At 34.1% G+C, this 971307-nt stretch overlaps 1 protein-coding gene, 3 long non-coding RNA genes, 1 other non-coding gene and 1 pseudogene across 7 annotated transcripts; 4 read left to right on the forward strand and 2 right to left on the reverse strand.

Moving 5' to 3' along the window:
* Window positions 1–25635: 25635 nt before the first annotated feature.
* LOC125163683 (PRELI domain-containing protein 2-like) lies at window positions 25636–43784 on the reverse strand (annotated as a pseudogene).
* A 13154-nt stretch (window positions 43785–56938) lies between these two features.
* On the reverse strand, window positions 56939–193447 carry LOC125175575 (uncharacterized). Its single transcript, XR_007155882.1, has 4 exons — window positions 193383–193447; window positions 124611–124727; window positions 117383–117530; window positions 56939–57013 (listed from the first exon to the last, which is right to left on the reverse strand). It is a non-coding gene; the product is annotated as an uncharacterized LOC125175575 (long non-coding RNA).
* A 2551-nt stretch (window positions 193448–195998) lies between these two features.
* LOC125175566 (uncharacterized) lies at window positions 195999–743673 on the forward strand. Of its 3 annotated transcripts, XR_007155875.1 has the most exons (9): window positions 195999–196072; window positions 199136–199330; window positions 207073–207230; window positions 288199–288243; window positions 437410–437588; window positions 457127–457192; window positions 696217–696311; window positions 711694–711771; window positions 743476–743673. It is a non-coding gene; the product is annotated as an uncharacterized LOC125175566 (long non-coding RNA). The 3 variants fall into 3 exon arrangements; XR_007155879.1 differs by lacking the exon at window positions 711694–711771; XR_007155877.1 differs by lacking the exon at window positions 207073–207230.
* On the forward strand, window positions 434016–434167 carry LOC125147458 (small nucleolar RNA SNORA62/SNORA6 family). Its single transcript, XR_007145200.1, has one exon. It is a non-coding gene; the product is annotated as a small nucleolar RNA SNORA62/SNORA6 family (small nucleolar RNA).
* Window positions 743674–831025: 87352 nt separating the features above from the next.
* LOC125175573 (uncharacterized) lies at window positions 831026–834317 on the forward strand. Its single transcript, XR_007155880.1, has 3 exons — window positions 831026–831126; window positions 831283–831360; window positions 833118–834317. It is a non-coding gene; the product is annotated as an uncharacterized LOC125175573 (long non-coding RNA).
* An 88917-nt stretch (window positions 834318–923234) lies between these two features.
* Window positions 923235–924707, forward strand: LOC125161463 (dnaJ homolog subfamily A member 1-like). Its single transcript, XM_047851149.1, has one exon. The coding sequence runs from the start codon at window positions 923351–923353 to the stop codon at window positions 924542–924544; it is 1194 nt and encodes a 397-aa protein (XP_047707105.1). The 5' UTR covers window positions 923235–923350; the 3' UTR covers window positions 924545–924707.
* Window positions 924708–971307: the final 46600 nt, after the last annotated feature.

Consider the following 971307-nt stretch of genomic DNA (forward strand, 5'->3'; position numbering starts at 1 on the left):
TTTTGGAAATCACTGCTGCCCAATTTTGTAACTTTGATAGAGTTGTAAATCTAGCTGTCTAACCTACAGTGCAGAATCCTCAGGGAATTCCTTGAAGGTCCCTCTGTGAGATCAGTTTTTCCCCATCCCTTCCTCCATTCTCAAACTATAACTAAAAGTTAATTTGATGCCCTTTCTAAGGATCCTAAATTTTTACACTGTAACCAAGGACAGAAGAAAGAAAATGATCTTGAGTTCATTGCTCCCAAACAAGAAACTCTGAGAAAGCTTTTTGTCTCAGCTTCACTATTATAACTCCTTACTCTTCACAGAGTCAACAAGAGGATTGAGACTTGGTAATAATGTTTTGAACTTCATGTTTAATTACAAATACTCACTAGAGCCCATGGAACCTCACTTTGAACAATCTGTGGTATGCTTATAAGCAGGCAGTACATCTAGGGGGAAGGGAATGGGCATTAACATAAAAGTATTTTCAGAAAGGTAGTCTTAAGAATTTCCTGCCAAATATTTCTGACTCTCAGACTCTGATTGCACTTTCCTCCTTTAGAGCTGAATGAGGTCTTGTAGCTAAATAAGACTGAGTGTGAGCAGAAGAGATAAGTCACATTTCTGGGTCACAATATTTAATTGCTAATGCAAGATCCTCCAGGACATTTTTTGCCTCTCATATAGTAACCAGCAAAACTAAAATGGTACCTGTTTCGTCAGTTCCCTCAGGTACTATGTTATAAACAGTGATCCTTAATACTCCATGAAAGATGTGTAGCCTGAATAAGTAAGCTTTTATTGTTTGGGTATTGGGATTTGGGGATTGGTATTTCAACATCATAGCATTACATAGCATACCCTGACAAATGCAATTAGCTATCTTCACTATTCAAGTATATGTCAAGAGCTCAGCTGAGCTGGAGAGAAAGAACAGAACTGTCAGCTATCAATCAAAACAACAAGCCAAAATAAGGGTAGTGGTCAAGCCTTTAATCACTCACCATGATAGTATAAACAAGAGATTAAACAAGAGAATGCACTGACTCCCTCTGTCCCATTTTCCCTCAGTTGAGGGTTAGTTGGATCAACCCAGTCATTGGGGATGGTATCACTACTGAGGGAGTCTCCTAACAAAAGGCTCCTACGGTTTTATGAACCTAGAAGCCAGGAAGAGAGTAGATGACTATGAGTGGAAAGATACTGAATATTGAGTCAGAATGGAGAAATGTTTCTTCACATTTTTCCTCTTTTCCCCTATGAAGAAGTCTGCACAAAAGTGCCTGAGGAAAGCCTTAGACAAAGGACCCAGATAGAGAGTCTCTGGATGAAGGCAACTGGGGAAGGAACAAATTATACACATAAGAGCAAGGCCCGCCAGGGGGTCTGAGTCCTTGACTGAACTCCCTCAGAGACTGCAATGCACTGGCTATGCACCAAGCCTGTTGTGGGGAGGTCAGATTTCCTTTATGAGCCTGCCAGATAAAAACCTTTGAGTTGCCTGTGGTCAGGCCTGAAATATTGCACACAGTGTTTAGCCATGAGCTGAAATCTGCAATGTATACTCACAACATCAAGACACCAGAGGTGGAAGATTGCTGGTTATCTATCTATCTATCTATCTATCTATCTATCTATCTATCTATCTGTCTGTCTTTTTATTTATTAATGGTCAGAGCTTTTTTCTTTAATAAGTTTATTTCAGTTATCTATGGTTGTACAACAAACTACCCCGGAATTAGTGGCTTTAGCAAACATTTAAAATGCTCACAATTTGAGAATAACAATTTAGAAAGGGTAAATTGAATCTTTTTGGTAACAGCTGGAGTAGCTGTGACTGGAGGTTGCCCTTCTAAGATGGCCTCTCCATTCATGTATCATGTATCTGTTGCCTCACTATTCCTTAGTCTCTCTCTCTCTCTCTCTCTCTCTCTCTCTCTCTCTCTCTCTCTCTCTGTCTCTGTGAGTCTTTCCACAGTTAACCCCACAGTTTTATGGTGTCTCATCCTCCAGTGTCTTTCCATGTGTCTAGGGTTTCTCACACATTTGTTGTCCCAGGGTAAATTACATTTCCTTTGTGGTGGCTGGCTTCCAAAAGGTAGGAAGTGGAGGCTAACTGGTCAGTTAAGGAGTTTACCTAGAGGTAGCACCACATCACTCCTGCCTGTGTGTGTGTGTGTGTGTGTGTGTGTGTGTGTGTGTGCGCGCGCGCGTGTGCATGTGCCTGTCAATGAAGTCACAAAGCCCACTCAGATTTAAGTGGGTAGGGAAATTAAATTCCACCTCATGCTAGAGGAGTGGCAAACTGCATTGTAGTAGCACATATGGAATGAGAGATATTGTTGTGGTTATCTTTGGAAAACAAATCTGCCATATATCCCATGTTGGTAAATTTAGGAAGACTGGAATACTAACTAGCTCAAAGAACATCTGTAGCAAGGTATTTATATGTCCAAAGAGTAAAAACTATATAGAAATTACTATCATGCAACATATACATATAGTATGATTATATAGGAAGGAAGAAGATAAAATATTTATTTTTAAGGGGCAATGTTTATTTCTAAGGGAAATTTTATATTAATTTTTGTCACTATCAGAAATTTTCATAACCTTAGTGGTGTATAGGCCAATTCCTATTTTTCTATCTCACAGATCTGTAGGTCAGAAATCCTAGTGAGTTTAGCTAAACCAGCTCTAGTCTGACCAGCTCTTAGAAGGCCAAAACCAAGGTAACCACAGGTCTGGGTTTAGGGAAGGGTCCATTTCCAAGCTCATTCAGGTTGTTGACTGAATTTGTGTGTGTGTGTGTGTGTGTGTTTTGTTTTGTTTTGTTTTGTTTTGCAGTTTGTCAGACTGAAGTCTCTATTCCCTTGCTACCTGTCATTTGGGGGCCAGTTCTTGATCCTTGAGGCTGCACTTATTGCTTATGCTTTCCACGTTGGAGCCATCAAACAACAAGGAGTTGAGTCCTTGCTATGCTTCCAATACCTCTGATTTATTCTTTTGTCATATCTAATTCCAGGTGGAGATGTGCTTGGCTTTTAAGAGCTCATACGAATATAGTGCACCCACCCAGATAATCCAGAATAATTTCACTATTGTAAATTTAACTACATTTGCAAAACCCCTTTGCCTCCTAACATAACCTATTCTTAGGTTTCAGTGATTGGGACATGAGCATATTTAGAGACACATTTTTTCTACTACAAATTAACAAAACATGTTTGATCTGTGTTTTGACAGATGAAAAGGATATTTCAGGGCTATAGAAGTTGGAGATATGGTAGAATGTGGACTGTCTTAAATTTATGCTGAAAAGTTTGAACTAAATCTGCTTCTACTAGAATTATATCAATAGTATTAGAGCTGAAAATAATATGATATTCTTTGTGTTTTTAAGAAGGAAATTTGTTGCATATGTAGAAGAATTTTTAGATAGAGAAGTCTAGTTTAAGATTTAAATATCAGGAAGAGATGATAATGCTCTACATTGTGGCGTACTCATATTATTCATATGACTGAGAATAGAAAAAGAGAAGAATTTCAAGGAGGTAGGAATGAAAGTATTTGGCAATCAGCATTTTCTGTTATAAAAGGGGCTTTATTGATTTATAAAGTCTTTGTAAGTTTATCTGGAAATATGGGGGTGGTATTTTTTTAAATTAGGGACAACATGGAAAAACACTTTTAGTTGGATATACAATGATTTTCAGATGTGTTATACAACCTTTAAAGAGATATCCTTGAGGTAATTAGATATATTTGTAGGTTAAGAATTCAAGAGAGACATAAGAATATGCAGATGTACTTGTGATTTTATTCTCTTTTACATAATATAAATAAAAATTAATTGATATTCAGAGGACCTATGTATTTTAAACGTCTACAAGGAAAACTTGGAAAGCATCTTGCATCTTATTTTAGTCCATTTGGGCTTTTCTAAGAAAATGCCACAGACTGGGTACGTTATAAATATCAGAAATTTATTTCTCACAGTTCTAGAGGCTGGGAAGTCCAAGATCAGGGTGGCAGCATGGTCAAATGAGGGCCCTCTTCCTAGTTTTGCTGCGACCTCACACAATGGAAGAGGCAAGGGATAAGTATGGTATCCTTTTTTTTTTCCTTTAAAGCACTCATTCCATTCATGAATGAGCCACCCTTGTGATCTAATCATACCCTAAAGGCCCCATCATTTTAGGATATCAACATATGAATTTTGAGGGACCACAAACATCCAGACCATAGCATACCTTTTTTTCCCTAACATACCCCTAGTGGCATATTATATTGCCATCATAATTGCTTTGTTTTGTTTTGGTTTGTTTTGGTTGGTTTTAATAACAATCCTGAACAAAAACAGGTCTTAAAGTTTTTATAATTTATCTTTGTAGCATTTATACAGGATAAATGAAACTTGTTGTCTATTAAAATTTGCTCCAAAATGGAATAAACAATGCTAAAATGTCTAAGTGGTATAAAGCTAGACCCTCAGTAGTGTTTGGGAGGGAAGTAAAATATAAAGAAATAAAATAAAATTTGATGTCTATAATTAGTAACACACACACACAAACACACACACACTATTTGAATTTAAAATTATAAAGACATAATGGAAAGTCACAGAATTAATGGTATAAAAACATTTATGTGGACAACAGAATTTTGCAGTGGGAAAATTCTTTTAACTTATTGTCTACTCTATTCTCTGATATCAGGGTTACTCTGGAAATAATGCACAAAAAAGATTTTTTTTTTAATTTTAGAGAGAGAGAGAGGGAAGAAAGGGAGAGAGAGAGAATCCCAAGCAGGCTCCATGCTCAGCAGCATGTAGTCTGACATGGGGCTTGATCCCATGACCCTGGGATCATGATCTGAGCCAAAGTCAAGAGTCAGACACTCAACTGACTAGTCACCCAGATGCCCCAGAAAAAGAAATGTTCTAAAAGCTGTTGCACTTTTATAGCTAACAATAATGTTTCCCTGTCCCTTTACGATGTTTCCACATTTTTTGTGGAGCAATTGTGGCTTTTAAAGCTTTTCCACAAGACTTTGTCTTTGGGAAGAGTATAATGCATAGCAAAAAATCTATGTCTAAAAAATCTCATATAATAAATCTAACCTTACACCTAAAGAACCCAGAAAGGGAACAACAAATAAAGCATAAATTCAGCATAAGGAAGGAAATAATAAAGTTTGGAGCAGAAATAAATAATACAGAAACTGAAAAAACAACACAATAGAACAGATCAATGAAAGCATGAGCTTTCTTTGAAAAAATTAATAAAATGGATAAGCCCCTAGCAAGACTTACTAAAAGAAAAGAGAAAGTACCCTATTAATTAAAATCACAAATAAGAGGGGAGATCACAATCAACACTACAAAAATACAAACAACTATAAGAAAATATTGTGAAAAACTATATGCCAACAAATTGGACAACCTGGAAGAAATTGGACAACCTGGAAGAAATAAATTTCTAGAAACATATAAACTACTAAATCTGAGGCAAGGAGAAATAGAAAACTTGAACAGACCAACGACCAGCAAAGAAATTGAATCCATACAAAAAAGAAAAAAAATCCAATAAACAAAACTCCACGGCCTGATAGCCTCACAGAGGAATTTTACCAAACATTTTAAAAAGAGTTATGGGGCGCCTGGGTGGTGCAGTCGGTTAAGCGTCCAACTTCAGCCAGGTCACGATCTCGCGGTCTGGGAGTTCGAGCCCCACGTCGGGCTCTGGGCTGATGGCTCAGAGCCTGGAGCCTGTTTCCGATCCTGTGTCTCCCTCTCTCTCTGCCCCTCCCCCGTTCATGCTCTGTCTCTCTCTGTCCCAAAAATAAATAAACGTTGAAAAAAAAAATAAAAAAATAAAAAGAGTTAATACTTATTTTTCTCAAAATAGTCCAAAAAAATGAAAAAGGAAGGAAAACTTCCAAACTCATTCTATGAGGCTGGCATTACCCTGATAACAAAACAAGACAAAGACTCCACTAAAAAAGAGAACTACAGGCCAAAATCTGGGATGAACATGAATGCAAATATTCTCAATAAAATACTAGCAAACCAAATTCAACAATACACACAAAAAATCATTCACCACAGTCAAGTGGGATTTATTGTTGGGTTTCAAGGGTGGTTCAATATTTATAAATCAATCAGTGTGAGATATCACATTAATAAAAGAAAGAATAAGAACCATGTGACTATTTCAATTGCTATAGAAAAAGCATTTGATAAAATACAACATCCATTCATGATAAAAACCCTCAACAAATTAAGTTTAGAAGGAATATATCTCGGGGTGCCTGGGTAGCTCAGTCAATTAAGCATCCAACTTTGGCTCATGTCATGATCTCGCAGTTCATGAGTTTGAACCCCCGTGTTGGGATCTACGCTGATAGCTCAGAGCCTGGAGCCTGATTCAGATTCTGTCTCCCTCTCTCTCTGCCTCTCCCCTACTCACAATCTGTTTCTCTGTCTGTCTGTCTCTCTTTCTCAAAAATAAACATTAAAAAAATTAGAGGAAACATACCTGAATATAATAAAGTCCATATAGAAAAGCCCACAGCTATTATCATCCTTAATGGGAAAAAAAGAAGAGCTTTTCCTCTATAGTCAAGAACAAGACAGGGATGCTCCCTTACCATTGTTTTTCAACACAGTACTGTAAATCCTCACCACAGTAATCATACAAGAAAAGAAATGAAAGGCATCCAAATTAGCAAGGAAAATTAAAATTTTTGTGGCTTGCAGAAGATGTGATATTCTACAAAAAAACTCAAGACTCTAGCAAAAAATTGCTAGAACTGATACACAAATTAAATAATGTTATAGGACACAAAATCAACATACAGAAATCTATCGCATTTAGGGTGCCTGGGTGGCTCAGTCGGTTGAGCATCCAAATTTAGCTTGGGTTATGATCTCATGGTTCATGGGTTTGAGCCCTGCATTGGGCTCTGTGCTGACAGCTCAGAGCCTGCAGCCTGCTTTGGATTCTCTATCTTCCTCTCTCTCTCTGCCCCTCCCCTGCTTGTGCTCTGTCTCTCTCTTTCTCAAAAACAAATAAATATTTAAAAAATATTAAAAAAAAAGAAATCTATTGCATTTCTACAACAATAATGAATCAGCAGAAAAAGAAATCAAGGAACCATTCCATTTAAAATTGTACCAAAAACAAAAAGGTGCCTAGGAATAAACATAACCAAAGAGGTGAAAGACCTGTACTCTTAAAATTAAAGAACACTGATGAAAGAAATTGAAGATGACACAAAGGGAAAGAAATTCCATACTCATGCACTAGAAGAACAAATATCGTTAAAATGTTTATACTATCCTTTCTACACATTTAATGCAATCCCTATCAAAATCCCACCAGCATTTTTCACAGAATTAGAACAAACAATGCTTAAATTTGTATGGAACCACAAAAGACCCCAAATAGCTAAAGCAAACTTGAAAAGAAAAGCAAAGCTGGAGGCATCACAATTCCAGACTTCAGGTTCTATTACAAAGCTGTAGTAATCAAAATTGTATGGTACTGGAACAAAAATAGACTTATAGATCAGTAGAACAGAATAGAAAACCTAGAAATGAGCCCATAACCACATGGTCAATTAATCTTTGAGAAAGCAGGAAAGAATATCCAATGGTAAAAGGACAGTCACTTCGACAAATGGTGTTGGAAAAACTGGACATGCAAAAGAATAAAATTGGACTACTTCTTACCATACACAAAAATAAATTCCAAATGGATTAAAGACCTAAGATGAGATATGAAACCATTAAAATCCTAGAGAAGAACACAGGCAGCAACATCTTTCACATTGGCTGTAGCAACTTCATACTAGCTATGTCTCCTGCAGCAAGGGAAACAATAGCAAAAATAATCTATTGGGACTTCATCAAAATCTTCTGCAGAGTGAAGAAAGCAGTCAACAAAACTAAAAGTTAACCTATGGAATGGGAGAAGATATTTGAAAATGACATATCTGATAAAGGGTTAGTTTCCAAAATATATAAGGAACTTACCAAACTCAACACCCAAAAACCAAATAACCCAGTTAAGAAATGGGCATAAGACATATATAGACAGTTTTCCAAAGGACATACAGATTAGCTAACAGACACATTAAAAGATGTTCAACATTATTCATCATCGGGGAAATTCAATCAAAACCATAATGAGATATCACATCACACTTGTCAGAATGGCTAAAATTAAAGAGACAGGAAATAGCATATGTTGATGAGGATATGGAGAAAGAGGAACCCTCCTACATTGTTGGTGGAAATGCAAACTGGTGCAGCCACTGTGGAAAACAATATGGAGGCTCCTCAAAAAATTAAATACAGAACTACCCTATGATCCAGCAATTGCACTACTATTATCCAAAGAATACAAAAATACTAAATAAAGGGTTACGTGTATACTGATATTTATAGCAACATTACCAACAGTAGCCAATTATGGAAACAGCCCAAATGTCCACTGATTGATGAATGGATAAAGATGTGGTGTGTGTGTATGTATATATATATATATATATATATATATATATATATATATATTTTGTTGTTGTTGTTGTTGTTATTGAGGGTTTTTATCATGAATGGATATTGTATTTCATTAAATCCTTTTTCTGCAATTGAAAGGATCATATTGTTTGTATACTTTCTTTTATTAATGATATATCCTACATATATCATATATATAATATATGTTAGTATCATATATACTAGATATATCATATATATATATATATATTTAATAGATTATTAGTCAGCCACAAAACAGAATGAAATTTTGCCTTTGCAGTGATGTGGATGGAGCTAGAGTATTATGTGAAGTGAAATGAGTCAGTCAGAGAAAGACAAATACCATATGATCTCACCCATGTGGAATTTAAGAAACAAAACAAATGAGCAAAGGGGAAAAACAAGGGAGAGAGAAAAGGGGGGGGGGACTACAAAACAGACTCTTAACTACAGAGAACAAACTGATGGTTCCCAGAAGGGAGGTGGGTGGGGGGATGGGTTACACAGGCAATGGGGATTAAAGAGGGCACTTGTTGTGATGAGTATGGAACTGTTGAATCACTACATTGTACACCTGAAATTCATATTACACTGTATGTTAACTAACTGAAATTTAAATAAAAACTTAAAAAATATCAGGTGTCTTATTTTTGTAAACCAGGTAATTCTGTTTTAGTTCCTCATTCTTTGAACTCCACTTATTTACTAAAGTATTTTTATAATCTCTTGCAAAAGAAAAAAAAAGAACAGAAGCAGAATTAGTTTGCATCATATTGATGTATTAATTTCACACTTGACATGTGACAGTTTATTTGGTTTACTAATGGATACAAACAATAACATCAAAATGCAGAGTATAAAAATTATTGGCAATATTGGCCATTATTTATACTGAAAAGATGTGTTGTTTAGAAGTTTGGGGAAAAAATCAATATCTTCCTTGGAATTCAGTGGAATACATTAAATCTCTTTTTGTTTATTTGGCAGTAAAAGTAAATTGCAGAATAAAGGAGAAAACCCTGCAGTCAAACACTAATCCACTTGCTATCTAAGCTTATACATATGCATATACACAAGCACACAAATCAGCCACACATGTAAGATATCTAATGATTTTCTGTTGTATAAAGCCTATACTCTTATTTAACTCATAGAACATTAGTACTGGGCAAACTAAACATTACATCATTGAAGCCTATCTTTTTATTGCCAAGGTCATAGAGTGAAAATGCTTAAAGTAAGAGTCAATGCGTTTTCCAAGTTTCCTTTTTGTTTCCTTTTTGTTATAACACTTTGTTCCATCTATCTAGAAACCCTAGAAAAAATATAGTAAAAGCACATTTCTAAAATCCCAAGATCATTTTAAGGGATAATTCCTTCTTTTACCTTCATGTTCCAGAAGCTTGTTATTCAATTTTTGATCCCCAACATATTAGAGGCTTTGCTAACGCCTCTTTCCAGTACTGAATCATCCAACACAAAAAAGTTTCTCTGTGTAGTGTATGAAAAAGTTAGAATGAGTTTGGAAACTTAAATGCACTTGATGAGAGTGGTAGTAATTTAATATTTTTATTATAGACAAATATATCTAAAAGATTTTTATTTCCTATCTCTATTCCTAGACTAGAAACTACCAGTACAAATTGCTGAATCATATAGTATAGTATAGGAAAGCCAATGATAAACAAGCTCAGGCTCTATCCTAGAGTATTATACTTTAAAAAGTCTGATATAACTCCATGAGACTTTTACATTTTTCCATGATATATTTTGAAGTTAAGAAACTTAACTTTGTTATATGAGCTCCATTTTCTTTTCTTATTTTTAAAGGTTTTTTTTATTTATTTAAATAATCTCTACACCCCATGTGGGACTTGAATTCATGACCCCAAGATCAACAGTCTCATGTTTCTCTGAATTAGACAGCCAGGCACCCAGATGAGTTCTATTTTCAATCATTTCGTGATCCATTATTCATTCACTCATTAGTCTATTCAACACATATTTTTGAGTACCTGCAGTGTACTTGAACTTTGATGGGTTATTTTATGTATTGGATAAAACAGCTGAACTCTTGCCAACTGAGGATTCTGTTTCTAAGTCTTAGAGACTCAAACCTGCAGTTTTCATAACTGAACAAGACCTAAGTAAATCTTCAAATAAAATATCATTTTGGCTAATTTATTTAATTTTTTTTCCAAAGGAGCATTCCATCTTGTGTAGACAGGTAGTTAAGTGAGTCTGATTTTCAAGTTATTGTACTACTTGAGGGGACACAGAGTGGAGAAATTAGAAATGAAGGCTCTGGGTCCAAATCTGCCTGCCTTCAAATTCCAGGTCTGCCATGCACTAGTTGTGTGACCTTGACCAAGTTACCTACTTCTTCATTCTTAGTTGCTAATATGAGGATTAATATCATCATATTGAGTTAAGTGATATAAAGACAGAGAAGAACTTGGCACATGTTACATGCTATTGCTAGCATAAAAGTTTTCCTTAAATAGAATTGTAATTACAGTTACAATTTAGGCAGGGCAGGAGATAATGCTGGGCATTAAGGTAGAAGCCAGATGACTTAGAATATAAAAATAAAGTTATTTGACTATTGGACATATGAGGCACTTTAATTTGTAGTATTTCATAGATAGAACGGTTTGTTCTAGTAAACTTATAGCTGTATGGGAACTTTTTTAGAGGGAAGCACATTATAGACAGAGTAGTCAAAAGACTTTACAAATATAATCAAAGATAAAATTCATGAGTTTGAATAAAAATAACAAAATTATAATTGAAATACAGTGACAATCTTTGAGCCAGGCAGTTTTACTGACAACTTTATAGAGCCACTGAATCTATCCTATGTGGTATGGATTATTGTTATTTCCCATTATAAAAGAAGGATTGTATTTGTTAGGGTCCATCAGATAAAAAGAACCAATGGGAGATATCTATGTATGTATGTATTTGTCTATCATCATCTTGCTATTCTTTATCTGTCTTTTTATCTATCTATATAGCTATCTAGCCATCAAGAGATTGTAAGAAATTAGATTACATGATTATGGAGGCTGAGAAGTTCAAGATCTTCAGTTAAGAGACTAGAGACCCAGGAGAGCAGATGATACAGTTCCATGTGAAAGCCAGTAGGTTTGGACTCAGAAAGAGGCAGTTTCAGTTCTAGTCTAATGGCAGGAAAAAAAAAGTCTCAAACTGAGACAGAGAAACGAATGTGATTCCATAACATATATATATATATATATATATATATATATATATATATATATACATACATATATATACATAAAAATATATATATACATTATATATATATATATATATATATATATATATATATATATTCTTTGTTTCTTTTCCAGTTTCTATTCTTGCTAGAACTTGAACTTCCACCTTCCACATGCCTTAATGCATGTCATCCTTGTAAAGGTCAAGGAGTTAATTTCTTTGGAGTCTTCCAGCACAATAGATAACATCTAAGGAGTAACCAGCATGGTCATTATAAATGTTCTCCAAGACCACTTACTCCAAATACTTTGAAGCCAAGACCCCTGGCTCCAGAGCATAAGTGATTTATAGAGGACATCTGAGCATTTGTCCTTGTTTGACTAGTTCCTGAATTCCTGAGTGGACATATACACCAGACTACCATCCTCAGTAAAAATTCCAGACCCTCACGTATAGAAGAGACATGCTCTCTCCCTTTCCATGTCTCCTGGGCTCTCCACCCCTATCGCTTATATATATATATATATATATATATATATATATATATATATATATATATACATATAAACATACATATACATATAAACTCTGCTTTCACCTGCTGCTGGCTCATATTTGATTTCCATCTTGCCTGAAGCCAGGGACTCTCTGGGTTGGTCCTGCAGGAACATCCCCGTCATCAGACTGGCCTGCCTACATCAAAGTTAGAGCCAGTCATGCAGTCAAGAAGAATACATTCTCTGTCACTCACTGTATTTGTTCTATTCAGCCCTTCAGCTCTTTAGATAAAGCCCACCCAATTTAGGAAGGGCAATGTGTTTTACTCAGTCTGCCAATTCACTTGTTATTCCCATCCAGAAGCACCCTCACAGATACACAGAATAATGTTTGACTAAATATCTGGACACCCCATGGCCCAGTCAATTTGGCCCATAAAATTACTATTACAGGGATGTTTAGGAGCTTGTCTGATATACTACAGTCTTTAAGTGGTAGAGCTCAATTTTATACTCAAGTCTTTTTAACTTGATAGCTAGCTTTCTCAGCCTTTATAATTATTAATTTATATAAAATAAGACAGTAAATATTTTTGGATTGATTTATTTCATGTGCTAATAAAAATGAAGATACAGTCAAAGATAAATTATGGTTCCTCAGTCAATAATTGTAGGATTAGGTAGCAGAAACAGACTGAGTTAGCACAACACTGAAAGAGATGATTCATTCACCCTGGCATATAGTAATTCTTAGCTAACTGTTGTATGCCCAGAAAAGGATGTCAAGCATACAGTCAAATATTCATCTGTAAAGCAGAGCGGTGAGAGCAAAAAACCAGAGATTATAAATTTAAGATGCAAAAATAAAAATGAAACAAGATTGTCAAAGAAGCACCAGGATAATGAGAGCAAACAAGGAGGGTACAAGCAAGGGGCTGGAGTTCTGCAGCATTGATGAAACTGTAGAGTGATACAGTCATATAAGGATGGGAATGCTTTTCATTAAATTTAATACCTAGGAGGCTTTTAATTTCTTTACAGGGAATATTTTGAATTCAGGCTTGGAGAAAGAAATTAAATTGTTGGATTTTAAAATGCCAGTAGTGAATGAAAGCCAAGAAACTGGACTCAAAATATAGAATACATGTTCTGTAATTTGAATAAATGAAGGGGAAATAAAGTCTGAGAGTCAGTAGCATAAATAGAGACATTTGTTTTATATTGTTGTCTTTGTTGTTATTGAGATTGATACATACACAACAAATTGATAGAAGATGAGTATCTAATGGAGATAGGAATCTTTTCCTGGAGCAGTGTCCATGAGGAGATGGGTAATAAAATTATGGAAAGCACATGCATCTGAAATAGGCTTGTAGACAAACAGGATGACATCCCAAAACAGGTAAATTTCCATCTCTGGGTTCTATTCTCTTTCATGCTTCACATAATTATTGCTTTATAGATAAAATTTAATTCCCAAGAGGCTGTAAATCCTTCAGATTCTCATTCTTCTTCTTGCAGTGACATTGAATGTCTTGCCCAGAGCTTTGCTTGTGCTTTTGAGTTTCATTCAACTTTTGAGAAAATAGTGTCCCAACTTTCTAGGTAATTTTTTTTTGAAAATTGCATCTATACACCCATATGTTCCCCATCTTAATATCATGCATTATCTGATTTTTTCTTGCTTTGTCTCTCAATGACAAAGAAAAAAAAATAATTGAATATTACTCAATGCTGTAAATAAAAATGTGACAGTGACCTTAGGCAGTCTAAAGATGATAAAGATAGACATTGAATGCATTCTCACTGGAAATATTTTTTAAAATTTTTTAATGTTTATTTATTATTGAGAGAGAGACACAGAGCATGAGCAGAGTAGGGGTAGAGAAAGGAGGAGACATAGAATCTGAGGTAGGCTCCAGGCTCTGAGCTATCAGCACAGAGCCCAATGCGGGGCTCGAACTCACAAACTGTGAGATCATGACCTGAGCCGAAGTCGGTCGCTTAACCAACTGAGCCACCCAGGTGCCCCACTGGAAATATTTTTGAAGGTGGGGCATTTTTCCAGGTGAATTTTCCAGCTGAATTTTCCAGGTGCCCCACTGGAAATATTTTTGAAATCGTTTCCAGTAAACAGAATGGCTAAGTATTCTTTCTCTTTTTCTTAACAAACAATTCCAGAAGACAAACCATATAACAAGCCTTGAATGTCTCAGATCAGTCCTAGAACTTCTTGCTAGGTCAACATTCAATTTAGTTAAGGTACTGAAACTTGTCTTAACAGATAAATCTTGATTTCTCAGAGATTTCACAAAAGATATCTTTTTGGAGACTGGAAGGTAAAAAGCAAAGCAGAAACTGTTTTGTAGCCCACATATATGTTGCTCACCTTCTGGATTAATTCAATGACATGAGGTAGTCACAACACTGGAGTGCCTTTACTTTTTCACTTTTTTTTTTTTTTACGATAGATCACAGTTTTTTTTTTATTCTTAATGACATAAGCAAGGAGAAAAATCTCACATTCATACTAAAAATTCCAACTAGCCTCGCAGGAATTAAGTCTTTATTTGTAATGGAAAGTCCCAGCCTCCCGTTCCTGTCCAGTGCACGTACGTGTACACACACACACACCCACACACACACACCCACACACACACACTGAGGCCACGCCGGGACACCCTCTTTGTGGGCTCCCAGGCCAAGTGTCCTGCCTGTGGACCTGAGGTAAACTAGCTCGGAACACTAACACTAACGAGGCTCTACCTTCCGGAAGGTATCACTAGAAGCTTGGTTTCTAGACCCGTGCCCACCCCCCCACCCCCTCCCCCAATCCTAACAGGGACTCGGGACTCGAGGTCCAGGCCTCTGGGCGCCACACACAGATAAATACTGTCTGCTCTTCCTGGGGGGTGGGAAGGAGCAGTCCCCTGCGTCACACTCAACCTCAGTCACGAGGGGGGAGGGGGGACAAGTCACATCTACGTCACATTATTTATAAAATAAGAATTATGGTTTATAGAATGTGTCCCGAAGGGGCTCTAGTCCCTCAGGAAAGCTGCCTGGGACAGTCTGAGCCTCTTGTCCACACAGGCATAACTTAACTATACAGCTAATTCCTAGTCAATAGCATTTATACTTAACCACCTCAGTGAACCAAGCTTGAAGGAATTTAAAAGCCATTCATAGGAAGCATCTCTCTTTGCTTCTCACACTTCTGGGTCCAGTGAGTGTGTTTATCAGCATGACAAACAACTCAATTTCTATAGATTCCTCCCCAACAAGATCAGAGGCAACAAGCACTAATACAGATTTCAGAGTCCATTTTCATGGGAGTCCAGCTCAGGCTAATGGGCTCCAGCTTGATCTTGCATGATCTCCCCAGTTTTCTTTCTTGACTTGCCTGTCCTGTCTGTGTTTATTTCTAGCATCAGATTTACTTAGAAAAGCTTTAGGGGCTAACTTAATTAGCACCCAAAATTGCTTAAAGTTCAAATTCCTATAACCAAAAATAAACGAATTAATTAATTAATTAATTATGTATGTGAATATATATACAATAAAATATATATCATGCTAATAGCTTTGCTTCTTTAACAAAACCTTGATTTATATATCCAGTTTTTATCTCTAGCATAAATTCTCCTCTGTAATCTACAGTGGTATGCAAACTGCCTGCTCCAATAAACACTTTAAATTTATTATACTTAAAATCTACCAAACTCAAAGCAAAACTTCTAAATTTCTCTCTAAAACTATTTCACATACATGCTCATGTCAATAAACAGATATTACAACCTCTTCAGTTGCTCAGGTTTGAGAACATCTTGGATATTGCTCTTTTTCTTACACTCACTCATGACCTCTCTAAGAAAATTTGAAGCTCATCCACTATTTATTTCACTTATATACTAAATAAACAACAGACTAATTAACATAATCTATGATTTCTTGACTACAGAAGGATCTTGCAAGTTCACTGTTACATTTTTAAAACTATAAGATGTAATTGTTCTCTTCAGCAGCTTAAAATCGAATTGTGGAATAAAAGATCCAAATAACCACAGCAACAACTATAGATCTTTGGAAGGCTGATGATGAGCAAGTTTAATGAAAAATGAAGGAAAAGAGGAAAGAAGAGAAGGAAGAGGCAAAAGAAAAACAAAAAGGAGAAGAATCACACTTGGGCACATTGATATAGAGCTGAATGAAAATGGGCTAGAGGTTTAGAGGAGCATATTGTGGATTTTGAGCTAAATCTTGAAGAACAAATATAGCTTCGATAAAAAGAAAGACAGGGAAAAGGCATACCATTCTAAAGTGCTCAGAAAAAAAGTACAAGAATTGCAAGGACTGCCAAATGTTTTGGACAGTATGCAAGGTTAAATGATTAAGTTAACATAACCGTAAAATAGAGGTGCTAATAATAAACAGTTCAGGATGACCTCTACCTACCACCCCACTTATTATTAAATTGATATTATTTTTATTTTATTTATTTGTATGATTATTTTTCTTATCTTTTTTCTTTTTCTTTCTTTTGTTTTTGTTTCTGTTTTTGTTTTGAGAGAGGACACAAGTAGGGGACAAGGGCAAAGGATAAAGAGAGAATCTTAAGCAGGCTCAACACTCAGCATGGAGCCCAATGTGAAGCTCATTCCCATGACCCTGGGATCATGACCTGAGCCAAAATCAAAAGTCAGGCACTCAAATGACTGAGCCACCGAGGCCCCCCAAGTTGATGTTATTTTAGAAGCAATTATATATTAAAGGTCATTACATTTTTCATTTATTTTAAATGAACTTCTATTGATCAGCGTATATATTTTTATTTTTAGCAGCACTGCTTTTCAGTATATAATGGGATATATTCATACTCTTAAGATAATGCTTACATTGATCATTTCAGATAGAGTCAATGTGATTTTTTGGTTGCTTTGATATATTTTATATGTTGGGGAAATGAATATTTAAACAAAATAGGAAAGATTTTGAAGTTTACAAATGAATGTACTAGGCCTTTGTAATCATATAAAGGATCAGCTAAACTGATAAATTGGCTGATAAAAATGTATTTATATGTAAAGTTGCTGATTTTTCAGAATATTCACAGAATTATTTTTAAAAATCTTAATAAAATGCAGAAACGCATACCTCTATAAATTAGAAAGCTGAATACAAATAGCAAGGTATTCAAACAAACTTCTTTCACACATATAGTTTCACTAATGCAAAGTTCACCTCACGAGTTTATAAAAAGATGCCTCAAGATTTCCTAAATCTTCTTTTGAAAAAAAATGAAAGCAAAGATTTGGGATGGTTGCATTGGAGGAAAAGGATCTTAGGTAGAAGACTTCTGGGACATAACCTGTGTTTCCTATGGACAAATGAGGAATTTGTATTTTTATATTGACTTTATGATTCTAGATTTAATTAAATGCTTAGTTTTCAATCCAGGGCCAGCAAGGATTTTGATTTCTGTGTAAGGTTTGGAATCTGATTTAGTGCACCTTTACAATTGCTGACTGAGTTGAGCTAGCAAAACTTTATATATTATGACTGAATGGACAGAGCCTCCCTGGCCTTGAGAAAGCTGGGCTTTCATAAAATATATGTTGTTAAATATCCCTCAGAAATTATCTATTTGTGTATATATTTGTGAGAAATAATTACCAATTCAAAATTTGATTTGTGAACTTCTGCTTGACTAAAGTGATCAGTAATTATTATTTTTTTACTTAAAAAAAAGTTTGCTCTTTTCAGTAAATCTATCTTTATAACAGGGATAGGGATGAGACAAGAAAGAAGATGTGCAATTTAACAATGATTTGTATTCAAATGAACTACAATTAATAAAAGAATTAGAAAAAGTCTTAATAATCCAAATAAAATGTCAGACTATAGCTCTTCTTGTTAGTAATGGGGGATGGTGAGAAGTAAGAAAAAAACTGACTAGTGAAAAATAATGATAGAAGACCTATACTCTTGAGTACTTATTATGTGCCAAACATTATGCATCATTTCTTATCATTTATTACATTCATCGTTAAATGCATATATAGATTGGGACCTCTAAGTCACTATGACAAGAATCTAGATAACAGTAGAGCTTAAATCTAAACCTCAATTTGTTTGGTGAAACCATAATATTCTGAAGGATACTCAATGAAGACATTAGAGGATGCTTAAGAGAAAATGGAAACAAAATATATTCTCAAAAAATTGGGCAATCAGAATCAAAACCATTAAAGAAAAACAAAAGAGCATCCCTCTTTATTCTGTCCCATGCAATATACTCACAACACATGTACTGGACTAAAGACCATTAAAATACTAAATTTATATTTTTGTATATAAAAATATTACACATATATAAAATGTATGAGTGTGCATGTGTGTATGAGAAAGAGAATTATGCCGATAGTCGGTATTATCAGTGTTCCAACATTTTTTAATCATTTAGAGTGAATTTAATAATATGATATTTGCAAAGTATCAACTGAAATCTTTAGTTTGTTTAGCATGTTTTCTGTTTCACTAGGCGGCTTTCTCTAAATGAGCAATTAATATGCTGTTTGCATATAGCTAAATGCATTCTTGTAAATCATCTCAACTAGGTACTTCATGCACAATGATGAAGCTTGTAAGTGCAACTCAGACACTTCAAACAAAATACTTTGTTCCTTCTTATATTTATCATGTATTATGGGTTTCTTTTTTTTCCCTGCTATATCCCCAGTGATTTGACTGACATTTCAGACTTGCACAATTTAAAATTGCACTTTGGCAACAATGTAAAATTTGGGGAAATTAGGAGTTGAGTAATAGTCAGTTGAAGTAGTATTTTCCCCAATAAAAAATACTTACGAAATTTTTACTAGTGTTACTTAAATTCCTTAAATATATGTTTCTGAATTTTTACACAACTTTTAAAAGGGGAAAACATAAAATTGAACCTTGATACCTTTAGCTACAGTCAGACTTGTGACATGATATCACTATAGAATTACATTAAGAAATCTGACAAAATAAATGGGGCACCTGAGTGGCTCAGTTGGTTAAGTGTCTGACTTCAGCTCAGGTCATGAACTTGTGGTTCATGGGTTCAAGCCCCACATCAGGTTCTGTGCTGACAGCTCAGAGCCTGGAGCCTGCTTTGGATTCTGTGTTTTCCTCTCTCTCTGCCCCTCCCCCGTTCTCTCTCTCTCTCTCTCTCTCTCTCTCTCTCTCTCTCTCTCATAAATAAAATAAACATTTAAAAAACTTAAAAAAAAAAAGAGAGAAATCTCACCAAAAAAATTGGCTTACACCTGAAGGTATCTGTGAAGGTCAATGTATCTGAGAGAAGCTAGGCCATGACAATATCAGCAAATTTACTGAATATTTACAATATTCTAGCTAGCTACCCACACACTCTACATATTTAACTCATTTCACCTTTATTTTGGAAAGAAATGTAAGCAAAGATGAGTTTATAAATTCTTCAAACCAGTCACAAATTTACTAATTGTTCAGGATTGGAGTAACATCTGACCTCTAATGGATGTATATGTATGTATATATGCCGCAGTAGTTGTCTTTCAATGGGAATACGGTGACCAGTTCTAAAAACACTATTATCCAGGTTGAAGATGGTACTACTTTCCTATTTCTTCACACTCCCCTACCATCACTCTTCTCAGTCCCTTCTTTCCTGATTTTATTTTGTCTTTTCAGTTCATTCTAGGTAGAGCAGCAATTAAAAATGTAGCATAGGGATATAATCTTCCAATTTCTGTTTTTAGAGTAACTGGGACTGTGAAAGTTTTCACTTTAATGAATACTTTAGTGGAAGTCATAATGGAAAGAAATAAAAACAAAAGTTCTATAAAGACACTGATTTCTACCAATAAAGAAAAATGTGGCAGGAAATAACAGGACATTGCCATTCTCTATATTGTCGATATCTAAATAGGGAGCAATGTTTAAGTAAAAACAAGGCCAGTCTTTGTCATGTGTTCAATATGTCAAACTGCCATTACCTTTAGGATTTTGAAGTTCAGACTGGTAACAACCTACTCTCTATTTAGGTAATTTAGTCCTTGTGAAAGGAAGATTGGCAGAAAGGGAAGAAAGTGAAGTGCTCTGTTTATCCAAAGAAAAATAGATCCTGGGCACTAAGTGCACAATCTTCTATCATGTTATCCTGACAAGACACTTTTCTTTATACATAGAAAGAATCATTTACAGGACAAAGGGTAATTGAGATATTGACCTTAACCACTCCTTGATATTAGAAACCTGTCCATTTGGTATACAATGCCAGGGAAGCCTCTGCTACTTTACTGTCCTCAAAAACAAAACAAAAACAAAACAAAACAAAACAAAAAACAACTAAGTTCCCTCTAAATTGTCAAAGATTGAATGTCTGCACAATATCAAATAGATACTTAAAATAAATTCTGGACTAGTGATTATTGGCTTTTAACACATTTATCAGGTGTTAGGAATAAAGTAAAAGCAACACAGACTTGCTACTTATGAAGAAATTGCTTAAATCGTTATCAAGTGATCCCTAACCAATGCTTTCACTCTTGTTTTTTGATAAAGTAACCAAGAAAGTACAATTCTAGAGTCATGTGGAAGTCCCCAAGTACAATTTAAAGATGGTAGGCTACTCTAATGCCATATACAATTTCATTTTCAACCCTGACTTGAAGGAACACCACTCTACAGTATTTGTTTGTTTGTTTGTTTGTTTATATTAGTCATAGAACCTTTATTTCAGAATGCCTACAGGACTGAGTTTCATAGCTATACGACTAATTTATAGTTCTAAATCACAATAACACTGAATCTAAAATACTTTATCCTGCACAAAAACGTGGCCTGAGAAATGTTCATTTGAATTTAATTTACTTATGTTTCACTTTATGCAGCTGTACATATAAAAAACATTAACACAATTGAGGGATACAATGGCTTCTAGATCAAAAGAATTTTTGTAATAACATCTCACCTTGAGGTGAAAGATTTGACAACTGTAGTTGAAAATCAGCAAGTTACAGGAAAATAACATCACCAAGTCAATACAGCAACATTCATCCATTTTACTGCTCTCAGAAAAGCCTATCAAAGCTTCATTGAAATCCTGTTTATTGTTACTGGACATATAGTATGCAATGACATGATTTCCCAACCCCATAAAGAATGAGAGGAAAGTTCCTAGAGGCAAGAGAGAGTAATGGCAGAGACAAAGGACAACAGGTAACAGTGAGTGGAAAGAAAAACTACAAAAACCACTGTAGATCTCAAGAGCAGAGCTATTCAGTGTAGGGGCTTTAACAAACCCAAATAGGGCCTGGAAGAGTGAAAAACATAAATGATGAACTTAACTTTTTTTCATTATTTTTAGTAAAGTGTTTGCAAAAGCAGGGACATACATACTGAATTAAGATTTAGAATGTAAATGGTTAAAATAAAGCAAAAAAAAAAAAGGTGTTCAACTTAAAAGAACAACTTTGACTTGTCAACACCATGCACCCTATAATGTCTGACAAATGGAATATTACTACATATATACTGCTTATAAAATACACAAAGCAATTTATATAAAAACAATACAGCACCTTTTTAAACCACATATGATTGAAATCATAAAAGCCTCTTCATGGTAAAAGCACCTTAATCACATAGGGATAGCTAAAGTCAGCTGATCTCTGCATAAGAACTTTATATTGTGTCTTGAATGGTCAATTGTATTGATCAGTGGGCACAACTGCCTGCAAAAGCTTTTTACATGATAGGAGACACAGAGGGCAAAATGCTGCCCCCAAATCAGTGTTTCTCAAAATGTGGTCTGTGGAACAGAACAACTGAATCTCCTGGTGAAATTGCTGTAAAATGTAGATCCCCCAAGCCCAAATGAAGTTTCATGAATCAGAATCTAAGAGGGAGGGCCTGGGAACCTGCAGTTTAGCACACCTACCACGAAGATTTCTGGTACTAGTAAAAGTCTGGGGATCACTGTACAAAATAATTGCTTCAAAGCATAGGCCCAGCCGCCCAGTCAAGAGAAGACTAGTCGCATCTGTGAATTAACCCCTTCCCACACTTGTTCCTAATATGCCCGGTAAGATGATACTCCTGATTCTGACATTTCTAATGTTTTATCACAGAAAAAGGGTTCTGACATACAATAAAAACAAACTCTAACAAGCTCTAATTCATTTTAAAAAGAGTATAAGGATTCTAAACCATATATGTAACTCTTGAAGTAATGAATGCCTGCAGAGGGCTTAAAAAAATACAGAAGATAAGTGTCTAAAGCAAGTCCAGAGGATTTATTGGGCATGAGAGAAAGATATATCTCAAAGCAGTCTTGAAGAGGCAGAATGTAGCTTACATCCAGAATGGGGAAATGCAAATCTATTAAAAATTGACTGGGATGTTTAGGCTGCCCTTAACACTCTTGAGGCAGAAGCTGAAAACTACCAGCAAACATGTTTTGTTTGGCCGGCACAATGTTTTAAACAACTCTGAATTACTGCCAACATGTAAAAATTGGGATAATTCTTTTCTTTAAAAAAATCTTTTCTTTCAAAACTGAAAATTGGAATAACTAGAAAAACCAGCCACATGGCAACAGTGTGAGGGATCCTGGCAGCAGCTGTCCACCTTTTTACACAGGTGTGAATTTCCAGGGCCTCCCCAGTGGCCACCAGCCTGCCTGACGCATCAGATCACCTGCCAGGTCCCCAAAGTCATTTGCATTGTCCACTCCAGCTTTAAGGAATTAAGGCAAAAATTCAGCCTCGTTGTGCTTCACTCTATTTCTAACAAAAATTCTTGCTACAAAGATCCTTTCCTACTTCAGACATGTTAAGAAAGAAATCAGATAATGTCTGCAAATCACCTAGAATTCACTCTAGTGTTCTCATTCCTAGCTACCCTCAGAACCACCTATGGAACTTTAAAAAATACGGATACCTGGGGGTGCCTGGGTGGTTCAGTCGGTTGGGTGTCCAACTTCTGCTAGGTCATGAATTCACAGTTCCTGGGTTTGAGCCCCACGTTGGACTTTGCACTGACAGCACAGAGCCTGTTTCGGATGCTCTGTCTTCCTCTCTCTTTGCCCCTCCCTTGCATACACTCACTCACTCTCTCTCTCAAAAATAAATGAACACTAGAAAAAGAAAAAGAAGGAGAAGGAGGAGATGGAGAAGAAGATGAAGATAGAAGAAGAAGAAGAAGAAGAAGAAGAAGAAGAAGAAGAAGAAGAAGAAGGAAGAAGAAGAAGAAGAAGAAGGAAGAAGAAGAAGAAGAATAAGAAGAAGAAGAAGAAGAAGGAAGAAGAAGAAGAAGAAGAAGAAGAAGAAGAAGAAGAAGAAGAAGAAGAAGAAGAAGAAGAAGAAGAAGAAGAAAATACACATGTCTGGAGGCCACCCCCAGAGATTCTGATGTATGCTCTGGGATGTACCCTGGGCAGCAGCAGTGCATAAAGCTCCCTAAATGGTTCCAATGAACACCCAAGGCTGAGAACTCCTAGCTTCAGAGGATGCAGGTTGTTGAGTGAGAAACATTAAGTTTATTTCAATGTCAACCTCCAAATACGGATTTCTAATCTCTCACCTCTGTGATAATATACATTGTCTCTTATTTTTTGAAATGGGCTATTATTCCAAAAGCCTACCAAATGCCATTTACAAACTGATAAAAGAAGTCAAAGTGTGTTTTGCTTTGTACCATTCATTTCCCTCCAACACACCTGAGGAATGAAACACTAAGAAAATGAGAGGTTATCCTGAGACAAAACCCAAGCAGCACAAACAGCTCAAATACAGTAAGAAGAGGTTCACAGTGGCAGGCTTGTATAGAAAAAAACAAAATTGATTTGAAATTTATCATTGCACGAAGTGGAAATTTTTTCAAATTAAAAAAGAACAATTTCTGCAAGACTTTCCAGTAATGGCCCAATTTTTATCTTAAGTATATGAATTCCAAATTATTGCCTCTCGTCAAGTTTTCTGTTAAGTAGTGTGCATTTGTATTTTGGCTTCCAAACATGTGAATTGCAAACTACTGTCACCTAATTTGCAAAGTATTACTACCTTACATTTGAAAAGCACATTTTCAAAATGGTTTTACATAATAATGGCTTCTATGTACTAGACTTCCATGCAACAAGGAAAGCAGTAGGTACTCTATATATACAATCTCAAATAAGTCAGACAACCCCACAAAGTTAATTTTGTAACCCCAAAAGGGTTTCTGTACAAAGAAAAGGAGCTTCAGAAGGATTGAAAATTCGAGATTATCGATCACTGAGCTAGTGGGTGGCAACACTTGGTCTGTCAAACTCCCAAACCTATGCTTGTCACACTAAACTCCCTTTCCTTGTTTAATCATCATGACACAGAACACCTGTGCCCTGGAATCCACATTTGCCAGTGAAACACAGAGACGTTCATGGTGCGCTCCACATCACACAATGCCAAAGTCACACCTGCCTTCCCACACTCTATTCCATGTTCTTTCAGAAGATCAAATCATGTGGTTGACATGTCACATTATAAAAGCTATACTAGTGGCAGGTAAGTAGTACCTATGGGTAGACTTCTAATGTTCCCCATTTCTGAGATTCAAACATTACTCCAAATGTGACTTAGCTTTGGGGCGCCTGGGTGGCTTGGTCGGTTAAGCGTCCGACTTCGGCTCAGGTCATGATCTCACGGTTTGTGGGTTTGAGCCCCGTGTCGGGCTCTGTGCTGACAGCTCAGAGCCTGGACCCTGTTTCATATTCTGTGTCTCCCTCTCTCTCTGCTCCTCCCGTGTTCATGCTCTGTCTCTCTCTGTCTCAAAAATAAATAAACGTTAAAAAAAATGTGACTTAGCTTCAACACAGGCCTGGTACATTCATTCTTTTCTGTTGTAGGTCACATATGTATCAGGTATCCGGTTTAACTCCTTTATCCATCCTAGAATCTTCTCATGAATCCTATAAGCAATGATGCTGATGACATATGGGCACAAGCACCACTCGCCAGGCTTCCAGTCCTTGGCTTCCCTGACACCGTCACCAATCAATCAGCAGGACATCCTGAAGAATGGCAGATGTCACCTTCTTCTTCCTTTTTTTCCTTCATTTGTAATCATAAAAAGACTGTGTGATAAAAATCCAATTAGAAGTCTCACATCCATGAGTGCCTCTGTCTGCAGCATGCTCCCAGGGGAATATATCATTTGATGTCCATTTCATGTCCTCTTCTGTAAGCTGCCAGCACCATCCTTAAATTTGTATTTTTAAACCTGCATCAGTGATGGGTTGTGGCCAAGAAGTGATTCTGGAGCAAAAGTAGCACAATACAGCTCCCTGATGATTGGTTATTCAGGTAAGGGGGCACTACACTGTTCCTAGCAGCATCTCCATCATTCTAATTCCCTTCTGGGCTCCTTGTCTTAAGAATGAGCTGGCAAAAGTTTCCAAAATGCAGTAGAGAAAGCCAGCCCCTGTGATTGAAATCCTGCCTCTTTGAACTAACTCTGTTCAATCTGGATTTTCCATAATTTCCCAGAAAACAGTCTTCCTTCATAGATGCATATTGAGTCCACATAGGGCAGTGACTGCATGTAGCCATGCTTCTTTCCTGAGGATTGAGCTATGTTTCCTCTTGCAAATGGATACTAGGTACATTTAAAATGCTCACTTTTCTTAAAATTTTTGGAACCACATTCTGACAGACTGCAATCTTCTTTCTATAGATGATTCTTTTTGACACATCTCTTTTTTCCTCCACAGTTTTATGGAGTTGACTTTTTCCCCCATGGGGTTAGAATACTTTATTTATACTCTATCTTCTCTTTATTTTTTTAATTAAAAAATTTTAATGTTTATTGATGAGAGAGAAAGAGAGCAAGTGCAGGAGGGGTAGAGAGAGACAAAGATACACAATCCTAAGCAGGCTCCAGGCTCTGACCTGTCAGCACAGAGCTGGACGCAGGGCTCGAACCCATGAACCACGAGATCATGACCTGAGTAGAAGTGGGTCGCTTAACTTACTGAGCCACCCAGATGTCCCTCTTTCTTCTCTTTATTACTCCAAGGTGGTAAATATTTCTGCAGACTACTTCTCTTGGACAACTAGAAGTTCTCTGTCCCCCTGTCTGATGTCAGAGCTCATGCTCTTCCCGTTTGCACCATTCTGCTTCATGTTGTACCTAATCTTTTTTCAGAGGAAGCTGATGACCCCCACTCAAAATCTGGTGCATGTCCACCCTGACCCACATCCCCAGGTGCTGGACATCAGGCTCTGCCCTCCAGCCACAGAAGACCACACCTACCCTGCCAAAGGGGCCTGCCCCCACACCCCCCCACCCCCCTGCCAACACTCTACAGTATTTAAATTAGATCTCTCTGGGCACCTGGTTGGCTCAGTCAGTTAAGACTCCAACTTTTGATTTCAGCTCAAGTCATGATCTCATGGTTGGTGGGGGCTGAGCCCTGGGTTAGGCTGTGTGTTGACAGTGTGGAGCCTGCTTGTTTTTTTCTCTCTCCCTCTCTCTCTCCCCCTCCTCCGCCTGCTCTCTTAGTCTCCCTCTCTCTCTCAAGTAAATAAACATTACAAAACTGGATTTCTCCATCATTAAATATCCATTATACTAGAAGGAATGAAAACATATGTATTTATTATTTAAATATTAGACACAATGTCCATTTCAAAAAGCATGGATTTAAGTTTGACTTAATAGCTTGAGAGCTTTCTTTAAAAAATCAGAAGAGAAAGCTATTTATAACAAAGATAGCATTCTGAGACCTTAATTATTTATGTAATATTTAAAAGATCAAATAAACTGTGTGTGTGGGGAGGTGTAGGTGTGGGGAGGGCTGGGGAAAGTGATTAATATAAATGTAGTTGTGGCTAACATAAATAAAATGGCAATGGAAAACTAATGAGTGAACTTTTATACCATGTGCTAAGAACTTGAATGGAATTTTATATAGTTTTTCTTGTTTTTTTTTTAATTTTTATTTTAAATCTTCACAGGAGACCAATTGGAGACTGTGTATTATCTGACTTTTATTAATGAGAAAGCTGAGTCTGAAAGATTTATTTTCACACATTATAGATCACTGAAATTAAAAACAAGAGACTCTCACTTATAACCCTGTATTCTTTCTATGGGTCATGTATTATTGTCTATTTCATGTCTATTTCTTTCATACCACTACCTCAGTCATATCCCTACATCATTGTTTCATTGGTCCAAATCGTTGAAATAATATACTGTTAAGAAAATCCATGAGGTATTTCAATGTCACAATTTATCTCAATGTAAAATGGAAATAATTATCCAAAACCTGTCAATAGCATGTCTCTTCTACAATAACTGAGATAATAGCATGAGAAAGTGTAAGTATTTTAGAAATTCTAAGATGATAGAAAGTGCAGGATGTCATATGTAAATTGCTTGTATTCATCTCTTGTAATATTTGAAATTGTTTTTATTCTTTAACAGAATTATACAAATGAATGTTATCTGACTTATGTTCCTGATTCATATTCATTTAACTCTTCTTTGGATAAGACATTGCTCACAACATAATAATCATAAATATAAGGCATAAAAGAGAAAATGTTTATCTGGTATTATCAACACATACTAAACACTTTAAATCTATTGTTAGAATATATGTCTTTAACTTGCATGCCACCATGTCAAAATCAGAATAAAGGTGATGACTTTTTCTGCCTTTTCCCATTATAAAAATATGAATATTTTTAGGCATGATAATTCTCTTTATTGTTAGGCTTCTGTGCTATCGGATACCATGAAGAACATTTTAAATCTTATTTTTGCAAAGCATAAAACTCAAACATGCTTTTGTTGATAGTATTTCTTACTTTACAAGGAAAAGTAGCATATTTCAGGTAGAATTTTAACGTTTTTGGCTTCCCAGCTTCTCACACACACATTTTGACTTGTATTTCACTGGCCCAACAATTATTTTGAATATTTATGAATCCCATTTTCTTGTTTCCCAATTTTTGATTTATGTTCTGAATAGTTGTAGTAATCATATAATAATAATAAAGTATGGGGTTGCTTTGGGTTGCTTTATACCCATTATTTTTTGGGTGGGTAGAGGAGATGTGTGATATCAGACAATGAAGATTGTTTTATTATGACTGTATTCTTACCTGCTTAAATTTAAAGTTTGTTCCTGTGTTTAGAGATAGAAAACAAAAAACAAAACAAAACAAAACAAAACAAAACTTAATGGAAAGATGTTGGTGAAAGCTGGTAACTTATGGAGCTAATATGGCAAGGGTATCTTGGTGTAAACTTTTATATGCAGGGCTACAATGATAACATTTTGCAGAGTATCAGAGATAAGGCCATTTTTCCTAACTTTCCATAGAAGTTATCAATGTTTTGATTCCAAGAATACATAGAAATGTTTGTATCATCAGTAAAAGTAGACTGTACATGAATACTATTATGTCAATAACAGTGGCACCATGAAGTCTTCCCAAATAAGTGACAGGGTATGTTTTGTTTTTTGTTTTGTTTGTTTGTTTGTTTGTTTTTTGTTTTCTTTTGTGAGCATACATGAGACACTTCATTGTGAACTCTCAGAAGAGTGGGAAGGACACATTAAGGAATGTCTAATTTCCAACAATAAATTTCCCGAGGCCACCATAATTTAGGCACAAAAAGGACAGGTAATATGGCTTTGCTTTGTGATCAAAAGCTTCTGGCATTCTAGTTAAAATGTTAATAGTAGTAATTACAACAATAATGAAAGAAATCATTGAGACAGTATTCTCAGGATTCAACATATAGTTTCTGTTTTCCAACTTGACATTAATCATATGATATATGTGATATGGCTATTACTATAACTGTTTTACAGATGAAGAATTTGAAATTCAAAGATGTTAAATAACTTTTCCAAGGTCACATAACAACTAAATAGTAGTCAAGACTGAAATCAATTGCTCTTACTCTAACCGTGCTATCAATCAGCATTGCTGGGTTCATTTAGTGCATTTTAACACATGAGAAGTACTTGTTTTGTACATCAGTAAATACAGACTAAAACAACTGGCAAAACTGAAAAGATGGAGTCTGAAACTGGAATAAAGTAGAATATTACAAATAGAATACTTGTAAAGGTAAAAAATTAAGAAATTATTTTCACTTGAAGATCTAATCAGTTTGTATCTTGTTATCCAGAACTCTATCATATGCCTACTTATATATGACAAGAAGTTCAGAAATGTGCTTCATCCCATGTACCCAAACTGGCAGCTAGACTCTCCACTATGTATAGTACAACTGAAAAGTGGACAGGGGAGAGAGATAGATAATAGATGATTGAGAGATACTGGTAGGTGCAGGAGCTATTTAATATTAACACTCAATTAAAATATATATTTAAGATAAATCTCAATAGAAGTAAAGCAAAAAATTTCATATTATTTTTCTCATGTTAAATTGCACATTTTCTATTTTTGTTGTTGTTGTTGGCTTCTTAAATTGCCACTTACTTGTTTAGATTATTCACAATTGGCTAAAGTTTAAGGACTAGTATTTCATAAATTGTTGGGGAGAAGATGACCAGCTTTGTCAATAAGGGAATTTGACACTGTGTATCAAAAACATAAATTATTCTGTACAGAATACAATCTCTACAGGGACAGGAAACCTGGCAGTAAGTGCCAGTGTTCTGAGATGAATGCCAGGCCCCATACAGACAGGCACCAAATATTGTTTGAATGAATGAGTTAAATACCTCTAATTCTAGTAATTCTGATACCAGAAAAGCATTTTAAGGAATAAAACAGCTTAGCATTAAACATATGTAAAAGAGTGCTAAATTTGACCTTCTTTCCAAAACTAAAAATGGAAACAATATACATATCCCAAAATATCAGACTACTTGATTAAATTACATTGTGTTCATACAATAGGATAGTAGAGATTTATTTTAAAAAAGCAATAATTATGAATATAGTAAAACTTTGGTTGGGGAGAATAAATCGTTCTGGAAACGTGCTTGTAAGTCAAAGCACTTGTGTATCAAACTGAATTTCAAGAACCATTGGCTCAGTTGTGATCATGTGACATTTGGTGTCAGGTACTACTTATATTGCAAGACATCTCTCATTTATCGAGTTAAAATTTATTAGAAAGGTTTGCTGTTCTTGCGGAACACTTGCGGAACAAGTTACCCACAATTTTTACTGTACATGGAGAAATATTTACTGTATAGGGAGATGTTTATGCTAAATGAAACAGCAGTTGCTATATATACATAATATGAGATAGAGTGGTAACAGCACACCATTTTACTGCTACTCTATAAAGCAAATGTATAATGGATGTTAAATAGTACTCTCAGGTTAATTTCATCTTTACAACAGATAAATTTAATCTTAGACATCTTCAGACTTATGAAGTCACTATTACTAATAAATTGTTAATTATTTTAAGTCTTACATCAGCCCTATGAGATCTGTACCATTTAATTCCCGTAGAAACTGAAACCCAGAAAGCTTATTGACCTTGTTCTAGAATACACATTAAAGACTAGCAAAGAGAGGGTTTGAAACCAGGGAATCAAGCTCCTGAGCTATTCATCTTAAACCTTCTATTCTATGCCTGAAGCCATATGCATTATAATTTATTTAGGTTTTACCTTGTGTGTTGGGTTATAGTAATATTTGTTTATTTTCTTATAGTGAATATACACTACTTTTATAACCAGAAAGCTTAAATAGGAAGTGAAAATTTTTTTTAAAGGAATAAGGTAATATAAAGGCATTTGGAGTAGAAGACAAATAGTTTGCACAACAAATTACAAATGTCAAGGAATCAATACAGTTAGTAACATTATTAGAGTCTGAGGCTAACTGTGGTATAGTATTGGGGCATTATGTCAAAAAGCTGTGGAGAAACATGAGAGGGGCCATTGCTACTTTTTTGAGCTCTAATTCTGTGGTTAATGTTTCAAGTTGTGATTTCCCTGACTCTGATGTGTTTTCTCCTTTCCATGGTCTAGTAAGTACCAACTGACAGGATCAGAACTTAATAGATTGTTTGATTTTAGTGTAATTTAAAAAAATAAAATGCATTTTTTATTCATGGATAAAATATTAAAAATTCCCTGACTTTAAAAAAATAGAGAAAAAGTTGAGAAACATATTTATTATGTCCACTGAAATTTTATTTAAAAGCTATGTCACCAGAATGCAAAACCATTTGATTGAATGTCCCTAGCACTCTCTGAATTCAATAAAAAAAGTCATATTAAATGTTCTTTATATTTTATATTTCTCCATTTGTCATTACATTATGCTGAATTTTATTTTATAAAGATGCTCCTTATATAAAAAATTAACAAATTTTCTATAAAAATATTGCATATCAAAGGTTAAAAATCTAAAGAACATTTATCAATGTTTCTGTTAAAAACAAATTCATTTTCAACAATAATATTTTTCGATGAGTCATTTTGCAACCCAACTCATGTCTTGTTAATATTACATTCTTATTTTGAAATCAAATCTGTATAAGACTATACTATATTTGGAATAAAATGCCTATGATTAAAAAAAGAATCAGTGGTTCCAAAATTAGAATACTATTTGTATTTTTTCAGTGGACATAGAATTACTTTATTTGAAGTTCTTTCTAAATGCAGTGTACAGAATTGTCTTTATATTTCAAAATAATTTAAATGACAGTAAAGCAAAATCCTTTTAATCTGTAACTTAAATAATGTCTAGAGTTCACAGTGGATATAACAGAAAGTCAAGATATCTTGACAATTGAAAAGGACATTTTCAGTTTTCAGTTAGTTCTATACATGTCTATAATATATACATATATATATATATGCTTATGTTATAGACATATATATTTGTGTATATGTCATACACACATATACATATGTTCTCATATATTAATACACACATATATGAATGAAACATGAAAATATACCTACATATATTATATATATTTATCCAAAAGATCTTTAAAGTCCCTGTAAATGTTATAGTTACTCCTTCAATGTAACGAAAAGGAAGAAAAGCCATTCTCAGCTATGAAGTGGTTGAAAAGAGCACCTTGTCCAAATCTCAGTGGGGGAGTGTGAAATTCTTTAATATCTAAAGTGTGCAATATCAGAGCAGCATCAGATCAGGACAAATCAGATCTTAGTAACTGAGAACATAGAAGGAGAGTGTCTTTACACTCTAAAATTTATCAGCATGAATATCAGAAAGATTTAAAGTTAAAGGAGGGATTCATATTCTGTTGTGGAGACAGAGAATAACCTAGAACCAACATAGTAGAGAAATAAATATGCCTTTCAAGGAAAAAAAAAATCAGAGCTGTCCTATAGCCATGCAGGGCTAAAATTTCATATGAGCTCATGTTAGAGGATTTGCATTGTGATCACAGTTTATTAAATTTAAATTTTTCTGCAAATAGTCATATGATAAAATAAATACCATAAATTAATACAACATAATTCTTTTGCCCATTTATTACTTAAAATGTATTTAATTGTTTACAATCTGTTACAATAGTAATTCCTTTTTTGAACATTCTTATATATTGATCTCTGTTAACAAGTGCAAGTACCAATCTTTTTGATCCTAGCCCATCTGTATAATTTTAAAAATGATTAAAAATCTCCTCAAATATTTTATATGGTCTATATTTATCAATACTCTTAGAAATTAAAATTAAGATATTTCAAAATCCTTGCTTATCAATTTAATTAATAATAATAACAATTATAATAAGATACTATTATATGTTAATGCATTTTATTGAAAATAATATTATCCTAAATAAGTAATTAGAAGAATACCATTGGTTTACACTTTAACAGAAAAGATCTGGACTATCATTTCTATTCTTGCATTCAATCTCTTGCAATAAGTTTTTCTGCTTGAAGAATATAAGGAAAAGTTGGCCTCACACAAAAATTATGTTGGAAAAAAATAGAAGTATTTTAGTAGTCTTTTTCAGATAATTGTAGCTATTTTTGATACTATATTCCATCTTGACCAGTGGTAGTTTCTTAAAAATTAATCATAATGTAGAATCTGAATCCATATCAATGAATCTTTTACACTTTTGTATTGTAATATTAGTTAGTTTACCTTTGAATGGGTATTTTACCCATATTTGATTTTGTATCATATTTGTTCAATGAATTCTACAGATCTTCCTAATATTGACACATTTTATTTTTCATATTGGAATTAATAATATCTCCATCTTACTATCAGAGAAACTTGAAATGTTCGAAAGGTACTACAAGTTTCTGCAATTCTAATGCTTGAAACTGACATTTTTTAAACTGTGTATAATGATGAAGAAAGATCACTATTGGTATCGTTTGGTGTGTATATCTTGATAAGAAACCAGAAGTGTTACTTACTATCGTTTCTGCATCGAAAGTGCAAACATCAATACAATTATTTCAAGATAAAAAAATGACCATGCAAAAGGGTTTTTCAGCACTTTGCATATTTCAGTAATATTGGTATTTTTTTTGCCAAGCATTTCCATAAATTATCTTTTATGATGGTTAGTTTGCACTTATTCTCAACTGATGTCGGCAAAAAGTTAAGTATAGTCACATCTGTATGTGCATTTGTAAGTCAAAAGTACAACCTGAAGACAAGATGCTAACTCAGTCTTCATGTTTTCAGCTAAAAATTTTGTTTCACTGAAGTTTTAAGATTTATTCTATCATTTAAAAGTATATTGGCAAAACTTTTTTTACTAGCTTTTTATCTGGCAGGCATTTACTAATGTCAACTACACAAGGCCTTTTCAATTTCCCAGCCATCATGTACCCTTATCCAACCAATGAAATACAAAGATTTACCCTGTGAGAGACTCCATGACTTTTTCAAATGACTTTCAGCTCTAGAAAAGATCATCATGCTTACCTTTAAAAGATTCAAGTATTTTTTTCCTTTAAACTCAGAGTGATTGGTTTCAAAATGATGCCATATTTTAAATGGCACATAATACTATTTAAAATGTCTGTGGTATAAGAAACAATGAGTCAAATGATTAACATAAAGCTGAGAGATAGATGGTCTTTGTCATATTTTCCTTTCTTAGTTACAGCTGACCCAGTTTATTTGGACTAGCTTCCTTGTTCATGAGTCAGAATACTCACTGAAATGTCAAACTCATCTTTTCAGCAGCTATAATCATAGATGGTAAAGCTGTGGGTTGAGAAAACATGTTGACTGTCCCTTTTTAGGCCAACATTCCAGCATTAACCAAAGAAAAATATATTGTAAATACATTTTATTTTATTTTAGGGACACAATATTTTATTCTAAAATATCTGTTTCAAATGAAATTTAAGCATTTGGAAAGTTTTTTTTTTAATTTTTTTTAACATTTATTTATTTTTGAGAGACAGAGATAGAGTGCAAGAGGGGGAGGGGCAGAGAGAGAGGGAGACACAGAATCTGAAGAAATCTCCAGGCTCTGAGCTGTCAGCACAGAACCCCACATGGGGCTCAAACCCACAAATAGTGAGATCATGACCTGAGCCAAAGTCAGACACTCAACTGACTGAGCCATCCAGGCACCCCTGGAAAGGTTTTTAAGCAACATTTAAAACAAAAAGATAAGTGAAAAACAAGAATCTGAAGTGTATTTAGCTGTGTTTCCACATATTTACATTTACAATGATTATTCTAATATCTGGAGGAGTTTCTAGCATTTGCTATCTGCATTCTTTGTTTTGCCCTTTTTCTGATTTACAGTTTACTCTTTCTATATTGTCTTCTTTTTGAATTATTGAGATCTTCTGTTGTTACTTTGTCTTCCCTCTGATTCATTGGTTATTTGCTCTTATATGCTGCAAAGATTTCCTTAGATATTTGAAAAGATCCCCTGGACTTTCTAGCATATACTCACAAAAGGCTTTCATTTAAAAGCAAAGTGACGGTTTACAAGAGGAATAGAGTGCTGGCAAGCACTGAGGACTAAGACCGAGAATTGTAGAAGCTCTCAGGAAACTACAGTCCCTTGGTTGCTTGATACAGCTAAGTTCATCAAAGCAGTTAGGCCTGCAGCAAACCATTAGTAATGAAAACACATCACCACGGGATATTTGAACCTTGAACACCAAAACAAAGATCCTGAGGCCTGTATCTTAGCAAATAGTTAAAAACTGGACCCTCAGACATCCTCAGGGATGAAGACAAAACTTTATCAGTCCATTCTGTAAATCAACTCTATATTTGCATATGCCTTGTTCTAATTCTTTAATAGTTAATCTACTTTATCCTTCCTATCTAATTTAATAGCATGTAAACTTAATATTATTATTCTCCCCTTGAAAAAACATTTTCATTTTTTATTATAGCCTTTTCCCCCATGGATTTGACACAATCATTGTTCTTTTATTTGGTCATAGTAATTACAATTTCATTTTAAGTCATATTAAGTCAAATATTTCTACAGTATATTTTCCACAGTACGTTATAGTTAGCAATTTTCAAAAAATCATTCTTGTTGACTTTCATTATTCTTTTTTTAATAAAATTTTTTTTCAGAAAATGCTGAAAATAAAACCTAAGATGAGTCCACACTACCAGTTTCACTCATTACTTTTGTTACAATAAAAATTTAAAAGTATTTCTAAAGATATATGGCTAGATAAGACCTCTTCTACTCTATTATAGGATATATTATATTTATTATCTTATTAAAGTGTGGATATAAAAAGCCATAGTGCCCTCTGACATTTCTTCTATAAGTGTGTGTTGTTAGCTTATGATTTGTAAAGAAAAACATTCATTTTATGCTTAACGTCAATAAGTATATTAAACTGGCATTCAAAGACTGAAATATTTCTATTTTCCTACTTGTGAGTTTACTTAGATATCTACATTCAGGCTTGAAGTTTTTGATATTCCAGTTAGTTACTATTCCCACCTTATTAACTTTCATTATGTTAGTCCAGGTTAATGTATAGCAGTTTGATACAAAATACTTTGTTTCATTGGTTATCTACAAATGGCATCAAAGTTGATTATATGTATTTACCTTAGTCAATTAGCTACTACTTATGTCTTCCTACTGGTCATTTATTTGTCAGTTATTTTATAACTAAAATCACTCAGAAATCCACATGTGAAATCTTCTTTATCATATAGATGGTAAATAATTCAAAATATCATGATTTTCCAAGACTTGCATTAGATTTAGCAAAACATCAAGTGGCCAAAACGTGTGTTATTTAAGAGGTGTCAAAGCATTATATTCATCTTATTTTTCTCTACAGTATAGGAATATATCAATAAACTCTGAAGCATATTACCTGAAAATATTTCAGTTGATAGTTTTGACATGAGCAGTAGATACTTTGATGTGAACACACTTTCCTGTTTCTTTCTCAGGAAATTTTTAAGAAATAAATTGTGAAACTATCAGGACATATTTTGGATGATTTGAATAGGCTGAACATGAGATACTTAGCTAAAATTTTAGTAAGTTAAATGTCAATCATTAATTTGAACAGAAAATTTAAATTTTAAAATCTATTTATGACTAAGATCATACAATGAGCAGAGGAACAAAGACACAAGTAAATTAGCTAAAAGGCATAAGTGACTACAATTTGGAGACTGGAGAAGATCTCTTTTGAAATGTATGGATAATGGTAGGGTAATTTTTTCCCCTCAGTAAATTCAGCCTTAGTTCCTTTTAAAAATCATTGGACTCTATAGGACCTTTGAGCTTCTCTGGCTATAGGAGTCCACTAAGTACAAGATATTAAACAAATAATCATTATTTAATGAGGAGCCAGATAAAATTTCATAATTAGAAATGAAGTGTGTAAAGTTATAATTTTTTTTCTAGAAAACAAACAAAATATTATCTCATGCCCTAATCTTCTGGTCCTAGTAGCATAATTTAATCATTTGAGATAATGTTAATGAATTGAATAATTTTTCAATAATTTGAAACAATTTTTCAAAATTCAATAATTTTTCAGTTTTTCAATTTTCAATTGAATAATTTTTCAAAAATTTTTCAATTTTTCTTTTTTTTTTAATTTTTTTTTCAACGTTTATTTATTTTTGGGACAGAGAGAGACAGAGCATGAACGGGGGAGGGGAAGAGAGAGAGGGAGACACAGAATCGGAAACAGGCTCCAGGCTCTGAGCCATCAGCCCAGAGCCTGACGGGGGGCTCGAACTCACAGACCGCGAGATCGTGACCTGGCTGAAGTCGGACGCTTAACCGACTGCGCCACCCAGGCGCCCCAATTTTTCAATTTTTCAATTAACCTAATAAATACAGGGCTCTGTCTTCTACATATTATCTCTCCTATGACTTCTAAAGTCCAGTTGACATAGCATCCAGATTTTGGTGTGGAATAGGTAGTAGGAGCTAATTTGGTCTATTCATCTGCAAGCATTTTCAGAAACACACTTTATCTCATCTTGTTATTCATCATAAGCTTCTTTCTTTGTTCTATCTGATAAGAGTTTAGACCCATGAACATCCTAGCCACCTAGGAAATTTAGATTATTTCAAGTGCCAAGTATTTTTCAGGTCTGCTTGCTCTTTGTCATGTATATAGTACTTTACAAATATTCAGATAAAAGTAAGAAATGATGCAAACTGAAATTCTTTCCAAAACTCTTTCTTGGGTTGGTCCCAAGATACTTAGCTGGAGAGGGTTTCTCAAGTCTTATACTTAAGCCTTATGCTGAGGTGCTTATTCTTACTACCATTTCTCCATTAAAGCTAGTTTACCGTTCTTATATAGTGGATTCTTTATGGGTTTCATTGAGCATATCCCTCATTAGAAAGGTACACATATGGGTAATCTTTAACAAGACTGTGGGAGAAAGGAAATGCAGTCCTTCTCTGTTCTCTGTTCTCTGTTCCTGTTTCTTTTAATGACAAACATATTAAGCTTGGTGTCCTTCAAAACTTTGTCTTTCGTTCTTTAAAATAGCAGAGTCTTGAAGATGAAGTCTTTCATTTTGAAGTTATTGTCCGTGCCTTAAGTGTAAAAATCGAATTTGAAACACAAAGCTAATTATTCTGTTGTTCTAAATTCATTTTGATCCTCCCTTTACTGCATGTTTTTGAACTCAATGTTCTTGAACTAATTGCAGGAAGATAGAGGGTGAAATACATGTTGGTTTCTAGGTCCAAATTTCTTTTATTTATTTATTTATTTATTTATTTAATACTTGAGATATTTTAACTTTATGTACCATGATTTAGCATTAAGGTAGGTATCTTGGAATTCTACATTTGAAATAAGTATCTTGGATGACCCATTCAAGGAAGTTCTCCTAATTCAATTTAATGAAGTCTATATCCTTTGTGTACTGACAGAAGAACTGATGGCATATCTGTGGCACTTTTTTTCTGGATCAGACCATGCCTGTTTGAGCAGACAGTACAACCATGAGAACCCTGGCCAAATTTCCTTGGATGGCGCCAGAAGTCCTGGTGACCTATGTTTCATTCTCAGATGCAAAGAAGCTAAAGGTGGTCCAAATTGTATTATAGCATATTTCTATTTGCACAAATTTTCTTATTTTTTTCAACTTAGCAAAACATGTATGCAGAGAGGTTTGTATATTTAAAAAATTTTTTAATGTTTACTTATTTTTGACAGACAGAGAGAGAGACAGAGTATGAGCAGGGGAGGGGCAGAGAGAGAGAGAGACAATAGAATCTGAAGCAGACTCCAGGCTCCGAGCTATCAGCACAGAGCCCAATGCAGAGCTCGAACTCACAGACCGCGAGATCATGACCTGAGCCGAAGTCAGATGTCCAACTCACTGAGCCACCCAGGAGCCCCGAGATTTGTATATTTTAAATAATCCAAGTGAGTAAGCAAACATAATCTATGTCAAAAGCTGCCTCATACCCAAAGTTAAGCACTATTATTTCTAACAAATCAATCCAGGGTGGTTTTGCTTACGTGTTAAATTTATATAAGTTAATTGCATTATATGTAGTCTTTCAGGTTTTGCTTCTTTTGGTCAGCATTACTTTTATGAGATTTCTGAATGCCATTGACTGAGCTTTAGCTATGCCATTTTAATTTCTGTATGTTATTCATTTGGGTAAATATATCCTAATTAATTGCAACTTATGGATTGATATTTCAATTTTCCAGCTTGGAACTTTCACAAATAATATTGCTACTGATATTATTGTAGGTATCTTTTGGTACATATGTGAATACAATTTGGTTTAGAAATTGTTTTCAGCCTCACTAGATGCTTCCAAAAAAGCTTTCCAAAGGGGGTATGCACATTGAAATGTGTGACCAGTACATCCTTGCCAACATTTGGTATTGTCAGATGTTTGGTTTGGTTTTATTTTGTTTTAAATCCATTCTTAGAAGGAAACTTCTTCAAACTATTACAAGGCAGCTAACATTATATTTAATGGTAAAAGACTGGCACTTTTCCACCTAAAATCAAGGAATAGGCAAGGGTGTCCATCTACTATTTCTCTTCAGCATTTTATTGGAAGATTTAACCAGCACAGTAAGACAAAGCAATGAAAGAAAGAAATTAAAACAAAGAAATAAAGCTGCCATAACTAATAAGTGTGGTTAGGAAGTTTGTAGGACACAAGGGGAATCTTCAAAAATGCCTAGGTATCCACCTTCATTCTTCAAGAGGATTTTTATGGAGCTTATAATTCTAAACCAATACATTTCTTTTGCAGTATTCTGAAACAGTGGGGAGGATCCAAATAACCAACCAAGTTAGGAAGGTATGCTTTATCATTGATGCTATTTAGAAATGCCAGTGTATAATACAAAGCAGGCTCATTTCTACTCAGTTTTATTATGTATTTAAATTAATTACAGGGGCACTGAGATGGCTTAGTTGGTTAAGTGGCCAACTTTGGCTCAGCTCACGATCTCACGGTTCATGAGTTCGAGCCCTGCCTCGGGCTCTGTGCTGACAGTTCAGAGACTAGAGCCTGCTTCGGAATCTGTCTCCCTCTTCTCTCTGCCCTTCCCTTACTCACAGTCTCTCTCTCTCTCTCTCTCTCTCTCTCTCTCTCTCTCTCTCTCTCACACACACACACACACACAAATAAACATTACAAAAAAATTAAATTGATTATAGTGGACCCTCTTACTGCTTGTACTTGGGACAAAATACCTTCTTCATTTGCACTTGGTTTTCTATTATTTTTTAATTTTTTTTAATGTTTATTCATTTTTGAGAGACAGAGAGTGAGTGGGGGAGGGGCAGAGAGAGAAGGAGACAGGATATCTGAAGCAAGCTTCAGGTTCTGAGCTGTCAGCACAGAGCCCGTCGCGGGTCTCTAACCCAGGAACCGTGAGATCATGACCTGAGCCGAAGTCAGGCACTTAACTGACTGAGCCACCCAGGCCCCCTTTTGGTTTTCTATTATTAATGAATACTTACAGCTTTCAAATTTTTTGCTTAAAAGTCAACTGTTACTCTTAATTACAACGTGTGATTATTGCTTCTCTGTGTATAAGTGTGATTGTTCTTCTTTGAAGATAAGATAAAATAGATCCTTTCCCCATCTTACTGGCTGCTTTATAGATCTCTCTTCATTTTCCCAGGGTTTGTGAGGGTTTGAAAATGTATGATTGATGTATTTTATGAGTTTTTTTTAGGTGTTCTCTTATCTTTTTCCTTTCTTCTGATCTGTCTTCAATTCACCAATTTTCTTCAGTTATTAAATCTGGTATCTAGTCTACTCATTGAGTTTTTAATTTTGATAATCATATTTTTCAATTTGTATTTTAATCAGATCTGCCATATAATATTTATTATTTCCTGTCCCAACTTGAAATAATCAATCTAGCTGTTTCCCTCCTCTAATATATTAATCTTAGTTATTTAAAAATATAAATCTGGAAATTTCTATATATAGCCCTTTGGGTTTATTGTCTGTATATCTTCTTGTTCACATGAACATATAGATGTAAGCATTCATGCATACACAATCACACATAAACAAAACCAAAAATAATTATATGAAAAACCTTTCTTTGACTATTTTGAGAGCATATCTATGGAGAAGCAAAATAAGTATAGTTAATTTTAGCTAGAGGAAACATAGAATGCTGTTGTCAGGGATTCAGAATTTAATATGTAACTTTTCAACAACTCTTGTAAATTTTTCAGTGTTTACTTTTAACAAACAAAATATTAGGCAAAGTCTATGGTAGATGAAACAGAAAAAGATTACCTGTTTCATGGTGAACTTGGAAAAGGACTTGCAATTAAAGAATCATAGTTTGCTGATGGATCCTGTTTTTTCTTAAACTTTCCCTTATAATATATTTATGTCACTTACCAGGGCACTGAAGTGAAAATACTTTTTCTGTGACATAAACATGAAGACAGGAAGCCTGAAAGTAAAACTACTCTGCTTTATGCCAGCTGTTAAGCTGCCAGGTGTCAAGGTGGCCAACTGGGGCAGTGAGCCAAACTAAAAGTAATAATCAAGCTATTATACAAATTCAGGTTTTCCTTGACTTACGATGAGGTTATGCTTTACCCATCATAATGTGAAAATACTGTTAAGTCAAAAATGCATTTAATACACCTAACCTACCAAATATCACAACTTAGCCCAGACTACCTTAAATGCACTCAGAACAGTTATGCTGACCTACAGTTGTGCAAATTCCTGTAACATAAAGCATATTTTATAATAAACTATTGAATATCTCATTTAATATATTGGATAGTGTACTGAAAGAGAAAAACAGAATGGTTGTAAGTATATCATGTATTTACCCTTGTGATCATGTGGCTGACTGGGAGCTGCTGCCCAGCATCACAAGAGAGGATCATACCACATATCACCAGTCCAGGAAAAGAGCAAAATTCAGATTTCCAATTATGATGTCTACAGAATGCGTATCACTTTTGCACCAGTATAAAGTTGAAAAATTGTATGTCGAACCCTTGTTAAGTCAGGGACCATCTGTATTGCAATAGTGCAGGTAAGAAGAAAAGACCAAGAAACTTGGTAGCTCTCTAATTTCCACGTTTTCCCCACAGAATGACACTGGGCCAGGGTCAGTGAGATGACATGCAGTGCAGGTGGAGAAAATTGAGGAGAACTACAAAAGTCTCCTGTCCACGATTATTTTCAAGCCTTGATAACTTATTGAATTTGCCCTGTTTGTTTTTGGACTTGCCTGGGACCTGAGACCTCTTTTTCTACTACTTCTATATTTTTGGAATGGAAATGTCTATCCTATGACCATCCCAACAATGTATTCTATTCTATAAGTGTATAGCTTGTTTTCTAATTTCACAAGTCCATAGATAACAATGAATTTTCTCTCTGTATGAACCACACCTGGATTCTCACTCATAACTAAATTAGACTAGTTGAGTTGATTATTTAGCTGAGACTTGGGACTTTGAGTTGACAATGGAATGCATTAATCCTTTTGAGGGTGTCAGGATGAGGTGAACTTATTTTGTACCTAAGAAAGATATTAATTTAGGGAAGGACCGAGGGTGTACTTTTATGAGTTGAATTGTTCTCCCACAAAGATATATTGGAGTCCTCACATTAAAATATACTTATGTATAAGCAGAAAGGCTTGAATAATAACTCTACAAAATGTTTTTTCCTAGACTTAATATACTTGACTATCAAATACAACTAATGACAATCAGTTTGGTTTTTAATATAAATTAAATTGGTATAAATGCCTGTTCATGTCTATTTTGTTTATTATATAGTCTCACTTACATAATAACTATTTATTACAATAATTTGCTAAGATAGTTAGATAACATAATTTATTAGCATATTTATTCAGTTTGAACACAAAAGCAAAGATAAATTGGCTGATACCTTAAAATCACTACAGCTAGGATCATTTCACTCAAAACTACTTAGGATGTTTCTGGCACATGTCCCATATTCCAAATTTGTAATCCAGGCAAACCTGCAAAATGTAGGCATGAACAAGGGCAAAAGTTTCCATATCTACTTGATATTTACAAATTAATAGCTTCTTTCAAGTAGATATGGATATATGTTTACTATTGTCCATATATTTTCAGATGGCCATAAGGTTTTCTCTGCCAAACGGCAAATGATTAATAACTAGAAAATAAACAAGATGAAACAAAACAAAGAACAACAATCAGCCTCCTAGACTTTGTATATTCAACTTGGTGTATTACTAAGCTTTTTATCTAGAGCTATTAACAAGAACTGTAATCAAAGAGCTATACATGGTACTGCTCATCATGCAGAAACTCGATCATCTTTATCATCCTGTATCAGTAGTAAAAAATAAAAGAACAAATAAAGCTTGGACAATTATTTGAAGGAAGAGGTGCCATGACCTAAGGTATTCTTAACTTCCTTGGCCATTAAAAATTCACTGACCAGAAATCATAGGTTATCATTCTCTCAACTCTCACCTTGCGAGGCTGGCAATTATATGTCCAATAATGGACTGCCATCTTGTAAAGGTTTATTGCAATATACAAAAGTTTATAACTAACAGGTCTAGGCAGATTTACTTAAGGAAAACCTCAAAAACAACATAAGTAGGTCTTGTACTTCATTGGAAAAAGACCATATCAGAGCCTACTAACCCAGTGGTTATCTTTGAAAGCACATATTGTTGGATTTACATTTCCAAACTCACAATATATCAACTTCCATGACCTGGATGTCCTCAATGCTTGCAAATATAAAGCTGAGAGCCTTTGGGATTATCTAGAAACAGACAGCATAGTAAATAATTCAACTTTTCCAAAAGTTTTGGATCATATAGCCAATTTTTCTACTTCTAAGATTTCCAGACACAGATCTGAATGCAAAAAGCCACTAATTGTTTTCTCTCTCTTCTCTCTCTTTTTATATAATTACCTTTAAGCCATTTTTTGTGGTTTAAAATTATAAATTTTTAATTAACAGGGATGAAATTTTTTTTTAATTTTCCCTTTATTTCTATTACATTTTTAAATAGCTAATCCTTGGTACTTGACAACACTTAACTGAGAGGATAAAAAACTAAACAGAGAGAGATGAAAACTTGGAAACATGGCCACTATGCCACTTTCCAAGTTGGGAAATTCAGATGTAGGATATTTTTTTTTCTGACTAGGATTGTGAAGAGTCAATGTTACTAAAAGAAGCACTTTGAGTGTATTAATGATTATTGTGCTCCTTGACTTCATAATTCTGTATTATATCTTGTCCAGAGCCATAGGTGCTTTTATATAGCCACTACCTGATGAATGACTTTATAGCAAAGAACAGTCACATGAAACTAGTGATCTACTTGAAACTCAAACGTATCCTGTGCAACTGAACTTCACCTGTTCTTCAGACTTGGAAATCTGTATATAGGTGAGAGTCTGGACACTGATATTCAGCATAAGGATCTTAGCAAATGCTGGTAGAGAGGAATGACTATTAAAGCCCCTAAAGTATTAAAAATGTTTCACTATGACCCTTGAAAAACACACCTCCAACTATTCCTCCCCACTAAAAGTTTCCTAAACTCAAGTGGATCACCCGATAGCTGATAAACTGCAACTACCATTTTGTTGCTCTAGGATCCTGTCCTGTAACTAATGTCACATAAGTTTTCTCTAATACTGAGAATTTCTGTAATGTGTGCCCTTGCAAAACAAAACAAAACAAAACCTAAATTCTGACTGATCTTCTTCCTTCTGTCATATCATATATTTAAGCATCTTGTTTCATTCCCTAAAATTCATGTCATAGTTGGTCTCACTTAGCAACGTTGTAATATAAGCTTGAACTAATGACTTGGTTTGTTTTTTTCTCTTTCCATAATATGAAATGAGTATTTAGGTCAGCCATCAAAAAAATAAAAAATAAAAACAAAAACAGAAAAATGAACAAAAAACAAGAATGTGATTTACACAGCAAGTCAAATGTTCCATTAACAATTTTCCAAAGTAGAAGGCTTAAAGTGAAGCAAATCCAAAAAATGCACTCTGTTTTTTCAATTTTAGCAAGAGAAACAAACATAAACCCAGAGTGCATTGTGTGATTTGGGATTTATCATAGCTAACAGGCCCAAGGATTGGGTTTGCTTCATGTACGGTGACAAAGACATATATTAATTATTTACAGATCAAAACAAGGAAATAATGTATTGGCGAGTGAAATTCTTATTGTAGATATGTTTACGGCTAAATCATAGACAAAATAGAGTGATGTTAAGTATTACGGATTTTTTCTTAGAAGCGATTGAAAACACTAAGTAAGGTTTTTTAAAGAGATAAAATTTAATTAGCTACAGAGACAATTTGGGGGGAAAGTGAATGATAGATAGGAAATATTTTAGAAGAGGATAGTTTAGTGGAAGATGATGTACACATGCTCAGGATTGTGTTTCAATGAACTGTCAGTTTCCTATACTCTAAATTTGAGAGCTAACAAAGATCACAAAAAAGTATCCCAGAATCACAGCCGAGAATGTTTCTTGCCCTTTGCAAAGGGGCTTACCCCTGTTGTTAAGGCACAATGATGACATCAAAGCAAGCTAGTTCTCAAATTTCAGACAAATATTTGCTAGGGCAAATCCAGCCCTCATCCTCACACCATACTGAGTTATAGAGGAACTCCTCTATAACCTGTTCAGAACAGGTCAAAGAATCAAGCGTCATTTTGTGTGTATGTGAAATTCTTCACCATACGTTCAATTGTAAAGTTGGGAAATCTATTCCCATTCCTATCATTTCTTTTGCCACTTCTTCCCCTGAGAAATTCACCCTATTTAGTTGGCTTATTTAAATTATCAGGACCTTTCACTCTTTGCTTCATTTATTCAGATTTAATAGCCTCAGTAAATGCCTATTTAGTCAATATCTGTTGCTTAGAGCTGTTCCATCTCCTCATTCCTCCCTTTAAAAAGACCCTACTTGCTAAATTATTTTCTATATGGTTTAAGGCAGTACATAGTATATTTGGAACAATAATCTGGCTTATTTATTTGTTTATTTTTAGGAAATATTTGGGCCTTAAATTAAAGCAATTCCTCTTAGTCATGTATAAATTACACAACAATCAGCCTTAAATTTTATTTTAAGATTGTACTTACTAGCTTTGGTATCACAATCAGTGATTGGATAATTTAATTCATTTCATCATTTATAAAGTGGAAATAACTTGATACGTACATTTGTCATATATATGTATATATAGTTTGGAAAAACGTTGTGGTAATGGATACTAAAGTAATGTTTAAATAGTTTACTATGTCCTCTTGTCATTTTTTTTTTTTTTTTTGCATATATGGTTGGCCTTTGAACAATGTGAGGATTAGGGGCACTGACTCCTGCATAGTCAAAAGTTCATATATAACTTTTGACTCCCCCCAAATATATCTACTAATAACCTGCTGTTAAACCAGAAGCCTTAACAATAACATAAACAGTCAATTAATACATATTGTGTATATTATGTATGTTATATATCATATTCTTAAAATTAAGTTAGAGAAAAGTATAATTAAGAAAATCAGGAGAAAATATATTTATAGTACTGTACTGTATTTTTTGAAAAAAATATAAGTGGACCCATACAGTTCAAAATCAATTTTGAAGGGTCAACTGTACCTATTATTCTCATTGTAATAAGCTTTTGCAACAATACAGAAAAATGCTGTGTTCTCTAAACAGAAAAATCCATGTGTTCAGCTTTAAGTGTGTTCCATTATATCCAATATCTTGAATTATACTTGAATTTCAATATCTTGAAATATTTTTATTTCCTTAAATAAAAATCTAAATTTTCATTTGCGTTTGAAGGGATTTGTTTTAATTATGATATGGTTTGTATTTATATACACAATTTGTAATAGTATCACTTTTACACATATGTATTCACGATCTGTATTTTTCTCAGTTCCTAAAATATTCCTGACATATGTTTCAAAGTCACTATCTTCATGACTACTTGGGGATTTAGGTCATGCCGCTTCTTTCTGTCTTTGGGTGTCCTTTTACACACAAAACTCCCACTGAAAATTGTAGGTCTCAGTGCTCTGTAAAAATAAATTTAATGCTGTGGTATTGTTTTTAAGTTATAGCAAAAACACATGATAAAGGCACTGCAAGTAATGAGATACTTATTTGTACAATAAGTATCAGTACTTAAAAAGAATAGTAAGGATAATAAAAATAAAATATTAAACAAGATCACATTTTAGTAATGATTCCTACAGATAACAAAAGAACAAAATATATTATTTAATGAATAATCATATTGTGTCTGTATAAACACCACTATAGTCAAGAAATAATAAAATATCACCAGCAACTCATAGTCCTCTACCCTCATCTCATGATTTTTTTCAATCTCAGCTATTTCCCAGAATTCACCTCTATATTGACTTCTGTGATATTCATTATTTCATTTGTCTCTATTGTTTCCCTAATTATGTACACATCTTTAAAACAGTATAGTTTTATATTATCTGTTATTGAACATTTTACGTATAGAGTTCATACTGTAGGCAGACTTTTTTCTTTGTTCTTTCATCTAACAAGATGTTTTTTGACCTCTTCCAGTTATTTTATATAACTGTAGGTTCATTTTTATTAAAATATAGTCTTGCATTCTTGCTTTTAATGATTTTGACATTTAGAATCAATCACAATTTATTTATTCATTGTATTGACCATTTTTCCCTCTGCTATTGAGAATCCTGCTGTAATCATTCCTACGCATGCATTATGCCACCCTAGATTCTAACTTTATTCTGAGGGATGAAATAGTTTTTGGTCTTAGGGAATATATATTTTCACCTTTCCTAAATAAAGCCAAACTACTCTCCAGTATACATTTCCATGAATAGTGCACATGTTTTAAAACATTTCCATTTCCTACTACTCTTGGACTTGTCAGTCTTTTAAAATTGTTACCACAAAAATGAGTATGAAAAGGAATTTTATGGGTTTTGCTTATTTTCTCTGATTACTAATGTGGTTTTAATACCTTTTTTTGATATATTGGCAATTTTTTTTCAGAAATCCTTATTTAGTCTTCTGCACATTTTCCTATTGCATTGACAGTATTGTTCTTAAAGATTTAGAGCAGTACTTTTTTTTTTTTATGGCAAATTGTACGTACCATAAAATTTACCACCTTAACCACCTTTAAGTGTACAGGTTAGTGTTATTAAGTACATTCATATTTTTTTGTGTAACTATCACCACCCATTAAACAGTAAGTCCATTTTCCCCTCCCCTCTAGGCATTGGCAAACAACATTTCACTTTCTTTCTCTGTGCTTTTGACTACTCTAAGTACTTCATGTAATTGGTATGTTTCTAAGAATTTGTTTACTCCATCTAAGTTATACATTGATTGACATACAATTGTTCATAGTACTCTCCTTTTTATCTCCATAGAATTGATATTAATTACATTTATTTTCTGATTTTAGGAATTTGAGTCTTCTTTTTTTCTAATCCATTAAGCTAAAGGTTTATCCATTTTTTTTATCTTTTCAAAGAATCTTTTATCTTTTCATTGATTACTGTTTTTTTTCTTTCTAGTCTTTATTATACTTATTTCTGCTCTAATCCTTACCACTTCCTTTCTTCTGCTAGCTTTAGGTTTACTTTTTTTCCTTCTTTTTCCACTTCTTTAAATTGTAAATGTACGTTGCTGGTTTGTGGTTATTTTTTTTTATTTGTTTTGTTTTCTTTTGTTTTTCTTTCGATGCAAGTGTTTATAGCTTACATCCTCCCATTAGTGATGCCTTCTCTGGATCCCATGTTTTGGTATGTTGTATTTTAATTTTCATTCATTTTTAACTTCTTTGTAATTTCTCTTGAGATTTTTAATTTGATCCATTGTTTCTTGTTTTTAATTTTTTTTTGTATTTTTGTTGGATTAGATTTCTAATCCATTTTTATTTTTTTTTTATTTTAACATTTATTTATTTTTGAGACAGGGAGAGATAGCATGAACGGGGGAGGGTCAGAGAGAGATGGAGACACAGAATCTGAAGCAGGCTCTAGGCTCTGAGCTGTCAGCACAGAACCGGACGCGGGGCTCGAACTCACAGACCGTGAGATCATGACCTGAGCTGAAGTCGGCCGCTTAACCGACTGAGCCACCCAGGCGCCACAGTCTTTTTTTAAAATTTTTTAATGTTTATTTATATTTGAGAGAGAGACAGTCAAGCAAAAGCGGGCAAGGGGCAGAGAGAGAGGGAGACACAGAATCCGAAACAGGTTCCAGGATTCAAGCTGTCAGCACAGAGGCCGACGTGGGGCTTGAACCCACGAACCATGATGAGATCATGACCTAAGCCAAAGTCAGATGCTTAACCGACTGAGTCACACAGGCGTCCCTGATCCATTATTTCTTTAAGATGTGTTGTTTAATTTCTACATATTTGTGGCTTTTCCAACTGTCTATTATTTTATTCCCTCCTGCTATTTTACTTTCCTTCTGAAATTTATGATTTCATCCCACTGTGCTTGGAGAATAAACTTTATATGATATCTAACTTTTTAAATCTATTGAGCTCTAATTGTGGTCCACAGATGATCTCTCCAGGAAAATGTTCCTTGTGCACTTGAGAAGAATGTGCATTCTGTTGATGTTGGGTATAGCGTCCTATATATATCCTTTAGATGTAGTTGTTCATTGTGTTATTCAAATATTCTATTTTTTAAATTTTCTTCTGTCTGATTGTTCTTTCCATTATAGAAGATGCAGTAGTGAAATCTTCAACTATTTTTGTAGAACTATTTTCCCTCTGATTCTGTCAATTTTTGCTTTCATATATTTTAATGTATGTAAATATTTATAATTATAATATCTTCCTACTGTTGAGCTTTTACTAATATACACTGTCCTTCTTTGTCTCTTGTAACTTTTTTTTTAAATCTAAGTCTATTATGCCTGATATTAGTATAGATACCCTTAGTCTCTTCTGATTATTATTTGCCTAGAATATATTTTTCCATCCTTTCATTTTCAACCTATTTGTATCTTTGGATCTAAAGTAAGTCTCTTGTAAATAGCATTTAGTTGGATTTTTGCTTTTGTTTCATTCTGCCAGCTCTGTCTTTTCACTGGAGAGTTAATGCATTTACATTTAAGTAATTATGGATAAGGAGGAACTTAATTCTCTTATTTTGTTATTTCTTTTCTCTGTACTTTATAGTTGTTGTCCCTCATGTCCTGCAGTGTTGTCTTGTGTGTAGTGAATTTTTGGTGATGAAAGTTTTTAACTTCCTTCTCATTTCTTCATGTATATGTTCTATAGGTATGTAATTTGAGGTTATCACAGGAATTGCATTTAACATCCTAAAGCTATAATATTCTAATCTGAATTTATAACCGCTTAAAATTTCAATTACAATTACTTATATTATGTTATATTTCAATTTTAATTACTCCTGCTCCTTTATGTCTCCTCACCCTCCTCATTCACATACCTATATCATATCATAGATTACTTTCCTTCTTCCTTTGGTATTAACCAGCCACTGACAAATGTCTCCCTTCTCAGATAATTGTATATAGTATAGAAATATGATTGAGCCAGTAAACATAAATATATTATTCTATTCTATTTTCTCTTTTGATATAGAGAAGTCAATGTGGAATGTAGGTAATATTCCTAAAATTTTTTTTAATTCTTTAGTTTTAAGATATATTTCTTTTTTTTTTTGGATTTTTAGACCATTGCACTCTGAAAATGACATTCATTTTATTAGAAAAGTCACTCAACAATAAGCCAATAGTCAGGCTATTTATGGAAATTCCATCATCATCTGAGGGCAATTGGTAACGTTAAGTGTTGTAACAGCTTCTTCATGAGTTAAAGAGATTTCTCCTTTACCTCTTCCTGTTTCTCAAACAGAGCAGTTTGATCAGTGAATCTAGCTCTTTTGGAAAGAGATCATCCTCTCTCAGCTAGAGATGAATGAATGGATTCTACCTTACCCATTTCAATCCTGGCGATGATGCATATTTCTTTCACTACCAGTAACCTTAGGCCAGCCTGGTTGATACATCCTTTATGTGATAGTATGGTCAAAGAGCGGGGGGGGGGGGGGGGGAATGTGGTTCAAAGTTACTTCCAATTTAGTTTTATGAAAATGCATTGTCTAACTTGCACCTGATATTTTTGTGTGAAGGTCTAGTTGCAAACAGTTTATTGGAGGGAAAAATATGTCATAGCTAATGGAATGTGGCACACAGATTTTCAGATAAAAAGGGAGAACAGTCTGGCACTTGGGGAAAGAACACAATCAACCTGTTTGGTAGGGGAAAGGAGAGAAATATTAATGAACTTTGATTTCACAACCAACTTTGAATGTTTCTTCCAGTATGAAAATGTCCTAGTGTGGCATTCCCAAACTGTTTAAAGTACCTTGAATTTAACTAACTGCTAGATTTGCTATCCTTTGCCAGAAGCTGTGACCACAATTTGATCACTTTTACCCTAAATATTACTTGTCTATTGAAGACAGCAAAAGATGGTCCATACTCCTGTACCTCCCACAAAAATTACTTTGGAATATTGTCCAAACCCCATTCTCAGTCATTGTATGGCATAGACAGATTCTACTGATCAGGTGTCTTAGATAAATATGGCAGATTGGACTCAATGCCCTAGGCAATCCCTCCAAAAACAGAAACTAATTATTAAAGTTGAACAATTGGGTATCATAACGTTAACCAATTGGCTGGGAGGCTATGTTGGATGCACTGTCAAACTGTGCAGCTGATTAAATTCCAACTTTCTAGCGTATCATTTGCACACTTGGAATCATGCTTCTTTTGTAGAAATCAACCATTAACTTGCCTCCATTCCCAAAATACAAAAATGTCCACCTTAGAGATGTTCCTAAGAGATCTGCAATATTTACAGAAATCTCCCTAGTATATCACAGAGCCCTCAACTTGCTTGGGCAATCTGTCAAGAATACAACTTCCCTTGGTTATTTGGGGAAGCTTTGTAGAATAAAAAATTATTCAAAATACATGTGCATCATGTGGGCAGTTATCCCCTTTAAAAAAGACATACAATGAGAAGAGATGGTATAAAAATCCATCCCTTACTATAGCTGAAGTGACCAGTTAAAAGAGTTGGGTTGCTGAAGACATCCATGACAGCTCAGAATCTGGAGCCTGCTTTGGATTCTGTGTCTCCCCATCTCTCTCTGCCCTTTCCCTGCTCACACTCTGTCTCTCAAAAGTGAATAAACGTTAAAAGAATTTTTAAATTTTTTTTTTAATGTTTTTATTTATTTTTGGGACAGAGAGAGACAGAGCATGAACGGGGGAGGGGCAGAGAGAGAGGGAGACACAGAATCGGAAACAGGCTCCAGGCTCTGAGCCATCAGCCCAGAGCCTGACGCGGGGCTTGAACTCACGGACCGCGAGATCGTGACCTGGCTGAAGTCGGACGCTTAACCGACTGCGCCACCCAGGCGCCCCAAAAGAATTTTTAAATAATTTACATGAACTGAAGGTGAGGGACCTATGTGAATAAGCATAACAGTGGGTCCTGTTGAAATGGAACTAATGGAAAAACTTCCTAAAAATATAACTATCAAAGGAATACAATTCAAACACAGAACTACTTTGTAGAACCAAAAAAACCATGATTTCGTTTTTAAAAAAGTAGGCAATTAAAAAGAGAATGGTCACTTCTTTGAAATGAATTAATGTCCAGAAAACAATAGGAGGAAATGGTTGTTAAAAGAATTAAACAAATGAACAACAATAAAAACCATACAACCCTGAAGCATGAGATCAAAGAAATGGAAATCATGAGAAAAACAAAAATCTGTTGAAGGGTAGATCCAAGAGATGTATCTTGTGAATAAAAAGAATTTTACAAGACATGTAGTAGTGTAATTAGAGTAATACTCTACAGAAAAACTTAAATCTGGTAACTGAATGGATTAGCCAAGTCTCAAGTAGAGACGCATGCATGTGTCCTTTGAAATTCCTAAATACACAGGGTAAAGTGGAAAAGAAAAAAAATATTTCCCACTTTTTGTAAACCTTGGAAGAAAAGAGAATCAGCCCTTTTTACTCAAAATTCACATTGGTAACCATGGAAAAGCGAAATCAGTAGAATGATGCTTAAAGATAAAAGTAAGTGATTTTCAATTTACTGTTTATGTTAAATGATCACATAAGATCTTTACAATAATGGAAGAATTCATAGCAAGATTTAACACTCATGTGCCTGAGCTGAGGACAGTACTTGGCATGTTATATTGAACAAAAGTCTATTGAAGGAGTGTAAACATTTTAAAAGAGAGAAGAAAAAACTTCTTAGCTCAGGAAACAAGAGTGAGTACTACTGACTGTAAACGATTTTTTTATATATAAATTAGAACACACACACACACACACACACACACACACACACACAGCTTTCTCAACACAAAGAAACATAAGAAAACTTTTTTTTATTAACGTAAAATGAAAGCTTAAAAGCTACGACAGCCTAAGTCAGGGTTTGAATAGGGTTTAGAGTAGGAAAGTAAAAGCATTCTAGACTCCTTACCCAGAGACTGCCTCATAGAAAAATGCCAAATAAATTATAGCTATAAAAAAAGCAATCACACAGAAACTTTCTATGTGGCAATAAGAGATAATATTTCATGGGTGAAGTAGGTGACTGGAGAATATATTAAAGGTAGAGAGAGCTCTTTACTTTTGTTTTTTGTTTGTTTGTTTTGTTTTTACTGTATGAGCAATGGTGTCTACTGCTACATATTTTGATGTCTAGCACTGAGAATGTCTGACCTTTCAGCTAATTTTCATAGGGATTCTAATTTAATGTCAGTATTGAATTTGATGACATAAAGTGCTAGCATCCATCAAGAGCAACTAGAGATGTATCAGTAGACCATAGAGAATCTGAATCCCAAAATTTCAGTTTCAGGTTGTTTTTCTGTGGATTCACAAGTATATCTTTGTAAGTCACAGTCAGCTAAATATTGAATTGAACAAACTCACGTTGTATATTAATTGTAACTATATTTTATGTATGTACACATACATATATACACATATATACTATGTTTTACATGTAATGTATATATGACATGATATGTATAACATATTGACTTTAAATATATATTTAATTATTGCAACTTTAATTGCACAGTAAGTCATTGTTATTAATTCATTTTTTTTAAGCTTGGAGGTTGGAACAATCCTGTTAGATATATATATATGTTTATTGTATGGATCCATGTCAAAATTATAGAATTAAGTTTCTGGTGCCCAGTAAGGATCGATTAGGTAAATAAAAATCATGAATAATGTTCTATTCCTATTGGTTGTGTCACTTTTCAGAAAGCAGTGCGAGCAAACACATTATAGGGTAGGTATTTGGAGAGGAAAAAAGGTAGAAAACAAAACTGACTTCTGTATGATTCAGATATAGAGATTCATAATAAATAATCAAACCAACATTTCTGAATAACTTAGACACATTGCCGCTAAAAATATCACAACCTGATCTTTATATTCTCATACTCAGAATTAAGCTAAAGTCTCTTTTCCCTTGTGGCCACTTTAGAGAAGGGCAGAGGAATCTAGTGACATACTAAGTGTCTCTTGAAAAGTCAGGTTGTTTAATTAATTGATTTAATTTATTCTGTGATTCCTTTGAGTCAATTTTGATTAGGGATGAATGCAAATAAATTATAGTGAAAAAAGGATTCAGCTTGTTAACTCTAAATATATGTCTTGTATTACTGGGGGAAAGGTTGGAGCCATAAATTAAAGGTACTATTGAAAAATGTGTGTCACATGACCTTGGAAGGCAATACTAATCAATCATTGTGTTTGTTTCCATTGAACATAAAAGACCCCGAATGATACTGAGGATAGTGCTTTTGGAGACCTCTATCAATTAACACAAGATGACCATGAGAATAAACCTATTTACCATCCTGATTAAAGGTAATGGCTCCTTGATTTGGGACCATTTTTAAAATCAATACCACTCGTTTTTATTTTTTATTTTTTGCTTTTATATTTCAGAAGCAGTAAGAATTTGAAAGCAATGCAAACAGTTGTTTCATATAAAGCAAGTCTCAGTGCTTGTAAGTTTCATGGTTCCTTACCACAGGATTGCTATTTCCTATTTCAACATGTCAAGTTCCAAACACTCACTCAAACTCATTTTTAGATTGGGCTTCCTTAAGAAAAATCTTTAGATGCCTACTCTGTTCTGTTGCAGTAGTACTTCCCAGCCATTGACCAAAAAAATAATTTACTGCTTTGTATTCCTATAATGTACCCATATTGTCTTTGTGGGATATTATTTGTATGTTAGTATATATGTACATATGTTCATTTGTGCATTTGCCTCTACTGATATATATCCAATCTTAGAGGTGACACATTTGGGAAAAACTATATAAATACTTTTTTATATATATCAAGTGACATTATAAATACACATCATTCCTATATCAAGTAAGTGACCACATCAAGTACCTTTTTCATAGAAAAGATGTTTACTTATATTGAGATTATGGTATAGGAACTCTTAAAACAAGTGTATCCAGTTGAACTATGATGTATGCAGCCTCTTTATGAAAATGTCATCAACATTTCATACCTAATGAACCAAGACAATGAAGAATATTTCAAATAAAAGAGAGTCATATTTATTTAATCAGACATTTTCTGGCAAATGGTCTTGGAATTATGATGATTCAACTGAAAAGTTTACATTATATTAAAATTAATCCCAAACATTACTTAACAAAGAGTTACTTAGAGTTATTTAGAAGAACATCTGAGCTGTTTGGAATGAACTATCATTGAAAAATACCTTTGTATCAGAGTTAAGTATTAGATTACAAGTATATATATGCCTTAATTGTTATATAAGGATATTATCTCATTTTATTTCTCTCTTTCTTTCTGTGGTTGTATGTCTATGGTTTGGTTTCTGACAAATATTTACATTTTTAATAAGAAAGATGACTAGGCCCATGGAAATCCAGCATCATATTTCCATTCTTTCATTCTGTGTATAAGATATGCAACATTAAAAGCAAAAAATTTTTTAAAAGAATAAAGCCCTTGTAATTGTTAACACTACTTATAAAACCTGTATGGCACCATTAAAATTGTATTACAAATATTATTATAGACATCACTTACTTTTTTTTAGCAAAAGTTATATAGTTCTCCAGTTTCCAAATCAGTCTCATCCCACCTGACCCTATTACAAACTCAGTGCAACAGATCTAAGCATAAAGAGCTGAAACATTTGCATTGCTTTGGAAAGAATATATACCCACATGGGGACAGAATAAGTGAGGTTTTTATAGCTCCAAATATGTTTTCTTATTGAATTTGCACCTGCTTAAAGCTCAGCCAAATTATGGTACATAGGCCAGTTCTATTTTCCATTTTCTTTGTGAATTAGAAGTAAAATAAATGTGCAATTGAGCTTAGACAGCAGATGGTCTGCAATAGGTATAAACATATTGTACCATATGTTTGAATGGCATTTTCAGAAAGTACTTGGCACTGCTAAAATATTTCATTTTCAATAGACATATGAATATACATACACTACTACAATTAAAGATAAAGTGACTGATTCACTCCTTACCATTTGTGAGAAGTATGGCTTGGGAATAGATTGGGTACTCCATCTGGAAAACAGCAGTTTCCTTTGTTGACTCCTGATGAGATAGAGAAAAGTAAAGGCAACATAGAGTGATAAGTATGTGGAGACTTTTTTGTATCTTTTATAGTCCACAAACAAGTATATACAAGTGAGATATCCTCTGGTTTTGGAATTGTCTCTGGAGAGGCTGCATATCCTGGAAGAAAGGTGAATGTATCTGAAGCTCTTCTTTTTCTCTCTTCTGATTATCATTCTATCTATCCACTCACAGATAGATACTTTAGTATCTTCATTGAAAAATGGAAAAATAAGGAAATTTTAAAGTGACAAATTTAGTTAAGCACTTTAACAGAGGGGAAAAACTAAAGTTTAGGACTATTACCTGCCTTGACTCAAAGTTCATTTTATTGCAGCCAAGCTGATTCAGGTTTTAAATTCCATATTCAGAATGACACATATGTTGTGCATGCATTTTTTTAAAGATACATAAAATATATTAAGAAGCTCTATATTAAGAAGCATGTTATTTTTTTTTCTTTTTAGATGATAAATAAATGCATAGGTATTGATTTATTAGCTTTTTTTGTAATTTTCTGCTTGGTTATTTTAACCAAGAAGAAGGCCTCAGATGTCACCTCTATGGAATCATCACTCGTCTATGAGACAGAACTACATCTCCAAATTACATACATTTACATAGGACTGTTCCATCAACACATCTCACTAAGCAAACATGAAAACAACCAGGGTGTATTTAACTATCAGGTTGTCCTGGTGAGCCTAATTTCAATTTAGACTTCCCCGGTATAGATTTTGGTTCTAATAAATAAGTGCAGGAGTCATGAGTAAAACTTCAGCCATTTTTGTCACATCTTTTCCAACTTCCATTCAATTTCTAGAGAGTTCTTTCTGTTATCAGTGTAATGGCTTTCTAATGTTCATATTCTTGGCATTCCCTTAAACTTTCCATGTTATAATATGGGAATGAATTACAGATTTAAATTTCGTCTCTGAATTGCATAAATGAAAAAAGTCAATAAATGTGATTTAAAAATATTTAAAAAATAAAAGAGAATGTAAGTAAATACTTACTGTATATTTCTTCAAGCATTTTAAACCTATTTTTGAGGGAGATTCTGGTTAAAAATGGCACCTGAGTGGCTCAGTCGGTGGGGTAACCAACTCTTGATGTCAGCACAGGTCATGATCTCACATTTCATGGGATAGGGCCCCACATCAGGGTTTCTGCTCAGTGTGGAGTTTGCTTGGGATTCTTTCTCTCTCCCTCCCTCTCTCTCTGCCCCTCCCATACTCATGCTCTCTCTTTCTCTCTCAAAATACATATAAAAAAACATTTAAAAAAATATATGGGGGATTCTAGGCTCACCTCCTCCCACTGACACAATGAATCTGCTGCTAAATATGGAACAACTTCCTCTGGGTGGGGGGAGGGGTGGAACTAAACTAAAAGCAGTCTGAGTAACTCTTAAGCTATAAGTCAATGGGAAAAGACCCACCTCAGAGTCAGCGGAAGCTGGAACACAGTCTTGCCATAAACTCCATCCCCAATACAGCAACCCACAATCAGGAGGGAACTCCAAACCTGAAGTTTCTCTCTGATGAGCAAAATATTTGAACCCAACATCAGGCACACTAATTTTGAAGACCTACACTTGACAGATGAGCTCCCCAAACATCTAGCTTTGAAAACCAATGGGGTTGGAGTCCACAAGACCATAAGTCTATAACAATTTTAGAAACAGCTCTTAAAGGTCTGCATGCTCAGACTCCCCTGCTCTAGGGCTCAGTACAGAGACAGAAGATGGAAACACTCACAAACTTAATGTGAATGAGATTTATTTGCTATTCTTAAAGCATTGGCCTGAGGGTCAGGCATCTAATTTAACACACATCCAGAGGCAGGTGGGCCCCATCCTCATGTTCTCCCTTTGCTTGGTACTCCAAGAAAGGAGTTTATACAGTTATCTGGAGCACCAGTTTTAGCAATTGCCACCAGGGGTGACCTCCAGATCTCCTGTCTCTTGTGACTAGAGAGGTTCATAGTTGTGATCCCAGAGGATTGCATAAATTTGCGCACTGTAAAGGCAGTTTCCTGAAGGTCTGGCTTCCAATTGGTCTGAATCTGGTGCTGACTGAGACCCTCCCTTTGGGGATACTGACAGATCTTGCCACACACTCAACTCCTGGGAACCATTAAAAATAAAATAGGCTGCTTGGACAGGTTTGAGAGTCAACCAAAAGCTAGAGCAGAAAGTTTACCTCCTATACAAGGCCACTCCTTTAAGTCCAGGAGAGATGACTGTTTTATATAATCTTTAAAAACACAAAGAGTCAAGCAAAATGAAGAAACAGAGGGATATGTTCCAAGCAAAATAACATGATTAAGCTTTAAACTATTTTTTGGTATACCTAAATAGAATCAGGCAGTAAATATGTATTCTGTGATTACTTCAATTCAATTAAGATATTTACATTACATAATATGTTTGAGGTATTGGCAACACACTATTCATTACAAGAATATTTGAGAGATATTAATACTGTGCTATTTTTCTTTTCTGTTGTATAAAAATACTTCATCAATAGTGCTTCTGGTTATGGTCAGGCAGGTCCTGTCAGACTACCTTTCCCATAGAAAAAAACTATTAATTTTGTAAACAAAAATGTACCTGAAGGCACTAAGCATAACCAAAATCACTTAGATATGGTGAATGAAAATCAAACTTGGAATAAAAAAATAGCACTAGAGTTACCTCTTCTTTTTAATGTTTAGTTATTTATTTTGAGAGAGAGAAGGAGGAGGGGCAGAGAGGAAGGGAAAGAGAGAATCCCAAGCAGGCTCAGTGCTTTCAGCACAGAGCCTGATGTGGACTTCAATCGTAGGAACCGTAAGCTCATGATGTGAGCCAAAATCAAGAATTGGACACTTAACCTTAACCGACTGAGCCACCCAAGTGCTCCAGAGTTCCCTCTTTTATAGATATTTCTTGAGGCTCAATCTCAGTCTTCTCCAGAAAAGATAGTTCAAACTCTATTAGACAAATTGGCTGAAAGACTTGAAGAAACAGAAGAGGGAGTTTGTACTAACAGAGTAAATGAAATTGAGAGGGAAAATTCTGGAAATGACCAGAGAAGGAGAGACCCAAATTTGTTTATAAAAATTTCCAGAGTTTCTGTTTGACCCCTGCATTGTGAATTACTGGAGAACACTCTAAGCACCACAGATAAGGTTAAAGAATTAAACTGAGACTGGTGCTTCTGTCCCCATAGGAAAGGCAAACTGTAGTTCAGGCAAGTTGAATACTTGCTTTAAAAAAATCAATAATCATAGGAGGAACGTACAGAACTCACACTAGAAGCTCTAGAAATACTAAAATAAAATATTCATCATTCATCATGGTCAGGATAGAAATAAAAACTACTCAACAAATTAAGACAAAGGAAAATATGACATTGTCTAGAAAATAAGGCAACCAATAAAGACAAATATGAAATGACCTTGTTTGGAATTACAGCAAACAAATACAAATTATAAGAAAATTATCAAAATAGGGAGGAGCCAAAATGGCAGAACAGCATGGAAGTTTTTTGTGTGTCTCACGTCCATGAAATACAGCCAGACCAACACTAAACCATCCTGCACACCCAGAAAACTGATTGGAGGATTAACACAACAATCTGCACAACCTAAACCACAGAATTAAGCAGGTACTTGGCACAGAGATGTGAACTTGGGGAGCAAGAAGCCGAGTAAGTCAGGGAGGTGCTTTTGTGGGCAGAGAGAGGATGGAGACGGGGGGAGAATATAGGAAAAGCTCCCCTCCCCAAAAGCAGCCGGAGAGAAAGTAGAAAATTGGAAACAGCTGCAGGGACTAAACTAAAAGGGAGAAAGGAGAAAGGAGAGGGTTTAATTTCCATTAAGACTGTAAACAAGGGGAGCACAAAGTCTGCAACTCTGCAGCTTGATACCTGGCAGTACTCTGGTGGGAAGGGCGAATCCCCAGGAGGAGAGTGGGGTCCGGGAGGTTCTTGGGCCACACAGAGAAAAGCAGTTCCACTGCTGGAAGGACTTTTGGTAGAGACTGTTGAAGCCACCTGGTCCCAGCAGACCCCACCCAGAGAACGGCTGTTGGTGCTGGAACAAGGTCGTTAAGGGTGAAGCCTGGTGCCAAATGTGTGTTGTGATTTTCCATAATCCCTGAAAAGCTGCTGCTACACTATCTTGCAAACTTTTTCTGGGGCATGCTGGCACCTGGCCGCAGTCTCAGAGCATGGGCAGCAGCAGGGTCCAGCAAGCATTCCTAGGTGCAGCTAACATTTGGCCATTGCTCGGTGAGACCCTCCCACAGAGGGGTGGAACGAGTCAGAGCCACAGTCCTTCAGAAGTAAGGGGCTTGGGAAAACAGCTGCATCTGAGACAAAACTCAGGAGAGAGTTACTGCCTGGGGCTTGGTCAGGGACAGTGAAATAGCAAGGAGTGGATGAAAGCTGAAGACAGAAGATGGTTGCATGATTGCTGATCCATCATGACAAAATGAAGGAATTCGCCCCAAAAGAAAGAGCAGGAAGAAACAACAGCCAAGGATTTAACCAACACAGATACAAGCAAGATGTCTGAACCAGAATTTAGAATCACAGTAATAAGAATACGAGCTTGAGTTAAAAATAGATTAGAATCCCTTTCTGCGGAGATAAAAGAAGTAAAAACTAGTCAGAATGAAATAAAAAAATGCTATAACTAGAGCTGCAATCACCGATGGATACCGCGGTGGCAAAGATAGATGAGGCAGAACAGAGAATCAGTGATACAGAGGACAAACCTATGGAGAATAACGAAGCAGAAAAAAAAGTAAGATATTAAGCCAAAATAGCACGATTTAAGAATTAGAGAAATCAGTGACTCATTAAAAAGGAAGAACATCAGAATCATAGGGGTTCCAGAAGAGGAAGAGAGAGGAATGGGGGTAGAAGGGTTATGTGAACAAATCATAGTGGAAAATTTTCCTAACCTGGGAGAAGACACAGACATCAAAATCCAGGACGCACAGAGGATCCCCATTGGATTCAACAAAAACTGACCATCGATAAGTCATATCATAGTCAAATTCACAAAATACTCAGGCAAGGAGAGAATCATGAAAGCAGCAAGGGGAAAAAAGTCCTACTCTACAAGGGAAGACATATCAGGTTTGCAGCAGACCTATCCACAGAAACTTGGCAGGCCACAAAGGAGTGGCAGGATATATTCAAGGTGCTGAATAAGAAAAATACTCAGCCAAGAATTCTTTATCCAGCAAGGCTGTCATTCAAAATAGAAGGAGAGATAAAAGTTTCCCAGGCAAAAATTAAAGGAGTTTGTGACCACTAAACCAGCCCTGCAAAAAATTTTAAGGGGGACTCTCTGAGGGGAGAAAAGATGAAAATATACATACATACATACATACATACATGCATACATGCATACAGACATACCAACAGCAACAACGACTAGAAAGGACCAGAGACACCACCAGAAACTCCAACTCTACAAGGATCATAATGGCAATAAATTCGTATCTTTCAGTATGCACTCTAAATGTCAATGGATTCAATGCTCCAATCAAAAGACATAGGGTAACAGAATGGATAAGAAAACAAGATCCATCTATATGCTGTTTAGAAGAGACCCACTTTAGACTGAAATACACCTTCAGTTTGAAAATAAGGGGATGGAGAACTATCTATCATGCTAATGGTCAACAAAAGAAAGCTGGAGTAGCCATACTTATATCAGACAATCTAGACTTTAAAATAAAGACTGTATCAAGAGATGCAGAAGGGCATTATATCATAATCAAGGGGTCTATCCACCAAGAAGACCTAACAATTGTAAATATTTATGCACCAAATGTGTAAACATTTATGCACCAAATATATGAATCAATTATCACAAACATAAAGAAACCATAATAGTAGGAGACTTCAACACCCCACTCACAGCAATGGACAGATCATCTAATCAAAAAATCAACAAGGAAACAATGGCTTTGAATGACACACTGGACCAGACAGACTTCACAGATATATTCAGAACATTTCATCCTAAAGCAGCAGAATATACATTCTTCTCCAGTGTACATGGAACGTTCTCCAGAATAGACCATATACTGGGACACAAATCAGCCCTGAGTAAGTACAAAAAGATCGAGATCATACTGCACATATTTTCAGACCACAATGCTATGAAACTCGAACTCAACCACAAGGAAAAATTTGGAAAGGTAACAAACATTTGGAGACTGAAGAACATCCTACTAAAGAATGAATGGGCTAACCAAGAAGTTAAAGAGGAAATTAAAAAGTATATGGAAGTCAATGAAAATGATAACACCACAACCCAAAACCTCTGGGACGCAGCAAAGGCGGTCATAAGAGGAAAGTATATAGCAATCCAGGCCTTCCTAAAAAAGGAAGAAAGATCTCAGATACACAACCTAACCTTAAGCCTTAAGGAGCTGGAAAAAGAACAGCAATTAAAACCCAAAACCAACAGAAGACAGGAAATTATTAATAAAGATTAGAGCAGAAATCAATGCTATCGAAACCAAAAAAAAAAAAAAAAAAGAAAAAAGAAAAAAAAGCCCAGTAGAACTGATCGATGAAACCAGAAGCTGGTTCTTTGAAAGAATTAACAAAATTGATGAACCACTAGTCAGTTTGGTCAAAAATAAAAAGGAAATGACCCAAATAAATAAAATCAAGTATGAAAGAGGAGAGATCACAACCAACACAGCAGAAATAAAAACAATAATAAGAGAATATTATGAGCAATTATATGCCAATAAAATGGGCAATATGGAAGAAATGGACAAATTCCTAGAAACATATACACTACCATAACTGAAAAGGAAGAAATAGAAATTTTGAACAGACCCATAACCAGTAAGGAAATCGAATTAGTAATCAAAAATCTTCCAAAAAACAAGAGTCTAGGGCCCGATGGCTTTCCAGGGGAATTCTACCAAACATTTAAGGAAGAGTTAACACCTATTCTCTTGAAGCTGTTCCAAAAAATAGAAATGCAAGGAAAACTTCCAAACTGTTTCTATGAATCCAGCATTACCTTGATTCCAAAACAAGACAGAGACCCCACTAAAAAGGAGAACTATAGACCAATTTCCCTGATGAACATGGAAACAAAAATCCTCAACAAGATAGTAGCCAACCAGATCCAAAAATACATCAAAAAAATTATTCCTCACGACCAAGTGGGATTATACCTGGGATGCAGGGCTGGTTCAATATCTACAAAACAATTAACATGATTCAGCACATCAATAAAAGAAAGGACAAGAACCAAATGATTCTCTTATATGCAGATGCAGAGAAAGCATTAGACAAAATACAGGATCCTTTTTTGATAAAAATCCTCAAGAATGTAGGGATAGAAGGAGGATACCTCAAGATCATAAAAGCCATATATGAACCACCCAATGCTAATAACATCCTTAATGGGGAAAAACAGAGCTTCCCCCCTAAGGACAGGAACAAGACAGGGATGTCCACTTTTGCCACTGTTATTCAACATAGTATTGGAAGTCTTAGCCTCTGCAATCAGACAACACAAAGATATAAAAGGCATCCGAATCGGCCAGGAGGAGGTCAAACTTTCACTCTTCGCAGATGACATGATACTCTCTCTATATGGAAAACCCAAAAGATTCCACCAAAAAAACTGCTAGAACTGATTCATGAATTCAGCAAAGTTGCAGGATATAAAATCAATGCACAGGAATAGGTTGCTTTTCTATACACCAACAATGAAGTGACAGAAAGAGAAATCAAGGAATCAATCCCATTTACAGTTGTACAAAAAAAGCCATAAAATACCTAGGAAGAAATATAACCAAAGAGATGAAAAATCTATATCTTGAAAAATACAGAAAGTTTAACAAAGAAGTTGAAGAAGACACACACAAAAAAGTTACAAAAAAAAAATAGAAAAAGATTCCATGCTCCTGGATAGGAAGAACAAATATTGTTAAAATATCAATACTACCCAAAGCAATCTACATATTCAATGCAATCCCTATCAAAATAACACTAGCATTCTTCACAGAGCTAGAAAAAATAATCCTAAAATTTGTGTGGAACCAGAAAAGACCCCGAATAGCCAAAGCAATCTTGAAAAAGAAAACCAAAGTAAGAAGCATCACAATCCCAGACTTCAAGCTATACTACAAAGCTGTAATCAAGAAGGTATGGTACTGGCACAAGAACAGACACTCAGATCAATGGAACAGAGCAGAGAACCCAGAAATGGACCCACACATGTATGATCAACTAATCTTTGACAAAGCAGGAAAGAATATCCAACGGAATAAAGACAGTCTCTTCAGCAAGTGGGGCTGGGAAAACTGGACAGTAACATGCAGAAGAATGAACCTGGACCACTTTCTTACACCATACACAAAAATAAACTCAAAATGAAAGACCTAAATGTAAGGCAGGAAGCCATCAATCCTCCAGGGGAAAGCAGGCAAAAACCTCTTTGATCTTGGCTGTGGCAACTTCTACTCAACACGTCTCTGGAGGCAAGGGAAACAAAAGCAAAAATGAACTACTGGGAACTCATCAAAATAAAAAGCTTCTGCACAGCGAAGGAAACAATTAGCAAAACTAAAAGGGAACTTACAGAATGGGAGAATATATTTCCAAACCATAAAGGGTTTGTATCCAAATTCTACAAAGAACTTATCAAACTCAACACCCACAAAACAAATAATCCAGTGAAGAAATGGGCAAAAGACATGAATAAACACTTCTCCAAAGAAGACATCCAGATGGTCAACCAACACATGAAAAAATGCCCAACTTCACTCATCATCAGGGAAATACAAATCAAAACCACAATGAGATACCACCTCACGCCTGTCAGAATTAACAACTCAGGCAACAACAGATGTTGGCAAGGATGCAGAGAAAGAGGATCTCTTTTGCATTGTTGGTGGGAATGCAAGCTGGTGCAGCCACTCAGGAAAACAGTATGGAGGTTCCTCAAAAAACTAAAAATAGAACTACCTTATGACCCAGCAATTGCACTACTAGGCATTTATCCACGGGATACAGGTGTGCTGTTTTGAAGGGACACATGCACCCCCAATGTTTATAGCAGCACTGTCAACAATAGTCAAAGTATGCAAAGAGCCCAAATGTCCACTGATGGATGAATGGATAAAGAAGATGTGATATAGGGGCGCCTGGGTGGCTCGGTCGGTTAAGCGTCTGACTTCAGCTCAGGTCATGATCTCACGGTCCGTGGGTTCGAGCCCTGTGTCGGCTCTGTGCTGACAGCTCAGAGCCTGGAGCCTGTTTCAGATTCTGTGTCTCCCTCTCTCTGTGACCCTCCCCCATTCATGCTCTGTCTCTGTCTCAAAAATAAATAAACGTTAAAAAAAAAATTAAAAAAAAAAGAAGATGTGATACACACACACACACACACACACACACACACACACACACACACACAATGGAGTATTATTTGGCAATCAAAAAGAATGAAATCTTGCCATTTGCAACTACGTGGATGTAACTGGAGGGCATTTTGCTAAGTAAAATTAGTAAGTCAGAGAAAGGCAAAAATCATATGACTTCACTTATATGAGGATTTTAAGAGAAAAAAGATGAACATAAAGGAAGGGAAACAAAAGCAATATAAAAACAGGGAGGGGACAAAGCATAAGAGACTCATAAATATGGAGAACAAACAGAGGGTTACTGGAGGGGGTGTGGGAGGGGGGAATGGGCTAAATGGGTAAGGGGCACTAAGGAATATACTCCTGAAATCATTGTTACACTATAGGCTAACTAATTTGGATGTAAATTTAAAAAAATAAAAAATAAAATTAAAAAATAAAAAAAATGTTCTAAAAAAAGAAAATTATCAAATTACAATTCTAGAATTAAAAAATACAATATCTAAAAGAAAATAATAATCTTAACTGAATGGACTTAGCAGGTGAGTGGAAATAATACAATAAAATTCATTGAATGAAACATAGGCCAGTGGAAATAATTCTTTCTGAAAAACAGAGGAAAAAAAGTTTTTAGTTTGAATAACTAAAAACTAAATATAGTCTTAAAAAAATGAGTCAATACATTATGGACTGAATTATGCCCCCCCTAATTCATACATTGAGGCCTCAAAAACTGCATCAGTGACAAGAACTTAGAAATGAATCCATTTTTGTATAATGATAATTTGATTTTCAAAAGATTAAAGTGTTATCACTTGGGAAAAGAAAACCTTTAAATCATTGGACCTGGAATAACTGGATATTCATAAAGAAAAATATGGACTGAGATCATTAATTCACTTATTACCTAAAAATAAAATTGAGATAATCATATCCATTAACAAAAATTTAAAAACTGTAACTTTCTAGAAGGAAACACAGTTTTGGAGAAGTAAAAGTTTCCTTGATAGATCCAGACCTTAAAAAATATATTGCAAATAATAAAAAAATTGTTTATCCAAGACAAAATTAAGGAAATAAATAAAAAGCCTTAGTCCTAGAGTGAATTTTTGCAGTACATAAATCTGAAAGAAGACTAGGATACAGGATATACAACAAACTTCTACACCTCAACAATAAAATTACATATGATCCAATAAAAATGTACATAGATTAGAACAGATACTTCAAAAGAAAGACCAACATATGGCAAAATATATGGGGTGGGGCAGAAAAACTATTTTTTTTAGAAAGTGCTCAAGACATTATTCCTCAAGGAAATGCAAACTAAAAATAATAAGATGTCACATGTCACTCCCCAGACTGCTCAAATTAAAGATACTGGTGAAACCAAAAGTTGTGAATGTAGTGCAACTGCAATGCTGATATATTTTTGTACAGTGTACCTTTGTTTATATATTGTTGTACATGAAACCTTCATATACGGATATAAAATTGTATGCTTACTTCAAAAACTCTCAAAATTTCTTATAAAACTAAGTATACATCCACCCTATGACCCATAAATTATACTTGTTGATATCGACAAATGTGAAATAAAAATGCATGTCCATAAACAGATTTCTACTAGAATTCCATAGTCACTTTATAATAATTCAATACTGGAGAGTATCATGATGAGCACTTATCATGATGAGCACTGAGTGATGTATACATATGTCAAATCACCATATTGTACACCTGAAACTAATTTAATGCTATATGGTATCTATACTGGAATTAAAATAAAAACTTAAAAACTAATAATATTAATAATAGTTCAATAGTGGAAATAGCCCACATATTCATCAGTAAGAAAATGGATAAACAAACTGTGGTATATGTATACAGTGGAATAATATAAGCCATAAATATAAACTCCTGAAAACATTTGACAACATGGAAAAATCTCAAAATTTTATTTTACTGAATGCATGTGTACTTACAAAAAAATGTATCGTTCTATTCATGAAGTGTTTGTCTTCGAGGGCATGGGGAAATGGATTGACTGGGAATGAGCATGAAATAACCTTCAGAGGTGATATCTTATATCTTGACAAGAATTTGGGTTTACACAAGTGTATGCATTAGTTAAAACTCACAGATTATTACTCTTAAGATTCTTTCCTTTCATAGTTGGTAATTTGACTTCAAAGGGAAAAGAAAGTACTGAAAGTACCATAACAAATACTCAACTCTAGTTGAAGATAGCCATGCTGAGATGTTTAGAAGGTGAAGCTAATGCAACTAAATTTGAGAAGCACTTCAAGATAAAAACATGGGTCAATGAATAGATGGAGAGATAAAAAATGGATCACATGTGGTAAAGAAAATAATTTTTAAAGTACAAAGTGTAAAAGAAAACCTCAATAAAATTCTAATAAAAGATGTTCTCTAAAACCTGAATAAATGCCATTTTCATAGATAGTATGATCTTATATAAATCAGCCTAAGATGGAACCTGTACATTGCCCCCTTAGGTTGTTTATTTCTTCATAATAAGCTCAACAGTCTACCAATGCCCATTTCAGATTTTTATATATCTGTTTTTATTTTTAAAACAGTCCAAATGAGCATATTTTTAGCCTTCTAGGGACTGTGTTCTTTGCATACTCTATGGTAACACACCCAATACCTATTGGCCGTTGAGAAGCCACCACTGACCTTTGGAACTCTCTGACCTAGAGACTCTCTACTCTGTTGCTGAGTGACTTCACCTAGACATCTAAGTCCTTTCTCTTCCTCCCCTACTAAATGGTGATCCCCTGGCCTAATACTCTGGACAGCCTCATGCTATCTGCAATACCCTCTCTCATACCACTCTAAGTGCTACATGATGAAGCTTTTTGTGTGTTGCTGCCTCTGGATTTCATATATATTTTCCTCAATCAGCCTCCAAATCCTGTGAATCCTCTACCCATTATTAATATTAGAAAACAAAATGTCTTTTTCCCCTAATAAATCCAAAAGTTAGAGTAATTAAGATTGAATTTTGAACTGGAGTATTATGCATCAAGACAAGATAATTCTTAATTCTGTATAGGAAAAATATATAAATGAAGTTAGGGAAACAGAAAATATTTAACAATAGTGACCTCTGCCAAGTGATACCAATAATTATGAGTTTGATATTAATCCAGGAATAAAGAAACGTAGGTAATTATAATAAACAAAGAAATGGGAGACACATAAAAGTAAAAGCTATTAGGTTTTGTTTAGAGACAGATAAAGTTAATGGGGACAAATGGACAATTTAAATAAATATTGTTAGGATAATTAGATATATTTTGCGGAGGAAAATAAAGTTTGATTCCTACAAGTAACTTCACTTGATATCTTACTGTTTTCGGGTGCTATAACAGAATACCATAAACTGGGTGGTTTATAAACAACAGAACTTTATTTCTCACAGTTATGGTGGCTAGCTGCAAGATCAAGGGACTAGGCATACTCAGTCATGAGGTCTCCATCCTACTGATACAATCACATCTCAAAGGCCCTGCCCTACCTTTTATATAATTACCTTGAGGGTTAGGATTTTATCATATAAATTTGGGGGTCAAGGGCACAAACATTGAGACCATAACACTCTACTAAACATAGAATGTGTTTTAAGAATATTGAATTGGGAAAGTAATTATGGATACATTTTGCCCATATTTTATTATATTTATATCTATCTATCCATCTAGTTTGGTGTATGTTTTCTTCTTTTCTCATACTTCTCATGTTCCTTTTTAAAATTAGAATCGTATATATATGTATGTATAATTAACTGGGAAGTTTGCCATCTTTTTTAAAAAAAGTGTATGCCAATTGAAATCATCTGGGAAATTATTTGTAGCAAATAACAAATAAAATCATATTCATTGATATAATTTGTATACATATGTGTATGTAGTATGTGTTTTCTCATGTTACTTCGTTCATGTCCTTGTTATTTGTAACCTTGTCTTGATATTATTTTTCCTTTTTTATTAGCTATTATTTTATTTTAAAAAATGGCAGTTACCACACTGCACTGATTATCTTTAATTAAATAGAGTTCCAAAATCCTTTTTCTCTACAAGGTGACATTTTCACTGAGGGATTATGTTTTAAAACATGGAAAATAAAAATAAAAAAAACTTTAGCATTAATTTTTCTACAGGACAAATGTCAGTAAAAGAAAAAAAAATTGCTTCCATCAATGTCATAATATTAAATTATTACACTGCAATGGGTATAGTTATATCAGTAATAATCATGAATTTTGAAGATCAAACTAATATCAATCTTTATTATCTATACTAGTGTTTTTTAATAATTTGAATCAAAATTTTTAAATTTTGAATTTGAATTCAAAATTTGAATTTTGCTTTTGTTTCGTGGAGTGAATTTTATGTCACTATACAAAGTAATATAAATTTTGCTTATCAGGTACTCAAAAGGTAGAAGGTCCAATTCATTAAACATCTTGTTATTTGCCATATAAACCTATTCCATAAGCAGATTTTGTGTTTTTTAAGTTCATTTACAAATCTTTATTTTATACATGTGAAGAATAATTTCACAACCATCAATAAATGTATCATCTAGATCCATTTGGAAAATGGAAAGTCAGTTGGAAAATCTTTAAGTTCTTTTCCAAATTGGGGTAATCTACTTCTTTCTAAGTCTGAATTTTGGGTTGTTCTGCTCTGTGGGATAGATTGTGGTATTTCTGGAACTGCCATGGGCATACATGAGTGGTTCTGAGTTGCAACTTTTACAAATAGGAGGGAACAAAATGAGTCATTATTCCCTTTTTGTAGTCAATATATATCCTGAAACATTTCTGGTTTCTAACATTTTTGACAAAGTCCCTGGGTTTCTATAACTTCCAAACATATTCTAAATAATCAATAATTAATAATAGCAACAACTTGTGTCTTTTGTATAGCTTCCTTTGTGTCAAGTATAAGCTATTCACTCTCTTAGGCTTTCATTCAGATTTTGTTCATTTCTTCAAAAATTTTTTATTATATTTGAAATTATCCTGGAATTTCTGAGTAGTGAACCTGAAAAACAGAATAGCGTTTACAAGGCTATAGATATATATTCAATTTTACTTGATTACCTTTTAGGTGGTACTTTAAAAAATCCATATTTCTGTCTACATATTACTAGAACATATTTTTTCCCAAGGGTTTTTCTAGTCCATACTACCTTTTATAGGTACTATCATATGATAGAAGTGGCAATATATTTTAGTGTATTAAACTAAACTGACCAGAAGATCTAACACTAATCCTCAAATATCTCCTTGCACTCATATTTTCAGCCTAATGTTTTAGTCTTCATTTCCTTCATGTATACATATACATTTCTAAAGTATTTTCCAATTCTAACTAAAACTACTAGTAAATCTGTCCCTATTACTGACAAAGAATATCCACTCTCTTTATATACGGACTGCAGGAATATTTTTTCCCTAGAATAACAGACTATTTCAGCTTTTATTCAAAGGAAGATTTTAGCATTCCTGGATCAATCACTAAAAAGGAGGGGGATAAATAATTATATCATTACTGTATTAATTACTATAAGGGAGTGTATACTTATTACAAGTTGTAGATCCTTGTAAGGACATATGTGTTTTGATCTAACAAATTTGTAGTAAAAAGTATCCAGTGACTTTTCCTATCCCTATAATTACTTTTGTCTTGTAAGTAAATCTATATTCTAGGTTTTTGTAAACAAAAACCATTTATTTACATTATTTATAAGTCTGCACATGAAATATGTGAGTAAAAACTTCAGGGTAGGTAATTCAATAACTCAACAATCTCAGCAAATGTCATAGAAGATCCAGCTTCTTTCAGACTCTGCTTAGCCAACCACAGTGTGGGCTGACCACATCTTCCGTTTGGCTTCTTATTCACATACAAGATGGCTGTGATTTGCACCTGAGGTAATGTGATAATTGATTCTTATTCAGCAAAACTGAGAGACTGAGTTTTTACGGATTTCCTTTAAAAACTAAAAACACTCTATTTTCAGAAGTCCTCATCAGACTTTTCCTTGACTCACTAGTTGACATTTCATTAAATAATTATAATAGTATTAGACCAATCACGTGGTGTATATTAAATGTCAGGAGTCAATAATAAATGTTTTTAAATAAATCTCATTAAAAATATTTACAGCAACGATACTGGTTTCTCTTTCTAGCAAAGCAGACATAGAACCATCCACTGTCTTGATATCTTTAAACTCTAGAACTTTAGCCATTGCATATAAACAATATCCTTAATTTACTTTCAAAAATAATTCTGACACATTGACAGTGAAAAACCTTCATTTTTTCTAAAATATCTTGTTATAATATTATTCAGAAAGAGTCTAGAAGCAAGTGTTTACTTAGTTGTGCAAACTTCAAATGAAATAGGAATGGGTTTTGATCAAATCCTATTTGAAATTGTGAGGAACTTGTACAGTTGAATGAAATATAAAGATAAAATAATATGGGATTTAGTCACAAATCTGAGATCAGTTAACATCATGACCTTAAATTTTACTTGTTATTTAACCTTTGCAGATCTATTTATTTTTCTGATATATTTGGGGTTTCACTATAAATTTAATTCCAGCTCTAAAGTTCTATGATTTTCTAACCATAATTTGGCAATATTCCTGGCTTTGTATGGATACAGAAAATCACATTCCTTTCAGACATGTAAGACCACAATTTTTTGGAGTACAGGCTATATTTTAGAAATAACTTTAAAATTTTATTTGTTATCTACTATATCAGAGCCTAAGAGAGCCATACAAGAAAAACCTCCCAACTGCAGAAAGACATGGATGATTTTTTCAAACAGGAGTTAATCCACGTCCAAACATAAACATAGCAAAAATTAAAACAAAAACAACTAAAACGTAAGTACGATAGAAACACATAGACTATGAGTTTAAATTATTGAGAAATCATTTCAGATATTCCCATCATATAAGAATACTCTGCCCTTCATAAAGAACTTACACATTCATTATTTCACTTTGCCCCTCTTAAATTGGTGATTTATGTAAGATAAGTACTGTTATTTTAAAAATTTGTCTATGTAAGAGATGATCTTCAGATTGATGAGGTGAATAAATAAATATCCTACTCTCAATGACTGATAGAGGTAAGATATTAACTGTTTTGCTCTGATTTATAATCTCATGATTTGTTTGCTGAATGTGACTGGGTTTATTTACTGACTTATTTTTCTAATCATGTTGATGGAATCTGCAGTGTTCTTAATTCAGTGATAGAGAATATGCAGATCTATCTGATCTGTTGTAAATAAACAATCCAGTTAACCTCTAAAGTAATTTTGAGGCATTCGCACACAAAATATTCTGTATGTGACTGAAAAAGCATGGAGTTTATAAAAAATATTCAGCAGAACTGAAAATGAGTGAAGAAAGCCAGATTTAATAATACTTTTATAAAATATTCCCTGTTATTACTATTTTGAACAGCTTTCAAATGGGATTTGTGGTAGTTGAGAAGATTCTTTATCACCAAGTATATACTGAAAAGAGATGAAAATGCAGTCTCCATTTTATAGAATTGGCCACCAAAGCATGTGTCCACAAATGTCTGGACAAAATATTAGTATCACCCAAGATTTAGAGAGGGGAAGCAAAGGTAGAAATGATAATTTGTGGCTGAGAATTAAAAAGCAAAATAAGCTGCATCGTAATGTGTCCTGAATAAAAGTTCAACGTATTTGTGGGTGTGCAAAAGTAGTAAATAATTACATTATATACCCAATCCAGATCCCCCAACTGTTAACATATCATTTGCTTTGTCAGCATCTATATATCTCTATCTCTGTTACTCCATAATCTATCTATATTTTTTGTTTTTTTTTCTTTTTTCTTGTTGAAAGTAGTTTGGAGACATGATGATCTATTAGCCTTATTAAATTAGTGTCTATTATCTATAAACAAGGACCCCCTCTCTCTTTTTTAAGTTTATTTTGAAAGAGAAAAGGCATGAGTGGGGGAGGCACAGAGAAGAGGAGAGAGAGAAAATCCCAAGTAGGCTCCATGCTGCCATGCTGTCAGTGCAGAGTCAGGCTTGGGGCTCCATCCCACAAAATGGGAGATCATGACCTGAATGAAAATCAAGAGCCAGACACTTAAGTGACTGAGCCACCCAGGTACTGCAACAAGGACATCTTTTACAGAACAAGTGTACAAACATTAAAACTAAAAAATTAACATCAGTATACTACTTTCATGTTTTTGCAGTTGTTCTGATTATGTCCTCCATAGTAGAGGATTCAACCTTACGCTGCACATTGCGGACTCTCTTTAGTCACATTCAATTTGGAACAGTTTTGTAGTCTTTTCATCATTTCACAATCTTGATTTTATTTTTTAGTAAGTACTACAAGAAGTTATTTTATAGGATACTGCTTCAATCTGAGTCTGACTGATTACAGTCTGTATAGAGCTCTTTCAACAGAGATATCAGAGATTTGAGGTGGATCCTTCTCATTATATTATGTCAGTTGGTGCATGATAAAACTTTGCCCTATCGTAGGTCTTGTTAATTTTGATCAATAAATTACAATGGCATCTGGCAGTTTCTTCACTCCTTTTTTGTTTTTACACTATGAGTATCTTAGGAAGAGATGATTTGTGATCCTATAAATTTTATCTTTTTCACATTTTCACCCATTATTTTGCATCCATTGATATTTGTCTATATCTGTTCTCACCACAAGAGTTACCAAATGGTGAGTTTCTAATTCTATGAATTATTCTGCATTTATTAATTGGAATTTAACTGTAAAGAAATGTTCTCTCATATTTATTTATTTATATTGTTATGGATTTATGAATTCTTATGTAAACCATAGGTAATACTCTGTTACTGTATTTTTGAATGTGTGTGTTTGCTTTTTGTTACTACAGATTTGTCCAGTGGAGCCTCTTAAAATTAGACCACCTGCCCTTTTGGCATGTTGCTCTTAGCCTTTGAGCATTTGCTTATTTTCTGATCACAGCAAAATATTCCAAGCTCATTTTATTGTTTTTCCCGGGTTTCCTCTATGTAATTTAAGATCTAAGCAATGGGTTTGTTCATTATTTGTAGAGTGTTGCCGTTTCTAGGCTTTCTCAGTGGATAGACCAAAGAAATACACGAATGGATATATGTGCACAAACACACACACATATACACCCATGTACACAAAAAACTCAAATTTTATCTCAACACCATACAGTTCATTTTGCCTTTGACTTTTCCCCTGCTTAAAATTTCCTTCTCTGACAGTGGGAAGCCTCACTTCATTTTAGTTCAAAGTCTAATTTTTGCTTAGCCCCAATTTCCCACTGTTGCCAGGACTGGTTCTTCACTCAACCATAACAATCAGGCTGCCATTTACTTGATTGCCTATAACAATACTTGGCCCAAAACATTGTTTGGGCACGGCCTCACAGTTCTGAACAGGAAGGCCACCTCTAAAACATATTATGGAATGGGAGGGACTGTAATGGCTTTCCTTGCTTCACTGTATTTTACTTTTTGTAGCTATTAATTTTGATGTCATTTTCCTTAATGTTTGCTTCATTTTATTGTGATGTGGTGCTTTTATAGATGAGAATCAGAAAATTTGCTAGCAAAGAAAGAAAGTGCAATCACTGACAAGACATAACATATTCTATAGGAAGTTGGGATATGTTAATTTATTTATTGAAATAATATATGTTTATATATTAGAGATTTATTTTATAAATGAAATGTATATAGTTATATAAGTATACATACGTCTGAAAGTATATATTTATGTATATATTTTGTATACATATATGTATGCATATATTTTATGTAGGAACATACAATGCAGTACATAGCGAGAGAGAGAAAGAGACATATAGACCTTCTTCTAATTGCCAATATCTGTGCTAACACTTATAAAAAGTTACATATCATGCCAAATAATCAAATGGCTACTTAGATTTTAATATAGGTGTCATATTCTTTTATCTATTTATTTATTTTAGTGTTTATTTTGAGAGAGACAGAGACAGAGCACGAGCAGGGGAGGGGCCGAGAGAAGGAGACATATTATCTGAAGCAGGATTCAGGCTCTGAGCTGTCAGCACAGAGACTGACATAGCGCTTGAACCCACGAACTGAGAGATCATGACCTGAGCTGAAGTTGGAAGTTTAATCGACTGAGCCACCCAGGCGCCCCTAGGTGTCATATTCTTAAATAGTGTCCAATAATGTTTGAAGTTTGTGTATTTAAAAATGATATTTTATATTTACTTTTATAATGTTATCTATTATATTTATCTTATAGCATAGATTATGATATTTATATTTTAATGTGCTTAAATTGGTTCCTGGGATTGCTTTAAAACTGCATGTAAAATTACTTCACTATTCAAAACATATTCGATTTTTTATGCGTTTGGTAAAAAAGAGACAAAATAACAGAATTACTGTCTACTATTAAGAAAAAGTAAAGAAAAATAATGATTACAATAACGATGATAATAATGATCATTATAAAAACTGTAACCAAACAGTCTCTCTACCTAGTAGTTAATTGAATTGACCATGCTTATCTTGAGAAGGAATCTACTTAGAATCTTTATGTAGGAACACATAAGAATAGCTTATTGCCTTCCTGATTGTTCATTTCCTCTTTGAATAGGCAGAGAATTGTTACCAATATAGAACACTGTCTTTGGAGATCATTTTAATCACCAATCACACATGTAGTTTGTAAATTACCCTGAAGTACAGTTCCACACTATATAAGAATAGGACTCACTAAGCAGGTCCTTCGTGTCAGCTAAAATATAATACTTTCAGATGAAATTACTTTTTAAGTCATAGTTGAGGAAAGGCTAAACAATTTTCTACAAACAATTATTATTGACTACTTTGATGGTAGCATAATGTTAAAAAGAAATTTATTACTCTATTTTAGGTTTCTGAATTTTTAGTTTATAGTCTAACACCATGGCTATATCTGATTTCTATTAAGCTAGGAGATGAAGGGAATTGCGTGTTTTCAGAGACCATTAAATAGGACTTTAGATTTTGTTGTTAATTCAGGCTTGACATATTGTGATATATATACTATGAAAAAACTTATTCAGAATGTTTATTGAATTTTTCTATATCTTGCTTTGAATTTGTTTTCTTTACTAATGTTTTCTTTACTAATAATTTGATGTAATTATGTAGTTTCTCATGTTAATGAAATGATTAATGTAATGCCATAAAAGAACTAGATAGTATGGTCTATTGTACTCAAATATTTTTGAAATTTGCTGTTTGAAGAATAAACAGTGACCTGAAAATTTGTAACAGTTCATATAAGTTACACTTTATAAAATATAAATATATAAAGATATAGTTGTTGCAAGGTATGTAATAAAATAGAGTAATACCCAGCAAAAAAATCTGGTCAGTAAGTACATGAGTACCAATTGTTGTTTAATATGTGCCAGGCTCTCTTCTAGCCCATTTTATAAGTATTTTGCTTGCTTTGCAGAAAAAGAATCTCAAGCACACAGTTGGCAAATAACTTGTCTAAGGTGATATAACTAGATTTAGTGGGGCTGCGATTCAAAAACAATATGTTAATGAAATTAAACAGTATTCAATATATTTTTTTTAATGCTGAGTAAATAAAGGTGTGTTTTTTAAATTTTTAAAAATTATTTATTTTTATTTTTTTAATGTTTATTTATTTTGAGAGAGATACACACAGAGTGCCAGCTGGAGTGGAACAGAGAGAGAGGGAGATATGAATCTGAAGCAGCCTCCTGGCTTGGAGCTGTCAGCACAGAGCCCACTGCAGGGCTCGAACTCACAAACTGTGAGATCATGACCTGAGCTTAGGTCAGATACTCAACCAACTGAAATTTTTTAAATGTTTATTTAGTTTTGAGAGAGAGACACAGAGTGTGAGTGGGGGAGGGGCAGAGAGAGAGGGAGACACAGAATCAGAAGCAGGCTCCAGGCTCTGAGCTGTCAGTACAGAACCCTACGTGGGGTTCAACCCATGAATGGTGAGATCATAACCAGAGATGAAGTCAGATGCTTAATCGACTGAGCCACCCAGGCAGTCCAATAAACGTGTATTTTTATATAATATATTTATTTCTTAGGATAATGTTTATGTTTTTGTTCTAGATGGAAATTAAATTTCTAAATTTCTTTGTTTTATTTACAATGACTTATTCTGGTTAAGTATATGTATTAGTTACCAATTGCTGTTGTGAAATATTACCACAAGCTTAGTGGTTTAATAATGCACATTTATTTTTATTTTCTTTGAAATTTACCATACAGTTCTGGAGGACAAAAATCTTAAATGGTTTTCAGTGCATTAAACTCTAGGGCTATGTTCTTTTGCTTTTTCCAACTTCTTGAGGTTGACTGCCTCCCTTGGCTCATGGCCCTTTCCTCCATTTTCAAGATAGCAATTACATCATTTAGACCTCCGCTTCCATTGCTCCATTCGCTTCTCGGACTCTGACCCTCCTCCTTCCACCCCATTAGGACCCTGTGATTACATTGAGCTTATCTGTTTATCCAGGATAATCTCCCCATTTCAAGATTCATAATGTTTTTTAACTAATTTTTTTAAAAATGTTTATTTTATTTTTCATAGAGAGAGACAGAGGACAAGTGGGGGAGGTGCAGAGAGAGAGGGAGACACAGAATCTGGAGCAGGCTCCAGGCTCTGAGCTATCAGCACAGAGCCCTATGCAGGGCTCGAACTCCCAAACTGCAAGATCATGACCTGAGCTGAAGTTGGACCTTAACTAACTGACTGAGCCACCCAGGTGTCCCTCAAGATTCATAATTTATGTGCAAAGCCCCTTACTTACAACAGTGGGAGGGCAACAAGTGATATCACTGCAATGTACTCACTCAAGTTGAAAAATACAAATGTCTACGTTGGAATTGGTATAATTTTCAAAGATTATAAATTCATTTTTGGAAAACATAACTCATACAAATTATAAAAATGTATTCTTTTCTGGGTCATCTGGGTATCTCAGTTGGTTAAACACCTGACTTGGCACAGTGAATGATATCATGGTTCGTGGGTTCAGTCCCCACCTTGGGTTCTGTGCTGCACTAACAGTGCAGAGCCTGCTTCCAATTCTCCCCCTCTCTCTCTGCCCCTACCCTGCTCACACTGTCTGTACACAAAATAAATAAACAAACATTTTTTAAAAAAATGTATTGTTTCCTAAAGCAACCACAGACAAGTAACTTTGTTCTCTTAGAAATTGTGTTTGTTTTTATAGAAGTTAGAAATAAGTTTTTCCTCTGAGGGAAATCAGAGGTTTTAAGAATCATCACAACATATGCCAAACTTCCCAAAGAACACAGAATGGCTCCCTGACCAATGATTCAAGGAAGAATGGGAGGAAGGGTAGTTGTTGAAGGATTATTTAGTGTGCAAAACTTTAAAGAAGCCCCGCATCTTATGTTATGTGTCCATCCCCATTCAGGGAGGTAAAATGGCTGAAGATTACTTCTGGTAGTAAGTGTTTACCTACTGAGGATATGGGTGCATATAGCTAATCCACATGCATGAAGCATAGTGTAACTGATTTCAGACAAGAATCACTTAAATAAGGTTATCCCATATCTCATTATAAACAAGTAAAACTCAATTCTGGTTTATAGATAAATTATTTTTGAGGTTGTTGGTGTGAGGTCATGCATAGGTGATATAAAACATTCTCAATGTATTTTGAAATTCAAGTCTTTAAGTCTACAATCCTTAAAGTCAGACTACAAATTTGTGAATTCATGATGGTAACACTTTCAATATTAGCTAGGAGTTGATTTCTTCTGACCTCACTTTTGTTTTACAAGATACCTTTTATCAAATGTATATGACCTTTACTTTAAATATCATAACAAGTGGCAAAATACTGTTTATATTAATTCTAGGTGATCTCTCTGATAACACCTTGTTGTTGTCGTTGTTCAAAATTCACACAGGTAGGAGGTGATACTCAAAGAGGTCAGGAAGAAGGATGAAGGAGATAGATCGTCTCAATTTTATATTTTGTTTTGATTATTTGAGTGTTTCACACTTAGTTCTTTTTATGAATAGTAAAACCTTCTATAATCTCTTAACATTTCAAGTAGCTTTATAATTAGTTTCATGATGGACTATAAATTCCATGGCAGAGGCATTATATCTGACTTTTACTTACCACTGTTTGTCTACATTGTTCTAGTTGGATAGTAGCTGCTCAATTAGTACATGCTGAATAAAAATATATATTTAATGTTTACTTATTTTTGAGAGACAGAGAGAGAAACAGAGCATGAGTGAGGGAGGAGCAGAGACAGGGAGGGAGACAAAGACTCTGAAGCAGGCTCCAGGCTTTGAGCTGTCAGCACAGAGCCCACTGCAGGGCTCAAACCTATGAACCATGAGATCTTGACCTGAGCCGAAGTCCGATGCTTAACTGACTGAGTCACCCAGGCATCCCTGAATAATAGTATATATTAAGTAAAATATATGTAATTAATATTACATTTTCAATTAGCATTTGCTAATTCATACATCAATCATTCACTATTCATTCATTCATTCATTCAAGTATACACATGCATATACATATACACATGTATGAATAAAAATGATTAAAAGGGAGTGTCTTCTATTGCAGACCACTTCTCAGGAGAAAGACATCTTTTGGGACAAACAGATATTGAATTCACAAATTTTGATCAATCCCTTATTCTCTTCATTGTTTGAAATCCACCCAAATCTTCAATTTTAAGTTGTATATAAATTTAAGGCATTTAAATTGATTTTGGAGTCTTCTAGGTTATATGTTAATGTAAGGTGCTTATATCAATTTGAGAGTCTGCAGTGCACTGCCAGCAGCATTAAACTCCAAAAATTAGTAGCATTTATGCTTTGCACTTATCAAAATAAGAAGTGGATTTCTTTTTAAGCTTCTATTATATGTCCTTGAACTAGAAGCCTTCAAATTGTGTTTAGGCATCTACATTACTAATCAGCTCCATTTTTTTTATTAGGATATTTTAGAAAGTGTGGTCTATAGCTCATTTTTCAGAATTTTCACACTTTTTGTGCAATTTATTTGACAACAACGATTTTGACTTTATGATCAATTATATATTGATCATATATAATCACATATAAACATATATGTCACATATAAACTTTAGGGTTTACCTCAGGTAAAAGTAAGAACACACAGTTCAATAAAAATAACATAGGCACATTAAAGTTTTCTTCGTTTAGCAGCATTTATCAAAAATAGTTTTGACAAGATGTCGTACAAGGGAAATTTGCACCAACCTGGTTTCTATTCCTTCTTATCTATTGAACTTCAGATCTGTGTTGGTCTTTGGTTTCTACATATGCTCTATATTCTAGTTCAAAACTTTACTGGAGTTTAGATATTTTAATCCCTACAGTGAAGCATGATGCCATACCAGTACACTGCTTCCAAGTTGTCAATAAAGCTGGATGTTGATAGAATTCAGATACCACAGATGTTAGAAACCAATGAACTCCATTTATTGTATTGTCCCCAGGGATAGTGTTATTACAAAGTAATGTAATGTAATAACCTCTTTAAGATCTATGCATTTTGTATGTTTGTTTTTTAAATTGCAATCACTAATTTGACACAAAAATTTTCAATGTTAGTAACATTAATTTTAATATTTCATGAGTAAACTAAAACTAATTATAAACAATGTCTCATGTAAGTTTACGAAGGAAATTATAAGTGAATGTTATTAAAATAAATTATTTTAAAGATTTCTATAATTTGAAATTTGATGTAAAGATATTTGTCCTGTACTTCTATAGTAATGTTGATGTTCAAATATTTTACTTTTTGTTTTTCACTTAATAGAAACTATTGAAGTGCATGTTTATATGTTAAATATATTTAATGAGCAAACTTTATATAATCCAGAATGCTAGAAAAATTATGTTTGTAACACAGAGTTATATGGTGCATACCAGATATGTATATCAGACTATGTAACATTTACAAAGTAATGCAAAATGTAACTGACAAAATATACAGTAGGGGCATATTTTACATTAATGCTTACAAGAAATGATTTATAATATTCTACTCCCATCAGAACATAATATAATAATGAGATTTAAAAAATGAATGTATTGACAATAAGTGCTATCTTCCACATTTAGAGAAATAAATAGTAGTGCTAAAATTCAAACAAATATAGGTAATTTGAAAAAAAATAGTAAAATATTTTAAGGAAACAAAAACTCCAAACAATTACCGTGGTTTAAAGAAAACCCCAGAGTACTTAAAGAGGCTATTATTTTGAAAACATTTAGAATATTTGAGAGAGCCATTGAAAGAAGACAAAAGAATTCTCAACAACTACTTGATCATGAGTCAATAAAGCACCAGGAAATCTGGCTTTATTGTATGCTGTTTCCCACTAACAAAAGCAATTTGTAGGCTGGGAATGAGTTGTGGTGCATTGGCTGCCTAAACAAATTGCAGAGGCAATAATCTGAGGCTCACATTTGAAGATATTGGTGCTTTTTCTGAAGTTAAATGCAGTGAAGCCTATTACATTTGTGTCTTATTAACCAGCTTCAAATAGGGTTATGAAGCACTTTGTTCTCACTTTACAGGAAGCCCTAGAGACATTCTTTTGCTGCTAAAAGATTTGTCTTTGCCACATTGTTTGGTAAATTTCCATTTACTACAATGAATGAAATAAGGGGGATTTTGAAGTGTGTTTAAAAGGATAGAAAGCAATTGTATAGTGTTTTATTTCCCTAATGGGACAATGAGAAATGGCTCAAAACATAAATGTTACATGTCTATTTGCCCCTAGGGATTTGGGGATTTAGAATGGACAGTTGGGATTAAAAATAAAAAGTCTGCAAGTGAATGCAATTTTTATAATGAATATGCCTCCAATTTGGTAGCCAAAAGTTAAAAGAAGAAATGGCTCATATCTCTGTAATGATTGTCTGTAATACAATGTAGAAATATGTTTGAAGTTGTGTAATTTTGAAGAAAATACTTGATTGATTCCTTTGAATCAAGATTGAAAGCACCTATTTTATTGTTCCACAAAACATAAACACTCCATTGGAAGAGTTGACATTGATTAGTATGAAACTAAAGAAATAACATTAAGTGTATTACCAAAGTTTGGAAAACAAATCTCTCCTTTTATCATTTGTTTCAGCCTTCATGGGGTACTAATAAAGTGTTAAAGCCATCCAAGTTTTCTTTTCTGCAGAGGCACATTAATGTATACAAGAAATTGGTGAATTTTTAGGTAGAAATTTTAGCAGAAACTTCAAGCAACACTTTTTGAATAAATTATTCATTTTTTTTTGAGTCTCAACAATTCATATGGAGTCAGTAGCCATGATCCTTGTGTTAGAGAACTTCTAAGAGGGTTGAAATATAGACTATGACATTATATAACATGTATATGTTATAATACATATCTCCACTGAAGATACTCAGGGAAATCCTATTCTTCTGTTCACTCTGATGCAGTTTAATTCAGAATATCTCTGGAACAGGCTTTATTCACTTTTCTATCTCTAAAATTAATAAATTTTCAAAAATTATGCACTGAATGAATTACTAAGTAAATACCTTGAGTGAATGAATGATTAAAATTAAAGTCTCTTTGGTATTTACAACAGAATATGCAAGTCTTTAGAAATAATTGGTGTAGTAATTATTACATTTATGTTTGCTTCCATTAGTCTTTCGAAAAACAATAACAAAAATCCAACTGGGGTCAGGCATCACAAACTACGTTTTGTGTTGAACATGTTTATATTTCTATAGACCTACCATAATGCTTACAAAAACAAAGAAACAAAATAAAATATAGCAAACAAACAAGAAGACAGCCATTCTTTGTTATTTCTGTGTTCCAAAAAATGAAAAACACTGACTTAGCTAAACCTCCTCATTTAGTAGCTGAAGCCATTAGGGTCAAGGGACATTAAATCTCTTTGCTTTTTTTTTTCCACACAGGTAATTAAAGGCAGAGCCAGGGACTGGTCCCCAGCCTTCTGGAATCTAATCTGGTGCATTATCCTTTAGAGTGCTCTACTTCCCTATTCGGACCATTCTTCTCAGTGAGAGAAAATATAAAGATGAAGAATGAATGGGACCAGGCGGGTTGATTGTCAGAGTTTCATTGAAAAACCCCTGGGTTCAAAGCTTTCAGAACAGTTCTGGTGAACATTCTCTGAAAGTTAATGACATGTTGTTTTGTGTCCTTATAAATTATTGAAATGCCAGCATACAACAGTCAAGAGCTTAGTCACAAAAGCACAATAAAGACATAGTTATAATAAAGCAATACAATTATAACTAAAGGCTTAGTGTGACCAGTTTAAAAAGCAATACATAGCAAAAGAGGCAATATTGAGTTTTTATTTTTAAACTTCTAGGTACTATGAAAGGGAAAAGGAAACAATTTCAGAAAGAGAATGGGAAAGAAAATGTATGTGACTTTGTAAGTAAAAGAGGCTATTTCAAGGATCAATGGTAAAAATAACAAAAACAAATAATTTTGATAGAGTTTGCATTATCTGCTGCAGCACAAAAAGCTAAATCAAAAGTTATTTAATTCAGAGAAGAGAATAAATGCATGATAATGTTTAACATATTGTCAGAGATTACTTTATGTTTGGTAAGGATCTATGTGTTTTGTAAATATGATAACTTTTAGGGGCGCCTGGGTGGCTCAGTTGGTTAAGCGTCTGACTTCAGCTCAGGTCACGATCTCGTACTCCGTGAGTTTGAGCCACGCGTCGGGCTCTGGGCTGATGGCTCAGAGCCTGGAGCCTGCTTCCCATTCTGTGTCTCCCTCTCTCTCTGCCCCTCCCCAGTTCATGCTATCCCTCTCTGTCTCAAAAATAAGTAAACGTTAAAAAAATTTAAATATTGTAACTTTTAATCCTTACAATAACCCAATGAGGGTTTTTACATGAGGAATCTGACAAATAGAGTCTAAACAAATTGTCCAGTGTCATAGGTAATCATTGACTTAAATAAGGTTCAAAGTGGTCAGTCTGACTTCAGAGAAGTTCTGCCTAAAACATTACCTTCTACTGCCTCTTAGCCACTGTACTGTACACAGTTAAGATATAAAGCCAGCATGATAGAAACTATGTTTATCCCCCTTTTCCAAGAGGGATATGTTCCAAGACCTCCAGTGGATGCCTGAAACCATGTATAGTATCAAACCTTAAATATACTCTTTTTCCTATACATATATATGTATGATAAAGTTTCATTTATAAATTAGACATATAAGATATTAACAATAGTAACTAACAATAAAACAGAACGATTATAATAAAATATTGTAATAAACGTTATATGAATATGGTCTTTCTCTCGAAATAACTGTACTGGACTCCCCCCTCTTATTGTACTAATGTGAGATGATAAAATGCCTACACAAAGAGATAAAGTGAGGTCAATGACATGGGCATTGACTGTGGCATAGCATTAGGCTACTATTCATCTTCTGACCCCATGTCAGAGGAGGATCATCTGCTCCAGGGCTGTGGTTGACCATGGGTAACTGAGACCATGAGTAATTGAAAGCACAGAAAGTGAAATCACAGATAAGGGAGTGACTACTGTAAACAAATAGAAATAAAATAGTAAAGGAACACAGTAAATTGTCAATTATTTTCAACTGGGAATTGTGAAAGCTTAGCTAAATTAGTGGCACTTAAAACTGGCTTAGGAAATCTACCAACAGAAAGGAGAAAAAGAAAAAAAAACTTCACCAACAAAAACAAAACAAAGTAATTATTCATAAACTGTCTCAATTGACATTACAGCCACAAAAAAAATCTTCCTATAGATTCTTTTCTAAACTTAACATTTGCATACTCTATTACCTACAAGATTCCATATAACTACCTTATTATTCATATACATACTCAGCCCAAATATGGATAATTTATAGTATGTTCCAAATTCCATTCCTAAGTGAATAGGAAGCAGAATTCAAGATGTAGTCCTTGCCAACACGGAGGCTACAGTACTGTGTGGGATGCAGAAACATAAAATGTTATCTGAAATTTATATATAATTTGGGAGAAGTAAGCCCAAGTGTTGAGAAGAATCATACCAAGTCTATGAAGTTTCAGTGACATATTTCTGTAGAAAAAGATGCTGAAGGAGTACTGGAAGGTAACTAGGAGTAAAGAGGTTAGATGAAAACAGACAAACAATAACACTGTAGGTGAAGTAAACAAACATGACCAATTTTGGAGAAGAGAAAGACCATATACTATTCTCTAACTCATATGAAATATCACTCAAAACATCCCACACTACCTGTATGTGGGACAAAGCTTTTACAGAATATAAGATCAAGTTCTACCACTAACTGGGTCTTTTATCTGCTAATTCTTCTTATCTATAATCTATGATAAGACATGACTTCCACAAGAAACATCAACATAGCCCAGGAGGGACTACCATTTAATACCTCATTTAATGAGGTATTAAAAGGAACCGAACCAAGAACTGAAATGAATGGTAATATGTAAATGTAAATGCATCATAAAACTACGCTAAAATATATACTTTGCTGAACAAAAAGGAACAAAATCAAAAGTGATATGCTCATATATCAAGGAAAGAATAACTCATGGGAGACCATGTGCTTGTCATGAGAGACAAGGTTACCTTGCCATTTGATTTAATGTTTCAAGTTGCATATAAAATGTGGCTTACAGGTAAAACCTTTAAAAAAATCCCAATGGAAAGTGAAGTAATATTGGGAAAATGCTTTGCTAAGATCTTAGTGTGACCTCTTTTCACAAAGCAGTCTTCAATTCACCTGGCAAGAGTAAGTTACTCACTTTTCCATACTCCCTCAATTCTCTGTATAAGTGACAATTAAAAATGCTAGTGGGGCGCCTGGGTGGCGCAGTCAGTTAAGCGTCCTACTTCAGCCAGGTCAGGATCTCGCGGTGTGTGAGTTCGAGCCCCGCGTCGGGCTCTGGGCTGATGGCTCAGAGCCTGGAGCCTGTTTCCGATTCTGTGTCTCCCTCTCTCTCTGCCCCTCCCCCGTTCATGCTCTGCCTCTCTCTGTCCCAAAAATAAATAAAAACGTTGAAAAAAAAATTTAAAAAAATGCTAGCATATTTTATCACACATTCCATGTTTATTTTTTTCCTTATTTTTTAGGCTTTTAAGTATTTCAATGAATAATGCATTAGTTAATTTATTAACTAATTAATTGAGAAGATTGGACACATGTTTTTGGAGCCCACTCATATGTATTATTTGTTTTTTTATATTTTTATATGTCATTATCTTGGGAATAACCCATTTAGAAGAGGAAAACTAATTCAAACATATTCCGTAAAATATTTTAGGGAAATCATTTATAAATATTGAAAAGAAGTTTGAAAGAAAGAAATAGTCTAGTCAAACTTCATCTCTGGGATCCAAAGTCTTTTTGGCATTTTATTTTCAAAATAAACAATGGGCATTTGAGTTTGCTTTTTCATATGAACTAGAGTATAACTAAGATAATATATAACACATAATCTTATAGGATTAATTTACTATATTTTAAATTATGTGCTAATACATACTTTGTTGTGATTATTTTAATTTTGTTGAAATTCCATCATATTCCAATCAAATGATCTAAGGTGGCATATGCTAGTATATATTATCCCCCTACATATATATCAAGACACTTTTTCATAACAAGTTCCTCAACAAATAAGTACTAAGACCTTTCCAGTAGGAGTCCCAAGGTTCTAGAAAAATAATGAACTTGACTGCCAAAATCTTGTTACTATACAACATATACTGTAGTTCAGAATCATGACTGTCAATAATTAAGCTCTTGTCATTCAGTTTCAAATCTAACCCTTTTTATTCCATTTTACAATGCTTGGACTAGGATTCTTCAACCACATTTTTTGTCTGCTGATTTCTTTTACTTCCTGCCAAATAAGTGCACTACAGAATGTAGGAAGGGAAAGAGATAGATGCACTTTTTACTTCCTCTCTGATTGCTATTACAGTGGTACCCTACATCATTGGCTTTTCACCTTTGAAGCAACATCTGGTTTTGTTTTCTAGCTTCCTTTAGCACTCAAAATCAATCTAATTATACTTTCTTAGAACTACCATTACTAGCTAGACACTGATTCCTGCTCAGAGCCTGGTTCTACAAGGTCTCTGCTGAGGTACCAACACCTTCCCAGAAGCACCAATTCCTAGAAGTGTGAACCCCAGGTTGATAGGGACTCCTCCCCCATGCTTAATCTTAAATGATTCAAATGTTCTCGCTCTTTTACTTGAATGCTTTCATTTTTCTTTTCAAGATATCCCAAAAGTATGTAAATTAGATCCTATATTAATTTTTTTCTGTTGAAATATTTAGTGAAGATTTGCATCCCATGATTAGGCAATACTTAGTATTAGATTCAGAATGTGTTATTAGAAATGGTCTCAAGAAAACAGAACTAAAAACATATGATTATGGGATTGTTATGTTTTTGCTTGAACTTCTCATAAATTCCTTGGGAATTAAAAATTAAATATTAATATATTGTCTTGATAATAGCATTTATTAAATTAATACCTTGATTGATTATAAAGTAATGATTACTGAGCAAGTACATGGGGGAAGGTGCAAGAGGCTATTGTACATAACCATGATTCTTGTAATGATAGCTACAGGATCTGTGAGATGGAATGTGTGATTGTGAATGTATACAAGAGCTTATGTAAAAAAATCACAAACTTACAGCTCAGAGAGTTTCTATGGTAGACTTAAAAGAATCACCTAATTATCTCTTCTAGCTGTAGGATAGAACTCACTGAATATTAGATCCAAAAAGTAATTACATAGTTTTCAGAATTGTAGCATGTGATGAATTCATAGATTTATTCAGTCTCTTAGATGAAGCATTGATTTTGAAAGAGTAGAATCCTAAGAATATAGACACATAGAATGAGATGAAGCTGAGAACACTAAATCCCCAAATCCCTCTGAACCTTTTTATTGGCACAAGGATGTCTGCTCTAAGGAGGCTGATGCTCTCCAAAATCTAAGAACACAACTTTTAACTTCCTTTAATAACTTTTATTAATCTCATCCTGGGAAGCTGACTTGCAAAGTGTTACTTGTTCCTGTCTAAACACATCTTGACCTCTCATTATATCTCCTAGTACAATAAATGGAATTATGTATCAGGAAACTAAGTGACTCAGAGTATATAGACTGCAAAATAATTCTAAGATTAGTCCATTATATATCATATTATTAGTTTATTTTATAACATAAAACACATAAGTATAAGTTTTGGAATTCTACTAGTGGTAGAACACAAGGAATGGAATAAAATTCTGTAGTAAGCCAAATTTGTATAAGTACACTTACCAGATATGCATTTAAGATGCCAGTTTGCACAGAAACTTTGAGTATAAGGGTTTACTTGATTGTTTGAGACTTGTACTTACAGTGACCTATATTTAATGATGTTGGGAGGTAAGGACTCTCCCGGTATAATATAGGACAAAATGGTTCAAAGCCTTAAGGTAGTTAGAAATTTTGTAGTGCACTTATCATATGTTATATCTTCCTATTCATTCATTCTATTCTCCAATAAAGAAGTGAGGCTACTGGCACTCCCCTCACCAAGGCATTGAGAACTACATTTGTGAGGAGATTGCCAGCATACTGGAAATCTCTGTGATAGCTTTCCTCTGAAAGCTGGGTATGGTGATGAGAGATGTTGTTCTTAAAATGAGATTCAGGATTTCAGTAGCTCCAGAGATAGCATCTCAGAATGATAAGATTGAATGGCAGCACATAGTGGCAAGAGGCAAGGAGGATATAATTTTCCTAATGAGTAGTGAGGACATATTGGTAAATATCCATGAGAGTGGAAGGTAATACCACATCTCTGAAAGGATTAAAATGACTATCGTCACTAGCAAATACTTGAAAATTCTGTATTGGTGATTCCTAAGACATCTCAATTTAACTCACTTGTTTGGCCTGTGAAGAGGCAGACGGATTGTAGAAATATATTGTGATTTTGGTTTTTTTATATGTATGTTCACTAGAGGAAATTTATACAGGTATTGATCAAGGAAATGCTTTATTATTTTTACCAATACATAAAGTACACCAGAGGCTGATTATTATTGTCTGGCAGGTACAACAGTACACCTTCAAAGTCTTTTTTTTCTTTTTTTTTTTTTTTTAATTTTTTTTTTAACGTTTATTTATTTTTGGGACAGAGAGAGACAGAGCATGAACGGGGGAGGGGCAGAGAGAGAGGGAGACACAGAATCGGAAACAGGCTCCAGGCTCTGAGCCATCAGCCCAGAGCCCGACGCGGGGCTCGAACTCCCGGACCGCGAGATCGTGACCTGGCTGAAGTCGGACGCTTAACCGACTGCGCCACCCAGGCGCCCCTTTCAAAGTCTTTTTAAAAGACTGTATCAATTTTCCTGCTTTTGCCATAACCTAGCCTGAATACATCTTGACAGTATTGACAAACGGCAGTTTACCTGTGTTGCTTATTAAATATAATGTACAGAATGTAGCAATGGCCATAAAATGATTAGTAAGAAAACTGTGAACCAGAGGTTGGAGTCAAACCCCACAAAAATGAAGGATTTTCCCATCTCATTATATGTTCTGGGTATCCACGGGTCTAGAACATGTAAATATAACCCATCCAAAGGCACTTTGCATCATTTACTTCAAAAACAATGTGTTATCCATATTTTGTGTAACAACTAACACTGTCAATGTTGAGTGAGTGAGGCCAAGAGAAAGAGAAAGCTCTTTAGGAAGCCCAGTCTGCAATAAAAGCTGTGATGTCATATGAACTTTCTACATAGCAGTTCCATTGGCATGTAAATGTTTGTGGCAAAAAGGTATGCTCTATGAAATATTTGGCAAGACAAAATAGGGCATTGAGGAACTCTGGGAGTGTTTTAAAGCAACACCTTGCCCTCTCTTGCATATAATATATTTTTTTCATTTCCTTATGTGAAATGCTTTCAGGCTTACTCCTAAGCCCTCTATAAACTGAAAATGTTCACAAGATATTATTATCTGAAAATTTGGATTTCTGGTCTTCTGACCTACCAAATCATCAGGCAGGGCATGCACAGAAGTCATAAGTCATCCTGGGTAAATGATGCATATGAGATCAGGTACCAGCAGTAAATAAGGCATAGGAAGTGGAATGAGAAAGTGACTCACATTCCTTTATTACCTTCTCTTTAAACATGACCACTCTCCTCATCTTTCAGAGTTCCTACAACAAATTGACTGAAGAGTAAGAACCTTAGGACTTTTGTCCATATAATGTATCCAAACATAAAGAAACTACTGCAGTAAAAGGGCCTTGATCAAAATTAAGACAATGATGAATGGAAATCTCATTCATACAGAACATCAATATGTAATATGCTTTGTATTTTTTGGATTGAGAAACATGTAGATATATAGATTTATCTTAATTTATGGGAAGTAGCTAATTATTTGGCTCTATGATAAAATTGGAAAATTAGTAGAAAACAAAATTAGAAAACTGGTGAAAATGAGTTCAGAAGGAAATATCAATAGATCCTTTGACATGAGAAGAATATGAAGATATCTGCCTACCATTGAATGCTTACCTAAAAAGTGGTTTATTAATTCAGGAGGTTTCAATATCAGCTGGACAACATGACCTATCTTTTGGATATCAGTCAACCTCTTTCTACAGCCACCTTGAATCTTGTTCAGTGGGCTTTATTACAGATTGGTCATGGTAAAAAGGACAGAGGTTCTGCCATGAGCTAAACAATATAATTTATTCTCTAAGACTCATTTTGCTGTCTTCAATTCTGAGTGCCTAACTTTCTTACATCAGAACCATTCCAGGGATAATTTCATTGGATCCCATCTCATGGTGAGGACAGTGATTTGTTCTCACTGGTTTAGAAAGATACCTAAGGATTTGCCTTTCCTGCACGTAATGCTTTTATTAGCACCACCATCTATGGACTTATTGCTTCTAAACAAGAGACTTTTTTGCATCAAACAAATTTTAGAATTATTATATGACATAGAATTCATAGGTTTTTCCATATACTCTGCCAACCCAAGAAACTGCTTTGATAGAAAAGAGGAACAGCTACTGCAGGCTCAGTTATAGTACCAGTGGAGAGATAACACCATGAATGTTTATTGTTCTATCTTACAGAATGTGATCTATGCTTTAAGATAAATATCAAAACATGGGCTATATTTTTCCACTGCCATAAAATACATACCTTGGAATCAAGGAGTGAAATGAGGATAGATCAAATTATTATTGCTTTAGTTTTCCACTACTCTCATAACAAATTGTCACAAACTCAAATATTCACTTAAAGCAGCACAAATTTATTGTCTGAGCAGTTTGTCAATTAGAAGTTTGATGGGCTTGTCTGTTTTTGTTTTTTTTTATGTTTTTGTTTTTTTGTTTTGTTTTGTTTTTTGTTTTTTTGTTTTGTTTTTTGTTTTGTTTTTTGGCTTAGCATCTAATGAGACTGAAATCAAAGCATCAGCAGTTACAAACTTTTCTAGAGGCTCTGGAGTCAACTCTAAGTCCAAGCACATGCAGACTTTTCTGTCAGAATTCAGTTCCATGTAGTTGAAAGACTAAGGTCTCCATTTCCTTACTGGCTGTTAGCCAGGATTTCTTCTCATCTTCTACAAGTCATCCAGATATTCTGTCTCATGGTATTTGTCTTCAGTCTCAAAACCAGCAATGGTGCATTGTATACTCATTCCTCAAATCTCTCTGACTGCCACTTCTGCTTCGTTTCTTGTCTGCTACTTCCTCCTTCCTGCTTCCCCCTTAGCTGCACGTCTGTGAATGACTCTTAAGCATTTATTTTGTTTTCAATGGTTCACATGAGTACATTGAGCCTTCCTGGATAGTGTAACATAATGCCATCTTGAAGTCAGTTTATGAGTAACCTTAGTGCCATCACCAAAGTCCCTTCATAAAAGCATCTAGATTAATGTCTGTTGAAAATTTGGAGATGAGCATCTTTGTAGGGACAGACAATTTTAGAATTCTGCCTGCCAAACTATGACACCTATTAGTTCATTTATTCTATTCCAATGGAATAGAATAGAGACTCCAGAATTAGACCCACAAAAGTATGGCCAACTAATCTTTGACAAAGCAGGAAAGAATATCCAATGGAAAAAAGACAGTCTCTTTAACAAATGGTTCTGGGAGAACTGGAAAACAACATGCAGAAGAATGAAACTAGACCACTTTCTTACACCTTTCACAAAAATAAACTCAAAATGGATAAACGACCTGAATGTGAGACAGGAAACCATCAAAACCCTAGACAAGAAAGCAGGAAAAACCTCTCTGACCTCAGCTGCAGCAATTTCTTACTTGACACATCTCCAAAGGCAAGGGAATTAAAAGCAAAAATGAACTATTGGGACCTCATGAAGATAAAAAGCTGCTGCACAGCAAAGGAAACAATCAACAAAACTAAAAGGCAACCAACAGAATGGGAAAAGCTATTTTCAAATGACATATCAGACAAAGGGCTAGTATCCAAAATCTATAAGAACTCACCAAACTCCACACCTGAAAAACAAGTAATCCAGTGAAGAAATGGGCACTTCTCTAAAGAAGACATCCAGATGGCTACGAGGCACATGAAAAGGTGCTCAATGTCACTCCTCATCAGGGAAATACAAATCCAAACCACACTGAGATACTACCTCACGCCAGTCAGAGTGGCTAAAATGAACAAATCAGGAGACTATAGATGCTGGAGAGGATGTGGAGAAACGGGAACCCTCTTGCACTGTTGGTGGGAATGCAAACTGGTGTGGCCACTCTGGAAAACAGGGTGGAGGTTCCTCAAAAAAAAAAAATAGATCTACCCCATGACCCAGCAATAGCACTGCTAGGAATTTACCCAAGCGATACAGGAGTGCTGATGCATAGGGACACTTGTACCCCAATGTTTATAGCAGCACTTTCGACAATAGCCAAATTATGGAAAGAGCCTAAATATCCATCAACTGAGGAATGGATAAAGAAATTGTGGTTTATATACACAATGGAATACTACTTGCCAATGAGAAAGAATATAATACGGCCTTTTGTAGCAACGTGGATGGAACTGGAGAGTGTTATGCTAAGTGAAATAAGTCATACAGAGAAAGTCAGATGCCACATGTTTTCACTCTTAGGTGGATCTTGAGAAACTTAACAGAAGACCATGGGGGAGGGAAGAAAAAAAAAAGAGCGGGAGGGAGCCAAACCATAAGAGACTCTTAAAAACTGAGAATAAACTGAGGGTTGATGGGGGATGGGAGGGAGGGGAAAGTGGGCGAAGGGCATTGAGGAGGACACCTGTTGGGAGGAGCACTGGGTGTTGTATGGAAACCAATTTGACAATAAATTTCATACTAAATAAATAAATAAAATTAATAAAATAAAATAAACCACAGATGGAATGATATTATATATGCTGAAAATTAAATAAAATGAGTCTTAACATCTTGTACCCTTTTGGGGGAGAGGGTAATAACTGCTTGCATGAAAAATAATTGCAACTTGTTAGGCAAAAGGATAAAATTACAATCACTATTGTATGGAAGTTCATTATAATAAGTGGATGCATGGATACAATGTACCAACGGGATGGATATGTTGATTATTAAACTATCATCCCTGTGCTGCAACATGAAGTTTTCCCTGCAGCTTCTTCAGCAGTAGCGAAATCTCGTCCCATGCTGAGCAGTCTAAGCCCCATTTCCGTAGAACCCATTCTTAAGAATCCCAAGTTCTCAGAGCACTACCAACAACCATTTAGTGTCTTCTCAGAAGTTCTCTCTGTCTCTTCCATTTTTTCTGTCAGCTATTGGGGTATTAAGTTGATACCTGCAGTTGCAATATCTCTGCTAAGTCAGTGTTTTTTTTCCCCAGTTCTCTAATGCCTGTAAAATCAATTCTTCATATTGAATTCTCTGCTGAAATACCCGGTATGGTTTCTGTTTTTCCAAAAGTACTCCTTTTGAAAGAGGGAATAAAAAATATATAAACATAAAAGAATAAGGTTAGAGAAAATGAATGATGGAGAGAGAAAGAAAGACAAAGATAGACAAAGAAAAGAAGGCAGAAAGGGAAAAGAAAAGATTCCAGGAGTGGGACACTAGAACAAAAACATAACACATGCAAAGAACTGAGTAATAAGAGATTGAGGGAAGGATATTTCACAAAGAGGGAGCAGTAAGTGTAAAGCTTTCTAAGAAGAATGCAATTGGCATTAAAAAGGCTGTGGAGCACTTACACGGAGAACAATGAATAAAGTAAAAAATGTAGTAAAAGTTAACTCTTAAAAGTATGAACAGGAAAGATCCTTAGATTATGCCTTGGAAGCTATCATAAGTAGCATTTTTTTGTATCCATATTGACTTTATTTTTTAATTTCTTTTTATTTGAATACAGTTGACACACATGTTACCTTATTTTCAGGTATACAAGATAGTGATTCAACTTCTCTATATGTTAAACTACTTCACCACAAGTGTAGCTACCATCTGCCACTATACAGTGCTATTACAGTATTATTGACTTTATTCCCTTTGCTGTGCTTTTTATTCCTGTCATTCATTCATTCCATAACGGGAAGCCTATATCTCCCACACCCTTTCACCTATTTTGTCCATCTTCCAAGTCCTCTTCCTTCTGATAACCATCAGATTATTCTCTGTATACAGGCCTGATTCTAAAAAGTATTTTTTAATAAGAGAAATCTGGGGGAGAAGCTGCACACACATACATACATGCAGAAAGTGGTTCTAAATTTAAAAAAAAAAACATAAAATCGGCTATTTTGCTCTAAATTTAATGAAAATATGCTATGTATACAATTGAACTTGTTTATTATAATTATTGGTTACTCTGACATCCCAATCCTCTTTTCTGTATCTACTCTCAATTGTTTAATTTATTATCAGCTCAATACAACAAAATTAAAATATATATTAAGGACACAAACCGTTTTCTAAGTATATTTTAAAAATCTACACTGAGGAGTAAAATAGGTGCTCAATAATTTTTGTTGGATTTAATTTCAAATTTTCTGTATTAAAATTCATACCTTGCATTTTCAAATGGACATTAATTATAAATAGGAAGGTGAATGTGATTACTATGTATACAATAAGGGACCTGAGTTACAGTAAAAGGAAGTACTAATATAATTCAAAACTCAGGTTTCCTGCTGTCTAGATCAGACCTCTGGCCAAAAATCAGAAGCAAGGGAATACAATCTGCTTTCTTAGGACAGAAATGCTTGAACAAGTAATATCTGTTCCAGTAGGGGACATAATAGCCTGGTGCGATACTGATAAATGTTATGATGATTTTACCATCAGCTTAGTAAAAACATATCATTTTCAGCATGGAACACAGTACAGTGTAACACACGCTGCAAAACTGAATCGATATGAGGATTTGAGCACTGGGAGAGCTGTTATGGAAATGCTTGATTCCCCATTCAAAGTGTCAAGCCTAAATATTGTTGAAATCCAGATGGCTGATTTAAAGCTTACCACAAAGGATAACTGTGGAATGTCCCTAAAGTGTTGGAATGTAATTGAGGTATCAGCTGATTTTTCATGTGCAAGGTAAGCAGTTCTTCATGGTATCCTTTCTATTTTTATGTAACAAAACCAAAAAGCATTTCTTAGTGGGACCAGAAGCCTTAGTTATGAGATAGAACTTTTAAAGCAATAACACTCAAATTGAGAAGTAGTTTTCCAGACAACACAAGAACAAAGTATAATAGAAAAGAGAACAGGAGACCTCTAGCAAAATGAATAAGTTTCTTTCACCGTGCAGAGATTCTGTTCAGTGAAGTTTAATTCTCTGGTGTCTATTAATACATATAATTTTATAGCAATTATGACATACACACTTATTGTACCAGTGCAAACCATTACATTTTGAGTGAAAAATTGAAAATATTATAGATTCATTATTTATTTAATGAGATTAACAGAGCAAAGAAGGGAGCAAAAATTGAACTAAGAGAAGACAAAAGTTTTCTACCTGTTTTAACATCTATTGAAAGATACTATTTTCTAGGGCCAGTTAACAGGTAAAAAAATTGGAAATGTACTAAAAGTTTGGTCTTACAAATAAGATAATATTACTATTTTTATTACACTAGGTATGTCCTGTTTTTGTATTATAGGACACTAAGACAATTACAAATCTTAATGGATATCTGAGATAACTGTGTTTAACCCATCAGTCAGATTATTTTAGGGATGATAGGAATGGAGAATATGCTACCAATCTATGTACTTTAAAATTAACTTTCATGGGAAATCATGAAAGCATTTTTGCCAGGCAGGAGACCATTTCGTCTCCGTAAATTTTTTTTTTCTTTATGTGTATCACTTCATAGTATAAATTGATTCAAATTTCTTATCGCATGAGTTTATGGTAACATTGAAATAATAACAGTTTGTGTTTTTACACCATTTTACAATTTACAATGTGCTCAATTCAATATAATTTAATGTTTCTTAACATGTTTTGAGCACCAGCGTTATGCTTTGTGTTATTTTAGGTATAAAGATACAAAGATAAATCAACGTAATCTTCCAGTTGCTCAGATCCCAGTGAGGTAGAAACCTAAAAATATAATTGTGATATAAAATAAGAATTTAGATAATAAATGTCTATAAAAAGTGCCTCAGCAGCATAGGAAAACTTAGTTCTGTCTGATTTTAGAACATAAGGTTTTGTTTTTGTTTTTTAATCTGCCACACCACATTGCCTATTAAAGAAGTTGCAAGCTAGAAAATGGTTTGTAATGTATTAACTGGTAAAAAAAATCCAGATATTGGGTACTTCAGTCGTGTAGAATTTATATATATTCATGTGTGTGTTTGTGTTTTTCAGGAAATTCATAGTTGCAAAAATTTTACATGATTATAACCACACATATTCTCATTTGCTTCTAGAACTAAAGAGACCCATTCTTAGAAGTTTTCTAGAATGACTGGCAATAATCTGTATTATTACTCTGGGTCCCATCAAGGAAAAATAAACCACGCTAATTATTTCAACAGGGAGATTCATTGGAAGGATTTGGTTATATGGATAGTAGACAACTATAAAAATTACAAATGAAAACCAAAGTAACAAAGGTATGAGTTGTAGGGAATAGCCCTAAACCTAGGGCTGTAGAAACAAAGAGGATTGGCTGCCATTGTCAGACCCCAGAAGCTTGGAAAAGAGGGGCCTATAGAGCTGAAGCATGCACCTCTGAGGAAGATGCTCCTCAGCCAGTGTTCATATTGAAGTGAAAGTGCCACGAACCTAATTTTGGAAAGTGAGAACAAGCTGGAAAACAGAAACAATGGCTATTGGTAGAATGAGTTCATATTGGGACAATGCTGTCAGGAGCAGCAGTAAAAGAGAAAGGAGCAAGTTCCTTCTTCCATATTCTGTTTGCCAGTTTCCTTGTAGCACCTGCTATAAACAGAAGCAAACCTAACAAAATCAGGTGGTTAGGGGAGCCTGGGTGGCTCAGTCAGTTAAGTGTCCAACTTTAGCTCACGTCATGAACTCACAGTTCATGGGTTCAAGTCCCACGTAGGGTTCTGTGCTGACAGCTCAGAGCCTGGAGCCTGCTTCTGATTCCATGTCTCCCTGTCTCTCTGACCCTTCCCTGCTCACATTCTGTCTCTGTCTCTCAAAAATGGATAAACGTTAAAAAAAAAGAAAAGAAAATCAGGTGGCCATGAAGAAATATAGTTTGCAGAATTCTAGTCCTAACATAAGACCATGGAGAAATGTGGATTTGTTCCAAAGAGACACAAACTTTAATAACTCATTGAATACTTTAAATACTTATTCACTAAATATTAACACAGTAGTAACTATTTTAACAATACAATGACAAAAGGTGTATTGAAAAGACATTTCATTTTCTTTAAATATGTATATTTATGCTTAATATTGATATCTATAATTTTCTGGGGTCTTAAGAATTATCACAAAATAAAAGAGAGCTGTTGCTTTTCTGGATAAGAATGCTCTTGCTGTAAACTAATTCACTTCATATTTATAGTTATAGACATTTTGTTGTCATTTTTATCCTAATTTTCTTGAATTAATTGTACTGCCATTTGCCAAAACTTTTCTCATGAAGTAATACTGAAGAAAAATTGGATGAGTGCATTTAGTGCATATTATGTAGGGCATATTAGGGCAAGTGACTTTAAAATATTTAAAAAAAAGAAAAGTAAAAAAAATGAGATAGAATAGATTCCTTAGTGCAACTTGATCTAACAGATTTGACAGGAATAGATTAGTGGTTTGAGACTACACAAAGCCTTTAAAAATTACTGTAATACTTTGGTAGTAGTGAGTTTTTAAATTCTTTAAAAAAGGAAAAGTCAGTTAAGTGGAAGCATCCAAGTTGGAGATCTTTATCTTTCACCATGAACATGATTTAGTCTAAATGTAGGTTATATAATGTCCAATAGAACTATACAGGAAACCGATTCCTTTTAGAAAATTATCTAGAAATATGTCCCTATCTGTGACCATAAATTTAAATTATCAAGATATCAAATTAATGACTTACAAGAGGAACTAATATAATGAACCTGTTAGACATATGAACATAATCATCAATTTGAGTACATAAGACTACATCTCATTGGAGATTAATTCCTCAGAGACCAATTCAAATAGGATACAGAAGGAGATGATTTACCAACCTTTGAAATTTCTGCTCTTCAGGTCATCTCAGTTTTAACTAGATTTTGATTTTTTTGATAATTAAAAAGAAAATATTCTGGTAATATGGAAAATTTAAGATTACTACCATGCACTCCTTGCTACGAAGGCCATCATTTTCAGGGATAGATTCCATGTCTACTTTTTAAAAAAGAATAATCAGGAAGAATTTTACAAAAAGAGATTTTTTTTTAGCTGTCATGTGGGGCTCCCTACCAATTGGAAAATATGCTGGGAATTTTTGTGATTTCCACTACTTCCAAAAGAAGAGTATTATTGGTGATATGAAGTACTCCCCCTCTATAATGATTAATATTAGTGTCCTCTTAGCTGGGCCATGATGCCAGATATTTGGTCCAACATTATCCTGAATATTTCTGTGCACATGTTTTTGGATGAGATTTACATTTAATTTGGTGTAATGTCAGTAAAGGAGATTGGCCCCCATAATTTACATGGGGCTCATTCAATCAGCTGAAGTTCTTAGTAGAACAATCAGCTGACTTCTCCTGAGCAAGAGGGAATTCTGCCAGCAGCCTGCCTTCAGACTTGATCTGGAACACTGGCTCTTCCTGATTCTCCAGCATACTGCTTCTGTGTTGAATCGTGATTCTTTCAAATCTCCAGTGTGCCAGCCTTATCCATCATATTTTGAAGGTGAAGGCTTCACAACTGTGTGGGCCAATTTCTTAAACACACACACACACACACACACACACACACATCCCTCTGCACACATCTTATTTGTTCTATTTCTCTAGAGAACCCTGGATAATAACATCTAATTAATAATTATATTATTTGTCTAATTTGCCAAGATGAAGGGAATTTTTAGTCTTTTTCTTTTCTCCCTTTTTCACAGGACAATCAATTAAAAATTATGTTTTCCCCCTATATCTCTTGAAAATCAATGCATAAAATTCAATTATTTTCTTTAATGATTTTTAAAAAAATTTTAATGTTCATTTATTATTGAGAGACAGAGAGACACAGAGCGTGAGCATGGGCTGGATAGAGAGAGGAGGAGACACAGAATCCGAAGCAGGCTCCAGACTCTGAGCTGTCCGCACAGAGCCTGATGCAGGGCTTGAACTCACAAACTGCGAGATCATGACCTGAGCCGAAGTCGGTCACCTAACCAACTGAGCCACCCAGGTGCCCCTAATTCAATTCTTTATATTCCTTCTGCTTTTATCATACTTTCTCAAAATTCTAAATCTTGGCGTGTGCATTTCCACTTGTCTGAAATGCCCTTCATGACCTTATTATCCTACTTCACTGCTACTTATTCTTCAAATATCAATCCAGGAATGATTTTCTTGGAAAAGCATCCCCTAATAGTCACGAAGAGTAAGTGATAACTACTGTATCATTTTGTCTTACCACTCACTCCTCTTATTTCTCCACTGTCTCTTGTCTGATCAGTTGTCTGGGTGTCAGCAATTCTGTAGATTGTTGAATGGCTGGAATTTTGTCATGCATCTCTGAATCATCAGGTTTAACCCAGTGTCTGTAACATATCAGGCACTTATTCAAAGACTGTTTAATAATTGTTATCAAAAGAAATAGGGAATAGTTCATGGGTGGATTGTTGAATACAAAGAGAGATGAGAAAGGCCATCCAAATAATTTGGAAAATTATTTGAATTGATCTCTGTGTAATCTTAAATTGCATGGCAGTTAATAGTTTGTTAATATGAGTCCTAGAGATTCAAGTTCCAGCTCCAACACTGCTAATTGACCTTCCATTATGTCAATTCCCCTCTGTTGTAAGTTAGGGTAATAATATGAAACTCACGTTTTACAAAAGGTTTACACTTGAAAATATGTCTACAGAACTTACCCAAAGACTAACATATTCTAAAGAGTAAAAAAAAAAAAAAAATCAATTATGTGTGCTACTCTATTCCATTTAAAAAGTGGCTGTAGGTGTCCCTGGGTGGCTCAGTCGGTTGAGCATCTGACTTTGGCTCAGGTCATGATCTCGCAGTCTGTGAGTTTGAGCCCCACATCAGGCTCTGTGCTGACAGCTCAGAGCCTGAAGCCTGCTTGGGATTCTGTGTCTCCCTCTCTCTCTGCCTCTCCCCCACTCACGCTCTGTGTCTCTCTGTCAAAAATAAATAAACATTAAAAAATGTTTTTAAATAAAAAGTGGCTGTAAAAGATGCTAGTTGTGAGTAGGACCCAGAACAAAATAAGGCTCTGTAGCAGGTCCAAGCTGCTATGCAATTTGGGCCATATGATCCAGCAGATTCAATGATGCTTAAAGCAAAATGCATTCAATTTAAGTATTATTATAGATGTATTTCACTTTTCTTTAGTATATTTTACTGTAAATATGATATAAAATTGAATCTAGATGAATCTAGATATCTTATTGCTTTAGTTATACACTCCTTCTCCCATCCTTGTCTCCATCTTTCTAGATTTAGCTATCTTGAAAACATTATTTCTCTATTACTTCATGGTGTCTCTGCATTTATGAATTTACCTACAATTTTACCTGAAGGGAACACTCTTCTTATTTTGATTTTCTCTTGAGTAACTTAATTTTTGGGGAATGTCTTTCCTAGAGTCTAAGTAGTCAATATATGTCTACTTTATTGTAAATAATTGTTTAAATACTGTGATTCCTGCTAGAGCTAAGCTTTGTGAGGGTAAGGTCTGTACAGCTTTTTAACATGGAAATTTAGCATTTCACATTATTAATAAAATACACTATATACCAAATAAATATTTTTAAACAAATGCATAAATAGTTCACTCATCTGAACAATGATTTCTTGCCCGAAAATAACAGAGTATGAGTAATGTAAAAATGAGGTGTTCTTTTCCCCTTCTTTTTATGAATGGAAAGCAATATAAACCAGATATATGACACATTTTAGAATGGAAATGTCTTCATTCCTTAGTTTTAAAAAGGGCATATAGAGAAGCAGCACAATTCTCTCAACTTTATTTGGAAATAGTTTGATCTTGCCATTAAGAATGTGTTATCTTGGAGGGGAAAAAAATGTTACTAGCCCACTGAACTAATATACCTAAACAATTTAATTTAAAAAATGAAAAAAAAATCTAATGATAGAATAGGATATTTTTTTTTTACTATCATAAAAAAGGTATCTGCCTCATCATCAAATATCTAGGTTCATCCAAGAAATAAGCATTGTTATTTCACTCTCTGACTGCTTTTCCAAATATGTCTTAACATCTTCAGCTGTATTTTAGCAGTATATTCATCCTAGAATTCCCTGAATTTGTCAAGTCAGATACCAGCTCACTAGCATCTTCAAATCATGTGTCTATATTTATACATCAAAATGTGTGTGCCAATCAGTACTTCAGTAATTGATAAAACCTTTATAGCATCCTTATTATTTATCATATTAAAATACTTGAAAACTTTTCACACTTTTTAATGACTCATTCTAGTTAAATTTCATGTATACCCAAGAAAATTTTTTATTAAATGAAATAAAAATTACCACAAAAGTAACCTATAATTTATGTAGCATGTAATTAAAATAATATAGTCTACTGCTGAACATATATATATGTATTTGAATATATAATTTAAATGTTCTATATTAGCATAAGAATTGAAAACAATATATCTAAATGTGGTACCCTTCATAGATCTAATATCATCAATCTTTTGTTCCCTTTGCACTTTGAGTTATTTAAAACAACACTGATTTTATAAGAAATGGTAAAGATAAACAAATAAGAAAGGAGAATTTGTTAAAGAACTACTAAATTATAAATTCAAAGAATTAATTTATATCTTATGAGAAGTACTTTAATTTTCATATGTATAAGCATCTTATGCAAAATAGTATATATAGAGAGAGCATATATATATATATATATATATATACACATACATATATATTTATATACATACATATATAATATAATGTATATATATATATATACACATGCACACACAGAAATAGCAATAGCAGTGTGTGTGTGTGTGTGTGTGTGTGTGTGTGTGTGTATGTATGCCGAACGTACTCGGGAATAGATGAACATTTGCAGAGGTAAAAATGAGTAGGATTAAAAGAGAGAAAAAAATATCATGGCAGATGTATGCTGAAGTCCCTTGAGTCATGTCAGGAAATGGGACATTAAAAAAATATAGTCAGGTGACTTTTTCAGCCATCTGCCTAAAGTCTAAATGAAGAAGAACAGAAACACTTACAAGTATTTTAAGACAGTTTATTCAAAATGTCAAGTACAAAAGGGTATAAGATAAGTTGTTATCTGCAACTGGAGTCATATTCATGTGACTGAAATATACATCTGGGAGTATATATAATTTTTAGTGAGTTGGTTAAAATTTTATCCATTTCCGTCATACACAGGCAATGGCTTAAAACATAAGTGAGTGAAAAAATATTTTCTTATAGAATAAAATTAATTAATTAATGAAGGTTTTAGAAATAAACGTCAAACCTAGTACCTTTTTAATATAGAAACGCTATATTTGGTAGAAACTGTTCAGAAAAATTAATGATAAGAAACATCATCATTGTCATCATTATCGTCATCATCATCATCACCACACCACCTCTATAGCAGGCTCTCTCAGCCTTGGCTTTATTTGCACTTTGGCCTGAATAATTCTTTTAAAGAGGAGGGTGGCTGGCTATCTTCGGCACTGTAGGATACTTACTGGCATCTCTGCCCTTCACCTTCTAGATAGTAGTAACTTTCTAACCATTGTGACAACTAGAAATGTCTCCAATTATTATCCAAAGTCAGCTGTGGCAGCAAAATCCATCCTGGTGAAAAACAACTACCCATGAAAACTATGTTTTTGTATCACAATATAATATATTCAGTATATTAAAATTCTTTATAATTTAACCTGGTTTAATTATTGTCTAGTATATTCACATATTTTAGGCATTATTCATACATATTAGTTTGTGCCACATTTGACTGGAAAAGTTAATAGAGTCATAAAGGTGATTACACAAAAGTTACAACAGAACAACATGGAAAAACTATAGTAGTTTCATTTCTGCATAGTGATATACACCATCAGTGACAGAGCCCCTTCTCTGTTACAAATCAGAAGGGATTAAAAAGTGTTGCTCATCACAGATTTTGAAAGCAGACATTTAAACAAAGATTTATCTTTGCTAAGTGATAGTATGCATAAATGCTATGACAGCAAATGGAATGTTCACTCATCTCTGCCTGTGTGGGTCAGGAAAGGAGAAGGAGATTTGAATGGATGAGTAGGATATCAATATCTAATCACTAGTGATCTTTAATTTATCCACATTAAATAAAGCCTTATTGCCTAATAACATAATCATCAGTTTCTTGAATTAATGAAATATAACAATAGGCATTGCACCAAAGAAAAGCGAGTAATCTGAACTCAGTTGCATTACTCAGGTTCCCCAACATCAAAATACCTAAACTGATAAAGCAGGGGTGTCTGGGTGGCACAGTCTTGAGCATCTGACTCTTGATTTCAGCTCAGGTCATGATCCCAGGGTCATGGGATCGAGCCCCACGTTGCCACCCTGAGTGTGGAGCCTGCTTAAGATTCTCTCTCTCTCTCTCTCTCTCTCTCTCTCTCTCTCTCTCTTCCTCTGTCCCTTTCACTTACTTGCACATATTTTCTCTCTGAAATAGATAGATAGATAGGTAGATAGATAGATAGATAAATGATTGATAGATCAAAAAGGGATAGATGATAGATAGATGATTGATAGATAGTTGCATACATACATACATACATACATACATACATAGATGATAGACAGAAAAAATAGTTAATGATCCAGACACAATAGAAAGCCCCTTTAGCAAACTTTGGCCATTTCCCTTTGCCACTTAAACATGCTAACTGATTTTTGTACAAAGGTGAACTGTTAGTGAATGTTTCCTCTAGAAAGCCTGAGTACATCTGCTCTGCCTTCCTCCCAGCTGATCAGAGTGCTAAGGTGAGGTGATTGTGTTTTCCCCTGTTTCTGTGATGTTTGTTTTCACAGTAATTTAAATTTATTAATTGTCTCACAATCTAGTTAAATATCCATGTGATTGTGTTTTCCCCTGTTTCTGTGATGTTTGTTTTCACAGTAATTTAAATTTATTAATTGTCTCACAATCTAGTTAAATATCCATGTGGAAGACAAATAATTTCATCTATAAAACTTTGGAAACACAATAAAACTTGGGAAACACACAATAATGGGGAACTACTAAAGCATCTTGGGAGGTGTGGATGGGTAAGGCGACTGGAATATTGGTAAAGGGTGAAAATCTAATAGAATTCTAGGTTCAGATTGCTTTAAAATTGATTCATATATACAATGGAATATCATTCAGCCATGAACAGAAGAAATCTTGTTATTTACAACAACATGGATGGGCTAGAGAGTATAATGTTAAGTGAAAGTGAGAGAAAAACAAGTATCATATTATTTCACAAATAGATGGAATTTAAGAAATAAAACAAATAAGCAAAGGGAAAAAACAAGACAATGAGGGACAAAGCAAGAAAAGACTCTAAATTACAGAGAAAAAACTGATGGGTTAATTAGGTGATGGGGATTAAAGACTGCATTTGTGATGAGCACCGGGTGCTGTATGGAAATGATGAATTACTATATTGTACAACTGAAACTAATATTGCACTATATTTAACTAACTAAATAAAAATTAAAATAAAAAATGAAATGAAAAGGAAAAAATAAAAAATATGTATTGTTTTTAAATATAAATACTATTAAGACTATATGTTCCATTTATTACAGCTTCCAAGCTGTCTTTCCTTGTATAGTGTTCATCTTAGTCTTTTGGAACAATAATATCCAAGAGCTGTTGCCAATGTGTTAAATTGTCATTTTTACGTAGCTAAATGAGAAAGCTAATGACAATATAATAAATTCTTTATGTACTTAAGGTATTATAATTTAGAAGGCTCTTATTCTGAAATATGACTTCCCTTCTCTTCAGTGATAAATTCACATAGTAGACTGTATAGTAGATTTATTTGAGATGTAGCTCTTTGTTTTGCTTCATCTAATATTTTTATTTAATAAAACATAAAAATGCTAGAATTAATATATTGGGGTTATTTTTTCAGTTTTAGTTTTTCTATTTCATTGAAAGGTATGGGGAAAACCCTTTTGGAATTTGTTTTATGTTTATCTTTTAATATTGAATTTTAAAATATGATTGAAATTAAAACTGATTCTCATCAAGCAAAGTAACCAGTGACACAAAGGCATACCAAATAGAGTAAAACAGAAGATAGAATATATTGATAAGATTTTCTTACTTACTGCTGGCAAAGTTTGGTGCCATTACCTGCCATCTTGACACAGACTCACAGTATAAAATAGGAGCTTACTCCTTCAGATTTCTCATTCCTTGTGCATAGCTCTCTGTGATATGCATATGTTGACTCTGATGATTTTGAAAAGAAGTTTTATACAATTTTATTCTCTATATTAAGGAACTATATTCTATTGAAGGGAACTACTTAAAGTTAATGAATTAATTGCCTAGGGGATATAGAACACAAAGATAATTTTTGAATGCAGGCTGCATGTGGAGTAAGGTGAAAGGCAAGATAAACTAAACACAAATAGAAATTCCATATCTTTTTCATAACTCTTTTTCCTGTTATGAGGTAAAAACTATGCCTGATATGTACCAAGCAACCAGCCAGTTAGATGATTGGCATATATTATCAACCTTTGACCTCAAAAAGACCAAAACAAATTAATATTATTAATCTATATTTAACATCTGGAGAATTTGAAATCTCAAGAAGGTAACTTTCCCCATTGCAATGTAGCTAGGAAATGAAAAAGAAAAGATTCTAAGACTACAAAGCCTCAAAAGGAATGGTCCTTAAAGACACTATTCTTTACAAGTTTGTTTGCATCAGTCACCTATTTCAACGTTTATTTATTTTTGGGACACAGAGAGACAGAGCATGAACGGGGGAGGGGCAGAGAGAGAGGGAGACACAGAATCGGAAACAGGCTCCAGGCTCTGAGCCATCAGCCCAGAGCCTGACGCGGGGCTCGAACTCATGGACCGCGAGATCGTCAGTCACCTATTTCAAAAGCATTTTAGAATCATCTGAATCTGAAAACATACAGATAGGATATTTTGGCATTTCTCTATCTTGTTAATATATTGTGTCTATTTATTATTTTTAACAAATTGTAAATGCTTCTACTCTTGCTATTACTACTTCTACTTCAATCACTTACACAATGAAACTCAAAAAACTTTTGTTCACATTATGATTTATGAATCATGAGTATAATTATACTTGGTTAAAGAACACCTCATTTTTATTTCTGGACTCATTTCACATGTCAAAATTTAGAGAAACTGACATTCTCTTAATCAGTGTTAATATTGCTTCCAAGAGAATCCCCTGATTTTTCTGCTCTGCACTCTCTCTCTCTCTCTCTTTTGTTATTGCCAAGATAATTCCCTTTATATTCCAGTTGTTTTTTTCTTCTTGACCATTAATTACTCATTTTCTTCCTAGTTAGGTTTCTGAAATATACTACAGTGGTATTTAACTGCAACGATTTGATATTGTAATTGGTATTTACAAGCTTTAGCTTTATCTCTATTATTTACTAACTGTGATACTGGAAAAGATATTTGAACTATAAAGCAATTTCCTCCTCTGTAAATGGGGACAATAAGGTTATTCATTTCATAAGACCATTGTTATGATTAAATTAAAACTATATTAAAGGATTAAAGTATTATCTCAGTTTGTGGCACATTAGGTTTAATATATTTTAGTAATATTAAATGGTTATTGTATTGTGGCACTCAGTGCTTTGTATACAATATTATATGTGCTGAAATCCATTGTAATTTATACAACATCTCTTTGTGATAGTTGTAAGGTACTGTATCTGCCAGAGCCTATGTAAATGGCTACCCAAGCTATATGATATAAAACTGTAGGCAGTATCACTTACGTAGATTACAAATGGATGGCACTCTCTCAAGTACTATAATGCTTTGGTACCTGAACTTAGCTTACAACGGAATAAAGCCCATAACACCCCAACTCAGGACCATATCTTGTCTCCAAGTCACTCATATCTAAAGTGACAGGTACAGTCTATTCAGAAGCTACTTTCTCATTCTTTATTGCCAAAACAATCTAGATGTAGTTAAGGCAGATGAAAATATTGTGTCCAGAAAAGATGGGCCCCTTCTACACCCAGGGGATAAATGATGATTGAATTAAGTAAGGTTAGCAAAACTAATAGTTTTGGCCAGCAATTGGTTTAAGGAGACGGGAAAGTTGGGTCAGTTCTGGCCAATGATAAATTAGAGATGTGAGGCTGGATGGACCTAGGGAAAAAGATTTCCACTGTAACTAAAACAATGTGTAGGGAGACACTTCCCTTCCTTTCTTTGGATGCAATCACATACACAAGGGTGGACTGCAGGTGAAGTTTTAATTTTAACTATGATATAACAAGCCTATGGATAAAAGAAGAAATTCTAGGACCAGCAAAAAGGAAATGTGTGAAAGCCAAGAGATCTTGAATGAAAGTATTAAGAATTAGTAGCATCTACTTCCCACTTTCTTGTCATGCGCGGTTTTGGTTGGGATTTCAATTAACTGTAAGTAAAAACCTCCTGATACATTTAATTAATCAGTTTTATCTGATTTTCCTTTATGCCATAGGATTTCACAAGTCAAGTTTAAATTCTCATTTTGTTCTATTCTACAATTCTGCTTAGAGTCAACAAATTCTCCAGTCCTCTTCTTCTGGACCCTTTCATTTTTTTTTTTTTTTACTACTACAGATTTTCAGTGTAAAAACCAAAGAACTTTTAAACAGTTATACACATTTTTATCTCTATCTTACCTCTAGTTTATTTCCTCATCTATGAAATGATGACAGTATACGCCTCAGAGGTTATTGTGGACTGTCCAACATAATAATCACAGACATATTTTAAGTCTTTAGTAAATTGTCTTCTTGCTTTCTATTTGGTGAAAATAGATTAGCTTAAAAAGCTTTTTAAAAATTGTATATACTCAGATAAATCTTGACTAAAGAGCTTTCCTAAAATACAAGCATTAGAAGTAAACAGATCTTGGGGTGCCTGGGTGGCTCCATCAGTTAAGTGTCCAACTTCAGCTCAGTTCATGATCTCACGGTTGGTGAGTTCAAGCCCCGTGTCAGGCTCTGTGCTGACAGCTTGGAACCTGGAGCCTGCTTAGGATTCTGTGTCTCCCTCTCTCTCTGCCTCTCCCCTGCTTGCACAGTGTCTCTCTCTCTCTCTCTCAAAAATAAATTAACATTATATTTTTTTAAAAAAATAAGTAAACAGATGTTTTATGTTATACATAACTTAACAAATGCCAAAATTATCTGACATGTCCACAGTAAATGTATAGTACATTATATGGTTCAGTCATTTGAAGGTACAGAAATTCAAAGACAACAAATATTTACAAGTTGTGACCACATTATGATATAAAAAAATTAAATTATATATCTAAAGTGATAAAAATTTGATAATGCTTCCTCAGTTCCAGGGAAATTTCGTTATTTGTCAGAAAATAACAAACTTACCCCAGTGAAACATTTTACCCTGGTCATCACCTGGGGGGATATATTGGCTGATAACATTTTCTCACTTACAATTGATCTCTCTCTCTTCTTCTCTGTCTGTGTGAGTCTCTTTGACTTTTTTGTATAAGAATGAACAAAATTAGAGATTCCTGGGTGGCTATGTTGGTTGAGCATTCAACTTCGGCTCAGGTCATTATCTTATGGTTTATGGGTTCAAGCCCCTTATCAGGCTCTGGGCTGTCAGCCCAGAGCCTGGAGCCTGCTTCAGATTGTGTATCTCCCTCCCACTCTGCTCCTCCCCTGCTCATGCTCTGTCTCTTTCTGTCTCTCAGCAATAAATAAATGTTAAATTTTTTTTTAAAAAATGAACAAAATCTATGAGATTTTCTTATAGCAGGAAAATAATACTATGTTTATAGTAAAAGCTTTTTCAATATTGGCAATATAGTGATGTATTGAGAAAGCAATTCAACTGACTGTATGAAGCCTGTTTCCTATTCCAGGCATTCTTTATTTCCCCCACAAGATGTAGGGAAGAATACATAAGACAGGGTATGACATTTATAGAGTGTGTACTATGAAGCAGGCATTTTACTTGGTGTACAGTGTAGCACATCTTGTTATAAGCCTCATTTATCAACTCAGTTGAATGATCTTATATTATTTCACTTTTACATGTGGGGTTTGAGGTTCAGAGAGACATACAGAATGATGACGTGAATATGCGGCACAGTTTATTAAATACAACTTTTGACAATATGAAAATTCCTTCTCTTTTTATTTCAATCTCCTGATACTAAGACATTCCATATTTCTACTTTTTCACAGATATCTCATAAAATTTATAATATAGAAGTATACCTCAGATATATTGGAAGTTCAGTTCCAGACTACTGCAATAAAGTGAATATTGCAATAAAGTGAGTCAAATGAATTTTTTTGGTTTCCTAGTGCATATAAAAGTTATGTTCATACTATACTATAGTCTATGAAGTGTGCAATAGTATTATGTCTGAAAAACAATGTATATACCTTAATTTATAAATACTTCATTGCTGAGAGCTTGGTGGCTCAGTCTACAAAGCATGCAACTCTTGATCTTGTGGTTGTGAATTCAAGCCATAAATATTACTTAAATATGCAAAAATCTTAATTTAAAAAATACTTCATTGCTAAAACCATCATCATCTGCACTTGCAGGGAGTCATAATCTTTTAACTGATGGAGGGTCTTGCCTTGATGTAATGGTTGATGATCAGGGTGGTGGTTGCTGAACCATAGGTGTTGGTTGCAATTTCTCAAAATAATACAGCAATGAAGTTTGTTCACTCTTCTTTTCATGAATGATTTCTCTGTGGCATGAAATGTTGTTTAAATGGATAGCATCTTATCCATAGTAGAACTTCTTTCAAAATTGGACTCAATGTGCTCAAGCTCTGTTGCTGCTTTATCAACTAAGTTATGTAACATTCTAAATCCTTTGTTGCCATTTCAACAATCTTCACAGAATCTTCACTAGGGTTAGGTTCCATCTCAAGAAACCACTTTCTTTGTTCACTCTTAACAAGCAACTCCTCATCTGTTCAAGTTTTATTGTGGGATGGCAAAAATTCAGTCACATCATCAGACTATACTTCTAACTCTACCTTTCTTGCTATTTTCACCACATCTGCATTTATTTCCTCCACTGAAGTCTTCAGTCCTTCAAAGTCATGCACAAAGGCAGGGGTGAATCAACTTCTTCCAAACTCCTGTGAAGTTGATATTTTGAGCTCTTTCCATGAATCACAAATGTTCTTAATAGCATCTAGAATGGTGAATCATTTCCACTGACTGCCCAAATCCATCATAAGAATCACTATGGCTATAGCCTTACAAAATATATTTCTGAAATAATAAGACTCAGAAATCAAAATTACTCTTTAATCCATGGGCTTCAGATGAGTTGTGTTTGTAGGCATGAAAATAATATCAATCTCATTGTATATCTCCATCAAATCTCTTGGGTGATCAGGTGCATTGTTAGTGAGCAGTAATATTTTTAAATGAATATATATTTTTTTTCTTTTTTTTTTCTGAACAGTAGGTCTCAATAGTGGGCTTAAAAAATTCAGTAAACCATGCTGTAAAGAGATGTGATATCATCCAGGATTTTTTGTTCCTTGTATAGAGCACCAGTGGAGTAGATTTAGCATAATTCTTAAGGATTCTAGGATTTTTGGAATGCTCAATGAGCATTGGCTTCAACTTAAAGTCACCAGCTGCACTGAATCCTTTTGAAGTTTTAAAGCCAGCCATTGACCTCTCCTCTCTAGCTATGAAAGTTCTAGATGGCATAATCTTCCAATGGAAGGCTGTTTTATCTACATTGAAAATTTGTTCTTTAGTGTAGCCACCTTCATTAATTATCTTAGCTGGATCTCCTGGATAACTTGCTGCAGCTTCCACATCAGCACTTGGTGCTTCACCTTGCACTTTTAGGTTATGGAGATTAATTGTATCCTTAAACCTCAAGAAGCAGACTTTTCTTCAAATTTTTCTTCTGTAGCTTCCTCACCTCTCTCAGACTTCATAGTATTGAAAAGAGTTACAACAGTTTAAGGGAATGTTGCAACTGATTTGATCTCTCCAGATAATTAAAACTTTCTCCATATAGATGTAAGGCTCTTTTGCTTTCTTATCATTTTTTGTTCAGTGGAATCACAGCTTTAATTTCATTCAAGAAATTTTCTTTTGATTCACAAATTGCCTGTTTGGTGTAACTGACCTAGCTTTTGTCCTAACTCAGCTTTCAACATGTTTTCCTCACTAAGCTTAATCATTTCTAGCTATTGATATAAAGTAAAAGATGTATAACTCATCCTTTCACTTGAACATTTAGAAGCCATTGCAGGGTTGCTAGCGGGCCTAATTTTAATATTATTGTGTCCCAGGGGAGACAAAGGCCCAAGGAGAGGGACAGAGATAGGGGAATGGCAGATTGATGGGGCACTCAAAGGCATACAACATTTAGTGATTAAGTTTGCCATCTTATATGAGCAAGGTTGGTATAGGCCCATAATAGTTAAAATAGTAACATCAAAGATCACCAAGGGGCGCCTGGGTGGCTCAGTCAGTTAAGCGTCCAACTTCGGCTCAGGTCATGATCTCACATTTCATGGGTTTGAGCCCTGCATTGGACTCTGTGCTGACAGTCAGTGCCTGGAGCTTGCTTCAGATTCTGTGTTTCCCTTTCCCTCTGCCCCTTCCCAGCTCGTGCTCTGTCTCTCTCTCTCTCTCTTGCTCTCAAAAATAAACATTAAAAATTTTTTTTAAAGATCACAGGTCACAAAACAAATACAGTAATAATGAAAAAGCTTGAAATATTTTGAGAATTACAAAAATGTGACATAGAGGTATGAAAATTGCAAATTCTATTGGAAAAATGGCACCAATAGACTTATTCTATGCATAATTGACACAAACTTTCAATTTGTAAAAAATGCAATTATGAGCCAAATGTAATAAAGCAAAGTTCCATAAAATGAGGTATGCCTTCACAGTTCCAGACTTCAAGCTGTATTACAAAGCTGTAATCATGAAGACAGTATGGTAATGGCACAAAACCAGACACATAGATCAATGGAACAGAATAGAGAACCTAGAAATGGACCCACAAATGTATGGCCAACTAATTTTTTACAAAGCAAGAAAGAGTATCCAATGGAATAAAGACAGTATTTTCAGCAAATGGTTTTGGGAAAACTGGACAGCAACATGCAGAAGAATGAAACTAGGCCACTTTCTTACACCATACACAAAAATAAACTCAAAATCGATGAAAGACCTAAATGTAAGACAGGAAACCATCAAAATCCTAGAGGAGAAAACAGGCAACAACCTCTTTGACCTTGGCCACAAAAACCTCTTACTAGACACGCTTCTGGAAGGAAGGAAGACAACAGCAAAAATGGACTATTGTGACCTCATTGAGATAAAAAATTCTGCACAGTGAAGGAAATAATCAACAAAACTAAAAGGCAACTGACAGAATGGGAGAAAATATTTGCAAATGATATATCATATAAAGCTTTAGTATACAAAATCTATAAAGAATTTATTAAACTCAACACCCAAAAAACAAACAATCCAGTGACACTTTTCTGAAGAAGACATCCGGATAACTAACAAACACATGAAAAGATGTTCAACATCACTCATCATCAGGGAAATGCAAATCAAAACCACAATGAGATACTACCTCACATAGTCAGAATGGCTAAAATTAACAGCTCAGGAAATAACAAATGTTGGCAAGGAGCTGGAGAAAAGGGAACATTTCTGCACTGTTGGTGGGAATGCAAACCACTCTTGAGTGACGCAACCACTCTGGAGAAAAGTATGAAGGTTGCTCAAAAAATTAAAAATAGAGCTACCCTATGACCCAGCAATTTCACTGCTAAGTATTTATCCAATGGATGCAAAAATGCTGATTCAAAGGGGGTCATACATCCCCATTGTTAATAGCAGTGGTATTAATAATAGCCAAATTATGGAACAAGCCCAAATGTCCAGCGACTGATAAATGGATAAAGAAGATGTGGTATGGGTATACAATGGAATACTACTCACCAATAAAAAATAATGAGATCTTGCCATTTGCAACAACATGGATGGAACTAGAATGTATTACGCTAAGTGAAATAAGTCAGTTAGAGAAAGACAAATGTCATATGATTTTATTCATATGTGGAATTTAAGAAACAAAACAGATGAACATAAGGGAAGGGAAGAAAAAGTAAGATAAAAACAGAGAGGGAGGTAAACCATAAGAGATGCTTAAATGCAGAGAACAAACTGAGGGCTCCTAGAGGGGCATTGGGTGGGAGGATGGGTTAAATGGGTAATGGGTATTGAGGGGGGCACTTGCTGGGATGAGCACTGGGTGTTATATTTAGTGATGAATCACAAAATTCTACTCCTGAAAGCATCATTACGTCATATGTTAACTGTCTTGGATTTAAAGAAAATAAAAAAAAAATAGGTATCAAAAAATAAATAAATAAAAATAAAAACAATAAAATGAGGCATGCATGTATTATAATTTAACTGCAGAGACCTAAATGGTATACCAAACATTAGATTTTTAGGTAATTCACCTTCAAATGGCCCTTGTTTTTTTCTAATAAGTTTGATGTAGTATATTAATAACATTGTGTATTTATGTTGTGCTTGGAATTCACATTCCACTTTAATGTGGCTCATTTTATTTATTCCCTTTACTAATTATGATACAAAAATTATTGCCATTTTATGTACGAAGAAACTGAGGTTCAGAAAGAAAATGTTTTGATGTTAAATTCACTTATTAAATGTGACCTTTCTTGCCTGGACAGAAATAAGTTAATAGATCATTGATGCTTCTAGACCATTTTACATATATATTATAGCACTGTAAAATATAATACTATAGCATAGCACACTAACAATATTATTCCAACAAAAATATATTCACTGGGTAGGTATTCTGTGCCAGACCATATGCAAAGCTTTTATTGTGCTATTTAATCTTCACAGCAATCCTATGAGTTTAATCCCATTATTACTATCATCATTCTCATTATTATTGTCAATATTATGATCATGAATGCGGGTTCAGTAAATTGTCTCAAAAGCCAATTAGTAGCAGAGCTTGGATTCAAGCATAGCATTTGAATCTAGAATATCCAAATTCATAAATATTCTACTATTTTATCACACTTTATCATCTTTACAGTACATTATTAAATATTTAAATGCAAAGAAATACGTTTTCCATATGCATGTTTTTAGTACCTAGCCAATTGCTTACATTTTGGTAAATTTTATTAAATGTTGTAAAATAAAATCTGTAGGGTGCCAGGGGGACTCAGTTGGTTAAGAATCCAACCCTTAATTTCGGCTCAGGTCATGATCTCACAGTTTGTAAGATCAAGCCCTGTGCTGGGCTCTGTGTTGACAGCATGGAACCTGCTTGGGATTTTCTCTCTCTTCCTCTCTCTCTGTCCCTCCCTTACTCACACTCTGTCTCTCAGTATAAATAAACATTAAAAATTAAAAAAAAATAAAATCTGTAACTACATATTTTAGTAAGCTTTGCAATGCATCGAAATTTACCAGGTAATTAAATTCAGTTGTGACAAGAGTATAAGCCCCATGGAGTAGGAATTTTATTTGCCCTACTTACTGTATCCCACAAGTTCAGAACAGTGCATCACACTTGGCGGTCATTCATTTAATAATCATTGAAAAGGTGGTTATATTTTACTATAATAGAGTGAATATAAGGAGCCAATACAGAGTGATATTGAAAGCATGGAGCAGAAGGAAAAATTAGATTTGGAGAAGAAAAAAGCTAGAGCAGAGAAGAGAGTGATGCAAGCTGGAAACTACTTACAACACTGGAGATGTTGGCCTTGTGAGTCCTTGCTGTTCATCTTCTGGTTTCAGAGGTTTTCAAGAAGTATGAAGTATTGAGATCATAGGGTGATAATCCAGACGGCAGAAACCATGACAACAGAAGAGCAATAAAATGGAACTTTTTGCTGAAATAAAATAAGTAAGTTTTCAATAGTTGTGGGTACCAGGAATAGGTGTTAAGGTGATGTGGATTTTCAAATTTCTCATTGATATTATGAAATTTAATCACTTTGCATTTGGTAAAACATGCTGTGTGCATGTTTTCTTTATTTAAAAATTTTAGTAAAATTGTGTTGCAAAATTACTTATTACAGATTTGAGGTATTTCGAAAGATGGGAAAGAATAGAAACATAGGTATGAATAATAGCAGAAATGCATTCATAAAAAAATAGCTTATTATTCTTAAAAAGAAATAAGCCACATAAACATGGACTGTATGATAAATTCCTGACACATATTTGCTTCCAATTAACATAGATTTATCAAATAGGGCAAGATACCACTTTAAAGTGTATTGTTTTCAAATTGAAATGTATCATTTTACCATTCTTCTGATTTTGAAAAAATATAAACAACCTTTGGTAAGGATTTTCTAAATATAAAAAACAGATAATAACACTAAATTGTTTGATTAGCTACTATTATTACTAAGGAGATTTTGCTTTACAATTCACCGTATCTGTCATATAATGTGAATTGCTAAAACTGGAAAACTAAAAAGTCAAAATAGAGGATGAATAAGATGCCAGGGTTTTTGACACTTTAATAAAATTTTGACACTTTAATAAAAAAAATAAATAGAATTTGAAATAGGAGGGAAATATCCCTGATCACGGTATCTTTTCACTTTTGAAACTTCATTATAATTTTGAAACTATAGTCATCACAGTAAAATACAGATTCAATAAAGAGCAATATTCTTTTTATCTGCTAGATTCAAATCATATGATTCCATATTTTCTATGATACTTTTAGTTGATTTTAAAAACACATAATGATATCAATAGAAAATTTTAAAACTGGATATACGTAATATACATAAATGTATATATTTAATATGTACACATAATAGATAATAAAACATAAAACTGAAAAAGCACAAAGTAATAAAAAATCTAGGCTTATTTTGGTCTTCAGTTCCTTATTATCTTCCTATATTTGAACTGTTTATAGTTTATCTCCTAACTAATAATTATTTTTAAATGAATTCATTTTAATTCAATTAATCAATCAATTGAAATTCCAAAAACTAACATAGCTTCAGAATTCAGATTATGTAGAGTACATTGACAGTCATAATCATTAACGGTGGAGGGCATATGTATTGTCTCAGCTAGTGAGGCTGACTTTTTAAATACTTCTTTTCCCAAAAAGAAATCAATGCAACCAAAACATTGTTGGCATGTTTGAGACATGCATAGGCGTTGGATATAACTTATAAAATGGTCATATATTTGGAACCCAGTATTTGAAACCCATTATATGACAGAGTAGCTGCCCAGTGGCCTGAAAATATGATGAAATATATTGATACCTGGAAAGTCTTGCAAAATGCTCTGAGTCTCACTTGTTAAATTTCTACCACATTCTTTTTACCATACAGAAAGAAAACACCCCTGAATGAAACAAAGTTCCTATGGGAAAGACCTTAGTAGCAGTATATTAAAATAAAAGATAAATTGCATCTTGATGAGTGCTATAAAAATTGTATGAGTAACTGAGGGACAGATAAATTAATTACCCAAGTTTTTACAAAAACATCTTCAATCTTACTGAAGAAATAATATAAATCAAAGGAATATTAGAAATCAGACATGTTTGGATAAGAAGGCACATGGTCTATTATCCATTGATGTAAGTTAGTTTAAAGAAGAATCTGGGGTGCCTGGGTAGTTCAGTTGGTTAAGCGTCCAACTTCGGCTCAGGTCATGATCCAACAGTTCATGAGTTTGAGCCCCGCGTCGGGCTCTGTGCTCCTAGCTTAGAGCCTGGAGCCTGTTTCAGATTCTGTGTCTCCCTCTCTCTCTCTGCCCATCCCCACTCATGCTCTGTCTCTGTCTTGAAAATAAATAAAACATTAAAAAATTTAAAAAAAATAAAGAAGAATCTTAGAGGAAATATTAATAGATAAAACAAGAGTTTTACCCACCCCTCTTTTTCTAGTAGCTTTTAACAAATAATTTCATATATAGATAGAGGTAAATGTGGATGCTCACAGATTTGAGTAAATCAATGGAAGACACTGATTTTGAATTAACTTAGTCACCAAAGCAGAAAGAATTCATTTAATTTAATATTTTATTTTCTGTTAATTAGATAATTTATCATAACATAAAGTCGACAGAGATTAAAAAAAAAACTGTACTATACTGCATAGTGAAGTTTCGTAGTTTTATGTTGAATTATCCAGTTATGTAACATCATTACGAAGATCCAAAATGTGCCCAGAAAGAAATTTTAAAAATTTTTCCAATAAAAGCCATGAGAATACATAAAAGTTATGTGATAGTCTTTTGAAATACTTATGATTGGAGAGGTGATATTGGTGTCAGAGTCCAGCTCTCTGAACCCACATCTAGTTTATATTCTACACTAGAAAAAAAAAATACTTTTGCCATCTTTCATAGATGGTTGATTGCATCATGGTTAAAAATTATTTGTACATTCTTAGTTATTGGGAAAAAAAGCCCAATATTACTGTTGCATTAAATTACTTAACATTAAGATCTTTTGTTGTCATTATTGCATGTTACGAAAAACTTGCACTTAATAACATGTTGAATAAATTATATGCCTGTATATTTTTATACTCCATAACATAAAATGAAGTACTTGAAAGCAGGAAACCTTTAGTAGCTAACTGAGTAGATTAAAGAAATAATTCAAGAAATAATCAAGCAATTGAAGAAATAATTTAAATAATTAAGGGGAAAGTTACATGTATATACACTACTCACAAATACAATGCATCTTTGGTTTCTGGTGTAGTACAAAGATTATGAATAATTTCATGAATTTATGGAAAACACTGATAAATGAAAGCTTCCTTTATCGTACATAATTTATTATGTTGGTAGACAACATACTTTCAAAAATTATTTAATTAATCAACTACATGTCCCAAATCAAGTATGTTATGGCTTTGTTGATTTTGAATTTATGAGATGAGAATATCAATAGTACTTTTTAATTTTTGTGTACATACTAGAAAATTGTGGGGTTTTGAGTCAGACCTAATTTGGAGTATTGGTATTGTTCATTAATACTCTTGTAAACTTGAGTTATTTAACCAACATTTCCTGGTCTTTAAATTTAAAAATGAAATCATATGCATTTCAGAATTGTGATGAAATTTAAATTAGACAACATACAAAAAAATCTCCTGAATAAATATTCATATGTAACTTTCTATTTCTTTTTTTTCTAAATTTTTTAGAGACAGAGACAGCATGAAATCTGGGGAGAGGGGCAGAGGGAGAGAGAGAGGGGGAGAGAGAGAGAGAGAGAGAGAGAGAGAGAGAGAGAGAGAGAATCTTAAGCAGGCTCCACACTCAGCATGGAAACCCACCTGGGGCTCGATCTCATGACAGAGAGATCATGACTTGAACTGAAATCAAGAGTCTGACACCTAACCAACTGAGCCACCCAGGTGCCCATATAACTTTTTCTCTCTATTCCAAGAGTAATAGGATTGGAATTATGATGGAAAGCGTAACAGTGAAGCTTTTGTTTTCTAAGGGAGGAAGTAATGCAGAAATTTAAGTATAATAGAAAGTATTACATTTATATCTAAATATACTCTCTTTATGACAAATTTATATAATAGTTAAATAGTTATGGCATTTTGACATCATAACTCAGCTACTATCTCTATCACTTAGGTATAATAGAACCTTGAGAAAATCACACACCCTCAATTAGAGAGGGTGAAAAATCAGATAGCAACACCTGTCTTATAGTATAATATATATATATATATATATATATATATATATATAAAACTTATTTAATGTGTCATAAAATAATCATATGAAATTACTTCCTAAATTTAAGAATATTTAATGAAGATAGTTTGTTATTCAATTATCTTTATCCTAAAATAATTGAATTTAAATGATAATATTAGTGGTTTTTAATTAACAATTACATACCTATATCTATTAATAAGTATATATATCAGTATTGGAAATGGTATCAATATAGGTATACTCTCTCATAAGAAAATCATACACAATTTAGTTCTCTGTAAACTTTTGTCATAACTAAAAAGATATACTTTTTTAAGTTTATCATTGACTAGTAAATTCCTCCACTAAAATATACCTGTCTTATATTTCTTTTTAAGAAAGGATTCCTGAGATATAAGTGGTATATGTCTATCAAATATTTTATAGATCTCTTTATCAGTATACTAAACACACATTTATATTAAACTTTAGATTAAAAATTCACCAAAAATTCTACAAAATACTAATATATTTTATGTTTCAGAAATTAAGCTAATTATAAATTTAAAATTTTGGAATAAAATTCATGGAATGCAAGTAAATGCTTTCAGTCCTATATACATGGGTTTCTTTCTTTCTTTCTTTCCTTTTTTATCAGAAGAATTATCATAATTAAATACTAGGTAATGTACTTGATCAAAGAATAATTATGTATATACCTTATACTCTAGACTTATCTTAACTAGATATAGCTGATAAGCAATTAAAAAATATGTATTATCTTTTGTGAGTTAAATTTAGAGAAAAATACTTCTTTCTTTAAACCTATGGGAAAATACTATGTGATAAGTTATGAGCTAAGATAGCTATGTAAAACACAGCTTATAAGTGTCAGGATAATGAACCAACCAGTTAACGAAAATGTAGTTTCAAATCATGCCTATATTATTTCATTCTATTACATGAAGTAGTTTCCAGGTCACTGAGGCAACATACAACAAAACACTATTTAATTGCTCTATATTATAATGCCATTCTGATAAAATTTCATTCAATAATTGAATAATCAAAAAGTGCCTTATGAACACTGCAGAAAATACATAGATGAGTAACACATGCTTTCTCAACTTCAAGGTGTTCATTTGTGAGATAAATACTACCCAAACCTATTCTATTGCAGAGCAGAATTAAGCAATTGCTAACAGACATATAAAGCATCTATACATCAGCACAAAAATGGAAGCAATTAATTTACCTTGAAGTGAAATCAGGTTGCTAGTTTCAAGGTTAAGAGTTCCGTTATGAAATGATTTAAAGAAAAACATGGTAAATCTACCTAATCTCAGTAAAATTACCATTAGTGGAGAGTGCTCTTAGAACATGATCCAAGTTATACACTGGTCTTTAACTTCATGAATGCTGTGACTATTTTTCTTTTTTTCCAGGGATTTTCATGTAAACTTGAAGAAGCTCCAAGTACTACGAACCTGATGCCATTTTATTTATTTTATTTTTTTAATTTAATATGAAATTTATTGTCAAATTGGTTTCCATACAACACCCAGTGCTCCTCTCAACAGGTGTCCTCCTCAATGCCCATCACCCACTTTCTCCTCCCTCCCATCCCCCATCAACCCTCAGTTTATTCTCAGTTTTTAAGAGTCTCTTATGGTTTGGCTCCCTCCCTCTGTAACTTTTCTTTTCCTTCCCCTCCCCCATGGTCTTCTGTTAAGTTTCTCAAGATCCACATAAGAGTGAAAACATATGGTATCTGTCTTTCTTTGTATGACTTATTTCACTTAGCATAACCCTCTCCAGTTCCATCCACATTTCTACAAAAGGCCATATTTCATTCTTTCTCATTGCCAAGTAGTATTCCATTGTGTATATAAACCACAATTTCTTTATCCATTCATCAGTTGATGGACATTTAGGCTTTTTCCATTATTTGGCTATTGTTGAAAGTGTTGCTATAAACATTGGGGTACAAGTGTCCCTATGCATCAGCACTCCTGTATCGCTTGGGTAAATTCCTAGCAGTGCTATTGCTGGGTCATAGGGTAGATCTATTTTTAATTTTCTGAGGAACCTCCACCCTGTTTTCCAGAGGGGCCACACCAGTTTGCATTCCCACCAACAGTGCAAGAGGGTTCCCGTTTCTCCACATCCTCTCCAGCATCTATAGTCTCCTTATTTGTTTATTTTAGCCACTCTGACTGACGTGAGGTGGTATCTCAGTGTGGTTTGGATTTGTATTTCCCTGATGAGGAGTGGCGTTGAGCATCTTTTCATGTGCCTCGTGGCCATCTGGATTTCTTCTTTAGAGAAGCAAGGGAATTAAAAGCAAAAATGAACTATTGGGAACTCATGAAGATAAAAAGCTTCTGTACTGCAAAGGAAACAATCAACAAAACTAAAAGGCAACCAACAGAATGGGAAAAGATATTTGCAAATGACATATGAGACAAAGGGCTAGTATCCAAAATCTATTAAGAACTCACCAAACCCCATGCCCGAAAAACAAACAATCCAGTGAAGAAATGGGCAGAAAACCTGATGCCATTTAAATCAAAATTTACTAATATTTCATAAAAATGTGTACAGTAATAAAACCTTTTCCCCTACCAGCTGATCACATACTTTCCATCTTTCATCTAGCTGCTAAAATGATGAGATGAAATTATATCACAGATATACTAGACTTAGCGATAATTGTATTCACTTTCTCTGATCTTTTTATTTCCTATTTTTCCCTCACTGTTCCTATTCCTGTTTGGAACAATGGCAGTGTCCTATGTAAAAAGTCTGTTTAGTAAAATTTTGGAAAGAGAGTTTTTATATTTTTGCTGGATGTCATATCTTGTCAGTGAGTTGAACTAAGTTTCTACCTCCATTCTACACACACACACACACACACACACACACAGATGTCAGCTCAAATGTTAGAAAAATAGTTTAGATATTTCTTTAACTAACTTGAAACCAAGAGAGGGAAATAACTAACCAGGGCAGAAGACAAAAAATAAATTTAAATTCAGATAGAAGAGATACAGGTGAAACCCTCATAGTTATTAGTAGATAACAAATGAGAGCTGATGGAGCTCCGATACCTGCAGGAAGCAGAGTCAAACTCCTATTGTTGCACGGTTTCTTTCAGCAAAGTCACCATCATTATAGCCTGTCTGTAAATCGCTCCCTGCCATCTTTTTTCACCCACACCATTTAGTAATCCACCACATTGTATTCCTAATACTTACCAAATGTTCCTGGATCCAAGGCCTCCTCTTCACCCATTAGATCAGTATTTTTCTTCCATTATTTCAATAACATCCAAATTTGTCTTCTTTCAAATTGGCTTCCTTCTACAGGATTCCCTGCAGGACCATAATAATTATATTCGTAGAACATAAGTCTTTGTATTTCATGGCTCTCCTTTAACCATCAAATAAGTCTCATGACTTTTAATAGACAATAACACCATTCACAATCTCATCCTTTCTTACTTCTCCAGATTTCTTACATTACTCTTCTTCCATTTTGTCCCCATCTTTGTCTATATATTGTAATTTTTCAAAAATCTTCCTCTTCTGTCTGTGTTGTATACATGCACATTTCCACTACCATTAGAATATTTTATCTTGTGTACACTTGTCTCCATATACTTTAAGATTCCTCAAGATTTCTGTGCTTATTTGGAGCCCTTCCTCCCTACACAATCAACTTCTCCTTACTGCCTCTGGATGTATCCTTCCGTTGTTTCTCCACTATGGTATTCACACCATTAAAGAACTTACAAAGTGGAATCATAGGTGCCTTGTTTTATGATTTTATTTTCCACTTTATTACTGTATCTACTAATGCAGTATACATACGCCACTGATGTTTGATGAATGCAGATGAACTGCATTGTTGTGAGCTGTACTGGAAAAGAAAATTCTTTAAGATCAGGAATTCATGTATTCTCTCTGGGCCTCAGTTTACTAAGCAGTTAATTATAGGAGATTGAACGAACTGATCTTTAAGGCCCTTGTATGGCCTTTTTTTTTTTCAACGTTTTTTATTTATTTTTGGGACAGAGAGAGACAGAGCATGAACGGGGGAGGGGCAGCGAGAGAGGGAGACACAGAATCGGAAACAGGCTCCAGGCTCTGAGCCATCAGCCCAGAGCCCGACACGGGGCTCGAACTCACGGACCGCGAGATCGTGACCTGGCTGAAGTCGGACGCTTAACCGACTGCGCCGCCCAGGCGCCCCTGTATGGCCTTTAAAATGGCCTATGAATTCCTCCAAGATCTGATCACTTCTCTGACCTTATTCTCTATTATCTCTCCAATTGTTTCAGCTATACTACTCTCTTTTCTGTTTCCCAAATACATCAGACATGCATCCCACTTAGGGAAATTATAGTATCTGCTTTTTCAGGCCTATATACTCTCCCTCATTATCCCCATGGCAAACTCTTCATTTCCTTCAAGACATCAATTTAAGTTATTATAAAACTAATATGTTTTCTAAATAATGTAGAGAACAGAGTATCAATAATAAAGATTCTAGTTTTTTTTTTTTTTTTAACTTTATTTATTTATTTTGAGTGGGAGAGAGAAAGAGAGTACATGGGAAGGGCAGAGAGAGACAGACAGAGAGGGAGAGAGAACCCCAAGCAAACTCTGCACTGTCAGCACAGAACCCGATGCGGGGCTCAAATTCATGAACCGTGAGATCATGACCTGAGCCGAAATCAAGAGCTGGACGCTTAAATGACTGAGCCACCCAGGCGTCCCTAAAGATCTTAGTTTTGTTTTCCTTTTTCCTATATCAACTTTCTCTTTATAACACCATTTTATTTACTATTTATTATGTTTATTGATTATTCTCTAACATTTCCTTTTGGAATGTCAACTCCTGGAGGGCAGAAATCTTTGTACAAGAGTGTATTTTAGGGGCATAGAAAATTTCTGATCACATCAGTAATTACTTGTTGACTACATGAATACAGGTAATGTTTATTTCTATGGATAAAAACTTTAGTTCAAAATCACTGCTTTCAAATAATCTTTATATATTCTTGCTCTTATATCTATCTTTGCTTAACTTGTCTACTTAGAAGTCTATTTCTTCTTTAAAAAAAACGGTTTCCTCTAAATTCTAAACATGTCTTAGCTATTCATTAAATCTGTAAAATCTGTCTCAAATCCATTTTAGAATGAGAAAATTTGACTTCTCTTGTTAGTTAGAAGTGATTTCTCCCCATACAATACTACTGGAGCACTGATTGGTATCACTTTCTTGTTTTTTAATAAATATAATGCTAATTGTTACTTTGAAAGATTATTAATTATTTTACCAACTAATTTATAACTTTCCATGAGTAATTTATGCATATATATGTGTTGCATTGTATGTATATACACATAATTTGTACTTTTCTGTTTTCCACAATTAAATCACGAAATAGACATTAACTATATGAAAATGACTTTATGAATTATATAAAAATAATAAATTATATACACCACTTAATTAATCCATAAGGAAGTGCTCTTTTTAATTATTTTTGTAGTTTTTTTAGTTGCCAAATAAAAATGTGTGATTTTGGTTTCTCTCTATGGGATGGAAAGAAAAAGAAAATCATTTCTTTAAATGAGTTTGATATAATTAGGATACTGCTAATTATATTGTATTTTAATAGCTACCAATCAAGGATCCACTAAAGCTCAGTAAGTTCATGTGGAAGGTTAATGGCTAGAGAAATTAATTCGATTTATTTCCTAATTCAAATTGGAAAGCCACATGAAGTTTTCCTGTCCTCTGCTGACTGAGGGGCAAATGCTCCAGTAACAATTCTTATAGTATATTAATGATACAACGAAATGAGAGTATTCTATTTTATCTCCAAATTACAGCTAGATACTTCCAGGTTTAACAATCATAATAACATTTAAAAATAAAAATAATTCTAATCACACTCACATACAGCATTTTATTAAAATAGAGCACTCCATTGTCTTAAAAGAGGTATGTGCCTCACATGTTGTCTATTTACTTCCCCAATTAAAAAAAAAAAGTCCTGCATTCTCTTCAGATAGAAGTTAAAAATAATGCCTTTTATATATTTATTAGGTTTAGTTCCAAAGAATGAGCTAATCTGGTTTACATATTATCTTATTTATTCCCCTAAAAATTATATAAATTATTATACAAGTTATAAAAATTATTACTCAAATCCTCATATTTCTACATGGAGTAAGTACTATTATGAGGGTACAATTATGAATGCAGTGTGAATAGGTATAAGATGGCTCTGGTGATTAGTTCCACTTTTTCAAAAGAGAAAAGGGTAATTTAGAGGGAAAAGTTTAATAATGTATTCAAATACAGAAGTCCAACGAGACAAAATCAGCACTTGAACCCAAATCAATACCTAAATCAGATGAAGACAATTATCTCAAATCCTTACAATATCTTTCTATCTCAGACTAACTGTCAAAGGCTTTTTAGGTATACACAATCTACTTTCATGTCTATTTTTTTTTCTCTACTCCTTACCTAACATTCTTCCTTTTATTTTATCTTCTAGAACACAATCGAATTCTTGTTCTTCCTAAAAAATATGTAGACAGAGTCTTTACCAAGGCTCTGCCTTCAAACACTCATGTTTTCCTTCCTGATATCTTCTAAACCTTTGATCAAATGTCACTTTCACAGTGGCAACCCATGTAACTCTACATTTAGTACCCCTTTCCTTGATTTATGTTTCTCCATAGCACATATCACCATCTGACCAAATACATTTTTGACCCATTAATTTGTTTGTTGACTATGTCATATATCTGCAACATAATATACATGAGATTTGGAAGGTTTATGAGTTTTTTTCTCATGTAATTTCTTGGCTTAGAAAAGTATTTGGAACAAAGCGATACTCAAAAAATGTTTCTTGGCTGAAACTGCCCAGTATTGTCAAATTGTCTCCCAAAGTAGTTGCTCAATATGTTAATGCCCACTCTATGAATGTTCTGGTTTTCACACCACAATTCCCTATGTTTTGCCTTATAAAACTTGGTTTGTTTTGGAAATTGGCAAGTAGAAACATTTATCTCATTATTACTATAAACTATAATTCATTAAATTATGAGATGTGTTGAGCGCATTGCCATTTTTCTCTCTTTTGCTGGTAGCCTGTTCATTTATTTTGCCCATTGTAAATCAACTGTTGTTCCTTTTATTATTGATTTTTAATAATTCTAATATATTTAGGAAATTGGTATTTGGGCTATGGTCTTGTTACTCATATTCTTTCATTTCTATTTATTCTTTAGCTTTGCACATTACTTTAAATTATGCTGTCAATTTTATATATTTTGCTTTCTCTTTTTTCTTATTTATGATATTCTGAGTTACGTGACCTGCTTAAAAAAAGCAAAAAATAGGGGCACCTGGCTGGCTCAGTCAGTCTGTTAAGTGCCTGACTTCAGATCAGGTCATGATCTCATGGTTCGTGGGTTCGAGCCCCACATCAGGCTCTGACGGCTTGGAGCCTGGAGCCTGCTTTGGATTCTGTGTTTCCCTCTCTCTCTTCCCCTCCCCTGCTCATGCTCTGTCTTTCTCCCTCTCTCTCAAAAATAAATCATAAATATTTTTTAAAAAGTAAAAAAAAATCCTTTAGAGTTAAATCTTAAGTGAGAGAGGAAAAAGCTTATTTGAAAATAAACACAAATAGATTGTACTGAACTATATTAGGTTAACTTCACAATTAGGGTAAGCACAAGAACCAAAGGCAATTTGTAAAGAAGTGGCCATATTACCTCTTCACTAGAGAATAAACGTCCTGATACATACAGGTCTAAAGAAAGTATGTCCTTTTTTTTTTTTAATTTTCTTGGATATTTGTTTTTTTTTAATAATTTGCCGTATTGCTCATACTAATACATCTACTATATTCCTTCCTTGTGTGCTTTTGTGTAAAATAATTACATAAAATGTGTATCATTTATACGTGCATTTATTTGAATATTATAGATTAGACACAGATGTATCAGGAAATTTAAATCATTTTAATATATCATTGGAATTTAAAATATGGACATTTTACAAAAATGCCTAACCTGCTTTTGTGTTTTGCAAGGCTTTGGACTGCTTGCCTATAGGGTTAAATGGAATCTTCTGTTCTACCCCACCTTTTGACAATATGAGCATTTTTGGAGACTACCATGGATATTGGAGGGGGAAAATCCTAGGTTGAACATCTCTGTAAATTCATACATTTAATATCAGAGACCTGTCCAGGAGTTTTTGTTTTGTAGTGTAAGTATAAGCATCACATTTATATAGGTGAAATAAAAGGTTTCAACTGATTCAATAATTTATCCAATATGACAATGTTGCACAGCTTTTACGTAGTAACACTGGACTTGAACTGCTGCCTCATAATTAAAAAAAAATTCCTTGTATTATTACACGTTATTTAGGCTAAAATCCATTAAAACACACTGACCTAATTCTAGTATTTGAGTAAACAAGAGATTCCTTTTTTCTCATCTACATCAGAATTTTAAAATTTGAGACCTATAAGATCACAAGGAAGCAGCCACGCAAAAACTGCATTTAAGCTTTCCAAACACAATGGGAAGAAAGGATATTAGATCTGAGAGAGAATGAATTTGACATAATGAAGCAAAAGAAGACTAGTGAGGCAAGAGAGGAGCAAATGGGATATAGGGAGGCATCAGAGAGAAGGCGATTACAAGAGAACAGAGTAGACAGAAGCCAGATCTTGCAGTCATTACTTTTTAGTTTATTCATTTGCTTTTTTATTTAAGTGGTTTACAGCTACAAACACACTTGATCATTTTATTTTTTATGAGAACCGCAGCAATACAAATCTAATAGAATCACCAAAGGCGGTGGACTAGAGTGAAATAGACAGTCTATGAAAATATCCTATAGTTCTATATTTGATTTAACATAATAATAAAAGCAGATGAATGCTATATATTTGATAAATGTCTTCCTTAAATTCCGTTTATATTATCATTTGGGGTATAATAAATGAGTAAATGTATCCATTTATTATTAGCATGTTATTAAAGCTTCTTGAGGATTTTAAAAATATTTATTCCAGACAGCAGTAGGAATAGAGAGTAATAATTTATATAACAGGAAATTTTATGGATATTAATCTGATAAATTGTATTGCTTTGCTATAGCACTCTGAATTTTGTGATTTAAGAATACGAGACTTTTATTATGAAAGATAACTTACTATCACTTAGTGACTTTGTATAAGTTCTTAATTTCAGTTCTAATTTAAATGACTCCATTGTCCTATTACACTGGGGAGGGGGAAATAAATGAGTCACCTTGCTTCAAAATGTGAGGAAGTGTCATCTTTGATATTATTAGTCCCTGCATTGTGTTAGGCAAGCTGATTTTATGTGCTGGAGCAAAACCCATGGCTCATAAACTCAACAGAGGTGAGTGAGTTATGATGGTCTTGGAAATACGTTAATGAAATCCTGCAAACATCAGTATGGTACATTAGTCTTCATCACATTTGGCTTTATTAAACACACAGATAGATGGGAGGCTGTCATGTATGCCAATTGTTTTGCTTTTTCAAAATGACCTGAGGAAATACAAAGTTTTTCTCTTTTTTTCTCAGCCATTTTAACATCATGTGTAAATGATAAAATTTCATAGTTTGGTGATTTAAAGAATGAGACCGTTTAGGATTTTGTCATCATGATGATTTAATATTCATCAACAATCTATAATACATTGAACACCACACAAAAAAAGGACACTGCAAAGACACAGTCTCTGCCCTTAATTTATGTTTGCTTATTTTCTCTAAAGACTAGAAAAAATATTGTTTGCTTCAGGATACATGGTTTGAAAGCTGAACTTTTCCATCAGAACCAATGGGGCTTATACCACAGGAAGGCATTTTAAAACAAAATAGACATTAAAATGAAAGTTATGCCAACTAATAATAAAAATTCAAATGTTGAACTCATTGAAGAAAAAATTTGCTAATGACTGTTCAGTTTTGAGTTAAAATTAAAAACACGATTTATAATCAGAATTTCTTTTTTCTTTTTTCTTTTTAAAAATTTTTTTAATGTTTATTTATTCTTGAGAGATAGAGAGAGACAGAGCACAAGCAAGGGAGGGGCAGAGAGAGAGGGAGACACAGAATGTGAAGCAGGCTCAAGGCTGTGAGCTGTCAGCATAGACCCTAACGCAGGGTTAGAACCCACTGACCACGAGATCATGACCTAAGTCGAAGTCAGACGCTTAACCGACTGACCCACTCACGCACCCCAAGATTTATTTTTTCTACTTTGGGGTAATACATAATATGTCATGCAATCACTTTCGATTTTGAAACTGAAAGGTAGCAGTCACTTTCAACAGGTGATGAAATATATACCTTAAAATGTTATATCAACTGTATTCTGAATGCATACTTGAGCCCTGGGACATTCCTTTAATATATTTTTTATACTACTGTTAAAGTAAAGTATCTCAAACACCAAATTCATCTCATCCTTCTTTTCAAACACAGTTTTCACATATTTCCAACGTATATTTCCTCTCCTGCAGCCACATTAAAAAAAAATGTGTGTGTGTGTGTATGTATATATTATATAATATATATTATATAAACATCTAATCTGCTTCTAGTATCATCCTACTCTGTAATATATATGTAATATCATTCTTTGTTTGCTTATCTTTATTTACTTCCCTTATCATGGCAAAGTAAAGATTATGTTACACAGCACAGCATTATACAAGTTCTCCAGGGAAAACCTTCCTTTGTTTCAGTTGCTGCTGTTCAATTTTTGTGATGATAATGATTATTACAATTATTATTCTTAAATTTTGGTATCTCTATTCCTGGTCACAATATAATGCTGTACATTGTCTAAGCACTCAGTGTCATTAGCTGGCTATATAAATATATACTATTTATCTATAGATACAAATTTGTATAATACATACTACATGAATATATGTATATGCATATACATGTACATGTATAAATTATGACTTTATAATATCCACAAATCCAGAATCATATCATATTCCACAAGACCAACTATAAAATCAAATTTGAGATGTGGAATCTTATAAGACAAAATAATGCAACTTTTACAATTACACCTCTGAAGAAAACTTAGGTATATGTATGAAAATGTACCCCTATGGTGCTAGACAAGGATATGAGAAACATACTTTTCTATATGCTAAACTTATAAATATGAGTGCATTTACCAGAGATTTTGAATTTGGTGTGCTGCCACAAACGTAGTTGTAATTGATTTCTCAGTAAGAGTTCATCATAACCTGACTCAGTGGGATTCTACAGAAAATGAAGTTGAAATTCCAAAAATTCCTTGCCGAAATGGAAAGGTAAAATCCCAAGTGTGTCGAACATAGGAATGTTGTAAGGGAATCTTATACTGCTTGCTGTGCTCCTCTACCATTTAGACATATTCCCTGATGAGGTAAAAACAAAAACAAAACAATCATTTTAGCAGGCACTGAGAAATGCTTCAGTGAGGAGAGAGCAAGCATAAAAATATTCTTTGGGCTGTTTTCTAAGAACCAGAGATGTGGGTGGTAAATACTGTTAATGAGACATGCTATCTGATTTCAGTGTGGATGGTAAGATGATTGGTGTGCCAGAATTCTAGTATTAGTTCCAGACTGCCAGAGGTAACCCTCACAGTTCCTGGGCAGCATAGAATGATCTGCAAAAGTACTTTGTGGTAACTAGCGTTGGTTCCACAAATATAAGTGGGTGCAAGTCATATAATTATACAATTAGGATTGTGTAATTAAAAGAGAAAAACACACCCACAGATCTGGTAAAAAGTGCCCTAATTTGAGTCACTACAATACAAAAGCTCTACCCTGGATTCATTTTCTAGTCATACTCTATAGGGATCCATACAGTATCCTTGAGTAAAAAGTACAATATAACACTACATACACCTGTTATAAATCATCATTATAACTTTTCCTAACAGATATATGCCATCTGCTAAAGTAATTCTGTACTCGATAAATTAATGAAAATTTTCATATATAATTGTATAATTTTCCTGTTTTATATTCAATTTTATAACTCAGAATGGCACTGTTGTAATGGTGGTGGCTTACCAATTTGAGGTTACAAATATGTTTGCTCATGTCTGTCTTACTTATCAGTCCTTTATTAAGTAATAGAAATCTAGTCAGTATTCCACATTTAATATTCCCTTTGGAGCTCCTACAAGACCCAAGGGCAGTTTTTTCAGCACTGTCAATCATATGACCAGAAGAGGTAAGTCTAATTTAGAGTTGCCATGGAGGTCCTCTGGCTTAAAATCACTCACCAGGTTGGCGAATAACTACTCTGAGCCTAATACATTTTTTGCAAGGTTTCCAATACCAATCAAAGGCAGCAATCTTCTTGCACAGTAATTGTTTTTGTTGTCTCATACTGATGAAATACTGAATCAATTCCTCAATGTTTTCCCCTCTTCCTAGCTTCATCTCAACTGATAATAGCATAAAGATAAGTAATTATGGGGTGACAATTTCCAAAAGCTACTGTCATCTCAAACACCATCATCAGTGGATTCATTATCATCTGAGGTGAGGTAGGAATCCAATTCTGAAATTCCAATTTGAGGGCTTGTTTTCTGAAACAGACCCTACTAGCAATTTTCTGAGCATGAATTCCTAAAAGAATAAACCTTACACATAGACTAAATGTCAAGACATTTTTTGAAAGGTACAATCCTAAGAGAGTAAGAGTAAGACAATAGGGATGTGAGACAGGAAAAGATAGGAAGAAATACATAATGAAGCATTACCCTCTGGTTATTGCTTCACATTAAGCTCTATGGAAACACAGCTGTTTCTGTAACAGATATTTCTATGTGGTCATATGGACTGGCTTCATGGAAAAATTGCATTGAGTAGTTAACTGAAAGCAGAAAAGGAGAAATAATTTATCTGTCTATTACCCTCTCATTTCCTGTTTGATTTGATTCAGACAAGACGGTTCATTGCCTAAGGCTGACCAGGCTCATAAGCTAGTGGTTCTGTTTTAACCAACATGACCTGCCATACCACTGAGCAGGAATCTGATTTCTAGTGTGGCTGCATAATAGGCCAACTAATACAAACATTAAGTGTGTATGTGGGAGTAACTCTTTGGTGGAGTTAGTCTGCATACATAAAACCAAACCAAACCAAACCAAACCAAACCAAACAAAACGACAGCACTGCTAAAAATCTTTCTGTGAGCACAAATAAAATTTGATTTCAACATTACACCATACACAAAATCATTTCTAGAAAGTTTAAAAGCAAAAATATACACAACATAATGTAAAACATTTTGAAGAAAATTCAAAATATCTTCTTCATGTCCTTGCTAGAGGGGGTTAGTACTTTAACAAAACAGAAAGTTGAAATAGTAATAAAATATTGAAATAAAATTTACCTTAAACTCTAAGAACTATTGTTCAGGAGATAACACAGAATGTGTATAAAGTAAGCCACAAACTGAGAGAAGACATGTGGAAAACATGTAGGTAACAAAATAATAGCAAAAGATTATATATAGTACCCTGAAGAATAAAGGAAAAAAAGACAAACAAGTATATAGATAGACAAAATCATAGACCATTATTAGAAAGAATAAGAATCATGTTGGCATTTTAGTAACTAGTAACAATCTATATAATCAGTAATTAAACCACAGTGATATACTATTTGAAACTGATTGAACTGGCAAAAAATACAAATGTAAAATTATATAACATCAGAGAGAATGTAAAGCAAAAATCCTTCAGTGAACTAAGGATAAAAAAAGTTCTTAACAAAAGAAACTTAATAACACACCTACATCAAACATTTTAAGTGATGGAGAAATGGTACCTTTATTCTCTAAGATGGAAATAAAACAGGAATGCCTACTATCATCTCTCATTCTTTACATTGCACTATGTATTCTAACCAGAATATAAGACAATAAAAAAGGGAGAGATGTTAAGATAGAAATGAAGGTAACCAGACTGCCTTTGCTTATAGGCAGTATGATAAAAAGATTTGATCCCATTCTCATCTAAAAATATTAGAAATAATAAGATCAGAAAGATTCTGAGTATAAAAATTGATTCACAGAAATAAATTGGATTTGTTTTTAAGAACAATAATCAACTAAAATAGTACTGCATAAGACAATTTACAGTGTCAACAAAAACTATAAATTACACATTAATATATTTAATTCATATTAGCATGAAGGGGATGTTAAAATTTATCAGAAAGTCATAAATGATGGTCAGAATAAATGGAGATATTAAGCACACCATTAAATGGTGAAGGTGATATTATGAGGATATCAATTAATTTGAAAATGATCTGTAATTATTTAATATATATGATATGTGTCTAAATCATTTTAAAAGTAGAACAAAGGGAAGAAATTAAAAGAAATTCAGACATATTAAACCAGTTTTTTAAGAGGGCAAATCTACCAACGGGAATAAATAGAAGGTTCAGATATCTATTTATATATCTCTATCTATGTATCCATGTATGTATGTATGTGTGTGTGTATCCATCTATCTAGATTTATGCTAAGATAAATATGGGGAAAACAAATCAATATATGAATGATAAACTATTTAATATACCATATCAGGCAAGCTGGCTCAGTCTCCTGAAAATAAAAGGAGATCTCTGCAGCATCTACAGAGGTGGACTACAGATTCTTCTGGCTTAAATGTGAGTAAATAAATAATGAAATAATTACAGTGAAATATAAATCCTATATTTTGCACTTAGGAAAGGAATTTTGAAATAGCATTATCTTAAAGTATAAAAAATAGCATGATGAACTGACGGATTTAACTATATACATATCATATGCAAAGGTTAAGAAAAGTTATATTCAAAAACCTACCAGAAGCTAAAACCTAAAAGAGATCTTTGTGAATCACTAAGAAATAAAGCAAGAAATGCATAGAAAAATAGATAACTATATAAACAACATTTCACAGAAGATAAAACTAAAAGAATTCTGTACAAGGTACACAAAATCATAACTAATAAATGAAAATTTAAAAAATACCATATTATATCCATAACATTTCTCTGCACTGCTGGTAGAAATTTGGCTGGTGCAGTAATTATGGCAAGTAGTCTAGTATACTCAGTCAAAATACATTCTATGATTCAGCAATCCCTTGCCAGAGTATACAGCCTGGAGAAATTTTCACACAATCCTGGAAGATGAAATGTGTCCAGACCTCATTTCAGCATTCTTGTAATGGTGTTTGGAAAGTTTAAATTTTTGTTTCTGAGGAAACAGATAAATAGTGGATACACCCTATATAATAAAACGCAGCAAATGAAAGAAACTAGTGTATGTACACCTTTTAAATGTAAACAGATAAAAAGTACCATATTTTATATTGCTAAGTCATTTAGATGCATTTTAAAATTATATCCTCCCCAAATAAAAGGTAAAGACAATTCAAGGGTATATATTAAATACACTGGAGTACCTCTAAGCTGATGAGGATGAGAATGAGAAAGAGTAAGAAAGATGGAATATATGGATACAATAAGGAACAAATGAAACAAACGGAAGGACAATGGATGAAGAGTGTGCTGTAATTCAGTTGTATTTCTAACCTAATTCTCCAACATAAAGAAAACAAAAAGAAAACAAAAGTCAGTGCAATAATTGGTCAGGAAAGCTAGTATAACCAGGTGATAGATGATTAAGAAAATTATGACTGTGACATACAGTTGTTAATGACATGCACATTTCCTATTTAGTTTGGGGTGCTTAGATAGCTGCACATATCACCGTGTCTAGATGTTAGTGAGGTTAGGTTCAGCAGTATATTCTATTCCCTGTTGATATTTTCAAAATGTGATAATTCTGGTATCAATTAGATTTGGAGATTCAGTTTTCAAATAACTTACCTAAAATACAATAATAACACAAAATAAATAAATGCAAAATGTAAAATCTCTCTATTATGCTTTATCTAAAAGATAAAAATTGTCAGATGATATAGTTCCTGATTCATTATGCTACGCAAAATATGTCAGTCTGAGAAAAGACAAACACTATGTTTTCATTCATATGCATGAATTTAAGAAACAAAACAAATGGTCAGAGGAGGAAAAAGAGACACAGAGAAACAGACACAACTATAGAGAACACACTGATGGTTACCAAAGGGGAGGTGGGTAGGGAGGTAGATTAAATAGGTGATGGGTATTAAGGAGTGAACTTGTGATGAACACCAGGTGTTGGATGTCAGTGTTGAATTACTAAATTGTATACCTGAAACTCATTGTATACTGTATGTTAAATAACTGGAATTTAAATTTTAAAAAAAGGTTCTTCAAGGAATTAGTCAAATTGTATAATTAAATTGTTTGAATTTATTTCTAATTCTGCTAATTAGTGGAAGTACAAAAAAAAGATAGTTACTAACTCATCTACTCATTTTTTTAAAACATCCATTTTTAAATAGTTTACCTTTAACAATATATTTTCAAAATCAGTGAACTGATTGAATAATTTTGTTCCAGAAATTACATTTTGATGCGCTATTTTTTCTTAATCTTTAACTAAAATCAAGGTGTAAAATATAATCCTACTTTTGTCCCCAGATTTCTCAGAGGCAGAATCTTATGGGCCCCATATCTTGATTCTAGGACAATATTAGAAGTCTTTAAAGATAATTAAAAAGTTTCCTCAATCATGTCTCAATTTAGAAAAACTACATATTGTAAGAATTTGCATTTATAACTAAAATGGTTATTGGAATGAATCTGTGTGTCTTATAGTACCACTGTCAAATTTGGGTTTTTTTTTATTAAAAGTTAAATATTTCTTTATATACATGTATTTCTGCAACTTGTGTGGTAGAAGGCATGTTATTAAATACAGGTTAAAATGGTATCTGAGAAAAATGAATTAGGTTGTTCAGAAACTTGGAAATTAGGAAGAGAAGAGTGATGAATTGGAGGTTAAGAAAATTGAGGTCAAGGCCTAGTCTTTTGCTAGAAAAATGTTGTGTGACTTGAGATACACCATTTTCCCATCTAATTTTCTAATTTCCTAACCTGAAAGAAAAAGAAGGATCTAGAAGACACTTACACATTGCATATTTCTAGAATTATTTAAAACATAAAGTGTCCATTCATTCAACAAATCCTTTCTGAATGCCTACTGTGTGCAGACATTGTTCTGTATGATAAGGAAGCAGTGATACAGAGTGAAGGGAAGAAAAGTTGAGGACTAATGCAAAGGAGTCATTATAATAAATAATGGCTCATGAAACTTAACCTACAAACAAGGAAAGAAATATCACCAGAGGGATGAGGAATAAGAGGCTTTTAAAATGTATTAGCAACAAGGGTTTTAGATCTGGGTAGGATCAAACCAGTTTGGAGTTGTAGGACTCAAAGTATTACACTGGAATGATAAGAGGTTGGAGAGTGACATGTTTGAAAGTGAGATAATAAAGGTGATAATGAAAGTTTTGGGAACAGAAAGATTTCAAATATCCTTATTTCAGAGCTGCAGCTTCTGCAGATTCCATCATTAGCGATCCTCTCCACTCATTATCACAAATTTTGGGGATAAATATAAGTTGGATATAAAGTATAATTGTATACAAGTTCAGGGAAAATTTCTGAGTTTAAGAGACATATTTGTGAATTCTCAGCTTAAACACAGAATTTAACAGCCTGGATGGATGAGGGGACTGTGGGATGAAAGCAGACAGACATGAAAGGAGGTTAAGGACTGGTACAAACAACGTGTAAAGGTTAGTAAGTCATGAACAGTCCAGGGAGACAAGTAATGACTAGCAATGGAGTGCTGGTCTGGGAATCAAGTGAAGAGTATGTTTGAAGAAGGAGGTGGTCAGACCATGTCAAATGCTCCTCATAGATAAAGACTTAAGATTAGCTTTTGTATTTGTCAATGTGGGTGTCATCACTGACCTCATTTACAAATCATTGTGTGGACAAAATTCTGATAGGAGTGGTAACTAGGAAAAAAATATGAGAAATACTGAAATACTCATGATTGCAAATAGTTTTCATCCTTCCTTTCCTTCCTTTCCATTCTTCCCTCCCTCCCTCCCTCCCTCGCTTCCTTCCTTCCTTCCTTCCTTCCTTCCTTCCTTCCTTCCATCCTTCCTTCCTTCCTCTTTCATGATACCTTGAGCCACTTCTAAAGCACTGACTAGAGGTTCATCTTGAACTGCTGAGTAAATCCATATCCAACAACTTCCATTTTCTGTCTCTCACGCTCTGTGCCCACTATACATCTACCCTAATCACCCCAGGGCCAGATGTCATACCACTAGAGACAGTCTCTCAAATTCCCAGAACCCACTGAACTATTCAAATTAGCTAATTCATAGGGAGGCCACAAAACCTAACTAACCTCACCTCGTTTGTCAAACATAAACTGCCCTTAAAGCTCGTTTATGGTACACTGTCTCTGTCCTGGGGTTCAAACTCCTCTGCGGCCCCAAGTGACACCTCTCTCCCTTTATACCTGGAAGTAACAGAGTTTAGTCTTTCATCTTTCTGAGTGTCATTAGTGTCTACACTGTGTCTTGCATTCAAAAGAACTGTTGAATAATAAAACAAATCTCTTGAGAACTTTTGCTATGAGGGAAAGAATTGGGGTGATAATATTTGAGGGCAGGGGAAGTTTCCTTTTTTCTCTCTCTCTCTCTTTATTAAATTTGGCTGGGACTGTAGGATATTTGGATGTTGATGAGAATAATTTAATAAAGAAGGAAGCACTGTTGAATCAGAGAAAAGATGAGACCATTTCAGGACCAGAGATTTTTTTAAACGGGCTATCCATACTGGTTGATAGATGTGATGGTGATAGCAAGGAAAATTCACAATTAAATTGTTAATTCTAAAGTAGAAATAAACAAAAATAGGATTATTTGGTGATGGTAAGATTAAGCTTATGCTACAATATCAATGCATACTGGCTCCCAAGAGAATACATTTCAACAGAACACAGTTAAAACTTCAAAACACTAATGTGTTGTGCTATGGATCAAGGAGTTTCCTCTAGGGTATGAAAACTTGGCTTCTTTTCATTACATTAAAAAAAAATCATGCTGCAAGAACTGCTGAGTTCTGCATTTCTCCATGTAAATTAACCAATTTAAACAAAAAGCAGTGAAATGTGATTCACTCACTTGCAATTAAGATTAGCTCAGTATATTCAACATCAAGGTACAATTTTTCTTTGGACTACCATTGTCTCCAGAGTATTCAGCAGCAGTATAAAGGGTCAGGCTTAATAAATTATTAAATATCCTACTGGGAACCTGCTGCCTAACCTATAACTTTTCTGAGTAGTACTGCAACAATGAGAAATGTGTGGGTGTTTGATTTTATGCATATGTTTGCAGCTTATCCAGTTTTAAAGAGCTTGGGTTAAAAAACTGTGCCTGATATTTATTCATAGTAAATTTTTCTTTAGTTCAGTAAAGTACAGATTTGGATTTTGCATATTTTCCATGACTTTAATAATTTCTTTTGGTGTGAAGCCTATAAATATGTTTTTGAATTCTTTCTAACCAAACACATTTTATTTTCTTGTTAGGTAATTTCAATACAAAAGTATTCTATAATGATTCTCTCTGATGAATATAGATGACAGAGATTTGCAATAGAGTTCTGACACAAAAAATTATCATTTTGTTTTAGTTTATTAAAAGATGTTTTTGAATGACACAAACAGAAGCAAACATAAGAAGCAAACATGAAATATTTTGAGGATTTCAAATATCTTGATATATTTTTTTATGTTTATTTATTTTTGACAGAGAGAGGGAGAAGAGAGCATGAGTGGGGAGGGGCAAAGAGAAGAGACATAGAATCTGAAGCAGGCTCCAGGCTCTGAGCTGTTAGCACAGAGCCTGATGCGGGGCTTGAACTCATAGACTGCGAGATCATGACCCGAGCTAAAGTCGGACCCTCAACCGACTGAGCCAGCCAGGCACCGCAAATATTTTGATATTTTAATGTTACTTTTATTATTATTTGTATTTTTAAAATATCATATAGTTCTTGGTAAAATGAATAATTGTTCCGTCTTTCCAAGTGTGTGTTATAAGCAAAATTAAACAGAAACATCAGAATTCCTAAAATGAGTTTATTTGAAGTATTTTGTTGATAAAAATATATCCCGGAAATGGTGAAAAATGATGTTAATTGACCGAGTTAAAATACCTTATATTCTGGTAATGTCAGTGACTTGATTATAATAACAAATAGAAAATAAAGTATAATTTTGGAAAACGTTGTTTGTGATAATGGATTCCATTTTAGGTATTACTGCAATGATGATTTTCCCTATAAAGACTACAACATTCACTAAATAATATATGTTAATGTAGCTTTTTATATAAAGTTGAAATCCATATAAACAGAAATTTACATATTTCTCTTTTAGAATATAAACTTCAAAGATCTCAAACTTTCAATATAGACATTTATTGTAGAGCCTGGGAAATGAGAAATTAAAAAAAAATAAAGTATTTCATCAATTGGAACAATTCTATTTGTTTTTCAGTTTTATATGAAGAGAGACTTTTAATTTAATGCTTACTTCCTAAAATATCTAAATAATCTGTAGAATAAATTATAACAAACATATCAAGAATGATTTCTGAAGTAAAGATCTTTAGTTTAAAAAAAAAAAGAATGATGTGTTGCATTGCAAAAGCTTTTTTTTAAACTATCTCTTAAGAGTTTAGATTAGATTAAATAATCATGTTGGAAGGGGGCTAACAATTCATTTATATGAGGTATGTGTTAAGATTGTTAAATACTACTAATTATTTTCTTTAAAACAATTCAGTTCCATTAATTGAACACTGAGGATGCTATTGTGTTTAAGTTGCAATCAGTTGAATGACAGATTACCATAAACTTTGTGAAAAAATGATGACCACAGAAGACTATTTTTTAAATGTTATTTATTTGTTTTGAGGAGAGGAGAGGGTGCAGAGAGAGAGGGAGAGAGAATCCCAAGCAGGCTCCACATTCCTGAGACAAAACCAAGAGTCAGTCACTTAGCCAACTGAGCCACCCGGGCACCCCCAGAAGACTGTTTAAATATAAGATTCAAATTGATTTTTGCCAATGAGAACCGAGAATTTTGTCCACTACAGTGGAACAAGCTACATGTTATAGACTCTAATTATTTGCCATAAGAGCATTTAGCATAAAGGAGCATATGCTTTCTTAAGTGTACTTTCCTTAATAAAAGATTTTCTTACTAGTAAACCAGGTATACTCAACAATGACATTGACAGTGAGAATTTAGAATAATATAGCACAGGATATTTTTATGGTTTCCTTTATTTTTTAGGAGGGATGGGAGATACTGAATTTATGTATATTATCCAAGTGGTTCTTATAATAATTTTTATCCTTTTTTATGTAGAGGATACATGGCCTTAGTAGCAATGTTACTGTAATTTTAACCCATCTGACCAATCCCAAAGTTGCCTTCCTGACATAGTGTGCTGCTCAGGATACTTATTAGGTGTAAATTTATTTGGATGTAACTTAAACCTGAGTTCCCCAAATTCTAAAGTCTTATTTAGAAATTTGGAGTAAGCATATGAAATTCTCACTTAATATCTCTTATGAAAAGCAGCCTTAATAATATAAAAGTATAAATAACTTGATAAATATATACTTTGGAAAAAATAACTAAACGAATGAACTGAGGAGTTTGCTTTCATTATTTCCTGTTTTTCAGAGTTCAAAATACATTTAACCTTATGTCACAGATATTTCCTATGTGCTTATTTCATTTCTCTTTTTTGTTATATTAGTCATTGTGTTGATCCCATGTCATATTACTAATAAGATGACACTCCTTAACTCTATTGTTTCTGTATCTCTATTCCTAAAAGATACAGAAGACAACAGAAAACAAATTGGTAAAAATTTGCACAGAGAAATACTACTTAAATTGATAAAAAAAAGAATAATTTTAATTCTATGGATGAATGATAAATAAATTTTCAAGAAAATAACTTTTTATGATAGAGTATAATCAATTTATAGCAAGTAAAATCAAGTATATCACAAACCTGTTGTTTTGTGCATGAATACGGAGAGTGTGGTTGAAATTATCTTTGAGCCATATGAAAACCTTATTTTGAAAACATACACCTATCAGTGGAAAACAGACACCTATCGTCTGAGATTTGGCTTATGAGCATCAAGATTTTTAAAATGCCAAACTCTTACATACAAAATTGATAAATGCATATGCCAATGGTTCAGGATTTTCTGCCTAAGTTCATGAAGACAGGACTAGAAAAAGCCCCGAGGTTCAGCTCCATTGTTACATTATTCTAATTCATGTTTCTTTGGCATATTTCTTATTATTGATTTATCAGTTTCCACTTTTTTCTAACCAGATTAAAATGCATTCTGCTTTAGAATCTAATTAATGAACACAGCAAGGTGTAGAGATAGAAAAGAGATCAGATTTATATTTTCTCCAGGTGGCTGCTGAAAATTATTCCTCCTGAAAATGCTTTTGATATCCTAATTCCTGACATATAACTTTGATTAATTATTTGAGTGTAACACTACTTTTTTTCTCCCAGTGTTCCTATAAAAACATGGTTGTATCCAATGCAGTAATAATTCACAAAGTTTCAAATCAAAGAGTTATCATGCCAAGGAATAAATGGGAATAAGAGAAAGATTTCCAGGCAAATGCCATAGATTATTGAGGGGAAGGTTTGTTTCCAGGAAGAGATGACAGGTCTTCTCAACTGTAAGCTTTGGGTCAGGCTCTACAGTGATTTAGTTCTAGAGCAGTGAGCTAAAGCAGAAAAGGTCAAGCAAGTCCTATAAATCTTGACAGGCAGAATGACAAATGTTATAGCAGTCAGGTAATGCACATTTCAGGACATGTAAACTAAGTTTGAAGTAGTAGGTAGCAGTATCCCTAAGAAGAAATCCTGATTCTGAACAGTGATCACAGAAAGGAAATTTTTGTTTCATATTGCTTGCTGGGAGTGAAGAGCTGAGATAGGTCAGATCACAAAGAGGAGGATGGAATAAAAATTCAATGAGAATGATGACTCTGTTTAAGGTTTTGCAAACAAGCAATCCAATGAATATCTATGAGAATTTAAACATGGTCAGGAACACAAGAAGATAGATGTAGATCTGAATTCCTTGCACTGGACCACATAAAGGTGCACCAGAAATTTAATGTTTCAGTCCAACCCACGGGAAATGAGAAATTTATACAATTGTTAGAGCTTTGTGCTGAGTGCTGAGCTTAGACCATTAATTTTGATATGTGGTTGTGCTGGGGCACTTTGGCATCAGCAGTGTAACCATTCCAATGAAGAACTTCCTTGCTTTGCTATACTTATACATTATGTCATATTCTCATTATATATGCATACATATCTATCTATCTATCTATCTATCTATCTATCTCTGGGCTTATAGCATGCATGGTGTTTGCTTGCCTTGTGACTTTGATTCCAACCATGCTAAAAGGAACTGATTCAGAAATCTAGAACCACTAAGAAGTCCGTAAAAATAAGAATTCCCACTTTAAAATACTAAAGCTCAAAAAATTCAAAATTATACAGATTTATATGTATATGTACTTAGGTACAGACCAGTATAATCTATGGAAAACATTTTTTTAATCTGTTGCTTTCCCATTAAACTTGATGGCAAAATATTAAGAACATTGACTTTGGATCTAGATTAGGCATGTGTCCCAGCTCCACTACTCACTAACCTTATAATTCTATACAAGTTACTAAAACTTTGTGCTTTTTCTCCCATGTAAAATGGTATGAAAATTGTTCCTATTACATTGGATCACTATGAAGATTAAATAAATAGATGTAAAACATAATATATGATTACATGACGTTATGGATATCTATACATATATAAACAAATATATGCATACATATGTATATCTTAATTAATATGTGTAACATATACAAATGTATATGATGTGACTTAAGTATAAAAAAGCACAGTTCAGAATAGTATGCATGGTTGCCAACTATTGTGTTAGAAATGTGAAGAACATAAATGACTTCTCTTGTTTTCAAAAAATCGAACAAAGTGGGTGCCTGTAATTAGAAGAAATGAGCATGGAAAAAGGATAGGGATAGAATTTAAAGTTCTATAATAAATTGTATTTTATCATTTTAACTACTAAATATGTACTTTTCACATAGTTTAAAAAATAGATTTCATTTAAACACTTTACTAGTTTATAGGGACATACTATATTAGTTTATAGGGACATACTAAGGGTTGATTATGCTGCCCTGATGACAATGGTACCAAAGTTGACTACATATGCTAAATATTTTAATAAGCCTGAGAATGTCATTAAGAAAAAAACCAAATGTTTCCACTCTCAACAAGTGCGAGACACTGAGAATAGAGATGATACAAATGTCAAAAATATGGGACTGGGATAGTATTATTTTAATTGTGATGATACCTTCATATGACTTCTGGTCAAACTTAGCATTTTAAACATAAGCATTTAGTACACTCCTCCCTTAGGATAAAAGACTATATATATATATATATATATATATATACACACACACACACACACATACATATATACATTAGTATATAACTATTAGTATAAATGGAAAGGGACAGAAGACAGCAGCATTAGAGAGTTTTTAATATTTTTAGGAAACAGATATTTATGGAAGTGTTTTAAATGATATAACAGGGTAATAAGCTGAGTCTTATGTGCATACAGTAAGAAGTGCTTATTTCTGTCATAACATCACCATAAAGACTAAGATATTTGAGACAATAAAAAAGGAGGAAAAGTAATGAAAAATGCTATAAACAGGGTGCAAGTTTTCACTGCAATGTTTTAAGGATTTACTAAAAAAAGGTATAGAGGAGAGAATATAATAGATCATATACAAAAGACCAAGAATAAAATGGGACTGTAATTCTTTTTATAAAAATTAGAAGATAACAATGCAAAACAATCCTTATTCTTAGACAAAATGTTTCTCAACCTGTGTTTTAATCTGGAGAAACACGTATTCAATGGTGAAAATACATTTTCCTATGTGTAAAATCTCCAAAATGTATCTGTGGTCCTCCCTTTTTCAGAAAGTTATTAGAAGATGCATTCCAGGGGTGCCTGGGTGGCTCAGTTGGTTAAGCGTCACCTTCAGCTCAGGTCATGATCTCAAGGTTCATGGGTTCAACCCCTACATCTGGCTCTGTGTTGACAGCTCAGAGCCTAGAACCTGTTTCAGATTCTGTGTCTCCGTCACCCTCTGCCCCTTCCCTGCTCATGCTCTGTCTCTCTCTGTCTCTCTCTTAAAAATAAATAAAAACATTGAAAAAATTAAAAAATAAAAAAGATGCATTCGAATAGAACGTGAGAGTCAAAAATACTGAGATCACAAGATGGAGCAAACGTGAGTCAGAACACCGATGTAGTCGAATGAAGTTTCCAGGATGGTTGGGGAAAAGCCATTGAAAGTCATTTGTGTCTTTACAGGGAGAGTAAAGTGAACCTGGGGTGAACCCAGTCCAAATAATAACAAATTAGAGAAAAATTATTGAGACATCGTTGAATAGTTTTGAAAAACTAAATGGATAAATGGAATGTAGGTCTAAGTAAAAATAAGTCAATTACTGTTATTTTTAAAGAAAACAAGAAGATGAACAAGAAAAAAATATAATTTGGTTTATAGCTTCATTCACTAGTGATTCATATTTACATAATTGCATGCTGATGTATTTAACACAAAATAGATGATGATTTAACCTAAAAAGTATTTTTTACTTCATTTGAGAAAGAAATGCTAAAGAATTTATGTGTGTGGAAGAGAATATTCTCTGCAAGGTTAATACTCATTCCATTTATTAGAAAACCTTAAGTCATATCTGGAATTGTAAATCAAGAGATAGCAGTATAAATATAGTATTTGTAAAATATAAAGGTAAATGAAAGAAAAAATGTCAGAAATTGTTGACTCTAGGACAAGGAAATGAAATTTTGAGTTCTTAATCTTTTATTCTGAGTCAGTTCAAGTGAGATAAGATTTAAACCTCCTCCCCCAACCCCCACACCATATAGTTGTATTATTTTGGTGAAAAATATATAAACTTGATTAAAAATGGTTGAAGTTAAGTGAAAGTTAAAAGGTAAACATTTTTAACACTTTCTAAATTTTTCTTAAATACAAATATGAGACAACTTGAAGTACCACGTATATATTGTAACAAATAAAAAACACACAAATGTAAAATAAAAAAAAAATCAACATGAAGCAGTTATTCTGTGGATTGCATCCCAGAGAGCCATTTTTATAATAAGTCATGTATCTTACTCAGGTTGCAGAAAATTGAAGAAAAGAGAAAACATTTTAACTGGTTAAAACAACAAACGAATGGGGCGCCTGGGTGGCTCAGTTGGTTAAGCGTCCGACTTCAGCCAGGTCATGATCTCGCTGTCCGTGAGTTCGAGCCCGCGTCGGGCTCTGGGCTGATGGCTCAGAGCCTGGAGCCTGTTTCCGATTCTGTGTCTCCCTCTCTCTCTGCCCCTCCCCCGTTCATGCTCTGTCTCTCTCTGTCCCAAAAATAAATAAATGTTAAAAAAAAATTAAAAAAAAAAAAAAAACAAACGAATTTTAAGAAGGTTTAAAAAAATAAAACTGGGCTTCTAAAAGGGATTTCTAAAATCACAACACAGATGATGGCCACTAATTTTGCCTCTTAGAATAGCCATCTGGAAGCTCCAGTCTCAGGAAGCTGCTCCCATAGCTGCCGATTCCAGAACCAGCAACATACACCCTGATCAGGAAAGGAGAAGCCTGATCCTCAAACCACATCTGGAGCAGATAGTTGCAGAATTGCACTGCCTCTTCCACAAACAGTGCCATCAAAATGGTCACCTTGGACCATGTCAGCTCGTCATATTACCACAATCCAGTCCTGAATCAAACTGACACCAGAGTATATTTGATTGGAAGAATCTTAATTGCCCCCAGAAGCCTAACTGTAAAGGAGTTTGAGAAAATAGTTTTTGGTTTCCAGCCAGTACAATAGAGCAAGAATAGAAGAAGGTTAAAATGGGTGTTAAGCTAGTCAATGTCACATGTACAAATGCCCCATTTGGTGAGAACGAGCATATACTAGTTTTCAACTGTACTTCTTCACTCCAAATAAAAAGTCCCACCATTGTAGTCTATGATATATCTCATATATATAAATTTAAAAGTTTATGAAGTGATTGTTGTATATAGAAACAATTATTTTTTATGTTTTTTTTGTTGTTGTTATTTCAGATGATACTGCAGTCAACACCCTGTATTTGTCATATACAATCACACACATATATTCTTCTAGGGTACCTCCTCAGAATAGCATTGCTGTTTAGAAATTCACATCTTTACCTCAAATCAGTAAAGTCAATTTTACTCTCAAAAGAGTTGTACAAAATAAACAACTCCAAATAACTTTGGTGTTTTGAGATCATCCAAAAATAAAGTATCAGTCTCACATATGTGACTTTAATTTACCTAGCTATGATTATATGTAATGATTGAACATCTTTTAATATGTTTATCGATAACGTGGCCAATATTATTATTTCCCAGAAATAACTGGGAAATAACTGTTGTGTTATCCTAATTATTAGTATACTCATTTCAACATATGTATACCTGGTCTATTTTCCCAGTGAAAACCCTACCTAATTCTTATTTTTAGGTATGCTTTTATTTAGAGTCAATCAAACGATTGCTTCTTGCATGTATTACAAATATTTTCCCCCAAACTGTAATTTTTACATTAAACCTTGATATCAAGTATTTCTGTGTAGCTCCTATTCAAGCTTTTATTTTGTGTTTAACCCATGCTGTAGTTTTTTTTTTCTTTTAGAGTTTTTAGGATATGTATTATGTTTTTAAAGTCTGCTTATATCTCAAAGCTAAGATTTGGATACATACATAACAGGTAAATCTAACTATGTATCTTAACATATACATCTCTCTCAGGCAACACATTCTCTTATAAGACAGTATATCTTACAATCATTTGAAAATACAAACACTAGCTGGAGAGTCTTAGCATGTTTTTGGATTAAGAAGAAGAGAGGGAGATGGCCTAGGAGGAGGAGAATGAGGAGGAGCTATTGTCAAAGTGAGGAGGGGGAGAAAAAGAAGAGAAAAAGGAGGAAGAGAGGAAGAGGAAAGAGAAAAGAAGAAGAAAGATGAGAAGAAAAAGAAGAAAACAAACTGGAAAAAAAGAGTTTCATTTCCTGGTGGATTACAAATTCCTTATCCTTTCAAAGGCCCTGCCAGGTGTAGGAGTCTGCCTGAAACCTAGTGTTCTGGGGTGTCCTGGATGCTATGGATATTAAAATTCAAATATTTTAGAGTACACTGAATTTCTTTTGGACTGGTGATTATTGTATATACTCTCCCTAAGGACAGAGGAACAGTGATGGGCTTTCTAAATTTCTAACTTCCAACTATATATGCTCTTTCTTTCTTCCAACACATGGAGTCTCATCCTAGACCTGATCATTATCTCTATCTCAGCACTGGACCAACATCAAGGATGGGGAATGCTCTGACTGAAGAAAAAAGAAAGATAATTAGAGAGACATACAGTAGCCTCTCCTCTGGTGTCTTTTAGGGAGAGACTGTTAAAAACACATGTGAATTCAAGAATGGTAAGGCCTCACTGTTCCTTTCTGAAGATATTTTTCTGCTTTTATTCCAACTATCCTTGTCAAAATGCTTCATAATTTACACCTGATTTTGAGTGTTTTCACTTTCTCTCCACAGGCTTTCCCTCTTAAACATAATTATGTTCATTTTTTTTTGCATCTTAAATTATATAGCTATCATTCAGACTTTGATTTCTATCACACTGTTTTCTATACATTTGAGCTAAACAAGAGGTTGAATTTAAATAGCCATAATGTAAAGATACATGTAAATATATCTTCTTAAAGTATTAAAGATCTGACAAGACAGAACGGACACAGTGGGCCAAAATATGTGTGCAGATATAAAGCAGCGAAGAAGTAAAAGTTACTTACCCTGACAGCAATCCTGTGACCAGGCAAACTTCAACTTTGTGTTTCTCATGGAATGTAGCGGATAGAAGACCAAGTTCAGAGTCCAAACAAGATTAAGACTCAACAGAGTCAGCAAAGAATGACAGAGAAAGTACCTCTGAAAATTTTCTCTTCCATTAAAGCAACAACAAAAATGACAACAATTTTCAGAATTAACACTTTTCAGAACTCTGGAAATCAACCAATGGTTTTCAGCAATCCAAAAGAAGTTTTTTCAAGAAAAAAAAATCAGTAAATCTCTGTAATAACAAATAGCTTTATGGTGTTGTAGTATCTTATTTCCACTGCCCCTCTCTGCATCTGTGGTTACCTTAAATTCAACAGCTGCAACTATAGCAAAAAACCAGCACCATGGCAAACGAGGTGGCAAAATTAGGCTGGGACTCCATCTTTACTCATTATCAGAGAAATGTCAGTATTTGACCAGTCTGTTGGTTCCCTGAAAGACTCCACTTTCATCTAGAAAAGACTGCCTTTATGTGATCTGACACCCAGTGTGAAGAGTCTTTTCCCTAGGGATATTGATCAAAATTAAAGATGATTGTTTTACATTGCAGCTGCCTGAGGTAGTGGATAACAGTTGGAGCTATAAATAAAAATACAGAAAATAAAAAGTTTTGGCAAGAATGTAGAAAAATTGGAACTTTAATCCATTTTTGGTAGGAATTTAAAATGAAGCCACTGTGGAAACCACTTTGTCAGTTCTTCAAAAAATAAAACATACCAAAAACTTACAGGAATATAAATTAGTACAGTAACTAAAAAAATGAATTTGTATTATCTAATATGCTGCAGATGTTGGTCTCTAAATCCATAATTTGTAATAGTGGTCTACAATATTTGTTCACATATCTACTGAGTTTTGCACATTTTATATATCTACACAATTGTTTTTACACTAACATCTTAAATTTTCACAGTAAGTATACCTAGTTTTAAAAGATAAAATTATTCTCCTTTATGCACACTGACATTTTATACTAAAACTATCGATGGCTTTTAAGTAGAGAGTTTTGATTTTGTTTTGTTTGGCTTTGAGTTACGCCTTCATTAAATGACTGGCTGCTGCATGGAATAACGGAACCATATGAGGCAGGATGAAGAATATTCCATTATGTCACCATCATTTAACAATAAGACACTTGACAGTTGTTTACAAGAATTGTATTTTCAGTATATTGAGGACAACATTATTTTTTACATGTCCTCATACCTTTAAAAGTACATATATCAATTTGATAAATTAATTAAATAAACAGAAAAAAACTTTACTCATCATATTTGGAAATAAACTATTTCAAACTTAAGTGCCTGTCAAGTATGAGGAATTGGTGGACGTTGACTTAGGTATAAATTTGCTTATATTTGTCAATATCATACATTTTATTTCCTCTTTGATTTTCATTCTATTAAAATTCTTTGGCAGTGTTATTCAAAGAGAAAAATTATACTTTCTGCGAATCTTAAAATTATTTATAGATGATTATCTCAATATATTTTATTGGAAAATATTTGGGGGTAATTTATGTTTAACTGTTGGAATGTATTAATAATAAGCCCATGGTGTGTCTCAACCAAATAGCCACAAAGGGGAGCTCTAACCTAGCAAAAGAATAAATCACCTGCTAAACAGGACACCACAACATTTTTCTTCCTTCACAACAGAATTGAAGGAGAGTTTTAACAATTTGTACGTTATTCCAATTACATTTTTTTGCCTCTCAGAAATAGGTTTGCCTGAAGATTATATAAGTCACATTCAAAATAAATTACAGCAAAGAGCAGCTTTTTTTTCCCCCTTTTCCAACTAACCAATGTCACATTCTGCATTAGCATGGAATTACTTGCAATGGCTTAAGATTTAACTTCAAAGCAATTGTGCTTAATGAAAATGACTGTGAATTCAAGCAACTGCACTGATAGGCTGCAGTAGCTGAGGAAAGGGAGGGCCTGTAAATTGTGTAAAGATGAAAGTAACAGAGCGTATCTTTAATAATGCATATTTAATTGCCTTGGTAAAATTGACTATTTTTTAACTCTGTCCTATATGGGGTATATATTTTAACAATCCCTGCCAGTGTGGTAATTTTAAATAAACTAGAACAGTTGTTTGTTGCATTTTACAATGAAATCTAAAGTGAGAGATTTAACATCCTTATATACATTTATTTTAGATTGAAAATCATCTTTTAATGTACAGAACTTTTAAGAATTTAATATTTGTTAGTTTTAATTCATTTTATTCCATAAACATTTCTAAATGATTTCAGCAAAAAGAAGATAAAAATATGCTATGGAGGATTACTTTCTGAATGGAAATGTGAGATATTCCACAGACCCTCTCAGAAAATCAACTATAACTGGTGGAAATTATTTTAAAAAAAACTGTCAAAAGTTTTTGAAATTGTCCTAAGAGCATACAGCAAATGAAGAAATATTTATTCCAAACAAATGTAATAAAACTTGATTTAAGAACAGTGAGCGTCTGTGGCATTTAGGCTATAGCCCACCGCTTACTCCTGAATCATCATGACTGAAATTTCACTCGGGCTGGATGTGGCTATGAAAAATGTGGCTTCTCCTTGCTTCAGTCTTTATTCAAGGGTTACAGTACCCAATGGGTAGGGAAATTACCACCATGATTTATGTAACCCCCAACTCTGTGTTTCAGAGGTGAATTCCAGGTGAGCCAAAGGGCTAGGAGCTCCCTTCTTCTACCCAGCTCCAACTCATATGGCTGAGGCTTTACGTAAGTATAGCAGCCAAAAAATATTGGGGTTAGATCCAATTTCCATTCCTCACCCAAGGGTGGGGATACCATGTCAAAAGACACAAGCCATAAACATCAGAGACTACAAATAAGCAAAAAAAAAAAAAATCAATCCCCAAAGAGACAGAAGATCATTGTCTAGTTTGATATATTATTTAACTTGTCCAGTTTTTGACATCAACAACAAAATTCTAGGACACACAAAGAGAGGAAAGTAGTAACCTTACACAGGGAAAAGCAGGCAAAGAAAAGAAAGAAAAGAGGAAGAAAAAATGGAAACTACCTACCTTACAAGATATATATTTGAAAGCAAATACATTTAAGGAACTAAAGGAAATCATGCATAAAAAATAGGGGAATTCATGATGATAATGTATCACCAAATACTGAATATCAATAAGGCAAAATTTTTTAAAAAATGAAAGTTGTAGAGTTTATTAGAATAACAAAAAATACAGTACTAGAGAGATACTAAAAGTGGATTTCATGAACAGAAGAGTACTCGAACTTGATGATAGATTGTTAGTGATTATGTAAGGTGGACAACAAAGAGACAAAATACAGAAAGTGAATAAAAATGAAAGACGTTAATCACACCAACATAATAAAGTGAGTACCAGGAGGAGAGACAGAAAGGTACACAGAAATATTTGAAGAACTGCTGAGAATTTCTGAAATTGGATGAATAAAACTAATTTTCCAAGAAGCTCAGTGATCTAATAATCAGGTAAATGCAAACAGATTCACACCCAGACACATTATATTAAAAATTATCAAGGGCATTGACAAAGTAGAAAATCCTAAAGAAGCAAAAGAAAAGTGAGTCATCACATACAATGGAACCCTCTAGTAAGATAAAGAGCTGACCTAGGAGAAGCAAGTCAGGCCTGAAGGCCGTGGGATGACATATTTAAAGTGATAACAGGAAGAAAAAAAATACACACAAAAAAACTGTCAACCAAGAATCTTAAGCATAAAATATCTTTCACAAAAGAAGATGAAAAGATAAAGACATTCACAAATAATCAAAAAACCAAGATTATTTATTACTAGAAGACCTACATTACAAGATTGAAAATAAGTGACACAAGATAGTAATTTGAACACATGCAAACAGAATAGCAGAATAGCAGTAAAGAAAAATCCATAATTATAGAAGACAACAAAATGCATGTTTTTGTTCTCCTGTTACTCAAGTGAAAAGCAATAATATAAACAATATAATTGTATTTTGAGTCCTATAACATATAGAAATGTAACATCTTTATAATAAATTATGCACAAAGAAGGCAAGTGAGAGCACAGCTGATGTGGAGTAAAAAAAAGAAAAATACAGATACTAACTCAAATTCATAGAAACAAATGTGAAGTAGAAATGGTAAACAAGAAAGTTAATATAAAAAATTCTATAAAACTATATGCTCTCACTTCCTCATTTTCTTTTAGCTAAAATACATGAAGTTATATAAACTAATAGTTATAACAATACATTGGTGGGTTTATAATATATTTAGATATATTAATTTTTAAATGCTCAAAAAGGGGAAGGGGGAATATAGCAACGTAAGTAATATTTATCTATCTACTGGAATATAGTCACTATACCTCTGAAGTAGTCTGTGGTAAAATTAAAAAGCATATAGTAAGACCTAGAACAACCATTTAAGAAAATAACTCAGGAATACAGTGAAAATTCTTAAGGGAATTAAAATGTTAAACTAGAAAATATTCATTTAATGTAAAAGAAAGCAGTAGAACTGGCTAGAGAACCACAAGACTTGAAGCATACAGAAAGTAAAAAGTAAATTGGCAGGCATAAATCAAATTACTCCAGTGATAACACTCAAACTGAATGGATTAAAAAAATTCAGATGAATGGATGAGAGGGACTGTCAGTCAGAATTTTATTTTTGTTTTTAAGGTACTGTATGCTCTCTACTGGAGATATGCTTTAAATCAAAAGAAATAAATAATTTGGAAGTAAAAGGATGGAAAATATGTATAATGCAAACAGCAAACATAATAAAGCTGGAGTAGCTATACTAATATTAGGCAAAACAGATTTTAAAACAAAAATAATTACTAGGGACAAATATATAATGATGAAAAAGAGCTAATCCATAAGAAAGATATAATAACTATGTATATATATATATATATATATATATATATATATGTATATATATATATATACCTAGGGAGAGATTACACAAATATAGGAAAAAAAGGAAAGAATTGAAGGGGGAAATTGGCAATTCAAAAATAATAGTTTAATAATAGTTAATCTCACATTAAGTTATAAGTAGAACAAATTGGCACAAGATCAAAAATGAAATTGAAGATCAAAACAAAAACTAATTTAAAACTATGAGACCTTACAGACATCTATAGAACATTCCACTCAACAAAAATAGAATACCAATTCTCCAGTATACATTTAATATTCTCTAAAATAGACCACATGCTAGGCCATGAAATAAGCTTCAGTGAATTTATTTATTTTTTATTTTTTTTTAAAGTTTATTTATTTTGAGAAAGAGAGAGCAAGGGTGGGTCAGAGATGGAGGGAGAGAAAGAATCAAAAGCAGGCTCTGTGATGTCAGCATAGAGTCTGACAGGGGGCTTGACCCCATGAACTGTGAAATCATGATCTGACCCGAAATCAGGAGTTGCATGCTTAACCGCAGAGACACCAAGGCACCCTAAGCTTCTGTAAATTTAAAAGGATATAAATTCTTCAAGAATTTCCTCTAATCATAATGAAATTAAATTAGAATTCAATGACAGAAGAAAGTTGAAAAATTCACAAATAAGTAGAAATTAACACAAACTGCTAAATAACCAATAGATGAAAGAAGAAATCATAAGGAATCTAAAAAATACTTTGAGATGAAAAAAAAAATGAAAGGAAAACATAACAAAACTTAAGGGATACAACTAAATTAGTGCCCAGGGAGAAATTTATAAATTTAATATAAATTTTTAAAATGCCCATATTAAAAAAAAAGAAAGATGGTTACTATGGTTAATAATACTGTATTGTGTACTAGAAATTTGTTAACAGACTACATTTTTTAAATTTATTTCAGTATGACTGATACATAAGGTTACATTAGTTTCAGGTATACAACATAGTGATTCAACATCTCTGTATGTTATGCTATGCTCACCACAAGAGTAGCTAACATCCATCACCATACAAGGCTGTTACAATATCATTTACTACATTTCCTATGCTGTGCCTTTTATTCCCATGACTTCTTCATTCTATATCTGGAAGCCTATATCTCCCACTCTCCTTTACACACTTTGCACATCCTCCTGCCCCCCTTCCCTCTGGCAAACATCAATTTTTGCTAAGAGAGTAAATCTTATGTATTCTCATAACACACACATATTTTTAAAAAGACATTTATTATACATTTTTTGTATATCTTAAATATGTACAAATTTTATTTGTCAATTATAATTCAATAAATCTGGAAAAAAGACAAGATTTCAAATTAATAACCAACCTTCCATCATAAGAAACTAGAAAAAGAGAGCAAAATAAACTCAAGGTAAGCAGAGGAACAAAATAATGATTACAGAATAATGTACAGAAACAACACAAAAAAAGATAAGTCAATGAAACCAAAAATTTTACTTTGAAGAAAAAGTAGCAGAAAAAAATGGCAAACTTTTAGCTCTCTAGACCAAGAAAAAAAGGTTCAAATTACTGCATTTGTATGATGCCATTATATATGAAATGTTCAAATTAGGCAGTTATAAACTTGATTATTTTACCTAGAACCAGGTAGAACAAGGCTTATCAGGAAATGGGGAACAACTGCTATTGGGTACGTGTTTTGGTTTGGAGGACGATGAAAATGATGTTCTAAAATTTATTGTGGTGATAGTTGTGCAACTGTATGACTATACTAAAATTGCACACTTTTAATCGGTGAATCATATCTCAGAGTTGGATATAAAAATATCAACATGTAACTATCCACCCCAGGCATAATTATTGAGTGTTATATTATTTCAGAGAAGATATGGCTATACTTTATCTGAAATAGAATAAATGAATTCCAATCCAGCAAGGCAAAAAATGTATATATTTTATCAAGAATAGCTAGGGGGTGGGACAGCTGGGTAGCTCAGTTGGTTAAGCGTCCAACTTCGGCTCAGGTCATGATCTCAAGGTTCATGAATTCAAACTCCGCTTCAGGCTCTGTGCTGACAGCTTGGAGCCTGGGGCCTGCATCAGATTCTGTGTCTCCCTCTCTCTCTGTTTTTCCCCCACTCATGCTCTCTCTCAAAAATAAACTAAAAAAAAAAAAAAAAAAAAAAGAATATTCAGGGGGCGCCTGTGGGTCTCAGTTGATTGCGCACCGGACTTCAGCTCAGGTCATTATTTCGTGGGTCATGAGTTCAAGCCCTGCATCGGGCTCTGTGCTGGCTGGCAGCTCAAAGTCTGGAGCCTGCTTTAGATTCTGTGTGTCTCTCTCTCTGCCCCTCAACCACTCGCACTTGTCTCTCTCTCTCTCTCCTTCAAAAATAAACAAACTTTAAAAAAATTTAAAAAGACTATATATATATTATCAAACTAATTGCTTGGTGATGGCAATGCAATTGAAGCAACAATCACTGATCTTTCAATTCTGAGAGTCCAAAATGAAAATGGTGTGCTGTATAATAAATGCACATTATAGCTCTTTTTACCTCATGCAAAAATTATAAATAATTTTTTGTAGGTAAGTATGCAATAAAAATTTCAAAATATTTGAACTTCAAACTAAACTGATATATAACTGAATGCCTTGAGTTCTAATGCATTAAATCACGAAATTGAAGGCCCAATTGTGTTCAAATCCAAGATGAAAATATTCTAACTGCTAACATATTTTATAATCTGTGTGTGTGTGTATATATATATATATATACGACATAATAAATTATAGATAAATGGGTGTATTTAAAACTTAAAACCCACAGTAATTAATGCAGGAGTGACTACTTTTTAATGGTATCTGGAAATGCCCAAATAAATTATAAATATCTAAATATGTTTTCGATAATATAATCAGTCTTACATGAAAAGTACCATTTGTTTACTGCACTATAAATGGAAAAAGAAATATAATCACATTACACTGATGTTTCAAACTATCACAATGAGTTGTTTACAGCATTTTAATATTAAGTTATATCGTTTAGAAATGAAACAATTTTATGAAGAAAACAATATCATTATTTGAAAAAAATGTTTTCATATGAATTGCTTGCGTGAAGATTACTACATACTGGACATTGGTAGTTTATAAAAATGGACCAGGTCTGAATGTCAGGCAGAAAATATAATTCAAGGGAACTGCCTCCCCTGTAGTTCTAACTTTTCATTGGCTCATTTCCAGCACTGAGGAGTAAATCAAAGCAAAATATTGTTTTTGTTTGTTTAGTTTTGTTTAATGAAATCATTGTCTTAGCTGATTGTAGGCACCAGGAGAAAAAGCAAAGAGCAGAAGTTCATCAACACATAAATGATACAAGCAAAGACAGATACAAATCCGGTCAAGGCTTACCTAGGCATTCTATTATACATAACAACTATAAACTTGTACTGAGATTTGCTGATGTTATTCCTCACCATGCCTATCTCCTAATGACTATTCTAATCTGAAAGATTAATTTTTGTGCCTTATTTATAGCTGATATATTGGGATTTCCCTTTCCTGTCAAACAGAGGAGTCCCTTTGCTCCCCCTGTGATTTTTGGCTTGGGTATTTGTCATTTTGGTAAGATTCTCCTTTGTTCTTATGTTGCTGTACAGAAATCTGACATTTTGTTTTTCTTCCCAAGGATGAATTGTCACCCGAAATTCCTATACCTATCCAGGTTCCCAGAACATGGTCACAGTACCCAGACTCTGAGTTCAAACTGGTGTTCTCCATATAACGATCTTGGCTTTCTCTCCAGATAATAAAAGGTCTAGATGTCTGTAAAGAGGGGAGCAACAGCATCTGTAGGACAGGATGGGATCATCTCAGGTTACCAAGTCCTCCTGTGATTCTCTTCAGCACTAGTTCCAAAGTATAGATGTTTCCAGTTCCTATGCATTTTGAAAGTTTCTTTATTGAAATCCTGTTCTCATCTTTTTCCACTCATAGCTTGTGTGTTTGATTTTTTTTTTCATCCAAAGTGTTTGAACATTATTTATTTACTTTGCATATGAGAAAATTTGTGGCTCTTTCTTCCTTCCTTGCTTTTGCCATCTTTGAGGTTTTTTGGTCTTTTAAAAAAGCCTTTACTTCAGTTTTGTGGAGTTTTGAGAAGGAGCACATTGTTATATATTTTTAGTCTGCTTCCTTAACCCAGAAATCACCAAATCCTATTTCTCTCCCCTCTGGCTTATTTTTAAATTATACTTCCTACATAAATAACCCAGTAACTCATGATTTTCTCTTTACTTGATCATTATATTCGTTGTTCATCTGCAGATATTATGTCGTACCTGATTATATATATTTATTTTTCTACATGTCTTCCTAGTTGTTGCTATTATCACCTCCACCAACTGGAAATTTCATGAATGTAGGGTATATACAAACTTCTTTATTTTTTAAACTTAAACACGTGTAGCAGTGTTTTCATAAATAAATGACACTCATGGATATTTATTATTTATATGAATATTAACAATAAAAGGAGCTAAGTTTTACACTGTCAGGTTATAAATATTAAAAATCAGTTAAGGCAATTTAGCAAGTAAGTATATTATAATGGTTAGATTATTTATTTTAATTAATGTAATTTAGAACACTATATTAAGGTTCTTGATATTTTACAAAGATAATCTTTTCCCATGATATTACAGAGCAAAAATACTATACCCAATTTCTTAAAGTGTCCTCTAATAAATTGGCTGATTTAGTTTTGCTATCTCATTACAACCTTCAATAATCTGTGACAAATTCAAAATAGAGAAAAATAATTATATATCATTAACAAATTTGCTCAACAACAGTTAAATTTGCTTTGGTAGGGCCACCTGGATGGCTCAGTTGGTAAAGCTTTCAACTCTTGGTTTTGACTCAGGTCATGATCCCAGGGTTTTAGGATCAAGCCCTGCATTGGGCTCCTTGTTGAGCATGAATCCTGCTTGGGATTCTCTCTCTCCCCTCTGTCTGTCCCTCCCCCACTCATGCTCTCTCTCCCCCCAAAAAAAAATTAAAAAAGGATTTTTCTAATTATTATGTTATTTAAAAATTTTAAAAAGAAATTAAAATTAATGTGTTGAGATTTTAATATGTACAAAGCTCACACATATTATATTCAAGAATCTTTTAGAGGTAAAAGCACCTGTATATTAGGATATATGTACAATCATATGCATATTCATTGCAAAATATTTTTAATGAAAATTAAAAACACATAATATCTATCAGCAATAGTGTCAATGTGGTGATGATTTAAAATGTATGGTACACTATTTAGCATCTCTAATAATATGTAACTAATAGTTTTCAGAGTTTATCTATTATCTATCTGCCTATGTAAAGTGATGATTTAGAGTGATGATTTTAAAAAGGAAGGTATATCATTAGTATTCATATTTGTATAGTCCAATTGTTTGATGAGAAAAACTAATTTTACCATGGAAATTTGGAAAACAAAGTTAAAATATTTTATTTTCTCAAAAAAACCCAAAGATCTTTTTTTTAATGTTTATTTATTTTTGAGAGACAGAGAGAGAGACAGAGCGTGAGCAGGGGAGGGGCAGATAGAGAAGGAGAGACAGAATCCAAAGCAGACTCCAAGCTCTGATCTGTCAGCACAGAGCCTGACCCTGGGAATGGGGGGAGGGAGAGAGGGCTCAGTGCAGGGCTAGAACTCACAAACCACAAGACTGACCTGAGCCAAAGTCGAATGCTCAACTGACTGAGCCACCCAGGCACCCAGAAAGATCTTAGAAGTAGCTTAATGATGGTTTTCAGTGGGAAACCATGTTACCCAGATGGTGAAATTACACTTTTGAAAAGGATTAAATAAATTGGATCTCATTTCTCTAGAATACTTTTACTTTGTATTCATTAAAATATAAATCATTATTTACTCTCTTTCATATATAGAACTGAAACAAACATCTTTGGTCAGGAGAAAGATACTTCTGTGCTACCATTCTTCATGAAATCAGATCACATTTGATGAAGATCTGTGTTCCATAGGTCGCACTAAACCATATTCTCATGTGAAGACACTGAACATTGGGTTTGCTAGGGTACTTAATGTATCAAGAAAACCCTTTATCTACACTGTTTTATGAGACACAGACTCCATCACTCTCACATAATGACAGAAAATCACTGAAACAAAAATGCTTACTATCCTGCAATAGCAATAAAAAGCACATTTACCTTGAACCAATTCATCCTTTATCTTGTAACCTTAAGGATGTAAAGGGGAGATAAATTGAGACTACAAGACTTTTCAGCCTAAGTTATTGGTTCAGTATTATCCACTGGTATAATTTCAAATCAGCAAGAAGACATAAAGGGGATTTTAACTCTATTATTCATCATTTCAGCATTGGTTTTTTAGAATTTCCATTGTTATACCAAATAAAAAAAAATATGTGGTATGCTATATGCCACATTCATTGGCATTTATTGTAATCTGAACACAAAGCATAAATTAATTATTTTCTTCAATCTAAAGAGGAAATGCAAGTGTTAATTCAAAACAAATCAAAACATGAAGATAATAGTTGCATAAGAATTAATGTAATTTTTATAGTAAGTTTACTGTTTTCTGACCACATTATTAAATTTTAACTCAGAACATCGTCACAGTATTTCCATAGACTAATAATGGATTGAAATTGACTTACATCACAGTGGCCAAATTCTTTTGACTCAGTTCTAGCTGTAATATGGAAACCAAAGCTCCTTTACATGTAATATTTTGAAGTGTTATCAGTCAGTTGACATATAAATGTATATCTTTTTACTCCAGGTAAAATTGTAAAAATTACTTACCCAGATAACTATTAACTGTATGATTAAAATGTTAAGAACTTTCAAATAGCTAAATAAATAAGAAAATGAATAGACAGTTACTATGAATAGTTAGTGTAGTTAGCTAAACACCACTAAGAAGAAAGTACCCTCTTATAATTTATGTTTCCCTGAAGGAAGCGAAAGATGCCAGGATTGGCTGCAGATACTTTGTATGGGTCATGATCATACGAACCAGGACTGAGGATGAAGGGAGAAGGAAGTAGGTAAAGGAAAATGCAATTCAAAAGTTGTTATTGGAATTGCTGCTACATTAATGGCAGCTCACTAGTACCAGGTCTTTTACCACTCCAAATCATGCAATGAAAGGTGAACAGCTGAAGCATTAATCCATAACTCTATTGGGTATTTTCTCCGATTCATTAATGTTAAATACCTTTTAGTTCCAATAAGCATTTGTGGCTGGACATATTTCTGTGATTTCAATGAAGTCCCTGAGACAGAAATTAGAATTTCATTCTTTTAAGCTAAGAGATATATGTATCATTTACAGAATAGTGCTTTTTTATATTGTTCGTATGATGTATCTTTTCCCATCCTTTTACTTTCAAACTATTACATTTAAAATGAATTTCTTGGAGCTTCTGGGTGGCTCAGTCAGTTGAGTGTCCAACTCTTGGTTTTGACTCAGGTCATGGTCTTGTGGTTTCGTGGGTTCAAGCCCCACATCAGGCTCTGTGCTGACAGTTTGGAGCCTGCTTGGGACATTCTCTCTCTCTCTCTCTCTCTCTCTCTCTCTCTCTCTCTGTCTCTCTGTCTGCCCCACCTCACTCACACTGTCTCTGTCTTTGACTCTCTCATATAAAACTTTAAATTTTTTTTTAAATAAAATGAATTTCTTATAAGTTGTATACAGTTGGATCACGTTTTTCAATCTACCAATCTTTCAATAGTTGTTTAAAACCATATATATTTATTGATAGATACAATTATTGACAGGTTATATCTAAATCTGCCATTTTATTTTATTGTTTTATTTTGTATTCTCTCTGATTTTTAGTTCTTTGCTTTCTTTATTCTAAATTAAAGAGGGTTGCTTAAACATTTTTTAAACTTTCATTTTAATATACCTATAGGGATTATGTATGTATTGTTTTATAACTTTCATTAGTTACTTCTATGTATTCTATTATACATACATAACTTATCACAGTCTACTGGTATTCACATTTTATCAGTTTGAGAAAAGTATAGAAACCTTATCTCATTTATGTCCCTTTAATTTCCCACATTTATGGTATGATTGTCTTAAAAAATTTCCTCTCCATATATTTAAACCCATATCAGACAATGTTATAATTTTGGCTTCAACTATCAAACATAATTGAGAAAACCCAATAGGAGAAAGAAAATGTGTTGCATTTAGTGACATTTTTACTTTTTATATTGTTCTTTCTTCTATCCTGATGCTCTAAGCTTCTTCTTTTATTATTTCCTTTAGTTATAGAAATTTAGGGCCGTTATATTTGAATAGGTCTATTGTTGACTAATTCTCTTAGTTTTCCTCATCTAATAATGCATTGAGTTTGTTTTCATTCTGGAAGAATATTTTTATTCTTGAAAGGTATAAAGTGTATAAAGTTCTTGGTTAAGGGCCACCTTCCCCCCTCCCCCGGTTTTGTTTGTTTGTTTGTTTGTTTTGATTTGTTTCATTTTCCAACAGTGAAAACATTTTGTGGCACTTTTGGCCTCTTGTGTGTCTGATGAGAAATCCACTGTTATTCAAATTGTTTCCCCAGAGTTAAAATTTGATTTCTCTATGCTTTCAAGATGTTTTATCTTTAGTTTTCAGAAGCTTGATTATGATGTGTATGGGTGTCAATTTCTTTAGGTTTATCCTACATAGAGTTTCCTCAGCTATTTATATCTGTAGATTTATAGCTTTTGTCAAAATTAGGTAGGTGATTCAGTCATTATTTTTTCCAATACTTTTTCAGCACCATCCTTTTCCCTCTCTCTTCAGAATTCCAATTAACACTGATACTAGATCTTTGCTTATAGTCCAATAGGTCCCAGGTCTCTGCTCATATTCTTTCAATATATTTTCTCTATGTTGTTCACATTTTATTATTTCTATTTTTCTACTTCAAGTGCATGGATTCTGTCCTCTGCCCTCACTATCCTGTTGGTAAGTCTGCTTATTGAGATTTTAATTTTAGTTATTAAATTTTTAATTCTAAAATTCACATTTGTTTTTCAAAAGGGTATACTGAAAATATAACATTAGAAATCCATATGGTGTTTGGAATGTTCTTTCTCTTGATTGTATCAATGCCTCAATGCCATATTCTGGTTGTAAAATTGTAATATATAGTTTTAAGATGTAATTACAGGGTGGAACTGAGTAAAGAGTTCGAAAGATCCCTCTGGGTTAGTAGCTCAAGAAGGGCCAAGCCATGTAATTCTTGCTTGTGGTCTAATAGATTTGCAGATAGATGCACAGTCATTTGAGGCTTGAAGAAGGACTGGAAGATTCACTCACATAGCTGGCAAACTGGTATTGATTTTGTCTAGTGTCTAGTTTCTCTCTATTTGCACCTCTCAGGATATTTGTGTGTTTGTTTTGTTTGTTTGTTTTAACTGAATGGTGGTTGACATTCTCCAGGACAAGTGATCCAAGAGACCAAGATGGAAATGATAATGTCTTTCATGATGTAGTCTAAGAGGTCATTTTTCATTACTGCTTCAGTAACCGATTCATTATACAGGGACAGCCCTGTATTTTGCAGAAGACTATGTTAAGTGCATGAATATATCATTAGCCCAGACCATTCAGGCCTGTGTAGAAACCGGCTAATGAAAATATGGTAATTTCACTAAAAATACCATATAATTCTATATCTATAATAAAATATGTTTTAAAGCTTAATTGCAATGAGTCTTTACCTTCAAAATTTAGATTTCAAAAAAACAAAAACTAGTATATATCAGAGGATGCAGTTTGTGAAATCATATTTCTGATAACAAAAATAATTAATACATATATAATAACATGTGACTGACACAACAGAGTTGTGCAGGTTTCTTAATTTATACTAGGAAATTCACTAACAATAATGAATATGCATAAATTCCACATTCCAAAAACATATTATTGAATGTCTAATATGTTCTACACTCTGAATTACATCACTTTCAGGAAAAAAAAAGGACAAAGTTTTATTTCTTTGTTAAAATGACTGGTTATGAACAAGCATACAAAATTATAACATGCAAAGTAGAATCCCCCCTCCATATCATTGTTGACCCCATTTAGATTTTATGTTGCTGATTACAGAATAGATATTATTTCCATGAAATTATCATATGTCCATACACAAATAAAATAGAAAAATAACCTATGCAATGCTAAATACCCAAGAAAATTTATTACATGAGGATTAGATTATTCTTTTAAAATGATGACTTTTAGACAGATACCATATGGTTTCACTCTTATGTGGATCCTGAGAAACTTAACAGAAACCCATGGGGGAGGTGAAGGAAAAAAAAAAAGAAATTAGAGTGGAAGAGAGCCAAAACATAAGAGACTCTTAAAAACTGAGAACAAACTGAGGATTGATGGGGGGCGGGAGGGAGAGGAGGGTGGGTGATGGGTATTGAGGAGGGCACCTTTTGGGATAAGCACTGGGTGTTGTATGGAAACCAATTTGACAATAAACTTAATATATTGGAAAAAAATAAAAACTCATCCACATAAAAAAATGATGACTTTTATATCATGGCTTTAAACATAATAGAGATTATGTTTTCCAAAACATCTGGTCCCAGATGTTTCAAAAATCCACTAGGATATGGTTATGAAAACATCATTCAGATTTTTATTCTGTGTTCCCTTGTTTATCAAAAATGTTTATTTAAAAATATGTGTGGCCAAATATTACAAGAGTACCTAGTTTGGAAATTTAAAAAATAATCACAATATAATGTTGTTGATAAAATCCACATTATTATTCAGTACTGAATTACAGAGAAATTTATATTCAAAGTTTCAGGTGACAATAGCACACTTAAATAGTAATGGCTGTGGCAAAGACTCATAATTATGTAACTGGTGTATAAAGAATATTTTATTAAGTTCTTCCTTTAGCAATAATCTATGCAGAGCCTCCTCTAGGGAGGACCAGCTTCTATTCTGAAAGTTTAAGTTTAATTGTTAATTATCATATACAATCCTCTGTAATAATGCTAATTAGTTTCTCAGTGGCTGTACAACTATCCTCAGAACTGTCACCTTGCCAGTCGACAAGAAAGACTGTGATATTTTTAATGTTCTATGAGTGCATTACTGCAGAAGACATAGTGAAGACAAAGACTGTTGAATGGCAATTGGTAATTTGGAACCAGATGATCTTTTCACTTCTGCTCCATTAAAATCCTCAATACTGTTTAATTAAAATTAAATTTAATAAAAATTTTGGAAATGCCTCTGTAAAAAAGCATTCAGTACTCTATTATAATTTTGTATTATATTACACTTTATTATTTAACTGCTTACTTTTCACATTTGTTTTATTTTTGTAAATTTTTATTTTAATCACCCAGTGAGCATCACAAGTACACTTCTTAATCCCCATCACTTATCACCCATTCCCCTATTCACCTGGTAGCCATTATTTTTTTCTCTATAGTTAAGAGTCTGTTTCTTGGTTCATCTCTCTCTCTCTCTCTCTCTCTCTCTCTCTCTCTCTATTTTTCTTTTGCTCATTTGTTTAGTTTCTTACATTTCACACTTGAGTGAAATCATATGATATTTGTCTCTGACTGACTTATTTTGTTTAGCTTTATACTCTCCAGATCAATCCATGTCAATTGCAAATGGCAAGATATCATTCTTTTTTATGGTTGAATAATATTCACATATATGTATGTATACACACATTATATATATTATATATATAATTATATATTATATACAATTATATATATATATATATATATATATATATATATATATATATAATCTTCTTTATCCATTCATCTATTGATGGACACTTGGGTTGTTTCCATAATTTGGCTATTATAGATACTGCTGTAATAAACATGGGATGTATGGATCTCTTTGAATTAGTTATTTTGTATTTTGGGGGTAAATACTCAGTAGTGCAATTCCTGGATCGTAGGGTGATTCTATTCTTAACTTGTTTTGATAAATCTTCATACTGTTTTCCACAGTGGCTAAGTCAGTTTGCATTGTGTGCAAGAGTGTTACTTTTTCTCCACATCCTGACCAACACTCTTTTCTGGTATTTTTGTTTTTAGCCATTCTGACAGGGGTGAAATGATATCCCATTGGAATTTTGATTTGCATTTCCCTAATGATGAGTGATGCTGAGCATCTTTTCATGTGTCTGTTGGCCACCTGTATGTCTTCTTTAGAGAAATGTCTATTCATGTCTTCTGCTTATTTTTAATTGAATTATTTGTTTTTTGGATGTTGAGTTTTATAAGTTATGTATTTTGGATACTAACTCCTTATCAAATATGCCATTTGCAAATATCTTCTCCCATTCTGTAGGTTACTTTTTAGTTTTGTTGATTGTTTCTTTCACTGTGCAGAAGCTTTTATTCTGATGTAGTACAGATAGCTTATTTTTGCTTAGTTTCCCTTGTCTCAGGGGACTTATCTAGAAAAAAAAAATTGCTCTAGCTGATTCCAGAGAAATTACTGCCTGTGCTCACTCTTAGGACTTTTATGGTTATAGGGCTCATAATTAGGTCTTTTATTCTTTGAGCTTATTTGTGTGTATGGTTTAAGAAGGTGATCCAGTTTCATTCTTTTGTATTTTGCTGTCCAGTTTTCCTAACCATTTGTTGAAGAAACTGTCTTTTTCACATTGGATATTCTTTCTGCTTTGTCAAAGATTAATTGACCATACAACTGTAGGTTTATTTCTGGATTTTCTATTATTTTCTATTGATCTATATTCCTATTTTTGTGCCAGTCATACTGTTTTGATCACTACAGCTTTGTGATATAAATTGAAATCCAGAATTGTGATGCCTCCAGTTTTGCCTTTTTCTTTTTCAAGATTGTGTTGGCTATTCAGAGTACTCTGTGGTTCTATACAAATTTTAGGATTGTTTATTGTAGTTCTGGAATTCTGTGAAAAATGCCAGTGGTATTTTGATAGGGATTCCATTAAATGTGTAGATTTCTTTGGGTAGTATAAACATTTTAACAATATTTGTTCCTCCAATCTATGAGCATGGAATGTCTTTCCATTTCTTTTGTCACTTTCAAATTCTTTTATCAGTGTTTTATAGTTTTCAGAGTACAGGTCTTTCAGCTCTTGTTTAGGTTTATTCCAAGATACCTTATTATTTTGAGTGCAGTTGTAAATAGGACTGTTTTCTTAATTTTTCTTTCTGCTGCTTCACTATTGGTATATAGAAATACAACAGATTTCTGTACATTGATTTTGTATCCTTTAACTTTACTAAATTGTTCATAAGTTCTAGCAGCTTTTCTTCTCTTTTCTTTTGCTTTTTTTGGCAGTCTTTCAAGTTTTCTATATATATAGTATTATGTTATCTATGAATAATGAAAATTTTACTTCTTTCTTACTAGTGTGGATTTTTTCTTTTCTTGTCTGATTTCTTAGGATAGAACTTCCAGTACTATTTTTAATAAAAGTGGTGAAAGTGGACTTCCTTGTCTTGTTCCTGACCTTAGGGAAAGGGCTCTCAGTTTTTCACCATTGAGGATGAAGTTAGCACTGGGTTTTTCACATATGGCCTTTATCACGTGGAAGTATGTTCCCTCTAAAATGACTTTGTTGTAGGTTTTGATTATGATAGATGTTACACTTTGTCAAATGTTTGTCCTGCATCTATTGAAATGGTCATATGCTTCTTATCTTTTCTCTTACTGATGTGTTATATCACGCTGATTGATTTGAGAATATTGTACCACCCAACCCAGGAATAAATCCCACTTGATCGTGGTGAATGATTTTTAAAATGTATTGTTGGATTTGCTTTTGTTTTTGTTTTTGGTATTTTGTTGATAGTTTTTGCATTTATGTTCATCAGAGATATTGGTGTGTAGTTCTCCTGTCTTTATCTGGTTTTGGTTTCATGGTAATGCTGGCTTCATAGAATGAATTTGGAAGTTTTTCTTCCTTTTCTATTATTTGGAATAGTTTGAAAATAATAGGTCTTCACTCTTTTTTTAATACTTGATAGAATTCACCTGTGAAACCAACTGATCCTGGATTTTTGTTGGTTGGGAGTTGTGTGGTTACTGGTTAAATTTCTTTGCTGGTTATCCGTATGTTCAAATATTCTATTTCTTCCTGTTTAATTTTTGGTAGTTTTTATGTTTCTGGGAATTTATCCCTTTCTTCCAGGGATAGGGAATGTCCAATGTGCTAGCATATGGTTTTCATAATATTCTCTTATAATTTTTTATATTTCTGTAGTGTTGGTTATTTCTCCTCTCTCATTTGTGATTCTATTTCTTTGAGTCCTTTCTCTTCTTGATAAGACTGGCTAGATGTTTATCAGTTTTATTGATTATTTTTAAACAAGCAATTCCTCGTGTGATTTATCTGTTCTTTTGTATATTAGTTTCTGTATCATTTACTTCTGCTCTAATTCTTATTATTTCTTTCTTTCTGCTGATTTTCCGGGTTTTGTTGTTGTTGTTCTTTTTCTAGCTCCTTTAGGTATAGTGCTAGATTTTTTACTTGAGAATTTTCTTGCTTCTTGTAGTTGGCCTGTATTGCTATAAACTTCCACTTACAACTGTTTTTGCTGCATCCCCCAACCATTGTTTTCATTTTCACTTATTTCCAAGTACTTTTTTATTTCTTTTTTTATTTTGTACTTGACCTATCCATTGTTTAGTAGCATGCTATTTAACTTCCAAGCATTTGTGATCTTTCCAGAATTTTTCTTTTGGTTGACTTCTAGTTTCATAATGTTATGTTCAGAAAAGATGCATAGTAGGGGCGCCTGGGTGGCTCAGTCGGCTAAGCATCTGACTTCGGCTCAGGTCACGATCTCACCTCTTGTGAGTTCGAGCTTTGCATCAGGTTCTGTGCTGACAGCTTGGAGCTTGGAACCTGCTTTGGATTCTGTATCTCCCTCTCTCTCTGCCCTTCCCCTACTTGCATTCTCTCTCTCTCTCTCTCTCTCTCTCTCTCTCTCAAATAAATGTTAAAAAAATTAACGAAATAAAATAAAATAAAATAAAATATGAATAGTTTGACTTCAATCTTTTTTAACTTGTTGAGGTTTGTTTTGTGGGCTAATATGTGATCTATTCTGGATAATGTTCCCTATGCACTTGAAAAGAACATGTATTCTGATACTTTAGGATGGAATTTTCTAAATATACATGCGAAATCCATTTGGTCAAGTGCATTATTCAAAGCCATTGATTTTTTGTTGGTTTTCTGTTTATATGATCTGTCCATTGATGTAGTAGGGTGATATAATCCCCTACTATTATTTGTATTATTATCAATTAGTTCCTTAATGTTCTGTATTAATTGTTTTACGTGCTTTGGTATCCTCGGGTTAGGTGCATAAATATTTACAATTGTTATATCTTATTTTTCGATTGCCCTTTTGTTATTGTTCACCACGTGAACAAAGGCCTTGTAAAACTCCTGGGCCAGGAGACACAGTGTCAGCTAGTGTCAGCAAGGGTTTGGGCAGGTCTTCTGGGAGATGGAGCCCACCAAGTTGGGACTGAGTCAAACATTACTGGGAAGGGCAAATCCACCAGAGCATAGGGGGTGAGGTGTGGTGGGACTTGATGTAAGCAATTTAGGTGGCAAGTGTCCATGCCATGCTGGCTTTAACAGGTGGTTCTGCATTTATGCTGAAGTTAGAGGGGGAAAAGGGTGCCTGCCAGTTCCTTTATTCCTGGAGGGGTCTCTCTGTGATTGATGCCTTTCTGGGACATGCTCTTAGATGAGCAGCTAACCTCCCCATCACCAGATTGCTGTTTCAGTGCTATGTCTTCAGTATGTTTGCCCTGCCTTTTCTCCAAGAGCAGCTTCAATACCTTCTGAGCTTTTTCACAGCCAAGCACTCTGATCTTTACGACTCCAGACTTGGGGCACCTGGGTGTCTCAGTTGGTTAAGCATCTCTTGATTTTAGCTCAGTTCATGATTTCTGGGTTTCTGAGACTAAGCCCTGCATCAGGCTCCACACTGACAGTGCAGAGCCTGCTGGGGATTCTATCTCCCTCTCTCTATGATCCTATTCTGTTTGCATGTGCACTCTCTCTCTCAAAATAAACAAATAAACTTAAAAAAAAAAAAAAAAACCTATGAAACTCCAGACCTTAAGCCCTGCTGGTTTCAAGAATTTGAAATCAGACTGCTCCCAAGCCAATTGCTATGGGGATTCCTCTTCACTGTGTGGGCTCCTCTGTGTGTTAGTCTGTCTCTTGTCCTTCTCTGTGACTGTAGCTCCCTCCCCACAGCTGCCGTGATACGTTCTATCCCAAACCATATCTCTGCATTTCTTACCTTCTTCAATGTGCTCTCTTCCCTACTTTTAGTTGTGGAGTTTGTTCTGCCAGTCTTCAGGTGAATTTCTGGGATATTTAGGATGATTTCAAAGCTATCTAGTTGTATTCATGTGACAAGATGAGCCTATCATCCTCCTACTCTGCTGCCACCTTCCCTCCAAACTCCTTACTTTTCACATTTTAAACATGGCTTGCATTTATTTTTCAAGAAATTTACCTTAGAAGAAAAGTCTAAGCCTAATACTTTTAAATACTTTTATATAATGTGAATATAAAAATGCTTATTGTTTATTAGAAACAAAATAGATTTTAAAATTATGATAAATTATTTTATAATTATACATTAAATCACAAGAAAGTTAAGGGCAAGTTACATAGACATCTAAACTGACGTAACTTTCAGAATTTATGTTTTTAATAATTTTATGCTTAGCCTAGAACTATAATTCAAACACAATATAATATTGATTAGGATGATAATGAATAATTGAATTAAATGATGATAAAGAACCGAATAAATGTCCAGATGCTACATACTGCACTATTAAACTGAAATCTAATTCACTTGGACTTTGTTGGGACACAAATAATGGGCTAGATATGTAGTAATCCTGTACATTCTAGGCCAAAGAGGTGAGCCTGAAGTTAAATGACAATGTGTTTCAATTAAAAAATTGCTCCTCTTTCAATTCTACCATCCATATGTCATGGAATCAATTAGGAATAGAGAAAGACACTCCAGCTATGATAATTTAATTTATAGTTCAGCTACCACTGGACACCTAATGTTTGCTAAGTATGGACACTATCTGTTTCTTTTCATATAAGCATATGAACATCTATTTAAGTGGTAAATTGAGGATAGTCCAAAAAATTTAGAAGTATTAAAGCTGGGAAGTAATATAGTCAGATTGTTTTAATTTACAATAGACAAAATTGGAAACTCCATTTGTGTCAAAATTTCATGAGATATGGCCCAGTGTTGATAGATATACAGCTGGAAATCTCCTAAATTATGTTCTCCTATTATTTCATAAATCCAAATCCTTTCCTAAAAATGATCTTCATTAGGGTACCATTTAAATTTATTAAAATTCACCAACTTCTTTAGGGTTGACAACTATATACTTCATACTATATGACAAATATAATATTTCCATAACCTTAGAAAGTTCTTTAATGTACCCTGAGAGTTAATTTGCCATCTACCAACCAGGGGCATCCATTGATCTGCTTATCATAATAATATTTTTACATTACGTATATTCTATAGTATATAATCTTTTTGTTTAACCTCTCTCCCTTGTCATAATTAGAGATTTATCCACACTGATATTATTGTATGTACGGATTTATATTTTTGTTATTTTTGGAAAGCATTTAGCCATTATTTATTTGAATTTTTTGCTTCCTCAGTTTACAATATGAGAGCCTGTATGATATTGTCACATAAGTCACTGAAGCTCTTGTGTTTTCAAACTTACTTCTGTGCTCTCTTTTCAAGTTTACTGTTATTTTCATTTTGCATGTTCTAATATGTTATTCATTTCATCTATTATGTTTTTTGCAAATATTTTATTTTTCTTCTCCAGAATTTCAATTTGCTTTAAAAAATTTTTTTTAATGCTTATTTATTTTTGAGAGAGAGAGACAGAAAGAGACACAGAGCACGAGCAAGGAAGAGCCAGAGAGAGAGAGAGACACAGAATCTGAAGCAGGCTCTAGGCTCTGAGCTGTCAGCACAGAGCCCGACGCAGGGCTCAAACCCATGAACCACTAGATCATGACCTGAGCGGGAAGTCGGACACTCACCTGACTGAGCCACCTAGGAGTCCCCCAATTTGATTTTTAATAAATTTTCTTTATCAAAGCCAGTTTTTCTAACATATTAAACATATAAGGAATATTTATAATATCTGCTTTAATATCCTTGTCTTTTATTTATATCATTGCTTCATTTTTAGGTTTCTAATGATTTTTCTTTTTTCTTTTTTTCTTGATCATGGGTCATATTATCCTGTTGCTTTGTGTGCCTGATAGTTCTATATTGGATGCCAGGAATTGTCAATTTTATATTGTTCAGATGCTAAATTTTGTTTCATTCCTTCAAATAACATCAGAAATACAATACAAAGTTATTTGAATGCTTTTTTGCATGATTGGCTTTTAGGTTTTATTACAGTGAAGTCTTAGAATTCTTAGCTTAAAGTTTTAGCTTAAAGGTATTTTAGTCCCACTACTAAGCTTAGACACATTTGACGGTATATAGCTAATGCCCTTTGTATTACAAACTCTCTCTGTTTGAACTGTGAAAGCACAGCCTCTTAAAAGACCTGTGAAAATCTAGGAATTATTTGGCTTACTACTTTCCTTTGGTTTTATCCCTGGTCTCAGGTAGTTTCCCCTTACACGTGCCCAGATGCATGCATCCACCTTGGCATTTCTGATGCTAATCTTTTTCCTCTTTCATTTATTGTCACTGTCCCTGTGTGTTGCATGGAATCTACAGCTAGATGCTAAGCTTGAGCAGAGAGATCACATATGTTTTCTTTTTTTTCATAGATTATTGCCATGTACTGTGTGTTGTCTAATATGTGACAACATTGATTCATATTTTTCCCTGCTTAAGAAAAAAAATTAAGGCAAGAGTTTAAATCTTATCTCATTTATTCCATTATGGCTGGAAGTAGAAGTCAAGTTAATATTAGGAATCTATTTATTTTCTAATTGCATAGTTCAACAATTCAAAAACAATATGTATAATTGTTATGCATCTAGTATCCTATCAATTTATGAAATGTGATATTTTGGGTTATAGCATTCTTAGTGAACTTCATCTGATTTCTAATAATCAGCATGTTCTTTAAAAAATGATTTAGGGGAGCCTGGGTGGCGCAGTCGGTTAAGCGTCTGACTTCAGCCAGGTCACGATCTCGCGGTCCGGGAGTTCGAGCCCCGCGTCGGGCTCTGGGCTGATGGCTCGGAGCCTGGAGCCTGTTTCCGATTCTGTGTCTCCCTCTCTCTCTGCCCCTCCCCCGTCCATGCTCTGTCTCTCTCTGTCCCAAAAATAAATAAACGTTGGAAAAAAAAAATAAAAAAAAAAAAAGGATTTAAATGAGGCTATTTTAAACTTTTCTCAGATCTTGCTGGATAGTAAATATTATCTTTACTAATTTTTAATTTGATAAATTCACATGGTTTTCTCTTTTAAAAGACAGAATTGCAGTTGCTTACTATTGTTTGTATCACTATTAGTTTCAGCAAATATCTAAAAATTAATTGGATAGTGTGCCAATTTTATTTATATTTCCATTCATTATCTAGTAGGAATATTTTCTGCAGGGAACTATATTAAATTCATATTCAATATGAATATTTAATTGATATGTATGAATATTCAATTCATATGCATTAGTCATATGTTCTATCTAATCTTGTTATCTGATTTGTACTTAACATATTTCATAGTATTACTTGTTTTACCATATATAGGTCAATAATTATTTTTCTAATGTTTATTTATATTTGAGAGAGAGACAGAGAAAGTATGAGCAAGGGAGGGGCAGAGACAAAGGGGAACAGAGGATCCAAAATGGGCTCTATGCTGACAGCAGCAGGTCAGATGCAGAGCTCGAACTCAAGAACCTGTGAGATCATGACCTGAGCCAACCTTTAACCAACTGAGCCACCCAGGTGCCCCATAGGTCAATAAATACTCTTGAGAGCAAACACAGAATCAACACAAACAATGCATAATTCCCTATTCTCAATGTTGTATGCTGCTATAATACCTTTTCCTAAAAGAGGTAATTTCTTTTTTTAAAAAATTATTTTTCTATGAACATATACTTTCTAAAATTTTAATTAAAAGTTGTTTTTTAAATTTACATCCAAGTTAGTTAGCATATAGTGCAACAATGATTTCAGGGGTAGATTCCTTAATGCCCCTTACCCATTTAGCCCATCCCCCCTCCCACAACCCCTCCAGTAACCCTCTGTTTGTTCTCCATATTTAAGAGTCTCTTATGTTTTGTCCCCCTCACTGTTTTTATATTATTTTGATTCCCTTCCCTTGTGTTCATCTGTTCTGTGTCTTAAAGTCCTCATGAGTGAAGTCATATGATATTTGTCTTTCTCTGACTGATTTCGCTTAACATAATATCCTCTAGTTCCATCCACGTAGTTGCAAATGGCAAGATTCCATTCTGATTGTTGAGTAACACTCCACTATATATATATATATATATATATATATATATATATATATATCTTCTTTATCATTCATCCAATTTTAGACTACAGATGCAGATGCTTATTTATCTTACTATTAAGCTCACAATATATCACATTCACAGATTCAGGTAAAACCCTTTATGATTTTAATTTTTTTTTCTATTTCATTGTTTCCCTTTTTCTTTTAAATGTTTATTTTTTTATTTTTGAGAGAGGGACAGAGCACAAGCAGGGGAAGTGTGGAGAGAGAGACACAGACTCTGAAGCAAGTACCAGGTCCTGAGCTGTCAGAGCAGACCCCAATACAGGGCTCAAACCCACGAACCATGAAATCATGACCTGAGCCAAAGTTGGATGTTCAACCAACTGAGCCACCCAGGCACTTCATTCTGATTTCCTTTTATTTTCACTCTACCCCTCCAGGGCTTCTATAGACACTTACTCTGACATCTCTGACAAAGTTCCTTAAGTACGCATTTGTCTATGCTAAATACATTAATGGTGTTTTTGTTTCATAATTTTACTTTTGCATATTTAGTATTGTGTATTACATTTAAAGATATTTCTATGTTTCTCTATGGACATATATGATATTTTACTAGATTCTTATTATTCCTTAGTGATGGTCACTATGTTACCACTTTGCTAACATAAATAACATGGGATACTACATACGTATACCTTTTTGGAGCAGGATTGGCTCATCAGGTCAAAGGGCACATCATAATTAGCTTAATTAAATATTTCAAAATTGTTTTCCAGATTGACTGTTCCAATTACTAACTTTCTAAGAGTTTGCTGTCTTCCTAAAAATTCTATATTTCTTAACTGTTAATATCCAAAGCAACATTTTGATAATGTTTACAACTGTCTATATTTTGATTGATGGAATTATATATACCTATTTAATTTGCCTTCTGTATTACAGTGATTTGGACTATCTCTTTAAGTTGCTGCAGTTATTTCAGAGTTCATATTCTGTGATGTGAATATACTATTGGATTTCCTGAACTATCCAATTAGAATTCTATTCAATTTATTCACTCAGTTTTCATTTCTGTGGTCAATATTTTTATTTAGTACTTCTTCAATCCTATTGTTATTTCTTCGTTTCCAATTTATAGCATCATTCTGGGTTTTAAAATATGATTATGCATTTCTGTTCAATTGGTTTCCTCCATTTTTGTTTCATTGGTATACGTTGTTTTATTTCTTTTACCACTTTCATTTTATGTCCTCCCTAATTGCCTCCAAATTTTCCCATGTGAACTCATCTTGATTTGCTTAATATCCTCCTTCCTGTAGCTATAGGTAGAGATAAAAATCTTAGTAAGACCCTAAAATGTGTTCTTTACATTAGTGGAGGAGGGGTGTAAATTTAAGATTTTAATGAGTCCCACCATTCCAAGCGAATCCTTCCTTGGATTACTTCCAAATCACTGCGTCAAAGACCTTGTTCTTAATTTTAAGTGCTGCTATCCTTTTAATAATTCCCCATATCCTGGGTAGGGTAAGTGAATTTAGAGACCTACAGTACAGCCATCCTCAAACTTGTTTTTTCAGCCTAGTAATAGTCCAGCATCCCCTTAATTTTACCTTACCTATTCACTTTATGGGGTTGCTGCCTTCTTGATATGAATGGATCTGGCAAGATTCTAGGATTATGAGATCTGGGCCAGTGGTGCATAATAATGAAATCATTTTTTATTTATATATTGTGCTATCTCTTAGAGGGTTTAGGGTAGCATGAACATCCCCAGTGGCTTGAAAGTGTGAGTACAATCTGGGACAGATGTTCAGCTCTAACCTCATAATGACTCTGTCATACCTTTAGCTTTGGGCTATCAGAGTCACAACATTAGACAGAAGGGAAACAATCCAGACTTTTCTTCCCCCGAATATTCCTAACAATCTGATCTCCTAGTCCTCTGCAGTTGTAAGGTTCCATTTCTTCCAACAACTGTTATTCTGTTTCCCATTATTTGGATCTGAATTTCATCAGAGTTCAAATAGTTGTTTCGTTTTTTGTTTTTTTTTTTTTTCATTTCTAGGTTTTTAGTCAGCAATTGGAATGACTAGCTAGTTCCTATTTGCTATTTCTCTTATTGCACTAAACATTTCCATTCTAAATTAACCAATAAATAACTCAAAACTTTGGCCTTTACCAGCCAATGCTAAGAATTAAATAATAGTCTTAAAAATCTAAATCAGTTATACCTGATGGGCCACTACATTAGTCATTAATTTTATTTTCTTCCACTCAAACTCAGGAACTGATGGGCCTTGGAGTTATTATATACTGTCAGGTAATGCTTAAATTTTCTCAGAGATAAATTTCTCACATAGTTCTTGTCTTTTGATTAAATGTGTAGGGCTAAACTTTTATCCTTTTCCTTAAGTTCTCTTTTATTTCCCTTGAAAATTGTATTTTACTCAGCACAATATTTTTATCTCAAGTCAACTAGAATGATTTTTTATGGAATATGTTTACATTCTCTCTGTTTAAAAAAATGCCTCATATCTGTTATACAATTTACATGGTTAAGAAATCATTTTTTTAATTTTTTTAATTTCTTTTATTTTTACCTTTTTTATTTATTTTAGAGAGAGAGAGAGAGAGAGTAAGAGCATGTGTAGGAGGGGGTAGAGGGAGAAGGAGAGAATCTTATTTTTTTTTAAGTTTTATATTTTTGAGAGACAGTGGGCACATAAGCAGGAGAGGAGAAGAGGGAGAGGGAGAGAGAGAATCCCAAGTTGGCTCCAATCTGTCAGAGCAGAGCCTGATGTAGGGCTCAAAGTCACAAACTGTGAGATCATGACCTGACTAAGATCAAGAGTTGGATGCCTAACTGAGAGAGCCACCCAGGCACCCCAAGAGAGGGAATTTTAAGCAGGTTCCATGGCCAGCATGGAGCTTGTCATTGGGCTCAATCCCACAACCCTAGGATCATGACCCGAGATGAAATCAAGAGTCTGACGCTCAACCCACTGAGCCACCCTGGCACCCTGGTTAAAAAGTCTTTTTAATTTCCTTCAATATCTTTGTCTTATTTTTAGTCTAAGTTTGCATTCCCTTCTGGCTTGAAAGAATTGTTTATTTTTTAAAATACAGTTATATTCCATTCAGTAGATTCCATTCAATTGATTCAGTAGGTTAAAGTTACACTTGAGGAACTGACCTATTTCATGAATTTCAAGGAGCAAGGACAATGGAGCATAAGTTATATGTTTGATTCATGGTCCTAAAGGAATATGAGCATCTAGAGTAATCAGTTGGATATAATTTGGCTGGAACAAGGAATAGTTATGATTATACTTCAGTCAGTAAAACAACTAAAATATTGTTACAATAAGTATCATGTGATTTAACATTAGCATGTAAAAAATAAACCTTCTGGCTGATAGAAGGTCCATCAGTGCATTGTAATTCCCAAAAATATATGCAATTTTTACTCTTCACTCAATGTGGAGAATAAGGAAGATTATGGTACAGCTTTAGTTTGTTTCTTTCTGTGAAGAGTCGTCTGCCAAGGATAATGTGCCAAAGGTAGTGAAGATCAAAATATATGTCTAAAAGCAGAAAATTCAAAGAAATGAGATTTAGCACAGGAAAGGAAAAAATCATGTAAATATAATGCCTGTTTTCAAATATATGAAACATTATTTGGTAACAATAACTTTTATTGCCTCAGTAAAAACAGTCTAAAATACATTTAATCATATAAAATGGGATAACAAGGGATGACATGTTTAGAAATCAGGCACAGAAACTTCAATATGGAATGGATAATGGGTCTGTTGCCCAAATGCTGCTTCTGACTAGGGAAAACAACAACAACAACAACAACAACAAAACAACAACAACACCACAGGTATAAATCTAGAGGTCAGTCATGTGGCATAAGGTCAGCAAGTCAAAATTTGAAAGGTTTAGATCAATTTGTGTCATCACAAAGGAAAAAATAATCTATGACATGTTGGTCACGATTATATGAAAAGAGACATAAGATCAATGTAAAAGAATGCTTTTTTTTTCCTCCCCATTGGAACAGTCAGAAAATTATATGGATGTCTTTGGAGTCTGTGAATTCTTCCTGCCTAACTGGAGGAGGAGAAAAGGAGAACTAGAGTTTCAGTAATACTTTGCTTTGTGTCTACACTGCCTTAAGAACTAGAGGGGAGAGAGCCTGCAGTAGGAACTTCTGTGAATCCACTTCTTTGAAAAAGAGGTAAGGAAAATGACAGGAATTTGAAAACATGTGTCAATTTTAAGTAAAATTTAGTAAAAATACATTGTATTTGGTAAATGTATTAGTATTTAGTAAATGTATTTTTTTTTAATTTTTTAATGTTTATTTATTTTTGAGACAGAGAGAGACAGAGCATGAATGGGGGAGGGTCACAGAGATAGGGAGACACAGAATCTGAAGCATGCTCCAGGCTCCGAGCTGTCAGCACAGAGCCCAACACGAGGCTCGAACTCACAGACCATGAGATCATGACCTGAGCCCAAGTTGGAAACTCAACCGACTGAGCCACCCAGGCGCCCCGGTATTTAGCAAATGTATTAGTACATATACTAAATACAACGTATTTAGTAAAAAATACATTGATTTAGTAAAAATACATTGTAGAATTTCAGTATCTTTGTAGCTGTAGTAATCTGATGACTCTACCACACTCAAGGTTACTTTTCCAAATTAGTTTGGGCTCCTGTGTAACACTTTTATTCCAATTGACTAACCTGCAATCATCCTTCCTGATGTCAAGAGCTGTAGGCAGCCTATTAAACCTGGCCTCACAAATACTTAAATTAATTCACTGAAGCAATTTTCATTGCAGTCCACTTTAACTTCATATCCCATTGCCATACCAATACATTATCATAATCAGAAATATACAATCTTTGAACTCTTAAACTGCAATATTCTAAGTAATTTAATATTAATCCATTCTCATCTAAGCCCCTTAACTTATTTCCCTTTCTATGCTTACTTCTTCAATGCTTTCAGTGGACTACACCATATATAAAAATATGTATAATGTAAATTAACAATTTAAAGAGTAATAATATGAAAACTCAAGCACACAAGAACAAGTGTGTATGTATGTGAGTAATCAGTATTTTATGCATACATGTATAGCATTTTGTATTTAAAAAGTGTATTTTGTACACTTAATATATAGTAATATGTAAATAGAAATAAAATATATAATGTGTATATATATGTATGTGTGTTTGTATATGTATGTTTATATATATGTATATGTACATGTACATACACACATATGTGTGTCTCCAACATTCTGGAAAAAACTTATACTTTACCTAATCACATAACTTTCTCCACTGATAATTGCTAATTTACACAGTACTTTCTATATTCCAAGCTCTATTCTAGACCTAAAGGGAAAGAAAAAATAATCAGTAGAAAAACTGAAGAAATACTTTGCCTTTGTTGATCTTACATTCAAATGTGTACCTTTCAGAGCATGGGAAGCATACAACAGTTACACAAGAACACTGTTTCCTAAATGTCAATAAATACTATGCAGAAAATAAAGCTAACAGTGTCATAAAGATTGCTGACTGGGAAGGACTTGTAATTTTAAATGTATTATTCAGAGACATTTCACTGAATGTGAAATGTACACTTCCACTTTTCATTCATTAGTCAGAGAGAAAAACTTGCCCACTCAGTTAACAAAAAGACTAGGAAGAAAAGTATTTGTAATATAAAATGCTAAACACTAAATTAAATACAATAGAATAGATTATTTGCCTATAGGATATAAAAATTGAAATTGAAAGAGAGACAACACAAAATCATTTGCTGTAAATTGGTATTTGACCCAACCAAACATTCCCATGTGCTCTGTTTATACTTATCCTATTTAATTATCTGGTTTTTAGTTTTGCTTAATGGGATGTTACAAATGATTTTTAGGGACAGAACCTAGTATCATTTCTGAAGTGTAGCAAAGAATAAAAAGAAGTTATTAAATCGATAGACAAACAGATGAACAAATTTATATTAGTGATATATGAAACTAAGGTTTTGAGGAATCTTCCTCACATTTCATTTTGAAATTGTGAAATAATGAAAAGTTGTTCCTTTTGAATTCTGTGTATATGTGAAAGAGAAAACATCAAAACTATTTTTTTTATTTTCTCTAGACTTTAATTCTGGGAAAAAAAAAAAGGCTACCCCTTACATATGTGTCATGTAAATTCTTAAGTGGATTATTAAAGTAGGTTAAAAATTTCTATTTAGAATTCAAACTTTCTTTAGCTACAAACACCTTTGAGTCTTCAGGAGTTTTAGATGAAGATATTTGCCACAATTCACCACCAAAAAAAAAAAAGGTAAAGAAAAAGAGGATAACTGCCTAGCTTTGACTTGTGAGTGGAAATTGCTCTGACCACTCAGTGACACAGAATGCAATTGCTGAAATATTAACAATAAGAAAGGCAGCTGGGAAAATTACTAGAGTGGACAGTCACAAAATGCTTTTCCAGTCCATTAGACCACAGCATATTCAGCTAGATTTTAACAGATGTTCTGAGATTCCTGTAAAATATTAAAATGTTCTTTAATTCAATCATAGCATTCCAACTGACGAAACAGCCGGATTTATTGCACCTTTTTAAGCTAATACCAAAGATCCATTGAAGAAGTAGTGAAAGCACAAGGAAGCTCAGGGCAGCTCAGCCCCTTTGGCTCCAGGCCAGAGCCTACTAGCTTGCCACTTGGAGTTATTGCGATGCAAATGCCTGGAAGCCAGGCACTCACTGAATCTGAATTAATACTGAAGGAGAGAGGAGAAGAAACAACAACAACAACAGCAAACAAAAACATAAGCAGAATCACTGTGTGGAAACAAAAAATCTTCACATGTGCTATGGCATTTTGAGCCTATAGTAAGAATCTAAATTGATTCATCCGGCAGGACTAAAGAAAAACAGGGCATATCAAATCTACCTGGAGGGATTCTTGAGGTGGTGCTGACTTGAAAAATGTTTGAAAGAATAAAAGGAATATTTATTTCTCCTTTACTTCAAATAGCTCACATAACAGACTTTTTAAAACATTAAGAGTGCTAAAAAGTCTATTGCTGGGATATATCTCAAAATACAAGAACTATGCAAATGAAAATGGAAACATATCAATGATTTCAAAGGAAACTTGATTACTGTATTCCAAGTAAATCAAAATATAATTTTTTAAAAATTGTATTGACCTGGTTTAACTTTATATCCCAGGAGAAAATATTTAATTATTTGTGTTTTTAAAATTTGTAAGGATATGTGTTCTGAATTTTATGGATGTGATAAAATGAAACTCCTGCAAATTTACAAATCTTATTCCTCATTTTTTGACTAAATACTCAAAATAATATCACAAAATTAAAATATTTGAAAAGCTTTATTAAAAACATTCTCAGTGAAAGAGAATATCTATTGTCAAAAAATGATGCTGAATAAATTCTAGACATTATTTTTTATGTATAGATCTTCATACTTTCCTTTGTCCTATTTGTATATAAACAATGTGTTAGACATTAGTGCCGTTCACCAAAATTTCTGGATCATCACTTCATTGAAACATATGATAGTGTTTCTCTGTCCTTTTAAAGTTAGGAATCTACCTGTGACTTGTTTTGGCCATGGTATAGTAGTTTAGATGGGAGACAATTCTGGACAGAAGCATCAATAGCCTTAGCAAAGCACTATTTATCTTGTCCCTTTCTCCTGCCTTGGTGATCTTTGAAGCATCGTCAAGATGAAAATGGGAATTGGTTTATGTCCCCTCATAAGGCTAATATTGAATAAAGCAACTCGTTTTAGAAAAATGGGTGTGAATATGTAATAATTTGTTTTACTAAGTCACTGAAATGTGGAAGCAGTTTGCTAACTCAGTGAAAGTAACCCCATCCTGATATGAAACAGAAATAGGTGGTAACAGAAGGAGATGCTAGTGTTATAGATAAGTACAATGTGGGACATATTCTAAAAGTCCTACAGGGAGCAAAATGGGAGAAATTGTTATTGCAGCATGAAAAAATAGTGATTCAAGCAATACAATGACAAAGAAACATATAGCTATTATCTTGGGTGCTATCTATCATCAAAAAATAAACATAAATCCAATTAAGTTTTAAGGAAAGTTATACTGATCAGTCTGTATTAATGAAGAGGTTAAGAATTTTTGAGATTTGAAGCTGCCTAGGGCCCCCCATAATCTAGTGGCAGGAAACAGGATCAATATGGCTTTTTCCTTATCAAGATACTAAGGCCAAAACTATAAGTGAAGGATATCACAGTAAGTGGAAACAGTGATTCTGGAGAATAATAGACATGTGAGCTTCTTTCAGAAAGCAGAACTAAGTTTTTATCAAGCGTCCCTCTTCTCTCATGAAGACACAAAGCATCATTCAGAGATTCTGGACTCTGAGTTCAGTCTCAAAACTGAATAGGAAATTTGTCTTACTTGGGAAATTTGTGGGTAAATTGTTTACAGGGAAAGCAGATTAATGAGTGTTCACCAGCCTAGATCTTGGACTGACTACTATGAACAGAGGCTCTTGCTAATATATACACAGCAGTAGTGTGAATAATATGCCCTTAGTTATGTTACATTACTGTAATTTTGGAGTTTCTTTATTTAATCCTAGCAAATTTACAAATCTAGCCTTTAGTATGTGATACAGAACAAATATTTTTTAGTTTTCTATTTAAGAAATAAAATAATAATAAAGAATTGTGTTCTATGCAAATGGTTATTGTATAAATGGGCTAATGACCAAAGCTAAAGCATAAAATATAATATTGGGCACTTTAAATTGACCCTTTAGTTCTACTCATTAATTCTTGTAACAAATTGCATTATCCAGTTTTCTCTCTTTCACTATAGATCGGGACAAAACGAGTGCACAATATAGTTAATAATAGAATACATCATAAAAAAATGCAAAGTGCTATTGAGAGTATGAGGGGCTCTGGTTCTAACACCATAACAAAGTAGCTAATCTGAAATTCCTCTTTCAAGAACCTAAAATCTGGGGGTTAAATAACCAAGCAGTCTTTAAATATCCAGGTTAGTTTGCGAGAAAATAAGTACAAGCTTCAAATGCATAATTTTATGATGTGGCACTTAGGGGAGTTTGCCCATCTTATTAACAAAAAAAGCTTGTATTGAATACCTATGTGTGCCAGGGGTGGGGATGCAAGGCAAGACATAAAACCTTGGGACAATCTATTACAGGGAAATGTGTAACAAGGGTGGGAATTATAAGAAATAATAACAAAATATATATCCCTCAATTAAGGAGTCGTCTAGGGAAAGGAAACTTGCCTGTCTGCCTTGATTCCATGGGAGAAAACAAGAAATCATAACTAAGCAGGCATGCCTATTCAGAATCTTGTAACGGAGCAATTAACATACAAAGTAGTTATATCCTAGTGATGCACTAGATGTTGTAAGTGATGCACTTGACAGCAGAAGCTGTCACAAATGCACTTAAGTAAAATGCTAAGCATCTCATGATACAAGAATCCATCTGTCAGCCTGACAAATACATACATACATAGGTGTTGGGTATTAAGGAGGGCACTTGTGATGAGAACCAGATGTTACATATTAGGGATGAATCACTAAATTCTATACTTAAAACTAATATCACACTCTATGTTAACTAACTTAAATTTAAATAAAAACTTGGGAAAAAACTTTACATACATATGTAAAAATAAACAAAATAAAGGAAACAAAGTACACAGGTTTAGACATCCAAGAAATAAAGTATGTATTTCTAAAGTATTTAAATTAATTTAAAAACCAGAATATAAACAAAAAAAGTGCCTCAGTAAATAAATAAATAAATAAATAAATAAATAAATAAATAAATATAAATAAATAATATGGATTTGAAAAAGACCAAATCAAAATTAAATGTGCAATAGTGCACTAAATGGCAAATCAGGTATAATTCAATAGAGAATTGGTCAAATGCAGAAACCTCACAGAAACATTGTGAAATAGTATAAGAAAAGATTATGAGAAATGTAGTATGTAATAGAAGTTCCATCAAAAGAATGAGTAAACCATCTTTAAACTGAGCTAAGCATATTCTAGATATAATGAAAGCATGTATTTTCAGATTCAGGAAGCACAGTTAAGTATGAGCATCTTAAAAATAAACTAGCACCTAGACATCCTCATAATTAAATTACAGAAACACAAATGGAATAAAAGACCAAATGGTATGCAAGTAAAAAAAATAATAATAATACATATTATCTCCAAAGAATGACAGCTTGGCTGACAACTTTCTTCAACAAGCAAAATAAGCAGCTAAAATACAATAAAAAAATCTCTTAAAATTCCTGGAAGATAATCAATGCTATCTCATATTTCTATATAAATATCAACTCTAATTAGAGGAAATTAATACCAAAATAGAAGGTTTAGCACTGACAGAATCTCATTTTAAGAACTAGCAAAAAGTGTGCAGGCAGAGAAAGAAAAGACAGCATATAGAACTACTAAGTAATAAATGCTCCCTTTACAAGTAACAGTTGAGGGGTGTATGAATAAAAGACCAGATTAGTCAGGTGGAAAGACAATGAGGAATAGAGAAGGCATGAAAAAAATCATATTTCAGATATACGAAAGGTTTATCCTGAGGTTGAGAAATGGGATCATAGGGCAGACCTAGAGGATATATGTAGATTCAGGATCAAGAGCAACATAGCAGCCATATTACAATGTCTTACATGTTGTTCAGGAAGGTGTACTATTATTAACCAGGTGATGGACAGGTAGGAAAAGGTCTTAAATAGAATTCTGACATCCAGGTTGTTACCAAAATATAATATTACAGAAGGTACTGTAGCAATTTTATGGATAGATTGTAAGGGGAACCAAATACCCATGCAAAGGAAACTTTCAAAAAAAAAAAAAATCCTGATCAATAATAATGGAAGTGGGCATGAAAACTTTATAAAGTTGAAAAAGTAAAGTTTTGTGAACCAATTTGTAAAAAAAAAAAAAAGAAGAGGAGGAAAATATAATGTCATTCATTTGGCTTGAGTGTCTGAGAGGATATTAATCAAATTTATTGTGGTAGGAATTAACCAAAAGGAAAAACAATGTGGGATGGTTGAATAGGAATGGGGAAAATGCTTTACTGTTTTAAGGCGTGAGCATATAAAAACAAATGATATGATCCCTGTGTTTTGCGGTAAAAATGACAAGCACCAAATTTATATATCATAGAGCATAAAAGGCTAATTGTTTTATGCAAAAAGCACAATGACAGCAAGAGTCTGAATAACAGTAATTTGACAAAGTAAAGCCTCATTAGGTTTGTATTCTTATTAAAACCACTGAGAGCTCAAAGTTTTCTTTTCTGCTATACATACATACAATCTTGGCAAAATCTAAACATAGTAATGATATTTTTTTATGTTTTTATTTTTAACATTTTAATGATGGCATGATATAAGATAGAATATTTCATATAAAGAAAACAATCAAATAATTAAAAATTATTTTCTTCTCTACAGATGTCCTGTGACAAATAGAGCTTTAAAATTTTTTATTTAGCATCATTTCAAATAATTCACTCACACAGAAACCACCAAGGAAAATGATTTAGGGTTTTGGAGGCTGTGTATACACCTTCTTTGCAAAGTTTAGCAGTACTAATTCCATGTCCTAGCCAGTGACAACAGAAATGAAACTCTTTGAGTCTCTTATCTTCCTAAAATGTAATCTCTATCTTACATGCACTGAGGGATGCTCAAGTGTAACGGAGGTCTCTCGGGACCTGTTGGGACTCAATTTGGCTGAGCTCACTTTTACTGAGGTATACTGACTGCTAAGCAACAAACAAACAAAATGGTGGGCCATGTCCAAAATAAAAAAAACTGGGAGAAAAGCATCTCTTTGTAGGGAAATTGACACATATATAAGCTAGTAAGTATCAGCTCTAAAAGGAGATGCTAGTGTGATTTCCCTCCTCCCACTGTTAATGTTGCCTAACACATACTTAGGTTTCCTACTTAAGAATGGAGCATGGTCAAATGGGAGCTACCTTACCCAGACCTTCCCTAATGCCTGATTGACAGAGGGATCCCAAAGGGCAGTCCCTTGCCTCAGGTGGGAAAAATGTTACAATTTGTGTTCCAGAATTTGTATGTTTCTATAGCTAAAAACATATTCTTGTTCAACTTTCTTCTTGTATCCTTTCTTCCTTTTTCAATTCCCCTTCTCCTGAAAGCATTCCCCAAATAATATTTGAACTAGAACCCCTGCCTCAGGATCTACTTCTAGAAAATAACTGACTTAACAAAGTTTTTTTCCCCCTCTAAAGTGAGCAGTCTTATTTAACATTATCACATTTAAATAAAATCCTTCTAGTCAAATAGGACAGCTTCCTTGGTTAAAGCTCTTTGGGTTTTCTCATTCACTTCCTTACATAAGCAATTACATTTCTCCAGACTGCTGTCATTTCCTGTAGGACTGAATAGACATTGGTGCACATGCTTCAGAGCTATGGCAATGTCTGAATACCTCTGAGAGAGCAAATATTTCAGGGAAGTAACATCTATGCACCAACTCAAGTAACCCCAAATTTATATATACAATTATTCATCTGAAGCTAAGGAAGTCTTTTGGTATATCCTGTGCAGTGAAAGATTGAGTGTTAACCATCGCATTTTTTTGTGTGTTTAGAAGAAACATCTCTTGAGTTAATTTTATGACTGTAATAAAAGCCATTACGTTTTAGAAACCTAAGTATTAGTCAATAATGTAAAAATAGCATTTGACAATATCCAACACCTATCCATAACAAAAAAAAAACTGTCAGTAAACTCTTTTCTCAACTTGATAAATAATATTTCTAAAAACCTTCAGCTAATACCAAATGTAATTGTGACAAACTTGAAGCTTTCCCACTAAAATCAGGAAGAAGGCAAAAATGTTCCCTTTTACCCCTGCTTTTCAACATCATATTAGAAGTCCTAGCTAATATAGTAAGAAAGATTTGGGAAAGAAGAAATACAACAGTATTTCTAGATAACATAATGCTCAGTGTGTAAAATCCAAAAGAATCTACAAAAAATCTCCTGGAACTAATTGATTATAACAAGGTTGCAGGATACAAGGCTAATCCAAAAAGTTAATTGCTTTCCTATATATCAGCAGTAAGCTGGTGGAATTTGAAATGAAAAACACAATACCATTTACATTAATAGCCTAAAAAACCAAAGCACTTAGGTATAAATCTAACAACATTTGGGCATAATTTATATGAGAAAAAAGATATAACTTTAATAAAAGAGAATAAAGAAGAACTATATAAATGAAGAGGTATTGTACATTCATGTATAGGAAGATTTAATGCTGTCAATATGTCAGTCCTTTCAGCTTGATGTATTAATTCAATGCAATTCCAATAAAAATCTCAGCAAGTTATTTTGAGGATATAAAAAAAAATGATTCTAAAGTTTACATGGAGAGGCAAAAAACCAGAGTATCCAAAACAATACTAAAGAACAAAGTTGGAGGGCTGACAATGCCCAACTTCAGGTTATACTATAAATACACAGTAATCAAGACCAAGTGGTACTGGCAAGAGAATAGACAAAAAGATCAATAGAACATGATAGAGAGCCCAGAAATAGGTCCACATCAATAGGGTCAACTGATCTTTGACAAAGCAACATACAGTGGATCAAAGATCATCTTTTCAACAAAAGTCACTGAAACAACTCGACATCTACATGAAAAGAAAAAAAAAATAAAGGAAAGGAAAGGAAAGGAAAGGAAAGGAAAGGAAAGGAAGAAAGAAAGAAAGAAACAAAGAAACAAACAAACAAACAAACAAACTAGACACAGACTTAACATCCTTCATAAAATTAACTCCAAATCAATCAACAGACCTAAATGAAAAATATCAAACTATAAAAGTCCTAGAAGATAACAAAGGAGAAAACCTAGATGACATTGGGTATATAACATTAAAGACATAATCCATGAAAGAAACAATTGATAAGCTGGAGTTTATTAAAATTGAAACCTCTAGTCTACAAAAGAAAATATCAAGAGATTTAGGAGACAAGCTAAATACTGGAAGAAAATATTTGTAAGAGACAAATCTTATAAAGGACTGTTATTCAAAATATACAGTGAACCCATAAAACACAACAAAAAGAAAACAACCTGATTAAAAATGGACCAAAGACCTTAACAGACACTTACCAAAGAAGATATAGAGATGGTAAATAAGTATATGAAAAGATATTCCACATCATATACTACCAAGAAATATAAATTAAAATAACTATGAAATAACCTATTAGATGGCCAAAATCCAAAATAATGACAATATCAAATGCTGGCAAGGATGTAGAACAACAGGAACTCTCATTCATTAGTAACAGGAAAACAAAATGGTATAGCCACTTTGGAAAATTGTTTGGAGGTTTCTTACCAAACTAAACATACTCTTACCATAAGATCCATCTATTGATCTCTTGATATTTACCCAAAGAATTAAAAACTTATGCTCACACAAGAACATCAAGATGTCCTTCAGGAGGTGAGTAGATAAGCTGTGGTATATCCAGACAATGGAATATTATCCAGAATTAAAAAGAAATGAGCTATCAAGCCTTGAAATGATATGTAGAAAACTTAAATGCACATTAGTGATTGGGATAAGCTTATGTAGAAAGGCTACATACTGTATGATTCCAACTATGTAACACATAGAGACAATAAAAAGATCAGTGATTGCTAGGGACTGGGTGGGGTTTAAGAGGTAAATAGCTGTGGTGCAGAAAAATTTTACAGCAATGAAATTACTCTGTATGATATTGTAATAAAGAATGTTGAAAAAAAATATATAGCTCCATATCTATATCCATAGCCTGTACCAAACCCAGAGGTAGTCTGAAGTGATAATGATGTATCAATGTAGATTCGTTAATTGTAACAAATGTACTACACTGGTGGGGGGATGTTGATAATGGAGAAGACTATGCGTGTAAGGGCAGGGGATATGTAGGAAAATTTTATAACTTCCTTTTAATTTTATAATGAACCTAAAACTACTTTAAAAATAAAGTTTATTAAAATAAATAGGAAGAGAATATATATAAACAGGAGGCTAATCTTCTTGGTTTATTATAAAATTTAGATTTGCGGAAGGCATAAAAAATATATTAAACTATTTAAAATGATCAGTGTAGTAATATGGCAGCAAAGAGAAAGTGGTTATCACAGAAAACCAATATGTGTTAAATGCAGATAATATATTGAATGAACTGTAGAGTGAAACTTGTTATTAAATTAGCATAGTGGAGATCACTGGGCTTCTTTCTACTGCATGATAAACTCAAGGATCTGGCCTGGATTCAATACATTTCAATAGAAGAAAAAGAAAGACTACATGAGTAGAGCATTCTTTTTGATGATGTACTACAACATAGAAACACAGAAAAGGATACGGTGGTAACTGGAGGAAGATGTTGAGTTAAAAGTGACATTTGTTCATTTGTTTTGTGTGATATATAATACAGTGTTTCCTAATGTTGATATGAATTGCTGTTCAGGAAGAAAGGGAAACTTGAAAATGGGAATTTTTTGTATAGATGCACCAGTGGGATTCAATGCACATGTGGAAAGCCTAACCTTGGATGGAAACATTTATGATTCATCCACTGTAATAGGGGAAAAGATAGAAAAAAGAAGTTTAATGAATTTGGCACTGGGTAGATGTGGGAAAGTTCTTGATTGCTTGAATTAGCTCACTGGTAAAAGAAACAAAATTCTCAACTGATTTATGACTGGGAAGTAGATTTGGAGAATTAGTTTCACAGAAAAGTAGAAAAATGAATTCATAGGAGTGCCCACTTGAGAGTTACATTGGTTAAAAAAAGTTGTGTGTGTGTGTGTGTGTGTGTGTGTGTGTGTGTGTGCGTGTCCCCAGTTATACCTACATGCTGCTTTACAGAGGAGAATGTTTAATTCAAATGTAGTTGTAGTCCACATACCCCAGTTTGAAGAGTTTAATCAAGAGAGATAGAGAAAACTGGAGGATATATGCAAGGGTATAATTAAACACGTGGACAATTGGTTCTAGGACCTCTCTGAAGAGAAGTGAGGATGTGAGAGGTTGATGAAAAGTGAAAAAGTCAGTAGTTTGTAGGTCATGGAAAAGTCTATAAAGATTTTAGAGTCAAGGTATTTGAATGATTAAACTATACAAAGAGAAGGTGACAGGGAGATAACTGAAATCGAGATTCAGCAGGTGGTTCTATTGTTGTTAATTAAAAATCTTGGTATGACAATTAGAATGTCTGAGGTAAGATAGAAGAAAAGTTCGTTAGAAGACAGGAAGTCAAGGGTTGCCTGTGTGGCTCAGTCAGTTGAGCATCTGACTCTGGCTCAGGTCATGATCCCATAGCTTATGAGTTTGAGCCCTGCATCAGGCTCTGTGCTGACACCTCAGCCTGGAGTCTGCTTTGGATTCTGTGCCCCCCTATTATTTATCTATTAATATATTTACCTATTTAACATTGAATGATCATAAATGATAAAATATACAATTGGTGAAATACAATGAAATGCACTAAAATCCTCACTGAATGAAGAGAAATATGAAGGAAGTAGATGACTGCAGATAGGGATAGATCACGTTATATTTCGTGAAGGCATAGAGATCAACGTGTTGGTCATTTTAAGTGCCCAGATATTAAGGAATTTGGGGAGGTTGGGGTGTTTATGGGAACTCAGATAACCTAGAATGTAGGGCATAATGAGTCTAACTCTCTTGCTAAATTAGAGACTTAGTCATGTTGATCGTGTTCATATGGGTAACACTGCCCTTTATAGTTTCCTTTATGGCAGGGGCTCTTAGGCAGAACATTTAAGTGGAAGTAAAGGAAAGTATAAGTCTCAGCAGGAACATAAGGAGTTCTCTGGGTCTTAGCTCAACCATGCTATCTTACTATATGAAGGAAGGCAAGAAATGAAGAGGCTTAGAGTAAATGCTAGAACTTGAATGAAAGCAATGACAACTCATGCCACCCCATCAATTATTTAACAGAACAAAGCGTAATGACAAGTCTTTCTTAAGCTAGTATTATACACGACATGGTGTTATGTCATGGCTGCATGTTATTTTTATTAATATTTTTGAATGTAAAAATAACCTTGAATACTCACTGATGCATTATTTCAGAGATATCCCGATGGTATAGACATGTCCTCCTTTGGGGGAACCAAACAACTAAAAATGCAAAACAAAAATTTCAAAATTATTGAACATTCATAGGTGAAGGATTGAACTTATCAAATATCTTTCATTGCCTAGGAAAGTATTTTTTTGCACTAACTTTTTACTCTTCTCAATCACCTGGACAATTTTTAAAACAAGTATGTATTCCTTTTACTTCTTTTTTTTTCAGAAACTCAAAATTTTATGATTATTACTTTAGTATAAATAAATCAAAGAAGTTTGTGTTTATCTAGTAAGAATTCAGATTTTTTTTAAAAAAAGTGGTTGAAAAGTTTCAATATTTAGGAAAAGAGAAATGTGTGGAAGGATATCAAATGGAAAAGCAATAGAAGTTGGACCAAATTTAAAATTTATCTGAAAGTCATTCAAATGAAATGTTGTACAAATAATTGATTTGGAAATACTACAGCAAATTGTTCTTGGTAGAATAAAAACAGTTACTAGCTCGGCCAAGTTAGGAATGTGACAGGTTAATTTATTTTCAAATAGTATAGCTTTTCTGTTCCCAGTTCCTCTTGTAAACAAGAGTAGGGATGTGTGAAAATTTTATAGAGTATGAAATAAAAGATAAAGGAGATTTTTGAGGATATGAGTCTAAATAAAATTTCAATTTAAGTGAAATAGTATTAAAATATTTATTAAATTAGCATCATAGCTTTTGCTACATAAATAACTTATAAAAGAGAAGGATTTAATATGACTGGTGAAAGTGCAACAAGGTTCAAGTAAGTATGAAACAATATTATAAGAAAAATGAATAGAACCATGTGTTCCTGTTTAAAATATTTTTGATTCTATACCTTTTCATAAACATTGCAGTATTGGGGTATAGGAACCAAGCATACTCACTGTATCTTAATTCAATTTAGGGGGTTCACTTCAGTTATTTTTTTAAATGTTTATTTATTTATTTTGAGAGAGAGAGAGAGCGTGTAAGCCTTGGAGGAGCAGAGAGAGAGATGGTGAAAGAGAATCCCAAGCAGGCTCCACACTGTCATCATAGAGCCTGACACAGGGCTTGAACACATGAACCATGAGATCAGGGCCTGAGCTGAAATCAAGAGTTGCACCCATAACTGACTGAGCCACCTAAGCACCCTATCAGCTATTCTGAATATAGGAAAGTTGATTGGCCAAGAAAATAAGTTTGTTACCAAACAGTTATTTTTACTCTTTTTTAAATATTACATCATAAAAAGTATGTAAAATACTTTACAGTACATACATAAAGTACATAAAAATACTTTACTGTTACTAGAATAAAAAAAAAAAGTTCCAGAAACTGAAAAATAAAACCTTTGGTTACTGTGTAGATTAGTTTCATAAAATATAGGGGTAATTTAGTTTCAAAAAAACATTTGAGAGGCTGGCCTTATAGTTTTAAAACTCCATGTACTGGGGAGTTTAGGGGCTTTAGAAACAACACACACGTGCATACAGGCACATACTTCTTGGGTAGATTTTATACTGTACAGTATGTATCACTAATGCATTTATTATTACATGGGCTTTATTAGTAGAAACATACCAAATTGTAACTTGGGAGACTTGGGTCCTATTTCCTACTCTTGCTAGTTCAGTTATAACCTTGAACTGACCATTACCCTTTGAATATTCTTTTCTATAGCAGAGATATTAACAATGCCCTCCTCACATGCATATTGTGACAACTTGAGCTTGGGAATTGTCTACAGTATAAAAATACAAGACAATATTTTAGTAATTATGAAAGGCAATAGAAGTTCCAAAAGAAGGCCTTTGCCTTCTCCTGAATCGCCAGCATTCCTCCGGAAGGCTTTATTAAATGCCAAGACTTTAGGCATTTAAGTTTTATGTAAGCTTTGTGGTAACCACAAAGCAATAACCTATCATCGATACGCACAAGGTCTGTATGGAGTTGTTCTGGATTCCCGTCCTAACTTAAAGAGAAACATTTACAATATCTGGAGACCTTAATATCCTGCAAATGGAGGAGGATGTCCTCAAATTCCTTGCAGCAGACACCCACTTAAGTAGCACCAACCTTGACTCCGAAAGAGAACAATAATCTACAAAAGTAAACGTAAAGGCATCTATATTTTAAGTCTGAAGAGAACCTGAGAGCAGCTCACGGTGGCAACTGGTGCCATTGCTGTCGCTGAAAACTGGGCTGATGTTAGTGTCACATTCTCAAGAAATACTTGCCAGCGAGGTGAGCTGGAGTTTGCTGCGACCACTGGAGCCAGTCGTATCATTTGGCCGCTTCACTTCTGGAAACTTCAGTAACCAGTTCCAGGGAGCCTCCTGTGCTGCGACTTCTGATGGTTACATACGTTAAGGGCTGACCGCCATCCTCTCAGAGAGGCTTCTTACGTTAACCTGCCTATCACTGTTCTGGGTAACAGGGACTCTCCTCTGCATTATTTGAACAGAGCTCTCCCGCGCAACAAGGGAGCTCCCCAGACGGGTCTGTTGTGATGGATGCCACCTCGGAAGTTGTGCACATGCGCAACACCGTCTCCCGTGAGCGCCCACGGGAGGTCACGCCTTCCCTTTCGTTCGCCAGAAATTCTGAAAGGATTGCAAAAGCAAAAGCAGGACCCAGGTGATGGGGCTGGGACAAAGGAGGAATTTCAGGGTAAGTGGACTGCTTCAGCTCCCGAGTTTACTGCAACTAAATCTGCTACACAGAGTTTTTAAAACAGATATTTGTCTGTTTGTTTTTGTTTATTTTTAAAGTTGGCTTCACGCCCAGCTCCCGGCTTAAACTCACGACCCTGAGATCAAGACCTGAGCTGAGGTAAAGAGTCAGTTAGAGGCTTAAATGACTAAGCCTCCTTTCACCCCCACAGACTTTAAAGACTTTTTTTCTGGGGGTGGGGGGGGTATTTTTTTTTAAATTTTTTTTTAACGTTTATTTATTTTTGAGACAGAGAGAGACAGAGCATGAACGGGGGAGGGGCAGAGAGAGAGGGAGACACAGAATCGCCAGCAGGCTCCAAGCTCTGAGCCATCAGCCTAGAGCCCGACGCAGGGCTCCAACTCACGGACTGCGAGATCGTGACCTGAGCTGAAGTCTGACGCTTAACTGACTGAGCCACCCAGGCGCCCCTAATTTTTTTATTTTGAGAGAGAGAGAGAGAGAGAGGTGGGGAGGGCCAGAGAGAGGGAGAGAGAGAGAAACCTAAGCAGACTCACTGGTAGCACGGAGCTCAACATGGGGCTCCAGCTCAGGAACCGTGCGATCATGACCTGACCCCAGCCAAGAGTCAGACGCCTAAGGGACTGAGTCACCCAGGTGCCACCCCTCACCCTCAGCCAGACTTTTAAACAGAAAGGAGAAAAAAGGTTGCTAGAAAATACTTTCTAAAAAAAACCCAACAAACAAAACCTGTTTCCTTGATAGGTATAGTGCTGTGCAACTCGTCAAATGCCAGCCATGTTGGCTTTCACAGCGTGGCATTTTGGGGTCTCATCCCTCAAATAAGTCTTACAAATTGGGGCACTAGCTGTGTGGTTCAAACATTTTGCTTCCCAGGAAGAAGCTGGGAGTTGGGACTTCCCTACCGGTTTTATGACACTGTGTCCAGGTGGAGTTTATGGTAAACCTTTCCTACCTGTTGCCAAGTGGGTATGTTCGCACTTGCCTGATGTGAAGGACTCATTCATCTAGTTCCTGGATTTCAGATTGCACCCTGTGTAGCTGTACATTCAGTTTATTCTTGGAGTAGAGGGGAAGTTCAAGAGTCTTTGATGTCACCCTCTTGGTCCCTCCCTCTTACTCTTTTATTAAAAATAGATAATTCATCAATCCTGGATTTTATGTCCCAAGATTTTATTTTATTTTTAAAAATATTTTTAAGTGATCTCTAAACCCAACATGGAGCTCAAATTTACAACCCCGAGATAAAAGTTGCATGCTCTATCAACTGAGCCAGCTAGGGGCCCCTCCAAGATTTGAGATGTTGGCTTATTTGTGAAAATATTTTGCTGGCCAAGGGCACCTGGGTGGCTCAGTCAATTGAGCTTCGTCTTTGGCTCAGCTCATGATCTCCCTGTTCATGAGTTAAAGCCCCTGACAGCTCAGAGCCTGGAGCCTGCTTTGCATTCTGTGTCTCCCTCTTTCTCTCTGCCCTTCCCCTGCTCGTGTTCTGTCTGTCTCAGAAATACATAAAGACATTAAAAAAATATTATGCTGGCCAATAAACAGACATCTGGCAAACCTGTCATTCTTGGATCCCCTTAGATCTCTTAGAATAAAATCTGCTTGGAAAAGTAATAGTAAGTCTAAAGGTTGCAGGAATAATAAACATTTTGTTCAGGGTGTGATCTTCTGTCCTAGGACTACAATTACTTTTTGGTGTTATATTTTGTCCTTGATAATTAGGATTCCCTAAAAGTTCATAACTTCCTTGCTTAGCAACCTCTTATCTACAAATCAAATTATTTTAGACTATTCTCCTTTTTCATAATTTCCAAGGATGAAAGATCAAAGGTGTGAGCTAAGTAAGCATTTGATGCATAAAAGTAGTTAACTTCTTAGATATAAAGTAGAAACATATTACTTATAAACTAATCAGTGAAATAGCAAGTCACCTGAAAAGTGATGCTTGAACTCAAATACCTCACTGACCCCAAGAAATTCAAGTTTTTCATACTTCTTACGGTTTTTAAAAATAATGTCAATCATACTTTATATTAGAAATTGCTGTTTTAAGCTTCCACATGGGTGCAAGATGATGAAGAAATAAGGAAGACTGCTAATTTGAAATTTTCTCCAAAAAACCTTATATATACTTAAGTGCACTTAAGAGAAAATCCAAGCATCCATCAAATTCTTTATTATCCTGAAAAAGGAAATATAGAACTAGAACTCCTTGAGGAATTAAGTAACCTTCCAAGACTTGGCAAGAGTACCAAAATGTTAAAAAAAAAAAAAAATAGAACTGGGATGGTCTACTGGAAATCAAAACAAAATATACACATACTGACTTTAAAGTTAAGAAAACCTGTGGTAAATATCTACTTTGAAATTAAAATTTTTTTTTAACGTTTTTTATTTATTTTTGAGACAGAGAGAGACAGAGCATGAACGGGGGAGGGGCAGAGAGAGAGGGAGACACAGAACCGGAAGCAGGCTCCAGGCTCTGAGCTGTCAGCACAGAGCCCGACGCGGGGCTGGAACTCATGGACTGCGAGATCGTGACCTGAGCTGAAGTCGGACGCTTAACCGACTGAGCCACCCAGGCGCCCCTCTACTTTGAAATTAAATAGCTGTATACTTATCTTCATTTTTTTGAAACTTTATTTTTTATTAGTGAATTGAGTAAAATAGCAAACAAATCAAATAATTATTAATTTATATTACATTATTGAAACAATCATCATCCTTTAGGATAACTCATTTGTAAAACTTTATTGTTGAAGAAATCTTGACTGAGATAAATATGCTATTTCAGGTCATTCTATTGATTTTTAAAGCCTGAAGGAAAGCATATTGTAAGAATTTGTGTGTGTGTGTGTATGCGCGTGCGCGTGTATGAAGTTGCTTACTAATATTTCACTTAACTGCAAGTTTTGGAACTTAACATCATTCAGTTAGTATATAAATAGATTGGATTGTTTCATTACATATATTATTCATGTTCAAAACAATTACATATGTATTGATACCAAGCTAAGTATCATCTTCATTTTACAGAGGAGAAAACAGTGGCTCAGAGATTGAAGCTTAATATCCTGCTTTTCATAAAGTCAAAATAGCACCAAAACAGAACTCAAAGAACACTGGACTGAACTCCAAAAAAAACCATACAACTCTTCCCAGACCATTACCTATTCACACAGCAGACTTGATAAGAAGAAAAAAATGACACACTATCAAATTTCCATTTATGTGAGTATGAGATTTAACTGCTTCAGACATAAAGAAATTTGAGTAAGAAAATATAGTTCTTTTTTCTTATAAAGCATTTAAAAAAACTTCATTGTTCACAGTGCTTGAATTTAAATTTGATGTGGACTCTTGACTTTTGTTCATTGAAGCATTTCCTATTAGCATTCTAATTACATCAAACACACATACTGGAACTGTTATTCTGTGCTTATTATTTCCATATAGACTTCATTGAAAATTAAGCTCTAACTTACGTTATCTCAGTGGAATTCCAGAACATGACATTTAGTACTTGAGAAATCAAAGTTGCATTATTTTTTTTATGTTGTAACCATAGCAGTTATATGTGTGCTTCTTGTTTTTCAAGCCTGAAATTAACTACTTGAAATGTGTATTTTAACTATATGATAAGCATTGAGTTCCAAAAAGGAGTTTGCTTCGGTGAAGAATAACTAAGCTATGGGCATTGCTTTCAATCTTTAATAAAATGCAGATTACCCATTAAAAAGCAAAGCCTTCATTTCATAAATTGAATAGAAAGATGATTGAAATAATTATAACTGGTTAAAGTAGGTCACTTTGAAAAGTCAAATATAAGTATCTCTCTAGAGGGCTTGTAGTGTTTTTATTTAATTTTGAATAGAAAATATTTTCACTTATTTTAAACATTGAGTGTTTTGTTTTCTTCCCTTAAAACTAGAATTGACTGGTATGAATATTTCAACATAAAGTCTTTATTTAAAAATAAATCCTGAAATTTTTATTAATTTTAGATAAACACATCTTCAGTATTCATTGAGATTAAAATTCTTACAGAAGATATTTATTCTTCTACTTTGCTAGCAACTCAACCTTATGATAAGTAGTATGGTCTAATAGTCACTCTTGAAATAAGATAAAAGTCTAGTGAAATATGTTAAATGTTAAAAGGAAACAAAGGCCAACCTAAAAGTCTGTATCTAGTGAAATTATCATTTAAATAATGAGTAAATATTAAGACAAATAAAAATTGAGGGCATTTTTTCCCAGTATACCTGTCTTAAAGGAAATTTTAAAAGAAGTTCTTTATAGAAAAGGAAAATGATACAGTTCAGAAATATGGGTCTATGTAAAGAAAACAGTAGTGTTATAAAGGGACTATTATAGGTAAAATAAAATATTTTATTTTCTCCTTTTTAATTTATCAGCTAAATTTTTATTTAAAATAATGTATTAGGTGGTTATAGTGTGTAGATAAAGTAAATGACAGATATGTTAGACAGATGGGAAAATTTGGGAATATTCTGTTATAAGGTGTGTGCGCTACACATCAAGTGGTACAGTGCAATATGAAGGAAGATTTACATTAATTGTAAATTATATTTCCAACTCTCAGACAAACACTAACAACAAAAAAGGAAGTATAATTAACATGCTGAGAGAATAGAAAATGAAGTCATGAAAAACTATACTTCCAGCTGTTCAGAATTTGTTGTCTTTTGTTTGTTTTGTTTTGTATTATTGCCAGCTCTTTTTTGCAGTGTTCCAACAAATGAGGACAGTTTTATTCATTATTTTATATCTTTGTGCACTTTTAAAAAATTTTATTTGACTAGCTAGACCCTTCTAGTACTATGTTGAATAGAGGTTGTTAAGAAGAGGTATCATGGTCTTTTACCCAATGTGGGGAGGAGAGACACTCATTATTAACTATGACGTTAGCTATAGGTGTTCTGTAACTATTACTAGTTTGAGAAAATTCAATTCTGTTGGTAGTTTCCTAAACGCTTATAACAGGAATGGATGTTGCATTTTATCAAATGCTTTTCCTGCATTTATTGATATTATCATGTGTAAATTTTAGATTTGTTTGCTTGTTTTGTCTTTCCTATCCTATTATATGTAGAAGTAGGTAATGTTATTTATGTTCATTGATTTATGGTTTTTAAACTACCAAATTTTCCTTAGATAAACCCCACTTGGTCATGGTGTATAAAGGTTTCTATGTTTACAGATTCAGTTTGTTAATATTAAAAAAATTGTGTGTATATTCATGAAAGATATTTTTCTGTGGTTTTCTTTTTTTCTTTCTTTCTTTCTTTCTTTCTTTCTTTCTTTCTTTCTTTTTCTTTCTTTCTTTCTTTCTTTCTTTCTTTCTTTCTTTCTTTTTCTTTCTTTCTTTCTTTCTTTCTTTCTTTCTTTCTTTCTTTCTCTTTCTTTCTTTCTTTCTTCTTTCTATGTCTTCATCCTATATCCATGTTGGGGTAATATAAAGAGTTGGAAAGTTAGGGTAGGATTAGGATATCTTTACCTTAGGTGTTTGATAAAGTTAACTCAGTTTCATTTATGGGAAGATTTTTTAATTAGTTCACCTTTACTACATGATCTATTTACAAATTTGATTCTTAATTCAATTTTGGTGCTTTTTGTCTTTCTAGGAATTTGTTGATTTCATCTCATTTGTCTTATTCTGTAGCATACAGCTATTCATAATATTTCTTTATAATTATTTTAACATCTTAGGATCTATAGAGGTGCTCTCTTTAATTTCTATAAATTGAATTGTAATGACGATCTACACTGAATATATGTTTCCCTTACACTGCTATTAGAAAAATTCATAATGAGTGCATTATATGAAAATGAGATGCTTTTAATACCATCCAGAGAAGTTCTTTATCTTCATGTAATTCAAGGGAGATTTCTATTTTTAAAATTTTATCTCACTGTTTATATTTCTGAAGGTATACTAATAACCTATTTACTCATTCAGTTACACTTAACCTTTCATTCTGCTTTAAAATAAATTAGGTAAATGATAAAGAAAAAATTAGAAAAAACAACTCTGATCTTTAAGAGTATCTCACTACAGGGTACCTGGGGGGCTCAGTCATTAAGCATCTGACTTCAGCTCAGGTCATGATCTCACAGTTCTTGAGGTCAAGTCTCACATCAGGTGTGCTTGAGCCCTGCTTAAGGTGAACATGCTCATCACTTCAGATGAGCCCCAGTTCTCTCTTCCTCTCCCTCTCTTTCTCCTGGGATTCTCTTCCTCTCCCTCTGCCAATCCTGGGATTCTGTCTCTCTTTCTCCACCCCTCACTCAATTGCACACACTCTCTCTCAAAAAAAAAAAAAAAATTTCTTACTACATAAAGGATTCTTAGAATTTTAGCAGCCATCTTAATTTTAATGGCAATTCACACTTCAACCCTAACATTGTCCTACTGTCCCGTATGTTATATGTAATGTATAGCATATGACATATTCTCATATGTGGCATAAGATAATGTTTCTTGGGGTGCCTGGGTGGCTCAGTAGATTAAGTGTCCAACTCTTGGTTTCGGCTCAGGGCATGTTATTACAGTTCTTGAGTTCAAGCCCCACATCGGGCTCTGTGCTGATAGGATGGAGCCTGCTTGGGATTCTCTCTCTCTGACCCTCCATGCCTTCTCTCTCATAAATAAATAAATAAATATAAATAAATAAATAAATAAATAAATAAATAAATAAAATGAATAAAACTAAAAAAAAAAAAAAGATAATGTTTCTCAAACTGCAGATTTTTAAGAACCATGGGGTCTGCAAAAATTCTGACTCAGCTCCTATCAGTAATTTCAGGTGATTCTGATGTAGTGGTCTTAAATACTCTTAGCGAACACTGTTCTAAGAGGACTGTGTAACACTGATATCTATGCAGATCAGTATAGTTTCTTTTTATTATTGTCCCAAGTAAAAACTGTGTGTTAACCCATACTTTGTACAGTCAAGCAAATGTTTGATAAATACCATTTGGCATAACATCAAAATCTGGTTGAATTTAGTTTTTATCTTCCTATTTGTTATGCAGCTTATTGTTTTATAATTCTTGAAAAAATATTGAATTTTATAGAAAAATAGAGAAGTTTCCAATGTAATCTGATCTTTAAAAGTCTGTAGTGGTATAGCACAATTTTCAAGATAAAAAGGCATACCTGGCTTGTTGTATGCATTTTTCTTCATGTGTAAACTTTATTGACTGACATACCCCCCCTCACAGACCTCAAAGCAGACTTTGTTTCATTCCATCTTTGAACTGTGTTATTACACAAATATGTGTTTCAAACTTAAATTGTCATTTGTGTAAGTTAATATTCAAAATGCTGTTTTTGTTTGGTGTATTTGCAGCTTGATTGTTGATCAAGAAATATAAATAAATTTCTAATAACATTTTTCACTAAAAATTAATTTCAGAAGTAATGATTAAGACTGTAATGTGATTTCTATAAAAATGATGACTCAACAGGGGCGCCTGGGTGGCGCAGTTGGTTAAGCGTCCGACTTCAGCCAGGTCACGATCTCGCGGTCCGTGAGTTTGAGCCCCGCGTCAGGCTCTGGGCTGATGGCTCGGAGCCTGGAGCCTGTTTCCGATTCTGTGTCTCCCTCTCTCTCTGCCCCTCCCCCGTTCATGCTCTGTCTCTCTCTGTCCCAAAAAAATAAATAAACATTGAAAAAAAAATGATGACTCAACATTTCAAAATTGTGAAATACATGTCAAAACAAAATATTGTTTTAAAAAACAAAACTGCCAAACCACTTGATGCCACTGATAGATATGATAGAATCATGTCTCCAAATAAGTGTATGTCCTAATTCCTAGGATTTATGAATGTTACCTTACATAATAGAAAAGACTTTGCAGATTTGATTAATTTAAGGGGATTATGTGGGTGTGTCCTGTGACATCATTAGGATTCATAGAAGTGGAAGAAGAGATAGGCAAGTGAGAGAGACAGGGAAATGTGACCACAAAAGAATGGTCAGAGAGATGCAATGATGTTGATTTTGAAGATAGAGAGGCTGCAAGTGAGGGATCAAGCTGCCTATGGAAGCTAGCAAAAAAAAAAAAAAAAAAGAAAAAAAGGATTTTATTTTAAAGCCTCCAGGGATAAAGGCAGTCCTGCAAACAGCCTGCTTTTACTGATTTTAAGCCAGGGAGACTTACATCAGATTTCTAGCCTATACAACTACAAGATAATTAATGTGTGTGTATTAAGCAACTACGTTTATGGTAATTTATTATACCAGCAGTGGAGGACTAAATAACATGAGGAAATATTGTAAACATGAACCACTAGTGAGTGACCTATAGACCAAACTTTGCAGAACACTGGAAAGGTCTTAAATTTTGACAGCAATCAGAACCATTAGAGACGGTCGTTTTAGCAAGGTCTAATGAAATAGAAGTAGGACAATCATTAAAATTAAAAAATACTTGAGTTCATCCACTCAAGTCGACAAAAACATCATGCTTTTATTTACCGTCATCATTACTGCAGTGTAAGCAAAAGTAAGCCTTACTTACAAGCAGGGTTAATGTATCTACTAAACCTGATTTTAAGTGATTTTTATTAGTGATGCATTCTAATCAGAATATTAAAAGCTTATATGACTTCAGATATAAATATGTGTCAACCAAGAAGTCCACAGCTGATTGTGGGGTTAATATTTTTAAAGCATTATAAAACTTGTGAAATGTTTTTACTGTACAGAAAATCTAATTGCTAGATATTATTTTTTGATGACTAATGTATGCAAGTACTCTTCAGATATTACTTAATTTAATCCTTGCAAAAGTCCTGTGATATAAATTATATTATTCCCATTTTAAATAGAATCTGAGATAAAATGCTTTACTTACGTTTCAAAATTCACCTTTGCTAAGCTTCAGAGTTGTAATAAAATGTAGATGAAGCCTACACCTCTGTCCTAAATTAATATACTATATGCAAACCCCAACCCCATTTTCCATGTTGAATCACTTTATTATTTTCTTCCTCCTGCACACTCCTTTTTGACTGTACTTATATACCCAGGTGTGGTTAAATATTGTATTTTGTTTTAATGAATTTAAATATTTAATAACTTTATGTATTGATTTTTAACTAACATCAAATTTTCATTTCCTGAATGGGTATGCTTCTACAAAATAAAACTAGAGTTGGGCCATAGTGAGGATAAGAAGACATAAAACAAGTTTAATTACAACTAAAGAAATTAACATATATTGACGCACACCTTTGTACATTGTGGATATTCTTTTAATAGAAAAATACTCTAAATGTCATGGGAGTGTTCTTACTTAATGTGGTATAAACATCACTGAAGTACGTTTAAAAGAGATAATTTCCCATATCTTCCATTGGGTGGCAGCATAGTGTCACTATTTGAATCTCCAATTGCACTTTTAAGTAGCCAACCTAAATGGTAAAAACACAAGAACATAGAATATTTTAGAAACATTTTGTGGGGGTTGTAAAATATCTTTCTTCATGAGGAGTATTATAACAAAAGTTCATTGTTATTTATGACTGTAAATTATATTTAAGTTTAGGAAAGATAAAATTCAAAATTGTGGTTAGTTACCCTTCAAATTATAACTTTTCCCATAACATCTTCAGCATATAATAATTTTATTTGAGAGAATATTATTACTGTTTAATAAATTATTACTATTTAATAAATTTTTTAATGTTTATTTATTTATTTTTGAGAGAGACCGAGTGCAAGCGGGGGAGGGGCAGAGAGAGGGAGACACAAATCCTGATATAGGGCTCAAACTCACGAACTGTGAGCTCAGAACCTTACAAGGGGCTCATGTTCGGTGAGGTCATGACCTGAGCTGAAGTCAGACACTTATCCGACTGAGCCACCCAGATGTCCCTACTGTTTAATAAAAAATAAAATATGCTCTAAAAATCTGTCTTAATTAATTAGTGAGACATAGATTATTTATTGTATATAATTCTAAAAACTATATGAACATTTAAAGAATTTAAAGAATGAAACATGGCATTAGAACTCTCTCTAGAATGTCTATTTCTGTGCAGCATGAGGGCAAAGAAAATATTCCTATCATCCAAACTGGCTGTTCTCTGTTTTCTAACTTAATGTCATCACTGTCCAACTGAGTTTATCAATCCAGTAAAGTCAATTTTTTCAAGCTGGCCATCTCATTTTACCTTATGCCATGCATCAACTCTTATTCTGTCTTACCAATTTACCACTTAAATATTTATGGGATCTGTCCAGTTCTCTCAACTCCCATCATTTCCCTGGTCTGAGCCACCATTCACCTAGATAACCCCACAAGCCTTATAAAACACCTACCAGACTCAAGATCCACGGTTACTAGGTATCAGCATGAGAGAAATCTCTAAGACACAAATTGCAATATACCATAACTTTTTAATATTCATTTAAAGGTTTCTCCTTCCTCCGATATGTATAATACAACAAATGAAGAGAAACCCGTTAGGTGGTTGAGATTAAGTATTAAATAAAAGAGAAATTATCTTTCAAATATGGAGTTTGAATATTTCAGAGAAAATAAATAGAAAATAAATAACATTAAAATCATGACTTGAGGGGTGTCTGGGTGGCTCAGTCAGTTAAGCATCCTACTTCCACTCAGGTCATGACCTCACCACTCATGAGCCCCGTGTAAGGCTCTGTGCTGACAGCTCAGAGCCTGGAGCCTGCTTCCGATTCTGTGTCTCCTTCTCTCTCTGTTCCTCCCCTGTTTGTGCGCTCTCTCTCTCTCTCTCTCTCTCTCTCTCTCTCTCTTTCAAAAATAAATAAACATTAAAAAAAATTAAAAAATAAAATCATGATTTGAAAAAATTGTGTTTTGATAGTGTTAGAAAAATACAGGATATTATGGGAACATAAAATAAAGGGATATGACCACAGAAATTTTCCCTCAGAAATGACATTTGTTTTTAGGTAGATGATAAGATCAAGGTGGAAGAGAAGAAACAATGAGAAAGTAGAGTGTTTGGAGACCATGGAACTGTCTGGGGGTTCTCTATTCTCCCGTATACACTGAGGAGATTCTAGACTGTATTTGAACAGAGATAGGAGAATAAAAGATAAACATGGAGGTAAGTGAATAGTGATTTTTAAGGCCTGATTCAATCTTCTTAATCATTACTGGTTGAACCAATTTTCTGTTTCTTCATGATTCAGTCTTAGTAGGTTGTATGTTTCCAGGAATTTGTCTATTTCATCAGGGTTACCAATTTGTTGGCATATAGTTGTTCATAGTAGTCTCCTATGAGCCTTTGTATTTCTGTGACATAAGTTGTAATATCTCCTCTTGCATTTATGCTTTTTATTTGAGTTCTTTCTAGCATCATATAAAAATATGAAAATTCCTGTTATTTTCTATTTTAATCTCCTTTCCATATACAGCGAGGTCCATGATCTAGACTTCACTGGTCAAGCACACCTACCATAGACTTGAGTTAGTGTCTAATAATACGAGGAATCAAGGACTGCAATAGGACATCAATAGTTATATCTGGGTCCTGTAACTGCAGTTATTAGAGTTGTAGCTGTTTGTAGTGACAGCATCAGCGCTCATTGTGGATTCAGTGGTGCAGTCTGTATTGTCTGTTTCAGTAGAAATGAGAAGGAAAATAATTTAAACACAAGAGAACACCAAAGTGTAGCATGCAGTGGCAATACCTAACCCATACCTCTTGGACCTTTTATATGCTCCAGGTGATTTCCACCAGGTAGTATCTATATCCCTGATACTGAAGGTCCTTTTATCTTGGGTTTTGGAAAGGCTAGCTTCCTACACAGTGCTGGCAGCAGGCTGGACATGCCAAGTGATTATAGCACCCTGGAGCAGCACTCAACCAATGATGCTTATCCCATGAGTAGAATAACTAAGATGGAAATGTACATTTGCACTCTTTCCCAGAATTTTCCCAGAAGATTAAGCCTGAATAGCATTTTATGGTAGCTGGCTTAATACCACACTCATTATTGATAATTATTCCTTGTCTTATCAATCTCCTACTTCTTGAATAATTTAATTTTACAACTAAAGAATTTCACTTGAAAGACTCTGAGTCTTGTTCTTAGTTAATGCAAATGGAGACACTTGTGATGTTATATCAAAGGGTATACCTTAAGGAAAACATGGCCATTTTATGCAGGTAGGACCAACAAAGACTCAGATCCCCTAAAAATGAAGATATGGGTTACCTTACAGGGCAGGAACTCTTAACACTTAAGTTGCTTGCTGAAATTACCGGACGCATGATATGATTAATGAAGTAGAGGATTTGTCAAAACAAACTGTGATTTGTTGACATGTTAAAAAATGGGTACACTAGCATCTACCCATGTTCCCTTACTTGCTCTGGCATATGCATATGTGTACAATGTAAATAATTTCCTTTCATTATATATTTCTTTTTTTCTTTTATTGATAAAGGGTGTGTGTAATTGGCAATATCAAAATGAGAATTTTGACAGAATAAAATTTTAATGCATATGATTGTGGTCTTAAATTTGTATGCCATAGTTCATGATAATTTGGTTTAAGCTTTTTGATGGGAATGTTTAAATGTATTTGATTGTATAAAATATAATTATATTATTTTGGGAAAATGGATAATTTGGGGGGGGTTATTTTAGAAATGAAGATAAGGGAAGAGATAATTATACTGATATTGGACAACCGAAGGTGTTGTTGTTGAAGGTTTTTATAATTACTTTTTGTTCCTCAGTAAATTAATGCCATATATATGTTTGAGGAATCTTTTATGCTACAAAGAAGTCCCTGCTTTAAACAGCAGAATTTGATATTTTCAGATTCTTGCTTTCCAAATCTGTCTTGTAGGTAGTATGTGCACTTACTTGGAAACCAGAGCGATCAATCCCATGCACCTATTCCGGACACTGAGGCAAAACCAAATAAAATAAAGAGCAGTGTCACGTGGGATTTATGGTGAGGTTCATGGAATCAGTAGAATCCATATCCAGTTTACGGGATTAGCAGTGGCAACAGGTTCATATGGGGGCATCTTCGGTCAAGAGAATGATGAGGTCAGCATAGCCTACAGTGTCTGTGCCTGGTAGCAGTGGCAGTGACGTTTTCACTAACCAATCCTTTACTTGACTGAGATTACTCTTCTGGACTATCAGGTATTCAAGCCAACTTCTCTTGTCTTCCTGGAGGTCCTGTGAGCTGTCCAATAAACCCTTAGGTAACACCATTACTCACTTATATTTAGCAGGCATAATTATGTTTCATTTAACAAGTAATTCTCAATTAGAACAATTTTTCATTATCATGAGCTTAATCTGCTACTTCACTCAAAGGATAGTTATATTTTACAGGAAATCCATTGAAAATGTGGTCAAATATAATAACATATCCTGATTTCTAATGAAACTCTAACATTTGCTTACGTGACAGAATTCAGAAATATTTTCACCACAGTTCAAGTCCCAGTTTCTTCAAACCACATTACGCAGACAGTAGTCTTCCATGGCTACATATAAATGTTTTTATAGGTACTGAAAAAATATATATATTATAACTGGTGTGTATATATATATATATATAATAACATAATAATATAGGTAATATATAGATATTAACAGATACAGATAACCAATTTTTTTCTAATGGTAAAGTTCTATCAAAAGTATTTGCATTTCTTAGTTTTTCAGATGAAAATATAAATTAACAATCCTCCATGTTTATATTCTATTATTTTATATATTACACAAGCCTAAAATAGCTGAAATAATAATAATGATAATCTAGGTTTTCAAAAGTAATTCAACAACTGGAATTTTCAATTGCTACGCTATGTGAAAAACTACAGTTCTAGATGTTGCCTTTTTTTTTTTTTTAGAATGAGTTGACAAGGCCAACTTGTCATCTGTCAAATAGCAATAGAAATTTAGGAGGAAGTGAGTAAGGTTTTCATTATAATAATAATAATTTATTGTTTTAGGACAACTCTGTTTTTGCCTGACTGTTCACCCCACCAGTCCCCTGTCAGAATTATCTATCTGAAGCCAAAACAAGGGGGTTGGGGGGGAGATGTGAAACTAACATATAATATACATAACATATAGTTTTTATTAGATAATTTTGAAACAGTTCAAATTATATCTTTCTTAGTAAGCGTGGTTTACCCATATTGAAAATTGATATTGTAGCCATCAGCCTTCCTGCTTCTATCTTTACCTCAAATATTGATATTGATGAAATTAGTCTCTACTGAATCTTAAAGAGAGCTTCCACTACTTTCTCTGATTTGAAAGTATGTGAAAATGGGCTCAGGATAACCTAGGTGAGAACAGACATTTTTACACAATCCACATATCCTGGAGCACTTTAGATTCAGGCCGTTCTAGACAAAAATCTATTGGTATTTTGTATCTTTATCTATACCCTTCATAATGGGAAGAATAAAAATGTTTCTATTATAACTTTTTAAGTCAGTTCCCATAGATCTATCCCATTTACTGATACTTTACAAAAATTATTTTGGTTTTGACTGGAGTACTTATCTTTCCTCAGCAGAGAAGGATCTCTGTACTACTATTCATATTTATGTTTTGCTGTGTTTCATGAATATCTTTTTTCATGAAAGCAGTTTGTTTATTAGAAATTCATCTTTAGGGGCGCCTGGGTGGCTCAGTCAGTTAAGCATCCAACTCTTGATTTTGGCTCAGGTAATGATCTCATGGTTCATGAGATCGAGCCCCGTGAAGGGCTCTTGGCTGACATTGTGGAGCCTGCTTGGGATTCTCTGTCTCCCTCTCTCTCTGCCCCTCCATCGCTCACATTCTCTCTCTCTTTCTCTCTACTAAATAAATTAAAAAAAAATGCATCTTTAAAAATCATATCCACGTCTTAACAATGTATCACATGAAATTTTCAAGCTATTGAAAATGAAACATTTAAATATATAATCAAGTATACTAATTGATGACAGATCCATGGGGTTATGCTTTTAAAAATCATACATATAAAATAAACAAATATAAACATGTTAAATAAGATGCTTATTTTCAAAGCATATTACATTATGCTATTCTGTTCTTTCATCAAACCACCTAATGTTTATATGGTATGTTCCTCATTTCATGCCATGCATGGTAATTGAAAAGAGGTTAAATAACTTGTCCTAAATCACAGGAGTAATGAAAGGAGTGAGAGCATAATTACTGAATTTTTTTTATTCATATTTGCATTTCTTGGCCATTTTGTCAGTGAGTCCAACATAGTGCATTAAACCTGAGTTTAGATACCAAGTTTCATGTTATTAAAAGGTTAGTGAATCTATTAACAGCTCTAAATAATAAAAACTATTGGGGTTATGTACATGTATATACACATATGGTTCATTTCTAAGTAAAATTCCAAACAAAATTAAAAATAATACAGTGGTAAATCTCAAAACCAGAGAAGAAAAAATAGAGAAAAGGTAAGAAAAAGGAAAGAAAAATTCTTACTCAGGGAAAAATTGCCACAGATATACTTAATTAATCAACAAATAGCCAATCATTGGATTAAAAGTCAGTAGAAAACAGTTATTTGTATTTCACTCGTGGATATGTATTTTATAACCATTAGCTTCTGAAATCATTTATAGCATTCTGTGTTTTAAATCTGGTAGGCAAAAGTGACACGAAACAAAGTACTCTTGCTGCCTCCTAACCAAAGGATTTGCCACCTTTTATGGATGCTGCTGTATAATTAAAGGCTCCTAATATTTTGGTTACTAATGTGTACTCACACCAAATGCTGGTGAGGATGTGGAGTTGCGGGAACTCTCATTCATTGCTGGTGGAATGTAAAATGGCATAGACACTTTGCAAGACAGTGGCAGTTTCTTACAAAGCTAAATATATTCTTCACGTTCAATCCAGCAGTTGTGCCCCATGGCAGTTACTAAAATGAGTTGAAAACATATGTATGCTAAAATGTGCACACAAATATTTATGTCAATTTTATTCATAATTACCAAAATTTGTAACCAATCAAGATGTCCTTCAGGAAGTGAATGGATAAACAAACTACAGCACACCTATACAAAGGAATGTTCTTCAGTGATAAAAAGAAATGAACTCCAAAAGCACAGAAACACCTGTAGGAACCTTAAATGCATATCTCTTAGTATAAAAAGCCAGTATGAAAATGCTGTATGTTGTATAATTCTATCTATATGGCATTCTGGAATAGGCAACACTTTGGAGACAGTAAAAACATCAGTGGTTGGGAGGTTCTGTGAGGAAGGTATGATGAATAGATGGGGCAAAGGGGAATTTTAGGACAATGAAACTTTTTCGTATAATACTGTAATGGTGAATATATGTCATTAGTCATTTGCCAAAACACATAGAATGTACAAAACAAAGAGTAAACCAAAGGTAACCTATGAATTTTATTTAATGATAATCAAGTTAGTCATAAAAAAATGAAATCTTGGGGCGCCTGGGTGGCGCAGTCGGTTAAGCGTCCGACTTCAGCTCAGGTCACGATCTCACGGTCCGTGAGTTCGAGCCCCGCGTTGGGCTCTGGGCTGATGGCTCAGAGCCTGGAGCCTGTTTCCGATTCTGTGTCTCCCTCTCTCTCTGCCCCTCCCCTGTTCATGCTCTGTCTCTCTCTGTCCCAAAAATAAATAAACGTTGAAAAAAAATAAAAAAAAAAAGAAATCTTGTTATTTGTGACAAGGATGGACTTTGAGGGCATAATGCTAAAGTGAAGTGAGTCAGGGAAAGGTAAATACTATATGATCTCACTTATATCTGGAATCTGTAAACAAAACAAACAGCAAACAAAAATAGAAGTTCATGGATGCAGAGAACAGAGTTGTTAGTTGCCATCAGTGGGGACTGGATGACAGGGTAGGAAAAATGGATGAAGGGGAGCAAAAGGTTCAAATTTCCAATTATAAAATAAATAATTCATGGGGATGGAACGTACAGCATGGTAACTATAGTTAATGATGCTAAGAGAGTTGATTTTAAAAGTTCTTAATCACAATAATTTGTTTTGTTACTATTTAAGGTGATGGATGTTAACCATACTTATTGTGGTGATTATTTTGCAGTGTGTACAGATATCAAATCATTATGCTGTACACCTGAACCTAATATAATATTGTATGTCAACTGTACTTCAATTTTTTTAAAATGCTAAAATTTAAAAAAATAATGTATCAAAATTGGTTTATTAATCAAAACAAATGTACTACATGAAGGAAAGTTATGATAACAGGGGAAATTCTGAATGGGGAGGAGCATGTATATGGGAACTCATGGTACTCCTCATTGATTTTTTTCTGTAAATTTGTAAGTGACCTAAAACATAACCTCTGTGAAGTAAAAAAAAACAACATAATATAGTACTCTGTTGAATATAGTACCAGATACATATAATTGAAATTGTAGGCTGGATGCAGTGTCAGTTTCTGGCTGTCTCTAATCTCTGCATAAAGCTAAAAGGCAAGGTTTAATTAAATATTTAAGTTAGTGTGAAATTTTATCAAATTAGTACTTAAACATATTTTAAGACCTCAAAAGGCACTAACAGGTATTAGGAGGGGAAAAAAGCATTTGTCTGTCCCAAATCTAGTTGTTCCTGAGACTAATACACCAGAAACAACAACTCTCCAGTCACTTAGTATTTAACTGTATAATTGTAAATACAATTTTATTTTGCTATTTAAAAAAAATAATGTTTATTTATTTTTGAGAGAGAGAGACAGAGTGTGAGGGAGGGAGGGACAGAGAAAGAGAGAGAGAAAAAGAGAGAGAGAGAGAGAGAGAGAGAGAGAGAGAGAGAGAGTCTGAAGCAGGCTCCAGGCTCTGAGCTGTCAGCACAGAGCCCAACGCGGGGCTCAGAGTCACTAACTGCGAGATCATGACCTCAACCAAAGTCAGATGCTTAACTGACTGAGCCACTCGGGCACCCCAATCTTGCTATTTTTTTTTTAATTTAAAAAGTAAGCACTACTTATTTTCATATTATAGAAAATAATGGTTTATCTTTTTAACACTTTTTAGCATTTCAAACAAATAGACACATATGTGCGCCTGCACAGATATACACAATGCTCTTTCCCAATCATTTCATGAAATTGTTATTTATTTTCACATTTACAAATACATAATAGTTGGCAGAATTAATTCTTTATAGTTACATCTCCTTTTTTTCTTTTTTTTAAGTTAATTTTAATTTCCAAAGTTACTTATGTATTTCTCCACTTGCTTAATTTATTAAGTAAATTTTCTTCTAAAATTTCTAAAATAATGTCAATACATATAAATATGTTTAAATATAAAATCATCTAGATGTTTTATTTCTTGGAGTTATCTTTCATAGATAAGGTAACTTAGATTTAGCAAATAAAAATAAAAGATACTCAGTTGAACTTGTATGTCAAATGAGTAGCTATTTTTTAGTATAAATATGTCCAATGAATTATTTGGGACATTTTATACTAAATAAGTAGTTTATCTGAAATTGAAATCTCACTGGAATCCTCTGTTATTTATCAACTGTACCCCCTGGGTGTTTTTGTTTACCTGCTTTGATATGAACTTTTTGTTACTGGTACTGCTCACTTAAGTGGTATCTTTCAATTTTGTTTTACTGTCTTCTTGATGATTATCTTTATGTGTCTTTTGTCATGAACTCTCCAACTTCTGCATTCAATATTTTCATTTTTCATGATTTCATTGAAAACATCCTCTGGTAGTTCCATGGCATGGCAAATGGGAGTCATTTCTGAGAGTGCATATTTAATCTGTATTTGATTAATAGTTTGGCCATATACAGAGTTATAAGTGTATATGTTCACACACACGCACGCACACACACACACACACACACACACACACACACACACACACACATCCCCTATAGAATTTTAATGTTTTCAATATAGCTTCCAGTTCTGCTGTTGAAAATTTCTTTACCATTCTGATATTTGATCATTTATTGAACTTTTCCTGAGTTTTTTTTTCTTTTAAATGTTTTAGAAATGTCTCTTAATACCTAATAAATTTTGTATCAATGTTTCTTGATGAGAGTATGCTTTATTCATTGTGTCTGGCCCTCAGTCTGAAAACTACAGGGAAATAAAATCCACATTAGTGAATAACCACAGTCAAGAGAGAAATTGTATAGTATAAAATCTGATTACATGAAATTAAAAATTGGGATAATTATGGAGAAATAATGGAATTTATTTTAAAATATAGAATGAGGGGCCAAAAAGTGTGTGCAGAATAATTCTGGGCCTATTTGTATAAGGGCTGGGAGAAAAAAAAAAGAAAGAAACTCTGCCACATAATAAAAATTTAGAGGTATCATTCACTGTCTTTGGGGGAGACTTGGGAATGTTCAGAAATGAGGTTAATGATTTAGGAATTTTTTTGATAATGAATGTTGAATTCTAGATTGTATATTGGAAGAAATTTCAAAGTTAGGGAGCATAATATATGAGGAAATAAAATCTATGCAGAGAAGTACTAAAAGTGGAGATGATGATGAGGAATAATTGCAAATGGGAGATGTGTTGAGACCTGGAATTCTGGGACCTGTAGCGGTGATTTACATAAACAGGGATAATGAATATAATGATATTAGGCATGATATCCTTAAGAATTTTAATAGTGACAACACTATTATTTTCTGTATTTTCTTTTGTCTTATATTTTGTTTATGTCAATAAAAATGTACTATTATAATGGAGAAAAAAAGCAACTTTTACTAAATTATTGTCTGTAATACATAAAAATATATACATGTTTATTTTTATTTTTAAATTTTTTTTTACATTTTCTTACATATTTTCCCTCAAGATAAAAATTGTACCAGGCACTGTACCCCTGGGTGCCCTTTAAGGAGGCATTGAAATTTTAAAAAGTTAGTAAAATAATCTCAGCCTATTTTCAATGGTCTTAGAATTGTGTAAGGGAGAACTTTAAATAAAACGCAAAACTTGTCAGTAATGAATAACATGTCTTGTTTTATATCACAGACTGCATGAATTTACTAGAGTCAAAAGTAAAAAAATAAAGCTCAAGGGTATGTTAATATAGAAAGGCTATGTCTCCAAATATGTATTGAAGATATTTTTCTGCATGCCTTTCCTAGAAATAGACTCATAATTCAAAATACTAGTGGTATGGATATCCCAGGTTCCTTCTTTTGTGTTGCCATAAGAGATCACACAAATGAACTTTCTAGGAAAGTATATCTGGATCTACATTCCTAGGTGTGGTGATAGGCTAATGGAAAGGCTATTTTAATATGAGAAACACAACTTTCTCCTTCTTTAGGTCACCTATAAAAACAGAAGAAAATATACATTCATAATCCCCAACTGTCTAAATTACCATACAGATAAAAGGATTTTAGTGGCTGGTTTTTGGCACCCTCTCTCATGATGAAAGTGGCAGACAATAGATACCAAAGTCATGATTTCTCTTGACTGTGACAAGACTTCTTTAGTGCCCAATTTTAAAGCTTATGTTTGTCTGCCAAAGGTTAGTAAAAAGTAGAATCAGATATGTAGTTATAAGCCAAATAAAAAGATTGAATATCTCAGCTTGTGAATGGAGACTGTCTAGATATATGGTTTTATTCACGTCAATTTTTAGTACAAGGAGGTTGTTTATTTCTACTTCATTATCCCCAAAATAAAATCCCTGACATCACCAGAGGGGACATATTCTGGCAGTATCAGTACATTTCTCTATATTGCATAAATATCTCCCAAGATCTGTTTGTCATGTAAATCATTCCTTGTTCTGCATCATTGCTACCCTTCTTTATTACTTCCTGAGGTCTTGTACCTGACTTCATGTTTCTAACCATGACAAATAGAGACACATGATCCTCTCTTAAGTTCCTGAAACATTACAACTATTAGTGTTCCACAGACCAGTGCAAGGACACTCATTCTGCTCTTTCCTCTCTTCGAGGGTCAATCACCATATTGCAGAAAGCAACTAGCCTAACTTCTATTGTGCATGTACTTATAACCACATACCCCTTGTGCAGTCCAGCTTCCATCACACCTAAGGATATCCTCCTATGCATCACCCCTGTGCAGTATAAACTGAATGTATTTTAACTTACTGTTTTAGATTTTGCCAAGAACAATAATTAGAAACTTCCCCTATTTATCTATGTTTAAACTATGCACAAAAAATGTACCATACCAAAGAGAATGCCCTAAGCAGAAATTGTGATTTCTACCTTAAAATAACAGTTTGATTGCTTCAAAATTTAGTATCCAGAGCTTTTATAGGAATACACTTATTCATAAATATTTTGCAAAGAAATGAGGACAGGCTGTGTTACAAAACTCTGTCCGGATGATATTTTAAATGGTGGCCAGTATATAATTTTCTCTTATTCACAAGGATTTAAACATAAATAATGCAATTTATTTATGTGGTCACTGGCTCTTTCTGAGCAGAATCTCCTAATATGAACTTCTTTTGAGCTTCTTTCCATGTTTCTTTGTGCTGTGATTTGAGAAACAGACTTTCTATTCTATTTTGCCTGTCCTATGTCCTATAACAGAATTGTTTGTTTTCTTTTTTCTTTTTACCTCATTTTTACCTTCTATTTTTATTTTAGCCTTTCTAAATGCAGGGAGAATTTTAATTCAAAGATGGGAAGAATTTTTTTTTCCTACTAAGTTACTGGCTGTGGATCAGCAAAAGCGTCAATTTAGTATATTTAGGAATTTCCTAACCTGGAGCATAACTTAGTGTTGAGCTGCTTGACTTTGCACTGTCAGAATTAAACATTCATGAATTTTATTAGAGAAAAATCCTGAAATGTCCCATGAGAGAAAATGGGCGGGAGGCTGGTATAGCTGGAAGATCCACTATGCTGCCATGCAAATTTGATTCCAGATGATGGAGAGAGACTAGGAATGTGTGTGAAAGACTCCTAGAATGTTTTTCAGTCTTAGAAATGTTGGGCACAGTGACTGGAGAGTTCTGGAGCCAAATTGGGCAATCCAATGTGTCCTATCTTCCAGGAATAGGCCAGCTTTAGGATCCTTGCCATTCTCAGTCATTAGTTGGGAGCAGATAGTGAAAACCTTGGCTTCGATGCAAACACAATTGATGAATTTCAGTGCACAGAAGCTAGGGCTCTTGGTCAATTGTGCTCCCATTCTCATGCCCACCAGAGTATACCTCTTGTGCTAAACAGATCAGCTTCTCCACATAGGATCAGGGTAGCTCTTTGGTGGTTTTCTGTAGCCTGTTTTTTTTTTTTAAAGGAAAAATTTAGAAAAGTGTTACTGCTATGAATTTTAGCACCCATTGATGCAATTGATCTTGAAATTACAACTGATATCCTCCCCAAACACCATCATCCATTCTAAAGCCCTCCCACTCTCAGTTATCTTTTCAGAGTCATGCTGGCTTACTTAGTAGTATGACCCAAAACTTCATTCCAGATGAGCCTGATCCCTTGATAATCTTAACTTCCTTCTCAGCTCAAGGTTTCTGCATTTGTCTATTCACAGTTAAAATGGGGCATGGGAATACAGATGGAACAGAGGTTATCCAAGTAGATCAACTGGGTTCTATACATCTTCCTCCCTACCCTATTGTCTAAGAACAGAATTCTTTCTCCTACTCATCAAGGTCAATTACATCTGACATTATAGTTCTTTGTGCTTGACTTGCAATCCCCAAGTACATGGATTCTGAAGTGACCTGCTGGTGGGCATAACTGATAGTTAAATTTTACCCTTCTGTCCCCTACCCAGTGCTACTCTGTGTGGGATTCCAAGCCTCTGGATTAAGTATTGTTAGTTTCTGTGTTGTTGTCCTGGTCAAAGCTTTGTGTGTAACAAAAGCAAACCAGTATCTGGAGTAAATATCTATCACTCTGAGGAAAAAAAAAAAATCTGGTCCTTCCAGGATCCCACCTTCCAGGATCCCAGGATTCCCACTAGGAATTCTCCTAGAAGTAAAGGCAAATGAAATTAAATGTAATTAAGTGTGCAAGAATTTTATTAGGGGAAATAGCCATGAGGAAAGTATGGGGTAAGATCTGGGAGCTGTAACAATCAAGGAGAACCATTGAATTGCAGTGCAGGTCTGATCCCAGTAAAAGAGAGGGGGAAAGAAGGTTGGTGGAAGCTTTACAGACAGTAACAATTTACAGGAAGCTCATCCAGGCTGTGGAGTTCCTAATTCAAAGATGGCTGTCATTAGAGTCCCATGTCGCCCAGAACGGGTCTGCCTTTTTATCTATATCTTACTTAGTCACTGGTTGGGAGGAGACTGTGGAAAGCATAGCCTTTAAGCACACATGGAAAGGCATTTCAGAGCATAGCACCTAGGGCTTCTGGTCAATTATCCTCTCATAGTTGGAAAATCAGACAGTATGTTCTCATCACTGATGTACTTCTTATTCATTAAATTGATAGTTCATGATAGTTGGTCAATACTTAATAGCTAAATAATACAATTGATTTAGTTAAAATTGTTACAAAGGTCATTTGAATTTATCTCTTTAGAATTGCCTTTAAAATCCAGTTATGAAATCCAAAAGAAATCTACACTTGATTGCATTATAACTTATCCTTTTTAGTTAAAAGGTATTATTAAATCCTGATACAACTTTTATTGCCAGAGTGTTTTTAAAACATTGTTGTTATTTCCAAACAATGTATTCACCTGCAAAAAAGGTAAATTAGTCCTACTGTTTTCATAAAACTTCTCTTATTTTGAAAAATGTTTTTCATAACATAAGTAACATAAAAAATGTTACTTAACATGTAATGGGTTTGTTATTGTAATTTTTAAATGAATCTTAAACACTTAAATTTTTAAGAATAATTTATTCACAAAGGATGATACATTCTTATCATTGAAGATCAAATTTATGTGTAAACTATGTGTATAGAAATATAAATGCTATGCATAGATGAACTCTATGTTAAAATGGCAAGAAATCAACACAAGGAGTAAGATATGATGTTCATGTAATTCTATACATATTATTTTAATAAACTGATATTTCAGTATTTAATATGTAAAACAAGCCAGAATATATTTTGTGAACAAGCACATTAAATTTATTATGACAACTGGGGCACCTGGGTAGCTTAGTTGGTTAAGCGTCCGACTCTTGATCACAGCTCAATCTTGTCATTAGGATCATGAGTTCAAGCCCCACATTTTTTTTTATTTAAAAAATAATAAAACATTAATTACAATGTAAAAAAAGACAATTTAGTATCAAAAATAAATAAATTTATTACAACAACTTTCATAAACTTTCAGCCTGCATTTTATAAAAAAAAATACCATCAAATAGTATCATGAAAAGTTATTAGGGACATTCTTTGAAGAAAAGAAAATTGAAGTTGGGATGCCTGGGTGGCTCAGCTGGTTGACTGTCCAACTCTTTTGTTTTTAATGTTTGTTTATTTATTTTGAGAGAGAGAGACAGAAGGCAAGCAGAGGAGAGACAGAGAGAGAGGGAGACAGAATATCAAGCAAGTTCTGCACTGCCGGCATGGACCCCCACACGGGGCACCAACTGTAAGATCATGACTAGAGTCAATATCAAGAGTCAGATGTTTAACTGACTGAGCTATACAGGTTCCCCCAACATCCAACTCTTGATCTCAGCTCAGGTCATGATCTCAGGATTGTGGGGTCAAGCCTTGTGTCAGGCTCTGTGCTGACAGCCTGACAGCTAGACCTGCTTGAGGTTCTCTCTCTCCCTCTCTCTCTTTGTCCCTCTCCTGTGTGGGAGGACTTTCTCTCTCCCTTTCTCTCAAAATAAATAAATTAAAAAATCGAAGTACATTTGTGGATACCCTGATTACTCTCCTCTTACAGAGAGAAGTTACAGACTTTTGAATAGTTTTGAGAGACAACACATACTACACGTATCATTTTACTTTCATATATTCTAGTTGACTTATTTTGGGTTGTATTTTCTTAATTTTGAAGGAATACCCACTTAAATAATAAATGCTTGCATAGGATTGCTTGTATGTTTGAGTAAAAGATCATTTTCCTGGTTGTATAAACATTAATATAAAAAAACATACATTTACAAATGTGATATATATAAATGTGTGTGATATAACATTTTATTTATTCTTTAGGAAATTTCTTGGAGAAACTTAAATGTATAACTAGTGCACAAGGACTAATCTCTAATATTTGCAAAGTTGTTTTGCGTCATATTCAATATATTACACATTCCCCTCAAATTTCACTAGATGGTGCTATGTATTAAATATAATACATTTTATGTTCAGTAAAGGATAGTTCATTTTAATGAACTATCTTTTATTATCATTTTATTATATTTATGACTATTAAACAGGAAACTGGCATTAGATGACTCTGTTTTTAATGGCATTTATGGACCTCATTTACGGAGAGACATAATTGGAACAGGTGATGAGAAGGCAAAATGAAAAAGTGCAAAAGTCTTCCCCCTAACATGACTACTGAGGCTGTTTAATGGTGTGTGAGAGCTTATCCAATTTGTCATGGTTCACACTCACCTTCTGTGTTTTCATATCTCTATTTTTGATGGATAATTGAGGTATAATTTATAAATTCCATATAAATCTTCTTTTCTAGAATGTGCAGTAATTATTGATGTACACTAATTGACCATTCAGAGTGGATCTGATGAGCCATAAAAAAATGCAGGCAATTCCTTTTAAATTACATATCACAGGTGTTATCAGGCAAAACTTATTGAGATCTCTGTCAAAGAGGTCAAACGGAACTCTGAAAATGACAGAAACGTAACAGTTACCTTGTAAAAATAAGTAAGTACATTTTAAGCCTGTGTCAGTAAACCATTCTTTTCTGATATATCCAAATTAGAAAACTTCTAGGATGCTGGCTAATATGGCATTGCATAGCAATAAATTTAATTACTGTACTCCGTATTTAAACACCATTATTAAATGATATGCAATATCCCCTAAAAAGAAAAAAAGGCAAATGTTTATAATTGGTATGGAAGAAAATCAGGCCTTTTAGATCAAAGAGGATCTTGTTTTTGTTGTTGTTCTTGTTTTGTTTTGTTTTAATTTTCCTTAGGATTTAGCTGTAGAAGTTATTTTAAAAATAATGTATGAAGGAAAATGGCTTTGTCCTTTATTTTACACTTTTTATGATTCACTGACCATAAACTTTTCCCTCTTTCCTAAGATGGCTCTGTTCTTCCTGGACCTGCCAACCGCCCTGAACTAATGTGCTATCATCTTTCTGTGTTCACACTGAGTCCACTGCACACTGGCCCAATTTTGGAGAGTTCTAGAATCATATCAGTGTCATATGTACTTTTCTTCATTTGTACCAGTTGTTCTTTCTGCCCAGGAAACTTTTACATCAAATAACTCCATAACTTTGCTATTTATCATCTGTCATATCCTACTAGAATTTAAGCTTCAGAAGAGGAAGAGCCTTTTGTATCTTGTCCAAATACATGTTTCCTGAACCCAGGATATACAGAGAACTGAATAGTAATTTGTGTTTGAAAGAATCAATATATTAGCTGAAACCAAAGGATGTTGGTCCATATGTATTTTAATTATAGCAAGTGAGTTCGAATGAGGAAACACTGTTGAAAGTGCATTTGTGTCTGCATATACAGTGTCGTTTTTGTTTTTGTTTTTTCAAGCAGGTTTTGAGAAGAATTTTTTTCTCTTTGGAACCAGGATATTGAACTACTCTTTCATACTCATCTGGGTGTCAAGAGAAGCCTTACTTTAATAACGTTTTTTTTAGAGATGTGTGTGTGTGTGTGTGTGTGTGTGTGTGTGTGTGCGCGTGTGCGCGCGCGCGCGCGCGCGCGCGCACATGTGTGTATGTGTGTGAGAGACATTACAAGTTTTAATTTAATATTTTTTAAAAATTACATAACTTCACAATCTTCTGTGGGTTTTTTAGAGTATGTTTTATTCTTATTACGACTAACTTTTTTTTTAAGCACATCTAGTTTAAACTATGGTATCTACAGACAGAGATAATTTTTTTTAATTTAGATTAAGTTGTTTTCGTATGAGTACTGCTATTGATGATAGGGCATAAGATGTCTTTTTAAAAGTATAAATAAACAAAGGATTATGAGAATGCCAGTATCTGAATGGGAAATACCACATTTCTTGGGTCTACCGATTTAGGTGTGATTATAATCATGAATATAAATGCACTCTAATTCACATCTAACCTGATTAGAGCTGAATAAACTTTCAGAAGCTAATCAATCAAGTGAAGTGTAAAACAACTGTATGTGTAGGTCATTACCCTTAGCAGGTTTTGGATATAATACGTGATTGCACTTTTTTTTTTCCTAAAATGAAATTGTTAATGCATGAGCTGTTGTCAGTCCACTTATCAGTAGTTAGTTCTGCTTGAAGTGTCTGCTACATGTCCTTTTGCAAATGACATTGATAAATTTGACCTCTGATTGGAGTAGTTATAATCCTGTTGTATATATACATAACTTGCCAAATAACATTCTGACCTTGCGAAGGTTCTCATTCTTCCTCAGTGTTCACCAGTGATAACATATTTTGAAATCACCCTTTGGAATTGTTAAGTAATTACAATTTCTGCCTTGAGTCTTCACTGCTACAATTCATTCTGGCCCTATTGATAGTATGGAGAATGTTGCTGACATTACTGTTACTAACATAGAGAAAGTATTGACATTACAGTTGTTTTTTTTTATAGTCTATCTCTATATGAACAGCTATAACATCTCCACCTATACATCTCCAGCTATAGCTATCTCTACATGAACATCTCCAGCTATAGCTATCTCTACATGAACAGCTATAATATCTCCACCTACTATCATTGATACCAAATAATCATTGAAACCTCCTTACTTATCAGAATCAGGTCCCCAGAGAAGGAAGGAAATTCTTCCTTGTCACTAATATTTCCTTACCGGCCTTTTTTTTGGATGTAGGAAATTACATTTTTACCATGCGATAATCAGTTACAAAATGGTATACAGTGTATTTAGGTATACATATATATGTGTATATATAAGTATATTATATATATATATATTTATTTATTTATTTATTTCTCAAATATTTAGAAATTAAACAAAATATTTCTAAATAACTCATAGGTCAAAGACAAAGTCTCAAGAGAAATAGAAGATATTTTTAGATAAATGAAAATGCAATATATAAAAAATTTCTTCAATGCTTAAACAGAAACTTATAACATTAAATGTGTTTATTAGACTGGAAGGCAAATCTGAAATAGATCTAAAGTACATCTTAGGAGAATAGATAAAAAAGAATAAGTTGAGCTCATACCTCACATAATAAAAGAAAGCAAGAGAAAAGTGGTGAAACAAAATTTCGTTCTTTGAAAAAAGTATTAAACCTTTAGCAAAATTCACCACAGAATAACCCCCAAACACAAATTACTCATATCAGGAATGAAAGAGAGAATATCCCTGCATAGTACATAGAAACTAGAAGATAATAAGTAAATGCTCTGAAAAACTCTATGATTGTAAAGTTGGTAATTTAAATGAAAAAGAGAAAACCCTTGAAATTCTCATACTACCAAAATATACTCAAAAAGAAATATATAACATGATAATATAATATCAACTTGAATTCTCAGCCAAAATCTTCCAATAAAGAAAGATGCCCAGAAAATTTCACTGTGAAATTTTATAAATATTTAAACATTAAATAATATCATTTATTAATCTTTAAAAAGCGAGGAGAGGAGGAAACATTTTCCAATTCACTTTATGCAATCAGCATTTCTTGATACCTAAACCCAACAAATTGTATGTAAACCACAAAACAATGTTCTTTATGAGTAGAGTTGCACAAGTTCTTTGTAACAATAAAATAACACACACACACACACACACACACACACACGCAAGACATCTTAGATAGGTAGAGTATATGTAAGTTATGAAAGAGCAATTCACTATATAAAATTCATTGTAATTCACAGTATTTACAAAAGACAGAATAGTAATGTGATCACTTTAGCAGATTTAGAAAAGCCTTTGCCCAACATCTGATCATAAGAAACTCTTAGCACATTAAGAATAGAGGGGAAATGGGGCGCCTGGGTGGCGCAGTCGGTTAAGCGTCCGACTTCAGCCAGGTCACGATCTTGCGGTCTGCGAGTTCGAGCCCCGCGTCAGGCTCTGGGCTGATGGCTCAGAGCCTGGAGCCTGTTTCTGATTCTGTGTCTCCCTCTCTCTCTGCCCCTCCCCCGTTCATGCTCTGTCTCTCTCTGTCCCAAAAATAAATAAACGTTGAAAAAAAAAATTAAAAAAAAAAAAAAAGAATAGAGGGGAAAATCTTTAACCTGGTAATGCAAATTTGCAAAAACCCTACAGATAACATCATTATAAATAGTGAAAGGCTTACCAGTTTCCCTGAGAAATCAGGAGCAAGGCAAGCATGTCTATAGTCTCAGCCATCCATAGACCATTATACTGGAAGTCGCAGTCATTGTAGTAAGTAAAGAAAAAAAACCCCACAGATTAGAAAGTGAAAATTTTTCTAATATTTGTTTATGTTAAAATTCCAATGAGAGCAACACAAAATATTCTAGACATAAAGTGATTTTAGCAAGATTTCTGGATACAAGGTCAATATATAGCTGTCAATTGTATTTCTAATTACTGGCAATGAACAATTCTAAAATTTATATGAAAAGGCAAAAGAACTAGAATAGCGAAAGTAATTTTAAAAAGAATAAAACCCTCATGATTAATTTTTGTCTTATACACATTTTATCTCAAGAGTTAATAGAGGATACCAGTTAACTCATGCTTAATAAAAGCTTTTCCGGACCTTTGGTAAATAATTACAAAAATAGTTTAAAATGATTAGTTTGCCTTCATATTTTGTTATTGTTATGATTTATTTTGAGAATCAGTCTGAACTTAAAACATAACAAGTAACAGAGCACACATGGATATATTTATCTATCATGGGAAAATAATCATGAGAAGATTAAAAAATATATACTATTTTAAGATTCTGAAGTTCTCATTTCAGTGAAGATCAAGTAATCCAGGAATAGAAGAGATCTAGTTATCAATGTTGTCCAATAAATTTATTTACCTTAGCTAAGGATGATAATTATTGATTATATGATGCAAAATGGCAGGTTGTTATAAAAGATTTATAAATCATCCCTAGAAACAAAGAATTTGCAGGGATCTTAATAATTTCTTACAATTCCCTTGCATATTTATTCCAAAGATTAAGCAGTCAAGCCTGAGCCATTCTGTCATGAACCCCACTTTTGCTCATCAACACATACCACAAAATTACATATCACGGAGCCCCAGTGGCTAATGCTATATCTTAGTCTCCAACCCAGAAGCCATAAATTAAATTGCAACTTTCAAAAGGGCAAGCAAATAGTCAATGTATATATTACAAATACCACGGATTTAGTACTTCCTGTTTTTTTTTTCATACACTGCTGATCTAATACATTGTTTATAAACATGTCTGAAAACATCTTGTTCTGTTTTGGAAAAACTGGACAAAACTGAAACTTTCCTAAAATGCTAGATATAAAATGAATAGATTTATAACAGAAGTGCTTTCAGAACTTTCATAAAAGTCCAGGGATATGGTGCAAAATAAAAATTTCTTCATTTAAATATGAATAATAATTGCCTGGGAAGAATATATTAATGACCTTATTTGTTAATATGGATGTTAATGCAAAATTCTCAATCTCAAATTCAAATGGCATTGTGGTATAATGATATGCCAGGTGGTGTTCCATAATAAATACCTAGACTTATCATCATTTTTGATCACAAAACAACAAATGTCAATTTACTTTTTTTATTTCCCTTTTGATTATCAGTTTCTTGAAACAGGGACTGTGTCTTTACATATTTGGTGCCTAGCTGTTATTATATATCTCGCATAAAATGGATAATTAATAAATAATATGAGAAGAGCCATCATAGGTAGACATTCACAACTTCCGTTGGAAAGTGAATAATTTCAAGAAAACGTAACTGGCACAATGTGCCTAATTTAACTGAGTTTAGTAACTTAGACTTATTCGATTGAAGTTCTTCTAGTTGCTCTTATCTGAGTATCTGATATTTTTGATACTTATTTCCTCATTTGAATTCAAATATTACTGAGCACCAATAGGTTAACTATGTAATACTGGACTTACATTATCAGAGTAGAAATGACTGCTCTTTAAAAAGTAAAACTGAACTTGGTAATGCAAGAGGGTTAAGGAGAGTTGTCTATTACTCACAAAAATGTACTTGGCTCACTTTTTTTCCCCTCAAGTGTTGATTAAATTATAAATTTATGAAGATTGGCATAAAGCCATTTCTGACTTTTTATAAATGGCTGAACTCATATTTTTCTTTCTAGTTCTATCATTGGTATAAAGCAAGATAATTTCCATTACTTTTATTAACTCCTAGTGTCCTGACTCACAGTTACATCCATTCAGCATATATGATGAAGGTTTAAAAATAGTTTAAGGGGCCCCTGGGTGGCTTAGTTGGTTGAGCTTCCGACTCTGGATTTCTGCTTAGGTCATGATCTCCATGATCATGAGATCAAACACTGTGGCCAGCTCCACATTTAAGATTCTATCCCTCTTCTCCCTCTACTCCCTCTCCCCCACTTGCACTCTTTGTCTCTCTTTCAAAAAATAATATATATATTTATATTATATATTTTAAAGTAGTTTAATATTCTAGATTATAATCTTAAAATTATAGAAGGCAAGACCATCAAATTTAGTCCGTTGATACTTGCTGTGCCCTCTTGACATTAATTTGTCTTAATGGATAAAACAATTCTATGTTTATGTTAACTTATAAAATCTACAATGAATGCATTTGAAACAGTTTTAGTGATTTGTATGTTATTTTGCAATCTTTTTCTCTATTTTAAAAGTCAGTCACTATTACCAGTTAGGAAGATCATTTAAAAAAGCCATTTGGCATTAGAGAAATTAACACACACACACACACACACACACACACACACACACACACACACAGAGTTTTATTCTATGATAGCCATCTTTATTAGGAAGTGACATTTCTAACAAAATTAAAACTTTGTACATATGTAAGCAAAAATCATTGATGCTGCATCTGAGTTATTTAATGGATTTAATGGCATGTTGTTAAGGTACATCTACATGAAAGAATTGTTTCTAATTTCAAATGGAGTGTAAAAACTAGAGTTTTCTTCGTGAATTGCTTATTCCTCTTTAGATTTTGTTAATTTGGGTCTGAGCAAGTGTTGAGAGACTTGACCCATAGGACTAAAATCTTATTCTTCAAATCTTCTCAACTCTAAAAATGGTTGAGATTCATCAATTATTATTATTTTTCAATCAATGGAGTTACACTGAGATTTATTGTTCACTACCACAGACAATTGGAATTACAGTGGTCTCTGATAACATTTATTGTGGTAACAAAAGTATAGAAATAAATTCTAAGAAGAACAAACTGAGAAGTTGAATAATAGTATTAATCAACTACTTGATCCCACCCATTTAGAAGTGAGGGCACACAAATGTCTGATAAACAGCTGAAGAGACACCCAGAAAAGTGCTTTCCCTTGTCAGTGTCGGTTACAAAGCAAACATGAGACCCACTTGTAATTGGTGAATTACAATTTTAAAAAGTTTGATTTTAAAAGCTTCTTGAATATATGGTATGTGAGTCACCACTTGCATGACTTTATGGTTGAAGGTTCTGTATACAGCAGCCTGAAAACATACTTACTCAATGAATCATCAGTGGATGGTAGGGATGGCTTATAAATCTATCCCATTCACATTACAGAAAGATAAATCACACTGAAGTTTATAGGCTTATAAACTATTGTATCACATACTTCTTATTCTAAAAGCTTTTTGTTGACATCACTCCTACAAAATATGTCATGCCAGCTATTCTCTTTTATCAGTTGGAGTGAGCACCATTGCTTTTCTGTGGAATTTACTTTTAATAGAATACCTTACCTCTGATTGCAATAACAGTTATTATTTTTTTTTTGGTTAAAGAAACAATTGATTTGTTCTTAAAATCTTGACAAAATAATATACTGCTGCTGATGAGCTGGCAGGTTGCTTTTTAATTATTTACCATTTAAACTACAACTTTCACCTAAATTTGGGTTAGTTTTGTAATACAAGGTAAGTAAAAGAAAGACAAAAAGGTTAGTTGATGGGCAGTAATGCCAGGGTCTAAAATGAGTAACAAAGCTTTTTAGAGATCACCCTGACAGACTTCAAAGATATTGTATTCTTAAGTACTTATTATGTAGATGACTGTAATTTGTGTGGAATTAAGTTTAAAGAAATTGAAAGTTACTGACATTATGTTTATAGAATTTTCTAGGATTTTAGAAAATGTTAAAGAAATTACAAATTTCTCTTCCTAATGCTTGCTTAGGTTTGTTTATCAAAAAAAAAAAAAAAAAAGAAAGAAAGAAGCAAAGAAAACCATGAGGTCCCTTTATCCTAATATATTCATGCCTTTATTTCATCTGTGTATATTGCTTAATTGCCCAACTGAAATTCAAAGTGTCACCCATGTATCCAGTAATTAAAGTAATCTAACCTGAAAGGAATAACAAGTTTATGTCTTTTTGATATAGATAGTAAAGGAAAAAGAGCAAAGTCCTTGCTCATCCTCCAAAAGTGATTCCAGTTTGTTAAGACACTATTTTAAGATCTCCACAGCCTGGAATGAAAGAGATCCCTGGGAAATTATATTGAAAATAAATAAGTAGGGGCGCCTGGGTGGCGCAGTCGGTTAAGCGTCCGACTTCAGCCAGGTCACGATCTCGCGGTCCGGGAGTTCGAGCCCCGCGTCAGGCTCTGGGCTGATGGCTCAGAGCCTGGAGCCTGTTTCCGATTCTGTGTCTCCCTCTCTCTCTGCCCCTCTCCCGTTCATGCTCTGTCTCTCTCTGTCCCAAAAATAAATAAACGTTGAAAAAAAAATTAAAAAAAAAAGAAAATAAATAAGTAAATTGTGGTTAAAAGACTTATGTCAAGATATTTTATAATTAATATTATTAAATCATGTTTAACTGAGCAATGTAACTGAAAATATTTATTATCAATAACATTTTTAAAAATTAAAAAATAAGTTCTTGATGAAAATCTATATAATCGTTACCAATTTAATGAAAAATAAAGACAGAATCTCTTAAGGTCTTTAGAATGATAGAAGTACTAAATATATGTATGTTTTTATTTGTTTTCTTGGTCTTTCTTAAAACCATCTCTTTAAAAAATAGCTTTATTAAGATTATTCACATACCATAAAATTCACCCTTTAAAAGTGAACAATTACATGTTTCTTAGTATATTCGTAGAGTAGGTATCACCACTACTTAGTTGTAGAAAATTTCATCACACCTAAATGAAACTCTATACACATTAGCAGTCACAACCCTTCCTTCCCAGCACTGGCAACCACCAATCTACTTTCTATCTTTATGAATTTGACAACCAGTGCATATCATATAAATGGGATCATAAAATATGTGGTCTTGTATCTGGCTTCTGCAACTGAGCATAAAGTTTTCAATTTTCATACATGTTGTGGTATGTATCAGTACTTTATTATTTTTATTACCAAACCATATCTCATTGTACGAATGAACAACATTTCATTTACCCATTCATTTAATGAAAGATATTTGAATTATTTCCACCTTTTGGCTATTAGGAATAAAGCTGCCATGATCATTTATATACATTTTCTCCTGGAGATATATGTTCTTTTTTTAAACTTTTAAAGAAGTTTATTTAGTTATTTAGAGAGAGAGAACAAGAGCAAGGGAGAGACAAAGAGAGGGAGAGAGAGAATCCCAAGCAGGCTCCACACTGGCAGTGCAGAGCCCAATGTTTGAGAACATGACCTGAGCTGAAACCAAGAGTCAGACGTTCAATTGACTGAGCCACCAAGGCACCCCCGGAGATATATGTTCTTATTACTCTTGGTAAGGAATAGGATTACTGGATCATATGATAATTCTGTTTAACATTTTGAAGAGCTGCCTAACACTATTCCAAAGTAGTTAACAGCTATGTAGTAAGCTTTGAAATAGGGCAATGTGATTTTTTTTCAAGATTTTTTTGGGGGGTGGGCTAATCTGGATCCTTTGCATTTCCATTTAGTTTTAGGAATGTGATTTTCAACTTCTACAAAAGAAAATTGTACAGCTAAGTTTTTCATAAGGATCATATTGAATCTGTAGATCAATTTGTGGAACGTTGCCATCTTAACAATGTTAGTCTTCTGTTCCATGAATACAGGTAGTCTTTGCATTTATTTTTAAATTTTTTTTCCAGCAGTGTTTTACAGCTTTCTGTGTAAAAGTCTTGCACTATTGTTAAATTTTGTAACAAGTTTATTATTTTTAGTTACTGTAAATTGAATTCTTACTTAATTTCTTTGCTTAGTATATAGAAATAAAATTTATTTTTATATTGATTTTTTCTCCTGTAACTTGCTGAACAAGTTTGTTAGTTCTTATAGTTTTAGTGGATTCCTAAGATTTTCTGTATACAAGATTACATCATCTTTGAATAGAGCTAGTTTTACTTTTACCTTTCCAGTCTGTGTGCTTTATGTTTATATATATTTATTCTCAAATTGACACCAGGTACAACCTCTAGTGTAATGTTACATAAAAATGATGATAGGGGAATTCTTGTTTTCTTTCTAATTGCAGAGTATTTCCTTCATCTTAAGTGACCAATGATTAGCCAAAATAATATGCAATTTCAGAATCAAGTGTTGTAACTGTTTACCTTTATCAAAAAATAGATTGTTGGGCAAATGATTTGCACGCATATACTTTATTAATTTTACTTGTCTACACAATACTTGAGGAAATTAGAAGTATATATTATGTTTAAACTAGTTATTTCTGTGAACAGAACACTCAAAATGTAATAAAATTTGTATGCTATTATTAATAGTGAATGGCAGTGTTTGCCACTAATCCCATTGATTGTTTTGTAAATCAATTTTAATTATCTAGAAAGATACTGGAAAGGTAGAGTACAGCTCTACATTTTCATACCATTTATATTTTAAGAAAAAAACTGAAAGTATTAAAACTTATATGAGTACACAAAGTTATGAGTTCACAAAATTTACGAAGGTAAAAAATTTGCATAAATAGATAACTCAACAAAGATTAACCAAATATTTACTTCCAAACCTTTACACATATATTCTTTTATTTAGTAGCTGATATCCAATGAAAACAGAATCATTTATTACAGGAAAATTTTTATCATTAACATCTGTTGTTATTTATTTCATTTGGTGAAAATATATTTTATTTTACTTTTTAGATGTCTATTTATTATTGAGAGACAGAGGGAGACAGAGCATGAGCATGGGAGGGACACAGAGAGGGGAGACACAGAATCTGAAGCAGGCTCCATGCTCTGAGCGGTCAGCACAGAGCCCGACGTGGGGCTCGAACTCACAAACTGCGAGATCATGACCTGAGCTGAAATCAGATGCTTAACTGACTGAGCTACCCAGGCGCCCCTGGTAAAAATATATTTTAGAATCCATTTACATTTAACTACTTTTACAATCTGTCTTCGTACTATAGATTATACATTTTGTTCTTGGTTGAAATGAAGAGCAATTGATACAATTCTGTAATGTATTTATTATAAGTGAGACATGTTCTCAATGCAGGATCTTTGGAAAAATACAAAGTATTCATTCTAACTCCACAGATACTTCATTAGAAGTTCAAGAATATGAGTGAGATGGGGCGCCTGGGTGGCGCAGTCGGTTAAGCGTCAGACTTCAGCCAGGTCACGATCTCGCGGTGCGTGGGTTCGAGCCCCGCGTCGGGCTCTGGGCTGATGGCCCAGAGCCTGGAGCCTGTTTCCGATTCTGTGTCTCCCTCTCTCTCTGCCCCTCCCCCGTTCATGCTCTGTCTCTCTCTGTCCCAAAAATAAATAAACGTTGAAAAAAAATTAAAAAAAAAAAAGAATATGAGTGAGATCATAGGAGTATTACAATAAATATCAAGTACACTGATTTAAACCTATATACTCTCTGCCTCATGTTGAGGTTTCCTTGCTTCTTTAGTATCATTTAGAATCATCAGGGCCATACTTTGAATGTATTCAAAACTTCCTTAGGAATAATGTTTGTTCAACCCAGACTGCTCACAGTTCCTTAAATTCTTGCTCTCACCATTGCTCTAAAATTATTTTGTTCATTTTAACTTGCTGACAAGATCTGGTCTTGTTTGTTTGTTTTCCCCGTTTGTTTAAAAACCACTGTCTATGTGATCCCTTATGATATAGCTATTATATGCATTCACAATTCTTTCCACATCAAGTGGTCTCCAACTTTCCTGGTAGTTGTGCCTGGACTCATTCTAAGTACCATACTTTCCATTTGGAACCAGGGTTCCTTCCAGAGTTTAACTCTTCATAATTGTTGGCTCCTAATGAATTACGGATTTACTATCAGAGGCATATTTTTCATTCTACATATAAATTCTGGTCCATATGTTACCCAAAAGTGTACAAGGCATGTCAATACTTCAGAACAATTGTGATGTTATAATTCACATTCTTCTTAGGCCATAGTTGATACTATGGCTATCTGGATAAAGGAGAGATGGAAGTTGCTAATTCCATATAATAGGCATATGTGCATGGTAGCTGTAGGTCTGGCTGGCATACAAATATCTCAATTTGACTATATTAAATTGTGTTTTTAATCATATTGTGACTAATCAGAAGAGGGCTCCTGGGTGGCTCAGTCAGTTAAGCGTCTGACTTCGGCTCAGGTCATGATCTCATAGCTAGTGAGTTTGAGCCCTACCATGGGCTCTGTGCTGATAGCTCAGAGCCTGGAGCCTGCTTCCAATACTTGCCTCCCTCTCTACCTCTCCCCTGTTCTCACTCTCTCAAAAATAAGTAAACATTAAATAATTTATAAAAAAAACTAATCAGAAGATATTAAAAAGGAAAAAATCATTAACGTTAATGTTCATCTATATTTACTGTGAGAATATACCAGTATTTATTTAATAACTAACCTTTTGAAATTTTCATTGCCTTTAATATTGCTAAAGGAAATAATAAGTTATTCTTGTATAAAAAAATTAGAACATAAATGTACCTAGGATTGATTTCTATTAGTGAAATTATTGGGTCCCAATGTATGAGGGACAAATAGATTGTCAGAAAGCTTTAAATAATGGTGTACTTCCAGAAATCCCTCATCACATTCTTGCTAACATTTGATGAGTGAAAATCATATGTGATATTATTATATCATTTTATGGTTACCGTTTACATATGGATATTTTATTTTTTAATGTATTGACTATTAGTGTTTCTTCTATGATCCAGCTTTTCTTCTTGTTGCATGTTGTACTAAATCTCTCTATTCTTTTCTACATTCTACTAGAGTTTCTTAAACCTACAATCACAGATTTTGTTTTCTATATTATATGAATAAAATTATGTTCTGCTGCTCTTCCAGTATAAATTTTAATTTTGGTATTATGTCTAGGGCTTCACAGCAGTTCTTCAAAATTTCATCCCTCTGCTGCTTCTTGTCAGCCTCTTTCCTTAATGTTCTCTGTCCCAATTTCTCAGGAGGCACTGGCCTTTGTGTACTGCTGAAGATGCCAAATCATTTCATGTCATTTATAAAATGAAATATTGAGAGTGAAGCTTTTGCTGTAATTATTCAATATATTTCTACATTTGTTTTTTTGTAAAGATTTTTTTTGTGATCAATTCAGTTTCTTCAGCTTATTGATTCTATAGCACTTTGGCATATTTGATCATATGAGCATCTTGGTGCATTATCATCACTTTATTATTCTTTTTTTTTCTCACAAGACATTCTAAGTTACTTTTGTTGACTGTTCTTCCCATATGCACCTCTGAATACTGAAGCTTCCCAGGACCGAGGCTTTACACCCACTGTTTACCTATATCTACATTAATTAGCTTCATAATTATATGCAAGGCTCTGTGTTAAATGTCATTTATACTGATATTTTCTACATTTGTATTTCTAAACCAAATGTTTCTATTTGACTTGTATATCAGGTCTATTAGGATTCCCTAAAAAGAGTTTGAGAATAGAATTTACATGCAAGGAAGTAAGTAAAACATTAGTTTGTGAACATAATTCATTCTGGAAACATGCCTGTAAACCAAAGCACTTGCATATCAAAGAGAATTTCCTCATGAGAAATAGTGCACTTAGATGAGTCATTACACAAACCAGAATATTCAAGTAAAATGATTACAATGCTGTAATATAATACAAAATAATAAAGAAAATATAAAAATATAAAGAAAAATAAATCAACCTGCACTTACCTTTCAAAACTTTCATGGCTAGTGTGAGGGAGACAAGAGAGAGGAGGATGTAGGATGACTTTCACTATTACTAATGGAATGATTGCCATCTGTTGGCTCAATGGAATCTTTTTCTGCATGGGGGCCATTGTATACACTTGCACAGATATTGACTACAGTACAGTGTTGATAAACTCTTGTCATATACTGTATTGAATGTAACTGGAAATAAGGAGCAGAGGAAAGGGTCTATATCTGCAGGCAGCCTGACCTAGAATGAAGCAAAGCATTCCTAAGATTACTCTTGTATGGAAAAGCAAAGGGCTGTCCATAGGTGCTTTGAAGTGACAAAAATACACTAATGGCTGTTGTGGGCACCTTCCAACCTTCTGAAAAATAACTGATTTCTGCCAAACACTGTGGTCTGAGACTGAGCATCCGAGCATGGGAGACAATCACTCATAATCCTGCAAAGAGACAGACAGACAGAGAGAGAGGGGGGGGAGAAGAATCATTGGCTCATTTGTGATCATGTGACATTCGGCATTACATACTACTTGTATTGCAAGACATTACTCATTTATCAAGTGAAAATTTATTAAAAATGTTTTCTCGTATTGCAGAACAATTGCAGAACAAGTTACTCACAATCCAAGATTTTACTGTATTGTCATGGGTAATGTAAAAGAGCCTAAGGAAACAGAAAAGGAAACAGAAGAAGCCCAATGAAGACTTGCTTTCAGATATAAGTCTAGCCCCATGGTGATGATGTACATTGAACCATGAGGACAAGAGTATTGCCTTTTGTTCTTTACTTGCTATTGCCCTGGAAGAAACTGTTTAATGTGAGGTGTTGACAATGGCCCAAATGCAATGTATGCGCAGGTATAGGCAGCAGCACAGGCAGTGTATGCGGCAGTTGGGTGAGTGATAGCACTAAAGCAGTCAATGGGAACCTAAGACATTTGGGAGGTGCACCAACAGTGTTTGCCCCAATATCAAACTGCCTACTTTGTATCTTTGCTTTAGTATCCAGGAGCCATCTAACTAAACCAATTTTAAAATAAAGGTTTGTTTCTCCTCATACACACTTCTAGACTCATGATTGACCACTTCTCTAACTTTTAAGCGACACAGTCTTTTATTTGGTTACCTAAACCAAAAACCTAGGAGACTTCTTTTATTAGTTTGTTTTGCTCATATCCTGTATTCAGGCTTATTGTAAGACCTGTCAGTGCATATTCAAAAATTTTCCTAATTGTCATATTTTATGACCTGATGGAGGTGAGGCGAGGCATTCTAAAAGTACGTAATTTTTCTGTCATTCATGCAACTATATTGTCATCTGCCTGTTATATATTACAGAGCAATTAGACAAGGAGCAAAAAAGTGGAAAAAATTCAAAGCAGACTACCAAAATGAGAATAAATGTTTGTTAGGTGGGCTAACTTGATGACTATATCTAAGTATTTTCATGTTCTTGCTTAGAGACACGAAATCTCTTTTGTATATCAAAGAAAATACTAACTTAGGTACTTAAGGGAATGTATTTCTTTTTTTTTTAATTTTTTTTAACGTTTATTTATTTTTGAGACAGAGAGAGACAGAGCATGAACAGGGGAGGGGCAGAGAGAGAGGGATACACAGAATCTGAAACAGGCTCCAGGCTCTGAGCTGTCAGCACAGAGCCCGACGCAAGGCTTGAACTCACGGACCACGAGATCATGACCTGAGCCGGTCGGACGCCTAACCGACTGAGCCACCCAGGAGCCCCAATTTCTTACCAATTATGATAAATAAGCTCTGTCCAGATTTAAGGTCTCTGTTGCATCTTTCTCCTAGTTGAGTCATCTTACAGAGTGATCTGACAAAGAGTTCTGAGGGGAAAGGTTTCCAATCCAAGTCTGTAGTTTTTCTTGATTTAGTCCTATGTCTGCATCATATTTAATGTTTTCAATTGCTACAAGTCAAAGGTTACTTGTCAGACTTTAAAATACTTGAATGTATTTTCACAGTTCTGTCTGTATTTAAGTGAAATTGTGCAGGTCCTCCTGACTTGTTTTAATTCTTTATGTGACTCTCATTGCTGGAACACCAAAGGAAGCTGAGACTTATTATGCAGTGAACCAAAATACTACACAATAAAATAAAGGGGTGTGTGCTTACACATGTGTATAGATATTTGAAAGAATCATAATCACAGCACAAATTAAAGCAATCATAAATTCAGATATATCATTCATAAACTTATTTAATATGGTAATGTAATATGTTAGCTCTTAAACACATATATTCATTTAGGTCACAAAAAGACATTCAGCTGATCTTATCCTTGGCTGTAAGTCTTACTTTCTTTGGAAGTAGGACATCATAACAATTTTTACTTCCCTAGGACTTTTTCTCAGTTGGATGTTTCAAAGTAGCATATTTATTTTTAATGATTTGATACTCTGTCTTCACTGCCTTTTACAAGGTTAAGTTACTTTTACTTTTATATTACTAAAAATACTGTTCAACCTAAAGTACTAAAGTCTCAAAAGCTACACATATAAGCAGAATTAATGACTGGAAGACTGTGTTCTTCATTTAGTCTATCCAAAATGCAGAGTGCTGCTTAGCTTTTAACTGTTGTAACTACTGTGGCTATCATGGGGTCTCTGCGCATATTTGCTGCTTGGTAGATCTCAGCAGGATAATAGAATGTATGCTCTTTGTTAGAAACTAAGATTTTTAAAGCCTTTAACACAAAGACCTAATGATGAATACTTTTTTCCAGTCTCTGCGGTTGGTGAAATTCTGTTTTACAGGGAAAATATAAAAAAAAAAAAGGCCAATATTGCACAAGTAAAAAAGCTACTTCCAAGCCACACTTTGTCAAATAAACATACTGAACAATTAGTTATCTAAGTTATTATTTCTACTTAGGATACCAAAAATAGCGTCAGAGTAATATCTTGGCTTGCCTCATTTTACACAGAGACCCAGTATGGAAATTTAACTAAAAAAATAAACTGTCATTACAATCTACTTTTCTCTATTTTCAGAAATGTAAATGTTAAGGTGTCATAAATTATTAAAAGAAACAAATTTCTAAAAAAAATGACAATATATTTTATTTTTGTTACTTTTAGAAACAAACTATTGTAAGTATGACTGAACTTTATTCAAGATCAAAAGGCATTCAGTGTCTTGTGCCTGACCTTATTCCTTTAATCTAATTTCTTATATTTTTACTTACATACAGGACAAACATCTACCTACCATATAGAACATTGCATATATGTCATTTCATGTGAATTATGAAAAAATATATACATTATCTGCTTATTCTTTTTATTTTATTTTATTTCGCTTATAAATAAATTTTATGGTCTAATTTAACTTTAATATAAGTTTTAACTCTAAAGTACTCAAACTTGTGAATAGATACCTATTAGCTAGTGACAAATTGCTCTGAAGATCATAATATCAATTTACCCTCTCAGAATCAGTTAAGGGAAATAAATTTATCCTTATTCTTGCCAACATTTGAATCTATCATTCTTCTTTATTTTTCCCAACATTGTGGTTTGAAATAATGGCTTTAATTGCTTTAGTTTATAGTTATCTGGTAGCTTGTAAGATTGAGCTCCTTTTCAGTATCTTTAATTGCTATAAATATTTTGGGTTCTGTGACTGCCTAATTTCTGTTCGTGGACTTTGTTCTAAAACTTACAGGTTGTCTTTTCTTTATATATGTTGGATACTACATGTCTTCTATTATGTTGAGTTGTTCTCTCCATCTATTGTTTGAATCTGTTGCTTGGGTAAGAACATTATCAGAACCCTGTGTTCTGGGGCACGAGGGTGGTTAAGCATCTGACTCTTGATATCAGCTTTGGTCATGATCTCGTGGATCGTGAGTTTGAGCCCCATGTTGGGCTCTCTTGTGACAGTGCAGAGCCTGCTTGAGATTCTCTCGTTCTCCTTTTCTCTGCCCCTCCCCTGCTCTTGTTCTCTCTCTCTCTCTCTCTCTCTCTCTCTCTCTCTCTCTCTCCCTCAAATTAAATAAATAAACCTTAAAAAAAAGAACCCAGTGTTCTAAAATCAATCATGAGAAATGCTTTAATTTTAAGTAAATTAATTATAAAGACAAAGGGGATGGTAGATTGCACCAGTATAGAGAAAGTATGTGACTTCGGTAGATTACTTCTGTATCTATTACTTCTTAAGGGTCAAATACCTTCTTAGAAAGGATAATGATTTGCATTGATCAGTTTTACACATACCCGGCAAGAATATGTATTGTTTTTGTAAAACAAATAGTAGCAAACTTCCTATAAGATTTTAGATTTTATTTTCACTATTTATTAAAATCCTGTTTTCATCTAAGCTAGAAATGAAAAGAAAGAAAACATTGTTAGAAAACAATTATAGAAAAAAGACTTCTTATTCTGAGATAGAATTTTCCAGGTTATAATTTTCAAGCAAGATTAACTTTATTCTGCTACCGTCCTGTTTTATTTTTAAAGAGATACATAACCTCTCTCATCAAACAGTAACATTTCCTCCTGTATTTTTATTATAATTTGATTAGGTCTAAATTGCCTACAGTAAAAATCACCCTTTTTAATGTGCAGTTATGTGAGATTCGAACAACACAGAGTTGTGTAACTGCAACCACAGTCAAGATATACCATCACTATCCCAAATTCCCTCATACCCACTTGTAAACAAGCATTGTCCTCACTTGATCTCCTGGAAACACATGGTCTGACCTGTCAGTACAACTTTCACCTAATCCACGATGGTCATTAAAATAGGTTCAGACAGTATGTAGACTTTTGGGTCTGTCTTCATTCCCTTAGTATTATGAATGTGAAATTAATCTATGCTGATGCTGTGTAGGTAGTTTGCTGACTTTTAAATGTGGAGTAGTATTTCATTGTATGGATCTGCCCTTCATTGTTTACCAGTTCACGAAGGAAAGTTTGGGTGGGTTTCAGTTTCTGGCAGGTCTGAATAAAGTTGTTATAAATATTCACACGGTATATTTGATTGAATACAATATTCACATCTTTGGGTAAATACCAAAAGTGTTTGCTGGCAATTGCTGTGTCTTATGGTAAGTGCACATTAGCTTTATTAGAAACAATGGAATTGTGTTCCATACTAGCTGTTGCCTCTGCAACAGAAATATATGAGAAATATATGAGAGTTCTGCTTTCTGTACTCCCTGATCAACACCTAATAATGGCAAGAGTGGGATCTTAGCCATTCTAGGAAGTGTTTAGAGGTATTTCACTGTGGTTTTAAATTTGTTTCACTAGGGACTAATGATATTAAGCATCTTTCCATGGTCTAATTTGCCTTTGTTTTCATAATGAAGTTTAAAATCTTTTTAAAATCTTCTGCTGATTTTTTGAGTTGCTTGTATATTTAGTGAGTTTTGAGAGTTCTTCATACATTCTGGATGCAAGCCTTTTATTAGTTATCTATTTTGAAAATATGTTATAATTGCCTTTTGTTTACTGTTTTATTCTTCTTACAGTGTCATTTGGCAAGCAGAAGTTTTCAATTTGATAAGGTCCAATTTATCATACTTATCTGTTGTAAATTGTGTTTTTGGAAAATTTTGCATATCCTGAAGAAATAATTTTCCTATTTAAAAAAAATATTTTTGTAAAAATTATAGGTAAATAGTCACATATACTTGTTTGTTTTTATGGTAGAACAATTATATTGAGCTCTAGCTTTTTTCTACCACATGAATGTTCAGTTGTTCCAGCCATGCTATCTCAGAAGGGATAAAAGTCTCAAATCAGAGATCTGAACACCAGATTTTTACACAACTAATAAATTAATATCAGAGAGATACTTTATATATAAGTGTGTGTGTATATATATATATATATATATATATATATATATATATATAAAATTGGCAGAGTTTGTGCTCATGAGCGTATAGGATGTGTCTTTGTGTCCGTGTGTTGTGTGTGTGTGTGTGTGTGTGTGTGTGTGTGTGTATGTGTGTGTGTGGTTTTTTTTTTGTTTTTTTTTTTTTTTAATTTTTTTTAATTTTTTTTTATTTTTTTTTTTTATGAAATTTATTGACAAATTGGTTTCCATACAACACCCAGTGCTCATCCCAAAAGGTGCCCTCCTCAATACCCATCACCCACCCTCTCCTCCCTCCCACCCCCCATCAACCCTCAGTTTGTTCTCAGTTTTTAAGTCTCTTAAGCTTTGGCTCTCTCCCATTCTAACCTCTTTTTTTTTTTTTTCCTTCCCCTCCCCCATGGGTTCCTGTGAAGTTTCTCAGGATCCACATAAGAGTGAAACCATATGGTATCTGTCTTTCTCTGTATGGCTTATTTCACTTAACATCATACTCTCCAGTTCCATCCACGTTGCTACGAAAGGCCATATTTCATTTTTTCTCATTGCCACGTAATATTCCATTGTGTATATAAACCACAATTTCTTTATCCATTCATCAGTTGATGGACATTTAGGCTCTTTCCATAATTTGGCTATTGTTGAGAGTGCTGCTATGAACATTGGGGTACACGTGGCCCTATGCATCAGTGCTCCTGTATCCCTTGGATAAATTCCTAGCAGTGCTATTGCTGGGTCATAGGGTAGGTCTATTTTTAATTTTCTGAGGAACCTCCACACTGCTTTCCAGAGTGGCTGCACCAATTTGCATTCCCACCAACAGTGCAAGAGGGTTCCCGTTTCTCCACATCCTCTCCAGCATCTATAGTCTCCGGATTTGTTCATTTTGGCCACTCTGACTGGCGTGAGGTGATACCTGAGTGTGGTTTTGATTTGTATTTCCCTGATAAGGAGCGACACTGAACATCTTTTCATGTGCCTGTTGGCCATCCGGATGTCTTCTTTAGAGAAGTGTCTATTCATGTTTTCTGCCCATTTCTTCACTGGGTTATTTGTTTTTCGGGTGTGGAGTTTGGTGAGCTCTTTATAGATTTTGGATACTAGCCCTTTGTCCGATATGTCATTTGCGAATATCTTTTCCCATTCCGTTGGTTGCCTTTTAGTTTTGTTGGTTGTTTCCTTGGCTGTGCAGAAGCTTTTTATTTTCATAAGGTCCCAGTAATTCACTTTTGCTTTTAATTCCCTTGCCTTTGGGGATGTGTCCAGTAAGAGATTGCTACGGCTGAGGTCAGAGAGGTCTTTTCCTGCTTTCTCCTCTAAGGTTTTGATGGTTTCCTGTCTCACATTTAGGTCCTTTATCCATTTTGAGTTTATTTTTGTGAATGGTGTGAGAAAGTGGTCTAGTTTCAACCTTCTGCATGTTGCTGTCCAGTTCTCCCAGCACCATTTGTTAAAGAGGCTGTCTTTTTTCCATTGGATGTTCTTTCCTGCTTTGTCAAAGATGAGTTGGCCATACGTTTGTGGGTCTAGTTCTGGGGTTTCTATTCTATTCCATTGGTCTATGTGTCTGTTTTGGTGCCAATACCATGCTGTCTTGATGATGACAGCTTTGTAGTAGAGGCTAAAGTCTGGGATTGTGATGCCTCCTGCTTTGGTCTTCTTCTTCAAAATTCCTTTGGCTATTCGGGGCCTTTTGTGGTTCCATATGAATTTTAGGATTGCTTGTTCTAGTTTCGAGAAGAATGCTGGTGCAATTTTGATTGGGATTGCATTGAATGTGTAGATAGCTTTCGGTAGTATTGACATTTTGACAATATTTATTTTTCCAATCCATGAGCAGGGAATGTCTTTCCATTTCTTTAAATCTTCTTCAATTTCCTTCATAAGCTTTCTATAATTTTCAGCATACAGATCCTTTACATCTTTGGTTAGATTTATTCCTAGGTATTTTATGCTTCTTGGTGCAATTGTGAATGGGATCAGTTTCTTTATTTGTCTTTCTGTTGCTTCATTGTTAGTGTATAAGAATGCAACTGATTTCTGTACATTGATTTTGTATCCTGCAACTTTGCTGAATTCCTGTATCAGTTCTAGCAGACTTTTGGTGGAGTCTATCGGATTTTCCATGTATAATATCATGTCATCTGCAAAAAGCGAAAGCTTGACTTCATCTTTGCCAATTTTGATGCCTTTGATTTCCTTTTGTTGTCTGATTGCTGATGCTAGAAGTTCCAGCACTATGTTAAACAGCAGCGGTGAGAGTGGGCATCCTTGTCGTGTTCCTGATCTCAGGGAAAAAGCTCTCAGTTTTTCCCCGTTGAGGATGATGTTAGCTGTGGGCTTTTCATAAATGGCTTTTATGATCTTTAAGTATGTTCCTTCTATCCCGACTTTCTCAAGGGTTTTTATTAAGAAAGGGTGCTGGATTTTGTCGAAGGCCTTTTCTGCATCGATTGACAGGATCATATGGTTCTTCTCTTTTTTTTGGTTAATGTGATGTATCACGTTGATTGATTTGCGAATGTTGAACCAGCCCTGCATCCCAGGAATGAATCCCACTTGATCATTGTGAATAATTCTTTTTATATGCCGTTGAATTCGATTTGCTAGTACCTTATTGAGAATTTTTGCATCCATATTCATCAGGGATATTGGCCTGTAGTTCTCTTTTTTTATTTTTTTACTGGGTCTCTGTCTGGTTTAGGAATCAAAGTAATACTGGCTTCATAGAATGAGTCTGGAAGTTTTCCTTCCCTTTCTATTTCTTGGAATAGCTTGAGAAGGATAGGTATTATCTCTGCTTTAAACGTCTGGTAGAACTCCCCTGGGAAGCCATCTGGTCCTGGACTCTTATTTGTTGGGAGATTTTTGATAACCGATTCAATTTCTTCGCTGGTTATGGGTCTGTTCAAGCTTTCTATTTCCTCCTGATTGAGTTTTGGAAGAGTGTGGTTGTTCAGGAATTTGTCCATTTCTTCCAGGTTGTCCAGTTTGTTGGCATATAATTTTTCATAGTATTCCCTGATAATTGTTTGTATCTCTGAGGGATTGGTTGTAATAATTCCATTTTCATTCATGATTTTATCTATTTGGGTCATCTCCCTTTTCTTTTTGAGAAGCCTGGCTAGAGGTTTGTCAATTTTGTTTATTTTTTCAAAAAACCAACTCTTGGTTTCGTTGATCTGCTCTACAGTTTTTTTAGTTTCTATATTGTTTATTTCTGCCCTGATCTTTATTATTTCTCTTCTTCTGCTGGGCTTAGGCTGCCTTTGCTGTTCTGCTTCTAGTTCCTTTAGGTGTGCTGTTAGATTTTGTATTTGGGATTTTTCTTGTTTCTTGAGATAGGCCTGGATTGCAATGTATTTTCCTCTCAGGACTGCCTTTGCTGCGTCCCAAAGCGTTTGGATTGTTGTATTTTCATTTTCATTTGTTTCCATATATTTTTTAATTTCTTCTCTAATTGCCTGGTTGACCCACTCATTCGTTAGTAGGGTGTTCTTTAACCTCCATGCTTTTGGAGGTTTTCCAGACTTTTTTCTGTGGTTGATTTCAAGCTTCATAGCATTGTGGTCTGAAAGTAAGCATGGTATAATTTCAATTCTTGTAAACTTATGAAGGGCTGTTTTGTGACCCAGTATATGATCTATCTTGGAGAATGTTCCATGTGCACTCGAGAAGAAAGTATATTCTGTTGCTTTGGGATGCAGAGTTCTAAATATATCTGTCAAGTCCATCTGATCCAATGTCTCATTCAGGGCCCTTGTTTCTTTATTGACCGTGTGTCTAGATGATCTATCCATTTCTGTAAGTGGTGTATTAAAGTCCCCTGCAATTACCACATTCTTATCAATAAGGTTGCTTATGTTTATGAGTAATTGTTTTATATATTTGGGGGCTCCGGTATTCGGCGCATAGACATTTATAATTGTTAGCTCTTCCTGATGGATAGACCCTGTAACTATTATATAATGTCCTTCTTCATCTCTTGTTACAGCCTTTAATTTAAAGTCTAGTTTGTCTGATATAAGTATGGCTACTCCAGCTTTCTTTTGGCTTCCAGTCGCATGATAAATAGTTCTCCATCCCCTCACTCTCAATCTAAAGGTGTCCTCAGGTCTAAAATGAGTCTCTTGTAGACAGCAAATAGATGGGTCTTGTTTTTTTATCCATTCTGATACCCTATGTATTTTGGTTGGTGCATTTAATCCATTTACATTCAGTGTTATTATAGAAAGATACGGGTTTAGAGTCATTGTGATGTCTGTATGTTTTATGCTTGTAGTGATGTCTCTGGGACTTTGTCTCACAGGGTCCCCCTTAGGATCTCTTGTAGGGCTGGTTTAGTGGTGACAAATTCCTTCAGTTTTTGTTTGTTTGGGAAGACCTTTATCTCTCCTTCTATTCTAAATGACAGACTTGCTGGATAGAGGATTCTCGGCTGCATATTTTTTCTGTCTAGCACCCTGAAAATCTCGTGCCAATTCTTTCTGGCCTGCCAAGTTTCAAAAGAGAGATCAGTCACGAGTCTTATAGGTCTCCCTTTATATGTGAGGGCACGTTTACCCCTTGCTGCTTTCAGAATTTTCTCTTTATCCTTGTATTTTGCCAGTTTCACTATGATATGTCGTGCAGAAGATCGATTCAAGTTACGTCTGAAGGGAGTTCTCTGTGCCTCTTGGATTTCAATGCCTTTTTCCTTCCCCAGTTCAGGGAAGTTCTCAGCTATTATTTCTTCAAGTACCCCTTCAGCACCTTTCCCTCTCTCTTCCTCCTCTGGGATACCAATTATGCGTATATTATTTCTTTTTAGTGTATCACTTAATTCTCTAATTTTCCCCTCATACTCCTGGATTTTTTTATCTCTCTTTTTCTCAGCTTCCTCTTTTTCCATAACTTTATCTTCTAGTTCACCTATTCTCTCCTCTGCCTCTTCAAGCCGAGCTGTGGTGGTTTCCATTTTGTTATGCATTTCGTTTAAAGCGTTTTTCAGCTCCTCGTGACTGTTCCTTAGTCCCTTGATCTCTGTAGCAAGAGATTCTCTGCTGTCCTGTATACTGTTTTCAAGCCCAGCGATTAATTTTATGACTATTATTCTAAATTCACCTTCTGTTATATTATTTAAATCCTTTTTGATCAGCTCATTAGCTGTTGTTATTTCCTGGAGATTCTTCTGAGGGGAGTTCTTCCGCTTGGTCATTTTGGATAGTCCCTGGAGTGGTGCAGACCTGCAGGGCACTTCCCCTGTGCTGTAGTGTGTAACTGGAGTTGGTGGGCGGGGCCGCAGTCAGACCTGATGTCTGTCCCCAGCCCACCGCTGGGGCCACGGTCAGACTGGTGTGTGCCTTCTCTTCCCCTCTCCTAGGGGCGGGATTCACTGTGGGGTGGTGTGGCTCGTCTGGGCTACTTGCACCGTGCCAGGCTTGTGATGCTGGGGATCTGGCGTATTAGCTGGGGTGGGTAGGCAAGGTGCCAGGGGGCAGGAGGGGCAGGCTTAGATCGCTTCTCCTTAGGTGATCCACTTCAGGAGGGGCCCTGTGGCAGCGGGAGGGAGTCAGATCCGCTGCCGGAGGTTTGGCTCCGCCGAAGCGCAGAGTTGGGTGTTTGCGCGGAGCGAGCAAGTTCCCCGGCAGGAACAGGTTCTCTTTGGGATTTCGGCTGGGGGATGGGCGGGGGAGATGGCGCTGGCGAGCGCCTTTGTTCCCCACCAAACTGAGCTCTGTTGTCAGGGGGCTCAGCAGCTCTCCCTCCCTTTGTCCTCCAGCCTTCCCGCTTTCGGAGCAGAGCTGTTAACTTATGACCTCCCAGACGCTAAGTCGCGCTTGTTGTGGGAACACAGTCCGTCAGGCCCATCCGCTTTTGCAAGCCAGACTCGGTGGCTGTGCTTGGCCGGCGAGCCGCCCCTCCGCCCCGGCTCCCTCCCGCCAGTCCGTGGAGCGCGCACTGCCTCGCCGCCCTTCCTACCCTCTTCCGTGGGCCTCTCGTCTGCGTTTGGCTCCGGCGACTCCGTTCTGCTAATCCTCTGGCGGTTTTCTGGGTTATTTAGGCAGATGTAGATGGAATCTAAGTGATCAGCAGGACGTGCGGTGAGCGCAGCGTCCTCCTAAGCCGCCATCTTGCCGCCGACCGGTTGGGACTCTGTGTGTGTGTGTTTTGAAGGTGATGTCAATGATTAATAAACACATATTGAGCTCACTCTAATTAAGCTTTCTTGAAAATATTTGAATTTTGGTGAATTTTTCATTTAGGTGAAACATTTACTTACAACTATATTTTTAAATGTTTTTAGATTTGCTCTTTCCAATGAGAAAAGAATGGAAAGTATAACATGTACACTATAGAAATTATGTAATCACGTTTAATATGTTGACTAAACATATTTCCGAATCCTTAAGTATGACTTCATACTCTTTATGTATGCTCTCATCTATACTTTTTTCTAATGTCATTATTTTTGACAAATATATCTATATGTTACAGTTTATCTATTTTGAGAGAAGAAAAGAGCATGTGAATGGGGAGGTGCAGAGAAAGAAGGAGAGAGAAAAAATTCCAAACAGGCTCTGCCCCATCAGCGAAGAACCTGATGTGGAGCTTGAACCCTCTAACTGTGAGATCACAACCGAGCAGAAATCAAGAGTTAGAGGCTGAATTAACTAAGCCACGCAGGCGCCCCTTGACAAGTATTATTTGTCATTCTTTAGAAGTAATAAGAATTATGGATATAGTACATTATTGATACAGTTCACTTTAATTTTGTTGAAAAACAGTCATAATAGGAATCCATTTACAAAGCAGGTGTAGAGTGAATCCAAAGTAGAATTCTAGTGATCGTCTATTTATTTACTGCCTACATTTTCTTCATAGGCTCATTAAAAATGAGAATTGTAGGGGCGCCTGGGTGGCGCAGTTGGTTGAGCGTCCGACTTCAGCCAGGTCACGATCTCGCGGTCTGTGGGTTCGAGCCCCGTGTCGGGCTCTGGGCTGATGGCTCAGAGCCTGGAGCCTGTTTCCGATTCTGTGTGTCCCTCTCTCTCTGCCCCTCCCCCGTTCATGCTCTGTCTCTCTCTGTCCCAAAAATAAATAAACGTTGAAAAAAAAATTTAAAAAAAATGAGAATTGTAAGTAATATAAAACTATGAGAAGTTGTGGATATATGCCCTTAGAAGAGAAAAATTGGCAAGCTTGAATACATAGATTTTTTAAAGTAGGTTCATTACTCAATAGAATGTGAGATAAAAGGAAAAACAAATATTCTTGTGGTAGTATGTTCCAATGTGCCTTCCTAAATACCTATGCTATTAAAAAGTTAAAAGTGTTCTAGTTTCTGTTAAATTGAAAGGAAAGTCTCAGTGCTTTTGTCTGTAAGGGCGATAATATTTGGATGTTAAAAATTTTACTTCTGTTTCTAACATGACAACAAATATAAAATATTAAGAAATAAAAATGTCCCAATGTTCCATAGCATGATAAAAATAGATTCTGCCTTAGAATATGCCCATAGTGCTGCCCATGTGAATAACCTAGGTCTCATTTATGTGACATATGGTGACCTAACTCTCTCTTTAATTTTTTTTCTAATTTACTGCTAATGAAGAATATTATAGTAAATAGTCATTTTATTAGTTATCTTATATTCAGCAATCTACACCTGTGCCAGTCATTGTAAACATGATTAATGTGATAGAAGTAGCTCATTTCATCACAGAATGGCATTTTCACTTGCTTTGACACTTCATTGTGGCAGTCATCTCCAAACATAAGGTCACAGCTGCTCTGTGACATTTTTACACAATGGAAAACCAGCCTGTTCCATAGAGAAATAAAAAAGAAATTTAATAACCTGACATTTGAAAGTAGAAAAAAAGCATTTCAAATACAGGTAATTTTACATGGATCTTATGTGAAAACAACATCAGCGTTAAAGAAATAAAGAATATTTTCTTAGGCCAATTATAATACACAGACCTAACAAGGGCATCATTTTGAGTCATTTTTCCAGTGGGCAAGACTGACAAGCTTATGAAACCTTTTCAGCAACTTGTATCCATGCAAACCTCTTCAGTTTTTATTGCATATGGAAAATTTCTGTTTATTTATAGTTTAATATAACTTTTTATAACTTTTTGTGTATATATTTATTTGGATATAGAACTGCCATACATAAGTACATCTTTATCTTAAAATTACACAGTTTAATTGCAATACAATGTAATGAATATTATTACATTATTGGAAGTGCTTCTGTCCTCTTTTCAGCCCATGAATTTATCTATTCTAACACCACTGTCAGAGTGTTTTAATAATTTGAACTATTAATCTCAATTTCTATCTTACCTATGGTATACTTGCTAAATTTATGTTTATTATTATTGAGATTTTGAGAATTGGCTTAATAAAGACTAAGCTGCAAGTCTGTATAATTGGACTTCTCATATTGAATATTGATATTATTTCATCCTTTGTGAAAATATCTCTACCTTAGAAACTGTAGTTCTCATTATCAGGCTATTACTTTTGGTCTAACTTGAACATCCATTCAACTGTCAAGTATGGCTTACAATAAAGGAATATTAATGACCATAATTAATCAATATTTTGAGCTTTGGTTTTTAAAACTTTAAGTTTTATGCATATTTGACTCCTGGTTCTATAAAACAGTTGAAAGCACTGAGTCTTCTTTGTCTTATTATTTGAACATGCCCCAAATTCTATAAATACAATTCTTATTGCATCATTTCATCTGTCTCAATGTCTTTAAAAGCCTTATCTATGCTGGTGACTTGAATTTGTAGCTCTTCCTCCCATCACAATAACCTGAGATATCTATATCTATATCTATATCTATATCTCTCTATATAGATATCTATCTATATCTGTGTATCTATCTATATATATAATGTGGATCTCATGTTTAAAAATAAACTATCAAAATTGAAGCACATATATGTGTGTGTGTGTGTGTGTGTGTGTGTATATATATATATATATATATATATATATATATATATATATCAGGTCATTATATATATAATGGGGTGGGATATATATATATATATATATATATATATATATATATATATCTTTGTGAGAACTGCTGATGTGAATATATATATCCCACTAAACCCATGCCCTACCATCAAGTTATTTCCCTCTGTGCATCTCATCAGCAGTTCTCACACAGAGATAGAGGAGTTTTCTTGATTCCTCTCATTACCTTCCATGTTCCCACAACCAATCAGCAGCAAATTGTTTACTTATAACTATAATAGTTTGTCTAAGTCCATATTTCTTACTACCTTAGTCTTAACTATTTGCTCAGACTACTATAAGAGTGTCTTAACTAGTTGGTCTGTCTTCATTTTGGTCTGTATTATAGCTCTACTTTTAGACAGCAGTGTGGGAGCAGGGGGTGGGGAAGCCATCCAGACAAGAAAAAAGATAAATGCCTTTACATTTGGATGATGTGATTATTGGCAGGAAATCCCTAAGGGATTTAATAACAACAACAAACAACAAAAATTATTTAAACTGATAAGCAGGTTTAACATGGATGAAGGTAAAAAATTAATATAATCTATTCTAATTTTTCATACTGATGATGAACATTTGGATATTGAAAGACATGAAATAATTAGGATAAATGTGACCAAAGATATTCAAGGTCAACAGATACGTGCTATGGAGGGTTAATTCAGCAAGCATGGAATTGGTCTGGAATATTTTGCTAAATAACCTGCAACACATTGAACTACATCGAGTCATGAAATAATATGAAAAATAGTGTTGCTTTGTAACCATGGGTTTGAGTTATATGGAACGGTTTACACAAAGTTGTCACATTACTTATTGATAACAGGGAAATTTAAAATCTGTATTGTGTCCTGGTGACACTTCCAGGTGGCCTGCTTATATAGGAAAAGTATCTGTATATGTGCAACAGGGTATGAGAATCCTCAACTGAAATTGCACTTTGGGTTCTCTGATTCTCATGTATTCTGTACACATATCAGTAGTTTTCTGACCCAAGAGATAAGTATATCTTGATATGGCATTTGTAAAAGGAAGATAATGGGATCTTAAGATTTACCTTACTGGGTCTTATGCTCTGAGGGAGTCTTTGCCCTTAATGCTTATGTTTATTTCAGTCTTTTACTAGCATATTATTCTTTTTCTTAAAAAAAAAAAACTGTAGGGGTACCTGCGTAGTTAAGTGTCCAACTTCGGCTCAGGTTATGATCTCACGGTTCATGAGTTTGAGCCCAGCATTGAGCTCTGCTCTGACAACGTGGAGCTTGCTTTCAGATCCTCTGTCTCCCTCTCCCCTGCTCACACACTCTCTTTCTAAAAAATAAAGAAATATTTAAAAGAAAAAAAGCTATAGATTTGTAAACATCATTATGGCTGTAGTGTTTCTTTTTTGGCAATCAAACCCTGAATTCATGTTTAGTGCAAGACCATAAACTACTAAACATCGCTGAAGGAATTTAAATAAGATGTGTATAAGAGATACACTGTGTATATGGGTTTGAAGATTCAGTACATTAAGATGTATATGTTTCCCAAATTGATCTATAGGCTTAATGAAATCATGTTAAAATCTTATCAGGCTCTTTTATAGAAGCAGAAAACATATTTAATTTTTTTTTCAACGTTTATTTATTTTTGGGACAGAGAGAGACAGAGCATGAACGGGGGAGGGGCAGAGAGAGAGGGAGACACAGTATCGGAAACAGGCTCCAGGCTCTGAGCCATCAGCCCAGAGCCCGACGCGGGGCTCGAACTCACGGACCGCGAGATCGTGACCTGGCTGAAGTCGGACGCTTAACCGACTGCGCCACCCAGGCGCCCCAGAAGCAGAAAACATATTTGAAATGTAATATTGAAATGCAAAAGACAGTATGGCTAAAACACACTAAAACAAAAAAAGATTTATAAGACTTATACTGTCTGTTGTCAATCTTATTATAAAGCTGCAATATTCAAGGGAGTAACATAATATGTTGAGGTAGACAAATAGATCAATGCAAAATAACAAATTTGAGAAATAGACCCATGTATTCGTGGTCAAGTGATATTTTTACAAAGGTGCTAAGGTAATTTAATAAAGGATTATCTTTACAAAAAGTGATCTTGATAAATTGGATACATAAAAAATGAACTTCAACAGATATTCTGTACCACATACAAAAGTTAACTCAAAATGGTCACTGATTTAAATGTATAGTTATTTTAAATTATAAAATATCTCTAAGTGAACATAATAAAGATCTTTGTGACCTTGTTCCCTCTCAGTGAATGTCCTCTCTTGCTACTGATTTATGTAGTATTATTCTTTCCTTCCAGGTCAGACTTAATACACACTTTATGAGGGAAAGGCATAAAAGGGACCATTCTTCCCCTTTTCCACCCTCCATGCTACTGGTGTGATGTAGAAAGAATGGGTATGATTAATATTGGAAGAAATCATAAGCCAGAAGTGTAATGATTATACTCTAAAGAATTCAAGAGAATCCATGGCTGGAAACATGTTCTATGTTTACACAATAAAATTCTGAACGCAAATTTACTACAACCATGAAATTAAAGGTTGTAGCCACTTGCCTACATATTCTGGGTGAGACTTGCCTTTGTGGCCATCATCTATGGAACATGATAACAACAGTTGACATGTCACTGAGAACAAGTATGTATGAGGGTGTGTTGTATGATGCAGCATCATTAGCAACAATGTCGCTGGCAATGAATAAGTGGTGTTATGAAGCAGCAAAGGAAGATGATCTCTATTGGTTCATGTATATTGATCCTCAAGGACCATGCATGTGAGTAATAACAGTGTTACTATTGTGTTTTTCATGTTGGGAGATATTAAATCAGCCAGCAATGCAACTTTTGACAAATTAAAAGTTTAAGAGATAGTTCTTAGACCTGACCAAGCGGAGATGATGCTCATATACTATGAAGAATTTTCATATGCAGTTTGAGCAAAAAAACCCAAATACTATTTTTCCATTATTCTAAATCATCATAAAATTACTATATGCACCCATAAATTTTCTAATACATTTTAAAGTAAATTATGTATATAGGAAAGGGAAAAATAAAACTATTTTCCTTGAGTCCTACACAACTTAAGAACAGCTCTGATATCAGTATTGAGTTTACTGATTTCAAAATTGTACTGTTGTTATATAAGAAAATTTCTTGTGTGGGGAAAAATATACATAGAAATATTTAGGGAAAAGGACTCAGTGCACAAAATTTACTCCCAAGTTATTCAGAAAACTATTACACACAGATAAACAGACACACACACACACACTCACTTGGAAATGTTTTATATTCTTAATATTTCACCTTTTTATTTATTTGAATTTTCAGAAACATAACATAAACTAAATAACTGCTTTTTGACAATGTTAAAGTAGTTTTGAATATCAGATATGTGCAGTGTCCTACCTCATGTTTTTCCATTTTATTTTAATATACCTGATTGTAAATTAGTTTTCTTTTCCAAAATATGGTGCTAATTAGTAGGATGTAGCAAACCCTGGCAGTGTGAAACCATAAATATGCCTTACATTAATCAGGAGTATAACATATCATGTAAATGCTCAGGGGTCAAAAGATTCAAAAGATGGGGCACTTGGGTGGCTCAGTTGGTTAAGCGTCTGACTTCGGCTCAGGTCATGATCTCGCGGTTTGTGAGTTCAAGCCCCGCATCAGGCTCTGTGCTGACAGCTCGCAGCCTGAGGCTGCTTCGGATTCTGTGTCTCTCCATCTCTTAGCCCCTCGCCTGCTCATGCTCTGTGTCTCTCTGTCTCTCAATAAAAAGTAAACGTTAAAAAAATTTTTAAAAAAAGTTTCAAAAGATAATTTACAATTTAAAAAATATATTTTGTCATTTTATGTTCTATTTTTTCCATTTCATCTTTAAAGAAATTTAGTTACCTCAGATAGAAATTGATTTCCAAGTATACTGCTAAAAATTGTATATTGGTGTAAAAGGCCAGACAGAACAAATGTATATACATTAAATGGAGGTCTATACATAAGTTATTCTAACACTAATTTGATTTGCAAAAAGCATTAATACAATGTACATGTGTTAATTTCATTTATAGCTGCAGACTGATGATTATTCATTCACTAAGAGGCAATTTGGTACCTGGAATGAGATGACACTGGAAATTACTTGTGAGACAGAGATATTCGAATGAGGTGAATCTGAGACATGCACAGGCTAAGAGACTGAGAAGTAACCTCACTTCTGACCTCACTTCTGTGTTAATGTCGTATTGTTATGGACATGAACAAGATAAGTATTGAAATGCTCAGAACTAAATAATTCAAATCCAAAAGGATTTCCACCTCTAAGTCAATAAAATATCATGTTTCTAATGATCTCAGCAAATGCCAGTTAATCATACTGGCAACCAGTGATAGCCACAGTGGATATTATTCTTCAGAATGTCAAGACTTAATAGACCTAACAATAATGAAAGTGATCAATTTGGCTTTCTCATGTATCTCTTTAATTTTATGTCAGCAACTGTAATAGTAAAAAATTGGGAAATTAAAATGAACACGCGATTTGCATTTGGATTTCCTCCTTTTACTTTTTTTCTCTTTTTAGACATAAGAAAATATTCTTTCAGGTGAAAAGGGACAGTGTAGTCACAGTGATGCTTTTTCCTTTTAGATAAGAAAAAAGTCAGAATTTTGACTGAGCCTAGTATTTTAGATTCTCTTTGGTCTTTGACGCTTTTCTACAATGGTCAGTTTTGGGGCAAAAAGTACTATGTATTTGCCAATTCTTCAATTTGTAAATATAGAGAAGAGGTGAATTCCATTTATCTGTAACTCTATTATATTGTTCTTAAATATTTGAAGATTTGTATTTGAATTTATTATCCATTTGCCATTTAAAAGCCATGAAGACGTTAGGAGTCCGTATCATTACCTGCGTTTCAGTTCCTCAGTCATTCTGATGTAATCAGGGATTTTGAGAGAATTTCAGATCATGATCTTCTAACTCTAGAGCTCTTACCCACTCTTCTCTAATGGCCCTGCTGCCCAGGTTTAGTGTTCAATTCCTACTGGTTAGATGAAAACTCAATAGATGCATGATGTTTCTTCAGTTTTAATGATGAGACACATATTATGTCTGTCAAATGACAAAATAGACAAGGTAGCAACAATTGTAATGTGCTTCATTCACGGGGAAACAACGCATGGAACTATAGTGCCTCGTGAGAAGTGGAGCACTCTTCATGAGAGATGTGGGGATTATAGAGTGTTACAAGAGTGAATGCAGAAACAGGGCATGAATGGCTAGGAGGGCAGGGATTTCCTTAAAAGGTTAGCAGGTCTTATTTTCTAGGGAAGGATAAGCTAGCTAACACTGGTGTTTGTTAGGTTTCCCATAAGTACAGGCTGACTTAGGTTTAGATTTGGGATAGCCTCCCTTTTTGAGTCTCGATATATAAATTTTGTCATATCTTAGAAATGATAACTCTTGAAAAGTCTTTTTTTCAAGTATAGTTAGCATACAGTGTGATATTAGTGTCAGATGTGATATATAATGATCCTACAATTCTGTACGTTATTCAGTGCTCATCACAGTAAGTGTACTTTTATGCCCTTTTCATATTTCACCCACTCCCCACCACTCTCTGGCAGTCAGCGGTTTGTTCTCTGATTCAAGGGTCTGGTTTTTGTTTGTCTCTTTTATCAAGAGTGTTCTTTTGTGCGGATGTTCTATACTCCTAAAATTAATATAGTTTTTGTAATCTTTATTTTACTCTTTTTCTATTGATTTAATAGATCCAAACTATATAAAAATGGTGCCAGAACAACACTACTTCATATTCATAAAATGCCATATTTTTCCTGTTGACCTTCTTCCTACCATGCCCTTCTCTTAGGGTTTTGTCCTGTTTCTGGTCTTTTCAGAATCTGCAACTTCTATAAAACTGTTATTGTTTAGTTATACGTTCCAATTATTTTGCTCTGGCTTAACTGCCCAATTTACACAGGTAGAATTTTTCTGAAAGTAAAAATGTATTCTTTATTTAATATCTTTACCTGTGTACTCTCTTTAATTTTGAATAATTCATTTAAAATAAAACTATCAGTTATAAAAAGTGACTAATCTTTATATATTTTTTTAATTTTTTTAACGTTTATTTATTTTTGAGACAGAGAGAGACAGAGCATGAACGGGGGAGTGTCAGAGAGAGAGGGAGACACAGAATCTGAAACAGGCTCTAGGCTCCGAACGGTCAGCACAGAGCCCGACGCGGGGCTCGAACCCACAGACCGTGAGATCGTGACCTGAGCCGAAGTCGGCCACTCAACCGACTGAGCCACCCAGGAGCCCCAAAAGTGACTAATCTTTAAATGAGCATTCATGTTCAAAAAGCCCTCACCGAGGGCTTACAGTATCTCCCCAGGGAAACCTGCTGATCATATAACTGAGTGATACACCTATTCCTTGCCAGGCAAGCAATGATGATATTGTTTTCTCTGAAACCTATTTACTGGTTTTATTTTCAATCATCTCTATTAGTTTTGTACATTGCATAACACATTATGAAAATCTTAGTAGCTTAAAATAAATCATATTTGTTATCTCACAGTTATTATAAGTCAGAAATCCAAGCCTGAATTAGATGGATCATTTCTAAAAGTCTCACAAGGCTGAAATCAAAGGTCTTCAAGGCTGGTTTACAATCCAGAGGCTCAAACTGGGAAAGATCTACTTCCCAGAGATGTTAGGTCGTTGGTAGAATTCATTTCCTTACAGTAGTAAGAATCCTGGCAATTTGCTTCTTAAGCCAAACACACACAGATAAAAACTAGGGTGATTCTGCTAGCAAAATTGAATCTTATTTAATGTAGTCACAGGAGTGGCATACCTTTGCCATAGTCTATCATTTAGAAGCAAGTCTTGAATCTTTCTCATTGGAAAGGAAAAGAATTACACAAAAAAGCCCAAAGCATGAACAACAAAATGCTGGTATCACAAGGGCCCACCTTCTATTTCATTTACTGTAGTAGAGCATCTATTTGTTGATTCCCAGAATCTTGTTAATTTTCCCCTCTGAATATTAAATGTTAAAGTTTAAGGTAGGATGATGAATTTACACTTCACAGAATAGTTGCAGCTGAGATATATTACTACTACTACTGCTGCTACCTATTATTATCATAATAAATATTTTCTCTTTTTTATTGTGTTTATTGTATGTTAATTACTATTATAATGATCTATCTACTCTTGGAAAGGAATATACCTAATAACTGGTTTTATTCTATGCCACAATTTCTTGAAATTCTTAACATGGCCACATTTGATTATATCATAAACATAACAAAATTAAATAGTTCATGGTGGCAACTTCAGAACAGGTATCATGTCATTTATTATTCTAAAATAGGAATATAGAATTCTTTTTGTGTACTTAGTTCCATTATTGGCATTGTTCCAAACAAAATTTTTCATTAATATTCTAAAACATACATTCATTTTGGAACACTATACCACACATTCTATTAAATATGAGATGTTTCTCATGTTCTGATGTTTTTTTAATCTCTAAGATTCCACATTATGTGCTAATTTCAGTATTTAGAGTAGGCTTTGAAAAAAAGGACTACGTAAATTTGAAAGGGTTGTCAAAAGATCTGCACAGCCATTTTGTTTATAAAATGTAACCATTCCTTGGTCTTCCATATATCTGTTAAATTTTTCTGTAAACTTATTTCCTATACACTCAAATATCATTAAACATATAATAGCAGAGAATTTAAATTTCTCATTCTGATCATAATTCTGGGAAGGGATTTAAATAGTTTTACCCTCTGCAAAGCTCATAAATGCTAATGCACTCAATCGAACTCTTTTATGTATTTAATTTTAGCAAATATTTGAAAGTCAAAAAGCTTCCAGTATTTTAACTATCAAATAGGTTAAGACATAGACATATCTATGCATATTAGGAGATAGGAAATCAATCAGTCATTATCATGCAATAATAACTTTTCCCATGTTTATCTAACACAGTACTCCCATTTATTTGGTTAAGTTGGGTTTTGTGAATTTTATGTTTTTATTGCTCTTGAATAGTGTTTCACAGAGAAACTTTTCCATTTTGTTTGTTTGACAGGGTCAAAATTTAGACTTCCAATGTACACCTAATTGCATGTGGATCTTGCTTTAATATTGTCTTGCAAATAAATTAAAGTGACTTTTATTTCATTATAAGAAGTTCATTAAGGTGACCAAATAATATATCATATATATTACTTCAGTAGTCTCAAAGACAGTTAAATTTAATATTCTTAACTAGATTGTAGTCATTGCTCACTAGAATTATGAGGCAGAATATTTAATACTTGGCTTCTCTTTTTCCATGAAGATCTGGAAATGGGTTTTAACTATAAAAGAAAAAATGATACAATTCTAATGGTCTAAAAGGTACAAATGAGCCCCAGCACTCCATCACCTATATTTTAGATTATGTATGTAAATTATGATAATTTTCTTAATAATTTGCTTAACATTTACTCTATATATTTCCAGATAAATTGAAGAAAATAATGTTCAGTAATAAGCAAAGCAATGGAACATTTTTAAAAATGATTACAGACAGTGTGATTTTTCTATTTATGAATTAGAATAAGTCAAAGCAATTGCTATTTGAGTGAAACAAAATAAAGAGAGAAGTATCTTAATAAACAAAAATGTTGGACTTACAATGGATTAAAATGAAAACAGACACAAAAATAGAAATTAAAAAGAGAGATGTGAATGAGGATTGTCCTAAGCCAAAGAGTTATATCTGACTGAGCATTCTGAAATTTGATGCAATACCCTTCCAAACAGCCACCTTCTTCTCTTCCCCAAAGACAGTGCAGCTGGTAGTGGAACCAAGTTCAATTGACACTTTCGATTGCTTTTATGTCAGCTAAATCCACAACTTAATAGATTCTCTAAATTGTGAACTTTTACTTTTGATTTAATTAACATTCTTTAACTTTAAAATACAAATAAATGCATTTATAACTGCTGGGAAAAGAGAGGCAATGCAAAATGCATTTATCATTGAATGGGTTCTTATTAGTGGTATAGAAATATTTATGTTTCTAGATTTTTTATATATATTATGGCATATCTCAAATATATATGAAATAGAATGGCATGACGAATCTTCATATGTCAATCTTTCAGCCTCAGTAATTATCAAGATACAATTTTGTTTCATCTGTGTCTCTGCCTATTCACTCCACATCCCAGATAATTTTCAAACAAATTTTAACACTATGTAATTGTACTTCAGAAGGCATTTTTTAAAAAAAAAATTTAACATTTATTTATTACTGAGAGACAGAGAGACACAGAACATCAGAGCATGAGCATGGGAGGGGCAGAGAGAGGGGGAGACACAGAATCCTCAGCAGGCTCCAGGCTCTGAGCTGTCAGCACAGAGCCCAGTGTGGGGCTCAAACTCACGAACCGCGAGATCATGACCTGAGTCCAAGTCGGACACTTAACCAACTCTGCCACCCAGGCGCCCCCAGAAGGCATTTTTAATGAAGGTTTTCTTCAGCTATTGCCACAATAACATTAACAAACCTAAAAATTTTAACATAGAGACTTTCTTATCACTCCATATATAGTCATTGGCAAACAGACAAAGGTTATAAATTTTAATTGGTTATTATGGCTTCTCACATATCCTTTATTTTGTATAATTTTCCTCACCCACATATTTTTCTAAATGTATGTTTATGGAAGAAATAATTTTCTTTTAATAACATAAGCAGTCTAGCTTTTGATATTTACATACCAGTGGTCATTTTGCATATTATTTTCCTGAATTGCACGTAAATTAATAGTTTAATCCAGTGTCTAGATAAATTCAGGCTTAATATTTTGGCAATAATTTTGTTCAAAAATTATTTTGACCATTAAAGTGATCATAATGTCTGGTTGTCTCTCTTTTAGTGATATTCAAAACCACTGACAATTATTTCTTTATTCCATTAATTCATGAGGGCTTGCAAAATATTAGCATTCTTATTTTCTGTAATACTTTAATACTTTTATAAAGAGATTGTGTCCTAATCACATGGGTTTACACTGAGGTACAATCTATAAAGCAGGGACAGGATAATCACTTGAATTTTTTCTAATTACCTCTTTTTATAATAATGAATTGTTTCCATATATTTCTTACAGTAACTAACAGTTTTACTTCCACAAATATTCCTATGAACTTATGAATTGAAATTTTAACATATTAAAAACCTTAATCGTATTAATTAAAATATATTAAGTTCATTAAGTGCACATAGTCTACATAATACACTAAAAATTCAATATATGCTCATTGGTGACAATAAATATAAACACTATATTAACACTATATATAATATAAACTATTTATATATATATTGTTTATATTGTTTATATACATATAAACACTGTATATATATATACATATATATACATATATATACATATAAACATTGTTTATATATATATATATAAACACTATATGTAATATAAATGTATTCTTTTTCCTCTGATATGATGATCTGAGAGTTTTGCTTTACTCCAGCTTTCAAGAGAGTGGCAAATTATTTAGGAAACTTGGACTATTGTACATTCTAGATCTTTCAGATCTAGAGTGATCTGAAAGAGTGATGCACACTATGATATCATCATGAAGAGTTTTTTTATTTCTACTACATAACCTAATACTCTTGACTTCTAACTATTGCTACAATAAAGCATACTATACTATTGTGCAGGTTGCAGGATAAAGCAAATAAGTAATTTTGTTGGTGGTTTTTGAGAACTCGATTTTTGACTTGGTTTAAAGATGTGCAGTTAAAAGGTCAATACAAATGAAAATTATGTATTTTAAAAATAAGATGTATTATTGAATGTGATTGATAAATATAAAGTCATAATATATTTTATCTTAAAAAAAATAGCCATGTTTACTAAAAAGCCCAGAATACAATAACAAGCCAGCTTGGGGACAAGATTATAGACTCTATATGTGATTTTTTATTAAAAGAAATCTTGAGCAAATGTACATTTCCAGACATGGAGGAGGAAATATAAATGATTATTATTCTGTAGTATCTTAACAGAAGAAAGCAAGAATGAGATCAATGATTTTTTGCATCTTGTTAGAAGAATAGGAGTCAACTTGAGGATTCCTCCAAAGTTCCAAAAACAAAACAAAAATCTAGTCTCAAAATTGATATACATAAAATTTTTTTCAATTCATTTTCTTTATTTTATATTTAACCAATTTTTAGCAATAAAATCAAGTAAATGCCACATGAATACAGAAATTATTTTTGTTATACAGAAATGGAAGTAAAAAATAAGTGCTGGAAAACAGTAATTTAATTAAGCAGACACTTAAGCAGAAAAATAATTTTCCATGACCCATGCCATTTACATGAATAAATAATAATAGTTCCAATAAATGTTTTGGCCATGTAATAGCAAATAAACGCAAAACCTTTAGTGAATGATATTGTAATACACATAAACATACAGGTGGATCAAAATGTAATGTTTAAGGATAAATCTATCTATCTTTAATAAATCTTCAATCCAATATCCAAAATAAGCTTCAAGCTCTAGTTAGAACATAGTACATTGTTAAGGCACACCCATGAAATTAAGGATTTCCATGAAAGTAAATGCATAGGAGCTATTTCTGTCCATTTAAAATTATATCTTAAATTCAAAATATACCAGGCCATAAAGCTAACTATATAACTGGCTTCATATTCAAACCACCATCTTGTTTGTATTGTTCCTTGGCTCTCTTCAAACCAGTCCAGTTCGTATTGCCTCAGAATACAAAACAAATCAATCTAACAGGATTGGATGTCAGCATTTTACCAAAATTTATTTTTAAACAAATGACTTTTAGGTATATTGTACCATAATCTAGATGTCACAGTAGTAACCAATAAAGCAAATATTTTTTCTTTTTTAATTTTATCAAATCATTTAAACATTGATACTATTACCAGCAACATGATCACTGTACTTATTTTAAGTTTTTTGTTTTGTTTTCTACACTTTTACCACAAAATATAGTATCTTTAAACATGCATAGTTAATTTTTTATCTTTTAAAATGACTGAAATAACTCTTTCCAGTTATATGTGTATACTCATGTACACACATACACACAGATAAGAGAAAGCCTACACAATTAATTTTATTTCATAAACTGAATGGGGAGCAGTTTGTCCTTATATTTTTAGGAAAACAATAAGTACAGTCTACTTTGCAAGAACATTGTTTCAATAAGTGAAGATATCTTTAAATAGATTTGAGTTTCTGGTGTTAAATTTATATACTAGAAAAAAGCCAATAAATACTACTTTTATAATAATATGTTTTGATAAAATTTTCTTATTAAAAAAAACACCAAATCAGTTTGTATGTCTTGCCATTGATTGAGATATTCTTTGATATTTTTCAACATTTTAAATGCATTCCATGAAAAGCAACAAATATAATACTCTGATATCCCTTCCTTGTTTCTTTAATGGGCTGAGAAGTTCATTTATCAACTTCAATAATAGATACATTTATGATGACTTCTATAAACATTCTAAATTTGTTATCCTTGGCTAGTTTGATACATGCAGTAGAAAACTAAAAAAAAAAAAAATCCAAGCCTGATTTTGTTTTTGAATTCCACTATGGATGAGTGTCAATGTGATCAAATACATAAATAAATTGTTTCATTTAATGCAATTATGAAATGTAAAAAGCTAAACACAGTACGCTGTTTTTATGAAGTTCCTCTGAGTTTTTCAAGCCATGCTTTTCTATTTCTGTATTCCTAGTATAAAGAATACAGAAGAAAATCTTTATTATGCCCCCTCTCTGTTTTGCCTTATGAGTATATTCAGTATTCATATGTTAATTATTTAAAAATTAAAATTGAATAAAATGGCATCGCTATATAAAATAGATTTGCCTATTGGAAAAATATGTAAAGAAAAAAAAGTATATCCATGCAGAAACTTCTTCCTATATTTCATTATTCTAAGAAGTTAGATAAGCTACTCAGGACTTATTTTTACATGAGAATTATTGAAACTTCCTTTTGCTGGAATAAAAATGGATAGCATCCGGGGAACATTTCTGTAGTCAGAAAGGAGGTGAAATATCTTTAACATGGATAATTGAAACTCTAAAAAGAATAATATAGTTCATATTTCTCTAGAGTAAGTGATAAAGGAAAGGACATATTAGCATTGTTTGTAGAAAAGATTTAAAGAAATAGCCCATTTATTACATTGTAATTATTTCTCCCTTGAAACAAAATTACATCTCTTTTGACATTTTATCATCATATTTTCATTATTGTGTTATTTCTTACTTATCACTTATCTTATTATGTTGCCAGTGACTTTCCATGACTGTTCTGAACTCCTTAAACTTTAAACTTTCATACTCTCTGGCTATAGGATCTTGGAACATTTTGCCCACTTCAGCTGAGAAATCTTAACTTCAGGAAAATTTTTTCTAGACTCCAACCACTCCCTATCCTTTTAGAGGTTGAACATCTTTAGTTCCTTCTCTTGATTTCAGCTTAGAACTACTCACAGTGCATTATAGTCTTCTGCTTACTTTGCAGGCCTCCAGAAGTGGACTGTGAGCATGGTCTTACTCATCTCTAGATCCTTAGAATTTACATCCTTAGCTTTCATTAAATTATTGCACATGTAGCTTCTATATGTAAAATTGTTTTTACAAAGATTCATAGATAATACACTACAGAATCCAAATGAGAAGCTTACTCCAATATAAAATATTAGTAAAAATACTGCAAACATAATTAAGTTGTCAAACTTACAGGGCTGCTAGCAATGTGGAAGGAAAACTAACAATTTTGATCTTCAGTTTCCTTCTCTCTGTAACAGTTGGCAGCATGGCAATAATAACACTCCTAAAATAAAGTAAATCAACTTCTACATATTTAGTAATTTCAAGTTATTAAGACTGTGAGTGTGACTACTTTAGATTCCTCATATAAGTGAGATTGTGCAGTATTTGTCTTTATGTATCTGGCCTAATTTATTCAGTATAAGATCCTTCAGGTTTATTCATGTGGTCACAAATGCAGAATTTCTTCTTTTTAAAGGTTGAGTAATATTCCTTTGTGTGTGAGTGAGTGTGTGTGTGTGTGTGTGTGTGTGTGTGTGTGTTGCCTTTAAACAAACTAAAAAAGCATATATCAGTTTACAGACACTTAGATTGCTTCCATATCTTGGCTACTGTGAATATTGCTGTAATAGACGTGAGAGTGCAGATATCTTTTGATATACTGATATCAAGTCCTTTGGATATACCCAGAAGTGCGATTGCTAGATCATAGACTAATTTATCTTGTTTTCTAGAGGTGAGCAGGGTAGAGAAATACAAGTGTTTAAGTGAGCTACAGTGAATATTTATTTCTCTATGTTTTATGTATATATATGTGTGTTTCGGGAGATTTATTCATTTTCTAGCTATTGAATAACCACATGTAAAAAATATTAAAATATTTTGAGAAGTACAAAACATGGAGGTATGTGAAGTATACGAGTTTAGAAGTGCATCATTTTTATATTTTCATTACCTTGTCTGAAGATGGATGTTGGTTCATTGTGATTTGAATGGATCTGAATAATTGGATCACCCAATTAACTTTTGAACAGATTTGAATAATTGGATCACCCAATTAACTTTAATCATCTAAGATAAAAAGAAATGCTATTTTATGGAGAATACTGATTCCAATTCTATTTAGTATTATTTTTTTTAGTCAGAATTCCTAATTTTTCAGATTAAGGGTAAAAAAAACCTTATTTGATATTACCCTTAATTTGAAAGTAAGATTTAGCTTATCAAGCAAAACTTACAATATGGAAAAAATTGCACTTTTTGGAGTAAGAAGTTAACAGATGCCTATGGCTATGCCAGTTAGGTATTGTAAAGATCTGGTTACAGAGCATCACGGAATATTATTCTATTTTTATTTAATTTGGAAAGGAACTCTATACTACAATTAAAATGTCAATTTGCATGTAAAAATCTTTTTTATACTTTAAAGTTTGTAGCAATTCAGGCTACAATTTTAATTCACTGTGAAGCATATCTGGACCTGAGTGTACTTTTTAAAATTAATATCCTTCACACACACACACACACACACACACACACACACACACACACCCAGGGTAGATTATTTGTTAATAAAATTATGTTATTTGAAATGGTTAATGTTATTATATTTTCTTAAATTTGTCTGGGAAATATATACTCATAAAAATAAACAATTAGTTATTTGATAGAATTTTTTTTAAAAACCATATTAACAGAGGTTTTTATTTATCAGAAGTCTGTAGGACAAAAGTAGAAAAAGAAATGAATTAATTCCCATGGGAATGTTCGTGGAAAACAGCAGAACATTGAAAGTATGGATTTTCTGAGAAGGCAGCTTGTAACCAGAACAGGAGAAAGAAAATAAGAGAAGAGTGATGTATAAAGTGCTCTGTGGAATGAAAGAGGGAAACATGTTTGTATCAATTCTCATTGACAATTCTCATTGCATCAGTTCTCAGTGGCTCTAACACTCTTAAGAAGAGGAGGCTAGAGAGATATTTTATGTAAGGGAACTAGATGATGACCTATTTTCACTGTCCTTTCAACCATACTAATGAGCTCCAATAGCTGTCTAGGTTGAAGAAAGTCCACCTCAAAGGTATAACATTTAGGGTCACATTATCTTGAATATTAGGATTAACACGTTGCAATTAAATAGAATTTTATCATTAATCAAGACCGGTAGTGTCCAATATGTCAAGCACTAGTCACCTGGTTATCAGACATTTGAAATGTAACTAGTCTGAATTGAAATGTATTCACCTGTCCAGTACATAAACGATTTTAAAGACAGTACAAAAACAAAAAAAGAATAAAAACTCTCAATAATGTTATAAACTTACATGATAAATTATAACATTTTGAGTAATAAGGTTAAATAAAATATATTTATAAAATCAATTTCACATTTCTTTTTAGCTTTTTAATATTTTTAATATTGTTACAAATTTGATTGTATATTTGGTTTATTTATAATTCTGATGGATTATACTGATCAAGATTTTAGCCAGAAATAACTTCCCCAATGTGCTGTATATACAAATGAAAGTTTATGATGACACAAGATATTACTATTAATTCAATAACTTGTCAAACCAAAGAGATGATGAGTAGAAAAGCAATATAATTTTAAAAATTATGTTATTAAACAAATTTTTTGCATGCTTTCTCTGGATAAAACATTTTAAGTGAATGTGCAAATATATAAAATATTTTAAAATTGCAATGAGGGGCGCCTGGGTGGCGCAGTCGGTTAAGCGTCCGACTTCAGCCAGGTCACGATCTCACGTCCGTGAGTTCGAGCCCCACATCGGGCTCTGGGCTGATGGCTTAGAGCCTGGAGCCTGTTTCCGATTCTGTGTCTCCCTCTCTCTCTGCCCCTCCGCCGTTCATGCTCTGTCTCTCTCTGTCCCAAAAATAAATAAATGTTGAAAAAAAAATTAAAAAAAAATAAATAAAAAAAAATAAATAAAATTGCAATGAAAAATTCTGAAATTGTAATTAAGCATATTCATACATTTTTGAAAAATCTTACAGTAATTCATGATACATGATACAAAAAATGTATATATGTTCATTTATTTCTCCATTAACATATATATTTGTAATTATAACAACATAACTGGCATTAAACATTCAGACTTATGTATAAAATAGTGATGGTAAGGGCACCTGGGTGGCTCAGTCAGTTAAGCATCAAACTCTTGCTTTCACTGCACTGACAGTGCAAAGCCTGCTTAGGATTCTCTCTCTTCCTCTCTCTGCTCCTTCCCCACTGTCTCTCTCTCTCTCTCAACAAACAAACAAACAAACACACATTAAAAAATATTAAAATACTTATGGTAATGTCTGAAAGAGTTGTTAGAAAGATTTAAAAAATATAATGTCTAGTAAATAGTATGCATTCAATTATAATAACAATAACAAAAATAATATATATTAAACATTAAAGAAAATAATTAAAATAATGATGCAGAAAAAGTCAACAGTCTTAAGCTATTAATAAAACATTTTTAAGTTTATTTATTTATTTTGAGAAAGACAGAGACAGCACAGGTGGGGGAGGGGAAGAGAGAGAGGGAGAGAGAGAATTCCAAGCAGGCTCCGTGCTGCCAGTATAAAGCCCAACTATGGGGCTTGAACTCATGAAATCAAGATTCAGATGCTTAATTGATTGAGTCACCCAGGTTCCCCTTGATAAAATACTTTTAAACACAGTTCCCATAATGAAAGATGTGATATATCTGTCTTACTTCAGGGAAATTTCCATGTAAATTTTATTCAGGTGGGCAAATTAATTAATTCTATATTAATCTATTAAACAAAAATATTTTAGTGCTTTTCTCCTGCTTTATGTGTGTCTCCATACATCTTCAAAGTTCTTTGTCTCCATGCATCTTCAGAGTTTGTTTAATATTAAAATGTGTCAATTGAATAATTTAAAATTTACCAGTAGATTTTCTGATATTTTTAATAAAATTCTGGTTAGACTGTGTGCATACATACTAGCATTTTTAATTTCAAATCACGATTTTCAAGAAGAGAAAGAAGGAGACATCAATTGTGACAGTCCCCCAAAACCTTTCTTTTTATAATGCTGTGCTTCATCAGAAAGACAAAATCTTCCCAATAACTTTTCCTAACATTCAGAGAGAAGAAAAAAATTCTTATCTATTTTTAGATATACTGGTATACCTAAAGTATCAAGGTTATAAAGTCAAATTTGAAAAAAACAGTGGTAATGGAGATACAGCTCTTCACCTTTTAGCTAAAGATAGAAGGTGATATAAAAAGAACCTATACACTACACATTAACAAATCTACTTGTATGTATTGCTGCGGATTTTCAAAGGGCTATTTTAGACTTTTTTCATTTATGTTTTTAAACAGGAGAATTAGAGATTATGCAATAAGCATGTGTTCACATATAATGAAGTGAGTTCATCACATCAGGATTTTCAAGGCTAAATCCCATACTTAAGGAAGACTGTTCCACTTTAATCCATTTGAAATGTTCAATCAAAATATATAATTAAATTTGCTCATTGTGAGGGATGAATAATATATATTTTGAATGTCACTTCATATCAGCATGAGAACAATATTTCACTTTCTGCAGTCATAAAGTACCTTTATGATATCTATGCCCTGTTCCCTGACATCGTGGGAATGCTCATTTGGAGGCATGTTGACTAAAAAGCTAGCATGAATAAACACAGCCAAGCTAGACTTCAGAAAATATGTCAAAACATCTACCTGAAATTTTGGCATACAATTATTTAGTTGACATATATAAAGGCCAAGTAAAATTTGATTAATGCATTAAAAAAAAAATACAGCAAGAAAAAAACACTTAGGATTTTTTTAAAATTTAAGTTATGAGAAGCAGATAATGTACCAAGCATTTAATGGCTAAGATGTAAATTATAAAAGCTATTTAATTAACATTTTCTGTAATTAACACTTTCTAAGATTAGAAATAGAAATAGAAAAAGTTTACTTGTATATTTAGGAGACAAATGGCCTGAATTTCAGGAAAATGCTCATACCAATCAATAATGTGAATATAATGGGAATAAAGTAATTGTTAACAGTGCTCATTTTATAGTTATTTGTACATCCTGCAATGTTCATTTTTATAGTCTTAATCATATTGGAGACACACATGTAGCAGATCATATCAGGTAGGCCTTTCTGAATGCAGTAAAGATATATTAAATAGAGCAAACAATGTTGTAACTTTAAAGGTCAAAATCTAAAAACATCATATTTATATATATATGATATTTTTTTTGTTATCAAATCCCTACTTCCTCTCTAGCTCATTTATATATTAAAGTAGAGTCATGCTTACATGCTAATAATTACATAACTGAATCTGAGTTTTAGGCCAAATTTGTTGATATAATTTACAATTTCATTATGTATTCAGACTATTTTAATCAGCTCAAAATAGCGTATCTGTCATACAGTTTAGCTAAATTTTGTTTTAGCAAAATAATAATCAGTGGATCTACCTTGTCTCATTTTAGAGTACGATACATATGTTTCAATCATGTTTGACCATAAGGAATATAATATAATTAATACATATACATGTATATCTGAATAAAATATACATTGATCTGTAATAGAAAATATTTTCTTATATGTTATGTATTGCATTACCATCACTACTTGTTCATTAAGCTCCCCTTACTTTATGCATGATGATACTAAAGTACACTGATATCAGAAGGTAGTAAATGACTAGCATTAATCTATAACTAATTGTATTTAGCACCTATTATGACTTAACCAGTAGTAGACTAAATAATGGGGATAGGAGAGGCAAACATGTTCCCAGATTATTAACTATCTAAAAAATACTCAATTCCCATTCCATGTAACAAAATGATTTGATATAGATGGTTGTAAGGTTTATAATCTAAGAAAGAAAGAAAATTAAATATTTTAGATCGAATCAGTGATTTTCAATAAAATAATGAAGTGAAAATATTCCATTATATAATAGTAACCTTTCTCTGTTCTACTTTTAAATATCTCTTCTAATTTTTAACCTAGTTTGGACATATGGGCATTCCTTTCAGTTACACACATATAAATTCCATTCTATATATGTATATATGACTATTACTGTTCTCAATAAAAATTTTATTTCTTATTTCAAGAAGCTGTCTCTTGTTGGCTGATGACATAGATTTTGTATATTATCATCATAATATTTTTTGCTTAATCATCCAGCATATTTAGATGATACCATTCTATTTAAAATTTTACAATACTGTTACTTTGCCACACTTCATTTAAAAACTTGATTAAATCTGAACATTTAAGTTTCAAAAATAATTATTTTCACTTTTATGGGAAAACAAATAGCCAAACCTCCTCATCTAAAACAGATTTCTCAGCCATTAGGTTGCAGAAATAACTATTCAGATCCCTTGTGATTAAAGAGAGCCATTAAACTGTAACTCAAAGTGAACTAGCATTTTGATATATTCTTAGTGTTGTTTTGAAGATTTAATTAATGATATAAAATGCTATGTGAATGAAAAACAAAAGCAAATATATCCTGCTCATATATTTTAGCCTTTATGTTTTTTTTTACTTTAAGAATATTGTCTTATTTAAAATATTTCTGAGAAGTGAAATATTATTATAGATTCAATAGCTCATGTAAACTTATAATGAATAATCTTCCTATTCCAAAAAATATCTTTGTTACTACATTCTTTAAAAAAAAGCAAACACTTTAGTTTGCCATAGTTTCATTGTTCATATAATTCCTTCTCATGGGCTTAAAGTCAAAACTGAACTGAAAGAACCATTTTGTTGAAAGTTCATCCTGTAATGTAGCAACTGGAGTTACAAAAGCAAGCAATTAAGACATAGAATAATGGTTACTTTTTTATTTTTGCTTTTTAAGTTGAAGAAACTTCATGGTTATTTAGTCATTTTCTCTTTTTCTATTTCTGTAAGTGGGAAATGAATGACTCTGTTACTCACTTCCTATCTCACAGGCAGTTTGTGCCACAACTATGGTTAGGATCAAGGTCTTCTGGTCTTATTCAATGCTTTGTTTCATTATAGTTGTTGAGAAAAATTGTTTCTTCATTGTTTACCAGGAAGACCACATTCTTCCATGTTTGTCAGTAACGAACTGCTGCTATGTGGCTGAACTAAGACTAAGTTTTAAAAAAGAAATAAAATAAAATAAAGCTCTGACAGTTTTCTAGAGTTTGTTTCTATTTGAGTAGAGGAACAACACTGAACATTGACCCATTTCTATCAAGCCAAAATTCCCCTTACAGCTCATTGCCAATCATCAGTCACTTTGTCAGAAATGTGCCAAAGATTCCAGTCATTCATGTAGCACTGAACCATAATACATACTGTTTAAGTCATGCATTAAATCTATCTCAGAGCTCTAACCTTAAATCCATTTTGTACTTAGCTGTCTGTGAGTGACAGGGCTAATTGGTCCACTTTCTTGTGTAAGGTTACTTTGCAGTAGTCAGATGATGGATTTCTGAAATTTTTCAGCTGGGAAAGTTAGTTCTTTACTTTTGACCTTCCTTCGGGTCTTGAATGTATTCTTCAACATTCATATAAAGGGGCATAGCCTCTTTGTATGAACATCAGTATTGTAGGTGCCTCTAAAAATCTGTTATATCCTACTTGAGAAATCCTGGATTAGAATACATCAGAATGACATAAAACTTTTGATTGTATATTGGGTGTCACCATAATCAGAGGGACACTGAAAATAACAGTAAAACTTATTTGACAATCTTCACAAGTGTACACACCAGAATCTATTCTATTATGCACCTCATGCTTACTGAATTCATTCTATGTGAAGAGACGTATTATTAAAATCTGTTCCTTCCCTAGTTTTCAAATTTGTGTAGCCACTCCACTGAAAATTTAAAGACATATAAACATCTTCAACCAACAATAATAAGAATGTAAGATTAAAAAAAAACTGCCTTCGTTCATTCCGCTGCTATAACAACATTGCAGAAAACAGCATAGCGGTTCCTCAAAACATTAAAGACAAATACCATATGATCCAATAATTTCACAACTGAGTATTTACACAAATAAAAAGAAAACACTAACTTGAAAAATATATGTATCCCTATGTTTGTTTATTGCAGCATTATTTACAATAGCCAAGATATGAAAGCAACCTAAGAGTCCATCAAGAGATGAATGGATAAGGAAAGTGTATACACACACACACACACACACACACACACACACACACACACACACAGGAATATTATACAGCCATACAAAGGATGAGGTCTTGCCATTTGCAACAACATGGATGAACCTAGAAGGTATTATTTATGTGGGGAGAGGCACAAAATAGGTGGAGGGGAGTGGGAGATGTAGGCTTACAGTTATGGTGTGAATAAATCATGGGAATAAAAGGCACAGCATAGGAAATATAGTCAATGATTTTGTAATTATGTTGTATGGTGATTGATTATATCTATACTTGTGGTGAGAATAGCATAATATATACAGACATTGGATCACCATATCATATACCTGATACTAATGTAAAATTATGTGTCACCTATACTCAAATTAAAAAATAAATTAAGGGGCGCCTGGGTGGCTCAGTCGGTTAAGCGACCGACTTGAGCTCAGGTCATGATCTCACGGTCCGTGAGTTCGAGCCCTGCGTCGGGCTCTGGGCTGATGGCTCAGAGCCTGGAGCCTGCTTACGATTCTGTGTCTCCCTCTCTCTCTGCCCCTCCCCTGTTCATGCTCTGTCTCTTTCTGTCCCAAAAATAAATAAACGTTAAAAAAATTAAAAAATAAATAAAATAAAGATGAATAACACTCCTTAAGTCCTACTAGCAAGTGTCACATATTTTTGGTAAAAAATAGACATCAACAGTTGTTCCAAAATCATCAGGATTGTAAATTCCACAACAACAGCTACCAAATCTACCAAACCTAATTGAATGGGGCAAAATCTTCATTTAACCATTTATGCATGCTACTGAAGATGCCTGTCCATCAATAAATAACTTCTTTTTTTTTTAAGAATATGGTTATCTATCAGGGCGCCTGGGTGGCGCAGTCGGTTGAGCGTCCGACTTCAGCCAGGTCACGATCTTACGGTCCGTGGGTTCGAGCCCCACGTCGGGCTCTGGGCTGATGGCTCAGAGCCTGGAGCCTGTTTCCGATTCTGTGTCTCCCTCTCTCTCTGCCCCTCCCCCGTTCATACTCTGTCTCTCTCTGTCCCAAAAACAAACAAACAAATAAATAAATAAATAAATAAATAAATAAATAAATAAAATAAAATAAAAAGAATATGGTTATCTATGAAGGATTAGTTATTAATTACTTTCCCATTAGTAACTTCATTTAGCCATTTCTTGGGCTTCCCCTTTTTAGTGAATGTTCACAAAATACATTGATAGGTTTCCCAGTTGGCCATATTTAGTATCTAAATGTTTATCCTTCCTAAATTATACTCTTAACCCCAGAGTAAACCAACTAATATTCTTATTATTGTGATTCTAAATTCTGGTTCAGACATCTTGCTTATATCTGTGTTGGGTAAGTCCCTGGCTGTCCTTTCTTCCTGTTCTTTCTTTTGGGGTGAATTCCTTCATTTTTTTCATTTTGAAGAAAGAAAAGGAATTAATAAGGTAAAAATTTTAAAATTAAAAAATGAAAAACAACATAAAAAATCAAATAAAGGATGCTAGATCCTAGGGGTTTTCTGGTCTGGTTGTTGAAAGGAGCTTGATAGAGTAGAGAAAAAAAGGAAAAATAAGAAAAGAAAAAAAGAAAGCAAATGTTTGAAAATTTGAAAAAATGAATATAATGAAATAGAATATAATGAAATTATGGGAGTAAAAAATAGAATTTGAAAAATTTACAAAAAAGTAAAAAATGTAGAATCTCCATCCAATCTCCGTCCTCTCTCTGCAGGCAAAAACAGCTCCCTGCCCTCCGTGGCTTTCTCCCCCAGTTCACCTCTCAGCACCACATAACTGCTGAGTTCTCTGGTTCAGGTTGTACAGATTGTTGTGTTAATCCTCAAATCAGTTTTCTAGGTGTGCAGGATGATTTAGCGTTGATCTAGCTGTATTTCAGGGACTAGAGATGCAAAAAAAAAAACAAACAAAAAAACTTCCATGCTCCTTGCCATCTTGGCCCCTAAATTCTAAATTGTTATAATTCTAATGTAAATTTCATTTTGTGTGTGTATGCATGTGTGTTCTGTGTTCTGGAGGACTCAATAAAATTACAGTATAGCAAAAAAAAAAAAAAACAAAAAAAAAACAAGGGGAAATATTTTTAAATAAAAGTAAGAAAGAATTAAAATTACTAAAGATTATTTCAGGTTACAAAACTATAGTAGTTATAACACTTTGTACTCATACTTGATGTGGTCTTCTGTTTAAATGCTATTGTAACTAGGAGTATTACATTGATGATCTTGTATAAAAGGGAAATCCCTCCTACTCTCTACCTTACTTTGTTTTATTTTACCTCACGATTTTAATTACTGATTGTTGTTACATATCTTGTGTAGGTGTTTTATTCTCAGTATCTTTTGAAGAGAATATACACTTTATGATAACAGAATATTTTTTTCACTCTTCCATCATGTGGGTCTGCAAGAACACCTGGCCTGATAAATATGTGATGGTGGAATGTCTTATACATATGGTAAATAAATAAATAAATAAATAAATACATACATACATACATACATAAATCCTGGAATAATAGGGAAGCAGAGATTATTTACACAGTAGTAATGATATGCTTTTTCAAAGATATGAATAAATTCTTGCAAAACGGTTTTGGAAAATAAAGTCCAATTTAAGTATGTGATACAATGAAAATGACAACAAACCAATCAAATTGTTTCATAGTTTACCTATGCAAATTGGAGAAATTTCAAAACCTAAAATAAATAAAATGAAATAAATTATTAATGAAAAGCCCATAAAATACAATTCATTGTCATTTATAATTCTTTTTTTTTATGAAATTTATTGACAAATTGGTTTCCATACAACACCCAGTGCTCATCCCAAAAGGTGCCCTCTTCAATACCCATCACCCACCCTCTCCTCCCTCCCACCCCCCATCAACCCTCAGTTTGTTCTCAGTTTTTAACAGTCTCTTATGCTTTGGCTCTCTCCCATTCTAACCTCTTTTTTTTTTTTTTCCTTCCCCTCCCCCATGGGTTCCTGTTAAGTTTCTCAGGATCCACATAAGAGTGAAACCATATGGTATCTGTCTTTCTCTGTATGGCTTATTTCACTTAGCATCACACTCTCCAGTTCCATCCACGTTGCTACAAAAGGCCATATTTCATTTTTTCTCATTGCCACGTAATATTCCATTGTGTATATAAACCACAATTTCTTTATCCATTCATCAGTTGATGGACATTTAGGCTCTTTCCATAATTTGGCTATTGTTGAGAGTGCTGCTATGAACATCGGGGTACAAGTGGCCCTATGCATCAGTACTCCTGTATCCCTTGGATAAATTCCTAGCAGTGCTATTGCTGGGTCACAGGGTAGGTCTATTTTTAATTTTCTGAGGAACCTCCACACTGCTTTCCAGAGCGGCTGCACCACTTTGCATTCCCACCAACAGTGCAAGAGGGTTCCCATTTCTCCACATCCTCTCCAGCATCTATAGTCTCCTGATTTGTTCATTTTGGCCACTCTGACTGGCATGAGGTGATACCTGAGTGTGGTTTTGATTTGTATTTCCCTGATAAGGAGCGACGCTGAACATCTTTTCATGTGCCTGTTGGCCATCCGGATGTCTTCTTTAGAGAAGTGTCTATTCATGTTTTCTGCCCATTTCTTCACTGGGTTATTTGTTTTTCGGGTGTGGAGTTTGGTGAGCTCTTTATAGATTTTGGATACTAGCCCTTTGTCCGATATGTCATTTGCAAATATCTTTTCCCATTCCGTTGGTTGCCTTTTAGTTTTGTTGGTTGTTTCCTTTGCTGTACAGAAGCTTTTTATCTTCATAAGGTCCCAGTAATTCACTTTTGCTTTTAATTCCCTTGCTTTGGGGATGTGTCGAGTAAGAGATTGCTACGGCTGAGGTCAGAGAGGTCTTTTCCTGCTTTCTCCTCTAAGGTTTTGATGGTTTCCTGTCTCACATTTAGGTCCTTTATCCATTTTGAGTTTATTTTTGTGAATGGCGTGAGAAAGTGGTCTAGTTTCAACCTTCTGCATGTTGCTGTCCAGTTCTCCCAGCACCATTTGTTAAAGAGGCTGTCTTTTTTCCATTGGATGTTCTTTCCTGCTTTGTCAAAGATGAGTCGGCCATACGTTTGTGGGTCTAGTTCTGGGGTTTCTATTCTATTCCATTGGTCTATGTGTCTGTTTTTGTGCCAATACCATGCTGTCTTGATGATGACAGCTTTGTAGTAGAGGCTAAAGTCTGGGATTGTGATGCCTCCTGCTTTGGTCTTCTTCTTCAAAATTCCTTTGGCTATTCGGGGCCTTTTGTGGTTCCATATGAATTTTAGGATTGCTTGTTCTAGTTTCGAGAAGAATGCTGGTGCAATTTTCATTGGGATTGCATTGAATGTGTAGATAGCTTCGGGTAGTATTGACATTTTGACAATATTTATTTTTCCAATCCATGAGCAGGGAATGTCTTTCCATTTCTTTAAATCTTCTTCAATTTCCTTCATAAGCTTTCTATAGTTTTCAGCATACAGATCCTTTACATCTTTGGTTAGATTTATTCCTAGGTATTTTATGCTTCTTGGTGCAATTGTGAATGGGATCAGTTTCTTTATTTGTCTTTCTGTTGCTTCATTGTTAGTGTATAAGAATGCAACTGATTTCTGTACATTGATTTTGTATCCTGCAACTTTGCTGAATTCATGTATCAGTTCTAGCAGACTTTTGGTGGAGTCTATTGGATTTTCCATGTATAATATCATGTCATCTGCAAAAAGCGAAAGCTTGACTTCATCTTTGCCAATTTTGATGCCTTTGATTTCCTTTTGTTGTCTGATTGCTAATGCTAGAACTTCCAGCACTATGTTAAACAGCAGTGGTGAGAGTGGGCATCCCTGTCGTGTTCCTGATCTCAGGGAAAAAGCTCTCAGTTTTTCCCCGTTGAGGATGATGTTAGCTGTGGGCTTTTCATAAATGGCTTTTATGATCTTTAAGTATGTTCCTTCTATCCCGACTTTCTCGAGGGTTTTTATTAAGAAAGGGTGCTGGATTTTGTCAAAGGCCTTTTCTGCATCAATTGACAGGATCCTATGGTTCTTCTCTTGTTTTTTGTTAATGTGATGTATCACATTGATTGATTTGCGAATGTTGAACCAGCCCTGCATCCCAGGAATGAATCCCACTTGATCATGGTGAATAATTCTTTTTATATGCCGTTGAATTCGAGTTGCTAGTATCTTATTGAGAATTTTTGCATCCATATTCATCAGGGATATTGGCCTGTAGTTCTCTTTTTTTACTGGGTCTCTGTCTGGTTTAGGAATCAAAGTAATACTGGCTTCATAGAATGAGTCTGGAAGTTTTCCTTCCCTTTCTATTTCTTGGAATAGCTTGAGAAGGATAGGTATTATCTCTGCTTTAAACGTCTGGTAGAACTCCTCTGGGAAGCCATCTGGTCCTGGACTCTTATTTGTTGGGAGATTTTTGATAACCGATTCAATTTCTTCGCTGGTTATGGGTATGTTCAAGCTTTCTATTTCCTCCTGATTGAGTTTTGGAAGAGTGTGCGTGTTCAGGAATTTGTCCATTTCTTCCAGGTTGTCCAATTTGTTGGCATATAATTTTTCATAGTATTCCCTGATAATTGTCTGTATCTCTGAGGGATTGGTTGTAATCATTCCATTTTCATTCATGATTTTATCTATTTGGGTCATCTCCCTTTTCTTTTTGAGAAGCCTGGCTAGAGGTTTGTCAATTTTGTTTATTTTTTCAAAAAACCAACTCTTGGTTTCGTTGATCTGCTCTACAGTTTTTTTAGATTCCATATTGTTTATTTCTGCTCTGATCTTTATTATTTCTCTTCTTCTGCTGGGCTTAGGCTGCCTTTGCTGTTCTGCTTCTAGTTCCTTTAGGTGTTCTGTTAGATTTTGTATTTGGGATTTTTCTTGTTTCTTGAGATAGGCCTGGATTGCAATGTATTTTCCTCTCAGGACTGCCTTTGCTGCGTCCCAAAGCGTTTGGATTGTTGTATTTTCATTTTCGTTTGTTTCCATATATTTTTTAATTTCTTCTCTAATTGCCTGGTTGACCCACTCATTCGTTAGTAGGGTGTTCTTTAACCTCCATGCTTTTGGAGGTTTTCCAGACTTTTTTCTGTGGTTGATTTCAAGCTTCATAGCATTGTGGTCTGAAAGTAAGCATGGTATAATTTCAATTCTAGTAAACTTATGAAGGGCTGTTTTGTGACCCAGTATATGATCTATCTTGGAGAATGTTCCATGTGCACTCGAGAAGAAAGTATATTCTGTTGCTTTGGGATGCAGAGTTCTAAATATATCTGTCAAGTCCATCTGATCCAATGTGTCATTCAGGGCCCTTGTTTCTTTATTGACCGTGTGTCTAGATGATCTATCCATTTCTGTAAGTGGGGTGTTAAAGTCCCCTGCAATTACCACATTCTTATCAATAAGGTTGCTTATGTTTATGAGTAATTGTTTTATATATTTGGGGGCTCCGGTATTCGGCGCATAGACATTTATAATTGTTAGCTCTTCCTGATGGATAGACCCTGTAACTATTATATAATGTCCTTCTTCATCTCTTGTTACAGCCTTTAATTTAAAGTCTAGTTTGTCTGATATAAGTATGGCTACTACAGCTTTCTTTTGGCTTCCAGTCGCATGATAAACAGTTCTCCATCCCCTCACTCTCAATCTAAAGGTGTCCTCAGGTCTAAAATGAGTCTCTTGTAGACAGCAAATAGATGGGTCTTGTTTTTTTATCCATTCTGATACCCTATGTATTTTGGTTGGTGCATTTAATCCATTTACATTCAGTGTTATTATAGAAAGATACGGGTTTAGAGTCATTGTGATGTCTGTATGTTTTATGCTTGTTGTGACGTCTCTGGGACTTTGTCTCACAGGGTCCCCCTTAGGATCTCTTGTAGGGCTGGTTTAGTGGTGACAAATTCCTTCAGTTTTTGTTTGGGAAGACATTCTAAATGACAGACTTGCTGGATAAAGGATTCTCGGCTGCATATTTTTTCTGTCTAGCACCCTGAAAATCTCGTGCCAATTCTTTCTGGCCTGCCAAGTTTCAAAAGAGAGATCAGTCACGAGTCTTATAGGTCTCCCTTTATATGTGAGGGCACGTTTACCCCTTGCTGCTTTCAGAATTTTCTCTTTATCCTTGTATTTTGCCAGTTTCACTATGATATGTCGTGCAGAAGATCGATTCAAGTTACGTCTGAAGGGAGTTCTCTGTGCCTCTTGGATTTCAATGCCTTTTTCCTCCCCAGTTCAGGGAAGTTCTCAGCTATGATTTCTTCAAGGACCCCTTCAGCACCTTTCCCTCTCTCTTCCTCCTCTGGGATACCAATTATGCGTATATTATTTCTTTTTAGTGTGTCACTTAGTTCTCTAATTTTCCCCTCATACTCCTGGTTTTTTTATCTCTCTTTTTCTCAGCTTTCTCTTTTTCCATAACTTTATCTTCTAGTTCACCTATTCTCTCCTCTGCCTCTTCAAGCTGAGCTGTGGAGGTTTCCATTTTGTTATGCATTTCGTTTAAAGCGTTTTTCAGCTCCTCGTGACTGTTCCTTAGTCCCTTGATCTCTGTAGCAAGAGATTCTCTGCTGTCCTGTATACTGTTTTCAAGCCCAGCGATTAATTTTATGACTATTATTCTGAATTCACTTTCTGTTATATTATTTAAATCCTTTTTGATCAGCTCATTAGCTGTTGTTATTTCCTGGAGATTCTTCTGAGGGGAATTCTTCCGCTTGGTCATTTTGGATAGTCCCTGGCGTGGTGAGGACCTGCAGGGCACTTCCCCTGTGCTGTGGTGTATAACTGGAGTTGGTGGGCGGGGCCGCAGTCCGACCTGATGTCTGCCCCCAGCCCACTGCTGGGGCCACAGTCAGACTGGTGTGTGCCTTCTCTTCCCCTCTCCTAGGGGCGGGATTCACTGTGGGGTGGGGTGGCTTGTCTGGGATACTTGCACCCTGCCAGGCTTGTGATGCTGGGGATCTGGCGTATTAGCTGGGGTGGGTAGGCAAGGTGCACAGGGGCAGGAGGGGCAGGCTTAGATCGCTTCTCCTTAGGTGATCCACTTCAGGAGAGGCCCTGTGGCAGCGGGAGGGAGTCAGCTCCGCTGCCGGAGGTTTGGCTCCGCAGAAGCGCAGAGTTGGGTGTTTGCGCGGAGCGAGCAAGTTCCCTGGCAGGAACAGGTTCCCTTTGGGATTTTGGCTGGGGGATGGGCGGGGGAGATGGCGCTGGCGAGCGCCTTTGTTCCCCACCAAACTGAGCTCTGTTGTCAGGGGGCTCAGCAGCTCTCCCTCCCTTTGTCCTCCAGCCTTCCCGCTTTCGGAGCAGAGCTGTTAACTTATGACCTCCCAGACGCTAAGTCGCGCTTGTTGTGGGAACACAGTCCGTCAGGCCCCTCCGCTTTTGCAAGCCTGACTCGGGGGCTCTGCTTGGCCGGCGAGCCGCCCCTCCGCCCCGGCTCCCTCCCTCCAGTCCGTGGAGCGCGCACCGCCTCGCCGCCCTTCCTACCCTCTTCCGTGGGCCTCTCGTCTGCGTTTGGCTCCGGCGACTCCATTCTGCTAATCCTCTGGCGGTTTTCTGGGTTTTTAGGCAGTGTAGATGGAATCTAAGTGATCAGCAGGACGTGCGGTGAGCCCAGCGTCCTCATAAGCAGCCATCTGGCCTCAATCCTATAATTCTTTAATCTAAAGGATAAATTTATTTGGATTACGTTTCCATCCTAATAGATGCTAAATATTGGATATCTGAATAATATGTGTTTATCTATCTAGAATTATACCTGCCAAATATAGTCTTTTAGTAATAATCAAATGATAATAATAACACCAATAGTAATGATAATAGTTTTCTTTTAAATAGGGTTATTTACAAAGTATTTAACAACACTGAGATTTTCATTTTGCTGTCAAGAAACTGATAATCAAAAAAGTTACTTGGTAACTTAGGACTCCATGGTTACTTGGAAGCAAATACGGCCTAGTAATCCACTGGTCACAATGAAGAAGTAATCTTTTGAAGAACTAGAACATTTATCATATGTACTATTAACGGATATTACATCATCCCACACAGTCATCACCACATTTGGAAACATGCTCTTTTATTACTTATGTCCAATTAAGTGAATACAAATTAAGCACAGCCTATGAGTAATTGAAAAGATTTGAGTCCTTGAGAGAGTAAACACACACATGCAGGCACATACATTGTTAGTTTCTCTTATTCTTTTTAGTCATGTTCTGTCCAGATCTTTGCCTGGATCTTCAGCCTGGTAGTTTTTTCCTAGAGTCAGGTAATCCCTTGAGGAAAAAAGCCACTGCAGAATGCCAACTCATCCTCTGTAGTGCTACTTTCTCCAGAATTTTATCCCATTAAATTCAGGTTGCTTCAGTGGTTCTCTGATGACATATAACATTTGTGTGTGTGTGTGTATGTGTATATATATATATATATATATATATATATATACAAATTTAACAATATTTAATAAAGTGGGTAAACTTGAAATTCCAATGTGAAAGTCTCATTGATTGCAGGGGAATTACAGTGATGGACTTTGTCTTCATAAGGCAATGTAGTGAGGAGTTTAAGGTTTAAATATATTGAGGTTGGTGAAGTTTAAGGCAAATACAAACATTACCAATCAATTTGGTACATTGAAACTTAAAGTTTTCTAAGCTCTTCAAGCATTTTCTTTTAAAAGGCACATTTATAAAACTGAGAGCATCCTATCTTTGTATGCTCCTGAATATGTGTTTCAACTTATTTTTAGCAAAGACAACATGGCCATACAGTTTCTATAAATGAACAATTTAATATCAATTATACAAAATATTATGAAATAAATACTTTTCAAAAATTATTTATGGCATCTCTATCTAAATTTGAAGGCACTTCACATATCTTTTGCATGACCATACTAATACATCAACAGTATTAGAAACTAAATTACTTAATGGAAATCATAGTAAAGTTCCTATTTAATACCAACAATAAGAATTATGGGTTGCTTTGGTATGCATTTGAAAGTAAACTAAAGTTAAAAAATAGTATTTTTAGAAAAAAATGTCCAATTGTTTTGAAAGTCCAAGACATCTTCTGGTTGTCTATTTATGTCTTGTTGAAATGACTTTTATGTTATGAAGAAAATACATCTGTGTTACCAACTATATTAATTCAAATTAAGAAACTATCGAAACATTATTCTTCATCCTTCCTTCTCTTTAATGGCAAAAGGGGACTAGAACATTAAACAAACATCTGACTCAAAATGTTTAGTGATATTCCTCATCTCTTTCTCTTTCTCTCTGCCACTCGACAGACAATGAAACAAAATTTTATAAGAAAGACAGATACTTAACGGTTGCTTTTACTAATGATATTCTATGAAAAATTTCCCTAAGAGTACTTTTAAAAACTTAATATAGATGATTTCTGAATATCACAATGCATTTTTATAAATAGCATTTAGAAGACAATGTTTTTGTTTAGTGTAAGCTGAGTTACATCCTCATGTATAACTTTAAATGTGTGTATTGTAATTGAGAACAGTAGGACCAATACACTGTTCAATAGTATAGAACTTATTTTGTATTGAGAAACACATTTTTGGCTGACATAGTTTGTGAAATGGATACATGCATACTTATCTTAATCCCACTGGAGGTAAAAGAGTGCTACTTTTTTGGATAGAACTTTTAAAATATATACATTAACTAGTAGGTACAAAGGTACACATGGGAAAAGATGTAGCAAAAACAAAACAAAAACCCAGACATCACCTTGATGTGCTCAACCTCAAATTTCTGGGTTGTTTTAAATACTTGAACAATCCTAAAATGTATAGAGAACACCTGAGGTCCTCATTTTCCAGATCTGTGACATCAACAGTATTAGAAACTAAATTACTTAATGGAAACCATGGTAAAGTTCCTATTTAAAGCAACAATAAGAATTTATGGGTTGCTTCGCTATGCATTTGAAAGTAAACTAAAATTAAAAAATAACATCTTCAGAAAAAAATGTCCTATTGTTTTGAAAGTCCAAGACATTTTCTGGTTGTCTAAATATGTCTTGTTGAAATGATTTTTATGTTATGAAGAAAATATATAGACAGTGACTTACAGGGGAACAGTTCAAAATCCACACTTTTCTGGGAAAAGTATGAGTACTTTAATTTGATACAAAAAGAGATGTCTTTATGCCAAGGCTACTTAAAGAAGTCAAGTGGATATGCTTAGCACATTTCAAAAAGTATTTCATAGAATAAAGTTTATTTTTTACTGTGATCTGATTTGAATCAAAGTAAATGCATTTATATTTTGAGGCATGAAGTCCAATCTTTCATCGTTAAGGATGTTTCATTCCCTGTATTCTTTCAGCTACTGTTTATAAAATTTCTAAACTCATTAAAACATCATTTAGCAGGAAGCACATAAGAACATGCAAAAGAAAGTTTAATACTTATTATTATTTTCCATTTATGTTGATTTTGTGTTACCTTAAAATATTATATGAAATTTCTTAATTATGAAGAAATTAAAAATATAATCTAGCATATATTTCAAATATTAAGACAGTAGAAAACCATTTCATTATAAAGAGCATAAAGTTGTTGTTCATTATTACCTGGGGTAATTAGGTATTCATATATATTTCCAGGAAAGCTGTATGTTAAATATCAATTCTTACTAGAAAAAAAGCAAAGATTCATAATAGTGTGAAAATTAGGGAAGTTAATTTAAGAATAAATTTCATAAAGATAAGACTACATTCAATTATTATAAGTTAGATCTGTTCAAAATATTTCCTTAAATGTAGATAAATACTATATACACACAACTTTAGAAAAAAAACCATATATATATACGTATATATGTATATATACGTATATATACGTATATACGTATATATATATATATACGTGTATATACGTATATATACATATATACACGTATATATATATATGGTTTTTTTTTCTAAAGTTGTGTGTATATATATATATATATATATATATATATACACACACATGCCGTCCAAGGGTCCTTTGCAGTCTGTGCAGGTCTTTGGCCGCAAGAAGAACATATTTATATGTTGTGCTTTAGTGTGTAATTCACTAGTCTAGACATTAAAATGTAGCAGAGAAAGATGCAGAGAAAGAACAGACATCTTTGAGGAACAATAGTAAATAGCAAATAATCCATTTACTTCTGATTTCACTTTTGCATATATTGTATAGTAGTCTTAATAAATGTTCATAAAAATGTAATGGGCTAGCTGATTTTTGTACCCATGAAACTATATAACACTTATATATAATGATGTATCTTCATGGTAAATTATGTTTTTCATATCTGTAAGCTGTTATGTATCATAAGTCAAGATAGGTCACTCATTAAGATACGCTGTGAATCAATTTGTTTTTTGTTTTTTGTTTTTTGTTTGGTATTTAGGGTCAATGGGCTCATTTTAAGTTTAGGAAGGTTACATGACAGTGTCTTCTAGGATGAACAATAGTAGTCAATCCAAAATTTAAAAAGTGGATATACAAATTCTGTATCAATAATGTTTCGGGATTAAAGATTAAGAAAATGAAATAAATTCACACACACACACACACACACACACACACACACATACACACACACACACACACACACACACACACACACACACACTAAATTACCTGAGACCAAAACAACCCTCAGACCGTTTCATAGATATAACAAATCACTGAGAAGCGAAATTTTAAAAGAACTATTTTTTCTGATGTCTTCAGTACTAAATAGTTGTAAACAATGATAAAATATGTTAAAAATTATATTTGAAATGCTAACTTCTAATTGAATTAAGAAATAGAGATATTTCAAAGATTAAAGAGGTATAGTATATTATGGGATAAAATGAGAACACATTTTCATATAGACATCCATTAAGTGGTTATCACTGGTATCATTTTCTGAGTTGATTAAGTTTTTATAAGTGAGTTTTTAAAATTATGAATCATTAAGTAAATATTTAGTATGTGTAGACACTACAGAAAATGATGTTTAATTTTTAAAGCTAAATTTCAAAGAAAATTATTTTCCATGCAATAATTTTTTGCCATGTAATACTTTTACCCATAGCTCTATAATCTGGCACTCTTCATAACTGACAGGAAATGATGAGGGATGCTTTAAAAATTATGAAAGCATTAGTGATTTTTAAAGTCCTCTATTGAATCTGATGTGCAATCAAGATTGCAAAATAGTGTCCCCAACGCTGTGAAACATTGGGAACATTCAGGTATTCATAATGCTATTATTCTGAGCAAAATACCCTTATAGAAAAAAATCCTAGCATACTTTTTCTCTATTCAAGAGGCATTCTTCCTCTACCTTAGAAAAAGGCATAAGCCTTCATCATCCGGATGAAACTATCACTGATCCAATCTCGTTTTATATTTCATATCTTCTACCTCTGATATAATCATAACAAAGAAATAGTTTAGCAATTCTTCTAAAATTATCTATTATCTATGCCAATGTCCACTAGTATAAACAAATGATCTTAGTATGTAGCCTCAGATTAACCTTACTGTATTTTTCTTATGTATTATTAAAATCAATATATTTTATTATTCAATGGGAAAAAATGGAGATATTTCCTTTGAAAATTATTAAAATAAGGACAGCAGAAAGCTCTTTGACTGTGTATTTGTTTTAAATGAAACTCTTCATGTAGACTCAAATAACTCTAGATAATTTGATAAGTTTTTTTCACTTGCAGAGTACTCTTAAAATTTCTATTAGATTTATTTAACATATATTTATTCAGGGATTTAAATGGTTTTTCTGTCCAAATATTTTCTCTCCAGCTATATGTATGTTATTTTTTTTCCTTGAAGATAGGAGGTTTCGTTAAAAATTGAGAAAAAAAACCTTTCCCCCCCCCCCCCACGAGCAAATTTTACTAACCTGTTAATAGCCTGTATTCATTGTATAGGGGTGTGTGTGTGTGTGTGTGTGTGTGTTTGCGTGTGTGTTAGGACATTCTAAAGATTTGTTTTTTGGATCATAAATATAACCATTTAGAGAAGAAACTCATGGACTATGATAGATAGTAGAGATCGATAGAGCTGTACATGTAGATGTAGATATAGCCATAGATGTCTGTATAGGTATTTAAAGTGGGAGGCACCAAAAAAGAGGAAAAGCCTCTAGGTGATTTTATTCTATAAATATTTTTGTTGCTTAGTTTCTTCATTCTTTAAAACCTAGCTTTTTTGCATGCGTAAGGGAAATATTCCACTGTTACAACTCCGGGGTAAGAAATAATTTCCCTTAACAATCTTTGGCATTAAAAATGTATATGTATAATATTATATAGAAAAAATGTTCTCAAAACATTCAACTCAAAAAAATAACCATTAAGCCTAACATAAGACTTACAGTCTAAGCTACAAAATGCTGCCAAATATAAGGATTTCATAGTAGCACACTTTTATTTATTTATTTATTTTTTGCCATTGGGCATGACTTTAAATGGAATTAACATGCACCACCCCATATATTTAGTAGCAGTTGGTTTAAACATATACAAAAGACTTTTAAATTAATTTGAAATATATCAAAGGAGGATAATTATCTCTACCACCCCAAAACATAATAAGAAAATACTAATTTTTTTCCTACATCTTCCAACTTCATATAAATTATGCTTCTCTGGAATGCGGGCAGTGATTGGTGAGCTGTTCTCACTCGGTAGAAGATTCAAATACCTTCTTTTACTTCAAGGAGGAAAAAATAAAGTTAATAGAATAGGAAGCTTGACACTGAAACTGAGAGACAGGGATCTCTAAAGTTGAGAAATTTGGGTGACATAATGTCTCTATGCATTAACTTCATAATAATCCAGCCAACATAATGGTAGTTATAGCAGAATGTATGTTTCCACAAAGGAAAAAGGTAATGTAGAAAATGAAACTTCTAAGAGGAATAATTTTATTTTCTATTTTAAATTATGAAGATAGATCATCAAACTAGTTCTAGGTATACATTTAAGCTACTATGAACTGCATTAATTAAAAATGATATTCTAATATAACCCATAATCTCAAGTGAATTTAATCCATCACAAAACTCTTTTCATATCCACACACAAACACATAAAGGTACATATACACAAACACACATCTCTGCTAAAATCCAATCCATCAGGTGACTATTCATATCTACATAGGAACATACACATAAGCACAAATAAAAACAAAATTCTAAGGAATATGGAATATTATTGGGAGATGGAAAAATCTCATATTTGGGAGTACAAACAATAATTTATTTATAGCAAATAATGTGTGAATACTAGTTTCTAAAGTGTTTAAAAATATTATTTGAGCCCGCCTTGGCAGCACATATACTAAAAATATTTGGAATTATGCCATCATATTCTAAGTTTAAGGTCCTAAAAATTAATATAAGGTTAAATAATGATCTAATTTAGTAAAATATACCTTATAATCATTGACTTAAAAAAAAGTATAGAGTTAATTCTTTTTTCCAAAAACGTACTTATGCATGTAAAACACAACTTTAGAAAGTAATAAATTACTATTACATCTATCTGGATAAATTTGTTTGGTGACTTTAATCTTAAGTTTGCTCATCAGAAATTTGTATTACGTAGAAAATACTATGTTACATTTTTTTGAGGGAAAATCATGCCGGCTTTTAATTATAATTAATCAAATATGACTCAAATTATGAAAAATCTAAATATTGCTATAATTATTATTTAGGTGCAGTATTTGACAAACCTTTTCTTTTCCTTACAGCCTAAAGCACTGTTCAGATGACATCATAACTGTGTCTAACAAAGGGTAAGTTTATTATTATGAACATATTTATGTCAATACATACGCATGTTTGTTAGTGTGATATTTTTTCCTTTGTCAGCTATTGCAGGAATGTTAATAGAACATGTGTGTGCACCACTAATAAGTATACAGATTTGTATACAAAATGCCAGCTTCAAGCACTTTTAGTTTTCTGTTAATTTTAGAATTGTCTGCAATATTAAGTTGAAATGCATTTAGTAAATCAGTTATCACTATATTGTCAATTTCATATCCTTTCAATTTCATCATTTGCTTAGAATAAATGACTCTTTATCTAAGAACCATAAGAAACAGATTTCTCTCTTAAATAGTATGACAGTACTAATTTTTTTTTTTTAAATTTTTTTTTTTTCAACGTTTATTTATTTTTGGGACAGAGAGAGACAGAGCATGAACAGGGGAGGGGCAGAGAGAGAGAGGGAGACACAGAATCGGAAGCAGGCTCCAGGCTCTGAGCCATCAGCCCAGAGCCTGATGCGGGGCTCGAACTCCCGGACCGTGAGATCGTGACCTGGCTGAAGTCGGACGCTTAACCGACTGCGCCACCCAGGCGCCCCAAATAGTATGACAGTACTAATTTTTATATTATTTTATTTATCTAAATTTAGTTATTAATATCATAATATTATAAAGTTATGTTATAAATACCATCTACCTACACTTTTTAGGTTAACTCAATTTTATCTATAAATGGGATGGGGAAATGTATTGTTGCAATCACTCTTCTTGTAACCACCATATTTGATTCAAGGAAAAAAACGTAACCCTCTTTCTTTCAGGAAAAAAAAGACCTATGAAGTAGTGCTTTTCTGCTTAACTATTGTCTTTACCATGGTTTATCAACTTCAGCATTATTGACATTTGTTGTGAGGGTTGTTCTGTTCATTGATGGACTGGCAGTATCCCTGGCCTCTATCCACTAGATAAAGTCAAACCCCCAGTCATGATAATCAGAAATGTTTTCAGACATTTTGTCTACTCCCTGGGGGGCACATTCACCCCTTTAGCTTGGTAACCTCCTTAATGTTTTAAAGTGAAGAAAAGAATCAGACAACTGTTCCCAGGCTATACTCCACCTTTAGTTATTTGTTAAAATGACACTATTTTATTTTACATTTGTGCAGAATCTGGAAATATATGGCAGTTGGATAATTGCATCACAGTATGCAATTATGCATACTAAAGTCTGTTGTTTTGAGTCTTCTACACTTTCATGTTATATCAGTTACACACAGATTTTTTTTTCTCCTGAATTGTGACTAAGTTTTGGTTAATTTTGCTTGGTAACTCACAGTAGTTGATGCTCCCAAATGCATGAGGCATTTTCTTGGTTAAAGTGTCAAATCCCTTTGGAGTTTTTAAGTCTATTTTGAGAGAGAGTGAGCATGTGCAAGTGGTGGAGAGGGGCAGAAGGAGGGAGAGAAAGAATCCTAGGCAGACTTAATGCTCAGAGGGGAGCCCAAAGCGGGGTTGAACTGGAATCATGACCTGAGTGGAAATTAGGAGTCAGATGCTCAACCAACTTAGCCACCCTGGAGTCCCAAGATGTTATTAAGCAATATCATAATGCATTATTCTCAAATTCTTTTTAAAAGTTATTAAGCAGATTTAAATGGTGACCATGATTATTATAATTTGATTGAGAGTAAGGATGCCTGGTAAATATATCACCTATACTTTTAAGAATCCTGTTCATCCGGGAGCGTCTGGGTGGCTCAGTCAGTTGAGCGTCCGACTTTGGCTCAGGTCATGATCTCGCGGTCTGTGAGTTAGAGCCCCGCGTCGGGCTCTGTGCTGACAGCTCAGAGCCTGGAGCTTGCTTCAGATTCTGTGTTTCCCTCTCTCTCTCTGCCCCTCCCCTGCTCATGCTCTGTCTCTCTGTCAAAAATAAAATTAACATTAAAAAATAAAAAAAAAGAATCCTGTTATTCCAGATAATGGAATATCGAGGTAGTTGATAAATAGCACACAGGTTAGCCATTCCTGATGAAAGCCTTTGATTACTTCCAGATTCAGACATCTAATTCTGAGGAAATGATACATTTTATCCACTATCGCTGACTCTTCTAGTCCAAGAAGTTTACATTTATAATAGTTTCTTGAACGAGTCAGTATAAAAATTCTCTCATATGTATATATGTACACACATATATATATGCATACGTTTATATATACATATATATATATGTTTACACACATAAATTATATATACAAATATCAGTATGTGAATATAAGTATATATTTATATACATATATATGAACATATATAGGAAAATAGTAAATTGGTAATTAGTGATACAGTAATTATAAAGTGTCCACTAGAAATGATCCAAGTGCCTAAACACAAACAACTTTGAGGTCCTAGATCTCAATACTGTAGAACTTCCTTTTGCATCTTAACTTAATGCCTAGAATTCTACCAAGAGATTTTAACCTGAGAAGAGGAATCTTATGAGAATTTTAGCATTGCAATATAACATGTAAATATAATACTTAAATTTAATATTTATGAAGCATAGTCATGTTATCCCCATTTATTAAATTTCTCAGAAAATATTGTATTTGCAAGGGAGAATCAGATCATAAATCTTATCTATTTTATGTAATGAATATTCCTCAGACTACCTCACCAATGAAGGTGAAATATTACATTGAAAGTAATATCCCTAAATTAATAACTCTGATCAGTTCAGTGAAAGATTATGATTTATGCTGTTTAAAGTCATATACAGAACATATGTTTAACATAGAAAATATATGCATGTATACATCCCTAAAGTTAAATCACATTACAGATATAGAGCATTACAAGTTTTACCAAATTATCTTTATATGGTACTTGTGTGTATATATAAAGAAAGATTTCATGTGTTTTAGATTAAATTATATGATTTGAATAGTGAATTACCTCCTCACTGAAGTTACTTTTTTTCTTTCTTCTTAGCCTCTAGAAGCTATTAATCAAACTTTAGGATTTTGAATCAAAGAAATTCTTAAATATTGACATTAGAGAGGCATAATTAAACTCTTAAACCTTATCATACATTAGATTTTGTGTAATGAACTAGAACTAGAATATCAACCTAGGAATACCCGACAGCACAAGAATATAGAAGATTCCAATGTGGACAAAAGGGAGTGGTTATGAGGGCAGGAAGATCAAGACCACAGCCTGGGAGGGCACCACTGGCCACGATACAAGTGGAAGACTGGTGACTATATGTAGCATGAAAGTACCACATACCTTTGATTCTGGTAATTCAGCAGACATTCATGAATAGCATCTTAGAGGTTAGAAAATTTAATTCTTATTCAAGAATGTCATTCCAATTACCTCTGCCACAGAAGCAAATACCAAATGTAAAAACAGTACTAGCCAACTCATCAAAACTCATTCTTTCAGTTGAAATTGGGGCACATTTTTTAATTATAAAAAACACATTCTGTGGTTCTGTGGTTCACATTCTACTCAGCAGATATTTGAAACATAGTTGGAATATATGTTTCATGTAGCAAGAAACCAAACCAATGATAAACAACCAAAATTCAGTGCAGAAAATTTTTGTTTATGCAACATCAATAACATTGGCTTTATAGTTAGTGCTTTACAGAAACATTGCTGCTGACACAATACAACAATTAAATTTAGTGGTAAAACCTTTAGTTTCTAATTAAATTCTCATCAAGATGTATATTTCTGAAATACCCATTCCTTTTTATAGAAATAAAAATACTTGCAAACAGTGATCATGCTGTTAAAGAAATAGTATCAGGAAGATTGCACATTTCTGTCAAGTGGGAAGAAGATAATATATATTGGAAAGCATTTAAGAAGTAGATTATTCTCAGGGTGCCTAGGTGGCTCAGTCAGTTGAATATCCAACTCTTGATTTTGGCTCAGGTCATGATCTCATAGTTGTGAGATCTATCTAGCCTCTTCTCTACCCCCCACCACCCAGCGGGCTGCTTAGGATTCTCTCTCCCTTCCCTTCTGCTCTCAAGCATGCACTCTCTTTCTGTCTCTCTAAATAAATAAATAAACAAATAATAAAAAATATATTTTTCAGACCTTAAATGTATTGTGTGCTCCAAGTACTGTGCCTATTGGGCTAGTGGATGCATTGATCTTACCTCATTAAAAAGACATTTATGGAGGGAGGGGGAAGGTAAATGAACTAAACGATTATGGAGGTGTCAAGGGGAAAGCATTCAGTAGAAACACCTGTTCAAATGTCTGCATATGGGACTTTGTTTGGCATATGTAAGGGACAGCAGTGAGTTCAATATGACTGGAGTGGAGTGTGGAAAAGAAAATGTGAGGCCAAGTAGGAAATGTCATGAAACAATTGATGGAGAATCTGTTTTGGCAGGGCCATGTAACTCATTCACTAAAGGCTTTGAGATTCATTCTGAGCAAGAAGTGAAACTATTGCAAGCAGGTGTTCAACAGAGACATGATGTGACTAAAATTTGTTACCAGAATCACTTGGTCAGAAGGACACAAAGACATTTGTTTAGTCTCTTAAGACAGTACCCATAGAGACGCTATTAAAATGTAAAGGAGGATGTGATCATATTCTACGGGGAGAGATGGTTGGGTCTGAGACAAGGGTGGTGACTGGGAGTGGTGATATGTGCTATCATGGCAAAGCTAATATCATCTGCTGAAAGACCATACATGGAGTTGAGAAAGGAGGGGAAAAAAAGAAAGAAAAAGGAGCACTGGAATCTATAAGGATTTATTGCTGAGTAAATGAAAAAATAAAATTGGCATTTACTGAAATGAGAGAGACTTCAGGACAAATAGATATGGAGTTAAGAACTTCATTTTTCATGTGCAAAGTTTGCAATTACTATCAGATACACAAGTAGAAAAGTCAAATTTGTATAAGATATTTGGAACTCAAGGTCAGGAGAGAACTACATAAAATATAAATTCAGGAATTAGCATTTAGAAGGTGAGTAAATTGTCAGACTATGTGAGATGCCTTAGAGAGTGACAATAGATAATACAAAATAATCATGTGAAAGGATTGACACTCCCAAGTTTAGTGATGAGAGTTGTGTTCAACAGTATAGGTGAAGAAAGGATCTCAAGAAAAAAAAGAGTAATATGCTCTATGAAATGCTCCAAAATAGCCAAAGTGATATTACTGCAATTTGATTGTTGGAATTGACAACATGAAGGTCATTGGTGACTTTGAAAAGAGGAGTTTTAGTGGAGTTTGTGGACTAAAACTAGTGCAAGGGGTCATTATAAAGCTAACAATTATCTACACTTTCAAGAACCTTTCCTGTAAAGAGTAAATAAATGGAGCAGAAGTTGGAGGGGAAATGGGATCAAAGGGGAATTTTTAATATAAAAGAAAGAATGTATTTATACACTGATTTGAATAACACAAAAGAGAGAATTGGTAGTGATGGAAAGAGAGAGAATCAATGCAACAATTTCCTTAGGTAGATGTGAGGGAATGAGATGTAAAAGCAGGGAGAGGGGGGATATTTAGCGAGTAGCATGACATTTATTATTATTGTGTATGCACAAAGAGTAAATTAGTAAGTAATAAATTATTTATTTGCTTTGCCCATAGGAATTAAATGTGTACAAAATAAAGGATTTGATTTTATATGCCTCATCCCACTGGTCTATAAATATGTCTGAGCACTGATATCATTATGGATAGACTTGTCCTAGTCTGCATCCCACTGGTTCTTTATGGAAATTCGGAGGAGAATAAACCAAATAATTTGAGATTCAGCTGCTGTTCTTAATTGTTTATGTTTCATGGTCCTTTTTAGATTCAAAAATTAGAACATAATATTTGTATATAGTTTCCTTATTCTCACTAATGTCACATTTCTCTTTTATAACAAGGATACAAATTTTCTTCCTTCTATTTTAAATTCAAAACTGTCTACTTGAAAAGTTTTTTATAAATTACAGTTTCAACATTTTCCTATCCTCCCCATATTCTATTATTTTCACAGTATCCAGAAGTTAATTCAGGAACTACTCATCCTTATCACATGCTGTTTAGTCTAAAGTAGAGAAAAGTTGAATTGTATCAAAGTTCTCCATGGCTTCTAAGCATATATTCATTATGACACGTAGTATTACTATGACCTGCTAAATGCCAGTGAAAACCATGAAAGTTCAAGTAAAAAACATGTATCATCTTACAAAATATTTCCCTTGTAATCTCTACCACCCACCTGGTGTTCTCTAGATAAACTATTTATTATTTGTGTGTTTTTATTGAGCCCTACCTTAGATTGTTTTCTAAGAATGTTCTACAAACTATTCAAATCCTGATAAACTCTCATAAATTAAGAGGTGGATACCAGTATTAACCTTTTTTAAAAACTGTTTCAAGTTGTTTTTTGTTTGTTTGTTTTTTTAATGAGAGAGAGAGAGAGAGAGAGAGAGAGAGAGATCAGGCAGGTGCATAGAGAGAGGGAGACAGAGAATCCAAAGCAGGCTCCAGGGTCTGAGGGGTCAGCACAGAGCCCGATGTGGGGCTCAAACCCAGAAAATGTGAGATCATGACCTGAGCCAAAGCCAGACACCTAACTGACTGAGCCACCCAGGTGCCCCTAAATGTTTCAAGTTTTATTTATTTGCTTTGAGAGAGAGGGAGAGACAGAGAGACAGAGACAGAGAGACAGAGAGAGAGAGACAGAGAGAGAGAGAGAGAGAGAGAGAGAGAATCCCAAGTAAGCTCCACACTGCCAACATGGAGCCTGATGCAGGGCTTGAACCCATGAACAAAGAGATCATCACCTGAGCTGAAATCCAGAGTCAGATGCTTAACTAGCTGAGCCACCCATGTGCCCTTAACCCTTTTAACAGGTATAGAAACTGGGGAGTAGAGAGTATTAGAAAATTACTCAACTTCACATGCATAATTAGATGATTGGTGAGGCCTGGATTTGAAGTTCTGGAATCTCCTCCATAGTACTTAACATCCAGAACACACCCACTACTATATTCTTCCCTGTGAGATCTTGAAATATATGGATTCTATTAGGAAAGCTTTATGGATAGGAATGTCTTCCTGTATATTTGATTTATATAGTTTGTTGGTTTTGTTATATAGTTTGATTTATAAGTTTGCTGGCTAGTTTTGAAATATTGTATGTGTACTGTGGACTTGATCATTTTAAGAATTATATATTATTCATTTTCTCTTTAATGTTGTCCCTATTATGGTTTATACTATACCTTATTACCATGCATTCTAACATTAATATAGCACCAGAAAGCATAACCTTAAAAAAGAATACAAGTTGGTACATTTTTCTGTTTTTTTAACCATTAAAATAATCTCTTTTTAAAAATAAAAATGAATGAATTCATGTATCCAAAAAACCTAATAAACACAAGTAAGAATAAGTCAATAATACTGATTTTAATTTTGTTGAAACACCTATTTTATGTTAGTGATAGGAACCCCTTATTTGAAGGCTATTCCTTTTATCCTTAAATCTATTTACAGTATCTGATAGTTGCTTCTAATTGTGTCAAATTCAGATAGGTATATAGGTAGGTAGGTAGGTAGGTAGGTACACAGATAGGTGATAGATAGATAGATAGATAGATAGATAGATAGATGATAGATTTATCCTTACATATGTAATGATCATTACATTAAATGTGTTATATTAATTATGATTAAAACAGAATAAAGTTTTAATGATTTAAAAATATTTTTTTCTTTGAAATGCTATAAAAGTAAAAAAAATGGATTAATATGACAGTCTTTGATGCTGAAAGCTTACACTGGGAGCTTCAAACCCTGTCTTATTTCTTTTAGGCTATAGGTAAGAATATTTGTTGTATGGCAGATTTTCCCATGTCTACCCACAAGATAATCCCAGTCTCTTTATTTTCTGACCCAATTGTTTAGGATGTTAGACATGATCATAAATTTTAGGATTTTTCAATGACAGCATGATTTTAAGTAAATGAATAAAATATTAATACATAATTTAGAAAGAATAAAATTATTCTAATACTTGTCTGATTCAGTAATTGAATATGACATTGATATTAAGTTCTATTCAAATTAGACAAACTGTTGGAAAGCTTAAAGAAATCTATAATAATGCAAGAATGATCACTTGCTAAGATGAGCACTAGGTATTATATGTAAGTGATGAATCACTAAATTCTACTCCTGAAACCATTATTATACTACATGTTAACTAAATTGAATTAAAAAAAGTAGATGCACAAAAATGATAATAATACTTAACTGGAAAATAATGCAATAAGTAAATGGAAAATAAATGTAAATTAGGCTTAGGCTACTGCTGATTTCTGTTAAGCGTTTAGGAACTTTATGGCATTGCTGTTATAAACCAGAAAATTATTATCAAATATATTACTTATGCCTGAGACACACACACACATATAAATACACAATACACACACACATATAAAAAATATCTTCTATATATAATTCATAAGATTCTAGTCAATATCATTTTTCTAGTGTGTAAATAAAGATTTAAATGCATGGAAAATAGGAAAGACTACTCTGAGTTTTAATTAGACATCATAAAAGTACTGCTATTCTTGGGAAAATCTATGAATATTTTGTCTGTACTTCTATGAATACACACCTATTTCATGTTATAAGTTGAGTGTGTGGTTAAAAGGCTGAGAGACTGACATACAGACTCTAAGAAGGCAGAAGGAATACTGGTAGAGATCATTTAAGACAAATATGGACATTACTAGACATAATCGTCTTACACAAAGCGTTAGATGAAGCCTTTTTCCACCTATCCCACACCCAGAAAAATTAAAGTAATAGGAGGAAACTATCCACATGACTTTCAAGATGGAAAACAATTTAAGGACATGGATTTATCAATATAAGAATTCAGAAAAGATGAAAATAAAATTAAATGAAAAGACCCAAAGCAGAGGAAATTAATATTACTAAGGATGAATCAATTAGTAGAAATCAGAAAGGAATAGAAGTGGAATTACTAACAGAAAAGGAATATAAGGAAATCACAGGAAATGTAGGTGAAAATATTCCATGACAGATTGCAACATTGGTCAGATCTCTTTGTCCTGTATTTACTCTTTAATTTGTAATCTCCCACTAAAGATGCCAAGATTGTTTTCCTACTCCTTGACTCCTAGGCAGATTTAAACCTAGATTTTAAGGTGATTTCCATGTTTCCACTTACCTCCTTGGGCTTCTTCTCTCACCATGAGAAGAACATGTCTCATGCTCCAGTAATCTCAGGAGGAAGATAAGAGCACTGAACTCAGATCACCAATCACTAGCCAACTCACAGAAGTATGAGCTAAAATAAACATGTACTATTGTATTCAGTTGAGTTTTTATGGACCCTTTTAATGAAAGCATGATAATAAATAGACATAAAATGTTAAATAATATCAGGAAGAAGATAATACATGTGAAGGGAAAATATAACCAATGGTAAGAATAATTGGTATAACCAAATTAGACAACTTGATAAATAGAACAGAAATCATTTCCAAAGTTACGATGTAGGAACACGATCCAGAAATAAAGTTTTTAATAAATCTATAAATTGTGTGCATGAATATATATAAGATAATAATAATAAATAAGTAGTGAGATTAAGGTATTCAGGAAGAAGTATGAATGTCCTATTGATCATAAGTATCATAAAAATACATATTAGACATAGAATGTTCTGCCACATGGCATGCCTACATAAATTATTAGAACTGAAGAATGAAGAAAATATTATTTAGTTATCCAGGAAAAATTTTACACGTAGTATAAGAAGGAAAGTCATTAGATTTCATTGCATTCTTGAAAAGTTTCATTTTCAGGAAAATGTCTTGAAATTTCTTGAAAGGCACTTCAGTGCTAAAAAGCATTGGACAATGCTTACAAAATCCTAAGATAAAGAATGTGTGAGATGAAAGTATAATATAAACCCTCCAGAATATCAAGCAATGTAAAGAGACAAACATAATAGAACCTTGATTAAATTTAGGAGAACATCGCTCATAGCATCTCTTAGAAAAAATTATATGTTATAAAACAATGTCATTAATGTAGAGAAGTATTTTTGAACAATTCTGGGTTTATGATGATAATACAAGATGTAAATGTTATAAATTTTATGGTATAATATTTACTATATAACTAACAACATTGAAAAGGATAATCAGGAGAATTAGGGAGACAGGTGAAAGTTTTAATGTCTGCATCTTTTATATAATGTTTGTATTTGAATTCATCTAATACTGGAACATAATTTATGAAATATAATTACTCTAATCCTGATTGTTTTGTTATCTCTATTCTTAATACTAGAATGGATTTTTAAAGATTTTTTAGTGTTTAAAATAGATTTATAAAAAGTTTACTATATTTTTCAATGTTATTCCATAAATTTCTTTTCACTGAATTTAAGTAATATTTTTCCTAAATCACATTATACAAAGTATTTCTTGCCTATCTCTTGATCTAGGGCATGGTTACATGGGAGTATACTGACAAAGAAGTTCACTTTTCTGTATGGTTAAGATTTTGTACTTCATTTTATATATTTTTTCCTTAATGTAAAAGTTTTAAAAATGTATTCTTTTTTAAAATTTTTTTTTACTTTTTTTTTTTTTTGGTTTGAGAGAGAGAGACAGAGCGCCAGCGGGGGAGGGCCAGAGAAAGAGGGAGGCACAGAATCCAAAGCAGGCTTCAGGCTCTGAGCTATCAGCACAGAGCACTATGCGGGGCTTGAACTCATGAACTGTGAGATTATGACCTGAGGTGAAGTTGGACACTTAACCTACTGAGTCACCCAGGTGCCCCAATGCATTCAATATTTTAAACATACATATTCTAATTGTATGTTCATTTAATGTTTAAGATTGTTAATTCTGAGTAGTAAGATTTATTTTTTCTTTCATTCTTTGTGGTTTTATGCATTGCTTAAATTACTTACAGTAAACACGTGTTTTTTACACAAACTATACAGTATTTTATATCTCAAGTATATGTACAAATAATGACAACTTTAACTGATAATAAGACAGTACATTAACAGTCACACAAAAAGCACGTTATGCTGTATCAAACAAAAAATAGATGTCAATTAGGAAAGAATGACCAGTGAGTGTTATTTATAAGAATGTGAAAGATGGTCAAGAATTTTTCATATAGGAATGTCAGAGAGAACACTTGAGTGAAAAGAGTCACAATATTTGTGAATTCTTTAACAAAATAAAAATAGGTTTTGGACACATACCATGTTCAAAACTGTGATGAGCAAACAAATATAAATGCTTTCTGTCCTGAAACAACTTATAATATACTTTAAAAGACTTCAGTATTTGGCCTAGAGATAAGAAGACTAAGAGAACTTACTGATATTCTTTTTTAAAAAAAAAAGTACCTTTATGTGTAAAAGGAAGTATAGTGGTGGGCTGCCCAGATGCCTTCTTATTTTCTCAGCTGTTTGGAGTATTAACTACTGACAGCTTGCAAGTGAATTGCTCTTACAGGCAGCCTGTATCCAGTGATAAAAGCTGAGCCCTCTTGCTTCAATCACAATAACCTTCACACATGTAGTTTCTTGAAATATTCCCCTAATAACCCCATGCCTGCAAATATCTTCCTTATAGTGTGTTTTCTGAGACCCTAACTTATGACAGTAGATACCATGAGTCATCCTAGATGTCACCCCTAAAATGTAATCTTACAGGGGCACCTGGGTGGCTCAGTAGGTTGAGTGTCTGACTTCGGCTCAGGTCATGATTTCACGGCCAGTGAGTTCAAACCCCATGTCAGGCTCTGTTCTGACAGCTCAGAGCCCTGAGCCTGCTTTGGATTCTGTCTCCCTCTCTCTCTGCCCCTCCCCTGCTCATGCTGTGTTCTCTCTGTCTCTTAAAAATGAATAAACGTTAAAAAATTTTTAAACATAATCTTACAGCTGCATAATTGGTTACATGGCACTGTGGGTCCTATAATGGCCATTGGTGTACTTACTGCATCTGGAATGCTGTCCTGGTTCAATTGTTAAAACTTTTACAAGAAAAAGAAAGTCTAAGGATGACTACTCACAAACTGGTCACAAACTGAAAGTGATAGGGAAAGCCATTGAGCCTCCATGACAATATAGCAATTTTCTGAAGGGCAAAAGCATTGAGAATCACTCCCATGATTTAATTATAAGGTTGGCCAAACTTTAAAAAAGTTGCTTTTTAAATTTTTTTAATCTATTTTTGAGAGCGAGACAGAGAGAAGGACAGAGAGAGACAGAAACAGAACACAAGCAAGGGAGGGGCAGAAAGAGAGGGAGACACAGAATCTGAAGCAGGCTCTAGGCTGTGAGCTGTCAGCACACAGCCAGAGGCAGAGCTTGATCCCACAAACCATAAAATCATGACCTGAGCCGAAGTCAGATGCTTAACCAATTGAGCCATCCAGGAGCCCCCAAAGATTGCTTTTTTAACTCCAGCAAGTCTGAAACACAAACATCAGTGACATGATTGAGAAAGAGTGGAACCCTGAGATTTGGGATGGGGTATTTGGTAACTCCTGGTGCCCTCTCTGGATTTGCACCAGTGTCTATTCCTTCCTATCAGAATTTAGAAACATCCTGTCCCTTTATGTTTAAAAGTAATGTAGAGGTCTTTACGTTCAAGGCAGCACTCAACCTCCTTCAGAAATCCTTTATCGTTTCTGCTGGACAATAAATTATATCACAACATAATACTGTTTGGGAAGTATTTGGCCTACTAAAAGAGGAAGTAAGTATATTCCAAAGGTCCTGTCCTGCATGACTGAGGAAACATACAAACTTGCAAAGAGCCAAGAGCATATATGATGGGGCTGGATATTAAGGACTCACACTCAAGGAGAACAGATGATAAATTTGACCAAGAGAGTCTATCTATGTGGGAGTATTCTCCTTTGAATCATTATAAAAGCTGGCAAGATAATGAGAGAAGTGCTAAACTACCAAGTGGCTTTTGGAAGATTGGAAAAGCCCACAAACTTAGGTATACACAAACTGAAGTATAAATATAACAATTTCCTTGGAAAAGATTGAAGGAAGTGATCATAAGGCTTGGAGAAATGGACATACTAGAGTGATATACTATATTCAGAAAACCCATATGCTGACTGTATTCTGTGGAAAGATACATTTACCAAAACATCATGGGATGCACCAGTAGGAGGGTCACCATCATCTCTGAGAAGTTAAATAATAGCTGTCTTTTATAGGTAAGGACTGATGGCAACAGGTGCTGTGGTACCGAGTACCCTTTTAGTATTAGAATTATATAACACAGTAATAGAATTATAAAACACAGAAGACAGGTAGTATTTTAAAATCAAAATTAAGATGTCTGCAGTTATTGTAATGAGCAGCAAGTTTACCCTAACATCTAAGAGGAGTCTGAACTACCAAAACATGAAAATTACTTAATTTACACAATCAAAACAAAATCAACACTAGATGAGGAGGAGGCTGAAAGAAGCTACTCCAAGAAAAAGTGGCTTTATTGTCCAATTTCTAGATGAGGCCCAGTTCTCAGACCTGGATTCCATATACTGAGGGAGATCCTGGTTTCTCAAGAAGGTATTAATAATAAAAATAGTTAATATTAAAAGGTATTAAAAAGACTGAATAGATACATAAAATGAATTGTCCTCCAGACCTATTATTCTGTGCTTAGGGGAGCAACAGGGGTCATTTGAGAAGCAATAGAATCACTCATGAGGTCTCTGACTGTATTACCAACTGTATCTTAGTTCATTTAGGTGGCTATAAAAAAAATTCCATGGACTGAATATCTTATTCACAACAGAAATTTATTTCTCACAGTTCTAGAGGCTGAAGTTGTTGCCACATGCTTAGATGAGGACCATCTGCAGGGTGTCATACTTCCTATAGTATAGCAGAAGGGGCAAGGGAGCTCTCTTTAAGGGCATTGATCCATTCTTGAAGGTTCTTCCCTGTGACTAAATCACTCCCACAAAGCCCCACTTCCTAATACCATCACGTTGGACATTAGGATTTCAACATAATTTTGGAGGGACAAAAACATTCAGTCAATAGCAATATGACTGTAGGTCGGCTGTATATGAGCAAGAAAGCCATGTTGCTTTACTGATGAAAGTAATAAAATATCACAGAGAAACTTGTTAGAAGTTGCCAAAGAGATGGTAAAAAAGAAATCCCAAGGGAAACTGAACATGGCATATTATTATACTGGGAACAAGCAAACTAAGCAAAAAGCTGAAGCTCTGTCATGGTCTCAGAAGAGCAGCTGTGGCACAAACCTTTTCGTACTAAAAATTCTAAGTTTCTGTTTGAGATACAGTGTTTTCTGATAACTACGGATATTAAGAGACAGTCTGAATCCTAGGGATAAACCAGAGACAAAAATTATGAAGAATAAAACATCAACATTAGCCTTTACTTATCTATGAGAATTCATTAATCCTCCTATAAGGAAAGACTGGTAATTAGTAAGTATTACGCATTTATATGGTGAAGAAAAAGTTTTAGTGTGAACAGTCTGGGTTTGAAAACTGAGTCTCAGCAATAAAGGAAAATGAGATAGTAAGACTAATAATATAATATCATAATATAAATATAATAACAAAAAATCCCCGTAGAGGGTAGTTTTAAATGATTATACAGTATCTAGTCATTCTTACCACTCTTCTAACCAAATTTTAGTTTGGGACCTTGGTACCATGGCCAATCAGGGGAATTTGCTCATTCCCACCTGGAGGGGATAGATAATTGATTTGGTTTTAGGAGATACTCTCATTTCCCTTGCTGAAAGTTTGGACCAAGTTGTCCTGATGAGACTGCTGGATGTTCCAGAGTAAGAAAGTGCCTCCTAGGGGTGCCTGGGTGGCTCAACTAGTTAAGAGTCTGACTTGAGCTCAGGCCATGATCTCATGGTTGATGAGTTTGAGCCCCACATTGGGCTCCCTGCAGTCAGGGCAGAGTCCACTTCAGATCCTGTCTCCCTCTCTCTCTGCCCCTCCCTTGCTTTCTCTCTTTCTCTAGAAAGGAAGGAAGGAAGGAAGGAAGGAAGGAAGGAAGGAAGGAAGGAAGGGAAGGAGGGAGGAAGGAAGGAAGGGGGAAGGAAGGAAGGGGAGAAGGAAAAGAAAAAAAGATGGAAACTCCCTTCTACCACTTGTAGAGGTCTACAAGGAAATTTCTCTTTCCTCCTTTTCATTTTGTCAGGAGATTGATGCTGTGGTCAAGCTGCACATAGTTTCATCTCAAGCTAACATATATATAAACGTGTGTGTGTGTGTGTATATATATACACACACATATATATCACATATATGTGATATATATCACATATATACCATATAAATGTTATATATATCACATATATGTTATATATATCACATATATACCATATAAATGTTATATATCACATATATGTTATATATATCACATATATACCATATAAATGTTATATATAACATATATAACATAACACACACACATATATATAATATATGACATATATAACATATATATTAAAAAAAAGGACAAAATACATTTATCTGTAAACAGAGCTGAGAGACTGGATTAAGCCAATTCTGCAATCTCAGGGTTTTCATGCTTGTGAGGAAATCATTTTTCTTGTTTAAGCCAATGTGAGATTTGTTTTGTTTTGTTTTTCATTTTTGCTATTGCCAACAGCCAAAAATATCATGATGTAGCTTATGAATACCAAATGTGATAATGAAGGTAAAACAGTTATAATAGTGCCAGACACACAATTAGCACTCAGGAATGGAGAAAATGTTTCTGTGTGTCCATCTCTGTCCAGTCACTAAACATAGTACTTGCTTTTTCCTCAACTCTAATTAAATATTTTTATTCAACATTCAGGATTATTTAAATTCATGTTGTCTACATGTTTTTAAATTTTTCTTGTTACTTTGTATTGTGTGTAGATCAATGTAATTCTAATGTAGTTCACAAGGTTATGAAGATCAAATGGAGATCAAGTATGGTAGTGAATTTGAAAGGCTTTAACAGTAATTCGTACTTTTAATAATAAGCCCACATGAGGCGCCTGGGTGGCTCAGTCGGTTGAGCCTCCGACTTTGGCTCAGGTCATGATCTCACAGTTCGTGAGTTTGGGCCCCACATTGGGCTCTGTGCTGACAGCTCAGAGCCTGGAGCCTGCTTAGGATTCTGTATCTCCCTCTCCCTCTGCCCCTCCCCCCCACACACTCTGTCTTTCTCTGCCTCTCAAAAATAAAGAAAACTAATAAAAAAAGTTAAAAAAATAAGCCTACAAGATTTTGAACATTATATAAATCAATGGATTTCCTCTTTTTACAAAACTTATTATAACTTTATTTTTTATTTTAAAGCTACTATTTTGATGGGCATTTTCATGGTTTTGATTTTTAATTTATTTATTTATATTTAGGAAAACCATCTTTAGTAATACAATTATTTTTGCTGTTGGAAATTTGAGAATTGCTCTGTGGCTGGGTAAAAGGTATATTTTCATAACTGTTACATTGGTTTTTGAAAAGAATGTTTGCTAACTTTGACCAAAATGTATTACACATATTCATTAAATAAATATAGGACAATATATTAATTAATTTTTGATAATTTATTCATTACTGAGAATGGTATAGTTCTAATATGAATTTGTAAACATCTATCTTTAGTTATGTTATATTTTTTCCTTTAATTTCTGGGACTGTGTAGTTATGTGATACAAGTTTGTAATAGTTCTAGCCTACTAATGAGTAACTCATTTTGTCTTCGTGTGGTAACTAACATTTCCCTTAGTACTCCTTTTTAAAAGGATCTATTGGTTTAATATTAATTCAACTACATCTGTTTTTTAATAAAATTCTACTTAATACCAGTTTTTCCATCTTTTAAACTTTTATCATTTCTATTCTTTATTTTTCGGTATGCCACTGGGAATAGTTTACAGATAGTTTTGTTGTTGTTTGGTCTATTTTGCAGTCTTTATAATATAAGTGTCAATTTTAATGTATTTATACATACTGAGACCACTAATGTAGTTGCATTTATTTCTGCAGTAATATTTTATACTTTTAAAAAATATTTATTTATTTTAAGAGAGAGAGAAGGAGAGTATGAGCAGGGAGCGGGAGAGGGAGAGAAGCAGGCTCCACACTGTCAGCACAGATTCTGACATGGGGTTCAATCCCATGAACCTTGATCATGACCTGAGCTGAAATCAACAGTTGGACACTTAACCAACTGATTCACCCAAGTGCCCCTATACTTTTAATCTTCCTCCATCTGACTTCTGAGTTGTATATACTTTTTATGTTTTTGGTGTTTAACATTTAATTTTTAATATTGATAACTGAAAAACTAAAAAATGAATCACTATCTGGCACTAAAAGTACAAAGTTGCTAAAACTTTACAGTTGGGTAATATTTACCTGTCTGAAATGTTACTTATTTGTATTTACTTGCACCTTGATTTATATCTACAAAATTAGATGGTGTATATAGTTCAGTGGTTTCTATTATATTAGCATAGTTGGATATCCATCACCAATATTGAATTTTAGAACACGTTCATCATTCCAAAAAGAAGCCTGTACCCATTAGTAGCAACTCTCAATTCCTCTCTATATGAAAACCTTGGCAATCATTAGTGTACTCTCTATCTTTATGGATTTGCTTAATCTGGAAATTTAATATAAATAGGATCATATGATATGTATTTTGATGACTGGATTCTTTCACTTACCATAACATTTTCAAGAATCCTACGAATTCTTGAAGTTCATTAGCACCTCATTTCTCTTTTAATTGATGAATATTATCCCATTTGTATGGACATACCACATTTTATTTATCCATTTACCAGGTGATGGACATTTGGTTTTTGCCACTTTGGGGATATTATAAATAATGCCACTGTAAATATTTATGTACAAGCTTTTGTGTTAATATATATTTTCAGGTATCTCAGGTATATCCTTTTTAGTAGAATTGTTGGGTCATATGGTAGCATATTTAACCTTTTAGTGAATCACTGAACTGTTTTCTAAAGGACTGCATTATTTTACATTTCCACCAGTAGCATACAAGTATTCAAATCCCTTGAGCATTTAATTCTTTTTCTTTTTATTGTTGAGATGTAGGAGTTCTTTATATATTCTGAATATAAGTACCTTATCAGAGATAGGTCTTAAAATATTTTCTCCCATTCTGTAGTTTGTCCTTTCATTTTTTCTTGATGTGATCTTTAAAACACAAAATATTTTAAGTTTGAGGACTTTAATTGATCTATTTTATATACATTCTCACTTGTGCTTTTGGTGTTATATTTTTAAAAAATCATATAGCATAAGATCACAAAGATTCATTTCCATATTTTCTTCTAGGAGTTTTAAAATTTAGCTCTTACATTAAGGCCTATGTTCCATTTTACAATAATTTTAGTATATGTCATAAGGCAAGAACTAAATTTCATTCTTTTGCATGTAGATACCAAATTGGTCAAAGATATTTGTTAAAAGGACTATACAGTGACCCTTGAACAATGCAGGAGTTAGGGACATTGATCCCTACCCCCTGTGCAAAAACCTGCCTATAACTTTTAACTTTCCCAAAATTTAGTTATTGAGCTATTTTTGCATGTGGGTGGACCCACACAGTTCACACTGGGTTTTTCACATGTCAACTGCACTTTCCCCAAAGAGTTATGGTGCCATCCTTGATGAAATCAATTTACTATAAATGTGATGGTTTTTGGATTATCCATTCTATTCCATTGATTTATATGTCAATTTGTATGCCAGTACTACACACTTCCTAATTTCTGTAGCTTTGTAAAATATTTTAAAGTCACAAAGTACAGGACCTCCATCTTTGTTTTTTTCATTAAGATTCTTTTTATTAAGAATGTCTATTTTAGGTCCCCTATATTTACATACAGATTTTAGAATCAGCTTGACAATTTCTGCAAAATACGCTGCTGAGTTTTTGATAGTTATATTGGTTCTATAAATTCATTTAAGACATTACAGTCTTAGCAATATTAAGTCTTTAAATCTGTGAACATGGCTCTTTCTTCATTTATTTAGGTCTGTAATTTCTTACAGCAATGATTTGGAGTTTTCAGTGCAGAAATCAAATACACCTTTTGTCAAATTTATTCTTTTGTTAAATTTATTCTTAGTATTTTAATATGTTTACTGCTATTACAAATGGAAATGTTTTATTAATTTTATTTTCAAAATGTTCACTGCCAATATATAGAAAAATAATTGATATTTATATTTTGATATTGTGACTAACCTTGGCAAACTTGTTTCCTAATTATAAAAGTTTTCCTGTGGATTCCTTAGAATTTTCTATATACATGATTATATCACCTGAAAATAGAGATAGATGGGGTGCCTGGATGTTTCAGTCAGTTAGGTGTCCGACATCAGCTTACCTCATGGTCTCGTGGTTTGTGGTTCAAGCCCCCCATCGGGCTCTGTGCTGACAGCTCAAAGCCTGGAGCCTGCTTCAGAATCTGTCTCCCTCTTTCTTTGCCCCTCCCCCACTTGTGCATGTGCGCGCTCTCTCTCTTTCTCTCTCTCTCTCTCAAAAGTAAATAAACATTAAAAAAAAAAGAAAGCGAATAGAGACAGATGTGCTTCTTCCTTTCTGTTTTAGATGGAAATAAATTTTCCTTTCCTTTATTTTGCCTAATTGCTCTCACTAGTACCTTCAGTACAATGTTGAAAGGAAAGAGTAGACATCTTTGGCTTATTCCTGGTGTTAGTGGGAGAGCCTTTAGTATGTCACCATTAAGTATGACATGAACTGTTAATTTTGAGTAGATATCCTTTATCAGGTTGATGGAAGCCCCTTACATTTCAAGTTTCTTGAATTTATTTTTCATTAAATTTTTTTTGATATTGTCAAACGTTTTTTTCCTGTATGCATTGAGATGATCTTATAGTTACCTTTAATATATTTATAAGGCATATTACATTGATTTTCATGTGTTAAATTAATCTTGCAATCTTGATATAGATAAAATTTGGCCATGGTATATATAAACAATCTACTTTTAAGTGGTATTTTTTTCAGCTTTCTTGTAATGTCTTTGGCTTTGGTATTGGGGTAATGTTGGCCTCATAGGCTGCATAAGGAAATATTCTCTTTTGTTCCATTTTTTTTGGAAAATTTTGTGAAGGACTGACAGTATTTTATTTTAAAACGTCCTGTAGAATTTACCAAAGAATCAATATAACCCTGGGATTGTCTTTTGAGAAGTTTAAAAATTATGAATTTAATCTCTACTAGTTATGTCTATCCAATTTTTTTCTTTTTGAGACCAATTCAGAAGTGTTTATCTTTCTCAGAATGTGTTTATTAAATCTAAATTATCTCATTTGGTGTCATAAAATTATTCTTTCCATTTTAAAATTGAATTAGACCACTCTGGAAATCAGATTTCCTTCAAGTCTTGTGGTTTGTTATTGTTTCTGTTGTTATGGTTGTTACTGCTGCTACTGCTCTTTGCTTGTTTACTGACTTTGCAAGATTAATTCAGTAAGGTTCATATTCTTTTTTATGTGTAGTTAGTACAGTCTCTCTGAAGTTGGTTAGTCTGAGATTCCCTTGAATGCTTTCAATTAATAAGTCTCCCACCTTTGCCAAGAGGCTCTGGGTATTGAGGCACACTTTAGTGCTCTGGAATTTTCCATGTCTGCCTTACCCCTTTTCCTTCTGCTTGTACAACACCTCCAAGTCTGTCAGAAATGAGAGAGTAGTGCCTTCTCAGGTTTTTCCAGATATGCACACAACCAAGCACATGCACATGGCTTTCTGTATTCCCAGAAATCTGTCAGAGCTTTCAAAGCTCCATGTGGACATATCATTCTCCAGATTTTCTTTTCTTTTTTACCTCTCTGTTTATTTGATTTTGGGTAGTCTCTTGAGCACTACAACTGGTAATACTGCTTCAGACAGCTGCAGTGTTTATTGATAGCTGCCGATTGTTTCATAAAAATTCTCTCATATAGGGTTTTTTTTCCCCCGCTAAATAGATTTTAAGTCAAGTTTAGTAAAGAACAAGTTCTGTTAATTGGGTTATTCCAGGGAATTTTTAAGGAAATAGAGAAAATATTATGTGGATCATTAGGGGAAAGTTCCAAACCCCTTTTGGCTTCTCCAGAGACCTAGGTTGCTGATTTTTAAGGATACCATGGAGCTCCTGGTGAAAGTAGGATGGAGAGAGCAAGTTAAAATATCACAAGTCTTATTGTAATTATTGAAGATTACTAAGATTGCCGTTATTATTCAGGTTCAAGCATTTTCTTGAATGAATGTTACTCAGATTGTTGTAAGCATTTGATTAATAGTATTCTGGAAGAATTGGTTTTGACGTTATTGGTTCTTAATGCTTTCGTGAAGGATACCATTTTTGTAGGTCCTTCCTCTGACAATCCAGAAATATACCCCTTTCTTGAATCTTCTATATTTATAACAACAAATATGTTATCTATTACTTAGTAGTTATCAATAAATAAATTATAAATGTGCTGATTTAGAAAAAACGTTTCACAATGACCATTTAGGAATTTTATAGATGCTATTAGCCTAAACACTCATATTATATTACTACAATGAAGATTATCCAAATTAATATATATTGCAACTACGTGCTATAAAGGAACAGGAAGCTCTAGCAAACTTGTTATTGTCTACTTGTCATTGGAATATATCAATTTCCAGGATTGGCCAAGAAAGAAGATTTAAATGGAAGTGAAGGAAACATATTAAACTTGAAAACTATTCTTATATATTGCATTTGGTCCATATTTTCCCCCAGTGACATGCAGACAGAGCTTGAATGATCAATAATCTAATTAAACACATGCTTAGGTCATCATAATGTAATATAAAACAATAGATTATTAATCATGATGAGAACTGATAGGGTTTTTTTTTGCTATTTCATATACCTATTTTATTATTTTTTATTATTTTCTACTACAGATAGGAAGTTGGTAGAGTAATACAACATTTTTTTTATTTTGTAGGACTTTAAATATTTTCTAGGCCTGCTCAGATATTGAGCATATCTTGGCATTTGTTTAGAATTTACAACTTATTCCTAAAATAATGATAAAGATTTGATCCTGAATTCATGAGCAGTTTTCTATACTATCAACATAACCAGAAATACTCTGCTTTCAGATACATATAAAACTAATTTTTATCAGTGGATTTTTCAATTTTAAAAATAAAAATATGTAAAATGTACATATAAAAATAACATTGTGCATCTTTGCTCACCTAAAAGTAGAGCTATTGTTGATAAATATATACGTAAATAAAGTTAAAACCAAAAGTAAAGGAAAAAGGAACAATGTATTTCAGAAAATAACCCATAATATAATTCTATCTTTGAAAGAAAGTTGCATTTATGGTAGAAAATGATTACATTAGTAGGTGCTCTGAAACTATAGTTCAAAGCAAATGTTTCTGTTACATGAATAAAGGTTTAGAAGCAATATTAAATTTTCTAAAAAAATGCTATTTTATTTTATGGCTCTATGAGATTACCTAAAGCATGTATATACACAAAATGTGTTTACAAACATAGGCTTCCTTTAAAACAATGAATACTCATGAAACATTTTAAACATTTTGAAAATTACCCCAGTGGGTCTTATTTTAATAGCAAAGAAGAATTAGCAGTTTGTTATTTCATTAATAGTGTGTTACATTATTGATGTTTTAAAATAATAATTCATATATTGCATTTCAAAAATAGAAACGTGCTAATAAAAAGCAAATATATATGAATTTTTGAAAATGAATTAAAAGTAATACTTATGAGTAGCTACCCCCTTCTCTTGTCCACATGAAAATGTTTTTTGATTGATCTTAGATTTATTTTTTCTTTCTTCTTATGGGTATATAGGTCTGCATATATAATTTGTATTTCATGAATTGATTACATTGTTATTGAAAACAAAATTTCAAATTCTGTGATACACAAAACTGAGTATTGAATAAATCAGGGTAAAATTAAATTTGCATAAATTCAAGCATATAATTACTGTTTCAACCACCATAAATCAGTTAATTGAAAACAAAATTTTAGTCAAATATGCACATTTTTTTCCTGTCTTTATATGACAGAAACCATCTGGGCTATTGGCAGCATATAGTTAATGGTTTACGTTTTCAGTTTCCATTCAGATTTTGGCAATAGTAAATGCATAGCCTTTGGGTACTAAGCAGATTATAGTTTTTAAAAATAGTGTTACCCTTGTTATACTTTGCTGAACAAATTGACTCACCTTTTGTTCACTTACCTAGTATTTCAGGGTTTATAAAATTATATAAATATCATTTTTGAAAAGCTATATACAAGATAAACTTAAGTTTATATCCTGCATAGCACATTATTTTACATTTGTCAGTTCCTACCAGTAGAGACCAACACTCTGAAGTTGTAGTTTTATTGCAAATTCTTTATTCTCAATTAATTTTCAGCATGACAAACTGAGACATAGCTAGTCAGATCCCACTGGGCTCATTATTCATTTTGTTCAGCAGCCCTGCAGGGCTGATTTGAACATAAAGATCACACTGGCTTTAAATAGAATTCCACAGAAGGCTAGAAGAAGTGAAAGGAAATAAAGATCCATGCACATTCTATGCATGGTGCTCAAAGGAGAAGAATTTGTTATTGTATTAAATTATTGTTTTTATTGCAGTATCTTAAATAGAAATATATATTTCCTAGGCTTAAATTTAACAGGTGAATTTCTAAAGTTGCAATTGCCCCAATTTTATCTAGTTTAACATCTCATTTGGGGGGGGGGGATTTATACAAATAGATTTAAAAAAAAACCTTTAGTAGATGTTCTTGAAAGATTAACTATTATGACATAATTTTAGAATATGAGAAGAGGCTTTAAAAAATAAACTTATCCAATCCCTACATTTAGAAGGAATTGATATACCCATCTTTTAAATAACTTACTTTTTAATGGAAATTTTTTCACAAGATATTTCTTCTCTCTAAACTTTTAATTATCAGAATCAGTGCAATAATAACACAACATTTTTTAATCAAAATTACCACCAATAGTTCTTTTTTTTTTAATATTTTTTTGCATTTATTTATTTTTGAGAAACAGAGTGAGACAAAGCGTGAGCAGGGGAGGGGCAGAGAGAGACAGAGACACAGAATTTGAAACAGGCTCCAGGCTCTGAGCAAGCAGTCAGCACAGAGCCTGATGCTGGGCTCAAACACACAAAGTGTGAGATCATGACCTGAGCCGAAGACGGAGGCTCAACTGACTGAGCCACCAGGTGTCCCATCACCAATACTTCTAAAAACAAATACCATTTTTAATACTAAGAAATCCCATGTTTACATTGGTTAATTTGCACTGTATGTGAAAAATAGGTAAAATCACCTATTTATAGAAGATAATTTGACCTATATTTATTTATTTTATTTTGTTTTGTTTTTTATTTGATTATAGTTGACACACAATGTTATGTTAGTTTCATGCATAAAACAAAATGACTCAACAAGTTTATATGTTATTCTGTGCTCATCACAACTTTAGCTATCATCAGATATTATACAACTCTATTACAATAACATTGGCTGTAACCACTATGCTGTAACTTTAATTACCATGACTTATTCATTCTCTAACTATACCTCCCACTCCCTTTCACCCATTATGCCCATCCCCTCACCCAGTCTCCTCTGGCAACCATCAGTTTGTTCTCAGAATTTATGTCAGATTCTGCTAAAAATCTAGCCTATTTAGAGTAAGTGACTTAATCTTTGGCTGAAGGCTCATTTGTTAAGCCAAAATATGTGATAATTTATGAGCTCTCAGAATAATTACTTGTCCACCCCAAAATATATTCCTACCTTTTACTTAAAACATCACCTGACGAAAACAAAAACAAAAACAAAAGCTCATCATTTAATGTTAGACATATTTTTAAGAGTTCCACAGAAACATCAAATGACTTATAAAACTATGAGACATTAAAAAAAATCAGTCCATAATTAAAAGAAAACTGCAAAAGTGAAAATGATTGCAACTGAAAAATAAATGGCATGCCTTCAACATTTTAACACTAGATATAGATATAATATCAGTAAAATTTTATATGGATGATGTAATATGGAGCAGGCCCCACAGATAGCTGATAGGAAAAATATTAAACATTATCAACTATTTACTTCATTTATTTATACACTTACCAGATATTACTGATACTTACTGATAATCAGTGTGAATTAGTCTATCAATATTTATTAATGCTAAATAAGTTTGTAACTAAAAAAGAAATGGATATGCATTAAGGTCATTAATACCTCAGATGAAGAAAGGGTCAAATATTGACAAAACTACTGAAAAGGAAGCAGGAATGAGGAAAAAACAAACCAAAATCACAACTTTGCTAAAGTCTAGAGCCAAATCTTATAACCATGCATCCTTTCAAATATTAAATACACGAAACCTATGAAAGGGGTGTCTTCTCTAAAAAGTTAACAAGGGTGTGGTAGTTAATTGCATTTTTCAAATATTCTAAAATAAAATATAGAGATGAAAAAATGCCTTAATAACATAGAAATATTTTATTATTATATACCCTGCTACCAGCCAACTGATTTAGGTCATAGGATTAGATCATGTTATCAGAACAAATGATATTTTATAAAATGGAAGTGAAGAAAATATTATGGAAAATGTCAAAATAATCCAAGTAATGTCATAAGAAATAAATTACTATTTGGAATGAACACATACTTTCTTACACACTAAACATTGGAGTTCTTCAAGAAGGAAAAATGAGGTCTTATTATCAGAAAAAATAGCTCTGTGGTGTTAGAGATATTTCCTTTTAAACTATCTGAAGAACTCCAGACTAAACTATTTAAAGAATTCCACAAACATAATTTAACACTTGAAATGACTTGCTGTTTAATTTCTTAATGAAGAGATTATTTTAGTAGTTCGCTATGTAATCAGAAGCGTGAGAAAAATAAATTCTTGCAATGGTTATTTGAAGTCACTAAGTTGTGTAATGGTTTGTTTTGCACCAATGCATAACCCAAAGAATGAGACTGTTATTTTTGTCCTATTTATCTCCTGTTGGTTTTATCTTTTACCAAAGTTATAATGAAGTTAATCTAGTGAATCATGAAATATTATATATACTGATGCTCCAAATATTTTAAAAATTATATTTGCCACAGAAGATTATTGAAATTATTTAAACCTGAATTTTTATTGCCTTATTTGTATCTGCATTTATTTATAATTTCCTACTACCACAGACCTTCTTCTCAGTCTTCAATGTTTTATTTTAATGGGTCAGAATATTTTAAAAAGCAATACAAAGATAGAGAAAGAAAAAGGTATTGCAGGACTTCATGGAACAAATGGTCCTGAAAGACCCTGTGTGAACAATAGGTGGAAGCAGATTCTATGGGAAAAAAATTTTTAGTCTTCTCAAAATGACTCTTTCTGCCTGTGTTCCTTGGATGGTTTCCCAGAAAGGAGGAGCTGAAAATAGCCCATACTGCTCCAACAGTGTTGCATTTACTGGTGGTAGAAAGCCTAAATGGTATTTACCAGCCTAGCCATGCAACAGAATGTTTTCTTAAATATTTATAAAGATTCTAGTGAAGACAATGAAGTAAAAAAAAAGTTATATAGTAAAATATCATTGAGGAACAAGGAGAATGAAATATCAGTGATTCCAAATGTGGTGAATTTGTTTTGCATATTGAAAATATTCAGATTCTACAAGCAGAAGAACCTCTTAATATATGATTTAGATAATAAAATTATTATATAGAGGGGCTAAGTACATTGCACGACATTATACAAAGTAGAGATTGCCAAGCAGGATTTGAACCCTTGTAATTCATGTTCACAGTTCAAGCTCTTAATAATTTTGTATTGCTTCAGTAATTAGGCCCATTATTATTGCTGCTGCACTTCAGAAAATGACTGTGAAAAAAATATAATTTTCAGCACCACAGAATTGATGCACTGACTTCAGAGATTAGGTGGGGAAGAAATATTGAATATTTTTTCTCTTTTATGGAGTAATAAGATAGAATTCTCTCTATTCTTCAACTACAAATTGAACAAAAACATGCTGTAATGCTAATTCAAATCATATTCACATTACTAGAATTCCATCACCCTCTCCTTCTAAGTTCTCCATTCTCTCATTTTAAAATGCACATGATAATAAAATATAGAACATCCAGGAAGAAAAGTCATAATGGCTTTATTAACTATTTTACACCAATATATAGTAAGTTCCTTCTATGCCAAATGTAACTAGGTCAAGTTTGGATATGTGATCCACCTTAGCATTAGAAATAAAGATAATCAACTACTAAAATCAGGTCATTGTGCATTCCTAAGCAAGATTGACAGAAGCTAAAATAGTTGTAAAGATCAAGAGATTACAGATTTAGACTTTAGCTTTTCTATGGAAACGGAAGCATATATTGCAGCTATAATTTCTCTGTATTGTTAAACATAATTTTCACATCATAAATCAATTTGGCAACATCTTTCTTTGACTATTATTAATTGAGGAAGTCTCAGATCTTTAGCTTTATGTGCTGGATGAGATTAAAGAAGACACAGTAAATTCCTTTCTTACATACTAGTTGGCAACAAAGAAAGGAACTCATTGGATCAAGATAGTAATAAGGATTTATTAAGAAAAGAAAAATATTTGTAAAGAAATCTTATTTAATGTATTTACAATAACTGAAGAATATACTTTACTATAGGCAGCTTTAATATGTCATTTTCAAACTACCAAAACAGTGTTCTAAAGAAACCAACTTTATTCAGATGTCATAAGTGTTAATCCTTATCCTTGCCTAATACTTTAAGCAAGGAAAGCTAATCTGGATTTATGTCATCTGAATAATGTCCTGTATCCAAACATGATGTAATCTCTCATTTCTTCTACTTGAAATCTCTATTTCTTTTCCCCTTTGCTCCCAGCTGTCTTCTGTTGCCTTTCCATAAATTCATTCACTGCAACTAAACAACCAGAAAATCAGGAAAAGCAGTTAAATAATTAACTCACAACAAATGAAATCTTGGTGGTTTCATCACTGAACATTACCAGAAAGGCCTTGTATTGAATTTTTAGGGACTCATTTCTGAATTTTACTTAAGAGAATTCTGAAGCATAATGCAGTCAATAATTTATTCTTTTAAGTGTGACATATACAAATTTAAAAACACGTAAGTATCTTGAATTATATTATTATTCATGTTATTTAGTCACTATTTTGCACAAATTCTGAGTTACGCGTTTTCACAGGGTTTAGCCATTTAGCCAGGCATGGGGGTTATGGACTTTTGGGAATTTGTTATCATCATTCTTAATTTGGTTTAAACTGAATAGAACCATAAAGAGACATCACACTATGATATTTTAAGACTGTTTCTTGTTAAACTTTCCTATATTTTCAGGTCCTCGTTTAATGCCAGGGAAGAATGTACTTTCTACCTTCTCATAAATAGTATGCAATTCCTTCATCAAATTTTTGACATTTGAAAATTTATCAGCTTATAATTCTAATTCAGTCCTCTTTCTCACCTTTCCATAAACTCTTGTATAGAACACAACAAATTTATAACATTTCAAAAATGTGTATCAGGTATGCATTTAAGCATATGATTGAAGTAATGTTATATAATTGTTCAAATGTGATATTGGCATGTTAATATTTCTCTTTCAATACTGTTTTATTGATTAAAATGTTTATATTTGCCTATTTTCTGAAAACAAACACTGGTATATACATTATAAGATGTGGTAAATCCATCATTTTATACAATTATGGACTCTACACTTGATGGATACAATAAGGTTTTTGTTGACATCATGAAACCAATAATACTACTTTATGATCAATGCTTTTATGCTATTTCCTCAAAAGATTCCACAGAAGGGTTGATGTCTGGGTCACAGACTTCATTGGCCTATTACAAAATGTGCTATCAATTTAGACAAAGTCAAAGAGGTCTGTGTTCTATATGGTTAGTATGAATTATAATTCCTTTCTTTTGAATAAATATGTCATATTTTAAATATTCTATATATCCTAATATCCTGAGCATGGAAAGAGTAAATCATATTTGAAAATTACATAAACACAAAACTTTTCCTATAAGAATTGTCAGCTAGTACTTATGCAATGAAAAAATATTTCTATGATTTCATCAAGTAATTATTACAATCTACATTTTTTAATGGAGAGGAAGTGTTAAAAGTCATGGTCTAGGAGCTTCCATTGTCTGTGGAAGCTGCTCACAATAGGACCTTAACTATTAGAAGCTACCAGTGAAGCTAAGGGAAATAATTGAATTATAACAAAAAAAAACCAAAAAAACAAAAACAGAATAAAGTTCTAGCAAATTGCGTCAGCCAGCATATACTAAACACACTGACTAGTAACTCATCAATATGTATACATTAAATAAATGCAGTTTTTTGTATTTCATTTATACCAAGTGTAGCTAAAAATAAAATAAAATCTATATTGCAATCAAATATTTTACAAAATACATTGAGTAATAAGTAAATCATCATTTTGTGTATCTAGGTTCAGTGAAGCTTATACACCCCATTTTAGCCAATGAAATTTGAGAGTTGTTTGTTCTTAGTTTCTGAGAATGATTTCCCACAGTCTCAAGGGAAAAATATGAAAAACATAGATCCAATAATCTCCAGGGTTGAACAATGAAGTTCATACCTTAACCACTATTATAAACATTGACTCATAAACATGAAATTAATGTGTTAATAGAGCTAAACCCAATGAAAAGCAAAGAAAAGAATTCTAAAGAATCTTGTTTCTTGCTAAAAACAACAATCTTTATCTTAGGGGTGTGTGTGTGTGTGTGTGTGTGTGTGTGTGTGTGTGTGTGTGAAGAGAGTGTTAAAAGTCTTATTCCAGGAATTTCCATCGTCTATGGGAGTTGCTCACATTAGCATCCCAAGTATTAGAAGCCACAGATGAAGATGAGTATGGTCGAACTCCAGGGCATAATTAAAACAAAACAAAACAAAACAAAATAAAAAATATATATGTTTAAACAATTTTTTAATAATTATTTATTTTTGAGAGAGAGAGAGACAGCGAACAGGGAAGGACAGAGAGAGAGGGAGACACAGAATGTGAAGCAGGTTCCAGGCTCTGACCTGACAGTACAGAGCCCAGCACAGGGCTCAAACTCACACACTGTAAGATCATGACCTGAGCCAAAGTCAGCTGCTTAACTGACTGAGTCACTAAGGTGCCCCCAAAATATATATATTTTAAAATCCAGCTTTATATGATCAATTTATTATGACACAGTGTCTGTATTATCTCCAAGGGAAAATTAAGACAAAATCCTCTAAAGATTTTACATAGTGATTGGAGGGATAAAAAATTACTAGTTTCTTTAATAATAATAAAGAGAAGGAATTACAAATATAACATGTGCAATGCTTAGGTGTAATTTAATTATAATTATTTTTTCAGTTAACATGAACTTATATTTTGGAAGAGTTTGCTACTAAGAGTCTCTAAAGGAAGAGATCTTATAAAAAATCTTTACAACCAATTTATAAAATAAACACCATTTTCTTGTAAATTTATATGAAGATATTATTTAACCTTTAAGCTTTTTTCCAAGTCTGTTTTACAGCTAGTTTAAGGAAGATATCAAAGACAGGAAAGACATGAAGTTGGCACATGTAGAGGAAACAATAATGTATTAAGCACAAACACATAAATTGATTTGAAGTGAAACTGAAAAATACCAATACAAGAATAAATTTGGATATCTAGAACTCTCATAACTTAGAAGGTGAAGATTGTCCAAAAATGTAGACTAATTACAGGATCCAGAAGGGTCATATAATTTGGCTTAAAATGGGACATTCCACTAATGAAAAAATATTGTGTGGAAACAGATTCAATTAGATGGACATGTGAGTGGTGAAAAGAATATCCTATAATTACCGATTAATCAAATATCTAAATATTACCAATATTATAGTCTTTTGAATTTCCTGCTGTTTAATTGCTTTTATTCTTTCCATTTATGTGTTTGAACCTTTAAAAACCTATAACATCCTCAAGTTCCTAGAATGAACACTTTTTTATATTTCAATACACTTTTAGCTTGGTAAAATATTATTCAACTCGTGTGTGTGTGTGTGTGTGTGTGTGTGTGTGTGTGTGTTTGCTGCATTACCACATATTTGTCAATATTGCATTTGTCTATTTTATACACAATGATATATGTATTCTTGCCTTTTCAATTCTCAAACTGTTTATTTTGAATATATTTTAGATCCCCAATACAATCACCAAGAAAGAAAAGAACACCAAATTATTTGTACTTACTAAGATTTTTCCATGATAAAGGGAGGAAACTGTATCTATAAATTCATTTTTAAAAGAGAAGAGTCTGGGGCACCTGGGTGACTCAGTCAGCTGGGCGTTCAACTTCAGCTCAGGTCATGATCTCATGGTTCATTGAGTTTGAGCCCCACAACAGGATCTGTGGTGATAGCTAGGAGCTTAGAGGCTACTTAGAATTCTGTGTCTACCTCTCCCTCTCTCTCTGCCCTCCCCGACTCGCACTTTGTCTCTTTCAAAAATAAATAAAGCTTATGAAGGAAATTGAAGAAGATTTAAAGAAATGGAAAGACATTCCCTGCTCATGGATTGGAAAAATAAATATTGTCAAAATGTCAATACTACCCAAAGCTATCTACACATTCAATGCAATCCCAATCAAAATTGCACCAGCATTCTTCTCGAAACTAGAACAAGCAATCCTAAAATTCATATGGAACCACAAAAGGCCCCGAATAGCCAAAGGAATTTTGAAGAAGAAGACCAAAGCAGGAGGCATCACAATCCCAGACTTTAGCCTCTACTACAAAGCTGTCATCATCAAGACAGCATGGTATTGGCACCAAAACAGACACATAGACCAATGGAATAGAATAGAAACCCCAGAACTAGACCCACAAACGTATGGCCAACTCATCTTTGACAAAGCAGGAAAGAACATCCAATGGAAAAAAGACAGCCTCTTTAACAAATGGTGCTGGGAGAACTGGACAGCAACATGCAGAAGGTTGAAACTAGACCACTTTCTCACACCATTCACAAAAATAAACTCAAAATGGATAAAGGACCTAAATGTGAGACAGGAAACCATCAAAACCTTAGAGGAGAAAGCAGGAAAAGACCTCTCTGACCTCAGCCGTAGCAATCTCTTACTCGACACATCCCCAAAGGCAAGGGAATTAAAAGCAAAAGTGAATTACTGGGACCTTATGAAGATAAAAAGCTTCTGCACAGCCAAGGAAACAACCAACAAAACTAAAAGGCAACCAACGGAATGGGAAAAGATATTCGCAAATGACATATCGGACAAAGGGCTAGTATCCAAAATCTATGGAGAGCTCACCAAACTCCACACCCGAAAAACAGATAACCCAGTGAAGAAATGGGCAGAAAACATGAATAGACACTTCTCTAAAGAAGACATCCGGATGGCCAACAGGCACATGAAAAGATGTTCAGCGTCGCTCCTTATCAGGGAAATACAAATCAAAACCACACTCAGGTATCACCTCACGCCAGTCAGAGTGGCCAAAATGAACAAATCAGGAGACTATAGATGCTGGAGAGGATGTGGAGAAACGGGAACCCTCTTGCACTGTTGGTGGGAATGCAAATTGGTGCAGCCGCTCTGGAAAGCAGTGTGGAGGTTCCTCAGAAAATTAAAAATAGACCTACCCTATGACCCAGCAATAGCACTGCTAGGAATTTATCCAAGGGATACAGGAGCGCTGATGCATAGGGCCACTTGTACCCCAATGTTCATAGCAGCACTCTCAACAATAGCCAAATTATGGAAAGAGCCTAAATGTCCATCAACTGATGAATGGATAAAGAAATTGTGGTTTATATACACAATGGAATATTACGTGGCAATGAGAAAAAATGAAATATGGCCTTTCGTAGCAACGTGGATGGAACTGGAGAGTGTGATGCTAAGTGAAGTAAGCCATACAGAGAAAGACAGATACCATATGGTTTCACTCTTATGTGGATCCTGAGAAACTTCACAGGAACCCATGGGGGAGGGGAAGGAAAAAAAAAAAAAAGAGGTTAGAATGGGAGAGAGCCAAAGCATAAGAGACTGTTAAAAACTGAGAACAAACTGAGGGTTGATGGGGGGTGGGAGGGAGGAGAGGGTGGGTGATGGGTATTGAGGAGGGCACCTTTTGGGATGAGCACTGGGTGTTGTATGGAAACCAATTTGTCAATAAATTTCATAAAAAAAAAAAAAAAATAAATAAATAAATAAACTTAAAACATAAATAAATAAATAAATAAATAAATAAGTAAATAAATAAATAAATAAGAAGAGTCTGAGAAACATTTTAAAGGTGATTCAAATAAAATAGATTACAGTTTATAAACATAGGTGACATAACAAACATTATTAATGTTTTAAAAACAGAAGGCTGTATGAATTATTAGCTTATATTTAAATATATTTATTTACCACAGTGAAAATTTTCATGTTTCTTTTATTTGAAAAAACACAAAGAATTTTCAATCTTCAACCACAGGGGGGAAAATGACGTTAAAAATTATTTCATTGAATAAAAGTTCTGTTCCTTACAAATAGGAAATGATTCTGCATCATACATATGCTCTATAATACATTATATTGCATTGTGAAGGACCTAGCCTATATTTATTTTTATTTTTGCCATCATGTTGAATCCTGGCAGGTAAATTCCTAAAATTTCAAAACTATTCCTCTAGATTTTTGTTTCGAATGCTCTGGGTATAAAAATTCCTCAATTTTCATGATACACAATCTGTTAGACTCAGAATATTTTATCATACACATCTTAGAACTCTGTTAGAACTGTATTTGTCTACATTTTCCTCATTTCAATTCAAACTCTATTCTACATCAATTTTTCTAAGAATAGAAAAATTCTTATCCTATTTATGATAATTTTATAGGAGTTAAAGATTTCTGTTAGCTTTATGTTAGATCTAACTACAAACTTCTTAATGTTTCATTGAAATTTTAAGGGTAAGAATTTGGATTCTTACCCTTTTGGAATAATAATCTTTAATTTTTTAGACCTCAGTCTTATGTAAAAATGGCTTAAGTTGTGTGTTTTTTTAAATTTTTTTAACATTTGTTCATTTTTGAGAGGCAGACTGTGAGCAGTGTGGGCAGACAGCGAGGGAGACACAGAATCTGAAGCACGCTCCAGTCTCTGAGCTGTCAGAGCTCAGTCGGATAGTCGGACCCTTAACTGACTGAACCACTCAAACTCCTCTTAAGTTGTGTTTTTAGGGAATGCCTTTACTAAAAGGTACACACACACACACACACATGCACACACACACACACACTCCTTTTAGATCAACCTCATTGTTCTGAACCATCCAAAACAGTGAGATAACTTAGGTTAAAAGGGGTAAAACAATTTTAAAAATGCATCACTAGGTAAAACAAAATTGTAACTTAATACATTTTGTAACTTCCAATTATGATATATTAATTTGCTATTACCATTTGGACTTTTTGCATTGATATTAAACTAATGTTTGCCTATTCTCATGTTTTGAAAGTATACGGGGGCACCTGGGTGGCTCAGTCATTAAATGTCCAATTTTGGCTCAGGTCATGATCTCATGGTTTCTGGGCTTGAGTCCTGTGTCGGGTACTGTACTGACAGCTCAGAGCCTGAAGCCCTGCTTCAGACTGCGTGTCTCCCTCTCTCTCTGCCTTTCCCCCACTAGTACTGTCTCTATCTCTGGTAAATAAATAAACTTCAAAAATTAAAAAGAAAAAAAAAGAAAATATAGATTGTGCACTCAACTGAAAAGGAAATTGCAAAGTGAGGACACAGTATGTCTTTAAGCAACAATATCATTAATGATTAACAGAAATGGAAGAATTTAAAAATACATGAATCAGTCTCAACTATTTTTGATGGAAAGCAGTGTTTGTGAGTGTGTGTGTGTTTCCTCAGAATGGATTTTTCTTCTGATATTACCCATAGAAGTAATGTTTGTCACATAAAAATTTGTCAAAAAGATTTGGCAAACATAGACAAAGGAAGTCCTACAGTGTTCCATTTTCGGTCACGTGGTCAGAACCTGATATCTCACAGAAGATAGATTTCACAAAATTTTCTTTTCTGTATCTATATCTGCTTTGTACTTTTATGATATTTTTGCTGGTGTTATTTCTAAAACTATCCACAAATTTAGTTATATCTAACATAGTTAACAGCTACATAATTGATATGCTTATACAGTTATATTAAAGATTTGTGCATTCCCATTCATATCATTTGGTGTTATTTTATATATATATATATATATATATATACATATATATATATACATATATATATATATATGTTTTATTAGCTAAAATCTCTCCTGTGTTTAGAATATTTAGAAACTGTTTTCTGGATCACTTTGCCTTTGTTTTATAATACTTTAATGAAATATTAGATTTTTCTTAAAAGCTTTTTTGACTTTAACTGAATGCCATCTCTAATTAATTCCACTAGTAAATTCCATGTAGCTAATTCATAAGACATGTGTCTTCTTCCTAGTAAATATATTAAGAAAGAAATAATTGTTAATATATTACCTTGCCAATATTAAGCTGTCACCAGAATTTATTGTATTTCAAACAGATTTATGTTCATGGATACTATAACAGAAAAATATATATTTGAAAATACTATTTTGGGTTTCTTATACTGTTTTGGCATTTAGGATAATCAACAATACTGATATTTTAATTTGCAAAAATTATTGTTTATTTTGCATCCCCTTCAAAATACTTTTGTTTTTCATTTTACATCACTAGCATGAAGTTATAGGATATAAAAAGCAAACTTGGTTGCCGTGCTTTACCAAAGTCATACATAGGTAATGTCTGGGACATAGGATTACAAACCTGAGCAAACTGGTTCTACAGTATGTGGCCATAACAAATGTGCACCGTATATTGCCTCTGTTTATGTGTATATTCCTGTCTGACAAGAGAGAGGAAGTTAGAGTGAATTGTCTCCATTCAGTAAGTTGTTTTAAATGTAATGGAATTAGGGGTGCCTGGGTGGCTCAGTCAGTTAAGCGGCCGACTTGGCTCAGGTCATGATCTCAGGATTCGTGAGTTCCAACCCTGTGTTGGGCTCTGTGCTGACAGCTCAGAGCCTGGAGCCTGCTTCAGATCTGTGTCTCCCTCTCTCTCTGCCCCTCCCCTGCTCACACTCTGTCTCTGTCTCTCAAAAATGAATACACTGAATGAATTAAATGAATGAATGAATGAATGAATGAATAAATAAATAAATAAATAATTTTTTATAAAAAATTATAAATGTAATGGAATTAAAGAGATGTAAATGTGAACACTGTTGTATGCAACTTTATTTATAAAACTCAATAATTTACAAGGGTTGACAAACTATGGGTCTGTTGAACAAATCTTGCTTGCAATTGATTTTTGTTAAAAAAACAAAACAAAACACTCAGGGAGGGGAATCACACAATTTACTATTGTTTATGTCTGCTTTCCTGCTTCAATAGCAATGGTGAATAGTGGCCAAAAAAGACCACATAAGCCTTCAAAACTTAAGATATTTCCTTTCTGGCCCTTTACTGAAAAAGTGTGTAAACCTCTGTGTTCTAAATTAATTGCCTCCAATTCTTTTTTAAAAAGCCATGTACTAGACTAAGAAAATGTCTATTCCCAGTCCAACCTTAAATGGAATTTGCTTTTATCTTGGACTCTTTGATTCTGTTATTTATCAAAGTTTAATTGGTATAAATTTCTCAAAAATATAGATGTGTGTTACTCCCTGATATTTTGTTTCTTTTTATTTTTATTTTTAATTTTTTCCCTGATGTTTTAAATTACAGCTAGCTAATATTTTAATAGCTTTAAAAAGAAATTCATATTTTTTAAACTCATTTGTTCTTTTCTATTTTGCCTATTTTAATAACAAAAATTATTAGCTAATATGTTTATATTCGTTGACTTGCTCTGTTGGTCTGAATTTCAAACAATGATACTAGTAATTAAATGAATGTCATCTTTATGGATAGAAATAGGAAATTGTTCAGCCCTTTTCCAGACAGTCCACAAAATTAGTCCTGTCTTTTAAGCATTTAATTCAGGCCAACTGAAAATGGAATTGAGAAAACATATACAAGTTTAAAATGCCATAAAATAAAGGTACATTAACTTATTTTATAGGTATGCGTATGCGCGCATACACACACACACACACACACACACACACACACACACACCCCATGCAGAAAGGCCTGTGAGAATCCTTTGAGAATATCCTATTGTTGGAGTTACTTTTCCCAACTACAGCAAAATATGTGATTTTTGGAAAATCCTTGGCCACTCAGCAATAACATTCACTTTTCTCATATTCACCATTCCAGATATTGTCACCAGTCAGCTAACACATAGTTGTAATTCTCTCATTCCTTTTACAACTAATAATTTCCTATAGGAAAGACAAAGATAGATTTAGTTTATTATAGAAAATCAAGATGAAGGAAATGTTTTGGGCAGGGATACAAAAGCTAACTTTGGAATTGTTTGTTTTTTACAATAAGCATCCAAGTGATGACATTCTTTGGTTGGATATTGAGGTTGAGATTTTCCAAGGAAGATTGTAGCTCATGGAATAGTGGTAAAAATGATCAATTGATATATATAAAAACTAAATTTTTGCTAAATAAATTCTTCTTCAAATAAATATAGATGGATAAGGCAAAGAAGAAAGCCCTGTGTATTCAAGAGTCAAAATGAATGATGCTTGTGAATCTTAACTTTCAGTTTCGTTTAGTCAAAATACAAAAGCTTGGGCGCTTGGGTGGCTCAGTCGATTAAATGCCCTGACTTCAACTCAGGTCATAATCTCAGGGCTCCTGGGTTCGGGCCCAGTGTTGGGCTCTGTGCTGACAGCTCAGAGCCTGGGACCTGCTTCAGATTCTGTCTCTGTCTCTGTCTCTCTCTGCCCCTCCCCCACTCACACACTGTCTTTCTCTCCTTCAAATATAAACATTTAAAAAAATTCAAAATACAACAGCTAACACAAATTTGTGGAATTATCAGCTCACGGATTTTAAAACCACTAGTCACTTCCATGATCACTATGATTATGATGTTATGGCCTGTGATAATTCATTTATAAATATTGTACTCTAACAAAAGAGAAAAAATAAATTTTTGAATTTGTAAATAAATAATATAATATTGATAATAATATATATATATATTTCTATAGCTATAATTTGATTATCATTCAGAAAAATACCTTTCACATGTACTTCAATCTGTCGTGATGATGGGAATTAATATTTGATAAGATCATTCCATTTATTTGCAAAAAAAATGTATTAACTTTTAAAAGTTATTTTGCAATACACTTATGGCCCACTTGTGTGAGCTCATTATATTTTTCAGATAAGTATGGACTCATTGTGAAGTTGCAAGTTTTTCTAGACTGTGGTCTTCTTTCCTCTATTTAATGGCATGCTTGAGTGGCCAAACCAAGCTCTTTTGTAGCTGTTCCATACACACATTCTTCAATAGTTACCTCAATGATACTGAGAGAGATAAAGAAGGAATGAGAAGAATATATATTTTTAAAAGAAAGGAACAGAGCTACTGTATAAAGTAAAAATGACAAAAAATAAAAAATAATCACATGATATGCAAAATTTGGTCTTTCAATAGATATGTCCATGGCACTGACCAGAGAAATTGCGTAGTAAAATAAACAAATGGGTGTTTATTTACATCATTCTGCACTTGGAAGATTTCAGTTCAGTTTACTTGTAGCTTCAGTTATTGTCACATACAAGAAATTAAGTTGTTCACTAAATTTATTATGAATAATTACAGATTTAGGTTATATGCTCTAAAGCAAAATGCGTGTGTCCCATCTTACTTTTAAATTACTATAGTTCTACACTACTTTTCTCCCTTATAGCTTTCGTTCAATTCAAGACACACAATATTTTTATAAATTCATAAAAACAACACAAAAGGAAAGTGTTTTTGAATATCTAAAACCCTTAAAATTAATTTGTATAGTTAATTGAGGTAAAAATCAACAATTCCCTCAATTTAGTTTAATACTCTGAGTTCTATAAGGCACAATTAAATTTAAGTTCAAACCTGTTGTTCTTATGAAGATTACATTAGATAACTAACTTTATGTCCATGGATGCTATATTTCCAGTGTCTCATTTAGTGGATTATGTGATGCTTTGCCCCCTCTGATTGTTCTTAACTGTATTGTTTATCAACATAACTCTTTTCATGGAACAAAATATTTTAAAGTTCTTAATTTTGCTTTTTGTGCTAATTGTGATTGGTTTATGTAATGGAAATTAAATTATCTTAATAGGAGCACATTATTAGAGATGATTATGCAATTTTCCAGAATTCAATGGTTAAAAGCTATTCAATACCAAAAACATGTGGCTGAAAAACAAATGACGGAAAACCTAATACAATATTATCATACTTAAGGATCTTTAATTTAATAATAATTCTATTATTTCTGGTAAAAGAGAGAGAGAATGGTATTAAATGTTTCATTTTGAAGAAGTAGATAGTTTTGGTTTGAATGGTTAAACTTGTATCTAAAATGAAACAATGATAAGAAAAGACATTTATTTTACTAAACTTGATACTCCATCACTTAAATAATTTAAACACCATGACATATCATATGAGAAGTGATGTACACTGAAATTCCAATAACTAAGTATTAAAAATTAATATATTGAATTTCAAAGCAATTATAATATAAATTAAAATTGCAAAATTAGAATAGTTTATTATGCGCTATAGTTATTTTACATAACCTTAAAAGCAATTATTTATTTTGAATGTTTCTGTTCTTAAGACATTTGATCATGAACTGGGTGTTGACTTTACGAAATAGTGTAGGACTTCAGGATGCCACTGGATTGTATTTAAAATGATGTGATTGTGGGTCTTGCATAGATTGTTTGGACAGTAGAATATATAAAGTCATAAGCCAATGTGATGTAGAGTATATGATTCAGGAAAAGTCAGTTATTATTCCCCAAATATGCTTATTAACTCCTTCAGGCCACTAATTTTTATTAAATAGATCTTATTGTGTACATACATAAAGTATTACAGCTAGAACAGAGTCATATGAAGTAAAGACAAGTCAAAGAACTACAGAAGGATGGGTCAATTTAGATAAGGAGCCGGGGAACCTTTTGGAGTGAGGGTACTTGTAACATTTCAGTGTGGCCGTGACCAAAATCCAAAAGCAGGAGAAAAAAATAAAAATAGCAAAGGAGTGAGTCTGAGGTAGCGGCACGAGCTATAGAAAAAGACCAACAGGGATCACTCTCTGCCACCTGTGAAGCTGCATACCAGTCTTCATTTTAGGCAACGTGGAGGAATTGAGATCAACCTGGCCTGCCTGGATCCCTCTCTCTAGGAGTTTAGATCCATAAATCCATATAGGAGTAAAGTGTGGATGTTATTCCTAGACCAGGTAGAATGAGGTATTCTAGGCGGTAGACCGTCATGGATGAGGCAGCACTAAAAGATGAGTAAGCTTTAAACTTGTACAGATGCTGTATAAGACTTAATACTCGGGTTTATGACTGAAAGCAAGTTGTGAGGATAAAAGAATATTTCTAGATCTAATAAGATCTGATTACCAATATCTTTTTGAACATCCGTTTAAATCTGTTAGGATTCTTCTCCTTCCCTATAACTATTTTCCTGTGAAATCTTTTATTGTATATAAAATTTTATTTCCTTCTAATATCTGCTTTTAGAACCACGTCATAAATGTTTTTCTTTGAAATTTTTTATATTACTTGAATTACTCTTTTGGATATTTTTGTCCAAAAATTATGAATAGAATTTTCTTTATTTGAGATTTACTTTAATTTAATTCTAATTATCTGACCTATGGAGTAAAATCCAATAATGAAAAGTAACATTCTTGACCCCCCCCCCAGCCTATCCCAAACACTTTATTAGATTTTCACGATACCTATAATTAAATTCCGCAAAAAGGGAAGACAGGTATGAATTTTTAACATCATTCAAAAGATGAGATCAGTAAGCTTCAAAAAGTTTAAGTATTTTCCTAAATGTTTGAGCCAAACAGGTGTCCCTAATGCCAAAGCCCATGCATGCCTCCAGTAGATTCAGAAAAACTGCAGAGACTATGGCTTTATTTCCTGGCCTTTTCAAAGTATGTCTGTTTGACAGCATTTTAAAGCTGAAGGTACTTACAGTATAAATTGGATAAGTAGAGGAAGGAGTGAATCTATTTTTACCTATCACTCTATGAACATCAGAAGATAATTCTGCTAGGATATTGCTTCTAAAGATAAACAATGACCTAAATTATTTGAATAAACACTTTGCTCTGGAGAGGTCAAAATACTGAAACTGATTACCCAGCAGGCTATCTTTCTTTTTCTTTTTTCTTTTCGAAAGCATTTTGTCTTGTAATATTTGTCCTTCAGGAAACTCTGTGTTTAATATTTAGTCTATTTAATATTTTCACTCTGAGCTATTGTTCACTGAGGCAGAAATTTGGATATTGAAGTCATGCAGCTAAATCCTATTAGAAGGCTAAAGAATCTACTTAAAATTTCAGAATGTTGATCTGGGCCATTTGCAGTGAATTGCAATGAAGCAGAAAATGCATTTTAGAGTTTGCTGAATTAAAGATAATGGAACTATTTTGCTCAAGAATAAAGAGATAATTTAAATATAATTTTTGTTTCATATTCAATCTCATTATATGTTTTAAAGTGACTTGTATTATATAATGCTTATCTCTGAAGTTTTAATATGACTATGACATTTTATTAGTTTCAAATGCCTATTCCCCAGATTTATTGTTACACGGTCCCCATTCCCCAACCACTGTTTCTGTGGAACTGCATTTCTTTTTTGTTGTTGTTTTTCTGACTTCTGCCTGGAAGACAGTTCTTGACCTCTCACTGATCTGTCAGTGCTTTGCTGCGACAGCTGTCACATATTCACAGCTCTCTTTTGAATGCTTTGTTTGTACAGTATCTTTTTTTTCTGCTTTTCTTTTTTTTTTTTATTTGAATTCAAGTTAGTTAACATAGAGTGCAGTATTGGTTTCAGGAGTAGAATTTCGTGACTCATCACACCCAGCGCTCATCCAAATGAGTGCCCTCCTTAATGTACAATATCTTTATTTTTACTTCACCATTTTCCACATATTTGATGCCACTATATCAGCTTAATGTATTGGTCATGTGAATTAAATTAGCTCTCCTACACATATGTGAAAAGGAGAAGTGAAAGAAAAAGGCAAGATAACCCAACCATGAGAGAAGTTTGGAGATTATTGCTTGTAGATTTTCAAGGTAAAAATTAGGCATTTTCTCAGTGCTGAGTTGATGGGAATTTTGTATACTAATTGTAGCTTTATTTAGCTTTGCCATGTATCCAATCGCAAGCATAGTACAAAAGTGTACATCTGCTTTTGAAGAATTTATAAACAATAATAAGAACATAATCCCATAAAGATTTGTTTTTATTTTATATACAAGAAACCTGAGAAGAGTCCAAAATGTATTTTAAGACACTTTCTGAAATGTGCATTTAAAGTTTTGTCTTGCAGTTTTAATGTTATCTAGTCAATCAGTAATTTTTTATGGAGCTTCCATAATGATAAATTAAATAGACAGCCCACAGTTAATCTCTGCTGCTGTGGTTTATCTGGCACTGGGTGCATCTCACATCCCCATGAGGTAAACTAATCTTCATTTATTCAAATGTATTTTTAATGTGTGTTGTGTGTGTGTATGTGCTAAATGCAGTGTCATAAAGGTTAACAAAAAAGAATATCTGGACCTCAAGGAGCCTAGGATTTAGTGGGACGTTTTCATAGATTTTACTCAATGTATTTTGTTCTACATTTTTCTATAGTGTTTCTCAAAAATACCCATCTATTTACTATAGTCTGTGTTTCTGTATTGTAACCTTACCTTTCCAGACTATTTTCTCTCTTTTATCATGTGAACTGAAACTGTGTACTCCACTCAGCCTATATCTACATTAACATGGTTTACTCTAGCAGGCTTTACAAATACCATTCTACTTTCTTCATCAATGTGATTTATGACTGTTCTATTCCAGGAAACTCTTGCCCAGGTACATAAGTGTTGCTCATTTTATTGCTCATCTCAGGAACTTCCCCAAACTCTATTTTAATAAACATCAAAATGTTCAACTTTTCCATATATAACATAACATGATTAAGTGTAAGATTGTTCAAATATTATCAAGTTGCTTAAGTATTATTTTTGGAAAGCCAGTTTTTAACATCTTGTAAGCCCATAGAGAATCAGTCAAGCTCTCTTTATCACTATGGCCCAAAATCTTTAATACAAAAACAGCACTTTCCTTTGTAAGCCCATGGGCATCTGGCTTGAGTATCTTTCAGAATATTATAAGTCTAATTAATTTTGTTGTGTCCAAGTTTTTATATATGTATGTATGCATGTATGTATGTATGTATGTATGTATCAAGTCTCCTTAAATACTAAGTTAATTTTGTGTTTTTGAATTCAAAAAGAAAAAAATCCTCTATTAAAAAAAAAAGGTTGAGTAAAAAAAAAAACACCGTTTACAAAGAAAGATTCTTTAATCATCAAATCAGATATGAAAACTACTTTTTTGTCAAGGACGCTATTGTTTGTTTTTCTCTGTCCTTGTCTTTTTTTATTAAAGTCTATAAGAATAAAGCACATTGGGGAGAAGACAGAAATAGACTCCAACAAGCCCACTCTTCAAACCTGGTGACTGAAAAAGTTAAAGTTTTGTTGTTGTTGTTTTTATACCAGCATTCCTCAGTCAGAATTTACCTAAGGTCACTTAGCAAAATTTATAAAGACTTCCTGTAAACTTGTTTTGTTTTGTCTGTGAACATATTAATCTGAGAGAGATCTCTTTAACAATACTTTCTTTCTGAAAGAAAATGAATATTAATTGGGTGAAAAGGCCAATTAATGAAAATGAAATAAAAGTGAAAATGGCCCAGCCATTAGGTCAAGAGACTCAAGACACAAAGTCATAAGCAACTTGTTTAGTGACTGTTTAAATGTGTCTGTTTCAGTCCAGGTTTTAGTCTATGCTCCTTTCAGAACCAACTACTAACATACTATAACCCATATTTCTATACTTACTTTTTAAATGTTTTAATTTCACCATTGATAATTTAAAATTACAGAGGCCAGGGGCGCCAAGGTGACTCAGTCAAATGTCAGCTCTTGATTTTGACTTAGGTCATGATCTCACAGTTTGTGAGTTCAAGCCCCACATCAGGCTCTGTGCTTGAGATTCTCTCTCCCTCTCTCTCTGTCTGTCCCTGCTTGCATTCTCTCTCTCTCTCTCTTTCTCTCTCTCTCAAAAATAAATATTTAATAAAATAAAATAAAATTATAGTGGCCAATTTGGGAAATTTGATGGATACAAACTATTTCTTAACAGGTAATTTAAAACTTAGGGAGCAAAATTTTCAAATATTAAATGCAAATGTTTAGTTTATTTCATATGAGCATTTAATATGGTTTGCATTATTTGAAGTAAAACTGTAAAATATAATATTTTTTTTAGATTCAGAGAGTTATAAAATGGTCATCACAAAATAAGTCTAGAATATTTTAATAACTCCCCAAAACCCCACATATAGTAGCTGACCCTGTTCCCCCACAAAAAAACAGACTCCCCTAGACCTTAGGCAAATACTAATCTACTTCTATCTCAATAGAGTTGCCTATTTTGGATACTTAATAAAAATGAAATCATATAGTGTGCAGTATCTTGTTACTATTTGCTTTTTGTGTAGCATGTGTTCTACATTTACCTGTGTTGTAACATGTACTTCATTTCTTTTCACTGAATAATATTTCAGAGTATGGGTAACCATTCATCAGCTCATGGACATTTGTGTTGTTTCCACTTTTGGGTTATTAGTAAAATTTTGCTATGAATATTTGTGTATAATTGTACAGATATATGTTACATATGTTTTGATTTCTTGGGCTTATACTTAGGTGTGGATTGGTGGGTCTTATGGTAACTCTACCATCTTTAGAACTGAAAACCTATTTCCCCAAGTGTTTAAAGCCTTTTACATTCCCGAAGTAGTGCATGAGCATTCCAATTTCTCTACACCCTCAATAAGATTTGTTGTGGTCTGCCTTTTTGATTATATCCATTCAAATCTGTGTAAAATTTTCTTTCATTGTGGTACAATTTGCATTCCCTTAGAGATTAATGATGATGAGCATTTTTTTCATGTCTTTGCCCTTTGTACATCTTTTCAGGAAAAATATCTATTCAAGTTATTTGCCCATTTTTCTAATAAGGTTATAGGTATTGTGTTACTGAATAGGAAGAGTTCTTTATTTGTGACCCCTTAATAAAGCCAGTTTATTTTTTTTAAATAAACTCTACCTGCAACGTGGGGTTGGAACTCAGGGCCCCAAGACCAAGAGTCACATGCTCTACTGACTGAGGCAGCCAGGCAACACATAGAAAGTCATTTTAGAATCTGTATTTCTTCATTATAGTTTTATATACTCAAACCTATGACTACATATATTTCAGTTGCAGATCTGCTCTCTGTAGTGTGCCTTTGGATCAAAATAACCATATTCATTTGCTCTTTCCTGGAGAAATCATCAATTTATATAGTCTTTTATGGCACAGGTAGTCTTTTGAGATTCCTACTTATTTTCACAAGTTTTCAACTGTAGCTTCAAGGACCTTAAATTTCCATGACTCTCCTCTTATCCAGAAGAACAGTAATCTTCCTTATAGTCTAATGATGAGGTGAGGTCTAATGATGAGATCTATTTACTTATTGTTTTATCTCTATTGGGCATATTGTTTTCAAAAGAAAACTGTAATTTTGTCAAAGTAAAGTGGTTACCTAGGATGAGATTTATCCTAGGAAGTTAAACCCTCCTTTTAAAAGGCAATAAGCTGTTTGAACCTTTCTGAGCCTGTAATATGAGATAATTAAAAGAATTCATGTATCTGAATGACTGTTGCTGACAATGAATCCCACATGATCTTAAATTACCGCACCCTGATGTATGAATAAACCATATTCCCAGCAACTACACCTTGAGAGAACACTGACAGAAATAGCCCTTTAAAGGTTAAAAGCAGCTTTCTGTTCACTTTCCCCTTTCCTCACCATGGACATTATGTAATAGCATCAGGAATCTATTCACATTTGAGGCACCTTGGTGGCTCAGTTGATTAAGCGTTCGATTTCGGCCTAGGTCATGATCTTGCCACTCTTGAATTCAAGCCCCGAGTCGGGTTCTGTGCTGATAGCCCAGAGCCTGGAGCCTGGTTTCAGATTCTGTGTCTCCTTCTCTCTCTCTGCCCTTCCCTCACTCACGCTCTGTCTCTCTCTCTCAAAAATAAGTAAGTATTTAAAAAGTATTTAAAAAAAATAAATATATCCACTTGATCCCACATTTCACCGTATCCATTCTGCCTATCATATTTATGTACAACTGTTAGTCATTTTAGTCATTCTCAGTATCCTGACCTTACTTGCTCCTCTTTTCATTGCCCTCTATGGTAAAAATCCAAACATGGCTAGGCACACTCTTCTGTTTTTCCCTGCTTGCAACTTAATAGCTGAATTTTGTTGGAATAAATCATGATGTTTGACAAACAGGCACTACTATTACCAACACCATCACTAACACCAAAATGATAAAAGGGAAATCTATACTAATGGCTTTCATGAATTTTTACTTTCATGCTCCACAATAGAATCATGAATAAGCATAAAAACCCTCACACATCTTTAAGTGAATGACTAACATTTTTCCTACATTTATAAATTATGAAGATGTAATATCTGGCATATTGTATAGTAAATGATATATTAAATAAAATTTTATTACAACTTTAGTGTTGCCGATTTATCTTGTTCAATGTTCAGAAAATGTCTGACATAAGAACTAATTGGCAAGGCCAGCTTCCATAATCAAACAAATTAGCTAAATCAGACTTCCTTTCTCTCAGAAAACATCTTACTTAATTTTCCAGTTCAAATAGAAATGTTAATACACACTTGAGTGATAAGCATGTTAACTTCTGAATTCTGATTATAATATAGCTATCTATTATCTAAAGCATGGAGTCTTGCCATGATGTTGCCATTTTTTATGAAATCAACTACTATCTCTCTCAATATTTCTCCCTTTGTTCTAATTGGAAAATTATTTGGAAGCACATTGCTTCTTTGTGTCCTAGAAGGGTCCAGAAATGCATCATGTTAAGTTTGAGAATGGGTATGTGGTATTTCCTATTTATTTTTCTTTCATATTGTTTTTTGTAGAAAGAGAAGCATCATTGTGAATGAAGACTTAGGAAAGCAGAATTGATACAGGCAACACTTCAGGCAGATCCCTTTTAGGAAAGAGTGTTGAGATTCTGGAAATTGATTCACTTGAAATTATCTCTGCTAACCTATTGCCTTAAAAATCTTGGATTTATCTTGATATCTAGGCCTTAAGATCACAGCATTCCTACTACATTCCTTTGTTAATAGATATGTGGATCCATCAACAATGATTATTTTTGAGCCTCTACGATCCTCAAACCTCTATCACCACTGGTGACTCTTTTCTATATAAATTTCATGTTAATTTATTTTTGTTATATATTTTAAAAATATAACAATAATTTCAATGGAATATTTTTTGTATAGGAACTATTAGCTTTTAAAATTATCTTTAAATATCTCTTATCTTACTGGTCATACATTATTTTATAATTCAATATCCAGGACAAATATTCAATAGTTTTAAAGTTTGAAGAGTTACATATATTCTTTTGTCTATTAAATTTTTTTTTACATTCCATTTTACACTTTCCAAAGGGCCTAGAAGAACAGCCCCTCTCTCAGGAAGTTATACCAAGAAATGCTTGCTTTGCATTATTTTACAAAAGAAAAAAGATTGAGATACAAGATGCTAAGTGAGATATTGGACCGTATTTTGAGTAAAGGTGAAACTAAATCCACATATGTCAGACTCCTTCTCCACCTAGTACAGCACATCCAAGTCTCTCATTATATAATAAAAGAGGAATTTTCATAGTACATCTTCTAAAGTTAATTAATGCCATTGGAGGAAGGATGGGATTTATTAGCCAGAACTGAAATTTTATGACCTATTGAATTGAATTGAGGGATTAGAAAAATCCCAACACTATTAAAACACAAAATGTTTAATAGAACACATAAAGAAAAAAAAATTCTGAGAGAAGTTTATATAAGCAAAAGAACAAATGTAGTACTCTAGCAATCAGTTATAGGTTTACCAATAACTAAGAAAATAAAGATTTCAGTAAAGCCAAGCTAGGAATGATCTTAATTTCTTCAAGAGAAATATTTAATAAAATGTATATGTGCATTTTTGTTGCTAACTTGCAAAATTATTAATGGGGAATGGGTTAAGATATGATATCAGCTGAGTGTGTTAGAGACCCAAATAAGAGTGGTTTAAAAAAATCAGAAATGATTCATCTGCCATGTGAAATTTTGAACTAGTAAGGCAGACAGCTTCATGAAGTCATCTGGAGTCCAGCTCCCTTTTTATTGTAACCTCACAATCTTGATGGAATGTCTCTCATTCCCACAGTATAAGATATCTGACCACCTGGTGCTTACAGCAGCTAGTGGGAGGCAAAAGAGGAAATAAAAGGCAGAATTCTACCTAGTAAGGAAACAACCAGGAAATTACACACATTAATCCCATTTATATCCCTTGCCAGAATATAGTCACACCTTGCCGCAATACAAACAGAAAGACCTGAGGCATATGATCTGTATTCTGGATAGGTTATGTGCCCATATAAATTCAGTACTATGGAAAAGGGGGAAAACAGATTTTTAGGTACAGCAGATTCTATACTATTTGGAGTGTTTGATATTAAAGCAAGTTGACAAACATACCAAATCAGAAAAATTATTGTGTGTTAAATATTTTTAAGTATCTGATATGTTTATTTGTGTACTTTTGTATGTCTAAAGGACCAGTGCCCTTTAATAAAGTTTTCTGAACATATATTCCAAATATTCAGAAGCAAGGATGTTTTAAAATTATTGAAAAAACTCTTGTGGGTATTGTTTCGTTCTCTTTATAAGTAAAATTCTAATTAACAATGTAAGGCCTCTAGTGTATGCCAGAAGAGAAATAACAAGAGCATTTTAAGAGAATTTCTGTATTGATATCAAAGGATTATATAAATGATCATAAAGCCTTGAGAAAAAAATTTAGATACAAAGTTAGAACTTGCAACATCACATAAGAAATCTAAAAAATGAAATTATGTATTATTTGATTTTTATTGAATAAATCATTAAATGCATATTTATACTCATATTTTCTATTAATAAATTGTATATAGCATCAAAATATTCAATGTTTTTTCACCATTATATACCAATTGAGTGCCTACAATATGTCAACTATTGATGTATATGAATAGGCAAAAATTACTACCTTCATAAAGGTCTGATTCTGTTGAGCGGTTCTTCAATGTAATTATACATTAATCATGTTAATCAATGCATAACTGCAATTTAAATTTGCACTATTAAGATAAGGAAACTATTCATGTAAATTCATAGAAATAAACCCTAATTAGAATGAGGATCAGAGCATTTCTTGAAAGGCTATTGTTTGGAAATGATTTTTAATCCTGGATTGGAAAGACAGGGCAGTAGAAATAATTAATTTAAAGAGGCTTTGAGAAGAATGCAATGGAAAGAAGGAAGAGCATGTTCACCTCCTCAAGGTGGGAAGGAATACGAGAGATTGGAGAAACTAAATGACCAACCAAGTTCGATTACTAGAGGGTGCCATGTGAGATGAAGATAAGGAGGTTGAGAGACAGAAACAAGATCACTCTAGGCTCCGAAGTCATGTTGGTATGTTTTGTTTTCATTTTAAGAAAAAGCATGATTTAATCTGAAGGGTAACACATAAAACCATGGATTCTAGAATCCTAGCTCTGTTACTTCATGTGACCTTCATAACTTCCTTGTGATACATTTTTCCTTTTTAGTAAAATAAGAATAAAATATTACCCAGTTCACAGATTTTCGTGGTTGTATGCAGAAGTATAATATTTAATTGGGTAGTAATATTGTGACAGTTACTTTTAAATAATAATGATGTGGTTGTTAAAAAATTATATGGTGATATTTTTCTGGACAGGTAATAAAATCCTGCATATGATCCAAAATGCTAAGGTACTCAGAAGATGTTTAATTTTCTTTGTTAAAATGTGTTCTATTTTTACACTCTCTTTTTCTCAATTTTGCTAGCCAGATGTCAATTTATGTTTTCTTATATATGTAAAGTACAGATAAAATAGTATTTTTTTCACCAACTCATGCTACTTAAAGGTCAGAGGAAGTCATATGGAGTCTATTTTTGATGCTTTTTAAAGATCAGGACAGTACAGAAGATTAAAGATTCAGTCAACTTAAATATATTTTTGTGCTATCTTTTCAGGGAAAATTGTCCAAAGTTGATTAAGCTGATGCATTTTAATGTTCTTACACACTTGATTTTCATGTTGTGCAGGGAGCATTTTCAGTTTAAAGAAACACAACTACCTATTCAGACATTGATCATGGCAGCATAACTTGTATTGGAATTTTTAAAACTTATCCTTAAAAAAAAGCTTCTAAGTTGCTATCAAGAAAGTAGAAGTGTGGCTTTTTCATTTGTTTGTTATATTCATTATCATGAGATATTTTATACCTTTCACAAATTTGATTTTTGATTTCTTAAACAACCATAGGGAAATGGACAGCTTATCAAGACTTGAAAGCCATTGCATCTTCTTGAAGTAAATACATAAAAAAAGACACAAAGAATTTTCAAACAGTATTTCAAAGAGACTTCATTATGAAGAAGACACTTCTTTTCTCACATTTAACATCAATTTCTTATAAAATTGAAATAAGAAAGATTATAAATTGGTAAAACAGCAGGATTTTATTTTCTTCATTGATGCCTGATTGGCACTGGGTTGTTAAAAATGAATAATTACTTTGAAGTCAAGATGTAGCTAGCATGTCTTGGCGTCCTTCCAAGTCCCAGATGCCCTACGATGATAAAAGTCAAATCTTTTAGATCCTCTCCAAAACTGTCATGACTGCTTTGTGTTCATACATTGTTAATTTGTTTAATATAGAGATTTATAATATTCAAGGTAGTTTAAAACCATGAGAAACTGTTACCTTCTTTAAGAAAAAATATAAATTCGATAATTGTAGTAACATTTAAAACAAAACTATGTTCGCTTTTATAGAAATACATATTTTATTCATACCTGTGTTTATCCATGAAATTATCAGGTTACTTTTTACTTCACACAAAAAGACACTAAAACAATAGTTTTATTTTGGTTTTCAATGCAAATTAGCCAGCAGTTTGCCCTCTACTTAATTTTTCAAAATGTCTGTGCCATGAGAACAAAAGAAATTATATCAACTCAATTCTAGTTGATATAGGATTCATTGCATATATTAGATAACAAACTATTGAGTATATACTTGGTCTTTTGAAATCTTGTCTGATGAATTTTACTTGGAAATGCTGAGTTTACTTGAGAATATTTACAAATCATTTTTTGTTTTGTTTCGTTTTTACTTGTAATATAAAAGACTGTTTCCATTTTGAGAATAAATTGATTTTTTTTCTCCTGAGAAAATAGGGGGAAAAAGACTTTAGAACTAGGTTCATTGAAACATTTTGTTTAACAAATATAATATTTAAGCTTTGTATCTGGTTAATTAATGAGGATTAGCAACATCTAAAACTTAAAGTTGTCACATTTAGCTACAATCATCACTATGGTAAAAATATTCAGAATGAGGGATGCCTGGGTGGCTCAGTTGGTTGAGTGTTCCACTCTTGATTTAGGCTCAGGTCACCATCTGATGGTCTTGGGTTGAGGCCCACATTGGGCTCTGTGCTGACAGTGCAGAGCCTGCTTGGTATTTTCTCTCTCTTTCCCCCTCCCAAAATCAAAATAAAGAAATAAACATTAAAAAATATTCAGGGGCACCTTGGAGGCTCATTTGGTTAGGTGGCTGACTTGATTTTGGTTCAAGTCATGATCTCAACATTCGTGAGTTTGAGCCCTACATTGGGCTCCACACTGACAGTGCAGAGTCTGCACTGGATTCTCTCTCTCTCTTCTCTCACTCTCACTCACTCTTTTCTCTCAAAAAGTAAATAAATAAAAAGAAATCTTTAAAAAAATGCATGAATTAAAGAAATGTCAAAATAAATTCTATTTGACTAAAATTAAGAAAGTAATTATTTCAGGAAAAACTGTTACATTGATAAATCAAAAGTAGGTTGATACCAATTTTTCTAAGATAGCAGGGTCATATTTTTCCAGTCCCAAACCCAGCATTCTTTTTTTGGTGCCTTCTGAGCACAGATGGTCATTTCTCCTTTACTTCTCAAATGATCCTCACTGGTCTACTTGTGACTGGCTCTCTTTGTACTTCTTGTGGCAGATCAACATCTCTGTGTCAAGAGTGAAGTTGCTTAGATTTTCCAGCTTCTGCCAAAACAAACAGGATCTGGAAAATTCAGCACAGTTTTGAAAATACACAAAAGTGGGCAAAAACACAATTTGAAAATGTAAAAAGAGAATTTGGAATAACCTTTGGCAAAGGAAATAATATCTTACAGAATTATATATTTTTTAACCTTTTAAAGTTTATTATTTTTTATTATTTTTTATTTTTTTTCAACGTTTATTTATTTTTGGGACAGAGAGAGACAGAGCACGAATGGGGGAGGGGCAGAGAGAGAGGGAGACACAGAATCAGAAACAAGCTCCAGACTCTGAGCCATCAGCCCAGAGCCCGACGCGGGGCTTGAACTCACGGACTGCGAGATCGTGACCTGGCTGAAGTCGGATGCTTAACCGACTGCACCACCCAGGCGCCCCTAAAGTTTATTATTGAGAGACAGAGAGAGAGAGAGTGTTAGCAGGGGAGGGGCAGAGGGAGAGAGAGACACAGAATCTGAAGCAGGCTCTAGGCTCTGAGCTGTCAGCACAGAGCCTGATGTGGGGCTCGAACTCACGAACCAGAGATCATGAGCTGAGCCGAAGTCAGACACTTAACTGACTGAGCTACCTAGGGGCCCCAGAATGACATATTTTTAAAACCTACCTTAATACGTAACACTGGAAATCTCAGCTAATATTATTTGGCAGCCTTCTTGGGAAATGAACTAATAATTATTGTTAATATAATCATAATATATATAATAGAAAAATTACTTTTAAAATAACACATTCTGTACCAGTGTATATGTAGAACTGGTACATTTCAGGAGAATAATACATAGACATAATTCAGAATAAATGTTAATGTATCCATAATACAATGTAATGATATGACTCCTATTAAAATAATAATGTATCAATACCTATTGACCTTGAAACATTGACACAAGTGTCTAATTTCAGAGCAGTTATGTGGAATAGGATTCTATGAATGAGAATGTGTATCAGGAAAGACAAATTAGTCTATGGACATACCACCCTGAACGCGCCCGATCTTGTCTGATCTCGGAAGCTAAGCAGGGTCGTGCCTGGTTAGTACTTGGATGGGAGGAAAGACAAATTATTACTAGTGCTTAGGTTTGAGTATAGAATTTAGAATGATTGCTAATTTGTATGTTGTAAATATTTGAAGCAACCATGAATTACGTATTCAAAGTACAAAGATATACCAAAGGGGGAGGTAGAAACAGGAACTCTCTCACTCAAACTTATGTCCTCCTTAAATATAATTTGATTTGTCTTTTCCTTTTCAAACTGCTTGTTAATCATTGACTCCTAAAATTAAAATTTGTTTCTACATCCATCATTCCAGTAAAATTACTAACGTTGAACATTATCTTCCTAGGCCTGTCTGCACTAAATGGTATTTCATAAACTATGTTTTTACAACGTTCAATTTTTATTATCCCGCCTTTCCTTTCTTCCCAATTTTGTTTATGATGAATCATTTTCCCTGTCTTTGCTTCCCTTTTAGTGTCTCCCAGCTTTCTTCCTTTAACATCCTTTTGATTCCTCCCTGTAACCCTTTCTTTAACTCTTTGATTTGTATATTCTTCTTGAGTGATTTTATATAATGGAATTACAGGGAGTACCAACTCCATTTAGTTATTTGTTGATGTTCTCTCTCTCTCTTAAATTTAAAAGAAATATATCCGATGGGCTCCTACAACTGCTCCCTGCCTTGAGGCCCACAGGTACACAAGCTAAGAAAGCCTAGCCATGTCCTGCATCCTTTGGCATTGCTGGAAGTTTCAGACCCAAAGCCCCTGCTCTTGTCAGGAACTCTCACCTTCAGCCCTGCCACCTCAGCATAATAAAAACCTTGAGGCCATCTCCTCCATGTGCTCTCTCAGGACATTTTGGGTCTGCTCGAGAGAACTGCCTTGCTCTCCTCAGAGACTTCATTTACATATATAATAAAGTATTCCACACCCTCTTCATGTGTATGTAATGTCAACAATCCCAATATGTGAACCATATTCTGGGTGTAGAGGAGGTCCATCCTAAGGGCCAGAGTGCTCATATCAGTATAATAACAGAATGAAGTGCATAGTAGATGAGTTAAAATATGTGAAGCACTTAGGACAGTTCCTGACCCATAGTAAATATTCACTACATTAGCTTTTAGTAAATGTCATGTATCACTTCTCCCAGTGTTGACATCTGAAATATTATGTTGACATACACATGGTTATCATTCAGAGGTATAAATATTGTAAAAATTATTTCTTGAATTTAGAGGTAGCAAATAATTCCTGAGACAATATCAAGGTATATGGTAATAGGGCTCCTGGGTGGCTCAGCCAGTTGAACATCTGACTTCGGCTCAAGGCATGATCTCATTTTTCTTGAGTTCCAGCCTTGCATTGGGTTCACTGCTGTAAGAGTGGAGACTGCTTTGGATCCCCTGTCCCTGTCTCTCTCTCAGCCACCCCTGCTCACGTGCTCTCTCTCTCTCTCTCTCTCAAAAAAAAAAAAAAAATATATATATATATATGGTGGTGACTGTAATAGCCACAGTAAAATGTTATCTTTCACATAGTTTCCTAACACCCATTTGAAAAGCATTAACAAAGTCATACATAGGGGCACCTGGGTGGCTCAGTCAGTTAAGCAACTGATTCTTGGTTTCGGCTCAGGTCATGATCTCACAGTTCCTGGCATCAAGCCCCACATAGATTTCTGCCCTCACAGTGCAGAGCCTGCTTAGGATTCTCTCTCTCCCTCTCTCTCTGCCTCTCTGTCCCTCAAAATAAATAAATAAACATTAAATTAATTAAAAATTTTAAAAAGCATGGATCATGTGTATATGTAGACTTGTGCCTCATTCTGAAAAATCACACCTCTTGCTTTCAGTTTTCCAAATTTGTCACACCAGGCCTGATCATCAGATATATTCCAGGAACAGGGCGATTTTCTGTTTAGAATTAAGAAACTAAAATATATTACTCCTACTTCTACTTACAGTGAGAATTTCCTTTCTCCCACATTCTTTAGTGCTAGTCTTAAGCAGGGCTGTTATAAGCAGACACTCACTGTGACATTGGTGCTGACAAATCAGACTGAATGGTTTGGAAATTAGACTCAGTTTTCTGTTTTCTTTTTGTTCCTTTTCTTCTTTTGTTTTTTTTCTTTGTTTTGTTTTTATTTGTTTTTTTTTTTTCCTTTATTAACTAGAGGAAGCTGATCATTTAGATTGCTTTCCTCAAAATTCCTTCAGACTGCCATCCAACATGCTAGGACTCTGGCTATGACTTGTATTCCACAAAGGAGTTTCACTAGTGTGTGATGTGAGTTTATAGCTGAGTCATACAGGGAATGAGGGAAGGCAAAAGTGAGTAGTTTAGATAATGTGAATCAGGTCACAGAGAACATGATTCTGGGTCAAACAACTATAATGACATCTTCCCATCTCAGCAGATGGCTTTTATATTCTGCAGTCTCTTATTCAAAGTAGGTTCTCCTGACCCTTAGACAGACCCATTCTTTAGTGTGACAAGGAAAGAAGTTTCTGCATATTCCATTTAGGATCTGTCCCCTCATCTAGATCTCCCAATATTAGATTAACTATTTAAAACATAATAAAAATTATTTGCTCTTTACAATTAGCTAGAGTGGGAACTCTAATGGGTACCGAACCAGACTTGACTTAGTAATAGTATAGAGCTGTTAAAATTAACAGATGTTCAAGAAAATGAAAATTTGTAATTTTTTTTCAGAGCTGGGCGATTTTGAAAACAGCAAGAATTTTGTTGACATTGGTAGATAGCTACTGCTAGTCATAATTGTGTGTTGATGTGTTAGGTAGTTAGATATTTACATTATCATCACCTGTGGTCACCTGAAATAAAGGGTATAATAAACCAACACTTTGGTAAATTGTGTGGCTTCTGCAATAAACCATTTCTTCAAAAAAGGAGGGGACATGAGGTCTGTGGAGTGAACTAGTGATTTAAATAATGCACAGGAGCTTAAAGAAAGAATATTAGAAACTCATGATTTCAAATTTTCAGCTCAAGAATGGACCCTTAACTCAGAAAGTATCTGTGTGAACATAAGGGAAGGGAAGCAAAAGTAATAAAAATCAAGGAGGGGGAAAAAAACATAAGAGACTCTTAAATATGGAGAACAGAGGGCTACTGGAGGAATTGTGGGTGGGCTAAATGGGTAGGGAGCATTAAGGAATCTATTCCCGAAATCATTGTTGCACTATATGCTAACTAACTTGGAGAAAATTTTAAAAATAAATTTAAAAAAATTTAAAAAAAAGAAAGTATCTGTGATCTCTTTTGATCATTTATCCATAAAGCTTACTTGACAAAAAAAAAAATCAGGTACAGAGCTATGCCTTCAGATTTTTAAATTAAATACATAGATTAATTTGGCAGCTTGACTATAACTTGGATATTAAAGTATTAGTTGGAAAATCATGATACGTTGTGGATTAGAATGGGGTTGTCAGAGTAAATTAGGAAGACTCAGAATGATGCAAACCCAAAAAAATCCCTCTGAGTTTGTTTTTTTTTTTTGTCAGTGGAAACAGATTTGTTTCTTTTGCCTGATGCTCCTGTTCTTTCTGATTTGAAACCCCTAATGATATCTTCATCCAGGAGAAATACCTTGTAAGATGAATTTTAGATCCTTCACCTTAGCTCCATCTCTACTGTCATAGTTAAATTCCAGAAAAAGTAATGGAATCACATTGTGACAGAAACCAAATGGCAACACTTAATTATGAGAAGCAAAGTGGCCCTACATACCTTAATAGACAGAAGAAGTAGCAGCAACAATTAGATATGATGGAGCATAAATGTATAAAATACATTCCAGGAAATAGAGCAAGAGAAAGTAAAAGGAAAATGGGAGAGAAAATATAAGAAAATTAGAAGATCAATCTAAAAGACTCAATTTCAGAGTAATATAATAACTATTGATTAAGAGAATAGAGAAAAAAAGAGAGGAAGAAAATAAAATAGGAGAGTGGATATTTGAATAATTTAAGAAATGCCCTTTAAGAATAATAATAAAAAAGTTTCAGTTTGAAAAGGCCCCAAATTTTAAAGCACAAGGAATGAAAAGTAACCCAGAACAAAGCATATTACTTTAGAACAGTATACTTGAAACAAAGAAAAGATCCAGAAGCATCCCCAAAGAAAAAAAAAAGTAATATAAGAATACCCTGAAAGAGAATGGTTTCAAAACTTTCCATAATGGTACTGAAAGCAAGAAAACAGGGAAGTAATGCCTTCAAAATCTGAGGGAAGAGTGACATCAGCAAAATAGAGGCCTAGGAAACTATAAGCCCTCTTTTCCATACAGAAATAAGGAATTAACAACAATATATGGACCAGAATATCTCTGTGAGAATTCTAGAGAACAAATGAAAACCTACAGCACCAAGGCTATTGTGAAACCAGAAGGAATTCCAGCAAAAAAGATAGGAAAATTATGGCATTTGGCACAACTCTTTGTTGAATAAGGCAAAGCAACTGGGAGATATCCCTTTCCCCATACCAGGGTTCCTCCCTTGGGAACAAAAGAGTGCACCACACATCCAATATTCTGGCTAGTCGGGGACTGCCCAAGGGATTGGTTTCTGTCTCACTTGATTCTGGTCATTAATGGGATCAGTCTGAGTATGGAATTGGCTATACACGGAAGTAAGAAGCAGCAGTTCTGCAGGCAGACACCAGGGGGAAGAAGAGATCAGAAAAGGTCTAAAAGGTCCTAGAACCTCCAGTCCAGCTAAGTGAAGGCCTCCCCTTGTGTGAAGCCAAGTAGTCAAAGATTGGGAAAGGTTTTTTTTTTTTTTTTCGTTTTGTTTTGTTTTGTTTTGTTTTGTTTTGTCTTGTTTTTTAATGCCCAAATCCCAGCCAAAAAAAAAAGAAATGTGCAAGGCATAAAAAGAAATAAGAAACATAGCTCAATCAAAGGGACAAAATAAAGCTACATAAAATGACACACATATGCAATTGAAGATGTTATTAGTTTAAAATAAAGTGTTATAATTTCAAGATGTTTTATGTAATTGCAATGGTACCATAGAGAAAATATCTATTGGATATACTTAAAAGAAATGAGAATGGGAATTAAAGCATATCAATATTAAAAAAAACCACACACACACACCAAGAAACAGAAAGGTAGTAAGAGGGAGGCAAAAAGCTATAAGGCATACAGAAAACAACTCACAAATCAACAATAAGTCCTTCCAAACCATTAATTATTTTTAATATAACTAGAATAGACTTTCCAATCAAAAGGCCTGGATTAGCTGGATGTGTAAAAACAAAACAAAACAAAACAAAACAACAACTGGGATCCAATTAAGTCCTGTCTACAAGGGGCTTATTTATTTATTCATTTATTTATTTCAGAAAGATACTTTTATGACAAGTTTTGAGACTTTAGATTTATGTGCACACATAGGCTGAGAGGGATAAGATGCAAAAACATATTCCATTCAACTGGTAACAAAAACAGAATAGTGGTGGTTATACTAATACTAGGTGTAGTGGACTTTAAGTCCAAAATTAGTCAAGAGACAAAGAAGAACATTTTATAATGATTAACATGTCAATTAAGCAAGAAGAATGAACAATTATAAATATTCAAGCACCAAGCTTCAGAGTTCCTACATATAGAAAGCAACTATTTCCAGAATTAAAAAGGGAAATAGCAACACCATAAGAGGTGTTTATTTTTTTTTATTTTATTTATTTATTTCAAGAGAGCATGCAAGCAGGGAAGGGGCAGAGAGAGAGAGAGTGAGAGAGAATCCCAAGCAGGCTCCTCACTTTCAGTGCAGGGCCTGACCTGGGGCCCAAACTCACAAACTGTGACATCATGACCCAAGCCAAAATCAAGAGTCAGACACTTAACCAATTGAGCCACCCAGGTGCCCTTGGAGACTGTAATACTTTAAATAATGGATAGAAAAACAAACAAGATTAAGAAGAAAATAGCGGACTTGAACAACATTATAGACCAATTGTACCTGACAGAGCTACAGACCACTGAGCCATAAAACAGCAGAATACAGTCTTCTCAAATGCACATGGACCATTCTTCATAATAGATCATGTTAGATCTGAAATGAAAACTTAAAAAATTCCAGATGATTAAAATTATACAATGTACCTTTTGTGATCACAATGGAATTAAAACAGAAACCAGGGGCGCCTGGGTGGCGCAGTCGGCTAAGCATCCGACTTCAGCCAGGTCACGATCTCGCGGTCCGGGAGTTCGAGCCCCGCGTCAGGCTCTGGGCTGATGGCTCGGAGCCTGGAGCCTGTTTCCGATTCTGTGTCTCCCTCTCTCTCTGCCCCTCCCCCGTTCATGCTCTGTCTCTCTCTGTCCCAAATAAATAAATAAACGTTGAAAAAAAAATTTTAAAAAAACAGAAACCAATCATGAGAAAAATTGAAAAATCTATGTAGAAATTAAACCACATCCTTTTAAACAACTACAGGGTCAAAAAGAAGTCACAAGCGCAATTAGAAAAAACTCTGAGACAAATGAAAATGAAAACAACTTACCAAAATTTATTAAATTAAGTGAAATAGGGCAAAAATTAAAGTTTATAGTTGCAAATAAATACAATTAAAAACAATCTGAAATCAACAGCCCTAATTCATATCTTCAAAAACTAGGAAAAAAAGAATAAACTAAACCCAAATTTAGCAGAAGGAAAGAAATAATAAAGATAAATGCAGAGTTAAATAAAATTGAGAATAGAAAAACAATCTAACAGAATCAATAAAATGAAGAGATTTTGAAAAGCTCAGAAAAGTTGACAAGCCCTTTTCTAGATTAACAAAAGAAAAGGAGAGAATATTCAAATAACAAAAATAAGAAACAAAATAGAAATTATAACCAATGTCACAAAAATGAAAAGGATTATAAAAGAATATTATGTACAACTGTATGCCAATAAGTTGGGTAATCTGGAATAAATGGATAAATTCATAGAAACACACAACCTACCAATACTGAATCTGGAAAGGTTAGAAAATCTGAAAAGATTGGGGGACCTGAGTGGCTCAGTCGGTTGAATATCTGACTTTGGCTCAGGTCAGGACCTCACAGTTCATGAGTTTAAGCCTATCAGCAGAGACCCCACTTCAGGTCCTCTGGCCCTTTCTCTCTGCCCCTCCCCCTGGCTTGCACTCCTCCCTTCCAAAAAAAAGTCTGAAAAGATCAATAATGACTGTAGAGAGTGAATCAGTAATCAAAAATGTCCTAACAAAAAGAAGCACAGGACTGAATGGCTTTACTGGAGAATTCTACAACTTAAGAAGAATTAACACCAATCTTCCCAAAACTCTTCCAAAATTTGAAGAGTGTACACTGTCAAACTCATTCTTTGAGGTCAGCATTAGTCTGATATCAAAGTCAAACAAAGACACTGCAAACTGAAAAAAAAAATCCCTGATGACTATTGATTAAAAAATTCTCAAAAAAATAAAAATAATAATAAATTAAATTTAATAGCACCACCAAGGTACTATACACTATGTTCAAGTAAGATTTATCCTGGAATATAAAGATAGTTCAACATATGGGAATCAACCAATGTAATATGCCATAAATAGAATGATAAAAGCACATAATCATCTCACTTGATGAAGAAAACTCATTTGATACTATTCAACACCATTTCATGATAAAAACACTCAAAAAACTAATAATAGATTAAAATTACATCAACATAATAAGGCCATTTATGAAAAACCCATAGCTAACATCACACTCAGCGGTGAAAACCTGAAAGTTTTTCTCTAAGATTAGGAACAAAACAACGGTGTCTGCTTTCTCCACTTTTATTCAACATACTATTGGAAGCCCTAGTCAGAGTGATTAGGCATAAAAGAAGTAGTAGACATCCAAATTGGAAAGAAATGAGTAAAATTATCTCTGTTCATAGATTCTATGATCTTATCTGTAGAAACCGCTGAAGATTCCACAAAAAACCCTGTTAGAACTAGTAAATTCCACAAAGTTGCCAGATGCAAAATCAACATCTAAAACTCAATTTCATTTTTATACATTAAGAATGAACAATTAAATAAACAATTAATTTAAAAAATGAATAATTTGAAAATAAAATTAGGATAATTCTATTTATAATAACATCAAAAATAATGAACTACTGAGAAATAAACCTAACCAAGAAGGTGAAAGACTTGTACACTAAAATCCACAAAATTTGCTGAAGAAAAATAAAAGCAGACACAAATAAATGGAAAAGGAACATAAATTCAGGGATTGAAAGACTTATTGTTAAAATGTCCATAACACCGCAAGCATTTTTGCAAAAATATAAAACTTATCTTAAAATTCATATACCATCTCAAGGGACCCTGAATAGCCAGAAAAATTTATAAAAAGAAAAAAAGTTGGGGAACTAACACTTTTTAGTTTCAAAATATATTACAAAGTTATAATCACCGAAACGGTATGGTAATGGCCTAAAGACAGACAAATAGGCCAATGAAAAAGAATGGAGATTCCAGAAATATACCTTTGTGTATATGGTCAAATGATCTTTGTCAGTGGTGCCACAATCACTCAACAGGGAAAGGATAGTCTTAACAAATGGTGGTGGGAAAACTGAATATACACATTAAAAAGACTGAAAATAGATCTGTATCTTATCCCATGCATAAAAGTAACCCAAGATTGATTAAGGACCTAAAATATAAGACCTAAAATTACAAAACTAGAAGAAAACATAGGGAAAAAGCTTCATGAGGTTGGACTTTGAAACAGTTTTGTATATGACAACACAAAAGCACAGTTAACAAAGGCAAAAATAAACAAATGAAACTACATCAAATTGAAAACTTATGTACATCAAAGGACACAATCAGCAGAGTGAAAATGTGATCTACAGAATTAGAGAAGATACTTACCAAACATCTAATAGGAAGTTTATATCTAGAACATATATTTTTTAAAAATCTCCTATATCTTAACAACAAAATATCATATAACCCAATTAAAAAATGAGCAGAGGACTTGAATAGATATTTCTCCAAAAATAATGTACAAATAGCAAGTATATGAAAAGATGCTTAACATCACTAATAATCAGAGAAATGCAAATCGAAACTACAGTTAGTGGGGTAGCTGGATGACTCAGTTAAGTGTCAGACTCTTGGTTTTGGCTCAGGTCAGGAGCTCATGGCTGGTGAGTTTTAACCCCAAGTTGGGCTCTGCACTGACAGCACAGAGCCTGCTAGAAATTATCTCTCTCCCTCTCTCTGCCTCTCCTCCATGTGCTCTCTCTCTCTCTCTCTCTCTCTCTCTCTCTCAAAATAAATACACTTAAAACAAAATACACAGTAGGGTAGTACTTTATACCCATTAGGATGGGTAAAATGAAAAAAAAAACAATAATAAAAAAAACGTTATATAACAGATGTTGCTACAGCTGTGGAAAAATTGGATCTTTTGTTCACTATTGATGGGATTATAAAATGGTGTAAACACTGGAAAACAGTGTGGAATTTTATCCCTAAAGTAAAAATAGAACTGCAATATGATACAATAATGCCACTTCTGAGTTTTATCCAAAATAATTGAAAGCAGAGTTTGGAAGGGATATCTACACACTCATTTTCATAGCAGCATTATTCACAGTATCCAAGAGGTAGAAGCAATCCAAATGTCCACTGATACATTAATGGAAAAAGAAAAAGTGGTATTTATAAATGTAAAGTGGAATATTATTCAGCCATAAAAAAGAAAGGAAATTTTGTCACATGCTACAGCATACATGAACCTTGTGGACATTATGCTAAGTAAAATAAACCAGTCACAAAAAGACAAATACTATATAATTCCACTTATATGAGGTATCTAAAGTTGTCAAATTCATAAAAACAGAAAGTAGAATGTGGTTGTCAACAACTAGGGGAAAAAGGAAATGGGAGCTGTTCTTCAATAGAGTTTTCAGTGTGCAAGATGAAAAAGTTTGGGAGGTCTATTTCATAACAATGTGAATTTACTTAACACTACTGACCTGTAGGGTGGTAAATTTTATATTATTTATTTTTGCATCACAAAAAAAATCTTCAAGAAACATTTTCATAATTTAAATTTCTAAACCCATCTACCTTATAAATCAGGAATCAGGTAGGAGTATAGAATAAACTCATTTCAGACATGTTTTGGCACAATAAAATAGTTCACATAGATCCTTTTAGAGCACGCTCCTGGAAGACTTATTTTCCAAAACAGGGTTTGGGGGAGGATGTATGCTATGAATGCAGAATATACTAGATCCAGAGCATGGGACCTCCAGTACAAGAGTCAGAAGTTAGAAATTCTCCAGATGATGGGGTGCCTGAGTTGCTCAGTTGGTTAAATGTCCAACTCTTGATTTCAGCTCAGGTCTTGATCTCACAGTTTGTGAGCTAGAGCCCCACGTCTGGTTCTGTGGTAACAGCACAGAGCCTGCTTGGGATTTTCTGTTTCCCTCTCTCTCTTTCCCCTTCCCCATTCACGTTTCTCTCTCTCTCTCTCTCTCTCTCTCTCTCTCTCTCTCTCAAAATAAATAAATAAACATTAAAAAAAAAGAAATTCTCCAGATGATAGTGAAGGGCTATGTCATTATGAAAGCTATATACCAAAATTAAAGAGGCCCCAAATTTTGGCATCAAAATCAATGCATGGCTTAGATGCTGCTGCTTCTGGTTCCTCCAACAATGAGCTACACTGACTGTATTTAGGATGGATATTTATGGAAATCCAGATTTGTGTGGACATTTGGAACAACAAATAAATAGTAATAAAATGTGAGCAAATTTATTTTGAAAGAATACATGCTGAAAAAACAGGGGAGTTGAATAGATTATAGTCATTATGGATACTGACCAAACACTGAATTCATAGAAAAGATAGTATGTGTCCACTTCCCCCTAATTAAATGCTATTAAGAGAAGAGGAACTTGAACACAAATTCATGTGATCAAAATAAATACTTCATTAAAAGAATATGTAAGTACAATATGTCTATCTTCTTACGAGCTCAATGCTTAAAGTGTGTTTTTTTTTTTCATTTTATCACATTAGGACCAGCCCATATGCTAACTCCACAAACATCAACAGATATTAAGATTTGTAATGTTTGTGTATTTCTTTTTTAAATATTCAATCTACAGATTTCTGCTGTGGTTGTTATTGTCAGTAGTGCTTTTAAAAATAAATATATTTAGGCCTATATCCAAAAGTAGAGCAAAGTGATGACAAGTTGAGAATTGTGTAAGAGAGAAAGATTGAGGGGATGAGGAGAGAGAGGGAATCCTGAAGACCACTAAAGGCAGGGATTTAATTTAGAGTCATTATTTTCAATTTGTTAGGGATTTGCCACAAAAATATCCGGGCTAATACTAAATTCAGCTGATTGTTGGAGATCTCGTGTATTAGTCGCCTAACGGCTATTTAGAGACTCAGTTCTCTTATATTTTTTTCCCTTTCACAACTTTCTTGAGCTTATTTTAACTAGATGGATGCCATATTGTGATCTCTTTCCAATCCCTCAACTTCAGCAGGAGGCTGGCTTGCAGCTGGAATTCGTAATGTGGTGATGTATCCCAGGACTGTCTGCAGTTACATGTGGCACTTCAAAGACTGTTCAAAGGGACCAATAGAGAGAATCCAGGGACAGCCTCAGAGTGGCAAGGGGATCAACATGTGAGATGCTGTCTTTGAAGAACCACATGCAGCAGTGAGCGTCAGAGCTTTCATACATGTGGTATATTTTACTGTAAGAGCCAACTTAATGCACACAAAGAGGAACCTGGGAAGAATTAAAGCTCCAATGAGCCTGCTTCACTAAGGAAAACTAACATTCTTTGTTATTTAAACATATATAGAAGAAGTCTTTATGACATTTAAATTTAGGAAATACACCAAAGAAAGAGAAGGAATGAAAAGGAAGTGAATTCCAGAAAAATAGCTGTGAGCATATAATGCTTATTTACTGATGTTTAGGTTAAAATAAAATAGTGTCTATAATTTCAAAAGTAATGTATTATTATTTACATAAACATAAAATATCAGTGTCTTTCTCTAAAGGACCTACCTTATTTCCTGTTAATTAATGGGGGAAGGATGCATTAACCCTTTCAGGTCACTAATTACCATCCCACCCATAAAGTCTAAATGTTGTTTACACATTCACACCTCATTGCCTGATACATGGTAATAACAACTATAACACCATAACAACCAATCCCCTCTAGAAGGGATGCTGTCAAACCAGTGGCTTGCTCTGAGACAGTAAAACCCACCATTGAATAACTCAATGTGTTCATTTCTACCAGTAGCTTTGTTTAGATTAAATATAGCTTAAAGCCTTAGTTCAATCAACATGTGCGTTCCTAAACTGCAAAGTGTATTTCAGGATGTATTATTATAATACAGAAAACATTTATAATGTATGGAGGAAATTCAATGAAAACATTTTCATTTGTGTTGACTAGAAAAATAACTAGTTTTTTAGCTACATTGAAACATAGTCTAAACTATTCTAAACATGGCCATTGCAAATCAAAATGAAATCACTTTGAGATAATAAGCCATCTTAGTCAGCAATCCATAGAGTAAATGTTAAGTTGTGGTAAGTGGAATCATCAGTAGTTGAAGTGCTATGATTTAATTTCTGTCCCTGGTCTTTGTAAACATTTAAAATTGTCAGAAAACTCTGTTCATCTAGATAAAAATAAAATGCATATGAAAAAATATATTATGATTGTCAAGCTACTAGCTTGACAATAAAAATAATGCCACAGATGAAATGCCAACATAAGAAAGGAAAGCCTCAAGACCAAAGAGGTACGTGGGGTCTCAGAACCTTAAAAGTTTTGGGCATCATTAGAGAAAGGTCTGTGGTAGCAATTAACACTTAGTACACTGCTTGTTAGTTCAGGATCAAGTCCTTATAATTGCTGACCACATCAGAACCTTAATTTATATTTTTCAGTTTTGAAACATATGAAATATTTGGGGCACCTGGGTGGCTCAGTTGGTTAAGGGTCCAACCTCTGCTCAGGTCATGATCTCGCAGTTCATGGGTTGAGCCTTGCATCGGGCTCTGTGCTGAGAGCTCAGAGCCTGGAGCCTACTTCAGATTCTGTGTTCCTCTCTTTCTGCCCCTCCCCTGCTGACACTCTATCTCTTTCTGTCTCTAAAAAATAAACATTAAAAAATAAAAACATGAAATATTTGACAAGGCATATTACTATGTTAATACATATTGAGGCTTTATATCTCTCTAAATTGAAGTGTATTATCTGCTTTTCTTCGCATGTGATTCTTTTATTTTTTACTTTATTTCTTTGTTCTATATATATATTTTTTTTATTTTATTTTATTTTTTATTTTTTTTAATTTACATCCAAATTAGTTAGCATATAGTGCAACAATGATTTCAGGATTAGATTCCTTAGTGCCCCTTACCCATTTAGCCCATCCCCCCCCACAACTCCTCCAGTAACCCTCAGTTTGTTCTCCATATTTAAGTCTCTTATGTTTTGTCCCCCTCCCTGTTTTTATATTATTTTTGTTCTGTATTTTAATTATTTAATAAAAGTGTATATATTTAGGTTATATTATATATAAATACATATTATGTGTAGTTAATATATAATAATACATATGATAAATATACATACAGTGAAATGATTACTGTATGCTAATAATATGCTAATTAAGATATCTATTTCCTCGTTTAGTTACCATTTTTTTAATAGTGACAGCGCCTGAAATATTTTTCAGCAAATTTCCCATAATTTAAACCATATTATTAGTTATAGTCATAATGCTTTACATCAGATCTCCAGAATTTTTCATGCTACACGAATGCAACTTTGTACTCTTTAAACAACATCTCCCCATTCCCCCCATCCCCCAACCCCTAGTAACCATTGTTCTACTCCCTGTTTCCACAGTTTTAGATGCCACATATAAGTGAAATCATGCAGGTTTTTTTTTTCTTTCTGGCTTATTTCATTTATCATAATGTCTTCCAGGTTAATCCATGTTGTTGCAAATGACAGGATAACAATAGCAAGCTTCTATTTCAGTCTTCAGAGTGTGTGTACATGTGTATATATGTACACGTACACACATACACATATGCTCGATTGAAGTAATTTTAGAAGATATGTATTATTATAAAATAGCTCTATATCTGGTATTATTCAGGGAAAAAAAGTTCTGATTTAACTGAAATTTCCATTCAGATGGAATTAATGGGAATATTTACATCAAAGGAAATGAAGAACAGAGTTTTTTCTATTTACTCTGGATTCCAGAGAGAAGGACATCTCAATATCATCAGTGTACTACAGAGATCTATAAATTCTGTTTTCTCCACAATGCTTTCTTGTTAATATTTTTGAAAGTATCATTGACTTACAATATCTCATTAGTTCCAGGTGTACATCAGAGTGATTTGATATTTTTATATGTTATGACTGATCCCCATGGTAAATCCAGTTACCATTTATCATCATGAAAAGTTATTAGAATATTATTGACTATTTTCCCTATGCTGTACATTACATTACTATGACATACTTTTTGCTAGAAGACTTACACCTTTTAATTCAGGTCACCTATTTCACCCACTCTCCAACCACTCCTCACACTGGTAACCAACAGTTTGTTTTCTGTATCTATGAGTCTGTTTCTGTTTCATTTTATTTGTTCATTTATTTTGTTTTTTAATGAAATAAGAAAAAGACAAATACCGTATGATATCACTTAGAATCTACATATAATGAAATCATATGGTATTTTTCCTTCTTTGACTTATTTCACTTAGCATGGTATCTCTAAATCCATTCATGTTGTCATAAATGGTAAGATTTCATTCTTTGTTTATGGCTGAGTAATGTTCATGTATTATATATATATATATATATATATATATATATGTATGTATATATATGTATTGCATCTTCTGCATATATTTCTTCAGACCAGTGTTTTCACACAAATGCTTTCTTTCTTCTTTTTGTTAAATTAAAGTTTATTTATTTATTTATTTATTTATTTATTTAATATATGAAATTTATTGTCAAATTGGTTTCCATACAACATCCAGTGCTCATCCCAAAAGATTCCCTCTTCAATACCCATCACCTCCCCTCCCCTCCCTCCCACCCTTCATCAACCCTTAATTTGTTCTCAGTTTTTAAGAGTCTCTTATGCTTTGGCTCTATTTATTTTGAGAAAGAGAGAGACTGGGGATGGAGAGGCAGAGAGAGAGGGAGAGAGTGAGAATTTCAAGCAACTCTGCACCAGCAGTGTGGAGCCCAAAACAGGGCTCGAATTCACAAACCTTAGGATCATGGTTGGAGGTGAAACCAAGAGTCCAAGGCTTAACTGACTTAGCCACCCAGACACCCTGACACAAATGCTTTCTTACCTTGATTTCTACATAAAATTTTGGCAAAAGAATTATCCAAAGATAGAATAACCTAAAAGGAAACAAAGTTGGAGGGTATGTAAAAATTATTTATAAAATAATAAGTATATAAACTAATAATGATTAAGAACCAATAGATAATATACTTATCCTGAAATTTCAGATAACATAGATATCCTCAAAATATGCATTATCTTTGGAGGAATATATTATCCACGAATTTTTCTATGAAAATTCACATTCATTCACAATAGTATTTTTCCTATTACATCTTTAAAGGTTATGATTCTTCATATAAAAAACTGCATTTTAAAATACAGTACATGTTTTCTGTATGAATGATGTATGGAAATGTATAGAATTCCTATATAAAATACTATTTCAGAAAAAGTTACATAATAAATATCAAAAAGTAACTAGGAAATAAGGTCTTTTTAAAGGTTTTACTTCTTAAAAATAGTTTTACTTATTTTTTAAAAAACGTTTATTTATTTATTTTGAGAAAGAAAGAGAAAAAGTGCAAGGCTCCCGGCAGAGAGAGCATCAGAGGGAGAAACCCAAGCAGGTTCCGCACTGACAGTGAGGAATCCAGTGCAGAGCTTATTCCCACTAACCCATGAGATCATGACCTGAGCAGAAATCAAGAGTTGGGTGCTTAAAACCTGAGCTACCCAGGCTTCCCCAAAAATTTTTACTTCTTTATTAAGAAGGGAGCTACTTTTAAATTTTATTTATGGTACTTGTCGCATTGAATCCCTAAATAAAATTATTAAAACAAGGTAAATTCTACATACATGCAATAGGTGTCTGTGTGTGCGTGTGTGTGTGTGTGTGTGTGTGTGTGTGTGTGTTTGTGTGTGATCTACTTCCATTTCTAGTCTTTGTGCGTAGAAAAATACTGTGGTTACATTCATACTGCAAACAATCAACTGACAAGCCACAATTCCCTGGGGCAATAGTCTGAAATATTTAAACTCAAATCTTATATATAAACCAAGCACTCGAGATAGACTAGTATCTACAAAATAGCCAATTTTGCTTACTACATTGTTTACAAGATGCTTTCTTAAGTTTAACATTCCTCTAAGGAGTTTCCCAAACATTTTCCATGGATGGATCCTAAACAGTAAGGGGAGGAGGAAGAATTCAGAACAATTCCATATGTTCTACCTCATCTTTCTGCAGCACAAAATCAAAACGTATCTAAATCTCCATAATTTATTCTTTAAATTTATGCAAATTGTACACTCCATGCCATATCTTTCTTTAGTGTTTTACGTCCCTTCTCAAAATCTTTAAGTAAACCTGATATTCGAAAAGCTATGTCATAATAAGTTTAATATAATCCCAGTGTGATATTATTTACCTTCAACAATATTTAGAAGTGGCTCTTTAAACAAATCTAATGAAAGATATTTTAATGAAAACCTGAAATGCTGATAACTTTTGTAATCATTGTTTAAAATAGATGATTACTTACCCTAGATAGTAAAGTAAAAAATACCACATTAGTGTTAGCAATTCCTTATTCTCTTTCAAATAAAATAAGCACACATCTTTACATACTATGTAAATGTCCTAATGTTTGTGTGTCCCCAAATTCATGTTGAAATCCTAATTTCTGAAGTAATGGAATCAAGAGATAGGCCCTTTTGAAAGAGAGAAGGTTATGAAGACAGGGCCCACATGATTGGAATTAATGCCCTTGTAAAAGAAGCCCCATAGAGCTCCTTAGCCCTTTCTACCATATGAGGACGCAGCAAAATTAAGCAGTCTGCAGCCTAGAAGAGGGTCTTAACCAGAACCTAACCATCCTGGCACCTGATCTTCAACTTCCAGCTTCCAGAACTGTGAGATGTATATTTCTGTTGTTTATAAGCTACCCATGTGTGTAGTATTTTGTTATAGCAACCCAAGGGGACTAAGACAAAAAGGTAGCTGCTTCTGTGGTATAATTAATTTTTTCATTATTTAGTTAAATTACAAACATTTTGAGGCAGCTTAAAATAGTACACATATTTTATGTATATGCACTTTTGTTAATCATCAGCTTTAATGTAGACCATTTACATGCATTCCAGTACCAAGTGTGCAAATTGTATATGTGAGGATAAGGAATGAGCTGGGCCCAAGGGAGCACTGGTCACAATAAGTGCTAAAATGAAGAGAGAACCTCACTCTCTGTATTGCTATTACACAAATTCATCTTTCAACAGATTGAATTTTCACCCTGCCAAATTTGCTTGGCATGGAAAATATCCATTTTTTAAAAAAGCACTAAATAAATCACTGGGAATTTCCTCCAATTAAACAAAAACAAACAAAATGAAAAAAGCCAAAGAACCTGAAATACTTTTTTTTTAAATCTTCATTTTCATTCAGCTACAATTACTTAGCATGTTAATTGCTTTCCAATGTACTTTGTCATTGCAAGAACACACTTTCATGCCTTCCAGCAGTAATATATAAAATGCTTACTATTATGACCTGAAAATGTTGAGAAGCACACAAATTAACAGATTTCCACACACCAAAGCTTAAAGAAACCATCTGAAGAGAAGCAGAAAACAGTACGTGAATAGAAATTTTGTTATTCATTTTGTCCCTTCTCATACACACATAAACATAACCAAACACAGGTACACATACATACACACACTCACACATATTCCCACCTAGCACTGATTCTTACTGATAGTAAGGTCATAAATATATATTTAATCAGAAATAAATAAGCCCATACTGTTCCACACTTGTGTACTCCAACACTATTGATAATAAAAGTAAGCCCAATGCAGCTGATGAGGAATGGAAGTAAAGGACACTAATTTACATCATCAGATTTGTATATTTAAAGATCATTCTGGTTTTAGAACATAAAATTGCAAGAGGTTACAAATTAAAGTAATGGAGGGTTAAAATGCTTATGTAGTAGTTAACAACAAAAAAAGAGAACGGCACTAAGAATGGAGAAAATAAACTTATTTGAGGCCATTTTTGAGGCAATGCAGGTGCTTTTTCTCTCCATTTGTCATGGGATTCTGACATAGACCAAATCTTGGATATAGACCAAGGGATTTGGTAGAATGTGCAATCGAATGTGGGAGATACAAATAATTAAATACATATTTTATAAACTAAAACCCATGACATCTCATGGGATCCATGGATTTTGGGTACTAAGTAAAGCAAAAATCTTTATTTTTACTGACTTATACCTGAAATTCAGCATTTCATTCATTGTGTATGTAGGAAACTAATCCATTAGTTTTTTTATTTGAATTTATCAGCAGTATAAATTACATATATTTTTATATTACGCTGAAGTTGTTACAGCTTTACTTAATATTTTTAAAGTCTTCTAATAGACTACAACTTTGGAATTATGGTATTCATTAAATGTGCCTAGGTCTTATTTTATTGTGTGTAATGAAGAAGGATATACACTGTTTTATCATAAATTTGTTTCATATTTGATAACTGCATTTTAACATAATGAATTCCTTTGTGATCTTAGGTATTTTATTTTATGGATTAGTAAAACAGTTTTTCATAATTTCCCACTGGGCAATGAAATGTTGAGAAATCCCATATACAATAGTACAACTATGTATATTAGCCTTGTCAGCAGAGTCTATCCTTGACAATAGGAAAGACTTGCTTGTATATTAAATAGTTCACCAAATCCTGGTGATGATGATTATTTTTTCCCTATCTTCACAATTTTACCTTATGGTATAGAATACCTAGCAGCAAAACATAGCAAAATTATATGTCAGAATCTGAGGTATGACCCTGAATTGAAGGAAGGCCTGACGGAAGAAGTTAGACAAAAAAACCATAGGAAATGGGTAGCACATCTACAGAGTGTTTTCTTATTGAATGAAGAGAAAAACTTCTGTGATACAGTTCAAGAATCAAGATGCAAAGCTCTGATAACATGGCAGGAGATGCAAGGGAATGTTGTCAACAATAAAACTAAAACTCTAATTTCTAGAATACCCCTTGGTAACAATAGATTTGAATGTATCACTGAAGCTTAAAATGAAATTCTCTTTATATATTTTTCTAGATTTCTTGTTTGGGTACACACTGTATATCCAAGACAAGAATTACTCTTCTGTTATTACCTTTCTTGTGGAAAAAATTATTGACTCTTAATCTTTGACACAGTGACTGTGTACACTTGAATGACAGAATTGAGTCAAGAAATGTTCAATACTATGGCATCAAAACTGCTGCCAGAACTGTTGCTAGTTTCAGTAGTGGATGTACATAGGTACAAATCTCCATCATTTTAACACTAAGCCTCTGAATTTTTATAGTGGTTAGGAAAGGATATTTCACAGACAGTTGAGGATATCATATCAGTGAAAAACAATCAAGCATATTTAAGGCAGGGAAGGATATTTAAAATGTATTTGATTCAAAAAAATCTGATGTCATAAAGAACGAAAGAAAGAAAAAAAGTCATGAGTGAGGCATGAGAATATCACCACTTCTTTTCCTATAGAACTCTTGACATCCCTTAGGCCATAGGCAAAGTCTAACTATAAAAATAGATTGTCCTTTGTTTAAGGAATTAGAAATTCTATTTAAGGGTCTTTAGTATGTGCAATAGTTACCTGGAGTTAGTTGTCTTAAGCCTACTTTGGGTCAACTGGAAGTCCCCAAGTAGGCTGTTGAATCAGAGAAATCATGCGCATTGCTAATTCTTTCTAGTGTCACCCTCCATTTAACCCTGTGTGAAAGAAGTCTAAAACCTATTTAATGGTTTTTGAAAAAAGACTGATATCTAATAATAAGATATTTTCTTTCTCTTTGATCATCAAAAAATAAAAATATAGATGCAGATTCCAAGATCCAAGGGTTTGTCTTTTTTACTTTGGCTTTTCACTTGATGAAATTTGTTTCTTTCTTATTGTACTTAAAGAACTTCCCTGAAAAAAGATTCTGTCATCCCACTAGAAAAAATAGTGATGATGTCTATAATGAATTCTAGTGAAATTATTAGCGAATGGCACAGGAAAATTAACTGAAATAGTTGCATTACTAAAGGAGTGGAGGGAATCCAGTGGAACCCAGTTAGGCTTTACTACCTGTACCGAAAGCAGTGGGAGTAGTGGCCACTGTGACTTGCCTCGAAAGTGTGTCCTAGACTCAACAGGCCAGATTAATCTAGTCCCAGATTTTATCACAGTTCATCATAACATTACGGATCTGAGAGGGGCTACACAGATGTTGAGATAAATCATCAAACTTGGAAAGAGAAAGACAAGACAAAATGCAGACTAGGGTTTTCAAATGGAAACCTTCATCTCGAATTTTATTTGCTGTTGTTGGAGGACAGTTGGCTTCTTGCCATAAAGACCCTGACAGTAATATTTTGATGGAACTGTCAATGAGGGCTACTAGGGTGTTTTTTTATAAAAGAAAATAAACAGTTGACTTTTTCAAAACACAATAATGCCTTGCTTCCCCAGAATTTCTTCTATAATTTGTTTTACACATACAGGAAACAGTTGCTATATAGCAAAGTATGGATAGATTCGAATAGACCAAAGTTTTCAAAGTGTTTGGTTGCTTAAGAGAGTAAAATAAAATTGCTATGTTGGAGATGAGCGGATAATAAACTATTAGAACACAAAGCAGTAGAACTTGGGAGTTGTGTTTTCTTAACTGGTAATTGGCATGACTACTGATTATTGAATAGTTTTCCTTTCTCTCTGTTCTTTTCTTTTCCTTCCATAACTTAAGAAACAAAATATTATATATATATTTTGTTTTATTGTGTGTATATATATATATATATATATATGTATATATTCTTCATCATATCCCAAAACAGTTTTAAATCCCATTAAAATCCACAAAGGATAATCATTATTATTTGTGTTTTAAAAATGAAAAAAACTGAATCTATTTCTCGTTCTAGTTAATGGAACCTAACTTTGAATCCAAGTCAGGATATTTGAGGATTAGTTTATTTCCCCTTGAAAAGGAAAAAGTTGCCAGTTTAATCATTCATTCACTCATTTATTCAAGTGACAAATATTTACTGAGCCCCTAGTATGAGCTAGACACTTGGGGAATATATTAGTAACTAGTCACTTGGGGAATATATTAGTAAACAAAATGATTGAAGATTGCTGCCTTGTAGTTTATATTTTAAAATGAGAGACCTACAACAAATAATGAACATAAGTGAATCTTTAGTGAAGTAGAATTTCAAAACTGGATGAGGGGTGGAAAAAGGAAAGAGAATGAGGGGTACAGAGAGCATTATGGAGATAGCAGTACAGAAAATGTAGGTTTTGGGGGTTTTATAGCACCTTATATAACCTAGGAATAAAAATAAATGAGTCCCAGTGACTTCCACTCTGATAATAGTGGCAAGGATTTGTGTGTTGAGAAGAAGGGGTTATTTTCTGGGACTCTCTCTTCTCATTTGGTGATGGAGGCAGAAGATCTATGAAGTCTTCATCTCAGTGCATAAGCCTCTCCCAGCCCTGTTATTGCTGAAGATGTAGAGCTGGGGTGTTTCAGACTCAGAATAATGTTTAGACTCATTTTTTGTCTCCATTTTGGGAAAAAATGACCTTAAACTAAGTATGTGTGCTCTATTTTGGCCACTATTAGGCAACTGGAAGAATTCTATTGAAGCAATGTTATACCAGAAGTAAAGGTTGCACCCTCACCTGACATCTACTTATTCTTTCTATGAAAGAAGTGAAAAGTGCCTAGCACTGCTGAGTCATGTGAGCCACTGATTATAGTGTCCAGAATATGTTTCCTTATCTACCATGATGTTTGGGGGTAGAAGGACTACCTTCACTAAACTATAATCTTGATAACCTAGACTTGACCTAGTCATTTTTCTGTATTATAGAACCCAGCTGACTATGGCTCATTTTGTTTCTTGGAAAACATTCTTAGCCTCCAAAGTCATGAAGAATTGTATTAGTTTCCTAGGGGTGCTATAACAAGTTACCACGAAGGTTGCTGTTTAAATAAGAGAAATTCATTTTTTCACAGATCTGAAGGCCACATGTCTGAAAGCCAGCATGACCATGCTTTCCTGGGGGCGGGGGGGGGGGGGTGCTCTAGGGAAGAATTAGTTTCTTGCCTCTTCTAACTTCTGCTGGCTGCCGGGGCATTCTCGGGTCTCTAGCCTCATCAACCAATCTCTGCCTCCATCGTCACACTGTCTTCTCCTCTGTGTGCGTCTCTGTGAAATCTCCCTTTGCCCCTCTCTTAATAAACACATTTGTCATGGCATTTAGGGGCTCACCTGTGTAATCCAGGATAAGCTCTTTCTCTTAAGATCCTTAACCTAATCACACCCTTTAGCACATAAGATAACATTCACAGGTTCTGGGAATTTGACATGGATATCTTTAAGGAACTATTTGTCTACCTAACACAAGAATAATAAATTAAGACAACACTTAATTTAAGTGTTAATTTAAGACAACATCTATGTGTGTGTGTCTGTATTTCAGATCATGATCCATTAGGATAGTATAAATAACCAATTCTTTTTTTTTAACCCATTCATTTATTCATGAATTACTAATCATTTTCTGATTTTTTTCCAGATGGTATATCTTGAGAAAGACATTTTGAATATTTATTTGTATTCACTTTGCATCATTCTGTCATTATTTTGGCAATCGCATGAGGGTTGTTTAGTCCATAATTAACCTGCAAATAAAATTGTGGTAACAACAACATATAATCAAGGAATGAAAAGAATGTCTCTGTTTTCAATATGTAATTCTGTCCAATATGTGGTTTTAGTTCACATACCACTTCACTGAATCTAATGAAAGAATCCAGTTTTTTTTTTTTTAATTTTTTTTTTCAATGTTTATTTATTTTTGGGACAGAGAGAGACAGAGCATGAACGGGGGAGGGGCAGAGAGAGAGACAGACACAGAATCGGAAACAGGCTCCAGGCTCTGAGCCATCAGCCCAGAGCCCGATGCGGGGCTCGAACTCCCGGACCGCGAGATCGTGACCTGGCTGAAGTCGGACGCTTAACCGACTGCGCCACCCAGGCGCCCGAATCCAGTTTTTTTCTATATTGTTTTTTTACTTTAATTCCAATATAGTGAACATACAGCATTTTATTAATTTTTGGCATACAATATAAGATTCAACAATTCTGTACATTACTCAGTGCTCATCATGTTTAAGTGTACTCTTAATCCTCTTTAACTATTTCACCACCCACCCCCACCAACCTTCCCTCTGGTAACCATTAGTTTGTTCCCTATAGTTAAAACTCTTTTCTTGGCTTGCTTCTCTCTCTCTCTCTCTGTCTCTGTCTCTCTCTCTTTTCTTTTCCCCTTTTGCTCACTTGTTTTTTTCTTAAATTTCACATATGAGTGAAATCATATGGTATTTGTCTTTCGGACTTATTTAGCTCAGCATTTTATATTCTCTAGCTCCATCCATATTGTTGCAAATGGCAAGATTTCATTCCTTTTTATTGCTGAGTAATATCCATATATATATATATATATATATATACACCACATCTTCTTTATTCATTCATCTGTCAATAGACACTTGAGCAGCTTTTATAATTTGGCTATTGAAAATAATGCTTCAATAAATATAGGGTTGCATATGCCTTTCCAAATTATTTTTTTTTCATATTTCATAAATACCTAGCAGTGGAATTACTGGATTATGTGGTAATTCCATTTTAAAATTTCTGAAAACCTTCCATACTGTTTTCTATAATGGCTGCAAGAGTTTGTTTTCTCACCAATAGATCAAGAAGTCTCCTTTTTTTTTCACATCTTCAATACTTGTGTTGTTTCTTGTGTTTTGGATTTTAGCCTTTCTGACAAGTGTGAGGTGATATCTTATTGTGGTTTTGATATGCATTTTGATTTGCATGAGTGATTTTGAGCATCTTTTCATGTATCTTTTGGCCATATGTGTTTTCTTTGGAGAAATATCTGTTCATGTCTTCAGTTCATTTTTGATTGGATTATTTGGGGTTTTTTTGTGTTGAGTTTTTAAAGTTCTTTATATATTTTGGAGACTAACCCTTTGTTGGCATGTCATTTGCAAATATCTTCTTCCATTTAGTAGGTTGTCTTTTAGTTTTGTTGATTTTTTTTCATTTGCCCTGCAGAAGCTTTTAATTTGAAATAGTCTCAATAGTTTAATTTTGCTTTGGTTTCTCTAGCCTCAGGAGGCATATCTACAAATAATATGTTGCTATGGCTAATGTCAGAAAAACTATTGCCTATGCTCTTTTCTAGGATTTTTATGGTTTTGGGTCTCACATTTAGATCTTTAGTATATTTTAAGTTTGTTTTTGTGTATGGTGTGAAAAAGTGGTCTGGTTTCATTCATTTGCAGGTAGCTGTCCAGTTTTCCCAGCACGGTTTTTTGAAGAGACTGTCTTTCTCCAATTACATATTCTTTTCTCCTTTGTTGAAGATTAATTGCCCATGTGTGTGTGGATTTATTTATGGGTTCTCTCCTGTTTATTTCCATTAATCTATGTGTTTATTTCTCTGCCAGTACCATACTGTTTTGGTTACTATAGCTTTGTAGTATATCTTGATATCTGGGGGGTGGTACCTGTAGTTTGTTTTCTTCTTTTTCAAGATTACTTTGGTTCTTTGGGGTCCTTTGTTGTTCCTTACAAATTTTTAAATTATTAATTCTAGCTCAGTGAAAAATGCTGGTGGTATTTTGATAGGACTGCGTTAAATCTGTAGATTGCTTTGGGTAGTATGGACATTTTAATACTATAAGTTCTTCCATTCCATGAGCATGGAATATCTTGCCATGTCTTTTTTTCATCTTCAGTTTCTTTTATCAGTGTTTTATAGTTTTCAAAGGCTAGGTCTTTCATCTCCTTGGTTAGCTTATTCCTAGGTATTTTATTATTTTTAATAAAATTGTAAATGGGTTTGTTTTTCTTAATTTCTCTGTTATTTAAATATTAGTGTACAAAAATGTAACATATTTCTGTATATTGATTTTGTATATTGCAACCTTATTGAATGCATTTATCAGTTCTAGTGGTTTTTTAATGGAGTCTTAAGGGTTTTCTACATATAGTATTAGGTCATCTGCAAATAGTGAAAGTTTTACTTCTTCTTTACCAATTTGGATGATTTATATTTCTTTTTCTTTTCTGATTGCTATGACGAGGTCTTCCAGTAATATGTTGAATAAAAGTGGTAAGAGTGGACATCCTGGTCTTGTTCCTGATCTTAGAGGGAAAGCTCTTGGTTTTTTGCCATATGATGTTAGTTGTTGGTTTTACTATATAGCCTTTATTGCATTTAAGTATGTTCTCTTAAAACCTACTTTGTTGAGGGTTTTTATCATGAATGGATTTTTTTACTTTGCCAAATGCTTTCTCTGCATCTATTGAAAGGATCATATGGTTTTTACCCTTACTCTTGTTGATGTGATGTATCACATTGACTCATATGTGAATACTGACCCACCCTTGCATCCCAGGAATGAATCCCATTTGATCATGGTGAATGATATTTTTAATGTATTGTTGAGTTTAATATGATTATATTCTTATTTTGTTGATGTTTTTAGATATCAGCCTGTAGTTCTCTTTGTCTCTCTGTCTCTGTTTCTCTCTCTCTCTCTCTCTCTTTTTTTTCTTTGCAGTTTGTTATCTGGTGTAAATAACAGATTCTTGATATTTGATGTCAGACTGTAAAACTAATATATGTTGTAAGGGTTACTGTTATATTTATTATTATATTATTTATTACTATAGAATAAAATTAATATATTTTCACCTCTTTAAGTCTGAAAAAAATATTTGTGAGTTCTATAAAATTAAGCCTGATGTAATTATGTACCAGCATAGTATTTTAGCAAAACTATGCTAATATATTTTGAGATATCTTATGTGCCAGACATTGTTCTTACACGTTTTGTGTTACCTCACTAAATACACTCAAAAACTCTGTATGATATGTAAAGATGCTGGAGGGTGGGAAGGGTGGCAGTACATTTAGTTCAATTTTCCCAAATTTCTATAGGATTTGAAGTCAAACACTTTGGCTCCTGATTCTTCCCTGTTGACTGTTGCTCTAGGCTGTAATTATAAAGGTCAGTAAAATGAGATATGTTTATTTAAGAGAACTATTTTAAGTTATTATTTGGAAATAGGTGGGTGCAGCAACAGCATTATGTTGATTAGTCACTCAAGACTTACTGTTTCCTTAATCACAAAAAGTAAATAAATGTTTTAGTTTTTCTGCTTCTTAAAATATTACTGTTGGGTCCATTTCAAAATTAAATTATAATGTTAATTATTATAATTTTATGCTTACTATTTATTATATTTTTACATTAGTACTTTGCAGGACCTGTCAACATCACATAAATACTTTAAAAATTTATAATGCAATGTATTAATTTTAAAAACTGATTTGAGTTTTAATATTGCAGAATGTTAATATTTTTGTAATTTACAACATGTATTCACATGCAAATTTGTGATTGTGAAAGAATCATATGATGTTGGTAATTCTTTGAGGAAGGGAAGAAAATTAATCTTTTTTGGGCTTCCATTATATGCCAGGCACTTCACACTTTATTATTTATCTCTTTGATCTTCACTACAGCACTCACCCAAGTTGCAGAGGAAGAGAAGGAGATTATTTTTTTAATATTATATATTTTCATGTAATTAAAAGTTACAGAGATTGATAAGATGTGTTTAAGATACAATAAAATGGATTAATTAATTTATATATAGTAGACATATACACACACATTTTCAGAATGAGAGTAAATAGCAATTAAGTGATTTACGTAAGTTACCTACATATAAATAGTAAAACTAATAAATGATCTAGTTGGGCTTTCATTTAAACTTTAGTATGTAGGGGCGCCTGGGTGGCGCAGTCGGTTAAGCGTCCGACTTCAGCCAGGTCACGATCTCGCGGTCCGGGAGTTTGAGCCCCGTGTCAGGCTCGGGGCTGATGGCTCAGAGCCTGGAGCCTGTTTCCGATTCTGTGTCTCCCGCTCTCTCTGCCCCTGCCCCGTTCATGCTCTGTCTCTCTCTGTCCCAAAAATAAATAAACGTTGAAAAAAAAAATTTTTTTTTAATAAAATAAAATAAACTTCAGTATGTAATAAAAATCTCTTTTAATTAAGTCCATGAATACGAACCACCCTTAGGATTGTAAGTCCTATATTGGTAGAAATTCTTTTTCTTAAATTCTGTTGTCTACTAGATGTTTCTTTTTTGTTTCCCTGGAATTTATATTTAATAGCTGCTTAAGTTCCATGTATTTAAATTTAAATTAATTCAGAGAAGATTTAAATGAGCCTTATCTAAGAAATGGTATTTGTATGATTTATACAGCAAGCTTTGCAATTGCATTAGCTAGGGTTCTCTGGAGAAACAGAAGAGAATCAGTAGAATAAATATGTAAGTATATGTGTATTTATATGTATATATGCATACGTGTGTGTGTGTGTGTGTGTGTGTGTGTGTGTGGAGAGAAGCAGGGAAGGAAGGAGAGGGAAAAGAGAGAGAAAGAGAGAGAAAGAGAAAGAGGGAATCTTGTGACAGCTGGCAGATCCAGAATATGTGGCACAATCTGGCAGGCTGGACACTTTAGGTCAGGAGCTGATGTTGCACAATTTCTTCTTCTTCAAGAAAAGCTTAATTTTGTTCTTAAGGCCATCTAACTGACTGGATACATAAGTGCACATTATCTAAGCAATCTTCTATATACTTGAAGTCAACTGATTACAGATGTTAACTGCACCTAAAAATACCTCACAGCAACACCTAGGTTAGTGTTTGATTGAATAAATATATCCTCACCAAGTTGACACATACAAGTAACCACCACCTCCTTTTCTCTTTATATGTAGGAAATAAATTTAGTCACTAAAAATTCAAAATTATGTGCTTTCTTCTAGCATGGTATCTCCCATCACACTTTTCCTACATGCTGAAAGAAAATGGTGTAATATTTGTATCAGTTAGTATCAGTCTTCCTTCTGTATTTCATGCTATACTTTTCTAACTTTTTAATGTTATTTCTTCTCTTCCCTCTTTTAAGAGCAATGTCTTGCAAATCAAAGCATGCTTGATGCTGTTAAAAGAACTAAGCGGCAGTAATACCTTTGTAATTCTATGGAAACAAATGACAAGGATTTGACAATTTTCAAAGCAGGGTATTATACCTTGTTCTTGCAACTTTATTTTTCTCTCCTTAGATTAAACATAATTGGGATTTTGTTGCTTTAAAACATGCTTTTCTTGTCTTATAACATCCAGGACTTGCCTACTGTCTTTGTTCAACAAGCTTCAAACATGCAAAGATATGAGATGTGATCAGGTACCATAGTGACTAATTTTAACAATGAACAGTAGGAGGGTTAAATATAGGCATCAGCATGCCATTATATATAATCAGTAACAGTGGGTACAGTAAAAGCATGGAAAATAGCTGGAGGATAGGTTTATTATAAAGCGTCGTGACTCAAACAAAGTGGAGGAAAGAATGTAATGTTTTGACTAATGGAGTCTCTTTTTAAAATGCATTTGGAGAGAAAAAAGCTAAATTAGTTTCAATCGTGTCTGCATCTTTAGCTATGCATGCACATTGCTTTCAATCAAAAACAAAAGAAGAGACAACTTTCTAAATGTTATGAATGAAATTGTTTATTTGTGAGACAAATAAATAAGCTATTAATGCTTGAACATTATGTCTTTGAAGTAGCCATGTTTGAATAATATTCACAACCAAGTAACAATCATTCCCAGATTATATTCATCTAAATTACTTTGAGTTGTCTTTTCATTTGCCTCATAAGGATTGGATTATCATTAAATCCTTCTTGCAAAAATAATTGATGGGCATTGCTGGAATATTTAATCATTGCTACTAAGATTTACTAATGGTATTTTTTTCTGTCAAATAAAGAAATCAGAAAACTTAGATAACCTCCAAAGTTGGGGTCATATGACTGAAGAAAACCCCCTTATTTCTTTTACCACCAGGCCCACAGACAGTTCTGATGCTCAACATGTATGACCTTTCCTCTACTTATCCCTTTAAAAGTCAATGAAGATTCATGTCCAGTTCACCTCCCAGGTCTACAGAATAGTGTTTTTTCCCTTTGAATGACATTTTATACCTAAAATTATGCTTCGGGTAATTTACACTTTCTGACTTAGTAGGCTTGCTTCAAAATCTTTTAGCCATGTGGCCTTGGGAAGATTAAACACCTTCTGCCTCAATGTTATCATCTATAAAATGGGGAAACTTAAAAACATTATCTACATAGATTTTTTCTGAGGATTATGTTCCTGCCTTGACATTGTTCCATTTTAAGTACCATTAGGATATGAGATATGTGTGTTCTTTTAAGCAATCCTAAATTCCTAGGAAATTTGGTAAACCTTAAATCATTTGGTAGGTCCAGTGGAATAAATGGCCTATTTAAAGTTAGCTCTGTACAATTTGTGGCTTTGGCCATTTGTAATTAGAGTCCTATAAGATGCTTTTTCTTGTAGTGATGATATCTCTCCTTCTTTACCATATAGTTGAGATAATATCAGATATTTTCTGACACTTATTATGTGGTAAGCACTGTTCTAAGAATTTACTTGAATCTCATAATAACCATATGAGATATATGTCATTTTATCCCTGTTATATGATAAACAAATGGATACCAATATGCAACTTGCTTGAAGTCATAAAGCTGTGATATGAAAGTAACAAAATTTATACAAACCAATGAGGCTTCACAACCTAGTGTCTTCACATCTATGCTAGGAAGATCCTGTGGCAGAGTCCTTTGGTTGTTAACCTCAGTACACATTTCCCTTCTTCAATAATTAAAACTTTGATTTTTTTTAAAAAAATGGGCTAATGATAACCTGAAATAAGAAAACATTCTGCTACCACCTCTCACATTCTACGGCAGTGTGACTAGTTCTGCCCAGTTAGACAAAAGCAAATGTGTCATGTAGTACTTCACAAATTTATTTAGAGAGAATTATTGAAATCTTATCTTCCCCAGGTTCTCTATCTGGAACATGAATGCAATGGTTGGAGCTTTAATACTCTTCCTGGCCCATGAAGTGAAAATCATTTCTTAAGAATATCAAAACAGGGGTGTCTGGGTGGCTCAGTCAGTTAAGCATCCGACTTCAGCTCAGGCCATGATCACACAGTTCACAAGTTTGAGCCCTGCGTCAGGCTCTGTGCTGATAGCTCAGAGCCTGGAGCCTGCTTCGGAACCTGTATCTCCCTCTCTATCTGCCTCTCCACCCCCCCCCCCCAAAATAAATAAACATTAAAAAAAAGAACAATATCAAAATAGACGTGCACCTGGGTGGCTCAGTCAGTTAAACGTCCCACTCCTGGTTTTAGCCGGAGTCATGATCTCACGGTTTGTGAGTTCGAGCCCTGCATTGGCCTCTGCACTGACAATGCAGAGCCTGCTTGGGATTCTCTCTCTCTCTCTCTCTCTCTCTCTCTTTCTCTGCCCCTCTTCCCTGTTCTCTCTCTCTCAAAATAAATAAATAAACTTAAAAAATATATCAAAATAGAAAAGATGAAAGGAATCAGTTATATGGAATCTAGTGTCATTCTTGGATGGTCTATGTGAAGATTTTCTTATTATGAAATGATTAAAATATAATAAATTAATTTACTCATAGTTTTACTTATCCATTACATAAATTTCATGAAATGGTAGCAGACAGATTACCTTACATTTGTCTGAATGAAGTTAAATCTGATTAATCACATATGAACTACAAATTTGCTTTCCTTGCTCCATACACTGTTTTTAAAATCAGAATATTTCACATAATGTTTCAGATGTTAGGCTTTTCTTGGAAAATTATATCTGGTAATACTGAGATAGGCATGCATTCCATAGTGTCTTTCACTCACTTGCCTTATTCCTATTCCGTGACTATGTCCACTGAGCAGCGCTGAGTAGATGTACTCTCCTTTGTGTAACTTGCTTTAATGCACTACTTTTGATTAGTATTTAAAAATAGCACTACTAAAAAAAAATCTCTCCTAGCTATATTATTGATTTTAAAATGTGAATGAGGTGGATTTATTCCAAAATAGATGAAATATCACTTGAGAGTAGAAAGCCATGAGTAAACATTACAGAGATATAAGATGTCTCCATTTTGACAAAAGTAAATAATTGGTCCTAGGTACGTGCCTATATTTTGCTAATAAAATATGGGTAAGAGTTTTGACTAACATAGGTTTCCTTCATGCATAAAATACATTAAAAAGACATGTGGCATATGACATTATGCTATAGAAAGCATATTATGCTATAGAAAGACATTTATCAAGGAAATAGAATAAAAATTAATTATACTTATAAGCAGTTTGATACTCTAGTTCTAAAAAGACTAGAGTGTAGCTGTGACTTCTAAAATAATATTAAATATAATGAACTGCTTCAGGACACATGCATAGTTACGTCAGTTCTCATGTGTTCTGAGACATTCTTTAAGAAATATGTTAATTACCATCTTGTCATTTAACTGTTTTTTATGGTAGTTGTTACTTATGTGACAATAGGAGCTCCAAGTCTGTGCAAAATATTTCCATATAATGTTTCACCTAATAAGAAAAGAGTTTTTAAGATGTCAAAGTGCTTTCACAATGCTTACTGTCTTTATTTATTGTAAAAATAACACATGATTGGCAGGGTGTTTATTTCACATGGTAAAGAAATATCCTCTTATACATTTTCATTTGCAGCTGGCCTTGATTTCCTCATCTACATGCTAGACCAAAATTTCTTTTGAATACCATTATCCTATAGTTTCCTACCTTAAGTACTTCAACATAATTGCATCTCAAGAATGAAGGGCTTTTAGTAATTTCTGTTTTTGAGTTAACTCTGGGGAAATTTTCTTATTTAAATACATATTAAAGCTAGAAAGCATCTCCTTCCTTTGTAGTCTGGCAGTCTTTCCTGCAACCAACTAATAAGGCACTTTTTCATAAAGATTACATCAATTTTTACTACAGTTAATCTTGATCCTAGAGGTTAAGATAAAAAGAAATAAAGGACTTCATCCAGCTTCTTTATTATAGTTCTGAGTTTAAAAAATGATGCTGTCACAAATGGGAACAAGGGAAATAACATGATATTGACAAAAAAAGTGTTGAATTCCCATGAAATAAGAACTCAGGATTGAGATGTTAATAACATATAAGTAGAGATATCTTATTCACTATTAAGGTATAAAGTTTCTATATAGTACAAGTTTTATCTTTTAATGAGACAAAAATATCCTAACACCAACTATTTTGGACAATAGATAATACAAAATTATTATCATTGTTGTCATGAGTAATAAGCATTCAATTATGAGTCCTGGTCCTCCAGGAGAAAAACAAAACAAAACAAAAAACACAAGAAAATAAATTGAAAGAGACTGAAAAATGAAAGAATAGTTAGGACTTATGAAATAAGTTAATACAAGAAAAATGCTGAGAATATATACAGTTGTTTTAGAGCAAGTGTCAGTAAACTCATTGAAAAGAGAACTACTGAGGACCAGACTATGTTGTTAGCATTAAAAAATTAAAATAACTTTTGAAAGTTTTTAAACCGCCAAATTTGGAAGATCTATGTGTGCAAACGGGGTGAAATGTCAATAAAATAAAAGGTATAAAAATATTTTTTAAAACAGTGATTATTATAAGTAAATGAAAAATGATGCGTGTGCAATTTTTCTAAAATTGTAGGAAAATTTTTTAAATATGAGTTGTTTAATTTCTTTTTAATTTCACAATGAATATAATGTGGTGATAGTGTTTTACAAAGAAGAGTTTTGACGTTTATAGAATTATGAATTTCTTTTTGTTATTGAGATAGTAAACATTATATGTTTTAGGTGAACAAAATAATAATAATGTGATATATGTATATTGAAAAATAATTACCACAATAAGCTTAGTTAGCATCCATCACCATGCATAGTTACAATTTTTTGTGTGTGATGGTATTTTTTAAGATCCACTCCCTTGGCTACTTTCAAATATACAATACAATATTGTAACTATAATCATCATGCTGTAACTTATTTTCATCACCAGGACTCATTTGTCTTATACCTGGAACTTTATACTTTTAACCACCTTCACCCATTTTTCCCACCTCCCATCTGCCACTCTTAGCAAACATCAATCTGTTTTCTATATCATTGAGTTCAATATTTTTTTAGATTCCACAAGATCATATACTATTTGTCTTTCTATGTCTGATTCCATTCACTTACAACAATGCTCTGAAGGTCTATCCATGTTGTTGTAAATGTCAGGATTTTTTTCTTTTTTATGGCTGAATAAATTTCCTGTATATATAAATAAATCACATTTTATTTATCCATTCATCTATGGATGGACACTTAGGTTGTTTCTATATAATTTCTTGGCTATAGTAAATAATGCTATAATAAACATGTTGTTGCAGATAGCTTTCCAAGATAAGTGATTTCATTACCTTCAGATAAATATTGTCATATTCTTTTAAGAAAACAAAAGTTATAACATTTCTGATATATAAACAAAAATTAGATGTAAATATGGACAGGTCTGAACTTAAAAAAAAGACGGATTTATAGGAAGATATTCAAAAATTTTGAGAACTAGAGACATGACTATTGTCTAAAACATGTCTTTGCTGTCTAGGGCACGAATATGATGAAAAATGACTTTACATCTATACACAAACTGACAGTGAAATGACGATGGTGAATTATCAAACAATTGATTTATAGACCTTTTATGTATGTATTCAACCAACCAAGTATTCTAGGTTTAATTTTTTCCATATATGGGATGTTCGTTCCCTTTCCAATGCAAAGTAAGTAACTGATAATCAAGCTAAGATTGAACCCTTAGAACTACTTTAAAACAGATTGAAAAAAATGATTATTTCATTAGCAAGAGTGACAGACTCGCTCATGTATAATTTCCATTGTAGCTTTAAGAACAACATTAAATATATTCAGTCACTTTTACTCTGCAAGTCCATACTTTCAATTACTCAGATATTTCTACAAGTCATAATTAACATATTCTCATATTCAGATTCAATTAATATTGTGGATTTAGAATATAAAGTATATCCATCTTGATATCAGAATTTAATATCAGGTGAAATTTTTCAAATTACCAAACATGATTACTATATTCTTTAAAAAATGTTACTTCTTCCGGGACGCCTGGGTGGCTCAATCGGTTGAGCGGCCGACTTCGGCTCAGGTCACGATCTCGCGGTCTGTGAGGGCTGCGTCAGGCTCTATGCTGACAGCTCCGAGCCTGGAGCCTGTTTCTGATTCTGTGTCTCCCTCTCTCTGACCTTCCCCGTTCATGCTCTGTCTCTCTCTGTCTCAAAAATAAATAAACGTTAAAAAAAAATTTTTTTAAATGTTACTTCTTAACACATGGAATAATCAAATTTGATGGAACAAAAAATTAAATGCACTGAATCATTATGCTTAATTCAATATATTTGTGGCTTGAAAACATTTTTAAATATTGCAAATATAGTATATTTGAAGATAGTAGGTCCAGTGTCTATATAATTTCTATTATGAGAACAAATTTTTATGAAATATCACCTTTGGATGATATAATTTCTGTGGGATTATATATAGTTTTTCTCTAGGCCAAACATTTATTTTTTCTGTATGCAGAATTATATGGAATTTTATCAGTTTTATGACCATGTTCTCTCATTTACGGGTAAGAAATGAGCAAATGGAGATTATGTGATTTCTTTCCTCTCATAAAATAGTTGAATCAAGTTAATTGAATATCACTTTCAATGATTTTTTTGCTTAAATAAAGATTTTCTTCTTAAAATAGTCATCCACTATGTAGTGACAACATGATTTTAGATAATATTTTTAACTATAATTTAAAATAATTATATATTATCCTGTAATCTACCATAAACCCATAATAGTATTGTTGGCTTTCTGATTGCAGTGGATTCTTTTGAATAGAAACTTTTGTTCGCAGATGTTTTCATACATTCCTGTCCATTTAGTAGCCAATTTTTAATTAAAATATGTACTCTTACTTTTGTATTTATGTTTGGTAACTGCTTTTGAACATCTGTAAATATTAAATAGTCTTAATTAACTTTGATGTATTTTATAAACAACTTTGCACATAAGGTTACAGAGCATTTTAAAAATTTTAGAGAGTGCTACTGATTGTACATAAACTATAAGGAATATTTGGGAGAAATCAGACCTATTTGTTCTCAGTTGAGCTTTGTTCCTATATAGTGTTTCATTAAACACTAACAGCAACAACTCTGTGAGGTAGATAGGATTAACTCAATTTTCAAGTGATAACTGAGACTCAAAGAGGAAAATCAGGTCTTTTTAAAAAATTTTTCTCCAGAAAATCTTTAATGAAGTCTTTTTTCACACCTAAGGATATTATTAACAAAACAAAATAGGAATGAGTTATTAACCAGCCCTGATAACTTGAAAATGATGAAGATATTGAAGATTCATTCCACAACATTATCAACTTGCCTTATTTATTTATTCATTTATTTTTGTTGTTCCAAGTTTTTATTTAAATTCCAGTTAGTTAATATATAATGTAATATTAGATTCTGGAATAGAATTTGAGTAAAGGCACGTCTTAAGTCACAGAATCTATCTTGTATCAGAAACAGAGATCTTCTATCAACATTTCTGGCCTTCACTTTGCATACACAGTGATACCTGTTGAACAACATTTTCATGACCTCATGTCTTAAAGAACTTGTACTTAAACAACAAAATATTTTTTACAAGAAACACAGTGTAAATTCAAATGACCATAACTTTTACACTGTCCAATAAGTCAGTAGTTTTCAACATTTTCAAATATGGAACCTCATCGTGGCATGGAAAAGACACATCTCTTGGTAGAGGAAAAATGAACTTGCAAAAATCTATTTGTATTTAGTTACATTTAAAATATATTTGTGTTTTATGAACTCATCAAAAGTATTTGTACCAAAGGAGAGTAATAAAATAATCTATCATTCAACATATTTGAGTATTTATATCATGATAGAAAATGAGAATACAATAGTAAACACATCCAAGTCATGTCCTTTTATTGAAGCACATACACATACGCACAAATTCACAAAACTAAATTCACCTAGTAGAGTGTGGTGTGAATTTCACCAGGGTAATGGTCATTATTATAATTACATATTTTAGCACAATGCATTTTTTTAATAAATTTTCAACGTTTATTTATTTTTGGGACAGAGAGAGACAGAGCATGAACGGGGCAGGGGCAGAGAGAGAGGGAGACACAGAATCGGAAACAGGCTCCAGGCTCTGAGCCGTCAGCCCAGAGCCTGACGCGGGGCTCAAACTCACGGACAGCGAGATCGTGACCTGGCTGAAGTCGGACGCTTAACCGACTGCGCCACCCAGGCGCCCCACAATGCATTTTTTTTAGATTAAAGAAATGTTAGGTCACATTGAAATAAAACACTGATTCATGTATTTGTATTCAGATTAGTATGCAGAAAATTCTCCTAATTTACTTTCTCACTCTGTCATGAAGTAGAATGTCCAACCAGACATTGCTCATAATTTTGCATATGGGTATTGTGATGGTCCATATTACTCAATATTTTACAGCTTGTAGGATGGCCTCCAGTGATTCCCCTCCTGGTATTCAGGCAGTTGGATAATTCCCTCCCCTTGAATGTGTTCTGGACCTGGTGACCCACTTCTCCAGCTGACACCTTAATTGCAGCCTTGTGAGTTACTCTGTGCAAGACAACCAAACCAAGTACAATCAGATTCCTCACTTAAAAAACCAACAATATCAATTGCTGGTGAGGATGCAGGTCAGTAGGACCTCTCCTTCATTGCTGGAGGGAACGCACAACATACAGCCAGTATAGAAGATAGTTTAGGATTTTTTATGTAATTAATCATTATGATATCTTATGATCCAACAATTGTCTCTCTAAGTAAACTCAACTGATTTGAAACCTTTTGTACGCTCACACAATTAAAACTGCACATGAACTTTCATAGTAGTTTTATGTTTTGCTATTCATTTATGAATGTTCATAATTACAAAATATGGAAGTAATGGAGATAAATGGATAAAACTGAAGTATACATATGAAAGAGAATATTGCTCAGCAATTATAAGTGAGCTATCAAACAATGCAAACATATGGATAAATGTTAAATAAAATATTGCTAAAGTAAAAGAATCTATTGTGAAAAGCTATATAATAAATCATTCTAATTATATAATTTTGGGAAAATACAAAGGAAAGAAACTATAAAACAATCAGAGGTTGCCAGAAAGTAAAGTTGAATGTGTGACACATAGGGCTATGTTAAAGGTAGTGAAACTATTCTGTATGATACTGTAACCGTGGAAACATAACTATGCATTTGGCAAAACCCATAGAATTTTACAGCATAAAAAATTAAGTTTTATGAATATCATTGTTTTTACTAAGTAAAAAATTGAAGATCCCAGGGTTAAATGCAGGATATGACAAAACAACGAAACTCATTGAAAAGGATATGGGAAAATATGCTCATCTAAGTGACTTCTGAAATAAGCAAACACTAAATGGGAAAGAAACTGTTAAAAAGCACTTTACTGTAGTTGGTAAAGTTATTTCCCACACAGGGTGTTGGGTTAACAATTCTGATACTGCTATACATAGATATTAGAATTGAACACTTAAGTAATGAATGGTGGAAAGCATGTTTTTTAGTGAAAAGGTGGGAAGTTACAGACAAGTAAGAGGATAAAGCTACAATGATCCATGTGATAATGGATTAGAACTAGAGATATCAATAAAAACTAATATGTAATGTAATATAATTATAGATAGTAGCATGTAGAAGTATACTCTCCCATCTATAATAGTGGATTTGTCTATTTCTCTTTGCAGTTATAACAGTTATAGCTTCATGCATTTATATATGAATTTTATTCTTTTAGGATTGTTGTTAGGTCTTCTTGGAGAATTGGATCCTTTATCATTATGTAATCTTCCATTACATGATACATATTTCTGTGTCTCTCAATTTTAACATATCTGTGTTTTTATATATAAAGTATGTTCATTATACACAATATAGAATTACATTCTTGTGTTTTATCCACCTTGACAGTCTTTGTTTTTTAACTGGTACATTTGGATCATTCACATGAAAATTGTTTATTGATAGTTGTGAATTAATATCTACCATGTTTGTTTCTGTTTTATGTTTATTGCATTTGTTCTTTGCATTCTTTTTATTCATCATATCTGTCTTCTCTTCTTTTAATTCAACATTTTATATTATTCCGTTTTAAGTCCAGGCTGCTCATGAGCCAATAAAAAGCCATCTTTATTTCTCTTATATTGCTTTTGATATTTGGCCTTTTATACTGATTCTTTCTTAGGGTTTACCTTTTTGCTTGCACTACCCATCAGTTCTTGTATATCATCTACTTTTTATATTCAAGCACTTAACATATTATTTTAAATTCCTTTCCTAATAAGACAATAACTGTGTAATATATGACTCTGGTTCTGATACCTGCTTTCTCTTCAAACTTTGTTTACACTTGAATTTGGATCTTCCTTGGATCCCCACCCTGAGAACCTGGTTGGGTTCTGGAAGAAAAATTTTAGAAAGTGTAGAAGCCTCCCTTATGCTGTGGTCCCCTATAATTTCTCACTCTCAGATTAGTCCACGATGAGCATGCACCATTTCAATAATATTATCATATCAGTGTTATTGCCAATTAATGTCTCCAGCTGCTTCTGCTCCAAGTAAGCAGATCTTGGCTTTGACTCATTAGAATTCTGTCTGTTAAGCATTTGAGATTTACCTGTAACCTCAGTTCTCTGATATGCACAAGAAGATTTTCCATTTTTAGTTCAGCTTTTCCTTGGTGTAAGGATGGAAATGGTGACTTCCAAGCTCTTTTAATGTTGGAACTGAAAGCAGAAGTCATAAGTTTATTTTCTTATATTTTTAAATAAAAATTTAGATAATAAAAAAACAATAAAAATATACTGAATCAGGGGCACCTGGTTGGCTTGAGCATCCAACTCTTGATTTCGGCTCAGGTCATGGTCTCACAGTTGTGAGATCAAGCCCTGCATTGGGCTCTGCACTGAGCCTAGAGCCTGCTTGGGATTCTCTCTCTTCCTCTGTCTCTGCCCCACCCCTTAAAATAAATAAATAAACAGTAAAAAACTACACTAATACACTGAATCTAGTTACTTTCAGACACTATCACATTATTCCAGAGTGATTATCAAACATAAGATATTTCATGGTCTCCTTTTTTGATAATATGTCTAAAATATATATATATATGTGTATGTGTGTGTATATATATGTCAATATATATGTCAATATATTATATGTGTATATATATGTATATACACACACACACACACACACATATATATATATATATATATATATATATATATATGACATATATATGACACATATATGTCAAAAGGCTTGGAAAATTGAACTCCTGGAATTGTGATGACAGAAATTTGGAGTATAAAACAGAAACTTCATCTCAGTACATGAGAACTATAAGGAAGCAAGTGTTATTTTAACACTAAAGAATAGGTACGTTCAAGCCACAAATACAGGTTTCTTTCCATCTATCCGTCAACAAATATGTATTCCTTTTCACAATAACTCATTTAATTAATGTTTTGAAGGATACTTTTCTGTAGATTTTATTTTAATTTCAGTAATCCTAACTGACTCTTCTGGTCAGTGTGAGTCATATAGTTTTTAGATAATTGTCACAATATCATAAATTAAATAAGTCAAGAATTATCTCTTGACTTAGCATATATATTGAGAAAACCCATCAGGCAGCCAAACCTTTAAAATATATTCTACTTCCTGACTCCTGGACTCCAACAAAGAGACTGTCTCTTTTTGTAGGATATTATATGTTATGTATTAAGAATATTAGAATATATATAATTGGAATATATATATATAATCTCCAATGTTCCTTCTACATTATGTAATATTATGTTTCCTATTATAGGTGTTGGCTTGCCATAGGTGCTAACATCCTGTGCAGGACAGTATGTAAGGTTGGGAAAGAATTCAACTATCTCCTGGGAAAAATAAATTCATATAGCATGATTTTACAACCTGGTAAATATTTAGCTAATATCCACAGTGGTAACATTTGTAGAAGATGAATTGACCTGTCAACTAATAAAGTTAGTTTCCCTGGATAACTGTGTAGATATGGAGAAGGAAGCTGGACATTTTTGTTTTGGGCTGTAACAGTGTGAAAGTAGTTCGGATGACATAACCCTGAATATGACAGAATATAAGACGGAAAAAGGGGGACAGAGGATCTCAGCAGGCTCTGTGCTGACAGCAGCTAGCCTGATGTGGGACTCAAACTCACGAATTGCAAGATCACGACATGAGCTGAAGTCACAGGCTCAACTGACTGAGCCACCCAGGTGCCTGACATAACCCTGAATATTTTGCTCCAGTTTCACTGATAATTGAAACTTCATGTAAAACTGGTCTTCAGATAATCATTAAAATTGCTTTGAGCTTATTAATTTCTACTATATAAAGAGATAAATGCAAAGAATGAAGATTCCAAACTTCCACCATATATGTACTTGTTTATTTTCACTGTTTCTGTATTACTATCATTAGCAAGCTTGTGTATGCACTAAACTTGGATGATTACATTTTACAAACGAAAAAGCTATGTGTTTCAGGCTGAAGTACTTGGGGAAAGATATAATAGCTACCTTAAAACCAAAATCAACAAGTACAGCCTACACTGTGGTTGTATTTGAGTATAAAATGATAAAAATACCCAGTGGATTTTAACATCCCAATCATATGCAATTTTCTTAGATGATCAGATGAGACAGTTGGTTTCTTAGAAGACTATTTATCCAAACTGATGGTGGATATTGCTGGAAAAAATATTGTATTTAAGATTATCCTATTTGTGGAGAAATCTAGCTTCTTAACACATTTTACATTTTTCCAGACGATATTTTTGCAAATAGCTTCGGAAGTTTAGTGAAAAACTGACACTGAGTTGCACTCTAATAAAATTATGTGTTTTAAAATCTGTTTCTTTTTTAGATAAAGAATACAATGTCATGATGGCCATTTTAATCTACATGACATGTTTTCATGTTCTCCACCAAAAAACGGTCTAAAATCAGATAATAACTTTGACTTGAGCTGGCTTATAATAAGTGATAAAACTAAAGATATATATTAAAAGAGAGAGAACAAGGGGCGCCTGGGTGGCTCAGATGATTGTGCATCCAACTCCTGATTTCAGTTCAGGTCATGCTCATGGAGCCTGCTTGGGATTCTCTGTCTCTGTATGCCCCTCTCTCCTGCTCACACACTCTCTCTCTCAAAAAGTTAAAATATATAAATAAATAAAATATATAATAAATATATATATAAATATATAAATAAATAAAAATAAACAAGGACAAAGTGTGTAAAGAGATTTTAAATGTGTCAATATTTTGCAAATATGCATTTAAAATTTTTTGTTCTGAGAGAGCGAGGACAAGTCCTGGGGAGGGGCAGAGGGAAAGGGAGAGAAATAATCTTAAGTTCTCTCCACACCCCGGACGGAGCTGATGCAGAACTCTATCCGAAGACCCCGAGATCATGACCTGAGCTAAAATCAAGAGTTGGACGCTGAACCAACTGAGCCACCCAGGCACCTCACAAATCTTTATTATTCAAATACCAGTATACAATTCTCAGTGACACAGTCTAATATATGTTTTTTTTTTCCCCGTAACTCGAATTTTAACTTGCATTTAATTTCAGGAATGTTTCAGTTAGGCATAGCTCCTCTTTAGGAAATTGCTTTGTGAGATACCTTTCAGATATCATGATCATCATCTAATGGTTCCTGTATTAATACCACCACTCCCTCTCCTACTCCCATGGGTTAGGTACTTCTTATTAGTTTCATTCATATTTTTATCATTTTAGGAAATAGTTGAGTGTTTACAAATGTGTTTGGTGTGGGGCAAGGAAAAGTTGTATAACTTGTTGCATCTCCCCCTATAGAGTCTAGTGTAGTGGTGTGATAATGTCTGTACAATTCTTTTTTTTGGGGGGGGGGGGACAGAGAGAGACAGAGCATGAACGGGGGAGGGGCAGAGAGAGAGAGAGAGACACAGAATCGGAAACAGGCTCCAGGCTCCGAGCCATCAGCCCAGAGCCTGACGCGGGGCTCGAACTCACGGAGTGCGAGATCGTGACCTGGCTGAAGTCGGACGCTTAACCGACTGCGCCACCCAGGCGCCCCATGTCTGTACATTTCTACAGTAAATGAAAGTAACCATACTTAGAATTTAAAAACTGAAATACCATGGACTTAGGAGGATGGGTAACTTCTTGTTAGCACATACAACATACCCCTCATAGTAATTATAACCTAGTAAGGTAGAGAGAGATTGATTGAGGTAGAAGGCAGAACACCAAGAGCACATTCCATAATATAAGAAGATGATGTAGTCAGAATTTCTAGATGATATTTTTGTCAAATTAAAAGGTTATAGGGACAGTCTTTGTAGATACTTCAAACTTTAAAAATTTTTCACTTAAAAATTTACATTTTCAGTTCAGATTTCAAATAAAAGGAATAAACATTAACTTAGATTTAAAAGATGCTTAATTTCAATGACATTATATACCAGTTTATATAGGATAAATTAGGGGCTGGAAAACAAACTTAAAATTTACTGCATCCTTTTTTGTTGTTCATTTTTATTTATTTTGAGAGAGACAGAGAGAAAGAGACAGAGAGAGAGAGACAGACAGAGAGAGAGAGAGAGAGAGAGAGAGAGAGAACAAGTGGGGGAGGGGCAGAGAGAGAGGAAGACAGAATCCCAAGCAGGTCCACACTGTCAGCTCAGAGCCCATGTGGGGCTCTTACTCACGAACCACTGTGAGATCACAACCTGGACCAAAGTCGAGAGTCTGACACTTAAATGACTGAGCCACCCAGATGCCCCTACTGCATTATTACCTACAGATATTTTAAAATAAGCTAAAAGAAAAAATGGAATACCATATTTAAATGGCTTGCATTGATAAAAATAAAGGTTTTATGGAATCTGATTTAAGTAAGAAATAATGTATGGATTTTAAATGTATACTTGTCAAAGTGTAATATAAGGAAAGAAAACAATAAGTAGGCCTTAATTCAGTGGCTCTAGACTGTGTTATTTTAAAATATGTATTTGAGCATTCCTTACTATAAACTGACAAGATTACGTATAAAGTTTATAATGACTAAAAATTGGAGATAAAACCAGCTTTTTTCCTTTACATTTTCCCTTTTAATGTTATGGATTACTAGGTATTATAAACATATATTTTTGCACTTAATCCTCCAAATCCTATCATCACATATATACACTTGAGTAATTTCATACAACTTGTCAGTTTATGAATTACCTAGAGAACTATTAATGCTGCACACACGCACACGCATACACACACACACACACACACACACACACACACAAAGACAAATAGAGATACAATGATTCAAGCAAGGTAAAAATGTATCTCTGTCTCCCATAGCAGTTCAAAGGTAATTGGCTATCAGAGGTAGAACCAATGTGCTTTTATCATATATGGTTTCTATTTCTGGAACCAACCTAGCTATTTCTTTTCCTTGACATTGGGAAGAAGGCAAGGCTGTGTAATGCTCAACTTCCGTTTTCAGGCTACGCACCAGAAGAGGCTTACATTATCTCTTCTTGCATCTCATTGGGCAGAAGTTAGTCACACCATGGAACAAATCAGCTGGAAGGTATAACATCAAATCAGTAGTAGATGTATCCATTTAAAACTTGGCTATATTAAGTGTAAATAAAGGAAGCTTGAATATTGGTGAGCATCTACCTGACTTACCAAAGTATAAGCTGAGAGAAAAAAAATTAGATCTATGTGATTCAAAATGTTATTTATTTAACCTCTGTACTATATGAACTTCACTTAACTTCTTTGTCCTTCTTTCATATCTGATTCAATTGGTCCTTCTATCATTTATCATAGATTATTTAATAATAATTTTCTACAGACTATTTCTCTTCCCTCTAGTGTTTAATTTTTTAGTGCAGGTTAGTGTTTTATACATATTTCACCTTTCCTGAACCTGTGGAATATAGGTGCCTAAGTAAACTGTGTTGATAGAATGAATACTCCTTTGCTGCAGCGATTACCTTGTTTAGTTTTTGTTGTTATTGTTCCTTGGTAATAGGAACAGGTTATAAAAATAGCTATTCATGCTTATAACATTTTAAACTCATGTTGTACATTCTATCATATAAAAAAAGTTTTGGCAAATTTTCATGCAACGTGTATGTTACCCATTTTTAAAAATAATTATTTGGAGAATTGTTACTGTTATGATGCAAATTGTTTGCATGGTTGTTGATTTTAATATCCTATCTCCTGCTTAATATTTTATTAGAAATTAGTTTGATATTTCAGAACTTTTTGTGGATTATATGTCTATCTGATGGCAATATTTTTTTTCTTTTGTTTCCTGTTTCCTTTAGTTTCTTCACTTTCCAATGAATAAAACATTTTTCTAGATGGTTTATTTTCTGGCTGAATTATTTTTTGATGCTGTGTAGTCATGGTTCCTAACATTGGCTACATAGCAGTTTCACTTGGGAACTTCTGTTACTTGTTTATTTAAAAAAGACCTCTGTTTATCGCCCCTGAGGATTGAGATTTCATATTTTGAGGATAAAAATGAGCTACACGATTTTTTAAGAAGCCTCAATGTTGATCTTAATTTAGAACCAGAGTTAAAAACAACTTCTTAAATATGAGGCATGAAGAGATAGTGGTTACTAACTTAGATTCTAAAATCAGATAACAGCAAAAAGTTCCAGTTACATAGCTCATTCACTATGGATATAGAGGCAGCCATTTAACCTAAAAGAATGCACAAAGTCGCTACTGCAACACTAGATACATAGTAACCAAATGATAAATTTTATCTGCATTATTATTGTTATTTACTAGAAATATTTCAAGAGTTTTTCATGGTACACTACTCTTTCTTTAATCTATCCTTATTTGCATTATCCCACTTTTGAAAATTGTTATTAATTTTTAATCTATCTCAACTTTTGCTATTAAAATAATATCCAGTTATGAAAAAAAGGCAAATTTGTAGAATCTCTATTTCAGTAATTTATTCAAAATATTTTCTTTTATGTGTTAGGCACTCTATCCAGGCTTACATCCAATAGCAAAACAACAAATAAATATTGGCCCTCATGTAACCTACACATAACTGGGTGGAGAATGAAGACAATCCAAATAATTAAGTTTTGATGTCAATAGTTATGTGAAAAGGAGAGACAAGATATTAGTGTAATTTGCACCCCCCAGAGGACCTCACTATGAAGATGGCAGTTGAACAAAGATGTGGAGTCATCTCAGTGAAAATATACAGTTATGAAACATATAGATATCTAGTGGTATGTAGTGAGACATATGTATATCTGGGAAATAGTATTTAGGGTGAAGAACTCAGTTTTCACAGACTTTAAGGCAAGAAAATGACTGGTATGGGAGAAAAAGGCTAATATGAAGTATAATGCAAGAAGGGGAAGGTTAGAGGAGGTAGGGTCAACATAAAATCAGGGAAGACTTTTGTAGATGATTATAAAAACTTTGCATATTAATGTCTAAAAAATTTTGAGTAGAGGATTTATATAGTAGGATCAATTAGGCTTTTGTCTTGTGAGTAGACTGGAAAATGGCAAGAGTGGAAACAGGGAGACCTCTCAGGAAACTACAACAGTGCAGATGAGAATTAACTGTAGCTTTGACCAAGGTGATAGTAAAGGAAGTGAAAAGAATTAGTCCATTTATAAAACATTCCAAAGGTAGATTACATGTTGTGTTGATGAATTAGATGTTCAAACTTACAGTGAGAGCGAGGGAAGTCAAGAGTATCTGGAGAGTTACAGTGCTATTCTCAAATAGGGAATTGTTTGATTCCCAGATGAGAAACACTTAGCATAATTAAGTTTGTGTTGATACAGCATTGGAAAACATTCAGTGTGTTCATTCAAACTAATGGATGAAATACATAGCAAAATAGTTTATATGCTATCATGTGTTCAATGGTTCATCATTAGATTTTGAAGTTCATAAAGTAAAAAAGGCATTAGATTTTCATTAAAGATGGATTAGAACTCTCTAGGTAGCCTCAATTTCCATGACATTAAATGGCATCTATATGTTTCCATCACCCAAATATATATATACACATATATACATATACACACATATATACACATATATATGTATAAATGTATTTATGTATATTTATGTATATGTATTGATTTACATATGTAGCTTTCTACAGTTTGCAAATTGGGGAATCATCATTGATTCCTCTATTTTTTCATACAAATATAAGGGCTATCGAGAAGTCATGTAAGCCTTACCTTCAAAATGTCTTCTCCATATTTATTTCCATCTTCTTGACCCAATATTTTATTGTGTCTTATCCATAACAGTGTAAATGTTTCTGTTGAAGACTCCCTAGGATCATCCCTCCTTCACAGCAGCCAGAGTGATGTTTTGAAAAATGTAAATAAAATCATGTCCCTTATTAAAACTTGTACAACTTTCTTTCTACATGAATAAAATCCAAATACTTCATCATAAACGACAAAGCACTGCACAACCTCCCATCGTCTCCAAACAAAAAATGATCCTACCTTCACTCTTACTTCTCAAGTATTTTAGTGTTTTTTTCAATTTTCTATGTTAGCATAGAAAGGTCTTCCTGCTTTAGTGAGTTTTCATGTGATTTTCATTAGGCTGAGGCTTTTCTGCAATGTCTTTTAAATATATATGTATATTTTTTAATCTTTAGGCAAAATTAAAAGCTTACTTCTTCATAGACACCTTAAATGACCAAATGATCTGAATAATAACCCACTTCTCCTCTTCTAGTCCACAGGTTTATAGCACTATTAGGCTAACAAGGGAGGATACCAGGCTGTCACAGCTAACTCCTTTGAGACAGTCATCATCATTAGGGTACCAGCCTAATGCTGAGGTCAAGTTAAGCCAAGAGTGGAGCTTGTTAAGTTATTATAAAAATTCTACTGAAGAGAACTCTAACTGATGTTCTGCCTGATATTTGGTTCTTCCCTTTTTGAAATACTTATATTTAGATGTGTGGACAAATGAATTTATTACTTTTTAAATGCTAGCAGGGGCTCCGGGGTGGCTCAGTTGGTTAAGCATGTCTCTTGGTTTCCACTCAGGTCATGAACTCATGGTTCGTGAATTCCAGCCCCATGTTGGGCTCTGCAATGACAGTGTGGAGTCTGTTGAGGATTCTCTGTCTCCCTCTGTCTCTGGCCCTCCCCTATTCTCTCTCTCCCTCTCTCTAAAATAAACAGTAAATGGACATTAACAAAATAAATAAAGTGCTAGCAAATTTATTGGTTATTAAAAGATAAAAACTAATTTCATCTTTAAGGAAGTATTATGCTTTTTAGGGGATTGAGAAAAACAATGTGAGAGAAGCAAACTTCTTTAATGAATCTTTCTCATATGCAAACTAAAATTTATTTTCTGGGTCAGAAAAAATCCAGTCAATAGAAAGATAAAAAATAAAATAAAATAAATCAACCCATATGTGTTTTTTTTTTCTCTTTTTAGGAGAAAAGCCTATCTGACCATATGTTTGTTAATTGAGGAGTTTGGTTGTGAGATTGGGAAGACATAAGTTGTTTCCCTTTCTTCTTGGTGTTCCTAGGATTTGGGGCCAGAACTTTAGATAGGAAATATATGGGTAAGGATGATGCTGCCAGCAAAGGCTAGGGAAATGGAAGGGTGAAGGAAAGTCTAGAGAGATAGTTGACCTATGTGACAGGTGTCAGTCAGTATCATAACTGCACTAATCATTTGCTCTCACCAGGTTGTAATTCTGTTATCACAGAATTTTAACAAAGCTTTGAAAATATTACAATTTCGTATAAGATGTGCTTTGGAGACTGAAAGAATGCCTATGAATGCTATCACAAGCTTTAGGGAGAGATAAAGCGGCTTATAAGTCACCAGTCCTATAAGTCACCTGCTTATAAAGCAGCTTATAAGTCACCAGTGCTATGATCTTTATGAAATACACAGGGGAGTTGCAGCCATCAAGTGTGAATTCACTGAATAAGGTGGCAAGCAGGCATGCAGTACGGCTTGTGATGCCCATGAACATGGCTTACAGACCCCCACATATACATGGGAGAAATTTTGAGTTCCTGAGATCAAGAAAGATGAATACCAGACTAATATTATTTAGATGATTTTAGGAAAGGAAATTTAAAGTCTAGAATTATCAAAGGTCAATAGCTTAATGAAAAAATATGTACTTGATTTCTATCATCTAAAGAAAAAATTATATTGCTAGTATTTGTCTGTCAGGACTATACCTTAAATGATGTAGGTTGGTCATCTACTTACCCAATGTTTGTGCAGTCCATTTGTAGAAATAATTAACAATGACCAATAGCCCTGCTATTTCTATACAGAGTTTTGTGCCTGATGAATACTGTGGATCTGTTTCTGAAGTAGACAGTTTAGGAGGGCCAAAGTTTCTTCCCTGTTTACTTATAAACTTATCATTTCCTCTTATTGAGAGGGTGTGCAAAGCATTGGGCACTATTTGCAATATGACTCCATTGGCTGTGTACAAGGAGGTCATTAATTTAGATTCTAGATTAGATTGTATAGTATTAGATTGTATACTAAGTACTTTGTCACAGTAATGAGGTTTAATTTTCTATATTGATATCTCAGTGGAAAATTGTGAGTCTATCATCAGATAATATTTTACATGATAATTGTATAGGTTTTTTTATGAGAAAAATGTACTTCTTCTAAAATCCTCTAAACCCTCAACTTTACTCAACATACTATTAATTTTACATGCAAATAATATGATATTATTCTCATAGAAAAAGTGGTTTCTAGTCAACTTTTTAGATTTTTATCATATAGGACATAAATGGTCATGAAATAAAGTAAAAGATTTGTCACACATTCTGATATACACCCTGTTGTACCTAGTTTCACAAAAGCCAAATAAATTAAGAAAAAAAACCCATAAATTCTGTACAAAAATGAGAAAATATAAAAAAAGTGGCCAATGTCATTTTGATGATACCTCATGGAAATTTTTATTTTAGGGTTTTGCTTTTTGTTTTTCCCCATTACATTTATTGATTGATGCATGTATTATTATTTTATTTAAGTATAATATTTCACTTGAGTTGGAAGCCCATCTTCATATATTTTTACATATCACAGAATCTTGTAAAACATTGGGCTTTGGGGATGCTTGGGTGGCTCAGTCGGTTAAACATCCAACATCAGCTCAGGTCATGAATTCCTAGGTGTTGGGTTTGAGCCCAGTGTTGGGCTGTTTGCTGACAGCTCAGAGCCCGGAGCCTGCTTTGGACTCTGTGTCTCTTTCTCTCTCTCTGCCCTTTCCTCCCCACACTCTGTCTCTCGCAAAAATAAATAACATTAAAAATTTTTAAAAAATTAGGCTTCACCATTTTTAGATTTATTTTTGACAATAAACTACAAGTAAAAAAAATTGTGCTGTGTGTCTGTCAAGTATCTAGATGAATGCCAAACAGTTGTTTATTTAATATTTACATTAAATTTTGGATTCTAGATTAAGCTTCAGTGTTGCTAAACAGAACTAAATGGATGAAAGTGTTATGTTAGAGAGGCATATTGAACAATCCAAAATCTGAGGAACTGACTTCATTAGACCTCCTTAGTCTGCTGGCATCATCATTATCATCATCATAATTATTATCATTAAAATTAATACCTGAAAGAAGTTTTTTGTAATGTTTATTTTTGAGAGAGAGAGACAGAGAGACAGAGAGAGAAAGAGAATCTGAAGCAGGCTCCATGCTGTCAGCACGAAGCCCGACATGGGGCTTGAACCCATGAACCCTGAGATCACGACCTGAGCCGAAGTCAGATGCTCAAAAGACTGAGCTACCCAGGTGCGCCAAAAGAAGTTTTAAGACACATAAAGGAGGTACTAAACTATCCCATATTGAATACAAGACAGACAGGTGGAAATATAGTATGCGTATGCCTTTTGGAAATTTTTACTAACAGTAATTTTATCCTTTTTTTGCCACAATAATATCTCTTTGTCCCAGTGCAATTTCTTAAGTGTCCATTTGCTGAAACCTCCTTGAAATCTCAATTTCTACCCTTTCCATTTTTCGACTTGCAATTTACCAGATACTGTCTCAGAGACTCTTTAAAGATTTAGAACTGTGAACATGAAGCTTTCTTTTGAAATATTCTTGCTAATGGATATTTTCCAAGCAATTTGTGTAACACTACAAGCTCACTTGTGTAAGAGTGCATTTGCTTTTCTGTTCCAGTTCATTGTAGGACATACCCAAAATCAATACAAAGTGTGGAGAAATAGTACCTTAGGGAAAATAGCCTGGTTTAGCAATGGTTGTATATATGCTTATTGACAAAAGGGTCCATAAAAATATGAGTGTTATGCTTTGCTTTTAAAAGTTTAAAGGATAGCTCTGTCAATGAAAGTTCTTACCAGGGAAAGACTAGATCACACAAACATGAATTCAAAGGAATATGCATTACAATGTAAGTTACTCATTACATTGAATATGAAAATTATATTTCTGATGTGTCAAATTGAAAAATATTCATCTTCTAAAACCTCAGTTTTATTTTGAAATTTGAATTGTGAAGTTAATAGTCTTTAGTGTATTATCTTTGAGACCATAACAATCACTTGTAACATACCTTGCTTTTTAATTAGTTCAATTTTTCATATTTATTTATTTTTCCACCTCATGGGCAAATAACTTCAGTTCCTTATAAAATTTTTCTGTCATATTTTTAAAACAATTTAATATTCAAAATACCGTTCCAAAAACTGCCTAATGTAAATATATAATATATGGTGATTATATCTCCATATTATATAGGATACCATATTTAATACTATCTACAACTCTGTGAAGAAAGTTTCCACTTCATACTATAGTTGAGGTGATAAAGTTATCCAGAAATGTTGAGTTTCAGGTAGAATTTTAAATAACTTTCATTGGAATCAAAAGATTTATCATTAACATTTTTAATCACCTAAGAATTACTTGTCGATATATCTTTCAAACCTCTTTCAAAAATCCAGAAACAGCAAAATTAAAACCATCAGATCAATAAATAGTATTCAGTATGACCTTATTGTATATATGAGAATTGCTCGTGAACTTGGAGTTTTCTAATTTAAAAGTGGTATGAAACTCAGAGACCTGAAGTTACAGAATGGTTTATAAAGTGAAAATGAAGAAGTTGTTTAATCTTTACAATACTTGGCTATTACAATAGAGGTTTCTAGGTGGCAGGTATTTGGTTAAACAAGATTATCTTATATCATTTTTAAGAAAGTGAAACTTAAGTTTCTTTTATGATTATCAGAGGCATTTACAAGAAGTAACCTAAGTGAAGTCTTATTTATATTCTTGAAATAGGTTAGATTTAGTTTTTCTTACACAGCTAAAATGGTTTTGTCTTCTTAGGGAATTTTCAAGTACAGTTTCCAGTATGTATGTATGTATGTATTTTCATATGTAATTTATTGTCAAATTGGTGTCCATACAATACCCAGTGTTCATTGAGATGTCCTCCTCAATGCCCATCACCCACTTTCCCCTCTCCCCCACCCTCATCAACCTTCAGTTTGTTCTCAGTATTTAACAGTCTCTTATGGTTTGCCTCCTTCCTTCTCTGTAACTTTTTTTTCCCCTTCCCCTCCCTCCTGGTGTTCTGTTAAGTTTTTCAGGATCAACATATGAGTGAAAATATCTGTCTTTCTCTGCCTGACTTATTTCACTTAGCATAACACTCTTCAGTTCCATCCACGTTACTACAAATGGCCAGATTTCATTCTTTCTCATTGCCAAGTAGTATTCCATTGTATATACAAACCAAATCTTCTTTATTCATTCGACAGTTGATGGATATTTAGGTTCTTTTCATAATTTGGCTATTGTTGAAAGTGCTGCTACAAACATTGGGGTACAAGTGTCCCTATGCATCAGCACTCCTGTATCCCTTGGGTAAATTCCTAGCAGTGCTATTGCTGGATCATAGGGTAGATCTATTTTTAATTTTTTGAGGAACCTCCACACTGTTTTCCAGAGTGGCTGCACCAGTTTGCATTCCCACCAACAGTGTAAGAGGGTTCCATTTCTCCACATCCTCGCCAGCATCTATAGTCACCTGATATGTTCATTTTAGCCACTCTGACCTGCATGAAGTGGTATCTCAGTGTGGTTTTGATTTGTATTTCCCTGATGAGGAGTGATGTTGAGCATCTTTTCATGTACCTGTTGGCCATCTGGATGTCTTCTTTAGAAAAGTGTCTATTTATGTCTTCTGCCCATTTCTTCACTGGTTTATTTGTTTTTCCAGGTGTGGAGTAAAGTAAAGAACTCCATTATGTATTTAATGTTAACACACTGCTTGGCAGAGTCTCTTTTAGGTCAACAAACTAATTAAGATATACAGAGTCTTTCACCCATAGTTATTAAAACCAGAGAGATTGATGGATGCAAAACATCCATCAATACAAAACATGTATGCGGTGGGATTTGCTGAGAAAGAGTAGTAAAGGATATGAACAGAGAGAGGCAGATAAGACTTATGGAAGTAATTGTAGAGGTTTTGAAAGCCATCTACTCTAGATTCTTGCATTCATCCCTAATGTGTCATTGAACTCCACAATGTATATTAACCCTCTAGCTACAAGATAAGTACGTTCTAGATATCTCATTTCAACACAGTGCTTATAGTTAATAGTACTGTATTATGTACTTAAAATTTACTGAGAGAGTAGACCTTAAGTGTTCTCACCACATGCATACAGAAATAAATAACTAAGGTGATGGATTGTTAATTAACTCAATTTCAGTAATCACTTCACAATGTGCTTATAATTTTATATTTATATTTTTCATCAAAAATAAGGTAAAATAAGATATCTTTATTTTATATGTAGTGACTTAAAGTTGATTTCTGTAACTTGCAACCCCAACAATCCAGAAAAGACAATCAGGATATGAAGAAACAAATAGAGAAGAAACATGAATTTCTAGTTTCATGAGACAATGATGAGACAAAGGCCAGTAATATGAAGTAATCTAAATCGCATGCAAATGATGAACTTGGAATATTATAAGAGTTATAAAAGCAGAAAAAAAGGTAAGGTGTTAAATAGTCAGGGATTGAGGAATGGGGATAAAAAGCAGTGAAGATATAAACTTTATTAGAGTGTCAATTCACTGTCTTAACATTTACTTTACCCTTCCCTGATACTCCGTAGGTAATAATCCCTAAATAAGCTTGACCTAAATATTAGGTCATCTTAATTTAATTAATTAATTAATTGATTTATTAAATTGATTCAACCAAAACTTATAGAATATCACCAAACTAATATGTCTAATTTTCATGTTAGAAAGAAAATGTTGGAGGAAAAGAGATACTAGTTCTTGTGTTTGTGGGTCCTATATTGATTAAATTATCATCAAAGCAAAAATCTGCTGCCATTGCAACGATGGCAAATGCTGTGAGGGAGAAATATTACTGCTAAGATTTTCTGAATTAAGAATACCAGGAAAGGGTTTCCTGCCAACATGTGTAACTATTTGCAAGAGGGTGGATAATAAGTAGGTGAACTCATGAAAAGGCAACATAACTAGAAGAGAGAGAGAAATGAGAATCACAGGGCACGTTATGGCTAGGAAGATTAGTAGAGGTCCAACCAAACAGCAGTTGTAACCTTCATAATGAGAAGGTATTGAAGGTTTTGCACAGATTACAGCGGATAGGTTGGTGAAAACAGCAAAATAATCCAGTTGAGAGATAATGGTACTGCAGACAAGATGTTTAGTAGTGGAGATGTAGAAATCTGTACAAAATAGAGATATATGGGAGATACAATTAGTAGAAAACAGTAGGGACAAATCTTCCATACAGAACTTTTCCAGATAATAAATGTAGGTAGTTCCACCTCTTCCAAGTAGAGATAAAGCCATTCCTCCATACTATGAGCATGGGCCAGGTGTAGTAATGCATTTCCAAAGAATAGAGTATCGAAAGGGAAAATGGTAATTTAACAGTGGACGAATTGGGCAGACACCATTTTATTCAAACGATCAAAGTTAGCATCATTAGTGGTAGATCATGTTGACATCATCCCTTGATATGATAAGAGAAGGAAAATACACCTTTCCAGTACTTTTTTTCTAAAAGCCTGTAGCTCCAGTTAAATCATGAGAAGACACCAAACAAATAACATCTTAGAAATTATCTGACCAATACTCTTCCAAAGTATCAAGGTTATGGAAAACAAAAAAAGAATGAGATGGTGTCATTTGATTTCTCTGATTAAACAGGGAAAAAATCTTAATGCGGTTTGCAATGTGTTGAGAAGTACATATGAATTAAGAAAATAGATACCACCAGTGACAACAATTCCTTAAGTGAGAATGAGGGAATAGGATTATAATATTCAGTTTAATGTTTGATATCCTATAAACGAGTGGATTTTTTTCATAGCTACTAGTTGCAATATCTTTACAGGGAAAATCAGTCGAGTGGAAAGGTTTCAAGGTGCATTATGAGAATGGAAAATTTAGTTGCAGTTTCTAGGATCTGGTTGAAATTCCTGGCTTCAAAAGTATATTGAGATCAATTTGCCATGTTCTTTTTGCAAATGATGCTTTGCTTCTATGATGTGAGCACAAAAAGAATAGACACCTGTGCTCACCCATGCCTATGATGGTATGCAGCGAAGTGAATGTAACAAATAGACAGACTAGTCAAAAGAAATCAGAATTTTGGCTAATTTGTGATGGAAATTATATAACACAGAGCCTGAGTAGTCATGGAGAAGAGAGAAAGCAAAATAAAAACAAACAAGCTGGTTGGATTAGCAAATAAGGTCATTAGCTACTTACAAAAACTGGTTTAAGTAACATGGTGTGCCTAGTGAATTTTGAGGAAATTTGAGACAATAATTTTAGACAACGATTAATAATACCCTTTACACTACTAGAAAGCAAAGAGGTGCTTCTTCAAAGGTAATGGCTTAAAGCTGTAGCTAATCTGACAATTTTTATGTAACTGGATGTTTAGCAAGATGTTTACTGTTTTATTGCAATTATCACTAAGCCGAAAATAGGGGGAGGGGAGATTCACATTCTAGAGATCACTAATAGATATATCCTAATAGGATACAATTAGTAACAGCAGAATGACCCTGCAACCACAACCATTACTTTGTTCCACCACTGCACATGCAGAAGATAACACTTGAATAATTGAGTGGATAAACTTGTAGTTTTCAGAAGGAAAGTGTTCATGATGAAAGGTTCTTTTTCCACAGGGAGTAAAAGTTAATATTCCCTTAAACTTTGTGAGGAGACTACAAGAGGTTTTAGAAACAGAGTTTGGAAGTACCTGCAAAAAGAGGAGATGAAATATAATTTCCTGGTTGAGGCCTGCTGAATCAAGTGATTTGCTAATCTGCATTACATGCCTTTTTTTTGTAGAAGATAATAAGACAAAGGAAGACATGAAAGAGGAGGGACAGAATTCATTAGAAAGAGCTATTTTACTTGGTAAAAATATTTTCTTTCCCTGAAAGTCCAAGTGCACAATAAGGAAGCAGACTAGGCTTGAGTACAGAAGGTGGCATCTTCCATAAGGAAGCCTCAAGAGCCAGAGGAGGTTATATCAGAAGACATCTCTATACAGTGAAAGCCCTATTGCTGGTGAAAGAGTAGTAATTTGGGCTTGGACAGTCAGGCAAGACCTACAGCAATACCAGCTTGAAGTAGTAGAGTAAGAAGAGTCCCCCTGCCCTCCCACTTTTCCCTCCACTTTCTCTTAATGACTTTGAGTCAAAACCCAAAGAGAAAATATGACTAAGTGGAGAAATATTGAAAACACAGACCATATTATTTCCCCGTGTCCAGTCATTAATGCCAGAACTATCTGCCACTGGGATGATAAGAAAAATACATGTTTGAAGTTTAAATAAGATTACATTTTATCACTGTATTTTATACATATATGTAGATAATAATAAATGAGATCTGCCAAGTATGCTGTAGTGGGACTTAAAAAAAGCACAGCTGAAGATAGTGACAAAACAATTATTACATATTGATATATCACTGAATTTAGACTGTCCAATAAATCAGTTTCATTTGTCTTTTTTTTCAAATTTTTACTTAAATTCTAGTTGGTTAGCATATGGTGTAACATTGGTTTCAGGAATAGAATTTATTCATCACTTACAAATAACACCAAGTGCTCAACACAAGTGCCCTCCTTAATACCCATCACTCATTTAGCAGATCCCCCATGCACCTACCCTCTATTAACCTTCAGTTTGTTCTCTGTAGTTGAGTCTCTTATGCTTTGTTTCCCTCTCTCTTTTCTTTCCCTTCCCCTATATTCATCTGTTTTGTTTCTTAAATTCCACATATGAGTGAAATCATGTGATATTTGTCTTTCTCTGATTGACATCTTTTGCTTAGCATAATACACTCTAGCTCCATCCACGTCATTGCAAATAGAAAGATTTCAGTCTTTTTGATGGCTAAGTGATATTCCATTGTATATGTATACCACTTCTTCTTTATCCATTCATCAGTCTTTGACATTTGGGCCCTTTCCATATTTTGGCTATTGTTGGTAATGATGCTATATACATTGGGGTGCATGTGCCACTTTGAATAAGCATTTTTGAATCCTTTGGGTAAATGCCTAGTATTGCAATTGCTGGATCATAGGGTACTTCTGTTTTTAGCTTTTTGAAGAACCTCCATACTGTTTTCCATAGTGGCTGCACCAGTTTGCATTTGTAGGGCTTTAAAAAGAGCTATAAATGGGGCACCTGGGTGGCTTATTCCGTTAAGCATCCAACTTTTGATTTTGGCTCAGGTCATGATCTCACAGTTTGTAAGATCAAGCCCTGCATCCAGCTCTGCACTGTCAGCACAGAGCGTGCTTGGGATTCTCTCTCTCTCACTCTCCCTGCCCCTCTCCTGCTCATGCTTTCTCTATCTCTCAAAAATAAATAAATAAAAATTTTAAAAATTAAAAAGAGGTTTAAAGAGTCAAAATTTTAAAAGGCAATACAATTTATAACATGGTACCAGAAAAAGGAGGAATGATGACATACAAAGAATAAGTATAAAAATATGATTTGGATAGAAGGAGCATTTTAATGCAAAAATAATTTAAAAATTAAAAAATCATGAAATTATGAAAAAAACAGAAAAGCTATCTAGGTTGAACTGCTGTGCAATAAATAAAGTCATCATATTGCTAAGGTATGGAACTAGTAATTACATTTGGTATAAACCACTGATTATAGCATATTTTACCAGAGGAAAGCATTGGAAAATTCTAATATACAAAACCACTATCTCTTTTGGGGCCAGAGGTATGTTAAATAGTGATTATTGCTTTCTTATGCAATTATAATTGCTTTCCTTATGCAACAGCATAAGGAAAAACATATCTCTTTACCAGACATCCACTTGCTATTCTGAATTGGGTGATAATGGGCAGTGTCAGCCCATGAGAGAGCTGTAAACTATCATGCACTATTTGCACTGATAGTATTAGTAAACCAGGAATTACCTTTATAAATTCTTTCAGAACTTGACTTTTTCTTACTGAGTTGTATTAATTGACAACATCCCTTCAGTTAATATTATAAACTTTCAAGTTTCAAGAGTTAACTCTGCATTATTTACTTGGCATAAACCATGGTTCTGTAGTTTGTAGCTCATAGTTAGATGCCCAAAGTTTCTATAGTAGCATCTGAGTAGATTACTACTCTTGGCATTTGACTTTAGAGGCATTTGGCTTTAATTGCTCTTGAAAATATAAGAAATGTAATACTCTTTCCAAAGTTGATTGTCTACAAAATTAATCTCTAGTATATTATTTCATGAAGGCCAATTATCCCTGTCTACCTTTCTGTGTCAAGAGATAATCCAGTGTGTCTGTCACCAACAGAGCATTAAAGACTTAAAACAGTTGTCAAACATTATGTTCCACTTATCTGGTAGGCAGTGCTGAACAATCAACATTAGATAATCAGATCATTTCTCTTGTGTTTTTTAGCATTAATCTGAGTTAACAGTCATGATTGGCAGTCATATAATTGTTAATCATGTTTTTATTTTTCTTCCAACAACCAGAATCACATCACTGTATTATAGATACTGGGTATATCACTTACTTTGTAGATGTTGTCAAATATCATTAAAGGTTCAAGTATAATATTTCTGCCACAAAGCTCCTTGTAATGCCTGGGATGCATAACATCTGGCCTTCCATATTTTTAGCTACACAATGTTTAGTATCAGATCCTTCTCTCATAGTTCAGTGTTGATAGCAGACCTAAGCCTTTTTTTAGGGGATATCAATTGTTTGAGTATATTTAATAAAGCTTTACGTATGATTTTTTATAATTGAAATAGTTACATGTGATTTTGTGTATTAAAAATCATAGTTTGTATATATTTCAAATGTCATTTGAACATTGCCATTTTTTATTAAATCTGGGCTATTCTTCCCCAATTTTTTTATCTCATTTTTTCTTATCTGTTCTACATTTCTTAGCAAAGAAGTAAATCTAAGACAACATGCCCACAATATGCTAGACTATTATGGACACATAACATGAGAAATTCTGTTTGAGTTCAATTAGTCAAGAGGCACCTGATTGGCTTGAGCCAGTTGAGTGTCCGACTCCTGATTTCAGCTCAGGTCATGATCCCAAGGTTGTGGGACTGAGCCCTGCATCAGGCTCAGCACTGAGCATGGAGCCTACTTGAGATTCTCTTTCTCTCTCCCTGTTCCCCTCTCCCGCTTGTGCACCATGCGCTCTCTCTCTCTCTCTCTCTCTCTCTCTCTCTCTCTTTCTAAATTAAAAAATAAAACAAATAAATAAATAAAAATAATAATCAGTCAAGTTTCCTCATATGATTACCATAACATGCTATTTGTATATATTGAAAAACCAGGACATCTTCTAAAGCTAAAATAAGATTCAACTGAAAAGAAAAAAAATCAATCCTGCCAATGCTATTGTATCAGCCAAGAGTCTTATCTTACCCATAAATATCATAAAAGAATCTTGGATTTGATTTATGTGAAGATTGTGAAGAGCCTAGTAAAACACTCTGAACAATCCAGTTCATATTGTTTTATAGAAGGGGACTGAAGAATAGCAATAATAAATAGTTAGAATTCTGAATCCTATGATAATGCTAATTTGGACAATTTCTAAATCTTAGGGTATAGAGTCATAAAGAAATATTTCTAATTTTCAGATAAGATTTCTTATTTGGTGTAAAACAAAGGAGTCACTACTCCAGAAATTTTGGTTCCAGTACTGGAAACTGTGCATGACTGAATATTAAAAAAAAAAGATGCTATATGAAATAAAATGATGAAGTCAAGGAAAGAATATTAGGGAACACAAATAGTTAAGATGCAGATGATATAAAATGAGTAAGTGGTGCAATTACATAAAGTTGGAAACATACAAATTAAAGTTGAAATATAGCTAAATTACATATTTTAAACAATTTAAAATATGTGCTCACCATTTTTAAAAATGTAATAACATACATTAGTATTATTTTTCTACTTAAAACTTATTTAAACAGGAAAATAATTTTTTTCCAATGTCTGTGAAAAAAATATTTCGAACAGATCTGTCAGGGCTCAGCAAGAAACAGATTATGCATCAAACTTGATTATGATGAAGTTTAATAAAGGGACTAATTAAAAAAGTGGTCAGAATTTAGGGATCCAAAATGTTTAAGTGCAGCTGAGAACTTCCCAGATATGAAGGGGAAGGAGTAGTAACCTAGAGAGAGTAGTTGTATAGAGAGGGTCCCCTGAAAGCTGTGACATTGGTAATGGTTACAGTTACTCACAGGTGTCCTGAAATGACTGGCTAACCAACATTCTGAACTGCCTCAGCTCCATCCTGAAATCTCATGCAAGTTCCTCCCATTGAGGAAAATCAGCTGGAAGTCCAATGCTAAGGAGGTCTGTTGAGATAGTCCTTATAGATCAGTCTATCAGAGTGCAGACCAGGGTGGAGAATAGATATGGTGAGACATATTGAAGATTTTCAAAACATGCTAAACACATATTAACTCCTTTACAATTCATATGAAATACAAAATCAGGTCATCTTTCAAGAAACCACCACTTTATTCTCTGTATTTATCAGTCTGTTTCTGTTTTTATTTGTTTTATTTTGTAGATTCTGTGAAAGGACACATATTTTCTATTGATTTTGCTTCTGATATTTTCTGTGTCTCACTGAAGTGAATACATAGTGACAATTCATGTATTTTGTTTCTCTATATTTATAGCCCTGCACACATCTCAGATTGTGGAGAAAAGAAAAAGAAAGCAGGATTAGACCTAAAAGTTTGAGGTTTTATTATTTAAAGTTACTATGATTTTAAATGTCATTTACTAATTAAAGTATGATACCCACTTTAGAGCAAAGCATTTCAAAGGTGAATTTTATTTTTATTGTAACTATTTATTGTATTTAACTATTTATTTGTATTGCTCTACTCTACCACATATAAGTAGATGCAACAATAGCAGTGTTAGAGCTTTTTCCTATTCATAGTGATGCTCTATGATTATTCTTTTTCCAGTTAATGACTCATGTTTTAAGATTTGAAAATGTTTTGGTGAATGTTACTAAGTTAAGGACAATGATGGAGATTGTCTACTATCAAGTCCTCACAGCTAAAAAATTTCCATTATAGTTGCACTCTGGGACTAGTGGAAGGGGGATTATATGGGGCTAAATGGTGTTCCCCCAAAAGATGTGTTAAAGTCCTAATCACAAGTACCTATGGATGTGTCTTTATTTGTAAATGGGGTCTTCAGATTGTAATCAAGATGCAAGTTTACAATGAGGTTATATTGGAGCAGCATGGGCCTTTAATCCAATAATACTTTTGTCTTTATAAGAGCAAAAGAGACACAGAAACAGAAAGATAGGAGAACATCATGTGCAGGCACAGACACATGGAGGAAAGAGGCCATGAGAATACTAAGACAGTGATTAGAATTATGTCTCTTCAAACAGAAATGCCAAAGATTTCTGGCAACCAACAGAAGCTAGGGAAGAGAGCATGACCCTGCTGACATTTTGATTTTGGATTTCTAACCTCCAGAACTGTGAGAGGATAAATTGCAGTTGTTTTAAGCCAAGCAGTTTATGGCAGTTTATTAGAGCAGCCCTGGGAAGGTAATACAAGTCCCCAGTATCACCTAAATCAAAGTCAGTCTCTAAGGTCACATATCCTGTACCTTCAATATAAGCTAAATGAACCAGTCCATGCATAGGTTGCTGTGGTACAGTAAAGCAGGTACAATAAAAATGAAGAGTGGGCAGTCGGTTAAGCCTCCGACTTCAGCCAGGTCACGATCTCGCGGTCCGGGAGTTCGAGCCCCGCGTCAGGCTCTGGGCTGATGGCTCAGAGCCTGGAGCCTGTTTCCGATTCTGTGTCTCCCTCTCTCTCTGCCCCTCCCCCGTTCATGCTCTGTCTCTCTCTGTCCCCCCAAAAATAAATAAACGTTGAAAAAAAAATTAAAAAAAAAATGAAGAGTAATGCGCCTGTCCTCTGAGGAGGTGGGCTATTTCAAGAAGGTACAGTCTTAGACTCTTCTCCTTAATTTCTCCTTTTTCCTACCCCTGATTCCTGGATGTCTGTAAGTTCAGACAAATGAGAGAAAAATATGGCCATGTACCTTTTTTTTGTAAAGTTTATTTATTTTTTGAGAGACAGAGACACAGTGTGAGTGGGGGAGGGGCAGAGAGAGAGGGAGACACAGAATCCAAAGCAGGCTCCAGGCTCTGAGCTGTCAGCACAGAGCCCCATGCGGACTCTAACTCACAGACCGTGAGGTCATGACCTGAGAGAAAGTCAGACACTTAACCGACTGAGCCACACAGGGGCCCCATGTGCCATGTAACCAAGTACCATATAACTTTTTAAGAAGTTAAGGATGGCTGAACCAACTTGTCTTTTAGGGACCTTTTTTGAATAGGAAGAAATGGTTGGTGGTTTGGGGTATACCTCCTACAAGTTATTTGTTTCCTTTTTATAGAATTGCTTCCTATGAGCATGAAATACATAAACATAAGGAATAAGTCCATTATTGAATTGCTATACCTGTTTTTGTTTTTGTTTTTGTTTTTTAGGGAGGCAACTCATACAGATATATGCATTTGTAGTCCGCTATTAGATGGTTCAATTAGTGATGGCTTATAAATATGAGTAAAGACATATTTTTGTCCAATTCATGATAGTGTGCTTTACAGCTAGGAGCCATAGCTGATTCCCAGTCCAGGGCTTAGAGCATTCAATGTTGCAGGCTAGCAGTGGTTTACCATCATTATGGTTGATAACTTGGCATTCATTTGAATTTTCCCATGTTTTCTTTTATCTACAAATGTTGTAGAGGGTCTCTCACCCGTTGCACCAGCAGTTGGGACAAAAGAGTATGTCTGTCTCTGTGTGTAATACATGGATGGCCAGCTGGCCAGAGATGACTAAATTGTCTTAGATAAGAATCATTTCTTAACTGAAAGTGCTGTTTCTGTACCAAAATGGAACCCCTGAGAGCTTGTCTTACATTCAACTTGGTTCACACATATTCTACTGCAAAGTAATAATGTAAAGTTGAAGAGTCATGACTTTTTTTTCCAGTAAGACTGTAAAATAATGTTTCTGTGTGGGCCAACAAACGGACTACACATTTGATATTTAACAGTTGAAGGAAGTTCTCTAATCCTGAACTCTGTGTGCATAAGTTTCAGTAGAGTTTCCAAGAGGATCTTCTCATAAAAGGTTAAGATAAGATGTGATGTTGGTTATGGATATTTTTAATTCCATGGAGTCTTGAAAAGGCATAATTTCTCATGTCAAGACTTATTTTATTGCTACTTTCACTGCTCTTATGCTTTGTTTATATTAAGGTTCCCAGTCAGTTTGGGCCTTTTGTCTGATGATTTGGGATAGAGGCCAGAGTAAAATTCCAGATGTAGGATATACAGGGTCTATAAATCCAATTCAACATTGAGAATTCTTTATTGTCATTGGTAGCTGCAGATCAAAATGTATTCATAACACTCTGTGAAATGTCTCTGTATGCTTCAGAATACACAGAACTCAAAACAGGCCTGGACAGGCAAAGTCTTTGCTACTTTTCTCATTCTGGCCTCACTGAGTAATAATATTCAAAGCAATATGCAATTCAAACAAGTTTTTTCAGTGTAAACTTGCGGCAAAATATCATTATCATAATGAAATATTTGCATGCTATGAACAGTTCACATTATGCTACTATTAATTTAACCCACAGATGACTATTTCTGTAATGTTCAGAGAGTAAAAGCATACTGCATTTTTCTCCAAGGGAAGGCAAGCCTAAGAGGTATGATAAAGGTCACATGAGCAATATCCACAGATGCATACAAATCCAATACTAGAAGTGATTTATTCCAGTGCTCTTATGATATTAGGCATTTCTGAAACATTGTTGGCCTTTTTCATGTTTAAACCTCAATCGTCTACCCTACCCTGAGGCCAGACGGCCTCATGCGGCTTCCACAGGGAAGATTGGGTTATAAAATTTGAAGATAATATTGTGTAGCACTTTGGCCTATATAAAACAGTATGAAATGACCAAGTAAGTTGTCTTTGCCTGTTCTACAATCTAGTTTCAATTTTCCAATTGGAAACATCTAGGAATATAAGCTTTTTGGGGCTGTATATTTTGGCTGACCTTTATGAAGGTAGAGGTACCAAAGAATTCATCCCAACCAGTCCATGTGATGAATATCCAGAATATCCCCATAAACCATAAAGGCTGACAAAAGAACAAGAAGGGCATTCCAGACACAAAATAAAAAATCACAGCCATGTAAGTTTCAGTATTAAGTTCAGGGATCCTTGGGGCTCAACCTTGGGATAAAAGAATTTAGGCCCAAATCTTATTTTTGCCTTAGTTTGTCTTGTTCCTATAATACTCTGTATCAATTGCAGGTAACAGCCTTGTATCAGTCCATTGACCTGTCTACATTGTTCCACAGAAGCTTTAAAATTCTTCCCGATTTTTTTTTTTTTTTTGTCAGCTTATCTGCTTGGTTGATGGGTGATCTGAATGGTCCTCTTCCTAAACTGTTTGCACATACCTCTTGAATAAGGTCAGTCCCTAAGTTTCAGCCATGAAACATGTATTCTTGCTATCTCCCCCACCCCCCCCACCCCCCCCCCCCCGCATCTTCCTAAGAGTCTGGTCTCCTTTATGCAGGCTAATTGGCAGCCTTACTATAGGAGCTTTTAATTTAATTTATTTTAAAATTTTTGAAGTTTATTGATTTATTTTGAAGAGAGAGAGAGGAGGGGAGGGCCATCTAGGCACCCTTGAACTTTTAATTTTAAATCCACTTCTCCTTCATAATCTTTGTGTGTTTTTTGTTTGTTTGTTTTGTTGGTTTTTTTTTTTTTTGAAGATTTGGTGTTTGCTAGATTTTTCTGCTGCCACCCTATGCCTATAGGCCTGGAACAGACATTTCTAAGACCTCACTAGATTCTAACTAAATGGGCTCAGCTAATTTTATATACCTCTATAGTACTCAGCTCTTTGATTCCTCCTTTCACCCCTACTCATGTTAGGAGTGCTTCTATGGCCATAGTTAGAGGTGATAGAGATGTTAGATAACACTACAATAGAGATGATAGAGGTGTTTGATAATGCTATGGTGGTAATCATATTCCAGTATGTAAATGTATCAAATCAACATGTTATACACCTTAAACTTATGCAATGTTATATGTCAGTTATCTGACAGTTTATCTCCATTAAAAAAGAGTATTGTTCATTATTCACTGGAGATAAAGCTAGAAAGAGTAATTAACATTTTTTAAGCTTATTTATTTATTTTGAGAGAGGGAGAGACAGAGTGTGTGAGTGAGTGAGGGACAGAGAGAGAGAGAGAGAGAGAGAGAGAGAGAGAGAATCCCAAGTAAGCTCCCCACTGTTAGTACAGAGCCTGATACAGGGCTCGAATCCAGGATCCATGAGATCATGACCTGAGCCGAAGTCAAGAGCCAGATGCTTAACCAACTGAGCCACCCAGGAACCCCAAAAGAGTGATTAACTCTTACAAAAAAAGAATATGGAAAAACTAAAAATTCATAAATTGTCTTGGATTTAACTAGCTGAAATCACAGGGTAACAAAGAAGCCATCATCTAAGGAAAGATGTGTATATGCAGGAAGTGAATGATAAAATGATACTTTGCTTATCTAGGACATACATTTTTAAAAATATTTTAAATTTTATTTTGAATATTTCTATATTTTCTAATATCTAGTTTTATTTTTCATTTTACTATTAGCTATTTCTTATTATAGAATAGGATTTATCTAACTTAATGTATAAATTATTTGCATTGTGATAAAAAAATAGGTTGGATATAATAACAATCTTTGGGGAGCCTGGGTGGCTCAGTCGGTTGGGCATCCAACTTCAGTTCAGGCCATAATCGCCCAGTCAGTGAGTTCCAGCCCTGCATTGGACTCTGTGCTGACAGCTCAGAGCCTGGAGCCTGCTTCAGATTCTGTGTCTCCCTCTCTCTGTTCCTCCCCCACTTGTGCTCTGTCTCTGTCTCTGTCTCTCAAAAGTGAATAAACGTTAAAAAAGAAATTTAATAACAGTCTTTTATAATTGGATTGGGATTCCTTTAAAATAAATTACATGCTCAATTTTCACAAATGTGTTGGGCATACTTTAAAAGTTCTGTGTACTCTGTACTTAAAATATCATTTTTTTCTGATGTTTTATTTGTTTCTGAGAGAGCACAAGTGGGGGAGGGGCAGAGAGAAAGGGACAGAGGATCTGAAGCCTGCTCTGTGCTAACAGCAGCAAGCCCAACATGGGGCTGACACTCACAAACCATTAGATCATGACCTGAGCAGAAGTTTGAAGCTCAACCAACTGAGCCACCCAGGTGCCCTTGGAATATCATTATTGATTGAATTATCAATTCAATCAGCTTATTAATTTAATATTTCAAATCTTGTCTGCCCTTACTGACACTTTGTTTTAGACCTACTAAATAATAAAATGAGGGTATTAAATCACATATACATAAATATGGTAATATATTATACATATATATGATGTAAATTATTTTTATATATGTGTGTATATATATATATATATTGAGGTTATATTATTAGGCCTGTAAAAATTCATATTTATATGAATTGCTGAATTAAACATTTTATTATTTGTAATGATCTTCTTTCTTCTAGAGCTTTATCGCATACTGGAAGTGTTATGTACATTTTACGTGCTTCAAATTTTTTGGAATAGCTTTGAACTTTACTTATTTATTGTTTTGGTGTCTCCTTCAAATAGCTGTAATTTATGTTTTTTTAAATTTCTGTATTGTAATATTTTCTTCATATTATATCACTAGTCCGCTTGTATTTATTTAAATTACTGGTATTTGGAGTTATCAACCATTTCATTTTTTACTTCTTATTTGGCACTCACTTTCTGTTTGTTTTCCCTCCCTTACTTTTCCTTTTTTCTTTTGGATTGGTTGATTTTTTTCCAATAATTTTTGTGTAATTTTTTTAACTAAATGAAAAACTATAACTATCATTTTATTGGTTAATCTAGTTATTTCAATATGGGTAATTAAATTAACAAGGTTATATAATATAATGTTATCACTAACTTTTCCCTTTTCAAAAGCAATCTAAAAACATTAGAACATTTTTTTCACTCACCTGTTTTCAATCTTGATATAATTGTGTTTGGTTATTTTCATTCTATCTTATTTTGATCACAAGCAAGTTCAGTGGTATGATGTAAAGCGCCTAACTCCTTTCCATATATTGGGAGAAGTTTAAAACTAAAGAAAGGCAAACATTAGGTTTTCTACTTACTACACTAATGCAAAAGAAAGTTCCAAGGCTCAAAATAAAACTGGGAGTCCCTTTTATCATTTTGACCCAACAGGAAGGCTTAATTGAAAATCAAGAATGTGGAAAATGACGCTGTTGTTTATAAAAGCAACAGTTTAAGTTATTGCATATTCTGGTGTTTCTCAAATTGAATGTACATAGGAGTCACTGCACATCTTGTTAAAATGTATACTCTGAATCAATAGGTCTAAGGTGGGTCATGGCATTCTGCATTTCACAGAAAGGAGTAGGTGTATCACACTTTAATTGGAAGTGTGTGAACCATTTAAACATGTAGTAAGAACATATTGCATATAGAGGATGCAATGGAACCTATTACTTTCTCCACTTAAAGATATGGACAAATCTTTATTTTTCTTTAATTATGTAAGTAGAATATAGTTTAATTATATTCTATTAAATCTAATAAACACGAACTTGTCCATTGACTATCAATACACTCCAGAAAGGATGTGACATGAGAACAGAGACTATCTCTCATTCTCTCAATGTTCATTTGACATGTGAATGTCATTAATTAAGGCATGAAAATATTGTTTCTGAGTATGCTTTACATAATGAATAATCAACACCCCATTAACTTAATTGCTTATCATAAAAATAAATTCATAAAACATATAATTATTTGTAGGGATTTCTGTTATCCTAAATATATTTTTATTATGGTTTGCAATCTGTATGGTAATTATCAAGAAAATCTGTCACAATGAATGCCAGTAAAATGAGAATAACAAGTCAGAATATGTCCTTATAACTTAATTCTGAAATTAAAACACTTCATATATAATATTTATATATTAGATACATAGTTGTAACTTTATATCCAATGTATTTAATTTAGAAATTAATCTGCTGGTTTGGGTTGTTTACTTTTCCAAAATAGAATTAAATGTGTCAGTTTAGGTACATATCAGCGAGGGGATATTACACTAGTTATTTTCCAAACTAAAAAAAAATAACACTTTAGATATTTTTTCAATTAATCTTTTTCATTTAGTTAGCAATTTTTATATTCTAAAATCATTTAATTAAGAAGAAAGATTTAAATTTTTGTGTAGGGGCGACTGGGTGGAGCAGTCGTTAAGCGTCCGACTTCAGCCAGGTCACGATCTCGCGGTCCATGAGTTCGAGCCCCGCGTCAGGCTCTGGGCTGATGGCTCAGAACCTGGAGCCTGTTTCCGATTCTGTGTCTCCCTCTCTCTCTGCCCCTCCCCCGTTCATGCTCTGTCTCTCTCTGTCCCAAAAAAATAAATAAATAAACGTTGAAAAAAAAATTAAAAAAAAATTTTTGTGTAGGCTAAATTCCCTAAATTCTGCTTTCTTTTGTTTTAATATCTTCATTGTTTCTACTGCTCTACTGGTTTCTGTGCTCAGAAAATCAATGTTCACCAATTTCAAAGGTATGCCTTCTTGATTTATTGAGCATTCTCAATATTTACTCCAATCTGGAAGACATCTTTATTTAAATTATATCCTAAACATGCCATTTAAATTCCTTAATTATAAACTTTAATTTTTGAAGGAAGTGTATCCTATATATAAACTTTGCTAATGAAAAATCTTGTCTACAGAAGAAAGGACAAGAGAAAAGGGTTAAATTAATATAAAATGTTTGGATTCAGGGCACCTTGGTGGTTCAGTTGGTTAAGCATCCAATCTTGATTTCAGCTCAGGCTATGATCTTACAGTTAGTGGGATCAAACTCTGTATTGGGCTCTGCACTGACAGCATGGAGCCTGCTTGGGATTTTCTGTCTCCCTCTCTCTCCACTCCTCCCCTGCTCATACTCTTTCTCTCTCTCAAAATAAATAAATATTTTAAAAAATAAAAATAAAATGGCCTTGCCTCTCACTTAAAAAAATGGTTTCAAAGAGAAATCAGCTTGATTTTTAAAATATGTATTTGTACTAAAGTAATCTTGATTCATTGTTAACTTGATTAATTCATATTTAACATGTCCCAACCTACAAATCCATTTCTGAACTATTATAAGAAAATAAATAGGAAGTATCTGGACTCAAATAGAATATATTATAAAATAACAGGATTCATGTGTAGCATCAACATACCAGCAGTGGATGCCCAATATATGTTAGCTTTTCTTTCAAAAGAAACATGGTTTTACTTATATATAAGGATTTGTGGTTAAAAATGATTAAAATAATCATTAGTTATCATCATAACTAATACCTTTCACTACTGTCTGGCTTTAACTAGAAATAAGTTCAACTCTACTAATGAAGATCATAGTCAATGCATAGTGGTAAATTAGAAATTCATATTTTTAATTTAATATTTGATATAGAAAATACCTAAGAAAATTATATATTGATTAATTTGAACAATTGAAAAGGTTTTCTTCATTATTTACTCACTTATAGGTTTAAGTATAAACCTGTCTGTTTATATTGAACTATCCTTAAATGTAATTTGTCCTAATTGATATCAACTGCACCACATGTAGAGCACAGTCATATGCTATGTAGAGTCCATATAGATTGAAGGAAAGAATGGGACTTAAAATAATAATGCATAGATTTTAATATCATAGATTATTATTTGTTGGGGTTTTTTTGCCCTTTTATTTTTTGTAAGTGTAATGTCTATTCCAAGGTAAATTAATGAAAGAGCTATTTGGTAAAATGTAATTAATCTTTGTATTGTTACATCAGCAGAATATATAATAAAAATAAGTAACTTTGTCTCTAATTTTACTTTATATTTGCATCCATATGTGGAAAAGCATCATTTATATTTAGTAAAAAAGATAGCCCCAAATATATAGTGTTGTTGCTCTATAGGACATAACCAGTTTTTTACCTAAACTAGAAACTTTCTTCCAGAATATTTTCTTCAGTTTCTTTTGAATTGTCTTTTGAATTAGCTTTAGTATCCTCTAAAGTTCCTCCATTAGTGAGAAAAAATATTGGCATATGCTTATTTTATATATTTTATGAGTCATGTTTTTAACTCTTGGAAGTTATAAATTGCAATGTAGATATTTCAATTCAATATGGCTAATAAATTCAGGCATACTTTCTTTAAACTAGGAAGAACTGTTTTATTAGTTCAGTTCAGTTAGGAAATGTATTCATTTTGGTGTTTGTTTTCTGAGGGAAGACTCTTACGAAATGAGTATTATTTAAAATCATGTTATTTTTGTATCACATAATTTTACATTTATATAAGGTTCTAGTGTCGTTCTGGACTGAATAATGTCCTTTCCCATCAGTTCTGTTGGTCCATTTCTATAAGTCAATGACATTTCTGAAAGGGAGCTAAATATGACCAGATTTCTAATCTGTTGGCCTCATTATTAGAATACTGGAGTGATTCTAAGACCACATGTCACAACATAGTAAGAAGCTATCTGAAACTAGATCTGAAACTAATCTGCCTCCAATGTAGGACCTAGCCTGGCTGGTGGTTGACTAGGTCAGGATACACCGTGTCATTGTTTCTAACACTTCCTGGAAAAACACTGTAACTCATGAGGTTGTCTACCCCTAAGTGACAAAGTTGAACATCCTTCCAACCTGCTGTAAAAGAATGAAATATTAATTTAAGAAACTAAATACTAAAAAATCCTTGAAATAAGAAAATGGATTGTAACTGGGCAAGAGTAACAACAGCCAATATTTTAATATCACTGTGTGTCCACAGTGGATATTAGCACCTTTATTCCTCACAGCAAGTCTACATATAAGGAAATGGAGGTAAAGACTGTATAACTTGCTTAGGGAAATGGTAAGTGGAAGAAATGAAACTCCAACTTGAGCAATACTATAGGTTGAATTGTGGTCTGCCAAAAATATGAGAAGTTTTAACTGGAGTCCCTCAGAATATGAGAGTCATAGATTTTTTGGTATCAGAGTCATAGATTTAACCAGTTTAAGATGAGGTAAATAGGATGGTCCCTAATCCAATACAATAGCTATATTTTCAAATTGGGGAAATATGGGCACACACACAGAGAGAGAGGAGGTGGTGTGGAGATACACAGGAAAAATCATGTAAAGACAGAAAATTGGAATGATGCTTCTACAAGCAAAGGAATGCTTGAGGCGACCCAAAACTAAGGGAGAAAGATGGAACATTTTTTTTCCTAGGGCCGTTAGTGGGAAGATGGCTTTGCTGAGCCTTTTCAGGCAATTACTTTCTATATTATAAGCCGCCTAATTTGTGGTATTTTGTTATGGCAGCCCTAGGAAACTAATAGAGGGAATCCAGTATAAAAATCAGTATGTCATCTCAAGGCTTTGATCCTTGCATACAATTTCACATTTCAATTTTAAATTATAAAATTGCATAGTAACATTGATAAAAGAAAATTACATCAGACATTTTGGATGTAGCCAATATTTGTTAAAAGATGAAAAACAGGAAAATTAGAAAACGAAGAATAGTAAAAACTTTTGACTTAATGGCTCTAAAATTAATGCCACTTAATATGCTACCTTAAAAGATTTAAAATATGCTATTATTAAAAATAGAAGCTTTAGTCTGATAGTATAAGTTTGCAAAGGAAATATTGTAGTATTTTCTAAGCACACACAAAAAAGTACCCTCTAAAAGTTGGCTGAAAAACTATTATATAAATCATTGAACCAAATACTTTGAAACTTGCTAACTGCTGCTGGATTGTAATCTCTTATATGTAACTGTTGTCATCCTGTAAAATTAAAAATAAATTTTATGTAGTTTATTAGTAATTTATTCTTGCTTTGAAGTATAATCTATTACTTAACTATCCAAGTGTCTTTTTTCTAATTCACCTGGGTCAGCAGTAGACCTATGTGTTACTGGCTTTCAAGACAGATGGCTTGCAATTGTCATTACATTGGAGTTAACCACTAAATACCCCATCGGTCTGTTTGATGTATTATGAATGCTAGCTAGAATCTTCCTTGTACTGATTATACAATCTATGGCATCTGCCCATTTTCTGCTTCATTGTACTTTGTCAAAAATAGTCATTTCATTTTCAAAAGGTTTATTATCAATAAGAAGCATGCTGAGCCTACAGTTCATGCACACTAATGGAATGTCTATCAGCCTTGGAAAGTGTGAACATACCATGAATTTGTGACACTAATCGTAGCAATTTTACAAAGTGGGATGGTGCACTGTAAATCAAGAAATTAATGTAGAGTCTGATATACTAAGATTGTTCTTTACTGAGAGGCATTTTCTTCTATCAAGTGGAGCCATCTCAATTAGTTTTTGTGGCCAAAGACTTTTCCTGTTTTGTTTCAGATGCTAGTCTTCAAAATGCAAGACATCAGCATGGCATGAAAAATCCTAAAGCCCCATTGCTTTAAAATGCTTACATCTTAAACATGAACAATAAAATTGGGGCAGCTGGGTGGCTCAGTCAGTTAAGTGTCCGACTTCAGCTCAGGTCATGATCTCATAGTTCATGTGTTCAAGCCCCCTCATCAGGCTCTGTGCTGACAGCTTGGAACCTGGAGGCTGCTTCGGATTCTGTGTCTCCCTCTCTCTCTGCCCTGACCCCACTCACGCTCTGTCTCTCTCTCAAAAATAAATAAACGTTAAAAAAATTTTTTATGTAAACAATAAAATAAATTAATGGGCAAAGCTTTATTATGGTATCTGTGTCTCACTTAATTAAATTAAAACTTTAGACACCACTATCTCAACATCAAAGCAAGATTTTGGACAAGGCTGAGTTGACTAAAATTAAGAGAAAAGATTGAATTAATTTGAAGCATAGTAAAAAGCTTGGCTGAATGGGAAACCACAAATCATCTTGATGGCTAGGCCAAGCAGAGAGAATTAGAATATGTGCAGAGAAACTTTAAAGGTAGTGGAAATTTGTAGATTGACGATAACAAAACAGATTGAATGGATGTGACTAACAGAAAGCTATGGCCACAAATGTTGGAGCCAACAGTGTGAAATTGCATAACAAATATCCATGAATTCGAAAAGAAGTTCAAAATAAGATACTAGTTATTGAGAGGGATTAGACTAATACTGAATGCCAAGGTGTCACACCATTATTCAAAGCGCTTGGGAGACATACTGTGGTTGCCATGTTGTTTCTAATAGAGGAGAGAGATAGTCAATAATAAAAAAAATGATATTAGAATAATGGAGCAGAAACAGAATTGGTGAAGGCAGAGAAACCTCTTATGAAGCTGGTGCTGTAAGCCAAGAGATGATGGTGACTTAAAAACTAAATGCAATGTGGTATCCTGGATAGGATCCTGGAACAGAAAAAGGACATTAGGTAAAAAGTAAAGAAATCTGAATAAAATATGGAGTAGTTAATAATAATGTATCAATATAGGTTCATCCATTGCAACAAATGTGCCAGGCTAAATGTCAGATTTTAGTAATAGAAGAAAGTGTGTATGGTTTGGAGGGTATATAGGAGGAACTGTGCTCAATTTTTCTGTATATTTCAAACTGCTCAAAAATTAAGATTATTATCAATAAAATAATATAATATGAAATAATAATAGCAATAAATGCTCAATCTTGTCTTTGCAGTCCTGTATATTTCTTTCCACTTAACTACTTTGCTTTGCTAATTATAGTCTTTTGGCCTCTGGTTCTCATTTTCTTCAAGTTACTGGGGTTTTTTTTAATGTTTATTTATTTTTGACAGAGAGAGAGAGGGAGAGACAGAGCATGAGCGGGGGAGGGGCAGAGAGAGAGGGAGACACAGAATCTGAAGCAGGCTCCAGGCTCTGAGCTGTCAGCACAGAGCCTGACACAGGGCTCAAACTCACGGACCGCGAGATATGACCTGAGCCGAAGTCAGACACTCAACCGACTGAGCCACTGAGCCCCAATTACTTTTTTTTTTTAAGCAGTGCATCTCAGTGATTTTTATAATGTCCAACACCTGTCTACATTTATTCAAAACTTTTTTTCTACTATTTATTCTACTATCCTTCCCGCCCCAATCTATTGAGTCTGCTTTTTTGGTACTCTTATGTGAGGGATATATTTTTATTGTTGTTATTTATTCTTCATTGCTTTTTGTTTTAGGTAGTAATGTTCCACCTTCTCAATCCAGGTACTAACCAGGCTCGACCCTGCTTAGCTTCCAATATCAGACAAGATCAGGAGCATTCAGGGTGGTATAGCTATAGAATGTAATGTTTCATCTTCTATCTTTATCATTTATCTCTATTTTAAGAGATTTAATGTACTTCATAATGAATGTCAGAAACTTAATACTTATTCATGTGCAGTTTACTTTTAGTCTATCCATTAAAAATTGTTATGGTAATAATCATATTTTAATTTTCAAAATTTATTGTTCTATTCTCACCCAGTTAAATGCAAATTGCTACCTTCTCTGCACTTTTACAAGAGCTATTGAATTAGATAAGGAAAAGCCCACAGTCATGCAGATTTTTATCAATTTAAATAGGTCACCACAGACTGAAATAAAAAAAAAAAAAAAGAAAACCTGCATCCTTTGAGGGGCTGATCTTGAATATAAAGGAGCCAAACCACTTCAAGACACAATCGCTCTTACAATCCATTTGGTGGAAACATTAGCAATGGAAGTATAATTTGGCTACTTCTCTATTCTGTTTTCTTTACTAGTTAACAAAAACGATATTTAATAATCAACTCTACCAATCCACTATTCCATTCTCTTGAACTTGTGATTGGGTAACATTTATATGCTTCTGTTATAAAGCCTGAACAATTATTTTATAATACCTGTTTAATGTAATTGTTTTCTTCTATGTTAAAAACATATTGAGAGAAATATTTGCCCAAAATCCAGAAGTAGCAAAATTAAACCCACCAAATCCATAAATAGTGTTTAGTAAGAATTTATTGTGCATGTAAGAACAGTTCATAAACTGGGAGCTTTCAAAAATAAAAATAGATATGAAGCTCAGGGGCATGAAGTTACAGAATGGATATACAGTAGAAATGAGAAAATTATTTAACCTTTACAATGATTGGTTAATGCAATGGGGGCTTCCTGACATCAAGGGATTGGTTAAAAGTGATTTTCCCATACCATTTTTAGGAGATGACTTATAAAAGTTTCTTTTATAATTATCAGAGGCATTTACCAGAAATAACCAAAGTTACATGAAATAAGCTAGATTTAATTTTGCTGACTTGGCTTAAATGTTTTGTCTGCTCAGGGAATTCCGTTCAGTCTCCATTTTGTATTTAATTTAGCATGTTATAAAGTCTTCCTAGAGTAGACTCCTTTATGATTCTTTTTAAAAACTGTGTAATGGAAATTTCTAAAAACTGAGGAAGAACAAACTTAAGTGTTCCATAGACTTTTATTAAAATGTTATTAGTGTTCTTTCCAGTGCTTAGCCATTTAGGTGAGATTTTCAATCACTTGGATATTCCTGCACAAAAGTAGTGCTGATTATTTGGTAATCTGATATCTGGCAATAGAGAGTTTGCTGGCTCCCACAAAGCTGCCTGAAAATTATACATAACTGCTGTCCTAGTAGAGAAAGAGTATACTCAATGCTTTCCTATACTCTATAGGCTGGTGTTTGGAATCCATATTGGAATTTAGTCACTGTTTTCATTTTATGTTAGCTAAAAAGGTATCAAAATTATTATTGGATTATATGTCAGCAATTCTGGGCCTTCTTTGGAAATTGCTGACAAGTTTCCTTAGAAGAAGCAGGTATTGGATGGGGCGCCTGGGTGGCTCAGTCGGTTAAGCGGCCGACTTCAGCTCAGGTCATGATCTCGCGGTCCGTGAGTTCAAGCCCCGCGTCGGGCACTGTGCTGACAGCTCAGATCCTGGAGCCTGTTTCAGATTCTGTGTCTCCCTCTCTCTGACCCTCCCCCGTTCATGCTCTGTCTCTCTCTGTCTCAAAAATAAATAAACATTAAAAAAAAAAAAGAAGCAGGTATTGGAATCAACCGTCTTGTCCATGACTATTGCTAAACATAGCATTCAGACATAGGCATCAATATATATTTTGTTGATTGAATAAATATTTTAAAAAATGACTATTATAAACTTGGCAACAGCCGTGGGTTACATAACTTTCTATTACAAGCTAATTTATGATAGTTTACAGATTTTTTTGCAAGCATATTTAAACATATAATTTTTTTGCAAGCATAAACATATAATCATGTTGAATAAAACAGATACATAGATAATAGGTTAACAAACTCTCACCAATTATAATGCAGAGCTATTAACCTTTATTAAGCATATTTAAAATTCAGTGTTATTCCAACAACAAATTATTGACTCAAACTCTTAAACCATGGTGTACCTGGGTGGTTCAGTCAGTTAAGTGTCCAAATCTTGGCTCAGGTCATGATCTCATGGTTCCTGGGACCAAGCACTGCACCAGGCTCTACGCTGACAGCATGCAGCCTTTATGGGATTCTCTCTGTCCCTTTCTTTGCCCCTTCCCCACTCACATACAAGTGTGCGTGCACTCTCTCTCTCCCTCTCTCAAAATAAATAAACATTTAAAAATTCCTCTGGGGCGCCTGGGTGGCTCAGTCAGTTGAACGTCCAACTGCGGCTCAGGTCATGATCTCACAGTTCATGAGTTCGAGCCTTGCATCAGGCTCAATGCTGACAGCTTGGAGCCTGGAGCCTGATTCAGATTCTGTGTCTCCCTCTCTCTCTACCCCTCCCCCACTCATGCTCTGTCTCTCTCTCTCTCTCTCTCTCTCTCCTTCAAAAACAAATAAAAGAACATTAAAAAATAAATAAAAATAAAAAATCTTCTTAAATCAAAATATTTATTAAATGGTTGAAATTATGAGGCATCTTAATTCACAAATTTATTTTTTTATTATTTTGGAATTTTATTTTTTGTGTTTTTTTCTAATATTTTTTAATGTTTATTTATTTTTGGGAGAGAGAGAGAGATAACACAAGCAGGGGAGGGGCAGAGAGAGAGGGATACACAGAATCCAAAGCAGGCTCTAGGCTCTGAACTGTCAGCACAGCTGACACATGGGGCTCTAACCCACAAACCAGGAGATCATGACCTGAGCTGAAGTTGGCCACTTAACCAACTGAGCCATACAGGCACCCCCAGTTTTAGAATTTTAAACTAGAAGGTGAAATTTCATGAAATAGTAACAAATGTATAGCTCAAAATGGACTTTATAAAAATGTGTTTTTAAATAAATTTCTACTGTTATCTGATTTATCACAATCTTTGATATTTGTGTGATATTATCTTTTTTGACTGTTGTAACTGGGTACTTCAGGGACTGGATTATGTTTTAGAAATAGCACTAAATGGGAATCCAGACATAGGATACAACTATTTGAGTATATATTCTCCCATTTAGTTTTTAACTTTGTAAAGGAAATATAAGCCCTCTGGGACTAAATGTATTGACTAAGTGTATTAATACACTAAAGGTGTATTCTATAACACCTTATAGAAAACTATGTAGGTATCAACATTTTTTTCAGTTTTGTCATTATGTAATTGAAATTTGTTCACATCTTATACTACCAAAGTAATACAAAATTAGGAAGATATCTTACTTAATATAAAACTGGTCTCTGAGTTTCTAGATTTCAACTGCATTCTAAATTCTCTGGAATAGCACGTTTTTTAAATTATTTTTTAAACAACTTAAATGTAATGAGTTATATGTAATTTAAACAGAATATATATGCTTTTCTTTTTATTGTCTGAAAAGTCATTTATTATTTATTTAATTTATCCTTGGACTTTACCTTATATATTATCATTTGTTGTTAAACTTCCTTTTGCCATGTGTTCATTTAAAGCAATATTTGCCTCAGGAAAAATAGATTATCCATCATGTATACAGAAGTTATCTGAATACTTAATTTATTAGTGTGAAGACTAAAATGCCTTAATCTATTGTTAAACTCACCAACTTGAATCTTAGTTGTTAGGTTCAGAAAATATCAGAAGGGAGACTATTCACTGTAGTTAACTGTGTAAATTGACATTCCAATACAAGCACAATACAATTTTAATCAATTCATTTCTTCCTTGATTATTCACATTAAGCTTTTTCCACCTTTGCATCTGTTAAGAACAATAGCACCATATTGTCACAACAGATTTGCTATAATGGAATTTACATTTTCACTCCAATGAGAAAGTAGTCTTTCATGTTTTTCTTCCTAGTAAGCTATTGGCTATTTTGATAGGTTGGTGTTAACTAATGACCAGTCTGTAAGTAGGTGACACATTTCCTCATTTATAGATATTTTTCTCTATCTTTTTTAGTTAAACAGCATAGACACTTCTTAAAACATTTCTGCATGAAACCTTTGACTGTGACTAATTTTGTTATTAAAATCTTTTCACAGAATATACACTTTCCAATTTATAATTAAGTGATTATTAGAGATACGAAATATTTGTACAATTTTAAATAATTATTTAATGCAGATCTTAAATACTAAATTATTTTTATCTCCTTCCAATGTTAGCCCTTTCTCCCATAAGCTGATACCAATAGATTATTATAATGGTATATACTTAATGTAAATATTTATTTATTAAACTATTTAACATTTAATTTATTAATTTAATTAATATTGAAGCATAGTTGACTTACAATGTTACATTAGTTTCAGGTATACAGCAAAATGATTTGGCAATTCCATACACTACATTATATTCACCATGATAACTGTAATGTATTTTTAAGATATTTCATATTTTTGATATTTGGTTGAATACAAAAAACTGCATCACTTTTTGTATTTTTGTAATGCACATCTAATTGGTTCAGATTTCTGAATGATGTTTTTCCCTTAGGAAGGTTTCAAAATGAAATTTCTTTACAACACCGTCTTCCTTATTCTCAAAACCTGCTTAGAATTGCTTTTGTGAAAATGCAGTACAGTCTTAAATAACTTTAGTGATTACATCATAAACAATTTAAGTAAGGGATACTACTCCTCAGAAGTAAATCTTTCTTTGTAGTTGATGGAATAATAGCTAACACTTTTATAGCCCTTACAATGTGCCAAACATTTCTAAGTGCTTTAAATTTTTTAACATACTTAATCTTTTAACATATTTAATCTTCATAATAACTATAGGAGTTAGGTACCCTTTAAAGTTGAGCAAACTGAAGGACAAAGAGGTTAAGTAATTTGCACAGTATTACTGAGTTAGAAAGATGAACAAAACAACTTTCTAACCCAAATATTTTAGCTCTTATTTATTGAATTTTGCTCTTAATTGTGAGGGTGTACTAATATCTTTTTTTTTCCTGTTTCATAACATTTCAATCCATTATCTCACTGGGATAGAGAAACACAAACAAGTCTACCATACAATTTTCTAATTTTTGATAAAGAAAGTGTGATATTTTCATGCTAATGAAAGATGTGGTTAAGAATAGAGGTCTATGGGGGCTCCTGGGTGGCTCAGTAGGTTGAGCGTCCGACTTCGGCTCAGGTCATGATCTCACCGCTCGTGAGTTCGAGCCCCGCATCGGGCTCTATGCTGACAGCTCAAGAGCCTGGAGCCTGCTTCTGCTTCTGTGTAACCCACTCACATTCTGTCTCTCTCAAAAATAAACAAACATTAAAAAAAAATTTTTTTTAAAGGATAGAGGTCTATGTGCTTAAGTACAAATGTTTACCAAGAATGTTAAACTCTGGAGGAAGAAAGGATTAAAAAAACAAACAAACATAAAAATATCAAAGCTAGAAGGAATTTTACTGATCATGATGCATTTGGTATCTATTATGGATTGGTGTATTTCAAGAAATGGTAAAACCTAATTTCAGCAAACAAGTAAAAAACTAGAATTATACATTTAAACACAATTTGAGGGAAATAAATCAATACCATATTTAAGAATAAATCCTATAAAGACAGCAGTGTACTTAATGTATGCGTTAATGTGCATATTGAAATAATCATCATTATATGTGCATATATAAATTATGCATGTATACACATGTATATGTATAACATATAGCAAACATTCTTCATCCAACAATATAATAAAATCTGATGTAATCATAGTGAAAACTTTCATGTGGATAAATTTTTATAAAAAATTCTTACAACTAAGTATTTAAGTGATTTGTAATTACTACATACTTCCCTATTTTAGCTAAAGTAGTATTCTACATTAAACTTTAAAAAGAATTACTTTTAGAACCCGGATATCCTAAAGGAACTTGAAGATATAAAAACAACTCAATATTTAGTCCTTGATAAAATTCTGTAATTCATATAAAATAATTTTTTAAAATATCTAGGGTGTTTGGTTGGCTCAGTCAGTTAAGTCTCTGACTCTTAATTTCAGCTCAGGTCATGATCTCACTGTTCTTGAGATTGAGCCCTATGTCTGGCTCTGTGCCAACGGTGTGGAGCTTGCTTGGGATTCTCTCCCTCCCTCTCCCTTTCCCTCTCTGCTCTCTCTGTCTTTCTTTATCTTTCTCTGTCTCTCAAGATAAACAAATAAACATTAAAAAAATAAAAAAATAAAATATCAATATACCCAGATATGACTTAATTCTTCAGGAGCAGTTTGAAATATTTCATTATTTTTAAAATTATTACCTAAGTTGGTTTCCATTTGTTTCCAAATATTTATTTTTATGTGTAGTGTTGTGTTCAATGAGGAGGCAAAAACCACAACAGTTATTTTAACTTAAGATATTTAGTATTAACAGTTATTAATTTGATATTAAATTTTGAGTTAGGTAACTGTAAAAGTAAATAAATATAATTAAGCCATTTCTTAGGCTTGAGGGAATCAAAGATGGGAAGGGGGGATTACTAAAACATTGAACTTGGAAGAAGGGCCTGGAACTCAGATCTGTAAAATGCCTTGTCTGTGCTTAGAGAAGGGGTTCTAGGTCCTGCCACCCAGACTTCTTAGATGTTCCTCTTTTAAAAAAAGGTGGGGTCTGTATCCTCTTCCTCTTAATCATTACCAGACCAGTAATCAAGAGAATGTATCAGAAGTGATGCTGTGTAATTTCTGATGCTAGGTCTGAAAATCTTACTTCCCCCTGCTTCTCTTAGAACACTTGTGGAGAAAGTCATCTGCATGTAAAAGATTGCCCTAAGATTGGGTTGGTGAAGAGGCCACTTGCATTCATTGTAGTATATGGTCCAATTGAACTTTCAGCTGAGAGCCAGCATCAACTGATAGCAATAGAAATGAGCCATCCTGGATGATGGCCCAGTATTACCGTGGGATGATCACATGACTACAACCTTAGCCAAAAGTTGACTGCAGTTTCACAGGGGACCCGCACAATGAGTCCATAAAGTCCCTGACCTACTAATTCTTTGTCTTTTAAAAAAAAGCAGTTCTTTGCCACTGTATTTTGGGGAGTATTTTGTAATGCAGGAATAATAGCTAGAGCAGAAAATAACAATAAGGACCCAAGAAGGTGGAAGTCCCTTCTTCTTCCTCTAGCCTTGTAGTCTTCCTTTAGTCGTCTCTGTTGGCAGTGCCCAGTTGGGTGGTTGCTGGCAAAACAGAAATACATTTTGGCAGCTTTAGGTTCTGCATCACAAAATAGAGTACAAAACAGCAGATTCAGAGCTGAGATACAAGAGCTAAATAAATGGTGCACAATATTTATGCAAAAGATGAAACACTTTTCAGGCTAAAATTAAAATTTTAATGACATTTAATAATATTTATAATGTAAATTTTAGATTTAAAATCATTTCTAAATGATTCCAATGTAGAAAACTAGAATAGTTTCTCAAACTGGATTTGAGAAATGGCACACAGATTAATATTAAGTGGAAATAACCTGCTTTATAGAATCAGCATACATGAAGACCTAGTTATCTTTAGAATTAAGCTCCATCTCCATTATCACGGTCATGAATAATAATTAACTAATTATTAGAACAGCTTTCAGGAAATCTCATATTGTCACTAAAAGGACTAACACACATTTAGCCTGCATCTTGTAACTCTTGATGATCGGACTATATTGGCAACATAATTCCTCAAGTTATAAGTAAAAAATAGCAAACATCAGAATCAGGATAGATTTCATATTTTCACCATGTTATTTCCTTCTTAGATAAGGAGTATTATATTGTGTTTGATTTTATACATAGTATTAAGTTTCATTATTGGAAATTAAATAATTATTACTACTACTAATCCTATTATAATAGTTGTAATTTCCCAAAGTTCTTACCCTTAGATGAGTAGAGAGTAGAGTTTATACCTAAAAAATAATAATATTTAATTGAGTAAGGGTTTTTACTATATTAAAATATCTTTTTTGTTAAATCTCATTCACCTTTTTAAAAAATGGCCTTTCCTTATTCATCTTATTGCTTGTAACTAGCTATCCCTAATTTCTGTACATAGAGCATTTTGAATACCTACCTTATTATTTTTATGTCATTAATTAAGCTTATTTTTGATTCTTTACTTTGACTATATATTTGAGATACGCAATATTTTCCACTTGTGAACTTGGCGCCCTAACCTAAGAGACATTCACCACTTTTTTCTTTAGTTTATTCTGCAACAGAGATTCCCTAATGCTAAAATCTATAGTATTTGGTGCCTACAGTTTATTTGCCTAAAAACACCCTGAGAAGCTGCTTTTGTAAGTTTTCTCTAGTACCATAAATTGAACATATAGATAACATTATGTGAAATAGAGATTTTAATATTCCATAGCAAAGAGTCATAAGAAATACGTGTTAGGAGTCTTATCACCCCAGCCTGATTAAAAACATAATGGGTTTGAATTCAAATTCATTGCACATTCAGGAGTGTCTGTATGTGCTATAAATTTATTTCAGTAACACAGTTACCTGTAACTTCTTAAATCATTAATTAAAACATACCAAGAAACCAATTCTTTCAAGAATTATTAAAGGAAGTCTATACTTTTCAACTTCTTGATATGCCTTGGGATTTCTAAGGATAATTGATGTGTCAAGTGCTCCTTTTGTCCTATGGATTACATACTATCTTTTTATTAATTTTATTATTAATAATACATATGAATCCTGTTAATTAACTATTATTACTCCAGTTTTTTATGCCTCCAGGTTATTTCCACTTAAGTTGAGAAAATGAAATACCATTAAGTTTGCAATGTTTCTTATTGTAACTCATTTAGCACAACAGTTTGATAGATTCAAAGAATGGGGTAAGTGGAGAATTAACCAAAGTGAATTACCCAACAAACTCAGTTGATGATATTCAACATAATAGTATCTATATTTATTTAATTCTTTTATTTTTTCTTGCTTTGCTCAATTTGAGACCAAAAACAATAGCATGCAAATAACAATAAATAACAAATATCAGGGTAAAATATATTCTGCTTATGGAAGGAAAAATAAAAGATTAGAATATAACCATTTATTATTTCTTACAGAGTGAACAAATATTTTCCTACATGGAAAAAAAATTTCCTTACAACAAAGTTGTTAAAAAATTTAAAACAATTTCTCACATGGAGCTGCATTAGGAAGTATGATATGATAAAGAGGGGGATATATACATATATCACTTAATTAATGATACAGCACTAAATGGCCGGTGACTGGGTGACTCAGTCAGTTAAGCGTCTGACTTTGGCTCAAGTCACGATCTCTTGGTTCATGGGTTCGAGTCCCACATCGGGCTCTGTGCTGACAGCTCAGAGCCTGGAGCCTGCTTCAAATTCTGTATCTCCATCTCTCTCTGCCCCTCCCGCTCTCTCTCTCTGTCTCTCTCTCTCTCTGTCTCTAAAAAATAACATTAAAAAAAACAAACAAAAAACTTTAAATGGTATACAGAAGGCAGCAAGGTACCAGCCACAGTTTATATGAATGGATGCTGGCAAATGGAACATCAAGAAGCCATCACCATCATTTCATATGCAATAGTCACCCCTGCCTCCAAGATTCAAGGGTGTAACGTGCATTTCAAGTCTTTATTTATGCTGCACTAGCATGTGAACATTCTGTAACTCCTTCTTTTGATTAATCCACTGGCATTAGAAGGTTACTGAGAAGGTGTTTCAGTTCATATTTTTTTAAGGAAAAGAGGAGCCATTCTCAGGAATTTGCCACAGAGCCAAAAATAAAAGTAATGGTGGTAGCTAATTATACTTAAGGTTTGCACTGATTTTAAGGACTTATTAAATTTTATTGTGTCATTTGCTCCAGGTTTTGGTTGGCAGTTTGACTTTGATTATATATTTTCCACTTACGGTTTGGAAATTAGTGTGGTGAATCTATACATTTTCTGTGAACATATTTCAAAATTAAATTGGATTCTTTCCACTATCAGCCATACGACCTATCACTGCAATATATTTGACATGGTTGCTAAACAGACTGAAATTTAGTATAGAATATTTCTGTGTGTGCCTATGACCAAATATTTATTTCTAAATTATTTTTCTACACATCAAAATTTCAAAAATTTCACTTATTATGTGACATTAAAATCTAGCTGGCCAACATTTCATAACTGTGCCATTAATTGCAGTTATCAGTGATGATGTGATTTTGTCAGAAATTATCCATCCAGTTATCCATCCAGTGCGATATGTAGAGGGGGAGCTATAGAATGATCTCTAGCAGAAGAATTAGTGGTTTTAAGACTGCTGCTATGAGATGGAAATATATTCATTTCCATTAGCCAAGAATTAAGGTAAGATGAATACACAGAAGTCCTATGATACACAGAACCTCAGCACATATTTTTTTAAGTTACTCTTACTATTTCAATTAATAACAGCCATTGCAAGAATAAACATTAAATCTCAAATATGTTTATTCATGCCAAGCCCTGAAACAGCTACTAAACAACAAAGCAACTGCTCTTACTTCTCTAGGAAAAGTACATTGTATCAACAAACATTCTTTTATTTAAACAGTTAAACACATTTCTTTCTTACACAAAACCTTAAAAAGATTAAACTGAGGAATCACTTGCATTAACTAATAATAGGAATATATTTGATATGATAATTTTATGTGCCATTATATCATTTACATCTGCTTTAACTATGAAGCAGATAGAAATATACACTGAGAAATAAAGTAGAGCCAAAAGACAATAATATATTATCATGTTTAATAGACTCTGATGGCACTTTTTGTTTAATTCATTTGGTCATAGCAGAATTAAATAGAAAATTTCAGCCATTTGGAAACTTGCCATTCATTTTATGTAAAAAAGTGTTTAAAGAACTAAAATGAGCAAAATAATGCATTTTTTTGTTTATGTAATATATATGTAAACTTTTTCCCAAAAGGACAAAAATCGAAAAGGAAATATTTATTTTATTATAAATTTAGTTGTATGTGATTGTTTTATTTTTATTTAAAAATGTATTAACAATTATTTCATTTATCAGAAAATTAATTAGAGTGCCACTGGTGCATAAAATTATTCTCATGGTTAAGGTATGCGGTCTGGAAGAATTATGGACTACGCTCATGTAAACTTATAATATATGGGTTTCCAAGATTGTACATCTGAGTCTTTTATTTCAGTCCCCTTGACTTTTTACTAATGAACGTGTTTCAGTGTTCTAAGATGACTCTTGGTCTTTCTCTATTAACTTACTCCTAATCCACTATGCTGCCTCATTTTGTAAATGTAGGACCCTTCGTTGATGTTCAGCTCATATGTACTCGATCTACTTACAGCTTGTTTAGGGTCAGTGTCTGTCTTGATTAGGCAAGAATTTTAAATATTTCCTTACTAATCCTGTGGAGTTAATATAGTAAAGTGGTTGACAGGGCGCCTGGGTGGCTCAGTCAGTTAAGCATCCAACTCTTGATTTTGGCTCAGGTCATGATTTCATGGTTCGTTACATCGAGCCCCGTGTTGGGCTATGACAGCACACAGCCTGCTTGGCATTCTCTCTCTCCCTTTCTCTCTCTACCCCTACTACTCTCTCGTGTGCACACTCATGCTGTCTCTCTCTCTCTCTCAAATAAATGAACCTAAAAAAACTTTAAAAATATAGTAAAATGGTTGAAAAGATCATTTCAGATTGTTCTATTAATAACACTTACTGATACTTGAGCATTATAATAAGCATAGAAAAATAATACTCATATAATCTTAATAATTATAATGAAAGAAGGATATTTCTCTATTAGAACCAGAATAATTTTACTTTTGAACTTTTGTAAGATTCCAACTATATGACATTCTGGAAAAGGCAAAATTATGGAGAGAGTAAAAAGATCATTGGTTTCCGGAGATTGGAGTATGGGGAAATGGATGAATTCATGGAACATAGAGGATTCTTAAGGCAATGAAACAGCTCTTTATGTTACTATTGTGATAGATATATGGCGTTTTACATAAGTCCAAACCCATAGAATATACAACACCCAGAATGATTCCTATTGTAAATTATGGACTGTAGGTGATAATAATGCATCAACATAGGCTTATTAATTGTAACACATCTACTATTCTGGTGGGGGGTGTACCATTCTAGAGGAGACGCTGTATAATGGGAGCAGTAGTTATCTGGGAATCTCTGTACTTTCTGATCAGTTTTGCTGTGAATGTAAAACTCCTGGAAAAGGTATTAAAACACAGAGGCTCTGTACATTTATCTCACCCTGGGTCCCACAAATCTATAGTTGAGGCCCTCCTGTTAATAAAGAGTGACCCAGGACTACAGCCTCTAAAGTCGAGATCAGTTATTCTAAATCAGAGCAGGAGCATGGTTGTGAAACTGCAGGTGTCCTTTCCCTAGACTGAAGAAAAAAAAATCTAGTATACGGTGTGTTTGACTATATAGGAAATGCTGAGTTCTGTCAGAAGACAAAAAGCTAAATAAATGATGGCTATTTATTTAAAAAAAGAAATAAAAAAGAGATAAAGGTAACTGTAGGAAATACAAATGTTATTTCTTTTGTAATACAACAAATGAAAGAAATGTAACCATGGTTCCTGACATTCTTGCTACAAAGGGTGGTTGCAGGGCCAGTGGCACTGGCATCATTTGAGACATTTTTAGATATCCAGTATCTCAAGTCTCAGGAAAGATTTACTGAGTCAAAATCTTCAAAAGTGCACCAGGAAAATCCTGATAAAGTATAGACTCTGATTCAAATTTTAGGGAGCTACCCCGACTGAAAACCTGCCCGGTGAGGCTGATACTGCTGTCTGCTCTTAGCACTAATCAACATTTCTCAGCTGTTAACCATATGTTTGTAGATAGACACAGAAATATAAACATCAAGTATTGATTTATTTCTGTGGCAAACAGTAATGGTAGGTTAAATAGAGGAAAAATACACGTGCATGGGTGTGGTGTAAGAGAGCTTATATCTTATTTTGCACAGGAGAACATCAATCAATTATTTCTAAAATAGAGAAAGTGTTTATGTTAAATCCAATTATTTCATGAAATGTTAACATAGCCATCTTGAAGACTTAATAAAATATCAATATAGGAGTTCAAAAATTACCTTCTCTGCATTTTTGCATTAATCATTCTTTAAATCTATGTAATTTTACACCATCAAAATCTATGACAAAGAAAGATTTGCAAATTAATAATACACATTTGAAAAACAGGTTTTTTTAATATTTTTTTAATGTTTATTTATTTTTGAGAGAGACAGAGTATAAGTGGGGAAGCGGGACCAGAAAGAGAGGGAGACAGAATTTGAAGCAGGCTCCAGGCTCTGAGCTGTCAGCACAGACTCCCGATGCGGGGCTTGAACTCACGAACCATGAGATCATGAACTGAGCTGAATTTGGATGCTCAGCCGACTGAGACAACCAAGTGCCCCTGAAAAACGGTTTGGTTGCACCTTACAGATTAAAGTATAAATAATGTAAACTACATGTTATGTTCTATATTTTGGTTTTGGATTTTCTAGAAAAAAAAACGTGTCAATTAAAAAGGCAATCTGATTTCAGAAGCATATATCTGAAAATAAAAAGAAAATAATTATTTGACTATTGTATCTGATTAAAAGATAGTGTGAATCCTGAGATCCATCTATACTAACAATAAAAGGACATACTCCAATACTATAAGTTAAAACAGCATTAGCTTTTAATTTGAATAGAATTAGATAATGTGTGGTTATGCTTATCATCAATATATATGTATTTAAATTCTTTTGTTATATTATAAAGGGACAAAATATTAAAGTACTTTGAGCAAAATAAGTTTCCCCCTCATTTTCAGTTTTCTGGCTTTTCCAGAGGTATCCAAACATGTGTAACTTCTTTTGCTTGGCAAGAGAATAAGCAACATTATAATGTTTTAAGAGAAAAGTTTTGTATTGGTACAAATCCAAATTTTTGTAAAGTTCCAGACATTTCAGATTAAGTAGTCTTTAAACAATAACAACAACAACAACAAAAACAATAAAAACAAGAGCAACAAAAATCCACATGGTCCAGAATGGAGCAATAAAACATTTCCTTTCAGCTTTGTTTGCTTTATGCATCCATTAGCAAAACTCTTACCACACAAGAAGCCCATGCATTTTTATCCCTTTGTACTAAGCAATGAAAGTAAAACTGAAAGATACACAATTTTCACTCTACATTCTTTCTTTGACATTTTCTGCATTAAGCTGAAATGAATGTAAACAAACACAGATGTCCACAATCATAATGTCAAAATATGTTTTCATTAATTCTTCTTAAAGGAAAACTATGTTGCACATTATAGTGTGTGATGATGACAAATATACATGCCTTAAACGTGTCCTGTAAAACCCCTCGGGCTCCAACATTCTTTGAAATGAAGCATTATCTTTACAATATGACTTCATCTAAATAGTTTGACAGAGGAAGTTTTCCAAAATAAGTGATGATACTTTTCTTTTTTAATAAAGTTGTGACCTAATCACCGTCTCTGCAGCTAATCTGCTGACAACTCAGCAACCCAAAGAACTTTGCACCAATACAAATATTTTACAATAAAAGCATTTGTGGTATTTTGTTTTTGTATATTCCCAATCAAATAGTAAAGATTTTCAGATCTGTGACTCCTATGTCTTGGAATACTTCACTTGCTTCTATAAATAAACCTCTACTGAAAAACATGGTGCTTTTAATTTTGTAGTTGTTGATGATGTTATTATAACTATTATTTTTCAGTAAAACATGGGAAAATGAGACCCTTAATGTTTAAAAAATATCTATTATCTGCTCTGTTTTCAGTCTCTGTTTATAATATTTTCCAAATTATCATAATTGTTAAGTTAATTGTAGAAAAATACCAAGAGTGACCCAAATATCACTGCTTTTCATATCAATGACTAATTAGAAGGCCTTTAGTTTCCACCTGTATGCTACAAAACATCACTGAGCTTAGTCATTCTGGAATCTACGGAACAAGTACTCTTCTATAATTCCATCTATCTCCTCATCTCATAGCTACACCATGTCCTTTGTTGCCAGTACTCTCCATGATAACACAGATTCAGTACATGTCATTACACTCCACTAGTATCACCAAAGCTCTACACCTTTGTCAGGTATGGAAAAGGTTTTCTGCAGAGCCGTGTCACACATGGCCATCTGTGCCTGAAGCAACAGCATTTATTCCAAGATCAGCAACCTGAAACCATATAGCAAGAAAGATGATATACTGGAAATAGCATTGGAGGGTGGGAATGGAGCTACAATCCAATTACAAATCACTGAATGATACTATGTATCTATTTATGTCTATTTACTATGTATGGAAAGCATGAATTAAAAAATAAAATTAATATGTAATTTTAATTATGAAAATAACATTTAATCACAATGTTCGTGTTACTACTGAGACAATAGATTATTGTTACCTCTGTAGACTTTCCCATCTATATAGAATTGTCTTAATGAAGTTGTCTTTCCAAAATTGATGGTTTCCAATATGTTGAGCCATGACAAGAAAGAATTTGTCTTTCTCTTCTAAAATATTTCATCCATAGTCTTCTTTCTCCTAATACTCCAAAAGAATGAATATAAATTTCAAAAATGTCTCTCAGAATCAAGTGGCAATAAAGACAAAAATTAAACTCTCATTTGAAATTTGAGAATCACCACTTTATTTTCTCCCCAAAGCAATATTTTCTATTTGTTTCCTAAGCTTAATTTTCAAGGAGATTTCAGGCTTACAGAGTGGTAGTCGTTGTAGCGGCAATGATGATGGTGACAGTGGTGGTGGTGGTGATGTGACTTTGATACATGCCATCAGATAAGGTAGATTTGCTGCCCCTAAAACACCTCCTTTCACTCACTTGAGCTTGTTGAGTTGAAGATGCCATGGCCTTTTAAAAAATTGATAATGCAAATAACCTAATTGCCCCCTGATTTCTATTATATCAATAAATATAGAGTAAATAAAACATTAAAAAAATACTTGTGAATGAGTGTTCAAAAATATGCAAATTTGAACTGTATAGTGATTAGGTTTCCTCTAAAACTAGAATCTCTAAATTCATAAAGAATTGCACCACATACCTGCTTTATAACTATTGAGCAAGATACTTAACATCTATGGACTTAGATTTCACCATCTCTAAAAAGTGTATGATAATAATATCTGAAACATTGGTTTAATAATATAATTAAGTAAAATGGGCCATAGAAGACAATTAACCCAGTTTCAAAACATATTAACTATTTAATAAACTTCGCTATTATTGATGAAAGTATTAATGCTGTTTTATTTTTATTATTATGAAAAAAATAATATGATCACATAAATATATGCAGAAAAGCATTTGCCAAAATCCAATGTGCATATATAATAAAACTAACAATAGAGAACTCAGCAGGGCAGCTGCCACTTCCTCAATTTGTTAAAAACGTCTACCAAAAAGATTGTATAGCTAACATATTTAATTTGAGAAACTGGAAGCTAGTCTATTGAACATAAGGAAAAACTCAAAGGTGTTCATACACTACTCTTTTTTTTAATATCATACTAGATGTCCTAGTTAATGCTATGAGACAAGAAAAGGAATAAAACTTACACAGATTTAGAGAAAGAAATAAAACTGTCTTTGTCCACAGATGATAACTGTGTAGACAATCTCAAACAACAAAAATACCCTGGAACAAATATGCAATAAGAACAAGATTGCAGGATACAAAGTCTATGTGAATAAAGTTAATTAATTTCTTATATGTTATCAATAAATAAGTTGACATTGAAATTAAAAACACAACACCACTCATATTGCCACAAAAAAATTAAATCTGCACGTTGTTGGAGCTTCGAGTGGGGCCACTGGCTGACTATGAACTCCCAATTGTAAGTACTATGCTACATGAGGGGCCAGTCTTTTGCTAACACCACAAGGGGCTCTGGCCCAATGAGTGGAGTTTGATTGCAATTCTTGCTATAAGTTAAATTAAAAAAATAAAAAATGAAAATAAAGGAAAGAAGAAAAAATTAAAAATTTAAAACAATTTTAAAAATTAAAAAAATGAAATACTTAGGCAAAAATCTAACAAAATATGTATGAAATATATCTGTGGAAATCTACAAAGTTCTAAAGAAAAAATAAAAGAAACTCACAAAAATTTAAAAAATAAAGGCAAGCAAATTGCATACTTAGTCTTTTCATGGAATTTTATGTTCATGGAAAATAAAATGAAAACACCATAACCCCTTTTTAGTATTCTATTTTAGAAAGCAAGAAAACCATAATTCTAGGTGAGACATGTGAAATGTACCTTTTATTATCACTACAATTCCCAATTTAATGTGTTCATACATTTCCTTTTTATTACAGAAATTAGCATTAGGAAACCACTTTTCTTTAATTACTAAGTAATGCCTCAGGTAAAAAGAATTACATTTCCTGTGATAAGAGTTCAGTGGGGAAAAGAAAACATTTATGCTAATAACAGTTTAAGCCTTCAATTCATAGTGCTCTCACAGTCAGTAAAAATAGTTTTAAGCCTTCAGCAAAAAGATGAATCATCAACAAAATCAGCAACTAAATTTTAGAACTAGAATTCATTGCATTTATAGCAGAACCTGTATTTGAATATTCAACTGGTTTCTCTTTTTTCACAAATGTTTATACTCCCTTCTCTTTATTCTTTCCAAGGCTAAAAATCAAATCCATTGAACCAGCCAAAACTTTTAAAACTATTGTTTCTGATATTATTTATAGAGGAATAATTCAAAATCCCATGGCTGTGACTGATTTTTGTGAGACACTGAGCTCCATAAAGGAGCACTACCTGAATATTGCTTCAGGCCAATCTTTAACAAGTTTTCCCAAGTGACCATATAGAATAGTAAAAGGAAGTACTAAAGGGAATTTTATTTAGACTTCATAACGTGACATCCAACACATAGTTATCACATACTAAAGCTTTTTTTAATTGAAGAATATATTATTAAATGTTTTGGCTGGGGTGAGTAGTTAGTTGATCAACAGGCTATTCACATGTTATTTTCTGTAAACTAAGATTTTTCAAACTATGACTATGAACTGCTAGAGAATGTTTAGGCCAGAGTCCATGGGAGAAGGGGCCAGATAGAAACAAACAAAAAATCTTTAGTTTCTCCAGGTAATAGTTTTCTTTTTTACTGAAGTATTCTACTAGTAATCATTGCTTTGTAATTTTTTACTTGCAGAAAGAACAGGTCCCACTTTACCCATAACTATATTTTTGATTGATTATGTTTCTAAGCACAATGCTGAATGGTGGAGTTGTGTAAACCAATAAACACTAATAAAAAAATCCCCTGCACTGTAAGAACGAAAGTGAGGCATAGACACAAATACCCGGTAAAATGGGAGCTAATGGAAGCAATATGTCATATTGTTTAAGATGTTTGAATATTTCACCAAACTGCCTGAATTGGAATCCTTACTGCCACTTAATAGTTGTATGTTTTTGGGGTGCCTGGGTGGCTCAATAGGTTGAGCATCTGACTTCGGCTCAGGTCATGATCTCGTGGTCTGTGAGTTCAAGCCCCGCATCGGGCTCTGTGCTGACAGCTCAGAGCCTGGAGGCTGCTTCGGATTCTGTGTCTCCCTCTCTGCCTCTCCCCCACTCATGCTCTGTCTCTTTCTCTCTCTCTGTCAAAAATAAATAAATATTAAAAAAAAAAAGAATTATAAAAAATAGTTGTACGTCTTTGGGCAAGGGTATAAACTTGCTAGGCCTCAGTTCCTCATTGCAGTAATGGGAATGACTATTACTCATTCATAGAGACATTGTGAATTAATGAAATAACACTGTAATGTAATTTCTAAGAATAGTCTCTGGAACATTGTAAGTGTTTATTTTTTATGATGCTTTGATCTGAATATAACTGGAAACCTATTAATGGCAAAAGAGAAAATACAGAGGTAAGATGAGCTTTACGGTTAACTGAAATAATGATTCAATGATGAAGTAAAACATGTATTCTTTCTCTCTTTTCTTGCCCAAAGTGATACAGTTTTACTCACTGCAGAACTGGCAAAGGCAAGAAGGATAGGGAGCCAAAATTACCTGGAACTTAGAATTGCATTGCTGATACACAATGGGAGTAGAAAGTATATGACAATAATAATAATAATGGTAATAGACATTCAACCACAATTTCATTTAGGAGATAGATATAGAACACTAAAAATACATCAAGAAGGAGATTGCATTGGTGGTGTAAAATAAATTGGGAAAGTGTTCTCAAAATATGAACTGAGATTAGAATAAAGGTCTGGGAGCTTCAAAATGATAGAATAAGGGAAAGATATTATAGTCATGAATGTTACAATATACAAAATCATGTAGACATTTAAAGCAAGTATATCATGTCTTTAAGTCGTAAATTGGATATTTTAAAGGAATAAAAGTTACCCAAAGGTATAATTAATTATTTCCTTCCTCACCTCATCCTAAGTAACAATTAGAATCAAATTGCCTTTCCATTACATATTCTTAAAACTCCAAGATTGCACAATGGCAAATTATTCTTTATTCTCTTCATTTTTTACCATGCAACCCAACTCTTCTGTTTATTTAAATAGGTCATAATCACATTTTTAGGGTAATTTTAGCTGGTTAATGAAAGTCTATCTTATGGACAAAGTAAAGATAAGTTGTGGTTTCTCCCTCTCTTCTGTATCCTTACTGCTGTAATTTTTCTTACATGTTCAATTCTACAAAGTCAAAAAAGGAAAGAAAATTTGTAAATCACCGTGGTATTGGTGAGGACAAAATATTGGACCATTTTTTTTTCATTAAACCAAAATGTTTTAATGGATTTATTTTAATCAATATTAACCTAATTTTGGTCATATTTCAGTGCAGATTTATTGATTTTCCTCAACTAATATCTATAGTAAAATACTGTATCATAATTTTGTAACCAAATGATTAGGTTTTTAATTTTTGGTTTACAATTTATAAGTTGAATAGCACTGACTAAATGATTTAATCTTCCTGGGTCATTTCCTAAAATATCAGTGTATATAATAAAACTTCCTAACTACCTTGCAGGATTAAAATGTGGGTAAAATGAACTTAAAAATATTAAAGTAATATTATCATATCAATAAAATAATAGTTATGATTCCAAGCAATCCAATTAATATAATGCCAAGCATTTAAGGTAAATATGAATGCATATCTCTTTTCTAGGTGGAAAGTAACTCAGAAATTTTCAAGAAAGTGATTAGAAGAAATTGCTGATCTGCTGCTGTAGATGGATACAGATGTCTGTTCCCAGAAGAAGCAGACCCATCTGTGTACACTGCAGCTTCATTGCTCTGGGACAGCTTCCTGCTGAATGCAACACAGCTAAATCTAGAGCAAATTGAGTAAGTATGTCTTCATCTTCAAGTATGTTAGTCATTTATTTTGCTGTCAAGAAATGTTTTTATTTGTTGTTGTTGAGTTTCACATCTCTTGTAATTTTATTGCACATTTAGGCAAGAAATCATTAGCCACTCTTCTATATGGTTGAGTGCTTTGACAAGCAAACCGAAACTTGGAAATCATGTCATATTCTCTGAGTTATGTACTCTGAACAACCCTGAACCAAAGATATTCAAATGAGGATTCATTCATGCACAAAATTTATTAAGTATAATGGTTTACACTTGAACCTATAAACGTGAGAGTCATAGTCCTTTATAATTCTTATTTTATAAATAACCAATATGGTAATGGAATCTCAAAGTATTTAAAAGAAGATTTGTGTGGAACTCATTGTACATTGTGCAGGTTAGAACTAGTAAAAATTTTTAAAAGGTTAAATCTTTATTAACAGAACAGTGAATCCATCTTCTTTCTTTTTCTCTCCATGGTTCTGCCCTGGGATGCACCACACTTTATCTCCTTGTTGATATTGACTCTTGAATCTGCCTCTTACCTGAAGGCCTTTCCAAGTATATGCTGGCAAAAAAAAAAAAAATCAAACATTTAAGGTTGGGAGGAATATCAAACAGTTTTCTTAAATCTCCCTGTGCTTTAAGTGGCACTGCTACTCACTGTCCTGCCTAAAAACAAGGCCCTCAAACACACATGATGATCATGATTGATATCTTCAGGTTTCAACCACTGGTCTCCTCTGTAATCAAGTTATTATAGCTTCCATGAGCTTTTGTAATACCCTATTCTCCTCTGGCTTACAAAAATGTACTCTTGTTATATTTCTTATACCTATTCTTATATACTTTTTGCACTTAGATGATAAGATGGCTACTTTTCAGTGGCAACTGATTAGGCTAAGGGACAAAGAGCTGGTAAAACATTATTCCTGGGTATGTCTGTGAGAGAGATTAGTATTTGAATCAGTAGACTAAAGAGATCCATCTTTATCAAAGTGGAAGCTGAGTTGAGGACATCACCCATCCACTGAAGACAGGAATGGAACAAAAAGGTGGAAGAAGGGCAAGTTTTCTTTTTCTCTTGAGCTGGGATATCCATCCTTACCAGGCCTATGACATCAGAACTTCTGGCTCTCATGCCTTTGGATCCCTTTGTATTTTGGATTTACATTAGTCCCGCCCCCCAACTGCACAAAATCCTCAGGTCTTTGGGCGTGGACTAAATTATACTACCAGCTCTTTTTGTTCTCTTGCTTACAAATGGCAGGTAGTGGAACTTCTTAGCCTCCATAATCACAAGAGTCAATTGCATTAAAAATCTCCTCATATATCTATATCTATCCTATTGGTTCTGTTTCTCCACAGAACCCTGACTAATAGAGATGGTATTATTCTCAGGTCCCATGTCCTTTGCATAGTTCCTCTAGTTTCAAATACTTCATGTATATAACTTCATGACAGAACAGATTGTATGCTAAAACCACTTTCCTGAACTTCATAATTTTAGTTCACATGGATTCCTCATTTGAGTAGAGTGCCCTTTAGAGTTCCATGGCAGAGAACATAATACACTCTAGCTGGTTTGAATAGAGTGAGCTTCCTTAATTGTTAGGAAGACACAAGACTGCTTCATCACTCAACATCCATTAGTTGATAAACCTTTTGGATTTTACTTTTAAATATTTTTCATATATTTTTGCTCATAATTTTGATCTATAAAGCTTATTCTCAGCCTGTTAAAATACTTGTCAGATTGAGCACAAGTTTTACCTATCTGTAAAACATCTGTCGTATTTCAAAATTTATACATGACTGTTACTTTCCTGTGGAAAACACATGTACAAAAAAATGGGGAGGCAGGACTGTCTTTTATATCCATGATTAAATTCAGGTTCTAACTTTGGCACATTTATTAGTTTATTTTAATTTGCAAGGAACACAACATACAAGAATTACTCCAATTAGTTGAGGTTCATTGTAAGAATTGGAAAGTAATGTATTCAGTAGCGAAACAACTACCTTCAAGACAAAAATTATCATGATTTCAGACTTGTATGCAAAGTTGCTTATTTATCATAATTTATTTTTAAAAATGAAATAACTTTTTCTTTATAGCTGCCTTGATCCCCACTTCTTTCTCATAATAAATTAATAAATGGCACTACCACCTATAAAATTAATCAAGTTAGAATCATGGGGATTATTCCTGGCCATCTTCCTCTCTGAACCCCTCCTATCACCTATGGCATGTTCCAGTAAGTTCTGCCTTAAGCATAATCTCAATTCCATGAGTAATCACTGTGCAGCCTAGCTTTCACGGACATACAGTGGACAAAAGACAGAATACACAACTGGAAGCAGGAACAAATTCTGAAGGGCTTCAAATAATTGACCTTTGGGTAAGACCTTTAAGTGTGTGTATATAAACTGATAAAATATATTTACAGACATTTAAAATTATCAGAAAATCAGACACTACGAAAACCAGACTTGAAAAAGATCCCAGAATTAATAAGAATTAAAGTATCATCTTTGGAATTGAAAATTCTGTGGATGATTTCAGTAAAAAATTAAACATAGCTGAAGAATTCAGTAAGAAAATAGGTCAAACTATCCAAAATATATGAAGCATAGTGCAATAGAGAGGTGAAACATATAAATGTTTTTCCTAAGTACCCATCTTTGCCTCTCTGCTCATCTTTTAAAGCCTGTCAGTCCCTTAGCTGTATATGTGATACTTACCTGACACATTCTGCTTTATAATTCTGTTCAGAATGACATAGTTGGACTGGTAGTTTCTAATGATAGTAATATTGGCAATGGAAAAAGTAGGAAGATAAATTATTCAGAGGCATTCTAGCCTTCCATAACTAACACCAAAAAGCAATCACTTATGCTGCCTACATGAAGACCAAGTGAAAATAGTCATCTTGAACTGTGTTTCACTCAAATATACATACTTTCTAAATTATACTATAAAATTCCAGACTTCTTCAGGTTTACTTTTTTGACTGAAAATGCAAACTATATTTTGAAAGCTATTTTACTTAAGTATTAAACATTTTATTTTATTTTATTTTATTTTATTTTATTTTATTAATGTTTATTTTTGAGAGAGACAGAGACAGAATGTGAGTGGGGGAAGAGCAGAGAGACAGGGAGACACAGAATCCAAAGCAGGCTCTAGGCTCTGAGCTGCCAGCACAGAGCCCGAAGCGGTGCTCAAACCCATGAACCATGAGATCATGACCTGAGCCAAAGTCCGATGCTTAACTAAATGAGCCATCCAGATGCCCCAGTAGTAAACATTTTAAATATCTCAGAATAAAAATGATACACTCTAAGTTCAAATTCCAAATATTATTTGTTGGCATTTTTTAAAATTGGGTGATAATTTTATAATATACTCATGGTAGCTTAGTATCTAGTTTCCTTAAAAGTTTGAAACTATGTACTACGGTCAGATTTATTAGAATGGCATACAATTAGTTAACCATTTATTAAAAAGAGAGAATTAAGTTAATTTTAGATAGATAGATGATAGATAGATAGATAGATAGATGATAGATAGATATATTCTTTTCTTCATCAGATCCTCAAAATAGTAGAGCTTAAATTTATTTAGAAGTACTTTTTCTTTCTAAATGTTAGCATATCATGTATCCTTATATCAACTAAATATCAAAGGATTATTAGAAAAAAGTTATGTTTCTTATAATTTTGGCAAGAAATGATTTCACATTTTTGGGTAATTCTGTTTCAGGGAAACACATGTAAAAGCAAAATTAAGGAGCAGGAAGGATTTTGTTAGTTTCTGACTTTCTTAGACCTGCCAAACTATGTTAGTTTTGCCCAATAGCTGCAAATTCAATTCCTGAAATAGGTGGCCTTTAGATTTTTCATTATCTGCAATATGTAAAGTTCAAAGATATTGTTATTTTTGTTCTAGATAAAATTTATAAGCTATTGTCAATTGGATATTCTTGATGCTCCTTCTTACTTTGTATCACTATGTGGCATGGCTTTTGGTGTGCTTTCCTGATTAGCACTCTGTGCATTTGCATAGCTTGGAAACTTGCCTTCAACCTATGTCCACTTGGTTATGTCTTTGACATGAGAGTTTAGTCAGTTCCATTCCAAGGAAACTTACTTTGCCAACTTTTTTCTTTTCTTCCACTCATACAGACAGCTGACTGTGCCATAGCTGGAATTGTTTCCTGGAACCATGTCAGCACAACCCCACTTGCTTAGTATTCCTAAAACTTAAACACATTTCCATGTCCAACATGCCTACTATATCTCTTTGAATAGTTTTCTAACTATAAAATGAAAGTTTGGTTTGCCACAAAATCTTTGGACACAAAATATAGTTCTAGGCTACTGATACTTCCTTGGATCCAACTCTATAAAAAATTCTGTATCTTTAGTCTTGGACCTTACCAGTAGCTATATGTGATATCTGCACTGGGCTTTATGAATGTTTTCAATAAATAACAAACAGACACAATATTGGCAAAAATGTCTAAAGTAAGAGGAAATGAGGATGCTATAATGGATTTATTATGTAAGACTAGATAACCTACCACCTGAGTATGTTCTCTTGGAGTGTCTAAATAATCTTTTCATTTAAGATAGTAAGGAATCTGCTAAGGGAGATAGCAACATCTCTGAGAATCTTGATGATGGCTGTTGTCTGCATGGTGTGATTCTCAGTAGGAGGATAATATCGTATAAAAACTAATAATCAGCATATATGGTGGGATTTTGAAAAGGCAGACCAGCCGGCAACACTTGATCTTTCGAGGCAAGCTGGACAAAATTAATATAGTGGGTAGTGTGACCTGAGTGTCTACCATGATAAATTGATCTTTAGGACACTGTGATAATAACTAAATAGATTTTTGATTTCCTAGAAAGGAGATAGGCAGCCAAATATGGTATATTTTGATTTGTATGATGCAAAGCTCAAGAGCTAGTGAGCAGCTATGGTAATGGAAAAGAGTGGTCCTTCCTCCACTTTTCAAATCTAATGTAGTTCAAAAATCTAAATAATGTCACAAATCCATAGCCTGTTGTTTAAACTCATGGCCAGGTATGTGACCAGAAGACATAAGTAGACACTTTTTCAAAGAAGACATCCAAATGGCAAACAGACACATGAAAGGTACTAAAAATCACTCATCATCAGGGAAATACAAATCAAAACCACAATGAGATACCACCTCACACTTGTCAGAATGGCCAAAATTGACAACTCAGGAAACAACAGATGTTGTAGAAGATGCAGAGAGAGGGGAACCTTTTTGTACTGTTGGCAGGAAAGGAAACTGGGGCAGCCACTCTGGAAAACAGTATGAAGGTTCCTCAAAAAGTTAAAAATAGAACTAACCTATGACCCAACAACTGCCCTACTAGGAATTTATCCAAAGGATAAAAAAATGCTGATTCAAAAGGGCACAGGCATCCCAGTGTTTATACCAGCACTATCAATAATAACCAAAGTATGGAAAGAGCCCAAATATCTGATGGATGAATGGATAGAGAGGATGTGGTGTATATATAGACAATGGAGTACTACTTGGCAATGAAGAAAAATGAAATCTTGCCATTTGCCACAATGCAGATGAAACTAGAGAATATCATGCTAAGCAAAATAAGTCAGAGAAAGACAGATATATGATTTCACTCATATGTGGAGTTTGAGAAACTTAACAGATGAACATAGGGGAAGGGAAGGAAAAATAAGATAAAAATAGACCATAAGAGACTCTTAAATACAGAGAACAAACTGAGGATTGCTGGTGGGGCAGGGTGGGTTAAATGGGTGATGGGCATTAAGGAGGGCACTTGTGATGAGCACTGGGTGTCATATGTAAAAAAGGAATCACTGGGTTCTACACCTGAAGCCAAAACTACACTGTATGTTAACTAACTTGAATTCACCTGGTAAGTGAGCAGTGAATTAGTGAATTGCCTCCTAATATTCATCAGTAGGGAGAATCAAAAGCAATGAATGGTTCCCTGGAATGAGTAGCAATTCACATTCATTGTCTCACCTCAAAGCTGTTAATTCCTTTATTCTTTATTACAGCTTAGTCTGCAGGGACTTAGATCAACTTAACTTTCCTCCAGATTTTTCATTAGTCCAATATATTGATCATGTCACTTTAATTGGATCCAGTGAGTGGGGAGTGTCAAATATCATACAGTATGTAGATAAATGTGTGTCGAAGGGTGGCAGGTAACTCAGCAGAACTTACATGGCCCTTCACAATGACAAAATCTTTAAGATTCCAGTGGTCTGTGAGGTGCTAGGATATGCTCTTTATGATAAAGAACAAGGTTTTGCACCTCTCAGCTCCAAAGAGAAGCAATGCTTCATGAAGAATTTTGGATTTTGGAGATAGCACCTACCACATTTGGGACTAGAACTATAATTAATTGTTTGGGCAACTCTGAAGGTAGTTGTGAGTGGGATTCAAATGCTGTGCAGCAAGTTCAGGCTGTAAGGAAAGCATACCTGTCACTTGATCCATATGGCCCAGTGTATTTGATGGTACTTAAGGTATGCATAGTGGGTAAGGATGCTGTATAGAGTCATTGGAAAAACCTAACTGGAGAGTCACAGCATAAACTCCTAGTATTCTAGAGAAAGGTAATACATTTTGTAGCCAAGATTTTTTTCTCTTTTATCAAAGAGTTTATCAACCTCCTGATATGCTACTAGTTTTTAGTAATGACAATAAATGACTGAAACCCAAGTTGTATATACATTAATTCATAAAGTTGTGCAGACCTATTTGCAATTCATTATATGATGGAAGTGTGCTTTAGAAACCAGGCTCAAAAAAATTCTGAAGTCACAGTAAAATAGGTGGTTTGGACTCTCATGTCACTTTCTTCTGTTCCTCTTCTTCAACTCCTATCTCTGGCCTCAATGAGAATTTCCTATGACCAACTGACAGAGTTCAAAAAGGCCTTGGTTGGTTAAGAGATGGGTTAGTGCAATATGTTGCCACTAGCCAGAAAGAACTTCTACCATTTTACATCCCCTTTCCTGAGTATCACTCAAAAACAGTGGAAAAGAGAAATCCTTCCACTGGACAGAGCTAGGATGAACTTAGCCACATCAAATTAACATGGGGGAAAGACAACTTGAAGTACTGGTACATTCTGACTCTCAGGCACTGTTGGCCAGTTTGATTAGGAGACAGTAGAGAAAAATACTGGGAGATATGATCAAAGAAGTCTGGGGGAAGAGTTAAATGAATGGACTTATAAGACCATTCTCATGTGTAAAGTGTACATATCATTTTGTCCCACATTAATTCCCAGCAGAGAACATTTATCCCCAAAGAATATCTCACAAACCATATGGATAGGAACAGGGGTGGCTTCACGGATGTGTAATCCATATAGTCACACATGTCTTCACATTCAGAAGGCTCCACATTTAGTTTAATACACTGCCATCACCTTCAAATGCAGAGGGATTTTTCAGAGGGGGACCTAAGTTTTCATTTTGCACTGGGCCCCACAAATTATGTCAGCGATCTCAAACAGCGTGACTTGCCCCATGGATGACAACTTGCCTTTATTATATGCAACTCCAGTATTTATACTAAAGTTGTGATTTTGACAGTGATAGAGACTATTAATGGACTTCAAACCCCAGTACTTTGTCATCAATGTTGATCTTTTTACTTGCACTTTAGAATATCCAAGTAGATAGTAGTTAAAATGGCCAAATAATATATACAATGTCAATTTAAATGTGAATTCCAAATAAACAATTGGCTTTTTGTTTGTTTGTTTTAGTATATGTGGAATATACTCATACAAAAAAAATATGTGTTGTATGTGTGAAATTCAAATATAACGGTGTATTTTACATTTTTAGGTGCTAAAGCTGTCAACCCTACCAGCACTACAAACACAAAATACTCAATTGAGCATGACTTTTTTTTTTTTTTTTTTTTTTTTTTTTTGGTGCACTATCTATTCAACTAAATGGTGTTAGGTTGATTAAATCAACCAATTCCACCTTGGAAGTAAAAACAATATATTCTTATAGAAATCAATGCATATTCTAGAGAGAATTTTTCTTTCTTAGCTGAAATGTTTCCATCTGTACGGTTATCAACGTGTTACAGAATCCTGGGAACACCTTATGCCACAGATGCACTCAGGTTAATGCACTGATTATATTTCAACGTCAGTGAGACAACAGGCTCTTGACAATGGAATTCACTGGTCTTACTATGTTCCCCAGAACCAAGAAGCAGGTGGCCTGATAGAATGCTATAATATCTCACTGAAGACTCAACTAAAGATTCAGATAGAGAGATTTTTACTTTGGGATTTGAATGGTGTCTTATAGGATGTGGCATATGAATCTGATGGTAATCACATGACACTTTGTCAGTAGCAAGAATATATTATCTAAAAGCAATGGAGGAAGGTAGAAGTAAATCCTTTTACTATCACTTGTATGAGCCACCTATATGACGTTTACACTCTGTCCCCACAAATTTAGGCTATTCTGAGTTGGAGACCTCAATTTCCAGGTCAGTGCCCCCACCGATAAACACAATAAGAATTCCACTGAACTGGAGGCTTAAACTACTATTTGGTCACTTTGGGTTTATTCTGCTGGCTGATATAATTAAGTCAGATTATCAAAAAGATAAAGGTTGCTTTTGCACCTTGGGGTTCTGGGATAATTATGTCCACTATCAAAATAATTCACTCAGTGGGCTTGTGGATGCCTCAGTTGGTTAAGCGCCAGACTCTGTATTTTGGCTCAGGTCATGATCTCACGGGTTGGTGAGCTGGAGCCCTGCGTTGGGCTCTGCACTGGCAGTGCAGTGCCTGCTTGGGTTTCTTTCTCTCTCACTCCATCTCTGCCCCTCCCTTGCTTGTGCTCTCTCTAAATAAATAAATAAACTTAAAAAAATCCAAACCAAAAAAAAAAAAAAAAAAAGAATTCACTGGGGAATTTCTTTTTGTTTGTGTACTCAAGTATTAAAAGAAACAAACAAACAGTAAAATATTATTTTGGCAATTAATTTCAGTATCCAAGTCCTCTGATGTTATAGTGACAAAGTCCTGGGAGTATTATGCCAGCATACCTGAAAGTAAGGGGGTGGATTTTAGCAAATGAGATGGAATTAGAAGTTTCCAGCAGATACATCGTTACGTATTCTCTCCTATATGGGCTATTCCAAATGCATTTGTTTCCAATGATCTTTTAAGAGATATCCAGCATGGTCAAGCAATCAGCTTTGTTTGTTGGAAATCTATGGCCAAGTTTGCTGCCGAATTTCCCATTTTCTCTTACTTGAATTTCTCTGGGAACACACCCCTCAAAAAATTTTAACACACAAGCTTTGACCTAGATTGTTTTAAAAAGAAAACTATGTAAAGGGGCTGCTTTTACTTTTTGCTGAATTATGACTTTTTAAAAATTATTATATCATTGATACTATTTTTTAACCCTCATTTCACTGTAAATGGTCCCCACACAAAGAATCCAGTTACTTATACATAACAATTAATATACTAGTGGTAGAATTTTAATACAATGCTGCTTCAGGGGCCAAGTGTACTATTTCTTCTACAACTCTTTCATATAATCATTATTATGCTTTATTCTTAGTAAAGCATAAAACTATTAGAATTAACCATTAGAAAAAACACTTTCCCTACCCATCACTGTGTCCAGGCATTTTTAAAAAGAGTTAAGCCCCATCTTGATCCAGGGAAATAGTTTTAAGTTTGGCACCCAAAGGAGATAACATCTGTATAAAAAGATTTGCCAGATCCTTCTAACTTGTATCAGCTGACTTTGGAGAGCAATAGTGGAAGAGGATTCTAAAAGGATTATACAAAGATGGACAATGTAAAGCTGTATAATTTTGAATCTATTAAATTATGCATTTAGAATATAATGTATTAACATGAGTTATTGGATCAAACAGTTGGATTCATTAATTATTTAAAATCTCGATGCAATACTGACCTTTGGTTAATAAGGTTGAGGAGTTATATACCACAACAAATGAGTCTGAAGGGTTAAGGGAAACAATGTGGTGAAATGATTTTATTATATGCAACCTTCTCAGTCACTATAGTTATCCTCTGGATAGTGTAGATAAAACCAAATTTCAAAGAAAGAAAAGAAAAGAAGAGAAGATGGCACAAAAACAGACACATAGACCAATGGAATAGAATAGAAACCCCAGAACTAGACCCACAAACGTATGGCCGACTCATCTTTGACAAAGCAGGAAAGAACATCCAATGGAAAAAAGACAGCCTCTTTAACAAATGGTGCTGGGAGAACTGGACAGCAACATGCAGAAGGTTGAAACTAGACCACTTTCTCACACCATTCACAAAAATAAACTCAAAATGGATAAAGGACCTAAATGTGAGACAAGAAACCATCAAAACCTTAGAGGAGAAAGCAGGAAAAGACCTCTCTGACCTCAGCCGTAGCAATCTCTTACTCGACACATCCCCAAAGGCAAAGGAATTAAAAGCAAAAGTGAATTCCTGGGACCTTATGAAGATAAAAAGCTTCTGCACAGCCAAGGAAACAACCAACAAAACTAAAAGGCAACCAACGGAATGGGAAAAGATATTTGCAAATGACATATTGGACAAAGGGCTAGTATCCAAAATCTATAAAGAGCTCACCAAACTCCACACCCGAAAAACAAATAACCCAGTGAAGAAATGGGCAGAAAATAGACACTTCTCTAAAGAAGACATCCGGATGGCCAACAGGCACATGAAAAGATGTTCAACGTCGCTCCTCATCAGGGAAATACAAATCAAAACCACACTCAGGTATCACCTCACGCCAGTCAGAGTGGCCAAAATGAACAAATCAGGAGACTATAGATGCTGGAGAGGATGTGGAGAAATGGGAACCCTCTTGCACTGTTGGTGGGAATGCAAAGTGGTGCAGCCGCTCTGGAAAGCAGTGTGGAGGTTCCTCAGAAAATTAAAAATAGACCTACCCTATGACCCAGCAATAGCACTGCTAGGAATTTATCCAAGGGATACAGGAGCACTGATGCATAGGGCCACTTGTACCCCAATGTTCATAGCAGCACTCTCAACAATAGCCAAATTATGGAAAGAGCCTAAATGTCCATCAACTGATGAATGGATAAAGAAATTGTGGTTTATATACACAATGGAATATTACGTGGCAATGAGAAAAAATGAAATATGGCCTTTCGTAGCAACGTGGATGGAACTGGAGAGTGTGATGCTAAGTGAAATAAGCCATACAGAGAAAGACAGATACCATATGGTTTCACTCTTATGTGGATCCTGAGAAACTTAACAGGAACCCATGGGGGAGGGGAAGGAAAAAAAAAAAAAGAGGTTAGAGTGGGAGAGAGCCAAAGCATGAGAGACTGTTAAAAACTGAGAACAAACTGAGGGTTGATGGGGGTGGGAGGGCGGGGAGGGTGGGTGATGGGTATTGAAGAGGGCACCTTTTGGGATGAGCACTGGGGGTTGTATGGAAACCAATTTGTCAATAAATTTCATAAAAAAAAATAAAATAAAATTATGTAGTAAAAAAAAAAGAAAAGAAGAGAAGAGCAGAGAAAAGAAGAGCAGAGAAAAGAAAAGAAAACAGGAGAGAAGAAAAGAAAAAAAAGAGAAGAGAAGAAAAGAAAAAAGGAAAGGGGGGAGGGGAGGAGGAAGGAAGGGTGTAAGTACAATTATGTGAAATAAGTATTCTACAGTTTCTTTATATCTGTGTTGTTATGTTCCACCTGATGTGCATCCCTTACATCTTAGGATCTATGAGTACATTATATTGCATAATTTACACTGATTATTATTTCTCTACTTCCTCTATCTCTCCCCCCAAGTTCTCTCTTGCCTGGCATGAAGAGTTCTGGAACTAGCAAATGTTATATTTTATGTTTTACTGGTGGCTTTATGATTTTAATTGGCATCATCCCATGGTGATTTAATAACTTGTTAAAACTGTGTATACCCTCTATTGAATATGGTTTTCTTAATTTGAGCAAAGGAAGAAAGTAAAAAGCTAAATGGCAAAGGCACAACTGTGCCTTTTGCTTTTGCATCTTTCCATATTCTTTACCTTTCTCTGTAAAGAAAGGCCCAGGAGGCCGATCTCTGCAGACTGCCTTCCTGATGTTCCCGAGGGCTGACTTCTGGTTATTTGGGTAATAGTGGACCACCAGAGGGATCAGAGGAAAGAAGGAAGGGACAGCTCTTATCCATCCTCCTCGCTATAGGCAATACTCTCTGGTTGTGGCTATATCCACTTACCTCTATAGCATTCCTTGGGTAGCCCCTTTTCTCTGGCTCTGTCTCTTTCACTGGGCTTCAGCGGCATTATTTTCTCCTGTGTTTTTTTCTGATGTAAGATCAGTAGTAACATATTAGTATCTACCTCAACACCCTTTGTTATTTCCCATAACCCTCCTCTTACTCCTGTAAACATTTTCTTTACTAAAGACTCGTGAAAAATCTGAGTAGAATCTGTTTCCTGTTGGGACCTTGACCGATACTGTACCTACCATTTTCAATAAGGTGTTTTGGGAATTGAATAGAAGGATAAGAGGCTGACAAGAATACAGAGATTACATGTTCTACACTTTGTAACCTTAACCCTGACCATGGGAAAGGTTTCTCATACTTTGAGCTCTTCAAAAGAATCTATATAAATCCAAGGCTTCTCCTTATAATTCTTGTTTTCTTTGAACTTGCTAAAGTTTAAATCCCTACAGCCGTGCCAAGCAGGGGGCTCCAAATGGACCTCTGCTGTTTTAATAAAAGGAACAAAAAAAAAGGAGACAAAAATAATGAAGTAAAAGGCCCTGAAAAGTAATTCATTGTGAGACTCTGGGGTGTTGGCAGAGAAAGAAAATCAGTAATAAAAAAAATGTAGATACTGAAAAGCTTAGACTTTATTTAAAAAATACAATCTTTTTAGATGTTATTTTATTTGAACTGTTATTTGCTTGCAATATTTATAAAAATTAGATGTATAGTTACCTTTTCATTTGTTTTTAAGAATTTACTTTTCAAATACCATAATGGGGATAGCACCATGTTTTAAGCTTGCAGAGTGACAATTGTAAAATATGGTGTTCTAATCTCTGTAGGTGCTGAAATCACAAGAACTGTAGGGGAATTGTGTCATTATATATAAAGTAATAGAAATCCTGGCCTTATTATTTTTTAAACTTTGATCTATCCAGCCAAATAGGTTAATAAAATAAGGGACTCAGGGTGGATTTCTCTTCCAGTGAAAAGTCTAAAAACAGAGTATGGTTGGACAATTCTGAATCATTATAAGATTAAAGAGCCATCTGCGGCTTCAAGGCAAGTTTTATCCACATAAAGACCCAGTGGAGTGGCAATGGATGCCTGGCTTGCTATGTTACTGACATTTCTTAAAAGGAAAGATAATGATTAGAGAATATTGGTTGGATACTGTTGGGAAAGTGAATTTTCTGGTAATTTTGCTCACAAGAGCAAAGCTAATGATTTCTCATTGCAGTTAACCAATGTACAGAGCCACCAATAGGACCTGCGTAAGGATGGATATCAGCCTCATTTTAGTGATGACCTATGCATTGGATACTGTTATATCATAATGCTAGAAAAGGTCTATCTGAACTTTGAAGAATTAGAGTTATACATGCAATATGATATCCTATCATAAAACTTGAACTTCAGCTTTTGGTTTTTCTATATTGTCCTGTATAATAAAAATCCTGACTCTGGAAAAAAATGTTTTTCTACACATGCGTAATTTCAAAAACATCAGGAAGGAGTACCATGTGAAATTAGGCTAATGATAGAGCACTGTTTAACTCATATCACTGTGATCTAAGATAAAAGACTTTATCTTTATCTGATTTATGTTTTTAAAAATTTTTTATCAATTTATATACAAAGATTTAAAACATTAAGGTATTACCATTCTTAACTCGTTTTTATGTTTTTAAATTTTTGTTAATGTTTATTTATTTTTGAGAGAGAGAGAGAGAGAGAGAGAGAGAGAGAGAAAGAATGAGTGGGGGAGGGTCAGAGAGAGAGGGAGACACAGAATATGAAGCAGGCTCCTGGCTCTGAGCTGTCAGCACAGAGCCTGCCGCAGAGCTTCAACCCACTGACCGCAAGATCATGACCTGAGCCAAAGTCAGATGCTTAATCAATTGAGCCACCCAGGCGCCCCAACTCCTTTTTATGTTTTAAATTGTAACATATGTTGGGGGTTCTAAACTGCCAGTAACTTCTTTACTATATTTAGTTTACTGAAATATAGGTAACAAGAGATTCTCTTAGTAAGCTACAGTATTTATTCTTGGAAAGATCTTCTTGAATCCATTTTCTTTATAATGATGAAAAGAATAGAAAAATCTACAAGAACACCTAAGCTTCTCTCTCCCCCATTCCTGAACTTAAATGTAATGCTTTATACCTTTGGGCTCTACCTTCAAATGTTTGTTTCTTTACAGATTTAGGGTATGGAACAATTCGCCCTCATGTTCATCAATGATAAAATGCAGAAAATAATAGTATTCAAATAATCAAGAGTAGGATAAATGCTATAACGTATATAGAGGGTTTCAGACAGTGGCTGAAACATATTGTAGCTATTCAAAATCAATGGCAAATCCCAAGAAGAATCTTCTGTTTCCCAGAGCAAATGAAGGCAGAAGAATCTCCTAAGTTCCTGAAAGGCTACAAGCCAAATGTCCCCATTCATCACCTCACAGAATCGTCCAGCTATCTGAATTCTTTCACACTTTCACCCCTCCTGATAATGTCCTCCACCTCAACCACTGCTCCTTGTGTGCCTACCGTGCTGAGATACCAGTCGCTGAGGGAAAGAGGAGCTAAGAGATGGTAGTGACAAGGATATCTGCATTTACCTATTTCTCACTGTATAGTTTATCTCATCTCTGCCTCTAGCTCATTCTGACAGGAAGATGGGGAGGTTATTAATCTGACGCAGGCAGCTGACTGGAAATAGGGGAGGGCATGTTGTTTTTTCGTTCCACCTGATACCCTGAACTTGAAAGCTTAAGAAAAACTCATCATATTGTTAAATCATTATTTAAAGGACACAGCATCAAGTGTAAAAGAAAATGGCCTGAGAAAAATTTACAAACCACAGAATCTATTTTTCTTTCTCATGTCTATAATAAGATAAAGCTTAGAGGAAAGAAGGGGATAAAAGTAAAGAGCTGAAAAGTGTTTTTTTTCTTTTCTTTTCTTTTTCTCCCTTTCCTTTCCTTTCCTTTCCTTTCCTTTCCTTTCCTTTCCTTTCCTTTCTTTCTCTCTGTCTCTCTCTCTGTCTCTTAAGTGAGTAGAAGTAAAGGAAATAAATACAATTCTCAGTCTCCACCCATTGAGTCTCAGCCCTTTGCTGGCACATTCATATGTGTGAAGACGAAGGTTTCCTGCAGGTCCCATACCATTTCATCACAATACCCTTGGAAAAAACAATAAAAACAATTCTAATTGGTGGTGAGGCTAAGGCAGAAAGCTGAGGCAGGGTTACACCTGGACAAAGCTGGCTGCCACAACTATGTCTGTAATAAATGGTGACTCATGGAGACAAAAAAGGAGGAAAAGCATAAGACATTTTTGATACACTGGTCATGCTTCAGCCACCCTGGACATCTCTTGTCTCCTCAACATTGTCCAGCTGCTTCCACATTTTTGGTTTTTGCAATGGCTATTCCTTGTGCTTGGAATGCTGTCTCTGAAAGTTAGATGAGTAGATCCTCATTAACATTTATGTTTCAGGTTTAAAAATTATGCTCTGGCCTCTCCATGTAAGCATCCATCCATCCACCCTGTCTGCCTATATGCAATCCTTGCACTTATCACTCAGCGTAGGACTAGTCAGTCTTTTATATTTACGTAACTTTCCTTATTTTCCTTCTCCCTTACTGAAAGGCTGCATATGAGCAGTAGCTTCACTCTCTTGTGTTCTCTACTATATCCCAAGCCTAAAGCAATATCTAGCATAATATATTCTCTCAGTGAATATTTTGCAAACGATACATAGAGGTATGTTCTTCCAAGTTGTAAACAGACATACCAGTAGGGAAAGGGTAATGTCTTACTAACAGATCAATTTGGAGGTTGCAAAAATTGATGCAGATTTAGCGATCTGGCTAACTTCCAGATGATGAGCAACACGTTTCAGATCTGAGGAAAATGAGGAATCCTGTGAAGATACACAGGCCTCACCCAGTGCCATGTGGAAAAGTCTGGAGAGATGCTACGTCAACATCAAGAGCCAGAGGGGAAGCAGAGAAGAAACACAGGACCAGTGCATAGTCTTCCCTTCTCCCACAGATATGTGGCTATTAGTGAAGTCCATGACATCTCTCCCCTCGTGCACTGATATGCAGGATTATTATGCTCTAGTTGTTCAAAAATGAGACCTAGAGAAGCTTAAGGAGAGGCTAATGGACAACTTCTGAACTGTACTGGGACTGACTTATTTATCCAGAATAAATAATTTTAAAATCATTTTGAAAATGCTTATATTGTTTCAATTTACATTTTAAAAATCAGGTTATGGGACACCTGGGTGGCTCCGTCAGTTGAGCAGCTGACTTCATCTCAGATCACTATCTCACTATTGTGGGTTCAAGCCTCACGTCAGGCTTTGCGCTGATAGCACAGAGCCTGCTTTGGATTCTCTGTCTCCCTCTCTCTCTCTCTGCCTCTTCCCCGCTCCTTCTCTCTCTCTCTCTCAAAAATAAATAAACATTAACAAAATTTTTTAAAAATTCAGGTTACTATCACCAAGCAGGAAGACTGGGAGAAAAAAATCAGACCTGGGAATTAATGCGAATTGCTGTAAGTCAGTTCTTTTTAAATAAACTTGAAGTTTCTGGATTCTTGTAAATGGTATTTATCATATTGTGAATCAGTTTTCCCCACTCTAAATTCATATTGGTTTTCTAGGTCAGAAAGTTAGACAGCCTTCCACATCTTTACTATTTTCCAGTGGATGTAATTTATACCAAGATTAGACCTTTCCTGAGGAATTAGGACTAAGTGGACTAGTAAATTGAATAACTCATACCTTATTAGTCATTGCCAGATATTTTTTCTAGATGCTGTTGAATAGTGTTTTCAAGAAATCCATAATTTAATTAGAAATATTGGCAAAGTTTAAGATCTAATTTTATATAATTCATTCATTCATTATTTATAGGTGCATATTCATTTCATTTAAGTAAGACATTTTTATTCTTTTCACCTCTTGTATGAGGGAAAAAAAAACTTCCAAGATTCTCTAACTACAGATCTTAACTCTATTTATGGGGGGTTGGGTGGGGGGAGTAGTGTTATTTTTTGCAACAGATGTTTTGTTTTAATGCTAGGCTGTAAGTCTATCTTTAGTCTGACATAATGGTGCAGGAAACAATTATCTGAAAATTGTTAAGACTACAAGGAAACAAGGCAGGTTGGCTTTAGTCAAATGTTCAACCAGGATCGAATGAGTTGAGGACAATGATGTCTCTGGATTTAGTAGAATCATTTACTTGATTTACCATAGCCTCTTTTCAGTGTCTAAACAATCCTTGATTTTTTTCCTCTCGGCCTTTGCTTATCAAAACCATCCTCCTCATCCCACCTTTGTCTCCAGTCATCCTCTTCAACTTGATGGCATCTCATTCTGGACTTCAAAAGGTCTAAGAGTGTTCTGTTTGAGGTATAGAAAGGTAACTTAGACTAGGAAAACTACTAACAGGTCTGGTTTGAATTTTGGCAAGGTTTAACTTTGACCTCACTGTAAGTTATTTACCTATATTTTAGAGAATATAATGAACCATAATGATAGGATGTTTCACCTGAATACATTTTAAAATTAAAAACATCCAGTAAAACTCACAAAGTATCACATTCCATTTTATAAAACATTTGTATATATTTGAAGACTATATATATATATATATATATATATATATACACATACACACACAGAATATATATATAAATCTCCCAGAAAACCCCTGGAGTCTAATATTTGATTAAAAGTTTGTATATGGGATGCTGGGGTCACTCAGTCAGTTGAGTATCCAACTCTTGATTTTGGTTCAGGTCATGATCACAGGGTTGTGGGATTGAGGTCCCACTCAGCATGGAGACTGTTTAGGATTTTCTTTTTTCCAGCTGCCCCTGTCTCCCTGCTCATTCTCTCTCTTTCACTCTCGTAAAAAAAGAAAAAGAAAGAAAAAAGAAAGAAAGAAAAGAAAAGAAATAAAGAAAAATTGTATATACCCAGTCTATACTGTATGATCTAAATGCCAATAGTCTGGCAGAGTCAGGTCTGGGTCTGGAAAGCAAACTTAGCCAAAACAATTACTGAAGTAGATTTCCATAAACAAATAGTTTAGAGGCATGGATATAAGGCTGTGTTTGAGTCACTTTTGTTATCCCAAATACAAATGTTCTAAGCAAATGTTTTTTGTACTGATATTTCTTGCTTCTATCCCTTATCAGTTATAGGGCTTAACAAAAAAAATATAGTTATTTTGTATTTATTTATCCTAGAAAATACTGTTTTATTTCCATTTATATTGCTATCTGCTTTGTTCATTTGTCTTAGTAACAGTGATATTTTCCAAAATGAACACATTTGCAGAAGGCTTTTGGATGTTTTCCAACTATACTCTCAATATTGAGTAACATCCAATTTGAAGGATTTTAATAAGAAGGATTTTACTAGTGTTGGTGATGTTTATAGCTTTTCAACAAATTATAGTAATAATAATTTTTAGTGATGTAACAATGAATCCTTTTCATTGGTTTAGATATTAGCACACAACTAGGTATAAATAAATCTAGATGTTTTGGATGAGTAAATCCATATAAAATCCTGAATTAAGGAAAGCATTCTCCATCAGGAGATATGTATTATAACTGACAGTACAATGTGGATTATAAAACATGTATACAAAAATCATATGACTAACTTTAGCCATTCATGCTATTATCTGAGGGTCTGCCTTCTCTAATCACAGATTTCCAGTCTTGTAAATTCCATATCCACATTAGTCATTTTATAAAACATTAGTATTTGCAAAAACCCAAAGAATCAAATTTACATGCCAAGATTTTTTAACCTATTAAATGTTGAACATATATTAAATGTATACAGACCATGTTTTTAAATAAAAGAAGATCCAAAATGAAATGTTTAGGAGGGCACTTGTTGTGATGAGCAGTGGGTGTTGTATGTAAGTGATGAATCACAAAATTGTACTACTGAAATTAATATTATAGTACATGTTAACTAACTGGAATTTAAATAAAAAATTTTTAAAAAGTAAATTCTAAGATATATGCCAAATGATATATAAACTGTAGGAAATTTTTAACTGTCATTCCTATAAAGCTGATACTAGAACATGCAGTATGTTGATCTTGACAGTTTAACCCATGTTAATTATGTGTTTGTGTCTGTGTTTTCTGTCACATTGCAGTTGTAAACTGAAAGAAACCCAAAGGTTGATGGTGTTACTGAGAAAGGAGGCATGGATTACATAAAGGTAAGGCTGGGGGAAAAAATACAAGAAATAATATTTGTAACCATGGAAATGGGCATATTTGCCAAAGTAAAGTGCAAAATCAGTGGAGAAATATCCAAGGAGATGCCCTTTGAAGCACTGAGCATGGTGGGGACAGCAGGTGTTGTGGAAGAGGACAAAAAGACAGAAAGACAGATGCAAGAAGTAAACATTTATGATTTTGGTCATGGAAGCCAAAGGAAGCAGTTTGAACATGCTGAGAAAATGGAAAGGAATTAAATTGTTTCACATATATGAGTACTTGAGTTGATATTTAAATTTTCATTTAATTGCTTTTCTTTTTCCAAAGATAAATATAATCTGCAGCAGAAAAAATACTCTGATAATTTTAAAAGTTCAGACAGGAAATGTGTGTGTGTATACCTTCAAAACTGATACTTTTACAATGTTAATTTAATTCAAATTGTTTTCCTTTTTTAACTTTCTGATTTATATCATTTTTTTTTCTAAGCAGAACTCAGAGTACATTCAAATTGGAATAATAAAGGCTTTTTCTTTGAGTTAACCTCTCCTATTCTCTATCTCAAACCAGGATTGAGTTTTACCCATTACAGAGAAAGACAGAGAGAGGAGAGAGAGGGGGAGAGAGAGAGAGAAAGAGAGGGGGGGGGAGAGAGGAAGAAAGAACAAATGAAAGAAAGAAAGAAAGAAAGAAAGAAAGAAAGAAAGAAAGAAAGAAAGAAAGAAAGAAAAGAAAGAAAACTGTCCCAGAAAGAATACAGTCTAAGGTAATCACACAAAGAGTGTGGGTAGTACCTTTTAATTCAAACTTCAATTAAAAATTCATATACCGGGCACCTGGGTAACTCAGTCAGTTAGGCGTCTGACTTAGGCTCAAGTCATGATCTTGCAGTTTGTGCTTTCAGACCCCAAGTCAGGCTCTGTGCTGACAGCTCAGAGCCTGGAGCCTGCTTCTGATAATGGGTCTCCCCGCTCTACCCTCCCCGGCTCATGCTCTGTCTCTCTCTGTCTCTCAATAATAAATAAATGTTAAAAAAAATTTAAAAATTCATATACCAACTATGAGATATCACCTAAAAATAATGTGGGGATATTTAACATTGAATATTCTAGACTGTTTGGTGTTATGTGAACCTCACAGAATATAGTATTTGACCTGGTGCTCCTGTTCTCTTGGGCTCAATGACTCAAAGACCTGTTATTTACATTTCACTCTTCTTATAACAGAACCTTGGTAGATTCTCAGAATATCATTATAATTTCTAGACCTTCACTATATAATGAGGGCTTAGGATAAAGATATTTTACTTTACAGTCTCTCTATATTTGTACACTTTTCTTAATGTATTGGCATTTTTGTTTTAATTCTTGGACATATTTCACCACATATTGATTTTAAGCATCATCTTTCTCTGCTGTGATTGTGGTGGAGGAGGCAATGAAAGTAAGTTCAAAGTCAACAGTTCTCAGGAAGAAAATGTCTTTGAATATAGATAGGATATACAGCACTTATCTATAGTATTTTCAAAGAAAAGCTTTATATAATTTAAAGCCACAAACATTTAATTTTATACTGTGGTACATAATTTTACAAGACCTTCCCATGATTATATGTAAAATAATTCCAAAATATTAACAAAGAAAGCAATAAAAGGAAAACCTTTCTTGGACAAGAATGTAGCTAATTGGTAAACAAAAACAAAAACAAAAAAACACGTAAACTTTATGTAATGGTAACCTATCCAATACATGCAGCAACAAAAATATTTCAATGTCTAATTAACCAATATTTCAAAATTTTATTAAAAATACTTTTTAAGGGCACTTGGATGGCTCAGTCGGTGAAACGTTAGAATCTTGATTTGGGCTCAGGTCATGATCTCACAGTTCGTGGTTTGAGCCCTGGGTTGGGCTCTGTGCTATCACCTTGGAGCCTAGAGCCTGTTTCTGATTCTGATTCTGTGTCTGCCTCTCTCTGTCCTTCCCCACTTGCATTCTGTCTCTCTCTGTCTCTGTGTCTCTCTCTTTAAAAACATTTAAAAAAATTAAAATAAAGAAAAAGAATACTTTTTTAAAATCTTAAATCAGAATGTCACAAAAAAATCTAAACCTTGCACACACAATGAAAAGTAATTAATTAACTAATTATTAATTAATTTTTAAAAAGCCAGAAGAATCTAAGACAGGCATCACAACTCTTTTCTTTACAGATACATATCAGCATTGAAGCACAGGGCTTGGCAATAATGACATTTGTTGTTGGTGTTGTGGCCATTATTGCTGTTGTCATTGTTTTCATTGCTTATGAAAAAAAATAATTTTGTCATGGAAACCTGTTCTAACCTTTAGGAAATAAGTAAAGGACAGATACTGTCCATGTGTCCATAGGAGGAAGTTTCGCTAACCTAGATTAACTTGACTTTATCAGTATTGCTACTACAGATAAAATGTTCCTATTCATCACCATTAATCTAATCTTCAAATAGTCTTTCGGCTTTTATTCCTTTGTTTCCTCTATCCTCATAAGTTTATGTAAACCACTAGGTTTCATTACATAAAACTTGGAAATACATAGATACTGTTTCACAGAAGAGTGTTGATATGAATACAGATTCTTTTTTCCCCTCCCCTTTTAAACAATCTATTTATGATTCTTCTTGATTTCTTAGCCTTCTGTGACTCCAGTAAACAGTTGGCCTTCAAACTTCAGATGCTATCTATAAACTCTTACTGTTACATTTATTTCGTGTATATTTATATACAAACATATATATATACACATACATATATACAAATCTATCTATCTATCTATCTATCTATCTATCTATCTATCTATCTAAATCTGCCCATAGTGAACATTTTGTAATAATAAACACACACTAATTTAAAATGCTTCTGTTTGGAATTTATTATATTTGGCCATAAGTAATATTTCAACATAGCTACTAATTCTCTCTCCCTCTCTGCCTGCCTCCCTGCCTTTTCCTTCCTCCCTCCCTCCCTCCCTTCTTTCCTTCCTTCCTTCCTTCCTTCCTTCCTTCCTTCCTTCCTCCTTCCCTTCCTTTCTTCCTTTCTATGTGAAATTAAATATATTTTAAAACATGATAGAATTCTGTTTTGCTTTTACTCTGGAAACATCTCCGATCTCTCCTCTGTTTTACATTAAAGGGATATATAAAGGAGAACAGGAAGGAATTATTTGATGACTCAACCTACTTTCCATATCTGAAAATCAGGGCTATAGGGGTTTAAATGGAATCCATTGTCTGCCATCCCTCGAATTAAAACACTGATAAATACCCTAATCTGAAATGGGTAAAATTTGCACACAAGTTTATTTAGTTTATTACGAAAGGAAAGTTTGTATGTCCTTCCCAGGAATATTTTAGAAAGCAATGAATATCAGAACAAGAAAGAAAACACTTGTGTGCTAAGAAATTCATATTTTATAAAATACTTTCACTTCTCTCCAATCTTATAGTAAGCATGGAATTTATGTCCTGAGATATTTTATGACTAAAGTAAACTTTGAAAGCCACATCATTCTGTAAACATCTTAAAATATTTGCATTGGTAGCAATAAATTTGTATTTGTGCCATATGAAAATGAATTCTCATGCAAAGCAATCATTTTTTTAATTTATTTTTTGTAGCATGTTACTATAAATGGAAGTATTTATTTTAGTTAGTCTTTACTTTTACATGCTGCCCTGAAAAGTATTTTATATAAATATCACTTAATTGAGAGGTTTCCTTTGAGCTTTTAAAGGAAAAATATTTTATATTATTTGCTGTCTAAAAAACAGAGTTCTTCAAGCACCTTTAATGGATGTTTCTCATTTTTGCTGCTGATAGACCCAGGTTTATGAGCCTTTGTAGAAATTTGTAGAAAAGATTAAGTGTTCTGTTTTTTTGAACTATAAATCAAGGTAATTTGGCTCATTCTTATATATACAGCCATAATGCAACTTTCTTTAAATAATCTTTACAGGTATAAAATAAACTTTCCTCCTACTTCACAAACATGACCAGTTCCCAACCACTCTTACTTTTATTAACAGCCAACTTAAAAACTCAGATCTACTTTGTAGGCCTCCATAACCTAGATATGGCCTATGTATATCTCTCGTCTGCCAAAACAATTTAAACAATCATCTTGATAATCATGTTTCTAGATCATGGAACACTGTTTTTACCTAATACATCAGTAAATTTTGAAAATGTTTTGTCCTTTATTTGGGATAGTAATTTCCCCAATGTTTGTGTGAAATATTAGAATTTACCATTCAAATTTGCTTTTGGACTTCATGTCTTCTGTTCTTTCAATGTATTTGGACAGACATTATTGTTTTATTTTGTGCCACTTTTCTATGTTCTTACCATGGAATCCACCACATTGATTTATAACCATGCGGGTCAATACTTATTTTATTTTATTTTTTTTGCAGTGTGCCTGGGTGGCTCAGTCAGTTAAGTGGCAGCTTAGGTCATGATCTCATGGCTCATGAGTTTGAGCTCTGAGTGAGGCTCTGTACTGACAGTTTAGAACCTGGAGCCTGCTTTGGATTCTGTGTCTCCCTCTCTGTCTGCCCCCTCCCCCACTCACGTTCTGTCTCTCCCTCTCTCTCAAAAATAAATAAACATTAAAAAAAACTTTTTTAAATAAATAAATAAATACTTTTTTTGCGGCTCAGGTCATGATCTCATATTTCGAGAGTTAAGTGAGTTGAAACCTTGAGTTGGGTTCTGTGCTGAAAGCTCAGAGCCTGGGGCTTGCTTGGGATCCTGTGTCTCCCTTTCTCCCTGCCCCCCTAAAAAATAAATAAAAATATTAAAAATATATTAAGTACTTTTTTTATTTACATAATATGTTTTTCCTTGCACTTTTTGATAACATGAATATATTTTCTCTAAGTTCCCATTTTCTAGAAAAAAGTCACCTAAACCCTGGGCATTTAATATATGAATGTGGAAATGTACTGACTCTCTTGAAATGTAGAAAATACTGCCATGAAACAAGAAGTATATAAAAGTAAATAATGCTTTAGATCATCCATTGATTCCTCTTAAACTAGCAATCACCAGAAAATGTTCACACATTTTGGTACCAATAAAGAAAGCTTCTGGAGCACCTGGGTGGCTCAGTCAGTTGGGCAGCCAACTTCAGCTCAAGTCATGATCTCACAGTTTGTGAGTTTGACCCCACGTCAAGTTCTGTGCTGACAGCTCAGAGCCTGGACCCTGATTCGGATTCTGTATCTCCCTCTCTCTCTGACCCTTCTCCACTCACATTCTGTGTCTCTCTCTATCTCAAAAATAGACATTAAAAAAAGGTTTTTTAAATAAAAAAAAGAAAGCTTCTTCCATATACTTTCACATAATATAATAATTCTCATGTTCTTTTATTTGTGAGAGTTGCTTACTCATTTTTCCAGTGCAGATGACAGATTTCTTCTTTTTGCTTCCCCTGTCAGTTATCTTTGCAGCAAAATAAGTTGATCTCCCTTGAATTGGTTCTTATTAAATTAGCTTTACTATAAAAGCTAGGAATTTCCACATAACTTAAAAATTCCCTCAAATGTCCAACAAAAGCCAGGTGTAAAGATTCTAACCCCTGCTGACTAGCTAAATATAGAGAGAGGAAAGCATGGCTATTCTTTGTCTTCAAAAGTGGTAGCTGTTTATCTTTTCCATTTCTTATCTTGTAGATAACCTTATAATTCAAGACAATAAGAATAATTTTCAGTATTCTTGCTGCTTCTACACACCCATAGCTGAAACTATTTCTGCAGCAGAGTTCTGTGAGAAAATTACATTTGCTGCAGTCGGGAGACAACTGTTTCCAAGTTTGCAAGTCTCAAGGTGAATGATTTCAAGTAAGGCCAGTAGATTCATGTTTCTTTGAGGGTTTTTGAAAAACCTCTTCCCAATACAGTGTCTTTTTTCTCCTGACTGCTATTCTTTTTGAAAGGAAATAGATAAAATCATGCTCAATCTGTACATAAAAACAATTTAAAAATATGAAAACAGAATTTTTTATCTTTTTTGTTTGACTGTTTTCAACATATCCCTACCAATGTGGAATGTTTCATTATGACTTTATAACAGGAAAGGACAATTGCATAGAATGTAACTCTATGGTAACATTACTATGCTTCTCCTTACTCATCAACCTTCTTCATTATATCCAAGGTCATCAGCCACCTTCAGTGTTTAAAAGAAAACTGGATAATGAATTATCCCTTTTCCTCCTCTCAAAATAATGAAATTCTTGAATTAAATCATTCATTTATCATAAGCCTTGGATAAATTCGGTGAAGAGGAAAATCATTTCTACAGTTTATATTGATGTAGTAGTAATTGCACTATTTTAAAATAGGATGCTATTACCTCTTAGAATCTATTCCATCATACAAGATCATATTTCTGATGTCTGGCTACTTCTGTTACCCTGTTATAAGAGCACTACTTATATATATAATATGTCAATGAAGAAATCTGAGATTCCTATTTTGCTGATCAGGTAATATAATCAGGCTAGTTTTTTGTTTTTGTTTTTGTTTTTACTTTAATTCATTTTGCTTTACCAAACATGATAGTACCAAGATGTACCTCGGTACTTAAGAGATGTCTATTTAAGTTCATTTAATAAAAGAGACTTTGGGGGTTGTGTTTGGATTATGTGGGTTTTTTTTTCAGTTTTAACAGTAAATATATGGCAATGTTAATCACTAATTTTACAACTTTCAAAATCAAAGGAATATATTTCTGTGTCATAAGGGAAAGGTATAAATATCAACACTTGGATGATAAATATTTAATATATTTTCCATTTAGTATTTCAACTTTTATAAAAGAAGAAAACAGAGAGGGATATTTGAGTTTAAATTTTATAAAAAAATAATGAAAATAATTTAAGTTGAGAGTCTACTTTAATATATAAGTCAAAATATCACACACATTAAGTCTTACCTTTTGACATAGAAGCAGAAGTGACCCTTTTAAAAAAAGTTGACTTCGTTCCTCCTCTGATAACAATTTATCAATGGTTACCATTCGTATTTTGAATACAATGTAAATTACTTTCTATGGCTTATAAAATTCTGCATAATCCACAGTCTGGCCACTGATAGTCTGACCAAATTTTAGTCAGGCTCCTCTGAGTCATCTTCTCTGTTAGGGAATTTCCTTGCCCACTCCTCCACCCCTATCCTGTCTTCCAACCTATACCAGGTTGCTATTTATTTAATTAACCTGTACCTGCAGTGTATTTGTTGATGAGTTGTTCTGAATTAATTATCTAACATTAATTAAAACTCAAGTGTTGAATTTAAACTTTTCACTCGGATAAGCAAATTTCAAAAGAAATAATGAATGGAAAGCTATAGGAATGGAAAACCAAAGTGTATGCTTGAGACTTCTGGAATTTTCTGAATTCCAGAACCAATAAACAGAACTCAAAACCAATAAACAGAACTCAAAAAGTTCACATTCATTTTTTATTTTCAAATATATAAATTGGGGGTGACTTGGTAGCGCAGTTGGTTAAGTGTCCAACTTTTGATTTTGGTTCAGGCCATGATCTCATGGTTCATGAGTTTAAGTCCTACATTGGGCTCAGTGCTGATGGTGTAAAGCCTGCTTGGGATTCTCTCTCTTTCCCTTTCTGTATCTGCCCCTCCACTGCTCACACTCTCCCTCTCTCTCAAAAACTAAAATGAACTTATATATATACGTAATAAATTCTACTATAAAATTTTAAGAATATTTACAGGCAAGTGGAATAGAATCTGGATTAAATTTTCACTAAAAAACAAACATTTAAAAGAAAAAAATAAATTAAGTATATAATTCTGTAAAAAGAGTTATAAACTTGAACTTTGTAAATAACTTCCTCAATTCTCTACTTCACTGGGAATGTATAAACAAAATCATAGAGATAAGAAAGTAGATAGACAAAGTCATTCTGTGATATATATGCATTCATAGATTTGAGAGATTTTCTTTTAACAAATATGAAACATTTGTTATTCAATTTCACATGCTAGCAAAATATAACTTCCTGGTTTTAATAAAATGGCTTATAAAGACATTCAGAAATTTCGTGGACATCAAATACCTCCTAAAACATAGTACTTTTATGAGCTGAGTGTAAATGAATCAAAACCATATGGCAATCATTTCCTTTAAATGAAATGCACATGGTGAAAGTACAAAAGAAAAACCTGGGCAGAACTCATGTAAAAGTAGCCTGTGGATTTCTAAAGTTGATGTTGTGTTTTCCTTACTGAGAAAATATGGACCAACATGAAGGGCCTCTGCTAGCTTGAGACTGGCATAGCAATGGATGTATGTCTTCAGTATTTCCATTTCATCAAGGCACTTTTCTTTATAGATTGTGTCTCTATAAAACAAATGTTTCTAGCCATTTTCTTTTTCTTTAGTGTAGCTATAATCAGGACATGAAAAGAAGTGCATAGAATGAGCATGATCTGGAGTGAGACAGACATTTAGAGTAGGAAATGCCTTCAGTGTTACAGCTTACAATATTTGGGAGAAAATGCTATTATAAAATTCTTCCGGTGGTAAAATTTTTTTACATTTTGTGAGATGGATGTCTCTACACATACCTCCTCATTTACTCCTTCCTAAAATGCATGTTTTGAAAGTGCTACTGTAAATCAAAATATGCATTAAGTTCTTGATACTCTTCACATGAAGTTTCTTCCCAAACACAGGTTAGTCTCTAATACATGGTTATGTGTTCAATTTCACATATGATTCATAGAACAAAAATTATTAGTGATTAATAGTTTATAACTTTTCACTGATATCTTTTCTTGAAAGAAGATTTTAAATTAACTGTTCTTTTAAGCCTGCCTAAATGTTATTGCTTTGCCAAATACAGTATTTTACCTTGAGAGGGTGGAAAACAGGACTGGCTACCTAGAGAAGGTCTGTGCAAAGTGAAAGAGTAAGTCTTGTTAAAGTTATTAATGTTTTAAGGTGGTGACAACAAAGTAGAAGTCAAGTGTGGCATCCCTCTAAAACATGGGGTCCTGTGTGACACATTACATACCTATGGTGTAAGCCCTGGGAGGTCAGAGAGAAAGGCAGGAGACTGACTTTAAGGAGATTTTATTTAAGTGATCTACATAGGCCTTTTTTTTAAATGTAAAAGCGTTAAGTAAGAGATATAACAAGGATTTTACATTCCTGTGCAGTTTAGAGGTTTTAAGAAAGAAAGTATAAAGAGTTATATTTCTTTATTTTTTTATGTTGTTTCTGGTTGCCAAACTGGGATCCTTGGCCACAAAACTCTTCTAGAACTGAAAAGGATATTACTTTTTTTTTACAGCAAAAATATCTTCTAAAGGAAATATTTCTTAAATCTGAAGCCAAATTTATCTCATAGTAGTCACAATTCTTTGTTTTACATTTAGTGGCAAAATGTTACTGAGTTCAAATAAAACAAATATATAGTTAAGGACATTTCTCACCTCTTAGTTAATTATGGGACTTTAAACTATGTATGATATGATTTAAAGAGGGCTCAAGCTCTCTTATTTAGGGTATATTGGAGTATGCTTATCTAGGTTTACATTCTGTATATCTTATCCTGCTTGATGCTCTTAAGATAAAACCCACTGAATTACTGGAGAGGTACTCATCTGAAGGATGAAGGCACTGAATCATGGGACCTGAAAAACATTAAACTACACAGAAAATGTCCATGTATTTAACATTAGGAAATGCAGAATAATGTAACTTTAATTTTCAATATCCTATTCGTGACTTGAGAGTAGACATATGGAATGTCATAAATAGCTACATTTAAAATTTTATTCTCATAAATTGTATTTATCATGGATACTTCTAAGTAGTTACTTGAAATTATATGTGTTGTTTACTTCACTCATGTCTCTAAGTGGGTAGCAGCAGAGACAAAACACTTGTGAAAACATTTAAGCCAGAAAATTATTAGTGTCATTTATTCACCAATTAAGCCAGGTCCGAGGATAAATTTTAGGGTACAGAGCCAGGAAGAGCAACAAAAAAAGTCAGAGGAAGGTAGAGGCTGGAGAAGGTATATGGTGGATGAGAGTGAATCCCCCAAATACCAGGACTTGTGTGGGCATATACAGTATATATATGCAACATATGCCGTATTATATAATATATGTACTGTAATTCATTTGTAAAATATTTTTATATATCAATAAGTAGGATTCACTTTTCACTATTTGATTCCTGAATTCCTGAAATAAGTATTTGTTCAAATTGTGCCTTCAAAGTGAAGGATATGCCCACAAATTGTTTGGGCATGCTGGGCAGAACTCATGAGCAAATGGATAAAGACATAACTGAATGTAAATCATAAATTAATACCATAACATCTTGACATATGGGTATTCCTCTGAGTAACCTCCTAGTGCCAGTAGTCACTCATAGCCCAGATCATGCAAGTTGAGGTAACATTATTTGTTGAATATTCTTTGGCATCTTAGCCACATGCTTATCAATTCAACCTTATCTATGAGTAGCTATTTTGATCTTAAATATTTTAGGTCATGAAGAAATGTTGTTAATAATCCCACATGAGCAAATAAAAGTGTTTCCATATTGCCCTAATATCTTCCAACTAGACTTTCCATGTTGGTTTTGTTTAACCCATGTCTATTGGTTAGGTCATACAGATATATTAAATTAGATCCCTTTATTCATGGCCTAGTGTAAGTGTCTACCGTGCAGTTGATTGGAACTAATAGAAAAATGTCAATCAATGTTGAGGTGTGTCTGAATTCTTATTATTCTCATGTATTTGCATTTGAAGAAGTTTTAGACTAGAGTTCAACTGTAGAGATTTAGGAGGCTTGCATTTGTTGATGAGGAGGAAATTTAAGACGGTTGTGCATCTCTTCTCAATTTCAATGTACTCATTTTTACTCCTTTGTGCAGAGGCTTACTCTAAGGAACAGCTTTGAGTCTTAGAAATGTGGTGCTCAATGTCTCATTATTTCTAATTCTTCTGGCAAAAATATATAGTGTGATATAGAATATAATTTGTGTTTAGGAGTAAAACAAAGAAAAATACATAATCATTTGCAGACTGCCTATTTGGGGCTCAATACCATTGTAGTCACATTTACCACACTTACTATTTGAAAAAAAAGTCTTATTTAGGTTTTGACACATGATTTATTTATTTAATTATCACTTTTAAATATCAATTATATAAGGTTAAGAGGGAAGTTTTCCTGTTAGGCCCTGTGGCTCAGGGAGATTAAATTATTTGTCTAATTTTGTACAGTTAGTTGTGATATATAGCATTCAAACATGAGTCTTTCTTACACCATACAATAACTGTCTGATATAACATTTATTAACACATAAATAAGAATTTACAGTAAAAAGTCAACCACAAATATAACTTCAATTATTAAATCATTTGTGATAAATGTATAGCTGCTAGGATAAAGTTAAATAAGAAATAAACCTAATTAAATAAGGAGTATAAAGGACTAGCCAGGGGCACTTGGGTGGCTCAGCCAGTTAAGCATTGAACTCCTAATTTGGGCTCAGGTCATGATCTCATGATTCATGGGTTTGAGCCCCATGTGGTGCTCTGCACTGACAGTATAGAGCCTGCTTGGGGTTCTCTCTGCCCCTGACCCACTTGCTCTCTCTCTCTCTCTCTCTCTCTCTTTCTCTCTCTCTGTCTCTCTAACATAAATAAACACACTTTAAAAAATAAAGGACTAGCTAACTAAACATGCTAATTGTGTATAATCGTTATATACAATTCACCAGTATTCAATGCATGATAGTTAAATGCATTGAGATGATTCTGAAGGCACTGTGTCTCATGGATTCACTTTATCACAGTATCCTGTTTTCAATTATAAGTAATTTTTCCAACAAGATTGGGTTAGGAGGCATAGAAGAATAAACTAAATGTACAGTTAACTTGATTTTGAATTAAGTCCCTTGCTTTAATGTTTTCTAAAATTTAGATTCAATTGGTATTTGTTGCTAACTATCTTGCCAAGGTTTGTGCTATGTGTTTTTACCTTAATTATCTAATTTATTCTTATCCACAACCCAGAAATATCAGTAACCAAAATTTAATAGTATAGATTATAACACTGAAGCTCAGATATAAATGATATATCATCAATGATACATTTAAATGATATATCAAAATTCACAGATAATGCCAATGAAGAGCAAAAACTTAAATTCTGTCTGGTATTTTGTTTGCAAGACCTCTGTTTACTTAAGGTTAGGATCTTATAAAACATGTAAGACAATTTAGAAACAAAAATTTAGGGGCACCTGAGTGGCTCAGTTGATTAAGCATCCAACTTCAGTTCAGGTCATGATTTCACAGTTCATGAGTTCAAGCCCTGTTCCGGGCTCTGTGCTGACAGCTCAGAGCCTGGAACCTGCTTCAGATTCTGTGTCTCCCTCTCTCTCTGCCCCTTCCCTGCTCACACTGTGTCTCTCAAAAATGAATAAATATTAATTTTTTTAAATTACCTTTCAAGCTGTTTGAATTTCATGCAAGTAGAATTTTCTTTATCAGATATTTCATTTGTTTTAATAACATTTATTTCAAAATAGTAAAAAATAGTTTATAATATAACAGTAGTTTCACCCACAGAACAACGAAACTGCTTGTGTTTTAAATAAAAATGAAATACAATTTTTAAAAGTAAAAAGTATAAACACACAAAAAAAACCTCTTTCCTCCAATGCTATTTTAAGTAAACTTGGAAAAAATCATTGACTTTTTTCTCTTCTAAGTTTATGCTTTGCAAAACTTCTCCTTTTATATTCTTAATCCACCTGATTCACTTACCACACTTCGAAATATATATTCGGTGTTAATTGTGTGGTTCAAAAATTGAGGACAACAAAAACTTTTGGCAAAACAATTGCATTTTAAAGTCAGCTTTGTGATGTCACCTTCAAAATATGCAGCCCATTTTTATTTATCTATGTAGTTATTTGTTTAAAGTGCATTTTCAAGCCCTTTTAATTAACATATTTATAGTTATTTATATTTCCCAACTGTATTTCCTGGAATACTTCGTGTGTATTTGCAATCTCATGTTTGAGTAACTATTATGTGAAAGTTCTATGCTACCGAATAGGCCTAGAAATACATTATTTTTACATAGAACAAAAATAAATGCAAAATGTAATAGAAAACATAAAAAAATGTATACCATGATAAATGACAAATAAGTGGATGAAAGAAATAAATCAATAAATGGAGACAATGGAAGTTAGTTTTCCCAAGAAACTATGTGACTAAAAGTGAAGAATAAAATGAACATGGAATTTCCAGACAGGGGTGGGTGAAAACCCCTAGAGATTTAGAGAAGGATGTTGTACAGCAAGGGTGGAGAAATAATTTGGCACATATGAGAAACTTTTGTCAGGCTAATTACTAGAGGCATCATTTTGTAAGGACTATGAAACCTTTCAATATTATAGGGAGAATGGTATAGTTGTATTATACAAAATTGGTGCTTAAAAAAAAGATAATACAAGAGGAAGGTATAGAAGAGAGAGTGAATGGAAAAACTGGACACTGGCTCTTTCCTCTAGAACAAAAGTCTAATGGAATTGAAAAATTAGAATGAGTTGTGGAGTAGAGCTATGATATGAACAATGACAGAAAGAGGGAGTACCAAAAGAAGAAAGGAAAAGTGACAGTGATTAACAGAATGCTATTAGCCAGGTGTTTGAGGAACATATTTGCCTAAGTGATTTGAAAAGTAGTGATAGAAGTGCCTGAATTAGGACACTAAGAATGGTACGTTAGACCTTATCCTCTCCATTCCATCTTTAACTACCCAAGCACATTTGAATTCAAAGTGATAACACCATATGACACAAGTGGAATTCTCCAACAAGCACTTAGAGAGGCAGAGGAAAGGGGAGCATGATGGATATGAAGGTGAAATCATTCATGAATAAATTTCCACAGAAATAAAGGTGTGCACTGTGGGACAAGTTTAGCATTACTAAACGGGAACCAAAGTCTTTGCTATGGTCTCAGAACAGTGATATACAACTAGCAAAGTAAAAAGGAAACAAAAAAGAATTAGAAAGATATGGTAGACATTATGACCTAGCCTTTGGTGTCAGGTTGGCTGTGTATCTCCAAAATGGGATAATATTGGTAGCTTCCACATGTGTTGATATTAGTTTTAAATGGATTAATACAGAACATTGCCAGGCCCATAGAAAAGGCTCACAAATATTCATACATGGATAAAATGATAAGAACTTCAAAAGGGAGAAGTGTATTCAATAAAGTTGGCAGCTAGAAAAAAATTTTTCAAAAATTTTTTTCCAAAGGAAATAGCTCTTTAGTTTTCATCAACCCTCAAACTTGAACCACACTTCTCTATTCCTTCTTGTAAAAGAAACACAAGGAAGCCACATAATTGGCATTGATAATTAATGATGAGTGAGCATGTTTGGATAGAATTTTCAATATATAAGATAGTAAGTAACAACATTCACATAAATCTTTTCCTATGTGTTTCCGTAGGAGTTTCCTCATCCCTCTTGTAATTAGCAGGGTACTGTGATTGTCTATTTAGTTTTCTGTTTCCCTGAATATTGTACCATTAAATCTTCTGGCTTCAAGTTAATGGACCTTCTAATCAGGCTAGATATATTATTGATCTGGTAAATATGTTGACATTTTGAAGGTAAAGAATGATCCATCTTTCCACTCCTGCTTATGGCAATTCATTCGTAGTATAAAATTCATCAATCAACTATCTCACAAAAATATAAAACCAGTAAACATTTATTGCATAAACACCATGGATGAGACTTTGAACAATTGCTATAAAAAAGAATTTTATATTCAATCATTGCCAAGAATGTATATTCTTGTGGGGAAGATAAAATCAAACCCTTGCATACTAAATAACTATAAACAGTTCAGAGCTTGAAAATAATGAGACGTCGCAAATGCACAATTTATAAAGAAATGATGGAAGAACAGAAAGAGCAAATGAAACATGTCCCATTTTGAAGTGTGTTTAAGATAATGTTAATAGAGCAAATGGGTCTTAGTTTGTCCTCAAAGGTAGGGTTGAATCTGTTCGGACAGTGAAAAGAAAGGAAGATGGTTCAGATGAGAAACTAACACAAAGATGATTGTTAGTCATATATTTTTAGAGAAATGTTTTGCCAAAAATTATCTTATCTCATTAAAAAAAGTCTCCACATACACTTTGAAATTAGCTCTGCAGCTTACTGTGTCATCAAAGTAAGGACATTTTATAATGCCTTACGTTAGTCTACAATTATTGTTAAATTAGAAGCAAGTAACTGTTTGGAAATAAATAAAAAGAAATGGGCATTTGTTTGTATGCAAAGTTAAAATAAAAATAAAAATTTCAATATACTGATTTTGTAAACCTAATCACAGCCATATCTCCACTTCACATGATCCTGAGAAAATCTAACTTGTGCTACCTCCTTATTTTATAGATTTTCATAGTGATAATAAGAATGGACTATTCTTGATGCATAGATAAGTAAGAGGAGTTGCTGCTGATGATATTTTTTTAACTTCCTGAAAACTAGCATTAGAAAAATATTTCTATTGTAATTTAAACCTAATGGAACATAAATTCATTTACTATTCTCAAAGCCTCATCCTTTGGGTTGTTGACGAAAAAGCTGGTGATTACCACTGAACATACTTGTATGTTTTAATTGCTATTTATCTCAAAATTTCAACTGTGTATAGAAACAAAAGAAAGCAATTAAAATATCAGCAGAGGTTGGCAAAGCAGAGCAGATAGCTATTGTCAGCAATAAACCATCAAACACAGTAATAGGGAAATACTCCATGGTCCAGTAATCATGTGAGAGGAAGGAAGGAATACTAACTTTCTTCGTAAACTAAAATTGAGGAAAAATTTCAATACTGATTTAAATTTGTCTGGTATGCAACTTGCAAACTCATATGTGTGTGTGTGTATGCATGTGCATACATACACCTACACACGTATTTAAATTACGATGACTGCTTAATAGTTTTAGGCAGCTCATTTGAGATATTAACTTCTTTTAATAGGAAATTTGTACAGATCATGGAAAAAACTGATAAAACTCTCCATGTTCTGGCCAAACTCAAAAAAAGCTGAGTGTGCGTGGTGCAGCAAATAGCAATAATTGAAAGTTTAAGTCCAAGGTAAGAGTATCTCTTGATTCTCTCACATTGAATTCATATTTATTAATTAACCAATATTGCAAGAGCTAAGGTTTCAGAGTGCTTTGGGGAACTGAAACCACATTGATAATTTCACGTATTCCTTGTAGATCTCTTCCTCACATAAATATACCACTTACAGACTGGCAACTCTGAGTGATTTATGGGAATTTATACTAAGGAGGTTTAAGGTGATAATGACAGAGTTTCCTGGAAAACACTGTGGCTCCAAACTGAGTTGACTTTTCTTAAGGAAAGTAACATTGTGGCTACTTTCCCTTGAGCCACAAAGTTTAAGGTTGGTGACCAGAAAGTAAAACCCAAGTATCTTTCATAGTTTCAGGTTGGTAGGCAGTGGGTGCTAAGTATTCAAATATCTGTGATGATAACAAAATAGAACTCAAATTTGTTATAAAAATGATACTATAGGATGTAATGCCAATCTGTTATAACAATGAAACCATATGTTTTGGGCTTATCCACTTTTGTGGCTTTTAGAGCACTTGACATAATTTCTATTGAGAATTTTCAGAGCATGTTAAAAAACTATTATAGTTTAAACTTTAAGGAGTTAATCAATGTGTCAGAACTAGAAAAAATTATTGAAGCAGATATACCCCATGCTTCTCCCTTCTGCCTTCCTGTTATCTGTTGCAGTTGGGTAGTATTTTCAATTACTACTTGAATGGAATGGGGTCCTGGGGGATGACAGGAAAAATTAAACTGTTTATTGAAACCACATACCATGAAGAGGTCAAAGAAAAAGAATCATTACTTAAATTGAATGAATAAGGCAGATATGTAAATTCAGATCCTATCTGAAACATGGTGGCACTGGGATTTAGAAATATTTATTAGTTTACTCCAGAAACAATTTAAATCCTTTTACAAGAATGCATGTAGAACCATCAATAAATAAAACTAGGGAAAAAAATGAGAACACTAACGTCATAGACTCTGGGTCTAAAGTTCTTTCAGTCTAGCAAGAAAGTGGGACGTGGGATTAAAATGCGAGATAGATGGCAAATGTCCGGGAAAAGATAAGAGCCCCAAATAAGGGTCCTTGCCCATTTTTATTAGGATGAGAAAGCTTACAAACATGGTGATGGGAGTACACAAAAAGACAATGAAACTGTGAACATTAACTTGGGGATGTGAGGGAAAGGGGGTCTTGAAGATATTTGGGTTAGGGGTTTGGGTTAATACAAAGCAAAATCCTGGCACTGGGCAGTCGGTGGAAGGCTGTTTACAGCGGGCATGAGGCACCACCTCTGTTTATCTTAGCTAGCCTAGGGGATGAAACAGGTAAGATATGTGACCTCAGAGTTAACAAGGCAAATTTCTTTTGTGAATCATCTCCGCTCTGGGCAACTTTACCCTGCAGTGCAGAGCAGTGGTCTATGGCCCAATTTACCTGTTTACCTAACTTGGTCCTTCCTTCCTGTGAAAGCAGCTTTCTGCTATAGTACTAAATTGGGGGTGGCGGGGGGCGCTTCTGCCTTGAATACCTAATCTTGTTTATTTCATATACCTATGTTCTATATTGGGGCCTTTCCCCTCCCTATTCTGGTGCCTTTGCACCTCACTACTTTATTCTGGGGGCCCCAGCTCCCCTTCTGTATCCTTATTCAGCTAATCTTGTTTACCCAAACTTGATGTGAGCATCCTATGGCTCTGTACTTCTTTATGCCTTGTTAACCCATTGGTGTAAGCCCCAGGGGATTCCTAAGCTTATTCCCCACATAGGAAGACTGAAGAAAAACAAGAGAAAGACAGGTAAAATAAAACCAGAAAGGTTCTAACAATCAAAATACATGTTGTAACAAAAGTGAGGCATGTTTTTGGCTCCAATTGTCATTTACATGTGACATGATTATCGTGAGATATCACAAATGAATTTCAGATTGGAGGCACAATTTTGAATGGTGCTGATAATAGATTCATTCATTTATGTATTCATTAATTCATTCATTAAACAAAGGCATGCTGAGAAACAAGGAATAAATGATATATAATATAATGTAACATAATATAATATAATATTGGGAAGAATAGGCAGGAAATTATTCTTAGCTTCTAATTAGTAGCTGAACCCATAGAACCCTTTCTTATAACTTTCAGTAACAAGGACCATGGCAATGTAGGTATGATTCAATGAAAGCATATTGCTGATATATCATTCCAGTGACCTGGTTAATTCTAGGCTTTAAATTGCCTGTAAAAATTGGTACCAGGATTTTGGACCTCAGAGAGCAGTAACGTTGAATGCTAAAAATGGAGGGGTGCAATAGGATGACTGAGGGTCTAAGTAGTAACACAGAAATGTTTCAATTTTTAGATTCTGTGATCATCACCACTGTTAAAGCAAATGAAAGGTTTTTATTTACTGTTATCTCTTTTCTTTATTGACTTATTTACTTTTAAATGCTATGTTTCTTTCCATTACAATATGTTTAATTTGTATTTTTATTTGTGTTATGTTTATAAAATTTATATTTTATATGTATTTTTATTTTATGTAAGTGGTACTCCAATTATTTTTTTTACATTTTCACTAACACTATGTTAGTGTATTCTATATTTTTCCTCTACTGACTGAGAATAAAAATTAAAATCTTGTTAAAGAATTTCTTTAAATATATTTCTTTAAATATATTTACCTTAAGAAAGAAACACTATATGTTTCTTATTTTTCTCATTTTACCTTGAGTTAGTGGACACTCATAGATTGGCTCTGTTCTGTGATTGATTGCTTATAAAACATCAGATTTTGGAATTAGAGACTCCATATCATTCAGTTAATCTTCCTTAAATATATTTATGTGAGGTAAGCTTTAATAATCATTGACCAATGATAAGTCTAAGATTTAATGGTACTTGAGGAGCAACTAGAGGCCAACTAATTACATTGCTAGAAAAGTAAGTTCATATTAAAAAAATAAATAAATATGAGTCAATATTAGCATCGTCTTTGAAATCTGAGAAGCTTACCAAGAACATAGGACTGAACAAGGGGCTTTCACCACAAAGATAGACTGTGTTAATACCATGAATGAAGGTGCATTGTGGTAACACCTAAACAAAACTGAGACCATACTTGTAAAGTGATTTTGGATCCATTCTAGGACATACAAAAAAATAAATAAGTAAATAAAAATCAAAGCCCCAAATGGATACAACATAGTATATGGCTACAATGAGCAAATACCTTGCAATATTTTTAAAGCAGATGTAAACAAACTCCCCCAATTCATTTAAAAAAAAATCTCAACTGACAACTCAATGAAGCACCAAGAAAACAGTCAGCCTTGGCCAATGTAACTTCATGGTATGTAAATTAAAAAATAAGTAAATTTTAAAAATGTATGGTTATGTAACTGAATAATTAACTCTATGATTTAAAAGCTGGAGAAATCTTAAAATGGTTTATCTAAGAATATTTATGATGAGCATATTTCTTTTTGATCTGGAATTAGTCTGACATTAGAATGCTAGGTAAATGCCCCTCTTGCAAATATCTCAACTGCCAAATCTTAAGAGCGCTGGTGTTTATTTTAAGTTGTTCCTCCAGGCTTAAAGTAAGTCTGCAAAACATATGTTATCCAAGCATATTGTGTTATTTGACCCAGACATCTTTTTCCTCAGCAATTTAATTAGCCATGAGGAAAACTGCAAGCACTCAATTTAAGTCTTTGTAAAATAAAACCAACCATGAATTGAAACAGAAAATACAATCAGTCCATTACAACACAACTCCAAAAAAGGTAGTAAATGGAAATTATGGTTTTGCAGCTCTAGCCACCGTGACCAAAGGCCAGCTGTTTGTGAATCATATTTTATATTTTGAAGTCTGTCTAGGTATCTATTTATAGAACAGGTTCTCCATTGAGAGAACTATTTAACTCTTTAAACTTTGATCAATAATTAACATTCTAAAATGATGACACCTAACTTCTACTAAAACCCATTTGAAAATATACATTATGATTCTTAAAGGATCCTTTAAGGTGGTTTTACTTTTATGAGGATATCATCACTGATTCAGCCAGTTTTACAAATTATTTAATCATTGTTATATTTATAAAAGTAAAAATCTGACAGAAAATATCTAATAACAGGAGATATTTAATTTTAATGCAACCCATAAAATAGCATCTGAAATAATTTTCAAAAATATCTGACCATTTAAAAATATGACACTGGAAAAAAAATCAACTGAACTCTCTATTGTAATTTACAAATGCAGAGAAAAAAAAATTATATCCTGGGTGGATAGGTTCTGGTTGTGTGATTCTAGAGTCAACTATAAAGAACCATGGGAATTCTAGATGTAAATAGGCTTAGTTAGGCTAATATTATGTATGCTTCTTAACATTTTGTGACAACATCTTGACAGGTCAAATACAGATTAAATGAGTGGAAATTTACCAATTTTGTCTACAATATTTTAGGATTTCTTGGAGTCCAGGTACATAGAGCAAGTAAAAGGACATCACAATTTTTAGATGACCCCACATTGGTGGTAGAGCTCAAAAGGTCCTAATAGAAGAATCGGGCAATTTCTGGAAATTTCTGGCTGCTCATTAGAATCACTTGGCAGTTTTTAACAACTATTATGTTCTGGCTGCACCTGAAACCAATTAATACAGAACATTTGGGAGTAGGGCCAGGGCAAAGGTAGTTTTGAAATCTCCCTGGGTAATTCTAATTTTCAATTCAGGTTAAAAAAAGCCAAACCATAAGAGACTCTTAAAAACTGGGAATAAACTGAGGGTTGATGGGGGTGGGAGGGAAGGGAGGGTGGATGATGGGCATTGAGGAGGGCACCTGTTGGGATGAACACTGGGTGTTGTATGAAAACCAATTTGACAATAAATTTCATATTTTTAAAAAAAGGAAAAAAGAACTAACACTGGATTATAACCTTCTGCTTTAACCTCTGAACTTTTGATCAGACTCAGAACTGACAATATTAGAACAAAGATTCTAACAACTGATATTTTAAATCAAGGCATCCTTTAAAGCCTGTGCATCCTTAAAGCCCCCAAGGGAAAGAGCAAAGATAGAAAGAGCCAAGATATATGGCTATAGGGATGAGATGTCTTCTCTCCAGAAAGGCCCAACACAGCTGGCTGCCAGGTTCAAAGTAGCAAAGAAGCAGAAGGCAATTTGAGCAAGAGGAAAAGCTTACAGTTGAGTCTTGATCACGTTTTCCTATTGTCGTACATTCAGAGATTCTTCACAATCCTATTACTCTTTTACAACTTGGCAGAGCCAAGATAAAATTACATCTAAAATCTTATAGCTCCCCTTAACTTCTCCAAATTCCTGTCTAACCAACACCAGGCAAGGCTGGAAAGTAGCCTGAATTATAACTTCTCAAGAATTAACCTGAGTGCCAGTGAAAAGGAGCATTGTTTTACTAAAATAAAAGATATACGTATAGTTTAGTGAGAACAACAAAGAGAAAAAAGTATCTAAAATAGACATATATTTTAAGAGGGAATAATAGGCCTTATAGGACTTTGAATACTGAGATAAAGCCTTGTGTCTTAGCCCAAAATCTCTTCCAAATCACCTTTAATGCTTTTCTAAGGTCAAGATTCAGATGCTTTGGCAAACCATTTTTTTTGAGATGCTTTTTAATCAAACTGACATTATTAAATATTATTAATATTGTTTAACAATAATAAATAATGTTTAAATAATAAAAATTATTAATATTTTAATTCCCATTTTTCCTACTCTAGAAAAGAAGGAACACATAACTTGGAATATACTTAATTTAATGTAGAACATACTTAATTTAATGTAAAACATACTTAATTTAGTGTAAGGCAAAGAATCTCATTTTGTCCTCCTTAAATATGTAAAATACAGTTAAATGGTTTCTGTGTCCAACATGTCAAGGAGCAGGGCTACTTAAGGTATAAGAAAGGAGAGTAAAACAGCCATTATTGGAGATCTGCTCTAGCAAAATAAAGCATCATCTTACAGGAAAATGACTGGGATAAAAGGAATAAAAAATTCAGTGTTAATGTTAATGAAGGGTCAGTAGTGCTACATACAGACCCATTAGGTAGTACTAGCTAGAAGAAGATCCACATTAGGTAAATAATTTTATACAATTAATAACTGTATTATTTATAAGCCAACTTTTAAAATTGGGTCAATATAGACTATTGGTAAATGTAATGGGTTTTGGTGTTAGGAAGTTCACCCTGCACCCTTCACCTCTCCACGAAAATGCTGTGGCCTTGAGATCTTCAATTATGAAATGGAGATAGAAGTTTAATTACTTTATAGGAATTTTGTGAATTTTACATAGGCAATAATTGAAGCTCTTATCACAATGTTTGGCTTATAGCAAAACTCAATAAATATTATCTCCTCTTAGTGTTCATATTTTACTACCATTATTTAAGTCTATACTGTTAAACTCTGTGGCTAATACCCAGTCTAAACCAGCAAACTCTATTTGACCAAACTACCTTAGATCTTTTTAAACAAAATTTTTTAAATTTTATTCATTTATTTATTTAGAGAGAGAGCACTCAAGCAGGGGAGGGACAGAGAGAGAGGGAGAGAGAGAATTCCAAGCAGCCTTCTCATTCACAGCGAGTAGCCCGATGTGGGGCTTGTACCTAGGAACCATGAAATTATGGCCTGAGCCGAGATTAAGAGTTGGATGCTTAACTGACTGCACTATCCAGGCTCAGTCTACTACTTTTAAACTGCTTTAAAAGTCTACTGGGACATCCAGTTGGCCCAGTCATTAGAGTGTGCAAGTCTTGATTTCCAAGTTGTAGGTTTGAACCCCACATCGGGTGGTAGATATTACATTAAAAGAATAGAATCTTAAAAAAAGAAAAAAAGAAAAGAAAAGAAAGTCTACTATAAGTCTCCTCTTCACTCTCTCCAAACACATAGCCATTTTTTCCCTTTTGCTTTAAAGAGAGAATGTTTATTTTTTTAAGTTTATTTATTTTGAGAGAGAGAGAAAGACTGGGGGAGGGAGGAGAGAGAGAAAATGAGAGAATCCCCTGCAGGTAGGCTCCACACCAGCAGCCCAGAGTCTGACTCAGGGCTCAAACTCACAAACCATGAGATTATGACCTGAGCTGAAACCAAGAGTCAGACACTAGATGCCCCTAGAAAGTTTATTTTTATTTTTTATTTATTTTGAAAGAGCATGAGCAGTGGAGCAGCAGAGAGAAAAAGGGAGAGAGAGAAAGAGAGAGAGAGAGAGAGAGAGAGAGAGAGAGAGAGAGAGAGAGAATCCTAAGCAGACTCTGCATGGTGAACGCAGAGCCTAATGCCAGGCTAAAACTCAGGAACAGTGAGATCATGACCTGAACTGAAATCAAGAGTTAGAAGCTTAACCAACAGAGCCAACCAGGTGCCTTGAATGTTTATTTTAATTTTTTTGAAGATTTTTTTTAATGTTTATTTTTTAGAGAGAGAGACTGTGCGTGCACAAGTGGGGTGGGGCACAGAGAGAGAGAGAGAGAGAGAGAGAGAGAGAATCTGAAGAAGGCTCCAGGCTCTGAGCTGTCAGCACAGAGCCTGACATGGGGTTTGAACCCATTAACCCTGAGATCATGACCTGAGCCGAAGTTGGACACTTAACTAACTGAGCCACCTAGGTGCCCCTTGAATGTTTATTTTTAAATTGAAATTTTATTTCTCTCACTTGTCTGCTTAAAGTCTACGTATCCTACTATTCTAATGTTGAAGTCCCAAATGTGATAGCACACTAAATAACTTAGATATACAGTCTGTGCTTTGTCATCATCAAAAACTCCCCCAAAGTCCTGTCAGTATGTTTAGCCTTTGTTTATTGAATACCATGCTCTTTCTTCCACTGGACTTCTCACTAGTAATCCCCCCTCTATACTTGTAATACACCCTTTTATTCCATTTCTGCAAACCTAACTCTTTATCCTTCACATTTGATCTTCACTTAATCAAATAATCTTCCCTGAATACTCAACCTTACTTCCAGAATAGTATATGTACCTAAATTATCTATCCCTTTATGACTCTCTATATATCATCTTTAAGACTCATCAGACTTGTATTTACTTCTTCCATACATATCTTCCTTCTTAGCCATGTGGTTTACTTTGGCCAGTGGAATGAAGCAGATAAATACATGCTTGATTTTCAAATACATGGCTGGCTCATCCTCTTGAATGTGTGTCTGTTGCCATTGGAAATCTTGCTTTGATTAGCTACTAGTTCATAGATATGAGTGACATATGGAACAAATGTGAGCCCAACCCACAGCTTGGAACTAATCTCTGACAGCCCCAGACAACATCAGCTGAATCCCAGCTTACCAGTAGACAGGAAATTAAGAAATGATTTTTTTAATGTTTCAAGTTTTCATTTAGATTCTAGTTAGTTAATAAATAATATAATGTAATGTTAGTTTCAGAGTAGAATTCAGCGATTCATCACTTATGTAAAACACCCAATGCTTATTACAAGTGTCCTCCTTAATACCCATCACCCATTTAGCCCATCCCCTTATCCACCTCCTCTCCAGCAACCCTCAGTTTGTTCTCTACAGTTGGTCTCTGATGGTTTGCCTCCCTTTCTCTCTCTTTCATTCCCCTATGTTTGTCTGTTGTGTTTCTTAAATTCCACATATGAGTGAAATCATATGGTATTTGTCTTTCTCTGACTGACTTGTTTTGCTTAGAATAATGCACTCTAGTTCCATCCACATTGTTACAAATTGCAAGATTTCATTTTTTTTAAGTTTATTTATTTATTTTGAGAGACAGAGAGAGAGAGGGAGTAAGCACAGGCTGGGGAGGGGCAGAGAGAAGGAGAGACAGAATCCCAAGCAAGTTCTGTACCATCAGCACAGAGTCTGACTCAAGGCTCAAACTCAGGAAATGTGGGATCATGAGCTGAGTTGAGATCAAGAGTCAGACATTTAACCAACTGCACCACCCAGATGCCCCAAGATTTCATTCTTTTGACAGTTGATTAATATTCCATTGTGTATTTATACCACCTCTTTTTTTAAATTTTTTTTAAATGTTTATTTATTTTTGAGAGAGGGAGAGAGAGAGAGACATAGAATCTGAGGCAGGATCCATGCTCTGAGCTGTCAGCACAGAGTCCCAACGCGGGGCTCTAACCCAAGAGCCATGAGATCGTGACCTGAGCCGAAGTCGGATGCCTAACCTACTGAGCCACCCACGCGCCCCTATACCACCTCTTCTTTACCCATTCATCAGTCAAAGGTCATCTGGACTCTTTCAATAATTTGGCTATTGTTGATGCTGCTGCTATAAATATCAGGGTGTGTGTGCTCCTTTGAATCAGTATTTTTGTATCCTTTGGGTAAATACCTATTAGTGCAATTGCTGAGTCATATAGGAGTTCTATTTTTAACTTTTTGAGGAACCTCCATACTGTTTTCCAGAATGGCTGCACCAGTTTGCATTCCCATCAACAGTGTGAGAGGGTTCCCCTTTCTCTGCATCTTTGCCAACATCTGTTGTTTCCTGTGTTGTTAATTTTAGCCATTCTGACAGGTGTGAGGTGATATCTCATTGTAGATTTGATTTGTATTTCCCTGATGGTGAGTGATGTTGAGCATCAACACCATGTTGAGCATGATCTGTTAGCCATCTTTATGTCTCCTTTGGAAAAATGTCTATTCATGTCTTCTGCCCAAAGAAATGAATATTTCTCGTAGTACGTCAATGAGTTCTGATGTGATTTGGGTGCAAAATGTATGCTTGACATATGCATATACATATATCTACATACATATATATCTTAAGGCAAGATAACAAGGGTTTGGCAAATACAACTAAGTATTGGAAATACATTTAATTTGATATGAATTTCTACTGAGGAAATCATATATTCTGAAAAGATTCATTTTGGAAAATGTATATGAACTTGAATTTATTCTGCTCTAATGTGCCCATTTCCCCAGCCTATCATAACTTAGAATTAGAAATAAAATGAACAAGAAAACAATGTTGGTGGTATAGCTACAAATTTCGTCCTATTAGAGCCGGTATGCTGTGTGAGTTTTCCTATGTTTTGGTAAACCTAATACTGTTTTGAGTTCTTTCATCCTTGTACATTTATTCAATAAAAGATTTTATACAGCAAAGACCACGGATATAGCTTTCTACCTTTATTAAAATGAGACTGGTATTTATCCAAAGTTAGTTATAAAGCACCTATTCCCATATAAAGAATTCAAGTTTATTTTGGCTTGATAGTCACATAAAAGCCCCAAGTCTTCAGGTTTAATAATTTGTTTATTATGCCTTATCTTCCCCATACCATACCTAAATGGATTTGTTGTTTATTTGATGTTTACTTTTGAGGGTTTTTTTTTTAAGTAAAACATGTAAATTAAATTGTAGTAAACTTTGTCTTACTGTAATTAGCTCGTTGATTTAGGCAGTCCTTTCGTTTACAGTATCTGTGTTTGGGGGGATTGTTAATACAAATTCTATTACTCAATATTTCTACTTTTAAATTTTCTAGTATTTAATCTAAATTAGCAGCATGACATCAACTGTATTATAGTACTTCATGAATCACTGAACCAGATAAATCTAGGCATATCACAAGATGATACCACCATATCATCTTCACTACATATCACCAGTTCAGGAATTATTACATATTATTTGTTTAATGTGCTCAAGTAATTAATTCAATATTTGCTTCTAGTTAATTGCAGTAATTTATGGGCTGATCTTTGGTATTTAGAGATTTTTGTCAGAGTTAATTCTTGCAGGACATACACATCTTCTGAAAATAAATTATCCTGTCCAACTCTTGAATGTTTGAAAAATAAATATAATTTTCTTTATTATAAATCTAAGGGATAATGCTATATCATTTCTGTATGTTTTCATGTAGTCAGTCTGTATACAATGAATAAAATGAGAATATGGTTCTTAAAATATAGAATGGAATGGGTAGTTTCTCAGGAGATTCATAGTAAAGTCCATAGCTATTATTTTAATGGTTCTCAGTAAATATTTTAATTCTTCCTATTGTGCATATTAAGTTCACTTCAAGAAAAAATAAAAGTAATAAACCATTAAAAACGTTTTGAATGAACCAAAGAGTTTCTTTTTCTCTACTTTGGTGATGTCTAGGAATGGTGAGGACAATTGCTATAATGACTTTTCTGATTATTTTGATGGAGGGACAATGATACCTGAATATTCCAACAAGTTCTTATTTGAGTGATGATACATTTGTTACTGTTAGTTAAGTTCAGGGAGATACATATTTTTAAATAGTATTGCATTATTCTTTATATTTGAATAAAGACAAACAACCTGATAATTTACATTTGACTGAAGTATTGATTATTGATGAACACTGATATACTATTCATAAAATATGCATCAATTCTCTGTTTATAAAATGTTATACTTTGAATTAATTAAGAACCATTGGTGTATCAAGCTATGTATGAGCAAAAAGCCATTGTTTGTAAACTTTTCTTTGAAAGATAAATGAGAAAGTTTGAAATTCTGCCATTTAGTCCTTAATAGTAAAGATAAAGTTTCATCAACAAAAGTAAAATAAAGGACCCCAAAACACATGAACAGATATTGGTTTCTCACAATCTCTTGCTGTGACACACTTCCTAAAACTACTGTTTAGGGGCGCCTGGGTGGCGCAGTCGGTTAAGCGTCCGACTTCAGCCAGGTCACGATCTCGCGGTCCGGGAGTTCGAGCCCCGCATCGGGCTCTGGGCTGATGGCTCAGAGCCTGGAGCCTGTTTCCGATTCTGTGTCTCCCTCTCTCTCTGCCCCTCCCCCGTTCATGCTCTGTCTCTCTCTGTCCCAAAAATAAATAAACGTTGAAAAAAAAAATTAAAACTACTGTTTAAATGTTTTGTCCTGAAAATAGTGAAAGACAATGCCTTCCACCTTAAGTATAAGTATTTTAGGAAAGGGTAGAGAAAAATCATGGGTTAGTAACAGCTAATAACCACCAATAATAATGAAATAAAGGATTCTTGCTGGATAAATGATAAATAATTGTAAATTAAAGCATACTATATACTCTACAAATGTAACAGACTTGCAGATTGGGAAGCTTCTTATGTTCTACTTTGTTACTGATATTCTTCAGCTTGTGTTTCTGTTATTAATATCAAGGAATTGGCATGATCTGTGATTTAACTATTAATTTATCTGAAATTCTTTAATAGTTGTCTCATGAAGCAAAGAAAATTAAAGAATACCAGGAAACAGCCTGGTGCCCTTGGAAAGAAATACAGCACTTCAGGAACTTTGATCATTATAAAACATGATTGTGGATTCACTAGATCAAATTAAAATGATGCCTTTGAATACAGGTTAACCCAGTCTCAAACGAACAGCATGCTCTTCATAAATATTTTTTTAAGGAAGAAAAATAAGAAAATAGGTAGAAAATTCAGATATGTATAAAAATAGTTTGAATAGCTTAAAACATATTTAATATATTTATAAATTATTGGGATTAGTATTTAAGTTTCTAAATTATTTGAAATTTTTGATGCATTAAAAAATGCGTGTATATTAGAGAATGTTGAGCTGCGTCAGCTGGTTAAAATGTGATTTCATGGAAACCCTGTACAATCACTTTTCTAAACAATATACACCTACCTCCAACCCCCCAAAGTTAGAGGAATGCTATCCTTGCATCAGAGAAAACCACTGGAAATTCACATATTTCTTAGCCTGCTTCCCATGGAAGCTTGTGTCTTGAGGGGAGAATAGTAATTTTTATAATACAGCAGCACTAACAGTGTTGCCATCAACTTTTTTACATGCAGCCCTCTCCAATGAATTACAATTGATATGTATAACATTAAATCATTGCATAAAGTATATTAAATGTCTTTTACTAAACTAATCTTCACTAAAATGACAACCGACAAAAATATAATGCTAGGGAATAACACATGAAAAACAAATTTATTTATGTAATTTCCAACAACAAGAAAATGGCAGGAAATTGTCCTTTTCCTATTCCTACTACAACCTCTTTGTCAACCATATTCCAAAGTCAGCTATTTACATATAAAGCTCAGTCTTCTTGTTCAATTTTATTTATTTATTTATTTGTTTGTTTGTTTGTTCATTCATTCATTCATTCATTCATTCATTCATTTATTAAATGCAAGTATTTTTTTCTTTGTTTCAAGTTTTTCAACGTTTATTTATTTTTGGGACAGAGAGAGACAGAGCATGAACGGGGGAGGGGCAGAGAGAGAGGGAGACACAGAATCGGAAACAGGCTCCAGGTTCTGAGCCATCGGCCCAGAGCCCGACGCGGGGCTCGAACTCACGGACCGCGAGATCGTGACCTGGCTGAAGTCGGATGCTTAACCGACTGCACCACCCAGGCGCCCCTCTTTGTTTCAAGTTTTTATATAAATTCTCTTTAGCTAACATGTAGTGTAGTATTGGTTTCAGAAGTAGAATTCAGTGATTCATCATTTACATATAACATCCATTGTTCATCACAAGTGCCCTCCTTAATATCCATCACCCATTTAGCGCATCTTCCAACCCACCCCATCTCTAGCAACCCTTGGTTTGTTCACTATAGTTTAGAGTCTGTTTTCTGGTTTGCCTCTCTCTCTTTTTCTTTCTTTCTTTTTTTTTTCTTTTATAGGTCATGCTTTCATTCTTCTGTTAGTTACAGTCCAGTTTTCCCAACACCGTTTGTTGAAGAGACTTTTTCCATTGGACATTCTTTCCTGCTTTGTTGAAGATTAGTTGACCACACAGTTGTGGACCCATTTTGGAGTTTTTATTCTATTTCATTGATCAGTGTGTTGGCTTTTCTGCCAGTACTATACTGTCTTGATGCTTACACCTTTGTAACGTAGCTTGAAGTCCAGAATTGCGATGCTTCTAGCTTTGCTCTGCTTTTCCAAGATTGCTTTGGGTATTCAGGGTCTTTTCTGCTTCTATACAAATTAGGATTGTTTTAGCTCTGTGAAAAATGCTGGTGGTATTTTGATAGGGATCACATTAAATGTGTAGATTGCTTTGTATAGTATTAACATTTTAATAATATCTGTTCGTTGGATCCATGAACAGGGAATGGTTTTCCCATTCCATTCCAAACAAATTTAGATTTGTTTCTTGTGTACTTGACAAAAACTACAGTGTCTGAACCTTGATATATAATTATTTTTCACTGATCACTAAGTGAGGGAAGGTATCTCTAAGTGATGGTTCAGGGTTGAAGGGAAATTCCTCTACTCCTCGTTACCCCCAGTTTGTCTCTGAGTTATTTTTTCTGCTACATAATAACTTGATTTAAAAAGGTAAATAACTTTCTGCAGGCAATTATAAGATCTAAAGCTTTTGAACTTGATATCAGATGTGTTTTCTTTCTGAATTAATGGGTCTTCAGATAGTCATATAAAAGAGAGGTAGAGGAAATATGTCTTTCTTCAAAGGATGTGTGTATTCTCTTCCAAAACTGATTTTACATCAGATTAAGATTTTAGTAATTTTAAGGCATTTTTAAGTAGTAATTGGGGATTATTTAACCAAGTTAATTGGGTCATTTAAGTTGACCTACACACACTTTTGTATTTATTGTGTGAATTTTCTTTGGTTAGAACTCCAACAAAATGTTTGCCAAAAGTGATTTTCAAAAGCATTCTAGATCAAATAATAATTTCTAACATCTCAGTGGCATTTGAGCCAACTCTATCCATCCTTCCAACAGAAGAATTTATCATCTCAGAATAACTTATCTGATGGCAAGCATGATGGTGATCCCTACAATTGGCAAATCTGTGTGTTTATTTCCTCTGAACCCTGAAATGAAGGCAAACCCAGTGAGAAGAGAATTTCTTGATTATGGTCTGTATGCCTTGCAATTCAGAAATTTGGGGTTTTATTGTGGCCTTTATCATCCATTCCTTAGTTGACTATGGATAATGTGTGTGTGTGTGTGTGTGTGTGTGAGTGTGTGTGTGTGTGTGTGTGTGTGTGTGTGTGTATGATATATGCACAATTTATAAGTCAAGTCTTAAATGAAGAAATATTCATGTCTCCAAAAATGTGTGTTTTTTTCTCTGGACGTTGGCAGACTATATTCTGGACTGGTAAATCTTACAATTTGACTTGACAAAGTAATCACAAGCAGCAGAGATGGGAGAGCATTACTGATAAGTAGCTGCCTTCTCAGGATTGTTGCCTAATCTGTTTGTAATTCGCTGTATTGTAAACCTTGCTCTTATAGACAACTGTTAGAAGCAAAATTACATCAATCATTATAAAACTGTCCAGTTTCTCTTGTCAGGAAAACAAACAAAACCCAACAAAACCCTGTGTCCCTGGGGCAACAATTTGATGAACAAGTTTATACCCTTATCAGGATTTAAAACAGATTGATCTTAAATCTACCTTATATGCTGAGACACAGATGTTTTAAAATCTTCACTAGCACTAGTATTTACATAGGTCTTATTTTTTAAATGGCAGTGGTTTTACTTATTATAAAAAAACCTGAGGTATGGGGCGCCTGGGTGGCGCAGTCGGTTAAGCGTCCGACTTCAGCCAGGTCACGATCTCGCGGTTCGTGAGTTCGAGCCCCGCGTCGGGCTCTGGGCTGATGGCTGGGAGCCTGGAGCCTGTTTCCGATTCTGTGTCTCCCTCTCTCTCTGCCCCTCCCCCATTCATGCTCTGTCTCTCTCTGTCCCAAAAATAAATAAACGTTGAAAAAAAATATATAAAAAAAACCTGAGGTAATTGAGGGTTGAGGAGAGATTTCCCTACCAGCTCAGCATGAATGCATCTCATTGCATTTCATTTTTACATAATATTTTAGATCTTGAGACACAGAGTTAACATTCTACACAAAATTTGATTTTAAAAATTAGTTATGTCAATTCCCAGGAATATTCTTCCCTGAAAATATAAAGGTCTGTTAATCTTTTACTCAGTCCCTCTCTTGTCATATCCTCTTGTAACTAGTGTATGACAAATATTTTTTTCCTCATCTGCTAAATCATCACTTCAGGGACAGCTAAAATTTTAGAATTCTGTAATTTGAAAAAAATTATTAAGAAATTATTAATAAAATTAATATTTGAAGAAAAGTAAAAGCAAGAGTTAACATTTGAAGAGTGTATTGAGTTTTCTTTGTATCAAATAATGACTAATGCTGTTCTGGGGCTCCTATACCACAACTCATTTTCTTTTTTGTCTCATCACTTCCTGGGATAAGGTCAGTGGTCATCTTCATTTGAATGACTTCCCCAGATCTTGAGGTTGAGTGATGAAGGAAGGAATGAATGGTCATGTGGCAGCAGCCCAGATGCACCCTCACATATACTCAGAATGTGTAAGTGTGTAAAGCCAACAATTTGTGCATTTTAAATTCTGAGGTAAATCCTATTCGGGAAAACTAAAGTTATAAGCATCATTTTAAAAAAATTATTCTGTTTTGGAAGATAATAGCTTGCCTCTCCTTTTTGTGAAAAATGGTGGAAAAGTCCAATTTTCACTTGAACAATTTTCATGTCTTACTGAATTGTGACTTTAATCAAAGATAAATAAACAATATTTCTTCCTCTCTCTCTCTCTTTTTTTAATTTTCTTTTGTCAAAGCCTGTTTTCAGTCTAGAAGTAAGGGTCATACAACTTCTTAAATTAAAAGTAACTTTGAAGTTTTGCAATTGCATATTGCAAATGCTTTCTATTAGAAGGAAATTTCATGCAGAAGCTTTAAAACTAAGAGTTAGAGAGTTATAATATTGCATAAAACTGTATAAAATCAAGATAATTGGATTTTAATCCAAAATGCATTTAGTGCTTCTAGGTAAATTAAACTCCTCAGCAAATTGAATTTTTAATGGACTTTAGTTTAAAAATGACTATATATTTTATTCCTATTGCAATAGCGCAGTTAATAGAGAGCAAAATTGGTAATAAGCATGGCATTTAATTCATGCAGATAGTTGGATTTCGCACAAGTGCTAAAATGGGTAAAGCTCTTTAAAAGATCATGTATTTGCTTTGTAGGCCTAGCAAATTGTTATCTAAACTTGTATTGGGAGAAGGATGAAAAGGTTTTTATACCTAAGTTGTTACAATTTAAATAATTAATGTCTTATAAATAAGTTCTTTTAAAACTTGCAAAAAAGGATAATAATGCAAATTACATTCTAGTTTACAATTCTTCTATTTAAACAAGTAAACATTCTGGATCTCCTTCTATATAAATTTATGTCTTTATATTTACATACATTATATATAATATATACACAAGTATATGTTCATGTATTTGATTTCTAATATTTCTTTGATATATTTTAGTATTAACTTTTTCACATTTAGTTTTAATAATAATATGGATATATTTTCTGAAAATCTAATTCAGTTTTTGGGAAAATGTGGGACACCTGGGTGGCTCAGTCAGTTAATTGTCCGACTTTGGCTCAGGTCATGATCTCATGGTTTGTGAGTTTGAGCCCTGCATCAGGCTCTGTGCTGACAGCTCAGTGCCTGAAGCCGACTTCAGATTCTGTGTCTCCCTCTCTCTCTGCCCCTCCCCAACTTGCATTCTGTCTCTCTCTTAAAAGTACATGAAATTTTTGTTTTAATTTTAAATAAAGAAATTTGGGGAAATTCAGTACCAAGATAATTCATGCTAACTGATGTGAAGACTCTTGAAAAGACAAAATGTGTACTTTTCCAATGTACAATAAATAGTTGCACAATTAACACCAGTAGGTAGGTATATATTAATAATATGTTTGCATATGTGAATATGAATATAATTAGGTAACTAGATATTAAATTTTGGACCATAAAAGAGTTTTAGAAACAAAATAATATCAATTGACAAAAAACCATTTAATTTATCTTGTTAGAAAAAAATGATCTATTTTCTTTCTTTAATCTCATTATTCAATAATGATATAACTTATAATAAAACATGATTATAACAGAAATTGTTTTTTACCATAATGTAAATTTTTTTTTAAATCAGGTCACCTAACTTTCTGAAGTATAATTTTCAGCAAGTGAGAAAGATTTAAAAACAGATCTTTGAAACACTATACTAAAAAATGCTTAAGAGGCTGTTTTAAAATTTTGATGTATATAATCATATCACTCTCACTATATTATCAATAGCATTATAACCACAGGAATACAGGTTACTTTCAATAATAAATAAAATAGGCATTTAAAATTTAGTTTTATCAGGGCACCTGGGTGGCTCAGTTAGTGAAGCGTCGACTTTAACTCAGGTCATGATCTCATGGTTCGTGGGTTCTAGCCCGCGACGGGCTCTGTGCTGACAGCTCAGAGCCTGGAGCCTGTTTCAGATTCTGTGTCTCCCTCTCTCTTTGCCCCTCCCCTGCTCTCTCTCTCTCTCTCTCAAAGATAAATAAACATTTAAAAAAAAGTTTTAAAATTTAGTTTTATCTTTATCTCATGATCTTAAATTTATTTTTGTATGTTTCATTGCATAATATATATTTATATCATAGAACATATTTATAACAAATATGCACCATTTGCATAATTGAATATGAGCACTAATGAAAGCACCTAAAACATAGCTTAAGCTTTATATTCGTTAGCAAACTCTTATTCTTCTGTAGCTATTTCTTTGTCTTCAGCTCAAGAACAGGAATTGTTAACTAGTTTGTTCTCTGATACATCTTAAAGATCTAAGAGATTACGTGGGATATAATAGTTACTTTAAGTTTTTGTTGAAAAATAGGTAAAATTGTATTTAGTGTTTAGGAGATTCAAGACAGTTTATGTTGCTTTAATTCCTTGATCTTTAGTATTTTATAAGACAAAAATTATTTATCCATTTTCCCATTTGACAACATTTTAATTCCTTCCAATTTCTGCTATTACAGTTAATGCTATTATGAACATCTTTGCACATGTATCCTTGAACAACCAGATAAAAAAATATTTAAGGGGTATGTATGTGTGTGTATGTGTATTGGTTTAATTTAGTTACTTCATCAAGTCCAAAGGCATGTACATTAAAATGAAAGTATATTAGTACAGCTTAAGCTACACACTGTCAAGAAATTTTGAGGTATAGGGAAGCATGCTTCAGATGTAACTTCTGTTTTATAGGTAGTTATTTTATTTTGTAGATAATTTTGCTACATGCTTCTTTCAATTGTTGTCAAATTTCTGAGGATGAGAATTTCCCAGTCTCAGTATTTCTGTGATCCTAGCATCTAAGCAATGTAATTAATATCTGTAGGCTTAATCATTTTTGTCTCCAACTTTGGCTCTGGCTTCAGTTGGAGTGAGGGAGATATATTATTTCATACTATCATTCATTCATTGCCTTATGTGTGGGTGTGTTTTCAAAGATTGTAGGGAAGATTATAACAATATTAAAAATTAGGAACAAACATATTAAAGGAACGTTCAAAAATAAATAATAAATAATAACACAATTAATGGAACAGCTTACAGATTTGCCTATTAAAATCAAAGTTGGCTGTGTATTTGCAATTATTTGAGAAAGGAAAGAACAGAAATTATATGGCTGTTTTATGGATAGAGAAAGATTGTTCATAAGTTGTTTTTTTTTTATTTCCATTAAACATTGGTCACTTTTTTTCCCTGAGACACCCAATCATAACACAGCAACGTTTTACTTGTAGAACACTTTAAGAGCAAATGTTACCAGATATTTATCATAAAAATATGGAACCTCCTGAACATTTGACATGGATTCATATTTTATTTAGTGAGTTGTGTTTATATTTTATAATTCCAGTAGTGAAATAATTTTGTTTAATAATATGCAAACAATACATCACAGTATTTATATATTGGAATCCAATCATATATTGGAATATATAGTAAAAGTATGGCAATATATGTATAATCATATATTCTTGGATCCCTTCATATAAGATTAGGTAGAATGTTACCTCAGTAATGCCCTTTGGTTTGGTATGGACTTTTATGGAATCTCTAAGGAAACAAATTACTGAAAAAAAATACAAGTATAGGTACTGATTATCATGATTGTAAGTTCAGTAGAAGTTGTTTCTTTGCCAACATGACATGTGGTGGAAGAAATAAATCACTCTTTCATCTTAGGGCAGCTCAAGAAAATCTTAGAGATTTTTTCTATTTCACAAGATTAATCATCATATTAGAGAGACCTTTGCTCTTTACCATTTTTCTTCTCAAATTCTGAATTGCTTATATGAGTCTAGAAACTCATACATATAACTGAGGATCAGAGTAATTTGAAAGTAAAAATGATCTCCTTTTAGGTAGGTAGGTAAGTAGATAAATATTTGATTAGATAAATATATGGTTAGATAGCCAATTTTAGTGAACTACTATTTGAAAATAAAAAGTAAAATTCCCTTTTAAATTCTATCACCAATTAGAATTTTTAGATTTTAAACATTTGTTTCAATTATAGACATTTTTGGGGGGGAGCAACATATTTATTGTTTTGAAAATGAAAGGGCTATAAGACACTCTTTCACAAGAGTGTATGAACAGTAGAGCTAGGTTCCTTTCATTTAAACATTACCCTATTTTTAGAATTTTTATTTAAACTTCTGTTAACATACCATGTAATATTAGTTTCAAGTGTACAATATGGTGATTCAGCATTCAGTGCTCATCAGGACAAGTGCACTCCATAATCTCCATCACCTATGTAACCATTCCCCCACCCACCTCCCCTCTGATAACCATCAGTTCTCTATATTAAAGAGTCTGTTTCTTGGTTTTTCTCTCTCTCTTTTTCCCTATGATCACATATTTTGTTTCTTAAATTCCACATATGAGTGAAATCATTGTGTTTGTCTTTCTCTGACTGACTTATTTTGCTTAGCATAATACTTTAGCTCAGTCCTCATCATTACAAATGACAATATTTCATTCCTTTTTATGGCTGAGTAATATTCCATTTTATGTATACCACTTCTTTATCCTTTCATCAGTTGATGGACACTGGGTTGTTTCCATAGTTTGGCTATTATAGATAATGCTTCTTTAAACAATGGGGTGCATGTAACCTTTGAATTAGTGTTTTTGTATTCTTTGAGGAAATACCTAATAGTAGAATTGCTGGACCATAAGGTAGTTCTATTTTTAGCTTTTTGAACCTCCCTACTGTTTCCTAGAGTGGCTGCACCAGTTTGCATTCCCACCAACAGTGTAAAAGGGTTGTCCTTTCTTCACATCTGTGCCAATACCTGTTGTTTATTGTTGTTAACATAATAACCATTCTAACAGGTGTGAGGTGATATCTCATTGTAATTTTGATTTGTATTTCCTTGATGATGAGTCATGTTGAGCATCTTTTCACGTGTCTGTTGGTCATCTGTATGTCTTCTTTGGACAACTCTATTCATGTCTTCTACACATTTTTAATTGGATTATTCATTTTTATTGTGTTGAGTCTTATACTATAAGCTTCTGAGAATATCAATTACATTCTAGGTATTTGAAAGAAAAGCAATCGCCTGGATATACACATTAAGACATGCCCTTTCAGCACTATTGATAATGTAACTTGGGAATAAAAAATACACCTACATCTATATCTACTTCCACATCTTTATCTATTTATACCCTTATGTATCTCAAAAGTATATATGAAATATAGTATATATATGAATATATATGAAAGAACTATAGGAAATATAATGTTTATATATATATAAAAATTGATTTTTTAGAGTTAAGTAATCTGTTAACAAGTAACTGTGTAGGATGTACATCAAAAACAACATAATTGTGCATTATTTCAATATAAAATATCATAAATATTGTTTTATGAAACTATGTTTTAATTTGTTGCTCTCACAATCCCTGTAGCAATTCAGTCTAATTCAAATGGCTTTCATTATTTGAAAAAAATCAAATACATTAATGTGAAACATAATTCTAAACATTTTTTAGGTTTAACTGTGGCTATTTACAAGGAGATGAAATTCCACAATAGGGCAAGCACTTTTGGCAATTTATTGTTTAAATGGATTTTGAACAATATTACACATAATGTCCTATGTCAGACTGCCTAGAAGGTGACTCCCTCATCTACCTCTAGTTATTGTGCCTTTGTATAATCCCCTCTCCGAGTATGCAGGACCTGCAACTTGCTTCTAACCAATAGATTATGGGAAAGGTAATGCAATGTCATTTCCATAATTACATCACATTATATAACACTCGAGCTTGCTTTTGGACTCACCCTACTGACTCTCTTTGATGGCTTGATGAACTAAGTGGATATATTGGGAATACCATGTGGCAAAGAACTGAGAATATTCTCCAGGAACTGAGTATGTTTTACAGCAAGAAGCCAGGCATTTAATCTCACAATAGCAAGGAAAAAAAAAATTCTGCCAACAATCCCAGTGATCATTGAAGCAAGTCTCCAAATTAGATTGCAGTCCAACTGACTTCTTGATTATGGTCTTGTGAGACTTTGTACAACCCAGTTGAGCCAGGCTTAGGCTCCTGAATCACAGAAATTGTTAGGTAATAAATGTGTGTTGTTTAAACTGCTAAGATTGTGGTGATTTTTTTTACAGCAATATAAAACTCAGACATTTCCCAATGAAGATATTTTCAGAACTAGTCATTGAGCGTGTTATATGCCATTCTGTGTGAATCAAGAACCATGCTAGATGGGAATAAAACAGTAATGAATAAAATATAATCCTGACTGAGGATCTAAATTAGTAAGAGTGGATCACATAAATAAATAAATCATATGCAATATATCAAGTGCTATAATAGAAGAAATGAATGTTACAGACAGTAATAAGGGTTCATGGGGAGGAGTTTCTGTAAACATTTTGCATTTGATGATTATTCTCTTAAATTTCTTGTAATAAGAACAATATTCCCTTCACTTAAAAAAAAGCCAAGTCATTGTTGAAGAAACCAAGTCAGTTTTGCTATGCATCTGTTCATTTGCTTTTTCATTATGCTATTTAATGTTTTCCACTATCTCTTGCATTTCTTGCAAATTAGATTTAGCTCTAAAATCTTGATTAGCTTTTAGATTCAAGCTATTTTCGGTTTTGTTTTTGCAAAAATAAAGACCTATGCAGACTGTGGAGTTCATGTTGCATCATACGAACAAAACCAACAAACAAAAAACATAATATCTGGTTGTCTTTTTAAATGTATCAGTGAATTGGCAAAAGACTGATCTCTTCATTATAAAACTTCAAATTTCCATCTTATAATTTCATCTATTGATAATTTTTGCTTGAATCATTTATTTCATTAGTGGTTGCAAATAACAATTTTTAAATTCTCATATTCCTTCCACATTTACTAGTTGAATTTCTTTTTAAAGCAGACTTTCTCTCACCAGTTAAAGTCATTTGATTACCTTGAGATACAATATACATAAGAAAGGAAGAGTAAATTCATTATTTTCCCTTCTAATCACCAAAATTTGGAATAAGAAGTAACTATTTCAATGGTGACTAAGTTTTTGTTTGTGTCATTTTTTTTCTTTTTCAAATATTAAATATCATGGATTTTATATTTATTCAATTAATTTCAGTTTCAGTCACTAGTCAGTTTTGTTTTTTCTTTTTTCTTTTCTTTTTTTTTTTATGTTAAACTTGCCTCATTTTGGGCCACCTGAGTATTTCATATTGATGCCTCTCTCCTTCAACATGCATCCTTGCTCTGGCAGGTTTTTTACCTTTTGATACATGTTTTTCTATGGTGACCATTATTCCAAAGAGCCCTGTGTCTCTGTTGTGGGAAATCATATTTAGATTCCACAGTCTGAGCCCTAGTAGTTGGTGTTAACTGTGACTGAAAGATTATTCCTTGTCCTTCTGAATGGGAAGAGAAAAAAAAAAATGTACTTCTTAAAGTTTTTTTTTATTTATTTTGAGGGGGCAGAGGGACAGAGAGAGAGAGGAAGAGAGAATCCCAAGCAGGCTCCATGCCCAGTGTGGGCTTGATGCGGGGCTTGATCTAAGGACTGTGAGCATGACCTGCACTGAAACCAGGGGTCCAGTGCTTAACCAACTGAGCCACCCAGGGACCCCAAGAAATATGTATTTTTGTAAGACATATTTTTATGAGATCCATTTCAATTTTAACATTTCAAGGCTTTTACTCTATTCCTTTTTTATTATTCTCTTATTATCTTATTATCTATTATTTTATAATAAAAGTTATTATCCTCTTATTAAAAAATAAACTGAAATATATTAAAAAATTTAAGAGTTTATTTGAACAAAAGTTGATTGGAATTGGGCAGTGTCAAGATGAAAGTGGTTGGGAACCCTCTGCCACCTGGAGCCATCAAGAAAATATGGAAGGAAAGAAAAGAAATTATTTAATTGGCTATAGCTTTAAGCCTAGTTGGCTGTTTGTGATGGGTTGTCCTTAGTGTCTTGATTTTGTAACTTTGAGGTCTTTACAGGCTTAGATTGTGGTTTACTTTGGTAGGCCAGCATGGCATTAGAGCCACATCAGCCTCCTTTTTTCAATTATTTTCACACCATTTAAAATATTCATTTCTTTATACCAATATATACATTTACATGTAAAATAGTATATCAGAATTTCAAAATAATGCTACTTTTACAATTACTGGAGAAATAAAAATTTCAGTTTAAGCTATGTATATATATATATATATTTTTTTTTAAATATCTCGCTAAGGACATACAATCAAAATAGTGCATTTTAAAAATCTTGAAATCTCTACGTGATTTTTTTTAACGTTTTATTTATTTTTAAGACAGAGAGAGACAGAGCATGAACGGGGGAGGGGCAGAGAGAGGGGGAGACACAGAATAGAAGCAGGCTCCAGGCTCTGAGCCATCAGCCCAGAGCCCGACGCGGGGCTCGAACTCACTGACAGCGAGATCGTGACCTGAGCCGAAGTGGGACGCTCAACCGACTGAGCCACCCAGGCGCCTCTCTATGTGATTTTATTACCAACTTAAAACACCAGTTCACTTATTCCATGTTATTTTCAGTGTTTAAGAAGTAAATTTGTATCTTTTTAAATTTAATTTTCTATTTTAAATATACAAAATATTTTGCACTGTTCCAAAGTCCAATTATACAATAAGGTATAAGCTGAGATGCTCCATTTGCATCCCTGTGTCTTCCACCTTGATGTCCACCATTCATAACTGACGCTCATCCCAATACATACTGATGGACTGACCCCTATCCTTATATGCCACACCACTTCATCTTTTTTTGACAACATAAATGAGAAGATTTTTTCACTTTTAAACATAGTTGATGTTATGGCTTTATTTCCTATTATTTTTGTTACTATGTGCTACGTTTGTTTTTTCTATTCAGCATTTTGGGATTCTTACAATAGATTCTTTTCTTTTTCGTAATTATTAACATACATACTGTCTAGGATAAACCTTACATACCGTGCTTTCTATTAAATATTTTTATTAAAGATGATTATTGCAAAGTAGAAAATCTGTTTAAAATATATCTTTTTAATGAAATTGGGCAATTCTCTACTTCTGAGTTTAATACCATAATAGCTAATAAAGTTTTAAAGGTCAAGGAATTAGTCAAATTGCAACATCAGGGAAGAATAAAAGCTGAAGGAATTTGTGATCATTACTAGACTATAGTTAGGAAAATCACAAGATAGAGGAATTTTTTAAAAGACATATTGTCATTAATGTGTAAAGACTACCAACTACTTTGGGATTATATCATATAAAGAGCAATTTTCTTCTTGGTAAACCAGGAAAAAAATATGCCTAAAGCAATTCAATCTGTTCCAGTAGCAATGTATTAGGGAAGAATCATTAAATCAAGAAAAACATAAGACATGAAAATATGTGAAAATAATACACATTTCAGAGAATTAGAAAATGCCTGAATAGATATAATGATACGTTCATGATGCTCAGTTTTCTAATCTATGTGTTTTCTTATTAAGAATAAGCTTCTTTTTACAGTAAATTTTAAATTTTATTTTATATTAATTTGAACTTAACTTCTGCTTCCAAATTAACTGGTAGAGTATGAGTAGAGATTGAGTAACCACATATTAATCCTAACTATTTCATTTCCTGTATTTGTAACTTTGTCAGGCAACAGCATTTTGATAATCAGTGATCTCATTTATAAAATGAATATGACATTACACTTCATCACATTTTGAAAGGGATAGTAAGGAAAATATCTTATTAATTAATGAGAAATAGTTTTTATCACATTTTTACATGTCTAGGGTGTAAATTAAACTGATAAATTCTTATGATTATTTGGACTGAATTTTTCCTTTTAGTTTAGATATTTCACAAATGATGAATTTTTGATTTGAAGTAATGTGGTATATATACTACCTAATATAATGTTCAACACATAATTTATATTTTGCAAATGGCAATATGTAGTATGCCAAATGGGCTTTTTCTTTCAGTGTTATCAGACATTTTCAGGGGGAACATCAAGAAACTGTTAAACCATTATTTATTTAATCAAATGATATTCTGTACTGAAATAAAATGAAAAATGAGCTTTTTTTCACTTCTGCCTTAAGAATTTCTATTTAGAGATCTAATTCCTAAGAACATACCCTTAGAAATTCCAGCATTAAAGAAAACTTTAGCAGACTTGTGTGAGTGTGTGTGAGTGTGTGTGTGTTATCATTGCTAATAAACTGTAATGTCCATGAAGATAGGTATTCTGATATGCATCATTGTATCTGCAGTAGCACTGTATTGACTTGCAATAGGAACTTCCTTTCATTACTGGTAGGAGTAAGTACAAAGTGGGAAAGTGACTTTGGAAGACACTTTGGTGGTTTTTTACAAAACTAAACATACTCTTACCATGTGATTCAGCAATTGTGCTCTTTGATATTAATGTAAATAAGTTGAAAACTTATGTCTAAACAAAAACCAACTTGTGATTGTCTAGAGAAGCTTTATTTGTAATTCTGAAACATTGGAAGTAACTAAGATGTTCTTCAGTAGGTGAATTGATAAATAATCTGTAGTATATCCAGACAACGGAATAGAATTCAACACTAAAAAGAAATGAGAGGGGTGCCTGGTTGGCTCAGTTAGTAGAGCATGCAACTCGTTGTGAGTTTGAGCCCCATGTTGGGCATAGAGATTACTTAAAAAACATAAAAACTTTAAAAATAAAAAAAAGAAATGAGCTACAAGCCATTAGAAGATATGGAAAAACATTAATGCATATTACTAGGCGAAAGAAGACAGTCTGAAAAGGCTTTATACTGCATGATTCCAAGTATGCAACATTTTGAAAAAAGCAAAACTGGAGACAATTTAAAAAAATCATTAATTTCTGTGGGTGATTGGGGATGGGGGAAAGATGAGTAGCAGAGCACAGATAATTTTTAGGGTGGTGAGAACACTCTGCGATACTATAATGATGGGTACATGTCATTATACATTTATCCAAACCCATAGAATGTACAACATCAAGAGAGAACCATAAGGTAAACTATAGACTTTAGGTGATTATAATGTGTCAATGTAGGTTCATCCTTGATAAAAAATGTAACATCCTGGTGATTGGTGTTGATAATGGGGGTGGCTATGCATGTGTCAGGATAGAAATTATAGGGGCGCGCCTGGTTGGCTCAGTGGATTGAATGTCCGACTTCAGCTCAGGTCATGATCTCACGGTCCATGAGTTAGAGCCCCATGTTGGGCTCTGTGCTGACAGCTCAGAGCCTGGAGCCTGCTTCAGATTCTGTGTCTCCCTCTCTCTCTGACCCTCCCCGCTCATGCTCTGTTTCTCTCTCTGTGTCAAAAATAAATAAACATTAAAAAAAAAGGATAGAAATTATATGGGAAATCTTTGCACTTTTCATTCATTCAGTTTTACTGTGGACCCAAAACTGCCTTAAAAATAGTTTACTAATTAGAACAAAATTAAATTCAGAAAAAAATCATTTAAAATTATATTTTGAATATTAAACACAAGTAGTTTTATACAAATATGAAAGGCATAAAAACAGTGATACAAGAATTACCCTACACCCACCAACCATGGAAAGCAGAATATTTTCATGATTTTGAATATCTTGTGGATTCCTTACCTTTTCTATCCCATTTTTTCTTTCCTTATGCTTTATTAGGCTTTTCTTTGATTTTATTATATATTTTTATCGACCAAAATATGTTATTGTGTATGTTTCTAAGTATTGTATAAAACAAATCATGGTGCACATGTCCCTCTTTTTGCCTCAGATAGAAATATTCCTATGGCTGCTGAATCTTAAATATGTACATTTGGTAGTGAAACATACTTTTATTTCTTTCATATACTATATTACATGAACATATCATAGTAAGCTCATTATTGGAAATATCTCAGTCCTAACTTTTTCCCCATCTTGATTTAACAGTTCCCTTTTACCTTGTAGTAAGAATGAAGGGATGACACTTCTTTCCTGAAATCCAATGTTAATGACTGCACTTGAGAATGAATATTCTGAGTTTTTTCTTCTGCCTCTTGATGTTAGACAGTGGAAACAATTAACATCATCCTGATATGTATGCTTCATGAAAAGTTCAGAAAGCACAGGTTTAACCAAAAATGGCAAGGTATTCTACTACACTCTCCACTCTAGCCTTCCTGTGGAAGGCACTACTGCCTCTGTTCTCAGTGAAATATACTTACCTGGCATGCCACTCCATGTTTACTGGCCATTGGAACATTGACCCTCACAGGGACAGCTTTTAAAAAAGGATTTAATAATTAATTATAGACTAAACTTTCATATAACTCGATTTTTTTGTTTCCTCATTAAAAAAAAAAGAAAACAACTGGTCTAATATTTTGTCCTAATGATGTTTAAATTTCAAGTGACAAAAAAAATCACCTTCAATTGGCACAGACAAAATAGGTAATATTTCAACACTAGATCAATTCTTTGATACACGTGTATTGGTTACTGAAAATACGTGCATCATGTGTCATACCTTGACCAAAGGGCAGGACACCGGGTTTAAAATCTCCCACTGCAACTACATAATCGCAATCAAAGAAATAGTTCTTAAAAGGAAAGGAAATTCTGATGGATTGTTATATGGCGTTGGTTTAAAGACACAAGATTAAGGCTGTCACTTATTTTAACATTAAAATACTGCCGTCCTATAATCTAACTCAAAAATGGAAAATATTTTACCCACTTGGCTAAGGAATGGAAAGCATTGTAGCTGAAAGTTCTTAGTTTACATCATTTTATTTTGTAAGTTTTGTGGGTTGCTAGAAGCAACCTTAGTTCGAATCCATTCCTAGTTTCAGGTACTCTGGCCACCCCTGTGAATGTGAACCTGGTACTGGACTTCCTTTTCTTTCTTCTTATTCTGTCATTCTTCCTATTACTCATCATATTGGAATATTGTCCCTTGGATTCTCTACACTGGTAGGAGCCCATTCCTAGATGCCACATAGAGACAAGGGGATTAGCCTAAGCCAGTTAATATTAAGGAAACTCAAATTTTAAAAAGACACTTTTAAATCCTTTAAGCCAATATGACTGACAACTCTTAACTCAGAGGTCCCAGTGTGGTAAACTCACCAGGGGTAGGAGTGGGAGCAAAGTTCCTACATAAGAGGGGAGAAAAAATTACTTTTTCCTCTCTTTTCATGCCTATGGAATATTGTCTCAGAGATAAATAGAAATGCGCCCATGCCAATGCAGCTTTGTAAAATGAAAAACAGTCTCATAGACAAAATGATTCAATGCTGCCTGTTTGTTGTTAATTAGCTTGGGGAAATGGGATCTGTTGACATAGTTTTTAATGGCCTTTTAAAATGGCTTTGTGGTCACTGGCCTGTTTAAATAAAGGTCTTTTCACTGACTCAGTGTCTGATCTTCCCACAGAGTATTAATAATGATGTAGTATGTATGACTTACGTCTAAATCCTTTCACATTTTAAAAACTGTTCAGCAATTAAAATGACTTTTTAGTATAATCCTTAATTTTGCTTGCAATCTTCATTATACTCTTTAGTAGAATGATTGCAACATTCTCTCTATTCTTTAGTAAAATATTAGAAATAAGTATTTCTAGAAGAACACAGATGGACAAAATCATCTTGTGCTCTCTCTCTGCACACACACATATACTCACACACTGGGATCTTGAACTGACAGGTACGTTCCATCCATTAAGGAGACTTTCAACAATACAGTATTTTTTTAATATAAAGAATGTAGACTTAAATATAAAGTGCTTTCTTCTTCCAGTAATTAGTGGCTTTAGACTTATTTTTTTTCTCTCTTAATGCATTTTTGTTTCTTTGTTGTTCTTAAAGTAATGAGCTAGTCAAGATTATTCCCTTACTGTTCTATACATTATAAAATACTCTGAAAGACTTGCCTTTTCAATGTGAAGCCTAAATTCGGTGAGATAATGCTCACGTCTTTGGATTTATATAACCTAACTTTTGTTCTTGTGTTTTAAAAAACACTCTCATGTGCATGCTTTTAATTACCTGTTACCATAAGTTGTTTTTCTTGAAGGAATAGACTCACTTTTGTCATTATTGTGAAACATGCAAATACCCAAGTTAGGTAAGTCCCACTCGGTCAATTGTCTGCTCAAGTAAAATGGTCTTTCATGAAAATGCAGCCATTCAGCTCACAATTCACACAATTGTGCAAGTTCTTTCCTCATGACAAAAAAGATAAATGCAGACTTCTTATTTTTACACAAAGACTATTAATGCAGTGTTAACTCAGGGTCCAGGAATTAATAAAATTAAATAAATAACAAGTTCATAAATTCCTGCTTAATAAATTTTCACTAAGACTACTCTTAAGTGAAATTGGCGTATTTCTCCTGGGACTATTTAGGAGTAAAGAATACAATGGCTGGTATAACTGTTTGGTTTCCCTGACTTAATAACCTGCTAAGCTGCCAGCAGCTTTGTCCACCACTGTTTATGAGTTGTCAGTGGAAATATCAACAGTGAAAATAAAAACATTGCCTTACTATTATAAGGAAATAAGTTTTGACCTCACACTTCAAGTGCCCAGTTGACAATCAGTGATATGCAGACCACATGTTAAGAATAAATTGGTCTAGGGGACTTGGCTTCCTTTCTTGTTCGGCAAACTTGCAACATTTGAATATTGAGTAGCTTTTGTCCCTGAAGTGTTCTTTTCTTTTCTTGGAAGTATCTTGGCATAATAAAACAGAAGTTTATTTCGTGCTGGATCCAAGTCTCTTGTGATGTGGGTGAAACTCCAGGGTAGACGTGCTCTATTTGGCAGCAATTCCGGCTGCTTTGTTCATATACTATCTTTTTTCAACACATACTTCCAACATCACTGGGATGAGGGAAAACGGTACCAGAGGCAATGGTAATTAAAAATCTTAGCCCAGAAGTGGCACATTATTTCTGCTAATTAATTATCCATTGGCTAGAATCAATCATATGATCCCACTAAACTTTAAAGTCATTTGAAATGTATTGCTCCCGATGCCCAGACAGCAGGGAGAAGTAGATAAGAGCACTAAAATACACTATTAAATCTCATTGTGCATTCATTAGTTAAATGTTTCTGGAGTTCCAATTTGTACCAGGACTTTTGCTGGACATTTTTGATTAATAGACTAAAAGAGGCAGTACCTGGCCTCACTCCAGGGCAATGGAGGTAAATAGATAATAGAATAAAATGTGGTAAACGTTACAATACAGTAAGTACATGCAGTGTTTCACCTGCTTCTGAGAAATGGTGTTAGAAGAGCACAGACAGACCCACTGGTTTTGAGAACCTGGAGACATTGTTAACCCTCACAGGAAGGAGCAATTTCTATGGAACTGTGGTGATTAAATCCTAGAGAAATAAAGAATTTGAGAAAGCATACAGATGATATATGTATAGAATAATTTTAAATGAATCTAGGGGATAATTTGAAAAATTGCCTCTGAGAAAATGAAAAACCATAAGGCCAGTGTGTTTGGTAAAGTCCTGAGAAAGTAGGAATGGTGAGAAATTAGAGTAGGGCAAAATAAAGCCTGCATTCTGTGTTGTTGGTCATTGTAGTTTTTGGTGAAATGCCAATTTCCAGATACTAATCAAATTATTTCCTTAGAATTAAAGTGTTTTCCCCCATTTTTAATATCTGTTATGGATGCTAAACATGAACTTGAATGTCAAAACCTTGCTTTACTTTGATCACGGATAGGGTATTTGTTTGGCAAAGAAACTGGAAGTTTAAACTCTCAACAGAGGCTTTCTGCTGAAACAGGAGATGTGTGCTCCTCTGTCAGGCAAATAACAGAAGGGGTTTTGTGTAAGGCCACATAAGCATAAAAATGGCAGATGCCCTTACTTTCAACAGCTCAAAATGTACAGTCTGAACAAAGCATTCATCATTGGACACACAATGAGGACTTCTAGATGTCAAAGGAAGAGATGGTTGGATGATTAGGGTGCCATTTTGTCAAACAATAGAGTAGTTTCATTCACTTTCAGAATAATTGTCCTTTTTTCTTGAATTTCATGACACTATCTCTTCACTTTCAACAAAACAAGGAACAAAGCCATTGATTGTAAGCACTATTTTTAATCACTGCCCAAACAGGAAAAAAAAAAGTTAATAATTTGTTAAGTAAAATGGTATCAATAAATAAAGTTTACTTTGGTATTCAAGTGAATTGTCTCTACAAGAAATACATGTAAACATTTTCAATGCAAAGTTGTCTGGTGTTATCAAAGTTTATATCTTTATGACTTGAAAATATACTTAAATTTAAAATAAACAATAAAATTGCAGTAGTTACATTATGATGTCATAATAACTGAATTCTGTGAGAATGAGACATTTATTTTCATGTGTGTATATATGTTTGTATGTGTGTTTACAGGTTTTTATTTATATAGAATAAGAATTTCTACATTTCTGTGATCTCTTTATCAAAAACCTGTTAAATTAATTATGATAGAAAACTAAAGTTTCCTTTTTTCTTAAACATATTATCTAATAACATGTGATTACTTCAGTAATTTTTTTCAATTTTTCTTTTATATCAACTCACACTCCACTTATTCTTAATTCCAGTTTCTCAGTCTTAAAACATTACATATTTATCCAAGACTTTGTTTTATTTTTGCCAGAAAATAATGTTCTTTTACAACTTCCAAAGAATAAAAATATGTCAATATGTCTATATTTTATTTTTAGGTGGAAATAATGGCAATTTGGTTAATCAAGTCGTTCTTACAGAATGTATCCCTTTGTTGCTATATCTTTGCCATTGGTATTGTTTTCAGCAACACCAACATATTTGAAGGATTGAGAATTTTGGAATCAGACAGACTTGTTTTCATACTCTGAATCCTGTACTTACTAACTCTTTGACCTTGAATAAGTTACCTACTGATACATAAAGTAGCATAAGATCTAACTGGCTGAGAAAGATTACTTGATGCATTGCACACAAACTGTTTCAAAAACTACAGGCATACATTAAACACTTAATAAATCACAATCATTATTTTTCCTATTAGTATCATCTTTGCCTCAAAAATCAGGTTTTCGAGTGTAACATGAATTTGAGCTCCAGCTGGGTTGTAGAAGATTACTTAAATAAATAAAACTTTAAAAAAATATGGTGATATTGATATGCTAAACCAAAATCTGCTGCACAAGAAACACAGCAGTCTTTCTAAATTCTAGTCTAAAAACATTGGCAATAAATTGTATACAGCCAAAGAAATCACACATTTGTTTTGAAAATTTGAAAAAACCTGAAATTTCTCAGATAAATAAATAAACCTGGACATTTGGAGATCTTATAATTGAAGGATTATAAAAATCCAATCACTCTAGAGCATTGACCTCAAACATATACTTAAGAATAAGCTATTAAGTTATTTCTAAGACAGTCAGAAAACCAAAGATTACTAAACATTCAGGAAATGCTACCAAAGTGAAAAAGACAGATATGAAACATAAACAAAAAGAAAAAATATTTAAAGCTGACCAGAGAAAATGTAAAAAGTACAACCAAGCTTAAAATAAACATGAATAAATTCTCAGTGAGATAATAAACAATATTGAATTTAAATCATCCAGGAGAAACTGGATCATTGTGGTAGAAAAGGCCACTTCAGTGGCTTAAGAAAATGAACATATATGTATTTACACTATTATTATTATTAGCATTATTATTATTATTATTATTATTAATCATTTAATGTTGCTTTGGTGTTGATGGTAGTAGTAACACTAGTAATCGTATTTCTTCAAAGTTTACTCTGGTTGTAGATGACTCTCAGGGTCACACAATATTCAAGTGGATAGAGGCTCCAGAATCCTGTAGGACACCTCCTGTACACACATGTCTTTTTATCAACTGGGTAGGAAATGGCATTACTGAATTGTTTTACAGCAATAATTAAATGCCCAGAAAGAAAAGGAAACATGTCAGTGCTCGTGAGGCCATCTATCTTCAATGGGAATAAGAGAGCAGGATCCTTCCACTGACTTGGGAAGTAAATTAAAATTAAATAAATTAAAATTTAAATATAAGTATAATGCTAGCAACTAAAATATCAAAAAGGAAGATACAATTCTTACATGTTGTAATTGTGACAAAAAAATAAATAAATTCAGTTGTGAGAATGGAAAGGAAAAATGTGAAGATCTCCAAGGTTACAGAAAAATACTAGAAAGATCACTATAATAGAAGATAAATAGAAAATTGTAAAGAAAGAACAGCAAAAGGAGTAGACAGGGCTATTAAAGAAATAATACATGAAACATCATGTTTGAATTCAACAGGCTCATTCTCATTAGTGAATGATGACTAGAAAGACACACTTCAAGGTACTTCATTGTAAAATGTTGGAACAGTGACTTCCATTGAGGAAAAAAATCACTTTCAAAATAATTGAAATGAAAATGAAATGTCATTAGAATTCTCAAATGCAACATTGGATTGTAGAAGATAATTGAGTAATTTCTTCAAATTACTGAGAAAAAATGATTTTGAAATTATTAAATTATCATCATTCTTCTTTGAAAGTATAATAAAGATACTGATGACAAAGTAAAGATGGCCCACCTTATCCTTTCCTAGGAGGTTCCTGTAATTAGAACTTTAACAGAAGAAAGAATTAATTTTTTGTAAAGAGGGAGATACATGATCAAGAAAGAAAAGAAAATCCTATGGGGTAAACAGGAAGTCTCACAGTGAGATTCTATATACAGTGGAATAAAATCGATCTGGCTGGCAGCAGCAAACTGGTATGCTAAAGAAGGGAAGGCCTTTGCATTACAAATAACAGAAAAGCCAGAAACAAGAACTGGGGGGGGGGGGGGGGGAGTGGAGAGGAGAAACAGGATAACTGATATTGAGGATTTAAACCTCTATTTGATCACTCAGGGAAAAAAAATATTGGAAACACATAAATAGACTGTATATAATAGCATAAACATCAAAGTATCTGTTTTACCAAAATTGTTATAAACATATATGATAAGATATGGAGAGGGTAAACCCTGTGAAGAATTTAAAATAGGTAAATATTAAAACGCCATGAAGAAAGTAAATTTAAAAAGTCAAAAACTAATGAATCAGATCATGTCAGCATAAAAAAATTATTTAGAAATGTAGAAGGAAAATTAATAGAGAACAAGTTTTAAAAAGTTGGATGTAAATAGATCCAAATTGTGGAAATATGGGACAGGAGACCACTATATTTCATTAAATTTTATCATTTAAATAGCGTACTTTAAAATATTCAGATAGATGCTGGCTTGCTACAATTTTGATAGTAATAAGGCAAAGAATATGTAGACTTAAAACCTATTTGTTGACAATTGCTTTCCATGACTGCTAAAATCATAAACTGCTTTCATATGTTTATATGGTGAGTCTTAAATACAATAGGATGTTAAAAGGTATTTTGGGGGTGGTATTCTGCAAAGGATAAGGAATTTGGTAATAAATTGTGCTAAATTTTGGCTAACTAGGTAGACTAGAGAAAACATTCAGAGAACAGAGTAATTGAATTTTATTAAAAAATGCACTTTCAGTCCACTATGGGCTTTCTGTCCATGATTGACTCTCTGTAGCCTTTTTTTCAAGTGTGTGGTAGAAACTGGTAAGAAGAGGATATAATTTTCAATTGAAACAAATCCAATTTAGTAACTAAATCCCAGATGTATTCTTTCTTAATCAGTAGATTAAGATAGGAGTTGGCAAAATATAGTCATAGGCCAAATCTGTCTCCTATTTTTTGAAACTGTTTTGTTGGAGCAAAGGTATGGACATTCATTATGTATTGTCTATGATTGCCTTTGTGCGTCACAGGAGAAGTCGATCACTTTGTACATGGAACGTATGGTTCACAGAAGTTAAGGTATTTACTATCTGGTGCTTTGCAGAAGTTTACCAACCCTTAAACTGACAGATCAATGATTACTTTTGCTCTAGTTTTCTTAGTCCTGCTGCATTTTCAGATCAGTACGAAAGTGCATCTGAAAACAAAAAATAATTACCACAATCATCCTAACATTTCGGTCAAAAAATAAAGTTTATGCAAATTTGTATTTTGGTGACTGGAATTAATATTTCTAAGTCACTCAAAATAACAGTTACGAAGTGAGTTTTTTTTGAGAAGCAGGTGTTAGATTTTGTTTTGTCTTTGTCTTGAGCTCATTTCTTCAGTAACAAAATGAAAAAGAGAAAGTTAATCTGTTAAATTTTAATAAATAAAATCGGCACTAATACTTCCAAATCAAATGTTTCCAAATAGATCAAAAGATTAATAATGTAAAGGGAAGAAAGAAAAAACACTTTAGAGCATATATATATATATATCAGTAAAGATGAATTATAATTGTTTATAAAATGTTCCCAGTGGAACATGGCCAGCATGTATGCTGACTTGCAAATTCTAAATATAACAGTGACTTTTACATTCTTCAAATTGTATGTTCATTGGAAATATAAAATTTCTCGTGTATGAATAGTTTTATTGAAGTGTTCGATTCATCTTGTACCATCAAGATTATGCCTACCCTGGTTTGAATGGCAAAATGTATGCATTCAGGAAAAAAGTTTATCATTGATTTTAACTGTTTGGCTGTGGGCATGACTAGTCACTGGCAAATCCTTCAACTACAAATAAAACTGGTCCAACTGATTCAGTGTTATCAAGAAATAAAATTGAAGAGGTACTTATTCTTAGTAAAAAGGATAATAAGCATTGCAATAATTAGTAACATGAGCCCCAAACTGTTTGCATCAAAATTCCAAATACTTGAGAAAATATGTGTCTATTGGATCTCTTCTTTTTATTTGGAAACACAATGTAATTGAATGAGCTTCTTGGAGAGTTGACATAATGACATTTCCTGGGTAGAAGTCCCTCTATTCCTAATATGGGAGGTGCCACCGTTAGCCATGGCCTGGCTGAAATACACACACCCTGTGTGCCTTAGAGTCCTGGAAATTGTGCATTACTTTTAGCTTCATTGTCGTTTTCAGTCATCATGTGTTGTTTCCCATTGTTTGTGTTCTTCAATTAGTTTTTCAAAACATTTCAATCATACCATATATACATGCCTTTTCTAGAACCCTAAAAACTATTACCTATGACTGAAAATCCGTTGGGGTAAAACTACTAAGTTTCTCTAAGTCTTTTCTCTAATGTTATAGAGAAAGACATTAACTATTGACAAAGTAAATAAATTAAGAAAGGAAAAAGGCTATCCTTTTATTTTAAATATCCAATGAAGTGATAAGCATATGAAGTGTACATATAAACATTAGAATTATATTGAGGGATGCCTGAGTGGCCCAGTCAGTTAAAGCATCTGACTTCAGCTGAGGACATGATCCATGATCGTGGTTCATGAGTTTCAGTCCCACGTAGGGCTCTGTGCTGACAGCTCAGAACGTAGAGCCTGCTTTAAATTCTGTGTCTCCCTCTATCTCTTCCCCTCCCCTGCTCACTCTCTGTCTCACTCTCTCTCTCTCAAAAATAGACAAACATTAAAAAATGGAATTATTTTGAAAATCTTATGCCCGGATTTTATTCCAGAAGAATAGATACTAGGAAATGAATAAAAAGCTCAAATTAGTGAAATGTTTTCAGTTTGAATTTACAATTAAAAAGATAGAAATAATACAGCCTAAGAAATGAGAGATGTGGTGCCATGCAACAACAACTCTTTAATATACTATAAAGACTTGCATGGTGTTCAGAGTAATGGATACTTGCTTCAATGAACTTGAAAGATAAACTTGATGCAATTAGCTCAAATTCTTTAAACAAATTATTAACAATTGTTTTAAAACCATGCATTGAGAAGAAATTTGTTCTATTTTCATAAAAACAGTTCAACCTATATGTATCTCCTGAAAGAAGATACTTTTTTTTTTTTTTTTTTTTTAGAATTTGAAATGATTAGTCTAATAAAATGAAATGAGAGATATAGGTTCTTTTAGGGAAAAAACAGAAAAGAACACTGTTCTCTTAATTTTTGGAAGTGTTGCGCATTTAAAGTATACCAACTACTTAAATATGTATTATATTATATATATTATATGTATTATATGTATTATAATTATTTATAAGAGATGCAAGTGTTGAATTTTATGATAAATTATTGTTTAAATTTTTTTTTATCGTTTATTTATTTTTGAGACAGAGAGAAACAGAGCATGAAGGGGGGAGGGGCAGAGAGAGAGGGAGACACAGAACCGGAAGCAGGCTCCAGGCTCTGAGCCATCAGCCCAGAGCCCGACATGGGGCTCGAACTCACGGAACGTGAGATCGTGACCTGAGCTGAAGTCCGACGCTTAACCGACTGAGCCTCCCAGGCGCCCCATAAATTATTGTTTAAATAAAATTTAAGCAGCATTCCTATACATTACAAGCTTTCATAATCTTAGGAAATAGCCTATGTTACTTTTATTTAGGAATGTATTCATTAGCTACTAGAAGGGAAGTTTTGACCTACATTCTTTTTATTCCAATTTCACATGGCATCCTCTTGTGGAAATAAAATACGATGTTTTCAGGAAGTTATTATAGTATTTATATCCATATCAAAGCCCACTTCCTTTAATTTTCTTTTCCTAATATGACTCAGACTTGTTTTTGATAAAAAGTGATGATCAGATGCTGAGACATTAATAGTGCCATTATCTCAGTTACCAGGAAGAAAAAAATCCTTTCAAAAATATAATGAGACAGTATCTCTTAGACCCTGCCTAGATCCAGTTTTGGAGAAAATTGTCTCACTGTATTTTTATGATGTAAAGCCTTGTGATGTAAAATTTCTCACTAACCCCATGGATCTGCAACATACCCTGTATTGTAAGGGTCCTGCATTTCTGGAAACATGAATAGCTTAGAGCTATGCCTATTGATTTTAAATCACAAGAATACCTTTTTAAAACATTAAACAATGACAAGCAAATACAAATAGAATATAGTTACTATATATAAATTTAAGTAAAAAATCTTTAGGTAAAAGTATTCTGATTAAATGCATTCTCACGCATATATGATAAATACACCTTTGAATAAAATGGCTGTTAATAACTGCAAGTAAGGTGTCATAGTGGTAATATAACTGGTTTTAGCACTGCTAATACATTGGTAGCTTTCATTGGGTTTATGTAAGACATTTCCACGTGGTTACAGCCCTGCTGAAAGCATGGTATAGAAGAAAACAACGTGCTATATCTGGCCCTTTATATGTGTATCATTTTTGTATTATTTCAATGGCCACCCTGCTATACTTGGTATTTGGAACTGGTTTTGTCTACAATCAAGCAGAGTACAATACGCAGGTTAATTTTAACATTTAAAGAAAGGAGAAGGAGAAGTAGTTTTTACTAGAATAGGATGTCTTTCAAGTCATGAAGCATCTATTTTGAAGACCAAAAACTTGAAATAATTAACTTTTCTTGGCCATAGGATAGCGCTAAACAAAATTGTGTTTCGGGTCAACATTTTCTACTGTAGATTTATCTGAAGCTTAGGGGAAGGGAAAACAAACTTCAAATACTTAACCAGGTAGAATTCAATGTCAGGCTGGAGATTATCTGAGAAATACATGATAATTTGTTTGACTTTTTGAACACAGAATATCCATGACTCCATTTCCCAGTTTGCTGTAAACCCACATCTTCTACCTTTTGAAGTGCAGCCACTGATTTTCTTCATTTTTTCCTATTCTTCATTTTTTCCTAATCATTGCGAATTAGAAGTTACATTGTGGGAGAAATGGATCTTCTCAATCATTATTACAAATTCCAGCCATAAATTCTCAATTACTTTCAACAGTGATTTGAACTAACACATGAATGATTGCTCCCTTTTTATTTCTAAGCCCCAAAACTAAATTAGAAGAAACTCTAAAATAACCAGATTTCCCTACCATCTCCCAGACCAAACTTCTACCCAAACTATGTGGATATTACCAAAAAAAATGGAGATAATTTTTTAAATATTTAGTAATTAATTGCTAGCGGGATAGTAATTTAATTTCTTATTGAGTCTAAGCAAATTTTATTTTCTTTCAAAAATTACCATTTAAAATTAAACATATACATATAAGAAAATGATATTTCATACTTTTGCCATTTTTCTTCTTACAGTTCTGTTTTTGCAACAAGATGTGTAGTGTTTTTATCCATTTATCTGCAGTTTAATTGGCATGTAAAGCAAGGATGTGATTTAATTTTGAAAAGCAAGTTGCAGAAACCAGATAAATGTATTTCATAAATGTAAAACACACATCATAAAACATACTTCAGTGTCTATCTGTACATTTGTATGTATATTATCTTTCATGAAATAGCTTGGGAGCAATCATTGGCCTTAGTATTCAGGTTGTTTCTGAAATGAAAAGTATGCTTTTAAAAAAGTCATTAAGAGGTTAATTTGCTTCATCTATGTCAATGAAGTTAAAAGAATATATCCATACATATTCAATTTAAGATATGTTTAAAAAACAGAAAATAAGTGAATATAACTGATACTAATAATTTTTTATTGAAAATTCCATTTAAAATAATAAAGTTTGATATAATCTAATAATAGAGTTCTAAAAATTTAATGCATTAATGTTATAGGTAGACATATAGAACATTAAATAATCGGTTTTCCAGCTTTGCCTCACCATCTTCCAACCCAATTTTGTTTTGTGGATTTCATTCTTGAAGGCAATTTTATTTCAAACTAACTATAACCAAGAATGTTTTTTATTAAATTCCATGACATTATTGTGCTAAAATTAGATAAATGCATGTTACATTAATTTTGAAGTCTCACTGCATGTCAAATGAGATCATACAATCCTTTGGGATAACTGAATTTGCTATTAAATTCTGAATCTGAAAGTTCACATCAGTTCAGAGTCAATTATCCATTCTTTCCCATGATGAGAACTCTTTTTGAATAATATATAATTCATTGTTAATTGTGAGAAATTGCTTTCTGAATTTTTTAAGTAATACTCATTTTAAGCATTACTCATTAAGTAATACTCACTTTTTAAATAGATACTCATTTATTGAAAAATAAAGCTAAATAGAGTTTAAAATCATAAATATAATTAATGTTATTTGGTCACTTTATTATATTTTATTAAATATGACAAATATATTTTGTCAAAACAAATTATTTCACTCCAAATTTAAGTATTTCTAGAAAATATACATATTTTGAGAGTATACATTTGTCTTTTTACTCTATAGTCTTGTCACTTACATATATGTTTTCTGTTTTAACTGCCACAAGCTTTATTTATTTATTTTTAACGGCCATAAGCTTTAAATTGAGTTCTCTTGGTGTATTTAACATAATGGATAAATTTATAAGGTTTTTTTCTTCCCTGAAAAAGTTATTGTTGGACAACTGGTTAAAAAATTAAGTGTCCATGCCCAAGGAAGAAAATATAGTAACGACTGTTTCTGAATTGAATAATTCCATCTTCAAAAGAATATATTTGCCTTTAATAGTGACGAGAATATGCAATGACAGTGAAATTCCAGGGGGAGAAGAAAGAAAAAAAATCTAATGATTTTGGTAATCTGCTGAGCCATCCTCTTTATTTTGTTACATTTGAGGCAAATGAGTGGAGAGGAGTTTGTGAATTAGCTGCAGGTGAAAACATAAAGCTATAAATCCACTTAAAATACAGAGCTTTCAAACAATGAAAACTGTTAAACACTGGCATGAGATTCTCTGTTGGTAGTAACTGAAATTCTTGTCACTGGAATTATTTACAACCTGAAGCTCTGTGAAGATGTGAAGTGAATTTGAGGATGGGCCTCTTGCACCAGGCAGATGTTTCTCATAGGTAACCTGAAACATCCCTCCAACATGAACAACACTGACTGGAGTACAGACTGGAGTACAGTCAGATTGGGGAATCTCTACCATCAAGAAAACTTGGAGCTAATTCTGAAAGTGAAAGGTAGTGTTAGATGTTTAACTTGTTTATCAATGTGTCTCTATGTCATTTGTAGGATGAAAAATATTAAATAAAATGTTAAATATGACCAAGTAATATGGATAATACAAGATTCTCTAGGAATTAGAACACTGAATTTGAGGCATGAGGATGTGAGCCAGAGCACCCAAGAAAAGCATTAGGAAGGAGGTAGACTTGAGCTGAAGTTGATTCTTGGATTGGGAAAAAGGAGGTGATCTGATAAAAAGAATTACAGTGATATCTGAATATTGAGGGACAATGAAAAAATCAGCTTAATTGAAATAGAAGATTCTTTTAGGAGAATAGTGGTTGATAAATTAAACTTAAAATGAACTACAGACATACCTTGGAGATATTGTGGATTTGGTTCTTGATCACTGTAAGAAAGGGAATATCGCACTAAAAAGTCAGATGAAAATTTGTTTTCCCAGTGCCTATAAAAGTTATATTTACACTTAATAGTAGTTTTTTAAGGGTGCATCAGCATTATGTCTAAAAAAAATGTATGAACCTTAATTAGAAAATATTGTATTGCTGAAAAGTGCTGACCATCATCTGAGCTTTTAACAAGTCATAATCATTGACCACAGATCACCATAAAAAATATAATAATAATGAAAATGTTTGAAATATTGTGGGAATTATGAGTGTGACACAGTCACAAAGTGAGCAGATGCTTTTGGAAAAAAATGCCACCAAAACCCGGTGCCGGGTTGCCACAAATCTTTAACTGTAAAAAACACAAACTCTACAAAACACAATAAAGCAAAACACAGTAAAATGAGGTATGCCTGTATTTTTATGCAATTTATTGTGGAGAATATTAAATACCAAAGTTAAGAAGTGTGATCTGAAGCCACTAAAGATTTCAGAACAATGGAAAGGCATTTTCTTCCAGAGTGAGATCTATCTGATAAACCAAGTCATATTCAGAAGATCATCGAGGGAGATACCAGCGCATCTTTTAATTCTGGATTAGGATTTACAGCCTAACCAATCCTGTCAAGACCTGGCCAACCATTATGTGGAGTCATGTAGACACAGATTACACATGTGGCACTGCACTGAAGGAGTTAACACATATTGGAGGCACAGAGGAGCTACCTTCATTGTTTTTCCACTTGCTCCTTCCTTCCACAAGTAAATCACCTCTCGTAATCCCACAGAAACAATGTCCATTTTTCCCTGCAAGCTCTGTGTTCTTGCCAAGCCTGACTGAGGGTGATACCCTTACTTAGTGGAGGACACTAAAACACTGAGACACTGAGACTTAAGTGGAACATTTAATGGCCTGATGGCATGAAAGAAAAATTCTTGAGCTCCTGTTTTTGAATGGGTCTGCATAAAACAAGCTCACACTGCCACCTCCTCACCACAGGATGTCAAACAACTTGAGCTTTATTCTAATTGTTGAATACTCAACATTGTCTCTTACAGTTGAATGTGCACAAAAACTAACCACAAAGTCTCTTATGTTTATGTTCTCATCCCACACTCAAGAATTCTGATTCAGCTTTGAGTTGGGGCCTGGGATTATTGTGACTTGGTTTGACTGCAGTGAATTTGGGGAAAAAGAAAAAAAAACAGTATTTGGTGTACCCCTTAAAAAGTATGAAATACTTTAAATTTCATGTTTAATTTCCTCTAAAAATCACTGTATCTTCAGAATATCTGAGCTTGGAATATGTTCAGTAATTCAGCAATTAAATTTTCAGGTTAAGGAAAGTTTGCTGCACATGTACACAATGGCAAGGTGAGGAGAAAACAAAAATTCTTTGAGACAATTGAAGTTACGTTTTGTAAAATACAGCTTGCTCTTCAAGAATTAAACTCACATCATACTACCTCCCTGGTATGTCCATGGTAAATTCTAATTTCAAAATTTGATTTCAAGAAACTGACAAGCAGGCCACGAGCCCAAAGCCAAGTTCAGCTTCATGAATGCTGAAATAATAGGTATAAGTACATTCAATATGGAAATCCTTCAAAAATATTACTATAAAAGTCATTCTTACCTTTGCTCAGAGATTTGGAGTATCAAATGCTGTAGGGCTCAATTATAATTTGTTCATGGATTCAGGGAATTTTTTTAAATATATTTTTCTCCACCATTATTTATTAGTCATCATCTCATGGAGAAATGTTAATCTCTAGTTTAATAGAAGAAAAGGTAACAGAAGTATGTCAATCATTCAAGAAATTAGTAAAATTTATGACAGGAAAAATATGTTGTCGTATTTAGAGATGACTTCACAGTAATGTGTATACAAGGTTATAACTATTTCCAAAGATGTTTTATTAATTGCAGCTCTCCATCTTTATCTCTTGTTTTTGCATATTGTTTAATGAACCAGAAGAGGAAAGCAGTTGCATAGAGGGCTTTGGGTATTTCTTTTAATGTATCACTTATAAATATCTACTTTGATCTCAAGTAAATTTATCTCAAGACTTGGAGGCTGAGGCATACAACACCATTGCAGAAGGTAGGAAATCTCAAAAAGGCATAATAATGACAAAGGAAGCATTACATATCTATATCTATATATTTATATCTATTCCTATATGTCTCTAGCTAGGGCTATATCTATCTTTCTACATGTGTGTGGATAGATAGACACAGATATATATATAGATACATACATACATATATATGTATATATATATACGTATGTATATATATATACATATATATGTATGTATGTATCTATATATATATATTTGGATTTCACAATTAACCTGATTACTGATTTCATGCCACACAACACTTGATTTTGCAGGTATCTTCCTAAATGGTTAGTAAGAATTTGGAGAAAAAAGTAATTTTAAAATTGATCAGTTCAAATGAATTGGGACCAATAATTCAAAGAATTAATTCAAGAATAAATATTTATTGTACAGTGCAGTGATGCATTTTAGGCATATAATTTAAAAAGGGGACTGTGTGTTATTCCATGGTAATAAAAATAATTTAAAAATAAAATTTAGCCACAAATTATTGAGGACAGTATGTTAATTTTTTTCTTTCTTTTTCATTTCTTTTTTTTTACTTTCTATAATTTATTTATTTTTTTATAATTTACATCCAAGTTAGTTAGCACATGGTGCAACAATGATTTCAGGAGTAGATTCCTTAAGCCCCTTTCCCATTTAGCCCATCACCCCTCCCACAACCCCTCCAGCAAACCTCTGTTTGTTTTCTATATTTAGGAGTCTCTTACGTTTTCCCCCCTCCCTGTTTTTATATTATTTTTTCTTCCCTTCTCTTATGTTCATCTGTTTTGTATCTTAAAGCCCTTATAGGTGTGAAGTCATATGATATTTGTCTTTCTCTGACTAATTTCGCTTAGCATAATACCCTCTAGTTCCATCCACATAGTTGCAAATAGCAAGATTTCATTCTTTTTGATTTCCGAGTAGTACTGCATTGTATGTATACATACCACATCTCTTTATCCATTCATCCATTGATGGACATTTGGGTTCTTTCCATACTATGGCTATTGTCGATAGTGCTGCTATAAACATTGAGGTGCATGTGTCCCTTCGAAACAGCACACCTGTATCCCTTGGATAAATACCTAGTAGTGCAATTGCTGGGTTATAGGGTCGTTCAATTTTTAATTTTTTCAGGAACCTCCATACTCTTTTCCATAGAGACTGCAACAGTTTGCATTTCCACCAGCAGTGCAAAAGAGATTCTCCTTCTTCGCCTCACCGTCTGTTGTTGCCTGAGTTGTTAATGTTAGCCATTCTGACAAGTGTGAGGTGGTATCTCATGGTGGTTTTGGTTTGATTTCCCAGGTGATGAGTGATGTTGAGCATTTTTTCATGTGTCGGTTGGCCATCTGGATGTCTTCTCTGGAGAAGTGTCTATTCATGTCTTTTGCCCATTTCTTCACTGGATTATTTGTTTTCTAGGTGTTGAGTTTGGTAAGTTCTTTATAGATTTTGGATACTAACCCTTTGCCTGATATGTCTTTTGCAAATATCTTCTCCCATTTCATTGGTTGCCTTTTAGTTTTGCTGATTGTGTCTTTCTCTGTGCAGAAGCTTTTGTTTTGATGAATTAATAGTTCTATAACATTTTACACTGATGTTCCTACACAAACATATCCTATTGAATTGTCAAAATGTATCATTTTATGTTTCTAAATCGCTTATTTGACATTAGACTGTTCAAACAACTTGAGTTGCATAAATTAAACTTTAAAAAAATGGGTAGGGGCGCCTGGGTGGCTCAGTCGGTTGAGAGTCCAACTTTGGCTCAGGTCATGATCTCACAGTTCGTGGGTTTGAGCCCCACATCAGGCTCTGTGCTGGCCACTTGCTCAGAGCTTGGAACCTGCTTCAGATTTTGTGCCTCCTTCTCTGCCCCTCCCCCACTCACACTTTGTCTCACTCTGTTTCTCAAAAATAAATAAATTAAAAAAATTTTTTAAATGGGCATACAGATGAATGTGACTAGAGCTGATCTCAGGGTAAATCTGAGCTAGTAATAAAGCTTGTAGGAATATATAAATGCAACTCTGTGAGCTTTCAGTAGGTTTAAATATGGCTACTGCTCCTGGAGATATGTTTAAATGTCGTTAAATGTTTAAAATGCTGATGAATAATTTTCTTGATCAACTGTCTTCTTTTTTTTTTTTTAGAAACAATGTGAATATATATTTATACATACCTGCTGTATTTTTCAAGAACTTGGGTCTAAAATTGGCTATAGTTTTATTTGTTGGGTCTCCTAAACTTTGAAACAATACTTTTTAGATCTACAAAAGGAGAGTGGTGTCCAACTAAGACCAATGTCAAAGAAAGCCAAGAGCTCTCAGGTCTAGGCTTAGCTCTGTTCAGTATTTTTTTTTTAATTTTAACTTGTTTTACTCTTTTATTTATTTTAAATTTACATCCAAATTAGTTAGCACATGGTGCAACAATTATTTCAGGAGTAGATTCCTTAGTGCCCCTTACCCATTTATCCCATCCCCCTCCCACAACCCCTCCCATAACCTTCAGTGTGTTCTCCATATTTATGAGTCTCTTTTGTTTTGTCCCCCTCCCTGTTTTAATATTATTTTTGTTTCCCTTCCCTTATGTTCATCTGTTTTGTCTCTTCAAGTCCTCATATGAGTGAAGTCATATGATTTTTGTCTTTCTCTGACTAATTTCACTTAGCATAATACCCTCCAGTTCCATCCATGTAGTTGCAAATGGCAAGATTTCATTCTTTTGTGTGTGTGTGTGTATATATATATATATATATATATATATATATATATATTCCCATTCATCCATCAGTGGACATTTGGGCTCTTTCCATACTTGGCTATTGTTAATAGTGCTACTATAAACATGGGGGTGCATGTGTACCTTCGAAACAGTACCTGTATTCCTTGGATAAATGCCTATTAGTGCAATTGCTGGGTCGTAGGGTAGTTCTATTTTTAGTTTTTTGAGGAACCTCCATACTGTTTTCCAGAGTGGCTACATAGGCTTGCATTCCCACCAATAATGCAAAAGAGATCCTTTTTCTCCTCATCCTTGCCAACATCTGTTGTTGCCTGAGTTGTTAATGTTAGCCATTCTGACAGGTGTAAGGTGGTATCTCATTGTGGTTTTGATTTGTATTTCCCTGATGATGAATGATGTTGAGCATTTTTTCATGTGTCAGTTGGCCATCTGGATGTCTTCTTTGGAGAAGTGTCTATCCATGTGTTTTGCCATTTCTTCACTGGATTATTTGTTTTTTGGGTGTTGAGTTTGGTAAGTTGTTTATAGATTTTGGATACTAACCCTTTATCTGATATGTCGTTTGCAAATATCTTCTCCCATTCTGTCGGTTGCCTTTTAGTTTTGCTGACTGTTTCCTTTGCTGTGCAGGTTTTATTTTGATGAGGTCCCAGTAGTTTATTTTTGCTTTTGTTTCCCTTACCTCCAGAGATGTGTTGAGTAAGAAATTGCTGTGGCCAAGGTCAAAGAGGTTTTTGCCTGCTTTCTCCTTAAGGATTTTGATGGCTTCCTATGTTACATTTAGGTCTTTCACCCACTTTCAGTTTATTTTTGTGTATGGTGTAAGAAGGTGGTCCAGGTTCATTCTACCGCATGTCACTGTCCAGTTTTCCCAGCACCACTTGCTGAAGAGACTGTCTTTATTTTATTGGATATTCTTTCCTGCTTTGTCAAAGATTAGTTGGCCATACGTTTGTGGGTCCATTTCTGGGTTCTCTATTCTGTTCCATTGATCTGAGTGTCTGTTCTTGTGCCAGTACCATACTGTCTTTATGATTACAGCTTTCTAGTATAGCTTGAAGTCTGGGATTGTGATGCCTCCTACTTTGGTTTTCTTTTTCAAGATCGCTTTGGCTATTGGGGGTCTTTTCTGGTTCTGTACAAATTTTAGGATTATTTGTTCTAGCTCTGTGAAGAATGTTGGTGTTATTTTGATAGGGATTGCCTTGAATATGTAGATTGATTTGGGTAGTATTGACATTTTAATATTTGTTCTTCCTATCCAGGAGCATGGAATCTTTTTCTTTTTTTGTGTCTTCTTCAATTTCTTTCATATGCTTTCTATAGTTTTCAGTGTATAGATTTTTCACCTCTTTGGTTAAATTTATTCTTAGGTATTTTATAGGTTTTTTGTGCAACTGTAAGTGGGGTCGATTCCTTGATTTCTCTTTCTGTCGCTTCATTGTTGGTGTGTAGGAATGCAACCAGAATGCAATGCTTCTGTGCGTTGATTTTATTTCCTGCAACTTTGCTGAATTCATGATTCAATTCTAACAATTTTTTGGTGAAATCTTTTGGGTTTTCCATACAGAGTATCATGTCATCTGCGAAGAGTGAAAGTTCCACCTCCTCCTGGCTGATTTGGATGACTTTTATTTCTTTGTGTTGTCTGGTTGCAGAGGGTAAGAATTCCAATACTAAGTTGAATAACATGGTGAGAGTGGACATCCCTGTCTTGTTCTTGACCTTAGGGGGAAAGTTCTCAGTTTTTCCCCATTGAGGATGATATTAGCATTGGGTCATTCATATATGGCTTTTATGATCCCGAGGTATGCTTCTTTGATCCCTAATTTCTTGAGGGTTTTTATCAGGAAAGGATGTTGTATTTTGTCAAATGCTTTCTCTGCATCTATTGAGAGAATCATATAGTTCTTGTCCTTTCTTTTATTGATGTGATGAATCACGTTAATTGTTTTGCAGATACTGAACAAGCCCTGCATCCCAGATATAAATCCCACTTGGTCATGGTGAATAATTTTTTTAATGTATTGTTGGATCCGGTTGGCTACTATCTTGCTGAGGATTTTTGCATCCACGTTCATCAGGGAAATTGGTCTATAGTTCTCCTTTTTAGTGGGGTCTCCGTCTGGTTTTGGAATCAAAGTAATGCTGGCTTCATAAAAAGAGTCTGGAAGTTTTCCTTCCATTTGTATTTTTTGGAACAGCTTCAAGAGAATAGGTGTTAACTCTTCCTTAAATGTTTGGTAGAATTCCCCTGAAAAGCCATCTGGCCGTGGACTCTTGTTTTTTGGGAGATTTTTGATTACTGATTTGATTTCCTTCCTGGTTATGGGTCTGTTCAAATTTTCTATTTCTTCCTGTTTCAATTTTGGTAGTGTATATGTTTCTAGGAATTTGTCCATTTCTTCCAGATTGCCCATTTTATTGGCATATAATTGCTCATAATATTCTCTTATCATTGTTTTTATTTCTGCTGTGTTGGTTGTGATCTCTCCTCTTTCATTCTTGATTTTATTTATTTGCGTCCTTTCCTTTTTCTTCTTGATCAAACTGACTAGTGGTTTATCAATTTTGTTAATTCTTTCAAAGAACAAGCTTCTGGTTTCATTGATCTGTTCTATTGTTTTTTTTGGTTTCAATAGCATTAATTTCTGCTCTAATCTTTATTATTTCCTATCTTCTGCTGGTTTGGGGTTTTATTTGCTGTTCTTTTTCCATCTCCTTAAGGTATAAGGTTAGGTTGTATATCTGAGATCTTTCTTCCTTCTTTAAGAAGGCCTGGATTGCTATATACTTTCCTCTTATGACTGCCTTTGCTGCATCCCAGAGGTTTTGGGTTGTGGTGCTATCATTTTCATTGACTTCCATATACTTTTTAATTTCCTCTTTAACTTCTTGGTTAACCCATTCATTCTTTAGTAGGATGTTCTTCAGTCTCCAAGTGTTTGTTACCTTTCCAAATTTTTTCTTGTGGTTGATTTCGAGGTTCATAGCATTGTGGTCTGAAAATATGCACAATATGATCTCTATCCTTTTGTACTTACTTAGGGCTGATTTGTGTCCCAGTATATGGTCTATTCTGGAGAATGTTCCATGTGCACTGGAGAAGAATGTATATTTTGCTGCTTTAGGATGAAATGTTCTGAATATATCTGTTAAGTCCATCTGGTCCAATGTGTCTTTCAAAGCCATTGTTTCCTTGTTGATTTTTTTATTAGATGATCTGTCCATTACTGTGAGTGGGGTGTTGAAGTCTCCTACTATTATGGTATTACTATCGATGAGTTTCTTTATGTTTGTGATTGATTTATATATTTGGGTGCTACCACATTTGGCACATAAATGTTTACAAATGTTAGGGCCTCTTTGGGGATAGACCCCTTAATTATGATATAAGGCCCTTCTGCAACTGTTGATATAGTTTTTATTTTAAAGTCTAGATTGTCTGATATAAGTATGGCTACTCTGGGTTTCTTTTGTTGACCATTAGCATGATAGATCCCCTTACTTTCAATCTGAAGGTGTCTTTCAGTCTAAAGTGAGTCTCTTCTAAACAGCATACAGATGGATCTTATTTTCTTATCCATTCTGTTACCCCTGTCTTTTGATTGGAGCATTGAGTCCATTGACATTTAGAGTGGGTACTAAAAAATATGAATTTATTGCCATTATGATGCTTGTAGAGTTGGAGTTTCTGGTGATGTTCTCTGGTCCTTTTTCATCTTTGTTGCTTTACATATGTGTATATATATATGTATACACACACACACACACACACACACACATGCATGCACACACACACACACACACACACACACATATATATATATGTATATATATATATATATATATATATATATATATATATATATTCATCTTTTCTCCCCTCAGAGAGTCCCCCTTAAAATTTTTTGCAGGGCTGGTTTAGTGGTCACAAACTCCTTTAATTTTTGTTTGTCTGGGAAACTTTTTATCTCTCCTTCTATTTTGAATGACAGCCTTGCTGGATAAAGAATTCTTGGCTGCAGATTTTTATGATTCAGCACATTGAATATATCCTGCAACTCCTTTCTGGCCTGTCAAGTTTCTGTGGATAGGTCTGCTGCAGACCTGATCTGTCTTTCCTTGTAGGTTAGCGACTTTTTTTCCCTTGCTGCTTTCATGATTCTCTCCTTGCCTGAGTATTTTGTGAATTTGACTATGATATGCCTTGTTGATGGTTGTTTTTTGTTGAATATAATGGGGGTCCTCAGTGCTTCCTGGATTTTGGTATCTGTGTCTTTCCCCAGGTTAGGAAAGTTTTCCGCTATGATTTGTTCACATAACCCTTCTACCCCTATTTCTTTCTCTTCCTCTTCTGGGACCCCTGTGATTCTGATATTGCTCCTTTTTAATGAGTCACTGATTTCTCTGATTCTTCAAATCATGCTCTTTTGCCTTCATCTCCCTCTTTTTTTCTGCTTCATTATTCTTCATAAGTTTGTTCTCTATATCACTGATTCTCTGTTCTGCCTCATCCATCCTTGCCGCCGCTTCATCCATCCGTGATTGCAGCTCAGTTATAGCATTTTTAATTTCATTCTGTTTTTTACTTCTTTTATCTCTACAGAAAGGGATTCTAATCTCTTTCGGACTCCAGCTAGTATTCTTATTTTCATGATTCTAAATTCTGGTTCAGACATCTTGCTTGTTATCTGTGTTGGTTAAATCCCTGGCTGTCGTTTCTTTGTGCTCTTTCTTTTGGGGTGAATTCCTTCATTTAGTCATTTTTAAGGGGGAAAAGAAATTAATGATGTAGAAAAACTAAAATTGAAAAAATTAAAAAAATATTAAATTTGAAAATTAAAAACACACACCCACACAAAATTCGAATAGATGATGCTAGATCCTAGGTGTGTTTTGGTCTGGGTGTTGAAAGTGGTTTGGCAGATTAGAGGGAAAAAAAAGGGGGGGGGGGAGGAAATCATCTGAGAACTTGAAAAAATGAATACACTGAAGTAGACTAAAATGAGATGATGGGAGTAAAATAGAATTTGAAAAAAATTACAAAAAAGTAAAGAATATGGTAGGAAAAATTAAAGAAAAATATTTTTAAAATAAAAATGAACTTTTTCTGTATTCAAGAAAAAGAAAAGAAATGAAAAAGAAAAAAAGAGAGAAAAAAGAAATCGTTTGAAAATTTGAAAAAGTGAATACACTGTAGTAGACTAAAATAAAATGAGAGAAGTAAAGTAGACTTTGAAAAAATTTACATAAAAGCAAAAACATATAGTAAAAAATTAAAGAAAAATACTTTTAATATAAATTGAAAGTAAAAATGAAGATTTTCTCTTCCTGCATTCAAGAAAAAGAAAAGAAATGAAAAAGAGAAAGAAAAAGAAAAAAGGAAATCGTTTGTAAATTTGAAAAGGTGAATACACTGAAGTAGACTAAAATAAAATGATTGAAGTAAGATATAATTTGAAAAAAATTATACAAAAGTAAAAATATAGTAAAAAAATTAAAGAAAAAATATTTTTACTAAAATTGAAAATAAAAATGAATTTTTTCTTTTTCTGTATTCCAGAAAAAGAAAAGTAGAGTAAAAGAGAAAAAGAAAGAAAATTGAATAGATGGACCTGCTGACAGATTGAAAAAGGACCGAAATTACTTCATTTTCCTCTAGAAGTCAGACTATGTAGTGCTTTATAGTCCATAAACTAAGTGGGCTTTGTGACTTGTGTTCTTGAAGAGCCATGTTGGCCCAGTAGGGTGGGGCTCAGTGTAATGTCTCCGTTCTCCACTAGATGGTGCTGCTAGCCTCCTGGGATGGAGTGTTGTGGTGCTCTTAGGTGCGTATGCGCATGCGCGGGAGTGGTGAAAATGGCACCACCCAGCTACCCAGTCTGTTTTCCTGGATCAGCAATTGTGCAACTGTCCTCTGTCTCAGCTCTTGTCCACACCCTGCTTTTTCACTCTCCGTGACCAGGCCCCAGCAGTACCTATCTCCCGAGATTTGTCTCAGATGAGGCTGTTTTCCCCGGCCCCTTACTTCTGAAGGACTGTGGCTTTCACCCGTTCCACCCCTCTGCATGAGGGTCTCACCGAACAATGGCCGGATGCCAGCTGTACCCAGGAACGCCTGCTGAACCCTGGTGCTGCTAGTGCCCCGAGACTGCAGGCAAGTGCCAGCTCACCCCAGAAAAAGTTCGCAAGATAGTGTAGCAGCAGCTTTTCGGGGATTATGGAAAATCACAACACACATCTGGCACCAGGCTTCACCCTTAATGACCTTGTTCCAGCACCAGCGAATGTGGCCATTTTCTGGGGTCTTCTGGGGCCAGGTGGCCTCAACAGTCTCTACCAAATGTCCTTCCAGCAGTGAAACCACTTTTCCCCGTGTGGCCCAACAACCTCCCAGACCCCACTCTGTTGCTGGGGATTCGCCCTTCCCACCAGAGCACCACCAGGTATCGAGTTGCGGATTTGCAGACTTTGGGCTCCCTTTGTTCACAGTCTTAATGGAATTTAAACCTCTCCATTCTCCTTTCTCCCTTTTTAGTTTAGTCCCTGTGGCTGCTTCCAATTTTCCACTTTCTCTCCAGCTGCTTTTGGAGAAGGGTGCTTTTCCCGTATTCTCCTCCCTCCCCCCAACCCCCCGCCGCCCCAGTCTCTGTCCTCTCTCTGCCTGAAAAAGCGGCTCCCTGACCGCCACCGGCTTCTCTCTCCCCGAGTTCACCTCTCCAAGCCACATATCTGCTGAATTCTGTGGTTCAGGTTGTGCAGATTATTGTGTTAATCCTCCAATTAGTTTTCTAGGTGTATAGGATGGTTTAGTGTTGGTGTGGGTGTATTTCATGGACACGAGACACACAAAACACTTCCATGCTGTTCCACTATCTTGGCTCCTCCTCCTTGACTGCCTACTTCTATGAACACATTCATGTTCATCATCTGTTTCTTAACATCAGTATCAAAGTAACATCAATAGATGGCCCAAACTCTCAATATGCTAATTTGATTTGTTCATTGTAGAATTCTTACTAAGTAGCTACCAGAGTATTTGAATTTCACTAGTGTCTTTCATTGAAGCAGAGTCTGATGGAATTTAATGCAAATTATTCTAGCTTAACATTTTTAAATACTTATTTTTTATCTTTTCATTATAAATTTAAACACTTATTCCTGTTTTTCATTTGGAAGTAGTACCTTTTATATTTAATCCCTGCATAGATCAGGAGTCCCCAGGACCACTCACATTTCACTCACCAGCTACGAGTTCATAGGTCCCCAAGATTACCCTCAAGTTTGATAATATTCTAAAAGGACTCACAGAAGTTTTCAAAGCCATTATACTTGTGGTGATGGTTTATTGCAGTGAAAGAATACTGATTAAAATTAGCAATGGAGAGGTACATAGGGCAGGGGGCAGGAGAGTTCCAAGAATGAGCTTCTAGTTCATGAAAGCTCCCAGTACAGTCATGCAAACAGTGCTTGCCCCTCCCTGCAGCACAGAATATTGCTGACCAGAGAAGATCACCTGAGTCTTGAGTTCAGAATTTTTTTTGGTGTTCAGTCGTGAAGATATGGTAGACCACATACATAACTAATCTTAGTCTCCAGGGCCTCCAGAGATCAGGGGTCAAAACGACACCACATAGTCCAAAGCCTCCACCACAAATCATATGGTTAACATAGAGCATGTAATTTGCCCCATGGCACAAAGGTAAACAAACACACTCATCAGAAAAGAGGTTCTATTGCTTTAAGATCACCACCCAGAAGATGAGGGCAAGGTTAGACCTCCTATTGTCAAAATAAAATCTTTACTGCACAGAACCTTTAAGTTTAATTTATTCAACTGTACATTTTTATACATAGCTTGGAGAGAATATGAAAAAATATACTTACAAATTTTCATTAAAACCAAAGCATCATTTTTTTCTACTAGTGCTAAGAAAATTTGTAGAAAATTTCACCACCACCACATTAATTCTACCTCTTCCTCAGTTTATAGATAAAGGAGATAATAATAAGAAAAAAAAATCTTGGCCTGGTACCCATTAAATTCTTATATCTTAATATGTGAAATTTTACTCTGACCTCCCAAATAAGAAAATACAACTTTAATTTTAAAATTCTGCTCTAAAAATCAGGAGACTAAAAGTCTTATCCTGGCTTTATGACTAATTTGTTTTATGATTTAGGCAAACAGCTTAACCTTTCTAGAACTCAATTTGCTCCTCTGTAATTAGTGAGTAGATTGAACTAGATTGATTTTAAATCCCTCACTACCTTTGAATTTATGTATATTTATACTTCTCATAAAAGAGTAACAAGAGATCTATATAAGATTTAACCCCAAACAAAGACAGTCATTAAAAGCAACTTTTTTCATGTATTAAGAAGTACTCAGAGAAATAGGTATTTGATTCATTTTTATATTGTCATCATGATTGTTGAACTGATTTTTATTAAAAACTGTCCTTGATAGGTATCTGAGAAATTAAAGCATGTATATTTAAGATGAATTTTAATAACATTAAAAGATAAACTAAATTAAATTAGTAATAAACTTATTTCAATACTCAGAGTTAAAAACAGCCTTTTGCTCAATATCCCTGAAGGTTGTTGATTTTGCCTTAATTTTTAGGCTATTTATAGTTTTCAAACTCATTTATAGCTAAAGTGAACAAGCTAAAATAATATAGTACAAACATACTCATTCTTTAATTATTCAAAAGAACTCTTCCCCAGTGTAAATATCCTGCTGAAATATCAATCATAAGATAAATAATAGTTTAAGGTAGCTAATAATGTATACTAATTACCCATTCTTTATATATTTTATGTTCTGACTGCAATAATGTATTCTTTCTTGTTGTATATACCTTGAAATAGCATATTTACCCTGGCAAGTATTTCTCAAGTAAAATATTTATGTCTGCTAAGAAAATGTTTTATTTGGCTATTTCCTAATGGACCCAATGTTGGTTTCAGTAGCAAACATTTGTTTTTCCAGAAAATGTTTCCAAAATGGACTATTACTTTCAAGGGTTTTGGCAACTGTGTTGTATGGGCAGTAGGTTTAGCCAACTGTCTTTCCATCTGCTACTCTTGCTTCTCTGCAATTTTTTCCCAATTAGCCAGAAACACTTTAGAGATCCCAGTGGCTTCCTGGAAAAAAAAGCATATTTGTTCCACTAAGGTAAATCAAACATTTACAACAATCCACATTTAATGCAACCTTACTAAGAGATTTTTACACATTACCTGAATTATTTTGAAGTTAGTGAACTTTCTGTAACATTTCCTTTTAAGGTGACTAGGTAGCTTTTTAAAACAGACCATTAATTAAATTATTAAAAATACTTCCACAGATATCTAATACTAAATTAGAAATATAGCATTTGAAAGCTAAAAACCTGGTGCTTGAATTTTCTAGTACAAATCTAAAGTAGTTGTATTTACTAACATAATAAATTGATATATTCAGAAGTATAAATATTTGCCCAGTTTTTCAAAATTACAAAATAAGAAAATAAGCATGCTCTTTCTAAAATTACTTCAATTTTCAAACATTTCTGAAATAAGAACAACTGAAGTTTTAAATTAAATATTCATGAAAAATCTATTATTTTGTATCTGCTACTTCATATAACTTTATTTGGATGTCTGATTTGACTAGATTTATGTAGAGAGTAATATTAAAATTAATTTAACAAATGTATTCAATCAATTGATGAGACTTTGTCAATTATATAAGTTGTAGAATGGAGGGGGTTGTAGAAATGATATTTAGGGTACATTAATTTATGTGTCCATCATAGAAAGAGTGATGAGTGGTTACTGGAAGCAGATTTGTTTCTTATTTATTTTCCTGGTCCTTTAAAGCATAATACCTCTTAGAACAATTTTGGCTACTGCCCTTTCTTAAGCATGCCAACAAGGCTGGTCTCCTCCAAACCTTACCACATTGCTTCCCACTCCCATATTTCTGGCTCCTTTACTCATTGGCTCATATTTTTATACTACAAATCCAGTTTGGCCTCCTTCCTTATCCAGTCTCTCCTCTCTGGCTTAGTGAATTCAAAGCTCACTCCAAACACCAAAATCTAACTTGATGGTGTCTCTTAATTCTGAAGTGCCTGAAGTTGCCTGAAGCATTTGATAAACACCTTTTTTTTCCCCTTTTTGTTTTCCTTCTTTTCTCTTTTCTTTGTTTACATTTTCTTTTCTTTTCTTTTCTTTTCTTTTCTTTTCTTTTCTTTTTTTGGATGCTGGTGTAAAACTTTTATGTAAAAAGACTGGTAATACAATTCATTTTTATAGATTTTTATTTTTGATGGCTTATATGTTGACATGAAGATGTAATGCCCTTGCTCAACAGAATGAAAAGAAGATTCTCTTGTTAGGGTTTTGAGGGCTCATTAAAAAACACACCTCTTCTTCATATGGGTTCTGAATCAATTGAAAAATAATAGAATCAGTAGATGGAACATGAAGCATCATCACCATTACTAGTAATTAAATTAGATAAGACTAGAGCATGGTTAGCATAGACTAACTCCTACCCTCTCAGTCCAGATCTGGAATAGATAACTGAGGAAAATTTCATTTCTGTAGAGTAAATGCCTTTACCTATTCCCCTGCCTCTCATTGGTTTAACAGAAAAGAGACAACTGATCAGACTGATCCAACTGATCCAACTGATCAGATCAACTGATCCAACTGATCAGAATAGACAAATTATATCCATTTATTAATTAGGTAATTGGATGAAGATTAAGAGTGTAGAAAAGACACCAGGAGTTTAAAGGAAATTCTTTGGTATTCCAAACTCCCAATATGCTACTTTAATTTGTTCACCAAGGAATTCTTGATAAGAGCTACCAAGATTGTTTGATTGCACTAGTGTCCAGTTATGAGACCTTATTCTCTGAAGTATCAACCAGAAGAATCTCCATTATATGGAGGAAAGCTCTGTATTCTCTCTAGCAGAAAGCTAGTAGTATGAATCGTAACTTAGAGTTTGCCTTCTACATGAGATGTGGCTGGGTAATGGGAATAAACTGAGTATGCCTGAGTTACAGAAATTCTGCTACTAGGAGCTTAAATACATATTTCTCATCACTTTTATTCTCCTTGAGCGTTCTATCCCTGGGCAGATTGACTATAACTTTATCTTTGAAAATGGTAGATTAATAAAACGAAAAAAAAAAGGATGTAGTATAGTTTCAAGATATGTAAGATAGGCACCTTTTTAGACACTTATTTTCCAATCCTTAAGATTGTTCTACTGTTTCAAAATAGACAAAATATCTCATGCCATTAATTACATTACAGTAAAATAGGTACATGATACAAATAAATTTTATTTGAGAAAATTTTGTTTCTAAAAAGCAAGATCTATAAGGAAAAATTATTTTATTTTCTTTTGACTGTTGTAACTCAGTATGTAAAATAGTTCCTGACTCATAGTAAGACATATTTGTTAAATAAAAACAACTGAGAATAAATCATACTTAATTTGGGTTTGTGAATTTCATTTAGCACATTGACCTAGCATTAAACTTTTTATCTTTCTAATTTCTTATGTGGAAAATTTGATAGGTGATATTGTACAAGTGGATACTTTAGGAAATGTGTATGTGTAAGATAACTGTGGCTCTATGTGACTATATTTATTATCTATCTATCTATCTATCTATCTATAATTTATTGGTACATTAGATGGTATGAATAGATCACTGATTTTTCTTCCAGATATGTTAATCAAGGTTCTCTTCTCCAGAGAAACAGAACCAATAGGATATATATGGATATGTAAGAGGAGATTTATTACGGGAATTGTTTCACATGGTTATGGAGGCTAAAAAGTCTCATGATATGATGCTTACGAGGTGGAGAACCAAGCAAGTTGGTGGTGTAATTTATTCCAAGTCCTAAGGCTGGAGAACCAGAAGCTCTGATGTCCAAAGGCAGATGATTGATTTCTGAACTCGAGGAGAGAGAAAATGAATTTGCCTTTCCTCTAGCATTTTGTTCTATTGGGGCCTTCAATGTGTTAGATAATACCTACCCACATTAGTGATGGTAAACCCCTTTTACTCAGTGTACAAATTCAAATGCTAATTTCTCTCAGATATCCTCATAGACACACCCAGAAATAATGTTTACCAGCTATCTGAACATTCTTTAACCCAGTCAACCTAACACCTAAAGTTCACTATCATACCAAGGAATTTTTTTCAGCCAAGCAAAACTCTAATAGAGCTAGTAGAGAGCAAATATTCAGTTTTCAAAAGCAATATACACAGGGGTGCCTAAGTGGCTCAGTTGGTTGAGCATCCCACTTGATTTTGGCTCAAGTCATGATCCCAGGGTCGTGGGATCAAGCCCAGCGTCGGGCTTCACATGCCTGCTTAAGATTCTCTTCTCTCTTCCTCTGCCCCTGTCCTCTGCTCAAGACTTTCTCTTTCTCTCTCTCTCTCTCTCTCTCTCTCTCTCTCTCTCTCTCATTCTTAAAAAAAAAAGATTTATAAAAAAAGCAGTTTATACTGGATACAAAGGAAAGAAGTCTCCACAAATTACTTTAAATGATACCAGGTCTCCTCCTTCTATATTCTCAAAATGCATATGTCTTTTTCTATGTCTATAATAGATGCTAAGATCCTTCTTCTTGTCAAGATTTTCGTGGACTATCTTCCTCTATTCCTAGGACTTCTCCCTCAATTTATAATTTTCATGTGAAGTATCATTTTCACTTATTTGCCAAAAATTGGAAATAACTTTGCACACCATTGTCAGTAGCGTTATTTCATAAATTATTAAATTATTGATATCATTGTTTAGTAAGTACATATTAAAATACTACTTAAGTTTGCATTTTATACCATAGATATTCTCCCTCTTCTAAGAATCATGTTTTGCTTCATTTATATGTTAACTTTATTCTAGAACCAGCGGTACAAAGTGTTACTGAATAATTATGAACTATCTTTGACATCTGCTACAATACTTAAATTCTTAACCTCTAAGATTATTGACAGCAAATTGTCATCTTCACTGCATTTTTTCTTGATTTAAAACATAGAGAAAGTTTAGGCCATGTCCAGAGTCTCTTCAGAATAATAAAAATATTTTAGCAACTTTTGGCAATTATTCTACTGAATATTGGAAAATAAAATGTTAGCAGGAAAAAAATAATTGCTGTTTATTTGGCCTTTACCTACATATGCACACTAAGGCAAAAAAGAAAAAATTAGTACACATAAACAAGCCTTCTCTTTGTTTTCAAGCACTTTTTCATAATATCCACACTTTAATATTTGGTGGATAATGTGATTCCTATAATGGCTCTTTAAGAGAAGGTATATAAACATTTTTGTTATAGTCTTTCTCATGAGATAACTTCTGGATATGTACCTGGATCTATAATGTTACATTCTGCCAAAATATATTCTTTTTCTTTACTTCTTTTTTTAAATGTTTATTTATTTATTTTGAAAGAGACAGAGAAGGGGGAAAGGGGCAGACAGAGAGAGAGAGAGAAGGAGAGAGAGAATCCCAAGCAAACAGAGCAGACACAAAGCTTGATCTCACAAATCATAAGCTGAGCCAATATCAAGAGTCAGAGGCTTAACCAACTGAGCCACTCAGAATCCTCTATTTCTTTTTAATTGAAGTTTAATTGGCATAAAACATTGTACTGGTTTCAGGTATAAAACATAATGATATGATATTTGTATATATTGTGAAATAATCACCACAGTAAGTCTAGATAACATTTGTGATGAGGACTTTTAAGATCTTCTTTCTTAGTAACTTTCAAACATGCAATACAGAATTATTAACTATAGTAGCCATGCTGTACACTATAGCCCCATGATTTTTTTTTAATAACTGCAAGCTTGTACCTTTTGAAGTCCATCCCATATTTCACCCAACCTCACTACTTCCGATTCTTGATTGGGTCTGGGAGCTCATGGAGCTCTGATGACCTGCTTTAAAATCTGCTCTTGGCAACATTATCTGTATGATGTGCCGAATCTTCTGTTTTTCCTTAAATTCTGTTTGGGATAGGGAAGGGGAAGTTACAACAGGGGAATGCGGATCTCTGGGATGACAGGGAGCTCTGTGGGAGTACAGAGACATCTTTTAAATTCCCCTGTGACAGTGGTACACTGGGAAGTGTGTTGGAGTCATGTTAGGATATGTGACTTTGTGAGACTTTTTGAATTTTTCTCTTGATGGGTAACATTTCTTTTCTACATCTGAAACTAGTAAATGTATTCTGCATGTTCTCATTTCTTTACTTCTGTATCTTAATTTCTTTTTTTTAATTTTTGTGATTATATCTCTTAATTTTAGATATTTTCCTTAGATTGAACTCCTACTTTTCTAATTCTTTCTTCAATTGTATATAATCTGCAATTCTAAATCATCCTTGATTAAAATTTTCCCAGTTAGAAAGAGTTCTCAGTATAAGCATTAGTGTTAAAGTGAAAAAGATTTAAAAAACTAGGCAGTTGACCTAAAGGAAGCACATTTTTTCTATTAAAAAGACCCCATGTGAACTACATTGTGTCTTAAGGATGACTCACTACATTTAACCTCTCCAGAGCTTAGTCAAAAACCAGTTGTTACCAGCCTGGGTCTGGACAAAATTTCCTGATTTGGGGGAAAATTAAATAAATAAGTAAAGTAAAAGCAGCCCTTAGGCACATGAAAACAAATGTATGAAAGAGTTCTGAGAAAGTTTAGAAATGGAAATCTTGGAAAAATGTGTCTAAAGGACACCATTCTGAGCAGAAACCTTCCAAACTTCCCTACCCCTGGGAACACCGTAGTGATTGATATTAGTCATTTCATTGTCAACTTTTCCTCTTGCAGATAAGCAATATTTATGATACTAGACAAGCAAACAAGATAGTAGATGTGGGTGTTTGATGCTAGAAAGCAGTTTCACCAAATATAATACAAATCAGGTTAGATAAACAAAAATCACAATCACAACAAAGAATGTATTCTTAGGATAACAAAATAATGCTTAAGGAATTCAACTAATTACTATAGCTCAGTTCAGTGTGTTTAACATTAGGAATCTTCAGTGAGTAGAAACCCAGAGTTTCAGATGTGCACACTGTGGCTGAGTTGAGGGCCCTAGTCAAAAGTAGTGTGTTTCTCAGCTGATCCTTAATGTGATGAATCTCCAATTCTGCCAATATTTTTCAAAGTTGACAGAAGTGAAGAAGAGCCCCTCAACTAACTTCTCAGAAGTGCAAGTTAAAAAATAATTTTTAAAATAAGTGACTGAGGTCTGGAGGTTGATTAATGTACATTATTGTGACAATAACTTATTGATACAGCTAACAAAAATAGAAATATAATCTATTGTATCAATAAATCCCAGAAAGCTTTTAGTAAACACAGTTTATGACTGTAACTAGGAGGATAAGAGTTTTGAAGTACAGAGGTAAACTCCACATACTATTTAATATATATACACAATATATATATTAATTGTACCTATACATGTTATATATATGCAAACAAATTCTACAGAACACATTCCATTCAGTGTTCATGATTTAGAAAGAAATTCTGTTTCCAAATCATTTTTGGAAAAGCTGTATAAAGGAAAAAGGCATTAGTCCAGGGACTTATTCAGTTACCTTTTTATTTTTACAATTTTGATTGTACTTTCTTATCCTTACCAACTTTGTTCTAGGCTATTTTTTTCCTAATGCATTCAACATTAGTATATATTGTTGAACAAAAAGACCAAATTACAATTGTGGCTTGTGATTCTTTCAGGACTTTCCATTTATTTTATTTTTAGTACTTTTACTGTTATGGACTGAATTGTATCCCCCAACATTCATATGTTGAAGCCCTAACCCCCAACATATTTGGAGACAGGACCTTTAAAGAGACAATGGAGGCTAAATGAGGTCATGACAGTGGGGCTGTAACCTGGTAAGATTGATGTCCCTCTAAGAAGAGGACAAAACGTCAGACACTGATATCTCTTTGCAAGTGCACAGAGGAAAGGCCATGTGAGGACACAGCAGGAAGGCAGTCTGAAAGCCAGGAAAAGAGGGCTCCCCAAAAATCAACCATAGCAACACTTTGATCTTGGATTTCCAGACTTCAGAAATGTGACAAAATACATGTCTGTTGTTTAAGCTGCCCAGTCTCTGGTATTCTGTTACAGAAGCCCTAGCAGATTAATACATTTGCTTACATGCTTGAAAAAGCATCAGAAACATAACATGTTTAAAATTGTATTACTCATTTCCTTTATCATCATAGTTTGTCATCATCCATTCTTCCCTGTCTCCAGAAATTATAGCCACATCCCCCCAGTGGCTCAAAAAGAGTACGTTAAGCTTATATTTGAATAAACTATTTTACATCCACCTATATCCAATTTATAGCAAGTTCTGCCAAATTTATTGCAAGCCCCTGTTTATTTCCAATATATCCCAAATCCATCCAAGTCTTCTATTCTCCCTGGATATCAGTCATCTCCAAATCAGCCCCTCTTCTCACTGAGAATATACAATAGCTTCCTCACGTATTTCCTTCAGCCTATACCTACCCTTCTACAAATCTGACCTCAGTAGTTTAATTAGTGTAATATTTGGAAACTATAAACCACATCATGTCACAATGCAGCTAAAACCCCTCCAGTAACTTCCCATTGGTAAGGGTCTTTCCCAACCTCATTTTCTATTTCTATTAGCCTTGTTCACTGCACTTAGCCACTAGAATCTTGATTTAACGAATCTCCAATTTATCAAATAACTCATCGGTTCCATTCTGATAATAGAGCTGTTGTACCAGCTCTGTTTTCTTCTTGCATTATTCTTCTTCCTGATCTCTGTGTCCCAGCTCGACTTTCACCCCCTCAGAGAAGACTTAATATCTCTTCTACCTAAAGATTGCCCTCATCCTCAACGACTAGTTAACTTTTTGCCAGGTTTCTGTGTGAGTTCCTTTTAACACTTAACAGGATCTGAAATTACACTTTTCTTTGTGCTTACAACTAGTGAGTTTTCAATAAATATTTATTCAGTGAATGGATTAATTAATATTCAATATTTATATTTGTCAGTAATGATACGATGACACGACTGGAAGAATATGTGGGTGTGTGGACATAAAACATGTAACATACACAAAGAGACACAGGGACACACACACACACACACACACACACACACACACACACAATATCATTGAGGCTGAGAGAGAAGGCTTACTCACATTAAGATTATTTTGGTTGCAAATTAAACAATAAAAGGAAAGGGAAACTTTTTAGAAGAATACAGGGATATTGAAGGGATTGTGGTACAAGAAGTCTTAACAAAAGTAAATTGGGCTTCAGGGTCAAGTGCAAGTAAGGACTTGAAGTTAGCTTGCCTCTCTCTCTCTCTCTCTCTCTCTCTCTCTCTCTCTCTTCCCCCCCCTTCTCCCTCTCCCCCTCTCTTTCCCTCCTGCCACTTTCCTTTGCTCTCATTTGTTTTAGCATTTTCTTTCTGAAAACAGAGGGAGCCCATACTATTGTCAACTTAGAAGTTTCGTATCTCCAGTTTTTTCTCAATTCCAGTTTAAGAAGTATGAGGGACTATTCTGAGTGACTATGTTAGTGGCTATGGTTCGTTCATACTCCAACACTGTGGCCAGAAGAGAGAGGTCATGTAAAAAAGTGTGATTCCCCATCATAACCATGTAGATATGCAGCTATGTGTGGGTAGGAAGGATAGCTCTATTTCTAGAATGGACCATCACTAGGAATACTATACCGTTGAAGTCCTCCCCAGCAAGGTTACAAAAGTAATTATTCACCAAGATGATCTCCAACAGAAGTGTAAAACGTGGTTTTTCAAAACTACTATGCTGCACTTCACCCCCACTTCTTTTGTTCATTATGAGTTTGGCATAAATCAGGAAACTTGGGTTGGCCGAAGATTTGATTCTTTTAAACTATTTACTGATTCTTATTCTAATTTTATTCACAAAATTGTATTGACTTAGTCCATACAGGATTCTACAGCAGAATATCATAAACTGGTAACTTATGAACAATAAAAATTTATTTCTTACAGTCCTAGAAGCTGGCAAATCCAGGATCAAGGCACTGGCATACTTGTCTGGTGTCTGGTGAAGTCCTGCTGGCTGTCTTCTTGCTGCATATTCACTTGTCAGAAGGGGTGAAGGGGCTCCCTGGGGTCTCTTTTGTAGGAGCACTAATCCATTCATGAGGGCATCACCTCATGACCTAATGACCTCCCAAAGGCCCACCTCTTAATACCATCTCATTGTGTGTTAGGATTTCAGCATATGAATTTGAGGGTTACACACACCTTCAGTCTATGGTGTATGTGTTATTTACATATGTATTATTTCTATAATTATTAGATGTCACATTAAAATATTAATACTTTCTAAAAATGATACTTATTTAGTAATGGCAAAAAGGTTTCAATAAGTATTAATTTTTCAAAATTACGTATTTAAATAAAAGAAGAAAACTGTCTTTCTTCTTTGTCCTCCATGAAATAATTTAGTTATATGATGAAAGCTAACTCTCATTAGGCTTAATTCTATTATGTGATTCTTAGAAAAGTCTAAGGAGACTTAGCATATTTTATAATTATTTCACTTGGCTTTTAGACCTGGTTTTGACTTTGTGATTTGAGACTAGTGCCTTTTCTATATTCTATTGTTTTGATATAAATGGATCATAAAATGATTGTGTGATGGAAAATAGCTGATATGGTTATATTTCTGCCCAACTGAAACTTTGCTTTAATATAGTTTTATCTCCTGATTAATGTTCTGTCAAAAAGGAAGTCACATTGTTTGAGATTTCTCTGCTTAATAACATGAATCATGTTCCTAATAAATATAAACTTTAAAAATAATATTTATTTGTTATACCCAGTTAGGTGAGGGACACTAAAGTATTTAACTATAACAATTTTTTTCTATTTAGTACAAGGCTAACTTGAACTAAACATGTGATGATAATAACAGTTGATGGAAGAATATAAATAGTATAATTTGCCTGCCCAGTGACTTGGATGCCTTTGTTTCAAAAATAGTATTTATTTAAAAATATAAACATTGTCTAAAAGCCTCCTTGTTTCCAGTATTGTGTTTTCAGAGATGTTTTTTTTAAGTTAACCTAAAACACTGTATATTAGTTTTGATTTCAAGATTATACTTAATTTTATTTTTTCTACACATACAAGATAATTACAGCTTCTAGTAAGACTGTGTTATATACTATTTTTAGGAAGGAGATGGGAAAACAGAGGGAAAAAGCTGTCATTATCACTCTCATGAGTAAGAAATTGTTTCTTCTATAACTATATTCTAGTCTATTTATTCCTGGAAAACATTTTTAAAATAATATTTATTCATGGACATTGTTGTGAATTTGGAAAATGTCTGGGTAACATTTTGATTTGAACTGGGAAACTGACATAATCAAAAAGCCCCTGACCTTTTAATATCCCTACTTCAATGTGTTTCTACTGCTTTAGGATAAATGGTAATTAACCAAAGCTCAGAATATTCCAGCACTCACCAATCTCACCATCCTAGCTCTAGGTAATTCCATGTTTGACACTTCAGTCATATTGTTTATCAATTGCTGATTACTTGCAATTTTTCACACTTTCCCTCTCAGATGCTCATACAGCCTGATTATTTTGTTTAACCACCATTCTCCCAAATCACCTATATCCAGCTTATCCTAAGATATTTTAGAGTCTTCATTGGGTTTCATACTTCAAATAATTCCACCTATGCAGATAAGATCATGTCTACCAAGTATATATTCTCACCATTCTGAGCTTATCCAATTTATGTTTTATAGCAACATATTTAAATAGAAACATAGTATTTGTTTTTCTAATGTCAATCTTCCACACTATGGTAAGCAAAATTTTATTTCTAAGACTCTAAAATGGCCCAAGATTCCTCATCCTATTTTTCCAGTTAGGTTACTTGATATGATTCAGTTGACCTTCACATGGATAGATTATATAGGTGGGCCAAACCTAATCATATGAGCCCTTTAAAAAGGGGAGTTTTCTCCAACTGGTGGCAGAAAGGGAAATCAGATAATTGGAGTGTGAGAGGGATTTGAAGCAGGGGGAGTTCTTTACTGATGAATTTTAATTTTTTTTTGATTATCAAGACAAGATAAAATATCACAAACATACTATGAATTTGGATTTCAAAATAATTACTCTAAATGGTTCACTAATTCTGCTTATATGAGAAAAGATTTATTGCTAAATATGCACTTACTGAGCATAAAGTATTTACAGTATCATAGATAAGTCATAAAATATAAAATATTTATGTGTTAATGTTTACATAATTTAATTGTATTGGGTGTTTTTAAGCTCTCCTCTTTCTAAATGCAGAAAAAAGGATTTTTTTTTCCTGAACTTTTTCTTGTGGAAAAAGTGAAAACTATTCACTCTTTTTTTAGAAGTGCCATGACTGGGAGAAAAAGTGGATTCAATTAACATCAACCCCAGCATTTCTATTGCATAAGCCAAGAAACAGTAGTCATAATGGACTGACTGAATATGTCAGCTCTTTCTCTTTTAGGAATGAACATACTTACATTTTCTTGAATAATTATATGATTTCCTGAGTGTTAGTGAAAAAAAAAACTTAATGTTCAACACAATTGGGATGTGTGCTAACCTTATTAAGAGTCTAAGAATAATAAAACTAGAATTTGAAGTCATATTTCCCTCCAGACTACTATCAGTTTTGAAGGAACCCATCCATCACGAAGATAAAGAAAAGTCCTCTGAAGATTTAACTTAGGGAAAATATGTAATATATCATATTGTGATGACTCTGAGGAACTGATAAGAAGACTAGAACTTGCATAAGGAAATAGTACACAAAGATCTTCTTGGTTTCCTTTTTATTTCCAACCATTTTATATAGACTTCTTTAGTAGTAAATGAACGTGTACCTGTGAACTCATGCATCTAGTTTGGAACGTTAGAGAGGAGGGTAATAATCTTGCTATATTTTAAAGACATTACCATTCATTGTAAACATAGTTAAACTTGAATGTTTTTGACCATATGAAATAGAAAGCATAGTTACTTGAATGAAAGGTCAAGGTACCCTAAATGATGATGTACTATGGTTCATCCCCACATAAGTATTCATGTTCCAATATTTGCTATACATTCTTTTCAATGTTGTGTTCACGGCTGAAAACATTGAAGGAAACAATAACTATGCAGTTACTCCTCAACTTGAATCACCAAGTTTAATGGAATGAGCACTATTCTGAGAGTCAGTATATGTGGGTGTTAGTACTGCTATGCCACATTTTAGTTATGTGACCTTGAGAAAGTGACTGTTACTGAGAAACAGAATTCTAATTTAAAATTTTAAAATAAAATACACAAATACAAAGAAATGATATTATTGCAACTACCAGATTTCAATAGAATATGATTCTTAAGGAAAAGTTGCTTTTTACATTTATTTCTTTTAATTTTACTATAGAATATTAGGCCCAAAATGTAGGGTTTTTTTAAACAGCTTTATTGAGGCATAATTGATATATAATAATTGTATATATCTCAGGTGTGCAAATTGATGGATTTGCCATACATGGGTATGTTTATATCCATGGAACTGTCACTGCAATCAAGATCTTGAACATATCCACCACTCCATAAATGTCTCATGTTTTTTTGTAATCACTAAACACCCACCTCATTCCTAAGTAACACTTCATTTGCTCTGTCACTGAAGATTAGTTTGCACTTTCTAGAGTTTTGTAAAAATGGAATCATGCAGTATGTATTCATTTTATCTGGATTCTCTCATATAGCATAATTACTTTGAGATTCAGCCATGTTCCATGTATTTTATTGCTAAACAGTAGTCCACTGTAAGGCTATAATACAAGTTATTTATTTACTTACCTCTTGATGGATATTGGTGTGGTTTCCAGGCTATTATTATAAGACATAAAGATCATACAATCTTAGTCATTTTATGGAAGTATAGCATTGTGGTTTTTATTACATTTCCCTAATGAGTAATAATGTTGACCTTTTTTTTCCATGTTAATTTCTCATCTGTTTATCTTCTCAGAAGGGACTACTTTTTATTTTCCATGACCATCCTGAAGATCTATCATAGCTTGAATATAGTAAGCACAGGCCAAATATTTGTTACGATGAATTATGCTAGATTTTGAATAATAGTGTGTTTTTCATATGGTGTTTTTTTAAATAAATATTTTATTTTAGAACAGTTTTAGATTTACAGAAATATTGAGCAGATGCTACGGATTTTTCTTAAATATAAAAATCTGTTTTCTCTATTTTTAACTTCTTACATTAGTATGACACATTTATCATGATACCTGAGTGAATGTTGATACATTGTGATGATCTAAAGACCATATTTTATTCAAACCATCTCAGTTTTTATGTAGTCCTATGTTTTAGTTTCAGGGTTCACAGGATACATTTAATTGCCATATGTCCTTAGTTTTCCCTTAGCTATTAGCTCATACTCTTCTTGTTTTTGGTAATCTTCAGAGTGTTGAGGAGTGTTTGCAAATTATTTTGTATGATATTCTTCAACTGAGATTTGTATGATATTTTTCTCATAAATAAACTGGGGTTATATGTTTGGGGTAGAAAGACCATAGAAGTTAAATACCATTTTCACTGTATTATATCAAGAGTAGGTACTAGTGACATAATTTATCATTATTATTGTGATGATTTCAAGATGTTAAAATATTACATAAAAATGATTTTAGGAATGAATACTTATTTTTTTTAAAGGATATAATTTAGCCCATTTTTCTCACAAGCTTAAATTTAAAATAAAACTAGTGGTTGAATTGAAATTAGCAACTTTTGAAACCAAAAATATTATAGCTATCTCACAACAGAGTAAACATACATAAGTGATGTGTAATTACCTCTTCTAATCAAGAAATTATCTGATCAAATGCCTTCATCTGCCCAATTCCTGTTCTATTTTAAATGGCTACTTTAACTTTCTTTTTTTGGTCTTTTTTTTTACTATATGAAATTTATTATCAAATTGGTTTCCATACAACACTCAGTGCTCATCCCAACAGGTGCCCTCCTCAATGCCCATCACCCACCCTCCCCTCCCTCCCACCTCTATCAGCCCTCAGTTTGTTCTCAGTTTTTAAGAGTCTCTTATGGTTTGGCTCTCTCCTACTCTAACCTCTTTTTTTATTTTTCCTTCCCCTCCCCTATGGGTTCCTGTTAAGTTTCTCAGGATCCACATAAGAGTGAACACATATGGTATCTGTCTTTCTCTGTATGGCTTATTTCACTTAGCATCACACCGTCCAGTTCCATCCACATTGCTACAAAGGGCCATATTTCATTCTTTCTCATTGCCATGTAGTACTCCATTGTGTATATAAACCACAATTTCTTTATCCATTCATCAGTTGATGGACATTTAGGCTCTTTCCATAATTCGGCTATTGTTGAGAGTGCTGCTATGAACATTGGGGTACAAGTGCCCCTATGCATCAGTACTTCTGTATCTCTTGGGTAAATTCCTAGCAGTGTTACTGCTGGGTCATAGGGTAGGTCTATTTTTAATTTTGGGGGGAACCTCCACACTGTTTTCCAGAGCGGCTGCACCAGTTTGCATTCCCACCAACAGTGCAAGAGGGTTCTGTTTCTCCACATCCTCTCCAGCATCTATAGTCTCCTGTTTTTTCATTTTGGCCACTCTGACTGGCGTGAGGTGGTATCTCAGTGTGGTTTTGATTTGTATTTCTCTGATGAGGAGTGACGTTGAACATCTTTCCATGTGCCTGTTGGCCATCTGGATGTCTTCTTTAGAGAAGTGTCTAATCATGTTTTCGGTCCATTTCTTCACTGGATTATTTGTTATTCGGGTGTGGAGTTTGGTGAGCTCTTTATAGATTTTGGGTACTAGCCCTTGGTCCGATATGTCATTTGCAAATATCTTTTCCCATTCCATTGGTTCCCTTTTAGTTTTGTTGATTGTTTCCTTTGCTGTGCAGAAGCTTTTTATCTTCATGAGGTCCCAATAGTTCATTTTTGCTTTTAATTCCCTTGCCTTTAGGGATGTGTCAAGTAGGAAATTGCTACGGCTGAGGTCAGAGAGGTCTTTTCCTGTTTTCTCCTCCAAGGTTTTGATGGTTTCCTGTCTCACATTCAGGTCCTTTATCTATTTTGAGTTTATTTTTGTGAATGGTGTGAGAAAGTGGTCTAGTTTCAACCTTCTGCATGTTGCTGTCCAGTTCTCCCAGCACCATTTGTTAAAGAGACTGTCTTTTTTCCATTGGATATTCTTTCCTGCTTTGTCAAAGATTAGTTGGCCATACGTTTGTGGGTCTAGTTCTGGGGTTTCTATTCTGTTCCATTGGTCTATGTTTCTGTTTTTGTGCCAATACCATGTTGTCTTGATGATGACAGCTTTGTAGTAGAGGCTAACGTCTGAGATTGTGATGGCTCCTGCTTTGGTCTTCTTCTTCAAAATTACTTTGGCTATTCGGGGGCCTTTTGTGGTTCCATATGAATTTTAGAATTGCTGGGTCTAGCTTCGAGAAGAATGCTGGTGCAATTTTGATTGGGTTTGCATTGAATGTGTAGATAGCTTCGGATAGTATTGACATTTTGACAATATTTATTCTTACAACCCATGAGCATGGAATGTTTTTCCATTTCTTTCTATCTTCTTCAATTTCCTTCATAAGCTTTCTATAGTTTTCAGCATGCAGATCTTTGACATCTTTGGTTAGATTTATTCCTAGTTATTTTATGCTTCTTGGTGCAATTGTGAATGGGATCAGTTTCTTTATTTGTCTTTCTGTTGCTTCATTATTAGTGTATAACAGTGCAACTGATTTCTGTACACTGATTTTGTATCCTGCAACTTTGCTGAATTCCTGTATCAGTTCTAGCAGACTTTTGGTGGAGTCTATCGGATTTTCCATGTATAGTATCATGTCATCTGCAAAAAGTGAAAGCTTGACTTCATCTTTGCCAATTTTGATGCCTTTGATTTCCTTTTGTTGTCTGATTGCTGATGCTAACACTTCCAACACTATGTTAAACAACAGCGGTGAGAGTGGACATCCCTGTCGTGTTCCTGATCTCAGGGAAAAAGCTCTCAGTTTTTCCCCATTGAGGATGTTATTACCTGTGGGCTTTTCATAAATGGCATTTATGATGTTTAAGTATGTTCCTTCTATCCCGACTTTCTCGAGGGTTTTTTTAAGAAAGGATGCTGAATTTTGTCAAATGCTTTTTCTGCATCGATTGACAGGATCATATGGTTCTTATCTTTTGTTTTATTAATGTGATGTATCACGTTGATTGATTTGCGAATGTTGAACCAGCCCTGCATCCCAGGAATGAATCCCACTTGATCATGGTGAATAAGTCTTTTTATATGCCGTTGAATTCGATTTGCTAGTATCTTATTGAGAATTTTTGCATCCATATTCATCAGGGATATTGGCCTGTAGTTCTCTTTTCTACTGGGTCTCTGTCTGGTTTAGGAATCAAAGTAATACTGGCTTCATAGAATGAGTCTGGAAGTTTTCCTTCCCTTTCTATTTCTTGGAATAGCTTGAGAAGGATAGGTATTATCTCTGCTTTAAACGTCTGGTAGAACTCCCCTGGGAAGCCATCTGGTCCTGGACTCTTATTTGTTGGGAGATTTTTGATAACTGATTCCATTTCTTCACTAGTTACGTGTCTGTTTATGCTTTCTATTTCTTCCTGATTGAGTTGTGGAAGTGTATGGGTGTTTAGGAATTTGTCCATTTCTTGCAGGTTGTCCAGTTTGTTGCCATATAGTTTTTCATAGTATTCCCTGATAATTGCTTGTATTTCTGAGGGATTGGTTGTAATAATTCCATTTTCATTCATGATTTTATCTATTCGGGTCTTCTCTCTTTTCTTTCTGAGAAGGCGGGCTAGAGGTTTATCAATTTTGTTTATTTTTTCAAAAAACCAACTCTTGGTTTCGTTGATCTGCTCTACAGTTTTTTTAGATTCTATATTGTTTATTTCTGCTCTGATCTTTATTATTTCTCTTCTTCTGCTGGGTTTAGGCTGCCTTTGCTGTTCTGCTTCTAGTTCCTTTAGGTGTTCTGTTAGATTTTGTATTTGGGATTTTTCTTGTTTCTTGAGATAGGCCTGGATTGCAATGTATTTTCCTCTCAGGACTGCCTTCGCTGCATCCCAATGCGTTTGGATTGTTGTATTTTCATTTTTGTTTGTTTCCATATATTTTTTAAATTTCTTCTCTAATTGCCTGGTTGACCCATTCATTCTTTAGTAGGATGTTCTTTAACCTCCATGCTTTTGGAGGTTTTCCAGACTTTTTCCTGTGGTTGATTTCAAGCTTCATAGCATTGTGGTCTGAAAGTATGCATGGTATGATCTCAATTCTTGTATACTTAGGAAGGGCTATTTTGTGACCCAGTATGTCATCTATCTTGGAGAATGTTCCATGTGCACTCGAGAAGAAAGTATATTCTGTTGCTTTGGGATGCAGAGTTCTAAATAGATCTGTCAAGTCCATCTGATCCAATGTCTCATTCAGGGCCCTTGTTTCTTTATTGACCGTGTGTCTAGATGATCTATCCATTTCTGTAAGTGGGGTGTTAAAGTCCCCTGCAATTACCACATTCTTATCAATAAGGTTGCTTATGTTTGTGATTAATTGTTTTATATATTTGGGGCTCTGGTATTCGGCGCATAGACATTTATAATCGTTAGCTCTTCCTGATGGATAGACCCTGTAATTATTATATAATGCCCTTCTTCATCTCTTGTTACAGCCTTTAATTTAAAGTCTAGTTTGTCTGAAAATATAAGGCTGCTCCAGCTCTCTTTTGACTTCCAGTAGCATGATAAATAGTTCTCCATCCCCTCACTCTCAATCTGAAGGTGTCCTCAGGTCTAAAATGAGTCTCCTGTAGACAGCAAATAGATGGGTCTTGTTTTATATCCATTCTGATACCCTATGTCTTTTGGTTGGCGCATTTAATCCATTTACATTCAGTGTTATTATAGAAAGATAAGAGTTTAGAGTCATTGTGATGTCCATAGGTTTCATGCTTGTAGCGATGTTTCTGGTACTTTGTCTCACAGGATCTCCCTTAGGATCTCTTGTAGGGCTGATTTAATGGTGATGAATTCCTTCAGTTTTTGTTTGTTTGGGAAGACCTTTATCTCTCCTTCTATTCTAAATGACAGTTTTGCTGGATAAAGGATTCTCGGCTACATATTTTTTCTGTTCATTACATTGAAGATTTCCTGCCATTCCTTTCTGGCCTGCCAAGTTTCAGTAGAGAGATCTGTTACGAGTCTTATTGGTCTCCCTTTGTATGTTAGAGCATATTTATCTCAAGCTTCTTTCAGAATTTTCTCTTTTTCCTTGTATTTTGCCAGTTTCACTATATGTCGTGCAGAAGATCGATTCAAGTTACGTCTGAAGGGAGTTCTCTGTGCCTCTTGGATTTCAATGCCTTTTTCCTTCTCCAGATCAGGGAAGTTCTCAGCTATTATTTCTTCAAGTACACCTTCATCACCTTTCCCTCTCTCTTCCTGCTCTGGAATACCAATTATGCATATATTATTTCTCTTTAGTGCATCACTTAGTTCTCTAATTTTCCTCTCATACTCCTGGATTTTTTTATCTCTCTTTTTCTCAGCTGTTTCTTTTTTCATAATTTTATCTTCTAGTTCACCTATTGTCTCCTCTGCCTCTTCAATCTGAGCTGTGGTTGTCTCCATTTTATTTTGCAGCGCATTTATAACATTTTTTAGCTCCTCCTGGTTGTTCCTTAGTCCCTTGATCTCTGTAGCAATAGATTCTCTGCTGTCTTGTATACTGTTTTCAAGCCCAGTGATTAATTTTATGAGTATTATTATAAATTCACTTTCTGTTATATTGTTTAAATCATTTTTGATCAGTTTATTAGCTGTTATTATTTCCTGGACGTTTTTCTGAGGGGAATTCTTCCGTTTCGTCATTTTGGATAGTCCCTGGAGTGGTGTGGGACAGCGGGGCACTTCCCCTGTGCTGTCTTGAATGACTTGTGTTGATGGGCGGGGCCGTAGTTAGACCTGATGTCTGCCCCCAGCCCACAGCTGGGGCCACAGTCAGACTGGTGTGTGCCTTCTCTTCCCTTCTCCTAGGGGTGGGATTCACTGTGGGGTGGCGTGGCCCCTCTGGGCTACTTGCACACTGCCAGGCTTGTGGTGCTGGGGATCTGGCGTATTAGCTGGTGTGGATCGGCAAGGTGCACAGGGGTGGGAGGGGCAGGCTCAGCTCGCTTTTCCTTCAGTGATCCACTTCAGGAGGGGTCTTGTGGCACTGGGAGTGAGTCAGACCCCCCGCAGGAAGGATGGATCTGCAGAAGCACAGCATTGGGTGTTTGCAGGGTGCAGGCAAGTTCCCTGGCAGGAACTGGTTCCCTTTGGGATTTGGGCTGGGGGATGGGCGAGGGAGATGGCTCTGGCGAGCACCTCTGTTACCCGCCAAGTTGCGCTCTGTTGTCCGGGGCTCAACAACTCTCCCTCCCATTGTCCTCCAGCCCTCCTGCTCTCCGAGCAAAGCTGTTAGCTTATAACCTTCCAGATGTTAAGACCTGCTTGCTCTCCGAGCACACTCCGTCCAGCCCCTCCGCTTTTGCAAGCCAGACTCAGGGGCTCTGCTTTGCAAGCAGGCTGCCCCTCTGCCCCAGCTCCCTCCTGCTAGTGCCAGTCTGTGTAGCCTGCACCGCCTCTCCGCCCTTCCTACCCTCTTCCGTGGGCCTCTCATCTATGCTTGGCTCCAGAGAATCGTTCTGCTAGTCTTCTGGTGGTTTTCTGGGTTATTTAGGCAGGTGTGGGTGGAATCTAAGTGATCAGCAGGACGCGGTTAGCCCAGTGTGCTCCTACACTGCCATCTTCCTCCCAGAATCCTAACTTTTCTAAATACAAGTTGATAAATGGTATATCAATGCACAAAAAAAAGAGTAGAACTTCCTCAAGCCTTAAATAAAAAACAGGTTAACTTATATCTATCTATTATCAGGAAAATAGGTGAAATTTCATTACTGTAATGTCATATTTAAAATCAGCCCCAAATGTCCCATGGGGGACAGATTGTTATGGGTTGCAATTGGAATCAACACACTGTAATATAATGCTGCAGGGTGCAATGGAAAAGGCACACCCTAGAAAACAAATGTCCTTGGCTTGAGTTCCATAGACACCACTAACAAGTTAGTTGATCATTAGAATTCTTTTTTTTTTAATGATTATTTATTTTGGGGAGAGGGAAGAATGCAAGCAGGGAGGGGGAAGAGAGAGAAGGAGACATAGAATCTGAAGCAGGTTCCAGGCTCTGAACTGTCAGCACAGAGCCTGAAGTAGGGCTTGAACTCACGAACCCCAAGATCATGACCTGGGCTGAAGTCAGATGCTTAACTGACTGAGCCTTCAAGGTGTCCCTGATCATCAGAAAAATTCTTAATTCCTTTGGGTTCTCTTTATCTAGAAAATTGTAATGGTTATGGCAACTTGATCAATATTTTCTTTTTCTCCATTTTCATATTATGTCCTGTGGAATTATACTCAGGAATCACAGGGACAATCTATTGCAACCCATTTCAGAGTTGCAACCCAGATATAAATATTACCTACAATTAATCTGTTCACTTCTCTTCTATTTGAATAACTTTATAGACAGAAACTCCTCAGAATATTAAATATGCTTGCATATCATCTAAATCCCACTTATATACAGTGACAATTTCAAATTTGTCAACTGCCAGTTCATGTAGCCACCTTGGTAGTAATAATAGCAGCAATATATATATAAATATATATATATATATATATATATATATATATATATATATATATAATTTACTGAAGTGTTACATGTGACATATATACTGTGCTGGACATTTTAAGTTTATTAATTTCAGTCTTCTTAACAGCTTTTGAATAGGTTATATTACCACTGACTTTTGAACAACTTTAAGGACACTGACCTCACTCACAGTAAAAAATCTACATACAACTTGTGACTCCCCCAAAACTTAACTACTGATAGTTTACTGTTGACCAGAAGCTTTACTAATAACATAAACAGTTGATTAACACATATTTTGTATATTCTATGTATTGTATACTGTAATCTCACAATATATTACGCTACAGAGATGAAAATGTCATTAGGAAAAATCATAAAAAAGGGACGACTGAGTGCCTCAGTCAGGTAAGTGTCCAACTTCGGCTCGGGTCATGATCTCAAGCCTCATGAGTTGGATCCCTGTGTAGGGCTCTGTGCTGACAGCTCAGAGCCTGGAACCTGCTTCAGATTCTGTCTAGGTCTCTCTCTGCCCCTCTCCCACTCACATTCTGTCTCTCTCTGTCTCTCTGTCTCTCAAAAATAAATAATAAAAACATTTTTAAAAATTAATAAAAAAGAAAATCAATAGGAAGTTAAAATACATTTACAGTGCTGTACTGTAGAAACCCTGCATATAAGCAGAACTGTACAATTCAAACATGTGTTGTTTAAGGGTCAATTGTATTACATCCATTTTGAATATATAGCTCCGAGAGTTCAAAGTTGTCAGATTATAAGTGTTGTGGCTCAAAATCAGATTACAGTGTATTTGACTACATGGAACATGTGACTTCCACTTCCCCATCCTTTTATTTATTCTTCTGTCATAAAATTCAGTTTTTTGTGCTTTTTCATTTATATAACTGTTTCCTCCTATTGGATATTAAGTTCTTTGAACACAGGAAAATTGACTTCCTTGATGATAGCAACTAAGATTCTCATCATGACATTATTTATTGTAGCATTGTGCTTGGAACACTTAATAAACATTATTATAGAGAACACATAATGAGGAATGGATTAGTCATTGCTTTTACAAGTTAATTAGGCCTAAATATACAGATGTATATCCATGCACTTGATAGCCATGTGGCTGTTTTCTAGCAATCTTGCTCTATATATACTTGTATATGGTATAAATATCTATTATATACAGCACATGGTGTGATACATATTTATATTTATAACATGTATATATCATGCAATATTCATATGGGTTTATTTCATCTAGGTCTCCCATTTATCATACACAAATCTTTTTGTGTATATTTCCTGTAAGATATTTCATATCATATTTTCATATCATATTTTCATATCATAATATTATTATCATATTTTCATATCATATTTTCATATCATATTTTCATATCATATTTTCATATCATATTATTATTATATGATATATTGTGATATATTATATCATAATATATATATGATATATATATAATATATGTTTATATGTTTCTATGTGTTTATAATATGTAACGTATATATTATATATATGTAATATATAATATATAACTTTTATGTGTTTATATGTTTATATGTTTCTATGTGTTTATAATATATAACGTATATATATACGTATATATGTATACATATATATAACTATATATATACGTTATATATATGTATATATATGTGTATATAATATATAACTATATATATATAGTTTTACATATATATATATATATATATATATATAGTGATAGTAATCAACTCCTACTATTTTTCCTAATTTGTAGGTGAAATCTATAAGGTGACTACTTCTGCTACCTTTAAAATACTCATTCTTTCTCTTCCAAGTATCTTAGATTTATTCTTCTTACACGAAATAGTTAGAAAAAAGAAATAGTCAATCATTTACAACTTTCTTATGACTTACAGCTGTATCAAAATCATGTTGTCTTTATACCTCTACAAATATAAATATACATCTATGCATGCACATATATACTTGTGAAATGTATAATTTTAATAACATTTGTCTTACCTCAATCCAGAAGAATTTTGAATAATAAATTTCTTAGAGTCATTATCATCTTAATCTTTCCCAATTTTTTTTATTCTGTTTTTCTAATGATTTTATTTTATCCTGATTTTCTTTCATAAAATAAACTGGATTGTAGCAAACTTATTTTTTTTTAATATCCCAAGTTAAGCTAGCCTAAACCTAAGAATTGAGAATCCTAGATGTTTGTCAAAATCAGATTAATAAAAAGACTTAGCAAATGTGCTTCATTTTCTTGATTAAAAGAAATCAAATAGCTTGGGGTGTGCCAAGTGACCTAAGGAAAAAATAAAAAAGATATTCTAAATGAGACCACATGTTTCCAACTGGAAATAAAGCGAAGGATGTGACAGCTTCATTAAAATCTTGTTGTAATGCACTTTTAGCAACAACAACAAAAATCAACATGCCTAACTAATTTGAATCATGGGGAAAAATGCTTCTGCATCACTTTTGCCCTTCTTTTCCTTCCTCTGGCTAAGTAACATCACTCAAATTCCTTACTGTTAGTTAAATACTTTCATGTGATCAGCAGGATGTCTGGAAATCTCTCATTTTCAGTAATGTGAGTTTTAAAATAGTATCACTTTCTTTTATGAAAGGAGAAAAGATATGTTAAACTTCTTTTTTGTGAAATGATTTTGATTTAGAATAAGAATCAACCATATTTTCACTGCCATCAAATGTTCAAATAAAAATGATATTTTGGATAACAGTGATTTAACTATAAAACATCCAAAATTTCCTTCTAAAATCAGCTATCGATACTGTTTCAGAAAGCCTAATGTAAGAGTTTAGCAATGATTGAAGCTTTTCAATTCTGACAACCTCATTTTTATAAATTTATTCTTTTATGAGAATTTTTTTTCTTACTGGTTCCCCAATATTGACAACAATATAAAAATGTGAAATTATAATATTAATTGTATCAGGTGTTTATTTGTACTTTTATTTGAAGATATTTGGTTTTTAAATCCACCTAAAATATTTCCAAGACAACTTATCTGAGAGAACTTTAGCAGATATTTATACAAATTGAGTCTATAATATTTTTTTATTAAATTGATAATGCAGAGTGGAAAATTCACTCAGTAGAAATACGGAGGCAATTTAAAATAAGAAACAAATCAAAAAGAGAATTCAGTGATGGCACTGAAACAAAAAAAGAATTCAGAACATGATGGCTAAGAATGACCTAATCTTTACTTGGTCTCCTTCTGTTGTTTCTGTTGCATGCCAGAAAGCTCATATTTAGGCTTGAAATAAGCAGAGAAAAATGAAAATGTCCAATAGGCTAAATTAAATTTTTTAAATATGCATTTCCTTCACAAAATTATAGCATTTTATGATTATTTCCAATACATTTTGTTAACATTTATATCAATGGACATATATATGTCATTCTTTGTAATGTCTATCATATTTGAAGAGAATTTTTCACATTTCCATTTGATATTTTTTATCATTCTTATTTAATTATTAAAGACCTATTTAGGGTTCTTGTACATGATTCATATATATAAATACATGTGAATATACAGAATATATACATGAATTAAATATATATGCATTTATATACAGTACCTTTGTGTGTATTTAAATCATATCAAGACATTGAAATCAACTAAAATATTAACAGATTTTTGATATACCTGTGAATTCTTCAAACATCAAGAAATGTAATTCCTTTACTGCATTTCTTCCTTTTTGTTATGTTTATAAATATATGTCCTTTTCATTTATTTCTTAAGTGCTATATTTACTATCTAAGTTCATGAAGCTCTTGTAATTCCATAGAACATTTGGAAGAAAAAAAAAAGAAATAGCCCAAATAATTTCAAATCCAAATACTTGTTGATCTTCACTTAAATACAAGTATTCTACTTGTATATTCAGTTTTATATAAAAATCTAAATGGTGAATAGAAGTTTTAGACTTGTATGCGTGGACAGATGATGAATAAAATTATACCATAGGTGGCTGTGACAGATTACAAATTTCCTATTACTTGAAGTCAATTATAGACTTGAATGTTATGTGCAAAATTTGTGGACTGAACGTGAAAATATAACCTATATAACAGTAAGAAACTGATGAAGCATTTTTCTCTTCTTGAAAACCCTCCATGTTGGCTTTCTCATAATACAGGAATCTCAAAGTAGTTAGATATCTTCCATTATGTCCTGCTTTCCCCAAGTAAAGCTTCCAAGAGACTAAGGCAGAAGGAACTGGGTTTCTTATAATCTTATAATCAGAAAGATCAACCCATCTTTGCTGCACTACATTGCTTACATCAGGGTTAGCCCAAGTTTAAATAATGAAGGGTATTTACATCTTTGGATATGATGGTTCATTGGACTTGGTTCATTGGAAATTTGGTTCATTGGACTTGGAGGGTCATCTTATCAACTAACTACCATGATGGCAACCAAATTAAAACATTTATAAAGATCTAATCTTTTAAAAATTGTTTGATATTAGAAAAAAGTGCAATCCAACAAAATCTAAATGATTATATTAGGATGGCAATTACCAACATTCCAGTGGGTATTAAAATATAAACTCATTTGGAAAGTTTATACATTAATCTCCTCATTTTGTCACTAATTCATCCTGCTAAATCTACAGAGTTGCTATGAAAATAAGGAACTTCTCAGCAGACACAGTAAATCTGTTTTACAGTTCAGTCAGGTAGCCGATGATTTCCAGCTCTTTATCTACTATGTGACACAGAACACTGGGACATCAGTCAGTCATTTTCCAGGGAGAATTTAAAATGTGCAAAGCTATGTTCCCTGAAGAAGTGATGATTCTGCCCATAAAAATTCCTGTGGACTTCTTATGAGATGCAGGAAGATCCTCTATTTGGGCAAGCTTATTTAGATTTTAACACAATTGGTGATGTATTTCAATATTTTTTTTCAATGAATAAAGCAAAATTGTTGCATTCCAAGCATCATCAAAATTGTTCAATCTACATTTTAGCATTAACTACCTCCTCCCAAAATGATTGTTCTAAAAGTTAATTCTTAGGTGAATTTTCTAAAGGAAATCATAATTATGCTTAAATTATTTCCCCATTGATAGTGTTAAAGAGAAAAAAATCAGTGAAGCTCATTAAAGATGATAAATCAGACTTTATTTGGGATCTTCATAATAGATATAAGGGTTACTGTAATGGGATTATATAGTGGGGGAGAGAGAATGAGCTCAACTCTGAATACACCATGAGCAAATGCTGAATACAACATTTATAGCTAAGCCACAAGAGGGGAAAATTAGTAAGAGGAAACATCAAGGGTAAGGAGGAGATCTGGCTAAACTGATGTAACAGGATTCTAACTGAAGACAGACCAGGGTGATCAGACATCACCTGGAGGATGATGATGGAGGATGAAAAATCTAATCTAATGTTGAGGGAGATAAGATATGGAGGGTGGGAGTTTCTGGTTATTATTTTTTTTATTATGAAATTTATTGTCAAATTGTTTTCCATACAACACCCAGTGCTCATCCCAACAGGTGCCCTCCTCAATGCCCATCACCCACCCTCCCCTCCCTCCCACCCCCCATCAACCCTCAGTTTGTTCTCAGTTTTTATGAGTCTCTTATGCTTTGGTCCCCTCCCTCTCCAACTTTTGTTTTGTTTTGTTTTCCTTCCACTCCCCCATGGTCTTCTGTTAAGTTTCTCAGGATCCACATGAGAGTGAAAACATATGGTATCTGTCTTTCTCTGCCTGACTTATTTCACTTAGCATAACACTCTCCAGTTCCATCCACGTTGCTACAAAAGGCCATATTTCATTCTTTCTCATTGCCAAGTAGTATTCCATTGTGTATATAAGCCACAATCTTTATCCACTCATCAGTTGAAGGACACTTAGGCTCTTTCCAGAATTTGGCTATTGTTGAAAGTGCTGCACATTGGGGCACAAGTGTCCCTATGCATCAGCACTCCTGTATCCCTTGGGTAAATTCCTAGCAGTGCTATTGCTGGGTCATAGGGTAGATCTATTTTTAATTTTTTGAGGAAACTCCACACTGTTTTCCAGAGTGGCTGCACCAGTTTGCATTCCTACCAACAGTGCAAGAGGGTTCCCATTTCTCCACATCCTCTCCAGCATCTACAGTCTCCTGATTTGTTCATTTTAGCCACTCTTACTGCAGGAGGTGGTATCTCAGTGTGGTTTTGATTTGTATTTCTCTGATGAGGAGTGACGTTGAGCATCTTTTCATGTGCCTGTTGGCCATCTGGATGTCTTCTTTAGAGAAGTGTCTATTCATGTTTTTGGTCCATTTCTTCACTGGATTATTTGTTTTTTTGGGTGTGGAGTTTGGTGAGTTCTTTATAGATTTTGGATACTAGCCCTTTGTCCGATATGTCATTTACAAATATCTTTTCCCATTCCGTTGGTTGTCTTTTAGTTTTGTTGATTGTTTCCTTTGCAGTACAGAAGCTTTTTATCTTCATGAGGTCCCAATAGTTCATTTTTGCTTTTAATTCCCTTTGCCTTTGGAGATGTGTCAAGTAAGAAATTGCTGCGGCTGAGGTTAGAGAGGTTTTTTCCTGCTTTCTCCTGTAAGGTTTCCTGTCTCACATTCAGGTCCTTTATCCATTTTAAGTTTGTTTTTGTGAATAGTGTAAGAAAGTGGTCTAGTTTCATTTTTCTGTGTGTTGCTGTCCAGTTCTCCCAGCACCATTTGTTAAAGAGACTGTCTTTTTCCATTGGATATTCTTTCCTGCTGTGTCAAAGATTAGTTGGCCATACTTTCGTGGGTCGAATTCTGGAGTCTCTATTCTATTCCATTGGTCTATGTGTTTGTTTTTGTGCCAATACCATGCTGTCTTGATGATTATAGCTTTGTAGTAGAAGCTAAAGTCTGGGATTGTAATGCCTCCTGCTTTGGTCTTCTTCTTCAATATTACTTTGGCTATTCAGGGTCTTTTGTGGTTCCACACGAATTTTAGGATTGCTTGTTCTAGCTTTGAGAAGAATGCTGTTGAATTTTCTGGTTAAATGGACTTAACAGGGTTCTTCATAAAACTTTTACAAGGAAGTACATAGATGGACATAGAAGTATTTCAAGAACTGACTAAAGAAGTTTGGTCAAACAAACAAAAACTCTGTCAATAGTCACTGAGAATCTTCGCCCCACCCACCCCTCAGGCTAGTTCATGGGTTAGCCTATCTTTGAAAGAGGATTAGTAATCTAGTTACCTCTGCTCTAATCTGGCTCTAATGATCTTAACCACCTAACTGCATGGTTTATCTTGCTGTCAGGCCTATTCAGCAGTATTAATTAATTAATTACAGATATGATAGATTCCCTGGAATATTTCATTCTAAAACTAAACTTCGACCTGGATCTTTAAGAATCAACTTTAGTGTGATGTTTTTTTAAGGAATAATAAGTTTTCCGACATGCAATAGACCAGCATGATGGTGTCTGGAATACTTACTACCCCATATCAGAGATACTGTATGCAGCTGTTTTCACTAAAATTACACTGTCCCAAACTTTTAAGGCTCCTATTTGAAAGGCATTTTATCCAAATTTTATAACACTATGTGTTTCACAAGTTGCAAGTCTATATTATCCAACTAATGGCTTTAATTAGAAAAAGACAGACGTTAGACACGTATGTCAAAAAATAAAAGTAATTTTATTAGATTACTTTCAGTTTTTGTTTACTTTTCTTGGAATCTGTATAGGCATGATTAGTTAAAAATTAAGCTATCAGATTGAAAAAAAAAGATCTATAGTCATTCAATATCTGTGCTTTAGTCCTTATTGGCAAAACAAAGCTGATGGAAATAATCTTATAAATGCTTCAAAAGGCTTCTTTTGATCAAAATAGGATTTCCTTCAGGCATACATTCTCTTTCACCTATTTATTAAATATCTGGCATCATAGTTAGACCAATGGCATAGAAATAGCTTCCATCAAAATAAAAAAAAAGATGATTGTGCATTTGGATAAGAACAGGCTAATTATGCTGCTAAATAATCACTGTAAAGACATAATCTAAAATTAACTGTTCTAGAAGTGAAGTTATTTTTTTGAATATAAATATGTACCTTGAAAATAATTTTATGTGATAATTATATAATATAACATAGACCACGATTTTTATGTAGGTAATATATCACTCACTCATTTCAAGTGTGTAAGTCAATGTATATTTTATTTTATTTTATTTTTTTCTAGTAAATTTAGCAGGTTGTGCAAATATTATGTTAAATCAGTTTTATAACATTTCTATCACCACAATAAGATCCTTCATGCTCATTTACTGTTAATATTTGTCCCAGCTCCCCAACCACTCACCCTAGGCAACCACTATAGGTTTGAGTTTAATCTCTATATAGATTTGGGTTTTCATGATATTTTATTTTTATTTTTTATTTTTCAATATTTATTTATTTTTAAGAGACAGAAAGAGACAGTGTGTGAGTAGGGGAGGGGCAGAGACAGAGGGAGACACAGAATCCGAAGCAAGCTCCAAGTTCTGAGTTGTCAGCATAGAGCCTGACCTGTGGCTCCAACTTGCAAACAGTGGGGCTCTGACCTGAGCTGAGGTTGGATGCTTAATCGATTGAGCCACCCAGGTGCCCCTCATAATATTTTTAATAAATTAAACCATATTATAGATGATATCTTGTGATTGACTCCTTTCATTTAGCACAATGTTTTTGAGGTTTGTTCATAGCTCTTCTAAATCATGCTGCTAAGAACATTAGTGTACTTATCTTCATGCGGATGTATGTTCTGAGTCTCTTGGGTATATACCTAGGAGTGGAATTGCTGCATCATATGGTAAATTTATATTTCCTTTTTAAGAGTATGTTTTCCATGCATATGAACATGAATCGTAACATGATTTCACCACTTCACATTCTCACCAGAAAAGTATGAAGATTCCCATTTTTCTACATCTTTGTCAGTGTTTGCTATCATCTGCCTTTTACTTTATAGTCATTCTGTTGGGTGAGAAATGACATATTATTGTGGTTTTAATTTGCTAGAAAATAGTCAGCAAACATGGAATCTAAGACAGTGTAGCACTTTGGGCACAAAGGAAAAATGGCTTGGTGTGGGCCTGTGTGGCTGGGGTGACAACAGACTTCAGCCCATAGAAAGTCTACATTCTCAATGCATGAAAAGGTAGACTAGTGTCATGGACTCTCAGTCTAAAGTTCTCTTTTGGCCAGCAAAAGAGCGGACACAGGATTAAAGTGAGAGATGGCTAATGTTCCGGGAAAAGACAAGAGCCCCGAATAAGGGTCCTTGCCCCATATTTATTAAGATCAGAAGGCTTACAAACATGGCAATGGACGTGCACAAAGGGACAAAGAAACTGTGAACATTAACTTTGGGATGTGAGGGAAAAGGGGGATTTTGAAGATATACAGTGTTTGGGGTTTGGGTCAATATAAAACAAAATCCTGGTACTGGGCAGATGGGTAGATGGTCGTTAATGGCAGACAGGAGGTGTAGTGCCTATTTATCTTAGCTAGCCTAGGGGATGTGACAGATACGGAATAACCTCAGGGTTAACAAGGCACCTTTTCCTCACCATCATTGCTCTGGGCTGCTTTGCCTGCAGCTCAGTGGTCCACAGTCCAATTCACCAATTTACCTATCTTGGCCCTATCTTCCTGTGAAAGCAGCTTTTCTGCTATAGTACTAAATTGGGGGTGCTTCCACCCTGAATATCTAATCTTGTTTATTTCATATACCTATGTATTGGGCACATTTGCACCCATTTCTATTTTGGGCCTTTGCCCTTCCCTCTGTATTCTAGGGGCTCTGTACCCCCTTTCTATTTTGGGGTGCCTCTGCACCTACCTATTATTGAGGTGCCTTTGCACATCCCTATTCTCAGGGTGCCAATCTGGTTAACCCAAACTCTGGTGTGAACATTCTATGGCTTTGTATTTCTTTATACCTTGTTAACCCATTGTTGTAAGCCCGGGGGGATTCCTAAGCTTATTCCCCACAGACTAGAACAAAAGCGAATTTATCAATTAAAAGAGCCTATAAAGAAAAATGTCTGCCTCTGTCATGACCTCAACAAAGAATATTAATGATAAGAAGCTAATATTAATACCAGTAACAAAAATAAGACTGCTTTTAAGTGATCTTGAGGTTTGAATTTCTATTATCTAGACGATTTGGGCAATCACAGTGTGGGAAATGATTTAAAATGGTCATAGTTTGATAGTGTTTCTGACACCCAGAAGAAGCAAAAACAAAATTTCTCCCAGGAAGTCATGTTCTATTCAGGCTAAGTATTTTCCACAGATAATATTCAGCCAACTATAAGCTATAAGAAAAAAATTTCAAGTTCCATGAGCAACTCACTACAGAAAAAAAAAAAAAAAGAGGAAAAGCTTTAGACCCCATGGCTTTTATATATTGAAATTATGAAATGTATATTACAAAATAAACCCTTAATGCATTTAAGAAATTTAAAAATGGAATAAAATAAGCAATAGAAAAAGTGTTAAACTAACAAGAAAATATATTTTTATCCTTTTTTTTTTATTTTTTGGAGGGATATTTTTGAACCAAATGGAGCCTCTATCTGTATTCCAAACCCCAGTAAGCCTCTTTCCCCATTTTGCACCAGAGTGTCAACCTGCTCTGAATTTCATCTTTGCTCACAATTTTACTGTGGCTTCAGTTTCTTATTTTCCTTCTCTATTTGCTATCAGGGAGTACTGGAGATTTGTTTCCTCTCTAGAACATTTAGCTATGCATGTAAAATTTTATTTATTGTGTTTATAAAACATCTAGGCAATACAGTAAGAGGATCTTTGAAAAATATCTCACCTGTCATATTCCTGGAAGTGGAAGTCTCATAATATTTTGACATATTTGAGTAAACTCTACAATACCTTTTGAAGGAATGGCATTTTATTTGTCTTTAACATCCATAACAATAAAACTTATTTTGTTTATCTTTCATAGAGTAAAATTGCTAAAAGTGTTTATTTATTATAATGTTCTATAACTATACACTTGTTAATTTTCTACAAATCTCACAAAGATTCTGTTGTTATTTGTGAAAATACAGTATTATTCCACTCTTTTTATTCTTATCTCTTTTATTTATTTTACTTTTTCATGTAAGTTTTTTTAATACAACCACTTTAGAAAACTGTATCTGTATGATACAGTCTCTTAAAGCTGAATTAATTAATATCCTACAACATAGCAATTCCATTTCTGGTATAAACCAATGGAATGCATAATGTCTACCAAAGTGCTGTACTCAAACAGTACATTATTTGTCTGAAAATGGGTCATGTTTCAGTTAGCAGTCTGAGACAAAAGAAGAACAGAAACTTATATATCATGTTGACATTATTACAATGTCCAATAAAAAAGCATGAGCAATGAACTAAACAGTGTGTTTAGGGGGCGCCTGGGTGGCGCAGTCAGTTGAGCGTCCGACTTCAGCCAGGTCACGATCTCGCGGTCCGTGAGTTGGAGCCCCGCGTCATGTTCTGGGCTGATGGCTCAGAGCCTGGAGCCTGTTTCCAATTCTGTGTCTCCCTCTCTCTCTGCCCCTCCCCCGTTCATGCTCTGTCTCTCTCTGTCCCAAAAATAAATAAACGTTGAAAAAAAAAATAAAAAATAAATAAAAATAAACAGTGTGTTTAGCAATCTAGTCAAAATTCCAAATTATAAAACATTAATCAAATGCATGAAAGTTGAGATGGTTATGACCTACTGGTTAAATGTGCTTACTCATTATCTAAAAAACTCTGTTTGGATGTATAATTGTGAGAAGTACATTTTTATTTTTATGTATTAAATGCCAATAAAAGTTTATTTTTAAGTTATTAAAATTTATAGCAACAAATGATATAATCAGGACTGTATCTAACAGATCACATGGAATATGTTTGTGGGATAATATATACTCTTAGTAAAGAACATTGCAAAGGACCTAAATAAATGGAAAAGTATGAAATATAAAGAATCACAATGGTAAATAGGTTTATTCTACTCAAATTTATCTTCAGAGTCAATGAAATCCAAACTTGAAAGTTTTATGAAATTTGACTAACATTTAAGCATTTATATGGAAACAAGGACAAAAACAGAGAAGATATATCTGAAGAAGAAAAATTGTGTATGAAAAGTTGCTCTACAGGATATGCAAATATTCTGAGGCAAAAGAATGAAGACAGTGTGATAGCAGTGCTGAAGAGAGACCTAGAGACTGACCTACACATATATTAAAAGCTTGATTTATGGCTAGGGAATATCAGTGAGGAACAGATTGTTTAGGTGAAACCTTATGTCCTGACAATTTATCGATATGAAATCAATTGTTTCTCATCTTTACATCATATTTAAAAGCCTCAAATAAGAAAAATAAAAAGCATTAACCTTTTGTGAGAAGAAATATAAAGCAATACATTTTTTACCTTGGCAAGTACAATGTTGTAACAAGCCAAAAAATAATAAAAAGGCTATTCCTTAAAGGAAAGGTACAATAAATTCAACTATATTAAAATTAAATTTTGTTTTCACCAAAGAAAACAACACCTGGAAGAATGTATATGAAACGAGTCTAATGACCAAATGATTGTATTCTATCATACATGCATTAGTAGAGTGAGGACTATGCAGCAAAAACAGAGAACTTAATATTCAGACTTAATGCATTGAAAGTTGTAATACTTTTTGTTTCAGTGCAGAGTGGCCTTGATCTGTGGTAGCAGTAGCAGTGTGTGTGTGTGTGTGTGTGTGTGTGTGTGTGTGTGTGTCTGCTGATGATGGAGGGGAGGGATAGGTGAATGTGGGGAGGGACTTTGTCTCACACCATTAGTCAGGAAAGAATCTTCAACCTGCCTTTTCCAAGGTTGTGGCCAGGTCTTCATCCCGATTTTCAGGAGGGAGAAGTACTGGGGTGAGTGTACATTGAAAGCTTTTATGCATTTGTCCTGGAAGTGGCACACATCATTTCCATTCACATTCCAAGCTGCATAATATATTTTGTTGCAAGAGACTGAGAAATAAAACCTAGCTTGAGCCAGAAAGTAAAAAGAAACGCATTTTGGTAAACAGCTAGTAGATCCTCCTATAATAAATAAACAACTCACATAACCAATAGGAAGAAAATCACCCCATAGAAAAATAAATAGCTGAAAATCCATACACACATTTCAGAGAAATGCAAAAGAACTGTGAATAAACTCATGGAAAGAAATTCAACATCATCAATGATTAAGGATACACAAAACCAAACCAAATATAAGAAAATATTTTATACATTGTGGTCAGATATTAGAATGACTATTAATGCCAACTGAGGATAAGCTATGGATAGATTATAAATTATGTTGTAAACTAATTTCAGACAGAGAACAATCTGGCAATGTCTGACAAAAACAAGATCCGTATATGGCATAACAATTCCACTTCATAACATATACCTCATTATGCACACTGGGGAAATATACCAAAATACCCATATAATAGCATATATAAAAGTGAGCACCTAAAAACAATTCAAATGTACATAAACAGAAGAATGGATAATGGATAATGGTACATTGACATAATGAATTTTACCACAGTGGAATGAATAAACTATTTCTAAGAAATAAACATGGGTGAATTCAGAAAATAAAACTGAATGACATAGAACTCTTATATAAGATTGTCCATCATGGGATACTGTTCATGTAAAGTTTAAAATTAAAACTTAAAATCATATTGTCTATTATACATAAATGTATATATAAGACATAATATATAACTTAATATATAGTAAAATATGTAATTATAATACAGAATATAATTACACTATAGAATATATATACACGTTCATTTAAATATATATGACTTAAATGAAAACCAGTGAATGTTGAACACAGAAGTCAAATAGTGCTTATCCACACTGGAAATAAAGAAGGACCTGATCCCCAAAAGAAGGTATGGATCATGATCATAATTTTTATTACCCTCTTCTTAAATGGGGTTGTGAATAGAGTCATTCACTTCATTTTTTAAAAAGTTGTATATATGTACTTAATATAACATACATTTCCTTTTATATAAATGATATGTCAAAATAATCTTTAAAAATTTTTATTACAATAATCTTTAAAATTGATTACCTACGATTATCTGCATTCAGGAAGAGAAACAGATGATCACTTGACTCTCCTTGAATCTCAAAAATACATATCTAAATAAAGTTTGATCTAATTAAGCAATCATTTTCAGGGCCTGATGCTTGGCATTAAGTTCTTTCACTCTTTTGTTGCCTTTTTTATGCTTTTATGGAAATCCTAAGTGCTTTATTGACACATATATTTTTGGAAGTCCGTTATTCCATTTTCTATCACCCTGCTCTATTTGCTATTTCATATTTTATGATATTTTATGTTCTTAATGGAAATATATTTAAATATCACTTGTTTCTGTATATATATTCTTTGATATAATAGGAATTACAGGAAAGTTTGCATGTATTGCATACATATAGTCACTTTAAAAATATGACTATGATACAATATTCTTATTTGCTCATATTTTTAAGCATTGTACTTACATTTCAAAGAGTAGTTTAATAAAAACATTGCTCAAATTAATCAAGCAATATTATTAAAATTGATGAACATAATTTTTCAATATGTAAAAATTTAGCACTGTTCATGCCTAATGAAGTTGCTGCAAAAAGTACATCCTTGTTTATTTCACTCTTAGTTTAAGTGATTGAATTCATATGGAACAGGAAAATAGAAAGGAAGGAAGAAAGCAGGAGCAAAGAAGGCAATTTGCAGAATATGAGAGTGTTATTGAACTTAATAAAACTTTAATGACTATTCCTCTGATTCTAAGAGGAAAAATATATATAAAGTGATTCATTGCTAAAATTTACATTGAAAATAAAGTATTCTGTCCATCTTTAGTGATTAGTAATCTATTCTTTTCCTCTGTGATAGTTTTGAATGAGATATGTAATCACAATGCCTAGAATTGTTATTTCTATTCTTAAGAGTGGAGAGACTGTCTCGTAAATTTATCACCAATAATATTTTGTACAAACAGTAAACGTGGCCAATAAACCTGTGTGTGTGTGTGTGTGTGTTGTGTGTGTGTATGTGTGTGTGTGATGGGGATTATTTCATGAATTTAGAAAGTCAGATCCAATAAAATTCATGTATACATTTTATAAGATATGTTATACTATTGATGAGAATTAAACTTTGAAATTAAGTTCCCTAAATTAATTATGGCTTAATTAGGAAATTAAGTTCCCTAAATTAATTAAGTATAACCATGTTGACAGATCACAAGGCTACGTACTTTCTGAGAGCAGGTATGCTATCTCTCCCTAGAGTTTTTGCTCCTTCCCACCATAAAATTATGACCATTAAAATCATCCTTATGAAAATAATACAGGTAACTTAAATTGCATGTCTTTTATGAAATTAGTGATTTTGAACACAGCAGGATAAAACAATGGAACAGGAAATTTTCATTAAGTGAGAATAAAAAAGTAATCTTGATGTTTGAAACCAGTGGACAAGATTGAGCAGTGAAAATGTTAAACAGAAGGAATAAATAGTCAAAACAAAGTTCTGACTATTGCACAACATATGTATGACTAGCTTCCTGTGAAGCAGAATAATGCATTATAAACACAGGCTTACTAATTAATTCTTGAAAAGTAAACTGAGTGAAAGAATTTGGGTTCCCATCATTTCTGAAATTCTCAAGAGTGCCTACATTCAAATAGGACTGCTTTAACAAAAATTCTGATCAGGTCGCAGCCCCACTCAGTAACCTTCACCTGTCAATAATTGCATATAGAAAAATGACCACCCTCCTATCTGGCCCTGAAAACCTTTCATAATATGCTTCTCCTCCACCTATAGCATGTTATATTCCATTTCTTCCTTCACAGTCTCTGTCTTTCAGCCAGTTAAAAACTCTTTTTTCATACAGGCCCAATCCTTTCCTCTCTCTGTGTCTTGCCTGAAATTGTTTACTTTTCTAAGAATAACCTAAGTACCTCAGTTGCTTGCCAAATTCCATTCATATTTACTTCAGAAATTGTTACTTCAGAAATAAGGCCCAGTTCAAGTGCCTTGTGATATTTTTACTAATTTGTCTTCCCAGAATATCCATAGCACTGTATCTGTGCTCACCCTGAGGGACAGATCTATTTACATCTTTTTCTCTAGCTGTTTATACTGATGAGATATTTTTTCTCCTTTTCAAGATGGAAAATTTCAGGATATTATAATCTTCATTAAATCTCTTTCTCTTTCTCCATATATGTGTGTGTGTGTGTGTGTGTGTGTGTGTGTGTGTGTGTGTGTGTATGTGTTTGTATCCGTATCCCAGTTCTGGACCATAAATAAGAAGCATTAAGGCTAGACATAGCTAGAGCGAGGGGAGACTACAAGGCTCTAGGAGAAGCTGTGCATTAAGCTCTGTGCTGTATTCTACATTATGGCACAGCAGTGATTATATACATTATCCATACCAGAACATCTAAGTGTACTATACAGAGTCCCTGTGGCCAAAGCATAGTATAAAGGGGCCCAGAAATTTATATAGGCCATAGTGATGAGACCATGGCTCCTGAAACTGATCAACCAACAGAGATCAGGGGATAGAGCAAAAAGTCAAGTAATTTAAAAACTTAAAGAGAAAAAAAAAGAAGAAAAAAAATGAGATCCACAGACTTAGCCAGCACAATAGATTCAATGGCTCAACTGGGCCAGCTGCGTTCCTGTGCAAACGCCCAGATCAGACCACATCACCTAGAAGAAGGCCTCAAAAATAGCATAAAAACCTGCACATGTGTATGCAAACAAAATAAGCTTCATTCATTTCCTCCAAGTATCATTAGACAGTCTGAACATGGAGCAGCTATGTCTCATGGTCAGAATGGCAAGAGAGGAAATGTGAAAAACTGAGCATTGATCCAAGGAAAACTGGGTTATTCAAAAATGAGTTACTAGTCAAAAGAATCTAAAAATGGTGTTATTTCAGAAAGTTATGCTCCCCCAAATTTGATAATTTAGACCGATAGAAATTAAAGAGGAGCATTTTTATTGCATATTTGAGTTGTGCCATGAATTAATGTTTGTTGTTCTGCTATACTAGCAAAAATAATTTAATATCATTATTGAACAAAAAACATTTTCTTTTTAATGAGATTAAGAAAAGTTAGCAAAAAGAGTCCTTGAATAAAAGTATGAAATATTTTTTTAATTCAGTTAAACCTGTGAAAAATGTCAACAGCCATCTTTTAATTTACAGATTTTTTTTGTGTATGTGTGTATGAATATTAGAAATCCATATTCACTCAAAATAAGGGTAGTAAATAAAAATTGAGGCTTATTCATAAATCCATTTTATGCCCATTTACAATGATGTGTTGATGAATTGTCTATACTTTTAGAATCATTAACCAGGGACTTTGCAGAGTATTAATGGGTAAATATAGCACTTAACATCTACTACCAGCTCAAAGGAAAAAACAAAGAGTTCTATTTTCCACCTTCAGAATTGTCTTGATTAATGTTCTGTTTCTTTCTCCTTTGTGTCATGGAGAATTAGCAGATAACATATCCTACTTCGCAAAGAAAACAGAAACTGTGTAAAGTGATTTCCCTCAAAGACACATTATTTTTACTTTATTACTTCCCAACTGTAACTGAGATTTTCCATTTTCTACTCCAATGAGGGCATTTTTAAGTATATTAAAAATAATAATTGTCAAAATCACAAAGTCTGTCTTATTCCTCTGTGGCTTTGGGTTGCATTGGCCCATCTCCTTCTTCTTATTGCTCCAGAGACAACATACTCTATGTTTTGAACTTCACAATTTAAAATATGCATTTTTGCTAGTTTTCTGTCATTATTTCCTTTCTTCTCATTCTCTTCATTTTTCTCAGTGAGCTGCCATGATTTAATTTTGGATCTATATGTGATGGATTTTTTAATCTACTTTTCCAGACCAAACGCCTTCCAAATCCCTAGAATATGTGCAATTGATTATTGGATATTTTCATTTGGTTGTCTTACACAGATATCTCAAACTCAGTGTCTAAATCTGTGATCATCATATATCATGCAAATGGACTCTTTCCCTGTATAACCTACTTGGTAAATATATTTTTGGAGCTCACTCTCAAATTTTCCTCTTGTTAAACTCTCATGTCCATTAATAACTAATGGATAACTATATATGATGGCAATATCATAATCATAGCTATACATGATGACTTCTAAATAACTCTGTATTATATCATAATTTCTCCATCCCCACTCTCCTGTCATTAATTTGGTACCTGTTATTACTGATTATGGTAACTAATGATGAAGAGGAAGAGGAGGGGAAAAGGTATTGTAACCTTCAAAATTGTAAATCTGACTTTTTCCCAATTTACAATGCCTCTTTTATACCTTCTTCTATTTGAAATCTTGTTTCTTTCATTAGAATACACTTTGCCGGGGTGCCTGGGTGGCGCAGTCGGTTAAGCGTCCGACTTCAGCCAGGTCACGATCTCGCGGTCCGTGAGTTCGAGCCCCGCGTGGGGCTCTGGGCTGATGGCTCAGAGCCTGGAGCCTGTTTCCGATTCTGTGTCTCCCTCTCTCTCTGCCCCTCCCCCGTTCATGCTCTGTCTCTCTCTGTCCCAAAAATAAATAAACGTTGAAAAAAAAATTTTTTAAAAAAAAAAGAATACACTTTGCCTTCTTCTCCCTTTCTTAATTGGATTATTCTTACTTAATATTCAAAATCGAGTATGAATTTTTTCATATAACAATATTAGGGAAGATTAATGTATTTGAAATTATTTCATTTGTTCAAAGAGTAAATTTATTGGACCACCACTTTATGCCTAGAACCATAAAAGGGCACTGAGGATATAGCTTTGAAAAATCTCTGTCCTCCCAGAGTTTACAACCTAAGTTTCCTGCCATTTTGTTGTGCTTAACATATACTAGATATTGTGTTAAGTCCTTTCAATGTATCATTTAACCTCCAGACAAACCCATGAAAGAGGTACAATCATTAATGATTATTATCCTTATTTTGCAGATTAAAAAGCTGAGTCACACAGATAGTGACAAATTCTAAACTCAACTTAAATGCTCCCTTTTCATCACTATATTAGGACTATTCAATAAAAACATTACAAATGTACTTGATTGCCACAAGTAAGTCAAACTTTAAGATGAGGATGTTCAGAGGCAGCATTTACAAACAACTGGGGAAAAAATTGTACATTGATTTTAAAATAAATTGATATGTGAGAGATCATGAGGAATTCCTTGATTTCACATAATTCAGTTCATAAGCCTTATTGAATATCAAAGATCTGGATGTTTTTTATTCAAAGAAATCTATAGCCTAGTGGGAGAGAAATACAAATGGAAAAAGAAGCAAGAGATAAATAAATTGCAATGTAATTATGACTATACTATGTTTATAATAGTGCATGTTAGAAACAAAAAAGAAAGTGAAATAAATTCTCACAAATAGATCAGGAAGCATTCTACAAAACAGGTGTCTTTAGGGGCGCCTGGGTGGCTCAGTTGGTGAAGCGGCCCACTTCGGCTCAGGTCATGATCTCGTGGTCCATGAGTTCGAGCCCTGCGTGGGGCTTTGTGCTGACTGACAGCTCAGAGCCTGGAGCCTGTTTCAGATTCTGTGTCTCCCTCTCTCTGACCCTCCCCCATTCATGCTCTGTCTCTCTCTGTCTCAAAAATAAATAAACATTAAAAAAAAAAAAGGTGTCTTTAGAGACTGGTCTTGAAGACAAATAAGGACTAAACAAAACAGTTAAAAATATTTCACACTGAGGAAAACAGAAGTGTAAAAATGAAAACTGTATGTTCAAAAATAATAAGTAGACATATTTCAGATCGAATGAAGATGACACTGGTGTGTTATAAAGATAAAAATTAGGCTGGAACTCAGCAGTGAAGGTCTTTTGGTGCTGAAATAAGAAATTTGAATTTCATTCGCAGCACTGGGTGGTTTCTTGACATCATGTCAGAAAATGGCATGTTTTTCAAATGTACTTAAATATATCCTTGACCAACCTGGTGTTTCCAAAGAGAAAAATCATGCACAGATTGAGGATTCTACCAGATTAACTCAAGGAGCCCTGAATATTGCCTGGACTTCAGGCAGTGAATACAGTTCATTAAATTCTGCCTCAAGGGTTGTTGAAATTGTGTCTAAAGATGTTAAAGCAATACAGCATGCCAAAGTAAACGATGAATTCAGTTTTAGTCAATGCAGTTCCCATTTTTAAAATGTCAAAATACTGTTGAATTCAATGGGAAAAATACCATTGTACAAGCAGAAATTATACTTAATTAATAATAATGATGATAATGTTAAAGGCATATGTGTTATATGTACAGGTATGGATATTTAATTATATCTTCTTTTCTCTATTTAAATTTGGTGAATTCCCTTAAGCCTTGTAAGCCATTATAAAATGGGTGAAATTTTTTTCCTATCTTAAAAATGTTGTTTGTAGTCGTTAAATGGAATACCGTATATAAAGGACTTACTACAGTAAGTGGTAAGTAATACATAATATTATTTTATTAGTTATAGTAAAAATAACATTTAATACAATAGAAACTAGTAATATAAATTTACCTTATGGGCTATATCTCATCAGTTATTTTAAATTGATGTTTATAATTGTTTTTCTCTTGCGGAAAGAAGAATGAGTAGGATGGGGTGATACAGCTGGAACTAGTAAGTTTAGGACATGAGTGAAAAATGCTCTTTTAAATCTTGAGGAAAAGAGCTAATGAAAATAATATCTACAGTCAATACCACATCGTGTCACTTATAGAACTGAAAAGTCTGCATATCCAGTGTGAAGATTCTTTATGACACAGTTTTCATTTTTAAAGTTATACATTTCTTGATATTTCAGCTTCATATGTTCTATGTTGCTAATGTGACTTGTAAACTCAAATTTCATAACCACTGAAAGAATAATCTACATGAAAAGAACAACGTAATTACTTTCAGTTCATGTGCATGCATAACTCAGGGTATAATTTCTCTGCATTATAATCTAAAGTTATGTTTTCTAGTTAAAAATATAACTAAAACTAAAATTTGTTTTGATTGGACAAGACCCAAATGCCTGTCTTCTTTAGGAACTGTTATATAAACAAGGATACATGCTCTGCCATGACAGCATTACAGAAAAGTGTGAAGTCCTGCTGGTATGAGGTTCCCTTCATCCTTTATGTCAGAAGCCCTTTACTTTCTTTTAATGATCACTAATCCATTGCTTTAGGAATCTTCCTTAGACTCACTTTTATGTGTTTCACACTAATCTCAGACACAATTCATTCATCAGGATCCATTTTCCATGCAAAAGTTTGCTTTGTGCTTATGGTGATGAAAGATTGTGAGTTACAGAGTAAATTATATATTTCCTGAAAATGAGTTAATAGCTAATGCTGTGCCTTAAAAACAACACAAAATGTTTTCTAGTCATGCACAGCTCAATTAAAACAGTGTTGTTAGAATGAGCTTACTCCTGTAACTTTGGCATGATGGGTAAGGTATTCTTATGCAACTATCAGTTTTTCACAACACCTTTTCTACTCTGCTTAACTGTCACAGGGCCCATCTGCTACATGTTTGTAGCTGACTGATGCCGGCACTGTATGTGGGGAACGTATTCTGTCCATTATTGCCAAAATGTGTGGGTCTCAATGCTTTCTCTGCCTGCACACTCTTTATACACAATCCACTTCCATCAGTAACATTTCACGTTACACTTCCATTGGAACTGAGAGATGACATTAATGTTCCTCCTGCAAAAAAGAAGGGAGAAAGGAGAAAGGCATGTATGTGTAATTTGAAAAAGACCTTCTGGAGATTCTTACACACTGGATGGCAAGTCAGGTCCTCATGAGAATTATTGTTACTATTCCTACTGTCACAGCCATCAACATTTTAGCACAAGGAAACCTTCAAAATATTTACTCTGAACAGAAACTTTTCAAGAGAAATGGAACTAATAAATGGTGTGAAATGCTTAGAAGTATGACCATTAATGGTATGAAAGAAACTGTGAAATAAACATGCTTAAAAAGAAGAACACTGAGAAAATAACATGCTTTGACTCCCCCTCCCTCCGACTGTGTTTCATGTTTAAATTATTGAGACTATCATTTCTAAAATCATACACTCCCAGGGGATGGATAATGGAGCTTGACAGAAGCTTAGGAAATTGTCTCTGTAGCACCCTGCCCGTAGGCAGCTCATGTCTAACCATCTGGGGTGGTTCAGTGTCTGTGCTTCTCTGTGGGACCTCAGCACACAGACACAGAACTGACACTGGAGCTGTCACACCCTGACTTCCCAGGAGTTTTTCAATCACCCAACAGAAACCTGTTATGTATTAACAGAATTTTAACTCATTTTTTTTCTGTTTTGATGTTTGAAGACTGCAAAAGAATAAGCACACACACACACACACACACACACAGAGTTGTTGAGTGTGGTTCATTAGAAAATATTAAACATATTCAAAAGAGAATTAATTATTCAATTAACTAGGATACTTTTAAACAACTTGGTGGTGGAGTTTGGGGTTTATATTTTATATGCTTGATGTCTTAATGTCATAAACTGTTTTTTAAATATCCAGAAATTGGCCTTGCTTGAATAATTTACTTTATATTTGAACAGTGTAGTTTTGTATACATTTTTAACATTCTTAATTTTTCTTTAGCATCTTATAGGAAACAAAACATTTTTGTGACATTGTTAAGAAAATATAATTACAATCAGCTGTAGAAGAAAATAATTTTTTACGTACATACGATTCTTGCACAAAATTCCATGAGATTAGTGGGAATCCCTTGGCTTTTCTATCAGTTTATTGAACCAAAACGATAGCTTCTGTTTCTGAGCTGAAAAATATACATTCTCAGTAAGGTTATTTCTCTGATGAAAATGCAATGGGAAACAAGAAAGCCACTGTTCAGCCATCACCTTTGCTTTGGCAATCTGGGTACTTTGTTTCTAATCTGTAAAAGTGCTTTGAATTGTTCATCCTTCAGCATAGCTGCTATGCTAAAATGGGATAATCACAGCCTGAAATACATCTTTTGCTTTCCACTCTGTTCCTTATTTTCTACTTTTTAGAGATCAGCTACTGCTATGATAATCATGCATGTCTGGAACTAGAGGCAATTTTTAAAACTGCAACTTTTGTTTAGATAAACTGATTTCAGAGAATGACAGTAACTTTGAATGGCCTTGCAAATAACTACCAAAAATTTACCAGTTCCCAAAAGGTTACAGTCCCTTCTCTTCTAGAGAGAAAGAAGCTGTAAAATAAAAAGCATCCACAATAGCAGACTAATAAGCCAGTATCAATTCGTTTTTGGCTAGACTTCCAGGAAAATGTCAAAATGAATTTGATTATATACTGTATTAAAAAATTTTGGAGATTAATAATCTGAGTGACAATATAATAAAGTCTTTTTCTCAAGTGAGTGTTCTGTACATATGCATAGTGAACAGCAGGTTTCTATCTTCTCTGCTTATAAAATCGTAGAAATAAAAAAAAAACAGTTTCAGTGTGATAAGTTTATGATAAAAATGAGGTTAAATTTCCTGACAACAGTTGTTAAAATAATAGGATCCCCAGGAAATGTGTTAAATTGCCTTTGAAGATATTTTAAGTTAAGATTTCTGGTGCATGTGTTTTTGAACATGTGTTCCTCTATTCTATAAAATGTCTCCTACTTTTTTCTTTCTTTAATAAATGCTTAAAGCCTGTTAACAAAAGTACATCTTCATAAGTCTTTCCATCGTTGTTACTGTTTGGGAACCAAATAGAGATATACAAAGTAGGACAATATAGTACTGCTTCCTGCATAAAGTAATTTTCTAGAACACTAACAACAAAACAACAGCAAAAAGACAAACTACAGAAATGTTTACCTTGTTCCTGAACAATCATCCTAAACTTGAAACTCTCTCAATGCCATACAAAGGTATAAGATTTTATCATTATTATAACATTTGTATAATGATGCTATACATTTAGAATCGGACTTAACACAATTATAACTATGAAAATAGTTGTCTTCTGTTCTAGTTCCTCAACAGAAGGATGGGCTATTAGATATAAAAGGGACATGAAATACTATCTAAGCTAGGATGTCTTAATATGTGGTCCTAGAATCATCTATATTAGAATGACCTAGAGGAGCCTGGGTGGCTCAGTCAGTTGAGCGACCAACTTTTGGTTTCGGATCAGGTCATGATCTCACAGTTCATGAATTCAAGCCCTGCATAGGGCTCTGCTCTGATAGTGCAGAGCCTGTTTGGAATTCTCCATCTCTCCCTTTCTCTCTGCCCCTCCCATGCTCTCTTAAAATAAATAAACTTAAAAAAAAAAAAAAAGAATTACCTGGAACAGTTTTTTTTTACAGAAGTCCTAAATTGTAATGACTAGCAACTTTGATGGTATATCTTATGAATCTAAATTTCTAGAAATAAGTATTTCAGCTGAATTAGATTCTTGTTAACCTTAACAATCATTTAAGGATTATTGATACATTACTAAGAATCTAGATGACGCACAGTAGGCTCTAAGGATACAAAGATGAATGAGGCGTCCAGTTTTGAAAATATAATCTTACATTGCCTCAAATCAACAAATGCCAAGATTGGGGTGCCTGGGTGGCTCAGTCAGTTAAGCAGCTGACTCTTGGTTTTGGCTCAGGTCATGATCTTGTGGTTCATGAGTTTGAACCCCACATTGGGTTCTGTGCTGTCAGAATCCCTCTTTGGGATTCTCTTTCCCTCTCTCTTGCCCCCTCCTTGTCTCTCTCTCTCTCTCTCTCTCTCTCTCTCTCTCTCGCTTTCTCTCTCAAAATAAATAAATAAACTTAAAAAAATAACAAATGCAATGATATAAATGAAATATTTCTAACAACATGTATTGCATATGGAGAAAATATATCAAAGTAAAACTTCCTGGAAGAATTGATATCAGTTCAAAGCTGGGGCAGCATAAGAAAATCATTAATGAAGGTGAACAGGAAAAGAAGTATTAACATAAGAGTCTATAAGGTGTGTGGGGGAAATTTAAGACAATGTCATATTATTGCATTATACATCTTGAGGGATGCAACTATTAGGTGATGGCTGTTTGTGATTGATTGTTCTTAAGTTTTGTGTTCTCAGATTTGAGCGCACTGACTCTGGGTTAAGTTTGGTTTGCCATGTAGGCTCCCAGGGCACCAGAGCCACCTCAGTTAACTGGCCTCCTAGTTTAATTATTTTGACAGACCATAGACTTGGAAACTTGTTTGAGTATAGATGTGGTAGTTCAAGTGGGAGATGAGGAGATCACAGGTTGAAAGGATAGAAATTAAAGAATGGGACTGAATATAGTAGAGCCATAAAACACTGGAACTTTAAAATTATCAGAATGTATAGGATGAAGTATAGGGAGAAATTTAGCATGGCCAACAGGTTAAACATATATCGACCAATTAAGAAAATAATATGTTTAACTTCCAACTCTGCAATGGATTGCCAATTCAACTTTAGTAATACAACTACAACTCTCAAAGGCTTTTTTTTAAATTGCTACTTATCTTCACAAAACTGAAGATGGAAATAGTCACTGGATGCCATATGCAAAAAAAAAATGGAAGTGAACATTTTTGGGAGTTGATAAGTATAGCCAATATGTGTGACTCACGCTGCAGTTCTATTAAGTGACATAAACAGTAGATTAACGAATACTGAATCATTTTTCCTAGAGCAAACACAGGGTTAGGTTCCTGTGGGCTCCAGTCTCAGTATTTTCATCAAATGATCAATACAGAACTTTGTTTTATATTAATTTCTGCTTTAAAATACCTCAACTATATACGTATATAGTTGATTCATTAAAATTGAAGCCAGGGCGAGACCCTGGGTGGCTCAGTTGGTTAAGTGTCTGACTTCGGCTAGGGTCATGATCTCCAGTTTTGTGAATTTGAGCCCCACGTTGGTCTCTATACTGACAGCACAGAGCATGGAGCTCCCTACAAATTCTCTGTCTCTCTCTCTCTCTCTCTCTCTCTCTCTCTCTGTCTCAAAAACAAATAAGCATTTAAAAAGTATATTGAAGTCATGGCTACCAGCACTATAACTCATGTCTGATGGAAGCTTATCTAACATACCTATTTTCTTCATAAGATTCACCATAGCCTTCTTGGGCTGAAGAACACTAAACAGCACTTCAGTACTATGTTTGGTGGCCATTTTAACCAGCAAAACTACATACATTAAAAAAAAATGCGAACTAAAATGCCCCAAAACATAGCACTAAATACATCCTGAAGAAGACACTTGTGAGATCTGAAATAAGAGGGCCGAATCTTGCCTTGTGTGACTTAAGCAGGGAATGTGTGGCACAGGCAACTCAAATTTTTTGCCACCCTGTATGTGTCCCTGAGTGACCGTGAAAGTACCTCAACTATTTATTTTGCGTTACCAATAAATTTTAGCAAATAAGAGAACTCACAATTGTGAAATCCACAAATAATGACAATTAATCACACTATGCAAAATGTTTGGTAAAAGTGCTGGGACTGAGGCGATGATTGGAAAATGGAATAATCTCTTGAATGGAAATTAATTAATGAGAGTATCAAATTCCAGTGTTGTTTGATTTCCTACATTCCTGGGTAGGTTAAAAAAAGAAGGGTGAAATAGTGATAAAAAATTAAAAATGCAAAAAAAATCATGAAAATATAAAATTTATCTTAGTGATCTTAACTTTACATACCTTTACTCTTAGGCTAAATTAATTTGTTAAATATAAATGAAAATGAAAAAAAATTTCTTTCACTTACCAAAAAACATTTAAACATTAGAGTTTAATACATTATTAATTAGTGTGTTAAAATGCCCTAATTTTATTAAAAATACAAAAAGAAAGCAAAACTTAATTTAATAATGTTTTTTTCTTTGTTACAATATATAGGTAGTTTTGAAGAATTTTTATTACTGTTGCTTATGTTTTTCTTGCATCTTTTAGAGGTAATTATAAAATTCTAATTTGATATAGTAAAAGAAATGAAATAACTATATAATTTTCCCTCCTTTTTTTTTCTTCATTTTAGAAGTAGATTAATAACATTTTCAATTCATTTTTGTAATTTCAGTTACCAGATTAAAAAATTATATAGCAAAATTTAGCAAATATAGCAAAAATGGGCATAGTATGATAGTAATCTTTTTATTTTCTCAACTTGCTTTTCTCAGGAGTACTTACAGTAAAAAGGAACACCCAGGCCTCGAAAAGTCAATCAAACCAATGAGGAAAAGGTTAAAATAATACCTGTTATACAATATTGTTTTATTGTCATGAGGGCGACAATCAACATTTCTATATCTTGCTCTTTAGATTATAAATAAAAAATGGTTGGGTGTCTGGGTGGCTCAGTCAGTTGAGTGTCTGACTTCAGCTCAGGTCATGATCTCACATCTGTGAGGATTTGAGCCCTGTGTCGGGGTCTGTGCTGACAGCCTGGATCCTGCTTCATATTCTGTGTGTGTCTCTCTCTCTGCCCCTCCCCGACTCCCATTCTGTTTCTCTGTCTCTCTCAAAAATAAACAAACATTAAAATAAATGAATAAATATATAAATAACAAATGGCATCACATGAATAATATTTTCCTTGGGAAAGGAGAAAGTAATCTGTATTATGTCTCCTTCACTGACACTGATGTTAGTAAATTCTGAGCTCTCAAGAAAAGTAAATAATTTTTCTCCTCTTGGATACCATTGTTCCCTAGTCAGCCTACACTCTTAGAAACATTTAAGGAAGTCACTAAAATCTCTTATTCAGGTAATGCAGATAGTGACTCTAGGAAGAAGCAATTTAGGGACTCTTTACCACACTTTCTTTGGAGCATTCCAAGAATGAAGTAGAAGATATCTAGTGGGCATGCTTCACTCCCCCATATTATATTCCTTCAACTCTTGAGAGTATGACTGAGTTAACTGAGGGAGAAGGATGCTACCACAGAGATACTGGTCTATTGTTCTTAGAGCAAATCATTACAAATGTCTGCCTTTTATTATTAGCAAATTACCTCTAACAACACATATGTCTACATAATAATTTATAAGAAAGTGTTCAGATCCCAAGAATGTATACCACCAGCAGTTATGTCCTTTTCTTCTCTTTTATCTGGAACAGTGTAGAGGAGATTTGACTTGGGCAAACAAAATGGGAATTGTATGCAAACTTCTGGCCTTTATTTCTCCAGGATGACCCGCATTTAAAATGCCTTCAGGGTACATGTTTTACAATATAGCTGAAAGTTCTAAGACTACAAATATGCTCATCCTTGCTAGAGTTAATGATCTATCAATTATTTTGGTGAAGTGTCTTAGAAAAATCTGTAATGAGAGAATACCCATTTGTAAAATATCTATTTGTATTTAAAGGAATCATTGTGAAATTCTCAGGAAAAAATATTTTATCTTATTATTTCAAAACATACTAATACTCATAACATACTAATCTTATGAGTATGAAGATATAAGATTTAATTACCAAGGATTACAGCATATATTTAGAGTTGTGAATATTCATATAGCATATGCATTTTATAAATGAATACACACTAAACCATAGAATTTTAAGTGACAATAGATTTAATAAAATCAAGGCCTGCTCATTGATATCTTCACGGCAATAGAAATGTTGCTGCAATACCAAAAATACATTAATGATTGAAGAAAATTAATCTGTAATTCCCTTTACCTGCAATTTTATATTCTTCAGGCAGTAACTCAAGAGGGAAGATCAATCTATAGTTGCTACACTCAGAAGTTTCTAGTTGGGTGGTGCAGCCTTAGAGGCATAGCTCAGATCATTTTCCAAGAAATAACTGGCAAATCAGCTGTAAGAAGTGTAGCTGTCATTCCCATCTGTTAGTGTCATCAGCATCCATCTCAGAGTTTGTTCTGAAACCACATTCATTCTGCTCTTTCCAGGCAGGCCCTCGTAAATGAGTGAACACTACTTGTCCAATAGTATGCAGAGAAAAATGTTCCCACAAAGGAAACTGATGGTTAGCCAAAACTTAGTAGAAAAATCAGGAAATACTGATGTTGTTAAAATGTCTTTGATTTACTTAAAATATTTTAGGCTTGTGAACTGAACCATATTCTGTAAGGGCTTTGTATGGAATATCTGGAAATGAGGAAAAATCAATTGCCTTAATTGAGAATCAACACTTCAGGATGTCAGCTAATAATATATCATGAAGTCGAAGAGCCCTAGCAGTAACAAAGCAAGCCATTCATTTATTTATATCTCAATAAGCACATAAGATCTTATTATTTAGCATATAAAATATATAGTTTTGTTGGTAAAATTAGTAACTTGTTATTTAGTAAGATAAATAAGCTCTTCTTTGGAGAAATTGGAGATATCAAGAAAATAGAGTGGATAAAATAGAGACACTACCTATCACTTATGCAAATGGCCTGGAGAACCAAAGAGGCCTGAACCCTATTTCTTAAGGGATGGCTCTGAAATCATGATTCTTACACAGGCCTTTAATGAGCTCTTTTTAGTAGCATTTCTGGTTGCTGATGCTTAATAAAGGGGGATAGACTCTTGTCTCTGGATTATCATTCTGCCAAATGTGGAATTTTCATAAAATGTGATGAGAGCCTCCAAAGTTGAGTGGCTCTTTATGGTAACTGGAATAGCTTGCATGACTCTTTTCATACTTCCTGCTAGAAAACATCTGATTAATAAGTGCCTGTATATGTGGAAGAATTTGCTCCAAGACTTAGTTTGATGTGCCCTTGAGAAAGAAAAAAATAAAATAGCACTGCTATCAAAGGAATAGCCTGGAGTGTACTGAATGTTTGCATCCCTCCAAAATTCATATGTTCAAATATTAACCCTCAATATCATGGTAATAGAAGGTGGGGCTTTGGGACTGGATTAGAACATGGAACATGAATAGCAGTAGTGCCCTTAAAAAGGGAACTTCATAAAGTTCTCATACCCTTTCTGCCTTGTAAGGTTATAGTGAAAGAAGAGCATCTGCTGCCCAGAAGAGTGTTCTTACCGTACCTTGACCATTAAGTTCTCAGACTTCCAGCCCTCACAGCTGTGAGTAATAAATTTCTGTGGTATATAAGCCACTCAGTTTATAAGGTCTGTTATACTAGCTCAAAGAGACTAAGCATCCAACCCAGATAATACCCCACATTCTTACACAGTCTCCCAAATCTCCTTTCACAAGCTCAAATCCTATAACAAGTTCTTTTGTACACCTTCTTACTGAGACATCCTGGTTACACATGATGTGTATCCTTTCTCCTTGCAACTGCTGGTGGTCTTTCTGTAGACCAATTTAAGACAAAATCCTTTAGTAAAGAAGGTTAAAAATTCACATAAAACATACATGACTTCAGAGAGTTATTGTGCAATGAAGAAAAGTAAGTCAGAGTAAGAGTTTAGGAAGTAATGGTGTTGTGACCAAGAGGACACTTTCTATTTAGCAGTCAAGGAAGGTTTCTCTGAGGAGGTGGCATTTCTGGAGAGACCTGAATGAAATCAGAAACATTCATAGATTTAAGTAAGATAATTTCTGAAAGAAAAAAAATCTGTAAAGGATCTGATATAGGAAAACTGTGGTATGGTAGAAGAGCCCCCCACTCCTAACCAAAAAAAAGAAGGATGTAAATTTAATAAATCTAGGGCATCTATTAAAACATATTTGGGGCGCCTGGGTGGCGCAGTCGGTTAAGCGTCCGACTTCAGCCAGGTCACGATCTCGCGGTCCGTGAGTTCGAGCCCCGCGTCGGGCTCTGGGCTGATGGCTCAGAGCCTGGAGCCTGTTTCCGATTCTGTGACTCCCTCTCTCTCTGCCCCTCCCCCGTTCATGCTCTGTCTCTCTCTGTCCCAAAAATAAATAAAACGTTGAAAAAAAAAAAAATTTAAAACATATTTAAAGGCAATCCAGTATAATTACTAAATTTTCCGATGACTAGCTTTACTTACTAAGATATATATGTATGTGCATTTAGTATATATATTGTACACACATTATTATACATCATTGTACAATGTTATGCTTTCAGATAGTGCTGATAGTACTTAGTCATGTTATCAGCAATTAGATTATGTTGGGGTTTGAGAGTAAATATCAATACTCTCTCCCTGCTTCCTTTTCTACCTTCCATGTGGATTTGGAAATGATTTATAAAGAGTGAAACAGAGATAAAAAAATATCAACTTAATTATTCGCAAGGACCTGAGTTGGAGATTATAACTCACATGTAGAAAAGTGACACCCCTGAATTAGGCAAATTTATCCATGTAGTCATTGGCATAGAAGAAAAATTCCAAGTAGCTTCTATCAAGGGACAGAGGGCAGGCCAAGGTATAAATGCACTCTAGAGACTTGCCTATAACCAAATAAGGATCCAGAAGAGTTTCACCTCCAGAAGAATCTCACTCATGTTCAATTCCTTTCCATTGAAGAACAAGATTGTTGTCCAGGAAAATCCTCCCCCCCCCCCAAAAAAAAAAAAAAACCACGAAGAGTGGAATAAAGTAAAAGTGACTTTATATTTTAGTTAGCAGAAAGCAGATCCAGCTAGCAGTGTCTATTGTTAATAGCGTTCACTTCCACTCCCTAAAATTCCTTGGTGATCCTGGGAACACATGTCACCTCTTAATATATTAATACTTTTCTTCTTTGCCTTTGGAAAGACTTTTCTCACATGAATAAAGAATCATTTAATTTGAAAACTATGTATGTTCAATATATACTTGATTCTCATGCAGGAATAAGACTGATTTCAGTGTCAGTTTAAAACATGAGTAGTGTGATCTTTTAAAAATATTTTCAATTACTGTATTGTAAAAAACATATAGAGCAATTAAAATTCTGGAGAAAAAAGTCCTAATACAGAGAAAAATTTGTAAAAGACTAGACAGTATTGACAGTCCCATTACTCACTGTTATTTTAATTAGGTGGTTTCCACTCTTGCCTGTATTTTTCTCTGACTGCTCAGCTCTGCTCTCCAAATTCTCTTTTCTGTTCCCATTTATATCATGAGATATAACCCTCAACAGCTCTTGCTCTCAATTTTGTAAAACTGCCCGAATCCCACAAATCAACATTATATTTTATTCACTTTTCTTTAATGGTATAGATTAAAGAAGCTTAGTATGGTAAAACTCAAATTGTGAGAAATTATAATGTTGTACATAAAATTGGCTGCATTAAATTCAAATTGCCTATTTGATTTCCTCACTTCATCAGAATTAGTTATTAGGTATTTTATATGAGTTATTCAGGTTAACTCATTTAAATTTACGAGACTTGTTTGTTAAATTGCTTACACAGAAATATTTTTTTTACTTATTTTAATAACTAAAAAAATAAACCTTTTAAAACAGGAAAACGTTTCTTTTCCTGTTCATGCATAATTATAAGCTTCTACAAAAAGCATGTTTTTCTACAATGCAGAAAAGCTCTGACATACAGGCCATAATTTTCCTTCAATGAACTTCTTTACTTTTTATATATTGTCAGAAATATTTAATTCTTTAATGATACATTTTATATTCACTGGTTTTTCCCTTTTAATCATTTATATTGCATGCAAGTTGATCATGTTCCTTCGAACTGTGGATTATATGAGATGTTTCTTTAAGAATAAAAGCACAATAGCTTCAGGTTTTTAATGTTTTAAAGATATTCATCATCTCAAAACATACACACATTTTCAAGAATGTAAATTTTTGAGGACACAATACAATGATCAAAAGAGACACAATTATTCTTTAGTGTTCATAATAATATACTGTACTTCCTAGAAAAAGTATTATATCTCTGAATTATATACAAAAAGAAAATGAAAAATAACTACTCATTGAAAATTACATTTACTTACTTGAATATTTTGCCAATAAGTAGAAGTGATATTTCTTCAAACACGTAACACATAAAATGACCATGCCCAGATTAATTACTGACAACTCCATAAGAAGAATAGTATTAATATTTGTTTTTTATAGCTCAATTTTTAAGTGCAAAATCATCGTGGTGCAGATTGTTAACTATTTTCCCATATTGATTTTTATTTTCTCCCTTAGTATTATAACCTTCAAATTTTAGCTGATGTCATGGTCTCCAGAATAAATAATACACTTCACACTCTCCCAGAAGAATAACCATGTGACCAAATTCTGACCAATGTGAATGAATGAAGAGATATAGCTTCCAGAGTCTTATCTTTGAATGGAATAGACATACTCTCTATTTTCCTTTAATTAGAGCACAAATGTCATAGGGGAACTTAACAGATATCTTAAATCCAAAGGTAGAGCCAGTCTGTAAGAAATACTTCGGGATCTACGTAGCTTTCATTTAAGTGGTTGTGAAAGAAAGAAAGAAAGAAAGAAAGAAAGAAAGCAAGAAAAGGGAAGGGAAGGAAAAAGAAATAGCTCCTGTAGGAAACACATGGAACATCAATTTCCATATTCTCAATCACCTCTCTTAAAAAATATACTATTTATCAAAGGAAGGGAAAACTTTACCATGAGGGCCAGCCTGGTACAATAGCATCTCAATTTCCTTTCTCTTTCCTTCTTCACCAGAGTCAAGTTTCTTCTTTCCCAGTTTGTGAACTACATTAAGAAAAACAGCTACATGAGGTGATGACTAACCTCCACTATAAAGTTCAAATCATATATTTGCACTTGCCATCTTCAACATATCCTCTCACAATCCCAGGTCCCAATCAATCACCACATAATGCAAACTGAGAATTGATGAGTCATGTGAGGAGCCTAAGAAATCAACAACAAAATTGAAGAGTTCTGCCCTGACACCCGTCTAGATTCTACCATGAGAGAATGGCATGATGAACATTCACAACATTATAAAGACAGAAATGAACTTGTCCAACTCATTATTATGGCCTGTATTAGAGCAGCCTAACAATAACAAAGCAACACAATAAGAATAAATATCAAATATATTTACAAACTTGCAATTATTATTCATGAAAATATTGTACATTCATTTATATCTATATACTTTATTTACATATGCATTTATCTTTATATTCCAATTTTACATAATCATAATTTCACTATTGGAAGTTGTTCTTTCTAAAAAATTGCAATTAAAGTAATTTGAATATGCATGTTTTGAAGTAAATTTCAGGGTTTCAACATAATTTTCTATGAACATATTCATTTATCCTAAATGAAACTTTCATTAGCGAATAGATACCATGTGTTGTAACTAACTACTATTGTAAATGTTGTGTTGTGTATCCATCATGAGATATATAAGTATTTCCCAAAATAACTAAAATTGAGAAGTTTATTTTTGGGTACCTGCCATTATCAATCTAATTCTGTATTGTGTGTGTGTGTGTGTGTGTGTGTGTATTGTTAAAGTAAAAAAAATTACATTAAATATGTGAAACATGAAGTCATAATCTGTACTATGTCTTGGTCTGAAAAACAAAGTTTTATTTATCTTTTTTTCCCATATCACTTTAAACTTACCTTATGTTTCACATTTTGTGAAAGCCACATACAAGAAAGACATGGCCAGAGCTATGAGGATAAAGTGAATAGGCAAAGAAAAAATGTTCCATGTCTATTTTCAGGCACCACTTTGTTCCTTTAGCTTTCCTTTGAACTTTATGCTGGATAAAACATGCAGGCCATAGTGATATAGAGCTCTATATATTCCCTGCAGAAAAAGCAGTACTTTAGCCTTCAAAACATTGTTAAACTAAGTTATAAACCAGAAACTATTTGCTTGAAGTCTATTTTGAAGTAAAACACATTTATGCCTCAATTAAATAATAAGTACAGTCACAATAATAACTATTTATTATCTCTGCTCTAGTCGGAACACCTTATTTGATTCAGCCATCAACATTATGAAAGAAGAGTTGTCATTAATCCTTTAGTTTCCAAAATGAAACCCAGCACATTTACATAATTTTCCCAATCCATTCATAATTTCAAATCTCAAGCAGGGGTGCCTGGGTGGCTTAGTCAGTTAAGCGTCAGACTAAGGCTCAGGTCATGATCTCACATTTCCTAAACCCCACATTGGGCTCTGTGCTGACAGCTCAGAGCTTGGAGCCTGCTTCAGATTCTGTGTCTCCCATTCTCTCTCTGCCCCTCCTCCCACTCACACTCTCGGTGTGTATGTCTTTCTCTTTCTCAAAAACAAATAAACATTCATCGCTTACATACAACAGCCAGTGCTCATCCCAAGTGCTTGCTGTATGTAAGTGATGAATCACAGGAATCTACCCCCGAAACCAAGAGCACATTGTATACAATGTATGTTAGCCAACATGACAATAAATTACATTTAAAAAATAATAAATAAGCAGATCCCATATTAAAAAAATAAAAATAAAGATAAAAAATAAAATTTTTAAAAACAAAAAATAATAAATAAATAAATAAACAAATAAACATTAAAAACAATTAAAAAATAATCTCAAGCAATAAGACCCTAGGACCGTCATTTTTAGGTAACAAATTATATTAGCATCTAAAACATTGGCATTTGGTTTTGCAAAATGAATAAATTAAGGAGTCATTATTTATGTCATAATTACTTTGTTTTTAAAACCATTGGCATCAAATTTCAATTAAATAGAGTTATCTTTAAGCTAATAAAATGTTGAAATACTTCCCAAAATACCTCTGCTCTCTTTCAGCCTTCAAACAATTACATACATTGTCACTGATTTTGTGTCAACAATAAATGGTTAATCTTGCTATTATTCATATTAAGTAATATCCTAAACATTCTGGACTGAAATTCCTTTTCAATCCTTTTTTTCCTTTCTTTCTTTTCCTATTTTTAATCTGATGTATTCAATGCCCCCTGATCCAAAGCACGGACATGAGTGGCATCCATCCTACTTGCCAATCACAATGTATTCTACCTTACTACTCTAAACAAATTATATACCAGAGGGTGGCAAATCCTGTCTATAAAGGACTATAGAGTAGGGGCACCTGGGTAGTTCAGCTGGTTAAGTGACCGACTTTGGCTCAGATCATGATCTCACAGTTCGTAGGTTTGAGCCCCGAATTGGAGTCTGTGCTGATGGCTTGGAGGCTGGAGCCTGCTTTGGGTTCTGTATCTCCCTGTCTCTCTCCCCTGCTCATGCTCTGTTTCTGTCTCAAAAATAAACATTAAAAAAATTGGGAGGGGAAGGGACACCTGGGTGACTCAGTCGGTTAAGCATCCAACTTCAGCTCAGGTCAGGATCTCACAACTCATGAGTTCGAGCCCCATGTCAGGCTCTGTGCTGGGAGCTCAGAGCCTGGAGCCTGCTTCAGATTCTTTGTCTCCCTCTCTCTCTGTCCCTTCCCCACTCATGCTCTTTCTCTCAAAAATGAATAAACGTTAAAAAAAATTCATTTTAAATAAAAAGAATTATTTTAATTAAAACAAAAAGACCGTATAGTAAATATCTGTGGCTTTGTAGGTTAACGAGGTAATGCTAAAGTAGCCATAGGCAATAAGTAAACAAAAAGCAAACTAATAAGTGTGTATACACATACCTATATACAAAAATATGCAGCAGTCAAATTTGGTCAATAGGCCAGTGTTTGCCTACTCCGTTCATACATTTTGTACCTTAAATGCCATTCAAATTCACATATTCTTATTAAGAAGCCCTGGTTATTTTTAACTTTCAAAACAAATCTGTTTCTCCATGAGGCCTCCCCAGCTCTCCTTTCTGTCTGCTCTGCCATATCAACCCCTCTCTGATACGGTTGCATTATGAAAATGCACTTTTTTAATATTACAAATTATAGTAGGCCAATAATCTTAGTTACTTGTGCATGTGTGCGATTACTTTTTGTTTTCAACTACGGTTATTCAGCATGATATACTCTACAATACCAAGTAAGCATAATGCATTATTCAAGTGAAGAGTTTAATACACACACACATATTTGTTACATTTAAGTGAATTATTTTTTAAAAAAACATCTCTACCATTGTGCAGATCTGGGAATTTTGTACAGGAAGTAAAGTTGCATGCTGAGGTTGTATCTACACAATGCCAAAACATCTAGATTAAAAGCAAAACATTCGGTCAACCATGACATTGTTTCCAAGTATCTACACGCTTGGCATTGGGAAAGGAAAATGTTTAGATGATGGATGTTACTTTTTATTTTCCATCTGGCTATTTTGGCTTCATGTAGACAGAGCCTCTGACAGTCAACATTGATGACAAAACAATTTCAGGTTTTAGATTTGGTTTTAAGCCCACCCACATGGAGGTAAACAGATTAGCTTGAAGAAAAGAAACTGTTGAACGTCTAATCACATCTATGCTTTCAGCCAAGAGAAATCTCTGAAGAATGATGATCTGCATTTACATCTCCCCAGCCTGTAATTCAACCCTGTTTCATAGAAGAGAGTTTGCTTGGAAAAATCCCCAGCTCAATTACCCAGACATATCAGGAATCTCCAATAAGAGTCATGTCAGTCTGGGGCCCCACATCCAGTGAACAGAAAGAAATAATTCTCCCCACTGTGATCGAAACTGAGAAGGATGGAATATAAGGAGACATGTTTTTTTTGGATCATTCTAAAAAGGTTTTGAATTCTGCTTTGTGTATAAGCCAATAGAGATAAGAAGTAAAATATCAAGGGTACTACATATTAATTGTGAAATAAATCCACTTAAAATATCTATAACACTGAAGAAAATATTTGAACTGGCTTCAGAGTGATTCTATGCAGCAGAGAATTACCAGAGTGAACTGACAGTGAACTGTCAGTCAACTGTAGGACATTTAAAAAACTTTGATGAAATACTCACCCTCTGCCCCTCACTCATCATGTGCATACACACGCACACACATACACACACACACACACACACACGAAGGTAAAATTTATACATACTAGAATATTTGTACATACACACACATAAACTTTTGTACATACATAAATCTATCACAATTGGGTTATCTTAAATGAGAAACAGTTTAATCTTTAATATTTATTTGCATATAATCTTCTATCAAATAGCAGAAACATTATTGACATTAATCATGATGCTAATCCTAAAACCATATATCTTTAAACAATATTTAACAGTAAAACACTTTGGGATTAGTGATTTGATCATCAGATCAGGATATTAAAAGTATGCAATTTTTATCCTTGCTAATAGAAATATGGGATTCAGCTATTTTTAGCCTTCCTAACCAGTCTTAATCTTTTGTCTCATACATCCAGAGAGTCATAAACAAGAAGCTCCTATCTAGATTTATATAGCCAAGATTATTATCTAACTGAAAAATGTATGTGGTTGAACTGATAACAGTGGTAATAATATCTCACAAGTTAGATATGTGTAATTGGCCCTAATAAATAGTAATAACTTTGTTCATTTTTAAAAAAATGTTTATTTCTTTATTTATTTTAGAGAGAGCGAGAGAACACAAGCAAGAGAGGGACAGAAAGAGAGAGAGGGAAACACAGAGTCTGAAGCAGGCTCCAGACTCAGTTGTCAGCGCAGAGCCCAATGAGAGGCTCAAACCCAAGAATGGTGAGATCATGACTTGAGCCAAAGTCAGATGTTCCACTGAATTGAGCCACCCAGGTGCCCCATAAATTGTCTATTTTAATGTAGGTAATTGTGGAATTGGATTATGCAAATACTAGTGAATATTATATACAATATTTTTCTAAAACTTAATTTATTTGCTATCTTATTTGCAGCATGTTATTTCATATAGGTAAGTAGGTAGAGGGAGAAATAGAGAGAGATGATAAATAGATAGATGTCAGACGCTTCATATTTGTAGGTCATAAATAATAAGGTTACTCGAAACACTTAACATGAATATTTGGAACTATTTTAAAAATGAGGGCTGGCTTTAAACTCTACTGTCTATTATAGTTATGATACATAAATTTAGAATAATATTAAGCCACTTGCTTTTTAAGTTAATTTATAATTCTAAACTTTTTACTGTTCTTAATACATGCAGTAGTGTAAGTGTACTCAATTATCAATTATCAGTTTTTGCATGGGATTAACACCATGTGTCATATTCTCCTCATGTTAGTGCGCTTGTGGTAGCAAATAACATACAACACAACTGTTGGTGACTTAAGTTCTATGGATATTTAGTATCTCATATGACAAAATTTTTGAGATAAGGCAGTGGGTTAATCCAGCAGCTTGAAGAGACATTCAAGGACCTAGGTTTTTGTTTTTGTTTTTGTTTTATAAACTCCTCATATCTTTCTGTTATCCATTCTCCTAGTTGGCTAGCTTCTATCCTGAGCTACACTCTAGATATCACTTCCTCACATATCAATACTCAGAGATTATGAAGATTATGCAAAGTTAGACAGCAACAAGCCCTATGTTGGACTGTGATCTGTAAAGCATAATTTCCTCATCCACTGTTGTATATCCCTGTCTTTGGAGGCAATGTCCCATGAAAGATGATGGGATTATGGGATCCTTGAAACTTGCAGTAGGTGACTTGAAAAGATGAGTCTCTCTACAGTTCAGTCCCTTTGTCTGAAAAAGAAACAAAATAAGTGCCTCCTTCATAGAGTTATCCTATCCTACTTGGTTTATTAGGTAGATGTTGGGAGATGAAAGAAATTCCAGTAAGATTGGCAGGCAGAATTTAAAATACCACAACTCAAACTCGGGGAAACAATATGAGACTATAAAGTCAAATGTTAAGAGATTATTTTCATATACTGACATTTTAAAAGTGTTTATTACTCAGAGCACCTGGGTGGCTCAGTCAGTTAAGTGTCTGATTTAGGCTAAGGTCATGATCTCACAGTTCGTGAGTTCAAGCCCTGGGTAGGGCTCTGTGCTGACAGCTCAGAGCCTGGAGCCTGCTTCAGATTCCGTGTCTCCCTCTCTCTCTGTTTCTCCCTCACTTGCACTCTCTCTGTCTCTTTCTCTCTCTCTCAAAAATAAATAGTAAAACAAAAAACAATTTTTTAATTTTTATTACTCCTAAAATTCATTACCTTATATTTTTGAGGTTTGTGTCTCATGGCCTTGGATCCCAAACAGCTTTTTCACCCTCATTTTACCTTACAAATGTAACATTACAAAAATGTTTAAAATATCTTCAAAGTTAATCTCATTTATTAGTTTTAATAAGAAACAGAATGTCTAAAAGACATAGAGATATTTACATTTACATAAGTTTAATGCAGTGTTCATTTAACCTGCCTTGGGAAAGTGGTTCAGTTTTGTTTTATTTTAGTCTTTATCAGATTACTCTGGAATATGTGTAATAGGAAAATTTAATACTAAGCATGCATACATTAAAGTATTCAAATTATGCTGATATATAATCAGTCTGAATTGATAAATGGGTACTTTCTGGAAATGGATTATACATTTGGTAACCTTTAAATCTTTCTACCCATTAGCAGGCAATTTTCATTTCCCCTAAAGAAATCCCTCTAGGATCCTCTGTTCTCTTCTTGATGAGTGAAATGTATACACAATAACTGTAAAGCAAGAGTCTAAAATTAAATACCTGCTAGGACATTCAACTAACCCTAATGAGTTAAGTACGCCAGGTGAGGATTGCGTGAATCATGAAAAAAACATGTTTTTACTAAAAGGGGGATGCAATATTCAGTTCCAGGTGAGCTTTGGCTTTTAAAAATGCAAAACAGGATGACATAGAGAATGTCAAATATGTCAGTTTTTTCAAGGGAAACCGAAAATCTAGAGTGACCTTCAAGCTTGATTATACTGCTTAAAATTGACAAAGGAACTCACTCACATGAAAAAAAAAATTATATATGTGTGTGTATATAGATATATATACATAAATACTTAAATGGTGTTTGTGGCACTCCTTTCTCTCCATTATGACCTTTTTGAAGAGCTTAAATGCTTTATATTCTATCCAAATAAATAGAGTTAAAGAATCACATGTTCAATCACATGTACAACTCTCTTACCTGTTCCATTTAGTCTCTGTGGAGCTTAACTACAAATCTCAGGAATATAATATCTTTATAAACTGAGATCTAATAAAATGCATATGCCACCTGCAATATGTGTCCTTATGTTCCCCACATATGTCTGATCAGGACAATCCACCTATGCTGCTTATTTAAAATCTTTATTCAAAGGTCCCAGGGATTGATTCAATTAGTCTAAAAACCTATCGCTCTCCAGCTCCAGCTAAATCCAGACCATGGTGTTTTTTGTAGTTTTAAAATACAATAAATACTCATCATCTTCCCTATTTTGTGTGGCCACTGTCTTATCTCAGTGGCAATGTGGAGTATTTGTGAAAGAGATTATATGGCCCACAGTGTGGAAAATATTTATTATCTGGCACTTTACAGAAAATGTTTGCTGAACCCTGGTCTAGAGCAAGATCCAGAAATTTAAATATCTTAGGAAGATTCTTCCTAAGTGACTATTATAATCAAACTACTTTGACTTTTTCTATTTATTTTGTATCCCAAGTTATTTATCGCAGCGCTTTGAAACACTTAGGTTGCTGTTGAATGATATGAGATAGATCAAATTTAAGAATACTTACCTATCAATGGTACTCTTTTAAGAAACTGATCTTTTCCCTGTGAACTTTTAGGAGAATTCTATTTAAACAGTCTAGAATCTAAGTGTACTAAAATTAGTACTGAGTGTACTCATATCATTTTGTTCATTTTCTATTTATACCCAGTTTTCAATGTATGAAGAACAATAGTGGAACAGGAGCAATTACCTTATGTTCATAAATGCAAAAGAGTACAATAGAAAATTTATATACATAGCTCAAAGTTTCAGTAATAGGCTTTAAAATCACTTATCTTTTTTTTACTTTTACACGAATACATACATACATACATACGCAAAAACCCACAATTGTAGGGAAAAGGAGGTAAGTAAAAAAATCACATTCCAGAAAAAGATATTTCAAAAGCATCATATTTTAAAATATAATTATCAGTAAAATTATAGAATATAAAATTCAGATAACTCCTTAGTGTTTATTTTAAACTCCCATTCAATGAAAGGAATAATTTCTATTTTCTATACTTTTTAAATTTTGTGATTTATTTTTCAATATTTTTACTCACATATTGGTTTAAGAAAAATTTACATAAGTTTTCTTCAACTTTCCTTCCACAGAGTAACAAAATTATAATAATGGCTAGCATGTACAAAGTCCATACTACGTGGTTGGCAGTTTTCTAAATTTTTCTCATGGCACAATCCATTTATTATTAGCTTAGTAGATAGATTTTATTACCATACTTATTTTAAAGATTTGGTAATTAAAGTTTAGAAAAATTGTATTACTTACCCAGAGTGATAGCAATTAAGTTAGAATCAAGGAAGCTTGACATCAGAATGCAAGTTCTTAGATATTCTCCGTTGGTTTTTCTTGAATGAGAAATCTTCTGTTGAATCACTCTTCCTATCTCTTTAATCAGATTAGAATCTTGACCTGTTCTTAATAGTATCTGTAAATTCTATTTTCTGGGCCATCTCTATTCTTGCCCCTACTTACAACATTAAAATGGCTGGGTCTTACGTCAACCTCACTAAAATAGTAGTGTTTATAAGTCTCTCAGGATCTTTGCGAGCTTAAGATAACAGAGAAAGTTGATTTTTTGGAGAATTCATAATTAAATGACTAAGGTAAATTACTTTATACATTCAGTAATACAAATGTATTTCTGTTAGTGGTATCTGCATACTCTGTAGAAGATATTTATGGTATTATGCTCAACATACACTAACCTTAGTTCGGGAACTCTCCATCCAGATGGATACACAGAAGTCGCCATTACTGTGGCATGATTTTGGCCCTCGAGTTACAATTAATTAGTTTATATGTGAATATAAGACAAAAAACAGACCATTTAAAAGTTTTCTCCATTTATGATTTGGAATCTCAGTAAATGAATCAGAATATTTCTCTTAGTTAAAGCTTTAACATATAAATTTTGTTTGCTGATAGTGCCCATATTTTCTTACTTGAAGAAACGGTGTAAAAACAATCAGTGAGGGAGAGAGAAAATGGCAGGGCGTTGGGGGAGAAAGAGAGGATCCAGGTACCTCATGCGAAGTTGTGGTTTCAGTTTTTCTTGAGGCCCTTGAAGTGTACAACTTAATTGTTCCTTAAGTCATCCAACATCCTTATAAGTAATATAGTAGCAGACTAAATTTAGAATTCAAATATTTTGTCTTGTACTTCCCAAAAGAACTATCTATCCCTTTGAAAGAAGTGAATAAAAAAGAGTTCTATTAGCGCAACTTTGAAGAAAATAGAGTCCTCTGCCTGTTGTTCTCTAGTTTTCTGTCCAAACCAAGATAGAGCTCTCCTTTCTCCCTACAGAATCTAAATAAAGGAAATAGAAATGCGAGAATGGGTTTGATTTCAGATAGCTTGTTTTGCTGTTCAAGTCAAATCTTAAAAAAGAAAAGAAAAGAAAGAAATTGTATCTGGGCCAGAGAAAATGTTAAGTATGCAATAATGCTAGACTATAACAATGATGCTTTAAGTATTAAAATCTAAAAACATCCTGTTCTTTCTGGGATTAAAGAATCTACTTTTACTTTATATATATTTTGTTAGTCCCTCCCCCAACCAGGAACTCTAATAAACACAACAAACTATTCACCAATTTTATCATTTTATGTTCTTAATTTGTAGGGCTTTAGCCTCTCTTACACTAAGTGTTTAAGGATATTTTCCTTTTTCATAAGTAAAATTTTTAACTTACTAAATCCTTCAATTTGCTTTTTTAAAATTCTTCTCTGAAGCAGTAGTATTTCAATTATGGCATTATCCAATGAAAATCCTAAACCTATCCTGAACAAATTGACTGAAAGAAATGTCTGAGATCCATCAATATAATAATTTCATCTGAACATTACTTTGGCAGAGAGTCTTTTATCACGAGTCACGTCAATCAGTTTGAAAACTAGTGAGCTTCCTTGGCAGGTAACCATTTGAGAATTATTTACGAACCACCAATACTATTAGATGAAATAGTAAACCCTGAAAGTTCACGAAAATGTAGGAAAACCTACCACACACAGTCTTAATGGAAATTTCCTTTACTTCTCTCAGACCCATCTGAGAGTGGGACCAGCTGTACATATCTTTGAAGTATATAGTCTATGCAGTATTACACTTTTATCTTTATGTACCACAGGAAGATTCAACTATTAAGACATGAAATGCCTTAAACAGTATATTCACTTAATAGCTGCAGCTGTTTTTTTTTTACTTTGTCACTCAAAAACAATTTTATATGTATATTTTCCTCACAAATTTTAAAGCATAAATATATGAATTTTATTGGCACTCAAATAATCTGAATAACTATTCAGTAATTATTTCTAATGAATCAATAAAAATCAATGCTATGAAGGAGATAATTGTTGCACAAGAGGTGCTAATAAGATATTGAATGTTTCTATATTTCTATTGACATGTTAACACACCTACTCAAAAATTGTGTCTGTTAAAAACAATTTGCTTAAGAACACATTGATGTTTCTTTTATTTAATTTTTTCTTCCTTTTTATTAGCCCCTTGGTTATTTTGTTATTGTTAATCAACTGTAACTTTTCAACCATCCAATAGAAAAATATGAATAAGACAACCTAAAAATGATCAGCCTCTAGTGATACCAATTACAACACTTGGAACCAACTCAGTCTATGTGGTGTTTCAATATTTACAAGCAGTGACATTTGCATTTGTGAGCAAGACCTTTTACGGTAATCCTTGATTGACAGTATTTACTATAGAAAGACTTAGAATTAAATGGATAAACATATCCAAAAGAGTCTGTCTTTGGCAAACCCCTAGATTAAGCTGTTTGTTAGATTAGATGTTTGTCTAGGGCCACAATTTTCAATCACTGCTTTTTCCATAAGCTGCTGTTAATCAACTCCTGTTGCTATCCCAGGGCAGCATATTTTAGGTAGCAGTCTCTCTCCCAGTAGGATTGATTCTGAGATTAAATGTGTTACATTTATTTAGCACTTACTATATGCCTAGGACTGCACTATACTATTACCTCATTTGATTCTCACGCAATCCAACTGGTCAATCATCTCTTTCCTTCTTTGGCCTCATATCCTTGAACCTTGAATCTTGTTTATTTGTATTATAACATGCTGGACTTCTTTTGAATCCTAGAATACACAGGCTTTTTGTGGCCTTAGCACTTCTCTCTGCTGGAATATTCTTACATCAGATTTCAGTGATTAAATATGCCTCTACATAAAATGGTGCTCCTATACCTATCCCCTCCACTGTTACTTTACTTCATGCTTCACCCCACCACTATATGACATATATATGCATTTTTTATTATCTGTTTCATCATTTTACTCATTTGAATAGAAGCACCAAGAAAGATAGGATATGATTTATTATCCTCTCATAAATCCTTGACAAAGAGGAGAAACCTGAGAGATATTATTTTAAAATAATACAGAATGAATAAGTTAACATCTATCTGAGATGATCATAGTTGGGTAACCATTGTACAGAGTAAGGAATTGTGCTGTAGAGGAAAGGTTAATTTTTCCACATTCATGTAGCAAGTAAGTGGCAGAACTAAGAAATTAGACCCCAGGTCTGACACCAAATTTCCTGTTGTTATTACTCTTTTTCTTGGCTGTGGGTTTACCCATTATCCTAAGGCAGTAAGCAAAGATTGAATGAGCCAGGAAAGTTTTTTCTTATACTCACAAAATAATGTATGAGAGAAGGATAGTACTTACTCCTGAGATATCATCATATTTTACCTGGAATCATAATTTATTCAATTCTGTCTTTAATATATTTTTCCAAATTTTTAGAATATTAATTTACTTAAAAACATTTCAGCATGTGTAATGTTTATGTGTGTGCTTTTCAGGTTGAACTATAACCTAGGTGCTGATAACTGTCTAATCAAGGATGCATAGTCAGTGGTGAACTTCTGGCATTGCATTAGAATGTTCACACTCCAGAGGCAGCACTCTGAGAAGCTCTCCTACTAGCATTTGTTCAACCTTTACTTACTGAATCTCTTAATAAATGTCACAAATATTTTTATAAGGGAAAATAGTATCCGTTATCTAGTATGATGCATATTAGTTATGGATAGTATTGGGAGCATTCTTTACCCTCTAATATGTGACTATTTTATGAATGCAACCTTACATGATTTAAAAAAAAAAAGTAGTGCTATTGTTTCGTCAAAAGCAAAGTACATGAAGCATTTTGGAAACTGAATGCATTTGATGCCAGATTAATTTAATTTGGGACTTTATTCTTTGTTTTCTTCAAATCTTTGAGGCACCTCTTGGTAAACAATAAATTAATCTTCTCTTGCTTATTGAAACTAATTGCAAAATTCTTATATGACTATTTGGCACATATACCTGACTACTTGGATTTTCTTTTCTTTCTTCTTTCTTTCTTTCTTTCTTTCTTTCTTTCTTTCTTTCTTTCTTCCTCTTTTTTTCTTGACAAATTCCAAAATGTCAGGATCTCCTGAGCACATGGTTGGGATAATGTAGCCAAAAGTGTTTTGTAAATTGCAAAATATAAGCAAATATTCATATACTAAGGAAAAAATACAAAGCTCTTTCTTTTTTCAGTTTCAAAATAAACTGTCAGGCAAGACATTAAGAATATAAAAACTAGTACAGCCGAATTCCTCCTCTCAAGAACCAAAAATAAACAGCATATTATAGTACCATACAGTGATGCCTATCATAGAGTTTAAGCCCAAGATAAAATAGAAACACATATGAAGACCCCTGTAGTCTAAACTTTGGGAAATTTTTTAAAAGAGAAAAAAACAACTAAACAAACCTCACAAACCCTTTAAATCAAGACAGAGACAAACCTAAATTTGCTTGCCAAACATCATTTATAAATTGCAAAATTATCTTCTTGACTCCTACAAAATTTTTTTAAAGCCAAAAATGATGATAGGAGTGGTTACACATTAAAAGTTTATTTTATTTCTGTCTTTTCCAACTTAACTATTCAGCAAAGGATTTTACTTAGGGCATCCAGGGATATTACCTAGGGAAATCAATTTCTCAAATGTGTTTGCTTAGGCTCTTTAGAGTATGCCAGTTAATAAAAGTTGTGATTGCCAGAGCTCGGTGTTTTATTATATAAAAGCCTTTTTATCCATTCCTTTGGGTCAGCTTTATAATGATGAACTGAGCTTTTTCTCAGAAGCTCAACTGTCAAGTGGAGTTGGGTTAATTTAGATTATATGAAAAGAAGCAGGTACTAGTAAATGGAATATAAAATTCTTAATGGATTCCAGAAATGGAATCAGACTCTAGAAGGAGAAGAAGTGATATTGAGAAGAATAAGAATTAAAGTAGAATGACAGGTGATTTATCCTGCCTTTTGGGGCAAGGTGTCCTGCATTCAGGTAAATTACCCCAACGCGTAACACAAGATGTTCTCCTGATATGTGCTTCTTCTTAATACATTTGCACCATAAAGATTATTTTAAATTATACTTTAAAGATGACCCAAAGCAAACTAGGAACATGACACTTCTTAAATTATTGTTATATCTGAGGTGGAGATGAAGAACCTGAAAAATAAATTTAATCATTATAGCACTTTGACCACATATTTCAAAAAAGTCAGTCATTTGTGCTCAAGTAGTTAGGTTTTCTTCATTCCTTTAGTTTTCTCAGAAATAAGGAATTTGAAGGAGACACTAAATATTTGCACACTTTTGACAGAATTAGACTCCACTTAATTTGAGCCTAATATTAATGTATATGACTGCATATACATTAGAGTCAAGAGATATACTAAAGCAACACTTAGATTGTCAGTGACAGCAGTTTAAATTATGCAAATGACCACAAAAGCATCCTGGCAGCTGACAGTAAAGGAGGAGATAATGAAATGTCTGGACACAAACTTGCAACTGAGAATAAACCTACTCAGTTGAGGTTAATGGACTCTGGGACTTGCATCCACATGTTTCTTTGCCAGCTCTTTGAAGCTCTTCAGCACTCCTGCAGTGTTGATGTAAATATGAAGAGCCATAAAGTAAACAATAGCTCTTTTGCTTAGAAAATGTAAAAGTGGTAAGGATTAGTTGAATTATTTACAATCTTTAAACTACCTTAGGAAGCATCTGATTCTTAGTCCTTCTTTTAGAGAGAAAGTTGGCAAGACTAAATGATTTAACTAAAGTCATACATCTAGTTGATTGCTGAGTATTAATAACAAGGGCGTCCTCATTCTTTTTGTCACGATGCTAATAGGCATTGTGAGCATCTATGCCATATTATCAACTGAAACATGTAGCCATAATTTAGGAACTGTGGTGGAGAAGAGAAGGGTTTATGTAATGTTTATTATTTTTCTGCAACACAAACATTGAAAAATTGAAATAATGCTGATTCTATGTATATGTTAATTTGTTTACAGATTCTAAGCAAACTCTTTAACATCTTTCCTTCTCTAAATTTTTCTTTCCCCCCTCACAAAGACATTCTAAGTGTATATTGGTGGGTTCGGGGAATATTTATAAACATAAAAGATGATTAAGTTTGCACAAAAATAAATGATTAAACGTCAAGATTGCAAAAATATATTTTCTAAATGGAACATTAATCCATGGAGTTGATGAGATTAATCAACAAACATACATAAAAAGGATCCAAGATGAACATCAATTTTAAAATAAATGAGGAGAAGGAGTACCTGGCTGGCTCAGTGGGTTAAGTGTCCGACTTCGGCTTAGGTCATGATCTTGCAATTTGTGAGTTCCAGCCCTGCAAAGGGCTCTGTTCTGACAGCTTAGAGTCTGGAGCCTGTTTCAGATTCCGTTTCTCCCTCTCTCTCTCTCTCTCTCTGCCCCTCCCCCACTCACGTTCTGTCTCTCTCTCTCTCTCCCTCAAAAATAAACATTAAAACATTTGAAAAAAAAATGAGAAATAACAATGACATTGAAAGAAAGTGAAATTATGCATGTGGACAGAAATGTAGGGAATTACCGGGGAGTGTAAAGGAGTGGAAGATAAAAGAGGAAGGTATTTCAAGGAAGAGAGAGTTGTCCATAGTTTCAGATGAGGAACAAAAATGCAATGAGAGTCATAAAGGGTACATTGTAAATAGTAACAAAACAGTAGTGCTGTGTTATTTTTTTCCATGGTTATCAGAGAAATTTTAGTGAAGTTTTCTGATGATTATTGAAGAAATAAAGCTGATTGAAACCAGATTTGGTGTGTTGAGGAATAAAGGGATTACTGATAGATAGCAGAGTAAGCTTATTTTCAAGAGTCCCTTATGACATGGAGGGGAGATGAATTGCATAGCTGAAGGAGAGGATGGGTCTGGAGGGATGCATGGTTCCAGAAAGAAGTGTTTTTTTTTCCTTGTTTTGTTCCAAAACGGGTAAACTTGAACACAGTTAAATGCTGCATGAGAAAACACAGTAGAAAAAAAGTGGTTAGAGAGGTTATATTGTACAGGTAATAAAACATTGGTGGGAGGAGAAATTCAGTGTTTTGAGAAAATAGCCAGTCGTATGTCAGGAAATGGTCTTGACATACAAAAACTTACTCTCATGTATAGAGGGCACAAATTAAGAAATGATTTGTGTATACTGAAAAAGATACAGTGGTTGAGAGGGGGAAATGCCAAGCAATTAAGGTCTATTAGTTTCTATTTTGTCTGTGAAGTGGAAAAGGAGATTATGATCGAGAGTGATGGGATGATCCCCCAAGGAACTTTAAAAATAAAGTGGAAGGGCTTTAAATATCCACTGCCCAGGAAGCAGAGTGCATTGACTAAGGATACATTGAAGGACTGACTGAAGGCTGAAGAATAAGAATTAATAGTGTTACTGGGAGGCAGAACTATAGCATTTTCTCAAATAATTCTTCCTAGGTGGATGAATGAGCTAAAGAAGCAAATATCTGACCTAATTCTAGGTGTGTTTTTCCTTGTGTGGGCACAACAGAACAATAATGATACAAAGAGTTGAAAACATAAAAATTGTGGATCATGAAATATATACTGGATAGGCAAATAAATGAGAAGGGACCAGGATACTTAATGTACTTTAATGCTGTCACAATGAAAAAACAATAAATAAACACCAAATAGCATGGCAGTAACACTCTTTCAAAAAAAAAAATGGTTTACTCTGTACAGGATAACATCACTAGTGTTGGCCTAATTTTAGCAACAATCTCTTCCACTTTTGATATTTGGTTTTGAAAACTCTTATTTCTGTATTAACTGTATTTCTGTTTTTACTCATCTTTGCAATTCACAATTTTAATATTTATTGAGGGACACTTTCTACCACCAAATGGATCAGATATTTAATAAATATTTAATAATAATAATAATTGAATAATAATAATATTTAATAAATCAGATTTATTAAAACACTGTTCTTTTTAAAATTGTTTAGGAATATTAAAATTCCTAAATCAACCCTTTGATATTTTACCTTGTTGATAAATCAATAAATGTCTTCTTTTCTGGCATACCCTTATGATAGCCTGGTAGGTCTGAGTAAGATATATAAGCTGTAATAGTTCATTTTCACTTGAAAGTTTTTCACTTGATAACAGAGAGCTTAACTCAGTGAAAGAAAATCACTAACAGTGCATGTTTTCTAATATTCACTTCAGTAGCTTTAGTACAATTTATTAACTCTCATATTTATAATACTTTTCAACATTTTAATATAAATTATAAGTGATGTGAAGACAAGGATCTCAGCTAGCATATATACAGTCTGTCTGGCATATAATCCAGTCAGCACTTGATAAATTTATTGAAAATTAAACCTTTTTACAATTACTGGATTCCCATTATATTCAGGCCTTGCTAATACCATAGTGATTTCAACTTACTGTAAACTTTTCAGTTCTTGAATCAGAAACAAAGTTTCAGATGTGATTTTTCCCTAAGTTACCAAGTTAAAGGCACAGACTATAACAACCTTCAAAAATTTCTTAGTAAAATCTTGACAAAAGAACGTGGCAGAGAAGAGTGCTATTCATGCAGAGAGCTGAGGACACGTCAAGATTTCGATAGAATAGGTATGAAAGATGGAACTTGTATTAGTATGGTTCAGAAAAGAAAACTTACGAAATACACTGGCAATTCAAAAAAGTAAAACAAATACGTATTAAATAATGATCTGATTGTTCATTCTAAGGTGGGGACAACTATGAATCTTACCTTTGTACCAGAGATGAGTAACAAAATCTACATTCAAATAGATACGGTTTACTTATGAATTGCTGGAGTAGTAAATATTTTGTCAGGTTATCAGTTAAACCATGTCTAAGTGCCTGAGTATAAAACCTGGAGATGGTGGTGGATGATCCCCAATCTATGGCCCTTTTGTCTCTGGAAAATTGGAGAGATATGAATTGTCAGTTCTGAGTTTTGCCAAATAAAGTAGAACCTAAGAAGAAGAAGGAAAAAAAAACACATAAGTAATTATTTTTACATTACTACAAGACATTATTCTTTTTTTTTATTCTATGATATTCAAAGCAGATATTTTCCTGCAGAGTATCATTTGTAAAAAGGATTTTAAGAGTTTATTATAATTTGGCCCATTTCTGCTGTACTTTCACAATGAAGCATATCTAGAACCTTTGTACTTTTTGTCATTTCTGATATCAGAAAATGAAATCATGATTTGTCACTTTTCTAGTCCATTTTCAACAACAAAATATAAGTTATAACCACAAATGACACTTTAGAGTCAAAATACATCTTACTGAACTTTTAGATCTATAGAAAGGGCTTTTTTTTGTCAACCCACTATGCGTTTATGAAAAATAAAATTTAGACTTATTTATCCAAACCCTGGAGTTACAACATATGCAATTTTAGTAAATATGTAAATTTATTAACCCTCTGATAAACATAGTTTTTAATCAGAACAGATTTCATCCCAAATTTACCGCTACACATTTTTTTCTTATTAATAAACCATTAAGCATCATCTTTTCTAGGCTAGTGTTATTACCTAGCTCATTTTAACCTGACAAAGTCCTTTGATTAAGAGTAAAAAGCTTAAATCAGTTTAAGAAAAATCACTTAACATCACATATTCTTATAATATTTTAAGAAGAGAATTTAGTGCTGAAATAAAACATTATATAAAACATAAAATTTGATAAGCAGAGAAAATAGTTAAAAGAAAAAATTTCAACAATAATAAATGGATGCATTTTTTGATAGAGATCTGAGTATAAGTGTTTGGGGTAGAAATGGGTCTCAGCTCCATCATCCTTGTAATTTCTTCCAAGTTTTTGGTAGTACTTACTATTATTAAAATTATTTCTCTGATTGAGATACAGCTTTTACCAGGGAAGATATGACTTATTAGGAAGTAATTTTCTTGGGTGTCTTGGTGGCTCTGTCCGTTAACCATCCAACTCTTGATTTTTGGCTCAGGTCATGATCTGACAATTCATGAGATGGAGCCTCACATGGGGCTCTGACAGAGCCTGTTTGGGATTTTGTCTCTCCCTCTCTCTCTGTTCCTCCCCAACTCACACCTCACACTCTCTCTTCCTCTCTCTCTCTCTCTCTTCCTCTCTCTCTCTCCTTATCTCTGTCTCTCTCAAAATAAATAAATAAATAAAAGAAAATAATTTTCCTATCTAACTTTCTAGTAGACCCTAGTAAACTTCTAGCTCTCATTAAACTCAGTTACTATAGCTCACAATGAAAGCTGACGGTTAGTGATTTTTATTTGAAACAAACAAACAAAAAAGAGACCAGTTTTGCATTTACAGCATCAGAACTTCAGGCCATCAGTCCATTTGCTTCCTGTGCTCTGGCTTTAGCCACTCTGAATTTTCTTTTCCCCTCTGAGTTGTCAAGACCTTAGAAGTTCCTGTAGGTTCACTCATAACTTCTGTCTTGCTCAAGATCTACTTCACTTCTACCCTTCTTTCTGGATTAAAGCAACTTTACGACATATGTTACAGGTTTTAGTACCATCTATGTATTATTTCTTACTCACTGCTCTTGTCAAGCCTCATAGGGCCGATCACTAATCTTATTTACTTTGCCACTGACAGTAGATCTGTAGGATCACCCTCTTCCTCCTCATGCCAATCTCTTAGAATCCTATCTAAGAATCACACTAAAGGATTTTCTCTAATAGATCCTCCTCAGATAACAACAACAATAATCAGATTCTGAGGAGTTGACATATAAAACAGGAATATTGGATTACTAAACTTTAATTTTATAATGATATGCTTTCCAGAAATAATGTGACAAGAATTCAAATTAGATAAAGTCATATAATGCTCATAGGAACTAGAACTTAGAAAAAAATAATGTGTAATGACTAATTAGCCAAAGTAAAATATCACTTCTTTTCCTTTGGAGATGTTACTAATTATCTTACCTGAAATAAATATGTTTGAAACAAAGACAACATTAAGTGAACGATAGTTCGTTTTAATATGGGAAAGAGGGGAAAGTTTTGAACTTTCTCTCTTTATTTTTGTTTTTTTTTTTCATTTTATTTATTTCAGAGAGAGAGAGAGAGAGCAGTAACAGTGGAAGGGCACTGGGAGATAGAGAGAATCTTAAGCAAGCTCCATGTTCAATGTAGACACCAACATGGGGCCCAATCCCATGATCCTGGGATCATGACCTGAGCAGAAATCAAGAGTTATACACACTCAACCAACTGAGCCACAGGCACCCCTGAAAAGTTTTGAACTTCCATTTGGGATGTGGCTTTTCTATAATTACGCACCGTCCCAAACAACAGTGTTGCTTGTTCTCAACTGTTTAGTTCTGGGTTATCCAGGAGTGATTCTTGGTGGTAGTGAAATGTGACCACCTTCCAAAAAAATTGCCTGATCCTTTGGTTGCAGAGAACTGAAGAATATAATTACTAACAAAGTCTCTTTCTCTCACTTGTCATCTCATTCATCATCCACCTATGTATCTCCATTCCTGAGGAACTAATCATATGCACATCTATACATGTATAGCACTGTATTTATATATCATTGCACATGTATTTCATTTAGTGTATACATATATTATTTTAAGATAAAATGATAGCTTTCTTGGGGCACCTGGGGGGGCTCAGTCATTTGAACATCAGACTCTTAATTTTGGCTCAGGTCATGATCCCAGGTGGTAGGATCAAACCCCATATCAGGCTCACTCTATGCATGGAGCCTGCTTAAGATTCTCCTTCTCTCTCTATCTCCACCTCTACCCCTGTCCTTCACTTGCTTTCTATCTCTAAAATAAAAAATTAAAAAAAAATTATAGATTTCTTCTATGAGAAAATATTTAAAAGCAATTTCAAAGTCCCATTTTTTTGTTTTAAGAAAATCAATAACTAAATTTATACCATTACATTAAAGAATATGTTTCCTTTGACCCAGAGCCACATTGTAATATATTGAAGTTTCTAAAAGTTTGTTTTTAACGTAGGTTATAATTATTTTTCTGTGGAATTAAACCAGATTTCCTTTGTGCTCATTTTTTTTTTAAAGAGCAAATTGCAACTCAGTCAACAAATCTACATGCATTCAATACCTACTGTAGGTTCAGCATTTTATTAACATCATTGGTATTTCTAAAGAGCTTAGAGATTCTTTAGAAAAGATTGACATGTCTAAAATAAGGAAGCAGTGTTAAGGTAAAAAAAAAAAAAGAAACAACTAAGTCTGACTTTTTATTGTGACTTCATCACATCAACTATGGCCAATCAGGCATGTGATTCTGTACAAGATATTTTACATACCTGAGATTCAATTTCCCCAATTACAACACTGAGGATATCAGTTATTCTGAAATACATTTAATCCCAAAATTCTGATTCTGAAGAAAGAACAGTAGACTAGAGTGTAGAATCAAAAACTGGGTCAAATGGGCAAAACATATAAGATCTTTTAAAATTTACAGGAGAGAAAATTTGACATGAATTGCAGAGATGAACTCAGTAGAAGATCTGAAAACAGAAAAGGAATAATTTCAGGTTCTAATATCTCCTAAAACCCAGACATAAAGCTAATGGGTGCACATTTTACTGTAGAATCTATTTCAGCGAAGGTAAACTACACAATTTTCTTCTCTTTTTAGCCTACTAAGTCATAACTAATAATATTTTTAATCATAAAATTGGAACAGATTGACACAGACAGGCTTCTCAGTATAGATTCTACTAGTGACATATTTTAACAATTCTTTATAAGACAAATTAAAAAAAAGAAAGTAATCTAACAAAAGATATTTATGTTCAACACTTAGATTCATAAACTTTAAAATTGTGATGGCCATATACCAACATCCTGCTCATTAGATAGATAGAAAGATAGATAGATAGATAGATAGATAGATAGATATTATATACATTATATGGATATTTATGTGTATATCATATACACATATATGAGTCTATATATATGTGAGAGAGAGAGAAAATTCTATTGACAGCAAAATCAGAATACAAAAAACATTTAATGATTATTTCATCTAATTGGTAAAATTTAACAGAGCTTATTATATTTTTAAATACTTTGACAAAATATTTTTAATTGATGGGGCACCTGGGTGGCTCAGTTGGTTAAGTGTCTGACTCTTGATTTCAGCTCAAGTCGTGATCTCATAGTTTATGAGTTCCAGACCCATGTGGGACCCTGTGCTGACAGTGTGGAGCCTGCTTGGAATTCTCCTTTTCTCCCTCTCCCTCTGCCCCTTCCTTGCTCGTTCTCTCTGTCTCTCAAAATAAATAAATAAACTTAAAAAATTATTTTTAATTGATATCAAACCCTTTTGGATAATAATGCTTTTGGCATTTTTTCCTATTTTGAATTTCCTTCATTCATTTTTCCAGTCAAATGCCTCTGAATGTTTTCTAGTTAACCATTAGCCCTCTTGCACAGAATGCTCATAATGAACCACAATATTACTACACAATCTGTTGTTATTCTAACATGGTGTAAAATTATATTCAGCTTATACAATATTCTATCTACCTGGATTTATAATGATGTTTTGGTCAACCAAATGTAGTACACACTTATGTAAACTATTGTACAAGCCTTATTTCCAAAAACCTGCTTCTGTTTGATTAAATATTTGAACTTAGAAACACTATTTTACATTTATTATTACAGAAGTTTATCATTTTCACTTCAGACATCTATTTTAGCCTATTGTGATTACTTTGAATTGAAAAAAATAAGATTTATTGCTTCATCTCTTGTACATTTGTGTCTTCTTCAAATATAATATATGGTATTACATTTGTATCTTCTTCAAATATAATATATGGATTTTTATTTAATAATTCATTTAAAATAAGAAGACTAGTGACAGGGAAAGTCTAAGAGGAAGTCCAGACTGACCCAGACCATCAAAATTATTTGCATTTATTGGCTAACTGATTTTCAATCCATTTTGTAACCCTGCCATTGGGTCCACACTTAAAAATGGCAGGTTTTTTTCTCACATGTTTTGTAGAAACCAAACTAAATTATGTGTATAGTATGACCCTCATCTTTGAATTTAGCAACTCAAGAAAAAAAAGTTTTTTTAGGGGGAAAAAAAGAGAAAGAAACCAATAAAATTTGGCATGAGTTGAATTATTTTGGCCCCGAATCATCACTCAAATTGCCTATGCAATATTTACTCTGTATATTGCTAAAATTATTTCTATGGTTACTTATTTACAGAGTATAGAATCAACCTTTCTCAACTTTGGAAAAAGAGATTAGTCTGCTATTTGTGTTTTTGACTCTCTTCTAATCTTCTACTTCTCATTGATGAAAAACAGGCTCCACAATCATTTGGGGGTGTATTTTGTGTGGGTTTTGATATTGAACTTACTTTAAATGCCTAGAGAAGTTTCAATTACATTAATAATCCTTCCTTTACTGACATCCATACTTGTCAGCTTACTCTTCCAAACTCAGCTAAAATGCCATTTTATACATGAAGTTTTTTGAATTTGAACCTCATTTGATAGTGAACATCTTATCCTCTCCCTGTTTCACCTGAAATATTTTTATAGAGTTTAATTCCACTATGAACTTTTTATTTATTTATTACATCTATGTTTTCTATGTTGAATATTTTAAAAATACATTCTTTCTTTTAAATTCTTTTCAGTCAATTCCAATACCTCCCATCGTTATCGGTCTGTTTCTATGGTCTATTTTTCTCTTGTTTTTTGGACCTGTTGTCCTTTCTTCTGCATGCCAAATAACTTTTTATGTATGGTAGTTTTGAAGTGTGTGTGTCAATTGGCAATTGTGTGAGCCGAGGCTGGTTTCAAAACCTAATAATGTTAGGTCAACCTCCCTTTCATGCCTATCACTTCAGGACCTTCAACAGCAAAAGAGAAGTCCTGAAATATTCATTGCATCAGAACATCCAGAACTTTTTATCTTAGTCTCTTCTTAAGACTGCCAAATATCCCTGAGCTTCTCTCTTCAGATTCTTAGCCCCAGCACTTCTCATTGTCTCAACACTGTCTGAAGCCTCCGAACATACAGTCCCTGTATTGTATCCAGACATTTTAAAAAGGGATTTTTGGTGTAGTAAAAGCTAAACTACCCTGTCCAACTCAGGAGCCGAAGCTTCTGAACTAATTGATTTTTTTTATGTATTTATTCCCTGACATATTTATATTCTGTCTTTCTCTCCCTTTATCTCTATCTCTATGAATGCTTATATATCTATATCTATGCACATGCCATACATGACTTCGTGGGGTACTGATATTTGAGCTACATATATCTAATTAAGGGCAGAGAGATAGTTGGATTGATTTTTATATCAATGATGTTTTCTATTCATTTGAAACTCAAAAATGAATAAATTAGGGGCCTGGGGTAATTGTTCTTTGGTGGGATATCTGAGATTATCTTTCACAAATTAACTAGTTTCAGTTGGGCTAACTTGTGTGATGTCTTCTTTTCATTACTTGCCATACTCTCTCACTTATTCAGATTTTTAGAACCTTACATTCTTTTTATTTTACTCATATTTACTGAATTATTTATTCCAACTATGATCTACTAGCTCTTTTTAAAACTAATTATTCCTTAACTATTAACTCTTTCACTTTCAAAAAAGTAGTCAAGATTTTACTTTCAGAATAAAGACTTCACACTCATGAAAGAAGAGAATATATTACCACATAATCTACAGATTATTTCAACTGTTCAACTAGATCTAATTCAAGTTTCTAAGAGAAGAAGCAGTTCTTATAAATTCTTCCTGGTAACTGTCAAACGAAATGTCTATTTATATTTGGTCTGGAGATCTGGGCAACCAACTGCCAGTCAATTCACTTATACCAGTATTTGGAAAGTAACCTGTACCATTTCCAATAACAACATTCACAAAACCTAACTGGATTCTTGTCAAGAACATCTTTTACCAGAAATTTGCTAGATGAGCAAAACTAAAAATGAGATGTTCTAATTATCTTACTTACGTCTTTTTAACTTTAATTTTGCTGTTTCATAAGCACAAAAGAACTAGTGTCCTTAATTCCTTGTTCCAAAATTCACAATCCATGAATTTTTTATCTTATTATTTAAAATGCCACAGGGCACCTTCATGGCTCAGTTGGTTAAAGGACCAGACTTTTGATTTTGGCTCAGCTTATGATCTCATTGTTCCTGAGTTTGAAACCTGTCTTTGGCTCCACACTGACAGCGCAGAGCCTGCTTGAGATTCTCTGTCTCCCTCTCTTTCCGCCCCTCCCCCACTTGCATGCACGCGTTCTCTCTTTTGAAATAAAAAATTTTTTAAAATTAAAAAAAAAATAATAAAATTCCTGCTTGAGCTCCAATCATCACATCTACCATCCAACCAGCAGAATTTTTAAGTGAAAAAAAGACACTTTTAAAATGACATTTCCATTAACCAGGGCACATATATTTTATTTCTCTTATTCTAGAATTTACACATATAAATTGCTGGGAGATATGTTAGTTTAGACCATTAAGTGTCACCTGGAAATCTCTGATGTTATTTCAAAGAGAGAAAGGAATATCCTATGATGGGGTAAGGAACAGGCAGTCTCTGTCACAATTACCCATTTGAAGAGGGTCTCCTAATCCATTTTGAATTATTTATTTCAATGAGAATTTTAGCTTTATTGTCACTGACCATATCCAGGAGTAACAAAATGACTTTTTAGAAAGCATTACATTTTACAACTTTTTAAATAAAGCAGATTGATGGTTTCAGTGGTCAAATGCTATGGGCTCATTTTATATATAGCATTATTTCATAAATTGCTGAATCAGTTTACTTTTTTAAACAGACTCCTGCTACCCCAGAACAACCTAGCCTCAGTTTAGATGAGATAATTTTACTCAAGAGAATAACCTTTTATGATATTCCCTAGCTTTTCTGTCATTAAGAAACTGTATGATGAATAAAAATATCAATTTGTCAAGTGCATTCTTAAATAGACAATGAGTAAGTTTTAGTGACTGATCATTATAGCAGGTTGTCTATTTACCTATAGTGGAATATTTTAGCAAATCATCCTAGAAATTAAACCTATAAGTCTCTTTAACACTACTTCAGACACTACCATTAAAATGTGTTTTAATGAAATGGCTCTGTTGAGGATGTCACTTACATGAATTATTTTTCAAAAGAGCTACTTAAAATTATTTTTTAAAATATTTACAATTATCTATTGTTTGTTGAAATGTCCTTGTTTTAGAAAATCAGAAAATTACTTTAATGGATTCATTATGTGACTAACTGAACAAACAACTATGTATACATATCCCAGTTTTTCAGAGTTTTACCAAGTGCTATTACCAGAAATGGCCTTTTATGATACTTAGTCTCTGCTTTGTATATTGCCAAAAATTATATTTTAATGCAGAAAAGGCATATTACATTGCCTTGTATTATAGACAAGAATAAATAATAAGTTGTCATATTGGCACAGTAGAAACTGTTGTTGTGATAATGTTTTTTTACTATCACGATTAATATATATGATAGTATAATACTTTGAAGTCACTTTTAGGGAAAAAATAACATATCATTGTGTGCTGAAATAGAAAAAAGTCTTGTAAATTCAAACAGGTACAAACAAATTCCTCACTCATATGTATGTGTGATTTCTAAGAGTCCTTATGATTGCAAATATTTGCTTTCAAACAAAAATACCCAAAGTTATAAGGAAAAAGGCAATTTTCTTTTATGATTTTACTAATTAATGGAGAAGTGATGAAAATTTTCAACCCAATATATTTTTTCTTTGACATTATACAAGAAAACTCAAATAAAACTTGGGAATGTCATTCTGAATTTATATATCTACGAATCTAGAGCCCTATTCTTCAGTTTTTTGACAGTGTTGCACTTAACTAGACTTACCAAGGAGTTTGAAGTAACAAGTCATTTTATCTTTAGAATTTGGATGAGTTCTGTATTAAATTGGCCTGTAAAAACGTCAAAATCAGTGACTGTGGTTAATGAAAAAAGCATTTGAACTGAGGATAAAATTTTAAAATAAAATGTATTTCAGAATATTTAAATAAATCAATTATTCTACCTTTTTATTGCTGTGTTTATATTATTTATTTCCAAATGGATATATATTCACATATATCATCAGAATTAAAAACACATACATTTGTGTATTTATAATAATTTAAATATATGTAACAGTCATTGTGCCATCAAGAAATAGACATACAAAAGAGGTAGTTGAAGATATTTTAATAAGGAGAATATTTGCAAAAGTGTAGGGAAGAATAATAGAAATCAACTGAGAATAGTGAAACACCCTGATGTAGCAAAAGAAAAAAATGCCATTATCACCTGTAAGCTGGAAGTAGTAAGGTAGATCAGTAGTTACCACATACAGGAGAGCTCTAGACTTCCACCCAAGAGAAGATTGTCTGACAGGAAGGATTGCTTTATGAAGACAGAAGGATGGTGAGGAAAGATCCAGCACATCTCTCCCTTCAGTTGATTGATTCCAATGTCCGATTCTAATCAAGACAGCTTGATTGTGGTCTACAACACAAGGAAATGCAAAATAGAAAATGTTGGCGAGTGGATCTGAGGATGAGAGTTTATTGGCTATATTCTTTTACATTAGCACTGGGGTATTTTCAGAAGCGAGAGAAAGAAATGCCTAGACTAGCTTAAGAAAAGAATATCTTGGATTCCTGGCGTATCAGTTTGGGAATTTTTATTACGTTAGGATAAGTTTAAGAAACAAATACTAAATTCTAGAGAGAAAGATATTGGGTACTGAAATTGGGGTTAGCTCCACTAAGACTCTCCATCCATCCATTCATCCATCCATCCATCCATCCATCCTTGTATCCATCTCTATTTATCATTTTTTTTATCTTTCCTATTGACAGAATATGTTCATGTGGTTAAGATAATAGTGACAGTTTGCATACTCTTGTCAATGATCCCAATAAGAAAAATATTATTTTCCCTATTTCTACCTATTTTATTTAAAATAATAGGAGAACCTGGGTGACTCAGTCAGTTAAAACTGTCAAAATCATTTTCTGATGTTTTTACAGGCCAATTTCATACAGAACTCATCCAAATTCCAAACCGTCTGACTCTGAGTTTGGGCTTATGTCATAATTTTATGGTTGGTGAGGTCAAGCCCCACATCAGGCTCTGTGCTAACAGCATGGAGTCTGCTTGAGATTCTTTCTCCCTCTCTCTCTCTCTGCCCTTTCTGTGCTCACTCCCTTTCTCTTTCAAAAAAAGTAAATAAATAGCAATAAAAAATTAAAAGAATAATGCCGATAGCCCTATTTAGCAAATGCATACAGAAGAATATGGTTGGAGAGATGTGCATCATTTAAATTACAGGTGAACAAACACATTTTGCAGAAATTCATGTACGTGAATTTACATCAAAAGAGGTATCTGGCTGCTAGGTTCCTTGATCTCCTTATCTCCTTTCCTTTGCTCCACTTCAACTACTGTGTCAATTATCAAGTTCTAACACTAGCTATAATCAGTCAGAGCTCATGTTATTTATGAAACAATCCAAAAATATAATTTAGTTAAAAAAAGCATTCTAATTTCCAACTACCAGTTCTTATCCTTCTGGTTCACTTAATTAAGTTCTCTTAATATAGTAGTTCTTTAACCTCTAAGAGATCTAAAACACACATAATCTTCCATGTTTTAAATATTCTTCAGATACCTTCTGACTTCTGCTTTAGATAGTCTGATTTAGTCATCTTTCATTCATTCCTTTATGCTTTATCATTCTTATCTATGCTATTATCTAAGCATTTTCTCTGTCATTGTTATTTTATATCCATGATCTCCTTAAACCTTTACAATAATATTCAAGAGACAATTGTTATTATCTTCACTTTTCAGATGAGAAAACTGAGACCCAGGATTAATCTGTTCAATACCTTGTAGCTGAAATCAAGAGCAGATTTGCACAGCTCCAGACTCCATAGTTTCCACATGAAATGGAATTATTAATCTATACAAAATCACAGAAAAAAACAAAACAAACGATGAATGATCAGGAAAATGTATTTATAATTTTAAAGTTTAAAAAATGTATTCGTATTCTCCTAATGGAAATATCTATGTTGTAAGGGAGTACAAACTATTTTATTACATTTTTTAAATATGTGGTTTAAAATATAGCTTTGTTGTTTCTCAGATTCAAATCACAAGATCAACTTTAAAAATAGCTATGACTGTGCTGCTATGAATTTAGGGGATCAGAAACAGAAGACTATAAAGTAACTTAGATGCATGAGACTACTCTTTATAGCTAAAATGTATTCTTGCCTGAAGACAGCCATTTGTATATTCCTTTTGTAGGACCAATCACTTCAAATAATCATGTTTTTCTTTCATTTTTACAACTATACATGAAATTACAATAGATACTTAGAAGGGTAGATGAGTTAGAGACAAAGTGCTTATATAACAGACAGTGTGACATAAAGTAATATTCATAGTCTTTATATAAATCTGAAAGTTCATTGCTCACCCTGCTGTTTCCTAGCAGTGAAAAAATTACTTAAGCTCTTCAATTATAATTTACTTCATCTGCAAAATAATAACAGTATATATCTAGGCATTCAATAAATAATCTTGGAAATGATAAATCAATACTTAAGAACACCTAGGATGGAGATTGACAAAAATTGGTAATCAGTAAAATATAATACTAAAATATGAAAGATAAGTAACATTGAACTATTTTTTTCATGTTTCAAAAATTTTCAGGGAACTATATCTTACTGGAAAAAAAAATACTGTGATTTGCTTGACCTGCTGATTTAAGAAACTTTCCTGTCAAACCAATTTTATTTCTTATGACTGCATTTATGTTCCAAGACAATTAGGATTTGAAAATGCTTTTAAATCCTGGAAGTTAGTCCATCTTCTTTCAGACTTTTTTCTAGCCAAGAGTTGTTGGCTTAGTTGGGGATAAAGGCTTCCAACTACCAAGAATGAGTTTCTTTTTTTTTTTTATTTTTAAAACATTATTTGAATCCTGATGCTTTCTACATATATCTTCTATAAATTAATCATTGCTTTTACAAATGCAAATTGATACCACAAAAAGAAAAACCTTGCAAAATGTATTAGTTAAGTTTTCTGGAGTTTTATAAGTGCTTTAAGATTAATGGAAGATGTAGGCACCAAAGTAAAATTCCTTCAATTGCCACATTTAAACAGAAGAAAATTCAAAAGGAGAGAAGGTCATATTTTATATACAACTAGCAAAGTATCAAGGATTTTTCTGTCATATTTGTTGAGATTTCTAAGTCCCTTGATAGGTAATGCTTTCTAGAATACACAGCTAAAAAGAGAAAGAAATGAGATTAATTAAAATCTAGTTTATTTGGACCTACTGATAATGAAATGCAGCTTTTTAAAGAAGGAGATAGAGAAAGCTCTTGGCTTAACAAAGTTAGACAGTAGTTAATTCAAATTTCAGTTACAACAAACCCCTTAATACTTTCAGGTAGTCAGAGGACTTCATTTTAAATCCCTTTGAAAAAAAAAAAAAAATTAAAAAAATAAATAAATAAAAGGGGCGCCGGGGTGGCGCAGTCGGTTAAGCGTCCGACTTCAGCCAGGTCAGGATCTCGCGGTCCGTGAGTTCGAGCCCCGCATCCGGCTCTGGGCTGATGGCTCAGAGCCTGGAGCCTGTTTCCGATTCTGTGTCTCCCTCTCTCTCTGCCCCTCCCCCGTTCATGCTCTGTCTCTCTCTGTCCCAAAAATAAATAAATGTTGAAAAAAAAAATTAAAAAAAAAAAAATAAATCCCTTTGAGTAGTTTAAGAACTTATCATTTTAGCGGCCACATTGGAAAAATAAGCAACACAAAGGAAACTTCTATTTACTAAGAAAAGGGCTTGTCACAGCTTTAACATGCAAATGAAAACAAATTTAAAGTAAAATACTCCCAACAACAACAACAACAATAACAAAAAAAAACCAAAGTAGAACTATAAAAGCCAACAGAAAAAAAAAATCATTTTATCTGCTTTTATATTTCCTATTACTCTGGTGATATTGATCAGTTCAAGTAAAAAGAAAGAAATGCATAAATATATTTTTAAATTATTTATTTCAATTTAACTGTTTGTCCCTCAAGGGTTAAATAAGACTTTTACAACTTTTCAAAAAACAGAATCTACCCAACACAATATAGGTTTGGTGAAGGTTTTCTCAGAAGGGAGAGTAAAAGTAGTCTTGGAAATTTTTTCTTTCACTTTTACTAAAGTTCCCATAGCTGATGCCCTCAGGGCTTTGTTTTGTTGTTGTTGTTGTTTTGTTTTGTTTGTCTCTAGTTTATGGCCAGATTTGCAGTTAAAAATGTGGAATGCTCAATTAAATTTGCAGTTAGTTAATATTCAGCCTAAGAATGCATGATGTAATATTTGAGACATGCTTCTCCCAAAAATATACCCATCTATCTGATTTTCAAATTTAATTCATTTTCTATTTTATTTGGCAACATTAGTCCAGTCATGCTAAATTCTTAGTAAGTTAAGATCCTTTCTAGTGTTCAGGGAAGGCTGCTCCTTTAATTTTCACTGACTTTCCAAGATAAAGGGCTAAGGCATATCCTTAGCAGGTAGGCAAAGTAAAATAGTGAAGTTACCTTTAGATGGAATAAATACAACTCAGTCATTAGGCCTGTGTTTTAGCTCTTACTTCTTAGTAAGTTTCTTAGTTGATTTCTTCTTATTATCACACATCAATTTTAGGCACATAGTATTCCAAGCTGACTTAACAATATTTATCACTTAACCTTTTTATTTTTCCTTTGAAAGAAGAAATTCTTAAATTGGAACACAATTTTGTTCATATTTGCCTTGATTTTTAAGTTTTCTCTGTATTAGAGTAGAACTGGAAATACATAAATAAAAAGAACAATAAAATGTAGTGTTAGGCTTTAAGGCATGTGGAAATTCTATAGTAGTTTCTTGTTCATTTGCTTTTTATTATTTTTCCTTTTGTTTTAATTAATTTATATAATTAGGAACCTAAGAATCCTATATACAGTATGCTCCTGAGCAAAAAAAAAGTAAATATGGACAATTATTCCTTTTTATTTCATTTCTGATATAGAAGGAATAAATTTTTCTCAGTATTTCTGTTGACATTATACTATTTAATTCAATTTTATTAAATTCACAAAGGACCAAATTCCTGGGTAGAAAGAAGTAACAAGTAACTCCTTTGTAACAAGGCATGATTCCTATCAGGTTCTCTCTTCCTCAGGAAAAGAAAAAAAAAAAAGATACATTTATTTATTCTGCAAATATTTATTGAGTGCCTACTGTGTACTAAGTGTTATGTTTTAATATATTACTAAAAGAGCATTGGGGGCGGATTGTTTTTATTCTAGGAGCAAATTGTCTGAAAATTAAGCTGAAAACTCACCATCAATTGCCAGGATAAAGTTAGCCCTAAGCCTTCTTCTCCCAATAAGAGAAAATAAAGCCATGTTTTGTTTTTTATGAGGGCCATGGCTTTCTCTCTTCACACAGGGGGAATGTAACATCCCCAAATCCCCCAAACTCCAGCTATCCCAGCATTTCCAGTGCTGGGCTCTAGCTTTCCACATAACTTTAGAAGCATTGACATCCATGCCTAGACTTGCCGGTACAAAGCACCTTGCATATTTCTACATTGACAGGACCTTTTCCTCCTGTTGCTTTATTGGAGGAAAATGCACGGAAGGAGAGTTTTCTCTACAACTAAACTCTCGCATACCCAACAGAAATCCTGACCTGAAACATATTTCCACAAAATAATGTGGAGCATGAGAACCCAGATGCATCTCTACACTGATGAGCTTCCTTTTTATTTCTCTCTGGTAAAACTCATTTCTTAATCTATTCTAATTTGGTGAAATCTATTTAAACCAACATGTACCAGTGTCAGTCCTAAAAACACCTGCCTTTTATGAGAGGTTTTTGGAAGAATATTCTTATTTAATTTGTATAAACATTCAATATATAATTAAACTTCCTTTAGATTGTAAGTATGCTATTTCTTTTCTGCTTTTTGATTTGATTTTTTACATTGATTTTTATGTAAGCTAATAAAACCTGTATCTCTCTAGAGAAATAAAACGCAAAATAATGTAAAGCAGAGAGTGTAGCAATCTGTTTTTAACGTGCACGGACTTAAAAACTTGCAGAAACTAGGGGCCCCTTGGTGACTAGGACGCTTGAGCGTCTGACTTCAGCTCAGGTCATGATTTCAGGGTTCCTGGGTTCCAGCCCTACATCAGGCTCTGCGCAGACAGCTCAGAGAGGGGATTCTGTGTCTCCCTCTCTCTATGTCCCTCCCCCTCTCATGCTCTATCTCTCTCAAAAATAAATAAAACATTAAAAAAATGTAAAAAAAAAAACACTTGCAGAAACTAAAAGTTTAGTGAAGCAAAATTGAAAAATATTTTATTGTTCTATGTAATGTGTTTATACCTTTTTACTGAAGCATATTGCACACGCAAAACTTCACAAATCACAAATGTACAACTCAAATTGTATAAACTATTCATTAGTTTATTAATAAATGGTTTGTTAAAGTTTTTAAATGATGGATATTTAATTTTATTAAGTTTTATATGTTGATAAAAATGATTATATGATTTTTAAATTCTGTTAACATAATGAATTAAATCGATTGAAGCTTGAAGGTTAAACTATTATCACATTCCCCTTCAGTGAATCCTGTTTAGTTGCATTATAAAATCTTGTATAACATTGATGTCAGTTATTTAATTAAATATTTGGTAGGATTCACTACTGAAGTCATTTGATCCTGAATTTTAATTTGTGGGAAGGCATTGTTAAATGTATAAATTTAATATATATATTAATATATACAAATATACACTCTAAATTAAGTATACAAAATATTTATATATTACAAATTTAACATATTTATTAATATATAAATTTTTAAATATATTCTGAATATACATCTGAATTCTTTATATATTCTGAATATACATCTCTTATCAGATACTTGATTTACAAACATTTTCTCCATTTTGTGGGTTGTATTTTCACTTTCTCAACAGTGTCCTTTGGACCACATAGGTGTCTGAATTTCAGAAGATAAACTAAAAGTAGTAATAAATATAAAAGCAAAAAATAATAAAATATGTTTTAAAACCTCTATTAAAGGAGACCACCAAAGTTAAAAGTGGTTCTTTGAAAAGATAATCAGAAAAAAAGAGAGAGAAAGAGAAGAACCAATACCAAGAATAAAAAAGCAGACATTCCTACAGATCCCACAAATAAATAAAAATAGCAAGAAGATATTGAAAACACCTTTAAATAATTTGATTTGGTTTAGCTTGTTTAAAATAAATTATTAAGATTGACCTCAGACACTAGTCTCCTGTTCTTTTGGTTAGCTTATAATTGGTTAATATTTATTATTCTATTTTCCCCTGTATTATCTTGGTAGCTACACATTATTTATATTTGTTTACTGAAATTCTTTTAGAAGATAAGTAAGATTTTATGACAAGTTTTCCTTGGCATATCAAATTCTAACAGTAAGTAAATTACTTTTACTTCTCTTTGGATAATACAGAAACGTTTTAGAATTTAGATCACTTCAACTTCTTTTACCTTCTCCAATCATGTTATTTTATGTACTTTATTTTTTTTTCAACGTTTTTATTTATTTTTGGGACAGAGAGAGACAGAGCATGAACGGGGGAGGGGCAGAGAGAGAGGGACACACAGAATCGGAAACAGGCTCCAGGCGCTGAGCCATCAGCCCAGAGCCTGACGCGGGGCTCGAACTCACGGACCGCGAGATCGTGACCTGGCTGAAGTCGGACGCTTAACCGACTGCGCCACCCAGGCGCCCCATGTACTTTAAATATATATCTTTAGTTACACGAGATATGAAAATACTGTCTAGTACAACTCCATTCATTATACATAGCTAGGTTTATACCTATCATGTTATTCATTAATCTGAAATTCTGAGGGTCCTAGTGTACCTGTGAAATCATCTTCCCCTTGTCTAAAAAAAAATCCTTTAGTATTTCTTTCATCATAGGTTTGCAGGTGACAAATTCTATCAAATTTTCATTACCTGAAAATGAATGCATTAAATATTCATTTTTGAAGGATCTTTTCACTTGGCATTGAATTCTAGATTTGCAATTATTTTCTTTCAGCTTGTCAAAGATGTCATCCCATTATCTTTTGGCATTTTTTCTTTTTCCTTTTTCTTTTTTTTCTTTTTATTTATTTATTTTTTTGATAAGTCAGCTATCTATCTTATTATGGGTGCTCCTTTGAAATAAGTTCTTCACTTCCTTGACTCCTACTTTGGCTGATTTTTAAAAGATCATTTTTAATTTGTATAACTTTCTACTTTATTCTGTTTGGGGTTCAGAAAGGCTTTTGACATTGTGGCTTGGCATTTTTTAATTTAATTTAATTGTATTAATTTTATTTTATTAATTTATTTTGTACTAGAAGTCTCTGTTGCTTTTCAAAGTTTACCTGTGTTGTAATTTCCAACTTACATTCTATTGTGAAAATTCTTTTCCTGTTATCTCACTTTTCCTGGGTGCCTTAGGAATAGGTTGTGACCGTGAACCTACCAATTAGTATCCGTCCTCAGTGCTTCTGGAAAGTCTTAGATGGACTGTAAGAAATATCAAGTTGAAATTCAGATTCTTTCATCTTCCACTTTCATCAAAATCTTGGAGAATGGCCACTTGCAATATGGTTTATCATGTTGGATTAAGAAAAATTTTCTCAAGATTTTTCTCCTAAGAAATGTATACTGTAACTTGACCTAGATCCAAATATCTGAAATAGCTGAACTATCTCCCAGGTGAACAATGAATTACAAATAATATGTGGCCCTCTATGTTGGAAAATACATTGATTTATGTCTTTTTATGTCTTTTAAAAATAATTTTATTTTATCTCATCATGATAAGTGAACTTTTTAATCCCTATCTCCTATTTACCCCCACCCCCTTCCACCTACCTCCTCTCTGGTAGCTATCAGTTTGTTCTTTATAGTTAATTTCTTGGTTTCTCTCTCTCTCTCTCTCTCTCTCTCTTCCCTTTTGCTCATTTGTTTTGTTTCTTAAATTCCACATATGAGTGAGATCATATGCTATATATCTTTCTCTGACTGACTTATTTCACTTACATTATACTCTCTAGCTCTATCCATCTTGTTGTAAATGGCAAGATTTCATTGTTTTTTATGGCTGAATAATAATCCATGATATGTATATACTACTGCTTCTTTATCCATTCATTTATCAATAGACAGGCTGCTTCGGTAGTTTGGCTACTGTAAATAATGTTGCAATAAATATAGGGTGCATGTATCCCTTTGAATTAATGTTTTTGTATTTTGGGGGTAATTACGCAGGAGAGCAATTCCTGTATCATAGGGTAGTTCTATTTTTAATTTGTTGAGGAAGCTTCATACTGTTCTCCACAATGGCTGCACCAATTGGCATTCCCACCAACAGTGCAAGAGGGTTCCTTTTTCTATACATCCTAACCAACACCTGTTTTTTCTTATGTTTTTTATTTTATCCATTATGATAGGTGTGAGATGCTATGTCATTGTAGCTTTGATTTGTATTTCCCTAATGATTAGTGATGTGAAGCATCTTTTCATGTGTTTGTTGCCCATCTGTGTACCTTCTTTGCACAAATGTCTATTCATTCCTTCTGCCAATTTTTTAATTGGATTATTTGTTCTTTGGGTATTGAGTTGTATCAGTTCTTTATGTATTTTGGATATTAATCCTTTATTGGTGTCTTTTTACATTTTATTTAAAAGACTCAGCCATTATATCTTTTATATCTCTTAGATATTATATCTTGGATATCATTATCTCTTAGAATTCTTAGATTTTAATTATATGATTGTTGTACCTTTTAACTATGTTGTTAAATATAGTTTTTGTCTCATTTTTTTTGTATATTAATCATTTCTTTTTTGTTTGCTTTATTCTGAATACACACACACACACACACACACACACACACACATATACACATACACACACCTCAGGTCAAAATTTTCCCTTCAAATGTAGTTAATATTCCAGGAAGCACATATGCAAGATCATTAATTTCAGTTATTGTACTTTAATTTTTATTTCCAATAGGTGATTTCCTTATTTCCTTTTTTTTTTGTTTTTTGTTTTTTGTTTGTTTTTAGTTCTCTGCCAAAACATGTCTTGCATTCCCTTACCTGAAAGTTATTTTTAAGCCCATGTTTGATAGCTCTGTTATATTTCCCCATAGGCCTGTTATTTTCTGTTATTTCTTTGTTTTTTACATTCTTGTTTAGTAATGTGCCTGATAATGTTTCATTGTATGAAAGGTATCATACATAAAAAACTGTATCCATACTTTAAAGTTTAAAATAAAGCTTTTTTGTCAGAGATTAATTATAATTATTAGTAAGGTTGTTGATTGTTTAGTCCTTAAATTGCTGCAAAGATAGCATTAAAAGAGTTGGATAGACACAGAATTAATTGAGACAAAATTCTGTTTGTTTGTTTTTTTCCCACCTCACATATATTACCGAAGAAGTCCTAACATATTAACATTTTTTTCAGATTATTTTTGTTAAAATTTTGGTTCTGAAGTGCAATGTGTTCTTTAAAAAATTTAAGATAGTGCATTTAATTGTTGCTAAATAATATCGTACTCTAAGTTGCAATTTTCTCTTAAAAAATTAAGCTAGTGCATTTAAAGTTTTGCTAATATTTCTGGAGCTTTCTTTTCAGAATTAAAGAAAATACACAAGGCCACGCTATAGCAAGTATTACATATGTATATTTATATACATTTTGAGTAAAATTACATAGTTTAGCTCTAAATATCTGTAACTCCTTAAAAAATAAGAACTATATTCATATATTTTGTTTCCATTCACCCTGGCTCAGTGTATTATCATACATTTGGGACAATTTTATAACATTTAACTGCCCTCTCTGCCTCTGATTTTAAACTATTCTATTTTATTCTACATTTAATTCATCCTAAACTACCTCCTTTAAAATACTTTTTTTTTTCTGACAATCTTTTTGTTGCTTTTGTTTGACTATAGGTTAATGCACATACTCCTTTGCAGACCAAGCATAATAGCTTGCAATTACTAAATCTCTTCCATGGCAGTTGAAAACACATATGTAGCATTTCATACACTTAATCCCTGAAATTTATTCTTTATCCCTATTTTATAGTTGAAGACAGTTATTAAGGTAAATTAATAGTAATTTATACTATTTATTTATACTATTATTAATTAATAGTTTTTAATCACACCAAGCTCATTGACTGAACCAACATCACTGCATCATATCAAGGTATCTGACCCTAACTGTAATGTTTCTCATTTAGTTTTCAACCACAGAATATTGTGATGGGCACTTAAGACATTTTAGCTCTTTAGTTTACTTTAAAGTTCTGTGCAGAAAAAAGAGCTTCAAAGTCAAGCTGACCTAAGCAACCTGGATAGTATCAATCTTTTAGTTCTATTATGATGGAAATAAATGGCTATAAAATAAGTATTTAGAAGAAACTCTGGTCTTCATTACCTCTGCTTCACCCCCAAGTAAATACTAAGGAAAATGACCATTATGTTTTTATAAATGCATTGTGGTTATAGTGGTATTTCTCTGATGTATTTTAAAGGGCACTATAAAGATTCTTTACACTTAAAAAATCTTGGCAAATGTTTGTTGCTCTTTAAAGCTTCTTAATGTAATAATGTATCCCAGGATATTGATTTATCTAATTATCTGTTTGACAGGCATCCATTTATTTCCTTGTGTTTTTATATTATACATATTAACTTGTATTTACTGATTTCAGCATTCATGCATCTGTATCAAAATATTAGATTAGATGTTAAATCAGGGAACACACATTCAATTGTGTTTCTTGTAATGAGATAGCTGTTGCTGAAATAATAATTCAAGGCATTATTCCTGACAGTGGAATATTTCCTTTTTTTCTTTTTGCCAAAATATTAAATGAAACTTTGAGAATTTAGGTAATAATATAACATGCAAAATTGTGTTGTTTACAAACTTAATCTGAGAGAAAAGTGTTATTTTACAGATCAATTTCCTTTATTTATTTATTTCAAAGGCTTAGTTAGTTCCAGATTCAACTGAATCCATGTGACCATGAAATGAACAATACACTTGAGAATACAGTTAAAAGTTTTAGCATCCACATAAAAATGTGTAAACACCAGAAAATCTAGCTTCATCTCTGCACTTCAGAACTACTAATCTCAGTGTTGTTTAAAAAATTAATATAAATTTCACCTTTAAATTTGCACGACTTAACTTTTTCTTTATTACAAAGATCAATAAACAGATAATTTATCAAAATGGATACTCAATTTTCAAAAGTATATAAAAAACCATAATCTAAACTAATATGAAAAAATCTTCACACTGAGTGAAACTATACATATGCATGTATAGTTGATGTGGCAGTTCCATAAATTAGAGATTATTTGAAGGTCGTTGGTAAAATCATGAGTGATATTCTCCTTATCTTGAGATTTCATAATTACTTCAAATCAGTGACATCTGTGTCTTTAATTTGTCCTTTCTCCTAATGAGAAGGGAAGTTTTGACCCTATAACATGATTATACATTGGGCCTATAAGTTTGGAATAGAGGACAGAAAACAATTTTAGTCCATATGTTTGTGTACCAAAGGGAACTCCAAGACTTGATAAAGCTCTTACATCATGCAGAGAGCCTAAACTTTGAGCTAGACAAAATGACTGAGTGGGACTCACATTGTCTCCCTGAGGGATAGTTAAGTATGTTCTATATTTGGGAAGGATATCATTATGTTAGATGAAGAAAACAGTCTTTGACAAAGAAAGCAAGGATGAAAAAATTCACATGTTCTGCCACAATTTATGAGTATCTTTTTTTCCCAAATCCCTACCAAGAATTCAAACTCTGAGCCGCTTGACTACACAGCATTTTAATTAAGGAAGGGCAATGTTCTTAAAATCCAAGAACTCTGAGAATGAGACATTCCTTGAGTAACTGATATCATGGGGACCCCAATTAAGGAAAGATAAATCAAGACCATTATAGGGAATAGGCAACATGTTCAAAGAACAACAAAGAGACAGTAAGATACTGCCACCAGCAAAAAATGATAGCAGACCCTGTATTTTAATCAGTATAAACATAAATGAACCAAATGCAGAGTCTTTTGCAGTCGACTCCATAGGCCAAACATAAGGAAAAAGTATAATGAAAGACATCTGATAAGCTCTAGTAATTCAGATGAAGAATAATTTACTAATTGCTTAGTAAGGAGAGGTAATTAAATGAGCACAGTTCTTTTACCATCTTATTATTTGTAATATATGGAAATTAACTATCAAATAATGGGATATAAAGGATGTGGCATTGAATGATCATGTCATGAGAGACAAACAGTTGTTATCATGATTTTGGAGGAAGGAGACATCTTTATAGGTTTTAAGCTTCAAAGAGAACTCAAGGTTTTTGTTTTGTTTTATTTTTTAGAGGAATCATATAGACACATAGATGCATGGACAAAAGGTAGGGTAGTATCAAGTAGGGCATTATAAGTATAAAACACTTTTAGGAAATAATAATTAGATTTTTCTTAATAGCTGTAAGATTTAATATAATGACTCAGCAAAAGTCTTTCTTTTGACTTGTCTCCAGCATACAAAGAGTCTGGGATGGGTTGGTTTGCTTCGGAGAATCAAAAAGACTGGATGCAGACTGTGGTGAGTCTTAATAGAGTTGACATTGGATACCTGGGTCTAATCAAGGCATCCCTATTTCCAAAGGGACAGAATAGGGCTGGATCAGTGTTTTCAATGTCAGCAATTTGCCAGTATTGCAGGTGAAGCTACAGAGGGAATGGTTGAATAAAATGGATGTTTTAATAATATTCTTTACATAAAGACCCTTTATTCTGGCTATCTACAGGATAAAAATTTCTGCTTTTACAAGACCTTTGTGGACTCTTCCTGGCAGAGTAAAAACTAGTTATTCAGCCTCAAGCAATGAATGACAACTTCCACCTGGAAGTCAACATATGCTGCTGGGAATGTTCACTCAGCTAAGAATTCTTGACCTAAAAATTGGTAAATATAAATTAGTAAATAAAATTTACTAATTTAGTAAATAAAAGTTACTAAATTAGTAAATAAAATTTATATATAAGTGAGACATTATAAAATGTGGGAAATTTCAGTTCAACCTTAATGAATTCATAATGTGTTTCATATCAAGCTACCACCCCTAACTCAAAGATGGAAATAATCTACCCATTTTCTGGTTTTCCAGAGGCAATGGAAACACTGTGAGATTTAGCATAAGACAAATCTGGTTTGATTCAGAATTCCTCTGCTCAGCAGCCACTGTATGATATTCATTTATTCAGTATCATTACAATAATGCATTCCTACTAGAAAACATAATTAATTGCTTACTGCATGCCAAACACTGAAATGGCTGAAGATAGAGTGACTGGGTGATCTCTTCTAGCATTATTTATTAAGTGCACACTCTGAGCTCAGAACTGTTAAAAATTCTGGTGATAATGCCATTTACTGACAAAACAGCCTTTGCCTTTGCAGCTTACATTCTCTCCTCATCAAGGAATTGGTGGCATCTTAAAGAAAAGAGACCAATAAAAGTTATTGCAAAGTAAAGGAGCCATAAAAAGAGCTATTGCAAAATCACTTTTCTTAGTATCCAACACTGGTAGTTGTGAAGCCCTAAACTTTTGAATAACTACTAATCTATCTCAATCTGTCATATGTTCAAAACAAAAACCTAAATTTTACAAGTCTTATTACGTTGCCTAAAAAAGCACCTAAAGTCAAAAATAATTAAAACTGTGTCAGATAATTGTTTCTTCCTTAATTTTTTTTATCCAAAATAGTAATTAAGTAATTAGGAAACTGGAAAGAGTCCTGTAATACAAGAAATTCAAATATAATTTGAATAATTGTCATTTGAATAATTTGAATAATTTTTGAGGCATATTTTGGGGAAAAAAACCTTACCATACTTTCATATTTTTGGGGACTTATATGGTACATGGTATTGACAATCTCAAGAATAAGTATCTTAGTCTGACATGCTTTATAGAGGAAGTGATACTTGACTTGGAAGTTAAAGAATGAATATGGAAATCCAAACCGAGGAAAAATGTGCTCAGAGACATGATTGTGCACAATCAGATCAAAAACTACAACTCACTTGGTAAGAAGGAACATCAGATTCCGGGGGAAGAGCTGCAGGGGAGAAGTTCAGTGGAACAGGAGAATGCAGCTCAAAGAAGGCTTAGTGTATCCTGCAGAGAACATTTGTCACGTCCTCACACAATAGGGAATCCCTGAAAGATTTTATACAGAGAAGTAACAAGAGCAGACCTTACTGATATGTGGGAAGGAGAGGGGAAATATTTAAACCTGGAGGCATAGAATTAACTAGGAGTAGTCCAGGTGAAAGGTTGTAAGAGCTGATGTCAGTGTCTGACAGGAGGCATGGGAAAGGGAGATGAGAGACTGTAGATTTTTAGGGTACTGTATAGATACTAAGTAATATGATGTATATATAGAATAAGGTATATTGAGGTAGAATTATAAGAAATATCTTAGCCTCTACTAACTTCAGTTTTTTTTTCTGTTATCTATAAAATGATTATGTTGATTTCACAATGGTTTTTTTTTTTTAAGTTTTTAAATGTTTATTTATACTTGAGAGAGAGAGACAGAGCGTGAGTGGGGAAGGGGCAGAAAGAGAGGGAGACAGAATCTGAAGCAGGCTCCAGGCTCTGAGCTATCAGCACAGAGCCCGACACGGGGCTCGAATCCACAAACTGTGAGATCATGACCTGAGCCAAAGTCAGAAGCTTAACCGACTGAGCCATCCAGGTGCCCGTTGACTTCACAATGTTTAGGGAAAATCAAGTAAGACTGAGGCTGTGTATGTTAAAAATCAAGCAAAAAAAGTGTCATAGATGGTAGTTATTCAGTAAATGTTACTTACCAGAAAGATTTAAACTTTATTACCATCCTTATTACATTCTACTCTGTATCACTATCATTTGACCAAATATCATTTTTCTCTACTCTGTTATGTACATGTTTAGAGGCTCACCATGACTCCATGCTTTGTAGAGTAAATGCACTAACCCTGAATGGAAAATATATTATTGATTAATGTGCAATGAGATGTACTGGAGAAGGACAATTTATGGAATGGAGGTTACACCTGAGAGACTGCAATAATCATTCAGAATTCACTTCGTTCGAATAACACAAAGTTCATTAAAAGGAATGTTCATCTAAGTGTGTCCGGGTGGCTCAGTAGTTTAAACGTCCATTTTTAAAGTTTCAGCTCAAGTCATGATCTCATGGTCGTGGGATCCAGCCCCACATAGGGCTTTGTACTGAGCATGGAGCCTGCTTGGGATTCTTTCTCCTGCTCCATCTACCCCAACCCCACTTGCGCATGTGCACTCTCTCTCTTTCTCAAAATAAAAAAATTAAAAATTAAAGATAGATAGATAGATAGATAGATAGATAGATAAAGAATGTTTATCTGGACATAGTTCATCATGTGCTACATCTGCTTGGAGGGTGAAAATTGCATTAGGTACTTTTCCGAAATAGAAAAACATACCAGGGTCAAAAGTCTCTCAATACCATATTAAAATATTGTCTGTGAAGTAGCTCCTCATTAGAAATCTGCACTTGTGCCATGTATAGTTCAAAACATAGGTACACATAGTCCTAGTATAAGGACAATGTACAATATTAAGTTTTCTTAGTTACCAGAAAATACTGCTTCTATTTGTCCCTCTCTTAAGTCTTAATTACAAATCTAATGATTGCACATTGTCTTATTCTATTAGTGAATGTGTTTGAATTAACAAAACATCCCCACTTTAGAATCTTGAAAGAGAAGTTTAGTCATTATCAGACTAAAACTGCCTCCTTTTTCATCTGTAAAAACAGTACATTTATTTCTTCTTCAGTGAACATTTATTAAACTGGCATATTCAATGCCAGTTGCATTTTTGTATTATTTTGTTATGTTTTATATTTATAAATATAAATATATAAATATTATCTCATCTGTCTCCGCAACAATATTATGAAGTTCATAGTGTCTCTGCACATAAAGCTAAAAGACAGTGGTGAAAAACGTGAATAAATGTTCCCAAACTGCTAAGGGGACAGCCTTGTTGACCCCTTGTTTTCCCTGAATGTGTCTAACCAATCCACCTGGACCTGAATTCTGCATTCTTAAAAGATCAATAGATGTTTTCATTCAGACACTCAAATACTGAGTAGTAATTGTTGCTTACTTAACAATGATTAATATAAAATCACATATTCTACATATAATATAGAATTATAAGGAAAATTCTAAGAGAAGTACCACAGTCGTTTGCATATTAACTAATAAATTCTCTTTTTCTCATTTTTTAATTAGTCACACTATTTCACTTGAAACCATGTGAAATTATAAATATAAGTAATTTCATTAGGATTTAACTATCCATAAACTTTCCATGACTTTTCATTTGAAATTTTAAAGTTCACATATTTATACCAAGGGTTTCTTTGTTTTATCAACTTATCTGTTTTAGCAGATTGAGTTACTATCTAAGATCATTTGCTGACTTTTTTAAATTGTTGTTTCAAAACCTCAGGAACACTGATTGTCACAATTAATATTTGTCCTACACTTTACTTCTGTATCTGTCCCCACTTTCCATACCACAGGAAGCAGATGTCATAAACAAAGAAAATTGGTGGCAATCAAAGTTCTACCAATGTTCTATGTTGGACATCAAATGCCTGACATCTCTGAATATGACCTTGTTATCTGTGCAAACACTTTATTTTTACCTCTCCCAGAATTATAAAAGGTCTACTAGGAACACTTCAGCTGAATCAAGACTATTTTGTCTTTCATTATCTGGATCAAATTTGGTATTAAGTATAGCTGAATAATGTAAGAATAATATTTAACTATCCTCACCTCCCTGACTTTAAAATGAGCTTCCTAAAAGCCCATTTATTCTAATATAACTAAGGTATCTTTTAAAGTGCATTACAATAGTTGATAATTTTGTTATATAGTGTTCTCCAAAATATAATGGCATTTCCAAAGAAGTATAATTTGCAAATTGGAGAACATTATTAGACGTAAGTCATGCACTCAAAAGCATTTAGTAATTGCATGCTGTTTATGAAACTCTAGTAAAAAATAAGTTGTGATGCCAGTCTTATTGCTATTTTTTTATCTATTTTTCTATTTATTGTATGTATCCTCCACTTTATTATACACTCCTTGAAGTCAGGGACACTTTGGTTCATTATTATATCTTCAAAGCCAAGGACTTACTATGCCTGGGGCATAGTTGACATTCGATATTGTTAAATTTTTTATGTTTTTAGGAACAGGATTGAAAATTGCCCTGTCATCATAGCTTATCCTTCTTCATTACTGTATCATAACTTACAGATCTGTATTATAATAGCTTAAAACTTTGTATCAAACTCTCAAAATCTTTGTACACCAATGACAGCTGTGCACTAATAGGAAATAGATTGTCAGCCTTCTCGCCATAAAAATACCTACTATATTTGTTATATAAGTAATTACTATTTCCAGTAGTAACAGTGAATGGTAATGTAGAGAATTGAAAGTGTTGGGAGAAAATTAGAAAGGGGTTCTTGAAATATTGAACCTAAATTAAAATGAATTAGTTAGGCTCTGAGGTAATGCAACCAAATATGAAACTACAAATTCAAAATTGGATCAATGATTATTTTGGTCTTTAAAAAAAGTTGATGTTTGGGGCACCTGGGTGGCTTAGTCAGTTAAGTGTCCGACTCTTGGTTTTGGCTCAAGTCAGGATCTCATGGTTTTGGGTTCGAGCCTTGCATCAGGCTCTGTGCTACCAATGCAGGGTCTGCTTGGGATTCTCTCTCTCCCTCTCTCTCTGCTTGTACTCTCTCTTTCAAAATAAATAAATATTAAAAAAATAAAAAATAAATAAAAAAGGTTGATGTTTGAAGGATTGTAACAGTAACATGATATAATGAATATAAATAGCCATGGAGTGCCTGAAATATAAGGAAAATTTTTTAAAAAGTTTAGCTTTCATAATGAAGAAAAAACACAAACAAACAAAAAAGCAACCAAAAAGCACCTATTCCAGTTTTGGTGTAATTATTATATTTGTGCATCTCATTGAGTAGAGAAACTTATTGCCTTTATACTGAAACCAGCACATTGATTTTCAGCTTCTAGTCAAATATATGTGAAGGCTCTTTGTAAATTCATAACACCAAGTACGTGATGCTACTTCCAGAGAAGTACTAGAACATTTTTTAAATGAGTCGTTTGTTTCCAAATCTATGATTTACCTAAATCTAATAGCTACTTTCTCAATTTAAATTTCTTGTGTGAATTTTTAAGAGATGTGACTTATAAGTAAATAAATTTGATCATCATCTTCTGATTATAATTCTCAAGATTTCTCTGTACTTTGCAAATGAATGTGGACTACCTAGGAATCTGCAATTCCCACTAAATGACTACTTCTGTTCTTAACGTAAAACTCCAGAAATAATATTAAACTTGCTATTTCCAAGTAATATCACACTATTATGGCATCTGCATATTCTACCCTTATTTTTGGAATTTCATCAACTACTTTTGTATTTCAGTTCTTTTTTTCACATTTAAATCCTATGAGATTTTTTGTTTAAAAAAAACTTTTAAAATTATAGTTAACACAATATGTTACATTAGTTTCAGGTGCACAACATAGTATACAACTGCATATGTTGTGCTAAGGTTACCACAAGTATAGCTACCATCTATCACCATGCAACAGTATTACAATACCGTTGATTGTATTTCCTATGCTGTACTTTAATCCCTATAATTTCTTCATTCCAAAACTGAAAGCTTGTATCCACCACTCCCCTTCATTCATTTTTCCCATCCCTCAATCTCCTCCCCTGTGGCAACATCAGTTTGTTTTCTGTATTTATGGGATTTTTCTGCTTTTTGGTGTTTTCTTTTTTAGATTCTACATATAAGTGAAATCTTACAGTGTTTGCCCCTCTCTGTCTTACTTACTCTACCTAGCATAATACCATCTAGGTCTATGCATGTTGTCACAAATGGCAAGGAATTATTCTTTTTTATGGCTGAGTAATATTTCATTGTATACATATACCACTTCTTTAACCATTTATTTATTGATGAACACAGGTTTCTTCTATATTTTGGCTATTATAAATGATTATAGAATAAACATAAATGCTTATGTATAAGTTTTACTCTACTGCTGTCCAGTAGGTGAAGCTCACTTCAAATTCTAAGTTAACTGAACCCCAACCCTTCTTATGTCTCACATTGCACATTGCAGATAGCTCCACTCTGCAAACTCTTGTAACGTGTGTACTATGAATGCCTTTAACTGGTCCATCCTCACATCCCCTTCTAAGAATATTGCCCACAACCATACCTTTTGAGGATTATGACTATACTATAGAACTGATCCTATTGGATCCATGAACCTCAGACCACTGACATAATCTTACCTCCATCAGGAATATGGATTTATTTACTTGATTGTGAAGAGCTGAATTAATATCATGCATGATTGAAGCTAGACCTAACCAATTGCAATTCAAAGTTATAAGGCAACAGGGCACCTGGGTGGCTCAATCAGTAAGCATACAACTCTTGGTTTCAGCTTAGGTCATTATCTCACAGTTTGTGAGTTCAAACCCCACATTAGTCTCTGCACTGACAGCTCAGAGCCTGCTTGCGACTCTCTCTCTCTTCCTCTCTCTTTGCCCCTCCCCAACTTGTTCTCTCTCTCTCTCTCTCTCTCTCTCTCTCTCTCTCAAAACAAACAACATAAAATTTTTTTAAAAGTTATGAGGTGGCAAAGATGCCATGATTGAGCAGAGAAGTCAACGTACAATATTTGAAAAAAAGGAGCATAATTTTGGAAAGCAAAATTAAACAGGTTTGCAGCATGATATGTGTTCTACTAAACTGATAAATGCCTCCAGAATGTGTCTTCATATATTTGCAATTATACAACTAAATATTTTGCCTAGATGAATATTAAATTTCTATTACATTTTAAATCATATCGGAACTAAAAATCAGTGATGTTTTGATATAATTAATATTGATAATTCCTATTTACATATTGTAATGAATTCATTTTATAAACTCAATATTATATGGATCCTTTAAATTTAATCTTCATCAGATAATTAGATCAAACATAAAAGATCCCTTTAAAAGAATTTCAAGGAAAAAAAAAGAAAGTAAGTTTACAAAAGATGAAATCATAGTGTCACAGCAAGAGAAAATGTTAAAGCCTGAGTGTCACTGGAAATTCCCTCTCAAGATGTTCAAACTGATAGTCTTTGTTTGAATTTTTATGTGCTTTGCTTTCTAATGCAAAAAAAAAAAAAAAGGAGATCTGCCAAACATTTTCTGCAGAGAGAAAGCATCAGTGGTCTTTACAATATTTTTCATATTTTCACATTTTGGTTTCAGGGAGGCTGTCAGAAAGCAAATTACAAAAGCAAAAACAAGCTAACAAAAAACTTGCATTCAAATATTACTTCAACCTCATAGTAGAAGAATAATTAAAGTTGTAGAAGATATTAAGGTCATAAAACCATGAAGGAAAGGAATGCAGTTAAAGAAATCAGCAATATGCTAAAGATGAAAGGCATTTATTGAATCATAACTGACATAGCAGCTTAAACATATCTACCTACTGGGGGACGGATGTTACTGAGAATGAGTCAGTTTCAATTATAGAAGTCCAGAAAGACTCAGCCACATTGGCACTTATTATTCTGAAGTCAAAGATATGGGACAGACTGAAAATACGTGTATTTTTCAATTGTTTATATAAGAAAACTTTTTTTCCCTCAGACTTCACAGTCAGATGCTTACTTTCAAACTTGCCTTTTAAAAAGATAGGAGGATCACATTTTAAGAAACAAAAGAGGCTTTGTACCCAGTGGCACCAGATAGAGATGGTGGTGCAGGTGACTTGCCATAGCAAAGCTGCTTTCTCCGACACAGATCACAGATTAGCTACCACAATTATTGTAATCTTACAAACATAGAGGGGGAAACTCTCTAAAATGGACTGCCCATGAAGTGAGAAAACATGGGCTCCAGAAAGCAAGTCATGTGACATAGAAGACACGTCCTGTTTACTAGTCAGGCTCAGCTCTATGGGCATATAATTAATACAATTGCAAAGGGTCTGAAGTTCAGGAGACCCTGAATTTGCTCTAATGTGTTGCTGTGCCTTCTTGAAATACTTAATTTATTTCTGAACTTGTGATTTGTAAGTGAAATCCAATGGGCCAATAACACAAGTGTATAGGCAGAGGTGACATTTATAATATTTGCATCCTGTGTTCTGTGCCAACCCTTTTACGTGTAGCTTCTGTGATGCTCCAGGAGCACCAAATTCCAAAAGACTCACAATGCACAGTAAGTTCAGCAAAACAGCAAGGGAGTACAAAATGAGTGTGTTATGTCTATGGCTGAGTGAATGGGATACCAACAGCTCTCCAAGAGACGTGTTTTCTGTTAGAACCCAAACTCGCTTCAAATGCAGAAAGAAGGCAGTTTCATTCGAGGAAACACAGACCCTCCAAGAGACTCTCTCATATCTTTTCTTACTCATGTTACCTCCCTAGCCAACAACTTCAATTGAAAATATTGTCCTAGAAGGAGGGGAAAAGATAGAGCAACTCACATTCTTTCTCCTCTCAGTCCATTACTCATCAGTAAGCCAAAGTTATAGTGTTACAGTCTTATAGAATGTACACATATCAGTAAGTGAAGTAAAAACTGTTGATTTATTTCCATATTGTGCTTCCACTGTTCAGGTAAGAGAGAAATGTATATGCATGTGGAAGCTATGAAATACAACTGGTATAATTTCAGTTATTGCAGATGAGTTAAATGCTCTTATAGTCACATAAAAAAATCTGGCATGATATAAAGATAAACAGTAAACATATGCTAATAACATAAAATTGCATTTTTCTTTACTTAGAAGGGCATTAAATAGCAAATAAAAACACCACAACAACTTGAGAGAGACTTTAGAAGAATCGAAAACTTGGGGCATCTAGGTGGCTCAATCAATTAAACGTCTGATCTGATTTCTGCCCAGGTCATGATCTCACGGTTTGTGAGTTTGAGCCCTACATCTGGCTCTGTGCTGACAGCTCAGAGCCTGGAGCCTACTTTGGATTCTGTGTCTCCCTCTGTTTCTAATATCTCCCGCTTGCACTGTGACTCTCTCTCTCTCTCTCAAAAATAAATAAAAATTAAAAACAAATTAAAAAAAAAAAAGAGTTGAAAACTTTATATACATCATACCACTTTAAAATACTTTATGCTCAGGGGGCCCAATGTTTTCATTTTCTTTACTGGGACCTACAAATTATGTAGCTGACACTTGCTGGAAAGTACAAATGGACAAAGCATGGTAGAATTCTTCGTTTTTCCAGTATAACCTTTGAGCCAGTTGGCCTTTCCTTGAGTAGTTTCCCTATAATTGTGAGACTATGCATTGGCTTGAATTACTAAGAGAGAAACAATAATAGAATATGTTGGGAGAAAAAGATGTTCAGTGCATCATCCCGAAAAAAATCTCATAGTTTTATTGGTATTTTACATCATTTTTGTTCTGATTTTATGGATATAGATGCCTTCATAAAAATTCAACAATGCTAAAGACATTTTGCCAAAGACAAATGTGTAATTCAACTCTCCAAGCAATATAAAGGTCAACAGAAGGAGATGCAATTAACTAGAGAACAAGGAATGCCAACGAACTCATGACAGTTGTTTGGAAATCTTATGAATACTATATTTAAAGTAAATGCTCGAGATTAATAACTTTGGAACTAATGCTCCTTTTTTTATGCCCTTCTTCTTATCCCATGTAACTAGTCATATTCAGAGAAACATGAGTAGCAGAAAAATTTGCCTGTGTATACACAAAATCACATATACTTCAACATCCTTCCATCATATATGGAAAATTACTCAGGGTTTTGCATAACTCCTTTAAAAACTGGGTGTTTACTCACGAACAAGTCATGTCTAGTGTTGAATTCCTTTAGGAATGAATTAAATGAATTGGAAAAGAAATGACTGTAGGAAAGAATGTGAATATGTTGTAAAAAATAAAATAGGCATGTCTCCATCTTGAAGAAAAACAAAAGAAAAAGCAGTCAGAAAGAAATGCAAAATTATTTCATTAAAAAAACTCCCATTAAATTTAAATCCCTTTAGGGGTGAGTGATCCCATATGGAAGAAATATGAATGTGTCTCCTATAAGGGTTCTCCTAGAGGATTTTAACAACTGCTTATACTTGACTGCTGGAGCACCTTTACTTTTAAAGTGTCCTGGTTTACAGTAAAGTTAGGATCTTACAGCATAATTTTGATTTATGATAATATTTACTAAGAAGGAGAAATATTAAAATATGTAAGATGGTCCATGGAGGTTAAAAATATATGACAGGGTCTGCATACACTTCCTAAAAAAATAATTTTTCCTTATTTCCAAGTGTCTAAGATTTTATTCAAAGCTAAAGTAAAATATTGCCTGCCTTGTTGGAACATGAAAAATGTGATTAGCCAAGATACAGAAGGAAATATTGCTAGTAAGTTTATTCATGGTAAAGCTAGTCATATGCCTATGCTTATAACAGATAAATTATTTCTCCCTTCTACAAAATAGTCAGGAAATCCAAGGAAAGAAAAACTGTGTATCTCTGTGTGTGTTATGTCTCTTTCCTTAAACGTCTATACTTAAAGTTTAAAAAAGAAATAATTTCTGAAATAGTTTGAGAGAGTCAGAATTTAAAGATAGTAAGCAATTTTTTGTCAAACTGATATATGAGAGACCTTTCTAAGAAAGTCAACTAAACTAATATCAGTGTGCTGTATCTAGTAAAGTTAATAAAGTTTGTTTACCTCAATTTGCTAAATTAGATTTAGCGTTTCTAACCTAACAAAAAAGAATCCTAAAATATGGTTATAAATGCCTGATAAAATTTATCTCCTATAAAGAGAAAGAATCACATTCTACTGACAACACACTCACCAAAAAACTCACTTAAAAGCAGACACATCTCTTACAAAATGCATTGATTCAGATACTGCTTTCACAAACTTTTTATATAATCACTGTATGTTCTGGACATTTTAGTACCATTTACAATTTTTTCATTTGATAATTGTTTACAGTTGTTTCATTATTACACTCTCACATTTTAGCTCTTTTATATTTAAACCAATAACTTTTTTTAGAGTTTAATATTTTTTTATTTTTAATTTTTTTAGGTTTTTAAATTTATTTTTGAGAGAGAGCGCAAGTAGGGAGAGACAGAGAGAGTTGGGGACACAGAATCCAAAGCAGGCTCCAGGCTCTGAGCTGTCAGCATAGAGCCCCATGTGGGGCTCAAACTCATAAACCCCGAGATCATGACTTGAGCTGAAGTCAGATGCCTAACGGATTGAGCCACCCAGGTTCCCCTAAACCAATAACCTTTCTAAAGTAATGGATGCATGGGATATAAATGGCAAAAGTCTATACATCATTTAAGGTTACAGCAGTTTTGTTTTCTTAATTCGTGGTTTGAGTGGAAGTCTGGCTTCTGGTCAAGATGGAGGCATCCAGAAGAGTGAAAGAAAAGTGCTAACTAGGAAGATCCAAGGCAGTTTTCTAACTTTGACATAGTTACTTCCTTACCTTGTTATTTACTTTTAAAATACCTGAGGGGCGCCTGGGTGGCTCAGTCGGTTAAGCGGCCGACTTCGGCCCAGGTCATGATCTCGCGGTCCGTGAGTTCGAGCCCCACGTGGGGCTCTGTGCTGACAGCTCAGAGCCTGGAGCCTGTTTCAGATTCTGTGTCTCCCTCTCTCTGACCCTCCCCCGTTCATGCTTTGTCTCTCTCTGTCTCAAAAATAAATAAACATTAAAAATTAAAAAAAATAAAAAAAAATAAATAAAATACCTGAAACTTTACTACTATTAGATATTTCAAAACTAAATGCAAAAAACATGCTTCAGCACTGCCTCAACAATCCCATGCTATCCTGGGTAACTGAGGATTAGCTCTGACTTAGAGGAGATTTGGAAATTTAAGACTTTAGATAAATAAAATCAATGTTCAAACACAAATTTATGTGAAGATATTCTAGTAATAAAAAACTAACATGTGTCTAATACTTTAGTATATTTAGAGGATAACCTAAATTATAAAAAATATTTGGAAAATAACCAAAGAATAAAATATATCATGAACATTTTTAGGATTACAATCAGTATTTAATTAACATTAAATTTAGATTAATAATCAGAATAAACAATAAACAGAAAACTGCCTCATCTACAAAGATATAGCAAATCAAAATTGCATACTCTGACAGAAGTGAGAGATGTACAAATAGGTAAGCTGCCTGTCACTACAATTCTAGACATCTGTTTAAGGCCATAATGAAAATTCTGAAAATAATCTTAACAGCGTGTACCTTTACTGGGAAGTAATCAAATGGGCTAAGAAAATGAGAAAACATTAATGAAAATATAATTTAGGTGCTGGGACCTGGAAACCTGATTTTCATACCACTTCCTTCATACTTTATGCAAAATAAGAGAACCTACTTTGTTTTCCAAAAGCATATATAAGGTGAGATATGAAAATGACGTTTTCCAGGTGTCTGGTGAAAAACAAAGTTTAGCAAATGGAATGTCACTAGCTAGGGACAGGTAAAGACATTTACTAAAGCCTGAGTACATAATCCATTTTTCTAATATGACTATATTATATATATGTCATATATAATACATGCTATATATATGATGCATGTTATATATAAGATATATGTTATATATGATTGATATATATATATACAGTGAGAGACACAGATAAAATATAAAAATTTAATAAATTGTGGTAAAGCATATATGTAAGGTTGGCATTATACTGTTACACTCTTCTATTTAGTTATTTTGTATGTTTTAAAGATTTCTGTGAGGGAAAAGGGGAAGGTGTTATAGTAAGCAAAATAATTGGCTAATGAAAAAGCAAAAATTTTGCTTTGGACTTAGACTGGAAATTTCTTTGGAACTCAAAATTCTTTGGTCTCCTAAGGTTCCAGTGACTTGATTTGTTACAAGACGTAAGTCTTTCAAAAAAGTTTGTTCAGAAGGGAGTTTGCTATGTAATTCCAAAATCTTTGTTAAACTTAGTTTATTAAAATTATTTTTAATCACCCACTAAAACCTGTGTTAATGATATTACTGCTGTTGCTGATAAACTTCAGCAACATCACTGTAGCATCAGGATAGGCAGCATTGGTTAAGGAAGGTTTCAGAAAACACCTGGAGCAGATTAAATAACCACGTAGGTTGAATGTCTTTGAAATACTAAGTTCTTCATGAAAAGTCTCATGACACAAATTATTGGACTGCAATATTACTGACTTACCCAAATATAGTGTGCTGGTCAGTAATAAAATCAATGTCCATGATCTCAGGTAAACCCCCTATTTTTATTAATTTGAATTGCAACTAAGTATATTGGAAATGTTCTTCATCCAAATATGTATGAAATAGCTCCAGTCATATGCTCAAAGAGGTGTTCTGAAGAGGCTACTACTGGTCAAAGTTGAGACTACTTATATATTAAAAAAATAATGGCAATAATGAATTATAACACACTGATTTTCAAGAAATAAAGGAAGAGACAAAAACAAAAACAAAAGCTTTAGAGAAAATTGCTGGCTAAATGTAGAAAATGTTGAATTAGAAAAGTACCATTTTCCAATCCCAGGTAATAAATTGAATCTAGCTAGAATCATCAGTAGATGCTAAAACCATTGGAGAAAATGTTGTAAGGAAATAAGTTATTCTTGTGGTTTTAAGGATATCCTTTGAGTGATTACTTATTAATATCAGGGGAAGAATACACCTTCAGAATGAAGAGACCTGCTACTCAACCTCTCATCTAAGTGACCATGTTTGTCAATAATAATGGTAAAGCCTGGCACTGTGTGCCTCATAAAATGTCCTTGCCGCCCAAAATGTTTCAGCCTGTATCTCATCATAAAGAAACAATCTGACACATTCTGAATATGGAATATACTTCAAGATACCTGGTCTGGCCTCTTTAATAGATTAATATTATTTATAAATAGAAGGCTAGGGAACTAATCTATATCAAAAGACATTAAAGATAAATAAAGCCAGTGCAATGGGCAGGCTTTGTTTGGTTCATGCGTTAAAAAAAATAGAGTGAGAAAGAGGAAGAGGATGAGGATGAAAAAGAGGAGCAACAGGTGCTGCTATAAAAGGCATTTTAGATGCCCAGCACCATTGTTAATTTTTTATAGAATTACAGATAATTTTCTTACATAGCGTATGCTACTATGGCTGTTTAAGAAAATAGTCTCATGGTTAAAAAACTCATACTGAAGTATTTACGGTTTAAGGTCATAAATTCTACAATTTACTTTTAAATTATATATCTATGTATATAAATTACATATATGTATATAATTATATATGTACATATGTATGTAATTACACATATAAATATAGAGCCTGAATTATCAAAAAGTTGTGTGTGTGTCTGTGTGTTTATGTGTGTATTTTGTGTAGAGACTATGAAAAACTATTAAAATTTAGTAAATTTTGGTGAAGCATAGAGATGATAGATGTTCAATAATCTATAAGTCTGAAATACATTCAACTTAAACTTGATGAAATTTTAATTTAATAGGGGATAATTATGTAATTATTATAAAATAAAATAAATTATAAAAATAAATTATAATAAAACATAGTTACTTTAGTATGTGTATTTGAAATGGAGAAAAAGTATAACAATTGCTTTTTAATCCTTTCAACATTGTTACATATCAGCAACTTTGGTACTAAAATACTATTCCCTATTTCTTCTATATTTTATGATACACACATAAGTTAGTTAAGTCCAATAATTGAGCACTTATATGTCATTTGCTGTGCAGAATTTCTGTAAAGTTTCTAAAAAGAGAGATTTACAAGAGTTGAAATAGTATATGTTAATCAGAGATTGTGCATTTTTGTGGTACTCAATTAAAAAAGTAGTTATTTAACATTGTAAGTAGTTGGTTTGACTTTCTTTTCCTTTTTTTTTTTAATATAATTTATTGTCAAATTGGTCCATACAACACCAAGTGCTCATCCCAACAAGTGCCCTCCTCAATGCCCATCACCTACTTTTCTCTCTCCCACATCCCTCATCAACCCTCAGTTTGTTTTCAGTATCCAAAAAGTAACTTTTTCCCCCTCCCTCTCCCCCATGGTCTTCTGTTAAGTTTCTCAAGATCCATATATGAGTTAAAACATATGGTATCTGTCTTTCTCAGTATGACTCATCCTCCAGTTCCATCCACGTTGCTACAAATGGCCATATTTCATTCTTTCCCATTACCAGGTAGTATTCCATTGTATATATAAACCACATCTTCTTTATCCATTTGTCAGTTGATGATGGATTTTTTCATGTGTCTGTTGGCCATCTGGATGTCTTCTCTGGAGAAGGGTCTATTCATGTCTTCTGCCCATTTCTTCACTGGATTATTTGTTTTTTTGGGTATGGAGTTTGGTGAGTTCTTTATAGAGTCTGGATACTAGCCTTTATCCCATATGTCATTTGCAAATATCTTTTCCCATTCCATTGGTTGCCTTTTAGTTTTGTTGTTTCCTTTGTAGTGCAGAAGCTTTTTATCTTTATGAGGTGCCAATAGTTCATTTTTGTTTTTAATCCCCTTTCCTTTGGAGATGTGGGTTTGACTTTCCTTTTTAAAGACCATGTTTCTTTCTATTAATCATTGTGAAGTAAAGGAAAAAGTTATTAAGAAAGTAGAGAAAGTAATAGCAAATGAAAATCAAAGAATATAGAAAGGAATCTATGTAAGGTAACATAGACATTTTATGTATTATCAGAATTGAATAGTGACCTAGTCAAACCTCCAAAGAATGTACAGACCTAATATGTGAATAGAATTCCAAGTTAATGTAGCTAGTTATCAGTCTAGAATGACAGATATATGTAGATATTTTATTGTTTATATACACTATCTGTGCCAACAAGACAAACATGTTTTGTCTTTTAGGGATTACAAGTTTCTTATTTATTTTAACAACTCTCCTTGAAAAATTCCCCCGAAGCAATGTCTATTCTTTATAAGATTTCTGAAATTATTTCCTCTGTGACAACCTCCCAGTACATAATTATCAAGGCCATACATGAAAAAGCTTGTAGGCTTTGCAAGTGTTGATTTCCAACTATAGTGCACTCTATATTGTCACTCTTAAATCTTTTCTATTCTCCAATCTCTTCATAGTCTACAGGGATCTATATTTTAATTCTTTTTTTTTTTTAAGTTTGTGTATTTACTTTTAGAGAGATCAGATGCATTCATGCAAGAGTGGGGGAGGGGAAGAGACAGAAGTAGAGAAAGAGTCCCAAGTAGGCCCAGTGCTCTCAGCACTGAGCCTGATGCAGGGCTCAATCTCAAACTGTGAGATCATGACCTGTGTGGAAATCAGGAGTTGGTAACTTAACCGACTGAGCCACCCAGGCACCCTATTTTAATTCTTTTTTTTTTTTTTTTTTTGTAAATAGTAATATAATTTATTTCCTCAGCCACCACTGGGTTGATGTTTCTAAAACTCCTCCTCATCATGTCACATTTTCTGATTTCAATATGTACCAGTGAAAGGGCGGGCCTACGCCAGCCGACTCCATCTTGTTCTGTGTCCTTCACCTTGACCACACCCCCTCCCCTCGACTCCATCTTGTTCTGTGTCCTTCACCTTGACCACACCTCCTCCCCTCGACTCCATCTTGTTCTGTGTCCTTCACCTTGACCACACCCCCTCCCCTCGACTCCATCTTGTTCTGTCCTTCACCTTGACCACACCTCCTCCCCTCGACTCCATCTTGTTCTGTGTCCTTCACCTTGACCATACCTCCTCCCCTCGACTCCATCTTGTTCTGTGTCCTTCACCTTGACCACACCTCCTCCCCTCGACTCCATCTTGTTCTGTGTCCTTCACCTTGACCACACCTCCTCCCCTCGACTCCATCTTGTTCTGTGTCCTTCACCTTGACCACACCTCCTCCCCTTGAGTAAACCCTCCCTCACCTGCCAGACCCTTCCCCAGGACCCCTCCCCAGCCAATCGGCTGAGGCCACAGCCATTACCTCACCAACTGCCCCCAGGCCCCAATAAAACCTTTGTCCTTTTGAAACTCGGGCTCTTTCCCTGGTATCTCACCGCTGCGTCGGTGCAGGTAGGGGATTGAGCTCGAGCTAGCTCGAATAAAGGCTCTTTGCTTTTGCATCGGACTCGGCTCCCTGGTGGTCTTTGGGGATCACGAATTCTGGGCATAACACCAGCACCTTATTACCTACTGTATAAAAGCAATGGGTTTCTTAACCTGGTATTCCAGGGCCCACACAATTGATTGCTATTTAGATACACCTCATCTTGTTCTTTTAAATTTTTCATTCCATTCAGTTATCTTTATTCCTGTCTGATATTCACTCTCAACACACTCCTGCATATTTCTACATATATTTGGAAATACAGGCATACTTCTGACACATTGACTGCTTGGTTCCAGACCACTGACATTAAACAAACACTGCAATAAAATGAGTCAAATAACTTTTTGGTTTCCCAGTGCATATAAAAGTTATGCTTGCACTATTGTGGGGAATAAGTTTAGGCATTCCCTGGGCTTGCACCTATGGGTTAACAAGGCATAAAGAATTGCAAAGCCGGGGTGCCTGGGTGGCTCAGTCAGTTAAGTGTCCGATTTTGGCTCAGGTCTTGATCTCGCAGTTTTTGAGTTCCAGCCCCGCATTGGGCTTTGTGTTGGCAGCTAGGAGCCTGGAGCCTGGTTAGGATTCTGTGTCTCCTCCTCTCCCTGCCCCCCGCCCCCATGCTCATGCTCTGTCTCTCAATAATGAATAAACGTTAAAAAATTTAAATAAATAAATAAAAGAATTACAAAGCCATAGGATGCTCACACCCAACTTTGGGTAAATAAGATCAGTTAAATAGGTATTGAGAGGGCAGGGCAAAGGCCCCAGTATAGAGAGGGTGGGGCAAAGGCCCCAATACTAAGGTATATGAGGTAAAGAAGATTAGGTATTCAGGGCAAAAACACCCCCCAATTTAGTACTATAGCAGAAAGCTGCTTTCACAGGAAGGAAGGACCAAATTAAGTAAACAGGTAAGTAGGGCTGTGGACTGCTGCAGGGTGAAGTTGCCCAGAGCAGAGCTAGTTAGCAAAAGAAAGGTGCCTGGTTGACCCTGAGGTAGCATGCTTTATGTTTCTTATCCCCTAGGTTAGCTAAGATAAACAGACAGGGGGCCTCCTGTCTGCTGTTAACAACCATCTGCCCAGCACCAGGATTTTGTTTTACATTGACCCAAATCCCTAACACCATATATCTTCAAAACCCCCTTTCCCTCACACCCATAAGTTAATGTTCACAGATTTATTGTCTCTTTGTGCACATTCATCACCATGTTTGTAAGCCTTCTGATCCTAATAAAAACGGAGCAAGGACCCTTAATTGGGGCTCTTGTCTTCTCCCTGACATTAGTCAATTCTCCCATTTTAATTCCACATCCCGCTTTCTCGTTGGACAAGAAAGAACTCTAGACCCATGGTCTACAACACACTATACTGTAGCTTATTAAGTGTGCAATATCATTATGTCTTTAAAAAACAATGCACATATCTTAATTAAAAATACTTTATTGGTAAATACTATCATATGAGCTTTCAGTGAGTCATAATTATTGATCATAGATAACCATAAAAAATATAGTAATGATAAAAAGGTTTGAAATACTGTGAAATCATGAAAATGTGTCACAGAGACACAAAGTGAGCAAATGATGTTGGAAAAATAGAGCCAATAGACTGGATGCTTGGTTGCCGCAAACAGTCGTGTTCCAAAAAATGCAGTATCTGTGAAGCACAATGAAGTGAAAAATAGTAAAATGAGGTATGCCTGTAGCTAATGTCCTCTTGATCTCACTTCTTAGTAGAAAAACCAGCCCATTTTCCCATTTTGTGAAAATTTCTCTAAATATCCAAAGCCCAAATTGTATATTTTCACCAATGCTAATCATTTAGAACTTGTTTTAATTGTAAGTACTGTTCTTATTCATATACTTATTATCAGGATGCTCATAATATGATTAGGAAAGTATTTTTTAGCTTAATCACAAAAATACCTTCCCATTTTATTTATTTTATTATTTTTTTAATCTATCTATCTACTTATCTTTATATATATATATACATATATATATATATATATACACATATATATATATATATATACACATATATATATATTTTTTTCTGGAATAGAATATAGTGATTTATTACTTACATATAATACCCAGGGCCCATCCCAACTGGTGTCCTCCTTAATGCTTCTCACCCCTTTAGCCCTTACCCCCACCAACACCCACCAGCAATACTCAGTTTGTCTTCTGTATTTAGGAGTCTCTTATGGTTTGTCTTCCTCTCTGTTTTTATATTAATTTGGCTTCCCTTCCCTTATTTTCACCAGTTTTGTATCTTAAATTCCACATATGAGTGAAATCATATGATATTTGCTTTCTCTGACTGACATTTCACTTAGCATAATATACTCTAGTTCCATCCACATTGTTGCAAATGGCAAGCTTTCATTCTTTTTCATTGCTGAGTAATATCCATTGGATATCCAGTGGATGACATTTGAATACCCTCCCATTTAAAACTAAATTCTCCATTGCTTATGAATTTAGGTATATTCACTCTCCTACCTCTCGTTCCATTTTATAAATTCCTCATTTATTGTTTAAATGATAATGTATTGAAAATACTCCTTCAGATTATACTTCCAGGAACAGTGACCATTTCTTTCATTAAACGTATTCTTTGTTTTTGTATGCTATTTAGCACAAAATACATGCTAAAACAAAGGAACAAACAAATAAATCTGGAAGAATATTCTGTTCCCATCCCTAGTAGCACTATCTTTTAATACTAGAGGAAGAAAATTGAGTCATATGATATTGGTTTTTCTACATTATTTATTATAGCACTTCAAATGAGTTGATTTTTGGAATAGCATGGGCACTAAAATCATCATTACTTCAGAAAGCAGTGTATCTTTAATTATGGTAAAACTTAACCTTTCTATTCATATTCAGAAGGGCCACAAATAAAAGTAATTTCCATGTGAACACTTTACTAGTAAACTTGTCATTATTTACATCCAGACTGAACAATATTTTTCCCAATAGAAATATATAAAAAGCTATAATCATTCTGTAATGAATAGATGAATTTTCATTGCATGTGATACGATCACATAATTATTCATGTCTATAAATATAAAAGATGGATGATACCATCACACTTTTATGTAAAAATGCTGATCTCATTTTATAAATGCATGCAAAGTTGTGATTATAATCCAATCATTATTTAACTGTACATATTTATATCATTACAGTCCTCTTACTAGGGTAAATTTAAAGTCATATTCTGGATTATGCTAAAATCTAAGATCTTTCCTAGTTCTAAATAGCCTTATTATTTCCTAGAAAGAGTAGGGGATCTTTGTTTTAGTGTAACTACATTCAGTTAGTCTATAAGAATTAATGACCTGTCTCAAAGATATAATTTAAGTTTTAAAATTATTTGGCTTAACTCACATCCACACATTTAATCATAGACACTTTGCAAACTCTTGTAGGTAATTGCATGAATATTAATAAAGCATACATACCTACTAAAATTTTTATCTTTTTTCTCGTTATAGATAGTACTATCAAATATTTTACTTAAATAAATTAGTCTATAACTTGACTTTTACATTTTGTACAATTTTCTTCTGCTCTAACAGTGACATCAGTATTATATTTAGAGTAAAAATGGTGAACATGAATATAGCCATACAAATGATCCTAATTGTGAAAATTGAATACTAAAACTAACTTGCAATAATTATTTTAATATTGAAAAAGTATGCTTTTATCATTTTAGCCTTTCATTATATTAATAATTTATTTTTCCTTTTTTAAATTTTCATGTTCTTTTTCCATTTTCCTTTTTAAGGAATAAAAAAAGATAATTGTAGAGTTGATTGAAATATTGGTTGTCAGAATCTTTATTCTATCTCATTTATCCTGCATCTACAACAATTCAGGTTATGAAAGATACAGATAGGTAGATAGATAGATAGATTTAAAAATGTCTGAACCACTTCATAGACTTGGAGAGGCTGACCAGAGAATTAAGTCTAAACATTGTGTTTATTATTGTGATATCATTCATCCCTCAATCTCTAATTTCTTCTTCCACCCCATCCAAATCCAGTCACTCCAACTAAACCTAATGTAGTTGTGACCTCTAGGTTGCCAATAGGCTAACTTTCATCTTATTTGATTGTTAGCAGTATTCTACATATTTAAGAATTTCATCCTTCTTTAACTCTTTAACTTCCTTAAACTTAAGCTTCCATGGTATAACACATGTATTTTTTTAAAATGTTTTTGTTTTGTTTTGTCTTTTTTGGCTCTCTGGCTTCTTATTTCCTCTCTTGTTGGCTTTTCCTCTTCTACCTGGCTCATGAATGTCTCCCTGTTTGTAGATCTATCTCTCTTTTTATCTAAGAAGCTTTTTTTGAGGATCTCATGCATTTCTGGGGCTTAACTACTAACTTTGTGCTAACAAATCTAATTATTTATATCAGTGTTGAGAAGCATTGAATTGATAGCTAATTAGTCACTGTTTTCTATCATGTTAACTATACAGAATATAGACTGTTTGTCATTTTTACTATTATCTTTAAAAATCATTGGTCCCATGGACAATATTTCCAATCGACTCTAGAATTATCTTTGCTATCAAAAAAATCATTTAAAAAAAAAGAAAAAGAAAATTTTTAAAAAGCAAAAATATATGATTAACATAATGAAAAGCTACTATGAAAAGTGTATAATTTTTAAATTGCTATATTTAAAATATAATAAGTTAGTTTTAATATTCTATTTTCACAGGTAGGATCATTTGTGTGGCTATATTCATAATCACTATCCTTCCTCTAAATAAAACACTGATGTCACTTCTTAAGTATTACAAAAGGTCCATTGTATCTGGTCCAAGAGGTACATGTCTTCTGCCAGTATCCATGAAATTGTGACAGACTAGTTTATTAACCTGTAAATTGGTTTAATTTTCAAACCCTTCCTAGTTCTTGAGAATAGTGATAAATATTGTCATACACACACACACACACACACACACACACACACACACACCACACCTCTTTTTAGCTAAAGGATCAGAATACAATACAGGGTCTAAATCAAATATAAATTATACATTTTTTCTTTCTTATATAAATATATTTCTTCATTTTTTATTCAAATATTACTTAATAATATTCTCTTATTTGAATTCAGTTTTACTTTAAAAAAAAATGCTCTGGGGCACCTGAGTGGCTCAGTTGTTTGAACATCCCACTCTTGATTTTGGCTCAGGCCATAACCTCACAATTCTGGGATCAAGCCCCGTGTCATGCTCTGCGATGGGCATAGAGCTTGCCTGAGATTCTCTTTCTCCATTTCTCTCTGCCCCTTTCCCATGTGTATACTCTCTCTAAGGAAAAAAAATAAAAATTAAAAAATTAAACATAAGCTCTTTCAAATTGGGTTGTGGAAATTGCTCTTTATGCTTGTGAAAATCAACTGGACATATCTTTTGCGAATTCTACATTTAGTGACATCACAAAATCAGCTTGCAATCCATCGTGTTCATGGCAGTAATGATATAAGAGAGGTATTAACTAACACTATGGTGGTAATAATTTTTCAATATATAAGTGTATCAAGTGGACACATTAAACTTATACAATATTGTATCTCAATAAAGATGCGGAAACAAATTCTAGCAATGGCCCAGGACCAAAGATAACTATCTTCAAATCATTAATAACTAGGATGAAAAACAGGAATCATTGTAAATATGATCATATTTTTTAAGCTAATGAGAATAACTGGCTTTAATCAAGTGATCCAGCCTACCACCACCAATATTGAGAATGTCTGATGTGATACAGTGAGGAGTTGATGTGTACAATTGGAACACATGTACACACACAAAACATATTCACACACAAACACCTGTATAGATATAGATATAGATATATCACACTATATGAAGATTATATTTATTATAGAAAAATATGGGAATTTTGGAAGGGTGATTGCATCCAAAGTATGCTTGCATATACATGTAATTAAGTTTCTGAAATAGAATGCAGTATGTGTAATATTATAAATTTATTTTCCATTGTATAGACCCATAGAGTTATAAAGTCTTAGAGCTAAATGAAAGTTTGGATATTAGTATCACTGAGGAATTAACATTCCAAAGCTCTCTCTCTAGGTAGAATATGCTAATAACTACCGTACGGATGGGGATGAGATAAATTAAAAAAAAAAAAAAAACAGAACAGCTTAATCCATATGCTTGAGAAAATTAGATTCTTGGAAAGATATGACATATTGCTTTTGTAAAAGCTATGACTTTCATTTCCACAAACATCTTTAAAACTCTATTGGAAGATTATTAGACTCCTGGAATAATCCAAACAAAAAGGTCATGTGAAATCTTTGAAAGACTAAGTTATTGACCTTTTAGTTCCAGTGCCCAAGGGTTTGATGAAATGCTGCAGAGAAACCCCACAACAGGATGAAATGCTTTAACTTTGGAGGGCCTCCACACTGGAAATGTGACAACTCAGAGAGAGAAAAGAAGTAGTTAGAGGCTAGGAGTTTTCAGACCTAGGCCAGATCCCAATTCTGCAATGTTCTGGGTATATTACATGGGAAACATTATGTGGCATCTCTGAACCTCAGCTTTCATTGTACAACAATGTCCACAATGATATTGACACAGGCTCTTGAAAATGGCTGAAATATGTGAAAGTCTTTGTCATCAATTCAGCACTATGCAAATATTAGGCAAGAAGAGTTGAAGGAAGTTTTGAGGGTTGATTTCTGGGCACTCACTCTTGCTACCTATACCTTTCCCTTTCTTCCTAGTTTCTATCTCCTTTCACTCAAAATAGATTTAAAGTTCTTGGGATAATATTCAGGAAAGCAGCACTTCTAGAGGCTACAACAGGAGAGGTAGATGGTACAACATCAAACATGGCTTTGATAAAAACAAAGTACAAACCCATACTAAATTCAACTTACACACGGAACTACTTTTGTTCTGGCAGGTTGCAAGGACCATCTTGTATTAGGCATTTTCAAAAAAAGTCAAGAAGTGTTTCTTAAATTGATGAAGCATATTGCTATAAATTTTCTGGAAAATAAAATAAATAATAATACAATTAAATTAAAATTAAAAAATGGTAATAATTTGCTTGTCTTCACATTCAATGTAAGTGGAAAATCTTGCTTATTTTGTTTGTAACTTTCTTATATGTAACAAAAGCTGCTTGCATTGCTTTTTTTGCTTCTTTATATTTTCATTTAATATTATAAAATATAAAAATTGTTTAAATGTCATTAGTTAATAGACTATTTTTACTTAAAAAGATCTTTTCACTACATTGCCTTTTAGTACATAAACTTTAATGACTCCTTTAAAAATTACATAGAGAGGATGAAATGTGTAACAGAATAAGTTTTAATGTTTGCCAATTATTTTTTCATGAATACGTTTTATTTTAGGTAAAGATATTTAACACATTTAGTGCAAAGCAGAGTATGTTAATTTATATTCTAAGAAGCAGATGTATATTTTCCAAAATAATATCAATACCAGTAGGGAGCAATCCATTTGAGAAAGAATGTATCATTATGCCTAAAACAGATAAAAGCATTTTCTTTCATGAAGTCAATGCCTTTGGAAGAAGGCCAAGAGTATGACATATCTAGAAATGAATATTTGAACCTCTGACACCGTAGTGTCTGCATTCACTATATAGAATTTCCTGCCCAGAAATTTGTAAATTACAAGAAACTGATCTGTAAAAATAGCTTGTATATAGACGTTTCCTTGTAGAAATTTAAAATGGAAGAGATTTCTTGTTGAATGGAAGACGGGTACTTTGAAATTAAGCACAATGGATGGACTGTAGCTCTAAATCTGATTCTCCAATGTAGGATTGACTAATATTTAAATAGCCTTTGACAAAGGGAAGATGTCCTTCTCAAGATTAAAGATAAATGAAGGGTCTGACTTATATCAGTGGGCACTGCTTTAAAAACCATGATACTGGGGCGCCTGGGTGGCTCCGTCGGTTAAGCATCCGACTTCTTTTTTTTTTTTTTTTTTTTTTTCATTTATTTATTTATTTATTTATTTTTTTTTCTGAAATTTATTGACAAATTGGTTTCCATACAACCCCCAGTGCTCATCCCAAAAGGTGCCCTCCTCAATACCCATCACCCACCCTCTCCTCCCTCCCACCCCCCATCAACCCTCAGTTTGTTCTCAGTTTTTAACAGTCTCTTATGCTTTGGCTCTCTCCCTTTCTAACCTCTTTTTTTTTTTTTCCTTCCCCTCCCCCATGGGTTCCTGTTAAGTTTCTCAGGATCCACATAAGAGTGAGACCATATGGTATCTGTCTTTCTCTGTATGGCTTATTTCACTTAGCATCACACTCTCCAGTTCCATCCACGTTGCTACAAAAGGCCATATTTCATTTTTTCTCATTGCCATGTAATATTCCATTGTGTATATAAACCACAATTTCTTTATCCATTCATCAGTTGATGGACATTTAGGCTCTTTCCATAATTTGGCTATTGTTGAGAGTGCTGCTATGAACATTGGGGTACAAGTGGCCCTATGCATCAGTGCTCCTGTATCCCTTGGATAAATTCCTAGCAGTGCTATTGCTGGGTCATAGGGTAGGTCTATTTTTAATTTTCTGAGGAACCTCCACACTGCTTTCCAGAGCGGCTGCACCAATTTGCATTCCCACCAACAGTGCAAGAGGGTTCCCGTTTCTCCACATCCTCTCCAGCATCTATAGTCTCTTGATTTGTTCATTTTGGCCACTCTGACTGGCGTGAGGTGATACCTGAGTGTGGTTTTGATTTGTATTTCCCTGATAAGGAGCGACGCTGAACATCTTTTCATGTGTCTGTTGGCCATCCGGATGTCTTCTTTAGAGAAGTGTCTATTCATGTTTTCTGCCCATTTCTTCACTGGGTTATTTGTTTTTCGGGTGTGGAGTTTGGTGAGCTCTTTATAGATTTTGGATACTAGCCCTTTGTCCGATATGTCATTTGCAAATATCTTTTCCCATTCCGTTGGTTGCCTTTTAGTTTTGTTGGTTGTTTCCTTTGCTGTGCAGAAGCTTTTTATCTTCATAAGGTCCCAGGAATTCACTTTTGCTTTTAATTCCCTTGCCTTTGGGGATGTGTCGAGTAAGAGATTGCTACGGCTGAGGTCAGAGAGGTCTTTTCCTGCTTTCTCCTCTAAGGTTTTGATGGTTTCCTGTCTCACATTTAGGTCCTTTATCCATTTTGAGTTTATTTTTGTGAATGGTGTGAGAAAGTGGTCTAGTTTCAACCTTCTGCATGTTGCTGTCCAGTTCTCCCAGCACCATTTGTTAAAGAGGCTGTCTTTTTTCCATTGGATGTTCTTTCCTGCTTTGTCAAAGATGAGTTGGCCATACGTTTGTGGGTCTAGTTCTGGGGTTTCTATTCTATTCCATTGGTCTATGTGTCTGTTTTGGTGCCAATACCATGCTGTCTTGATGATGACAGCTTTGTAGTAGAGGCTAAAGTCTGGGATTGTGATGCCTCCTGCTTTGGTCTTCTTCTTCAAAATTCCTTTGGCTATTCGGGGCCTTTTGTAGCATCCGACTTCTGCTCAGGTCATGATCTCGCGCGGTCGGTGAGTTCGAGCCCCGCATGGGGCTCTGGGCTGATGGCTCAGAGCCTGGAGCCTGCTTCCGATTCTGTGTCTCCCTCTCTCTCTGACCCCCCCCCCCCCGTTCATGCTCTGTCTCTCTCTGTCTCAAAAATAAATAAACATTAAAAAATTAAAAAAAAAACAAACAAAAAAACCATGATACTAACAGTGACGGACTTTCAAGCACCCTTTTATTATAATATTATAATAGAGTATATCAATTAATATAAAATTATCTTATTATATCTTATTATTAGAAGAGATTATTCTTTGCATCATTTTACACATTTTCTTAGAGAATACATTTCTTTATTTGGAAGTATGTTAACCTAGGAGATTCTTTATAGAAAAAGAAATACATTCCAGCTAGTATCAATGCCTCGTCCCATGTATATTCTCTTATTGCTGAGTCTTAACAGAGTATGGCTTCTTTTGTTATCTTGCAACTTTAGCAGTAAAACCCCATGGGTCATTACTATAAAATATCTTCACAAAAGTGGCTAATATCTAACTGAAACTGACCTCTTGTATTATTCTAAAAGATTAAGGATGAAAATAAATGATGGCTGTGAAAGACATCGTTATTCTGTCATCTTGGAAATGCAAGATTAGTGAGCCACAGAGGGTTAATTTACAAAAAGAAAAGATCACTGATTCATTTTTACTCCTTATATGTTTGCTTTTGGGTTTAAAACAATCTTCTCAATAAGTTATAAAGTTGATAATTTAATAAGAACCTACCACTCTCACCAGGAGAATACGATTCAATTCAGTCCAAAGAGTGAAGCCACACTCAGGGAATGTCTGCTCAGCAGACAGGTCTGGCACTTTCCTCATTCCATGGTTCCTGTACTGAATTAGTTTTCTGTATGCAAAGCAATATGGAAAATGATAATGGACTCCAGCTCTCCTTAATACCTTTCTATCTGTGCAAATACCTTTCAACTTATATCTATATTCTGATATATGGTCTCATTGGTACATTTATCTTTCTCCTTTGGAGTTGTAACCATAAGAATTGTTTCAATGTAAGTAACACATCAAAAATACATTTGCCTCATCTACTCACATATTGCCAACATTTAAAAAATACATATATGAATATTACTTTAAAATTTATTATAAATACATTGTTTTAATGTATTATATTAATTACATTGTATATTATGCTGTATTATATTGTATGATGTATTATATAAATTATAAATATTATGTTAATATTTCTTTAGTTGTAAATAACCAAAAATTATTTCAAATAGGCTAAAGTATTTTTTTTTAATTTTTTTTTCAACGTTTTTTATTTATTTTTGGGTCAGAGACAGAGCATGAACGGGGGAGGCACAGAGAGAGAGGGAGACACAGAATCGGAAACAGGCTCCAGGCTCTGAGCCATCAGCCCAGAGCCTGACGCGGGGCTCGAACTCACGGACCGTGAGATCATGACCTGGCTGAAGTCGGACGCTTAACCGACTGCGCCACCCAGGCGCCCCTAGGCTAAAGTATTTTACAGAAAATTATAAGACTTTCTTTCTAGGCACAGAAGTAGGACATGCATCAGAGGCTGGAAAGTCAATGGGAATACAAAGGATTCTGAATTTTCTATGTCTCTGTCTCTCATTTTTCTTTCCTTATTCTCTCCCTTTCCTTTTTTCTCCTTTTCTTTTCCTTATCAAATCTGATACTATAAACATAGAATTCTAATGTATTAAGAATTAGAATCAACAGCAACTTTCATTGAAATAGCATAGAATCTGACACAAATTTTAAGCCAGAAACCTGTAGGAATATATAACATTGGTTGATACAAACCTTACTGCATAAAACAAGTTAGTTTCTTGATCACAATAAAATTTTCTTTATAAATAATTATTTTCATAATTGCAGAAGTCACATTTTGCCTATTTTATGTAACGTAAAAAAGATATCTAAAAGTTTTACTTTATTTCTAATTTATCCTCTTTCTTAATGTCTAAAATTCAGAAATTGCCTAGTGTAAATCAGTTGAATGGATTAATGACAGAATGTGTGTGGTTTTTTTTAATAAGGCATTAGCATGATTTCAGTATTATGGATCTTTCAGATCTTTATGATGATATATTCCTTTATCATGGAGGAAATTAAAATAAGAAAGTTTGCATAAGGCCACACTACAAAGTAAAACTCAAAATTAAAACAATTTTATGTATTAATATCAGGACACTTTCTATAATATACAACATATTAGAAAACCTGTTTTATATTAGCTATGTAACATATTATAGAAAACAAATTATACAGTTGTGAGCAATTAGCACTTTCATTTGGATACAGCTTGAAAAATGCATAATCTTCTTTTCTCATAACGAGAGCTAAATCTTAGACATTACCATGAGTGCCACTAATTTGTCAAGTTTTCATGAAAAAGTCAGTGCTTTGATGTGTCATTTCTCTAAAAATATAGCTGAAATAAAACAACACATCAGCCATTCATGAATTAATGTAAATCATTTAAAAGAACAGAAGAAACAAGTATACCACAGTTAAATTCTAAACTAGCAAAAATGTTCTTTTCTGATTTATATGCTTGCTGTTGCTCTTTTTCATATAGAATTGCTGTCTTCATTACATTTACTGATAAGTCCCAAAGCTTAAAACTATAGTTGTAAAAGTTAAAAGCCAATTTTATTCTGATTAAAATACTGGAAATATTACTTTGTGCTTCTATGAAAGTATTTCTCATCAGAGGTAAAAGAATGGGTAGTGTATGATTGATAGTGGAAGATATTCCTGATAAATCATTGAAAATTAGAAACCAAAGCCAAAGTGAAATCCACACATATTTTTAATATAGGCAGTATTTGCATGCATTCCCTATTATTCAAGATTTCATTCATGTACCTACTGATATATGCAAGTAGGCAACAGCTAAATGACAATAAAACGCTAAGCTTTATTACTGGGCCAGAGAATTGTGCACTAAATCCCATATTATAGGGAAACTTGAAAACTACAGTGGAAAATAAAGGGGCGCCTGAGTGGCTCAGTCCATTAAAGTGTCTGATTCTTGATTTCGGCTCAGGTCATGATCTCATGGTTGTTACTGAGCTCCACACTAACTGTCTCTCTGCCTCTCTCTGTGTCTCTCAAAATAAATAAATAAAAATTTTAAAAAGTAAAGTGGAAAATACAGAATATTTTTTTTAATTTTTTTTTCAACGTTTATTTATTTTTGGGGCAGAGAGAGACAGAGCATGAACGGGGGAGGGGCAGAGAGAGAGAGGGAGACACAGAATCGGAAACAGGCTCCAGGCTCTGAGCCATCAGCCCAGGGCCTGATGCGGGGCTCGAACTCACGGACCGCAAGATCGTGACCTGGCTGAAGTCGGACGCTCAACCGACTGCGCCACCCAGGCGCCCCAATACAGAATATTTTTAATTGCTTTCTTTTTAACTGCAGCTCACTGAAAACAACTGAGTAGACTTAACAAAGAGCATATGATACCCTTTGTGGGTCTACCAAAGATGGGTCCTGCCTGATTTGCTTCATCCATGGAGACAAATAGCAGGAAGACGAGTCTCAGGGAAAGAGATATCTCAAGAAGGCAGGAGAGAGTCTGCAAGCACAAGCAATTGCATTTAAGACAGTGACCAAACCCACTGGTAAAACAAGTGAATGGTTATTGGAAATGGTGATGCAAGAGTTTTGCTCATCAGATTAGTAACATCCTTAGGGAACAGTGAGCCAGGCTTGGAGGCAGCTGCAAGTTCCTGGCAAGCACTTTCATAGAATGGTAATAGAACCTACCTCTGTAAATGAAGTCAAAGAATCCCTTTTATACACATTTTTTAACTTCAGTAAATTTTGTTGTTCACTCTTACTTTTTATCATTAAAAAGTAGTGTCTTAATTACCATTAATTACCATTGTATGACACTTAATAAAGAGGGAACGCATTACCTCAAATGTAACTTAAAAAAAACTGTTAGAGGGGCATCTAGGTTGGCTCATCAGTTAAGTGTCCAGCTCTTGATTTTGGCTCAGGTCATGATCTCACTGTTCGTGAGTTCGAGCCTTGCATTTGGCTCTGTGCTGACAGTACGGAGCCTGCTTGGGATTTTCTCTCTCCTTTTCTCTCTGCCTCTCTCCTGTTCTCTCTCTCTCTCTCTTTCTCAAAATAAATAAATAAAATAAAAACTGTTAGAAACTTTACAAACCTGAATTAAAATAAGTATCTATTAATATGGTATTCAAGAACAATATATTCTAATCCATTATACTATTGGGACATGGATAAGATATAAGATCAAGTCACGTAAACAACAACAAAAGGATCAAGTCACATGAATTAGTATAGCTATTTTGACATTAGATCTCCATTATAAACTAAAGCCATTAAAATATTAAACATTGTTTATGTTTTTTCCAAATTTCTAGACTAGAAGCTTAGTCTCAATTTAAATACATGTTTTAAGGGATCTGTAAATCTTACATTTTATAATGTAATTTACATTGTTTATTTCTGTAATCCCCTTAAAATTGTACCAGCAAATACTATTGTAGAGAATATGTTTTGTATGTATGCATGAACTATGCCTTACTATACTACTGGAAAGCTAAAATCAACATTTTCAGCATCATTAAATCTACTGAATTCTAGATATGATATAAATTCCTTTGATCAAATGAACTCTAGCTGCATTTAGAAGGCAACAGTGAGACACAAGGCATACTTGTTCCGACTCTGATATATCCACTGGAAAGCACTATCACAGGGCTTCCTTTTGCTGCAGCTGATTCTAGCAGGTGAGGTATATTTCTGTCTCCAGCAATGAGAGTGTCTTCATCATGACATCTTTCTCTTAGTAGTAGTTCCTGACTATAGAAGTGGGGATGGGATCATTGACCCGGCAGCAAAAGTAGTAGCAGACTGCTTGATAACCTGGTGCTGCCGTGCTGTTTGTTTATTCTGTTTCATATTTTGAGTCAACTCTGAAAGATCAAAGTAATATTTATTTTAAAACTTCTAAATTATTCTGAAAGGCATTTAATTTATAGAATGCAAACGTGTTGTACTCTGGTTAAAATAAATCCATAAAAAATGAGCACCCAGAATAAATACAGGTAATAAGTATCAATAAAAAAAAGAAACTAATTTTGATGATCTGATCTGTTTCAATGTGAGGTATTAATAATCTACTCAGGAGTAAAAAGTGGGACACTCGGATCCCATGGAATGTGGTGATACACTTTTAGGTGTGCTTCTGGAACCTATTGCTGAATAACATGTAAAGCTGCCAAGGGCCTCCTAACTTTCCATCAACAAAAGGTAATATTATCTAGTTGGTCTCTGCTGCAAGGCAAGGAGCATTGCAACCTTCTTTATAACCTCCTGGTCATAATCATGATCTTTCCTCAGATCAAGATAATATTTATCTTGGGGAATATTGGAGAATATGTCAAGTATCAATAGGAAAAAAAACATTGCAGGCACCCAGGCTTTTGGAGCAAATCCATATACACTTTAGGAAATAATTCTCACAGAAATAGATCTTGGCTTGCTACTGAGATCTAACATAAGTTTAATATTTGAACTTGGGACATCAAATGACTATGATTACTAAAACATTGTCATAAACTGGGTATTGTCTGATCTACCTTCTGTCGGACTAGCACTTAGTTGAAAAGTGCTAGTTGGAAGTTGGAAAACTTCTAAAACATTAGATCCTTCAAAAATTAGATTCTTCAAGCAGGTTCTGAAAGCACAAATAATTATTTGAGCTGGTGACTCATTTCCCAGTGCTCCTGCTCTTCACTGAACTGTCACTTTTGCCTCTATTCACATTAACAGCCTGTGGGTTATTCTCAATATCCAGCTCATTGAATAACAAAATTTTGAGCATGATTTAAAGGTAATTCTGAATGTTATATTGACAACAGGCAATAATGGGCTCCTGTAAATTATAGCTCAGTGCAGGGTGGTCAGTGCACTGGAAACAATGTTCTATACCTGATATAGCATCTATATAATAATAGTGTATAATACATTCCACTGGACCATATGCATCGTGGTGTATATGACAATATGTCTTCACTGGAACAAATGCTTGTACTGGAGATGGATATACTATCTCTGCCCACCATACTTTTGACATTAGCATCACCATGAAATCCCAGAATATCTTCTTAATTTCCATTGAGTACCATGAGTTTTGTTTCTGAACAATAAATTCATTTTGCAGAAAAGGATCCCACACAATGAAATGATCTCATGAGAAGATTAATTGATTTTGTCATATTTCTCATGGAAAAGTAACAACAGGTCTCAGAGTGAATGGAATGGACCCTACAAGACTCAGGGAGCCAGCTGGGAGACAAAGTTTGCAACTTTAAATGGCTGTACCATAGGATTTGATATATGCTTTGATGTATTAAACATTTCTTAGTGCTGTTTCTCCCATTGCTATAACATGTGGGTCCAGAAACTAAAGAGTAAAAGGTAGAAGTGGGAGTGTTACTTCTCATAACTACAAACTTCCAAAATCTTTATTTCCATCCTCTATTCCTCTATACCTTGAGCCTTTGTCTAGAATCTTGATTTCTAAAAGAAAAGTTTCTACTAGGGGGCTTAACAACATTTTCAATATATTGTACATTTCAAAGGGTCACCTAGCCATTTTGGGCTTCCTATGATCCAGAACAAACAAGAAAAAAAAAGGAATTATTATATGAACTAGATCACAATTTTAAAAGGGAAAAGAGCTGGTGCAAAACAGTATTGGTCAGAAGGTGTATGTGTTCACTGACCCCTGAGAACACTTTTTAGGACTGCTTTCATAGTGATAATTCTGAAACAACATAATATAGGAAGGTAATGAAGGGTCGGTTATTTCAAGAAAAAGGATTGGTGCTGTACCATGGTAAAGAACCTTATCCAGAGGAGAAGGAAATATGAAATGTATAATGAGGGAGGAAAATGCAACTTCTATAAATCTTTATATACTTAAGTTAGGTTAAAAATTGTACAGGGCAATAATCAACAGGACTAAAAGAATAAGTAAACAAATTATAAAGCATAGTAGACAACTTTAACATACTCTCTCTCAAAAGCCAAAAGAACAAGTATATAAAAATAAATCTCGAGTTAATATAAATGACAAAATAAATATGACATAATAGATGCAATGCAGCATTCAACAACTGCAGAGTACATGTTCAAGAATGCCTTCAATATTCATAAAGTTCTAGTTCATACATCAAGTAGGAAACAAGTTAAAAATGATTAAAATTATTAAGAATATATTCTCTGACCATAGTAACATTAATATTAAATAATAATATAAAGCTAGAAAAATGTTAACAATTTGAAAACGAGGTAACACATTTCTAAAAACCCAAGGTCAAAGACAAGATCATACTAGAAATATCATATTTTAGCTGAGAGATAAGGAAGATATGGCATATCAATTCTTATGAAATATAGCTAAAGTAGTGTTTAGAGGGGTGCCTGGGTGGGTGGCTCAGTCAGTTAAGCGTCTGACTTTGGGCTCAGGCCATGATCTCATGGTTCATGGGTTCAAGCTCAGCATCCGACTCTGTGCTGACAGCTCAGAGTCTAGATCTTGCTTGCTTCAGATTCTGTCTCCCTCTCTCTACCCCTCCCCTGCTCCCTTGCTCTGTCTCTCTCTCTCTCTCTCTCTCCTAAAAATAAATGAACATTAAAAAAAAATTTTTAAGTAGTGTTTAGAAGAAAATGTTTAGCCCTAAATGAACATAGTAAAAGGAAGACCAGCTAAAATTCAATGATTTAAGTTGCCATTATTATGAGTACAAAGAAAAAAAGAGAAAAAAAAGAATGAAAGAAAGAAAAATAAAATAAAACTTAAAAGACATTAAAAATATATATGATAAAGAGTAACAGAATAATTCTATCGTATGGAGAACCAAGATACACTAAAGAAATCAAAATTTAAATGTTGGTATTTTGAAAAATTAACAAAATTCATAAACCACGTGAGATCATTTTCATCGTATGGGATCCTTTTCTGTAAAATGAATTTATGAAGTTTAGCTAGAACTTATGCAAAAAGAGAGAGAGAGAGAGAGAGAGAGAGAGAACACAAATTACTAATATTAGAAATAGAGAAGAATATATCAACATAGATCACAGAGGTATCAAAAATATTAACACTATATGGGGCGCCTGGGTGGCTCCGTCGGTTGGGTGTCCGACTTAGGCTCAGGTCATGATCTCACAGTCCGTGAGTTCAAGCCCCGCGTCAGGCTCTGTGCTGACCGCTCAGAGCCTGGAGCCTGTTTCAGATTCTGTGTCCCCCTCTCTCTCTGCCCCTCCCCTGTTCATGCTCTGTCTCTCTCTGTCTCAAAAATAAATAAACGTTTAAAATAAAATGTTAACGCTATAAAACTTTATTGAATCAATAAATTTGATATGTTCGGTAAAATAAACCAAAGCCTAAAAATAGTACCACTTAACACAGCTGATCAAAAGAGAAGGAAAAAGTCTCGTTTACAATTTTAGTTGTCAGGATAGTAGTTAGTCTTGCAGAGGATAGTACCTAGATGGGATTATCACAGGAACTACTGGAATGTTAGTTATGTTCTGTTTCTTAATATTATGGGTTCTTGGACTCAGTTCCAACATGTGTGTGTGTGGTGGATGGGTGGGGGTGGGGTGGAGGGAGTGGATGCCATGCAACACCAAACAATTCTTGGATACCAGCAGAGTGTTCAGGAATTCACTTGAATTCTGACACTATCTACAGAAGGACAGCATCATACAGGTTGAGGGCTCAGTCCTACAAGACTGCTTACCACTCAACTTCGGATGCCAGTCTGAGGCTCAGCCTGTTAGGTGTGCTTCTGTTCCCATGACGTCCTCCTTGTGTAGATTAATTTGCTACAGTGGCTCACAGAACTCAGAAATGTTTTACTAACTATATTTCCAGTTTAGCATAAAAGGACCAGTTAGGAAGAGCCAGATGGAAGAGATGCATAGGGCATAGTGTAGGGAAAGAGTGGTAGAGCTTCTGTGCCTTCTCCATGGCACCATTCTCCTAGCACCTCCATGAGTTCACCAACCTGGAAACTTTCCAAACTCAGTTTTTGTTTTGTTTTGTTTTTGTTTTTTTGTTTTTTTATGGAGGCTGTATTACATAGGCATGACAGATTTAATCATTGAGTGCTGGTGATTGACTCAACCTTCAACCCCTTTCCTTCCCCAGAAGTCAGGGGTGAGACTGAAAGTTCCAATCCTCTAATCACAGGGGTTAGCCCTTCCAGTGTGCTTACCTCCTGAGGTGGGGCATTCACATAACAGAAACACCATTACCACTCTCCTCACTTAGGAAATTCCAAGTTTTAGGAACTGTGTGCCAGAAAAGGGGACAGAGACCAAATAATACCATTATTTTCAGAAGTTTCTTCATATTCACTGGTTATTTCCTTCGTTGTATCAAATCTACTGATGTGCCTATTGAAAGTACTCCTCGTTTTGTCACTTTGTTTTTTATTCTCAGCAGTTGTCTTCTATTCTTTCTTAAACTTTCCATGTCTTTAGATTATCTCTTGCATATTGTCTGCTATTTCCATCAGAGCCCGTTAACATATTAATCACAGTCCTTTAAACTTCTCTGATCTAATATCTGTGTAATGTCTGAGTGTACTTCTCATGATTTGTCTCCTCAAACTATGGTTTTTCCTGCCTTTTATGACATATATATATATATATATATATATATATATATATATATCCCGATGGGGTTTTGGAGTGATGGTGGGGGTTCAGAGCTGACAACCAAGAAAGAATTCTTGAGGATGTCTTTGGTACAAAAAGGTGATTTTATTAAAGCACAGGGACAGGACCTGTGGGCAGAAAGAGCTGCACTGGGGTTGTGAAAAGTGACTGCTTATATACTGTGGAGTTGGGGGAGGTAAAGTCAAGAGGAAGTTTCTTAAAGGGATTTCCATATGCTAAAGAAGACTCACAGATTAGATTACTGGTGGCCCAACTATTGTCAAGCTAAAGTTGTTTTTCCCTCTAACAAAGTGTTATCATTAAGACAGTAGGGAGTTCCTGGAGATTAAGCTATTGATAAGATTGCCCTTTTCTTGTAATAATACTAAGATATTTGTAAAGTGATGGAGACCCTATCAGTTCAACCATTTGTTTTCTGTCCTTTCCTTTGTTCTTGGGAAGCCTGAGGAATATCACATATATCCCATGAGGGGGTTGGAGGTGGGGAATGGGGTTGTGCTGTATTATGCTTGGCCCTCAGCTTGCCTTATGGTCCTTCATCTGGTTCTAGGAACTAAATGTGAGGATTTATCTTAATCTGGATAGAAATTCAACTGTGATTAATATTTTTGTCTCTACTTTTGACTTTACGCTTCTGTTAATTACTCTTCTTCAGAGAAAGTCTGCCTTGCAACTCAGCTATAATTCTTGTTATTATATTGGCACCCTGTTGGTGTGGTGGTGAAATCAGGACCAAAGGGAGCATTCTATAATCTTCAGATTGAATTTATAAGTGATAATATATTACAATAAATAAGCCACAGCATTGTTGTTATGCTGTTGGAAAAAAATGCATAAAATATAACCATTAAAATATGACAGCTTGCAAATCTTACATGCTTCTCTAGTCTAGATAAGCACTATTAAATTTTTGAAAAAGAAGAGCTCAGTGTACCTTGGAATAATCAAGGAAGACTAAATAATGTTAAAGAATCTGAAGGATGAATGGAAATGAAACAAGCAGAGGGAGGGCATTCTGCATGGTCTGGAAAGGAAATGTATAAGGAATGTTGGTTGAACTGCATCTAGTGAGTTCAGCTTGGTTGAAAGGCTCATAAAAAAGAAAATGTGCTCTTTAAAAATATGACATTGAGCCAGTTATTGGGACATTCAAACACATGTTAGAGAAATTTTACTCTTTCAGGAAGCACTAATCTTTGAAGATATTTGAGCAAGTGAGTGCCAACATGAAAGCTATATGTAAAGCTAAATAAACACATTTGCCTCCAAAGATAATTTTGAGATTTTCAGAAAAGAATACTGACCCCAAGAAGATTTCAGAGTCCTTTAAAAGATAACAATTAATCTGAAAACTTTGTTAAAACATGAAATCTCCCTTGGAAATTTTTAGATTGCTGCTTCTCACGCAAGCCTGTTCTCCCTCTCCATAAGCTTCACCTTTTAATATTTTGTTTAAAAATACATGGCCAACTGTTCTACATTTTCTTTCACAGACCTTTACTTTGATATATCCAATACCTACTAGAGATCTAGGTACCTACAGACCCCAGATTTTATTCTGTCACTAATTTTATCACTCTGCCTTCTTAAAGTTTTCACACTCTCCCATACAAGAACTGCCACCATGTTATTTCTCTCTCCATTGTATTCCTCTTTCCTTCTATAGCTTACTCGGATTTTCTCCCCCACATTCACTAAGGACTATCACCATCATATCTTTTCTGTAATTATTGGGCACCTTACTGGACATATATTTTTCAATTCAAAGAGTGTATCCTATTGTTTATTTAGCTTTCCAGAACTGCTCTGTGATGATGACATCTTTACAATAATAATTTCACAAATTTTTTTCAGTAAACTTTATGATATTTCTCTTCTTGGTTATTTAACACTGGGTTGGTATATGGAGAATACAGTTGGCTGGATATTTTCAATCTGAAAAAAATATGTGTAACTTCTAATTGGAGAAAATTGTTATGGCAATTATATATTACAATTATTATTATTATTATTATTATTATTACTCTGTCATCAACCCAAGAACACATAATAGAGTCAAAAGTCTTTGGTGATATACTGTTTAGTACTTTATTTTTGGCTAGTGAAAGAATGGAAAAAACCCTAAACCCTTCCTGTTTATGAGGACTTATATACAGCATAAAACTGGTATTTGAGCAAATAAACTGTGAAATAGGTTTTAATAAAAGCAGCATGATAAGTAATGTCACAATGTAGTACAAAAATTTGTCTTCCAGGATTAAATTATTAACTTGTTTTATAAACCTTACATGATTTATACAATGCTAATCGAAGTGTAATGAAGTAATGTCATCAAAATATGACCAATGTTTTCATTTCAAAAGCATCTTATAGAAGTTCCATTTCATAAAATTACATAAGTAAATTATTTCTAGGTAGTACTCACATAGTGTATGCACGTTAGGATTAATGAGAAATATTTACATGGGATTTAAACATTGCACCTTATTAAAATTATATTTAACTCTGAATCAATTTGGACTGTGGCTCTTATCTATTTTTTCTCTATAAATACCTTTAATAAGAGAATTTCTTTTTGACCTAAGGAATCAGTTTACATTCACTTACATAAAACACTGCATGCTTTGCAAAGATACAATTATTACTGATCTACTATGCTTGAAGGGAAGGAAACTGTAGTAAGCTAGCTGACATGAGATTCAGGAACATTGATCCAAAACTTCAAAAGTGAAAAATAAAAAAATGTAAATGACTGATGGCTGAGGAATAAAATATAAAGCATCTAATCCTTTCTAGTGTTACTAGTAGGTTTCTTTTTTCATTATGTTTTGTCTACCAAAATATGAGTTATGATTACCTTAATTCTTCATAAAAAACCACCCTCTCAGAGTCAGTAAATGTTGCCATTATTATTTCTTCCAAGATATTCATAAGTTTACCTAAAAAGCTTGTTAAATTGTATCTATCTTTTCTAAAAAAAAAAAAAAAAAAGTGAGTGTTGGCTTTTAGTTGTGATGAGTTTTAATATAGTTCACTCTTCTTAGACTCATTTAAAGTATTTAATCTGGGAGTGAACATAATTCCATACAACATGTAAATTTAATTAAATTCAAAAAATTTTACACATCTCCTTCAAATTTGTTGTATAATTTGGAATGCCATCTTTCTGTTCCTTATCTGTACTAATTAGCCAAAGAAGAGAGGAATTAGAAACATCATTTGCTAAAGTGTGTCTCTAGATCATTCATCTTGAGAAAAATTTTCTGCTTCATCTTCTATGACAGTCACAGTCACTTTAGAACAAAAAAAGGCTTTAGAAATGTTGACTTCATAACTCTGAATTTTTCATAACTCTAAACTTTTTCCACCATGAAATAAATATCCTTGAAATAACTCAAACATCTTAGGCATCATTGCTCCCCCCTAGAACACTATTTTGTGGCCTTAAGATCTAAGAATCTATAGAAATATCAGTGATAATATACTCTAATCCCTTTACCATATGTGAGAGAAAAAAATAATTGCCAACAAGTAAAGTAACTTGCTTGAGTTTAGAAGCAGAATCAAGAAAAAAAGACTTTGCTTCTGTTTCCCACTCCACTGCTTCTGTTTCCCACTTCAGGATATTAGATTACTGGCTTAAAATGATAATAAAAAATCACTATATGTATTTTACATTCATCTGATCAATTGCTATTTTGTGGATGTGTGTTATTAATGAATACTTATTCAGACATGATCTTTATGCATTCTGTAGTTATCTAAAATACTTTTAAATAGCAAAAAAGTTTTAAAAATATAACAATAAAATAATAATGAAAATAACTTGATACAAGGTTTTAAGATATTTGATTAGTTTGGACTAAAATTGGTAGAATCCTCATATTAAGTATTTAATAAATGTTGATTGGGTCACTACATAGATTTTGACTCTATTCTACCTGAATACTTTATCATTTTGACTCAGTATTCTATACCTCAGTAACCTACAAATTCTTAAACAAGGCTTACAGCTTCAAAGTCTGATTTTGTTTAGATTCTTGCTCTTATTTGGGGAGAAAACTTTCTAAAATGTAGTTTTCTGTTTTTAATATAGGGATAATGATATCTCTCTTACAGTTTGTAATGAAGCTTAAATTAAGTAATGTATGTGAAACACTTGGCTTATGCTCCAGAAATGGTGTCTATTATCAAAATAATGAAATTACAGGACTAAAATACTTTTACTACCATCTGATTTGGTCCTTCATTTTATAGATGTGGAAACTGTTTTAAGAAGCTAGGGTGGGGATGCCTGGGTGGCTCAGTCGGTTAAGCGGTTAAGCATCAGACTTTGACTCAGGTCACGAACTCTCTGTTGGTGAGTTTGAGCCCCATGTCAGGCTCTGTGCTGACAGTTCAGAGCCTGGAGACTGTTTTATATTGTGTCTCCTTCTTTGTTCCTCCCCAGCTCACATTCTCTCCCACCCCCCTGTCAAAAATAAATAAAGATTAAAAAAATAATAAAGAAGCTAGGGTGATTAAGATTGCAAAGCAAATGTTCTGGATTGTTGGGTCTTTGTGATTTTTTGACTGTTATGCCATTTGTTTACTCATAGTTATTAATCCTCCTTTAAGTACATTTTGAATCTTTATGAAACTCAAAGAGATCAAGAAAGCTTCACAAATAACAGAAAAACTCTAATTATAGAATTGAAGATACAAGATATATATTTGGTTATCTCAGAATTCTCTAACACATCTCAAAATTTAAAACTGCCCAGACTATAAATTCAGCCGTGCAAATACACAATTATTTTCTATAAGCTGGTGTCATCTAAGAGTTCTCCATTATCTTTCCACCACAACACACACCTAGTTACAGAGTCTTTCAAGTTGGTGATTTGTGTGTGGAGGGTCAGTGAGGGGCAGTGGGATTTGGGGATCATGGAAGAAACTAGACCAGGTTCACAGAATGAAAGCATGTGGCTTTTAATTACTCACATGGGACTTTGTCCATTTTTTTTCTTGGATATGGTTGTAGTCGTTTTTTTGTTTGCTTGTTTTGCTTTTAGATATAATTAGGGCAAAGGAAGTATTATGTGGTTAATATACAAGATGCTAAGAAGAGAAAAAAACAACTCCTTCAATTTACTTACATTTTCCTCAGGTGACTCTTGTTAGTCTTTAAATAATTTTTAGAAATTGATTTTAATTTACCTAAGGAATTTTTACTTTACCACTTTGTGTTATTTGTTTTACTGGTTGTTCTAGAAACTACAATTTGCATTCTTAACTTTTCACAATCTACTCAATTATTTTTGTACTACTTTGCCTAACATGCAGAAAACCTACAACTGTATAAGTCTGTTACCCCTCTACCTTTATGCTATAATTACTGTTATGAATTTTATCATTATAAATCTACAAGGTAGTAAACTTTTTCTTTTAAATGGCCACATGTATTTAAAAGATTAAAAGTAAGGCAAAATAGATTTTACCGAAATTTTTACCATTTATAAGCTTTTTAATCTTTCCCTAATATCTTAATTTTCATATGCTATCATTTGACATAATAATATATTTTGTAGTTCTACTGGCTACAGATTCTCTTAATTTTTGTTTTTCATTTTTTGTTTAGTTGCAAAGTCTTTATTTCTCTTGTGTTTTTTAAGGATGTTTTTGCTAGCTATAGAACTCTAGGTTAACAGTAGTATTTTTCCTTTCATAACTTTAAAAGTGTTGTTCCAACTTTTTGATGAGAAGAAGTTTGTGGTCATAAAAATCAGGTTCTGACTAGAAAATGCCGTTTCTCTAATAGCTCATTTTTCTTTGTGGCGGTTTGCCTACAATGTTCTTAATCGTGATATATTTTGTAATTTTCCTACTTGAAATTCACTGAACTTCTTTAAATCTTAAAATTATGTTTTAGGTCCATTCTGAGGAATTTTTAACTATTATTATTATTTAAGTGTATCCTTTATATTTTCACCCCCTTGCCTTCTTTCATTTGTAAATTTAGTAAAGTTGAAAAATTGATTAAAATTTGATTACTAAATCTAGATTGTGTCCCCTTACTAAGTGTATAATGAAATGATTGTTATGAAAGTGGCCTTCATAAGACAACCATACCAAAACAATATTTTATGTGGTTGAATATTATTTCAAAACCATACATATATGAATGACATGTATGGTGACATTTTAAAAACAATGATTTTTTTCCTTCTTTTTGTCTAAATTTATATTTTCTTCATCTAATGCCTATTGTATGAGTAATTTTCAATAACCACTTATTGCGTAGACAGTTCAACTACATGTGGAAAGTTTCAAATATATGAATCTTCTAAAATTTAATTTTAGTCTTTTTTTCCCTCAAGTATGTTTTTTATAATGTAGTTTTAATCAAAGTATACAGATGATTTTTTTTATTTTTTAAAGTTTATTTATTTTGAGAGGGAGAGAGAGAAAGAGAAAGAGGGAGGGGAGACAGAAAGCACTGTCGGCGCAGAGCCTGATGCAGGTTTTGAACAATTCATGAGATCATGAACTGAGCCAAAATCAAGAGTTGGATGCTAACCTGACTGTACCACTCAGGTGTCTGTTAAAGTATACAATGATTTTGTGTTTTGTACCCTATTACAATGAAAATTGGTTTTGGGCTAGTTAGTAGTTATAGTAAAACTTCAGCAATATGTCAGAACAAGATGACATTTAAGTAAAATTAAAAATCCTCCAAATTTGTTTCTCTGCCTCTTTTTACTATCCTAAATAATTTCGGTAACAACTAGTCATCCAGACTTGTAATCCTGAGAGTTGTTGTTAAATTTATCCTTTTCTTTGCTCTCCATAGTAAGTCCTATGATTGCACTTCGCAAATGTAGTTCATATTCAAATGGGAGATATATTAACTAATTATGGCAATAGATTATCTTAAGTACTATAATTGAGATATATATATATATATATATGTTATATATATGAGTGCCCACACATATAAAAATATAGCACCTAATAATGGTTGGCATAAAGATACAATGATAAACAAATGTGAAAACGATCAATTATAAATGAAATTATGATCAAGGATACCAGAATACAGAATACAGTCTGTTCTCACTATAAGTGACAAAATATCTAGATGGAGATATAGTCTATGCATCTATGAGTCTGTAAAAAGATCAATATATTTGATATTCTGTAGGTAGTTGTTAGAGAAATATATGCTTAGATTAATCTTTCAGTGAGTAAGAAAGCATGTAATTAGATTAGTAGATGCACCCTAACTATAGACGCTAATTCCAGTTTGAAGAGACACCAGCATGTGCAAAAGTCTGGGTCACGGAATAGGATGTTTCATTTAGTTAAGTCTACATAATTTGTTATGCCAAACAGAATGGTTAACAACAGGCTCTGTGTTTGAAATGATATGATGGAGAAAGTCATATTGCTCCTATAAAATTATATGAGATGAAAAATTACTCAAATGTTAGAATAATTTAGTAAAATGCTTTTATCAGATTTTTAAATGTTTGGATTCACAGAGTATAAGGCAGGTTAGAAGGGGCTTCTAATATTGGCAACAAGACAATTTAGGAGAGAATATTTAGGAGAATACTGACAGAATATATCAAAAATATAAGATAGAGGTAGGCCATGTTTAATGTTAGCATTATTTTCATGGTGTTAGTAATAAAAATTTTAAAATATAGGACAGCAAGATGGTGGTGAGGAAGACATAAGTGTCTATTTTTATTAGACTGAATTCAGGGGCTATGCCAGTCATTCTAGTGCAAGTGTAAATTACAGAGTTTATAATAAAACAACTATCAGATTAACAAGAGTAGCAAGCCTTCCACTGTGTCACTTTTGACAAATTACTTGATTTTTCTGTCTGAAGTTCCAACCAATGTAAAATGGGACAATAATGTTACTTACTGATTAGTTGATTTGAGGGTTAAATAATATAAGAAAGGTGGTGTTTAGAATAGCACCAGATCTTTGAGAAACATTGGTTAACATTGAATAATATTATTATTTGCCAAAGGCACATTCCAATAGCTAACTCTGTGTGGTTGGGTAAATACACAGGATTATGGTTTGAAGCTGTCATACTCCCCCGGCATGTAACATTTTGTACAAATATCTGCTCTCACAAGTGACAAAATATCTAGATGGAGATACAGTGGTCATGAGTCTATAAAAAGATCCATGGTAGAAGTATACAGTTGATATTCTATAGGTAGTTGTTAGAGAAAGATATGGTTAGATGAATCTTTCAGTGAGTAAGAAAGCATGTGAGTCAAAGGCAGAATCCTGAGTAAAGATCAAACATTTAAGGGAAACAGAGCAAATGTATCTGGTGGAAAACAAAACAAAACAAAACAAAACCAAAAACTGGCTATTAGGAAGTTAGCATAGTGAGTACCTGGATAAAAAGAAAATATTAAATACAATGTTTCTAAAAGAAACATAAGAAAGAATATCAGAAAAAAGTACTTATCTTTGAGATGGTCAGTTTTCTGTCTACTTTAAATCATATAATCTTAACAAGGTGTTGTATATTTGAAAGACAGAACTATTTTTTTTTCGAAGTTACTATCAGTAAGAAATGTCTATATTCAAAATGTCAAGGTGAAGAACTGAAACTTTTATAACCTTTGCTTTTGTAACAGCTTAAAAATAGTTCAGTGTGTATTTACTTTCAGGAAAAGAAAGGAGGTGTAACTAAAATTTTACTCCATTTAATCCTTGGTTCCAAATAGTCATTTGATTGCCAAGAAAATGAGCTCATTTTTCTTCCTTGTGACTTTGTGCCTCTCCTTTTCTCTGGAAACATTTCGACAGTAGAAACTTTTTTGCTAGCAAGAACTTTTGGCCATATTTCCCCTGAATCTAATGAAGCAAATATTAAAAGTATACAACTTTAAGCTTAGTAGTACCAGAAAATAACTTACACAAATTTCTACAAGTTATCTTTGGATTATGGAAAGTCCTTTGTGAACAGTATGACAGCTTATAGAGGCGAAAATGTGTTTTTATTTATTTGATATGAAAGGATTGCCTTGTACAGTTGTAGTTGAAAAACAAAAGACAAATCATTCCTTTGAATACCCAAATAAGACAGGTAATAGGAGTAAACAAGAATAATTCACAGAATTTCACTCCATTTTATAGAAATTGTGGCCATTATAGACAAATATTATAGAAATTAAATTTACTATAAGTTTTGGGGAAATAGTTGGGGTGGAGGTTAGAGTAGAACATATGTGCCCAAGATTTAGGTCTACGCTATCTCAGGGTACACAATAATAATAAAATAATCTACTTATTATTTCAATGCATATATCCAAATACTTTACTTATAATCTTTAATATTTTTTTTTATTTTTAACATTTATTTATTTTTGAGAGAGAGTGGGACAGAACGCAAGTGGGGGAGAGGGAGAGAGAGAGAGAGGGACACTCAGAATCTGAAGCAGGTTCCAGGCTCTGAGCTGTCAGCACAGAACCTGAAGAGGGGCTTGAACTCACAAACTGTGAGATCATGACCTGAGCCGAAGTTGGTCGCCCAACCAACTGAGCCACCCAGGCGCCCCAAAGATTGTTTTCTAATGCACTACATGTACTATATTTGACTTCATTGTTCAATGTATCTTCCAATTGTGAGTGTGTGATGTTATCTGTTTTTTTGTTTTTTTTTTTAAGTTTAGCAAAATGATAGTAAGTGTTAAGAAATTGATTATTTGGAGAATTGATTTTGGTTTTGTTTGCTTTAAAGTTTGAACTATGCACATTTATAACAGGGAAAATCCCACCGGTTGCTTTTTTGAAGGAAGTTGCATTGCAGCTTAGGTCCCAATATCATATGTTATTGAAAAACTTTTGGGGGCGCCTGGGTGGCTTCGTCGGTTAGGCGTCCGACTTCGGCTCAGGTCATGATCTTACGGTCCGTGAGTTCGAGCCCCGCGTCGGGCTCTGTGCTGACAGCTCAGAGCCTGGAGCCTGTTTCAGATTCTGTGTCTCCCTCTCTCTCTGCTACTCCCCAGTTCATGGTCTGTCTCTCTCTGTCTCAAAAAAAAAAAAAAAAAAATTAAAAAAAGTTAAAAAAAAAAAAAGAAAAACTTTTGGTTCTATGTACACCTGGATTGATTGCCATGAGAAATGTTAGAAATTAAGTCACCGCCCTAATAGTGGTTTTTATTTTCAAAATTCTTCACAGTTTCTGAATGGAGCTTTATTTTCTTAAAATATGACCATCACTAGAATTAATTTTATGGAACAACAAATGTTATGAAAACCTGTCACACCATTTATAAAACAAACATGAAAGTGATGTGAGATATGTCAATGTACAAAGCACAGATGGTGACTGAGTGCCAAAATTTGAACTGATCCTTTTCAGTTGATCATGCATAATTTAATGTGTCAGTCAATTGAGGCCCTCAATAGGAAAAAAAGCACCCAAAAAACAAAAAGCAAAAAAACAAAAAACTTGTGGGAGGTAATTGGAAATGAACTTCTTTGAGCCAGCATTAACAATAAGTAGACCTTACAACACAGCAGTTAAAAAATACTATAGAATGACTTTTCTGTAGATTTTGACATTCTGGATATTTTTCCATTCCAAAGCACCACAGAATTCAAAGAATATTAGGTGAATTTTATTTCTTTTGATGAAAGGTGACTTTTGAGATTAAAGTATTTTCATAGTTATTAAATTCATAGATATAAAATTTTTAAAGTAAAAAAATAATTGTTTTTAAAGAGGATATAAACATTTTATTGATGAAAATACTAATGCACATGTGTGAAGTGAAAGTTTAGAAAATCTGTAGACATAGATAAGCATTCCTTTATGAATAACTATTATGATTTTTTTGTTTGTTTCAAGCAATGCAATTCAAATAATTTTAAAGTTAAGCAAGTGAGATATGGACATTATAGTAAACATAGTGTTCTTTAAAATTCTATATTATGAAGGTCCTTTAGATTTTTAAAAATTAAATTCACCTACTTATTTATTGCTTTGCCAAACTGGCAGATATCTGCTGACATAGCTTTACTTCTCTATCTAGGTTAATTCTACCATAAATATAGTGTAATATACTAGTGATATATAAGTTCACATTTGTTTAATTGTTTTTGAAAATTTTGAAACAGGAAAGAACCAGAGACTGCACTGCAGCCACTTTACTTAGTAAGCCAATAAAGTAGTTCTTCCATAAATACTTAAAAATATTGAATTAAAAATTTAAAACTATAGAAAATTCTTTATTAGCTCTATTAGATGAAGCAATTAGCTAAAAGCAGCACAAAAATGCAGTGTAAGAAGTGTGCATATGTAGATGGAAAAACACAGAAAGAAAAGGAGACTCTTGAAAGCAGAGAATATTTAAATTCTCCCAACCCCATCCCAGGCAAATCTTCTGGAGGTGTTTGTAGCTGGAGGCCTGGGATAGCTCTGGTCATTATTAGTAACTGTAAACCAAGTGTTATCAATGCCATTTGTAGAAAATGCTAAATTCCCTTGTCTTGGCCCATATATGCTATGTCCTAGCTGCCTGTCATCTTTCCTATATTTAATAAATTAATTTAAGTGTAAGACCCTCAATTAATGCCTTTAAGATGTAAATAAAATAATTAGCTTCCTCCTCTCCCACAGATCCATGCAGATGCTAAATATAAAGATAAACTATAAGAATGAAAGGGTAGGGGTGCCTGGGTGGGTTAAGTGTCAGACTCGTAATTTCAGCTCAGGTCATGATCTCAGGGTTCATGAGTTCAAGCCCTGAGTTGAACTCTGCATTGACATTACAGAGCCTGCTTGGGATTCTCTCTCTCCCTCTCCCTCTGCCCCTCCCCTGCATGCCAGTGCACTCTCTCTCTTAAATAAATAAACTTAAACAAAAAAGAATGAAAGAGTATGTGAACTTACATAGGCAACATTTAGATGTGGGAAATAATGAAATTTGGGGATTTGTAACATGATTTGAACAATATGAATTTCCGCTGCAAACATGATATATTAAGGTTTTATTGATACTTCAACAAACACGTAATATGGCATTTCATATTTAGCGTAAACAATTACATTAAAAGATACAAGGGTGATGGGGCATCTGGATGGCTCAGTCGGTTAAGAATCTGACTGTTGGTTTCCGCTCAGGTCATGATTTCCCAGTTCGTGAGTTTGAGCTCTGCATCAAGCTCTGCGTTGATGTGGAGCCTGCTTGGGATTTTCTCTCTTTCTCTCTCTCTCTCTCTCTCTCTCTCTCTCTCTCTCTCTGTCTCCCTCTGCTCCTCCCCTGCTCATGCTCTCTGTCTCTCTCTCAAAATAAATAAACTTTAAAAAATTTAAAAATATAAAACAAAAAGTTTCAGGAGTGATAAAGTCAAACCAGAGGTTGAAAGCTGAACAGAAAGAGTATGGGACTCCCATAATATATATTTTTTCACTCTTCAGTAGCTTCAGAACTGCCTTTGAAAAATAGAACAAATGCCAACTAAGCAGCGAGAAAGGCTGAGGAAAGCACAGAAGCATCCTGGCTTCCTCTTTCCTTCTTTCATTTTTTCCCTTATTTTGTCAAGAAGCCACAAGAAGGAAAGACAAAGCAGAAGGCTCAAGGTGGGTGGTGCTAGAGAAGTTTTGAGGACAAATATGCAAAGTACATGTTCTCATGACTTTTCAAAAATGCTGATCTTTTATTATAGTCATATGAGGGTGGCACAAATAAACGGACCATATCCAGAGTTTATGATTTGAAATCATACACAATAAATATCAACATTTTAAAAAATTCTCAATCTCTTTGGAATAGTATAGTACATATTCTTATACAGAATTAAATATATACTATGGTAAAAACTAACTTAATGGTGATATGTTTATATGTATATCAATATATATACCCTCTCTAAAAAATCAAAAACCAGCATATTAAAAGTGATGAAAAAAACCTTACAATTAAAAAAATTGCTTAAATTTGTTTTACTCATTGATTTGCATGTATCTCTGACTGATTTTATTTTTATTTTTTCACTCAGACAGCTAGCTATTACAATCTCAGTAAGATTCACTTGTGAAGTTAAAGTAAAAATATTTATAATTAGTTTACTTTTGTAGATGCATATTTGGTTATAAAATATTTTGTAGTTTTAGTATGTCTGTGTAGACCCCTGGCTCTAAGAGGTTGAAAGTTATTATAAGAAACCTCTGTGTTCTCAGTAATTTTTTCTGCTCTCTAGTATTAAGGATAATTAAAATTCAAATATAATTATTTATGTTGAATAATAAGTACCATGCAAAACTAACTGGGAATATTTTCTCAATGACCTTCATTCTCTTTGGCGAGCATACAAGCTACACATCCTTTTTACATTACAGTGTATTTATATCACGCCTGCCATGTTTATATATATTTTCTCAAACTAAGAATGCTTGATTAAAAGGAACTTGCTATACAGCCATAGAAAAATCTGGCTTTTTTCTTATGGGCAGCTATCTAGTATTTGATACCGCAGTTTCCATGGCTGCCTTGTTTGTCCATTCTGTGGGCCACACCTATAAGAAAAAATATGTCCTAACCACAGGTCACATTTCACGTGTGACATTATCACAGGCTCTCTAAAAGCTCCAAAAATCTAGTCTATAAACTGCCCGACTTTTGGGCAATTGTTATTAGGATATGCCTCCATGCATCCTTTTATTTTATCTCATTTTATTTTGATTTTATTATTTTATTTATTTTTTATTTTATTATTTATTTATTTACTTATTTATTTTTTAAAGAGAGAGAGAGAGCATGCACACAGGAGAGGGGCAGAAGGAGAAAGAGAGAGAATCTTAAGCAGACTCCACACTCAGCATGGAGCCTGATGCAGGGCTCTATCTCATGACCGTGGAATCATGACCTGAGCCGAAATCAAGAGTCTGTTGCTTAACTGGCTGAGTTACAAAGCACCCCTCCATGCATCCTTTTAAAAAAGAAAATGTAGTATTATTAATTACTAGTAGTGTTATGTGCATATTACACAAACTCAATATGTGCATATTGAGTTGTGTATAGCAACTCAATTGGTTAGGCCTTGAACTCTTAATCTCAGCTCAGGTGAAGATCTCACAGTTCATGAATTGGAGCACTGCATGGGGCTCTGTGCTGACAGTGCAGAGCCTGCTTGGGATTCTCTCTTTTACCCTCTCTCTCTGCCTCAACCTGCTTGCATGCTCTCTCTCTCACTCTCTCTCTCTTCCTCCCTCTCTCTCAAAAAAACAAGAAAACAAAAAAAAAATGTAAAAATAAAATAGAGTTTCTACTCTAGTAAGTGGAAAAAAGCTGTTAGAAATAATAAAGCATGATAACAGCTGAGAAGAATTTTTGAGCTGAGAATTTTGAAATAAATAAGATCTAATTTCTTTGTTTAAGAAAAGATACTATAATGAGAGGTTTTATGACATTCTCATAATCACACAATGGCAAATATATTAGAACTGATATATGAATTAGAACTAATATTAACTGACCTATATCTTCTGTGGAATAAACAGGACCTGTTCTCTGTTCTTAGAGTTATAGTCACTCAGTATTTTACTTTCTCTATTGGAGTAGTAGTAACTCTTGTGGTGAAAATGCTGTAGGTATTGCTTTGCATTCAGCTTCTAATACATGCCGTGAGGATATTTAATAAAATTGAAAGGATAGGAATCAAAAGTAAAAATATGTGGGGCACCTGGGTGGCTCAGTTGGTTGAGCAACAGATAACCTGATTTCAGCTTAGGTCATGATCTCGTGGTCATGAGATCCAGCCCCTTATTGAGCTCTGCACTGAGAGTGGAGACTGCTTGGGATTCATTCTCTCTCTCTCTCTCTCTCTCTCTCTCTCTCTCTCTCTGTCTCTGCCCCTACACCCTAAAAATAAATAAATAAAATTTTTTAAAAAAAGAGTAAAAAATGTGTGCAGAGGGAGGAGAACCAAAGACCATATTCTTTTCTTACATAATTTTATGGCAATCTTGGCCTGTTTGTTGACAAAAGCAACATATATTATAGAATATGGTCACACTGTCTGATAGTTTAGTAGATTTGTTTATATGTACTTCTAATTGTGACTGTTTTTCCTGTTGGAAACTGAAAGTAAAGTTGACTTTCCTTTCCTAACGAAGCCCTTCCTGTATCCTGAATAGTTAGAGGATTACACATAAAATAGATCATGCATATTTCATAACATAGGAATTGCACATGGCCAATAATCAAATGAAAAATAAAGCCCTGTAAGTGTGAGAAAATAATTTAGGACAAATACTAACAATTGTTACCAGCAGAAATGCATTGTTTAAAAAATCTTCTAGATAAGGGATCCATAGACTATGAGCACCAGTCAAAAAATAATATAGGTGAGGAAAAGCTTAACTAGTGGATGGGTTCTACGTTAAACTTTCTCTTTTTTTCACTCAGGAGAATTGAAGAAATTCTCTCAGAAGAGGCAGTGTAAATACCCACGTCATTCTTTATGCTTTCTTTTCCCTTTCAGTAACCAACATTGAGGCCTTGTGGTGGCATGGTAGAACAGTCTGCAATCACTGATTGCCACATGAATTAAATAGCTCTTAAATACTGCAGAGTTCATTGTTAGATACACATAAGCAGGAAACAGACTTCTGTGGTGTTAAATGAGTAAGAGCGAGATTGTTTGTTGCTATAGCTTACCACATGAGAATACAGTGAACTTAACCAAACCTTTTAAGTGCCTGACAAAAGTAAATAAAAATTTATAGCAAGTTATCCTAGACATGAACAAATAGTCTTTCTCAGAGGGCGTTTGTTTCTTTGGTTGAAAGTAGGAGTAAACACAAACACTGAATAGATTTTAGCAGCCCTGCCTGGTACTAGATTATAGCTCCTTTATAGGCCAAAACAGAAACTTATTTTTACTGGAAACATTCTACTCTGAATGGAGAAAAACCAACCAACCAACCAAACAAACAAAAAACAGAATTCTGAGTCCAGCTCTCAATATCCAGAAGGAGCTGATTTTAAGTTGATCCTGTATCTTCCAATGAAAATTATAATCATTGCCTAGATTAAGAAGGAGACCCAGAGGATTTACAGTTAATTACTTAAGGCAGGATTTTGCCAAACATTCCAAAGAAAAAATCTTCTACAAGATGCCAAGATGCCTCCAATAAGACATCTGTGGGCAAATACATTTGGTAAATCCTGCATATTATCAGAGAAATTCAGAAAACATATTAGCACATTAAAGTCTCTAAGAAGTTCCAAGTTAAAGAAATCTGGTAATTTTGCTGAATGTGAGTTCCTTTTTTAAAATGTATTTGTTCACTGAATTCTTTTCCTGTAAGCTTAGTTAATATCACGAGTTTCTGGAATTTCCAGAACACCATTTAAGAATAAAACTAATACAGAGAACTCACAGAATAATACAGTTATAACCATGTCTGGAGAAAAACATTGTGAAAAAGGAAATACATTACATCAAAAAGAACAGAAGTCAGAACAGCAGAATCATTTCATACCAATTACCAGGTTGTATGAGTCCCACCACACTGAAGGAGAAACCAGGCAATCAACTTAACCCTGGGAGCAGTGGTGATCTCAGTAACCAATGTTTGATCCCATCATGGCCTGAATACCATTACTCTACTTTCAGACACAGCAAATAATATGAAATCTCTGGACCTTGGGTCACTTTTTTAAGTTATTTATTTTGTCTGTTATTAACATCTCATGTTGATTTCTTTGTCATTTATTAAAAGTCCCATTTGAAATATTGAGGTCAGCTTATTTTCAAGAAGGAAATTGGGATGAACCATTTTGATGATGTACACTTTTATGTATGGGGTTTCAAGACAATAGCAAAGTACATTTCACTAATGATAATTGTTTTGTTTTTTTTCTGAATGATAATGTTGAGGCTTCATGATACAAGTATCCCTTAAACGAAGATTAAAAGGTTTAACCCCCCAAAAAGGAAGAGAAACAATATAGTAGAGAACTAATGCCAAGTACCCCTGGTTTAGTTACTAATTTTGTTTCCAAAAATGTTATTATTTCTAAGAAGACAACATGAATCTAACTTTCAAGTGTTCTTAGGTTTTTTGTGGTTGTGTGTGTGTGTGTGTGTGTGTGTGTGTGTGTGTAGCTATTTATAGACAGTGAAATGCTTTCTCAGAAAAGAGTGGCATACAACTTTTAACAATATATTTGGGAAGGCTCACAGAAAAATGATGATATGGATTTTCTGCCAATGGTAATAATAGCAATTGCTTCTTTTCTATTTTAATCACATAGATAGTAATAAAGAATTGAGAATAAAATGACAAAATATAAATAACGATTGTCCTTGTGTGAGGAAAATTTTGATTAATTTATTTTCTATAGATTTGTACTTTTTACTATCCCTTTTTTACAAGATATTTATTATTTTACCAGTTATATAAAGTAGAAAACTTGTCTTTATCAAAATAATTTAAAGAAAGAAGAAAGACTTAAAGTAGGGCTACAAAAATACAGAGTGTTTTGACAACACTAGATACCAATAATGTCAGACCAGATGGATCTAGACAGTTAATGCCATTATGTTATTTATTGTTTGGGAATAAACACATGTTATTTATCATTTGGGAGTAAATAGTGAGGTATCCAGCTATGCCTGTGGGAAAAGGCCTTGACAATCTACCCTCATTCACCTTCCCAAACATAAGTCTGTTTTTCCTCAGGTTACCACATAATCAATTTCAAACTTAGTCACCACTAATGACTGGGCCACCTGCTATTTCCTTGACTGGTTTAAAATGTCTTCAGTCCTTTATAAACTTCTTTTCCTTTAGCAGCCAGTGTTATTGCCAAATTCCTTAAGATATTTCCTTAAGAATTACTGTGCAGCAATATGCAGTAGTAAATGCACAATTTTAGGAATGCTTTAGGTGAACTATCTACCTTGAAGACATCCTAGGCATTATCCACTATTATGAAGATCCAATACCAATTAAAACAGGGGTCTGAAAATTCTCAGCCAAAATTGATTATGAAAGTATATTAGTTGAGCAAAACACCAATCAAATGGTGTGCTCGGAGATGATCTAGAGAAGTTAATGAGGACAAGTGAGCACATCTTTGGCACACTAACAGATAGCATATTGTCCTGTGGCTTTCAGCTCATACTTTCCATTTAAAATCAAATTCTCAAACAATTCCTCAGTTGTAATACACTGTGAGCCTAGTGGCGATCGAGTCACACTCATTACAATTCAGCTTTATGGGGCTAGCCTGCCATACTGGGTGAATGACAAGCAGCCAAACCACATACTGACTGATGGTTCCAAGCAGGGTGATCACAAACAAGTCAGGCAGAGAAAACATCACAAAACCCCATTATTTGGCAAGTTGAAGCACTGTGAAACATTGCTGATGGCTGAGAAGTGACAGCAGGGAAAGAAGGAAAAAAAAAAACTATACTAGCATGTGAGCTGCTGAATAGGGAAAGCTCCATTTGTGCAAAAATGTCATGTAGTCCTTGGGGCAGAGGCAGAACCCTGTACAATGACAGGTCCTGCAAGCAGTGGTCATAGCTGGTGACTAACAGTTTACAGATATCCTCCATGGATTGCATTGCAACTAAGAAGTTTGTTTTCAACCAAAATCCTAGAAAAACATTGACATTGAATCTTTTGAAAGATAGCCCTCCAAAAATGTCTTTTGCTGAGTCACATAGCTTAGTAATGAATTACAGAGTAATCACTTAAATTGTAAATTATAGTTTGCTTAGTATAATCACTAAATTGTAATTATGCACAATTAGTGAGATTTAGCACCTTTAATTGTTGAAATATGCAAATGAAATTCATTCATTTTCCATCCAGGTGTACTGCTATGAGACATTTCAGAACAGCTATCAAATTTGCAGACAGTAAAATGAAAGAAGGGAGGAAAGAGCCTGGGCTGACGTTACTCTTGTCTTTTTCTTTCACTGAGATGCACACAGATATGAGACATCTCCATTCCTGAAAACAGTTTTAATAACTTCCCAGAACTGACCTTTGCTGAAATCTGTCTCCAAGAAGTTTCTCTTCCAGAACTGCTGTAATGGCTAGTGAGATATCCTTGAGCATTGGCACATTTAGAAACCAGAATGGACAGGGTTTACTAAGTAAGAGGAACTGAGGCAGAGAAAAAAAAGGAGAATTTTAGAAAAACTCCCAAGATTTGGTACTTAGGCAAATGTTTAGATGGTGAATCCAAACTATATATGGTGAAGGATATATGGTGAAGGATTCACTATATATGGTGAATCCAAATATAGGTGCACGATGACTATAATATATCATTTCAAACCTCCCATACCAGTAGCCTGTTCCTCCCCCAAACCAGCCTACTACCTTTGAATATTCAAAAGAGAATTTGATAGAACTCTATGGGATCCAACCAATGTTAGGATGTGACTACATTTTACATAAATAACTCTTTCAACAGTTTGAAATTATTGTGAAAAACCAGATTATACAAATTTAAGCTCTTTATGTAAGATATTTCAAAGGCTTCTATGTCGATGTTCATTATGTATTTTTAAGGAACTGATAATGGGATTCAGCCTTTTGATATGTCCAAAACTTATATGATTGCAGAACTTTTCTATGATCTTTTTCACAAATGAAAAGTTAAGTGAAGCAGGCTTTAACCAATTGTTTTCTGCTTTATAATTTGGAAGTCTCACTTACATGTATGTCTCAGTTTTGCTAGACTACAGGTTATTTTAGGGGATGAGTGGGATATTGTTCATCTTTATATTGCTGAAGCAAAGCAATTTTTTTGTTATAATGGGAACCCAATCAATGGTTGTAGAATTAACAAGCAAATAATGATGATTATGTTACAGTAATTCAAAAGCTTGACAAATCCCTTATAATAGATGTGATGCTAAGGTTTACCAGTCTTCATTGAGTTGGGTATAATCTGATGAATCTTGGAAATAACAGCAATATCGAGGCACTTGGTAGAAAGTTCTAAACCACATTATTCCCCTACAATCTTTGATTCTTGTGTTATTTTCTATTCATACCACTTAAAAAATAATTTGTCTAGATTTACCATCTCTAAGTATAGTTGATAATGTACTATCAAACCATATGCTTTCTTGGGTAGGTAAATTATAGAATCTTGCTAAGTAAATTATAGAATCTTCAGTATAGTAGACACCCTTAGGTTGACCTTAAATGAAACACACCCTTGTGTAATCTCCTTACCTTGAATGTGGGCAGAACTGTGACTGTAGAAACCCAGTATACATGGTGAAGGTGATGGGATATTCTGTTAGATTATATGACAAAGGTGAAGAGATTTTTCCAATGGTAATTAAGGTCCCTAATCAGTTGACATTGACCTAATCAATGGAGAGATTATGCTAGGTAGGTCTGATGAAATCATCTGAACCTTTTAAAAAGTAACTAGACCTTTCCTGAAGGCAGTGAATCAACACAATGGAGAATTTTATATCCATTTCTGGTTTTGAAGAAGCAGGCAATCACAAACTATACAATCTAAAGAAATTAAATGTACTGAGCAACCTGCAGAAGTTTGGAAGTGAATCCTTCTTTAATTGAGCTTCCAGATGAGACTACAACCCAGGTGACCCCTTGAGTTCAAGCTTATGTGACTCTGAGGAAAAAACCCAGCTGTAGATCAGAAGTTCTTTGACATGTGACCAACAGAAATTGTAGGATAATAAGTTGGTAATTTTTTAAGATACTAAATGTGTAGTAATTTATTATGCAGCATGGAAAATATATACACCCATTCAAATTTAAGTTTGAGAAAAAAATTTTTTCTAATAAGTCTAATATATTTCAAGTATGTCCCACAAAATATTTGGAGGATATTTACATAAAATAATTACTTGCTTGGAGCCTGGGTGGCTCAGTCAGTTAAGTGTCCAATTCTTGATTTTGGCTCAGGTCATGATTCCAGGGTCATGGGATTGAGCCCCATGTCAAGCTCCATGCTGAGTGCAGAAACTGCTGGAGTCTCTCTCTCTCTCTCTCTTTCTCCCTTCCCCTCTGCCCCTCTACTCCAGCTCCAGCTTGCATGTTCTTTCTAAAATAAATTTTACAAATACATACATACATACATACATAATTCTTTCTTATTTTATTTAAAAATGTTTTCTTAATGTTTATTTTTGAGAGAGAGGGAGTATGAGCAGGGGAGGGGCAGAGAGAAAGAGAGACACAGAATCTGAAGCAGGCTCCAGGCTCCAAGCTGTCAGCCCAGCACAGAGCCTGACGCAGGGCTCGAACTCACAAGTCATGAGATCATGACTTGAGCTGAAGTCGGATACTTAACCAACTGAGCCACCCAGGCGCCCCAATAAATACATATTTCTTAATCTCAAATTTGAATGTACTGGGTATACTGAATCTATGTATGTATATATGTATGTGTATGTGTATGTATGTATGTATTGCTAAATCTGGCAACCTTACTCTTGGGAAATTCTTCTCACAGCCTGTACCTGTTTCCTAACCCCCTAGATGAGTCACTAGTACTTTCTATATTATATTTTAGTTTGAAAGCAATGCTAAATCTCACAAAAGTGCTTCTGAGAACAAAACTAGGGCCACCAAATAAGGCATGTTTAAATTTGTGTAGTGTAGAAAATTTGTTTTGCTTTATGATTTCCATCATAGCCACACCCCACATACAAATAATTCAGAGTAGGGGCGCCTGGGTGGCGCAGTCGGTTAAGCGTCCGACTTCAGCCAGGTCACGATCTCACGGTCTGTGAGTTCGAGCCCCGTGTCAGGCTCTGGGCTGATGGCTCAGAGCCTGGAGCCTGTTTCCGATTCTGTGTCTCCCTCTCTCTCTGCCCCTCCCCCGTTCATGCTCTGTCTCTCTCTGTCCCAAAAATAAATAAACGTTGAAAAAAAAAATTAAAAAAAAAACAAATAATTCAGAGTATTATGTCACCTTCAAAAACGCACATACATGCACAAGCACGCATTATCCATAAAACATATTCCTGAAGCCACATGCTATTCAATAGCTTATTTTTACTTAAAGGATGTTTTATTGAATTTTCCTTTTAATAAAAACCAGAACAATCAAAATATTTTTAAAGTTTATGTTTAATTTCCAGATTTCTCTTTATATCACAAGAATCCAGGTATACTAGTTGTAAAGTAGTCAATACCACGTTTTTGGATTCTAATCATAACCTCTTTAAACATGGTATCTGCTATTAAATTCTTTAGAAGTTGTAAGAATTTTCCTATAATGAGACCATTGTGTTTGAATTTAGATGGCCTTTAAATTAAAAAAAAAAAAAGAAAAAAACAAGCATTTTAAATAAAAATTGTCCAGAGTTTGATGTAAGTGATTCTGGTTTTCATCTCTATTTGAACACTTAATAACTCTTTCCCTCTGGATAAGACATCCAACATTTCGCAGTCTCAAATTTTTCATCTGTGCACTGGCAATGTGACATGTACCTGGTGGGTGCTGAAGACACACTCAGTGATAATTATAATTTAATGACAAGCATTTTGAATATAGTAATTTATTTATCATATCAATGATAATTTTTTTTTATACTTTTTACAAATGAAGAGATAGAGATTACAGGATATTAATTAACTTGTTGAAAATCATGCAATAAAATGTGCCTGAATCAGGGTTCAAATCCAGGCTGTTCTTCAATCTCATGTTCTACAGCTTCTTCTAAATAAAATTTACTTTGTATATATTCAGTTGAGTTGTTTACGTCAACTATCTTTCAGTAGAACTCTCACTGTTAAGGGAGCCGGGTGGCTCAATCAGTTAAGCATCCCACTCAGTTTCAGCTCAGATCATAATCTCAGTTTGTGAGTTCGAGCCCTCATCGGGCTCTGTGCTGACAGTCCAGAGTCTGCTTGGGATTCTTTCTCTCTCTTGCTTTCTCTCTGCCCCTCTGAAACTTGTGCATGCTCTCTCTATCAAAATAAATAAACCTAAAAAAAAAAAAAGGAATTTTCATTGTTAGGAAAAGAAACAAGCACAAAAGTATGGTGGCCATGAGAAATGTATATGATCTCATACTCTCTGTTAAATGTTTTCACCTGTATCATCTCTTCTTATTTTCCCAAAAATGCTATGAGGCAAGTAGGGAAGATGTTTTTATCTTTGCTTTCAGAAGAAAAAATTGAAACTTGGAAAAGTTAAGTAACTTTTGAGTTCAATTGGTACTTGAACCTATAGCTTCATATAAATTATTTTTGTTCTGCTTTATTTTATATCAATTACATATGCTGAAAGCATCTCCATGGAGATTATAAAGTTCCTTTCTTTGTGTGAGGCAAATAGAAAAGAAGAAAATAAAAGGCAAAGATTACACATTCATAAATTCTGGTCCATAAAGTTTCACTGATGAATAGGAATTCATGGATAGGGTTGAAAGGGCTAGTTTTGCTCTTCTGCATTCTTACCCCAAATAACACAGCATCTATCCTTTTCCACCCTCTTGTCTGCATTCAAATGTTGAGTGGAAGAAACTTAAAAAAAAAAAAAAAAGCTAATATCCTGTACATCACCAGGGAATGAGTTCTGATCTTTGTTTTCATTCCTTCTTCTTTGTAGTATGACTGGGAGATCTTAGATATCTGGCTGTCAGAGAGGAAGTGAAAAGGGGGCCAGGGAAGGACTTTTCATTCTGAGCATTAAGTCATCTTTTCCATGTGAAGGTTTGATAAATGCCAAGTGAGCCGCGCCTGTTTTGTTTTTAGGTACATGAGAATAAATCCTTACACATATTCCCATTCATATGCATTCCCATTCAAATCCCATTCTTTATGTTCTCAAAAAATATGATAAAATTACTTTATCCTTATAGACAGACTTTGCTTTTTTTTCAAGATCAGAATAGCATTAACACTGGTTTAGAGGATTAAATCACCTCTTTAATAAGGGTTTATTGAAAAGCTCTAATCTGTTTGGGTAGCTCACTCTTTGATGTGTAAATTGTTCCTCAATTACTAAGGCTGCAGAGAGGTTGCTTTACCAAATGTAACCTTTCCATTCATATACAGTAATGAATGCACTTGGACTCTCATTTAAATGTCATTGTCATCCGGATGTTCACATAAGATAGGCAAAAGTAGTTCACAATAAGTGAAACCACTTCAGCCAGTAAATAACCAATGCCTTGTTAAAGTGGAAAGTAATGACTCTTTTTAGCTGTTTTTTTTAAGACTTTTTTTTTTTTACACTTTAGGATTTTTTGTTTATTTGTATTCTATCCACTAATCACATACATTTGAAAAAAATGTGGTATGGATTACAAATGGGTTACAAATGTATTCTGAATGAGAAACAATAAAACTTCTGCCCCAACCATCATTATGATTAATTTAAAATTAGAAATTGTTTCTTTTATATTCTGGTTCATTCTGTACACTAATTTAGCAGATGTGTCTTAATTTTGGACCTACCCAGAGATATTTTTTAAAATATTTAAAAAACTTTAATTTAGCTGAATATAAATTTATAAACATATTTTTCATTATAAGGCATTGCATTCCAACATTCAGCCTTTTAAAATGTCACTAATAATCATTAGTTTCTTGAAGATTTGTTTTCTTGAGAGATGACCTAATTTGGAGAATGTGAAATTCACTGGCTTTTAGTTCACATGAGTTTCAGTAACTTCTTTATTTGTATTATTCATCTGAATTGAGCTTTAAGTTATATTTCCTTTAGTTCTTAAGATTTCTTTCGAGTTTTGTATATAACCAAATTACCTCCTATTAAGAGATTATTATACTACATTCCCACAAGGGAATAAAAAATATACTTAAATATTATTTATATTTTTACATGAAGCTAGGATACTATAGAATGGGAGCTTATGATTACTATCATTGCCTGAGTCAAAAATTATTGAATATCAATATTTTGTTATCCTATTTTACATATAGATGGTATATTTTTATGATGGCAATGTATTTTGGCAATGAAAGAGTCAGAATCATTTTCTGATCAGTGGCTATGAATTTTTCTTTTTCTTTATTTCCCCTAATGTTGTGAAGATGTGTTAATATAGGTAGTTTAACTCTTTTATTTCTGGCCCTGTTAAAAATATGGTCTAAAAAAGTCTACCAAAATTATAAAACAGGTATAATTTAGATCATTTACCTGGGAAATGAATAAGTGACTCTAAATCTAGGGAAAGCTTTCTATTCAATTTCTCTTTGTTTTTTCTAAAGAGTTATATAGTGTTTATTATGAGATAGCCACTTTAGAGATACAAACATGTGAAATGTATGTAACAACTTTATAAGAAGGTACCATTACTAACCTATTTTGTAACTAAAGAAATTGCATCACAAAAAGATTAGAAACATATACAACTTTAAGACGGAGTTCAATGGGGAAGAGAGATTAAAGAATGTATTTCTCTAAAATTCTTTATACCAGCTTTTCTGAAATTTCACTTTAGATTTATCATTAAGAATCTTGAACATGCACACGGGTGCACACACGTACACACAAAGACACACATAATCATTTGAAAACACTATTTACAGTATGTCCCTATTATTTGGCCAAGGCCCTATTTCATTCACTCAGCAGTAAGTAACATTTAATGAAGACACTGATACTCACTTTACTGGAGTCGGGCTGAGGCAGTGCCACTCAGCGCCATAGCCCTAGCATCCCTGTACCACACAATGGTCTTGTCATCTAGTTTGTAAATTGGAGCATGTATCTCAGGCTATAGCAAACTTATACTTAGGGGGATTAAAACGGTTCTCTCCCCGCCTCTAAGAGAACTTTGCTGGCACTCTTCTGAGCAGGGAATTAAATTGATATCATTCCAAATATTCTGCCCGCAATTTTTAATAGTCATGCCATTGGATTTTATTGTTTGTCCAAATAAACAGAATCAAAAGTTGTCTTTTTGAAATTTAACTTGTTCTTCCATCAGCAAAGATATAGAAATGTTAAAAGAGGTCATTTGAGTATTAAAAAAATGTTTATTCTGGAACACATCTGCAAGACACAAATTCCACACTATCAAGGGATAAGATGGCCTCCATAATACATGGGCAGTTGGTCCATGTGACACATAAATGTGTGTCCTGGACTGAATTCTATCTACAGTTGGGGTACCTGCCTTCTTCATATTTTGAAATGTGCCAAAACTTTTTAAATTAAGTTTCATATATTTTGTCTACTATGTATAAAATATTCTTCATCTTTCACGAGTAAATGAAATTTTAATATTTCTTTCCTGTAATGGAGATGAGTTTGCTTCAGAATTTATTATGTGATATTCACATATAAGAGATGACTTTCCAGGACTTGAAAAATTCACAGTAAAACCATCACAACCATCAAAACAACAATAGTGCAGAATTGCATTTTTGTAACTCACTAGCTGGAATGTGGGTAGCACCCTGCATTTTATCAATAATGACTCTCCTTAATAGTCATTTTATCTAATGAGATCATCTGTCAATTTCTTACTAAGCATTCACTACTGCTCTAAGTGTTAAAAAAAGCAAAAAAAAGAATACTTAAAATGTCATTTCCTTTCTGCTATGCACAGCTTATTCCATTAAAGCTAGGGAATTTTGGAGGTTTGACCTGTTTCAGAAAATTACCCTAAGCTCTTTGACTGAATCCCATTTAGATTTACATCAGACTAATTCTGGGTAGAGTTTATGATCTTTGAAATCAACAGAATAATCTTTGGTGTGATGAAATGTAGCCCTATTGACTAAATTACAGCCAATTATATTTAGACCTTTGACCTAAATAATGACCTTGAGATCAAGCAAGGCAATCAAGGCAATAGAATTTCCTTTTGTTCACAGCATGCACTTCTCTACGAATTGAAAATTTTACAGTTGGAAAATTAGTGATACATTGACTTATTCCCCAAATTGAGAAATAAAAATACATTAAAATAGTTTACAAAAAGTTTATCATTTAGAACATACACAATTTAAGAAGTGTAAGATACAAATTGTACAGGATTTTATATAAAGCCAATAAAATAACCACATATCCCTGTCATTAGGAGATAAGAGATTATTAGAATATTAGGATATGTATTAGGAGATAAGATTAGGATAAAATTTAATTTGTTGTTTTCATATTTATTAAGTTATAGGGCATACTTTATGCCCTATAACTGGACACAAAATTTTAACATGTATCACAAAGATAAGACTTTCTTTAAGTTATCATTATTTTAGAAAACATTTTATGTTATTTGTAAAGGATTTGGAGAAAAACTTGTTTTTTTTCCTCAGTGCTATTCTCTTGTTTTACGAACTCAAGAGAAGAGGACCAAATTAGAGTTGACAAGTAACAGATTGTCAAGTGAAAAATTTTTTTTTCTTTATGCACTATATAAGAAAAAAAAAAACTAAGACAATACAGAGGAATCATTTGAGATACAGTGCTCATCTTGGATGTAAAGATATTAGCACCAACATAATAATGTATATTTCTAAGTGTTTGGTTTTTGTTGCAAAATCTTTTTTATACCAGAATAGAATTTTGTCTAACTCTTTATGGAACTGTTTGTTCCATTCATGTTAATTACTACTGAGAAGTATTTCATTCATTCAAGCAACTATATCTGTTAGCAGTGAGCAATAAAGGTTGCCAAGGATTTTAGGCTATGGTCCAATATATATTTAGCTGTAATTTTGAGAAACTCCTGGAAACTAGGTCATTCTCATGTTATGTATATTAACAATTATTTCCCATAGAGGATCCTAGAATAAGATCCCTCCCATGAGTTACACTTAAAAATGTTCCCACATGCAAGATTTACATTACTTAACAAAAAATGAAAATGAATATAAATGGCATCATTCTGAAAGTCACTTCTATAAATCTGTGGATGTGTTAATGATGACACAAATTTTATTAAGTTTAATTGCAAGTTAATTTACAAATAACAGCAGCCTATATAAAAAATTTAGAAATATATTAGCAATCAGATTTTGGAATCAGATTTTGGTAATTTATTTTCCACAACAGAACTTGTACCAATAATCACAATTGTATACTATTTAATACATTGCCTATGTAGTGCTTTAGAGATGGTCTTTGCTTATTCAGCTTCACTCTAGACTTATCTAAATTGTTTTTTACTTTTGTCCAACAAAAATTTGTTTGGTATAATTCTATTGTTCTATTATTTTTATATTTTGGCTATATATTTATTTATATTTACATGGAGTTATTATTTTATTATTGTTGCAGTTTTATTTTTATAGCCTCTATGCTTTTGTGCAATTTAGATCTCCTTCCTAAAATGTTCTTTCTTTTTTTGTGTGTTTATGATTCTGGCTTTCAAGGCAAAACTCTAGTTTAACTCTTCCAATTTCTGTATTACATAAATCTATATCAATATCTGTATTCTCTAGAGGCAACCATGCAATTTATTTATTTTACTAGTTAAGTAAAGCACTGTATTTTTATCTCTCATATATAGCATCCAAAGTATTAATATCTCAAGTACAAAGTCAATTACTAAATAAATAAATAAATAAATAAATAAATAAGATTCCCAGAATTGTAAGAAAGGGAATTTGTGGAAACATTAATGATTATAAATACTTAATTATGTTCTGGGCACTAAGTATTATTATTTATTGATAATTAATTTTTCAAATTAAGTACACATATTTCTTACTAAGTGTAACTAACCATACACAAACATACAACACCTATGGGCTATGGATTGACATTCAAATGGGGAATCCAGAAAAAACACTTAAATTCACTAAACTTGAGTTTCCCCATCTTTAAGAGAGCAACCAATGCAAATCAATTCACTGAGTTGTACTATCAGGGCTAAGTAAAATATATAGGTACAATTTTTACTAATGTTTGATGTTTTCAACAAATATTTAATGCTTCTATGCACTCCTGTAAGTGCTATGGATACAAAAGTAAGAGAAAAGCAGTGAAAGGTGCTATCAGAGAAGGAAAGATTAAGAGGGGGCAGAGAGCAGAAGCAACTACTTCCATCGGTGGAAGGAGGAGGGGAAGGCAATGCCATGGGAGTTTTTCCGCAAGACTTGATGTCTGAACTGGCAGCTGAATAATGACTAATTGGAGTTAGCTAGATAAGTGAGGTGAGGTAAACAAGGAAAAACATTCCAGGTAGTTACCTCATTTACCATGAAAAATAGCGCAATGATTTTAGGTTAATTTCTCTGTTAGTTATCAGAGCTGCATTTTATCACATGAGTAAACTAAAGCTCACAGAACTTAAAATCCCTATTGCCCCAGGTTCACCTAGCTAATGAGAGAGGCTGCATTGAACCTGTTCTGACTGTAGCATGGAAAATATTCTTTCCAAAGTGCTACCATGAGAGAACATATAATAGAGACCAAATAAATATTTGATGTTTTACTTGAAAAACCTGGAATAATTAAGCAAGTCTAGAAAATTGGAGCTTCTTATAAATATTTAATCTAAAAAGTTGCATATGTCAATCAAATTAATATCTCTATATATGAAGTGATAGACATGACTTATTTAAAGCCTTATGTATTTTACAAATATCCACCCAGAAACAGCATATCTCTTAACCCTATCTGATCAACACAATTCCAGAAACATGAGGTCCATGCAAACATACAGCTGGTCATCTAAGCAATTTCATATATATTTCCCTAAAAACAGATCATTTTTGTTGTTATTGTTTCTGCCCTAGAGGAACCCTTGGGTTTCTTGGCTCAGAAAAATTAAGACTCATAGAAAAATTTCAATATGAGTACAGATCATGAATGCCTTCAATATTCACTGAATTATGTCAACACAGATAATATACCAGTGCAATTTTCAAAGAAGAATTTTTAGTTTTGCCTTAAGCTGTCATTCTATAACAGAAAAATTAATAAAAATGTTGACAAAATATCAAGTAATAAAACCTTATTCTGAATATAGTAACCCTGAACTTTTTTATTGGAAGTTCAGTTTTGGTCTTTCAAAATATCACAGGGCACTTAACTATTTTTTTAAATGTTTGTCATTAAAATGTATGATTGTAATCCATAATATATTAAACTTCAAGATTTCATGGGGTATTTTTCATATAAATAAATTAATGGCTAAGTTAAATATTGCCTGAGGCCTGAAATAAACTTTTCATTGAACCACATACACAAAACAAACCAAAAAAACAAAAAAAGGAAATAAAAGAAAAAAGAAATAAAAGAGAGGAAAAAATATCACTCCCTTTTTACAAGGGCATTTTTTTTTTTGCTCTTTGCTATGAAGGAAGACAGTTTTCTTATCAGTCTGATAAATTTTAAAAAGTCTCTACTTCCTCTGCAGCATCAAAATCACTACTTTTCTACAATTATACTCCTTAGCAAAGAATGTCTGCTTTAGTCCAGAAAATATGGCTATGCAGAATAAAAGCAAAAAAGGCTTTATAGTCTTTATAGTCTTTTTGATTCCAATTCTAATTAATATTAAAAATCATATATACATTTTTCATGAAATTATTTGCGTGTGTGTAAGTTACAGTACTTAAACATACATGCAAGATTGATTCCTTTAAGTTACAGTACTTAAACATACATGCAAAGATTGATTCCTTTAAGTAGTCATTGACTAATATCTTGAGTGGGGTAATAAGTGATTTTCAGCAATTATGTTCATAAAATGTTACTAATTTCTTGATAACTTAATCTCCATTGTCATGGGCAGAATGCTAAGGTGAACCCACAGATTCCTGTTCTTTGGTGTACTACTGACCTTGTGTAATTCCCATCCTTTGTGAGCAGAACATGTAGATATGACAGAAGACCACTCTCATGTTAACATTACATTATATAGGATAACACTCTTCATGTTAACATTACAGAGCAAATATGAAGGAATTTTGCAGGTAAAATTCATGTCCCTAATCAGTTGACTTTGAAGTAATAGAAAGTGAGATTAGCATCAGCGGGCCCCATCTAACCAAGTGAGCAGTTAAGAAGAAGTCAGAGAGTTTTCACATGAGGAAATTCTCCAGTTAATCTTGAAGAAGCAGACACTGCGAGTTGCCTATGGAGGTGATCTCCTGGCAACCTGCAGGGAAATAGGGTCTTATGACCACACTGAACTGAGGTCTGTCAAGAAATGGTGAGATTGGAAGAGGAGCTGGGACCTTTCTTAGGTAAGATTGTAACCCAAACTAACACCTCAGTTTTAGACTATCCATCCCCTGACTAGGAGATAAAGTTAACCTGGACTTGGCATCTTTACCTCAGGAAAACAGAAGATAATAAGCTTTTGTTGTTTTAAGCAGCTATATTTGTGGTAATCTGTTAGAAAGCAACAGGAAACTGATGCATTCAATAGGGAATATCAGTTGCATTGTATTATGTTTTCCATCAAAAGAATGAATGCTAAACTTAAAAACAATTCCTTAAAAATTTAGCTATCAAGACTAGCTTTTCATAGGGATAAATCTGAAATTTTATAAGAAAAAATGCTGGATTTTGACCATATGATAACATAATAAAATATATCTTGGTTGACATCCATGTTCTGCTGAGACACACTTATTTACTCTAAGAAGTCTTTTGTGTCGGTCAAAGTGTAATGTAAAACGCCCAGAAACCTCTTTAGGCTTTTCAAGCAGAAAGATATTTATTTCAGGGAGTTTGGTGCTTACAAAATCATCACAAGGGCTGAGAAAGGAACTGTGCTTCAAAATTAGGCTGCCAGATTCTGTTGGCAATGAGATCTACTCACAAGTGTTTCCAAAGACAGAAGAGGGAGTGTAGAAGAAGAAAAGAGCCAGATCAGTTTTTCTAGCCTAGGTTTGTATTTCTATTGCATGCAAGTATACATCTCTCTGTTTTCTCTAACATAATATTTATAATACTATATTCTAATAACTCATTACCGACTAAAATTTTTTGTGTACTTTTGTTTCAGTAATTCTATGTATATATTTCCTATTAATGAAATTGCTCAATATGCATACAATTTGTTTCAGTAATATGCAATTAAAAATCTTCAGATTCTTCATATATATGTGTGTGTGCGTGTGTGTGTGTGTATATATATATACATATATATAAAACATATATATGTATATATGTAGTAAAATTTGATTTTCCTTCCTAATTTTTCTACTAAGGAATTGATAAGTACTAAAATCCTTTAGAATATTTCTAAAGGAATGTCAAATGTATTAAAACCCAAGTATTAAGTACTAGTATGGCTTGTGATTTAAGTGTGTTTGTATGTGTATGGGCTCCTAGAACTCGGGTTGTATGCTTTATATTTTTGATTTCAGTAAGTGTATGTACCACAATTTAAACACAGTGCAACTTCAAAACATCTCCCCCCTACTATAATGCATTATTTCTTATCCTTGTATCATCAGAAAAGAAAATAGGCATTGTACTTCATAAACTAGCAAATTAATCACTTCAGAAATTATCACAAACAGAATTTATTTTGATTGTGTAGTGTATGTGTATTTTATTTCCATTACTGGAACTTCTCTAGGAATATTATTTGTGACCATATCTCCATCAACCCACACTTTTAGAAGGAAATTTCTGTCTTATAATCTGTTCTATTCAACTGAATGAAGTCTAAGTGTACACAGAACACTAGAGGCTTCTTTGGAGATAACAAAATACGCAATGTTTCCTTTAGGCTTCTAAGATCAAATTATAATCTTTTGGGTATACAGATTTAAAATAGGTTTTTTTTTTTGAGAATTTATATGCCTAGTGCCATCTAAAGCATTTTCTTATTAACTTACTCCATGCTCACAAAAACGGCTAATATTCAGCCAGTATACTTCAGTGTTCTCACAACTGATGCTAAAATCTTGAAATAGTTTTATGCTGATACTTCTCCCTTTCCACCCTGGCCATCCCAACATCTCAGAAATTTCCTCTATCCTCCATATTCTAGCAACTAAAGGGCTCATAGCTGCCTCAGCAAAAAGCTGCCAAAATTTGCTAAAAATGGCACAGACACTGCTTGCCATACTGGATGTGAAGTGCCTCTGATTATGCTCATTTTTGTAGTTGTGTAAACTGAGGTACAGAGTAATTAAGCAATTCAGCCAGTATAGCTGGAATTTATACCCAAGCCGTCTGACTCAGAAGTAAACTCTGTATTCAATACTATATAGTCCTACGTATTGTCTTAAATTAAAAAGGAAGATGTTACATGTATACTCATATTTTGATAAAATTCTAGGGAACCCTAACAGAATGATCAGACCAATTTTACACTTAAGCAGATATTATCTACATATGTACATGTATTACATATGTATTAAGTTTAGTTTAATACATTTTGAAATTAGTTTTCTTTTTACCTTGTATGTTATTATTGACTTATTGAAGTGACAAAAAGTGCATAGTTAAATACTGTAAATAAATAAGACACCAGGACAAATATTTAATCTACACATGCACAATTAAGTCAGTTTTAGCAGCAACAGTGCTTTGATTATTATTATTTTATTTATCTTTTTTCCAGGAGAAAACGAAGGTGGGATCAAGGCACCAACCTGCTGCCTCAGCTGGCAGGGTCACTTGTGTGTTCCAGGCTTGAGATTCTTTGTATAGCTGCAGGTTAGTGATTGCTGAGCCGGTTTAAGTAGGATTGTTGCAGAGGTGACCTTTCCAGTCTCCTACAATTTATATCATTTACTGGCAATTGGAAAAACAGCTACAATAATATCAGCTACCCGAGAGGCTAGTCCTTCTGCTGGGCCTCCTGGCCAGACAACAGACATCTCAGTAGATCTTAGGCCAAGAAAAAGCATGCAAGTAGATATAGAAAGGGGTAAAAACAAAATGTCCTGTAAAAGTTCTTACCTGTGTAATCAAAGGTAGAAAGAACTCTTTAGATTTGTTGGTATAAGACATTACATAAGGCAATATGTTTACATGAGGCTCAGCCAAAAGCAGGGAATTAGGAAAAAAAAATTGGAATAGGGATTCCTTCTTCTTTATTTCAAAACTTGTGTAAATAATGCTAACAAGCTTTTGTTCCTGTGCCAGAAAAACAAGGGCATGAATGATTCAGTTGGTCAGTATCACCTTGTACAAAATAGGGTGCCTTCCTCCTAACAAAATCAAAACGTGTTCTAAGTAGATATTGGTTTTGTGATTGAACAGTCCCTTCTGAGGGTAAAATTGAAAAGCTTATTTTATCCATTTTAATAAAATGGTGCTTTAAATAAAGTTCACTTTAACATAGTGAGGGTTTTGTCCTTTCATCTAGTGATTTTGTATTAGGCTCAAACACAATGTTAAACACAGAAATTTTAACATGTATCTGTCATGAAATATATAAAGCAACTGTGAATATAAGAAGATTTCCTATGTCCCTAATGAGACAAACTGGAAATCTGTGGTCAAATAGATACTTGTATTTAATTTATTCATTTGATAGTACATGCTTAAAATTACATATTACATGGACCAATATATTTTATTTTTAGAAATAGAACTGTTTTCTATTGTTACATTTTATGAAAACAAAACACATTCAAATTAGTGGCATAAATATTCTGTTGCAGATTCTTCATCATGAATGAGGCCACTTTTTGAATTATTAAACAGTTTTCCAAAGTACACCATCTCACATTTTTCTAAGTGGTCTAAAGTAAAACATCTGTTTATAATCCATGTATGGTGCTGTCATTGAAATTTCATCCCATGTTGGAAGTATCCATTTGCGTAACTAGAACTATCTATTGTGACTATGTGACTACCACTTACCAAGGCGCTTTATAAAGTGATTTTTATGAGTTTTGTTTATGATGATGACATCTAACACAACCATGAAGCCATACCCTCAGGAATTACTAACATTGTGTCAAATATATTTACCTCCTGTTTACTCTGTTTCTCCAGTGACCTCTATTAGTGTCCAAAGCTTGCATTGACTGAGAGTCATTTCTGTCCTCCAGAGACAATATTGTGTGGCTCAAAATAAAGTAATAGAATGGGCACCACATTATATGGCAACAATAGGTCATCTAATAGGGTCTCTAACTTAATTCTGGCTAAAATGTAAATTGTCTAAACCTATTTTAGAAATCTAGCTCATACTAATACTAGATGTATTAGCCATACTAATTAGCCCATACTAATACTAGATGTATCGTTTACATAAAGAATAAGAATCAATACGTGTGCGTGCACATATACGCATGCATACACATGATGACACATTACTAATTACATTATTTAATAATATTAATTTCACACTTTTCAGACAACCATTAAATTAGGATGAAGGCCACAGAAAAGTATTTAAGGTCAACAGTTTGAAATCAGTCATTGTCTTCCAAACCTTGTCTCTGTTTTCTAACCATGCTGTCTTAGACAAGTTGCTTAATATCCGAAGCTTTACTTTACTCATCTCTAAATTAGGACTGATAATGGTACTGACATAATAGGACTGATATAAGGGATTTAAGAATTTGCCAGTATGGGGTGGGGGTGCCTGGTGGCTCAGTCAGTTAAGAGTCTGACTTTGGCTCAGGTCATGATCTCCCTGTTCATGGGTTCAAGCCCCGTGTTGGGCTCTGTGCTGACAGCTAAGAGCCTGGAGCCTGCTTCAGATTCTGTGTCTCCCTCTCTCTCTGCCCCTCCCCCACTCACATACTCTCTCTCTCCCTCTCTCTCTCTCTCTCTCTCTCTCTCTCTCTGTCTCTCTGTCAAAACTAAATAAACATTAAAAAATTAAAAAAAAAGAATTTGGCAGTATGCATGTTAGTGATATGATAGAAAAATATTTAGCAAATGGCCATAATATTTGCAATTATAAAATTCTGTGAAAAAAATAGAATTTGGATTTTACGTGGTGAAAAATAAGCAGAATAAACCAATAGGAAAATTTACATAAAAATTTAAATTTCTGGAACAGAATATATATGTGTATATGTATACAAATATAATATTTCCTATTATGTACTTGAAAATATTTTCTATTTATGTACAAATATGTTTTTAAATTTGCATATCATAGATATATATAAATATATATGTATGATATTCCACTGTCCTTTCCTTTATAATTATAAATCAGAAATCTTTACATTTTTAGATACTTCCTGTATAAAGAATTCTTTTTTCTATAAATGAAAGGAAAAGAAAACACCATATGTATAGATATAAGATGGGCTGAGTTTTGCTATTATTGACCTTGAAATCTGACTATAATTTTCCATATAGTCAAACTGAAAATGTCAGGTAAAAATTATTTGGTCTACTATGCACTTAATGCCATGGCACATATAAATAGCATGGTCCACATTCTTAAAGATTTTACAGTTTAATTTGTATATTTTAGAAATGCTTAGAAAGATTTCTATTGCCCATATCTCATATCTAATAGTTTGCTTTTCCACATAGAAAACTTCTAATATGCTCAAGGGATTCTTTGCCTTTTCCTTCAGTAGAAAATTATTAGTAGTGTGTGAATAATAAAGGGCTTCAATTTTCCAAGATCAGCAAACACTAGCAACACTTCTTTTTTTTTTTTAATTTTTATTTATTTTTGAGAGAGAGACAGAGTATGAGTGGGGGGAGAAGCAGAGAGAGGGGGAGACACAGAATCTGAAGCAGGCTCCAGGCTCTGAGCTGTCAGCACAGAGCCCAATGGGGGGCTTGAACTCACAAACCCTGAGATCATGACCTGAGCTGAAGTTGGACGCTTACCGTCTGAGCCACCCAGGCACCCCTAACACTGGCAACACTTCTTACCCACCCATGTGCTCTCATCTAGAGAGACATCTTTTAACAACATGAATAACCCTACTAGTCTATGTTAACTTTGAACAATGGACACACTGGGGAGGAGTCTGGCTCCAGGCCAAAATCCTATGTGTGCTCTCTCAAGCCGGACCATAAGCGATTATGAAGGCTTACCTGGCACATGTCACACCAAGCCAGGTGCACAGCCAGGACATTGTGCTCTGTGAAGGGAGCTCAGGGACCCAGACCCACCTGGTCGGCTATGCTTTGATGCACATGCACATATGCATTCTAGCCTAGGCAGCTCTATTCACCAGCCTCTCTCGAGCACCTCTGCCAAGACTCCTCCATAATTATAGGCATGCTTTAGAGACACTGTTCTCCACTCGACTCAGACTCAGTATGTTTTCACTCCTAACAGCTTCCCCCTCCCTTGCTTGGCCCCTGGGTCAGTAAAAGAGCAGAAACTTTTAGTTTAGGGCTCCCCAAGCACTGAGAAAATACCCACATCTGCACTGAGCCACCAGCCCCTCACTCAGTGCTGTTCCATAGAACACCAAGGGAGCTCATGCTTTCTCCTGTTTATGCTACTTATATTATCACAATAAGTGATTAAAGGCTTGACTGTTACTTTCATTTTGACTGTCTTAACTGACCACTTGACATCTGGCAGCTCAGTACTCTCTAGTTCAGTTCAGCTGTTGACAGTTGGTAGGGAGAGAGGGTGATAGATAAAGTTAACTATGGAAGGGTGCTGAGTCAGAAAATGAGCGACATATTGAATGAAATTCATTAAAAGAAGTCAAAAGTAATAAAGTATTTCTGATGCCCAATAATATTTTCCTAAATTAACTCTATATATGCAAGAAAGAATTGTAAGCTGGGAACTTCAGAGATATTTCCCGTATTTGGTTTCCATGGAACTGTGTGCAGTGATGGTTTGTTTCCAGTATACATGTGTTTTAATTAAACAGAGTGCACTACAAAGCAGAGATGGTTTCTATCATCTGTGCCATTCCAGGAAAATATTCATAGGTGACATAAGAAAAAAATCAAAGACTAATGCAGCAGTATGATCAGTGCTTATTTTTCTGTAACAGACTTTATGTCATAGCATTTAACGTTTATTTATTTTTGAGACAGAGAGAGACAGAGCATGAACGGGGGAGGGTCAGAGAGAGGGAGACACAGAATCTGAAACAGGCTCCAGGCTCTGAGCTGTCAGCACAGAGCCCGACGCGGGGCTCGAACTCACGGACCGCGAGATCATGACCTGAGCCGAAGTCGGACGCTTAACCGACCGAGCCACCCAGGCGCCCCTATGTCATAGCATTTAAACACAGCACACTCTGTATGAGATAGCACCAAAATTTGCAGTACTTACTAAGATAACATCTCCTGTGAGTGGAGACATAACTTTGGCACAATCCTACAGAATAGGTGAAGTAGACGAAGGAAAGCAGAAGACAGTCATTATCAGTGTTTTAATTCCTTGGTTACGTTCACGGAAGTTGATGGCATTAGACATAGTAAATAGGGAGTAAGAGCTTTGACCCCTCAAGGTTCTTTTAAATCCTGAAGGCATTCCACACTCTTGATGGGCTTGGATTCACAGCAATTTGACAACATGTTCCCTTTCTGATTAAAACTGCTGTAGTTAGCTTGAGAGCAGCAGAGAAAGCTGTCAAATTAATAAGCAAGAAAATGCTGCTTAAAGCAAGATTTTAGAGGCTGTTTCTCACTTCATTTGCCAGCTCTACCTCAGAGACCACTTATTTAAACAGTTCTTACATTGAAATACTTTACATTCCTATGTTCATTTTAATTATGAACAGTCTTTACACTAGACTGAATTCCCAACATTAATCATGATGTCTACCACAGATCCCAGTTGTTTCTGGTATCTCAAATACAGGACAACCTTCTTCCTATATGATAGACTAAGATTTATTAAAACCAAAACATTCTTCCCCATCCCATCTCTTCTCTCAAGAAAGAATAGCTACTCACTATTGCAGGACTTGGGATTTTTTAGAAATAAATATATCTTGATTCCACTTTGAAGTATTAAACTAAATAAACCCACCCAATATTGTAACTGAGAAAACCCAAATGCCTAATATCTTTATCCAAATGGAATTATTGCAGTATTGGTATAAGAAACAATATTAAATTATGCTGAGGTTAAATGGTCATATAAATATTCAAAGTCTAGGGACGCCTGGGTGGCTTAGTTGGTTAAGCATCAGAACAGATTTCAGATCAAATCATGATCTCACATTTCGTGAGATGGAGACCCATGCTGGGCTCTGCGCTAGGGGCTTGGGATTCTTTCTCTCCCTCTCTCTCTCTGCCCCTCCCCACTTGTACTCTTTCTCTCAAAATAAACATTAAAAAAATAAAATGTTCAAAGTCTAATAACAAATATATGCTTGAAGTAAATGATTTGGAGGGTATTAATTAGTATATGTTGAACAGTTCTTGAATGCCAGTCACTACCTTTAATGATAGACAATATGTTACCTCAAAACCAACTAAAATAATTTAATGAATGCAGATGAATGAACTAAAGTCCTGAGATGTTCAACAATTTTGTGCAGTCCACATAAGTCACTATGTTCCTTCTCTTCTGTTGTAATTCAGCCTTCTTCCATAGGCCATACTCTATTACCCACATGCATAGCCTCCTGAAATTTGCTGAGCATGCTTATGATTATATTTGGTATTGAAGGGGTGAGAAAAAAGCCAAGATAGGTTTCCATATTTGTGAAAATTACCAAACCCAGTTAGATTAAGGCAAAATTACAAGGCAGTATATATTAAAAAGGGAAGAAGAAAGGAAGGAAGGAAGGAAGGAAGGAAGGAAGGAAGGAAGGAAGGAAAATATGAAGGAGGGGAGGAAGGAAGGAAGAAGGGATGGAAGGAAGGAAGGAAAGAAGGAAGAAAGGAAGGAAGGATGGAAAGAAAAGGCATGGGAGAAAGGAAGGAAGGTAGAAGGTAGAGAGGGAAGAAATAGCAAGATGTAAAGTTTTTTTATTGTTGAGTGACTCTTGGTAAACTACTTAAACTTGCTGCCCTTCAATTTACTTACCTGCAAATGAGATTATGAATAAGGCTTACTTTGTACATTGTTATAAAACATTAGAAAAAAGATTCGTACAATTTATGTAGCATAGAAATTTACAGAGTATAAGCTTAATATATGCTTATCATTATTAGATAAAGAAACAAAAATCTTACATGCTAAGAAGTATGTTAACAGTCATAGTGACAATAGTAATAACAATAACAATAGAACTAATCACTCTAGGTTATATGAATTAATGCCATTAATCATCTCAAGTATCTTGGCATATTATTATCCACATTTAACAGTGAAGGAAATTACAGTACAGAAACGTTAAGTACATTGTTTAACAGCTCTCCACTACCAAGTGACAGAGAGCCGAGGAGACTGGCTCTTCACTGTCCTTTGACAATGTGCATGTACTGTGTACATACTGACCATGGTCGTGTAGCTGTTATTATGAGTAAACATGTGCTTCCTAGTCACTGTGAATTCCTGTAGGCAGTATGACATGACAATTCTAGTGACAATAAAAATTGTAACCAGAATGCAAAAGTTAAATCCTGGCTAAAAAGGTAGTTTTCATATTGATATAAAGTCATTATGTTGGAATCTCACAGTCATAGGTTTGGGAGTTCTCAAGGATATGCTCGGAGCTCCTGCAGCCTGGCAGGATCTTCCCTGGACTACAGGGAACGCCTCAAACGTCAGTACCCAACACCACTGCACTGAGCATAAAAGAACTGGCACATGCTGACTGACCTCTCTCAGGCGAGTCCATCCTGCCCTCACAGTGCTTCCTAAAATTTTTCCCACCTAAAAGTGCTCAGTTTTCACCAGCATTCTACTTTTCTGGACACAAAATATATGCTTTAGTAAAAATGACCTAGTTTAAGTGTTAAAATCCTAACGAGGGAATAGACTCTTCTCTACAGGGATAACCAGCAATATTGTACCTGCTTACAGCTCAGTATGGGGTCCTGTGAAAGATCCCAGGCAGTCTGGCAGGAAGGAAGTTCCAGTGGGTATCTGCATCAGTCAGGAAGCACAAGGCATAGGAATGGACAAGACTTCTTGGAAGACATACTCTACCTTTTCTCTCAATTCACTGGGCAGGTGGGGGCAGAGATAAGTTAATTGAAAGCAGAAGGGGAGAAGTTGCTTCAGGCACTTGCACATTCTGAAAGCACTTGGAATCATAGTAGAGGAAGACTTTGATTGATTTAATTACTACTCAAGTGTAGAGAGGTTGGAGCCCACAGGCATACTCCAAACATGCACAAGTTTCTTTTGTTAGTTAAATTTATGCTGCTGAAAAAGAATAAAGCTGGATGGATAAGAAACAATCTGGTGAGGAGTGTCCCATGAAGAAGAAATCCTTATTTTTCTAGTCCTATCTATGTGTGACAAAACTGAATGTACTGGGGGGCCATTTTCATCACCAAAAGATGGCACAAGGCATTTCCTCAGGCAGGAAATGCCTGGTAACTGTGTCTTCCCAGTTAATTTTAACCAATGGTTCACACTATCGGGGTAGTTACTTTGTGCCAGACACTGTTATAAAATATATGCTGCATTTGTTCACTTCTAACCCTTACCTCAACCCAGTGTTTAAGGCGGGTACTATTTTGATCTGTATTTTTGAGAATTTTCTATATCTGGAAAACAGTAGAGCCAGGACTGGTACCCAGGCAGCCTGGCTTTATAGTCTATGTTCCTAGGTACTCCAGGATACTGCCCCTAAATTGCAGCATGGCTAATAATCAACAAAGAAGAGACAAGTAATAAAGACCACAGGTGTTACATCTTTGGAAACCTCTATTTCATCAAATATGTCACTAGAATGATGTATGGCAACTAAGGACAGTATTTGCAAACCTACGGAAGAGTTGGCCAAAACTGATTTGATGAAGTAAAGTTGAATTCCACCAGATTGTATATTTAGCAAGGTAAAGACCCATCTTGGCGGCATTGAGATGGGAAAATCAATACAGAGAAAATGCAGGGGCTCCCCATGATGGTAAAATTTATTAATAAAGTTTGCCAAAAGTTGTTGAAATCATCCCACCCAGCATGAAGTAAAAGGATCGACATTTCTTCAGTCCATAGCTGAGCCCATATTCTTCATATTGGGGACTTTCTGGTGTACCTTCTAAAGTTATTTTAAATGCAATAAAAGAACAGCAAGCCCAGATCCTAGAATGAATTAAAGAAGCCTGGGCTACATAATGCTTAAGAATTTATAATATTATTGTCTTAGTCTCACCCAAATTGAATACAGCTCGTGTAGACTTTAATTAGCTTCTTTTGTTCTATTCCATATTCCCTTATACTCACCAATGTTATAGAATATTTGAGGAAAAGATCCCAAACTGTTTACATGCCATGGTATCCTGGAGGCCACTGAAATAGATATGATGGAACATACTGTCATCTAGAATCCAGAAATACACGTATCAGGATTGACATTGCAGGATAGTGGATGGAACAGAATCAATGTAACACGATATGTCAATCATCAAACCTCAAACAAAAGTGGTTTATCCAGAAATATGACCAGCTGCTCTACTGGGTTGGTATACTACCTGAAAAGAGAGGATTTGCCATAGTAAAAGAGCCTATGAGTGTCTGGGCCTCCTATTCAGAAGCTCTTGTATCCTGGATATCCAAGTTGAATGTATCTTACATATATGTTTAGTTTAGATTTACTGTCTCAGATAACTGGTATACTTTGTGTAGAAATTGGAAGACAGATGATTTGGCACCATTGACAGCTGACCTGGTCCACCCACTCAATGTAAGCAGCACTGAATACAGCCTGGATGATGTTCAACAAGGTTTACTGTAACCATATACCTTGGGCAGTTATAGACAAAGGCTTATGAAATTGTAATGGGCTTGGCAGAATGGTCCATCAAAAACTGATTCATTTATGGATCAATATTTTGAAGCGAGGGGCTTTGTTTGAGTAGAAATAGCACAAATCTCCCAACATGCAAAATATAAATACTCATCAAAGGAGAAGTTCTTCACCTGCATTTTCGAATTCCAAAATAGACCTACTTACACAGATGGCTGAAACTGTGCCAGCATGGTTAGGCTGGCTGGATGCTATCCTGTGGGCTGGAAAACACTTGGTACTACTAACCAAAAATGAAGCAAGCATTCAGACAACCTGTTGGGCCAGCAAGGAAACTCCATAACAATAGCATCAGAAACTGTTCCCCATGGGACATAGGAAACACACATTTGGTGAATGGACTAACAGGATCTTTACTACTTTTATCATCACTCAAGGTAAACAATATCCCTTAATCTGCACCAAATTATTTCTCCAGATCTAGAGAGACTATGATTATAGCAACTATAACCATTACCATCCTCATTAATCACATTGAACAACCATGAGTATAATAATTTATAAATAAGTAAAAAGTAAGATTATTCATAACCAAAATGATACCAGTAACCAAGAAAATAATTTTACAGCCACAGTAATGAGGGAATAGGAAAAGAATAGTAGTAAGCCATGGACTTCTCACTTACCTAACCAACACTAAAAGGTGGAACAATGCCCCGGCCAATTGTAACTCTATATCTAGCTAAAAGAGTCATTGTAACCAACCAATCTAAAACAATCTAGAAAGGGAAGAATGTACATTTAATGTTTCTGTAATGATGGCTATGAGGATGCAGGAGCAAGCATGGTATTAACTGTGCAAAATTTCCCCAGAGTACAAGCAGAATGTCCTCATTCCAGAGGCCACCACAATGGGGGAAATAGATTGAAAGTTGTCACAATTTACAGATAGCTACAATCCATACTAATACTACAATAAATTTAAATACTAGTAATTTACCCTACTAAAGTGATATTACTGACTGGCTGACCCATAGGTTTATATAAAATATTCCCTTTTATTGGAGAAGGGATGATGGTAGTGGCACGTTCCATACCTTGCCACCTTCCACAGCAATTTATCTCAGTAGTTCAGAGAGCTACTGAACCAGTTGGGATCTGCATAGTGTAGGGTATTATCTCTCAAAATATGATCATAAGCTCTCCAGAAATAAGAGAATGGGAATTGAAAAGTATGATTTCTAATATTTTCACCACCGCAGAAATTATTGGTGACATCATTACAAGAAAACAAATGACATTTCAACAAGAAGTTACTCGACAGAATTTATGAAATTCTAATACTAAATCACTTGTTCCTCAACTTCCTGTTTGAATTTTGAAGAATTTATGCACTCTGTGAAATATATTATATTCTGTGTACATAAATCCGTCAGGGATTTCGGAAAAAAAGAAACTTTAAGAGTGCAGGGATGTTTTAGTGTCTGTCTCTTAAAACAAGCCAACTGGAATTGAAATTGGTTCAAAAATACTTCCAATTGGTGTCTGAGGATGAGAACAGTACACTGTTCACTTATGGAATATAAGACAGTGCACCTTGCAATATTTATTAAGTTAGCAATAACATGTTTCATAACAAGGTAGAAAGAACTACCACATGCACCATGTAGTTCTTGGTTATTAAGTTTGGACAGGAAACAAGAGAGCAACACTGAAGTCCACAACCAGCGATTGGAATGTGACATGCTTTGGACAGCCCTACTGGGCTATGTTTGTCCCAGTTCTTGTAACCTCATACCCACATACAGATTATAATCTTACAGTTGAATTGGACCCATGCATGCATGATACTCAGTCATCATCATAAAACATGAGAATAATGTAGCAAATTGACCCTGATGAGACAGAAGAAGATATTTTACCCCAACCTGGATTGACGAGGTGAAGCTTGCTAAAGATAAATGCAGTTGTGATATAAAAGGGGCAGAAGAAATTCTGTAATATCCCACTCAGAGCTTGGCTGCAGAGTACCAATGCCACCTACCTGAGGATTTCCTGAGATAATATGCAGATACTCAGGGTAATCCTCTCACTGAATAACCCTGGCCAGGTACACTATGCATCCCTCTGCTAATAATATATCTTTCCAGCTATTGAAGTAAAATTTTACTTTTATAAGATTTATGTGTCAAAGTACTCTTTTTTTTCCCAAGCCTGTAGAGAGATTCGTGTGTCTACTTTAAGAAGTTAAAAACCTGTCACGTTTACATTGTAGACTCCAATAGTATTGCAATGCATACATTTCTTTCTTTAAAGCCTATGCTGGGGCGCCTGGGTGGCTCAGTCAGTTAAGCGACCGACTTCAGCTCAGGTCACGATCTCGCAGTCCGCGCGCTCGAGCCCCGCGTTGGCCTCTGGACTGATGGCTCAGAGCCTGGAGCCTGCTTCCGATTCTGTGTCTCCCTCTCTCTCTGCCCCTCCCCCGTTCATGCTCTGTCTCCCTCTCTCTCTGCCCCACCCCCGTTCATGCTCTCTCTCTGTCTCAAAAATAAATAAACGTTAAAAAAATAAATAAAGCCTATGCTTTCAGAAACTATGCTTTATGGCCACAGGTACCACAAATTAAATGTCAGGATTACATTATTTAAATTGCCACAAAACATGTTTCTTACACTGCATATCTTATAATTTTAAATGATGCCAATTTTTACCAAAACCAATAATAGCCTGAATTCATTCCAGTGTTGACCCTGTCCTCCATTTCCCTACCATATTCAAGTGAGGATTGTATCTCATTAATTATAGCTCCTAAATAACTTTTGAATCTCTCCTCAGACTCTACTTCCAGTGCTAATTGAATCATATCCTATCTCAACTAGGAGCTTTATATAAATAATTTTCCTGGCTCTAGCATTCCTAAAATTAATCTTTGACATTGTGAGCGTAGTCTTTCTACAACATTACCATGATTATGTTAATAACTGCTACAGTGTTTTCCCACATCTTAAATGGTAATAGACAGATCCTTTAAACTAGTCCTTTATGATCCTTTATGGATTCGTTCTACTTTTCAAAATCATGTCTAATGACTATCCATTTCACTCTTTCACAGGTAGTGCCAGTGATTTACAATTGCCAACATTAGCCATGCCATTTCATTCATCCATGACTTTGCTATTATTTCCTAAACCTGGACTTTTCCAGCTTACTAAAATATAGTCATCTTTCAAAATATTCTATGCTTTATGCCTTTATTGGCTTCCAATTATCATTCTTTTTTAAACATATTTATTTATTTTGAGAGAAAGAGAGAGGGGGAGAGAGTGTGAGCAGGGGAGGGGCAGAGAGAGAGGGAGAGGGAGAGAGAATCCCAAGTAAGCTCTCTGCTGACAGCACAGACATGGGGCTCGAGCCCACAAACCGTGAGATCGTGACTTGACTCAAAATCAAGAGCCAGATGCTTAAATGACTGTGCCACCCAGGCACCCCTATCATTCTTTTTTGTTTAAGCATTGCAACCTCAGCAGCAAGCATAATGACTGGTTCTTAGTAGCAACTCAATAAATATTTATGGAATAAACAGATAAGAAAAGGATGGATGATGAAATTTAGTTGTCCAACTTTTCCTCAGGCATCATGTATAGCTGTATGTGGTAGGTGGCCTCTGAGATGGCTCCAATGACCTGCACGTCCTGGTATTCACAAATAGAATATGGCAGAAATTATTGATGTCAACTCTAAGATTATGTTATAAAGTGACTGTGGCTTCTGCCTTGGGTGTTATCTTTTGCTCTCTTTTGGATCACTTGATCTGAAAGAAGCCAGTTGGCATGTCCTGAGGCAACCCTTGGGAGAAATAGCTTTTGTGGCAAGCCATGCCAATGACCACACAAGCTGAGCCTTTCTTCAGATGAGCCTGTATGTGTGGCTGATGTTGGGATACAACTTAATGAGAGACATTGAACCAAAGGCATCCAGCTAAACTGTAAGTGGATCCCTGATCCATTGAGACTGAGAAATAATTTTATTGTTTTAAGATACTATGTTTTGAAATAATTTATTATAAAGCCCTAGATAATTAACCTGCTATACTTTAAATAAGTGTGATAAATATATTTTAGATGTTAAAACAAAGGGATAAACAAACTCATTTAAGAATATGAGTGAACTAACATTTTTTGTTGTTAGCTATTTAAACTTAAATTATTCACTAATTAAAACCATGTAGATTTGTGGTTCTATTTTTTTAACTTAAGAAAAGTTTTAAAGGGTGCCTGGGTGGCTCAGCTGGTTAAGTGTCTGGCTCTTGATCTCGGCTCAGGTCATGATCTTGTGGTTAGTGGGATCAACCCTAGGTGGGCTCTGTGTTGACAGCATGGAGTCTGTGTGGGATTTTCTGTCTTCCTCTCCCTCTGCCCCTTCCTCTCTCTCCCTCTTTCTCTCTCTCTCTCTTTCTCAAAATAAATAAGTGAACTTTAAAAAAAGAGTTTTAATATTGGAGACAAATGGGAAAATGACATAGATAAGTAACCTAAATAGATGTACAGTTGTGCAGAAGCAGATAATCTATGCAAATAGTATGTTTCTTTGTTTGCTCAGTATTTTCAGGCTAAAGAAGTGATTGTGAACTTGAAGCCTACTATTTGAATTTGGATCTCACATTTACTTTATTATGACCATCTATATCTTAAAAAAAAATAGAATTCGTGAATGTATATGTCTTTTAATTCTGCATGCACTATCTAGTTTTCAGCAAACCCTACTGTGTATTTAATACGTTCCTTTGTTTTCAGTATGGACATTTTTTCTAAAATGAGGTGGGTCTTATTTATATTTATTTATTTATTTATTTATTTATTTATTTATTTATTAGGGGTGGGAAGGAGAGAGAGGGGGAGAGAAAGAATCCCAAGCCGGCTCCACGTTGTCAGTGTGAGCTGACACAGGGCTCAAGCCCATAAACTGTGATATCATGATTTGAGCCAAAATCAAGAGTTTAACAAACTGAACCACTCAGGTGCCCCAGACATTGGGTGGGTCTTAAGACTGATGCCATTATTCAAATGTTGTTGGGCAGCACGATTCAAATGGCTACACAGACTGGTTGGAATCCTAAGTAGCCTGATAGGACAACTCAAATCCTTGATGTTTCAGTCAGCAAAGCTGTTTAAGAGTACTTGAGGAAATAATAGAAGTTTGGCTGTTGTCTGAAATCCTGCTTAGATTTTCTAGAAAGGTCAAAGATGTGATGACATCAAGATTTGCAGAATAGGAAGCAGTGGCTTGGATGAAAATGTCAAGAGACCAGTGTAGAGCACCATTTTAAGATAAGTTCCATTACCAATATTCTTAATATACAGATGATGATATTGTGCAATAAACTATGGACCTGGGTGACTCCAAGCTGAGAAAAGATTGAGAGATCCTAAATGGGAAGATGTTGTAAGAATCTGTATCTACTATTATTTTTTATATTTTATTTTTATAAATGAACAAAGGTATTTGATAGAAATACATTTAAATTTGGCTTAATCGTTTTTTAAAAATAAGTATCAAGTACGTACTCTAAATAATGTGTAAGTATTTTATTATAGTTTAATCGGCAGCATGTGTTTTCCTTAATGTAATATAAATAATGTTTGTCTTATAGCCAGGAAGCCTTAGATAGGATGAAGCATAGTGTATAAATGGTTACTTTATAAATTGTTATTTATCTTTCCTGGCTCTTAAAGGCATTTGAGTTTGGTCTAAAAGATGTGTGTATTAGCAAAACAACATAACAAATCATTTGTTACATATATGTATTTACAAACTACTTAAAAGAAATTATAAACACATCAATAACAATGGTTTGTAACAAAAATAAACATTAAGCATTTTCTTTTCAGATTATCTCCTGAAGCTTTTTGTGACTTCTGTGGTTGGTCAGAGTCTCCTAAAGAGAATGGAGGGTCTAGAATTTAAGAATTCTGTTCCATGGGGTTTGAAGGTTGCCTAAGGAACTAATTTAAGTCTCTTTAATGAAGGTAGCATGTCTGAGCTCTTTCTGACTGGCAAAGAAAGCATTTAGGATATTCCTGTGAGTTTAACTAATGGAAAACAATTCACTTCATGTTTACTTGAGAGCAAACCACTCTGTTAAAAGCCTTGGGAACAGTGAAGTTAAACTAGGATATAAATACATGCTTACTGAATAAAATGAAATTAAAAAAAAGAAAGATGAGGTCAGGTAGCTGCAATGAGGCTGATAGATGGAGGAAATTGAATACGAGTGTTTGGTGTTTGGATTTGAACAAGAAGCTGTGGTTGTATTTCAGGGTTGTGGTCTTTCCTGAACTTCTGACTTATAACATTCCCAGAAGACACGTGATACTAGTAATAACAAGAAAACACAAGTAAGTTAGAACCTGCCATTTCAAAACATTCATTTTCTGAGGTTTTCCACATTGGGAAAGATTAAAAAAAATATTTTTAAATACTTTTTTTCCCCATGTGATCCCTAGTACATCTATTTTGCTGTAAAAACCCTAAGTTTTGCTGGAAACTGTTGGAAAATGTAAAATATAGTTTTGGAATCTGTTTGGGAAAATCTAAAACCCAGAACACATAAACAGATAAAATTACCATGACTTTCTTTATTTAAGATAACAGGAATTTTTGTTACCATTATTGTTTCTGCTACTGTTTTGACCTTCAAGAGTTGAGGATTCAAATATTAATCGGCAGTGAACCCTGTGAGTTCTGGAGGAAACTTTGGAAAAAGAAAGAGGTTCATATCCATGAGAGGGGTTAAAGGGAGCGAAATGAAGGAAAGTAGCAGGGAGGGGTATGTGTGACTTGCTGTCTACTGTGGAGTCTTGACCACTAACTCCGGAATTTGCTAATACTACAGTCTGTCATTAGTGACTGGACAGGAAAAAAACAATCAAGCAGAATTGTGTAAAGCATAGGGATTGGTTTTTATATAAATACAATGAAATGGTCACCCACTATTCGTTGAAATTTAAAAATAGAAGGGCACTTTTTGGGAAGAGCACTGGGTGTCATACGTAAGAGAGGAGTCCCTGGGTTCTACTCCTGAAGCCAAGACAACACTGTATGTTAACTAACTTGAATCTAAATAAAAAAATAAATTAATTTTAAAAATATAATATGTAATATTAATTGATTTTTAAACCACTGTTACATTTAATAGAGTGATGGATGTAGTCGGTATCAAAATCACAGAATCCCTCATATTGAATAGCAATTGTCTCTTGTTTCCTTCTTCTCCATCCTCGGTCCCTCTCCTAGATACAACTTTTTAGTGTTTTTGTTTCTAGAGGGTTTTTTTTATATTTAGCTTTATTACTCTGACATGCTTATGGTTCTATCCTTGGGTTAATAATTGCAGACTATTTTTGACCACTCAATACAAAATGTATGGATCTAGATCGATTGTACCATCCTTTTTGCCACCTCTTCTTTTGTCAACATCTGGTATTTATGTTGCTTTTAGGTTTTTCGTTGACTGCTTTTCTGACTTGACATAATATACTTAAAACTCAGTTCAGTTTTCCATCTCTTTATTCCCCAAGATATTAGCTTCCCTGTATTTTTTCAAACTTCCTCCCCATTCCACCTTCTTTCAGCTCTACCTTTGATTTTACAGTTACTGAAATTTAGCTATAATGTTATTAACAGCTATATTCTGTAATCATAAAGATATCTTCTGTATTTTATCTATATGTTTAATTTAAAAATTAAAAAACAATGTTTTTTAACCTGTCCTCAGGTTATCATTGCCATGTAAATATTTTTTTTTAATACTGAACTAAATTCTGTGTCTTATTAATTTCCTTTTCTTTAAGTCTAATGTAGGATCTCTTGGTTTATCATGGGCACCAACATTTAATTAGTTCTCTTACAGCCATTCACTCACTTTAAATATTGACATATTTTCAATCATTTCATAGCTTGATTGTGCCTTTATTGCTTTTTTATTCCCTGCATTTTCCAATGTCATTTGTTGTGTTATGTCCTGCATCTTCCTTTTCCCACACTTCTATCCATGTCCATATTATAAGATATACATATCATATCATATGCATGGTAAAAACATCTACCTATATCTATATCATCTATGTCTATATCTATATCTACATCTATCTATATCCATATCTATCTATAACATCTATATCTATATCTATCTATATCTATTGATAGATATTTGTTTTTCCTCCTATCAAGTCTCTTTCCTTCCTGGAAAAATCCTTCACCCAGGACCATCCACTATGGCTAGATTTCCATTTGTTTGTTACTTTTCTGGATTTAGGTAACACTTTCCCCAGATCTTCTATCTTCTCTTCCTTCCCCATTTTCCTGAGGAAATTCTTAACAGAATTGTGCCCCAAGGAAATTCTTAACAGAAGTCTGTAGGAGTTAAGCATTCTGAACAGTTTTTATTCTTCATGCACACAATAACATATAGTGCAATCTTTGTTCTAAATCATTTTCTTCAGAATGTCCAAGGAAGTACTCAGTTGTCTCTTGCATCTATTATTGCTGATATCTAATCTAGTTCAATGTCATTCTGATTCTTATTCCTTTATGTTTTTTCGATATCTAGAAGCATTCAAACCATTATACGTAAGTTATTTTTCATCAGTTCTTGTCACTGAACCCTTTTAAACAGACTCAATTTTTCTCCCATTCTAGAAAATTACTGACCATTATTTTTTCATTATTTCCTGTTTCACACTTTTCTTTTCCTCTTGGACTTATATTATACAAACCTTAGACCTCTCCATTTATTTTTACATGTCTTTTCCCTCATAATTTTCTCTTTATTTTTCATTTTGTTCCATAATCTTGGAGGTTTCTTGATTTTCAATGTATTTAGTCTTTGTGTTGTTATTATATTTCAACGATATTTCAACATAATGCTTTAACATTTAAGAGTTCAGTCTTAATCCTTGATTTTTCCATTTCTGTAGTATTTTCCTTTGTTTAATAACTAAAGTTTATTCACAGATATCTCTGAGTATACTAATTATAGAGATTCTTTTTTATCTTGTGTTGTTTTAGTTATGTAATATGTATATTCTAGTATGTCCTAGTATTATAATTAGCTTGGTATTCTTTTTATTCTTTTCTGTTTGTTTGTTTTCTTTGTTAATTTTACCCATGTTGCTGGTTCCCTGCAAATGCTTGGTGGCCCTTTATTGACTTAGGACACAGAATATTGCTTAGGACACATAGTGCTCATAACTTAGATGGGTTTGATCTGACGGTAGGTAAGATTGTTTTATCAGTGGTAAATTTGACTATAGGCTTTTTTGGAGCAAGACAGGCCTCTGACAGAGGCCCTCTATTTTAGTCTATGGCACAGTCATCCAGAGGAAAATTAGTTTTCTCTGTAAATTGCATCTATGTTCTATAGAGAAAAATAACATGAAATATGTCTTGGGAGCAATAATAGGTGACAGCTTTTTGGCACACATGGACTAGAAAGGGCCAATCAAGTCTTTAGTTTGTTTTAATTTTTGCCATGTTTTGGTTTTAACAGCTTTATTGAGGTAGAATTGAGGTGTCACATACAGCACATATTTAAAGTTAATACATATGATTTGGTAAGTTTTTACACTTGCATACACCTGTGAGATAGCACCACAATCAGTATAGTGAACATACTCTTCTCTTCTAAAAGTTTTTCGCAAAAGTTACCTTATGACAATCTGTGTAATCCCCATTTCCTCCCTACACAAGCAACCACTGACTTGTTTTCTGTCACTATATAATTAACTTGAATTTTCTAGAATTTTACATCTATTGGAATTACATGATATGCTCTCTCTCTCTCTCTCTCTCCTCTCTCCCTCCCTCCTTCTCACTCTCACTCACTCTCTGGTCTGGATTCTTTCACTGAACATAATTATTTTGAGAGGTCTTTTCATATTCTGCATAAAATATAAGTCTATTATCAGATACATGATTTGCCAAAATATTCTCTGAATTGGTAGCTTGAGAATATCTTGGGTGAAATCCAAATATATTTTTTCCATTTATGATCATGCATTTTCAAGCCATTCTCACCTCTTGAACTTCAGTATTTACTCTTGACCTTGGCAATACGTGGTCATACGTTGCAATACCTGGCAATACTTGGTTATACCTTGGAAGCCAGGATATCTCCAATCCCAACCAATAGGTCACTTTCTATCTTCTGTGCAGTTTCCTCTAAATATACCCAGGGATGTGGCTTGTCCATAATCAAGATACTTCAATACTTTTCAATTATCTGAAATGTTAAAATATTCTATTTACTGGTTTAAGCTCCATTTTCTTTTCATCCCTACCCCTTATATATGCTTTTAGGAAAGTATTTGTTCTCCTATAACTTATATTCCTTCTGTATTCTTTTCCATTTGTAGTGCATTTATACTCTTAAATGAATAATATTTCAGAGGTACAAAAGGAGTGCATTTAAGGTTACTTTGAATTTTTACATAAAATTGAAAATACTTGCATGTGTTAACATTTGGTGTGAATTTCTTTCCTAGGCCTTGACTAACAAATCTTCTGCAACCCATTCACACTAAGAGCAATTTGGAGAATGTTTACATTTTCATATTATCACTGTCTAGCAAAATTAATGGATTTTAATAAAAATTGGGTGAATATGATTTGTTGAAAAGAGATATCTATGATAAATATTATTTGCAATTCATCTAAAACTGAAAAACAATGACTAAATAAGTAACTGAATGAATGAGTAAATGAATGGATGATACTATACACAACATACACCATCGCTTGGCCTTTTTTGTACTGTTTCTTAATTCTTTTCAATTAATATTAAATATGACATTTTGTTATTTTTTAATTTTTTTTCTTTTTTTAATGTTTTATTTTTGAGAGAGAGAGACAGAGTGTGAGCAGGGGAAGGGCAGAAAGAGAGGGAGACACAAAATCTGAAGCAGGCTCTAGGCTCTGAGCTATCAGCACAGAGCCCGATGTAGGGCTTGAACCCACAAACTGTGAGATCATGACCTTAGCTGAAGTTGGACACTTAACCGACTGAACCACCCAGGTGCCCCCATTTTGTTATGTCCTATAACAGTAGTTATATGAGTTCAATGCATATCCAGTTAAACCTTCCTAGATGCCAGGGACTAGGTTACACCCAAGAGTATAGGAAAGGACAAATAATTCCCCATTCTTTGAAGTTCATACTCTATTGAACATGGAAAAGAAAAAAGGAATATTTAAATTAAAGATAGATGTTACTTAAAATAGCCTAAGTGTTAGGAAACCATAAAACACATAGAAAGTGAAAGTGTCTGAAGTTGTCGGACTTTACAAAGAGACTAGGGCAGAGATCCCAACATAGGGTTGAGTTTGGTGTTTGGGAAGTTAAAATAAGGCCAGGAAAACTGTAGGTAGGCTTAGAGGAGTTGGTATCAGTTGTTGCAAATCAACAGGGACCAGATTATGTAAAACCTGGTCAACTACTTAGTAATTTAGATTATAAATAGAAAGTAACCATAGAGTATCAAGCAACAAGTAATGTGACATGAATGATATTTGAAAAAAAAAAATTATCTCCTTCTAAAGTAAAACCTGGGAAACCAATTGAGGGGGTTTGAAATAACCCAGAAAGAAAAAAGAGCCGGAAATAAGGTTGTAGAGGTAAAGATGGGAAGAAATGGGTGGGTCAAGGTATGCTTAAAGTTAGAATTGAGATCTGATGATGGTTTGGATGTGGGTGGTAAAGTAAAGAGAGAAATAGAAGATGATTCTTACTGTTTTGGTTTGAACGATTTGATGCATATGATTTTCTCATGTGAGGAATATTAGGATTTGGGAGCAAGTTTGCATCTTTACTGGTATAAACTCAAGAGCTCTGTTTTTCACATGTGGGTGATGAAGTCTGCAACTCAGGAGGAGGTGCAGCATTTTCAGTTACTTGTTTTGGGCTTTCAGATGACAAGAACTTTAGACAGTGTTAAATTGTCGCTAATTGCTAAGTTTTGCATCTACATAGACACAGATGTAGACTCACACAGAGACACAGATATTTGCACACAAACACAAAACATACGTGTATCCTCATGGACCTTTCACTCAGTACATGCCAGAACATGTTGACTCCATTAGAAAAAGAAAACTAGGGAAGTACATTTGTAATTTCAGTAAGATTTAACTTGGTTGCTTGTTGCCTAATTTTAATTTAGAAAGGCACATAAAGAATCTTCTTTTCCATATTTCCATACGGTCTTCAGATGCATGGGTGGTATTTTTTCAACTCTTGGCTCATTTCATCCTCCTGAGGACCAGAGTGTAATTTTCCTTGTTTGTAAATTGATGTAAGCATAAAACATGTTTCATCCTTTTAAAATAATTGTGTCTATTTCTGTATTTCTTTCCTGGCCCCCAGCCTTTTTCTCATGAATTTACCTAACTCCAAAACAATGGAGCAGCTCAACTCTTTTCTGTGCTGCTGTATTGGAATCCTGCTCCTCCCATCTTCCATGCATGTAATTTTTTGTGGTCTTTTAGAACAGCAGAACAACTGTCTTTGTCTATTTTTAAGGTTACCTTTTGCATTTTATTGATTTTTTCTACTTTTTGGTTTTATTTTTTAGTGAATTTGACAAGGAAGGAAAAATGTTGTTGGGAAGAGATAATAGAGGATTCAGGAAAAGATTTTGAAAAGTGAAAAGTAATATCACCATCATGAATCTTGATAATTTTAGTCAAGGGAGATTTTAAGATGTTAACATATTTCTCTAAACTAAAAATATATGAATTACATTGCACTTTATCTTTTGTGAAGAATCTCATACAATTTTTTAATGTTTATTTTTGAGAGAGAGAAACAGAGAGAGAGACAGAGCATGAGCAGGGGAGGGGCAGAGAAAAAGGGAGACACAGAATCTGAAGCAGGCTCCAGGCTCTGAGCTGTCAGCATAGAACCTGATGCAGGGCTCAAACTCATGGACTGTGAGATCATGACTTGAGAAGAAGTTGGACACTTAACCGACTGAGCCACCCATGCGCCCCAAGAATTTCATATATGTGTGTATATGTATGTGGATATGTAGTCAATCATTATTGTCATTATTCATAAATTCTAAATTTCCAAATTTGCCAACACACTAAAATGTATTTTTAATCTGAAAACCAATACTTGTGGCATTTTTGTGGTCACTCGTGGATATGAACATGCACAGAAGAGTGAAAACTTTGAGTTGCCTAGCACACACATTGCCAGATGAGGTCTAACAAGGCATAGCTCTGCCTTTTTGTTTCAGCTCTCATATTGTAAACAAGTATCGTTTTATGGTGTATTTATTGCCATATTTTTCACTTTTCATGCTTTTTGTTGATATCACTGTTTAAAATGATACCTAAGCATAGAGGTAAAATGCTTTTTCCTGTTCCTAAGAGCAAGAAGGCTGTGATATGCTTTACAGACAAAATATTTGTGTTAGATAAGCCTTGCTCAGACATGAGTTATAGTGCTATTGGCTGTTAGTTCAATGTTAACGAGTCAACAGTATATATTTAAAAAGGTGTCTTTAAGCAAATACACATAAAACAAGGTTACTTATTGATCAGTCAACCAAAATGTATGACCAGTGGCTCACAGGAACTATGTCTATTTTCTCCAAACAGCAATGGCTTTGTGTTCTCTAATTCAGCATTTTCAGCTACTCCATGGAACATAAGTACCACAAATAATGTGAATCATGTGCATACACACACACAAAGACCCACAGACATGCACTAGAACCTTGTATGGTTGTAAGAGTGTGGTAAGCAGAATAAGAATGATGTCTGTCTGCCCCAAACGATGTCTATGCTTTAATTACTAGAAACAGAAAGTATTAATGTTAAAAGGGACTCTATTTGTTCAATTTAAGTAAGGACTTTGAAAAGGGGGAAATTATGCTAGATTAACTGGGTAAATCCAATGTAATCACAAGGGTCCCTAAAATGGAAGAGAGAGGAAGGTTGAGATATGACTACAAAAGAAATGGTCAAAGAGATGCAATGTTCCTGGCTTTGAAGTTGGAAGGAGGGAACCATAAACCAAAGAATGTGGGCAGTTGCTAGAAGTTGGAAAGGGCAGTGGAATAGATCTCTCCCAAAAACCTCCAGAAGAAACTCAGCTTGACCAACATTTTGATGTTAGCTCACTGAGAACTATGTGGGACTCCTAATTCATAGAACTGCAAGATAACAAATCTGTGTTGTTATAAACCATTTTGTTTATGGAAATCGTTATAGCAGCAGTCAAAAACTAATGCAAACTCATTTCCCTTGATCATTCTCAATGTATATTTCTCTAACTCCACGGTTCTATTATTTCAAATCCAGATTTGTCTTTCATTTTCTATCCAGTCCTTAAATGGATAACCTTAGAGTAAACTACAGTAAAATTGCAACCTGTACTCTCCAGCATGTGGATGCTGTGTGATCAGATCTCTAACCTTTCTGAGAATGTCCCTCATTTCTGTACTTACTTAGTTTTCTGTCCTCTTACTTAATAAAACCCTGGGATTCATCCTTGGTTCTTTGAGGCTCTTATTCATTTAGTCCTCTCTTTGAGTGACCTAATTTCTCTCTTTTAATTATTGTGGATATGCTCAAGGATCTCTAAATTGCTTCTCTAGCACAGACCCATCTTCTGAACTCCAAATTCATTATCCAACTACTTATTCAAAGTCTTTATCTGTATACATTAGAGACATCTCAAAATCAACATGGCATCTGTACACATTTCCTGGTTACTTATCAGCTGTTACTCTATCTTTGTTTCTAGCAATGTCTTGTAGCCAGTTGCCAACAAAAGCTGATAGTCCTTCCTGGTCTTGTCACCTGCATTACCTGGGCAAATCTCACTGTTTATGTTTCTGAAATAATCCTCAAACATTAATCTTCTGTTCCACTTTTATGACCTCTACCGGTTATTATGTTTCTAACTCAGAAAACTGTCAGAGCATCTTGTTTTTTCCTTGGTACTTTTCAAATCTATCTTGCACTGAATCACCAGAATAGTCTGCCTAAAATTCGACTTTCACATTTACATTACTTGCTTCAAATCTTCAGTGGCACCAGAGTGCCGATTCAATAGAAATAAAGTTTTTAAATAGGACATGCAACGCTTTCTCTGATCTGATTTCTGCCTACGTTTCAGTCCCTGTTTACTCCTTCACTAATGTTTCCTGTGTCACTAAACTGCTTACATGTTTCCATATGCATTACAGACTTATGGACTCTCTCACCTCTTTGTTTTTCTTATGTCCCTTGGTTTACAATATCTTTTTACCAATATTGTTATTAACAATATTTGAACTTTTTTTTAAAATAATACATTATAGTTTCCTTTGTCTAGAAACCTTTTCTTGACCTCTTCCCACTTCCCATTAGGCTCACCTAGGAGCTTCTTATCTCTGCACTTATCTGCCTGTAAAAATTACTATCATTATAGTTGTCACAACACGACATCATTTTCTGTCCTGTATCTGTCTCACTGATTAAATCATGGACTTTGTAAAAGTAAGGGCCCTAAATGATTCATCCTAGCACAACAGGATCTCAGTTTGTGAGGGAATGAATATGTGATGGTCTTCTGGGGACATATTCTCTGTCTGTTTGATCTGGTGTGTTTGGTATGCCCTGTGTGTTTTAGTACAGAGATTTTACATGTTCTTTCTTCTTTCTACAAGCTGCTGCTTGCTCTACCTCATAACAATCAAACAAGTAAAAAACAATGGAATGCAATTAAATAGTAAATTCTCTCATTGGACTTTTGTTAACATAACTTTTTCCTACTATAAATTCAGAAACAAATGACTTTTGTACATCAAAAAATAGAAATACACATGACTAAATATGGTAGAAGCTTCTTGTCTGCATCCTCATTTTTAAACTCATGGGGAATTGAGTTATCTGTGATGCAACCTTATCATTATACATTTCCTCAGAAGTGTGATTATAATGAATACTGGCCAAAGTCTTAGGAAAGTAGGTCTCTGTAACTATGAACATGTGTTTTCAATGTTAAAAAAATAAAAATAAAAACTTGTTAGCGTAGCAAAACTAATTAGATTGACAAATATATGTTATAAAATTTCTAAAGAAAATGAGAAAGACTTACATTGAAATAGAAACAGAGGTACATTGGTGGCTAAGTAGGTTAAGCCTCCAACTCTTGGTTTTGATCTCATGGTTCATGAGTTTGAGACCCACATTGGGCCCTATTCTGACAATGAGGAACCTGCCTAGGATTCTCTCTCTCTCCCTGTCTCTCTGCCCCTCCTGCATTCTCTCTCTCTCTTTCAAAATAAATAAACTTAAAAAAATAAATAGAGACAAACACTATTACTCAAATCTAGACATAGCAGTTTATTCCACACTGATAAAGTTAGTTTATAAAATATAAGCATAGTCTAAATTATCCTTTAAAATTTAAATAAATGATGATAACTGTTTCATTTGCTGATTAGAAGTTCTTATGAGGTTTACTTGTTTTGTCCATATTATTTATGTTGTGATTATTAACTCTAGAAAAGTGAGATCATATCTTCTTCCTATAGGAAAAAAAGATTTTTCTAATTTTTCTGTTTATAAACTATAACTCAACTTTTTTGGATGCTATTTTTACCCACTTTATTTTTCTGAAACAGTTGTAAGCCTCTCAGTCAATAAAATATTCTGAAAATCACAAATTTGATTGTTGACTTTTAGTCACATACTTCCACAGAACAAATAAAAGCATTTTGACAAGACTCATCAGCTTATATATACCCAAATTATACCCTATTATATATATATATATATATATATATATATATATATATATGTATATATATAATTTAGTTACCATGTCTGTGGATGCTGAATTTTCTTAATATTTGTAAATAATATTTCTATTATTATAAATCTGTGCATCTGAATAAATTATATTCATATACTTAATATATGGAAGGTCAACTTTCCTGTTATTGAATTTAAAGGCAGAGCAAAACACATTTTAATATGTCAAAAAGGGTTAAGTGATTTAATACACAAAATTTTAGGAATGATGTATTTTCTAGAATCAATCTTATGTTAACAATTTCTTAGTTTATCTTTTGTTACATTGTGAATTAAAAAAAATGTTCAGAGCATCTTTAGAACATCTTCACACTTCACACAGATACTATCGTATTTTACTTAAACATAATTCATCAGGGTTTTTCTTACTCCTGTATAATATAAAGTCACAAAGTAAGAAAAATGTCACTAAATTAAGACTAATCAGGGGATTCAAGTAGCAGTGTTTTAAGAAAAAAGTTCTTTAGCACGGGAATCTTATTAAAGTTTATGCAGTGTAATTCAAGAGTTTTAAGTATGTTTGCAAAAGCAGTGGGAAGGGAATAATAGATGTACATGACAAAACAAAGACAGAGAAGCAGTACAGTACATGAAAATTAGATAAGAGCTGGAGAAGTAGTTCAAACAAGTCTGAAATGTTTAATCTATAACATTAGCAGGATTTTGGTAGCTGAAACAGAAATAGAGGCGGAAAAAATTGATATTATTAAGTGATTGGTTTGATTTTGTGAATATTGGATTGGATGTACCAATAACAGTGTTAACCTAGAGAAGTTTGTTTGACGTTATTAACTGATTATGAGATAGAATTGGCTCCATTTTACTGAAGCAGAAAATGCCCCCCAGAGTGGTTAGGTCAATTTCCTCAAGGTTACACAGGTATTTCTATAAAAGCTTGGAATTCAAACCCAGTCCATCTGACACCATAGGCTGTGCTTTCAACCACTCCTCAATGGAGTGAATAACATTAAAATTAAAAATTAATGAGAAAGAAAATGAGAACAAAGAGCAGGTCTTGGGAATTCCTACCCAAACCTCAAAAAAAGTAGAGAAATTAGTGAGATCTGTGGAGAAGAGGCCCAGGAGTATGAGAAGAAATCAGAAAAGAACAATGTAACAAAAAAGAAGGGAGAATTGCCAGAATAAGACGATGGTCAACTGTATGAAATGTGGCAGTGTGCAATTAAAAGGGAAAGACAAAGTCAAGGAAATTAAATTTGGGGCTTGATTTTTATTATTAGTTTTTAAGTAGGTAATTATAAATTGTAATAAACTGCTATACTGTAGGTAAAACTGGGAAAGAAGCAAAAAAATAGACAGTAAGAAAATCAGATAGATAACTATAGACCTCACTTTCACCTGGGCTCTTGACCAGCCACTTTGGTTAAATTTTGCTCTTTTAATTGAAATTTATTTCTGACTTGACTCCTTCCTCCCTTCTTCCCTTCCTCTCTTCATCCCTTCTTCTCCTCCTCCTCCTCCTCCTCCTCCTTCTCCTTCTCCTTCTCCTTCTCCAATAAAATTTTAATTGGTTGGGGAATACTGATGGTAGGGAGGCACCAATATGGAGTAAGAAGAATAAGATTCTGTCTCCTAACCTACAGGTTGAAGAGGGGATCCACTTGCACTGTTGGCAGGAATGCAATCCGGCACAGTCACTCCGGAAAACAGTGTGGAGTTTCCTCAAAAAATTAAAACTAGAACTACCCTATGACCCAGCAATAGCACTGCTAGGAATCTACCCAAGGGATACAGGAGTGCTGATGCATAGGAACACTTATACCCCAATGTTTATAGCAGCACTTTCCACAATAGCCAAATTATGAAAAGAGCTTAAATGTCCGTCAACTGATGAGTGGATAAAGAAGATGTGGTTTATATATACATTGATATACTACTTGACAATGAGAAAGAATGAAATTTTCCACTTGCAACAACGTGGATGGAACTGGAGGGTATTATGTAAGTGAAATAAGTCAGTCAGAGAAAGACAGGTATCATATGTTTTCACTCATATGTGGAATTTGAGAAACTTAACAGAAGACCATGGAGGAAGGGAAGGGGAAAAATAGTTTCAAACAGAGAGGAAGACAAACCATATGAGACTCTTAAATACAGAGAACAAACTGAGGGTTGATGGGGGGGAGCTGGGGAGAAGGGGAAATGGGTGATGGGCATTGTGGACGGCACTTTTTGGAATGAGCACTGGATGTTGTATGTAAGTGATGAATCATGGGAATCTACTCCCAAAGCCAAGAGGACACTGTACACACTGTATGTTAGGTAACTTGACAATAAATTATATTTAAAAAACATTAAAAAATAAACAAGTTAAAGATACAAGACTGTTTAATTGTCAGTGCTGAGACAAACCAAACTATTTATGAGAACTGAAATCATCTGTACCAAGTGTCACAATTTCGTGTGTGTGTGTGTGTGAGTGAGAGAGAGTGAAAGGCTAGATTCTAAATACTTTATAAGTTAGAGGCCAAAGAGTCTCTGTTGCAGCTACTCAACTCTACCTTTGTAGTGCAAAAATAACCAAAGACAATGAGTAAATCAGTGGGTGTGTTCTAATAAAGCTGTATTGACAAAAAGAGGAGAAGGCCACCTTGTCCCCAGGAACTTTCCAAAAGACCCATGAAATCTTAAATAGAAACTATTAAAGGACAGATTGCATCCCAACACTCCATGGATCCCTTGCATCAAAGCATACCTTCACTGTGTCTCTCAGTCTCAAACTATTATATCATAATTGTTTCCTAATCCTAACTAAACATTGAAAACCACACATCAAATTTAACATTCAAATCTCAGAAATATCCTAATTTTGACCTGGAAAAGTACTAAAACAAGACAGTGTTTTCCTTTACTGCTGAAACCAGTAAGCTCAGCTTGCTCTTCTCAACGGAATGTGTCAATAGTATTAGAGGAGCTAACTTTTGGCACCTTCCTTGTGCCAGTTTATTTCTTACTTTGCTCATTCTTTCTTCTTTCTGGAATATATACTTGCCCTATCTCTTCATGGTACTATAGGCTCTTCAAGATGCCATTTGACTAATCGCTTCACTGTGGCTCTGTCCCTTATATTCCCTGATGAAGAGTCATTTCCCCATGACTTGGGGGAGAAAAGATCTGAGGAATTTGGAGTAAGGGAGATCTGGGTTTGAATATTGGGCTTGCCATCCATGAGTGGGGTGGTGTTAGACCTGCTTCTTATCATCTTTCAGCCTCTTTTCCTCTTTTATAAAATGGCATCATTACACTCCACTTTACATGATTGCTTAAGGGCTGAATGATATAGGGAAGTTTGTTCTTTATATATTGTGTTTCAAATGTGTGGCAGACCATTTCTATATAATTTGTATTTCTAAAGTTTTACCTATTTATAGGTATGAAACACATTTTGGGTTTTTTTCTCAACAAATTTTATTATATTTAATCCTTTCTAATTTCTTAGACTATTTTATATAATTTTGGATTTTCTATTTGTTATTATGCTTCAGATACTAAATTTGCCTACCCACTGAACCAACTTTGTTAGGCTCATCTTTCATTCTATATAATAATATCTCAAAACATAAACAAAAGTTAATTGTTTAACAATCATGTGAATGTGTTTTCCTGAATTGCCTAGTAGAAAAATTCTGTTAAATCATTTTCCCCTTTTCTTTTTTTAGAGAGAGAGCACAGTGCGGGAGAGGGACAGTGGAGAGAGGGAGAGAATCTCAAGCAGACTGAGGGAGACAGAGAGAAAGAGAGAGTCTCTCAGGCAAGCTCCACCATCAGCTCAGTGCCTGACACAGGGCTCAATCCCATGACCCTGGGATCATGACCTGAGCTGAAATCAAGAGTTGGACACTCAACCAACGGAGCCACCCAGGCACCCCTAACTCATTTTTCTAAATCTAGATGGTAACTGATGACAAAAAGTAAGCATGTGAACAGCATAAACGTTCGCCTTTGAAACTCTGCCATGTCTTACACATTTGCAAACCTAAACCCTTATGTCTGTGAAAGGAGTAGAAACAAGGGATCCTCTGAACCACAGTAAGAAAGTCTCCAAAATCTTATTTTGGAATGTGGATAATGTGGGTAATTCTGTTTGAAAGCCAATTATAAAAGTGGATAACCAGGAAAGGACTAATAACAAGTGTGTTTAGATTTGCTTTGCTCTGCTATAGGCTTCAGTGTTAATAATATTGAATAGCAGTTTGGAGTGAGACAGCAATGTGCTTTGGTATCTTTGTGCTTGCAATGTACTTGCTTCACTTGAATTAGTTGACTTCATCATTTTGCAACACTTGAATCAAATATTAACATGACACAAGCGTTAAACAGTGACAGTGTTTAACTGAAGAGAACAAACCTTTCAGTGTCCTTCCTCTTCAGTTCTAGAAGTTAATAGATGGATCCTCAGAAGACAAGCAGAAAAATAGAATGGATTATAGAGGATAAAGGTGAAACTTGTGTGCACATTCTTATGGGAACTTAATTTCTCTGAAAACAGATGGGAAATTTCTTTCAAATTACCTTTTCTGTAAAAAACATCATTTTTACCAAGGAAAAGGAATGTTTAGTTCTGATGACCATGGAAACAACACACATCTAATTTCAAGTTTAGATAGTGGAGTTAATGGGTGAGATTCAAGTATAAAAATCAAACCTTTTATTTCCTTGCTTAAATGATAATAGCACCCAGGAGATGGCATTCCTTAGATAAATAACCCTTTCCTTTATGATGCAATAAATAGATTCATTTTATTTTAATAAGTTAGATTTTGTATTTAAATAAGTATTTTAGAATGTCTATTTTTCTGCACAGTTGTTTCCCATGTTGACTTCCTCTTGAAGCTAGTAATGTTTTTATAGAATTCCATACTCTAGGATCATCTTGCTTCCACAAATTCATTTTTCAAGTGTTTATGCCCTTCATAAGGAATTTGATTCCTTTTCTCCCATTATTAAGAAAAACATTGATTCTGAAGTTAAATCTAAAAGATAAAATTATCAAATGACATTTCATGTGTTTATATCCTTAATACTGCAGCCCCCTCCTTTCCTGAGGGGAAGGAGAGGATACAGTATGATCTAATAGAACAATTACAGGCTTAAGAATTCTGACATTTAAAACTAAAATAGGAACAGACCAAGAGGGTCTTAATGTTCCTGCCTCATGGGCAGGATGCTTTGGAAGAGGGAGAAAGAAGGGGCAGAGGAGGAGGGAGAAAGGGGGAGAGAGAAGGGGAGAGAGATGTTGTGTTGAATGATATAATTGAAAACACATTATATAAATTTTAAACTTGCTTTCTCTCCCTGTGGTGAATGTCTTATATCTCTAAGGCATGTGTCCAATATACTGTCTTGATTTGGATATACAATTTTAAGTGGATAAAGAGGCACAAATTACTGAATGAGGAAACCCAATTGGAGAGACAAGATTGGCAGAGAAATGAGGAAAGGAGATTATACTTCCAGCTTGGGAATTATTTACCTCTAAAAATTTTTTAAGTAAATATCTTTGTTGTTAGTAAAATCTCAACTTTTAACTGCTTTTGCAACTAGACTTGTATCTTTTAGTTGTGCCTTAAACACTGTAGGTGAAAATAACGTCATCATCATCATCATTACCATCATATCAGATTTTCTTTTCATTCCTGCCTAAAAAGATAACTATTGTAAAAATGCAGATTAAGAAAATCAAATCTATCAAAAGTTAAGCTAATGTTTTAAATGTACATTTGTAGAGTAAAACTGCAGACATGAGATTCAAAAGTCATTCTCCTCTCCTGGTGAGTCAGAAGATTATAAAACAGGATGTTGGGTTAATCCAACCCTCAAACACAAAATTAGACTCCAAAACAAGACTGGGCAAGAGAGGAAGTGCCTTGCTCAACGGCAAACCAAAACTAGCAGAAGCTTGATCTTTAAGAAAACAATTCAAGAAAAGCTTCCCTAAGGGTAAGATGTAAAACTATGCAGGTCAGAAAAAAGTATCAAAAGTTTTGAAAATTGGAAAGCTCTTTATTAGTGACCCTAATGGTTTGGGTTGTTTAGTATTTATTTTGAAAAAAAAAGTAAAAATTGGAGTGAGACTTGATGGAATTTTCTCTCAGCTGTATAATAATCTCTAAAGGTGAACTTTAGAGATTTAATTTATGATGCTTGAATACCATACACATTTATAGATCTACGTATTCCATGTCAATAGAAATTCAAGGACTTAGGCAGGGAGTCTGCCTCTTTCTCTCTCCCTCAAAATAAATAAATAAACATTTAAAAATAAGGTAAAATTGCTTTATTACTAATTAAAAAATGACATAAGAGGGAACGTTCAGGTGAACCTCTGATTCATGAAAAATAAATGTATGTTTTTCATGGTACGAATTACTTAATTAAAAAAAACACAACAAATTATGTGTTCCTGTATGAAAATATTTTATATTTAACTCTATAACACATTTTTGCTTGTATAATTAGCTGAAATAATATTATATCTAAGTCTAATAACAAACTAAAAAAATTGAGGTGGATTTGAGAATTGTATTTGCTTTGTGAATTTCTCTTTTTATTTATTTAAAATTCTATTATTAAACTATAGCTAAAGTGCATATTATATTAGTTTCAGGTATAACATAGTGATTTGACAATTCTATACATTAGCAATGCTTCCTACTATAAATGTAGTCATCATCTGTCAGTATGCAATGTTGTTACAATATATTGACTATATTTCCTATGCTATAATTTTCATCTATGTGACTTATTTATTTTATAACTAGAAGTTTGTACCTCTTAATCCCCTTCATCTATTTCATCCAAGCCCACAATCCCTTCCCCTTGGCAACTACCAGTTTGTTCTCTGTATTTATGAGTGTTTTTGGTTTTTGTTTGTTAATTCGTCTTGTTTTTTAAATTCCACATACAAGTGAAATTTGTCTTTCTCTTTCTGACTTATTTGACTTAGCATAATACCTGCTAGGTATATCCATGTTGTCCCACATAGCAAGATCTTCTTCTTCTTTTTTTTTTTTTCTAATTTTTTTGATGCTTATTTTTAAGTGAGAGAGAGAGAGACAGAGCGTTAGTATGGAAAGGTCAGAGAAAGGGAGACACAGAATCTGAAGCAGTCTCCAGACTCTGATCTGTCAACATACAGCCTGACTTGGGATTCAAACTGACAAACTGTGAGATCATGACCCGAGCTGAAGTGAGAGGCTTAACCAACTGAAACCATACGAGTGCATTTATCATTTCAAATTGATGTGGTTTTTTTGTTTCTTGGTTTTTTTTAGGTAAATATCTGGTAATGGAATTACTAGTTTGTATGGTTATTTCTTTTTTATTTTATTTTATTTTTTGGAGGAAACCCCATACTGCTTTTTACAGTAGTTGGACCAATTTACATTTGCACTAACAGTACAAGACAGTTCCCTTTTCTCCACATTCTCACCAACACTTGTTATTGTGAATCTCTTTTTAAATTACATTTGTTGAAATTACTCAATTCAGACTAACCAAGACTGGGATATCAAAACTATTTGTTTGATATCTTCAGAAATATTGCACTGTTGAGAACATCATATAGATTAAGTAAAATAGACACTATTTCTCTTCTTTGAGAATTTTAATTAGCAAATTAACTACTGATTGGCCTTCCCTTGATGCCTGATATTTGTTTTTTATTTATCTGTAAGTGTGCTGTAACATATTTTTTAAAATTTTTAAAAATATTTATGTATTTTTGAGAGAGAGAGAGTGCGCGCACACAAGTGAGGGATGGGCAGACAGAAAAGGAGACACAGAATCCAAACCAGGTTCCAGGATCCAAGTAGTCAGCACAGAGCCCAACATTAGGCTTGAACTCATGAACAGTGAGATCATGACCTGAGCTGAAGTCAGACACTTAACTGACTGAGCCACTCAGGAGCCCTTATAACATACTCTTTAAACCTTTGCAGAAGTAGAAAAAGAGTTCTTTTTCCATAGTTCTGATTTTTTTTTTTCTGTACAAAATGAGCTTAGCTCTGATTTTCTGATTTGCATATCTCTGTGTAAATTTTAAAGTCAATTAAGAATGCCTGGTAAGAAAAATGTTGCAGTGGCTACCCCACTTTCAGAAACTAATTTTTTTTGGTTAAAGTTTTATTTATTTATTTATTCATTCATTCATTCATTCATTTATTCATTCATTGATTCATATTAAATATAATTTATTGTCAGATTGGTTTCCAAACAACACCCAGTGCTCATCCCAACAGGTGCGCTCCTCAATGCCCAAAACCCACTTTCCCCTCTGCCCCCTCCCCATCAACCCTCAGTTTGTTCTCAGTATTTAAGTCTCTTATGGTTTGCCTTCCTCCCTCTCTAAATTTTTCCCCCCTTCCACTCCCCTGTGGTTCTCTGTTAAGTTTCTCAGAATCCACATATGAGTGAAAACAAATGTTAACTGTCTTTCTCTGCCTTATTTCACTTACCATAATACCCTCCAGTTCCATCCATGTTGCTGCAAATGACCAGATTTCATTCTTTCTCATTGCCAAGCAGTATTCCATTGTATATATAAACCACATCTTCTTTATCCATTCATCAGTTGATGGACACTTAGACTCCTTCCATAATTTAGCTATTGTTGAAAGTGCTGCTATAAACATTGGGGTACATGTACCCTATGCATCAGCACTCTTGTATCCCTTGGGTCAATTCCTAGTTGTGCTATTCTGGGTCATAGGGTAGATCTATTTTTAGTTTTTTGAGGAATCTCCACATTATTTTCCAGAGTGACTGCACCAGTTTGCATTTCCACCAACAGTGCAAGAGGGTTCCCGTTTCTCCACATCCTCTCCAGCGTCTATAGTTTCCTGATTTGTTCATTTTAGCTACTTTCACTGCAGGCGTGGTTTTGATTTGTATTTGATTTCTCAGTGTGGTTTTGATTTGTATTTCCCTGATGATGAGTGACGTTGAGCATCTTTTCCTGTGTCTTTTGGACGTCTTGATGTCTTCTCTAAAGAAGTATCTATTCATGTCTTCTGCCCATTTCTTCACTGGATTATTTGTTTTTCAGGTGTTCAGTCTGGTGAGCTCTTTATAGATTTTGGATACTAGCCCTTTGTCTGATATGTCATTTGCAAATATCTTTTCCCATTCCATCAGTTGCCTTTTAGTTTGGTTGATTGTTTCTTTTGCAGTGCAGAAGCTTATTATCTTCATGAGATCCCAATAGTTCATTTTTGCTTTTAATTCCCTTGCCTTGGAGATATGTCGAGTAAGAAATTGCTGCAGCTGAGGTCAAAGGGGTTTTATCCTGCTTTCTCCTCTAGGGTTTTAATGGTTTCCTGTTTCACATTCAGGTCCTTCATCCATTTTGAGTTTATTTTTGTGAATGGTGTAAGAAAGTGGTCTAGTTTCATTCTTCTGCATGTTGCTGTCAAGTTCTCCCAGCACAATTTGTTTCCTGCTTTGTCAAAGATTAGTTAGCCATACATTTCTGGGTCCAATTCTGGGGCCTCTATTATTTTCCATTGGTCTATGTGTCTGTTTTTGTGTCAATACCATACTGTCTTGATGATTACAACTTTGTAGTAGAGGCTAGAGTCTGGGGTTGTGATGCCTCCCGCTTTGGTTTTCTTCTTCAATATTACCTTGCTATTTGATGTCTTTTGTGGTTCCATACAAATCTTAGGATGCTTGTTCTAGCTTTGAGAAGAATGCTGGTGCAAATTTGATGGGGATTGCATTGAATGTATAGATTGTTTTGGGTTGTATTGAAATTTTAACAATATTTATTCTTCCAATCCATGAGCATGGATTGTTTTCCATTTCTTTTACCTTCAATTTTCTTCATAAGCTTTCTATAGTTTTCAGCATACAGATCTTTTACATCTTTGGCTAGGTTTATTCCTAGATATTTTATGATTCTTGGTGCAATTGTGAATGGGACCAGATTTTTTACTTCTCTTTATATTGCTCATTATTGGTGGATAAAAATGCAACCGATTTCTGTACATTGATTTTGTACCCTGCAACTTTGCTGAATTCATGTATCAGTTCTAGTAGACTCTTGGTGGAATCTGTCAGGTTTTCCGTGTAGAGTATCATGTCATCTGCAAATAATGAAAGTTTGACTTCATCTTTGCCAATTTTGATGCCTTTGATTTAATTTTGTCGTCTGATTGCTGATGCTAGAACTTCCAACACTATGTTAAACAACAGCGGTGAGAGTAGACATCCCTGTCGTGTTCCTGATCTCAGGGGGAAGGCTCTCAGTTTTCCTCATTGAGGATGATATTAGTTGTGGGCTTTTCATAAATGGCTTTTATGATGTTTAAATATGTTCCTTCTATCCCGACTTTCTTGAGGGTTTTTATTAAGAAAGGATGCTGAATTTTGTCAAATGCTTTTTCTGCCTCGATTGACAGGATCATATGGTTCTTATCTTTTCTTTTATTAATATGATGTATCACACTGATTTATTTGCAAATACTGAACCAGCCCTGCAGTCCAGGAATGAATCCCACTTGATCATGGTGAATAATTCTTTGTATATGCTGTTGAATTCGATTTGCTAGTATATTGTTGAGAATTTTTGCATCCATATTCATCAGGGATATTGGCCTATAGTTCTCTTTTTTTGCTGGGTCTCTGGTTTGGGAATCAAGGTAATGCTGGCTTCATAGAATGAGTCTAGAAGCTTTCCTTCCCTTTCTATTTTTTGGAACACCTTGAGAAGGATAGGTATTATCTCTGCTTTAAATGTCTGCTAGAATTCCTCAGGGAAGCCATCTGGTCCTGGACTCTTATTTGTTGGGAGGCTTTTGATAACTGATTCAATTTCTTCACTAGTTATGGGTCTGTTCAAATTTTCTATTTCTTCCCATTTGAGTTTTGGAAGTGTGTGGTAGTTTAGGAATCTGTCCATTTCTTCCAGGTTGTCCAGTTTGTTGGCATATAATTTTTCATAGTATTCCCTGATAATTGCTTGTATTTCTGAGGGATTGGTTGTAATAATTTTATTTTAATTCATGATTTTATCTATTTGGGTCCTCCCTCTTTTGTTTTTGAGAAGCCTGGCTAGAGCTTTATCAATTTTGTTTCTTTTTCAAAAAACCAACTCTTGGTTTCATTGATCTGCTCTACTGTGTGTTTGTTTTTTTATTTTTTATTCTACATTGTTTTTTCTGCTCTGATCTTTATTATTTCTCTTCTTCTACTGGGTTTGGGGTGTCTTTGATGTTCTCTTCCTAGTTCCTTTAGGTGTGCTACCAGATTTTGCATTTGGGATTTTTCTTGTTTCTTAGGATAGGCCTGGATTGCAATGTACTTTCCTCTCAGGACTGCCTTTGCTGCATCCCAAAGCATTTGGATTATTGTATTTTAATTTTCATTTGTTTCCATATATTTTTAAATTTCTTCTTTAATTTCCTGGTTGACCCATTCATTCTTTAGTAGGATATTCTTTAACCTCCATGCTTTTGGAAGTTTTCCAGACTTTTTCCTGTGGTTGTTTTCAAGTTTCATAGCATTGTGATCTGAAAGTGTGCATGGTATGATCTCAATTCTTTTATACCTATTAAGGGCTGTTTGTGACCCAGTATGTGATCTATCTTGGAGAATGATCCATGTGCACTTGAGAAGAAAGTATATTCTGTTGCTTTGAGATGCAGAATTCTAAATATATCTGTCAAGTCCACCTGGTCCAATTTATCATTCAGGGCCATTGTTTCTTTACTGATTCTCTGTCTAGATGATCTATCCATTGTTGTAAGTGAAGTATTAAAGTCCCCTGCAATTACCACATTCTTATCAATAAGGTTCCTTATGTTTGTGATTAATTATTTTATATATTTGGGGGCTACCAAATTCGGTACACAGACATTTATAATTGTTAGCTCTTCCTGATGGATAGAAACTGTAATTATACAATGCCCTTCTTCATCTTTGTTACAGCCTTTAATTTTTTTTTATATGAAATTTATTGTCAAATTGGTTTCCATACAACACCCAGTGCTCATCCCAAAAGGTGCCCTCCTCAATACCCATCACCCACCCTCCCTTCCATCCCACCCCCCATCAACCCTCAGTTTGTTCTCAGTTTTCAACAGTCTCTTATGCTTTTGCTCTCCCCCACTCTAACCTCTTTTTTTTTTTCCTTCCCATCCCCCATGGGTTCCTGTTAAGTTTCTCAGGATACACATAAGAGTGAAGCCATATGGTATTTGTCTTTCTCTGTATGGCTTATTTCACTTAGCATCACACTCTCCAGTTCCATCCACGTTGCTACAAAAGGCCATATTTCTTTTTTTCTCATTGCCACGTATATTCCATTGTGTATATAAACCACAATTTCTTTATCCATTCATCAGTTGATGGACATTTAGGCTCTTTCCATAATTTGGCTATTGTTGAGAGTGCTGCTATAAACATTAGGGTACAAGTGCCCCTATGCATCAGTACTCCTGTATCCCTTGGATAAATTCCTACCAGTGCTATTGCTGGGTCATAGGGTAAGTCTATTTTTAATTTTCTGAGGAACCTCCACACTGCTTTCCAGAGTGGCTGCACCAATTTGCATTCCCACCAACAGTGCAAGAGGGTTCCCTTTTCTCCACATCCTCTCCAGCATCTATAGTCTCCTGATTTGTTCATTTTGGCCACTCTGACTGGCGTGAGGTGATACCTGAGTGTGGTTTTGATTTGTATTTCCCTGATGAGGAGGACGCTGAACATCTTTTCATGTGCCTGTTGGCCATCCGGATGTCTTCTTTAGAGAAGTGTCTATTCATGTTTTCTGCCCATTTCTTCACTGGGTTATTTGTTTTTCGGGTGTGGAGTTTGGTGAGCTCTTTATAGATTTTGGATGCTAGCCCTTTGTCCGATGTGTCATTTGCAAATATCTTTTCCCATTCCGTTGGTTGCCTTTTAGTTTTGTTGGTTGTTTCCTTTGCTGTGCAGAAGCTTTTTATCTTCATAAGGTCCCAGGAATTCACTTTTGCTTTTAATTCCCTTGCCTTTGGGGATGTGTCGAGTAAGAGATTGCTACGGCTGAGGTCAGAGAGGTCTTTTCCTGCTTTCTCCTCTAAGGTTTTGAAGGTTTCTTGTCTCACATTCAGGTCCTTTATCCATTTTGAGTTTATTTTTGTGAATGGTGTGAGAAAGTGGTCTAGTTTCAACCTTCTGCATGTTGCTGTCCAGTTCTCCCAGCACCATTTGTTAAAGAGGCTGTCTTGTTTCCATTGGATGTTCTTTCCTGCTTTGTCAAAGATGAGTTGGCCATACGTTTGTGGGTCTAGTTCTGGGGTTTCTATTCTATTCCATTGGTCTATGTGTCTGTTTTGGTGCCAAAACCATGCTGTCTTGATGATGACAGCTTTGTAGTAGAGGCTAAAGTCTGGGATTGTGATGCCTCCTGCTTTGGTCTTCTTCTTCAAAATTCCTTTCGCTATTCGGGGCCTTTTGTGGTTCCATATGAATTTTAGGATTGCTTGTTCTAGTTTTGAGAAGAATGCTGGTGCAATTGATTGGGATTGCATTGAATGTGTAGATAGCTTTGGGTAGTATTGACATTTTGACAATATTTATTCTTCCAATCCATGAGCAGGGAATATCTTTCCATTTCTTTAAATCTTCTTCAATTACCTTCATAAGCTTTCTATAGTTTTCAGCATACAGGTCTTTGACATCTTTGGTTAGATTTATTCCTAGTTATTTTATGCTTCTTGGTGCAATTGTGAATGGGATCAGTTTCTTTATTTGTCTTTCTGTTGCTTCATTATTAGTGTATAACAGTGCAACTGATTTCTGTACACCGATTTTGTATCCTGCAACTTTGCTGAATTCCTGTATCAGTTCTAGCAGACTTTTGGTGGAGTCTATCGGATTTTCCATGTATAATATCATGTCATCTGCAAAAAGCGAAAGCTTGACTTCATCTTTGCCAATTTTGATGCCTTTGATTTCCTTTTGTTGTCTGATTGCTGATGCTAGAACTTCCAGCACTATGTTAAACAACAGTGGTGAGAGTGGGCATCCCTGTCGTGTTCCTGATCTCAGGGAAAAAGCTCTCAGTTTTTCCCCGTTGAGGATGATGTAGCTGTGGGCTTTTCATAAATGGCTTTTATGATATTTAAGTATGTTCCTTCTATCCCGACTTTCTCAAGGGTTTTTATTAAGAAAGGGTGCTGGATTTAGTCAAAGGCCTTTTCTGCATCGATTGACAGGATCATATGGTTCTTCTCTTTTTTTTTTTTTTTTGTTAATGTGATGTATCACGTTGATTGATTTGCGAATGTTGAACCAGCCCTGCATCCCAGGAATGAATCCCACTTGATCATGGTGAATAATTCTTTTTATATGCCGTTGAATTCGATTTGCTAGTATATTATTGAGAATTTTTGCATCCATATTCATCAGGGATATTGGCCTGTAGTTCTCTTTTTTTACTGGATCTCTGTCTGGTTTAGGAATCAAAGTAATACTGGCTTCATAGAATGAGTCGGGAAGTTTTCCTCCCCTTTCTATTTCTTGGAATAGCTTGAGAAGGATAGGTATTATCTCTGCTTTAAACGTCTGGTAGAACTCCTCTGGGAAGCCATCTGGTCCTGGACTCTTATTTGTTGGGAGATTTTTGATAACCGATTCAATTTCTTCGCTGGTTATGGGTCTGTTCAAGCTTTCTATTTCCTCCTGATTGAGTTTTGGAAGAGTGTGCGTGTTCAGGAATTTGTCCATTTCTTCCAGGTTGTCCAATTTGTTGGCATATAATTTTTCATAGTATTCCCTGATAATTGTCTGTATCTCTGAGGGATTGGTTGTAATAATTCCATTTTCATTCATGATTTTATCTATTTGGGTCATCTCCCTTTTCTTTTTGAGAAGCCTGGCTAGAGGTTTGTCAATTTTGTTTATTTTTTCAAAAACCAACTCTTGGTTTCATTGATCTGCTCTACAGTTTTTTTTAGATTCTATATTGTTTATTTCTGCTCTGATCTTTATTATTTCTCTTCTTCTGATGGGTTTAGGCTGCCTTTGCTGTTCTGCTTCTAGTTCCTTTAGGTGTGCTGTTAGATTTTGTATTTGGGATTTTTCTTGTTCCTTGAGATAGGCCTGGATTGCAATGTATTTTCCTCTCAGGACTGCCTTCGCTGCGTCCCAAAGCGTTTGGATTGTTGTATTTTCATTTTCGTTTGTTTCCATATATTTTTTAATTTCTTCTCTAATTGTCTGGTTGACCCACTCATTCGTTAGTAGGGTGTTCTTTAACCTCCATGCTTTTGGAGGTTTTCCAGACTTTTTCCTGTGGTTGATTTCAAGCTTCATAGCATTGTGGTCTGAAAGTATGCATGGTATAATTTCAATTCTGGTAAACTTATGAAGGGCTGTTTTGTGACCCAGTATATGATCTATCTTGGAGAATGTTCCATGTGCACTCGAGAAGAAAGTATATTCTGTTGCTTTGGGATGCAGAGTTCTAAATATATCTGTCAAGTCCATCTGATCCAATGTCTCATTCAGGGCCCTTGTTTCTTTATTGACCGTATGTCTAGATGATCTATCCATTTCTGTAAGTGGGGTGTTAAAGTCCCCTGCAATTACCACATTCTTATCAATAAGGTTGCTTATGTTTATGAGTAATTGTGTTATATATTTGGGGGCTCCGGTATTCGGCGCATAGACATTTATAATTGTTAGCTCTTCCTGATGGATAGACCCTGTAACTATTATATAATGTCCTTCTTCATCTCTTGTTACAGCCTTTAATTTAAAGTCTAGTTTGTCTGATATAAGTATAACTACTCCAGCTTTCTTTTGGCTTCCAGTAGCATGATAAATAGTTCTCCATCCCCTCACTCTCAATCTGAAGGTGTCCTCAGGTCTAAAATGAATCTCTTGTAGACAGCAAATAGATGGGTCTTGTTTTTTTATCCATTCTGATACCCTATGTCTTTTGGTTGGCGCATTTAATCCATTTACATTCAGTGTTATTATAGAAAGATACGGGTTTAGAGTCATTGTGATGTCTGTATGTTTTATGCTTGTAGTGACGTCTCTGGGACTTTGTCTCACAGGGTCCCCCTTAGGATCTCTTGTAGGGCTGGTTTAGTGGTGACAAATTCCTTCAGTTTTTGTTTGTTTGGGAAGACCTTTATCTCTCCTTCTATTCTAAATGACAGACTTGCTGGATAAAGGATTCTCAGCTGCATATTTTTTCTGTTTAGCACCCTGAAAATCTCGTGCCAATCCTTTCTGGCCTGCCAAGTTTCAAAAGAGAGATCAGTCACGAGTCTTATAGGTCTCCCTTTATATGTGAGGGCACGTTTACCCCTTGCTGCTTTCAGAATTTTCTCCTTATCCTTGTATTTTGCCAGTTTCACTATGATATGTCGTGCAGAAGATCGATTCAAGTTACATCTGCATGGAGTTCTCTGTGCCTCTTGGATGTCAATGCCTTTTTCCTTCCCCAGTTCAGGGAAGTTCTCAGCTATGATTTCTTCAAGTATCCCTTCAGCACCTTTCCCTCTCTCTTCCTCCTCTGGGATACCAATTATGCGTATATTATTTTTCTTTAGTGCATCACTTAGTTCTCTAATTTTCCCCTCATACTCCTGGATTTTTTTCTCTCTCTTTTTCCATAACTTTATCTTCTAGTTCACCTATTCTCTCCTCTGCCTCTTCAAGCCGAGCTGTGGTGGTTTCCATTTTGTTATGCATTTCGTTTAAAGCGTTTTTCAGCTCCTCGTGACTGTTCCTTAGTCCCTTGATCTCTGTAGCAAGAGATTCTCTGCTGTCCTGTATACTGTTTTCAAGCCCAGCGATTAATTTTATGACTATTATTCTAAATTCACTTTCTGTTATGTTATTTAAGTCGTTTTTGATCAGCTCATTAGCTGTTGTTATTTCCTGGAGATTCTTCTGAGGGGAATTCTTCCGCTTGGTCATTTTGGATAGTCCCTGGCGTGGTGAGGACCTGCAGGGCACTTCCCCTGTGCTGTGGTGTATAACTGGAGTTGGTGGGCGGGGCCGCAGTCAGACCTGATGTCTGCCCCCAGCCCACCGCTGGGGCCACAGTCAGACTGGTGTGTGCCTTCTCTTCCCCTCTCCTAGTGGCGGGATTCACTCTGGGGTGGCGTGGCCCGTCTGGGCTACTTGCACACTGCCAGGCTCATGATGCTGGGGATCTGGCGTATTAGCTGGGGTGGGTAGGCAAGGTGCATGGGGGCAGGAGGGGCAGGATTAGCTCGCTTCTCCTTAGGTGATCCACTTCAGGAGGGGCACTGTGGCAACGGGAGGGAGTCAGATCCGCTGCCGGAGGTTTAGCTCCGCAGAAGCACAGAGTTGGGTGTTTGCGCTGAGCGTGCAAGTTCCCTGGCAGGAACTGGTTCTCTTTGGGATTTTGGCTGGGGGATGGGCGGGGGAGATGGCGCTGGTGAGCGCCTTTGTTCCCCACCAAACTGAGCCCTGTTGTACGGGGGCTCAGCAGCTCTCCCTCCTTTTGTCCTCCAGCCTTTCCGCTTTCCGAGCAGAGCTGTTCACTTACGACCTCCCAGACGCTAAGTCGCGCTTGCTGTCGGATCACAGTCCCTCCGGCCCCTCCGCTTTGCCAGCCAGACTCAGGGGCTCTGCTTGGCCGGCGAGCCGTCCATCCGCCCCGGCTCCCTCCCACCAGTCCGTGGAGCGCGCACCGCCTCGCCGCCCTTCCTACCCTCTTCCGTGGGCCTCTCGTCTGCGCTTGGCTCCGGAGACTCCATTCTGCTAATCCTCTGGCGGTTTTCTGGGTTATTTAGGCAGGTGTAGGTGGAATCTAAGTGATCAGCAGGACGCGCAGTGAGCCCAGCGTCCTCCTATGCCGCCATCTTCCTCCAACTCTACAGCCTTTAATTTAAAGTCTAGTTTGTCCGATATAAGTATGGCTACTCCAGCTTTCTTTTGACTTCCAGTAGCATGATACATAGTTCTCCATCCCCTCACTTTCAATCTGAAGGTGTCCTCAGGTCTAAAATGAGTCTCCTGTAGACAGCAAATAGATGGGTCTTGTGTTTTTTTTTTTTTTTTTTTTATCCATTCCAATACCTTATGTCTTTTGATTGGAGCATTTAGTCCAGGTACATTCAGTGTCATTTTTGAAAGATAATGGGTTTAGAGTCATTGTGGTATCTGTAGGTTTCACACTTGTAGTGATGTCTCTGATACTCTGTGGTCCTTGCAACATTTCACTCACAGAGTCCCCTTAGGATCTCTTGTAGGGTTTAGTGGTGATTAATTCTTTCAGTTTTTGTTTGTTAGGGAAAACCTTTATCTTTCCTTCTATTCTGAATGACAGACTTGCTGGATAAAGGATTCTTGACTGCATATTTTTCCTGTTCATCACATTGAAGATTTCCTATCATTCCTTTCTGGCATGCCAAGTTTCAGTGGATAGGCCTGCTACTACCCTTATGTGTCTACCTTTGTATGTGAAGGCCCGTTTATCCCTAGCTGCATTCAGAATTCTCCATTTATCCTTGTATTTTGCCAGTTTCACTATGATATGTCATGCAGAAGATCCATTCAAGTTACGTCTGAAGGGAGTTCTCTGTGCTTCTTGTATTTCAATGCCTGTTTCCTTCCCCAGATTGGGGAAGTTCTCAGCTATGATTTTTCAAGTACACCTTCAGCCCCTTTCTCTCTCTCTACTTCTTCTGGAATTCCTATGAAACTGATATTGTTCCATTTGATTGCATCACTTCGTTCTCTAATTCTCCCCTCTTACTCCTGGATTTTTTTTATCTCTCTTTTTCTTAGCTTCCTCTTTTTCCATAGTTTTATCTTCTAATTCTCCTATTCCCCTCTGCCTCTTCGATCTGTGCTGTAGCCACCTCCATTTAATTTTATACCTCATTTATAGTATTTTTAAATTCATCATGACTATTTTTTGGTCCCTTGATCTCTGTAGCAATAGATTCTCTGCTTTTTTCAAGCCCAGCAATTAATTTTATAACTATTATTCTAAATTTTTGTTCAGTTATATTGGTTAAGTTGGTTTTGATCAATTCGTTACCTATCACTACTTCCTGGAGTTTCTTTTGAGAATTCTTCCGTTTCATCATATTGGCTAGCTGTCTGTCCCTTATGTGTTTTAAAAGCTTGTTGTGTGCTCTGCACCTGTGAGCACTGCTATATTAAAGGGGGATCATACACCGTCTAGAGCCTGGCCCCTCAGGAGGCGTTTTCTTGGAATTGTTACCTTCTCTCTCTTGTTCTGACTTTGGTTATTTTATTACCCTACTCATAGTGATATTTTGGACCCTCCACCAGGTGTGCTTTGATTTGTTCCTTGGAGTAGCCCTATCTTTTCTCCAGTTTTCCCATTTTCTTCCTGGCAGATTCAGTCTCTTTTCCTCCCAGCCTCTGGGGTTCAAAGTACTTTGCCTTCAGCACTTTTTTGTTTGAGAGACATGGGAAGTATGGATCCCCCTACTTCTCTGCCATCTTGGCCCTGAGAAAATAATTTTTGATTATTTGAATCAATTCCTTTATTTGTTTAAAAGTGTAACTTAAAGAATTTGGGAAAAAAGGAATTTATTAAGGTAGAGTACCCACATAGTAAACAACAAGACAGTTTATACTAGTGTTTTTTTATGTTGTATAGATCAGTTCTTCAAAAATGTTGATGTGCTTATAAATCACCTGGGAATCTTTTTACAATGAAGGTTTTGATTCAGGAGGACTGGGTAAAGCCTGAAATTGTGTGTTTTTCTAACAATCTTCCAAATGATGTTACTTCTGCTGACCTTGGAACATGCTTGATGTATTAAGGAGATTGACCATAACTGCTGTAAATGTTACAGGCATTTTAAAAAAGGGCGAGAGTGTCAGATGTAAGTCCTCAGTGTTGGGAAAAATTGTAAAAGACTTTGAAATGGGAACATACAGAAGTAAACTACTGGGTATTCTATTAACAAAGCCCTCTGGGTTATATGATTGTATAGGGTATGCAAATGTTCACTGCCATTGAGATACTTTATAAGACTCTATGTCAGAGAGAATTGACAACAATGCAAATAACTCCTGCTGAAAGAAATTAACTTTGTCTTGTGTTTTTATGATTGATTATTGCCTTGTGAATATTAAATTTTATTAACAAAATGATTTTAGGATTTTTGATTACATGTGTGTCTGTTCTTTGAAATCTCCTATAAAGTAGTTTACATCTTATTGGTACCCTCAGTAAATAATAAGCATATAAAATTTTTGTTCTGTAGTCATTTTATATTTGAATGAGAGTCATGATCTTATCCTTAAAATGTATATCTTTGAACTTAATGGAAGGCTTCATTTAAGAGTTAGAATTTGAACTGAGCTTGGATACATCGGTAAGAAACATTTAGGTCAAGAGGGTGGTAGGAAGAATACATTCTAAGAAAAGGAACAACATAAGACAAGTAATGGGGCATTGATAATGACATTGATGCATTTATAAACAGGCAGGTAAGTGTGATTGGTAGTGAGGCTTAGTGTAGGTGTATAGCTAAGGATTTAAATGGGCATTTCAACCTGGATGCAATATTTAAAGAAAATTAGTGTAACATACAACATAAATATCAAAAGAAGAGAGTAAATAAGATAAAAATGCAGGAATTCCTAGTACTTTGGTGTAATTCATGACATAATTATGCACATTTAAGCCAAAATTGACAATATTTAATGAATGACTCTATAAAGGATAAGAGGGGGAAAAAAAACAAAGTGACCATACTGTTATTTTTAGAAGATTTTTTTACATTAAAATCATTTAAAACTTATAGAAAAACAGCAAAATTAGTATAGATATTCTGATGTAATCAGATTCAACATTTTTAAAAATTTTACTGAGCTTGATTTCTCTCTCTCTCCCCTACCCTGCATGTGTGTGTATGTGTGTGTTTATATCATCCCTCCCTCTTCTATCTTTCCCTCTCTCTTGCTTTCTTTTTCTCTTATCTATTATCTTAACTTCCTGAAAATTGGTATCAGTATTATAATTCTTACAGTTTTAAAGTAGAATTTTTATAGAATGTTGTTGCCCCTAAGAATAAAATATAAATATTAAAAAAAAATAAAAGAAGACCAGACATTTTGGAGAGAAGTTGTCTTGATCAATATAGATCTGAGTCAGCAAACATAAAATAGCATTTCACTTGAAACTAAGCCTTTGTACTATGATATGTCACTTGAATTTTTGGACAAAACACTGATGAGACATTTTTCTTTCACAGGTACTATAGAAACTGGATATTTTTCTGAGTATGTTAAGATTCCTAACTTTAAGAGACATTTGAATTTGTCCACAAAGTTTCTCTTATTTTTTATTGAAGGTCAGGTATCATGAAGCTATGGTTTAAGGGACATATCTAACCTGTTGCCTGCTTTTGTATATAGAGTGGAGCCAGTAAAATAAAGATGGTTTAAATTTTTAAAAATCATTGAAAAGTTAAGGAATAATATTTGTGATATGTGCAAAAATATATAAAATTCAACTTTCAGTGTCCATAAATAAAGTTTTTTTGGAACCCAGACATGCCATTCACTTATGTAGCATCTCTAGCTGCTATCCATTAGAATGGCAGAGTTGAATAGTTATGACAGAGAAGGTTTGTCCCACAAAGCTTAAAATAGTTAGTATATAGTCTTTTATAGACTCAAAAAAAAAAAGAAAAGTTGTCAACACCTACTTAAGGTGATATGAGATAATCTGTCTCCTTCTCTAACCGTGAAATGATTGACAATGGTGGTGGTGCCCAAATATAAGTGTTTGTTCCAGTTTGGGGTATTGTGAGGCTGCTTCCCCATGATCTCTCAGAGACATTACATGTTGTGTAACAAGTTATGAAATATAAAGAACTGCTCCCCACATTTTCCTCTCTCCCTTGAGAATTGAATGGCCTCTGCTTTCTATCCAATTCTCTCCCAATGGTAGCTTTCCAAGCCCAATTTTTCCCAGATGAACAAAAAAAATACTCAGATGGATAATGGCCAAAATGCCTTAGCTGTGAGACCAAGGGTCGCATGGCCCATTTCGCTCTGCAAATTTTTCATTCATTGGGAACAGATGGGTGCAATACTTGGTAAAGAAGTTCTCAACCCTCCTAGGGACATTTGGAAATGTCTGGAGGCATTTGAAAAATTTTTTTCTTAAAAACTGAAAATCAACTATCAACAGTTAATGGAGAGATAATAGGGGTGTGAAACATCATGCAATGCATGTGACAGTGAAAAATTACCCTTTGAAAGATTTCAACACACTCTCATTCAGAAATATTGCTTTAAAGCATTGAAAACAAAAATGGAACTTTTATTTTCTCTTTTTCAAAACACAATCAAAAATTGATATGGTGCCCATCTGGCTCAGCACCAACTACCACTAGTGAAATAATAACTCTCAACTAGACAATGACAAGTGCTCAATGCTTTTGTGTGGTTTTCCTGTAGCCATTTGGAGACAAGTTTTAGATGAGTTACTGTTTTTTTTTAATAAATGAGAATGATTAATTATAAAAATATATCTTATAATATTTTAAAAGATTTTGAGAGAATTGTTCTCCTTTAATTTAATACAGATTAATAATCTCCAAACTGTTTCATAAATGAAAAGCATGATCTTTTTCATTTTACTCACGTTTCTATATACTCCTGAAATGAAAAAAATTTTTTTAGCTAGTGGTTAGGAAACTTATAACCTCATAGATTTTAGCCCTCAAAGAGGTACTGGCATGGTTAATTGAGTAATTAAATTGGAACACATTTTTTAAAATTCCACATTAAAATTGACCAATCATTTTTCATTTTCAGCAAATAGTCCAAAGTTAGATCTATAGATGCACTACATTAAGCCAGGTATTTTAACAGAATATATAATGAAAAGGACTCCAGGAATTTTAAGCTGAATTGTTAAAACAAACCCACAATGGATTAGGGCTATTCATGATTTTAGTGTGGTTGATAAACTTCCCTTTTTGTTCTATGAAATATTACCAAGGAACTGGAGATACAATTTTTATTTTGGATCTCCAATAAATTCATAACCTATTACTAATTTAACCTTTATGTATATATGACTTATATATCGTGAATCGTTTTGAATATCATTTTTCACTTTCCTAAACCTGTAAAGGGAAGTTTTATTATTCCTGTGGGGTTTTTTAATCCAAAGCAAAACTGTGCTTTGGGCATAGACAGATTGTGAAAAAAGCCAATGGAGAAGACAAGCACATTCTTGATTGGTTTAGGCATCTTGAGTCAGAGTGGAAGGGTTGCAAGTAGATTCTCAGGGTGCCTCGCCTACCCCTCAGGCACTGTTTCCCACAGGACACTGTCATGCCTACACCATACACTCCATTTCAATGTATGCCTCTATGATATAACTTGTGAGTGTTTGGAAGACTTTCAAGAAGTTTGGCCATACTTTATGTAATCGTCGAATTCTATTCGAATAGAAGTTTTGTCTATATAAGGCATGGCTCAATGTCTTTTACCTGCTTGTCACATAAAGTTCAGTGTCTTAAGGCATGGAAGGTAAATGTCAATCCCAGTCAATTTGGTTTGGGAGTCTGATGGGATTTCACAGACTTTAATTATGTTAATTTTGCACAATGACACCAGAACCCTTAATTCTCTTTTGTAAAGACTCAACTGAGACTAGGTATGGATCAGTTGAAACCAATTATTGTCTTTGACAGTAAAAGTTGAGGAGCCATCAATAAATCACTCAGCATCTCTAGTATCTAAGGACAGTACCACCTAGGAGATTAGCTTCCAAGATCCTCTTGGTGTCCTTATCTGTTAGTAAGCAAGTGCTCTTTCCTAGAGACTTTCTCTAGTAAGGCAGCCAGAATTTCAAGAAAAAAATACAATTTTCATGATGTTGGGCTGTGCCTTAATCTACCCATGCCACTTCACTTAAAGGGGATCTTATATGTCCATCTACTTTATGGCAACAAAAAACTCATTTCTAGGAAGTCTGAGTAAGTTATTTGTATATAATATATTTTTAAGTATAATTACTTGAATACTTTCTATGCTCAGCTACTAAGATCTGAAAACTTCAATTTGATTAATCCTCAAAGTAATCCTGTAAAATAAGTACCATTATTATCACCCTTACAGATGATGGTTCAGAAAAGTTAATTGCCTTAAACTCATATAGTCGGTAAAATTTAGAACTGGAATTAAAATCCAGGACTACCGAGTCTGAGATGCAAAGTAGAAGAAGAATCCGGGATATCTCTTTGAAAGAGCAGGTCCCACTAGGAAAACAGAGATGTGAAGAAAGCCTAATATGGTCACTAGTAGCTTTTGTAGAAGCACCACACTGGAGGAAGTTTAAAAAGACAAATTTAAGGGAAGAGTTAGGAGGGCATTGCAGTAAGGGGACCTTGGGCTACTCTCATTCCTGGAACACAGCTAGATCAACATCAAATCACTTTGAACACCTAGGAAATCAATCTGAAGATGAAGAGAACATTCTGAATAATTTGAAGGAGAGAATGTGGCAGGTACACGGTGTGGACAGGGGATTTGGGAGAGAAAAAAGCCCCAGTGTCACAAAGGGGTGGAAGTCCTTTTTGTGTAGAGAAAGCACAAAGGGGAGAGAGAGCAGCGCATTGGGTTCACACAAAGGAAATACTCTCACAAAACCATTAATGGTGGCATCATAAAGAAGTGACTATTGCAAGTTTTTGCAAACACTGGAGCTGAAATTCTGAGTGTTTGGTAGTCTGTATTATTCATTGGAGTGCAACCTGGGGAGTGGGGGCAGCAATACTCCTAGGGAGAAGGAGAGGAAACCTGGAGTGGATAGACAGCATGGTGTGGGGATCCCTTGGGTGGCAGTGGGAGAGAAAGGTCCCCTTCTTGGAGTGCATTTGGAGAAGGATATATTGCCTCTCTAAGGACAAAAGATCCAGCTGGTTCCTTTGAGTGGCTGTTCAACAACAAGGGACAGAGGCATGAGCAGAGGGCAGATAAAGTGGTTACAGTTTTTCACTGTGCTTCTTCATAAACTCCAGGCACCTTCATGGCCATGAGACTGCTTTTCTGGGACAGAATAGCCCAGGCACAGCGCTGAGAGGCTCTCCTCCAGAGGAGGGGAGTGGGTCCATGCCTTGCCAGACTCTTTAAGATTTGGAGTTTTAAATTCCAGTGGTACGCCAGAGATAAAACACAGGAAAGCTGTGGTGCTGAGCATGTCAATGGCCCAGGCACAGAAAGGTTGAAGGCAGGGATCTAATGGAAACCTGGGACACAGGAGTGGAAATTGTTTGCTTGTCTGTGAGGGATACCTGAACAGCAGCAGGCGCCAGGTCCCCTACCCAGCAGTGAGAGAGTGGGTTGATGCCATCTTCTCCCACCCACCAGTGCAGTCAGACTCCAGCAAACAGCACAATGCCCAGGTCGAGGCTGGAGCTGCTTACACCAAACCTCACCCTCCTGCACTCTCAGGGACATCTTTACAAGGGCAGGTCTGATTGTGAACCAGCCAGTGGAACTCTCCCCCAGAAAGCCAACACAGTCCCTCCCTGCCCCATGCATCAAGTTTATTCATCACAGAGTGCTTCAAAGCATCAGCTTCAGTTCTGGTGGAAATAGGACCAGGCTTGTTTTTGTTGTTGTTGTTTGTTTGTTTGTTTTCTTTCTTTTTCTTTGTGTTTTGTTTGTTTGTTGCTTTTTTTTTTTTTAATCAGGCTTACAGTTTTTAATTCATTTGTTTTTGTTTTGTTTTGTTTTGTTTTCTTGTTTTTTTAGATTGGTTTTTTTTTTTCCTTTCTTTCTTTTGTTCTTGTCTTCTGTTTTGCTTTCTTTTTTGGGGGGGGCATCAGGCTTATAATTTTCAGTATGTCCATTTGGTTGTTTTTTGTTCCATTTTCTTTTTCTTTTATTTGGATCAAGACTGTTTGTTTGTTTGTTTGTTTAAATCGGGCTTATTTTAACATACAGATCAAAGCACACCTAGTTAAAGGTCTAAACACTCCTCACTGCAGGCTAGGAGGAACTCTGCATAGAACTAATTGGGGATAGAGCAGGCAAATTACAACAGCAGTAGAGTGCACACACAGAATACATTAGAAACACTTCCTGAAGTTCCAGGCCCTGAAAAGTGTATATATAACCCCTTCTTAAGTAGCATTACACTCAGAAGCAGGAAACATAGGGGTGCCTGGATGGCTCAGTCAGTTGAGTATCCAACTTCAGCTCAGTTCATGATCTTGTAGTTCATAAGTTTGAGCCTCGTGTTGGGTTCTGTCCTGAGCACTCAGAGCCTGAAGCTTGCATTGGATTCTGTGTCTCCTCTCTCTGCCACTCCCCCCACCCATGCACTCAGTCTCTCTGTCTCTAAAATAAACATTAAAAAAAAAGAAGCAGGAAACATCACAAGTTTTCATGATATGCAAAAGACAGCAAGCTAGACAAAATGACAAGATGGAGGAATTTTTCCCAAAAGAAAGATTAAGAAAAAACCACAGGCAGGGATTTGCTCAAAGGAAATGTAAGTAATACATCTGAACAAGAATTTGGAACAACAGTCATCAGAATACTAGTTTAGCTTGAAAAAAGCATAAAAGACTCCAGAAAAACCCTGGCTACAGAAATAGAAGACCTAAGAACTAGTCAGGCCAAAATAAAAAATGCTATAACTGAGATACAAAATTGACTGGATGTAATTACAAGGAAGATGGAAGAAACACAGGATCAAATGGGTGATATAGAAAATAAAATTGTGGAAAATAATGGAACTGGGAAGGAAAAGGAAAGAAAATATTGTATCAAAAATACTGACTTAGAAAAATCAGTGATTCTATAATGTGCAATAATAACCATATCACAGGAATGTCAGAAGAAGAGCGGGAAAAAGATACAGAATCTTTATTTGAAGAGATTATAGCTTAAAACTTCCTAATCTGGGGAAGGAAACAGGCATTCAAGTCCAAGAGGCACAGAGAACTTTCCTAAAAATCAATAAAAATAGTCAACACGAAGACATATCATAGTGAAACTTGAAAGATACAAAGATAAAGAGAGAATTCTGAAAACAGGTAGGGACAAAAGCTCCTTAACCTACAAGGGTAGATGCACAAGGTTAGCAGCAGATGTGTCCACAGAAACTTGGCAAACCGGAGTAAGTGACATGATATATTCAACGTGCTAAATGGAAAAAAAATATGCAGCCAAGGATCCTTTATCCAGCAAGGCTGTCATTCAGAATAGAAGGAGAGATAAAGAGTTTCCAAGACAATCAAAAACTAAAAGACTTCATGAACACTAAACCAGCTCTGCAAGAATTATTAAAGGGGACGCTTTGAGCACGAAAGAAAGACTAAAAGCAACAAAGACTAGAAAGGAACAGAGACAATTTACAGTAACAGTGACTTTACCCAGGTAATACAATGGCACTAAATTCATATCTATCAATAATTATCTGAATGTTAATGGACTTTACTCTGAATGTTAATGGACTAAATGCTCCAATCAAAAGACAGAGGGTATCAGAAAAAAGACCCATCAATATGCTACTGATAAAATTATCATTTTAGACCCAAAGACACCTCCAGATTGAAAGTGGAGAACCATTTATCATGTTAATGAACATCAAAAGAAAGCTGGAGCAACCATACTTAGACCAACCAGATTTTATTTTTTAATTTCTTTAGTGTTTGTTTTTGAGAGAAAGAGAGAGACAGAGTGTGAGCAGGGGCAGGGGAGGCACAGAGAGAGAGGGAGAGACACAGAACTCGAAGTAGGCTCCAGACTGCATGCTGTCAGCACAGAGCCTGATGTGGGGCTTGAACTCACAAACTGTGAGAAAGGGATGAAGTTGGATGCCTAACTGGCCACCCAGGTGCCCCAGACAAACTAGATTTTAAAACAAATAATGCAATGAGATGAATAAGGGCACTATATGATAATAAAGGGGTCCATCAACAAGATAATCTAACAATTGTAAATATTTATGCCCCCAAATTGGAAGATGACAAATATAAAAATCAATTAATAACAAACTTAAAGAAACTCTTCCATAATAATACAATGGTAAGGGACTTTAACACCTCATTTACAGCAATGTACAGATCATCTAAGCAGAAGATCGACACAAAAACAATGGCTTTGAATGACACACTGGACTGGATGGACTTAACAGTTATAGTCAGAGAATTTCATCCTAAATCAGCAGTATACACATTCTTTTCAAGTGCACACGGAACATTCTCCAGAATAGATCACAAACTGGGTCACAAATCAGGCCTCAACCAGAATAAAAAGATTGAGATCATACCATGCATATTTTCAGACGACAACACTATGAAACTTGAAGTCAACCACAAGAAAAAATTTGTAAAAATCACCAATACATGGAGATTAAAGAACATCCTATTAAAGAATGAATAGGTTAATCAGGAAATTAAAGAATAAATTAAAAAAAAACACACATGGAAGTCAATGAAAATAAAAACATGACAGTCCAAAACCTTATGACCGCAAAGGCGGTCATAAGAGGAAAGTATTTAGCAATTCAGGATTTCCCCAGGAAGCAGAGAAAAGTCTCAAATACACAACCTAAACTTACACCTGAAGGAGCTGGAAAAAGAACAGCAAGTAAAGCCTAAACCCAGCAGAAAGGAAATAATAAAGATTATAGTAGAAATAAATGATATAAAAAAAAACAGCAGAACAGATCAATGAAACTAGGAGCTGATTCTTTGAAAGAATTAACAAAATTGATAAACCCCTTGTCAGACTTATCAAAAATAAAAGAGAAAGGACCCAAATAAAGTCACCAATGAAAGAGAAGGGATTACAATAAACACCACAGAAGTACAATTATAAAAGAATATTATGAGCAATTATATGACAACAAATTGGGCAATCAAGAAAAAAAATGAGTAAATTTATAGGAATATATAAATTACCAAAATTGAAACAGGAAGAAATAGAGTATTTGAACAGAATCATAACCATTAAAGAAATTGAATCAATAATCAAAAGTCTCCCAACAAACAAGAGTCCAGGGTCGATGGCTTCCCAGGGAAATTCTACCAAAAAATGTAAAGAATTAATACCTAATGTTTTTTAACTTTTCCAAAAAATAGAAATGAAAACTTTTGAACTCATTTTATGAAGCCAGCATTACCTTGATTCCAAAACTAGACAAAGACCCTACTAAAAAGGAGAATTACAGACCAATATCCCTGATTAACATCTATGTAAACATTCTCAATGAGATACTAGCAAATCAAATCCAACAATGCATTAAAAAGAATTATGCACCATGATCAAGTGGGATTTATTCCTGGACTACAGGGATGGTTCAATATTTGCAAAATCAAACAACCTGATAAACCACATTAATGAAAGAAAAGATAAGAACATATGATTCTCTTAATAGATGCAGAAAAAGCATTTGACAAAATACAGCATCCTTTCTTGATAAAACCTTCAAAAAACTAGGAATAAAAGGAACATACCTCAACATCATAAAAGTCATATATGAAAGGCCCACAGCTAATATCATCCACAATGGGGAAAAACTGAGAGCTTTTCCCCTAAGGTCAGGAACAATACAGGGATGTCCACTCTCACCACTGTTGTTCAACATAGTAATGGAAGTCCTAGACTCAGCGATCAGACAGCAAAAAGAAATAAAAGTCCTCCAAATCAGCAAGGAAGAAGTCAAACTTAGCTATTTACAAATGACACAATACATGGAAAACCAAAAGATTCCACCAAAAAATTGCTAGAACTAATTCACAAATTAACAAAGTCACAGAGGATATAAAATCAATGTGCAGGAATCTGTTGCATTTCTATATACCAATAATAAAGCAGCAGAAAGAGAAGTCAAGGAATTGATCCCATTTACAACTGTAACAAAAGCCATGAGATACCTAGGAATAAAACTAACCAAAGAGGTAAAAGATCTGTATTCTGGAAACTATAGAACACTTATATAAGAAATTGAAGGAGACACAAAGAAATAGAAAAACTTTCCATGCTCATGGATTGGAAGAACAACTATTATGAAAATGTCTATATTACCTATATCAATCTACACACTTAATGCAATGGACCCATAACCATATGGGATTCAACTCATCTTTGACAAAGCAGGAAAGAATATCCAATGGAAAATAGTCTTTTCAACAAATGATGTTGGGAAAATTGGACAGCAACATGGAGAAGAATGAAAATGGACCACTTTCTTAACACTATACACAAAAATAAATTCAAAGTGGATGAAAGACCTAAATGTGAGACAGGAAACCATCAAAATCCTAGAGGAGAATATAAGAAGCAACTTCTTTGACCTCAGCTGTAGCAACTTCTTACTAGACATATCTCTAGAGGCAAGGGAAACAAAAGCAAAAATGAATTATTGGGGCTTCATCAAGGTAAAAAACATCTTCATGGGGAAGGAAACAATCAGCAAAACTAAAAGGCAACTGATGGAATGGGAAAGTATATTTGCAAATGATACATAGGATAAAGTGTTAGTATCCAAAATCTGTAAAGAACTTATCAAACTCAACATCCTCAAAATAAATAATCCAGTTAAGAAATGGTGAGAAAACATGAATAGACACTCCTCCAAAGAAGACATATAGATGGCTAGCAGAGTCATGAAAATATCTTTAACATCATTCATCAGGGAAATACAAATCAAAACCATAATGTAATACCACCTCACACCTGTCAAAATGGCTAAATTTAACAATTTCTGAAACAACAGATGTTGGCAAAGATGTGGAGAAAGGGGAACCCTCTTACAGTGTTGGTGGGAATGCAAGCTGGTGTAGCCACTCTGGAAAGCAGTGTGGAGGTTCCTTAGAAAGTTAGAAATAGCACTACCCTATGATCCAGCAATTGCAGTACTAGGTATTCATACAAAGGATAAAAAAGTACTGATTCAAAGGAGCACATGAACACCCATGTTTATAGCAGCACTATCAATAATAAGCAAATTTGTGAGATAAAATGGAAATATGGAATGGAATATAAGTCATATATATATATATAATGGAAAAATATATATAATAGAATATTATTCAGCCATCAAAAAGAATGAAATCTTGCCATTTACAACAATGTGCATAGAATATGAATGTATTATGTTAAATGAAATAAGTCAGAGAAAGAAAAATGCCATATGATTTCACTCATATTTGGAATTTAAGAAACAAAACAGATAAACATACAGGAAAGGAAGGAAAAATAAGATAAAGACAGAGAGAGGGGCAAAATGTAAGAGACTCTTAACTATAGAGAACAAACTAAGGGTTGCTGGAGGGCAGGAGGGTGAGGGAATAGATGAAATGAGTGATGGGCATTAGGGAGGGCACTTGTTGGGATGAGCACTGGGTGTTACATATAAGTGATAAATCACTAAATTCTACTTCTGAAACCAATACTACACTCTATGTTAACTAACTTGAATTTAAATAAAATCTTGGGAGGAAAAAAAGTCAAATTATTTTACTTTACTATTTTGTTTAGGCTGGATTTATTAACCTGCTGTTAATTCTGTAAGTTTGAAATTATTAAAATCAAGTTGAAATCTTATTTGAAGTCAATTTATTAAATGACATCTTATTTTGTATTCCTTACCACCTCCTCACTGGAACAAATTTCTTGGTGTTTATTAAACTTTCTACATAGGACATAGGCTTTTGTTTCTTAGTTTTACCATTATTGTCAGGTGGCTTCTGTTTTTTAACAACTTAATAGGTAGATGAAATAGTTACATAAATACAAGTCATTATTAGAAGTTATAACGCTAATGATAAAGATATACACAAGTCGCTGTGGGTATTGGAGATGCAGTTCCTTACCCAACCATGGCGCTATGATTCAATCAGGAAATTAAAACATTGCTCTACTCTTTCACATTGTTTTTTTAATAATCATCATGAGTATATGTTAAAATGAAGTTTTACTTAATGTACTTAAAGGCTTAGAATCCAAAACTCTGGAAGGCTATAGATTAGGTAAAAAGGCTTAATTTCATTAAACAGCTTAAATGAATACAGAGCAAATTTAATGCTAAATAGGTTCTAGTCTTTGTGCAAAATTAGAAGATTAAACCAAGGTTGTACTATAGTTTTCTAGCTTTAGAACTATTGCTGAATATGGGAGACCTGGCAGCCTCAGTTGGAAAATGATGTGACTGTTGATCTTTGGGTCGTGAATTTGAGCCCCATGTTGGGTGTATAGAGTTCTTAAAAAAAAAAACACTATTGCTAAATATGCATTTTCCACTGTCAATCAAATTGTGTGTTATTTCATTTAAAGAGTCCTTGGAAATATAATGCTTCTGGTGAAAGCCTTCTACTCGTGCAATCTAGTATTTATGGAATAAACAAGTGACAGGGATTGGTTAACACTGTCATTATGCTTTCTTTCTGCACGGGCTCTGAAATTATAGTTAGTTGATTAGACTGAGAAGACTTAAAATGTCAGAAAGACAAACTGAGGGAATAACAACTCAAGAGATACCAGACCACAAATTAAGGTGTATGCAGTTTGTCATAGTGTGTAATTGAGGGCACCTGCTCACTGAAAAATGACAACTTTGCCAAAACTAGAAGTAATAGTCTATGTAAGGACCTTTTTGATACAGCAAAACACAGGACAGCAATAGCAAAAGAATAGCAATTTTCTGTCTTAAGCTATCTGGCTGTATAATCTTTTCCTGGTAAAGAATCTGGCATGCATACACTTCTCCATTGAAAGACACTTAGGTTGTTTCCATATCTTTTCTTTTTAATGTTTTATTTATTTTTGAGAGAGAGAGAGAGAGAGGAAGAGAGAGAGCGAGCATGAGTGGGGGAGGGGCAGAAAGAGAGGGAGACAGAGGATCTGAAATGAGCTCTTCCCTGACAGTAGCGAGCCAGATGCAGGGCTCCAACTCAAGAACTGTGAGCTTATGACCTGAGTTGAATTCAGAGGCTCAACCGACTGAGCCACCCAGGTGCCCCCATTGTTTCCATATCTTGACTATTATAAATAATGCTGCAATGAACACAGGAACATAGACACCACTCTGAGGTATGGATTCATTTCCTTTGGTTATATACCCAGAAGAGGGAGTGCTGGATCATGTATATGGTAGTTAAATTGTTTTTTAAACAACCTCCACAGTAGGGGCACCCGGGTGGCTCAGTTGGTTGAGCATTGGACTTCGGCTCAGTTAATGATCTCATGGCTCGTGAGTTGGAGCCCTGCCTTGGGCTCTGTGCTGACAGCTCAGAGCCTGGAGCTTGCTTCATAGTCTGGGTCTCCCTCTCTCTGTCCCTCTCCTGCTCATGCTGTCTCTCTCTGTCTCTCAAGAATAAATGAAAATTTAAAAATTTTAAAACAAATTAAAAAAAAAAACCTCCACACTATTTTCCATAATGTCTGAACCAAGTTACATTCCACCAACAGTGTGTGTCCAAGGGTTCAACACAGATGAAGCTGGAGGGCATTATGCTAAGTGAAATTAGCCAGATACAGAATAAAAATATTACCTGATCTCATTTATATGTGTAATCTGAAAAAGTCAAATTCATAGAAGCAGAGAGTAGAATGGTGGTTTCCAGGGATGGGGAGGTGAGAAAAATGGAGATATGTGTCAAAGAGTACAATATTTTAGTTATGTAGGATGAATACATTCAGAGATCTAAGGCATGACATGGTGAAAGGAGTTCTACACAGGAAATTTTCTTAGAGAGTAGATCTCGGGTGCACAGTAATGGTGAGAAATGGACCTGTTAATTAACTTAATGATTAAATAATAACATATATAACATTCTACATCTGGTATAAAAAGAATATCTTAACTATTAATAATACTGCTATTATTTTTTGTCATTATTGCTATGTTTTTACATTGGTAATAATTATTAACAAAGTAGTAACCAGAAGTAGTTACCAGATTATCTTTAAGTTTGATTCAGCATTTTGCCTGCCTAAAATCTCATAGAAAAAATGAGGCTATTAATTGTGTGCTTGCCTGAGATTCTCCTTTTATACTTACAAAACTATCTGTATCAAAATAAAACCTGTATGTGCAAATTTCCTACATGTTCCTTGTTCTTTTTTTTCTCAGTCTAGAATTTCAAATGATTTCACTGAAAAATATCATCCATTATTTCAGAAAGTACAAGCACCTTAGCTTCTATGTAATTCTCATAATTCTTGGATTCTCTTCAAGGTATATTTTTTACCTCCTTTCATTCTTCAAACGTTTGACCTCACTTTTAGGTTTTATTCTCTCAAGTCCTCTTTCTTCCAGTTGACCATTCTCTCCAGTCTGTTTTGTTGGCTCATCATACAATCACCCAGTTAAATACTGGTGTTTTGGAACGTAGTAATCTTTTCTCTCTTCTTGTTTTTCTTTATGCAGTTATCCTTAATATTTTCTGGAAACACTATTCTCTATAGAATTTTTCAAGTAACTTGCTTGATCCTCATTCTCAGAGATTTTTATTTAGTAGCTTTTGGATAGTGCTCCAAGAAGTAGAGTTCCAAAAGCCCCATTAAGTCATTGATATTCAACCAAAGTTGAGAACCATTATCTACTCATTCATTCTCTATGGGGTATCTCATCCAATCACAGTGCCTATATATCTGACTCCATTTGACAGCCCCTATGTAACCTTTCTAGCAAGAAATCTATATATTCGAAACATAGGATGTGCTTAATGAACTCCATAAATGAAAGAAAGTATAAATGATTCCTCTGTATAAACGCAAACTAAATCAGAGTTAAAAAAAAAAAAAGCTTATTGAGGATGATAATGAACTGACCTCTTGACATTATCGTTGCCAACTTATTTTCATATCATCATCAAGTAGGAAGAAGGAAATATGCAAGTGAACACTGAATAGAAAATTCTTTTCAATATCAAAATACCCACTTGCTGTTAACTATTTATGAAAACCCCTGAAAAGTAAGCTTTTGGCTTAGAATCTGTATGTTTAACATTGACAGCAAGATTATTAAATAAACCAGTAAAATATGATTTCATGCTATTTTGTTTACTAAATTGCAGATAAGTAGTTTCTTTGTGAAACCGAAAGAATGTTAAAGTGCTGCTATATGTCACAAACTCTGGCGCCAGTTCTCAAGATGTTTAACTTTTAAATGTATCCTTGGTAAACAAAAGAATTTAAAAACTTGGCAGAAAGTCAATGCCTACAGATGCAGACAATCATTTTCTAAAAGCTTCTAGTGTCAATTCCTCTTAGGCTTCAATGTGGAACAGAGTCTTTGTTATATGATGGATCTACAGCTTTCATATCTCATAACTTTCCCATCTGTACAAGGCGTGGACAGTGAATCTTGTTTAAAAGCATAAACATATCATAAATGAGTTTTCCCGTATTTGTCATAATCATATTCAAGCTAATGTTATTATCAATAAATTTTCATTTACTGCAATGCGACTTCATTCTTTGGATATGAATTTAATAGTATATATTCTGCAAAAGAAAGTGTTTGTAATTATCACATATAATGCATCAAATATTGGAAAGTGGCTGCATTATGAGATTAGGAAGAATTTCTTTTGTTCGCTATCCGTGTAATCTTGGGTAGGTTACTTAGCTTGCAGTGTTGCCCTGAGAATTAGCTAGCATATGTAAAATGTACCTAATGGAGTAGCTGACACATAGAAGACAATCAATTAATGGAAACAATTATTATGACGGGACTTAGTTGTATAATGACGTTATATTATTAGCTTAGTTTAGAGGTAGAGTCCAGGTGACTGTTATACCTGTTAACCATTTAGACAGTCTTCTGGGGGCTTTGGTAGATACAGGAAATTAGGAGATGGTTGTAAATATTAATGGTGCAATATATATTTCAAACATCTCATGTGCAAGGTGATTCTTTTGTCTTTTTCTTGGATATAAACTAGATATTAATTAGTTCCATAAGGATTATAAATTTTACTTGGTGAATAAATGAGACTTACAAATAGGTGTCATATAAAGTGAAAACATAAAAATACAACTAAGAGAAATAAGGTCAAGGAACATGACAAGAAATACATGTACACCTTTCTATTAATCAAGAGATCTTGTTATCAGCAGGTAAAGAAGAGCATATTAGATAGACATTTGGAGAAGAGGACTTTTAAACCCTATCTTTACCCCATCCTAAAGTTTATTTCTGCCCAACTATTGCTTGAGAATCCTTGAAAAAGTATAATTGTAATTGAGGGGAGTGATTCCACACAAACACAGAGGAATACAGATCATGTAAATTTAAAGTCACCTTTTAAACGTGGTTTTTATCCTTTGACCCAATATGGTTTTAAATAACATTTTATTTTTCTAAGCAGGCTTCTTGATTTTTGTATTATTTGTGTTATTGGAATATTTGAGATAATCATCCTTTGTCTCGAAAATTTCATGGAAGTATTTTTAGCAAAAAAATCAAGTAATTTTCAGTACAACAAATGTATTCAATATTTACACTCTAAAATATTCTCTTTACCTGGTGATACATCATGTTCCAGTCCTAATTCACCTTTAACACTTTATCTCCAGACTGGTAGACTGTACTAAGTGATGAGATAGACATTATATAAGGTAAGTGTTTAAAATGTGCTTACTTTGTAAACATTTTTTTTTATAAGCATCTTGGACAAGCTAATAAAACACTTCCATGGATTTTCCATTGCTCATCATTCACTTAGTCTTTTTAATAAGTATTGTTTAAAGTTTGCTTAATCTTTTACTTTTCTAGAATTTATAACGATTATCTACAGAAATATATATTACGTATGTTTCTGTTAATATATAAGAAAATAAAAATACTTGAAATGGTAGTAATTGATGAAACTACTAATTATATATGATCTTTTATTTCCTGATATCAGTTATGTTTTCTTATAATGCTTATTCAACAAGTGCCAATGATATGGAAGCAGTCTCAGGACAAGTTTATTTATTTATATATCTATTTATTTATTTAGCTTTTAAAGTTTTTATTTTAATTCCAGTCTGTTAATATACAGTGTTACATTAGTTTCAGGTGCACAGTATAGTGATTCAACCATTAATGCACCACCCAGTGCTCATCACAAATGTACTCCTTAATTCTCGTCACCTATTTAACCCATCCCCCCATCTCACTCCCCTCTGGTAAACATCAGTTTGTTCTCTATAAGTCTTTTTCTTGATTTGTCTCTCTTTTTTAAAATCCCTTTGCTCACTTGTTTTGTTTCTTATATTCTACATATGAGAGAAGTCATATAGTATTTTGTCTTTCTCTGACTTATTTCACTTGGCATTATACTCTTTAGCTCCATTCATGTCATTACAAATGGCAAGATCCCATTATTTTTTATGGTTGAATAATATTTCATTGTGTATGTGCATGTGTGTATACATATATACATACATATATTCTATATCTTTTTAATCCATTCATCAATATATGGATACTTGGGATGCTCCCATAACCTGGTTATTGTAAATAATGCTGCTATAAAAATATGGGTGCACATATCCCTTTGAATTAATGTTTTTGTATTCTTTGAGTAAGTATCCAGTAGTGCAATTGCTGGATCACAGGGTAGTTCTATGTTTAACTTTTTAAACATTTTTAACTTTTTGAAGAACATCCATACTATTTTCCAGAACGACTGTGCCAGTTTGCATTCCTACCAACCCTACAAGGGGGTTCCTTTTTCTCCACATCCTCACCAACACATGCTGTTTTTTGTGTTTTTGATTTTAGCTATTTTGATAGATGTGAGGTGATATCTCATTGTAGTTTTGATTTGCATTTTGCTGATGATAAGTGATGATGAATATCTTTTCATATGTGTCCTTTGGCCATCTGTATGTCTTCTTTGGAGAAATGTCTGTTCATGTCTTCTGCTCATTTTGTAATTGGATTATTTGTTTTTTGAGTGTTGAGTTTTATAAGTTCTTTATATATTTTGGATACTAACCCTATCTGGTATGTCATTTGCAAATATCTCCTCCCATTCTGTAGGTTACCTTTTAGGGTTACCTACAAGCATTTGCTTGTGCAGAAGCATTTTATTTTGATGTAGTCCCAATAGTATATTTTTTGTTTTGTTTCCTTTGCCTCAGGAGACATCTCTGGAAAGAAGATGCTACAACTGATTTCAAAGAGATTACTGCCTGTGCTCTTTTCTAGGATTTTTATGGTAACAGGCCTCACATTTAGGTCTTTAATCCATTTTATTTTAAATAAATAATGTAATTTTTCTCTAAATTAGCTATATATTTAAATGTTATTTTTAAAGTTTATTTATTTATTTTAGGGGCAGAGAGGGAGAGAGAGGGAGAGAGAGAGAATTCCAAGAGGCTCTGCACTGTTAGCACAGAGCTCGACACAGTGCTCAATCCCATGAACTGTGAGATCATGAACTGAGCGGAAATCAAGAGTAGGATGCTTAACTGACTAAGCCACTTAGGCTTGCTTTTTTTTTTTTTTTGATTTTTATTTAATTTATTTTTTTAATTTACATCCAAGTTAGTTATCATATAGTGCAACAATGATTTCGGGAGTAGATTCCTTAATGCCCCTTACACATTTAGCCAATCCCCCCCCTCCACAACCTCTCCATCAATCCTCTGTTTGTTCTCCATATTTAAGAGTCTTTTATGTTTTTGTCCCCCTCCCTGTTTTTATATTATTTTTGCTTCCCTTCCCTTATATTCATCTGTTTTGTATCTTAAAGTCCTCATATGAGTGAAGTCATATGATATTTGTCATTCTCTAAGACAGATATTTGTCTGACTAATTTTGCTTAGCATAATACCCTCCAGTTCCATCCACATAGTTGCGAATGGCAATATTTCATTCTTTTTGATTGTCAGGCGTCCTTTTAAATGTTATTTAAACATCCTTCTGTAGCAAAAAATATCCTAAAATCTTAATAAAAGGCTTAGACTTTTAAAAATAATAAAGGATTTTAAGGCATTCTACAAATAGAGTTAAAAATAAACCTATACCTATTAAAATAAAATAATCTGAAATAGGTTCAGTTTAATTGCTTGGATTATTATAAAATTTTATAGTATCACTTACTGTTTAAGGACAGATGATACTGATTCAGGCAAAAGTAGGTTCAAATTCTTTTTCATCACCTCCTAGCTATATAATCTTAAACATTCATAATAACCTCTGTATGCTTGAGTGTTCTCATTGATAAATGAGAAATGTAATATTTTCTACCACATAAGACTTTTATGAGAGTAAAATGTGATTAACTATCAACATATTTATCTACTTATCTCTCTTCTTTCATTCTCTCACTTTCTCTCATGCTCTCCTCTCTGTTTCTGTCTCTCTCTCCAAGAACAATGTGGCAAAGACTGGTAGCCTCTTCCAATATCTGTTCCTCCCTTTTCTCATGGTGGTGGAAATTCCAGGTTTTAGTTGTATATATTTATCCAGGATAGAGACAAAATTTCCAAGTTCCCTTTCAATGACTTATGGTCATATGACTGGGTTTTGAATAATGGAATGTAAGTTGAGTGCCATGCAGGAACTCCTGAAAATTTTCCATAAAATATAGTTGATGTACAAGTTTTGTCTCCTTTACTTCTTAGTCCTTATTCTGTTCTTTTGACTAGAATGTGGATGTGATATTGGATCTTGTCCCACTCTTTTGGAACAGGGTAATTAAAGCTATACTCCGGAATTGGTGGGGCATCCCTGAGCATTTGTGGAACAAAAAGAAACATAATCCTGGATTTTCTACTTCTGATTTTTTATGTGAAGTAGAAAAAAATTTCTATTTTATATGACTCCATTATATCTGATTACTAATATTTACTGGTTTATAGTGATATTTCAGAGCTTAAATAGTCACATGAGTGCCTTGTGTAAAAGAACTACAATAAGCACCAGAGTCTTAAAGTAAGAACATTTTCTCCTTCCATACAATGCAGAGATGGGCAATGAGCTGAAAGGACCAGAAAATTGAGTTTTGGATTCAGGGTTTAGTGTACCGTCTTTTATTTCTGGCATTTCACATGTCATTTGCTAATAATGATTTCTGCCATATTTGGAAACTGGATAATGTGCAATCAAGAAATTACTGAATTAGAGGTTGTTGAGCTTGCTGAATTAGACAGGGATACCAAACTGACTTAGCATTAAGGAATGTAGTTGAATGGAATTGGCTCATTGATATTCAGAGATGTTAAATAAAATAGGATGACTCTTAAAAATATTTATATTTTATGTTCTTGGTAAGCTCTTTGAAAATTCTTGAAAAGGTAAAAATCAATTGCTTGTATATCTAGTTTTGGGTTTTGTGTATGTATTCCACATGCTAACAATGTATTATAACCCTGGTTGCCTACCCTGTAGATAAAGAAGGCAGACTAAAGTGAAGCACTTTAGAAGGATTTGTTTGCCCAGTGCCCCAGGGCTGATGGTGAATTAATTTCCTGTTGTCGCTGTAACAAATTACCACAAATTCGGTGATTTAAAGCACCACAAATTTATTGTGTTACAGTTCTGGATGTGTTACAGTTCTAGCCCAAGTCTCTTTGGGCTAAAATCAAGATGTCAGCAAAGCTACACTTCTGTCTGGAAGCTCTAGAGGAGAATTCATTTCCTTGCCTTGTTCAGCTTCTAGAGGGTGCCCATAATTCGTGGCTTGTGACTCCCTTCCTCCACCGCCAAAGCTGACAGGTCATTAAAGATATTGTTCTCTATTCAAGGTCCTTAACTCAATCACGTCTCCAGTGTCTTGTTGCCATGTAAGGTAACAGATACACAGGTTACCAGGATGAGGACACACATATCTTTAGAAGGGGTAATTATTTGCCTATCACAGATGATTTCTGAAGAGATTCATAGAGTATTGCATTATCTCTAGGTTTCTTTCTGTGTATATATATTCTGATTCACTAAAAACATAATGCTGGCTCAGGGACTATTAAGTCTTGAATAATTATATATTTTCACTGCTCATTTTGAGCACTACTTTCGCTACCAGGAAAATACAACTATTGTTATCTAGTTGGCTAAAAACTTACTCTAACTAAAGAAGTTACTTGATGCCTACTGAGTGGCAATCCTAGAGATAACAAAAAAATTTTTTTTCACATAAGAAGGGAGAGTCTTGTCAAGCAAAAATCATCTGTAAATTCTGGAGCTCTAATAATTAACATTTCCATGCACATTAACTTCATATTCCATTATTCATTTTTATAACATTAAACACACACATTTATATATGTTTATAGTTATATATAAGAATATGTATACATATGAGTATATATGTATATATTTATCACCTCCAATTTCTTTTTAGGATTAACAAGTTTATTATAAAATACATTAAAATTGGCTAATTTATGCTTTTGAAATTTAGTATTTTAACTTCTGTGGTATACATACTAGAGACATATTTGCAATTGTTATTATTGGTAGAAACATCTGATTATATTTTAGAACATTTTACCAAACTATGATAAGATAGAGTTATATAATATAACTAATATGGATGAAAAAGAAAACATGTATGCTTTTGTTCTTCATAGCATAGTCACAAATGCAATACAATTTGAGAGCAATTCAAGGTTTTTCTTTACACTTCTGGCATAATTTTATCAAGGAATCTGTTGGTAGTCACTATACTATCAACAAGGATTCTGAAAGAAAGAAAAAAAGTCATATGGTTCCATATGTCTGTGGGTTCAAATGTTCACTTTTGTACACATTTCACACAAATCCTATATTTATTGTCTTTCGGTTTACTATCTGATTCCTCACACTCATCTCTTTCCTAAATGTTATAAACACTTTCAAATTGTTTTTGCTATCATCTCAAAATTTGATTGTATATATGATTTATTTTGATAAGACAAGTAAAGGAATGGAAAATGTACACAATGTTTGTATGTTTTCAGTATAATTAGAAATATCATTCCTAAACAAAATAAAAAGGGTTAACCCATTCCTGGGAATTGTACCTACAGCTGTGCATGGCCTTTAGTCCTTTTTGGTGATCACTTCATTTATGCAAATTTTTAATCTATCAAACAAAAAGGGACAGACAGTCTCTCCATTGTAACTAAATTTTGTTATTCTATAACCCACAAAGTTATTTTCTTAAATAATGCATGAACATCTTAAGTAAAGAATTTTGTCTAAAAATGTGTAGGCTTGTGTTTTTTTTATTTTTCCTTTTGAACAGAAAATATCACAGGATCTATTCAATCATTAAAATAATATTCTTCTTGGGACACCTGGGTGGCTCAGTCGGTTATCATCCGACTTGGGCTCAGGTCATGATCTCATGTTTCATGGGTTCGAGCCCTGTGTCAGGCTCTGTGCTGACAGCCCAGAGCCTGGAGTCTGCTTCAGATTCTGTGTCTCCCCTCTCTGCCCCTCCCCTGCTCATGCTCTCTCTCTCTTTCTCTCTCTCTCTCTCTCTCCCTCTCTCTCTCTCTCTCAAAAATAAACATTAAAATTTTTTTTTAATATATTCTTCTTAATTTTCCTTTTTTTGCTTTTAGATTTGATATGATTTATCTTTGGTAAGAAAATGGTTAAAATATCTGTCTAATTTTTTTCAACATTTATTTATTTTTGAGAGACAGAGAGAGACAGAGCATGAGTGGGAAAGAGGAAGAGAGAGAAGGACACACAGAATCAGAAGCAGGCTCCAGGCTCTGAGCTCTCAGCACTGGGCCTGATGTGGGGCTCGAACTCACCAACTGTGAGATCATGACCTGAGCTGCAGTCAGAGGCTTAATTGACTAAGCCACCTAGGGACCCCATTTGAAATATCTTAATGTTAATTTTTCTTTCATTTAGCCATTCATAAATATGAAATCATGATAATTTTTAAAAAGATTTATTAACTTTAATCTTAATACTGTGTCAGTTTTTACTCTTTCCACACAAGATGTAGCTATTTATACAAGAACTGTATAAGTCAGTGTGTTGCTCATGTAGATTTAGGGGTATGCATTTTGTTTTCCATGTTTTTAAAAATATTCATGACATGTAAATCACTAAATATCATCTATTGTCTAATTGATCTGTATTTTTTTTAACATATAAGCAGAAGATAATTGTTTTCTTCTGTTTCTGAATTTTAGATGCCTTTGGAAGATGCTTATTAAAATGTGGTTTGTATATAGGAAAGCAGGAAGAGAGATGCCGCTCAAAGAGAAAGGCACTTTCCTGGTAGCTACATCACTTTTAGTCAGTTTACATTATTTTTAGAATCCACTTATTTTTACAGGAGGCAGTAAGCACATTATTTCTGACACTAGTCGCCTCCTGTACCCTTGGGTGGTTTCCATGCCTACCTAGCTTGTTTGAAGAGATGGCTGTAAAGCTCTTATGATCTGTCTCTGAGAGACAAATTGCTTCAGAAGCATACTTTGTGTGTTTAAGCACACGATGAGCAGATGTGGGAAATCAGGCAGTCTGTGAGAGACAAGATATGATAACACACTCACTGTGTTTGAGGTATGTGTTATGACCTGGTATGCTACTAAATCTTAAAATATCATCAAAAAAGAAAACAGTGTCAAGATGGTAGATACAGAAATAGCACATTGTGTGATTAATGAAAGTTAATCAAAGACTAGTGTTTTTTTCTCTATGTAGGAATTTGTGCATGTATGTATATATATTTACTTTTGCTTTAAGTACTTTGCCTGTACAACTTATGTCTTTACCACTATCTTTTGGGAAACTCATTATTCATTCTATGTCCTAATGGGATGGCTTATCATGTTTTCAGGGGTCTTGAGCTTTTGGAGTGGAGTGGGCCAATCATGTTACTATATCTCTTTGAGCTTAGTCATTGAGTTAAATACCAAATATATAATCTAATCAGCAGGGACATGATCCAATCAAAGCCAGACAGGATTTTCTAATATTGTACCTTTTGGAGATGGAAATATACATTTCTCTTCCTTTTAACATTGAAATTATAAGAATTTGTCTGTTTTGTTGACAAATAGAAAATCTACATCATAATAAAATAAAAGCAAAATACAGAGAAAAGCAACAACAAGCAGAAAAAAGAAACAGAAAGTGCAAAGAGAATTCTTGTGCTATTGTTTGGGGTTCACTTTCAGCAATATCTGAAAATCTAAACCCATTTCTTTCTTGTCAATAGCCAATGTATTTCCCATTAAAAAATTAGGTTATTACGTACTATCATCAGAAGCCCCAAACACCTTCACAGTTACAGAACTGTTTATTAACAGTGAAATGTCCAATTACTATACTATAAATTTTGGAATTGGTTGAATTAAGTTAGGATGGATTGTAAGGGTTATACTATGCCTTGCTGAGAAGTTGCAATTATTGCAAAGCAGTTGGATAAACAATCAATCAGTTGTGCCTTGTAATTTAGACTGTATGCCTACCAAATGTGGAGCTCTTGACATTCAGTAGAAAAATGTCAAGATGCTAAATTTTGTTGGTCATATCTAGGGACATTCAGTAAGTAAGTATGAGAAAAAACTAGATTCACACTTGTCCATTTGAGACATAAAATGTAAAGCATATAATTTTGTTGTGAGAGGTTATTCCTTTTATAGCCAGCCTGCCACAATAAAAACTTAATAATCAATAAAATTGGGACTCAAACATTTTCAAGGTAATAAAGAATATTTTGTCACATGAAAACCCATATGAGACAGTTTGCTTTCTCCCTGAGGGAAGCAATAAATATAAACTCTTTTGTAAGTTTAACTGAATAGGATGCATTTTTGTGTCATCAGGAAAGTTAACTCTCATTTAGAGCCACCCAAAACAAAGATGGAAGTCACTGAGTGATTGATTAGAAGTATAAGAGACAGAGCACGAAGACCTATTGGTCAGAGATGTAAGCCACAAGAAAGGGCTCTAGTTTATAAGATTATATTTGTAAGAAATCTCTTATGTTGTTCACTACCCTGTAAATTGTCCAGGAGTTAAAAATACTGACAGCTACCTTAGCTTTTAATGTGTTTTAATTGTTAGTTAAATCTCCAAACTAGCAATCAAGTTTCTATTATTTTTCAGTTTTTAAGAAAAACAAATAGTCCTTGTTGGTGTGACTGTAGATATTGAGATCCTTAAAGTAGCTCCTTGCTCTAAAGAGAAACTACATCCACTTCAGATGGGGGCCACAGAATGGGGGGGGAAAGAGAGGAAGTAGAATTAGAAACAACCTCTTACGATTGTCTCATCCTCAGTCACTTAATGATGAAATATTATTCATGATGATCCTAGACTTCTACTCCAATGTCTAGAAGAGGGAGGCAAGAATGACATGTTTTATTGCCCCATGAAGAAGACATGGAGGTTCCAAAAATAAAGATCCCAGTACCAAATAAGAGGACTGAAAACAATGTTAGCAAAATTAACAACAAAGCTCCTTAAATCCACTGTTTTCTTTATCTTGGCTATTTGGTATACAAGTTTCCCCTAGTATCCAAAAGTAGAAGATTCTTATCAAACCTTCCATAAGCCAAATCACTTAAAGGGAACAAGCAATTACCATTAATTTATGCGGAAAAATTTTTGATCTTTCCCAGATCCAAAAAGCAATCTCTCTGAGGCTTTTGTGATACCTTAGGACACATCTTGCTAACAGATGCATAGAATAAACTGAGATAAGCACAGATGCTCATAGACAGAGTTCTCGAAGCTGAGCTGCTGAGTGTAGTTCTCAGGGAAAGGGCTTAGTGGTGCCACTCTGGCTGCTCATGGTCCCTGTGTAAAGGCTCACTGCAAATGAATGCTAATCACTATTTTCACTTGTCACCTTTTTTTGTAAAAGCAAAAATCCTCTTCAGATTTCTCTCAGTTGGCAAAAACAGGTACTAATGTAGTCCTTTCATGAAAGCACAGTGCTGTAACACAAACTTTTGAAGAGTGGAGTGTACCTGTACCTTTATTTCTCGTTTCAATAAATACATTTTGATCAATATGTTTTGATACCAAAAATCAAACAACAGTTTAAAACATGGAATCTTTTTTGTTTGTTTTGTTTTTACCACATAAGAATGATTCTGATGGTGAAGAACTGCTGGCTGATTTTCATCAGCTCTATGATAATAGGCCTAACACATATAATCTTATCACTTTTGATTATTTTTAGCACTCAAACTCATCTGATATTGGGGCGAATTGGAATAAAAAGATTGTATAGGTTTAGGTTTAAAAAATTATGTTTTCTCATAGTAAGTTATATATTATCAACAGAGAGAATTAAGCCTTTTATTTTTATTTTTCCTTACAGAATAAATAAGATAAAATGAGTAACAATAAATAATACAAGAAATAGGAATTATTTGAGCTTACCCATGATATTAATGAAGTATACCTCTTTTCTCCCTGTAAATACTAGATGGGAATAGATAATACTGGTATGTCTGTATTTGAAAGGTTTTTAGTATATAAATCAACAAAATTTGAAGGAAAATAGTGGAGGTTACTAATATAGTCTTGCCATCCTCTTATTTTGAAAAGAAGGAAATAATAAGATTAAGATAAATATCTACTCTCTATTAGCGTAAAAGACACTTGTTTTTATTACCAAAATGCATATAGTCTATATGCAGAGTAAATAACTGATATCTATGATCTAGGATTTATTTTGAGAGCATGTATACAATGGCTTATATCTTCTTGGCTATGTGAAAGGTTAAGATTTCTCTCTTTAAATTTTTTTTTTTTCAACGTTTATTTATTTTTGGGACAGAGAGAGACAGAGCATGAACGGGGGAAGGGCAGAGAGAGAGGGAGACACAGAATTGGAAACAGGCTCCAGTCTCTGAGCCATCAGCCCAGAGCCTGACGCGGGGCTCGAACTCACGGACCGCAAGATCGTGACCTGGCTGAAGTCGGACGCTTAACCGACTGCGCCACCCAGGCGCCCCAAGATTTCTCTCTTTATAATCTCTTATATTGTTAAAAACATTATGAAGACAATATATTTCTTATAGGTAATGCATTTAATGTTTCAAATTTTAAAACATCACAACATATCATTTTATTTTTTGATGGACCATTGATATATAGTAGCTATCTTGACCCAACTTGTTAAATATGGTGATCCACTTACTGCAATGCAATGTAAGTAGAGCACACCATTCAACTTCTTTGCATATTTCATTTTTATGGGATAGTAAGAAATTCAATTATACATAGATATTTTGAGAAATTTGGAACTACTACTCTGAAATTTATTTTATCAATTCAGAATACTTTAGGAAAACAAAGATAATGTAAGATTCAATACCCTCCAGGCTACCCATGCCATCATTTGATGATGCTAAGCCAGGCATCTAGCTTATGAGGGCTCTAGTCAAGGTGATTTGGTGTGTAATATACTAGGTGGCACCTTACACTTTGGTTGGGCAACAGAGGGCAGTGACTTTTCAACAAGTAGGGTAAGAATTGAGCTGAAAGTCAGAACGTTAAAGGTTTAAAATTTTCACTTTAAATGAGTATTTGAATCTACTAGTCCAAAATCCATGCAAATGAGAGAAAGATTGCTTGAGCCAGTTTCCATAAGTTGCCTTTCAGTTTTGTTGATTATTTCCTTCACTGCGCAGGAGCTTTTTGTCTTGATGAAGCCCCAACAGTTCATGTTTACTTTTATTTCCCTTGTCTACAGAGACGTGTCTAATAAGAAGTTACTCTGGCCAAGGTCAAAGAAGTTACCGTTTTCTTCTCTAGGATTTTGATGGTTTCCTGTCTCACTTTTAGGTGTTTCATCTATTTTGAATTTTGTAAGCAAGTGGTCCAGTTTCATTCTTCTGCATGTCATTGTGCCAGTTTACCCAACACCATTTGAGGAAGAGATTTTTTTCCATTGGATATTCTTTCCTGCTTTGTTGAAGATGAGTTGACCACATAGTTGTAGGTCTAGTTCTGGGTTTTCTTTTCTGTTCCATTGATCTATGTGTCTGTTTTCATGCCAGTACCATACTGTAATGATCACTACAGCTCTGTAACATAGCTTGAAATCAAGGATTGTAATGCCTCTAGCTTTGTTTTTCAAGATTGCTTTGGTTATTCAGGGTATTTCCTGGTTCCATACAAACTTTAGGATTGCTCTAGTTCTGTGAAAAATGCTGGTGGTATTTTGATAGAGATTTCATTGAATATGTAGATTGCTTTGGGTAGCATAGACATTTTAACAATATATGTTCTTCTAATCCACGAGCATGGAGTGTTTTTCCATTTCTTTGTATCATCTTCAATTTCTTTCATAAGTTCATAAGTGTTCTATCATTTCCAGGGTACACATCTTTTATCTCTTTTGTTAGGTTTATTCCTAGGTATCCTATGGTTTTTGGTACAGTTGTAAATGGGATCAATTCCTTGATTTCTCTTTCTGCTGCTTTATTATTATTGGTGTATAGAAATGCAACAGAGGAGCACCTGGCTGGTTCAGTCAGTGGAGCATATGAGTCTTGATATAAGGTCAGGAGTTTGGGACCCCCCTGGGGGGTAGAGATTACTTAAAGATAAAAAAAATCTTAAGTAAAAAGAAATGCTACAGATATCTGGATGCTGATTTTGTATCCTGTGACTTTGCTCAATTCGTGTACCAGTTCTCGCAATTTTTTGGTGGAGTCTTTCAGGTTTCCTACATAGAGTATCATGTTCTCCGTGATTAGTGAAAATTTGACTTCTTCCTTGCTGATTTGGATTCCTTTTATTTCTGTTTGTTGTCTGATTACTGAGTCTAGGACTTCCAGTACTATATTGAACTACAGTGGTGAGAATGGACATCTTTGTTGTGTTCCTGACCTTAAGACTGAGAATTTTTCCCCATTGAGGATAATATTAGCTGTGGGTTTTTCATACATGGCCTTTATAATGTTAAGGTATGTTCCATCTGTCTCTACCTTCTTGAGGGCTTTTATCAAGAATGGATCCTATATTTTGTCAAATGTGTTTTCTGGATGTATTGACAGGATCATTTGGTTATTATCCTTTCTTTTATTAATGTGGTGTATCACACTGATTGATTTGCAAATACTAAACCATTCCTGCAGTCCAGAAATAAATCTCACTTGATCATGGTGAATAATTCCTTTTAATATACTGCTGGATTCAATTTTCTAGTATCTTGTTGAGAATGTTCACATTGATGTTCGTCAGGGATATTGGTCTGTATTTTTCCTTTTTAGTGGCGTCTTTGTCTAGCTTTGGAATCAAGGTAATGCTGTTCTCATAAAATGAGTTTGGAAGTTTTCTTCCATTTCTATTTTTTGGAACAGTTCAAAAAGAATAGATATTAATTCTTCTTTAAATGTTTGGTAGAGGGGCGCCTGGGTGGCGCAGTCGGTTAAGCATCCGACTTCAGCCAGGTCACGATCTCGCGGTCCATGGGTTTGAGCCCCACGTCGGGCTCTGGGCTGATGGCTCAGAGCCTGGAGCCTGTTTCCAATTCTGTGTCTCCCTCTCTCTCTGCCCCTCCCCCGTTCATGCTCTGTCTCTCTCTGTCCCCAAAATAAATAAAAAACGTTGAAAAAAAATTTTTAAAAATAAATAAATGTTTGGTAGAATTCTCCTTGGAAGTTATCCAGCCTGGACTCTTGTTTGTTGGGAGATTTTTGATTACTGATTCAATTTCTTTACTGGTTATGGGTCTGTTTAAATTTTCTATTTTTTCCTGTTTCAGTTTTGGTAATTTGCATGTCTTTAGGAATTTTTCATTTTCTTCTAGATTGCCCAATGTTATGGCATATAATATTTCATATTTTCTTATAATTGTTTGTGGTATTAATTGTAATTTCTCCTTTTTCATTTGTGATTTTATTTATTTGGGTCCTTTCTCTTTTCTTTTTGATAAGTCTGGCTAGGAGTTTATCAATTTCTTTAATTCTTTCAAAGAACCAAGTCCTAGTTTCATTGATCTATCTTACTGTTTTTTGTTTGTTTCTGTATCATTTATTTATTCTATAATCTTTATCATTTCCCTTCTTCTGCTGGCTTTAGGCTTTATTTGCTATTCCTATCAAAACTTCTTTAGGTGTTAGGTTCTGTGGTTGAGACTGTTCTTGTTTCTTGATGTAGGCCGATATTGCTGTATACTCTTATGACCATTTTTGCTTCTTCCCAAAGGGTTTGGACTGTCATGTTTTCATTTTCACTTACTTCCATATATATACATTTTTATTTCTCCTTTAATTTCCTGATTAACTCATTTATTCTTTAGTGGGATAAATGATCTTTAACTTCCATGTATTTGTGGTGTTTCCAAATTTTTTCTTGTGGTTGATTGACATCAAGCTTCATAGCTTTTTGGTCTGAAAATATACATGGTTTGATCTCAATCTTACTGTGCTTGTTGAGGCCTTTAACATAATTTCCTATTGGTCAGAACTGTTAGTATTTTTCTATACCTTTTCTCAAACTCTCTCACACATTTAATTCATTTTTGTCTGATCTTCCTGGAATTCCATTATTCTTTATTTTTATTTTATATTTATTTAAATCCTCTTTATCCTTCATTTCTTTCAAGTGTTAGCTCAGGTGTTATCCTTTCTAGGAAGTATTTCTAATTACTGTACTCAAATCTAATTTATTGCAATGTAAATTTTAAAAACTCATCTATTTCTTTTATTTGTTTGATTTCCTACTGACAAAAATTGCATTATCCTGATTCCTGGAATGCGGCACATAATAAATGTTAGTAGAATAAATGAATGTTAAGTTTGAAATGTCTTTAGTTCTCTAGTTTTACATATACCCACTTTTTCCTAAAAGTAATTATTACAAAAGTTAAAATCTACCCTTGTTCATATATAGTTGAGAAATTATTATTTTCTTGAAATTAAACAAAAATTGTTTACTCAAAATAAAAAATAACATAAGCATTTTTCTAGTTTTCTTTTTTTTTTTTGAGAAAATAAATTGCTCATTGAAGAATGTAATTTTGTTTGTTTGTTTGTTTCACATACCCTAATTGGTCTATGGAAAGTACAATGTGCAAATTAGGAGTGATCAATTACTTAAGCATGGTGTTGTGAACAAAGATAAGGGAAACCTCCTAGGACTACACGCCTACACAAAGTCAACTGAGGTAAAATCATAATTCATGACAGTCTTAGGAACTGTATAAATACCCTTTTCGTTAAGATAAAATTGAACAGTAACTATATTATACTCCATACAATTGCATAGATGTGTAGATACATAATATAAAGCAAATTTCTTAAAACTCTTTTGTAATTAGCCTCGTCGAATTAGTAAACTGACTATATTTTAGGTAATTTTATACAGAGTATTTTAATCTTTTTCTCTTCTTGAAAAAAGGTATTTAAAAAGGCATACTGAATGTCTTTAAACTGAAGATAATGAGTATGTCTTAGCTTAAAGTTTACCGTATATAGCTTTGCCCTTGCTAGTACCACTTCGCCTAAAGAATGATTTAATTTTGGAAAAAAAAAACACAAAAAACTTGTGAAGATAAGCTGTGGAGCCAGTTTTAAATAGAAGAGTAGGCATCTTCTGTCCACAATTTAGGAACCAGTATTCCAATAATGGATAAACCCCTAATCCTGATGTAGCAACTTTGAGAGAAGAGAGAATACTGATTTAGGCACTTTGTTTCAGGAGTTGGAATTGAGTGGGAGGCTATGAACTCTGTTTCATGCTGATGTGGCTTCTCCAAACCCAGTCTTGCCCTTTTATCAGGTTCCTTGGCAGGAGGCAGCACAGATGGGTCATAATCCAGAAAGAGTCATTAACACTTCATCTGCATTGCACTACTTTCATTCTCAGGGCAAAATGTCCTGATGTAAAACTACCAAGTGACCTGAGGTAGCAAATGGCACACTGAAGACTTGATACCTGATACTGCTTCATCTTGTGGTTTATCACATTCAACTAAAGGGATCTCTCTCTCTTTCCCTTTCTCTCCCACGTTAAAAGACAAAAAACAAAAATAAACGAAACTGCATGTAAGCATAAAGGAGACAGAAAAGAAATGATTACTATTCTTAAATAGCGTAACAACACCCAAAGCCCTTCTGCAATGTGCACACACACACGAAGACATCAATCAAGTCTCTCTTATTATGATTATCAACACCTTTATTTTCACTTACGTAGTTTAAAAATTGCAAAGATTAAAAACTGAGAACAAACTGAGGGTTGATGGGGAGTGGGAGGAAGGGGAGGCTGGGTGATGGGCATTGAGGAGGGCACCTGTTGGGATGAGCACTGGGTGTTGTATGAAAACCAATTTGGCAATAAATTTCATATCAAATAAATAAATAAATAAATAAAAATAAAAATTACAAAGAAAGAGCAGAAACAGATACATCAAAATCACCTTAGGGGTGCCTGGGTGGCTCAGTTGGTTGAGTGTATGACTTTGGCTCAGGTCATGATCTCACGGTTCATGAGTTCAAGCCCCATATCAGGCTCTCTGCTGTTAGCACAGAACCCGTTTGGATCCTCTATCCCCCTCTCTCTCTGCCCCTCCTCTGTCCATGCTCTCTCTCTCCCTCAAAAATAAATAAACATTAAACAAATCACCTTAAATTAATGGCAAAAAAATTGTACACCAGACATTGCACAGAATCCTGTAACCTAAATATATATTTAAGTTCAATACAAATATATCTATAATGAAGAAAATTACATTAAAATAGTAAATGGCTGAACAAAGAAAAACAGTGGGAAAAAAGACATAATTTGGAAATGGTTTAATAGGTTCAATATGTCTTGTAAAGAGAATATACATGATTAAAATGAGAAATTAACTTCTTAGGTCACATTCATTTAGTGGCCTCAATGTATAAATGAAAAACTGCTTTAAAAAAAAAGGCAACCATTTTCACAGCAACTATAAATTTTGTTGTATAGAAATAGAAGCAAAGTCTACAGAGCACATAATTTTTAATCACTTTCCCCCTTGGAACCAACCTTTGATTATTTATTAAGATATTGACATATGTTTTATTCAATAATGTAATTTCAGTGAAAGACAATGAATAGTCATCCTCTACATTAGCTAAATAAATTTGGTTTATAATGTGTATCTCAGAATTAAAGAGGTAATAAAGTAATGTAAGTATTTTCAGAAAACATGCTTTGCTAAAGTTAGATTTCTGGAATGTCAAATGAAATGCTAAAATCTCTAAAATTTAGCAAAAATTGTATTATGCATTATTTAATATACACACCATTTCAAATAAATAATCAATGCAAATAAAGTATAATTGATAAATTGATATTTTTAGGTAAAACATAAAATCTATGAATTTTATGCAATGAATTCATAAGAAAAATGTCCACAATATAACATCAGAAATGTATATTTCTATTATAATAATAAACTACACAATATGAGAAGACGTGATCGGTCATGTTCAGGGTGGAATGGCCATAGACAACACACAAGATGAGAAGAATGCAGTGATAAAGAAAACTTTTGGGGGGGCACCTGAGTGTTTCAGTCGGTGAAGCATCCAATTTCAGCTCAGGTCATGATCTCACCGGTTCGTGAGTTCGAGCCCCGCATCAGGCTCTGTGCTGACAGCTCAGAGCCTGGAGCCTGCTAAAGATTCTGTGTCTCCCTCTCTCTCTACCCCTCCCCTGCTCACATTCTGTCTGTCTCGTTCAAAAATAAACATCAATAAATTTAAAAAAAAAGAAAACTTTATTTTTTAAATTACATCTATTCATTTTTTGAGAGACAGAAAGAGATAGAGTGTGAGTGGGGGATGGGGCAGAGAGTGATCGAGGGAGATACAGAATCTGAGGCAGGCTCCACAGGGCTCAAACTCACGGACTGCAGGGGCGCCTGGGTGGCGCAGTCGGTTAAGTGTCCGACTTCAGCCAGGTCACGATCTCGCGGTCCGTGAGTTCGAGCCCCGCGTCGGGCTCTGGGCTGATGGCTCAGAGCCTGGAACCTGCTTCTGATTCTGTGTCTCCCTCTCTCTCTGCCCCTCCCTCGTTCATGCTCTGTCTCTCTCTGTCCCAAAAAATAAATAAATGTTGAAAAAAAATTTTTTTTAAAAAACTCACGGACTGCAAGATCATGAACCAGCAGAAGTTGGATGCTCAACTGGCTGAGCCACCCAGGAGTCCCAAGAAAACTGTTTTTTATGCAATTGGTGGCAAAGTAAAAATGCTCAGAATGTCTTAAAGTGAAGGACAGCAGTACTTTCTCCTACAGATGAATTTTAAAACATAGTAATATAAATTGCTTATGTCAAAATATACAAAAACACATTTTAAAAGCCTCGACATGTGATCATTAATGTTCCTTGTCATAAGGAATTGTTGAATGCAAAACACTCCTGGATTTTTCCTTCTATTTTAAGACTTTCCAATTTCAATAGATTTAATAATTGCTGAACACAGAGTGAGGCAGAGTGATTTAACTTAAATCATTAAACTTTTTAAGACTCATCTATCATTAAAGAATCACAAAGATAGATCTTAAATATTTTCTTACTTGACTAATTGTACTAAATGTGCTGAGTAATTCAAAACCAGATTGCCTGAAAACAGTCTAAATTTTGGCATTTTAATAAATAACCAATTTTATTATTTCATAATATTAAGTTTGATATTTATGATTTAATTTCTTAACATAGCAATTATATTTTCTAATAATAGAACCAAAAGAAGTTTGGATAAACCCCTACAGATGGACTATAATCTGGTTTTAATTCTGCAAGTATTTATTGTGAGCTCAAAATATGGTTCATGTACAAAGTGTTTAACCTATGTCATCAAAAGGCGTACACAAATTAAAACTACACTAGAATTTCATTTCTCACCTATCAGATCCGCAAAAACTCCTAAATTTGGCAACATGCACCAGAATAACCCTAATGCAATTTTGTAACAAAATATGAGTAACTCATTATAACTTGAATATAAGCTTTCAAATATTTTCAAGCTTGTAATTGTTAAAAAGTCTAAACCTTGTAATTATGCTGCTGTCGTGTGCTAGTATAATTTGTGATTGTATTAAGGTAATATTGGAATCAAGACATGAAATTCTAGGGGTGCCTGGATGGCTCAGTCAGTTAAGTGTCTGACTCTTGATTTCACCTCAGGTCATGATCTCATGGTTCCTGAGATTGAGCCCTGCATCAGGCTCTGTGCTGACAGCTCAGACCCTGCTTGAGATTCTTTCTCTCTCTTTCTTTGCCCCTCCCCTCTTCTCTCTCTCCCTCTCTTTCTCTTTCTGCCCCCCCCCATAAATAAATAAATAAATAAATAAATAAATAAATAAATAAATAAACATTAAAAAAAAAGTGTAAAATTCCAAGTATCTAACCTTCTGCCCAGGCTGGTTTCTACCCAGCACATTCACTGACTTTGGAGACTGAGAAACAAATGCATCACACACATTGTGTATTATACAACTCCACAGAAAGATGTCTGGTATTAAAAATTGTATAACATTTAGTTCAGGAAATGCATTAATGTTAAGTGACAGACTTTCAAATGTAGTGGAACAAAAAATCTTTTTAGTATTCTATAGTGTATATATATATATAGAGAGAGAGAGAGAGAAAGAGAGAGAGGTAGAAAATGATTTATGAAATTTATAAATTTGCTTATTGCTACATTTTTATTAAGTGAGGAATAAAATAAAGTATAATAATAAAATAATAAGAATTATTATTTTATGAATTTGGCCAAAATTATGGATCTTTTTTCCATCAAAGGTCTTGTTCTAGAAAGTTGATACCAAGAAATAGAAGTACAGCAGATTTAATAGGGATAACATCTATGAAAAGATAAAAGGTAGAGCAGGAGTTAGCAGGTAAAGCCCTCATAAATCATGCAAGTCTGACATCTTTGCAAGGAATGAGGAAGGACAACTGGGTGGCTGAGCAGGTGAGCATCAGACTACAACACGGCTCTGAGAAAGTCTTGGCCAGCTCAACTGGAACACAGGTGCAAAATTTGCCCATAGAAGATCACATATTGAGCAGAAACGGTCACACATTGACTGGAGGTACCTCAGAAAAGTATGGCCTGTGATCAAATGTACTGGCAAGTCCTGAAGGCACTGCAGCTGGAAAGCTGTTGGCTAAATGTAGTTCTCATAGTTTATTGGGAATTTCTCACTTAGAATTGACTGGCATGCTTCCATGACTGCCCCTGGGCCATTTTCTTATTAGTATGTAGAAACATAAAGCCTTTGGCAGAGATGTGTAATGTGAGTGCTACATTTTGCCCTGACTTCTGCAGAGTGGCTTAAAAATTATTTATAACTATTTGATTTTTTCATTTTGTTTTTTTATTGTTTGTTTGGTTGGTTGGTTTTTAATTTTATAGACGACCTTGGAGAAGCAATAGATCCCATGGACAAACCACAGATGCATTACGTTTTGCAGGACTTACGAAAATAAAATAATCTTTCCATTTTAAAACTTTAAGAAATGTCTGTTTTTGAAGAGACAACTGATTTAATATGATCAGTTTTATATTAAATATCTGAAGTATATTATTAGCTCCTTCAGTTACTTACATATGAAAAATCATGTGTAAAGTATTTACATCAGCCTGCAGATCATCTGACAAATCCTTCTCTTGACAATGGTTGTCAAGAGTTCTCTTTAAAAAGCATTTTTCACAGGGCACCTGGGTGGCTCAGTTGTTTGAGGATCGGACTTCAAGTTAGGTCATGATCTCATGGTTGGTGACATCAAGCCCCACAGGGGGCTTACTGCTGTCAGCGCTGAGCTTGCTTTGGAATTTCTGTCCCCCTCTCTCTGCCCCTCCCCTGCTTGCACTGTCTCAAAAATAAACTAGAGTAAACATTAAAAAAAAGTCTTTTTCCCAAATCATGTTTTTAGACCATCAAGTATGATATCAATAATACAAACTCACAGGGCAGAGCCAGGATAATTTTTTTTCTTTCATTACTTTTTTTTCCCAATTTTTTACTTAAATTCCAGTTAGCTAGCATATGATGTGATATTAGTTTTAGGAGTAGAATTTTGTTATTGATCACTTACATACAATATACAGTGTTCATCACAACAAGTGCCCTCCTTAATGCCCATCACCTGTTTAACCCATCCTTCTGTCCACATCCCCTTCGGCAACACTCAGTTTCTTCTCTATAGTTAAGAGTCTCTTTTATGGTTTGAGAGCCAGGCTAATTTTTTACTTTTCATTAAAAATATTTATTTAAAGGTTCTATTTAAAACCAAGAAAAAATAAAGTTTTATCTAATTCATCCAACTTTTGCAACTATCCTGTCTTTATTATGCAAACAAATTCACCTTGACCAAGCAACATATGCTTACATTTACTTCCCTCAGGAAAATTACTGAAATGAGACTCATGATAATGATGCATTTCATTTACAGTATTTCTCACTTAATCCCAAAGCATTTATCCAGTTTTAAAATTTAGAATTGAATAGAGATGATGTCTAGCATATTCATCTCTTTTTAATACCAATATTTAAATGAGAATGAAAACAAAAAATGAAGAGTCACATATTTCCTCTCTTTTTCAGGAAGAAGTGGAAGAAAAACCATTAAAGCTAACATGACTATAAATAACATGCACTACATTTTCAAAATTAGCAGTCATATGTTATTTACGCTAGCAATTAAGAAAAATTTTGAGCATAATAAAGTGGTAAGAGGAGTATTTAAACCCTATAGTGTTAAGGACTGAACATTTGTGTCCATCCTCCTAAATTCGTATGTTGAAATCCCAATCCCCAATGTGACTATATTTAGACACAAGTCCTTTGAGGAGATGATAAAGGGTAACTGGGGTTACAAGGATAGGGTTTCAGACATTGATCTTGGACTTCCCAGCTTTCACAACTGTGAGAAAATAAATTTCTGTTGTTTAAGCCACTCAGGCTATATTTTTTGTTATGGCAGCCCAAGCACTATAAGATGTATAGTTAATTGTTATCTAACTTACTTAGATGTGGTCTAAAAATCACCATTGTCCCTGACAAAATATATATATATTTTTTAACTTAAAAGTGTTTCTAAATAAAGACTAGTAATTATAGTCACTGTGCGATCATTGTATCTTTTCCAAAAGCTCACCATTGAGCTAATGAATATTTGCAACGTATTTTGAAATTATTATCAATATTAAGTTTTACCATTATTATGTTCACTTTTTCAAAAATGATCTCAGAATACATCCATCTCATTTTGCATGTTTGAAATGTTTAGGGTTCCTTAGTGAACTAATGCAGATAATCAGTTTAGCTCACATTGCTCAGGTTTTTGCTTAAGTTTGAACTACTTTCCTTGGAATTTAAGTTTGTATTATTGAATTCTATACATTAATAAAAGTAGATGTTCCTAGGATGTGAAATATTAAAATCATCTGATCTTTCTTATAAAAAAATACCATTTTGAGAATTAATTGGACTTTCCTTACATCATTTTCTATACTTTTGATATCTCTTAACATCCTCCTTAATTTTCTTTCTTAAAAATTTAACTAATAGTATTTTGTAATTTACATATAATATTTTACAAAATTTATAAACAGTTGTGTATAGCTAATAATTAATAGTTAAAATGTTAACTCAATCCAGAGAAAATTTGGTACTGAATGATGTAAGGTCACTAGCAATAATATATAATAATATAATATAATACAATAATAATATAATAATATATGCTAATATAATAAAATACATATTAACAATTAGTATACATAATTAGTACTATAATATATATTCATATAATATATATGTATTCAACATATATGCACATCTTTTGTGTTTTTTATTAAAGATCTTATTTATTTAAAGTGTGTATGATGTTTTAACATACTTAATGAAATAATTACTGCAGTCAACCTAATTAACGTGTCATTTCCTCATAAAGCTACCATTTGTGATGAGAGCAGCTGAAATGTGCTTTCTTAGCAAATTTCCAGTATTCAATACAGCATTATTAATGATAAACATCATGTTACACATTAAATGTCTAGACTTACTCATCCTGCATAACTGTAACTTTGTTCATGTTGACCAACATCTCATTTCCCCCACCTCCCAATTGCTGGTAACCGTCATTCTACTTTCTGCTTTTATGTATTTGACACCACGATTCCAAATATAAGTAAGGCTGTGGGGTCTTTTTCTCTCATGCCTGGCTTATTTCACTTCATATAATGTCCTCTAGGATGTTTCAACAAACAAGATCTTTTGCTTTTAATGCCAACATATAAGGTGCCCATGCAAAACTAATTGTTTTATTGTTTTAACCATCTATGTTCTCCATTTTTATTACCACGTATTTCACTGACTGCTTCTATGTTTGTGTTTGGAGATGAATTTGAAACATATAGAGTTTATTTGGATGTTTATTAGTGTTTAAAAACAGTGAATTGTCTGTTAATATTCCAGAAGTAGTCATTTCAAACTTTGGGGAAGAATTGTTATCCAAAGTTTATTCATCTTTGATAGTAAATAGTAAATAAGCCTGTAACTTCCGTATGACTGCTTCATTGTGTATTAACCAAGTTGCGTATATATGCACAGGGTCTTCAACAATTTATGGATACTTTCTGATGTCTCCTGTACTGGTTAAGTGGCCTTGTCCATTGGATCTTTCTTTTCCCTGAAATCTCCACCAGGCCACTGTCCTTACTTTTATCCACATCTCCAAACAACACTCCACTATTCCCTTTTTTATGTAAACTTCTGTTTGTCCTTTTAAACTCATTTCTAATATCTGATTACTAAAAAATGTTTATAACTCTTTGATCTAGTTAACTATTTATTTGTCCAATCACTGAATTATATACATTCTTTAATTTTATAGTTGTAACACTGTATTTGTACAGTGGAGCAAGAAAATTTCCAAGGTGAAGAAATCAGATATTGTTATTCTGAAATCTCAAAATTTAGAATAACTTTGTTCTTGAATGGAAGATATATATATATATATATATATATCTTCTTGAGATATATATATATATATATATATATATATATATATAAACTTCTGTGTATCTTCAAAGTGATTGTATTTTCCAAAATATATCAAGAGGAATTTCCAAGATTAGCTGTAGAGATGATATTTTCCACCAACATCATTGTAGGAACAGTATATCCTTGTAGATGAAGTCTTTATTTCTAACCACATATGATGGTCAATAACCATTGACAGTGAAAGTGTCCCTTGTCATTCAGGGAAATCAGTCCTAACACAGTGGTTAACTGCAATGTCACTGCATGGTCAGAAGCAAGTCTGTGATTTGGGGTTAGCTCTACTCTGATATTCCTTTGAACCATGTTTCAATAGACAGGGTAGTAATTATCACATCCTGGATTAAACTGTCTCTATGGCACAGTTCACATAGTTCACAACTATATATCATTATAAAAGCCTCCACTCAGTCACCATAATAACGCCATTTTTGCATTTTGTTTTTGTGTGATAAGAAAATAAATGATAATGTATCAATTTTATATGGAGAAATATTCTGACATTTCTAAGAATGCTTTTTCCAATGTATTTACTATCTGAGTCATAGGTTGAGAATATTAGATATACAGTGAACCTTAGAGGTACCATAAAATTGTCAAAACTCTTCATACTGAAATTAGAGAAAAAGTGAAATGTATTATTCCACATCTTTTGTTTTCTATAGCAGAAAGTGATACAAAGATGTAGGATGGATAAAAAAGACAATTTTCTTTTTTTTATTACTTAAATTTTTATTATTTATTTATTTATTTTTAATATAATGAATTGTCAGTTGGCTAACATACAGTGTGTAAAGCGTGCTCTTGTTTTTTGGGGGTTGATTCCCGTGGTTCATCGCTTGCATACAACACCCAGTACTCATCTCAACAAGTGCCCTTCTCAATGCCCATCACCCAGTTTCCCCTCTCTCCCCACCAACCTTCAGTGTGTTCTCCATATTTAAGAGTCTCTTATGGTTTGCCTCCCTCCTTCCCTGTTTGTAACTATTTTTTCCTTTTCCCTTCCCCCATGGTCTTCTGTTAAGTTTCTCAAGATCCAGAAAGAAAGTGTGTTGCATGCTGAGATAGACGCTTGTGTGTGTTTTGTTCTAATTATCACTCATTTACGTATGACATATACCTCCAAAACACAGAATTACTAATGTAGAAAAGAAAAAAAAAGTCTAAATCTTTTACTGAATTAAAACAAATTCTAAACAATAGGCATTTTAATCAAAATAATGGCTAACACGTTTCTGTACACTAACTATGTGCCAGACACTGACATTTTAGATGGATTATCTATATTAAAGCTGACAAGGATACAATAGTTGGACTTTATTTTTATTTCCATTATGTTGGTAAGGGAATTTTTAAAGGCCTATACTATTTTCCACCCCCACAGAAGAATTATGACCTTATCCACCCTCCATTATTGCCTACATAGAATGTAAATAATACAATTTTTAAGTATTTTCTGGTGTGATTGGTGAAAATCCTAAAATTAGTTTCTTTGGAGAGATTTTTCTTTTAATGTGTATTTATTTACTTTTGAGAGAGAGTGTGCATTCAAGCAGCGGAGGGGCAGAGAAAGAAAGAGAGAGAGAGAATCTCAAGCAGACTCCACGCCTTCAGCAGAGAGCCCAATGTGGGGCTAGAAGTCACTAACGAGAGATCACGACCTGAGCCAAAATCCAGAGTCAGATGCTTAACCAACTTGCCACCTAGGCACTCCTGGAGAGATTGTTTTTAATCAATGCAGCACACAATCTCTATTTCGTAGTATTTGTAGCATCTAAGAGTTGGGTGTCAAGAGGAGTATCATGTGGAAAGTGGCATTTGGATTGGTGGTTAAAAGAGAATTGGAGCTGTTTGCAAAGCAAAAATTTCAAAAAGTATTTGTAGTGCTTGATACCATTTATAATAAGGTTTCTACTGCCTCTATTAATAACAAGTCATTTTTTAAAGTTGTTTCAAAGTATTCCACTTATTAGAGATGGATTTAAATTGAAAGAGTACGAAGGCAGGAGTCACCTTTTCTTACTACTCAGGCATTTTGGCATATCTGGAATGGCTGTTGGGACATTAATGACCCCTCCAGGGATACCTTGGTGCACATCCCCATTTAATGAAAACTGATGCACCGCTTCAGAATGCTACTTCAAACAGTGTTAGTCACATAATAAACTACCCTCCTCACCTCACCAGCCATTCTCTATTCCAGTTTTATTTTTCTTTACAAAATGTATAATTCCCTGAAATTATTGCATTGTTTTTATTTGTTTGTCATTTATTTCTCCCCATAGGAGTGTAAGCTACGTAATTGCAAGGACCATTCTGCTCTTATTTACTTGTATCCTTAGTGCCATGGCCTGACATACACTAGGCATTTAATAATGAGACGTCAGAAACCTGTTCAATGTCACACAGCTGCTAAGTGGCTGAGAAAGGATTATAACGGCAAATATTTAGTTAAATTCATTGGATAATTGATGAAGAACACTAATTTGAGTCACACGCTGTATTGGGAGCATTTGAGGATAGCTCTCATTTCATAATTTAGGCTTAATCATTTTCTGACTCCACTCATTTTGAAATTTATATTCTTGTTTTCTCTCTTTTGTCCTTCCCTCTCTTTCCACTTTTTTCATATTCTTCTGAGTTCCTCAAAGAACTATTTCTACATTTTCCAGATCTGGCAAAGTTTTACTCTGATGTGTCTATCACATGCTTCTAACAAGTACCCTATTATCTATTCATGAAATTGGGTGACGATGTATTTACTTGAGTCTAGACAGGGTTGTTACTCAGTTTTGAGTTATTGTTGTTTTCCCAAAGAGTGTCTCTAAGTGCAGTTTGATTTTAATGCAGAGCAAGTGGCAGATATTAAACAAGCTTCAATTCTAATATGTGTAATAAATACATAAACCTTTGTAACTGATTTGCTTGAATTGATGTTTTTGGAGAAGATATAATACACTTAAACACACAATTTTTATGTTAGGCCATGTTTATGTGATCTCCAAAGCATCCCACTTCAAAGAATCAAAGAGTTCTTTGTAAGTAGAGGCAGGCAAATCATTTCATTATCAGGCTATTACATCAACACATCAGGATTCCTTCTGAATGCAGACTGTTGATATCCCTCTGTCTCCTTTCCAGCTGGCAGTTTTGGACACTCCACTGATTTTTTTCAGTTTTTCATCACTTCAACAATACAGTCTATTTACTATCTCACATTTTTTAAATCTTTCCTGTATTACAGGCCCAAATGCCAAACACAGGCAAATTCTCTCAATCTTATACACCAATAATATCTTTGGCTTTTCATTAGAGACCATTAAAAATGTTAGATTATCATTGCGATACTATGGTTCCACTGTACCATTCCAGCAAAACAGCATTTTCTCTCTCAGGTAAAGAGAGTGGATTATTGTTAATACTTAGTTTGACACACTGGCAAGGTAGTAGACAGATATTTCCTCTTTTACAATAGACAATCTGTGAGAGGAATAGGGTATTATCTCATCAGACCTAGTAATAAAGAACCCAATATCTTTCCCAGCTATATTTACGGCTTTGTTACAAAATAAAAAGCATTGGAAAGACAACTGACTAAGAAAAAATGATGCTCTAACCTTTGATTCTGGATGACAATATAGAATCCTATATATTCCAAATCCAATTGGATTCTAAATCCAATCCTTTGCCTTGTCATGTTTGCATTTTGTTTATCTTGCTTGGAAGAGGAAAGAGAATCCTTTCTAGAAATCAGATGTCAAATAATAAGGATTTTAGATTTCAAAACACATTATACCACATTACCTCTCAGTGACAGCTCAGGTCAATAATCTCAATGCATAGTTCATGTGGAGCTTATACATGGAGTAATATGGAAAATGTTGGTGTCTTTGAGTTTGAAACCCTGCTCTCAGCCCATTAAGTACAGCTTTGTTGCACAAATTTAGACATATTTAATGTAAAAAATACAACAAAAAATAGTGATTATTCTTTTTTCCAATAGAACATTTACAACTCTTTTAATAGCTCCATTATCAGTCGTCCATTTTTCACTATTCTTTCAAGTCATTTCTTTGGTATCTACCTTATTTCAGTGTTGTATTATTTATTGGTTATAGAGTGATAAAACACGAATATCCTGTCCGCATTGAATTTATTTTATTGAACAATGATTGCAAAAGCACCATATAATAGATCTCCTAATCAGATGTTTTGCGTTAATAACTGACATGATTACTGGAATTTCTTTCTATGTTCTGAACTCTATGATCTTAAGTAACCATCAGATATGTGTATATGTTTTGAATCTCATTTCCTAGATTATGTGTAGCTAGTACTTTTAATAATTCTTTCCAAATATGAATTTCATGAATGTATAAAATGGAGAAGCTAAAGTCTAGACTTATAAAAAACAGTTAACATCATTATAAAATGCATTATTGAGGTTAAATCCTAGTATTCATTTTGAACTATCTATGTCTTGGAAAAATAGGATATTAGTAAATATATTAAACATGATCTTGTTTTTCAATTTAGAACTTCTTGAATCCTATACCTCTGAGACTTTAACACATTCTCTAGACAGTAAGATTAATTTATAATTTGTGATTTATAAATAATAATGATTTATTTTACAGAGAATTCCTGTCCTCATACAATGATGCTGTCCTTTGTAACAACTGAATTTCTAACTACTATCAAGTTGTTTAACATTATATTGTTTATTAATAAGTAATACTATATTTCTGCTTATGGAAGGCAAGAAAATTTATTTCTTCCACTTCATTGAAAATTCATTCACCATTTTTTAGTATGCTTAAACACTTGAACATGTTTTATCATCTGAATGAAAATGGACTGAAAATATTTTCAAACCAGATAACATATATATGCAGTTTTTTCAAAGTATCAAGAAAATATGTATGGATTGAAAGTGTTACAAACACTTCACATGTTATCTGAAAGTTTTAGCATGTAAAAGTTAGCACTAAAATGTGAACAAGATTTGAATTCATAACATTCCTAAGAATGACATGTAAACCAAATCTAATTTAAGGTTTGAAAGTCCCACTGATAAATATGTGCCAGATTAAAATTAGAAAAAGATGTGTGGTAAAAAAATCCAAACAAATCAACTCTGTATGAATTTAATATTTTATGAATAGAATGAATAGAAGACAAAACTGATTGGTTAAAAAGTAAAGTCTTGCAAATAAACACAAGGGGTAGGCTAATGTGATTTTGAGTAAAAATAATATTAGAATTGACAGCTGTGTTCAAAATTGATTTATTAATTGGTCAAATCACTCATTCTTTTTAAAAAAAATTTAATGCTTTATTTGTTTTTGAGAGAGAGAGGGAGAAACAGAGTACTAGTGGGGGTAGGACAGAGAGGGAGACATAGATTTCGAAGCAGGGTCCAGGTTCTGAGCTGTCAGCATAGAGCCTGTTGTGGGGCTTGAACTCGAGAACTGTAAGATCATGACCTGAGCCAGAGTTGGACGCTTAATTAATAGACTGAGCCACCCAGGCACCCCTCACCCATTCTTATTAAGTTCATGTTGTACATATAAATAACGTAATAATTTTTGTGATGAATGTTGTTGGAGATGCTAGGAAAAAGAAGTGTTTGTATCATCCACAGTCTTAAAACATGAAAAGTGAGATAAGGCAAGCTCAAACCCTAACCCAATGCCACATGTTAAGAGGACTATCCTCTTGGCATCTAGACTTCAAGGAATCTTTTTCCTTGCTTTTCACACAAACTTCTATACATGTCATAATCAAGTTACCTAAATAGTGAATTTTGGGGGTGTCCATTTAACATGTCCTTTTTTTCTCTTTTGGGGGTTTATCTTCAAGATGTAAAAGCTTACCCTATCTGCTATTACATAGTCAACCCTTAAAGATTTAGGGTAGACCTGTAATTGTTCTATTCTGTCCATGAAAGGATGGGTAATTTTAATTCAGAGTTTGGAGTTAGGAAGAGGGAAAGAGTACAGCTCTCAGTGAGAAACAGAATAAAGAGGTCAAGACATGATGTCATCTGAGACTTGGAATGCCATGTATAAAGTATTGAAGTGGGAAAATACATGTGAAATTCAGAGAAAGTAATAGAGTCAAATTCATAGTCTGGATTATGAAGCAGGATTGTAATATTTGAGAGCAATGTGAATAAAGTAAATATTAAACCTTAAAATTTATTGAGAGAGGTAGTATATATATTTCTCTGTTTTATTTCTTAGTAGATCATATATCCTCCATGGCTGTAAACAAATCTGTCCTTGATTTTAGGAGGAAACATTATATCTTTCAAGGCTGTTTAATTTACAAACATTCTTACAAAAGTAGTCTGGAGCAAAATCTTTTAGTGCCTCTGTTACAACTTGTGTAGAGAAATGAGAAGCCCATGGAGAATGGTCTCCCAGGAGATGGTAGGGTCAGGGCATCCATAGTAAACAGAGTGGCCAGAGAGATCTCACTGGGAAGAACATATTTTAGTAAAGACCTGTAGAAAGTGGAAGGGGGAGCCACGTAATATCTTGGGCACATCAAGGTAGAATAAAAAACATATACAAAGATATTGATGTGGTAGTGGGCTTTGCATGTTTGTGGAACAGCGAGAAGGCAAATGTGACTAGAAAGGAATGAGGAAGGAAAAGAATGATGTTAGATGAGCTCTAGAAAGAGTTTTGAATACGAATGATTACTACCTTGTTAAACTTTTCTATTGTTTCTCATAGTTTTCTGTAGTTTATCTTGTCCTATTTATATAAATAAATATTCTTCAAATTGTTTTTTTTTTTTCACTTTCTAATCCATAAGCATTTGTTGTTGTTGTTTTAATTACACTTACAGGACATCCAGTATAATGTTAAATGGGCTTAGTGGTAAATGAATTTCTTTTTCTTTTTCCTGATTTTAAGGAGAATGGGTTCATCATTTTGTCATTTAGAATGACATTTTTAATATGCTTATTGTTGTTAAGATCTACTGGATAAAGAAAGTTCTATTTAATTCTTAACTTATAGAGTTTTTGTCATACAATTATGTTAAATGTTATCAAATATCTTCTCTGTATCTATTGAGATCATATGACATTTTCCTTTAAGAAGTAAATGACATTAACATTTTTCGGATTTTATTACATTATCATTGATTGACATGAAGAAACCTAACTTTGTTAAAGTAATTATCTTTTTAATATATTTTTTGCATTTGCTTTTCTAATACTTTTTAGCCTTTTACCCATATTAAAAGCAATATCGAATTTAACTTTCTTTTCTCATATCATACTTGGCATTTTAGGATCAAAATTATACTGTCGTTGTTGAATGAGTTGGGCAGTATTCTTTATTTTTCTGTTAGAAGTGTCTCTGAAAAATGCTTCTGAAAAAACTTCCGTAAGATAGGAATAATATGTTTCTTGGCAGACAGAACTTGCTTAGAAAACTTCATGGTCACAAAGTTTGTTTGGTTCAAGATTTTTAACAACTTCTTCATTGCCTTAACTTGTCGATTGTGGGATTCTTTATGCTTTTTCTTTCTATTTGGGCCAAATTTGGCTAAGTTAAAGAAATTTTGGAAGGTGTCCGCTTTTAATTCACTGACATTACTTTTACAGCAATTTGTTTTAAATATCTTCTTCAAATGTAGCTACATTTCTTTTTACTCTTAATAATGTGTATTTCTGCATCCTCTTCTTATTTAGGCTTATCAGAGATATGTTTGTTTTGTTATATTTTTCTAAGAAAAAAATAGATTTATTGATATTTTGTTATATTTTTCCCCACTTCACTGGTTTCAGATTTTGTTTTTATTAACTTCTTGTTTACACATTCTTAGGTTTATTTTGTTATTCTTTTTATCATCAAAGTTTGCATCATTAGCTTTAAATTTTGTCCTTTTTAAAAAGTATTCCTTTGAAATATAAATCTCTGCTGCTATCTTCTCATTTTAACTTACATACATGCTTAAGAAATTACTTTACACAGTGGTCCAAATAATACTAAAGCCAAAATACCTCACACATTGAGTTTAGTTGATCCCAAGGCAATCTATATTCCCTATCCTGATCATAGTCTATCTAAAGACATGTATGGGGCGCCTGGGTGGGTCAGTCAGTTAAGCGTCCGACTTCGGCTCAGGTCATGATCTTGCGGTTTGTGAGTTCGAGCCCCGTGTCCCGCTCTGTGCTGACAGCTCAGAGCCTGGAGCCCGTTTCAGATTCTGTGTCTCCTTCTCTCTCTGCCCCTCCCCTGTTCATGCTCTGTCTCTCTCTGTCTCAAAAATAAATAAACGTTAAAAATTAAAAAAAATATATAAAGACATATGTGTTAAGAAATAAGCTCATATATCAGATAAGTATTAGAGCATAAATAAGCAAAGGATAAAGTGAAGCTAGAAATACACACCAAAATTAATGGGCTCAAAATAAGAAGCATGCAGGCTTCCCTCATAAGTAAACATCTGAATAGTATTTTACACCAACAAAAGACATTTCCAGGTAAGTAAGATAATACAGAAGGGAAATCCCAGGTAGTTAAAGATGACAACTTATATCAAGAGCAGAAATTGTTAGAGAATTTCCAATTTTAGGAAGTGTAAATAATTCAGTGTATGAAGATCATGGATACTGGGTTAGAGATGTAACATCTAGACAGAAAGCTTAATAGATTGAATAGACTTAGACCAAAGCATAATGGATCTTAAATGTCAAGTTGATCAGTTAGATTTATTCTGAAACTAATGGACATATTACCAAAAAATTTCAAGCAAGTGAGTGACATAGTAAAAATTATTGTTTAAGAAAATCCTGATAGATGTGTAGAATGCATTGGATGCAAGGTATTTCAATAATCTAGCCTAAATTTATTCATAAGCATAACTAGACTGTAAAAGAGGGATAAAAAAAGGGGCACAAATGCTTCAGATATTGTAGACATAGCATCGATCATACTCAGAACATGAGTATGAATGAAGGACTAAGGAGAGAAGACAGAGAAGTAAAGGTTGATTCAAACCTTATTTAAATTTGTGGCAAGTGGATTGTAAAATGAAGACAACCTTAGAAGGGTCAGATTTTACTATTAAAATTGTGAGATTCAATTAGACTTGGAAATCAGGTATCCTGGATTATTAAATTGATGGTTGATACCACTGAAACTAATGGAGAAGAAAGTTTTATTAATGATGAACATAATATAATGTCTAATATTAGGTCACATATGACAATATTAGGTCACTTTTTTTACATGTATGGTATTATTAATGGTTTGGGCAGGGTGAATTCCATAGCACATAAATTGGAAACCACACTGCTGTGGATTGAAAAGTGAATAGCAATGAGGTAAAAACACTAAGGACACTTCCAAGAAGATTGACTCTACTGTTGGCCATAGTAATTTTCAGTTATGCAAGATGAGTAAATCCCAAGATCTACTGTATAGCATAGTGCCCGTCATTAATAATACTGCATCATATACTTCCAAGAAGATAAATCTTATGTTAAGTGTTTCTATCTCAAAATTATAGCAAATACATAAAGAAGGTGGGAGGACATTTTTGGAAGTGATGGATACCTGTATGACACAGATTATGGTGATGGTTTCCCCTATCTCTAAATTCATCAAGTTGTGTACATTAAATATGTACAATAATTTGTATGTCAATCATACCTCAATAAAGTGCCTTAAAAAAAAGGATTGGCTTTAAAGGAGTGAAAGAAAGGATGTGTAAGAATGAGGAGGATGCTTTGGATTTCTGTTATTTTTTTAAATTGTAGAATATATTTGATGACGGAACAAAGTAAGCAAAAATTAAGGCAAAACAAGTTAATTTTTTTTAAAACAAGTTAATTTTTGATAATTCAAATAAAAATTATGTGAGCCAGGTTATATTTATTACTACAGTACATTAATTCATGGATGCCAAAATTTAGGTTTTTTGCAGTATGAGAAAATTTTGGAAAGTCATTAAAACACCAAATTTTGGTCCATAAAAATCGATCAAATAATAGTGCAAAAGAAGTCTGGAGCACATTATTGATTTTCTATATATATAGGTGAATAAGGAGAGACTAAATCTCATAGCTGTAGAGCTAATATTTAGGTACTTTTTGGGGGGCATAGTACAGGGATTGGTAACAAAGATTTTGTTTTGGTACATGTGTCTTATTCTCTGTAGCCATACTATTTGGTTTCTAATTCCACTCTTAGCTATTTCACACTGGGAAAATTACTTAAATTTTAATATCTACCTTCTCACCTGTACAATACAAATAATACTTTGCCTCCTTCACTGATCATTGTGAAAGGTAAATGGCATAAGACCTTGTCTATTGTAAGATCTCAATATATTATAGCAGTTTAATTGTTATTACATGGTTTCCCAGATCTGTGTCAGTCCATTTTCTTCTTTTATATGGTTCTACAAATTGTCTTTATTGGTTCTCATAAACTGACTGTTGTCTTCTTAAGCAGATACTTCTTCAGTACTTTTATTACTACTTGTGTAAGAAAATTATGTTTTACAATTTTGTTATGCTACCAAATAATTTATTATATTAGGCTTTTTGATAGGGTGTTGCAAAGCTTTTATTCTCTTCTTGAATTCTTAAGTTCACAAATGGTGAAAAGTGGTACTTGTTTACTGTGGAGCATTTCAGTCTCCCTCTCAGGGATCTTGGTGCAAAAGAGGACAGTAGGAACACAAACTGTGAATCATCACACTACAAAGAATCTTCCAGCCACCCCAGCTTTTAGCATCTCAGCTGGTCAGCCAAAAAGTACAGAAGTTAAAATTTTAGAACTGGTAGCACACTATTTCCCACTCTGAGCTTGTAACATCATAGTCTTGATGCTAGGCATTAGAAAGATCAGGCTTTCTCGTTATTTTTTTCAAATTAATCTTCTACAGCAGTGCTGTCCAGTAGAACTTTCTAAGGTGACAGAAACGCTCTCTACCCCTGCTGTCCAAGATGGTAGTTACTAGTTACATGTAGATATTGAGCAGTTGAAATGGGCCTAGTGTGACCAAGAAATTAAGTTTTAAATTGTATTTAATTCTAAGTAAAAAAAAAAATAAGTTGAGGGGTGCCTGGGTGGTTCAGTTGGTTGAGAGTCTGACTCTTGGTTTTGGCTCAGGTCATGATTTCATGGCTCATGAGTTTGAGCCCCTTGTCAGGCTCTACTCTGACAGTACAGAACCTGGTTGGGATTCTCTTTCTCCTTCCTTCTCTGCCCCTCCCTCTCTTTCCCTCTCTCCTCCCCCCAAAAAATGAGTAAATAAACATTTAAAAATAAGTGGAAATAGCTACATATGGCTATTGGCTACTGTATTGGACTGCAAAGTTGTAGAGTTATTTTCAACTTTCAAAAGTTTACTTCTAACAGTCACGTCATTTTTACAAGCATGCCTGAATGGAAGATTATTCTCTAAACTGAGAACCTTTATACTTTATTCTTAAAGTCATGGTTAGTGATTCTATGCAAAATGACTGATAGGATTGTCAATCTTTTCCACCCCTGGCAAGGTCCTGGCATTTTATTGATGATGTTAACTCTGTACCTGAACCCATCTATATCCCAAGGAGCTCTAAATTTCTATGTCCACATTTGACATGGTTTAAATGATCGTGGCCATTCCATTATCTGTGTGTGTGTGTGTGTGTGTGTGTGTGTGTGTGTGTGATCAAGGGATAAGGCATGTTGAAGGACTAGTGACATGGAGATCCAGGAAACCAGCTAGCATTAAGACTGAATTCACCTACAGAGATTTCACTCTCAAGGAGAGGCTCTGAGGAAGTTGACAAGGAAATGATGATGTCTCTCCAGGCTGTGAGAACACCAATTTCGTGTGTTTTTAACATTTCAGTGGTTATTTTAGTAATGTTCTTGTTCTTTTCTAGATGAAAGGAAAGTTTGTGAATATATCTGAGGGAAAATTAATTATAGTGTTCGTTAATGTTAGCCTTTATTATTAAATATTTCTGCATTTGTTTCATTGTCAGAAATGTGAAATTTATATACTAACTCTCTAAGATGAAACCAATCAGAAGACAATGTTCTGCCTGTTCCTTTAGGTCATTTCCTCTTTTGTTATTGCTATTGCCTGTGCTTCTTCATTGTGTAGCCAGCTGTTCACTTACATTGCACGTTGCAGAGACAAGCCAGTTCAATAGAATTCTGCAGCTGACAGTGTTTGATTAGCATGGTTTGTGAGAAAATTGCCCATAGTCAGCATAGAAGAAACAATAACAGTGGAAGCCCTAGCACTTTGCTTTTTAAAATAAAGTCAGTTTAGATAAGAGTGTGACCCAGCCTGATCTATGGGAGCAGGGGGAGAGCAACCTAATTTCTGTTGAAAGCAGCAAGTCCATAATTATTGCATGATTTAGAATAGTTGTAGGAAGAGTTATCAATTAAAGCAGGCTAGGCAGCCACTTGGCTTGTTAGCTGAGAATCTGGTCAGTAAAAATCAGTTTAGAAGGAATTAATTAAGGTAATTCCTCTAAGGAGGTCCTTGCCATGGCTTTGGTTTATAGAACTGGAGTTCACAGAATGATGGTAAAAAAAGAAAGAAGTAATTAAACCATCAAATTCAAAGTGGTGAGAGAGCTGCAAAGAATAAAATAGTTTTGTAGATGGGGAATTGCTAATGTTGTACAGGCCTGAGGATGAAAACCCAAACTACTATGGGCTGTTGTCACATTCTAAACTAGATACACAATAAATTTAGCATTTATATTTTATATTTTAAATTTCAAGCTTTTAGCAAAAACATGGTACATGGTTTAAAAAAAACCCTGAGTAATAAAGAGAACAGGAACAGGGCACCAACTATAATGTTTTGGTAGGTGACTGGAATGTGCCAAATGTTAGTGGAATCAGACTAAGCAGCACCAATAAAAGATGTTCTCAGACATACCCTTCTATGGTTTTGAAGGGTGACAGACCCTTATCAGGAGCAGAGGCCAATTTATACAACATTGTGTGCTTGCATGAAGTAGACATGAAAAAAATGTTGAGTTTACCTGAACAAAAATGAATAAATTGGTGTCTTTCAAGAAATGATAGGTATGTTTCCTTCATTTTCTTTGGTCTACTTTAACATGATGGCATTTTAGGCAACAGAATATCTTTGAAATAGACTTCTGATATTTTTTAATATGTTTGTTTACAGAGATTCCATAAATATTCTCTGCAAATGGAAAATAAGCGAAAAAGATTGCAATAATTTAGCATTTTGCCTTTGATTCTCCTCCAGCCATGTCCCTTCTCATTTCAAATCTAACTTTGAATTGGTTACAATTCTCCATAACATAAAATTATAGAAAAAGATTGTGAATAGTGTCATTCTTCATGTTTAATACTTTATGTACTGTTGGAATATTCCATACTAGATAGGAAAGAAATAAAATATAATATGTCTTTGGCAGCCTTAAAAGAAAATAGGAGGACTATTATCCATCCAATTCCATTCATTGTCTACAGTATCTGAATGATGTCTTTTGCACAGGATTATCTGATCATTATTCTTTCTGAGATGCCCTAGCTCTCTCTTCTTCATGTGCAAAACCTGAAATATGAGCATCATGTTTCTCCCAGAAACTAAGTTGCCAAATAAAGAAGAATATTTACATTTGAAAACTCTTTGAAACTTTTTAAAAGTTGCTGAAATTCAGGAAACTCTGAGGTCGGTAAGCAGAAGCAGGAGGTGAACCCAATTAGGATTAATACATCAAATAATGCCTAATTCAGACATATTTCTAGGCCTCTACTTTTCTCTGCTGTGTCAAACCAATTATTTCAGGCATAGTAGGAATCTTTCTTCACAAATGTCTCTGCTAGCCAAAATAAAATGTTAACTGACACACATAACAAATGTTTTAATTCACTGTGTGTAGTTTGAAAATAGAACCCAGAAGAAAACATTAAGAGCTGGGTTATCTGACAGAAAAGCACTTTGCAGCTCCTTATTTCATTGTAAATTATGTTCATTGATCTGGAATATTTCTACACAAGGAAGTGGAAGGTATTATATAAAATCGCTGTGGCTTTTCGTAGAGGGAAACGCTAGTAAAGGGAGTTTTATTATACAATTCGTTAGTCTGTTTTCCAACATTTCAATTGTTATATAGTTTTTGTCATGTGACTTCCCTTCCCCCTCCACACTAACTCAAAGTTTTAGAAAGCATACATTGGAAGAGAATGAAACAAAGGTGATTTTAACTGAAATTGGGAGTCCTTTTTGAATTATCATACCTCAGCTCAACCTGCCTATTCAATGTCAGAGTTTTAGGGCTATGGTGCAAAATCGTCCCCCTGTCTCTACTTTCCAAATACTTAAACATATGAAAGGAGACAAAAGGAAGCACAAAAATATACATGAGTCTATCATAATATCTGTTTTATTTTCTTTATAAAACTAAAATTAATAAATATGAATATTTATTTTCACATCACTTTGGAGAGAGGTTAAGAATTAAAATAATCACATGCTGCCCACCCAAATAGAAATAAACCTTGTTAAAATTGAGTGCTTGGAGTAAGGAGATGGGTGTTGATTCAGCCCCTTCTACCCATTGTGAATATTGAAATTTGGCTCTAATACTGAGCTTCATACACATTTTCCAGGTATCTGTGTATTACAGAATATACAATAATACCTTTAATTAAGAAAAATAGGATGTTGATAAATATTAGTCATCAATAGTCTGAATATTTTATATATATTTGATATTATAATATAATAATGTAATTTTATATACTATATAAATTATATGTAATAGTAATAAGGAATATGTGATATGCAATTATAAAATTTATTGTGAATTCCTTTTTACAAAGGAATTAGGGAAAACTTTTAGTCAGTGTGACTATAAAAAATATTTTTATTTAGCCTAGACTCTCCTGTATGCTTTTCAAATTAATATTGTTCTGTACAGGGACTGAGAATTTTGCTTTTTGTTTCATGATCTATGGTGGCTTTGTAATACAAAAATATTTTAGCCTGACCTACGTTTCCTAGAATTCCTTTCTCCATATGATTTTGGTTAACATGGGCTTCCAGTGAGATTCTTGCAGATTTGGGGCTTGGAAGTGAAGCAGAGCCATTGACAGCATACACATATTGAAGTTTGAGTGCCGGCCCATCTTGTTTTTGTGGGGCAGCAGCTAGGTTTGCAATAGTTCTACCTTCCCTGAGAACCTCTTTCATCGTTGAGTCTTGGGCCCAAGTGTGTGTTTAGCTCTGTGATGAAAGGCCTGGGCTGCTGAGGTCACCCCGCCACCAATGTCAGAAGCAGAAAAACAGATGTTTGAGTCCCTCCACATGAGTTTCAGTGTGTGCTTGTGGGTTCCAACCTGTTCTTGATCTCTCTCTTTTTATAGCTGCATTCTCTTCTAAACTGATTGCTCAAAAATTTCAAACGTTCGCATCACATGTGAACACAGCAAGCTTATTAGATTGCTTAACTAGCTCTCATAATTGCACACATCAAAAAAAAAAAAAAAAGGTCGATTGTGGTAGCCATCCTCCAAGAGGATCCTCAGTGTTTCCTGATAGTTGCACCTTCGTGTGGCCCCCCTCCCTCACTGCACCAGGGCTTTCTTTGTGACCCATAGACTATGAGATGGGTAATGGTATAGCAATCCCAAGAATAGGCTATAAAAGACTGCAGCTTTTGCCTTAGACAAGCTCATGTACTCTCTCTCTCTAATGTATGATTCACTTTGGGAAAATAAGATATTATGTTGTAAGCAGCTCTACAGTGACCTTGTGTGTAAGGAACTGACATTTCCAGCTAATAGCCATTGAGGGATTAAGAACTGACAGCAACAGCATAAATGAGCTTATAAGCAAATCCTTCCCAGTTGTGTCTTCAGATCGGACTGGAGCCCTGACCTGACCAACAACCTGATGACAATCACATGAAATTTTCTGAGAAATAACCACCGAGTTAAGTTGCTGCCAATTCACAGAAACTGAGAAAATAGATGTTTGTTATTTTAAGCTGCTAAATTTTGAGGTAATCGCTAACACAGAAACAATAAGTGACACGGCAATTTTTATCAACTCCTACTCTCCACAAATGAATTTACCAGCACAACTTTTATGAATTGGTTTCTATAGAAGACTTTGATTTTCTCTTGAATATATATATATTCAATTGTTATTATGAAGTGACACAGCTTTCTCTTTGATCTTAACAGTCTTTGTATCTGTGTTATCTTTGTGAAGTGTGCTCCCTTTATTGTATATGACATCACTTTCCTCTGTATTGTGGCACTAGGAAAAGTGTTTTAAGGGTCAATTACTAATTAGCATTAAGGTGTATACAACCTTACCAATTGTGAAACACACGAATGGGTGGGTCAGCTTTTCTCTTCCCTAAGTTTATTCATTTCATAAGTCACTTCATCCTGTTTCATGATTTTAAATATCATCTTTGAATTATCTTTCCCTAATATATACCTAAGTTTCTTCCATTTCTTTGATTATCCGATTTGTGTATACATAAGCTCTATTTGAAATATCTAAAAAGGTGTCAGATAGCCAACTCAAACTTAACACGTTCCAAATATCCCATATTCCACTCTACTTAACAACTACATGGTGAAAATAGGTTGAATTGATTCCCACAGCTTTCATGCAATCATTTTTCCCCCCTTTGGGAAAGTGAAAAGCTAGATATCATTAGCTTCTGAGTACAAAACAGCTTTTGATAAGTCCCTTTTTTACACCACTGCTTGCTGTTTCTGTTCCCAAAGAGGGTTATTAAAACATGAGTTTCTTACCCTCAATATGCTATTCTTCAGCTTCATGAAAGTGGGCAAAAGCAGATATGCCAGCAGTGATGGCAGTGGCCGCCTCTGGCTGGCTTCCGAATGGCTGTATTGTATCTATGTGTGTCTATCTCCAGCTTCCTTGGTATTCAGACATGGTTGTGCTAATAGAATTAGTGGCAGATTTTTTTATTCCAGTGATGTTGTGAAAAAGAACTCCTAGAAGCAACCTTATTTAGGTTGTTTCTCAAGGATTCTAGAAATTATTAGTGGAGGCCCAATCTAGAACTTACTACTGAAGCTCTTGCAATGTACTTACCTACTTTCCTATTAAGTCTCTTTTTTTATTTTGTTTTTTACTTTTATTTATTTATTTTGAGAAAGTGAGAGAGAGAGAGAGAGCGTGAGCGGGGGAGGGACAGAGAGAGAGAGAGGGAGGCTTAACCGACTGAGTCACCCAGTCACCCCAAGTCTCTTTCTGCCAAAGGTTCTATGGTAATTTCTATGTGCCACCCTGAATCCAAACTGACTTTCACTTCCTCAGCCTACCATTCAACCCAAAGTTATTCATCTTAGGTGACTTCATTTGTTCAGTTTCTTAGGTGAAATTCCCAGAGTCTTCCCGACTCCTACGTCTATCTCATCCTAATATGCAACCTAGCAATTAACCATGTTGACTAATAACCCTCTGAAATTAATTCAGAATCTCACAACTTTTGCCATCTTTACCTCCACCTCCAAGGTGAAAGCCTAACTCACCACTTTCCTTCATTATTGTAATGCCCCCTAATTGGTTCTCCTGCTTCTAATCATGCTGCCGTAAAATCCCCCCACCAAATAGCACATAGAATGATGCAAAAATATCACAAACTTACACAAAACAGCAGCAACCTGTCACCACAGAGTTACCAATCTGGCCATTTAATCTTGTCTTCATTTTCTCCACAGCACTTAACACTTTCTAATATGGGAGATGTTTACTCAGCATTGGTGTATTAGCTATCTAACCAATTTTTGTGCTCCTATCCAATAAATAAATAAATAAATAAATAAATAAAATAACATAAGCCATATGAGGAAACCATTTATGTGTGTTTATTACTCTATCCTCAAGATATAGATCAGCATCTGATGTGCATTAAGATGCCCAATAAATATTTGTTGAACAAATGAGTGGGAGCACAACACTAAATTCTTCTAATGACTCCTCATCTCACTAGGAATGAAATACACAGTGCTTTTTCTTTGTATGATGACCTACGTGTTCTGGCCCTCTGCTAACTCTCTAACCTCATTACTACCTTATTCACTCTGCTTCAGCCATATCGGCCCTACTATTTATCATTGAATAAACCATGCAATGGTCACTTCTGGAATGCTCTCTCTCTAGGTATTCTTGCACCTTACTCTCTTACTTCTCAGTTTTTAGTGCTTTCCATTTATGGAAGACAGTGCCTTAATCTTTAAGAAAGTAGTCAAACTATATTCTGATTTTAAATATGTGTTTTAATAGGAAGCATATGGAATATTGTATATTATTTTCATATTATGTAAGCATATGGAAACCCTCAGATAGGCTTAGAATGAGTGTCTAGGGCAATACTTTCTGCAAAATGCAGACTATATATCAAATGGATTTTTAGCTTTGTGAAATGCCAAAGGAAGAGCTAAAACATTTGATAATTGCCAGAACCTTTCTCTGCAAGCTCACCAGGACCATGAGTCATTGTTTAGGTGACAAGATGTCAGGATATGACAAGATATTCCTGTTATATAACATGACAAGGAGCTTAACCCAGTTTTAATGCTGAAAAATACAAGTCAAAGTAAAAATAAAAATGAAATAGGTCTTCCTTAGTTTCTTTGATGAAAAGATATCAAAGGACTTTATAAAGCACTTCTATTTTTAAAATGCACAAACTCAGAACCTGAGCCAAAAAGTAGAAGCCTTTATAAATGGGGACTCAAATGTTCCTTTAGTAGTGTATACAGAAATCTTAAGATAAACCTGGCAAAAGAACACAGGTCTGTCAGAGCACCATATTAACCATGAGGAATTAGTTTTTATTAAAAACAGAAAATTTTTGTTAAATAAGAATTAAACGTTTGGAAATATTGTATCTTTAATAGCTACACTGAATTTTTAAAAATTTATTTAAAACTGAGGCTTCTAGATGGCTCAGTTAGTTGAGTGTCTGACTTCGGCTCAGGTTCATGAGTTCAAGTCCCACATGGGGTTTGCTGCTGTCAGCACAGAGGATCCTCTGTCCCCCATTTTTTCTGACCCTTCCCTGTTCATACTGTACCTCTCTCTCTCTCAAAAATAAATAAATATATTTAAAAATTATTTAAAACCATATTACTATGGGAGAGGAGTATTTTCCTGAGGTGAATGGGGGCAGTTTTTATGAAAATTTAATCATACACATTTAGACTGATTACATTTTTCAAAATATAAACATTATTATAAAATATTTCAATGAAAAGGGATGGTCTTCTCGATGACATCAACTATATGGTTAGTGAAAAAAAGAGGACTTTGGTAAATCCACTCATATTGAAGAAAATAATTTAAGGGTCAAGATTGGCTCAGTGAATTTATAAGAATATGCAAAGCTTACTAAGTTCTTTTTGTAATAATTATGAGTTGAAAGACATTTTATGACCTTAAAATACCAACTTCCATTGCAATTATCACAATTACATAATGAAGTAATTGAATAACTTACATTACACATAGAAAATGTTGTTTATATGCCAGAATAATTCCAAATATTTATAAAAAATTTTAAACATGCAATAATCCCACTGGAAAAAATGATCTATTAGCTGACTACTTGAAAAATTAAAAAAAAACTGAACATTTTCTGTCTTTGTATTCTGCAAATACTCAATCTTATTAATTGAAACTTGTTTTCTGCAATACAACAATATTCTCAACTTTTAAAGTTTGAAGCTTAAAGTTTTTCTAAACTTTTGGTATCCATGGATAATTTGAATATTCAAATGCACACATAAACAACCACATCATCATCACAAATGTGGTCTTATTTGAATGTCATAGGACTGGATCTTCATCCCCAAACATGATCTTTCAAGGAGTCTATACTTCAATTGTTAAAGATTTTATTTATTCTTTCAATCAATAAAGATTTTGTTTTATTTATTTATGTTGAAGTTTTAAAATATTTATCCTTCAATATATTTCTAGAGACTCCTAGGAAAATATTACCTACTTAACATAAATGATATCTTAAACATTTGCAACTGACACTTTATTTGGAATTCATTTACAACTAGATGAGAGAAGAAAAGAAGGAGGGAGGGAGGAAGCATAAAAAAATAAATTGTCTACTTTCTTAATTCATTCAGGAAAGTTATTTCAGGCTACCATAAGCCTGCCCCTATACTAGGAGCTGGTGGTAAAAAGCTAAATGATTCATGATACCTGCCTCAGAGCCTGTGAGGAGAGGCTGAAGTGAAGTTAATGATGACAGATGTGACTTGAATATGTACACGAATGCCATTTGAGCATGCATTGTCTTAAGTGTTCTCCCAGTCTCCCTTTGTCTTCTATCATGTTGTTTTTCTAATGTGGTCACACTCTGTGTTTTAATGCTTCCTACTAGCCTCAAAATACCTCTTACTTTCATGCTATGACCAGCCCACCCAAATCCTGAACCCACTCAAAACCCCATTCCCATTTAACTGCCGTGGTTTAAATAGTGGAAGAACATCTGATAAAATCTACTAAGAATAAGTTATGAATAATCAAGAGTGTGTCTTAAAGTTTTAGATTTTTCCATATTTGTTTATATATTAAAGGAGTCATTTGTTATAACAAAATTATGGTTATATTTCAGGGGATTTATCTAAAGAGTGGGTATTTCTTCATCTTGATCATTATGGTTCAGCAGCTTACTTCCCTTCCTACTTTCATTTCCATCTCAAAATTATTGACTCAAATCAGAGAAACCATAGACTCCCATATCTCAAAGTTCTGTTCTCTAATTCATTGGATATCTAAAAACTTAATTTTACAGTACTTGTCACTGTAAATACTACAAATAAAAATGGATTAAATAAAACAAAAACTCCATGGGGTGCCTGGGTGGCTCAGTTGGTTAAACATCTAATTCTTGATTTTGGCTCAGGTCATGATCTCATGGTTCATGAGTTTAAGCCCCACATCAGGCTCTGTTCTGGAAGCATGGAGCCTGCTTGAGGTTCTCTCTGTCTCTCTCTCCCTCTCTCTGCCTCTCCCCCATCCATGCTGTCTCTGTCTCTCTGAAAATAAATAAATAAACTTAAAACATTTTTTAAAAATAAATAAAACAAAAACTCCTTATGTAAGTTAACAATAGTGTAAATGCTCTCTAAAAATATAGCAATAATGACAACAGTTGTAAAAAAGATGGAAACGATGGTGAGGCAATTAGCAACAGTCCCAAGTATTGCACACAGAGAACTCAGCGTTCAAAGGGAGGTGTAGATGTTACCATAACACAGGAGTAGCTTCCTCACGGATTCTAGAGTTATATGGGGGGTCCTCAGAGGAGACATAAAGTCACTGCCAGAGTTGCCACCTGAAGTGGAGGGTGGGGAGAGCCTTGGCTTCTGCTCATGTTCTGTCATCACAATTTCTGCCAGATCCTTTCACGTGTAGAATTTAACTGCAAGCTAGTTGACCAGGGAACCAGGAAATATGGTTATGAAGGGTCAACCCTTGACATGAAGGAGTGATGGGGGAGAAATACGAGGTCTCAAAGCAAATACGAGGTCTCTTTTCATTTCATAAAATTGTTGATGACGTTGGTTTCCGTTTTGTTAATACTGTTATAGAGTCAATACATGCTCTGAAGTGAATTGTGTCCTTTAAAAAAAATTTTTTTTAATGTTTATTTATTTTTGAGAGAGAGAGACAGAGAGACAGAGCATGAGCAGGAGCGGGGTAGAGATAGAGGGTGACACAGAAACTGAAGCAGGCTCTGCGCTCTGATCTGTCAGCACAGACCCGGATGCAAAGCTCAAACGCAGAAACGTGAGATCATGACCTGAGCCGAAGTCAGACACTTAACCCACTGAGCCACCCACGCACCCTTTTTTTAAATAAAAACTCTGTCTGTTTGATGAATTTATTAGCTAGATTGGGGCCACATGCTCAAATTTTTATAAATGCCAGTCCATGTTGTTTACCTGCTTAAAAATGTTCCCTATTGAACTTAGAATGAAATAGAAAACAGCTACCCTTTTCTACTGGGCCCTATATGGCTCCAACTTGTCTAATAAAATAATGCTGTGTGACTCGTTCCTTAGACACTGGATAGCTTTTGCCCTGGCTCTCTTTCTTTTTTCTAAAACTCATTTTACTTCTTCACTACAACATATTTAAATCTGCTTTTCATTCTGACTGGAATAATATTCTCTCCACATGTATGCCATAGCTGGCTTAGCATTCAGGCCTCTGCTGAACCTCCACGTCCTCAGATTAGGCTATGTGTCTGTTCTACTTGAAGTTCATTCATCACTCTTTGATCCTAGCAAATCATTTTCTACATAGCACAAACTAATTCCTGATATTTTCCTGTTAGTTATTTTTTGTTGTCTCCATTAGAGTTGAAAGTTCTTCAAAATAGAGACTGCTTCTGTCTTGGCTTCCACAGCATCTATCCTCAGTACTTAAGAAATGCTTGGCACATAAAAATACTCCATAAATATTTATTAAATGAATAAATAAGTGAATGGATGAATAACCTATTGTTGGATTTTAAGCTCCTACATTCTTTCCCACATCTGGTCAAGCTCTGCCTTCCCTCAAATGCCTACCGCCTCCCCCAAAGGAAGTCAAGTTTTCAAATGATTGTTTCACTATTAGGCTACTATCCGTACCACATTTCACTGGTTCACTGATGATTCTCCCATGGAGTCAGTTATCTTGACTTCACCTTCTCCTTTAGATTCTTCACATATTACCCAGATTTTCAAGACAAGTTCTATGGACCTTCTCTATAGAACTGGTAACTTGGATTCAGAATAAATAGTAATACCCCCATCTAAGTATCTTGAACTCTGTCCATTTTTCAAATCAAACTTTCTCAAAAGTGACACAAGTATTTAGGTGCTTGCTAACTATCTATAAACTGGCACTTGTTCTCTCCTTTCATTTTTCACCCAGATGTGTCCAATTCCTTAGGAACACAATCTCTATGTGAGGAAGGATGAGTGGCAGGATTAAAAGCCTCCATATTTTCCCCAGTAAACTGATAATCCACTGTACTATAATCCAGTACATATTTTTACATTTCTTTTCATTTAACCATAGTGATATTGCAGATATAATCCAAGTTCGAAAAACTGTTTGCTATTGAAAAAATAAAACATAATGAGAAAATAAGCATGAAATCATGATAATATTGAGAATAAAGCTATGATAAACAAATGAACTGAGAGCCTTTCTTCTACATTTGGGCACTGCATGCCTAGTTTATATAATAATGGAAAATCTGTCTTTTTTATTTTTGTGATATGTATCTTGAAGTTCTATTTATAGGAAAAACAAAGCTCTTAGGACTGAGAGGCAGGATCTTGTTGTTTCCCACCCCCACTTCCCATTCTGTGGTCTCTAATGCCACATGTGGGTCCCATTTCTCTTTGCTTCCTATCTCTCTGAAACTTCCATTCTCCTATATCCTTAATAGTCTGGCTTGTTTCCACTCTTCTTTTAGCTCTGGCTTGTGTCTTGCTTTTCTTCTGGCTCTAAGCCCTGTTCCCACCAACTCAGCCCTTCCAACTTCAGCTCCTGCAAGAATCGTCAGTACACTCCACCTCTAACTCCAAATTTACATTTTCTTCTGGCAGATATCTACACAATTCTTTGTTCAATCCCAACTGTCTCATATTAGTGCCACTTAAATCTCAGAAATTAATCTCTAATTCTTTGAATTCTACAGAGAATAAAACTTTTCAAATTATTTTTATTACTGGAACTATTCTTAATGTCACTTTGACTTCCAAATGCATAGTTCTTTGGGCAACACACTCCATAACTACATCTCATGTTTTTTCCCTTCTCTCCCATCATCTGTCCTTTCTTTAAAAGATCCATTATTTTCTTGGCTTAGAGACTTCCAGTCACTTCCAACACTAAACTTTAAAACTTCTCAAATATGTCCTACCACAATTATTAGGCAAAAGTGAACCTTTCCCAACACATCTAGGCCAAATAGGAGCTACTCCTCTCTATGTTCAAGTTCCCAAGTACTAATAACAGATTTCCTCTTCCCACAAATACTTTTCTTCTTACCTAGGTATTTGCTGGAACCTGGTAACTTCTTCCCTGTTATTTCAATTATTATTATTTTACTTGTATTGTCCAACAAAGCAGCCATCCTTACTCTTCGGTTTCACAAAGACTCTGTGTTGTTCTTCTGCGCATTTATTTCTGTGCTCTTAGTTTTATATCTCATCACACAGAAGATTCAGTTCCACTTACACTGCCTTCTACAAAAATCTCACATGCTTATTGATTACCCAAGTTGCAAAAACTTTTCATATGGGCTCCCAACAGGGGAAATATAAGTCTTTGTGTTCAGGAATTCCTGCTATGCAGTCTTATCTGCAGGGTGGGGCATCCATCTTGCTTGAATCTAAGAACAAGGAGCAAAGCTCCTCATTCCAGAATAGAAAACTCTGCCTGAGGACACCTCTTGATCCAGGGGCAGGTCTGGCTCTAATTGAGGCAGGTTGAGGTGCAGGGGAATTACCACAGGGCAACACGGATGGAATGAACTTGATAGATACCTAAAGAGCTTTCACCTCTTAATATGGACAGCACTAAGTTGGCTTCTAAATGCATTTCTAGAAGTCCCCAGTGAGATGGAGCCTCAATTACCTGCAACAGTGACTTTCTCTCTGCAGTGTGTTGTATTGACCCCTTCCTTTTTTCATTTCCCCATTCTTTTCCTGCTGTTTCATAAATCCAAAATAAGTCGTCTGAACTCAAATTCTGTTTCAGAGTCTGCTTCTGAATTCAAAGAATGAGATTGCCATTTATTTTCAATCTACTTCATTATTCTTTAGCATACTGCTGTACCTTCATTCAGGCCACTATTGAAAGATTGTCTTAAAGTCTGGAAAAAATCAGATGCAGTTAGAGAGCCAAATTGTAGTGGTAAATAAATAAACAAATATTATTATTTTTTTTCTCCAAGGTTTGAAAACTCTACTTCTATTATGTTTATCATTCTAAATTTCTCAAATCCACTACTATCTATATTTATGGCCGTATTTACACTCAGCAATCTTTTTATGTAGTCATTGATGTCCATGTTTTCCATATTTCCATGATAATTTGGTATATGTACGGACGTTGTTAATAATAGATTTTTCTCAGTAAATAGACCCTTTGAGTACCTGATATACACGGGTTATTTTACTAAGGGCTGTATGCATATTTGCACATTTGATCCTCATTATCCCAGTTTTGCAGATGGAGCAAAAGAGAACTGAACTGAAAGCAAAGGAGTTTATGAACAGCATGGTTAAGGGATGTCAGTAAGCAAATGACGGAGCTAAGAATTAACATACCACTTCCCCATCCTCCTGCCTCACAATTTCCCCTTAGTATTCATTATTTTTAGTATTTATTTATTTATTTTTGAGATAGAGAGCACACCAGTGCACACAAGCACAAGGGAGGGGCAGAGAAAGAGGGAGAGAGAGAATTCCGAGCAGGTGTCCCAGTATTCATGTTCTTAACCATGCTGTTGTACACTATACACTTTCCAATCAAATAAACCCTAAGACACCCCAGAAGAAAGAGTCATCCAAGTCCTCCGAGTAAAGAGATGTCCTTTTAGTATACCAAATAACATCAATAAAAGTTATTTAGTCATCATGTGTCTATGTGGTTTGTACCAAAATGCTTAGAATTTACTCCTTACTTAGTCTCCTTAAGAAATGCCAATCTAGGGGTGTCTGGGTGGCTCAGTCGGATTAGCTTTAGAGTTCGGCTCAGGTTGTGATCTCATGGTTCATGAGTTCGAGCCCCGCCATGCCCTCTCTGGTGTCAGTACAGAGACTACTTCAGATCCTCTATCTCCCTTTCTCTTTGCCCCTCCCCCCCCACTCTCTCTCTCTCAAAAATAAGCATTTAAAAAAAGAAATGCCAATGTTGCCTTGTAAGTATTTTATAATGTCTTTCTTATTACTGATGTTTCATAAGGTTACAGGGAAATATTACATTGCACAGTGCACATCATTTATCTGGAAAAAATATTCCATATTCAGCACCTCTGAAACTACCCTAGATTTCTATCAGAGCACCACCTGAATTCCACTTATTTCAACCCCGTTCTTCATGTGGTATCCATCCCCTGGATTTCCTTACCAAAATACCCTTGAGGCCTCCCATTCTTCCCATAAAATTTACAGAGTAATAAATTTATAGAAAACGATTCTTCCAAAGAAGTCTGGTTAAAAATGATGAACAGAAACAATGCACAACAGCAATAATAACAAAAACCTCCAAACTGCCAAAATTATAATGAGAAGCAGAATATATATATATATATATATAGTCCCTACTATGTGCCACAGAATGTACTGTATATTTCACGGATGATACTCTAGTTCTAATTAAGTCCCTTTGAGTTAGGCAGCATTGGTTCCATATTCGAGAAAAGGAAATTGAAAAATCTGAAAGATTTTCCATTGTATCTGCCTCTTTCCACTCTGCTACATAGGAACAAGCTAACGTATAGATAACCCTAGTATAATGTGCATAAAAATTCTCAGCTAACCAACTAGTCCTAGGCAGTTCCCTATGGGCAAGCAGCTTTACAAAAGCAAGTAGTGTTCTCAGGAATTCCCACTTTTATTCTAGGGCTTTCTCACCACATCACAATGTCTTATCCTCTCTTTGTCCTTTGTAAACAGAAAAGGAAAGCCTTATATACATCAGCCAATTACATGATTATTTATAAAATTCTGAAAATTAATATTTAATAGAAAATCAAGGGGATGATAAAAGAAATAGCAAATATTCCATTTTATGATGATTAATAGCTATAGGAAATTAATTCTATTAGCTATTTAAACATTGTGATTTTATTATGAATGCATGAAGGGAATAATTAATGCTCACAGGCATTCAACCACAGTGATCTAAAAGATTCCTAAGAGATACTTATCTTTTTACAACTTTTTTTAGACATAACTCTATGATATTGTGCAGTGAATATACTTGAAAAATAATTTATCAGGTCATGCACAATCCATCCTGAATAGAGTTAGAATTCAGCATAACTTTGCTAAATTAGTCAAGAAGAATCATAATTATGTCCCAAAAAATAAATAAATAAACTACAGTAAAGGGAGTAGAGTTATGAGGGGAAATTAAGCTTTACAATTATGTGATAAATATGTGCAGATTGGCATTAAACACCAAAAGTGTCATGAGCAGACAGTCTAATGCTGTTGTTTAAAAAAGAAAGGTTTTACAGTCACATCTTCATTATTTTCTCATGGCCTACATTTTGTGCTGAATCATGTTCCAGTGTATATGGAAGGAATCTGCTCTCTCTTTCTCAAGTTCTTCATGGCATGACTGTTTAGATGTAGATGTGACTGTTGGGAGTCAGATGACTTAGAAAGAGTTTATATACATAGTATATAGACAGATGGTACTTTATTCTATTTAGAGAACTCAAGAACTAATTTGAATGTATGAAAAAATAGAAAGAGTATTCCTATATTATAAAATGTTTCAATATGTATCATAATGTAAAGTATGTACTTTTAAAAAATATCTCTATTTACTGTGAAAAGATTAGAAAGCCAGTTTTAGAAAATTTAATTTTTATGGATAATTGTATCCCCACAACAGTAATGCTAAATATATTATCAGAAAACTCAAAATTTTTGTTTTATTTAAAAATCCATGGATGGTTATAACAAACATAATAAGCACTTCATAATGACATTTATTTCCTAGAAATTATGTAAAAATATAGGTAACTTTTCTTTCTACACAGTGGGTATTAATATATTTTAGTTGTATTGCAAAAGTAAAATTTTAACCAATCTTAGCCTGAATAAAATATAAAGGAAAAGATTTATATATAAAACATTTTGCCATCTGATTTCAATTAGCAGGACTGGGCTGAAGGTGGTATTTGAATTGAGATTTTTGTTTTGAAAGAGAGAGAGAGATCAGGGAAGCAAGCAGGGGAGAGGGGCAGAGGGAGAGAGAGAATCTTAAGCAGGGCTCCACGCTCAGCATGGACACCAACGCAAGGCTGGATCCCACGATCCTGGGATCGTGACCTGAGCAGAAATCAAGAGTCAGGTTTTCAACCAACTGAGCCAACCGAGGTGCCCCTGAATTGAGGTGTTTTAACCCAGTAGATCCAGGAGACCCTTAGATCAGAGGAGTCCAGAGGTATTGTAGTGGAAGGAAGCAGAGTCATTACAGAGAAGATTGTGTGGAGCCTTTTTTCAGGAAAAGAAAGAACAAGCGGCAAGATGAGACAAAAGTCCCAGGACATAGGTTGATCCATTTTGATGGACCTAAAAAAAAAAAAATCCATGGAAGGCAGGAGAGTCCCAGAGCTTCTTTTTATGAGAAGTCCAGTGCCTATTCATTAAAAAGTAACAAATCAGACCCAAGATGCAAGGTGAAAAAGTTCCCTCAGGGAAGGGAATTATTTATACAACATGTTTCGAGTGTGTTGGCATTGTCTCACATACAGTTGTGGATTAATAAACGATTCTTCCTACATACGCATCATGAAATTGGCACTCATTTACATTTTGCCTTCTATTGGTTTATATCTGGCAACACCTGCTTACTGACCACTTTTTCAATATTTGTGACCACAAATGAGTTAACATGTATTTTTGTATGAATAGTTTTTATTTATTTTCTAAGTTTTAAGAACTCTAGGTAAGAAGTTCAAGAATGTTAAAGCTTTCTTGAACTTTACATAAAATCCATGCTTCATTTTCTGTCTTTACTATTTACATCCATTGGCACAATATCATAGAGTGCAGATGTGTTTACACCTTACTTTGAGGAGTATGGCCAGATGTGCATAAAAACCTACCAGAGAAAGGAGTGAATGGTGACCCATTATGTGCAGACTAGTATCCCATTGAACTATAACAAATAACTGGATTTTTCATATTTTCAAACTCCTTTATCCTGTAACAAAATATGTAAAATATGAGACACCGTTCTTCCACATTTACATTTTAATTATGTTTACGTTATTCCTTACATTTATATAATTTTGTAAATCCTTAATAACATTTCGATATTTCTGGATTGCATCATCTCATGCCTCCACGTTTTCATATTTTCAGTCTTTTACTCTGTATTTTTCCTTTAAAGGTACTTGATAAACAGACCCTAAAATCCCAATTCCTAAGTTACATTTCTTGAATGATTTCCCTTTCTCACATCATTATTAATCCTATTCTGATTTGTAGGTCTATAGTATTCCACAGAGGTTCTTAGTTCACACTCAGCACCCACACAACTTACAAATACACATGCACACTCACATGCATACCCACATACATACAACCCTACATATGTCACAGGTACCCCATACACATACTCACAATGTACACACTGGCAGACACACATACTCACGTCTACCCACTCACAGTTACATACATGATCACGTTCACTTACTGTAACACACATACTCTTGCACATACACATTTGCAGACATGCACTTACAAGCACCTGCAGGACACAACCAAATAATATCTACATATACATACATGCACACACACACACACACACACACACACACGAACACAGTATGCACGAACAAACAGCAAAGGATTATAAGGTCTGAGGTGATTTCTTGGATCATTTTTTTCTATCACACAGATAGGATATTTTCTTTGACTAGAATATTCAATATTTTCTTTGAATAGAATGTTAATCATTTTAAAACATTGATTTAATAGGACAGATTAAAATTCTTTATCATAATGATACAAGTATTATCTTTTCTCTCATAGTTTTTCACCTCACCTTCTAATCTCAAGATAAACTGTAGGACCACTTATTATTCAATTTGACAACAGATGAGTGATTTAAGCATTCAGTTTTCTCTATTGGCTGGTTACATACCCCTTTATTGAATGAAGACATATTTTCAAATGTCATCTCTGTGAAACTAACTTCCCTAGACACAATCCATTGGTTTATCCCTTTTGTTGAGTAGATTTTTTTTAATTCTTCCCCTACAACTATTTGGATGTTGGATTTCAGTCAATTTTATATACTTGTTATTTTGCTGAATTTTAAACATTCTAAGAATAATAAGCATTTTTGTGATGGCTTTTATTTAGAAGAGCATTTTAAAGTACTTAATAAATATTTATCAAAATAATGGAACATTTCCGAATTTGTTGTTTAGACTCTTATGTGGATTTTGTTGAAAAAAGAAATGTTTTCCCTTTTGCAGAAGATATTGTATCAAGTATGGAGACACTGTATTTGTTCTATCACTTTGGTAAGTAAATTAATCCCAAACATGTGTCCTTAGGTCAATTACATAAACATAAAGCTTCCTCAGGTGGCAGTCAGGTTTACACTGGGATTTAGATACTAAGTAATTGAACAAATACTATGTCTCTATACTTGAAAAAAAGAGTAAAACTTAAAGTGCAAGGCAGAACCTATGAAAAATGTGAATGTTCTTGGTTCAGGAAATACTTTTACAAGTAAAGTTGATTTCTTTATCACTCAACAGAACATGACCACCTTTCCAATCTGTTCATTTCATTGTATTTTGTAATTTTTGCCTTGATGTTTATAAAAAAAAGAATGAAGTTAATAACATTAACATTAAAATGATATCAGAGAAATAATAGTAGAGAAGAAATGTAAAAAAGAGGAATTACATTATGCTGTTAAGAATGTTTTCCTTAGCACAATTCTACAAGAACAATAACATCTTAACTCTAATATGCTTTAGGGATCAACAACAAATTATCATATACATATATTTTATAGTCCTGTAACATTTTTCTGATACCAGTTTTGCTCAGAATTAAACAAAATTAAACAAAATTAATTAAACAAAATTAAGTAAAATAAGTATCAAGGATATGAATAGAAGTTAATAATTATCTAATTTATTTAAAGAAAATTGAATTAAATTACTGTACCTATAATTCCACTGGAAGTGATGTAGCCTCACAAATGTGTTCTCGTGTATGAAAGTCTTTCAAGCTCTTAAATCACGGACTCTTAATTATCTGGTACAAATTATTTTCTATAGTTAATACTGTATGTTTTTTTCTGCTCTGTAAAAAAATGTGTTTGGAAAATGGAGTTGGTGATTATACAGAGTCTTTATATCTTAATGTTTTTATGTCATTTTGTGAATAGTAATTCACATTCTTTCTGTCAATGCAAACACAGGCCTCCCATATACTTCTGTGATTTTTTAAATTTCAGTGAGGCCTAGATTTTTTTCTAGTGGAAAGCATTTAATTGGCTTACAGTCTAACTGAAGTAAAACTAGAGTAATAACTAGTGATTTACTGAATGTTTCTTAAGCTCCTTGTGCATCAATTATTTTTATGAGATAAATGAATTAAATGAATTAAATGTGGCAGCTTCAAAGACAGCTGCCACATACTTACCTCCTCAGTTTAATGATACAGGAGAAATCAGGTTGAGTTATGCAACTCACATCCAAATTGGCATCCTTCTTTTTCTTTCTGATTTCAGTATAAAATGAAGGAGAAATATGTCTAAGCATTGACATTATCATTCAATAAGAAGTTGATTTTAAGTATTTTTTTGTTTGTCATTCCCTGACTTTTATCTTTCTTTAAAATAACAATTCTTGGGGCGCCTGGGTGGCGCAGTCGGTTAAGCGACCGACTTCAGCCAGATCACGATCTCGCGGTCCGTGAGTTCGAGCCCCGCGTCAGGCTCTGGGCTGATGGCTCAGAGCCTGGAGCCTGTTTCTGATTCTGTGTCTCCCTCTCTCTCTCTGCCCCTCCCCCATTCATGCTTTGTCTCTCTCTGTCCCAAAAATAAATAAACATTGGGAAAAAAAAAACAATTCTTTTTCTTTTTTTTTTTTAGTATGAAATTTATTGTCAAATGGGCTTCTATGCAACACCCAGTGCTCATCCCAACAGGTGCCCTCCTCAATACCCATCACCCACCCTCCTCCCCTCTCACTCCCCATCAACCTTCAGTTTATTCTCAGTTTTTAAGAGTCTCTTATGGTTTGGCTCACTCCCTAACTTTTTTTTTCCCTTCCCCTCCCTCATGTTCTTCTGTTAAGTTTCTCAGGATCTACATAACAGTGAAAACATATGGTATCTGTCTTTCTCTTTATTAAAATAACAATTATTTTTCTTTAAAATAGGTAATTCTGGAGAATGTAGAGCAAATTATAGATTTTGAAGTGCTATGGAGAGAGTTTGTATCTGAAGTCTGCCATTTGAGCCATGGAGTAACTATTTAATTTTTGGAAAGTTCCTTCTTAATCTCAGTTTTGTCACATATAAAATGTGACAATTAATGAATACCCTATACTACCATGAGGATTAAAATAATATAATATAATTTAATATTGAATATAATTCAAGCATTTTCAGGGTGTCTATCACTTGGAAAATCCTCAATTGGTACAAATCACATGTTTATAAAAACTGAATAGATATTTACAATATTTTTTGGAAAAACAAACTTCATTTAAGTCTAATAATATTTAATGTTTAATAATATGGTATATTCTTAAGTATTTTCTATTTCCTGTTAGGAAATTAGTAATTGAGGTTTAAAATTTTTGACCTAGAAATTGCATAAATCTGTCCACTTATACCTCACTTGTCACCATCTATCAACAAAGATGAATGGAGAATTCAGTGTGGAGTTGGGGGACCATCTGTCCAGCTGTAATATTCAATTACCAAAGGAGAAGACTCAGACTGGACACTGGGCATGAGAAGAAATCTCTCTCAAAACATTCATAAATTTATGATAGTAATGAGTGCGATTTTTTAAATTTTTTTTTTTTTTTTGAGAAAGAGACGGAGCATGAGTGGGGGAGGTACAGAGAGAGAGAGGGAGACACAGAATCCAAAGCAGGTTCCAGGCTCCCAGCTGTCAGCACAGAGCCCGAAGCAGTCTTGAACTCAGGAACCGCAAGATCATGACCTCTAAGCAGAAGTTGGACGCTTAACCGACTGAGCCACCCAGGTGCCCCAGTAAGGGTGCAATTTTATTTTTTCATTCTATTTTATACTTAGTCATGTTATAATGTGCTCATTATTTTTCTCTTTGCATGTTCTGGCTTGATAAAATTCTGTGTTAACTCACTCGTACTCCAGGTAATGTGGATGTACTGGGTGCTCCCTACCAACAGTCTATCATCTTCACTCTTCCTGCTCACACTGAATGTGAAAGCCTGGCCCTCCCAGGGCAGCCCCATCTGTCTGTGTAGGCATCTTTTCTGACCCCTTCTTTAATTATGTAGAGAGGGATCTCAGCAAGTCTACCTAGAGCACTTTGCTTAGAGGCTCTGTGTTGATTTTATTTATAGAATTCTTGTTCTACATGTCACAATGTGCCCACTAATAGCTCCTGCCATAAAATTTACCTAAAAAAATAATCACCAGAACAAGCTTTTCTTTCCCATTAGAGACTGAACAAGGTCAGGTCTTGTTCCCCATTAGCTTATCTTGGATTACACCTTGGTAAAACTGTCAATAAACTTGGAATCAAAGAGTGTGGGATTATAGGCATCCCCCCGCCCAGAAACACAAACTCATCTCCAAGCAGTTCTATGTGTATGTAAATCAGTACATTTATATGCATATAAATTTTATTTTGTTTTATCTCAGGTAGAGAGTGCTAAGCATTTTTTTTCTCTAAAGTCCATACTCTATTCATATTTTCTCAGGTTTGCCCTAGTGTCTTTTCTTTCCCCTTATGATACCACATTATATTTAATAGACATGTCTCCTTTGGTTCATAGTGGTCATCACAGTTTCTCAGCCTTTCCTATGTTTTTGATGAAGTTGTATGTTTGCCAAATTAACATTCGTTAAGTGGAACAGTAGGGTGTTGGATGATGATCTAGGGGTTAACAACAGACCACAAAAGAAATTGACATAGAGAAGTTTATTACTCCCAGGTACTCCAGAGAGTGTTCTGCATACCTTGAGCTTCCACCCTGGGAAGTGAAGACAGAACCTGGGGCACACGCTTTTTGGGGTCCTTCCCAGGCTAAGTCCAGATTTTTCAATTCAAACCAGGAGAGCAGGATTTTGGTAAGCCCCAGGTTGGGGAAGAGGGTTATATAAGGAGCATATAAGGCAAGGCATATAAAGGGAAAGTGTTGGGTGACAAGGGAGACTCTTGAGCTTAAAGGATGATGGGCATGTCTTATTAGGGACTTATATTTTCTTGTGACTCTGAAGCTGCTATTACAGGCAGAAACATGCCTCACAGGCTAGCCCATTTAAGGTCCCAGCAGGCCAATTGGCCAAACAAAATGGATACCAAGGTAGCAATACTATGGAGTAGCTTAACTAAACTCTCCATAGATGACCTTGACCGTTTTAGGGATTACTGGTGAGATATTTTGTAGAATACCCTTCGATTTAGAGTGGAAATTTAATCTTCTTTAGTTTGTTTTCTGTTTAATCCCCCTTCCCTTTTCTATTCTTTGTCTTTCCAAAATAGCAATTTTTATGTGCCCAATGTATATTTTTGTTGTTCTTTGTTGTTGTTCTATATTTTGAATATGTTCTTGTAAACTGTGTAAATGATTGAATATTTTACTTTTGATCAAAACACATTTTTCTTTTCATGCTCTATTTTGGATATATTCTATAATCTATTTTTCAATACAGTTTTCAGCTGTTTTTCTGTTTCTAAACTGCTGTTAAACATGTCTTTTGAGTTTTTAATACTAGCTGTTGATTTTTTTCCAGCTTTATTAAAGCTTAATTGATAGATTAAAAAAAGCATATATTTAGTGAACAATGTGATGACTTGATGTAAGCAGATATTGTGAAATGATTACCACGAACAAGATAATCAATACATCCATCACCTCACATAGCTATCATTTTTGTGTATCCAGAGAACAATTTAGCTCTACTGTCTTAGCAATTTCAAGTGTACAATACCATATTATTAATTATAATCACTATGCTGTAGAGTTCCAGAACTTATTTATCTTAGAAAGTTTGACTAGCATCTCCCCATTTCCCCTACTCCCCATCACCCTGGCAACTACTGTACTACTCTCTGCTCCTATAATAATCTTTTTTTGATTCCAAATATAAGTGGCATCATACAGTATTCATGTTTATCCACCTGACCTGTTTTACTTATTTACTGAAGTAAGCTTCCTTACAGCCTGCCCTGCCCCTGCAAGCTTATGGAGATCCACTCTCTCCAGCCCAGCTGGCCTCAGCAGGAGTTTTCCCAGGCTGCTGGAGGTCCCCTCCCACAGCAGACTAGTGCTGACCTTGCTCACACCGAATGCCGCACCCATTGCATTCTCCTATAGACCTGTGCTCCTCCAATATGCCCTTGGAGAAAGCCCATCTAAAGTGGTGTCACAAGCCTCACAGTGTACAAGCAGCCCCAGGAGGGGCCAGCACCACTGCAAAATGACTTCTGCACGGGGAAGAGGGGGAAATAACCATACACACCAGTCTGACTGTGGCTCAACAATGGGCCTGGGGCAGACATCTGGTCTGACTACAGGCTCTGTCCCCTAATGAAAGCATCTCAGGGAATAATGTAGGAAAAACACCCTTCAGTTCTGTGCTACTACACTGCTGGCAAACTATTGGTCTGACACATCTCAAACCTAAGTGGACCCAGATTGGCCCACCCACAACATAGGAAGCAAACACTGTTCACAATAGGGAAAGAGATCTGTTGCAGATAACTGGACTAGAAGCAAACATGGCTTAGCCACAACAGTAGGGAGCACTGAGTACATGTAAGAGACATCCCTGAGTCACCAGGTTAGGGTGAATTGCAGACACTGCACTGCAAGGCATTACAAGGCCTCTTCATAAAGCCACTACTTTCAAAAACAGGAGATGTAGCTGACTTTCCTAACAGATACAGACACAAAGAGTTAGATTAAATGAGAAGACAGATTACTATGTCCTAAATGAAAAAATGAATCAAAATCGTAGCAAGAGAGCTACATGAAACAGAAATAGTTCATATATGCCTGATAGATAATTTAGAAAACAAAAAAGAGCCAATCAGGAATAAAGAACTTAATAACTGAAATTAAAAAATAGATTGAAAAAATAGTAGACTAGATGAAGCAGAAGAACAGATAAGCATCTTGGAGGACAGAATAATGGAAAGCAATCAAGCTGGACAGGAAAGAGTAATAAATAATAAATAAAAACAAAAACAGGCTAAGGGACTCATCAACACTCATAATAACATTGCATTATAGGACACCAAAAGGAGAAGAAAGAGAAAAGGGTACAGAAAATTTATTTGAAGAAATAATAGTTGAAATCTTCTTGAATCTAGGAAATCCAGATCCAAGAGGTACAGAGAGCCTTCAACAAAATCAGTGCAAGGAGGTCCACACCAAGACACATACTAATTAAAAAGGCAAAAAGTAGTGATAAAGAAGTTTTAAAAGGAGCAAGAGAAAAGAAAACAGTTACAGATAAGGGAAACCCCATAAGACTATTGGCGGAGTTTTCAGCAGAAGCTTTGCAGGCCAGAGGGAGTGTCATGATATATTCAAAGTATTGAAAGAAAAAACATGTAACCGAGTATACTTTATCCAACAAGGCTATCATTCAGAATAGAAGTAGAAATAAAGAACTTCCCAGACAAATGAAAGTTAAAGGAATTTGTCACCACAAAGCCAGCCCTACAAGAAATGGTAAAGGGATTCTTTGAGTGGAAAAGAAAGACCATAACCAGGGGTAGAAATGTAGGAAGTACAGGGCAATAAAATTAAGCATATCTATAAAAATCAGTCAAGGGATTCACAAAATAAAAGGATGTAAAGGATGACACTACATACATAAAACATGGGGAGAGGAGTAGAGAATGGGTTCATAATTAAACTTGACATAGATTGCTATATGCATAAGATATTATAGATAAGCCTAAGAGCAACCACAAATCAAAAATTGCTAATAAATATGGACTCCAAGTATATCTCTAAACAAATCCAGCAAACTATGAGAGAAGAGAGCAAGAGAAGGAACATGGATCAACCACAAAAACAACCATAAAACAAGTAACAAAATGGCAGGAAGTGCATATCTATCAATAATTACTTTGAATGTAAATAGACTAAATAAAAAGACCTAGAGGGTAGCCTGGGTGGCTCAGTCTGTTAGGTTCCAACTTCTGCTCAGGTCATGAGCCTGTGGTTTGTGGGTTCAAGACCCACATTGGGCTCTGTGCTGACAGCTCAGAGCCTGGAGACTGCTTTGGATTCTGTGTTTCCCTATCTCTCTCTGCCCCTTCCCTGCTTGTTCTCTCCCTCTCCCTCTCTCTCTCTCTCTCAAAAATAAATAAACGTTAAAAAAAAAGACAGGGTGAGGAATGGAAAAACAAAATAAAACAAGCAAAAAAAGAAAAAAGACCAATCTATATGCTGCATACAAGAAACTCATTCCAGACCTAAAGACATGCAAATTGAAAGTAAAGGATAAAAAAGCATTTATCCTGCAAATGAACGTGAAAAGAAAGCCAGGGTAGCAATATTATACAGGAAAAAATGGACAATAAAGCAAAAACTGTAACAAGAGATACAGAAGGACACTATATAATGATAAAGAGAATAATCCAACAAGAAGAGCTAACAATTGTAAATATTTGTGGACCCAGTGTGGAAACACCCAAATACATAAAGCATCTAATAACAAACATAAAGGAGGCAATCAATAGTAGAGAACTTTAACACCCCACTCTCATCAATGGATAGATTCTCCAATAGAAACTCAATAAGAAATCACTGGCTTTAAGTGACACATTGGACCCACTGGATCTAACAGATATAATCAGAACATTCCATCCTAAAACAGCAGAATACATATTCTTTGCAAGTGCACATGGGACATTCCCCAGAATAAATCACATGTTTGGCCATAGAGAAAGTCTCAACAATCTGAAAAAGATCAAAGTCATGTCATATATCTTTTCTGACCACAACACTATGAAATTAGAAATAAACCACAAGAAAAAATCTAGAAATAACACAATAGATGGAGGATAAATAATATGCTACTAAACAATGAATTGGACAACCAAAATTTCAAAGAGGAAGTTAAAAAATACATGTACACAAATGAAAACACAATGGTCCAAAACCTTTGAGATTGTATCAAAAGCAGTTCTAAGAAGGCAGTTTATAGCAATACAGGTCTCCTTCAAGAAACAAGAAAAATATCAAATAACCTAACCTTATACCTAAAGCAGATAGAAAAAAAGGAACAAACAAACCTAAAACCAGTAGAAGGAAGGAATAATAAAGGTTAGAGCAGAAGTAAATGAAATAGAAAACAAACAAACAAAACAATAGAACAGAGCCATGAAACCAGGAGTTGGTTCTTTGAAAAGACCAACAAAATTGATAAATCTTTAGCAAGATTCATAAAGAGGGGGTGGGCAGACTCAAATAAAACCAGAAGCTAAAGAAGAGAAATAACAGTCAACACGAGTGAAATACAAAGGATTATAAGAAAATCTTATGAAACATTTTATGCCTACAAATTGGACAACTTAGAAGAAATAAATAAATTCTTAAAAACATATAACCTCCCAAAACTTAATCAGGAAGAAATACAAAATTTGGGCAGATTAATACCAGCAGTGAAATTGAATCAGCAATCAAAAGACTCCCAGCAAACAAAAGTCTGAAATTAGATGTCTTCACAGGTGAATTCTACCAAACAATTAAAAGTGACTTAATGCATATTCTTCTCAAACTATTCCAAAAAATACAAGAGGAAGAAAAGCTTCCAAATTCATTCTATGAGACCAGCAATACCCTGATACTGAAACCAGATAAAGACACTTCAAAAAAGAGAACTACAGCCAATATTTCTGAGGAACACAGATGCAAAATTCCCCCCCAAAACATTAGCAAACTTAATCCAACAATATATTAAAAATTAATTCACCATGATCAAGTGGGACTTATTCCTGGAATGTGAAGGTGGTTTGATATTCACAAATCAACCAATGTGATATATCACATCAACAAGAGAAAGGATAAGAACCATATGACCGTTTTAATAGATGCAGAGAAATCATTTGACAAAGTGCAATATCCATTTATGATAAAAAGTCTCAAAAATGAGGTTTAGAGGGAACACACCTGAATGTAATAAAAGCCATATATGAAAAACCCACAGTTAATATCATACTCAATGCAGAAAAACTGAGAGCCTTTCTTATAAGATTAGGAACAAGACAAGGATGCCCACTCTCACCACTTGTATTCACCATAGTATTAGAAGTTCTAGCCACAGCTATTAGACAAGAAAAAAGGTATAAAAGACATCCAAATTGGTAATGAAGAAATACAACTTCCACTATTTGCAGATGACATAATACTACAGAAAAAAACTCTAAAGATTCCACCAAAAAACTAGTAGAACTGATAAGTGAATTCAGTAAGGTAGCAAGATACAAAATCAATGTACAGAAATCTGTTGCATTTCTACATACTATTAATGAAGCAGCAGAAGGGGAAGTTAAGAAAATTCCATTTAAAATCTTCCCAAACATAATAAAATTCCTAGGAATAAACTTGACCAAGGAATGAAAGACTTGTACTCTGAAAACTATGAAACACTGATGAAAAAAACTGAAGATTACACAAACACATGAAAAGATATTCCTGTGCTCAAGGATTAAAAGAACAAATATTGCTAAAATGCCCATACTATCCAAAGCAATCTACAGATTTAATGTAATCCCTACCAAATACAAACAGCATTTTTCACAGAACTAGAACAAATAATCCTAAAATTTTTATGGAATGACAAAAGACCCTAAATAGCCTAAACAATCATGAAAAAGAATAAAACTGGGGGTATCACAATCCCAGATATCAAGATACACTACAAATCTGTTATGATCAAAACAGTATGATACTGGTAAATAAACACATCAATCAATAGAACAGAATAGAGAGCCCAAAAATAAATCCACGATTATGTGACCAATTAATGTACGACAAAGGGGGCAAGAATATACAATCGGGAAAAGACATTTTCTTCAATAAAAAGTGCTGGGTAAACTGGACAGATACATGAAAAAGAATGAAACTGGACCACTTTCTACACAATACACTAAAGTAAATTCAAAATGGATTAAGGACCTAATGTTAGACCTGTAACCATAATAATCCCAGGAGAGGGCACAGGCAGTAATTTCTCTGACATCAACTGTAGCAACATTTTTTAGATATGTCTCCTGAGGCAAGAGAAACTGAAGCAAAAATAAACTACCAGGACTACATCAAAATAAAAAGCTTCTGCACAGCAAGTGAAATAATCAACAAAACTAAAAGACAACCCACTGAATAGGAAAAGATATTTGCAAATGACATATCTGATATAGGGTTAGTATCCAAAATATATGAAGATCTTTAAACTCAACACCCAAAAAACAAAAAATCCAATTAAAAATGAGAAGCCATGAACAGACATTTCTTCAAAGAAGACATACATATGTCTGACAGACACATGAAAAGATGTTCAACATCACTCATCATCAGGTAAATGCAAGTTAAAAGTACAGTAAGATAACATCTCACACCTGTCAGAATGGCTAAAAAGAAGAACACAAGAAATAAGTGTTGGCATGGACAAGGATGTAGGAAAAAAAAGAATTCCGTTGTTGGTGGGAATACAAACTGGTGCAGCCACAAACAGCGTGGAGGGTCCTTAAAAAATTAAAAATAAAATCACCATCTGATCCAGTAATTACACTACTGGGTATTTACCCAAAGAATATGAAAACACTAATATAAAAAGTTTTATACACTCCTATGTTTATTGCAGCATTATTTACAAAAGCCAAATTATGGAAGTAACTCAAGTGTCCATTGATAGATAAATGGATAAAGAAAATGTGGTGTGTATATATAAAGGGATATTACTCAGCTGTAAGAAAAAATGAAATCTTGTAATTTGCAACTACGTGGATAGATCTAGAGGATATAATGTTAAGTGAAGTAAGAGAAAGACGAATACCATATGATTTTACTGATATGTGGAATTTTAGAAACAAACAGAGGAAACAAAGGAAAAGAGAGACAAAGCAAAAAACAGACTCTTAACTATACAGAACAAACAGATGGTTAACAGAAGGGAGGTGGGTAGGAGGGTTAATAGGTAATGGGTATTAAGAGTACTCTTATCATGATGAGCATTGAGTAATGTATAGAAATGTTGAATCACTATATTATATACCTGAAACTAAATTAACACTATGTTAACTATACTGGAACTAAAATTAAAACAAAACAAAACAAAACAAAACAAAACTATAGCAAACATTAATGATAATGGCCCATATATGACCAGAGAAAAATAATATTTGTCAGAGAGCAGTTCAAAGTACCCTAATGCTAATTTTTAAAATTTGCATCAGAATAGTAACTTAGCTCAAGTAAAGTATAGAATATTACATAATACAGACATAGATAAAAATGCATGACACTTGGCTCCTAAAAGAAGACATGCTGTCTACAGAATTTAAATTTCTAAGCTCAAAATGTTTAAGTGTATTTTACTAAATGTTGTAATGTTAACCCATTGTTATTTGCTAACTGAGGAGATAAATATTTGGCACAATCTTTAACATAAATAAAATTAATAAAACTAAATTAAACTAAACTGAACTAAACCAAACTAAAATACTGTGGTGGGGAATGCCTCACTGAAAAAGCATGAGCTGAATAAAGATTTGAAAAAATGGGCGCCTAGGTGGCTCAGTCAGTTAAGTGGATGACTCTTGATTTTGGCTCATGTCATGATCTCATGTGAGATGGAGCTATGTTGTGGGTGGCATCAGGCTCTGTGCTGACAGTGGAGAGCCTGCTTGGGATTCCTGAAATTAATGTAACATGTGTCAGCTATACTAAAAAAAAAAAAAAAGACGAAGTAGACAAGTATGCAGTATGGATATGCGGGTGAGGGGAGATTTTCAGGCAGCAGAAACAGGAATATTTTTCACTGAGAGAGATTCTATATCTCCCTCTCTCTCTGCCCCTCCCCCCATTCTCTCCCTCTCAAAGTAAATAAATAAACATTTTTTTAAAAGATAAGCCGAGAAATTCTCAAATATTCAACATCCAATTTTCCCATATCTATCTTAAATCACTATGGTGTATTTGCTACCATTAATGAGCAAATATTAATAAATAATTCACTAAAGACATATGTTATCCAGATTTCCTAAGTTTTTACCTATTTTTTTTTCTGTTGCTGGATACCATGCTGCATTTTGTTGTCATGTCTCGTTAAGCTCCTGTGAGCTGTTTCTCACATTTTTCTTGTTTTTGATGACCTTGATAATTTTCAAGAGTCCTGGTTAGGTATTTCATGGAATGTCAATTCAGGATTTGTCTGTTGTTTTTCTCATGATTAGATTTGGTTGCTGAATTTTGAGAGAAATACCACGGAGATCAAGTGCCATTTTCATTCCTCACACCAATGGTGCATATTTTCCACATGGCCTGTTACTGCATACGTGAACCCAATTACCTGACTGATTACCCTTTATCATCTGGCTGATTTTTTTAAACAAAATAAATACTAGCATATGTGTAAGACATTTGGGAAAACATAGAAGAAAGTGGAAAAAGAAAGATGCAAGAGAATAAGGGAAGATGATATTGACACTATCCACATATTGAAATTTTCACATTTACAAGAAGCAAGGATAGGCTGTTCTTGGAAACTGGAGAAAAGGCAGGGTAAGGAGACAGGTTTTGTCTCTTTTCTCAGGAAAATAGAAAGTAAAGCCATCATCTGAGAGTTTTGAAAGGATAGGAAATGCTGAAAGTTTGTTGAAATGTTAGGTGCAAAAGCATGTGTAATTTATCTTTACTTATGAAGGAGCATGCAGATCAATATTTGCATGCCTTGCATTTGTTAGTCACACATTGAGGCAAGTGTTTGTATATGCTAAACTAAAAGCCAGAGTGACTCACAGATATACTAAATCAATGTGTACTTATTTATTTCTGAGCATCAATGTCTATGCTCACATATCACATGTGTGTACATATGTGGTTTATACATACTCAACTTCACGTAATGGCAGTCACTCAGATTTGCACCGTTTCACCTGACTGAAAATGAGCCTTTGACTCATGTGTATAGGAGAAAAAGCAAATATATTATAATACACAAGATAAATCAATTCCTACAGGACTCCACAGATACCTATACCCAAGCACCATGGACAAAATTCCTTTTTTGTTGTTGTTGTGTGCATGCAGTCCATATTATCTTATATGTCATCTATGTAAATACACACATTCATATTAAATCAAGGAATTAATGTAGAGTAAACATTTCATGGTGACACCCCAAATGGTTTGGAAATTTAGATCTAGTTCCAACGCATAATTTAATTTAAATCTACTTTCACATTTGAAAATAACACTTTTCTTTGATACTAAAATGAAAACATATGGTTATTATGACTTCTGGAAAATCTTTGCCTGTTCATATGGAATATCTGCTTTGCAAATGAGGCTTCTGTTGCTATAATCATGGTAGTTTTCCTCTTTTATGTGAAAGAAACTATAATATGAGCTGTTTGAAACTAGAGGTGAATCAAACAATGACCGTAGATTGCACTTGAATTTATACAATCAAAATAGATTTCAAGGACATGATAGCTTTGCTTTAGGCTACCTGACTACAATAGTTTGTTTTGCAGTTTTACTTTAAACATATATTTTTTTTCAAAAAGTAAATAAAGTCATACTTAAGAATATAACATTTTTCTGCATTAAAGAAGCAGAGAATATATACTTTATGAAAAAAGCCAGTAGTAGAGATTAGTACCTTGCTTCCAATTGAGGAAAAAGTTGCCTCAATTATATAGATATAAATCACACAGAGAGTATTTGTTTAATATTTTTAAGAACACTTAAAACTGTATATCCATCACATATTTATGTCATTCAATGGAACAATTATAATTGTTCTTGTTCATTTGAAATATAAATTTTATCACATGTTACTTGAAACCAAGGTAGAGTTTATCTTTAATACAACCTTAACTATCACATTTTTTAAAAAGTTTTTAAAAATTAAAAAAACACAAACAAGCAAATAAACAAACAAACAGTGTATTTGGGTAAATTCTTACAAGTGTTGTTAGAATTCCTAAAGAAAAAAGTACTTTGATGGACATTATGCAGTCTGTATTTTCTTTCTTTCTTTCCCTCTTTAACACATAAACTGATGCCCTGGTAGTATATACTGTTCAACATTAGACACATTATCCTGACCATATCAAGCATATTCCCAATAACCCAAGGAAAGAGATTAAAGAGATAAAGTAATTATATTTGCATTTCACAATGGGAAAGGGAGACTGTATGAGCAAACCCAGAGATCACAGGCCATGTATCATAATTGAACCACCTCTACCAATTTGCTTCATCAAATCATAGCCCTTGAATCCTGGCAGAAATAGGGATGTGAATATCTTCCTTTTTCTTTTTCACAGAAATTCAGTGCTGATTTTTTATATCTCTTCTTTGTATTCCTTCAGAATGACTCTGCTTCTTCTTTACTTTCATACCCTTTCCATTTTCTTTAGGGCCCTTGAATTGTAAAGGGTATTTTATCATTCTTTAAATAGTATCAGAGTAAGTCATGCCTACTCACCTCTGTTTGAAAGAATGTCTGTATGTAAACTGTGACACAGAGTAGATCGCTGAGTTGAAGACGGGACATACTTCCACACATGGGTTATTCTGATGTGACATGGACCACTTCTCTCCTATCCTGGGAATGTCTGTCCACCTGAAGCTGCCTTTTGGAAGTTGCTACATGGTGTGGTTCATTTTACTGTTCTGCTTATAGGAGTGGGGTCAAGGGAGAGAAAGCAGAACAGAAAAAAACTAGAATTCCTTATGACCTTCTAGGTAGCAGGCATACCTAGCATGCAGGTGCTAGCTGCATAAAATGACATATTTTATACAATAGTGCAAACGTTACATAAGATAGACATTCTTGTATTGATTTAATTCTGAGAAAAGATTAGGTTCATACATGGTAATTATTGTTTTCCAGGTGACACAATTATCAGTTGTCCAGATCTACAAATCCAAACCAGGTCTCACTGGATCTGCAACGTTATTTTTCCATTACATCATCATTTAGAATGTGGGGCATAGGCAAGAGCATGTGGGGTTACATACTGCTCTCCAAAATCAGGTTTCCTAAAATTGTGAGTTTTAAACAACTTAAATAAATATATGATATCAGGGGTGCCTGGGTGGTTCAGTCAGTTAAGCATCCGACTTCAGCTCCGGTCATGATCTCGTGGTCCATAAATTCGAGCCCCGGGTCCGGCTCTGTGCTGACAGCTCAGAGCCTGGAACCTGCTTCAGATTCTGTGTCTCCCTCTCTTTCTGCCCCTCCCCCACTCATGCTCTGTCCTTTCTCCTTCAAAAATTAAATAAACATTAAAAAAATTAAAAAGATAAATATATGATATTAATTAAGAACATAGTGAATATATATTTAACGATTGCTCTCCTAGAGCAATCTATGAGAAATTTAGACAGGCAAATGAGAGCAAATTGTTTTCATGCCCTTGCCCCCACAAGGCAGTTGTGAAAGCTCTATCCCCAGAAAGCACCATGCCCTGGAACATATAATCATCCACCTGAATTTTGGAACCTTGTTATTCCTGTGAAGGGGAAGAGAGATGAATATTTCTATCTTCTCAATGTATATTGTGCTTTCTTGTGCCTAAAATGGAAAATTTACATTAATATGTGAAAAGTCCAAAGTTCTCCTGAATGTGAAGGTGTACTTTATTTAGAAAGATTGATGAGGGGTGCCTGGGTACATCAGTGGGTGAGCGACCGATTCTTGATTTTGGCTCAGGTCACGATCTCAGGGTCCCGAGATCCAGTGAGCCCAGAGTTGGGCTCCACTCTGGGCTGGAGCCTGCTTAAGATTCTTTCTCTCCCTCTCCTTCTGCCCCCCCCACTCTCATGCACACACTGTCTCTCCCTCAAAAACAACAACAACAAAAATTAATGATGTAATTTGTACATGTTATTGATTAACTCCTTAATTATGCAAACCTAAAACTATGTAGTAGCAGATTTCTTGCTTGTTTTGACTGCTTCCTATAATTACATAATCACACCGATTAAATTGCCATTGTTCTTTATATTTTCCAGGCACGTTTCCCCAGTCTATAAGTTCCTCAGACTCATCCCAACAACACAACACACACAAACATACATACACGCACAAATACGAAAGAAAAAAAAAAAGAGGCTCAAGGCACTGTTGAAGGAATTTTTCTTGCCAATGGGAATAATTGTCAGCAATCCTCACAAAGCAATTCTGAAATGTTTTGCTGTGAGAACCACAGAAACATGAGATTCCAAGTTTATCTTGTAGGAGAAAATGATAGAATCTTGTATTTTGCAAGATCATCCTTCTGGACAGGTTTTGGCATTATTAAATATGATAAATGTAGTTGTAGGTTTTCACAATAATCTCAGTTAGACAATATGATTTTCAATTTTTGTTCTATTTTGCTTTATAATGGCCATAGATTTATTTTCTGAAAATAAGTTAGGCAAATTTAGAAGGTCATTCTTGAAAAAGATTGTTAGACAGTATTATAGAATGTTACATCATTTTAGCCATCTTTTCTCTTGTTTACATTAATTTCTTATCCTCTTATAAAGCATTTAAATACTTAAGACACTAATGGGGCATTAAATCCCTATCCTTTCTCTCTGCTCTGACAGTACTCTTCATTTTCTAAGGTTGCAATCCACACCGCCATTATGACTGTGGGCCTATCTATCTCCCACCAAATCCTGAGCTTCCTGAGTACCAAGCACAGTGCATTTTGGAGCGCTTAATATATAAATGTTATCTATTTGTTGAATGTTTGAATGGCCCTCTGGAATTTTCTTTTTTTTAAGTTTATTTATTTATTTTGAGAAAAGAGCACAGATGGGGGAGGAGGCAGAAAGAGAGGGAGAGAGAGAGAATCCCAAGCAGACTTCCCACTGTCAGCACAGAGCCAAATGTGGGCACAAACTCACTAATGGTGAGATCATGACCTGAACCAGTCAGACGCTTAACCGAGCCACACAGGCGCTCCCCTCTGAAATATTCTGAGAAAAAAATTATGTCTTCCTTCCTATAATTTTTAGAATTACGAGAACTCTGCATGTCTCCCTATTTGAATAAGTCCAAAGCGCTCCCCCCACCGCCCCCCAAGACAAATTTTGCTTCACTCTGAAACTACGGTGTCTGGGAAGTGAGAGAGGGTAGTTTTCCATTCAGTTGAGAATACTGGGTAGGCTTTTCATGCCAACATTGTGATCTGGTTTCCAAAGCATCCGTGTGCCCTTTCAATGCAGAATGCCAGCCATCCAGGTGTCAGCAGGAACTGCCAGTTATCCTATTCCTAAGTAAACCAGAGTAGAATAATTGATAACTTTTAAAGATTGAAGATTACCTAAGATACCCACAATTTTACATTTTACATTTTATATTTGGACCAATTTTGATCACATTCATTTAATCCCTCACAATTTCACTTTAAGACGTGTTTTACTATTCCCTTAGCTTTTGTTAAGGGATTTCACAATATCCAGTAACACAATATTCACCACTCTGGTTAATGTAATGCTATTTTTGAAGAGATTATTTGTTACTTCAGTCAATGTTAATTATATAAAATCTTTGTGACATATTTACTTTCCAGTATTTTGCAGTTCTTAAAAAAAAGTTTGTATTCTCTAAAGCACTGGTGTACTTCCTCCTTTAAGATCAAATGAACCATATAAATAATAGGCTTCCTTTAATTTTCCTTTTCCTCTAAGAAGATCAAAGCCAAATGTGAGATTCAGGCACATTTCCCTTTCTCCTGACTTGCTACTTCTATTGATTTTTTTTTTTTTACTGCCTAATTAAATCTTTTGCTTTAATCTGTCTCAAAAGTTCTGTGTAAAGAAACAATGTACATAAACTAATAAACAAAGCAATAATTTCCAATTTGCTCTTCAACAAAGCAACTGAATCTAAACCTTATTGTTCTCATTAGTATAATGGTTTTAATTTACTTTTCAAAATGTTGTGAAAGCCCTATGACTGTACATTTAGCATAACACCTGTTGTCCATATGAACGTTTATTGAGAAATTGATATAAATTGCTATTATGAACTGATTTAGCATCACATGGGGTGATAATTTTGGAAGCTATTTTATTTAGGTATTTAGTTAATAATCGTGAACAAATAATGGTAGTATCTCCTTTTTGTTAATTAGACAAATTTATTTGATTTTTTAATTTAAAGAATACTATTTTTGAAATGTGAAAAATACAGTTTAAAATAACACGGGGCGCCTGGGTGGCACAGTCGGTTAAGCGTCCGACTTCAGCTCAGGTCACGATCTCCCGCTCCATGAGTTCGAGCCCCGCGTCAGACTCTGGGCTGATGGCTTGGAGCCTGGAGCCTGCTTCCAATTCTGTGTCTCCCTCTCTCTCTGCCCCTCCCCTGTTCATGCTCTGTCTCTGTCCCAAAAATAAAAATAAACGTTAAAAAAATTTTTAAATAACATGTACATGAAACTCAAAAACACAAATTTTTGGAATTAACATGCTATTGTCATGGTGCAGAAAATGAGAAATTGAACATTAAAACGAAATCCATTACAGAGTTGTGTATAGTGTATAATATTTCTTTGTGAGAATGGTCACTGTTCATAAGTGGCTTCAACCAATTATGTCTTATGTACGTACTGTATTGCCAGGTTCTTCAATGGACACCATGATTAAGAACATTGTTTTCAGAGTCTGGAAGTTCTGGGTTTGAGCCAAGGCTCTGCCACTGACTACCTGTATGACAGAGGGTAAGTCATTCCATGTCTTCATACATGTAATAGGAATAATAATACTCAATTTATATGGTTGTTCTAAAGATTAAATAAGATAATGTGTGTCTCCTGATAGTGGAGTTCCCCGGACAAGTCCTACAGAAAGTATATAATGTTAAATTTTAGTTTCAGAATAAAAAGTCTGCATCCTTGCCACTCCCCATCTGCGCTTGAAAGTACAATTCAGTGAATTATTGGATAATTTGAAAGGTATCTTAGATTTTACATGTGCCTACAATTGTGAAGCTTCACCAATGACATCAGCCATATTCTCCTATTTTTACCTCATATGACCACATATTTCTAAATCTGACTAAAAATATTCAAATACTATTAATAGACATTGTATTTTGATTTATTTGTATTAGAAAACTACTCTTGTTACATTGTTGTAGTAATATTTTATTATCTGTTATAGTAAGCTAGATGAAAAAGTCATAGAATCTTTACCAAGACAAATAATTAGCCCTTTGAAGAATAATAGTATTATGAGTAAATTCAGCTTATAAATTAGATTATCAATCTTCCGTGTCCAATCCTGTTTTTTTGGTGTTTTTTTTGTGTGTTTTTTTTTTTTTTTGAGAAAGAGGAAAGAGAGAGAGAGAGAGAGTACAAGTGTGGGAGAGGGGCAGAGGGAGAGAGAGAAAGAGAGAGAGGATCCCAAGCAAGCAACAGGCTCCATGCTGATATGGAGCCTGAAATGGAGCCTGATCCCATGATTCTGGAATCATGACCTGAGCTGAAATCAAGGGTCAAGCATGCAACTGACTGAGCCACCCAGGCACCCCTGACCAATCCTTTTAAAAATAATATTTAGGGGCACCTGGGTGGCTCAGTCAGTTAAGTGTCCTACTCTTGGCTTTGGCTCAGGTCATGATCTCTTGAGTTTCTGGGTTCGAGCCCTGCATGGAGCTCTGTGATGACAGCCCTTGGAATCCCTGCTTGGGATTCTATTTCTCTTCCTCGCACTCTCTCTCTCAAAATACAATAAACTTCAAAAATATATATTAAAAAGGCGACTGGGTGGCTCAGTTAATTGAGTGTCCAACTTCAGCTCGGGTCATGATCTCGTGGTTTGTGAGTTTAAGCCCCATGTGGGGCTCTCTGCTGATAGCTCAGGACCTGGAGCCTGATTCAGATTCTATGTCTCCCCCTCTCTCTGCCTCTCTCTCTCTCTCTCTCAAAAATATTAAAAAATGTAAATCTTTAAAAAGAGAGTGAATGGAAGTATTTCTGAATGAAACCTTCTTGTTTTAGAGAAATTTTTGATATTATATTAAAACATATTGCTTCTGAGGTTATTATACTTGTGGTACACTTAAAGAGTTCATTATTAAAAGGGATTTAGTAATAAAACTCTGAATCAGGTATCTGATATATAAATTGCATTTTTTTTCCTTTAAGCATAAATGCTTAGGAAATTCAGAAATATGGGGTGGGGGGTTATTTTTTTTCTTTTTTACAGTCATCAAGCCTCTTTCATATTTATCAATTAGCATGTATTTTCTGTTTGGCTTCCCTTCAGGTCCTGCACATATATCTAAGGCATAGCTGAAAATCCATTTGATATATGAGCATATTAAGACCAAGGTCACAAATTGGTAGAACTTAACTTGCTATTAGGAAGCCATGCACTCTGCTTTACTCCATTCTAGCTAAATCATTTCAGACAGAGAAATACTATTTTAACCTTAGTTTTTTCAAAGCATAGCATGAGACAAAGGTTTTCACTGCAAGCAGCTTATTTAGAAATGAATTTCAGCAAATAGGAGTTAGGGTCTAGGAGAGAAAACAATGAATAAGAAAAAGTCAGTAATAAGACACAGTATTTACATAAGCAGTAAAATGAGTGAGGGATGCTGCATCCTTTGGGAATTTCTCAGGCATTTATAAAATATGTCCTGGCACAGGCTGACTAGAATGGAAGGGGAAAGCACTTATCACTGTCTCCTCCTCACCTTTTCAAGGATGACCTCATGGAATGAATTGCTGGGTCACTTCTAAGTTGCGTCAGTGTGCGTGTGGAGCAGTTTTCAAGATAGCAACATGTCCGCATCAGAGAAGCTCCAAGGCTGCGTTGGCCTTAGGTGCTGCCTGATTTCATCTGTAAAGTCTGTGTGAAACCGGTGTCTTTATCAGTTGCTGGATAAAAAGATATTGCCAAAGGATTTTGAAATGGTCCAAACAAAGTTTGATACAAGTACCTATCCCGCTCTTAAAATGTGCTTATTAAATAGAAAGATAGTCTATAATACCATCACCTATGGCTTAATGAACTTGTTTCATGTGATTCATTTTTCTTTTTAATGAAAGCATATGACGCTGTTCATGACATGAATTGACTGTCACATAGGGACAAGTGTTGTAATATCACCTTCCACATTCGAGTCAATTAGCTTCAGCCTGAAAGACGTAAAAAACACAGCCTAATTGGATTGAAATTGACCTAACACAACAATATTTAGATAAAACAACAAATGGAAAGGAGTATTGGAGAGGGATTTGCTCATCATTAGTATCAGACATTTTCCTACACTCAGTTTCTTGGTTGAGGGTTTTGGGTTAGTAGTTTTAGCTCTATTGTTTATGTAATCATTAAATGTCGAGGCTCAAAAGCCCCACTTCCTTTCTCAAAATATGATGGCTTAGGCAAATCATTTCCTCCAGCTTGTGTGTGTGTGTGTGTGTTTTAGAAATCTATTGTTCTGATCCATATGACCCTAGTTTATTTCTTTCCAAAATGAATTCTAATGAGCCAAGATACTAATAGAGAAATAGATTCTATGATGTGCTATGAAAGCTCATGCCAGGGTTTAATAGTAGACATCAGTGGTGGATTTCATGCAGTTGTTTCCACTATATAGACTGATTTAAACAGCAACAGATAGGTAACTTTTTAAATTTCAATATAGCACGTCCCTTGTGAAAATCCTTCTCAGAAGTTAATCTGTAAGCAATTTACTTTTTCCTACTTGCTGTGAATGCGGTTTTATCTTCTTTTTCTTAATTTCATCTTAATACCTGACTTTCCCTTACGTAGCCCAGCTCCCCCTTTCATACATAGAGAGTGAATTAACTAAAAGTAGTATTTATGACATTGTTTACATTATCAGTAACTTAATTTGACCAGGATTTATAGCTAGACTGGTTTAAAACAAATAGCTTCAGATAGGCAAATTTCATTTTAATGATATTTGCATGAGGTAAATATAATTCAGTTGAAGAAATAAACTGGATTAATGTATATTTATTCTATAAGTGTATTTGTGCAAGTTTTATTTTGTCAGATTTTATGAAAAATACTTCTATCCTTCTAGTTGTTTTTCCATGCAAATATTTTTTTAAGAATTTCAAATCATAAGATCTTGCTGCATTTGCTAATAGGAAAATCTATCCTAACATTGATAAAAAATGTATCCCTTGTGGTATACAGAAAGATGGTTTCGCAATGATGTCATGTCCTGATGCCAGAAAGCTGTCAATATCTTATCTCACGTGGCAAAAGGGACTTTGCAGATGTGGTCAAGGATCCTGAGATGGTGAGCTAATTCTGGCTTATCTAGGGGCTCAAAGTAATCATAAGAATCCTTATAAGTGAAAGAAGGAAAGTCAAAAAATCAGAGTTAGAGAAGGAAATGAGAGAATGGGAGTAGAGGCCTGAGTTTTGAAGGGATTTGAGCCAAGGAATGTGGGCAGGCTCTAGAAACTGGAAAAGTCTTGGAAATGGATTCTCCTTGAGAGCCTCCATAAGAACTAAAGTGCTGCCAGTCCAGTTTAGACTTCTGACTTCTGGGTTTTGTTTTAAGCCACCAAGTTTGTGGTAATTTGTTAAAGTAACAATAAGAAACAAATACATCCTCACTCCAAGAATTGCTGGAATGTCCCAGTGGTACTGAACTGGTACTTACAGACAAGGTTCTTGTTTTTGGTTGCCCAACCCTCTGTTTATCAGTTTCAGTGGAATCTGGCACCAATGACACCCTTCTATTATACAGAGTAATGTCTACTGATCAGCAAAGCTGCTTAGGCTTATTATCCCTGTCATTTAAACATCAAAACATCTGTTTAGCATCACAGACTTGCCCTGACACTGTCAGTACTTCCCAATGCTCTGCTGGGTATTTCTCCTTCTTTCTACTGTGTATGTTACTCCACTTTTTATTTTCTTTATTCTATGAGCAAAGAAGCAGATAAATAAAGTGTCTTTATTTGTTCATGAATCGACTGCAATTCTTCAATGGGCAGAGCTGAGCTCAAGAAGGGACTGATCAGAGGATATCCTTCCCCGAACTTCTACTCATTTGCACATTTATCTGGTGCCACACAGAACACAAACACACTCTGTCTTCCATATGAGAGCGTCCATCATACTTCATGATGTGCATTCAAGCTCCCACATGAGCCTTGCTGCTGTCACTGAGCATGCTTTACTTTACTATCATTCTTCTTCTAGTGAGACAATTTGAAGGAAGGATGATGCAGGTTTAGTCTGACCCACATGCAACAGAAAAGTGCTTTCATCTCCATTGTTCTGAACTATATAATCCCGTTAATATAGCAAAGTTGCATATTATATGGATAATGAAGTTGGAGTATTGATTAAAGGGATTTGAAGTCAACTAAATTATAGAATCTTTCAGTAGTTCTATGTTGTAGAAATCTATGTTTTGTCCTTAACCTGATATGTAAAAGGCTGTTCTATAAATTGGAAAAATATGTGGTGTCATTTCTTTCTCTGCTGAGGAGAAATTATCTAAATCTCTATCCTCCTAATGTCTCTCTTACACAATAAATTAAATGTAGAATTATTAATTAATGAACTGGGATAATTGCTGATGTACCTTCTGCCTTAAGCCAATTACAAGAAATATAATATAATTAATTAATTAAATGAGTTAAATTCTTTCCTAGAATGAGGGATAATTAAATATTTAGGATTTTAGGAATACTGAAAATCAAAATCTTCATAATTGATTCACATGTTTGAATTACTGATTTCACTGAAAATATTGTACCAATATATTAAAGTTTACATAAATATGAATTTATTGACAATAGGATAATTAATTAGTTAAAGTCTTATTACAGAATTCAAATATTTATATTTATTTTTATTGAATTATTTTGTAAAAATAAAAAATGATATTAGCTTTAATTGCTTTTGTAATAAGTCATATGAACATATGTTTAATATATTATGCATGTTAAAAAGCTTAGAAAAGAAGATTTCTCTGGTATGAATATCCTCATATTATAGATGAGGCTTCTGGAGTTTGGGTGAGTTAAACACCATTCTCAAATAAACAGGACAAGAGCCTGGGGCTTTTGATTTTTATACCTTTGTTCTGTGAACAACATAGTCTTGCTGACTTTCATTATTAAGCCCAAACTTCTGATATGAGGTTATATTCTTGCTTCATTTTTTTCCCCTCTTAAAAGAAAGGTACAGCAAATTTCTAAATAATGGAAGAGTTTTATAACTGGAAATTAGAGTAATTGAGGTTTTACATGATTAATGGTATTCAGTGTGGTATTGGTTAAGATTTATTTTTAATGCAATTTTCCAAATAGTTTTTCTGCTGAGAAGACAAACACATAACAACTGGTTGGTTGTTTTTGTTTTGTTTTGTTTTCTGCAAAGCAGGTCATAAACACCTAAGTATTGTACTCAGCAGGTTATATATGGCAGTGCACTTTATTAGAAGTTGACAATTTTAATATTGAAATATTTTCATTTATTCTCACCAAAAATGGAGGCCAACTTTGTGATTATAGGAATATTTTGTTTGTTCTAAGGACAGACTAGCAGAGTATGAGCCTTAAGTCCATCATTTTCTCATTATTTGACCAAGTCACTTAACTGTTCTTTGCCTAAATTTCCACATTTTCAAAATGAAGATGAAAATAGTACCTGTTTGGGGCACCTGGATGGCTCAATCAGATAAGTGTCCAACTTCCACTCAGGTCAGGATATTATGCTTTATGAGTTCAAGCCCCACGTCTGGTTCTGAGCTGACAGCTCAAGAGCCTGGAGCCTGCTTCAGATTCCGTGTCTTCTCTCTCTGCCCCTCCCCAACTTGTGCTCTGTCTCTCTCTGTCTCCCAAATATAAATAAATGTTAAAAAAAATTTAAAAAAAAGAAAATAGTACTTATTTGACATAGCAAGGTTAAGACTATTAAATGTATTAATATACTTAAGCTCCTGAGGACAATATCTAGCACATAATAAATATTGAGTAACAATAAGCAATTTTTGAAAGAATAATATGTAATTTAAAAATAAATGAATTGTAAGGGGGTGCCTGGGTGGCTCAGTCGGTTGAGCGTCCGACTTCAGCCAGGTCACGATCTCGCGGTCCGTGAGTTCGAGCCCCGCATTGGGCTCTGTGCTGACAGCTCAGAGCCTAGAGCCTGCTTCAGATTCTGTGTCTCACTCTCTCTCTACCCCTCCCCTGTTCATGCTCTGTCTCTCTCTGTCTCAAAAATAAATAATAAAAATATTTTTAAAAATTCAAAAAAAATAAATGAATTATAAGTGTGCCAACTTGGCAATACTTAGAGAGTTCTGGAAAATAATAGCCTAAATGAACAATGAGACATCCAATAACCCTTGTTTGATCTTTTTGTTTGTTTTTCATTAACTGTCTTCTGGGTCCTAGAGTATGTGAATTTACAGATCTCTGGAGTTTATTTTAGAACAGGAGACAGAACAAAACAAAATCAAAACAATAAACCAAATAAGTTAGGCATTAATTTTTTTTTTTTTTTTTTTGGTAGGGATCCCTGGGTGGCTCAGTCAGTTAAGCGTCTGACTTTGGCTCAGGTCATGATCTCACGGGTCATCAGTTCAAGCCTCACATTGGCTCTGTGCTGACAGCTCAAAGCCCGGAGCCTACTTCGGATTCTGTGTCTGTCCTCTCTCTCTGCCCCTCCCCTGCTTGCACTCTGTCTCTCTTTCTCAAAAATAAATAAACATTAGAAACATTTTTTGTATACTATAAGTCTTCTGCAAATGTATCAATACTAAAACAAATACGCAAATGATGATAACAAGAACAACCAATCAAATCCCAGCTAATAATAGTAGTATTGAGATGTTTTCAGTCTTAATGTTGTACTCTCACCACAGAATTTTATAATTCTCTTGAGGTATTTGAAAATCAAATACGGTTTCATTATTATATGCTACACATACAGGAAATTGACTCTTAGAGTGTTAGCCAAGTAGACCCATAAGATTTCTATATAAATTGGCAGGAAATATTTATCATATCATATTTATCCATTAAAGATATGGTATTTAAGTACCTTTAAGGGCAAATTGTTTTAAAATGTAGGTAATTTCTACATTCAAGTGCATTGTGTCTCTTCACAATGAAGAGAAAATGAAAGTGACTCTAGTCGGCCGTTTTCACCAGCAGTTTATTAGACTTACCAGAGTAACTGCCACTCCACACTCACCCCTTAAAGCATACAGGATGCTCATTTTTATTGCTTCTATTAACAACAACAAAAAGTCTGTCCAACTGGAAATTCATTGATATACCAAGTGGCTTCACATGCCTCAACAATGATAACAACCCATTTTTCTATTAGCTATGAAGGAAGTCACAGTGGGGTAGGTGGGAATGTAATATCAAGGAGGATAAGTACTTCATATTCCTATTGCTCATGAAGAAAATTGAGACTAAATGTTGTAGACCATGTCTTACAAAAGTAGTTCAGATGACCAGAATTGAAAGGATGGTAGTAAATAAAGCCCTGTATTCAATGACTGTTAAGTAGCCTTTCATATTTAGGTTAAAATAAAAGAGCAACTGCATATTTATATTACATTTTTGATTTCCCATTTTAAAGAGGTTTTGATTAAACAAGGAAGAATGACTTCTATTTTTTTCATATAAAGAGTTTTCTGTTATATTTAAAATATGAAGGAAAATCCACACCTGCTTGTTATATAAATAATTCAAGAAATTCCTTTTCTACAAATAATATGGTGTAATTTTGGAATAATAGAGTAGCTATACATTTCAGGCACTAAAATGTGACAGCAATAAGGCCTACCTATCATTTATAATGTATGCGTGGATGCTGAATTTACTTAGTTGATTTATTGCCTTTAAATAGAGGACAAAATAATCAGAAATGCTGAGATACTCCATGACTTACCTGTTCCTAAATCATTTATTTAGGGTTTCTGATTTCTAGAATTTATCTTTCGAAATCATGCCTTTATTTTTATTTACAATAGTCTTATCTTCTTTCTACTCTGGTTACCCCATCTTTCCCTTTTTTGGTATTTTCTTTGGTTGTTCTTCTCATGGTTTGACAAATATAAGAATCCTAAGCATTACAACAAACAGTGACCATATCCAGAAACAAAGCAACAAAAATAAACAATCAAAAAAAGCTTATTTTTATCTATTTTTTAAAATTTGAAATAACCACACATTGCCCAACCATCTATCCCTGCAATAAATATCTTATCACATTTATTCAGCCAAAAATATCACCATAGTACCCCAAATTTATCATTTCCTGGGGAAATGATAATAACATTATTGATTTTAATAATTCCAATTTATCATATTACAGATAGAGACATTTAGAGTATTTATACCTGAAGGAAATATGCTGGCTGTCACCAAGGAAAGGGTTAAATATTTTGTGTGCAGACACTCCGTAATGTGTGTTAAAATAGAGGACACACTATATAATTAAAAGTCTTAAATGATTTATGTGAGGATGTAATGTACAGTATGGTAAATAATACTATACTGAACATTTGAAACTTGCTAAGAGTAAATATTAAAAATCTTCATATAAGAAAAAAATTGTTAACTATGTAAGGTGATGAATGTGAACTAGATTTATTGTGGTGATTATTTCACAGTATATACAAATATCAAATCATTATGTTGAACTCTTGGAACGAATATAAAGTTACATTCAATTATACCTAATTTAAAAAATCTTAAATGTTGTAATTTAATTAAAGGTCAATTAATGCTGAAGTGATACAGATTCCACATAAGATAATCTCAGCTAAAGAAAAGGGAGCATTCCGAAGAGAATATAAGAAAAAATATTCACTGGTTCAAACAAGTGGTCAGCATTGCAGAAGTTTAGTGGACAAGATAAAATATCATTTGGCAAAGAATTCCATTGGGAAAACAGGTAATGCATGTTCAGAAATACTGCTCAGCAGATAATGCCACAAAAAGATAGATCTTAGGACAGTTTTCAAGACTCCTGTGATTTCAACAGAGGATAAGTCAGAATAAATTAGCAAATAGTTCGAGACAGAAAAGAAATCTTGATGTTGATATTTAAAATGTGAAAGGAGGGAAAGGAGAGCAAAGAAGAAACTTAAATTTTGACTGTTGGTAACGAAAAAGGGATAACCTTAATTTTATAGCACAAAGGCCAAGAAACAACAATGGTGGATGATACTATGATCTGAGTAAATTACCTGAGGTCTTCAAGTGATCTCTGATATGACGATCATTATTACCTCTGATAAAAGACCCAAGGGAGTGCAGACCCTGGGCTAGGAATAAAGCTAAATATTGATGTTATTTTTATGACCATAACTGTGAGAAGAAATGACTTATAAAAATGCAGATAGTACCTGATTGTCTGGAAGGTAGTGTCTGAGATGGTGAGAAAAATTGTATATTATATATTCTTATATTATATACTATACATTTATTACATAAGCATTTCCATGATTTCCATCCCTATAATTCCATATGATGTAATTGCAAAATTCATCAATTTCTTCAGACAAATAGTACATTTATAAATAATTGAATAAATGTATTTTTTAAATTAAAGGTCCATTTTCAGACTTATGATAACATGTGATTTAAATTATTATTTCAGAAAAATTAAGAATTTCCCCATGTTTTAGAAGCCTAATTTCTATTATATTTTTAATACTTTACTAGGTAACTTAAAATTCTATTTATAAACTCAAATTAATTTTCTGGACATTTTGCACATAGGACTATTTGTTCTTGTCTCCATACACTGAAAAGTAAAAAGATAACTTGCTATATTTAAAAAAAAAGGAATATGTGCTACATTTTAAAATAAAGAAAATTAATACATTAAAATATAATACAGTAGATTATTATAGTATTATATATACATATATTAAAATAAGTAAACCATGAAACATGTATATTTATTTCCTTATATCAAGAGCCAATATAGTTCTTGGTACTGAGGATTACATATAATTTTCTGATATTCAGAGAACATTGAAGGGGCTTGTTAGATATCAGATATCTTGTACCACATGCTACCACTGCTCTGGCTAAAGATGGTGGAATCAGAAACCACAGGGCAGTCGTCTACAGGCTAAGCAATGGCCTACATGCTGCCATAGGAAAGAGCTCTACCTAACTACACATTGGTGTTTAACCCGATGAGGAGCTTCCCAAGTGTAATCTGAAACTGGTCCCTGTCCTTAGAGGGCAGGGAGAGACCAGAGAAAGAGGCAGGCCACTCCAGGTTGGTAAGTGAGAATTTTAATAAGTGAAGGGAACTTACACATGAACCTTATCTTGGGCAGGAACAAGATGAATGGATTCCTGCAACCACCTGCCAAATCTTAGAAATTTTTAGAGGCCGTAACTGGGTTCAGTCAGGTAAGTGTTCTCAACACCACATCACTATCTCAAGGCTATCTCCTTGGAGTAGTCTCTCGGAGTAGGAAAGGCAGGCAGAACCCACATTCCAAAGGATGGGGGCTCGAGTGCCTGTCTAGCTCACAGGTAAATTGGTAGTCATGTCTTTTTGATGATGTTTCCCAATCCATCTCACCATCCTGGATTATGACTGGAAAATAGTAGAATCCTTCTTGGCTATATGAGACAATCATAGAGAATGAAACTCAGCTGAAAGAAAGGGACTCAGACAGAAACACAAAGAAGAGTCATTGAGCAGAGGTCCTGTCAAAGGAAAAGCCACATAAAAGCCGAGGCTGTGAGGTAGAAGGATATTTATGGTATCAGAAGGAACAATCACGAAAGGGGAGACCAAGGATCCACAGCATAAGCAGGGTTATTAGAGCGGGGGAGCAACATGTTCTGCCTGCTGAGGAAATGAGAAGATGGCCAGATTGTCCATCTGGACCACTAGAGATGCTGCTGCACCCTGTGAGCTGCTCTGTGTCCTGAGCAACACTCCTGACTTCACTCAAGTTTCAACATGAGGCCGTTCAAGCCATGACCTATTTTTCCTTAAGTCCTCATAAAAAATTGCTTGTCACCCGAGATGGTCTTTATGCGTGAAGGTGATTTTTGCAGCCTAAAAGTTCCTAAATCTAACACAGTCAATATTTAATTATTTGTGATCAGAGCCAAAAACAAACAAACAAACAAAAAACAAAACAACAAAACAAAACAAAAACACCAGACTTCTGATGGGGTAGGAATAGCTACATAATTCTTATTATCTTGTAAAAGAAACAATATATGCTATTCAAAGAAAAGTATCATTTTTGCTCAGAGAAACTTTCTAAGTCCAAAGTGACCTTACCCAAGTGGCATTAAATCACAGGTGTAAGTGATGTCTTTAACATAAAGTTTATAGTAAATCCAGAAGTTCTTTTATATGACCCTTTTCTATGATCACCCATGACAAAAGACAAGGAATAGTATTGCAACCACACAGCCTGTTTTCAGTGTGCTCTGTATTTTGGTCTCTGATCTTATTGTCTCTGAAAGGAATACATTGTTTTTCCATATTTAAATGTAGGAACAATGCTATTTCTCATATTTCTATACTTTTATTTCCTAGTTTTAATTATAACTTAATAAAGTTTGCTTAACCTTATGACAATGATTTTTTTCTCCAGCTCTTTTTCCCCCAAGTCATACATTACATACTCTACATCTTTTTAATGTATAGATTTAGTTCCCTCAGAAAGGCATTTTCAAAAAGAAATAATACTTCAAATGGTACAATATAAGATGTCCAATATTTCAAACATGAAATAGCATAGCTAAAAGGATAATATAAAAGTAAATCAACTAAGATATTAAGAACAATGCAAACATTCTGACAACTCATACAAATTATCCATTACTAGTGTCTATCTGGATTTCATCTCTCAAAGTACACTGTCTATTTCTAAAACTGTCACATAAAGATTTGATTTAAATTTTTGAAATCTCTTTAATCAAATGACAGGCAAGGATAATTCTTTAGGTTTTAGTGCAGCCATAAATGGTGCCAAAGTCTAAGAAATTGTTCGTCACAATTAGAAGCAAAATCTCCCTGTTTCTTAGTTTAGCTGTATGTATATCCAAGCTCTTTTTCTACCCAAATGTGGGTGCTAACATCTGATTTAAATTTGAATCTTTGTGCAGTTGATATATGGGGTATAGGGGGAGATCTAGTGGTGTGGGGCTTGAGAATTATAATTTATTTTCAGGCTGCTGTAAATTTAGCTGGGGAAGTGATTCACAATGTGGTATTCCAGAAAAAATAAAATAAAATTCTGGATAGATAGACCACCCTAAAGAGTACTCAATCTGAAAAAGATGGCAGAGTGGGATGTCTAGATATAGCAGTTATATGTGGGTTTTTTTTGTTCCTGTTTTTTTTTGTTCCTGTTTTATTTTATTATTATTATTTTTTAAGGAAAGCTATGGGATTGGGAAGCAGAACACAGAGTAATCATTTTTTTTTTAGAATGGCTTGACTAAAGAGAAATCTGAAAAAAAATGCCTTTGACTTAGAGCAGTCATAGAGATCAGTTAAAGCACAGACACTATAAATTAAAGGGATGGGAGGAGGGAATCTTTATTCTGAAACCTCAGCGAGAGTAAGCAGGAATAGGCTCTCAAAACTCATATAGAAAATGGATTATTTCCAACTTCAGGGCTGATGATATCTTGGCTATATCTTCAAATCAGGCTATGCCTAGATGATCTGATAAGCTTCAGCCTTTATACCTAGAAAATATGTTTCAATAATAGTTTATTTAATTCAAATTTGTTGGTATTATTGCTTAAAAGCATATTTAAACTAATTAATTTAAACTACATTTCCCAATAAAACCTAGAAAGCAAAGCTAAAATTATTTTGCTTTTTGGAATAAAAAGAAGAAAGAATGAATATGTACTATGGGGGCAGGGGAAAGTAAGTGTAAGAAACACCAGTAAACAAATTCTAAGTCTTCCTCAAACTAACTTTCAATCATTTATGGTTTGCTCAGCTTGCAATTTCTTTTTTTCCTTCTTTTGTATTTAAAGCAGACTAATGAGAAGTGCCAGAGTAAGATATACAGCAGTTTGTATTTATTTACCATATAACCATTCATCAGTAATGTTATTTCACTGGTCATCATACTTTCGAAGCAGGGAAAAATAGGTTGGCATAGAAACAACAGAATAATTTGCATTTCAAGGTGGAATTATTAGAAAGTTTAAGTTACATGAGGATTCCCCCTATTTTATACCTTTTTTTTTTAAACTAAGTCCTGGGGGTGGCTCAGTCGATTTTGCAACCAACTTTTGATTTTGGTTCAGGTCATGATCCCAGTGCTCTGCACTCTGCAGTGAGCTTGGAGCCCGAGTTTCTCTCCCTCTCTCTCTCTCTCTCTGTCTGCCTCTCTCTCGCACTCATAGGCTCTCTCTCCCTCTCTCTCTAAAATAAATAAATAGACAAACAAATAAAGTCCTATTTTTACATTTACTTATTATTTTGTGAGATTGAGAGAAAGAGTGGGGTAGGGGCAAAGGGAGAGAGAGAATCTGAAGCAGGCTCCATGTCCAGTGCAGAGCCCAATCTCATTACCCTGAGATCATGACCTGAGCTGAAATCAAGAGTCGGTGGCTTAACCGACTTAGCCACCCAGGCACCCTCCTTATTTCATACTTCAAAATATGGCATTTTTACCATATTTTTTTACCATACTTTAAAATTCTGGTATACTATGAACATTAACTTAAAAAAACAACAACTTGGTTTCAATATATTAGAAAAGGAATACAGTTTTCTAAGGATCAGGGGCACCTGGGTGGCTCAGTCGGTTAAGGTCCAGCTCAAGTCATGATCTCACAGTTCATGGGTTGGAGCCCTGGGAAGGACAATGTGCTGTTGCAGAGCCTCCTCAAATCCTCTGTCTCCCTCTCTCTCTGCCCCTCCCCTGCTCACATGGTCTCTCTCTCTTTCAAAAATAAACATTAAAAAAATTATAAAAGTTTATGATTGAATAGAGCAGCATTATATATTTTTTCTGAAGTAACTTTGAACCCTCCTGTAATAAAAATGTTGTGTGTGTAATGTGTTCATGAACATAATTGTTAGATATGATTTATTGCAGAAGACTAATTGCATTCTTTTATGTCATCATTACTCAGTGTCTGAAGGTGGCTAAATGTGAGCTTGTTTTACTATATTCCTATTAAGAGAGTATTGAAATCCAAGTTCATTCCCTACTGTGGGTGACAATATTATATTATCAGGAAAAAGAACAAATACCTGCACTATTTCATTTTTTCTGACTTCTGACACTGCAAATACTGTTTTGTTTTTCAGTCATTAATGCACATTTGTATCACATTATATGAAAACCTATCTTTCAAGTTATTAGTAGTTGATAAAGCAAAGTTTAATACATTACAAGGCCCTGTATTTATAGAAACAGTGCCTTTAGGCAAATGCCACACACAATATTCTTTTAATGAAAAGAACAAAGTTTATAATGCATGCTTTTTGTGACAATTTTATTTAGATTTAATATATCAAGATTTAGTAAATTGGGCCATGCTACTTGTAAAGAAAAGAAGACATTTGAGAGCCAGTGGTTATCTTTATAACCATTTTTTTTATTCTTTTTCTGATGGACTTCTATTTTTCTGACTCATTTTGAGTATTATTATAACAAAAACTTTTGGTTTGCACTTTTTAAAACAATCAACATTTAAAAGCAACTTCTATTTCACAAACCATTCTGCATTAAAACTAGTTTGTTTTCTTCTCCAGTGTCCTGAAACAGAAACAATTTCATTAAAAACACCTTTTATTTGAAATAACTCCATAGCAACAATTCGCTGACTCTCCAATATACAAAAATATTACACTATACCTCAGGTGTTGAAAAATTAATGTTACAGAATCTTTGAATTTCATCAGCTAAATTCCCAACTATTCCTGTTAATATGATTTTTTCCTAAGGCAATTTTACATTTGCACAATAATTATAATAAGAGATTATGCACATAATTTGTAGTTTATCTTATAGGAATTATTTGCGTATATAAATATAAGTATACCTTTATATTACTAATATTTCTAATGTTTCCATGAGGAAGGAAATGAGTTAAGAAATCTACATGAAATCAAAATACTAGAAGGAAATATTCGTCCTGCAAACATTTACTGGACACCTAATGTGTGCAATAACCTGAGATAGAATCTTTGTTCAAGACTGCTCAATCTCACTCTAGAATTACATCATCAGGGCAAAGATGCAATCTCAAATGTTTACAATGTTGATACTGTGTTCATGTATCAATGTGATTGCCAGGGTGTAGGTCAAATTAGAGTAAGTTTCTTAAGTAAATCATTGATTTTGGAACCAGAACACCTGAGAAGAACCAAAACAAGGAATAGAAACTCATGTTTTTGACAGCTCCAATTTTTCATATTATTCCAATATTGGAATATAGCTTTTAATCCTTTCCATATTAAGCATTTATTGTTCACTTTACTAGTTTTCCTAGAACTAACTTTTGTTCTTAGATTTCATATACTGGCACTGAATCTCGCAGGAACTAGATCCCAAGATAAGAAAGATATTTTATACATTAATTTTGTTTTACATGAGAGTCCTTGTTTTGTTAATCATATTTCTTTTCTTCTCATAAATTTTTTGAGAAATGATATTAAAATTTGGGAAATTAGTTTATCAAACATAGTTTTTTTTCTCTGCTCTCCTTCTTAACTGATAATTTAGTTTAAATTAATGACTTAGATAAAAATAATTGATAATTGATCTTAATTGATAATTTAGATTTCTAAATTTAGTATCAAATTTCTTCAGAATTCCAAGGGCAATGATTTAATTTTTCTAACTACCAGGTTGTTGTTTATAAAGAATTATTACTGAGGCACCTGGGTGGCTCAGCTAGTTAAGGGTCCAACTTTGACTCTTGATCTCAGGGTTGGTGAGTTTGACCCCATGTCAGGCTCTGGGCTGACAGCTGGGAGCCTCTGCCCCTCCCCCTCTCATACTCTGTCTCCCTCTCTCTCTCTCAAAAATAAATAAATATTTTTTATAAAAGAATTGTTACTATGTATACATTATTCACCTCTATCCCCCTATTCAAGGTTTTGAGTTTTTTGCTTATTTTCAGTCATCTGAAATTTCACAGTAATATACCCTGCTGAGTGTCTGCTTTTATTTATATTGCTAGACACTCACTGAAGACTCGGAAACCTATGTTCTTCAGCTTGGGGATTGTTTTGTTTTCTTCCTTATCACTGTTTTTTCCTGAAGTTAATATTATTTGGATTTTACACTTCTTAAAATATAATTAAAAAAATCATCTCTCTTTTCTGTTCTTTTTTTTCTTTTGGTTCTTTTCTCAAGTATTTCTTCAACTTAGTTCACATTTTTTAAAAATTCTCTGCATTGATTCTGTTCTGTTCAAGTTTCTTTTATATGCTTATTTGTTTTCATCTCCACTTTTTAATTATTATTTCATTAAACTTTTTAAAAAAGTAATCACAACTCCCAGGGTGGGACTTTGAGCTCACAACCCCAAGATCAAGAGTTGCACACTCTACCACCTGAGCCAACCAGGTGCCCTTCCTCCTCATTTTTTAATGTTTCTTTAAATATTTTGAGATCGTTGGCTATGTATTACTATGTGTAAGACACCAAATGTTGAAGAAATGACCTGATATTTCTTCTAGAGATCTGAAAATGTCTAATTATAGATAACTTGGGGGTGTCAATTTCTCCAGACAATAATCTAATTATCAATCTGGAAGGTGTACGTCTTGATGTTGATGTCCTGGGAGCCTAGGAGAAGTAGGGAAAGAATGGTCCTCATGTTGAATTTATTGAATTTCAACAAGGTAACTAACCGCTACCTTCAACTGGACCTGGTGCCCAGATTTTGTTTGTTTCAACCTTCCAAAAAATAAACCTCTGGTGTGGACTGGAAGGGGATAATGGTTAGTGGCCTAAGGTAAGATATGGGCAAAGGAGTCTCTGGCTCCTTCTGAAGGCATAGCACCAGTTCTTCTGTACTGGCTACGTGGTCTTCCTGCACGGATTACAGGTATTCTGTGTCTCTTGTTATGAACTTTTGTGAGGGGAGGTTCTAAAGAGAAAATTCTTTGCCTCTTGTTAATTTCTTTCACTCCAGCTTTAGATTTCAACTTTACGTTAATTCCAATAGTCTATAACCTACCATTTTATAAAAAAACAAAAATGTTTGTCTTTGTTTATTCGACTGAGCAAAGATAAATATTTGTGCCTATTACGCCACGTTTTGTATGGACAGTTGTGTTTCTTATTTATTTTGAAACAATTTTTAATCTTTGTACACCTCTAAAGTTACCTCCTTAATCTTTGTACACCTCTAAAGTTACCTCCAGATCCACTTCTCAGGCTTGTGCCGTATTTAAAAACTTGTCTTCCTATGCAGGTCACTAGAATTGACTTGTTTTTATTCTCAATATTTTAATTAGTTTAGTCATTAATTTAATAGGTCACACACATTTGGATATTATTTTATTATTTCAATGAATTGATTTTCCATAGGCATATCTCTGAAAAACTTTGCATATGATTAAACTCAAAACCCAGAAATAAATCCTTTAGAGGTTATTTTAATAATTTTATCTAAGTCTTAAAAAATGTGTCTATCTAATTTTAACCCCTTCCTTTGGCCCTGTATGAAGCCACACCAAATTTCACTCAATCATTGCTTTAAACAGTTAGAGCTGAACTGAATCTTTGGAAAGGCTCATCTCATTCTCAAGTTTTTACTGCAGTAACCAGACCAAATATGTCTAAAGATGGATGTTACAAAGTTACCATGCTTAAGGGAAGTTTATTTCATATTTAGACACCTTGAACCACTGCAATACCTTATTTATTAAGGAGAGGGGTAAGTCAAATGTGGAGGCAGTGAAACCAATAGCATTATATTTTTGCATTGCCTACACAATTTGAGAGGGTCTAGAGCAGAGATTGGGAAATTATATACTGTGGGCCAAATCTTTTCCACCCCTTATTTTTGTAGATAACTCTATTAGAACATGTCCTTGCTCATTTCTTTTGTTATTTGCATCGTATTTCATGATGTTATAATAAGTATCAAATTAAAATCAATTGCCAGAGAATTATAAAAGTAATTATTAAATTTGTGTAGCTCTTGTATGGATTAGTAGAATATGCCAACTGAAAGGTGTTCCAAGTAAATTTGGGAAAGTAATCCAAAGCCAGTGTGATGTGAAGGTGATTTTCAAAACAAAATTTTGTGGTAAAAAGAGAGAAAGAGAGACAAGATAGGCATAAGAGCTGCTATATAGAGAGCATTTTGTAGAAAGAGAAAAAGCAATCAAAAAGAAATTTAAATTTTTTGCTGTACCGGGGCGCCTGGGTGGCTCAGTCGGTTGAGCATCCGACTTCGCCTCAGGTCATTATCTCGCAGTTTGTGAGTTTGAGCCCCGCGTCAGGCTCTGTGGTGACAGCAGAGCCTGGAGCCTGCTTGGGATTCTGTGTCTCCCTCTCTCTGCCCCTCCCCTGCTCATGCTCTGTCTCTCTCTCTCTCTGTCAAAAATAAAAATAAACATTAAAAAAATATTTGCCGTACCATATATGATGTAATCTTACTAACTAAACTCATCCTCTACATTATATAGCACTTTAAAGATTGATACTTTTTTATAAAATTCATATATTTTATGCTGACGACTGTTTCACCAGGCAAAATGGGCAAACAGAAATTACTCTTGTTGTGATACTACTTTCAAAATTAAGGGAGATAGCATGTATGAATTCTGGATACTCAACTCTGTTGAAACTAATGGTGGGAGAATTTAAGAGCTGGGGTGAAGAAATTGAGACCACATATGTGTTCACTAATTGGCTTTACCCAAAGGAAAGGTAAACTTTCTTCTGTCTCCATGACAATAGATAGTTTTAATATGCTGGAGCACAGGCCAAGGAAGCTAGGCTCCCAGGTTTCCACAGAGATTGGAAGATGGGGAACTATCTTCCTTGATGATTACATTTGAAAGAGATGGCTCCCAGGTCCTTGAGAAAGGTAGTTACAGGTTGTAAATCTGGCAGAAGTCCTTTTAAAAGATTTTAAATATTTACATCTCAAACGGAAAGAAAAAGAATTTGCAATTGAAAGTTTCCTAAAGTAAATGCTCTTAGGAAAGGGACATGAGAAACCTACAGTCAAAAGAAGCCTGTGTATTTTTATGCTTTTGCATGTAGATATCCAGTTTCCTTGACACCATTTGTTGAAGGTAATATCCTTTCTCCATTGCATGTTCTTGGCAACCTTGTCAAAGGTCAATTAGTGTAGGGGCGCCTGGGTGGCTCAGTCGGTTAAGCATCCGACCTCAGCTTAGGTCATGATCTTGTGGTCCGTGAGTTCAAGCCCAGCGTCAGGCTCTGGGCTGATGGCTCAGAGCCTGGAGCCTGCTTCTGGTTCTGTGTTTCCCTCTCTCTTTGCCCCTGCCCTGTTCATGCTCTGTCTCTCTCTGTCTCAAAAATAAATAAACGTTAAAAAAATATATCAGTGTATATGCATGAACTTATTTCTGGACTTTCCTTTTTGTTCCATTGATTTACATGTTTGTTTTTATGCTAGTAGAATGCTGTTTTGAATGAGCTTTCTAATATATTTTGAAATCAAGAAGTGTGATGACTCTAGCTTTGTTCCTTCTCAGGATTGATTTAGCTGTTCATGGTCTTTGGTTATTCCACATGAATTATAGAATTTTTTCTATTTCTATAAAAATGCCATCAGCATTTCATAGAGATGGCACTGAACTTGGAGATCACTTTGACTAGTATGGACGTTTCAACAATATTAAGTCTTCCATTCACAAACAAAAGATGTCTTTCCATTTGTGTCTTATTTAATTTCTTTCATCAGTGTTTGTAGTTTTCAGTGTATAAGTCTTTCACCTCCTCGGTCAAATTTATTCTTATGTATTTTATTCTTTTTGGTGCTATTGTAGATGGGATTATCTTCCCAATTTCCTTTTCGTATAATTCTTGCTAGTGTAGAAACACAACGATTTTTTTTAGGTTGATTTTTTTATCTTCGAAATTCACTGAATTTGTTTATTAGTTCTAACCTTTTTTATTTTAGAAACTTTAGGATTTTCTATCTATAAGACTATGTTGTATGCAAACAGGGACAATTTTACTTCTTCCTTTCTGATCTGGACTCCCTTCATCCTATACCATATGTAAGTGTGGATTCAAAATGGATGAAAGACCTAAAAGTATGAACTGGATCTGTAAAACTCTTAGAGGAAAACATAAAGGGAAAGCTTCATAACATTGGCTTTGGCAGTGATTTCATAGATTTGATGCCAAAAGCACAGACAACAAAAACAAAAATAAATGAGACTACTTCAATTAAAAACCTTCAGGAGAGTAAAAGAAAGATTCAACGTAGTGAAAAAAAAACAAACAGAATGGGAGAATATATTTGTAAATCATATATCTGATAAGGAATTAATGTTAAAAATATAAGAAACTCCTACAACTCAATTTCAAAAAAAGACTAATACCCTGATTTAAAAATGAAGTAAGGACTTAAAAAGATAATTGTTCCAAAGAAAAGCATAAAATGGCCAAGAAATATACAAAAAAGCGCTCAATGTCATTAATCACCATGGAGTACAAATCAAAATGACAGTGAGATATTACTTTACACCTATCAGGATAGCTATTATTAAAAAAAGATGACAATGCGTGTTGGCAAGGATGTGGAGAAATTGGAAATCTTGCACGCAGTTGGTGGGAATGCAAGGTGGTGCAGATTCTATGGGACACAGTATGAAAGTTCCTCCAAAAAATTAAAAAAAAAAAAAGAACTATAAAATGATCCAGCAATCCTATGTCTGGATATTTAACCAAAAGAACTAAAATCAAGATCTCAAAGAGATATTAGCACTGTGATATTTATTTAAAGCAGCACTACTCACAGCAGTCAAGATACTGAAATAACCTAAGTGTTCAGCAAGAGATGAATGGCTAAAGAATATGTGGTGTATCCATACACTAGAATACTACTCAGTCTTAAAAAAAAAAAAAAAAAAAGGAATCCTGCAATATGTGATACCTGGATGAACCGTGAAGGCTTTATGTTAAGTAAGGTAAGCCAATCACAGTAAGAAAAATACTGCATTATTTCACTTATATGTAAAATAGTATCTAAAATAGCCAATTTCATAGAATCTAAAAGGGGAATTGTTGTTGCCAGGGCTGCAGAAAGTGAAAAATGAGGCGTTGCTAATCGTTGTGTACAAAGTTTCAGTCAAGCAAGATGAATAAGCTCCAGATACCTGCTGTGCAACATTCTACATATACTCACCAATAATGTATTGTACACTGAAAAGTCTGTTACAAGAGTAGATCTCATGTCTAGTATTCTTTTTACAAGATATATTTTTTTAAATAAAAAATCCTGGTCTATAGTTATTCATGTACAAAGGAACATTAAAGCCTTCTTGATTAGGGGTTTCACCGGAGTCCAGGCTAGTATCAGTAAGGCTAATATTGGTAAAGCAAATGCTATTAAGTGTATACTCCTCATGAGGCAATGGCTTTTGGCAGAAGAAATCATCAGGAGACAAATGTTACAAGTTCAGTTTTTAAACTGTGTAGTCTGTGTAGTCAGGGAGAAAAGGTGGTTCTGAGTATTGCACGGTGTGTCTGAGTTGAATCAATTTCCTGCTTAATTGCGCTGGTCTTCTGTCTGGGTAGAAGTAAATCTGTAAGAACTGTTTCACATTTTTTTTTTTTTTGGTAAAATATTAGAATCTAAACAGAACTCTAGTTTGGTAAATCCTCCTCAGAACACTATGATAAGATCCATGGATCAAAAGTAGGTGAGGGTAAAAGGGGCCTTCATGGGTGTTAAACCACAGAAATGTCCAACAGTCGGGCTCCTAGGATTCTATAGTGTACAGAAAAAGAAGAGTGGAGTCCATTAAAGATGGTAAAAGTAATAACACCCATCGCTATTGGCTGGTGTGTCAGTCTATGTAGCAAAACTGTATGGAATAATTAATGAGTCATGCTACTTGTATGCAGATACAAGTACCAGTACTTGTAGGATCTGTGGCCCTTGGAAATGAAAACAATTTGTCTTGCTCACAGTGTCTTTTGTAGTGAAATGTGGATAATAGTACCTAGGCAATAGTCCTTCATGAAAATGCATTTATAGCAAAAGTATTTAGTGGCTAGTATGCGGTCACATCATTCTAAAACTCATTTGATCCCAGAACCACCCAGAAGATGGTGTATATATTATCCACATTTATAAATAAAATAATGGAAACCTATGGAACTTAAGTAACACATAAAAGTCACATGGAGATTAAATCTGGCTGTACAGCTGTGCTGTTCCATATATGGACACTACCACATGTGGCTTTATAAGTTGAAATTAATGAAAATTAAATAAAATTAAGTATAATGTCTTTTAGTCAAACTATTCACATTTCAAGTGCTTCATACACATGTGGCTAATGACTGCCATGTTAGGCAGTGACGATAGAACATTTCTGTCTTTTCAGGAAGTTTTGGTGGACAGCACTGATAGAGCCTATAACCCTAGCAAAATTCTCTTTCAATAATAAGAATAGTCAAGTGTCCAACATAGAGCTGTTTAATAAAGGCTAGTCTCCTTTTTGTTCTTTAAGGAAAAATGAGTCTTTTATCAATGAAAGTCTTCATAAAAAGTTGTATACTTCCTCAGCCCCCATTATTGTATTGGGAGAGGAAGCCCAAGTTTCTGTAAAATCAAGTTCACAAAACTTTCTTGAGAATGCAAAACTCCAGCAATTTATATATGTATGACAGTCCACAGCTAATAAGAAGCAGTGGTTTTTAATCCAGTCCTCCGTAGTTTGCTGTCTCTACTATTATTACAACGTGTAGAAAATGAAATTCCTGCTATCTCTCCCGTCTTATTTAATTTTTGGACTTCAGAAAATTGTGTTTGTTCAGCTATTTGCTATCAGAGCTAAATATAAGTTTGCTTGAAAATTGAATAACAGAATGGTTTTCTTTCAAGTATGGGAGTGTGACCTATAAGAGCCAAATAAGAAATATTTTAGGTCAAATTCTGCTGCAGAGCCAAAGTCTATTGGTCTGGGCTCAGCAATTTCTTATCAAAGGCAATGAATTCAAATTTTCAGTGCAAGGAAGTAATTTCTCCCTATATCTACATTTTTAATTCTCCAAATTTCTGACTACTATTTTCCTAATTTTGTAAACTGGAATAATTTCTTAAAATACCATTTATTAGATAAAATGTGGGCAGTCAATAAAGCTATTAGTACATTAAATAATTGTAATGTAACTGTATCTTCAGTTAAGCAAGTAACTTTGCCGCTTGTGTTTCCAAGAGGTCACACTTAATTTACTTCTACGCAAGAAAATAAGGATATTATTATTAACTTCTCCCTTTTTTGGAATCAATTATGCTACACATTAAAAAAACAGAAAGTACGAATTTGAATATAAATTGGCATATAGACACCAAGCAACAAAATCATACACTTCAGGTGACTGACATAACCTATGGTATCATCAATTTACAAATTACTTATTGAGTGTTTGCAAGGCATTATGTAAGTTACCAGTGCACAGAACTTTGAAAAAAATTAATTCATATTTACTTTTTTGCAAAGTATATATTAAAAAATCAGTTACATCAGCAATTTTCATTTTCCATAACAACCCTAAAGAAATTGCCAACATAAAACATAATGTCTACATCTGTGGTGTCTATACTTAAAAAAAAGAAGAACATAGATGCTATCAGTCATCCTTTTTGAATTTGAATGATGTTTTTTACCTCTTCAGTATTATTTAAAAAAAAACAAGCAGTAGAGAACCCAACAAAGATTCCTTAACTTACCTCTGTGCTTTCACTGTGTCAAACAAGGCCAGATAAAAAAACCAAGTCTCTAATGTGATGGCCTTCAATCCAATGTCTCAAATCTCTCCAAGCTTCTTTTCCTTTCCAATTAATTATGGACGAAAACTAATTTAATAATTATTAAACCTAGGTACAACGTTAACCTTGTGGCAAAACCAGAATACATTCTTCTCCAATCCCCAAAGTAGAATTATGTTACACAATTCTTTTTTTTTTTTTTTTTTTTTTTTTTTTTATGAAATTTATTGACAAATTGGTTTCCATACAACACCCAGTGCTCATCCCAAAAGGTGCCCTCCTCAATACCCATCACCCACCCTCTCCTCCCTCCCACCCCCCATCAACCCTCAGTTTGTTCTCAGTTTTTAAGTCTCTTATGCTTTGGCTCTCTCCCATTCTAACCTCTTTTTTTTTTTTTTTTTTTTTTTTTTTTTTTTTTTCCTTCCCCTCCCCCATGGGTTCCTGTGAAGTTTCTCAGGATCCACATAAGAGTGAAACCATATGGTATCTGTCTTTCTCTGTATGGCTTATTTCACTTAGCATCACACTCTCCAGTTCCATCCACGTTGCTACGAAAGGCCATATTTCATTTTTTCTCATTGCCACGTAATATTCCATTGTGTATATAAACCACAATTTCTTTATCCATTCATCAGTTGATGGACATTTAGGCTCTTTCCATAATTTGGCTATTGTTGAGAGTGCTGCTATGAACATTGGGGTACAAGTGGCCCTATGCATCAGTGCTCCTGTATCCCTTGGATAAATTCCTAGCAGTGCTATTGCTGGGTCATAGGGTAGGTCTATTTTTAATTTTCTGAGGAACCTCCACACTGCTTTCCAGAGCGGCTGCACCAATTTGCATTCCCACCAACAGTGCAAGAGGGTTCCCGTTTCTCCACATCCTCTCCAGCATCTATAGTCTCCGGATTTGTTCATTTTGGCCACTCTGACTGGCGTGAGGTGATACCTGAGTGTGGTTTTGATTTGTATTTCCCTGATAAGGAGCGACGCTGAACATCTTTTCATGTGCCTGTTGGCCATCCGGATGTCTTCTTTAGAGAAGTGTCTATTCATGTTTTCTGCCCATTTCTTCACTGGGTTATTTGTTTTTCGGGTGTGGAGTTTGGTGAGCTCTTTATAGATTTTGGATACTAGCCCTTTGTCCGATATGTCATTTGCGAATATCTTTTCCCATTCCGTTGGTTGCCTTTTAGTTTTGTTGGTTGTTTCCTTGGCTGTGCAGAAGCTTTTTATCTTCATAAGGTCCCAGTAATTCACTTTTGCTTTTAATTCCCTTGCCTTTGGGGATGTGTCCAGTAAGAGATTGCTACGGCTGAGGTCAGAGAGGTCTTTTCCTGCTTTCTCCTCTAAGGTTTTGATGGTTTCCTGTCTCACATTTAGGTCCTTTATCCATTTTGAGTTTATTTTTGTGAATGGTGTGAGAAAGTGGTCTAGTTTCAACCTTCTGCATGTTGCTGTCCAGTTCTCCCAGCACCATTTGTTAAAGAGGCTGTCTTTTTTCCATTGGATGTTCTTTCCTGCTTTGTCAAAGATGAGTTGGCCATACATTTGTGGGTCTAGTTCTGGGGTTTCTATTCTATTCCATTGGTCTATGTGTCTGTTTTGGTGCCAATACCATGCTGTCTTGATGATGACAGCTTTGTAGTAGAGGCTAAAGTCTGGGATTGTGATGCCTCCTGCTTTGGTCTTCTTCTTCAAAATTCCTTTGGCTATTCGGGGCCTTTTGTGGTTCCATATGAATTTTAGGATTGCTTGTTCTAGTTTCGAGAAGAATGCTGGTGCAATTTTGATTGGGATTGCATTGAATGTGTAGATAGCTTTGGGTAGTATTGACATTTTGACAATATTTATTTTTCCAATCCATGAGCAGGGAATGTCTTTCCATTTCTTTAAATCTTCTTCAATTTCCTTCATAAGCTTTCTATAATTTTCAGCATACAGATCCTTTACATCTTTGGTTAGATTTATTCCTAGGTATTTTATGCTTCTTGGTGCAATTGTGAATGGGATCAGTTTCTTTATTTGTCTTTCTGTTGCTTCATTGTTAGTGTATAAGAATGCAACTGATTTCTGTACATTGATTTTGTATCCTGCAACTTTGCTGAATTCCTGTATCAGTTCTAGCAGACTTTTGGTGGAGTCTATCGGATTTTCCATGTATAATATCATGTCATCTGCAAAAAGCGAAAGCTTGACTTCATCTTTGCCAATTTTGATGCCTTTGATTTCCTTTTGTTGTCTGATTGCTGATGCTAGAACTTCCAGCACTATGTTAAACAGCAGCGGTGAGAGTGGGCATCCTTGTCGTGTTCCTGATCTCAGGGAAAAAGCTCTCAGTTTTTCCCCGTTGAGGATGATGTTAGCTGTGGGCTTTTCATAAATGGCTTTTATGATCTTTAAGTATGTTCCTTCTATCCCGACTTTCTCAAGGGTTTTTATTAAGAAAGGGTGCTGGATTTTGTCGAAGGCCTTTTCTGCATCGATTGACAGGATCATATGGTTCTTCTCTTTTTTTTTGTTAATGTGATGTATCACATTGATTGATTTGCGAATGTTGAACCAGCCCTGCATCCCAGGAATGAATCCCGCTTGATCATGGTGAATAATTCTTTTTATATGCCGTTGAATTCGATTTGCTAGTACCTTATTGAGAATTTTTGCATCCATATTCATCAGGGATATTGGCCTGTAGTTCTCTTTTTTTACTGGGTCTCTGTCTGGTTTAGGAATCAAAGTAATACTGGCTTCATAGAATGAGTCTGGAAGTTTTCCTTCCCTTTCTATTTCTTGGAATAGCTTGAGAAGGATAGGTATTATCTCTGCTTTAAACGTCTGGTAGAACTCCCCTGGGAAGCCATCTGGTCCTGGACTCTTATTTGTTGGGAGATTTTTGATAACCGATTCAATTTCTTCGCTGGTTATGGGTCTGTTCAAGCTTTCTATTTCCTCCTGATTGAGTTTTGGAAGAGTGTGGTTGTTCAGGAATTTGTCCATTTCTTCCAGGTTGTCCAGTTTGTTGGCATATAATTTTTCATAGTATTCCCTGATAATTGTTTGTATCTCTGAGGGATTGGTTGTAATAATTCCATTTTCATTCATGATTTTATCTATTTGGGTCATCTCCCTTTTCTTTTTGAGAAGCCTGGCTAGAGGTTTGTCAATTTTGTTTATTTTTTCAAAAAACCAACTCTTGGTTTCGTTGATCTGCTCTACAGTTTTTTTAGTTTCTATATTGTTTATTTCTGCCCTGATCTTTATTATTTCTCTTCTTCTGCTGGGCTTAGGCTGCCTTTGCTGTTCTGCTTCTAGTTCCTTTAGGTGTGCTGTTAGATTTTGTATTTGGGATTTTTCTTGTTTCTTGAGATAGGCCTGGATTGCAATGTATTTTCCTCTCAGGACTGCCTTTGCTGCGTCCCAAAGCGTTTGGATTGTTGTATTTTCATTTTCGTTTGTTTCCATATATTTTTTAATTTCTTCTCTAATTGCCTGGTTGACCCACTCATTCGTTAGTAGGGTGTTCTTTAACCTCCATGCTTTTGGAGGTTTTCCAGACTTTTTTCTGTGGTTGATTTCAAGCTTCATAGCATTGTGGTCTGAAAGTAAGCATGGTATAATTTCAATTCTTGTAAACTTATGAAGGGCTGTTTTGTGACCCAGTATATGATCTATCTTGGAGAATGTTCCATGTGCACTGGAGAAGAAAGTATATTCTGTTGCTTTGGGATGCAGAGTTCTAAATATATCTGTCAACTCCATCTGATCCAATGTCTCATTCAGGGCCCTTGTTTCTTTATTGACCGTGTGTCTAGAGGATCTATCCATTTCTGTAAGTGGTGTATTAAAGTCCCCTGCAATTACCACATTCTTATCAATAAGGTTGCTTATGTTTATGAGTAATTGTTTTATATATTTGGGGGCTCCGGTATTCGGTGCATAGACATTTATAATTGTTAGCTCTTCCTGATGGATAGACCCTGTAACTATTATATAATGTCCTTCTTCATCTCTTGTTACAGCCTTTAATTTAAAGTCTAGTTTGTCTGATATAAGTATGGCTACTCCAGCTTTCTTTTGGTTTCCAGTCGCATGATAAATAGTTCTCCATCCCCTCACTCTCAATCTAAAGGTGTCCTCAGGTCTAAAATGAGTCTCTTGTAGACAGCAAATAGATGGGTCTTGTTTTTTTATCCATTCTGATACCCTATGTCTTTTGGTTGGCGCATTTAATCCATTTACATTCAGTGTTATTATAGAAAGATACGGGTTTAGAGTCATTGTGATGTCTGTATGTTTGATGCTTGTAGTGATGTCTCTGGGACTTTGTCTCACAGGGTCCCCCTTAGGATCTCTTGTAGGGCTGGTTTAGTGGTGACAAATTCCTTCAGTTTTTGTTTGTTTGGGAAGACCTTTATCTCTCCTTCTATTCTAAATGACAGACTTGCTGGATAAAGGATTCTCGGCTGCATATTTTTTCTGTCTAGCACCCTGAAAATCTCGTGCCAATTCTTTCTGGCCTGCCAAGTTTCAAAAGAGAGATCAGTCACGAGTCTTATAGGTCTCCCTTTATATGTGAGGGCACGTTTACCCCTTGCTGCTTTCAGAATTTTCTCTTTATCCTTGTATTTTGCCAGTTTCACTATGATATGTCGTGCAGAAGATCGATTCAAGTTACGTCTGAAGGGAGTTCTCTGTGCCTCTTGGATTTCAATGCCTTTTTCCTTCCCCAGTTCAGGGAAGTTCTCAGCTATGATTTCTTCAAGTACCCCTTCAGCACCTTTCCCTCTCTCTTCCTCCTCTGGGATACCAATTATGCGTATATTATTTCTTTTTAGTGTATCACTTAATTCTCTAATTTTCCCCTCATACTCCTGGATTTTTTTATCTCTCTTTTTCTCAGCTTCCTCTTTTTCCATAACTTTATCTTCTAGTTCACCTATTCTCTCCTCTGCCTCTTCAAGCCGAGCTGTGGTGGTTTCCATTTTGTTATGCATTTCGTTTAAAGCGTTTTTCAGCTCCTCGTGACTGTTCCTTAGTCCCTTGATCTCTGTAGCAAGAGATTCTCTGCTGTCCTGTATACTGTTTTCAAGCCCAGCGATTAATTTTATGACTATTATTCTAAATTCACTTTCTGTTATATTATTTAAATCCTTTTTGATCAGCTCATTAGCTGTTGTTATTTCCTGGAGATTCTTCTGAGGGGAGTTCTTCCGCTTGGTCATTTTGGATAGTCCCTGGAGTGGTGCGGACCTGCAGGGCACTTCCCCTGTGCTGTAGTGTATAACTGGAGTTGGTGGGCGGGGCCGCAGTCAGACCTGATGTCTGTCCCCAGCCCACCGCTGGGGCCACGGTGAGACTGGTGTGTGCCTTCTCTTCCCCTCTCCTAGGGGCGGGATTCACTGTGGGGTGGTGTGGCTCGTCTGGGCTACTTGCACCGTGCCAGGCTTGTGATGCTGGGGATCTGGCGTATTAGCTGGGGTGGGTAGGCAAGGTGCTCGGGGGCAGGAGGGGCAGGCTTAGATCGCTTCTCCTTAGGTGATCCACTTCAGGAGGGGCCCTGTGGCAGCGGGAGGGAGTCAGATCCGCTGCCGGAGGTTTGGCTCCGCCGAAGCGCAGAGTTGGGTGTTTGCGCGGAGCGAGCAAGTTCCCCGGCAGGAACAGTTTCTCTTTGGGATTTCGGCTGGGGGATGGGCCGGGGAGATGGCGCTGGCGAGCGCCTTTGTTCCCCACCAAACTGAGCTCTGTTGTCAGGGGGCTCAGCAGCTCTCCCTCCCTTTGTCCTCCAGCCTTCCCGCTTTCCGAGCCGAGCTGTTAACTTATGACCTCCCAGACGCTAAGTCGCGCTTGTTGTGGGAACACAGTCCGTCAGGCCCCTCCGCTTTTGCAAGCCAGACTCGGTGGCTGTGCTTGGCCGGCGAGCCGCCCCTCCGCCCCGGCTCCCTCCCGCCAGTCCGTGGAGCGCGCACCGCCTCGCCGCCCTTCCTACCCTCTTCCGTGGGCCTCTCGTCTGCGTTTGGCTCCGGCGACTCCGTTCTGCTAATCCTCTGGCGGTTTTCTGGGTTATTTAGGCAGATGTAGATGGAATCTAAGTGATCAGCAGGACGTGCGGTGAGCCCAGCGTCCTCCTAAGCCGCCATCTTCTACACAATTCTTATTAACTAATGCAGATCATCTAGATCAGATTTTATATTTAAGCACCAAGTTTTCTCTATATGAGAACATATATTTTTTATCATTTTGTAGATTTTCTTGAAGACCTATACTGAAAAAAGGAAAGCAAATACTTGATTTCCTGCTTGAAAAGCTCAAATGGGAATGTCAAGACAGTATAGATGCTTTAGTCAATAGTTTTAATATTTTGAACTCAATAAAGAAAATAGAGGAGCCTATTCATGAAAGTTTCCTTTTCCTTGGTCCAAAATGACAGAAAGTAAGAATTTTATTGCTGGAAAGAATCTTTGAGGTTCCATAACACAGCCCTCTTTTTTTTACAAATAAAAATATTGAGGCCAGCATGCTTAAATTATTTTAAGATTATAAAATGTTTCCGTTATTTTCAATCATTCCTATTTAGAAGGAGTAAATATCTGCAGAAGTATACCCATTCTAAGTTCTAGTATTCAGGAAAATATAGGATACACACAGAAGTGCTTTTGAAGCTTAACTGGCTATAAAATTAATTCTCTAAGAAAACTCTTAATACATTTATTGGAGGGTGGGTGGTGAAGGAACTATCCTTTCTGAAATGGACCCTGGCAACAACCATCATTCACATCACAGTATCATTTAGGTATAATTTGGAAGATGGTCAACCAGATTTTTCTTTTTTTCCCACAAGTGCAGCAATCTTAGCAAAACCTAGCATATTTGGGGGTCAAAACAATTCAAATGCTCTCTCAAGGTTCATATTAGTATAAAATTCCTAATTAGTGTACGATTTGTCTATTCTTCTTTACTACTCGACTTTCTTTTTAAGGAAAAGTCTTATTCAATTTCAAAGAAAAGATAACACTTTAAGACACATAATATGCATTAATAACTCCAATCCATGATTTATACATTCATTTGTTTGTCTTCTCACAAACATTTTTTTAAAAAGTCTTTAATGTGTTGAGTAATTTCTGGGATCTTTGAAAACAAACATGACTAATAAGATCTTGTCCTTAGGTATGTCACAGCAAAGAGTGGGAAAAGAGCATCGATTCTGTCAAGATACTGGGTAAAAGATAAAATAAATGTAGCATTTATACTTTTAATATGAAGAGTATGAACAATGGAAATTACATAGATTTCATTTTTTGATGGGACATTGAAGGAAGGACCACTTATATTGAAAGAGATTGTCTACCGTGGCCCTGAGAATCATAAAACTATGAAAGTGTTAGTTATTAGGGGGCACAGCATAAGGAGAAATGGACTAAAAGTAACTTGATTGGAGCCACCCAAGAGATTGAGACCATTAAAACAGAGAAGGACAAATGACCAATAACATCAGTCAACCTTGGGAGACCATTAATGGCAGTTCTTCCCTTTGTTACTTCTCAGTTGTTTGGTTAACTAAAATTAAACAGGAAAAGCCATAAATTCCCCATGGATGCAAATACATAGATCAGTATAAAAATAGTGTTTCCTTCTAATTTAATAAGCACATTATTTTAACTTGTAGTTTAACCTGGTCAAAAGGATTTTTTCCCTTTAAAATAGCATCATTTAGGGGTGCATGGGTGACTCAGTTGGTTAAGCTTCTGACTTTGGTGCTGACAGCTCAGAGCCTTGAGCCTGCCTGCTCCAGATTCTGTGTCTCCCTCTCTCTTTGCCACTCTGCAGCTCACACACACATGCACACACACTCTCTCTCTCTCCTTCAAAAATAAATGAACATTAACAAAACTTCAAAAAACAGCATCATTTTTACATGGAAAAATTCAAGTACACAGAGAACATATATTCTCACAATACTGATGAGTAATCTTTGTATTTCTTCTCTCTTCTCCCTAAAATCAATGGACATTTTTCCCCTAGATTTTTGATTCTTGCATACTTCATTAAGTAAAGCTTAAAAGGTGACTTTTTTTGAAAAGGTGATTTTTTAAAAATATACTTTCAAAAGTTTTTGGTTTTACTCACAAAAACATACTGAAATAGATAAAGTTAACAATTTGACTATCATATGCTAAACATACACACTCAAAACATATGGAAAATTAATTTGAGCATAACATTTAAGTTTCAGACCACCTTGTTATTTAGAATATAAGGGCATTAGAAAATAGTTGAGTATCTCATCTCTAATTTGTTAATAAGACTATCTACGGAAAAATGGTATTTAACTTAATTTACCCCTTTTTCATTTTTCTAAAGAACTTTGTTGTAAAAATGGCAATAATTAGTGGTTTTAACAATGATTATTTTTCCAAGTAATACTCACAAACAATAGAAAAATAAAAAGACAATAAATATTCTCTAATATATGCACATGGTGGATATTTTTGTCTCCAACATTTTGGTATATTTCTGAAGAAGTAGATTCAAAAAAGGTTAAGCAGGCATAATTTTTAACTTGTTTTTACTTTACTTAAGAATATATTATAGGAATTTCCTGTGTCATTAAGTATTCTTGGTAATCTTGATTTATTCAAACCCATTTTTTAAAAATATAGAGAGACTTGAAAACCTGTATAAAAAACAGCAATTAATTTAATGAACTTAATGTACTCATTTCCAGCTTCAGCAATTATCAAATAGCTGACCAATATTGTTGCCTTCATCTCCCTACTCACTCACCTGTCATAATTATTGTGAAGTTAATTCTAGACCTCATATCATTAGATCATTATTTTTGATGGCTGCTAAATAATATACTTCTTTTATTTATCACAAATTATTTTACTTTTTTTCTCTTAGTAGATATTATAGACAATGTCAGTATCTGTTATAATAGGTACTACTATTTTAAACTCTTTTTTAATTTAAAAGATGGAAAGGCAGAAATGTCTAGTGAAAAAGCACGTATATTGGAGTGTGACTAGTATCAATTTGAGTATTAAATAATAGGAATGTGACATTGGAAAGGTCATCATTGTAAGCCTTATTTCTTTAGAAAATGGTAATTTAAATACATGCCTATTTAATGGAATTGTTGTAATAAATAAGATAGTTCCTGTCACAAGCACATGAACTTCCCTATGGAATAATTTTATCTTAGACTCTCTGACCATATTATTCATGGAGGAAAACAATAAATCTGGTAAGAAAACCTTTACTACTCAGGTTGTAGAAAAAAGATAACATAACTTTTATAAGTATATCCATGACCTCACAATATGAGTAAGCAGGAATAATTCATCTTTACTCAAACACTGTAAAAATATGTTTGGTATTCAAATATAGCTTTACAAATAAATTACTCCAAGTATTGCTTCATAGAATACTAAATATAGAAATGTTTTATATTTAAGTTCATGCATTATATTTGATAGAATATTTTCAGTAATTTATATTTTTATTTGATGCTATGGGAGAATAACTATAAATTAGAACATATTGCCATAAATTACTTTGGATTTCAATACATTACCAGAATTTTTAAATTTAAGAAACATATTACTTTATAGTTATTTCAGTGAAAATATTTTATGACACATAAAATAGTCATTTGGAAGTTTTACAAATTGTAAAATAGGCTTTTATGTGTGGAAACAATCTCTAATATGATAAAATTGGTAATTTGGAGTGTACTTTATTAAAATGTAAATGTGCCAATGATTTTTTTCTGAGTAGTAATAAAATCAAATTTTGGTAAATTGATTTGAAGTTACACATTTAAAGGAACAAAGACTGATATTACTGAACACAATTGGCCAAGTTATATTTTTGTCGATTGTGGAAATTGCTATTACTGAGGCTTGCAAGTAATTTGAAATATTTATATTACAGAGAAAATGATTAAAATACATTTAGAAATGGTGAATATGTCAAGCACAGCCTATTGGCTGAAGACTAGAATGCTGGTTCAGTCCAGACTAATAGCACGCCTGTAAATAAATCATTTATAGTATCTCACTGTCAAGTATCCTTAAAAGGACTGAGTCATTTAAATGCTCTTTTAAATCCTTTCGTCTATCAAAATTGAAAAGTTTTGGATATATCTTCTCCATGCCTGAATTATTCTGTTACAGGTTTTCCATGCAGTACACATCTGATAAAACTTCAACAGATATGATTTTTTCAAGTCTCAAGAAAGGGAGAATGCCTCAGACTGTTCCTCTTGTGATTGTATTTGATAGTTAAATGAAAGTCAGTGTATGATCCATGCTTAAGCCTACCAAAATACCTCTAAATGTTCAATATTTTCTGCTTTAAAGGGGGTTTCTGGTTTGTAGCAAAGACACCTCATAGATGAATATGAAAACATCCCTGACCCAGTACTTTAAATTATAATGGAAATTGACTAGGATGTAATGGGAACACTTTGATGGAAAGGGGAGTCATCTGTGGGTTCAGTTTTTGGCTTCGTTTAGCAAAGCTGAGGGCGGCAGAAAGGATCACTCAAGACCCTGCTCAAGTCAAGAGAGGTGAGAGGGAGGCTAAGGGAAGTCTCCCTGAGCTGCTCTCAAGCTCCTGTATTTATTGAACTTACATTTAGGGTCACATTGTGCAATACTTTCAGTGGGCTACATTTCAGTAAGAACGTATAGAAAACGTGTAGATAAACAAGTTAAGACAGGATAAAATATTCCACGCGATAACATGGTCTAAGGAATTTATGAACATAGGCAGGACCCAACCCCTAGATTTACATTAACTAGATAAGTGAAGTGTAGTCTGCTGTTTTCAGCAACGCCAGAAAGCAGTTTTTTGCTTTGCAATGCATTCCCTATAATCTCATAACCCAGGACATAGCTATTTGATTTCTAGCAGTCATCTATAATCCCAGGCCATCTGTGGTAAGAATGGGGTCTAGTGTATAGTAAAACCTTGGTTTACATAATTCATTCCAGAAACATGCTTGTAATCCAAAGCACTTGTATATCAAAGTGAATTTCCCATAAGAAATAATGAAAACTCAGACAATTCGTTCAGAACACAAAAATATTCATATAAAAATGATTACAACACTGTAATGTAATGCAAAATAATAAGGAAAATATAAAATATAAAGAAAAAGAAGTTAGCCAGCACTTAACTTTGAAAACCTTCATGTCTGGTGTGAGGCAGACAAAAGAGAGGAGGGTTATTGTGTAGGATGACTTTTACTATCACTAACGGAATCATTGCTATCCATTGGCTCAATGGAATCTTTTTCTGCATGGGGGCCATTGTATACACTTGCACAGATATTGACTACAGTACAGTGTTGATAAACTCTTGTTATATACTCTATTGAATGTAACTGGAAATAAGGCAGCAGAGGAAAGGGTCTATATCTACAGGCAGCCTGACCTAGAAAGAAGAAAAGCATTCCAAAGCTTATTCTTGTATGGAAAGCAAAGGACTGTCCATAGGTGCTTTGAAGTGACAAAAAATATACTAGTGCCAGTTGTGGGCACCTTCCAACATTCTGAAAAATCACTGATTTCTGCCAAACACTTCTGCCTGAAACCTAGCATCTGAGCATGGGAGACAATCACCCACAATCCCGCAGCAAGAGACAGAGAGAGAGAGAAAAGAACCATTGGCTCAGTTGTGATCATGTGATGTTTGGCATCACATACTACTCGTATTGCAAGACATCACTTGTTTATTGGTTAAAATTTGTTAGAAATGTTTCCTCGTCTTGCAGAACACTTGCAGAACAAGTTACTTGAGATCGGAAGTTTTACTGAACTTCCTTTTGCTGGATGAACGCTGTCACTGGAGACCTAAATAAATGAGAGGATTAATGGCCCAGAAAGGAGAATGTATGGAGACAGCAACTTTATTCCTGCCTGGTCTACATCCTGTCCCACTTCATGGGAGAGAGCCATGAAAGTATTTACATTTTTGTTTCGAGGCCTCTGGGGTGGCCTTTGTCTACACATGCAAGTCTACAGACTTTGATTAAACATTTGGCTGAAGAATTTGTCATAGGCCATCCAAATTAGAGGAAAGTTAAAGTTTTCTAAACAATATAATTTTTTAAATAAAGGCAAGTGATGTTTCACAGAAAAGGTCATACAATATAAAAAAAAACAACACGACTTTAGGTTCAGTTTAAAAACTCTGCTTAGAAGCAATAGGAGAGTGCTATTGGTAAAATCACCAGAGAGCAGGATCTGCCACTTAAGAAATAGAAGTTAAAAGGTAAATTATTTCTTTTTTTTTAAATGTTGGGAAAATGTTTATTTTTTGAGAGAGAGAGAGTACGAGCAGGGGAGGGGCAGAGAGAGAGGGAGACACAGAGAATCTGAAGCAGGCTCCATGCTCTGAGCTGTCAGCACAGAGCCTGATGCTGGGCTTGAACCCAGGAACCACAAGATCATGACCTGAGCTGAAGCCAGACACTTACCTGACTGAGCCCCCCAGACTCTCCAAAAGGTATGTTATTTATTAACAGTTTAAATTCCTATAATGTGCCCAAGGGGACTGGTCACCATCAAGGGGAAGTATGTCAAAGAGCTATGATTAACTGGTCACATTTGTGGAGTTTTCTTCTAGGTGCCTTTATCCAGTAGGGTTTATCCTGCTCATGCTCAACTCAATTATCTCTTCCAAAGATCCAGGAAAGAATTTGGTACCAGGTAGTGAACATATACATAGCCTCACAGTTCAAAGCAAAACTGGGTGATAATTTTGATTAAATGTTGATGCTATTGCTAAAAATCATACAAAGTCATTGCTCCTGTTTATGCTGCTTATGCAAAGCACAGCTTTAAAGTTCTGACTTATGGCTTATGTGGTATAATTAATAAGCTTCTTCCATAGGGTCAGTTATACAGGCAGCTGAAATAAACATGCAAGACATTTAGTTCATAAAACAAATGATTTAATCTCAACCAGTAATAATGACCTCAGAAACAGATACTGTTATGAAGCTTACTTTTCTAAAAAAAAATTGACAGTCTTTATGCTTAAAGACCAAATTCTTCTTTTTCTTGATTTGGACAATTGTGTCATAGTGTGTCAACCATGGGGATGTCCAAGTAGGTACACAAGCCAGACAGGTTGTTGCCTACAAAACGTTTTGGCAGGGTTAAAAGTGAGCATAATGCATTGTTTGTAATATTAGCTTATGATTTTTAAAAATGTTAGCAGAGGTGCATGTTTATGGTATTAACTTACAATTCCTACAAATATTACTATAGTAAATGTGATATTAGCATACGATGTCATTTCTAAAAGTATTACTTTAGTAATAAGACTAATTTAGAAATATCAGATTCCAGTTTCTCAATGTATTTTATTTTTTTATTTTTTTACTATTTTTTTAATGTTTATTTTTGAGACAGAGAGAGACAGAGAGCGAGTGGGAGAAGGGCAGAGAGAGAGGGAGACACAGGATCTGAAACAGGTTCTAGACTCTGAGCTGTCAGCACAGAGCCTGTCTGAGGCTTGAACCGATGAGCTGTGAGATCATGAGCTGAATCGAAGTCAGACTCTTAACCGACTGAGCCACCCAGGAGCCCCTCAATGTATTTTAGATCTATCCATACAGTAGGAAAAAGATTGTCTCTTTTAAAAATTCAGTGAAGGTGCCACACCCTATTGAAAAATGAGTAGGGGGCACCGGCACCTGTGTGGTTCAATCAGTTAAGCTACCAACTTCGGCTCAGGCCATGATCTTACAGTTCATGAGTTAGAACCCCGCATCAGGCTCGGTGCTGACAGCTCAGAGCCTGGAGCCCACTTGAGTTCTGTGTCTTCCTCTCTCTCTGCCCTCCCCCACTCACACTCTGTCTCTCTCTCTCAAAAATAAACATTAAAAAAAATAAAAACGAGTAAATACACTTTGACTAATAATGATATAGTACTCATTACGTGAACTGCAAAAGCAAAAAATAGAAACCACATCCTGCACTGTTATGGTGTGCCTTAAAACCCTATGCAGACAAGCTACAGAATAATGAGTCAGAGGATATTTATTTGGGGCTTACTATGTGTCTGGCCCAGTATTTACCTCTGGCTACAAGGACCAGAGTCTCAGGAAAGGTATGTAGATGGATACACAAGGAGAAGACATAGTGTTTATATTGTTTATCACAATATGACTAGGAGCTTACACAGTTATGTTTTCTTATGATGCTGGAGGCACAGATCCGGGTTTAGGTACAGAGAATGAATATAATCTAGCCAGTTTTATGGTAAAGGGATTTAATACAGATTATAAAACTATTTACTGAATTGTTGAAAGAGCTGAAGAGAAACATGGCTAGCCTAGACTTCCAGGAATGATTCCCAGTATCTTGGTATCTATCAACATACCAAAAAAACTGCTGCTCCTGCTAAGACCAAAATATATGCCAGATGACTCAGGAAGCTGCTTCTTCAGCATCTAGCTCTGGAATTCTACATTTTTCTTTCTTCGCTGACCAAGCATAAAAGGCTATATTTATCTCACTCCCCATCTCTCTCCCAAATAAACCCAGTTTTAATTCAAGTTTCCAGTGAAGGTACTGCTGTGCCAAAATTTAAATTAGATATAAGCTTCAAGAGCCTCTCCAGTTGCTCCACTATAGAAATGCAAACTAAAGGGAGTTTTGAATAGAATAGTCTTTAAGGAAAACATTCCACATATTCTTCTTAGTAAAATAAGTTTAATTAACTATATGGTAGGAAGAATCATTTTAGCCTTATATACAAACCTAGACTACATCCTTGTCTATCTTCAAGATCTATTGATATTGAAACTGACATAGACTATACTTTTTAAATAACAAGATAATTTTTTTTTCTCAAAAGACTTAAAAGCATGTCAAAGACAAGTCATTCAGTCCTTTTATTTTTGATACCATATTTGCTTTAGGAGAAATTTTAAGCATGGAATTTTCTTCCCAAGGGGGAGCCACCTTCAGACCCATATTATTACACAGACTATTAAATGACCCAAATTAGAAAGGATTCAAGAGCAAGAATGGAAAGATGATTCCCTGACCTACAAAGAAAGCTACCGATCCATTTCTATTTGTTTGATCCCTTCTGTATTTCCCTAGGAATTCCATTCTCCTGAATAATGGCATTTGTCATTTACACATACAGGGTCCCTCATCCTCCAGGTGGCTAGAATAAAGTAAATAAAACAGAAAACCCTAAACCTTACATAAATATTAGAGTGTTTAACAAACATAGAGTTGGTAAAGTGTAATATGGAAATATTATCTTTTATTAAATAATTATTAAATCATTTACATAAATTTTTAGAGTATCAGATAAATTTCAAGGATAAAATACTGATTTAGAGCCATATTATTCCTGTAAACTTATGATAGTACATCATCATTTGTATGTTAAACAAAATGCATGGACTCTAGTAGAAGAAGAGTTGTAAATTATTAAATATGAAAATATTAAATTACCATGGAATTCAATAGAATCACAAAGAATTGAATAATCATTTTATATTTAAAATCTCATTTTAATTTTTTTCTAGTATGTGCTGCTATATAATAGGTGCTTAATAAATATTTGCTGAATAACTCAATGATATATAGAAAATACAGGACTCCTAGAAGTGATTCACTTATTTGTTGTAATGCAGCATAAACAAGCATATACAGCTTGATAAAATAAGTATTAAATCATCATTATGTACAAATTTGTATTGTAAGCCTAAATTACAAGATACAGAGAATTCGGTTGTGTTACTTTCATAGTTGAAAGCGCAAACAGGGAATCTAATATAAAAGGATAAATAAATTTCTAGGTCTTGAATTACAACCATTGACAGTGAACAGCTTAGACATTTGTGCAGCATGTACAAATTAAAGAATATTCAAAGTTGCAGTGTTAAAGTATTCTACTAGGTGTATCCTTCATGACCTCAGTGTTTTTCACCCTAAGAAGCCTCTTGGAAATTTGCCACTTTGGGACAACTGAAAACAGTTAGAATTTCTGTTACTTAGCCTGTTCCATTGTCTCTCTAAGCTTCTATTCATATAATGAAAGGTATCACGAAAATGTCCATGAAACTGTATGGTTTCTTTTTTCTGTCTTTTTCTTTCTTTTTTTCCTCAGGATTCCCATCTGTCCTGTGGAGTTCTCGGTTACATCCTTAGGTAATCTGGGAACCAACCTATTTTCTATAACAAAGGCCAAGACTCAATCACTATTATTATGCAGAACTGATCTGTAATTTAAGCCTCTTCTTGTGAATCCCCCAGGTATTTTCTCACCGTCATCACTGAGGTGACTTGTTCTGTGTCCAGTTCACTGAAACTCCCCAGACCCAGATGCTTTGATAGCCCGATATTTAAGAATTTTGCCCTTATTTACTTTCATCCCTCAAGTAAAGCCAGGATAGCTTTTCTCCCACCTATTTTTCAGAAATCACGGCTGCTGTGACAATAACTGCTTAGTGTGTAGAATACTTTAGAGATATATTATTTTAACAATTCTTGTTAATAATATGAATTTTGGTGAACTGTAATGTTGGAGAAAAAGACTCCATAAATTGTATGTCCTTTTCTGTATCTTCTGTTAATTAGAGTTTACAATAAAAATTTTTATTTATTTATTTATTTTTTATATATGAAATTTATTGTCAAATTGGTTTCCATACAACACCCAGTGCTCATCCCAAAAGGTGTCCTCCTCAATACCCATCACCCACCCTCCCCTCCCTCCCACCCCCCATCAACCCTCAGTTTGTTCTCAGTTTTTAACAGTCTCTTATGCTTTGGCTGTCTCCCACTCTAACCTCTTTTTTTTTTTCCTTCCCCTCCCCCATGGGTTCCTGTTAAGTTTCTCAGGATCCACATAAGAGTGAAACCATATGGTATCTGTCTTTCTCTGTATGGCTTATTTCACTTAGCATCACACTCTCCAGTTCCATCCACGTTGCTACAAAAGGCCATATTTCATTTTTTCTCATACAATAAAAAATTTTAAAGCACATGTACTGAAATCAAAAGCCATGAATACTTAACACTGATATGTAAGTGTTTATAGTACGGGTTATAGACTATTCCAGCAATTTGTGTGAAGGGTACCAGCTAGTACAACATTTCATATTATGATATTTTCTCTCAAAATTATGCCATGATTTCCTTCTCTCAACCTCAAAATCTCTACACCATCAACCTCAGGTCTCACTTTATCAAAATAAGAACAAAAACAAAAAGATCCTGAAATCAAGTCTGTCCCACTATTTATCTCCATTAACATTAACTCATTATTTAATTTTATGGAATCTAGGATTAATTTATAATATAATAGAGTTGTGTTATAATTAATAATGAAATCATTATTAATTATAAATCTTAGTGAGCTATTAGCAACTCAATGTATAATATTTAATACAGATATATTTGTCAAGACACATATGAAAAATTATTTGTTCCATAAAACTGAAACCCATTAACTTAAAAATAAAAAAAAATTTAAAACCTCACTTTGTAAGAAAATGTAGTATAAGTAATTCAGTGATATGGTTTGGATTTGAATACCACTGAGCAACTGAAGTCAATCCTGGCTCCTCTTTTTTTTTTTCCTTTGTGACTTTGAGCATATCATTTATTTTCTCATGTATTTTTCATCTATAAAGTGGATGTTACAACAGCACTCATATTCCAGTTTTCCATCAGGATTAATTTGAATATTGTAAATGAGCATCTTAACAATTTGTTATATATATAAAGCACTCAATAATTATTAGATATGATGAATATTTTTATTATCAAGTTACTTTAAGCTCACTCTTTACTGTTGGTGTTATATGGAGTGTTGTCTTCCCAATAACTTGACATATTTCTACAATAGAGATGACAGTCAATGTCTCCACTGACCTCTTTCTAAGCACAATGTTGCTAATTGGCTTCCTATGCCAGAGCACCCACTTTCCTGGGCCAGGCATAATTGCACTTTTATATCTTAGTAAACTGATACAGTAGCTCATAGCACATGACATAGCATTCTGAGTAAATATTTGTAAACAAGTCACAACATGAAACTTAATACTTATTTCTGGTGGCGCCTGGGTGGCTCAGTCGGTTGGGCGTCCGACTTCGGCTCAGGTCATGATCTCACGGTCCATGGGTTCGAGCCCCGCGTCGGGCTCTGTGCTGACAGCTCAGAGCCTGGAGCCTGTTTCAGATTCTGTGCCTCCCTCTTTCTCTGCCCCTCCCCTGTTCATGCTCTCTCTCTCTCTGTCTCAAAAATAAGTGTTAAAAAATTTTTTAAAAAATAAATAAAACTTATTTCTGTAAGGAACTGAAATCTAAAATAGTAAGTGGTGTTGTTCAAACCTGGATATGGGTTCACCTTAATATGAATCAATGTGGATCTGTTTACTCAGATCCCATTTTCCCTTCTCTTATTCAATTATACTTGCTTCAAGGCCTTCATTACTAATAAGCAAAAATGCCGTGATTTCCTTTGCACCTGCCCAAAGTACATTGAGTACTGATTCTTTATCAGTTGTCTTCTATAGGATTCTTTGTTTCCTCCCACTTTGCTTTACAAAATTCTGGCTGGTTGCCTTATTTTTTAAACATGCATGAAATAGCTTACCTCTTTTTTTAACGTGACAGCTCTTTGTGCAAATGTGCTCTATCTGTAAACCATGTTCTCCTGGCTGCAGTTTTTCCTTTTCTTGTTCTGTGTACTGAGGCACCTAGAGAAACATTTACAATTCCTTTTAGCAAAACTGGTAAAGGTAAGTGAAAAAAGTGAGTCTTCCTTCTCAGGGTACCATGGCATTTAATATATAATCTTGAATAAATCTCTGTTTACCTCTACTCCTAAATCAGTTTGATCAACTTGTTACTATATAATCACTTTACAAGCAATATTGCATGGTTACTAAATCATTAGTCTAATCCCCATTCAGCAGGTTTGAAACCAACTGTCCCTCTGACTCCTCTACTTATGTTAAAATCCCACAACTGTTCTAGCTCAGCAAGATTTAAAATATCTGAAACAGCTTTAGGATATCTTTCTTTTTAAAAAAAAAATAATGTTTATTTATTTTTGAGAGAGAAAGAGAGAGACAGAGCATAAGCAGGGGAGGGACAGAGAGAGAGGGAGACACAGAATCCGAAGCAGGCTCCAGGCTTGAGCTATCAGCACAGAGCCTGACGCGGAGCTCAAACTCACAAACCATGAGATCATGACCTGAGTTGAAATTGGACACTTAACCAACTGAGCCACCCAGGCTCCCCATAGCTTCAGGATTTCTAACAGCTTTGAACCAGTATCTTTTTTTTCAAAATCCTGATGAGGTTTTCTTTATCATATCCATATCTTAATTTCCATTCCCATAAAACCACCTAACCTTTGGCCCTTACTGTCATGTGTCTTTATGCTTTAAAGGCGTTACAGCCTCCTAATTAGTTTCCTAATCGACAATCTTTCTAATATTCTGGCATCAAGTTTTTTTCTAAAATATTACTTGAATGGTGGGTTTTAGCATCAGTTTTTAAATGTAGTATTAAAATGCTTAGATGTTCAATGTTTCAAGAAACTCTTGAAAAAAATCATATTTTTCAGAAGACTGAACATGCTGCCTATTGATTTGTGTTGTCCTTTTACAATGTTTACTTAGCTGCCCCCAAATAATTTTTCAACTAAATATCATATTTTCTTTAAATATGCTCTGATTTTTTACTTAAAATTAAGCCATTAATGGTTATATATGTGTCAGAAGTATATTGTTTCCTTATCGACATAATTGATAGGCAATCGTTTGAGCAACATATATGTGACAGATATCTATGACAATTATTTTTTGCAAAATTTATTAAATTAAATTAATCAATTAAAGTACTGAGATTTCCTCAAACTAATGTTTTGTCATTATAAGAATAGAAATAGGGGAAAATATAAAAGTAGGATGCATATATTGGAATTATTTTCACAAGAAAACATTCAGTCTTATATGCAGATTTAAATGCGTAGCACACATCATTTATTACATAGCATAAAATGGGAAAAGCATTAAAAGTAGAACGGGGGCGCCCGGGTGGCTCAGTTGGTTGAGCGTCGGACTTCGGCTCAGGTCATGATCTCACAGCTCGTGAGTTAGAGCCCCGCGTCAGGCTCTGTGCTGACAGCTGGGAGCCCTGGAGCCTGCTTCAGATTCTGTGCCTCCCTCTCTCTCTGCCCCAACCCACTTGCATTCTGTCTCTGTCTCTCTCAAAAATAAATAAACATTAAAAAAATTTTATTTAGGGGCGCCTGGGTGGCTCAGTCGGTTAAGCGTCCGACTTCGGCTTAGGTCATGATCTCACGGTCCGTGAGTTCGAGCCCCGCGTCGGGCTCTGTGCTGACAGCTCAGAGCCTGGAGCCTGCTTCAGATTCTGTGTCTCCCTCTCTCTCTGACCCTCCCCCATTCATGCTCTGTCTCTCTCTATCTCAAAAATAAATAAACATTAAAAAAATTTTTTTTTAATTTTATTTAAAATAAAAGTAGAACCAAAAAAAGAGAACTACTATGTAAATGTAAATGAAAAAAGGAAGGGTTAGTTACAGATTGTAGGTCTATCACATTTTGGTGTATTCCCTTCAAACACCATACTTATTCTTAGTCTGTTTTGAAGACCAAAAGGAGAAAAGCCACTACGCAAATCTCATATATTTGGAGATGAGAATAAATTGCATTCCACTAAAAGGTGTGGTGTGGTTTTTTTTTTTGCTGTTTGTTTGTTTGTTTGTTTGCTCTTGCCTACTTGAAGTAAATATTTACAAACATAGTGCATCTCACGGGTTGACACTAAGTTTATTTCCCTGGTCTGTATTTTTAAAACAGAAATGAAACCAAGTAAAGAGGTGCATCAGTGATAAGAAGACCACTAGACAAAAGTTACATGTTTGAACCCTTCTTCTATTTAAAGATTTATTTTGAAGGAAACAACGAATCCTAGGTCTTGGAGATACAGCTAAACATTTTAATAGGCTCTGTTAAAGACAAAAATGTTGCAGATGATTTTCACATCATCAGTAGGATGAGAGAGAACTTTTGAAGTTCCAATTGCAGCCTAGGGAAAAAAAAGCACTCACAAAACAGATAAAAAATATAGTTGTCTGGGCACTGTAAGGAAGGGCTCCTAATTTCCCACGGTGATCACTTTGCTTGCTGCTGTGTAGATGGGAATTTGACTGAAACATATGATTTGCTTGTAAATAGGGATGTTGGGTAGCTGTAGCCCAAGAATAAATTCATATTGCCTGAAAGGAACTGGAAATATTCTTCAAATATCTGTATTATATCAGACATGGCATATACTTTCACATAATGTGTCTTCTATGACCATAAAACAAACAAACCAAAGCAAAACAAAGCAAAAACAGAAGACAACGTTAGTATTTACCTGCCTTTTCATGGATATTACACATTCAGCAGTTACAACCAGCCAGGAATTTTATATACTTTATCTTACTTAGTAATCAGAACTATACTTCAAGTTTTGCATCAAAATACACACTTTGTCATGAATGAACAGAGGCTCCACTAGAGGTTAACTCAATTTATTTAATATGGCAAGTAAATGTTATGTCAGGAATGAAAAATTTCAGCTTTTACTTCCAAAGCATAAGTTACTTTTCCAACATTTAGCTACTTTTTGAAGAAGAGTATTCTACTAGGAAAATAAATAGAACATCATAAAAAAAACCTTCCTTTATGTAACCATTTTAGCTGAGTGATATGAACTAAAATTATAGAAAATCAATGGCAGCATTCAAGAGATAGACAGTAAATAAGAATTAAAAATAAATGGACTTCTCAATGCAAACAACATAGTGTAAACCATGAACATCTTGCCTGAACATCTCAAAAGCTAGTATGCTCCTATTCATTCTTTTCCTATTTCACACCACTCATTTTCTATGTAGCTATGTTCAGTTTATAATTTTAATACTTTTCAAACATATCTAAGCCTTATTTCAGTAACCCTATCTTACTTACCATAATAGCATGTACAATTAGCAAGTGTTAGTTCATCAACAAATATTCAGTTGATTGTTAATTAATAAATGTATTGACCAAATAAATACCTCAGTACAAAAGTATATTGCCATACAAGTATAAAGTCACTTTTCTTCTAATGTTTTTGTTTTTTCTTCCTTGACCTCTTTATATTGTATGTCACAAGAATTTTCTCTACCAGAGTAATTAGTCTGAGATGCCTTGAAACAGGGGCTGAGAAAAAGTGTTTTGTACATGTGGCTTCTTTAGCCTTGTAATTCCAAGATGCAGGCTTAAATGGGCCTTGGGGACAGACAGTCAAAAAGATACAGCATTCAAAGATACTTTATCAAGTTGGCCACTGCTTCCAGAGCCTGGAGCTTAGTTCCATAGGACCTTATAAGACACCCTAAGAAATGTGCTGCAACACCTAAAGTTGCCCTCACTTCCAAATTGCCCAAGTATGAGTGCCAAGGTTTCTCCAGGTGGCCCACATTTTTGTATGAGGTAAGCCTGAGAGCAAAACATGATGTGTACATGCTACCAGACAGTCGTGAGATGTTATCACTTTGCACCTGTAAAGAGCTGGTTGATGCAACTGACTCATCAGGGATAAGAGGTGAGTCAGAGAAGAAGTGAAGTGATGCACAAGAGAAGAGAGATCCCACCTTTGTATCACTTCTCTTCACTTAGTTAGACATTCCATTCCCCATTCATCACGAAGTCCCAGTCAAGATAGCGGCTTTCCCAATCTCTACAAAAACTAAATGAAGAGGGAGAAGGGTTCATGGGACAAGCTGCAGACACCTGCTACCTGCATCTTGTCCTGGGGCCCTGGTTGAAAGGAATCATCTCAGGTCTTTTCCAGCCATTTTAGAGCCTGCACTTTCTGTAGCCTGCACTTTAGATGGTCCAGGTTGCTTACCTGGTTGGATGACTGAGACTGTCACCCTCAAAGTATCTTAAACTTTAGTTTCCCTATCTATGCCAGGCTTGGGTTGTTGCAGTTGCTGTTCATGATTATCATTTGGCAAGGAAACCCCAAGAAACACCCCAGTGAATCTCCTTCATTTTAGACATACCACAACACTTTCTTATAATATAGAGACCACTAGAATGGCATTGAAATCGGGGTCACTGTTGCCATCATTGTAGTAATTCCTACATGTATCTGCTAGTCAACAGGCAGCAGGAGAATAAAGTGACGAGGTAGGTAGTGGCTGTTTCTTCTAGTTCAGTGGCGCCTTTACTATGTCCCTGTGGAAGTGTCCTTTAAGGAGGGCACTTGTGATGAGCACTGGGTGTTGTACACAAGTGATGAATCACTAAATTCTATACCTGAAACTAATCTTACACTGTATGTTAACAAACTAGAATTTAAATAAAAACTTGAAACTATTAAAAAAAAAGAAAGTGTCCTTTCCTCTAAAAACAATACCTCGGATATGGGAGCTCCTTAGGTAGCGCAGATGGGAAGGAAAAATTCTGCAGCTGGGTCTCAGGGAGTCATGGTGAGAAGAGCTAATCCTACTTAACAACTTCCGTCTCCTAAATCTCGCACTCTATGTCAAAGGTGGATTTAGCATACACACTGCATTCTGGAGGGCAGTGCTCAAGGGACACAGGGTGGCACAGGTACCACCATAACAGGTGGTAGTATATTTAGAGCTAGCATCAACAACATACTGCACTGCCCCTATTATGTAACAGGTTTGATATTTTCCTTCCCATAGTGTTGTCCTAAGCATTCTCTGCATGATCACTATGCAATAGGAGTATCTGTCAAGGAATCAGTGCCAAATGTTCTTGTAATTTATTTGTGCTTTTTGAAACTGATTATGCCAAATCCTTTTTTTTTGTCATTTCCATCACATAGTGGATTACTCCTGCAGTTGGCTGACTTTATGATTCAGTAGATCTAATGCTAACCAGCTCATGATAGGAAGTTCTGATTACAGTTACTTGATGCCCACAGATGGATCTGTCATGATTCTTTTCCAAAGTCTTATATTATACCAGGGACTTCCTTTTCAAACTGAAACCAATTGCCTGCTCCCGAAAGCATAGACTTGCTCTAACACCTCAGGAATCTATCAAAAGTTATCATACTGAGGCTTAAAAGATACACCACACTGCACACTGGCCCAACACAGAATCCTTTAATATCACCAGATCATGCAGAAGATTGATTGTGTGCTTGCTCTGGGCCCTACAAAAATGATTAAATTGATGGTTTGAATTACCAAAAGATGGACCCATTTTTAAAAATAGTAACACCTTAATAGAAAGAAGATGTGATGGTGACTAATACCTCTGCATCTTTTGAGGCTTTTATGTTGTTGCTCATTGCACTGCAATACCTCCTGGGGTACCATACTGTTTCTGAATTGCTATATTGATGAGGGAGAGGGAAAAGCCTTCATAAAGGCTTTTAGTCCACAGATCAGGAAATCGATGAGACTGTGGGCAGCTACTGAATATATCTACCCTAATTATACACTAGGGGAGGAAACTAACCACAGAATTGGTCCCCAAACACTTATTGGATACAGTGTGAGATATATGAATTTGAAGTCCACTTTTTATTTAGACCTCATAAGCAATGACGTTTTCTAGATTTCCTGTTATTACTGTCTGTTCAGATGTATCCAGTAGTCTTCAGACTTTCTAGGTATTTCCTTTTGCTTAATACACATTAACCTGCTAAATGACTGCAACTATTTCTAGGGAAGGATTAGAGAAATTTTTCTGGACTCCTCGGTCCTTCTCAAAGGGTTCTAGTGCCTGTTCCACTTTCTATGCCAGTGGTTGACATCAGGTCTTATGTTAAAAACTCTTGGCTTTTTATCATATACTACTAAAAATGTTTTATGTAAGTCAAGGAATGCCCTTATCATTGTCCATCTTTTTATTTCCTTGTAGCTATATTATTTGTTAGTCGTAAGTAACTAATACATTAAGGAATCCTCAATCCTCTGCACCATCAGTGGACTTTTTTGATTGTCAGATATAGAGTCATTTAAAATATTTTAGTGGCATATAATACTTATATAAGATATTGTATTATTTTTGATGAACCATGGCATCTCCTACTATATGCTATTTGTATCTACACATCCTTACTCGAGGAAGAAAATAAATATCACAGTTATCCAGCATTGAAAACAAACATCTGTGTATTTCTAAATTTAACTCTCTACCTATTGGCTAACAGTCTGAATCTACTGTAAGTAGGCATATGCATTTTATTATTTACCTCATGTTAACCATAATTTATTATAAAGTAAGCTAAACATTAATTAATCAATTCTATTTTAATTCAGTTAGCTATTTATGTTTATCTCTAATTATTTTAAAATTTATTTTCTTTATGAAAAGCCATGCTTCATCTACCTAATAGTTCATATAGTCTAAACTTTGGTTTCTCTATTATTAGAGTAGACGAAGGAACATCAAGACCATCAGCTTATGGCAAAATTTGCTAGAAGTGTTTCATCTCTTTGGTAAATGCAAGTAATATAAACATCCCATACTTTTAGTTAAAAAATCACACATCATGAATCTTGTTTTCAAATTATCCATATTCACACAAAATTTTTACAAAATAGCAAAACTGATTTCAAAATTCATGTCTCCAAATGCACACACACAATTGCATATTACACTTTACTTGAAATTAATTGTAAAGAAAAGTAAATACTCTAGTTTTGTCTTTATATTCCTTAGTCACACAAAAGTGAATTATTAAAAGTGTATGTGGGATAGTGAACTTCTGTTTTCCTCCATTAGATGCAGTTAGTTACATCTGACATTGAAAATAATATTATGACATGTTTTTGTGAGAGATCATATATAACAATTTCACTGTCTGCCTTTTTTGGGCAGTAGTTACATTTTAAAAATAAATCATCCATTAAAAAAAATCCAAATGTGTGTACGTTGTAATTAAGTGGTTAAAGTGACCTTGTTTGCATCAATAAATGTTTATAGTAAGAATGATATGAAAGTTGAAACTGGGCACTGTACCAGGAGACAGCAATATGTAACTACAAGCAACTAATGAAGTTTAACACCAGGTACCAATAGAATTCATCACAGGAAGATAGAGCAATCAAGTGGATGATTCCTATGAGAGACCTGACTGCCAAGACAGACAGCCAATAGGCACGAGCACTGAGTTTCTAACTTCATAATTAGATCACTTTCTGACTTTATTTTTCCTGTAACCAAATACATTTTAATAATCATGTATTCTGAAAGGCACAGAGACTTTCATGCATTCTTCCATTCCAATCAACTTGTATACTGAAACAGTTTTACATGAGAACTAGGAGTTTTCTATGGGAGCTAGATAAGATTTTTATTGAAATGATCACTTTAAATCTTAACAAATTCCCAAATATAAAATTAAAGCCTAGGAAAAAACAAGGCCAATCACAAACTACCTACTTGTGTTCCTGAGAAATTTCAAAACAAATTAGAAAAGAGCCAAATACCTATAATCTTCAGCTTTTCAGGTATAACACTGGTTTCCTTCAGGTATAACACTGTTTTCCAAAAAGAAGAGTTGAATTTTACGAAGCGATAACATTTAATATATTTTGAATAAAACACTTGTTTTTTTCAAAATCTATGATATAGTGTAAACAAAGGGCTTTCTTTTTTTTTAATTTTTTTTTTCAACGTTTATTTATTTTTGGGACAGAGAGAGACAGAGCATGAATGGGGGAGGGGCAGAGAGAGAGGGAGACACAGAATCGGAAGCAGGCTCCAGGCTCTGAGCCATCAGCCCAGAGCCCGACGCGGGGCTCGAACTCACGGACCGCGAGATCGTGACCTGGCTGAAGTCAGACGCTTAACCGACTGCACCACCCAGGCGCCCCAACAAAGGGCTTTCTTTAAAACTCACAAACACAGAATAAACTACAATGTGGGTTTGACTAGAGGAATATGAATTAACATGAATATTTTAGCAGGATTGGAGTCCAATGTTTATGGAAGACATTAAAACTCCACCAAAACTTCAATGTTAAAATTCTCCTCATTCTAAGCAAGAATAACCCCTTACCCATTCAAAAGATTTTAAACTCTCCTAGAAAGGATAACTCTCTTCTCCAAAAGAATGTACTCACATGAGCATATTTTCTTAATGGTTCACAATTGCAAAACCCAGCATCTGGCATAGGATCTAAGTAAATTACGCATAACAAACATCATATATCTCACATTCATAGTTGATAATAGTATTTTGTTAATAAGAAAATGTCTTAAATATGGGCCAATAATTTTCTCATTTTTTTTTAGTATGAGTTGAGCTTGAAGCTGGTTATAACTGGATTTCAATGAACTTTTTTTCCTGATGATTTTATGCTATATTCAAAACTAATAGAAGCTAAGAAAAGTTTTATGTTTATCAAAATCAATGACAAAGACTGGTAAAGTTTCATATTTTACCATTATTTGGAAAACATCTTATAGGAAATATATTTGCATACTTGAAAGTTTAGCACATCATGTGGCATTGTTTATGGAATATTCATGTTAGTGAAAATGGGTATCTCACCTTCTGTCTAACTGATTTGTTATTCTGAGACAATAGGAATGAAATTGTGGCTAAGAAAATATGGCTTATTACAAGGGAAATTGCCATCTGTAATCTTTCCTATTTCAACAGAGATAAAAATGTCTTTGCTTTTCTTCATAGGCCTTTGTTTAATATGTTAAATAAACACAACTTATTTTAGATTTAAATATCCTTAATTAGTGGAAGCTAATTTTAGAAATGAATTTCATCCTTTTGTTTATGACTTCTTTTGAGATCACTTATTACACATTTTGACCACTAAATATTAAACCGTCAATTTGATCTGCATAGGGACTTTGTGTTATTCAAATATCATATATGAGACCATATCAATTACTCAACATCTAAAGATTTAGATAGCGGACAATATTCAGGTACACAGTCAACAGGAAATCATATTTTAGAAAAAAATCAACTCTGAAATTTCATAGGAAGTATAATTGATTATTTACTAAAATGATTTATTGTGATTTACCTGATTATTTGTGACTCATTTATACAGTGTGACTGAAGAGATCCAGATGCAGTTAGTGGCTTAAAAATATTTTGTAAAAATATTACCTGTGTTTTTTTTTAATTGAATTGAAAAGAAGTTTGAATGGCTACAATTTGGAAATGTGCCCAATATATCCAAATGATGACTATGCCATCATCTTCCCTATGACAATCACATCCTCTACTACAAATAAAAAGGTAAATTTAGGGGTAAGATGTGGTAAACTGCTTTATGCTATTCTAAATGTGTGTCTTAATATGCCCCTTCTGGTCATGCATAAAACTTTTATGACACATGTATGTATATGTATATGTATATGTATATGTATATGTATATGTATATGTGTATCTATCTATCTACATGCACATCTACATTAAAGTGGCTACAATATTTATGTTGATTATTTGAAGATTAATAAATGGGATAAACACAGTAAATCTTTTTGATGCATATTCAAGATTTTAATCAATTTTCAGCCTTAAATATCTAATTTTTTACTTTAAAATATATATCCTTATTAGTTTTAAGGTTTCTTTTTTTTAATTTTTTAATGTTTATTTTTAGTTTTGAGAAAGACAGAGTGCAAGTGGGGAATGGGCAGAGAGAGGGAGATACAGAATCAGAAGCAGGCTCCAGGCTCTGAGCTGTCAGCACAGCTGACAGGGGCTCGAACTCATGGGCCATGAGATCATGACCTGAGCTGAAGTCGGATGCCCAACCAACTGAGCCACCCAGGCACCCCCTAAGCTTTCTTTTTAATAAATACTTTTCAATCTTATTCAAATTTACATATAAGATTTAAAAATTTGAAGGCTGTAATTGACTTTTTTCTCTAGACAGAACATTTTGTTTAGCTTTACTCAGTACTCATCAAGATAAGTGTACTCTTAATCTCCTTTATCTGTTTCACCCAACCCTCTACCCACCTCCCCTCTGACAACCACCAGTTTGTTCTCTGTATTAAAGAGTCTGAGTTTTTGTCTTTTTAAAAAAAATTTATTAAGTTTATTTATGTATTTATTTATTTTTGAGAGAGAGAGAGAAAGAGAGCAAGCAGGGGACGGGCAGAGAGAGAGGGAGAGAGAGAATTGCAAACAAGCTCCACACTGTCAACACACTGTCAGCATGGAGCCCCATACAGGGATCAAACTCATCAACCATGAGATCATGACCTGAGCTGAAACCATGAGTTGGAGGCTTGGGCCACCTGGGTGGCTCAGTGGGTCAAGTGACCGACTTGAGATCTGGTCATGATCTTGCGGTTCCTGGGTTTGAGCCCCACATTGGGCCCTGTGCTGGCAGCTCAGAGCATGCAGCCTGCTTCAGATTCTGTGCCTCCCTTTCTCTCTGCCCCTCCTCCACTTGCACTCTGTCCCTGTCTCTCTCTCTCTCTCTCTCTCTCAAAAATAAATAAAACATTAAAAAAATTTTTTTTAAAGAGTTGGAGGCTTAATTGACTGAGCCACCCAGGAATCCCATTTACAATAGAATAAATTTTCAAAAGCTTTCCTTTGACTCCATGAATTCTATGAAAATAATTAAATCCTCACTAGGAAAACAACAACAATAACAACAACAACAACAACCTGATTCTCTATTTGAATAATCTGAGGACACTCATGTAAACCAGGCTTAATTTAACTCTTTGAAATGTACTTCTTCTGGTAATGCAGCCAGCATATTAACATCTATTATTTTCTTTTATACTTGCCTCCCACCACACACACACATGAAAAATAAAAATAAAACCTGTAATTGAAAATGGAAAATAAATAAATCACTTGATCCAAATGAAAAATCATACTTCACAGGGCAATATATAAATGTATGCTCTTCAAGTGGACATGTTAAAAATTTGTGTGCATCTTTTTATGTAAATAGTAAACTTTGAAGAAAATGCTGAAGCAACTTTGAGCAGATTTCTGTGTTTTATGTAGTTTGTAATATCCTGATATCCTTCTGGTGTAAGCTACATGGCATCAACTTTGAGAAATAGAAATTTGGATGGCAATTTTTTATTAAAAATGCTATATCGTTTCATTCATTTTTTTGGTTTATTGTTCTGTCAAAAATATAGTACAAAATATGGGGTGCCTGGGTGGCTCAGTCAGTTAAGCATCCGATTTCATCTCAGGGCATGATCTCATGCCCTGGGTTCGAGTCCCCCATCGGACACTGTGCTGACAGCTCCGAGCCTGGAGCCTGCTTCAGATTCTGTCTCCCTCTCTATCTGCCCCTCCCCCGCTTGCACTCTTTCTTCCTCAAAAATAGACAAATGTTAAAAAAATTTTTTTTGAATATACTACAAAATAAAAGGCATCGCTATAAAAAATATAAATTAACTCCGGGCATTAAATTTGTGTAGAGCTATACAGTATATACTATATAACAAGAACACATGGCTGTTCTTTGTGTACTCTATTAGCTGAACTGCTCTGCTTTTGTTTTTATTTTATTTTTCTTATATTTTTATATTATAAAGTATAGAAAATCTATACTTTAGCCTATTTCTCAACTAACTTTATTTACTGTGGCCTGATAGCTTCGTGCAGCTCATGGTTTGCTTCATGGGCCACAGCACAACTGGCTGCTACGTCAGTGATTGGTTGGGGCAGCCACATTGAAACCCGCTCCCACTCACATTACAGTCCGGAATGAGTTAGCCTTTCTTAAACCTCCTATGCAAGATTTCTCTAATAGTAAGCATCCTGAAGGCTGTCCTTGAAGAGGAAGTGTTAAATACATCATATTTGGAAGGGGATGGAAAATGAAAGATTCATTATTTCTGACTGACTTTTAGTTTAACCACTTGTAAAAATAAATAGATGCTTCTTACATCCTATTACGTAAGATCATAGCAAAAGCTGGAAGTCAAAGTGGAGGATTCGAATCCACCTGGCAGATAGTAATGCAACCCTTGTAATAACCTTTCATAAAAACTGAAGAGTCTTGAACAGTGAGTGGTTAAGCTGCACAAGGCACCAGTACAACAGGCACAAAGAGGAATTGCACTTGATTGCACCCTGTTATTGGCTTATTATATTTGATATTGCTGTAGGCTATTTACTTAATATTAGTAATTATACCATGAGCAGGTAATGATTTTTTATTTGAATTACCCTTAATTTCTATTATTATCATCTGTTGTATGTGCAATTCCCTCTATGTTTTTTTTTTAATCTCATAAGATGAAGACCACTGGTGCAGCATACCCAGATGATTAAGATTTTTTTTTAATTTTTTTTTCAACGTTTATTTATTTTCGGGACAGCGAGAGACAGAGCATGAACGGGGGAGGGGCAGAGAGAGAGGGAGACACAGAATCAGAAACAGGCTCCAGGCTCTGAGCCATCAGCCCAGAGCCCGACGCGGGGCTCGAACTCACGGACCGCGAGATCGTGACCTGGCTGAAGTCGGACGCTCAACCGACTGCGCCACCCAGGCGCCCCAGATGATTAAGATTTCTAATTGTCATACAATATATTTCCCAAGATTCCCAAGTTCCTAACATCTATTAATCACCACCATTATGCCTTAACTCTTAGTGGTTTGCTCATTTACCAGGCTTAGAGAAAATTATTCTAAATGAACTAGAATTTTCCACTAAAAACAGCAAGTTCAACAGTCATCAAAATTGCTATAGCATAAAAAATGTGATTTGGATGAAAGAGTAATAATGATTTAAAGGAGATATTCTATAACAACAGGTGATTAAGAATTAAGGAAATTCTTTGTCTTCTGCACATTATCCATATTTAATCAAAGTCTAATTTGCTTTCATCAAACTAACTAAATTTTTCACAAGAGATATTATGGATTGAGATAGATTTGCATTAAAGTTTCAGTTCTAACATAAATTAACTTGTGACCTACAAATATTGGTCTATTTGTAAAATAAGATTACTGATGCCAACTACATAAAATTGCTTAGAGACTTAATGAAATAAAGTATGTAAGCCACTTAATTTGGTACCTGAGTCTTATTAAACTTTAATTGGATGAACATAGTTCTAATTAATAACCACCAGTTTTGATAACTGCATTTATTAATTATGTGTACAATTCACTCTTCCCAGTTTATGGGAAATCAAAGACACTCCATTTCTCTATCCCTTTTTATTCATTGCAACTATCACTGGCCTAATTCAATTCTTTATCCTATGTTGCCTAGATTTTTGCTATAACTTCCAGTTTGATTTTTCTGCCTTACTCTCTCACTGACTTATAATTCAATCTCCTGGAAGTTACCTTCCAAATTACACAGTATCTTTCAACTCATATCATTGGTAGCTTATAATGATTCCTTACAACTTTTAGAAATAAACTAAACATCCAAAAATAACCCTCAAGTCTCTGTGTGTCTTTATAAGCCACTTCCATTGTCATTTATTTCTTCTGTCATTGATTTAAGATTTAATGAGCACTCTATATGCCAGATTATGTTCTACAGATTAAAGATAGGTAAATAATTTAGATAAAGTCTCTACTGTGGAACAATTAGTAAGAAAATCCACTCATTGACTTATATAATTGATGTATGATGGCAAGGCTGTAGAAACATCAGGAAGAAATATCTTATTCTGTGTAAAGTAGAGAAGATGACATTTAATATTATCTCTGAGAAAAAGATTGTATTTTCCAGAAGAAACAATATGTGCAAAGATTCAGAAAAATTAAAACTTATAGTTACTCAAGGACAGTGTGAAGGGAAATGGAAGGAAATATGATTATAAAAATTGGTTAGAGACAGATATGAGGGCAGGTGTTTTTGACAATGTTATTATATGACATTTAGCTAGGCAAAAAAATAATGTGAATAGAGACCAATATATTACACTTCAATGATGAGTATGTAAATATTGACATAGTGCTAAAAGAAAAAAGTGCAGTATAAGGAACATGTAAAGGATCGCATATTTCAAGTAAATACTCAAAACTACTAGCTGCACCAGTGAAATACAGCTGCATTTTTAAACTTGTGAAAAATAATATCTCAGAAAAGTTAGAGATAAGTTTGCAAGTTATTTTTATTTTATCTTACATCAAAGAAAAGAGTGAGACTTTGCAACAAAGTCCTCAAATACCTACAGTCCATATAACATTAGATGGAATTAAATCCAAATTTTACAGAAGTGATATGGTATATATACTTTTTTTTTAATAGGCTCCATGCCCAATATGAGGCTTGAACTCATGACCCTGAGATTAAGAGTTGCATACTTTATGGAATGAGCCAGCCAGGTGCCCAAGGGTGTGACAACATTTTAATATGTTTGCTATTGTATTATTTTTTAGAAACTGAGCAAAATCATATATGAAGTTATGTTGAAGTTACACTCAAATATAACAAGTAAAATCTTCAGTTAATTTCATAGCTGGGTGAAAGTTGAAAATATCCAAGTTATCACTTCATATTTTTCTTTTTGTAATTATGATAGCTTTAATTGTATAAAACCAAAGTGAATAAAATCGTTCTGTACCATTGTCCTATATAACCATACCTTGAGCTTACATAAAAACAAAATTCGCAGTTCTGCAACAATGTCTGATTTGGGGGACTACACATTACTCTGAGAATCTAAGGTCGTTTTTTATTTTGAATCCTCACCACATACAAGACACTTCTGCATAAACTCATAGAACTTTTACATACTATATTGACTCACGAGTAAACTCAAATTTCTTTTGGTGGCCTATCATAGCTGTCTTTTGGTTCATGGAATGAACATTAAGAATATTATTTTTTTAGAGATTGTTACAGGTTTCATTATCTTCTACAAAAGATGGAGGGAAAATCTGTTTTTAATTATCAGTCATTATGTGACTTGGACCTGTATTAATTAAGCAACCTAAGCAGTTATCTCGATGTTTTACTTAGATTTCTTAAAGGAAAAGAGTAATACAACTATGGAAAATGCCCAACTATTGGCAATTGTCCACCATTCCTTGACTAAGGACCCAATCCAAGGATTATCTACTGATAATGAATTTTTTTTTTTAGCTCTGAGCCACCCATAAGCAATTCAGTACCAAAATGAATAACATAGATAAAGAGGTTCCAGTTAAAATTATTTGGCAGTGATTGATTCCAGACAGTAAAAATAAAATTTTGAGACCATTTATATATTTTATCTATTTCTGTTTGTGATTTGGCTCAAACTGTGTGATTGAATATAATTTGATTATGTATATTCCATACTCTATCTCTAAAAATAATTTATTTTACAGTTTGTTAGTGGATTTCAGGATCAATATGTTTTGCAATTTAGGAACATGTGATTGTGTTTTTCAATTTTTTTTATTGTTCTTTTCTTCTTTGATCTAGTATTGACCATTTAGTTTCTACTCACACTACAGTGGTGATTTTCAACTACGGGCAATTTTGACTGCCTCAAACTTCCCCAGGGGATATCTGGCAATGTCTAGAAACATTTGAGACATTTTTTGCTTGGGGACAGGTTGCTACTGGAACTGGTGCTGCAGGCCTTCAGTGAGCTGAAGCCAGTGATGATGTCAAACACCCAATGGAGTAGAAGACATGTCATCGCAGCAAATAATTATGAGGCTCAAAAGGTCCCTACTGTCAAGATTGAGAGACCTTAAGAATGAAACAGAGATATTAAGCAATTATATCCGCCACCCCCCACCCCCTGCCCCACTCATCCCCTTCCTGACACCCAAACACTTGAGAATTCTGGACATTCTATCTTCCAAATCTTTTTTGGCATCTGGTGTATTTAAAAACCTGTCACATATTATTAGGCCTGCAGTTAATCTCTAAAACTTGCATCACAATATCTAAAAGTATACAATGTTATTGTTAGTTTCAAATGATTCTAAAATTTTGTATCTAGAAATAAAATCTCTAACTTCTATCTCTCTCTTAGGAAAAAAAAATAAACTTATCTGGCTATGTGATACATCCCACAGAGATTTTGTGAAGTAAGTTTCTTCCCCCCCCCCATATTATTCTCTTTTTTTGTGTTTTTAATTGTTTATTGATAAACTATCAAAGGCAATTAAAAAAGCTTTTACTCTCAGGAAAGAGCAGTTGATCATTTGCATATGAGGAGACTGGGACCAGAAAAGCTTTGTTATCAGCAAGTTACTAAATTCATCAATAATTTAGATGCAGCCTAAAGTCTATGCCTAGGTGAATTTTTGTTATGGGATTGCTGATCTGTTGAAAAATAAATGCATTCTGCTCCGAAATGCTTGCAAAGCTTCAGTGTGCAAGTCAGAACCTACTGCTGACAATCCCAAGCAGTTTGTAACTCTGTCCACACAAACTTCCCTTCTCCTTCCAGGCCAGAATGGCCTTGGGAAAGCACCACATTCTTTCTCAGACCTGAGGGCAGCTTTTCTTTTGTCTTTAGTTTTAACATTGCAGTTTTTGTTTCTGCCTTTCTCAAAAGAGCTGCCCTTGCACTTACTGGTCCTAGAGATAAAAATAGAATATAATCCCAATGAGGTAACTGAAGTTATCTCCACGTGTGGTTTCAATGTTCTGAAGGCTAAAAGATACTTTATACATAAGGCATTTTTAGAGGTATCATTATGCCCTATAGGGGAATTAAAATAGCAAGTATACATATTTATATTTTTATTTTTCCTTATTTTTTTTTATCTCCAGGATTATTTCTGTAAACGCTAAATATGTTGAAAATATGCACATATGCCAGATTTGGTGATAGTAAATATCAAAAAGACATTCTTCCCCAAGTTTTATGACAATGAATACCCCATCTCTCAGGTTTCTGTATAATTAGAAGAGCCTACAGAATTTGAGAAAAAATGCAGTTTGTTTGTAGAGATTATGAGCTACAAAGAACTGCTCATATTTTGGCCATTAACATAATAAATGATATTTTGGCCATTAACATAGTAAATGACTTGGAATTGATTTTAAGAAAACATAAATAAGTTAAAAATATGAAATTAAGTAACAGCAGTCTTGTTTTGTTTTGTTTTGTTTTGTTTTGAGAAAGAGAGAGAGGATGCAAGTGAGAGAGGGGCAGAGAGAGAATGAGAGAATCCCAGCAGGGTCAGAGGGAGAGAGAGAGAGAGAGAGAGAGAGAAAGAGAGAAGCAGAGATCACCAGAAGTGGGCTCATGCTCACCCAAAGCAGGGCAATGAGCTCACCCGCTGTGAGACATGAACTCAGGAACCATGAGAACATGACCTGAACGGAAGTCGGATACTTAAGGACTGAGCCACCCAGGCGCCCCAAGTAACATGTCTTAAATCTCATGAAATAAATGATAATACAATGTAAACAACTGAACTAATAATTTTTTAGTAGATCCAATGTATTGCCATAACACACGGTGGTAGCCTAGAATGCATTACTATCACCTTCTAAAGAAGAGTAATCTTTAAATGTCAGTCTCAAGTATTCCAGCCACCAGGAAACTCTGTAGTGTAATGAGGTAAAAAACAAAACAGACAAACAACAAAAAAAAACTTCAGTCTGCCCCAAATTGGATTAAATATACTTCTGGACCATCCAGGAAAAAATATCTTAAATTGACCCTTTTATTAATTTGTTTTCTTTGGGACCTTAATATCTTGAACAACGTTCCTGGAATAGCAAACATTTATATGCTAATAACTGGAAAGATATGAATACCATTGTACATTAATAAACTTTAATGTTCTTTATAAATTAGTGTCTCATAAAAAATATCAATGCATTTTCAGAAGTTAATTGGATTTTTGAAAATACACTGTTATTCTTACTATTAGAATTGTCTTTCCCTATCACTTGATAAACATTATCAATACATGCCAGTGTTTTCTCATGTGAGAAATTTATACAATCACAAGTTTGAAATCACCTTTCTCTGTTGTAGGCATGTGGTATACGTGTGAATGTGTATGTAGATGTGTATGCGCATGTAAGATAATTAAATGACTGATGATTCACTGGTCAAGATAACTGTCAATTTCAAAATAAGAGAGACTAATTCTTAAACATATTTGCCTTTGAACTTTATTCAGGCTTCTATGCTTTTGCTGTGCAAGCAATGGCTCTAATAACTAGGAACAGAGAGGTTTGGAGAATGGCTCTGCATCTTTGGAAAGAACATGTTCAAACAACAATTATAGAAATAATAATTACACTTGGGGACAAATTACATTATAAGGCTAAATTGAGACATCAAAATTAAAAGTTTCTGAACAATGAAGGAAACAGTAAATAAAACTAAAAGATAATCTATGAAATGGGAGAAGATGTTTGCAAATGGCATATCTGATAAAGGGTTAGTATCCAAAATATATAAAGAACTGATACAACTCAATACCCAAAAAACAAATAATTCAGTTAAAAATGGACATGAACAGACATTTCTCCAAAGAAGATATACAGATGGCTAACAGGCACATGAAAAGATGCTCAACATCAGTAATCTACAGGGAAATGCAAATCAAAACTACAATGAGATATCACCTCACACCTGTCAGATTGGCTAAAATCAAAAACACAAGAAACAAGTATTGGAGAGGGCATGAAGAAAAGGAATCTTTATGCACTGTTGATGGGAATGCAGCCATTATAGAAAACAGTATGGAGATTCCTCCAAAAATTCAAAATAGAATTACCATATGATCCAGTAGTTTCACTACTGGGTATTTATCCCCAAAATACAAAAATATTAATTCAAAGGGATACATACACCCTTGTGTTTACTACAGCATTATTTATAATAGACAAACTATGGAAGAAACCCAAGTGTCCACTGATAGATATTACTCAGCCATAATAAAGAATGAAGTCTTGCCATTTGCAACAACATGGATAGAGCTAGAGAGTATAATGCTAAGTGAAATAAGACAGTCAGATAAAGATAAATACCATATGATCTCACTAATATGTGGAATTTAAGAAGCAAAACAAATGAGCAAAAGGAAAAAAGAGAGAGAGGGAAGCCAAGAAACAGACTCTTAACTATAGAGAACAAACTGATGGTTATTAGAGGGGGAGGTGGATGGGGGAATGAGGAAAATAGGAAATGAGAATTTAAAACTACACTTCTCATGATGAAATAAAATAAAATAATTTTTAAAAATAAGTCTAAATTCAATGACAAGGATAATTTGACATTAGTCATTATCAACCACCTGAGAAACCTGATTTTTGGAACATTTGTATAAAGAATGAGTTCAATTTCCTTTTTTTTTTTTTTTTAATTCACATCTCTGATGGTTTTGATGCTTGAGGAGTAGACATTGTGAAAGCTGGTCAACTTTCTTTCAATTTGACCGGAATGACAGATATTCTTGGTCTGCTCCAGCTGTTAAAATACCGTATATAAGGTGGCTTATAAACAACCAAAATTTATTTCTCACAGTTCTGAACACTGGAAAGTCCAAGAGCACTGCAGATTTGGTAAAAGCCCTTTTCTTGGTCTTTAGAGTGTTGTCCTCCCGTGGAGGAAGCAGCAAAGGAGCTTCCTGGGATCTTTTATAATGTCACTGATCACATTCTTGAAGGCATTACTTCATGGCCTAAGTACCTCTTGAAGGCCTTACCTACAAACACCCATCATATTGGGAACTGGATTTCAACATACAAATTTGGGGAGAACAGACTTTCAGTGTATAGAACACAGAATAAAGCCTTCTTATCCAAAATTTTCTAATGTTCATTATCTTTGTAACATTTACTCTGATTTCTTTAGCATGGACTATATAAATTATTTTTGTGTGCTTTTTTTGCTGTAACTATTAGTTATAAACTTTGATTTTGTCTATTAGCATAGCACTCATTTTCTGTATAAGAGTCAGTTTGATATTATGCAAAACTATGTAATGATAAATGACAGAAATAATGAAATAATGAAATGACAAATAATGAAAGATAATAATCAGTTATAATGTCACCTAGTTTTATTTTATAATTGTATATGGTTTACTTATGTTATTTCCATGGAGCATTAGCTTAATGTAACTTCACTATCACTATTGGATATAAAAATTTCCATTTTTTAAAAAGATATTTTTTAATTTAAGTTTATTTATTTATTTTGAGAGAAACAGAAACAGTCAAGTGGGGGAAGGGCAGAGAGAGAGAGAGAGAGGGAAAGAGAGAATCCCAAGGGAGGTTCTGTACTGTTAGCACAAAGCCTGATGCGAACCCACAAACCGTGAGATCATAACCTGAGCTGAAACCAAGAGTCAGACGCTTAACCAACTAAGCCACCAAGGGGTCCCTAGAAAGATAATTTAGATAAGAATTCTGAACTTTTGTGTCATAAGCCAAAATACCTAAAAATATTGATTTTCTTTACTAAGAAAATAACATTTCAAATGGTAAGATATGAAATGCTGTTCTGGCCAACTTAGTAGCAACAAAACAAATCATAATTGAATGCTTGCTACTTGTTTGATCACATCATTGAGAGAAAAATGTATATAAGGCACAAAAATGATGAAGTATTTTCAGAATCTGTGTTCTTTAAATGTTCACATATTTATTCATGGCTTTCTCAATGAAATAATTCTTTGGGTGGAAGATCTTTGGCCCACAAAAGCTTATTATTTATTTTGCATTTGTACTTAAAACATAACAACAACTTAAAATTTTTCCAAATTGTACAGGGAGATTTCTAGAAGACATTAGGTACTGTTAATTTATAAAGTCTGATGTTGTTAAAATTTTAAGATCATACAGAAGATAATCTAGGAGACTATGGAAACAAATTCTCTACAATATGATCTAAAATTGTCAGTATTTAAACTGCAGAAGTAATGTATAGTTGACAACTGTCGTTTTCATCACCTATATGAGTGTGAATGCATGGCATGAATTCAATATAGCCATCTTTGTTACTTTCTTTTTTTAAATGTTTATGTATTTAGAGAGAGAGAGAGAGAGAGTGCTTCGTAGCGAGAGAAAGAGAGAGAGAGAGTGCTTGGTAGCGGGGGAGGGACAGAGAGGGAGAGACAGAATCCCAAGCAGGCTCTGTGCTGTCACTACAGAGCCCAACGCAGGGCTGGATCTCAAGAATGCTGAGATCATGACCTGAGCTGAAATCAAGGGTTGGACACAACTGGCTAAGAACTGGGTGCCCCTATCTTTCTTACTATTTTTTTTGTAACATTCATGTTATTTTACTTTGTTTCAAAACAATTAAATGCGTATCTATGATAATCTCAGAAAATTTGTGAAAGGTGTTCTCCTACAACTTCAGATCTTGATGAGGCAGACTACTTCAGGACACACTACTCCAGAATATGGCACTCTGGCATATTGGATACATTAAAATGAAGAAATTTGAGAAAAAGGTCAAGAACGGGAAGGACTCTCTGACCTTTTCCAGTCTTCCCTGAAGTGTGTCATAAGACTCTCATTGGAGAGGTACTCTTTGTATACCCAGGGGGAAGGAACATTCTTATCTCCACAACAGACATGGATACTGAGAAGAATCGAAAGGAAGCCACCCTACTAAGCTTTCCCCAGTTAGCATCGTTAGCTCAATTTTCCCAAGACTTTCCACTCTTCATCAAACCTAGCATAAGATCATTCAACTTGAACCACTTTTTTGAGTCCTCATTCCCTTATGAAGGATCCTGTGTCACAAGAAGACTTATATTAAATAAATTTCTATGCTTCTCTCTTGTTAATACAGGTTTTCCTTGCTATCTGAAAGTACAGCAATCCTCTGAAAACTTTTGTAAACTGACATGGCTTAAAGGAAAGAAGCAATTACCATTAATTTACAATGAAAAAATTTTCAAGCATTCCCAGACCTAAAAAATAACCTCTTTTAGGTTTTTCTGATATCTTAGAACACATCTTACTAACAGGATGCACAAAATAAATTGATATAAAGCACAGATGATCACAAACACCATTCAAAGCTATGGTGACTTCACTGAGATGCTGAGTATAGTTGTCAGGGAAGGAGACTGGTGGGGCCACTCTTGCTGGTTGGGATATTTGCTGCCTCTACTAAGGCTAGCTGCAAAATAAACATTAAACACTATTTTTGTTTTCCATCATTTTTCAGAAAAGTGAAAATTCTCTTCTGATTTATTTTGGCCAGTGAAAACAGGTACTAATGTAGATCTTTCAGAGAAGCAAAGTGGCATATGGCAAGCTTTTGAAAAGTGGGGGATACTTGTATGTCTTTTGTTATAGGATCCCCAGACAAGAACTTGAATATGTAGAAGGAAAAGATGATTTTCTCCCTTTCAGTTTTAAAGAACACTCAAATTTGGGTGTCTGGGTGGCTCACTTGGTTAAGCATCTGACTTTGGTTTAGTCATGATCTCATAGTGAGTTTGAGCCCCCCATTGGGCTCTGTGCTGACAGTTCAGAGCCTGGACCCTGCTTTGGATTCTGTGTCTCCCTCTCTCTGCCCTCCCCTGCTTGCACTCTGTCTCTCTCTCTCTCTCAAAAATAAATAAACATAAAAAAATTTAAAGACACAATTGCTCAATATTTAATCATTATACTATTGTATTTTCAGTACTTTATGCCTGATTTTTAATCAACAGTGTGTTGAACCACAACAGCTTTTAGTTTTTTCCTGTAATTTGTAAATAAAGACCTGAGATATTTTTGCTGCTTTTACTTTTTCTTTCTTTAAACATTATGAACCCTAATGGATCTGTTTCCTAGGAAGTTGGGATACAAAAGTTAATGATTCCATGTAATAAAAGACATAAGAGAGTAGAGTGCCTCTCCACAAATTGTTTTGTTGTTACTCTTGTTGCTTTTTTTTGATAATTTTCCCCTGAATACACTTACCTACTTTTACTTTGAAGTTTTGTGGAATATCTCAGCAAATATTGGAACTATATGAATGTGTATGACAGAAGGATATTCATAGGCGTGTGAACTTCCGTATCTCGATTGCCAAGAAGCTCTTAGAGAAAGAATTTCGTACTTATTGGACTGGATCTTTACAGAGAGACAGGCCTAGCTCTGAGCCCTGCCTCTTCCCATAAGCCTGAGAAAGTTTACTTGAATGTTTTAGATTCTAGGTTGGTTAACTACTCTGTAAATGTGGATAATGATCTCTGGAAATGGCAGACCCTTTAAATGATAAAAAAAAAAGAGAAAGTCCTTAGCATAGTGCCTTAGGCACTCAATAAACTTGAATTACCTTCCTTAACATCTGGGTTTCAGATTGCTGGTTCCTTTGTAAAGACTTCCAGATTTAGGACTGTCTTGGCTATTAAATTAGATTTAGTCATTGTGCCATCTCTTTTAATTTATTTGTTTTTCTTAATACCTCATATTATATAATTTAATAATGATTTAGAATTCTGATATCTGGGCATAAATTGACACTTCTTTGCCAATCACTAATAGAGTGCTTTGGATCGAGAGTCACCTTTCAAAATAGGTGATGCATTTTCATTTATCACTGAACATATTTAAGTTGTCTGCCATAAATTTCCCTTGGTTGTAATATCATTTTGTGTGTATTATGGACTACTGCTAAAAATAGTAGTAACAACATTTTGCTTTTATTGTTTGTGAATTTTATGATAGTATAACCACTTTGACTCTAATTAGGCAGAAGATTTTCTCAATTGTCTCTTAAGTTTGTTCTTTTAACTATTGTAAAACATGTAATAATTATGTTGCTAGCATCATCACTCTGATTATTTTACACTAAACAGATTCTTTTGATGAACCAGCATAAGTAAAAATGATTGCAAGTGATTATTTCTGTTATCTCATTTCTTTTTCATGTTTAGTTAAGCTTACAAAAGTAACCTTTTATTTAAATGGTGTTAGCTACATTGAAAAACCTAAATTGCTATTCTAATTTTTACCTTTCCTTTTTAGAGGGAGAGAGGAAAAGAGAGCACGAGAAGGGGGAGGGCATGGAGAGAGAGGGTAGAGGATCTGAAGCATCATCTATGCTGACAGCAGAGTCCAATGAAGAGCTCAAACTCATGAACTGTGAGATCATGGCCTGAGCTGAAGTCAGACACTTAACCGACTTCCACCCAGGTGCCCCTAATTCTAATATGTATCAAATGCACAAAATATTCAGAGATTTAAAAATACTTATGCAAAAAATTACAAAAAGAAGAAAATAGCTTGTTTCACCTGTGGCGTGCAATCATCAGCAGGTGACTTCTCTAACCACTCTAAATCCAGTTTATAAAGAAAGAAAGAGGGGCGCCTGGGTGGCGCAGTCGGTTAAGCGTCCGACTTCAGCCAGGTCACGATCTCGCGGTCCGTGAGTTCGAGCCCCGCGTCGGGCTCTGGGCTGATGGCTCAGAGCCTGGAGCCTGTTTCCGATTCTGTGTCTCCCTCTCTCTCTGCCCCTCCCCAGTTCATGCTCTGTCTCTCTCTGTCCCAAAAATAAATAAACGTTGAAAAAAAAAATTAAAAAGAAAGAAAGAAAAAAGAGACAGTAATAGACTTTATTGCCACATACTAATCTTGCTAATGTTTGATATATATTTATTGTTCTCCTAGTTCTTTTTTTCACACTCAGATATTGTCACACATTGTGCATCCAAATGTAACACGCAATGCTTATTTTTATACTACTGACAGATTATTTCTTTTCCAAATAGAGGAGGCACTAGGAATCAACTGTCCAAAAACTTTTAAATAATAAAAAAATCAAGTAGCCTCAAAAGAAAAAGAAGAATAATCTTGATTTATTTCTAAGCATAAAGAATTTCTTTGCCACTGTAATTTAACTATCTTTCCATTCTATGCTTAATTTGTAACTAAAAGCTACTGAGGAAAAATAAGATACAGATGACAATTCATGTTACGTTTAATTTTATCCAAATCAATGAAAATTTAAAAGTGAAATGGATGTAGTGAGAGAAAATAGTTAAATATTACAGCATCTTATTTAAGGCAATATAATGAAACAATTGTATTTTACTGTTGGTTGTGCCCAACCATAGATATTTTAGGTTGCAAATAATATTTTTAAAAGTTATCTCTGAACCACTTTAATCTACATAGTATTATATTTAATATGTTAAATATTGTTAGAAATATCCTAATTTGCCAAGCCCAGTAACTTATTTGGTGCTCATAATTAAAACAAAACATGTAGAAATGCTAGAAGAACAACATAAAAGCAAATCAGGATTTGTCATGTTGATAAATAAGGGAAATTTACTTGAAAGTTTTATTCCAGAAAATCGGTTTTACAAACAAGTGAAGAACCAGAGGAATTATTATTGGCCAGCAGTGGGCTGATAACATTCCTAGGTATCATCAGATGTCACACACCATGAAATGTTCATAGCACCTTGAGGCTCTACTGGGGAGATTATTGTATGTTTCACAAAGCTAACAAACTTTGCAAAGATTTGTCCCTCACCCTTCCCCCATCTCTTCAATAGTTCATATAAATATATATATATATATACATACATATATATATATACATATATATATGTATGTATATATATATACATACATATATACATACAGGGTCCAGGCTCTGAACTGTATATATATATATATATATATATATATATATATATATATATATGTACACACACACACACACAAAATTTCTTTGATTTAATGGCCCTGGAATTTACAGAATCACACTAAGAAAGAGATTCAGTGGAAAAGCTTTGGGTTAGGAATTTTGGACATTCCTTTTTTGTGAGTATGTGTATGTGTGTGTATGTGTGTGTGTGTAATTTCTGGAAATAATACATTTTCTGAAGAAAAATGAAGCAGCATCAGAATACAGAAAGAGATGAAGTATTTGGATTTGAGGTGTGCTTTTGGAGGGCTGTTTTAAATGGTGTGATAAGGAAAAAAATAAATGGGATACTCAAGAAATACTTTTTCAGAATGTGATATTTGAGCAGAGACTTGAAAATGCTTAGGAGAAAGCTATAAGAAAACTGGAGGAAGGGAGAATAGTCTAGTCAAAGTAAATTGTATGTTCAATAACTTGGATGTAAAAATTAGCTTAATGTACTCAAGAAACTGAGAGGCCGAAACTGTGAGACAAAAAGTAGTTGAAGAGGTAGGCAGGGCCCAGATCATACAGATTTTTGTAGCCCATGATAAGGAGTTTGTGTTTTATTTTAGTTGTAAATAACTGTTGTAGGATAGTGCTCAATTAAATGTTATGACGTGATTTATATCAATGAAGACCTGCAGAGGAAGGACCACAGTAAGGTATGGAGACTTTACAAGTTCATTTCCATGATCTAGCAGCCAAAGACAATGGTGGCTCAGATTCCCACACACAGGAAGAAGAGGTAAGATGAAGAGGCAAGAATTGGATGAATTTGGGGTATAGTTTTGGCCATTAAAATAGTGAATGAAGTTGAAAAACAAATGAAGTCTGAAAAAAAGAGCAGATTTAACAATTGTAGTCCTAAACAACTTAGATGAATGGTGATGCTGTTTAGGTACATGAAGATACTTAGGAGGAACACGATTGTCAATAATTTGTGATTGACGTATCTGTTAGACATCAAAATGGAGAAGTCTGGCAGAAGTTGGTTATAAACTAAATCTCTCTCTCTCTCTCTCTCTCTCTCTCACACACACACACACACACACACACACACACACACACAGGTCAGCTCTGGAGACATGCATTTGAAAAGATGATATTTAAAGTGAAGGGATAGGGGCAGCTGGGTGGCTCAGTCAGTTGAGCATCCAACTTTGGGTCAGGTCATGATCTCACAATTTGTGGATTCCAGCCCCACATAGGGCTCTATGCTGACAGCTAGAAGCCTGGAGCCTGCTTCAGATTCTGTGTCTCCCCCTCTCTCTGCCCTTCCCCCACTCACACTCTGTCTCTCTCTCTCTCAAAAATAAACATTACAACAAAATTTAAAGTGAAAGGATAAATAAGATCACCTATATAGTGAATATAGAGAACAGACACCAACTAATTCTTGGGTCCTCAAATATGTAAGGATGAGAAAGCAGAGGAAAAAGAAGCAAAGAGATTTAAAAAAAAAAGAGCACTCATTCGAGTGGGTAGAAAGCAATCAAGAAGACTGGAATTCCTTGAAAGATGAGTTTATGTATTTCAAGAAGAAGTTCAAGAAAACTGAGGAGTAGGCATTGATTATTTTGTTTGGTAAAATGGAGGCTATTGACAAATTTGACAAATATAATTTCGAGAAGTGACAAATCCTCAATTTTCTCAGAGTGGGATGAAAGGAGGATGACAATCTATAAAATGGAAATAATAACCAAAGGAAACTATACCAAGAAGTTCTGCTACAAGGGAGTAGAACAATGAGACCATGATTAGAAGGGGTTAGGGGCCAAAGTAGGGTTTTTGTTTTGGAGTTTTTGTTGTAGCTGTTCTTTTGTTTTGTATGGGGGTATGTTTGTGAGAAGTTGGAATGATGCTGGAGAAGTATCAAATCAGTGCTTCAGTAGGAAGAAGAAATAGGTGGAATCAGTTAGCAAAACAGTATAAGGCATTATGCAGAAGTATAAGACTGGTTTTGAGGTAGGATTAAAAATACTTGATCAAAAGAGTAAGGTAGAAAATTAGATATAGAAACTGAGAGGACACTAAACGTGATGGTAGGAATTTGAGGTAGTTCACTTCAAATTGCTCCAGTTTTTCAGAGAATGAAGAAAATAAGTCATCAGATGAGAATGTGGAGATAGAAGGGAAAGTAGGAGTCTGATAAGCAGAGAAGGTATGTCCTGGCTTTTTCAGAGGAAGAAAGATAAGACTGATAAATGTAATAAATTAGATGGTTAGTTCTTAGGACTTATGTTAAATTTAAAATGATAATGTGGGGCCAGAGAAGAGTGAATCATTCTTTAAGCCTTATCCATTGCTGGGGTGCATGTAAGTAGAGTCGATAAAGAGCTTTTTTATTTTGTTTTGTTTTGGTTTTTTTTTCAGGTTAGAACCAGAAAGGGAGACACCTGCAAGGGAGTTATGCTAGGATTTACCAGATTATGTAAATTTGCAGAAGCAAACGATTCCAAAATGTCAGGCTTAACACAAAATATTTATTTCTCAATTATGTTGTGTGTGTAATACATATCAGTAAGGAGCCACTCTGGACAGTCATTTAGATGCCGAAGATGACAGTGCATCGTCATCCTTTGGCTGCCCCATCAAGTGTACAGCCTTCTCTGTCACCACAAAAGGGGAAAAGAACCTTTAGGGGATCCCTTACCAGCAATGAAATCCTTCAGAAGGGAAATTGTACATGTTGCTTTAGTTTACAGCTCGTTGATCGGAAGAATTCATTTGCCAGCCCAATACCAAGACCATTGGGAAGTACAGTAGTTGAAGTGCTCACAAAGAGGAAAGCCAGGTATTTATGAGCACTTAGTAACCACAGCAGTTGAGAATGTATACAAATGAAAGGTTATCTGTGATAAATAAATGATTAAGGATAAAATGACAATCCTGGGATGAATAAATGAAATAATATTATAGTCAATATGTTGGCATTTCCCAAAAGGAAAGAATAATGAATATAGTAGTGAACTAGTTACTGATATTTAAAAAAAAAAAAAGCAAAACCTGTGTGGAATGTTCAAATTTCATACATTGGAAGTGGTACAATTATGGTAACAATAGGTGTAGGAATTTACTTTTTTTAATTTGTCTCTCCCACTTACTAGCTTTGTGGCTTTAGAAAAATTATTAAACAACTCTATGTGGGATCAACTATATGTAAGTTGAAAATTCAGGGAACTTTTCTCATATGGCTGTTGTGAAGATCAGATGTGAAAACAAACACAAAAAGCTGTGTATTTTATTATGTAAATTTTAATGAAAAATAAGTTTCATTATTATTAATAGAGATGAAATGGTAAAAACCTAACTACACACCAAAAATCTTTGTCTGAAGACAAAGAAAGCTGGAAACCTAGAGAAACTGATTTACAATATCCCTTTAAAAATAGTGCTATTGGGGCGCCTGGGTGGCTCAGTCGGTTAAGTGGCCGACTTTGGCTCAGGTCATGATCTCGAGGTCGGTGAGTTCCAGCCCCGCGTCAGGCTCTGTGTTGACAGCTCAGAGCCTGGAGCCCGTTTCAGATTCTGTGTCTCTCTCTCTCTGACCCTCCCCCATTCATGCTCTGTCTCTCTCTGTCTCAAAAATAAATAAAAATTAAAAAAAAAATAGTGCTATTTATTTTGAGATGAAGTCAATAAAAATTTGTAAAATGACTGTTATATGGTTAGATAACTACAGTACTTTTGAAATGGAATGTTTTAATTTGCTGCTATCCTTAAGTCTACTTGTAATTTTAAAATTAGATTCTTTAAATAACATGTTTGCACATAATGCAAGTGTTTACATGATTTGTACCTGTTTCATTTGTCTTGCCAGTCCATTTGAAAAACCTTTGATATATATAACACTGAACATTTTGTTAGTTAGAGGGAAACGAAAAAGAAAGGGATAACATTTGTACAAGTGACTATTTGCTGTTATTTCTACTTATCAGAGATTGTCATTCTTTAGACACTTGAGTTTACTTTTCTCTGTGAAGAAGTACACACTCCATGCTGAGTGTGTGTGTATGTGTTTCCATGCATGTGTATGTATGCTGACAAGAGCATACATGCTTGTGTTTGATAACCCACTTGGCAATATTTTCTTCTGGTTGTCTCTGCTTTGCTTTGTCTCTGCTTTGCTTGAACATTTCTTAAACACACATCATTCTATAGATAGCTGAGAAATCTACTCAAAATTTTCAAATGACGTAAGATAAAGGCATTAGAAAACAATACCGAATCTACTTCACAAGTATATTGTGTGATTATTTTATTGAAAAAAATATAGGGTCGCCTGGGTGGCTCAGTCAGTTGGGTGTCTGACTTTGGCTCAGGTCATGATCTCACGATTCGTGAGTACGAGCCCCGCATCAGGCTCTGTGCTGACATGACAGTTCAGAGCCTGGAGCCTGCTTCGGATTCTGTGTCTCCCTCTCTCTCTGCCCCTCCCCTGCTCACACACACACACACACACACACACACACACACACACTCTCTCTCTCTCTGTCTCTCAAAAATAAATAAACATTAAAAAATTTTTTGAAAAAAGAAAAAAATATATGGAGAGTCAGATTCAGAAAATAAAGCACAAAAAATATAAATAAACAATGCTATTTAGAGATCATTATTGTTGATTATATTTTTGAGGTAATTTTACTTTGGAGTTCTCCTTTGCTTACATGAACATTCTGGTTTAATTTCCTTATTCAATTCCAATTCTTCTCTGTATCTTATACCTAGGCACTGTAGCTCTCTCTTTTGAACTACTCTGTTCATTTAAATAAATAACTAAATAATTAAGCAATAATTAAATATTTTTAATATAAAGTCTACTCTGTTAATTTTTTGATATACATATAAAACCCCATGTTTCCTCAAATCAAGGAATTTAAAATATACTTTAGGATGGTAAGCATCAATTTAAAAAAAGAATTAGGGGCATCTGGGTGGCTCAGTCAGTTGAGCGTCCCACTATTGATTTAAGTTCAGGTCATGATCCCAGCGTCATGGGATCAAGTCCTGGTCGGGCTCCACACTGAGCATGGAGCCTGCTTGAGATTCTCTCTCTCTCTCTCTCTCTCTCTCTCTCTCTCTCTCCTCTCTGCCCTTGTCCCCTACTCGCACTCTCAGTCTAAAATTTTAAAAAGTAGAATTATTTTTAAAAATAATTTTAAAAAGTAGAATTAAATATATCAAACTTGATATAATTGAATGGATAATGGAAGACAAAATCATTAAGATTGATGATAAAAATTAAAATTCATTCTGACCTAACATAGTCTGTGAATGACTTTTGCTGGAGAAAACATTTGAGATAATTTCTGAAAAAAATAGCATTTAATGAGTGAAAAAGAAGTAAAATAGGAATTAATATTCAAATTATTTTTTCCTTCCAGTTACGAACCTACATTCCATTTCTGGCTCTTTATTGTTTTTGAAGGTGTTTTTGTCCCATATTTCCCGACCATATTTACCCTACACCATGTTTTTTTTTTTTAACAAACCCAGTTTTCTTTATCTCCTAATTTAATGTTTAATAGTACCTTGTTCTCTTGAGTAAGTAAGTACCTTTCAGAATGATGGCAGTATCTTAAAATGCTACTGGGAGCAAGCAAGCAAGCAAGCAAGCATATAGGTAATTTAATAAAAATACTTGAGGCCAAAGTATACCATTAACTAGAATTTTTCAAATGCCCAATTAATTTATATACTAAAATATAGGATTATTCTCTTTCTTTAAATGTTTTTTTTTTTTAATTTTTATTTTGAGAGTGAGAAAGAGACAGCCAGGGAGGGGCAGAGAGAGAGGGAGAGAGAGAATCCCAAATAGGCTTTGCACTGACAGCACAGAGCCTAATCCAGGTCTGGAACCCATGGAACCATGAGATCATGACCTGAGCTGAGACCAAGAGTCAGACACTTAACCGCCTGAGCCACCCAGGTACCCCAGGATTATTCTTTTAATACTCATTTTATCATTGACTCACAACTTTTGGTGTTTTTTCCTTTAGATCGTTGTTATCTTCCTAACTTCTTATTTTACTAATTGTTTTTGAAATTTCTCTATACTTTTATATTAAAAAGTTTGTCAAAAAATTATCTGAAACTTGAACATAGACAAAATTTAAACCACATCTTCTCTGTGTTTATGGGATTTAATGTCTCCCAACGATTATCTAGATTGTAGGAGAATGTATTTAACTCTTTTTTTTAATTTATTATTAATTAAAGGCTTCAGCCTTAGACAGCCCACAGGTTAACTTGTAGATTTTTGTCCAGTAGAGATGCAAATAATTGGTGTCTAGTGGAATGAAATAGCCCTGTAATTAGTAATTTATAGCCCTTTTGGACATTTAGCAGCTCCTTTTTATCTAACCCAGCAATTTTGCCACTTATAAGAAGTTTAGCTTTTTAAATGCTCTTTGAACCTATAATTAATTAATGTTTTAAAATATTTGACATGCATTCAATTCATATTTATATGGGACCTATGATTTGAATTCTTGACAATTATTTTAATTATATTTTAACACCTTTCAACAGCATGAGTCTTCTCTATATTGACTTTTCAGGATCCTTGGTTCCTTTTTTGTATGCTATAATTAAGAAATGCTCATCATTTTGGTTATAAAAGTCCTTGTACTTGTTTCATAGTTTGAATTTAGTATGTGAGAAATACCTAGGAAGGACAGAGGATGCTGTCCTAACTATTAACCTGGCAGGTGATGCTTCAGTTATAAAGCACACCTATTGCTTCTCAAAATTTTCACTTGATCATGAGCTTAGAGGAGAGACAGAAATGAAGGATTGTGCATGTAAGAACATCATGCTTCTGATAGTGCAAATTTCCTGGAGGTATTGTATATGTTCAGAGAGTCTTCATAGCAATCCACTGAATTTTCTTCTGAACCTGGGGAATTAATGTTCCTTCATCTCCCCTTCAGTCAGCAGTCTTTCTCATCCCCAGGTCCAAACACATAAAAATAGTATAATATCCCATACTTTCCATCTTTCTTGTCTATCACCAAGGCAAGCATACAGCCCTTTTGTGGTGTTCTGACTCATTTATTACAGCCAATTATTTGACAAAGAGCCAAAAACAAAGAAAAACTAAATAGAGGGTTTTAAAAAAAAGCCTTATAATAAAACTGTCTTTGGTTTCACTTGAATTCTGCAGGTACCAGGATCTGTCACTTCTTTATTTATATCCCTTTAACCATCTTTCCTCTCCAGGATCATGATCGAATTTACCTGACAGGTAACCCTATCACTCTTCAGTCTGTGATGTATGCTGTGATGCCATGCTCAGATCTCTTTTCAGGAATGAAGAACTTATTGCCTCAGTTGATAAGAATGTTGTCAGAATACAACCTTTAGTTTTTGGTTCTCTTCTGAGATGCCTCAGCTAGAAAGATCTCTCTCAAGTCTCCCTGCACCACATTCGATGATTAGCCAATGGGGAGCTATAAAGGCCACGCCATGTAGATCAAATTCATGACAGCTCTGAGGGCGACTGAGTGGCTCAGTCAGTTAAGCGTCCAACTTCAGCTCAGGTCATGCTCTTGGGGTTTGTGGGTTTGCGCCCTGTGTCTGGCTCTGTGCTGATAGCTCAGAACCTGGAGCCTCCTTCAGGTTCTGTGTCTGAGTTTCTCTCTGCCCCTCTCCTGCTTGCACTCTGTCACTCTCTCTCTCAAAATAAATAAAAACAAACAAACAAAAAATTAATGACAACTCTGTAGATCTGTTGCATTTCTGGAACACCCCGAAACCTAAGCTAAGGACATGGTTGGGACTGTATCACAGCTTAATTTCTCCCTGTACCTGGGATACTTCTCTTCTGTAACTCCCACAGGTGTTGATTCCAAGGGTACTCACGAATGAATCTTCTGCAAGAGCACTTCCTAATAATCTTTATCTGTTAGTTGGTTTCCACCAGAACCCAACCTGTGACTGCAACACAGACTCAGAGTATCTAAGATAAAGTTTGTATAGATAATCATGATTGGTGTTTTCATATACAAAGAACTAAATTAGAGCCATCTGTATTTCAAAAAAACTATCCAAACTTCCCTTCTCTTCCTCCTCCTTAAAATGATGGCTGAACCTGGTGTTTTACCACAGATGTTGTCTGAGGATTCTGAGGTGGTGACAAAAGAGAATGATCAGAGGAGGAAGAGGCAGAGAACAGGAAATGTAGACGAGAAAAAAGTTGTGAGTTATGTCCAGTGTTGACAAGAGATAGCACAGTAATGGGAATTTAGTTGTCTTTTCTTCCCATTTATATCTCCTTGCAGTCATTGCTATTACTACAGAGTTACACCTTGGACCAGTGTTACAAAAACTTGGAAGTAGATTTTCCATCAGTGAGATGGAACTTTGAAGATGGGGTAGAGAGGAGACAGAATTTTCAAGCAGTAGGAGAAGGACTGTCAAGAGATTAAATAGAATTCCCATGGTCATTAGCCTAAAGGAGGCAATGAAGGAAATAATGTATATTTAAGACATGTATCAGTTGGAAAAGATCAGAGCAGTCTACATTTTTATCTGCCAGGATGACATTATACCTTCTATCCAAAGACAAACTGACAAGCTTAGAGGGCACTAGTGTGTGTGTGTGTGTGTGTGTGTGTGTGTGTTTCTATTAAAAAGAAATGAATGTAAAGAAATGAATGTTCATATCAAATATCTATGTTACTTTGAGATATAGACTTTGAGATTGGACTTCTGCTAAATGAATTCACCAGGTTAGGCAGCATTCATTGGCTTCAAGTTCTGAGAAAGGTAACAATGTGGAGATTGTTAATACGTTAGTTATTGTTTCACAGCTATTGCTTCATCCCCTTTTTTACTAATCACCACTCACCATATGATCAGTTTCATCACGTAGAGGGCTCATTAGTTGCAACTGGATTTGTGCTTGCTTGTCATACTGGCATTTTTCCATACCAAAATGATCCATTAATCGGTGTTTTTCAAATTAAATCATCCCCGTTTAAGAGATTCCAAAAAATTAGAATAAATAAAAACTAATTATTGCTATAGGCCAATTTGAGTGACCTCTGCACATCCCTCCAAACTTGTATCCATCAGTTTTCCTCTTTATTACTTTCTTCAGCCACATTAGCCTTCTTATTATACTTCAAATATTCCAAACTTATTTCTACATATTCTTGTCTCTGCCCACAAAATCCTTCTCCCAAATCCATAATTATATTTCTTCATTTACTGATAGCTTCATTATCATCTAAGAGAGGATTTCTCTAACCATCATGTGAATTTGGTCTCATCTCCACAATTTATTTAATTTTTCTCACCCTTTACTTTATTAAAATTTATTTTACAGAATTTATCATGATTTTAAATGCTTATTGTCATTTGACTCCACTGAATTTATGAGAGTAGGTATTCTTCTGTCGCCTTCATCAATCAATCCTTAGCACCTGGCACGTAGAAGTCAGTCAACAAGTGTATTAGGGTTCTCCTTCTCTGGAGAATCACTAGTGTGTGTGTGTGTGTGTGTGTGTGTGTGTGTGTGTGTGTGTGTACATATACAAAGAGATTTATTTTAAGTAATTGGTTTACCTGTTTGTGAGGGATGAGAAGTACGTAATCTGTAGAACAGCCCAGTAGCCTGGAAATTGAGACAATCAATGTTGCAGTTGTAAGCCTGAAATCTGCAGACTTACGCAGGGTTTCTATGATGCAGTCTTGAGGCAAAATCGCTGCTTCTTCAGGAAACTTCAGTCTTTGTTCTTGAGGCTTTCTACCAATGAAATGAAGCCCACTCACATTATGAAGGGTAAATCTACCAATTTAAAAGTTAATCACATCTAAATAATACCTTTACAGCAACATCTAGACAAATGTTTTACCAAACAACTGGACAATATTGTCTAGCCCAGTTCACACATAAAATTAACAATCAGAACAAATATCTGTTTAAGCAAGTAAATTTTATTTTAATCAATTATTTAATGTATTGTTAATGCAGTAATGAATTAGTTAATGTGCTAAGCAATCAAGCTCATTTCTTTGTAGTCTATTTTCATGTCAGAGTACATAGATAATGCAATTAGGTCCCAGTTGGAGATTTTTTAACTTTGAAATGCTCTTCTACGTTAAAGTATATGTTTGTCATGTTGATTTGTGGTGTACTTCATTTAATAATATGTGAACAAGGAACTAGAAATTAAATCCATACATTGACTCAACCTCAATATGTCAAGAATTCTTCTCATTATCAATAACAGCATTTGTGTCTGATACTGTTTTTCATTTCACAGAAAGAACATTTAGCTTTTGCGTTTTATAGCTGTGAACTGACCTAAATGTAGACAAGTGCAGCAAAAATTATTATCCATATATAATATATGGATATAAAGTATTTTGTCATAATATTTTCAGAATGCTCTTAAATGGGCTTTGCTTGAGCTATAATATAAGGATTCTATTTATAAAAATTGACCAAGAAAGCACAATCATGATATTAAATAGTGGATTTGCTAATAATTATTCTAATTTTAATGTTCAGAATAAATTCCTTAACTTTTTATTTGCTCAGACCTGGTAAACACACACAGTTTTCCAATTATTCATGTATTCTTACTATTATCTCGTTTCCTTTAAGTTCCAAGTTTGCAAAGATAATCTTCGTAATACTTAAGTTTCTGATTTATGAAATAAGCCTCTTGAGAAGCCATCATTGCTCTCAATGCAGAAGCTGGCCACCAGATGAGCTTAGCGCAGAATAGAAGGTTGGCCAGGTTCCAGGTGTCTCCTGTAAAATGAACTATTTTGCTTCTGCAGACCTCTGAGCTCAGAACTAGTAGCTTCCTCTGATTCTAGTGCCGACTGATTTCCTGAAGGTTCTCTCAGGATGAATAGGAGGAGACTGATAATTGAATGAAAATGGGCACATTTAACATCCTGCCAGTAGGAAGAAGTACTAGACACCGGGAGGACTCCCATATTGGTTTCTACACTGTTTGCCAGAGTTGACTTGTCTTATAAGGACCTACATGAGTCTTCCTTAACCTTCACCAATACTACAATTTTTTTTATGTTTTTATATTTTTTTACAGGAAATACATAGGTAAGACCTAGTTAATGTCAAAAGGACAAGGTAGAATGAGAAGGGAAAGGAAGATGTAGAATCAGATATGTTCACTTACTCAGAGATATTGGAGAACACAGCCAATTTAGTTTGGGGAGAGATTCTTCGTAATTAATAGTATGCAGCAAACATTTAAGAGTTATTGACTGCTATTTCAGTTTGCAGTATTCCAGTAACCTGGTAAACCATGTTATCTTATTTTATGGTTAAATGACTTTGTAGTATAATTTACACACAATTAAATGTTCCTGTGGGCATGTATTTTCACTTGTGTAATTGTCACTACAACTAAGACCATTTCAATTATTGCAAAGAGATTCCTTCTGCCTCCTTGTAGTCAGGAAGACCCAGGAAAATGAGTGCTCTGCTTTCTGTCATTAAAGATTAGTTTTGCCCATTTTAAAATTTTATATAAATGGAATCACACAGTAAGTTGTCTTTTTGTCTGACTTTTTATTCAACACAATATTTTTGAGATACAGCTGTGTTGTTGCATCTATATTAATTTGTCCCTCTGTTTTGATGAGTAGCATTCCACTACATGAATATAACACAATTCATTTATCAATTCACTTCATTTATCAATTCAGTGAACATTTGAGTTATTTGTAGCTTATCATTATTATTAATATAACTGCTATGAATATTTCTGTAAAAAAAGAAAAGTCTCTCACTATATGTTTCCTCGATATTATTTTTTATTATGTATTACATAAACTATTTATATGCCCTTATTTTCAGTCACAATTGCTACGTTAGAAATTATAAGAGGGGTGCCTGGGTGGCTCAGTTGGCTAACCATCCAACTTCGGCTCAGGTCATGATCTCACCATTTGTGAATTTGAGCCCCACGTCAGGCTCTGTGCTGACAGCTCAGAGCCTGGAGACTGCTTTGGATTCTGTGTCTCCCTCTCTCTCTCTCCCTCCCCCACTTGCATTCTGTCTGTCTCTCTCTCAAAAATAAGTAAACATTTAAAAATATTAAAAAAAAGAAATTATAAGAAAAATGTTTTTTATTATTCTTAATGAAATTATTCTTATCTGTAGGCCTTACTTGATTCTCTAGACAGCCCATTTCTATTTTTAAATATTACCAGTGTGCAAATATTTTAGTGCAAGATTTGTACTTCACTTTATCGATATATGCTGATATATTACTAGATACATATCTGAATGAACTTCAAAATTGTCTGGTCCATACAAACAGTATATACTGAAAACTCAATATAGCAGGCTATTTTCAATGAACTGAGTACATACTAGTGAATAAATTAGAAAAAAAAACCACACACACACAACAAACTTCTTGTCCTTATTAAGTTTTCAATTTATAGGATTTAAATATCAGATGGAGAAGTAATATGGAGAGGAATCACCAGAATTAGGGTAAAAAGGAGGCCAAGAGAATGAGTTGTCTCATGGAGCAATGGACGTTTGAACAAAACATCTAAAGGGGCTGGTGGAGTGAACTCTGCAGCAATCCAGGGATGACACCCCAGATAGAACAAAGCATATTCATAGCAAGGAGGTTAGTATTGCTGGAAGCTAGTGTGACTATAATGCATTATGGGGAAATGAATAGGACAAGAAGGCAGAAGAGTGAGAGGGAGATCGTTTAGTCCTGGTAATCCCAGGTAAATAGTTACGCTTTTACTCTAAGAAGGAAAGTTACTGGGGCACATTGAGCAAGAAATTGGCATCTTCACTCTAGGTAATGTAAGAATCGTCTATAAAGAGTGAAAAGGACAGATTAGGAGAATGTTGTATTACTGCAGGTAAAAGAGAAAACATAAATGGAGTTGGTGAGAGTGACTGTATTTTGAAAAACGTTGATAGTATGAGAAGTTTGTGGTTTGGGTATAGACTGGAGCAAAAGGACAGAAATTGAGGAACGCTCCAAGTTTTTGGTTGAAGACAATAGGAAAAGAACATGCTTGTCCATTTACTGAGATGAGTAAGATTGCTACAGGAGCAGATTTAGGGATGAGGGTGGGGGCGGGGGTGCAACAATGGAATCTGATAAGGCATTCAGTTGTCCATTAGACATGGGATTTTGAGTAGGCAGGTGGTATGTATGCATATAAATGAAAAGATGATGAAATATTTCAAATTCTAATATTGATAGTCCATGTCAGGTTTAGATAAGTTTAGTAATCATTTGGATTATATGTGCAATGTACAAATTACCTATAATTTTATGAGAATATTACACTTCAGACATAATTTTGGACTACCTTAGTGATTTAAATGACAAAATATTTAATTACTTCACATTTGAGTCAAAAAACAAAAGAAAAATTATGCATATTCAGTATTGCATAAAAATTGATTAAGATAATTTGATATTTCATGCTTGTACACTTTATACATAACATTGCTTCTTATTGCTAAAGGAAATATAATGGTAATTTTGAGTTTAGCAACTTTGGAAGAATAAGCAACATTGAATATATTAATTTATTTCAATACTCTTAGAATGATAACTAAATGTGGGTAATAATATTACCTGGTGACTATATATGAAAATATAAGCATTTATTAAGTTCAAATTAAGAGTAATAAAATAAGGTTTAAAAATTTTGAATTAAATTAAATATTAATTTAAAAGTCAAGTGGTTCTAATAGTCTGTTTGCCATAAAAAAGCCCTCTGACTTATGAAATACTAAAGGAGCAGTTGAAATTAATAATAGGGATTGAGAATATATCAAAATCATTTTGGATAAGTATGTATGAAAAATTAAGACAGTTATATGGGGTGCCTGGGTGGCTCAGGTGGTTAAGTGTCCAACTTTGGCTCAGGTCATGATCTCACAGTCTGTGAGTTTAAGCCTCACATGGGGCTCTGTACTGACAGCTCAAAGCCTGGAGCCTTCTTTGGATTCTGTGTCCCTCTCTCTTTCTGCCCCTCCCCTACTTGCATTTTCTCTCTCTCTCTCTCTCTCTCTCTCTCTCAAAAATAAATAAACATTAAAAACTTTTAAAAAATTAAGACAGTTATAAAAAGCTTCATTTTTGTCCATTTGTATCATATGTATTCTGATAACCTGTGAGCATTCTCTTTATCTAAAATCACACATTATTCAGTTGCGTGATTGGTAAGTATATTATATAAATATAAATTCAGATTTGGGGAGCACCTGAGTGACTCATTTGGTTGAGCATTTGACTTGATTTCAGCTCAGGTAATGATCCCAGGGTCATGGGACTGAGCCCCACATCAGGTGTCATGCTGGATGTGGAGCCTGCTTGGGATTGTCTCTCTCCCTCTCTCTGCCCCTCCCTCTCTTTGTCCCTCTCTTTCTCTCTCTCTCTCTTAAAATAAATAAATAAACATAAAAAATTAAAAATAATAAATATAAAGTCAAGTGTTTGAGATAAAAAGCAAACCACCACCAACAGAAAACTCTGAAACAAGAAATCATGTGGATAATATTTGAGCATCCCAAGAAAGCATTTGATATCTCACTGAGAAATATCCTTTGGAAAGAAAACAAAATAATAACCCTTTCTTAACAATTATTTGAAAGAAAAGATAGTGGCAAATAAATAGTATGATTTCTTTTTCAAATAAAGTTATAAAATGTTAGGCAACTAGTATTATTTGTTTTTGTAGAAGTCAAAATATAAGCATTTGGCTTGTATGGAAGTGGAAAATGAAATTGAATGAGGATATTGATTTGCTCCTTAATGTGTTAGGTAACCTGAGGAAAATGGTTATAATGAAAATAGTTATTCAACCTTATCATGCTGTAAAAATGTTTCATAATCACTTTATACATTATCCAGGAAAAAAAACAAAAACCTTTTAAGTTAAAACTCTTATCTTCATTTTAGTGCTATGAATGAAGACAGCAGATAAATTTATCTGAGGTAAAAAATGTAAGTTATTGAAAGAATTAGGATTGCAATTCATAGGATTGCCCATCTCCTGAAATCGAAGCTATGATTAAGAGAGAGAGAGAGAGAGATACTAAAAGGCTTTCCTACAAGTATATTGGTAACATCAAGTATCACTTTCTCTCCTGATGAATGCCAACAGAGGAAAACTAAGGCACATGGTAGATAAACACAGTTAAATCCTTTAAAAATTATATTCTCATAAATAAACATCCAAACTTTGTATTTTCCCTCCCACCATATCATTGCTAACCTAAAACACAATCTTGATTTTACTCTTAGAAATTACTTTTCTGGTAAAGAAGTGAGTATTTTGCATTTTAACAACCAATCTGACCTAGTTTATAGCATTTCTTGTTTACTTTTATGTAGTTACTTAGGAACTGGAAAGCATGAATTGAATTACAGTTGATTCTATTCAATCAAGAGTCTCTGTGGATTCTATGAACAAAGCCACAAAGAACTGTATACCTTACCACTATGAGAATAAATATGAAAAAAGGCTCCTGGGTGGTTTAGTCGGTTAAGCGTCCTTGATTTCTTGATTTCGGCTCAAGTCATGATCTTATGGTGGTGAGATCAAGCCCTGAGTCAAATCCTGTGTCCGCCTCTGGCTGAGAGTGGAGCTGCTTGAGATTTTCTCTCTCCCTCTCTGCCCCACCTCTACTCTTGCTCTCTCACTCTCGAAATAAGTAAATAAATATTTAAAAAATAAATATGGTAAAGTATAGTAATAAAAAGCCATTCTTTTAAGTTAATAGTAATGCATGTTCTTTGTAAGTGTAAAAAATAAGTCAAACCTTCGCCACCCTTTTCTAGCCCCACCTCACATAAAACACACCCTAAACTCATTTCCATGTTTAACATATTGTATTCTTCTCGGTAATTTCTTTGCATATATGTATTTGTATACATACATACACATACATATGCATACCTACCTACATGTTTTTACAGTTTTTATTTATATTTTATTTGTATTATGCTGTATTTGGCAATATGCTATATTAGCCAATGTTAATCCATACAGATTTTAATCCTTTATGAACTTCAGAATAACTTCATAGTATGCACGTCCATTGATTTATGTTACCGTTCTTCTAGGGATGGATTCTTAAGTTGACTTAAGCACATATAGATCTGCAATAAGCATAGTGAATTTTGGTCTTCTGTTCATTTTCTTGGGGTGCGTGTGCATTTGTGTGTGTGTGTGTGTGTGCATGTGTGTGTGCAGGAATAGAACTCAAGGAAAAAATCCTGACTCTGCCAATTATGATCTATTTGACATTGGACAAGTCTTAATCTGTCATTGTCACAATGTATCCATCTGTGAAATGAGGATATGATCTTCCCCATAGGAGGTTATAATGTGATAATACTATACACTAAATAGTACAGTTCCTGACCCATAGTTATCATAAATAAGTGTCTGTAGTTATTGCATTCATCTTAGCTGAAAATATTTTCCAGTTAATTATACATTTGGATTTATTTTTACATTGGTTTCTTCTTTTGTTATTGTTGACTTGTTTGTTTTTCTTTATCTTGATGATTTATAAGTTAATTTTAATGACGTGGTCCATTCCCTATGTCATTTGTTTGAAATTATTAACATTAAAAAATATTGTCAACCAAGTTTGGTGAACTAGGAAGACTCTTTTACTTGCACGGATAATGGAGACATTGGCTTGTTACATTTAAGTCATTTAACAATTAACTCAAATTTTTGTGTTGTTTGTTAATCTTGAGTATTTCCCTATAGGTTGAAATAGGAAAGAAAAATATATCTCACAGAACAGTGCTGACAAAAATCAAATTGTACTTTAATTTCACTGATACAATCAGTATGCTCATGACTTTATAAGGGATCTGAAGTCTAACTGATAAGAAAGAGGTAATTCAATTATTTCTGAATTGGTGCTGTAGTTCTACAAAGGACTTTTATTTTTAGAAAAAAATGTGGTGAACCTAATGAACAACAAATGATTCAATGTGCTGTGTCCTGTAAATTTTTCACTCTATCCCACCCATTGGAGTACCAATGACTGATATAATTACTATGTAATATAAACTTGTCTTTAAGGAAAAGATCGTAAATGGTATCTTGTATATTATATATAAATTTAATTCTACTTATAGGATGTGTACACATTAGGAAAGATATATCTGGGTTTTAGATTTCTGACTTATAATTTTTATTGTAGGGTCTTTGCTAGGTATGAGTGTTTTCTAACCACTTCAATCTTTTTTCAGGGTATCCTTTGCTGAGGTCTCTGATTTTAATAAAATTATTTTTTTTCATGTACTGATCTAGGTCTCAGATGAGTGAACTACACATAAATGTATCCATATTTAATATTCCCTTTGAATGCAGAACTATACAATCTTAGTGGATGAATGATTACATTTAGTGGTTTTCATATTTTTTTAATTTCATTTTTCCTGTTACCCACACAGGGGGATTTATTATTTTGGGGATTTGAATGTCAAAATTCAAATAAAGACCTGTCAGAAATACTTGAATACTAGATCTAAGGAAAGATTTTAATTTTGGTTCATTTCACTAGGAGCAGCAACAATAAAAAATAAAACTTTATATTAGTAAATGTGAATCGTATGCTCACAATTTGCTGGTCACCATGCTAAGCGATTTATTTGTATTTATTTGTGTAATCCACACAACCCTGTTATTGTTCCCATTTCATGAATGAGACATGGAGATAAGAATAGAAGTTAAACAGTTTATTAAGGTGACAAAAGTAGTAAAGGCAGAATTTAGGTTCAATCCAGGGCAGGCTGACTCCATTGTCATAGTAAGTGCACTACACTGTCAATCAGAGTGAAAAGGGTAATTCACCATGTTTACAGGCAAGATCTGTTAATACAGAATTGCATCATATGGTACAAGATGGGAAGAAATTATATTCTCATTTCTATCTTATGCTATAGTCTTGTAAACTAAATTAAAATTATCCACTTGGGGTTGCTATTTCCTTTTTTAACTCTTTGGAGCAATCTTGGTGGGCATTTTACACTCATTATTGGTACATGAGAGGCAGTATGTATGAAGTAAAAGAAATTTTAACTGTTGGTAAAATTTAAAATCCCTCACATTCATTTATTTTCTCTTCTATTAATTATTAATAGATAAGTTAATAGATAATAAATAAGTAAATAAATAAATAGATAAGTTAATAGATAAATAAATAAGTTTTATTTTGTATAGTTTAGAAAACACAGACAATTAAAACAGAACAGAGACAATTTCACCACGCAGAAATAATCGTTTTTATAATTTCAGTTTCTAATTTTCCAGATATACTTTAGAAATAATAATTTAAATATGATAGTCACGATGGATATTCTGATGAATGAGCTGCTTTTTTCACTTACTGTTACAGCATCTTTTTAATGACATAAATATCCTTTTACAACAAATTTTAATTAATGCATAGCTGAGTATGTCTTACAATAACATTTTGGATGCCTTGGGAGCAATGTCTGCATTACTGCTTCTATCAAAACATTGTTGATGAAATAGCTAATTTCATCACATCTGTGTTTGTAAAAACCTGGGGCTCATTTTTCTTGTACCTGTATCGACAAGTAATTTGAGGTATCTTTTTTTTTGAGACACAGTGTGTAAGTGGGGGAGAGAGACAGAGGGAGAGACAAACAGAGACAGAGAGACAGACAGACACAGAGAGAGAATCTTAAGCAGACCCCATGCCCAGCGGGGAGCCCAACGCCAGGTTCGATCTCACAACCATGAGATCATGACCTGAGCCGAAATCAGGGGTTGGACTGTTAACAACTGAGCCACCCAGGTGCCCCAGTTGAAGTAATTTTAATAACACACACACATATACACATACACTATTTCTATGTCAAGAAGAAAATATTCAGGATGAAAACATGAAATTTAGGTGAATAATATCTGGATTTTCAAAGTCAAGTTCAGTTTTATTAGAAAATTGTCATTTCTATGGAAAATTCAGGGATGAGCTCTTATAATATCAGCAGATGGTAATAATCTATGAGGAAAGATAGGAATATTTCCTGACTTGGATTTTGTGAAGGGGCTTATTGAAGCCAAAATATAAATTGACACCTGGGAGTCTTATTATTTTCTGCTTTATTTTCACTTTTTTAAACAGATCTTTATTCATTTTTATTTATTTTAGCCTTTTTGTTTTGAGAGAAAGAGAGAGTGCAAGCAGAGGAGGGTCAAAGGGAGAAGGAGAGAAAGAATCTTAAGCAGACTCCATTCCTGGGGGGGTGGGGGGGCTCCATCTCAGGACTAGGAGATCATGACCTGAGCTGAAATCGAGAGTCAGAAGCTTAACTGACTGAGCCACACAGGTGCCTCTATTCTCTGCTTTATATACAAAAGTCAACAGCTCTAAACATTTTAAGTTGTAATATTTAATCTGTGTAGAATGTAGAAAACATTTCTGTTATATTATTGTAGTTGACAAAGTTGAAAATAAAGAAAACTTTTAAATATATTCTTCCCTTCCTATCCAAATATGAACAAAACAGCATTTCTAATTGCTTTTCTCAATATAGAATTAATGGTTTGATTTCCTTATTCAGAATGGATTAGACTCTATTTTTTAAGTGACAACCTATTGTTAAGTCTTGTGTTAATAGTCATAGTGTTAAACATACCATTTTTATCCATAAAATTATAATTATGTGGCATTAATGTTCTACTTAAGAACCAGTGGGTTCTAGCCTCTAACCATCATTCTTATTCTACTGGCACTCCATACATAAACAGTGGGGATTCATATATAATTATATACTGTAAGGCTTTATGATATTTTCGGGAGCTGTGCTTCTATAGTGAAGAATTGTAAGTAAACTAATGTGCGCACCTTCCTTATACATCACCTGGTTAGTTGTCCTAAAAAGAAAAAACAAAACATAATATGTGACTATAATCTTTTAAAAAAATTTTTTTAATGTTCATTATTTTTGAGAGAGAGAGACAGAGTGTGAGTGGGGGAGGGGCAGAGAGAGGGGGAGACACAGAATCAGAAGCAGTCCCCAGGCTCTGAGCTGTCAGCACAGAGCCCGATGAAGGCTCAAACCCACCAACTGTGAGATCATGACCTGAGCTGAAGTCTGATGCTTAACCCACTGAACCACCCAGGCGCCCAATGACTATAATCTTATCAAGAAACATGTTGTGGGGGGTGCCTGGGTGGCTCAGTTGGTTAAGTGTCCAACTCTTGATTTCAGCTAAGGGTCATGATCTTGTGGTTTGTGGGTTCAAGCTTACAGTGCTTTCAGCACATGCCTGCTTAGGATTCTCTGTCTCCTTTTTCTCTGCCCCTCCCCACTGGTGCTCTCTCTCTCTCAAATAAGTAAATAAACATTAAAAAAAAGAAATGTTGTGGAAAATTTCCTCAGGTATAAGATTGTACTTAATTTGGTTCTCCTTTGCCCATTTGTACATTAATATTTCATTACATCTTGACTAAGCTGGTTGTATCTCTACAGTACTAGTGAATGGGCAACATTCTCATGACATTAATTTATTGTTTTGAATTTAGAATGATTTCAAGAATCAAGTGTTCTTATCAGTAAATTATTTTAAGAACTGTTATTTTCAAAACAAATCATTAATAATTTGCCAACATTTTCTAACAATGAATAATCTTATAACTAACATTTTTCATAAGAAAATAACTCATCTATTTCCTAGCTATATATTTGCCGATTGTTATACTGAAGGAAACAAAAGGATATTAATTTGTTTCAAAATATATGTTATGATTAAAACTTTGAAATTGGCTATATCTATGGCAAACAATTAGTTACATTTTCTTCGCAAACTTTTAACTGCTTAGCTATGATCTGTTTATTGGCACAGAACACCAAGGACTCCATTCTATGGGAATATTTTAGCCTCATCCACAAATCCTTGTTTGATTTACATCATTCTCTGTTTATGCACAAAAGTTTTTGTGAACTTTGCTTCATTAATTAGAAAAGCATAAAAACCTGACTTAAATCTACATCTCATTTACACCCCAGATTTGTATCAGATAAACTAACCCTAAACTGTGTGCTAATTCTTATCTAAAGCTTTATTGCAGGGAACAGTCATTTTGAAGGGGTTTCTGAAGCATGTCCAGTGTACCTACTACTCTGGATTAGTTACACAATGGCCTCTGTCCGTCAGGCAGTAGTGTATTTACCCCATTTTGGCCACTTTCAGGATTGCTTTGATAAAATTTGGGTCTGCCATTGACCTCCAATCAGAGGCATTATAAAAAACATCCCTACAGAAACTGTTACCATATTTAGATTAAATATGTTAGCGAAGACATGCATCCACAAGATTATATCATGTTCCCTTTTCTCAGTATTGATTGGTCAGATTTTTTCTGATGTTTCTTTATATGGAGTTTCACTTGAGAAGCTGAACTGGTTTCATTTAATAAAACTTTTGCTTCTGTTTTCTAATTTTTCTTTTTCATCTCTTAAAAACTGCTTCACCAAATATGTAACTACTTCCAGAGACTGTACAGGATGCCATTTAAAAGATTTTATATGATTAAGATCAAGGTAGTTCTTTATATCGAATTTTCTTTAAATAAAATAAAAGTAAGTCTTCAGAACTTCATCCATTTCGTTCTTCAGTCTCCGTAGAGAATAGCTAAAACTAATTTAATTTTAAGGAAGATAAAATGATAAATGAGAAATTTCTGATGTAGAGTCTGTTCATATGCTGTATATTCATTTTTACATTTATCTTTGTAAAATTGGTGAAAAGTTCGTAAGTTGGAATTGAGTTTATTGGTTGCATGGTTGTCTTTAAGTAGATCATCTCAACATAAAACTTACAATTATATGACTTATAATTTATTTAAAATGAATGTAAGAGGGTTTTTTTGATGCTCTATTAATATACACAAAGTTCTAATATTATCTTCTGTCATATACCAAAAAAAATAATTGGTATGTGTAAACTGGTAAAGAAAAATTATCCATTCCTGATTGTACTGTCTTAAATGGTCTGATAACATAAAGTTATCTTAAATTTATACTATTAAAGATCCTTTACATACACATATTATTTTTTGTTTCACCTCAAATAGATTTAAAAAATTTTAAATGTGCAATCACAGAAACATCAGGAACATAAGCATCTCCTGCAGTGAAATTATTTTATGCTGTAAATGTCAAACAATCTTCTTGTCAGGTGATTCCAGAAAGCTCCTGACACTTTCAGTTTTCTTTAAATAAATCCAAAATGAAAATATCCATTCAAGTAATTTAATGTATGATGAGTTCCAGGTATCCTGGAACTAGTAAAATAATGTCTGCTTTGTATGATATTGTTGGGCTATGTTGTGTATCAAAATAGCAAATTTTCCATCTAATAAAAATGAAAGGCTTTCGGCAAGAAACATTTTTTAAAAACCTAATTCTTTTGATTATTTTACAGCACATTTTATAATGATTTGCCATCTTTGGCAGAGAACAACGAACACAATTTAAGCTTTTATTATGACTTGAGGTCATCATTATGAACATCTAAATATAGCATAATCAGGTAATGCCTCTGAGATTTTTTTACTGATGGTTGACATTCTGAAACTAGATTCAGACTTCTATGTTTTTTGGATTTTTTTACTTAATTTAAACTTAAGTCTCCTACTTTGTTACAAATTAACCTGAAGCTCCTTTCTTTTTTTAGTTAGCCTTTCTAATATGCTTATTCTAAAATACTGAGGTACTGGTTAATTAATCTTATTATAATTTTCTATAAATTTGAAACATAAATCTTGGATGAACTTGTCAAGCATGGTAAGTCTTTGGACTTCTTGATTATAGGAAACTACAATGAGACTTATAGGTAAGATGATGGAGGAAATCTTATTACTCCTTTGTGCTCATTGTGCTAATATATTCCGCTACCCATCTCTGGCATAGTGGATCATGTATATTATCTTTGTTAGGACTAAAAACTAAAATGGATACACACATGCACACACACAAATATGTCTGCTTTAAACATTTAAAGAGTATGAGGTTAGGGGATTAAGAATACATTTACCATGATGAGCACTGAGTAATGTGTAGAATTGTTGAATTTTTATTTTATATTGTACACTTGAAACTAATACAACACTTTATGGTAACTATACTTCAAAAAATAAAAAGGTATATTTTCTTGGTGTTATGTAAGGTAGAATTCATGATTGTAGTGACAGGTTGTTGATGGAGGCATAGTATCCAAAATTAACTTTTTTTAGAAAGTGTATTTTAGGGAACTTTCCAGAACGCTCGCTGAAAAGCAGAGGAGCGGCGGCTGCCCGAGCTGCGCCCAGCAACACGCTCCTTCCCGCTCCCCCACACCGGCCTCGGCCCCCTCACCGGCTGTAGAAAATGGTGAAAGAAACTACTTACTATGATGTTTTGGGGGTCAAACCCAATGCCACCCAGGAAGAATTGAAAAAGGCTTACAGGAAATTGGCTTTGAAGTACCACCCTGACAAGAATCCAAATGAAGGAGAGAAGTTTAAACAGATTTTTCAAGCTTATGAAGTTCTCTCTGATGCGAAGAAAAGGGAATTATATGACAAAGGAGGAGAACAGGCAATTAAAGAAGGTGGAGCAGGTGGTGGTTTTGGCTCCCCCATGGACATCTTTGATATGTTTTTTGGAGGAGGAGGAAGGATGCAGAGAGAGAGGAGAGGTAAAAATGTTGTGCATCAGCTCTCTGTAACCTTAGAAGATTTATATAATGGTGCAACAAGAAAACTAGCTCTGCAAAAGAATGTGATTTGCGACAAATGTGAAGGCCGAGGTGGTAAGAAAGGAGCGGTAGAATGTTGTCCCAATTGCCGAGGTACTGGAATGCAAATAAGAATTCATCAGATAGGACCTGGAATGGTTCAGCAAATTCAATCTGTGTGCATGGAGTGCCAGGGCCATGGGGAACGAATCAGTCCTAAAGATAGATGTAAAAGCTGCAACGGAAGGAAGATAGTTCGAGAAAAGAAGATTCTAGAAGTTCATATTGACAAAGGCATGAAAGATGGCCAGAAGATAACATTCCATGGTGAAGGAGACCAAGAACCTGGACTGGAACCAGGAGATATTATCATTGTTTTAGATCAGAAGGACCATGCTGTTTTTACTAGGCAAGGAGAGGATCTTTTCATGTGTATGGACATACAGCTGGTTGAAGCACTGTGCGGCTTTCAAAAGCCAATATCTACTCTAGACAACAGAACCATTGTCATTACCTCTCATCCAGGTCAGATTGTCAAGCATGGAGATATCAAGTGTGTGCTGAATGAAGGCATGCCAATTTATCATAGACCATATGAAAAGGGTCGCCTAATCATCGAATTTAAGGTAAACTTCCCTGAGAATGGCTTTCTCTCTCCTGATAAACTGTCTTTGCTGGAAAAGCTCCTACCCGAGAGGAAGGAAATAGAAGAGACTGATGAAATGGACCAGGTAGAACTGGTGGACTTTGATCCAAATCAGGAAAGAAGGCACCATTACAATGGAGAAGTATATGAGGATGATGAACATCACCCTAGGGGAGGTGTTCAGTGTCAGACCTCTTAATGGGGCCAGTGAAGAACACTGCTGGCATTTTATATGCAGTAGTGAACGAATGAAGGACTATAATCATAGCTCACTACTTGCTATTATTGTTTTTGTTTTAATATTCAACTATAGTAGTGTTTTAAAAGTTAAATGAAGAATAAAAAATATAAAAGCTCAAAAAAAAAAAGAAAGAAAGTGTATTTTATTAGGGGTTCCTGGGTGTCTCAGTCAGTTGAGCATCCAACTTCAGTTTAGGTCATGATCTCGCAGTTCCTGCTTTGAGCCTTGTGTCGGGCTCTGTGCTGACAGCTCAGAGCCTGCAGCCTGCTTTGGATTCTGTGTCTCCCTCTGTCTCTGACCCTCCCCTGCTCATGCTCTGTCTCTCTCAAAAAGAAATAAATATTTTAAAAAATGCTTTACAAAGAAAGTGTATTTTATCATATCTTTTTATTTCCTATAATATTAAGAATGACTTATTTAGTATAGCATTTACTTAAGCATAATGATCATGAGTATTAAATCTATTAAATCTCTTGTGTGATTTTATTGCTTGGATTAGGAGTCCAAAATTTTTAAAATTGTGTGTTATCAGTACTGTTCAAAAATTTCTGGTCATATAATTTCTAAATATCTAGGTTTTTTGTTTTTAATCTACAAACCTGTCTTGGACATTTTTAAGTTGCATTCTTATCTTTAAAAAAATTAAATTTACTTAATAAATTATGCAATGGAACAATTGTAGCTATAAAAATGATGCTAAAATAAGGGTATTGGGGTGGCTCAGTTGGTTAAGTGTCCTACTTCAGCTCAGGTTATGATCTCACCATTCTGAGTTCGAGCCCTGTGTCCACCTCTGTGCTGACAGCTCAGAGCCTGGAGCCTGTTTCAGATCCTGTGTCTCGCTCTCTCTCTTCCCCTCCTCCATTCATGCTCTGTCTCTCTCTCTCAAAAATAAATAAACATTAAAAAAATTTTTTAAATGTTACTACAATAAATCCATAAAGCTCTTTTAAAAATTGTAGACAATGGAATCCAAATGTGAAAATACTTTTACACCCACAAATGCTACAATGCTACAATTTTAAAAATTATATGGACAAGCTCTTCAAAACAGGGAGATATTTAGTATTCTTTCATCTTATATTATAACTCATATTTACATTCTATTTTTCCATAGATTATTACCCTAATTTTATATTACTTTAATGTTTGCAAGTCTTATATTGGCCATATTATACATACCTGAAAAACATCTGTACACAGGTAAGAATGAAAGTTTCATTGAATAATTTCCTTTGATAAGTTTATTGGAAATGTATTTCAAAGAAGAATGGATGGTTTTTAATTCTCAGTCTATATATCTCGGATTAATATTATGTTCTGTTCGTTTTAAAAACTGGAGAGTGTGATGCTAAGTGAAATAAGCCATACAGAGAAAGACAGATACCATATGTTTTCATTCTTATGTGGATCCTGAGAAACTTAACAGAAACCCATGGGGGAGGGGAAGGAAAAAAAAAAGAGGTTAGAGTGGGAGAGAGCCAAAGCATAAGAGACTCTTAAAAACTGAGAACAAACTGAGGGTTGATGGGGGGTGGGAGGGAGGGGAGGGGAGGTGATGGGTATTGAAGAAGGCATCTTTTGGGATGAGCACTGGGTGTTGTATGGAAACCAATTGACAATAAATTTCATATATTAAAAAATATAATAAAAATAAAAAGGCATTATTTTTATTATTTTTTAGATTTAAGCACTTTGAAATATTTTTATATAAATAAATAGACTCAATGTCACTGAATTCTTTGCACTCCTTCTGAGTTGTATGACAAATATCAAATAGAAAAATTATTTCAAGTTTGTACATAAGGCAAGAAGGTGGGTGCCACACTTGTGTGTGTGTGTGTGTGTGTGTGTGTGTGTGTGTGTGTGTCATATGACAGCAAAATCTTTACAAAGATTATCAAGGGAAAGTATATAGTTCCTTTCACTGTTTATTGTTAATTAAAGGACTCAGACTTAAGGAAGATACTTTGTTAATTTTAAGAATCTTTCACTAGTCATGCAAATAATTTCTGCCCAATTGTTCAGACAACCCAAACAAAGTTAATGAGCCTACAGGGCATTTATCAGTTTTATATCTAACCTGGAATTATTGCCCTAACATTTCTTTGTTAAATGTCCCATAAATCTACTAGCTTTTCAGTTCTTCTTTGAGTTGCTCATAGAATCTTACCAGTTTTCTCTTTAATTAATGAGTTAAATAAAGTCTTTAATACAAATTATTGTATTTGTGACATTTTGATAATTGTGCTTTAACATTGCCTATAACATATATTTATATTTATATATATTTATTTATGCATTTAAAGATAGAGAGAGAAAGCATATGTGAGCAGGACAGAGGCAGAGAAAGAGAAGGAGAGAGAGAGAGAATCCCAAGCAGGTTCCATGCTAGTCCTATCAGGCAAGAGCCTGACACGGGGCTAGAACTCATGAACCATGAGATCATGACCTGAGTCAAAACTGAGTCTGACGCTTAACTGACTGAGTCACCCAGGCATCCCCCAAAATATCTTTAATGATCTATCAACTTAGGCCTCAGTGAGGATTTCCTTTGGTTTTGAAACAGAATTGCAAAGGATTTATTATTTAGTCATAATAGTTCACTTTCTTGATTTATCAGAAGTATGTCAAGAAGGATTTACCAACTTATATAAGACTTTTATTATTATGTATTTTACTCCATTTCTAAAATATGTTTTATTTATGGAACTAAAGTTAGATTAATAAAGATAAACCTCATAAAATTTCACATTTTGTATTTTAAGATTTTATCAATTGTCTATGAGCAAAGATGTCTATATATATTTTGTAAATACATAGAGAAAATACATATCATCACTTAACAGTTGAAAATAATTAATAGTTTAATTATACATTTTAATGGGTTAGTAAAACAGAGAAACATTGGGAACAATAGAATTAATCCTAATTAAATGCAGCTGGATTTTTTAATTTCAAGACATTAAACTTAAGACTGCATTTTGCCCCTCACAGGTACATAAATACTCTCTAGGGGGGGATTGCAATATAAAACATTGTATGGAAAATACCCCCAACAACAGCAGAATAGGGATTTAAAGGACACTGGAAAATACAGAACTTTAAAATTTATATTAATGATTTTGTTAAAGCATTTTGTTGTCAGAATTTACATCCTCCAGTTAGTTTACTATGCAATAACCAAATTTTAGGAGTGAATAAAGTAGGAGAAATGTGGTTTGCTCCCAATAATAATCAAGACACTTACAACCAAGAAAAATTACATATTGATTACCAACATGCAAATATTTGAGGACAATGTTAATACAAGTATTTTTTTCTTATGGGTCTGAACTATTGCTTAAAATACTATAAAACTATATCTTTGATAAATGTTATTTTGTTAAAAATATAAGTTTGATTTCTCAAAAGTAAACATGATGCTTTCACCCTCTTTTTTGGAAATTATAGAAAATATACAACCATGACACAGATTGTAATATGAATGAATTATATGGCTAACCCCTTTAAAATTACTGATGAAGATGAAAATATAAGCATTTGTATGGTGATTTAAGTCATGAGATCCAAATGAGATTGCTAAGGGAGTACCTATTGTAGTGACTAGGAAAAATGGTCAGTTCAGGAAGGAGTTGGTGGTCAGAATAGAATGTTTGAGATTGAGATTTTTGGAGATGGTACACTCATTTGGTGATAATACCAAAGGAAGTACATTCTGAATCATTAATCTTGATGAGCAGGAAAGTTGTTGGATGTCATTAAGTTAAAAAGTAAGAGTCCATAGTGTTAGACACATTACACTTGCAGATGTTCTTATCCTGAGAATGATGCTCAGAATAATTATGAAGAAGGTGATGGTAAAATAAGCACCATGATCTATGAATAAAGGCAACTAGAAAATTGGTCAATAGCCTACAAAGAAAGGAAAAAGTTATAGCTTGGGGGGAGATATTTCTTCACATCTCTTCCCTGTACTATACAATGGACTCAAATTAACAAATAGCTGTTTGCCATCTATTCCTGAGCATCTACTTGGCATGTCAAGTTTACTATCCTTATTGTACCCATAGTATTCTTCACCTCAGTTGTTTACAACTTCATGATTTTAGTCTTTCAGTTTAATTCAGTTGGAATCACGCTTGAGACATTACCTACAAAATATATCTATAATCTCTTTCTCACCACTTTATCATCCTAGCCTGAGTCACATTGTTAACTTCCCGGAACACTAGTCTGTCTGCATTTATCCAGGCTCCCTACAGACTTAATAAAAGATTAATTTAAAACAAAACAAAAAAATCATGTTACTTCTATTTAACAATCATCAATTGACTACCCATCTCACTCAGCATTAAAGTTCAAATATCCCACAATAATCTACCTGATTTATCCTTCTTCCTCTTTTAACTCTGTTCTTTTGTCCTATGACTCTCTTATCTCATTTTGTACCCTGTACACTGGACTTTTCACTGTTTCTCAGACACAATAGGTCTCTTCCCACTTTAGGACTTATTTGTTAGCCTTTCCCTTTGCACACACTGCTCTCCTGCCAATTCTTGGCTTGATTTACTCGCTCTCCTTCAGGTCTGTGATTAATGTCATCTCAAAGAGGCCAACCATAAATACACTGTATAAAAGTGCACCTCCACCAACCCTAGTGTGCCTGATCCCCTTTATCCTGCTACATTTGGTAATAGTTGCCATTTTTTTCATTTAGTATATATTTTAATTAGTATGTTTAGTTGGTATTATTTCTTACCCCTAAACAATATAAATCAATAGAAGTGAAAAATTTGTCTTTTTAAAATTATATATTTTATTTATATAGAAGTGTGTTTAGTTCATAATAGGAGCTTAATATTTGAAAAGAAATAAATGATGGTGGAAAGCTAAGCTCAATTATCTTGTCCATAATTTACCTTTGGTTTTCTTGAGTTCCATGGATTTATATACCACAATAATTTCGCATCACAGATAAATTCATATCACTCCCTATCTTGACCAAGGCCCTAAACTCTAGTGTCAAAATCTGAATGCCAAGTTGTTCATTTGCATGTCTAAAATGGATTGTAAGCTTATCTAAAATAAGATCATTCTGATCTCTCTCAGCAAAGCAACCACCTTTCCTTGATTTCTCCCTTTGTCTCAATTCCTACTTCTTGTGAGCAACTCTGCTTTACCTGCATTCCAAATACATTTCAAAAAATCTACTTCTTTCACCATCCCTAGGTCTGGAATATAATCCATGTCTTTTCTTGCCTGGACCACTGAAAAAGACTTCCTTATAATCATTCTATTTCTATTTTCAGTCTCTTACATTCCATTTTCTACTTACTAGCCAAAGTGGTCTTTTTAAACTGTGATTCAGAGCATGACTGTTGGAGGATATCATTAAGACATGACCCCCCAGCTGATCCCCAAGCTGAATGGAAGCAATTGGAGGTTCTCTTTGGAATGTGTGTTCTCCTTGCTTTCTCTGCTCCCAGAAGCTCCTCCAAGGACATGGTCTTAATATAGAAATGTAATGTTGTAGCCATCTGGACTGGTTATGTGACTGAACCCAGTTAAAGCTGCTATATGAACACTAAAGATTCTTGCCAGCAGGTGTGGATATAGATCAACTTGTCTTTCAGCCACATCTTAAGTTAGCTGCCTTGCTTATTACACCTGCCACCTACCAATCTGGAGTGTCTGCCTATTTCTTTGGTCTCTTCTTGGCCTCCCTGTAAGGGCACCAGATTTCAGATTTCATCTGGGAAGTTACTAAGGAAGTTGCAAACTCACAATGACACAATGTAATGTGTTAGACACATGAATTTTCCAGCTTAAAATCATAAAGTGACTCTTCACATTGAAAAAAAAAAGTCCAAATCTTTTCTATAACCAATCATACTCTCCATCATGTGGCACTTATCTACTCCAGCTCATAGTAACCCAGGTATATTTGCCTTCCTTCTCACCTTTAAATATGCCAATATCCTTTAATAAAGGGGTTAATTTTTACTGCTTATTCTGATTTTTCTTATTTATCACATAGTGACTTTTCCTCATCATTTAAATCACATCTGATACCACCTCAGAGAAGCTTTCTCTAACCACACCAGTTAAATAGCTATTTTCTGTTCCCCACCCTAATTGGTTAACCCCCACTTGCTAACACATTGCCTCCTTCACTTCCTCTGGGGACCATAGCACTATAAAATTATCTTTATTTACTTTTATTACATTTTTAGCCTCTTTATTGAAATATGATTGACATGCATAAGAAGTTTATTCATTTACTGCTTACTCTGCTCAACTAGAATTGAGACTCCCATTGTCAGGAATCTCCCCCATCATGCTCACCCTTATGTCCCCAGCATCAGAGCAAGTACATAACTGACTGTAGATGCTCATTAAATATATGTTGAATAATAAATGAATGATGGGATCTGCACAGTCTGGACCCTGCCTCTCGCTCCAAGGTCATCATACGCTACTATGCCTTTCCTTATATACTGTTGTCATTGAGGTTTCTCAGACCCTGCAAAGCATCAAGCTTATTTTTTATTTTTATTTTTACTTTTCTTAGTCTAAGAGATTTTGCATATCTTTGAAATTTCTCATTGAAATAAAAAGCTACATCATTCATCAAGCATGAATATGAGGAAGTTGCAGGAAGTGAGAAAAGAAAGGAGAGATATAAAATGTGAAACTTGAAGAGTGGGCGATCAAATAAACTAGGGATGTAAGGTCACTTTACCAGAAGATCAGGAGTTCTCTTTCTTGTCAACACATAACACTATACTTTCTCTTTGTACTCTGATCACAGTAGCAATGAATTTGTTTTCTTAATAATTTAATATTTGTTTATGATAATATGTTTTATTCACAAGTATTCTTTTAGCTTAGCCTATGTTTATCTACAATGGATGCTCAATTACCATTTGCTAAGTGAATGAAAAAATTTAAACCATTTCAGACACAATCACTTTTGTAAACATGTTTCTTACTATTGCTTTTCACACCTCAAAAAGATTGCTCCTTTTCTTATTCTTAAACTCTCTTTGTTTATGGTACTCTGTTTTTCTTTTTTTTTTTATATTTTTTAACGTTTTATTTTTATTTTTTTTTTTTTCTGAAATTTATTGACAAATTGGTTTCCATACAACACCCAGTGCTCATCCCAAAAGGTGCCCTCCTCAATACCCATCACCCACCCTCTCTTCCCTCCCACCCCCCATCAACCCTCAGTTTGTTCTCAGTTTTTAACAGTCTCTTATGCTTTGGCTCTCTCCCTTTCTAACCTCTTTTTTTTTTTTTTCCTTCCCCTCCCCCATGGGTTCCTGTTAAGTTTCTCAGGATCCACATAAGAGTGAGACCATATGGTATCTGTCTTTCTCTGTATGGCTTATTTCACTTAGCATCACACTCTCCAGTTCCATCCACGTTGCTACAAAAGGCCATATTTCATTTTTTCTCATTGCCATGTAATATTCCATTGTGTATATAAACCACAATTTCTTTATCCATTCATCAGTTGATGGACATTTAGGCTCTTTCCATAATTTGGCTATTGTTGAGAGTGCTGCTATGAACATTGGGGTACAAGTGGCCCTATGCATCAGTGCTCCTGTATCCCTTGGATAAATTCCTAGCAGTGCTATTGCTGGGTCATAGGGTAGGTCTATTTTTAATTTTCTGAGGAACCTCCACACTGCTTTCCAGAGCGGCTGCACCAATTTGCATTCCCACCAACAGTGCAAGAGGGTTCCCGTTTCTCCACATCCTCTCCAGCATCTATAGTCTCCTGATTTGTTCATTTTGGCCACTCTGACTGGCGTGAGGTGATACCTGAGTGTGGTTTTGATTTGTATTTCCCTGATAAGGAGCGACGCTGAACATCTTTTCATGTGTCTGTTGGCCATCCGGATGTCTTCTTTAGAGAAGTGTCTATTCATGTTTTCTGCCCATTTCTTCACTGGGTTATTTGTTTTTCGGGTGTGGAGTTTGGTGAGCTCTTTATAGATTTTGGATACTAGCCCTTTGTCCGATATGTCATTTGCGAATATCTTTTCCCATTCCGTTGGTTGCCTTTTAGTTTTGTTGGTTGTTTCCTTTGCTGTGCAGAAGCTTTTTATCTTCATAAGGTCCCAGTAATTCACTTTTGCTTTTAATTCCCTTGCCTTTGGGGATGTGTCGAGGAAGAGATTGCTACGGCTGAGGTCAGAGAGGTCTTTTCCTGCTTTCTCCTCTAAGGTTTTGATGGTTTCCTGTCTCACATTTAGGTCCTTTATCCATTTTGAGTTTATTTTTGTGAATGGTGTGAGAAAGTGGTCTAGTTTCAACCTTCTGCATGTTGCTGTCCAGTTCTCCCAGCACCATTTGTTAAAGAGGCTGTCTTTTTTCCATTGGATGTTCTTTCCTGCTTTGTCAAAGATGAGTTGGCCATACATTTGTGGGTCTAGTTCTGGGGTTTCTATTCTATTCCATTGGTCTATGTGTCTGTTTTGGTGCCAATACCATGCTGTCTTGATGATGACAGCTTTGTAGTAGAGGCTAAAGTCTGGGATTGTGATGCCTCCTGCTTTGGTCTTCTTCTTCAAAATTCCTTTGGCTATTCGGGGCCTTTTGTGGTTCCATATGAATTTTAGGATTGCTTGTTCTAGTTTCGAGAAGAATGCTGGTGCAATTTTGATTGGGATTGCATTGAATGTGTAGATAGCTTTGGGTAGTATTGACATTTTGACAATATTTATTTTTCCAATCCATGAGCAGGGAATGTCTTTCCATTTCTTTAAATCTTCTTCAATTTCCTTCAGAAGCTTTCTATAGTTTTCAGCATACAGATCCTTTACATCTTTGGTTAGATTTATTCCTAGGTATTTTATGCTTCTTGGTGCAATTGTGAATGGGATCAGTTTCTTTATTTGTCTTTCTGTTGCTTCATTGTTAGTGTATAAGAATGCAACTGATTTCTGTACATTGATTTTGTAGCCTGCAACTTTGCTGAATTCCTGTATCAGTTCTAGCAGACTTTTGGTGGAGTCTATCGGATTTTCCATGTATAATATCATGTCATCTGCAAAAAGTGAAAGCTTGACTTCATCTTTGCCAATTTTGATGCCTTTGATTTCCTTTTGTTGTCTGATTGCTGATGCTAGAACTTCCAGCACTATGTTAAACAGCAGCGGTGAGAGTGGGCATCCTTGTCGTGTTCCTGATCTCAGGGAAAAAGCTTTCAGTTTTTCCCCGTTGAGGATGATGTTAGCTGTGGGCTTTTCATAAATGGCTTTTATGATCTTTAAGTATGTTCCTTCTATCCCGACTTTCTCAAGGGTTTTTATTAAGAAAGGGTGCTGGATTTTGTCGAAGGCCTTTTCTGCATCGATTGACAGGATCATATGGTTCTTCTCTCTTTTTTTGTTAATGTGATGTATCACGTTGCTTGATTTGCGAATGTTGAACCAGCCCTGCATCCCAGGAATGAATCCCACTTGATCATGGTGAATAATTCTTTTTATATGCCGTTGAATTCGATTTGCTAGTATCTTATTGAGAATTTTTGCATCCATATTCATCAGGGATATTGGCCTGTAGTTCTCTTTTTTTACTGGGTCTCTGTCTGGTTTAGGAATCAAAGTAATACTGGCTTCATAGAATGAGTCTGGAAGTTTTCCTTCCCTTTCTATTTTTTGGAATAGCTTGAGAAGGATAGGTATTATCTCTGCTTTAAACGTCTGGTAGAACTCCCCTGGGAAGCCATCTGGTCCTGGACTCTTATTTGTTGGGAGATTTTTGATAACCGATTCAATTTCTTCGCTGGTTATGGGTCTGTTCAAGCTTTCTATTTCCTCCTGATTGAGTTTTGGAAGCGTGTGGGTGTTCAGGAATTCGTCCATTTCTTCCAGGTTGTCCAATTTGTTGGCATATAAGTTTTCATAGTATTCCCTGATAATTGTTTGTATCTCTGAGGGATTGGTTGTAATAGTTCCATTTTCATTCATGATTTTATCTATTTGGGTCATCTCCCTTTTCTTTTTGAGAAGCCTGGCTAGAGGTTTGTCAATTTTGTTTATTTTTTCAAAAAACCAACTCTTGGTTTCGTTGATCTGCTCTACAGTTTTTTTAGTTTCTATATTGTTTATTTCTGCTCTGATCTTTATTATTTCTCTTCTTCTGCTGGGCTTAGGCTGCCTTTGCTGTTCTGCTTCTAGTTCCTTTAGGTGTGCTGTTAGATTTTGTATTTGGGATTTTTCTTGTTTCTTGAGATAGGCCTGGATTGCAATGTATTTTCCTCTCAGGACTGCCTTTGCTGCGTCCCAAAGCGTTTGGATTGTTGTATTTTCATTTTCGTTTGTTTCCATATATTTTTTAATTTCTTCTCTAATTGCCTGGTTGACCCACTCATTCGTTAGTAGGGTGTTCTTTAACCTCCATGCTTTTGGAGGTTTTCCAGACTTTTTCCTGTGGTTGATTTCAAGCTTCATGGCATTGTGGTCTGAAAGTAAGCATGGTATAATTTCAATTCTGGTAAACTTATGAAGGGCTGTTTTGTGACCCAGTATATGATCTATCTTGGAGAATGTTCCATGTGCACTCGAGAAGAAAGTATATTCTGTTGCTTTGGGATGCAGAGTTCTAAATATATCTGTCAAGTCCATCTCATCCAATGTCTCATTCAGGGCTCTTGTTTCTTTATTGACCGTGTGTCTAGTTGATCTATCCATTTCTGTAAGTGGTGTATTAAAGTCCCCTGCAATTACCACATTCTTATCAATAAGGTTGCTTATGTTTATGAGTAATTGTTTTATATATTTGGGGGCTCCGGTATTCGGTGCATAGACATTGATAATTGTTAGCTCTTCCTGATGGATAGACCCTGTAACTATTATATAATGTCCTTCTTCATCTCTTGTTACAGCCTTTAATTTAAAGTCTAGTTTGTCTGATATAAGTATGGCTACTCCAGCTTTCTTTTGGCTTCCAGTCGCATGATAAATAGTTCTCCATCCCCTCACTCTCAATCTAAAGGTGTCCTCAGGTCTAAAATGAGTCTCTTGTAGACAGCAAATAGATGGGTCTTGTTTTTTTATCCATTCTGATACCCTATGTCTTTTGGTTGGCGCATTTAATCCATTTACATTCAGTGTTATTATAGAAAGATACGGGTTTAGAGTCATTGTGATGTCTGTATGTTTTATGCTTATAGTGATGTCTCTGGGACTTTGTCTCACAGGGTCCCCCTTAGGATCTCTTGTAGGGCTGGTTTAGTGGTGACAAATTCCTTCAGTTTTTGTTTGTTTGGGAAGACCTTTATCTCTCCTTCTATTCTAAATGACAGACTTGCTGGATAGAGGATTCTTGGCTGCATATTTTTTCTGTCTAGCACCCTGAAAATCTCTTGCCAATTCTTTCTGGCCTGCCAAGTTTCAAAAGAGAGATCAGTCACGAGTCTTATAGGTCTCCCTTTATATGTGAGGGCACGTTTACCCCTTGCTGCTTTCAGAATTTTCTCTTTATCCTTGTATTTTGCCAGTTTCACTATGATATGTCGTGCAGAAGATCGATTCAACTTACGTCTGAAGGGAGTTCTCTGTGCCTCTTGGATTTCAATGCCTTTTTCCTTCCCCAGTTCAGGGAAGTTCTCAGCTATGATTTCTTCAAGTACCCCTTCAGCACCTTTCCCTCTCTCTTCCTCCTCTGGGATACCAATTATGCGTATATTATTTCTTTTTAGTGTATCACTTAATTCTCTAATTTTCCCCTCATACTCCTGGATTTTTTTATCTCTCTTTTTCTCAGCTTCCTCTTTTTCCATAACTTTATCTTCTAGTTCACCTATTCTCTCCTCTGCCTCTTCAAGCCGAGCTGTGGTGGTTTCCATTTTGTTATGCATTTCGTTTAAAGCGTTTTTCAGCTCCTCGTGACTGTTCCTTAGTCCCTTGATCTCTGTAGCAAGAGATTCTCTGCTGTCCTGTATACTGTTTTCAAGCCCAGCGATTAATTTTATGACTATTATTCTAAATTCACTTTCTGTTATATTATTTAAATCCTTTTTGATCAGCTCATTAGCTGTTGTTATTTCCTGGAGATTCTTCTGAGGGGAGTTCTTCCGCTTGGTCATTTTGGATAGTCCCTGGCGTGGTGAGGACCTGCAGGGCACTTCCCCTGTGCTGTGGTGTATAACTGGAGTTGGTGGGCGGGGCCGCAGTCAGACCTGATGTCTGCCCCCAGCCCACCGCTGGGGCCACAGTCAGACTGGTGTGTGCCTTCTCTTCCCCTCTCCTAGGGGCGGGATTCACTGTGGGGTGGTGTGGCTCGTCTGGGCTACTTGCACCCTGCCAGGCTTGTGATGCTGGGGATCTGGCGTATTAGCTGGGGTGGGTAGGCAAGGTGCTCGGGGGCAGGAGGGGCAGGCTTAGATCGCTTCTCCTTAGGTGATCCACTTCAGGAGGGGCCCTGTGGCAGCGGGAGGGAGTCAGATCCGCTGCCGGAGGTTTGGCTCCGCAGAAGCGCAGAGTTGGGTGTTTGCGCGGAGCGAGCAAGTTCCCTGGCAGGAACCGGTTCCCTTTGGGATTTCGGCTGGGGGATGGGCGGGGGAAATGGCGCTGGCGAGCGCCTTTGTTCCCCACCAAACTGAGCTCTGTTGTCAGGGGGCTCAGCAGCTCTCCCTCCCTTTGTCCTCCAGCCTTCCCGCTTTCCGAGCAGAGCTGTTAATTTCTGACCTCCCAGACGCTAAGTCGCGCTTGCTGTCGGAACACAGTCCGCCCGGCCCCTCCGCTTTTGCAAGCCCGACTCGGGGGCTCTGCTTGGCCGGCGAGCCGCCCCTCCGCCCCGGCTCCCTCCCGCCAGTCCGTGGAGCGCGCACCGCCTCGCAGCCCTTCCTACCCTCTTCCGTGGGCCTCTCGTCTGCGTTTGGCTCCGGCGACTCTGTTCTGCTAATCCTCTGGCGGTTTTCTGGGTTATTTAGGCAGGTGTAGATGGAATCTAAGTGATCAGCAGGACGTGCGGTGAGCCCAGCGTCCTCCTAAGCCGCCATCTTGCCGCAACCTCCGTTTTATTTATTTTTGAGACAGAGAGAGACAGAGCATGAACAGGGGAGGGGCAGAGAGAGAGGGAGACACAGAATCGGAAGCAGGCTCCAGGCTCTGAGCCATCAGTCCAGAGCCCGACGCGGGGCTTGAGCTCACGGACTGCGAGATCGTGACCTGAGCTGAAGTCGGACACTTAACCGACTGAGCCACCCAGGCGCCCCAGCAGTCTGTTTTTCTTAATTAAAATGCTCTTACCCTACATTTCCACAGTTGATGTTCTACTACACTTCAAATCTTGTGGACAGTGCCAATTACTTGATGTCTACATAGTTTCCATGGTTATAATAAATTTCTCTCTATTCTGTGCTTACAGAAGCTCACTTTCCATCCATTCGCACCTTAGCATGAACCTATTTAGTTTATATATGACTGATTCTTTTCCAGGCAACAATTTTTATGTTCCTTTACACCTACATATTTTTTGGACCAAGTGAAAGACCAACAAATAATCTGTTAATACAAAAACGTATACTGGAAATTCATTAGTTTGTTGTCTATTGCATAAACCTTATCTGACAATTATATGTATTTACGCAGATATTTTCCTTTCCTGTTTTATGTGCTAGTCATCATTTACATATGGGTTTCCATGGAATGCCTGGGTGGCTCAGCTGGTGAAGCTTCAGATTTCGGCTCAGGTCATGATCTCGCAGTTCATGAGTTCAAGCCCCACACTGGGCTCTGTTCTGACAGCTCAGAACCTGGAGCCTGCTTTGGATTCTGTGTCCCCCTCTCTCTCTGCCCCTCTCCCGGTTGCATTTTATCTCTGGCTCTCAAAAATAAATAAACATTAAAAATTATTTTAAAAACAAATAAATAAGTAAGTAAATAAATATCTCCAAATATTAGAACCTCCCTACCTCATTTTGTTTGTTCACAGATCTACATGTTTTGCCATTAAACTATTGTAGAAATATTAAAAGCACAAATGAGTACAGAAAAAAAAAATGTTTGTCCTGTCTAAGTCAGTGACTCCAAGACTCCACGATATGATCTATGATAATATAATCTAAAGTCACCTGAGTTCTTCTACGTTCACATGTCTTTTGTCTCTCAAATGATATTATGATTTTCTGACACTCAACTGAGAAATGTTGCCTTATTGAATCACCACCACTGAAATAAATGGGATCTATCCCTTATGTATATTGAGTCATTAAATGTTGTGAATCACTCTTTTATGAATTAATTATGAATAATGAATTTTTGTTTTTAAATTATTGAAATTATTTTTATTTTATACTTATATTTTTAAAATTGTACATGAGTTGTGATTTTTAAAAATTTATACAATTATATAAATATTTATATAAATTTGTTTACTTAATTTAAGTTTTATATTTAAATTATCAAACACTTTATTACCTTTGCTGGTAGCCATTAATTATTTAAAATTATAATGGTTATAATAATTATTAATATTTAAATAACATTTATTGACTTCATGTACCATAACTGATTATATAAGTGTTTACCAGGTCTATAGATACCTTCTGAAAAATATCTTCGTTATTTTTATTATTGTGTTTTGTATCATTATGTTGTGACTTTATTCACAACCAAATAGACCAGTCATTAGAGGCTCATCTAAGAGCAGCTAACTCTCTATATGCTAGAAGTTAGTGCAGTGAATTAAGCTATTCAACAGGAATCTCTATATTCTTAATAGATATGAGTATTCCAGTCATACTCTCACTAGTGAGAATTTTTAATATATGACAGAGGAGTAAAATTGTCAGGCATAGATGCACACTGAGCGAAATCTGTAAGCACTAGACCTGAGACAGTAGAAGCCATGGATTTGTTATCCTTATAAAGTCAACAGAAAGACAATAGGAGATTATGTCAAGGATTATTTGGCTAAAACCCTGAAGTTGTTGCTGAGATACCAGCAACACAACATAATGACTGTTTTATTGCTTCACATGGAAACAGATGACTATGATCCTTTATGACCATTTTCTCCAAGCTGTTCACCCTATGTCATCAGGCTCTTTTTCCCCCTGAATGATAGCATATCAGAACAACTGGATAATGTCTGTGTTTTCCAACTTGAAAGCTCATTCTTTAAGAATTTCATATGCTTATTTTGTTTTACATGTATATTTCCATAGATATGTTAGATCTCTATTTATTTGACAGGTTGGGTAACAGAAAGTAGTAAATGGATTTAACCATAGTCCAAAATTTCTGTCCCAGAGACACCCCTCCCTTTGCCAAAATGGCTGCCCAATACTTGCCATTGCACTTGTATTGCAGACAGGGGGCCAAGTTGTCTTTGCCATCTATGCCTAGGGAGCCAGTTAGCTTGAGGACCCAGCCTTTCAGATTATGGTGGGTTGCATCATTTTGCAGAAGGTTGGAGGCATTATTATTAGTATGAAATATTATTCTGCTTGGTTGTTTGAGAGGAATTGAAGACATTCTTCACTGTTTTCTGTTTCTTTATGCCTTAGTATTTCCAACCACAGTGATTCAAAATTAAGAATATACACTGGTCTATAAATCCAGTGTCTGCTCTAAAACTGTCCTGCAAAACGTACTTATATTAAGTAAATCTGGGAGAAATTTTCTCACGTGGCATAGAAGTCACAAGAGAGAAGATACTGAACATTATTAGTTTGTATTTTGGATAGAAGTTTAAAGTTGGAAATATACTTGACAGGTTCAAGAATTCAAAGTTATAGAAGTATAATGAAGATGGAATTTATGGGATAGACTCATTTTGTGTAGAGAAGGTTCAATCTCCATCATTAATCTCCTTCATCATCCATCATTCTATCAATTTTCAAGATAACTGTAAGTCAAACTGAGTTTCTGGCATTTATTCTTCAGTAAAATGCAATAGTACTGTGTTATTCTTTTGTTAGAGAATAGGATGTTTTGACTGTACAGACTCTGTTTTTTAATCTTTTCAAGAAGTATGCACATAGTTCCAAGTGGAAGCTTCGAGTTACTAGTTCTACAAAGTGGTATTAAATGTTTTCATAATGAGAGACTTTTTTTTTTTAAGATTTTAAATTATTTCCTTGGAGTTTTCAATGGTAATATAATCATCACTATTTGGAATCTTTCTCCATCACTCCCATTTTATGTTCATAAAAATTAGTAACATGTTTCATTTCTTTTAATATTTGAACTTAATTAATAGATGTTAATCAAGATGTTTTTACATATCCTGCTGCTAAGGAAAAAAGTTGTTATTTCAATGATTCATTACTAACAGGGACAGACTTGATTTTATGCCACTTTACAATTTACTGTGAACTTTATTAGCATGGTTTGTATTTAGTCTTTTTAACAATTGCCACAACTTGGTGATGGTTTTATGAAACCAATTTAGCTGTACATTTATATGATAATGTAACATTTTAGTGTTTAGACATTTGCTGATGTGAGCATAGCCAGAGAAAGATATTAAAATTGTATTTGGAACTATAATATATTTATTTTCCTTAATAAGGAAATAGCTATTACAAACCATTTAAAGAAAACCCTCTGCAAAAGATTTTATTGCAAAATCTTAGATTGAAAACATGGCTATACATTAAGAAATATTTTCAGTGTCCTTTGCTAGTAAAATCTACAGTAAAACAGGTGAGGTTCGTTTGACTTTTATTTGGTGAATGGTTTATCCTTTTCTTATTATGTTTGTTTGCTATTCTCTAGCCTGTAATTTACCTCCATCTACCTCATAATGATTACTCACATTGATGGAATGTTACAAAAAGGAAAAGTATACTCAGTAAATCTTAAGTAATTTGAGATGCTATACAAACTTTGACCAACCTGCTTTGCTTCCAAAGATACATTATTATTTCAACATACCAGAGGCTCAGTCTTCACTTCACAGGTATTATATTCAATGGGTTTGAAGGAGTAGGAAAATGGAAGCTCTTAATTTGATTGTGTTGTAAGTGCTTTATTTTATAAATTAAGATTTTTGGAATGAAATGGTTGAGGAACTTTTCCATTATAGACTCAGAAGAAAAAGTGAAATTAGAAGTTTAAGACTAATACCAATCCTTTGAGTACATATAGTACATACGATGGTAATAGAATTCCTGGGATATAAATAGGGTTCAGATAGGGTAAGATTAGGATTTAGGAATTTGATACAGGAATGTCCTTGAAATAAGTAGAGGGAAGTCTGGATAGTAATTTTAAATATTTGCTTAATAAATTCAGTAAGTTATAACTAATTACCTATGTACTGAAACTCGTTTAGATATTTTTGTAAAAGATTCTAGACAGCAAGACTCAGTTCGGTTTCAGGCATATGTATTATATGTTTTATTTACTCCAATTTCAATAAGAGATTGGCCCTGGGGCTTTCAAGATTATTCTGCACCAAGAGTATTAAGAAAGCCTTAACGTGGGGCTCCTGGGTGGCGCAGTCGGTTAAGCGTCCGACTTCAGCCAGGTCACGATCTCGCGGTCCGTGAGTTCGAGCCCCGCGTCAGGCTCTGGGCTGATGGCTCAGAGCCTGGAGCCTGTTTCCGATTCTGTGTCTCCCTCTCTCTCTGCCCCTCCCCCGTTCATGCTCTGTCTCTCTCTGTCCCAAAAATAAACGTTGAAAAAAAAAAGAAAGCCTTAACGTATATGTGCAATTTCTCACACAAGGAATCTAGCCTGCTTGATCTTATTATTGTAAGAAAACAAAATATTCAGTCTCACCACCTTCAGCATATCGTATGTCTTTTTGTTTGTATTTTATTCAGAATACTCCTGTTTCTTCAAATATTCTTTTAATTTACACTCTTTTCCATTAAAAGGGTAAAATATTACATATTATAAATTAATATCATATAGGAATGAATTATATTATCTATCAGGGCTAGAGAAGAAAACAAAGATGACACAAGCATGGATAGGATGGGAATGGAAATAGGATTATTTAGGAACATGACTGACTTTGATCTTTGGGTTCAGGCAGGCTCGAATTTGAACATTTATCCTTTTATTTTGGGGCTATTACCTATAATTAAGGTACTTAAGATTTCTTAGTTTCATTTTCATAATTTTAAAGTGAAATGATGCTTATTTGTGATGAAAGAACTTTAACTCCTTGACACTGATTGAATAGACTCAAAAATTAAGATTAAATTTTTTTTTTTAATATTATGGGAATACTACTGAGTTGAAGGAATGAAGACAACTTGGGAGCAAAAGAAAGAAGCGAATATTCTCCAGAGTTGGGGTGAGAAGGAAGGTTGAAAGAGAACAAAATGTAAAAATGCAAGAAGAGACCCTACTAACAAACCTCACTTCTTTTGATGGGTCTTACACTGTTCATAAAACAAAAACAAAACACAAAACAGAATTGTATTCATTCTCCAAATAATGCTGTATCTTCCCTTCTAATGTTTGCAGTATTCTGCTCTGCTTGATCTCTCAATGTCTTTCTTGTTAGACTATTTTCATTGCTAACATATGATATCATACCGTCTGCATTCTCTTACTCTTTCCTTCCAATTCCCCCAAGTGATAAAAATTCTAAAAGCAGAGCAGAGTAAGATGGGTTTTCATGCTATTTTGGAACATTTATGCTGATAATCTGCTGGCTTTGTGACTTAAGTCTTTCTCTGAACCATCCACAGCTGTGACAGCTTACCCTGAACCTTTCAGCAGAACATGCATGGTTTTCCTGGTCAAGCCCAATGCAGATTTTGTTCCTGGGGCCATAGCTCTTTGTCTTATACAGATACAGATTTTAGAGTGACCTTAAGTATTTATTCTTTTAGATGTTTAATCAAATAGACCCATTAATAAACAATGGAAACTTTTGAAACATTTACTTTTTGTTTGATTTCTATTTAATTTTGCCACGCCATTTATCTCTTTGATGTGGTATTTGTAACTTTAGGTCCTTTAAACACAGAAGAAACTTTTCATGTCTTTCTTTTGGGTTTTCAGTAATGTTTATCTTCTCCTGTTGGATCTACATCTTTGTTATTTGCCAGGTGATATTCTAAAGATTTACTTGTGTTCATTAAAGTTTACATGTCTTATCATCGAAACCAGCATGACTTTCCTAGAGTTTTGATTTGCAATATGGCTTTTGCTCTGATTCTTCCTCTGGATGTTCTTTTGTCTTTGTGCTCTCCTCGACAGGTGCCAGCTTATCTTCCTCTTAAGGATAAATAGAATGAAATACATTAATCCAGTGACTTCTGTACATTCAAGTTAGAACAAACAGATATTCTTCTACCAACACACCCTCCCAATAATGTTATTAACACAGAGTTGGTGATGTTCATTTTTTATTCAGTGTTTTTTTTTCTTTTTCATGTTCTATGAAAACAGTAGATCTCAAAAGAAAGACAAGGATTATTATACACTGTTAAAACCATTTTAAAATAAATTCCACAATATTTTACTCTTAAGTAACATGATTAGAGGTTGATGATTAGTAAATTTTAATTGATAAACATCTATCCTGCATAAAAATGTCTGTATTCTTAGAACCCGAATACTTTCCAAGGTTACATAGGAAATGTTAATGTACTTAATATTTGTGCCGGTTCTATGTACATCACAATTTTCTTATAATTGAAGGTATTGTTTGATGATACTTTAAAAAACTATGAAGCTAACTTTTAAAGGCAATCCAACTTTGTAATTGTTATTCAGCTCAATTGCAGGAGTAAGAATTGTTATGAAAACAAAATATTGTTAGGGAAATAGCGTTACCCCACATCAGTGCTTCATTGCCAAGAATTTGAAAAGTTGAATCTGGAAATAGAAGAAATGTTTACTCAGTAATGGTCCTGAGATACAATGTTTCAAAATGAATTAGCAGCTTCATGACCTTGCGTGAAGGCTAAAATGAGAGTAAGCTCAACAGATCATGAGACATTTGATAGAACTGACTGAAAAATCCAACTATTACTAAATATTAAGAAGGTTCCTACTCTATGTCAGGCCCTGGGCCTAGCTATATAGGAGTGAATGGATGAACAATGTTATTGAAGACAAACTTTACAGGAAATATATATTATAACTAAATAGAATTTTTAGAAAATTCTACTTTAAGACTGACCAATTAAATTATTTAATAATGGAAACAGTGTGCTTCTCCAGCTTTATACTTCTTTTCCTTGCAATGAAAACTGTGAATATATACTCAAAAATTATAGTTTATCTTTTAGATTGTATATCTACATTTTGTTTGTGCTCTATCAAATGGAAATGACATCTTTTTTTAGAAGTTACATGTGTGTCTGATGCAGTGTGGTTTAAAGTTTTCTTATTTTATAGACTTAAAATAATGGAAATAATGTCAATAAAAATGGGATCCAAGGCAATATTTTAAAATCACATTGAATTAAAAAAAATCTCTAATGAAGGACAAAATCTTTTCCTCTGGAAGTTGATGTGCAAATACTGAGCTCAGAATCAACTATAGTTCTAAGGAAAAATAGATACTTCCACACTATCTTTTATTTTTACAGTAAAATCCTGCAAATATAAGTGTAGAGCTTTAGCATGGAGAGTAATAAAATTGTGTGTTTTTTTTTAAATAGAGGCTTTTTGGAGCAATTTCAGGTTTACAAAAAAATTGGGCAGAAAGAACAGGGAGTACCCAAATCCTTTCCTCCCTCCCCCTTCATAATTTCCCTTCTCATTAACATCTTGCGGTAATGTGGTATATTTGTTACAATTGGGTAACCAATATTGATACATTATTTTAATTAAAGTTTATAGTTTATATCTGGATTCACTTTTTGTGTTGTATAGCTTTTGGTTTGCTGAATGCACTGTCATGTATCCATCATTACAGTAAAATACAGAATGGTTTCATTGTATTATTCATTACATCCCTGAACTATTGGTGACCACTGATCTTTTTACCATCATAGTCTTTCCTTTTTTAGAGTATCATATAGTTGGAATCATATAGTATATAGTCTTTTCAGGCTGGCTTCTTTCACTTAGCAATATGCATTTAAGATTCCTCCATATCTTTTGTGACTTAATAGTTCATTTTTTCTTTATTCCTGAATATTATTTTAATATATGCATGCACCAAAGTTTGTTTATCCATTCACCTATTTAAGAACATCAGAAGTGGAGATAGTTGATCCATCCTGCTTTACACCTGTTGCAATGAAGAATGCAAATATATGCTTAATATGGTACTGTGTATATTTTAAGGTCTTTATCTGTCATTTTGGTTATGTTCTTTCAGATGGAAAGATTGTTTTTTCAGAAGTTCTATGTGTGTGTATTGTGAATAAGCTGTGAATAAATATGTATGTGCAAGTTTGTGTGGACATAAATTGTCACCTCATTTGAATAAATATCAAGGAGTATGATTTGTGGATCATATAATAAACCTAAGTTAACTTTCTATGAAACTGCCAAACTGGCTGTACCATTTTTCCTTCCTATCTGCAATGAACAAGAGTTCCTATTGCTCTGCATACTCACCAGCATTTGGGGTTGTCAGTGTTTGAGATTTCAGCCATTCTGATAGATTTACAGTGGTGTCTCAATGTTGTTTTAATTTGCAATTTCCTAATGACATCAGATGTTGAATCTTCTTTCATATGCTTATTGTCATCCATATATCTTTTTTGGTGAGGTGTTTATTTAGGACTTTGCTCCTTTTTAATTCTTACTTTTTTTCCTTATTGTTCAGCTTTCAGATTTGCTTGTATATTTTGAACACTTGTCCTTTATCTGATATGTGTTTTGCAAAGATGTTCTCCCAGTCTGTGGCTCCTCTTTTCATTCTTTTAACAAGTGTCTTCTGCAGAATAGAAGATTTTAAGTTTTAATAAAGTTCAACTTAGCATTTTTTTCTTTCATGGATTGTGCTTTTTTGTGTGTCTTGCATCTTAAAAGTCATTACCAAAGCCAAGATCACTGAGGTTTTCTTCTACATTATCTTCTGGATAATATATTTTCTTTATAGTTCTGTATTTCACATTTATGCCTATAATACATTAGAAATTATTTTTCTGAAACGTATAAAATCTGTGTCTACAGATGTTATTTTACATTTGGATGTCTAGTTGTTCCAGGACCATTTGTAGAAGAGATTATTCTTTCTTCATAGAGTTACCTTTGCTTCTCTGTCAAGGATCAGTTGACTATATTTGGGTGGGTCTATTTATGGGTTCTTTATTCTCTTCCATTTATCTATTTGTTCATTCTTTCACCAATAACACACCATCCTGATTATTGCACATTTATATTAAGTCATGAAGTCACCAGTTCCTGCTCCTTTAACATCATCATTATTTTTTTCTTCAGTATTTTGGTGGCTCTTTTGGGTTTTTTAATTTTCTTTACCCCTTGGAATCAGTTAATAACCCACAAATACCATATTGGAATTTTTATTGGGGTTGCATTGGATCTATAGATCAGCTATGGACTAATTGATATATTAATATTGATTCTTCCTATTCATGAACTTGAACCAGTTCTACATTTATTTAGATCTTTGATTTCTTTAATCAGAATTTTTCATTTTCCTGATATAGGCCTTGCACATATTTTGTTAAATTTATACTTCAACCTTTCTTTCTTTCTTTCTTTCTTTCTTTCTTTCTTTCTTTCTTTCTCTCTTTCTCTTTCTTTCTTTCTTTCTTTCTTTCTTTCTTTCTTTTCTTCCTTCCTTCCCTCCTTCCCTCCTTCCTTTCTTCCTTCTTATGTTTTGTTTTGTGTGTGTGTGTGTGTGTGTGTGTGTGTGTCAATGTAATGATGTTGTGTCTTTAATTTCAAATTCCTATTCTTCATTGCATATATATATATATATATATATATATATATATATCATCATACATATGTATTAACTTTTACATATTATCCTTATAACCTGCAGCCTTGCTATAAATGCTACTTAGTTCCAGGAGTTTTGTTTTGTTTTACTTTCATTTTTATTTTCATTTTCTTTTACTTGAGATTTTCTGAATAGATAATTCTATCACCTGTGAACAAAGATAGTATTTATTCCTTCTAAATTAAGTGTGATATTAGTTGTTGGTTTTTAGTTGTTCTCTGTCAAGGTGAGGATGTTTCACCTATTCCTAGTTTTTTAAGAATGTTTATTCTAACTGGATGTATATTCTGTCAAATTTGTGTGTGTGTGTGTGTGTGTGTGTGTGTGTGTGTGTGTGTGTGTCTACTGATATGGTCATATCACTTTTTTTCTTTTTTAACCTATTGATGTGATGAGTTATCTTAATTGACTTCTGAATGCTTAACAAGCTGTGCATAGCTGAAAAAATCCCACTAGGAGAATTTTATTTAAGGTAACAAGTATTATTATCCTTATTTCTCCATTTTATTGTTTGTTTGTTTTTTTTTAATTTTTTTTTTCAACGTTTATTTATTTTTGGGACAGACAGAGACAGAGCATGAACGGGGGAAGGGCAGAGAGAGAGGGAGACACAGAATCAGAAACAGGCTCCAGGCTCTGAGCCATCAGCCCAGAGCCCGACGCGGGGCTTGAACTCACAGACCGCAAGATCGTGACCTGGCTGAAGTCGGACGCTTAACCGACTGCGCCACCCAGGCACCCCTCTCCATTTTATTGTTAATTAGTATTTTTGATATTTATTATGTGTTAAATTTCATCTACCAAATAAACTTATGTGTATGCATGTGTATGTCCTCTTGAAAACATTGATCACACTGCTAAATGAAAAGGAAGTACCTAGAAGTTGTCTGTCATGATGTTAAGTGAAAGGGCAGACCTTCCATGCTGCCTTTTTTTTTCTTCAAAAACCTTATTTTTTTAAATGCTGAAAACACTTAAAGAGTTACATATGTAACAGTTTTTTGAAAATGAAAGTTGAAAGTAATAGAGTTAATATATCATCGTCTTATGAGAATACTTTATTTCCTTATGTTAAGTCATTACAAAAAGCAAAATCTGAGGGGCCTCCTGGGATGTGATGCTACATGCTTTCCTTCATGCTTCTTATTTGTCAGTCATTCATTGGCCTTTGTGCTTCACTCTTTTGAAATTGTGCTTCCTCTCCGCACTGCTTGTAATCACAGAAGAGCTGCCATCTAAGTGAATAAATAGTTTCTCTTCCAGGTGATTAATGAAAAGCCATAAATCCTCTTAGCCACTGATGAATAATAACAGATGCTTCAGATCTTGTGGCATCAGAGTATTAGAGCAGACCACTAGCTCAAAGAAACTGGACTATTAAACACATATGCCAGCAGCCAGAAGCATGCATTATAATGTTTATGGATCCTAAAGAGATGCCTAACTCTGAAATCTATATTGTTATTCTGCTATAGTTCTGTATTGATGAAATGCCTTTGAAGAAAATTGCATAGGAAAGGTCCATAAGAATAAATGTAAGCCACTTTTTTTTCCTGGAAATGTGAGACCCTTAATTCAAGCAGTTGTACAACAGCACAACACCTCAGATCAACATGAACAAACACCCTGTAGACAAGATGATGGATAACTAGGGGGGATTTTTTGAGGTTCAATGACCAACTGTAATTTTGTTGTATTTGCTGTGGTCATATTCAGACTATTTTTTAGGAATAAATGAAGTTAGTTTGAATTTTGGCTTTCTGAAATGTTAGGTGGGGGAAAAAAAACAAACCAAATCAAACCAAAACAAACAAACAAACAAACAATAAGCATCTAGGTAGCAAGACTGAGTGAGAAAGCTGGCAATATCATTCACTATTATCCTTAAACTGTACCTGCCAGATAATTATTTCTAAGTCGATTGAAAGAATTGTTCTTAGTGGAAGTTATTAATCTATGCTTAGACTCAATCATAGCTACCCTGAGTGAGTTAGGAAGGATCACATGCTGTAACTTTCCACAGGCATATTCTAACAGTCCAGTATGTGAAAGCAATGAGTTGTGTAAATACAAAGCATGGACCCTCTTCACTACTTTGTATTATCAAGTTCAAGTATATGGATGACTGTTGATTATTCACGATTAAATTTTTTGATAGTGGAAAGTTATTGAGGGTATTTTTTGCAAAGAGAAAGTTAAAATGTTTAATTTACAACTTTGAAGATAATTCTATGCGGATTGTGGAGAATGAAATGAGTTCCTGAGAAAGTAAGACGATATAAGAACAAATAAGAGTACAAATAAATCACATATGGGAACAAATAAACACATTTCTTATGTGTTTATAAATATGTTAAAATCATTATTTTTATGTTAAATAATTCATAATACCTCAATTTTATAAGTTAATTTCAGCAAAGAACAATTCAAAGTGTACAAAATTATATCACTAATTGCATTTGGATGTAACTATAACTACTGAATGATCCAAGACTGTGGTGACTCACATTGATCACTGCTTCCTAATATTGACACCCTTCTGTGTTCTAGTCCTGTATTACATATGGCTGACTTTTGTAACTACTAGGATATTGAGGAAATAACAGTGTGCAGTTTCCAAGATTAGATTATAAAAGACATTGTGGTGTCCTCCTTTCTCACTGGTGTCAGTTGTCCTTGGGAAGCCATCTGCCATGGCATGAAGACCCTTCGATATTGCCATGGAGAGGTACACATTGCAAAGAATTGAGGCCTCCTGCCAATATCTGGAAGGATGAGCTACTTAGAAAGCAGACCCCTCAGTCACAGAACTTCTAAATCCATATTTAGACTGTAGCCTAATAAGAAATCCTGAGTGACTTTTGAATTCTTGACCTACAGAAACAATGAATAATACCTACTTATTGTTTTAAGTTTCTAGGTTTCAGGATAATTTGCTGAGCAACAGTGGAGAACCTTTAGCAAATATTTGCATGAAAACGATGGTGAACCAGGACTTAGGCTTTACTCACTCTCTATTTCTTGTGAGCTAGCTAATTATTGTTTTATAATTGTGTTGACATTTTTCTAAAATATTTATGCTGACCACATTTCTAGGATAATGTGAAGAGAATTTGGAACGTGCTAAGTGTTTAATCACAAAATCTACATTATTTAGAATGGCATAATGACATTTGGGCTCAATTCACTTAACACCGCTTTTTGTTGCTCGTAATTTTCCCTCTAAGATAACCTTCTCTTCTCACTATGTGATAAAATATATTTTTACATTTTTAGAGGAAACCATATGTGCTATTTACTCATTGAATTTTTGCTGACCTTTCATGATAAAATTAATAGCAACTTCTTTCTTTTCCCAAAGAAATGTCCCTATACTGTATCTCTTTATAATCCCATTTTTATTTAATTATTCATTAAAGAATATTCATGAAGGATGTGCCTGGTTGACTCACTTGGTTAAGTGTCCGACTCTTGACTTTGGCTCAGGTTATGATCTCATGGTCATGAGATGAGCCCCATGTTGGGTTCCCCACTGGGCATGAAGCTTACTTAAGATTATCTCTCTGTCACCCTCTGTACCTTCCCAGATTGTACACACATGCTCTCTCTCTCTCTCTCTCTCTCTCTCTCAAAAAAATATTTATTAAGGCAAGAGATCATTATTATCCATATATCATAGTAACTAGCTTATGATTGACACTTGACCAGGATTGGTAATAATAATAATGGATGCTGCCTACTAAGCTCTTTACAACAGATATGATGTTAAATACCTTCATACATTACTCACTAAATAGTCATAATAGCCTCCTACTCAACAGTGAGCATGTTTATTATTCCAGTTTTGGAGTTAAGGAAGCCAAAGATTCAAACTAGTAACCTATTGTCCATAACGATTATCCATCTGTATCCAGGAGATATGAGTTCACCTTACCACTAAATTATGTCCCAAAGATGCCTTTCCAAAAATATGAAAATTTGGGGTTTTAATTTTTTTTTTATATTTTAGCATTTGGACATCATTTTTGTCAGGTTTCTATGCCTAATTTCAGGTTTCTATGCTTCCTGAAAACGAAACCTTTCATTTGTCCATTCATTCTACACACATTCATCCACTGTCTGTTATGTGCCATAACATGTTGTTGGGTTTGGGAAATAAAGTGGTATGCAAGAAAAGAAATGATCTTTTTAGATCATAAATAAAAAGGCTTTAATCAATTTAATCAAGAAATGCATAATTAAGTATAAATTTTTAAGCGTGGTAAATGTTTACAAGGGTATATAATGTTAAATGAGTATATACACCCAATAATGTTTCCAGAATCGGACATCAGGAAAGGCTGAGCTTAGAACTAATAAATGAGTTCACACTGTCCACTCAAAGAGAAGAGAGGAGTCATTCCTGGAGGAGAGAGCATCATATGTAAAATGTCTGAGGGTTATAGATCAAGACATCTGGTCAGACTGGGGAAGGAGGAGGGATTTTGCTCATTCTAATTCATTACATCTTGCAAAAAAAAAAAATTACCCTTTAGAACCACAGTTGTCAAAGGAAATTTTTGAAAAGGTCATTGTAAATGTTGTATAGAAACAAGAGTGATATAAATGAAGCAATCAGAAGGCCAATGTCATATTACAGAAAAAGAGTTTAGAGAACAGGAGGAATAACATTTTTTGGAAAAAAAAAGATTTAATTCCAGCAATTTCTCCCTGAAGTTATTTAACAGCTTATTACAGACTATAGGAGGTTACTTGTTTTTATAAAATTATAGTGTCCAAATCAGAAAGCAAATATATTTATTTAATTATTGAAGTGTTGCATTTTAATAGCTAAATTATGTTTTATAAGTTCAAAGAAATGTTTTGTAATTTTGTTTTGAAATTTGAATGTGCCATTTTATTTTATTTTTTGTAGTTTCAAGTTTTTATTTAAACTCCAGTTAGTTAACATACAGTGTAATATTAGTTTCAGGTGTGGAATTTTGTGATTCATCACTTGCATTCAAAACCCAGTGCTCATCACAAATGCCCTCCTTAACACTCATTACCCATTTAACCCATCCCCCCACCCACCTCCCTTCCAGCAACCCTCAGTTTGTTCTCAATAGTGAAGAGTCTCTTATAGTTTTCTTCCCTTTTTTTTCTTCCTTCCCTTATGTTCATCTGCTTGTCTCTTAAATTCCACATATGAGTGAAATCATATGGTATTTGGCTTTCTCTTACTTCACTTAGCATAGTGCTATCTCCATCCAAGATTTCATTCATTCTAATGGCTGAGTAATATTCCATTGTATTATATATACCATATTTTCTTTATCCATTCATCAGATGATGGACATTTGGGCTTTTTCTAAAATTTGGCTATAATAGATAATGCTGCTATAAATATGGAGGCAAATAGACTTTTTTTTTTTTTTAAGTAGGCTGTACACTCAGCATCAGGCTTGAATTCAAAACCCTAAGATCAAGAGTCACATGCTTTATACTGACTGAGACAGATTGTCATGCCATTTTTTTGCAATTAAAGACATAAATTTTAGAGTTTTTTAATTGAGACATTAAAAATTATACTGACCTATATCACCAATGAAATTACAAATAATTTAGAAATGTCATTAAATTTTATTTAATAGTTTTGTTAATGGCTGCCAGCATCACAGGTATATTTGACCTATTCAAATCATAAGGGGGCACTTATATTTAAAGCCTCTTTTTAAAAAATGTTTATTTATTTTTGAGAGAGAGGGAGAGATAGAGCATGAACAGGGGAGGAGCAGAGAGACAGGGAGACAGAATCAGAAACAGGCTCTAGTCTCTGAGCTGTCAGCACAGAGCCAACGCAGGGCTCGAACCCTCAGATCATGACCTGAGCCGGAAATTGGATGCTTAACAGACTGAGCCACCCAGGCGCCCCTAAAGCCTCTTAATAGCATTGGTGGTGCTAGATATGACTTGTCAGGTAGCAAGAAAGCCAGAAACCTTTATGGCCAAGAGTATGAAATTTAAAAGAACTTAGAATTAAGTCAAATAAATAATGAAAATAGACCTCCTACAAGAACACAAATCACAGACAAGAAGCTGCTGCTATAAGAATTTAATTTAAAAACCAGAAGGTATCTCTGCTTCTCTTCATAGCCATTATCACCCTTCAAGACTGGTAATGATACCCTGAGATCCATGCCAGTGTTATTAATTTATGATGATATAATGAATGCAAATAACTTTTCAATTTACAATAATAAGAATTTTCAGTCAATGTGGTGCTTTTATTATGAGATATTTAGATAAAAGAATGAATTAAAATAACTTTAGTAGGAAACAGTAGTCAATTGAAAACCAGTATTATGCTCAGTGAAAGCAAAATAACAATCATAATATTTATCTGGTACAACACTTCTTAGCATCTTTCTACAATCACAGATTGGAACATTTGAAAAATAGTGTTTCGAATACATATTTTAATGCAGATGGCTTTATCAATTTTTTTTTCTGAGAGGATGTTCCTCTAAATAATCAGATGATTACTTGAAAACTTGATAAAAAAATCAAATGGAAAAAAAAACTAAACCAAACTAAAATTTATTCTGCAAAGGAAAATTTGTTGACGAAAGATATGTTTAAGTGCCTACTATAATTTATCATTTAGAAATATGCAAAATATTTAGAACAAAACAAAAAAATATCCTTCCAGTACAGAATAACTACACAATAAAATAAGAAACAAAGATATTATGCTTCAATATGTTTTCATAATTCATTAGCAAGCTAATTCAGTATAGTATTAATACTTTTATAATATGTTAGAATATGGTAAATTATTTCTATTTTATGCATAAGCTTAACTATTTGTGGCTGAAATTATTTATGAAATTTACTATTTACTGCTTGTAGATAATTGGAAAAAGTCCCTTTTTTTCATTTTTCTCAGTTTTTTTTCCAACTTGTTGTTATTGCTCAGCTTTTGTTTCCAAATATCTTAACAATAATCTCATGACATGTCACTAATACCAGTCTCAACAGGTTAGTGAATAGTAGCATTAACAATGTCTGCAATTATTTTCCATGTTTCTTATATTTCATATCTTTCCATAGAGGGCAGCTGTATCAAGAGCAATTATAGAACTCTGAATTACAGCATAAAACTTTCAACTGCTTTTGTCCATTGATATCTTTGTTTAACTTGTCAAGTCTGAATCGAACATTTAAAAAGACCTTTAATTATACCTCTCTCTTAACAAGTTATTTTACTTCCTTGCTCTATATCCTTATGTTATTTTGTAATCTTTCCAAAATAGTTTATAAATAAAACACAATCATGGATGTGATTAGCACCTTCAAAAAGAATAGAATGAGTGTATATTTACTTTTCTGCTATGATCCTTAGCAATCTATAATAATCTGAAGATAATATACTAATACATTGAAACCTTTAGTGCCATAAAAATAGGAAAATAGATGCTATGACATGTGATCAGAACATAATAGATTTATTCAGTTTCTTTAACAACCAATCTATTGCAACTCCCTTATCCCTAATAAGTTGACCAAAGAGATAATTCTGTTTTAAGTTGCAAGACAGTAAGTCACCATCCTTACACAATATAAATTTAGGGAAAAGAGAATTCAATTATAGGCATGTATATCTTCTGCTGTTGTCTTAAATTACCATCACCATGGTACTGAAATTTCTTAGTAAAATGCAGCTTTGTTTTCTGTAATGGCTGCACCATTTTGCATTCTCACCAATAGTGTACAGGTGTTCCAATTTCTCAACATCTTCATTACACTTCTAAACTGTTTTTCTTTAATAGCTGTCCTAAGAAGTTTGAGGTGATACTTCATTGTGGTTTGTGATTTGCATTTCCCTGATGATCAGTGATGTTGAGCACCTCTTTATGTATGTTGGCCATTTGTATGTCTTCTTTGGTTAAATGTCTACCCATGTACTTAGCTCATTTTTCACTGGGATGTTAGATATTTTGCTATTGAGTTGTAGGAATTTCTTATATATTTTTGAAATTAACCACTTAACAAGTGTATGATTTGGAAATATTTTCTCTCACATGATAGATTGCCTTTCATTCTGTAGATTCTTTTACCCTTTGCTTTGCAGAAGCTTTCTCATTTGTTAGAATCTCACTTACCTACTTTTGATTTAGTTGCCTGTGTTTTTGGTGTCATATCTATAAAACCATTGTCAATACCAATGTCATATACCTTTTCTCCTATGTGTTCTTATAGGAGTGTTTACAACTCCAGAACTTTATGTTAATGTCTTCAATCTATTATGAGTTGATTTTCTTGTATGGTATAAGACAAGGTTCAATTAATTCTTTTGCATGTGGATATCCAGTTTTCCCATCACCAGTAATCAGTTTATCTTTAAATTAAAATAGAGCTACCATATGATTCAACAATCCAAGTTCTGAGTATCCAAAAGAATTAAAATCAAGAACTTAAAAGGATGTTAGCACTCCCATGTTCATTGCAGTCCTATCCATAATAATCAAGACGTGGAAGCAACCTAAACCTAATAGTTCATGAAAGATGAATAGGTAAAGAAAATGTGATATAGACATACATATCATATCATACATACATATATACATACATATGAAATGTTCATCCTCAAAAATTAAGGAAACCCTGAAATATGCTACAACATAGATGAACCTTGAGGATATTATGGTAAGTGCAATAAGCCAGTCAGAGGAGGAAAAAGGCTGCATGATTCCATTTACAGGAGGTGTCTAAAATAGCTAAACTTAGAGAAGTAGATAGTGAAACGTGTCCCCCAGGGAAATGGAGAGTTGCCGATCAACAGGTATAAAGTTTCAATTATGCAAGATGGTTAAGTTTTGGAGATCTGCTGTGCAACATTTTACTTACAGTTAATATTTCATTGTATACTTAAAAATCTGTTTGAGAGGGTGGATGCTATGTTAAGTAAACTTACTACAATACATTGTCTTAGTTATAGTTTGTATATAATGAACCAATCAAGCATTCCCAGCACATATTTATAATTTTCTTTCAATAATTAAATTTTGGGATGTAAAACATACATGGTAATAGTAACAAATATTTATTACCTTTTAGAAAATAAGTTAGTGGTGGTATCGAAATCAGATTATTGTTTAGGGATTAGTGCACAGATTGGTTCAGTGATTTAAAATATTTAGAATACAGATTTTCAATGGCATTTATATGCACAAAGAAAAACAGTGATCTCAAACAGCTAATAGAGTTTCACAAAGGAAAAAAATATCTATTATAGAATTATGGATATATGTTTGAGTTCCTGTTGTGCAGTTCACTGCTATATCTGGGATGGGAACAAAGGAAGTATAAAGTATACTTTCTGACATCAAAAGTTTTGCAATCCACAACAGATTGGGTAATGACAAAACAGAAATAATATATGCTAACATCTAATAGAGTATGGAGGCAAGACTCATTGAGAAAGGAGGTCACGGACTGAGTGCTTCAGAGACAGAAGACGTAGCATAAATCAATGACACAGTATGGGATGTGCACAAAATATTCAGAGAAACATCTATAGGTAGTTTGTTCTAAAGAATGAATCACAGAGATGGAATATTCATAGTGAATCTGGAAAATTGGGAGGGGTCAGTTTTTAGGTGTCTGTAAACAATGAAAATAAATTATTCATTAATCTGTTTTTAAGTTTTGGGAAATGTTGAAAATACTTGTCTTAGTTGCTCAAACATATGTAATCTAATTTTCTATAAATGGTAAAAAAAAAAGTGATTTGGGGATTACGCTGATATACACCATTTATCTGTTTTACCCCAAATTTAATGAGAACTCTGATTTTAAAAATTAACCATTAATTTATAATTCTTTTTCTGAGTTATCTTGTCTTTCTTCATGAGACCTGTCACCATTCAAATTCTGTAGTCTATAAACTGTTCAATTTCCTAAATCATTTCCTTTCCTTTTAGTTCTCCTATTCCTAGTAACTATCTTACTCTTTTTTTGAGATCATTTATCTAAGTACAGTGTATTCATTTTTCTCTCACTTCCAGAAATGTTCCCTGATTCCACTGCTTTATCCCAGTGTTTCTTTAACTCTAGCTTATGGTTTCTTGCTCCACCATCACTGAATGAAAATATCCATTCACTTCCTAAAATTGTTAATACTGAAGCTCCAATGCCACTGGCACAGTGTAAAATGCTTACACAAAATTAATCATAACTGGTTATATATTTTGGTTTGTGTGCTAGGTCTCTCTTATAAAATGAAATACTACTTGGAGAATAAATTTTGATATTTTAAAAACATTTTATACCCTCTAATGCCTAGTCCTATAATTTGCATTCAGTAAAGCGAGCTGGACCTATTGAACTAATAAGCTGCAATTAAAATTTTTAAGTTTATTTATTTATTTTGAGAGAGAGATTGAGAGAGAGAGAGAGCATGGGGAGGGGCAGAGAGAGAGGAAAAAAGAGAATCCCAAGCAGGCCCCCCTTGGTATCAGTGAGGAGCCGGACTGTGAAACTTGATCTCTCACAAACCACAAGATCATGACCTTAGCTGAAATCAAGAGCCAGATGCTTAATCAACTGAGCCACCCAGATGCCCTTCCAATTACATTTTTTAATCAAACTTTTACAGCTCTGGAAATAATCAAATATTAGGAAATACCTATAGCAAAATAAATTCTGTTTCATAAGCACTCCTCCAACTTCCAGGAATTCCTCATCTAAATAGGTTCTATGATCAATTGACCTTATTGTTATATAAATACACGTTCCTTTCAAGGCAAATTGTTGCATTGCATATATTATCTCAGTTTATCATGATCTAGGCACCTGTCAAGAGATTCTTAGGTTCTTCTTAATAAAATTAAGGTGTTTCTAGGTTAAAAGGAATTACCTTAATTAATGATGATGTTGAAATCCAGGTCAGGAAGCCTAACTCTTGCTGAGATGGTAACCCCATAATAAACAAGGCTTCCCAGCAGCACTGCCCAGTTTTCCCTTTTACCCACATTGGGTACATAGGGTTCTAAGTGCTGAGGAGAGAATAGCTTCAATATATGTATGAAGAATATTTCAGTAAGTGAGTAAATTCACAATTACCTACTTATTATTACCTCCAATGGTGCTAATATTTTGACACTATCCAAAGCTTGAATTCTTTTTTTAAATATAATTTATTGTCAAATTGGCTTACATACAACACCCAGTGCTCATCCCAACAAGTGCCCTTCTCAATGCCCATCACCCATTTTCCCGTCTCCCCCAGCCCCCATCAACCCTCAGTTTGTTCTCTTTAAGAGTCTCTTATGGTTTGCCTCCCTCCCTCTCTGTAACTATTTTTTTTCCCCTTCCCTTCCCCCACGGTCTTCTGTTAAGTTTCTCAAGATGCACATATAAGTGAAAACATATGATATCTGTCTTTCTCTGACTGACTTATTTCACTTAGCATAATACCCTCCAGTTCCATCCATGTTGCTGCAAATGTCATGATTTCATTCTTTCTCATTGCCAAGTAGTATTCCATTATATATATAAACCACAACTTTATCCATTCATCAGTTGTTGGACATTTACAAAGCCTGAATTCTTAAACACTCATTACTTTAGTCCTTATTGACCAACACCAGCTTTAATAGTGAAATGGAAAAAAAAAAAACAAAACATAGAGACATTGCAATAGTGTCTTCTAATAATGAAGAAGTATTGTTTAAATAATGTAAATGATATAGAATAGCTAACATTAGATGTGTATATTAATTACTTAAGAGTTTTGCTTTGATTTCAAAATTTAAATATATATGAGGGATTAAATCTTATTATTTATCATAGAAATGATTGTCAAAATGTTTTCTTTATAAGTTCCCCTCCAGTTAAAAGGCATTATAATTTTTAACCTTTCTTTAATATTAGATTTAAATGTCTTTTGTTATTTTATGATACTTTGTAACATTTTCAAAGTTATTAAAATAGTATACAATATTTTTTTTATTTTATAGAGGTACAACATATTTCTTCTCTTTTACAGACATTATTTCTCCTTGGATAGTAGATACTTGGAACACTTTGGATACACTTTGAATGGTACAGCTCAATATTTCCAGATACAGTTTTCTTCAACTCACTAGATATTTTGACAAAAATTTTTAGAAAAAAAATGATTCATTTGAAAATCTTCACAGGTTAATTACTTGTATGTTTATATTTTTTTTCTTGCCAATCTTTTTTTTTTTATCTTTATAGCACATTCAACTATGAATAAGGGGAAAAATGAGTACATCAAACATAAAACCATCAATGGCAGTTTTATTAGCAGCTAAGATTGTGTCTTTGTTTATAAGGTTGATGCTATGAACTGAAATTAAGTTTGAGGGAATAGATTCACCTAATCCAACGATGTTATTTCTTGTCAAAATAATGAAAGATGGGAAGTTCCTTTATGTTGCAGATCACTTACTATCAGTTTGTGGGACTCTTTATGTTACACTACTTAAACATTCAGTGATTGAAGTTCTGGCTACATATGATGATTTTTAAAAGATAATGGAAAAGTCTCTAAAATTCCATGGAATTAAGTAGAGGAAATCCTGACACTCATCTTTCCTGAGACCTTCTGTGTAATTTAAGCAATATAGTGTATCATTTTCTTTCTTTTTTTTTTTTTTGCTTTTTATCTTAGATTTTTAAATTTCCTATCTCTCATTAGCATAGTCATAATGACTGCAAAAATAAGTATCCCTAAGAACCTGCAGCTTCTTTGAATTACATACATATCATTCTTCCTACCCAGACACTGAACTATATTCATTTAATCTCTCTAACCAATAATTGTTCTCCAAATAAGATCTACAAATAAGATCCTCACATATCTTCATATATCAGTTAATAACTTCACATTTCTTATGATTGAGTCGCAAAAGGTTGAGTCTTCAAAAAATGTTGAGAGCTCCAACAATTAAATGCTTTTTTTAATTCTATTTGATGTCTTGTTGCTGTATGTGTGACTCATGTGCTAAAAAGAAGGGTAACAAAAAAATTCTTTTGAAAGGATTCAATACCCTAAGATGAAACACTAGCCAGCCCTAGATCAATTCATGTTTCCTTTGAACTTTATACTAATTACACAATTATGTGTCATTGCATTATTATTTTACTAAATTTCAAAGCAAAAAGACTGATTATCAGAGAAGTTAATTTTCAAGTGAAAAGGTCAAGGTCACTTGTAATTAGTTTCCTGTAGAATTCTATTCCTCGGGGGTTAAAAAAAAAAGTATTGTAGAAGGAAACAAGCTAAAGAAACTCAAATATAGTGTGCCCCTTTAATCTGGAACTCTACTGATAAGAGTAGTCGGAATACAGAAAGGCAGTATTAACTTTAACAAAAGCAATAGGAAATTATTGGGTGAACTATGATCCTGTAGTAAAACTGAGAGGTCTAATCGCATCCGGATATGTTGTAAGATATGGGTTGGACATTACTTCATCGTGAATCCTTTAGACATCAATAGGAATGTGTTTTTAGACCTGGGGTTGCATAAATATAATTTTGAAACTTTATTCTGAGGTGATTTCACATGTTTCCATACATTAACACATAGATGCATGTGCCTTCTTGCTAAATACTTCATTTTTCAATGTCATCCCAAGAAGTGCTGAGACTAAGATTTTATTTTCCCTATTTTGTTGGATTCTGTGTTCCATGATTGCATAACACAATATGAGGGCTAGGAAGAAAATCACATTCTCTAGTTTAGAAATCAGTTATTTCCAGTTTTTGTTGTTGTTTTGTGTTATTGCAGCAATGACACACAGCACTTCAGCGTCTTTCATGCAGGTATTCTTTCTATCATAGGGCAAACACCTTCCTAATTCACTAAGTGTAAACTTCCTGACAAGTGACTTTTTTTCTCATATTATTCTAATATTACTGTCATATTTTCATACTGTCGTATGTTTTATACTGTCATATATTTCACATATTCCTTCTAAATTGTGGGTGTTTTGCCTGATTTCCATATGAATATATATGAAAGGGATTCATCACAAAGAAATGTATTTATCATTTGAATCCAGTTGAAACAAAAAGATACAAAATTTTATTTAAGAGAACAGGTTAAGGGTGACTGCGTGACTCAGTCAGTTAAGTGTCTGACTCTTGATCTCAGCTCAGGTCTTGATCTCAGGGTTGTGAGTTCAAGCCCTACATTGGTCTCTGTGCTACGCTTGAAGCTTACTTAAAAACAAAACAAAACAAACCAAAAAACAGGTTATTTAGAAAGCATACACAGTAATTTAAAGGTGGTAAGTTAAAAAAATATATGTTGCTTTATCTTTTTGAATAGAAAAGGAGTAAGAATTACATCTTTTTATCTTTTTCTTTCAACTTCCTTCCTAACTTCATGTGTGTGTGTATTTTACTAAATTCCATCTGAATTTGTTAAAGAAAAATAACTATGTATTTCATAAAGAAATGTATTTTCAATACTGAAGCTAGACTACACATATGGTAAACAAAACAAAACAAAACAAAACAAAACTGTCACTTTTACTATAAAGGGTATTATGGCAAGTGGCATTATGTAAATGATCCTAGGTAAATGGTACTATAGGAATAAATAAAAATAGATAAAATGATCTTCTTTAAAATATATAATGAACTATCATATGGAAAATAAAGTTAAGAGTTAGCTGTGTTAAGGAGGGATATTGGAATTGAAAATAGGTAGGAATTTCTAAGAATTAGTCCTAGTAAATTCTCAATGGGAGTTAAAAATGAATATTTATAGTTTGCTGAATTCTTTCAAATTCCCTTTACATAGAGTGCCTCAATGAGTTTTCAAAAATATTAAAATTATTAGAACACTATTATTCTTTTTCATTTTAAAAATGGGAGATATGAAATTCAGAGAATCTAACTGTTTTTCCTTAAAAAAAGCTGCTTTTCCACTTCTACAGTACAATTATCTCTAAACTTTCCTGAAAATGCACAAGCAGAAGATTTATTTTATATGTGTTAATAAAAATAAAATCAACTCTGAAAAGTAAGTTATTATTCCATTTATGAAAACACTTTGACTCCTATAGGTTAAATAAGTTGCTCAAGGTCATGTAATAGACCAAGGAAGTCGAATTGGAATTCATATCTTTCTGACCCTGAAGTAGATGTTCTTTTCACATTCTTCTAGTATCACATTATCAAGGTTTTGTCGACAGAAATTATTTACTTAGATAGACACTAGACTTGATGTTCTTGGAGTACCCATCCACTTAAAATGCTAGATATATCATTTTATAATTACGTACCTGTTTAGGAATATTGAATTTAACTGAATTATCAGTGATCCAGACCCATCTTACAGAGGGGAACTTTTTCATTATTGAACAAGAAATAATACATTAGTTAAAAATTGAAACATTAAAATATGAGTGGGTTGCAGAAAGTTTTCAAATTTTGATAAGCCGTGTTTCTTTCGTATCATTGTGGCTGTACAAAGCACATGTTCTTAGGTGAATTATCCTGAGCAAACTTATCTTTTAAAGAATTGTGTCAAGTAAGATTTAGGGATTGGACTGATGATAAGATTATAAACAGCCTATGGCTTGCTCTTCTCAAAGCATCTTCCTTTTACTCTCGAAATGGCTACTTTATTATTTTATCTGAAATTCCATGTTTTAAAGCTTCATATGATTTTTCAGCTGATAAACCTCCTAAAATGCCCACATCTTGGTGTGGCTGTAGTTGAAATAACTTGTTTTGATTGTTTTGTTTTAGTTTGGAGGTAACAGCAACAATTCAAAGAGGAAAATCAATCCACTTAGGGAGAAAAATAAAAGAGTAAAACCCTTGTCCCAAGGGATGCCAGAGCATGAACCTTCGTGGAGCCCTGGCAACCATTTGGCTATGGGAGGCTAATAATCACATGACGGGAAAAGAGGCATCAAGCATGGAGAAGGACCAAGAATACAAGGAGGCAGGAATCAAACGACCATCTTCATCCAATTTCTCAACCTCCTACTTTTCATCCTCAAGTTATAATCTTTTACAAACTGACCTCTATAAACTCTTTCTATTCCATTTTGTTTTTAATACCTATTAGGAATTGTTTCCTAAGGATTGCTGAATCCACCATGGGAAACTAGATAGGTAAGTTTAGAGTTCCCACAAGTTCCGAGGCAGGTGATGAATGAAAGACATAGGATTCAAAATGTGGGAGAGAATCTACTTTCAGAGTGGGTGTGTGGGAGGGCATGGGGGTGGAGCTTACTTGACCTGCATATTCTTATAACCAGCAGGCATGCTATGCATTACTTGCATGCCTTTGCCTGCCCATCTACGGTAGAGAAGACAGAATAAAACTGTGACTATTTCTATAGCATAATGTGGGGCATGTGGAAAAGTCAAGACCTCCTTCTTAATGAAGGTGTATAAGCATTGCCTAGAGTAGGGTTTATGGATGTGTCTCTGACGAAAAAGGAAACAGGCAATAGGGTTAAAAATCCAAAGGAATCAGGACATGTATTTTATAAATGGAAACCAAGCTCTTCATTATACAGCAAATTTTGTTGTTTATTCTTAATTACTTACATGAATCAAATTTTTTAAATTAGGCAAATTTACTCCTGTGTTATCATATATATCACAAATATAATGTTGAAGGTGTGAATGATGAAGAATCTTTATTGAAGTGATTCACCAGTGTCTGAAATACATGTGTTTCTCAATACTTCTTTTTGAAATTAAATAAAATGTCAACACATGTAGGGAGACTTCAGATCTCTGAAATATCAAAGATTACTTTTTATATTGATAAGTTGAAGGCATGAGTGGAAGCTAAACAAACATATTCAAAATTAAAATATGATAAATGTGATGAAAAAGTATGATGTTTGCAAATGTGAATAATATAGTGTTTAACCCATTCAAATGACATGGTAACAGATTTTGAAATGTTTTTTTAAGATCATTGTAAGATGAGGAATGATAAGACAGTAGAAGCTGGAATTTTCTAAGTCAGGGAAATCTGAACTTGAGCACTACTTTGTGTTTAACTCTGGGCATTTTAACTTCATGAGCCTCATTCACCTACAGGTAAGATGGTAGTAATGACATTACTTGCATGTTTGGTATAAGGCCTAAACTAAATATATATAAAGCATGTACAACTGAGTATAGGTAGGCTAACACTAAACTTTAGATAACTTTATCACTTATGTATAATTTACTTATGGATAGATCTTATAAAGGATCACTGCTAAGGAAAGTCCAGTTAAGTTCAGTTTTAACATTGTAACTACACAATACTAATCTTTATAACTTCACATTTTTCTCTCTTAAATATTATACTCTTTTAGATATGCAATAACACATAGTATTAATGGTACTCAAATATTAAATATGAAGACTAAAGTGAATTATATTATAACCTATTTTTAAATTGTATGTGATTTAAATTTTTTTTTACTGTTTATTCATTTTGAAAAAGAGAGAGAGACACAGTGTGAGCAAGGGAGGGGCAGAGAGAGAAGGAGACACAGAATCTGAAGTAGGCTCCAGGCTCTGAGCTGTAGCACAGAGCCTAATGTGGGGCTTGAACTCACAAGCCACGAGATCATGATCTGAGCCAAAGTCAGACACTCAACCAACTGAGCCACCCAGGCACCCCATAAATTGTATGTGATTAAAAAAAATCCTTCATATAGTCTCTTCAACAAATGGACATCCACATATGAAAAAAAAAAGAATCTAGATTTACCTTTCACAAAAATAACTCAAAATGTATGGTAGGCCTACATATAAAACTCATAACTATAAAACTGCTAGAAGATAACATCAGACAAAATCTAGGTGATTTAAAACATGGTGATGATTTTATAGATACCATCAAAGGCATGATCTATATTTTAAAAGTGACAAGCTGGATTTTGTTAAAATTAAAGTCCTCTGCTCTATAAAACATACTGTATAGAGAACGAGAAGAAAAACCACAGGCTAGGGGAAATATTTGCAAAAAACATATCTGATAAACATCTGTCATCCAAAATATATAGTGAACCCTTAACATTCAACAATAAGAAAAAACCTGATTAAAAAATAGGCCAGGGCACCTGGGTGGCTCAGTTGGTTATGCATCCAGTTCTTAATTTCAGCTCCGGTAATGAGCTTACAGGTCCAGCCCAAGTGCACAGAGCCTGCTTGGGAATCTCTCTCTCCCTCTCTATCTCTATGCTCCTCCCCTGCTAGCACTTACTCTCTCTCTGTCTCTCTCAAAATAAATAAATAAACTTAAAAACATAGGCCAAATAACTTAACAGACACCCAACCAAAGAAGATATAAAGATGACAAAAATATATGTCAAAAAATGCTTTACATCATATGTGATCAGGGAAAGACAAATTAAAACAACAATGAAATATCATTACACACCTATTAGAAAGGCCAAAATCTGGAATACTCACAACACAAATACTGGGGAGGCTGTGGAACAACTGAAACTCTCATTTGCTGCTGATGAGAATGAAGAATGGTTATAGCCACTTTGGAAGACAATTTGGCAGTTTCTTACAAAACTAAACAAATGTTATTATATGATCCAGCATCTGTGCTAGTTGGTATTTACCCAAATGAGTTAAAAACTTATGTCCACATAAAACCCAACATACATATGTTTTTATTTTTGTTTTTGTTTTTTTGTGTGTGTGTTATTTTTAAGAATATTCATTTTGAGAGAGAGAGAGAGAAAGAGAGAGGGCAGGGGAGGGGCAGAGAGAGAGAGAAGGAGAGAGAGAATCCCAAGCAGGTTCCACACTTTCAGCACGGAGCCCAACTCAAGGTTCGAACTCACGAACCGTGAGATCACGACCTTAAGCAAAATCAAGTGACAGATGCTTAACCAACTGAACCACACAAGTGGCTTATTAAGTGGCTTATAGCAGCTTTATTCATAATTGCTCAAACTTGGAAATGACCATAATTGTCCTTCAGTAGGAAAATGGATAAATAAACTGTGGTATATCCAAGCAATGGAATATAATTCAGCACTAGAAAGAAATAAGGTATTAAGCCATAAAAAGCCATGGAGAAAACCTAAATGATATTACTAAGTGAAACAAGCTAATCTGAAAAGGCTGCATACTATGATTTCAACTCTATGACTTTCTTGAAAATGCAAAACTATGAATGGAAATAGTAAAAAGATCAGTAGTTGTTGAGGGGTGGAAGAATTAGACAAAGCAGAGGATTTACAGGGGAGTGAAAATGTGCTCTAGGTTACTATAATGGAGGATACATACCATTATGATGGTGGATACATATCATTGTAAATTTGCCAAAACTCATAGAATGCACAGCATCCATAGTGAATTCTAGTGCAAACTATGGAATTTGGGGTGATATTTATGAAACAATGTATATTCATCAATTGCTATAACTGTACCACTCTGGTATGGAATGTTGATGGTGGGCAAGCCAGGCTTCTGTGGAGCCAAGAGGTATGTGAGACCTTTATTTTCTGATCAGTTTTGTGGTGAACCAAAAAATGCCCTAAAATTAAAGTTTATTTAGAAAGAAAAAATAAGGGGTGCCTGGGTGGCTCAATCTGTTAAGCATCTGACTCTTGGTTTTGGCTCACTTCATGATCCCACGGTTCATGGGTCTTTACCCTTTATTGGGCAGCACAGAGCCTGCTTGGAATTCTCTCTCTTTCCCTCTCTCTCTGCCCCTCTCAAAATAAATAAACTTAAACAATAAATAAAAAATAATAATTAAAAAATTCCTATTATAGGGGCGCCTGGGTGGCGCAGTCGGTTAAGCGTCCGACTTCAGCCAGGTCACGATCTCGCGGGTCCGTGAGTTCGAGCCCCACGAGTTCGAGCCCCGCGTCGGGCTCTGGGCTGATGGCTCAGAGCCTGGAGCCTGTTTCCGATTCTGTGTCTCCCTCTCTCTCTGCCCCTCCCCTGTTCATGCTTTGTCTCTCTCTGTCCCAAAAATAAATAAACGTTGAAAAAAATTCCTATTATAAAGTTGTTTCTCTAGGATTCAAATGATATATTTACTGAATTGATGATCTTTATTTTAACTTACAAGCACTGGCAAAGGTTGTTTTGTTGTTGCAAGTAGAGGTCTTAAAAATAGAATAATGAAAATATCTGATACCACAATCTCTATGTGTAAGGTAATTCTAACAACATTTAAGTTACATGTTTATACATGAAGTTTTTAATTAATGCAATGCATCATGAAAACTATCTGTATGTATTTTCTTTGTCAATGTTTAAGTCTACGAGATAGAAGAGAAAGTAAATTCATACTAAACTGTGTTAAAAAATATATAGACTATTGATAAATAGTAATTATTCTGAATTTGAAAAAATAAACTACATTATGAGTTCTATCTGCCATGTGCACATGTTGTTCAATATAGTAAATCATTTAGCATTTTTCCACCTGTATCTAGAATGTGCTTATATGTCATTTTGAACAATCTACAGTTACATGATATATGTCTAGAGTTACGGAAATGTCTGATTTTTCTTTCAATTAAATGTTTAGAAAAAGAGTGTACTACCTAAATACAGAAGCAAAGACATACATTTCTGTGTCTCCATATGGCCTATAAATATTCATGGTTATGACAGTCTGATGAAGACCACAGCCCTGAGAATAAAACAAAACCCAATAAAATAACAACAATAAAACAGGGTTCCAATTCTGATCTTGTTACTCTTACTAGTTATATAATACAGGACAAATATTTCAAACCTTTTATTTGTAAAATAAAAAAATAGAATATATAAACTCTAGAAATTTATGATGTTCTGATATCTGACAAATGTGTCTGCTTTGTCATAATACAATGTCTTCCCTGGTAAAGTACTGCAGAATGCTAGGAATAGGCCCAAAATGTGTCTATGAAAATCTTAATTGATGAAATCATATGTAGCATTTAAATTGATCTTATTCTTCTAGAATCATGACTTCTCTGAACTCTATTGTTAACTTTCTTATTCTACTATGTATTGTCTTATGATACATGTGAATCATAAAACATGGTAACAGGAGCTTATATGTCTTTGTATTGCTTATACCATTAAGTAACGGGATGAAAACACACTTATCCTCCATTCACTAATGGTGATTTCATCACTGATAACACTGAATTTAAAATTGAAGACATTAATTGGGGCAAAAAATGATATTTTGTGTGTACAATCTGTTCAAGTCCACCTATAATGCCAAATATAATGACATGACAATTAAATGACCAGAGATTTTTATACTAAGTGAGCAAGTCAAAATACCTTACTTAAATGCAGATTACTGATTTTTCTAACTGATGGAACCTAAGATATGTAGGAGGCAATAACTACTTGTGGAAGGTCTTCTGCTTTCTATGTTTTAAAATTATGAGACAAAAGTACTCTATTTAAAAGGTGTACAATTGTAAGTTATTTTAATTGGAAATACATGAATGTTTGCGTGTTGTGTGTGTGATCAATTTGTTGTTTTGCATTGTTTCTATTCTTCACTAATCTTCTGAAAGACATTTACAAACAGAAGAGTACTTGTCTATTTGATTACACTTTCAAAGCAGCTAGAAGAGAATTCTACATCTGGCTCTCCTCTATATTACATATACATAAGAATGAATGTATATATAGTCAACATAAATTCCTCTTTTAAAAACTAGTTGCATTCTATAAAACAGATACTGGTGTTTATTTCCATATAGTACAGAAATTTATTAAACAATATAGTTTTAATAATATAACTCTTGTAATTCAAAGATAAACTATTATATCGAACTTTTAATTAGAGACAGTTATGGTTAAAAACCTCAGGGAATCTTGAAACAGATGAAACAGATGTATGGAATTGAAAATGCAAAAAGGAATATTGTATTTTTAATAAGTTATCCATTCCTTATCAATGAGATCAGTCGATATGGGTGCTCAGATATAGGATCATTCCTCTTGAGACAGACTTGTAATTGTCTCCTTTCCTATCAAGAACAAGGTTTTATAATCCCCCATCTTCTCAAGAAGAGAACTGCAGCCATTTATGCCTGTATAATAAAAACATTCATGGAAAGGAAATAGAAAGGAGTCCTTAAATCCATTGTGGAAACATTTCTTAATTACCGAGAGATCTAAACCTCTCTTCCCAAATAGTCAGCACTTAATGCACATGGATAATTTTCTTTTCACGTAGAGAATAGTCTCCAATGATAATTATGTACAAAGTCTTACATGTGGAAGTATTTGTTGAGCTTTCTTTATTTGTGTCTGTTTATATTAAAAAATGTGTATTGTCAATTCTTCAAATTAGTAGTATCCATCATCTTTTTCAAATGTTTGTACATTAGTTACCATAGAATAAAAATAAGAAATAACTTAAAGAAAAAAAGTACAAAATAAATTACATGTATATTAAGACTCAATCTTATTTTATTAGTTATATTTTTAAAAGTTGTGTTTAATGACAAGGGGATACTCATATCACATTTTCAATCCTAGATCAAAGTGTAAGCCTTTTAAATTAAGTGGGTGAAAATATCAAGGCAGCTTAAAGGCCATTTAGCTGGTACTTCAGTTTACTTACTACTAGAGTAGTAAAGACAGGCTTTCTTCTTCCATGTTATAAAGATGATTCAAGATGGAGAATCAACATTACTGATATAATCCTTTCTTACATGTATTATAAAATCTCCATCCAGTTTGGAGAGCAATGGAAGATTATCTGAAGAATACTTTCATATATTTGCAGTAAGAATTTTCATGGTTATTTAGTGACAAATGATTTCTTAAATAAGGATTAATGCCATCTATGTCTAACAGGTTGACACATTTAAAAAGACTTGATCCTGTATGATTATGCACTAGTATCACTATCCTACAAAAATTCAAGATTCAGACATAAATCAGAAGCTGCACTGATATGCAGTGAGAAAACTGTAACTTCCATGTACACCAAGAAAAAAAACTAGGATAATTATAAGTTTATTTTGTTGGTTTAATTGTTAGAATGTCAAGGTACATGGGAATAAGGCTAGGGATACTGAATTCAGACTTGGGACTTTGAATCTAACAATTAAAGAAAGAAAACACACTGGCCATTTAATTAAGAAAATAATCAAACAGGGACTATAATAAAAGTGTATCTTTAGTAGGAGTGAGAAGAAATAGAACATGCAGGTAAAATCACCAAAGTTCTAAGTGATTATCACAGGTCACACGACCCATTAAGAGTTAAAGACCATCATTGGCTGTTTCAACTCTCAACTACTTGTAGTAGGGAAGCAAATCACACAAGACAGATCCCATTATGACTGAAACATTTAAGCCTTTAAAATTTGTTACTCTGTGAGGCACCTGAGTGGCTCAGTCAGTTAAGCGTCCAACTTTGATTTCGGCTCAGGTCATGATCTCATGGTTCTGAGTTCAAGCCTGTCATGGAGCCCTACATGGAGCCCTATATCAAGCCCCACATAGGGCTCTATGCTGACAGTGTGGAGCCTGCTTGGGACCCTTTCTCTTTCTCCCTCTCTCTCTGCCCCACCCCAGTGCTCTCTCTCTCTCAAAATAAATAAAGAAACTTAAAAAAATAAAAATAAAACTTGTTACCCTTTGGAAATCATAATGATTTCTACATCATTAATCCAGACTCCCACCGGATTTTAGTTTTGAAGTTATATTTAATTTGGAGGATATATTTACATGACTTAATATATAACTTTCTTCCATCTTGATATAAGTTGGAGAATGAATATTACTACTTTAGGTGATTAACAATGAAAGGCTTAAAAAAATTACCTCACCTAAAAAACAAGAATGTTCCTAAGGACATGTCTCT

The sequence above is a fragment of the Prionailurus viverrinus genome, chromosome A1 (assembly GCF_022837055.1).
Source record: "Prionailurus viverrinus isolate Anna chromosome A1, UM_Priviv_1.0, whole genome shotgun sequence".
Classification (NCBI taxonomy): domain Eukaryota; kingdom Metazoa; phylum Chordata; class Mammalia; order Carnivora; family Felidae; genus Prionailurus; species Prionailurus viverrinus.

Bases quoted from the DNA above. Each gene is read 5' to 3' on its own strand.
- LOC125161463 (XM_047851149.1), top strand. From the start codon at position 923,351: ATGGTGAAAGAAACTACTTACTATGATGTTTTGGGGGTCAAACCCAAT.